The sequence below is a fragment of the Accipiter gentilis genome, chromosome 16, assembly GCF_929443795.1.
Source record: "Accipiter gentilis chromosome 16, bAccGen1.1, whole genome shotgun sequence".
NCBI lineage: Eukaryota > Metazoa > Chordata > Aves > Accipitriformes > Accipitridae > Astur > Astur gentilis.
The window spans coordinates 28,409,787-29,313,378 of record NC_064895.1 but is presented as its reverse complement, the minus strand read 5'-3'; the positions used below and the strand labels follow the sequence as shown (position 1 = coordinate 29,313,378).

Below are 903,592 nucleotides of genomic sequence, written 5' to 3'. Positions count from 1 at the left end.
CACCTAACTTCCGAGTACGGGCTTGACTCTGTTTCCTGCTGAGCCCTTGAGGAGTGCTGAGCTCCTCCATTACTAGTGACTTACTTATCCCCTAAAAATGTCATAGAAATGTTAAGATTGGTCTAAATGGGGGGTTGAATAGGAATGCCGGGTGTGGGAGTGCCAGGAGGAACTAATGGCAGCAGAAGAGTATGAGAATGTGGTTTGATGATGGCATGCGGACTAGCAGATCACCAGGATTGCAGCATGCGTCTACCTGCATGGACCCTGTCTACCTGTGGGCAGCCCGAGGACTCGGAGGAAGAAGGTCTCTCCAGAGGGTGAAGCATCGCTATCAGCTCCTACGACTGCTAAAAGCCATGTATTGGGTCTGCATGGCAAGGTTTTGGTAGCCGGGGGGGCTACAGAAGTGGCTTCTGTGAGAAGGCGCCAGAAGCTTCCCCCATGTCCAACAGAGTCAATGCCAGCCGGCTCCAAGACGGACCCGCTGCTGGACAAGGCTGAGCCCGCCAGTGACAGTGGTAGCACCTCTGGGAAAAGAGATCTAAGAAGGGGAAAAAAAGTTGCTGTGGAACAGAAACTGTAGCCAGAGAGGAGTGAGAACATGTGAGAGCCCCAGCCCTGCAGCCCCCCAGGTCAGTGCAGAAGGAGGGGGAGGAGATGCTCCAGGCGCCAGAGCAGGGATTCCCCTGCAGCCCGTGGGGATGAAGACCCCGGTGAGGCAGGCTGTCCCCCTGCAGCCCAGGGAGGTCCATGGGGGAGCAGATCTCCACCTGCAGCCTGGGGAGGACCCCACGCCGGAGCAGGGGGATGCCCGAAGGAGGCTGTGACCCCGTGGGAAGCCCACACTGGAGCAGGCTCCTGGCAGGACCTGCAGATCTGTGGAGAGAGGAGCCCACGCTGGAGCAGGTTTTCTGGCAGGACTTGTGACCCCGTGGGGGACCCATGCTGGAGCAGTCTGTGCCTGAAGGACTGCAGCCCATGGAAGGGACCCACGCTGGAGCAGTTCATGGGAAGGACCCACGATGGAGAAGTTTGTGGAAGACTGTGTCCCATGGGAGGGACCCCGCACCAGAGCAGGGGAAGAGTGAGGAGTTCTCCCGCTGAGGAAGAAGGAGCAGCAGAGACAACGTGTGATGAACTGACTGCAACCCCCCCATTCCCCGTCCCCCTGTGCTGCTGAGGGGAAGGAGGTGGAGAAAATTGGGAGTGGAGTTGTGCCCAGGAGAAGGGAGGGGTGGGGAGAAGGTGTTTTAAGACTTGTTTTTATTTCTTATTATCCTGCTCTGATTTGGTTGGCAATAAATTAATTTTTCCCCAAGTCAAGTCTGTTTTGCCCATGATGGTAATTGGTGAGTGATCTCTCCCTGTCCATATCTCGACCCACAAGCCTTTTGTTATATTTTCCCTCCCCTCTCCAGCTGAGGAGGGCAGTGATAGTGCGGCTTTGGTGGGCACCTGGTGTCCAGCCAGGGTCAACCCACGACAAGCCAGCACGTGGAATAATTGTGACCTGAGGATGAACATCCTTTGTCCTACAGGTGATCCTGAGATGAGACAGAGCAATGGACACTAGCACTTCGGCACCTGAAGGTACTACCTGGACACTACGTGGTGCTTCAGAGCATGCATGAGAATATGATTGTTTTAGTTTTTTTCCCCACCTCCTCAGGTCTCAGGTACAAGTGAGCTATGTTGTCGCTGCAGCGTTGTGCCATCATTTCCTGTGCGACAGTCTTTTTTGCTAGTGTTCAAGACCACCAAAAGATACAAAGGTTTGGGTTTTTAATGCAGCAGAGGGTGCATTTCACTAAAAAAAAAAGCTCCGAGCCAAGAGCAGGACACTTTTAACACACTGATTTAACACCTTTTCTGAACCTCTTACTTTTACAACTTTGAAAACACCCTTTAGCCGAAATTAATACACAACCCCATTAAGGTTAACGAGTTGTTTCGCATTCAGACACCCACTTAGCCCACGCCGGTTCTTGCAAGCACCTTGGCCTAGCTGCAGTCTGCAGGGCTCAGATGAGAGCGGCGGCACTCCTGGGAGGAAATCCTTCCCCAGGATGGTTGTTGGAGCCAGCGCCTGCTCCCAGCACCACTCGGGGAAGCCTTAATGAAAAGCAGCTCATCAGCAGTTACGTAACCTAATGATAATCCGGCTCAGGCCGGGCAATACTTAAAGCCACAGCGTCTCTCTGCCGTGACCTATTTTATGCTCGATGCAAGGGCAAAAGTATGTGGTTTGTAACTTTGCTGGGTCTTTTACGGCGGAGTTATTGCCTGTCAGTAGAAAAGCCTCCTGTGCACGTTTCTTCTGCTTTCCTGGCTGCAAAGCAACCGCTTCGGATTTGTCACTGGCTTTTTGCGGTATCAGCTCCAAGCACAGGCACAACAGAGAGCAAATTGTAAACAATTAAAAGGAAAACAGTTAATGTCCTGCAGGAAATGCAGCATACTTTAATTTCAGCTTCAGAAGTTGCACAGGGTCCAGGGGTATGTTGCAAACACTTCTAATGCCATGTTGAACCACACAGAAAGCTTTTGTGCTTTTATTAGATCTCTGAGAACAAAAATGTATGCTTCCACGTTCCAGGGTCATATTTACATTTGACTTAAGAAATTCATTAAGATGGCACTGGCATAACTCAAACTTGTACAACTGACCAGCCCCCTGTAATAATTTTTTTACCTCTCAATCTGCAGAAGTATCAACAAGAGATTAAACACAGAGATGTTGATTCAGATCTCAGCATTTAATCTGACCACAGATGGTGTCAAAAGAGGGACAGCCATACAAAATAGCAACAGATTTTTTTTCCTAAACAATCGCTTTTTTGTTTAATAAAGGTAGAGGACAAGTGGCCAAATTTAAAATACAGAGGAAATCTCAGTTTCCTACAGTTCCTCTCCTAGAGAGCATTGAAGCATTATTAATGGGCTGATTTCTGTTAATGATTAATAATATGTTTATATTTATGTACTTAACTAAAGTTATTAGTGTTACTATTAATAATTCCTATCTTTCATAGGATAAATACGCCATTCCTTATAATGCTGGACGAGTTAATGACACAGCTGGTTGCAGATAGGAGGTTGTAGTGTTATGCGAACTAAGAAATACTGCCTGTTACACGTAGGTTTACTCACTTTGGACGACACTTACGTTTACACAGAAACCTGTTGTTTTCAAGTCGGTGATATCAAAGCTTTGTACTTACTGCCACAAAGAATACCAGGCTTTGCAAAAATATACTACCACGCATGGTACTTAGTGCTGATGGATTGCTAGAGCAGGCCATGTGGATCTGCTGATCTCTTATGGGTTGAAAAAGTTGCTCAAGCTAATTCAGAGCATTTTTTAAAAGCTGATTTTTAACGCCCAACATTAGACAGCTTAAGGTCAGAAATTAAATTACTTTTAAAAAGATTTACAAAACTTCATGTTGGTAAAAATATATCAAGACATTTGAAAGGAATAATAATAATAATAATTTTAAAAATTGTGGTGATTGTGTTTGTTGGCTTTTGAAACGTCTTCCTGTGGAGCCTGCAACCAAAACACTGCTGCATTGTACTAGCATTTAAGAAACAGAAAGTGGGCCTAAATGTAGATTATTAAAATAGTGTGGCTGATTATAAAGTCTGAAGGGAAATCATGTCACCTCATTTCCGTATCTCATCTGAGCAAAAGGCTAAATAAAAGGGGATGGGGAAATAACAATTTTTCGGTTTTAGTCATCTCAAGTATTACTAATCACAGAAGTAAAATATATTTTTAAATGCACTTAAATATGCCTCAGAGCCTTTTAAAGTGGACTCGTCAGATGCGAAGGAGTTGGTTCTAGATGATTAAGGGTTAAGGGGTAAGGGTTAAACAGCTCCTGTCAGCCAGGTGAAGGTACCAAGCCCTTGCACAGGTCAGCTGTGCTGGGTCAGATCACCTCGGTATCAGTGCCTGTGTTTGCGATTCAACCCTGCTTTTAATGTGCTTGGCTAATTGGATGATACTGAATATAGAAGAAAAGAGTATTTTCTCATTCGTTCCTGATGGTATTTTTTTGTTGTTGGCTTTTAGGTGGCCTGCGTAAAAAAGAATTGATTGTTTCAGGCTGTTGGTAAGTGGAATGGTGACTCCCGTTGGAGTTGGTATAACTTGTCCTTTTTTGGCAATCACGCCAGAGAGACCAAGTGCTGAACAGGGAATAAAGCAGAGCTATTCTCTAACCCTGTAGAGATGATCCCACTGAGAACCCCCTCTATTTACTCATCTGCACTTAAAGACTGTCAGTTTTATTCAGATATCTACTCAGTCTGTGAAATACTTTTCCTTAACCTACTTTTAATGCCTTTGAAGTATCATCTGCTTCACTAGTTTGAAGAGCACTAAAGCCCTCATGCAGCCAATAGGCACTTAAGTGCTTACGTTTAAACCCATGAGTAGCTCCGTGAGGCACACGAGACCTGCCGCCGTTAGACAGACCTGTCAGTCCGTCCACTTCACTCCGTTGTTTCCAACAGCACGCGACACCAGATTCCTGCTCCTACGCCTCGCCTCCGTCTCCCCCCACTCAATGCATTGGGAAGAGGGAAGAGGGCTGATGCTGCCACAGCAGCTTCCCCACTAACTGCTGATCTTGAATCCTCGTGGGTACCACCACCACCCCTTCCACCACCAGTGCTCCCACCACCACGGCAATCACCAGGTTTCTGTTGCGTCTGTCCCTGTCGATAGAGGTTTAACACAAAATCTTTCCCGTTGCCTAACCGTTAGGAGGGGTACTGCACCTTGAAGCACGAGGTGGAAGAAAAAACATTTTTTCCAAAAAAATGTTTCGTTGGCCTTCTCTACGAGGGTCCTGGGTATCTTGTTAACCTCAGAAATGCCTCAGCCTGCCTGGGGTCTGCTAAGCTCCTGGCCTCCGTGAAATCCTCTGCTGTTAATTAGGTCCTTAGCTGTACCAGAGACCCCTGCAGAGGCAGATGCGTTAACCTGGATAACAGATGCACCAGAAGTGATTAGAAATGCAGGAGAAAACAGGGGAAGCAGTCAAGGAGAGAAGAAAGAGGTAATGGTGGTGCTTCAGGAGTACAAAATGCAGGATAAATGGGAAGCAGTGTTTGTAGTTAAAGGGGATGAGCTCTTTGTCAGTTCAAATCAACAAAGTACAAAGGGAGGACGGGTACCCTTGTCACAACCTGAAATTCATAGATCATGAACAAAATGTTCTCCATTTTGTCCTCCACAGGTAGCGCAGAAGGCGAACGAGGAGCCATTGAATATTAAATGTTGGCTTTCTCTGCTTTAATTGTTTTTCTTTCACCATTTGTGTATAGTTAATAACTTTTTGAGCAGCTGCTGTAGCTGAAGTCAAAAGCAAGAAAGGAACTGGAGCAGAGCAAGGGCAGGGAAAATTTGAAAGCAATTCTAAAATCAAACATGGGCAACTGTTTCTGTTGGTGAAGGTGCCTCCGCCTACTGGTAATTCTAACCCCTTCCACTGCTTTGAAGGTGACGAAGTTGTTGCATTGGATCACTAACATTGTTAACACTTCAGGGTGCTGCAGTTTCTGAGTTTCTGGAAGGTACAATGTTAAAGGTTAAAGGTTTCTGGAAGGTACAAGGTTAAAAATGGTAATAACCTAACTTGGAGAGGTTATCCTTATTCCAACTGCTTGAAATATTAGTGTAAATGAAAGGAATTATAGTGGAGCTTGGACGGCTAAGTGACCTGAGATACGTGAATGGAGAATACCACAACCTAAGGTTAAACTGAGTGTAAAATCCCAGAATACAGTGGTAACTGAAACCAGGAATGAGGCATGTTTAGATCATGGCTTTCTCCTTTTGAAATAAGGGATCGTTCCTGAGAAAAAGAAACCCGGAGGTTTAGCAATACAAGACTTCCCCTCAGTGGCAACAAGGCAGCAGGGTGCCCTGCTGTTGGATCACAAAAAATATTTAGATTTTTTTCGATGGCAAAGTCCAGCAAAAATGTGGCGCCTAAGTAAAGGAAATTTACAGCATGAACACACAACTGGTTTGGGTGTAATGGTATACAACGCTGTGAGAGGCCTAAGTGATACTGGTTTATGAGCTGAAAGCTTTTAACTCCTTCAGTATAGAAACTCTAACCAAGAACTGCCTAAATTAGGAGGTACCACACATCATGTTCAGTGACAGCAAGTGTCAAATTTAGGAATCAAATGAAAATTTAATGAAGTCATATTGGGATCGTAAAATATGGACCAAAAGCAAAAGAAATTTGTATTATTTTTTTTTACAATAAAAAGGATTAAAACTGGAGAATATTTTTAGCATTACTACAGCTTGTTCCTAAATGCAGCTGTTTGCTGTTGAGACTACTGATAGCTCAGTAGGATCTCTCAGCAATGGCCTCTTACCACAAAAATACCTATCACCATAAACATATATTATGTAAAAACTGATGTCCAGGTTGATTTAAGTTCCAATCCCAGAAATGAAATGGAACCACATTATTAAGGGATGTGAGCTAAGGTATTACGCATACCAAAAAAAAAAAAAAAAAAAAAGACTGCCAGAAAATGTATGTCTGGGCAAACTGCACTCACATTACCCCAAATGATTTATCAGTCACTATGGCTGGTCAATATTAAAGCTCAATAGTATGGGAACGGTGCAGTGACAGATTTAGAAATACACTGTGAAAATGGAATTAAATAGGTCCTACTAAATACGGTCTGAAAGGTCTTGTGCTCCTGCTGAAGGAATAACTACTTGTGCGTGGCACCAACTAGTAGTTAATGATTCTCGGATATGTGACACTGGAGGTGAGAGCTCTGTTTATGTTGTTTCTCTGTATCCCCTTTGGTGGGGGTCACATCAAATAGCTGACACACACCCCCCCCGCAGTGAAATGTGTATGTAAGGTCTCTAATGCAGATAAAGAGGTAAAACACATGCAGCATTCACCCTCTGGTACAGCCAAGACCATCCAGTATGGGATCCCTTGAGTAAACTTACTACTGAGTTGCAACAAATAGAGTGAGGAGATAAAGCGTTAGCAAACTAACAGTCAGCAAGAAATCTTTCTACGAAGTTAGTTTAAGAGTTGGTCACCCAAAGCCATAGCTGCACTGCAGTTAGCTTAGCATCCTGTAATTGTCCTAGTTGGGCCTAAATGTCAGCTTTTGTTCTCGTCTCGTAACGAAGTAGCATCGGTTTGCCCTCACGTACTATTTAATATTGTTAGGGGGATGATGCTCATCGCCGTGGGCAGCTCTGAATCCCCTCCAGTCCAGCAATACCCCATTTGAGACACGCAGCTGTGAATTTCCACAAAGATGCTATATATGGTTCCTCTACGTACTATCTTTTGTGTAACTGAAGAACTTGCTTGCTTGTTTTCTACCAAATTGCTTACTGAGCGGAGCTCTCCACAGAGCTGTCTACAATGATGTGCTTGTCCTTTTCCTCAAAGATGTAGCGGAAGAGTAGTGTTTCTCCCAGTGCATATTCCATTGCAGTTCTCACCAACGTTACCTGCCACCATGTTGTGGCTGAATTGATTTGCATCGATTCCTTTGAAAAACGCCTGTGTTTTCTCTAGACACTGCTGAACCGAGCCTCACCTGCAAATCCTATCTTTCCTGCACCTCTCCCAATCAGGCTGTTAATAAATGCATTAAAATCTAGACACACTGCAGAATCCTAAGTAGCAGTAATGTTACCCTTGTAGTCAAGATGAAAAGCACTTTTATTTCTACTTTTTGTTTCTAGTCTCCTAACAGCTTTTTGATGCAGGACTCCAGCTCCCTGACTTCGGGAGAGCCAGCGCTGTGCTGCCATGCAAGCGTGCGGGTGAGCTGTTGGGAGACCAAGAGAAAGGGAAAGACAAGAAAACGTCAGTTCAGAAAGAGGAAAGAAGAGACCTTAGTGGTGCAGAAAGAAACCACGCCGTGTCCATATTGAAGGGGAATGACTGCAATAGAGAGGAAGCCGGAGAAATAAAGTCAGATTGGAAAAACCCTGGGAATAAGGAGAAGAAGTAGTAGGGAGAGGAGAAACTGGAGATCATGTCTTCATTTAAAAGCAGAAACTCTGTGTGATCTGGGGTAGTTGCGTATGCCTGGATCCATCCTGTCTCATTTTAGCACTCACTGCAGCACCCAGGCTTCCTAAGCAAGTTGCCCCATCCACCTTCAACGCCCAGAGCCCCTGGGCAAGCTGCCCCCTTGGATCCATCTTGGTTCTTCCCTGTGCAGCCAGGTCTCTAATTTCCACCCCACCACCAGGTGTCTTAACACCAGCGGACTCAAATCCCTGCCTCGGTTCCTCTAAGCCGCACACCTCAGCCTGCAGAATGGTGGCAACAGAATTTCTCTTCCATAGAAGAGTGTCGTAAGAATGGATTTGGAAATGATTGGGAGGCATTTGGGCACTCTGTCAGTAGAGACACGAAGGAGGACAGAAGCAAAAGAGAGTGGAGAAAAGAAATAGTGAGAAACAGGAAGAATTCATGGTCAGTAGGAAAAGAACTGCATCTCATGGAGAGCATTTTAAAGAAGCAGAGGGATGAAAACCAGTCTGAAGAAAACACATTAAATGAGGAAAATTGCAACAACAAAAAAGTGGAGAATAGGAAGAGAAAAAGAAGGAAAGCCCACAGGGACCATAAAGCGATTCTTTATTTTTATGGAGACTTTCCACTTCTTTATTCAACTTTTTGAATGCAAGTTTTATTGGTGGTTTTGGCTCTGCCCTTGCAAACAAATCAGGCAGCACTACCAACAGCAGACTGGGAGGAGGTGAGATGCTCTTGGAAGTTGCACGTCATCTTCTTTCTCCTCCTGAAAAGCTGGCTGGGTTAACCCCACTGTTGGGAAGGTCTGCCAAGAGGCCATGGATGCTGGTATTATAGTTGTTGATTGGCTTCTTAGAAAGCATAGCCTTGCTATGTATATGCCATTTTTGCAGGGTCTACCTTGCTGAAAAGACAGAGAAAATAGCGTAGGCAAAGGTTGATGCACTTCCATTACTGATATGACACCTCCTCATGGGAAAGTGCACATTGATGTTACCTTGGCTACGAAGTAAAAATTAATTATGGGTGGACTCGATGGTCTTAAAGCTCTTTTCCAACCTAAATGATTCTATAAATAGACTACAAAAAAGCATGTAAAACACAGATTATAAAACCAACACCGCACAGTTGAAAATATCCATATATCAAATGTTTCTTTGCCCCAAAGCTTTGCGTGACCATTGAAAACATCTCGATAAACATGGTTTGGGATAACTGGGGAAATTCTGGTGCTAGAGAGTTATGCCAGAGGATATTACCTAAACTAAGAGTACAGGGCTTGGGTCTTCAGGATTTTGCCACACCCATTTACACATGCGTTTATGCTGGGAGGGAGGGGAAGAGGTTCTTCATGCTTTGCTCAGCAAAGGAAAGCAGAGGTTGTCCTGGGAGGGTCCTCATGGTATTTTCTTGCTGTGAAGGGCTGAGGAATATGCTCGCAGAAGCCAGGCAGGTTTTGCATTGGAAGGACAGAGCTGGGAGCTGGGGATGGGAATGGTGGACATGGCTACGCTGCAGATGTGACTTGAAAGTCTGAGAAAGTCGCTGAACTTGCCTGTGTCTGTCTCCTCACTGATAGAACTGAGGATAACAATACTTAGTGAAGTAGCAGATTACAAGGTTTAATTTGTATTTGCATAGTGTTTTAAGATCCTGGCATCAAAATGTTGCTCTTTAGCTCAGGGGAGAAACTTTTCTCTGTGTCAGGATTTCTTCCCGGCACGTCTCAGGTTCTTTTTTGTTGGTTTCTTGGTTTTTTTAACTCTACCTCCCTGTTCCCTTAGAGGTTTGATTTCTCATCTTTGTACTTGATCTTCTACATCAGAGAACTACTGCTGCTACAGCCATGCAGCGCTCTCTCTGCCCATGCAGATGACAAATTAATCTAACATTTCACGTCGGAGAAATACTTATTATTTCTTCCATCCCTTTTGTTCTCATAGTCACAGCACTTCTCGAATTGTGTGGCTGGCATCCCTGGGGAAGCTCTGCTTTCTTCCCAGAGAGACCACAGCAAGTCCAAGGACAGTGAAAAATGGAATATTATTTTCTTGCTGGCTTAGTGATTTTCATTTAGGATTCAGCAAATGCAGAGCCATCTGCTATGTATGAAATATCCAATAATAGTTCTCCAGTTGCTGAATTCTGAGTGGAAACAAGCCAGCAAGGGAGGCAGAGAGCCCGGCTTGCCTCGAACCTCCTCTGCAATCGTGCACGGGCAAACTGCACCAATGTGTTTGCCACCTGATCGTAGCGGTATTTCCAAAAATACAGGTAACTTGAAGACAGAACTGGAGGTCAGAGGAAGAGGACATTCAATTCTCCCTCTCTTGGTGATCCTATGTATCGCTTTTCTTTGTTTAATGGGTGTACGGTGACATGGTCCCTTACAAAACCTAAAATAACAGTGTTCTTTTGTGGAAGGTCTGATTCTCTCCCACCAAAGCCAGCAGGACCTTTGTCAAACATAAAATCACTGGGAACAGGTTCAGGAGCTAAAATATTATCCCTAAGATCCAAGTCAAGGGATGATAAGTGAAAAGAGATATAGAAATCTTGGCTGCAGGCGGCTTAGTGTATAAAAGCTACTTTCAGCTTTTCATGCCCAAATCCGCTTTGTTTCCCTGCAGACACACGGCACTTCGGGAGCTCCTTCCAACACACAGCTCTTTGCTTTCTGCTTCTTTCACTGAGCTTTCCTGTTTTTGCTGAAATTCCTTAATCTTCCCTCCTTTCCTGAAGTTAATACTGTGTTATCTGCCAAATTAGCTAATAGTACTGACTTAAGTCATTGGTTTTAGAGCTGTCGGGCTGCACAATTAAATGGGCATGATTCAAAGTTTTGCCAAAGCCACTGTTTTGGACCATCAGCACTGCTGGGCAGACCTTACCTGGACTGAGGACTTTAGCATTAGCACAGCCACTCTGCTATAGTTAAATTGATGCAAACCTCATATTAATATGGAATCGGTATAAATCATGGCTTGCAAAGAGTATAGTTTGTGAATACTTGGCCTGCTAAAGGCTAGAGGCTGAATTACAAGAAGCAAGGACTCAGCTTAGACAAATTCATGCCTAGGAGATCATAGATCCATAGAACATAGAGCAGCCCAGGCTGGAAGGGACCTGAAAAGATCATCTGGCCCAGGGAAAGGAAGCCTAGATGGGATTATCTAGCACCTTGTCCAGTCAAGTCTTGCAAACCTGCAGCAATGGGGACTCCACCACATCCCTGGGGAGGTTTGATCCTGTGATTGATTGTGCTCACTGTAAAACAGGTCTTTCTTTCCTACTTATTTTTCTTACTTTTCTTACTTTTTCTTGGCAGCTGTAATGACAAATGCAATTCTGTAGGTCCAAAACAAAGCTCTGGTTTCTGCAGCTCCATGGGGAGAGCCGGATTTTGCAGCAGATAGTTTGCCCACGCAACCGTGAATTTCACTGATTTCTGTAGACGAAAGAGCGGCTGTAATAAATCATAGGTGCAAGCCGAGAAGAGGGAGGACCCCAGCCCGGCGTGGAGATGGTGTTGGGCGCTGTGCCGCGGGCAGGGCCGGTGCCGACAGCCTCTGGGATGCTCCTGGGGCTGCACCTGGCAGAGGGGAGCAGCAACCTGCAGGCACCACCTGGGAAGGGATAACCCTTTATTTCATAGCCAGCCTCATCAGAATTAACATAAGCAGGAGGGGCAAAACGCAGCCATTTCCATCTGGTCCTCTCTGCAGGACTGATGTACAGGGGAGGTGATGTTCTGCAGGTAAGGTGATGCTCTGCAGAGAAGGCAAAGCAGGAAAAATCTTCCTGGATTACCCATAAATGTATATACATTTTTGTAAAAACCACAGGAAGTCGATCCGGTAGCGAGTGAGCAGACATGCATTTGCACACCCTCTCCGGCAGCAGGCCTGCTGCGAGAGGAGGGATGCTGAGAAGGAGAGAGGGGATGCAGCGACCTGCGGGGAGGTGGAGGAGGAGGAGGAGTCCCCTGACGAAGCACCCTGCCCGCACCCCATGGCATGCCTCGTCCCCTGGAAAGGCAAACTGGTGCTTTGCCTTGGTGGAGAAAAACCTGGTGCAAAGCTCAAAAGTAGAGATGCTGGGCTAATATAAAAGGCGGCTGTGTACTGATGTGATTTCTGCTAATAATTCAGCCCACATCAGTAAAATCTCCAAGAGTTTGTAGTTCACTAGTCTCTCCTTCATCCTCACAGGTCGAACAGCTTGATGCTTCACTAAGACAAGCAGCACGGGTATGTCCAAGCCAGACTCCTTTGGGTTTTGCAGCTCTGACAAGACATTTGCCCTTGGGAGAGCTACAAGGCTCAGGTTGCCTCTGCCAGGGAATGGGCAACGCTACCTCCCAAATTGGGCATCACGACCCCTAACAGGCCTTCTCCACTGCTACTGGAGGGTGTTATCTCTTTAGATGGTGTAAAAATAGGGTGGGAGGTTGGAGGGTGACAGCCAGGAGCCAAGGCAGGAGCGCCAACCTTGTGCCGGCCCTTTTCCCATCATCTAGTCATAGAACCATCGACTCACGGAATGGTTTGGGTGGGAAGGGACCGTTAAAGCTCATCTAGTCCATCCCCCTGCCATGAGCAGGGACATCTTCAACCAGACCGGGTTGCTCAGAGCCCCGTCCAACCTGACCCTGAATGTTTTCGGGGTTGGGGCATCGACCACCTCTCTGGGCAACCTGGGCCAGTGTCTCACCACCCTCAGCGTAAACAATTTCATCCTTGTATCCAGTCTGAATCTCCCCTCTTTTAGTTTAAAACCGTTACTCCTTGTCTTATTGCTACAGGCCCTACTAAAAAAAAATGTGTATATCATGGTTAAAAAATGTATATCATGGTTCAAAGGAGGCCGGCAGAGTCAGCGTAACTGTATGAGTTGTCCCCAGCTCTCAGACTGCCCCTTGGAGCCCTAGGGAGGAGAAAGCAAACTGAGAAATGCCCTGATTTATATTAGGCTCATGGATTAGCAGAATGTAAGATAACGGTACAATCCGCTTGCACCATCCTCCAGTAACCAGCGTCACCATGTTTGCAGATAATGGGGCTGTTTCATTAGTAGCTAATGCCTGGGCCAGAAAACCCATCTATTTAAAATCATTAGTGGAATGGAAAAGGAACATCCTGTGGATTAGAAACAGTCTATCCAAGCCCTGATTTTAGATTTTCCCTTTGGATGGAGTAGTTTTTCTTTTAGCCGCCTTAGATACCATCGTGCTGGGTATAATAATGAGATAAGCAGACTCAGACGCCGTTAAACAACAGATGAAAGATGCAGCCGTCGTCATCACTGAAGACGTCAGGCATGTGGTATTCCGAGTTATGTGACCTATGGGAGAATGACAAGAAAATCCTGAAATTTTATTCTAAAAAGGAAATCGTATGGCTATGAATGAATCTTTGTGCCACTAACGAACCCCATTGCCAGAGCTTGGCTGGTATTTTAGGGGAAGCTAGTACATTGAGGGCAATAAAAATCATGCTCATTTTTATGTTTATGCAATTAAAAATACAAATGTGTGAGGGAAAACACTTTATCCCATGAAAATTCCCTATCGCAGAGACTTGCTGGAGCACCGGCTTTATAGAGGGGCGTGAAAAACAAGGCACCAGTGAACTCAGGAAGGCTGATGTAGATGGAACTGTGCCAGCAGACGAGTTTTCTTACTTTGGGGGATAATATTGTGGCTCTTGCTGTTGAAATCCCATCAATCCACTGCTGCCCAGCGAAGGTCGGTGCTGGGATGCCTGTGTGGGGAGCAGCAGTGGTGGCAGCTCTGCAGTGCAGCCCGGCGTTTTGGAGCTTGGGGCCAAATACCTTCCCATGTGAACCAGACCCGAGACAAGCAAAGCCACCCAGGAGCTCAGGGGAACACCCGGAGCCCACCGAATTTCTGCCATGCCCACAACACTGCTCAGGACAGCCTGTACATGCCGGGAACCCCTATTTTGGCGTTTCAGAGACATTGGTTTCATGGACCATACACCATTTTCCTGACTCCTGCATGGCCGCCCACCTCCCCTCCCTTTGCACCAGGTGCCAAATCACCTCCGACATGTTTTGCACCTTGTTGCAACGGGTGATGGCACAGGGGAAATCAAATCTGCCACGCTCCCACAGGTCATGTCCATGCAGTGGTTTTTGCTCCTGGCTCCAGTGTTTCTTATTCCCCAGACCCCTTTGAAGGACTGGGACCAGTTCACAGAAGATGCTGGACTGGGCTCCTTGGGAGCATATGGCTGGTGGGTGCATGGGACCCCATTTTCCACTGAAATTGGTGCGAGTTTGGCTCGTAGCTTGAAGCAGGAGTTCAGATTTCCTCAATTCATCTCCTGGCTCTTCATCATGGCTGTCACCGAGCCCTGGGAGCAGCAGTGAAGCTTTCCTGGGCAAACTGGCAGATGAGGGAAACTGGTGCGAATCCCTGAAGATCCCCAATTTCCTCAGCCTGCGGATCTGACCGAGGCTTCGCTCTCACCACCTCGTGTTGAAAGGGGGATAATTTTATTTACCTTCCTCCAAAGGATGTGGCAAGGGCGAGTGGTTTTGAATCTTGCTTTGGAGACCAAATTGGGAAGTGTCACTATCTATGACTTCCCCCAAAATACAGCCCCTTCTAAGAGTAAATTTAAAAGGAGAATTAAATGTGAAAAGGCACCACTCCCACTATTAATTTCTTCACTGCACTGTTCCCCTTCCTCTTTTATTCTGCCTCATTTTCAGTCCCTTGCCAACAGCTCCTTGGCAGCTCTCATAAAAGCAATTATCATCTTTACTAAAGTTTTTGCAGGTTTTTTTTTTCCTCTTTCTTCATTCTGGAACTGAATATTCTCCGTAATGTCATTCTGTCAGTCCCAAACTTCGCCGGCTGCATCGCGCCTCCTGCTCCGGCTTATCTGCCACGTGCCCTCCCTTGGCATTTCTGGGGTTGCTCAAGGAGCTTTACTCTGTTGCTAGAGAAGATGCTCAACCCCATGCAGCCCCAAGATGCTTTTGATTGACCAGGACTTGGAAGCAATCCAAGGCATCACTCTGAGCGAAATTAAAAATACCACCTTGTCCACGGGTCTGGAGAAATTCATGTGCTTGAAGGGCAGGCGCTGCACCTCCAGGAGATGCTTTCAATAACCTCTAATTTTATTTTGGCCAAGGTTGTACCTGAGGAAGAGATAGGGAGCCCTGCTCTTTAGAGAAGCCGTCCTGATAAATGATCCAGATCAGACTCGCGGATCTGAATTCCTCCAGTTGGGGAAGTTCAGAATCGGAGCCAAATTGGCAATTTTGATCTAAATCCTCTCTTTTTGCTTTAATTACGTTTCCTGTTGGCTTATTCTCTCATTCTAGACAGTGTGCAGGGTGACTCTGGGATAAGCAGACTATTACACTGTTCTGATTTCCTTGGCCTGAAGGATGCTATTTTTCAGCTCATCTCGTTAAATAGCTGCTGTTCCGGGGCTGGGAAAGGCTGAACTTACTCCGCAATGAGATTGCTGCCCTGGATGTCTCACCAGCATCCGTCAGGAACACCTGCCCAGATGTTGACATCTCCACTATCTCCTGAGCAGATGAAATAAAGGAGAGAGATTCAACTCCAGGGTCTAAACTATGTTTGCAGCCAAGCAAGTCAACCTGTGCTTCGTCTACCATCAGCCAAGAGCTGACCAGTGGTGCCTGCGATGTCCCATCCAGCAATACTCATCCAGATGCTGTTTTGTCTGCTACTCATCTCCCATCCCACTTGAACACATTCAACTCTACCCTTTAGTGTCTTTGTGCTGTAACATTGTGTGTTTAAGGGTCCCAACAGGCATCATGGGCCACAAAAATAGTCGGAAGGCTGGAACACCTCTGCTATGAGGACAGGCTGAGAGAGTTGGGGTTGTTCAGCCTGGAGAAGAGAAGGCTCCGGGGAGACCCTATAGCAGCCCGCCAGTACCTAAAGGAGGCTTAGAAAAAAGATGGGGACAGACTTTTTAGAAGGGCCCGTAGCAATAGGACAAGGGGAAATGGTTTTAAGCTAAAAGAGGGCAGATTTGGACTAGATATAAGGAAGAAAGTTTTTACGCTGAGGGTGGTGAAACACCGGCCCAGGTTGCCCAGAGAGGTGGTCGCTGCCCCATCCCTGGAACCATCCAAGGTCAGGTTGGACGGGGCTCTGAGCAACCTGATCTGGTTGAAGATGTCCCTGCTCATGGCAGGGGGATGGACTAGATGAGATTTAAGGTCCCTTCCCACCCAAACCATTTGTGAGTTGATGATTCAAAGTGCAGTGGATGCTCTCAGAGATGCTTCTTCTCCTCCTGACCCCTCTGCCCACTCCCCAGCATTTCACCTCCAGAAGCCACCACAGAAAATGAGGAGCTTTCCCTAGTGTATGCCTTTGGGAAGGCACACTTGGTTTGAATATTGGTGGGTAACAGGCATCTTCCAGTGGTAATCATGTATTCTCCCGCTTTGCCCCAAAAATCTTGCGTTAAGGACTGGGGATACAACACCTCTTTGTGGCCCCACTGCTAAGCCAAAAATCCCTTCCCCGTTCTTATTTTTTGGTTGCAAAAAGGCCTGAAATAGGGATGTAACAGTGAAAAGGTGAAAATCTTTGGGTTTCCAATGTTCTCCAGGAGGCTTTGGAGATGGGATAGGATCCCAGGCATGAGCGCAGGCGGTGGGGGACAGATGTTCCTAATTGAGCCATACGTGCCTCATCCCTCTCCGAAATCAGCTTGTTGCGGCAGTAGCTCTGCTTCCCTCATTCCCCTCCTGTGAGCTGGGATCAGACTGAGCGAAGCAGAGCTCGCGTGCAATATCAACAGGCGAGTGCAGTCGTTACGACCCGCTGTTACACTCGATTTTCTTTTGTAAGAAAGATTCCCTTCATCCTGCCGGCTGGCCGATGGCTGGTTATGCTATACATCACTGCATATTTTCCACTTGAGATCAATACTGCAGTCCCCGGTCGCTTTGAAGAGGACTGCCGGCATCCTGCGGACCCCGGGTGCTTCACCAGGCATCGCTCGGGGAATAACATGAAGTAATTTTGCTTCCTCAGCCCCATCGCCGTACCCCCCTCGCTGTCATTTCTTCTTCTCCATCCCATCATCTTCAGGCAGAGCTCTGCCAACACTTTATTTTATTATATTCAATCATGTGAAAACGCTCTTGGCAAAAAACCCGGCTGCTCTGAACTTATTTGTTGTATTTTTTTTTTTCTTTTTGTTTTAACAATTCTGCATTGTTTCGGGCTATTGCGCTTGCTAGGAGGCTCAAGTTTCATGCATTCATTCGCTCTTCTCTTGTCAAATCTGCCTTTGGAGCTGTTGTTTGGCTCCTGTATGCACCCTCTTCTGTCTCCAACCATTCTTTTTCACTTTAAGTCCTTTTTCTGCCAGCTCCAACTCGGTTTAACCATGCTGTGTATTCAATTTCTGCACTTAGGGATCCAAAAAAAAGAGAAAAATACCCAAATATGCCACTTAATGCCACTTTATTAATTTTGTGATGGCTCCCAAACACTAGAGGAGATGCCATTGCAGCTGACTTTGCATATATTGCTACAAGACTGTTAGTCGTAAACTTATACAACCACTGTGAAAACCAGATACGGTAGTTGAGCTCAGTTCTGCTCTTGGAGAAGGTTCCCCCAAGTAAGAGGTGATTTATGCTGGTGGAAATAAGAGGAAAGTTGGGATCTTTTGCCCTTTGATGAATTCCACGTGCTACCATCTTGCTGCCCAAAGAATCGCTTCACATCCTCATTCCAATAAACGTATTAAATGATCGCAACGTTTTTATGTTCCTGGCTGAAGGCTGTGGACTAATCACATTTTCTCTAAACCCTTCAAGATGACAGATCTGGAGGAGCTGCTTCAAATAGAGGTTGAGTCTAAGCCATTGTAAACTAAGGCTTTAGCCTGGGGCTTCTGGGACCAGATGATGACCCCCAAAACCAGAGGACAGTTTCTCTTACCAGTAGGGATGTTGCCGGTGGGTTTTGCACTGATTCCCCATACGCAGCAAGACCAGGCATGAAACACGTTGGAGATTTCTCTGTCCTCGTTCAGTCAATTCTGCCACCAAGTGATGTGCAATCCCACTGTCTGCTTTTCACAGCCAGAAAAGTCCTCGTATAAAACCATTGGCCTGTTGCACAACATCTTTAATACTTGGCCTTTTTCAAAGGATTTTGTAAAATTATTTGTTACTTTTGTGGCAGTCTGTCCTTCCACTTGCGATCGGCATTTGGTGCCCTCTTCTCACATTGCATAATGGGCTCAATGGCTCAACGCAACACCTGGTCTTACCTTGGAAAAATGCCCCTCTGCCCATTTGTGCCTGAAATTTGGGATTGGTGGAGTCAATGGATACTGGATCCCCTTTGCTTCAAGAGGTATCTGGGATGGATGCAGCAGAGAGAAGAGAAATGGGAGGTTGCAGGTGCCACATCTGGCAGGGGGAGATGCAGATGATGGGTCTGGAGGTGAAACACCTGCAGCTGGACCTCCATGGTGCAACCACGTCCTCCATGAACCTGGTTTTGAAATGCTTTGGCTCTGCAGCACCGATGTCCACCTGTGCATCTGCACCGAGCACTGCTGATATCTTCGCAGGGACCCCCAAGTCCCATGGGTGTTGGACAGTGGACCCCCTTTCTGTGAGCCCCTTGCAACCCCAGGAGCTGGTTAAACGTGCGTGGGAGGTACGGCGCAACACATGGAGCTCACCAACGAGCTGCGGCTGCATTTGGATCCTCGGGGTAATGATTTCCAGCTGGTCTCCCACTCCTAGCCTGGATGCTGTTCCTCAGCTCGTCTCGCCTTTGGCTGGCTGCCTCCCTCCTTTCGTCCTCGCTGGAAGAAAGCAAGGCTTCTGCCTTCTCTAGGAAGTTGCAGAGTGCTACAAAATCCTGGGATTTGTGGAAAGGTGTGAAAGTGCAGACCTCAACGGGATGCCTGGTGTCACAGTCAGCACCAGCACCCTGGCACGGGGAGGTCCAGGATGGGCCTCCAGGAACAGGGAGTCTCCTCCAGACGGTGACTGCGGTGACTTATCGAAGCCAGAGGAGATGATGGGGAAGTTGGTGAGATGAATCACCAACGCCACTGACTTCAGCGCTGAGCTTCATCACCTCAGCTGGAGATCAGCTGTTGCCTGAGCGCCCCCCAAATACACCTCAGCATGGTAATAGCTACAGTAGTGAGCTTCAACCTCCTGCAGAAAGCTTTAGTGTGCTCACCAAAACAAATGAAGCATCAACATCAGCGGGTTTAGGTCAAACTTCTAAATATCCTGGGCCAAAGCTCAGAAATGTCATGATGACATGGAGCCCAAAGACGGTGGAGGACAGACGGATGTGTTCCTGGCAGCTGCTGCTGCTGAAGTGATGGTGCACATCAGCTGAACGCTGATGTCTTCTTGTCCTGCTCCTTCTCCGTGGTCTGATCTTGGTGGAAGTCACTCGGCCACGCACGGGTGGAGAACCCGCATTGAGCTCACAGTGTCCTAACATGTCTCCTTGTGGTGACGTCGGATGTTGAGTAAGTCTGGAGCGAACCTTGGATAAAGCCAGTGGACTTCCCTGGCATCGCCGCTTACCTGCTCCCAGCCCTGATGGCCATTGAGCACCGTCCTCCAGATCCTCGGTGGGAAGGCGGTAGCTCATGGCTGGCCGTGAGGGGGTAAAGCAAGTGAGACAGGCTGGGCGGTGAGCGGGGTACCTGCCCTCCAGCAAGGAGCGGCAGAAACTCACCTGGGCCGTTCGGACGTTCGGACACCTTAAGTGCAGTTTATACAAACGTAAATTATTCTCCGATTTAATTTATTGTATTTTGGTGCCCAGCCTGGTGGGGACCTCAAAGTCGGAAAGGAACAGGCCGTGGTACAAGTGTTTCCAGTTTGGGTACGTAAAAGCAGAAGGACCCCAATCTGCCATCTCCTTCTGAGCTTGCGACGTGACAGGGAGGGTTGGTATCGGCTCGTGTCGAACCGCGACAAAGAAAGGAACTTTAAACTGTTATAGGGATCCGTACGTACCAGGACCCTATGTATGTGTGTGCATACATGCATGTGTGTGTAAAGAAGAAGGAAACGTGCAGAATAAGAAAAAATAAGTTCCTACATATATATACTGTACTATGTACTGTACACTGTATATAGTATCTATACAGTGTATATAGTATATATACAGTGTGTATATTTATACTATTATCTATATGATAGTATGTATAGATAGTATATACATAGTACAGCTATATAGTATGTATAGGTACTATATATTATGTACTATATATACTATATATGCTATACTATATGTGTGTATATAGTGTGTATACATATTGTATATAGTTTACATATTAAATGCAATACATATATAGCATATACACTACATATAGATAGTAAATAGAGTATACTGTACTATATATAGCACACACAGTATTATGTACTGTGCAGCACACATAGTATGCTGTAGCATATACTGTTCTATATATAATACAGTATATATGTATCTACATCTTTATTATTACATATATTATATGTACGTTACATTATTATATAGTATATAATTATGTACATTGTATTATTTTATAAATATGTAGCCAGAAACACATTCAGAAATGTCCAAAGAAAAGCTGTAAACCCCCAAGTATCCTTGGCAATACGTGGGATTTACTAAAATGGGACAGCCCATCTCGGCAGGACAAGGAGCGAGGAAGGGGAGGGTTTCACCCGCGGTTCCCCCATCCCGCGCTGCCGTGCGGAACGGTGACCGGCACCGGAGAGGCCCAGAGCGGCGACGTGCTGGGAAAGTTGGGTTTCCTCCAGCAAATCCCTCCAGGGTGGTTGGAAGCGCTCCCGTGCTCCAAGCTGAGCCTGTGCTGAAGGGCGAGGGCTCGGGGCTCCCAAGCCGGGCTGCTCCGCTGCCTCGAGCGCTTCGTGCCCCGGTGAAGATATCGAGAGTACTTGTCCTATGATCAAAACACTTCTGAAAGGTGGTTTTGCCCCCCCTGCTTATTTCAAAAATTATAAATTAGAGTTTTCTCTGCTTGCCCTGGTGGGCCAGGGCTGTGCCAACCTATACATCAACCGGGAGAGAAAGGTGGGGAATGGTTTTTATTCCTTCGGCTTTTAGGTGGTTTTCGCTCTGGATGTTGTTCCTAGAAGGGAAACACGGGTGCTGCAGAGAGCAGCCGCCTGTGTCGGGGCGACGCCAGGAGCCCGAGCGAACCAGAACGCTTCTGGGATCCCTTGGAGACGGGAAACTGGGGGGAAATCAGCAGGGAAAGGGTGCTGCGGTGTCACCCTGGCTGAGCCCTGCAGCTGCCTGCATCGAAATCCATCCCAACAGTGCTGGCTCGCTTGCAAGAAACCCTTAAACTTCACCAGACTCCTTTCAGGCAGCATAATTAGGCATAAAAATGGTATAAACTCAACTTTGCACGTGGCATTGCCTTCCCAAGCTGTGCCAGCGAGCCAAAATCTCCTATCGCCGGCTCCTCCAAATGCAATTCCCAAGGGGATGGTTTTGGCTGCAGATGCCCATCGTTTGGTCAAGCTGCTTTTAAAATACACAAACGCCTGAAGGTGTCACAGGAAAACAGAAAGGAGGAGATGAAGGCATGTCACGGAGCTGTGTTTCTCAGCCTTCTGGAAAATTTTAAAAGTCATTAAATTTTGAAGCAAAAACGTCAGAATGGCACAGCAGCTCCAGCCGGCTTAAAATAGGGCGACAAATGACTGCTGGAGACAGAGGGTTTAATTACAAGAGGCAACGGGCCAGGATCGTCAAATGTCACCGTTGCTCCCGCTTTGGGAAGACATCAGCTTGGGTTCAGCTTGCCAAAATTTCAGCAGCCACCGTTCCGTCCCGGCCCCTGGGTGCTCGGCATCCCTGTGCAGCCGGGATGTGAAACCAGTGGCGGGACTCCTGCCCACCTCTGGTTTCTCCTCCGAACTGGAGCATCCTCAGAGATGCTCCTGGGAGGGTATTTGTAGCCCAAGGAAACCTCATGGCTGGGTGATGGGGATTTTGGAGAATGCTTTAGCGCGCAATGAGGCTGCAGGACCCCTGGGAGGTGCACAGTGAATTTTGCGTCGGAAAAGTGGCAAAATTCGGCCCAATGCAGCCCGTTCTGCACCCGAGACACTTGCAAAGGGACCGCCAGCCCAGAGCCGGTGCCAGCCGCTGGGTCACCCCCTCCATCCCGTTTTCTTTCCTAGCAGAGCCCAGGGCTGACCGGCATGGGGACCGGTCCCCACCAAATTCCCAAGCACGCATCTCATCCCATGAGCCGCATCCTAGCTGTCCCGGCACCATCCCCGGGACCCTGCGAGGTGCGAAGCCCCCAGGAAAGGAGCAGGGAGAGGCAAAGCCCTGGCTTCCTGCAGCTTGGCTTTCTTAAGTGCAATATTTTGGTGAGGATTTTTGTATCTTTGAAGTAGCTCATTTAATTGCTTTCTTGATTGCTTAAGTTAATTGAATAGCACTTGGGCAGGTGGAGGGGCTGGAGAATAAGTTGGGTTGTGCTCATACCCCCAGCAACCGCTCAGCACGCTCCTTGAGAAGCAGGTACTGGCTTTACATTTAATTCACCGTAAGACCTGGGAACCTCCTGAGATGCGTTACAGAGCCGCCCCGAGAAAGGCCAGCTCCTGCCCGGCTCCTCAGCTTCCTCCCTGCTGCCCCCATCCCTCTCATCTGCACCTAAATCGCTTGGGTAGGAATTAAAATTCAAATTTAAACTGATTTAATCAAAAGGCGACATGTCTGTCTTTATTTATACTTGCATCTGGCTCCCACTTACATGGCTTCAGCTGATGGAGAATCAATTCACGCTGTCAGAGGAGGCAAATCTCCAGCCATCACAGTGCAAATCACCTAAAAACCTGACGATGTTCACACCAGAGCATCCTCCTCTTGCAGCCAAGCCCAGGGTTTATGACTCTTGACCTGGTGGAAATGAGCCCTTAATTTGCACAGGACCTTTCTTTCTGCGGTGAGGGTGCAGTTCCTGTGGGAGTAGGAACACCTCTTTTTTAATGATTATATGGGTTATTTCAATATTTGTACAGGAAAAAAAAACTTGGTTTTTGGTCTCTAGATGCTCCAGAGCACGGATCCATCCTCCAAAGCTGGAGCTCAGAGCCTGCAGCCTGGTCAGGGCAAAGCTCCGTGGGATTACAGCTGCTCCCCAAATCCTACCAGGTCCCGGCACGTTTATAGCATGGAAATAATGAAGGAAAAAAGCTCTGAATTTTTACTGTCAAAAAAGCCATTTTCTACCACTCTCTGTTTCATCAAGACCTTTTTCCAAAGAATTTTGGCAGCAAGTTGAGTTCACCAACAAGGGAATATTCCATCGAGCATTTTGCTGAAAAATACAGATTTGATGGATCTTCACCATCTTTCAGCAGCACTGGGAAGGAAAAACGCATCTGATCTCCTGGGTCGTGCTGCCCTCTGCAGAAAATCCGGATGGATGCCGCGATGCCTTTCCGGACGAGCTCACGATACGCCAAATATTCCGGCGATGATGTGTTGGGCTCAGAGCGGCGTCAAACTGCTTGGGTATGATCCCTGCTTCCCAGGACATGCGGCGGGCTGAGATGCTGCGATCCCACATCTCCACAGCCAGAAAGGCTTTTTTCCAAAAAAAATGTGGCTCTCCCTCAGCTGGGGCAAGGCAGTTAGTGTTCTTTTGGTTATGATCAGCTTTCGGACCTGTTTTGCATGACCTTGCCCTTTGGGTTGCCAACCCCATTTGGGTTGTGCGCACGTCAGCTTGCAGATGTTGACTGGGAGGGGAGAGTGTTATTATTTAATTGTGTATTATTCTTTATATTTTTTTATTTATTTTATTGTTATTGTATTGTTGTTATCGTTGTTGTTGTTGTTGTTGTTGTTATTATTCCTTCTTTATTTATTTCAGTTTACAGCAATGCACACATCCATCCGTTGGCAGCTGGACAAGATGATCTTTGTAGGTCACTTCCAACTGAAATTTTCCCTTCCCTCTTCCCTTCTTTTTCCTTCTTTTTCCTTTTTCCTTCTTTTTCCTTTTTCCTTCTTTTTCCTTCAGAAATGGAGGGGGATCCAGGAAGGAAGGGGATCTAGGATGGAGGGGGATCCAGGACAGAGGGGCATCAAGGATGGAGGAAGAGGATCCAGGAGAGATGGAGATCCTGGACAGATGTGAATCCAGGACAGACAGGGATCGAGGATGGATGAGGTTCCAGAACAGACACGGATCTAGAATGGACGGGGGTCCAGGATGGATAGGGATCCCAGACAGACAGGGATCCAGGATGGAGGGCGATCGAGGGTGGAGGAGGATCCAGGACAGAGGGGAGTACAGGATGAGTGGGGATCCAGGACAGACAAGGATCCAGGACAGATGGGGATCCAGCACATCCGAAGATCAGAGATGGATGGGAATTGAGGATGGGGGATGATCCAGAGTGGCCGGGATCCAGGGTGGAGGGGATGGCCGGCGCTGGGGACAGAGGAGCTGCACAAGGGGTGGGTGCCTGGGGACAGCTTGGGGGAAGCGGGGGGGGAGGGCTGGTCCTGGGGGGCTCTTCTCAGTGGCAGGACTGTGCTCCCCAAAGGGGTCTCAGGGGCGCTGGGTCTGGGGGTGCAGGACTCTTCATGGGGTGCAGGTCTCTGAGGTGCTGGCTCTGGGGGTGCAGGACTCCTCTGGGGGCTACGGGTTTCAGGGGTGCTGCGTCTGGGGGTGTAAGACCCCTCCTGGGAGTGCAGGACTCCTCTGGGGGCTGTGGGTTTCAGAGAAGCTGCGTCTGGGGGGTGCAGGACCCCCACTTGCGGTACCAGGACCCCTCCTGGGGTGCCGGTCTCTGAGGTGCTGGTTCTGGGGGTGTAAGACCCTTCCTGGGGGTCTGGGACCCCTCCTGGGGTGCAGGTCTCTGAGCTGCTGGCTCTGGGGGTGCGGGACCCCTCTTGAGGGACCGGGACCCCTCCTGGGGGTGCAATTTTCAGGGGTGCTGGGGGGTAGAGGACCCCTCCTGGGGGTCCCCATCTCAGGGGTGCTGAGCCTGGGGATGCAGAACCCCTCTTGGGGTACCAGGAGCCCCTCCTGGGGTGCAGGTTTCCCCCGACATGCCCACGGAAAAATGCTCGGTCGGGCCAGGGTGCCGACGGGCGTCCCGCAGGATCAGGAAGCCGGGGTGCGGCGGGTGCCACCCAGCCACCGCTCCCGTCCAAAGTTGAGCGGCGAGAAGAGCCGGCTGCGCCCAAACCGGGGGTCCGGCACCGCCGTGGGGTGAGTGGGAACCAGGGGGGGGTGGGAACGGGGGGTCCTGGGTCTTGGGGTGCCCCCAGCCCCATCTCCGCCCCAGGTTGGGGTGCCCCAAGCGAGGTGGGATGTGGGCAGGAACCTCGAGCTGAGGACGATCTCGCTCATCTCGGGGCACGGATGGGGAAACTGAGGCAGGGTGGGCCGGCGCGGGACGCAGCAGGTTGGAGGGCTCGGCGGTGCGGGACGTCACCGGTGCCCGTAGCCCGCGCGTGCCCCAGGGCTGGCAGATCGGCTAGAGGAAGATGGCTGGAGCATCCATTAGGAATAAATCCCTAATCAATTTTGTTCTAGAAGCAAAACCACTGCCAGGCTGGAGCCTGTCTTCACGCCCAGCCGGGGGGGGGTCCCGGAGTGTGGGGTCCCTGAACCCCAGCATGGCTCCGGGGGCCGGGCTGCCGTGCCGGGAAGACTGAGTCACAGCCGGCAGAGCGGGCTCAGCCTGTTTGGCATTTCGGTTTGCCAGGCTCCGAGCTTGCCAGGGGAGCCCAGTTCACCCTAAAGTTGTAGGCAAGGGGGGTTTGGGTGGAAGAAGGAGCTGGGGTTTTTTGGGGGGAGGCTGGCAATGTGTTTTCTCAAGGTTCGGTGGTCTCCCCGTACTCAGTGTGGGTTTGGGGGCACCCAGGTGGGGATGTGGTGGGGATGCCCGGTGCAGCAGCATCACCTCCTGTGCCCCAGCCGGTTTTGCCACCCACCGCCCCTCCAAGAAACCGGGGTGGGCATGGGGGGCATGACTGCCCGGACCCCGCCGGCAAGCGGGGCCGTGAGTGCCAGCACCGTTCGAGACACGGAGCTTCCCTGCACCCACAATCACCCCCAAATCCTCTACCCCCTAGGAAGGCAGAACAGGGTGGGATGATGCTGGGCATCCCAGTGGGATGCAGGGATGGGGAAGGATCCTGGGAAAAATTGCTCCTGATATTAAATGGAGAATGGGACCCCCCCCCAGCACCCCCTAACCTGTCCCCTGCACCCTGTTATTACCCCAGACCCCCTCCGCCAGCCTGACCCGGGGCTCGTCTCTCCCCCAGCTCTGCCTCCCCGCCGGGGGCTCGATGGCTCCGGCGCTGGCAGAGGTCTCGGTGGCCCTGGCTACCACGGTGGCCTGGGGCTTGGCCACCACCGGCCTCTCGCTGCTGCTCCTGCTCCTCCTCTGCTCCTTCTTCCACAGGTACGTTTGCTTGGGGAGGGGGGGGGGTGGGCAAAAAAGGGGGGATCTGCCTTTTTCCTGAGGGTTTGCCATGGATAATCGTGGGCTCCGGGGAAATGCCGTGGGTGGGGAGGGGGGGTGACTGTCCGTGCTGGCGCGGGATGGGGAGCGGGGAGCTCCGTGCCGGAGGATGCTCTGGGTGGAAGGAACCTGCGCGGGGTCAAGCGGAGAGGGGACGAACGGTGGGGCAGGGGACATGGGGGGGACCACGTCGGCACTGAGCCCACCCTGACCCGAGCATCCCTGGGGATGGGACGCGACTCCGCTGACCTCTCCCTTCTTCTTTTGCAGGGCAAACTGGCGGTTTTCCACCCAGAAAATGAAAGAAAACCCTGGGCTCGTCCGAGGGGTGAGTCCCCCCGGGGTCCCCACCACCTCCTTGGGTGGTCCTTAATGGTTGCTCGTCCCAGCTGGAGGGCGAGGTGGTGGGATGGGGGCTGAGGGGACTGTGGCCTGGCCCCCCACATCCCATGCGCCGTGACAGCCCTCCAGCGTCAGCCCGGGGAACATCCCTCTCCTCGCCCCAAATTCACCCCAAATGGCTCAGCCAGCCCCAAAAAAGGACCAAGGCCGGGGGGGGGGGGGGGGGGGGGGCGGAATTGGGATGGGGACAGGGGGACAGTGGGTGGCCCTGGCCATGGTGTGACCCCATGGGTGCCCAACCCCGGGGTGTGCAGGGGTTAAGCAGAGGGGACGTGGGTGCCCCCCCACCCCCAACCTAGAGCTATGGGGCCAGTTGGGGCCAGTGGGGGCCAGTTGGAACTGGTTGGTGCCGGTTGGTGCCGGCAGAGGGCAGCCGCCCCCCCCCCCGTGTTCCCACACTGACACCCCCCCCCCCAAATCCTGGGTCCCCCTGAGACCCCCCTGAAACCCCTACTGCTGGCACAAGGGCTGGGGGGTGCACGAGTGCTGGGGGGAACGATGGACAAGTGCTGGGGGGGGGGAAACAAGTGCCAGGAGGGGGCACAAGTGCTGGGGGGGGGGGGGGAAACAAGTGCCAGGAGGGGGCACAAGTGCTGGGGGGGGACGAAACAAGTGCCAGGAGGGGGCACAAGTGCTGGGGGGGGGGGAAACAAGTGCCAGGAGGGGGCACAAGTGCTGGGGGGGGGGGGGAAACAAGTTCCAGGAGGGGGCACAAGTGCTGGGGGGGGGTGCACAAATGCTGGGGGGGGAGATGCACAAGTCCCAGGAGGTGTGCACAAGAGTCAGGCAGAATGCACAAGTGCCTGGGGGGGGGGGGGGGGATGCAGAAGCACTGGGTGGGGGGCTGCACATTTGCTGGGAGGGATGCACGAGTGCCTGGCAGGGGATGCAGGAGTGCTGGGGGGGGTTGCACGACTGCCCAGTGGGGATGCACGAGTGCCCAGGGGGGGATGCTCGATTTCCAGGGAGGATACAGGAGTGTCCGGGAGGGATGCACGTGTACCAGGGTGGATGCGTGAGTGCCGGGGGGGTTAACACGTGTGACACGTGTGTGCCCCCACTTATTTCCATTGCAGGTGAAGCTGGCGAGGCTGGGCTCCAGCGAGGGGGGAGCAGCACTGCTGGGAGGTAGGTTGGCCACGGGACGGTGGCTCTGTCCCTCTGCCACCTCCGTCCCCGCCGCTGCGGGTGGTCCCAGGACCCTCGCACGCTCGAGGACGCGGGTGCTGGGTACCACCGTGTGCCCTCCCCGGCTCCCGCTGCAGCTGTGGGGTACGGCGGGATGGGGGGACCCCCCTACCCAGGTCTACGGCGGGATGCTGGCCGTGGTCCAGGGAAAGGGCCATCCCGGTGGAACGGAGCCGGGTGCCGCCGTCCGAAGGTCCCTGGGGCTCAGCCTCGCTCCGCTGACCCAGCCCGGTTAATGATTTGCCCGGCCCGTGAACTTGGAGGAGCTCGGGGGTTCGGTGGGACTTTGAGCCAGCCCTTGGCCAGACGCGTGGGGTTGCACCCCTGGACAACCCCCCCCCCCCCCCCCCCAGCCAGGGTCACGGTAGCTAAAATGGGGGAAATCAGTAAAGTTAGCAGCAAGCAGCTACTTTCAGGTCCCTGGCACGGAGAAGAGGATGAGGATGCCCCAGGGCCATGGTGAAGGGGCTCGCAGGAAGCCGCACCGGCTGGTAGCTGCGTTCAAAAGCAGCTCCTAAAATTCCCAGTTACGGCAAAATATCCCAGTAAAACCTGCCGTGAGTCCCAGTTCCTCCAGCAGGAGCGTGTCAGCTGTTTTAAAATACCCCTTGACCTGCTCTGCGCCGGCAGAAAGGGAATTGCCTGGGGAAAGCTTTAAAAAAGATGTTTTAATGTTCTAAACCTTCCCGCCGGATTAAGCATTCAGGCCGTTTGCTTTTCCATGTAGCCGGGAACAAGTTTCTCTTCCCATTTACGCCAGGAACGCTTTATTTAGCATCACTGGATAACGAAGATGATTAAACCCCATGTATTAATTTCCCCTTTTCGCCACGCCGTGGCCAAGCTTCGAGATCCTCAAGCAAAATTCCTGCTCCTCCTTGCACTGCAATGGGGAGCTCCTGAGTATTTTATGGGGTGGCCCCACCGGCCTGGCGCCCCATACCCCATTTCTGGGGCTGCGTTTCCCCACCTCGGCGAGGCACCCCTCGCCCTCTCCTGCTTTATTGCAGCAGGACGGGGAAGGGACACCCCCAAGACGAAGCCTCAGCCCTTTGGGGTGCAGCAGGCAGGATGCCGGGGTGCACCACGGTGCTCTTGCTCAGGGGGTCACATTGGGGGCTCATGTTGGGGTGCCTGTGTTGGGGTGCTCAGGTTGGGATGTCCGCTTTGGGATGCTCATGCTGGGGTGCTCACGTTGGGGTGCTCATGTTTGGATGCTCATGTTGGGGTGCTCACATTGGGGTGCTCATGCTGGGGGACTCGCATTGGGGTGCTCACATTGGGGTGCTCATGCTGGGGGGCTCACACTGGGGGTGCTCACATTGGGATGCTCATGCTGGGATGCTAACAGAGCCCTCATGTTGGGGTGCCCACATTGGGGGTGCTCACATTGGGGGGGTGCTCATGCTGGGGGGCTCAAATTGGGGGATTCGCAGGCCAGGGGCTGCTTTCTGCCAGGCAGGAGTTGCAGGGTGCTGGGGAGGCTGCGCTGGCCCCGAGGGGCTCCAGCCTGGATCCCATCCTGCAACCTCCCGCGCCAGCCAGCAGCCCGCACCTCCACCTCCGTGCTGCGTGCATGCACTCCGCACCGCAGCTGGGGGGGGGGGAACGCCCAAAATTGATCCTGCACCCCAAATTCCATGGGACCACCATCTCCTTGCGTATTTAAAGCAGGAGGAAAAACACCCGGTTACAGAGCTTTTCCATATTCTCCTTCGCCTCTGGAGCGAACAAACCGGCTGGGCGTCCTGCTCTGCCAGCTCCCCCGTGTTGACAGATCCTGCACGCAGAGCAAGCCTCCTTCTTAAATAAATATTTGACCGAAGGCATGAGCCGCCGCACGGGAAGGCGGACGGCAGGTCCCAACGCCGCACTAGCCCCGCAGGGGAGAGCACAGCCCTCCGCCAGCAACCCGGGGATCCTCACCCTGTTTTTTCTTTGCTTTTTATTATCTTTCTTGCGAAAAGTGGAGAGCGGGGACAGAAGTGGGAGTGGGACCCATTTAATCCCATTTACTCGGTGCTACTTTACCCTTGCATTAGCCGGGAACGCTCCTAGCAATATGATGGTGTTGGGGGGTACCCTCCCCGGCTCAGCATCCCTTCTTCTCCCTCCCTGCAGGCACCCCCTCTCCCGGTGAGCCCCGGCAGCAGGCGGACGGCCCCACGGTGCTGGGGGACCCGGAAAACCGCACAGCGGGGGACCCCAAGCTGCACGTACCAAGCTGGACACCCCATTCCCACACACTTTCCAGACCAGCCCCGAGGAACCCTGAGTTTCTGCGGCACCGGCAGCTGCCGGTTGTGCCCGGGGATGCCGGCACACCCGTGGCGGACCCTGCGTCGGATGCCGAGGGACCCATCTACGAAAGCATCCGGTACAAACCTGGGATGCTGAAAAAGCCTTGGGATACCGGCAGCGTCCCGGGGGATTCCTCATCCCTGCCCACCGGGGATGAGCTGAGCATCCTGGTGCAGGAGATCATCGCCCAGGAGGAACCGGGCAGCGAGGGGAACCCCGGTCCCGTGTACGCCCAAGTGTGCAAGCCGCCCCGGGTACCGCAGCCCAGGCAGCCCGCTGGCCCCCCCGAACCCCAAGAAGAAACACCTCCATCGCTTCCAGAAAAGCGTTTCGATGTGGCATAGGATGCCCCGGAGATATTTTGGAGCTGCCTCAAGCCCAGCCGGTTCGTGCAAGTTCGATGGAGGGTTTTCCCAGCTGCAGGCAGGAGTGCGGGCAGGCACAGGCAGCGGCCATGGAGAGCTGCCTGCTCCCTTCCCAGCTCTGAAATTAAGTGTAGGTGGCCCAGGTTATCCTCCGGCATCCCGCATGGGGGTCCCTGAGTGTCCCTCTGGGACAGCCTCATTGCTGGGGGGCCCCTGCGGAGCAGGCGGTGGGGTGACCCCCCAAGTGGGGCTGGCCGAGGAAAAAATGCAGAAGAAAAACGCGTGATTATTTTTTGGAGAAGCACCAAAAAAAATCTGGAAATTACTTCCACGCATCATCCTGCTCGGATCCCCTGGGAAAAATCACCTGTAGCATGGTCTTGCTTCCTGCGAGTGAGAGTTCATGGATTGGGAGCTGTGTAAATAGTCCTTAATTGCTATTTTAATCATTTTTAATGGGCGTGCTGCACCCTGGTTCATCCCTGGGGTGGTTTCGATGGGTTCTGCCAGGGGCACAAGCATCCCACGGCTGGGGCTCGGGCAGGGGGGGGACAGCAGCCACGTTTTGCTGGATCCTAGGTGTGGGCTGGCCTGATAGAGTGGTGGGACTCGGCTTATCTGCTCTGCAAAAGGCTGGCCTGGAGGGCAGCGTATAATGGGAGCAGCGGTTACGTGGGGTGGCCGAGATAACGCTGTTGTGCCTGCTCCCGGGATGTCCCTGTACCTCTGCTACGGCTGCCACCACCCACCAGCCCCAGGCGGCTCCACGGGGACCGGCATGGCCCCATCTCCCCCTCTTCCCCCCCTTTCCATCACCTCTCCTTTGCCGTTTGACGGTGGCCACCAGCAGATCCTCATCCCAAAGCGGGCATTGCCGTGGAGACCAGTCGTCCCTGTCCCGCCACCGAGGCAGGAGGGTCTGGCTGCTCCCATCTCCCAGCTCTCCATCCCAGCAGTCGTCCATCCTCTCCTCCCTCCTTCTCTCATCATATAAAACTCCAAAGCAGCCTGGGCTACAACCCCAAGCGCTCCTCCTTCTCTCCCTTTTGCTCAAGAGCTCTGCATCCCGGCAAAACACCGAGCCATGTCCCACCGGGACGTGGCATCGTCCCCCCAGACCCGCCTCGCCGGGCTTTGCTTCTCCCCTCCCGCATCAGCCCCCACCGACACCAACGCTGGTGGCTGACGTGCCGCGGGCCACAGCGGAGAAGCCGGGGAGGAGACTTTGCCGCTACGCGGTGGCTTTACTGGGGCTGAGCCAGAGAGAATTAAAAAAAAAAAAAAGGGATTTCACTTTAAAGGCAAAAAAACACAAAAAAAAAAAAAAGTAGCCTGCGATGTTATTCCTGGCTCAGGAGCTGGGGACATTTCTATTTTCACTTGTTGCTAGTTGGAAGTGTGCTGCTGCAAGCGGCAGGGTGAGTCATCTCGGCACAGCCCCGGCACACCAGGTCCGGCACGGCCGTGCCGGCACGGCCGCGTTTGGTGAGGCCAGGTTTGGGTGGCTCGGAGCCATGGGCAGTTAGAGGTTTCTGCTCGCCTGGCTCTCGCCCCTGCCCCACAGACCCACCACCCCCTTGCAAGCACCGACTGTCATTAATGGAAGGAGGTGCTGTCACTCGGGGGCTACAGAAAACTGACCCCCTGGCGTGGTGGGGGCTGGCGGGGTCTATATGCTCACCTGCTTTCCTATACACTCACCTGCCTTCCTATACACTCACCTGCCTTCCTATACACTCATCCACCTTCCTATCCACTCACCTGCCTTCCTATATGCCCACCTGCCTTCCTACACAGTCACCTGCCTTCCTATATGTCCATCTGCCCTCCTATATGCCCAATCACCTTCCTATATATTCACCTGCCTTCCTATATGCTCACCTGCCTTCCATAGGTGCTGTTGGTAGCATCCCACCCGAGCTGGAGCGGCATCTCCGCAGGCAAGCGGCAGGGCAGGTGTGCAGCCGGGTACCACTCCACACCATCTGCAACCCTATATAGAAACACTAAAAGTTAAGATTAAAAGAAAAAATAGTGTCTTCCCCAGCAGGTTTCTCTCCTTACGGCTTTGCTGTCGCCTGCAGCACCCACCCCGCTCCTCCGCCGCGGGGACGAAGGTCCCGACCTGCATCCCGGCGCTGCCAGCAAGGAGAAAGGTGACAGTTTGCTCTCCCGTATTGCTTGAAATGCCCCTAAAGAGACGAGGTCTGGTGCTGCTGGTGGAAATCCACGGGAAACACCATTTCAATAAGCAGCAAAAAACCCAAGGCGGGGCCAAGGGGATGCGTAAAGGCCCCTGGCTGCTGCCCCAGCGTTGGGTCAGGTCTGACCCCAAACTCCTCGCACCTGCGTTGCTGCAAACAATTTTAGCGGCATAAGGGAAAACACTAAATTTTTTGGAGGATGACGTGTGAAGATTTGAAAAGACTGAAGATTTTCTTGTTTTGAGCCTGGTTTGCCCCGGCTATCTCAGAAGGGGTGTGTTGGCATGCTCCCTGTCCCTTAATAAATATTAACTCATTGGTTGATTTATGACATCTTTGTGGGTGTTGTAAAAATAAGGGAGTGTGGTTAGAGCATTTGCAAGCTCACCCATCAATTGGAAAGGTAAATCTTTATGAAAGGGGATTCCTTTCATCCAGTTCGGCCACAATTATTTAGGTTTAGATTTAATATATCTAAAAGAGGCATCTTTGCTTCTCTGGACATTGTTGGAGTTGTCAGTGAAGCCCCAGAGAAGGGGGTGGTGATGTTCCTGGTCTGTAGTTGAATGGGGACGGGAAATAGCTCAGGACCTTCCTTCTCCACTGGAAAAGGAAAAGGCCAACCTTCTCTCCTTGGCCAACCAAAGCATCTTTCATTTTAAAAAAAAGGGTAAAACATTAATTAAGTGGAAAACAAGCATAAAGAGATCAAACCAACCAACTCCTACCTCCTTTCCTATCACCTTTCTGTCTCCCAAAATTCCCAGACTGGGGTGAAGTTGCCTCCCAGTCCACCTTCATCGGCTGGAGCACGTTGACTGTGCTGCAAGATGGGTACAAGAGGATGGAGGTCAGAGAAGGTGGTGAGATGCTGCAGGGGGCTGGTGACCCACTGGCACACCTGGGCTCAGAAGGAAGACCCTGCAGGTGCAAAAAGGCAGGCAGCTTCTGAAATATTCACAATATTTCACAAATATTGTGGCCAAGAGATGCACTGCAGTAGGACAGGCTGGTGGAGGAAAGCCCTGGGGCGGTCAGGAGGTCACCCCGAAACGCCAGCGTTCTGCTCGCTGGAAAAACATACAGACTCCAGGGTGACAGACAACCCGTAAGGCAGGTGTTAGGGATTTTCTTTACCTGCCGCTCAAAGGACAGGTCCGTTAATTATTAATTATCATTTTAAATGAAGCAGAGTGAAAGAACGAGGGTTGGCTGGGTGAGAAGCTCGGGACTGGGGGGAAGGGCAGGTTGAGATCAACGCCGGCAGGCCCAAGAAGAAATGTCTGTGATCCTAAAAACCCGCCCAGGGAGCGGCACTGAGATCTCATCTGCTGTCAGCAAGCCCCAGGAGAGGACGAATCCTGCCCGTGCCATGTGCGTCCAGCCAGACAGCTCCAACCCCTCTCTCCCAGCTCAGATGGAAGATCTCCGTAGGGTGCTCCCAGCCCTGGGACCTTTTGGAAGGGAGGGGATCCAGGACAGGACAAGCCTTTGCTGACATCCCCCATGAAGGGTCTTGAAGCCTTCAGCAACCTGCAGCTCGGTAACTTTGCAAGCCAGAAGTAAGGTCTTTGTATTTAGGAGCCCCTGGTGGACTTCTCTTCCATCTGTCTGTCCCGTCAGTTTCTGGAGCCATGCGAACCTTTAGCACCCGGAGCATCCTGCGGCAAGGAGTCTCGCAGCTCCGCAGCGGACCGAGATGAAAGGCTCCTCTTGGTTTTGAAGTCGCTACAAACCAGTTTCACTTATTATCCCTTCCAGTAAAGGAAAATTTACAGTCTCCGAGCCACTCACCAGCTTATAGACCTCCTCCCGGGCCTCCTTCCTCCTCACCAGTGACAGTCTGTGCGGATCTCTGGTTCCCCCTCGTACCGGAGCTGACACAGCTTTTTCTTGCAGAGGAGCTGATTGTCTTCATCACGTTCTCCAAACGAGACAGTCTTCCCCAAAACTGCCCGCTGAGATGCAGCGGAGAAGCTCCAGCTTGCACGCAGCGGTCTCACCCATGGTGAAGTGCCCTGGCTTTTTTCCTGGGAGCTCCGTATCTCACCAGCTTGGATCCACTCAGGCTCCAAAATTAGCCAAGCTCAGATGCAAGACAGAGCCCGTGCCCGGTGCACTTGACTGAGTACTCTGTATAGACCTGGAGACTGCTGAAACCATGTGGACTGCAAGGCAAGAGCAGCGCTGGGAGTGAAAGCAAAGAGTTAAAAACGAGCAAGCCAAAGGAAAGGGGAAAGGGAAAAAAAAAAAAAAAAAAAAAAAAAAATGGCAAGCAGGCCAGAGTTTAAAAAAAAAAAAGTAGAAGGTGGCAAAGAGCAGAAAAGGAAACCTCGAGAGCGTCTCTTCCCCTCTTGGCTTCTCCTCACTCAGATGGAGAAGAGAAGGGGAGGCTGGAGCCCGCAGGTCCGCTCCGGCAGCCGGGCTTGTCTCCCGGAGAAGTCCCTGCGTCTCCAGCACCAAGCGAACCTCTTCCCTGGCGAGAGCCGGAGAGGGGCTGTGAGCTCTTTAATGCACCCGCCTCTTTCCTAAACACCCTTAAGAGGCGTATGCACCGCAAAAAAAAAGCTGGTTTATCGCTTTTATTTCCACGAAAGCCAGGAGCTGCAGCGAACGGCTAGAAGCACCATTTTCTCCAGCGAAACACGGCCGGGGCATTTACGCCGCCTGGCAGCCCATGATTTGGAAATGTGGGGTTTGGGACGAGCTCTTTAATGCAAGAGCGGGCTCCGCTTCCCCGCGGGCGTCCCAGCAGCCGCTGGAGCGGGAGCCGGGAGCCAAGTGGCTTTGCTCCCTTGGTTCCCCCTTCCCGGCTCCGTCGGCAGCTTGTTGAGACGAGCCGGCGCTGGCTGCCGAGCGCTTGGCAGGGACGGAGCGGGGAGCCTTGCCCAGGTTTGGCTGGGCGAGTTCCCCGAGTGGCGCACGGCAGATTTGGGATAAAATACAGCAAAGAGGTTGTCCGCTTGTAATTTGGGGAACGAGGAGGTGCCGCGGCGGCGCAGGCACACCGACACGGGGTGCGGGCGCTGCCAATAAGGGCTGCCTGCGGGATGAAGGATAACCAGGCACGGTCCCGTTATCGTATCAGAAAATAACTACACGGTTACAGAAAACTGGAAGGAAAGGGAAGGGGGAGCCCAGGGATCCCTGGATGATTTTAAGGTGGTTGCTCCCCAAATGAGCTTTTGCCGACGGGGCTCAGTCGGTGACCTGCAAGAGAAGAGCCCTGTTGCCAGAGCAGGTGCTGGCTTCGGAGGTTTTGCTTTTACGTGGCCCATCCGGTGTCCATCAAACACTGTTTTTTCAGACCATCAGGGAGCACTCGCATCACATTTCCAAACTTTTTCCTACTTGCATTAGAAAAAGCAATTTTTTAACATGCGAGTGGGGTGTCTCCATGGGCCTTATTCACATGGTGCCCGAAAAAAGCACCCCGACATTGATTTTTCAGGTAACGGTGATGCATCACATGCAAAAAAAAAATAATTTCCCCCCCTTTTTTTCCTCCCCTAAGAGCTTGTTGCATCAAGTAGGGGCTGAGGGCCAACAGCTGGAAGCAAGAGAGAGGCAGTGGAGGCAATCGGGAGATTTGCAACCTGGCCAAGGTCTCTGCAAACCTCTGCCAGCGCCCGCCTATCCTCCTTCCACGGCCCCCTCCAAAAAGCAGGGAGAGAGGAGGAGCAGGCCCGGAGCGCTGGCGGCGATGTTCGGAGCCCACCACGAGCACGGACTTCATTACCAATGTTTACATCGTTCTTTCCTGTTTCCTTTTTTGTATTACAATTGGAAATCCCGAGCGCAGCCAGGCTGCCGTTGAACGCTCCTCGCAGCCGTGCCGCGAAGCGTAAACAGCTGGGGAGCCCTTTATTGCACTATATATGGACGAGGAGCCGAAATCCCTTTTAAATTTTGAAACTAAACCCCCCCGAAAAGCATACGCTTTCTTTTTAAAACGTGCTGACTCCTTGCATTTTATTTCATCTGAGACACCTCCGCTGAAAAGCATGCCCTACAAACAAAAAGCAGAAGTGCAGCACAGAGCAAGAGTCCAGGGCACCGGGTTCTGCCTTCTGCATGAAATGTTGCAGGCTGTTTTGTTTATAATGTGGAAAAGAGCCCGGCGGGCATTTGGATGGAAGCAAAATTGCAAACGGCTGAAATTGCATAACCAGGAATCACAGCCGCATATCACCACCTCCCTTGCAACTTAGAAACGGCACAGCGGCGGCCGGGAGCTGCAGGACGTGCGTGGGATCAGAGTTTCCTCCGTGGATGCTGACGTGACGAATGCCACCGCCTCCACGGAGCTTTCCTGGGTCCCCCTGCTCGTGCAAGACGCTGCGAATAACTGCGTTGCAGAAAGCTTTCCCGACGTCGCGATTCGCTTCTCCGCGCGCGGCTTTGCGGATAATCTTTTCCAGCACCTCCCAATGTCCTGCTCAGCGTCCAGTACGCTTCCGCATGGGAGAACTGGTAAAATTGCATTAAAAGGGCGTTAGGATCAGACCACCAGCTTTTGTGTCAGTGGCTGGAACAGGCACGTTGCAATAACCGGCTCACTGAAAAAAATAAAAGAAAAAAAGCTGGGATTATTTCACTTAACAACAACAAGCACGTAAATTATTCTTCGCGGATACCTACTTCCCTTCTCCCCAGACCAGCCCCTGACCACACAACGTTTACCGCGGCGGCTCTGGATCGGGCGAGGGTTCGTAGCTGCTTGTAAATTGGGGAGGTTTTTCCCCCTCCAGCTTGTTGAGAGCATAATCTGCTCCCAACCAGAGGCTGCACAGAGGGACACGCTCCAGCCCACCGACCTCCTGCCCACCACAACGCGCAAGAACTTCATCTCCTCCCAACAACCCGGTTCAAGCTTTTCCTATACGTTGGAAGAAATCACGCTCTGCAAAACAGAGATGAGCAAGGCAGGTGCCCTGAACCCCAGCAGTCAGCTGCTTGCAGAAGAAAATGCTCTGCCACGGTTTCGTCTCACAGTTCTCGGCTCGCCAGAAATCACGGGGGGAGATGAACCGTTTTGAACGGCCACCACAAAAGCCCTCCTACCCTGCGAGAAGTGGTTTTGCAAGCCTTGCTTCAAGGAGGTAATTAATCGCTCGCAGCATGTGAAGTAAGCAAAAAGTCCCGTTGAGACGTGATTAACTTCAAATCGATGGAATCGCTCACGCTGTTAGCGCAGTCCTCGGCACAATTTTGCCGTGGGTCAAGTTGCACGCCTCCAAATAATTCCCAGGCGTGGGTGAGGAGTTAGCACGGGCTGTGGATGATTTCCAGGAGGCAGCTGGAATAAAGCAACTCTTCTCCTGGGTCTAAGAGAGTTCAGTAGTGGAGATGCGACCAGACTTTGTCAGTGGTCCTCAAGGCCTTACTGTTGTTGAAATCCCTAATATCGTTGTTGCCATTGAGGTCAAAATCGGGAAAAAGAAGGGAAACTCTCCCAAATCCAGTTGGCTTTTGTTAAGGCCAGGATTTGGGGCAAATATATTCTCCGCATGTGCACTGATACAGCAGGCGTTCAAGAACGCCTGCACAAGAACGAGCTGTTGAAGGCAATCATTTTAGGTGGTGTAGCCTCCATTGTAGATGGACACCGTGTCCCCCAGAAGAGGCTCCTCACTTCTGATGGCCATCCTAACAGTGCTGACAAGCTCTGAGGTCCTGCGGGATGAAACACCCCACAAACAGGGGGAGAAGTCCGATTTCCCAACCAGATGGCCTGGACAAGATGCTACTTCAACGAGTGCCTGCACCTTGAGTCTGGGAGGGCTTTTACCTCTTCTTCTGCTGGTCTCAGCTGCCGATACTCGATTTGGGAAGGAAGGCGATCAGCAAGGATGGGTCGGTTGACGTGCATAAGTCAGCACAACTGCAGCTGTCAGGAGGACGAGCTTCTGTGTCTCAGGAAACCCAAAGGGCAGCATGCAAACTCACAGAGGATGCTTTTCGTACTTTTCTTCAACTGCAAATATTTACTCAGTTTTCTCCTCCCCTCCCCACACTTCTTCCTCAAATGTCTTGATCCCATGAGCTGAGGATTTTAATAGCATCACATTCAAATGACTGCAAGAATTTGCGACTTTGAGACTGGGATTTTCCTAACCTGGAGTTGCTCAGATCACAGTACGTGTCGGTCCATTGTAGCAGCAATGACATGCACGAAAACCCAGTAAAAAGCTTCCAGTTTATTTGGTTAATTTGGTGTTGGTGGCTTGGCCCTGATTCATCTCTTATCAAAACAAAATGAATGATATTAATAGATTCAAAATGTCAGTTAAGCGGTTTATCCTGAGTTCGTGTATTCAGAAATGAATAATCTCTTGAGGTCGAGGGACAGAGGCCAAAGCGAAACGCCGGGCAGAACAGTGGGTGGGTAAAACCAAGCCAAACTTATTCAACTGCTCAGCGTTGTTGGACTCAAACTAACATTTAATAATAATTGAAATTAAACGTGTGAGTAATGGCCATCCTGTGGACATGGTTTTTTTATGTATGGTGCTTTTTTTTCCATTGTGTGCCCCCCACCGTTTTAAAATGTTGCACAATTAATTAAAAAATTGGGTGTGTTGCTCACATCGCATACATAGCAATATTTGGAACACTGAAAAGAGGAAAAAAAAAAACCACACCAGAAATAAGCATATCTTAGTTGTACTTACATAAAACAGGCTAAACCATCATTAAATATTTTTAATTGGGATTTTTCACTTACACGTTCATGGAGATTCACCAATATTCCCTGTCGAATTCTGAGAGGGTAAGGTTTCGTGGGATAGGAAAGGAAACCTCTGTTGTAGATAACTGGTTTAAAAATTTTGAGAAACCAAAGGTAGGCATAAACAGTTTCATGTCCATTCCCCAAGGCTAGAGGATAACAGATGGAATCCCTCACGGATCTGGACCGGGTGATTTGTTTTTCAACACGTCATTACAAAATCTAACTAGGGAGTGAGTAGTGAGGTGACAACGTTTACAGGCAAAGTTATCCCAAACAGCCATGCCTGAAACCAGGGAAAGATCTCACAGCACGATGCGATGAGGAGATACAATGGCAGATGTGATTTAACGTCAGTAAGAAACACATCTTGGAAAAATTATGCTAATCATACGTATACAGTCGCGGGCTCTAAATCAGCTATTACCTCTCAGGAATAAAGAAATTGGGGGGTGATTGTTGATAGTTGTCTGAGAAGATCAGCTTAACGCTCAGCAATAGTCAAATCAAATGTTGGCAGCTGTTAGAAAAGAAATAGAAACCAAAATAGTAAACATCATTATGCTGGTGTATAAAACACCACATTTTGATGACTGATGCCGAGCCGGCCAACCCATCTCCGAAAGCATATGTAAAACTACTAAAGTTACAGAGAAGGGTTATCGTGGTTAATCAGAGGGAGAAGCCAGCTTCTGCGTAAGGGAAGACCAAAAGTCTGCAAAGGACGTGACTGGTGGGGCAGGCAGGGAGAAGAACGTGATGGAGCTCCTGAGTCACGAATACTGCAGGGACGACAAGGAATAATTAGGCAGTAAACACCTAAGACAAAAGCTGGAGACACCAAAGAAATTCCCAGGGAAACAAAAGCAAGGAAGTTTTTCACGTAACACATCGGCCCCTGGTGAAGCTGTGGGGGCAGGATGTGGCGGAGACCAAGCGAATTAAAAGGGTTCAAAAAAGGACTAAAGAAATTAATGGATTAGAGGTGCATTAGTGCTATTAAACGTGATGGGCGGATGCTCTCGAGATTAAAAGTGGACTATTAACCACAGAAAAGCTTTCTACCCTAGATGAAACAATATCCGTGCAAGATTTCAAAGGCCGCTCCCGCGACACACATGCTCATCATCAGTGCTACCGCGTTTGCTCACAGTCTTAGCAGAGACGACACAGGGTGTGAACGCCAAATCTAGCCACAGACCTTCTCGTTGGGGGGTCAGGTACACTGACGCGTCGATGACCTTACGCACCAGTATCGATCACATTACGTTTTATTGGTATACGAAGGAATGAGCTGCCCAGGACGGGTAAGTATCTGGGATATTTAACCAGTCGATCGCACACACGTACTGCTTTCACTGTAATATTGAACACTATGTAATACTACACCTATAATAAGTCTCTAAATCTGGACTACATACAGGCATCACTAGTCCTTATTCTCTTCAGATTTAGCCCATTTAGCTTACTTCCAGCTAGGATTTAATCTGACATCAATTCCCAACTCTGACAATAAAGGCAGAGTTAGCGCAATGAGATTCAGTAAAGCTGGGAAGGAGAGAGGTCAAAGAACGTCCTAAGGCGAGTTTCCCATGGTCTTGGAAGGATTTTGCAAGATTTCAGATACAGTTGATTGGTGCAATTATTTATTCACTCTTACACATTTATGGCATTTTTTTAATGGGCTGTGAATGGTTTTTTGAAACGCAGGGGTGAAGAAATGTCTCTGGAAGCAGGAAGTGTCCGTGCCCAACTCTGTGGCCATACTGCGCACCTGGGCTGGGTACCCAGCCCAGACAGAACAGCGCTTACTTGCAATGCAACCAAGCGCCTGCCGCTCGCCACCTCTTCGCTTCTTGCGCTGAAAACAACGAAGCGAAAACACAGGATCATTTTCCCTGAACTTCAGCCGAACTTTTCGCCTTCCCTTAATAAAATAAAACCAACTATTGTCCCCACACGCCAACCTGAGGTTGAGCTGCCGCCTTTATTCCCCCGTTTGCCGGGCCTGTCCCCCTCCGAGGAGCAACCCACGCCTGGGCCTGGGCCTGAAGGCAGACCTCCCCCCTCCCTCAGAGGGAGCTCCCCCCCCTCCGGCGGAGAAGGGAAGGCGGGAGAGGGCCACGCCGGGCCCTCACGCCTCCTCAGCCACGCCGATCCAAGCGGTGTCCCCCGCGGGAGACCCTCCCCCGGCACAGAGGTTGGGCTGGCGCCCGGCGCTCGACCAGGCCCAAGCGGGCCCTGCCGCCACACACCCCCCCACCGCGTCCCGCTCCCACAGCTGAGGCGTTGGCCTGACTGACCGCGGAGGGAGGGAAGGAGGGAAGAGGAGGGTCGCCGGCGCCGAGCCACAACCCCCACCGGCTGCCGGGAAGGGGGCCAGCCCCTGGCACGGCACGGCACGCCCCCCCCCCCCCACACGGGGGCCGGGGGAAGGCGGGAGGCCCTGCCCGCCCCGCCGCAGCCGCTCCAAGCTGGCGCCGCGCTCGGCCGCAGCGCCGCTAAGGGCTCCGGGGAGGGGGGAGGAAGGCGGGGCCTCCCCGAAACCCGTCGCTATTGGCAGCCGAGAGGCGCCACCGCCCGTCATTGGTCCCTTCCAGGCTCGCCTGCCGCCCGCCGATTGGCGGCGCTCCTTCGGCGGACCACACCCCCCCACCACCCCCACACCCCCTCCCCGTCCCTCCCTTCCTCTACCGCCTTCCCCCGGCTCGCGGACGAACGTGCCGGGCGGGCTGTTCCCTTGGCCGGGGGGCGCGCGCGGCCGCCACGTGGGGAACTGCACGTAGTCAGGGCGGGAGGGGGGGCTGGGGCGGGGAGGGCACGCGCCGTTCCCGCCAGCGCCGGGGCGGGGGGGGGGGGGGGGGGGACGACGCGTCAGGGACGTCAGTCGGCGGGAGGGGGAGAGGGAGGGGCGGCCATAACGGGGCGGGGGGGGGACACACACAGTCGCGAGGGGCGGCCATGAGGGGAGATGAGGGGTGGCCCTGGGATGTGAGGGCCGGCCATGAAGGGAGATCATGAGGGGAGATGAAGGGTGGCCATGGGATGTGAGGGGTGGCCACGGGATGTGAGGGGTGTCCATGAGGGGAGATCATGAGGGGAGATGAAGGGTGGCCATGGGATGTGAGGGGCGGCCATGAAAGGAGATCATGAGGGGAGATGAAGGGTGGCCATGGGATGTGAGGGGTGTCCATGAGGGGAGATCATGAGGGGAGATGAAGGGTGGCCATGGGATGTGAGGGGCGGCCATGAGGGGAGATCATGAGGGGAGATGAGGGGTGGCCATGGGATGTGGACATCGCCAGCCATGCGGGGAGATGAGGGGTGGCCGTGGGATGCGAGGGGCAGCCATGAGGGGAGATCATGAGGGGAAATGAGGGGTGGCCATTGGATGTGAGGGTCGGCAGCCATGAGGGGAGATCATGAGAAGAGATGAGGGGTGGCCGTGGGATGTGAGGGGCAGCAGCCATGAGGAGGGATGAGGGGTGGCTGTGAGGGGTGGCCATGAGGGGTGAGGTGTGATGGCCGTGGGGCGTAAGGGGCTGCTGTGGGGGAAGATGAGGGGTGAGGACCAGCAGCCATGTAGTGTGAGGAGCCACCCTGGGGGAAGATGAAGGGTGGCTCTGAGGGGGGGACATGAGGGGCAGCCATGCGGAGAGATGAATGGTGACCGTGAGGGGTGAGGCGTGATGGCTGTGGGGTCTAAGGGGCCACCTTGGGGAAGATGAGGGGCAGCCATGAGGGAGGGTACGTGGGTTGTGAAGGTTGGCCGTGGGGAGTTGAGGAGCAGCCATGGCTGCTTGTGAGGCCAGGGGAAGGTGACTGGCATCACCTCCCTCTGAGGAACAGGGCCGAGGTGCCCCCAACACCACCCACCAGCTCCTTCCCCCAGAGCAGCCGGTGCCCGCTGGCCATGGGGGTCCTGCCCATCGCCAGCCCCACTCCTCTCCCCCAGCTGCCCGAGGGCCGAGCATCGCTGGGCCAACCGGCTGCCCAGGGAGGCCTCTGCCAACACTGGTGGGGTGTGCGGTGCCCTCCCGGCCCCCCAGCTGCTTTGCAATGCCTCCCCTCGCGTGTTGCAGCAGCACGTCTCTGCGGAGCAAGCTGCCTCCTAACGTGTGTGAGATCGGCAGGCAAGGGATTTCGTAGGCACCTGCCCTCATCTGCATATGTAATAACTCACCTTTCATTTTAACAGATATTGAGGTGACTTAGAAATACAAGTTTGAGGAGCTTGGGAGGAAATTTAGAAGCATTGCTGGAAGTAGAAGATTTTGGCCCCTCTTCGGGTGCTTTGGAGAAGGTACCTTATTTTTACTGGACAAAAAAATACATATATGTGTTGTTGAGAAATACTAGAATCCTCATACAGGCAAGGCAGGTTTCATTTTTTATACGACGAGTGGATGATATCCCCTCTCTGTCCCAACAATTTACCTCGGACAATTGTCATAAAATCCCAGCTGCGTTGTGTTTATTAGTTGGTAGTAAAAATACACTTTTTTTAAGCTGGCAATAGGCCCAGCATTTGTCTCCCCTAGCTGACGCACATTAAAACAAACCACCTTGTCTGTATGGAGGTTTTAAAGGTGATTGCCCAGTGCGGAGTGTGGTATTTCAGGGGGTCCCCGAGTAAAGCCCGAAGGCGTTGTGTTGGCCGCTGCGTTTGTACATCAGCTTTGCCAGAACGCGCGATAAAGAGCCAAGCAGCCAAAGTGGGAATTTTTGTCATTGGGAACCCAGAAGCTGAGGCTTTGAGGGGGGAAATTCAGTGCCTGAAACCAAAATAAACCCCAAAAGGAGCATTGCTGGCATTGATTTAATTCTGCCTTATTGCTAAACAGACTCGGTGAGACTCGGCAGAAGAAAAACCTTTGAGGTTTGTGTAGTCGTGCCAGAGAGCTGCGGTGGGAACTCGAGTCGGGGTCATCGTCACGTCCCCTCCAAATTAAGAGCAATTAGCGGTAGGGCCCGTTAAATACAAACCAAGAGGCTCCGGGAGGGGAGAAGGCCAGCGGGGCGACAGGGAGCCCTGTCCCTTGGGCAGGAGGGTGTGGGGAGAGCCCTGGCCCTGTGGAGGCTAAAAGCCCCAATGGACAAAACTTTAAAAAAAAATATATATGAAAGAAAAGGGCCTTTCAGGCCAGTACAGCTTAGTAAGCAACAAGAAATGGCAGGAGCGCTGCCAGCCGCTCCGCCCGGCCCCGGCGCTCGGGTAAACAGCGGAACCCCGGGGGGCTGCGGGGAGCCCGGGGCCTTTTCTCCCCCTGCCCCTGGCCGCCGGGAGCCGGCCCGCTTGGAGGGGAAGAGCCGAGAGGCAGACGCAGGGATGCGCCCACCCTCCTGCCTGCCTGCCTTCCCCCCGCGGTGGGCGGGCGGGCGGGCAGAGCCGGCATCCCCCCGGCCGGGCCGGGGCGGCGCGGTGGAACGCGGCGGGAGCGGCGGGGCCGGGGCCGGGCGGCGGGGGCGTGCATTTAAAGGGAGCAGCGGAGCCAATGCGCAGGAAGGGGCCGAGCATGTGGGGAGGTTGTTTACACCAGCCCGGCCCCGGGAGCTTTAACCCGGCCGGCGGCGAGGCGAGGCGAGGCGCGGAGCGGGGCTCCCCGGACGCTGTGAGTAGCGGGGCGGTGGTGCCGGGCGTCCCCCGCCCGACCTGCCTGCCTTCCTCCCCTCCCTTCCTCCTCCCCGCCCGGCATCGCTGAGGAAAAAAAAAAAAAAAAAAAAGGGGGGGGGAACCCTAATAACAACAACAACAATAAATAAATAAATAATTAAAAAAGCCGCGCGCGGGAGCGGTGGTTCCCGCCCGGCCGGGCCGCGCCTCCCCCGGCCCCGGCTCCTCCCCGCCCCGCCCGGCGGGGCTCCAGCCCGGGTCCGCCGCGTACGTGAGCCGGCCGCGGCGGGGACGGGGATTTCAAAACAAGCTGCGGCGGGGGAGGAGGGCGGGGGAAGGCGGGAGCCGCGCCGGAGGTAAGCGCCGGGCCGCGCCGGGCCCGCTCCCCCGCCGTGCGACCACCCCTCTCTCCCTCTCCGGGGGCGGGGGGCAGCCGGCTTGCCCCCCACCTCGCCCCCCTTCCCCCGCGTCTCTGCCGTCCACCGGTGCGCGCACCCCCTCCCCTGAGTCCTGCCGCTGCACGTTCCCCCTGGGGCCTGCCCGGTGTCTGTGCCCCCCCCGCCCCCCCCTCCCGGGGCAAGCCCCCCCCCCTCCCGGGGCAAGCCCCCTGACCGGTGCACGGTCGTCTTCCCGCGCCCCCGGTGCGTGCCACGCCCCCGCCCTGCCCGGTGCATGCACCCCCGCCGTCCCCCCCGCCGTCCCCGTCGCCGTCCCCGTTGCAAGTCTCCCCCCCTCCTTCCCCTGCATGTCCCGCCCAACCGGGGGCCTGTGCACGGTGCATGCCCCCCCCCCCCCCCCGCCCGGTGCATGCCCCGCCCCCCGGCTTGCCCGGTGCATATGTGTGTCTGTGTCCCCCGTCCCCGCGCGTGTTTCCCCCCCCCCCCCCCCCCGCGCCCCCCCCGCCGCAGCCCGCCCCGCGTACACGTGCCCTGCCCGGTGCCGCCCTCCGCGGCAGGCCCGGGCACACGCCTCCTCCTCCCCTGCCTCCGGCCCTGCCATCTTCCCCACGTGCCCTGCCTGCCTGCACGGCCGCGGGCCCTGCACACGCATGCACGTACACATGCACACAGGCGTGTAAATGCACACATGCATGCCACTCGTGCTCTTGTCTCCTGCTGCATGCTCGTCCCGGTGCCCGCACGGTGGCTTCAAGTCACGCTCTGCCGGCACTGCTCCCAGAAAGCATCAAACTCCCGCCTTTTCCTTCCTGGCTGCCCTCGCCGCCGGGGCTGCCGGCACGCACCGGCCCGCTGATGCCTGGGGAAGTCTCTCTGCCTGCGCCGGCATTCCTGCCCGCATCAGAAAATGCATTTGTAGGCAGGCTGGTGTCCTCTGAAGGCATTTTCCTCCAGAATCGCCCTGCAGCGGCGAACGCTGGAGTGGGTGAGAGTTGGGGAGCCCTTCCCGGCGCTGCCAGTGTGAATCCGGTGTAGCCCCATGGTGACACGTCCGCGGGCGTAACCCAGTCCATGAGCACTGAGCCGGGATTAGGAGGAAAGTCTCTGGGAAAGCGCCTGTTTTGTAGTATTGTCTGTGAGGTTTAGGTCGCAGGTGGGTTTGGCTCCTTGCCGGGGTCAGTAGATCCTTGTTGCTTTTTTTTTTTTTAATAAAGGTCCAAACTTTGCAAGCCGCTCCGTGCAGATATCTTGTTTCCTGGTCACGTGTGCTGACAGGCGCGGGGCCGGAGTATGGTTTGTAAAGGACTTCAGGATGTTTTGGGATGAGAAGGGGCTTTTTGGAAACTGGGCTGGGAGAAAAGACAAAAAACTGGGGTTTATTATGACTTATTGCGGTATTTAAGGTCTCTTATAGGGTGGACTTTGCGATCCAGGTTGCTGATCTGTGGCGTGGTGGTCTGTGGCAGGAGTTAGGCTAGATTTAAAGGAACCTATCAGCATTTTTTCCTTACAAAATGGGGAAAAGCGGGATGTGCTGTAACTGCACATTCTCTGGGGAGGGGATTTGCGCTGGTGGTCCTGGTTTGCGCAGCACTGTGGGCGCAGGAGCTGCCTTTCTTCCGGCAAACCCCGGACAAACAGCAGTCAGTTGAATGCCGGAGCACCCTCTCTGCTTTGCCATGGCCCCCCAACCTTCCCCGCTTGCTAAACGAAACATTCCTTGTTTGCTAAACGAGGCGTCTGCTTTCCCAAAACATCCACCCGGGCTTTGCTCTGCCGGCAGCAGCGGCAATGCCGGTAGGCATAAGGGCTGACGTTTTTCCCCGGCGAGAGCTGGAAAAATGCCGTCCAAAATACACGCCCGGCATTGAAGCAAGAAATAATTTGGGATCTGTGCCGGCTCTGACCCCTGCGGCGCGTGATTGCTAACAGCTGGGAGGGCTTGCAGCGGCAGCGTGGCCTCCCGACTCCGCCTGCACCACTGACGCCCTCCCAGCTCTTGCTCCTCTTCTTGCTTTGTGTTTTGGGGCATGGGGCGGGGGGAGGATTTTTAGGCATTGGTGTGTCACCCTCCGCTATGGGCTGAGCGCCGAAATGGGATCTGGCATTCAGAGGTCTGCTGGAAGCAGATGTGGCTCTGAAAACTGGCTCTTGGGAGGGTTTTCCTTTCCCCTGGTTGCAGTCGCGTCTCTCTCCTCCTTCCCGCTCCTGCCCCGGACTGGAGGGGGAAGGAAAGGGAAGGTGAAACGAAACCCTGAAGGAAATGAGAAGCGGCCTCCCACCTTTGGTGCTGCCCTCCCCGTATCTGGCTGCCGCCCAAGCGGTGCCTTGAAACCGGCGTGCACCGACTGTCGGGGAGGCGGCAGAGATACGGCGCTGTGTTCTACACGGTGGGAGCACTGACGTTGCCACATCGATTCCCTGAGCCCTCGGAGGGGCAGTTCTCAAATCCCTGTGTCTGGGATATCCAAGAGTGAGGTTTTAAGGTGATGCGGGAGGAAATGTGGTCTAGTGGTTAACTCCTGTGGTGAGGTGGAGGGGCTTTGCTGCAGCTTCGCTCTGGGATTTGAGGCAAACTGCCGTGTCGTCGTCCCCAGCCCTTTTGATCTCCTTTTGGATGAGAAAGTCCCATGTGGGTATATGGGAGATTTGGGAGCAGAGCTACTTGGCCAGGTCACTTGTGTTCATCAGAAAATACGTTGCACTGTGGAAAAAAGACATTATCAGGCGGAGTGGGCTCCGGAACATCCCTTGGTGATGTCCATACACTGCAAAGTCTGGCATGATCCTTGGGCAGGGCAAGATGAGAGGGAAGCCGGGGGAGCGGCTCTGCTCAATCAGTGCCGCGGCCTCTTTGATCGGGCTCCAGAGGGAAGGCGATGACGGTAGTGAAGTCCCCGTGCGCTGCGGGACGGGCAGCCCTGATGCGAGGTGCTCTCCCCAGCATGCCTCTATCTGTTTCGCACCCTATCCCTCTTCCTGTTCTATTCTTTATGGCTCCTAAGTAGCTGTTAATTTTCTACTCGGGGGCGGTGGGATTTCGGAGGAGGACAAAGCCAGCTGAGTGCATACGGTTATTCATAAAACCACTTGTAAATCTTGGGCGTCCTTTGAAGCAGGAGGTGGTTTGGAGTAACCCTTCCTGGGACAGTCGGAGGTCGAGAGCAGCAGCAAGCTCCCCTTCCCTTCCTTGGGAAACTTTTCTCATCCGAGATAGCGAGCAAGACAGCACTGCGTGAATCAGATGTCAAAAAAAAAATAATAATATTTGATCTGCTGTTAAAGTGCTGCTGCTTCCTGATGGGGAACTGAGCATCCCTTAGCGACCCTGAATGAGGAGGGGAGGGTCTGGGCATGAGCACCTGGCGGCTCAGGGTTAATCCTCCCTCCTGCACAAGCAGCAGCTCCTCGGACTTGGACTCTCCATGAGCCAGGATACGCTCTAACCCAGACACCCAATGAACACTCATAGGCCTCGGCCGGCCGGGTGACGCTTTCTGACAAACCCAGGCAGGGTGACAGAGGTGATGAGTTTGTTGTGGTATAAAAGCTTGTGGTTTTTATGGTGCACCCCAAGATGCAGGACTGCCCCAAGCCTCTTGCCTCCTCTACCTCCTCCTGAACCCCAGGCATCATCACCCTTCGGCCTTGCCACAGGGTGCATCCTTGCTTCTTGTGCTTTTCGGAGAGGGTGTTGCAGCAGAGGAATTGTTGGGAGGAGGACGGGACAGAGCAGGACAGTGTGTGCTGCTAAAGCCGTCGGATTTATTGGGCTGGATGCGTCACCTGTCCCCATGCCTGGGTGTCCCTTGCTTTTGAGGAAACCTGTAAACTCTTTTTTCTTTTAAAACAGCAGTAAAATCTACAAACTCAAAGAAATAAGCCAGGCAAGCTGCTCTCTGGATAGGCTTGCTGGCAGAGCTACACCAACACGAGGAAAACCTATGTCAGCGGAAAGGGGAGCTATTTGGGGGGGCAAAAATAGGTTAAAGGTAGTGATAGAGAAACAGTTTAGGATAAAAATGCTCCATACTCTTCCTTTCCTAACAAAGCAGGGCAGGAGGATGCTCCTGTTTCATTGCCAGACTGACCCTGGGAGGACTGGGCACGAGCTGCAAGCCTGGAAAAACCTCTCCCAAAAGCATGAGAGCTCCTGGGAAGGGGAGCATTGGGGTGCCGGATGAGAAGGGGTGCTGGCTTTCACTGCCAGAGAGCTTTCCTCCCCTGCTGGGGCGCGGGCAGGGGAGTTGCAGGACTGTGCTGGGCACAGGCCCAAGTCTAGAGGTCAAGGTTCAAGAGCACCGGCGGCGGGTTTCAGCTTGACAGGCAGGAATAGCCATGGTGGCCTCGGGAGCGTGTGCCAGCAGCAGCTTGAGAGAGGGACATGGGGTTTCCTTTGGGCTGGCTCATCTTTTTTTTTTTTTTTTTTTTTTTTTTTTCTCCTCCAGAGGGGTTTAGAAATGACTGTAAAGACAAGAGCTGCAGCATGGGGCGAGCTCAGGCACACCGCTGTCCCATGTCCCTAAGGGGTCTCAGTACCTGGGGATGCTGGAGCAGCAGAGCTGCTTTCTTGGCTCCCAGGGTGGCAGTGGGGGAAGACACTGGTTGAACATTGTGGTCCTGCACCAGAGGTAACATCCCTGTGTCTTTCTCTTCTGCAGCGTGTCCGAGATGGCAAGCGTGCTGTCCAGGCGTCTGGGGAAGCGCTCCCTGCTAGGCACCCGCGTCTCTGCCCCCGGTGCCTTGGCTGACGGGGTGCTGGTGGCCACCCAGGTGCCCAGCTTGCAGACTGACCTTGGCCAGGCATCTGCCCACACAGTGCTGCGAGAGGACGGATCCTGTGCACCGTCAGCAGAGGAGAGCAGCCAAGCACCCAAGTTCCCCAGCCCCGGCCGCCGGCAGCTTTGTGCCGGGCAGCAAGTAAGTAAGGAGGCTCTTGGTGTCCTTTGCTGCACTCTGGTGGGTAGCTCCGGTGGGGGATTAAACTCCTGGGCCTCTACTAATGTAAGGTGCAGTGGGGATCTCTACTTACCAAGAGCTGTTAATGGGTGTTGGCATTAGTGCACTTGGCCCTGGCCATGCTTCATGGATTTGGACCATACCGGCTCAGGCGGAGATCTGCCTCTTCCAAGAGATGTCTCCAATCCTAGCCAAAAGTGGGTCTCCAGAGGAGACAGTAAGAAGATCTGATGTGTCCCTCCAGACTTCTCCAACTGTCTGAGGCTGAGGGAGATGATTCCTATATATTTAGTGACTCTCAGTGGACTTCTTTTCCATGAACTTGTCCTGTGTCCCCATAACCCACATTTACATCTGAAGGGGAGTGGCAAGGAACCCCCCAGCTTAGCCACAATGGTGATGAGCCTCATGGCTCAGTCCTCGAAGCCCAGCCTGCAGCAGCTTTTTGCTGCAGGGTTGAGGGTCTATGGTGTGGACGTATGTGGTAAAGAAGCTCTTAGGGAAGAGTGAGGTGCGATGGCTCGTCCAGAAAGGATATCTAGTCCTGCTGAATCCCTCCATTTCTTGTGCCCGGGGCTTCCGATGCTTAGGAGTGCCTTGCCTTGGCCAGGATGCTGCCTGGGGCAGGGAGCAGCACTTGTTCTCCATCCCACCGGCACCGTTCCTATTAAGGCCGGGCCAAATGGCACTCTCTGAGGAGAGTTGTGACCTGCTGACGTAGAGCCTGTTTCTTGGCTGCTACCTGCAGAACTGTAAAACTTTTTCTGGGCAGAGCTTGTGAAATGGAGTGTAAATAAGGCCCCTGTTTGGTTTTCTGGCTCCTTCTGCCCCATGTTTATTAACCACAGGACAGCAAGAGTTATTTTCTCCTACGTGCTCCACTGCAGAGGATTTTGCTCCCTTGCTTTGCTGCTGGGAACAGCATAAAAATAGTGATAGGGTGCCTTCACCTCCCAGTGGCAGCCGGTGGCTGTGCAAAGCTAAAGATGTTGGCTACTCATGCTGTGTGCAGTCTAGAGGGGCGATGGCCCACGTGGTTCACAGAGAAGCCTTCCCCCTTGTTTTCAGAAAGCAAGATCAGGGTCTTCTCTGTCCTGATCCTTCCACTGATCCCCTTACCCCTGGTCCCGCTGCGGGTGGCTTTTTCTGCTCTGGTGTTTCTGCTGGAGGTCCTACCTGAGACAGTCTCGCAGGCTCCTCCCAGGTCTGTGTATGGGTGCATGTATCCATCCCGTATCGGCTTCTTGGTATGACACCCATGGCGCTTCCATAAAGAGATGTTCCTGTTCCTATAAATAGCTAGAGACACATGTAGCATCTTTTGACACAGATACATTACCATTAACAGAAATAGGCTCACGGGTGGTAGTGGTGGAAAACTGCCCATCAGAAGGAGTTTGGGACTCTGTGAAGGAGGAGGTGAGGTTTGCACATCTCCTTCCCCTGCACGAAGGAGCTGGGACTGGAGGAGCCAAGGTGTGAATTCAGGATTACTTCACCCAGGAAACCTCTGTTCCACTGCCCCCCTCTGGCTTTTAATCCTTTTATCTACGTACTTTGCCAGGGTGTGTAATAATTGTGGGAGTCCTTGCAGCAGGGTGGCGTGAGAACAAAGCGAAAACAGATAAATATACCGGAGAAGAGTCCACCCAAAGTCACGACACTCAGAGGTGACTGATACTGGCTCAAGAAATCCCTCAACTTGGGATTGCTGTAGTCAGGGAGCTTGTGCCTGGGAAGAGCACATCTCTTGGTGCTGGGATTGGGATGAACCCTGGCCACCCCTTCAGTTTGCTGTGACAGCAGTCTGAAGTCCAAGCCCTGGGTCTGGCTTTGTCCTGAAGACCTCTGTGGCCCCCTCTGCTACGGGAGGAGGAGGTGGGGGGGATCCTGTGGCGGGACTTTCCCCGGGAGCAGTGGGGTGGCGGGTGGCACCAACAAATCGCCCCTCGTGCTGTTTTCAGGTCCTTGTCACCTACAACGGGCAGGAGTGTGCCGGCCTCGTGGAGCAGCACAACCCATTGAGCGACAAGGTGAAGGTGCTGCTGCCGGAGCAGGGCTTGCAGGCGTGCTGGAGGGTACAGGACGTGCAGCCGGCTCCGCTCCAGCCCCCCACCCTGCCTGCAGCCAGCAGTCCCGGCCCTGCTGAGGCGCTGCAGAGATCCGTATCCAGCAATATTGATGTACCCAAGAGGTTCGTGCCTTTGGCTGGTAGTATCTCACTCAGGTGGGAGAGGGGCACTTGGTGGCTAAGGCAGTGCTTGCGCTTTGGTTTTACACCGACAGAGTGGTGATGCTGAGGATGTATCTGCCTTCCCAGCGCGGGTTTATCCAGAGGATGGTTACATTTGGGATTAAGGGGATTTTTAATTTTTTTTGCCCACAAATGTGGAGAAAACATCCTTCCCAGTGACTTAAAAATGACTCAAAGTCTATGGAGGGAGTTGTTGGGGGTGAACCTGCACTGCTGCTGCAGGTTGTACCGCCCTTTGCGTGCTCACGTCATACCCAGGCTGTTTGTCTGCTTTTTCCTCCACACATTTCACATCTCTCCCCTTGCGGTGCAGGAAAGCCGACGCGGCTGTGGAGATGGACGAGATGGTGGCAGCCATGGTGCTGACGAGCCTCTCCTGCAGCCCTGTGGTACAGAGCCCTCCCGCCGGCGAGAGTGGCATCCCCCGTGAGTGTGCATTTAAAAAAAAAAAAAAAAAAGAATATATATATATATAAAAGAAAAAACATCTGAAACACAAGGAGACGTGGAGAAATGTGCTGCGCCCTTTGGCTCGCAGTGCTGGGGCTCTTGCTGGCTGTATTCGTTCCTTATGCCTGGTGCTGAATAGCTGCCAGCACAGGGACCGCACTGGACTGGAGGTGGCCAGGGAGTAGCACCAGGGTCACGGTGGAGCCCACGGGTGCCGGCACCGGTTGGGGCTGCGCAAGCTGGGATGCCCCTGGCAGCGCAGTGGGGGTAACCCTTCTCTCCGCAGCCGTCCCCAGGGGCTGGGGAGCCCTGCACAGGAGTCCTGGGCCGGGGAGCACCGCCCGGTCACTCCTTTTTTTAGAGGCGGTTTCATTCCCAAGGAGTCAAATGCAGCCAGAGCGATAAAAATAGCCGCCCGGAGCCGTGGGAAATGTGCGTGCCCCGGTGCTGGCTGCTCGCCGTGTGCCGGCTGTGCCTGTAAGCCTGTGGGATTGCACCGATGCCAGGGAGGATAGGGAGGGAAAAAAAGGGTAAACGACCAATGACTGGGATCTGGTGCTGAGAAAAGGTGCAAAGGCTTCACCTTACCAAGTTTTTAAAAAAATAAATAGAGGCAAACTGTTGTTGCGGGTTATCCAGCCTCAGGGCTGGTCTCTGCCCTCGTGGGGGGGGTTGGTTGGCCCCGAGTTGATGGTGGCAGCACGTGTCCCCTCCCTGCAGCCTCACGGGCAGCGTGCGATCCCTGGAAGGAGAGTGGCGATGTCTCGGACAGCGGGAGCAGCACCACCAGCGGGCACTGGAGCGGAGGCAGCGACATCTCCACCCCTTCGCCTCCCCACCCCGCCGGCAGCCCCAAGTACTCCAGTGAGGCCCTGAGCTCCCCCCAGGCGGATGATGGCTTCGAGACCGACTCTGACCCCTTTCTCCTTGATGAACCCGCTCCACGCAAAAGAAAGGTACCGCTGCTGTGGGGGTGGGGGGGTGGGGTCCTAGCACTAGCAGGGTGGCTTGAGTTGAGCGGCGTCCCGTGGAGGGGACGCTGCCACTGGTCACAGGGTGACATAGGCTGTCTCTCTGCCAGAACTCAGTGAAGGTGATGTACAAGTGCCTGTGGCCGAGCTGCGGCAAGGTCCTGCGCTCCATCGTCGGCATCAAGCGACACGTCAAGACCCAGCACCTCGGGTAAGGCAAAGGTTTCACCTCCTTGATCCCTGCCCAGCCACCGAAGCTGCGCGCCCTGCCGCTGCGTAATTTGTAATTCCTGCAGCGAGTATCCCTAGTATGAGAGATACTGGCCTCTGTGCACGGAGCTTGGCAGTTCTCAGCCAAGCAGTCCATGTCACCGAAGCCACTGTTGCATGTGTCCCTACCTTCAGGGAGCCCAGGGCGTTCCGGGAGGCATGGGAACCCCATTTGGCCTTCAGGATTGCCTAGCCTGGGTGTGCATTTTGCACTGGGGGAGTTCAGGTTACACGCGAGCCCTGGGCTCCCGGGCAGAGACAGAAAAAGACCAGCCCAGCTGGGTTTCGCAAGGGCTGGCAACCTGAAAGCCGTGCCTGCCGCTGCGGCGGCTGGCTCCAGCTCAGCCGTTGGGACTGGCACAGGCACTCACGCGCCAGTCCAGCGGCGACTGCCCCTTTGGCAGTTTGTTTTGTACTGATCTCCTGCGAATTCCCCCAAAACACAAAGCGGTGAGGGTGTAGCTTTGCTGTGCTCTCCTCCTGTGGCCCCATTGCGCTCCTCGCCCCACCGTCAGTTTTCTCATGCTTTTGTCCATGTTTTCTGGTATGTATTTTTCTCCTCCTCCCTTGCAAACATGATTGCTCCAGGAAGGGCGAGGACAGAAGGGCTGCGATGCAGAGGGCAGTGCTGGACTGCCATCCAGTGCTGGATAAATGCACAGGGAAAACAATAAAAAAGACTTCAGGGGCTGTTTCCTGCTGGGTGAACAGCAGGGCTTCGTCCGCAGCTGTGCTAAATGAACTGGATCAGAAATGAGCAGGGGATTTTCAGTGGCGCCCAGTCAATGCGCCAGCATTTTTAAAGGCCTTGGAAGAGGTATTGATCTTCCTTGGAAGCGCGAAGTGCTGCTACAGAGGCAGTGGCTGTTGCCGATTGCAGCTGACGTGATGCTTTGGAGCCTGGGAGCGGAGCTGCTCTGCCCGGGAGGGTGAGATCACTCTCACTCAGCGAAGTCGGGGGCTGCTCACCTTGACAGAAACAGGGCCGCCTTTTCACCGCTGTCTCCTTTTCCTCCCTGGCAGGGACAGCGCAGACTCCGACCAGCGGAAGCGGGAGGAGGATTTCTACTACACCGAAGTGCAGGTGAAGGAAGAGCCGGCGCCGGAGGCGGCCGCTGCCGCCAGCCCCACGTCCGCGTCCGCCCCCATCATCATCCACCAGCAAGCCCTGGCAAAGCCGGAGGCGCTGCTGGTGGAGCAGCCGGTGCTGGAGCCCGCCCTGGCCAGCGGCGCCCTGAGCCAGTCTGCCCCCAGCTCCTTCTGGCACATCCAGGCTGATCATGCCTACCAGGTGAGCTGGTGGCATATCCCAGGGATGGGTCACCTCCCGAAATCTTGCTGAAGGGCAGGTCACGATCTGGTTTGCTCCGCAAGTCCCCGCTGCGGCAGGGATGTTTCGTTGCCACCCCTGCAGCACGGAGAGGCTTTGGTGTTGGTTTAGCACCATCCCCTGCCTGGCTGCCCTTCAGCCCTTGAGCAACCTGCTTCATTAACACCTGGTTTAGGGGCTCTGCCATGGTCGTTCCCGGTCTGGGGGGGAGCTGCCGCCCTCTGCTCCCCTACAATTACCCCGTGGTGGTATGCAACACACCCTTCTGCCGGCAGATAACATGGGGCTGGAATGCAGCCACGCCGGATCCTGCACGTCTTCACTGCATGGCTCACAGGGGCACCAGCTTTTGAGACGCAGGAAACCTGGGGACCTGGAGCAGTGGGCCCGTGGGCACCCTGGGCCAGTGGCCCTTGTCCCAGGGGTTGCTCGAGAGCCAAGTGCTGTTCTGGAGCTGCAAGCTAGTGCAGGGACAAGGTGTATAGATCCATAAGCTGCATGTATATCCATTCCCATCCCAGGGAATGGGTGCAACATCATCTAAAAGCAGAAAGCCTGTGCAAGGAGGTGCAAAAATATATACATATAGACCAGGAATGGTGCAGGTGGGTTTGGTATTGCAACCAAAAGCAGTTGCAAGAGCGAAGAAGCTGCTGTGCCCTGGTGAAGGGTGATGCAGCACGTGTGCCGTGCCCTCTGTTAGCAGGATCCAGCGCTGGAGGAGAGGTTGCACAGGGGTTTCCATCCCACCCCCAGCACTCCCAGTTTGAGTGTACTTCAGACTGGGAGGTGAATGCCTGCGGAGTGAATGGGGGGCCCCTGGGGCTAATGCTGACCCCTCTTTTCCCCCACAGGCGTTGCCCTCCATCCAAATTCCAGTGTCCCCCCACATCTTCACCAGCATCAGCTGGGCCACTGCCACCTCCACTCTCCCGTCCCTGTCACCGGTGAGTCCTGCATGTGTATCCCCTTTATCCTTTTGGGGTGCAGGGTTGTGCTGGGAGCAAAGGGGACCTTGTCTCTGCTTTCTTGCTCCCCACTTGAATTTGTGGGCTGGGGGCACCCGTGTCTCCCACTGCCCAGGGGTTGCACGGGAGTGGGGCCGCATTGTCCTGCCTGCCTTTTGACACCTGTTTCCCCCCAGGTGCGGAGCCGGTCGCTCAGTTTCAGTGAACCCCAGCCACCGACACCGATGCTCAAGTCCCACCTGATCGTCGCCTCGCCGCCCAGGGTGTCCATCGGCACCAGGTGAGGGTTCTGCCGGCTGGAGAGGAGCAGAGGTGCAGCCCGTCAGCAAAAGGGTTGCCCTCCTGCATCTCCGCTGAGATGCAGCGGAATGATGCCCGGCCGTGGTTACGGAGCCTTACCCTTATATTTGTGACCGAAGTTCTGCAACAAGTGTATAAATGTTTGTTTTGGTTTTTTTTCCTCTTCCCCCTTTTGCAGAAAAGTCCGTGGTGAAGCCAAAAAGTGCCGTAAGGTATACGGCATCGAGCACCGGGACCAGTGGTGCACGGCCTGCCGGTGGAAAAAAGCCTGCCAGCGCTTCCTGGACTGAGCGCAGCACCGCAGTGCCGCATCCCTCCCCTGCTCCTGCCCGGGGAGCACCGGAGTCCCTCACTGCTGCAACCAGGGACCTTGGAGGTACCTCCTGTGACCCCGGAAGACACCTCCAGAGCTGCGTGTAAATTCCTCCTTCTGTATATTGTACATCTGCTGGGTTTGCTCTTTTTTAAAAAAAAAAAAAAATTCCAACTTTTTTTTTTAAACCTGAAGAATATCTCCCTTTGTACAGTAAAAGCTGGGGCTGGGAGGGAAGGAAGCCGGTTCCTTGGGGTTCGAGGGAGATTGTAGGCAATCTGGGGACCAAAGAGCTTCCTGCATTTCCCAGATGAGCCCTAAAATCTCCTGAACCATCGCAGCGTGGCTGGGGTGAGGCGTTGAGGCAGCTTCCCGTGTCCTTTGACTACCTAGAAAGTGCAAATCCCTTGTATCCCTTAAGGGAGGGGGTCAGTAACAATTATAGCTTTAAAAAAGAAAATGCTGTTGGGTTGCTACAAGCAAGGCAGGAGCGGTTCTCGGGGCAGGAGTTGGAGGTTTCTCTCCCTGCATTGATGTGGTCTTTGCTCGTGTTGTGTCACACTGGTAGCTCGAGCCTGCGCGTGCCTCTGGTCGGTTCCAGCGTGTCATTTTTGGAGGCATTTGGGGGGTAAAAAACACCCAAAACATTTTAATCAGGAAAGCTATGAGAATTTTTAAGGCAAAACCTTATGTTCCTTCTCATTTTAGGCTTTGTAAGTCTGCTTAGCTCTGTGAAAAATCTATGTTGTGGCCCTCACTGTGTCTTTCAAAACTAGGCAGAGCAATTTTATTTTTTTCAATTAATGATTCCACCAATAAAGGCAGCTGGGAGGACTGGGAAGGGTTTCCCTTAGCATCACCGTATGGCCCCAGTTCAGCAAAACACTTCAATATTTCCTTCTGAATCCCATTGAACCTCGTGGGAGTTTTCTGACTTCCATACTTTAAAATATGTATTTACCCAACCCAAATTGCTCTGGCTTCCTGTCACTGTCACTGCTGTGACCACTTGCACCGCTGGTGAGGCGTTGCACTTGGTGTCGGGCCAGGATGTGTGCAGCCGGGGAGCCGGATTGCCCCGTCGGCTTTCTTCCCTCGCTGGGGCAGGCAGCCATTTGGATTTGTATTTTTTTATTTTATTTTTTTTTTGCTGTGTTTTTGATAATCATAGGCTGTAACCTGCAGCTGTCGAGCCAAGAGCAATCTCTGCACGCAGCTTGAGCCCAGGGTATTTTTAAGGACCCCGCACCGAGACTCAGCTTCCCTTATAAAAGCAAATCTTGTGGGTGGGAGAGTCCAATACTGCTCCTGGATCGCCCCGTTGCTGAAGGGATCGGGTGGGCAGGCGAAGCGGGTTGAGATACATATATATGTATTACTGGTGCTTGTCTACGTGTTTGGGTATTTCTTTTGTTGTTCGTTTGTAATTTTGTACATATAAACAGTATATCGTCCCACAACCTGATCTTCTCTCCAGTATCCAACTGGTGGATGCAATATTTGGCTGCTGGAAGGCGGGAGCAAAACTCCTCGGGCAGTGTGTAACCCCACAGGGTTACATCCCCGGGTGGGTCTGGGCAGGTCCGGCTCAAGTCCCAGGGAAGAGGTTCTGCTCCTTGAGAGCTGCTTGCTCAGGTTCCCATCCCTGCTGGAGCGTGGTATTAGGAGCAAAATGTCAGGAAAAGCCCTTTCCTTTCCCGCCGGCATCGGGGACTCTTTGCAGGTTCCCAGCTTGAGCGTTTTGTTGCAAAAACGACTTTCCAAAGCGCGTTGCCAGTTGGTGCTCTGCATCCACAGCCCTGGTAACAATTGCATGGTGGGGTTGTTGCACTACTCAAAAATAGGTGTTTGGGTTTGTGGGTTTTTTTTAATAAAAAAAGCCCCCATGCCTTTGCTGCTGTCTGACCCCCAGTGTTTGAACAGCCGAGCCGGTGTTCTCTGTCCTGCGTTGCCTTGTGGAGCTCAGCCTGTTTATCCTTTCGGGGAAGGGCCCTGCAATGCCGGGGTGCAGGCTGGTTTTCGGTGGTGCTGGTGGCTCTCCGGAAGCAAGCCAGTGGTTTGGGAAGTCCCATGCAGCGCCTCGCTGCGTTTTCATTTTTCAAATATTTTTTTAAAAATGGGCCTCGAAGCAGCACCCAGAGCAAAGAAGGAAAAACAAATATGGAAAAGGGTGGATTTGTGCTTTCCTCAGACCTTGTGCCTTTGCCCCCACGACTCAGAGAGACCCAGGCAGGACCAGAGATTTTACTTCTTGCTTTTTATGCCCTTTCTGCCCCAAAAGGCGTCAGGCAGAACGGGATCCACGCCGGCACTGGTCGGACACAGCTCGGCTCCCATGGCTCCCAGCTCAATCACTCAGGAAATGTCAAACTAAGCCATCCGGGGTCAGCATTGGGGCAGCACCACATAAAACATATAAAAAGGAAGAAAAAGGTGTCAATGGCTTTGAACAAGCAGGTGTGCGTGGTGTGCAGCATCCTCGGGTGAGGGGGGGCAGGGGGGGGGGCTGGCAGGGTTCCCCCCACACACCCCAGCAAATCTGGGGGACACAGCCCCCCCTGCTGCCCCTCGGCCCTGGCCCTTGCAGTGCCTCCTCCTCCCGCAGCGCATAGCACTTACTGCCTGGCAGCCGGCAGGGATTCTCTCGCGCAGGAATATTTTTATATCAGTGTTGGTTTATTTGGGGGGTGGGAGGAGCATAAGGCTTTTCTTTCCGAGGGCTTTTGTGGTACGGACTTAACTGGACAAAATTGTCCTTGTGCTCATGGCTCTTTTCTGTTGTTTGTTGTTTTGGGGTTTTTTAATTATTTTTAATGGAGAAACTGGTGCAGGGTGGGTTGGTTTTTTGTTTGGGGTTTTTTTGTTGTTGTTTTCCTTCTGGTTTAGGAGTATTTTGGAATTTTTACACTTTTAAACAGAAAAACCTTCTCATATTTTTGCAGAAATGACAGCAGGCTTCCACCATGTCTATCGGGTTGATTGGCATTGGATATATAACTTTGGTTTTGTAGTCCTTTCCCTATTATTTCCCTTTCCTATTATTTTTTAACTCGCTTCCAGTCACCTCCTGTCCCTTGGACTTTTTCCTCCTGACACTTGAGTCTCGCTGGTCTCAAGAAAACTCCTCTAAGGCCCCAACCGCGGGTAAACCCGACCTGTAAATCCAGCTTGGAGAGTTTTCCCTCATCCATCTGGCTGTCTCCTGGAGCGTGTATATGTATGTATATAGGAACCTCTTAATTGGGCACTAATTAATTGGAGGCTGCTCCCCCCTCTCTCCAGCCGGGACACTCTGCCCACCCTGCTGCCGGTGGGGACCCCAAAAGGCGAAGCAAGTCGGTTTAGCGCACGGTGACCCCACGCTGTCACTCGATGCCCCGTTGCCGTCATTCCTGGAGGTGTCACGGTGGGGGGGGGTCGGGGGGAGCAGGGAAGGGGCTGGGGACACTTGTCACCACGGCCGTGCCCCTGTGGGGCCACCGGCTGCCCAGCTGAGCGGGGACGATGCCGTATCAAGTGAATTTTCTGTCTTGTTGGAGCTTTTCTCAGCTGTCTTCCAAGTATTATTTTTATTGTTAAAAAAAAAAAAAGTTAAAAATGTGAAATGTAATTTTTACAGCAGCAATATGAAATATATTTTATAAGAAATAAAAAGAAAACTTGCCTGGTAGCTCGCTGGCTCTGCCTTGTCCTTGGAGCCCGTGTCTCAGGGCTGCCTCCCTGTCCCCCAGGGACCCCCACGGGACCCCATCTCCCCCGGGACGGAGTTGGGGCATCGACGCCGAGATGGTTCCCCCCCCCCCCAGCAGTTTTGGGAGCCCCTTGGCACAACCATTTCTGGCACCACTAGATAGCAGTGTCTGCCCGGCACTGGGAGCCGCAACGGCAGTGCTGCTCCCTCTGTCAGCAGCTAATGCTGCTCATCCTTTTTTTTTTTTTTTTTTTTTTTTGTTGGGATTTTTACCACACACCCCACCCCACCCCCCAAATCTATTTTAGCCTGGAAGCTGCAGGGAGGGGTTAATACATGCTAAACCCGGTGCGTTTTTAATCGATGTCCTTTGGGAGACTCTAAGGTCTTGCGACCCGTAGCCCTCTCTTGCCGCAAGTTGAACATTGAACTGAGAAGTTGCCCTTTGATGCAAAAAACCTGGATGATTTTATACATTTTTTTTGGTTTAATGCATGTTGAGGTGAAAGAGGAACTAGAAAAGGAAAAAAAGGGGAGAGGAGAGGGGAAAGCGATGGAGGGCAGAGGGAGCCAAACAGGGACACAGCGGGGAAAGGGAAGCGGGGAGAAAAACACCACACTATTAAAAATTGCATCCTGGGAACACCAAATTGGTGAGATTCCTACCATTTTTGAGGGGTTATGGCTGGCCCCGTACCTGACCCTGACCTGTCCCACGCAGGAGCTCAGGGACCTCGGGTCCCAACGCACTGTGGGCAAAGCAAACTCTCCTCCTGGCCAAATTCTTCCCCCAATTAATTTTTTTAATTGCCAATCGCTGGCCAAAAAAGGCAACAGAAGTCACCCCTCTGCCTGCAGCTGGTTCGTCAGCCGGAGCCCGTTGTTAACCCAGTTTGCAAACTGGGACCCAACTGGGGACACTGGGGCCAGCCTGCAGGATGGCCACTGAGCATCCCTACCCCTCAGCCGCCAGCACCGTTTCTATGGCAATGCTAAAAAAAGTGCCCTGGTGCTTGGGTGGCGATGCCGGTCCTCTCCCCAAATAGGGGGGGCTCCTAGGACGGGTGAACCCCCAAATTTCCAGCTGGGCTGGGGCCTCCCCTGGGGATGCTGGGGGGGCTGTGGGTGCAGGCACCTTCGTTATCCCTACGGAAAAGGGGTGCGATGGAGCCAGGGAGAAATTCCCCTTCTTACTTAAATCCTCTTTTTTTCCCCCAAATAACGCCTCCCTTCCCCCCCCCCCCCCCGATCCATCCCATTTTTGGCTGCGGAGCATGTGAGCAACAGCACTGACCCCCCCCCAGCTCTGCAACGGCCCACGTGAGGGGGGATTTCTACAACCTAAAAAGCCTCCACTCTGGAAATACTGTAAATTTACAAAAATCTCCCTTTTTTTCCCCCCTAAAACCCTTTCCCAGCTGAGTGGGGCGATTCAATTCCCCCATGGTGGGGGGGCAGCAGGGACCTGCTCTGCAAGCGTTGACCCAAGTGACGGTCGCCAGTCGCAATAATATCGTAGAAACAGTAAACTAATTTATTAATCCTTTTGCTATGTACAAGTTTAATGGAGAAATCTTTGTATGAAACAATTAAAAAGAACAAGATCTTGGAATTATTTTTTTTTCTTTTTTTTTTCCGTAGGGGTTATTATATTATAATTTTTTTATTTATTTTTTTTACAAACAGTGAAGGGCAGCGCTGCAGGGAGTGAAGTTGCTCCCGGGATATGCTTTTTGGGTAGCAAATTAGGCAGGAGAATCAACCGGCTCCGATTATCCTCCTGGGAGCGACACGGAAAAAACCGCATCCCGGCGCAGGGACTGGGACGCGATGCATGCCGGCAGGGCAAGGGGACAGACGGGGACGCAACGAAAACACGCGCACGTGGTTTGTATTGCTGAGCAAAGAAGTCAACCCCGGAGGCTTTACAAAACTTTGAGGAAAACACTTAAAAAAAGAAAAAAAATTCAAAAAGGGGGAAAAAAAATCAAAAGTTTAAACATTTCCAGGTGGTTTCTGGGTGCTGGGGTGGGAGCTGGCCACCGTGGCGGCCATCGGGGTTGGGCAGGCGGGGACGGAGCCACAGTGGGACGTGACCCCTCGGCATCCCCCATCCGAAAAGTTGGAAATAAATCCTGTGGGAAGGCGAAAGCCACGGCTGGGGGATGCCGAGTGCTGCCAGGGAAGGCACTGGGAATGTGGGGTGGGGGATGATTTTCCACCAGATCCAAGGTGGCTTGTTCCCAGTGGCCGACCCACCAAAAAAACCACCAACCCAACTCCAAAAATCGAATTTTTTTTTTTTTTTTGCAAAAATCCCTTTTTTTCCTTGTTTTGTTTAAATTTCTCCCCATTCCCCCGCAGTCCTCTCCTCCCCCTCCCTCCCCGCAGCATCTCGCTCCCGTCGCCGGCGGAGGCCGAAATTCGTCGGGTCCTGGTTTAAATCTGGCTTAGTGCGTGAAGAGCAAAGTGATTTCTGAACGCGTGCGAGTCTGAAGCGCTTTGGGGTCCGTCAGAGAGAGGATGGAGGCTGCTGGGGTGGACAGGAGCAGGGTTAATTTTGCCTGTGCCTGGCGGAAGGTGCTGGGATGCGGTGCCGGAACGCTATAAAAAAATAAAAATAAAAAAAAATAGAGAAAAGAAAGGAAAAAAAAAAAAAAGAAGAGAAAAAAAAAAAGAAGAGAAGAAAAAAAAGGAGAAAAAAAAAGGAGAAAAAAAAAAAAGCAGCTGAGCCGAGAGCGGAGGGAGCAGGGGGGGCTCTCTCCCAGGGGCTGCGGGACTAGGGGTGCATCCCCTAATTCAGGGAGATGCCACCTGGGGGGAAAAAAAAGGAAAAAGAACCAAAAAAAAGGGGAAAAAATTTTAAAATTCTCCCAAATCGTAAGTTTGGGGTGGGAAGGGGGGTGGGAATGGGTGGTCTCGGCAGCTGCAGGGTCAAGGGACTGGGGGTCTGAGCATCCCGGCGTGGAGCCGGCAGTGGCGGGGGGAGGTGGACAAGCGGGTCCCTGGGGAGCGGCAGCGCAGGGTTAACCTGCTGCTCAATTTGGCAATATGAAGCTGGAGCGTTCTGGGAGGAATTACTTAATTTCTAAAAGGAAAAGCTTCCGCTTTATTGTAATTTTAAAATTTTTGTTTCAGATTTTGAGATTTATTTTAATTTTTCAATTTTTAAAATGGTTTTATTTTTGGATTTTCTACTTTTTTTTTTTTTTTCCTGCTTTTTGGGGGGAGCTGAACCATCCTTCAGACCTCTTTGGAGCCGAGGACAAAACCCTTTTACCCATCCTCCCTGGCGGGGCGGGGGGAGGCTGACAGCAAAGGGCCTTTCCCCAAGCACCCTCCGGATGCCAAGATGCCGAGAAGCTGCCCTCAGCATCCCTCCCCGGTCTCCAATTTGACCTTTTCAAGCCATTTCCAAATTTTTTTTTTTTTTATTTTATTTTTTTTGGCCCCCTTTTTTTAATTTGCACCTATGGACGCGTGGTGTAGAGGGGTAGAGGGTTGACTTTTTTGGCCATGGCGGACCTAGCCGGGCGGCGCGGGTCTCCGTTAGATCTCGTTGTGCTCGCTGATGCCGCCGGCAATGTCGTACTCACTGGAGCGGGGCGACATGCCCAGGTACTGCTTCAGGAACTCGCTAAACCTCTTCTGGTTGTTCCACTTCCTCGCCGACTTGCGGACCCCGATGAAGCCCCCGTATCGCTTCTGCACCCCCCTGGCCGTCGGTGCCGGCCACGAGCCGCGCGTCCCCCGTGGGAAACCGCCGAGTCGTCGGGAAATGTCCTCGGGTGGCTGCGGGAAGGCGTCCGGCGCCGGTTCGACGCCTTCGTCTTCGGCTTCCCGGCGCCGCAGCAGCTCGCTTACCTGCAGCGGGCTCACCGGCACCGCCGGCGCCGCCGCCGGCGGCACCGCGCCGTGCCAGGGATCGCCGGCGTCCTGGAGGTCACGGGGCCGCGGGGCAGCTCGGCCGGCGGCGGCGGCGCACAGCTCCCAGGTGGCCCGCGGCACGGCTTCACCTTCGCACTCCAGGATGCAGACCTGCGCGGGAGACACGGGGATGGGCGTCAGATGGGATTTGGTCTTCCGGGGACTGCGGGACACCGGACAGTGCTGGGTGGTGTACCCCAAATACCAGGCAGTCCGGCATCACCCTACATCCAGCCGTGCGTGTTGGGAGATGCTCACGGAAAGGTGCTGGCAGCTCATCAGCCCTTGCCTGGCCTCATTTGGTGAGGTGACCCCTCCCAAAACCCGTCCCTGGGCAACCAGAGGTGGTAGTGGAGATGCTGGGGAGCCATGGCAGTTGCTCAGCATCCCTCTCCCGACCCTCCCTAGACAGGTTCTGCTTCGCGCTGGATATGCTCCACATTTCCCCGTTGACGTCCACGCTTCCATCCCACCACCCCATGCTCCGCGCTGCTGGGTCCTTTAGCTGGGCGTGAGCCCAAAAAATCATCGAGTCACGGGACGGCGGAGCTGGGAAGGGACCTCTGGCATGTGCCCATGGCATGTCCTGGTGCCCGGGGTTGCTCCTCCCCAGGGGCAGGACTTTGCTCTTCACCTTGTTGAACTTCGTGACGTTCCTACCAGCCCATTTCTCCAGCCCGGCGAGGTTCCTCTGGATGGCAGCACGACCCTGCGGTCTACCATCCACGCCTCCCAACTCTTCATCATCTGCTAATTGCTGAAGGTGCGTCTGCCACATCGTCCCGGTCATTAATGAAGACGTCAAGGTCCTCCGGGTTTCAGTCCACCTCACTGCCCATTTATCTACCCTGTGCTTCAGCAGCTTGTCTATGAGGATGTCATGGGAGACAACATCAAAGTCTGATGAAAGTCAAGACGAGCTGGTTGTCTCACTGCAGGAAGCAATCAGGCTGGTCAAGCACGATTTCCCCTTCATAAATCCATGCTGGCTGCTCCCGATGACCTTCTTGTCCTTCACATGTTTGGAAATGCTTTGCAGGATGACGTGCTCCACCACCTCCCCAAGGACTGAGGTGAAGCTGACCAGCCCGTAGCTTCCCACATCTTCCTTCATGCTTTCCTCGAAGACAAGTGTGACACCTATCCCTCCCAGCCCTCGGGAACCCACCCCAATTGTCATGTCCCTTCAAAGGCCACAAGAGCAGCCTCATCAAGAGGTGCCATCAGGCTTCCTCAGCACCCATGGGTGCATCCCACCACGTTTGCGTCTCGTCTCTTTCCAAGAGGCCTCGTCCACCAAGGCAGGACACAGACCCAGCACCGCTGTGGGGTGAGAGCCCCAAGTGGGCTGGTGCCACCAAAACCAGCACCCAGGCGAAACCATCCAGGAGGATATTGTAGAAGAACCAAACTAAATAAATGCCCAAAGAAACCAGGGCTGGAGAGCCCAGAAGGGAAGGGCTGTCTTCCCTCACCTTGGAGTGTCTCCATCCCAGCATTATCTTCATGGTGGGCTCTTTTAAATGCTTAACACCAGCTGGGGGAGCCCATGTTGAAGCACATTGGCGTGTCTCATTGCCACAGGCTGTCTGCAAGACCAAAACCCTTGCAAAGACCTTCTTCGCCACAGGTTCATTAACTTCGCCAGGTGAGAGGTGCTGCAAGTCCCAATGTGGTGTCTCGGGGCTGCAGCTCAAGCACGTGGCTCTGCAGCAACTGGCTATTTCCATCCCCGAGGGCAGCCAGGCTCTTCAGACAAAAAGACAAAAGAAAAATAGTTGTCCCAAAGTGAGATGGTGACGAGGGTCTTGTATGCTGGGACACCTACGAGGGTCCTTGCAGAGACACTGGGGGTATCCTCTGCCAAGCCAAGATCCTGTCCTGGGATCTCCAAGGCTTTGGCAGGGTGTACAGCTGATGGACAGTGTCCTGGCAGTGCCCTGCATTGGAGACGAACGGTGGTGGATCACATGCAGGAAACAGCTCTGATGAGCACCAGCTAATAAGCTTCAGGAGGAATTACCCCAGGCGTCAGGCTGAAGACCATCAGTGGTCCTATCACTCATCCACAAAACAGCGCCATGAACATCCCAGGGTCCTTGGCCATCGTGCCGTGGTCTTAATTCACATGGAAATGGCTTCTGCTCGCAGTGTTTTGGGAGTTCTCAGCAAACACCAGCCAATGCTCCTCCACGTCCAGTGCCGAAATTACCTGGGGAGGCTTCTTCCTATCTTTGGTTGGCATGAACGGTGCCGCTGTGAGTTTGCACCATTCCTAGATGACTCGGGACCAGGATGTAGGTGATTCATCCACATCTTGAAGACCAGCTCCATCAGCTGGTCCCTGTCCTGTGCTGGCAGCTGCGATGCTGGTGCAGGCATGCCTGTAACTTCAGGGGGATCTCCTATTTCTACCTCTGAAGGATGGATCGGCCACGTCGCTGATGGGACTTCCTTGGCTGTTGCTTCGGAAATGGTGGAGGGTTGTATCAAATCCCACCACGATGCTTCTGCCAGCTGAAACTGAGTCTCAAAAGACCCCAGGTTCCTCTGCTCCTGGTTCAAACCACTCTGGCTTTGAGATACAGCCTTGCACGGGACCCATGAGCCACCAACCATCCCATCTCCTCTCCGTCTTGCTGGCCGGGGAAGACAGAGCAAAACGCAGCTCCAGAAGCAGGACCAGGCAGGAAGGGGAGGGCCCTGCAGAGACGCTGTTGCCTTCAGACTGCAAACCAACATTTTGGGGCAAAACCAGGGCGATCGCACCCCAAAATCTGGTGGCAGCGACATGCGACTGCAGAAGGCTTTGCCAGCAAGGGGTTGGCACTGGGGTGGCTCCAGGATCTCCAAGAGCCCAGGAAGTCTCTGGTCCCCCCTGGTTTTGGGGGGACATTTCCCAGCCCTGGGGGCTTCTCGAGCTGCCGGCTCCTTTCAGGTGGACACCTCAACCTGCCAGGATTTATCATCGCTGATAAATAGGCGAGCAGGTGCGGGGGGAGGAGATGGATAATGCCCCAGGGGCAGAGGGTAAACGGGAGGGAAAGAAATGCTGCTGGCCAGGATTAGGGGCTGGAAAAAGCCCAAAAGTCCATTTAATGGCTCTTCCCATCTAGTGTTGGAGGCAAATCAAGAGGGAAGAGGGGCTGTGGGGTGCCCCGATCCCCTAAAACTCTGCAGCTCAGTGGCCATCTGCAAAGCTGGCCCCATCCTGATGGGGCTCAGAGGGGGATTTTGGTGGCTCCTTGGAGGATGGGGTGGGGGTCCGGGGGGTTCCGGGGTTGGCGTAAGTGGGGAGAACGATGCTACAAGCCATGGGGGCAGGAAAGCTGGGGATTCTCAGGGTCTTGGGACCCTCCTTGGGCCATCACAGCCTTGTCCCCATCACTCCCAGCAGCTGATTTGGGGTCTGCATCCTCCCTCAGGACCACCTCGTTCGATGGTGTCCCTGGGGGGTGCCCAAGGAGGAGGCACAGTGATGGCAAGTGACATCTTCCCCTTGAGGCTCCATGCCGACCAGCAGCCAAAGCCCCCCCCCAACCCTGACCCCAAACCCCAACCCTGGTGCAGGGAGGAGGGTGCCCACCCAGTACGGGGGGATGCAGTTGGCGCAGCACCCATGGGTGCTACCCCCATGGGTGCTGCCCGTGGTGGGGGACAATCCAGCAGGCAGAAGGGACTTACGAGGACGTCGAAGCTGTCCCGGTAGAGGTGGCGGTCGCAGCGCAGGCAGTCCCCCCGGCAGTCACCCCGTGCCCGGGCGAAGAGGCAGAGTAGCAGCAGGTCCCAGAGCACAGCCCTCATGGCGGCACCGGCAGCAGCTACGGCGCAGGAGAGAGAAAACCCATCAAGCCGGGACGGCACCGTCACTGCCGAGCACTGAACCTGCACCGAAATGTGCCCGTTCTCAGCCCGTCCTCCCTCCCACCCCCCTCCCCCGCCCCAGACACACATGTTCCCAGTCTCCCTGCCAAAATTATCCTTTAGGAAAAGGAACGCGGCTGCCTCCTCATGTCCAAAACAGATCCGGCGTGTCCCGGCTTCATTTTTTCCAGGCTATCTCATGGCACAAGTCCCAACCGGGGCTTATTTTAGCAGGTGGACGTGGCGGGGCAGCACGTCCCCGGCTGTCCCCCGAGCAGGACGCTCCTTATCCGAGTATCACCGGAGCCGGGTGAGGATGTCCCGCTCCGGTTTCCACTCCTGGCTGGTTTTGGGGTGCTGCCAATTCTGTCTCTATCTTGGGAGGGTTCAGCCATTGCTGCCGGCAGGGATTGCCAGGATCTGAGCCTGCCCGGCGTGGAGCCACAAAGCCAATTCCCAAAGAGCCCGCTGTGTCCCATCTGGCTTTGCCGACATCGGTGGCAGGTGGCGATTAAGTGACATGACCAAGGCCGTACGCTTCCCTCCCAATTCCTGGCGATTTGTCACGACGCAACCCCATGGTCGTCTGCAAACAGGAGGGTTGGTCCTCCCGATTTTCCCTCCCTACTCCCTCATCCCAGGAAAAGGGATCTGACACTCCCGTGATCCTTGGAAGTGGGTCCTGCTGCTGCGTGGGGTCAGGTTTATAAACCGGCGAGGGGAAGAGATGGAGGTGATGGAGAGGAGCAGGACAGGGACGTGGAAGTTGGTGCTACCCTTGGTAGCATCCAGAAACCCCCGTACTGGGACGCTCGGGGGCGAGGAAGACCGCGGTGACGGTGGCTTTGCAACCCGCGTGTTGCTCCAGCAGCATTTCAGGTTGCTTTTTGGGGGGAGGGATGTTGAGCACCTGGGCAGGGGGTCCCCATTTATTTCCTACCCCACCAAGGTGGAGGGACACCCCCACTCACTCCTTGCAACGGAGGCAGAGCATCCGCAGGGGTCCCCGACCGGCATCACGGTCACCTCTCGTCCCAGCCAGCCGGGTGGTGACACAGAGCCCGGCGGCTCCCGGTTGTCATTTGCTGGAGGGTACGAGGGGAAGCTGATAAGGAGCAGGAATTAAGGCTTAATCTTCGTGGAGTCTCATTAAAACAGGCTGGCGGTGTGAGTCAGAGGCTTGGCAGAAAGCTCCTGGGAGAGGGCAAACACCCCCGAAAAATCTCTCAGCCCCAAAACGGGGTTCAGCGGAGCTGGGAAAGGGGCGGCAACCCACCCCCCAGCCCTGTCCCCACGTCCCCAAGAGACATCAAGTCCAATGTCCTGGGAAAAGCAGGTCACATCTGGCTGCGGAGGAGGCTCCGAGATTACGGCTCGGCTTTTCTTCCCAGTTAATTGAAAGATGCTATCGGGCAGGCGGGATGCGGTACCCTGCCAGCATCACCGGCCGGGGCAGGGGTGGGAAAGAGGGAACCAACCCCCCGCTTTATGCATCAGTGCCCCCCCTCCGTTAAATCAACCCATTAAAAGGGAAGGACCGAGTGCGGTGGATTTTTTTCTTGCTTCTGCCCTTGGGTGTTTAGGGCGAGGGCGGGTGGCAGGGCTGTGGGGTGGTGATGGCACGAAGCCCCTTTCCGAGTTTTGCAGCCACAGACCCATGAGAAAAAGCGGGATGCCTTTTTCCCGTTTTGTCCCCCTTTTCACCATTTTTTTCCCATGTTTTCCATTTTTCAACATTTTCCCCCCTTTTTTCCCTATTTTTCCTGTTTTTTTGTATTTTTCCCTGTTTTTTCCTCTGGGAAAACTGAACCTAGGCCCTATTTCCCAAGGGATGCACCAGCCGGTCCTGCTGCCCTCGTGTCTGGGGATGCCATCAACCCCAGCAAAGGATGTGACAGCCCCGGGATCATACCACAGCCACTCCCGCGGCTCCTCGGACACCGAGGCTGCTCCTAGGCACGAACCTTCCTCTTCCTCCCCAAAAACTAAACCTGCCCATCCCGGTGGGGGGGTGTGTGTGTGTGTCAGGATACGGCCACTCCATCCCGTCAAACAGCTTTGGGACACCCCCCCCCCCTCCCCGCTGCTACGGGATGCCCCAAGGCTGCATCCTCTGGAGTTTTCAATTCAGTTGAATTACCCTCATTAATATTTGGGAGGAAAAAAAAGAGGTTTTTCTAGAAATCCAGCCTGCGGTTCAGATAACGGCGGGGTCTGGTTATCCATCAGGACAAACGGCTTTTATTTATTGCTCCGGGTGGGATGATGTGGGAGATGCAGTCATATAAAAGGGCTGATTCGGGGGGCAGCGGGAAGGATGTGGGACGTGAATAACGCAAGGAGAAGAGGTGGAAGGGGAAGCAGGTGCTTGCCGAGATGGGTTTTATTCGCTTGATTTGATGCGATTTGGGTTGGGAGCTCACGGGCAGCGCTGGGGAGATGCTCCCTGCCTCTCCCCAGGGATGCTCCATCCCCTCTTCCCATGGGAGATGCTAAAAGCAGGGATTATCCCGGCAGCGGGATCGCCGCCGTCCTTCCCCGAACACCGTCGCAAGGCTTTAAAGGCAGCGATGCTCTCGCTTTCCCGGCTCAGGATTAGTCCCGCCACGTGAGGAGCACATTCAGGAGCTCCTCGCTTCCCACGCCCGGAGCAAAACTAACCTCAATTCATTTTTTTCCCTAATTCCCCCACTGCCTAAAGCCAAGGCCTGATCCAGAGGGCAAGAGGGATGCGACCGGGCAGGATCCGGCTCCGCTGGGAGCCAGCATGGAAGCAGTCGAAGCTTTTTCCAGTCAAAAAAGCGCAATATTGTCCAACAGTGTCCCCCACTGGCACCGGCTAAAACACTTCCCAGGCTCCCCCAAACCCTGGCAATGCCGCACGGCTTTGTGCCAGCAGTTTTGGGGGGATTTTAGGGAGAACCGGAGGGATTTGGTGGTGGTGGGGGGGAGGGTTGGCTACAGATGCCCAGCGCTCATCAGAAAAATAAGCGTTTCCTTTTGTCGATCCCCTTCAATCAGGTAATTGGCCATAATTGGCCAAAATTAGACGCCGCGGCACGACTATAAACACAGATGTAGGCTCGAGAGACTGAGAAAGGCTGTTTAGAGGTAAAAAATCTCGGGAAGAACATTTCTCCCTGTGTTCCCATGTCTCAGCCATTCATTCCTGCTTTTCGGGGGAGACTAAAAAAAAATTAAAGCAACAATTCCCCCCCATTTTCCTCTTTTTTTGTGCTTTTGGGGAGGGAAAAAGGGATTGCTTGCAAGCCGGGCATCTCCCGCAGCATCCCGTGGCGACCCTAGTGAAGTCCTGGCTAGAAGAAAAAGGGGCAGTAATACTGAATGGGGAAAGTCGCGGTGCGGTAGCTCCCAAAAAAATCCCCTAAAAAATCCTACTCATCCCAGAGGAACCCACCATCACGCTGTGGGCTTCTCCCTGGCCTCGGGCAGGCGGCCCGTGCCGACTCTTGTTGCATCCCTCCGGCTCCACTCCGATTGATTTTTGGGGCTGGCTGGTGAAGCCGAAACTTTTCCTCTCTTGGGATAGAGGGGATGGATTTCTCCCTCCGGGAAGATATTTCACTTAACCCTTAGCAGGGAGGGGAATATCTATTTGTGAATCGAAGCTGGACGGACCATCCTCGGACTCAAAAAAAAAACCCAACCAAGCCCCCCTAGGATGGAAAATTAAAGCGGATTTCCTACCTGCGGGTGTGCTGTCGGCTGCCGGCTCCTCTGATCTGTGACTCCTCCGGCGCCTGTGCCACGGTGGTATATATAGACGGTGTACACACGCGTCCCCACACCTCCCTCCCCGAACACGTGCGTCGCTGAGCCCACCCCCGGGGGCTGCCGGTGGAGGGATGCGCCAGCCGGCAGCTGGGGACCAGGGATGTGCATCCTTCCCCCCGCCGCCTCCTCCTGCATCCCTCATCCTTTCCTCCTCCCCAAATCTGGGGGGGCAGCCCCGAAAGAGGTGAGGGATGCCGGCCTCGTGGTTATCCAAAGGCGCGGTGTCTCCCAGCATCCCGGGAACGGTGGGGTTGGGATGGAGGTGGGGGGGGGTGAAGCCATTCCTCAGGAGCCCCAATGTCCCCTGCTCCAGACCTGGGGGGGGGGGGGGGGGGGTTACAAGGACCTGAAGGCGGCAGCAGCAGGGTGAGCCCCAAAATCACCCCCGCAAACCCCAGGGCAGCCCCCAGCCCTTCTCAGGGGGCTCTTTTCCCCCTCTCAGAGCCTGGAATGAGGCGAAGCCGGGGGGTCCCCAACCCCCGTTACCAACCCGTTCCGGCACAGCTGCGGCAATACCGCGCGGCTACCGAGCGCGTCGTGCATCGATGGCAAGCGTGCGGGTGGGAATAATTGATTTTGGGCTCGGCGGATGGTGGAGGGGGGGGAGCAGAAAATTCCAACTTTACATTTCATGGCTGATGGAAACGCCCGGAGAGCCAGACGCAGCCGCGTGCCGGCACCTCGCGAAGCGGAGAGACGGATTTGGCCACTCCGGCGTCGGGGATAGATGCTGCCTTGGTTTGGAAAGGCCAAATTTGTCTCGACCTTCAATGGTTTCTCCTGCAAACTAGCATCACCCTAATTTTTTTCTCCATTTAGGTGACCTGCAGCGCTAACGTTCATCCCTGCCGGCACCGGCGCGGAGCCAGGACCCCCCCAAACGTCTCTCCCTGCCCCACCTCGGCAATTAAATAATAAAATCTGCTGTGGCGCTGCGATCCTATCTTGGTAATTTCTTGTAACGACTCCCTGGGAAGGGCTGGAGATGGGAGCGAAATGCCTTTTGATTCAGCTACGGCTATTAAATAGTTGCATTTAATGCCCCCGGGTGAGACCTCAGATGTGCCAGTGCTTGGGCAGGCATGAAAAAAATCTAAGAATTGATGAAAATGTCAAAAAAGCAGTGAAATGGCATCATAAGAGTGGTTGGAGGGGACATGCCCAGTGCTGGGGGCAAGACATGAGCCTGGATTTTGGGTGTTTTAAGGGAAAATAGGGCTGGTGAGCAACGCATGGTGCATGGGCAGCCTGGGGCAAAACGGTTCCCCATCACACTCCCAGGCAAGTGCTGGAATAGGGATGCTGATATTTTTTTTATATATATATATTTATTTTTTTTTTTATATATTTATTTGAATTGTTTTTTAATATATATGTATTTTCTGCTTCAGTCTTTCCTTAACCACTTGTTTTTTCATTAAGGACATATTCCCTGGCTCTTATGCAAAGCCGAGCAGCAGCCGAGCCGGAGTGAGAAGGCTTTGTGCTTCTTTTGTCCTCTCCTGGGGTAATTTCAGAAGCTCTCGGGGCTGCCGTAACCTCTGCAGCCTCCCAAAATATTCATTTCTTGGTGTTTATTGAAGCGCCGTAGCCTTTTCTCCCCTAACCTGGCCAAAGGGGATTGCCTCCACCGCCCCTTGTTTGAGCCGGTGATGATGATGCTGTTGAGCTGGCAGGAGCAGGAGGCAGCAAATGACATCGGGGTGACGTCGTTTACGTTCTTGCTAATTAACAGAGGTGTGGGGGGGGAAGATTGACAGCCAAGGTGCCCAAAGCCAGCATGCTAGGCAGGAAAAATACCCATTTTTGCAGCGTTTCCAGGTTTTTCCGGGTCCGTGTGGATACCAGCAGCTAAACTCCCATCAGCAGTACTGGGGAGGGAACGGGTTTGGAATCAGGGGATGATTCACCCCTTGTAAAATTAGGATAGAAAATACAGACGCGTATTTTTTTATCAGGTTTTTGGCCATTTCTGTTTCAAAGTTGGGTCCGACCAAGCGCTCTCCTCTGCGGTTCGGGGGGTGGAAGAGCATCCCCGATGAGGCAGAGCAGGAGGATTCGAAGTGACAGGCAATTAGCATCGAAAAGCAACGATCCTTTTCAGAAAGAGGACATAAAGCAGATGGGATCTGGCGCAAGGGAAACATGGAGAGGATGCAAAAGCTGCCTAGAGGACACAGGAGCTGGAAAACTCGGGAGCTGGGAAGTTGTGTTGTTCCCCTGGTCTCGTAAATCCCTTAAATGCCACAGCCGGAGGGGCCGAGGACATACCCAAGCCTGCATGATGCATCCCATCTTCACTTTTGGACGCTGCCTGATTATTTTCCTAATTAACTCTGGGCATTTATAGGGCAGCAGTCCCCTCCATCAAGAAAAACATCCCCCTGAGCATCACCTCCTCTCCCAGCCCCAGCTCGGGTACCACCACCCAAGAGGTGATTTTTCCAGGTGCTTTTCAAGAATCAGGTGCTCGATGCCAGGGCCGCATCCTGCTCGCAGGCAGCCTCGGTGAGGTGCTTTAATAAGATGAAGCAGCAGTTCAAAGGGCTTCGTCACCCCCAATTTGGGGTTGATAAATGCCAACAGTGGGGTACAGACCGATGCTGCTGATTTACTCCCATCAGCAATGATGGGGGGGCTTTGAGCTCTGCCCCGGCGGGGTGAGGATGAGCGTGATGAAGGCTCAAGCCATTTCTGTGCCCCTACAAGCAGCTCAGGGCCGGGGAGGGGAGCGGGGCCAGTATCCTACATCTCCTCGCCGAGCTAGGGCTTGCACAGCCACCGAACACCGCAGCCGGCCGGGTCCTGCTGGGCGACAGGCCAGGACTTGCCGGGCACGACGGGAACCCGTTTCCATCCTCTGCTGTTGATAAACCTTAACTGAGGTGCCTGGCTCCGGGCCACACGTGGGGACCGCTGGCAGCCCTGCCGAGGATGCTGAGGGTTGCCCAGAGACCCGCTTGCACTGAGCAGGAGGCAGATGCTCTGAGCAGGGGTGCGGGCAGGCAGAGAACCCCAAATTTAAAGGCGGGGGGGGGTGGGGGGGTGGGGGTGGAAAAGCAGCTCTTTGCCAAACCATGGGGACCAGGAGAGTGGGGGGTACCCTCCGGCTCCATCAGCGTCGAGGCGATGGGTGCTGAGGGTAATATTGCAACTGAGCTGGAGCTGATTCAATTCACCGGGTGGGAAAATAAACCGCTTTTCACTCAGGTTAGTTTTCTACCACTTTAGAGAGTTGGATGAACTCGGGAAGGGGTCTGATGGGCAGCAGGAGGACGTGATGGAGCAGAAAGCATCCTCCCATGCGGTTGCAGCTCTTCGTGGGCAAAGCAGCACGTAATCCTCTGCCTGGTCTTTACCCTAACGTGGGCAATAATGGCTTCATGCTGCGTCTCCAGCAGGTCCTGGCTGAAATGAGTCTGAGGCCAAGAATAGACAGGTTGAAGGACTTGGGAGAAATGTTAAGAAAAAAAACCTGAAAGGGAGGGGAGAGCAATCCCCTCCTGTACTTTGCATCAAGCAGGAAAGAAGGAAAGATGATATTCCTACAAGGGAAGAGGGACTAGAGCAATTCAGCTTGAGGCAACGTCTGAGAAGATCATAATTTCTTCTTGGTGCCCTTCATCCTTGCTGCCGGTAAGGGCCAATTTGGACATGGAAAATCCATTTTGCGTCGGGAAAAGGAGATTTTACCCCCGAGGCTCAAGGGACGTGGCTGCTCCTCTCTGCACAACCTCAAAATTTTCATCCTTGGAGATTCTGGAAGCACGCCTGGCCGGGTGCTGAGCAGTATGACCTGCTTTGAGGTTGGCCCTGCTGTGAGCAGGGTTGGGACCAGAGCCCTCCGGAGGTCCTATCCCAACTTCCTGGGACTTTCTGATCCAAGGGGGATGAAAGGTAGCAGGGGACGTAAAACGGACCAGGAGGACTTTTATTAAACATAATAAGGGGGGGTGGTATTTCACCATCCTACCTGGAGTGACCCCAAGAATCACAGGACATGACCTTCTCCATCTCCATCTCCATCTCCACCTCCATCTCCATCTCCATCTCCGTCATCTCCATCCCTGAGTCAGTCCTGGTGGGGATGGGGCAGCTTTCGGAGAGCAGCGGGAGCTAGGGAGTATCTCTGGCCCACAGCAAGGTGATGGAGAGCATCCACCTTGGTGGTTTTTTAATTGATTTGGGGGACCAAACTGCCCTGACCAGATCAGAAACACTCCACTGGCACCGGCTTTGCTTGCAGACAGACTTGGACCCTCCACCTTTCCTCCGGTGTTGGCTTTGGGGGTCCTGTCACATCAGCCCTATACAAAGAACAAAGAGGGGTGATGCCTTTTCTTCAGACATCTCCAGATTTGCCATTCAAGATGATTTTTGCCCCAAAAGCTCTTTGTGCCAATATCTCAGACCATCCTCCTGGCTATCCCATGCTGGGACACACCATCCCCAAACATCCCCATGGCTCTGCCCTCCTCAGCTCTGTTCTCCCATGGGACACACGGATGTTAGCTGCCACCACCATCACCACGTACCCACCTTGGCGTGAACCCATGAAACAGAGCACAGCCGGACAACAGTCTGCTGTCTTCTCCAAGCAGAACCATGAATAGGTTCCTCAAGAAATAAAACCGACGGGAGATATTGCCGGCAACGCAAGAGCTCTGCTGCTCGACACTCAGCCCCAGCGAGTGGTGGGGGCTCGATGGGGCCCCGCCAAGTATTTGTGTCATCTTGTTAGAAATTGCAGTTTTATTGAAAGCCCGATTGCTCTCATTTAGCTGTCGCTCAAACCATTCAGCAGCCGCTTATTAGTGCTGGAGCGGGGAGCAATAAGACTTTGCTGAAGATCACCCATCCTTTTGCAAATTACCTCTTACTGATGAATTAAAGCTGTCGAGACGATGGTGCCTGAAAGCCAGGAGGATATCTGAATTTCAGAAGAAGTGCCTGAAGCCATTACCCCTCTCTATTCATCACCCATGGAGCCGCATCTGGAGCGTTGCATGGGATGCTCGGCTCCAAGGAGCAATGCAGGGACCAGGAGGCCACAGGGATGGTCAGAGGCTGGAGGACGGGGTGTTGGAAGAGCTGTTAAAAAAGGCTGTGGAGCAGTTTTTTGTTCAAATGGAAGGGGAAAATGGTAGATCAGACCCCAAATATGCTCCAACATATGGTGTATCATCCCTTGTACGTCCCCTCCACACCACGACTGGGTGGAGATGAGCTTGATCCTGGTGTGGGAAAATCACCTTATTAGCACCATAGGCTTATTTTTTGGGGGGAAAAGCTCTTGACTTTAGGCAAATCCCAAAAAAACACTTCAGGGCAGAGAAAGAGCTTCGCAGGGGAAAGATTTAACCGGTGGCACAGGAAGCGTGGGCATGTGTACCATACATGAACCATACACGTGTACGTGGGTTCAGGGTTTCAAACAGCACCTTGGGACCAGCTGAAAAATTGCCGGCCGAGGCTCTCTGTTCCCCGAAGCATCCAGGAGTGACAATGCCTTTAGCCTCGGTTGTTATATTTATGTTCAACCCCTAGTGCCAGCACTTGAAAGATGGGAAGGATGATGTTCAAACCATCTACTCACTTCTTGCTTTGGGGCCACGGCACCCCCTGTCTCCTCCTTCCCGTGAAAAAAAAAAATCTTCCCCGGGGAAAAAAATCTGCTCGGCTCAGCCCCGTCTGATGGATGGCGGCGGGGACCGGCTGGCGAGAAACCAGATTGAAACCGGTGACTCATTTCCCACCGGCGGCTATTTCAGGGGAGAGAAGCGACTGTCCCCCCCCGCTCAACATCCATCAGGTGGTCGGAAAGTCCCCGCAGCCACCTCCGATACCCACCGTGCTGCCGAGGGGCGGACAAATGAGTTTTCACCCTAACTGAATCTTTTTTCTCTCTTTTCTTGCATCCCCACCCCGTGCCATCCTCTGCTGGATGCGGGATGAGGATGCAGCTTCGCTCCTGCCGGTACCCGGACACCCTGTGTGTCCCCCCGGCTGTTGATGGGTGACATTTTGGCTGCGATGGAGCAGCTTTCCCTGGGATGGGAGATAATTAGCAATCAATTTCCCTAGGAGATTGCCATCGCTTATAGACACCGCGATGTCTATAGGCACTGAGATGGAGCCGATACCAACCCAGAAATACCAGCCAGAACATATGCCCGGCGGGGGGGGGGGGGTGTGGTTGGGGCAAGATTTGGGTTTTGAGGTGCTGATGATCCCAGCCGAGAGCGGAGGATGGCTCTGAGCCCAAAGCACCGGCACGCATCCATCCTTGCGCAGCCCCAAACTCTTGTGCTGCCTCCGGCTGGGCTCGAGCTGGGGAAAAGGAGCATGAAGTTTAATGAAACAGGTTCAGCAATCAATAAAAAAAAATAACTATAAGGGTTTTCTTTGCTCAGCAGCAACTAAATCTCTCCTCCTGCCCGGCCGACCTGCTTCACACCCACCGCTTGTCCCATCGTTCCCAGTGCGGGTCCCAGCATCCTCCCAGCAAGGAGCCTGGGCTGGTACCCGCTAAACCACGGTGCACCAAAAAATAACCCCCAAGCCCCAGCATTTAGTGCTTTGTGAAAGAAAAACTGCTACATCACTGTCGTCTTTAGCACATAAAACCTCTGAGTCACCGGAGGAATGTGCAGTGCTTTTTAATAGAGTCCAAACTGTCCCAGCGGGCCCGATGTTTAACATTCAGGGCTTTGATTTATTTTATCTTTATTTATTTAGATTGCTCCATTAAAATATTCCCCCCCAACACCCCAACATGTGGGACGATACGTTTGCAGGAGCGAAGCGGAGCCGGTGCTGGATGCCGTGCGGCTGAGGAAGGACAGATGGACTGCACCACCAATCCTCTTGATGCTTAACTATTTTTTTAACCCAAATGTAAAAGTAATGATTCTCCCCAATAGCACGAGTGGGTTTACGGGTGATGCCGGATGAGGGCTGGGAAGGATGGGGTGGTCTCCTCACAAGGGTTGGGGAAAGAGGCAGCTTGGGCTAGAGGTCTAGGAAAGCCTGCCCAGGCAGAAAAGTTAAAAAGAAAATGACTTTTTTCCAGGATAAAATACAGAAATACGGTGAGCAGATGAGTGGCCGGAAGGGGAGAGGAGGAGGGATGAGCCGTGGGCTCCTTGCTGCGGGACATCATGGCAGCCGAAGGATGTTGCCATGATAATAAGGGAATAAAAATCCAGCAGAGGCGACTAAAATCCTCCCTGCCAGCCGGACACGGCTGGGAAGGCGATGGGGTGGTACCCAACATCCCACCGGGCTCATCCTCCCTGTAGCATCTCTATTTGGAACCAGGATTTGGGGCTGATGTGCCCCCGGGGGATGATATCGCATCCCTGGGTCTGGGCTCCTTGTTTTTAAGATGGAAGGAAATATTTCAGTCCGATGCTGTGGTTTTATTTCAGATCGGGCATGCCGGCTGTTATTAAAACCAATATTAAGGGGGTGTGATGGCCACACAGAGGTTGGCCACAGGGCAAACCTCCCCAGCCTTGCTGATTAATGCCGGGAGACCGGGATGCTCCGGTCCTCGGGGTTGACACCCAGCTACAACCCCCGGGTCCCCATCGGTGTCCCTGGGGATGATGTGTGGGACCACTGTGGGTTTTTATTGGGTTGCAATCCCTAATGCAAGTGCAACCAGGGTGGATGTTCCAAGTGTTTTCTCACTGGTTGACCACAACAGCCCTTATTACTGGGATGGAGATGGTCCCAGCTCCCTCTTGCTGGTCCTTCTTCCCAGCCCCATCAGTGTTAAGGGCTTATTTAGGACACCCATATCGCCAGCAGCTCAACTGCACACCCATCTCATAAAATGGTATTTTAGTTTGGAAATGCGGCCAGGCGGAGTTAAACAGAACTGGGAACAAAATGTGGGATGGTCTGAAATCCCCCCCTACTGAGAAATTTACCTGCCCCAGCCACGCAACCAAATCCAGTCGATCTCTATAAATTAAAATATCAGCAAATGGCTCCATTTTTCTGGCAAAACGGGAACATTAAAAACTGTTGTTTTATTAACTTCTGCAGGTGCGGTGGGGAAATCCCCGTGCCCCATCTCGCCCGTGGACACCTGGTTTTCTCTCCCGGCCGCAACACAGAGAGAAATAAGAAACCAGCTCGAAAAGGCTCATTTCCACTGCCTGAAAATGCTGCAAATGAAGAGAGACAGCTGGAAATCAGCCTGCCCCCAGTGAAATCCCATCCTCCTCCTCCTCGGAGGCACGGTCCGAACCCCGACTTGGGGCTGAGAGGAAGGGGGTGACCCCCCAGTTTGGGGTGAACCCCCAAGTGATGCTCTGGGATTTGGGGCACATCCCTCTGCTGCTCTTTTCGAGGTGTTTGATGCCATCGTGTCTTGGGGAGGGTGGGGGGGGGGGTGGGGGGGTGGGGGGGGTGGTGTTCTGCATCAGCACCCTGATATGGGGGGACCTGGGTGGGCTGGGTACCCTCTGGGTGTCTGCCAAAAGTTTCCAAAAATTTGTATTTAATTTTTTTTTTTCATCATCACAGATAGGAGGCGAAGGCAGGGAAGCGGCCTCGTCTCGCCAACCACCGCCGGGACAAGGGGACGGACGGACGGACGGACGGACGGACGGACAGGACACAGCCTTGCCGTCGCGCCCTGCGCCGGCCCGCACACGCCGTGTTTCGCGGAGGTTTGTCCTTAGCGGGCACCTGTCATCCGCCGCAAAGATTTCTGGGATTTGTAGTCCCGCCGCTCCGCCACCACCACGCAAGCGCAGAACCTTCCCCGCCCGCTCTACTTGAACTGGGGAAGGAGAAGCGTTCGCTGATTGGTCCAACGGCGGCCTCCCTCCCCCTCCCTCCCCACCTTCCCTGACTTGCGATTGGTTCGGCTGCGCCTCCTTCCTTCTGGTTGGCCTGCCGCCGCTAGTAGGCGGGGCCGCGCCGCTGTGGCGGGAATTGCGGCGGCGGCGGCGGTAGTGGGGCCGGGCGCGAGCGGGCGGCGGCGGTGGTGAGGAGAATTGGGGGGGTGAATGGCTGGGGAAGGGGCTGAGGCGAGTGGAAGCGGCAATGAGCCGGGCCTGAGGAGCTGGAAGGGAAGAGGACAGGGGTCCTGAGGTGGGACAAGGGGTCTTAGGCCTGGTGCTGGGAAGAGGTGGGCCTGGGGGGGGGGTGGAGGGGAGACAGGGCCCTGAGGTGAGGCAGGGGCCTGAGGTAGCCAAGGGGTCTTAGCTGAGATGCTGGGAAGAGGTGGGCCTGAGGGGGGGGGTGGAGGTGGGGAAGGGGCTGGGAGGGAGTGGGGAAGGGGCTGGGGAGAGTGTGTGGCTATGCTATGGGGTGGGAGTGGGTTTGGGGGGAGGTCGGGGTTTGAACTGTGGTGGGGGCCGCTTTGGAGAGGAGTGGGGGGCTGAGGGCTGGAGAGTGGGGAATAGGGTGGGAGGGCTGGGTGAAAAGATGAAAGATTTGGGAAAGGAGCACGGCTGGGGGATGGAGCTGGAGGAGGGAGGGGGATTGAGAAGGAAGCCGGGGTGGGCTGGGAAGAGGGGGGTTAGGCTGGGAGAGGTGGACAGAGGGTTTGGGAAGGGAGGAGAATTTGGAGGGAAGTAGGGGCTCTGAAGGCAGAAGCAGGTGGGGTAGGGGGGAGGTTTGAAGAGGGAAGGGTTAAGGGGATTGGGAAAGGTACATGGGGGGCATGAAAGCAGAGAATGATTAATGTGTTATTAGGGAGCAAAACTTGGCATGGTGCTGAAGAGCACTGGTGCAGGGAGAAGTGAAACGAGTGGCTGAAAAGGAAGCAGGGTTATCGGGGGATTGGGCTGTGGAGGGGGAATTGAATGAAGGACCAGGAGAATTGCAGCGGGAACCCGTACTAGACAATGAAGTGAAGGACGACCTGGGGTTGGGGGCCTGGGAGTGTGACAGGGATCTGGAGGTGGAGGGGAAGTGCGGTGTAAGGCTCATGAAGGGGTTGGAAGAGGGCGAGCTGGAGAAAGGGGGTGAGTATCAGGATGTGGACTGGTAGAAAATTGGTAGTGGAAGGACAGGGAAGTGATGTAACCATTGACGGATAAGTAAATTTATGAGGGGGGGAAAGTGAGGGTGAAAGATTTAGTGCCAGACTGGCACTTCTGGCTGATTTAATTTCTTTAAAAGTCAATTCTGGTAAAAGTAAGTTCAGCTGTTACCCAGGAGGTCTTGCCTTCCCTCTCCTGCCCTGCTTAGGAAATGTGTCTACATAGTTTTTTTTCCTTTCTCGCTAAACTTTGTCTGTTGTGGACAAATCGATGTCACTTCCCAGGTGGTTGCATCCCACTGTGCAGTCAGGATTGTACTTGATAATGTCTCAAAGTTACCATGGATATAAGCTTTCTCTTAAAACCCCATTTTAGCTGTCAGTCCTCATGCAGCTGCATCATATACTGATGCATATACCACTAAAATTTATGCCAGGTGGAAGTATTTGCTGTTGATTGTTGGTAAGCTGCTTTGTTTGGGAGAGTTTTAAACTTTTTATCCCTTTCTCTTCAGGGTTTTACTGGAGGTGACGACTGGTTGCCATGAGTTCAAATATTTTCCTCTGATTTGCCGTTCACTGGGCCAAAGCGAGGGATGGCTACGGAAGCCAAGTACAGCATCGTTCGCGAAGTGGGCCGAGGGAGCTATGGGGTGGTTTATGAAGCCATCGTTAATCAAACTAGAAGCAAAGTAGCTGTAAAAAGGATGCATTGTAACGTGCCTGAAAATGTAGAACTGGCTCTGCAAGAGTTCTGGGCCCTGCAGAGCATCCAGAGGCAACATGAAAATGTGATCCAGTTGGAGGAGTGTATCCTGCAGAATGGCCAAGTCTTTCAGCCAATTAGTCATCGTTACAGGAAATCAGACAGCCATTTGCTGCTAATTGAAACCTGCCTGAAAGGGCGGAGGTGCATGGATCCCAAATCGGCCTGCTTTCTGTGGTTTGTGATGGAGTTCTGTGACGGTGGCAACATGAATGAATACCTGCTGTCTCGCAGCCCAGATGCTCAGCTCAACAACAGCTTCATGCGGCAGCTCAGCAGCGCCGTGGCTTTCCTGCACAGAAACCAGATAGTGCATAGAGACCTGAAATCCGATAATATTTTGATTTCTCATAGACGTGGAAGTCCGATAGTAAAGGTAAGGGAATAAAACTTTGCTGTAACAAGTATGTGATCTGCATGCTTACGCATCATGTGCTTTGGAATGGGCTTTTGGTATGTCTTGTGATACTTGTAACAAGCATTCTCAGAACATCTGATATCACTTGTGGGCTTTTTTTTTAGGAGTTTTGGAAGGAAGTAGAGGTCACGATGGTGTGTTTCTGTAACGTCCTTCATCCACTGCTTATCCGGTTGAGTTCAGGGCTATCTGACTTCTGTACACTAGATAATAAGAGAGATCATGATCAGTCAAAGATGAAGCAATATGTTCTGTGTCCTTAAACTTTTAAGAACACACTGCCCTGTTACAACAGCTAGCGTGTCCAATATTGCTGCCTCAAGCACATATTGGTGTTCAGGGGAGGTGGGGAATGTCTTTGTGCTTCATGTTGGTGCCCTGATTGAGGTAAAGACTGGCTAGCTGCCTTTCTCGTAGCACCAGACTGAAAGTCTATACAGCTGCTTTTCAGAGAGCTGGAAAAGCTAGGAGCCAGCTCGCTCCTGAACTTTCAATCCCAAGAGTTCCCGTAGTTAGACATAAAATAATAGGTCAGTGCATTCAGATAATTCATGACTTGATCATTTGGATCAATAATGGTATTTGTACTTCGACCTATAGAGCTGTCAAGGGATGCTTAAATCAATGTCATCTTAATAGGTATGGATAATAATGGTAATGCAAGAGATTCAGTGCACTCACTGTGGAACAGTAAGAGCCACTTCTCCCATTGATGTTCAAGATATGTTTATGCCCAATTAGATGTAATCAGAGTGAGCTTCACAGAAAGATAACGCTCGGATACCCGTTTTGCCTGTCTTAGGAAGGGGAACAAACAACAGGAAAGGAGTTGGGGAACGGACAATGTACAGGAAATAATCAGCTCTTTGTTTCATGGGGCTTGCCACCCGACAAGTGTCAGTGCCATGCTGTGGTGGATTTCAGGGTGGAATTCACTGAGCCGCTCTTTGTAAACATGCTTGTAAACTTGGTGTTTGTGAATAAGTTATTTTGCTTTTCTTATGCATTGCAGGTAGCAGATTTTGGCCTCAGCAAGGTGTGTCAGGGGAAAGGGAATGTGAACCAGCATCGCTTCTCCTCTGCTTGTGGGTCAAATTTCTACATGGCTCCAGAAGTATGGGAAGGTCACTACACGGCAAAGGCTGACATATTTGCCCTTGGGATTATTTTCTGGGCTATGGTTGAGAGAATCACCTTCCGAGATGGGGATACAGAGAAGGAATTGCTTGGTGAGCATCAGATCAGTGCTGTCCTGTTGTCAGTGGATGTTCTGGACCTGTAGGGATTCTCTGAGAGGTGTTCTCCCAGGCATAGTTACAAATGCTGTGGCATGTATGCTTTGGATGTGGCTTTTTCCAGGGATTTGCAAGCACCTTGCAACCCAAAGAAACCCAAAGTTGGGGTTTTTGGGGGGATTGGATTTTGCTTAGAGAACTGCAAAGAAATCTCTTTTTCTTCAGTGTGCATTGCTCCTAATTTGGTTGCTTCTCATGCAGGGTTTCCAAGTCTTGAAGACATATCACTAAGGCAGAGAGAATGCTTTTTATATTTACAAATCATTATTTTATTTGGAAGATCATTCCTTCTGCCAGATTTTTCAAAAAGACTCTGGGGGGTTTAAAGGTTAAGGGAAAGATCACTTCTGGCTTCTCTGCTGTCAGGCCTTCCTTACCCTAAGGAACGCTCTTCAAAAATGGATTTGGCCCTTATTGACACTAAAGAATTGTAAGAGGAAAAAAACCCTCGTAGCTGTTGGTGAGGCATCTGTCTTACAGCTATGCTCTTGATAGAGGATTTAGTATCTGTCTACTTCTACTTGCTCAGAAATGCTTTTAATGCTCTTAAAAACCAAAGCCTTTCTGGAATTGGGCTTATGGGTTTGCTTGTATCCTTGACTTGGCATAACCAAGGGATGGGATCACTCGGAGTGCTGAAAGGGTGTTCCAAGGAGCCAAATAATAAACTGGGAAAGGATGTTTAGATACGCTTCACTGCCATCTGGCTGGGTTTCCTCACAGTTTAGAGATGCAAGATCTTTTGGGGATGACTCCTGATGGCCTGCTTTCCCTTTCTCTTCCCCGCCGCCTCCTTCCTCCAAATCCCCCACATATATGCATGCTTGAAATACTTTGTACTAAAAAATTTCAGAAAAGTATATTGCAGTGGAAAATCCATCTCGAGAGGAGAGAATGCCAGTCATTCACATTAGCATAATAATTGAAGACATCTACCCAGGCTCTGAGATCATAGTATACCTGTCTGTTTTTCTTTTAAATGTTTAAATTCTTAAAAGGAATTTCTACAGAGGAACTTTGAGAAGCTATTGTGCTACCCCTTTAATTATTTTTTTTATCTTCCAAGTAGGCTCAGTTCTAATTCTGTTATTTATTTCTTTTTAAAATGCCAAACATTGATAAATGTTTTAGTTCCTGCCTACAGAAACAAGCAAATGGCTGCAGCTGAGACCAAAGCATGAACAGATTTCATTAAAATAGCTACCCGCCAACTTGAGATAAGGAGTTTGCAAGGCCAACCTTTTCTACACACAGACAGGTCACTGCCTTTGAAACATTTATTCTTTGCTTGGTGCAGGGGCAGAACAGCTTGAGTGAGCAAAGCTGGGTTTACTGTCTGTTTTGGAAGCCAGTTAATCATTTTCAACAAGCGGTGAAATTATTTAGATTACCAGGAGCAAATTTACATTCCCCTTCCTTAATCTTGCTGAGGAGAAGTTGGCTAAGGGTAAATGGCATATGCTGTCATTTTAATTGAAAATTGTTTGACTAACTGAGCAAATAAGTTTTGTGTTTAACTCTTTCAAGTCACCGCAGCCAGGCAGTCTCCCTCCCTCTTCCGGAGCTTATGAGTCTGCTAGGAGGGTGAAACGGAGTAAAGTGGAGGAAGTTCATTTCAGTGGCCCATTTTCTCTGCAGATGGTCCATAAAACTGCTTGACGAGCATGCCATGCTTAAACTTGCTCCCTCTGTTCCGTGCCTGGTTAAGGGCACAGCCTTGTGCAACACCTTGATTACTATTTGAAAGTAAAAGCCTCTTCTGATAACAGCCTTTCCCAATATTTGACTTGGCGGTTGCCTCTTAATAAGTGATGTTTCCAGTAATCTTTCAGATGTTTTGTTTTCCAGATTGTCTATCCGTACTGCACATGACAGCATTTTGTGTAGACTTTCTTCTACCTGTATAACCCGACTCCTCCTAATCTGTGTTCAGGAACTTACATCTGCCAAGGCAAGGAGCTTATTCCCCTTGGAGAAGCGTTGCTGGAGAATCCCAACATGAAGCTACAAATTCCCCTGAAGAACAAGAAGTCCATGCCGGATGATCTCTGCAAGCTCCTGCACGATATGCTGGCTTTTAACCCAAAGGAAAGATTGGATGCCTTCCAACTAGAAGTCCGAATCAGGCAAATCTCCTATGGCAAAAAGCGTCAACGATCTGTCTCATAGAGAGGAAGGATGTTCAGGTTAGTGTCTCTGCCAGGCTGCTCCCTATTTAGGCTGAGCTTACAGGGGATTTTCTGTTATTGACCTCCAGGCCAAAGCCCTCTAAATCAAGTGTGACCTGTAGCACTTCTGAAAATTCAGCATAGAAAGATACAGTCAAACGAGAAGAAGAAAAGGCTTTGATAAACATTTGGGAAAAGGAATTTGGCTGAAGTAGATCTAACAAAGAAACTTTTGCCTCCTTAATGGTGTTTGTTCAGGGAATTGGTTGTGCTGTCTGTATTTGGGCCAGCCTGTCCTTTACCCTAAACCTTATCTATTCCCACAAATGAGGGCAGATTTCGAGCATCATTCCAGCATTTACCTGTGCTTTTTTGTTGCTTTTACAATATATTTGCTAACTAAGTAAAAGCTGAAGTGGGCAAAGTTACTGTACCTGTCAGATTAAAGACAGATTTATTTTTTTTTTTTTAATTAAAGCACTCTTAATGCTCGGAGTGCATCAGAGCTGGGTGCACCAGATGATAGAGGAGCTTCCTGTCCTGAACTGTTCAACATGTAAAGGCCTTGACTGTCTTGGAAAAGGCTGGGCTGGAAGTCTGGTGGTCTTGCCAAGTCATACAGCAAGACTGTTGTTTTATGTGCCCACTTTGAAAAAAAAATTTGATCCTAATCCTTGTGAGTTCTCGATGGCCTCTTTAGTATACGCTTTGATGGAAGTTTGAATGTCCAACATAAAGTTCAAGATGGTCTGTCAGATTCCATGTCTTTCAGTAGAGCAATGAAAATACAGAAGAGAGTTTCCAGGATTTTCAAGTCCTGTCTCCTGCTGTCATGGGCTTCATATCCTAGAATTTATTTGATAAATGCATCATAGAAATAAAGGTTTTTGTGTCTGATATTGTCACTGGGACTGAGCATCTGACTGTCCTTATAGCTAAGGATATTGTCCTTTGCAACACAAATGCATTTCTGATCAGTTTAAATACCCTTGATCTTGTGACAGACTTGTCCTTTAGCTTAAAATGTTCTTCTCCTTCCCAGGTGTTTGCCCATTCTGAACTGTTTTACATAGAACAATTGTAACCTTAGCAGCATTTCTTCCTGTCTGAGGTTGGTTGGGTCCTCCATCTCCTCAATATACAAATAATTTCTGCGCTTACCCTAGATGAGTCTCTTCAGGTCCTTTTAAAACGCTAGCGTTTACTATCTAGTCTGGAAATACTCCTCCTGATGTATTCCAGGATCACATCTCCCTCCTTTCATATCTGTATCAGTTAATCCTCTCGTAATTACTTCGTATCCTAAAGCCTTTTTTGACTTGAGTTGCTTCAAATCAATAACATTCTGGGTTAGAGCAGTTACTTTTGTTCACAGATGCATGACCTTATGTTTTCTATTACAGAGTTTCAACCCCTGTCAGTCAGAAGAGACAGTGAATGACCCTGAATATTTTCTCATCCTTTTTTATAACCGTAATGCCTCCAGCTTTGTGTCATCGGCACACTTCTAATTGTGCCAAGGCTGTTAGTGAAAACATTAATTAAACAAGTCTATTGCCAGTGCCAATCTTGATAAAACTCTACTCTAGCATCTTCATTTCCAAATTATCCGATTCAGTTTTCCCTTGGGACAGGGTAACTGCCTTCCATCTTCCTTTTTACTAATCACATTCTTCTCCTGTGTATCTAATACTTTCTTGTCTGGTACTACATCAAATGCTTTACTGAAATCTTAGTGGACAAGACCAAAGCTGCTTTTTATCTAGAAAAATCAGTTTTATTGCTGAAAATTACTTGATTATTCTGGTAGGATCTGCAGTTCTGGGGACTCCCACCTGAAACAGGAGGCCTGGCATACTCTAATAGCAACAGTACCACTAGTTGGCAGGCCAGCCCTGAAGTGGTAAGCCTGCTAGAGAGGAATTTGCAAGGATAAAGAGAAAAAAAGGCTCCAGCAGCACAGTGTCAGGCTTACGACTGTTGACTTTCCTTTTTCATTATGAAACCATAATGGTAAATAGGTTTGCAGACTAGGATCAGAAGAAAAATGCCAGCACAGCCAGGACATATCCCTGAGAACCCCTGTCTGTCTCGATCTTCTTCATTTATTTTACTTCCGTGTTCGGTAGGAAGCTAGCTGAATACCTGCTATACTTGCTTTTGGCATGTAATCAGAGTTGATGCAGCAATGACTTGAGGCACAGCGCTCCACGCCACGAGGCGCTCGTCTCACGCTGTTGAAAATGCTGTCAGCTGCTGTGTTAGTGTGGACTGAAATGAAAACCAGCTCGCCTTTCTAAAATGGGGTTCTCTTAAACACAAATTCATGGATGCTTCAGTCCAGAAAACAGACAGATTTCATATCCGGCTTTCCTAATCTAAAATCAGGAGTAGCACAGAAGCTGAAAAGGGTTTCTCGCAATGCTAAATCTAGGCACTTCAGAAGAAATTCTCCAATAGCAACTTCGAATCAACAGGGGATGCTTTTTTTCCATAATGCTTTGTTATCATAGGGCAATGAACTTGACAGTGTAGAGCAGCTAAACACTAAATCTCCTCAGAACAGCATGAAAAACATCTAAATGAGTGTTCTTTCATTAATTTAAAGATAAGGATATGGACATAACTTGTGATTCAGGAAGTCCTTAAGTTAAACATTGCTCAGAACTGGGATTTTTGCTGAGGAAAGCCTGCTTGTTTATGTGCCCTGTGCTCTTCCCGAAGCGTATGTATGCTATTGATGTCCCTGAGGCAGAACAGTGGGCCAGGGGACCTTTGGTATGGCCCAGTGCTTTCACCAAAAAGTCTTTTATTTTGCAACTTCAGCGCCTTTCTTTTGCAGGTATTGTGTCCTGCTGTGATCTGGAGGCCTTGGAGATGGCAAACAACTCTGCCTGCTTTTGGAATGAGTGCATCGATCAGAAGACCATTGCCAGCTTCCTGTTCTCCCGAATGGTTATATTTAAATGGACAATAACTTTATTTATTTGTACAGTAATTTTAAGAGAAGAGCTACAAAAAACTTATTTTTATGTAAACCTTTGATGTTTTTATATTTGCGGTTTTATGCAATGAGTAGCGTAGGTGAAACCTTGGCTGAGGTGACCTTGACTGCCTGGCCATACTGGGCACAGTTGTAGAGGAGTTTCTGAACTTGCTCTTTTTAAAGCAACCCTTGTGCATCCTTTTGTTGCTGTCCTGTGACTGCCTTTTCGAAGAACGGCAAAGAAACATGCAGAAACCGTCTGGAGACAGGCTTCTCTGCCCCATTGCATGTTGACTGCATTTCCAGCCCTGGCTTCTCACCGATAATGCCATGTCGCTTGTCCTTGGCACTGAAGTTGTCGTTAGGAGGCTTAATTGGAGATATTTTTTTGTGTAATTCTTCACTCCGTGTTGCTTGGCCACGTAGCTGAGTGATGTCTGCTGAATGAGCTGGCAAAGTGTTCAGTGTCTATTCTGAAAAGTTTGAGCAGAAACAAAAATGTATTTTCTTCACAGTAGCTTTTGAATATTCTTGCTTAGATTAACTAAAATGCTTTCTTAAAATAAATACAAAGAATGTTAAAGATGCCAACTCTTGATTAGAACGTATGCGTCACTAACACTTAAAGTAGTTTAAGGAATCATGCTTCCTGCTGTGTTAGCTGCTTGTGCCAGCTGTTCTTACAAGGGAAATGAAAAGGACTGAACTGGAATCTTGGCAGGTAAATGGGGAGTCTAATTTGCACCCTGTTTGAAAAATATTTTAATGTATCTGTAAACTACTGCTGATCTTTGCTTTTCTTAAGAAGCTGGGAGCTCCTGGCAAAGGTTCCTCCTATGCTCTTCTGTTGTGCAGAGGTGAAATAGTGTCCTTCAGGGACAGCTTCCTTTTGTAGGAAAGGAATAAACTGCCAAAAGAAAGATAACATGCTGAGCCCCTCTGCGTCACCTATGCCACACAGAGGACAGAAATACATCTATTTCTGTTGGATTATATATTTCTTCCCCCTGTCCTACTCTACTGAGATTGTGGCTGCAATATAGAAGATTCTGTATTATAAGCAGTGTGTCATAAGCTAAATTCATGGAGAGGATCTTTCTTCCTGCCATGACTTTATCCAGAGGCTCCACTGGCCTTTCATGGGGAAGCATAAGATTTTTCTCACCTGCTCCTCCAGGCTGTAAAATATGTTTGTCCTGCACAAACAAGCATTGATGGACCTCTGTCCCCATAATAGATAACAAATGGACTACCCAATAGGAGTGGCTGCTGAAAAGAGCTGTTGTGGGAACATTTAAAAAATAAGTTAATTCCAATCGTTAAATTAAACTTGACTTTTGAATTTAGAGAATCCCTAGTTACACGCTGCTGATGCGTATGAAGTGTGTGCAGCAATGATAGACACGGTTGCTTTGAAGCTCATTCAGCTCTTGACACCTCTGTGCAGACAGATGTTATGGTGAAAATGGGGGTCTGGATCTGTTGTTATTAAGAGCCACAGTCACCCTGTTCTGGAGAGCACTTCTGTCTTCTGGTGAGAGACGGGTCTGGCTTTGATCGCAGCTCTATACCCGCAGTACAGCCCGGTCTTACCTAATTCTAGTTGTTGCCTTGATTTCTAACTCGCCCCATTCTGGGGAATCATAACTTAGGACTGTACGCTGGGTTTTCCTTTCCGCAGCTTTCGGTTACAAGTACTCTTCTGCTTTGCAGAGCTGCTATTCTGAAGTAAGGTTTCTTCAGCCTTCTCCTCCTAACCCTGTAGTCACTGCTGCTCTATTGTCTGCTCTCTGCCACCTCTCCTCAGAGCATGCTGGTGGTCTTCCAGGCTGTTTTGAGTTGAGACCAGTCCATTTTTCTGGGATACAGATAGGTTTGCACACCCTTGTGACGTGAGAAGATTGCAGGGCACAAGAATGGCTGGTTTACTCATTTTCTTCCTTGTTTTGCCATGCTAGGCGAGTATCCTCACAGCTGCTAGATATTTTTAGCTAGTCTGTACATATGCTTTAATCACTTGAAACTCTGTACTTTATAAATTAATAAAATGCTGTGGTTTTTTACTAATGCATTATAAAGTGTGGTAATACTGAGCATCTCTTTAGAATCACATGTGACACTTTTTTTTTTTTAAGGTACCACAAGTTAGTAAGTCTGATACCTAGTGGATTGGTAAATGAACATATGCAATGACAGCCTCTAATTTAAGTGACTATTTCTTAGGGAAGGGCGGGGGGGGGAGAATCCTGGAGCTGCTGCATGTAGCTCTCTGAAAACAAGCTCGATATTAAAAAGTGATCTAAAGGGTAAATGTAATGTCTGTAGCCAGAAAAGGAACAGAATAAAATGGAAAAGTGCATGAATCCATGGTATTCTCCTGTTTCAAAAGCTGTATGCAGCTCATTAATAATAATATAGTTGAGTGGAGAAAAAGAAAAAATACAAAGAAGTTTGTCAAAGACCTACAATTTGGGAATGAGGGATGGGAAGTTTGTTAAACTATGTATGTTACAGAGAAAATTAACTCCTCTTTGTTGAATGGAAGCTCCCGCCTCGTGCTATGGAACTAAGGGGGTGCCCACGGGGTGCGCAGGTTTCATGCAGCATGTAGCCGAATTGCTAAACTCCCTGGTGACAGCAGCAGAGTCAGAGGGCTTAAATCACACTGCTTTGTGGAAGATATATCTACAAGTGGTTACTGAACAGTGGTTTCAAGCAACCTTTGGTTCAGGGAGTTCCTAAACTGTTGTTGAGCTGCTCTCTCTGTTGTGCCTTGTTTGTGGACAGTTTTACTTCCAGCTCCTGGGGGAGATGGCGATGCTGCTGTCCTTTCTCACCATAAAGTGCTGAACCCAAAATATTGCTGCCCATCACTCCTGTTGCGGTGAAGTAGCTGAGTCTTGGTGAAAACTGCTGCTCTGGCAACTGGAGGAAGGTATTTGCCAGCAATAGCTGCTTATGTGACTTCACCTTTTAGGAAGAGAATGGTGCTTTTGAGTGTATCACGGGGTGACAGGGCTGCAAGCGGGTGCCTCCGCTCAGCGCCTGGCTCGCTGGGCTTTGACACGATTTTTCCCTAGGTCGGAGCTCAGGCACTGATGACTAAGGATGTACCACTCTTTTTTTTAATCTATGGTCATAATCCCTCTTGAAGGAAAAAGAACAGAGAGGAATGTGGATCTGTGATTCAGCTTGTATTTCAAGTGAACAGATAGTGAAGGCGAAGCTTTGTTCTGCTTTGGTGGGGAAAAATGTGTAAGTTAAGTTCTCCATTTTTATTCTCTCCCCTGCAATGAGCCTCATGTGCATTGGAGCGGTTTGTTAGAACAGCCTCTCTAAATGCTGGAGTTGTCCATCGAGGCAGGCAGTTAAATTGATTGCTTTGGATTACTGATGCTTCAGACTAGTTAATTCTTTGCAATGGGACAAATAACATCACTCACAGAGATGCAAGATAGCTAGAGGCTGAATTGATCCAGGGGAGAATTAAATACTTGCTACTGTCCCTACTCAGGATCGAGTCAGTCAATACTATTCTATTTTTCTCTAAAATTAAGCATTGCCTCCAAATCACTCATTAGCAGAATCCTCCATTAATCATAAATCCCAGCACATCTCACCAGACAGCAGAAGGTCTTTTTTTCTATGTCTGTTAAATACATCATCATAGCTGGTAGTCTTACAGCTGCTGGGAAGCATTTTTTGAAACTAAATAAATTCACAGGTCTGTTAATCACAAAGACTAATGAAGGCGCTGTGGACGCCTGCCACTGAGCAGTTATCTGCAGGCAACCAACATGCAGCTGGGGTGGCTGGAGGTGTAGATCACTCCAAGGGGGGACACAGGAGCTGGTTGGATTAAGTGTCTCATCTCCGCAGGGGCTCAGGAGGAGATAAGGAAAGCAGATTTGCTGACCTGTTCTCGAGGCTTGGGAAGGAGGAGGGACCGGAGGTGCGGTGGCCGGCTTCAGTGAAAGCTGCAGGCCGTGGCGTCGGTGATCCTGGGTTGTCAGCTGGAAACGTTCCCTTTGCAAAGGGTTCAGAGGAAGAATGTGATTTCTTCACGGCTGGAGAGGTAAGAACGAAGTTATTGACTTATGTAGGTGCAGAAGTGAACTGGCATCACTCGTGGACTGACTGAATCTAGAGAAATTTTTTTTGCAAAATAAAGAAAATGGGGAAACCTGCAGCTTAATCCATCAGCGATGGATACAGACTATTTCCTAATTAAAACCTTCAGCACTGGAGCGCTCAGTTCACATTCCTTGTTCCTCTCTCATCCTAAACTTTGAACGTGTTGCTCCTTTGTTCCATTAAATAGCTGCTGCCTCCCCCATCAAAGGAGGCTGGTTCTGCAGCGCATAAACCACTAACGCTGGATTTGCATTCTGTTTGCAAAGCATGATCCAGGTACTCTGGCGGGCGAAATGTAAAGACACCTACGTGCCATGGCTGACGTTGCGCAGGAACATCATAGAGAGAGAGAGGATTTGAAAAGGTAATGAGCTCGTGCGGTTCCATCTGTCAGTCCCCGTTGTTCTTTTAAGATTCTTTGTATGCTCTTAATTGATTTTTCTGAGGCTTTTTGAAGTTGGAAGATGTGGATTGCTCCCTTTTAAACTTACTTAGCTTTTCTTTATTCTCAGAGAGCTGCAGATCAGAGAATTTAGATTAAATTGTTTTCTAAATGGAAACAATGTGCAGTGTACTGGTGTTATTCACACCTCCTCGAAGTGCTCCTGCTTGGCACAGCCTTGTGCTTGCTCCCTATCTGAAGGGCTCTTTGCAGAACAGCCTGGAGCGTGAAGCAGCCAGGTTTCCCAGGAAGACGGGCAAGAGGGAAGGTGGAAGCCACCATCCTGCCTTCTTGCAGCTTCCCCAATAACTTTGAGGTTTAAGTTTTTGAGTAAGTGGCTTTGTGGATGTCTTGCAAACTGCGGTGAGCCGTGATGTGGGTCCCAGCCCCAGAGCAAGTGATATAGACACCCACATGCCCTGTGCCAGGATCAGGACCCTGGTTTCGTTGCTCTGCTACCTCCATCTCCCCTAAAACTTTCTGGGAGAGTTGGCTCCCAAGCAAAATAAAGGCATCAAGGTTTACTTAAAGAAACTATACTAACAGGAAATAAATTTCTAGAACTGCTCTGATACACACAATGATGCAGAAGTTTGAAATCCCAGTGGCAGAGGAGAGGGAAAGGTCTCCTAAGGATGCTCCTACATGAGGATGTGTCCCAGGAGCAGTGTACTGAGCTTATGTTTCACCACTGGCTTCCTGGGAAGGGAGCTAAAAGGGCTGTGTGATGCATTGAGTCCTTCCCGGGATGAAAATATGTGTAGGGAAAGCTTATATGGTGTATATTAAGGCTTTGATCTAGATCTAGCAGCCAAGAACCATCAGTGGGTACTTATGATGCTGGTAGACATAGCCAGAACAAAGATTTATTTAATTTTCATCGTGGTATCAGCTGGATTTGGACAAAAATTAGACCTGTACAGAGTCTGGGAGGAAGCATCAATGAAAACAGGCATCTACAAAGGAATTTGTACACATTGACTTCAAAGTTTTATTTTTTGTTTTACCCTTTTCCCTTAAACCAGCACCAACTTCTGCTGAAAACATGTGCTGAATGAATTTAGCTGTCAGTTTGTGACAGGAGTCTCAGCCTTTTGCTTACAGGAAAGATTGATGCTAAAACCACTACAGTTGGCTTTTTCCCACAATTATAAACAAACTGAAAGAGGGAAGAAAAAAAAATATAAAGCCAAATGTGTTGCTGCAAGAGTTTAAAACCACCAAAGTGCAGGGGCTGGTGGCCTTTGGCAGGGGACTTTGGGCATGAAATCCCGCAGAGCCATGCGCACCCCTGCACCAGCCGGCTGAGACGGGGAAGGGACAAAAGGGGAAGCAGGCAGCAATGTCGATAAATCGATGCCAAACCACTTCTTTCCCATTTGGAAAAGGACTTGAAATGAGCTCAAAGATTTTGTGCTGCTGTTTACCCCAGGTCTGAGCGGTGCTGTTTTACCTCGACTTTGTTTTTCCAAACCTCCGACTCCTCATTCTTATTAAACAAGGCTGATGAGCACAGCCGGATCGTGACTGCTGTATTTTTTAAAATCGGGCTCCTTCCTGGTTCCTGCTTCTCTTGATTTAATTTTCTCCTTTTCTTACAGATTCGCTACAGATTCCCTGAGCCCCTGGCGTGACTGCTTATTGCACTGAAGGCAGGAGGCAGCCCCTGCTGCTGCCTCACGAAGGATGCAAGTGAAGAAGAAAAACAAAATCGAAGCTGGCAGAAGGGGATCGATCCTTGAGAGCAGGTCAGATCCCTGCCACCTTGTGCTGCTGGTAATACCCAGCCTCACTGGAGAGGCTGCCCAGTGTTGTTGGTATTTCTGGGTTATGCGCCTTTTTTTTTCCCCTTTCCTCTATTTATCTTTGTTTTTTTCCCCCAGTTCACTTTTTTTTCGTAATGAATAGAGCTGCTGGGGTCTCGGGAAGCAACAGAGCTAACCGTGGCTTAGAGTTTGCAGCCGGACGCAGGATGTGCCGAACAGGATCTGTAAACAGATACTCTTTTATTTTCCCCAAACTGAGCAGCATCTGTTCTGCTAAATTCACTCCTTTCAAATGTAGAAGGGCTAATGGATGTAAAAATTGCCCTTAACATTAATAACAGCAGAGCAGCTGAGCCACTCATACCCTGCTTTACAATGTTTATCTCAGTGATGGTGTCCTCTTGTTTTATGGCTCAGCTCCTGTAACGGTGATGTTTCACCTTGACCATCTAAGGCTTGAACAACTCAAGTTTTTGAAGTATCTCCCAGCTGCTCTTAAAATTTCCAGCTCCCTGCTGCTGGTAGGCTGTGGTCAGACATCCTTCTCCTAGAGCCAGCTCTCCTACCTGTCCAGAGTCGTTCAGCACCGCGTTCTGCCAAAAGCCACCGGCACATCAGATCCCAAAGCTACAGCTTCTTTTTTTTGTGCCTCAACAGGTTGTTGAATCACGGTGTTTACCTAGTTCATCTTGCCTGATCTGGGTTGCGCATTCACTCGCATAGCTTCAAGGGGCAGGAACCGCTTCTGCCTGCAAGGCTACAGGCAGTGAGGACAGATGTTATACTGGGATGACCAACAGGCAGCTGTGGTTGGCAAAGCAACCAGCTGGAGGTATCTATGGGTGTGTTTTTATTGGAAATATGGGACAGGGGGTTGTGCAGGTGCTGTGGCGGATCTGTTTTTGTTTTGTTTTTTTTTTTTTTTTTTGCTGCAGGGCTATCAGGTCCTCCAAGCGTAGGCTGAGCACTGAAGTGGAGAGGACACAGGGGCCCAGAGATGCCTAAAAAACATAGGCATAGAATTGTTTAGGTTGGAAAAGACCTTTAAAATCATCAAGTCCAACCATTAACTTAGTACTGCCAAGTCCACCACTAAACCATGTCCCTAAGCACCACGTCTACACATCTTTTAAATACCTCCAGGGATGGTGACTCCACCACTTCCCTGGGCAACCTGTTCCAGTGCTTGACAACCCTTTCCGTGACAAAGTTTTTCCTAATGTCTAATCTAAACCTCCCCTGGTGCAACTTGAGGCTGTTTCCTCATGTCCCTACCTGTCTCCATACCCCTAATTTAGAGATTGCTTGCAGCTGGGGCAAAAGCTGGGGGCAACAGCATGCCTCAGCAATGGGCTCAGGGTACTCTTTACCTGAACTTTGCTTTCTTCACAGGCAGAGCCTGTGCTGGGTGGGCCCACCTGGATGACTGCATGACCCAGGTCAGCAGCTTTGATCCCTCCTGTAGCTACCAACCGCCGGTCTGATGCTGCACTCCACCAGAAAGCAGGAGGTAACAGCTCCCCAGGGTCCAAGCAGCAGCAGATCGAGGCAGTTCCACAGCCTCAGCAGGGTTCTTCTCCCAGCAGCTCTCCTGGGCAAAGATGGGCTTCCTCCCATGGCTGTGGGGAAGCAAAAACCTGTTCTGCAGCCCTTGAGCTTACAGCGAGAGAGGTGCGCTCAGCAGGCACTTTACTAATGGCTCCAGCACTACTAAGGCAGGGGCAGAAGATAATTTTAAAGCAATCAGGAAAAGGCATATAAATAAAGCAAGAGAAATATTGAAGCTGGCAGAGCTTCTTTTCACGTCAGAAAGCACGACAGCAATGAAATCATGGCCCTGAGCAGGTTCTTACCACTCGAGCTGCACCTGAGCTCCCCACCACCTGGTACCCATGTGCCACATTTTGGCCATGTCCCACTGCAGGCAGCCAGAGAGCTTTAGCCTCCCAAAAAGTCAGAGCAGGAAAAATGCAACAGGCTAAAATTAATGCAGAAATGAGCACGACCTTTTTCTTCTCCTTTTATCTTCTCCTTCTTCAAAGTATTTTATGCTGCTCACCACTGTTCGCCCATGAAAGGAGAAAGGAGCTTCCATTAATGACTTGTGTTCTTCATGCCTGCTTGCTTATTGACCCTCGCTGGTGCTCTCTTGCTTCAAAGCATCAGCCTCAAAACCCGTTTGCCTGACTGAGGCTGCGATGGGTTACCGAGTGGGGAGGACGTAGCACGAGCAGCTGCTCCACAGCAGTGGCCTGAATCCTCCCTTGGCACCATTTCAACATGGAGCAAAGAAATTTGGGGCTTTCTCAGCCCCAGGTTTCATTTCCACAGGTGTGGGATCAGCCACAGCCCTTGGTCTACTGGGGTTTTGCAGGCAAATTGTGTTTTCTTGACTTTGTTCATGACCTGAATGGTTGCATAAGCCCTTGTCTGCTTAATCGACCTCATTCCCATCATGAAGGGAGAGGAAGGAGCTGCAGCTTGTCAATACAAAGCACCATGGGTGTTTTTTTGTTGTTGTTATCGGTTTGGTTTTTTTGTTGTTTTCCATCCAGGAGGCTTCAATCCACTCTTCTGCTGAGTCCCATGTAAAAGATGCCAGGTTTGACCACTGAAAGCAACACTGTCTGCATTTAGCTGACCTCAAACTGGAGGTCAAGTCAAGGCTGCACAAGACAGACACATTTCATGGGCTGCAGCGAAGCGCAACTGCTCCCGGATTTCAAAGCTGCTCTCCCTTTCGCAATTAATTACACGACAGCTCTGTAAGAATGATGTACCTGTACTCAAATGGATGCTGTTTTCATGGAGGAAGAAACTCCAAACCCTAACATAATAACCCAAACTGTCAGAGTATTGCAAAAAAACAGGTCATAGCCAACTGGAAAAGTTCTTGCCGTGGCTGAGTGGCTACCAGGACCCTGTGAATGGGCAGCCTGGCCAGGAAAAAGCCAATACACCTGACCCAAACTAAACTGTAGCTGACAGTTTCTCTTATAGTCAAGTTTTTGGTGTTCAGAAATGCTTCCTCCTCCCTGCACACCCAGGGCAAGGGCCTCTGCTCACCTTCAGCCAGAAGTGTGAAATTCTAAGTAAGTGTGTGTGTGTTTGTGTGTGTGTGTCTAAAAACCACAAGAAAAAAGGCCAACTATATGTTTGGTTTATTTCCTGGCAAGGATTGCAGAAGAGGTCAGCCAAGAAGACTGATGGCACCAGGACTGCACTTCGCCTAAATGTGAGTCATTCATTGCAAGCAGCATTAATGACACCGAGCGTAGGCACCAGCCTGGCAAAGAACATGACCATGTCCGTCGTGTACAATCCTCTTTGCGAAGAGCTGCTGTCTGTACATCTGTGCTGTCACAGTGACATCACAGGCAGGGCTACTGGTAGGGAACTCGCTGTGTGTCTCTAGCCACATCAGGACCCTGTGGGTGCCCCAATTTGTTATTTGGAAACCTGGTCTCCCCCTTTTAATGCACCTAGCTCAAGAGGTGGCCACAAAGCTTCAAGCATCACCAGGGAAAGGATCTGCACAGCCACTTTTCTCCCAGTAAGGTCTCATGTTTCCTTTGTACCTCCCCCTTTTTTGCAGCTAAAGATGTCTGAAATCCTACCATACTTTGTGGCTTTGTTACTGTTCGTGCCCGGTGTACTTCAAACACAAGACAGCCTGAAACCTTTTAAGGGAAGCATGGTTTTGCTCTTCCCTCCTGGCAGCCACAGCCCAGGCACCAGAGTGCACCGCAGGAAATGTTCTTGACTGAATTTACATCCAGGCAACCGCAGACCCCACGAGCCACACTAAAACCCATGGAAAATTCACACACACCTGCTAACACATCCCTTTCCCAGCTCTCCCTTGGCAACTGACACATACCGCTGTATTTTAAACTCCGGCAAACGCACAGAGAGTGAGAAGCCGCAGCTCAGGGTGCCACCCCAGGGCCTTTCCTCAAACCTTCACATCTCCTGGGCCATCCCAGGCTGCCCAGTGAGGCCTGTGGCTCGTGCAGTGGCAGGGGACCCGGCTGCAGAGCCACCGCCTGGGACCCTCTGACCCCCATCCCACACCCCAGTGGTGCGCAGAGCAGCAGCAGAGAGGACACAAGCCAGGAACATGCGGTGGAGGAACTCCCTGTCCCCGGGTGGAAGCAATGGCTTGGAGAGAAGTACAAACCAGCTATTCATTTGGCTGCGTTTATATCAAACGGACAAATCAATACATCACACTTCAAAACAAACCCGAGCCTGTGCAGACAAGCCCAGAGAGTTTCGCAGAAGCTGAGCCAGTGCAGCATGAAATCACCCCAGAAAGAACACACAAATGGGAAGTGAAAAATCACAGCCCCGCCCCCCCCCCCCCCCAATTGCTTTATTTCTTGATAAAGCTGCTAGTAAACTCAAAATGCATTGGCCTTCAAAAAAAACCCCAAACTTATCTGGTATTTCCTAGATTTGCCAGAGGGCCACGCTTTCAGACGCACAGAAGCAGTGAGCTTTTCTGGCCGGTACCTGAAAAAAACTGGGCTGTCAGAACTGAAAGCGTCAGAATGATTCATAATTATGTCAGTGGTACCAGAACAACAAATTTTACGGAAAATTTTAAGGATTCTGCACAGAAATTGCATCTCCTCTCAACGCATCTCTTTCCATCTCCTCTGCTTTTACAGTGTCAGAAGCTTAACATGCCCCATTTACCAGTGTCTTGGAGAATGAAAAACAAAACCAACCATTCAACAAATCAAGAAGCAAGAGCCTCCGTCTCCCTTGTTTAAATCAAACCCTCTGTACAGGGCAGGAGCCTCAAATACACTCAGGGTTTAGGTACCAAAAAGCTGGGCTATGGTTTTCACTCCCCAGCCCTTAAAACACAGGACACCAGCATTTACCTTCAATAATAAAAACTTTATTGCCAGGTGTTTCAGTTCTCTCCAGCAAGGACGCACATTTTCGGCGCCGCCTTTGCCGCTCGTGCGTCAGCAGACGTCAGCGCAGTTCTGGCCCCTGACCCTGCGAGTCGCCGTCAGGGAGCAGCAATAGATCATGGTGGCAGAATCGCATTTAATGCGTGGCGTGGCACCGCTGCCACAGGAGCTTTCCTCCTGGAGCCGCTCCTCCTCAGAGTTAATCACATGTGTCCGAACGCTCATTGGCGAAGTTTCCAGAAGGCTCCTGACAGAGTCATTTATTAAAGTAACACCCAAAATGTCAACTACAAAACATCTCTACAAGCCGCTACTCTGGATTTCAACCCTATTTTTGATTGACATACTGTGAAAAAGCAGCGGAGGAGGTCAGAGCTCCGGCTGCTCCCTTCTGATTTCGTTAAGTCAAGTGGGCAGCACCAGGCATGCTGCTTTTGAAAACCCTGAATCACTGACTTCAAAGGACACCCACCTGCCCTGCATGTCCTGGGCTGTCCCCACCCCACCAAAGGGCTGGGGAGAGGTGAGGAAGGTGCTGAGATCTTCACTCAGGGTCACAGCTCACTCTCACATCCCATCTCACTCCATTTACAAAAAGAAGCTTTAATTCTATCATTCCTGATAGAAATCCCAATGCCCGGAAAAGGCAACCATTGCGCCCATCTCCAAGGAGGACCAGGAGGAGGATCTAAGGAGCTACAGGGCAGTCAGCCTCACCTCTGTGCTGGGAGAGGTAGGGACCAAACCCTCCCCAAAGCTCTTTTCTGCCACGGGACGGAGAGTTGGAGAGCTGGGAATAGCCAGGAGGGATCCCCCATGGGCAGATTGTGTCTGGGCAACCCGACTGCCTACTGTGATGAGATGATGGCAGTGCGGATAAGGGAAGGACCTGGACGTTGTACACCGTGACCTTACCGAGGCCGCTGACAGTGGTGCCACACGGCATCCTCGTGTCCATATCAATGGGTTATGGGCTGGGAAAGCGGCAGATCTGGTGCTGGAAATACAGACCAACCAGCTGGAATAGAGACCACGAGGATGGTTACAGCACTGGAGTATGCAATATGCGAGGAGAAGCTTGGAGACCAGAAGCAGACTTTTCCCAGAGGTGCACAGCGACAGGCCAGGAGGCAACAGGCACAAGTTGAAACACTATGAACTCCAGTCAGATGTTAGGAAAAACTTTTGCAACATATGGGCGATCAAATATTGGAACAGGGACCTATACACTGTGGACTCTCCACCCAAATCCACTGAATATCTCAATCCTTAGAGATATTCAAGCATCGCCACCCTGATCTAACTGGACCAGCTTTGAGTGAGGCTGGACTAGAGACCTCAGAGGTCCCTTCTAACCTCAGTTACTCCACGGCTGTGTGTCCCTGCAGGGATTCAGTTAAGTTTTAATCTCAGTTCCTACCGCTAGCAAGGTAATGGCTTCCAATCCTCATGGTCTCCTACTATAAAAGCATCAAACGGCAATCGCTTGGGACAGACGGACAGCAGCCAAGCCCAGCATAAATACGCACAGAGAAAGAATTAATTCATGTTGCAGAATAACACGCACAATTTAAACGCTGAAACATTAAAAGCCCGCTGACAGCATCATAGAAATAATAGATGTTTTTCCCACTAGGCTGTTCAATAGGGTCCCCAAATTCAGAGCTTTCAGTTCACCTACGCTTCAGTCCTCTATTACAATGCATCAGAGCCCGTCCCGGAGACGCGGCGGGCTTACGCAGGTAACAAGACGAGAATCGTCCCCAACCTCTTCTGGGCCAACGGGCAGGTCTCAGAACCGCTCTCCCCAGAGGAGATGCCCTATTTGCTCCCGTGGGTTCTGGCATGAGAAAGTCCTTCGCGGTTGGCAGGCTTTGGTTTTTAGCTTACGTCTGTCATCTTGAGCTTTCTTTCCAGGATGAGTCTTGTCCCCTCTCCTCTCCTCCCAGCAGCTGGTCGAGGTGAGATCCTCCGAGGGCATCAGTCCAGCTTTTTCACCATGTAAGGCCCTTCCAGCTCGTAGCCGATCTTCCTGTAGTAGTTCCTTGTGCCAACACCTGTGAGAAGAACAACAAAAAGGTTTAATTCAGTGTGATGACAAACGAGTTGGAGAAGCCAGGGCCAGGCAGGAAAGTCATTTCTATGGAGGGACAGCGCCGAAAGAAGCTCGGCCTCTCCGAACAGTGGGTGCTAGGCCTCCCCTGCTGCCATGCTGGAGCGGGGGTGTTGCATCTGGACTGATTACGGTGTTTTTAAGGGGGGAAGCGCAGGAACATAGCTGTTCTATCTGCCCTGAATCATGCAGCCCATCCTTTGTCCTGAGAAAGGCTGCGAGGGAGAGAGGAATCAACACGGGAACAATGGTTAAACGTGAGTCGAGTTCAGAGTACCCCAGGTATAACAAAACCCAAAAGACAGGCTCTTGAGAGGAGGCGGCCCAGCTGCAGGCATCATTACCAGGAACTGAAGGGCTCTAAAACCAGACAAACTCTGTCCAATTGCTCCTAGAAATGAGCTCAGCTCCACTTCAGATAGACAAGTGGGCTCCGCAGCCGCAATCCAATTTCCTCATTGAAAAGGACGGCTCCGAACGCCTCGGTTCTCGAACAGCCTCTCCCCTCTCCTTCCTCTCTTAACGAGACCCCGCAGCATCCCTGCCCAGGGTGAGCCCAGCCCCACCGACCCAGGCTGCCTGACCAAGGCTGCCTTTCACTCAGCATCCTGCAGCAGGACAAGTCTTCCCCCTCACCTTATCTAATTACTCACAGATGCAGACATTAGTCATCAGGGGAGGGAGGAGGAATTCAGCATCATTGTCAGCGCAGCTGGTGGGTAGGGACAGAAGGACAGATAGGACACGGCTCTCCATCAAGAAAAGCAGCCCCTCTTTCCTCTAATCTCATCCCTCCAGCCAGTTCCTGGAAACTGCAGCGCTTGCAAATGGCTCTCCAGGAATCGGCTGCATCTCCTATGCAGGGAGTGACCCGGTGCAGCTGGTAACCCCTTCCTGCCCACACACCACTGCGGCAATTTTACCCATCGCTGCTTTGACAGATTCGTTTAAAATAGCAGTAATTTATTTCCTGAATGCACATTACAATAGTGACCGAACGGCTTAAGCACCCCAGCTTCAGACAAACCCCCAGCCAACATCCTACAGAACCATTATATTAATTTGAGGTATAGAAAAGACACCTGAAACACAGACCAGAGATGTCCCCCTGCTCCTCGTTCCAGCTGAAGCTGGGAAGAGCTTGAAAAACCACAAAGAACCCCAAACTGGGCAACAACTGAGCAAATTTACTTCCAAGCAGCAGCAAAGCAGCAGAGCACCATCCCCAATTAAAACTACCCTGAAGGGACCCACATTCACTCAGCTTCAGTGTGAACCTGAAGCCAAGGAAAATACCAAGTCCACTGCACACACGTCCGCTCCCCTCTTCCTGATCTCTGCCCGGGAGTGTCATGATGTCCGCCCTGGAGTAAACCATCACCTTTGTCATTATCTTGCCTAAAAAACATCCTCTGGGTTCATTAGCAGAGATGCTGGGATACGACATACAGATTTGTGCGGTAAAACAGCAGAGCCACCTCACCCGTGGCCCAGAACAACTTGGTTAAAAGGATTAGCGAAATCTAAAGCTGAAGACCACCCTCTTGAAGCTAAAGGACAACTGAGGAATTCAGCTGATGGTATTAAAACCATCTTGATTAGAGTTATTTAACACTTTCCCCTTTTTTTTTCTAAAGCCCTTGGGAAATGTGTGGATTTTAAAGGCGGCAGTTTAGGTTGCATCAGAGCATCATGTGCTGCCTCCATTAATCTCAGAGCTATTAAGTGGCACTAGTTAAGCACCAACTCTTCCTCATTTGAGGGCAATGGGTTCAAGCCATTAACAAGAATGATGATGCAGTTGGCCAGCCCTGTGCCCCAGGGGTCCCACGCTGCGCCGCTTTGTGAAGCATCTCCCGTCATCATCTCAGCCCTGCTTGTAGCAGTTACTTCTTGCACAAAATTACTGTCCTTCAATAGGAAAGCCTTCCACGAAGAGAAGGCAGAAGGCTCAAGCTGAGGGCTGCAGGTTGAAGACACAGCATGGTTTCCCTGCTGCCCAGCTCTAATTTGGGATGTCTCGCTAGCTCCAGCGCTGCAGAAATGTTTTCAAGCCAAGAGGCTTTTGAGGGGAAAAGCTCTCACTGAGGCATCCCAAGAAGCAGCCATTGGGTTTGTGTCCAGACAGGTGAAAGCCAAGAGTCCAGAATTACATCCCCTGGAGCATCAGCCCGTAACACCGTGTTGCAGCGCAGCAGGACGGTGGCAGGCTGCCCTGGCCCAGGGGCAATACCTATATCTGGAAGCAGGGGGAAAGCAGGCAGGCACGGAGGTACAAGCCAACGGGACGAGGACTTCTTGCAATCTCATCTGGTGTAGCAGGAGTGGATCAGTAGATGGAAGCAACTCTACGCTCTATGTTACTTCAGACCAGATTTTTGGTACCCTGGACTACATGTCCCCACCACACACTTGGTTCGAAGTTGGCCAAAAAGCCATTCTTTCAGACCCCTCTGCCCGCTTCAGAGGGTAGACTGCGTTTGACCTGCATCTGGAGCAACGCTTGTGGTTTAAATTCCTCTGAAATGAACTGTGCTGAAATGCACAAAAACCTCTCTGCGAGCCAAACTGGTGCACAAGTGAGGATGAGGATGGGATTCACTTCAGCTGCTCTGAACCCAAAGGCTAGCAAACCCAGTCTACAATATTCATTAGGATGCCATTAATATGAAGGTATCTCCTTGTAGTCAAAGTATTATCAGGGAAATCACAACCAGCACAAAGATCGGGGTTTTGAGATCAGCGTGGCACAACTGGAAGAGAAACAGGGTGTTGAAACATGGAATTAAAAGCAGACTGACAGCCAGAAACCATCCACAGCCTTTCTCATCCATGAGGGAAGTACAACACCATAGGCACTGTTAAATGGAATAAAAGATCTGTGGGACACTAACAACTGCCTGTAAGTCATGCAGAAGGAATCCATCTTCACAGACCTCTCCATTGTGAAATTATCACAACTTTGTATGAATGCGAAGTCCAAAACCCCAAAGTTGCAGGATTATGCTGCTGGCTTCTATTCACAAGGAGAGTATCAACACGCAGTCCTACGAAAATCAGAGCTACAGCTGTTAAAACAACGTGCCATTTTGTCTGCTCACAAGTCATTCTAGGGGTAAGTGCTGGAGAAAAAACTTGTAATGCCCAGCATACATTCCATACTTGTCCATCAAGCATAGCTGAATGGAAGGTCTCGATGGCACAAGTTCTCTTCCCAAATCTTTGCTGCTCTAGTTTACACCAAACATACCACAGAGCTGGTGGGACATGTTCAGGCAGCAATCTTCCCACTGCTCCAAGTCACACCTGTGCCTTCCAGTGAAAAGAAACATCAAGAAATATCATGAAAGAAATATCATGCAGGAGTGCAATAGTAAGGCCAAAAGCTGGCCCAAGAAGCTTTTTGACTTTCCAGGCCAAAATTGGCTGCATTTCTCATTCTGGGTCTTTAAAACAGGGTTTTAAATTTTAAATATTCCCTATCAAACTGTGCAGGAGAGCTTAGGTTGAACTCAGCAGAGCAGATTTCAACCAACCCCTTCCAGATTCACCACCAGTGATTTGGTTGAAGGGCAGAGGCTCTGATCACGCCTGCCTGGACGGAAACCCATGGCCAGGGGCCAGCTGAGGCTTTTTGGAAGCGTCCCTCACTGCAATCTCAAATGACACATCCTCTGGCAATGGCTGCTGGTTCATTTAATCGCCTTTTGTCTTCTTCTTTTGGAAGCATCTGAATAGTGGCGAAGCCTACTGATAAAACCCCCAACCTGGCTTTTCACTGTAACATTTAAACCTCAAAATTAGCTAAATATATTTTAAAAGTCTGCCAGTAGCAGGGGACAGAGAAAAGTGACCACAGCATCAGGGTTAAACATTCTTCTGGCCCAGAAGGACGAGCAGTCGGGATGGGACTACTACCCAGAGGACAGCAGAAGTCAGATTTCATTGCCCATGTGCAGCAACCCCTGCCCGTGACCTTTTCTGTGCAGAGCCCATAAATACACCCTTCTGACTCAGCCCTGAAATATTGCAATGCAGCATCCAGGGCTGAGTATCCTCAAAGATTCCTTCACCACGGCTCACTAGTCACAGAACTAAGTGAAAATGAGATTGTTTTCAGGATCATTAAAGAGCTACTAATAGTTCATAAAATTTCCATAGCAGAGACTTACCAAGGCACAAGAGAGCCTTATCTCTACACAGGCCTCCACATCTTTTGGCAAGGACTAAAATCTTTTCTGAAGATGCACAGTTAAGGCATATCATGTCTCACAGCTTCTTTCCCCCTCAAAATACTTCTTAGAAGCAGTTAGCAGGGCCCTGTGCGCAAGGTGGTGCACCTGATTTAGCTGAACTTTCCCAGTTGTCTCAATCCATTAATGCGCCAGCTGCAATTCTGGTGATAGTGAAGCCTCTTCCAGGTTTTTCTGGGCAGCAACTACCTGGCTCACCACTTTGCCTGAAGACTGGAGAGCCCCAGGGTCACTGCGCGGACACCTGCATCGCCTGTAGGATCTCTGTCCTTCAAGGGTGCTGAGAAAAGGATTCATGGTTAGTCCAGGCAACAGGCCAGGAAAGGGCGATGCTACGTCCACCAAAGCGCTAGGGATTTCACCCAGAATGAGCAGTGAGTCTCAAGCTGGCCACAGGGATTTGGGCTGGCCACGGCTGCTTCTCTTGGTATCAGAAAGGACACTCCCCCCATGACTGCCAGTGCTGCTGCTGGCACAGCGATGCTCTACAAGGGGAACGCTCTGCCATGGTTGGAATATCATTTCTGTGGTTTTGAAATGGGACAGAGAAGGAAGCAATAAACGCTTCTGTAGTCACCTACAGTACTTCCACGGACATCGGTAAAACACAGTGATGGCACTGAGCTGGGCAGGAGGCTTGGAAGCTGCTGCTGCTGCCACCGCGGGGCAGACCATAAACATCTGCATTTTCAACACAGCTAGAAAAGTGAAGAGAACGAGATCTAAGAGAATCTCCTTGGCCTCCAAGCATGTCTCCCGTGATCAGACCAAGGCTGCCAAAGTACAGGAGGATTCAAAGGCTGTCATTCAGAGATCACAAAGCTCACATTTTAGAGACTCTCAAGACTCGGGGTCGGGTGACTTGGAGCCTGACATCAGTGATGAGCGAGCAAACACAACCCTCTTTTTACCACAGGTCTTGGTGGAGACTCAGGCTACTAAAAGAACAGTTTTAGGTTTTTCTTTATACTCCTTGCTTTGATCTCCACCAAGTCCAGGAAGATGCTTTGCTAACTATTAAACAATTGCCTTGTTATGAAATCCACTGCTATCCAAAACCTAGACTCCGCAGAGGACTTCAAAGCAAAGCCGACACTTACTGGCACTTGGCAGCCACTCGGGCAAGTGTCCAGAGCTTGTTTTGGAACAAGCCCTTGCTCTTCAAGTTGGCAGGACCTGTTTATATGAGGAAAGACCAAAACTAGGGTTTCAAGTCCATAAGAGCAAAAGGAAAATAAGATGAGAGAACGTTTTCTTGCATATTGTGTACTGGAAGCTGACCAAAAATCCCCACACCACTTTTCTGAACTGATGCATGAGTTAAGAATGCACAGCAGATCCATCCACGACCTGATGAGTTTGCTTTGCCATTTACACTTTTCACAATGCTCGATTTTATCTTCAGGGAAAACACGAGGCTGTTTCATGTGAATCACTACCAACCAACCGCAGAGAACGGAAACAATGGGGAAAAGGCAAAGGATTTGAGATAACCAAAACGCCTTATCAACACTAAGGAAACAGGAAAAAAACATTCTTAACACTGCTGAGAAAACCTGGGCATGTCAGAGCAATCAGAAAAAAGTTATTAATTCAAGAAACCAAGGAACAATCCCTACATCTACCCCTGCAGCAAAGATTTTTTTTATTTTTTGTTTAAGATTAGATAATTGGCAACTCATTTCCTGAAAGTTCCTAAAGATACCAGGAGATAAAAATCCTCTGAAAATTAGAAGTAGGGGCTTTTAGAAATGTTACCCAGTATCTTACAAGTACAATGCTCTCAATTTTCAAATTCACATAGAAAGAAAACAGACATGTTCACTTTTCTTTTAAAACAACAGATTCTGTTGAGAATTACTGAGAACTACTAGAACTCTGGCAGTGATCAGAAAACATAATCCAGGCAATGTGACTGGAAAATAGGAATATTATTTTTTTTTTTAAGATAAGTGAAAATATTTTTATATCAATTAATCTGCTTTAAAAATGGAACACTGGAAACCCTCTGATTTTTTTATTGTCACCCATAAGCACACAGAAGCACCGAGGTCTGAAGCATTCTTCCCCCAGTGACTCTCCCCATGTGTTTCAACAGTCTCTGGAGGGACTAAATCCAGGGATGGGAGAGTTCAGTATTTCATGTCCTCCTCTTGCTGCAGCAACCACAAAGAGCTAATTAGCATCGCAGTTGAGTTGTGATTTAGACATATCTTTAGGTACTTACATGACTGTTAATATCACTGTGTGTGAAGCATTTCATAATCCTTTCTCTAGTAAGGGCTAAATGATTAGTAGAATCAAACCCACTAACAGCAACTGTGCCTAAGCTGTATTTAGTCTGTGTGTTGCTGTTTGTTGGACCTGGAAGAGAAATCCTCTGTTTTTTCCGTTAAATGCAAGTTGTGCTTTCTTCCTGCCCAGATTGCTTTCCAGCGATTTTAAATTACTATTTTCACAACACCTCTGTCTAGCAGGGAGGTACTGTCATCGCCATGTCCCAGAAGAAAAGCCAAGATCCCAGGCAGCTGGGTAATTTCTCTAAAATCACAACACAAGACTATGATTTAAAAAAAAAAAAAACAAAAAACAAAAAACAAAAAACAAAAGAGTTTTGCAGCCTAGGTCTCCCTTCATCAGCTCAACAACTCACTTCACTACTGCAAAACACTGATGGCCTTTCAGATTTAAGATTGGATTATTTTTGAAGCCATGGCCTACAAGCAAACAGCTCTGAATATTGCCAGCATGCCCTCCCAGCCTCCCACACAAATCCAATCCCTGCTCCATTTAAATCCACTCTGGATTTGATGCAAACGCAAAGAGATATGGTCCCTTTCTGACAGAGCTGATCCTTCCTCCAACTTGTGGTCAGCTCTTGGGCTTGATAAATAAAAACGAAGGAGGAAACCACAGTACATAAATAGCACAGGAGACCTTTACTCTCCCCTTGGCAACTTACTCATTATACAGTACGGATGTAATTTAATTTAATTCAGTTTAAATCTAGAATGCCTTGGCATGATCTAGGACCTGGACAATTTGAAAAACTCTTTTTCTTCCTCTTTTGCAGCTCCCACATGAAGGGCAGCATCCCCTCATTTACCTTCAGCCCTTCCAAACGGAGATCTCTAATCTAGCAAACCAGGTCCCCATACACACGCCCAGTTCAGCCTGTCCTCCCGCTGTCCCCAGCTGCGTGCCAGAGTGCAGAGTACAGACGCAGCAGCCCCGCTCTGGAAAAGTATTTTGGTTGTAAGGATTATAGTACCTTGATAGAATTAGTGAACTGCTTATGAAGTTTTATTGAAACAAAGCAGATGTGCCACATTTCCTCCTATCCTGTCCCACTGCAGAATTTGTGTTGGTAAAGGTGCAGAGCTAACAAGGAAAAACAGAGCAAAAGCTTTATCATATTAACAAGTGGATCACTCGGGGATTTTCTGTTCTTAAGGCCAAATCTCAAACCAAGACTGTCACCAATAACTTTTTTTTTTTTTTTATGAAAACAATGAAATGAATGGTAGAATTAAATAATTTGATTTTACAGCGTTCAACTTTTGGGGTGCTGCTTAGCATACAGGAGATGCCCTGGCTAGAAGTGATTTTTAAATGGCAAGTCTGCAAGTAAGACCCATCCTAGAGCTTCCAGATGGTGAGATTACATCTCATTGATCTCTTTATTATAAAGGCAATATTTCATTAATGACTACACAGGCCTGCCCAAACCCAGCTGCACTGAAAGCATCCACTGTCTGGAGAGAAAATCCACCACGCCAACACTGCCTTTAACTGCAATAGATGAAGCCAGAGATGACAGATCTTCTGACTCTAAACCAAGCAAAATTAAATATTTAAGAGCTAATACCGTAACTTCTCTTACATTTTAAAGTGCTGCCACCAGGCATCAAGAGAGACAGGGACAGTGAAATGTGTCTGCTACTCAACCCAAAATTTGTTGACTTAAATGTTTGTGAGATTTTACATCTACAGGCTATGTAATGTCTTGAGGCTTCTTCCAGGGATGGCTGCTGAAATATCCAAGCCGCCTGGTAAGGTATTACTGAGAGACTGGGGATTTAGGATGACTCACCAAGCATGTGAGGCATTCACGATCGATTTTCCTTCCTATGAGCTATGAGATTTTAAACACCAATGAAGAAACACTCAGCAATCTTGAGAGTGAGCCTACCAGTCATTAAATGAGCAGTGTCCCCATGCACCTACTTCATTAGAGAATCACAGAATGGTTGGGGTTGGAAGGGACCTTGAAAGATCATCTAGTTCCAACCCCCTGCCATGAGCAGGGACATCTTCAACCAGATCAGGTTGCTCAGAGCCCTGTCCAGCCTGACCTTGGATGTTTCCAGGGATGGGGTAGCTACCACCTCTCTGGGCAACCTGGGCCAGTGTCTCACCACCCTCAGCGTAAAAACACAGCACATGGCTTCAGGAATTTGCTTCAGTACCTGTCCAGTGCAGGAAGGCAGGGATCAGAAACCACCAGCCTTTTCTTCTGAACTTCCCCTCTTACTCATCAGAACAAGGATAAGATCATTAGTGTTATAAATATGAGGTCTCTACTAAAGAACTGAAAAAGTTCCTGTAGATCTACAGTTTAATAGTGCAGATTGCTACATCAGATGTTAATGACTTCTGGTAAGTAAAAGTAGTGCGAGAAAAGAGCAGAAAGCCCCAAATGCCGAGCAGGAATCCCTGTAATGCGTTCCTGGAAGCAACAGGCACACTCAGCAGTTCAGGTGGCTCCACCTGAAGGTTATTACCATATGCATGTTTGATAAAAAGCATGAAAACACTCAAAAAATTAATATTAGTGATTAAAAAGAAGTGAGAATGACCAGGCAGGGAAAAATCCTTTGAAATCTCTTCTCGTTTTCACATGTGTTTGCTTTATTGTCCCTCTTGGAAAGTGCTGATAGTTCGTGTGTTCATCTAGACCCAACAGCAGGGCAAGCAGAGAGGGTCAGTCAACCATCAATTACGTTTGCATCTCTGCAGTGCAAGGAGGCCCTGAAAAGGCTCGGGAGTGGCAAGTAATGAATTAATACAGTTAATAGAAGTTAATACTAGCTAGCCTCTCACAAGTTTTGCAGACAACACCCCTTACCTGCCCTGCAGAAATACTGTTCAGCTTAGTTCTGACCAAAGCACACCGAGATGGGTGGTTAATGAGGACCGTGCACGCTACGGGTGATTTTTCTCCAGCTACTCAACTTCTCTGACGATCCGGCTAATGAAGCAGGCCGGCGATGCTTGACATCACCTGATCCTCCACGCCTACCATTCAGAAATCCATCCTGCCTTCCCATCGCCACCTTCAGCCTCAGCGCACTCAGGCATGAAACATCCCTGGCCTGTGTCCATGTTAATTTTCTACTTGACAGAACACAAATAGAAGCTTGGTCTGGGGGAAAACTGATCATCTTGCCGCATAGTAATTAGCTTATAGCAGGGAACGGCAGCGGTGCCAGACCTCCACACCGCCGTGATAAGGCTGCTACGTCACCGGGATGGAGCGAGGCTACAGCAAAATCTCGCTGCAGGGAGACATTAAACTACTGCTTCAGAAGATGAGGCATGCTGGTGCGGATTTGGCTGCAGTTCCAGACACCTCTCCAGTCTCGGGAGTAAATCACCAATGAGGCTCATTTAAAGGCGACTGGAGACAGCACAGGCACAGGTGACAAAATGCCTGCACTTTAAAGGAGAAAGGAAAGGGTGCTTATTAATGGACCTCAGTGCATCTGGTTTGAACAGGGCAAGCACCTGTGATAGGGGAATTCAATCTCATCCTCCACCTCCCCAAACAAGCGTCTTCTGTACAGAGATAAGGAGACAATCCTGTTGGTACAAGCCAAGCTAGTCTGCTTTTCTAATGCCAGCATAAACAGATAACGCTGACAGACGTCACAGCAGATACTGCAGACGAAAAAGCTCTTCCGTACAAGAGCACTGTATTTATAGAGCTAGCTTTTAGTGTTTGAAAAAGTAATTTGCAGTCTTACAGCACATAAATATTTGGTCCGTGCATTCCTGGTCCTTGCCCTTGGAGTAGCCAGCAGCCTCACCTACAGCATCTCAGCTTTCAGATTCACTAAACCAAGGAGGCAGCTCACCTGCTGCAACCAGCATGCTCGCCAAGGACAATCGGTAAGATGCCAGCCTGTTATGGACAACGTGGCAGTATAACTGTGCTATCCCTCTCCTTTTGGCAGCTGATTTAGGCTAGGTAGACAGGGATAGAGACAGCTACTCAATAGCTGGATACCTTCAATTCCTCTGCTGTGAATAAAGGGAATACTCAGTGGTAGCCTCATCTTAACTTCATACAAGAAAAATCAGGTTATGGAGGTAAAATAAATAAGCCATATACTGTCAGTGTTAAATGCCGCTGGTACTGAAACCACCAACCTCTGCTGTGTTCATAGAAAGTGAAGTCGGAGGCAGCTACTTGTGCTCTACACATGCCAGCGGTGTAAAGTTTAGAAGAAAGTGGCTTTCACACACCAAAGACGTGTGAAGGGCACACAGAGGCAGCGGTGGACAGTACAACTGGAGTTTGGAGATGGTGACATGGGAAATCCACATATAAATCCCACAGCTATCCCTGAGAGAGGAGGAGACATATCCTTTTTTTAAAAAAAACACAAGCCAAGAACAACAGCAATGTTACACACGGAGTCAAAGCAAGACATTTTGGTGCCAGGACAGGATGTCAGTTTGGCGCAACCCCAATGCTTCTCACAATGAGGAGCAGGAGATTAGGGACTTGGCGAGGAGCTAGCAAAGCATAACAGCCCAGAGCGCACTCGGAGCCAGGAGGAGCGCAGTGTAAAGCCAGGCTGCCCAGGAGCAGGCAAGCTCTGACACATCGATGTCTCGCACTCGGCGAGTGCCAAGCTGTGTGTCAGCTTGTGCTGGTCAGACCCACCCAGCTATCGGCCAGTTGTGCTCCAAGTCTTCAAGGTAGAGGCGTGAAGGCCACGAAGCCCAGCCAGGAATGACAGCAGCAGCTGAGTAGATCCCGTTGCTGGCTCAGCTCTGGGCTGTGATGCTTTCTCCCTCCCTGGATGAGCACCCAGGCTTTGGCCGGTGGTGCTGAGCCCTACCAGGGGCAGTCAGTCCTCATGAGTGACCTTGAACGTGTGTGCGCTGCTCTCACTCTGTGCTGCTATGTTCACTCACTCGCACCCTTCTGTCTCTGTAGACATGCTGATTACAGCCTCTCTCCAGATTTCCTAGATTGCTACAATAGATGACGCATACATTAGAAGAACAGAAATATTTGGTATGGGAACTTTCCCCAAACTGTACCTGCATACACACATTATTTAAGTTCACAAAAATTATTTTAAAAGGAGGAAGGGAAGCATTTCTGCCACATGTTTTTCAGTATCATGTGTAACTATGACACTTTAAAAGAAAAAGGTATCAGTCTTGTAATTTTATTGCTCAGGTGCTTCAAGTAATTGTGAAGCACTGACTCAAATTTCTCTGGTCATTATCACTGCCAAAGGTAACCACCAAAATCAGAGGATGACATCAGAACAATTAAGTTGCTGCTTAGAGGAAACACAAAGGACCCAGAATGAATCAATTTGTTTAAGCACACTCAGTCAGGAGCTTTATGCTTCTGTCATTTAGGAGGGGGAGGACCCAGGACTTCTAATATTTCAGCATTTGTTGTATGTTACATTTCATATACTCATCACTGGTGCTGTTTTAAAGAAACAGTTTGAGGTACTTGCTGCAGGATTAGGGTCAGAAGGGGTTAATTATGGGATGTCAAGCAGCAAAGTCAAAACAGTGACAATGGGAACCCTCAAGGAGACAATAGGAAAGGTTTTAACAGAGGACCGTCCTCTATCCACCTTCACCTAGACTGAACAATTACTCCTCCCAGGCTCAAGGTACAATGGTGAGGCAGTGCAACTGACCCCAAAAAGCTCATGGAAAGGGATGCAGAGAGAGTTTTATCAGTTGTTGCAGGCAGGCAGACTGGCAAGGCAGAAAAATCCCTCGAGGGCTATCAAATACAAAGGCACCCTCTCTGACTCTAGACGTCCTTGGGCAACAAACGGCTGGAGGCTGAGAAAATATTTCCACACTTACTTAGTATTTAGTCCCTTCCCCAGACACCCAGCATCAGCAGCGTCAAAAATGACACGTTGATCCAACCCCCTGCAGCCTACTCGTATGTTCTTTGGGCAGAGGCAGAGTCTGAGGCAAATACACTGCAAGTTGGACTAAGAGACAACAGGCACGAGGACTGCATCGTACTTGTGGCATGGGATGAGGGTGCGTTTGTCCTAAATCATCCTCTGGATGCTGTGCGGTTTCTGACAAAAACCCCCTCTATTGCTTGAGTCACTGCGTGCAACTGCTCACCATTGACTCCCAAAGGGGAGCCTGGCAAGCGCCGATACCTACGGACCGAAAAAACGGGAGATACAGCCTCAGAATAAAGCTAAGAAAAATCCCATCCCAAACGGAAACAGATACAGGTCAGTAGAATGAACGGTCAAAGAGAAGTGGAAGGGAAAGCTTCGCTGCGGATTAGAGTAGCATCATCCTACCAAAAGGACAGAAAACCCTGAATACAGAATCAAGCAATGGCTATTGCCAAAAGGGAAGAAGTGATTAGAAATTCAGCAAGCTTATAAGTCCATCCACTAGCCTCAGACAACAAGGTTTCTTACATTTTCAGTGCCTAAAGACTTGTGGACATCAGAGGAGTAACATGTTTAAAATTGTTTCAGTGTAATTTAGGTTTGGGGGTGTGTGTGCTTTTTTTAAAGGGGAAAAAAGATGCAAATTCAAAGTAGGTATAACTAAAAGCGAAAAAACAACAAACCAAACCACCACCAACAAAACCCCACCACAAAACCAACAAAAGGCAAAGAAAACACACATGCAATCACATGCAATTACTAATGCTGGAAAATGGAAAAACAGACATTTCAGATCAGACCTCCCCAGAGCTCTGAATAATGGAGTGATGCCTCCAGGGTCTACCATTCAGCTACCCAAGCCTGCATACTAATATACTACTCACATCAGAAGAGTAGAAAGGCACCACTCATGCAGAAAATTACCTTAAATGAGCAACGACTTCATGATAAACAAGCCACTCGCTTTTTTACTTTGCTCTTTGATTTGGGTGGTGGGGGGCACCTCCTCCCTACTGCTGAGGGGCAGACAACACACTTCTGGATCTGCACAGAAACCTTGCAAGCAGGCCACAAAACCACCTTGTTCTTGTGAATATTTAATTCTTATCGGTTTAGTCAAACATCCAGCTATGAGATTGCATTTTTGGGGGAAGGTTGTACCTTGCAATCTTAGCATCCAGGGTCCAAAGCATCCAGGATCACTAGCATCCAAGCTTTAAAGAGAGCAGAGAACCCGCACAGTGGCAATACCAGAGGTATAACTACAGCGTCACACACAACATGAAACCAAAGTATCTATGGCCGATATCACTTCCCATCCCATCGGTACCGTGATTTCCCCATGTGCTGCCAGAATCCAAAACACTCTTCCTAACCTGGCTTGCAAATGCTCATCTTCCCTTACAAATGCACTGCTAGTGCATTTGCCATTGACTCCATAGTCGATTAAATGCAGTTCTCCCACCGGTCCTCTTCAAATGAAGTGATATTTAACTAGACACACCACAAGGCAGCTGCTGTACAGCCTAGCTTGCTTTGTGCATCATTCCCCGGTTCATTGCCTGTGATGACTCCTGGGTGCCTGATGCAGGGGACCTCAGATTTTCCTTTGTTTGAAAGTAATCTTGCATGGTTTTAGGTACCGTCGTTACAAGCAACAGCAATCCTGTTAAATCCTGCCGTATCTTTCTTCCTTTTCCGTCCATAAATTGAACATCCCTAAGAGCTAAAAGACTTATGATGAGAAGACAGGTTCAGCTGAACCTATTTACTCCAAGAACAGCCAGAAGAACAAAATGCTTTGGGAAGAGTCTGCCGGGAAACTCTGAATTTCGCCCCCCCCCCCCCCCCCCCCCCCCCCCAGGAGTGCAAACTAATGTGCTCTGAAGAAGCGCAGGAACTGATGGCATTCATTTGTGCAGTCTTGGTTTGATTGTGCTTTTAAAGGAAAATCTGCTCACTGTCTCATGAATACCTCCGCTCCTGACGCAGGGAGAGGTCCTCACCCTGCTCTGGGTAGGGCAATCGCAGCTGATGAAGTGCAGAATGCTGCCCAGATTGCAGGGTGAGACTGGTAAACCAGGGAGGAGCGCTAGCCTTTCTATAAAACAGCCATTAGAGATGAACAAAGCACACTGGAGATAAACCTGCCTTAAGCCAGAAGTAATTCTGGGCTAAAGCAGCAGTTAAAAAGCTAAAGCAGCAGTTAAAAAGCTGGACTGCAAGCGTGCGTCCAATTTGGGTTATAAACACAACAAAGACGAAACCCACAACTCAAAGAACTCTACACTCAGGCTTTGACTAAGAACAAGCTTTAAGCCCTTAACCCCTGGTGCAGCCTTGAAAAGGAGGATTACCACTTGCAGGCAGTTTAAGAACAGTGCCAGAGAGGAAGATTCCCATGAAAGAAAACGATATTTATTTTTAAATCCCTGAAAACTGCTATTGCTCACAGTTCTGATTCAATGTTATTTATACTGCTGTGTATTACAAGTCACTAGGATGGAAATCACCTTCATTTCATCATTTATCTGATCTCTAAATACTTACTACCCAAACTAATTTCAGAATTTGTGGGTTATTTAGTTGTTTGGGTTTTATAAACAGGGATAGTTTGGGCTGAGATTGGGAAAAGGGTTGTTGAGGAAGGAAGAAGCACAACAGAGGTCTCCCCATACATTCAACTCCTGCTTGCTTCATTTTGTGTAGGGTTTGTTTTACCAGTTCTTCCTCTGCCCACTCTAAGGAAAGCTCCTGCAGATGGAGACCACACAAAAGTCTTAAAGCAAAACAGGTTCCCACTTTCCAAAACATGTTCAGCTGGGATGGATACAAAACAGGTGGAAGTCTCTGGTCTGTATTATGCAGAAGTCAGGCCACATTATAGATCTTTGTTTGTAAGATACATTACGGTGTATGTATAAAAAAAGCTTCCTACCAGAACACCCTTGCAGAATGCTGCCTTTTCCAGAAGTGTCCTTACTTAAGGACAGCAATATTCCTGTTCACGCCTGCACCGAAATCCCAGTTAATACAGTATCAAGCCTGTTTTCAAAGCTGTTACATTATTAAACCTTCAAAATTGAAGTTCATTAAGAACTAGAGGATTGTACACAGTAGCTATTCCACAGCACCAATCCCCTAGTACGGGTTTATCCTTGGCTTCTTCCAAATCCCCCTAATTAATTTTTTTCAAAGGCCATCAACCTGAAGCAGACAAACATCAGAGAGTCAATTCATTAACATTCCCGTATTTCCACTTATCTTGGGCCACTTCTTCTCTTATTAATAGCTAGTAAGATTGGCATTTCTAAAAATAACCAAGCAGCGCTGGAAGCAGAACTCCAGGGAGCACTCCCAAACCCCATCAATCCTCCCAGCAATACTTCAGAGTCTCGTCCTAAGGTCTCCTGAGTACACCCTGGCAGTTGGCAATCTCCGAGGCAGCCCATGAATCAACATCCAATATGAACTACGAGACGCTGATTACTCAAGTAATTTATTACTTCTAGGGTGACCAAAAGGCTGTTTACACGAGGAAATTAGGATACTTTAGAGTACCGTCAACTGTGCCCTGAAACTTTACCTCTGATTTATATGCCAGCTCAGTTTCTCTCGCCTTAATGTTCTTCATCACAGGTGAATTTAATGCTGGTATAATGCATCGGATTTACTTTTAGAAAGTTCTGAACCTCCGTTTTCTCCCTAACTGCAAAAGGCAAAGGCAAATGTAGCACAGTTTCCTTAAACACATGAGACAGTGTGCTCAAGCAGCACCAACAGACTGGGAGATGAGTCACTGACTATAATGAACAATTTTATCTCTCGTGGAGACTACAGAAAACAGGTGGTATTAGTTTAATTTCCATTCACAGCCTTGCGACTGTGGATTCCTGGCTGCAGCAGTATGCTTAGGAGAAAGATGTTGGGATCAGTCACCCCAATCTGATTATTATGGTCTTACTGATCTTAATCAGGAGGCAATCATGAATTACTCACTTGTTTCCCATTTACATGTTTGTATCAAATGATTTTACAGTACTGCCTGATAGAGAATATAAAAATGCGAACACTTCGCACTGAAATATGCCACTGACTCACTGCTGAGGGGGAAGGAGTTTTAGCCCTCCTTGAAGCAAGAAACGAGCAAGTACAAGACACGACGCTGGACCTAACGAAGGGGACATCTGCATCTGCAGGCAAGTGAAATAATGTTTAATTAAGAGTATTGACTAGGTTATACGAGGGAAGGAAGCAAGCAGAAGGGAAAAGATTATGCCTGAAGTCCTCCAGGGAGTCTGGACAAAAGGAAAATTGGCTCTGGCAGCTAACATGCTCTGCCATGGAAGAAAGAGGTTTCTAATGAGAAAGGCTCTAATGGACACAGCCTGAGATGTCAGAAAATGTTGAATACTACCTTGATCAGGATGGGCAGCAAATCAGCTGGAGAGGAGAGAGGCATTTCTAACGTAACCTCACTAAAAGCAGATTAGTCATATGGTGGTTTTCTTCCTTCTTTCCTGTTTTTCATAGCCTCTTGTAACCGTATTGCCCATTTTGGATGTCATACATACATACTTTCATCTTAATTTACCTTAATCTGGCTTGAGTTAAATGCATTTCCAAGGCAACTTCAAGCCATGTTTCAATCAGCCAGAGAACCCCGGACCCCTCCAGAATTATCTAGCTCCCCAAATTCATTCCCTAAAGGGTCAGAGGGTCCTCCGCCAGCTGCATGAGCTAGGGATGGGTGTCTGGCCTCACGCATCTGGAGAGACAGAAATATCTCCAATGATCAATAGTGCAAAGCAAGCCTCTGGCATACAGCAAGATACCAGGGGGATACCCAGTCACTTGGGGTCCCTAGGAAATGGGCTGTCCTAAAACAAACAGTATGAGATGCCCCTACTCAAAGCCAGGGTAGGGAACAGTCACAGATGATCATAAAATCATTGAATGGTTTGGGTTGGAAAAGACTTTTCAGAATCATCTAGTCCAACCCCCCCTGCCACAATGGCTGCTGCTAATTTCTAACCAGAGCTGAACTTGAACTGATCTTAAGAGATGAGCCCTAGCCTTTAGCCAATAATGAAAACCCTTCCTGCTGTCCTATCTTAAAAATACATGTATTTCTTTTTGAAGAAATCAAAGAGAGAGTTTGTTACTTAGACATAACTTTCCTAAAACTTGTTACGAGTGCAGAAATTCCACCATCCACTCTGTTACTTTGCTAGCAGGAGCCCTGAGAAGGTTTCAGCCTCAATGGACTAGCACTGCCCCATGCAGTTCTCCGGCAGAGTGCATGCATCAGCATGGACCAGGGACCATTTTTGGTTTGCATGTTCTGGCACTATTTAGTTGACTAGTACTGATCTAGCCCTTAAGTGCAAGACTAGAAAATACTGTTGAACAGAAGGACACCGTTAAGCAAAACACTGCAACAAAGCATTCACAAAAACACGCAGTACTAATGAGAGAGAGTCCTGTGAGAGACATCTTCAAAGCACATCTCCCTTACACACTTCCCTCTAGACAGTAGTCAAAATTTTGCAGTATGTGGGAGATGTAACCTTGCAATAGGTTCCCAAATTAAAAATGTTTTGAAACCAAAATTAGCAAAACCAAGTTCATCCTCCAATGGAGAAAGAACTTCTATAGCTGCATTTTTATTTCAGATAAAACCTACAGGAGAACTGAAATTCAAGTGGTAACATCTCCAAGGAAACAGCTGGAAAACTTGCGGTCTTTGCAAATGCTGTAGTATTCTTTATTCAAAGATAAACTGTACTATAGTGCACTTTGCACTCCAGGGGAAAAAAAATTAAAAGCATAGACAAGGTCTTAGTAGGATGCCACAAACTGTGCATGCAGCAAAACAAGACTTCTTGCGCTGGATCTTGATGCAAAGAATATATTCTTTACATCAGTTTGCTAAAATACAGCTAAAATTAGTAACATGAATGCTTTCACAAATCATTTTTTAGTAATTGCTGTACGTTTTCTGTTGTCGTCAAAAGAAGTGTTCTTTAGCACAGAGGAATCACGACTTCCTCTCTCCAGGCATCCCAAGCCAAGACGCTACTAGCAAAACTGAAAGAAACCATTTTCACTTTTGCCTCTCTTCTTTACTGAAAAGCGGTACGGTACAGACGTTTCTTAGCCATACGAAATTCCCAGTTCACATTGACACCCACGCAGCAGCAACAGGGAAACAGGACTGGCGTATGTCTTAAGCAAACAAGAAATAGGGAATCCAGAGAATATAGAATTATCTTTAAGCATCTGGCTACTGCCTGCACGCTCTTCTCACTCACACTCTGGCCCCTGTCACAAGTACTTGTTGAGACAGCCCACTTCGGCTTTTCAACATCCAGGGACATTACACAGCTGGAAACACACAGAGAAAACTCTTCACTTCAGCACTCAGCAGCCTGGATCAAAGTTGTGGATTTCTGCTTTTCGGGGTTTTTTTGGTGGGGTAGCAGATGATGATTAATTTTTTTTAAAAGGTCTGTATTACAGCTATTCTGTTTAAGTCCCCCAGGACATATTAATCTCATGCCAACAGGAGTTTCTCTTCCCATGCAATTTGCCAGCTTCCCCAGTCACATAACATATATGCCTATAAAAGCTTTCTATAGCTACCATAACTGCTAATGCAAGATAAATTAAGACAAAGGTAGTCCCGACCCCTACTTCACACACACGCAATGAACTGATGCCACTCTTAGTCACAATGCCTTGAAAATGAAATAGGAGAAAGGGCTGCAGCTCTTTCTTATATAGCTCCCTTCTTCATGATAATACTTAATGTATCCTAAAAGCACATCTGTCCACCCTAATGACAGTACTTGCAGAAAGACTCTAAAATGGAGGCTGGCAATTTTCTATCCTCATAAGCTCTAGAAAGCAGCCTTTGACAATAACAACCTGCGACGGGGCCAAATCAGAGAGGTCCCAAATAGCAGTGTTTGAAGGAGGAAGACACCCATGGTCACACAGTCTGTCTCCTTCGGCACCAGGAGAAGGGTGGTTCCCCGCAGTGCGTCCTCTGGTATGCTGCTTACAGTAATAGTATTGTCTGGACAAAGCTACGATGGAATTTGACTCCATTATGAAGAAGCAGCTGCTGATGCTCATTTTCTACCTAATACAAAGAAAGTTCAAAGCAGTGGCGTTGGCTGCAGTGGGTTTATTTTCAGATTAAGATATATATATACACACCAAAAAAAGGATAAAGCAAAGGTACCTGAAATTACAGCAATTTTCCATGACCCATGCTCCTCCTTGGCTATTCTTTCTGCCTCCTCCATTAGTAACATACCAAATCCCTATAATGGGAGAAATAACAGGAAGAAGAGATAAGTTCTGTAAAAATAGAAAACATAAGCAAGGTCAGAATGTAAGCATTAGTACAGTTCCAAAAGACTCATATTTTTGGCACAGGAATGATCCTGTGATCACGACTATTGCTGAATATTGCAGGAGAGGGCTTGAGAAGAGGTGTACCAACATAAGCTTTAGAGTGGAGCTTTCTCAAGGATTTTTTTCTGATCATGAAATTATTCATAGGCAGTTCTAGTGTCTGACTGCTTCTTAGTGGCAGAAACAGAATGAAGTTAAATCCACTGGTGGCAAGTCAGCTTGGTAAGCATTCCCTAATTCCTGTCGCTGAACAAGTCTATCCTGCTGAGATAACAATCCTAAATAACAATCACCCACCTTAACGGCTACCTTAGTAGACCTGGGTTTGTGTTAGTGAATTAAACAGAGCACAAATGCCAGACGCAGTTGCCTAAGCTGTCAAATTGCAGAAGGATCCCTGTGCCATTCTGACTGGGGACATCAGCTGAAACAGATGCGGCCAGACACTACAGACCCAGAGACAAAGCCCTGCTGCTGTTCACTTTTCTGATGCACATGTTGCCTTAGCGCCTTGTAATCTTTATTTCCACAACCCCTCCAGGAGTCGGGAGCTGTTACCGTGCTCGTTTCAGGATGAAGAATTGAGGCACGCAGCAACCACGGGGCTTGTCGGGGCTACCCACAAAGGCTCCATCAAACTGCTGCGTGACCCTTGCAGACCTAGGCTAGGCTCAAGCTCTGTACCGCTCTCCTAGGCTCAGGTCGTGACACAGGAGATGCCAAATCAAAAAGAATTGCAGAAGAACGTGTTAATATTCTGGACCAGATCCATTCCTCCCTCTATTTACGTTTGGAAATCTTGCACAGCAGGAGCGCTACTGGAATCACAATAATACTTCAAAATAAGCAAATAGCCTTTCTACTCTAACAACTTCGTTGTCCTATATATCTGGGTATAATTGATTGGATTAATTCACTCCTAACATTAGGATGCAGGAATTATACTCAGCTCTTTGTTCATCTATTTTCCTGACAAGATGTACCAAATGGGGATGTGGCGACACTGAAGCACATGTGATTTAATTCTAAAAAACATTTAACTTACAGGCATTTTTAAATAACATGTAGAAATCTTCATTCTAAAATGTTCTTCTAATCAGAAATTGCCCCTGCAACTGTGAAGAACACTTTCTGATTAACCTCTTGAACACTGACTATTCCGAATGCACATGAGTGCGTCATATGCCATGAAATTTCAATTTGCAGCCTATTTTAATGTTTGTAGTTGGCTACTTCCAATTGATTTTTCTCTCTCTTTTTTAAAAATACGTTTTCAAATACTTAGGATGACCACTTTTTTCTTCCTAAATTTTTAAGTGTTAACTATTTTATAGTGGAAATATCCACTCCCCCTGCCAGCCACTGCCTTTTGGTCACACATCATCAGTATCTAGCAAAACTGCATCTTAATGCATATACTCAGGGAAAGATTAATAAATACAAGGAAGTTAATTTGAAACAGCCTTGAGCACTTCTGGCAAAGAGGACAAACTGATTGCTTTTTTAAAAGCTCAGTCCAAAGGTTCAAAACCTACCAGAGCAAAATTTAATTCACATTTTTGCTCACTGCAAGCCACAGCATGTTACATGCAGCAGAAGGATAATGTGCCATTTTCATATGAGTCACTGCAAGGAATTAGAAACCCGGCTTTCCACTCCATTCTTCACATGCTTTAAGATATATATGAAATGGTCTCACAAGTGTGTCTGAAGCAAAAAACTGTCTGACCCAACTAAGAGTTTACTCACAAGTCTCACCAAATCACTTAAACTGATAAACATCTCGGAACCAAAGTTGGATTTCTGCTGTTTTGGTAGGAAGAATGCATTCAATAAATGTTCCTTTGAAAGAAAACTGGGTAGTACCAAATAAAATCTCACCCTCCCACATGTATTTCAGATTTCAGAAGTGAAATTAGTTTATTGAACAAGATCAATTTTAGAAGGAAATAAAAAGACACAATGGATGTATCCCCTTTGTTTTGCTTTTACTCAGTTTGCAGTCAACTCTGATGTACCATATAGGATATCAAAGGAAAGATATTCAGAACCAAAGGTGCTTAGTACTCCAAAGTCAAATTAGCACCAGCATATGTGAGCTTGTATTTTATGGGCATGAAGCAACACTGATAGCGTTCAGCCATGCTTTTTTTTTTTTTTTTTTTTTTAAGTCTCAGAGCAGTTGCAATTGTCTAAACATGATCACGCTAACAAAAACTCATAAGCAGCATGATTTCAGCTGGTGAAATGCAAGAAGAGGCTCAAATTCAATTCCGTTTCTATTGCAGCGGACTGTAATTCAAAGCAAGTGAATGAATCTCAGATATTAAAAAAAATTCTTCTCCAGTTGTGTTGGGGAGAGGTGTGCAAGAAAGAGGCACAGATAAAGAAGTAAATACGGCTTGGAGTACCTGGTGCTGAAATTTTGAAGGATCCCGACTGCTCACGGGGACAACGCTCCCATACACGTGCAATTCCCGGACAATGGAAACGCCTCCTTTCAGCTCAGGTCTGAATGACTCTTCTGAACACTTCCGCAGTCGTAGGAGGCCAACAAGAATATCCTGCTCTGGATCTTCATAGGACAGGAAGGTCTCCCAGCCACCATTAGCCACATAATCTCTTCTAACTAATTCAATCTGGTCAAAGAGTACAAATACAAAGAGGAAAAGAGAAAAGGACAACTTCTTTAAAAATATTTAAGCAACATGTTGAACAGACCAAAACTAATTTCATGGATCCATAAACTATTACGATTCAGAGGAAGCATGCAGTGCTTTCTTAAAGGCCAATTTAATTCTAGATGGATTTCAGCAGTACTGGATAAGAACTGCTGTTACTACAGTTATATTAAAGATAAAACGTGAGTACTTTAATAGAAATGTATTTGCCAATGGGACAGAACTAGTCTTCTATCCCTATTTGCAAGCTTTCAAGAAGGGCTGGTAACCCACGTGGCTTCCTGTCTGTAAGTCAGAAACCTAAAACCTGTATTTCTTGAGTTACTCAAGTTTCATAATCACTGCAAAAATCAATGGGGGCAGCAACTCTTGCCTCTAACCAAGGGACTTGCTCTAACTGAAACTCAGGTCCAGTTACAAACTTGCTAATGTAGAATGAGTAGTTTTGCATCTGCCTTCACTAAACCTGTGTCCATGTCTCCACTGCTTTGCAAAAGAAATGGTTTGAGATGTCTACAGAACATGAGTCTTCTAAGCAGCAGTCAACTACTTGACCAATTAGTTCCTTCCAGCACCGCACAGGATCTACCTACATGAGCAAACTGTGCAGTGCAACAGGAGTGGGTCTGAAAGGAGTTGGTGTTGAGTGAATATTGCATCACATGTGCTTTACAGAGTCAGCAGGAATTGTTTTCTTACTCATTCAGATAGTACTGAAGACACCAAAACCATCCAGACAAGTACCCTGAGAACTGACCAGTGACAACATACTACTTACCCTCAAATCCAATTTTTGATAGCAATCTAGACAAAGGCAGCTCTGAAGAACACAAGTGGAAGGGAAAAGTGAAGTGAGAGTAGGCTGCTCTGGAGAATACAATAAAGACCATGTCTGCGTAGAAGAAATTACTTCCGCAGAGCACCAAAAAGCTATAAAGAGTAACTGGTGGATAAGAGAGTAGAAAGAAGAAAAAACTGCTTTTTCAGAGAGTCCTGACCTACCATCATCAAGGAACAGCCCCAGGGCCCAAGATGAGATTCCCTTGCAGCAGCATGAGACCTGATCAAATATCACATAACGGTAGCTGTGTTTATAGGTAGCAGAGTTAATTTGATGTAACCTGTAGCCAGTGATGATAATGTCACATCTCCGGTGACATAGTGAGTCACTCTATTTGCATTTTGAATTGATATGAAATAGCTGCCCATCCTTGCTGTAGGGACTCCCTTGCCCACCTGCAACAACCAGCTGCTAAGCAGACCAAAATTATTTCCCAAATTGCCTGGCTCAACAGAGGAGTGGCAGGAATAGTTTGCGATATTGAGAGCCTGGTGACAACACGGGATATGGTTGGGGTGGTTTCAGTACAGACTAGACCCGGTTCTCTTCCAAAGAGCTAGGCACCCATTAGTGCTGGCACACATTAGGTGCACTCCTGGAAGGCACTTCCTAAATTAAATCTGAACAGAATCTGGTTTCTATGCTTCCTGATGCTTTCGAAGTGGGGAACAATCAGAGGATTTGCTTCAAAAGCACGCCCCTGATCTGAACAAAAACTGTCACATAGGTACACCCGCCATCATTTTGACAGCCTCCTTTCACTTTAGGACTTCACACATGAATGGCAGGTGTCAGTGGACACCCTGTGCACCAGCACTGCGCTGGCATTTCTAACATTTACATCCCAACAGTACAGTATAGGACTGATCCCTGTGTATACCTTGCCATGCTCTCCCCAGTAGTACTATAAAGACTAAAGCAAAAGACCTCAGTGTTTTTTCTGCAAATCCTCTAATACCCAGAAATCCATGAATTAAAGATTTGTTTACAGAAAAGCCATAAGGGATTCTGTCGCCTGCCTGCCTTACTCCGTGATGAAGTCAGGGTGAACACAGCTCACAATTAAATCCCTTACTGACTACAGAATCAAAGCTCATTTCAACACTGACGTACAGCTCACGGGGTAAGCGCCCAAGCAGATGTCTGCCAATGTGCCAAGTTCTCCAACAGCACAACTCCACTCCAGCTTGTGTGTCAGGCTGACACACACTGATCCAGATCTACCACTAGGTACACAACACCCCTAGTAAAATGGAAATGTACAGGAAAATAGAAGAGCATGAGTTTTTTAAAATACCCAGATTTTGCAGTTAGTTTCATATGTGGAAAAGCAGTTAGGTTGAAGCTTACTGCTAATGTTTACCAAAAAAAAGGCAGAAAATATTATTAAACACTGCTATACTAAGAATTCAAAATGGCAACATTGGAGAACTCCTGGTTTCTCCTGAAGACAAAACAAAACAAGTAGAAAACATGCCTCCATTGCCTTTCCTCTAGCAGGGACTAGATGCCGTGTCATGCCCACATGGAGTCCAAAAGCCACGTGCAGACAGAGATGAAGCAAGACCACAGGAACCTTCACCAGGAGACTTCATATTGTGTGCATTTTAATAGCATCATAAGCACATATCAGGTAAGCCGATCTGCTCAGAAAAGTCCCTGCTGATCTGAGTTTTTTGTTCTCCCCACTTCCCTGGGCACAGAGGGCCCTAGGATAGGTAAATCCCTTCAAAGGGTTTTCAGGGATTCACGAGACATACAAAGCCTTTTCCTTCTGGGATACCGGTATAAATGTGGCAAAAGCCATCCTGAATCACCTCCTGGTCAGTTGGTACGTAGCTATGTACAGCAGCGTGCTGCAGTCCCCAGTGTCAGTCCCTTGTCCGTAAACCATCCCGTGCGCCGAGTAAGAATAACCCTCACCTGGGTGGATCACCATTTCAGTACGCAATCCTAGGAAGTGTCCGGCACAGTCTGTTTTAAACTTCCTTTGACAAACAAAGGGAAAACCCAATTGCAGATTACACACTTAAACTAGAACAGCTACCCCCAGCTTAAAAACCTGCCTTATTCCTATTAGGGCTCTACATTAAGATCATTATCTTGACGCAACCCTCCCCGCTTCGCAGGAACAGCAGCAGCTTCTACATCTTGCACTTTCTGCTTTAACACTAATGTAGGTTCATAACCTGAACAGAGCTGTTATTGCTCCTCGCTTTTTAAAAACTGTCCATCCAACATCTCTTTACAGCAACAATTCACTAGAGCATTTTTAAGGCTATTACGTAGCACTATGCAGCCTTAACCATTCTGAGAGCAAGCAAATACCTTCCGCTGCTATGGAGAAATGCCACTAATTGAAAAGGCAGCTTAGAGACAGCTCTGTAAATAACCAGCTACAGACAAGTAATCTACTTGAAATTGATTTAAAAAAAACCCCAAAACTTTTAAAAGCAGACACACTATTGCCATTATAAAAATACATACAGCCTACTGATCCTTAACAGAAAGAAGTTGCATAAAATATAACTAATTATAGAAAGCAATTAATTTGTTTCAGATCTGACACGATAGACTCTCTTATCAAAAGGATGCATTGTTTACTTATGAAGCTAAGAAAAACATCATACCTTGTCATTAGTCTAAAGCACATGAAAAATTATACCATCTTCAGAACATTCCTCTTGCTTACTGTCATGATAAATTTTACTACGACTACATAATGACATCCTCCTGCCACTCAGACAGATGAGTTTAACAAAGGGAATTTTCAACAGAACGTTGCTTTGAAAACCCTGTGATAAGCTATTTGCTAACTACTCAAGAAATTTACAATTTAAATTAGATTAGCACTGCTGACAACAGACATCTTTGGAAAATATTTCGTGAGATGACCGCAGATTAGATAACAGGAGCAGAGCACAAAGGCTGCACAGCCTATGTACAAACGAGTCTGTACAGCCTCAATTCTTGCAGAAATCTGGTAAGAACAAGGTAATTTATTTGGGGTCATTACACACTTATACACATTATATCCAGTTATACTGGACTTCTGTTATGCAAGATGGGAAGTATTGTACTCCATTTGAATTCACATTATGGCAGGAGAAAAAAAAACAGAATATGGCTCCTAGTAATCTCCGATTTGCAAAAGCGAGAACATCTTTCAGATGCTAAACTTGGAGAATATTCATTCTGCTTAACTTCTGGCACCAAACTCAGAGCATCTCTGAAGCCTAAATAATCAGTAGAGCCTCCAAAGCACAAGACCTCTGTCAGGAATCTCTCTCTATGCTGACACATAGAAAGCCCAACCCCAGGTTTAGTGGCTCACTTTTAGGAAGTGGGTACGTGCCCACTGCACAGAAGAGAAGAGAGGTATCCAAGTGTCATTCTGATTCACCTTTCTACCTGGAGGTGGCAGCATCTTCTGCCTGGCACAAAGAATTCTTGTTTGAAAGTAAAGGCAATATATGATGGACAAACTCCAGAATCATTTCAGTCCCTCCTTAATGTCAGCAAAGGAACAGGAAGGGAATACTTCCAGGGTATGATTTATTAGTCACAGCAGACATGTATAATAAGATGGATCAGACCCTGTGTGATCTTAGAAAGCTCATCTCCTTGGGTGCCATGGACCTCCTGACCACTTTCTGGAAGGACTGATCCCTCCTTGTGACTACAATGAGCTGGAGAATTAGTTTCCTAAATTGGATGCTTGAAGTTCGGCAGTGAACATTTTCCTTTCTATAAAATAAGCATAGTAATCTTTTTGTGGACTATTTTAGGAAAGAAAAACACAACATATATGTCATATGCTAAATGGATCTACTGATATATATATATACACACACACATACATGTGCAGAAGTCTATTTATACATCTATTGTTTGCCTATATAAACATGTACATTCACAAAAAAAAGGCTGTAAACTCATCTTGCTAAACGTTCATTCCTGTTCAGCACGCACACGTGGTGTTATTGGTATTTTCTAAATCCAAATTTGTAATGAGGAGGGAGAAAAGGGAAGGCAGTTATTTTGTTATAGCAGTGCAAATACCAAAATAACTGCTCACTGTAGTCAGTTTACTGAACATGGCGGTCCATAAATTTCAACATGTGACTGTGCTCAAACAGAAGACATCCAAAGCTGCTGTGAAAATAAATGGAAAATCGGATCCAGCTACAAAGGCAAACTGCAGGATTGGACGTGCTACAAATGGGTCCCAACGCCTCCACACAAAACACACATAACAAATTGTGTCTGAAACAAGCTCCTAGAAAATAAGACAAATCTCACCTGATATGGTCTCACTTTATGGTGAATTTCTTGAATTCCAACCTCTCTTGTCCTTACATCACGACACTATAAAGAAAGGGAGGAAAAAAAAATTACACGGGAGAAAAACATTAAGCTCTGAAACATACAGATTTCCAGCCACCTGTTGGGTTCAAAACTAAACTGAAATTGCATGAAGTTGCACGGGCGAATTTCAAATGGGTAGACTTCAAAACAAAAATGCTCACCGATCCATTCTTAACACACCTCAGAAAGAGGTCTTAGTGCTAAATGGAAAGACATGCTGACAAAAATCAATTCACTAAGCAACCATTATGGTTCATGAAGAAACGTACCCTTTGATTCACGAACAGTAGGGTCTGGAGGCAAAGTCAACATACACAAAAAAATAACAGAGGCGAAAAAGACTTCGGCATAATCCATTTTTACCCTGCATTGGGAAGGTCTAACATTGGCAAAATCTACGCCAAAGCACCAGAGTCCTTAAGTAGCTAGTTTTTGAATCTCAGCAACTTTTTCCTTGCTTTTAAATGAGAACTGTTGCAGAAGCCCTATCCAAATATCAGAAAGTAAAGCTAATGCTGATCTAGCATCCACAGAGCATCACTGAGGCTTGGGACCAATGATGGAGAAAAAGACAGCCAAAAGAAATCTTCCCTCCCTTAGAAGTCAGACAGAGGAGGAGATGAGGCTCCAAGCTCAGTGCTTGAGACGTCGGTTATAGCTTACATAAACTTTTGTGCTTCTCAGCAAAGCCAATGAAAGTTGAGTAATTTGGTACCTATTCACATAAGCAAACAGTTGTGATAGTATAAGCACTCCTACTGTGGGAGACTATATGCATTCATGTCTTAGCGGGTTTATTGGAAAATCCACTACTAAGCTTAACGCAACATTTGTCAGCAAAGTGCAGCCATAAGAGTTTTACCCAAAGCAGTTGAGTTGCAAATGCTTGTTTCATTCCACTAGCACTGCTGTACTTGGAGGGAAGGTAGACAACCTCCACCAACAGGCTAAAATTGCTCTAACACCAACAACACCTACCTGCCCGTGTATTTCCAAAAGCCAGACTTTTAGACATGTGCAAAAATCCAATTCACAGAAACTCCAGAGTACCCAGAACAAGCACAGCTCTGTCTAATGCCCTGTCCTTCTCTGAATGCTTTTAAATTCCATTATCAATATAAAGCAACAATCTCCCAAATAGCAGAAAAAAGTGGGGGTTTGTGGTTTTGTTGGGGGTTTTTTCATTGGTTTGGGGGGGTTTTTGGTTTTGGGTTTTTTTTGGTAGTTTGCTTTTTTTTTTTTTTTTGAGTAGGCTATGGTAAAACCAGGATTCACTGTCATACCAGGATTCTAGAGTAGACAAACTCTTCTCTGCTTTACAATTTCCTAGCTACACAAACAGCACAGAAAAAGGCGGAGAAATATCCACTCTCCATTAAGAACCCCAGAACTGAGGAAGGACAATGTATTCTGGGATGCTGCTTTAAAGTTCTGTGTCCCAACTGTGTATCCTACTTGCACTCAGTGGCTGGCAATCACGAAAGCCAGCATCTGGTCCCTCCAACAAGGCTCCTCAAGAATAATTTCTTTCCAACAACCACAGACACAAATTGCAGTGTTGGCATGACTGATCCCCATCCCTCAAACACGCTCCTCACCAAGCCATTCCCCAAAGATGGATGCCAGAACTGCCAGAGCTGGCTGATCCTTACTATCGAGCCTGCAAATAGATAAGATTCCTACAAGTCCCTTCCTTGCCTTGGCCTTTTTCTCTCTTTTTTCCAAGCTAAAAGACAAGAGGACAAAGCATAATTATAGTTTTCTCCTATGACACAAGAAAAAACACAACAGTACCTTACACCTCAAGCTATGTTGCAGCAAAATGGTTCCTCATTCCACCAGCTGCAGTGTTTCTGCCTCACTAAATTAAAATCTATAATCATCTGCACAGCAGAGATACTTACAGATTTGGTTCTAAAAGCAAAGAGTGCCAGCCTGACAAGCCCTTTAATGGTTCAGCTCAGCCCCAACTGCCATGGATCAGCTGTCCCTGCTTGTCCAGCTGGTCTTGATCAGGTTCAGATCAAGTGATGTCATTTTAGTATCAAATCCAGGGAAGAGTTCACTAGTAGCCCTAAAGAGCTCAATTGAAAAGGCTTAGCGGCACCGCAGAGGTTGTCTACCTTGCCTGGTTTTGAAGTGAAAAGTCAGCAGGAGAGATGGAAGCTTCTGTGGCTGGCAAAGCTGTCTGCCAAATCCTGGCTTGCTACTGGAGAGAGACTGGGAGGAAGGATTTAAGGAGAAAGTCCAGGGCATCAGCTTAGGACACATTAAGGGGTATGGAAAGCCCAGCTAGAAGGAAGACAGTCTGGAGTTTCTTTTCTGATCTTTTGCACTGCAACTGCAAGATCCAAGTGAGATGGCAAAGGCAGTAAGGAGCTAGATGTAGCCTAGAGAACCATCCATGTTAATACCAAAAATATAGGTCAGCAGCATGAGTTGATGTGGGACTATAGGCAGCAGCCAAAGACTTTACTATTGCTGGATACGGTAATTCCTTGAAACCTTTTTAAGAAAAGGTAAGCTAGAAAAATGGAATGCTAAATCACGATACAGATGCATGGAACAGCTGTGGTGAGTATCTGTTCCTGCCTAAACACCAGGACACCAAAGCAATTAAAGCCCTTTGGAATAGTCTCAAGGAGCATGGGGTTTGTGTGATGTTTTGTTTAGGAAGTCGGACAGCCCAAGAAAGGAAGAACGTGGGCATAACACTGCTGGAGGATCTGCAAACTGTGTCTCAGTGGGAGGTTTAAACAGTGAGCAGTGTCAGAGCAGACCACGAGGGACACTGTGAATGCCAAATGCTGCAGCAACCTTCCGAGAAAAATTAAGACTGGGGATACGTACCTCCTTCTGACTTCAAATACAAACGCAATTCCTCCCTTCCCCCCTTCTCTCCACCCCCGCTCATATTTTTATTTGACCTTAGAAATATCAAGAATATCAAGTCTCATTTGTTTGTGCTGAAATCTCTCTTGCAAGATTTCTCTGGCCTCAGACTAAGAGCTTTTCTTCCAATTGTTCAGTCAAGTAAGTGCATGCGTGGGAAAAAGAAAGGAAGGAGAATTTCTAATAGCATAAATTAAAAAGAAACCTTCCTGCCTTCTCTCTGATTTAAGGGTTTCATTCTGCTAAAAAATGGAATATCACAAACTAGCTACCTTTGGGAACAGAATGAAAGTGCTAAAATCAACCAAACAAAAAGAGCTTTTCAGAAGAATCATCAAGGTGCTTTTTAGTCATTAACATTTTTTTGAAAGACTTTTGCAGATTGTTTTAGTTCAGCAGTAAACCTGGCTCCTGTTGTGTCTTCTAGTCATTACTTTCCTCTCTGCTACTTTGTGTGAAGTCATCAAGCAGCTCTCCCTCCATACCAACTGACAAAGAATTTACCTGTGTCCCAAGATCTTTCATCCTGGCCAAGGCAAGCTCTCTCAGGTTCCCGTGCTCCACTCCAGAGCTGACTAGTGGCATTGGGATATCTCTGCATATAAGAGGAAAAACAGAAACCACAAACAACTGCATTAGCAGACAATACACCATAAAGCGCCATTACGGTCATCTAAGCTAAGACCCCAAATAGCAGACCACAACTTATCTGAATTACCTTTGTTTCAAGTCTTTGGTTGAACAAGAAATAACACAACTAAAAGCAGGAGAAAAATGAAGGCAAAAAAGCTACAGATTTTATTTTAGTAAAAAGACTGAAGACAAAAGTAGGCTTTTACAATCCTAAGAAATAGGTTATAATTTTGCTCTCAGTTCTTCACTTGGAAGTCTGGAAAAAAAAAAGGATCACCCAGCCGAGCCTGTGCCTTGCCTAGGACTCCAGGTCAGATGTTCTTCATGGTTATCTGCTGCTGGAGAAAAGCAATTGGGAACCAGATCGTGTCTTTCTGCAGTCGCAAAGTTGAATGCCCGTCAGGGAAAATGGATCAAAATTACAACATTTTTATATTGGGACGCTAGCTACTTAAAAGTGAAAAAGTTCTGTTTAGCAAATGATTTGCAGCAAAGCCCAGCCAGAAAGTCTAGGGTCTTCCTGCGGGAATGTAAATCGTGAGTCTGCAAATGGCAGAACTCCCTCCTTCAGTTCTCCAAAGAATGTATTACAATGAAATTTGAGAGCAAGACCAGGTTTGGCCTCTCCACTGCCTTCCAGGGCAGTTTGTCCCAGTAGAGATTAGGAAAGCAGGATACCATCCCTTAGGGAAAGGAGGATTTACACACCCAGATCAAGCTGAAAAAAACCCACGCGGATTATTGGCACATCCCACTCCATGCTCACCTTCTATCTAATGCTGTACTATATGGTGATCTCAAATCCTTCCCCGCCCCCCCAGTCCCCCCCCCCGCCCCCCCCAGTCCCCCCCCCCCCGCTGAAACACCACCCTGGCACCTCTGATAATACACCACCCAAGTGCACTACCCTGTAATCCAAATCCCCTCAGATCTTCTATAGGGAAATAAGGACTATACAAGTATGAAAGATACTCAGTAAATTGTACAGCAGGTTGGTCTCAAAACAGGGCTCAAACATTCCTTGGTGAGTATTCCTCCTTTTCCTTTATCTGTGCAAGCATTCAAGAGTAAAGAACAGAATATCACAAAAAAAAAAAAACCATACAGAGAATAGGATGGTTCAGGGAATTGGTAATGTAATTAGCTTAATCCATGTTGGTTCAGTAGTGATTGAAAGTCATCACCATCTAGCAGCTGTCTGATGACCTCTGTAAAATGTATTAATTGATCTATTCAGTTCCTTGAGGACTTGCATTCACACCATGGCCCCTATTAACAATTACTATTTTTGGCAGTAGCTGTATAAAAGATAAAGGTCTTCAGCGGTCCTAAAGACCTGATCCTCGTGCTGCTTCAGCCTTGTAGAAGTCAGAGACACTGGCAAGGGGGCTAGAAAAGGAGTTTTCCTTTACTGTTAGGAATGAAAACAAGGACTTCAGAACTCCAGGATTCTCCTCCCATTTCAGCATCGCACTCCAATTTTGGTACGACTTTCTCCAGCATAATGGAGGCCGTGTTTTACTTTCCTCCCCTGTTTTCCCTGCTCTTTTTTCTATGAAGCCAAAGGGTCTATGAAAAATTCCTCACCTCTTACACCCGCATGCCAAAAAGTTGAGGCAAAAATACAACTAGCCAACCAATTCATTTATTCAGTGGATTTCTTTGAGCAAATAAGACACAGCAGAACCAACACAACACACTTTAAAGAGCCTCAATTAGAGGAAATAAGCACTTCACATTGTGACTGAAGGACACACTAGAGGAGAACGGCATTTTCATCAGGGTATGTTAGATCTACAGTGATAATCTAACTAAACATCTTTCTTCTAATTATGGAACAACTCCAAGAAGTCAGGCTGTATGTATTTTCCCTACAGGGATGTAGATATAACATCCTGACATGTTCCAGTACCAGGTCTTTAGCTAAATCCAGAGTCAGCTATGAAATAGTAAATGAAGTCCTGCAAATAAAAGGTAGATTACAACATACAGTAACTTGAGCCTCTCTCATCTGCCTACCAGGGAGAAACCTAAATTAAAATATGAATGTGAAAAATAAGCTTTTTAAGAAAGAGAAAGCGAGAAATAGGTTTTCCATTCCCACTTCAGATTACAGCAGGGTATTTAAATAAGTACCCTCTGTGCATCATGAGTGTATGCACTAACTGCCTATTTTGAATAGCCACAAGACAGCATTGCACCAGTGGTTTTAGGACTTGTTAAAACGCTAAACAAATTCAGGGATACAGGGGATTAAATCCTGACCTTATTAAAGTTAATAAGCAATTTGGCAGAAGCTTCAACAAGACCTATTTCATCTTCTATTTTTCAAACATTCTGTGTTACTTAGGACACTTGTGAAGCAGTTGATTAAAGCACACAGTGAAAGTCTAAAGGCCTTGAGTCTGCTCTCAGCTCTGACTTACTATATGATCTCAGTTGAGTAAGGTATTTCATTTCTTCATACCTATATCTCCCCATCAGTACAGTGAAAATAACATTCAGATGAAACACTGAGATACACGAAAGAAAAAGTCTCAAGGTGGTGACACTACTTCTGTCATTTCATGCCTTCTCACACAGCAATGCACTTCAGTGACAATGAGGTTCACAAGCATTCAGGAAAAATACAATATTAAGCATCTCTGACAGTTACAAAACACCCTGGAAAACATAGTCTCCTCCAACCAGCCATTAGCAACAGCATCTTTTTTCTTTTTTTTTTTTTTTTTTTTTTAAAAACCATATTTTACCTGGTTTCCTGAAGCAGAAAGAGTTCTACAGTGTTTTGTCAGTGACACCTTTCCCATGCTCACCTGACTCATTAAACTGATTATTTTGAGCACGTGATGGACTACAACAACATTGAGTCCCTTATGTTTTCTCAAAACCTGGTACTAGGGAAGAGAGATCCCAAACCGTGGTCCTAATAAGGAAGGGCATAGAGAGCTGTCTTTTTCTGCTGGTGTTTGCTGGAAAACCTGAATGCACATACCAAACAGCCAGTCAGTATGCAGAGAGTTTGGGACAAGTAGCCGTCCAGGGCACAAGCTGAATCCAGAAGGACTGTGGAAATAGAGCCTGAAATGCAAGATGTGAAGGATGGAGGACTCGTGGCAGCAGGGAGATGGAAAGGGCCGGGGGTAGCAAAGGAGAAAGGGAAAAAAGTTGCTTGTCCTCAGTGAAGCAGTGTTGGGAACAGGCCACAAATGTTTTAGGAAATCTGGCTTTGTTCATTATTCTGTTACAGAATCACACAATGGCCCTGAAAGCAATTTAGATCAAAGTAATAGCTTTTGGACTTTGCACTGGAGGTGTAAAAATCTGTAATCGCCACAAACAAGTTTCAGATAACATGAGCCAGTCAGTAAGAAAACAGCTATTCCACTGGAACATAATAACTGACAACCGGATGACAGCTGGATGGAGGCTGCTGCTGTTGACAGAAGAAATCAGTCAAGCTCAGGCAAATCAGCACACCAAGCAAAGACGTTTCCAGGCCTGTGTTCCTTAGAAGACCTGCTAGGCTGCAAACTCATGCTGTCCTCTAAGAATAAACCTGTTTGTTTTAGATACGATGCTATGGTGATAGCATCATGAACAAATGGGCCATTGCGTCTGCAGTGGAATTGATGAAGACGGAGATGTGCAGGGAGAAAACGGAGATGTGCAGGGAGAAAAGGTAGGAGTTTTGCCTTTAATAATGCTCCTACACATGATGTGAAAAGCCTGGGGGATTACCAAGGAGATATTTCCTGTAAGCCATGTTTTGCTTTCTTCATCAGCATCACATCCTTATTTTTGAGTGTTCAGCTACAGCCACCAGTTTCTCACAGTAACAAAGACCTGAAGAAAGGATTTCCTGGTCACTGAAACTGTGTCTCAATTACTACAGACTGCTGTATCACAATCACATTCATAAACCTAATCAAGCTTCACCATATCCATATTTAGCTTCTCTTCCCCTTTGGTAATTTTGGAAAGCTACTCCAGAATCTCAGTTCTGACCAAAAATTCCCAGCTTCCTGCCTTGTTTTCTGCAAGGCTACTTCTTATTTTGTCCTCTGCCCAAATCAATGATCCTATTTATTAAAAGGCTATTTTCTTTCTCTCATAGATTTACAGAAGTCATTTATGTCCACAACTATCCTTCAAACAAAAGACTGATGCTCCTCTGCACGTATTTCCACAGTTCATTTTCTTGAAGATGAGGATTAGTCCAGACAAGGTCTTACCAAAGCCTTGTCTGGCTGCTGGATTAATACTTTCATCTCTAAAAAGAGTTATACTGAAAAAAAAAAAGCTTTTCACAGCTGCAATCACCGGTGGCTTATTGATATTACAGACCGAGACATTAAGAACTTCTCCTCCTCTACTATTTTCACATGATGATCTCATGGTTTGCAGCAAAACCCCCTCCGAGTTTGACCTCAAACTTCCCTGAACTGCATCCCATCCCATCTCTGTCACTCTAGCTTCACCGCCACCAGATCCTGCTTGTGCATCCTCTCTCATTCAATGACGCTTCCCAGACCTGCAAGGTTTCCTCAGCATCCTATTATTTTTGTGTCACTGTAAATAAATACAATTTTGAGCTTGTAAATGGATGTTTGAGAAACTCCACTAATAAACCTGAGTCCATACTTTCTTTGGCAAAGCTACCCAGCGTTTCTTGCCTTCAGCCACTTTCTTCTCTACCATGTTTCCCTGCTTAACCCCACTCCATCACATTTCTGATAGAGCACAAAATTGAATGCCTCAGAGAAGTCCAGGCAGGTAAGGTCTAATGCACAAGGCTTTCTCATTCGGCATGCTCTTGGAGAACTAGGCATTGGCACTGTTTCCAGCTCATGTAGCTGGAAGCCAACTGAGTATTGTCTGCACATGCAAAAATAGGCAAGTATGCTATAAGCCTCCCTTCCTATTATCAGGCAGATTTCGAAGATAAAAGAAGAAAAATAATCCAGGGAAGACTCCACGCTGAAAATACAGCGCTAAATGGAAGTATTATCTATTGTTCTGGGAGGTGAGTGCTGGAAATAATGGTATTACCATAGTATGTGTATGAAAACCCTGCAACACCCACAGGGAAAGAAAGGAAGTCTAGAGCCAAAAAAAATGACACACCTCACAGCTCCTGCAATAGATATAGGAAACTTCACCTACAGCCAAGAAGCAATTCTCCATCAATATCATTAAAGTACCATGTGCTGCATCCTATGCTCTTGTCTGACTGGCAGTGAAAGTGCGGCCTCCAGAAATCTTAAGGTTTCTGGGTGCATTATAGAGGCAGTTCAATTTAAATAGCTTCTCACTCTACTTGGCCTTTCCCATTCTGAATAGATAGGAAGCAGTTTTAAAAATCTTTAGTACATTAATGATTAAGCCTGAAAAATAATGAAAGCCTGAGTCAGATCTCACTGTAATTAAAGTAAGAATCTCTCCAAGTGCAATAAATCAATATACAAGGCCCACTACAGAAAATTACCTCTGAACACGGTACACACGTGTCCATGGTGGGACGAGGGCCAGGATTCTGGCCACCAGATCCACAAGAGTGCTGGGGGGGTAGCTCTTGTATCTTCCAGTCTTCCAGAGCTCATACAGACCAGTGCCACGGATCACTAGTGTTGGATACAGCTTCATGCCATCTGGGCGAAAAGCAGGATTCTCAAAAAACTCCTGCAAAAGTGGAAGAAAAAAAATGCAAGTCAGGGCAAAACAAACTACATTTCCTGGGGCTTCAGAGCCCCAACAAAACTAATTTCAAGACAGATGTTGTAAAAGACAAATGTAAGTATGTTTTAAGAATTACTGGCTTACATTGAGTTGCCAGTATTTTCTGGTTTATGACATTTTTTGAAATAAAAAGTATGCTCTAGATTTAAAGAGAAGGCCACTAAAGGAAAAAAAAATCCACATGACAATGCTATGAGTCAAATCTGTACATTGCTTCTACCTTGCAGCATGAATTCAATAGATATTGCACCATTTATTGTAACAGACTCTGCTCAGAATTAGAATAATAGAAGTGAGTGTACTTATCTTCAATCTCAGCAGACCACATTTAGAGATTAATCAATGTGTCTGAGACACATCATTTGAATAGCAATGAAGAAAAACAGATTTATTCTACAATGACGTTCTGAACAATCCTAGAGAATGGGAGGGTAAATTGTATGTCCTGCTAACTCCTATGACTAAATCCCAGCACAGAACTGCAAATTGATCAGCACTAGCTTGCACAACACAACAATGACATTGGTTTTTTGCAGATTGAATTTCAGTAATGACAATTAAAATAAAATCACTTACAAAAAAAAAAATCAAAAAACCACACAAGGCACCCTGAACCAAGCAACCATTAAACTGACTTAAGCAATGACACGGCCCTCATTGTAACAGCATCTACAGGCCAGATCTAATACTGGATTGGACTGTTGCACACTTGAAATCCACCGCTTGATCCCTCTCCAGCATAGTATTCTCATAGTAATAAAAAACAAAACAAAACAAGTTTGTTAAGCTGAGTTAATGGCAGGCTACCATGGTCCCACCAGTTGCTGACCACTCTTACCACACCTCCAGTGCTGGCCCTAGGGTGCATCTGATGCTCAAGATGTAAAGAGGGGGAAAAAAGAGAAAAAAGATAAATCACTGGACTAATTTTGAAACCAGCCAGCTGAAGCAGGCATGTTACCCAAAGTCATATAGCATATGAGGTAGCGTAAGGTCAGAAAAAGAATTCAGAATCCTGTTGTCCTGGAACAACCCAAAACTTCCATCTTTTCTGGGTGGTTAGAGGTGCTCTAATGTAAAACAAAGCAACTGTGAAAGAAGGAATAAGAAAATCGTGTAAGAGGCGATTGTTCTGACAAGAGAAGCTCTATGGCCAAGCGGCAGTGAAGAAGAGAAAGACATTAAGGTGAGAGAGCAATGATGCTTCCCCAATGAGATATAGGAAGGTAAATAAACCACTCCAGCAAGGAAAAAAGGCTTCCAGTAAGGTTACGTATTAATATTCGCAACAATACTGAACCAAATGCAAAAGCATGTATGATTCACCAGGCAGAATATTTAAACATTCACTGATTTACATTGCAGATTAAAGGCAAAGGCATCAACACAGCACTAAGGTTAAAGCCATCCAGCAGTCAAAGGCAAGGTCAGAAGTTAAGGTTTCTAATCACATTGTCAATTTTGCCACTTCATACATACAGCATATTAAGCCAGGTGATAATGCTACTCAATATTTCAGTAATGCTACCATTAAAAAAGCAACAGATTTTCATATTTATTTCTTAAACTATTTCTCAAAATATCCCTCAAGTTTAATTATTTCAAAAGTAATTAATTTCAAACAATACAACAAAGCAGTGTCTCCTTTTTTTCCTGAACCTCTTTTGCCAGCAGTAAACTTTAAATAGTTTCTGTAAATCCCAATATTTAAAGGCTTAACCTTTTCCCATTTACAAACAGCTTTGATTAAGTCTCTCATGAAACAAAGGAACTATAAAATGCCAACACATGCCAAGCTTTAGTAAGAATTGTAGCCTTTTCTTTTTTTAATTAGACCCCTTAAAAGGTGTCTTCAGCTGATAAAAATGTTCAGAATAGTTTACTGCCAAAACAAATTCAATCCCTAAACCCACATTTGTTCCAGAGACCACCATCCCTAGCATCACTGGAGTCAACAGGAGGCTTTCCATCAGCTCTAGCAAGCACTCAATCAGAGCTTAAATTCACGTCTGCTAACGCACTGTGAAGTTAGAGGTTAAAGGTGACCCAGAAAGAAAGGATCCTTACGTACTTCCAGTCTTTTTGAACCACTTGAGGATGCAGCGTAGCGCTCTCGCATGCATGAATATTCTAAACGGAAGCACGTACAACTTCAAAGCTACTAAACCAATTTTCTTTGAACTTCAAGTTTTCTCCCCCCCCCCCCCCCCCCCCCCCAGCTAAACGCTGTAAGCCAACTAGCATTTAACACGTCTTGTATCATAAAGTTGTGCATGTAGATGATGGACATGACGTGAGAGATTATCATAGTGGTTTAATTGTAATAAAAAAAGGTCAATTCAGATCAGCTGAAACTTAAGTGATCTGGAGGTTCATAAACATGGGTCTTTTCATAGCCTAAAATAACGTTTCTTATAACTTTTTTCTAATACCACATAAATTGGGCAAAGTTGAGTACTTTCTCACAGCAAATAATATAACAAGTAACCAGAGAATCATGGAATTCACAATTTTTTTTGCTTCACCTAAGCTCCATTAAACATACTTTACTTGTAGGAACAGCTGCTCTGTGAATTACAAACAATGAATCTTAATAAAATCCCATCAACACACATTCAGTCTACAAGGTTATACAAGTTAGCTGCTAACATGTTTTATGAGAACAGTAATTGATTTTACTAGCATATGCCTTTGTTGTAGAAGTTCCCTGTTATTAAAGCTAATGGCATCTATAGGATCCACTCATCCACCACCTCATAAACTCACTGCCACTATGAATAATCAGGGTCCGACGGGTGTAAAATTAGTCATTTAAATGCCAAGAAGCCACTGATTTTTCCATCAAGGCAGACGTATCAAAGTGCATGATGGAATACTTTTGTCCAACTCCCACCAATTGCTTTGAGACTTAAAAATTGCATGACATTGTAATTACCGTCCAAGAAAACAGACATTAGTTGAAAACCAAAAGTCAACATAACACTATGTGAACCAAAAAAGATCAGAATATAAGAAGAGATTGAATCAGGAGATGAAGTCCTGAACTCAAGCATTTCGCTTTCCTGCGTGTTTGCAATAACCTTTATAATAGAAAACCTTTTAGTCACTCATGTATCTGTTCAGAGTTGCAACAGGAAGGTCAAATGATTTGGGATCATAATGAGACCACACAGCGGTTTGCTCCCATTCTCAAGTTCGGTAATAGCACAACTCAGCCAATATTAAAAGATTATGCCTTACAGTTTTAATCCAATTTTACTGACCACTTTAAGTACAGAACAAATTAGAAATGTGTTTTGAAGACACCCAAAAGCTGCAATTCTCCAAAAAGAGAAAAATATTATTTTATGGGATTCCACTTCATCTTTTTACAGACCAAAGACTCAGTTGCCATCTTTAATCTTCCTGCTCTCAGTATGTTCAACCCTTCTAGGAGATAGCAGTTATAGGATAAGCACAGCAATTTTTTAAAGCAATTTACTGAAATGTCAGGATTTGTTAAAAATAAAGGCCACCAAAATCTATTTTTTAATGACTGTCCACTAGCAATCAGGTGCCACTCAACCCGATTTTTGAACTCGTTCCTTTACTGTAGTCCCTGCATGATACAAATTATTAAATTCATGTCCGACTACATTAAGATGAACATTATCTTAACTCTCCATATTACAGCATTCCTTATCTCCATCAGCTGTATTATTTATAACTATGAATACTGGTAGCACTTGAAAGCTACCGCGTTGAATGACACTTCCAACTCTACAGGGAATGAACAATCACTTAGTAGTTTAATTATATGCATTAACAGAAGCTTGTGGCTCTAAAATGTGGCTCCGTTTTAACTCTAAATTTGCATTTTCCCCTCTTTCTTGTAAATGCTAGTCTAATTAAAATGTAATGATAGTATCTGCATTCACTGATACCGACAATGGCCTACTGACTGAGAAATATGGACTAAATTCTGCCTTTTTACTTGCCTTTTGGAGCAGCCTGGAAACACACACATCGTCAAGCACCAGTTGTCACCTGGGAAGCAGGGAAATGCAGTGCCAACAGCAAGCTGAGAAATGGTCATTTTAAAGTCACTTAACGTCAATATCTTTCAATTATGTGACCTTAGACTTCCTATTAAGTCACCAGAAGATAGTAAGATACTACTTGTTAGCTGCTCTGAACACCATCTGTTTGCAGACTCTGACTTGTGATAAATGAGAAGGTTTTAGATCTAGCTCACCACGCAGTGGGATAACGATGAAAAAGAATCGTATTTACCATGATGCATATTATAAGTGCATATATGTTACATACTGTGGTTGTATACACACTATGTGCAAAATCAGCAGAGCACATGTGAACACGAACACAACACGGAACATACAGTGATGATAAGGCAGATCAGCCCTCTACGAAAGGGAAACAAACTCTCTAGCATTTCACCTGCGGCAAGCTGGAGCTTGTTCTGCTAACTGTGCACACCCACTCTTCAAGGTATCTTTACCTGACACTTATTTTAAATACATAGAATTAAAATACAATTGAAACATTTTTCTAATATAACCTGGGGAATTCCCAAAGTTGCCTTGGGTTTATATAAAGATGGTATGTTGATATTACTTGTGCCAAATATACCACTATTTCAGAGGTCCACCGGGTGTTAGGTATCCTCAAAGAGCAACACTTTCTGTCCATTCAAATGTTCTTTGAAGAAGTGACTTGACAGCGCAATTAGTAAATCCTGTTGCTGAATCACTGATGTCCGAGGCAAACAGTACAACATGGCAACGTTTTCAATTAGGCTCTTCTGAAATCCATATGTTACTTTATATATGGTGTCGTGAATCTCTATAAAATTGATTCAAAGGTGAATGAAAGGCAGAAATAAGTCGAGTCACTTCTGCACTCACAACAAAATCTCCTATAGATGTGACCATGGGGCAAAACATTTCTAAAGCAGATGACCCAAATTTCCAGCTTTCCTGAGAGCACCTGTAAAGCATCCTGCAATCCCGGCAGGAAAGACCATTTTCCGGTTAATTGTTATAATTTTCCTGACTATTGACAGCTATGTAATAAAATCTTTTCCGTTCCTGACACATTCAAGCTGTCATATTTCACCACGTAAATATGATTATGGAAACTACCAAGCCAAGAAAACAGTGACATAAACCCCAACGTTTCTGCCACGAGAGGGTCAGTTCTGTGATGGTGACCAGCATCTATTTTTAGCATGTCTGCCTACAAATCTCTTCAACACTAGTATATATTAGTGTGCAGAAAAACAGCACATCAGAGATTGTAGCACAGTAATGCACGGTAGGTGAAACAGAAAAGTTTGTTTCATGTTAATTTTGCATATTCATTTTGCTAGTCTTTAAATTCCTGAAGGAAAACACTCAAAATACTAGAGAAGTTTATCAGCAGCACATCGCTGCAGACCTTGATATGTCTTTCTTACTAAACTATTACAACAGTGCAAATTAACAGAAAACCGTATAGTTCTGGTTGCTACTTAACAGACCAATCTATACGCTTATTTTAGGCTGTTCAATAATGCCTCATATGTAGACTTTGAATGTCAAATAAAAAAAGTGGATTTGCCTGCTAACGTCCAGAGTGAACAGTGTAAAGGACCTTGTAACTCGCCCTCCAAGACGCAGGAAGCCTTTACACCTCCTCCCTTCCCCAACAGCCTCAAAAACCCCAAATGCACATGCCAAAGGGAACTTTTCCAAAAGTGTCTAACAAGTGAATTCTCATGATCTCCAGCTTCAGTAACAAAACATTAAACCCACCGCATTGAACCCAGAAACAAACTGCTCTTGAGTTGCAAAGCAACCGTTATGGTAGAGACAAATTAACTGACAGGAGCCTTTAGTCCACAGACGCGAAGCTGTCTTCAATGAGTTATTTACCGAAACTATGGACCTCAGTGTCATAAATACCCAAATTCTCTACATGGTATAGGAAACTGCTGCTGCCAGACAAGGACAGAACATGCCTGCCTCCCATCCCATCCCTCCCACGGTCTCTTTTTACCCCTGGACTGTCAGGATCTACAGGTTGCCTTCTAACACTCTGTTGGATAGTTGCTCCTTCCAAGTTTGCACAGAACTTACCGCAAGGAGATCATAGACTGCAACAGTCCCTGGCCCTGCTATAATACAACTCAATAATAAGAAGAGACATTTAACATTTGGGAGAGGCCTTGGGCATCAGCAGCATGACCTTGGAGCGTGGTTTTGACTCCTGAACACAGTATCTATCTGAACACCAAGACAAATCTCTCCAGATTGTGCTCACTGCACCGAGCAGTCCCATCTGCTTAGTCTTGCAGGTGCTCCAAGTGAGTCTCCATTTATTACGCAGTTTTGGAGGAACCCAGGAGAATACCTCAATCAATTTGCTGTGAAGTTTCACCTTCACTTTTACCAAGCACAGAACTCCGGTCTTTATGTTTCTGGAAGGGTCAGCTTTCCCCTAGGGCTAGGTACAGGAAATATAGCATTTTTCATTGTCTTAAGTACACAATTTCTGCAACACAGATCCCTGTAAAGCATGTCTTCTACCCTGAAAAACATTGAGATCAGCAACTCCGTAATGTTTTTGATAATCTAATCCTCCTTCATCAGACCTCTCCTTTCCATAAGAAGCATCAATACAACCATGTGCTCTCTCCCACCCCGCTCAGCCCTGCAAAAGCTTCTCTCATTTATGTTCACAGCAAAACCATTATGCTTTTCCAGTATGCTTTTTTTATTGAAAAATCGCAAACCCCCAAAACAACCCCCCCAAAACCACACAAAACCAACAACTAAGTCCTCAAAAACTTAATTTGGACATCATGGTTTATCCACCCTGATGACAAGCATTCAGTTGCTGATGACGATTTGACGCTCTCTCTGCCTAAATGCCTGGCAAATTTTAACTCTCTCTCCAAGACATCCCTTTATTCCTGTGCTCCTTTCCATTTGCCTGTATGTTCCCAGCCATATGCTCATTATTGACTTCAGCAGCAAGGGGCCTTAGTGGAAGAGCCCCAGCAAACAACTTGTGAATGCTGGCATGAAAAACCACCACTTCAATAGACAGAGCGGCTGTATGAGCCTACGCAACGCACAGTTGTTAAGCACAGAAATGATCTTTTAGTTCAGGTAAAAAAAGGGTCTCAACTGTACCTTTATATTTAGCAGAGGCTTTTTCTGAATGGGACGCTATTTTAAAGGTAGTGATTGTTATTATGGTAACTTTTATGGCTGGCATGCTGGAGGAAAACGTGTGTGCAGACAAAATACTAATTCAGAAAGACAAAGGAAGCAATCCAAGATCCATAATAAATGCAGTTTTTCCACACAGCCTTGCAATTTATCATGTCCATACTAATGGTAGAGCAGTATGTACTGTTCCTAGGCAGTACAATGCAATGTAGCAAAGATCACGCTGCTACTGAAACCGCCATCCTCTGCATTTTCTAGTTTAAATTGTGTCACCCTATCCACATTATGCACGGATCCCCAAATGACGCAGAAGATACGGGACCAGTTTTACCTGTACTATTCAACTGATTCAGCTATTCTGCTCCTGCACAGTGGCACACCCAGGGCTGCAGCTTTAACTTCTACTTTTTTCCTATGTCGCACATACCCAGAGAGAAGTCCAACCTGCTTTATAGGAAACGTACCCAGAGCTGCAGCAAACACACCCAGCAAGCCAGTAAAAGGTACTTCCACACAGACGCTGGAGAGGGAGAGAAGCTTTGCGCACACAATTCAACCATCTGCAGAAGTGGGTACACACTGGGGCTTTATGTAGATATTTTATCCGCAGAAATTTGCACGCAATTATCTGTGAAAACTGTTTCTAAAAATAGCCTGTTCCTTACTACCATGATTCTCATTAACATAAAAATTACCACAGCGCTGGCCATAGTTCATGAAATTATAATTGTTTCCGAAGTGAAGAGCTTTTTAGTTCCAACAGTTACTAAGACTACAAGAGAAGCTCTAGTAACTGAAGGACCGATCATTAAATACCACCTAATCTGTTTCAGCAAGCGTGCCCATGAAAAAAAGAAAAAGACAAATTTTCAGAGGTAATGCTGGCTACCTGCCAATAATAGTGTTTCAATGAGATGTTTGGTAGGAATTGAAAGGAAAATAATTTACCCCATTAAACATTTCAGAGCTATATTTAAAACCACAGGTAATTGTCCTCCCAAAAGAATAATTAAAAAAAATATATCAATGTAGATCAGCAATTTAACTGTCCTTTATTACAGTTATTAAAAGCTCCTGATAGAGGTGCAATATATTTCATTATGAACTTCATCTCCTTAATAAAAATGAGAGCCCTCAGGAAAAGTCTCTCCTTATTTACAGCTAAAGGCGATACAATAGTATTTAAAGTTTTACAATAACATCAAATACATCGCAATGAGAAAGAACACTCATATAACCCACTGCATTACTTGACCATTATTTTTCTCTCCTGTGTTCAGCACACCCAAGAAGGCTGTAGCCCTCTGCATAACTTACACTTGGATCACAGATGCATCACGCATTTCACTAAAATTAGTCTATTTCTAGGAAATGCTTATTTTGCAATTCCTTCAGAAAAAAACCCAGCCTGACACATGACTGTAAGAAAAGGAATTTTCACCAGACTAAAATCATTCAATGATTACATTTTATTTAAAGAACGCAAGATTGGCTCTGCTGAATTGAACCAAAAATCTCTTCAGTCTGATACTTGTCTCCTGTAATGACCAGTAAATGGACCAGCCTATGCTTTTACCTTCATTTCATTAATACGAGACTTTAGATGGACAGAATGAAGCCACAGGACCTCCTCATGGATCTCGTCAAGGAAAAAGAGCTTCTCGGCAACTGCAGGCCTATCTGATGTTTCTGGGCAGCATCCACCAACTCCCACATGCCTTCCGAGCTGGAGGGTTCTGCCAGCAACTTGCTATGACACTTCCCCTGACACTTCCCACACTTGAAATTTCTAATCTTCTGGCTCTCCTGCCTGTTTCCTTTCCTTTTTTCTGCTCCCCAGATTTATTTCATCTATGAGGGGTCTTCAAAGTTGTTTGAGATGGGCTTACAGCCATCCCTCCCAGAGGACCAAGAAGAACAGCGACAGTAAATCATGCTTAGGCAAAGACCATAAAAATAAAATAAAGGCAAACATAGCAATATCGTCTCCATTAATGAATATGTTACTAGCTTAATAATATTTATTCTAGAGTAGATAAAGTTTGTTGATTATGCTATTGCCACTCAGTGGCTCTGCAGAAACAGAATGAGGAATTAGTAACAGCATCCTGGGAATTCTTTAGCCTCCTAAAGTTTTTGCTTAAATCCCAAGTTCTGCTTGGTAGCCCTGTTGGCAAGTGTGATTCATGAATCCTCCCAACCATTTACCCCTAGAGTCACCTCATCTCTCTCGTGCTACAACAGCAAAGCTGAGTGTTTATCGCGTTCCGCAGAATGAGGTGTCTGCTCTGGTAACAATTCCATTATTCCCGCTGAGTCCTTGATTTATTCTAGCTATTATTCTAATTATTTTCTCCGACCACCTGCTACGTGAGGCACTGTGAATCAGTCTTATCTGTTAAGCTTGCATTTGCCAACGAGAAGTAGCAGTGTGTGCGCGCGTGTGTGTACATATAAACTACCTGACACTACTGGCACAACCACATGGGTGGTGGGAGGAAGCAGAGCATACTCCCTCCCTGCAGCGTTTTCCCATATGTGGAATGGGGTGGAAAGACCTGAAGTAGAAAGGAAATCCTCTGAGGCTATAAAAAGAATCAATAATAAGGGAAGAAGAGAGGCATGATGGGGGAAGGAGAGAAGCACAATATAACTGGGACACAGGACTCGTATATCCACTCTGTTTAAAAAAAGTAACTGTAATAATCTTCATGATGAAGGCAGGCAAAAAGCCAGTTGCCTGCCACTTACTGTAAAAAAGAATATATACATGTAACAAAAGATCTAACATAATCCTACCAGTAAATTAAAGATTTGCATACTTCTTAATAAACTCCCCAGGAAAACGGTTGCTATACACACACACACAGACACACAACTTTGAAAACCTGGATACGGTTGCAAAAGAGTAACTGATGGGCATCCTAGCTGCTGGACAGAAGAAGCAGGAAACACTTCCAAATCAATAGGTCATAAGGGACAGAAGCAATGTTACTCTTGAAACTATAATTACCTGTTCAATTTGAAGAAGCACCCAGTATTTTTAGTACGCAGTCAGCACAATCAGCAAGTTATTACCTTCCCAGGAGAAGCCCCTGTATTTAATATATCAACTGGTAATGAAGGCAAGGTGCTTAGAACTCCTTCTAAAGTCAACTCAGCTCCTTTTTGTCCTGCCTTTCCCTGGTCTGAAAAGCACATGGCTAGAAAGGAGGTTACCATCACAACAAATCAAGTTGGTTTTTTCCAAACTTACCTAGAAATACCACAAAATAAAAAAATCTGTAAGGATCCTTGATAAGCCGCAGGTATCTGTCCCAAAAAGTCATAGGTATCTTCTAAGAAGATTATACATTTTAGGAGAATACTGCATAAAAGAGCACTACTGCTGCTCGTGAACAACTTAGTACTGTTGCAAGAACACAACAGATGCTCTCCACTTGGTTCCTCTCTTCACTCTCACATTATTTTTTGTCATAGAACTGTCTAAATATTTACCAGCATGGACTAACATTTATACGGCACAACACAGAAATTAGTTGTTTTAATAACTCAAAACCATGATATAAAATGTTAGGTAGGAAATAGAGAATGTACTATCTAGCTGAATCCCTGAAAAAGAAGGAATTACTCTCTGCTGAATACTTCTGTTATGTTCAGTAGTACAAGGCTCTGGGGAAGGCGGGGGGAATGGTTGTTTTTACCCTCTATTCTCTCCTATTTAAGACAAAGGATCTTTTAAAAATAAATTATAAAGCATTTAAGATAGTATGAGAAAGGCAGAGGAGAAGGGAAAAGGAAGAGAATAGTGGTCTCGTTTACCATTCCGTCTTGAAACATGTCACAGTGATCCACAACCTCTCCACTCTCATTCCCTGCAGCTCCATTTTCTGAAACGCACAGCGACCACATAGCCAGGCATCAACTCTACAGCTGCCTCTTTCACACAGGTCTTTTTTCGTGTGCTGTCTGGTCTCAGATCGTGGTGGGGACCCTATGCACCTAACACAGGCATTTTTGATTCGTTCTTCTCTCCTTTCCCATACTTTCTTCTCTTTAAAACAAGACACACATAATTCTTCTCCATGTTGATGTGATCTATCACCTCTTCCCCACCAGCCAGCCTCCCCAACTCCCATTTTTCTTCCTCACTCTGCAGCATTCACATTACTTCTTGAGGGCTTCATCCTCCACACTGATTACTCATCCTCCAACTCCTCATCAGTATGTTCACTGGCATCAAATCTTAATTTGATCTGTGAGTCCTGCTTCAAATTTCTGAACTCATTAACAGGGCTGTCACTTGAGTTGGTCTTCACCCCATCAAGCTCTCTGTATTCTTGAATTCCCCTTCTTAACCTATCATCTGGTTTTCTTATTCCCCTGGTTAGCATTTCTCTTTCCTGGCCCTCCAACCAGCCTTTTTGCCAATTCCAGCCCTTCAGCAAAAAAAATTATCTGATTTTATCTTAACCCTTCCTTTTCTAAATTGAAAAATTTCTTAATTCTCTTTGGACCTCATTAACATCTGCTCTTACTTTTCCCATTCTTCCCCATCACGACATGCAAATTCCTTCCTGCCATGTCCCAAGGCTGGCCCACCGTCAACATTGGTTTTCCCAGCTCCTAAAGTCAAGAGACTTCTCTGGCAGAAATAGTCTAAACCAGTTGACCTTCTCTGCTCTGTTTTCTCCTTCTCTTGCTTTTCTATCCTCAACTATTTTCCCAGCTTTCTTTTAGTCCCCTCTTTCACAATTCCAGCCTTTTCACATTGTTGTCTCCTCTTTCTGAAAACTTTGCCTTCTGCCTCTTCTACTTCTGCACAAATTGTCATAAATAAATTGACAAAATACAGCACGGCACAACCCTTCCCCTGACAAGCAGGGGAGCCTGCTGACCTGCAGAAACTGGAGGCAGTTCAGCATCACTTGAAGTTATACCTTTTAAAGTGAGTCCCCAAATCTCCTGCAATGAGACAGGAGCAACTCCAGATCCGACAGTGGAAAAGCCTTAGCCATTTATCATGAATAAGCAGCAAAGAGCAATAATCACTAAATACTTTCTATAGAAGCTCGTAATTCTGCATTAAATAATTCCTCCCTCTTCAGTTTTACATCTTGCAAATACCTTAGATTACTGTCTCCTCTTTGCTGGGTCTTACCCAAGGTTAGCTCTTTAAATCCTTTTGTCAGTATTGCTACTCTTCCACCACAAATTCTCTCCAGCCTAATAGTACTTCACTAATGACAGGCCCGTAGAGAACACAGAACTACAGCTGTGACTTCAAGAGATACTGAGTAAGGGACTCGGGTTCTGCTGTACCCTGCATCACAACTAATTCTATGAAAACACAGCTAATGTGATGTCCACCCTCCACCTCCTTCAGCATTATAAGAAAACAATCCAGGAGCAACAGAGTCTGGGGCAGGAATTTTGAGTTAACTTTCAGCTCTCTCACTGACTTCACCTCCAGTTTTGTGCACATTTTGTGCACAGACTTTTCCCCAGTCTCTCACTTTGTCACATGAACCTAGTATTTGCTGTGTACCATGACATTATGTTTATGAAGAGTTCAAGGAATTCTGCACAAAACCCCTTAGAAAACGTACCTATCACAGGTTTCGGATTTTCCTTCATGTACTGTACAACTGCATTTTCGATTGGTTCTTTCTAGACGTGCCTGTTTACAGCAGAGCAAGATAAACCTTTGCTTTCTGCCTGGACTTCTAATCAATATATTCCAATGCATTAATAGCTTTTTAGTGCCAGAAAGCACCTAGTCTGACCTTGCACAAAAATATGCCTGGGACTCCTGTGTCATGACTGCAATTTCTGCAGATTTCTAAAAGATGACCAATTTTGACTTAAAAAGAAAAAAATGTAATAATGAAAAAAAAATAATCTACCATGCTACCAGGTAATGTGGTTAATTCCCTACACTGTTTACCATTTGCTCTTTATTCCTCATTTCCACTTCTGTAGAAATAATTTTATATTTTCTTCCACATCATTGATAAAGATATTGAATAGCACTGAGCCAAGAACAGAGGTGCTATATAATACACCTATACACTCTACTTTGCAAATAATTACCTTCGACATAGTATGCTTTTAACTTTGAATCATGTACTATTCTAAATCCACGGAAAGAAAACCACCTTGGAAAAAAGTAAGAGCCCTAGTTAATACTGGAAGAGCTATATTCCACAGAGACCCGAGTGACTCAGTCTTTCATGAGGCAAGGATATAATTTTCTGGATGAAGTAGTTCAACAAATCTTTCTCACCCTCCACCTTCAAAAAATGAATTTTAAATTATTTGTCCTTAAGAAACAATTCTGGCCTGGATCATAACTAATAGCTGAGCTAAGAAAGAGAAGCAGCATGAGATGAAGAAGCTGGAATACCCTAGAAGCTCCCGGTTATTTTAAGGCATACTCACAACAAACTGGTCCATGTCCCTTTCAAGCCCCATGTTTGGTAGATCAGGCATCATGTGCGCCACTACTTTAAACCCGGCATCCTTGGCTAAGTGAAAAGACTCGCACACAGCCTTCACAGTGTGACCTCTGGGAAGAGAGGAAAGAGATTCAGGATCATACAGAAAAAGACATATTTTGATACATTTAATTGACATTCTCTAGGAAGCAAGAAGGGTTGAGTTTGGAACACGACTGCTAATAAAGTATAGTTTATACTAGGGGCTAAAAAGTAATGCAGTTTGCCACTTCTATAGCCGGTGAACCCCACCAAGGCTACGGCTAGTCAAATCACAGCCTGAGAAACTTTGGAAAGCTGCTGAAATCCGATTTGTAAAGCAATGACACAAGTTGATGCCACAGCACGAGGTAGGACACGCTGCACTGAAGACTCTGTATAATCAGAACGAAGCATAACCAGAAACAAAAACAACAGAAGAGCAAAAGGAGAAGGATGGGGGCTAAGTAAAACCAGCTAGCTAGACAATCATTCTGCAACATGCTTGCCAAACTCTCAAGTACTCCACTTAGAGAAACAAACTCTTGTCAACTTCCGAGAGGTGCCAAACCTCCAAAACATAGCCTGGATTAGGACTCTTGAAGGATTTCATGGTCTTCCCCACTGACATCAAACCGAACTAACTCAGGCTGGCTCTGCAGGAGATCAGGGAGAGTGGGAGCCCAAACAACGGCAGGAACAAAGATTGAATCTCAGTAACTCATTAGCCTCAAGCAAACTCCACTCTCCTCTCACCTCCATGGCTCAGGAGCCACCTTCTGCCTTCACAACAGCAATCGCTCACTACAACCAGCTACGAGGAGGTGCCCATCACCTCCATGCGAGCAGTCTTCCCACAAAGTCCTTGCTTTTGCTCTTCCCCAGCTGGGAAGGCTCTTCCACTACTAGCTGACATTTCTGGACATTTCTTTCCCTCAGCATCTGCCACCTTCTTCCCTCTCCAATCCCCGTTTTCTTCCCGTCACACTTTCATAACAGTTCACCCCATCTTTTGGAATACCTTGCCAAGAGATTAGCTCAGCAGTGACTCTTCTTCTCCTCCATAGTCCTTTGGATGAAAAATTAACACCATCAGGCATGTCTTCTGCCAAAACCTAACGTTAACCAAACCAAACAGCTCTTTCCCTTGGTATAAGGACCTCTTCCTTCCACCCTACTGGAAGATTCTGCCTCCGTTAAATCCCTACATGTAGTTTTATGACTCTAGTTTTATTTATGATTTTTTTTTCAGAAGTATTACGGTGTTTTTCTGAGATTGTTCAAGGACAGCATTACTCAAGACCTTGAGTAGCCTGAGGGGAGTAAATGGAGACTTGCTTCATAAATAAAAATTATTTTCTTATTAGAAGTAGAATTTGAGCTGCATCAATAACTTGATTATTTGATGCCTAGATCTGTTCTTGAATATTTTTCTGCCTCACAGCCACCAAAAGCACTCAAAAACCTCACTAATGACTTATGGAACATAATAGAAAGTAATTTCCAAACAGTTAGCCTAATTGGTTGTAATCTGACATTTTGCTACAAGCAAAATATTAAAAGTTTCAAGCCAAAACACATCCCCCACAAAACAGAAGAACAGAAGCAAAATGAGGTCATTTCAAAAGAAAGGGAAACTTGAATCACCCTTCTCTAAAAGTATATTCCAATTCATTGTTCTAAAAAGTTGGAGACAGATATCTGAGTGAACAGCCTGCATTCTCCCTGCTCTGAGACAGCCTGCAGCAAAGCCTTTTAGGAATTCTGCAAGCAGCTTTGAAAAGTGCCTTTAAAAATATAATTCTACACAGGATTACTTCTGAGTGAAATCAAGTCAGTAATATACTACTTCATTCTTCTTCTGATTCATCAGCAAGAAAGCAAGGGTTCATTAGCAAACGTACAAGCCAAAAGTGATGTACAGCTTTGAACAATTTATGGTACCAGCTCTGATGTGACAGACAAAACTGGAAGAAAACTGAAGATGACTGAAGTGATAGCTAAGTGAGGTTTTAAAGTTCCACCTCAGGATAGGACACCTTTAAAAGATTTGAGGTGAAAAAAAAGGTTTTAAAAGCTGAAGAGAAATCAATTGTTAAATTTACAATCTGTGTCAGAATTAACTGTAAATGAATACATCTAGCCTAAGAGCGAGATCTAGCTACATTCCTTAGTATGGATCTTTTCATTTGGAAAGCTCTGACATCTAGAGGAGGAAAGTACCACCAATAAATATTAGCTCTTAACTCTTGGACTACTAAATAACTGGCTTTTCCTGCCTACTGAAACCTGGAGCATGACCATTTCATAGCAGTGACATCCTGCACCATGCACCAGCAATACTATAGCTAAACCCACAGGGGGAAACTCATTTTGGATTCTTTCTTTAAGTCTCTAAAAAAAAAAATGTCCAACATTTTCAGTTTTGCACTACTGCCTTTAAGGTAGGTATTAACAAAAATGTGCTTTTATTGAACCATAATCTCTCTGTCATTACCTATGATTATGGTTATTAAACATCTTTGGTAGGTGACTGGAATACACAATAAGAATGAAAGCAAGTTGAATGAGTGTCAGAAGTGAAAAAACAAGAGAAAAATCACTTCTTTCAAAATCTCAACAGAATTATCAGACTTGCAATAAAAAAAAGATTGGCTTACTTGCCTGTAAGAGCTGAGATGAATGATATATTGCACACTTTCCTACGTAGGACAACTGTTCTTTTGGCCACAGGTCCAAGATGACAAGGAATAAGTCACAGGCCTCTTGCAAATATATTTTGCAATCCCTAGAGATACTGTATGCCTAGGATGACTGTGGTTAATCTATCAACAGGCGTTGTTTCTGGCTATGTCTCACCCTCTGTACTTGCCAGTGTCATCTCTCCTCTCCAATACTCAGCAGAAAAAGATATCTGGGGTAGAGAACATGCTGTTTGCTGGTAAAGTACCTCCAATAGATTATAATGCACTGTATCTACTCAAGGCTATAGATTATGAATTACATAGGATAAAAACTATGAGCTCTCCCTGGGCACAAGTTCCACTTCACAAAACTGCATTTATTTATAAAGCAATAAGAAAATAATAATTAAAAGAGGTGTACGATACAGGAATAGAATATGAGTTTAAAATTAACATCACAAATAACTCCATCTTCTCAAGCCATGGTCTACACAATACCACACAAAAAAAATAAAAAAATCCACGAAGCCACTGCAGTTTATTAGTTCTTCCTAACAGATGTATGGCCACACAAGCAAGTGAGCTAAATGTTTCAATATTCAATGTTAAATGGGTGTTCAAGCAAACAGGTCAAGACACACTACTCAGAGTATTCCAGAAAGCATACAGTGAGCAGCCACGCTCAGCTTCACACTGAAGCTTTATTCTCACCTGTTGGTGTCCCTGGCCACATCCTCGTACACGCTCTGCACTCCGATCTCCAGCCTCGTACAGCCGTAGGATAACATGTCGCTTAAATGCCGCTTCAGGCAGTAATCTGGTCTGGTCTCTATTGTTATCCCAACGCATTTTGTCAGGCTTCGTTCTGAATACCTGCAAAAAAAAGGTCCCCTATTAAAATTGTGAAGGTGTCACAGGGTAACATCAGAAGTTTCCAACACCTTCCAGGTGACAGTTTCTGTGTCCCTACCAGAATCACAATCCAGGTTAAAACCCTCAAATATCCCAGCAGCCAGGGTGCCCTCAACCTTATGGCAATGCACAGATGAAACAATACACAAATATGCACACTAATAAAAGTCTGCAGTTTGCTTTGTATGAAAAAGAACTGGGCTGTGGCAGCCTCGTGGGGCTTTTTTAAACAGTACCTGTTAGGAAGATGCTCCTAGACCAAACTAAGCCTTCAGTACTCATTGTCTGGAAACAAAGCCTGGGCAAAAGGGAAAGTCAGAGTAGGCAATGAGAATCCCGTTTAGTTTGGGGGATAAACCAAAGGCAGTCTGAGCACTTGCTCCCATTCCGACACTGATGATAACATAGGACCTCACATCAGGGAAAGTTTGGTACAGTCAGTATATTTTCGTTTGCTTCCCACAGCATACAGATAAATTGCAGGGATTGCAACAAGATCCAGCTGCATTCTCCCAAGAAAACATACAAGACTGTCCATGAAAAATTCCACAAATCACTTCCCTTTGTGAGCAAGCAGCATGCTCTCAACTTCATTGAAATCTAATGCTGAATTGAAATTCATTGTTACCCTTTTCCCCGCTCCTCTCCCATTTATCACTGCATGTCTAACAAAGGCTAATTATTCCAGCTAGTAGAAAAATCCACTACTGATGGCAAATGGTAAGTTACTGACCTACGAGAGAGTAAAACAAAAGAAAAAAGGAATCCAAAGCAGCCTTGAACCAAAGTTCACAAAAGGAAACAATCAATCAACATAATCTCCAACACTACCAGCAAGGATAATATTCCTTTCCATAAAGGAATCACTTCACTTGACCGTTTTTCCTGCAGAACATGGTGGTTGTATAACAGAGGACTGCAGCACAAGAGAAAAGATTTACAGCAGGAAGAAGGAAACTTCTTTCAAAACCATTTGAAACTGCAGAGATAATCTGGATAATTCCCAAACCAGGGTGTGGGCAGGATTAACAGCCACTGTTTGAGAAGAATATCGGTCTCTTTAATGGTCCCAAATGATGAAGGTGTCGGTATTAATATTAAATGTTGCTGAAAAGAGGACACCTTGAGTAAGAGAAAGATGTTATGCTGATACCTGAAAGAATACTGCACACCAAAATCACAAGGATGACTAACTTCAGCTATTAGGTGTTCTATAAAGATTCATCATCCGATTTCCAGCTCTGGATAGCTGGAAACTTCTGAATCAACGTAGAACTCCAGAGCCTGCCTCAGAGCATGATGGAGGTCCAGTTTGACCAAAAACCACACACGCACATCCCCCAGCCCCCTCCCCGCAAACAAAAAAAAAAAACCAGCAAAAAACCCCAAGTGGGTTCAGACTCACAAGCAAAAATATTAACTCCCTTCAAAGTGTTAAAGCCTAAGATACATAAAGACCAAGATATTTGGGGGATAGACTGCAATGGCTGTCAAAATAAGCATCTTACAATACCCCCCCCACCCCCCGCCAAAACCCATGTAAAACATTTCAGAGTTCGCGGCTCACTAATCTGACAGACTAACAGAACAATTGTTTATCACGTCAGGGAAAACATTGTGAACGTGTGATTCATTAACATCAGACTGAATAACACCCACTTTTGAAGATGTGATTTGCAAGAATTAAAGAGAAATTTTAGCTAAGGGGGAGGAGGGGGGGGAAGTCACCAGATAATTCACCCGTCATGCCAGAAGGTACATGCTCATATTAAGCACCTGCAATCAGGCTAGAAATACTGAAGGGAGACAAAAATAACTATATCCCCACTCCCCCAAGAAAATTTATGGCCAAGATATAAAATGCTGAATATAATGAACACCACTAGACCCTAAACTATAACATCTGCTAAGGGCACCTACAGGATTTCAGTATGGTGTAATGGCTAGTAAAATTGTCTTGCCCAACTCTATGCTGAAAAGAGAAGTGTGTCTTAATGATAACCAGAAAAGCAAAACAAAGATGAACCTAAAACAAGTAACAAAGATGGCATTTCCAAGGAAAGTCACAAACCTCATCAAATCACCATCTTCTGTAAGAAACAGATATTTTCAACCCATGCCACAAGTCCTCCAGCTCTCCCCAGCAGTCCCAAAGACTTGTGGTGAGCAAACAGAGTGCAGTCTCATACGCTACTTTCTCAACGTAAAATAAAAGCTTGAATCAAGTGGTCTGTATTTAATAAAGACTAGAGATTCCTTTCAACTAATTGGAAAAGAGAAAGAAGTGTGTGATAGTCAACCTTCCATGGAAAACAATTCTAGCAACACATCTCCCATTGGTTCCTGAATAAAGAAAGAGAAATTTGGCTACTCTTCTGTTTTTTCTCAACTTTCAAACTTTAAACACCATTTGGATATTTAACATTTTTCCTATTTGCAAAATGAGCAAGTTTATCTCATTTGAAACCTAATACTAAATCTAAGGACAAGTACAAATTGTAAGATTACAAGTTAATAAGCCAAACACAGAGTATCAGAAACAGACATGAATTAAAAGCCTTACTAGATCTAAATAAGCTGTCATTTTATGGAAGGAGTTATCAAAAAGTACCCATAAAAGCTGTACCGATTATTATTATGAAGCAAAAAGCTGCATAATAAAAATAAGTTAAAATTTTTTTAAAAAAATAAAATCTGTGTTTAACATTTAGTTTCAACATTTTCCTATGCATGTCCAGCACCTCCTTTGCTGACTGAGTCAATGGTGAGCTGTAAGAGAGAGCTTGGAAACCTGAAAAGGGCAGGGAATACTACCTAAAAGGTTATCTCCTAAACACTGGATTTGCATTAAGACAGACACTGATTTTTTTTTTTTTTTTTAAATCAAATTGGTAAGATATCTTATTTTAAAGCACAGTCAGGACCTGAGACAGATATTTACCAGCCAGCAGAAAAAAAGACAAACTGATGTACGCCGAAGAGTAACGCTTGTTTAAGCGGAGAAAGCTCTTGGATTTTTTTTTTTTATTTTTAAAGTAGTAACATCTTTGAAATCTGTTCCTGATTTGCAGATCAAGTCATAGATTACTCTTGTTTTTTATTACCATTATTAATCAGTGACTTATGTAACAACTTATAGTACATCGTCTATTTCAAGACTGACTCTGCTTCTTCTACATCTACTTTCAGTACCCAGGTTTCATCATAACTGCCCACTGGAAACATGGTTTCCCGCATTTCTAGCGGGTTGGGTAGGGACATTTTTGCCCTTGCAAATCCATGCTGAATCCCCCTGGCCACCTTCCCAACCACGGAAGCAGCTTCCACAAAGACATGCTCCACAGTGTTCTCAGGGACCAAGGTGAGGTTTATCAGCCTGTAGGTCTCCTCCTCACCCTCCTGAAGACAGACACGATATTTCCAGTCACTTGGGACCTCTTGGTTGTCACGACCGCTCTAATGTGAGATGGAGCTGCCTCGCCCATCCTCTTCCACAGAGACCTGCATGCCTCCAATTTGCCAGTGGTGCCCAATGCAATCCTCTACCATGGGTGCTACCTCTCACCCCAAATGATCACCTAGCAATGGTGGATCTTGCAGATAAAGACCAAGGCAAAGAAACACTGCAAACCTCAGTCTTTTCCTGTGTCCTTCATCACAGAGTTACCTGCCTCATTCAGCAGCAGACCCACATTTTCTTTTGTCTTCATTTGCTGACAACGTACCTATGGAAGTCCTTCTTGTTGCTCTGTAATCCCTTGGAGTTTCAAATCCAGCTGAACTTTCCTAATGTGCCCTCTGCCTGCCTGTATCCCTCCTAGGTATCCCATACCTCTTTTCATGTTCTGCACACAGTCCTTTTTTCATGTTTGAGCTCTATCAGGACTTCCCCAATAAACAGTTAAGCAAAGCTGGTGACCTGTCATGCCTGCTTGGTTTCCTGCACATCAGCATGCACTGTCTCTACAATTTGAAGAGGTTGTCCTGAAAGATCAGCTAAGCTTACCTGGGCTTATTCACCCTTCAGAGCATTCTCCCATGGGATCCTGCTTTTTGGTTCCCTGGAAAGGTTTGAGTCTGTTATCCTGAATTCTGATGTCTTGATTCTGCTACTCGCATCCCCTGGGATCTTAAGCTCTAACATCTCAGAGTCATTGCAGCCAAGACCACATCCCTCCCTCAACCAGGTCTCTGCTAGTAGCAGATCCAGGAAAGCACCTCTCCTAAGCACTGGATGAGCCTCCTATTTCAAAATATCATCATAATGTACTCCAGAAATCTCCAATTAGTTGTGTTCCACCATGTTGCCCTTCTAGCAGGTGTCAGCGTGTCAGACTAGATTCAAGGAGTTTTTTATATTATTCATTAAGTTCATGTATTCTAATGCTTACATCATTTTCATACCTTTTCTTAGCACTATCTCCAGTTTTAAGCATTTCTCTCGTTGCCTTTGATACCAAAACCAGCCACAGAACTTTGCAGACACACCAGTACTATATCCAGATGGAATGATTTGCCTATTCCTGTCCAATTTTCCACTATTTATACAGTCAAGGGTAATTTGGTTGCTGAATCATACAGAAAGCTCATGATAATAAGACTTAACTCCTAAATATTTTCTAGATATTTCGCTGCTTCTCAGAATAGAATCCTGCACCATTCCTAGAAAAACAGCTTTACATTTTCCCATAATAAAGTACACAGCTTGCTTGTATACAACTTACTATGGAATACAGATTTATCCCTTATTTGCCCATCTCCAATATTGATAGCTCCTGCCAACCCTCAGAAATTACTATTTTAACATAAGTATTAAACAGAAGGCCCGGAGGCAAAAACAACAGAATCCTATTAGAAACCATTCAGGTCAATGACAATGATTTTCTGCTATGCCTGTTTTGAAAACCAATGTAATGGGTAACACGTTGTTCTAGTCTCTTTTTTAATGTTAAAATACCTCACTGTACCAAGTTAATTCTCTTGCAGATGTTTATGCATATTACACTTCATTTGCTCAAAAAAACCCCTGTAAGCTCAGTAACAGCATACAGTGACTTATCATGATAATGGACATGATGGATTGGCCTTCACTTAATCTTTAAAAACAACAGACATCTAGCCACATATCCTACAGGAACAGCATGCTAGCCAAGGCAGATGAAGAGGCAACAGTCTGTATCCAACAAGGCAGACAGCCTGAAAAGCAGGTATCTAGAGCTCAGAGAGTGGCTTCAGGATACTCAGACACAAGAGGTTAAGATGACCTTGATGATGACCAAGACAAGCAAAACTATTACTAACTGAAGACTAAGAAAAGCAAAGTAGAGACAATCCTGAGAAATTAGATGAACCCGAGTTGGAAACTCCACCCATGATGGTCTTGTATATACAAGTTCGCCCGATTTCCAGGTTCATTCTGGTGTTAATATTTATGATGTGCAGTTCGTCTGGAACCTGAAAGTGGAGATGGATTTTATTTTCTCAAGCAGCAACAAACATCTTCCAGTATTTCTCCTCCTTCCCTGGAACAGTCTTATTTACTATTTGTAACACAGCAGTCCTGAGGAACCCCACATAATCAAAAGAATAATCAGAAATCAAGACAAGTGTATAGCACAATATGACAGCGGGGTAATTTTAATAATGGACTGACCGCAGAGGTGAATTACGCAAATAGAATAGATGTTAAGCCATACAAATGAAGTAAATGAGATACAGAGAAACATTAAGATTTCCACAGACATAGCTATTGTAAAGGCAGTTCTTTTCAGCGTGATTACAGAACTGTCTGAAATAGGAAAAAGTAAAGGAGAGATTATTAATATTAATCATTGGAGAATATTTGACTGAATTTTCAGAGAAAGCTGGTACATTAAGCAGACCTTCAAATCAGAATCTGCCTCTTAAATAAGCTTGTTTTTTTAAGATAAAAAAGGCACCTACATCTCCACCAGACACAGCAGTTTGACATAAAGTCTCAAATCCTTTCGCACTTAGAGAAAAAACAGACAGCACAGTTCTGGCATAAAACAACTAATTTAATAAAGCCTCTACTCGCTCTCGATTAAACTTTGGTCTACAGACAAAGTCTCGTCAACTAAGAGACCCGAACATCAAAGACTCAATTATTTACAATCCATACTATAGCAGCTTCCAGACTCCATGGTTAGGATCAGAGTGGCAGGATGCCAGATGACACAGAAAGACTTGCCTCATCCCAGCAAGCTCACTAAAGATAAACTATAAGAATAAAGCAGGTGAGTTCACACAGTGCATATACGGCACATTAATCACACGCCTTTAAACCATCTATCTGTTTTACATGTTTCAGAGTAGGAAAGTACATAAAAAGGAGGTAAACTGAGAGGCAAAAGAGCAGAAAAAGGCACAAGCAGCCGCAGAAGCTCAAAGGCAGCATCAAAGAGAACCAATCACCAAGAGCAAGAAGTGTTTAGGTGTACCTATCTATGTGGAAAGAAAGGAAGGGTCTGGAACAACTCATCCAACCCAACAGTCGCCAAAAACTTGCCTTGCAGGACATTCCAGCATTACTTCAAAAGCCAAAGAAAACCTTCCTAAAAGGTGAAGATGGAATAAATTATGAAGATGCTCGTATTACTTGGTGACCATTGTTGCTAATGGATTATCCCACAGCAGCAATTTCCACAAAGTGTGGTGCTCCGTACTCATAGGCATCGCAATGAGCGGTAACAGCTTAGCTGGCTAGGGGAAGGCACTGCTGCTCATCTACCCTTAGCCTATCCCCAAGAAAAAACAATACAAAACCCCCCAGAAAACCTGCAAACCTGCCTTAGAAGAGGTGCTTAGAGTCTTTTGGAAAGAGGCAAGCATTGGAGGGCTGGGTGGGAAAAATCAAGAGTTTTAATCAGCGACCAACGGAGTCCTCAGCAGAAGGTTCCTGGCCTTACCTTTGTGAAGGACAAAGATTGTGAACATCTAGCATCTCAAACGAGTCTAACATCTTGGAAAAAAACCCAACCTTCTTATGTCCTTGACTACAAGGGTGTAACACAATTAGAGGTTTTCAAGACAGACAATGATGTCTATACACGTGGAATTAAGACAAAGTGACACCATCGGTTTCTGAAGAGGAAACGGCCAATATAATACACAAGTATCTTATTTACCACATCCTCACCTACTTAAGTGACCTCTTTTTTCTTGATCTCTAATAGCTCTGCTTTATCACAATGCCAATCTCTGAAACACAACTAGCAATAATTAGTTCAGTGCCTACAATTTCCTGCTAGTAAACAGAACAGGTGGCATCTTACTCATCCAACATGTTTCAAAAGTTGCATGTTTGATAACTGCCCAGAGCAGGTACTTCTGAAAGCTCAAATACCAGTTATTTGGCTTTATACTGCTCCGTTTTTATTACAACCTTTCAGTGTTTTCTTTATCACCACTACCAGGAATACGACAGACTGCTTTGGTCTCTTAGCAGCATCAGTTTCCCAAGGTTCAGCTTTCAAATACTGAAAAACTTAGTTACTTAAAATACAGTCATTTTTTGACTAAAATATAATTTTCCAATTTTGATAAATTTATACCTGCTAAAAGGTAAATGAGAACAAATCTTTTTTTTCCCCCATGAAATGCCATTAACACATAAGTCATACATAATTATGCTCCCTCCTGCTGTGTCACTTGGTGTTAGAAATCCAGGATAGGATCTGTATTCAAAATAGTATCCACTCTGAAGCAAAAAACCCCTAACACTTACCAGTCTTCTGTCCTTAATTTGTTTACCAAGTTGTAACCACAATGAATGGATCTGACATCCGAAAATCCTCCGAAGAAAAAGCACAGCACGAGCAGAAGTGGCACAGTTATGTTAACACACTTCAGGCCTAATCAAAGTAGGGCTATTTGCATGGACTAATTAAACGCCTGGCTGTAACGACAAGGAGGTAATGATGTTGGCTATAGAGGGAAGGGGGTGGGAGGGTTGTTTGGTTTATTTTTATATCATTCACAGCTTTCATAGAGCAACGTCATGGAGAAGAGCTTTGGGCAAGGAGGCTGTAGCTTTGCTGGAGGGACCCTGCCGTTCACGACAGCCAGGACGGAGCCGTGCACAAGAGTTGCTCTGCTCTTACCATGCTGGGCTAATAAATGCACAATTATTTCAAAAGCCATAATCACTGCCTGTTCTCAGGGGACATCTGAGCAGGGCCTGAAAAGCTTGTCTTAGCTCAGGAGGCAAAAGAAGGACACCGAACAGAAAACCCTGACAGGACCTTCTAACACTGCAAGCTTATTTTCTAAGCTCCCATCCATCAAGTTCAAGGCAAGAGCAATACAGATAATGGGTTTTTTTCAGCAGCAAATTATTAGCAAGCTGTAACTGAAAACACCAGGATGAATAAGCATATAGAGTGAAATATTTCAAACAAGAAAAATGCATATGTATGGCTCTAACAGGAGCTGAGTTGCAACCTCTTTTTTACCCACCTCTGTCAAAACCAAAGGTTGGGGGGGGGGGGGGTAAAAGCTAAAACAAGGCTAATAGAGGCAAGAGAGAGCTTATCTCCTCCTCCCTTATCTTAGCTCTTGGCCTCTCTCAAACCCATTCCAGTGAGCACAGCCAAATTACACTCTTGGAGAGCAAAGTCTTCACGTTTCTCCCAGAACAGAAGCATCAACACGAGCTACCAGCTTCCTCGCAGCAAGGCTTAGGGAGACCTGAGTCTCTGAACTGTTTTCAGATGGCAGCTGGAGTGCCACTAACAAGCTGACCTGGTCTGGAGGTGGAACAAGGAACCTGCAAGCTCCGGGAACACACAAACATTATCTTGGGTAAGTCCAAAGGTCTGTTTAGCCCAATATCCCATCCACCCATGGCTGTTGCAGATGCTTAGACTAGACAGAACAGCAGCAGCAGAGCAAGCTGCAGTGGTATTTTCCTTGAATACTCTCACAGTTGCCAATTATTTCTTCTTCATGGATTCCCTGAGTCAGAGGTGATGTCTTCAGCAGTAGTAGGTGTCTTGAGGACTTAGCAACTCTCACTGAGTATTTTTCCTGTAAAGGTGTTTGGTCACCCCTCAGTCTACCTATGTACCGCACAAAGTAGTACGTCCTTTGTATCTAATTCCCATTTCATCTGATAGCCCTAGTTCTTGTGGTGTAGGAGATAATCAACGTTTATCTTTTTTTTTTTGTCTTCTCCATGCCACTCAGGATTTCATAGATCTCCATTATATCACTCCCAAATATTTTTTCCATGGTATCATTTTCCTTCTCCCCTCCCTTATTTTTAAAAAGAACTGAACATGGGTTCAAGCTGTGAAGGCACTGCTGAATTACACAGCAGAATAACAGTATTTCCCAGTTTGGTCTCTAGTCCCTTCATTATAATTGCTCACACTGAGTCAGTCTTTTAATAAATATCGAGCATCAAGCCTGTGTTTCTCACAGTTATCAATTATAACTTTAAAATCTTGTTCCTGAGTGGCATTAGCCAACCCAAAGATCATTTTTCTGTAGTAAAATAAGGAAAAATTGTTCTTATGCAATTCGATCTATATCTACACTAATTTTTACCTGCCTCTTCACCACCAACCCAGCATGGTCAAGACCACCTATTCCAGCACAGACTCCTCTGGGACACCACTAATGACTTTCCTCTGTTGTGTAAATTGATCATTTAGTCTTCTAATATCTTTCAATTATTTATGCATGCAAAGCCTTCACTCTTATTCCCACAATCTTTAAAGACGTTTTGGTGAAGGACCTAATTTTTGGAAATCCAGGTAGAGTTACACATTTGTCCAATGCTTCAAAGAAAACTACAACCTAGATGCTTCACTGAAACTTTAGCCCATTTCAAGTAGCCAGAGGAAAGGAGTTCCCCGGTCATAAGATGAAAACGTGTATTATGGAAACAAGAACCTCTCTATATTCAGTCTCACAGAGGGAGGTGGTTTCAAACTGTTATCCTAATAAAGACAATTAAGGTCCAACACTTCAGCAAAACACAGCTTCTTCCCAAGATGTCTGAAAGAAGAAAATACATAAAGTGCTTGTAAAATGTCCACTTCCTAAGCTCATACCCAATCTATTAGATGAGGAGGGTACACACCTTCCTTCACCACGAGCCAGACACTTTAAATTTCAGACTAATATATGAATGCCAGTAAAAAACCCAACTATCCATCTTCTACATGGAAGACACAGCTAGTCCAACACACAATGCTGATCATTCTAGCTTAGGTTTTCAGCAGCCGAGACAAGCAAATCAATGAGCCACACATGGATGAAATGATACATTGGTTGCCTATGCATTCAACCAGTTCTAAAACTCCTGTCCTTGCCTCCAGGATGTTGTACAGACTTTTTATCTCCTTTAATTACCACTGATAGTATTTGAAAATGACAACCAAAGAAAAGAAGCCATGAACATCATCCTGAAAGACTTGATAAAACTGCAAAAACGAAGAAGTGGTTCAGATGGCCAGAAGCTTGAAGGCACTCTGAAGCTCTGGGCTTGCTACAAAAGAGGGTAAGATTTCCTGTGCCGAACAGCAGCTCCTCTTCTACTTAAGAAAAGAAAATAGTTTACAAGTAATTACATGGTCTCCCAGGCTACCAAAACTACAGAGGTCACTTCTGAAGTGGGAAAAAGGCCCATGCATGAAGGTTATCAACCCAAACAGTATTATTTTCAAAACCATTTGTCAGTCTATGGTGCAGGAGAAAAGCTTGGGAAAAAGATATGCTCACCACAATGACAGAAAATTGGAAACACTTTAAGCTATGAAGTTTTAGAAAGAATCAAAGGCATTTCCCAGTAAGAACTTTGAAATTTCTGTCCAGTAATCAGGATAAACACTAAATACATAGTCCTACTCTTTGCTTTAAGCATCAGTTCTGGGCAGCATGGTGGCCTTAACCCAGTATTTCAATATAAATGGAATTTCAAGGGGAGAAAAGCAGAAGGCTGTAGGCTGCGTTTGGTTAGTATTTCATTTTGGTCAATTTTGCCTTTCTGGTATCTTTTCACCAAGCAATATAAAATTTAAAAAGAAGTAGCTCTTAGTCCCATCTCAGCCATCCCTTATGTGGATTCCAGTACAATTTTATTTGACCTTTAATTAAATTCCACCTCTACCAGGCAATCGATACCAGCTATTCCCACAGGACAGGTTTTACTCTACATCCCTTTCTCTTTTTATCAAAGTGTACAGAAGCAGATAACACATCCCATGAACAACAAACCATGTCACCACAGTGACACTAAAGTGCAAGCAGCCCGTCAGCCTGCTACATACACTGAAGCAAAGATAGTTACAAAACTTGCAGGAGGAGATGCCCAAGATTTGTCCTTGATTTCTCACATCTTTGCTGTGCAATTTAGTTCAGGGTAACTTGAAAGAACAACAATTTAAATGTCTGTTGCCAAATCAATATGATCAACGATTAGGTCATAATTATATAGACAGTTTGCCACAGAATAGTCAATATGTAGTTATAGATGCAGGCTAAAAAGGGACTTGGGGGGAAAAAATCCTTACATCTAAAGCTATGAAAGAAATGACACGACGGTCTCTTATTAAATCTAAACTGAAGTTCAAGGTTTTCTTGCTATAGTTGATGAGACAGACTGCACTAGGTAAGACTTACACGTATTAAAAAAAAAAATCTAGTTCCAATTTCAGTTCTGATATTGACTCACTGTGGCCTAAGGAAAGTTGCATATTCTTAGTAACAACCACTTCCTAGCTGTTATTGAGGAAAATAACCACTTCTGCTGCTGCGGTACTGCATATAGTTCCAGCAACTCAATACCCTAAAAGCTACTGTTGCATAAAGACAGTGTCCAGTAACGTCCTTGCTTTGTAGTTTCTGCACCTACCTAAACAGAATTCATCTCGCCCCCATCTGATACACCGATATTAAAATTTAGCTTGAGGAAGGAAAAACAGCTTAACTGCTGCTTTGAGGAAACAAAGAAATTGTATCAATAAAATTATAAACAGAGCTAATAAAAAGCAGTCATCAGCCAAAACTACCAGCGAAAAGCTATGGTTTAGCTCATCTTGTTCTTTTGCCAAAGCAACTCTCTCACCTATAAAGCTGCAATATCATCTCTCTCAAAGAAAGTGCTACAAAAACACACACGCTCGTTTCCTCTGTGCTTGTAAAACCCCACGTTCCGAAGAGGCTTGCTGCAGTAGACTACAAGAACTGATGGTGCCATTTCCCCAGCTCCATTTGCCGTCCACTGTAGCTCCAACTAAGGTGCCAACAGCTACTCAACTTTTAATGGTGATTGAGCTTATTGCTTTGGAAGAGTATTTCAGCTTTTAGCTGCTACAGTAGCTTAAAGCTGCATACTCCCTAGGCACAGACATCCCTCGCAACTCCAGTGAAGATATGTTGGTCCCAAGGAGCAAGTTCCTGCTACGGAGTGAAGTCAAACGTTTACTATTACAGCTACAAGCCCCTGCAAATGGCACAACCTGGCTTACGACAAGACAAGTACACCAGAGAGGAGACAGAACAAGAATATGACCAAAGACGACTGACCACTTGGGTCTTCCTAGAGGTGGGGAAAAGCAGAGACCTGGAAAGGAGAATGGGACCAAGAACTGATGCTGGAAGAAATAGGACTATCTTGCAAAAAGCTCCGTCGCGTCAAAAACCAGCATGAGCTCAAGGAGTCAGAAGTCAGAGATGAAGAAGGAAACACCTCCTGCCCAAGCATGCAATGGAGACAAGACTCCTGGTGCGAGATCCAGCTCGTGGACGCAAACACCTACACTGAGCTGGGGTTCTCGTCTCCCGTGCCCCGTCAACAGAGCCCAGAGAGTGATGCAGACCCATGGGTGCCTGTTTCAGCACGAGCTGGATCCCTCTCTGGGCTCTGCTGATGACATCTCCACTGGCAAGGCACTCGGTTCACATGGAGACAGCTGAACTGAGATGTCTCAACCCATAAGCTGAACCCACATCTCACCTCAGAGCTGTTAAAGGTGAATCTTATTTATATCAAAGGAACAAAGGCCCTTCCCACTAATTTCAGAATTTTTAGAGTAGTGCACAATCTATCTTTGGAGGCGAACCAGGCAAAGGTTTTGCACAAAGAGGGAAAAAGTACGTAATCATATAATCCAAAGCCCAGACAGAGGGTGACCAAATTAAGGCGGCACAAACACCCCCAGCTCTGCCAGTTCAAAGCTTCTGAGTACTTGACTTCACAAACTGATGGGCCATGAGGAGGCACAGAGTCCCAGAGCGCATTAGCTGCAACACATGGCAGAAAGATGTATTTCAAAAGCAAACAGCCTCTGCTCTGCTTAGTACAGCGTTCGCAAAACAGTCACAGGAAAACCACTTCTTGACATCCTTCCATAAAAGTATGAAAATTAAACCTGCTTTTTTTTTGCATGCCTACTGCACCCACCATGTTAGTAGAAAATGACTTTTCTTTCAAATCAATTTAGTGCTTTTGAAAGGCAGTAGATCTCAGTTTACAATATCAATGAGGCAAGCACAGCACAGCCAAGGGAACTATAAGCTGCATCTCACTATTTTACCAGCCCATTTTAATTTGGGCTGGAAAGCAATCTCTGCTGAAAGAAGGAAAAAAGATGGTGCAGGTCCCATGTTAGCTCTCCAGGGCATGGGAGTATTAGTCTAGGATCGCTTGCATCCTTACGGAGCTCAAAGCAATCGCTAATGCTTGATCTTCTGCCCACTTGGAAAGTCAGAATACAACAGCAACTCAGGCTATGCTTCTGTAATACACAGGATGGTGTAATACTTTCCGTGCCAGGGAGGAAATTAACCCAGAAAGCTTACTTAGTACATGCCACACCATTTCTTCATGACATTACCTTTGGATCATCAGCACAGTTTGATCTAGGACCATATAACAACCAGGCCAGTTCATATTCATACAGGTGACCAAGCCATGAATAAAATTCCATCTCCAGTTACCAATCCCAGCTGACCACTCAGATCCCATCCTAGCATTAACATTTTAGTGCAGGTCACCGGAGAACTTGTTATGCTTGCCAAATTACACACGCACAGCAGTGAAGCAGCAAAAATGAGAAAAGTATTCCCTTTGGCAGGTGTTCAGCAGTAATTTGCTGAAAATGTACAAAAAAGGCACTGAAATTCATTATTTAGCTTTGACAATGTCATGACCGCTAGGGCCATCATCCTTTCCACCAGCGTAGGATAAAATACAGATCAATAGCATTTACAAATATTGCTAAATTCTGTGTAGCTCAAATTTCTGTTATGAATAAACACTACCACCTCGTACACATTTGACAAAGACGTGTTTGGTTCCAGCATTCACCTTGGAAAACCTGAAGTCACATATCATCATATGTGCTGTTGCACATGCACAGAAATACGTGGGTATGGCTTCCTTATATCTACCTTCCCCAGTCATCTACATTCAGTCACAAACCTGAATATTTTACATGCAGGAGAAAATGCTGCAGAAATACTGAACAGGACAGATAACTGGATAGGCAATCGCTTTCTGTAGCTGCAGGATGAAAAAAGATGAAAAGCTACCCATAACAAGATTAGGATCTGATGAAATGACTTTCACTTCTACATCTTCCAAATAACACACACTTCAGCAGCTAAAAGTTGGGTCTTGCAGTAGAAAATAAGCAATGCAAAAGTAACAGGATGCCAACAAAGGCCAGCCAGCTTTGGGATAAATTTCCTCAAATTCTGCAAGCTGGAAAGGTGTTCTCCACACTAAAGGCATTTAGGGGTAAACACTCGGCAACAAACAGGTTTTAATGGCAAACATGGCTTTTGCACCATGGAAGAGTCACATCCAAAGCTGGAAACAAAGAAAATCTGCCTGCTTCTCCAGAAGGTTAGGAACTAGTCTCCAAATCTCTGGGAACAAAAGGAAATTTAGGCAGAATCTCTGCTGTAAATGATCTGGCACTAAAACAATAGCCAGTTATCTCCTGCCGGGCACTGAAAAAAAATCACTGCCTAGTCAGATGTCCTGAGGGATTTGACAGACAAGCTCTGATGGATACCGCCACAGCAATTTGCAGTATTGCTGCCTCCTGTTATTCACTTCCTCCTCTGCCAGAAGCTGCTGCCTGCACCAGCAGGGATGCAGAACCAGGTAAGTGCCCACACACCTCCGCTGCCCAAATTACTGCTAGAATAGGAGCTTAAGCCAGCAATTACAGCAGTTTGAGCTGGAGCTGCTAGAGCTTCAAGAGCCTACCTGTCACAGTACCTACTCATTACAGCAAGTCAAGAGGTGAGATCTGACTCTCAAATTCTGGCAATTTGTAGCTGGGCAATTTAACAGGCTGGGCTTCCCACAGCCAAAGAAGTAGCATATCTTCTTAAATCACTATCCGTTCTAGATTACATTAATTTGCCACAGGATGAACTCTGGCAGCTGAAGGGTGGACGGCTATGTTTAGCTGCCCGTTTTGGAAGTGGTAACCTCAAGCAGAGAGTCAAGGTAGATAAAAGGAGAACAGTAACCTCTTAAATTGCCCCAGCATGAATCACTGGAGCTAGTGAGTCAAAGCCCTTGGTTATTTTTGCTAGAGTCTCAGAAAGCACAATTAAGATACATTAGTGTTAACAAGCAACCATATGTCAATTGAGCCATCTGAACTGTAGGAGAGCATCTTCTTTGACTATACTAACTGCAAGGTAAAGCATGTTTGCTTAAACCTCTTTCCGAGATTCACAGTACACTAGAATTTCTCACAAGCGGGGCCAGTGAAACACATACAAAAGCCAGCTGCGACAGCACAGGCATAAGGTGCCCACTTGTCACCCCATGTAACTTCATTGCGGGTCTGTGCCCTAGAAGTCAAGCAACCAGGCTAAATCTTGGTAAAAGTACAGCACCAGCAGCAAGACTAGACTTACCTGCAGAAATCTAGATCTTCTAACAAAACTCCTAAAGTCTTATTTGGGAAATCTAAACCAGACTTCAACTTTGAAAATAAAGTGTGACCTTTTGGAGGTTTATTCCTCACTATTGAAATCAAAATTGGGAGTTGCTTAGTTGTCAACCTTCACAATCACTGTACTTCTTGTGGAGAAACTGCAGTTTCTATTAGAAGAACTACTGATATACACGAGACCTAATGTATTTAAGAAAAGAATATAACAACCTCTCTAGAAAGCACATCATCTGATAACCACACAAACCCCATTCTTCATGGCTTGATCTGGTCTGGCGTGTTCAAGAAGAGTGATTTCCAGCTGGGTTTTAAAAGGCATCAGGAGCTCCACATATCAAACCAACTGCTCCTGAAACTGCCAGTGCTTGGGTTTTTTTTTTTTTTTCTTCCTCAGAAGAGTTAAGAGGTCTTAAACTGGACACACAATAATCCAGCCCTAAGCAGTTGTTATTTAAAACCTATGTTTAGAGCGAAGGCTCTAAAGTAGCTGGATCTATCTGTGTACCACTTGCCAAAAGATCAGTAAGGCTTTTGGGATACCTAAAGGAAATTTCCTCGTGCATAATGAAAACATTTGTGGCAGCGGGAAGCATTGCTGCCTGCTCACCAGCTCAGCGGAAGACACAGCTAATGGTGGAAACACAAAAGGACACTTGGCAAAAGCAATCGATGACAAGCCTAAGAAAAAGGCAATCTCACGGTGTTGTCCAGTATTAGGAGCTGCAATTTCTCCACGAGGAATCAAATGCAGCAGAAAATACTCACTTCTGCAAGTTCTGGGCTTCAGCGCATGATGCAAGTGGAAAGTAAGTCTTTTAAGAGACTACTGACCGATGAGTAGATGTAAAGGCAAACTAGTCTTGGATAACAGACCTATTATGGAAATAGTTATTATGTCTGCTGTACACCTGAATACTATCACATGAATATCAGGTACACAAGATACTCGAATAGCAGAACATGAGGTTCCAGCAATTTTATCCCCTTCTTACTTCACCATTAACAATGTGATTTATGACCAGACTGAACATCAGACAACACATGATACTGTTAAAATAAAAATTTAAAAATAATTTCTGTGCATTTTTAAAAACACTAAGAGAAGCCAGGCTTGATGCTGCCATCCAAGGAGCTGCACAGGCACATAGCCTAAGGGGACCGACCTTTCTGACACCTGCCTTTCCCAACACAGGCAAGTTCTCCTTTGGCCTCTTTCACTAATTAAAAGTCAGATCCTGGCTCAGAAAAGAGGTGCTCAGCCCTTGGAGTTAAGTGGTGAGTCATGGTGGCAGTTAAATATGCCCAGCACCTCTAATGACTCACAGGTCAGGTGAGAGGAGCAAAATGATGGGGAGCAGCAATTCTCATTTGCATGTGTATTTTACACCTTCTTGGTTCATTGTCCTCAGGAAAAGAGCAAAAGCAGCCACAATCAACACTTCAGCTTGATGGGAACAACTCCCAGAGAAAGATGTATTTCTCTAGTGTACAACATGAAAAAATCTGTCTTGCAGTGATTTTTTTAGCAGTAATTACAAATCTCCTCCTAAAGAAGGGAAGCTTATCACCAAGTCCACAACCTTGCTTGATAGGCATCCAGAACTGCACTGAAATCTCCTAAGTGGTGTTCTCAGCAGATAAAAATTAAAACTTCTCAGTTGTGTTGCACACTCTCTTCAAAACAAAGATCCCCTCCGGCTCTGCTATTCTTTACTCATTCCTTGGCCAACTTATTTTTCAAGCATACCAAAGAACCTCAAGCAAAGACTTCTGTCTGAATAGTCTAAAAAGTGTTTACTACCTCAAGAGGGAGGTGCTACAGAAATATTAAACACCAGCAACACTTTCTCAGGGAAGTACTTCCTTCCTCCACTCACAACAGAGCTGCTATTAAAGCATAGCAGTTTCTCTGTTTATCTTTTTTAAAAAACACACTTCTGGTTGGTGAGTTCATGTATGTAAATACAGTCACTTCTACTCTTGTGTCCTGTTCATGTATCCATAAAAACCAAGATCTTAACTCGCTTCAGGCCCACTCACACAAAAAGGATCTCCTACCACTTTATAAATAGAGGTATAAAGGGAGTTTTTCACACCCGAGTCAGCTGCCCAGTTAACCTGGACACAATTTAAAGCAGCAACCTATCTTAGACCCTCTGAGGCATCCTGTGAAGATCCTGCTCTCTCCACTGACTATAAAGCCACAGTTTCAGAATTATGTATTTGGCAGCAGCTGGCTAGACCAGTGCCCCACTTCCCCAAGACAGATCATTCCCAGTCCCACATCATTTCTCTCATACAGGCACTGCTGGGTTTGCAGCTCTGATTTACCACGAGGCTGGATTTACCCTAAGACTCTGTACCTGCAAGAAAGCCAGCAGCCAACTCAGAATATCAGCTGGAGTCCAAGGGCCAACACAGACTGAGGACTAATTTCTTTAGTCAGACTTGCAGTGCTGGTTCCTGGTGAGGAACAGTATATACACCCACGGCAGGCTACAATCATACTGTACTGGTTGAAACTGGACAGAATCACATCCTTTTTATCAGATTAACTGGGACCAGAAGCTGCAGTGGGCTGATCAAGACAAAGTATTATAGGAAGAAAATTAAAAATTATGTCAAGAGGAGGATACCAGATTGATGAGCCCTTCAGTGCTGCACAATTCGGAACTTATAGGTCAGCATATCACTATCACTGGAAAGACAGCATTGCTCACAGAAGCAGAGCTTAAGTTTAGGACAAAGTAAAGAAATGACTGGACAAAAGGGGAAAAAACTGCGTTCACTGTTAGGTGAACTGTAGCCTACACAGATAGATGCTCTACTGGCTTAATCAAAGGTCATGCTCAGAAGGACTTTTTAAAAAAGTATCCTGGCTGAAGGTCTTTTTTCCCATTAGGGAAGAAAAATTGCAAGGCTACCATAATCCCATCCAAAGTAAGGGGTGAGAGACACCAGATCCCAGTTTACTGATGAATGCAGTGCCCACAATATAAAACAAGTAAAATACTGTCAGTATTCCCCATGTAGCAGGGCCTGTTGATGGAAGTAGTGAGGGAGAAGGGCTGAATCCCCATGTACAAAGAGAAATAAATTCAACCTTGAGCGTTTACTTAGAGTGTCATTGACCATCTCAAAACAGTACTGCAGTGACACAGTACAACAGCTAAATGCAAGAAGCACAGAAAATAAAAGGTCTGATTCATCTTGAACCAATTTTTCTTGCCTCTAGAATATTTAGGAAGTGCAACTTGAGTAACTCCCACATACCTTCATTTACTAAGCATTTAACATTAATTTTACATTAAAAATATAAACCTTTATTTATCGGCTGGAAAAAAACACACGTTGTTAGTGCAAGTTTTCTCACGTTGCTCAATCAGCGTGCTTGCAAGGCAGTACACTGACTTCAGAGTCACTTGGTTTTTGCATGCACTTAAAATTACTTGGTCACACAGTCTGTGTCATAAATAGTTTCCTCAATCTGCAAAGGACAGGCTACTCAAAAAACAATTTTAGGTCCAATAAAATTAGCTAGACACCTGCAGCAGAAAAAGTATAGAATAACCACCCAACATATGTATAAGGACAGCACTAATTTGAATAGACAACCTGCTAACACCACCCTTCTTCCATAATGAGCTGTGTCCCTCAGTGCTCACAACCAGGGCTCTAGAGCAAAAGAAAAGTAATTCTTTTCCCAACTTGTTCATTATTTTATCTTGATAAAATCCAATTGGAAAGAGCAGCATAGCACTTTTTGTCTGGTCTTTGAATGCCGAGGGAAAAAAAAAAACCCAAGGAAAACCAGCAGAAGTGTTTGCTGCCCTCAAGAGGAAAACCAAATGAAAGTACACCTTTGTAACACGAAGGTAGACATAAAACTAGGCAAAGACTAGTAGTCCTACTCAGGTTTAAAACCGTTTTCTTTAGTAGATGATAATGGTATCAAGGAAAATCCACTGCACTGAATGATGACAAGGTAGCAAAGTAAAACTGTCAGTAGGGATGCTCACCTAGTTTTAACATCTCCAAAACGTCAAATCTCTTTTTTCTTCTCAGTTTTATACTGCAAAATGCACTGAAAAGTTATGTATTTAATGACCCAAAGCGCACACAAATAAATCAGCCTCTGATTTTCCATTCATCAACTGCAAAATAAGAAGAGCATCTCCCTGTCACACCAAAATACTGCAAGGGTAACTGCGTTTGAGATTGCAAGGGGCTCGGAGCTCCTGAGCACTGACGCTCTTGGGGGTGAGTCATCCCTTACAGGAGCTGACGTCTGGCCTCCCTCCAAGGCAGGATCAGTTCCCCATCCCAGCTAAAGGAAATCAATCCCATGGCAATGTGATTCATCACAACTAAAAATCAAGGTGATGAGGCATAAAAGGTAGAAGTCCAGATGGAATGCCAAGAAATTAGAAGCTTAGCAGTTCCTACATGAGAAAACAGATAAACCACAGCCCTATCTTCTGCTGGTGCTATGCAGTACACAGAGCAATGCTGCAAGTTGAGCTATAAATATGCTGTGCCTAAATACATATCTGGATAAACACTGTCTTTCAAAAAAAAAAACAACTTTTTGTCTTCTGTATTTTTTCTTACAACAGTTACAGAACACTTTTAAACAATTGCACTAAGGAAAACCAAGATGCTTACTTGACAGCCTCTGCTACATTATTGGAAGTGTGACCTGACAAGGCATCGTGAAGGTTTCTGATGAAGTAATCTCTGTAGTCTTCAGGCAAGGCCATAAATGTTCCACCCATCACAATAAACTCTACTTTATCCACGCTGTGGCCCAACTGCTTCAGCTGTAAAATTAAAAGTACCAGGAAAAAGTTACCAATCAGGGACTAAATCTAAAAGACTTCTCTGAAAACCCTGACATTCTTACACTGCATTTCCTTCTTTAGTTGTCATATCTTTTATGAATGACAAACCATTATTACTTTTGTACAGATTTTTTACAACCCCCCAAAAAAACCCTCAAAAGTTAATTTTTCTACTGCATGAACACAACACAGATATTGAGCCCAGCACATAGGTTTTCTTGACAAAGCAGAATTATTTGAGCCTAGCATCTTGCTGATGGAGTTACACTGGGTCCAGTTTGAAGCCAGCTTAGATATGGCCAGTAGGAAAAGCTTCTTGCATCTGCTTCAGTCCCTGGAGAACTAACTTTCCTCACAAACTTGTGGGAGAAAAGGACTACAATGAATCCATGGAGAATTTTCCAATGGATTTGGAGATAAACAGGAAACCAGTCAAAGCAGAATAGGATTGAGAAACTCTTCAAATCTTCTAACTCTCCAGCCAAGACCCCCAAAAAATCATTTTGGTAGGAATGCCACTATTTGAGTACTACATTCTCCATGTAAGTAATTACCAAGAACTAGCAACTGTCACACAAGTCCAGTACAATTTTGTTGTAATAGGATCTCCTATTAGTAATCAGGTATTGTTCAGAACAGATAAGATCTTATACAAGGTTGAAAACTTGTCATTTATCTAATAGAAATGACAGTTAGACAATTAGAAGGTCTATAAATAATATTTCCATGGGGATCAAGTCAGGCTAAGGTAGAGTTACAGAATCATGAAAAAGTTGAGGTTGGAAGGGACCTCTGGAGATCACCTAGTCCAATCTCTCCTCTCAAAGCAGCATCAGCTACAGCAGTTTGTTCAGTGCTGTGTCCAAACAGGCTTTGAGCGTCTCAAAGTGCGGAGACTGCACAACCTCTCTGGGCAACCTGGTCCGGTGCTGGGTCACCCTCAGTTAAAAACTGTTTCCTGATGTTCAAATGGAATTTCTCATGTTTCAGTTTGCTCCGGCTCTGTCTTCTTTACAGCCTACCACCATGTATTAAACACATTGGTAAGATTCCCCCAAGCCTTCTCCTCCCCAGCTTAAACAGTCTTGGCACTCTCAGCATCTTTTCAGATGCTCCAGTCCCTTCAACATCTCAGTGGCCTTGTGCTAGACTTGCTCCAGTATGTTCATGTCTGTCTGCTTCTAGGGAGCCCAGAACTGGACACAGCTCTCCAGGTGGAGCCTCAGCAGCGCTGAGGTGAGAGGAAGGATCTCCTCCCTTGATGTGTTGGCAACGCTCCTCCTAATGCAGCCCAGGAGGCTGCTGGTCTTTGCATCAAGGGCACAATGCTGCTCATGGTCAACCTGGTGTCCACCAGTAGCCCCAGGTCCTTTTCTGTCAAGCTGCTTTCCAGCTGGCTGGCCCCCAGCACGTACTGGTGCCTGGGGTTGATCCTTCCCAGAGGCAAGACTCGGCATTTCCCTCTGTTGAACTTCAAGAGGTTCCTGCCAGCCCATTTCTCCAGCCTGTCCAGGTGTCTCTGAATGGCAGCACAACCTTTTGGTCTATCATCCACTCCTCCCAATTCTGCTTCATCTACAAACTTGCTGACAGTGTGCTGTCCCAACATGCACACCATTAACACAGAGGTTAAACACTATTGGCCCCAATATTGACCACTGGGTTTTATCATTAGAGACTGGCCTCCAGCTGGACTGAGTACTGCTGATCACAACCCTTTCAGCCCACCAGTTCAGGCAATTAAAAACATTTGCATTATTTTCATCACAACCACAATGAATCCCCCTTGCACTGTAAAAATTTACCTGTTCCACTCTGTGTCTTGTCTGGAGATAGGGGTCGTATCTAGCCCGAATGGCCCTCATGGACGTTGGCTAAAAAACACAAGGATGCTGATTTTGTAAACTTTTTTTTTTTAAAGAACAGAGTGAAAAAGAACAAAAGACAACTTTTAGCATTGAAACAGACGCTGAAGTTTTCAAACCCTAATTGATCCTAAAGCCTTCAAACTCACAACCAAAGAGTGCATCCAACTGTAAATATGAATTTGGCTCCTTAAATTTTTTTTTAATTGTAACAAAACACATTTTCCTCCTGAAATGGTAACATGACATAAAAAGAATGACACAATTTTTCAAATTTTTAGTGCATTACAACAGGATAAAGAATCTCTGTAGTGAGTCACAAAAAATATTGGAAAAATCACAAACTGAAATACCACTTTCTCTGTCCCATTCATTTTAGTTTCTCTTCACTTGCCCAAGTTATCCAAGCAGCGTCCTCTAGAGTTCAGTCTAAACTTCAAATATTCTTTATAAGCTAAATATATTCTTCCAATTGAAATCCCTAACAACTTTTTATATTAGTAGCTGATGTAAGCCTATTAATAATACTCTAAGATAAGGTTTTCAAGTATCTTGTGTATCCTGGATTTGTTTGGTATTTCACATCTGTTGTATTAAAAGCTCTAAAGGATGAGGACTCTTTTAATCATGCACAACTCCCACATGCTGTTAGTACTAAACAAATGAATACAACATATCCAAAGCAACACAAATTATAAAGCGGTAACATATACACAGGATTTTCCTACTTTGCACTAACAGGACAAGCTTCAGGTCACTGAGAAGTAGATAACAACAGACAAACTCCATACTAAAAGGATGCTGCATCACTGTTTATCAAATTAATCCAGTTTGTATTTTACCTCATTTTGCTACTTTACAGCTGTACCATAGTTATGAGTTGTTTTATTAAAATCAGTCACAATAATTTAGTCACAATGAGATCTTCTGCTGTTAAACTTTCTCCAGACAACAGGACAGCACTACTTTGGAAATACATATATTTAGTGAGATATCACTGCAGATACAGAGACATAAAAGGGCATGAATGTAATTTCAGAAGCACGGACAACTAAATAATGGGCTTTTTTCCAGAGCTTGACCTTTGCTGATCCTCTGGGTCCTGTAGGTTGGACAGGACTGAAAGCAGGTCCAGCTAGGACAGAATGCTCGGGGCTGTGTCCAGTCACTATCAAAACCTCTCTAGATCCCTACTCAAGAGTTTGACAACTGTCACGTTAAAACATTCTTTTCTTACATTAAGGCACAATTTTCTGCATTCTAACTCATGTTTGTTGCCTCCCATCTTTCCACTGGGCACCTCTTAGGACTCTGGCTCTGCCTTCTCTGTACCCTTCCCTTAAAACCATATTAAGCCATGAGTAAAACTGTATGTTTCTGCAGGACTGTTTAGTTAGGAAAACTGATGCAGACTGATAACTGCTGTAGGAATCACAGCTAGCATTCATTTCAACAAACTGCATGCAGCAATGTCCCACGGGACATGTCACCTTCAGCTGCTCTTACTCACTCATCGCTTTCCACAGCTGGAAATTCAGATTAACAGCTGTTCCCACACCAGCAAGTCATGGGGTACAGCCACAATGCTGCACTTGCCCTGCTCAGAATCACAGGCTGCTCACTCCTGCTCTACAGCTTATTGCATGTATAACAGTATAAACAGCAGCAAGGTGAGGAGAAAGAAACAACTGCTACAGTAATTGAGAAGAATTTCCAGTCCTATAGCTGAGCTGCTTTAGATCTCGAAGTTTATAAAGTCTGCTTTTGTTTTGTATTCTTGCAACATGAGTGAATTTGTAGAAATAGAGAGCAGCTTAACCCAAGTTTATAGAGAGTGTAGGCAATGCATTATGGCAGACAAAAGTAATACCTCATATCCAGTGTAAGACTGTGTTGAATATTCAAAATCAGAATCGGGTCCACCTGGGCAGTATCTGCAAATATAAAAAGACAGAAAATGGGCATCAAACTCATACAATTGCAACAACTTAAATCTGTCTGAGGTATGGGTACACAACCGGGTGCCGTCTGAGCAGACGCTGCTCTAACTACCCCGCCTCTCATCAGAAACACAGGGGAACGCAAACTTGAGACAGCCCGATCACAGCAACACACCAACCACTCCCCTGGCATCCAGGAGCTCTCATATAGGCAAAAAAAAATCCACAAAAGGAAGGCCTTATTAGCTCAAGCACTACGGGACCTTAATGCTGCAATACAGCTTCCAGACTAAAGCTGGCTCATGACCAGTACCTGAGAGTACGGGGTAAATGAATGAATTCCAGTGTTTCTGCTTCACCTGATGTAAATATAGGTACAGACCCAAGCGCACATGCTGAAGACAGCAGTTCTGTGATACCCAGTAACACTGAGAGGAAGTGAGCCTATGTACGTTTACAAACGCTAAGTATACAGTGCAAAAGAGTTGTCTCATTTAATTTTAAAGAGAATGGGATGTCAAAAAAACAGTTCAGACCTGTCAAATGACTACAGCCACATAAAACGACTTGGTAAGACTTACTAGAAACAAAATGTACTGTGAACATATTTCTGCAACACGGCATTATTTTAGGGAGCTGCCATACAGTTTTGGAGTAATAGTTACACACAGATTATTAGATATTAAAAAGTAATTTTACAATCATAAATAATTTAATTATTTTCCACCATTCCACCAAGAACATCATCTCATTTGATGTAACATATGATTTTTGTTTGGCACAGCAAGACATAAAAGAGAGATACCATCCTGTTACACAACCTACATTTCTTTTCCAGAAATTTATAGAACTTAAATATGTTGATGGTGAGAAAGCTCATTTACATTTGTTTTCTGAACTTAGGAACGTGCTATTTAATGAATACAGCATTCTAAGACTACTTCAAAAGAACACAGTCCATTTATTCTGCATAACTGTATGGCAGTTTGGTATTAAATTACAGTTTCTGCATCTAGAGGCTTGTTTGAAACTCTTACTCTGTGACAGAGCAAGACAGACTTGCAGCTCTCACAGCATGACTGCTAGCCAGGAAAGGAATGGTACACAGCAGACAGTAATTAAAAGGAATATAAATTTATTCTGAAGGGTCCTTCGCTTTTTTTTTTTTTGAGAGCTGTGGGATTAATGACCAATCTATAGCCATTCTGTGCTCAAATATAACCCGAGATGAGAGGGTTGACAACCCCTTCTACTTTAGCTCCAGGTGCTGAGCACCTCCAACAGAAAAGGTAATAGAGCAGTCAGCGTATTGTTACTTATGATGCAAATCTCAAATGCACAGACACCAAGATAATGCCGTCTCTATCAAATCAGACACATTTGGTTCACAGTATAATTGATTAGTTTCCTCACTGCCTGCCCTGCAAACTCAACCCAAGTCATCTGTCACCATTATAAAATTAATTACCAAATTACCATGGCCAAATTAATTTGCTGGCAAAAGTTATGCCATCCAATTGAAGACATTTCATATACGTAATTACCTGGAACATCTCAAACAGAATAGCTGCTCATGCGAAAACAAGAACGGAGCCAGCTCACTCTGTTAGGCAGCTGGTAGTGAAACACACTGATGTTTCAGGAGTGACAAGGTGGGAAAGAGAAGCAATGGTTTGAAATTGATGAACTGACATTGTTTGGAAAAAAAAAACCCCACCAAAAAACTGACAAGATTTCAGGTGCACAGACTCTGAAGTCAAGCAGAGGTAACATATTTCAAGGTAAACCCAGCCTGGGTTTCTCAATTCAAATAAAACTCAGAAGCTATTCCCTTAACACCACAAGCTCTTGGCAGCTGGAGGCCTTCCCTTCCATCTGTGCTCTCATTTCGTTCCAGAGCCAGGCAGAACCAGACTGTCACACCAAGCAAGTTTTTGCAGACAACACCTGCACCTCCTCAGGTGGGTCTCAGTTCAGCAGTTTTCAAACTTTTCAGATTGAGCCCCATTTCTTTTCTGTAATAGTCTTCTCCAATCTGCTTACATACCCAGTCATATGCACAAAACACCTGCGCACCCTAACACAGTAACACAACATACATTTGATCATTAATACATTCTCCCGGTTACTATATTCACGAAACTGTACATCTACTCAGGTAAGCAGGGTTTGGCCCATAAAGAAAAAGGTTTCTTCCTTGAAGTAAGACTGAAAACAAGTAGACTCTTTAGTGTAATGTGCAGGTATCAGCAATCAGCCACTTTGCACTTGTGCAGAAAGGAAGCCTGTCCCCAGTACAATGCTACCGCAGTACTAGATTTATACAGAAATACTGGAAAACAGTCCTCTTAGGTCACCTAAGCTGTCATACTTACACACATATGTTGCCTGTAAAGTTAATGTGTGGACACCTGTGTGGTTTACACATCACAGCCACGACAGCAATCTGTAAGAAGCAGAGTTACAGAAGAGAGAAATTACAGTAATTGCTTCTGAAATTACTAAAATAAAGTGCATCTTGGAAGGCTATGTATACATGCACATATATTGGGTTTGCATGGCAAGGTTTTGGTAGCAGGGGGGCTACAGGGGTGGCTTCTGTGAGAAGATGCCAGAAGCTTCCCCCATGTCCGACAGAGCCAATGCCAGCCGGCTCCAAGACAGACCTGCTGCTGGACAAGGCTGAGCCCATCAGTGACAGTGGTAGCACCTCTGGGAAAAGAGATCCAAGAAGGGGAAAAAAAGTTACTGTGGAACAGAAACTGCAGCCAGAGAGAGAGGAGTGAGAATATGCGAGAGAAACAGCCCTGCAGCCCCCCAGGTCAGTGCAGAAGGAGGGGGAGGAGATGCTCCAGGCGCCAGAGCAGAGATACCCCTGCAGCCCGTGGGGAAGACCACGGTGAGGCAGGCTGTCCCCCTGCAGCCCAGGGAGGTCCACGGTGGAGCAGATCTCCACCTGCAGCCTGGGGAGGACCCCAAACTAGAGCACTCTGTGCCTGAAGGACTGCAGCCCATGGAAGGGACACACGCTGGAGCAGTTCGTGAAGAACTGCAGCCTGTTGGAGGGACTCACACTGCTGAAGTTTGTGGAGAACTGTCTCCAGTGGCAGGGACCCCACACCAGATCAGGGGACGAGTGAGGAGTTCTCGCCCTGAGGAGGAAGGAGTAGCAGAGACAACGTGTGATGAACTGACTGCAACCCCCATTCCCCGTCCCCCTGTGCTGCCGGGGCGGAGGAGGTAGAGCATTTAAGAGTGAAGCTGTGGCCGGGCAGAAGGGAGGGGTGGGGAGAAGGTGTTCTAAGATTTGGTTTTGTTTCTCATTACCCTGCTCTGGTCAATTGGTAATAAATGAAGTTAATTCTCCCCAAGTAGAGCCTATTTTGCCTGTGATAGTAATTAGTGAGTGATCTCTCCCTGTCCTTATCTTGCGCCATGAGCCCTTCCCTATATTTTCTCTCCCCTGACCAGCTGAGGAGGGGAGTATTAGTGCAGCTTTGGTGGGCACCTGGCATCCAGCCAGGGTCAACCCATCACAGCACACCTGCAAGAGACTATTTAAAGATGTTTTCTGCTTAGTCTGCCACCTAGAATATCTGTGTGTCAACCTTTGAAGGAGATAACGAATATATCAAGACATAGGAATCCTATTATTTAATATTTTCACAACTCAGAAAAAAATGGCAGTCTGCTATAAAGAACCAGGTGTCCTATACCAAATCTGATTAACCACCCTGCCAAAAAGATGCACACTGACATTCAGGTATTCACTAGGACCATCTAATATGTACCTAAAACAGCGTAAGGGTGAGAGTGTGCCACCAAACACCACCTGGAAGATGAAAATGGGGAGAGATGAAGAGAAACAAAAAGATGTAAACCAAAGAAAATAAACATAGCTTCCTCCCTCCACCTGAGACAAGCTTTTTTCTCCTGGCTGATCTCACAACTGCTTTTCATACACTAAATGCAAGCATAACATAAGACGCCATCTTCTTTTGTAAAAAGGACCAGAGGGAAGAAGATGCAGACACACCAAGATTTTCTAGCGTCCACTAATTTGGGGCACCCAACTCAGAATACCCAATTTCCAGTTTTCCGATATCCTGGTTGGAGTAAGAGTTTAATGAGATATTCTATAGCCAGAAAGAAGAAATTAAAGAAATTAAGTGGGGGGTCTTGGGGGTGGGGGTTTTTTTGTGGTTTTGTTTGAGGTTTTTTGAGTGCGCTTTTTTTTTAAGTTATAAAAATTGAACACTTCCTGGATTTTGGATTTCTGGGGTTTTTTTGTTTGGTTGGGGTTTTTTGTTAACTTGACTTTAGGCATGCTATACATACTGTAGGGAAGCTTAAAAACACACAGCTGAATGTTAGTTGTACCTCTATTCCTGCCTTCAGCCTGAACCACCTTTCAAAGAAACAAGCTGAATACTAACATTTTACCTTTGTTCACTGAGAGGGCCTGCAGATTAAGCTGCGCTGTTTCTACAGCAACTAAAAAACAAGACATGCTGCTCTGAAACAAAATCTCCACACTTCCTCTTTCTCTTCTCCCAAATGTTTTGAAAGCAATCGCCCTGTGGGCACAACATCACCGAAAAGGCAACCTGGAAGCTGGCAATGCAGCCAGTGCATCTATATTAAAGCTTGTGGACATTCAATACCCTGGACTTTGAAAACAATTAAATACAATTTATTGGTGACAGCAGGGGAGGATGGTGGTGGATGGAAAGAATGATGTACATGCTTACCCCGCTAGCAGTCCTTATAGGCTTGGCCTTCAGCTTTGGTACCAGCACCTTGCGGTACTGAGGTGGAACAGCCGCAATGATGTCAACCAAACGTGGCTGTGCTGAAAGCCCATACTTTGCCGACGTTTTGGTTTTCAGCCTGAAAGCAGAAATAGCTCAAATTAACAACTCCATTCTGACTTGCATATCCATATTCCACAGCAGTGCTATTGTATTACTGTTCAGTTACATGGAGATCTATGTAGGTTGTCCCCAACTGCCTTTCCAGGTAACTTATTTAAACTTGCAACAGCTGCACTGTATACCAAGATACTGAAAATACACTCCAAATAATGCTGATATGCAACAACTGCCAACGTTCTCAGTTTCTGTATGTTTTCCTTCTAAATATGGCTTTATCAAAACATTGTGAAAGCTGCCAACAGACCCTCACTTACCCGTTTTCAGTAATTTAATTCTTTTCATGTCTTCCATGTGATTAACCCCTACCCACGCAGACTCAAGCTAGTTCATTTCTAAGACATTCATGTCAGTTATTTCCAGCACCAGCAAAAAGTTTGCAATGATACCATATAAATGAAATGGCAACATTGGGACAAACTCAGATTTTATTATTCCACATATGTAAAGAAGGAATAACTTTCTGTAAGCAACTACTTCATTTGTTACACATTGCTAAGAAAATCTGATTTATCTTTATCCCTATATTAATCTCTCCTTTCCCTCATGGAACTGACTTTGGAACTACTGAAGGAGGTGGAACAGAGGTGGAAATACAAAAAGGCAATATCAAGTTTCTTACAGTTTTTCACCAATACAACCCATTTTGTACTCTCAGCATTGCCAATGAAGTAGCAAATCACCATAGAATTTACAGATCTTGGTGTCTTTATTATCAGATAACGGTAAGAGAAATGACAGAAGCCTGTGAAAATATAACATTTTAAAATAAAGCCTGAACATAATAAGACTGTACAGGACACTTTCATCACTGGTGGACCAGCTCTTCAGCATTATCCCAGAGCCACTTACTTGTTCAGATTCACATCTTTTCCCTGCTCATGAGCCTCAATTAATTGCTTTATGATGTCAGCTATTGTCATCATCATCAGCTCTGCATGGCTGAGATCTCCTGAAATGAGAACAAAACAACAAACCACGTGTAGAGATAGTGCTTTCTAACTGCTTGTGACAACCTGCTCTGTAGTTCGTTTTTAGTATTTCCTACAGTAGTGGCCTACAGAGGGAATTTTGCCGCTGCGTTATCACTCTTGACTTGCAGCATTCCCCCAAAAAAATGACAGTCACAGCCTTGTGTTGCTGGTTTTCTCCTACTTCTAGGACAAACTCTGCCTTGCATCAAGGAAATCTGCGCAACAGCTAGAAACAAAAAGTCATTGGAAGTTAAAGAAGGTTAGTAGAATAGACTGACACTACCTGAACACGTGGCAAGGAACAGAACGCGTTCGTGAGAAGGACAGTGGGGCAAGCTGAACAAAGAGGCCAGCTCTATGAACTCCCCTCCATCACAGAGAGGGTACGCTGCATTGGACAGTGCTATCAGTGCCTTAAAGCTTCCCAGCTGCACCTCATACACCCACCCCATGCTGAACAAGGGTCCGCACTGCATAGACTGTATACATTGCTTACATTTTTTCCATATCAGCTTTGGGAGAAGAGGGGCACTGCTATTAAGAGAGATCCATCCATGCTTCCTAACAACAACATGCATTTATTTCACCTTGTGCAGCACTGTCCACACCAACAAGTGTTGGGACAGCAAAATATACACACCAAACTTATCAGAAAACCCACCAGCAGGGACACAGCTGGGTGCACAACCACTCCAACAAGCTTTTCTTCGTGCCAGCTGTGCTGAAATCTGGCAGCATTTACACCCACCTGGGAGAAGCACAGCGGCAATGCTCCCATCTGGTACCTCTCAGAAGGTAGTTTTGTGGGACAGAGCAGGCCACTGCTAGCCCCATGCTGTGCTGCACCATCTTTGCTGCCCCATATCCTTCCCCCAGTTTTTTTCTGCTCTGCTGCAAGGGGAAAAAACCCACCAACACCCAGACTTCCCTGCCCCCAGCACCCCATTCTGCATCTGACAGTCAGGAGCAAGGCAAACTCCTGAGCACCCACATGGGTGCAAAGGCTTCTGCCTCCCAGTGACAGCGCCCAATTCAACGTTGGGAAAAGAAAATGGGTGGCTCACAGAGGGGTGCCAAGTCCCTCCAAACCTCAAGCAAGGTCTGGGCTGGCCCTTCACCCACCTCCAAAAGAACACGGAGGGGGCAGAGCAAGGTCTTGTCTCGTTTTCCCACTCCACACACACACAGAGGGTTAGGGGGGGTGGTAAAGCCCTGCCACCCCACGGCTCCCACCCCCACAAGGCCGGGGGAAACATGAGGAGGAGCTCTGCCCCACAGCCCCCCCCGCCATACCCAAACACAAAGTAAAGCGTTGCCCCTCAGCACCCCCCTTACACACAAACGGTCAAGCGTTGCCCCTCGGTGCCCCCTTACACACACACACACACGGCCAGGAAAGGCAGCAAAACCCTGTCCTACCACCCTCAGCTCCTGAGAGAAGGGCAGGGGCCACCCTACGATCCCCCCCCAGTACCTTTCCTCTTCTGCTTCATGTTGGCGGCTCCCCCTCAGCCACTAGGTGCCGTAAAGCGACACCGCCCCCTCACAGTCGTAAAAACGCCGCACCTCCAGCCGCGCTACCGGAAAGCGGCAAGAGGACGGCGGGTGTTTGAGGGAGGGAGGGAGGGAGGGAGGGAGGGGAGTGGCGGCGTCACCGTACAGCGCATGCGCAACACCGCTGGTGAGGTGGGGTGGTGCCTCCGCCGGCCGCCAGGGGGCGCCGTGAGGAGACAACCGCGGGGCGGGCGGGCGCGGCGCCGCGCTTCTTCAGCGCTAGATGGTAGCAAAGCGTCGGCGTGAGGAGAGGAAAATGAACTGGATTTTCCTGTTAAAAGGCTAAAAAGTCCTTCCCCGAGAGGGCGTCGGAGGCCTGCGGGCTCCTGGGGAGCGCAAAGGAGGGGAGCTGGGGCAGGGTTGAGGGGTTCCCTGTGGGGAGAAGCTGAGGGGTTCCCTGTGGGGAGAGGCTGAGGGAAAGGGGCTCGTTTGACTGGGAATGGACCTGGACGGGAGGCAAGGGGTGTTAAGTTTTAAGGAGAGAGGTTCAAATTGGGCGTGAGGAGAAATTTCCTCATCGCCAGGCCGGCCAAGCGTGGAGTGGGTTGCCCACAGCGGTTGTGTCATCTTCGTTAGAGGATTTGAAGAGCGGCTGGATGAGAGAGCGGCTTGAAGAGCCCTGAGCAACCAGGGCTGATCCCAGAGCTGACCCTGCTGGGAGCAGGAGGTCAGACCAGAGACCTGCTGGGGTCCCTTCCAGCCCTAATTCTCCTGTGGTCCTATGAAAGGAGCTCCAGATCCTTCCATGAATCTCCAGTGACTTCTAGAGCCCACATGAGAGTCAACATCTACCACTTCTCCAGGCAGGGAGTTCCACGGCTGAATTACATCTGGAGTGGGGAACTGTCTGCTTTTGTTTCTCTGTTGCTGTTGGCAGAGCCTCGCTGGTGCCGCCAGCTCCCAACTCTCCTTGCTGGTGGCATCCTGGTGAACCAGTAGATGCTGGTGGATCTCTGTGAGTAACATGAACCAAGCAGTGAGCAGAGGGGAGAGGCTGTCTGGATGAGAAAACAGGACTGTGGAGGAGGAAAGAACAGGCAGAAAGGAAAAACAGGCCACCAAAAAGAGAAAAAAACCCACCACCAAATGACAGGAAAAAATGAAGAGAGATGCTGGCAACTGCTGAGTGACCCGGTTTTATGATTTACCCCCCTGGAGTTCTGCGTTCAGCTCTGGGGCCTCCAGCATAAGAAGGACATGGACCTGTTGGAGTGGGTCCAGGGGAGGGACACAAAAATAATCCAAGGGCTGAAGCACCTCTGCTATGAGGACAGGCTGAGAGAGTTGGGGTTGTTCAGCCTGGAGAAGAGAAGGCTCTGGGGAGACATTACAGCAGCCTTCCAGTACCTAAAGGGGGCCGACAAGAAAGCCAGAAAGGGACTTTCTACAAGGGCATGTAGTGATAGGACAAGGGCTAACGGCTTTAGTCTGAAAGAGGGTAGATTTAGATCAGATGTAAGGAAGAAGCTCTTCACTGTGAGGGTGGTGAGGCACAGGTTGCCCAGAGAAGTTGTGGATTCCCCATCCCTGGCAGTGTTCAAGGCCAGGTTGGATGGGGCTTTGCGCAACCTGGTCTAGTGGAAGGTGTCCCTGCCCATGGCAGGGGGGTTGGAATTAGATGATCTTTAAGGTCCCCTCCAGCCCAAACCATTCTGTGATTCTATGATTTATGGGCTGGTAAAAACCGTTTTTTAAAAACCTCCTGACTGATGGCTGACCCAAAGATTTTTGGCATCACGCTTACAACCGGTGTGGGCCTGGGGACTGAAGGGTCAGCAGGGTTTGCAGGGAGGGAAGAGGGCACATGGAAGGAGCTGCAGGCCGGCTGTTCCCGCTGTGCGGGTTGGTTTATAAAGCAACCAGAGCCTGCACTGGTGCCTGAGGTCAGCACAGGCAGCCTGGCAGGCACCTTGTACGAGGATGTATGTGTGTGTGCACATGTTGTGAGACCATCCTGCCTTCCCACCTTGCTGGGTGGGTTTGGCAGCATCCTGCCTATACAAAGCAAGATCCCAGGATGGAACAGGTTGAAAACATGGTTTAGACCATCTGCTCCCATCGCTACCTCTCTCCTGCCTTCAGGGCTTTTTGGAGAGCTGAATTCAGCTTCCTTCCTACAGGATGTGCTGGGAGTGCCCTGCAATGTCTGGACCTGTCCCTACCTGTGATTTTACCTCCCCAGGGGTCTCCCAAGCATTCTGTGCCAACCAGCAATTTATCCATGGTTCAGAGAGTGGTTGCGCTCAGGATACGGGCTGCACAAACAGTAACAAAGCATCTATCCAGACATGCATCTTCTACCATCACCTTTCTCAAACCTATTGTAGCAGCTGCTGTGCAGGAAAGGACGTTTCAGATGCGGCCACGCAGTCAAGGGTTGTCTGTGTGTCTCACCATGCCCTTCTTTGGGCTGGCTGGGGTATGAAAGCAATCCCTTTGGTGGTGCATATACTACACAGCGTTCATCTGGAGGATGTCGTCATTGTTGGGAATGGCACAGAGCACAGGACAGGTAGGATGCCCATGCGAGACACCCCATAAGGCGATCAGTCTAAGAGCTCCCCCCTTAATCCACACCACCTTAAACACAACCCTACACACCATGTCACTGCCTCCTCATCCCCTTAGCCTTTCATTACGTGAGCCGAGCTGTGCTTTCCATTTGTTATCAGCTTCATCCACCTAACACAGCAACTTTTTATCTTACATTTAGCTACTATCATTAGCTGCTTTCCCTTTGCCGCAAGGTCTCCACGCTTTTTGGTAACTGTCCTTTAACCTATTATAACCCTGATGCCACTGCTGAGACTTCGCTCTCTGAATGGTCGCTCTTCCCTGACAACAGCTCGCGTTCGCTCATCTTCCATCTTGCCACACAAGTTGGACGTTTCCAACAATCCTCAGTTTTAATCCAACCATGCTCCCACCTGCAACTCCCCATCAACTTCAGTTACACACACTCCTTTTCCCAAGTTTCTGTTTCTGTAGCTCAGAAGAGTGATAATTAGGATAACTTCATTTTGGCTACAAAGCCAAACTACAGTACCAACCTCTGCCATTGCTCCCGGCAAGGAACACCAGGTAAATGCAGGTGGAGTTTTGGGCAGAAACGGATGGTAAAGCTTAGGTAAGAGGGCGGCTGGCATGTTTGGGTTTGTTCCCCACATCTGAGCAGGGCTGTAGCCTAGGGCTCACATTCTGATCTTGCTTGTACTGGTGGAATTCAGATGCAGCAATGCTGATTCATTGGCCTCTGGGGTTTAAAAGGTACTTTCAGTTCTTTAATCAAAGGCTGTGGCTAATGAGAGTTGTGCAGGATCTGGAAATGCCGAGCAGTGCAGGGAAATGCACATCTACAAGGAAGGGCGAAGGCATAACAACCTTCCTCTGTACTTGTTTAGCAATTTCTTATCAGTGTATCTGGAAGCGCACTATAAAGGTGGGTAAATAACCATCTGCCTCTGCAGATCAGCAGCCCAGGGCGCAGACGGTGATACGGCTTGCCTGAGGCCAGCCAGCAGCTCAGTGGCAGAGGCAGGTGATGGAGTCTGTCTCTCTGTATCTTTTGTCTCCTTTTCAGATTCTGACCCATTTTGCGACCTCAGGAATGATTGTAAAGTATGTTGTAAGTACACATATTTTTATTCTAATAACATAATTGGTAGGAATTACATCAAGGCATTACGTAGGTCTGCTGTTACTTCAAAGATAGACTACTTGGCTTGGTATGTTCCTGGACATTACTCTTAGTTATTTTACAGCATCATAAATACAAAAACTTTATAAATCAGAGAAGGCCTAAGCCTTAAAATGTATAGTGAGTACTTAAGCTACATGATCTGGTGCAGTGAAGGCACAGTGTCTGCAGTAATGCCCAAGCACTCAGCTCCAGGACCAGTCAGACCCTGGGAACTTTATGTTTCTGGCGAGTATGCTCATTGGTGAGATAAGAAAAACCATTGCTGCAGGGTTCCATCATTTCCTTGCATAGCCATTTGCTGTTTGTTACACGGACCTAGCGCTGAACTGCTGCCACGAGAAGCTACAGGCTGCCTAACGGAGACAAAGAAAAAGCTGGAACAACAGTTTGGTCTTAAGAAGCCAAGGAAACACCCATGAAGCAATCAGTTTAACTTGGCTTCCTGGGGGAAAAGGCTTGTGAGGAGAGATTTGCAATACCAGGGAATGATGCCCATGAATGTTTTGGATGTGATTTACCCCACCTGACTTTAAATGCTCAAAAGTTAGCTTTCTTAATCAAAATTAGTCAGTCTGGTCTCTTGCATAATCAACAGATCCCAAGATATATGAGCTAATTGCCATCTGCAAGTTCCTCTTTCAGCTGATCACTTGAGAGGTGACTAGCTTAGACTTAACTAGCTCTTAGGCTGTCATGTTGGTTGAGAAGAACTCCCCCTGCCAAGCATCCAGGGCAGCTAGAAAAAATGAAGGAACAACATCTGGGAGAGGGAGATGCACTGAGTTACCCAACTGATTTGGAGCTGTAATTCACATGGTACTCGACCGAGTACCCCAATGGGCTGAGTCTCCTGCTGGATGCTCTCCCTTCAGGTAAGATCCGTGGTACATCGTGCCCGGTGCCTGGTCTTGACAATGGTTAATGTCTTTCATGCCAAAAAACTTGAAACCCTCAAGTGACACAGTGCAGAATGATCTGCTCACAGAGCAGAAGTCTTCTCCTAATCCCTGTCAATCAGTAGTTGGCATTTTCTCTGAAACATGATTTCTAGTCTATAAATTTTGAGAATTCATGGGCATGCTGTGTGGCTCTTCCTAAACTGTGGAAAGGTTCGGTTTTATCCCAGCTCTCTCAGTCTGGGTTATGGTAAGGCAACTAGTTACAGTTGCTGTGCATTCAGTCCCCTTATCCTTAAAAACTGCTATTCATAACGTTTACTGGATATTTCCTTAATTGTGGAAAAGACAAATAAAAGCACATGATTTACATTCTCTTAAATAAGTAGACTAGTGCCAGCTCTCCACACAGAGCCATGTGCAATGCTGCAATCCAGAGTGTGGGATTTGATTTCCTTCTCACTAACGTGATGGAAGAGATCGAGTTGGCTTGTTTAACATGAGATTCTGTCTTCAATACAGTTCTAACTAGGTTTTTCTTCAAATGTTTTCTCTGAGCCTTCCTTCTCCCGCATATTAAAGGTTTTTCCTTTGAACGCTGTGGTGCTTGCTTCACAGTCTAGCTGATTTGGCAGGGGCTGTAGGTTACAGCTGAGGGATCACATGAACATTGGTGGTAACCCACTCACTTTGTAGCGAGGGTACGGTTTCCATCACTCAGGCTGGTAGTCCCCCCTTGTCTTCCACAATTCTCTCGGTGCCCACAGTGACAGACAACTCTAATTCACTGGCAAAGCATCACAGAGCAGCAGTGTCCACATGGGATATGCCCCAAGATGACCAAGTGACGCACAGGCAAGCTCACGTGAGGTCCAGCAGCTCTAGCAAGGATCTGCACAAGTGTCTCCATGGTCAAAAGCCTACGTAAACTCTGCAGAGATGACATACCCAAAAGAAAAAGAGAATATAGCAGCAGCAACAGGAAACAAGGCTGAGAAGCACAACAGGAAAACAGACTTAGACTGTACTCCAGTTTGGAAACAGGAGATCCCACCTGGAGATCCCAAAGGCAGGCAGGAGTCATTGCACTGAGTACGGTACTTCCAAAAAAAGTATAAAGCCATTGCTCCAACACCTTGCTGTCTAAACTGGCTGCAAGGCAGTTAGGTTTTCTTTTGACCAGCCTAAGTGAGAATAGATGCAGGACCTCCATGCCCCTTTCTTTGCATTGTGTAGTGAGGTCAGTAAAGAAAGTCTTTTCTAGCAACAGTTGAAAAAAAACTAAGCTGGGTCCTTATGGAGGACTCAAAAGCAGCTGTTCTTCGAGCATAGCCTGTGACTCGGGTAACATTGCTGGTGTTTCCCCAGTGCCAGGCAGATGAGCTTCTGTTCTGCTGGGATGAAAGATGCTTTGAATTCTCCCTTACTCTGTGTCAGATCCTTGGTTAGATGGAGGAATGTGCCAGGGCTGAGCCTCAAAAAGCAGAGATGCTAGATGAAAGAGAAATAATGTAAGAATCAGACAGATTAATTTAGTCAGAAAACTCGGATTCTAAACATATTTAAGTACTCAGCCAATCCTTGGCATTTTGGTGGCATTTAATACCTCAAATACCTTCACAAATCTGGATTGAATGGAAAGACAATTTCCCTTAATCCTCTCATTATAGAGGAAATAATCATCAATGAAAACATCTTTACTTTTTCTGCACACCTTTCTAACAATCTGCAAACATACCCTGCTAAATCCCACCTGGAGGTCTATCTAAAGTTGGTAAATGTACCTTGGGAAAAGCCTGGCAGAGATCACAAAGGTCCAGGAGAGGTCACTGTAGGGATCAAGATAGGATTTGTCTCTCTCTGATAAAAAAAATATACATAGTTTTGCCTTGCAAATTGCCCCTAATCCAAATGCAGTCCCTCAGGGATAATTTAGCTCGGTAGTTTTTATACTACAGCAGTGGTGTTTGTAGGTAGCTTGCCTCCCCACTCTCCCTAGCACTTCCCTCGTGCACAGTTTTAAAATTCCTTATCATGTAGAAGACAGTGACTGCAGCAGAGCTCAGACAGGTCGCTGCACGTCCCTGCATGCGCCTTATCTTCCACCCAGATGGACTCATTAATAATCACGGGGGTGGGCACTTCCCTGCAGGAGCTCCCCTTACTCTATCCCCCACATACTCTTTGATGACACTAAACGGCACCTCAACAGCAGTTGAAGATTGGGTTGCAGAAGTTAAAAGACTGAAACACCTTCTTCCCATTCCCAGTGCCTCCCGGGTGGCAGCAGTCAGAGCTGAGTGCCACATTCCTGGGAGGCCACAACACTGCTGCCAGACCAGCGGAATTCCCTTGATTGACTGGAACAACCCATAATGCAGCCAAGGCGTACGACCTTCCGAAGGCTCTGTAACCCTCTAGTCTGATCTTCATGCTTTCCTCTCTTGGCTTTTATGGCCAGGATGCACTTATGTACTGCTTCCTACATGAAGTAGTCTTCACTTGTTTTCCTTGGGCCTCATCGTACTCATTCCAGTGCTTTCCCCTATGTATCATCCTTCATCTGTGTTTAGATCCTTTCTTTCATCTCCCACAGGAGTTGCGATCACTCATTTGCACTGTGGGTCCTCCTCGTGAGGGTTAGCCTATGGACCTGCTAAAACTGCTAGATGCTGGGGAGATCCAAAGGGACGTTGGAGGTCTCCATTTTCTCCCTTTCTAGATCAGATCATCAGTAATTACTGGATAGTCACTGCCTTGTAGGAGCTCCCCTCACTCTACCCCTGTGATCTCTGAAAATCCTAACAGTATCACATCAGAAGCCTCTTCTCCTTTGTTCGCTCCAGGTTCTTTATCCACTACCACTACCCTTCTTGCACTCTAAAAAATCATCAGGGGGGCACAGATTGCAATCCTTACATTGACAACCCACTAACTAATAGGACTGTCACCAAAATCTGCACAAATGATGCGTGCTTCTGAAAGATACCAGAAGACTTTCCCAGGAGGCTGCAGGCACTGAGGACCTTCAGGAGATGCTGGGTGTATCAAGAGGTGACGTCATCCTGAATAGCTGCCCAAGTCAACCCTAGACTGAAATGGCATAAAATTGTTTTTGACGGTGTCAGTCTGCCTCCTTATTTTTGGAAGGCATTCACAGATCAGCTGCTTTCTCAGCTGTTGTCTCCCTGGAGTTGATTGCTTTGTCCTGTAATTTGCTGAATGCTCTGATTCCACCCCAACCATACCAGCTCCTCCTGGCATCTATCCAGGACCTGGCAGAGTCCGTGGACTTTGGACTGAGCCCGCTGTCACTTCTGATCTAAGATCTCTTGCTCAGCCATTGAGTATTAGTGAGTAAAATCCATGTGAAGCCCATGCCAGTCTTCAATACCGAGATGACAGTTGTGACAGACAGGTGGATCTAGCAAGTGCTAGATGTGACGTCTTTGGCCATATGTTTTCTTTTGATGCAGCAAATCGCTGTCATCTGGATTCCCACCTTCCCTTCCACAATGACTGCCTTCTCCTTCGCCTACAGAAATATACTGCCAGCACCGTCTCCTTCCCTCTGTGCACTAAATTTGGATATTGGCAATCTCTACAATAGCCGCCACGTGGGACGTGGCAGCATACTCACATGGAGACCTGGTGTTTGTCCTTGTGAAGTCTTTCTTTCCTCTTTCACGTGGCTTTGGCACTGGAGTTCGAACAGGTGCTGGTCGTATCCCAGCGTTCCACTGGGAGCTCTGGGCCAGGGCTTTTGCCGCTGCTTTGGGAGGCAGGTTCCCGATTGACTGGTGAGTGGCCCAGCTGGGACGAACCGGTGGTTTTGGAACAGACTCGAGATCTGCAGAAAGTGATAGCTAGGAGGAGAAGGCAGAAAGTATCACATCATCCCAACAGCTTCAGAGGGACCGAAAACATGTCCATTAAGCACAGTGGAGTCCATTAAGAACTTTTATAAATTCTATACATTCTATATACATTCTATGTACATTCTAGAAATTATATTCCTAAATTATATCCCTAAATTATATTCCTAAATGATGCAAACATAATCTGCATTATTTTCATTGAGCTGTGCTCTGGTATGAGTTTACCTTAAGGACAAAAGGACCCAATTAGAAATTGATGCTAGTAAAGCCAAACGCACATTAATTGATTCTCCACATCAATTCATATGTTAATGCACAAATTCTCCCCCGTGCATATGGCTGTGACTGATCCCAGTCTTGCTTGCTGTTTGAAGTCTCGCAGTGTAAAGGATGAATTTTATTTTAGCATACTGTTCAATGAGCATTTTACTAAAGAGTATAAAAATTAAGCAAAAAACTCCCAACTTAGCAACAGAGTGATTGTTTATTTCTTGAGAAGAATCCCAAATATTCAAAAACCACAGGTTCTGCAGACAAACAGCTTTGGCTTTTTTTAACTGATACAAATTATTTGGTAAGAATAGTGAACAAACATTAACAAGCCCATTTACAAAGGAACTTATTAAAAAGCAATAAGGGTAGATAGTCTTATGTGAAACTAGTGTCCATAGTAAAATGGTTGTGCAGAAAAGTCAATGCTGTTCAGTAATTCCTGCCCGCCCGTTTCCCCCTTCCATTATTTGAATTGGCAGCAGTGGCAGATATATGGTGCTTCGTGACTAATTGTCTAGTTATAAATAAGCAATCCGGCAACTGCTGAATATCAACCTAAAGAAAGGCCAGTGATTATACAACTGCCGAAAGTGGTCCAGGATCTCAGCAGTACTTGATGTGTGACAGAGGTGGTGTGATAAAAGCAGCTGCGGTTTCTCTGTCCTAGGGAGAAAAGCCCGATATCACAGAAGCAGTAGTAGCTGCAGCACAGATCTGACTATGCCTTGCTTTTCAGCTCCTGTGTTGGTGGTGGTTCGGTTTTAGGGCTCAAAGGGACAGATAGGCAGAGACTATTAGAGCCAGGCTATGCCTTTAAAATTAGAGTGACATATATAAGCCGAGTTTGAATATGCAAACATTATACTGAGTAATTTTCACTTTCAGGAGTGGTCCCATGAAGCTCAACAGGATTTCTTGTTTGAATAAATAAAATTCAAAATAAGGTTTGCAGAATATAGGTGGTATAAATATACACTGGACAGGACTGTGTCTCAGTGCTAAGAGCCCTGGGTCTTTATGTGGGCTATACCCACCCAGTACCTAAATGCAATCCATACTTAAATCATCAATTCCCTGTCAATATGTCATAGGAAAATTTATTCCTGACTTCATATGCTGCAATCTTATTACCTTAGGATATAGGCAGTGAGGCAAGAATGACTGATGCTGTCAAAAAGATGTTATTTAGTAAGTACTAAAAATAAGCTAGTAATTCAAGAACAGCTGTGAGGGTGGAGCAGTCTCTCGAACAGAAACAAGCAGACAGCCTGAAAGGCAAAACCAGCCCCTAATTGCTGACATTGCAGTCATTTGCAAAGCTGTCAAAAGCATCAATCAAATTTTACCTTCCTAATAAAGTGTCTGGGAATTTTGACGTTTGGGCACGAGGCTGCCTATTCTGCTGAGACGCTGCAGAAGACTCCTCACTGGAAGTCCTCAAGGACTTGTGTAAAGGACACTGGTGTGGCAGCAGGGACGCTGCGAAGGGACCTGGAGGGCCAGCAGGGCAGCGCAGCTCCACGTTGGAGTGAACAGGAGGGATGATAAAGTGGCCGAAAATGGAGATCTGGTTTCCATGCCCAGCCCGGTAAAAGCCTGGACAAGTGACAGAACTCGTTGCATTCTTCACTTTTCTTTATGTAAATATAGGGACAGTAGCTGCTGAAGGCAATGTGAGCATCAAGGTGGGATAGACAAGCCATAAAGCCTTGAGCTTGAGCCGGCATAGTGCTTAAAAGCTGGTTAACACTGGAACTAAACATATTCTTCGAGTAAAGCATTTCCCTGGATAAAGATCGAGCCCGTGTTCCCTTCCCACTGTAGAGACATGGGGGTTGCATGCACATTCATAAGAAAGAATGTGGCCCTTCATTCAGAGACCTAATTAACTTAATTTATTGTAATTTACTATTTATTGTAATTTAGCTAATTTACTTTAATTTATTCTAAATTAAGTGTGAGCCTGGTCACATTTTGTGCTACTGTTTCCATGATTACTAATAAATTCCAAAACCTCACAGGTTTACTAGGAGGAGAACTGATTCACCACATGCAAATGTGGAGCCAGTGGATGTAATTCCAGGACTCAGGTCATCACCTTAATTATGTGTTTCTTCTACTTTGGTGTGCTGTTGTTCAGCCTTCTGAGCTTGGAGCTCCATATAATAGCCTTTTTCACATCTTCATTGTTGGCTGTAATATACTTTATTCTCACCTACTTTCTGCACTTGGATCATTGATCTATTTAAGAGCTTCATTTTAATTTGACTTGATGTTTGCTTGCTTGGGGCACTTATTCTTTCATAATAGTCTATTCTTCTTCTAAGGATTTACCAAAAGATTTGAGCATTAAGCCTCTTTATTTGGACTTGATTAAATAAGAGTCTTTTCACAGGTCTTCATTTCAAAAAGGTTTCCCAATGCTACCTTAATAATAAATGGAAATTTATTTTGGATTATTCCTAGTGAGTTACATATATATTTTTTTTCTGTGCATCGGCCTACCATAACCTAACCTATATTGCCATGTAGTTTTGTCGTCATTAATGGCCAGCGTAACAGCAGGCTAATGCATCAGAGAATAAGAAACACAGCTCCTCTACTGAGATTTGGACAACTCTAAACTCAAGAGAAACACAAGCCTGTTTTCAATGTAAAGCTCTAGGAAAGAGTGACATGGCAGCACAGGCTACCCCAGATTTTTGACACAAAGAGAAGTCAGTGCTAGCAAGATTGCATAGGACAAAGGCACGGAGCTCTGCTCTGGGCTGGTGTCACCAAGGGGTAACCCCATGGCTTTGAGGACGCTTACCCCTGGGTTAGGCTGTCCTAACTGCCTAGGAGGGATTATCCAAGGGTGGATGGTGGGCCTGTCAGGCCTTGGCAGCAGGCAGTGGCTTTAAGACCCTTCCCAGGGCTTTTTGTGGTATGAGAATTCAGTACCCACTAACTCTGCGTGCTCCCTTAGACATCTGTCTGCGAGCATTTTGTGTCAGCTAAATGCTTGCTGGTGACTGTTTGCTACAGGAATAATAATAATGTCCCTTTTAAACTGTGAGCAGCCAACAGAAGGTGACACACATACATGCTGTACTGCTGCAATTTGTAGGAAAAACTCTCACTGAGGTTGTGCTGGAGGGTTTGGACTCCACGGTGGGAGTCAGACTAGGTGCTTGTGCCTTCCTGACTGGAGGTTGCAGGTTAAGTAACTTCAAAGAACACGTAACGTTCCTAAAATCTGGGGGGGGGGGGGGGGGGGGGGGATCAAATTCCCCTCTTTTTACCCTGAACTAAGATTCTTTCACTGCTGGACTGACAATAAAACAGCCTTAAATTTGAAACGGGAAGCGGTGTTGGAATGGAACCATGTAAAGGCACCCTGATCTAAGGGCTACAGAGGAAGCCATTGGAGAATGGAAATTGTAAGACACAGGCTGAATAACTTTAATTATATTTTCCGTTCTTTAACAGTGACTGAATCTATTTCCTATTTCCTTGCAAACAGGCTGTATTTGGGTCAGGAGAATGCCTCCCAATCTCGGGAGACAATGCCTCTCTTTTATGTAAACCTTCTTTAGCTCAACTCACATGCGTTCCCTGGCTTTCATCACTTAGGAAACACGCTTCCAGGTCCGCAAAACCCCCCGATACGCTTGTGAGCACATCCTTCTTCTGGCAGTTATTTGTTGCCATATCTACAAAAGCTTAGACTCATGATGCTTTCTGGAAGCCTGACTTCCCTAGACTCCTTTCATGTGAGGATGCCCTATTTTACCAGAGATGAGCACAATGAATCCTCAGTATTAAGACCTTGGGGCTGCTTGCTCAGGCTCAGCGCAACCAACAGAGAATAAACTAACATCAAACTGCAGCGATCAAAAGTCACGAGCACAGAAATGAAGATTTGGGAAGAGCTGCAAGCGTCGTTAAGAGAATTGATCCAGTGCTTTGTAAAGCGTGGAAACAGACTGTCGGGATCCTGGGCAGTAAGCAACGTGAGGGAGGAGCAGATAACAAGGTCACTGTCTACACTCAGACAATTGCCGTCCTTTTCCCACCAAAGGCAGATGGACGATGTCTGGGCTGCGGTGGGAGATTGCCCCCGGAGCAGCCAGACGTGGGGTGCTTTGTGTCCTCCTCCTGCCCGTGGATCTCCCTGGGGGATAGGCAGCAAACATGCCTGGCAGCCTGTTTCTTGTAGCAGGAGCAAAGCTTCACAGTTAACAAAGTTAAGTAAAAGGTCTGTGCTAAAATGTTCCTGGGTGTACCTGCTGCTGGGCCCCAGTTGATATAATTACAAGCCGGTGATACTTGCCAGTGATTTTGCCTTCGGGAGCTTATTAGATCCATGACCCGCTCTCTTTTTTTTCTCAGCTGCCTGCCGGCTAAGGTCCGGGGTCTCCCCTCCTCCTTTCTTTCTCCTGCAGAGTAGAACAGAATGGTATTAACAAGTGCTATGGAGTTGGTTCCCTGGGGTTGAAAAAAAGAAAATCCCTTATGATATTGCCACCCGAAAAGACATGGTTTAAGATAATACATTTTATCTTGCACCTGGGGCAGACCAAGAGTGCACAATCAGATATCGTGGCTCAGAGGAGGGTGGTAACTTGCTATTTTTTAAGTTATGATAACTTCATAGCACTCAAACGCATGCCCTTAGCTCAAGACTTACTGATTTAAGCTAAATCCACATAACATGTTACATCAGCTTAGGGGAATTCACAGAAAGGCAAGTTTAGCCACAGCAGTTTGAGAGTTTTTAGTGAAGTCCATGTAACTTGTCACATAAATAAGACTAGAGGACTGCCCCTCCGACAAGTTAGTTATTCATTGGTTTTATAGCCAAATAATTCTTCTTGTATACGCATATGTATACAAATTTATAAATTTATATGCAGCTATTATTAAAGTCAATACCATTAACTGGCAGAACAGGAATATTCCAGACTGTGAAAATTAAGTGAAGTACACTGGAATATGGCCAGTTGTCACATTTTTCCAGTATCGGGAGTAAAATCCATACTACGAGGAAATTTCTTCAGAACTCGGGCAGGTTCTTAAATGCATTTGCTCTGAAGGTGTTCATTCCCTTTCCAAATTCAAATTCTGCAATACAGAATTAGTGAATTTAAAGCAGCAACTCTGCGTGCCCTCTGAGGGCGTCTCGCAGCTCCATCAGCAGTGTCTCTGGGCTCCTGGAAGGCATGCTAAAAAGCACAGTATGAATACAAAATCATTAATATAAAGGGAGGAAACAGACTCTAAAAGCAACATTTATCCTATAAAGAAACAGAGCCACACCACATAACACACGCATCCTCAAAATCAGCCAACACCAGCACGTATTTGGTATTCGCTTGTCCCAGACCAGCTGCAGATCAAGAACCATAAAGACAAATCAGACATTATTTCATATAGCAAATTGAGGAGAACTGCCGTCTGTTTATAAACACTTCACTAACAGTCAAGTGAGAAAATTCAATCCAAAATATTATTATTATGAGGAATGAACTGGTCATCTTGGTGGACTTGGCAGTGTTAGGCTAACAGTTGGACTCAGTCATTTTAAAGGTCTTTTCCAACCTAATTGATTCTATGATTCTCTGATCTTTAAATAGAATACAGACCTGGCCTTGTGGTCCTAAATTAAGATATTAACCTCTACTGCTGTATTCTAGTGTCCATGCTCATGGTGTCAGAGCATCCCCTGCAGCAGGTTACCACCATGGTCTCACTTTTCAAGGTCAGGAAAATGTAAGCAGTGAGGATGAGTTTCTCAAGGTTGCAAAGGAGCAGGGCATCAGAGCCGAGATGAGGACAGCAGGGCTCTCACTCCCCGTGCTGAAGTCGGTGTTTCTCACCCTGCTTTCCTCCCGTAAGGAACGTTTTTCATTCCCACAAGCCTAACAGGCGGAGAGTACTGGGCTGGCTATTCAGAAACATGAAAAGCAAGAGACGAGCGTTAGGATTCGGCAGGACAGCGAAACACCATGCCCTTCTCACGCAAGCAAGCCCCTTTTTGTCAGAAACTGGGCCCAGGCTGCTGACAGAACAATTACTGAAAGTAATTATTTTCTCGTTGGGTAAACACTCTAGTACAATATGCAACTGTTTGTAGAGCCGGCCTATGTCCATAAATTATCTAACTGAATTAGTCTGGCTTCCAGAAGCCTGAGCTGGTTGGGGCGGGGGGGAAGGAGCTTGCATTTTGGCTGAGCTGTTGTCATGAGAAGTAGCAGGGCTCTTTCTTGAGGCACAAGGACACAATCTTGGCGGGGGTCCAGCGCTAGGCTAGAATCGGAATTCATTATTCATGATAAAGTGGGAGGCAAATCTTTTGATTTATTGGCAACAAGTAGCACAAACACCAGATGCCTTCCAGCAGAACTGTACATGCATGGACTGAAAGGAACGCCCCTCCTGGTCCTTTTTAGGCAGATCAGAGTCCCAGAGAAAATTTGCTAACTTGGTTCCACACTTTAGATAAAAACCTTTCACTTCACCTTTGCAATATTGCTTTGTGCCCAAAGAGACAAATCCATCCTTGCTGCTCTCTGTTTTGTTTGTATGTACACAAAAAGCTACCTGGACAATTCAGGCAGAAAACAAACCAGACCTACCAGAAATCATTCTTATGATAAATTGCACACATACAAGCAGCAACACCGAAAGTCACAGCTATAATTCTACCAAGGGATTTTGGTAACCCCTTCCAGGCAATTTGTAATTCAACCCCTGTTGGTATCTCTTCTCTATCGCATCACCACTCCCTCGACTATGCATCTGATCATTGCTACTCTTAATTTCACCGCTCAGTGACTATGAAGCTTTTCCCACACTCTTCCATCTAAACCAAATAATCTCTCAGTGAACAAATTCAGGGATCTCTGTCCCACCTCCATGCTGCAGTGATGTTTATCACTGAGGCTCTTGGGTGCCATTCAGTTTTTATAGTACAAGATCATGCCTTTCTGAGCAAGCAGCAAAAAAATCCATCAGTAGAAAACCCAGTCAAGTCTCAATTATCATCCAGATTGCAAATTAACACCATTCTGCCATTTTGGGGGCACGACCCAGCTGTGGTGCAGTGTTATGGTTCTTCTCCCCATTGACATGAAGCACCAGCGCTGTCCAGGCGAAACCCTTGCCCAATTGCTCTATAGGAATCTGTTTGTTTGTTTTTCAAAGGTAAATACCCAATTACAGTCTTATAGCCCGAAGTGTATGTTCTGTGTTACCTCTTTTAGGACTCCCTTCGTCTCTGCCCCCCTGCATAACTGAGAAGTGACTGTAGCTTGTTACGCTGCCCACGTTTCACTTTTTTTGGCTAAGCAAGGATAAGTTCTCTGCTAGAAATTCACAGCAGTGTAGTTTTGATACTGCTGTGCAAGTGAGCATGTAGCTAATGACTCCTCTCAAAAGGCCAACAAAGAAACAGATGACAACTCTGCCATTTAAATGACAACATTTCAGCTGCAGTGTGGAGACCCTGTTACGATGAACAGGAGAGTTCTTACCTCTCTTTGAACCAGAAAGCAAGTGTAGAGTGAGGTCCAGCTCAGAGGATACGTTAGCCGGGTCCAAGAGCTAGGAAAATCTTTTTTTTTTGTTACCTCTTAAATTCTGCAAAATTTAACCCGACATTAGGCAGATTAACTTTGATTCAAAGAAGTAGCCAGTGACTAGTCTCACACATTGCTTTGATGATGGCGTCAGGTATTCCTTTGATGTAATCTTGTTTATTCACAAAGAATTTTCTACAAGTCCGGTTTTCCTCGGCACAGCAGAACTCAAATGGAAAGAACAGTTTGTTGGCTCACAGCTTTCCATTCAACCTGCTGGCCTACAAGTGCTCTCTCTGGTCCTTCTCTCTCAGCCATCACTTTGGCTTTCTGCTGCTTTCCTGCAAGTTCTGCTGCATCTTTTCGCACATGCTCGTGACCTCAAGAAAATACTCGTTCCTCTCTATATGCATTCAGACCACAGCAAACCCCATTTCCTCTCCCAGACTGCCTTTGTGAAACCCTGTATTTTAGGAAATCACTCCTATTGTTTTAGGAATCTCATTTTACATAGGTTCCATTGCTTCTGACATTCATTTTACATGAAGAGTGGTTGTTACGCCCTTGAGCTCCAAGAATTCATCTAATCTGAAGAATAACTATACCTAACACAGCCTGGGGGGTCAGCGATTTTTATCTTGGTTCTCTGTTCTACTTTACAACCCTTTACACTGGTCAGGCAGGGTCTGCCTGAGCCTGTAGCCTGCACCGACGTAGATCATCTTGCATAGCATTCATATGAGACTCCTAGCTCAACCGACTAGATGCTGGCAGTTGGCTGCCCTTCCTCAGCCATCCAAAAAAATGCTTGGCATCGCAAGCAGGGCACTCTGACCGCTCTGACAACCTATGCCTGCCCAAGCCACCCATCAGCTGCCGTTGCCACCTCCACCAAAAGCCAGCACTTGAGAAACACTCGAGCGCAAAAGGGGGTCTCTCACCACTCCCGCTGCCAACATGGAGCCCGGCAAAGTGCCGAAGACCTGATCCCTATAGGCAGCTTTTGCCTATAGGCAAAAGGTTCTTTTGCCTAGAAGCAAAGGATGGAGGACGCAATAGAGAGCCTTAGTGGGAGGACTTCTGGGACGGGGCTGCAGAGGGGATGCTGTCGGCAACGTGTCCGCAGAAAAGAAGTGCCAGAATATCATTATGTGAGTGGGAAGCTGGGTCAGCACCTGAAACAGCACACCTGCGTTGCTGAATAATCATTACAGATGAGACTACACACTAGCAATTACTTTCAGCTTAAGTGATATTAAAGGGAGATCCTTGATAAACAAGTGAATCTCATAGAATTCATTTCTCTCCTCGCAATAATCCTCTATAATTACGGATAAATGCCAGATTTGCTAGAACATTCGGCATTAAAATATTCTCCATTGCACAAATGGATAGAGGCTCAAATCTCACTTAGGAGAAGAAAACAGTCAGTGTGCTTACTGTATCATTAGCAACTCAGAATAATTTGCATCTGGTTGTCAGCTGCATCTACAGCTCATTGCTGGAACAAGTGACTTTTAAACTCTTCAAACAAGGCTTGTCCCACTTTTGACACTGGGTCACGGCCAGCACAAGGGAACCCTAAACCTCACAGAAACCTTTGGGAGCCACTACATAGAAACATTTAGCACAGCTGAAAAATAATATCAGGACATCCACTTGCAATAAGAGGCATTCTGTCAAAATATTTAGTTAAAAGCCTCAAAGAACTCTACCCAAAATGGTGCTAGAGTTTGGAAACATACCACAGAAAGAGGGTGAGGTGGAAACTGGAAAGCTCTTTGAAGTAGTGCAGTATCCTAGGACTAGGGGACGCGGATTAAAAAATGATTCATAAAAGGCTTATGCTCAGACACTGGGAACTTTGTGGAACACCCCGGAGGAGTGGTGGGTCCACGTTGAGAAAGAGCCTATGCGAATGCACAACTGCTTAGCCAAATAATCACTGGGCTGGGGTAATTCATGGGTTGATTGTTCCTGTGCACAGGGCTAATCTCAGCTCTATCAGTTATTTACTTAAAGTACAGTCTGGATACTTTCATCATGGCTCAATTGGTTCCCAAGGTTTTTGTTGGCACAGTGAAGAGGAATCTCCTCCTCTCTGCACATTCAGTTGGGTGAGAGGCTGTGCAGTCCTTTTCACAGGGACTAGGCAACGGTCAAGCTAATCCATTACCTGTTCACTAGGCTCAGATTAATGACAGTATTACCAGTTTCACAAGTTACTACACATCAGCTGAATTAAGGTATCTGCTGTGAGCCCGTGAAAAATGAGAGCTGGTATTAACAGAGACTTAAACGAGAAATGGGCCAACACTGCATACAGGTGACTACCACAGCTTCCTTGCTATTGCTCCTGCTGATGCTTGTTATTGCACAGAAATTTGACAACAGATCTAAGATTCTGAAAATATCTGATGCCAGATGTGTCAAAGGAAAACATGGGGCAGTCCTAACAAAAGTCAATGTGCAAAACTATACTTCAGGGTAGAAATGCCTTTCTTTTGCTAGTTGCTGACCAGGTAATCTTGAGAACCCAAGAACTGATGGATCTAGGCAGTCTATCCCAGGCAGCATAGCTACAAATACCATTTACTACTGAAATGTTCCATAGTATATACATACTCTTACACCTGCACCCCCATCCAGTCATCTAAATATCTTTTCAGCCAGAAGATCCTTGAAGTGATGGAATTATATTTCATTGCAATTAATTCATTCTTCCTCTTCTGTGCAAAAACCACAGATTCCTCTCAACCTTGCAGCTTTATTTAAAAACTCTTGAACAAACTCTTATCCTGATTCTTCCCATTACAGCTGTGTAACATCCCCAGGAGTTACAGCCTATTTTATAGGCAGCCGCTGACAAGCTGTGCCCATGCTCTGCACTGAAATGACACAAAGTAGTGCAGCTGCAACTACAACTGGACCAAGATCAATCCAAGAAAAGCCAAAAGAGCAGCAAAGTGGGTTTGCAACCAGGTTGCTGAACTATAAGGCTTCCAGGCAGCTTGGAGCACAGGCAGAGTGAGCTTGCAAAGGACACAGACATACCCTATGCCACAGAAAAAACAAAAGAGAAGAGATCAAGCTCTTACGCCTGCCTAGCCTGCTCGATGGGATCGTAGTTGTCGAGGTAGTTGAATCGGATGGTATCTGTAGGATGCCTGTCTGATGAACGCCACGGTGGGAGCTCTTTTTTCTCCTTGCTTGTCCTCCTTCCTGGCACAGGAAGTTTTGCTTCTGGGATGTTGCTTCTTACCGGTTGCACATCAATAACTACAAACTCATCTTTTGAAGGAGTCTGAAAAGAGAGTTTAAAAGAAGAAAATAAATTTTAGCCTATAATGAAAATGAGATTTATTTTGCTTAACTTTAGACGTCTGAGAATTTGGTATTGACTCAAAATTAGTCTCTCCAGGCTCCATTATGGGCAGTGGATGGAAATAGGCACCCTGACAGTGCATGTCATCACCCACGTCCCAGAATCTATATTAAGATGAGCTGAGCTGCTTTTGAGATGCATTGGTTTCTCTCTATTAACTATAGAGGGAGTCTACAGGGGAGTTCAGTTAAAATTAGAGGGCTGAGTTTTGAATTCAGGGGAGAAGAAACCCACCCTCACAGCCCCACAAACCAGGCATGGCATCAGGGAATCTCAGGAGAAAGCAATGGCTACTGAGTAATCCTCCACCTCCCCAAAATGGCCCTGCCACCTTTGAAGAAGAGAGAAAGACACACCAGGGATTATAACAGGCAGAATGGGTGCTTTTTTCCTTTCCACTAGGTAAACAGACTCTGAAGTGTCAGCAGGGGTGATGCTGGGTACCCCACGTCTGCTTATCAGATTGAGGCAAGCTATCGTATGCTCTATAAACTAGGGAAAAAGGGAGGGGAACAGCCTTGACCGCTGGAGAGGGAAATTTAGAGGATTACTCCAGAACAGCCTGAAAGGGTAGCAGGATGAGACCTTGGTCATTGCTTCTCCTAACCAGTGAGACTTTCACTTCCCCCCTACCAGGGGTGGATGATGGGAAAGTAGAGCGCATGGCAACACATGAGTTTAGATTCTAATTTAAAATGCTACATCTTCCATTTTACTAGTGGGAGATTACAGAAGGATAAAGAGGCAAAGGGCTTAGGAACGCAACCAGCCCAGTTTTCCCACTGGCCCCAAACATCTCTGGAGGTGGTAGGTATGTACCTTTGGTCTCGTGACATGCAGCTCTTTCACCATCTCAATGTAATGTTTCTTCCAGATTCCTTGCTCAAAGGGTGTTGGAGAGAAGTTGATGTACCAGCCAAAACGTAGGCATTTCAGCATCCAGAGCTGATCCAGTTCAGACAGGTACTTCCAGTACCAGCTCACCTACAAATGCCCAGTTAGTTGAAAACCTTGGGGTTTCAAGCATCCAAGACTGCAGCTAGAGACATCTGTGCTGTGGATGCAATTCCCCTGTGTTCTTAAACTAGTACAATTCTTCACCACTGTTTATGCTCCATTTAAACCTTTCATTAAACCATTCAAGGTCTTCATGACATGCTCAGTGCCTAAGTGTTAGCTGAGCTCCAGCACAGTGTGAAATACTCCAAAAATCACAGGCCATGAGGAAAGATTTCAGCTCGTTTCGAGCAACTTCCTGCACTTCTACTCAATAAGCATACAGTAGTTGGAATAAACCCTTTGTTTCCACTGAGAAAATAGCATCAATAAACTCCCCAAGACTGATAGACCCGTTCTGAACATTTTCTTCCTACTCATATTCTGCTGTTATACTCCATCACACAGTCACCTTGCGTGCAATGCTTCTTCCAGCTTAAAGACAAACATCATCTATTGGCACTGCCATGCTTATAATAGCAGCTGTCCAATGATGACACAGGTAGCACTGTAAAGACCTTTTTTTCAAAGTAAGTAATTTCCTAACCTGTCTTCTCCCCGCCTGTGAATTAATAGTGTGAGCTGCATCCATATAAAACATGAAATACTGGAGAAAGATACTACAGCAAGCTTTCAACAAGCTGAGATTTTGATATATTTGTAGTATTATATGGAGTACTATGTTAGTGCGGTAATAATGTCACCAATACCTAAACTTATTCATTCAGAACTACTTTGGGCATCACCTCACAGCACTTAATCTCATGCAAACATATTTTTGGAGTCTTAGCCACTGTGCTCAAAAGCACATCTGTAACTTCTCTGCTTCTCCACATCCAACACTTTACCCTCAAGTGTTTTAAAAGATCTGTTTTTCTTAAAGCATCATGTGCAGTTCTTTGCAAGTAGCACAAGCCAATACTTCTCAAAGCAGTTAATGATTCTGCACACAGTGCAAGGTACTTTAAAAGAACATGACTTTAAGAAAGTACCAGGCCTCTGTCTTGGGAAGAATCAGTCTTGTAAAGTGCCACATTTTAAATGCCTTAGAGCTCAGCATCTAAAATTACTCTTCCCTTTTGTAAATCTTGGCCAATCTGGCTTAATTTAGGATCTGTGGAAGCGTTGCATTTGGTCTCATACAAGCGTCACTAAGCATTTGGCACCAGGCTGCCAAGTCAGAAGACATCCTTGCATTATGAAGAACAGCACCGGTATGTCTTTGCTGAAAACTAGTGCTGTTTCCTTTTTTTTTAACTAGCTTGACCTGATTTTCTGAACCTTAGGTATGTGTTGGTTGGCTTTTTTACCTGTGCACATCGACAGAGGCTCCGTGGGTCCAGGAAGGAAAAGATGTATAAAGAGAGGACTCTGGGAAGCCTTGTGGTAAAATCTAGAGCCTCGGTGGGGACTCGATCCTGTAGCTGCTTGGCACAAAATTTTTGCTGTGATGGGGAGCAGCGTTCCAACAGGTCCACCAGGATCCTCCGCCTCTGACCATCTGTCCACTTGTCAAACTGAAAAAAGGAGTTTCAGGTTCTGAGAAACCGGAGATTCAGCTTCCTAAAATAAAGCGCACATTTAAGGCAAGGGAAAGTGCATAAGCAGCAGCTTCTGGTGACTCATTCAAGAGCAAAGCACGTAGGAACTGGGAACAAATGGAGAGGCTACATGAAAAGAAACTCTGAAGCCACATAACATGTGATTTATAATCCTCAAAGGATCCAGGATGGCCTAGTCCAGGACACACTCATGCTCACAAGACTCTTTGCTCCTGGGACCGGCTCTGAGACTTGGCTTCGCTCATGGAAAGGAGGAGACTCGGATCTGTGTTTACAGGATCAGGTCCCAAATTGCAGTGAGTTCACCGCTGATTCCTCATCTATCCTGACACTTCTATGGTCCCCACTACCGCAATATTTGAGTGCCTCACAATTTGTAAAGTATTTATTCCCACAATCCCACTGCATATGAGAGAAATCCCCACTACAGAGAAGTGGAGCGAAGAGAAACTAAATCAGCCGCCCATGTCTCACAAGGAAAATCTGCGGCACAGTAACGAAGATTTTTTGCAGCATTTCTATGCTTATGACAGGTATCTAAAGAGGAGGATTGAAAGGGCTGTGGGAAGAAACGAGCACTTAGGTAACCACACAAGCATTTATCGCTTTGCTATGATGGCAACAACAACGCTGCGTTGAGCGGAGCGGGGCAGAGCTGTGTAAACAGGGTGGGAGCAATGGTGGTGGTGGCTGGTGGTTAACTGGTGTTGATAGCAGAGGATGGAAAGGGCCCCGTCAGCAGGAATCTCCTGGGAGGAGACTGACCTCATCACCACAATCTGTGCAATCTGTCTCAAAACCTGCAAGAGCAGTCCTGGCTGCGAGGGTAGCGCAGAGTGCCAGGAGGGAGGAAATGTCGGAGGACCCGGCGTGGTTAAAGATGGCTTTCTGGAGGTGAAATACAGATTTTGGAGAAGTCCCGCTTCATCCTGCTTCCTAGGACAGCAAGAGCAGCCTCGACCCAAACTCACCTTCTTTTCAAAGGGAAAACCGACCTGTTTGGGGAATTCCCCTGTTTGGGGAATGTTGCTTTTCCCTGTTTGTTTCTTTCTCACGCATCGGCCATCCCCAAAACACGCACTCGGCTTTCACAGGATTGTTTCCTGAAGCCAGCTTTCCACAGCTGACAACTTGCTCTCTACACAGGTCAAATCACAGCACATTCATTTTTGCATTTAACCTCAGGGCATTAGAAGTTCTTACTTAAATGTGACCTCCAAAAATTAAAAATAATATGAAAAAACACACATTTCTTTCAATATTTTTTTTATTTATTGTGGGTAAATGGCTTAATGTCCAATGTCCCTTCCTTTCCCTTTCAGAACAAAACACACTAGAAACTCAGATTTTTTTTTATTCTCTGCTTCCCCTGCCCCAAAATCTACGGTCAAGTGGAGAACTGGCAGAATAACAGTTTAAAATATACTGTGCAGATGAAAGGTAATTGAGAAGTAATTTCTTTCCAGATCATTTGAAAAAACTCTTTGTTTCTTTCTTTATTTTTACTTCGATGTGTTTAATTCCAGTACTGGAGAATAAACTCTAAGAAATAAATAGCTGTTCTTGCAAACACCTCTGCAAGACCTTTAAGAAGGTCAGCATGAAGAAAGGGTGGAATTGGCATTCCTGAGGTCCCGGAGAGATGAAAAGCCAAATAGAAAAAAGCTCTCAAATGTCCATGCCTTTTCAGACACAAAAAGCAAATTAAGGAATACACCCTCTTCCTCCCATCCCTGTTTTGCATATAACTTTCACCTCTAATGATGTTTAGCAGAGTACTAAGGAAAAACTGAAGCAGGACCTTTGGATTTAGGACTTGGAAACATGTTTCCTGAGAATAAAACCAGACAAAGGTGTACCAGAGGGGAACAGAGGAGGTTCTGCCTGTGCCCTTCTCACCCTCAGCTTGATATAAAAGGCTTTCTCTGTCACATGGGGAAGGGGAAGGCTTCTGCTGCACACACTCCCCATTCATGATCACAGCTACATCCTCTTCTCATTAAAACAAGCCGCAATCACCAATTTGCAAAGATAAATTTCTCCCACATAAGTTCCAGAGACAAGGGAGTATCCAGCTTACTCTCTTCCACACCAAGAGATTAAGTGAACTAATCAAAGCAAATTTAGCTTCTGTTTAGAAGGCAGAATATTTGCTCCTGTTTAACTCTTCCCATTCCGCCACGGGTTTTGCAATAAAGCAATTCCTTCCAGCATCCTTAGCCCATGCTTACACTGCAAGGGAAACCCCATTTAAATCAGCGCCACACAGTCAGGAGCATGGGAACACACAGCTTCTTCTCTACTGCATTCAGCAGCAGCCAAGTAGTTAAGTAGGCATAATTTGTCTCTTTTCCAGTATTAACAAGCTTGTCCCCATCCTACATTTGGCTGCCTTTCTCCACAGTTCCTCCCCTTGCATCTGATTACAGCAACCCAACCAGTTGGACCAGATTCCCCTTTTCAAGGTGCTGCACCTTCTCTAGCCGCAGCTAGGAACACTTTTTCCCTTTTCCGTGCCTTTCCCCGAGCCCTAGCAAACAATGTCTCCCCAGGGACTGTATGACATAAGGTTACACTGGCAATGCAGAGTGCTCAGTCCCTGCTTCTGCGATCAGTTTACAATTAATCCATGAGTGCACACACACAAATAACACAGCCTGACACTAAGGGGAGAGCCCAGGACCTCAGCGCCAAAGTACAGAGGCTCTGCCGCTTAACCTAAAGAGGCCCCTCTCTGCTGTAGGAGACAGGTTGTTTTACTGACTTAAACTAGCCACTGAAATGGGACATAATCCTCATCTCCAGCCCAGCGTATCGACGTGAGTTCACAGGGTTACAATCACACGCAGGCATCCCTGTGCTCTGCAAACGTAGGACCCGATTCGCTAGTCAACGAGGCTCTTTTGCAGAATGGCTTGCAAGTAGATGGAGATGATTCACTGAGGGAGAAGCAATTTTCCCCTCCCGCCCCAGCCATCTTCTCCCAGTCCTGATAAAGGGATTTGTTGGAGACCTGGGACCTGGGTGAAAAGAAAACGGATGAAGCAGACAGGCACCTGATATCCATGATACACTGATCTACCCAACCAAACCCTAAACATCCCTGCCACCAAGCAGCTCCGTGTCAGTAATTAGCAACTCGCCCCTAAGATCTGTTGGGTTCTGCTTTTGCTACCGTAGTTAAACAACTAAACCTGAAATTTTGCACGAGGAGACTCCTGGGAAGACTGCTGAGGAAGGCAAGCTGGCAGCCTGGTGACATGAAGCACCCCTGGGCAGGAGCCATGGCTCCTGCACCTTGGCACCTAGGATGGGTCAGCTTCTGGGCAAAGAGGTGTCCTCTTTACACGTCTTTTAGGTGGGGGTCTGCCGTGACTAGGTGTCCTGGTTTCGGCAGGGATAGAGTTAATTTTCTTTCTAGTAGCTGGTATAGTGTTATGTTTTGGATTCAGTATGAGAAGAATGTTGATAACACACTGATGTTTTCAGTTATTGCTAAGTAGTGTTTAGACTAAGTCCAGGATTTTTCAGCTTCTCATGGCCAGCCAGCAAGAAGGCTGGAGGGGCACAAGGCGTTGGGAGGGGACACAGCCAGGGCAGCTGACCCAAACTGGCCAAAGGGGTATTCCATACCATGGGACGTCATGCCCAGTATATAAACTGGGAGGAGTTGGCCCGGGGTGGCATGGATCACTGCTCAAGAACTAACTGGGCATCATCGGTCAGTGAGTGGTGAGCCATTGCTTTGTGCATCACTTGTTTTGTATATTCCAACTCTTTTATTATTATTTTCTTTTTTTTAATTGTTATTATTACCATTATTATTTTCTTCCTTTCTGTCCTATTTAACTGTTTTTATCTCAACCCATGAGTTTTACTTTTTTCTTTCCCGATTCTCTCCCCCATCCCACTGGATGGGGGGAAGTGACTGAGCGTCTGCGTGGTGCTTAGTTGCTGTCTGGGTTTAAACCACGACACCAGGGATGGGATTCAGCTGCCCAAACACCAGTGCTCTGCATTGTGGGGTATCCTGCAAAGCCTAGAGGTGCCACTCCAAAGGTGACAATTCTCTGCAAATCCTGCATCATATCTGCCATGGTATCTGCATATGTCCACAGTATCATACTCTCACCCTTCAAAACAAGGTGGCTGGATCCAAACCGTGTATTTGGCATGGTTCCTGGCTCAGGCTAATGTCCAAATTGTGTCTGAACAATGTCTAGAAGAGTGCTACCGACCCAGGCCAAAATCGTGCCAGGGAGCGTGCTAACAATTTCATAGTGTGGATGAGCAAGTTCCAGTACCTGGGAACACTCAGATCTGCTGTATAAATTATTAGCACAAGATGTAGCCCACAGGGTGAGCTGAATCACTGTCTGGGCTTCCCTGACATGTCTCCATCTCATTTGGTTGTAACGGAAGCAGAGACACTCAGATCACCTGGAGACACTGAAACTTAGGTGTCTTAATCTACAAGTTCAACCCCAGCTTCATTGTCAACTTATTAGCCTGAGTGTCAGCATGATAGCACTGAGTATTAAGGTAGAGCAAAATGCTTTTATGTTTTTTAAATTAATGGGAGGAATTTTTGGCTTGCAGAACACAGAAGAAAGGCAGGCTGAGAGGCAGAATGTCAAGGCATCTGCCCTGGGTGCAATACAGAATAAAAGCAACTAGAATAAAAAAGAAAAATTAAGAGAGACATGTTAACCCTTTCACAGTTTAACCATCAGGAGGGTTTCAACTGAAAGACAGCAGCACAATTTCTCTTTTATACATATCTCGATAGCATTTGGGTAAAAGAGTTGGTGTAAAGAAATTCAATGCAAATGCCTCCAGCAGGATCACAGCCTGCAAATACTCAGGTATGGCAACAGCCATGTAAGACATGCAGTCTGCTGCCACTACACACCACCACTGCTTCCACCCTGTGCAGCAATAATACTTTGTTGAACTGAGCACAATCTGAGACAGCCAAAAAATTGTAGAGGGTCCGATCATGCATCTTGCATACTGCCCTTTGGGGCTGCCCACCAGCGCAGAAAACAGAGAAATAAAATCCCTTTGGGTCACCTAGCTCATTGCTTCTCAACCTGTGTTTTATGGACTACAACAGCCTGGGAGACATCAAAAAAGTTCTGTGGCACAGCTGGAAAAAAATAACTAAATGAAAATGCGCATACATAGTCCCTGAATGCATGCAAATAAAATCAGGAAGCGTAAAGTAAACAATGAGCATCCAAAGTTTAATCTAATCTTTATTTGGCTGTAAAGGAAAACCACTGCGGCAATGCCGCACAAGGCAACCTGTTCTGCTTTCCCAGAAGGCCGGCTGGTCCTTCAGTGTAAAAAGGTTGAGAAACACTGAGCTAGTTCATCTCCTGCCGCAAGGCAAGATCCACTCTACCTAAACCATTCCTGACAAGTGTTTGTCTAACCTGTTCTCAAAAAACTCCAGCATTGGAGATTCCACCACTAACCTCTAGGCAAGCTATTCTGGCAGTGAATTATCTGTAGCATTGGATTTTGCTGGTGTCTGAATTGCGACTCCATCACTGCAATTCAGCCCATGATTTGCTGACCTATCTAATGTGAACGCAGAGATCAGATCATTCCCTTCTTCTTTTCGGACATCTTTTGTGTGTCACTGGAAAGATATTACTAGGTCTTTTCTCCATCTTCCCTACAGTAAAGGGATTGTTTTCATATTTTCTGGACCTGAGACTGTTTTTACATATGACTTGTTCTCAGAAGTATGCCCAATTGATCCTCTGCTTTCTCAAAATGCAGGGACCAGAACTGGGGATGGCTCTGCCTTTCAGACAGCCGTTTGGGATATTTCCCTTTACTACAATTATAAGACACTGTCACCTTATAGTCAGTTTGTGATCCACCATAATTCCCAGCTATTTTTATGCAGAACTGCTGCATACTTGGCTTTTCTCAGATCTGCAGTTTTTGTAAATGTCATTCTTACATGCAGCACTTTTTACTCGTCCTCATCAAACCGCATATCATTTCATTCTGATTTCTAATCTCCAACGTTCATTAAAACCCTTCAAGCCTGGTGTCACCTGCAGATGAGTATGTACTTTCCATTCTATCACCCAGATACTACTGAAAATACTTAACAGTTCTGGACTTAGGACAGACTTCAGCCTTCCAGTTTCATAACAAAGCATTTCCAACTACACTGAATATGGGTTCCCAGCCATACAAACCCACCCTTCAGCAGTTTCATCTGGTCCGTACTTCCTGAGAGGGCTTTGAGAAGGTCATGTGAATCAACGTAAAAACTCCTGCCCAGACCACTGTGACTTCTTGACACAGTTTCTCTCAATCTCAGAGTGCTCTAGGCTTTGCATACCAGATATTATAATGCCACAGGCTTTGAAGGGAGTTAAGAGCAGCTTTTGTGCTTTCTGCAACCATTTCATTGGTATGATGAATGACAGAAGCGCAAGGAGAATTAGCTCTGAAGGAGCATGATGAGAGCTACTGATCCAGTGTCATATGAAGGGTCAGAAATTTAACCTTTCAGAAGATGATTCAGCACTCTTATGTGTGTTTGCAGGAAAGTTGTTTCCAGATTTTGGCTCTTTCAGTGGGGGTTCTAATAAAAACATTTTTGCCCTTTTGCTGGTATATCCCATGGGCATTTTAAAACATCCAACAATTTTCAAGAGACAGGTTTTAGGTCTGTCAGTTACTGACTATCATGCTAAAAGTTGTTTTTTGAACAATAATCATTCAACTATTTTGTTTTCTTAGTGTCCATGAAATTCTTTACTATCAAAATGCATGCATGTCAACAAGTTATGGAAAGCATATTTCTTATAAAGATGAATAATCCTTATCAGCTTAAAATCAAAATACTTGGCTGTAAAGACCAGTTCATATGCAAAAAAATTTCCATGAGTGACCTATTAGGCATAAAGTGTCAAATAAAGTTACTGTGCAAATACTCTTTATCAAAGAGTGCTGACAAGGAGCATCATTTCTGTATTTCTGTTTAGCTTGTGTATCATATGTGACCTTGTAACTGGTTCTTTGGTTCCATTTGTAAAGATGTGCACAAGGGTCAACCATACAGTTACTACTGAGCCACAGTAATACATTCAGCTGAATTCACTCATCTATTGCAAAGAAATCCCTGAGTCTGTATTCCTGCTTGCATAGGAGACTGAGCAGATTACGGCTGCTTTCCCAGAATGGCCTTTAAATAGATTTTGCCGTATAAAAGAGAAAGCACAATGCGATATTTAAGGGGTGAGCTGAGGACTAGGGCAAATCTTGTGCCATTGCATGCTCTGCCATCAGCTTCCTGGGTAGGTCAATTAGAGTTGTATTCCTTTCAAGCAGCCAGCTATGTCTCCCTTCATAGGCTATGGAAAGAAACAGACTTCTCTAGAGGGCTGATCTTTCATCCTACATTAAGTGAGATGAATTATCCTCTGGAAGTACCACTTTCTCTCTGTTGACTCTACAAGGAGCCTGTGATGACCAGACCATCCAGGCTTAAATATTATGTTTCAGACATACACACCCAGCCAGAGAAACCCCATCCTGAATGCCTAACTTGCGGTCATTTGTGGTTGGGGCAGACAAATTCTATCTCATCTTTCTGTGCCTCATTTTCTTATCTGCAAAACAGGGTGACAGCACTTTCCTGTCTCATGTTGGAGCTGTGAAGATAATGACAGTAAGAAATTGTGAGGTGCTCAATGATTACAGTATTAGGAGCCACATGTGTGCACTTGGTAGATAACATGTCATTTATTACAGGTTTCAAAGACCTGCTAGCAGGCAATGGTAATACCTAAACATCCAGTATCTTCTTTGAAGTCTTGACAGACTTTTCCCAGGGTTTCTTATCCCATTTCAGATCACTCTGATGATGGAATATGATTTCCCAAGTTCAGAGCTTACAGAATGTGGGCATTGAGGGAATTTACACCTTTACATTCCTCATAAGTAGAGCAGTTACAGCTCACTTTCACATCAGGAAAATTAATCCCTTTTTCAAAATAGGATAGGTTTTACATTCCCATTATAGTAATCTCTTGATCAGTTCAGAAATCTAGCTGTATTTGAATATATATTTAAAGAGAAAAGTTTACCCATTTTCCAAGTAGGGCTCTTCTTTCTTTGAATACCTATAAAACAAACACACACAAATAACACTGAATATTTAAAGGGGATTCCATATGTCCTAAGAAAAATATAGCTTGAAATACAATCTACAAAATATAAACAGAATCACTGAATGGAAGAGTTTGGAAGAAACCTGTGGAGATCTTTTAGCCCAAACTCCCTGCTAGGGTCAACTAAAGCAGGTTGCTCAGGGCCGTGTCCAGATGGGTTTTGCATATCAATCTTAACACAGCCAGACCATTAGGAGTAAGACAGTAAGACCAGTCTTCGTTCCCTGGCCACTTTACAGTGACAAGTAATCATAGAATCATAGAATGGTTTGGGCCAGAAGGGACCTTAAAGATCATCTAGTTCCAACCCCCTGCCATGGGCAGGGACACCTTCCACTAGACCAGGTTGCTCCAAGCCCCATCCAACCTGACCTTGGACACTTCCAGGGATGGGGCACCCACAGCCTCTCTGGGCAACCTGTTCCAGTGCCTCACCACCCTCACAGGGAAGAGCTTCTTCCTTACATCTGATCTAAATCTACCCTCTTTCAGATTAAAGCCATTACCCCTTGTCCTATCACTACATGCCCTTGTAGAAAGTCCATCTCTGGCTTTTCTGTAGGCCCTCTTTAGGTACTGGAAGGCCTTTATAAGGTCTGCCTGGAGCCTTCTCCGGGCTGAACAACACCAACTCTTTCAGCCTGTCTTCATAGGAGAGGTGCTCCAGCCCTCTGATCATCTTCATGGCCCTCTAGACTCACTCCAACAGGTCCATGTCCTAACAAGAAAGATGATCGGTATCAAAATACAGCAGAGGATTTATGATGTTCACCTTTATCCGTAGGGAGCTAGACCTGAAAGCACTAGCGTGTAGCTTCCCACTACCACAAAACTGCCTTCTGTACTCAGGATTGTGACCTGGGAAGTCAGGAAATGCTGTAGATGATTCTTCCAGAAGACAGATCAAAGAGGAAAAAGCCCAGCTTATAACTGCACATAAAAACAGCTATTAACCACAACTAGGAAAACATACTTGATCATTATAAACTCCAAACATGTTACTGCTATGACAGTCTGCAAAGGTTCCTGCAGAGAAAGACATTATCAGTGCTGATGTCTGGTACAGCAGTTGACAGCATTAGCTCTGTCTCTCTCAGCAGGAGTGTCTCTTGCGAGGGGTGAAAAATGACATTTCTTTTATTTGTATGTTGACAGTTATTATTTGCTTTATTTGCATGTGGGACACTTGGGAAAGTAAGAAAAAAACCCCTAACAAGCTGAACTTGGAGAAGGATTTGCCACAAGTAAGTGATGAATAGTCAAAGATCTAAGTTTGGGGTTGGATAATTCAAGTGAAGCAGGGAGCTATTTATATAACTGAAAGCAATGTTAATGGTCTTTGATCAAAGAAAGACACGTACTTGCTTTCAGCAATCTTGGAGATACATCTGAGCCAACTCTGACAGAGAGTTCTGCCTACTCCAGGCACTTGGAAGCATTAATTAGCAACAGAATGGCCCAAAATAGGTGTAATCATCCACTGCCTTAATCAAGCCCATTTACTGTCCTCTCCTCCAAGGCCTTGGAGTTATACTTATAGTGTGCCTAAGCTGGCTGGCTTTGGACACAGCCTGAGGCCGAGGTTGCTCCTGAGATCTGCCATCTCACATCCATGTCTTCAGGTGGTTTTAAATAAGCTGAAGTTCAAGGCTGTTTGGCAAATCCCTCCACACTTTGCTGCAAATGCCACTGGGGACTCTTCTACCCAACACCTGAATTACTGCCCAGCAGAAGGCAAATCGTCTCCCAACTTCCAGTCCATCCTTAAAGGCAGCACAGCCCTGTATTCAGCAGGACTGATGCTGAAGTCTGTCCAGTTTTGCTGCAGGCGAGCAGGCTACCCCGTCTCCTACCCTTACTTCATCCCTAACTGTAGCACAACCTTGGCATATCTAAGACTCTACCTCTGGTTTTCTGACCATGAATGCTGCATAATTGGAGGTTTCCTAATTCTGGCTTCTTGACTTTGGTCTGTCCCTGATGGTGATCCTGGCTTTAAAACAACCATGACTGCTCATGTCCCAGTAGTAACACCCTGGATAGTCTTTTCTGTTCTAACAGCTGTTGTAAAGGCAGAAAACCATAGATGGAGGCAGCAGGACTCAGGATCTACAACAGGCAGGAGAGAGCTGGGTCCTACCAACAATGCAGACATCTGTACTCCTGAGCATGTTTGAAAATCCAGGGAAATCTACAGGAACTACTAATGGAGTACCCCCAGGATTACCCCAAATTAGACAGGTAGTGAATTTATGCTACTAACTGTTCTTGGGTCTGCTCCTAACAATGGTTTAGTTGGAGCTTAAATGCTTCTGCCTTGGATCAGCTCTGAATTCCTACCACTCCTGCCCCTTATTGCCTACTCTACTAACAAGTACATTTCTTATGCATCTGTTCTCCTTACGCTTTCACCTTCTCACTGTTTTTCACATACTTTCTATCTATAAATTCTTTTCTCTCTTCATGCTTTCTCTTAACTCAAGAGTGCAGAAATGAGCAGAGATATGATTGTATGAAGATGGCACCTTGTCACTGACTAGCTCCCTATATATATCAATTGGACTATCTCCTGATTTCAGCTGCCAGCAATATTTTTGTTGCAACTATTATTTTTTTTTCTGCCAACACTACAGAGCAGTATAGTGATATACAAAAAGGTGTTTCAGGCAGGTCAATGCTTTAAAACCTGGATCAGAAACAAGCAAACACTTTTTATCATGAATTTCATCACTGAGCACAGGTCTGGGAGCTTATGGTATGTTCTTTCCTACCTGGAACATCATTAAGCATTGGAGTATACAAATATCCAATATGAGCTCCTAAAAGTTTTGCTGCAGCCCAATGCAACATGAGACTGCCTAAGGAGCAGAGGAGTAAGAAGGTGGGAAAGGGTGGTTTTACCCACATACTTATTTCTAATTAGATCATACTTTATTGCACAGTGATGTGCATCTGTAAAAATATGTTTTAAAGGGTGTAGGAAAAAGACATTAAAATGATTCAAAGCCTGGAGAATATGCCAGATTGAAAGGACTTCAAAGAGCTCAATCTGTTTAGTTTATCAAAAAAAGTTCAAGTGTTGGCTTGAAGCAGGGTAAAAGTCCTTCCACAAGGAAAAAGTACTGGTTACAGGAGAGTTTAATAAGCTAGTAGGGGAAGATTTAAATGATGGAAGCTAATGCTAGAGGTATTCAGACAGGAGACAAGGTTTCATCTTTTCATAGTATAGGGGATTAATCATGTGAAAAATTATTAGGGAAGTGATGAAATTCTCTTTTCATAAGGAATGAAGGTCCTTAACTCCAAAGGAAGTCTGGATATCTTCATGGAAGATGTATTTTAGCCAAATTCTAGTTAGCGAGCTCAAGACAGGGAGAACTGTGTGAAACAAAAGGGCTCAAGACATCCAGGAAGCCAGACTACATGATGTAATGGGCCTCTCTGGATTAAATTCTATGAATCATCAACAGAAATTTAAACTGAATTCTGAGGGAGGAATAAGCTTCTGGTGATACATGAGCCAAAAAAACCTGTTATGTTAGCAGTTCCCAGATATAGTATACAGAGTGGGAGGTTAGGAAATGCATCTCGTTATTTATAAATTGAGTGCATCATTTCAGTTTCCAAAATACCAAGCTAGGCTCATCACTGCCAGGCTTCGCAGAGAAGCGAGAGCATGGGTACTAAGGTCTCTCCTATGAGCTGAGGTGGAGCACTCCGGCCACTCAGAAACTTACGCAGACACTCAGTTTGCTCTGGGGTTAACTGAAGTCTTCTGGTGCAGAAAAAGAATGATTTGGTAACTTTCACTAAAAAATGAATACACATTTTTTGTTTAAAAACAACTGATTTGGCAAAATAACAGTACTTGAACTAAATACTTGCATGCTTTAAACAATGTACATTAGAACTTTCCATTTTTACCTAACAATTTATATATATATGTATACATCATAAAGACTGTATGTGTGTTTGATATATGCATACTTCTAATAGCAAACACAATTTTCAAGTTTTTATTCCATTACTCATGACCTACACAGGCAAAAACATAAGTTAAATTTTTCTAGGACTTGAGAATTTGTGAAGTGAACCTGAGAATTTGTCTTGGGATTTGAGAATATTCAAAACTGACTGGACAAGATCCTGAGCAAATGCTTCAGCTGACTTTGCCTTCAGAGTTTGGACTAGGTGATCTCTGTAAGTCCCTTCCAATCTCAACAATTCTGTGATTCTATGAATTTCACCCATTTGCATGGAACTTGCCTTGTCATTCATGAGTTGATGGTTCAGTGGAGTCCATGTGCTCATCTTGGTCTGTAGCTTGGGGCCATCCATGTTTCTAGGAGGTGCAAATGCCATAGATACAGGAGATGGTGGGTCCTCCGATGTCTCGTCAGCACCACTGGCTACAACAATTGAACAGAACAAAGACCAACATTATCTCTGTGCTGCTCCATTACAGTAAGTTAGTGAAAAGCAAATAATTTTAAGAAGGAAACACAATTTCATAGCATAGCAATGATACAAGTAAAATTATTTGGAAATCAGTTAGGATAAGGCCTTTTATTTTATGTAACCACAGTAGCCGTAACAGTAAATGCCAAATTTCCTGCCACTAACATCATATAAATAATTAATAGTTAAGCAGTTCTTCCCCATCACAAATGTTATTGAATATGCCTTTGATTTTTGCTGCATGAATGATCACAAGAGGATATATGCAGCAAGCTAGAAAATACACAAAATTTCTCTTTCCAGTTGTTGGCACTGACAGTTGAAGATAACTTGTGCATCTACTTAAGTGACCCTAGCTAGGTTTTTACTGATTTTGGTGGGCATAGAATCATAGAATCGTTTAGGTTGGAAAAGACCTTCAAGATCATCACATCCAACTGTTAACCTAGCACTGCCAAGTCCACCACTAAACCATGTCCCTGAGCACCACATCTACACGTCTTTTAATCACCTCCAGGGATGGTGACTCCACCGCTTCCCTGGGCAGCCTGTTCCAGTGCTTGACAACACTTTCCGTGAAGAAATGTTTCCTAATATCCAATCTAAACCTCCCCTGCCGCAACTTGAGGCTGTTTCCTCTCATCCTATCGCTTGTTACTTGGGAGAAGAGGCCAACCCCCACCTGGCTACAACCCCCTTTCAGGCAGTTGCAGAGAGCGATCAGGCCTCCCCTCAGCCTCCTTTTCTCCAGACTGAACACCCCCAGTTCCCTCAGCCGCTCCTCAGAGGACTTGTGCTTTAGACCCTTCACCAGCTTTGTTGTTCTTCGTTGGACTCGCTCCAGCACCTCAACGTCTTTCTTCTAGTGAGGGGCCCAAAACTGAACACAGTATTCGAGGTGCGGCCTCACCAGTGCCGAGTACAGGGGGACGATCCCTTCCCTGGTCCTGCTGGCCACACTATTTCTGATACAAGCCAGGTTTCCATTGGCCTTCTTGGCCACCTGGGCACACTGCTGGCTCATATTTAGCCGGCTTTCAACCAGCACCCCCAGGTCCTTTTCTGCCGGGCAGCTTTCCAGCCACTCCTCCCCAAGCCTGTAGTGTTGTGTGGGGTCGTTGTGACCCAAGTGCAGGACCTGGTACTCAGCCTTGTTGAACCTCATACAACTGGCCTTGGCCCATCGATCCAGCCTGTCCAGATCCCTCTCTAGAGCCTTCCTACCCTCAAGCAGATCAACACTCCTGCCCAACTTGGTGTCATCTACAAATTTACTGAGGGTGCACTCGATCCCCTCATCCAGATCATTGATAAAGATATTAAACAGAGCCGGTGCCAATACTGAGCCCTGGGGAACACCACTTGTGACCAGCTGCCAACTGGAGTTAACTCCATTCACCACAACTCTTGGCCATCCAGCCAGTTTTTTATCGAGTGAAGAGTACACCCATCCAAGCCATGAGCAGCCAGTTTCTCCAGAATGCTGTGGGAAATGGTGTCAAAGGCTTTACTAAAGTCCAGGTAGACAACATCCACAGCCTTTCCCTCATCCACTAAGTGGGTCACCTTGTCATAGAAGGAGATCAGGTTGGTCAAGCAGGACCTGCCTTTCATAAACCCATGCTGACTGGGCCTGATCACCTGGTTGTCCTGTATGTGCCGTGTGATGGTACTCAAGATGATCTGCTCCATAACCTTCCCTGGCACTGAGGTCACACTGACAGGCCTGTAGTTCCCTGGGTCTCCCTTCCAGCCTTTCTTGTAGATGGGCATCACATTTGCTAAAGTCTAGTCAACTGGGACCTCCCCAGTTAGCCAGGACTGCTGATAAATGATTGAAAGTGGCTTGATGAGCACTTCTGCCAGCTCCCTCAGTACTCTTGGGTGGATCCCATCTGGCCCCAAAGACTTGTGTGTGTCTAAGTGGTGTAGCAGGTCGCTAACCGTTTCCCCTTGGATTATGGGGACTTCATTCTGCTCCCTGTTCCTGTCTTCCAGCTCAGGGGGCTGGGTACCCCAAGAATGACTAGTCTTACTATTACAGACTGGGGAAAAGAAGGCATTAAGTACCTCAGCCTTTTCCTCATCCTTTGCCACTATGCTTCCCCCCGTATCCAATAAAGGATAGAGTCTCCTTAGCCCTCCTTTTGTTGCTAATGTATTTATAGAAACATTTTTTATTGTCTTGTATGGCAGTAGCCATATTAAGTTCTAGTTGGGCTTTGGCTCTTGTAATTTTCTCCCTGTATAACCTCATGACATCCTCCTAGTCCTCCTGAGTTGCTTTCCCCTTCTTCCAAAGCTCATAAACTCTCCTTTTTTTCCTAATAATGCCAAGTCTCAAAGGGCCAATTTGTTTCTGTAACACTTAACTGAAAGAATGAAATCCAGAATGGTTCAGAATTGACTGAAATCTCTTAGGGTCCTGTGTTCAGGCAGATTGGTTTTGACAGTTTGGACTGATTGTGCTGCTATTTTAAACAAAAATTTCTACATGAAGTAAATCAGACATTTAACAAAATTTTCCCTTCCCTTTTGTGACACCAAGTAACTGAACTTTGTTCAGACAAAGTAATTTCTTCATAAATTCTTGCCCAAACATAGGAAAAGCTTTTTTCCTTCATCTTCTGTCCTGCAGCTGGATTCAGCAGGATAATGTCATTGCTCACCTCAGGCATCCAATTTCCAGACTGGAGGCTTAAGCTGCAGCAGCCTGAAAACCAAGTAATTTCTTTACCACATTAAAAAATATCTCAGTTCCCTGCATACAGTTATTAGGCAATTTTTCTGTAAACACTTCAGATCGCTTTAAAGCTTTACAGTGGCAAGGTGAATAATATGACTTCTGGAACAAAAGAAAAGGCAAATCCACTAAGTAACTCCAATATTGTGTTGCCAGCCTACCCCGAACCCAAGCACCTCAAAACCCACCCAGCAAAAGGACCTTTCTAGCTAATAGAGCTCTGAGGCTCACAAGACACATCTTCATGAAAGCCCAGACCCCTATTCCTCACCCAAACAAAATTCTTGTCTATACCAATGGAATATTAATCTTCAAAACCCACTGCAGGATCTGTCTGGGCACATCACCTTTTTGATTAGTTTTTCCTCCCTTTCTTTCCTAAGTTATTATGGAATCTAAGAAATATAAAGAAAAAAATGAAAAATCTGTTACATCTTTCTCTCTGCATCTGGTGATGTAATATGGTCCATGGTTAGGAAATAAGTTCATTAAAAGAGTCTCAGTTCTTTCTCTTTCTTTTTTTTTTTTTTTTTTGCTAGAGATCCTTAAATAACTTATTGTCTGCACACTGCAATTTTAACTTCCCACAGAGGAGCCACTGAAAGCTAAAAGACTTACTAAGGTTTCAAAGCCTCATATTCTGCAGTTGGCCAATGTTAGAGGCTTCTTGTGCAACTGAGTAGGTGCGTTTGGGATATGCATTACGACGGGATCACTTACTGGCTTGTTTTTGTTTTTGTTTGGTTTTCTGCAAGGCCCCTGCCCTTTTCAATGCACAGAAATACAACATTACAGGCTAGAGAAACAGCTCCACTGCCAAAAAAACAGGTTCGGGCAACCATGTCCTGTTTTTCAGGGACAACCTTCTACCATTAGTCACAAAAACATCAGTTGTCACTGCAGCACACTCCCAACCCTGGATTCATGTTCCAGTTTCCCTACGCAGACATGCTTTCTTGGTGCTGGAGCAGCTGCATTCACAAAGCGCCTCTGTGAACTGGCATGTTAGCAGCTTGCAGCCCAAAGAGACAGTCTTGCCTCTGGACTCTTGTATGCTCTCTGTGCCAAAAATGTGGCTCGGAACACACCTGGCAGAAGTCATGTTCCCAGCTGCACACGCCATAGAACGGCCTGAATTGCACTTCGTGTTTGAGCACAATGTGTAAATGGGGCTGCAAAGACAGGTACATTCAGGCAAACAGGTGAGCACACCCAAACATTTTACCTTTGTAGATGATGTGCCAGCTTGCCATCCCTCCCTCGCTACCCCTTTGCTAGCACAGTCACACAACCACCGTCTGCTCCGCTCCTTATTGCCCCAGCTACACTCAGAATAGTGATGAGGGGAGGGAGGTAACCCAAAGTCCAACCTCAGCGGCGCGTGTTTACAGGGTGAATTCTTTGGTGAAGTCAGGACTATGCAGTGTCACTTTAGAGCATGTGTTTTACTGGGGTTCCTCAAAGGCATGCTGGACATGCTGGGACTCAGTGCGCTTACTTATTAGGTGGCCTTGAACTTCATGGGATGCATCAGAGGAGCCAGCAGTGTTAGAAAATCTAGAAGCACCTTACCTGTAACATGCAGCTAGCCTAAAAATTGGACTGCAAGTTCTTTATAGGTCTTCGACTTGGTTTACCAACTGCAATTTAGCTACCTGTTCCCCAAAGGAAAACCTGGGCTTCTTGTCTTCACCTTGAACTCCCTATCCCTGGCAGGATTAACAGCTAATCTGGCTTTTTCAAGAGCCTAGAGTAACTCTGATCAGAGTTAATCTATAACATGACACTGAGGGGGCTGCAGGAGCTTGCTCAGGTCGCATTAAAAAGCAGCTGGTGTACTGTGCAGACCAGCGACTGCCAAGCTGTTTAGCCAGGGCCCCGCTTTTCTTCTGCAATAGTCGTTATCTTTGGACTGGCTGCCCAAAATAACATTCCAGAGATTGCTCCAGCTTGTTCTTCACATATCCTGGGATGAAATTCATCAGGCTTAGCTGATCTGAAAACATTCAACCAGCAAGAGACAGGAGATTAGGTTAACAAGAAATTAAGCTTTAAATATATATAAGGAAAATGTTGGTTTATTACCCAAAGAGGAAAAGCTATTGATACATGATGCTAAAAAAATTACCTATTATCCTTGTTCTAGGAAAAATAAAAAAACAATGTAGGAGCAGGTGGCAGGCATAGTAAATACCAGTGCAAAAGAGATTTGGGGGAAAGACCAAGTTTTGTGAGTACATACAGTGTTTTCAAGCTGGTTGTGTTTGATTAACTTCACACCAAGTTGGTCAGAGATCTCCAGGTGTTTCAAAGCAGTTACCTTACACAGTTTGCAGAAAGCAGGTGAGCCTGGCAGAATGCAAATGTTAAAAAGCTGTCTGGGTTACTACAGCCAGAGAGTACCTAGGAATGGTTCACAGTTCAAATGAAAGGATATACTGAGTGGAGATCCAAGAGATTTGTGCTTTTTGACATATGAAGAAGACACACATTAATTTCACAGGGCAGAAAAGACAAATGGTGTTGTCTAACAGTGAGACAATTTTAAGACTGATCGAAATCCTACTGAAGCCCATGGAAATACTTTCACTGATTTCAGTACAAGTTGGGTCAAGCCCTTGGTTTAAAACAATGTGATTGCATTTACGAAAGATTAACAATACATAATGATCATATCATATTAACTAAGGGCATTGGAATAATTTCTTTTAGCTGGGTTAATCTCTGCTTAACCTTCTGGAATGGCATTCCAGAGGTTTGTGCAAACCATACTCAAAACAAGTCCTTCAGAAGCAGACCCACTTTATTAATGTTTTTGACCACATCTCTATAGCAGTAAGCCTTTGTGGTTCAACAGAACCTGGTGCACTCAGAGGTTTAAGGATGCATTTTGCAGAGAAAGAGCCTAATCACATTAATCCATGTGACGACAATGGCACAGTCAAGGAGTTCAGTTGTGAATAAACAGAATTTAACTGAATCATCTCAAGCTCAGACAGGAAAGCAATTTTTATAGTAAATTATTATATTGACAATAAACAGTGTAATGATTGATGCTATGGAAGAAATGCTTTAAACAGTAGGAAGAGAAAAACAATCTAGAATGGAGGCCAAACTATAAGGCATTCAAAATGGAAAAAATCAAGGGGATAGCTCTGGGTGGAAAAGATAATGTGAAACAGATCCTCCTATGTAGGGGGACACCTAGAAAGATGGCAAGAGGAGAAGGGCAGGAGGCTAAGTGCATGTTTGCGATGATTTACAACAGGGAGGCCAATACTGCACTCCTCCTTTCCCTCTAGCTAGCCCTTAACCCACAAGCTGCAAAGCACTGATATCATCCAGCCTTCCACATTTGTCACCTGCTCTTTGCATAGTGATGCCCTGTCCTCATTTAACGTGTCCACTCTGACTGCATGATATTGCCAGTGTTCCCCACTACCACATCAGTCTTCTCACAGCTGTCCCCAGTCCCATGGAAGACTCTGTGACCCTGACACAGATGTTTTCCCAGCTGGCTTTGAGGATCTCTGTGGTACCAGTGCTGCAGCATCAATACACCCCAGAGCATGGCATCGCCACGGTACTGGTAAACCCAAACACCTGCAGCACCTTGTGCCACTGACATTTCTGCCTCTCCCCAGCACTGTCACCTCTGAGCACCCTGCACTACACGAGACCAACACCCTTACCCCTGCCAGGGTGTGCTAGAAATATCCCTGTGCACAAGAACACAGGGTTTGAGTACCTCTATGACCCACCTTACCTGAGGCAGTGAATAACTAACTGTGTTCCTCACTGCTCCATGATGCCCACCAAGGCATCGGTACCTCCATATACCATCCCAGAGGTGATACTCTCCACTGACCCACAGACCTCAGATCCCTTGTGCTCCTCCGTACCATTGCCCTCTATCAATGCCCTTGCTTCGCTGCTTTAACTTCCATACCCATTCTCTTCATAACCATGGCTCAAAGCTGTGTCAGATGAGGTTCCAACTAGATATTAGGAAGCATTTCTTTACAAAGAGGGTGGTCAAACACTGGAACAGGCTTCCTAGAGAGGTGATCGATGACCCACACCTGTCAGTTTTTAAGAGGCATTTGGACAATGCCCTTAATAACATGCTTAACTTTTGGTCAGCTCAGAAGTGGTCAGGCAGTTGGACTAGATGATTGTTCTAGATCCCTTCCAGCTGGAACTACCCTACACTATCCTATCCCTTTTATCCCACAGCATTACTCAGCTCCAAAGGACTGGTACTCTTTTTGGTCTCCAATAAGCCCAGTAATCTCCCCTCCCTGATTGTGTCAATACCTGACTGCTCTCCTCTGTGTCCTTGCTATAGATGTTCTCCAGGATCTGCTCCGAGCCCAGAAGCTCTGACTCCCACTCCTGCTCCACATCAGTCTCCTTGCGTCCTGCAGGGCCAACGTCCTCCCAGGAGCTGTCACAGCACTGCATAGTCCCAATGACATTACACCCAGGGGAACTATCAGTATTGATCCCTAACACCTTTTCTCCCCTAAATAAGACAACAGCAAGGTCCCTTTTATCCCTAGAGAATAAAGCATTTCCCTTTCTACCTCAAGCCTCACTGGATTTATATTCTGTTATGCAGTCGGATGATCCATGATGTTCTTACCTCAAAGTCCACCAGAACTTCCCTAGTCCTGCAGCACGCAGACTTACACTGCCCAGCAAACCCCATGTCCTGTGATGCCCCGATAGCTTTCCCCACCCCACTTTAAAAGGCAGTCGCAAACCCCAGCTGCTCAGTACTTGTATCCATAGATACCAATGCTTTTTCTACCCATTTCCCGAGTTTGTACTCTTTGCGTGATGCCTTTACGCCCTGTCCCTTTGAGCATTAATATTTCTGAGTACCCCTTCCACTCACACGCCGAAATCTCTCCTGGGACCCAAAGGCAGCAGCAATCCCCTCAGGCCCCATGCCTGACAGTGCTGGCAGACGGGCAGACCCCAGGCCCTTTGAGCCTCAGTGTCCCCCACTGCAGCATTTACACCTCCATCGGAGGCGCATTCGAGACCCCCTTCCCTCACAGCATGGGCCGTGCTGGGGTCTGCCATCTTCCCCTCAGACTCCCTCCTGCCTCCTCTTGCATCTCTTGTCCCCTCCGCGTACCCCGTGGAGTTCGTACTCCCCTCTCTTTCCACCGCCGCATTTGTAACCCCCTCCCCATGCCACACCGCCTGCGTCGTCCCCCCCCCCCCCAAATGTCCCACCCACGGCGTCTAGTCCCCTCGTGCCTCGCTGCAGTTGCAACCCCCCCGGCTACCCCACGCTCTCCCACAGTGATCCGCTCACCCCGTGTCCCCTCAGACCTCGGTCATCCCCCCAAAGCCTCGGGACCCGCGCGGCCCCCCCTCCCCCCACCGGGCCGGGTCGCCCCTCACCTGCCTCCTCCCCGCCCGCGGGCGGCGCGGCCTACTCCTCCCGCAAGGCCGCTTCACGTCGCTATGGCAACCGCTTCCCGCGCCCCCCCCCTCCCCTCCGCGGGAGGCCGCTAGCCAATCAGCTCCTACCAGCAGGGTTGGGGAGGTGGGGGGGCCGGGAAGGCAAAACGGCCGGAGGTTCCGATCTACCTAGCAACCTGTTCTGATTGGTTCGTTCGCTTCGGGGAGGGAGAGGGGCGGGGCGCGGCAGGGCGTGACGGCGCGAAGGGGGCGGGGCGGAGGCGCGGGGCGGGGCGGGCGCTGCGGCGGGGTCGGGCGCGAGGAGGCGCGGCCGCTGCCTCCGCCGCCACCTGAGGGGAAGAAGCGGGGCCGCGGCGGCGGGACCCCGCGCTGAGGTAACGGCGGTGGGCCGGGGACCTGGGGCCCGGGCGGCGCGGAGCGGGGCGGGATGTGAAGATGGGCAGGGGGTTTCCCTCAGGGATGTGGTTTTTTCCCTCCCCCCTCACCCCCCCGCAGCGGCCGCCTCGCTCGCCGGGGGCAGAGACACCCGCTCCCAGAGACGGCGCTGAGGGGGGGGGGCGGCCATGAAGCGTCCTCTGGGCGGGGGAGTGAGCGGAGCGGAGGGTTAAGTCCCCCGCCGCGATGCAGCGGGCGACCGAAGGACGGGGGATGCTCGTCCTGTCGTCCGCTGAACGACATGGAGGTGCTGGATCCACCCCCTCTCCCTCAGCAGCGCCTCGGGGCCGGGAGATGCTGGTCCCGTGCATTCCCGCTCCCCCCCCCCCCCGTCCCTACCGGTGCGCTGGGGAGACGGCAGAAGGGGATGCTCGTCCCGTGCGTTTCCTCTCCCTTTCCATTAGGGACCCAAGGGGAGGGGATGCGAATCCCAGGTACTCTCCCCGCTTCCCCTCACAGTGCGCTGGGGACCCGGGGGAGAGGGACGCACCCTCCCCCCGGTTCTCCTTGCTGTGTGTGGATCCCGAAGGAAAGGGGACGTGCTGCCCCCCTTTCCCCCAGCAGCGCACTGGGGACCTGAGGAGAAGGGGATGCCGTTCCCCCCTCCACACACACATACACACGCACCTTTTTTTCTGCAGTGCACTGGGGACCCAGGAGGTTGCTAGTCCCACGCTTCCCTCCTTTCATGTTGCAGTGCGGTAGCAGTGACCCGGGAGGAAAGGGATGCGAGTCCCATGCACACCTCCCTCCCTCTTTTCCCTTTGCAGTGCAGGAGGAACCCAAGGGGATGCTAGCTCTATCCACACACTCTCCTTTTCCTTTTGCAATGCAGTGGGAACCCAGGGGGAAGGGGTGCTAGTCTTTTATGTACATATATCTCCTTCCTTGTCCTTTGCAATGCAGCAGGAATCCAAGAGGATGCTAGTCCCGTGTGTGCACTTGTTCCTTTTGCCTATAAAACACAGTGAGGATTCAAGGGGAAAGGGGATGCTAGTTCAGTCTGCACCCTTACCTCCTCTTCCAACCTCAGGGATGATGGCTAGCTCCCCCTCCAGTTCCTTTAGCTTGCCGTGCAATATGAACTCAAATGGAGAGAGATGCTAGTCCTGTCCCTCCACATACATGGAGAATCTCACCAGAAAGGGTTTCTGCCTTTCTGTCCTCCCTGCGGGGAGTGGAGCAGGGACTGTCATGGTGTCACTGTGAGGAGGGAGAGGGGAAGAGGAGGTACTGTGCATTTCTTCATTCTGCCTTGAAGTACAGTGAGGAGGAGCATGGAAGAGTGGGAGTGTGTAGCATGTACCTTCTTTCCTCCATGGTCTCCTAACTGAAATAGAGGATTTGGAGGTTTATGGTGTGGTTCTCCCTTAATACGTAACAGAAGTGAAACAGGGGAGTACAGCAGTGGAGTTTCTTTCCCACTGACTAATTAAAATGCAGTTGGGATAATAATGTATTCTCCTTTTGTGCCTTCATGTGGGTGGGAATGGGTTGGGGAAAGGCTGCCAGTGCTTGTATGTAATGAGCGAGTTCCTTACCTTTCTCCATGATCAGAATTGGGTGGGGAATGACTAAGGTGACATTCTCCTCTTGTCTTCTCAATTGTACAGGAGGAGTCTAGTTTGTCTTTTTATCACCCCATTTCTCTGGGACAGGTAATTGTGAATTAATCCACCTACATACTTTCTTTCTAAAGTTTTATGACTTTTTTTCTCATTGCCCCTGTAGTAACTTTGAAATTTATTTGAAAAAAAATATTCACTTCTGGGATTCAACCCTTTAATTTCATGATTTTCAGTCTTTATAATAGTCATCTATGCACGTCTTAATTTATCCTTTACAGCAGGAATTGGATGGGCTTCATATGATTATAAATAATTAATACATAAATCTGTAACCACACTAACAAACTAGCTGTTTCCTACTCCTTTTGCATGCAGGTTTTTTTGCAGTGCCTTGGGGTAGATGGGTAGGTATCCCCTCCTCCTCTTTTATCCTCAGTGTCATCGAAAGTGTGTTGTTTTGTTTTTATATACATATAAAAATAACCACAAAATTTCATATGTAGAGGCTTAACAAAGTGTATACGGAACTGTATCTGTGGTAAGAAACTATCTTGACACTAAAGATTGCTTATTACAGCATTCATCTGTCTACACCAATTAATAGGTCATCTATATACTCGTTTGCAAAACTTTCGTCTCCTTTCGCAATGATATGGTTGTCTTTTTTTCTTAATTTCACCTAGATTTTTTTTTTTCCCTGTGAAAGGGCAGTGCATGACTAGGCTATATAATTTGGTGTTCTTTTTTGGCTCTAGTAAATATATTCTTCATTTCCTTTATGATACTATATTGTAATAAGATCTTGAGCATAAAATGGAAAATTCCTGAAAGAACATGATGAATTTTTTTCTGCTTTTTGCACAATTAAAACTTTTTGTGGCTTATTAAGTCCAGGTATTTGCATGTTTTTTTCAGTTTGAGGTTGTGGGGAAGTCAGAGGATGGGTGGATTTGTTTGGAGTCTCTGCTTTGAATGTCATTAATATGATTTGTGTGAAGTGTTCTTGGAGTTTTTCCCAAGATTCTAGATCCTGACCTGGGTTTGTCCAATGTTTGTGCTTCCAGCTTTAACACAATACCTGGTGTGAGTACAGTTCATCTTATGTTGCTTCTGAACCTCTCTTATGAAGCGTTATCTACCGATCACTGCTGGAACGGCACTTGAATTACAGGGAGCATGCTAAAAAGTCAATGCCTAATCCACGCTACAAGTTGCCTTTACTGAAGTTGTTAAATAAAGTCTTTTGGAGTTGGTGGACAAAGTGTTTGGGAAGAAGAAAAAAATTGCTTGCAGCCAGTTTTTTGGAGATGACAACAAACTGAAAAGGCTGCTTCTCCTGAGTTTGGGAAACTATTAGTAAAATGTCAAAATCAAAAGGCCAGATTCAAAGGGGATTAGGCACCTTGTGCAAAACTAAGTAGGAATTGATTTTCGTCTCTCTATAACTTGTAATTTCCTTGTAATGCTGACCTCGAAGATGGGATAGTGCAGGTCTTTGGTTTTGGGTTTTTTTTGAAAGAGGCACCAAATTCTTGAAAAATAAATCTGAGAAATGGCATCCGTAGATCAGAAGGACATAACTGTTCAAGGCCATGTGAACTTGAAGTTGGACTGAAATCAGGTGTAGTTAGATGTAGCATGTCTTAAATATTGTGGCTAATTTTGATCTTTTAAATTCAGTGTGTTGACTGCTCTTCACAGCAACACTTGCTTACTTCAGAATATAAGCAAGACACTGTGATTTGAGCTGTGTCGGCTGGTTCCACCACCTAACTTAAGGTGTAGATAGTTCTCTTTTCTACATTTTTTTTTTTTTTGGCCATGTTTTGTTTTTCCTAGGTTTGGAGCAGTTTTACTATTTATATTCTTTATGTACTTCAGTGCTGCTTCAAACATAGATTCCCCGTCAATAACTGTGAGAGAGTAAGCAGCCTGTGAAAGCAAGTTGTCAATGAACTTAAATTAACATGGTTATGTTTAGCATCTTGGTTTTTTTCCTATTTGCATGTTTGTTTTTACCAGCCTGTCTCGAACAGCTACAGCCAAAAACATTGCCTCACATGCTCTTAAAGAGAAGCACAGAATTGTTTAGCTTGGAAGGAACCTCTCAAGATTATCTAGTCCAACCCGCAAAGTATATGAGGGTTTAAAGAGGTCTATGCTATTTAATTTTTCTGACCATAAGATGGGCCTATGTAAACAAAAGCGTGCATACGTAACTTTTTTGATCAACTGATAGCAGCAGAAGTCTGGTAATTAACCCTTTTGTATCTCTTACTACATTTGCATTAGGGAGAAAGGAAAAACTTTCTTCCTCTCTGAGGTGTAGAGTTTATTTCTCTTCCTCAGTATCGAAGGAAGAACATTGGTCTCTCAAGATTGGAAGTCTGTTCAAATTTGTGATTGCCTACTCTTGGGAATACTGATGGAGTACTTGGGGTCTTCTGGTTCAAACAAAATTTCTAAATTTCTGTTACCTTTTTTAACATTTTTTTTTAAAGCAGTTGGTTAGAGACTGAATTTTGCAAATTTCATTGCTGTAAGACAAAATTGTTTTAAGAAAGGAGCCTCTTTGTACTCTTAAGACTGTCAACTTTTTCCATGTTTTAGCCTCCAATTTCAGAGTTTGTTTCAACAGTCAATGAGCACAATATACTGAGTCCCTGTTCTGCTTGTTCCACTCCAGCCCCTTAGTGCTGAGAAAATGCAGATCCACCCCTGGGGAATGATTGCTGTTTAAATTGGCTCTATAGGTAGAGTGGAACTGGCAGAGCAACCATATGTAGCTACCTTTGCAATTTCCGTCAAGAGTGTGTGCAGAAAGGGGTGGTCAAAGAATGCTGTCTTCTGGTTTATCCTTAGCTGTTATGATGGTTTCTGGAGAGGAAGATATGAGATACATGTGCAAGTAAAATGGGTTAGAGACAACAAAAAAGCTGTTTACAACTAGACTAAAATTACATATTTGAACACAGGTAGCCAAACCACGACTGTAGCTTGTTGGGCAAAACAGTAGTCTTCAGTCCTGCAAGTTGGGACTTGTATATTGGTGGTGGTGACTGTTTTGTTTTTGTTTTATAATTATTCAGCAGAAGTTACGAGGCCATGCAACTAAAGAGATGCTATCGATGGGAATGTACCAGTGGAGATGCTGAGTCATAAATAGCTTGGTTTCAGCATGGTCAACAATTGTAATGCTCACATGGTTAAATTTAAGTGTGGGGTTTTCTAAAAATATTTCCTTCATAGTAAATACATTCCCCATTTTCACTATCCTTTTTGGGTAGAGTTTTACAGCATACCAACTTTTTTTCCGTCAGAAATAGTCTGAAACCAGGATTAAAACATGTCAGGGGACCCTCTAGTCTTGCACATGAGAACTTGAAGCAATTTGTCTGCCAGGCTATTTAGAGCTAAAATATTTTCGTCAATTACAAGGCATTTTACTGTATTGTTTCTTGGTTTTTTTTATTCTAGGCTACCTAAGAAAAGAAGAACATAACTCGACTGCTGTTCTGTCATGATGGGGTCAATAGTGTGGGAATGTGGTTAAATATTTTAAAACCTTAACCTAATACATGCTATATAATACTGAGAAAAGAAAAGGCAAGATTTCTCACACGTCTGTCTCAAATACATCATCTTCTGGACTGAGCTAAGAATGTTGCATACGAAGAGTATTCCAGTTGTGAAGAACCTTAAACATGGACTGAAAATATTGCTGTTGAAGTGAAACCTGAGGGTAGATGAGGAGTTGAAAGAGCTTTCTGACTGGGCTCAATAGCTGGCCCCATTCCCAGTGCGGAAGGATGGCTGTTAGCTGGATGTTCTGTTACCTTTGGCTTTTGGATATTTTGGTGGGGCACACAAGAGGGCACAGTTTATTTTCTTGTGAGCCCATCATCTTGCGCATGTGCCAGGATCTGCCTTACAATACCACCTTTATGCCTAATCTTCTGAATCATTATGACCAGCAAACAGCAGCATTAGCAATGGAGGTAAGACTATTTTTTTCAGCAATATATATGTTTTTGGCCTTTAGTTGACAAATAATCGGTAACAAAATCCAGGAAGATATTTATATTAGAAATATAAAATGAAAAAATCCAGATTGTTAAAAACTTAAATATAAAAGACAAATACCACATGCATAAGATGTATTGTAATATATACTAAAATATTCTATGACTGCAAAATTTGCCTAATTTAGTATAACCGAATGTGAAATACTCTGGATGTGTTTGTATGTTACTCAGTTACTTTAAATATTTAGACAGATCAAGAATGCATATTTTGAATGGTCTGTCACTTAACTAAATGCCAGAAAAATAGCATACTGAACAATGAGTAGAAGATTTTTAGTTCTGAAGACTACATTCTTTTGTAGCTTTGTAATACTTGGACTTTTCTTACTCACCTAAAATTTGGTGTGAAGAAAATGAGACTAATGAGACATACAATGAAAATAATGGAAATTGCTCATTTATTAGTACTGCTTTTCTCAGCTGCAAGAAAGGCTGTTGTCCTGCACAATTTAGTTAACCTGTTTCGGTTCCATATCCTGGTAGACAAGCTTTTAGACTTGCACTTTCTTTGTTATAATGGTACCTTATTACTGTTGCCATTATTCCCCAAAACCTTCTTTGGACTTACACGTAATCATTTTCTCCTTTTTAAAAAAACGACAGGTTGCCACTGATATTTGTCTAACCTTTCTTTGGAGAACTTTCTCGATGGGGCTTCAGCCACCTGCTTACTCTCTTTTTATCTGTAGTCTAGTTTATACAAGACTTTTTAAGTTCACTTCAGTCTGTTCTCTATCCTGCCACCCTGCCTAAGGAGTTTCCTTAATTGGTATTCTGTGATATGACTAAAATTGATGGAAATTCAGAATATTAGGCAAGTCTAGCTGTCAGCCTCAAATTTTCATGAGAGATTTGTGGAGATTAGGTTTATTTGTATTTTTGAAGTGCTTGGGAATCCTTGCTGGTAGATCTGTGTTGCTGTACACTGAGAACAGAAAGAGTAATCATATGTTTTTATCTTTGAATGCTTTTCCTGACAATATAAAAACTTAATTGTTCTTGTTAAATAATATAAAGCCAAGCCTTTATGTAGTCTTTCTATGGAAGAGTTGTGAACCAGACTTGACAGGCTTTTTACTGTAAGAAGAAAACAGAGACTCGTACCCTTGAATTTGCTTTGTTTGAAAGAACTATGGACTTGCATTTCAAGGGCTCATTTGGATGTGGCCAGGGATTTCAATTATACTAAATACATAGCAACAGGAATGAATTCTATTTTAGAATTGGTTCTGGTAAGTTCTGAGGACCTTTGATGATCTAACTGTAAGGAGGAAAAATGAAGCCAAAGCAAGTGAGCAAGTTTAATAGGATAACAGTGTGAACAACTAGGTGTGTACAAACTGTTTATTTCATCTTTGAAAGGTGGAACTTAGGATATTAATGGAATTGTTGAAAACAACTGGATTGAAGACTTCTGGGACTTGGCTTGTGGAGGTGTGGAGATAGTGGGCTTTGTTTTTGCTGGGTGGTTGGAGAAGCAGATTATCAGTGGAAGGCTTTGGGAATCTATGCAGTTCTGTATTTTCTTAAATGACCTAGAAGAGAACATTAGCAGTAAGATGAGAAAGCCTATTGATACTGTTGTGAGTAACTTAGTTAAGGTCAAATCAGAATAAGAATTGTAAAGATTGAGATTATGTAAATTGAGATTATTGTAAATTGAGACTATGTTTGAGATACATTGAGCCATAAAATCGTTGAGGACATTCAAAGGGATAAATATGTATGTGTTGGGGGAATAATATTCTTCACATCAGTGGTGGTGGTTGTCAGCTTATTTCATTGGATTTACGATGGTTTGCTCTATTGAAATATGAGTTGAAAGCTTACTGAGCAGTAAGAAAGTCAAAAGGCAAATCAGATGTGGAATAATTAAGAAAGGAATGAAGACCAGACGTTGCAGTGGTGTTATATAATCCTGTGGCTCACAAATAGCTGGAGTGTTGTGTAAAGTTCTGAGCTATTTCAGAAAATGTGTGTTTGAACTGTAAGAGGTCCAGAGAACAGGAAGAATGACCACAGGCTTATGGAACATATCCCATAGGAGGAGTGTTAGACTATGGCAGGGTCCTTTAGCCTACTTGTAAAATAGAAAAAAAATCCCAACCAACCCAACAACAACAACAACTACCATCATAACTGGCAGGCAAAGGTTTATAGGGTTTGACTGTACAGTGTCTCTTCCAGTGCAGGAACTACTCTCCATCAAATCAAGATGGTAGACTTGCTAGAAGCCAAGCCAGAACAAAGAGGAAGAGGTTCTTCAAGCAGTAGTAGAGTAGCAGTAGAGCTGTGAAACTCATAGACAGAATTGTGGATGCAAAAAGTTTGAGGAGACTGGACCATAGCTTGGAACATAATGCGGCCAATGGCCAATGAGGGTGACTAGGTAGAAAAAAACAGCTCAGGCTCTTCCCCTTGGCAGAAATTGTCACAGGCTGGGAGAGCATTTAGGGAACGCGCTCATGGTCCATCTTGCCAAGCGTTCCATATGTGCTAATGGCAAGAGGAGGTGCTGTTTAGGGAAGGGATGCAAACCTCTTGTCTGTGGGCTGGTTCTCTGGTGCTTCCCCAGTATCCACAGACCCCGAGTTATGGATGTTAGAGGGTACTTCCCTGCCTGTTCTCTTTAGTATCATTTAATGCAACTATTTTCAATGAATTTCTCTATTTTATGAATATAATACTGTCAACCAGTTCACTAGCCACCGTGTGAAGAAGTACTTATTCTCTAACCTGTTTCAAACCAGTTTCCTGCCAGTTTCATTTAATAACCTTTTGTTCCAGTATCATGCAATATTGTGCTGCAGTTAAACCTTCTGTTACACTTGTGATTTTGGAAACCTCGGTTTTATCCCCCAGGCTTTTTCTCTCCAAATTGAAGTGTTCCAGCTGTTTGGGCTTTCTTCTTGCACTTCAGCTGGTTCATTCCTGTAATAATTTTAGTTAACTTTCTCTGTCCCTTTTACTACCCTTGTCCTTGCTGAGCTGTGGAGATGAGAATGGCACACTAGGGATTTATTTATAAATAACATCACACTTTTTGCTGCTAATAGCTTCCTAGTAATGACCAACATTATGTTAACTTCTCTGGCTTTTGTTGCATATTAAACCAATGATTTCAGAGAACTGTCAAAAATATAACTTTCACTAACAGTCTGTTTATGTCCGCTGTTGGAAGCAGAGCAGTAATTATATGGACCTTCAGTCTGAATCAGAGTAACTGGTGTAATTGTTCTTATCTTTGTAAAGTAGCTTTCTGCTACAGAGATAGAAACAGTTGAGAAGCGAATGTTACTTCTTTGCACTCTGTGGTATAAAGCTCAACTTAATAGCATAAATTAGCTTGCATGAAACACTGTGTTGCTGCTATTCAGGTACTAGCTCAATGCCAAAGCCATTCTTAAACTTAGCATGGGTGCATTGGTGTTGTGGGTGTATGTATAGTACTCCCTTCTGCCAATATAATTAGCACATAGGCCAGTGGTTTTAGTCAGGGGGTGAACTATGCTTTGGAATGCTTAATGAAAAATGGTAAAGGCCGTGCAAGGAAACAAGGCTATTATCAAGCTTAAAATCACTGTGCAGTGGCCTGCGCCTCCATGGCAGAGTTTTTTTAGGGATTTGAACAGGAAAAAAAGAATGATAAGGCACAGGTTTTCCTAAGTATATTTCCACTCCTTGTGTTAGTCTAGATTGCCCCTTAAATCTGTACTTAGCAAGAAGGAAGTTTTTGTTATTTGGCTTTTTAGAGATTATTTAATGTTGCAGTCAAATGGATGGAGCACTCAAATTTTGAACTGAATGGAGTCTATTAAAACTTGCATTGTGACATTTTCTGGTAAATAGCTCACATCTCCAAGCCCTCCCAAATAGCTGCGAGCATAAAATAATATAGCAGCAGAATCAGTCCGATTCATCTTGTCTAATGGGGGGGGGGGGAGGGGGGGAACCTTGTAATTCTTACAGTTTTTCAGTACCACTTTTTCCACAACAGTTCCTAATAAAACCCATAAGAAAAATTCAGCTTGCTTGTACTGATAGAGTACAATACAAGAAAGAGTGAAGGAACTGTTGAACTTCAACTTCATTGGAGGAACTGTTTAAAAACTTACTTATTGTTATTTCTTGAAAACTCAAAAAATCAGTAAGTTGCCCTTTTGAGACTTTAAGCTACTGATTGCTTCATAATTATAATAAAGGCTAATAAGTCACGTCATCAGTGTCATCTTGTTATGTTGCAGCAATATTGGTATTAACCATCTTGATTAAACAAAGAAAAATAGAATATGACATCAGGAGTCCATCTTAGTGTATATTGGTCCATACTGTAACTGGTTCCTATGCCTTTCTTTACTCCTGGGAAAGATAATGCCTTAAGCTTTCTGCTGTGCTACATCAGCAAGGCCTGCTTTAATCCGGGAAGACTGAAGGGAGGGTTTTCTGTGTTCAAGGGCCTGGAGTGTTATTTTACCCCCAAGTATCTCTAAAGGGGCTTACTCCTTTTGGTAGAGGACAAAACACCAGTTGTGCTAGTCCAACCTCTGCTAACACCCACTTGGCTATAGCAGAGGCTAAAATGAGAGTCATTTTGCATCTGCTTCTTTCTAAAAGGAGTAATGCTGGTTAATACGGACTAGCACGCTAGTCACGGTAGAGTATGGAGATAGGAGATGCTAGGTGTAAAGGGCAGGTATTTTGGGGAGCCTGCGGGCAGGCTGAGCTGTCCAGGCAGGCGCGGAGCTGGGAGCTGTCCTGCCCTCCAGTACTGCACAGTGGCCGCCGCTGCGCACAGTGGGGGCCTCACGATGCCTGACTCTCCGGGGTCATTCCTTTTATGTGCTCCGTGCTGTCGTGTAGAACGTATTGCAAGGTATCTTGAAAATTTTCTATAATCTGCTAGCAGGTTGTTTTATTACAATAACCATTTAGCATAGTCTCTCTCAGCTATGCTGTTAAAACTTCCCTCTAAATATGTTCGTGATGACAGTGTGACATTGAGATGATGTTGCACTGTGCTGCTGCCACAGTTCTGCTGTGTTACATAGATCGTGTGCTGAATGAGGCAGTGACAATCGAGAAGTTAAATTACCCCTATCCCCCTGAGGGATCTGACCTTGTTTACCCATCTCTTGGATTATTATTACTACCATATGAAGAATTATCTTCTGTCCCTTTTCCACTTAATATTCCTTTGGCCTTGAAGGATTTGCTTATGCGTAAGACTAGCAAGCAGTGTTTTTTATCTGCCTTAATGCAATTTTTGTAGACAAATATGTTTATCAGAGAACATGTAACTTGGTAGCCTGTTGGAGCCTGGGAGCATGCTATTAAAGCTTTTTGTCACTGATGAAGAGAGGTGGTTTAATATGATGATTGCCAGTCTTTTTGCAGTTAAATGTACTGCCAGCACTTCCTTCTTCTTACCCTGTTTTTTATGGAACCTTGCAAATGATGCTAGGCATCAAAGAGGCTTTAAAGGACAGGAACCAGACATAGTTGAGGTCTAAATGGGTCCCTCTGGGTGAACGCAGAAGCATTGTCTTTTGGGATTATACTGGTGGTCAAATGCTCCAGAAATGAGATGATACAGTCACCATATGGGCAGACAAGATAACATGCTATTTCTTCCTTTGCACTCTCTCACAACTTCCATTCCCATTTTGCATATCAAAAAAGAGCAGCAGTAGGGACTTATGAGTGCACCATAGCTAGGTTGGTTAGTGTGTAGGTGGGAGATGCAAAGGGGGAAATAGAGAAATCATGTTATCCTGCAGTTGATATGTTTTTTTGCCATGTGAGAGAGGTAGCTGGAAGGGGAGAGGAGTAATATTGACTCATATGCTCCTACTCCATCAGTGTGGCAGGGTTCACCAGCTGGGAATCATTGGATTAATATAAATAAACTATCCAGTCATGGAGTTTTGAATATTTAGAAGCAGAGCTAGTGAACAGTTAATGGACTTTGTCACAGAATATGCAACTACAGATGTGAAGGAACATGATTTTTCATACTCTTTTTCAAATCTAGTGGTTTGTTGCTTGTACTGATTCTTGCAGAGGGTAATGCCATTGACCTGCTGCAGAGCAGAGTGCATGCTGCAAGATTTGCATAACCTTGCTAACTATATTTCTGTGTGTATAGCACAGGGGTTTTTTTGTGGCAATATTTTTTTTTCCTCCTCTCCGCAGTGATCTTTGGAGTCTTAGTTAATTTTTTTGTCTTTTTTAAGTGGAAAAGAACTGGAGTATGCTTAAAAATGGCCTCAACAGAAGACATAGCTATATTTATGCCCAGCCTGGTCTTAGCATCTGGGATAAGAGTTAGGCATTTTTCCAGTATAGGTAGGTTAAGTGTTAAGTGGCTCCTTTTAGTGGTGTTTCTCAAACAGCTTTTCTATCAGGTGTATATTATTACTGATTTCAGATAATTGGGGTTTGGACTCAGCAAGGAATATTGTCTCTCAGATCTTGATTTGCATAACGGCCAGGGACAAGTGTGCAAAATTAACAGATCTTGGTTTCTGTGATTATGATTCCTACCCTCCTTGGAGCTGGGAGGTAGTGCTGCCCCATTCCTCCTCCTATTTCTGAGTGGGTTTTTTTGGATACAAGCGGGAAGCATCTTTCTTTCTTTCGCACTCATCAGCAAGGATGGGGAGAATGTAGGGTGGAAAATACTTAACTTCTTCCCCTCTTAATTTGATATTTATTCCTTTCCGCCCCCCATCTTTTGCTTGGCCGTGCACTATAAACCTCAGCACTTTTCCTTGGCTTTCTGTATTCTTCAGTTCTGCATCCAAAACTCATAGAAGAATATAAAGCTAATGGAAAAGTAGGTTTTAATCAGCTGGTGTTTTGTAAGCACCCTAATCTTAGACACTAATTTGCAGTAAGGATTAATTTTCTCTTTAGTGTGTAAGATTATGATGCCTACTGAACAATGGAACTGTACGTGATCATAAGAATGCAAGCTGTGCACCAGCTGATTAAAGCCTACTCTTTCATTAACTTTGTATTCTCTTATTCTGACTCTGACTTTTTACCTTAGAAATAGTCATGTAAAGATATAGATTGGTTTATTGTAAAACTAGAATGTCTCAAAGCTAGAATTGCAAAGATGATTCTGTAGACTAGAGGCAAAGCAAAGGAGTGCCTGATAATGCACTGCTTAGAAGTTCTTGCTTTAGGAATACCTGAGGCTTGTCTGTTTGAAACACATCAGCTTGTGGTTTCAGCCTTGACCTGTAAAGGGTATGAGTGTTGTGCAACAGTGGTAGAAATCCTGAGTGGGTAAGGACAATTTGAGAAGAACTAGAACTGTTACATCCCTAAAGAGGTCCATAAAAAAGTTAGTATGATCTGACAATTTTGTAAAATGAGTCTTTTGAGGAAGCTGTTTCTTGAACATAGCCTTAGATGGTGTCATATTAGGACCATCAATTCAATCCTTTTCACATTAAGGTCCAGTGAACTTCAAGATAATCTGAATGAATATTAAATATTCAATGAATACTGAAGCATGAATACTGAATACTGTTCCTTCGGACAGGCAGAACAGCCATGTGAGATAATAATTTGCATTCAGATAGAGCATAGAGCTATGCATGTGTACCTGCTTTGAAGTTGGTAGAGGCTTAAATAAGGAAGAAAGGGAAAGAGCCTTGTCTTTTGGCTAGAAATCTTTTGAAGCAGTTAACCCAGACAGAGTAATGTCCAGGAATAGAGGCACAAAAGATGGACTTTTTGGCTGTGTTGCCTGCAGCTTTTTGTGTTTGGGAAAGCATTGCAATTCTGACAAACAGACTGTCAAATACAGACTTGCTGGGGAAGGTGTTTGTCAATGTGGAGGTACCCACATCCACAGCAGCAAACCAAATGATTTGTGGACCTAGATCATACCTGAGCATGTGGTCCATCTTAGGACAACAATCAAAGGGAATATGAACTATAACTAGCATTTTAAGGTGGAATGGATGCTTGCTTAATGTGAGCAATTACGATGGTGAGTCTCCAATTTTTTCCTCCGGGGGCCATATCATTTCACTTCAAGAAACCAGATAAAGGTATTGTAGTGCTATGCTGTACCGAGCACCATGAAAGAACAAAGTACTAAAGAGATGCTTCTTTCTAAAAGGAATACAAAGAACACAAGGGTTAAAACTTCTCCATGTAGATAATTAGTGCTTAAATAGTAAAGCTAGATAGCAGGTGTTAGAAACCCTTACTTTCTTTTGCCTGGCTAATAGATGTCCTCCAGAGAATAATTTCAGAAATACTGTTTTCTAGTCTTCTATGTTTGTTAACGAGAACAAGATGCTATATGAATATTTTCAAAACGCAGACTAGTAGGGAGAGAGAAAATGAAGAGAAGTAGGGTTTGGGGGTTTTTTTGTTAAATCAATAAACTACTGCTTGCACATTGAAGATGAACTCTGTCACCATGTTCATATTTTCTTGAATAAAAGATTAATTCTGAAAGATGATTCAACTGGAAATATGGAAACGAAGTTTAGCCTTAATAGTTTAGTGCAAGCATATGAAAAAAACATTAGTTTTATGTAATGATTCAGTTTAAAGTGAATGATCTACATCTTAATCAACATCTATTCACAGTGGGCTTGTTTTCAGGGTCATGAAGGCAGATGGCTCTGCATTGTGGCTAATTCTGTAGCATCTGGTGGAGGCTTAAAGAGGAATTATTAGGAAAGGTGGAACACATGAATTTATTTTGAATAGTTAAGTGACAATGTACTTTATAGTCAGTTTTAGCTTTATATCTGCAAGTGTAAACTCAGAAGCAAAGGAATGTTGTGTGGGAGCATTAAGGGAATATTCGTCTTACTATTTACCATTCCTCTTACCTACCACAAGTATACAGACATTTATTCCTATCTTTGTATGCTTTTTCTTGACCTTAATCAAAATCAGCCAGCTGATTCTCTTAGATACAGCTATTGTGGGACAAAAAACATGTTTATATCATATATTCTGTGCTGTAGTAGTACAGGTTAGTACTTGTTACAGTGACTAGACTTAGCCTTATATCTAGTAGTATGTGTAACTTGTAGGATATAGTTCTGCTATATTAGTACTGAAATAGCTACCTTGTATTCTGGACGTACATGCATTAGATTCTGTCCCTCGTAAGGCAGAGATCTAGCGTGTCTGCTATAGAATCAAGTCAACACTTCAGTTTAGTCCAAGTTACTAGCACTACCTCTCTCTTCCCCCTTTACGCTCTTCTGATACAAAGTTTATTTAGATATCTCAGTTATAACTTGCGAGCTGACATAATAGGGTGGAAGCTCTTCAGTTTTCTGTCCTTTAGCCTTGCCATTCTTTCCAAACATGTTTTTTTCTGTAGAAAGTTGTCAGTGATGTAAGTAGTGGTGGACTACTTAAAAGTTGTGTGGCTTCACTAAAGTGTGCTTTTTATTTTGCTGGTCACTTGGAAGTGGTATTTTCCTTGCTTTCTCTAGTGTGTGATGATGGTTCCAATTATAGGATAGTTGTATTCAAAAAGAAAGCCACAACAGATTGACAAGAGGAGAATAAGTATGGAGTAACAATTTAGGCATCAAGGAGCAGTTGTCATAAATTTTACCATTTGTCTTGTTGGTATGGCTGCAGTTTTCTTCTTGTCGTGATTTTAGAGAAAGTTGGGATGGCTTTTGTGGATTTGAATCATTTTTGTATCAATGGGATGTTCCTGTTTGGCTGTGAAGCTATTGTGTTCTGTGATATGGAAGAATAGTTCATCGAAGCATGTTTTTAACATTCAGAGGACCAATCTTCTTAAATTCACATGTGCCTCATTTGTGCATTGCTGCCCTACTCCCCATTTTGTATCTTGGTCACTAAGAGATGCAAATGCAGCAGGGTTTTGTGACTTTCTGGAGGAAACCGAGCCGGTGTTTGTCCTACACCTAACACCAAACTGGTATGGAAGGTAAGTAGCCTGTGGGCTGCAAAATATCCCTAATTGTTGAGGAACCCAGTGCTCTTGAACTGATTTCATTATTCAATCTTGCAACACTTTGGACCTGCAAAACAATAACATTTTTATAAAATACACTTTTAAAGACTATATTTGGTGTGAGAGACAGGCTAGTAGAAATGAAACTGGGGAGGAGATGGAAAAATGTAAGAACCTAAGAATAGCGACACGAAGTCAGACCGGAGATCTGTTTAGCCTGGTACTCTGTCACCCGGTGGTGGCCCACAGTGGGTGCTGTGTGGAGCAGATAAGAACAGGTCAGGTATGTAACATACATCTACCCAGACTGTTTTTCCATGTTCAGCAATTTGTGGCTTGGAAATGATGTCTTGTGTTAGTAACCATTGATGTATTTTTCTACAAATTTATCAGTTTTCTTCCTGAACTCATATGTTCTTTTAGCATCCACACAAATCAGTGGCAAATAGTTATGTAAGTTAAAGGTGTTCTGTGAAGAATTTGCTGTCTTTGGGGTTTTTTCCCCTCTTCAAATGAACCACCTGCTATTTTTATGTTTGCTACTTTTTGTGCTGAAGACGCAGTGAACAATTGGACCATATTTTTTCTTTATGTGTCGTTTGTGATTTTATAGAGCTGTTTCATGCCTCATCCTCCTGCTGTCTCTTTTACAAGGTACAAGAATAAAAGTATGCTGTATTTATATTTTTATGTAGTGTATGAATGCGATACCATGTTAATATACTGTATGTAAATTTGCACTGTCGGATTGCTCTTGCAGTAACAATAACGACTAGACTACCTTCCATATTCTGCAGAACTGTTAGTGTAAACTGGCTCTGCATGTTTGAAGCCATCACTTGATAGCAATCTTCCTGAAGCTGTGTTGTTTCCAGTTATCTGTGAGGCATTTGGAAAACATCTTCAGAGCCCATCAAAGTCAAGGGGAATATTCAGCATATTTTCGGGAGAACATTAAATACTCGTGTTGGAGTTGATAATTGGATCTGCCCAGTTTCTTTGTGGTCTCATATAAATTAATTTGATGCAATTTTGTGGACTTAAAACCAGCATGAAGTTGGATACTCGGTCCCTAAAGTTTTATTTTAATTTTTTTCATTTGTAAGACTTTTTTTTTTCACTGTAGGTTCTAGCATTGCATTTTTAATGACACCTTCCCCATTTTGTTTCCCATTTTGTGAATTTGGCCATGATACTCCCTCCTCCTCCCTGCCCCTGTCCCACAGAGTTAGTTCCTATGGTTACTCCCTCTTTGTGGGGTGACAAAGGTTGGCATCTTGATTCTCCCGAGCCAAATTCTGCCCTTTGACTCTCTCCCCTTTTCACACCCCTTGCTAAGCTTGGCCTCTTGCTCTGCTCGGAGGCTTGTCAGCGAGGGGGTTCCCATGGAAACGAGGAAGGAAATTTGAAAAGAGAAGAGGAGAGAACAGAAGCACAAAGGGCTGGTTAATTTGAATTTGAACAAGGAAGGAAGGCTCCTTGTAGTTCATCTTTGTGTGTTGTAGAAACCTGAAATTTATCTTTTAAAAGTTGCTTTCAATTTGTAAACTTGTTTATATTCCCTGTTTCTTGATTTATAGAACAAAAGTTGTCATGTTTGTGGCACTGAGCAAGAAGAAACATCTTTCTTTGTAAATTCAATGAGAGAATTCTGGTCAGCCATTCACTTAGCTTTTCCCCCCCTCACAAGTCCAAAAGCATCATTTTTGGTTTTAATATTTTTCTCTGAAAACTTACATGTATTACAGTTTTTCCCTTCATAAAGATTCAATTATACTGTCAATTGTCTAACATCTGTGCAATCCTTTTTTGTGGAGGAGTAGATGAATATATGCCATTCAGAATCAGCAGACCCATTAGTTGGATCCCTGCTCATGAGTATTCCTTCTGGTTTCTTATTGTACATTTTTAGCATTGTGGTCTGATCTGGGCAGGTGCAATATGGAAATATAACTGCAGAGAAGAATGTGGTAACAAAGTTTGACCTTGGATTTCAGGTTTTATGCTTACTGTCAATAATAAAGAAAAAAATCAAGAAAACAAAAATGTGTGTCACGTGATAGTAAGTGGCTTTTGGGACATTTTATCTGCTTATTTTACAAATGTGTTAATTACTTAAAGTTTAATTTAAATTTGTTAAAGAATGGTGAAGTTACTTTGTCTTCAGATTTTCCTCTGTAGTTTTTTGAATGACAAATAGTCTGTCTAGTTCTTACAGAAGAATAGTCTTTACCTCATGTGGAAGAAATACCTTTTAAATCATCTGATTTGAAAATTTGTCTTCCAGTGGCATTTTTAAAAGTCTCGTGGCTAAAATACTGCAAAATCTCAGACCCTGAAGAGTACGCAAGCATTTTCCTTAGTCTTACTTTGCAACTAAATTATTCCTGTTATTCAGAATAACCTTAATTAAGTGGCATCACAAAAAGGCGACATAATTCTTCAGATCCATCAGTTACTTTTTTCTGACACAATGGGAGGCAGTTGCTTTTGTCTGGAAATAGTAAGCTTCCAGGCTTTTAAAATTTAGGCTTTGGTTCCCCTCCCACTTTGTACTAGTTGTGATTAGTAGCCAGGGTCATGGAGGGGACTCAAGAAAGGGGCATTGAATTGAAGCCAGGACTGTAAAAGATCTGCGGCTTATGTTTCTCCTACAGTGGTAGCAGATTCCTCTGACATAACCTGTTGTACCCATCAGAGAGGAGCCAGTGTGATGGGTTAAAGGACACTTTTTGATCTCTGGGTGTTAGTCCTCATCCGTGAGGTGGGAGGCAGTGGGAGCCAAGTATTACTGAAATTGGCAAAGAGCTATTAAGCAGAACTCATCATGAAACACTAACAAATGCACGTACGTACACTCCTATCCACTATCCTGTCCCCATCCTGCTGCTTTTGAGGTTTGAGACAAAGGGAGCTGGAAAGCCAGCTCGGCTGTATGAACTTCCTATGGTTCTTCAGAGCAGAAACGCCCTCTGAGTGGTCTTCTGTGGTCTGCCAGATGAGCCCTGCTGTGGCTAACCAAATGGGGCTTATCACAGCAGGCTTCTAGCTCTTTTTGCCTTCCCTACCTTATAGCCCCACACCTGGTCTTTGCTCCATTGCGTTTTCTATCCTTTTAGACACAGATATATATAAAAGGGATTTTGCAGTGTTGGGCAATTATTCAAAGAGGCAATCAATGGGAAAACACACTTACCCCCCTCTTGTCTCTTGTACCACCTTTGAATGCTTGTATCTCCAAGCAATTCAATGCAGTCTTTCCTATTTATGTGACCTGCTCTTTTATAGTTTGATCCCACTGATTCCATTCTGTGTCGACCCCCCCCATTGCAAACACCCCTGCAGTGTATTCCATACAGAACCTGACACACAGAGTACATTTACAGTGCTTGTGAGTGTCACTTACTATTTGAGATACATTTTGAAGAGGTACTTCTTCCACAGCACCCATAGATATTTGCTTCTCTTTATTCTTTTTAACTGGAAAAGAATTTGGGTCTATCATCCTGTGTAGGGGCCTCACAGAGTAGTTGCATAATCTTTTTGTCTTCCCTTGTTTCCTTCCATCTGTATCCCCTCTCTCCTCCCACTCTCTTGTTAATCCTGTTATTGTGTTAGGTCTTGTCCTACTTGTCTAGAGTGTTTCAAAGACGTGCAGGATACACTGTGAGAGCAATTTTTCCCAAAACTATGTTAGTGATACAGAAGAGAGCTAGGCACAAACTTCTGTCCTCAACAGGAATAAACTTCTGGACCTTTGAGGGCAAGATATAATTTAACCTATTTTGATAGAAGTAAGCATGCTTTTAGGGTGTTGCAGAAACAAATAAGTGGAGGCACTGGGGGAATTCCTGTCAAATATTTACCTGGTAAATTATTAACTGTAGTGAAGAAAAATCAACTCTGGGAGCTTGGTTTTATTCTTAGTTTGACAGTTTTGGTGAGGCTTTCAGAATCTGTCATTCAGATGATTGTGAGGTGGGTAACAGCTTTCTGTCCAGTGGAGAAGTGGTGTACAACTGCAATTATTTTTAATTCTTTTCCCCTATCCTCCCCTGTAGAGTTCATCTGTGACCTCATTAACTTGGCACTAAATGGAAGGGATAGTATCCCCTGATGAATCTTAAATTTTAATTTACAGCTGCTGTGTTTGGACATGTTTTTCAAAAATAGTTCATGGTTTTAAAACAGTTAAAAATTGAAGTCACCAACTCATTATCTTAAAGCTTCTATTTTGAGCAGAAATGAATTTTCATTTAATATGTTGGAGTAAGTTAAGATTTTCTCAGTCTTAACTTTCCTGTTCTGTATTAGTGTCTGATGAAGTAGAGGCACCTGTTTAGTGACCCTCTTGTAATTCTGTAATTGGGTAAAAGAAATGTATTTTGGGATGGACAAACTCTTAAAAGAGCCATCCCAATAAATGTAGCTGGCATTTGTTCAGAATGGAAAGACTCACTGTAGAATTTTAGTAATGAAAGAAAAACCTCTTTCCAAAGACTGAAAATTTCCCCAAAAGCTGCCTCATTTTCCCATTGTTTGTGTCCAGCTGTACATGCTGTACAGATAGCACATGGGAAGAATTTCATGCATAATACCAAAATATAGAAAGTAAATCCCAAGAATCAGCTAGCCGGGTCACCTTTTATTTTTGTAATACGCTTTATTGTACTGGCTTGCAGTAACAGCAACAGTACAGGGTGATTCTGCATGGAGCCCCTGGTAATGCTGAGACTCAAACTTCCAGGTAAATACACAAGTTTTCCTGACTAAAATCTGGCTTATATAATCATCTGCCCACATCTACCCAACTAATACATGTGAAGACTACTAAGTACTGCGGCTTTACTTTTCTTGTGTTAGAAATTGGCTAAAATAATCACAAACCAGATATAATCCCCTGAGAACCCTTACAATCAAAATAGTCTGAAAACTATAATTGTTATACGAGAGAGAAGAGAAATGGTAACAGCTGTAGTAGGGTAACTGTAAAATGAAGTGGAAGGTGCTGTTGAATTGAGATTTGGAGATGGTGCAGCTTGCTTTGGATTGGATCCTACTCTATTAAATTCATATAGGGGACAGCAGGACTGCAGAGTTTGTGGAGTGTAGACCACACATCCAGGAAAACCTTCCCACATTATTTATAGATGTGAAACAATCTGCTAATTTTTAGAATTAACTATACCAAAAGACAGCTTAATATACTAGACTGATAGTGTAGCCTTCCTGGAAATTAAGCGTGAGGGAAAGAAAATAAATAGTTGTCAAGCCAGTAGACAATGTGTTTTAAATGTTGCCATGAAATATCCTTAATTTTGAGGCCCGAAGATGCAAATCTGCTCTTCTATCCAACTGTTGACACGTGTGTATGTCTGTGTGCATATGTGGTTTTGCTGGTATGTAGGTATAACAGATGGTTTGTAATGTTAGATTAAGACACAGCTGTTAGAATATTAGCATTCATTTTATAGATAGGTTTTGTTTGCTATTCAGAATAATTTTTATAGCATTAATCCAACAGATTATGTTCTTTCTTTGATTTGCATCATATTATTTATGTACATAGTTATATTGGATCAGTGTCATGCTCTGCTTCTTTCCAAGCCATAGATACCAAAAAAACTGATTTTTCCATTGTTAGAGATGCATTATTATATTACCTGAGTATTCCTTTTGATTTTCAATTTGGACAATAAATATTGGGCAGAAAAAAGAAAAGTTTCAATGTGTAGCTAAACACATTTGTAAAATCATTTGGCACAACTGTGTTTGGTTTTTTATATAATAGTAAATTACAAAGCAACAGTCTTGGTGGATATTGCAAGATCATTCTCTAAAGTATTTAGGTTAGATTCATTATGGGCTTTCATAGGAGCAAAATTAAGTCATTGAACCGATGCCCAAGGAGATGTTGATCCTAATGGAGCCAGGTAAGACATGACAGTTTTTGAATGGTAATTTGTTCTTTGAGAACACTGTCTGATGTTCATAGCTCAAGCAGTAAGTTTATTTATCACGACAACTGAATCTGCCATTGTACTCTCATATATGAAACCAGGTGTTTTGGCTAGTAAGACAATTGTGTGAGAGAATTTTGACAGCAGACTGGCTGCTAAGGCAGTAGCAAATAGAGCTTCCTGATTCATTTAGTGTGTTTTTTCTCTTGCAGCCTTCTGTCTGCAAAAGGTTATGCTCCTGGGCTTTAACAGCATCAGTGCCTGTTCTCTGCTGTAGCAAGAAGTCTTTTGTCTTCCATGTTGTGGAACTAATGCTATAAAACTCAAGGGTTTACCTTAAACATATCCTTGTAATGTTTTCTGGGTCTGGCTGGGTCCAGAGCAGTTGAACTCTATTTTAGATGGTTATGAACACACCAGATGTCCTGAGCAGCACAGTTTAGGGTTCAATGTTACCTAGCTGTAAGGTCAGCCTAGCTGTGCCCCGTTCTTCATCCCCCAGTAACACGTCCCTTTTGCACATCTTGCACTGGCACCCAAACCTATTGTAAGGTTGTTAAGGAGCTAAACCAGTAAAAAACTAAGCTTAGAAAAAAATGAATTGATCAACCTAGGTGTATTATACAGGAAAGATATTTAGATGGTAACACTTAAAGGTGTCAGCATTCAGGACCTTATCCTGGCTTTTTACACTACTAATGCTCCAAATACAGCATGTGTGGCTTTGAGGTAAGTTTCATGGACAGTTTAAATCAGTCTTAAACCCAAGTCAGTGCGAAGGAGGTTGGTAGCAGGAGTCGATGAACTTACACGAAACTGCGCCTTGAAGTGCGTTAGATGACAACCGTAATTTGTCCTCATTTCACAGCCATATAGGAGGAGGATGATGACAACTGTACAGTTCACATTCACTTTTAATGGAGGCAGCATACTGTAGATTCCCTGGGTTAGTCTGTCAAGAAGCACTTTGGCTTGAATGTCAGAATTCAGAAAACAGAAGCCTTCTTCCACCCTCATCCCAGTGGAAAACATGGAGCTTCATGTAGTCTGCACTGGTGTGCAGTATTAAGCTCTCTTAAATACTCTGCTATTTCAGCTGTGTAAAAAACCACAGTTAGCGAAGTCACACATGAAATAGTAGAAGTCATCAAGCCTTTGAGAAATAAAGAAATTCTCTTCAATAGGATTATTCAGTGTTGCTTTCATTGTATTTTAGAAATCCAACTTGTCTGATTTTATTCTGCAGGGTATTAATGTTGTTTATTATGTGGCAGACACTGTCATTCTGTATGCTGATGGCAGTAAAAATGAAAAGGTAAAGAGAATCTAATTGGTGATTTTGGATCTTGGCTATGTCCTTATTTGTATTTTTCCCTCATGTTTCTGAATTTTAGAAATTCCCTCTTATGAGGGAAGAAGAACTTAATCTGGCTACCGACTCCATTTTGTGCTCTCAACTTAGTGTGAAGTCTTCTAACAAATCTTCATACCAAATGTTTTTCCTCCTTCACTCAGCAAGATAAATTTTTAAGCACCATGCCAACAGTGAATTGTTTATACTCTTCACTCCTGTTATCCTTCAAGGAGACAGACCTCCCTTGAATTGGCAGAAATAGTCCATGAGTCCCTGACATGCAGATCAGTCGGCAGTGGCAGAGTTGAGGGAAAGAAAAGTTTGTTATCCCTAACACTCCACCTTTCGTAATGGGTATATTTCTCCTTCCCACAGTGACAACAGCACTGGAGCATTTTTTCAGCAGGCATTGGAGCAGTGATCACACTCAGTTTGTACTTGGAAGGTTGTCTTTGCAACCACAGGAGATAGAAATGTGTCATTTAAATGAAAAATATTATTTTATCAAGAGTTACAGCTCCTGCCCAATAGTCTCTTGCTTGTCCAGGCAAGTGTGCTTCATAGAGTCTTAACTTAATAGTATCTAAAATATGGTCCAGAGGATTATATATTTATTTCTTGGTGATACTTTGGAATTCTCCCAAGCCCATCGCAGCAGGCATGTAGAGAGGAAGAAGGAAGTCCAAGCAGTCTCAGCTGTCTTACAAAAACTAACGCTTCTTGCAAATGGAAATTGTTACCAGGACCACCCATCTGCATTCATCGGTTCCTAAAACCTAAAGACCACATTTAGGAAAAGTGCAAATTGACAGATGGATGCCATCTTTTTCATGTCTTCCAAAGGAACTTCAGAATTCAAAATTAAGCAGGAGACCTCTTTAAAGAACAAGAGCAGATGGCTTTGCTTTTTAGTCATATAGACAGAGATTAATGTCATTTGCTTTTAACTACTTTCATCTTTATCCTACTTTTTTTTCTGTTGTTGAGAAACTGACCTCAGCTGTCTGTTTACAGACCAGAACGCTGAGGATGGGTTGCATGATTGCTGCCCTTTCACCAGTAAGGAAGGTAAAATAATTGGTCTTAGGTTTTAAAGTGAACAACAAGGTGATTGTCTGGTTCAACCTATATAGCATGAGAAAAATATAATTTAAAACCATAATAATTACCTGACATTTTTATTGTTGGAATGACTTAATAGCTATTTAAATGCAGACATATATTTTTACTAATGAGGTAAAACATTCTGAAATGTTTACTTCCCAGTCCCTAAAGTAGTACAGTGTCATTCTAATACTTATTTTAACCACAATTTTTCCAGCTAACATCAAATTACGAGACATGGGATATTGGAAGGCAGTGGGCTATGTGGTTCATAAGGGTTCATACAGATAATGTGATAATAGCTTTTTTCCATGCTAAAGAGGAAAGCTTAACAGGTGGCCAGAATTGTGACCCCATTTGGCTTTTCATACATGTATCACTGTGCAAAGCTAAAAAAATTACCAAAAAAAAGTATACCTAAGTTTCTTCAGACAAGGAAGTTAATGGTGAGGTAAGCTTTGAATGAACATTATGCTAAGTATTGTACACTAAGTTTGTCTTGGCACTGTGCATTAAAAGCAGGCGTTGGCAAATTAGCCTATTGGCTTTTGAAAACAGAACAAAGTGTCTGTGCAATAAAGCTGCACTTCTATAGTCACATTAAGTTGAGCAAGTGTGGATTGATTCCAAAAGAAATGGACTTACACACCTGACCATGTATTTCTGGCCCTTTCTGCAACCATTCCTTATGTGGCACTATCTATGTCAGGCCAAACTGAGTGGAAAAAAAGTAGCTTTCTGTTAGGTCTGGCTATGGTTTTTTGAAGAAGTTAGTGCCCCAGATCACCGCTCTTTGCAAAATCACCAGCTCTGCTGTGCCTGTGTTAGCACTCTCTAATCTTCTTTAGGAAACACCAGTTAGGTTAAGGCAGGACTCTCAATTACAGCCCCATTTGAAGTTAGCATCAGCAGTTTAAGTACTACAGCAGTTGTTCAGCTCAGGATATTAACTTACAAGAAATATTTTCAGGTTAAGTTAGTGTATCAGCATAGCTGTGCGCTGTAGGCTCCAGCAAACCTAGCAGGATTCAGAGGAGCATGCAGGTCAGAGCCATTGGAGAACAAATTTCCACTGTCTCAAGAAAACCAGTTCTGCTTATAACAGTCTCTAGAGAGCATTCATTGGAACTGTCAGAGCTGTGAGAGCAGTTCAATCAGAGAAGACCTGTGGTTATCAAAAGCAGGAGGCAGTAACATGTTCAGTCTAACTAGCAGTTGTCTGAAGAGCTAAATCTAGCTGCAGCTTCTGCCATTCTCCTCAGGAGGTAGCCTGGAAAGCGTTTTCGTCCATGCACTTTGAGATACAATTCAAGGGTTTTTCCTAATGAATAGCAAGCTAAATTCAAACATAGGGCAACACAGGACAGAAAGAGCAGATCATATGGCTGGCCTGAGACAGGAGACGCCCTGAGGCAGTTGCTTCCACCGGAGAATTGCAACAGTAATTGATAGTCATAGCATCACTCTTCCCATGAGCCTGAGGGAAGAAAACTTCCCTCCTTCCATCTATGAGTTTATGACAATGCTTCCTGTTTAGTTTTCTGTTAAAAGAAAGGAATATATAAACAAACAGAATAGTGAAAGATCACCAAAATAATTTCATTTGAATCTTGCAATAATGTCAATTCCCAAATAACAGCCAGCTAAATAACTACTGCTGTGTAAAATAAAAGGTAGAATTTAGTTTATTATCTCTCAGTAATATGAGAAGTCTGAAACTGCAACGCAGTTCCACGGTGTATTTGTAGTTAGTTATTGCTCTTGCTTTGTAACCAGAAGTGAGAATTTGTTTAAAAAATTATTTGGGAGGAAAAATCTACACATATCATTCTGGCTCTCCTTTGTCTTTCATCCCCTCCTGAAAAAAAATTTAAAGAAAACCAAAGGCAAGCAGGAAATTTCTGCTCTCTGTTAGAGCATGGCCATTAAAATATTTTCAGCAGGTAGGAATTGTATGGAGGGAAGGGGCTGGGGCCATACTGCTGGGAATTGGGAAATTTCTTAAAGCAACTTTGCTACCAGCAAAGAAAATTCTGGGGAAGAGGGAAAGAAGAGATGGGTAAGGTTGTACTGCAAGTTGGACTGCTCTGAGGAAAGCAGTGATACATGATTGTGGCATGCTATTGGGTACACACCACCTGCATGGCAAAGCAAAGGAGGGATGAGAGTGTTCTGACTCAGCCTGAAAAAAGTTGAGTTCATAATGCTGCTGTTATCACTGGGTTTGAAGGAATTTGCATGGTCATAGATATCGTTCTCAGAGGTAGAAAGAACAGTGGGTGTACAACTGTAGATATATTATACAGTTACATGATCTGGCATATTTTAAATACTTAAGTACCTTGAGGAGCAAAGAAGTGTTTATCTCTTCTTAAACATTTATCTCTTCCCTTTCTTGGATTTCCCAGGGCTTGGCCTGAATTATTGAAATCAGTTTGGCTATCACGTCTTCTCTTGTCCTTGTCCTCTTCCTTTTTCCTCTGTATATTGAGTTGTTCAACAGGCATTCTTCAAAAGCATGTCCCATTTAAACAGAGCGCCTTTTGTTAGGCACCAGTGGAGTAGGACTAAATATTGTAACTTGCACTGTGTCCTTGGACAAGAGCATAAAAAAAAGTCTTTTAATCTCCCTGGCTTTATTTTTAATAGTGAACAACATAACGAGTAGGTGGAAGTGACTTTTCATCTTAGGAGCCGCAATTGGTTACGATAATTTAGAGAAAAGGTACTTACAGACTGAGCTGCTTACAGGCATGAATGCTGCTGTTACTGGTTGAAAGCAAGTAAGTCTCTTTTTCTGCATTACGAGGAGTGGTTGTAGGGTTTTTTCTTCTTCTGTTGTCTAGCTTAGCATCTTCATGATTTTAAAATAAACTGATTTGATATAATTCATAAGAGAGATTTTGTCTGCCTGCAGTTACTATTTTGAGAGACAGAACGGAGTGAGAGGGGCCTGGAGTTGCTGAGAAACAGAACAGCCAGCACTAGAGGAACAGTCCTATTAAATTACCCCTGCTTTAAGTGTATTTCTTCAGTGTTGTTGGGGTTGAGTATATCTGTACTGTGTTTTGAGGAGTATGTCGAGGCCACGCTCAAAACCAGACTTGTTTTCTGCAGCTCTAAAAAACCCTAAGTGCAGCTAACGTGCCCTCTAGGGGACCTTGTCAGGGAAGATTCAGTTACACTAGTATTTCTTCAGATGTTTCAGCATCTTCAACCCAGCCTCCAGCTGCCATGCCAGAAGGGAGTGGGTCTCTGCAGAGACCCTGCGTCATATCTGTCAGGCCCAAGAGAGGGCAGATCTTGTGCCTGATCATCCAGGCCCATGTGGATGTCTTGGAGAATAAATGGCATCTTAGATAGCAGGAGAAGCTGGTGTTTAGGCAGCTGTCTCGCATCCTGCGTGTTTGAGCCCCCTGTAACTTAGCCCTTGGGCTGCTGAAGGGGACAGCCAGGGAACGCGCTGCTCTTACTGAGAGTGCTCTTTCAAACCATGGAGCCATTGCCAAAGCGCACCATCTGCATCCCCATTTTTGGACGTTTCCTGTCTCAGTTCCAATATTCCCTCGGACACCATTGCCCAGTGTCGTTGGGAGTTGGCTGAAAGCCATTACAACAGCCACCTGTCTGTAGCAGCACCAACAGGATACAAGGAAATACGGGTACCTTTCTCTTCCCTTGAACTTGCTTTACTACTTTTCCTTTGCTTTGCAATAGCCGTGATCTGGAGCTCTGTTGCACAATTTTCTTACGTGCATACCTTGAGATAGTCTGGGATCTTCCTAAATGGTACAGCTTTGTGCAAATCACCCAAAACCAAACAGATCTTTTAGTGAAGGTGAAATAGCAGGAAAAGAGTAATTTCTGAAACATCTTTTCATAACGGAAGGTATATCAGAGGAGAGTAGTAGAGCATTTGTCAGGAGAACTTGAAATTTGGGTATGGGTACATGCAAAACTGCAGTGGCAGGAGGCAAGAGTTTGCGGGGGGTAGGCATTAGGCAGTAGCTCTTTTTCATAAAGATATAACTTCGTTTTCTTATTTTCAAGGTTCTTTGAAAAGTAAGTTAAACACTTTCCAAAATAAAACTAGAGTTTTCATTTTATTTTCCCTTTCCATTAAATAAAGGAAGACTATTATCTTAAGCTTTTCCAGTCGTGTCAGGTGTCATAACTACCTAGAATCAATTTCTAGTATCCTTGTTGTCAAACAATAGCTTTAAATGTATCATAAGCAATAAGTATTTAAAAATAAAAACATATGTGCATCTGCAGTAAATGTCTAGCCAAATAGAAAGTGTTCCTTGAGTAACAATGAGTTTGTAAATGTAAATGCTTTCCAACTGTTGCTTCCTTTTTCCTTGTCAATAGCCCTGAAGGCTTATACTGCTCTTCATACAGCTATTGCCACATTGCATGGCTCTGTTTTTATGTGACAACATTTTCAAAAATGCATAGCACTGAAGAGCATTTAATCAGCTTGGTAGATAATAATTATGCTTTAAAAAAAATAATCAGTAAAATCACAACGTGGTTGTGTCTTGTATTCCAAAAATTAACCTTTTGCAGAGCAAAGGAGGCATATAGGAAGAGTTGGAAGACTAAGGAGGCGATAAGGAAGAACTGAAATGTGAAACTTTTCCTCATAATTTCTAGTAATTGTCATTTATATTGCCACAGAAGATGACCTGTTTTTTGTTGTTGGGTCTGTTCTGTTCTGTAGTTCGGAAAAAGAAAACATTGAATTGGTTTAAAATACTTCTCAGGAAGTTGCTCTTTGAAAGTGTAATCTTTCTACAGCCTAGTCTTCAGCTTCAGTTATAATAAGATTTAGGTTTTAGAGAGAGAGAGAGAGCAGGTTCGTTTGTGCTTCTGCTATTGCACCACAAATTCTGAAGATAAGACTTCTTGCTGTATAATACTGCTAGGCTGTGGAGAAGAGGAAACTCTGGTATCAAGATAATGGACTTTTTATAAAAATCTGTCTAGAACAGAGTTCATGTTAGCATTACCATTGATCAAGCAACTGTCACCTTTTTCCTTCAAGCTATGATTTGAAATATAAGTCAAGGAAAAGAAGTGGCTTACTAAAATGTCACTGCTGTTTCTCCAGTCTGGAGGTAGCAGAGTAACTCAGCATTCATACACTGTTTTGTTTTATTCTAGAGTTGTAAGTCCTAATGTATTTCAATATTCTGTAGTTCCACTCTTAAGAGAATATAATTGAACTTATATTAATATCCAAAGTTATGGTGAGGCTTTGTATAGTAGTAGTTGCCACACAAACTCAGAATAAGATATTGACTCCTGGAGAATTTTAAAGACAAGCCAAAACAAGCGAGAGGAAAATGAACCCAGGCTGGATAGTAAGAAGATAACATGGATTATCAATGTGCACCAGTTTTTATTAAGACATAAATCCCTGTCCTACTTTTTTCCTTCTTTTTCATCTTCAGAAATACTTAAGAAGAGCTGTATATTGGCTAGTCGTGATAGATTTTCTCTTGGAGCTTCCAAGGAGTGTTGCTATCATCATTAATTAAACCTGTTAGAAAGCAACACAGTAGCACAAGACACCAGTTATTTTTTCTGACTAATTTTTTCTGGCTTTGATTTCACAGTGCTTTCTGATAGTTAGTCAATAAATGACATACTTAATGTGACATCACTGTGATTACAGCCCTGTTCTGGAAGCCAGAAAGTTCTATGTCTGTATGCGAATTTATATAACAATGATAGCATGGACACTTGGACTGTTTTCCGTCTACAGATATACTCTGATGATAGAACTGAGATTTTAATAGATGGGTTCTCTTCAGTTCACAAGGTACTGTGGGAAGAATTTGATAGAAAATTGTTTGCATTTTGTAGAAAAATATGAAGAACACTGCCTTGCTGAAGAAATCCAAGAAATAGAGAGATTCTTTAGAATTATTATGTCATGATCTGAAAATCATATTTGAAAGATCACACTATGCTGTATTTCTATACTGTCAGGGAATCTTGCATTATCTAACATTCTTCAGACTGTAACCTCATCAACCAGATGCAAGTTTTTCATATTATCCTACTAAATAAGCAGCTAGCAATTAATGATGTGTCTGTCAGTTACACAAGCACTAAAAGGAATGAAGTTTATGTGACTGGTTTTGGAGAGTGTGAAGCTAAGCCTGAATCCTCAGAGGTGTTTAGCTGTCTTAATTCCCATTGATTTTAATGCAAATCAAGTACATAAATGTCCCTCATGAATCTTTGTCATTGTCCCCAGGCTTCTTGATTGCCTGTCTTCCTAAAATACGTAAGTGCTGTGTTATGATGATCTCTTCTTCCAACAGACAAAGTTCAGAAAAAGAAGGTCGTGGTTATGGTTGTGAAAGCCCTAACACCTCATGAGACAAATTACAGCTTCATGCTGAAATGTTTTACAAAACCGTTGTTTGTAGCTATTGAATTCTCCTTTTTCTTTTCTAGCCGTTTCATCCAATGGTGAATTTGGAATGCTCCAGAGATTTTCGACCATTTCTGTGTGCCCTCTATGCTCCTGTGTGCATGGAGTATGGTCGTGTTACTCTCCCTTGTCGCAGACTCTGTCAAAGAGCATACAGCGAGTGCTCCAAACTCATGGAGATGTTTGGGGTCTCTTGGCCTGAGGATATGGAGTGCACCAGGTGAGCAAATATGTTTTTTTCGGAATCCCAGGATAAAATTTTAGAATGATCTAGGATGTTTTATGATCTGAAATAGACATTTTAAACATGTTCCATTACAAGTGTCCTTATTTTCCCTTTTATTTGTTTAACAGCCTGTTTCCCAGAGTGGAAACTGAGCTCATATTTCTATCAGATAAGTTGAAAATTTCTGTGGGCAATTACTGTAAACTGCACATGCATATTCTCAAATGAATGAATATACACATCTATTTTTCTTCTTTGTCATTTATGCTGACCTGGTTTTGTCTGCTATACCGAAGTTTAATAGGTGATACTGCTATAAATTTCTCTGAGGGTTAGGCAAAATTACATACACTAGAGATTAATAGTCTCTTTTTCTGAAGGGGGAGCAGGCTGGTTTTGATGAGTGTATAAAATCTCAAGGCTCTGTTTTCAGAGCATCTACCTCTTGTTGAGCTTGTGTGCAAACAGATGTTTTCAGCTTTACATTATACAAATATCTTTATGGCAAAGCACTTGATTATGCTCCAATCTATTTGAAACAGGATATACATGAAAATGAAAACAGTATCTTTATGCTTTATTTTTTTTGTAAGTGACTCCAACAGCTACTAAAATACAGGAACAGAAACAAGAAGAAATAGTCTCTCTTACAGTTGGATTGGAGAGAATGAAAAACAATTAAAACTTCTTTTAGCAAAAGAATGTCAGAGGATGCTTCTAGGTCCTGATAATCTGGATCAAAGATGGCTCTAACTCCATACTCTGAACAGATGCCTGGACCCTTTAGGTCCTCCCATCTCCTCAGTAAGGCCCACATAGTGAAATTTCAAAACCAGAGCTAAAACTACTGAAACTTTGCTTGTGCTGTGTTAGTGCCATTGTGCCAGAACATGAACTGTGGCAGAGGAACAGGCATACTTAGCTTACGCTGCGCTTGTTGAGGCGATAACATCTAGCAGAGGGAGGAACTGGACAGCTATGCGTGGAATCCCTCCAGTCTGTCCTTCAAAACTTCAGACTGCACCTCCAGCGTCTTTAGCCTCCAGTCAGAGCTTTACTTAATTACAATAATATCTTCATCATAATTTCAATTATTAATGCTAGTAGCAGTGCTAGGTTGGATTTTTGGTCTGACTAGCTCACTGTCCTGCCTGATAGCAGCTAGTACAGTTGCTTAGGAAAAGGTTTTAAAATGTTCTATAAAATCATTCTTCCTTGGGCACATAGTCTCAGTTTACAGTGAGCCTAAATTTATAGACTTCCTGAGATGGATTTTGTATCCTCACCTTTATGCTTAAAGCCCCAATGGGCCCCTTGTCCATTTATTTCTCTGTTTTATTTGTAAACCTATTTTATAGTTTCAGCATCTACTGAATTCTGGGACAATGAGTTCTAGAGTCTGTTTATACATAGCGCAGATTTCATGGATTATCCATTATTTGGATTGTCTTTGTTTTCACTCCAGTTAGTGTGTCTAAAGTCAGACGTATAAATAAGGTTACTAGTCTTTGCAAAGTATGTGTATATTTCTTGTAAATAATTCTTTTCTTACTTTTTAGATTCCCAGATTGCGATGAGCCATATCCTCGTCTTGTTGACCTCAATTTAGCTGGGGAGCCCACAGAAGAGGCCCCAATGGCAGTACAGAGGGATTATGGTTTTTGGTGTCCTCGGGAGTTGAAAATTGACCCTGACCTGGGTTACTCTTTCCTGAGGGTACGGGACTGTTCACCTCCTTGCCCAAATATGTACTTTCGGCGTGAAGAGCTCTCCTTTGCTCGCTACTTCATCGGAGTGATCTCCATCGTCTGCCTTTCTGCTACCTTGTTTACTTTTTTAACTTTTCTGATCGATGTCACAAGATTTCGCTATCCAGAAAGACCGATAATATTTTATGCTGTCTGTTACATGATGGTGTCATTAATTTTCTTCATTGGCTTTCTGCTTGAAGACCGAGTAGCGTGTAACGCATCTAGCCCTGCCCAGTACAAGGCTTCCACAGTGACACAGGGCTCTCACAACAAAGCTTGCACCATGCTTTTCATGGTGCTCTATTTCTTTACCATGGCTGGCAGTGTTTGGTGGGTCATTCTTACCATCACGTGGTTCTTGGCAGCTGTCCCAAAATGGGGCAGTGAAGCAATCGAGAAGAAAGCATTGCTCTTCCATGCCAGTGCCTGGGGCATTCCAGGAACTCTAACCATCATCCTCTTAGCAATGAATAAAATTGAAGGTGACAATATTAGCGGCGTATGTTTTGTTGGCCTCTATGATGTGGATGCATTAAGATACTTTGTACTTGCACCTCTCTGCCTGTATGTTGTTGTTGGAGTTTCTCTTCTGCTAGCTGGCATTATCTCTCTCAATCGGGTTCGCATTGAAATCCCATTAGAAAAAGAGAACCAGGACAAACTGGTGAAGTTCATGATCCGGATTGGCGTGTTCAGTGTTCTGTACCTCGTGCCACTGTTGGTTGTAATTGGCTGCTATTTCTATGAGCAGGCTTATCGAGGTGTGTGGGAGACGACATGGATTCAAGAACGCTGCAGAGAATATCACATCCCGTGTCCCTATCAGGTGAGGAAACCAATATGACATACTCAGGAGTGCAGAAAATGGGTAATGAGGGGATATGTTAAGACTTACTTGTCATCCCTAACTGAAAGTGCTGCTCTTCCTACACAGGGAGGTTCTTGCCGTACTCAAATTATTTGGATAATGCATTAGGCCTTCTGGAAGACTAGGTATTATTGGACAATTGGAGGCTTGCGTCAGCTGCTTGGTGTTTTGTGGAGTTTCTGAGCTTTATGGGACCTATGCAGGATATAAAGATGCTGTTTTAAATGGACTTCAAGAACAGGACTTAATGAGTTTATTTTTGATCATTAGAGATGTGTTAGAAGTTTTGCTCTGAAGGAATTTTGGCATTTAAACTGAGTTGTCATCAGCCTAATTACTGCTTTTTCTAGTTTTGTTCACCTGTAACAGTTTTGTTGCTTTGATTAGCCTAGAGGTTTTATGCTCATTTTAGAGCAGTCTCTGCATGTGTCAGAAATGTCTATACAAAATCTTACTTGAAGTGTCTTCTGAAGAAAACCAGAGCTTACAGCTCATCAGTTTTGTTTATTCTGCGAAAATGATGCTTACCTGCTCAATTTGTTTAATTGAGTTATCACAGGAACAGAAGCCTCTAAGAGCACTAGATATCAAACTGTCCACTGTTTACTTCAGTATTATGCTGGTGCAGTTGCGAAGAATGTATTGTAAGTATTAATTACTTGAAGCCTACTTCCCTTTTTGAGCCAAAATGGCAAACTGTTTTTGGAATGATATTGCATAGATATTTTCTGCAATTTATTTGAAAACAACTTTATTTCGAGAAGGTTGTACAGCAAGCATCTATTGTATAGCTGCACACATGGGTATAAAAAAAGTTAGTATTTTGGCTCTTAAGCAGTTAAAACACCAGCTGCATGATCAAAGCTCACATTTTAATGCAATAAAATATCACTTAAAGGTTTGGCTTAGTCTATATAGCTTGATAGTAATCCTTTTATTACCTTTTAACCCTTTTTTATTGTTTTCTCTGTTAGATTTTATTAGGGTGTGACTCTTCCCTCCCATCCAATGTGTGAGCATTTTTATGGCAGGAAATATCTGTCAGTGGGTGTGTTCAGTTTCATTTGCTTGATTGAGTCTTCACTGCTGCAGGTTTTAATATGTTAGACTGACTGATGCTTAAAAAGAGGACATGCAGTTTTCTCTCAGTTAATTTCAAATACCCACCATATGCCAATCTAAAATTTGTATAAGAATCTATAAAAGTAAAAGGATATTGCTATCTCAGAATGTTGAACAGAATCTATTTTAAAGCTTGAAACTTCAGGTGTCTAAGGGCTAAAATTCTGGCTGGTGGAATAACAAAAACATGTAGTAAAATGCTACTCAGATCTCTAGAAAACCGTTAACATAATGGCTCAGCGGGAGTCAAAAGAACAATAATGGTTTCATTCACATCAAATTGGGTTGAAGGACCCGTAGACCCTAGGGAGTATTAGAAGGGTTTTTCTTCTAACCCATCCAATTTTTTTTCTCAAACTAAACATGCTTCCCTAATTAAACTATCCACACTTGCAATTGAAACAGATTTCCAAAGCTGTGGGGAAAAATAATTTTATCCTTAGATCATGCTAGTAAAATATAATATTAAATTAGGGGAAAATTTAAAGCTTTGTGGAGAGTATCACTCACTTGCAAAATAAGACCATATTTTTTCAAAGCCTTGATGTTATTTAACCTAACATCAAATATTTGAGTATCAGTTTCTGAGATTAGACTATTCTAAATTGAGAGCTGTAGCTGATTCCACAGTGGACACAGGTTTTATGTGCAAACCTTACACGGGGTTGTGGTAGTTGGAATTTGCAGCTTGCATAGGCACACTGAGCAAATCTGAGGTTAAAAATTCATTAGTCCGTTCAACCGTTACATCATCTTTGCCATCAGAGGATGATGCCACAGTAACTCATTCTGGAAAATTGCTAATGGGGGAGTTTGAGTATGCAGCTGCACCAGGCATGCCTCCCTCCTGTGTGACTGCTTCATGCAGGAGATACTGCGGGGTTAATAATTTGCTGCAGATTCTCCTGGCTGCTGCTAAACCGAAGAGAGCCTCCACAGCTGGTGTTCAAATGAAAAATAGACATCATGTTTCTTTGACTACCTAAAGGGCTAAATAGTCCCAAAATGGAGGAAGCAACAATATACCTTTATGCTTCAATCTTGATTTCTGGATACCTGGATGTTTCCTGGGTTGACCTGGCTACATATTTTATTTGTCAGAACTGGGAGGCATCTGTTGCTTTCCTTGTGAAATAAAAACTTTTTTGCCACAAAGACAGGAAATCAATATCCCAGTATTCCCTCTCTTTGAGGAATAAGTTCAGGGCAAAAAGGAGCTCCTGTTACCTAACCTTGCCCTCAGTGTCCTCGGTGCTCCACGTTTCTGGGAGGGTCTAGGAAGGAGGAGAAGGGTTTGTAAAAGGTGGCAGCAGCTCTCTCCCCATGAGCACATCCTGATCCTCAGTTTTCTTTAGCATGGTGGGCTGCTGCTGTTCAGGCAGTAGCTTTAATCTGTTGCCTGGGCAGCAACAGGAGGTAAAACAGGCAGCAGTCACCCCTCTCGTACCATGGCTGTGAGGGCTCAGATGAGCTCTGAGATGAGCTGTCAAAAGTTGAGTGGAGTGAATATTGTTTCCTTGAGTCATCTTTAGTAAGGAAAAAACAACTACTACATTGAGAGGTGAGGTTTATTTACAGTATATACAATGTATCTAATAAGATTAAAAAATTTAATTGCGTTTTCCACACTGTAGGGGAAAGACATTGTTTTTGTGGATGTCACCTTAGGCAACTCAGGGAGCTGTGTTTTGTATCAACCTGGACAAATCTTGTAACTTAGTTAAAACCACCAAGGTTGCTATATTAGAGCATCCTTTTTTCAATATGAATAATGGCAAATTGCACAGGCAAGTGCTCCACCCACACTGCCCCAGTCAAGGCAAAGACAGGGACTGGGAGAACGAAGAACTGCCCACTGTAGGAGAAGATCAGGTCCGAGACCGTCTAAGGAACCTGAAGGTGCACAAGGCCATGGGACTCAATGACATGCATCTGTGGGTCCTGAGGGAACTGGCGGATGAAGTGGCTAAGCCACTAACCATCATATTTGAGAAGTTGTGGTAGTCTGGGGAAGTTCCCACTCACTGGAAAAGGGGAAACATAACCCCCGTTTTTAAAAAGGGGAAAAAAAGAAGACCTACGGAACTACAGGCCAGTCAGTCTCACTTGTGTGCCCAGCAAGATCATGGAGTGGATCCTCCTGGAAACTATGCTAAGGCACAAGGAAAATAAGGAGGTGATTGGTGACAGCCAACATGGCTTCACTAAGGGCAAATCGTGCCTGAAAAATTTGGTGGCCTTCTACAGTGGGGTTACGGCATTGGATAAGGGAAGAGCAACTGATGTCATCTACCTGGACTTGTGCAAAGCATTTGACGCTGTCCTCCAAAACATACTTGTCTCTAAATTGGAGAGACATGGATTTGAGGGATGGATAAGGAATTGACTGGATGGTCGCACTCAAAAGGGTTGCGGTCAACGGCTCGATGTCCGAGTGGAAAGCAGTGACGAGTGGCGTATCTCAGGGGTTGTTGGTATTGGGACCAGCGCTGTTCAACGTCTTTGTCGGCGATATGGACAGTGGGATTGAGCACACCCTCAGCAAGTTTGCTGATGACACCAAGCTGTGTGGTGTGGTCCGCAGGCTGGAGGGAAGGGATGCCATCCAGAGGGACCCTGACAGGCTTGAGAGGTGGGCCTGTGTGAACTTCATGGAGTTCAACATGGCCAAGTGCAAGGTCCTGCATCTGGGTTGGGGCAATCCCAAGCACAAATATAGGGTGGGCGATGAGTGGATCGAGAGCAGCCATGAGGAGAAGGACTTGGGGGTATTAGTGGATGAAAAACTGAATGTGATCTGGCAACGTGTGCTTGCAGCCAAGAAAGCCAACTGTATCCTGGACTGCATTAAAAGAAGCAGGACCAGCAGATTGAGGGAGGGGATTCTGCCCCTCTGCTCCAATCGGGTGAGACCCCACCTGGAGTATTGTGCCCATCTCTGGGGTCCCCAACATAAGAAGAACATGGACCTGTTGAAGCGGGTCCAGAGGAGGGCCACTAAGATGATCAGAGGGCTGGAGCACCTCTGCTATGAGGACAGGATGAAAGAGTTGGGCTTGTTCAGCCTGGAGAAGAGAAGGCTCTGGGCAGACCTTATAGCAGCCTTTCCAGTACCTAAAGGGGGCCTACAGGAAAGCCAGAGATGGACTTTCTACAAGGGCATGTAGTGATAGGACAAGGGGTAATGGCTTTAAACTGAAAGAGGGTGGATTTAGATCAGATATAAGGAGGAAGCTCTTCCCTGTGAGGGTGGTGAGGCACTGGAACAGGTTGCCCAGAGAGGCTGTGGATGCCCCATCCCTGGCAGTGTTCAAGGTCAGGTTGGATGGGGCTTTGCGCAACCTGGTCTAGTGGAAGGTGTCCCTGCCCATGGCAGGGGGTTGGAACTAGATGATCTTCAAGGTCCCTTCCAGCCCAAACCATTCTATGATTCTTGACTAAGGTGTTACCACAAATAATTATTTTTATTGTTTCTGATGCTAGGACTATTTGCAGTAATTGCCTGGTGTAATTACTCTTTCCAGTCAGTATTACTTCTCTGTGAAATATTTGCTCACAGTGGCCTAAAAATGTCTTAACTCATCCACCTCCATTTTCACCAAAGTGGGGACACTTCTTTTTTCCTGGAGTGGGGAACAGTGCCTTTGTAATCTGCTTTCAGAACAGTAATATTCAAATAAGGAACTGAATTTTATGTTGGTATCCCACTTTTCACTCATTGCCTTAAAAAATGAATTTGTGCTTGGCCTCAAAAAATGGATTAATGTTTTTGTGCAAGAGTTCATGCAGTGGAAAATGAAATTAATTTTCTCTAGCTATAGAACCTGGTACCTTCTTCATAAATGTAGCATTTTAACTGGGCTGTGTGCATTACATGTTCTTCAGGTCAGACTTTTATCTCATATGTAATCTCTTTTTATGAGAGTATAGCATAATTTTACATCAAGGTAAAATGCAGAAATGAAGGGATAAAAGCAGGGAAGTGTGACATGATCCAATCATAAAATAATCATATCTAGTCATCTCTTTTGCTACGGTTGAAAATACATGCTTTGCTGCTCCTCCTTCTGCTTCTGTTTTTAACAACAGTGGTTCTACCAATACCATATCATCGTTCAGGGGGCAGAGCCTTGGAACAGAGAGCTGGATATTTGTAACCTTGGGCTCAAGGAGGGACACTTGGGGAAATAAGATGCTGCATGCTCCTGTTGCTGTTTAGTGTGGCTATCATCATCATCATCTCTCTAATAATTTTACCATTCTTAACAAGTTCTTGGTGCTGGCTTGGCTTTTTAGTCAGCAGTCCTGACCCAATGGTTAGCTTTCAAAGTTTGTCTCTTTCCTCTTACTTTGCAATTTCCACCTTGTATGTTGACAGAGCATGTCATGCTATGGGAGCTAATTCAGATGAAGTAGTGAAGTGGGATAAAATTTTGGCCAGTCGCTTTACAGAAGCACTGAATCGCTTGGGTTGAAGGGACCTCTGGAAATCATCTAGTCCAACCCCCAGCTCAAGCAGGGTCAGCCCAGGACTGTGTCCAATCGGGTTATGAATTCCTGTTGCCATAAAAGTCGTAAGTTCCTTTCTATCAGATATGTAACCTCAGATATATCTGATGTAAGGTAAAAAGTAGGGTAAAAGGGGGGGAAAAAAAAGTATGAAGTGCATTTAGCTGCTGTTACATATTCTTGTCCTCTGTGCACCACGGTGTTTTGTTCTTTACAAGGACAGTGTCAGAGTTTTGTTCTTCTTGGAAATTACAAAGGCAATCAAACTGGGACACAGTGACCTGCCCCAGTCTCTGAAAATATGTCTCAACAGTGGGATGAATTTGTCTACAAAGTGAAATAGATACTGAGCAAAATCTGTCTCCAAAGCTGGTTGTAATGTACATTTCTCTTATGAAAAGTCGGAGTCCAAATGGTCAATACAGCTTTTCTAGCCCAGAGAAAAGGAAAGGGCTGCATCAAGCTGGAAACATTCAAAGGTGGAAGAAAGTGGTAATTGTCATCTTCCCAAGATAAGGAAATGTGTCTGGTTTCTTGGAATGGCAGAGTATGCCATTTTCTTAAAAGCTTTTATCTCTTTTCTTAGTCCTGTAATTGAACTGTGTAAGATAGTTTAAGCCTTTTCTAGCTGAAGCAGAGAAATGGGCGTTTTTTTAATGATTCATTGGACATTCAGATGAATTGTACCCAGACTTAATTTATTATCTGTTTGAAGAGGTCATATTTGCTCTTACTGGATATTTTTATGTTAGGATTTTTGCCTCAAAATTCTGGGCAATTTTTGGGGGGGAAGGGGTAGGAGAGGTTGGGGGTTGGTTTGCAATCCGTCCCCTTCAAAAATCAGAATATGCCTCAACACCTTTTAAACACACTTTCTAGATCCTGTCCAGTCTTGGCTTGAATAGCAGTCATTCCAGAAAGATAACTTGGTAACATGTTTTTTGCTCATTTTTGAAGAAAGGACATAAATTAGCACCTAAGACAGCAGTACCTGGAAGAACATAGGCTTGCATTTGGGAATCCCATGGAGAGATAATTTTGCTTTGCTAAGCATCATATAAACATCCTTCAACTGCTAATGGAGAAGACTTTTTCTGCAGGAACAATGAGCACAACACAACTACTTTTGCAAATACAATTTTAACAAGCTGAGTTCTTGAAGCAGTTACTATGCTTATTTCTTTAAATCTTTTCTATTTTCCTTCTGATCTTCACTTTAAAAAATGAAAACTGCCTTGGTATTTTTAAGGACTTAATTATTAAGAGCAATGCTGTAATATAATAACGAATATCCTTTTTATCAGCAATAAAAATAGACAGTCAAACCAGCCAATTTTTTTTCCTCTCTGCTCTGCCTTGTTCAAGACGAGGCCCCAGTCTTGCTGTTTAATAATGTCTAATGGGTTCTACTGAAGATGGGAGTTCTCACCCACTCACTTGTTTGGTGCTAGTGTTGGATAGAGAAGAGAGGATTAACTGTGGTTGCCTAAGATACCAAAAGCGTAAATGGAAAGAATGTTTTGTTAATAGTACCTCTTGCCTGTCAATGGCAGTTCTAAGTATCTACTACAGGCACAAAGGAAAACTAAGTACAAGCTTGCTAATGTATTTCTGTTAATAATGAAAATATACCGTATTACAGATTATTTTAAAGCATTATTTGACAACTAACATTGGAGAAATGGATTTTAATATTAGGATTAATCTCTGTCACCTGCTGATAATTTTGGCTCAAGAATTTGTCAGTTTTCTTGTTTCCCATTTTCACAAATGTACTTTTTGATCTAATCACAGTTAATTTTTTTTCCCTGTAAATTCTCAAGCTCATTTTAGATGTCTCAAAATTAACAGTGTTGCGATAAAAAGCTGTTCATTTCAGACTGGTTTGGATCACTAACTACTATAAATTGCTTTGTTTGTTTTGCATCCTTTTTAAAGGTTGCCCACGTAACAGGGGTAGGGGTAACTCTTTCAAGTATGTTTCATTCCCACTTGGCATGGCTTTGTCCTTCCTTTACTTTTTGCCTGGTGCCCTGAACAAACACTGCAGGAATGTTACTGAAAGCAGAGACTACGCGTAGCCGTCTTGCAGAACTGTTTCAACACAGGGAAGCTTTCTTATGAACAGGTGCCAACTGAAAAGCGACTATGGTGGTAAAGTAATGGTAGGCTGAGAGCCAAGAATATGGGAGTGTTTAGTCATTTGCTCTGCTGTTACTTCACTTTGCTGAATATTATGTCTCCTGGTGCCTACTTTTAAATAAAATTGGGCAGAAGCAAAAGAGACACTGAGACGAGCTGTCGTATGTTCCAGCTCAGGCTTTGCAGCTACGTCTCTTCATTTCTCCCCCATCCCCCCCCAAAAGAGAAGAAAAACAAAGAAAAAAGCCTAACTTTATGAATTGTATTTGTATTCAGTTTTTATAGTGCCCCCCTCCCCCCCCCAATTCTTAATAGACATTTGAATTTACTGTAGAGATTTTAAATTTTGTGATGGCAGAGTTGACTCGCATGCACTTAAGAAATTCTCTTGTAGCAGACTGTCTTTTCCCATGCCTGCATTATGGGTGAAGTGTAGCCCTTGTTGACACAGGCTTTATTTTCATGCACAAGTGCTTTAGAACAATTGCATACGCAGACCAAAGAGAAGAAAAGATGAGGCTTACAAACATCTTGCCGAAAACAGTGGCAAGAAGTAATTGTTGAGATGTGGACTCTGCTTTTTTGGGGTGCTGATTAAGTTGGGGTGGAGTTTCCCCATTTTTATTGGCTGCAATATATGGCATTTTCCAGGTTTTGCCATTTTCTCCACTAATCAGGGGTGTTACCACTATCTTTTTAAATACAAAATGTCTCAGCTGTTTCACCATCTGTGTTACAGTGGGTCTTCAGAAACATGCGGGGGAGTACACTAAGCTGGATACAGAAAAGAGGCTTTGTTAAGAAATGTCTTAGCACCGTTTGTGTGTGGCAGGCATAAAGAGAATACATTTAGAGATGTCTATAAATCTAGATTTCTCCTCCCCCCTCTTTTTCATTAGTTATTGTTTAGAATTCCTCTTAGGAGAGGTAATGGATTTGCTTAAATCTGCCCTAAGGAATTGCTTCTTGTGGAATGTAATTATTCTGTCCTAAAAAAAAAAAAGAGAGGGGATGAGATAAAAACCATATTTCCCATATTGCTGTTTACTCAGAAGAGACTGAGCAAATCTGAGTTATGAGTTAGGCTTCTTTCAAAAACAAAAGTAGTATCAGCTCTGAACAACAACATTAACCACAGTATTACACTGTTTCCTGGCAGTGATTCAGTTAATTTCTCCTGGTTTAGATGCTTAGGAAAAAGAATATATTCAATGAAAAGAATATTCTCAAGTAATTTCTCAGGATTCTCCTTTTCAGCATTAGTAATATCAGTCCTGTCTCCTCCTTGCACATCCAGGGCTTTGATAAATCCTACATAAGATGTATTCTCTTATCGTACCTTGGCATGTATGCAATTTCCAGTCAATTAACATATTGAGTGAAAGCAATCATTTCCTTCACATGACTCATTTCTGGCTGTTTTTTTAATTGGATTGACTGAGCTAGAGACAAAGGGAAATGCTGATTTCTCAACCATTATCTTCAGACAGGTTGATTTGTACTTGTACCCAAGTATGACTCCTCAAGGTCATCTTTTTCTTTTTTTTTCTTTCTTTTTATTCAGTATTTTTCTGAGGGTGAGTTGCCAAAGGAGGTCAGATCTTGCTGGTTTTGAGTTCTCAGTTTCATTCTTCTCTTTTTAATAAGCATGCTTTATATCTAGAACAGCCTTTGATTATTAAGGAAGCTCTCTTTTTCCACTGACTCTCTTAATTGCTATTAAAATGGCAACAAAAACTAAGTTAAAAGGTCTGATTTCTCTGGTTTTGAAGCACCAGTCACTCTTAACTGTCAGAATTGAATATTGTGGTACATATGTTAGGAAATCAGTCACCTAAAAAAACATTTAACTTTTCATTTTAATAAATTAAAAGAAATTGGTTATAATTTGCGTTTGAAAATTCTGAATAGCAATGCATTCATTAATGATTGTGACTCTTTCACTGGGTTTCAGAGTTGCTTTGAGATGTTGGACAGTCATGTCAAAATAGCTGTAAACTGGCTTGCAAAGAAAATCTTCAATGGGATGTTAACTGTAGATCTCTGCCAAAATCTCAGTGAATGCTGAACCTTGATGTTTGTAAGTCCGAATATTCTGCATCCAAGTGCATTTCAGTAAGATGGCTTTTGTTGTGCTCTCTGTAGCGTTCCTTGACTAGTGAATGACTTGTCCCGTCAGCACGCACAGAAACACAAGGTCCAGTAAATTTCGGAGATACTGCACCTCTATGCATTTATTCCTAGTGATTCCAGACTATCATTATTATTTCCAACAAATTTTTAAAACTTCAGTCTTGAAAGGGTATTTACATTTGAATGTCATTGGTCTCAGGACTAAGCAGCTCTGACAGTTATACTGCTGTTAATAGCTTTTCTTCTGAAGGCTTCGACTTTTCAGGGAATTGTGATTGCAGTCACCATATCTATAATGCCACTGGGCATAACATGAGCAACCAGCTCCCACTGTGAGTGTTTAGGAGGTTTGCTTAGTGGTGTAACATAAAGCAGTTCAGAATACAGTCTGTAAATACACAAATATAGAAAGATGTTTACTCTCTCTGTTAAAACAATGTATTTCTAGACCTGAAATCAGTATTATTAAGTAAAGTTTACACTCAAAAATAATAGATCTATTCTAATGATGGAATATAATGAGTTCTATGAACTAAATTCACCTATAAGACTGGTCCAGATCTCTTGGACATGTTCTGTATGTGCCTTGATCTTGGTAAACATCCGCTTAGCTTAGACATGGCTTGGGTATATAGCATGAAAATGTAACAAATACATGCACGTTTCAGGTTTGATTTTTCTTTTACATTATTTGTATGGACAAACAGTGCTCCCCAGTGTCATCCTTCTATTAGTTCTTTTTTATTAACAGAGAATTATTCCGTTTCCTAGAAATGTAAATGCAGACAAAGAGTACAGTATCTCTTCTCAACATGTATGAAGGTTTGCTTTCCACATGATCTAAGCCCACTCAAGAATCAGGTGCAGCTTCAAAATTCAACTGAGGAACATAAAAATATTTTTGGGGGGATTTATAAATAAGAATCTTTTCATATGAAAAAAGGATATATTTGAGTTATCTAAAGAGCTGGGTTACTCACATATTTTCCATTAACAGATTATATTCTTAGTAATACAGATATTTTTTCTTGTGTTTTGCTCATTTATTTTTTCTTTTTAATAGAGTTTCTGAAGTGATTATGTGTAATGTTTAATGCTGAATTATGTTAAAATATCTATTATGCTCAAAAACCCTAAGACCAGTGCCTATTTCTCATTTTCACCATGAAAGAGTCAAAAGTATGAACACAAAACTGATAATCAGTATCATAAACTGATGAGCTGTGTTGTCTTCCAGGATGTAGAACACTCACAGATCAGGGTTATAATGCTTTGACCAGACTGTTACTCCTTGTGTTTGAAGTTTGGGACTTGTCTTTCTAAAAATGCATCATTGTATAGGTTTAAGAGCTCAACTTTTATATATGGAAATACTTCAACCTCTAGTCCCGAAGCAGTTCTTTCAGAGAGAACTAAGAGGAGTTTTAAGTAGAAATAGGGCATTAATAATTCTTGTTATTATATTTGGGTATATTAGACTCTCGTTTTTATTTGAGAATAGCTGAGGGTGGAAGGGACCTGTGGAGATTGTCTAGTCAAAACCTTGCTCAAAGTGGGGTCACCTAGAGCAGATGGCTCATAGCTGTGTCCAGCCAAATTTTTAATATCTCCATGGACGGAGACTCCACAACTTCTCTTGGCAACCTGTTCCACTGTTCAATCACCCTTACAGTATTACAGTATTCAGTGTTACATTCTAAAATTTTCTCAATTGATGTAGTAATGCTGACACCAAATTATTTTTCAAAGATTCAGTTGAACTGACTTTTTAAGATCAAATGATGTAAATGGTCATTAATATTATTCCATTCACACTATAACTAGAAAAAGAAGGCCTTTAGACTAATGAACATAGTATTTCTGTCTGTGGAGAGTAAGAAATATTTTATAAATACATGTTTGCTAAAATAGCTGTTTGTTTCTTCTCCCCCAGCTTCCATACTTGTGCTTTAAGCTATGATTTGGCTATTATTTGCATATTTACAAAATTACACTAATCTGTTTCATATGACTTAATCTCCAGCCATTTCACAGTGTGGTAGTTACTCATTCTGAACCATTTTTGGAACAAATATAATCTTATATGCAACTGGTTTTTTTCTGCATGGCATTATGTGACTGACTGCATTGTGTTGGATCAAAAAAGACTGCAAGAAGAAAACAAAAATAAATGAAAAGTAATGAAACGGTGCCAGGAATAAGGTTCTGTTAGAGCTTGTCTTTGGAGGAGGAGTGTACATAGCCTTGCCAAAGAAGAGTAAGACAGGACATAGTTGCAGTTTTAGAAATCCTTAAAGGACATTCAAAAAGAGCTGTTAAAGTCAAATGGCAGTCCTGGCAGAATGATAACATGGCCATGAACAAACTTGAGTTGGAAATAAGAGAATTACATGATGAACTGAGGAGGGGAGCTCATGATTTCAGTGTAAAGCTGGATAACTGAATAGGCTTGTGTGCCATTGCTGGCTGGAGCAGTGGAAGACTTGACTTGACCAAGGATGTTTCTTTTGTTCTGTGTTCTTAATGCTAGTGTCTTCATTCAAGTAGTGGGAGTTTATTAATGGCAATATATTCCAAGCTTGGGTTGTAGGAAGCTTGCTAAATTTTCTCTTGTATGAATTGAATAAATTCAAGGAGTATCTAGTGCCAAAATAGGTATTAAGGCTGTATAGATTTTAGTCCAAGTTAATTTTTAGCAGCAGGGTTGACAGAAATAAGATTTTCTGAAACATTAGGGTGGGTTTTTTCCTGTCTTACTGTTTGATTGCCAATGAAGTGCTAATACCTGAAGAAAAAAAAGCTATTTTTTCTGAATGGCAACAGGGAGCTTCCAACTTCTCTGGCCATGGGACAAATCTGCCAAATGCAACCTACTGCAGCAACCTCTCAGTATCCCTAATTTAACAGATTTGCCAGTAATTCAGGTAGGCATCTCTTTAATCTTGTCTTAATCTCTGTGAAAGATAAGTGTATCAAGCAGTGTGTTGTGGGTGCCAGTAAAGAAGCAATTGCTGATAAAACTTGGTTTCAGCTGTTAAGTTTATTGACCCATTTTAGCCCATGCCAACTGCAATCCCTGTTTGCACAAAGACCGAATACTACGGTAAGGCTATCTGGTTCCACAATGAGGGTAAGAACAACTGCATGACTTTTTTTTTTTTTTTTTTTTTTTTTTTTTTTTTTTTTTTTGTAAGCATTGGGATTTAAGTAAGAGAAATCATAGTAAATCGGATTTGTTTCATCTTCTGTGTTAGACACCTTTGGGTGAGTCACGCTTTGACTTGAAGTGATACTTTGTCATTTTAATCCGTGTGTTATTCACAAGTCTGTAAGGGAAAAAAGAGTTTATGGGTTCTCAGACCTGTTACGTTGAACAGCTACAGCTCATCCAAAAGGGGGTATTTGGGAGAGGGGCTGAAATGGTCCAAAGTGAGGAATAATGTTCAAGTGTTGTGACGTGATTCTTTTATTCCAGTGACAAGAGGAAAGATAAGCTGTGCTGGGGAAAACAACTTTGTGGCAGGTGGGGATTTGTTTGCTTTTTCCTCTCTGCAGAGGACAGCCCACTTCAGCTTGTACGTGTCCGCAGGAAAAGGAAAGAGAAGTCCAAGTCTCTCATGGGTAGTACACTCAAGTAGGCTTGCTTTTGCCATGCTTAATGCCCGGCATTAGTGCTAAGAGACTCGTGATGCCAGTTCCACATAATGGTAAAACAGAAGGCAGGTGCTTGGGCAATCTCTCTAATTACAAACTATGGCTAGCACTTAAAAAATTAGTAGCTGTGGTTGAATGTTGTCTTCTGTTTCAAGATAAAGCCACAAACTATGAGACACCCTGATAGCTTCACTGAGATTCGGCTTTCCCTTGATAAACAGGGCGTTCTCCCAGCAGCAGTCTCCTGAAGCTGCAGAATCAACCTGCCCAAAGATTGTTGCGAGATACCAGTAAGATGATCACTGAAGCTGTAGTCTTCTGCATTCTTGTCCCATGAATGGAAGAGCAGTTAGCATCAAACTTCTGGATGATTGCTGGTTACTGACACTGTGACTAACTGCGGGGCCTGAAGGGCAAAAGCATTGGAAGCGAGTTATTAGACTCTAGTCATGAGTCAGGACCTTTTTAGTTGTCCTCTGGGATCCCTTTTCAAGAAGGAGATAGATGAGGAAAACCTTGCAGCATTACCTTGTGAGAGGCCGCTCTCTGCCATGTTATTCTTTATCCAAGCTATTTTTCCAGCAGATGATTAGACTTCAGTGTGTTCCCCTGGCACAACGCAGACAATGGATGACTTCTGGTGAAAACCAGTGCAGTCCTTCCATGAACTGAACTCTTTCTTTCCCATATATTCCTCTCCCATAACATGCTGGAAACTCAAGAGAAATTATTCTAAAATATAATTCATTACATTTTAAATGTTCTGTAGAGGCAGTTTTCATAAGTGTGTGTTTTTTAGGTGCTTATGCAGATTAAATTCTTGAAAAAAATGTATTGCAGATGAGTTCGGCATGGTGACATGGATCTGCAGTGCCTGAGCTAATACTTAACTTCTGTGGTGAATAAGTTTCCTCCAGAATAGCCTGTATCCCATTAAGACAGTAATTTTATAAGCGTTTATTACAGTGTCTTATTTATTTATTTTTAGTTTGGGTTAGGTTTTGAAGCTATCTGTTACTGGCCCAAGTCTTCCATAGGCTGATCACTTTGCTTTAATTTTCACTCTGGGTATATAGCAACTCAGGAGTTAAGTAAGTCTGGAGAATAGTAATGCTTTTTCATAATTGTTCTAACAATTTAATTGTTTTAATGTGAGCCAATGGCAAAGTTAATGCATGGTGCTTTCATGCTCCTGCGGCTGAGGAGAGCACAACTGAGAGCAAGAAACAATGAGCATCCGTGTTCTCATGTGATAGCATAGAGCTGCGCCTTCGGAAATCCCGGAGTCTGAATGATCGTATTTATTCTGCTTGGAATAGTCTGGATATCTCGTGAGCCATGTGGCTTTTGGTGTTTAGAGCCAGAGAAGTTTCCTTTTGTTTCTTTTGGATGCAGGGAAGTCTCCTGATCCTGTTGACACTGTTTCACACAGACAAGCTGTTCTGAAACTCCCGAAGTATGTATTGGCTTTGTCATTATCTCTTAAATGAGGGCTAAATCAGGTTAGCCATTACCTTTTTTTCAGGTGTTTATAGTTTCTCAATTCTTCAGCTTGTGCAGCCTCGTAGCTAGACTAGTGGCACGGATTTGCTTGTTGGTTAACTGTAAAACAAGCAAGTTGCAGGATTTTAATAACTTGAAAAAGGTATTTTATTTTACAGTGACAAATGCTACAACATTTTACTGGGAAACGAGCAGTGTGAGTATAATATTCTAAGTCTCAAAGCAATGACAGTGATGGAATTGGTTATGAAAATGAGACTGTTGGATCAGATTCCCTTTGGTCTTTCCCCCACTTCTCCCATTTTCAACAAAAGGATGGGTTAATTTGAATTTCATTGCTTTTTATCCTTAGGGAAATATCAAATGATCAACGTTGTTGTGGAACTGTGCCCCAAAGGAAGGGGACAGGTGTTGTGTTTGTGCTTTCACTTCACATAGGCAGCAAGCTCATTAATTTGTGATTTTAGTGGGAAGAGGCCACTGGTCTCTGTCACTAAAAAGCAACCGTGATTGATCATTCAGGGGCAGAAGGGGAAAATATTCAGAAATTAGTTATATAAGCATCTTAAATTAACAGTGTGCCCACAAAGAAGCATTGTTTTTCCCTGGAGGAATGCTGAAATTGATGTTTTTAACCTCCTTTCGGAACACCTGCCACTGTGTGTTTCAGTAGGGAAACAATGCATTCAAACTAATGTCTTTTTGTATTCACTGAGGAAAGTACATTTCTGTTTGATGATCTGTACCAACCCAGCTGCTACGCCAACCCAGCAGATAGGAGGAAAAAAACGGGTTACAGAAATCTTGCTATCGCATATGCAATCTTTGTATCTGACAGAACTTGTTTGTTGGTCTTCATTAGGTGAAACATCAGTGCCCGTGCTGCTTGCGAGACGTGTCTGAACAGAATAGAGCGGAGAGTGCACAACCCAAACCCCTGCATCTACATCTTGTTGCCTATTTTTTCTTGTTAGCTGAATACCACTGAAGGCCCAGAGCTGCACAGCAAGACAAATTCAGTTCAGGGACTTAGATCTGTGCAATCTAGCATTCACACGGGTGTCTGCACGAAGCCTGTCAAGGCTTTCCAATCACATCTTCATATGTGGCTGCCTTTGCAGCAGGTCCAACTCAGCGCGCAAGGAATGGGCTGTCACTCAAGAATGATGCTAACTGATGTGTGCTGGCTTTGCTAAATTCCCAAGTTCTCATGTTGCTAGAGTGCACAAGCCCCTCTTGCATCTCCAGGAAAGCGATCGGGTAGGAAGGAAAATGGAGAATCACCACCAGTGTTACCTTTCCTCTAGGAGAGGTTTTCATCTTGAAGGACACGGCCACTGGCTGCCTTCTGGTCTCCGTTTCCTTGACGCTGTCTGCCCTCATAGAAAGGCAGCTCCTGATGTTCAAAGCAGACCAGCATGCTTGTAAGACAGGCTTTTATCTGGAAGGAAAGGTATTATCACAGTTTTTTGAGGCCCAGAGAAGATCTGCAGTGTCTCTAGATTTGAGTCAGTGGCTTGCCAATATATGAGGTATTTTGAAAGCCTTTGATACATGATGATGAGGGGAGCGCTGAGGTTAACAGACGTAAAGAAGGGTCTGGCAATGATGCCAAGTGGGAAACAGAAGAAATGACTGAATTAAATTACTTAGTAGATGTTCACAGTTATTGTTTCAGCTGATAATGTGAGTGTAGCAGGCCTAAACTGTAGTAGTAGTTCTAAGAGGGTTTTTTCCTCATTGGCTGCATCTGCAGTGGAACTCAATCTCTAATATTAAAGGGGTTGCTTTTCTAATGGCGTTCATGCTTCTCCATCTGTGCCAAAAAAGTAATAGTATTTGAGAGCTGTTATTTTATAGCTGACACAGTGTTCGCCCTGTACTTTTAGATGCACATTGGGACTTTTTATTAGCATTTCACAACTTGGATTACTTGCAGAACAAAACTGAAAGTTGAAATGAATGCTCATACAGAACTAATTTCAAGAGAAATTGCTGTAATGTATAATCTGCGGTTAACACTGAAGTCCTAAAATAGGCAACTAAGGTGAGCTTGGATGGTGCTGCAGTTGCAGAGGGTATTTTGTGATCAAGTACCCCTTTAGACCCCCACTTTGAAAGCTGAATATCTAAAACTCCTTCAGTGTTTAAACCACTGGGGGAGGGCATGAGGATGTCCCACGTCTATACAGGAGGGGTAGAGGGATGTTGCATGTTACTATATGAAAATTATTGCAGTACATCAATAACATGTTGTGACCCAAAACTGTAACAAAGAGTACCTTCACATACCTTGCTAAAATACTCTTTAAGTCTTTAACTGTAGCTTCAGAAGCTACATACCATGTGCTTATCAAAGCTCAAAAAATACTAGGCTGTATTTCTAAGGCTTTTTTTCTTGTGCCACTAAGAGTGTGCTTTTTATGATATTTATCAGTCTATCTCCCAAGTAAATTACAACATAATAACTATTAGCAGTGCTTTGCTTGCATTGTAATTCTATAAAAGAAGAGGAAATTCTGCATAGAGAGTTCACATTAGTGATATTTACTCCTTGTTCTTACAGTATTTGTTATGTGTAGCTGTATGGAGCTCAGCATAAGTCAGCAGCTTTGAAGGATTTTGTAGAAAAATGAGAGGTGGTGAAAATACATTTTAAATTCTTAGTAACTGCATTTTAGTTTCTTTTCCTCCTTTCAGTTATGTCAATAGTTTAGCTTTCAGGGATGTTTCTTAAATAAACTTTGATATTTGTAGTAAAAAGTAACAGTGGTGTAAGTTCACCCAGTTTGTTGTTGTTCTCATAAAAGAACTGCCACATTTTCATTCAAAACTTCTTACTCTAGAGAGATTTTTTCCAAGAATACAATTGTAAAAGAAAAACTTGTCTTCGTGTTCTTGCCATCTATTGATTTCCAAATTGTATATTCCATCACACTTTGATTTTAGTACTTTTAAAATTGCAACTGGTTTTCACTGAAAGTTGAAATATTTCTGTTAGAAAGAACAATAAATACATACTATTTCTTTAGATGTTTCCCAATATCCTCATTTTTAAGGAAGTATATAGACCCAATTAATGCTTAAAGAAGTTTGCATTTGTTTAAGCTCAAACATATTTGCTTATATTCTGAATTTTTAAAAACAAAGATGGAAAGTGCATCAGGTGACCTTATTATATAAGCATGGATGGCGTCAGAGACCTGAGTGTCTCATTTGTCGGTTAATCAGTCTGCCCATTTATTTTCATTTCTGTTATACCTCAGATTTGGGTGACTTCTTTCTTGTCTCAGATTTGCAAAAGTCTTTCTGCACAGAATCAAACAGAGCTGAGCTAACGGGCTGGAGAAGAGGAGAAAATTATAATCTCTACAGACATGGGAGGATGGTCTTCCACAGCATCTAGGACCACATTATATATTCCCTGCATCATTATCTCTCTCCAAGAATATAAATAAAAACTGGAAATCTTGTCCATTTTTCACTGTCGTCTTCAAAGGTGGTTGCACATGTAGATGTCTCATGGTTTTAAAGAACTCTGGAATTTAGTGAAGCGTTGTGTCTCCTCTTTTAGTCGTTCAATTGAGACAAGTTGTAAAAATGAAGATGCTGATTATTTTAGAAGTGTGGACAGGGTTACAGCAGCAGCTTTTTGTCTAAGTACTCCCCCACGAAATTATTGAGGTTTCATGTGTTGGAGTTGGATACTTCTGGAAGACTTTGGGTCCTGCACAATGAATGTGTTGAGAAAAGGAAGAGCAAGTGATTTTATGGTGCTGGAATTGCTGCTATTGTTGCTTCAGCCGATCCATACTTGCCTCAGTAGTCCTAGTTACATGGATTTTCTCAGCAAGAGGCATAAATAGTAATAGGCAAGCTGAGCTTTCAAAGCTGAGGATATATAAAAAATGGTTTTAAAATAGCAGAAGTGCTACTGAAACAGTCTCAACATTATACTCGCTGCCAGTGGGGATTTACTATAAATAAGGACCCTTATTTCTAGAACTATCAATGCTGCGGTTGTGCAGCAAAGCAGATCACATTAGCAGATGCTTTTGGAAAATGTTTCGCATTTGAGTAAAGCGGTGTGTGAAGTTTGGATATTCCAGGTCAAATTATAGTTTCATGTATTATGAATATATCTAACCACGTTAAAGTCTGCAATACTTTGTTGTTTAAGTTGTATGTTTTATTCTTCCTAAATAGCCAGGCAGTATAGGAAAAGTGAAAATCTCTGGGATTTAAGTTTTGAGGCTGAACAGGAGTGAGCTTTTCCGTAGTTTTACTGCTTTTTAAAACTGTGCAACCTGTTCTCTGTCCTAATGAAAGAAAATGGCAGTGTTTTGGGCTTGGAGTTACGTGAGTGCCATGCTTCTGGGAAATGGGCTTGGAGACTTTGGGTTTAAACACCTGGTATTTTCAGTTTTATAAGCCTGAAATAGTAATTTAAGTTTCATTTTTCCTGTGTTAATTATTATAAGTGTCTCATAATCTGCAGATATGTGTTTAAAACAGGTGCAGTCACTTTAGTATTAATGATCAGTGAGTCTAATATGTTACTACTTGAATTGCTTGCTTTGCGTAAAGAGGCTATTTTCAAGAAATGTATGTAATGATGTTTAATAACTTGCTTTGCCAAAGAGTAGGATGTTCTTCCTTTCACCTGAAAGTATTTATTGCATATATTTATTTTAATTTTTGCTTGGAATTATTTATAGCACCCAGCATGAATATGTTGAGCCAGAAGTTTTGCTATCAAGTGATTTACTGTAATATCTTCATGGAAGTAATATAATTTACTTAGTGCAATAGGGATTTGTAATATATTCAGTATGGGCAACAGTACACATCACAGCACCTGATTTCTGTTGGCTTGAGCATAAAACAGTATGACTCAGTCAATAAAATAAAGATGTCCTGTAGTACAGTGAGCAACTGAGAGCTGTAGCACTGAACTGTTGTTTTATTCTTAACGCAAGAATCAAAATTAAATTCCCTTCAGGCTGGTAGTTATGCCAGGGGAGACTTGGCTCAGCAGACGAGCATTATATGTAAATATAAAAATTTACCTGAATATTACCTTCATTAAGAAACGATGAATTTCACCATTTATTCCACTTAATGCCACATTTGCACATTATGAAATGAGATAATAAGGTTAACTTTTGAGAGCTTAATTTTGTTGGATACTTTTTTATTGGGTAATTATTAATTTTTTTTTTTCTTGAGTGGAATCTCACAGGTTGACTACAAAACCACCTGGAAAGCCTTCAGACTCATTTTCCATGGTTAAATGGTTGCAAGCATAGGAAGGTCCATAGTGTTGTCAAAGACCCTTCAGCATCAGTGTTTTTCCTGGGGCAGAGATTGATGGAAAGCATACTAAGCAGTACTGAGGAAAGAACTGACATGGGGAGAACCTTGATCCCACTTCATATGAAGATGAACTCTAGCAGGCATCTTATAATAATGCTCATTATATTTCTACATTTAATTGAAAGATGGGCATGTAGCTACCAAAGACCAATATTGATGCCCTGAATTCTTGTCATGTTCTAGCCTGCCACAGTTGCACTGTGTGATTTTGGGCAAGACACTTAAATTCTCATTTTCCAGCTACAATGGTGATATTATTAGAAAATGTGTAATAATACAAAGTATTAAAACCATGATTGCTGTATTTTCACTGGTCCATATAGAAGCTCTGCTGCCCCTCAGCATTATGTGGTTGGAGAGTTATGGGGGCATGAGCCTACTTCTGGCAAATCATCTTGACACAGTGACTACATTGAATTTGGATTTTCAGTTTGGGAATAAAAATGGTTCTTGATGTTGTTTTAGGAGATCGCATATGTGTTTCTACATTAATATAGGCTTATAGGGTCAGAGGGAAGCTCTGACTGTCACTGTCAACATCTTTCGTAGACTGGTAACACTAAACCTTAAAAGATGCCCATCCCCACAATTCCGGTTTGAAAGCTATTCCAAAAATCTTGTTCCTGTAAGGATGGCAACTCTTCATGGCTGATGCCGCCATATTTCTTTCCTATTGCTTAGCTTAAATACTCCTAGGTGGGGTTTTTCCCATGTTTCAGTGTTTAAATATTTCATGTTACATAACAATTATTTTTTTCACACCTTTGAGTCTTTATAGGCCAGACAAGCTTCTTGCAAGATAGGCTGGCTGTTCCCTGTCATCCTACTAGCTCTTCTCTACACCCCTCTGCTTTCCAGGAAGATGAATTCAAACTGAATTCCCAGAACTGTACCAAGTATTTCAGTCTCACTCTTAGCTTACAGAGCAATGTTCCCCTGGCTTGAAACAGCTTGTCTGGTATTTTCTTCTGTTTTTAACAGGCCGGTAGATATCCAGATCACTTTCTTAAGTCTAATGGTTTTTATCAGCTGTGCCGCCAACAGTCCCAAAGCTGTTCCTGCAGGTACTCCTTGTTGGAAAGAGACCTAATTTCATGAGCATCTGCCCATGATTAAACAGCCCCAAACCCTCCTGCCATACTAATCTTTGAGCCATCTGTGGATCTTTGTTATCCTATTATGTACCTACTTTATTTCTGTTGGGATCAGCAGAATTTAACGGAAGGTCATTCAAATTTCCACTTGTTTAAACATCTTTCCCAGCCTTACCATTACACATCCTAAAGCCATTCTAGTGAGAACCTCATACTGTCAATGTCTCACGATATGAGACAATCACTGATGTCTTCCCTTCACCTGTCAAGTTACTTTTCTGCCTCTATATCCACCGCTTTGAGCTGTGCTCCTCTTGGGCAGAAGATCCTTCTGCTCTGGATCTGCTCTGGTTGAAGGCCTGTCAGTCCTTACCAAAGAGTCCCCAGCTACAGGATCTCCTTCCCTCCCTTCTGGTCTGCCGTCTGCTTGTGCCATCATGTCTGCCGTCCTTTCATGTCATCTGCTTATCAGTCTCATTCTCTCTTGCTCCCTGCCTGGCTTCATTTTCTTTCTCTGCTTACAGGACTACCCGTTCTTCTCCTTTATTGTGCCATCTCTGTCATAGTCCTCATCCCCTGTTACCATAAAAATATTCAAGGTGTTTTGCAGACTCATTCCTTTAGACTCAGCCTTGCAGTCGTCAGTTTTATTATCTTCCCTGGTTATTGACTGTGTTCAGTATTTTGACTGATCCCTCATTTAGGTTTTCTGACCAGCTCTCCCTCAGCTGTGATGAAAAGCAGGGAACCTCTTCCTATACCCCAAGTCGTTTAATGGCCAGTGGATGTTTGAGATCTAGTGTACCTTCCATGGTCACAGTGTAAGTGATAGTGTCACACAAATGCTTACAGAGAACTTAATTACACCAGAATAAGATAGTTCCTTTCCTTTACAGCCTTCATGTAAGAAGACAGTGGTATCTTTCAGACTTGCACTTGAAGTTCTCTGTCCTTGAAGATTCTGGTTTTGAGCTGGGTTATCGATTCAAGAGAGTGCCTGGATGCTTCTTTGTTTTAAAAGTACCTTACAGACCTTCCTGGAAATAATATCTTTGTATCTTCTCTGCATCTTTTCCAAACAAATCCTTTGTATACCACAATGTTTGCAAAAACAGACCTCGTGAGCTTTTTCAAGTTCAGTTGATGGCCCTGAAGAAATGGGGAGAGGTAGGGGTTTTGCCAGGTCGGTAAGAATCAGGCAGTCATACCTTGCAATGCCTCGAATTCCTGTGGGAGGGAGACTATGGGTATAACCCTCCATTGAAGGCTAAGGAATAAAGGATCAGCGTTGAACATCCCATGAAGCATTTCATTGGGATTTTTTCCCAACAGCAAATGTAGCACCTGGTTTTATATACATTAATTCCATCAAAGAAACGAGTCTTTATAATCTGTAGACTAGAAAATACTTTACAGTTATTCAGGGCACAGACAAAAGACGAGAAATAGAAATAAAGGCCAAGACCTCACAGCAGTTGAATCTTTTGTTTTACTCAACAGTGGGCTGTACAACACACTCGGTCATGCTCCCTAGAGCCACGAAACAAAGGAACCCTGTTGATGTTTACTTTGGCTCAAAGCAGAGACAGTTATTTTAAATGAGTTAATAAATGGAGTAGTGAACTATGATGGGTTGTATAATCTTCTCTTCTCTTTTTTTTCTCTCTAGGTCACTCAGATGAGTCGTCCAGATTTGATTCTCTTTCTCATGAAATATCTCATGGCTTTGGTCGTTGGGATACCCTCTGTCTTCTGGGTTGGAAGCAAAAAGACCTGTTTTGAGTGGGCTAGCTTCTTCCACGGACGCAGGAAAAAAGAGTGCGTATTGATATCTAATAGATAAACTGGTTGAGTACTGGCAAATAATTTCCTCTTCCCTTGTAGTCCTGGAAGAGTGTTTTGGTTAGTTTTTCAGAGAGGCAAAGACAGGAATAGATAGGGGCAGTTTTCTTAGAAATCCCTCGCTATCCAAAATGGAGCAAGGAAGAACAAGACAAGCAACAGCTCAAACCCCCCTTGAAAAACTGTTGCTTATTTTTCCATAATTATTCTTTGGTCCCAGAATTAAATCTACATTGCTCCATCTGTTTTCAAAATACTTTTTAACAAGAATTAGATTTCAGTTGAATACTACAGCTTCTCTACCATTTACCTAGAGATGGAGTTGGAAGTTTTTATTTATAAATGTGCTTATCTAGTCAACTGAATCAGACCTTTAAATTGAAATTAAATGTCAGTTCTTTTCACCATGATTGCAGTTAAAAGCAATTGTCTCTGCATTTAATCTTCCCTTACGCATTAGTGCCAAAGCACAGGTTGACAAAATGACAATAAGAATGTCGTATAGCTTCTGTAAGGTTGAAATTAAGTTAGGCTAAGGTATGGCATAAATTTAGAGACAATCTATATGATTTTGTAATAGCTATGAATAGCTATTTTCATAATTGTGAATAGTGTCTTTTAAGCAGACATTTCAAAATAGATCGACATCTGCAGCAAGCCTTTAAGTGACTACTCCATGACATTGACTTGTCCATCCTGAGCAGAACTGCCCTTCTGCTGAGGTTAAAGTAAAATTACCTTCTCTAAAGTTGAGTAAATTTTTCTTTGTGCAAAAGATAACCTACTAAGATATGCATGCGGTTAACAACGTAATATGATTTTAATATATGTACCTAGATTTAGATAGGGTTTACATAGAGGTGACGTACTGGTTTGGTGGGTAGAGGACAGGGATAGATTTAATGAAGGCAGAGGAAGCTGTTTTACGGGACCGGCTATCTCCGGGAGAGCTGGGTGGCTCCTGCAAGTGCCATCCTCTCTCCTGGTGCAGCCAGGCAGGAGAGGAGCTCCAACGCACCGCAGCATCTGCTGGAGCCAGATTCCTTTGCCGGCCCCATTTATTGAGCAGTAAGAGGCAGAGCCAATACAAACCTCCCTCCTTAGGTAGCCTGTGATCCTCCAGGAGCAAGAAAATTACGAGGAGGAGCTGGCCAGGCGGAGGAAACAGAACATGAAAGAATAATATAGAGAATGGGAGGGGAGGAAAAGGCCTCACCACAAAAAAAAAAAAGATTAAAACAAATAAAAGGGAATGTAGAGGATGTGATAGCACCTCCTTTCATCACGCTATGGTAGAGCGGTCAAGTGTGTGCCCCTCTGCCAGCCCTTCCCAGCAAGGGATTTCAGCAAACAGAGAAGCTGTGAGACTGTAACCACTGATCTAAGGGCTACAGACCAGTTGCTTATGCATTATTGTGTATGTTGTATTTCCTCTGGTGTTCTCCTCCTGCTGCCACTTTTAATCCAGATTTTAAATGCTCAGTTGAGTGAGGGAACACCTTCCCGTGTTCCCTGAGAGGCAGTTCCTTGGGTAAACTGAGCTTGCTGAGTCACAGCGCTATCCCAAGGATTTCTCCTGCAACAATATTCACTAACTAAGGCCATAAGCAAATACATTGCAATTATTCCACATGTCTAGGCTAGAGGATCAGATAGAGGGAGTGGGAAGGATTCAAGAATATGAACTTAGCTAAAATAGCCAAATGTATGGGTGCTTCAAAATTTGGCAAATAGGGACGTTATAATGTAAATAGACGGTCTTATTTGCCAAGCTGTAATATATGTCTGTTCTGTTTGTAAAAAAGTTACGGTGCGGTTACTGCAATCGCTTTTATATTGCAGTCATTAATGTTAACTGTTCAAATTACATGTCTGGTTCAGAGTTGTAAATGAGAGTCGTCAAGTGCTGCAAGAGCCAGACTTTGCTCAGTCTCTTCTGAGAGATCCCAATACTCCCATCATCCGAAAGTCAAGAGGCACTTCGACCCAGGGCACCTCGACTCACGCCTCCTCTACCCAGCTGGCAATGATGGACGACCAAAGGAGCAAGGCAGGCAGTGTCCACAGCAAAGTGAGCAGCTACCACGGCAGCCTGCACCGATCGCGTGACGGCCGGTACGTTTCTTCTCTTTAAAATCTTGTGGAAAATTGGACAAGCCTCTGCTAGCCGGACGTTTGGCCATCATATTGCTAAAACTAGAAGTTCTGCTAATATTTACTTGCTCTGATTGCATCTCTTCTCCCTATTAGTGTCTGGATTGGAAAGAGAAAAAAATACCCTGGTATTTTCAGAGTCTACACTGGTCTTCATGAATTACACAGCGTGAATGTGTTCGGTGCTGGTTTTCCTGCAAAGGCAGTGTGATCTGTGTTACATCATCTCAGTGCATGGGAAAACAGATCTGACCTAAAGTCAGCTCAGTATTTTTATGGCTGCTTTTGTCTGTGTGTAAATTGATTTTGTTTCTGTAAATAGTCCTAGCCCTGCTGAAGTAAACAGTAATAAAAGTTACCCACTCTAACCTGAGGTGTAGTTAAGGTTCATAACATAATTTATTGTCAAGTATTTTACTCACCTAATTATCAATACTATACATAGCGCTGTAGTAAGAACCAAGCTGCATAAGGAGTTGAAACAATTTGCCTGGGGCTGTATAAGCTGAATGACTGAGCTAAACAGAGAACTACTTTTTTCACAAAAGCAGAGGGTTTGTGTGCATGCGTGTGCACATGCACCGAGAATTATTTACATTCTTTCATGACTGGCGGTAACAATAGTAATAATTGTCCTCTATTTTTATAAATTAGGTACACTCCCTGCAGCTACAGAGGCGTAGAAGAAAGACTACCTCATGGCAGCATGTCACGACTGACTGATCATTCCAGGCACAGCAGTTCTCATCGGCTTAATGAACAGTCACGTCACAGCAGCATCAGGGATCTCAGCGGCAACCCAATGACACACATCACGCACGGGACCAGCATGAACCGCGTTATCGAAGAGGACGGCACCAGTGCTTGAGCCGCTTTTGTTGGAAAGGAGTAGTTGATGTGGTTGCACAGCTCGCGGTCCCTTCCTCAGTGATGTGATAATGCTCAGTATTATTATGCCTCTCATCGGGTGCTGATTTTGTCCATCAGGAAGCCAAGACTGGCTTCTTCGTGTTGAAGCCAGCGTTCTTGTACTTGCATCAGAGCTAGTGTTCAGCAGTCTTGAATTACTGAGTAAAAAGCTGGTTGCCTCATTTGACCCTATCTGTAGGTAATTATTTATTCGATAACTGTTACTCATCAGACACCATTGCTGAATTTCTTATTCTTTGTTGAAAAAAATCTCCCCCTCCCTCCGATGTCTCTGCATGTCGGTAGGTGTTACCCTTGAAACTTGCTGGCAGGGTCACGCTGAGATTTTTTCTTGTAAGGCATAAGGAAACTCTTGAACATCGAAGGAATTCCTCTGCGCATCTCTCTGATTAGATAACAAACTGATACAGGTTTTCATCAAGCGCAGGGGGAGGGGACGCATATTAAAAGCTGTATAAAGGACATCTGTGCGAATCGGCAGGCGTTTTTAATGATTACACTGGAAATGCAACACAGGAATGAGCATTTTGGAGAAGGAGAGGAAGCTCCGCTGATGATCACCAGCTCTTACCAGAGCTGTTCAGGCTCAGTTGTTGGGATGGGGTGGGAGGGTGGGGGGAAGAGAGAGGCAGGGAAGAGCGATTTTTTTATAACTTGTATTGTCCTTGCTTTTTTACAAAAGACTATTTAAATTTTCTACTTGTTTACAATTTATGTAGGAAGAGATCAATTTTAAAACCAGTTATCTAGATAATATTCAGCCACTTATTTTTTAGATTAATGTACAAAAGCTGAGATTGCCTGTTCCTGATCTATTTAAAAAATAATAATAGAAAAGCTGAATTTGTTGCCCAAAATGGAATGTACAGCCTTTTCCATACAAACAGAAGAAAGTCTGTTTACAAACCCCATAGCCTGGGTGAGGAAGGCTGAGGCCAAAACGGACAGGAGGACTTTAATCAGGGATAGCCCACCTTCCTTGCAGTATCATGGCTGGGTTTTGGGAGGATTCTCTTTGCGCTGAGCGAGCAGGGAGCAAGAATTTAGAAATGGGTGGGAGAAATCGAGACAGGAGCTGCCCCGCAGGTGGGGAAAGAGTGGGATGCAGCAGCCAGAAACCCCCTGCATGGCTGTCTTGAGGAGGAGGAGACAGGTATCTACCATAAATCATTGCCTCCTTCCCAACTGGGGAGCTTGCATTACTGGTCGACCTCTACTGTAGATTATTTTCTTTTCATTCCCTACTACAGATTCGCGGTAGAGGATTCTCAGTTTGGGCTTTTTTGTGTGTAAATAGTCTGTTGGGGTACAGCAAGTCTTCGCTGACACTGCAGGCAAAAGTCGAGGCATGTCTTGGATGGTGCAGTAGATCTTCTGAAGCATCTACTGTAAGATTCGTTCAGCGTGAGGAAACACTGATTGCATTTAAACCTACCTCAGTAATTACTACAGATCATTGCTGGGAAATGAATACTTATTTTTTCATTGTCCTTACATAATTCCCTTTTTGACCTGTTCGAGGCATGTTGAAAAGCCTTTGTACATGCTTAGATGGCACAACCTCAAGGGCAGGAATAGGGCAACAACCTGTGGTGCGTACTTCAGAAGCTTTCGCGAACAGCAGAAACGGAGCTGCGCTACAATTACTCAATTTAATTGTAGCTGATGACACAACAGCAAAGCACGTAACCGTGCGCTCTTTGAAATCAAAGGTTGCCCTGGGAGTCACCATGTCTTAGAAATATATTTACTGTAAATCGTCTTTCTTGCTTCCACCAGGCTTTTGCTCCAAAGGAGAAGCACAAACCAAACCCAACGTGGAATAACAAAGCTTAGCAACAATGCCTCGCTCTCTTTATTGTAAATCCAGGGAGGGAGGTTGCTGCACCGACCGCCCCGGGGCAGAGCAGACTCTCTGCTTTGCCCGTTTGCTCAGCAAACAGCCGCGGGGGACGTCTGCAGGGATAACTGTCCAGATACGCTAGATCACCTCTTTCAAAGCAGATGGGCATGAAGAGTGCTTTGAGCGACTTAAACTGGCAAAACGACAATTCCCTGTAAGCCACAAAGGTGGAACCCTTTTTTATTTTCAGATTCAGCTTCCACTAAGTAACTTGCTGCTTCAAAGGAATGACAGTTTGGGGAATCTGGATCTGCAGAAAGAGCCAGGTAGCTGAGTTTTCCTAAACACTATAACTGAACTAAATAAGCTCAAGTGTTTATGTTGATCTTCTTGGCTCAATTTCCAGTACTTTTTTCTTTTTTTTTTTTTTTTTTTTTTAAAATTGTAGCAATGCTTTGACTTGTTTAGAGTCAGGGAGGGGAATGATGATGGAGGTTTAAAATACATCCTGCTTGAAATTTTATTAATTGTTGAGGTTTAGTCCCTGTGTTGTTCCCAGATGGGAACATCTAAGCTGCTCCTGCTCACATGTCCTGTATGCGAGGGACAGACTCCTGTCACCCCAGAGAGGTGATTAAAATGTAAAACTCGAGTTCTGGCTGGTTTTTTTGCCCTCCCTACCCCTGTAATCCCAAACCCTCTCTTTTATCTTCAACACCTGAATTAGCATGCCGCGCTCTTATTTCTGCAAAGCGTTCCTTCCCGGGATTTCAAAGCCCTTTACCAATGGCTGTTTCAGGTTTCAGGTGTAAGATTATTGCCCCAGCCCTGATGCAGTTCCCCGGCCGGGGCACTCGCAGGGCTTCAGCTCCCAGAGCATCGTGCCTGGGGGCCCTGAAATGTGTCTGAGGTTGAATGCAGCCCAGCCGCTGTCTCTGGCAGGGGTACCTAGGCGTGTTTTTGGGGTGATTTCCTATCTGGCACCCCCTGCTAACTGGTGAGAACTCCAGCCCAGATGCCTGGTTTCTGAGACCGGTGCTAATCTTTAAATTCCCCCAGAGCTTAAACCCCTGCCCAGGAAGGCAGTTCTGCGGTTGCTTCGGGCTTGTGCTGATCTAACGTGCCCGTAGCTGAACACACGTTCCTCGGGATTTGACAGCAGCACTTTGTCCCTCTCCAGCAGATGCATGCCGCTAAAAGCTTGACCCTCTCTCCTTTGAAGCAGGCAGAGAAGTTGTACATAGCTCAGTTTCTCCAGCTCATCCCAACGGCAGGTTAACGTATCTCCATCCTACGCATATGGTGACCGAAGCCCCAAAATACTGCTTTGCAAGATCGCGATATCAAAGCTTCCTATAAAATCCACAGCTTCTTATTCCCATTATTCCCGGGGAACTGAATCTCCCGTTTCATCCCGTTGCAAATGCATCCCCCCCTTGGCAGGGAGCAACGTGGCACAGTGTGCTTTGCTCCGAGACCTTCGCTGCCCTGTCCAGGCAAAGCAGGAGGTGGCTGGGGGCCGGCGAGCGCTTGGCTGAGGCTGGTGAACGCAGACATCGGCCCGATTGCCGCTGACAATAGATTCCCCCCAGTTGGTGATCTTCATTCTTTCTTAATCCCTTCGTTGCTCTTGTCTTTCATTGAAATATCGCAAATGAGAGATGCGAGCGTGTTGCATGGAAAAGGCTGTCTCGGGACCACGCGCGGCTGCCCTCCCGTTGCATCGGTAGCGCTCGTCTTTTTAAAGCGTAAAAAATCCAACAGCAGCAAAAAGCCACAGTTAATTGTAAATTTATTTGTCTGCTCTCAAGTGCTTTCCCTTTTCTTAGTGCTTAGACCTAAACTTTGCTACAGAAGCTGTAGATATAAGCTGTACCTGGGGTTGGTGGTGAGCTCGGGGCTGCACTGGGTGGCTCCGGCTGAAATCCAGCCGCAGCCAAATCCAACACTGCTGCCAAGTTGTTCGAGCAAGGAGGGGAGGGAAAACCCCTGGGGAGACCACAGGAAGAGCCGGGAGAGTTGGGGTCACCCCTTAGAGCAATGCCCACCCTTCCAGGGGATCCAGCCCTGCAGCCCAGCTCCAAGGGGGGGCTGAGGACACCCCAGAAAGACAGTGGCAGAGAGCAAGCAGCCCCGGCTGCCCTGTGAAACCGGGGTGCAGAGCGGAGCAGCCCCCGCACGGGAGACATCCCCAGGTTCATCTTGAACAGCAGAATGTCGAATTGAATGTGAAACTTCAGTCCTATCGCAATGTACTTAGTTTATAACCGGATCGGGATTTATTTTCACCCGAGGTGGGATGTTTTACGTGGTTTTCGCCTGTCGCGAACGGCCGTCGGGTCTGTGTGCTGGGGAACTGGGTGCATGTAACGGCGCTGCCACCTCTTCCAGCGCTTTCCCTTGACGCGCTCGTGTTGGTATTGTAATTTCATCCATTTCTGAATGAGAGAGGAAGAAGCTTTCGTGTTCGTGAGACCTGTACGTAGAGGGTGCACGTGGCTTTAGCATGGGGTAGTACCTGACCGTAGCTGACTTGACTTGCACTCAGCTCTTGGTAGACTTGTTTACAGTAGTCCAGTGTCAGTTTTGTAATGTTTCATTTTTAGCACTTTAACTGTGAGTGTACAAACTGATTATATTGTAGTAGGTGTACATTTTCATTTTAGACATTTAAAAGTTTTTAATAAAATGATGGAAAAATCGCAGTCTCTTTGTCAACAAACTTTCATGCCCCCTCCAATGTGCGTAGCTACGCCCCCCCTTTAAAAACCCAGTTCAGAGGCAGCTCAGATTTAAATATTAAATTTTACTCTGCCTAGCGGCACTCTGAATTTGAAGAAAGACTTTCTAGACTTAATCTTTCCCTAACAAACTGTATTCCTGGATGCCAGGCACCCTTCCAGCAAACACAAAGCTCTCTGCAGACTTCAGGCTCTGGTTTGTCCCACCCTTTTATGAGCAACAGACCGCTCAAACCACCGGCATTTCGTGAGCAAAGAGACGAGCGAGCTAACGAACGGCGGCCAGGTTTGGGAGCAGCAATACTAGGGCTGTCTGGGGGTTTGTGCCGGGTTTTTTTATTGCCGAGTCAAACCAGAGAACAGGATGACTTATTTTTTTTTTAAGTAGCTGTCTGGCTTTTGGGTGGATATGTGGTTATTTCGGTTTGGGAAGCCGTACGCTCTGAGTCTCGCATGGCTGGTGATAAAATAACTAGTTTTAATAATCACGGATGGTCCTGGTTTAGCACATGGTGCTGTTTTGGGTCTCATTAAGATACATAAGTCAATTCAGGGATGAAACTTGAGGAGCTGGTGGTTAAGACACTGGTCCTGCAGGGCCACCTGGAGATGTGAAATCAGCCCTTGTGTGCATGCAGCCCTGCACGGCATCTTTGGCAGAGCGGCTCTGTCCCAAAACGTTGGCCTCCCCGGGGATGCTGCAATTGCAGCTCCCAAAGAGCCCCTCAGAGCGGTGGCAGCTGGCTACGGAAAACTCCTTCCAGGGAAGAAAAACCAAGGTAGGGCTGGGGCTACTGCACACTGGGGACTCACGGAGCTGGTTGGGGACGCTCAAAAGGCAGCTGCCCGTCCTGCCGTAAGGACCTGCACCACGGCGGGGAGGGCAGATGGGACAATATCCCTTTGCCTCCGTCTTCCCTGAGTTTAAACTGTTGCTGTTCTGGTTTGTGAGTGTGCCGGCTCCGAAGTTGAGCAGCTGAAAGAAATGATCCGCCTCGGCCTGTCGGGGCAGCTGGGGGGATTTCTCACTACAGCTAAAACCATCAGGGATGGGGAATCGGAGCTCACGTGATTTCTCTCTTCACTTTTGCGCTGCATTAGCAGGTCCCAAAGGGGTTAATGTAGGGGACAAGGGGTTGGGGAGGAGATCGGAGTCATCTGGTGCGCGCTTAGCCCTTGGGATGCGCGGAAGCAAAGTTTAAAGATGGTTTTAATGACCTGCGGGCGAGGACGACTGGACGAGCATGAAATAAGAAAGAGCAGCTGGGAGAGGGGACAGGCCAGAGCTGGAGGCAGAGGCAGCCCAGACCCCCGTTCTGCCCTGGGCTGAGATTAAGAGCAGTGAATTTTAGTCACTGTCGTGTTCCTGATGCACCTTAACACCCTGTTTGCTGGTTTGGGTCCAGCTTTGCCCCTCAGCCCTGCTGGCTCGTGCCCCGCCTTGCAATTTCTTCACCAGTTTGAAGGCAGAAGAGCATCTGGCTGTGCACAAAGCCTAAAGAAATTAAAATTTCTGAGAAATCCTTGATAACAAAAGACTGAAATGAAATGGGTGGAAATAGAAGGATCTTTCAAAAAAAGTAATTTTCTTTAGGCGTTATCGCCAGCTCGGTGCAGCTCCTGCGCAGCAGGACAAAACCGCCGACCCTTTAGCGTGACCGTGTGCTGGGATCCACGTTTCAAACGTGCTTCGCTACCGGTCTGACTGGTTTTTATGATAATACTTGGAGTGCGTTTGATTGATATTCAGTCTCCAGTTTCGGTGCCTGCGCGCGTTTGCCTCCTGTTCCCAACACCCACAGCCCGCTCCCGTGGTCCCGCCAGCATCTCCTGCTCCTCCTCTATCCCACGGGGACATCTCCGAGGGCTTCAGCTCGGCATGGGAAAAAGCCGCTTTCTCCTCGCCCATCTCTTTGCTTTTGTGTTTTATTAAATCCCACCTGACATCAGGACCCTTCGCTTCATGCCCCTGTTTATCCCATCGCCTCCGCAACTCCCCCTGCAGCACTTTGATGCATTTCGAAGCCACTTACCTCTGCGTCACGGCTGGCTTGAAAAAGTTTCCTGGGTGGTCGGAATGTCTCCTGAGGGATGAGGGGGCTGCTCCATGGGTGCTCTGCGAGTTGGAGGTATCACAACACCTGAAATGGTGGGAAAGCTGAGGAAGGACGGATCTGCGGTGCCAAATCACTGCCAGCCTCATCCCAAGCTGCTGTGATGTAACATTTATAACATTTTTATACAATTTATACAATTTATAACAATGATAACACTTATAATATTTTAATATAATATGTAAATATAAAAATACTAAAAATATATTTCAAAACATATGAAACATAATAAATATGAGTGAAAAATAATCACATTACACAGACCTATATGCCAATATATCCATATATCCAACATACACAATAATCACACAGAGACCAAAGTCAGCACCCAGCAGGGACTCACATCCTTGCAGCAAAGCCGCTGCATCTGCCCTGTGCAAGGCACAGAGGTCATGTTTGGGTGCTTTAATTCTTTATTTCCACTTTTGTCCCTGATTTCTGATTTTTTAGGGTTTGGGGTTTGGTTACTATATTGTCCTTTGGGGGTTATGTTGGTTTAATCAGAAAAATGATGATGGTTTCACCCTCCTCAGCTGCCAGCTCGCAGAGCAAGGGCTACAGGCACAGGTGAGAAGAGCAGCTGATGTGGGTTTTTTTTATTTCACATCGATCTGCACAAGCAACATGAGGAAGAGGAAGGTGCAGGGCTCCTGTCCAGTCCCCGTCAGTCTCCTCAGGGCTTTGCAGGCCTGCCAAAAACAAGGGGATCTGGATACATTTTCGGGTCTCAGAGCTTTAGGTACTGACTTTATTTCTTACTGTTTTGCCTTCGGATCTACAAAACAACCTTTGTTTTCCTTCTTTTAAATCTGTCTCATTTGGCTTAGATGTATCCTCCTCAGCTTCTTGTGCTTGTTGGCCCAGCGCTGGCGCGGAGGGTTCCTGCCTTTGGGAGAATGTGCTGAAAAAATCCCCTAAGGCCCTGAATTGCAACATAATCCAGCTACAAATCCCACCTGGAATCTGTCAGCAGCGACGAGCCCCGACATACCTCCACCGAGCTCCCGTGACGCCTTCAAAGCCCTCTGATCTCCTCCGTGGAAACGCTGCCGTCAGATAAGGCTCAGCCCCTGCCAAAAGACACGAAACATCTGCTTGGCTGCAGAACGTGGGGTTAGACAAAAGTTAACCTTGCTCCTAATTTTTAACTTCTGGGGGGAAACCAGCTCTCCTCGTGCCGGTTCTCCCTTGCATGGGGAGATCTGGGGCTTTCATGGCAGTCCCCGAACCCTGAGGACAAGGTGCTGCTGAGCCCTTGGGGACAGTGGCATGGATGTATGGAGGGAGCGGGGCCAGCCATGTGCCAGCTCATGGAAGAGCAATAAAATGTGGGATTAACCAAGTATTTGGACCCCATCAAAACCAAGAACCCATCTTTACATTTCAAATCTTTTTTTCCACTTGAAAGGTTTCTCCCTAAATGCAGTTTTGAAGCACCTGGTTGCCTAGAAAAGCTCCTGGAGCTCCCTTGGGGGACCTGAACTGGGCGGCAGCCCCACAAAATGTGAGTCCCCAGCGCTGCTTGGGCACGGCTCAGCAGGTGAAGGGTTAACGCTGGTCTTTGGGTGCCTTTAACTGTAAGCAAAATCCCCGAATCCTGCCAAATCTCGTTAGTCCATGAGCAGGGTGAAGAGCAACAACGCTAATTGGAGTGACGGCTTCGCCACGGCAGCCATCAGAGCTGCGATAAATTAGCAGCGGCGCAATAAGGAGGTGCTGAGCTTTGCTGCCGTTAACAGGTGCTGGGTCACCCCCAGCCCCCCCCCTAACCCCCCCCCCCCCCCCCTTCCCCGTCACTTGGTGTGAGTGACCTCTTGGCCTGTCCCTGGGGACATTTCTCCCTCCAGCTGCAGGGAAGGGATTTTGATCCGTCTGGGAACTGTAGCGGCAACCTGTGTCCCCAGGGCTGTGATGGGGTACGGGGCCCCCCATCCCGCACCCCAGCATCTTGGGGGGGACACTCAGCAGGGATGGGAGGTGCTGCAGACTGTGTGATTATGGGCATTGAGACAAACCGGGGGAGAAAACACAGAGCTGCCCCCGCCCCAGACCCTCTGGGGCTTTGCATTAGTCAAATGAGTTGGATCAGGGATGGTACGGGAGCAGGCAAAGAGCTGCACCATCCTGCAAGCTCGTGTGCCCGATACCGGGGCTGAGGCTGGGCTCGACCAGCGTCTGGTAAGTCCCTGTCCTCATCTTCCCACTGTAAGCAGAGCTCGTTGTAAAATATTTGCCCCCCGCCCCCCGCCATGCCCTGTTTCCTCAAGCACAAACCATCCTTAAAGTCTTTCCTCCGTCCTGGGACAGTGGGAAAATGGAGGCCTCATAAAAGAGCTCTTGGAGCAACCTCGGGATACTCGCAGGTATGGAGGGAACCTCACGGGGATGGAGGGATGCTCCTGGGGAGGAACGGATGCTCGTGGGATGGAAGGATGCTCCCAGGGAGGGAGACATGCATGCTCATGAGGAGGGATGCTTGTGGGAAGAAACTGATGCTTGTGGGGATGGAGGCTGGCTCGCAAGGAGGGAGGGATGCTCGTGGGGAAGGAGGAATACTCCTGGGGGTGGCTGCTCATGGCAAGGAGAGTGGGACCCTGAGACAGCTTGAGATTTTGCCTGCTTGGAGTGAAGACAACGAGCCCGGACTCGTAGAGCTGTTGAGGGGTGTAAACAGCTTTGTAGGACCAAACCGGGCAGGTTACGGGAGGATGTTATGGGAGAAGCCGTGACGTTAATCCTGTGCAAGGTCCCGAGCACCGGCGATGTCCCACACCACTCCTCGGTTGCCTGTTGCTCAGAGTGGTTTGGCAGGATCCTCCGTGGCCTTTCCACCCAAAGCCCAGGGCAGAAACCCCTTTGCCCTGGGAAAGGAAAAACCCCAGGGAAATGTGAGGTCTCCTCCCGGCGAGGCTGAGCACCGGGCCGAGCAGTGTCTGGCCTGGCTTCTCTGCTGGGTGTGGGGAGCCCACGGGGAAACCCACGGATCAGGAGGGCTGCAAGGAACCATTCCCCCCAAAAACAGCATCCCCAGAGGCCAGCTGGGATTTTTAATGCAATAGTGCCACCCTGTGCGCTGTGGGAGTCCCAGGCTTTGGTGACAAGCCGTAACGGTGGCCCAAGTGGCCTTGGCTGGGACACAGATGGGTGACAGGCAGGATGGGGTCCCCACCACCACAGTGGAGTGGTGGCACTGGGGATCAAAACACCCAGGAGTGGGAGACATGACCATGGGCACGGCAGCAGCAGGGAAGGGATGACGGCTGTGTCCCCACGGGAATCACTCCGTCCTGTTGCATTTGGGATTCTGCAGATGCCAAAAATGTCTGTGGTTTGTAGGGACACCACAAAAGACAGAGAAACATGAAATATGCAGAAATCACATCAAACTCGGTGCATTCTCGAGTTGCAAAAGGGAGTTTTATGCTGTTTTATGCTTTTTATCTTTGCTGGTGGCCTGTGCTGGTGAGCAGCTCCTGGACCACGCAGTCACCTTCTCTGCTCCATGTCCTGCCCTGGAGGGAGATGGGAGGGGGAACACGGGAATATCCCATCTCTGACCCTGCGAGGGGAGTCCTGTGTCCCCGGCCCTTCCCTGAGCCCTGGGAAGGCCCAGCATCACCAGGGAGAAACCTCACGTGGGATGTTTGGAATCATTTGCGTGGCCTATAGGAGGGTTGGGGAGGAAGCAATTATTTTCTGCATGTATAGAGGGATGCTTAAGGTGGCGGCAATGCATCCTGAAATTCTGCTGCCAGACGAGCTACAGCAGCAAGGACGGATGTGTGACGGCAGTCTCTGCAACACCCCAGGGACCAGAGACACCCCGACGGGTGTCTCCCTGACAGCCCAGGCACCTGAGGGTGCCTCCCAGGGCAGCTCAGCTCGTGTGAGATGAGCACCCAGGAAGAGGGAGCAGAGCAATGTCCCTGATTTCAGCTCCCCAAAATTTCTTGCGGGGATTTCAGCCCGCCATCACAACCCAACTCATCCGTGCCCATGTATCCCAGAGACTGTTTCAGGGCATCAAACAGGGTCCAGAAGCTTTCAGGACAGGACCCTTCTTCCCCTGAGCATTTTTAGGGTCACGCTTTGCTATTTTAGTAACCCCCAAGTGTGCACACACCCAAGGGCACACGTGCAAATACATGAGCGTAGCCACACACCCTGTATGGTCCCATCAAGGCTGTTGGGAGGGCACGCCCCATCCTATAGGGTCCATATGGGATCACCATGCCCCTAAGGCTGGTGGAAGGATTTGTTGGACATACGGCTGGAAGGAATGAGACGCCCCCCCCCCCCCCCCGGGCTGTGCAAATAAGCAGAGAGCAGCATTTGCATGCTGCTGAATTAATGGTGGGGGGGAGACGGTTTTGCGACTGATCGCTGGCATGACGCACGCCCCTAGCGAGGCTTGGGATGCAGCCACCTCCCTCCGCTCAGATCAGAAGGGCTAATCCTCTGGGAATAATAGACGTAAGCCTCTTAGCTGGCTGTGCTGTCAATGCCTGTCGCTGATGAGCTGATTAAAATCAAATGGAAAAGATTAAACTCACCCCCTCCAGGTACCTCAGGAGCCACCCCTGCAGCAGACAGTGGAGAAGAGATGCTCCTTGGTGGGCTCGGTAGCTTCGCTCTGCCCTGTCCGTCTGTCCATTGTGGGTCTGCCCAGACCTGGGTGCTCCGTAGCCAGGAGGGACGTTTCAAGCCTTCGTAATCTCCACAAATCCACTCCCTGTGCTGCACTGGGAGGTCCCAGAAGCAACTGGCCCCTTTGAAGATGCTGGATTATCCGTGTCCAAGCCGCCACCTAGAGATGGAGTATACAGTGCCAGAAGAATCAGTTACGGGCAAAATTTCCCAAAAGGGACCCCCTGCCCCAGTCCTCGGTCAGCCCCATGGAACATCCCCAATGTTTTATTTTATTTAAGCAGTTCTGTGAAATGGCCATCACCACTCCAGACACGAGACTTGGCAAACACACCATGCCCAGCAGAAAAACATGGGATTCCCTTGGATTGAGAAATTTTTGCAGCCCCTCGCCCAGAATTTGGCCAAGTGCTGCTTGGCAAGAGGACCCCACTCTCCCCAGAGCCACATGCCTGCTCCTGGGAAGTGTGTGGAAAGACCTTCGGCGAACAGAGACGACAGGATGGGGAATTTGGTTAAAAAAAGGCTTTTTGAGTCAGAGCAAGCTACTGGTGGGATTTGCAATGTCATTTCACATCTGCAGCAGCCACAGGGTGGCATCAGAAAGCCTGGTCCTACCTGCGAGGCTGCCCATGGTCACTCAGCGGCTCTTGCCTTGGTAAAGAAGAGAGACAAAGCTGGAGCTCAAGCTGCACACACGTCTGCTTCCTTGTGCCTCTGGTTTTCCACCGATTCCTTCAGTAAATCCCCTCTGTCGCTGCTGGTGGTTCTTTTCCAGGTCTTGTCCATGACCTGCAGTTGCTTCTGCTGTCAGAAGAAAACAGGAATTATATTAGAGGAGCCCACTGCAAGTTGGAAATGTGGAACAAAGCATGTGGGGTCTCCTGTTGACCTCCTTTCAGAGCGGTATTTGGGATTTAGCCCCATTTTGGGGGTGATCCCACCCTGGCTGGGTGCAGGGTGCCACTCTGCTGCAGTCATCGCTCCTGTGGGATCCCTTTTCTTCAGGGTTTTACTGAATTATTGGTTGGCCTTTGAGTAGTATCCCACTGCTGGGCTCAGCAGAGCAAACAAAGCTCCTCCAGCAGTGACCCAGAGAGGTGACATCTCCTGCAAGCCACAAAGTCTTGTTAATATTTAGTCAATCCTTCTCCAGAGCTGCATTAATTACCCACCTGAGCTGCATTAATTACCTGTCCCAGCAGCCCAGGCAGAGAGGAGAAGCAGGGAGAAGCAGGGCAGAAAGAGTCGGGGCTGCAACTGGGGGTCTGACCCAGAGACCCCAGATCCACCCTGGCCCCACATCCCTATATAGTATAGCTATCTATACATTTCTATAGGTGTATGTTGTTCCATACGTGCGTCCAATACATCAGCTCTCGCAACAAGGGGAATATTCTGAATTTCACATCTCCAGCCACGAGCCACACCCCAAAAGCCGATGTACCCCAACATCTGCCCTTTCCTCTCCAAACCGGTGCGTCCCACGTCACTTATTTTCTCAGAGGTGTTTTAAGGCACCTTTTTGGGGTGCTTTTGGGATGCTGCCTGGGAGCGGGCAGAGATCTGGGGTGCTGCATCAGCACGGCAGGGAGTAGCAGCCGTTTCGTGCGAGCCCCCCGCTGCTCCCTGGCACCCCGCTTTTGTTTGCCCATGAGAAGCCCCCCCAAATTCTTCGGAGGTGGGGTCAGAGCCCATCAGGTGTGTGGTTCAGATAAGTTAATGTACATGGATACCTATATATATATGGTGTGTGTGTGTGTATATATATATGCCCTTACCACCCCCCCCCCAGGTCCCAGGGCCCCCCCCGTCCCTTCCCACCCGAGGGGACCCCCACGGAGGACCTGCCACCAGAGGGCACCGCGCCCCCATTTTTGGGTCCCGCTTCCCACAATGCAGCGAGCCGGGCCGGGGGCTCCGCGCCGCTCCGCACGCCGGGCTGCGGCCGCAGGGTGAGCGCGGAGCACCGCGGAGCACCGCGCAGCCCCCGCAGACAGGTAAGCGGTGCCCCCCCCCCCCCCGGCCCTCAGGGCGAGCTCGGCTACTTTGGGGCGTTTATGTGATATCTTATTTCATTTTATTTAAAATTTTCTATTTTTTTCCCAATTATTTTTATTTAATTTTTTATTTTATTTTAATTTGTATTTTTATTTATTTTATTTTATTTTATTTATTTTTTATTTTCTTTTATTTTAATTTTAAATTTATTTTACTTTCTAATCCCTCCCCCTGGCACTGGAGGGGGGCCCGGGCTCTGCCGGGGAGCAGCACCATCCCCTCCTGGGATGGGTCCCGGCTGGAGAGGACCCATCACCCACCCCCCACCCCCCTTTCCCCTCCCCATCCCGGGCTGGGGATGTCCCCGGGGTGGGGGATTTTAGGTGCTGGCAGGGAGGCAGCATCGGCTGTGGGGTGAGCCCTTAGTGGGCTGGCAGCTGCCTTCTTTGGCGGGGGGGGGGGGGTGTGGAATTGGGTTTTCACCCAGACCCCCAAAGTTACGGGAAACTTGTGTTTGTGACTCTGGGGTGGCACTGGCTTGTCTCCGGCTCCTCTGGGATGGTGCAATATAAATTAGGCTTAATGCGAAAGCAGCTGTTTAAATAGCAGGCAAGGGTTCCTCTGCCCCTGGTGAAAGTTGCTTTTGAGTTTGGCAATTTGGGCCATGGGGGGATGCAAGGAAAATTGGCTGCTTTGAAATGGCTTTTGAGCTGCAAGGAGAAATCCCAGCTGGTAGGGAAAGAGGAGGTGAGTGGCCCCCAAAAGTGGAGGAATGGCTTTGGCTTCCTCTTACAGAGGGATCTTAGGAGCCCTGGCATGCCCACCGCTGCTGGTTTAGTGGTACCTCTCCATCATTTGGCTACGGCTGCATTAGCTTCTCGTTCCGGGATGTAAACCAGGAGAGCGTGGGGAGAGCAGAAGGGCTTGGATGGGTCGGGATGCCTCGGTTTCGCTTCCTTGTCAGGTTCCCCCTTCGTGTGATGGATTTGGAGGTGCTCGGGACTCACCAGCTCCCTCGAATTGTGTTTTGGGTCAGTGGGTTGGTTAAAAACCTCAGTTTTGCACAAAAGCCCCCAGCCACAGCAGCACTGAAGAAATTTTTCTGTGCCAGGGAGGGAACGTGGACGCAGGCTAAAGCAAATAAACTTGTAATTTCATCACACTGGGGTTGGGTTTCTTTGTTTTCCGCTCTGCTCTGGGCAGTCTGGACTCCCTACAGCCGCAAATGTTTCCATGTCCAACCTCTAACCTTCAAACGCGTCTCAGTGGCCGAGCAAAAAAACTTCTGCTCCTGTCTGCAAACCTCGCTCCCTACGGAGGCTGCTCTGTCCTCTGCCTCTCACGTGCTCCTCCTTTGGGTGTTTTTCCTCTCGGTTGCTGCGGGGAGGGGTTTTATGGGGTTTCTCCAGCCCCATCCCCACGAAGCCGCTCGGGACCGGTCTGAGAGATGCTGCAGACGTGGAAAGTGTGAGCACGGCTGACCTGACAGCGGCTGTGCGTCAGTCGGGGCTGTGCGCTCTGCTGAGGGATGCGTGCCGGCTTCGTGGCTCGTGCTGCTCAGCTCGGGAGGTAAAGGATGCTGTAAATGACGGAAGCCAGTGTTATTTTTGTCCCTGGAAGGGGTGTTAAAAAAAACCCGAAAAGCGCTGAGATTATTGCTCAGCCTGTCCCCATGGCTGCAGACTTGGCCGGGTCTGGGAGCTGGAGCCCAGACGCAGACCAGCGAGTGCAGGAATGAGCATCTCCAGCGCAGGAACCGAGGGGCGAGGGGGGCTTCAGGGCTGGAGGTGCCGGTACATATCATTTATATGGGGCTGTAAATGTTCCCAGTTGCCTGTGCGGAAACCTCGAGCAAGAGCTTTCTCCTTGCTGGAAGAGCCTGCGCGGTCCCAGCGACGCAGGATGGGCGCTGTGTATGTGCGGGAGCGGCAGGGTCGAGGTGCGGACGTGCGAGGGGATGCAGTCCCGTGCCATCCGGGAGGATGGCAAAGACCAGGGATGCTGGGGGAAGTGGGGTATTAGTGTGTGTGTGGGGGGGGAAGATCAAAATTAAATTATGTGTTGTGCCCTGATGTGCTGTTCCAAAATATATAAGGGGGGATGTGAGCCTGCTGACCCTGTAGCAATGGGCTGGGGGGAGCCTGTGGCTTGTTTGCTGCAATGATGCCAGCACAGAATCTACAGCTGAGACTTAAAATCAATGTAATTTGTTAAATGTATTCTGTCATCTTATAAGAAAGCAGATGAAACGTAGGTGCCAACATCTAAAGTGCATGTAAAATGCTGTTACATCGGGATAGAGGGAAGATTTTTACACTGTGCAGGTTCCCATCCATTAGTCACAATATTTCTAGCACGCAGAAGGTTGTTTTTTTTTTTACCGTGTGTGCACTCACATTTCCGTATCAATGAATGCATAGGAAGCAAAATTGGAGGTGACACAAGGGAATGGAGAAACCCAGGTGGGGTTTTCCCCAGCAGGAGCCTTTGTTCTCTGAGTGGGACCTCCAGCTTCAGTCCTGATTTCCCAGCATTTGTAGCTGGTGTAGGTGATGCTTTCTTTTCTCCAATACGTTTTTGACTTCTTTATACCAGTCTTCATGTTTTTTGGGGAGGGAGGATGGAAATGTAATCATTCCTGTTGAAAAGTTTGACATTTCGTAGCAGATAAAGCCAAATGTAGACAGTTGCTTTGATTTGGCTTCTTTTTGCTGGGTGTAAAGGGAGACAGGAGGGGATTTAGGCTGGAGGTGGAGAAAGAAGGTGGCACATACGCCCCTTGTGTCACAGTGACATCCAGCTCTGGGTTTTTTTAGCAGAAATACAGCTCTGGAAACAGGCTCTCTCCAACTTTACTCCTGCCCAGAAACTTGAATCAGTTGCATCCAGCAAAAATATGAAGGCGAGGGAACCTCTGCTCCCATGTCACCAACATCAATTTTTGTGGCAGCTGTGATTTGATCACTGAGGATCCCAAAAAGGATTTTGTGGTTGTTGGGTGAGTTGGAATCAAAGGTTCATGGTTGCTTCTTTCATCTCTTCTGCTTGTCTGGTCTCCCTTGGGAAGGAGAGAAGGGTTTCTAGTCCCATGTCAGCATTTGTAATTTTATCTATAGTTGTTCTCCGATGAGTCCTAGGAGCAGCTGGCTGGAAATGATCAAACAGAAGGTTTTATCGTGTGTGTTACCTCGTAGCAGGACCAGGACAGGGTCCTCGTGGCCTTTTGGATGGGAGAGGAGAGGTGGGCACTGGTGGCTGTCGCATGGGGTGGACACAGCTGCTGACTGCTCCCACCCAGGTATGGCTCTTTCTAGATGTGCCATTTCTTTGATTTCTTTCCCAAACATCCACTGGCTTTCCCCAGAGAGGAGGTACTGGGATGTCCAGTTATGACTGGTGCAGAAGGAGATGGTGGCATCTTGCCTGGCTGCTCTCTGGGCTGTGTGCCACCTCCCTGCCCTTTTTGTATTCCCTTGGAAAAACTAGAGGGTTTGCCATGGATCGTGGCCTGGGGTTGCTTTTTCCTCCAAAATGGGTCTGAACTTGTCCAGTCCTGTTGCAAAATCTTCAGCTGCTTGCCTGGGCCATTCTTTAAAAATAAAGGCACTTAAAAAACTGCTTCCCTCCCCTCCAAAATAGTGTTGGTATCTGGACTCTGGCAGGGTTGTGTTCCCGATGGTTAAGGTATGGCTCTCTTCATACTAGTTAACAAGGCAATGTTTATAATAGGAAATGAATAGGAAATGCTTAAATTAATTAATTAAATTAACAGGAAAAGCTAAGGACTGTTTGCCTTTCCCTGAGGCTGCCAAGGGGTGATCTCTGCGCGAGTCCTGGCTGGAGGTCGGAGCTGTCGGAGCCTGCGGCAGCCCAGACATGGGAGCACGGGGACTCACCGGGGAGCTGGGAGCCCTGATTTGGGCTTGCCGGTTTCACACAGGGATCGTTTGCTCGCCAGCCAAATGGCTGGCGTGGCGAGGTGCGCATCCAGCTCTCGGCGGGAGCTGGCAGCAAAGTGATGCTTGCTTTCGGTCTGATCTGGTTGGGAGGTGGAAGCGTGTCCTGATGCCAAATGTGGAGAAACTCCTTATTTCTGCAAATACTGTAGAAGGAAGAATCGCTTCCAGAGATGTAAAGTGACCAAAAGGAGGCAAAAGGGGTGCTGAAAAGGCATGAGATGGGTGCAGGTTGTTCAGGCCCCCCATCAACCCTGACCTACCTCCAGTGCGGCTTTAGGAACAAACTGACCCACCCTCGGAGTGTGCTACAGATAGCGTTGGGCTTGTCCTCGTGCCTGTTGCTGGGAATTCCTTCAGTGAGGCTCGCCTGGATCAACTTCAAACCATCTGCCAGCCCCGACCCCGGTAAAGTGGCTGCAGAGGGCAAAGAAACCACCTGGGAACTGCTTTGCTTCTTGGACTGGCTTTGCTAGCTTGAAACCAAATCTGTCCCCATGAGCTGGGGCAGGGGAGGTCACGCACTGGGTTGCAGGGCAGACATAAACACTGTTATTTAGCAACGTGTGAGGATGAAGTAATGAAATAATAAGAAAGCTATTAAAAAGCATCCTAAAGCAAAGGCAGCAGGCACTAAATGCTGCTGCGCCTTTGCAGTGCTCTCAACCCAGCTGCGTGCTACGGTTTGCTTAAGCTCCTTGCAGGGATCGTGTTTTGCTACAGTTGCATCAAACCTTTTGAAGGTGCTGTATAAAAAGGGTAAAAAAAAAAAAATGTTCTTGGATGCCTTGAGTGCTGCTGGCCTTGTGTTCTGCTGTTCTCTCCTGGACTTTCACTAAGTCCTGGCTCTGGCATCGGTTTGCAAATCTGAGTGTGTGGCTTCATGGCACACAAACACCATTCCCCAAGCCTGGGCATTTGCTAGAGAATTACTAATGCTGGTAAAAGGGTGAAGAAATGTCATAGAATCATTTAGGTTGGAAAAGACCTTCAAGATCATCAAGTCCAAACGTTAACCTAGCACTGCCATGTCCACCACTAAACCATGTCCCTAAGCGCCACATCTACGTCTTTTAAATACTTCCAGGGATGGTGACTCCACCACTTCCCTGGGCAGCCTGTTCCAGTGCTTGACAACCTTTTCAGTGAAGAAATTTTTCCTAATATCCAATCTAAACCTCCCCTGGCGCAACTTGCGTCCATTTCCTTTTGTCCTTTTTGTCCTTTTGTTATTTGGGAGAAGAGAACGACCCCCACCTGGCTACGACCCCCACCTGGCTACAACCTCCTTTCAGGTAGTTGTAGAGAGTGATAAGGTCTCCCCTCAGCCTCCTTTTCTCCTGACTAAACCACCCCAGTTCCCTCAGCCGCTCCTCAGAAGACTTGTTCTTTAGACCCTTCACCAGCTTCATGTCAATGCATTTGTATTAGAAAAGCGACTCTGTGGAGGAATCCCATGGGGACACATGTGCCGGCCTCAATCGGAGGGTTTGGCCACGTATGTCAGCGATGGGATCAGGGCCAATACTTTGCATTTCCATCACTTTCAGCATACTTTCTTTTACTTGGCTGGCATTGTAGAGATTTCTTATAGCTAAAAATGAGAAAACTCTGGAAAAAAAAAAAGCCCAAGCAATTTTTTTCTCCCCCAACTTTCATTTCACAGTTCACCTTTCTTTCTGGCTGTAATTTCTGCTGGGGCTTCTGGCTTCCAAGAGAAAGGGTAAAAAAAAAAAAGAAAAAAAAGCAAGCAGGCGTTTAATAATAGATCAAAAATGAGATTAAGCATTAAGTCAGCCCTCCCCTACATTCTCCTTTCCCAAAAAGCAACCAAAGAAATTGCAAATCGCCTTGAAAAAGGGGAGTGAAACCAGTGAAGATCAAACCTGATGTTAAGTATAGATGAGGTGTTTATATTTTATTTAATGACTGTATACAGCCACCCTCCTAGAAAAGCCGTCCTACCCTGAATTTCTCTATGTGATTAATAAAACAGTAGAGATGAACTGGAACGGGGAAAATTCAGCAAGTATTGAGCTCTGAAGGTGAATGCAATGGGCATCATTGGCAGGCGCGGGCAGAGTTTGCTGCTTGGTACACCCAAAGGTCTGTGCACACCCAGTGATGTCAGCGGCGGCTGTAGTTGGAGGTAGCTCCCAAAAACCAGGAGGCATAACAAGATGCTGCTTGTTGTCCATCCCCGATGACTCTTTGAATCAATTTTGACCGTGTTTGGTAGAGCAGTGGGGTCTTAGAGGGAAGGGAACCCAATGGCCTTTGTACAAGATGCGCAGGCGCCAGCAGAAATGCCGTGATGGAGGGAAGAGGTGAGCTTATGCGTTATTACTCACCGGCCAAGCTGCACTGGGAAGAGCCTTTTGGCATGCCTCAGCCTGGGAGAGCGTTCAGTCAAGGCTTGCGCTTGATGAGACACGACTTCCCTGGAAAGGAGGCTTAGCCCTGGCACTGGGTGTTGAGGCCGTCAACCCCAGGCCTGTTCTTGTTTGCTGTAAATCTTCTGGCTCCTTTGGGTCTTGGTTTTGGTGGGGCTGTTGCTGCAAGCCAGGTGGGAGGGCGGGAGTTGGGACTTGGCATGGCCTTGACTGCCTCACCAACCTGTGGAGATGTTCTTCTCCTGGCTCGTCCCAAAGGTCTCCAGAGCTAGCGTGGACATTGTGTATGTCAGTTGCGTGGGCTCAAGCAAGCCAGGCTGGGACGATGTGCAAGGGGGAAGCTCTTGCTCTTGCACAGTGTCTCCACCAGAGAGAGGACAGCAGAGGAGAGAACCTTTAGTCTGACCCTCCCTGTGGTCCTGTTTGCACCTTCGATGAATAAAATATCAAGAGGGACATGAGGCATAGCCAGTCCTCTCCAGTATTGTCCTTGCCCAACATGAGATAACTCAACCTGGGTCATGCCATGGGGATGAAGACCCCCACATGCAACTGCAGATTTTTTTTCTTGCTAAATTGCCCACTTTCAAGTGCAGAAAGTGCCACAGCCTCTCTCACTCTGTGACCACAGCAGGGAGGAGGCTGAGGAGCTATATCCATCGCAGCTGTGGGTGGTGAAGGCATGGCAGGAAGAGAATGTGAGCAGCAATCCTGTGCGTGGGTCTGGCGTGTGGGTCTGTGAACATTCTCCAAGGGCTACCAGAGCACGAGACGAGACAAAAACTGTCTGCCTGCTGGAAAGTCCCGCTTCCACATGTGGTTGTCATCCACTAAGGTGTTAATTTATCTTCTTCGTCACCTCCTTGGTCTCAGCTGTGTACTTTTAGAGTTGGAGGAGAATCTGTTGCATTACCTGCTGCTCTTGTTTATTCCCCAAAAGGAAGAAAATTAGACATGCCAGAGCTTAAACCTAAAAAAAAATCCAGACTTTGGAAACAACCACTTGGAGGTAGAATGAGCCTCAACAAGAAAATGTTTGTCTTCCACGTTTTTCTGAGGCTGGCTGGGAGTAAAGGGCAGGGAGAAGAGGGGGCAAGGTTTACTTTCTATTCATTTCAAATATATTCCAAAAGCGAAGCAGTTGGGATTTCTTTTTTTTTTAAGTTGCTTTGCCAAGTTTGGGTGGAGAAAACCAGCTGAAAACCTTGCCTTGGTGGATGTGGGATGGAGGCAGGAATCCATTTATTTTATTTACCTATTTTTACCAGTGAGGCCCTGAAGCAAAACAGCAAAGCCATGGCCACATTGCCTGCTGCATGCAGGCAAGAAGAGCACTCTCCCCGCCGGATCCTTTTTCCCTGGCACCAACAAGATCAGCACCAAAGATACGTGATTGAGTCAGCAGTGCAGATGCCATCAAATGTCTGCTTTATTCCCGTGTATGAATCAGAGCAGAGAAGTGTCAAGGCCTCATATCCTGCATCTCCTGATAAGAGTGCAGTTACCTCCGAGGAAACAAAACACGGTGAAATCCCATTATCCCGCCTGTTGCGAGCACCTATAACTCACCGGCACCAGCAGTGCTTATTTTATTGCAACTCTTGCAATAGCATGTGTAGATTTTTTATTTTTTTTTTTTTAAATCCTACATCCTGGAGCCAGAAGATGGGTTGTTTTTTTTATAGTTGCAGAAAAAGTGATCCAGCATGTCTATATGTACATAAACATATAAATTAATATATAAATACGACTGTTTCTGGAGCACAAGCCATTTGTGTTAACCCCTGTTAGACCAGTAAGAGCAGCGTGTGCCGCTAGTCTGGGTACTGGCTGCTTACTCTACAGGCTTTTCCAATGTATCATATTCTTGGGGAGGAAGGGGGGATTAGCTTCGTTTGACTTTCCAACCATGTGTTTACCTCCAAAATCAGCTTAATTTCCAGGCTTAAAATTCTTCCCTTTTGGTTTGCTGTGAAAATTATATGCAGAAGTGAAACCCTTTACCTCCAGTTGTTTTCTGCTTCTCCCTTGCAAGACTTTTCCATCCCCAGCTACTGGTTTTGAAGGCACAGACCGCAGCCAGCTCAGTGACAGCGTTTCCTTCTATTGTTCGGTGGGGGCAGCTTCTGGCTCCCTCCCCAAGAGTTACATGCGGCCGATGGCTTTTGCATCAGCTGCTGCCTTTCTCCTGATCCCAGGGGACCATCTGTGTCCTGTTCCTTCTGCAGTCCCGCTTCTGGACCTGGTCTGGGAGGCCTCAGTGGGAGGGAAGGAGACTTGCAACGGTGTGGTTTATATCACCTAAAATCAGATACAACAGTGAAATTTTGCAAAGACCTGGCTGTATTGTCCCCAAGGGACAGTGTAGAGTTGTTTAAAAGACAGTTATGCCACTGTGGTAGTGGTGGAGGCATAGAAGGACAATTTTCACCCAGATTCCTCTTTTGAGGGGCTTGTTTGTTCCTCGGGGTTTTTCTGCACCAGAGACTACAGAAGTTGAGGGGAAAAAAAACATTTCTGTGGTTCCCCATCTGTAGATTGGAGGGAAAACTAGTTCAAATCCACCACCGTAAGCTACATTATAAATCTTGCTGCAGAAATATGGAGCCTAGACATTAATAATTAGGAGCTTGCACAATAAAGTACTGGAATATTTCATGCATGACACAACATCTTTCAATACAGCTGATGCTGTGCAGAGATCTGTGTGAAAGTTCTGTGCAGCCAAGTTGGAGAAGTTTTTGCTCCCATTTGTGCTTTTCGAAGGAGAAGAAAATAGGGAGGAAAAATCAGGTTGCATCCCACAAGTGTTCACTAAGGCTCAAGTGTGGGGGTTTTAAGGTGCCCCCCTATTATAAAGTGCTTCTATGTGCTGTAAGAAAACAATGTAAATGAGTAGTGATTCTTTCCCTGCTTCCCACATCTTCAAATCACTCCTATTCAGCCAAGCTGTGTCCTATCAAACTTCTAACGCAATAAAGAAAAATTCTTCTTGACTGTGACCGAACATGGGAAATGTTAGTACCCAGGGGTCCGTGTCCCTGAGGTTTGAGGGTGGGATGATAAGAGCTTTGGGCCATGAGATGACAAATGTAACTTCACAGTTGCTCGTTCATGCTCCAGCAAAGGTGTGTTTTGGGTGTAGGTATTTCCCAACAACAAAGCTGTGATCTTACCAGCTCTTCCATGAATATTCTTCACCTTTTTTTTGATGCAGTTAAAAGTAATTGCAGGGCTGGTGGTATTTTGAACAACAGTATCCACCTAGGAAAATATGACCTTGGATTTATTCAATCAAATAATATCAAGATTAAGAGTGAAAATAGCTGAGCTTGTCAGTCACAAGGAATTGTGTCGTAGCCTGGCTCAAATCCATCACCTGAAATCAGGAGACTCTGGCAGGGTATTCTTCATTCATCAGCAAGATGCATCACAGCGAGATCATTTAACTGTAATTCATCAGTTTACCAGGCTACTCAATTAAGTGGGGGCTGCAGAGGGGGATAAAGGGAATGATTCTGCCTGTTGTAATGAATCTTTGGCCACCTGAGGACTTTTTTTCTTGTTGCTCTATTGTGTGTTTCATGTTGCCTTGAAGGCCCATCAGGAGGAGAGCCTGGACTGGAGAAGCACTGCTGTTAGTAGCCCTGGTTTTTCGTGCTGTATCTGCATGCTTTGTGCATGGGAAGACTTGCACCCTGCATTGAGCCGTGCCAATTGTGGGAGAGGAAGGTAGGGACACTGTTTGGTAGCTTTTTTACAAGCAACCATCGCATGCGCAAATACAAGTTCTCACCCTGTGACTGTTAATGTGGAATGCATAACATTAATTATAATTTTTGAGTGCAAAGTAGGTTGTTACCTGACTATAGGCTGTGTTTGCTGCTGAATTTATGTAAATCTCTCAAATCCTTGCGTCTTGGCATGAGCTTGAAGTAGGAATGCTGGTTTCTGTGCTCTTTCCTTGCTGTCCAGGTCAACCTTGTGACTATGAAAACTGCACAGCAATCTCATGACTGCAGGGCTTCCTGCATCTTGATGCCAAAGCAAGCCTTCAAGTGGTATATCTCTCATCACTTTTCTAAGCCTTGTTAAAAGGAAAACATAATCACAATGGTGGTGAAAAGAGAGGGTTTAAAGAATTAAAGGGATTAATGAGTTAGAGCTTTTCCTCTACATGGTTTGTGACTGACCTGAGCCTAACTTAACCATAGTTTGAAGAGATCCTGGAGAACCTTGGGTGGACATCTGCAAAAAAATGACTGAAGTAAAACATCGTGCAACCTGGAGTAAGGGGATAGGCTTTTTCAGGTCCATCTCAGCTCTCTTCTTCCCGTGTTTCTGTGGTCCAACCCCAGACTCATTGGTGAAGCAGTTTGGGAGCTTCGTGCGACCTCTGATTCTGCTATGAGTGGTCCTGTCTGGCATCAGCTGCCCTGAGACCTTGACAGTGTCATTCTAGTGCTGGCTGATGCAGCCCTTAGTCCTGAAGAAAAAACCTGGGCTAGAGGTTTCTTTCTGAATGTGGCATTTTAGACATTTGCCTATTCCTGAGTACATCCAAATACTGATTTTTCTGGGTGGCTACACCTAAATCTTTAGGTTGCTTCACTGTTGATAGCTCACTGCTTGGGATCTCTGCTTGGAACCATGATGACACTCCCTTGTTTTGCCCTTACCATCAACATCCGTGTTGTTTTCTTACAAAATGAGACTCAGTCTCATCCAGGTTTCTTATCACCCTTTATGTATGTATGTTTGCGCCACCCCAATAACTTCTGAACCTGTCAACCTGTTTCAGTCAAGCCTGACAAAGAGATACAGGTCTGCAAGGGTAATTAAGGTTGCATAAGCTCATGAAAAACAGGCAGTCAGGCACAAGGGATAGCCCAGGTACTTACTGAGCCTCAGGGAGAGGTGCAGCTCCAGCTTGCGTGAGTGGATACTAGACAGTCCCCATGAGGGAGAGATCTTCCAACTGTTTCGGTCATGAGATCTATCAACTGAAGCCAGAGTGTGGCCCCTTTGTTGCCCTGGTAGACCCCAGGCCCATGGATGGTGGTTTCTATTTGCGGTAAAATGTCTTCTCAGTTTGGGCAAAGCTGGCCCTAGTAGAAACTGGCTGGTGCCGGGGAAACCTTCAGCTCAGGGGGAGGTATAGCTGCTTGCCTGCTTTCTGTAGAAATACAGCAGAAGACTTCAGCAGGCCCAAGGACTCCAGATCATGAACGTTTTCTCCTAGCTGGGTTTCTCACAAGTCCTATTGTTTTCTTTCAACAAAAGCAAGAGAAAAGGAGAATTCATTTGATTTTGATAGTAAAATACCTCCAAGGAGATGAAGCAAAAGGAACTGTTAGCAAGAGGAATAGCTAGAGATTAAAAACACATTCTTTCTCTTGCTGTGCCTTGCGCGCGCACACACACACACACATTGTACATATATGCAGCGAGACCCTTTCTCGTTTTGTAACATGGGAAAACTAAATTGAAAACGAGACAATACAAATCGGGATGAAAGGGAAAAAAAGAGGATGAGTCAGCTCCACTCCTGCCTATCTGAACCAAGGGGAAGCCTGCCTGGCACTCATGACAGACTTTTTTTTCGAAAAAGATAATGCATCAGATTGATGACAGCCTGTAAGATATAGTGCAAGTGGTATGAAAATTGCTGGTAGGTACTTGAATGTCACTGACTGCACAGAATGAATTGTAGGCTGAGTTGCAACAATTTCCCTAAAGCTGTGTATATTAACATACAAATACCAAGGAAGTCCAATCTTTGAATTTTTATCTGCTTCAGCTTGAGAGTCAAATAGGCGCATTACAGAAGTATCATCCATTTGAGTCAATTGTCGTTGCTGCATTTGTGGAAAGGATGCATCTGGGTTTATTGGTAACATTACTGAGGTGCTTAGAAACACAAGTGTGTTAGGTTTATTCTCCCCTTAGCGACTTATTCTTGTTTCTGGTATTTTGTTAAAATATTTTTTCAGTTCTAGTCTCCTTTGGAGATCTTTGCTGAACACAGATGCTCTGTACATCCGTATCATCTTTCCTCCAAGAATTTGTTATAAACCTGAATTTGTTTCATAGCCTTCTTGTAAATGTTAAGGTAATTTTATTTTCTGGAGGAAAAACTGAGATGGAGAAGAGAATCTAGGAATTGTGATTTACTGACCTTCTAAGTGAGGAGGCTTACCTGCTTTGTTTCTTTCCTTGGTTAAACCACATCAGCTGGAATGCAAGTTAGTGGCCAAAACTGCCTGTTGATCCCCATCCTACCATCACTTCACCCATTTTACTTCCTCTGCTGCTCTGCTGATCCCTGCCTGTGCAGAGAAGATACAAAATCAGGCTTACACCCATTTGAGAAGTAACTTTATGTGTAAGGTTTCAGGTTTAGGGGCAAATATTTTAGGTTGTAGATGTTTCCTGCTGTCAAAGAAATACAAGGGAAATTCTGCCTAATGAAGGGACTATGTGACTGCCAGCCCTGAATTTCTGCCTTGTGCTCAGCTGGTTTTAAAAATTGCTTTTTAGGAGCTGTGGCCAACAACTTCACCATTTCGCCTTTGTTCCCATCTTTATAATCAGTTCCTGCACCTACGGAGGTGGTTGTGAGGATTAGTCATTGGTTTTAAAGCTCTTTGAAGATGGCAAGTGGTGTATAACAGCTCAATGTTTATTAATGGCATGGCTTAATATGATGAGAATTTTTTACAGCTGAGTTTAGATATGCCAGGACGGAGCCTCAGCAAGTTGAAATAGGCATTGCTTCATTGATCTCATCCCAGCTGCACCAGCTGATGACACTTGATTATCTGGCCCATCATACCTGATCTGTGGGCTGCAGCAGGGAGCCCTCCCTCTCGTTACTCCTCTAGCAAGTTCTCCTTCCACTGGCCTTGTGCCATAGCATACGCCAAGTTTAAATCTGGTTCTGTGTTTTTGGCTTAGTTCCTTCTAAATGTTTTCAATTTTGTTAGCTTTAACTGATCCCAGTGGCATCTTTTTATGATGCACTTTATTCAGCTTCTTCTACTGCTTCAAGTGCAATGACAGTCCTAAAGTTCAACCTATTTTTTAATTAAAAAAAAAAAAAAAAGGCAAAGGGTAGTATTGTTCTGTCACTGGTGGGAGAAAGGGAGGATTTTTCTTCATCTTTAAATTTTATTAAATTTAAAACTCGACATACATAGTGATTTTAGTGGAACATTGCTGTAATTGGAAGGGCAAATTATTGTTTGTTCTTGCTCTCTTGGGAGCCAATACTAGTGTTGATTAAACACAAGTATTGCCATCTGTTGGATGATCTCGAAGAACTTCAGGACTGGTGAATGAAGAAGACTTGGAGAATGTCATTAGTTCCTCTACTGATAAGGAAGCTGAAGCAACTTTCTAAGGCTTAGATTGAGGTAACGATTCCTGGGACAACAATTTCTGATCCATATGCATTGCACTAGATCAAATCCCTCCCCACACCAACTGGAGTGATTGCCATGTTATTCTCTGGTTTGCCCCTCTCACTGACCTCTGCTTTTCTGCACTTGTACCATAAAAAGCTTCATTGCCTGGTTCTGAATCTGATGACGTTTCAAACTGATGTGGTGGTGTCAGCCTGCGTGTTTCTGCAGAGTTTCTGAGTGTAGGCATGAATTTATAGGGAGGGAGAGAAGGGATGGGAGGAGGACAGTGTGTGTGCTTGGGGTTGTGTGAGTGCACGGTCCCCTTTTCCACTAGTGCCAAGCAGCTTGCATCCATCTCTGCTGAGAACCACAGTCTTCCTGACTTGGTTGTTGTCAAAGTCAATCTGCTGTTAAGGAGATCTATGAGTAATAACCAAATTAAAGCCAGCGTTTGCACACCCATCACCCATCACAGAATGCATCAGTTCACATTTAGGAAAAAACAGAATAGAAATCACTTTCTTTGGCAGACTTAGTTTTTGATTAGCTCCTTGAGCTGTCTTGCTCTGCAATCTTGCCATCACAAGTGCCAACATAGACACTGCAAATGCAACTGCCCCTGCCCATCGAAGTGCACAGGACTGCAATGAGTGCAGCCTTCATCAGCTCAGTCTGCCCAAAAACTAGAGCCATGAATATACTTTCACAAACATTTTACGCAGGACTACAATTAGCAGAAGCAGTCTTGCTCCCCCTTCTCACCTTTGCTTGGTGATGTTGCTCTTCCTTCATGCTCCTAACAAAAGGCGTTGCTAACAACACAGGCACGGCTGCATGGGCAGCTGAACTGCAGAAGTGATCTTGGTTAAAAGAAAATGTTTAATTAAGTAGTTTTTGCCACACTGATCTTACTTGAGCATCAGCTCTTCCTTTGCATGAGAATAGAAATTAATTTTGTTTCAAGTTCTGAAAACCTGAAGACATGCTGAATAGATAGAAATCGGTTCTATTTATAGGCTGCAGAATTCCTTTGTACAATAAAACAGTTTGTTTTAATTTAAACTATGTATTCAGCACATTTAGCTTAATTTTATTTAACTACAAGTTTTACATGCCATTTTCCTGCATTTTAATTGTTTTTTAAATTTGTGACATAAATCCTAAGTACAATTAAAAAGTCAGACTAGTAATTAAGAAACTTTGTTTACCATTTTGAACATAAAATGTGTTGACTTGCATAGCTTATTAATTTTTACAAATGCCCAACTGTAAAAATAGGACAGCTTTCCAGTTTAGCCAAAGGCCCGATTTATGGAGAAATATGCCTTTGTTGTTCTCCACCAGCAACAGTCAGCCTTTTGTTAAAAAAAAAAAAAGACAGACACTAAATGTAAAGCAAGACAGTTTACATCAATCAGAATTGAAGTATTTTGCTCTCTGTTTTGCATCAATAAGTTGTGTAGTCACAGGAGAAAAGGTAGGATGGTTGAAAAAGGATTGGCAGGCAAGTTAGCAATAGCATTCCTCAAGGACTGGTCTCAAGACCAGTGTTAATCAATGTATTGACTAATGATGTAGCAGAAATTAGTGGGATTTGGAGATGTCATCAAAAGAGGAAAAATGGGACATCCCATCAGAAGAATGAATGACGTTAGGACTATTTGCCTGTAAGCAAATGCAAGCTCTTGTAATGCAAGCGCTGGTAGAAAGCTGGCTTTCCTATATTGGAATTGGAATGTATTAATCTATCATAGGATAATTCTGATGTCCTAATGACAAAGATACGTACCGGGATCACATTTGTCAACCGAGTTATTTCCACTAGCGACAAGGAAATGTGAATGCCACTGCAACAGGTTTTAGTGAGGCATTGTTTAAAATGCACTATGCGTTCCTTGTCCATGTAGGGGAAAGATTGATTTCAACTGTAAAAGGTGCAGGGGAGGGTGTCTGCTAGAAATGATCTGGAGAACAGAGAAGCTGGTTCACAAAACGATTAAAGGAGCCTGGACGGTAAGCCAGTGACAAAAAAAGGCAGAGAAAAAATTATATTCCTTTTCTATAAATACACTGGCATAAATACCAGAGAGGGAGAAGAGTTATTTAAGTTAAATGACAATTCTGGCACAAGAACAAATGGCTCTGAATAAGTTTAGGCTGGAAATGAGCAGAATGGCATCAAACCAAGGGAGGTTCTTGAATAGCCTTCTAATGGGAATTGTGTAACAGGGGCTAAAAACCTGATTACTATGAAGATGGAGCCTGATAAATGTATTAATGGGATTACGCAATGTGGTTGACTTCAGTATTAAGGGATCAGACTCAGGATTTCCGGTCCTGTGCTTTTGCAAATACACTTAAGAATCCTGCAGGTATGAGAAAAAACATAGGTGGTTTTCATTTTAAGAAATGTTTTCATGATTCAGCTTGGAGTTGGTTCCTCTGTTTCTAATGCACTAGTAACTGAATTGAGTGAACTGCGGAAAGAAGGAAGTATCCCTTCTGCACTGGGAAAAAGCAGCAGCTGGCAACCGTTTCCCTATTTTAGTGGCTGATTTTGGCAGCAGGCCTGTACTGCTTAGATATGTTGTTGTTTTTTTTTTTTTTAATTTAAATCATTTTGGTACATTATAGTAAAGTTAGGCCTTGACATAGACTGTGCTCAAAATGATCACAATTATTTATTATTATTTAATTTTGTAATGATGGATTTAAAAAACCTGCAGCACTTAATGCATGCTAGGGTTTATTATTGATTTCACTGTTCTCTTTATCGATCCCCATTTTCCCCCTTTACTAATAGTCCCCAGTTTTCTTGTCGCTTTGCTAAAATCCCAATAAATAAGACTGACTGCCTTTTTGTCAAAAGCAACTGGTTATTTTATCTAAGATGGGTGCCAAGTTATTTTAGCACAATGTAATTGTGATCTCACGGTGCACTTCACACTCTGTATTTCCATGCCTTTTATGTTTTGATTCAGACTCTGTTCTCAAGTCTTGTCTGCAGTTGATAGCTGTGGCTTCCCCGAGCACTGCCATCTCCAGCCCTCCTTCCTTAAGCAGAGATAGTCTGCGTAGAGGTCTTGGCCATTTGGGAGAGCTGCAGGTTGAGGTAGGGTGGTATTGGTGGGATGCCGTGTGGTTACATGAGGACATCAGACACGCACACCAGCACTTTCAAACATGGGCTGTGGGACGAGGAGGTTCGTTCCAGGACTTCTAAGCTTCTATTAGGAAGATTTCTGAATTTGAGTTGAGGGATTGTGTAGACCTGTTAGAAGTCCTTGCTAGCAGACTTGACCTTTCGGCAGCCTGGAACAGAGCACACTGAGCAGTGCAGTTGACTTTCCCCTGGCTGGGGAAATTGCAGGCAGGCTTTCTCATAGTCTAGCCTGCCTTCGCCCCTGTGTTCTACGCTCTGTGCGTTACTCAATGGAAAGATGGCACCTGTATTCAGTCTGGGGGCTTGACCATGGCTATCTCCAATCTCCAGCATGTTCCCATTGCTTCCCTATGTGTGCTTCTTATTTGCCTCCTCTATTCAATATGCAAATGGCAGATGGTTTTTCTTCTTTGGTTTCAAGACCTTCTCATTGGAGCCTTTCAGCCATTCAGCCTGTCAGCTTCACAAACTAGTTCCCTTAATTACCTCGACATTTCTTTTTGAAATTGAAAACCTTGCAGACCTGCTTTTATTTTGCTTAAACTGAACCATTTTGTGGAAAATAGGCTTGAATTGAGTGATCACAAGCAGCTTTTTATTACAACATCCTCACTATTTGCTGAAAGTCTACAGCAGAATCACCTCTCGTTTGCTCAGTGCCTATTTTGTAAAGAAGTCGGTTGCCTATTACATCCCGGACATACAGGGCCCTGCTGTTAGTATTTGTTCTTCGTTCTATTCTGGAATTTAAGACTCCCTTATCAGCCAATTCCTAGGAGTATTTCTTTCTCTCTCTTGTCATTTTTAAAAGCTCTCTGCACACATCCAAATCCAACGGTGGGGTCTCCAGCGGACCTCTAACACAATCCCAGCAGACAGCCTTTTACAGTCTTTTCCCAAAGTGACTTTAATCCAGAATGATCGTTTTATGCATGCTATCGCTTTGGATTTCTAGCAAACACAGATGATTCACTCAGTTCACAGAAAGCACCATGGAGCAGTGTCCCAAAAGATTATTTAAATAGAGTTTTGGAAGTGGATTTGGGGTTAACTGTGGGTAGTGTGTGTGCTCAGGTCTGACTTTGGTTTGGGACTTTGAGGGTGGGGGTTTTTTCTTAACCGCCTGTGTACATGTTTATCAGCCTTCTTTACTATATGATGACTATAATTTCTAACAGGTTCTTTTTCTGACAGTCATGTAGGAAGAATTGTCCCCAGTTTACATTGTAGGAAGAATTATCCCCAGCTTACATTGTGGTAACTGAACCCGGCGACAAATGAAACAGCTGGCTTAAGCACATAGGTCTCTGTGAGTGGAGTCTGCGTTCCCTGAGTCTTCTGTCTTTTTGAGCACTCTCAGCAATCTGGCAGGTTGTCAAGGCCCCTCAAATTGCGTTGACTCAAGGGTGAGCTGAAGTGCGGGAAACTCGCAGCCTCGAGTCTGGTAGCCTGGTGCAACAAAGCACACGCTTAAAATGATGCTTTCGTACTTTACTGAACTGCTTGTTTTGCAGTCACTTTAAGTTTAGACAGTGCTGAATGCTTAATTAAAAAAAGTGCTTTTGGTAGACAATAGTGTAATGCCCAAGCTATGCTGCAGTTACAATATATAGGTGTTTGGGGATTATGTTATATACAAATGAAACGATTGTTTCTTTTTAACTCCTGTTTAAATATAGTTCAAATTATGGAATATTTCATGGAACAGAATAAGCTGTTGCTTGCCAGCTTTTTTCATACCAGTGGTTACCAGATGCTTCTGTATTTATATCCTCGCCATCTGTTCCAGGGTGGAGTTTGGGGGGTAGTCTAGGTATTTGGATGTGTCTTCTTTCTTGGGTATCTCTGGAAAACCTCAAAGCATCTGCTTTGAGATGAAGGGGATGCATGGTTAGTTGTAATATTCAAGGAATTCAAGGGAATTTTACAGAAATGCAACTGATTCCTTAGTGTAGCAGGGCTTGGAAGGGGAAGGAGCCTTAAGCAAAGAGGCAGCGCTGGTATTTTGTGCCATTACTCAGTCATCGCCAAGATCCACTTGGAGTTTTGCTTGGCTGTCACCAGGCTGGGTTGCTGCTTCCTGCTTTGGATGGCGTCTTTCTTAATAGTCACTGAAATTTCCAGGAGTATTGCAATATGGAAGTCTCTTAATGGGAGGGTTTTTATTATTTCTGTAGATACATTTTATATAGAAATGTTTAGATAATTTTTTTGATGCTGGGTGACTCATCTTTTTTTTTTTTTTTTTTTTCTTAGAATGGCAGAGCTAAGTCTAGCTAAAAAGAGAAGCAAAAATAGCAGGTACAGACACGTTTACTCTCTCTATTGTACATCCTGCAAGGGTCCAGGTGAGGATGGGAGAGCAAATACACTCTGTAGGATTGAGAAAGTAGCTCGGTTGGTTATGTAGCTCCTTTGCCAGGAAGCCACTCATATAGTGGCTTGTGTGCAACATCTCTCTGTTCTTGGGCTACCACCATCGCTGGTGGTAACAGCTTGCTGTTAATGTACCTGGTTAGGCTTGATATACACACACAAAATGACTCTGCATGACTCAAAGCGTTTAATTTTTTAGGTAACTATAAAAATGCAAAGGAAGTGAGGGCTAGATTCACAGAATTATAGAATTACCGGGAGCTTTTATAGACACAAAGGGAAGAAAACCTGCTCTACCTTCACCCACTCACACTGTGTCTAGTTCCACCAAAGCCTGGAGTGACTTGTCATACTGAAATTGGTTTGCTGGTAGTTTTGAGGATGGGGAAACCCACATTCTGGTCAACAAACTGCTTGTGAAAAATATTCACCCAGTGCTAGTAACAGGCTTCGGTTGCTAATGATCTGGGAGATATTGGGGGAGGAGGGAAAGCTAAATGTCTCTCTACCCATCCTTCAAGCCATCTGGTCTCTCACGGTTTATTTGTAACCACTGTCCTAATCTCTCTTAACTTACTTCTTTGTTGCTGAACTATGAAAATTACCCTTTTAGGCATTGTGGTTCTTGTGAAGAAAATAACATAGTGTGGTTACGTATGGTTTTATAAACAAAGCATAATACAGTCATTTAATTAATTTATCCAGAATGCTTATTCTTAATCAAATGTCTGGCAGTGCAACGCAACATACTCCAAGTGTGATCCATAATATTCCACCTTAAACACAACCTTCCACCCTGTTTCTTGCCTCATGATTTTTCTTTCAAATAGCTAGGTAAAATAAGAAACACTAACTGTTCCTCCATTAACAAGGGAACGGGCATTTTTTTCCTCACCCCATTTTACTACCAGGCACTGTCCTCCAACATCCCAGTATCTTGCCAAAAGCTTTCACTGCTTTTATAAACTTCCTTTCTCCTGCTGTCAGGATCTGGTTCCCCTGTGCAGGATGCTGACAGTTCATTGTATTTGCTCTTTGGATCCCAGCTGGGGCTGCACTGGGTCCAAATTAGGATCAGCATTTGGGAGGGAAAAGTCTGTATGTCGGTGTGTCCGTTCCATTCCAACATAGATACTGCCACTGAGTGTTTCACTTCGCGCTCTAGTCCTTGCTATGCTTTATGGCCAGCAGTAGGGTGTATAGTTACAATACTTCTTGTGCCCATGGGGTCTTCAAAGTGCTTTATTTAACCATACCGAGATGCCTTCACCTACCACTGAAATGCAGCTACTTACGCTGCAAAGCCTGGCAGCTGCTCTAACAGCAGGAGCAGACCACCGCTTTTATGACATAAAGTAAGGAGAAAAAAAAAAAATCCATATCCATTTAAAACTGCAGGGAGAATGTAAATTGTCAGAATGTAATTACCTAAATTGGAATTTGGCCAGCATTCCAGATTAACATTTCCTCTTGTGAAGCATGCCATGGGATACCTGATGGCTGAAAGCAGTCAGAGTCTCAGCAGGATTAAAAATTGAGCTTTCCTGTGTAGTTGTTCCGTAGTAGCTTAGAGATGTATATTATCTATTTAGCACCTATAGCACCCTGGGGCTAAAAAGTGACTGAATCCTATGAAATCTGATAGCAGTGTCTGAGGTTAGGATTGTGGTCTAAAAACATTCCATGAAACTTGTAAAATGTGCAGATGGTCCAGCCTTGGTACTGTCTCCTGTGGAAGGAAGGAGAAAGAGGTTAAAAAAGATTTACCAGAAGGACTGCAGCAGGGAAAAGATGAAAGTTCAGGGTCCTCCCCTTAGATTGTTGTTCCCTTGAGGAGTGATGGATGTTTTTCTGAGGTTTATTTCAGGCCATGGAAGCGTGCCATGGAAACGAGCATTAGCTGGCTCTGAAACTCCTTCATACCTGCTTGAAATGACTCGATGTAATTTATAGCAGATTGGAGACACCAGTATGTTGGATGTGAGAAATGGATGCTTACGAGTTAAGTGGGATGAGGAAGAGGGAATTTGGTGTGGGTTAGGAAAAGAGGCAAAGTGGGGACCATTTCAAGTAGAGAAAACGAGGACACAAAGGTGTGATGGCATTCACTGTGTTCAGTTGCAGCTGCCAACTGTAGAGTTACTTAAAAGGTAATATAAAGGAGGTTCCCAGCATGAAATCATACATAGGTGTCAAATAAGTTGTTCTGTGAGCAGTGGGACTCATGAAGCCAGTTTTTCTTAGATTTTGTCTTTTTCCTATAGCCTCTGACTGCCGCCATTTCTTCTGTCTCCTAGGGTGTGTGCCAATCACAGGCCCTCACCCCATTTCCCTTTCTCACCACCCCCAAACCTCCCTCTTTCTTGTCTTGTCCTTACTGTAAATCCCCAGATCCCTCCTTACTGCTACTTCCCTGGCAGCCCCCGGCACCCCCTGAATCCCAAACCTCCCATCACTGTTGAGGCTGCTTGTTGGAAATACACCACTTGGATATCTGGCTGGGAGCCACGCACAAGCTGGCTGCTTGGTTGATGAGAAGGTCAAACTGAAGGGACAAGATCTGAACTGCAACTGCATTTTGGGTGTCTTTGCATTGCACCCGCGTGCTTTCATATAGCAGGATCTAGTAATTTTTAGACCTCTGCCCCTCTGTCAGATTCAACTACAAGTCACCAAGGACTTTCAAAGTCTTTAACAACAGGACTGGCACTGTGCAGTCAGTCAATGCTCTGCATTAAGGCTTGTTCCTTTGGGAAACCAGGCTGAGAAGCTGGTAGGAGTATAAGGCTTCTCCTTGCTAGGAAAGGAGTCAGGCCACTTTCTGTGCAACATATTTTCTTGTTTAAACTATTAATCATCATATGTTATAGGCTCCGCCCACTAGGATCCACTTCTGACATGAAAATTTTACGTGTGTTCTTGGATAGTCTGTAAGAGAAAACAGAAGCCCAGATAGCAGAAAGGGTGGACAATGAGGATATTTGAACACCGTAATTGTTCTGTTGGGATATTGCAGTTGAGCAGTGCATTTCTGGCTTGGTGGAAACTGAAAACTCCTCTTTAATACTGATCTCCTATTACATTAGAACAAGAAGGGTAGTACACAGAGAAGGGGATTAAATCTGAAGATATCTTCGTCAATATAATGTGTAATAGCCTTGATAGCGCATTGTAAAAGAAAGACTTGCCAGACTGGCTGCTGATCCTGACAGCTTGTTTTATTTTGGGATTTGGGAGAATTGTTCTCTTGAGTTGTGTCCTGATGTACACATTCTCCATTTGTGTTTCTTCCTCAGCAAGGTCCTGAAGGGAATTTATTGTCTCCCCATTTTCTCATGCAGAGCTCCAGGTAGAGCAGGGTGGAACAGCAAAACCTCAAGCTGTGGCAGAGTGGGAACAGATGTGTGTGCTAGGAGAACGTGGGTGTGTTCAATAATTTGGACGTTAATTTTGTCTTTATACTGTGCAATGTAATCATAGTCTAACTTTTCCTGAAAAATATAAAGTATTGTTTCTTGGAGCTTTCGAACCTGCAGTACCTATTCCTGCCCTTCAGTATAGCACATTCTCTGCTTGTGAGATTGGATTTTGTATTGTTTATCAAAGGGTAGTCCCTGTGCCCCCTGCCTTAACCGCTGCTATTTTTTCATCTCAGTAAAAAAGTTAGTTTCTCCTTGCATTCTTTACACATGTGTAAATGACTGTTAAAAAGTGCAGAGTGGCGGAAAAGTGGTTTCTCACAGTTTTGAAGTGCTCATGTTTTATTAAAGCTGAGATTCCTGGAGCTTTGTGGCTACACACTGCAGTTGCCACCTTCTCCACTCCTACAGAGATGAAACCCCATTTCTTCCTGTGAAAATTCTCTAATCCCCCCAAAGTTGTCAGTTTCTGTGCTCTGGGGTGAGATTTGATTCCTGTAGATATGAATGCCTTTCATGGGGCCCCTAAAATACAAAATTACAGTTGAAGTGCATAAAGCAAGGAAGCAGAGTACTGAATCTGTTTGATTTGGCTTTGTTGTGAGAAGATGCTGGCACCGTCACTCGCCTTTTTTTTCTCTCCCCTTTATTTCCCCATTGCTTTTTTTTTTCCTGTCGCTTCAATCGCCATCTGTTGCATGGTATGTTCAGTACTTGTCGCCCTATATTTTACATAGCTGCTGTGACTTAACAACATTTACCCACTAATGCCATTTAACACCACGCTAGTATTTAAAAGCACTTTGTCCAGAACGTGTGATGATTTGTGCTGTTAATGCAAACCCACCAGGCTGGATCTTGATGCAATTTTGTAACAAATTCCAATCTGTAGTGGTATTTCAGTACCTGTAAGCAGGCTCTGCAGTCCGTGTCTTTATGGCTTTAGATCAGCCTCCCACAATATAGTTGTTTTCATAACCTCTTTTGCCAGCGAGTCACTTGGACGCCTGGCTGGGGGATCAGCGGCAACCTTGCGGTCACCTTGGCGGTTTGACCCACACGGCTGAGGCGTGACTGAGCTCTGTGGGTGCACCCCCAGCCTCGCAGGGGTGCTGGGGGAACAGCCGGGGAAGGACAGGGCTGCTGGGACGCGGCAGCCCCTACGAGGCAGCGCCGGGCACTGAGAGGACGGCGGCTCCTCAGGGAGGAGGGAAGAGGGGGACCGGAGCACGCGCCTGCCTTTAGGCGGGAAAAGCTCCTCCGCGCAATGCGCATGCGCAGCGGCAGGTGGGCGGGCTCCTGGGAGGGGGGAGAGGAGCTGCTCCGCCTCCTCCACCATTTAAAGGGACAGAGCTCGCCGTCGATTTGCCGCCTTACTTCCTCCGCAGAACCGGGAGAGGGCGGGTGGTAACTGTGCGAGCCCGTGCCGGTTGGGGTCTTTTCTCTCCGCGCTGGAGACGGAGCAGAGCTGGGGAGCTTCGGCTACTCTCGGCAGGTTCCGGAGCCAAGAGTCTCCGCCTCCGCGTTTCTGTTCCCCGCCCCTTCAGCCCTTCGGCTAGCTCCGCCGCCGGTTCGGCTATCTCCGCCCACCCTTCGGATAAGGCCGTTAAGTTCCGCCACCACTTCGGCAACTTCCGCCGGCTCGGTCGGAAATGGCCGAAGACGTGAGAGATCCAGCGGTTTAGGGGAGAAGACCGGCCGGCTTCTCGGAACAAACCAACTGTGTCCGGACCGGGGGGGGGGGGGAGCAGGGGAGGGCGGACGGAGGGGGGAAGACAAGGCAGCGGCTATGGCTCCCCCCCCAGCCACTCGCGGAGGGCGGCGCAGCGGGCGCCGGGAGCGCGGCTCCGCCAGGAGGGTGAAGTGAGGGCGCCGAGAGGTAGGGCGGACCGTACCACGGACTCGGGTAGGGGGGTGTGGGGGGCAAGAGCGACTGGCGGCGGTAGCACACCCCCCTACCACCCCCCCCGGGGGGAGCCCGTGGGGCCGGGTGAGTTGGCGGGAGTGGTTCAGTCCGGAGCAAGACCCCTGAGGCGGCGGCGGGCCCGGCTGGGGCGTCCCTGAGGGACAGTCCGGGGGGGGGCGGGGGGGGTGGTAAGGACCCTCAGGGCTGGGGACACCGTGGGGGGGTCCTTAAGGGCTGGGGACACTGGGAGGGGGGGCCCTCACTGGGTGAGGGACATTGCGTGTGTGTGTGGGTCTCACAGGGTGAGGGACGCTGCGGGGGAGGGGGTTCCCTACAAGGCTGGGGTCTCTCATGGCGGGAGGGTTGCAACGGCACCTGGCTCCCAGGCGCTGCTGACAGGCTCCAGCCTTCCCCCCTGCCCTCCTTCCCGCCTCTTTCAACTAACTCTGTGAGGGGCCGGGGCGCAGGCGGCCCCCAGACCCCCTCGTCCCGTCTCCCCTGGCTGCCTGCGACATCTCCTGGGCTTCGTGAGGGGGACGTCGCGTCCCCCATGGCCGGTGCGGTCCCGTTCCAGCCACTCGGAGGAAGGTTTCGGCGTGGGGGCTTGAGGCCTAGCGCCCGGTCCAGCTTCGACGGTCACCGACAGCGCTGACCCCGACGCGCTTGTTGCTGTCTCGCAGGGTTGTCCCGCATCTTGGAAACTTGACAAAGCCTTCGCGCTCGCCGCTGCCTGTGGTGGCGAGTTCCACCGGATCGGTGCCTGCTCCCTGTTGCTCTTGCTGGGGTTTTGCCTTGCGAGGTGGTGAGGACAGAAACGACAAGGCTGTTGTCTCTGGGCTTCTCAGCGTTTCTGGTACGCTCGTGTTGCGCTCCTGTGAATTGTTTGCTGAAGTTGAGGTTCATGTTTTTTGTGGTTTTTTTTTTCCCCCAGCTGTTTTCCCCACATGAGGTCTCTTCTTGTTCAAAACCATAGGGGTCTTTCCTCAGTCAAAAATTTTACCTGTGTGAGGCTAATACATTGCTACTGGCTGCTTAACACCCCATTATTCTGGTCCAAAACGAAACAATTTGGAGCCTGGAGGAGTTGGAAATGGTTAAAATGGTATTAAGGATTCATGTAGGTGCTGGGAGGCATCCTAGGTACAGTGTTCTGTTGCTGTGTGTGTTAAAATTCAAACATTGAGAGTCTCGTTGACTAGTTTCTGGTCTCTTGTTGCTTTTGCACGTGCCTGATAAATTGTGTGTGTTGATATCCCGATATGATAGCTTGGCTTTAAAATGTCTGGGTTTCTGTGCTGTGAGTCTAACATCTGTATGAAGAAGACTAAAGAACTTTGTTTCTTGAAATGAGTGTCATGTGCAGGTGATTATGATTATCTTACAGATATTTCTGTTTTCATGGAGAAATCTATTATATTTAAGATAGTAAGGTTCTTGGAACACGGGGTGTGTTTTGTACATTGTCGGGTTTTATCAAGTAATGAGTAATCTTAAGCTAGTTTCTTATGCAGAAGTAGCATCAGAAATGAACCACAGTCTGGTTATGTGGTGATGGGGAAAGAGAAGTGTTCTCCCCCTGAGGAATCCCTTAACTTCATGTACCATCAGAGAGTCCAGTTGTTACAAGCAGCTTTATCTGTGTTCACTCACGGCTTTGGGATGCCTCTTCTTTTCAGTTTTTCATTCCAGAAACTGGAGTTTGCATCAGTTCAGCTCAGTGTTAAGAGATTCAGGAGCTGGGGTAGTTGACTGTCTTTATTTGAGCACGGTACAGCCAAATTCTTCTGGCAGCTCAGCTGTGGTACAGACAGTTCTTGAACTTCTTGCTGTCTTGTTGCAGAAGGGAAGTCCAAAATAGTTTTCTGAAATTCTCTAATTTTTCAAGTGGAGACTGTTAGCTCTCATGTTTGTTTGCATGTGAAGATGGATTTTGGCAGTTGTCAAGTCAGAGCAAAAGCAGCGAATACACAAACCAAGAAAAACATGATTGTTGAATTGCCTTCACTTAGACCGTTTCTCAATGATGCACAGCAAAATCAGAGGGCTGTTTCTGTGCTGTTAAGATGGGGAGAGGAAGATCATCATCATCATCGTCTTCTCTTGCATATTTGTAGCGTGGATCTCTGGGACTATTCAGCCAAGGAGTTGAATGTTGTTGATGCATTCCTAGGGCTTGCTTGCATATGTGGAGCCAGAGCCCATCTTGAGTCTTCTTACCATGACTATTATGTCCTGAAATGCTGTGATACCATCATCTTAATTTTTAGAGTTTGTCTCTCTCCTTCTGGCTGTGTGTATTTATTCTTGTTTCCTTTCAGTCTCTGCTACCTGATTTTTCTCCTTGCTGTTTGACTCCTATCACCTCTCCCAGTAACCTTGCCTGTTTTCCCAGGGCATTCCTCCCCCTGCCCACAACAATGATTTCACTGGGGTGGGAAATGCAGATAACCATGTATGCTAGTTGTTTGAAGCCAAGATCACAGCAGTCAAAAGTGACTTGCTTGGTTCCTAGTCCAGAGGCAATTTTTCTGCTTTGGAAACCCCACAAAAATACAGAACTGGAAGGGACCTCCTGATCATTGGATCCCATCTCCTAATCAGCAGATAGGTCTTCCCAGTGCTTGTTGTCTCGCTTCTCTACCTGTGGTCTGTGCTAAACACCTCTTTTTGGGCAGGAACAGACTGTGACCATTTTGAAGCAGTTCCTAACTCTGGGGTTTTAACCCAGGGTGGGATTTTTTCTGTTACTGTAACGAACGAATCCTAACCCAGACTGGAATTTCTATGTTTTAACAACCCAGCAGGTAAAATAAATGGGGATTTCACCTGCCTTTTTACAAGGAAGCAAACAATACTTGTAAGCATATTTAGATATGCGCCATTTTGGTACAGATAACTATCTCTGCTAGTATGTGACTAGGCAGTAGGGGAAGCATTCACATGGGATTTGAGGGCCACAGCTGGGACTTCCAGTTGTCTTGTGTAACCTGTGCTGACACAGGCGGCGCTTGCTGGGCTAAAGCGAGTATGCTTGCAGATCTGTGGTTGCAATTTAGACATATCCTCAAAAGCAAAGAGCCTGTAGTTTTCTTCTTGGAGAATACTTGAAAGTACTGTTTACTCGGGATTGTCGTGGTTGAGTTTGGCTCCTGCATCTTAGATGGCTGTTTGTCAGATGCAAATGATGTTGGTGGATGTTCCCCAAGAAGAGGTGCAAAGCCAGTCTGAGGTTTTGGTGTTTGTTAGGAAGGATAAAGACGTGTACAGCTCCATGGCTTACAGCTAATCTATCCCTGGATTGTCTGCGTGTAGGAAGCCTTGAGTGCTAGCTGACCAGGTAAATTGATGTTATTATGCAGCAGTTGCAGGGCCAGTTTTGAAGTGCAAATTAAAATCCCATTTTTGTGAAATCATTGCTCTTAGTTAATTGATGTTTGTTACCTGCAAGAGCAGTTTAGAAGACTGACTAATCTGTCACAAATGGTTTGAAAGGACATTTTGTATCTTCTGCCTTGACATGCTGTATATTCCTTACAAGATTATTGCAATTTTAAAGCAAGTTCCAGTATCTTTATTTTTTTTTAATTTAGCATTTGCTGAGGAAGTTTACAATATCCAGTCTTTCATATAAGAAGTGTGGAGGTGTGCTGTGCTCCCTCTGCTGGCATCTGCCCCTGCTGACTCGTGGTGAGTGGACATCAGTTTCTCAGGGCTATGTTGACATAACCAACACCACTACAAAGTGACCTGTCCCTCATTGATAAAATCAAGTGAAATACAGAAAATCGAGACTCATAAATCCAGAAAATTAATCTTTTATGTTTGGCGGGGGATGGGGTGGGTGGGGATCCTAAAACTTCAAACCAACAGCTAATCTGTGGTCACTGGTGGATGTAAAGATTTTGTTTTCTTTTAAGGCACATGTTTTAATGAATCTCAGAGTTTCTGCCCTTACAGTCAGTTTCTTAAAAGGTTGGGAGTTGCCTGGAGTTGTGTGTGTGTGTGTGTGTGTGTGTGTTTTCTCTGCCTGTCCCCTGCCCTCCATCTTGCCCATGAATTAAGAAAGTATGCATTAAGAAAGTGTGTCACATTTCTAATGCAAATGTCTGCCTCAGAGTAGTATCAGAACATGGGATTAACCCACAAATGTAAGAAACCCTCTCAAGTTTCTTCTAATACAAAATGCTAATAACATTTCCCACTGTGCAAGTAACATTTCTATTTCCTTTTTAATGTACAGTTTCCAGCTGGTTAGCCTTTTATCTGTCTTGTTTCATAAAATGCTTTCATTTATGATCCAAAATACTTGTAGGTGTCTTCTTACCTGACTTTCTTAGGGATAGTGGCAGTACAGGTAGCCTGAGGTTTGTTTCCAATCCTGTTGTGTTTTGGTACAAGTGTTGCTGTGCTGAAGTGTATATTCTGACATCTAACTCTGTAGGATGAGCTTTCTTACTGTTTTGTGCTAGTCCTTCCGTGTGACATGAAAGGGTTCTGGAGCTATGTAGTCATCTCAAATCTATGCCAATATATTGGTCATCTATGAATTCATTTGGAAGTGAATTATATTTATTTGAAAGCCAAAATGCCATGGAGCAGAAAATAAATTGTTCTATGCATGTGTTGTCTTTCTTAAGGAACACTTCTCGACAGGTTGAGTACTTTCTAACTCCAGTCAAATAGATAATGAATTAAAGTTTGGCAAATTAATTTGGAAATTGGGTTCTCTGCTTGTATAAAGGCAGTACAATTAAAACCATCAACACACTCCATTACGTTGTTCCATCAACACGTCTCAATTTTAAATGTGAAGGTAAGCTTTTCTTTTCCCCATCTCTTACGTACTCCACATTCTGAGTCCAGATTTGCATGTGATGGAATTAAGCACGTCACTGAATGTGGGAAAGATTTCTTTATCTTTTCCTTCCTTGATTAAATGCCTCCGCATCATATGTAATGCAGGGGTGCATCAGGATGAAATTTGTAGACGTGTTTTAGTGTTTCTATTATGGGCATGAGGAAGTAATTATACTGCAGGTCTGCTCTGTGTAGGCACTTGGTGGGAAGTGATGTGTTCTGGACTGTGTTGGTGTTGAGTGGAGTATATGCTGTGGAGTACTGCTGACATGCAGATGACGCCTGGAAAAGGTTGGCATGAAAGCGTTGGAGCTTGTGACAAGAAATGCTGCCAAACAAGTGGGGAGCCTCGGAGTTGAGAGCAGAGCCTAAATATATAGAGCAATGGTGTAAGCCTCTTTCTAAGGGGTCTATAAAGTCTAAGCAAAGCAGTCCTGAACTCGCTATTGGAAGGCGTTTGTGTCTGCAGGGAAACTTGTACAGGTCTGCAAATAAAATAGGCCGGAAACCTTTGATATAAGTGGAGTAGTAACATCAAAGCTGTGATGTGTAACCAGCAGGCGGGCAGAAGACAGGACAGTATGATCCTGTCTTCCTCATTTAGAGGTAATTTGCTGGCCAGAGATAACATGCAGTACAGGAGCCCATTGACTCCCAGAAATGCATTGTACATTTAATAATATGTGTAAGTGAATAGGTTAACATCATTCTGAGATTTATTAATAAAGATAGCAGTCCCATAGCAAATGGGAAGAAAAAACCCCAACCCATGCCTTGTTTAGGTAAGATATCTCTTTCCTTAGGCATCTCTCCTGGGAGGACCTTGGTACTTGTAAATGAATCTGCCGCCTACCTTGTGTACCTTCATTTTAATGTGGGGATTGAGGAGGAGCCAGCTATTGGAAAACCAGCCAGAGATGGATGTGTTGGAAAGTTGCCACTAATTACTGTGGCGTCTGACAATTAGCTGTTGTTAAGCCTTTCCTTGCAAGTTCTCAACCGTGCATCGGGAAACAAAAGCAAGGACCTGGAGAAAGGCAAGAGCTGTCCTTGTAACGATCTTGTAAAAAACATTCTGGGCAGTTGTTATTTTGTTAATCATACTAAAACCAGAACATAGAGTTGATTCTGATGGGGTTCCTTTCTAGTGGAGCAGGCAGGATTTGATGGACCCAGAAGCTCTTTGGTTATTTGCTGTTGGGCTCTGTCGTAGTCTGCAAACTTCTTATGCCTCTTACCTATAAAACAGCTTTGAGGCTACCTTTCTTCACGGGAAAGCTGTAAATGAGTAACATCTACAAAGTGTTATTGTTGATGTTAATCTTAGAATTCTTAACAAAACCTAAGATTTAATGAAAGTAATAATAAAAAGATTCAAAGAAATCTTGTAGTTTCTCGCATTTGTCTCCAGGGTCTTCTGACTTTGTTTTTACTTTGTGGCAGTGATGAATAGCACCAAGCCTTTTGCAGGTGTCTCAAGGGTGTAGTTAGTTAGGAGTAACAATTGAGCTGGAGCTGGTAGGTATCTCAAGGCTTTTGTACAGAAGCTAATTCCCCTCCCCACCCTCAGGAATCAGACCTGCTCTTTCTCTGAAAATGACTTTTACACTGCTAGGACAATGGGGATTTTGATTGGAAAGGCCAACAACACAGTTATTTCTTCCATGTCAAAGGAGATGTTGGGGAAGAAGAGGTTTTTGCATCAGTTGAATGTCTATCTTACTGAGCTTGCATTTCAGATGATGTTTCTTGGGCAGCAAGGCCCACAGCATCTTCCGGAGTAGTTTATACAAGTACGACCCAGGCTTTGCACTGACTTGTGTCTCTGTATAATTCCATTGACTTGGAGGGAGTGACATGTAATCTCAGATCTTGAGTCTGTTTTAATATGCATTTCTGATCTATAATACATGCGCAGACAGGGCAATCCTTTTGGTTACCACTGAAAGCAGCTATATCTGGGACAGAAAGTGGCAGCTGTTTGACAAATGTCATAGAGTAGGTATTATAAAAAGAACCAAAGTGAATTTCCTCTTCTTAAAACTGATTAAAGCAAAAGCAGTACTGCGAATGTTTCTTGTGAGCTTAATGCTGCTGCTTTGCAGGGTTGTCTTGCTTGGACGCTTTGCTGTCCCTGTACCTATTCTTAGCGTGTTTACCAAAAGCTGTTGTGTGCATATTGAGGGAGCGCTGTGTTAACTCCCACTGTATACGGACTATTTGTATGTTTACGTGGAGCCTTTGGGGGAGGGAGGGATTATGCTTGAGCTCTTCTGTCACCTTCTCCTGCTTCTGTGCTTTATAAATCTTTAGGAAACGGAGGTTAACGTTTCCATAGTATCTGAGCGTATTGCAGTGCTTCTGTGAAGTACTGCCCGGTACTTGTTGACACTGACCTTTGAATTCAGGACTCATGGTTGAACTGACTTCAAAGCTTGCTGCTGGAAGGGATGGCCTTGGTTCCTTTCCTTCTCTCAGCTCTGCAGTCCTTGTCATTTATATGATGCCTCAGTGAAGTGACTCAGGTTGATAATCCAACAGCAAACTGCTTGTGGGTTTTTTGGCGGGGAGGTGAGGGGTTGGTTCCCTTAGTAGTAGGATTTGGGAGGGAGGTTGCTAGGTGCCCCTTCTCCCCTTTTCTTACTGTTTACTGTCTTAATGATCCTGCGTTAGGATATTCCTGTCTTGATTCCAACCTGGCTCCCCCAAGACATGAGGTGTGAGCGCTGGCAGTGCCCGAGGAAGAGACCCACTCACTTGTCAGGGGGCAGGGAGTATCTGTGTATTTTGATATTTTTACCCAGGTCTCATACTCTGAATTTTGCTGCCCCAAGGCTATGAGGGATAGACGCCCGGTAGGAGCCTGCCTGTTTCTGTTGCTGAAAAGGCAAAGCAAGAGAGGCAGAGCAGTGAGAAGCTATGCTTGCTGCTCATTTGCTGCTGGAGGGGATGGTAGGAATAGGCATGTGCTACTTGGGGAGGGCAATGTCTGTATGTGCTTGGCTGCTTCCCCTGGCAGCAACAGGAGTGGCTGAACATTGCAAGGCTTGGGCAGATGTAGAAGAGGTAGTGGGACGGTGACAGAGCTGCTATGCTGTGTCAGAGGTCTGCTCCTGCGCTCTTTTATCTTTATTGCAAATCTAGAGTCTGCTCATGACCAACGAGGGTAATTTAATGAAGCAGGGGGACTTGTTATAAATGAATGCGCTGAATGGACAAGAATAGTTCGCTGTTGTGTATGACTATGAAGGTCACTAGAATAGGATGCTCATTTTTCAGTTCCTGCATGCTGCTGGGTGAAACCGAGGTTTGTGCTGACACATGCAGTTCTTATTAATGGGGACTGGAGTTGCACTGAAAGAAGAAAATGCCTTGTTTTGAAGGCTACTTGGTAGCGAGACAACTGGAAAGACATGTGGTATTGGTACAAATCTTTTCAGACTTTGGTGGTTCTTTTTATTGCCTGACTTCTTATTCTGAGGCCTTCTTACTATGACTTCTGCTCTTCTGTTATGAGAAGTTAAATTAATAATCTCCCTTATTTCCCATATATGGGAAGGAATGTCTTCATTCTGGTCCAAGTTTAACTGCAGATGAGATCTGTTTTGGTAACTGCGTTATGCAAAAGCAGAGGGAGAGGAAGAGGAAACAAACAGTTGTGTAGCCTACTCACTTTGAAATGCAGTTTTAATGGTTCCCTGGTATTCATGTAATTATTTAACTGGCTATGCGATCCTTGGGATTATTACTCTTTCCAAGTAATAACTAGACCAGTAAAGATATCTTATTAAATTGAAAAAAAGAATTGGCATATGTTGTTTTCAGTATTGCATTTTAGTAATTGTTTACAATGACCTTTTGGAATCTCAGAGAGAAAATTTATTTGCTTGACTTTCTCCCAGAGCAGCTCCTGGCTATCTTGATACAGAGCGGAATTGAGTTGTTTTGGTTTTTTTTAATTACATTCTGACAGCAAAGCCTATTCTTCTGTGTGTGTTATAGTTCTGGCTTTTTTAAAGGTTAAGCTGTCTTTAACAGGACTTCCACAGATGTACTTTTGAAACTTTGGGGGATTTTGTTGGGTTTTGGGTTGTTTTTGTTTGTTTTGGGTTTTTTTTAGCCAGAATTGCTTGTCCTTGGTGTTATTTCAAAATAATGCTTTATTTATGGATTAATCTAAGGAGAAATTTCTCACTGTGTTTTTAAATGTCTAGAGGTGTGATGATGAAAAGGTGGTGGTTTGTTGTTAGATTTTTGTTTGGGGTTTTGGTTTGGGTTTTTTTGGTTTGTGGGGGTTTTTTTTTGTTTTTTTTTTGTTTTTTTTAGCTTAAGAGGTTGTAATGTGATTAGGTCATAGAACCTTATCAGGTTTTAAAAAAAAAAAAATCCTTTTTTTTTTTTTTTTAATAAAGTTTTAGCAAAAGTTTTGTGAAATCTCGTTCCTTAATGTCACTGGATTGTGGTCACAGCCCACTGTGGGTTTGGTATGTAGGAAAATGTCAAACATTTGAGAGGGCCTCACTCCAGACTGTGTGTCTGTTTGAAACCTCTTCTTGGGGATGAGACCAATGGTTCCTCCTTTTACCATTTTGAAATGTCTCTTCTGGCATTCTTCCTCTTTCCTTTCTAAAATATGCCAACTCTTGAGATAGAAGGGTCTGAAAAACAGATTGAGTGAAATCTCTCAGATCAACTCAAGTGTTTAAGTATGAGTTTTCACATGAGAGCCCACTGCACTGTGTGTTTTCTGAAGCTGTACTTGGAGAGGCTATGAGAGCCTGGTCCTTCAAATACACCAAAGAAAGCTCTGTGAAAGAAGGGTCAAAGAGCGGGTGCTACAAAATTAGGTTTCAGCCAAGTTTTGAGAAACAAAATTGTACCGACAGAGATCTGCATCTCTCAAGGGAAGATAAGTCTCCAAAATGAGTGTCCAAGCTGGAACAAGAGAATAGACACTGGAAGTATCTCCAGTAGTTCAGTTTGCAGCTGGTCCTTCCCTGCCTCTCAGTCTGGTCGATTAGGGCACCATGGTATCTAGAAGGACTGAAATGCTGGAGTTATTTGCATAGATGACAGAAGTGAGTGGAATAATCAAATGGGACCCGACCACGTGTCTCCTTAGATCCACGTTGAACTGGAGCTGGGGGAGCTCCAGCATGTGTGATTTCAGCCCCCTAATCAGTCTGGTTTTTGCACATCATAACTTGAAAAAGTGGGCTTTTCATCCTTGAATCTGAATAGACAAAACCTGAGGGGCACTCTGTATTTCCTGCTGAATTCCAGATAAGATCTACTGTTTGAACTTGCAAAGCAGTTTAGGTGTGTGCTTCCCTGCTTGCAGGGCTCCTGCAAAAAGTTTGATCCACCCCTTCATTTCGCTGAGTCTGTTAGGAGTGAATGGTGTTCCTCCAGCTGTGAACACAAGAATGGTTTAGCTTTAAAAAAAAATAAATAAAAAATTTAAAATATCCCCTGCAAACAGATGATGTAATGCCCAAGCTCCATGTTTAAACAGTGGCTAATTTGCCAGGGGATAAACCAGAGTTAAATCTGTCAGGCTTTCTAATTCCCAGATTCAGCAGAGCTTTGTTCTTCATGTTTTCAAATGCAGGATATGAATGTGTGTCCAGGGCTGTTGGTGTGATTTCCTTCAGCTTCTGTAGCTAAAGAGTTTGTCCAGGGGCAAGAGAAAATGTTGCTATAAACCTTTTGTTGCTATAAACCTTGATAGGTATCTTTTTGTTTTTAAGTTTTACTCTGCAACTGAATTAAAAACAAAACCATCCCTTTAGTGAACTGCTGCACTGCAAAACAGGGTTTCTTCTGAATTTGGATCTTGTGTCTTTGCAGGCACCTTCCTTTCACCAAGCAAGATTAGCTTCCTGCAAGGTCCCAGGGTCACTGCTGGGTGGGAGGCTCCATGCTTTGCAGCTGGTTTGTGCTGCAGGTGGACTGTTTACTTCGTGTTTGGAGTCTCCTAGACAGTTATGTACAAAACAAGGAACACTTAGTTTTCATGCAATGCAGCTTTTTCTTTTTTTTTTTTTTTTTTCTTAATGAGCAGCTTTCTCTGCTGGTGGCAGCTCTGACCCAATAATGCTTCATATCTGCTGACAGGAGGGGACTTAGCTGTGGTTGGTTGTGTAAGAGGGAGGTTTGTATCAACACTTTTTTTTTTTTTTTATTCCCCCCCTGGGTTTGTCTGTTCAGTGGGATTTTTCACTGACATATTCCTTTAATCTTCAATTTTGGCACCATTTCCCAGGACTCGTGTAAACAAAGAATTTTGCTAACTAGCAGGATGAACCCGCACGTGCAACGGGGTTGGAGAGATCGAGAAGCTTTAGTATCTGCCTGTGATGATGGAAGAGGGAAGAAGATGCTATCATGAGAGACTGAAGTGACAGTTAAAGGAATGGTTTCTATCTTCTCTACCTTTTTATATTGAAAAGCAAAAAATGTCAGTTTTCTAACTTGGAGCAGCTTCATATTAAAAGTTGACACAGTCTTGGGTAAACCTATTTCTTTGCGATGTCATTAACTAACTTGGCATGCTGGATGGTTTCAGCAGTTTTTCTTTCTCTAAACAGTGCTGGCAGAAAACTGAGAGCAAGTAGCGCTGACACTGTGCTTGGTCTGGAGATGTTGCTCTGGAAAACAGTCACTTTGGGAGAGATCGCATCTGTGAGGAGACGTTGCTGACTCACAGCATCGATATCTGCTGGGATGTGCTTGTTTTAAACAACTGGATTTCAGAAGCTTATAAAACTTGCAGAAGGGGGTGGGAAGCTGAGAGACTGTCCTGCAATTGATGGTTTCTTGTTTTTTCCATGGTTTCTGTTGAAAACTAAGAGTAGTGGGCTGGTTGCAACTTATGGTGGAGTTGTGCTTAATCTGTTCTGTTTATTATTATTTTATTCCTCACACTCCGCTTGCTCACTTGACTTCCTCCTCTTTGGCCTTGTTTTCACATAAATCGTTTTTGTCAGAATTTCCTTGTTCTCTGCCAGCTGTGAAGATACCAGAAAACATTAACTGCTCTTGAGAACTGCTCAGAGGTGCATGGTTTTGCAATGGAGACTGGATTTAGGTGGAGCTTCTTGTATGGGCTGAACCACCCTATAGCTAGCAGTGATGGGGATGTGTCCGAGTAACTGTGGACTGGTGCAGACAACGGGCCTTTTGTTTGATTGCCTTAGCAACCCTGCCTCTCTGAAAGATGAGATGTTCTCACTTGCACGTAGTGTTGTTCGCAGGAAGGCTGGTTGTTTCTCATGAAGCAGGCCTGGTTTGGAGGACTGATCTCAGGAGGCAGTGGTCCTCCTGTTCCCTCAACCCCTTTTTTTAACAACAGGAGGTCTCCAGCCAAAAGAAGTCTGTGGTTATCTAGTGTTTGTCCCCCAAATCCCAAGCAGCGTGTCCTGTTGTGTCTCATCCTTTGCTATATCTGCTCCTGGGGGCACAATGCTCTGAATTTAAATAAATTGTAGTCCTTGCTAAATATCTGTCAAATATTGACTTAGTCTGTAGCGTGAGCTGACTAAGCTGAAATTAATGGTGTAATTCTAGCTTGTTTGGCACGTGTGTATAGGCAGTTTCATTGCAGATGGTAGAGGAAATTACGATCTTACCTTGACTCCATCTCAAGGGGAGGAAAGAGAAGCCTCGGGCTTATAATGGCAGTAAGAAAAGACTTGGCGGAGACGTTGGGGGGAGTGTTTGTAAAGATGTTATTTGAGGGTGATAAAAACTCTTCCTAATGAGTGAGGTCATAAGACAAAATTGAGGAGTTGTTAATTGTGTGCTATTGCAGATGTCTTGAAATGATCTCCTGTGTTCTGGTCCATTGCCATACCCCTGGGATAATTTTTCTTAATCTGTTGAAAATGAGATCCAAAAAATGAGACAATCTGGCTGTTTGAGGTTTCGGCATAGATCAGCAGACACAGTGCTGGCATCTGCTGGCTTCATGTGTTCTGTGGATGCTTTACCCTCTGTGGAGACAGGGGTATCTAGAAAGAGACCGTGGCATCTCCTTTCCTTGCGTTGAGGAGATATGGACAACTCCATGTGTTTTTGAGATGCTACTGCAAAATGACAAAGCACTGATGCCTCCAAGCAAAGAAATGGAGATGCAAAGAGGTGTCTGAAGTCATATGAGTCATCTGAATGAGCTGATGGCAAAACTGGAGCTAAAACATGCAACTTCCCTTGTGTTTCAGAGCTACTGTGCAGCCTGTCCTTCGAACTCCTGGGAAGCTTGTGGGTTTTTGAGGTTATCTTTGAGAGGTTTGTTGCTGGCATAAATGAATTGTGAGATTCAAAACAATAAAGGTGCAGCTTCAGGACCAGTCCTGCTTGAGTGACTGCAGGGATCTCTCTGCTGGTACTGTGAATCTGCTGGAAGCTTATGTAAATGGTGAGCTCGTGAGTTGTTTTTAAGACACCTTTTTTTCTCTTTACACTCCCCCCCCCCAGCTTTTTGCTGCAGTTTTGATGCAGGCGGTAAGATCTCCATTGTAGCTTTCAGCTTTGTGGGCTCTTTATGCCTGCAACTGATCAGTTCCTAGCTGATCTTCAGTAGCCTGGGGAGCAAATGTAATGCGGCAAATTCATTATATGCTAAAATATTTATCATATTACTGTAAAGGTCACTGAAGGCAGTGAAGGCTCAGAACGATACGGTCCTGTATCTTTCCAAAGATGGTATCTGTCACCACTCTCTTCTGAGAGCAGTATCTCTTGAAGTACCTGGAATAACTTACCCTTGGCACATGCTTCTTGAGCTATGTGCTTGGATCTTCCATAGAATTGTAGAATCACAGAATTGCTTAGGTTGGAAAAGACCTTTAAGATCATCAGCTCCAACTGTTAACCTAGCACTGCCAAGTCCACCACTAAACCATGTCCCCGAGTACCACATCTACACGTCATCTACATGCCCCCAGGGATGGTGACTCCACTGCTTCCCTGGGCAGCCTGTTCCAGTGCTTGAACAACCTTTTCGGTGAAGAAGTTTTTCCTCATATCCAATCTAAACCTCCCCTGCCGCAACTTGAGGCCATTTCCCCTTGTCCTATCACTCATTACTTGGGAAAAGAGACTGACCCCCACCTGGCTACAACCTCCTTTCAGGTAGAGAGCGATAAGGTCTCCCCTCAGCCTCCTTTTCTCCAGACTGAACACCCCCAGTTCCCTCAGCTGCTCCTAATATGACTTGTGCTCTAGACCCTTCACTGGCTTAGTTGTCCTTCTTTGGACACGCTCCAGGACCTCAACATCTTTCTTGTATTGAGGGGCCCAAAACTGAACACAGTACTCGAGGTGCGGCCTCACCAGTCCCGAGTGCAGGGAGATGATCCCTTCCCTGGTCCTGATGGCCACATGATTTCTGACACAAACCAGGATGTTGGTGGCCTTCCTGGCCACCTGGGCACACTGCTGGCTCATATTCAGGTGGCTGTTGACCAAATAAATTGCTGTTATACTGCATCTGAAAGTTAACAGCTGTATTTAATTTTGCTGCGTGTACTCTCACAGGCAGGCATGAAGGGTAGAGCGGGAAAGGAGTCTTAATTTAACCTTGTACTTTTTTGCTTGATTTAAGTAACTTGCAGAGTTGTATAAAAATCTCCATGATCTTATTTCTGTTAAGATTACGGTAATCTAGAATTGTTATTAATGCTGAAGGGCATTTTTGCTCCTACATGTGTAGGAATGAATTACTTGTTGCGTAACATCATTTGGAAAGATAGCAAAGAAAAGGCTTTTCAGCAATGAGGTGGGCTGTGATTTGCCTTTCCCTGAACCACAATATGAAGTATCATTTGGCAAATGGATTCAGGACTGCAAGGAACCTCTCAAACCATTTTCACAGGTGCATGAGTGGTGGTGCGTGACTGTTCCGTGTTGGAGGGCCCTGAATGGTGTAGGATATATGACTGACCTATTTGCTGGTAGTTTTAGCATCTGGCTGGGATTAGTTGTTCAGCCAACTGATACCCAATTCCTTCTTATAATGCTATGTCTTTAAGCAACAGTTAGATGATTGGATGCTGAGGAGCATTTTGGAGTCCAGCCTTGCAAATACAGCTTGTTAATTGAAGCTACGCTCACTGTCAAGGCTGCCTTTTTAAGTTCTGCTGTCTGTCCTCCTAATGATATTCCAGTCTCTTTGGCTTCTCATTGACTGCAGATGAAGCACTGACTGCAGTCTGCCTCTAATCCTCACTTTGTTAGACGGGAACTGTGGTTCGTCTGCCAAGCAGTGGCTGCTGGCATGCACATTTGTCACCTGTAGCCACTCCTCTTGCTGTGATGGGCTCTTTCCTCATCGCACCGAGAGTTTTGCTAATTGGAAGTGAGCATTGAAGGGGACGCGTTTATTGTTTGGTGTCACGAGTAAGCTCTTTGCCTGAGTGTGCGTTTCAAGCAGCTGCATGAGGTTCAACAGCTTTGTCTGTCATGATCAGACAGATCTCTAGATAATCTAGCAAATCTCTTGATTATGAGGGTGGAAAATAATATGCTTTGATTTACAGATGTTGCCGCACAAAAAGTGCCTCTGAATTCTCTGAATGGCAGTATCTCGGTGTGTTCGGCATCCTCAATTTCTGAGTACCTCCATTTTCTGAACATATCCTGAACTTCTGCATACTTTTCTGGACAGAGTATGCACTTGCTTGCACATACAACATGGACAGCTGTTTTACAGACAAGCAGATTATTAATAATTTTTCAGTAGCATTTTAAGCCAAGTTAACGGATTCATTGGGTCAGGAGTCCTTGAAGCAAAAGGGACGGTAAAAAAGACAAGGGATCATAGAGGCTGTGGCCCTATGTCTGATTTTATAGTCAGGGTTGAAAAAGGGAAGGGGAGGAAGCATATTTTGAATTAAATCCTCTAAACACCTTTTCCTTCTCTCCCTTAGGAAGTTGTAGACAAACTTGAAACCATTTTCCAGGGTGTGTACCTCTATGAGCAGTGGAAGGGGGAAAGAGATGCAGCAGGCATGCGTATCTCGCATCTGCAGCTCGTGGTGGCTGTTTTGGTGAGGGTGCACCAGCAGCCAGGAGCATTGCAGGTATTTGTGAAGGGTGTTGAAGTATTTTCTCCTTTTGGGCACATACGCTCTCTTGGTTACAAAATGACTGACAGGTATGCAGAAGATTAGGACATATTTTCACAACCCCTTGAAGTTGTGGTAAGCTGGAAAAAAGAGGTCTTGTGGTCTCTCTCTCCTGGCTGTGTGGTAGATCAGTTTGGGAAGTGATTGGATTGAATCTAAGCTTTCTTCTTGTTTGCGAGGTTAGTTGTAACCTCAGTCTGCTGGGCAGCCACACTGTGCTGTTGCTGGGACAAGGAAGAAGACAGATGATGGGAGGATAGAAACACTCTGGTTTTGGTTTGAAGAACTAATGAATTTAGTGTGTTAGCTTCTCTGCTAGTTAAAGTGAGGGCAGCATTCAAGTGGAAGACATTTAGGTTGGGACTTTTGTGTACCGATATACTCGTCTATAAAGTTGTTTCTTTTTTCTTTTTCTGAGGTCTGCTTTATAGTTGGCAGAGAAAAAGAACCATTTCTGTAGCACAGTTAATCTTGTCCGAAGTAGACATCTTGAACCAATCAAGTTTTATGTGCCTCAGAAGTGCCTGCTTCTTTTGCTAGCTGTGGAGAGCGCCAGACCAGCTAGTTTGGGCGTAATGGTAATTGGTTATGGCCAACTGTGACACCTTATTGAATGAGAAGTGGCTTATGCAAGGGTAGTTTTGGAGACTGCACAAGCTCCTTGTAGTTGCAACTTCCTCCTTCTCAGAAGAAGGAAGAGCCGATGTGGTTTTTGGATCTGATTATACCACAGGTTTGAGGCATGTTTCTGGCCATTTTAGTGAGAGTCATTGCGTGATGGTTCAAATATCAATGAAGAAAGTTGAAGGGCTTTGTTTCACTCTCCTGACCCTGGAAAGATTGGCCAGTTTGTCAGCTGTGATCCAACCACAAAGCAAAGGTCCAGCTAGGTGGGGTGATATCCTGGTAGCAAGCTTGAAGCAGGACTTAGCTGCTTTCACAGAGGGAGGAATGAGATAGCGTAAAGCGTCTTTTCCCAGTGATTTTTGTATCTCTGGTCAGATGTGCATTGGTGGAGGAAATCACACTGAAAACGACCACAGAGCTTTTTGTTTTAACTCTAACTTGAGCCTAGATCATACAAAGAAAGCCCTCTGAGCCCATGAAGGGGGTTTTGTGGAGGAATAAAGCTTATTGTCAGCTCCGGTGTTCAGACCCTTGGGAAATTGTGACTATTGTCTGGGCTATTATTGCTTAATAAAAGCTTTGCATTTCCTCATTCAGTGTCTTGAAAATCTGGTTCTGTGCTTTTAAAAATAACTCAGCATGAGCCACAATTGTGAGCATTCACAGAGGAAATTCTTCAGCCGTTTAAAACAAAGCGAAGGGAGGGAAAAAAATCATTCCTTAAAGTGCTTTTACTTGTCCGTGAAGAGTGTGTCCGAGCTGCCGTGCTTCTGCTGTCTGGAGGAAGCACAGTGGGGTGAGCGCCCGGTTCTGTTCCCGCTGAAGGTTTGTTTGCCTGCAACCTTCAAGGATTTTGGGCCCAGCACTATCCTAGCTGGAGAACCAGTACTGGGACAGACACCCTGAATGTATTCTCTTGGGATGGAGGCGATGATCCTCTCGTGGATGAATATCTCTGGGCAGGTGGGTGGATTAGCATTCACTGATGGGGTTGATGTATTTTGTGCTTGATGCAAAAAGGAGGAAAGTGTTTGCCTTTCTGTTTGTAAGGGAGGCTGCTCCAGAAAGGGTAACTTTAGGGAAACTGAAAGTCGGTCATGCACTGAAGGGTGTGCAGTATTTAGGGCACCCGCTACTGCAGGCTCAGCGCTGGCTTTGGGGTGCTGCCTCAGTGCAGAAACTGCTGCAGGCTATGACAGGGGTCACTAGTGTGTGTGTGGGGGGGAATGGAGCCAGCACTTGAAATGGAGCCAGCACATATCGCGGCTAGCTAGCCTCACTGCTGTTGGGGTGCTGGGCAGGGGAGTTTTGGGGTTTTTTTGAACCAGCCAGTGCTGGGGTGGGGAAGGGGGGTAGAGAAGGGGTTGCTATGGGCTCTGCAGCATGCATCAGCCCTGAACTTGGCTTATCTGTAGTTTTTGTTTGTCCCGACTTCTGCTGTGAGGTTGTAGCCCTGCACAGAAGTCCCTGAACTATTTTGCAAATGCAGTTTTGGAGGCTTATTTCTTTCTGTATGTGTGTTCTTGGGTTTATTTTCCTTCTGGTGTGGTGGAAATAATTATATTGCTTGTTTCTTATGTTCTGGCTTTGACTATGAGGAGGAATGTATTCAGGTTCTTTTGTGTTGTGGTGAGTTTTTTTTGTTTGTTTTTTTTTTTTTTTTCTCCTACAGCAAGCAGTGCAGTTTCTGCTGTTAAAATATTCTGGACAGCAGTTGCTGCCCACGTACAGCACAGAAATGTGTGTTTAGTGGTTGCAAGGCATGCTTGCTCTGGGTGTGCCTTGTTCTGTTCAGTGCAAATGTCTACGTATATGATTGCCCATAATTTATCATTGCCATTAAGCTAGGGAGATATCATTTATATTAGTAATTTGTGCTTTGTGCAGGCCAGAACTATATACACTGACTCTTGATTTTGAAGTAAGTTTTCTCTTGGAGCTGCATGTTTCTTGCAGGATAGAGGCCACAGCACAAGGAGGGAGCTGCCTGGGATGACGCTGGGCTACAGCAATGCCGTAGAAGACCCTTGGTAGGGAAGAGGCTGATGGCTGGGCCTTCAGCTCAGTTTTACCAATGAGATAAGAAATGAATTTAGGCAGAATATGCCTCTTCCGTGCCTCAATTTCTCCACTGGAAAATGAATACAGCATGACTTGCCCTTTTACTGCATTGGACAGCTTCAAACTCTGTGTAATGAAGTTGGAAAACAGACAAATATGAACATTGGAGAACTACCTTATCTGCAAGGTGTGGTGAGACCCTAGCGCGAGAGAGTGGTGAAAAGCCTAGTGTTGGTGTGTTTCCACCAAGCAAGCGCTGAGATGCCTTAGACATGGCAAGCTGCGAAGTTCAGTGTTGGTAGGACCTTTTGCCTACAGGCAGCAGTGAGAGCAGTCTCTTTTCCTTCAGAAGAAGAATAGAAAGGATTTGTGAGTGTGTGTCTGTGTTTATTAGGAGCAAGCAGGAGTTATGCTTCCTTTTACTGTCTTCTGTGGTATCTGTGATATGCACAGGCGTGTGCAATGCAAGATAATGGGGATGAGACACAGCCCTGCAGTAGCTAAATCCTGTCACACCTTTGTGTGGATTGGTATTACTTGAAATTTTCTAGGTCATGTGCACCATTAAAATGATTTCCATGCCTGTGTTTGGAGAATCTGCTATGCCTATTTTCGTTTATATCCATGTGACTGATCCAGGGCCATATGTTAAGAATATAACTGCTTTCTCTTTTTTCTTTTTTTTTTTTTTTTTTTTAACCATTGGTGTCTAAGTATATCTAATAAAAATGCAGACTGGAGCTTTTTAATGAGGCGATAAGTCATTCCTGCCTCTCTTCTTTTTAAGACAAAACTACCTCGCACACTAGCTTCTTTTTGTATGGACTTCTGCTTTGCATTTCTACACATTCATCATAGCGTGAAGTCTCTCACAAAAGGCAGTAAGAAAAGACTGCTGAACAGACCATTTTGGCGTGCATAAACCTGAACTCTCTTGCAAAAGGAAAACCCTGAGCTTTAGCAGGAGAAGCCACAGGCTGTGTGTGAGTACGTGTGATGTTAGTGTTTTGGGGAAAAATAAAAAATAAAAAAATATAGCGCTGAGTAAGTTTAGCATGGTCTTGAATTGTACAGCTACAGCTAAGAACAGGAGCCATTAGGAAGCAGTTTGCAAGGGTAAATATTTCCAGTTTTCCTTCCCTTTGCAGAGGTGCTAAATTCAAGTGATTGTTGGAAGTTTCTGCCACCCAAAGTAAAATTTCTTTATATTTCTGGCACCTAACTTCTTGGTTAAGCCAGTGGTCGAGGTTGCGTGCAGCAGCGTGTGAGTGGTGGCTGGGGGGTGTGTGGCATGGCTGGACGCTGATGTACGGATACACCATGTCAGATTTTGAACCTTCAGTTCTGGGAGGAAATAACTTTGCTACAGGAACAGCTCTGGTTTGCAAGCACACTGCTGCACACGCTGCTGCATCAAATGTACCATGGTTGTGGTTTGACAGCTGAAGTCAGAATATGACTGCTAAATCAGATTACGCTTGCACATGGTAGCTGGGTGTGAAATCCTGGGTGGCTGAGTGGCATCGTCACCGACACACCGCTGTGCGGTTGCACAACGTGTTTTCTGAAGCGGCAGAGTCATCTCCCTGAGTTGTCATGCCTGAACGCTCGTTTGCGTCCCAGTGCGGCTGCTCGCCGCTTTTGCCAGGACATCTGTTTGTGGGCTTGTACTGTGAACTGCATTGTTGAAATGTCCGAGTTGGGGAAAGGAAAAGATGCGCTTGTTTTGGAAGGGCTTTTTCCTCTCTTTGCTGCTCACAGGTTGATCCTTTGTGTGGTCGGTGTGGTGACAAGCTCCAAGTTGGGGCCCCAGTCTCCTTTTGCTAGAGAAGACCCACCACGTGGCTATGCACCAAGACTTGCTTCACCAGGCTTACAGAGGAAGAGAAGGAGGAGAAGGGAACCTTAGCAATTCCAAGTTGTGATCCAAGGATAGAAAGCCAGCGTTTTGGTGTATAAAACAATAGATCTGTGAGTAATTGGTCAACGATGAAGTATGTCAGAACAGCTGAAAAAGAAGTCGATGAGTTCTCTGAAATGCCGGCCCATGTGAAAAGTTTCTGAGAGAAGGTAGTCAGGGTTGTCTTTTTTAATTTAATGACCTTTTTCGATGGGCAGTCAAACCCTACTAATCAGATTTAGCAAGGCCTTGCATAATAAGAGGTGCTTTATTTACTGGCTGCATATTCACTCATAGACATTGAGGCACAATGATAAATTATTTAATTATAGATATCCAAAGAAGTGAGCCAGGCGCCTGCTGGGCTGCATTGTCTCTCTGGCTTCCCAGCTTTACATGTTCTCTCGCTGGCTAATTCACGAAATCCAGCCATTTGCAGAAGTGGTCTCTCGGTTATTAATGTTAATTAGCGAGGTTCTGCTCTATGAATATTCCTGTAGTATGTACTTTGAAAACATACAAAGTGCTAAGCTCTTCACCCGTGTAACGAGCATGTATATAGCTATATTATTAATTAGCTGGATCCCTTTGAGGACGTGTGCCCCTCTTGGGAATGGTAGTTTTGGTGTTTAGCTGCTAGTGGTAGTTAGAACAAGCCCCTCCGAGACTCACTTGCAAACTTGTGCCGCAGTCAGGTTGTTGGATTTTTGGCCTTTGTTTTAATCATTAGTTTCTCCTCTGTGCATTCTACTTACTAAACAGTACAGTTTCTAATATTAAGTTATTCTGGGATTTGCCATTAGTACCTTGTTCTAATCAGTGCCGACAAAGCGCCTGACTTGATATATGTTCCAGGTAGGGGTCAGGATTTAAGTGTTCTTCAAAAAAGCTTTTATGCTGCAAGAATGGTGCTCCTTCTGCTGACAACAGTTTTATATCTCTGCCTCCTAATAATCATCCTGTGATAACACCTTCTTCATCCGACTTAAACAACTCCATTCCAAGGAGGAATTTCCCTCTGAAAATGTGGAAGTGCTGTTTGTTCTGCCAAGTCCAACTGGGGGGCTTTATTATTGCTGTGATTTAATATCCTTGCAGATGGGATGCTCCCGTAGTGGGTGAAACATTTCTGAGAGATATCCTCTCTCTGTAGCTTGGTAGAAGAATGTTCCCCTCCTTGTTTTAACACCAAGGGCAATAGAATGATAGAAGATGGTATTCTTTTGCTGTATGGGTAAATAATATGACTACAAATGAGAACCAAGTTATACTTTAATTTTTATATACGTTCAGGATGAAAAAGCAATGTGAGATCAGCAGGTCTTTCCAGAAGAGGAGAGTTGTTCTCAAATATGTGTACTTTGTCCCTAGTTTTATGTTTTCAGTATCATCCAGAAAACTCTTGGTTTTGCCGTTTGATTATAATTTGCATTTAGATTGGCTGCCTGAAGGGGAGTCGCTTGCAAGGGGAGATGGGGCTGTATGGCTCGAGTCTCTTGCAGATCTGGCTGAAAGTAATGGCATTTACATAAAAACCATTAGCTCTGTTATTGATAAACATGAAAGGCATCCATTTCATTTAATTTTCTGATGAGGAGTCTTTAATATAAGCATACAATAGTACTGCAGTAGTAACATTCCTGCCTCCCATCCCTCCTTACTGACCTCTTGTTGTTCTAAGGGCAAGTTTTGATTAGGATTTTGTTGGTAGGGAGATCTAGAGTTATTTCTGTTCCAATTTACTGAAGTAGCCAGTTGTCTTGCTACATTGTAGGGAATTATTTAATGCTCATCTTAAGAGGTGTCTCTAGTAATTGAACGGGGATTTAATGTCTCCCTGAAGCATAATTGGTCTGTGTGTGATGTATACCAACATGTATGTTTAGCAATGGGTTTTTCTTTTGTCCGCATCCCAGCACAATTCTATGGGTAATCTTTTGCTTAATCAAAACAGGTTTAATCAGAAGTTCAGTGGTTCCTTATTAAGGGGATAAAGGGTGTTGAAACAACAAATCTATTAAAGGAACATCTTTGGTGCACACTAGATCACATGCCATCTAACCTTTCAGGACTGTGCCTTGATAAAGTAGTTTTTGTGGCCAGTGAGGAAAAACCTGTTTCCCTGTGTAATGTTCTTGACCACAGGTGTAATGGTGCATTGGTGATCAGTATGTGTCACTATCTCTGTAGTTAACTGGTTTTGTGTAGCTATTGCTGCTACTCTCTTATATAAATATCTTGCTTTACTCTTGGGTTGGATCAGGTCTGTCCTTCTTGAGAATGTCCAGAGACAGCTGGTCCCATAGTTGTTTTCAAACATCACAGCATTTGCTTGAGAGACCATGCTGTGAGCTTTGCAAACTCTTCCAGTTCTTGACCTCGGTATTGGGGATATGTGTGGCTGTGTCTTGTTTTTGCATTGCTTAGCTGGCCTACTTCTTGACTTTTTTTTTTTTAAATTGTTTAATTTTTTTTTTTTCTCACTCTGTGTATGTTTACAACTTTCTCCCTCTCTAACAGGCTCCCGACAGATGAGTAGAGAGTTGGGTACAGGAGAGACAGATTCCAGTTTTCCAGTTGATCACCTTGTACAGTAAGTACCTTAATATTTCAAGAATAAGATTTTCTGTAGTGCCTAACACTGGCTTGATATTGACTTCACTGGGGAGCAGCATTGAGTCTGCATGTTTGGACAGTGTTGTCCTAGAAATACAAGCTTCCTTGGCTTAACTTGTGTTTTGGGAGAAGCGTGCTCCAGCTCCTTTTATCTGAAGTGGTAAATTTTATTCATATTCCACTTCCAGGAGCGTGCACGTTTCAGCAAAGCAGAGAACTGATGCAGTTATGTCTTGTACCTGCTCAAGGCTGTAGGAAATCAACACTAAAGGTGTTGCCACATAATTTAGCAATGTGTCATGTGCAGCTTCTTCTGCTGCAGAGCAGAGGAGACTCTAGGGTCAGGAGAGCAAAGGTTTACCTTCTCTATTCCAGCCTTGTTGGAGGTGTTGAACTCAGTGAGGAGGGTGGATGAGGGACCTGCCAGGGCACATTTAGGGGTTACTCATAAAGTCATGCTGTGAAATCAGGCAAACGAGGCTTGGCTTGACTTGTGGGCTGGAAAGGGTAAGAAAAGAACTGGAAAGTGTCGCCTAGTTCATGGTAAGGACGGCAGTTTTTTTCTGAAAGCAGAGGAGAAAATCGTTATTTCATGGGGAATTTTTACACATTAAAATATCTTGCATGCATGCTAATGGGCTGTAATAGCGAGCCTGTGCTTTATGAGGTGTCTACAAATATTTTTAAACTTGCTACTGTGAGGGACTTGCTAATAAGTACTGGTTAATTGGAACATCTTGGCCCATCTGGTGCAGTGGCATAGTCAGACTGAAATAGTTAACTGCCTACTGTAGGTGTCTGTAAGCAGGGAAACACTCTACTTCTGGGTGTAAACTCCATGTGCAAACACAGCAGGTGAGTGTGGGAACTGCACGGACTGAGTGAGACCACTGCACAATTAAGTTTATTGTAAGAGTCTGTGCTAGTTTTGGCTGGGATAGAGTTAATTTTCGTTGTAGTAGCTAGTATGGGGCTATGTTTTGGATTTGTGCTGAAAACAGTGTTGATAATACAGGGATGTTTTTGTTACTGCTAAGCAGTGCTTACACAGAGCCAAGGCCTTTTCTGCTTCTCACCCCACCCCACCAGCAAGAAGGCTGGGGTTGCACAAGAAGTTGAGAGGGGACACAGCCGGGACAGCTGACCCCAGCTGACCCAAGGGATATTCCAGACCATATGATGTCATGCTCAGCATATAAAGCTGGGGGAAGAAGGAAGGGGGAGACATCTGGAGTGATGGCATTTTTCTTCCCAAGTAACCATTACGTTTGATGGACCCCTGCTTTGCCGGAGATGGCTGAACACCCGCCTGCTGATGCGAACTGGTGGATTAATTCCTTGTTTTGCTTTGCTTGCACACATGGCTTTTGTTTTACCTGTTAAACTGTCTTTACCTCAACCTATGAGTTTTCTTGCTTTTGCACTTCAGTTCTCTCCCCCGTCCCACCATGGGAATGGCTGTGTGGTGCTTAGTTGCCAGCTGGTGTTAAATCATGACACCAGTATAGCATGGCATGCTGGATGTCCTTGGTTCAGATGTTCTATTCCTACCTACTACAGCATTGATTTAGCTTGTTATACTTCTGGATTCAGAGCAGTCTTTTTACCCAACTTTTGTTATGTGCCGAACACAGTGGGGACTCTCTTCTCAGCTGGTACTGACTGGTTTGACTACTGTAACAAATGCGATGGTGAATAATAAAACTGGAAGTAGCAGAGAGGTCATGTGAAGAACAAATGATGCTGTTATTGACCAACGGTACCATGGTGCCATGGTCTTAATCGACAGATCTAATCCCAGTATGTGTTTAGAGTCAGATCTGCTGACTTCAGTAGCTAAAATAAGTCAATACCATTGAATTCTCTTTCTCCTTGCATATCTTAAGTAGAACATAGTAAGTTGCAGCCTGACAGCTGTGCAATCTGCTGAAGGCCAGAGGGCTGCATAGGCTTCCCCGAGGGCATAATTTGGCCTGCAGAACATTTATTATGGCTGGTGTCGTGTGTAGCAGGCTCAGCATTGACCTTCAGAAGCTGTTATGCATTTGTGGACCTGACGGCTGGAGGAATGAATAGAGGAGACAAGGATTTCAGGTTTGGAGTCCTTTTGTAGGGCAGAAGACTGTGATTAAAGCAAGAAGACTGTGTGTATGAGTTTAGGTCAGTAGGAGATAGCTGAGCGAAGGGCTGTTCTTGGCAGAGAGCTGGAACAGAGGAGATGCTAGAAGCACAGTCTGTTTATGATTGCCATGGAACAGAATGGGAAAATAACATGTTTCAAGGGAGTCCTTAACAAGTCATTCTTATGCAAGACTGTTTCGGTGGCACTAAATATCTAAATAACTGGGCTGTGTCTGGAATATAAAAATTTTTTCAGGAGACTCATCTTCAAGCATCACCTGAGACTTCCTGGCTTGGTAGCAAAGCTAAGTATTGTGGGAGGTTTTATTGTGGGTCCCTTCCTATGAGGATGTGGCATCATCTGTATGAATGTGAGCGTAGGTCTGACGCTTCCTGTGTAAGCACCGGGCTTAGCTGTGTACATGCTTGTGTGGTCTTGGCTCACAACTCCAATTAAGAAGGCTAAGCAAGAGCAGTAACTTTGGTATCACAAGGAGGATTTGTGCTGCCTGTACCTCCTGCCTATGGTCCTCCTGAGGTGTGCTGGGCAGTGAGGAACATGAATTCCTGCTTCTTACTGCTGTTCTTCTCGGAAGCTGCTATAGACTCTTGCCTGCTTTAAAAACTCAGAACATGGCAAGCAAACACTTAAGCTGTGGGAGGCCAGAGGTCTGTCCTGTCTCCAGCAGTGGATGGTAGAAATGGCCTTCATCTATCATCAATTTATTTAGCTCTTATTTGAACCGACGTGCTTTTGGTCTCTGTCCCACATGTTTCAAAGTTTAACTTTGTGTGATGAACCACCTCCTTTTGGTAACTGAACCTGCTGCCAACAAGTTTACTGTAATAAGTTCCTGTTTATGGAATTGTTGTTTGCATGTTTGCCAGTTCCATGCTGGCTTGGGTTCTGTAGATCCCTACCATGTCCCCCTGTCAGAGGTCTCTTTTCCAGACTAAAATGTCCTAATTAATTCGACTGTCCTTACAGAAGGTGCTCTATGTCTTTGACCATCTTCACTACTCTTCTGTCCTCTTTTGTATTGAGTGTAACATTTGGTCATGGTTCACATCCGTTTTTTTTTTTCTTCTCTTGAATGTTTTTACAGTCCTACTTATTAGAAGCTTGAAACAACCATTAGGTTTCTGAGGGCCTATCCTTTTGCTTCATTTCTCTGTATTTATAAGCCTGGTAGAGAAACTAGGAATTTTGTATGCCCCACATAATAATAAGCCATAGACTTATTTTTTTTCTAAAAAGTTTATGTGTCTAATCTAAAGACTCTATCAGAAAAGCTATGAAAAAACCTTATACATTCCAGTGCACTGAGTCACTAGAACAATATAGTATTTACCAAGGAGCCCTGGCAGACATTGTGTGGCTTTGTGCTAAAGCTGTCAACCAGGATATGAGATGTATCTTTGTATCCTGCAGCAATTTTGTGAAACTAAATGGCTGCTGGTGTGTACTGCATCTTCTAAATGGGGACGAAGAACACTCTGGATGTTAAACCTCCCTCTCTCTGTTGGTTAAGAGGGGAAATTATATCAAAAGAGAGAATTAGTCTTATTTAGATAAATATAAATCAGTGTCATCAAACAGGTACTGGTTCTGCAAGGGAAAGGCATGCCCCTCCATCCCCTGTGCTTTGCTTAAGTGGTATTTTATTAGTGCTGTGGCTTCCAAAAAGTAGAACCGGAATACGTGATTAAATTCTTAACATCCAGGGTTGTAGTCACAGGTCTGCAGTGATGGTCTGCAGACTGACATGCCTGGGGCTGTGATATATCTGTGGTTTTGTTTATCGGCCCTGACACATATCCATGGCTTTTGTGCTGCCCTAAGGTGAATCACCACTCCCACAAGGGTGGTTAAAGTTCTGCCCTGTGGGCAGCCTGGGAAACCTGGGTCTGAGTTCCGCTAAGGAACAGTTAGGTGTTTTCCTCAGCACTGAGTCAGAGCTCCATGGATCATCCAGAGCAATTTCTCCCTGTGTTGAGGCTTGTCTTCTGAGTCCTGCGGTATCCTCCCCCATGCGTCCCAGCTTCATAGCTATTCTTGTGACTGGGCTTTTTTTCCTCCTTCCTTTCTGCCACCTTCTCCAGTGCTTCCTTCCTGCTTTTAAAATCAAAGAACCCACACAGCGATTTGGGCCTGTCTGTGCTTCACTGGTGGCTTTTGTTCTGTTCAAAGAAGCCAAAGGACCTGGCTTCTGTCTGCCTCAGCCAACCCCTTGTTTCAAGGGGCCCATGCTGATCACCGTTAGGGTGTGGTGACCATTTCTGCCATACCAGTAACATGCCAAAAGCCCTGCAATGCTTCTGCACCAGTCTGTGGTATCACAGTACTGTAAATTAGACCTACAGGTGTATGCAGATGAAGTCCTCATAGCAGTTCTCCTCAAGCAGCAGGTATTCTGCTGTGTCCAGGAAAGTATGTCAACAAGTGTACTACTGTTTCATTGCAAAGAGTTGTCCAGACACTGGTAGTAAAACACCAGCTCCCTAAAGCCTCACCTGGCCTGCCAAGATGTGCCACCCTGGGCATACTGAGCTGCTTCACACAGCCATATAGTCCTGAATCCAAGCTGCAGTGTCCTCCCTGTATAGGGGACACATATGGCACAAGGAGGAGGAGAGAGGGAGAAAAATACATCCAGAAACCATAGGTTGATCTGGGGTCTATCACTACCCAGGGTGTCTTAGCCCCTGCTTGTCAAAGTGAAGGACTGTTGGCAGGAGGCTTTTTCATTCTTTCCGTGCCTTCTTTATATATATATTTATGGTTCTTTCTCATTTTTCTTTTTACATGTGCTTATGTGAAGTTGCATGCAGCTAGCTTGCCAGCCCACAGACAGCCTACTGTAACAATTTCAGATGTAGTTTAGTAAGATAGTAAATTGAGAGTAATTTTTAATCTGGTTGGGATAAGAACAGCCAAATTGCTGTTTTTCTTGTTGCTTTCAGCGTTATTTTTGGCTGGGCAGTCCTTAGAGGGTGTAAATGTGCCAGACATCGATCCCTCTGAAAGAGGGATCACCTCTTCCTGGATAGTACTGGAACACTGCATCTATTTTATTTTTTTTTTAGTACATTGACTGAATAATATAGCCAGTGTGGAAAGGGCTTGTAAAATGGTGAGTTATGTGTTGGACTTTTGCTCTGCCCAGGAAAATCTGTCGTGATGGAGGGACTCCATGTAGGGGAAACCTCATGTGTTAGCTTGGAGCAAGGGAATGTTTTGAGACCTTGCTGGGATCCCTGCTGTGATCCAGCGATGCTAGGGAAGTGGTATGCTATAAATGGGGAGCTCCAAGACGCCAACTAGCGCCATCACCCAGGGGACTTTTTAATTTAATATAGCCATTGAAATTGAGACTTGAGGCTGCGTGGGACAATGCTGTAATGGTAGAGCTGTAACAGGCTGCCTTTGTGGCAGAATTACAAAGCCGGCAGTATGTGCTGAAGTGCTCCTGCTTGCTAAGCCTGAATATCAGTTCGGGTTCTGTTCTCTTCCCCTTCCCTCCAGGAACTGGTTCATATTTAGGTAGAAGAAGTCACTGTTTGTGTGTTTATTTCTTTTCTGCTTACAGTTCTTCTTGAATCACACGGTGGGTTAGAGGAAGAGAGCTCAAGTGAGGCTAAAACCATCAGGTTGCATGCAAGATCCTCCACAATGTGTTAATGCAGGTCTACAACTCTCCATCTTACTTAATCTCTTGGTGTTGCTATTTTTTAAATAACAAAGCGCAGCTATCCCCTGTTGGACTGTGGCTCTAGCTCCCCTGCTGCTCTTCTCCAGGCTGTTTCTTGGGCTCACTCCTGAACTGCTCCTGGGAGAGTATCTAAGCAGATTCCCTAGCTATGTTTTTTATGCTGTCTCTGCTACAGGGACAAGGCTCTAGACCAATTTCTTTCTGCTCCTCTGTCTTGTGCCCCCATCCAAAAAGGAGGGGGGAGAATCTGACCATTCCTGTTCAGAAATGTCATGTAAGACTCCCTTTTGAAGCAGGGATGAATGTTTATTGACACGTTTGAAGCAGCAGAGATAAATAAGCAGAGAGTTACTGAACCTGTAGCTGCGCTTTTTGTGTTGAGGTAGAGGATCATCAAGCTTTTCACGTGTGTGCTGTGAGGGACCATTTTCTGCCAGCCTTTTCTTCATACTTATCCACAAGCATGGTTTGTGGGGACCTGTCACTGAACATGTGCTCTCTGCTCTAGATATCACAGCAGCTGATCAGAAGCCATGTACCCTAGAGGCCAGGTGGCCTGCTGGGGCAGTTTCCTAGAGCTATTTACAGAATGGGGTGGAAATAGAGCTGGATTATGCCAGCCTGGAGAACTGTGGGATGACATGGGATCTTCTCTGCAAGACAAAGAATACCTTGGCTCTAACCTCTGTCCTGGCCAGGCAAGTAAGTCGGAATTCAAATTACATCCGTATTTGCCAAAAGGATGTAGCGTGTGGATGATAGATCAGCTTGGAAGCTGGATGGGGGCCCAGGAGTTGAGCCTGCAACGGATGCCTCCTTGTAGTCAGACAAGCCTCATTGAATCTGGCCTGATGGTTCCTTTGCTCTCCTCTGCTCTGGTTTCTTCCATCGAGCACCCAGGTACTGTAGCAGTGATGTGTGATGGTTCAGGAGGCTCCCGAGGAGCGTGTCTGTGCCAGTCAGGGGTATGAGGGCTCCATGTCATGGGAAACATGAGCTTCTGGATAATTGTAAAGCAGAGGCCTTGACCATTTGTGCTCATTAAAAGATTTTCTTGTAAGAATGGGGTCAGTAACCCTGGGGACTGGCCAGGTATCGGTTTGATTTAAGAACTTCTGGCTTCCCTCGATTTCTTGTGAGTGAAGTATCATTCATTTATCCAAAAAGCAGGTACTGAGTAATTTCAGTATATATGAACTTTGGCACCTAGGAAGGGAATGGTGTGGGAGACAAGAATACTCCAAGGTACAAAGCCTGAGAACCGATTAAAACTTGCTTGTGATGTGAAAATGTTGCAGTAATTATTTACTATAATAAAGCTATTTCAAAGTGGTTAAAAAAGTGTTAAAGGGACTCTCCAGGAGGTTTGCATGACTGGGAAGTAGGGAACAATGTGTGCCAGTAGCACTAACTTGCTTCTGTGAGTAACATCTATAGATGGCTGAACATAAATACTTTCTAGATAGCCTCAGACTTGATAAAAGATTGACTAGTGAAATTTCAGTTTTGATAAAAGTGCATTAGCTCACATTGTCAGATGAAGTTTTTTTCCACACCGAAGGTTCACGTGGTAGTTTGGAGAGAGGCCCCTGGGAACAATTGTGGGAAGCACAAGTGAAATCCTCCTTGCTTTTGTGTAAGCAAGGAAGTTTCCAGTGCAACTTGATCACAGAAGGCCCTGATATGAAAAGGATTTACTTTGTGGAATTGTTCTGTCATCACTCAGCAGGATAATTGACTTCTGATTAGGAGAAAATATAGCTGAATGTTCGTGTTTGAGGTTATAAAGTCCTCTTCAAAAGGCAGAGCTCTTACTTAAACAGTGACTGCTCTGGCAAGAACAGGATGCTTGTGACTCCATTATGCCGGTATTGATGTAACAGCTGTTGTTTAAACAACTTGTTTCTCCCTCCTTCCTCCTCCTGTTGCAAATCAAAGGAAGAGTGGGAATCAATGTTGTTATTTTTCAAAAAATAATAACAAGGGTATTAACTTTTCCACTTCTGGAAATGTTTTTGCCATGTGCTTTCTGTACTCAGTGAGTCTCAGACCTGCTGCTCTCTGGGTGTTTAGCTGGAGATGCTGGTGCTTGGGGGATACTTACTTCTTGCAGACCTTTCTTCTGTTACCATCTCCAAAGTGACCCACGAGCTAAAAGCAAGCCAGGATTTGTACCTCCTGCAGGCAGCAGAAAGGCTAATGTGGAAGTCATGGGCATCTCACTGTCAAGAAGACGCTTAAAATTTTAGAAGAGGAGATCTTGGTCCAGAGTGGTGAGCAAGGCGTGCAGCTTACCTTGCCAGGAAGACTCCTGGGCAGAACAGGTTTCCATTCTGCCTCTATGAGCAAGCTTCAGCCTGGACCTGTGTTAGACAACACTACAGAAAAACTTATCTGGAGACTTGAATCTCTGTTAGTAATCTATGAAGAGTCAGATTATTGTTTTGCATATTAGTATTTACACTGTTGAAAAGAGAGTGGGAAGATTTTGAAAGCTGGTGCTAAGCTGGTCTGGATCTGGAATGAATGACTTCAGAGGCATTTCACAGTGCCTCAATCCTTTGTGCAAGAGTCTGGTGGCAGCTGCTGCTCTGGACAGTATAGATCTTATGGATTATATTGCAGGTATTATAAGGCAGTTCCTATGAAAGCACTTTCAGAAGAGATATTTAAGTTGGGAGCGGTGGAAGGTGAATGTATTGCTGCACTGAAACTGCCCTTAAGGAAAGGAGGATGCACTTCTTCCCTTTCCCCTCCTGCCTTCTACGTGGGGCTGCCTGGATCCTCTGCTTCATCCTGCTGATCCAGCTGCTGCCTTTCCCTGTGGACAGATTTTGTGTCCTTTTAATTCTGTCTAGAGTGCTCACTGTGAGGCAACACAGAGCTGATGCCTTTGAGGAGGAAAGCAAGCCTTCATTAGGTCTCTAGGGAGCTAATTTATACTGATACTCTTGCGTTCACTAGTAATGTGTGTTTGTTTCTATATGCTTTTGCCTCCGAGATCTTATTGTAAGAGTGAAATGAAGTTTCAGTTTGCTGCTGTCTACAGGACTGTAACTGCACAGGTCATAGTTTCAGATACTTAGCAGGAAGGGCGGGAGAATTGACAAAGTATTTGGGCTGAAATTAGATGGTTTAGCCTTCTGGTCAGAGTTGGGTTTTGTTGTTCTCTCTCAGCAACTTGTGGAATCTTTCAACCTTTAACCTTTAGACTAAAGCATGTTTCAATACTTATTATTAGTTTATTTTATCAGTGATACTAGCAGAAGATTAGAAGGTGTGTGGGAGGAGTGATCTCATCCTTGCCAGCCCTGATAGGAGATACCACTGGTGTATTACTGTCTGATGTTGGATTTTATTTCAATACAGTAAAAAAAAATCTTAAAAAAGTAAAATGTATGTTATAGCTACGCTTTTTTCAAGCCATGATTAGAAAGAAAAAAAAATTGGCACAGAAATTGGCTACTTGCTATTGAACATTGAGCTTTCCCTAATAGCCAAAATTGAAAGTTTTAGACGTCTGCCTTGAACACAGTTCACTCTCTCCAGAAACTACTTAAAATGGAGCACAGCCTGAATGGGAAAGCTTTTAAAAAGTCTGTTGGAAATCCCAAGTCAGCAGGGATTAGATAGGAATATCAACAGGAGAAAACAATTGTGTCTTCTGCCCACACAGCCTGGAGGTTGTTTTCAGAGAGGTTCTCCCTTTTCTGGAGAAGGTGGGAATGTGGAGTGACTTAGAAGTGAGTTGTGAAACCTGGTGCCATTGCTGGATCTCCTAATGGTTTTCTTGCTCAAATGAAGGTCCTAGGTTTTGTTTTCCTTCTTTTCATTTTATTCAAAGTGTTCCCATTAGATTGTGTGTGTGAAAGGGTACTGGATACTGTCTGAGGTAGATTGTGTGTGTGAAAGGGTACTGGATACTGTCTGAGGTAGATAATAAGGGAGTAAGCCAAGAGCAGCATAATTTATAACATGTGAAGTGATTCTCTTCAGAGCATTAATGAGTGGTGACCCAAGCACAGGTAAATTGTCTGTAGGTTTTTTCCTCTTTCCTCCTAAACCTATGATCATTTTCCTCCCTGGGCAACCTGTCCTTCACCACCGTTAGCTTTGTCTCAGTTTTCGTCTGCATTCAAAAGTTGAACCACTTTATCCTCAATTGATGTGTGCTCCTGTAGGGTGGAGAGCGCTGCGGTGATATAAAAGCATTTATAATAGAATGGCTCATTCTTGCATTGGGAGAGGAATAATGGGCGTGAGATACAGCTTTATAGTTATAAAGCTATCTAAATTTAGAGTGTGGTTGTGCATCGTAGCTGAACTAATATAATGTCAAGCTGGTGCTGCAAGGAAAGGTTTTGCTCCCAGCGTTGTGCTCCCACTGATCTTCTTGTGCTGACATGTATCTGATTCCTTCCTTCTCAGTACAGATAGTTTCCTTCCAGCTTAAGTCCCTGAATCAGCTCACTGTAGATCCAGGCTTGGAAGCTGGGGAAGAGATCTCTCTTTTCAACAGCAACAGGCTATTAGATCAGCTGAGCGACAGTGTGGAACCACATCCTAAGTGAAGTCTCTTGTGCCAGTAGCGCGTGTCAGTATTTGAAACGTATTTGCAGTTGTTCTGCTTTCTCCCCTGTGATAAGTGATGTGTGGGACAACCGTTGTAAAAGCAGTGCTTTCATATTACTTTGTTATCCTGAGTTAAGTTACTTCTCCTGGAAATAGCTGCATTTGCTTACAGCCACCAAAATAAGTGCAGAGAATTATGGGGAGATCATTTATATGGCATATGCTCTGTGATGTTCCGTGTGTTGTGACCAACTTGAAAAGGTAATTAAAAAAAAAAAGTTTTGCTGTTTCTTGCTGGATGTTGTTGGATACTTAATGGAGCTCGTTGGCAGAAAAGTGCTCCCTCCCCAGGGATCTTTCCAGAGTTATTAGACTCAGTGAAGGTTGATCTGGAAGAGTGTGCCACATAAGAAACTGCTGCTTCTCTGAAGTGTAGAGCATTTGCTGGAATGGGAGCTCAAAAGGGGCCCTGTCCTCAAAAGGCATCCCTGAGCAGCTGCAGGGTGATAAGAGGTGTGCTTGGGATGCTGAAGGGCAGCAGGAGGGTTACTATCTCTCTCTCTCTCTAAATAGGTAATACAGATGATACCATACAGGGAAAAAAAATAAAAAATCCTTTAACTCAAAGGGCACTGTTGACCTCCCCAAAGGAAAATGATATTATAACACCACAAATAAGCAGCAACTGAGAGTTAGAAGAAGGGTTTTAGTCATGAGATATGTAGCTTTAAAACAGTAGTTTGGGTGGAAAAAAGGGGGCTGAGTTCAACAGCCAGTTGGCTCTATCGAAAATATTTTGATGCTTTTAAGAGAGGTCTTTGAGTTGGTGACTGCAGCAGGCTGTACTTGATGTAGGAGGTACTGAGCTGTCCCATGCTTGTTTATACTCACTGTGAAGATTCAAGGCTACCGAGTAATGCTTGCTTTGTGTGCTAGGTGTGTGTGCGCGCATGGTGTTTCCCTCCCTTGAGGGCAGGAGCAGGTGAGCACAGGTGGGGCATTGGTGATCTGTAGGAAGTCATCATGATGGCAGCCTGCAAGGTGGCCTCTGCAAAATGTTTCACCTGCAGAGGGATGTGGGGCGAAGATTTGCTGCTCTTTTGCTCGGCTGGGGCTTTCTCCTGAAAAGCATGTACTTTCAAGAAGGATTTTAATGCAATATCCAGTTGTTAATGTGATAGTATTTTTAATGCTGTATTTTGAGGGAGAAGCCTTTGCTGAATGTAACCTTGGGCAAAGTTTGGAAGAAGCAAACAAAAAAAAGCGAAATGGGAAGTGATAAAGAGTTGACAGTCATACAGCTATGGATTTGCGTGGGAAGGCCAAAAATGTGCTATGTCTTTTATCGTAAAGAATGAAATAACAAGGCCTGGCTCTTGCCCCTTGCCTACACAGGCAGAAGCATACTCCCTCCTAGCTCCAGTCCTCCTCCTCTAGCCTTGAGTGCTGAGCCTCAAACCTTACCTTGAAGTTTAGGAGAGGAGGGCTGCTCAGATGGCAAAGCGCCCCGTACGTTGATGTATTGCTGTATGGCTGTGAATTCGGGGCCTCTCTGTTCTCCTGCAGGCTTTCAGCCTCTGCCATCCCTGCGGGCAGAGCTGCCCCAGGCCTCAGTGGTCCCAGACCTCCCATCCTTTCCCTGTGCTGGGTGCAGGCATCAGGTCATCCGTTACGCCACCTCTCAGCTGGTACCAGTTAGCTGCTGCTGCACGGTGCGGATGTGCACCGTGTTGGAGGGCGCTGCTCTGTGCTGTGTCCTCAAAGGGCAGTGGAAGTCCAAAACCTGTCCAAAACCTGCAAATGTTTGTTGGAAGGACCCCAGAATGGCAGCCAGGACAGGTCAGTGCAGCTGTCTTGCATTGCAGTGTGTGTTAAAACACAGCAACATTTCTCATCTGGAATTGTCTTGATTCAGAGTTGTCATCAAGATGAAGTGTACTGCAAATACATATAATTCTGCAGGAATTGCTCTGAATGCAATGGACACTTTTAATAATGTCTCAGTATCTACCTCACTGTGTGCAATCTTAATTTAACTAGAAGCCAAGGGCGTAGATGAAATGTCGAGCCAAAAAACTTTGACTCTGTCTATCACTAAAAACTAATGCATGCAGTTGAGGTGCATTATTTTAACCCCTGTATTACCACCATCCTGAGTGAGCAGGTTGGAGAAGAAGCTCTGAGCAGGATGGCAAAAGAAGCGGGTGCCTGAGGGGGAAGAGCCCGGACTGTATCTGGAACGTTGGGCTGGGTGGAGCAAGCAGTTGGGGTTCCCTGTGGGTCCTGCCTCTCTGCAAAGGGTCGGAGAGGGGGTAACTAAATGCAGCAGCAAACATCTGATGGTTCTACCCCAAATGTTTCTGATGTCTCCTGGCTGTGCCAGATTGCAACAGCACATGTAATACTGGAATTGCACAACCAGCTACCTGCTTCCCTGGCTATGTTTCAGGTTTTCCTGGGTCTTTGGAACTGCCTCTGCCTTGGATTAGCAAAGAGAAGATGGTGGCCACCTGTGTGGGACAGTGTCAAAGCTGACTTACCAGTGCTAGCCCCAGTATGCTGCGGCATACAGCAGCCTGGTTTTGCAAGCAATACATTGCAGCTTCTGTGGGAAGTTGCTGTGACCATGCAAGCTCCCAAGAAAGCCAGTTAAGGCACTGCATTAGTCTAGGGAAAGCCTTCCATCTTCTGTGTTTGGTCTGAACACTGCTTGCAGCCCCGGACAGTCTCCTGACTTGCTGAGCACAGTGGCCAGATGGTGGTGAAACCTGTGCCGTGCCCTGTGGGGCACAGTGTTACACTATAAATGTAAATGGAATATAAATTATATATATAAAAAACCATAGTTACACTATGTTTCTGTAACTAGTGTCTGCCATTGCATATCTGAGCTCTCCAGAAGGAACACTGTCCGACAGCGTTTCTGGTGGATGGCAATATCTGAATAAGATGACCACGCTGCAAGGTGGTTTTTTTAAGCCAGACAGGCTGGCCCAGATGGCCAGTGAAGTGGTGTCAGAGAGCAGCTGGAGATGTGATGGACAATTTGAAAATGTCTTCATCTCCACTGTTGTAGGAAAACATAACCTGAATGACATTGAATTTGAGTAAAATAGAGTCTAGAGCACGAGACTAGATGATTTGAATGGCAGCTTGTATCGCCAAACTCTTACTTCCTTGATAGTTCCTTTAGGTTGAAGAATGCTTTTAACTCGATGCACTCACTGCATATGAAACCAGTGGACTTGCAATTGCTGCTGAACTGGTGTGTCCAAGGGATCTGCAACAGCATCTGCTGCACATAGGCATCTGTTTTGCTGTCACAAGTGAGGAACCTGTGTTTGTCCAGCTCCAGGGCAGTGGATGTCACTCAACACCTGATTGATGGGGGAAGAGACGACAGTCTTCATCTCTGCAGAGAACCTCCTTCTGTGTTCAGCAGCGTAAGGCAGAAGGGATCTTTGTGAAGTATGTGTTAGACAAGAAATTAGAATGGAAACAAGGTTTTAAACTACATATTTTTACACTATTATGTTCCTATCCAAGCTTCTCCTAGGCTATACATATGTTGGGGTGAGATTTTTTGAAAACTAGAGGATTTTATGCCTTTTAGTGTCTTGAGTCTTTGAATGTGCTCCACTTTATTCTTAGGTTTCCTTTCCAACTGCATCATTAAATGTATTTCCAACTGAAATATATACTTAATCAGCTGCCTCAAGGGTTTGGTTTTTTTTTAACGGGCAAGAACTCAAAATATCCTTATTTTCATGGTAAGGTCACAAGCATTGGCCACCACTGTGTATTTTGGCTTTTTAGTTCACATGTATGTTTATGCATATTCTTCCTGTCCTTGCAGATGTTCTCAGCTACTCTTTGTAGATCCAACAAACTGACCCTTCTCCTCTTAAATACAAAAATTTCCATGTCAATTTAGCAAATAATTGACTGGTTTTCTGTTGAGGATAAGCTCTTTTTTACAGAAGACAGCGATACTACTGCCCTGCCCGTGTAGGTGTCTCAAATACTTCATGACTCTTCTGCTTTTTTTGGTAAATATTTCACTGCTCCTTTTTATCTCTGCTGGTTCTCCCTGCTTTAACTCAGTAAATTGGATTAAATTTACACTAATACTATTTTATTTTATCACATTGGAGAGTGGTGTATGTGTTTCAGTATATGGAATAGAAAGCTTATTTGGAACGGTAACAGTAGCTGTTGATGGCTAGGCATAAAGCTACTTTGAAATACTTATGTGTGCTGATATAATGTCTAATTAGAGGGAAGATGGATGAAACCTGATTGTTACTGGATTCGCAGGCGCTTGCCTTGGGCTCAGTGGGGAGGAACTCAGCCGAAGCTGAGGACTCAAGTCCCTAATTGGAGCATTGTGTGGGGGAGACGCTAGAAGTGTTTCTCCTCTTCTGCCAGGAGAGAGCTGGTGTTATGGCAGGCAGATTTCTGGAGGTAACAAGTACACGCTCTTCCCTACCTGCAGTGGGGCTCTTGAACTGGCAACGTGTGGTCTGAATGTAGGTAAGCGGCCCAAGAGCCTGGGACGTTTCCTTGGACGGTGCCTTTACAAAGGTGGGTGTCTATAAAGTGGTGTTGGGATGCAGCAGTCCTGCTCTCAAATGGGGGAGACATTTCACAGCGTGAAGCCCAGTCAGTGTGGAAAGGCTGCAGCACCTTTGAAGAGGAAAACCAAAGGAAGAGCAGTTGAATTGTTTTTTGCAACTCATAAAGGGGTGGTGTTTCTTTAAAGCTTGTTTGTAGTGCTCGTTCTCACCTCTGACCTGCACGGCCAGAGCTGACTTGCTTTTTCTGCAGAGTCAAGATTTCTGTTGGGGCAGAAGTCAGGGGGAAATATGAGGTATCAGCTCTGTCCTGGCTGCGCGCTGGGGAAGGCTGCTGGACTGGAAAGGTTAATTTGCATTTTTGATGGTGTATATATCTATGGGGCACTTCCTAAGTAGAAAGAGTAGATACCTTATGTTAAAAGTGCCCAAGATATTCATTCCCCTCTCTGCAAAATAAGGATAAATACTTCTTGATCTGCCAAAAGGGGCTGTGTGGGTTTAATTAACGTTTGCAAAGTGCTTGTGGATAGCATCTTTCATCTGTGGATCTAAAGGCAAAATATATTCTAGGCATTCTCGCTCAGCTTTGCAATTATTCCTCCAGCTGTCGTGAGCTGTGCCAACAAAAACTACTCTCCTGTCATCAAGGGATTGTTGATGCCTTGTGACTTGTTTTGATTTTGATACTCTCTTCTCCCCACTCCTTCTCCCCACACACTTGCTACGCAAAATATAGCATGCCCTCCAAATCTGGAGGAGAGAATAAAACCTATTCTTTTCTATCATAAACTATTTGTGTCTCATGTTATGTTCTCTTTTGCCCCGCTTTTTTGGTCTATGCGCTTTGCAGGGGTGATGGCGGTTTTGTTTGTTTGTTTGTGCCTTTTTTTTTTTTTTTTTTTTTTTAAATTAAATCCCTCTCACTCCAGAGAGGCATGCTGGCCTGTGCACTGTCATTTTTTATTTTAAGGTGGATGTGAAATACTAGATGAATTCCTCCATTCCCTGGACTCAGATTTCCCTGAGTTCATACTCACAGCATTGCAAGCCTAATAATTTTTAGACTAAATAGTCATGGGTTCAACCCGATTGAGGTACAGCCTTTGTACAAGATCATATGTGTATCTATGTGAAAAGGGAAGAGTACCTCTGGTTTCCAAATACATTTGCTGTTGTTGATACTTGCTGTGGGACTGGGTCCTTGCACTCTGTGTCATGCTGTCTTCATCCATCCCAACATGTCCTTGCAGCATCATCACATAGTTGGTGTTTGGCAGCAGTAGTTGCCCACTGCAGATTTGGGTGGGTTTGTAGGTGGGCTGAGCACAGACTGCCTACAAAGGAAGTGTAGACATGGGAAAAGGGGTTTGGGAAAACTGGGTACCCCAGAGCACCCCCGTAAGTCTTATCTTTTAGGTAACTGTGGCTATTACTGTTATTCTTGTGAGGATTCATTAATCATGACTTAAAAAGCATATGAGATTTAAATATTTTTTTTTTTAACTTGAAGAAAGTGCAAAATATTATTTGAAGTCTTGGAACGTTTAAGCTCATAATTATCTGTGGGAACGAAGGCTACAAAGTAATTACTTCAAGAGTAGCTATGTATGGCTGCTTTCATCAACCTGTGTGTTAAAGCTAGATCTGTTTGCTTTAGCACTTAAACCCTTGCTCCTGTTTGCCCTTCAGATAAAGTAATGCTGTGGGAGAACGAGCAGGAGTCTGTCCCACTGCATGCATCTCTATTGGAAAGTAAGCTGGTTCTTTGTGACAAGTCCTTTTATTATTGGCAAGGGTTTAACAGCCAGAAAAATAAAATGTAGTGCGCTAACTTGTTTTCCCCTCTTTAAATTCCAAGTCTTACATCGCAGTGTACACAGCAAGATGTGGTTATTCTCTGCCTCATGCTTCTGGCTTGAGGGATTTGATGCTCCGAATTAGAATGAATATCCCTGGTTCCCACTAAGGGTGGAGGGAGTTGTGTGACTTCATGAAGATTTGTGTCCATGTTTGTCAGTGTGAACTTCATTATGGGAGTAGAGATGTCTGACTCCCGCATAAAATGTAGCAAGTTTCTTCTCCCCAAAAGAGAATTCTGAATACTGCCAAGTGTGTCGTTGATGGTTTTCAAAATAATAAATCTTAGCACGGGGCATGCACTTCACTCCTTACTGGAGCCTGTGATGTTTGTTGGGTGAGGACAGCAGTAGCTGAGATGCAATCTACCACTGCCTCCCTGTGCTTTGCTGCCGTAAGAGGGAATGGAAAAATCTGAGTGAATGATGACTTAACCAACAAGTTTGATTAAAACAAGAGATGAGCTCATCTGAGCATCCTAGTAATCATTTGCTTCTTTTATGCAACTGCTGAGACTTGAGCTTATGGCAGCATGTTTCCTGCTGCCCCTGGGAAGCGTGTCCTTTGTGGAAGAGGTGCACCAAGAGGGGTGTTCCCAGTGCTGGTCTCAGCCAGGGGAGGCTTTCTAGTTACCTCTTTTGCTAAAGAGCTCTTGATGTTTTCTTGAGAAATGTCAGGAAATGTTGCCTGGTATTTGGAAGTAGTTTTGCTTTGTTGTCTGTTTTGGAAGGGTTGTTTTTTCCCTCTTCCTAACCCCCTTTCCCATCTGACGATTGTGTGCCCTGATTGTGGTAATGCACATGTCTCTTGTGGCAACTTGGTTGTTCACGTCCAGCAACCCTGGGTGGGAGAATAAAGGGTGAGTGACTTTGAGGAGAGACTTGGAAGAGGAAATGAAGCCAAATACAAAAACTGCATGGGCAAAGTTTGTTTCTGTAACCCTGAGCTCTGATTATGTGCAGTTCTGTGGCATAACAATCTTCACTGTCATGGACAAGTTGAGTGAGATGAGCAACGAGGGAGGCTGTCAAGCCGTACCCCTGGACCAGGAACCAAACTGCTTCTCCACCGTGCATCATCTTGTGGTTTTATTGCTGAAAAATGGGGCTCCTACTCCTGCTCTTAGGAGACTTTTTGATGTTCCAGTAGAGCTTCATCTGAAGAAAGCTCGAAATTACAGCTCTGAAATTGTAATTCTGTCATTTCAAGCACAGCCTTGTGTATCATTGCCAGATAATTCCTCTCTCTTCAAATACGGGGAGCCATCACCATGTGTTCCTCTCAGCTGCTTTTTAGCTACTCTTAGCTCTGGGGCTCTTTGGTTCCTGGAGCAGAAGAGATCAACAAGCAAGTTTGTCGTGATTTGTTTCCTTACATATGCCTTAATTACAGCACTTGAGAGGAGGGATTTTTCCCATCTCTCTATCTTGTTTAGTTTATCTCATTGTAGGCCTTTCCTTTTGGGCTGGATTTAATTGGCAAGCTGTGTCTCAGGAACTTCAGCTGGTATTTAGTCATCCCTCACTTTAAAAGTTGGGCGGAAATCCATTCCTCCTGTTAGACCTCTCTGCTGTCTGCCTGCCCCAGGGGCCTTTTTCCTTTTCCTAGCAGACTTGTGTTTCTGAAGCTGGGTGAGTTATTCCTGTGCACCACTCCCCCCCCCCCAGCCCCCAGTGTTGTGTTTTCCCTAAACTGATATGATTGATTCAATTCATACCCTCTAAGCAGTTTCTTTCACTTAACAGAGTTGACGCAATAAAATGAACTTGGAAAACAAATTTGTTATTCCTTAATATTTTCAAACTCCCTAGTCTCCCATATTTATTCTTTTTTTAACAGAAACCTCCTATTGAGCTCTTTTCTAAGAGCTTTGTATCTTGACTTTTCTCTTAACGGCTGTCTTCTGGGCTACAGCACTCAACGCACAAGTATAATAGCCTTAAGCATCATATAATGCTTTCCATTCCCAGGTTCTCTAAGCCCTAGACAGCTATATGTTCACAGCTCTGTGGAAATATAGCCATCTGGGAGGTGGAAAGATGATTATTGACTAGAAGAGCAACATCACACTTCAGTCTGGGAGCAGAAAGTTGGACTGAGACTGCTGTGGGGTGTTTGGAAGAATTGCTGGGAGGCTCATGGCTCATCTGCATATGGATATTCAGGTGAACTAATCTGAATTCAGCTTCTCAGGTTCAATTGTTTGAAGTTTATGAAATTTAGTTCTTACTCAGAATGAAATTTGCCTGAAGGTTTGTCTTAATTTACTTCCAGACTCAAAATTAAGCTAATTCGAAAGAAGGTCAATTCTGCAAATGGAGGTTTAGTATGGTTGAACTAATTGGCTTGGATTAATACCCTTTTAGTTAAAATAGAGTCATTTTAACTGAGTGGCCCTGTAGTGAAGTCAGAGCTGGGTTAGGACCCAGGAATTCTTGCCGTTGTCAAAGGGTTTTGACTTGCTTTTATTTGTGCCCCATTTTGGTGCCTTTGATGTGGGCATGCTGCCTGGGCACCGGGTGTTTTGTATTGCTTACCATGTGTTCCTGTGTATTGAGCTTTCCCTGTGCACAGCAAATCCACCACATCATCACATGAGATCTGCTTTTCTATGCAATAAGATGCCTTGAGTCTACCAGAACAGTATTCTTTGTAAATTTATGTTAAAGCAAGTAATGTTTTCTTTTTTTTTTCCAAAGCAGTAAAGCAATAAATAAGAAAAGCTTCCTTGATACTTTTAGGAAATTTAAATTTTTGTTTATACTTTTTCTGAAATCTACAATGAAAACAATAATGTTTCTGTGAAATGTAAAGGTTTTAAAGATGCTCCAAAAATGAAAGATGGTCTAAAATGAAAGCTTGGGCAGCTCATGGATCTGTTTTCCCATGGAAAATGCTATTCCCTTGTGGACATAGTAAAGGCTGAATAACCTCACGTAGAACTTGATTCTCAGATTTCAGAGCAAGTCTGCTTTAAACCTCTTGAATCTACACACATAAGTCATCCTTCCTGGCAAATGATCTGGTGCTAGTTTTCCTTGTAAAATCAATAAACAGAGATAAAGAAGAAAAACAAGCATTAAGATCTTTGAGTGAAGAGAGGAGATGGTGCTTTTGCAGGTACTTGGAAGAAACAAAATTTAAGCCATTTTCCTCATTCAAGCTGCTGTTCTTTTTGTACATATTGACTTTTAAAATCTTGTTCATTCTCCAGTTCCTGCTAGGAGAGGAACACTTGCACTCATCTGAACTGTAGCAGATGGCTGTTAGGTAAGTGTGTGAGCAGGACAGAGGGACCTACAATTTTTCAAGCACCACAGATTAAATAAAATTTCTCTCTATGAAAGTACTTACACATGCTCTTAATGTTAGACTTTGTATATTTTTATCTCAAGTAGTCATCTTTTCTACCTGAATTACGTTATTGCATTTTAATTGTAACAAGTTATCTAGTTTCATTGTGATGATTGTTTCATAAGCTGGGATCTTAGGTGTCTATAATTTGTATGGACAGTTCTGACTGGCATCAGGAATTATTGTCTCAGCGTTGATTTCAGCCTGTGACTATATACATGAAGCTTGTATCAGTTGCATGGCTATTGTATGCAGCTATCCGTTGTCACTGACACAGTGATAATGCTTCTCTGTCATGAGGTTTAAAATTATACTGCTCCCTCCCCAAATTAATGAAATAATTATTTAATTATTAGGTGAAGGATAAATGGACTTAGTAGATGGGGCTTAATTAGCCTGATAATTTAGTTTGATGTTAACCTGCTATTTAAATTTAAAATGTTTCTATTCTTTCAGTTCATTTTGTTCAGTTAATAAAGTAAGTACAACTGGAAACTTTTGTGTACTGGTTCCCTTTTTGCCAGGAACAGACATATAGCGAGAGCCACCCCAGCCTATGTCCAAGTGAGCTTTCTGAGCCTCCGGAGGAAGCACCTCTCTCTCTGAGTGCCAGTCTGTGCAACCCAGACTGCAGGAGCTGCAGAAACATGTTCTTCCCTACTCTCAACTTGTGCTCGTCTGTAAGCACTTAAAAATATATACAATGATTTGATCTCCTGGATCTGCTGTTTTTCAGTGCTTACAAAGTCTGCTCCAGGGCAGGACAGCATGGTGTTGGCAGGACTTGCTGAAGGGTGTTATCCCTTCTGCATAGGTGGCTGCAGGGAGACCCAGTGCTGCACCATGAATGTTTTGAAAGGTGAAGGCTGAGGACAGTGGGCAAGAGGATGGACAGTGTGCTGGTTCTTAGTGCTTCTTCAGTGTCATGTGTTGGCTTCAGAGTGGTTTGGGGAAGAAGAGAAGCATTAGCTTAGTTTATTTTATTTTTGTTTTTTCTTTAAGCCAGGAATTTATTTGGGCCTACAGGTCAAGGGTTTTCCCCAGCCAAGAAGATAGGAATTATTGCCTAGAAGCTGGAAGCTTTTGGGACCAAGAGCACTTGTTCCATTGAAGCTGAGGTGTATTGTGGTGATGGTGGAATATGCAGCGTAGAGAAACCTTGAAGTGTCTCCAGAACTGCTCAAAGAAAGAGATTTCCTCAAGTCTTTTATTGTATAAAGTGCATTTTAGTCATCAATGGTGGCCTGTTGGCAGGGTCCTTTGCAGTGAATGCTCTTTGTTCCCTTCATGATAGGATCAGAGTGTGCAGGTTGCTATGTGGCAGGCAGTAAGTGCAGTCCTATCTAATCCTGTAGAAAGCAGTTGCTGCCCATGAGAGAGGATGTGGAGCAACTTCATATTCTCTCTTATGGGGATTTCATGTATTCCTATTCAGTCTTAAGTGAGCAGATGCTCAAAATGCTAACGTGTATTTGGAAGACTTACCCCCGTGGAAGTATTTATCTGTATGTTGTCTCCTCCATATCCATCCCCAAGCGCTTCCCCTGAGTCTGTCAGGGTGCAGCTCTGGGGACTGGGAGGTCACTGGTTAGGACTGTCGGTCAGGCTGTGGCATTCCTGGCCTGTTCCCTGGCCTCAGCCCACCTGGCACAGCTGATCAGGCTGTTAAACTTCCAGCCTCCAAATTGGGACAGCTTGGTCCCAGCTCCTTTTGGGGGCAGTCCCCAGCCTGTGCCATTTCCTGACCCTTACCTGGGGACTGTTTGGGTCCACTCTGGCATGGTTTAACTCCCTACTGTAGGCACAGCCTCTGGGTTTAGTCCCTGTCATTTAACCACTTGTTTTTTCTTCTGTCGTCTCTCTGTGTAGGAACCAAGCCCTTCCAGGTGAGGGACTCTCTTCCATGATGGTGCGTGGGGACCATGTTCTTGGGGCCATCTCTGTCCATCCATGTTGCAGTAGTGCACAATAGTATCGACATTAAACTTGCTGGTAGTAATTGGTCTTCCCATGGCAGGATTGTCCCTGCTCTAGTTTCTCTTGTCTGACTTTACTATAAAAGTGTTGTTTTGTCCTTCTCTGTTAGGAAGTTGTTCTGTAGTCCTGTTTGCAGCCTTAAAACTCTATTTTTGTGGTATTACTGCCTCTCAGAACATGTGATCTTTCTCTGATTAGTCTTTAACCTCAAATATTTGCGTCATCATGCCAAACTCCCTCCTCTGCCGATGTGTCCCATCCTTAATCTGGAGAAAAGGAGGCTGATGGGACATCTTATTGCTCTCTACAACTACCCGAAAGGGGGTTGTAGCGAGGTGGGTGCTGGTCTCTTCTGTCAGGTGGCTGGAGAAAGGACGAGAGGAAATGGCCTCAAGTTGTGGCAAGGGAGGTTTAGGTTGGATATTAGGAAAAATTTCTTTACTGAAAGGGTTGTTAGACATTGGAACAAGCTGCCCAGGGAAGTGGTTGAGTCACCATCCCTGGAGGTATTCAAAAAGCACGTAGACAAGGCGCTTCAGAACACAGTTTAGTGGGCATGGTTGATGGTTGGGCTTGATGATCTTGAAGGTCTTTTCCAACCTAAATGATTCTATGATAATGTGAAATGAAAACATGGGAAATCGAAACTGTTTCACCAGCAAGTTTTAACTACGAGTTCTGGTCATGAGGTGGCCATAGCCCAGGGCTGGGTGTGCAGTTCAGGGTGGCTGGAGAAGCAGTGCCGGTAGAAACCCATGGTCTGCACCATCCAAGGGACTGGGCTCCCTCAGCACAGTTGCTGCGACAGTGCTAAATTCTGCACCAAAAGAGAAAGGCAGGGGGCTGTATATTTCTCAAATTGTGTGTATATGTTTTTAATCCCTTAAATAATTTAAAAAACAAAATCCCACATGGTCGTAAGGTTTTGGAGGGGAGAGAACGAGGCTGCCTTCTTTTGGTGAGCAAAGAAGTTAAAAAGCAATAGGTTGCCTTAGACGATACCTTACTAACTATATTTCTTCATAGCATAGCTAGAACTTCAGACTTTACAAAAACTGTTTTGTTTGGTTTGGTGATTTGTGGTTGGGGTTTTTGGTTGGTTTTTGTTTGTTTGTTTTGTTTTGTTTTTAGGAGAAATCCAAGACAAGTACTGAAACCTGTTTGGTATTCATGTTTGAGGCATGTCAAACATCTTGTGTTAGTAGAACAAGACACAGATGAGGCTAATACACCAAAACGTAGTAAAAGTGAATATTTTATTCCTGTCTGCTGCTACTATGCAATTCCTATTTCAGTCTGGATATTCAATTTCCATTTCTGAACAAAAGTTTTACCTCCTTGTGAATCCAGATCCATAAGACATGCTGTGCTTTCAGCCTTCATATGCACCTTTCTTGGATGGGATTTCTTGGTTAAAAGATACAGGACTCTCTGGACTGATGCAGTGAAAGCAAGTCACTTTGGTTTTGTTCTCTTTAGTGCTTCTTCACAGTTTCTGCAGTCTGGAAATGCTTCCTTCTAGAAGCTAAATAAAATCAAAAGGAGATCTGAGACTTTTCAGTCTTGCGGTTCTTTGCAAGAGCTGGGTGCTTATCAGAGATATGCACAGTGGAAAGGATGTCTCAGATAGTAAAGTTGAAGCCACCAGCTTTTATCTGCGTGGCCAGTGTGTGTTAATTGCTTGAGGTATTGCAAATTCCAAAGTTGTTAAGTGAAATTACCAGGAAATTACCATTATTTAGGTCAGCTAAGTGTCTTTGAGTTGCCTTTTGTGTATATCCGTTTCTCGTTATACCCGTACTTCAGAAAAAATTACGGCTGAAGGAGCAAGCTGCTGTATACGCGATGTGGACAGCACTTCTGTATACCCGTACCCTTTTAGTTGACATATAAATGTGTGTGGGAAGAGGACTGTTTTGAATAGCTATGCATGGGGTGAAGTACCTGTGCATGGTTTTCAGTGAGTGTTATGTACAGATGTTCAGCCTTTTCTGCATAGTTGACCCTGTTGATCATCTGTGGAGATGTTAAGATTTATAGCAGAAGTGGTTGCTTGGAAGTCAACAAAGCATGAGGGTTAAACTTACTCATTGGGAATCAAAGTTTCTTTGTATGGCTGAAATCTGGATCTGGGTTTGTTGTTCCCAGTTTGAGCAAAGGTGAAGTTTGTGTTTGAGTCTACACTGGTCCAGTTCCTGCCATACTTAACGTGATTGCCTCTGCCGAAATGCCTCCGTCGTGTAAAGTTTCCCTTCAATGCAAGGGAAATTCTGCAGACACTTTGGAAAAGTCTGTGTTGTATAAAGCACATGGTACAAAATTAAAGAAGACACAGCGCTGCTTGTGTTGTATGAAATGGAGGAATTTTAATTGAAGACAGCGATGCTTTGCGTTAATGGTATGCAGCTGCTTGTCATTGTGCATCTTCGTGGCACATTGAAGCAGTTAGATGCCAAATATCATAAAAGTTTCAGGTCTTCAGGAGATTGGGGGGAATGGAGGCTCTGTCAACTCTTGAATGTTTATTCAGATGTGCAGTGTCTGTAGTGCTTTTGTTCCTTAAGGATGGCTCTGCCTTTGGTTCTGGGATGAATGAGAACAGCTCACTGGGGGACAGGATTTAGAAGAATCCAGGACTGAGCAACTGACTGAAGCTCTCGGGGCTCCAGTTGTGTCTCTCTGGCTCAGAGTGATCCCCATGAGCCACCTAGGCTGTGTCTCGCTGCTGGTCTGAATGGCAGATCTGCCGAGGGATGGGCTGCTGTGCATGAAGCCTGAACAAATGGTTCATTTGCATGGTTAGTTCATATGTTTGCAAAGACTGTTTCATGCTATAAAGCACTAAGCTTCATTTCTGATGAGCAGGTGTTTGGCAAGTAAAGAGAAATCACACCATCAGCTGGGATAGAGGAGGAATCTCGCTACCAGAGTGTTGATTCAGAAGTTGTGGCTGGTGTTCAGGAAACTTATTTCAAGAGTTTTCTGAAGTTCTTTCCTTGCAAATGAAGCAAGAGAACCCTGCTGGGCTCCCACTCTTGTGGTTATAAATGGTGCTGGGTAGCAGGATCTATTTCTAGAAAGTCTGAGGAAGAGGTTGGTGATACGGTTAGCTGGGCAAGTCTGAGAAGGGGTCGAGTCCTGGGTTCTCTCAGCTTTGTGTGTCACTGCTGCCCTGCAAATTAATCTGTGTCTCCTTGGCTCTTCATTATTATGGAGTTATCATTTAGCCTTTTGCTTTTTGCCAAGTCTACTTTAGTACTGAGCTTCTGCACGTGACTCAAAATAAAGCCACAAATGAAAATTTGATTCAAAATAAAGCCGTAACTTCAGACCTCACAAGGTGCCATGAAGGCGATGTCAGGCTTTGAGTGATTTAGGTTCATCCTGGTACCCTGCTTGTATACAGTGTGCTTCTGTGTTGTCAAATGCATGGGCTTAGGCTCTTTTGCTCTCACTCAACAACTGTGCTATTTCCCTCGACTTTGTTCTGCCTACATGTATGTATCACTTGAGTGATGGCTCTGGCTCGAGGAGCAGCAGGTAGCCTGGTCTGCTGCGGCTGGGGCTGTAGGTCTGTGTAATGCCACTTGCTGCGCAGGCTGTTTCTCTTTAGCATTCCCATGTACTTGCGTGTGGGTATTTGTTTGGATTGGCGAGCGTGAATGATCATTTTTGAAACACTCCTGTGGATTTGAAAGCTTTCGTCCTGAAAAAATGAAGTCTGTCTGCCCTTTCATCCTGGAAAGATTACAGAAGGGTTTTAATGTTTGGGAGATGTTGGACAAAAGATGCTGTTGGAAGGCAAAGGTGCAAAGTGGGATTTCCTAAATGTAGCCTTGGTCTGACTCTGCCTTTGTGGAATGCAGTGGCAAAAATACCGCTGCTTTTTTTTTTTTTTTTTTTGTGAAAGCTGAAGCCGTCTTGGAAGGTCCCACCCTGCTATATTCTTTATGGTGTATCTTCCAGAGATATTTTTGAAACTATAGGAGCTGTGTAGAGCAGCAGCCCAGGAGATGGGGTTGTCGGCTGTTTGTGTGGCCCTTTTGTAGGGATAAGTAGGTCAGTGTTACCAAGTGGTACTCGTGACACTTCGCCCTGAAAGCAAAGTATAGCTGTTGGTCTGTTTTCTGGCCACTTGCTTCATTCAGTGTTACGTGTTTCGCTTTCAAACCGGCACATGATGATTTAAATCTGTGCAAAGCATTGCTGTGACACTGCCTTTCTTCCAAGGGTCTGAGCTGCGAATCCTGTAATACAAAAGTGCCTATTAACTAATTGGATCACTGTGCTGCTGGTGGTTGTGGATATACAAAAAAGAGATGGGAGAAGATTGCTTTTCTGGTGTCGAAGCTACTCTGAGAAATTAATAGTCTCAACAATTCACAGTCAATGGGGTGCAAGAATTTTGAACTGAAAGGTATGCCGTTAATTCATTTTGACCCTCTTTTTGAGGACCTCAGAACATTTTACAAAGAACCATCCCTGCTCTGCCCCCTGCCAAGGAAAACCAGCAGAAGGTTCCGGGTGCTAGAATACATTCAGTTCCAAACAAACCTCAAACTTCAGAGCTACATGAGTGAAGTGTCAGAAATAAGCACCCTTTTCCTCCTTCCTTTTATTCTTTTATTGTGTTTAACTTGTGGGGTCCTGTCCCACTGCCCCCCCCCCCCCCTTTTTTTTTTTAAAAAAAAAAAAAAGCTTGAAGCTTGGGTCTGATTTAAAGTCTAGGGGCCAGGAGGGCTCCACTAAGAGTTCTCCCATGTTCCTGGCATGTCTTGCTCCCACGCTCACATTTTATTTCAGAGACAAAGCTATGAAATAATTTAAGCCAGACCAGCAAAAGGTGCTTAATTTTTCCTGTCTCTCAGGATCATCTTTTGAGACTATCAAGACATATGTCCTCGAGTAGGTTTCCTGCTAGTGTGGGACTATGGGCATGGCTCAGTGTGGGTGTGCCCTTTCATACCTATAAAAGTGGGGTGGTTGGAGGGTGCAGATCGATCAATTTCGTGTAGTTAAATCTTTTGGCCTTGTTACAAACAAATTTGTAAGATGCTTTACATCCTGCTGAACAGGAAGTTGCTCTTGGTTATATTTGTTGTCTCTGTTGCTATTTGTAACCCATGAGATCCCTTGTGAATTAGTGAGGAATGCTGTGAGCTAGGGAACCGGAGCAGATCAAGTGAATTCCCCAAGGTTGTGCGGAAGGTCTGAGACACAGCTGGGAATAAAACCCCAGTCACCCGACACCCTGTCCCTTGCTTTAACTACTGTACAAGAATTTCCTCCTACTGTGCCTCTAATAGAAACTGCAGGGCCAAATTAAGTGGGCAGATTGTAATCACTACTGCTGAGCTATCCCAGCTGTAGAATTACTGCAGTGCTCTGCTCTTTGCTACTAATTTGGAAAGTTTGCTGCCTCTTCCCCTCCAGTGCTCCACCTTGCCACATTCCAGACTCCATGTTGTAGGAAAAGAGCTTGAATGACCATAAAGAGCCCAGATGTTGTGTCCGGGGGCAGGAAGCGCGAGTCAGCTACCCCTGATTTGTGAAGCTAAAAATAGTGAGATGATTAATATGGATCTCTCCCTTCAGCTTGCTGGGCAGAGTGGCCTCTCCAGATGCATCTTCGTTGTAGGAGGCATACAGCACAGGGTGCAGGCAGGCAGTTTGTTGGATTAATTTATCAAGAGTTTGATTTACTCTTTTATTTGCATTATGGGAGTGCCTGCAGGCCTAAGTGGAGCTTAGACCCCTGTTAAGACATCAGCTAGGCATGATATAAGTGCATTGCCAGCGACTATCTGAGCCTAAAGATGTTCTAGATGAATTTAAAAGTAATCAAGTGATAGGAAGGAAACAGAAGGCTGCAGCGATGTGACATAGACCAGTGATAAACCCATTGTGAGTTGTTTTATTATCTTTTACCAGCATAATTAGTGTCCTCTGTTCATCCTCAGCCAAGTCACCACTGTCACATGCTTCCCTCGCTAGGAGCACTGTGGAACAGCCGGTGCTTGGCGGGCAGTCGGGAGAGCCAGGCATCACCCCCTTCCTAAACCAGCACAGGAGCGTGGTCTGTCAAGAGTGGTTGCTTGGGTAGAGTCTGTCTGGATGGCAAATGTACTGGATAGTCTTTCAAAGTCTGAGTCCCCTTTTCAGTGATTTCATGTTAGGGGTAGCGAGTGGGAGAGCACATGTGGGCATTGGGGGACTGGAGAGTGTCTGCACGGTGTTGTCTAGTGTTACGGGTGGGGTAGAGAGGAGAAGGAACACCATGATCAAAGTAGCTTTTGTTCCCTGCAGCATAGATTATAGTAATGTTGCTATGGCCACAAATCTCCCTCAAATTGCTGCAGCCAATTCATGAATTTCCTTTTTTATTACATCGTAACATTGAAAATTGGCTAGGCTGCCAGAAACCTCTCCCAAGGAAATCTCTGCCGCTGGAGACGTCAAGAGCTTCAGCAGAGGCTGGAATACAGGTAGTAAGCATTGCTGTACTAGGGGGATGCTGTAAAGAGAATCTCTTGTTGCTGTCATTTTGGGATGCTTTTGAGGCTGAAGTAATTAAATTAATCCTAAATAGCTAGCTGCTCACTTCAATCCCATGACTCCCTATTAATTAGTTACTTCTGTCGCCAGGGCAATTGGAGTATCAGGATACCTGAGTCGTAGGCAGTCTAGTCTTGTAAGCTTTATCCTGCTCTGTTCTGCTCCCTGCGGTGCTTTCTCAAGGGAAGCTGTGTGGTCGGGCGACTTTCATCGTCCCCTGCACGGCAGTGGGGTTCCCGAAGCTGGGCTGTGAGATCCCTGGCAGTGCCTCCTGCTGCCACAGCGCATGAGAAGCTTTTATTTTTTTCCTTTTGTTCGTAGCTTTGCTTGCTCACAAAGGAGCGTGTACTGTACGGTGTGTCTTGGGCAGCCCAGCCAAGCAAGCATCCCTTCAGCAGCCTTCGGCTCTTTGAGCCCCAAGCACCGGGGGGTGAGGGACTTTTGTTTGTTTTTCTTTCTGTTTTCAGTCGAGTTCTACATTTTGCCTGAAATTACTCAGCCAGCAGAACTCTTGTCTTTGTGGGCAGAGAGGAAGGGAGCGGAGCGAAAGTTGGTTTTGGCTGCAACACAGCTTTCTCACCCCATGGCAGGTTTTGAGATGCCAATGCTTTGTCCTGGCAGCTCCCATGTGAATTGGTCTTGTGAGGATTCTTGTCAGGGCTTTGGGAACAGGGCTGTGAACAAGACTCCTAAATGCCACTCATTTCTCCATCACTGACTGCCTTCTGTGGCCCTGGGCAAATTATTTAGTTCTTCCTTGCCTTAATTTGCCTAATTATTGCCTTCCGCTGTTTCAAATTTCTGGTAATTGGTGCTGCTGGTTGTACATTGAGGCAATGACAAGGAAGCTCTCAGCTTGCAGAGGGGACAGTTTCAGCGTGGTTCCCTGTTAATCTAGCCAAATAAACAGCAAAACTGCTGTTTGCTATGTTTAATACGACAACTTGGAGGTGACGACTGAGTTTATAACACAAGGCTTAGCTGTCACTGCGGGGTTGCTTGCCCATTCCAGCATGGATGCTAACAGGTGGTACTGGTGTGACCTTGTTGTCTTGAAATCCAACTATATGTTATTTTGATCGATTTGTTAATTCGATGCTCATTGAAACACATCCTTGGTACTTGTCCTCTTCGGAATCTGTAGGTAGATTTTGCTATGGTTTGAAGTGACAGAGCGAAAGCTTTAGTGCATAAAACAACTTTGTTCGTTTCATGAGCTTAGACTAGAAATCTTTTGTGTGTCTATGGTGTGTATTTGAGGAACTACGAGATTTATGGTTATTAGAAGTGATTGAGTCTTTCTGCCTGGGAGGAGAAATGGTTGTGCTCTCCAAGTGTCTGGGTTAAGTACAGCTAGTGTTTTTCATCTTATATGGTCGTTCGCTTGTTCTTCCTGGGCTGCCTCGTTTTTGTGGGTATTGTGGGTCTCTTTTGTGTAGCGCCTTGAGTTTGCATTCACACATCAAAGGCTCGGCATCGGTGCCAGCATCAGGAATAGCGAGCTTTCAGCACAGCGGTTGGGTTCAGCTGCTGGGTGGTATACAGGACATCTGGGGTGAGATGAGCCTGCGAGGCATCCCATTTGGTGCTGGGGGTGCAAGGGATGTGGGTGGAGAGTTGGGGCAGCAAGGATGAGCATTTTGGGGTGACTCTGCATAAAGATGTAGAGGAAGAAATCCTAGTGTATCTACTGGAACCTCCTGGAGCACTTCTCCAATGGGAAGGAGAGGACCAAAGCTGGAGGAACTGGATGAGAAATGGATTAAGGATTGTGGTGGAGCTGGAAGCAAAGGAGGGAAGTGTCCCTGGGTGAGGTATGGTGGGCAACGAGTCAGGTTCAGGTTGTAGGCAGAGGCTGTGTGCTCTGATGTCATTCCTTTTTTTATTTTTCTGGTTGTTTTTACTTCCTTCTCATGCCATTTGCACTAACAGTACTGACACTTCTAGCTAATTTCTAAGAAAAGAAAAACCAACAAAACAAAAAACTGTTTCTGTAGCTTCAAAAGCAGGAAATCCTCATTAGCTGTGGTGCTGCCTTATCAGCCCATTCTCACGCTGGCAGTCTGAGCTTTGCCACCCTGAAGTCCCTTCCCATGGCATAGCAGGCTTGGACTGGGCTGTTGTGGCTCCTGTGAGCTGCATGTCTGGCTAGAAAAATCGAGGCTGTGCTCAATGGACAGACTTGGACCATGCTGGCACCCACTGGCCTGGTCAGTGTGATGGTCTTCTGTCCCACGTCTATGGTGAGTTCTCATGTTCACCGCACAAAGAATTAATGTTTTTGTAACTGATTTGACGGAGAAATTTGTCATAAATAACCTCTTTCCCCACCACTTAGTGTCCTAAATGTTAGGACTTTTTTCCTCCAGAACATTGATTTGAAGTGTCACAAATGTCTGTTAAGTGGGAATCCTTCATAGCCTCTTTGGCTACCTTTTGCAGAGGGCACAGCGTGGAGCAAACAGCACACGTGGCTTTGGGTGTTCCCATGAGAGAGATGTATCTGTTCCTCTAGTACAGATGATTTCTCTGTTATGCAACTGAATGTAGAAGGAATGAGCGGCTTCTCCCCCAGGACTTGCTGCTTACTCCCTTCTTTATTTGCTGCAAGACCACCTTACTACCCTTCTGCCTCCAAATCACCTGCAGCAGGGCTTGGTTTGGCTCAGTATCTCTTATATAAAAAGTTTCTAGCACTATTCCCTCTGCGTGCTATCAAAATATAGATAATAAATATCATTATTCTGCCTTTTGTGTGTGCATGGAGGCGGGCCGGGGCTGGGGGGTGGTTTTTTGAGGAATGATGGTGTAGAAATCTTTCCCAGTTTGTTCATGTAATCGGTGTTTAGCATTCTTATTATGTACTTCAGCCCGATCACCTTTAACTCGATTGTTCTGAGATTACTTATCTGAAAGAGATGGAGGTTCATTATGTTAATTGGCTCTGAAATTACTGCATTAAACATCTGTAATTGGTATTATTATTCTGGTCTTGCTGTGTCCTAGGGTTTTCAGCGAGCAGAAATTAATATGGAAACCTGTGCTTTCTGTTGTGGTTGCTGGCGGAGCCTCACGTGAGGTTGGTGTTTAAAGAGCCTGTTCAATGCTTCTTTTAGCAAAGAGTAGGTTTGGTGATGTGAAGGTGGGTAAGATCCCTGTTTGAAGATGTCCATGTTTAATCCCAGCTCCAGGGAGAGCTCCCTCCTCTGACTGAGGTAGGGCTTCTCCAGCAGGACTGTTCTGGCTTACATCCCAAAGTGCTTTTTGGAGAACAGAAAGCATAGCTTACCCCCTGTTGTATTGAACCAGGGCAGGAGTGGCCTGAATGCAGTGCAGGGAGGGGAGCACCCGCAGGGGTCTGCTGCAAAGCTCATGGCCGCTGAGGGGTTTCTGATTGTCCACTTGGGTTAATGGCCCTGGGATTAATATCACACATTTCATCTGCTTGAAAGCAGCTTTAAAAATCATTTTAGAATAAGAACTGTGAATACAGGAAAGATAAGGCCACTTGGAAGATCAACCATGGATGTGTGGTTGGAAAATGAATTTTAGGAGGGAACAAGTATGGAATAAGCTGGTGTTTGCATTCCTGACTGCACTGCCTAAAACTGTTTGGAGAAGGGATAACTTCTGCCGGCATGGTGTGTCTTGCTCCTGTTGACAGCACAATTTCTACCAGGTTATGAGATCCTCTTACAACCAAAGCTATTCTGTTCCCTCCCACCTCTCCAGTTTGGCCAAAACAGTTTTCTCCTTAATCAAGCAGAGTGAAAGCTTTCTTAACAATTACTAACAGCATCATGAACCTGGATGAACTGTGGCATAACTTGATCCTCTCTAAATGGCAAAGCACAGGCAACGTTTCAGTAATCTGCTGTAACAGGATCTCTGTGCCCAGCAGAAACCATAATGTAGATTGGAACTTGGTGCTGGTGGGAGGACGTTGAAAAGAAGGGAGGACTGCTGGATGATGGGTGAGGAAAGTAAGAGGGTTGGGGCAGGAGCCAGAAATTGGAGTAAGGACAGCATTAACAGGTAGGAGATGAGTTGCATGGGGAGGAAATGAGGAGAGGTGTCTGAGTAAAGGGGAGGAAATGAGGATCTGCTTTCAGTTCCTCCCAGGCATTTCTTTTGAAGCACACGTATTTGTTTCCACTCTGTTCCCTGGTGATCCCTAGGGAACTTGTTCTGGCAGAGGGCTGGAGGGTGAAATGCTGAGGTGTGCTGGGCTGCTGTTGAGTTTGATGGATGGGCATGGCTTCTTGCCCAGGAGTCGGGCAAGATACCCAGGAGATGTTTGGGACAGGTGTGTGGTCACCCTGCCTGGGCCAGAGTAAGACCAAACCTTGGGCTCTGTGTAGGGCATGAGAGTTGTTCCCTCCGCATGTTGTATCTACCATAGTAATGATTTTGCTCCTTGAAGCCTGATTTATTTGAAGAGTTAGTACACAGCAGGATGTTCAGAGCTTCATTTGAAAGAAAATACCTGTACTACTTGGTTGGGCCAAATGTCTGTTTAGAGCAGCATCCTGTGTGGGCACAGTAGTAAATGCTTAGGGAATGGTGGAAGAGCAGGCTTTTGTAGTGATTCCCCTCCTATTCCCTCCTACCCTGTAGCAGCCAGGGACCTCCAGAGCTGGAAATTGCCAGGTGACCTGCTCTTTTCATCCCTGTGGTCCTGTAGATAAACTGATCCTACGTTTGTCCTTACCAAATTATAAATACATGCAGTCTCTGCAACACCTGGAAGATGCAAATAAAGCCAGGTGCTGATTGCACATCTACCTTCATGTGCTAGCAGAAGCACAACTTCAAGGATCCTGACTTCATCTCCTCTATCTTTTTCTGTTCTCTGCTTTTGCAAGTATTAGTTTGCTTGGCAAAAATGCACAGCTCTGCATCGCCTCTCCATCACCAGAACAAGAGATGAGCTGGACTGTCATCTGCATTAGATGTTGCTGATGCAAATTAAAAGCTAAATTCAAGCTTTAGAGGTTGCTTCTTGTTAAGGTGCTGTGAGTTGGAAAGAGTATTAGACCCATGTCATAGCTATATGTGACACTTAAAAAAAACAACCCCGAATTTAAACATTAGTTTGCAGGAGGAAAGCTACTTAGAGGCAGTGGATAAGCACACTGTGGGCAAGGGAATCCTTTTCCCACTCCAGCTGCCCGTGTGGATGCCTGGAGCTTTGTAAAGAAATTTTCCACAGTCTGATGCACACATTGTAGAATTAAGGACAAACTTTGCTACCACATTTTGAAACTATTTCCTTATTATTTGAATCTTTGATCAAAAAATCTCAAGGCTTTTTTCACCATATCTCTGAGTCCTCTCTAAGCAACAAAAGGCACTGACAGCCTTTCCATGGAGTAAAATTTTCTGAAGTTTTGCCTGTTTTTAAATTAAAAAAAAAAAAAAGTATTCTTTAGGTTGACATTGGAATGATACAGCTTCCATCTGGGAACTATTTTAGTTTTAATTTGAAAAAACAGACTATAAAACACACACTCATAAAAACAGTTTGTCCCTTCCAATGTACTAGAAAATGATTCTCATCAGCCTCTTAAGGCACTCTACTTTCATGTATTTAAGCTCCATGACATGTTCAGAGAGATAGTTAACTGTGGTTTGTGATACAGGGTCATACATAAATTTCCAGTATGGATCATTTGGGGGAGATTAATATGGAGAATGTGATAGTAAAGAATTTGAAGTCCTTTCAGATTTTGCAGCACTTGCTATGCACAAGTAGCTTCCTGACAGTAAAGTTGCTGTCCGGTTTTGCTTGAAAATGAGATGTACTCAAAGGATGCACTGATAACTTTCAAGTTCAGTCATGCCTGTACATGTGCATGCATTCCTACCTTGCTGTGGAAGGGTAGTTGACATGTATTGGGTGTTGGCTGTGGGCTCACAGTGCTTCAACCTGATCATCTATCTACTTCTGCTACTTTGTTGTCATCTCATTGGGACTTGAAAGGTTTAACAGCAGGGTGCACCGGGAGTTCACCCACTCCGCAGTAGCATGGCACTACTCAAATGTGTGATCACTTTTCTGCAGACTTCTGGAAACGAGCTTCTGCTCCCTGATTTTGGCTTTTTAGTGTTCATTGTGTCTCCAGCTCTGCTCAGGGCAGTTGAGTTTGTGGTACAGGGGCAGGAGTAAGGTACTGCTTAACAGCTTAAGAATTTACCAACTGATACCGTCAATTTTCCATAGGGCGACACTGATTTTCCCAGGCTTTGATTTGATGCTCTTATTCATGAGCCTGACAGAGCCTGTGCGTCTCCCTCACCCCCAGGGAGGTCCCTTGATTAAGTCATTTGTGCTTCATGGGACCTCATGGGGAGCCCATGCTGCCAAAAGTAATGAGCTGAAAAGACTGTCAGTGTCAGATTATATCAGCATCCTGCAAAAATCTCATTCACTTCTGATTCCTCGTTATTCTTGGTGGGCTTGGTTACGATGCCAGCTGATTTTTGTGATACGGAATTTTTTGCAGCTTGGATATGGAGAAGCAGAGTTGGGCAAGGGATTGTGCAAAGCAGCAAGGTGCATGGCGGTGTTTGACCTGTGAGGGTTGTAACTGCCTACTTTCTCCTTCATCCTAAGCAGTACTTGCTTCAGGGATTGTTGGAGACTTAAAAAAAACCAAACCACCACCAAATTGCTCATGAATAACGTGAAATCCTGAATATGGAAATGTTAATTGTGTATTGCAACATACATTCATCTTCTGCCTGCTCAGAAATCCTGCTGGTGACCTGTGCGTGAACAGAAGGACATTTAAAGAGAATTTTGCTTAAAATAAGCTCGTTAGGATGCATATGTAAAAGTGGTACCTTCACAGCTAAAATCTATGTTTTTGTTTGCGAAGCAGCATTGGTAAGCGAGTAACTTTTATGGACAAATAAGCGTTGGTGTTTTTCAAAAGGAGCATGCAGCCCAAATTGGATAATGCAGCAAAACAAAGCAGCAGAGAAGGGTGGGTAAAGAGCCCTGAGAGGGGACTGATGCAGGTTTTTATCTGGGAGAGCTGAATGGTGGCATTTCTAAGCTTCTCCCTGCTAGCATTTCCCTGTAACTGATCTTATGAAAATACTTGGAGTACATGTAACTTCAGGTGTGATTATTGTATTTTGAATAGAGTTAAGTTACACTGATAGAGGGGTTGTGCTTTTATTATGCTTATTTTGCCACAAGTGATGTTTGAAGGGAGGTGAGGACTCCTGGCTTGCAGCTCCTACACATGTTGCTGATCCAGGTGAGTGGCTGAGAGAGAGGAGCGATTTCTGAGCAAGGGCCTGGCAAAGGTGTCCTGAACTGCCCTTGGGAGTAATGTATCTGCTTCTCTCTCTGTCTTCCTCACACTTTAGAGAGATTCTAGAGACACCAGCTAGCTAACTCGGGCCCCTGGTGTTTGGTGGTCTAAAAACCTTATGTGGAGTTCAACCAGATTTTCACTTTTCAGTGCAGCTGAGGATGATGCTAACACCCGTTACTAAAAGTTTGCCAGACTTTCTGTGTTTGAAAACCCTATTTTCAGTTGCTGGTATTTTGTCAAACTTGATTTCAGCTAGAGCTTTCCACCTAATTGTCTGCGAGAGATGTGCTTTTTGGGAAGACTGTAATGAAAACAGTTCAGCTGTTTTGGAGAATGAGACAGAAAATATGGACTTTTACAGTTAAAAGAATAAAAATAAAAGCACAGTGACCATTCCCCTTTAAAGTTCCTTTGCCTCCCGCACTTGGAAGCAATGATTTGATGTTTGGCAGATGTCACTTTTGTAGTTCCTGTAAAAATCCACCAAAGTTGAGCCAATTTAGAAATGTGCGGGGGATCGGGGCAGGGCACTGGAGGAGGAGGGAGAAAAGCTGTGTTGCTTAATTGTCACAGAATACCGCCCTCAAGTTGGATCCTCTCCTTGCTGTTGTCACACAGTATGTGATTTTGGGGGAGCTGCTGGAAACAATCTCCTCAGAAATACTGTTTTCAGAGCAGTTTATGTTTTTGGAGACCCTAGATCTAGTTTTGCTGGCTTAGCAGGATTCAGTGGGACCGGTCCTCTGTGTGTTTGGCTGTATATGAAAACACATATCCATATATAGCTGTATGTTGGTGAAGATGGTAAAATATATCTCCATATAGATACAGCGAGGTCTGAGGCATCCCCACATTAGCAGAAGCCATTGGTCCTAGTCCCTCCCTGCTTCTGAGCCTATTGTCCTTAGGGAAGGACAATCTTCATGTCTTCAGAGCTTGATTCTGGGCCAGACTTGTTTTGAAACTGCTTCAGAAGATTTTTAGAAGAGGTATAAGAAAACACAGTTGTACAACTCTTATTCCTGTAAGAAACTAGGCTAGAAGGGGGCTAAGGGCAGTGTTTCACACCCTGAGGTGTTGGGCAGAGCATCAGTGAGATGCAGAGCGTGGGACATAGATGCTCCAGTACCCACCTCTACCCTGGTGGCAGTCAGTGCCTGTGGGAAGCAGAGAGGCAAATTGCTGTGACCCTGTGGAAATGGAGGCCCAGTGGAGCAGAAAATCCCCTAAGGGACATTTTGGATCAGGCTTTACAAGTTACACTGATACATCATGCCGCCTTCTTCAAAATAATCTGCAGTTTTGATGAAAAGGGACCTGAAGTCCTGCAGCTGCTCTGTACTCCTGCAGCTGGTGCGTTGGCCTCTTGGCTTGGAGCGTCGTGGAAGGCAGTGAGGGTAATGACCCTTCTCTTTTTTTTTTTTTTCCTTTTTTTTTTTATTTTGGTAGAAGTGGTTGTGACCAAATGAAATAAGGTAAGACACAGTCATCTCATCTCTGCTCAATTTGCCCAGGAATTAGTAAGTGCATGAGATATTCTTCTGTAACACAACAAACCAGCAAACAACCTACTGGACTTAAAGATGGAGCCTATGTCAAAATGCAACACTCGGAGTAGGTAGAATCAAAGTTGCCCTAAGAGCCTCTGGACTTTAATGACCTTCTAATAAAGCTTTTGCACATGTTAAAATTACAGAACCAAGCATCATTGGTGGTAGCACCAAGCATCATTCCTGTGGTGACAAAGGCCTGCAGGAGTACCAGATGGCAGGAGAAAAGTGTGAGAGTCATTGAAGGATGTATTTGTCTTAACTCCTGGGAAAATACTTAGATTTGCCAGTTTTTCAAGTTATTTTGGTTTGATAGATAGAAAATAAGTCTGCTTATCTACTAAGGATGTCGTCTTCTGCTTAATCAATTTTCTCTTGTCTGTGGTGAAAAGAAATTGAATGTAATACCTTGTGCTTGTAGTTATGAGTGGGTTCTCTGTGAGCTCGTGGTAAAACACTGCTCAACAAATTCAGTTTTGTGTGACTAGAGTCAAAGCTGTCATGAAGATACTGTAAGTCCATGTCTCTGCTCTTTTTTTTCATCAGTGTAGGAAATAAGTCATGTAAAGGCTGTGATAAAGCTGTAGCACTGTAAATGTGATCATGGGAGTTCTTAGGAATAGCTGCATCCTTGCTGTTCTTCTGATTTTCATCAAGTACAGAGTTGTTGCTGATAAAATCTGTGGACTTCACAAAACTGATCGAGTAATAAATCGTTACGAGAATATGATAAATGACTGGAGTAATCCAGATGACTTGTAAACTGCAGTCCCACAAATCATATGTGAAATGACCCACGACGACAAAGTTGGATGTGGGGAATGAAGCAGCGTTGGGCCATGCCTGATGAAGAGGGCTCTGCCCTGGAGAAACAGTCACTGTGAAAAGGTACTGTGGTTGTACTAAGCAGCCAAGTCTACTTGAATTCCCAGAGCAGTAGTGCAGTAAAAAGTGTTTAATGCCATCTATGGACATGTGAACTGGGAAATAGAAACAAAGGATGTTTTTATTTCCAAAAACTGCATTTATGAAAATACTGGTGGAATAACTTATTTAGCTCTGATATCTGTATTTTAAAATAGACATGGGAAAAGCTAGAGAACATGTAGAAGGAGCAGCAGGGCAGTATTTGGAGCAGGGAGAAAATATCTAGACTTGAACTTTTTAAATCTCCCACTGTGTGTGTTGGATTAAGAGAGACTGAAACACAACTCCCTTTTGCGGGGAGAGGGTGCTGGCTGCTGCCAAGTCTGTTGAAGAGGTTGTGAGAAGTACCAGCTGTTTGGAAGGCGATGTTAGAAGGTAGACATGACCTGCGATTAATTGTTGGAGCAACTTACCAGGAAGGGATGGATTCACTACCTCTTTGGATCAAGCTTGGATGCATCATTGGAAGTTGTACTGTAACTGAAAGCAGGTAACTAGGTTTACTGGGAGACACATAACCAGTACTTTTGCTTTACATATGGGAATGCTGAGATACAGAGAGGGTGAGGCTCTTCTGCTTGTGCAGAAAGTCCATGGCATGGTCACAAACTAATCTATGGTACTTATCAGTCCAGTGTCTGTCAGAAAATTGAGACCATGTCAGGAGGCAGTTTCTGAACACCTCATGCCAGCACAGTTTTGTGCAGTGACACCATTTTGGTGGCGTTGAGTGAAGGGAGTTTCCATTCCCTTTCTTGAAGGCAAAATCCCATAGCATCATTTTTTCTGTGAAAGCAAAATTGTGAAGCAGAGGGTGGTCTTGCACAGTAAAATGCTGCAAGTTCTTGCCTGGACTGCTTCCGTTTGAATGAATTTCAGCAGTGGACTGGAAGCTTAGAACAATTTTCTGAAAGGGAATCATTGCTATTTCTATGCGCTTTATCTGCCTGTGGAAGAGGGAAGGACTTTTTTGCTGAAACAGACTCTAATGTGCCTCTTGCTCTTCTTTGAAGCAGCTCATTTGCCACTGCTGAATATCCCTCTGCTTCATGCTAAATCTTTGTGCCACCCAACTGGTTTAATGTGAAAGGGATTTGTAATATTCCTAACAGTGGGCTATGACTTCAGGTAAAGAGGACAAGCCAGCCACAGAGGACCTTAATTTGAAGGTCCAGTTTCTATCACTGAATGTCTTAGGCCTGAGAAGCATGTGCAAAGTGGCTTCCTTATGAAAGCTTTTTCTTAGTTAGCTAAGTTTTTTTACTTAGCTAACCCCTTACTTTCTTATATTTCTAACATCTCCCCCCCCTCCCCCCAGTAAGTCCTAATACTGTCTTGTCTTGTTATTCCTTATTGATAAATGCTAGGAGTAACAGTGCCACAGTAAATGTCCCATTTTCCTTATCCAACCTCATTTTTGCATTGAACATCCTTGTGCATTACTCTTTTTCTTATGCCAAACCCCTCCCTCTCTGTGCAAAGCCCTCTCTGTGTATCATCATATCAGCTTGATTGGCAGACTTGAGCTTGCTGAGGGAATTTAGGGATTTTTAAAGGACATCCTTGTCCGCTTGGGATTTAGATAGTCACTTGGTCATCTAAAGGTTCATGGTCAAGAGTTGTGTCTCCTGCAAGAGGACGTGAAAGGGAAATTGTGGCTTCTGGAGTAGGTGGCTGGGGGGACGCAGACCTTTCAGTTGAGCATCTCCAGCATGAGGTACACCCTGCATTGTGTGTTGGCAAGCTCCTAGTCAGCTGTAAGGTAAATGTTTAGCTTAAATCCCTTTCCCTTCCGGTGAGTCAGCAGGCAGGCAGTAGCTTTTAGGGCATCTCTAACCTGTTTGACTTTGGACTGTGAGTCTGAACCCAGACTGGTATAGTCTTTGAAGGTAAAGGGTAAGGAGAAGGCAGTAGAAACTAATCCTTTGCTAGCAGGCTTGGACTTGACTTGGGGAGGGCGGGAATAATTTCCCAGTTTGTTTCTGGGAAATCAGTTGGTTTTGTTCACATTTGCAGAAGAAACGTAACAGTTTATCCCAATTCTTCATAAACCTTTTAAAATTCGTTTCTTGCAGTGGGATCATAAAATCTTTGACTTTCTCTCTGCTCTGCAACAACAGGTTTTAATTTCACTGTTGGTATGATTTTGTTTGCTGAAGTAGAAGCTAGATAGGGCCGCTCTGGGGTTTTCTTCTGTGCTTTTTTCCCCCCCATAGACCCCTCCTGCCTTATCCCCCTGCAGTCTGCACTGTAACTCTGGCGTAACAACAGACACCCCAAACAGTCCTTCATTTCTAGCTCTGTTTTACATGTTCTTTTCCAGAGTATTAATCTGCTGGGTAGCCTCTGTGCTCAAACGAGGCATAAACAATTCAGACAGCAAATGCTATAGAGTAAGTGCAGTTAATGGACCCAGATGGTTATGTTGCCAGTTTTATGTGACATGTTGCCTGCATTAGCCTGGGAAACTTTCTGCTCTTAAATATCAAAGAGCTCTATTTAACATTTTGTATTGTCTAAACTTCTGCTGGACTTTGGCATCTCCTTAATGGCACTCAGTACTGCAGGTATGCAGGTGCCAGAAGTGCCTTCTGCCTGACCTTGCATAATGTCTCCATCCCAACCGTGATCAGCTCAGCAGCTTTGCTGGAGAGACCCTTGGAGAGATGCCAGCACGTGTGCGCACAGCGGACCAGATTGCAGCCTCCCGTGCCTTTGCCATGGATGGATGGCCCACCGGAGCTGCAGTTCTGAGCTCGCGTTGCACCATGTCTTGATCATGCTCAGATTGGGTTAGAGCATTGCGTGCTGGGAATGATTTCCACAGGCATATTTCTGTATTAGGTTGCAGTGTTTGTCTACCTTAGTGCAGGAAAATAACCTTAAATAACCATACTGAAAGCAAATTTTAGATACGCAATAGCATGCCTGATAATGTGAAAAATAATGATGGTACTGGCAGATGAGGGAAATAAAAAACCCAGCCTGGATGAGAGCCTTGAAATAAGAGAAAAATAGGGAAGCAAGTGGACATAATTGTCAGGAAAGGGTGAGATGAAAACAAATTGTGATGTTTTTGTGACCAAGGGGTAAAGGAAAAAGCTTTTCAGTGGACACTGCAAGGATGAGCAAAAGAAAATGGACAAATTTATCTGGATAGTGAAGAGAGAAGGTCAGAAAAGAAAACTGAGATAGTTAAATATCCCAGGATGCCATTTAGCACTGTGTGTTTTGCTCTTGGCCTTCCCCAGCCCCCATTAATGTGGATTGCTCCAGGCCACCTGGGGCTGCAAAATCTCCATTGCTGTTTCCTGCTGGGGAGAAGGAAAGCTCGTCTGTGTACATATCCGAGATGCTGTTTTTAATTTCCAGGAGGATGTAGATCTTTCTTGTTTATGTTGGAGCAGTGAGCTGGAGAGGCCAGGAGGAGACCATGTGTTTAAGAGCAGGGCTGGACTCCTCTAGGAGTAGAGGATTCTTCCTGGGCATCTCTCCATAGCTGCTCTCTGCAACAGTCATGCCCCGCTCTGCCTTGAGCCCGTATTCTTGCTGCCTTCCTCCAGCCCTGCATCCCAGAGATGCAAGGCACTGACCCTGCCTGTTGTAAACAGTACAGTATTAACATTTGTGTTATCATAATCGCACCGATCTTTGCTGAGACAATAAGGACAGGTTTAATCCCTACTTTATGTATTCCAGCAGTCCCCATGCTGGTCTTCTCCTGTCTCCAGCATTTGGTGGTGATCTTGATGACTTAGTGTGGTTGCTTAGGGCAAAGCTTCCTTTTTACTTTTCAAAGTGATTCTTACATGCACACAGGCTTGTTGAGGCTCTCTGCAGCAGACATCTGTCACTTGCTTTTGTCCTGTGGACAGTAGCGGTGAGGCACACAGTTAAAGGTTGATGGTGGGGTGCACGGCAGATGCCGCTAAACGTCGTCTCTGCAGCGTGTGCACCATTCTGCTCCATCTGTGCCAAATGCAGCCCCGTTTGCTTAGCAGAATAACCAAGGATGAAAAGACACGGGTGACGTGAAAAAAATGTAATTTACATGTTCTTTAAAAAAAGACGGCAACAACAAACTTCTGTTTTAAAGGATGGAGGGATCCTTATCCAATAAATACATCATGCCACACAGATTTCTGTGATCTCGAGAGACCTTTGGGAGCTCCAGCTCACCAAATGGTAACACATCAAAGTAGTGTCCATGGGGCTTGGAGTACAAACATGTAATATGCAGATGGCATAGGGAGTTCACAAGGCTCTGAGTCCATGCCCAGGGAACAGATACTCCCTTGCTGAGAGACCATCTGACAGCCTCCTCCTTTTACATGACTCTTTGCATCAAAGGTGACCTCAAAAACTTTTTTTGAATACATTTTAAAAAAAGCTCCCAAACTTAAAAATCTCAAAGTCCAGCTACAAGAGCTATCCCTCTGCTTAAAAAAAATAATCATACTTTGCAAAGTAAATTTTGCTTGTCTTCACAGACTCTTAAGGCATGGTTGTCTGGCACAGAGGTGTCTTTAGCTCTTGCTCTGGCAAAGGTGGAGCTCTCCTAGCACAGCGTCCACGTGGCCCGAGGAGGACAGGGAGGGACCCACAGCAAGTGGGCAGTTGAGAATGACCCATTCTCCAATACTTACCATGTAGCATCATCTGTCATCTGATAAACTAGAGGGAAGGGATGCTGTCCAGAGGGACCTTGACAGGCTCGAGGAGTGGCCCTATGTGAACCTCCTGAGGTTCAAACAAGGCCAAGTGCGAGGTCCTGCACGTGGGTCAGGGCAACCCCTGGTATCAACACGGGCTGGGGGATGAGTGAATCGAGAGCAGCCCCGAGGAGAAGGATCTGGGGGGACTGGTGGATGAAAAGATGGACATAAGCCAGCAATGTGCGCTCGCAGCCCAGAAAGCCAGCCATGTCCTGGGCTGCATCCCAAACAGCGTGGCCAGCAGGTCGAGGGAGGGTATTGTGCCCCTCTGCTCCGATCGGGTGAGACCCCACCTGGAGTCCTGCGTCCAGCTCTGGGGTCCTCAGCACAGGACAGACATGGACCTGTTGGAGCGGGTCCAGAGGAGGGACACAAAGATGATCTGAGGGCTGGAACACCTCTGCTATGAGGACAGGCTGAGAGAGTTGGGGTTGTTCAGCCTGGAGAAGAGAAGGCTCCGGACAGACCTTATTGCAGCCTTTCAAAATATAAAGAGGGCTTGTAAGAAAGTGAAGGACTTTTTAACAAGGCCTGCAGTGACAGGACCAAGGGGCAATGGTTTTAAACTGAAAATGGGTAGGTGTAGATTGGACATAAGACATTTTTTTACAGTGAGGGTGGTGAGGCACTGGAGCAGGTTGCCCAGAGAAGCTGCGGATGTGCCATCCCTGGAAGTGTTCAAAATTAGTTTGGACAAAGTTTTGAGCAGCCTGATCTAGTGAAGGACGGTCCTGCTCACGGCAGGGTGGTTGAACTAGATAATCTTCAAAGGTCCCTTCCAACCCAAACTATTCGATGATTCTATCATCTCAGCTGAGGTTGGGATCATGGTGTTTGGTGGTTTTATCTCCGAGGTGACAGCGGCGGAGTTACTGAGACTGTTGGTGCAGGAATAACTTGGGGTTGTTAATGCTGTTCTAAGGCTTCTGTTTCTACAGGTAGAACAAATTATCTTTAGAGCATCGGTTCCTGCAGGAAACCTCACCTTTGCAGTAGAGGCACTTTTAAGGTACCAGATAACGCTGCCTTACGCCTTGGGTGACGTAGGTTGGGCTCTTGCTGCAACTCAGTGGTCTAACAGAGATCTACAGGCAGCGAGGCTGTGTGTGCCCCAAGCACGGAGTGACCCGGGTTCAGCTGCGTTTTACCTCCGTGCTGAATCAGGCTCCGTGATTTAGATGAAAACGTGGCTCTGAATGCCCTTCCAGCTGAGGTTCGTCACCCTTGGGAGCCTCCCCCTCCCAGCTGCAAGCACTCCAAGGGGAGAGGTAATGTGGCCCACATCTTTCATGGCTTGCTGGTGTGTGGGTAGCACTTAAGGACCTTGGGATCGCTCAGCACCCTGTGGAGCGATGGGGAAGCAGGACTTGGGTTGAGTCATACGATTAGTCTGGTGCCCAAAGTAACGCACTGCTTTGACCAAGAATGCCCCGGTTCGTTCTGCCCTCCCACAAAGTAATGTGCTCTGCCCTTTTTCCAGGTTAGTTTTGATAGTTGGATCTGGAAGCAAGTCCTCTGCTGGGCAAGCAGCCAGCAGATATCTTGGCAGTGGATGTTGTCTACCCTCCAGCCCCATGGTGTTTGGGGCAGCTGGATGAAGACCTGCATCTCTTATCAGCTTAGTCTAGTGGGGAGAAGTGGTTGGGGTGGTCTCTGAGTGCAAGTTCAAGGCACAGCTGATGCAAATTAAATTGCTTTTTGATGGACTGTAGAGAGTCCTGCAGAACCCTGGGGTGGTGCTCGAACAGAAAGTAGACACCTGCTGTCTTGGGGATCTTCAAAACTTTTCTCCTTTTGCCAGCACTGTTTGATGCTTTCCTGGGTTGGATCTGCGCCAGCCATGTTGTGCTCCAGTCCCCTGCTTATCCCCTTCAGGGGCTGGCACAACAGGGAAGCGTCATTACCTGCCTTTGATTAATGGGGCAGCACTGGTCATGGTGAAATAAATGCCCCAGGGATATCTGGTGTCTCCTCTCCATTTCCTGGGACCAGGTCTGGAGGAGGCGACCACCCCAGCCACCTTCTGCTGGGTCCCTTGCGTGTGGCAGGAGCACCTCGGTGAGCCACGTTTCAATCACAGCACACGTTACAGAGGAGCTAATTTTTGCGTGTAGGGATGAGGCTTGTTTAGAAGCAAATTAGCTCAAGGTCTCCTTCAATGCCTAATTACAGTGCGTGCTGTCCGTCCAGATTCCATCCCATGGAGAGCCCATTGCATGCTACCATGCTTGATTTTAGCCCAAGGGACGTGAAGCAGCATGTTGCCTGCCATGTCGCAGCAGATGCGTGCCAGAGTGCTGCTGGCTCCCACCGATGGCGGAGAGAGTCACGATGCATGTATGTATACGTGCGTGTGTTTTGGCAGAGCTGCAAAAATCAGCATTTACCACGTATTACAGAGCCACCTCCCATTCTGTCAAGCGAGAATAACATCAGAGAAAGTGCATGTCCCTGTGAGGGAACAATTTGGTAGCAATCAGCAGTTGTTGACTCTTGAACAGCTTCTGCTGGTCCAGCCAGTTCTTTAAAGGCTGGGGTTTTTTGGCGTTTGTTTTTTGTTGTTTTTTTTTTTGTTTTTTTTTTTAAATGGCAGCTTGCTAAGGGCCAGATATTGTTGTGACAGTACCCCTAAAATCCTTAAGCTGCTTGAATCACTCCAAGGAGCCAAGCAATAAAAGAGCTAGAATAAAATGTATCCCACAATGTCCTTCACTTCTGCTGACAACTGCAGTTTAAATTACTGGTGCAACCTTTTTAGCATAGCTTGCTTGTAAAAACTAATAAAAAATAAAATTAAGTCATAACAGCTACTTGCCTCTGCTTCTCTGATGGGGAGTAGGGAGAAACTGCCTTTCTTTTCGGGTGAACCTGTGCTAGTGTACTATTATTGCTGTTAATATTGTATTTTAATCACTGTCATTAATATATGCTGTAATTTTTACATTATATAAGTTACACAGCGTTTATTAGAGAAGGGGCTTTGCTTTTATTGTAAAGTAGCATATAACCCATGAGCACCCTAATGTTTTTCAGAGCTTACATTAGAATTACGCTTTTAAAAAAACCCCTAAGCTCTTGGGAGAGTGGTTCATTTGGCTGATGTGAATTTGGGCATCACATTTCCAGGTGCTCTGATTCCTTGAGTCCTTTGCCCCAGGTGTTCAGAGTTTCAGGGACCCAGAATGATTTGTGACTTTGAAAAAAATAATTTAACCAGTGTGGATTTTTATGTTGTAAACTGTACGCATTCAAAGCTTGTGATAAAACATTTCCAGATCTTAAACAGCCAGCGAGGGTTGCGTACAGATGCTGGGTTCGCGTAGTGTGAGTGAGTGTTGAAGCGTGCATTTTGTAGGGCATGTTGAAATGAAATCATCAGCTGTGGCTCTTGAGTAACATCTTTACTCGTCATTTCTAGAGAGCTCTGGAAAGAGTTTTGCAGTCCAGGGAAGAGCGAGGGCTAGAGGGGTCGTGGCAGTTGGTTCCTATTTCTGCAAACATCTTGGAGCCTTGTGCAGATGGAAATGTGCCATGTCCTGCAGCCTGCCAAGAGAGAGAAGAGCTATGTTCATGATGCATTTTACTTCTTTGTAGCCCAGAGATGTAGGCACTTGGGAAGCATTTTGCTAGCCAAAGTGAAAAGGATGGAGGCAGCCTTTATAAGCAGCTTCCAGAGTCTCATCACCAGAGCCCAGCACCAGCCTCCTGCCAGGAGTGATGGTGGAGCTGGGACTGTGGGAAAGGCTGCAAGTATGGAACGCGTTAGTAAGAGTGGGAAGAGGGACGCTTGGGACGCTCCGCTTGTACTGGCCGCCAAAACTGTGACTGTCCGAAAGGCTGTGTAGGAGGGTGAAGGCAGGATGTGGATGGCCCTGATGTGCAGCACTTTTTGTTCTGAAACAAAAGCAAATGCCATCTATAGCAAAGGCATCACCCGCTGATTTATAGTCCTGAAGCCTTGAACTTTGGTTAGCAAAAGGTATTTTATTTTGTTTCAGTTTTCTATGTGTTTAGCTGCTGAGATCAGACAGCTGTTCACAGCAGAAGCGTGTCTGAGGGAGGATTTGAGCTAGGGAAAAAGCTGGATGAAAAATCATTGTGAGTTACTGGGTTTGAGGCTGGAACTGGTGGGTGGAGCTCATGATATGTCATGCAACATGTCAGACTGGATGGCTTGCAGAGTGGATGGCTTTGACCTTTGTGCTTATGGAACAACCTGGCTTTTTGTTGTTGTTGGTTTTTGGTTTTTTTTTTGTGGGAAATGCTCAAGTGCATGCGACTTGAGAGCTATCGGTTGCCAGGTGTTGCAGTGGAAATGTTTTCTGTGAAGGGAACAGAGAACGTCTGCAAGCTGGCTTTTAGCTGATGGAGCGCAGAGCTGGTGACCCACATCTCATTCCATTTAGCAGCAAAGGATTTGAAATATCACTTCTCCAGGTTGTCTCGTTTAGAGAGAGGTGTCAGCAACAATGTTTGTGAAGTGTGCTGATCATTTACCCCTTCAGTTCTGCTGCTGTAGGTTTTACTGGCTCTTACAAAGCAAAGTATCCTTATCCCTGCCTTCAGGTAGTGGGCCAGGGTTTGGTGGAGTGAAGGTAACTCAGCAAGTCAGTGGCAGGGCTGACAACCAAGAGCATATCTCACGTCTTTCTTCCGGACCTGGCTGTCCCTGTAAGTGTGCATACTGCCCTTATAAGCCAAAGTATCAAATTCAGGTACGGGAGGCTCGGAGTTCATTTTCCTGGTGTTCCTGCAATGGAAGGCGCTCGGGCCAGGAGTCCAGGTCCTCAGAACTTTGCTTGGGGAATTTTGGCCGGTTTGCTTTTTCTTACGGATGCCCTGCACTCCCTTCGTGAGTCTCTGCTGTGCTGAGGAATATGCAGGAGCCAAGGATGTGCATCATTGCTCTAGGCATCGTAGCACCCAAGGAGGTGTCCTTTGCCTTGGGCCTAATCCTGTGCCTATCTCCTCAGTAGCTGTCCTCCAGTCTCCAGGACTCCCTAGCAGCCCAGATTGTCAAGCCCATGGCAGCTTTCAGGCTTACGACCGACTATGTCATGAATCTCTCATCTGTTTGGAGATGGTCTGGAAGCAGTGTTCTTAGCCAATGTGCTAATAGGCAGCGTCTCTTGCACAGTGCCTCTAGGTGATGAGTAATATGTTTCTTAAGTATATGTGGTTGTGTTTGCGTTTTTATATTAAACAGGAGAAGAACCCTTGAGATCAATGCTGGGAGAAAGAAGAAAGGTAGTGAAGGAGTCTGTGTGATGCAGGACAGGTCTGAGCCAAGGAGCCAAGGTACAGAAGGTAAAGCACCAACGAGCACTGCAGCGTTAGTCTGCTCCATGCCTGGCATTAGATTGCTCTTCCCTTGCTGTATTTTAACACAGCCTACCAAAACATCTCTGCAGTCTTAGCAGCACTCTTTCTTCTCCCCATAGTCAAGTTAAAGTAACGGTGAAATGGGCAAGTTTGTAAAGTTGGGCAGCACCAGTACCAGTGTCACCCATGGAGTCTTAATCAAACCTCTTACATATTTTTTTGGCCATCAATTTCTATTTTCTCATCTATTATTTGCTGAAAGTTTTAGCCAAATTCAGTTGGCAGAGCTGCAGGCAAAGAAGTGGCATTTCACAATATTCTCATTTCAGCAGTTTAAATTCTGATTTTAAAAGCAGTCTTGAATGTCACTAATGGTCTGAGCTTGCCGGCTCAGTGTCTGGATGCCTCGGGAGCCAAATCCCTGCACACAGCTCAGTTGGGGGAGTTGGGCTCTGAAACTGCGTGCGTGATCTGAAAATTTTTCTTCTTTAGCATCATTTGTGGGGCAGATTCTTGGCCTAAAACACTTTGTAACCAAGGTAGGTTCACCGTGTAAGGATTAGCCCATGGGTGCTGATGCGCAGCTATTGCGGCGGTGTGTGGCTGACTGGGAACCATAGGCGATCTCACTGCAGAGGCTAGAGATTGCTGCCAGCAGCGCATTCCTCATTCTCCAGTTTTCCTCTCACTCCTGTAATGAAGCCAGAGGATAAGATTTTGTGCCCTGTGCTGAGCTCCTTCAGGCAAACTCCTGAGTATTGTCAAAACTGCTGATGGATTTGGGCTTGAGCAAAGGTGTCAAGTGTGAAGCAAAGTGGCTGGAGTATGGAGTCCCTTCTGCCTTTGCCAGGGAGCAGTGTTTTCTGGCAGAGGGACACAAAGGCACCAAAAGACAGTTGCATCCTATGCAAAGCTACTCTGGCAGCCTGAGTTTTTGAGTAGAAGTAGCACATGGGTTGTTACTGGGAGCCACCACAGTTATTCAAATTGGGATTTGGCTGCTAGATCTAACTCCTGCTCTTAGGAAAACTTGCATGAAATGTAATTGCCCGTGATACAGCAAGAAGCAGGCTAGGTACTCTTAGGGTTCCTTTTGGCCTTGAACTCTACTAATCTGTGAAAAATTCACAGCTGCATCTCTAATGACACATGACCAGTTCGAGCCCCTGTTTTGACTTGCTGTCAGAAGATTTCTCCTGGAGCGCCGTGTCCTCATGTGTCATGTTTGGAGCATCTGCTCCATATATACTTGGGTTGAACCGTTTCCAGCAGACTTAGCAACTGTGATGGTGATTTCCTCCAGGAAATCCAACCATGCAGGCTAGTGTTTAGCTTATGGGATTGTGGTAATCAAGCCATAATGGCACTCTTCCAAGTTGCCGGTTTTGGGTTTTTTTTTTAAACCTGTTAGCTGTCTCCCCACCCCCAATGACATATCTGTACATCTAGGTGGTTTTTTTCTGCCTTGTTCAAGTGAAAGAGTAAATCCTTTTTGATTTATTCCAGAGCAGCCCTCAAGCTCAGCTCCTGTGAGAGCCTGCTGACTTTGAGTTCAAAAGATCTCATGTCTTTGAGGCCAGGCTGTGGTCTTCCATCTTGCCTCAAAGTTAAACTGAAAGAGATTTTTTTTTCTTTTTATTTTCTTTTTTTTTTTTTTTCTTAAAAAGAGAAAGAGAGAAATAAGCATGCTGTGTAAGGGAATCGGTCTTACCTGCAGCAGAAGAGAATGCCAACGTGCAGAATTTCAGGTTAAAATTTGGTTGTTTAGCAAAGGCTTTATTTTCAAGCACCTAGCATGTTGTTTAGTAAGTGTTCTGTAGAGATAAATATTGCCTTTTAAAGTAGTGCTGTTGGCTGGCTGGGATCCAGCCTGTGATCCTACATTAAAGCATTTTTTGGTGTTTAAACCGCTACATTACCGTGGTGGCTAGAAATGGTAGTTCTGATCCCTGATTTCCTGCAGATCTGTGGATAACAAGGTCTGGCTCAGGCTAAGTTTTACATGTGCTAGCTAACTTCTGAGTTCAGTCCTTATGTCTGTGCTGAATTTCACTGCTGGCAGGAGTGTTGGTCACTGGCATAGTTGCCTTGTTGCCTAGTTGATGTTTTCAGGAACGAATGCTAAAAGATAGGCCAAGGACACCGCACTTCAACACTTAGGCTTAACATCTGCATCAATCTCTGCGTTTTGTTTTCCTTGCTGCCCGACTCGAGGTGTTTTGAGGTGGAAGCGAAGCTGCTCGAATGTGGGCTCTAGCACACACATTTGTAATTTGGATTTGTAATGCTTAACTTCTAATGTCATTCTGTGGAGCAATATTAAATGTGTCCAACAGTTGTTGTGCATATCAAATGACCATCTTGACATACCAGAGTGGTTGGGTGTGGTTGATACCTTAAAAATGCCTGTTATGCTGGACACTATAGTGATGAGTATGAAGTATTAAGCGCTATACCAAAAATGAGCTGTGAACCTTGAGAGGAGGTGGAGACGGGTATCTGGCGCATATATATATATATGTATGTGTATGTATTTATATGCATGTATAGAGCAAAATAAGTATGTAAGAGCTATTATATGCTAGCTTTCTTCCATAGGTCCCTGCTTAGTCCAAATTAATGCAGTTTTTGCTACAGCTGTGTATTTGGAAGGGCAGAGGTAATAGATGGAAGACCTTTAATATGCAGGGACCCACCTTTAAAAAAACAGCTCTTCTGAGCAAGGTGACCTTGGCTCTGCTTCTAACTTGGGAAACCAGCAATGCAGTGGAAAGGAGATGCTGATCAGTGCAGTGAAGGCTCGGTCAGATGCCAGCAGGAGATAGAACACAGGTTGGGTTGGCGGAGTTTTAACTACAAGTGAGGTTGTCAGGCTTGCCATGTAAAACTGTGGGTGCTCTCCCAAACTTGTATGTATTGAATATATATCTGGGAGGTGTGTATCTGTTTTCTTTAAAAAGCTCCAATGTTGGTACGGCATACTGGGGAGAAAAACAGCTTTCTTACCTGCCTCCAAGCAACACAATGATTTGTTGGCAGCGTAAGCGACCGCTCAGCTAGCCCTTACAGGCATGGTGAAAGTCTCACGTGATGTTTTGCAAGCCATTCTCATCAAACTCTTAATTTTCAGAAACCCTTTATTTCAAAGATTTACTGTCCCTGGACTGTGTGCATGAGAACACCTTGGTGTTTATACCTTCCTTTTGGAAAAAATATATCTAGAAAGCCAGCTGAAACTGCAGTCGTTTTCTGACATGTCTGTGTACAGTAAATCCACGCAGCTCAGGTTATGATACAGGGACAGGTAATAGATTGACTCTTCTTTTGTTCTGTCACCACTTCTGCTCTTTCTTCAGCGGAGAAAAACCACGTATCGACCTTCTCCCACAAACCTGTGTTCTGAGCCAGCAATAAAGTAGGAAAATGTTTTTTCCCAAATCTAATTTGAAACATGATGACTGGACCATTCTTAAACAGCTTCCAACTTAACAATAAAGAAACTTCATAGAGTGCTTGGCATGAGCCTCTGTACATAATTTAGATCATAATCAGATGCATTAACACATTTTATATGGATCTCATGGGGGCCAAGAAGACGAGGTGTGCTGGGTAATTTCTTTCCAGATTTCTTTACCTGATTGTTTATTACTCTTGGGGACTTCATTTGTGGTCCAAATGTCACCAGCAGAATCCTGCTGCTTCATGTGCCTGCATTTAGAGTAGCTAGTAGCAAGGCTTCAAATAACCTAATTGGTGTGTTATCATCAGTCTTTCCATCTGTGTCTGTCAAAGGGAGGGTGGAGAGTATGTGGGGAGGGAGAGAGGTGAGAGGAACAAAAGCAAGGACCCAATTCTGCAAATCCCTGAGCTTCCCCTGTGCCTGCAGCTCAGTGGGAGGGAAGGTGCTGAGAGTGCTCGACGAGTAGCATGTTTTCTGCTGAGTACAATCATGAGCTCTGCTTCTAGAGAACTGCATGGGGGAAGCAGTCCCTCCCCACCTTTTCATTTTAGCTGTTAAACATAAGTAGCTCTAATTTTATAAAGCTTCTGAAAGCTTTTCAGCACTGTGTGCAAAGAAATGATCATATATCATCCCCGTTGCTTCATTGTTTTGCCGTGAATCCACCCATGCCAAAAGCATCCTTGTTGTGAAATCTCTCCTTTGACAGAAAATTCTGTTGCTGCTTTGATAAATGATGTTTTGGATTTCTTTCTGCTCTGCTGGTTTGTATTATCCCCTCAAAAAGTGGGAAGTGAAGTTCCCTGTCACTTCAATGGCTCCTTTATACATGCTGAAGTAATAACCCTTGCCATGTGTTTCATGGGTATTTATTTGTTTTTAAATGCTGTGAACTAGTGTAACATCAGGATTCCCAATCCTTTCCCAGCTGTGGGCTGTTGAGGCCAAGCTCTGCTCCAAGATGCACAGCTCAGGGTTGGGAGCCTGGTCACCAAGGCACAAGGGGATGCTCCTGGGTGCTGGGACTCGCTAGCCCAGGGTGTAACCCACCCAACAGTGGCCTCGGCTGGCTACCAGCGACCACATAATCCCCAGCCACGGGCCAGAAGTTGGCACAACCAGGAACTGAACCCTCAAGGCAGGTCGGATGTGGCTGCTGTGTTCAGGAAGGTGAGAAAGTTTTAAAAGCATGAAAGTGGCTGGATTACACCAGCTGGACTTGGGGCCAGAGAACAGGCAGGTGTACTGGCGCAGCATTGGAGCCAGGGCAGCCCGTACCAAAACCACAGAGCCCCTCTTTCCAGTGATAATGATACTGAAAACCACCCCTGGCTGGAAAGCCACAGTGTTTTACTGGCACGCAGCAAAGGAGTGCTGTGGTATGGTACTCTAGGTGCTGTGCACAACCTACAGGCAAATTGTGCCAACTAAAACCCTTGTGGCTGAACCAGGTTTGAGTGCAGAAAGGTCCTTTGGAGGCCAGAGCAGGAGCACTGATTTCTGTTTGCCTCTTTCTTTTTATTTTTTTTTCGTTAGTAATTGTTTATCAACATTTTCCCAGGCAATGATGAAACTCAGCATCCCAGAGTAGCTGAGATTTGTAAAGTGACTTTTACAATGGAACATAATGATGATGAAGAAATGAGTATCCGTAAAAGTCAGAGGTGATTGGGTTGTTGGCTTTCCATTTCAGGTACTGAGCGAGTCCCTGTGTTTCGTCCCTGTAACACCAGCATGTTGTGCTGTTGAAATGTTGACAGGGAGAAAGGAGAGGGTGAAGAGCTGAGTCACCCAGTGCTTCTCCCACAAACACCTGCCTTTCCCTGGATTTTCCAGCTAAGTACTGAGGAACAGCATTACTTGCAGGATATCCTGCTCGAAGGTATAAAAGTTACGGTAGTTGAGCTCTCCTGAACAGACCCTTTCCCCTCCATCTCCTCCTTATTTTGAATCATGAGAGCATCAGAGCAGGCTGATACAGGCTTCAAAGGGTTTGTGCAAGCAGGGCAGGCAGGCGTATACAAGAGAGAGAAAATATCCTCAGTCCCTTTGCTATTTATAGCCAGTTCACAAGCAGTTTCCTTGCTTCCAGTGACCAAATTACCAGCTGCGACTGATGTATTCTCCTTTGGTCAGTGGCATGTACAGCAACCAACTTGTCTTGACAAGCTTGGGGGTTATCGGTTCAGCTGAGGAAGTTAGCGCAGCAGCACGCTGAGCAGCACTGCTCTGCTCGCTCTGTGGTTTGGCTGGGGCACAGACACGCTTGCTTGGTTGGGCTGTGGAAGAAGGTCTGAGCTTGCCGGGGTGGTGAAGGAAAAGGAATGTTTTGTTTCCTATTTGCTTAACATTTGCTTGGTCTGGACTTCAGAATTATTGATGTTCAACCTGTCTTTGTACCAAAACACTGCGACTGTTCGAACAATTGCTCAGCTGAAACTATTGGATTACCTCTCGCTAAAGCATTATTTGATTTGGCTTTCTGTTTTGTCAAGCCTCTGAAGATAGTAGCTTGCTTTAGCCTTTCATTTCCAGATAGCATGAAAGAAGCTGCCATCCAGAGGGGATGCACTGCTGCCTTCTGTGAGTTAAAAGCACCATGGCTTATCTGTGTGGCATAGGATCCATACAGCCTTCACCTGTCTTCTCCTTTATATCCTGCATGTGTTGCTTACCTGGGTAAGAATTTTGTTTGCTGAAGACCTACCAGGTGCTGACCTGTTCCTGCTAGATCGCAGCTGCTGTTTTCTCTTGGTGCATAATTTGGGTAGCATGTTATGGCTCAGGTCTCATATCTGAAAAAAGAAGATGGTGAAACTCTTCCAGTCATCTTGTCCATGTGGCTATATGGTGAAATGCAAGGGGGAAAAGTGTTGCTTTTCTGCTGCATGGTTTGCTTGTGTGGCCTGGCAGGCCCTTCTCATGTATGGGGACAAGAGCAGAACTGCTGCTTAGTGGGTGAACTGAGAAATGTAGGTTCTCTTTTGCCTAATTTCAGGTGAATATACTCTGCTATTTGGGGGATGCTGTTTAAGCATCACAGGGAAGGGCACAGACATAAATAAGGCAGAATGGGAAGGATAAAGTAAACTCTTCTGATAGTTGGAAATGGGAAGAAAGTGCTTTCCCCCCCCTGCATCAGGCAGTAGGAAGCTGATAGTTGTGTGTGTGTGTGGTTGCCCTCCACTGGTTGATATTAGAATGACCTCCCTGTATCAGAGACTGGTTTTGGCCAAGATCAGTGAGATTCTTAAGACTGACATTGAAGAGAATCAGGAGCGTTTTAGATGCAGGGATGGATTGTTGAGAACTGGTCGGTGCGGCTGCTCACTCTTCATCTGCAAAGCCACCCTGGGCAAGAGGCAACTTCTGAGCTGGTGAAGCAGGAGGAGTTGTCCAGTGCCAAGGGATGCACAAAAGCAGACTCTGTTACTAAACATGGCCAAGTTTTGCAGAGGGGTGCTGGTGCTTGCATCAGCGTAGCCAGAGCTTGGAGAGGCTGCAAAATACATGTTGCTGCAAGACATGGCTCTGAGAAATCTGACATAAAGGCCTGCTGATCCCACGGGGCACGTCGTACCTCAAAACAGGCAGCATACCTCTTGCCTCCTGGTCTGTTCAGTGGAGTAGGCTTGAGTTATGCATCAGGCTGAGAATTATGTGACAGTCTTAGTTACCAAATTGTTTGCTGACCTTCAGTTTTATGAAAATAATCTAAAAGTGAGTTTATCAGCACTTAAATGGCTGTTAAAGCGAAGAAGCAGAGGCTTAGAGGATTTAAGGGAACTGCATCCAGCACTTGTGATTTCCACTTGGTTCTGTTATACCGTGTCCTTGAAGGTTGCTGACATTGACTAAGTCAGGTAATCCTGGTCAGCAAAAACAGTGACTTGTGGTTTTAGGTTGTTTTTTTTTTTTTTTTTTCCTTCTGGATCAGGACCAGCAAACTCGGGAGGATAGCTGTGTGCCTTACAAGACCGTATTAAGGGTGAAAACTTTGCTCTGCACTTGAAACCATTACAAAATGTGTATACTAGGAACTATAGAGTTTTGTCGTCTGTGGATTTTGGCAAGGCAGCTGTTAGAGCAAGCTGAAAGGAAAATGAGCCTGAGAGGAGCTTTCGACTTTGGTGAAACTCAGTAGGTGTACTTTCCAGTAACAACACAACACATTTCTAAAAAAAAAAAAAATCCCAAACCTGGTGATACCTGGAACTCAAAGGCACCATCTAATCTGTTCTTTTTTCTTCCCGCTAAAGCAGCCAGATGGGATCCAGTCTGGGATGTGCATGCATTGTGTATTTCTCTGCATGTTGGATGCATGAAAGGATTTGGGGAAATGATTATGTAGTGGTTGAGCGGAGAGATAGGAGCAGAGGAATCCTTAAAAGGATGCCTTTTTAATGTCAGCCCAACCCATTTAATCTCACAGTGCTGCTCTCATGAATGTTTTATCACCTCCTACAGGTATTAAGTCTTATGACACCACTGAAGCACCTCAAATTTTAAAGCGGAAGTGGTGTATGTGTCTTAATTGAACAGATGTATTCCTCTGTCAAGATGTAAACTGTAGAGAGAAGGAAGCACAGTGTGCTGGGAGACCTCCCACTGTCACCAGGTCATCCATTCAATGAAGAGCTTACAAAGAGTTATTTTTGTTATACGTTACAGCTTTATCTAGTTCACATATCTCCAGGAAAGACTTCCACCTTCTCTTGGTATTTCTTTGAATCATAGAACTTATCAGGTTGGAAAGGACCTCTGGAGGTCTCTAATCCAACGTCCTGCTTGGAGTAAAGCTAACCACAAAGGTAGATGAGGTTTCTCAAGGCTTTGTCCAGTTAAGGCTTGACCATTGCTGGGGTGGAGGGTCTACCACCTCTCTGGGTTCCTGTTCCAGTCATTTCTTTTCCCTCTGTATATGCAGTCATAGCAGACTACATCAAAAGCCTTGCTGATGTCAAGGTAATTAACATCAACTGCTGTACACTCATCTACCAAGCCAGTCACTTGGTTACAGAAGACAATCAGATCAGTGAGCTACAATTTGCCCACGATACTTCTGTGCTGTTGTTCGCAAGCACCTTCTTGCCATCCATGGCTTCCAGGATGATTGACTCCATCCGTCCCTGCCCTCAGACTTCTGCCAGCAGCAAGGTGCCATGCGGGCAGCTGGGCAGGGTAAGCGCAGCCTTTCCAGTTGCATTGCTGTCCTCTTCATGCTTATCTCTGAGGTATGAATACTCTCAAGAGTGAGTTTGTGTTGTCAAAGTTAAGGCTTGGAAACTTAGATAACCTTGGCTTTGTCTTGACTTGGCTGCTCTCAGGCTTTCATTGCCTTAGCTAATAAAGCCTTTACAATTGCTTAGAGACACTTAAAGTTGTTAGTGTTTAAATAAAGGGATTAATTTCAGGCATCCTGCTGCTAAACTTGTATGTTTGAATTTTGAAAAAGTGTGTTTTCTCTGTGAGGTGCAAACAGGCTCTGAAAACTGGTTAACTTTTATCAGCTAAATGGACTGTAACTCCTTGTGAGGAGCCACTGAACTCTTTGGCATCGATTTACACTTGCCAGGCAATGGAAACAATTACGTTGCCTCCGTGAAGAATAAATAGAGAGGGTTCTTTTGGCATGAATATAGGAAGGTGCATCAGGAATGCCTGCACTTTAAACCTACTACTGCTGTTGATTTTACTGATGATTGAGTCGGTATTTTAACAATTCTGTGCCTTGGTTTCCCTGCCTATAAATTACTTATGTCTTTCTTTTGGTTTATTGGGGACTGCTTGGCTATCATGTATAAAATGCTGTCAAGGTAGGGTGCCAAGTGAATACAAACTATTTTATTTTTAGTGCCTTTTGAAATCTTGGACTTTTTGTTCTCCCTTTTATCTGTCTCTTTAATCACAAAAAATGGAAATAAACTCAATCACAGCTGTTGCTGGAGAAGAATCATTAGGCCCATCCAGCTGGCTCTCTCGGGGCCAGCATGGGATTGTTCCCTATGCTGCATTTCAAAAGTATTTTATCTCCTTTAGTCTTGCGTGTGCGTGGAGTGATGAGCGTCTTTCACTTCTGTCAGCTCTCTTCATTGATCCAAATGGGAAGGACTATTTTTAGGTGGCTGTAAGTAAACGGACATCAGGCACCACAGAAAGGGAACTGGGTTATTTTTGGAAACCCATCAGCAGCCTTTCTGGCAGGTCCTGCTGCAAGTTTTGTCTTCAGTTGGGCTGACTCAGGTTGTGGTATCAGTTCCCAAGGTTGTGAACCTGGTTTCTTGGGTGTGATTTGCAGTCCAAATTGGGAATTAGCAGCTGCTGGAGATTGTCTTGATGGCATCAGTTTATGGGAGTTAATTCCCCCTAAATCAGCCTGGCTTGGAGTGATGCAGTGTGATGATTGAGCTGGACATTTTGGGGCAGAAGATGAGGTCAGCTTAGGGGCAATATGTGAAATCCACCTCGAGTGGAGACGTGCCTGTGGAGATGGCCTCGCAGTTCGAGCCCTGGACAAATGTGCAGAAGACTTGTTATCTGTTAGTGGCAGGTTTTGGTGTGCTCTTGGGCAATTCACTTGCGTTTATTATGCTTCAGTGAATTGCAGAAGGATGACGTTTTCTTGGTTTTGCTTAGTCTTTTTCACAAGCGTTTTGGGACACCTTCAATCTCTTGCTGAATTTGCCTGCAGAGCTTGCCTGTGCTGCATGGAGCCATTAGGTGCTCCAGGTACTCGGCTTTGAATGTGTTAGTTGGAGTCCGTGGGGGCAGTGACTAAACCTATGCCGTTGCTGGTTGGAGAGCTTGAAAAGCCCAAGCAGAAAACATTGTGTATGTGATTTCATTGCACATTATCTTTTCTCTTTCAGCAAAGACCCAAGTCTAATTTCAAAGGTCAGAACATGCTCTCACCTGGGTTTTCCAGGCCTTTTATAGAGCAGTTGAAGGCCATTACCTAAAATTAGCTTGCTGCTTGGGGAAAGCTGATATTAGCTCCATATTAGGACTCTTTCCAAAGCTCTTGATGATCATTTAGTTGATGGGCTTCTATTGAGACTTGTGGGTACAACGTGGAAAATGGAAGACAGCACCTGATGTTGCATCCTGACTGAGAATAAGAATTGGGTGGGCTTTTTGGCACAACCCCTCCTCTTCTTGGGTGGTTTCTGCTGGTGTGTTTTTTGTTTTGCTTTGTTTTTTGTTTTTAAGGATCTCTAGTGAAGCTTTCCTAGGCCTGCCAGTAGACTGTCTTTACAATTGGACTCATTTTTGTTTTCCTCAAACTTCCTGATGATCCAGACATGCTGGGGAGCACTGGGAAGGGGAACACGTGATTCTGAAGCAGGCTTAAATTGTAAAGCACAGTCAGATCTGCTAAGCAACAGCATTGACACGTTTAAATAAATCTGCTGTTGAGTAATATAGAGTGACATATTGAGAGCAATTAAAAAAAAAAAAAAAAGAAACTCAGCACAAATTTGGGAAATGACTGAACGGAAACAGAACATAGATGTTACAGAGGACGTTGGATAAAAGAGAGGGAGGGCCGCTCCACTGTAGGGCTGTACCAGAGAACCAGGATGTCCATCAGGAAGGATGAGACAATAACAGAAGTGCAAATTCATGCTGAAATTGTCTCTTGGCAGTAGGATCCTTGTACTTCTATTTCTCTGCCAACGCTGGTGGTTGCAAAGATTGAAAAAATTAACGCTGTCTGGTTCCATGAGGAGGACGTGGTGGGACATCAGGGAGCTTAGAGAAGGTAAGGTGGCAGCTTTTGTTCTGGTGGCTTTCTTACTGTTGTTCCTCTGGGTCCTTAGTGAGTTGGGTGAGAGTCCTGTTGTACCCATCACTCTAGAGGTGCTTAACACTGTAGAAGAGGGGACAGACTGAATTAGGAGGGATTGTATTTGAAGCTGGTGAAAGGAAATCACTTGCGGAGCTCAGCTGTGGAACTCGCTGCTGCAAGAAGCTATGAAACCAAATGCTTGATGTGGTTTTCCTTTTCTTTTTTTTCTTCTTTTTTCTTTTTTAGCAGTTCAGACTTTGTACAGATGAGAATGTACATGATTGATTGCTTCAAAAAAGTATTTTGGTGGACAGCTTCTGTTCTTAAAGGGCTCATGCAACTCCTATTTGCTAGTGGTTAGGGGAAAATTGTTTCGAATAAGCTGTTCTGCGACTATGATTTATGAGTATTTTGCACCAAAGCAGCTGGAAATGAGCACTCAGGAATGAGGGATTGAAGTGGATGGATCATTGGTTTGATCTAATATAGCCATCCTCGTGGTTTTTTTTATTATTTTTATTGGATTCTATGCAGTGGTCAAATTGAGTTGTGAATTTTGTGGCTATCTTAATGACTTGGTTCCAAGCCAATGCCTTCATTTCTGTCTGCATGGCACGTTTGCAGTGGAGTTGGTGGCTGTGTCACTGAGCCCTTCAAAGTGTGTGTTCACCGGCAGCTTTCCCAGGCTCTGGGAACGTCTCCCCTTTTCTTGGCTGGGCATCAGGTGTTTACTCTGGACGCGAGCAGCTTTTGTCCAGTGGATGGCAATAGTTAACTCACACGCTAGCCAACCTGTTATGCTGTTAAGCATAAAAGGGAGATAGCTGTGCTGTCCCTCACAATATTTTTGTGTGATGTAAGCCATTTATGGCTCAAGCCACTGGCATGAGAGTGAAGGAGATGGCACAGCATGAGAGATGCTAGGCCTTACTCTTCTGTCCACAATAACTGATGCAAATGGCCACAAGAGACATTTGTGGCTTCCTTGTCCATTAGGACCTCTTGGCATCTATTCTGCAAATGGTCCCTGAACCTGGCGTGAGTTGGAAATAGCCTGATCTTTGGGATGATGGCTGGGAGACAGCAGCTTGTGTTGGAAGCGATTGCTTTATCTGCACGAGTGTTGTGCTGGCAGTGTGTCCTACTGCCCGTTTCTGAGCTGCTCCAAGGACATTTGGCCCCACTTACCCAGCAAAAATAGCTGTTGTGCGTTGGGGATTTCTGCCTGGAGTATTTTTAAGCCCGGTATGTCCTCGCCAAACTAGCTTCAGCCTTCCCAAATGTACCTCCTCTTCTAACATTTGGATTCTCTTCACCTTCTGTTGTGAACTGGCAGGTGGGACTGCGCATGGTGAGGATTGCTTAGGCAATCTCCGAAATCCCGAGCATATCCGCAATATCCGCGGCACACAGTTTCTCTGGGAACTTTTCCTCTGGGCCATTAAAGCACATTAGCGGTGTTAACTGTTTGAAGCCCTGTCAGCTATGAATAAGATCCAACCTGCACATCCTGCTGCCAATCCAGGGAAGCTGTTAAGTCATCAACTTTGCAAAAACTTGGCTGGTTTAAGCTGCTCAGTGCTACCACCAGTCTCACCACTCATTGCCGTGGATGAATAGCTAAAGCATTTAGACATTATATGATTACATCAGACAGATTGTCTCAAAGCCACAAGGTATTTAGCTGGCTTGCATGTTCAATACCAGTTAATAAGGACTTCTTTAAAAAGACACTATTGCTTAGCATCAGACGCTCTTTAATGTTGTCAGAGTGTTCTAATAAAATGGGACTTTGGCATCTGGTCTTATCTGTTAGTCTTCCAATAACAGTTGAACCCATCAGCTGTTTTCACTCAAATTAGGGGGATAGAGCTCACCAAAGCATTGACTCCCTATAAGTGTCTTGAAAATAGGAAACGGAGGCTCTTTATGGGGTACTGGAGAACCCCATAGAAGATTGAAGGCATCAAACAGTAAGAATTCAGGCTTCGTTTGTGCTGGTGTTCCCAGAAGTACTTGTTGGGGCTACATTGAAACAACAATTATATTTTTTTTTCTAAGTACAGTTCTGAGCATTGCAGGGGCCGTTACAAGTGCCTGACTAAATTAATAATCATTCCAGCTGTTTCTCTAGCTAGCTAACAGGGCACCATTAGGTTTGGGAGAGCAGTTGGGAAGTACCTTTGGACCAGGCTGTATGCTTGACAGGTTTTTGGTTTCAAGGACAGAGGATTTAAAAAAACAAAAACAACAACAAAAAAAACCCCCACAACTCGCACAAGGAGTCATGCTTTGGTGCCTTGGCCTGGAAGGCAGCGTCAAAGCTTAAAAGATCTATTAGTGGGTTTCAATTTACTCAGGCTGAATCCTTCCCTGAGGATTGCTCATGTTCTGTGGAATTACAGGGTTTGGCATGATAATGTTTTTCTCCTTTATTTCTCCCTTTTGCACTTTCTTGGTGCGAGCAGGCAAAGCAGCAGCAAAGCTCTCGTAGAGGCTGGAGAGGTGTGAGAGCGCTGAAGGGCTTGCGTGGGTGTACGGCTCTGTTAGACCAGGAGATGTGCAGGCACAGAGATCAGCGATGCTCGCAGGCTTTGGAAATAATAAATGTTGATAGAGGAAACCTGTGCTGGGTGTCTGCCCTCAAACCAGTGGTCATTACCTGACTTGCTGCGAAGTAGGAGGATGAAGGTGGGTCACAAGGAAGCATGAAAAAGGACATGGATGAACTACACTGATGGGCTGACAGCGCTCATCTGTGGAAGGTGCAGAAGGCACAGTGAGGCAGTGGGGTTGTGGGAGAGGCAGGACAGGAGAGACCCAAATGGAGTAAAGTAGGATTCTGGCAGCAGAGGAAAGGTGGTGAGAGAGGGGCAAAGAAAATGATCTCGGCAGCTGCATTTTGCGCGGCTACTCCTGTATCCTGCAGCTGTTCATTAGAAATTCTGTTTATGCCACAGGGAGTTTTGGAGTCTCTGAAGCTGACACAGTTTTAATAGACAAAGACATTTTGAGTGCAGCACATCTGCTCCAGGATGCTAAGGAACAGGCTCCATGTGGCAGTGCCATTGGTTGAAGCATTTCATTGTGCTTTTTTTATTTTAAGACCTCCTCTCTTTTATCCTAAAAAGTAATTTTTGAGGTCAAAAGAAGTGCTGCGTTTGCTCCTTAAATTTGCAGTCCTTAAACAGTCCTGCCGTACTCTTCCTAATATCCCTGACTTCCCAACCCTGAGAGTTGGCAGAATCACCTTTTACTTTGAAGGATCCTAAATCATTTCACAAAAGTGGCCATCGTGGAGGTGTGAAGCAGCGGTTTGGTAAGGAATACACTGTGTAACACATGAGACTGCAAAAAAATGTCAGTGTGAGTACGGGATCCCACTTGTGTTTCCTGGAGTATGGTGGGTTGCTGCTGCCTCCTGAGCCCCAGGTATGAGATGGAAACTGGAAGAGTCCAAATAAAATTAAATAACATGTAAATTATGTATATGACAAGAATTTTGTAAAACTAGGGAGTTTTGCTATTAGCAGTTTTGGTGGGGTTTTCTCCTGTTAAGTTTCAGGTACTAAGGAGTGCTAAAAGGGAGCCAGTTGGTTTGGGCTGCATCTCATCCGAGCTGCAGCAGTGAAGCTGTGTGGGAGGGAGCAGTCCCACTGGGACCCTTAGCACACGCACAAGCTTGGGGCTGGAGAGGTGCTGCTCCAGAGCAGAGGTCTCCTTTGGTTGCCTGATGGCTAATATAACGCTGCATTATTAAAAATTCGGTGAGTGGGTATATTTAATTGATCAATTTATTTCTAGGCAGACTCAATCTAACCCTTAGCTTAACTTTTATAACCTGTGGCTTTCCAAAACCCATCTAATCTTGCTCAGTGATTGAATCTACCTTGTGCAGGTGAAAAGTTAATTCCTTCCTTCACCTCCAGCTTTGGCCAAGTTCCTTTGATCCCTCTTTCTCTCACCTCTCTCTTAGGCCTTCATTAAACAGAACAGTGTAGCTTTGCCCTTCCTAACTGGTCTATTATTACTACATCTGTCCCCCAGTGTTTTCTGCATGGTTTTCTACCTACCTGTTATGATAGGAGCAGTCTCTCTGCTGGACACACATGCTGAGTGGAGTTTGCTATCTCCCACCCTGCCTCTTCCAGGGACTGAGCGTTGTTAGTCGTCTCCAGCCACGCAGCTTGAAACTAGGTTTGTCGTTTATGTTTCTTTATGATATCTTGCAACCAAAGCACTGGGCACCAGTGACAAAACAGCACACAGCATGTGTCAAATTATCCAGCATTTCAAATCCAAGCAACAACTTTGCTTTGTAGAAATTTAATTATCATGCATTCTGCTAGTGCTTATCTTCTATCATACACTCTTCTGCTGGTTAATAACTTCGTTAAGTACACCCACAAGCTTCAGGCACCATGTTTCATTCTCTCTGTGTATTTTGAATTGCTGTATTTGGCTGCTTCCACATCTGCGCATCCTAACTTGTATAGTGCAAGTGTCCTGCATGGATGCATTAGCTAGACTGCAAACATCTGGTTTGTTAGGCCAGCTTAAGTCACCTAGTCAGGTTCCTCTTTGCTTTGCATGACTACGGTAATTAGCTTTTATTTCTTTATATCAGCTGTCATAACATTGCTTTAGCTGGCAGAGATCTTACCTGAAAGGTCTGTACCAGTGGTGCCTCTTGGTTTCAGGTGGGGATGTTATCTGGCACAGTGCTGATGCCAGCAGCATTTTTACAGCAAGGATGCTACATGCTGTATCGCTCTCTGCCAGCATGTGGGTACCTTGCACAGGAGGGAGATCTGTAGATACACTTCATGGTGCTCTCAGCGTGTTTTAAGGATAGGCTATGCTCTGGGGAGCTCACAGGTTGAACAGATGGGGAGAAGAGTGGCCAGGCATGCATGTTCACCGTGACTCGGTACACCACTAAGGTGGGCCTTTAGAAAAAGCTTGCTAAGGCGCAGTGCCGAGTTGATGAGTGAAAGATGCTCCTGGAGAGTCCAAAAAAAGAAACAGGAGGAAAACACTGTGTGATACAATCCAGAAGGACCAGTAAAGCTGGGGGCATTTGTGCGATGGGGGAGGAAGAAGCAGGACAATCATCAACTTTTCTCAGAAGGCTAGAAAAAGGGCAGAATATCCTTAGATTTATTTTTTTTCCCCCACGGCTGACCTTAAGCTTAATCATCCTTCTGCACCAAGACAGGGTGAGAACAGCCTGCTCTCCAGCCCATCCTGGTCTGGGCTTGATTTTTGTTGGAGGTGTAATTTCTCCAGAAGCAGTTATTATGATTCAGTCTCTCTGCGCAGAGCGAGTTTGCACTCTTGTACGTGGCCAGATCTACGTGAGTATATGCATTCCAAAGCCTACCCATGTACAAGTGCTACCAGCTACCGGTGTAACAGTGGTAGTGGGGCTAGGATGCTGTTACAGTTAAAGAGGGACAGCTTTTACACAAGCCCAGCAGAGGTGGTGCCATGATGGGATGTGGCACGGTGACATCTTTCTCCTAAAACTTACGCAGATGGTGAAGATGCATATTAGTTAAGCCACTGGGTTCCTGCTGTGTTGCATGCCTGTGAGTGCAGCAGAAAGGCATTTAATGTTCCTCACTTAATTGGAACTGTGTGACTCAGGTGCCTGGTAATGAGAGAGGGGTTTTTACCCATAGGACCCCATTTGAAGCTAGTCCAAATTAATAGCATCCTGGCAATAGTTATGTTTGTGTATCTGAATTTCTAGCTTGCTTTGTAATGAACTGTGTTGGATAAGAATCCACCTGCTATATAAATACGGGTGATTATGGCATGTCAGGTAATTTAGTTAACTTGGCATGATCGATCAGGCTGTCTGAAACAGAGCGGCCTCCACTTACGTGGTGATGAAGCGTTCTCCAAAAAGTGCAGAAGGCCGCCAGTTTGCTAATGAGACTGCGTGCGGCTGCCCGCCCCGCACATCAAAGGCTTTTCTGAGAGGAGGGGAAAAGCTGGTGTTAGATGCACAGCAGCACAGATACAAATGGGAAGACAGGGAGCGGGTGAAAGAGCTATTACAGGAAGGGGCGGTACATTTGGAGTTGGTTAGCCTGGTTAATTTGGCTGAGTAGCACTGACGAATTTAATGTCACTGCACCTTGCTGGGATGTAGCAGCTGGGGTTCCCTGGTTTCTGTAGGCTTTCCGTGCCTGTAAACTTCCCAGCATACCTGGGTTGCAAGGACTTACTGCTGACCTGCCCCCTTGCGTGGTGAAGTCCACAAGAAGCCACCTGTATGATTTCATGCTTGTTAGAGGCCCCTCGATGGAGATGCTCAGTCTCCAGAAGTGCCTTATTCGCTGCGTGCAGGAAATGGGCACGATTTCCAGAAAACCCACAGAGACAGGTTATTTTCCATAGTGACCCACCCTGCTAAGTGACATGCTGTTAAAAGTTGTGTGCGTTTCTGTGCCCTTTGGGTAATATTTCCTTTTTCTTATAACTTATCCAGGACAAAGAAAATTTTAAATTTGTACTTAGTTATGACCTGAAGCACCTATCAGAGAGCAGGAGCCTGAATTCTGCCATGTGGTCATTTGCTGCTGAGGAAGTGGTGATGATGGTGTTTTAGGGAGGTGAGAGAGGTTTGTATTTTTGCCTTGGGGAAAATAATGTGCCTGAGCTATCTAGGGCTGAAAACTACAAAGAATGCCAAGGTTTTGAGCTGTTTCACAAAGTCAGCATTTGAAAAGCCAGCCCTGTCCTCCACCTGGGGTTGACCTCTGCATGCTTCTCCCGTATGACGCAAAGCACCTGGCTCTTGACTGTGGTTTTACCTCAGACAGTTCTTGTTCATTAATTGCTTCAAGGTAAAAGCAAAAAGAGCTTTCTCCTCCTCCCACACCTAATTTATCCCTTTTAGCAGTGAACAAAAGATCAGCCACGCGCCTACTTCCTCCAGTAGCTTGTGCCACTGCACATGATGGAGCAAAGTACCTGCGTCCTTGGCTTGCTTCCTGCGCCCCAAAAAATCTTCAGTGCTCTGTAAATGGGAATGTGGTGAGCAGTACAGCATCAGCCGCTGTGTGGTTGTGCAGATTTACCAGCTTTCTTGTAAAGCTCTGCCCTGCGGTCCCTTGCTCTGAGATTTGGAGGGGGTGAACTTTTCGCACCCAGGGTGCTCTGCCATTCAGTACTGTAGAACATGAAAGGATTTGTTCATAAGCTGGATATTTCTTTGTGCAGAAAAGTGCTTGTGTGCAGCCTGGAAGAATAAATAAAACAATATGGCTGGTTTATTACCGGAAAACAACACTAAATAATAAATTTAAGAACTAAAAGCTCTATATGTAAAGTAGAATTTGCAGTGCATTATGCAAAAAGCAAGAAGGCACCAGAGAAGGAAACTGCTGGAAAAAGGTAGGCTGGGAAGACGGACAATCTTGTGGACAGCACAATTAGATGTGGAGTGAGACCCAAGCTGGTGCAGCTTCTAGGGTGACCTTGGGCAAGTTGTTTCTCCATATCTCCATTACCTGCTCTCTGAAAACTGGATGCAGTTTTACTGTCTCAAGGATTTCATCAGAATAACTGAATGTTCATGAACCACTTGCTTAACCTCAGCTAAGCAGCATGACAGACCTTCAGTGGCTGCCTTTTGCAGAGGGCAAGGCAGGCAGATACCTGGAAGCACTTGGGGGCGAGATTTCTGTAGCTTCTGCTTGCCACAATACTGAGCATCTTCTGGGGCATGCTCTTGTCCCTGTGCCCCAGATGGGGAACAAAAAGCTGTAAGCCAGACTGTCAGTTCTTCACTTCTCTGCCTTGAAGGAGCTGTAAAGAGGGAGAATGAGGCATGGAGGTTGCGTGATTTCCCCTGGGTGCTGGAGAGAGGCAGCGTTAGAGGGGAGGCAGACCCAGGACGTCTTGACTCCAGGTTTCTGCTTAAATTTCTGAATTATTGCCACCCAAGAGCCCAGACGCAGAATCATACAATCATTTAGGTTGGAAGGGACTTCTGGAGGTCTCTGAACTTGGGCACTGTCCAGCTGAGTCTTGAATATCTTTTGGCCTCCTATCACAAGGGCCAACTTTGGCTAAGCAGGTAGTGGCCAGAGCTGCAGTTTGATGGCACTCCCCACCTCCATGTGCTTTTTCATTCTGCCAGTGTGGGAGCCCTGGAAGGTCTGGTTGCTGCCACTGCAGAGGGGTTTGGGGTTGCAGGTAGTCAGCAGGAGGAACACCCACTCTCAACCCTTCCAGTCGTCTCCTTCCTGCTCTCAGCCCAGATGTCCAGTGCGCTTCTCCCAGTTCTCCCTCCCTTCTTTTCTTTTTCCTTTCTGTGATGATGAGGCAACTCAACTTTCACCCTTGGGGGATCACCGCTCCATTTTACCTCCACAACTGGGATGGTTAGCTCTACAATCTCTTTTGGGTATTGATTTCCCTGTTTACCTGTCATAAACTCTCAAAAGCACCAGCAGAAGTACAAACAGATGTGCATCTTGGGGTCTTGCCTGTTGGGGTTTATCAGCTGATGATGTTTCTTCTGGGTTTTCTTGCCATGAAACTTCAGAAGGGGGGGTTGCTTCTGAGAAAGGTCTGATCCTGAACTTCCCTGCTGGGGCTCTGCAACCAACAGCAAAGAGTTCATCCTTCTGGCAGCTGCAGCAGACTTAGTTATCTATTTCATGCCCGGAGAGCCTGCAGGTCCTGGCACTGAACATCTCCAGGGTGGGAGCATGGGTTGAGGGCTGGTGCCCTGGGGTGTTGCATGCTGGAGTGCTCTTGATGAGAGATGTTGTGGTTGCAAGAGTGAGTGCCCTTCGCCCCCAAGGACATGGCGTGGAAAGCAGCTCTCAAAGGATTTGTCCTCAAGTGCTACTTCTAAACCATCCCAAATACCTCTCTGATCCCTCTCTGCTCTCACAGTTAAGGTTGGTAGAGGGTCTGCAGAGGAAAGAAAGTCAGAAAAGTTCTTGTAAGGTCTTGCATTTTCTGTTTGGTTGCATTTATTCTCCCTAGCTCTATTCCCCATCCAGATGAGCTGTTGGGGCAATTGGACATGCATTGGGTCTTTTCCTTCTCTCTCCACCCCCCAAGGATTTCTGTCTTGCAGGAGATGCATTTGTGAACACTGTAAGATGAAATGATGCTGTACCGGGAGCACTGGTCCTATCAGGGCAGAAGGACGCCTGGCTGGAGAGAAGGTAGCGAGCATGGTGCAGAGCTAGCGTCCATATTGTCTGCAACCTGTTTCCAACAGAGCACACAAGCAGCACAGGGAAAGAGTAAAAGAACAGGGTGAACGTACATGATACTTCCCCTAATATCAGTCAGCCACTGCCTTTTTCAGTATCTGTGGTTTTCTGACTTTGCTGGAGCGAGCGCATGAAGGAGCTTTCTTGGAGTGTTTCTCCAGGACCGCTTTACCTGACACGTTCCCAGCTGCAGGTGGGGAGCATGGCTAGAAGCAGGTTTGACTTTGCATGGAGCTGCAAACGTGGTGAATGCTCCTTGGTTGAGATAAAAGCTTCCTAAAGCCAGGGATGCAGTTTATGCCCTGAATTTACGGATTACAAGACCTTTTACCAGTTGTGCGTGTAGCAGTGTTGATCTTAGTCTAGGAGAATTTCTCTGTACCTGTGAGCTCTCAAGATGGTACAAATCCCTCATGATGATCCCTGAGGCTGTAGCATGTGAAGCATTTCAGAGTGAATTTTCCATCTGCTCTCAAACGTACTTTAAAGCACACACCTAATAGATTTATTCTCCTTGTTCAACTGCTGCTGTTCCCAAAGTGATCGGAGATTTGGGGTGTAATCCTTTCCTTTGAGAGCATTAGGAAGTAGAAAGTTATCATTGCTGAAGGGCTGTTTTGTGTTCGTTTCTCTTCCATTTCACCAGAAACCCTGTTCTAAAGGGAGGGAATATGCTGTATTTTCTTTGTTTAGCAGAATTTTCTGCTTCTCCTTTTAAAAAAGTGTTGTGGTTTTTTTTTTTATCTTTGATTTCATTTTTAGTGCTAGTGAAAAAGGGACTTGGCAATAGAAATTGTCTATTCAAGACTGGACAGATAAAACACAGGAGCCGCTAACACGCACTCCTTGACATCCTTTGCCATTCATCAGGACGGAACCAGTGCGACAGAGGTGGGTACGGTGCTTTGTTCTCCACAGAGAGGGCCAGCACAGCAGCAAGTTTGTGGAGGTAACATAGAAGTGATAATGCTGCAGACCCCTCAATTGATGAGGAAAGAGTGTAAGGACAAGTATGGGTGCATACAGACAGTTTGGGAGCTGTAATTTAGTGGATGCAGGATCCCTGTGGATTTTCTTCCTAGAAAGTTCAGTGCAGTCTGTGTTACCATATTGTGCCTAATGATTATTTATTGCTGTGCTAAGCTCTGGAGCACTGTAAGTTTACAATTTCAAGGCTCTGTTCACAAATATGCTGAGAAAGGAACAATATTTCCCTAATTTTATAGGGGAGATGGACAAAAGGAAGCGTAAGCAGTGAGGAATTGGTGTGCTCGTGTGTTTGCAAAAGGACCTTGGTGACTGAACATTTGCAGAGTAATGACTCATGAGCATCCACAGATCAGACCAGCCTGGCTCTTTCTACTGGAAATGCAAAATGAGGGAGAACCTCAGGTATTCCCATAACTTCACCGGCATGGGGAGTGCCTACTGTGGAGTCGAGGAAAGCTGGGAACACAGCCTGAGATTTGAACTAAGATGTGACAACGTGCTCAAACAGCAGTTTAGTCTTGCAGCCCTGTGCCGTGGGAGGAGGAACTGCAGCATGCAAACCCGTCATGCTCGAGAAGTCAGTCGGATTGGCATTTGGGAAGAGGCTCTGGTAATTAGTGAGCTTCTGAGTTCCTGAGAGCTATTCCTGCCTCTTTGTGTGTGTGTGTGTGTGTGTGTGTGTGTGTGTGTAATTAGGTCTATCAGGCAGCAACGTTGTGTTATAATGTCAACAGGAGTTTCTCAGTGTGGGGCTTGATCAGTTTAAAGAACTTAATAGTAATAGGGAGCGAGAGGAATGACTTGGCTGGAGAGCACAGCAACTAACCTGTGTCTCCTCCTCCCAAACTTCTTTTTGGGAGCTATGGAAATCAGCAGCCTTTTCCCCCAGGGCTGCTTATTGCTCTTAAATACAACACTGAAGTCTTTCTTGGTAAAACCACAGATTGGGTTTTTACTTTGCTGCTTTTTTTTTTTTAAGTCCTAATAACAATGTGTTACAACCTCAGACTCTATCGAGTTGATGAGAAATAAAGTCTTAGTAATGAAGAAGAGTCTGAGAGTGTGGCTAAAGTGCTTGCTTTATCGCAAGCACATATTTCATACTGACAGTCAATACTTTTAACTGATCCCAAGCCACGTGTGTTGCATTTTAAATTCCTCCACAGCCTGCTCTGGTCTTTCCCGTGTGGTCTTTTCCAAGCTAGCAGCAGAGTCATTTTGTCAGCTTCAGGTTTCTGAGCGTACGGATTTTTTTTTAATTCACAGCCCGTGTTTTTAAGTCAGGAGGATAAATTTTGTTCTGTGTCAACTGAGTGGAAGGACCAGAGGAGCCCCTGGAAGGATTAGGTGGCAGAACAGCTGCAGAGGATCATGTGTGGCGCAATGGATTTAGCTTTTCAAGGACCCCAGTTGCTGTTTTAGGGAGTCCAGTTTGCCATTTCATTGCTGTTTAGGGCTCATAAATGGCCAAAGCAACTACAAAGGAACAAGATTCAGATGCAGTTTCAGCTGATAAGTTTTGGGACTGCCTTTACTGCCTGTGGAGCTGCAGTTTTCTCTGGCCAGTCTGAAGCAACATGTCCACGTGCTTCCTCATTCTTTCTTGGCCACATTTATGATCCCTTGTTTCTGTGTTGTCTCAACACCTTGCAGGGTTTGACCGCACTTATCCCATGGCTTCCCCAAACAAAAAAAAAACCAGCAGAGCTTGTTTTCCCATGTGTGCCTTTAAGTTAAGCTGGTTTTTAGATTTGCTGGTGTTCAAGTGAGCGTGTGCTTTGGCTTTTCCCTCGGGAAAAGGATTAATAAGGCAGCTCTCATCTCCTGGCCAGCTGTTTGCAGAAAACTAGTAGCAATTCTAAGATCTTTGCAGCCCCTATGAGACCAGGTTCAAACAGCAGGGACTGACTGACTGGTGCATGCACATGGGCAGTGACAGCATGAGCTTTATTTCTTGGGGAGAGCTTAAAAAAGGAAGAAAAACAGTTGAAAAATAGACTTTGAAAGCTTTTTTTTATTACTATTTTTGCCTTCAGTTGCCTGGTTTGTACACTGGTGCATGTTAAAACACTTCTGTGTGTAGCAGTAGTCCCAGAGGCACGATACAAGTGTGCTGCTATTGCCAGGGCTCCCTGTGCCTGACTGACAGTGCCATGCAGAAGCGCTGGGGATTTACATTCATCACCAGGCTCTCTCCCAGCCCAGGCAAATACAAGTTGGTGTACAGAGAATAGTATTAAAATGTCGTGCCAGCAGAGCTGAAGCCTCCCCCATCTGCCCGCAGCGACTGTACTGCCAAGATCCAAGAAAGCTGATTTAGTCTTTTGCTGACTTTTTAGCCCTTTTATCCTCCCGGCTTTCTGAGATTTACACCAGTGCTGTTTGCCAGACAACGTTATGAATTTAAAATCTGCCTTAATTTTAAGTGTCCATACTGCTGTGCAACTCAGTTGCAGGTCAGGCTGGGGGGGGATTCCCATTTGATTGTGGGGCATTAAGCTACCGACAACAAATGGCCTTGTAACGAAATAGGCCTAGGAATTGTCCTTTATCACTCAACTTGTTTCCCCTTTCATTATGATTTTTCCTGGTTAAAATCAAATCTTCTGTTTATTTTTTTTCTGACACGTGCTTGTGTGCTACACTGAAAAGTATTCCTGACTTCGCTCTGCTCCTTTAAGGTGAACTTCTGTTTTGCTTTGGCCCATTTCCAGATCTCTGTTTCGGCTGAGATTTGCTTCTTCATCTTCTTTCTGCTAATTCTTGATGAGTAGATGAGAGGAGTATTAAATAGATTTAGTGAAAAATGACCGTCACCAGTGTAGATGACTTTCCTCTAATTAAAAATTGAAGCAGAAATGAATAAGCTTCTCTTGAGGCTGTGCAAGAGTTGACGCTAAGCGCAGCACTATATTCATCAGTGATGTGGGAAGTCCACTATATGAAAGAATATCCCAGAAACTTAGGTACCTTAGAGGATGCTAATAGAAGGGAAGGGAGAGTTACTAGTGGCAGTATATTTGTGTGGCCCAGATTTAAATCTGTTGGCATAGACCAAAGACTCAGAGCTGAATTTGCTGTGTCCTTGATTTTTATGCCCATGCTAGGTAGGCATTCAGTGCCATATCAAAGTTCTCCAAGCAAAAAGGCTTATCTAAGCAAGCTGATACTGTTTCAGTGGTGTGGGACCCAACAGATCCTAACTTCGGCATCTTTGCTTTGATGTACAGTGTGGACTTTTCCAGTTTGGACCAGAAATTCTCTCACGTATGCCAGCCAGTGGAGGTAATCAGAGCCAACAGGTGTATGTTCCCTTTAAAATTTCTCTTGCCGTGAATCAAAATTTTCCAGCAGGAAATGAAAGCAGAACACTTCATCTAAAATTCCTCATCAGCTCTAGTCACTAGACCAGAACAATAGTGATTACACTCAGTTATGCTGTACAAATTCACAACACACCAGCAAAAGGTAGGTAGGGAGAGCAGGTGTACATTAATATCTCCATTTTGTACATGAGGAGACAGGGGCTTGCAGATGTTAAGCAGCTTCTGCAAAGATACACAGCAAGACGGTGGCAGAAATAGGAAACCAGATCCAAGGGCTGTGATTTTTTTGGTCTGGCCACTGAAGCATGCAACCCTAACGAGAAGCAGAGTGGCCGGAGAAAGCCATGTGTCCGCATCTAATGAATCCCATCACTTTCTCAGCTTTACTGGTATTAACCCCGGAGGTGTTAAGACATGTATGAAGGTTGCTCTTTTGCAGAGAGGACAGTTGCTTTTAAAAACTAGCAATGTCTTAGGTCACTAAGGGGTCATTTTGTTTGCATTGTCTGAATATATGATTGTTCTCTTGTAGGAATGGCAGAGCTTCAGCTGTGCAGCAGCGATGAGAAAGACTGACATTCGTACGAGTCTCTCCTGGCTCCTTCTCCACAATGGATGGTGCCTCTACATATTCATTGGATGGTAATGCAGGATGTCGAGAGCAGCGGTAGAGTTTGGCTTGATCCCACTGTGTTTTTCTTCTGCCAGTTGAGACTTTGAATCACCATGACAACGCTGTGACACTTCCAGCAAAGGTTGCCTGCAGACCAAGGGTGGGCTGGGGGTGGGTGAGAAGGTCAATGATTGAGTCTAACGGGATCAAAAGTTGCGCCTGCAGCAAAACGACTAGAAAAGCCGTCAGCACGACAAGAAGATGAAATTCCCCTTCTATTGGCTTCTCATTAAGCAGGCACAATAACATTTTTTTTTCGAGAGACTCGCTATAAAAACTCTTTTGGTTATGGCTACTGATCCAACGTGATTGGGCACGCAGCGACTTTTGAACTCATGACTGGATATACGATGTTGCGGAATGGGGGAGTGGGGAACGGAGGCCAGCCGTGGGTGTTGAGGTGGTCCAGTCGGATCCGGCTCACCTGGCTTAGTTTCACCCTCTTCATTATCCTCGTCTTCTTTCCCCTCATTGCCCACTACTACCTAACCACCATCGATGATGCGGATGATGCTGGCAAGCGCATCTTTGGCCCTCGGACTGGCAATGAGCTGTGCGAGGTAAAGCATGTGCAAGACCTGTGCCGCATCCGCGAGTCAGTCAGCGAGGAGTTGCTCCAGCTGGAGGCTAAACGGCAGGAGCTCAACAGTGAGATCGCCAAGCTCAACTTGAAGATTGAGGCGTGCAAAAAGAGCATTGAAAATGCCAAGCAGGACCTACTGCAGTTGAAGAACGTCATCAGCCAGACCGAGCATTCCTACAAAGAGCTGATGGCTCAGAACCAGCCCAAGCTCTCCTTGCCCATCAGGCTGCTGCCAGACAAAGATGATGCAACCTTTCCCCTGCCAAAATCCAACCGGAACTGCAGGCTACACAACTGCTTTGACTACTCACGCTGCCCATTGACATCTGGCTTTCCAGTCTATGTCTACAACAGTGATGATTACCCTTTTGGTAGTTCCTTAGACCCTTTAATTAAACAAGCCTTTGAGGCAACTGTCAGAACTAATGTTTATGTTACTGAAAATGCAAATATTGCTTGTGTATATATAATTTTAGTGGGGGAAATGCAAGAGCCCGTAATGCCAAAACCTACTGAACTAGAGCAACAGTTGCACTCTTTGCCATATTGGAGGACTGATGGACATAACCATCTCATCATCAATTTATCAAGGAAATCGGAAACTCAGAACTTCATTTACAACATCAGCACAGGGCGTGCCATGATTGCCCAGTCCACCTTTTATGATGTGCAGTATCGACCGGGGTTTGATATTGTGGTTTCGCCTCTGGTCCACGCTATGTCTGAACCCAATTTCCTAGAAATCCCTCCCCAGGTGCCAGTCAAGCGTAAATATCTGTTTAGTTTCCAGGGGGAGAAGATCGAGTCTCTCAGATCTAGCCTGCAAGAGGTTCGCTCTTTTGAAGAGGAAATAGAAGGCAATGCACCAGCTGACTATGACGATCGGATCATTACCACCTTGAAGGCTGTTCAGGACAGCAAGTTGGACTTTGTTTTGGTGGAGTTCACATGTAAGAACCAGCCTAAGACGAGTCTGCCCACCGAGTGGGCTCTGTGTGGAGAAAGGGATGACAGACTAGAGCTACTGAAGCTATCTACTTTTGCACTGATAATCACCCCAGGGGACACCCATTTAGTGATCTCTGCTGGGTGTGCCATGAGACTGTTTGAGGCTCTGGAAGTTGGAGCCATCCCGGTGGTTCTCGGAGAGCAAGTTCAGCTACCCTATAATGATGTTATCCGGTGGAACGAGGCAGCCTTAATTATACCAAAGCCACGTATCACAGAAGTGCACTTTCTTCTGAGAAGCATTTCTGACAACGATCTCCTTGCCATGAGGAGGCAGGGCCGCTTCTTGTGGGAGACCTACTTCTCCACCTCTGACAACGTGTTCAGCACAGTCTTAGCTATCATAAGGACTCGAATCCAAATCCCAGCTGCTCCTATCCGAGAAGAAGCCGCTGTGGAGATTCCCCATCGGTCTGGCAAAGCTGCTGGTACAGACCCCAATATGGCAGACAACGGTGATCTGGACTTGGGGCCTGTGGAAACGGAACCACCCTATGCATCTCCCAAATATCTCCGCAATTTTACCCTCACTGCAATGGACATATACAGAAATTGGAATTCTGCTCCAGGGCCTTTCCACCTCTTCCCCTACACTCCCTTTGACCCTGTTTTACCATCAGAAGCAAAATTTTTGGGGTCTGGGACTGGATTTCGACCAATTGGTGGAGGAGCAGGTGGTTCTGGGAAGGAGTTCCAGGCTGCTTTGGGTGGCAACGTCCCCCGGGAGCAGTTCACAGTAGTGATGTTGACTTACGAGCGGGAGGAAGTGTTGATGAACTCCCTAGAAAGGCTCAATGGTCTCCCGTACTTAAATAAAGTTGTGGTAGTGTGGAACTCTCCCAAGCTTCCCTCTGAGGATCTCTTGTGGCCAGACATTGGCGTCCCAATCATGGTAAGAAAGTTGTAGCTACTATGGTCTTGCTTCCTGGTGGGGTTTGTACATTGAAGTTTGCTGTAGCTCTTCTGTAACATGTCAGCTCAGCTTAAGTCATCTAGGACAGCGTTCATTTCGAGTGGTTGTAGATATCGGTACCTGATCTGGACACTTTATCCACAGAGAAAACCAGGGAGATTAGAGGTATGACTCATCTGACCCAGTTTAAGTGTTTCCATGAGAATGCCATGGCTCCTGCTCTAGAAATGCCTGTTTCTCTCCATTGACTTTGAAGGGAAGCCGATGTTCAGAGGTGGATGGCTGTGCTCTGTGGATGTGTGAATTTAGGTGAGATAAATTGCTGTTTTGAGAGAATTTGTTTGGCGGCCTTCAGATTGTGAAGTACAGAAGCTGTTACGTAGGAGAGCCTAAATTGTAAAAATATGGGATCTTTAGAGGTGCCAGGTGTTTAGCACTCGTGAAACTGTCATTGCTTGTGTGGAGCCTGGTATGAATCTGAAGGCTTAAAGCCAGAGATTCTTGCTTATCAAAAATCTTTGCTTAGGCTCTTTAAGTGTCACACTGTGAAGACGGTTGGCACTTCATAAATACCTAAGTAGTGACTGTTTCTGCACTTTACCAGATAAATCTTTCATAAAAACAAAAGAGGGACCCACTGAAGCTGTGCAAAGTCATTTATCACTTTATATTACAAGGGATGGCAGAGAAGGAAATACAAGACAAGGCCAACACGACCATAAGAGCTTCCATGCTCCAAAAGTTGTAACTGAGTTTTACTTAGGTTTAGGTTGATTTTTATTTTTTTTCCCAGCCAAACTGAAGAAGCAACACCTTCAAAGACCAACATTCATTTTCATGCCCAGCTACTCACTTGCATATTGGCAGTGTTGCTTGTGAGGAGTTAATTCTCCCTAAATTATTACTTAGGTATGTATTTATTTTAGGACTTCTCTGTTGTCCTGGTATAACTTTCCGCACTGGCCATTGTTAACAATCGATATTAAATATAAATCTCTACGTGCTCACATAAAGAGAGCATGGGCATAGAGACACTAACAAGAAGCAACACTGTGTTGTCTGAATCTGGTTGTGTTTAGAGGACAAATGGAAGGATAATGCCTTACAAATTAGGGAAGGGAAAAATAAAAGAGGGTGATGGTACTTAAGTACGCAAACTGCGTGTGGTTTATGTGACAGGACGCTACTAAGCTTAATAGCAATGTGAGCTTTATGCTTCATGCAAAGAGATTCATTGATTTAATATTTCGTTTTATTATTATTGTGATGAATAAATCCTTCTGCTCACATTTAAAAACCCTTATGGTCCAGGGACAATGAGGAGAGAAAATTGCTTGGATAATTGCAAAATAATCTTTTACATTAGTCCTGTTGAATGCCTGAATTCTGCGAAATCTTTGCATTGTGTCCACTGAAAAACTGTGTACTCCTTCAGAACTGAAGAGTGGGGATTGTTCTCCTTGGAGTTGTTAATGGGTGTTATTTGTGAAAGAAAAATAGGTTTCTGTTGGTGGAAGTTAATGGCTTTTTTTACTCTGCTCTCATCTGCACATCTATTGTGTTGGAGGCCCACTGGCTTTTTTGGGGGACTTTGACACACGTGAGTTGCTGCATGTCACCTTTCAGCCATGCGCTGGGGTTTGTGTGCTGTGGGGGATGTTTGGTACCGCTTGGTTCAAGAGGAGGAAACTGTCTTGTGTCTGCTTTGGGATGTTGGGTGGTAACACTGTGTTCATGGCCAAGTGCCAGGGAATGGCTGGAGCACCGTGAGCTTCTGCCGGGGTCCTTTCTGAAGGAGCATGTTGGTCTGACAACAGGTATGCTTTTTTGCCGTTTTTCTAAATCCCATTTTTTTAAAAGAGCCCAAGTCTCTTGGGATCTCTCATAGGAGGCTTAACTCACTGCAGCTTCCCTGTACCATCCCACTGAAGTGCTTGTTGGTAAGTCCACATCCAGACTGGGTTTTTAAATCACGTTGAGAGTCTGTAGTATTCATCTATATGAGTGGTTTAATACAGTAATGATACAAAAAATTTACCTGGGCTTCATCAAACAGTGACAGATCCTAAGATCTGCTGTGGAGAGGGGCTACAAGAACTTGGGGAGTAGAGGTGAGGCTCCATTTGAGCCTCGGTGGCTGAGATGTGGGATGTGCTAGCCAGGGTAGCCAGATGTGCAAGCAGGTGGGTACGTGGGGTTGGTAAGAAACACAAGCCCTTGTGACTGCTGATGTCAAAAGAAACTGCAGACCTGTGAATTTTATTTCTTTATGGGGAAAAAAGTGTCTTTTGATGGGGAATATCCAATTCTCTCAGATCTCAAAGCAGTGCTGTATCTCTATGTAATAAATATGTTCCAGTAACTTTAGGGTGCAAGGAATTGCCCTGTGTTCAAGTCCCAAAGCACAGAGCTATGCAGAGGTAAGTCGAGGGAAAGAGAAGTGGACGGACACAGATTTGGGTGCCCCTCCTTGCAATTGAAGTGGATCCAGGCACCATCTGACTGTGAGGAGTAGTGCAACAGCAGCACATGCGCGTCAGCATGATCCATGATCAAAGCATCTGAAGCCAGAAGGTTATCGAGGTAAATCGCAGCCTCATGAGGCAAAGCAATGTCTATAGCATGTCCTGGGCTGAAAGAACCCTTGGAAGCATAATGTAGTCCCAAGTCCCACCAGCAGCACCTTGGTGGGACTTTGGGCTACACTTCAGCTGTGCGGCTTTATGCTAGCCGAATACCCAAAGGAGAATTGGGCTTCCTCCTTTAGCCTTACTGCATGGGCTGACCTTAGTTCATTAATAAGTTCCTTGAAACTTCGTTTGCAAACTGTGGTGCTTGGTTGTGATTTGGTCTTCTAAAGCAGGTTATGCGGTTTCTTTTCCCTGGTGGGTTGGGAGTTAATCAAGACCAAAGCTTAAAGCTGCCTTAGATCTTTGAATCTTTCATGGATCATGAGATAAACAGGGCTATAGAATATGTGTGATTTTTTTTTAGAAACTTTTACTTAGATATATATTTCCTGTGATGGTATAATTTACTAAAAAAATCAGTAAGATTCCTTAGCCGCACAGGAGTCTCTGATAAAATATTCTGGCCCTGTCCTGAGCTTGAAGTGACTAGGTACAAATATAATTTAACGTAAAGTTGTGTGTGTAGTCATTCAAGGCTGCCTCTGGAACAGATGTAGGTAGATTACCCTTTAATTTAAAGTGCCTTTGTGCTGGAGTTGAGCTGTAAAAATTGTTCCCATCTCACATTAAATAGAATCGCGGCAAAAAACAAAGGTTGTGAGAAGTCTTGTTTGTGCAAGCTTACAAACACTTGCTTTCTGCAAGCTGTATCTCTAGCACTGCATTAGGAAAACTTCCTCAGACAGAAGAACCTGGAGAGCGTGACTCTACCAGCACCAACAGTGACATTGCAACTATTGCTTAACTTCTGAGCACCTCCCTGCAGGATTTACCCAGCATTGATGCATCCTTCAGGATAGGTACTTCAAGATGTCTGCAGCATCTGCCGAAGTCGCAATATACTCCAGGAATTAAAAGCTGCCCAGACTATCGATCCCTGCCGGCAGTTTTGGTCCGCTCTGTTGCAGCAAAGGTGAGAGCCCTCCTGTACATGGCATTGCTGCAGTTGCTGAAGTCCCCAGTGTGGTGCTGCTCGCTGCTCACCAGCGAGTGCTGCTGCTATTTTCATGCTTATGGGGAAGAAAAGGGGGAAGAAATTTGGATTAAATCCTGCTCTGAACAGGTGGAAGGACTGAACTAGGGTTTGAGTGAGGTGGCGATACTTGGCTGTTGCTCCTGCACTGGACCTGCACGCACATTAATCTTGGAAAGATTTCCACCGGTGGAATAAAGGAGGAGTCATTAAGGAGAAGATCTGACTCAATCTTGGGATAGAGACTTCCAGCTTCCCCTTTCAGTATCTCTGCACTTCGGATTTCTAAATGGTGCACAGGCAATGACAGGAGAAACCTCACTCTTTGCTTTGCAATTCCTTGACAGCATTTTCATCTGCATGAATAAAAGTGAAGGGAAACAAATGAAACAAAACACTCAGGCAACCACACATCCAGCCCACGCAAATGATAATAAGATGCACCCAAGAAGATTCAGATCCTGCTGTGCTTTGCGGTGTGCTCGGCACCGATGTGCTGCTGCTTTCTGGTTGCTAAAGGGCACTTGCTTGCAATTCCTTGGCAAACTTGCAGCGTAGATGCAAGTCCAGATGCTTAATAACCCCAATACATGACTTTTGCAGCTTTTCAAATCCTCCAGAGCTGATTCACTGTCCATCTTCCGTGCAGCTCTGAGCAGGATGTGGATTGGGGCAGGGGGACAGGATTCACTTTCCCTGTTTCTGCTCTGGTTTTAATCCTACAAACCTAAAACAATGAGTTGAGCTTGAACAGCCGGAGTTACCTGAAGAGAGTTTGTTTTAATATATTTAATATGTATTTCAGAAGGTTGCCAGGGCTGTGTATGCCCTTGATTCAGTGGGGAAGGCACAAAGCCCTGAGCAGCAACGTGATTAAGCTCTGGAGCAGCTTGCACTCAAAACAGCCGCAGATCCTCTAATGCAGCAATTAAATTATCCATTTCCCTTTCAGAAACTTCCTTAAAGCCTCCCAGGAGTTGCAGTCCGAGCCAGGAAAGCAAACGGTGCGCTCAGCAGCCTCCCCTTACCTCCTCTGCTACCCACGTTTCTCAGCCTGTGGGTCATGCCCTGGAGATGGGATGAGACTGGGAAAGAGAGGACTGAGCTCAGGACAACCCTCAATTTGGTTATAATCTTGAGCAAAAATAATTCTCAGCCCTTTGTAGGCACCCTCTGTCATCCAACTCCAGCATCTTCAGGTTGGTCTTTCTTTTAAACTGGATAAAGGGTTTGGGTTTTTTGTTTGTTTTCCGCCGTCCTTAGTAGAGTAACGACAGAGCATCTAATTTTAAGTAAATGTTTTGCCAGCCAGAGAGGAACCACTACTTTGAATCTGCGTTGCCAGCACAGCGCTGTCTGGTTGCCAAAGGCTGCAGAGGTCCAAGCAACGTGAAAAAAAGGTTTGTGGAAGACAGACAGCTTAGCAGGGACAAATGGTTCATCTGTTTACAGGGGTGTTTGAACCTTGAACAGTGATTTCCAAGCAACATGGCCTTTATTTATTTTTTTTATTTTTTTTCCTGTCCTGAGCCCTTCGCACACAGCTCAGGGGGGCTGCTGACATGACCTATCTCAAATCCATCGCTTTGGATGCGTGGGCTGAGGGATGGGACCAACTGAATGATGGTGCACCATCTGAGCCTGCCAGGCTGGGTACGTTGGAGGCAAAGGAAGAGTGAGATTTATCCTTGTTAGCTGATAATGGAGATTTTGTACTGACCTGAGATCAGGGTTTATTGCTGGGGTGGGTGGGTTGGATCAGGACTATCTAGTTGTGTCATGGCTTCACTTTGTTTTGAGCCAGTGTAACATGTCTCCCGCTTTTCAAGTAATTACTGGATTTCGGTTGGGTTATTTTGGAAGCCCAAGGGCTTTGCATGGGTTGCCAGTGTCATGCGTGGAGTGTTGCCTGTGAACCTAGCTGAGCTGCGAAAGGGCTTCCCACATTTGGGGTTATATCTTCTTCAGCCCCAACCAATATTTTCACAACCTGTGCTCACGTTCTAAGAAATTACAGCCTGAACTTCCAACTCATCTTTGTTTTCTGTGTGTATGCATGTCCTTTGGTGACAGAGCCGTGGCTGGAAAAGCCCTCCAGCAGTTTGCTTTCTCCTCTTCCTCCGGGTTAGGTGGTGTGTGCTTGTAGGCATTTCTGAGCAATTTAGCTGGGTTCACTGCCAATGCCAGCTCCTGTGGCGCTCGGCAGTGACTAATCCTTTCCTTCAGCTTTGTTACAGAATAAGTAGCTGGCTTTGATCTCTGCAGCCAGTTCCAGTGGCGTAACGTCCTTTTCTGCTGGCTTGGTGGCCGGCTGAGAAAGCTCATTCAATTTAGCTGCTTGTTTAAAAAGGAATAATCTTTGGAAAATGTCTAATCCGGAAGCATTGCTGCATTTGCAGACCTGTTTGGCTGGCCGTGGTGTCCCTTGAAATGCCACCTGTTAATTAGGAGCAGACTGGGTGGAAATGCCGTCATGACTTTCCCCTCTGTTTGGACAGCATCTGTGTAACTGTACTGTGCTGAGTCGCTGCTGAAGGATGGATGCCTTAGGTTTGCATGTCCTTTCTAGCAGGAATACTTGAAGGTGCTTTGGTATCTCTTATTTCAAGGAGCACAACGGGGTCCCTTGGTGATTCTTCTGGCTAAGAAGAGGAGGAACAGAACCTGGTCAGACTAACATCAGTGTGTAGCATGCCATGGCGGCAGCATGAACTTCCCTCCTTGTCCTTCAACATCATGTTTGGTTTTCTGATAAGAGAAGAGCCAACCTTGCAAACTAACAGCTCACACAGTCACCAGTAACTCAAGCTAAACTGGAGTGGTGTGCGTGATCCAGGCTGAGGCCCTCACGGGGACCATGAGTTAAATGAGAGAATTAAAAGTCTCTGTGCTCATCACACCACCATTTCAATAGATCCTTTTCCTTCCTGGGAGCTCTGTATAAATACCAGCTCAGGTCCTAACTCAACCAGGTACTTCAGCACGTACCTAACCCTTCCTTGGTGACGTTACTTGTGCTTTTCTGGACCAACTTATCTGCTGAAGCTCCTTGGTGAGTCAGAGCTTTACACTGGGCCCCGACAGCTTTTCCCTACCTTACCCTAGCTCACAACTCTTGCATACAAAATCAGGAGGAACCCAACTTAACTTTTAGGTCCTGGTTTGCAAATGGGAGTAGGGAGCTATAGGTATGCTTTCAGAAGGAACAATTTAGGCTATACTTTCTGTGACAAAGGAAATGAGCTGAGAAAATCACCTTGTTTCTTAGCCCTAAGTCACTTTACACAGGAGATTGCACCATCCATGGGTTAAGTGGGCCCTATCCAGTGCACCAGCTTTACCGGCAGTGTATCACGAGTTAAATTTCTCCATGAGAACATTATAAGGCAGGTCGATGTTGCACGAAAATGTCTGTGTGCTGCTGTCGGGTACGTAGCACCACCTGCTGCCTGCAGAGCACGGTGCTGCTGGAGAGGCAGATTAGTTCTCAAATCCCTGCGAGTTTTGCTGTTTTGATATGTATTTTTACTGTTGTATAGCAGAAGAGGAAGAAGCAAATTTGCTGCTTAGTTTACCTGCGATGCTAAAATCCAGATGCTTGTCACTGCAGGGCCTAAGCAAAGATGCAGTGATGCGTGAATGTACGCTGATAATGTAACAAGCGGTGCCGACTTAGGGATTTGCAGTCTGAATATTAACTCAAACACCCTTGCAGTACTCCACTGCTATTGCCTAAAACCAGCGCTTAATTCTCTTGCATGCCATATGCTGGCTTGTAATAGCTTTTCCGTAGACAAAATGTTACCGTAGCCTCAGCTCGCTGAATTCCCTTGGCTTAGGATGCAGCTAATGGGGTCGGTGACCAGAAGGAAGGCATACTTCGGGGCACTGGAAGGAAACACAAGGGAGGGAAGCATCCTTGCACACTACTGTGTACATAATCGGATGGCTTTTCTTGCACTTGAAAGCTTGAAGATGTCACGGCGGCCAATCCCCCTGTGTTGAAGTCTTTAACCATCAACACAAAAGTTGTCTGTGCATCTTTAAAACGCTCCCCACTCTGGAGCAGAATCTGTCACAACAGCTAGGGGACAAAAGCGGCATGACAGGACTTGGCACTGGAGTCAGTGCAGCAGCAAAATACCACATTGTTTTTCCAGGGCTGGATTCCTGCTACTTTTAGGGTTTTCATGGTGGCCTGCATATGCCTGTTTAAATAACAACAGAATATTTAATGTCCCCAAATTTATTCCATACAGTGGAACAGGCATGGGGGGTCACTGAGCATTTGGATGCATTTTGTTTATTTTTTGTTGTTGTTTTCACCTTCTTTTCATTCTCTGTGGCTTTGCTACTGCAGCTCTTACTTAGTTCATATGGCACCATGTGTTGACATCCACTCACTGCAAGCTACACCCTTCTTCTAGTAAAGTCCCAGACCCCGGGTGTCTGTGTTTCTTTTCTTCCTACGCTTTTAACTGTCTTGGTGGAGCGGGTTTGCTGTGCAGAATCATTTGATTTTGCATTCTGTGCAGACTGCCTTATTTGTGAAGACAGGCTTGTTTCCCAGAGCAGCTATAACTTGATGCTGTACCACAAGAAATGGATGGGTCCCCAGGCACAGGAGAGGAGGAGTGAGCTGTAGTCACCAAGGTCATGAATTTGGCTTTGGTTTGTCGGTATTAAATAGATGGGACAAAATAAAATCAGTGTTGTTAAAGTTTGCTGGAACAGGAGGGACCTCGCAGGGCATTGGGACATCAAGGAGGCAACTGAGGGACATGAGCAGGTTATAAAGAGGAAGGTAGCTCTTGCATACAAGGTTAGAGAAAGAGATGAGGAGCAGGAGAGAGGTTTTAGTCACTGCTTGTTCTTACGTGTCTGGTGTAGCTCGCAGATGCCTCCCCAAGCTCTGTGGGATCAATCAGCAAAGCTATTGAAGCTCCCAAATAGAAGATGGTGACTTATTCCCAAGTTTACTGGTGGGCTGGTGATGGTGTAGTACAGCAGCCACAGTATTACTCACCTCCTGGACAGTCTCTTACCCCTTTTCCCCATGGTACCTGCCTGTATCTGATGAGGAAGCAGATGCTGCTCTCCCTTACCTAACTGATGGATGCTTTTTCTTCAGTTTTCTTGAAATCAAACTCTGTGGTTAGCAATAAACATGACGGATCTCCCTGCCATGCTGTGCATATGGAGCACTCCCCTGTCCAAAAAGCAGAGCTTGGCTCTTTCCTGTGCTTCTGGAGGAGGAACTTCATCTTGTGGAAAAGCAATCAATAAGCAGAAAGGTGGTGGAGTAGCTGGATTCAGAACCAAGGGCTGCAGGTTTTTTTCCCATTGTCCTGACTGCTGGATCCATGGAGTCAATACTGTTTAACTACAAGTACCCAGACAGGATGGAGCTTTATTTTTTTCCTGATGACAGTGAGGAGATGCCATTTTTAGAGAGCATAAGAAAACCAAGGGAAAAACTAGTAGTTTTAAGTCACTTCCAGTTGTTTAAAGCCTTCAGTTAATTAATGAAAATCTATGTTAGCCCTGCGAGGAAAGGTGAGGAAAAAGGCAAAAAGACTATAAGCAAGGAGCTAAGGATATCTTGCTAATAAGCTAGAGGGAAACTGAGGCACAGAGAATAGAAAGCCATGGCTGGTCACTAAAGCATGTACTTGTTCATCTCCTTATAAGGTGGTAGAAATGCTGTTTTCACCTATTTCCAGATTTACTAGCAGCAGAAATATGGGAAGTCTGGTGAAGCTGTTCTTAGGCTTCCCAATAACATTTTCAGATCAAAATAGTTAAGCAAAGTCTACAGGTTTCTGAATGCTTATCTGAATTGAACTCTGAGGTTTTTTGAGGTTTGGATAGGGAAGGGCAATGGGTTTTGTTCTCGACATTGAACATTTAAAGCATTTTGAGCAGGGAGGTTCAGTTTCCAACTTCAATGTGGAAGGGCTAATCATCGCTTTGATCTCCTGAGCTGCCCAGAGCCCCGGCTGGTGGAAGCCTGCCTTATCTCTACAGTAAGGGACAGCCCCATCTTTTACTGTGAAAGAAGAGAGCTAAGAGGGAACAAGAAAAGCACTTTTCTCGGGAATATAATTCTTTGTAGTAAGGCTCATTTTCCTCTTCCTCTGAATGCAAGTGACAAAACAAATTGGTTTCAAAACACTGGTAATAATTAGGTTGATTTTTATCAAAAATTTGTAAAAGGAATTGTTTTTAATTATGCCTCATTTATGTGAACTCTGTGATTCCTACACATGCTGGTTCTTAATTCCCAACCCATACTGTGGGTTGTGGGAGGTGGTTATGGTAGTCTGTATTCCTCCCAACCATGTGTTTGGCAGCAATATATTAACTACCTCTTACTGGAAACATTTATTCCCCCTTGACTTTGTTTAACTTTTTAATTTATTAGCAGGAGAAGTTTAAATAGATCACTAAGTAGTAAAAGTCTTGGGGGAAGCCAAGATTTGAAGACCATGACATTGCCCAACACAAAGCCTATGGCTTGGAGAGTGTGGGGATGGTCTTCCTCTTGCTGCTGCCTTCTGCCCCTCTGGATGGAAGACGGTGGGCTGGTGTGAGACATGGACCAAGTGAAGTAGGATTCAGCCAAGGATTTCAGCAATTAGGATCCACCAATTGAAGCCTATGAGCAAAGGGAAGATCCTCAGAAACCCATCTGGGGCTTGTATCCTGGTTTGTCATCAACTGGCTCTGTCATGTCGAGTGAGAAAGTATTTATTGCTTGCTGAGGTGAGATTGCGTGTTCGGTGAAAATGCCTTTCCTCTTTATTTGACCACATTCAGGTTAATATCCTGACCCTATTCTCTGATATTTGAGCTGTTGGAAATTGCTTTTCTTGATGAGCTGTACTCACGGAACAACCAGAACAATGAGAGATAAAATGCTGATTAGAGAATCGTGGTATGGGTTTGCTAGTTCTTTTCTTCTAACATTACATAAAAGAGCTCTCATCTCTAGATAATGGATTTGAGGACAGAAAGCAGAAAGCTGTCTTCATTTCATCCAGACCCATCAGAACTTTCCCAGTGAGATCTCAGCCTTCTCATCTCGGAGGTCCCCAGAAGACTTCCAGTCTGGAATGAACCTGGAAGTCAGAAGTGGGTTTGAATGCCTGAGTGCTCTTTATGGTTGCTGCTCCCAGCCATGTAAGCATTAATAAATCCTCTGTCCTTTTCCCATCAAAAAATAACCTACCTGCAAACTTGATGCTGTCTTGGCTCTGCTTATATACCAAGCTTATATACGAGCTTTTTTAGTAGCTGCTCAGTAAATTAATAGTCTGACCCCAATTCCTTCCTCTATTAGTTGAGATGTAAAGTTCATTTGGATGCCTTCAGCCCACAGATATGAATGCCAGCGCTAAAGCTCTTCTAGGATAGGACACAGCAGCTTTTAAATGCTGAACAACATCACTCAGCATCATTAGATGTAATGTATTCCAAACAGTGAGACGTACCAATTTTAACAAATTTAAAAATAATCACACCTGCTCTGCCAGGCGTTTTCTTTTTCTGCGGTAGTGGAAATCCTGTTTGACAGATACCGAGTAGAAAGAGAAGGAACCTGCTGAAGAAGTAATTGTACGACAATACTGAGGATTTGCACTGACGAAAGTCTCTGTTAATTAAAGCAGCCGGGCTATCAGCCAAAGAGCAAAGTGGAAAGATAAGCTCTGCCTCACTTGGTGAACAGAAAGAAGATATTTCCAGTAATCCCCTGGGACTGCATCCCTTGGGTTTCCAGCACTTTCTTCTTCCACTGGAGATGCTCTGACTCTCTGTTGTGCATTTCTGTATCTCTAAGATGGATGTTGCTGTGTTTCCTTCCCATTGATGCTGATGACCTGGTATTGCATGGCAGCTTGGCAAAAAGAGGATACCTCAAGGGTGCTCCTTAACCGCCTTGCTGACTTTTGCATGCTCTCTGTCTTGCAGATGAGATGTGACAGCCCTTCTCAGATCCATCCCTGAGCTCTCAGTCCATTTGCTGCCAGACTTCTCAGCATGGACCAGGGGACTAGCAACGTGTCTTTTCCAATGAAATTAGAAGTGCATGACTTAGCTAGTGGAGTCTTAAGAGTAAAGGGCTGAGAGAGATCAGGGCTTCAATACTTCAGAAGTTTATGGGGTTTGCTTGTTTTTTTTTTAAATAAGGTCAGGGAGTTGCAGTTTGTGCGTCTTAGGCTCTCATATGACTCTTCCAAGGAGGACAATGTACTGAGATTGTATCTGGCCTGACACGTCTCCTGCCACATCTGTGATGAGCACTCCACCTACATGGCGCAGCTGGGAAAGTGAGGCAGGGACACTGAATGTTTTTGCCAAAATAAGGTCAGGCTTTCCCAGTCAGTTCCTCTGTGAGCTGGTTGGGTTTTTCTTCTTCATCTGTACAGGCTGTATTACACAGCATTTCTGTGGTTAGTTCAAGTACAGGAGCAGGATAGTTCTGGCCATGGGCTCTTTCCTGGCCTGTTTTCACTCTGCTGCTCTGAATTTCACAAGCTGCTCCGAAAACAAATTAGCCCAAGCAGCGTGCAGCAGTCCCGGCTGCGGGTATCACTCCAACCTTCTGCAACTCTGCCCTGCGTGGTGCAGTGCCAGGTTCCCTACGATACCCAAAACAGATTCCGGAGATGAAAGCTAGTTCAGAGCAGTGATCACTCTAGCCTGATGTGCTCCTCAGGCTCTGCCTGCCTCCAGGGATGGGCCAGGATGCTGGAAGGATCTGCTGGCAGAACCAAACTCCTGCTGAATTGCAGGAGTCAAAGTTGGCTTAAATCGGAAGCAGAAAGGTGGCATCTGTTCGTAGGCTTACTGGCAGCTTGCACATCTGTTCCTGAGCTGTTGGTATTTACCAGTCTAGCTCTGGAAAGTTTTTGCTACCCATAAGCAGTTTGAATCCCCCATCCCTGAGCTCCAGGCACTAATACTCCACCTTGTGAAAAGAGTTAATAGATGCTGCCTGCCCTCTTTCTGTCTCTTTGTGTGTTCTCTTTTTCAACAGCGAGGGCTGGTTAGAAATGGCATCTCTGTGTTTTACCTAACATTAGCAAAATGACTTTAGTGCAGAAAATGCAAGGCAGGTGTCCCCATTTCATCAGCTCTCGGCTCTCCCCGAGCATGCTGCTGGATCTTGTACAGGGAGAGCTCAGGTGCCCAGGCTTGATGGAGACACGGAGCCAAAGAAGGGATGCTGTAGAGACGGGGAGGTCATAGTGGGAAAAAGCTTCCCCTGGGATTGAATTTTGTAGTGCAAACAAAATTTATCAGGGGTGTACATGGGGAGGCTGACATAAGGCTACTATTTTTTCCTGTATTAAGTGATATAGAGCTGTGTTTCTCCAGCCCCAAGCTTCTGGGTCTCAGCCTTATGCATCCAGCACTGTTGATGCTGCACTATTGGGCCTTGGGTAACATTTGTTGGGTTTTGTGACTTAGAACCTGAAAGGGCAATATTCCTATTGTATAGGACTGACCTTTGAAAATCCTCCAACAGTTTATTTCCATCCAAAGATCTTTGAGTTGTTAGCAAACATTTGTCAAACGAACAGCTGCCCTGTGAGATTAGGAAAGTATAGACGGCACCAGTTGAAATGCAGCCGCATTGACTTGGAGCATGCCAGTAGTTTCAACAGTGCATTATATCATTACCCCGAGCTTTAGAAGAGCAAGCTGTTTTATCCAACAACCTTTTTGCTATTAAAATTACCACTATAGCAGCCAAGGGGTATTTAGAGAGGAAGAAGAGGCACAGAGGATGAAGTCAGAGTTGCGAGACTGTCAGAAGCAAGAGCTTGAAGATGGAAAGGGTAAAATGAAGGCTGAGAAAACAGAGTTTTTCTGAGAATGTATTTTGTTGTTAGGATGAGTGTTTCGGTGCTGTCACTGGAGAAGTCTCGGTGACAGGATCATTACCCTTCTTGCAGAAAGCTGGATGTGACACCCCACGTGGCCTCTTGCAAAGGGTCTCTGGAGGAGCCGTGGACAGCAGGACAAGAGCAAAACCTCACAGCAGAATCAGCATCTGGTGAGGGCCAGACTGCAGGCCAGTTCAACACCACCACTTTTAAATTGCAGCAGAAACCCTGCAGACAGGATGTTTCTAGTTTATTTGCGTTACTTTGTCTTACGGAAATCAAATAGTTGTGTACATAAGCCCTGGCTTGCATTGAATCCATGTGTGCTCTTGCTACAGACACTTCTGCAATCCGTTGTCTCCCCAGCATGTTTCGGCTCTGAGCGCTGGGACCGCTTCTAGGCTGGGCAGAATAAATATCTGAATTTTCAGGCCTTGAATACTAAGACAGGATTTGCCAGGTTGAAAGCAGGTTTGCAATATTTTTCTAGCTGCAGCTTGAAAAAGCATCAATAAAGAACCACCAATTCATTCACCTGTCAGAACATCATCACGCCTTTGGATGTTGCCAATTTCATTCCAAAATAAAACCCCACCAAACCCAAAATTGGGGTTATCAGCGTGAGATCTTCCCTTCTCAAATGGTTTTTTGTGGTTGCACAGCAAACAGCAACTTGTAAATCTGGCTCGTGATCCCAGATGTGCTAATGGAAGTTAGGTTGTGAGCTTTTCTGTCCCCTTGCTCTCAGCAGTTTCCCCCCTGTGAGCTTCCATGTAAAACGCAGAGTGGAGTTTCAGAAAGTTGAGAAAGGAGTGAGATGAAGCAATGGGAGACGAGGTATTTGAAAGCCTCAACTGCAAGTGACAGCATGTTATCCCAGGGATGTTCTTTGGAGCCAAATAATTACAAATAATTGTAAAATAAATCTAATCAGACAACCAACTCAACGTGCATCTTTAATTGCACAGCCACTAACAGCAGCACAAGAGGGAATAAAAATAAGTGAGTATCTAGATCCCTTTAATGCTAAAATAAGCATTCTTCTCCTTTAGTTTCTCTAGAAAGATGCGACAGCTGCACCCATATGAAAATGAATAAATAATCAGTTTTATTTGTATCGCAAGCTGTTTTCTCATCTCAGAGACGAGCAACCCACTGATAGCAGTTGAGTAGTTTAAAGAAAGACCAAGTGTTTGCACATACTACGTGCATGGACACAGTATCAGCTTAAAAAACCTATTTCCACTAGTATCTTCCTGTGTGGTTTTGTTCTCAGTGGGGGATAACTTATGCTTGGTTTTATGTTGCATTATTTAATTACACGTATTTTAAAAATGCATCTGTTTTGCCAATTTATATGCAGTATACGCTGCCTTTGGATAGCTTTCTAGCTAAATACCCTTCCAGTGAAACTCTTTTCATACCTCTGGAGATAAGTCTTAAAATAGTCTAGAAATCCTTTTCATTCAAATTTTGAGAATGCCTTAAGTTGGAGGTAGCAAAGCACAGAAGTCTGGAGGTTCAGGGCACAAAGGAGGGGGCTGTAACTGTTTCAAGGCAAAGAGGAAGTGCTGGGGAAGGAGCAGCAGAATAATTAATATATGAGAAAGGGGATAATGGTAACTTTCAAATCTATTCTTACAAGCAAAGATTAAAGGGAAAACAAGAAGGTGAAGAATTGCCAGGGGAAGCCACTGTAAAAACCAGCATCTTATCTTCAGGCAGTTGACGACTGAAGAAACTAAGAGTGTTTCTGAAGAGCTGCTTTTGGGTGGACGTTCAAATAAATTACTGATACTTTTGGTGCAAGTGCCGTCAAACCAAGCAAGAGAGCAGATTCCACAGAATACGTATGGGGTAGGTAAGAACTGATGTGGAAGAGGTCTGGGAATGAGCACCGGTGGCAAAGTGCTGTCTCTTTTCTCCTGCCCACTCTCCCCCTTGCCTGGCCACAGCAGATGCTGGTGTGACACCATCCGGAGCCAAGCACCGCATGGCCTGGGCTTCATCCAGACTAGCTGGAGCAGAGCAGGGAGCCAGCTGGGGACGGCAAGGCTGTTTCGTGGGGAGAAACCAGTCACAAGAGGAGCTCATCCTCTTACGGCTGCACCTCTCACGCAGGTGGATCCCAGCAGCCTCGATCTCTCTCCAGGATGGCTTTGGCCAGGGTAATGGGGCTCGTTTAGGGCATCTGTGTCCATTTATCAGTATCTTCTGGATTTGAGTGTTCACCCTAGGATAATGGCAGAAGGTCGTTGTCTTAACAAACAATTTAAAGAGCTGCTTTCTGCATCTGTGATTTTGCCTTTGCATCCCAAGTTTTTTAAACATGAATTATCATAAACACAATCAAAAGAACATCCATTTCTTTAGAAAATGCCGATCTGCTAAGATCTGCCAGTGCTGGTGATGTTTCTGGAAGGAGCTTTAAGACCGTGTTTATACGTGTGTCAAAGTGCAGGGCTGCAATTTCCCCTGGATTTGCAGCTCATCAGGAACTGTCAGAAACACCCTGTAGTCCCATGTTGTGCTGGACTCATTTCTTTGAGTTTTTGAGTCTGGGCTGGGAATGAGATTGTGATTGCAGGGAGGAAAGGTATCATCCCGGGGGCTTGGTAACGGTGGAAAGGCCATGCTAGCATCCTATCTTCTGCCTGCTGCCTACCCACAGAGCCCTGGTAGCCTGGCTGCGTGCCGGGAGGAGCATCGTGCTGTATTGAGTGAGACGGGGTATTTTATTTCTCATGAAATGAAGAATTGCCGGCTGAGCTCAAGGCTTGGATCTGTGCTTTTCAGTGTGTGGTTTTGGCTTTGGAAAGCAGGATGCTGGCCAGTAGAAATTGGATAAATTTCTGTCCTCTGCAAACAGAGAGGGGTTTCTCACGGTGGGAGTTGAGATTGGCAGGAGGAAACAGTTCTGTGTGGGCAGGGCGGGACCCCAGGGCTGCCCAGTTTGATGCTGCACTTTCAGGAGGCAATTGATAGTTTTCAATAAGCACTGCCGTAGTTGTCCTTGGTAAGGGCAGTTAAATAGATTTGAGGTCTGGGCTGAGAGCCACGGTGATCTTGCCAGCTTTTGTAGAGTGTCTTAGCTTGCCCAGGAGCAGGTAGTGATAAAACGCTGAGAAAATTGAGGGAAAAAGACCGCAGTCTTGGTCAGACCCGTGTGATTCACACGAACATCATCTAACTGGGAATGGGTAGAAGGCTGGAGAGATTTTTGGTGGCATCTGTAGCGATGGCAGCAGCTTCTTTGGCTTCTCCTTGGCAGCTGCCTTGGCAGAAAGCTTGGCTTCTTATCGTGCAGCCGACATGCACATATGGTGCCTGCCTCGGGACCGGCCTATTCCCTCTTTTCAGCTCCCTGACATGTTAAATGGGGGAAAGATAACACAGAGCACAAGAGAAATCGGGATCAAAGTCATCTTTAAGAGAGCGAACCTCAGGTGTGTAGTTTCCATATGGAGCCTCTCCCGATGCCAAAATTGCTGCCGTAGCTGGGATGTTTACACTGTGCTGTATCCCCATCTGACATCCCAAACTTGTTGCTTGATTTCCAGCTGGTCAGTGCAAACCCATTCTGACAGTTGCACTCCCCCAAAAATACATAGCTTCAAGGATGCTGCTGTTTCATGGGACCAGGCAGACTTGTCATCTTCCCTGTCTGCGTCTCTGGTTGGATTTGCAGAGAAGCAAGTGCCGGTCTGATCTAACACCTTGGTTGCAAAGGGAGCAGGGAATGGAGTCAGCTGTGGTTAAAAAACAGATGTGATTTATCCTGCTTATGCATAATGTGAATCTGCACACACATAACTCCTTCTAAGGAGTCTTGTAAATATTCTTAGCATTTGTATGCTCATGCATAGAGGGAAGGGACCCCGCTGTATCTGGTAGTCTGCGGATCTTAAGGGTTGATCTGGGCAACTTTCTTAATTGGAGGATGTCTGAATTTGTCCAAACTAGGAGTTGAAAATAAATGCCTGATTACAGAATAGTTTCAGGGATACTTGGTACCTGCTCATTGTTCCCCTCTGCTGGAGTTTGCTATGTCCCAAAGTCTGCTAACAGAGCCCTCCCTAACCTCTATTAAGCCTAGTTTGGCTGATTTTTAATTGCTTTCCTTTCCACATTGAGCAACTGCGTGTGTTGTGAGCCTGCAGGCACATGGGAGAGCCGGAGAAGTCTTCCCATGTGCTTTCTGCAGAAGGAAAAAGCCAACATCAAGGTGGACAGGAAGCAGCCTGAAACGAGGTTGTGGGGATATGGGTGGGATGAAGTTCATTAGCTCCCAAATGTGCAATTCTCACCTTCCTTGATGGGTGGGGATGACAGTGGCACACCGATGGCACACCAAGTGGTCAGACTGGTCACCTGTAATTTGGGACATGCGTTACTGCTTTTTCTGTATGGATGGGATCTGAACTCCTACCTGCTCCTTCTTGCAGAGTAGAACAGTGGCGTCCTCGTTGGGAGCTTTGCCCCAGATGAGGTTCTGGACAGAACCCACCCGTGAGGTCAGTACTGTACCCATTGGGTTAAGCTGAGTTTTGCAGAGAGCTTTGCTCTGGTTCAGCGGATCAGTCCTTGGGACAGCGGCAAGCGAAAGGACACAACCCCGGAGCCTCTGGCTAGAGTGCTCCCCTGCAAAGCAGGAGACCTGCTTCACTGAATCTTATTAATAAAATGTTCAGAGTTGGTGCCAAGAAAAGGGATTGGCAGTGTTGTAAATCTGCATCCTCCTTGGAGGACTGTGCTGGCAGGAGCTCTTGGCTTTTAACTTCGAAGTGTAGATCGAGGTCAACTTTTCAGGCAGAAGAGGTAGATGCATCTGGCTCCCACGTCTTCAGTGCCGTAATTCTCAGCTGCATGGCGAAAGGGAGTTCGTGGTGTCCTCATCCCCACACTGCCTACGGTGCTGTTTTTCCCCAGCCCATGTGGGTTGAATTGGCATGTATTTGGAAATGACGGAAGTGGATCCTTTTCCCAAGAGCTTGTTCTTTGTCTCACCAAATTATCCAGCCCTCCTAATGGCATCCTTCTGGCTTTTTTCTCGTAAAGACCTGACGTGAGCAATGAGATTCCTGGTTTCTTGCAGAGTTTGCTCTTTGCCCAGAAATCAATCCAGCTCACTAAGTTGACCTGTCAAAACTTCTCCAAGGGCATAGGCATTCTTCATGTTTTCACAGTCAAATTATGTGACACTTAATTTAAAGCTTAAGCATAAAGCCTCACTAGCAAGGAGATTGCTGGAAGATACTGATTTTACTGCATTTTTGTATTTATGTATAAAAATGTACTATGAAGTATTGGTTAGGGACATTATTGCTGGGCAGTCTTTGGGTTTATGCTCTGTCTTAGTTCTTGCTAACGTTTTTAAGATGCATTTGGCTAACGCGGCTATGAACAACACCAGGAGCAAATGCGCTTGCATAGAGTTGTGGGGTTTTTTTGCTCCTTGAGTCAAAAAAAACCCCATGTTGTGGAACTGAATCACCTTGAATTGCTGAAAGGAGCAGAAACTTCTAATGTGGTGTGTTGCGTGCTTGGAGGCATTTTAGGTCTTGCAGTTTGTCTCAAAAGTTTGCAAACTGTTTAGGAGGTTGATGATTTTGAGCTGGGGGCCATTTAGCTGACAGCAAAGTGTTTTAAAAAAAAAAATTATTCCCAAGGAAAAGCCCAAAAATAAGACAACCAGAAGTACACGCTCTGGGATTGCTTTGAGTCTGGAGGCGGTGGAGTTTGCATTCAGGTGCTACCACTGATGCTCTGCTCGGTGTTCGGAGGCTCAACATTTGCTGTAAGCGAAGGTGGCTTTTTCGTAAATGCATTTGTCTCTCTCTTGTAGCTCGCTGGCTGATTTCATGTCCTCCTCGCTATTTTAGTCTCCTTGGGTAAGGGTAACTGCTGACTCTATTTTGCCGGAGTGCAGCATTTCAGCTTTGCTGAGGGAACATATTTTGTTGCATTTTGACAGAGCTCTTGGCTGGAGACTGTTGAGAAACAAGATTGTGGCAAAATCAGTCATTAAAATGATGGAAGGGCAGGAGAAGCAGGCCTGGGTGAGAGATTTGAGACCTCATTCTCATTGAAAAAGAACTGAGAGAGGGTTTGGTTGTGGCACCTGGGTACTTTTGTGGGGTGGAAGAAGCCCCCTGAGGAGCAGCAGCTGGGAGCCAAAGGCAGATTAATTCAGAACGAGGAGCGAGCTGTTAACATTTGAGAGTGAACATCTCCGAGGAAGGATGGATTCCCTCTCTGATGATGTCTTCAATTAGAGACAAGGTGCCTTTCTGGCGGGGATGCTTCTGCCGGCCACAGCTCAGGTCTGAGACGAGGTCCCTGTGACCTGGATCATGCAGAACGTTAATGTAGGTGACTTGAAAGTCCCTTTTGGCTTAAATTAGTGCTGTCAACCCCACTAGGGGTCTGCTGTTGGTTCTCTAGGAAGCATTACAGTTCAACCAGTGCCATGAAATTTGCTCTCGTGGCTTTGTAGTTTTGTCCAAGTTGTCATTTCCCAGCTGCTTTATGGTGCCATGTAATGAGAGCTTTCCAGAGGAAGGGTGGCTGCATCAAGTCCCCAGGTCCACCATGTAAGGAGGTCACACAAGATAATCAAGTGACCTCCTGTGGCCTGTAAATCCCTGAATTTGGCAACATAATGTACCTCTTGTCTGTACATCATATGCAGTCACCATAGCATCTGTTGGCTTTCTCCACACCGTCCCACACGTGGTGGAGGGAGATTACTTTGTTATTGCTGGAAGAGTGGAAGAGTGCTTTGAGATACCTGTGGCCGAGGTGCAATAAGGTGTCATTCAGCTGTATTTTAAGTGTGTGATGAAGTAATGAAAAATTGTTAAATCTCATTTAATGCCATGTGAGGGAGAGGATTAGACTTTTTTTATACTTTGCTGTTATAGTAATGCTTCTTTTTTCAGCTGGCCTAATAAGCTTCTGAGTATGCTTGTGCCCATAATGTCCATTTCACGCCTGAGAAATCTGGTGTTTTTAGAGGCCCATTGAAATGTAAAAACTTTAGAAGAGAGAGAAATGTTTCAAGTTCCTGAATCAAATACTCTTCCCATTCCCTCTAACCTGTTTTTACCAGATTAGTTGCTTGTGTTAAAGTGGAAAAGTTTCCCAAAAATTCACTTTTATCTTTCTCAAGAGTTACATTTTCTGTCTGATAACGTGATGCCCTTGTTTCTGCAGCTCAGGATGCAGTGTATGTGGTCAAGATCAAAACCTGGTCTTGTCTGGGGAGGCTTGAACCATCTCAGGGGGACAGAGAGATGGGAGGAAGGTTCCCATCGTTTCCATCCCGGATCGCTGCCTGCAGGTCCCCACGCGCTCCCTTGGTGTAGTTGCCCAGGGGAAAGTACAGGGATTTACAAAAGCCACTGAATAGTTGTCTGATGACAATTAGCTGCATCCTAAAAGTGCTGTAGATCAGGATAGTTTCTTTGAAAACAAGGCATCAAAGGCAATAGCTTTAAGTTGCTTCTAACGTTTGCTGGAATTAATGTGATGAATTGTACGTGCTTATCAAGGCTTGGAGGCATCCGGCTCCTTTGTAGCATCCTTCTCTTTAGGGAAGAGTTTAATGCCAGTGCACTGATCTCTCTATCCTCTGGGGTCCCCAATTTCAGACATTTGAGGTAGGATCCGCTTCACTTTCTCAATTGACAGTAGTTGCATCACGTTATTGTTCAGCAAGTTACAGGAAAACAAGAGAATCAATAAATTTGCTGGGTTTTTCCTTGGGATATATTGATTTACAGGCTGCTTAAATCTTAAATGCTCCCAGATGAAAGGCAGGAGTATGCCTATTTTTGGTGAAACGCAAAAGCTGAACGCTGACACTTCCAGACCTGCAAAGCTTCAGACTTGATGGAGTAACTGGAAACATGTCCATTGCAGAACTGGTGCCGAGTTTTGCTTCCTGTCCAGATGTTTACAACGCAAGAACGTGGACCTGACTCCAAAGCTCAGGTGAAGAACGGCCCCAACTTTGTTGGGTCCTTGGACCTCTGAGCTAAACATCACATCTTTACCTCTCCCTCAATTTTGAATAGCAGCCAAAGCTCAAGTCTGGCCCTGGATTCTCTTTCATCTTTTGCACAGTCCCCTTGGAAATGAGTCGACACAAAAAAGTACAGTTGCACGGGGGCTCGCTCTGGCAGCAGCTTTAGAAGTGGCTTGACCACAAAATGCAGGACAGTGCTATGGGAAAACCTCCGCGCTGCCATTTTCAGCTTTGGGGAGCAAAAATGAGTTGATGTTCGTAGACGCGGTACCTGAATCTTTCCTGAGAAGCTGAGATGACCCACAGTGAGTAGGAGTCTGATAAATTCAAAGTGGTGCCCACTTCCCAGCACATCAGTGAGGCAGAGAGGGGTTTCTGCTGCTGCTCTTTTGTCCTTTGTCCATCCATACATCTTCAACTAGCAAGGCAGGACCTTGCCTGGAAAGCATATCAATTTACTATGGACTCAATCCAGTTTCCACTAATCCTAATGAGTAGGACACCCAAAGACTTCAGTGAGATCAGGCTTTCTGAGGAAATACCATCATAACACCAGAGACACAGCATGGTACATGCTCTTTAGCAGAAGGCTAAATTATATATCGGGGCTGGTTTTAGTAAGTTTGCAAACTTCCTAGAAGGTGGGATCTGCAACGGGAGGTAAAATTTGGTGGTCACAGGACTTCATCAGGAGAAAGGTGCTGCTTTCAGAAACTCATCTTATATTGTTGAGCTGGAGAGAGTGATGACCATTTCACAGCTGGTCTAGACTGGAATTTACTGGAGGGGCCTTTGCCTGTGTCAGAAACCATGAAAGCTACTCTCAGGTGGTTTTTGCAAATGCTGCTGATCCTGAAGTCTTCATGAAGCAGCTGAGAGCTGGTGTGCAGGGTGGGTTGCCCATGTGCCGACTGGGAAAGGAGCTGGCCATGTGTGGGAGGCAGAAAACTTCCTAAGGCATTTAACCCCTCACATAATAAAATCAGATCCTGTAAATGTAACGATGCACTGGGTGATTGATTAGAAAAGGGTTGGAATTTGGGCCTTATGGCTCTTAGTTAAGAAGGTGAAATGCCTCTGTCCCACTGGAGGCATTCAGCAGCCCCCACCAAAGTCTGCTTTGCTGCCCCGTGCGATGTTCTTGGTTTTGTTGTTGTATTGGTTTGCCAAAGTGCTGTTCCAGTCTAAAAAGCAACTCTGAGCGGGGCCCAGCTGCCCCATCTTGAGCCGCAGCCCCTGTTTCTGAGCCAGCAGATCTGGTCGTCCTGGTGCAGCTGCAAGAGCACTTGGGTTTGCTAAAACCATTTACAGAGAAGAGCCTTGGGACGTAGGAGAAATTTTAAATTCTCCTTGTCGACAATTTGGGGACCACTCTTGGCTCCTCTCCTTTCCTGGTTGATGCATCCAGAGGATGCCCACAGCTTGTTGGGTTTGGTGATGCTTCTGTGGAGGTGGTTTTCTCAAAGCCTGTGCTGGCCTCCTTGTGTCCAGGTCTTCCTTGGCCTCCTGGGTCAGTGCCTTAGGGCCATACCGTTCCAAACCTCCTGGTTTTTGATTCCTGTCTTACCAGCTGCCTCCCCTGAATCAGTGTGTGGAGTTGCCTCCTCTTCCCTCCTCATTGCCCATTCCCACTGTGATCCCTGCAACTGCTCTTTTCCAGCAGTTTCCAGATAGAGAAGCTATCCCTGGAAGCATCTGCTGGCTCACGCTGACTCTGAAAGTAAATACAAACGCCGTGCTGATTTTTGTCATGCTTTTCCACCTTGGGAGGGAGAGGGGGAAGAAATTCCTGCGCCGGCATTGTTTGTCTCTGCTTTTGCCTTCTCCTATGGCTACTAATTGCATCGCAGCCCTCCTGGGGTGGGAGTGCTGCCGGCTCAGCTCTGGCCCCGCTCCACCACGGCTTAGAGCTGCATAATTTGTTCACCTCCCTGCAATAAATTGTTCATGCTTTTGATAGATCTTCAGTGAAATATTTTAATGCGTTCTTGTTGAATGTTCCTTCCCCCCACCCCCAGCAGCTATTGACAGATGAAAGCACTAACACTGGCTTTACATGGGAATTTAATCGTACCAGCTGTCATGCAGATCCCCAATACAAATATTTTCCACTGTTAATGGTTTCAGTGTGGCCTTTTTTTGTGTGATCAAATGTAATCTTATTTAATGGAGTTTTATTGCTGTGACGCCTTATTCTTTTCACCAGGCTGGACTTTATTTTTAAATCAAAAGAGATTGTTCAGAGGAGAGCCAGAGAAATGACTGGAGGGATTGAATGGGACGGGCAGCCCGGGATGAACTGAGTGACTATAGATCAGCCAGGGCAGGCGAAAAGTGTAAGAGCAAGGGAGAGAACGGGTCCAGCATGGAAGGGGCAGTCAAGAAGAGGGAGAAATTCAGTGCGATTTTAAATGTGTGTGGCTGGGGATAAGCAAAATTGCACAGGCAGGGAGATTGGAAGAGTTTTAAGAGAGGGAGGCATTGCAAACGAGTTGTGTCCAAGGCAGAAATCATGGGTAGTTGCAGAAACAATTCAGTTTACATCAGCACTGGAGAAATGCTGCTAGGGCTACTTCTTCAGGGACCGTAGGAGAGACCAGCCATGGCTGCTGTGTTTTCCTCTCTTCGTTATTGCAGAGCCGCCCTCCTGCGTGCGAGAGGGCAGGTGACCACAAGCCCAGCCATTACACCTGGTACCTGGCATCGTGGGGCTTGGGTTCGGGTTCGGCAGTCCTACGAGAAGGGCAGGAGACAGCAGGTAGAAAGGCTGGAAGCTGGAGCTGGTGCTGGACTGAGCGGGTGCTTTTTTCTTAGACAGCATTTCCCCATCGCAGGGTCTCCGAAGCAGGGTGAAAATCCTGGAGCATGCAGCTGGAGTGCGTAGCCCCAGCCCCTAAATCTCTTCTCTGGGCACGTAGAGCCACTGTAACTATTGTGTGTTCATCTCTTAGGTTGTCCGCACAGAGAAGAACAGCCTGAACAACCGGTTCCTGCCGTGGGATGAGATCGAGACGGAGGCCATCCTGTCCATTGATGATGATGCTCACCTTCGCCATGACGAGATCATGTTTGGGTTCCGGTGAGTAGCCTCCACGCATGTAGGCTTTAGACCTAAACTGATGTTTTCTGTATCCAGGGTCTGCCCAGGTGTAGCCTGGCCTCATGGCTAAAGCTGGGGCCAGAATTAGGGCTAGCACATCCCTTCCTGTGGCTTTCCAACTCAATTTTTTGGAGGCAGAATACGTGGTAATGAATGGTTTAATGAGTGCAGGCAGGTGGGCTGATTTCAGGTTGTCCGGGCAACCCTGATTGTCACGCTTCCTAACCTTGACTCTTCAGCTTTTGTTGTGCTGACAACGTTCCCTTCATGGTTTTCGGAGTGTGTGGCTTCCTAGGGTGGAAGGAAACTGGAAAACAAATCCAAGAGGCTGTTGCACTCTATCCTTCATGTGCCATTGGCAAGGCCAGGACATTCGCAGCCGCTGCAGGACGTGATGCTCGTGTGCTCGCAGTGGACTGTCATCCTCTTTGCTCCGTGTGACATTGGGATGTGACAGCTATTTTGGTGGTTTTTTTCTGCAGAGCATGGAAAAGACAGATGTTACACAGAAAAGGCTGGTGGTGGTTGCTCTCATTCCCACCCCCTTTCTGCTTCAGTATCTATGTTTTCCCTTGACTTTGCCCTGGCAAAAAGTTTCCCAATTATGGGGCCAAGGGAGAAAGAATTTATGTGGGCTTCTGCCGTGGGAGGTTTCTGCAGGCTGCTCCTGCAGCTCGTAGAGCGAAACCTCGCTGGCTGCCAAAGAGGTGCCGGGGAGTGAGGATGGCACGAGGAGAGAGCGCTGGCGCTCGTTTGGCTGCGGCTCATCAGCCCGCCAGCCCAGGAGCGGAGGCTGTGATTGCTAATCCGAGAGCACCCAGCAGCTGGCTGGGGGGCGGGAGACGGGGACCAGCTCTCCACTCTCACCAAAACGTGTTGGCTCATGTTTGGGAGGAAGATTAAAAGGCACAAAATGCCTGGAAACCCAACAAGCTCTCTCTGAGAGATGACAAATGAGGTGTTGAAGTGATTAAAGCAGGGGAGTAGGCGTCAGGGCTCCTGACTTTCCCTTCCATGCCCTGTTCCAGGCTCTTTATCTGAACTTGGCTGTTTTCTCCCTCTCTTTGGTCTCCATTTTCCTTTGCTCATCCGCAGCACCTGGCTGAGGCTTTACCAGTTAGCCCTGGAGAGCATCAAATGAAACTTATAAGTGCCGCATATTATTCTCACTCATCCCTGCTTACAAACACCTTATTCCCGCAAAGTCTCCCTGTGTTAACGCATTCTGCCAGGGAAGAGACAGTGTCTCGGCGATTGAGTGAACCTCTGCCCATAACAACTGTGTTTTGTTGAAACTTTGCTTCAGGCTGTAATTCTTGGGGGAAGAGCCTCTTCTTGCTCTGTTTGCTGCTCAGGAGAGGGCTGGAGGCGGGCACCCAAGCAAACCTTTCTGAGGAGCACACCCAAAACAATTCTCTGGAGAAATCCTTATTTTTCTGGCTGAGCTGGGAAGGAAAAAGTGTCATGTTCATAGGAAAGTGAGGCGTGGGAGAAGTGAAAGAGAATGAGTAGTTTCAACTCTGGCTTTTCAAAACAATCACACTGGATTGACAGCAACCGCAGCAAATAAGTGCTTGCTGGGAGGATAGTGCCAGGGAAGCTGCTGGCGGTGTTAATTACTCAGTTTTCATTACCAGGTTATATCAGAGTTTCATTAATTTGAGTAGAGGATATAACAATAAACACGTCTTTGCTCCTGTCTGTGTCAGTAAGTGTAATGAAAGCTCGGGGCTCTTGGAAACTCAGTCTCTTCAGCAGCCTGGCATTGCCCTGCAGCCATTGCTTCTGTACCTCTCCATGGGAACAGGGGTTGTGGGAGGAACTTGCATGCACATGAGGGGAAAAAAGCAAAAAGGCCGTTTTCTGCCCTATTTTGTGCCTGTGAAGAAGGGAAAACCCTTCTGTGTCCAACAGGCTGCCGCCTGGGACTTGTTTCTTGTAGTCTGGAGTCACTTGGACACGGAGATGGGATCAGATGATCCAAAGGAAGCTGGCACCCCTGTCAGTGGAAGCTGGCTGTATTTCCCAGGTTAGGCATTAGGCACTGACTTTGTTCTTAATTAGTCCTGTCAGTGTTGCAGCTATCCTGTGGGATTTCTCTCGAGGAGAGTGAGCTTCAGAGGAGAGCAGAATATTAAGCAAGTCCACGCTTTCACGTGCAAACCTCATGATTTAAGTCCTTATGGCTTAACTGTGAGCGTGCATTAGGGTGAAGGATGTGCTTACGGCCCCAGAGGTTTTTCCTATATGGACAGAGCCTGGGAAGCTGCCGGGTGCTGGTTTGGGATGGGAAGCTGGCAGTTTGGCACTCCAGATCCTCCATCTGGAGGCACCAGGGTCTTCAGCATCTCAGCAGCTTTCCTAAAGGGAGCTTGATGTTACCTCAGCTTTACAGAGGAAGAAACTGAGCTTGTGGGAGATGGAAAGTCCCAGGGATTTGGGGGAAGAGGCCAGGAGGTGCCGGGTTGCTCCCAGGCCAAGCCTTGGCTGCTCTGGCCTTTCCATAGAAGGGAAATAAGAGAGAAGCAGCGCTGGCATATGTGTTGTGCAGTGATGCCCCTGCACGGGCTGCGGGAAGCTGGTGGCAAATCGAAGTTTCCCATCTTGCTGGCTTTCCCTGTCTCTTTCTCTGCCTTTCCATCCGAGGTCTTATGTTTTCCATTCTCTGTGTAATTCAGAAACTAATTTTGGGCCACTGGGCTTTTTTGTTAGTTTTCTTTTAAACCTACAGAACAGCCCTTAGAATTTAGAAATGCCCTAATTTATGAGGTAGTAGCACTTTCCCTGTGAAAAAGCAACTCGAACATGCGTCTAGGAGAGGACCAAGGTGAGCAGCTCAGCTTTGTACCAAGCAATGTTGGTCTGTGCTCACAGCCTGTGCTTGGGAGAGCTGACCAAGGTGTGCTTCAGTTCACATCTAACAGCTCCTGAACCTTTAACAAGACAAGGTCAACAAATTCTGCCTGTCCATTAAAGGCAAGATTTCTGCATTCACCCCTTTCCTGCACTACAATAGGAAAGCAATCAGAGTTATCTCAGGGTGAGACCTTGTTAACCTGTCACTCAGGCAGCTGTGACAGCCAGTCGGTCCCTCCCACCGACAGTGGAGCTTCGGTGCTGTGGAGGTGGGTGAGTTTGCACTGCGCAGCCTACGTAAAAAGACGTCTTTTGCATGTTGGAATTCTCTTTATTTCTATTTTTAAAAAAATTAAATGGACTTTAAAGCAAGGTAATTGGATGCTTTAACTATGTTAATCCTTTTTGCCCAAACTACAATTTATGTTGTCCGTTCTTTGGATGAGCAGTTGCCAAACTTTTTTAAGCGTAGGCATCTCTTATCACTTGCAGCCCCACCTTGGGATCTGGTCCATTGGCATCAAGGGCATAGTCCTGTGTGTAGTGGTTCTCAGCCAGAGCCGTGCTCATCTCCAGACAGGGTCCCCGGGTTTGTGTCTCACTGAAAGGCTTTGTGTTTGCAGTGTCTGGAGAGAGGCAAGGGACCGCATCGTTGGCTTCCCAGGGCGCTACCACGCATGGGACATCCCCCATCAGTCCTGGCTCTACAACTCTAACTACTCTTGCGAGCTCTCTATGGTGCTCACTGGTGCTGCCTTCTTCCATAAGGTGAGATTTTGTCACCACAAAGCCCTGAGCTTTCCCTTCCTTCTTAGAGCAACCAGAGTCTGTATGTTTGTGGGGTTGGGTTTTGGGTTTTTTTTGTTGTTGTTGTTGGTTTTGGGGGTTTTTTTGTTTGTTTTTTTTTCTAAAAAGAACACGTTTTGGAGCTCACCACTCCTTTTCCCTCCCTTTCTCCAAACTGAAACACAGCCAGCAACTGGTCTGTGTCCCAGCAAGCGGTCTCCTCGAGGAGCTGCCTATGTTTGTGCCATGTGAGAAGCACCACGGCACTGAAGCAGGTGGATGGAGACTGGGGCCGAGCGTGTTTCAGCGATGCTCTCGGTGAGGGCGAGGCGGGCCATGGGATTGCCTGCCATGCGTCTTTACTGCAGCATCTTTAACAGACTCAAAAGTGTTGCAGTTTGCATGGAAGTCATGGGTTTCTGCAGCTGCCTGGTGGCACAGGTTGGCTGGTAGGTGTGAGAGGTGGCTGATTTCTTTATGTTGGAAGGGAGCAGTGCCAAAAGTGGCTACGTGATGTGTGCCTCTCTGTATGGGAGAGACGACAGTGGGCAAACAGGCCTTGAGAAAAGGATGGGCTGTTTTCCCAAGGGGAATGTCCTGAGCTGTCATATCAGGTGGGAAGGTAATCCACCAGCTACTGCTGCCATGCTGACTCTGCAGCAGCAAAGACAGCAAGATCTGAGGGGGCTGAAACCGTTATTTCTCAACTTCAGAAGTTACAGGAGCCTTGGGACTTGGTCAGGGTGGTGGCTGTGGGGTAGATTTGCTGTGGCTACAGTAGATCTTCTGGATGCAGGAGTAACTCCGTTATGGGGAGTCTTTCCACTGGCGTCCTTGAGCTCTGAGTCAGACATGTCCCAGCGAGTCGTCTTGATACTCACCTGTGATGCTGCAACTGCTCCAGGCCTGGTGCACATGGCACCAGCGGTGGTGGGCACTTGCTGCTTGGGACCACCTTGAGCAATGTTGTGCTTTTTTTATCCTTTCCAGTACTACGCCTACCTGTACTCCTACGTGATGCCGCAAGCCATTCGCGACATGGTGGATGAGTACATCAACTGCGAGGACATCGCCATGAACTTCCTGGTCTCTCACCTGACAAGAAAACCTCCCATAAAGGTAAAGTGCCGGGTGGATGCTTGTACTGGTCTTTGTATTTCTGGAGAAACAGTGGTTTGGTTGATGTCTCTGAAAGGCAAGGAGCATGTTAGGAGGCTGCTCTAGGGAAAATCCAGTTCCCTTTATCTCAGCGCAGAAGCTGTGCCGTGCATGCACGTATGTGCTGCCCTTGCCAAAATCTGGCTGCACTGTGTCTCTGAAGTGCTGCATTGCAAGCGTGACATGCTCAAGGCTGTCAGCATGGCCTCTGGCCTCGAGGAGATGTAGTGTGTGTTCAAAAAGGTGTGAAAACTCACTGTAACCCCTTAGAAGCAGCCAAATCCCTGCCATGGCAAGCAGATGAGTTGGGGTTTGACTTACACTGCAGCTCAGACCGGAGGGTTTCCTGGCTTAGCAAAGGCCCTTCTGAGCCTTCCTTCCCAAAAAGGAAAAATTTCTGTCTTTCCATAACATACAGCACAAGTAGGAATGATTTTCTTGCTGATTTCATGTAGCTTTCCAGAGACATTTACTTACCTGTGTGAGGAGGGCTGTTGGTCTAAACACTGCAGCCTAGCTGAAATATTCCTGCCCAGTGATAACAAATGTATGTCACAATTTTTGAGCATGAATTTTAGATGCAGATCATTCTGCTCTTTATTGCTGCTGGCAAACTGGTCTTTACAGCCCTGCATATGTCTCACTGTCGCAGGCCAGCTGCCTTAGAGACGGGTCTTGGCTGTAAATATGACGGGTGGGTTTTTCTGTGTGGTGTTCTTTCCATCTGGAGTTACTATGAAGTGGAGGTTGTAGAGTTTGGTGCAGCTGAGAGGAGAATCAGACCAAAACCAAAGGGCTGCAATGGGATGTCTGATGTCTGATTCAACATGTACAGGAGGCCCTTTAATCAGCGGGTGGCCCCTCAGCACCTCCTGAAAAGAGGAGCCCCCTCCAAAGATTTTCTTCTGGGTGCCTAAAACAAGAGACACCCCAAATTGCTAATTCTTCTGTAGCATTTGTGGTCAGCGGGTCAAGGGAGGGGATTCTGCCCCTCTGCTCCGATCGGGTGAGACCCCACCTGGAGTCCCGAGTCCAGCGCCTGGGTCCTCAGCACAGGACAGACATGGACCTGTTGGAGCGGGTCCAGAGGAGGGACACAAAGATGATCTGAGGGTTGGAACACCTCTGCTATGAGGACAGGCTGAGAGAGTTGGGGTTGTTCAGCCTGGAGAAGAGAAGGCTCCGGGGAGACCCTATAGCAGCCCGCCAGTACCTAAAGGGGCTGAGAAGAAAGATGGGGACAGACTTTTTAGCAGGGCCTGAAGTGATAGGACAAGGGCTAATGGCTTTAAACTAAAAGAGGGCAGATTCAGACTAGATATAAGGAAGAGATTTTTTTTTTTTTATGCTGAGGGTGGTGAGACACTGGCCCAGGTTGCCCAGAGAGGTGGTCGCTGCCCCATCCCTGGAACCATTCAAGGTCAGGTTGGACGGGGCTCTGAGCAACCCGAGCTGGTTGGAGGTGTCCTTGCTCATGGCAGGGAGTTGGACTAGATGACCTTTAAGGGTCCCTTCCAACCCAAACCATACTGTGATTCTATCTGTAGTCTGTGAAAGGAAAGGAGTTGGTTTCTCAAGGTTTTTTTTTCCTGAAACAGCTTCTGAAACATAAAACCAGAAAAAAAGTAACTAAGCATTAGCAGATCATCGTGTCTCCCCCTTAAGTCTCTGCTCTGACAGAGCTGGTGTGGACCATGTCCTTCCTTGCCTGGACACCCTCCAAGGGACACGTGGCAGCCAGGGAGAGCACGGCCAAATCTGTGCCCGGTCTGTGGCATGTCACGCAGGACATCAAGCCAAGTCCCCCCACGCAGTGCCTTGGTGCAGGCAGGGTGTTCCCCCCGGCCGCAGGGTGTTGCAGGCAAAGTGTCAGCGACCATCTTTGTCCCTCTCATTCCAGGTGACCTCCCGCTGGACTTTCCGCTGCCCCGGGTGCCCCCAGGCACTTTCGCACGATGATTCTCACTTCCACGAGCGACACAAGTGCATCAACTTCTTCGTCAAGGTGTACGGGTACATGCCCCTCCTGTACACCCAGTTCCGTGTGGACTCTGTCCTCTTCAAGACCCGCCTGCCCCACGACAAGACAAAATGCTTCAAGTTCATCTAGAAGCAGGCAGCAGCCGGGCGCCCTCGGCTCTCCGAACTTCGGCCGGAGGCGGGTGAGGGCAGAGGGTGGCTTTCTTGATGGGGCTGTGAGTGCAAAACACCTTTTGCTCTTGACTCTGGCCTCCCTCCCGTAGAGCAAAAGGGATGTCCTGGATTTGGACGGGCACGTTTTCCCCTCCCTTCCCGCTCTCCCCACAGCGACTCGACTGAGCGACAGGGAACAGGATCTCACGGCTTCTGTAAAGACACTGCCTAGGATCGTACACTGAGGAATGGCGTGTTGGCTAGTAGCTCTGCCCCTTTGCTAGCCAAGGGCAGCCATTCTTTTTAATTATAATTATTGTTATTTAAAATGAAAGTGTTTTAGATTTGCCGCGTGAGGCTTTTTTTTTTCCTTTTTTATTCTCCCCCCCCCCCCGTTTTCCCCTCTCGACCTGTCTGCCCGCTCGAGGGGGACCGTAGCAAGGCCAGGTTGGAGGTGTTTGACTGCAGAGAGGTTATTCCCAGTATCAAGGCAGCTCCGCTCACCACTGTCGTCCCCATCCTTCCTCCCGTGGGGCAGCCCTTCTCCTCCCCTCCTGCATACCGTGTCCTGGCTCGTCTTGCCCTGTGGCTACTACTGAGGACTTTCAGGTGTCGGCTGGTGACGAGCTCTTTGATCTGCTCTGCTCACCACCCTGAGCCTGGCCCTTGGAGAGGGGCGAGCAGGGAAGAGGTTGGCCCTGAAGGGTCTTTTCCCAGCTCCCAGCACTGCATCAGGTCCCGTGTCACAGCCCTGGGGGAGTTTGGTTGCCACGGTCTCATTCTCGGTGTCCTTTTTCCAGCCCACGCGGCATAACGCAGGTGCTGCTAAACCTCTGAAGGCAGGGAGCGTGTTTGGGGCTTGGGAGCGATCCATCTGCAGCACAGCAGGGGCTGGCAATGCCCCAGGCTCGTGCGTTCGAGCAGGGTGCCTTGGCCTGCGGTTTTCTACAGCCGCTGCAGCACAAAGGCAGCTGCGAGAGCCCTGGAGAGCTGCTCCACAGCACCCCAAGATCGGCTGTGCGAGCCTTTGCTGATAAGATAAACCTCTTCCCCAGAAGCATCCAAGCGTGGACGCAGTCTGCCAAGAGCCAGCTCTTCGCAGTGCCCGGTCGCTGCAGGGCGAGCAGGCAGTAGTTCAGCTTTCAGTGCCGGTGCGATGGCAGTCGGGATATCGGGGCCTTCTCTTGAGATCGGTTCGCATTTTTGCAGAGTGGCGGAAGGAGAAGATACTGAACCCTTAATCTGTACGCAGCTAAGCAGAGCCGAAGCAAAGTGCCAGCCCAGCCTTCCTGTGCCGGAGCTGGGGCTGCACCGTGGGCCGGAGTCCCTGCTCTGCCCCGTCCCCCATCCCAGGATGAAACGTGCCCACGTCAGGTTTGTCCGTGGGCCTCAGTGTAACTGCCTTAAACCCCCATCCCATCCACACTCATGCCCTGGCCTCGGGCTGCGTTCAAAGGTTAATCCAGCCAAGACCTTTCCTTTGCGTGAACTGGGAGACGCTGCTGGGATCACCTTCACGGGGCTGTTTTCGGAGTTGGTGTCTCCCACCAAAGCGAAACGCCGTCACGCCTGACCTCTGCACTCAACTCGCTGCTCTGTTCTGCTTCGATCCTGGCCTGTAAGAAGAGGGAAGGACACAGGTTGCCCTCTTTTGTGTGATGTTCTCCCTCGGCGTGTCCCAGATGTTTAAGAGCAGCGTGGAGAAGCTCTTGCTGGGTAGATGGTGATTCACCTCAATGTCCCCGGTTTTCCTGGCCTGCCTTCCACTGTGGCAGGTTGCAGCTCAGCATCCTGACACCCTGCAGCAGAAGGATGTTACCACCTCGTTGTGTCCCAAAAGAGGAGCAGCGGGGATGATCCATCAGCAGCTCCTGGGCTCACTCGTAAGGTCAGCCCTGTCCCCACTCCTCCCCTGCAGCCTGCACCACGTTTTTGGGGTGTTACGTGGGCTCTCCAGTCGTGCTTCAGCCAGATTTTCATGTCAGCCCTGTGGGTGGGGGTCACTGACACTTGCTCCTTGGTAAGGGGAAGGGAAGGGGCAGCCTGTCCCCAGGAAAGCCAACGGCTTGTGCCTTCACCAGCACTACAGACCGCACCGAAATACGATCAAGGTGTCTTTTCCTCTCTATGTTTTTTTTTCCTTTTCACTCTCTTTTTGTTTTAACATCAGGTGCTTGAAACGGAGCATGTGAAGGGTCAGTCTCTTGAGAAGTGCAACTGGAGACTCCTGTGAGGCCCCGAAACACCTGGAAGGATGTTTTCTGCCCCTGCTCGGAGTGGAAACATGGCACTCTTCAGCAACTGCACCAGCTTCAGCATCCCTGAGGGGCCTGACACTCCTCTGCTTTAATTCTCCCCTCGTTAACAGGTGGTTCATTAGCAGCGATGCGGTTGCTCACATACAGCACAGGTCCGTGGTGTCATCCAAGGGTGGAGGCAGCTCTGCCTTCCCCAGCCCTCTGCCTGCACAGCAGGAGTCAAAAGGGAGTAAGGACAGATGCCGGCAGCTGTGGATTGCACTTTATATAAACAGAGCAGAGATACGCTTCTCAGCAACTTGGTTTGAAAAAACCTTAAGGGGAATTTCATTAGTCTGGTGAGAGATGGCAATACAGGGAGCTTGGAAAATGGGGATGTGATGTGAAGTATTTGCGTTGCGGTTTGTGTCGGTGGGGCTCGGGTTTTGCTGTCTCATTGCTTGGCTGCAGTCGGAGCTGGCAGCTGACCCAAGGTTGGGGGTTTCATCCTTTCTGTTGGTGCGTTTCAGTTCAAGACCAGTAGAAATGTACAGATCAGTGGTGGAAATCCAAATTCTTGTTCTTCTGAGGCTCTTCACGCACTCAACTCTTGCTTGAAGTGTTGGGTTTTTTGGAGGATTTCCAGTGCTGTGGTCGCCAGGGGTCGGGTTCAAAGCGTCGTGGTTGTGCGGGGAAAGGCTGCATGACGGGATCGCTGTGTGGGTCGGTTTCCTCCTTGCTGAGACCCCCCAAAGGGGGAGGAAGGGGTGAAGGGATAAACGGGTGCTGCGAGTCGCTGATGGCAGCTGCTTGGGGGACACACGCTGAGCGGCAGCAGTGTTGGGAGGGTTGGGGTGCCACAAAGAAACTAAAAGCCAGCGAGAGCATCGCCTTCCCCACCTGCAGGGCTGGTGCTGTCCCTCCCTGTCCTCTGCTGCTGTGGCTCTTTCCGAAATCTTCCCAAATAGCCCCCAAAACCCCTCTGGAGTACAGACCCGTGATTCACAACCCGACTTTTCTGCTGTCCTTAGGCTTCCCTCCACCATCAGGGAGGAGAGGGGCATTTCTGGAGAGCGGTCCAGCCCCTGCCACTGTCCCAAACATCCTCCCTCACTACCTGTCGCTCTCCTGTGATTTTCAGGGGGTCCCAGGGTAACTCCGAAGCTCAGGTTAGGTTGTACGATTCATCCCAGCTCCAGCACAGAGCAGCCTGGGGCGTGTGATCTCCACCACCCCAGCCTTGAGGGGATGGGAAGGTCTCTCGGTGGTTGCACCTTTCCCAAGGAAAAGGCCTTTTCCCCTTTCCAACATTTCTGCTGCTTCACCCAGCACCAGGGGTTGCAGGTGGCGGGTGCAGAGCGAGGTCTTTTTCATGTTCGCTGTAAATAGCATCGTCTGCGGTGACGCGGACACCCCCGTACCCCATTCGTGTTGCACAGCCCCTGCTCTCCCCTGCGCCGTGGTTGTGCTAACTGCTCTGTGAGCACCAGGTTTAAAAAAAAAAAAAAGGAAAAAAAAGGCAAAAACTGAGAGAAAAGAAACACTCCTTCAACACGAGCACAATGTTGAGTTTTTTTGTAAAAGGATCCAATAAATGGAGAGTTTAACTTGAGAGCGTCTCCGTGCCTGCTTTGCCGGGGGCTGGGACCGGGACAGGGCTTGCAGCAGCAGTGCTGCTCCGTGGTGCTGGGGCTCCCCGAAAACAAGCCTCTCCCCAGGCTTGCATTTCCCGAGGGAGCAGGGGCAGGTGAGCTGGTCCGGAATAGCGGAAACCCCTCGGGGATGGCAGCGTCTGGTGCGAAACCCCGTCGCACCCCTGGATGAGGTCATGGCTGGGCCAAGAGAGCCCCCTCAGTCCAGCCCCGGGGGGGGTTCAGAGCCCTGCGTAACTTCAGGGGACATCACATCCCAGCCACTACGGGGACAGAGGGCTGCTGGTGGCACTGGGGACTTCCAGCCAGGATGGCAGACCCTGGGGGAGGTGGAAACCCTTTGATTTCTGCATCGCTGATTTAAATCACAGCCAACCAAAAAGCACCTTCTCGAGAGCCCTGCTCCGCTTGCAGGATCCAGCCCTGGGGCCTCTGCCCTGCGGTGTGATGCTGAAAGCCACCACAGCATGAGTTGTCTGGTTATTTCTAGGCAACGAAAATGGCAGCCGAGCTGGCAGTGGGGTTGCAAACCTTCCCATACCTGCCCTGGGATCCTGGAAGGAGGAAATTTAGGGGCCGCTTCCTACAGCGCTCACAGGCATCGCTGGCTTGGGGGATGCTCCCGGTCCCTCTCCTGTGCAGGAGGCTGAGGTGGAAAAAACAACCAGGTGGGTGTGATTTCTAACCAGATCTCCACCAGCTTCAACCCTGCAGGGAGGAGCAGATGGGTGGAACAGAGCTGGCTGTGCCATGGGCTTCCCTCTCCATGCTTGGCTGGAAATCCCGCAGGATTTCCTGGACACTGCTGGATTTCCTCTCTCTCCTTTTCTGCTGCTTTTTTTTTTGGCCTTTCTTCCTGAGCAGCCGGCTTCCTCTGTGGACACTTGTTCACCCCTGTGGCCCCTGCCCTTGCTGCTGTGCCCCTGGGAAATGTGCCCTTTATTTTCCCTACTGCCTTGGAGTAATGACTTATCCATAACGGGAGTGTTTGTGCTTGGTTTTATTTCCAGGATAGGTTTCAGGGAAATCCCAAATTATTTTGATCCCAGAAGCGAGGAGGTGGGTGCTCTGCCCAGGACCTGCCTCCCAAATGCCTGGGGTCTGTCCCCAAAATATTGCTGGAAGGCAGGGGCATTGCTAACAGCGTTAAGGGCACAGAAAACCACACTCAAAGGCACTGACCTGGCTGCAGTGGTGAGACGCGGGGTTTTTTTGGGGAGTGTCTGGCTCCTCGATGAGCCCAGCAGCATCTTGGGCACTGGCTCGACCGCAGCAGATTTGCTTGTGAGGCTTTACCAGCCCTTACACAGCAGATAAATATCTCCTGTTAAAGCAAATAATTTTTACAACTGTAACTAATGTGACCTTGGTGAGACGAGTCACAGCATCATGGTTCCTGTTTGGTTTTCTTTTTTTCCCTATAGGAGGGTTTGTACCTTGGGATAGAGGAACAGGCGCTGGGGAGAGGTGGAGGAGGGGATAAATCCCCCTAATAATTCATACCCTTCTACCACGAGGGAGGGCAGCGGGGGAAGTGCTTTACACTCCACTCCCCTACGCTAAATTTTTCCCTTTCAGATGACACATTCCTTGATAAAAAGCAATTATTTCACTGAAATTGCTCCCTGTGTTTCTATTCTGCCCATCAGTGCCATAAAAGCAACCAGCTCCTGCAAAAGCCCAGGTAAAGGACCTGCAGTCACCAGCACGGATGCTTGCACCCTCCCATGGCCCTGCCTTACGCCCTGGCCCCACTGAGACAGGCAGCAAGAGGGAAATTACCATCTGGGTTTTTTTTCCCAGCTGGAAATGCAAGAAAATACTCCTGCAGGGCCAGGCACCAGCGGCATCACAAAGCCGAGGGTCACATTGGGTCCATCGTTCCCAGGTTAATTAGGTGACTGCTTTTCCACCCCTGGGCCAGGGCAGCGAAGGTACCACGACATCGCTTTCCTGTTTAAAACAAACAAAAAAGGCTTAAATTCAACAGCGTGGTCGCATGGGGAGCAGGACTGGCAGGGAAAGGGGAGCGCTGGTGCTGTGGGGGCATTATAAATCCGTACAGCCATATAATTTCTGAGAGTGCATCACTAGGCCAGTGCTAAGCGATGTGCAGGATTTATACCTCTGGCTTGCTCCCTGCGATGGGCTGTGAAAGGTTTTAGGAAGAAAAATAGGATTTTACCCCCAGTGTTTTAAGAAGTTATTCTGGAGCTGTTAGCAGGCTCAAAAGCAAAGAGTTGCTGCATTTCCATGGGTGCCCAACACCCAGCAAGGGTCACCCAACACCCGCCGTGCTCCCTGGGTCCTGCTTTTAACCCCGGGGCAACGGCACTCGGCTGCAGTGGAAATACAAAGCTGGAATAGAACAGAACAGAGTAGAATATGGTAAGAATGGAACAGAACAGAATAGAATGGAATAGGAATAAGAATAGAATGGAGTAAGAAAATAAAATAATAGAATCCAACAGCAATCAACAGGAATAAGAATAGAATGGAATAAGAAAATAATTGAACAGAATTGAACAGAATTCTACGGAACAGGAATAAGAACAGAATGGAGTAAGAGAATAATAGAATTCAACAGGAATAAGAATAGAATGGAGTAAGAAAAGAATTGAACAGAATTCTACAGAATTGAACAGAATTCTACAGAATTGAACAGAATTCTACAGAATTGGAATAAGAATAGAATGGAGTAAGAAAAGAGAATAATAGAATTGAACAGAATTGAACAGAATTCTACAGAATTGAACAGAACAGGAGTAAGAATAGAATGGAGTAAGAAAAGAGAATAACAGAATTCTACAGAATTGAACAGAATTGAACAGAATTGAACAGAATTCTACAGAATTGAACAGAATTGAACAGAATTCTACAGAATTCTACAGAATTGAACAGAATTGAACAGAATTCTACAGAATTCTACAGAATTGAACAGAATTGAACAGAATTGAACAGAATTGAACAGAATTGAACAGAATTCTACAGAATTGAACAGAATTGAACAGAATTGAACAGAATTGAACAGAATTGAACAGAATTGAACAGAATTCTACAGAATTGAACAGAATTCTACAGAATTGAACAGAATTCTACAGAATTGAACAGAATTGAACATAATTCTACAGAATTGAACAGAATTGAACATAATTCTACAGAATTCTACAGAATTGAACAGAATTCTACAGAATTCTACAGAATTGAACAGAATTCTACAGAATTCTACAGAATTGAACAGAATTCTACAGAATTGGAATAAGAATAGAATGGAGTAAGAAAAGAGAATAATAGAATTGAACAGAATTGAACAGAATTCTACAGAATTGAACAGAACAGGAGTAAGAATAGAATGGAGTAAGAAAAGAGAATAACAGAATTGAACAGAATTGAACAGAATTGAACAGAATTGAACAGAATTCTACAGAATTGAACAGAATTGAACAGAATTCTACAGAATTGAACAGAATTCTACAGAATTGAACAGAATTGAACAGAATTGAACAGAATTGAACAGAATTGAACAGAATTGAACAGAATTGAACAGAATTCTACAGAATTGAACAGAATTCTACAGAATTGAACAGAATTCTACAGAATTGAACAGAATTGAACAGAATTGAACAGAATTGAACAGAATTCTACAGAATTCTACAGAATTGAACATAATTGAACAGAATTCTACAGAATTGAACAGAATTCTACAGAATTGAACAGAATTCTACAGAATTGAACAGAATTCTACAGAATTGAACAGAATTCTACAGAATTGAACAGAATTCTACAGAACTCTACAGAATTGAACAGAACTCTACAGAATTGAACAGAACTCTACAGAATTCTACAGAATTGAACAGAACAGGAATAAGAATAGAATGGAGTAAGAAAAGAGAATAACAGAATTGAACAGAATTGAACAGAATTGAACAGAATTGAACAGAATTCTACAGAATTGAACAGAATTCTACAGAATTGAACAGAACAGGAATAAGAATAGAATGGAGTAAGAAAAGAGAATAACAGAATTGAACAGAATTGAACAGAATTCTACAGAATTGAACAGAACAGGAATAAGAATAGAATGGAGTAAGAAAAGAGAATAACAGATTTGAACAGAATTCTACAGAATTGAACAGAACAGGAATAAGAATAGAATGGAGTAAGAAAAGAGAATAATAGAATTGAACAGAACTCTACAGAACTCTACAGAATTGAACAGAACAGGAATAAGAATAGAATGGAGTAAGAAAAGAGAATAATACAACAGAACAGAATAGAACAGAACAGAGAAAGAATACAATGGAGGACGAATAGAACAGAATAGGAATAAGAATAGAATGGAGTAAGAAAAGAATACAACAGAAGAGGAATAAGAATAGAATGGAGTAAGAAAAGAGAATAATAGAACGGAACAGAACAGAATAGAACAGAACAGAGGAAGACTACAACGGAAGAAGAATGGAACAGAATAAAATGGAACAGAGGAAGAATACAATGGTGGAAGAATGGAACAGAATAGAATAAGAATAAAAAATAACAGAATACAATGGAGGAAAAATGGAATAGAATAGATTAGAACAGAATAAGAATACAATGGAGGAAGAATGGAATGGAATAGAGTAGAAAAGGATAGAACAGCATACAACAAAATAGAACAGAACAGAGGAAGACTACAATGAAGGAAGAATGGAACAGAACAGAATAGAGGAAGAATAGAACAGAATAGAAATAAGAATAGAATGAAGTAAGAAAAGAAAATAATAGAATCGAATGGAGTGGAATGGAATAGAATAAAATGAAATGGAATGCAATAGAATAGAACAGAACAGAGGAAGAATAGAATAGAAGAGAAGAAGAATGGAATGGAATACAATGGAATGGAATAGAGGAAGAATGGAATGGAATGGAACATTTTCAGTCGGAGGGGACCTACAAGGATCACCTAGGCCAACTGCCTGTCCACGGCTGACCAAAAGTCGACATGTATTTCTACTTAGGGCTTCAGTTGCTCTGGTCTTGGCTTAAACCCCCTGGGCGAAGCAGGGGTTTTCCCACGGTGCAACTAAATGGCTGCAGAGAGGTAAAGAAGGAATTGGGAAAGCAAACCAGGCAGTTAGCACCGCCGCGAAGCACCTTCAGCCACCCAGCGAATGCGTGTGCTGGGCCAACGGCAGCACTCTAACTTAGAGGCTCAAAATAGTAAATACTAAGAGCAGTCAGAGGGAAATGAGCAGTTATTAGCCAGGCAATTAATAAAAGACCTATGCTGCACTCAGTGTTGTGCCTGCAAGGGAAGGATAATTGTCACTGTTCATTTTAACCCGCTAAGTAATTTAATGTAGTAAAAAAAAAAAAAGAAAAAAAAAAGAAAAAAAGAAAACAACCCTCAATCAAGCGTCACTAGTCTTTGTGAATGCTTCCCTGGAGCCCAGCTCTGCCCTGGGGATGCAGTGAGTCCTGGAGCAGCACTATGGCACAAAACCAACAGCCTTTTTTTTTTTTTTTTTTTTCCTTTTTCCTTCAAGAGTAGAAAAGAGAAGTGAGGTGTGACAGCCCTTCCTACCACCTTGGTTTTAAAGCCTTTCGGATGCTCTCCTTGCAGGCGTTCCTTGGCAGAGGGCCCTGCTTTCTTCGTAGCTGGTTTTTAAGCTCTCACTCTGCACATGTTTTGCTGCCAACATGATAATAACAATAATTAAAAATAAGACAAGTTGTGATGTCTTTGCATATGGTTGGGCTTCTCCACGTAGCACCACGCAGCATGGGGCTGCTTTGCTCTGTCCCTCACCCTTTTTGTTACCGAGTAGCTATTAATATCAAGAAAATAATAATAATGCAAAGTTTTACCAAGAGGGAGGCCAGTGTTTGCACCTTTGGTTATTGCTGCAGTAGGACCCAGCTGGTTGTTAGAGGCTTTCTCACCAGGGAGTTCATCGCATTGCATTATGTCCTGCCTCAGGACGCACACTGACGTACCTTTAATTACCCACGGCAGCCCGGTCTCACCACGCTCGAGATGGAAACATCACCCCTCCGTGTGCTCAGGGGCAAGGAGAGGAACGTGTCCTAGGGACACTCAGGACAGCCAGTGGTAGAGCCAAGGGAAAGAAAAGATGGAGGAATAATTTAATTTTTTGCTGTAATCGAGGCAAGGAGCGTTTAATTGTTTAACCCTGCCAGTAAAAATGCAGCAAACTGATGCCCTGACTTCTGAAACAGGGGTTTGGGAAGATCACTGCCTCGTAGGGCTGTATTTTTCTCTCTTGATTTAGGAGCCTGCTATGTCGCATCAGCTCATGGGAGGGATGCAGGATGCGGCCCCACGATCCCTGACCCTAATGAAGCCTTGCCCAGGGCATTATCTGCCACTGGTTCCTGGCCAGGGCTGCCCTGTGCTCCCAGGCCAGTGCCCCATGGCCCCCAAGCGTCCTCGTGGGAAAAATACTGTGTCCCCACAGTCGAGAAGCCCCTGCAGCCCACCGAGCTGCCTCCTCGGAACATAGGTCCCCACACCAGGCCCGGGAGAGCCCCAAGGTCATAGGGAGAGACCTCACTTGTTCCTTGTGGGCCACAAGACTTGGTGACGGGTGCCCAGAATGATGGGGCCCAGGCAGTGGGTTTCAAGCGGTAGGTCCTAAGTGATGAGTCCGAGACCCTTGGTCCCAGGTCCCCAAGAGATTTGGGGGGGGGGGAGGGGGTGTCCCAGGTGATGGGTCACACATGATGGGTAAACGGGGACCTGTTTGATCTGACTTACCTTCTTCTTTGTGAGCCTACCTGGGCCATGTCGCGCAGCTGAACGCAAACCCCGCCGCACTCAGCTTCCCCGTTCCTCCTGAAGGCTGAGGTGCTGATGGGGCACGGACCCCACATCTTGCTCCAGCTCCCCTCAGGTCGTTGTGTCCAAGTCCCCAAGGTGGTGACCGCGGTGTGGCTCAGGGCACCTCTCGGGTGGCATCAGGGCCAGCAGATCCCCAGTGACACTGACTGCGTCCAGGCACGGTGGGGGATAGCATGAGCCTGGAATTAAATGACTTGGTGCAGTTGTTTTTATTAAGGCTCACATTAATAGAAAGAAAACACAATATACTTCTCTCCATCCAGGAATATCTGTTCCATAAAAGCCATCCAAGTGCAGAATGCTGATTTTAACCTTTTCTCTCCATTATTCCCCAGCCCAGCGTGCAGCCCTGTCTGCGCTGGAGGAGCGCACAGGTTGGGAATCGCACTGAGATTTAATCACTTGCCAGGGGCCAAGGTGCAGCCCTGCAAAGCGGCTGCTTAAGAAGCAGCCCAGCTGCAAACACCACTCACTATTTGCGTTTAATTAGGGGAGCTGCAGAGAGAGGCTGGTGAAGCGCAGCACGGGATGTGGGACTCCCACGTCACACATGGTCACAGGGACTGGGGACAGCCATGGCACAATGATCATCGCATGGTGGCCAAGGGGATTTCTTTTTCCTTTCTGGAAGAAAGAGAATGAAACCAAGTACCTTTGCTCTTTGTCCATTAAAATGTGCATTTCTGGTTAAAATGTATTTGCCATCCATCGTATTCCACCCCCTCCATTCACAGCTCTGCTGGGCTGCCATGGTTACCTCTCCAGGACTGACCCAGCCTGAAGAAGTGCTATTTATTTTTCTTTCTCTGTGCAAAATGAACAAGCACTTATTTTTGTTAGTTTAATTAAGATTTTTCATTAAAGAATCCCCCCTGGTATGTTTATTTTTTTCAGTAGGCACAATCTTTCCCTTTGTAAGCAATGAATCACTTTTCAGATGCTGGACTGGAGCAGTAAGAAGTCCTCCTCCTCAAAATGACAAGAACAAAAATGTAAAAACTTCTAAAATTATTTTTTTTTCCCCAGGAGGGTTGGAAAGCCATTAGCTACCTTCAGCATGGCTGTTACTGGTAGGAGTCAGAGCTTTGCACCTCAAATAAGGCTTTTGGTATGACATCCCAATTGCATCAGTTGCCTTTCAGTAGTGAACCAAGCTAAAAACTAACTGTTGCGCTTAAGTACATTTCTACTCCTCTTAATCAGCACAGCAGCCCACTCCCAGCCCTGAATTACCTTCAAACCACTGTGCTTTTAATACGACTTCCACCGCAGCGGCTTTCAGATGTTAAGTCTCAAGGCAGCCTGCAAAGGAGGATGGTACAATTTCTATTTCATGTAAGAGGAAAGCAAGGCTCCAGGAACGTGTCCGAAATCATCCATCAGGGGCAAGACTAGATTGGCTCTCCCTGATTCTGTCAAGTTAGGCAGCACTGAGAGATTTCCATGGGGGGCTGAGAGCAGCAGGATTTATTTGGGCCAATTATACACTAGTCACACCTGTGGAGTAGCCATTGTGGTCAATACAGGCTGTCTCACTCCTCACATTTAAATATTTCCTTAATACCTTGAGCTCAGTAAAGGCTCTCTAACCTGTCTTTCTGTATAACAAGGCCATGCTGGATGACTGCATGAGGAGGTTATTCTCCCTTGGTGTGCAAGGCTGGTTGGACTGCGTAACTTCAGCAAAGACAGCAAATCTCTCTCGTCTTCTCACCCTCATACACCTGCAGAGTCACAGAGACACAGAGCTCGATTGAATCTTCTACGTCAGCGAATGCGCAGCCCTGTTACTGCAGGGCTCCATGTCATATAACCACACAAATGTCACAGAAACGTCCCCGTGTGTCTCAGCACCCGGCTAGTTCAGCTCTTGGGTTCTGGCTCAAGGGAATCATCCTTACTACAAGGAGCTACAACTTGGCTCTACCCCAGCTGAGGTCTTGACTCTTTGTAGATGGGTTTTAATGCTTCTTGCTCCTTGGGTCCCGAGAACTGAGCTCTCAGAGCCCGTTTACTGCCAGGGAGTCGCAGCTCCACTCATCTGTACCCACGCGGCCTCCAACAGCAGTTTGGCGAGGGGAGAAGTCCCAGGCCAGAGCCCACGCTGACCCAAAAGCTTGGTGGAGCCAAGCTGGGAGGGTCAGCCGTGGTTCAGAAGCACAGCATCACGTGGCTGTAATGAGGGGATGGCAGCATGGTTCATAAGCAGCCATAAAGTGCTAACTACTGAATTTGCTTCCCCTTCCCCAAAAGACAGCAGGAAAAATAGAGGAATTTCAGGTTTGTGGTGTACCTTGGCTGTGCCAGCAAACTGATTTTTTCCTTGTTCTTTGCCCCAAAACAAGCTCTTCATGGTGGATTGTTACACCTGCTGATCGCTCCCGCAAGGTCGCCGTGACTCCTCCGTGGCAGTTCAGGAAATCCGAGTCAGTGTGCTCAGTTACTCAAGCACAGCCTTCGCCAAGCAGAAACTACTGCCTTCGTGGTCTGCCCACCGACACGCCGCTGGACCGCCCGTGCTCAGCCAAGGCGGATGCAACAAGCGCTAACACGCAGCCTCGGGTCTGGCTTCTTAAATCAACAAGTGAAGTCCCTTATAATTATAAATGAAAATGAGTAGATTCACAAAATGAAGGCTCTGGAGCACTGGCACCAAAGCTGCAGCTGGTCTAGGTAACAAGCAGAAAGACGCTCTCAAGGACTCCTATATTACAGGGCCCACTCTTCCCTCGCCCCCTGCCTCCTCAGCTCAGCTGAGTTTATCACATGGCCTCTGCGTGTTAAGAATAATCTTTCTGGAGATTTAATTACAAGATGATAAAGAAGCTGAGCTACTGCAAATGTTGTAAACTCTTATGAGCATTAATGCTACTGCAACAAGTTTTTTATCACGTTAATGATGCTATTTCTCTCACGCCCATGACATACACACAAAGCAAAGGCATGGATGCTGGAGTCTGCATATCCATTCGAACAGAAATCTTTCATGTGTATGAAATGTGATGTGGAAACTGCAATAGCAAATAGTTTTCATTACAGAGCTGTTCTTCCACTGCCTTAATCTCCCCAAATCTATAAACTGAAGGAGTAGTTATATTTTACAAATGTGTACATACACACACAGGCGGATGTGGAATAGGCATGCAGATGCTTTTATAAACCACAGAATGTGCTTCCTCCTTGGCAGTCTTACTATGCTTTTTATTTTTAACACCAAATAAATACAAAACAATCCAATAAAAAACAAACAGCAGTAAATCTGAGAAATTGGTCGCTTTTAAAAGCAATACTATTAACTAAGTTTAGGCCCCAAATATATGGTTTTGGGAGTGAAAAACCTCCCCAGGTCTGCAGTATAGATAGCTTTGTATAAATGACTCAGTACTTCAACCAGGATTTGGGATTGTCGGGGCTGAAAGGACAGGTTTTTGGAAGGTAGAAACAAAAGGCACTTAAATCTAAAAGGTTCTTCGTAAGCTCTGGGAGTTTAACTACTTTATGTACTTTTGAAATATCTTCCTGAGATATCTTTTGCGTGTCTCAGTGAAGAGCCTAGAACTAGGTGGACAAATCTGGTCGTAACAGGTGAGGGTGCAAGCATCAATAAACACTTTGCATTGCTAAAGCACACAGCTTTTCCAAAATCCCTCTGCTTTTGCAGGGAATGGCCAGGCTCTTGCCACTTTGAAGCTATTCTACATGTCCAGCATAGCCCCCTTTTTCTACTTCTGGTTTTGTCATCTTTGCCTTACCAGCTTTCTCATTCCCCTTCGTGCCAGTGAAATACACGTCTACAAATGTAGATGGAGGACAGACAGGAAATTGGATCTGGTGACCAGAAAGAAGCAGTGGGGAGAAAAATAGATCTCTTAATATCTAAGGCCATTGTTTCAATATTCCTACAGAGTTTTCTCAGGTAAAGGACTGGGGCATACATTGCTGAGAGGGTCACACAGAGAAACGTCTGCATTTCACCCTGACCTTGTAAATATACACTCTACTTATTTACTCTGCAGTTCCTATCTCCTATAAGACTCCAACTCCCAATTTTACAGAACAGGAATCCCCTCCAAAGTATTCCAAAACCAGTTAAAAATAAAATTTTAAAAATAGATAGATATTAAAAATACTTCCTTGCTTCTCCATGAAGGGGAAGGTGGTTTCTGGTCTCTCTGAATCAAGAAGTTCTCTTTCTCTCCCTGAGGTCACCCTCTGGAAAGCTCTTAGCTCTGGTGCTCTGGGGTCTTTCCTTGCAGAGCAGCATGAGGTCCATGAGCTAGAATTTCTGCAGGAATTTGAGAACCAGGTCACGCAGTTTCACCCTCAAAGGTTCATCGTTGTCGCAGATGATGTGTGTGGAGTCCTCCTCAATCTGAATGAGGGTTTCTGCCTCCTGGAGGAGTACGATGTGGCCCTTAGCTGTGTCCTCCACCTTCACGTCACTGAAACCATGCTAGATGTAGTGTTGGGGAGGGAATAAGAAAGAGATGTTACTACAACTCAGGAAAACAGGCAGAGATGAAAGATTGGGGCACAGTGGGGAGAAGAGGGGAGAATGGCTATGAAATACAGAGTGCCACTGCAGATACCCTAGATCTCTGGGATTTGCAGAGGAAACACGCATAGGCTAAGCTAAATATGACCCTCATCATACAGATGGAAAAACTATATTTCAGGGAAGCTAAAGCCAACATTTTCTACTACATCAGGTCACTGCATGTGCAAAATCTTGAGAGACAAAGAGCTCCTTTAACTGTAGAAATGACCATCTGCTGCCATTACTGCCTCAAAGATGATAGCAGAGAGCTACTGAACCCAGGGCAAACTTCCTCACAGACAATCCTGCCCTTTTTCCTTCTAATTTTCTCCAAGGAGTCATGCAGGCGAGAACAGGGCTCCACAGAGCAGTAACCAATGGCTTGCAAGTTCAGCCACCAAACCCCTGTCCTGCAGCTCCCCAGAAAGCTTCTCCATCAGGGGAGACATTTCCAGGATCTCTTCTTCACTTGGTCATGTCATTTTCACATAACTTGTAGGAACGTATATTTTTGAGATCTCCTCCCCACTGTTCAAATTTATGGGAAATCAGCTGCTGAGTCCAAAAGTTACACGGGGGAAGTTCACCCACCCAGAGTGACCCCAAAAGCTCTGCTTCCACAGGAAACCAGGAGGACATGACTGGCATGAGGACCCTATATCAGGAATTGCCTCCACGGGGAACTATCCCCTCCATACTCAGTGCAGGGACACATTCCCTGATGTACTTTGCTAGCTCATTAGCCCCTCTCCATTTCAAGCCACACTAAAATTATTTTCCCTCTCTGCTAACAAAGCAGGACATTTCTGGGATTAGTAAAAATCTGCTTGAACCTCACTTGCCACCAGAAACTTATTACCTTCTCAAGTGTCTGCACAAACTGGTCCACAGGAATGGAGCCGCTTAGCAATGGCTTCAAAGGTTTACACTCTGGCACGTCATCACTCACTCGCTTTCTCTTCTTGCTGGCGGGAGGTTGCGGAGGTTTTGGAGGGAGCTAATGGATGAGAAGGTGCACAGTAATGCAGTGAATCACATCAACCTATTATAATTTAGTTGGAATAACAAGTATATGAGATAGAAAAGGAATACTGATTTTGTTTTCTGTGACTAAAAGGGAACATTGCAGTGCTGAAGAAGAGAGGAGACACCCAGCCTTGGGCTGCACTGCAGCTCTGCACACACAAGACACCACATACAGAAATAAATTAGCAGTTTTAGTTCAAATCTCTTGTCATCTTAAAATTTCTGTCAAATTCAGTTCTGTTCAAATTTCCGTCATCTTAAAAGGCCTGTTTGACTCAAATCAAGACTGAAACTTTCTATTTTAGCATTCAAGTTCTCTGCAATATTTTCTAGGAATCAATGCCTTAAAGAAGTCAATGCCTTGAAAATTACACTGTAAAAGATGCAACAGGTTGAAAAACAGGCAAATTCGGAGCAGTAGCTACTCGGGGAATGAGAAAAATGGGTAATCTATTTCTCACTGGCCTCAGAAAAGTGAGTCTTTAGGAAGAACTTGCATACAGACAGGGAGGCGCGAGAGATGCTGCAGTGCCTGAAAAATCACTGGAGTATGATCTATGTATAATTTTGTCCTGCTTCAGAAAGCTATTTGCCTTAACTCATGCCTGAGACCCTTCTCTGTTAGCAAGGAGGGGGAGGCAGGGTTAGCACATGCAGCGGTAGCTAACCTGGCACTGTGCGTTGCTGCGCATGGGGGCAAGTTGTGGGGTTAACTAAGCACTTCTGAAAGACCATTTCATGGAGATGAAAACCAGATGCCTACAAAAAAAACAGCGAGGAAATTATCGTGTAAAGTAAGTCTGTGTGTCCTGTGCCAAGTTAGTTAGGTCAGGGAAGTGTCAGTGCTAGTCTTTCCCAGTGAACTAGCAACTCAGTCCCTGGGAAAAAGGAGCTAGGGAAAATTTTTCCAAAATTTTGGCAACACCATTTGCCAGAGATGCGTCTGCACAACACACAGGGAATTTGCCTGAAGCAAACCCAGTGCCTTGTAGCACCCTGTACACTGCAGGTGACAGACTGGGCTCCTCGCAACTCGGTGTCTTTCCCGTCATGTAGCATCATGTCTGAACCTGCTGCTGTGATGTCCCTGCGTGTCTTTCAACAGCCAGGGAAGAGTGGTTTTCATCCTTGGGAGAGAAATGCCGCCTGCTCAAGCTCCAGTTCCACAAGCAGGAATGCACTTGAGTCACTTTACAAAACCCACTATTTTCCCTTTAGTTGGTGGGCCTACGTGCACATACCATGTTATTTGTGCATGAATCACTCACATGGCTCTGTGTTCGTAGATTGAGTTTTTGGCACCTGTCTACACACAGCTTCTGTAACTCCCAGAGGTCCCAGGATCAGCCAGCACTGACAGATACCGCTGTGCTGGCCCACCTCCATTCATTTATGAGGGCTCTGGCATTTTAAGCTTAGGTCTAAGTTTATTTGGCATCAGATATCAGAGCAGAGGAGAGAGTAAATGAACAACACCAAGGGGAAAGCAGCCTCAGACCAACTGCATTGCAATACTTCAATTTTTTCAGTGTTGCCTAGTGTTTCTAGGGAACTGACTTGGAAAACGTAAGACAGCATGTCTGCTGTGCACTGATATAAATCCTTAACCAATCTTTATGTCCCTGTGTTAAAGACATTACCATACTGGGCCCTCTTCCCAGGTGTAGTGGGCCCAGCCCAGCTCTGCAGCCCAGCAGGAGGGGCAGCGTCACGCAGAGTGTGGCTTCACTGAGCTCCCTGCCCACTCATGTGTGAAACGAGAAAGGGGACCAGGGCATCCACTGCTGAGCAGGTCCACCAGACATCATCTCTTTCTGCGGAGCACTAATGCCAGGAATTGCAGCGTCAGCCTAAAGGAGGTGGTAGGAAGAGAGTGTACACTCTTACTTTGTACAAAGGTGCACAGTCTCCTTCTTGGGGAACAGGGCAACTTAAGGAAGACAGTCCCTTCACATGTCTAATGTTTTAGGTCACCCTCTGACCCTCAGTTCTAAGTCCACGAGAGGCTGACTGATGCTGATCCTGGTGTACGGGTTATGGAAGGCAGCAGTATGATTTGCAGCCTCTCCTCAGGAATAATCTTACTTCCCCTTTTATCTTAGCCAGGCACATGGCCAACGAAAAGAGGGTAGAGAGATTTATTTGCATCCCACTCTCTACTCTAAGTGTAATTCCTCAATCGCACATGCCAGGACAAAGCATCTGACAAGGACTCTGCTCCGGTGAGGAAAGAGTTGTTGGAGGGGTTGCCTCATGAGAACAGCTGGGGTCCCAGATGGCAGGAAACCCGGTGTGAGGATATTTTTCTCCCTTTCCCATTATACTGTACCTGCAGCACATGCTTGTTGTCTTTAGTATGCAACACGGCAGAAACTGTTGCTAAGGAAATACCAGGCTTAATCTCCAAGGGCACAAGCGAATCTGCAAGCTAAAGCAAAAGAAGGATTTTGTTCAGCAAGTGATAATCTCAAAATTTGTATGAATCCAGCTGTGATTTAAATTGGCAGCACGGTATTTTTAAACATGGACTAATGAACTGTAAACATAAACCCACTGATACAATGTCAGAGCGCTCCCCTTACCTGCTTAGCCCTCCTCCTTCCAGCTCTTAAAGCTACTGACTTTCACACCGTTATCAGAGTAGTGCGAGGTTTTCAGTGACCAAGGCAAGTCTCACAAAATATAACAATTAAAGAGAAAACCTCGTTTAAAAAGACATCAACTGCTTTAATAATAATTTTGATTAGTAAAACTCATAATGCAATTTGTCGTTATTTATTATGCTTGTTATGCACATGAACAATGAAAAATTAAAGCCAGTTTCCTTTCAGTTCCTTAGTGCTGTGGCATTCTGTCTGCAGAACAGCTGGAAGAAAATGGTTTGTCCTTAAAAACTCAATGGCTCTGTTGACTGGTTTGAAATTTTTCCTTACAACACTGCACAGAAACCCTTCCACTGCCTTTTATGTAATTCTTCTCTGAAAGAAATAAAATTTAGTCTTGGCTCCAACTTTGAATTCAATGGCAACCTCCCAAGATCCTCAGCATTGAGAGTGTTGGCAGTGAATGCGGAGCGGGCAGTACTGCACCTGCTGAAACTTGCAGAAGTTGGCCAGCTGGGAAGCACCTCTTCCAACCACGTTTCCCAAGGAACGCTGCAGAAAACAGCACTCGTGAACACAGAAAATTATTCCCTTTTTCCCTCCAAGGGAGTCCTAGATGACAATACACTGTGCAGCAGCCGCCCTGGAGTCCTATCCACAAATACAGCCAGGATCTAGTCCTAGATAAATAGGTACCTTCACACCGCATGGGCCATCAGCCCAAGCAGTTTCCAAGTATCACTCCCGGCCAGGCACGCTCCTGTTATTCACTGTGGACCTGAAGGCAAGGATGTGTGAAGTGTGCTCTGTGTCTGGGGGGAAACCCTGCAGGTGATTCACAAAACAGAAACAGGTAAGATGGCTCATGCGTTACACCACTGGATGGGAGGACTTCTCAGTTGTGAAGACAAGTCACACCTAAAGAGACAGAATCTACTTGGCTGTTTTTCCTAACAGTTGTACCACCAACCCACCCAGACCATCAACCCATCTCATGCAGAAAGGGCCTCTACAAGATGATCTTCAGCTGAACTCCATTCCCTTTCACCTTCAAACACATGGCACCTCCAGTTGGAGCCATATATTAAGAAGAGCTTAACCTCCAGGTAAAGGAGTTCTTTTGAAACTTCAGCCATCTACTGTAGTGCTTCGCCAGAGCAGAGCTCTGGAGAAGCCGCTATTATCAGTGTCCTGCCAGCAAGGCAACATCAGCTCTCTTTACCTTGCCAGATGCTCCCATGCCTGAAAAACAGGAAAAGAAACTAGATGGATTTTAGAAAAGCATGGTATATTCCCATTTTGGAGATAGCGCACCTGAGGCAAAGCAAGATTAAATTCCTTACCAAAGACCACCTAGTGAATTTTCAAGAGGATCCAAACCAGGAGAGGGATGGAGCAGAACAGCTGAACCCTACCACTTCTCAAGAAATTTCAGGTACCAAAATTGTACTGCTGAGTACCCTGGTCTGCTGTAAATTATGACTATGTACGTGACCACTCTCTTACTACAAAGCTCTAATCCTTATGAATACAGAAGCAACTGAACTTGACTTCAAAAAGCACTCACTACTGGCCTAATCCTTTTGCCATCAAAGCACTGAGAAGGCTTTTCTGTTGGCTTCATTAGCAGCAAAGTTCAGCTACTCCTAATAACTTCTGAAAAATCTTATGTACCACTATTAAAGCTGCAGGAACATTTTGAGAGCACCACCTTGAAGTAAAACAGTTGCATAGATGATTGTTTGGGAAAAACACAGACATTTTAAGGCTGCATTGAAATCCCCTAAATTTTGCACATATTTTTTTTGCACAGACTTGGTGAATCTTAGAAATCAAAATTTCATGGAGCAATTCAGATTGCTCTCTCTCTGGGACTCTGTTCAAGATCTTTAAAGCAGGCAATTTGCATACAGCCTTTACACTTTGTTGTTGAAGGCTAAGCGAATGAAAATATAATGATAATCATTGCTTCAGACTTCCCCTGGGACCTAAAAATAGTAACACTTGCAGCAGTGTGTTAAGCTGCACTTTGCAGTGGTCGAAGGCACTTTCCATTCCCACCACCTTCCAGAGGAGAATCAATACAAAATGGGCTCTAATGAAGAATACATGGCAAAATGACAAACACTGTAAAGAGAAAGATCCTTAAAAAACAGAGCACAGCTTAGAATCAAAGTCCTCTTCTGCCATTGAAATACTTTGATATTAACATTTATGCAGGCTTTAACCACACAGTTGGTAAATAGCAACACTTTAATTATTAACCGTCAAAAAGACAGTAAGGCAGACGTTCATTTTTATTTTCTCTAAGATATTGCTTCATCTCACAGCCCTCTCTGTGCTGTGGCTAATCCTTTTATTATAGAAGTTCACTGACCCAAACCAAAAAGGTCATTTAATCACATCCAGTAATTCACCCACCAAGACCAGACAACACTGCTATACTCCTTTCAACTGACCTCCTGCACACACAAATCACAGAACTCTTCCAAAATGCTGGATTAAAGAAACCACTTTCAGAGAGAAAGCAAATCTTGTCTATACTCCAAGCAATGGCAACTCCACCATTTCCTCTCGCAAGCTGTTCCAAACTTTAATTTTCCTTGCAGCTAGGAAACCGTGTCTTATTTCAAGGTTGAATTTGTCCAACTTTCGGTTTCTGGATCTTGTTATGCCTTTGTCTGCGAGATCGAAAAGCCCCCCACTATGCAAGAATAAATGTGTCTTCCTTCCAGTCATTATCACAAGTCTAATGCCACATGCTGGCATCAAGAAAGTCACAAAAGCAGAGACACGCGGCACTGAGAACTAACTTCACATTAATCAGTCCCCTGCCTATGGATGAGCACTTGGATTGCCTTAAGACAAACTTGTGTGTGTACATATGTCTAGTGTGTATTAATTATTTTTAAATCCCTCCTGTTAAGGAAAGTTTAAAACAGAGACCAACCAAAAACCAAAAGTAATTGACACTCAGTAGTCTGAAACTGCAAGTGTTGATACGAACCTTGTAATGGCTGAGGGAGAGAAGAGTCAGCTTGGAATGTTCTGCTCCCGTCAGCAGAGCTGTGCACCTATGTTCTTACAGAGTAAAGACAGTTTTACTGTAAACTGCAGTTGAATCTTTGGCGTAGGATTGCATTGTCCAAACCAAAAAGAGATCTGACACATACTATGTAAGCTCAACCACCGTTGTTGTCCAAACTATAGTTGTTTATAAAGAAGAACAAAGTACATGGGTTAGGTTACTCTGAAGTCTCTAGTAAGGCCTTCATCGGGGACAACTCTCCCTAGGCTTAAGGTCGCATGCCATCTTCGGTCACCAGCCAAAAATCCTCTTGTTGGCAATAAAGAGCTGAACAAATGACTGAGGCTGGGATCTGAAACTCCTACAGTTGAGGCCGAATAATCAAGTGAATAAAATCAGGAGAAGACCAGAATTTTAGCACATGTGGTCTTGGCCCTCTGGAGGATTTTCCCAGGGACAGACATGCACAGACATACACCAGCCAGTATTTTAACATCCAAGTTGCAGCTATACTGGCAGCGGTGACTACCGGTGATTTCCTCCTAGATTTCTGGGACAGCTCTCCAAACTTCTCCCTTTTCCCTCTTCAGCTTCAAGTTTTATAAGTGCAATATCTCTTGGCCTACACTAGAGAGGACGCAGGAAGACTGACTCAGCAGGGAGAGGTGAAGTCTGAGCTGAGTGAGGCGAGCTGGATCTTCACTCTCCAGGAGTGGAGCGAAGTGGAACAAGCAGGAGCACAGCAAAGCTTATCAGTAATTAAAATCCCCTTAACTTTTCAGATCTGAAATTCACTGATGTGTACACTAGATTATAGCATGTGTATTTAGAAAGGGACACAGCTGGGTTTTTACATCAACACTGAATGTGTATTTTCCAGTTTTGCAAATTGTGCATAAATGTATGATCCCTGCACTAGAGGGAGGAGCCAGAGTTGCAACTCTCTCAAACCAGAGAAATCAAAGACATGAAACAGAGCTGTGAAACCACTGGGCAGGACAGACCTATTATGAATTCAACACATTGCAAGTCCTTAGAACAAAGAAAGAATAAAGTTGTAATATATTCCTTGGGGCAGAGATGAGTTTTGTTCAGTGCTTGTGCAACACCTAGCTCTCAAAAATTCTACTAAGAGGTCCATTACTCATGCTACTATACCTCAGTAATAAAATAAATGGAAGGAAAATTAGAAAAAAAATTAAAAAATCATTGGAAGTGGATCACATGCAACTAACACAACAGCTTTCTCTGATAAGACAACTGCTGAGGAGCAGCCAGTCTGTGCTTCATGAAGCACTAGCAAGGTACCACATGGGAAATTACAAACTGTGGATTTCTACAGCAGTCCTGAGGTTGGGAAGGTGCTGGTTAAAGCAAAAATATTCCCAGACAACTACCGGGCTGTTGCTGCAATTCCTGAAGGGTCAGTCTTGAGCCTACTCCTATCCAATTTTTATTAATGACCTCAATACAGAACGAAGAGAGTGTTCAGAAGGCCCCACTGAAGTGTAGAGGCACCCTTAATAGAAAGAAAGATCAGGCTCTCATAGAGGAAGAACTAGATGACCTCAAGAATTGAAGTGAGAAAAACAAGATGAAATTCAATAGCATGAAATGCAAGGCCAGCGACTGGGCTAATGCCGAGAATTTCTGCTGTGAGCTGGCAGCTGCTGGAAACGACAGAGGTGAAAGGTCCAGGTTTATTAGTCCACCCCACGAGAACCAAGTCACAAATGTGACATGGCCATGAAAAAGCAAATGCAACTCCAGAAAATATCAGGTAATTCTAGCAGAGATGAGCTATTGCTATTACATTGGGCCCAGCAAGATCTCATCTAAACTACTTGTAAATTGTGGGTAATTTAAGTTCAAGTAAGATATTCTGAAGGGTAGATTAGGGCAGGAGAAGTTCTCTTGTAAAAGGAAACTTGAGTATCTTGGCTTGTTTAGCCTAGCAAAAAGAACGCTAAAAGGAGAATTTGATTATTCTACATAAACACCACAGGGAAAATACCAACAAAAAGGAAAATCTATTTATGCTAAAACATGATGTTAAGTATGTACAGACCAGCCATGAATACGCATAGGTTGGAAATTAGGATATTTCTAGCCATCAGAGACAGTGGGGGTTTGAACAGCATTCTAGTGGGAACAACAGGGGCAAAAGTCTTCATAATTTGAAGCTGGTGCCTTACATTTTTGGAGGCTTGTTATAAACACTATTACTAACTGCAGCTGGGTTCTGGCCCTGTAACCCCCGAGGGCACTTCCATTTCTAGGTGGAAATGATTGCTTACAGCCTTGGAGATTGCCAGGTATGAAAAGATTCTCACCCAGATCCTAGTCCCTAAAAAGGACGCAATTCATATGTGACAGAAAAATATCCTCTCCCAATTATCAGAGAAGCCCAAAGATTTTAAGATCTGCCTGCTTTCAGAAGGAGTCCGCCAGGCCCTAGCGATCACAGTTTCACAGAGGTTTTTACAATAGGTAGCCCTCAGCAGAATCTGAATGGAGAACAACCTGCCTCATTCTCCATCCCTCCACTCACCTTGCTCCTCACACACATCATATCCAGGTTCTGGATGCAGAAAAGCATCTTCCCCCTGTACCTTTAATAGGAAAAGAGTGCACAAATATTCCACACGCTTAAAAGCTGTGCAATAGCCCTTTCACAAGCAGGCATGACCTGTACAGTCAGTTTTGTAAACAGAAGAAACATGGTCTTCATCCTGTCACTTATATTTGGATGGCAATGTTAGGAAAGGAAGATAATTTACCGCACCTCCTACTTCCCTGCCTCTTCTTATCCCTTCACTATTTAAGTACCAGGAGGTCTGTTGTCAAGTCACTTGAAACCAGACACAGAAAGGCACAAGAGATTATAGTGTGGGCAGAAGTCTCAAACAGATTCAGCCTTGGCTTTACACCATCTGCTAAATCAGGCAGAGTCTGAGTGCAGGAAGTCTGCAAGTATCAGATCCTGCAGAGGAAACAAAAAGATATGTGGTCAAACACATGCACCGAAGGGGAAAGGTCTAAAGATTTTAACAAGCCAGTGGAGTAAGCATTCATGACCAGAAAGCATATTAAACAAGGCACAAGCATGCTGTAGGCCATTGTGCACTAGAATGGAAGTCGAGGAACCTTTCTAATGAGACTTAAAGGAACAAGGGCATTTCCAACAGAGAAGAACAACATCCTAGAACTAAGGGCATCTATATAATCATTAGTGGGTGATCCGAGTCATGTCTTCTTGGGGTTTCAGCCTCAGATTTTACAGAATCCAAGTGTTTTTAATGGGATGATTATGTTGCTAAGCTAACCCTAACTTAACAGATCTTTCAGTCTCTGTGGGTCTGCTACAATTCTCTCTGGAGCAGATTTTAAAGTGTCATTAACTTCAGTGGATGAAGAATCATGCCATAAATATCTCAAGTTTTTTATATTATTGCTTGCAAATGCCTACATCTTAGCTTTACTCTTCCACAGACCCAATATCTAGTGGAGAAATAAAACAAGTTGAAGGGCTAGTCCTGCAGTTTTGAGCACTGGAACAAACCTCTTCTTTTCCATGTACATGTTCCATGTTCAACTAACGGATCAGGGCTCCAGATCAACATGATGGCCCTTGCCCCCAAAGCCTGGAAATCAAACCAGAAAGATATGTACTGACCAACCGACAGGAACTAACCCTGGGTGGGATTATAAACAGTAGTCTCAGTACAAAAGCTAACCGCTGGCTTTTTGCCAATCCTGTGCCAAAAGACAGTTTTAAGGAGGTATTTAAAAAGTGTAATGAAATAGATTTATGGCTGTTTAATGAAGCTCTTCCCCATTATGCTGCATAGCCTGGGAGCAGGCAGGAAACAGTTGTCTGGGGAACTTACAAGAGGACAGTGGAAGCCAGAACCGGCAGAAGCAGAAATCAGCCTCAAACTTGAATGAAAAATGACATGTAGGGGAAGCAAGGACATGAAATATCTTCAAAGTAAAGGCAAGCAGCTTACAGATGCAAAAGATGAGTCATTTGAAAGACATGAAAAGGGCATCAATCGAAATATTCAAAATACCGTAACCGGTTTATGGGTCAGAACGTCAAGTCAGAATGTAATGCTGTTGAAGCTGACTGGGAAAAAGGGAGGTGAGTGCCTGGCCAGAAAAGAGTGTTATCTTACAGCCAGCCATCAAAAATGAAGGAGAAACAAACCCAGATATTAATGTGGGCAGGCAAAGGCAGGCTGGGAGCAGAAAAGCAGATCTGAGTTTCATCAATCTAAATAGGACAATCTGTGGATGAGACCAACCACAGAGAAAAGGTACAGGGCGATAACACATTCAAAGCCCACAAAAGAAGGGAGAAGGGAGGACAATTCTCTGCAGAAGCATTGCAGGTTGAACAGCCAGGAGAGAAGAGACACGGGAGTGAGGTGGGAGACATTTTTAAGAAGAAAAGAACAGCTGATTGCATTGAACACTGATGACGTAAATCAGGAAGACGGCAGACTACAGTGGTTCTGGCTTTGTCTAAAAAAAGGTTGGTAAAAGATGGGACAAGAGTAGTTTTAGTGGAATGTCAAAAGGTCAAGTCAAACTCAGGAAGGGCCTGTACTAGAACAAGGGAGGGACTCCAGGCAATTTTACAGACAGTGGATTCAGTGAGCTTGGAGCTGAAGGGAGGAGTGATAGTAGCAGAAGCAAGCAGGCTGGTTATATTTCATTTACTTTATGGTAAATGAGACTACGGCATCTTTATACAAGGGGAATAGTCAGGGGGAAAGGAACAGAGAGGTCAGGAGACTGGATAATGTAGAGTCACCAAAATAAGTTGAGGGTTAGAAGAAAGACAGAAATTAAAACTCTCTAGTCCCTGAAACATGGAAGAAGTTGGAAAGGTAAGATGAAAGCCATGTTTTGTGTTTCCTTCTCTCAAAAAGGAATTGGCAAGATCCTACGTGGAAAGAGAAGTCAAGACAGGAGAAGGGAAGGGGGGGAGTGAAAGCTACATAATTATAATGGGCTGCCAAGTGGCTGTTTTCCTAATTCTTCTCTGCAGTAGTTCCTTATAATTTCACTTCATGTCAGGCTGTGCATTGCCCACTCACACTCTCCTATACTGGCCTGTGTCCTGAAGAACTTGCAAACAGAGTACCTTTAAAACGCAGAGCCCTCACTGAAGTTAGTTTGCTGCTGAAATCAAGTGATCCGCACCATTGTTCAGCTGTAATTAAACTGGAGGCACATTATTTGCTCAAACACTACTGTTTAATTTATCTGTTTGCTCCAGAAGGTGTTTTCCATTTTCCCATCGTTCTCCTGTGAATAGACAATGCCTAACCAATTTCCAGGAAGCAGTCTTCTTTTTATTATTTTTTAAAGTGAAAGGCAGATGCAGAGAAGAACAAATTAGTTAAAGTGTAAAGGTTTCCACAATACCTCTGAGAGCCATTCCAGCCTGCTGCCTTGGGACTGTTAAAACCTCTCTCTAAACAAAGGCTGCTCTGAGTGTAAATCTCATTAACATACAACAGTCCTGCTTGACCCGACTTTGCTCTTCGGTGAAGTGATTGATATGTAGACAAGCTCCAGCAGCATAAGTAAATTTACATTAGTCTGACAGGCCAGAATCTGAACCACCGAAACAGTTTTGGAAAGGAAATTTCACACTACCATACCGCCAGTCTGTATTGACTGAAACCATGATGAGCCAACTGTTTTGGTTTTCAAAAGCTTTCAGAATCCAGACAGAAGTTTGAGCACATGTCCATTTCTGAGAAAGGGCTGTGGATGTCAGGAGAGGGCCCTGATCAGGACTTCATTGAAGCGCACATTCTTTTATGAGACTTTTAGATGTACTTTAGACACAAGTCCTAGACCTGGAGCAGATCTAGTAATTACTTTTTTTTCCAGGGTGGATTTCATCATTCCGTTTTTGGCTAACATGGTTTTGACAAATAACAATAGCAAAGTTTGCTAGGAGCTATAAAATACCCTTTCCAACTGCCACTTGACCCTTCACAGAACCCCAGAGGTGGTGGTAACCCACATGAAACAAATGCCCTTTCCTCACAGTATAGAAATTCCTATATATTCAGGCACCATTACAGACTCTTCCTGGATGAAACTACTGAAAAGGGGACATGAAGCAGCAAATACTCCCCACCAGGGAGCCTCATCTATCATATCTGCAATCCTGTCTTGCACAACCCACCCAGCAGAAGGGGAAGTTTCAGCCATTTTTTGCCACCACTGTGTAAACCCTGCCTGAAACCAACAGGCCATCTGTGTCAACCGCTCAAAACCAACATCCTAGTGACCTCTCTGCACAACAGGAGAGACAGACAGACAGGGCTCTTCTCCTGGAAGAGGGAATGAAGCAAGCCATGCAGATGGCACATAAAAATTATCAGGGAAGTGCTTATTTAGTGGGTTAGCATCAAAGGACACACAGGCCCCAGAAAAAGACAGTCTTTTCCTCCTTCTCCCATTTATTTGCAAACCAGACAATGATCCTTTGGGACTGACTGCTGCGACTGCTTCCACAGAGTAGGAGAGATCACGTAGTTACACTTCTCAGCAGTTATCAGCTATGCTGCTAAGACTTGAAGTCAGACAGGGTGGAAGACAACATACCATCCCTCCCATGCCTTATCTGCAGGTCAAGCTGGAAGCAAAAACGAGCCTCACACCATGGTGTGATGAAGACATGTTGAAATAGAGATTGTCCTGGGGAGACAGTCTGTGATCACTACAAAGTTGGTATTGCTATTCCTCTAGCAAGTTCCCTTAAAAAGAATGATTGAGGTCTTTTTCTGAGGATGATTTGCATAACTCAGTGCTGGGGAATGGCATCCTATTAGCAGCCCTGAATCACAGCCTTGCTCTCAGAGGCAAGCACACAACAACTAATGGGTCTAACTCTCAAAGAACCCCCTGAGGCAAGCAAAGACTACCTCCCTGACCCCAATGGGGAAGGACAACAGTTTTCCTGAAAGTCACAGGGATGATCTGGTCTACCTAACTTTTGTATCCTATTAAAAAGTCTTTTCAGGAGTGTCATTACATACCAAGTAGCTTCTTGCAACAAGTTGGTAAGCACAGCTGTCTAACCAGGGAGAATACCTGAACAGGGAAAATCACATGAGATGTTTCTACTCCCTGAGCACAGATAGCTTTGAAATTAGGACTCCTGTGTGAATAACATTTGATGTTATTTGTTAGAAGAAAAAAAAGGGCCATTTCTGTCAATATTCCTCTCTGTGCAGCTTTCTGCTCGAACACTCCAAGTTAAAGTGAATGCAATAGAAACCAGCTCTCATTTTCTACATGCTTCTTTGATACCCATTTCCAGGTTGGTAAATACCACGACATTGTCTATAGTGCATCCTCCCTCCAACACCCCAGCAGTTTTGGGAAGTGCTTTTATTCCTATGCACTGGTTTTACCTAGAGGTATAGGAAGAATCCATTCACTTCAGTGACAGACAGCACCTGAAAACCACTGGAGAAGTGGGTTTGAGAAATGGAGAGCATTTTCACATTAGTGGCTGCCAATGAGACTGAATCTACATGGCCTCTTGAGCCTCAAGTATAAGGGATCTTGCTGCCAACACCCAAGCTAACAAGAGAAACACTTACTTGTTTGCTGACGTGGTCTAGCCCCATGAGCATGGCACTGCCTTCAGACTAATAAGCTCTGCCAGGGAACTCTGCAGTCCTTGGTGTCCTTTCCAATGTGAGCTGCATTTTATGTTTTAGACTTGTGCTGATCATACAGGAAGACTCCAACAGAGCAAGAAGCTGAACCTGCGACTCCTATAGACCAGCCTAGCTTTTAGATAAGCCTCCCCCCTTGACAGGAGCTTCAAAATGTATGAGGGTTGGTGAATATTCATCTGTAGCATCCATGCTAATTTGCATTCCGTTTGCAGGAAAAGCTGGTATCCACCCTCTTCACAGGGCTGACACAACGGATAGGCTCACTTACAAAGGTTCACTTAGACCCCTGCAGTTTAGAGAAAAACCCAAAGCTTCAGGGGAATCTAAATAATAGGTAAGCCATGTGCTGGCTTTCTGCACTCAGAATGTACTATTTGGTTTGGTCGTGCTAGTGTGAATGGAAGCCACGTTTTACTAGTCTCAGGTTTAACAGGATCCAATAAATATGTAAATTTCCCCCAAAATTGAATATACATGCCATGATGGAGTTGCATCCAAGTATATTTTCTAATTAAAAAATCCCTCTTTGTCACTGGCAGTCCTCTAACCAGTGGGCTGGGCAGGCTTCTAACAGAGCTGATCCACAAAGCAGACACACGTGAAATGGTAGGAATGGGTGTTGCAGACTGGCTGAGGGATTTTGTTACATGGGTACCAGTTCTGTACTTCATGTTTGGCTTAACTAAGAGTACTTCCTCCCTCTACACTCTGAGGAAAAGTAGACTCACATATTCAACAGTTTCTAAAGGGCAGTAACGCCTGCTTGTAAAAAGCCACTGTCACCTTTGATCCAAGGACACATTTGTGCTGATTGGATTGTCAAAAAAATATTTTAAGATCATGCCTGTTAGAATATGGGTCACCCTTTGTATTATGGGTACATTTATATTTGATTTATGGGGTTAATAAATTATTAATAGATGTTGCAGACATAAGTAGTCCACATTATAGATGGTTACAAGCAACCCATTAACCTGTTGGAGTTCAGCAGTCTGCAGGAATTAACTATTTATTGGAACTGTTGTAATACAAATGAGCCATTTCACTACTACACCTTTAACAGTGAATACCACTCCTCAAGGGAAAGCGTATTTCTCATGGCAGGTACAGCTGGAGAACGAGAAAGACAACTCCTGGCTACTAACTCCCAGATTCTTCGGATCCCTTCCATGGCCCTGCACCACTAATTCAAACTGCAATGCCTCAACTTACTCATATTTAAACTGGAGATGACGGGCTTGCCTCACAGGTGGCTAACAGAGATTGCTATTTGTTCTGTTTTTGAGATGTGATATAACCTTGCAAAGGACAATTAACCCGAACATATTTTTTGCTTGCCCACAATGTTTTTTTCAATTCCCATTAGTTTACACAGTGAAATTCTCTCTCAGAAATGCTTCTTCCTTAGCCCTCCATTTGATCATAATCAACAGTAAATCACGGCCACAAGATATTTTTAGGCAAAGGGGCTACTGAAGCAGTAGCTTGGATTTGGCTGTATGAGCAAGAAGCCACCATCTTTTACCCCACTTTTGTTACTCACTTCTGGCATGATTTCGATCTTCTCATAGCGCCGCTTGTATGGAAGAGTCAGCACCTCTGCTCTGCGGTAGGACATTGGTGGAGGCTGGCAGTCTATCATCAGATCTGTACGATGAGACTGGGTGGGTGGTGGCTGAGTGTACTGCTCTGGGCAAACTACATGGAGAGGCTGGAAAAGAAGAGTGTGGTGACTTATAAAAGTGTTTAGTTGATTCTGCGCGCTGCTCTACAACAGTAATCATTGCCATAAGGAGGTCTGCAGATTGTTGTTAGCAAGCTAATTTATTTGTAAGAAAACAACATCCAAAAGATGCAGTTGAGAAGATCCAGTCAGTATTGGAACAAATTGTTCAAGGAACAGGCAGTCTTTGCTTTGTATACAACAGTGTCCAGAGTAACAAGGCCTAAATCTGTGTCTTTAATCACCACTTCAATATCAGCAGTCATGTTAGCTGCCAAAAGGATAGAAAAAAGAAGAATATTCAATTGCTTTTTCTTCCAAATCATTCTCATCTAAATTAGAAGCAAATGACAGTAGTGGTGGAGACCATCGCAAAATGGCATGGAGTGAGACAGATGTATCAATATGCAAGGCTGCAAAAACATTACCACAATAAGCAACTCTGAGTTTTCATGACCTGTCAGTAATGTATTAACAAAGCATAAACACGCTGGTTGCCCAAAGGATCACTGCAGGATTTAAGGAAGCCAAAGGACAAGACAGTGTTTCTGCAAACTGTTTTGGAAACAGCATTATACTTCAGTAGTAACATGGAAGAAGATGCTTGTCCGAAAAACAAGCAGTGGCAATTGCTATCAGTTGTGCGGTGACAAGCCAGGTCACAGAACAATGAGATAAAATGATCCAGATGTTGTTAAGAGGTTTGGAAGAATATGTATTTTTGTGTTCAAGTTGAAGACAGAACAAAAGGAAAAGCTCAGCCAGGAAAAAACCTGGGTATTATTTTAATTATGTCATGAGTCAGAAAGCAAATTTCAGTAGAAACAAATTGTATGGACAAGGAGAGGCCACTAAAGCCAAAAAGAGTCAAGAGGGAAAAGCAGAGACTACATGAACGCTCTGGCCTTCTTCCTAGTCAGAAGTCTGGATTTTGCACATGGAGTAAGGAAAGCAGTGGATTTGGAAGAAACATGGGAGTGAAACTCCAGAACAGGAGTGCCAGGACCAAAGCAAGTATCAGCTCAAGGATACAGAGCAGAGGAGATGGTTAAAGCTGAGGGCGCTGAGGACACTCAGCACTTGGTACCCTTTACATTAAGACTGTGTTAGACACAGCCAGGCTTATTCATACAAACATGAAAAAGAATAAGGAATAAAGTTATTATGACTATATATACCTAAAAAGGAGGAAAGGAATGTACGCACCATTTGCTCTGCACTCTAAGCTTTTAGGGATCTTCCAGCCACTCTGTGCAGAGATTGGCATTCATGCCATATTCATTTTGGAGCAGGATGATAAAGGAGAGCTCAGTGCTGTGTGCTCTCTCATAGAAAAAAGGATTTGGGTATTGTCTTGATTTTGCTATTGTTTAAAGTAACAGTTGTTCACAATTGACCTATTTATTTCAGGTGTGTGAAGAAAGGTTAGAAAAGGCAACAGAAAATTCATTACCTGGACTTCTTTGAGTAATTTAGACACCTGAATAAAATTCAGTCTTGTGTCAATGGGACAGTAAACACATTTCATTGCCAAAGGTTGATAAGGAGCCAGGGCATCCAGATAAGAGAAATCGGGTTCTGAAAAGAGAAACGTTGAAAACACTGAATGCCTAATAAGAACAAAGATGGCCCAATTCCTCTCTGATTCCACATTCTAGTCTAGACAAGCTGTTGTTCAGCAATGTTAATTCTGTTACAGATTTCTCTTCCCTTCTTCCTCCCCCCACCCGTTATTTTCAGTTAATTTGATGAAAATTATGCCCACAATTAGTCTTATCTTAATCAAGCAACAGAGTAATACTATTTCATTTGAACACATTATTGCATGATTTTTATAACAAATTTAATCAAGACAAAAACATAATCTCTTATTTTCAATCAGATCCTGTAAAAGAGGACAAGATGTACACATTTTTGGTACCATAAGGTAACCCAAATGTCAGCTCGTTTTTCACTGTAACAAAAATGCAGCATAAAGATCGTATCTTGAGAACGCGTACCAATGTCCACTGCTGCAGACACATTACCTCCCAACTTCTCTTCTTCCTTGCAGTATACATATACCTTTTCTTTTTTTAATCTAAATGCCAGGTTTAGACTGGTGGAAAAACAAGGGTCCAAATTTTAATGTAACCCAAGAGGACCTGTAGGGAGCCCTCCTGTTGGAGGGACAGGGAATTGGGCTTTTTCCAGTTATGGCAGCAGAGCAATTCTAGTTCAGGCCAGTATGAACTGAAGGTTGCTTGCGGTAGCGGGTATCCAGAAGGAAAGATGGGCTGTGATAACTTTATCAGTTGGTATCTTTATTAGACCTAGCAAGTCTCAACTTCCCTTTGTACTCTTATTACTGACTTTTAAAAATCAGATTAAAGGTTTCCCAGGGAAAAATCATGCACTGAATGGGCTTTTACTCACACAGAGACTAATACAACATTGAGAATACTACAGAAAAATACTATTTTTTTTGTGAATGAAAAACGTATACTACACTGTGTCACCTACGAGACCTACAAGTAGCCACTTGATTCTGGAGGCCACCAACTAATGATGTGGAAAAGCTTATGCCATCACTATCTATCCGGTAATTATGGGATAGATCACATAAAGGGAATGCTAGGAAAAGAAAAACTGATATTAGTTTGGTAAATACAGAATGTAAAAAAGAGAAGGGGATGCATGAAAGACTTATCTGCTAGACTATTTTGAACCACAGGGCCTCAAAGGACAACCTGCAGAGTGAAGTGCAAATGCGAACAACCAAACCTTGCTAGTAAACGGTATGAGGTATTTCTCTGGTATCTGCTCAGGCTGTGTAAAAGGATGAATTTAAAGGAAACTTAAATACAGATACTTCAGTCTAGATTTAGACAGCCATCTTCTATGTTCTTATATCACCCTGAGGAGACCACTGGCTGAATTTCTCAAGTAGACAGCAAGAAAAAATGTCCTTAAAAAGTTTACCACAGGAAGTTCAGCTTCCAACATGGCATCTGACATTCAATATTGGGCCTCATTCTACTGATAAAGACAAGTTAATTGCTAGCCTAAAAATCTGCTGCTGGCTAAGTATCAGCGATCATGATGTGGTTATATTTACCCTGTGAGAACAGAATATATCATCAGCCAATGATACATATGTTTGGAACTGTCAAAGGGATAATTTTCCCAAGTTTAAAGCAATTGTCAGAATAACTGCATGGGCACATCAAAGTAAGAAATATTAACAAAAAATGATAGTTGTACAAGAACATATTACTAGACGCCCAAAAAGCCATGAATCTAGAAACAGGAAATAAAAATTGTACTAGGCAAAAAGCCATGCTAGTTAAAAGCAGATGTGTTAGTGGCAATGAAACAAAGCCTAAAAATATAATGTAAAAAATGGGAGTTAATGGCAGTTAAATTTAATAGCAATGAATAGAAGTTTAAAAATAAGAATACTAAGAAGGTAGCTAGTTGAAGAATGACCAGTGGTCAATTAGGATTAATTCAGAAGACATTTTAAAACCCACTGGGGAAAACCAGAAAACTTAAGTCAGGTACAGGTCCTCTGCTAGAGATGTACAATGAAATTGCAAATAGTAAGTTTAAAAGAGAGCTTTTCCATCAGAAGAGAGCTTTTCCATCCCATCTTGTATTGTGGATGACACAGAGATTTGACTGCTTTTATCCGAGAATGCCATGAGGCAGCACCTATTCAGACTAAGTATTTTTGAATAAGTAGGCTCAGAAAATGTACAGACATGGCGTTTTGATCCAAGAATCCAAAATGGCATCAAGTCTACAATATCTCTGAAGGAATTCTAACACATGACTTTGAAGATTTAGAAAATGTGAAACACGTAACTTGAGCTAGTCTCACAGTGAACTCATGTGACATACAGGAATAGCTGTTTTGAAACTACCAAAAAACCAGAAGTCACCTGTCTGATGGAAGACAGTGCTTGTCAAGGACACATATTGACTTTTTCTGACAGAATTACAGGTCTTTAGCTTTCCCCCCAAGACATCTGATTTACTACTGTGTGACACTGAGTTATAAAATCTTCCACTGAAGATGCACTAATGTGGCATGCATGAGCTGTTTTTAAGATCTCCTAGGGAGTTAGTTTTTAAAGCATTGCTGTTATCAGAGAGAGAGCAAGAAGCAGACTTCTTTCTACCGTGTTTTCTTCTAGAATTTTTGTGGCTTAGTGGTGTTCAATATTTTTGATCAATAATCTATTCAACACTGCTTCAGCGGTAACATTTGCAGACGACAGAAGCAAGCAGAGCAGCACTACAGCTCACTCACAGCTGGTGTCCTGTCTATTGGCTGCAGCTGCTGTTTTAGTCTATATTCTCTTGTAGTTGTTTTTTACATTACAAATTGGCAAGGTGGAAACTACCTAGCTCCTGTGGACTGAACAAGCAGTGTCATCATTAACAATACCACCTAGCCTGTAGTTTAAAGGTCCTAGTTACTAGAAACTAGAAATCTTTCCCAGGAAAAGCTGAAACATCATCCACTATCACATACTGCTTCAATGGACCAAATTTCTTTTGTAACTACAGAGGATGTTATCTTAAAACAGGACAAGCTAAATAATTAAATAATAAAAATCCTGGGCATCAATGGAGGTGCTTCAGATTTCCACTGGAGTTAAGAACAGAAGAATTTAATCTACTAGGAATTTCTGTGCACAAAGATGTCTTTGTTCCATCTGAGACAGTCATAGGGAAGGAGGAACATCCTGCCGAGTAGATATGCTTACAGACAGAGACAGAATCCAAGAGCCACGTATGGACAAATTTAGGAAACAAACCACCGCAAGCACCTGGGACCACTGTGCACTCCAGGGTCATCACAACCAAAGCAGATCTCCACTGGAGTTTCATTTGAAGGATAACTAGGAATGAATCTCAAAGATCACGACCTAAGGTATCCACAGGCTGTTAGGACTGCCATTCAGATGCCTTAACAACTTGCCAGGGCCAAGTTCTAATAGAAGTCTGCTCTATTTCCTCATTTCACTGAAGGATTACATTTTAATACAGAAAGGTCAATTACCTCTCCCTACATGAAGGCACAGAATAAGAGTTCTTGCCTTGAAAGGCCAGTTTCTGACACCCTTGCTGACGGTGGGTAGCACATTCAGAACCGTGATTAACGCCATGGATTTCCTAGGGATTTATGAAATACATAACCCAGCAAAGGGTGTACACGCTCTGGTTTTAACTGAAATCCCAACTGGTGTAGAATTCATTATTTCCAAGACAATGCATATCTATATTGCAATTTTACCAATTACTGTAATTAGGGCATATCTCCTGAAACTACCTCAAAGGTCAGGAACGATGGGTACTGTAACAGCTATGACGTTAGTGCTGTGGTACCATGCACCATTTCCCAGCATAAACACAGTGTAGATTTATGTGTCTTACCTGCTCAGCAGGAACCCCCTTGTATCTTCCCTCCCCTTGCAGTAAGGCTAATTACACACTTTAAATCTTTCCAAATTGGTTTAACAGTATCAGGATACTGTGACACTTTTTGGTACCAATACTGTGAAAGAGTCAAAGGGACTTGCTCATCACTAGCCTCAAGTCTACAGTTAAAAAACAAAGGAAGGAAATAAAACTTTCCCAATCCTTTTTGCTTTACGAGGTTATGTGCTTTCCAGCAGTCCTATTCAATAAAAAGAGAAGGAAAATAAGCTTAACAGTGGGACTCCATCATGCCCTTGCTGTGGGAGTAGGTTTGATCAGTTACTCAGTGCTCTCCTCCCCATTTCTAATTACTTTGTCCTAGTCCAAAATCCACACTTTTTTTATCTGGCTAGGTTATAGTGTAACACATCTCCCAGTTATACCAGAGATACATAAAATCAGTAGCAATGGCCTAAAGGATTATTTCCCTTCTCAGATCTGAAGAGTGCTCACTGTAGGGTTCTGTTTGGATGACACACTGGGTATAAAGAGGAGGCACCTGGACAGAATGTCACTTTGAGGGAAGGCCTTGAAGTATCTGGAAGATATCCCCCTTTGCTAGATTTCACAAAAGCTTCATGTTCTCTCTTAAACACTTTGTCTCGCTGTTAATGATTGGCATGGTCCCAGGATGCAGCTGCCCTGTGGATCTCAGACCATAGCTCATTCCAAGGTGGACAGGGCTTGATTCATTAAAACCATTAAAAGGAGGCTCAGCACTAGAATCAGACTGGGACAAGTGGAGGAATTTAGAAGACCTGTTGTGCCCCTGGCAGCCTGAGTCATTGAGAAAGGAAACGGCTCCCCTGGGTATTAGCTAGAGCTGTACTTCAGCTTCAGGTACAAATGTGTCTGTCAGCCAAAAAGCGTCTGAAAAAAAAGCTCAGCCAAAAGGCAGCAATGGCATAGATCACTACTGCCAGGTCTGTATGGGGTGCACATTTCTGAAACAGCAGAGATGACAGAAACATCTTTAGAAACAGACTGTCTGGTTACCTGAGGTTTTGATGAAAGGGCAGGAGAAGGGATGAGGAAAGGTTTGTGATTCCAATGGAATATGGAGAAGAAGTGTTTCTCCTTTCTGACCAGCATCAATTAGATCTTGCCTGGGTTTAACTTGCAGGCAGCTGCTTTTAATCCAAAAATTAATTTCCTGTAGGCATTTTACTGCTGTGCATAACAAAGATTTTGCTTAGAAATGGCAGGAATGGACTGTGCATGGCAAAGGTTGGCTCTGCAGGGCTAAAATGAATTAAATGGCACAGTAATTACATTTGCCCCTACAGTCAATCCTGGGGTCTTAATTTAGATGAGCTCTTACTGAAGTCAGAAACTTCTGCCCCAGACCAAATGAGTAAAGCCCCTGCATGTGGCCACACTTAACCAGAGCGCACAACCTATTGTTAATTTGATAATGATATCTGCATTTTACTTACCTGTGAATATAACAGTGTTCAAACTAGATTTTCCCCATAACTCCATAAAATGAACCACATCCCCAAATCTAAGAGAGGGATGTCCAGTGAACACAACACATGGCTGCTTGAAGTCATTGCTGAAGTCTCCATGGATGCTGGGATAATGTTTCAATTTGTTTGTCTGAATGAGCTGAAATAAAAACAAAAATCCAGACATTACAAACTTTTCATGCCTCTGTGCTCTGTAGTTCAGTGTGTCTATTTACATGAGATTATAAATATTCTACAGTTCATTTCTAATTCATCACAGAGTCCCTTCCTGCATATCCCCTAGATTTTCCAACGGAGTTAGTCATGACTGTCCTAAATGTTATGAAAAGGAAGTCAGAGCACGGGGCCAGGTGCCTCCAAGTCCTTACTCTCATTTCTTTGGTACCAGCAGTACGGTAACTGAGAGGAAACTGCAAATACTCCCTGCTTAGAGTTTCCTGGAGTGAACAGAGTGCTCAGCTGCCAAATTCAAAATAAGCTACAGTTTCCCATTTGCCATGTCTACAAAGACCTCTGGGCACTGATGTTTAACCTGGTTTTCTTGCATCACAGTAGTACCAGGTAATTTTGCCTTCAGCAGTATGTTGCTATGAGTTTCATTGGTATAACGGGTTCGCACAAAATCAAGTCTTCTGAAAAAACATACGAAAGAACAGACTGACTTGCCCTTCCTTAACTATTGCTGAAATTAGTAATAACAATGAACTAAGAGCAATAAGAAGTACTTGTCACTAGAGCTGGCAAACAGAGCATAATCAACCATGCATATGGAACAGATTTCTTTATTAAGATGGGGAATTTTATTTAACAAGGCACTTTTTGAAGAAGAATTTTGCTTTATGTCTCCTGCCACTGTTTTCTAATCGGCAAAGCAACGTTCAACTTAAAAAGCAATTTAATAGACTAATCTGCTAAGCATTTTCATACAGTATTTTGCAAGTATTTTCTTGGAAGGTATATGCTTCCAACCCCAGCCTGAATATAACTGTAAATACAGTTTTCTTAAAAAGTATGCAATTTACGACAATGAAATCACACACTGAACAACTAGGAACATACATGGATACGTGGAAATAAAAGAGTGTGAAAGAGGGGAACAGTACTTCCTTTGTCAGCCAGTTTTTAAAGGAGGTGGGACTGTTCAAAGATCTCTCCATACTTTGCTGTCTCCTGCCAGGCATTGCAAGGTTGCTCAAAACACAGAATTCCCATATGCAAGGTTCAGCAACATGTTTCTGCAGCTGTTGTGCCGTGAAACCCCAGACGATACGACTAATTAGCAAACAGCATGCTCTTCACTACATGTCATAACACGATGTGTGCATGATGCTTTTCTAGCAGAACACTCTGCCACTCAGGATGTTCCTCTTCATTGTAACATATTTGATTTTCAAAAGAGGAACCAATAAAGAACCTTACAATAAGCAACTCTTCTGGTCTCTCAAAGCTGTAATTCATCTTTTCAGATTCTCTTCTATTTGTTACTTTTTACCATGGGAGATCTAACTCAAGGTAGTGTGCCTACATGAAAAGGAACAGAAAGCTGAGAATTGTGATGCTTCTGTAAGCCTCTTAGCAACTTACACACAACAAAGCACTTCAGAACTTAAGGTTATTACACAATTAGGTTCTTAATTGAATTTAGCATCACTGAACAAAAGTATCAACCCTACTCAACGTCTAGCTGTCACTGCCTAAAGATATGCTTTGGTGCTACAACAGGCAATGTGCAAACTTATCCTCAATACCCTTTCAATAACAGAAAGTTGGCTGCACATAGGTGCCAATATTTATATCTTTCTCCCTTGCTTCCTCGAGTTTGGTCTCCTTCAAGTTCCTAACCACAAATATTTTGCTGCCATTTTGCATTTGACTTCCCACACATCCTGTTTATAACTGCTGTGCAATAGCTAGAAGGCTGTCATAGAATGGGATTGGTATCATTCTTTCTGGGGTTTGACCTAAGATGGAAACTGTAGGTGGACACAGCCTGTTATTTCCATGGGGATCCTTGGATCATGGAGGAAGTAGCTAGGGGACTACACTTTCTGCAGCTTACTAGTAATATCAAATTTCTATTTAATCTTCAAGAGGGAAATTTGAAAAAAACCATCCAATAACGGCTCTGGCAGTTAATATGCACTGAATCTTGAAAACATTTCTGCAATTAAGACTGGTAAAGATTTCTGATTAACACATCTGGAGTGCAATATTTAGAATCTAAACTTAGCTTCAGTAATAAAAACTGCAGTTTAGCAGACAATGGGCAGAACAAATTTGATCCCATAAAATACTGACATTTAAAAGACTGGCTAGGAAATGGTCCCATGAAGCTTTTCCCTGTTGTTTTGGGGTGGTTTTTTTTAGGGAAGCCAAAAGCTCAAAACTGAAGTTACAAAAGCAGTTTCAATTGGGTAAACAGGAAGAAGGGGACAATTTCTACTTCAAATATTAAATGCAATATGTGACATTCCAGCGCAAAACTTTGTCAGGGACCAGCAAATAGTGAAGTGAAAGACATATCTACAGCTAGCATTTATGTAACACACTTCTGAAATCACAAACTGTTCTTCCAGCATCCTGTTTCACATGTTCCTTAAGATTATATATATTTGTATACAGTAGCATTCAAATCTTTGCTAGGATGTGACAGCAGCACTCTCTGTGCAAAAGCATTCTCAACAGCCTATTTCACTGCTATACCTATACAAATGTTCATTGTTGATAAACATAAAAGCTGTATTCTCTTCAAAACATTATGGAAGCTTCAAATGCCTTCCTATTACTTTGTAAAGGGACACAGGATCTCTAATTCAGTTTTCAGGACCTTGGGTTTTGTCTGTGTTATTCTTTTTAATAATTTCTTTTTTATTTCCAGCAACAAAACATCTAGCATAACACTGGGGTACGCTACTTCTAACTGAGGTTCTAACTCAGGAGGGAAAAGGGACACATATTGAATCCTCAGCACCATGTCCTGAGGTACTGTGATTTTTTTTATCTTTTCATCTTGGAAGATCTTTTCTGGGAAGTCTACTGAAGCTCGGTACCTTAGCTCACAATCTCCAATTCTCACAGCTGGACATAGGAGTGAAAGGCTACAAAAACAAGTTTAGAGGCATTCTACTCACTCCAGTGATAAAGCAGGTGGTAGATTTTAGTGTCTAGAGCAAAGTCTTTTCTAATTACCCAATCAAAAATACATGGAACTGAACTTGCAAAACAGGTCCAACAAAATTTCACAAATCATTAAGGGGACTACATTTGTAATGATTTATACAGGTCTTTTATAGATCTGCAGATGAGCTGGGTTGTATAAGGACAACAGTTATTACTGTGTCATGTTCAGATCTCCAACCTGTACCAAGCTTGGGCCAAAACCAATGCCTGGCATTTAGCCAACCAATACTTTTCAAACAGGACTGGTTTCTGGAAACCAGAAACAACACTCAGAGCATCCTTCTACAGAAACAACCATTATTGACTGAAAGCTTGAGAGAGAGGATGGTAAAGTACTGAACTAAGACTGAGGAGAGCTGTGGTTTTTTTAAATCCCAAATGGTTATGCTTCCCTTCAAAGTGGTAGACTTGATTTACAGGGTCAGCAACTGCTGCTATAAACAGGATAAATCTCCAGAGCCTTTGTGTACCCTTTACTGAAGTAAGCCAAAATACACTGCTATTTACTCTGTGTGTGTTTGTGTGTCTGTGTGTTCTGTACCCAGAATTTTTAACAGATGTGGTTCTTATCAGTGAATGAGTGATGAGTTTATTACTTCACCTCCCTCATCCCCTTTGTAAGACCAACACTAACAGGGGCCTAATTCTATATAATACTATAAGACAAAACATAATACTATACCATCACCTGGTTCCAGGTATTTATTGCTTTGAATGTGTTACGCAGGAACTGGTATACGGAGGAGGGAATCAAAGACAACGAAGACAAATGCTAGTATTTAAGGGCACAGAATCAATATTACTCCCACCCTGGCTATTTTTTGAGTCAGAAAAAGAGGCTTTTCATAGCCATTTCTCTTAGATGTTGCTAACAGAATCCTTAATAAGAGGACAGTAAATCCAAATTCTTCCTCCACTAGCAAATACTGATCAATATAAATTACCTCTCAAATTTTTCTGTTACAGACATTTAGATAGGTCTGGATTCACTTATCTTATTGCCTGAAACCATCTATGTAAAGATTGAGCAGAAAGGAAAAGAACGGAAAGCTTCTCATTTTGCCTTGCTAGAACAATTCAACTATTCATTTATAAAGTCTCTACCTCCACAAAAGGGATGGTGCAGAGTGTGCAATCCATGGTTCCTGTTAAAATGGTCGGGGAGATGGCTAATTCCTCACCTGTGGTTGTGTTAGGATGGGACATTCCCATGTGCTCAAGGAATTTGGTAAAACACCACAAGTTGGTTCTGGGATACCAGAATTAACATTTCTAAACAAAACAAATTACTGATTTATGCTACACAGCATTTCAGCTAGGCATTGTGGAGCTTAAATCTAAGCCTATTTGGACAGTTGATCCCAGAATGTAATTGATACGGTGTCTTGGAAGCGAAAGCCATCACCTCCCTCGGCCAGCCTGCTGTATTCACAGGCATTTGGAAACTCCAGTTTCTAACTTTGCAGAAGCTTCCAGTGTTACTTCAGTTTGAGCTTCTTCTCTCTTCCCCATCACAACAATGGCTGGTAAAAAACTGAATTGCCTCTTTTGTTTAACCTTAGGGGAGACCCATCCACAGAGTGACCCCTCCCTTTCCTAACTGACCATTTCTCCACTCCAAATCCCCAGTTTTCCTCCTGAGAAATCACTGGCTGGAATGTAGAGCAGTCCGGCTTCAGATCCTAACTCCCTTCAACACAGTCACAGCAACTCTTACCCCAGCGATCACAGAGAAATGCCTCTAAAAAGAAGCTCTTTTAGCTTGTGCACTGCTAAAAGGCTGCAGATGACATTTCAAAAGCTTGTGCAAAAATCTGGACACTCCATTCATATTAACTTTAGTAGGAATTGATGTCCAAATCCATGCCTACAAGCCTGAAGCACTTTAGCCCACATTCCTTGCTCATAACAGAGGGAAAGTATATTCCCTGTTCACTTGGAGCGGATGTTAGGAAACAAACTGCCACCCCAGAAAAATTGTACGCAGTGATTGTGAGGGAGGAAATATCATGAACACCTACTACTACATTAAAGTGGAACTAACAAGGAGGGAGTAGAAGTGTTTTGGGTTCTCTGCAGAGTTGAACAGTGTGTCTGGTTTTATTCAACACAGCAGAGCAAGGAATGAGTTCAAAACAGGTGACATAAATCAAACACATGGAAAATTTCCATGCAAAGAGAAAGAAAAAGCTTCAAACAACTTAGTATAGAGAAAAGAGTAAGACAAAATAAAAATAATAATAGATACTTTTACTTATCCTCTTGTAACAATAATAAAGGGATAGTTAAGTGAAATGGAAAATACAATCATAACTGATTAAAGGAAGTACACGCTCTTTTATACTATGCACCAGGCACCAGTGAAACTCATTGCTACAAGACACTACATCAACAATTTGGGGGATTTTTTGCCTTGTTTGTTTTTAAATCTTGCTGTTTATACAACTCACAGGAACACTGAATTTCAGGACCAGACAGTATGCTGGGCTCGACTTGTTCCGTAGATAATTAGGAGCTTATTTCCTGGCCTGTCCCTTTCTGATGTATCATGCCAGGCATGTTATTAATGCTTGCTAATAACTAAGAGGCATGTCTGAGTAATTCCCTATTTTCTTCCAACAATTGAGCAGCTAAGCACATCTTTTCATGATGGGCAATTTCCGTACAGGTTACATTGCACAAGCCTACCATTACTTTGAAAAAAATAAGGCAATTCTCCACTAACAACCTATCCAATAGAAATGATCATTCAATGTCTGTTTCTGATGCTCATTAAAAATTCCCTTAAGTGCTAGTAAGCAGAGCTCCTGATTGTGAGGTTGTGGAGTCACAGATTTAAAAAGAGTGTTTACCTAAGACAAAAAGGCTGGCTGCTGATTAAGGCTCTAACTTAGTAACTGGAAGCCTTGAGTCCAAGTCCTCCTAGACTGATGGTACGGCCATGGACAGGTTATTCAGGCCAGGTCTGTATTAAGACCATTTTGCTTGGTAAAATTACACCAAAGCATCATAGTAGCTAAGCCTACAGTGGACACTCTTTGCACAGGCATAACAGGGTTTTTGCCAGGGAATAAATAATACGTTTGTTAAAGATTGTACTGAAAAGAGTTTATATAGATGTTTCACATTATATGAGTTACATATACAGTGTCAGCTGCAAGATTTTGCCCCCTTTCTGTTCATACTGTTTGTTCCAACTCTGTATATCACAGAAGAAAAAGAAAGCCAGCTCCTCTCTCATGCCTTAGAAAAAGTAAGCATTATGACAGCATTAAACCATAACCAGCTGTAGGTACCACTAAAACTGGAATGCAGCCCAAGGCAGTGAGAATTACATGAGCAAAAGGATGACAGTAGCTGTCCCTCACAGGACAGCAATAAGGAATCAAAGGCACGTGCTGAGCACTGCGTACCTGACATGAACATATTGGTGCTGTGTTGGTGAGCATGGGTGTCTTGCATGTCAGTCATCTATATAAATCTCAATATGCTTTGATTGGTTAAACCCAAACTAAACCAAATAATGAATCTTACAGAATGGAAAGGAGCAATCTGATCAGGCATTCTCAAGTGTGTCTAAACTTCAGTGATTTATGACCATAGGAAAAGCACCAAATGAAATAGCAGCCTCAGTCTTTCTTTACCTGGGTATTACTTTGTCTTGGTTTTGCTATTAAGCCAGGCTTTTGAAAGAGTGTTGCTGTATGCCTAGGGCTGCTGCCTCCCACCATACAAACTGGTTTTGCAGAACAGCCAGTATGTACCAGGAATCAACAATGAAGAGACTCGTTTAGTCCATCACCCGGTGGGGGTAGTGCAGGTTGCTCTGCTTCCCAGTGTTTACTCCACTTTCCAGTGTTTATACAGCAGCTCTAAGTGAACACCCAAACACACAATCTAAGCTGTGTTACACAACTTACTGTGAAATGTGCAGTACTTACTTCAGATGGCAGCTCAGTCTGAAATGCCTAAAGGCTACAGACATTTCATAGTTTGGGAGCCACAAGGATGTGCATACCAAGTATATCTTGTCATTTAGCACATTTAAGGCAACCCTTAGGCAAAAATGCAAGAAGCCTAAGAATGTCTTCCTATTGATGATCTAGATCATGGATCTAGATAAAGCTGTTTGTGCATCTCATGATAAAATGTCCCTAGCTTTGTGGGTCATAACCTGTATGATTTGGCCTCGTCAACCAAAGCCTGTACCCGTAACAAGCACACTACTACCTCTGTGCACTACATTTTGTCACAAGGAGACTGATCTGTTATCTACTGCTGTGAGTTCTTTCCTAGATAATTACCTTGATCTACACATGAAGCACAGAGGAATGTCTCAACAGCTAAACAATAATTTGACAAAATGTCATTATCAACAGGCCTCTGGAGAATATAAAATATCCTAAAAATTAGAGGAGACAGTTATCAGTCCATAAACACAAATACCCATCATATAAAATGGATTAATTAATCCAGTCTTCGACAGCTGCATGTTTGGCTTCTCTTTTTTGGAAGGACTTTCACTTAAACCTGCCAGTTCCAGTGCATATTGTGAACTAAAATTTTGAAGCAATGTCTTTGGTAGAATACAGGCTGTCAGTGAAACCAGTGACACAGTGGATCCACAAGGACACCCCAGAAAGCAGAGGGGTATGGGAAATCAGAAAGCATAGCCAGCAGCATGGCTAGTCTTGCACGCAGAGATCAGGCTTTGGAATTGATTTATCGGGGTGAATGAATTTTTTGGTTACAAAACTAGTGGTGAATAGGTGACTTGCCCTGCAGTCTGCATTGTTCTTGGTAACAGATTGTACATAATTCACTGTGCATCCTGCCTGAAATGCATTCCAAGCATCTGGAAAGAGTAAGGGCTTCTGGTCAGATCCTACTTCCAAAAATGCCTTTGAAACACCTACAGATGACATATATGATGGGCAACAGCAATTTCCAGAACAAGTCCCTGGATGAGATATCTCAGAGGAGGAAAAAAAAACAACCAACCAACAATGCCTGAAAAAGCTTTTAATCCCTGGACTCTTAAACCTGCAATGGCCACTTTGCACATCTCATCAAACAGTTTTGACCACAGGAACTAAAAGAGACAGTTTTCTGAGCCTGCATGCCCTAAATGGCTCACTGTCTCGCAAGAGTAGGATTTAGCCAAAATTATTTCTCAGTCCCATTTCTTCCTTTCCCAGCCTGCCTCTCATTTACTTCAGTGGGAAATCTACCTGTTCCCAGTGGAAAAAGTAAGATTGCCTTTCTTGATATGTGAGATAACTCTGAAGGCATGAGTTATGCCACATTTATTTAATGTTTGGTTGGCTAAAACTTCCCCTCAAATTATTTTGTTGCAGGGAATATCCCCTCAACATATGTTAGAGGGAGATTCCCCCTAAAGATAGGAATCTGATTCCTCTTTGCTTCACTAAGATGCTAGCTCAAGTAATTTCATTTAAAATTGCCAGTGACGGCACTCAGTGCTGCAGCTTTAACTTTTTTATATCAAACCTCTCTTTCAAGATACCATTTCTCCTGCAGCAGACAACATGGTGCCTATTTCAGCTAGGGAGTTAGGAGCTAGGATGACTAAGCTGTCTCTGATAACAAGCTCTTAGTTTTACAGACTTTGAAATAAACTGCTTGGACAAAGGGAACATTCGTGGTTGCAGTCCGATAAGAGCAAACATTCAACCATGTGTATGCCAGATAGCCTTCTGCGGGGGAAGAAGTAAAACAGGCGAGCATATGTAAGTTATATGCTGAAATAAACATCATGATAATTTTTGAGTTGAGGGAACACCATCATTCATTCCTCCCCCAGACTCCCAAATTAATCACAGAAAGCAAAGGGAAAAAAACCAACCAACCCCAAACTTGTATGAATAATGACACAAAACTATTAAAAAGCTTCAGAAGCATTCATCATAAAAACAACAGCCACACAGGACTGTTCCAGAAACCCTCTCACTCTGTGATCTTAGCAAACAGTAAGACCATGGTTTCCTTACCTCAGCATGGGGAAAAGGAGGTTCTGGAAGATATACCTTTGTTTGTTTGTTATGACACAACCTTTAAAAGAAAAGGAAAATCAGCTGGGTTAGAGAGGTGCAGAACATCCTGCAGTTATCTGCTGCCATCTACTGTTAAACTTTTTCTGGAGAAAGCCACTTCGTATCTGTGGCATCAGGTGCAAAATCACCAATCTGTTTTGTTGCCTCCAGCCTTTCTGTTCCGAGGACCAACACCTACAGGACAGGACAACTCAGTCATAGCGAGATCAGGTAGAGAAGATGCAAGACAGCTGAAAGTAATTTTGTAGACAGTATGTAACAGAACTCCTTTGCTGTTGAAGACAAATTTGTAACTCAACATCCACATCATTTCATAGTCCAGACCTCAGCAGTTTTTGCAAAGCCAAATCACTTGTCAACAGAAAAATTCCACTTGCCTCATCCCACTTCTCAGCAGTGACTTGGTCCTTTTGTTCATTATAATCTAATTCCCCTATGGATTTTATTATTGCAGCTACAATGTCGGTAAACAGCCCCTGACCATGGCATAATGCTCACTGTTACCTGCTGGTTTACATCAATCATTTATTTTTAAAACATAAATATTGAAAGTTGTTGATTAGCTCTAGCCAGACTCCTGATTCATCCTATTACAGAAGTTAAAAAAAGATATTTGTCAGAGGTCTGTGTGATGTTACAATTATCTGTAGTGCCACTGTCCTGGTGGCTTTTTCTGGGAAACACTACCCATCTTGTATTTTCTTCACTTTATTAAAAAGCAATAAGCCTGGGTCAAACTAAATTTGATAAAACGTAAGAGATACTTAAGAGCAGGACATTTCTTTCAGCTGACTAAATAGTAGAATAGGAAGGCTGGAATCCCTGAATTTCAACCCCAGTTCTGACCCCAAACCTCTATTTTACAGATGTTCAACCTCTGCCTCCATTTTCACATAAGTGAAACATTCACCTTACACAGAATTGTTTGGAGATTAGTTAATGTTAGTTTTGACTTTTGAATATAAGCCACTACAGCAAGAAGAACTCAAAAAAACGGTGTCTGAACACTTGGGTGTCTGAATCCTGGCTAGACACAGCAGACAACAACCCAACTGGCACACCTAAGGTCCCTGCTACTTTGACAGTATTATTGTAACAAGAATGAACTATGCAGCTACCACCTCCACTGCTACTGAAATGAAATCACCATGTAAGTACAAACCAAACAATTTTTTAACTATAAACTACGTGAGCCAAAACATACTGGTGAGTACACTGAAGTTTGGCCAGAACACCTAGGCTTGATTTTCCTACTGTTGTGTAGAGTAGCGTGATTAAAATTCACCAGATTTCAATCCTCTTTACAATTCTCCCAAGGGATCAATTCACATAAGATTTCCAGGACCTCTCTCTTCATTCCTGAACTCCAAACTTAAAAAATCTGGAGCGGAAGAAAGGAAGGAAAAAGTTAACTTACTCTATTTAATAACCTAGTGGAGCACGTCTCCATTTGTAAGAATTTAGGAACAGTTACAAGTGTTTGGGTTCTCCTTTGCATGGCTCAGAATCACAGAATGGTTGAGGCTGGAAGGGACCTCTTGTGATCATTTAGTCCAAGCCCCTGCTCAAGCATCATCAGCTAGAGCAGGTCATCCAGGACTGCGTCCAGCTGGGTTTTGGTGTCTCCATAGAGACTCCACAACCTCTCTGCACAACCTGTTCCCATGTTTGACCACCCTCACAGTAAAAAAAAGTGTGTTTCTTTTGTTCAGATGGAATTTCATGTGTTTTTATTTGTGCCTCTTGTTCTGTCAGTGGGTTCTACTGAGAAGAGTGTGGCTCCCTCATCCTCACTTCTTCCCATCAGGTATTTCTATACATTGATAAGATCTCCCCCAAGCCTTCTGTTCTCCAGGCTGAAGAGTCCCAGCTCTCTCAGCCTCTCCTCATCTTTGTGGCCCTGTGCTGGCCTTGCTCCAGTAAGCTCATATCATTCTTGTACTGGGGAGCCCAGAACCAGATACAGCACTCTCCATGTAGCCTCACCAGTGCTGAGCAGAGAAGGATCTCCTTCCCTGACCTGCTGGCAGTGCTCTGCCTAATGCAGCCTAGGATACTGTTGGCTTTTTTTTGGCCATGAAAATACATTGCTGGCTCAGCAAAATTAAGCCTGAAAAAATCTATTTTGCTTATACAGGGAGACTATCGTATAGTTTTGGGGGCACTGGATAAGGCGTGCAAACAGGCACAGCTAAAATTCACTCAAGTCAGGTGCATATTTAATCATCAGTGCAAGTACCAAAAAGGACAGATTGAGTTTGTACATTCTATAGGAAATTACGCTTCCCTAATTATAGAACATCTACTTACACACGCACGCACACCCTTGTGACTCAAGAAACGTGTTCACAATTCAAATCAAGTATATATTAGAATATGTCAAGTAGAGATAACCTGCATATATCTATTTACCATAGCTAAGTGCGTGAATTGAGGGTGATGAAGCAGCCCTTTAACACCTACCATTCAGCAAAGATCTGGGAGAACTCAAGGGAACTGTTGGCAACAGGTGAGATGAAATAAAAAGGGACATTGGAGAGTCCAGCAGAGTCAATATACTGATACAGGCACTCCAGCAGATCGTATATTACTCCAGAGGGGTAACAGGGAACCAGCACATTTCCTCCATTCCGGACAGTCATAGCTAAAAGAGCGAGAAAGTAAAAATCAATTAGCAGGGTTCATATTTAAAGTTTTTAATACAATTCCTTTAATCCAAATATTACATAAGGTATAGAAAGAAGATATTGCATGAATAAGCAGAACACATTATGCATACGAATTGGAAGGAACACTTCTGATCGTTAAATACATTTATTTACTGCCTTCTCCAGGCTTAGTGGAGTGAACGATTATACTCCATTAGCGGGGGGGGGGGGGGGGGGGGGGGGGGGGGGGCACATAACAGACTGAGCACATGCAAAACTCTTGACACGAGAGGGCGGTCTTGCACTGGCACATGAGGATAAATGAGTGACACAAAACACCTTACCATCAAAATAAACCCTGCTCCATCTATTAGCTGTCCACCAGAGGGGAAGGACAACAGTTCACAGGGCTTAGCTGAAAGCACTACACATGGTAAACTGTTCTGTGCTCAGTTTTCAGTGCTCTACATGAAAGGCTGAAGATGTGGTTGTTTCAAACAGCCCTCAAAGGTAGAAGTGTGTGGTGGAGTGTTTCTCCTTTTTAAAAGCTCTAAATATTTCTGTCCTTTCAATATAACAAGAACAATTTAAAACCTCTGTGAATTGTAGACAGCATGGGACTAGAGAAAAATGAAGAAAAGAAAAAATAGGTTTACTCTGTAATTGAAACAGATTTGAGTACAACAGCAAAAGCAAGTACAGAGCATATACTTTGTTCTTTTGGCAGAATTAATTACAAACATGCTGTACCTTATGGGAAAATGGAAATATTTTGTCCAGCTCACTGAGCAATTGGTGCCTTACTAGGATTTCATCTGTGGTCGTGGAGTAAAACCATCTACTGATGTTAATTGCAGTGCAGCAGCAGTAACATTATGCATCAAGGCATTACACAAAAAGCTGTGGAAGAGCCTGAAAACATATATTACACCCTGCCATAATCAATTCCTTGACTTCAATTTATTGACAAGCTTTGATAGGGTATGGATTTAGCACATTAAGGGTCTTTTTGCCCCACCTACATGCTCAAGGGAGATTTTTATGGCTGAATATTTAAAGGTTTTATGGAGTTTAGGGAAATGCATGGACTCTGTAGTAGGATTTTTCACACGCATTTGGGTGCTTAACTCCTTTTAGCAGTCAGTGCCTATTTCACACTGCTGTCAACAACAACTGGTGGTCAAAGACACCTTCTGTATCAGTTATTAAATGCAGCGTAGTGGGTTTATTACCTAGGTTTTCTCTGGGTCACATACAAAACTATACCATGAAAATATTTGTGAATATGAATAGCAATACTTTACATTTTTCTAGAATGTGAGATATTAGAAAACATCCCAGCAATGTGTTATATTATCCCTCTTACATGGGTAAGGCTAAACTATCCCATCTGTAAACAGGATGTGAAGAGAGGAATGAGGAGATTACAAACGATATTTTCAAAGCCATCTGGGAGCTGAAAGTTAAGCCTCTGGCTCCAGGATCAGAATTTGCCATTGCTTCATTATGCACCCAAAAACTCTGCAAAGAGGAAAGATAAGTACCTATAATCACAGCAGCAAGAATGCTGCATGGGCCAGAGACAGGGAGCATTAGTGATAAGTGGAAAATGCTACAGAAAGGGCCATGTCTGCAGCTCTGTCTCTGCTCTGAACAAAGATACTGGCTGAAACACCAAGGTGTGTGTCTCCATGAAACAGGTTCCTTTTTCTTTCACTCTGGCACCAACTACCTTCACCTGGTTAAGACGAATGGCTCCCTCCTCCCTCCGAGGAGGCAGAAGGAAGAGCTTTCATCTAAAGATGGGCTGGTTAAAGAATTTGTCCAGGCCTTGAAAAACTGTGTTTCATTCCTAAGCCTCAGAGTTTGAATTCACAGCTCTCCCTTCCCTGCAGCCATTGGCTTGCTATGGGAACCTCAAGCCTCTTCTGTTGAAAACAACCAGAAGTTCAAGATTCCTGGGGCCACAGAGAAAATAACAGAGGGTAAGGTCTTGGAGAAGACGCCAACTTGAGTTTCTGTTCCTCTGAAAACCACAGAGCTGGTTACCAATAAGTAATATAAAATCACAACCCAGGGAACGGAGCACTCTTCCAGCCAGCTGCCCTACCCACTAGGCCACCAACCCAGGGCTGCTGGCCCCTTGAATCTCACATTTCTGGCAGCACAGGGATGCACCTTTGTAACTGGCCTGGTGAATACTCCTAGTCACCAGGCCAGGAAAGCCACCACCTCTGACAAAGCTCTGTGTGACAACTTTTCAGTTTAGAATACACTACCCAGTTTCACCGTGCAAGTTTATTTCTAAGTGCTGGGGTCAGCACAGCTGGGCCCTACTTCTTGAGGGTGCTGTTAAGTGGTTCCATAAAGGGATAAGAATTACCTCTGAGCTTCTCCAAAACAGGGATGAAAAACTTTACAAGCATATTGCTTCCCATGCAAGCAGCAGGTCCAATCTGGCTCTCTGCACCACTACGGCAACTTTCTACAGTTGTCAGTAAGAGGACACGTATATTCGAAAGCTGTTTAAAGCCCAATTTATCTCTGTGACTGATGGATGCACTCTCTTGATAAAAGTTGTATAATAATCTTGGCATTTCAAATTTAGTCTCCTTCAGTAGCTCTGTACCAAGTTGTTCAATTTACAACTCACAATGAGATACTTGCTTTTCGAACAGCTGCCACCACAAGGTCAAGTTGGCACCTAAAAAGCAAACTGTGCTCTTTTCTGCTTTATATAAACACATGCACACACACACAGAGGCAGCACCGCACACGCACACAAAATATCACAAACTGTCCCTACAGACAGTCTGGCAATTTTGCTGATGATGCCCAAGGCAATGTAAAAATACAATTGCTTTTCTCGAGCTGCAGAGTGCTGGTGCTGCAGTGCTGAGCACAGAAAAAAGGGGTTTGGGCTAAACTGAGAAGAACTTGGAGATGTGACAAAGCATGGTTTCAGTGCTGCGCACACAATGCAGAGAGGAAATCATGCATGTGACTTGGTAATAATGGAAAACAGCATCTACAACTCTACATGCACGGATGAAAACAGAGATCAAGGTGAAATTTTCACACTTCCATTTCTGTGCTTTGCAACACTTACTCACAAACGTGCTGTTACCTCATGATACACATTTTTAGTAATTTTCCAGTGTCTGCTTTAGAGTTTTTACCTAGTGTATTCTGAGCTTCTTCTGAAGTCCCCTGAACATTTTGGAAATGGGAAAAATATATGAAAACTACTGTGCTCAGATTGCCTACTCTATTGTTTTTCCCAGTAACCAACTGCTTTTTTGACTTCTTTACACATTTGAAAGAAAACTGATCCACTATTTTCTTCTCCTGATGTTGGGGTAGATGTGTAAACACTGCTGGTGTTATGTAAAAGACAGCCCTACCACTACATTATTCATGGTGTTATTTAATTTCTTCAGGTCACTGTGTTTTTTTGCTAAAACTCAAATTTCAGATTCTTACAATGGCATCATTTTAAGCATATATCTTCCTTTGGTCTTTACTAGTTTTCTTATTTCTCTGAGTTTGTCTCAATCAAGATAGAAGCTGGCTTGAAGATCCTTCTGCAAAACCCTCAAAATAGTTCAGAATGTTTCTGTAAACCAGAACAACTTGTGCAGGTGAACACCCACCTCTACCTACATATGGAACACATTTACTTACATGCATTCATCTTTTGGATTTTGCTTTGGCCTAAGCTACATCTCTAAGACTTTGTTTAATTTTTAAAAGCATTTTCATTAACAACAGTCTCACTCTTGTTTATTCAGCATACAGCTGTTGCAGTTCAAGACACAAGTGACCACCAAGGTGCTTGCTAGAGCACATTTGCAGCAGAGTTGGCAGCGGGGCAACATGTACCAGTCCTTGGTCTCTCCAGTGCAAAGTCTAACATTTCAGCTCAAACTTGCTTCCTTGGTGGCTTAAGGTAAGATGATAGGATGTGACCATGCTACCATCTGTCAGGGGGCAGTAACCCCCATGAAGGTCCAGAAGGGACAGAGAAGAGCAACACATCTGGATCTAGCACAACAAGGTCACCAAAGCTTATCTGTGACAGCTCATAAGGTAATAAAATTAACAATGCTTAAAAACATTGAAAACACAAACCATAATACACACACACATAAACACATGCATCACCTAGGAAAGGAAATCACAGGTGTTATGAATTAACACAGCTTCAAGGGGAGGTTGAACAAGTTCCTGGAACAGAAATCCACTGAACATTACTAACTACACAAAAGCCATGTCTGATTCAGGAAATTCCTTAAATAAAAATACTTAAAGGCTATGAGATTATAAGGGGAAAGTATTATGTAGTCTTGTCCTGTTCTTCTACTCTGCGCTAGACATCTGCTCATGATTCCTGCTGGAGTCAGGATGACGGCAGAGAGGATCTTTGGTATAATCCAAGATTACAATTCTTATAAAATGCCAAAACACACTCTATTAATAGGTATTTACACTACAATGAATCATCCTGACCCTGTAACTTGTTTCTTCATATAAACAAAACCCACATAATTTTACCTTGCACCTCCAACAACAGGACCCATGACTCCTGTTTGAACCGAAACTTGTCCTAAACATGGATATCTGATTTTGATTTAGATGATAGAGAAATCTACCTCATCCTTTGTATCATTTGCTTTCCACTACCATGGCAGTCTCATACTGTGACTGTGAGACAGTACACAGATATTCAGAACTTGTGAATATGCACAAGGATTTTAGAATGGTAAAAAAACCAGAGTATTGTGGGTTTTTATTTCACCAAGGGTACATTCACATGTAAAAAGTAAGACTAAGAATTGTTTGCACTTCTGTTCTGTTCTCAGCCTTATTCTGCAATCTTGGGTAAGCCACCTAAATACTACAGCTCAAATTTCTCCCAGGTGTGTAACAGGGGCCAGAACACTTGCTTACAGTGAGGATTCCCTGATTTAGACTCCTAATGTCTTTTGATAACCTTTGTAATAATCCTCTTATCACAAGCTTTTTAAGCTTATTTGTAAAAAGTAGTTAGTTTAAAATAAAAGGAGGATCTCTGATAAAAGAACAGGTAATATACAGCAGGAATGACATGAGAAAGTGGTTTCATGACAGAAGGGTGAGAGCACAGAGGAACTGAGGTGGGGGAAGGGGAGAAAAGGAGAGAACAGCACTGGATGTGATATTCCAAACAGACAGGAAAATGCTGCCATTCACACTGATATCACAGCTTTGCAATTATCAGCTTTTCCAGCTGTGAAAGCGTCTGATTAGGTTTTATATTTCTGGGGTCTATAAATACATCTTGATATATTTTTTTAAACAGAGATTGTGCTGTTTGCTTTTGATATATTTAAAAATCAGGTGTAAGAAGGGAAGCAGATGTGCTTGTTTTCAAAACTGAAAGTCATAAAAAAGCATGTAAAGATTTTACACTGGCTGATATACAGGAAGGAAATAGTAATATTTCAGCTGGGAACAATATCCAAAACCTAGGCAACACGTAGTCTGTTGGCAGCTAAGCAACATACTTAGCAAACCAAGAGCAGCAGATGATTAAATCTCATTATACCTGTTCCATTCCAAAACATTTTAGGTACAACTTGTGTCTCTCCAAGCACTTACTGTATTAATGACATCAGGAGCACATCGTAAAATCTAAACAGCTAGTTTTATGCCAGAAGCTATAGCTGGACAACTTATTCAATTCCAGGAATCTCAGAATTATTTCCCACCCAAAGCAATGAATAAAATGATAAAATAGGCAAAAGACTTCTTTCAATGACCTACCCAAGTTGCTGCAGAACTCTCCTACCATGCCATCTGGGTTAGCAGTAGGGATTTGTGTAAGACCCGTCAGGATGAGAACATCACTATTTTTAAGAGAAGCCTGGTCCATGGGCTGAAACACAGCACAGTGAAATAAAATGAGTAACATGAGAGTTATAACACAAGGTTTCTCTGCTCTGTACCAAGATGACTGCAATACAAAATAGGTACAGTGACCAAGAAAGAGAACACATGGAACACTTTAAACTTAACATTCTTCCATCTGTGAAAACCCAACTGGAGTTAATAAAAATACATACAACTGTTTACCTGCATACCACAGCCCAAAACAAACAACAGAACTGTAACTGGATCCATCGCAAAGTAGTCTCCATAGACTAATCATTTCATGGCCTCAGGAGCTCAACACTGAAAAGGCAATACTTTGCCGAGGATGTGGCAGTACAGTCAGGAACGCTTTGACACTTGCATTCCTTCTCCCTTCCCTTTGCAAATGAAGGTGTCAGCTTTGATTTCCAGGGCTCACTGTCTACAGGGGGCAGTACCATTTTCCTCAACCATTCAGTGGATTCTCTTTAGAAGAGATAAGATCAGGAAAGGACTTTGGGCTTGAAGCTCTCAATTTTGTGTATGAATCTGAACGCCACACAAGGCTTTCCCTTGACTGTGAAGTCTGCTCTTCTGCCCGCAGTGTTACAACCATGACTTTCAAATACTCATTTCAGGTTGTTTGCACAGGCCTTTTCAGAAGTCTGGTTTTGTGAAATGGTAAATGGCTACTGCTGGTAGAAAAGAGAAATGGATTTAGATTCCTTAATATTGATAAATTTTGTTAATTTATCTAAGAAATAATCACTTACGCATATTAATTTTTTAACATATCTATAGTATCAGGCCAAACAGACAAGTAGGTCCTTAAAAGTCAGCAGTTGAAAACAGGTGAAAAATCATAGCTTCAACTGCACAAAAAAAACCCTATGCAAAAAAGTAGTGCTCCCAATGCAACACCAGAGCTAAAATAGAGAAAATATGACTTGGCTTCCTAGTCTCCCCTAGCGAATCAGATTAGCACTATGCCCTCCTACAACACCTTTCTTTGAAGACTGTGCTAGAGGCTAAGCTATGTCAAAGTGAAATAAATGACTTCACAGGGCTACGACCTCTGATCAGCTGGGTCTGCAGTGTATGTTGTACTGACGACCTACAGTCATAGGTACAATCCTAGATTATGCAGTTGAAGTGCTGAGGGTAGCTATCACAAGTGTCTATCCATGCCGCATCTGCTTTCCTGGTGGACAGAAGAGTTTATACCTGCACAGTCTATCTTGTGGCTCATAGATTCAGCAGAGGGACTGAGGATTAAATGGTCCAAGGAAACAGTGTGGCAACTTGGCGACTGGCAGGCACTCTAATGTTAGAGCAAATGTTGCTTTTGCGTTGACTGTGCATAAAGGCTCACACTTTTTTCACTGAGGTCAATCATTTGACATGTTTTATACCAGTACTTTATTAAAGCAGAATGAAAATGCATACCCACTTCTCTCCATCAGCAAACAGAGTAGAAGTTCAGAAATTATACTTAAGTGTGACCTGATACTAAATATATATTCTTGATACTCAAAATTTAGCATAATTCAATCTTGCAAAGGCAAAATCTACTTCTCTCTCTGCAGATGCACTACAGCTATGGTGAAAAGTTAACTTTAAGCCTCTCTCTGGGCTGGGATGCACTTCCCACAGCTACTATTCAAGCAAAGGTGGGCAACTGTAGCCAGCTGCATGGTATTTTATGGTTATTTATTCTTAATAGACTCTCTCTAGGAAAGACTTCTACCAGAAGAGACTGATGAAGAGATTTCCTCTACTGAACTTAGATGATCACTGTGTAGCTAATTCCCTTGCTCACAGTCCCCCAGTGCCATTCCTTAGTTGAGAAAGACCTTGCTCTGTCAAACATGCAGGGGAATTTCACATCAACTTTGACAGAAGTTTACACTGTGCACTGCCTTGCAGGACCAGACCTGTTACGTGAGATTTATTGCAATCTTTGACTCTACATAGCGTGTCTGTGAAAATGAAATGCCAATAATGCAATAAAAAATAATATTGAATCTGCCTGTGATAATGTACATAATGATTATGCCGTATTAGATACGCATAATTTCAGCTGCTATTGCACTGAGAGGGCTTGCATCGATTTTTGTGGGTTAATGTAAAGAATATGTCTTAAAAGGCTTTTAGTGACATGTCTGAACCTATGCTGTCAACTCCTGTTCTCCACTTCAGTGGCAACAGTGTCAATTCTAGCCTCAGTAGAGGGTGAAGCAAAATTTTCAACAGAAACCATCTGCCAGAAGACAGAAGTAAAGGGAACAATTAATGGTGCCAGACTGAACTCTCAAACAAACTCTTTAAAGCTCTTCAGTTATTTTCAGCAGCTATGAATACAGTCTTGCTGAACCCTTCACTTGCACTTCCTACAGACCCGCTGCAGATTTCACAAGATATTCCTGCTGCTGCATCCAAGATCAACCCAACAACCAGCATTCACTGCACCCAGTTTCAGCTAATCTGCACATCCTGGGCCATGTCTAAGCTAAGCTAACCGCTTCACTTTCTATCTGTTGTTAATAGAGATGGAATTATTACAGATGTACCATAACTCTCTGCTGATTATAGATGTAACCTAGATGTAACTTAAAATTTCAAGAAAACTTTAAGGTGTAATTTATACCAAAGAAGCAATCCTTCCCATGACTGCGAATTCCCACCCGTGCTGCCATCTCCACTATGTCAGCACTTAAATCCCAGTGCTGGCAGAAGGGAGGAGGGAAGGACTGGGTGGGGGCCCAGTTTCAGTTAAGCAAGATGAACCTTATCCTGTTTGCACCTTGAGAGAAAGAAATGCTTTCCAGGCTATTACTGTGTATATTAGACAAGATGTAAGAGGAAGAAGCATTCTTCCATTTGTATGCCCAAATAATCTGTGTCTTATCACCCTAAACAAACAAACGGCTGATGAGAGCGTGGTCAACTGATGCCCATTTTTAATAATTACGGAGGGAGTTCCAGAAGACTGCAAAAGTCCTAAGGTTTACTATAATTCAAAAAGCTCTGGATATGTATTTACATAAACATATGCTGGTTAACTGGATATAATTTTTAAAACAAAATGCAGTGACTGTTTCCATACACTGTTAAAAGACAGGAATTTCATTATGACTGCTTACCATGATTCTATGGAAAAACAGGTCAGACAAACAACTTTTCATCCCTGATGAAAACATGCTGATTTGTTGAACATAATTTTTGACTCTGTGCCACTCAAGATATTGTTATCATTACATAATGTCTGTCAAAACATCAAATAGATGAAGAGCTGGTTGGCAGCTCACAAAAACCACTAGTCATTACAGAATGACCATATTGTAGGAGCTTGTACTCGTGTTCACAAGGATTTAAACTAGAACAAGGACTATCCATTGCTTCAACGACCACTTGGAAGGAAATATAAAGATGATGATGGTATCTGAAATGCAAATGATATCTGGGAACATTTGTGATGTGGTAAATAACAAGGAAAAGGCAAACTGAATGCAATTTCAACTATCTGGTAAGCTATTCCTTCAAACTATGTGTTAGTATAAAATAATGCAAAGTGCAATGGACTGTATGCTAAAAAATGAGGGTCTTGGAGAGCACGTGGGACAAGCAACACTGTCAGCAGAGTGAATAGTCCAGGTTTCATATCTTGTTAGCAAACAGCGTAGGTCCCTAGGGATTCAGGTAGGCTTGCAGTACAGTTTCCTGCACTCATTAAAGCTGAAACTGTCCTAACTGCTACCACTTCTCCTGCAGGTTGCAGTGAGTGCAGATCTGCTGCCCATGGGCTGTACTCTTACCGGCAGTTCATTCACACACCAGTCCCTGCCACAGGGAGGTAATTTCCTTAAAACCACAGACTTTACCAGAAGTTTCCAGAGAAATGTTCACCTTTGGAAAATGATGAAGCATGGCCAGTCTAACATGATAAACTGAATCACTCTCTCATGTAAATTAAGATAAAACACTCTCGGTCACCAAACTACTTCTTATAGTGCAAAGTTTCTCCTCACAGAAATATTCCACTCATATATTGTCAAATACTGCTGCTGCTCTTTCACTAGAAGGTGACGAAAGAGCACTATGCAGGCCAGTATGAGGCTGTTGAGAAAAAGGGATTTAGAGACTCTGATACATTGCATGTATCTAAGTACAGACATACTATTAAGGATGGTTTATCTATTGCAGTTGTCCAGCTCCTGAGATCAAGCTTTTAAATGAAGGATGCTCAGAAGCAAAGCTCTTTAGAAGATACTCACCTTGGGGGAAATTACTTACTGATCATGAACCTGACACATTTTCTAAATTATTTTTAAATACCTCCTGCTAATATTGCTTTTAACTATTTTGACAACTTCTGAAGCATACAGTACTGCAAACTTCAAGCCATTCTTCGCACTAAGAATTTATGGATCTAGAGAGAATTAATTTACTGGAAATTACATCTACAGCACTATAAAGACTTTGCCCTTAGCAGAGCAGGGTGGAAAAGTTGGCAGCCAGTTAGCTATCATTTCTCCCAAGGAAGGATGTTTCAGAAGTGATATAGAAGCAGGCTGTGAACTGCCTGTAAAGACTCTTCAGTGAAATATGGATTTTAAAAAAAGTCACTAATGCTCTATTGTTTAACTCTGTCAAAAATTTCCTATTTAAGGTGAAGGAGAATTTCCCAGCTGGTGAGTAAGTTAACATCAAATCATTGATAACAAAGAATTTTAGTTGTCTTGCCCTAGTAACTATTGATAACTGTACACGTATCAGGGTAGTATGTCTTCTCAACACCTGTTAAGTCTAGACAATTGCTAACAGAGGTACCTTAGTACAGCTTCTGTACTACACCTGATCCCAGCTGGAATAAGCCCCTCCCTTTTTTTGGAGCAAAGACACTTCACCCTGTAGAAGACTAACAAAAGTCAGAAGCTGTACCTGAGGGTGTGTTGTAAGTAGGGAAGATCCTGAAACATAGGAAACCTTTTCATAGTGCGACTGGATAATCCAATTGGAACTTCCAAGAGCGTAGCCCGAGCTGAGAGGGGTGACCTGCACAGCACCAAACAGCTCCTGAAACACACAGCAAGAGACATTAACTTGAGTGAACCCCCAAGAGAAGTCAAACAGGTCATTTTATCATCAGTGATATCAATGTTAAAAGTAGTTCTTCTATTCAAAGCCTTTATGAAGCTAGTTTCCCGAGCTTTATGTCTGCTGTTTTTATTTACCCATGTCTAACAGGACACATACTCTGAGAAAAGCTTTTCCTGAGGTAGGACCTTCATAAAGTCTCTCTTCCATGTGAATTGTATGGCATCTAGCTGAGTTCACACAGAGCCGTAACTCTAAATAGAAGAATCAGCTGGGGTCTTGATCCTCTGCCTGCCTTTGCTGTATTGAAGAAGCTTGTAGGAACTTTACATCTTTGAAGACTCTATACTCCCCTTAGTCAAATTTTATTGGTATTGGCCAGCAGGAGAGAAGGAAGGACAAGTAGTTCCATACTGATGTAAAACTCTGTTTGGGTTACACTTTTTGCTGTGGAAAACATAAACTTAACTTCAAACTCACTTTCTAACTTTATTTCTTTTTAAATGCTATCTACTGGTGATTTAGAAACAACACTGTGCAAACCCAATCCAAATTGCAGTTTCAGCTCCAAGCATAAGGAACCTGATGTGGTCTGCTTTCCAGGTGTCATTAGAAAGTATATTGCTTTATCTGTATACAGTAATGTGTTATACTTGTTTTGAGAAAGGAAAATAAGCCTCCATATATACCTCACTAATGTGATCTACTTTCTGGTTACTGAATAATGGAACAAGCATCTGATTCATGCAATACTAATGATTTTTCTAGTATCTCAATACATATTTGGATGCCTTGCAAAACAAGGCAGGGCCTCCATCCCTCAGAGTGTATAAACCAAGGCTCCAGATTCTGCTGATATGCAGACATGTAAAATGGACAACAAGCCATTCTTGATGCTGTCACCCAGTTTTGGGTTTACTGGCAAATTAGGGTCCAATTATTTTAAAAGTTAGCTTTGGGAAGAGATAAAATATGTCTCTTTTCCCGGTAACTATAAAAGAACAATTGGCTCAGATGCACAGATCTAAAATTAGGCAAGATACATCCACACTGTGAGGATAGTTGAAAATTAACAGTAACCACCCATGAACACTGAGGAGTCCAAATGCCTTCCACTCATCCAGTTGCTAGACAAAGCTCCAGCTGTTACTTATGTCAGCAACCATGTTAGTGGTGGCTCAGGGTCTTTTTTCACCAGCTGTAATACAGCACCACAAAAACCCAAATCCACCAAATTTAGTACACAGCAGCACTGGTTACTGTTTCAAACTGTCTGACACACAAACGGCAGTCTCCAAACTTCAGTGGCCCATTGCTTAAGGAGCAAATAAAAAGCTTTGGGTACACAACTTACTTTAACCCACCTTTTTATTCCTTACGGCCCTCAGCAACAATAGCAGGTATCATGGCCCACATACTGCCTACAGGCCATAAAGGAACAGTGTATCTGCAGAATTGTTGGTTCAGTTCATTCTAGCAACTACAATGGATTATAGTCAATGGCTTTATAGACAACAAATGTTAGCTGGGAACCCTGGGAAAGGAGTTTTGGAAGTTCAGGCCGAACCATTAGGTTTTGTTTACAATCCCCAATTTGCAGTATAAAAGAAAGTGGAGGCTAAAGCACTCAGAAGATTCCCAGAAGTGAGATATGGTAACTCAGAAGGGGATGCGGCTCACAGACAGAGCGGATACATTCATTTGGTACATCCTCCCAGCTCTCAGTGGGCCAGCCATCAACTCCAAATTTGAAGGTATGCTGCCTTAAAATTGGCCTCCCCAAGGAAAAGGAGAAACAAATGGATACTCCCTGATTTCACCAAACAAGAACCCTTCCTGAGAGGCAGGCTGAGGGACATTCAATATAATCTCATCTTGTTTTCCTAGGCTAGGGTAACTAGATCTTACACAGGACCTAGAGGGAAATCAGAAAAGGAAGGGCATTTCCAGAGAAAAGCTGGGAAACAAGAAGTTGTTACTGTTGACCTGAGGACAGCTTCACAGGTACTCACAATTTTCTGAGAATACCCGACCAGCTGGATCTTACTGAGTGCCGTGTTCACTTCTGGCATGGTATAGCACTTCCTCCACATAGACACCTCCACCGCGTCCTTCAGAGGGGCGGGCAGCAATCTGCAAAGATCAACGGGATGTGGGCTTTTCAGAACTTCCTGATGGACCACCAGCTTTTACTCCCATTTATATTCTCCGGATCTTAAATTTTTCTCTTTTTTCTTTTTATATTTTAAATATGCCTGGTGCTTCAAAGTGAGGAGCAAGACTTTCTGCCTGTTGAGGAACAGAACCACACTCTCCGTTTTGCCTCACCCCAAAGACTGCTCTCCTTCAGCTCTCTTTGTTGTTGTTCCTTATTCAGCCCTTTCATCAAAGAAGTAGCTGTGATGAAGGTGTTATAGCAACTCTTATGTTATTTTCAGCACTGATGAAAGATGCTGGCTGATCTGACATAGCAACATGAAATGCACCACTAGAATTGGTAGAGATGACTGGGATCTTGGATCAGTGTCTATTTTGCATATCCTAAGAACTTGAAAACAAAAGCAAGCCACAATCTTGTGATTAAAATACAGGTACCAGACCATGAACAAAGGCTGGCTCTGCTCTCATATTTGTCACCAGTCTCTTACAAGAGCATGTGCCCCTGCATCTCAGCTTCCTCGCCTTCAACTCAGATACCCCACTTCCCTTCCGAGTGGACTGGCAAGGATACATCAGCTGACACTGCAGAGCTCTTTGAAATCCCCTACACGGAAGTATTTAAGATGTTTTACACTAAAGTAAAATCCATCCATTCTGCTCTTCACAGACATTGCAAGTTAGCTGGACAGCGTTGTCAAGGGAAGAAGTGAACTGTAATGTCACAGGCTGCAAGAGAGATGGCTAACTTCTGGGAAATAAATCTTCCTTAGCAACATGAACTGAGGCAGGAAGCAGCACAGCTGCCAAATGCGCAAGAAGAATAGGATTTTTTTTGTATATTAAACCAATGCTAAATCAAAGGCTAATTCAAACCAATTTCCACAGATTTATGGAAATTGGTCAAGTTTCTTTGATCAATTTGTTTAAAGGAATTTAATTTATTGTTATATCTACTAGGTCAATGAACTCCTCCATAATTTAAGATACTGAAGAAAGGATTAAGGCCAGCTATTGCCAAGACCGCTGTACAGGTCTAGTGTGATAACTGTAATTCCAGCACATGCTGGCTGAAAGCATACTGTGCTTAAGAAAACAAACAAAACATTCAAGGTCTTTTTTGGGAAGTCATAAGCAACAAAAGGCCAAACAATGTGGATAGTTGTCCACCACTGCACTGAAGGAAAGTGCCTGTAAAAGCCTTTAACCTACCATAAGAAGCATTTAGTGTTAGATGCTTTCAGGAGCTTCTCTTCTGGGAAGAGGAGAATGTATCTCCAGGTAATGGAGAAAAGTGGGGAATTGTCCTTGCTGATTGAAGTAAGTTTCTATAAGCCTTGACTCTGTGGCTACCCTGTAAATATACTCTGATCCCTAACAGAGACCAGTGGCACCAGTCTCCAGTGGTTTCATTCTTTGCTGAGTGGCACACAGAGATAATGAGGACTGCTGGTTCCTCAGATGTGTCCCTGGTGGCATTCAACCTGTCACCCCCACTTTTAAAATTTGTACAGAAAGTTACTAGAGGATATTTTAAAGTCCGGAGTGAATCTACTAACATCCTATTATGGATCACCTCATAACGAGATGAATGCGGGCAGATGCTGGGAGAGCCAACCTACAGCCACAAACCAGAAAGTATCGCGAAGCAGAATGGTCCAGTGGTTAGTGTACAAATTTATGCTTAAGAAACTCAGAAGCTTGTATTCTTAACTGGACATCTGCACAGAGACAGTCCCTCCTGTTCAATGCAAAGGATATCATTTAATATATGACATAACATGTTCTTGTTTGAAGGAAGAGGAGGATGGCAGTACCAAACTAGATCAGAAGGCTGGCCTCTCTTGCCCACTGCTCTGTCTCAGGAAAGAGCCTGTTTCAGACACTTTACAGAAAGATATAAGAAACCATCAAACAGGTAGTTGACAAAGTGTCTTTCATAAGGCAAACTTCCTCTTTAGCTCTCTGAATCCTAATCAGTGTGAAAGATATCCTGGCTGAGCATCTATAGAGCTTCCATGAGACTGCTCATTTAAAATAAAAACCAATGGTAATAAAACTTGCTAAGCAATTAGTTCAGATTGGATCTGATAATGGTAAAACGTAAGCCACTATAATGAACTTATTATATTTTATACAGTATTTGCATTTAAAATGCTTCAATGCTTTATCTAATGAAGATGATAATACTTTGTGTTTTATAATAACTATTTAGAGTAGAACTAGCTGAACTGTAAAGCAGTAACAGTGATTGATCAGCCTGAAAAATTAAAGTTAGACTCAGAAATACTAAGTATTCTGCCTAGCAACAGCCAAGTATTAAAAAAAAAATCACCAGGGATTGCATTTTCTTAAATAACGGATGTCAGTCCAACCCTGCATGTGCTATTAGCCAGGTGTTAATGTGTGGATCAGTAGATGTTTGCTCACATGCTATAATAGTCAGTTCCACTCACACTTGCATGACACTTGTCACCAGGAATTTCAAACCACTTCGCAATTATTAATTAAGTCCCTGTATACCCTCTATGGTGGATAGGAGCTCCATTTTACAGAAGCATAGGGAGCTGAAGGGGGAAACTCAGAGCACAGGTTGGGCACAGTCCCCCTGTTTCAGCTCATAGACAACACTAGCTCGTACCAGCCTCAAGGCAGTTGATGATACATAGGCTTACATTACTAAACAGCTGGAGGGCTATGTCTGGCTATCCCCACTAGCATAGCATTTCTTTGCTCTGCTCCTATCTCATATTTGGGCAAGGTGTGCATTTTATGAAAGCTGGGGGACCTGCCATCTGATTGAGGTTCCCAACAACATACCATATTGTGGCAGTACTCTGTGCTCTACAGAAGTCCTGTAAACGGGACAGGAGGCCATCAATCCCCAGGCAGTAGGCCCTTCTACCTCCACTGGTACCCCATTACTTGACAGTACCAAAGAGGAACTATCAATGTTGTTAGGGTACTTCCTAAGCAATACGAGACAGAAAAATGTATTTCAAATACCACTCCAACAAAAAGACTCCAGCCTTCTATAGCAGTTGAATAAGAACAAAGACTACCTCTCTGTGATCGCCTCTGGAATAGTCAACAGCACGCAAAGTGCTAGACAGCACTTTTTCTAAAATACGACCACCAGGAAAGTGACATTAAACGAGCTCCAAGATATATGACCCTCCTTTAAACTATGCATACAAAACACATGCACTAGTGTGACGAGAATAATGGCTCCAGTCCTCTCTCTTCACATCACTGTGAGCTTTAGGAATGGTTCTGGTCAGGCAAGCAGACTCCAAAATCAAAAAAACTCCACTATTCTGACCAGAGCATACCCCAACCAGCACAAAATCCTGATCGACTTTATTGTCTTGTTTTACATCTGTGTTTTACTTGCCTTCTTCAGAAGAGTGAGAGTTATAGTGCTGAGATAAGACTGCTCCTAAGCTCAGCAGGGAAGTACAGTATACAGCTAAATGTTTGTTAATTTGGATTTCTAATTTCTTTGCTTTGTGATGTTGGAAAATATCAAGACTACTTTCATAATGTAAGAAACAATTCATTTTTAGTAAACTTTTCAATCAAGCCACGTTAAGAATTAGGAGTAGGAAATGGGAGATCAATTAAAAATGCACAAAGCAGCTTTTAAAACAACCTTTCTAATCAACCGGCCCTATCTTTAAAATGTGCTAAAAATGAAACTGTCTCCTCTATAGAACATGTTGTGCACCTAACGTTGTTTTTATTTCCAAGGAAAGCATTATCAAGGAAAGCAATTAGTAAACTGTATGAATAATTTTTAGATTACATAGGCTTTCAAAATTTTAGATGTAGAAGACCTCAATTTTGAGCACCTTGTTTTTATGTAAAGATGGAAAAACGGACAAGGAGTTTCCAACTAACCTTTTTTATTCAGATTTCAATTTGCTTCTAAGCTTTGAAAAGCAAAAACCCCCACCTCTGCTGTTCAAGTGTAAAAGAGGCTGCAGCCCTGGGAAGAAAGGTAGCACTGCTCTGTGGTTGGCCACCAGTGATCTCTAACAGTTGTGTCTTGACTTCCTTAGCATTTCAGCAAACATGAACGTAAGTATCATTTTCAATTAAAATTATTCCAATACAATACAATTAAGTTTAAAAAGCTTATTAGTTTCAACAACTTTTTATGATGTTAATACAAAAATACGCTGGTTTTATCTACCATTATGGAGCTAAACTACGCGAGGGCAGATCAGGGGAGACTTGTGCTACCAAGTCTTCCTCCAAGAACCAAACTTGTGAGGTTGTTTGGAAGACCAACAGTGTGCAAATGATTAAAGAAAGAACCGACCCAAGGAGTCATAGCTGTAAACCTCTTAGGCTTTTTTTTTTCTGCTTAATGATAGTAGCAAGTCTCAAATGGTGGCAGCTGACCCCTCATTACAGTAAATTCTAAACTTTGGTTAGTGTTTTAGGACAGTCACCCTTTCCAAGTGGCTTGCTCCTTACCGCTGTACCTCCTTGTTCTTCCACATGGAGGCAGACTGAGCCTTTGGCACACGCTCAATAGAATTCACCAGTTCTTCCATGAGAAGTCTGAAAAGACATCATAACTAAATTGGTATTGCAGCCTTTCACATAGGAGAGAACTTTGTCCCAAATGTTTCCAAAATATCACAAAAATTGTAACACTATTACAGTTTGAAAGAGAGCTTCTTCCCCCAGAGGCATGGCAGCAATTACCCCGCACCAATACTGCCTGTTTCCCCACTGAGTATGTCAAGCTCAAGTTAGTCCAATTCTGTCTGCCTGGTTGAGACAGCAGAGGATCTGGCCCACTGGGTTATGGGTTATTTGGAATATGGCAGGACAAGAGGAACTCCGAAATCTCTCTCCTGCTGCGCAAGATGATTTCTTCATTACTGACTTCTTGTCATATGGAATGAGACAAAAATATATGAAGAAAACTCATTAGCTTATGCCTGTTTATCACTTAGAGAAGCTAAGCACATTGTCAGAGTGAACTCTCCTCACCTACAAATGCACAATACAGCATTTGAGGCAGAAAAATATGTCAGGCATTAAAAAATGCCACCGCAGATTTCACTGCCCCAAACTAAACAACATTTGTAATTGTACGCATGCTTTCCCTTGAAGGTAGGAAGTGACAGATTTAACTGCAGAAGAATGACATCTGGAATTACTTGGGGTGGGGAGAAGCACACCAGTATACTCTCCAACAAGACTGTGCTTGTTATCTTCTGCTATGGGCCAGCAATACCCCAGAGGTCTACTACTAGTTCATATTTATACAATTCCTTTCTCCTACAAGGGCCTTCAGTTTCTGTTTGTTTTTACACAAAGGGAGAATTACTCTGGCATGGAAAGTTTGCACAGGACCTTTAATAGACAAAGATTCCTGCCTGAAAGTGCTTACAGAGTAGTTCAGATACCATGGCCTAATCTGGTTTCTAATTATTGAACATGGCAGCTGTTCTGCATAAGAGATGCAACACAGCACAAGTCCAGTTAGACTTCACTGAGGGCCAAACCCACAGCCTTTGGTATTGACCCATCCAGTCAACAGACAACTTTGTAAGAAAAGACTGCCAAATTTGATGACCAAGTATTAAGTTTCTGACTGCATTGTCAGGTCTTATATTTTCTACTTCAGTCTGCTGTTTCTGCTGTTTTTCTTAGGGCTTCTCTTTGGAGTTCAGAGCTTACATATGTCAACTGCCATTTGAGATGAAGCCAGCTTAAATTCCCTTCCACAGTGTGGAGGAAAGCGCGATTATATGAATTTCAAATGCTGAAAAACTACAAGGCAATAATCTTAAAGTCCGTTATTGTAGAAAAGATTGGTGATTCCTCTTTTGTTTAAGGGAAGCAGAGAGGAGCAGGAGAGATTTTTGATTCATGGTTTTTGAAGATTTGAAGTTGGCTATATGGCAATTGCTGCTCTAGGTGTCTCAGTCCACTCAAGATCTACTATACCACATCTACTGCCTGGACTCAACACAAAGTACCTGCTGTAAATGTTGAAGACAGATGGTTCCAGAGGTTGGGAAACATTGAGTTAACACATTTGCAGCACTAAGGACTTGGCTGGTGTTCAGCTACTGCCTAAGAGCCTCTTCGGAACATTAGACACCACTCCTCTACCCATATTGTCCTTTACACCTTTTCCTTAGCATTGATGAAGGAGGAGTAGAGAATATTAAGGGGCTTTTTACCTGCCAATTTGAACAGTGGGCTCAGTGGCATACACTGTTCCAGTGAATCCTGTGTACTCTGTGATATAGGGCAATGCCATCATGCAGTGATAGTTTGAGATCAAGATTACATCTACCGTGGAGAGGTCAAGCAGCTCAGTCTGAAAACAGAGGAAAGAGACAAGCAACATGTAACCCTTTCATGCAGTTTAAGCAATGGCAGAAAAACTTCTTGTTCTTTTTTTTTTTTTTTTAACTTTATATTGCAGGAATGTAACTGGTTTATTAAAAAAAAAAAAAAGGGGGGGGGGGCATGTCTCAGCTGTGGCAAAGGTTAATGTTTACTTTAAATTAACAAGACTTATTTAAAACTCCCCCTGAATTATTCCCTTCTGAAATTTGAAAAGGAAACCATGTCCTGGGTTTGTCTGTCTTTCCTGCAGTGAAAAGGCTGCTGTTAAGAGAGGCATGATGATTATGCTTTTATCAGAGAACTGATGGGTGTGCTTCCTTAGGGAGGAACACTGCACAGACACCAAAACTTCTGCAGTAGTGATTTAGCAGGATGTCTCATATTTTTTATGTGGCACATGGTACTGTACCCCAGGAGAATAAGAGAGATGAATGTATATTGTATTTATTTATATGCTTAAAATAATTCCCATATTTTCCCAAACTAAATGTTTGGCATCCTTATCATTCACATTGTACAGCAGGAGATTAAGCTCATTCATAGGATACAAGAAAACAGACGGTGGGTCCAATTTGTTTTGATGTGACGGTTAAGACAGCAGTTCAGAGAGTGAAAGCAGATTTCACACACTGTTAAAGGAATTTTAATTAGAAATATTTACTGGTAATGCTATAACACAAATGGTGTCAAGTTAGAAATTTACAAGATATATGACCTCTAACTCAGTTATTATAGAGCAGCTAATGGAATTCAACACTCATCAAGCACATATTATCTGCTTACAAGGCTTGGTCCAGCAATTTGAATAAAAAAGGCAAGAAAGTAGGTCACTCGGCTTTTCAGAGGGCTGACACAGTGCTCTGGTGACAAGCTGCTTAACTCATAGCTAAGCGTTCATGGTTTCAATCCATGATCACAGCTGATGTAGGAGGCATGATCTCCAAGCTGAGTACAGTGGGTGAAACACCAGCCTCAGATTCATGACAGGGCACCCTTTTATCTTACTAAGCTTGCCAGGCAGAAATACACTCACTAGGCGGTATCAAAGAGTCTGCTGATGCCTGCTCCTACCTACCACACTGGCCCTTCATGGCTTGGTTTTCAGCCCTGTCCAGATCATACAGAGTCAAATGGGGAGTCACTGAGCCCTAAGCTGAATCCCAGCCCAGCGAGCCATCAGGAGGACAGAGGCTACCACTTTCCAAGCTGAAGCATCCCACGTCTCAGCATCCTAGAAGCATTTACTAACAGGATGAAAAAGTATCAAAACCAAAACAAAGTAAAATCTTCCCTGGGACTTGTGGCAATCTCACTAAAAGTGCCTATGAACTGAAGAGGTTTAAAAATGTTTCCTGAATGTGAAGTGAGAGAGACCAGAAGGTTGCCAAGCAAAGAGAGGGCTGCACCCTGCACTCTGACACAGGGAAGTGTACTCTGCTGCTGAGACAGCCTCTTATCACCTTGTGGCTTCTGGATTACATTCAAAACTGGGCTTTCTTTGGCAATGGTGTTCCTGGAAGCAATACTGTGATTCTCAAACTAACTGGTTTTGCAGACAAGTTTCTTCAAAAGAGGAAGGAGACAAAGAAGACGACAAAGCCTCTTTCACACAAGCTCCTTCTGTGCTGCCAAACACCAGCAACATTTCTACTCTGCTGATGAATTTGGCTGGCCATGACATGTGAACCATCCTCCAGACAGGGGAGGCTGTGAAGCTAGAGATGCAAGCTGAGTAGAGAATCTGAGTAGAGAATCTGTTCCTAGCCCTCGCAGAGAAGACTTAGCATCTACTGGGAACTTTGGGAACCAAAGCATTTGAGAAGCCATTTGTAAAGTCCCTACAACGGTGACATGTGCAGCTGGTTGCTGTCTTCTAGTTGTAACATGGACTGCTGGAAAACAGAGTTAGATTCAGTGATGACACTGGTATAATGAAGCTGCAACTCCCCATCAGTCATATTTAGAGCTACACCTGTTGGGCTGGAAAATACCCACAAAGTAACTAGAAAGCCTAGCTGAACACCCTAAACCCCAGCAGATTATCATTCCTGTACATGGCCTCAATTCCAAAGGGAATCCAGAATGTAAACTCCATCCTTCCCAAGATCTGGGCCATAATGGCACTTTCTAGGCATACAGATGCTTCCTACATCCCTCCCTTCCACAGGACAGTAACCAGAAAGCTCACAAGAACCCAGAATTACTACTTTTTGGGGGGAGCGGTTTGTGTGACTGGATTATATCCATTCTATTTGGGGAAAACAAGCAATTGCACACAGATCTGTTGACATCACTTGCAAAATCCGGTATCAGAGCTAACAACTTGCTTCAAAGAACCAAGATGACAAGAGTCAGAAGCTGCATGAGGTGAGTTTCATGGAATCAGACAGAAACACTATTGCCAGAACCACGGCAATGTGACAACAACCTTCCAGGAGTGTTTTGTACTTCCTGTCAACAAGGTCAGGCAGAAAGAGGAAAAAAAAAAAAAAAAAAAAATCGCTGCCCAAAAGCAATCATCTCTGTCTTTGAAAGACAGAAAACACATCCCAACATGAAATGAAACAACTGATGTTATCACAGCCCGAACACAGCTGAGGAAAGAGGGTACTATTCCCAGACAATTCCCCATCATTCACCCCCACCACTCTGCTCAGCTTTTCACTTCTTCAGCTCTCCTACATACACCATTAATCTGATTGGTCAGGTAAGCCCAGTTAATTCAAACATTTTCAATAGTCTTGCTTTCTTTTTTTTAAACCCAGGTACTCTTGAACAAAACAGCTTGAGAAGCAGGCACTTGCAGTTATGTCAGTGGATATGAAGGTACAGTTCTTCCATCAAAGAGGCAGTGATGAATAGCTAAGAAGGCAGCAAAACTTTTTAACCTAAATTTGCTGCCAGCAGAACAGCACGTCTGACTGCAGCCCAGCAGAATCAAGCAGTGGCTTAATCACACGGTCGGCTCCCCAGGGGAGCTCCACTAGGCAGGTCATGCATCTGTGGTTAGAGACAAGCAGCTTTCCTTGTCTTCACTCACCACCCTTATCTAGATCAGCACATGTATCCTGTCATAATCGAGTGCAGCTAAGTCATATTGTCTTTGGAAGGCCCATAAAAAGGGACAGTTAAGTCTTATTATTCTGTGAGATATTGATCTGCTCGAGGAGACCTTCCAGATCTCCCAAAACCACTGTTGAAAAGGGCTGTTTCCATCCTTTTTCCAGTGTCATTGATACTAGAGGCACCTTAACAACATAGAGGTTTTAGTAGTATTATTTCCTGAGTACTAATAAATTACCATGACTCTGATAATAATAATTTAGCAAGTTTCTCCCACATGATTGAATGGAGTCAGATTATTCAGTAAGGCTTTGAACAAACTTACCTCTGGTAAACAGAACTCAGGCACAGAGTCTACAAACACATGGCCAGAGCATTCCTTTAGTTCCTGTAAGAAAAGCACATCAACAGAGATGACACAAAAATATAATGCAATGTCACTCTAATGCAGCAGATTTTGCACTTTCAAAACCTTTTCTTTACCACATATAATTTCCAGTCCATCACTACATTATGTTTATTCCCGTTCTAGATACAACTTGCTGTAAGCAGATCTGCTGAAACTGGTTTCATGCGTGATGAGGCTGCTCGATACTTCAAGGGATCAGATCCTCATTTGGAGGAACAGAGACAGCACTCTGGTAGGTAAGGAAAGAGACCCTGCTAACCGCTGGCTGGCTTTGCTGGGGTCATGAAGGAGGTGCTGTCCTATGAAGCTGCGTTTTCTCTGCAGATGTGTTGGCTGGGAAATCTGTAACAATACAAGTTGACTTTGTCTATCAGAATCAAAAGTAAAGTATGAACTGAAAAGTGGGTCATGAAGACCACTCTTCTCGGAACTGCTGCTCTCCTGACCTGGAAGGTGTGCGCAGCACCTTTATAGTGCCATATCTTACAAGTTTGGAATTTAGTTTTGGTTCCCAATAACATCAAACCTTTTCTGTCTTATTAGGAGCAGAATATGATTTTTAGCCCCTGTCTCAGAGCATTTGATGAAACATCTTTTGAGGATCTAAGCTCTACGTGGCACTTTTTGTTAGATTTATCTCTTCTTGATCTACAGTCCTCTATTTTCTTCCTCTTTTTTTCAAGGCTGACATCAGAAATCTTTGTCACATGAAAAGTCACATTCTTCAGGATTATGTATGGAACAAAAATATCCCCAACTCTAGTCCTAACCCACCTCACAGGCTACCTATCACCCCCTCCACCTTCTCTCATGGATGATTCTCTTGCTTGTCCAAAAATGAGTGGTCTCAGCCAGCTTCAGACTGACAGAATTAAAGATTGAATCCAATTCTTAATAATTACAGTGCACCTGCCAACTAATAACGAATGAGCAATTACATCTAGTGGCAGAAGTCTCCTAACCTCATCTCAAGGGAGTTCAAAATGATTAAAACTAGATCGCAGCAAATTTCAATGCCTCTCCAGGACTTAAGTTTTATAACTGTCATCCAGAGAGTGCTATAACAGGAATGTCCACCCGACATGATATAACATCCCCCTTTGACTCCTTCCCTTGCCTTTTTCCAGCATGGGTCAAAGAATTTACCATTCCAAGCAGTTACAATGGTCAAGGTGAAGGTAAGAGATGCTGCCTTTGAATTTTTAACACAATTTCCATTGACGCTGTGTGAGTTTGAAGACTTCTCCTGAGCACACACTGCAGAAGCAGTACCACAGAAATGTAAGTACATTACATATAAAAATATACCGACAGCCTATTGGTTCTTTGGACAGAACGGAGCCCAAAGCTCCGAGACCCAGGCTGGGGTTCAGGAGGAACAAATTCCAGGGAATTCAAACTGGGCAACTCCATTCCTGCCACTGAGCGTCTGTAGCTCTGCAATTGCCAGCTAGCATGTGCTCTGAATAGAGTTGTTACTATTTTACTAACAGAAATGCTGCCTATACAGTTTCTTTTGTCTCCAATGAGAAGAAAAATCAGGTCTTTAATCTGTGATCTTCAGCTCCCTTGCCTGTAAAAATCAGATCAAACCATTTTGTCCACCTCAAAGTCCCCTACAAAAGCAACTATTATTACTGTTTTCCTTTAATGTTCATGTAGTCAGAGAACAGTCTATTACCGATACCTATCGCTGCACACATTTGAAATGTATCTGCCTATTTTACTAACATCTGACATATTTTTGTGTTCATTGTTCCCCTATGGCAGATCATGCTGGACACTGCAGTGCCTAGTTTTGGTTGAAGCCCCAGATAAATCCTGCCTACAAAACTAATGCAATGAAAAGGCGGGGGGGGGTGAAGGTGGGGAGGGTGGGTAATTCTGTGTCTCTCATGTAGCTGAGTAAGTCCTGTGTCTTAGAATTAGAAGTCTGGAGATAATATCCTCCCTGCTATGTCCAGCAGCAGAACACATGTTGATTTCAGAGGCCAAAGACATGCTTTTCCTTTATAAGAGGCCTCCCATGGGCAAAGCATTCACTTTCTCATAGTTCTCCTGCCTAAAAAAGGGTATACCAATCCCATTTGTAAGCATGCTATGAAGCTTTAGTGTCAGAAAAGTGAGACCGTTGAATGAAAGGCACCCTAAGAAGGCAAAGCACTATTATTTATGGAGCTCCATGAAATAAGAAAATATTCATACTGATGATTTCTGCATTTTAAGATGATTTTTTAAAAAGCTAGGCTACGTCTGAAGACTGAAAGCCTCGGAGTTGCTATTAGCATTTTGTTTCAAAATGTTCTGCTCTACAAGGACATCATGGCTGGTAAGGGTACACATTGAAACTTCTGCAACGGGTCAGCATGGCAATATTGTTCTTGCAGTGCAAGTTCCTAACCTGTCAGGTAGCTTTTTGCATGGCAAGAAAACTCTAACCATCAGTATAGTACCTTGTCCAGAAATGTGCTTCCATCTTTCAAAACCCAACCAGGAAGTTTGGACAGCCTGGGGCTGCAGAAAGAGAGAAAAAAATTATTGCAATATGAATTATATCATTATCAGTTGGTAAGCATAGACTCTCTATTTGCTGTCACACAGGAAGGGAACACCACTTCTGTCTCAGGGAGGTAACAATCTCAATAAACCAGACAGTTTCACTGAAATGACTTTTACAAATCACGATTATGACACTTACAAGTAAAAAGAGTAAGAGGACGACACATGCAGGGAGTTTGATTTTAGTAATTTTCGGTGAGAACTTCAAAAAGGCTCAGTGCTGCTTACATTGCCCTGTGGTGAAACTGGCTGTATAAAGAGAAGAAGTTAGGGCAGCAACAAACTCTATGCCTGAAACAATAAAAAAGCACTGTAAAACTGCGCTGGGACAGAAGACAACAGACAAATATTCCCATTAGCGATGGCAAGAGAAAGACCGATGCTCTGGACAAAGTCATTTATGGACACAGAGGCTGCGATTTTATTATCCACATAAACCACAGTTTCATGCTTAGGTCTCACCCTGAAGACCCACGCCAACAGCTGTACAGTGCATTTACCTGTGTTGGAAGGACAACGGGTCAAGGTTTTGCCGTGAACTGCATGTTTTAAGCTGGCAGGTCTGGTACCACTCAGCAACCGCAAGGCCCCTTTTTTTAATTGTTTAAAATGCTAATAAAGAAACTTCAAGGTGGACATTGTAATCCTGAGTTTACAGTAGTAATTGCTGCAGCATTTCTTGCTACCGTAACCGAGAGACTTCTTCATACTTCACAGTGACATTTGTTTTTTGTGTGAGCCAACAACTTAGCTCTAAAACCACTGTCTGCCCAGAATCAAGCATATCTACAGAAATCCAAAAAAGAAAAAGGTGAGGAAACAAGAGAGTCGAACCCACCTGGAACCAAGACCTGCAACAACCTCCAATTTGCAGACAGAACTCTAGAACCTGTCTGCAATGAAACCTGCAAGTGTTGCGCACTAAGCTCTACAGACAGGCATGCTGATACGCTATAAGGGCTTTCAAATTTAAGATCGTGAAAATAGGAAGTGATCCAAGGGCTCAGAGGAATGCTGTGTTCAGACGAACATCAATATAAAAGAACAAATCCTAACTGGCGCTCCAGAAAGTCACAAGGAAGGAAAAAGGGGATATCTAAGACTCAAGGAGTGAAGACAGAAGGTAAGAGGTGAGAGCAGCAGAAGGATATGTCATCAAGAAGCTATGCCAGAGAAGTGCAACCCCCTTTTGAGGATAAAGAGTAAGTCTGAAGAAGTCTGATGATAGAAGAGATGAGGTGGCTAAATGTACTCCCCACTGACACATTCGAAAGTACAATTTAAGAGCAGGATTTTGGAGACTGAGGGAGCTGAGCAGAATTGGTGCAGAGAGATTAAAACAGCTATGGAAAAAGCAGGGAAAAAGCAATAACAAACCACTCTGACATAACTTTGACAGATAAGGGAGGAGAGGAGAGAAACTTTGGTTGAAAGGGACATCTGGAGGTCTATAGTCCAATGTCTCAAAGCCAGCACTCGATCAGGTCAGCCACAGCTTCGTCCAGCTGTGTCTTGCAACTCCCTGCAGCATGAGATTCTAGAGCCTCTCTGGGGGTGGGTGAAAGTGCTAAGAAAAACTTCATCACTGGGAGACTGATGTCCAACCTGAGCCTCCCAAGACACAATCTGTGGCCGCTAGCCCCTTATACTGCCTGCCACTGCTGAGAAGAGTTTGGCTCTATTGTCTTTATATCTTCCTTTCAAGCAGATGCAGGTGGCTGTTAGCTCCCCTTCTAGCCTCCTCTCTGCCAGACTGAACGAGCCCAGCTCCCTCAACCTCTCAGTGTAGTCATGGGTTCTGGATCCTAACCATCTTGGAGCCCCCTGAATACCCTTTCCAGTTTCTTAGCATCCCTCTTCAACTGGGAATCCAAACCTGGATTCATCTGCGGTTTCACCAGCATGAGGCAGAGCAGAATAAACTTTCCTTGATATGCTTGCCCTACTCCTTCTAATATAGCCTAGCATGCGGTTTGCTTTATTCATGATGAAAGAGCACTATTGACTTGTACTAAACATGGCATCCACTGAAGAGTATACAGTCTTGTCAAGAGAGGCAAAATTAGCAGAGAGGTCTTGTGTGGGGGTGAAAGTGGAATAAGCAACACAGGACAGAAAGGACTCTTTACCTTGAAGGCAAGACGTAACACAGCTCCTGCCGACATAGTTTTGACATTGTAATAGAGTGATTGATTAATCCAAAATAGCTAGAACTGTCCCATAAATAATGTGAGCAAGTGTGTCATGGCTAGACAGGAAAGGTTAAGAGCTTCCCACATGTTCATTTTACAGTTTTGCATTTGACTTTGGTACAGGGGAGAAAATTCCAGTTGACAAACCCCCTTTAAAGTACATGAACTGGCATAAAGTGTTTGGCAACTGCAGGTACTTTGCACATGCTCCATGGGCTGCTGAGAACAAGGACTGCCATTTCCAGGACAAGGTGGAATCTACATACCTTTTCATGGGCTTTTCTGAAGAGCTAAAAACTCTAAAAAATGTCCAGTCCCTTCAATGATACAAACACTACAGCATTTTCCTCTCTTACAGATTAAAGCACAGGCTCTCAAAATGTTTGCTCAAGGAAGGTCCCATGCCAGGTACGACACAGGATTTAGCTGCGTAGCAAAGATTCTGCCTTTACGCTCCAGAGGTAAAAATTAGGGCACCTTTGCAGACCACATACTGAGACTTGCAGAACCCAAGTGGTTCATGGATCATACTTTGGGGACCTCTGGTTTAAAGACAGCAAGAAGCATAGCTCCTCTCTGGTTAAGATATCACATGGGTCCCTCTCAGCCTACCTGCAAGAAGCAGCACGTCTGGTTCTGAGAGGACATACAGCTGGTAATAACCTAAGATATGACAGACCTATGTTCAAATTCTTGCGCTGCTACATGCTTAACGCAAGAGCTCAGGTGGTCAGTCCTTCTTGTAGTGTCTCACCTGGAAACTGATGATAATGACATCTCCCTATCACCTGGCCGTGTTATGTTGATAATACACATTTGAATTTCAGAGGTATTTAGACATCATGGTAACGTAGACCTAATACATAATGGTACAACTATGAATACTATAGAGAGAGAAGGACTTTTTGGTGGCAGCCACATTCCTCCTCAAGTTTCTAACACATTTCCACCACTCCCTGCAAGACATCTGTTTTGTAGAGTACTGAAGAGATCAATTACTTGCCCAAGTCCATGTGCTGAGGACAATCCTTGCTGTAAGGGGTGTTCAATCACCTTACTGACAGGATTGATTGGATTTAAATCCAACTGTTTGCTCCGATTCCACTGGGCCATCAGGGGTCAAATCTGACATCCTTTCTTATTGAGTTTGAGTCATTTTAGTGCAGACATTCTGGAGGTACTTGGGGAATTCCAGGTTGTGACCTGCAATTTGGCTGTTCATTCCCAGGGCCTGCTATCAGCAGACAAAGCTGGCATATCCCCAGGGAGCGCTGATGCCTGCAGTTCTAAAGAACCTCTTAAGCCTTTGTTCAATCACCTAATTTTGCTACTTGTTCCTCTCTCAATTTCCTTTTTCTTTGGGGGGGTAGGAAAAAGCAAATGCAAGGCAATTCTTTCTGAACCTGGATTTCCCAAATTTTCTGGATCCCTTCAAAATCTGCTACTGCCCCTAAACACTGTAGTTAGCAATTGCATTATGGAATAGGACAAAAATTGACTATCACACTGATCTGTCTTAAGTCATCTGTTGCCAACTCTACAGCAGATCTTGAACGCCACGTTCTTGCCGAACAATGCATATATTTGTCTATTCTCTTCCTCTCCAAAAAATTACAAATCACAGGAATTGCTGGACAAACTGCTTTAACCTCACTAGGCCACTTAAGAAATTCCCAGTCGTATTCTCCCCCTCTTAATCAAGCCTCCCCCGAACCCAGAATGTTCCTCACTTGTTTCCTCATAAATCAAAGTTACTAAATGGCTTTTGTGAAAACTCCTACTGCTTCCCATCACCACCTTCACCAAGAGTTACTCATTCCCACCTTTCCAACCCCTCATTTTTCTAATTGATTCCATTTATGCAAGACATAAGTCACCCTAACTGAAAATCCAAATTCATCTAAAAACCTGGGAAAAAACGACTTCATAGTCAGGGCATAGAAGGGGAAGTCTTCATTTCAGAATTCTCTTCTAGACTCTACTTTTGTTTCACTGCTGTTCCATTCCTGTGCCCAGCTGCACTGCCCTTTATTTAATTTTTAAAAGGGAACAATTATGCCATCAAATCAACTAACAAGGACTGTTAAGTGCTATTTTTCTTTGCATTAGTCTGTGCTCTGAAGAAAAGCCCAAGAAGATGGTGGTTAAACAGTACTTGCTGGGCTCCACGCACTCCATCTCAGTTACCCATTTATCTCATCTTGCATGAAGAAGCCAGAAAGATGACAGATATGTGACCTCACTTGTGCTGAGCAGTTGCAGCAATACTTTACTGAAGCTTAGAATAAATTATCTAGAAAAACCAATCAATAAATCCATAAAATGTCTTCCGTCTACTGAGCCAAAGGACGTTATTTTGATAAAGAGAATTTTTAAGTGAACAAAGTCTATTTATGATACCAGATGATGCTGTTCATTTGTACTCATACCCTCCCTCCTTCCAATACACCATTTCATGCAGAGCACTCCAACTGCAACCCAAGAAAACACAGACCAAGTGCTTACAGGCCGCAAAACATACCTCTGAACCAGCGGCAATGGGAGGAAATTGAGAGTAGACGTCATATCCAGTCCGCAATCCAACATGATGGTAGTGGATTTGAACTTGAGTACATTGCATGGTAAGGTTGGGTGTCCTGACAAGCAGTACTGAAAGAATACAAGAATAAGTTACTCATGACCTTTACCAACAGAGTGAACTCCCCCTTGAAAATTGCCTTTTTTCCCTTATTTTTAAACACATAGTTTCATGCACACCAAAATAAAACCTGATTTCCTATGAATCTGTGTCTCACAGCTGTGTGCGTTCATTGAGATTTCCCCATGTCAGGGTATTAAGGGTTTTCTGATCACACGGGTTCAGAGGATGGCATAGCTCCTCTCTCCAATTTAGGACATGTAGAATCTCTTTTCTAACAACCACCTATTTTTCACAAAATATCCCAGAAAAACAGTTTCTTTAAAACTCAGTCCTATGGGCTGAAATTGGCTAGCAAATTTGTAAATTACTTGGGATGGAAAGGGAGGGAGAGAATCCCTGCAGGAAACACAGGCTTTATTTCCGTAAGAAACCAGCCTAAACAACCAAACAAGGTGCAGCCCACACCTTCTGCGGCTGTTTGGCTCAGATCAGCAGAGGAAGCTGTACATGTGCACTTGCAGCAGCTCTGGGGCATGCTCTCACCTGCTTTTTATCTTGCTAAAGGCAAACAGGAAACTCGAGGGAATGGACAACCATACCTGAATGGAAGGGTTTGTGTACTGAGAAATCCCAAATGCTTTGCAAGCTTAATGAGCCAGTAAGCAGGTTATGTACAGGGGCACTTGAGCATCATTGAGATGCAGTCACCTCTTGTGTGGAGAGTGGCAAACATTTAACGAGGCACAAGAGCAGCTGAAGCTTTGAATAAGAAGAGAAGTGAATAAAAATGCCAGCTTTAAAATGCGGGATTGGAGCGTAAATGTCTGAATAGAGGGTGGCCACCTCCACATGAGGGTTTCTCTTCTTTGTCGAAGGGATTCCAGGGTTCTTCAGGGATTGCAAGAATAAGAGATTTTGCATCTTGAATACAAGTTTTTGTATCTCTTTTGTATTTCATCTTGCAGGACAGCAATGCTCAGGTGGTCAAACTTTAGCTTTTACATTCAAGTTTTGGTCAATTAAGATGAAAAATATCATTTGGTTGGCCATGCACCACATTGAAAACAGACTCAGTCATTTATACCTTATGCTTGCTTTCTATACTTCACTCTACTAAGTGGAAAGAAGGTAAGATTAATCATTTCACTTTCTACCTCTTCTCACAATATGTTAACACAGGATTGCAACTGTCTGGATTAACAACTCCCAAGGAGCCTATTTACATACATTCATCAAAAACCTGTTTTAAATTATATTTAAATATGAAGAAGCTACTAAGCCCCAAATATTAAATTAAAAATATCACACAGACTTTTGTTTTAAATTCACAAAGCCTTAATTACTAAGGAGCAACATTACATTTTGCCTGCTGTTAGCAAAGTTTTAAAAAAAAAGTTAAAAGCCAAGCTGCTGAAGAAGTGAGTAAACAAGTAAGGAATTCAGTTGTTTTATTCGCAAATGTAAGACACGCATGTGAAATTAAGTTCTTACCAGACCAGAGCTTTGACAACTGAAGTTATAAATCCAAGTAAATAGAAAGAAATGAAGGGGAAAAAAATAAGATCTAAACTATTTTTATAGCATTTAAACTATCGGTAATTAAAAAAAGGCAATGAAATATCACTTCTTTTATCAGCAAAACACTTCTTTGCTTTTTTTAAAATCATGAATAGGATCATGACCCTGACATCTATGAGCTAACTGGAAAATCTTCCTTTTTTCTTCTTTAAAAGCATCTAAAATAATCTATATCTGTGGCTGTCATGCTGTGGTAAATGGATTCCTGGGAGTCAATGGACTCTTTCTACTAGATTCAAGTAAAGTGACTGAAAAAAAAAAAAAAAAAGGTAATTCATATATGCTATACAGCTATTTGCACAGGTGACACTTCTGGGCCTGGACCTCTGTTAGAATTTTAGATTAGGAATCCAAGAATATGAGTGTTTGCACTCTATATGTCTCTATACACACTACAAATGTGATCATTTTCACCCAGGTTATACCTGTTACTGTTTAAAACACATCCAGAGATCCCAGTCACTAATATTCCTCACTGGACTAAAATGCAAGTCTTTTTTTCTCTCTAAGATTTGTTTGCTTCCATCTTTATTCCCTTATGGCTAAAGGGAATAAAGAAAACGGCTGACGCACTAGGTGCCTCATGACCCAGCTAAAAAATAGTCATGTAACAAATCCACAAAACAGACAAAAGACATAAATACGCCCACCTCAGCTCACAACTTTTTTGGTAGGCTTTGTAAATTGGATGAAAGTTTGACAGAGCAGGGCACAAAGAGATCAAGATGAGGGGCTAATTCCAGATGCTAAGGCCCTCATAGAGGCAGGTTCTCAGCAGACATCTGTTTCATGCTGAGTACAAGCCAGCTCAGAGCATCTCTGGTGATCTCATGGATGGCAATGTGACAGAGAAAAGAGATGATGTCTCACACTAGCAGCTCCAAAACATTCAAAATTTTGCAGGTTAAAACCAGTGCTTTGAATTCCAACTGAAGCCAACAAATACTGCAGTGCATTCTTCCAGTATTAATATCACATGCTAGCTTACAATCTAGGGGGAGATTAGCAACTGGTTTTGCCTGGACCAAAGCACATTTGAATATGCAGGAGCCTAACATTTTCACTGGATTCTGAATCAGGTTTGGAGTCCATCACCTTTACCTTGTTCTTCTAAATTCAACCCAAATACACGAGAAGAGGACAAAATAGCATCCAACTCCTTCCCCCCACAACCCCGAGATTCAGACACATGTGCAGACAAATAGAAGATGAAGAATCTGGTCTTAGGATCCCCAGTGCCCAAATTTATACACGGGTCTAAAAATGTCACAACGCAGATTTGGGACAGCTTGTATTCCTTCCCCCTCACCCCTTCCCTCCCTCTACCCTTATGCAAGAACTAGACATTAAAAGAGCTCTGCATTTCCACTATGGTCTTCATTTAAAGATTTCTCAGCTTGCATTTCGCCCCCCTGTATTGTATCAGCCTCTACAATCACGTCCAGAAGTGCTTAGCTTTGCAGACTTTGTCCCACCGGTAGTATTCACCCACGCACAGAGACTTAATCGCATACGTAAGATTATGCAGGATCAAGCTTATCGGCCACCTGCCTACCGAATTAATTTTACACACTTACACCACAGACAGTGGCTTACCAGATGCCTCAAAACAAGCCCAGAATCCAAGTTCACTTCTATGAAGCTTCCTCAAGACAAAATGCTCACTCTCAAAACCCAGACACAATCTTACATTTAACAACGGTGTTAACTTAAGGTTAAACAAATCAAATGTTACACTCGGGCATTTTGAAACCTGCTTTGGTTTTCACCTCCAGACAAAGAATTGCAGCACATTATGTGAAACAGAGAAATTCTTCCTGGAAAATAAAGTAGTGGCTGAATCCCGAGGTCTCTAGGAAACTTAAATAGTTGAAAAGGGAGATGTAGAGAGGAGACCAATAATACGGGTAATGTATTTTCTGGTAAGTTTCCCTTTAGAAAACTGTAATATCAGAACCAAAGTCTCCGTCAGAAGCACAGTGCGCCCCTGACAAAGCTATTTCAGGCTGATTTCCTTATTAGTAATTACCTGTATTAACGCCGTACCGCCGACGGAAAATGATTTTATTATGAACCACGGGGATTTACTAATATTCCTAGAGAAACCCAGGGGCAGCCACACGTGAGGTGCGACTCCAGCAACTGCTCCGCGGCCAAACTCGTGTTTAACGGTAGGAAGGCAGAGAAACGCCTCCTCCTCCTCCTGAATCCCACCCACGTTTCACCCTATCCACAACCCCAAACCCAGCCAGCCCCTGCACAGCCGCCAGTCGTGGCGAGTGTGGGGGGGGAACACGGCGGCAGAAACCCTGAGGAGAGCCAGCCGCCCGTCCGGGCCTGTGCCCCTTCCCACACCCCGGCTCCCCTCAGGGCCGCCGCCCCCCCACTGCCTCAGTTTCCCCTCACACCCGGCGCGGCTGAAGCTGCCACAGCCCATGGGCGATCCCGGGAGACCCCCCCGCCCCCCCCTCACCGCTGGGGGCGGGCTGAAGCCCCCCCCCTCCATCTCCACACACTCACCAGCTTCATGCTTCACCCGGCTCTATTTACTGGGACAATCCTGCCCCCCCCCCGCCACCTTCCTGCCCGGCCCCCGCGCCCCAGGGCATCATGGGATTTGCAGTCCCACCGCCGCCCAGGATGAAGTAATGGGCGAACTCCGCCTCTCCCTCCCGAGGCATGCCGGGAGTTGTAGTCCAGTCCCCGCGCTTCGCACCGCGCTCCGGCGGCGTGGCGTACCGCTGGGGCATGCTGGGAGTTGTAGTCCTCGCCCGGCGGCTCTCCCCGTCACCCTGGGGAGGGGGGAACTACAAGTCCCAGGGTCTCACAGCTGCAGCAGGTGGGAGCTTGGATGTTGATATCAACATGGCGCTTGTCAGACAGACAAAGACAGTCAGTCTGGTGTGATTGAGCCAAAAAAAAAAAAAAAAAAAAAAGGGGGAAAAAAAAAAAAAAAAGAAGAGGGAGCGAGCGAGGAGGAGGGAGCGGCAGGAGGAGAGCGAGACGGGGAGGGGGGCCCTTGTCCTCGGGGGGGGGCTGGGGAGGGGGGCTCGGCGGCCGAGGGATTTCTTCCCCCCCCTATTGTTCTCGTCCCTCTGCGCCCCCGGTCATCTCCCCTCACGCTGGGGCGGGGGCGGGCGGGGGGACCCCCCCACCTCCTGCCGTTACATGGTGAGGTGGAGACGCCGCCAGCACCCAGAGGTGAGTGTTGCTTGTGGGGAGGAGGGGAAGGGGGTGGGTGGGGGGGCTGGGGGGTGGGAGCGAAGAACGGCGCTTCTGAGGGGAGGGGGCGGGCGGGTGGGTGGGCTGGAGGGAGGGAAAGGGGGAGCGGGAAGGGGGTGTCCCGTCCCCGTCCCCCCCCGTCCCCCCCCTCAGCCGGCACCGCGGCTGCCTGTGGGGGAGTTGAGGCGCGCCGGAGAGCGGGTTTCCTCACAGCGCGGGATGTGCGTGAGGGGGAAAGCCGGGGCTGGGGGAGGGGGGGCGGGCAGGGGCAGCCCCCTCAGCCCCTTCCTCAGTCCTTTCCTCAGCCCGGGCGGCCGCTCGCCGGCAGAGTTTGAGCCGCGGTTCTGGGTGGCTCCGCGTTATTCTCGGCGCCCCCGGAGCGGAGGAGGAGGAGGAGGAGGAGGAAGGTGTCCCCGGGAGGCTGCTGCGGGGGTCTGCGGGAGGGCAGGGCAGCCTCTGGGTTTTAAGGAAGAGCCCTCCGTCGTTGTTCCTGCTGTTTATTGATTGATTCTTATTTTTTTTTCCACCCCTCTCCCGGGTGCGTGGGGTGTGTGAGTGTGTGTGTGGGGGGGGTGGACACACACAGACTCGTGGTGGCGGAGTCCCCTCAGCCTGGGTGGGTGCTGCTTTTTTTTTTTTTTTTTTTTTTTTGTGGTGGGTGGTGTTTCGGTTTTCTTCGCCGTTGAGTTTGGGGCTGGGTTGATGCGAGCCCCGGCGCGGTTTGTCCCCAGGACACCGGGGAAGGGGGCTGAGAGGTGGCCGTGGGTTTGCGGGGGCAACCACGGTGCTTTGTGCCTATGGGGGGAGGGTGTGGAGGAGGGGAACGGGGGCCACGGGTGCCCCAAACCCCGCTGGCTCCCGGGGCTGGGAGGCTGAGGGAAGAGGAGGACGCGATCTGTTGCAGCTCCCCGGGCTTGGAGAGGGGTTTTTTCGGGGAGGGCAAAGGCGTTGAATGCGAAGGGTGTCTTGTTGCTGGAGAGTTTTAACATGGGAACGGCTGGGGGAGGAGGAGGAGGACCCGGAGGGAAGTCATTCCCAAAATGTGCGAGGAGAGCTTGGGTGGGGTGTCACAGGCTTGTTTATTTTTGTACTTGGGAAGAGATGGGGGGGGGGGGGGGGGAGCAGATGCTTTTCTACCCCTGCCTGGGGTCTTTTTTCGGAAGAGCAGTGTGTACGACCCCAGGACCGGTTGGAGTAAGTGGGAGGGAATGCCGCCCAACTGTTTTGCTGTGGTTCGGGGTTAAAACAAAACAAGAGGCGAGTGTTTTTAGGCGCAGAATACACATGCGAGGCAGAACGAGCCGAGTTCTTCAACCTCAGTTTTGTCTGATGTTTTTTTTCAGTTCTACGAGTGTCTCTTGGTATGTTTGCAGAGCACTTCTTCGGAAAGCATTTTTTCCTTGGCGATAGGTCTGAAAAAGCCTTGGTCATGTGTTCTGTTTTTCTCAGTCCCTTCGTGTTAGGGACAAAAAATGCTTTTTTTTGGGGGGGGTGGGGAGGGAAGAAGGAAGAGGAAATGAAGATCGTAAGCGTGTTTGCTGTTTGTCTGTGGAGTCGGGTGTATCTCAGTTTGTTCTCCTCAAGTAACATTGGGAGTACAGATTAAGTGGCTTTTAAGTACAAAATGTATATGAACAAAAGCTGGAAAGATTTAAACTTTGTAGGGAGGAAAGCGTTAAACCGATAGCCAGGGCACGCGTTTGAGAGCACTGTCGGAGCAGATCTGATAGACACTAGCTACGTGCCCCTGCTTCAAACTAATGGGGATGGAGAAAAAAGAAACGTGGGGAAAAAACCCTACAATTTGCATGAATGATACCATGTAAAATATATCGTATCGGAGAGAGGAATTGTGCTCTGCAGACGATTTGTGGGCTGGCAAAACCCTGAAGTGTGCCTGCTTGCGTCCCGTGATATGACTAGCTCATTTCTGCAGGGCTCATCAGGTACAGACTCTGCTTCCTTCCTGGGATGGTGCAGCTGGCATTTGATTTCCTCCGTGGATGGGAGAGGAGGAGTCCTGTGCAGTTTTTTTCCCCGAGATGATTGCATTTTCTTTGGCCTTGCTGTACCCTGCCTCATTAGTAGGAACTGCATCTATATTTATTTACCATTATACCATGTCCCTTGGGATGTCGGGTGTAGTTTGGAGTAGGTATATATGGATTTATCACTCTTAACATTTTTTTTTCTCCCATCATGCTAGGACCAAATCCGTCAACAGCAGAGAACAAACTTAATTTATTTCTGTGTTTTTCATCTCCCTTTTTGCCATTTCTCTTCCAAATTGCTAAGAAAACATCTCCAAGATGTGGGTGAGGGAGGGAAGTAGGGGAGAAGTGAGAAAGGGATGGAATATGTTATCTGTGCAGGGATGCATTTGTTATCTGTGTGTTCTGAGAGCACCGGGCTCTGTGAAATAGCAGGGTTTGATACCTCATCTAAAAACTGGGGTTTGGGAATGCTCTTTTCCCTTACGCGAAGATTCTTCTTCAGCCCCACGACAGCCACAACTTTTTCTATATGGTTGACAGAATTGTCTGACGAGCCTGGGCATGAGACTAGGAACAAGGAACTTGTGTTTTACTCAGCGATGTCTGTTCTTCCTCCTATCGTTCCTTTAGCACCAGTGCAAGCACCAGAACAGGCATCAGCATTTTTACTCCTGTGTCATCCAACTGTTCAGAGCAGGTCTAGACGACATTGTGGTATGCAGACTGCCAGCTGTGTTATAGGAATGCTACCATGGGTGAAACTGCAGGATTTTTAAAGAGTGGTAAGGAAATCTTGAGGAAAATCCTGTGTGGATGAGGCCTGCTTATCTCTCTAGCTACTTTACTGAGTCGTCTTGAGCAATTCCTTTCGATTTGTTGACCTTTCTAGAAAACGTGCATCTCCTTAGCATTATGATTCTGATAATTCCCTAGAATTAGTAACCAGTGTCAGCTGCAGAAAGCTTACTTCTAAGGCAGTTTCTGTGCAGGTCTTAGTGATCTCTTTCAAAAGGATATTAAAAGTTTGTGGCTGTTCAGTGTTTTGAAAATTAAATTATTATGAAGCGTTTACTTTATAGTGATAATCCATAAGTTTATAGAGGTGTTTGGTATGTTTTGTCATTGGTATCTAGAGCTGGGAAAACAGTGGGGTTCTGACATTCACTTTTAAAACTAATCTTTTTTTTAATGAAATGAATTTTTAATAAGCATGAATTTCAAGAATTGTTCTATCATTAACTTTTGGGATTGCTCCTTTTTTCTTGTATGTCAGTGGGGCACTGGTGAAATTTGGGTCTTTAGGATATGATGTTTGTGTGGGAAATTGGAAGAATTGGAGAAACTGAAACATAAGAAAGGAAGAACACTGTACCGTCCCTTTCATAAAGGGATCTCAGAAGATGTGTGGTTGTATATGTTAGCAACTAAACCAATTTGCATGAAATGACAGCACATTTTAATCTAAAGAAAGCAACTTGTGTTTTACAGTGATTTCTGTGCAGAGCTTTTAGGGACACTACAGAATTACACATTACAGTGTTGGGATACGTGTCAAATGTGTTTTATCTTCTGCAGAGTTTAGGATTTGAAATCAAACACTTGAAGGGATGCTGTCAGCTTAAGAATCCTGCTGCAAAACCCCCATGCCTTCTGCTATGGATAACTTTATGCAGCTTTGACACTTCAAAAGTTACTGAAGTCGATTTTGCTTTATACTGATTTGAATGGAGTGGGCATTGGAGTCCACATACATGACTTTTGTGGGATTGGGCTTCAATTATACCTATGCTGATAATATTATCTTAGGGGTTATCAGTGAAGTAAGACCAATGTCATGATTATAGTGGGATTTTTAGGACATAATGAGGAGAATTTGAATTTTGGGGGGTCTAAATCATATCCCTAAAGCTGGTTTTATACATAAGATTAGTAATAAACTGTATTTTAGCGATCTAATATTCCTGTATTGACTAAAGCTCCCTTTTGACACGTATAAAATTAGGATGTCTGGGTAGCAAAGTATACTGAGAGTTCATATTTGAACACTCAGTCACACAAGCGGATTGTATGTTAGCTATGAATACAATTTCTAGCGTTAATGCTAAAGATAAGCGTTCTGACAAATGCTTTTAATTTGGGGAACAATACAAGCAAGAAAAACAGCATATGAAAAGAAAGTGTTATTTTTCATTTCGCAGGTGGCAAACCAAGGTGTAGAGGAATCAACTTGCCCAGGTTCCTACATGGAGTCTGCGGTAGAACTAGTAATCAGTCTGTGATCTCAAGGGTTTGTCAGGGCTTTAATCAGAGTTTTTCTTCCTCCCCTCATTAATTACCTAATTTCCACATTTTGAAAATAACATCTAGAGATTATTTTTCTTTCCTCCAGTTTCAAACTTTATAGCCTGAAGTTTTTTTCATTTTTAGTCAAGCCTTGAAAACGCAAGGTTGGAAAGCTTCGTCTGAACAGCACCTCCCTGACATATGATACTGTCTTGAAACAGCCTCTGACAAGTGAACCCTCTCATTGAAATCATGTGAGGAATTTTGTTACTCAACTCTGAAGATCTTCTGGGGGAAAGGAGGTTGCAAACTATTAACTATGTGGTCTTCATTGCAAGTTGGCACATAAAATGTTCTTATGTATTGAGGCAGTCATGTGGTCCACAGCAAGAAGTAGAGAATCAGCTCTGTAGTTGCTGGCCAACTGAAAATTTCATCTTGTAATTGTGAGGAACACATTTTTGTGTTGTGCCTCCTAAAAAGAGGGATATTTGCTTGAAAACTGGTCTTTCTTTAAACATGGTATTGTTTGATTTCCTTCCCCTCTCCTCCCACTTGGCTAGGCACTTACACAGGGTTAGCCTGTGACCGTAAAAACATGTGGAGAGGCTTTTATGATAGATAACCTTAAAAAGTATATTGTGTTTGGGATGCTTCTTGTTTTTGCTGTTGCAGTCGGGTTTACCAAAAGCTCGTTGTTCATGCAGGCTTCCTGCATAATACGCTGCTGAGCAAAGTGCTCATTTCACAGTTATGAAACTGCTGCTATCGCAATTACTGCATCGTAAAGCCTAACCTAATCAGAAGTGATCAATTTATGGCCGTAACTTGTGTGGTGTGCTAGTGGAGTACAGCTCTGATGTTTCACGTTTGATTCACTATGACCGAGCCACTGTCCTTCTCCTTTACTATTCTATTGTAAAGCAATACTTTGTACCTTGGTTTGTGAATCTTTAAGTGCTTTACAGAGGTATCAGTAGTTTACAAATAGAGAAACTGAGGCATAAGGGCCAAGTGACTCACTGAAGGTCACTTAAGTGGCAGTTGAACACAGCTGTCTCTATTCTTGATCTATTGCATTTTTACATCTGTGATATAATAACATATATTAACCATATAAGGAATTTATTGGCTGATCTAATGTGCTTGACAAGAATACCTAAGTCAATGAGATTTTTGTACAGTGATGGGAGGATTTCCCATGTTCCATTGACTTTTGTGGTTTGACACTTGTCATCCTATTTATTCAGTTAATCTTGTTGCTTTTAAATCCATTAGATTTCCTCCCCGCCTCCCCCCATCAGGCCAATAAACTTTCTCACAAGACTGTAAGGGATGCTCCTTTTTCTTGCATAGCTTTTCTTTTGCTTCGTCTAATAGAAGTTTTTCAGTGATGGACTTCAGATCTATCTCAGGAATGCACATGCATGTTTGTTACTTGTTTTGATTCAGCACTTTGTTAATGTAGACACCAAAAGGTTGAATAATTACTGTTTTGAAGCGCTTTTTTAAGAATTTTAAAAAAATAAAAATCTGTAACTGGTTATTCTACCCGTCTGTGTGCAGATTTCCCTTTCCCAGTTCTTAATCAAAGCTGCATGCAGAGTCTGAAGTTAAAGACTGCTCTTAAAACTGGTAACTGCTGTAGTGCAGTGCTTCTGACAAAGTGTATTCTGCTTTATCTTTCCTGTGCAGCCAACCAGAAGGTATGGAAAGTCAGTTAACTCTTTCTCCTTCAGAATTCCTTTATGAAGTTTGCTTCCTAATTTCATGTTGGTTTCAGTGCAATTACTGACCTGAAACTTATTACGAAGCATAGCCCTTGATCAGGTTGTATATATCTATACACCTAAATTACTTCTGTAATATGGCTTGACAAAGACCTAACTTTGTGTTTATGTCCATGGTATGCTGGCAAGTAATGCTTCCAGTCTCTATTTGCCCAATGGGTGGAGTGTTTTTCCCAGATGTAGTGAAGAGTTTCTTGCAGCTCAAGGAAACAAATTTTATTACCTGCTTCATGCATGAAGGTGGCATTCTTATGTTCTCCATACATATGTCTATTTAGGCTGTATTAAATGTATGTGAACCCCATTCACTTCTGTGGTGGTAGATGAGGTCTTAACATTGGGCTAAGGAAGTCATTTACAAGCCAGGCATACAAAATATATTAATTATGTTTGGCTTTACCCCCAGCTGAATCTCACTTGCCCTGAGTTCCTGGCATGGGTTTTTTCCCCACTTTCGAACTTAATATATGAGAAGCCTTATTTTCTTTTCACTTTCTTAAAAAAAAAAAATTATTAAATTTTAAGTTCAGCTGTAAAACAACTCCTACTGCTGAAACAATACTGTAGGCTACTCTTTCAGTGAGCCTTGTGAACAGCCAGTTTTATTCTTCTGATAAGCCTATGCCCTATCAATTGGGAAGTGCAGCATATAGTCATTTCCTGCATTTTGAGCTGCCTGTTTCTTATGAGCTCCAAAGCAAGCACTGAATCTGCTTTTTGTTCTTCCAGTGGTACTGTAATACTAATGGAAGCAGAAAGCATTTAGTTAGTTCATAAAATACAAGTGCTGTTTCTACTTGGATATTTATTCTGACCTTTATTTTGGACAGTTTCTCTGCCATGATCAGATTCTCTGATTACAATGTCAGCTTTCACTAGAAATCTCTTTGTGATTTAACTGGCAGGGTTTTGGAGTTTGAGCAACTGGGTATGCAGCAGCTCTGACATGTAAGTAGTACTCAAATGTTGAAAAGGAAAGTTCTTCCTGGCAATGAGATCGCGCCGTTTCTAGGCTCTGCCATAGGTCTTATTTTATGACCCGGGGCAAACTTCTTGACTTGCCTGTGTTCCAGTGTGTAATATGAAAATAATCCTTTCAGGGCTGTTGAGATGCTTTCATGTTGGTAAAGTATTTGAAGATTGTTGGCTGGATGGTAGCGCATGCTGCTGCTCTCGGTAGTATAAACATGAATGTCATAAGTGTATTTACACAGAATAAGAACTAGTTATTTAAGCTAATACTGATTTTTCATGCTGCAGATGGGAGAGGTAAGTGGCTGATCACAGTTTTCTCAACTAAGTTGTATTATTATGCATGGTTTCCAGACGTCATTGTAGTCGGTCATTCTCTGACTGTTTGCATTTCATGGGGGCTCCTTCTGTTTGATGGAGCGGTGCTGTTTAGTGATAAGTACAGCTATCTGAAAAAGAGGGAACTTACTGAACTTGAAACTTATTCCTCCCTCTTTAATTTCCTGGTCCACAGAAGTAGAATGATGTTAACATATTGGAGATTCATAAAATTTAAGACAAGAACAGACAATTAAATTGCCTTCTCTGATATGTTTTATATGCTTTGTATCACAAGCCTTTAAATTTTAATCATTTACTCTGAAACTGAGACCAGTAACTGATGTTTGGCTAAAAACTATTTGAAAGCTTTCCAGCCTTGAGTGTCCATCCCTGGTAATTTCAGACTCATCACTTCTCTTGGTAGTTTGTGCCATCTCACTGTTAAAAGTAAGTGGCTGATTTCTAATTTGAATTTGTCGAAGTTCTGCCACTGGTTCTTGTTACGACTTTTCCTGACAAGATTAGAGCCCTTTAGTATCCAGTACTTTCTTGCCATGGAGGTACTTACACTCTGTAATCAAGTTACTCGATTGATAAGGAAACAGAGTTGAGCTTTTAAGTCTCACTCTGAGGCATTTTCTCCAGCACTCAGATCATCCGGTGATTCTTCATGGTCTCCATTTATTTTTAACATTGTGGAAACCAAAAATGGTGAAAGGTCCAGGCTGTGTCTGATCCATACTGAATACTGAGGTGAGACGGCCCTTTTTGCTATGCAGCCATTTAAAAGGTTCACAGTAGCCCTTTGCATAGGGAAATCTGTTTGTCAGCCTCACTACTCGGACACTGAGGTTCTTTCTAGTAAAGTCTGCCGTTTAGTAATTACAATCTGCTTTTCTTAGATTATAAATTTGCCTTTGTATTCAGATGTGTTTTGCTTTCCTGAGCTGAGTTAAGGTAGGTATTCAGACTTTTTTCTTTTGCTGTCCTTTTCTCAAAATAATGTACTGTTCCTATAGTCCTGGTGTCAGTCACAGATTTTTATCTGCAGTGATAAAAATGTTGAACCGCATCAGACCTTAAATTTAGTGACAAAAAAATTAGCATGATGCAATCCCAGGAAGTAGATTAAGAACTGGCTAACTGACAGATCTCAGAAAGTACCAGTCGATACGGAGCAGCCAATGTGGATTTCCACTAGAACCAAAGTATGCTCTGTGCACATACTTTCTTCTGTTCAACTACATTTGTAATCTCAAAGAACAAAGTTAGTCCTTTATCAAGACATTTTCCATTAAAATGTGCTGACTGGTACTACCGATGTCCCTGTTCTCTAATTCTTTACTGGGATTTTTTTTTTCTTTTCCTGCTGGTTTGCCTGGATTGATACCCAGCTGACTGCCTTACAGATCTCCAGATTTGCTCCATCCCCTTTTTGAGCATTAGCATAATATGAACATGCACCTCGCCTGGGGTTTTGCCCTCATTTTCTAGAGAGTCCCTCATTAAAAAGGAAGAAAACACTCACCTTACAAGACTGCAAAAAGCCCTCTTCAGTGCATGTTTTTTAGGCTGATTTAAAATGTTTCCCTGCTAATAGATTTGCTGAAAATCATCTCTTATTGGTGGTGAATTAGAAGGTACTAGATGTGACAAAATCATGTTGCCCCAGTCTAACAGAAAACTGTTCACAGTAATCTTGGTGGTGCTCCCTTCCACTAGAAAGTTACTGGTTTTTAAATTTTATTGCTGTTTTATTTGTTTTTTATATCTTGAATTTTGCACTTTGGCTAGTAAGAGGAACATCCCAAGAACTTTTGTTCCTGAATGTCTGCAAGTATAAAATCACAATGCTTTTGGGGCAGCTGTGATGCATCTGCCAGCAGATTGGATGGCATCGTGGAAGTGAAGACCTTTCCAACCTTTACAAGCGGTGCTTCTGAAGACACTTGTGAATTATCCTTCAGTTCATTTCATGGGCATTATTCTCATAAATATTGGTGTCACTCCTCTGTCACACTCAAGTAAATTCTGTCTTATTCATAGCAACGTGCCTTCTTGCTTTTTGTTAAAAATGCAGCTGCCTTCGCTTGCTGGCTGTTCCTTGAATTTCCCTTTTCCTGTCCCAAGCTGATTTAGCTTTTACTCCCTCCATGTTGCAGCTGTAATCAGCAGCTCACAGGAATGTCTCTTTCTGTAGGAGGGGCAATATTTCTGCTGTTGCTTTTTAGGGTACTGGATAATACAGGATCTTGAAACCAAACCTCATTTAAATGCCACTGTCAGAAGCGAAGTGTATTGTGTTTTGGTTTGTTTGTTGTTGTTTGTTTTTTTTCTTCCCCCAAGGTAGGTGTTTGAAAGGACTTGCTCCCTGAGAAAGTCCCTGTCCTGAAACCTGCAAATTCCAGGCAGATAAAATGCAAGGAGGTCAGGCGAGTATCTGAAGTTTGGGATGTCTGCTTCCTTTCTGGCTGTCGAGTGGGAAACCTGCCATAGTGATAGGCTTTGAGTAAAGATTTGGAGAGGGGAAGAAAGGGAGGAGGACTGAGGCACAGGATCTTGGAGGCTGGAAAAGATAACTGTAAAAGAAGGTATGCCATATCTGCTGCTTGCAATCTGAGGTGTGGCACTGTAGAAGTCTAAGGCAAGTAATAGAGACTCAAAAATGTGTGCTGTTCTGTTGGACGTAAATATTTCTTATAAAGCAAACCTCTGAGCTCAGCCAGCGGCTTTCCTGCCTCCTAGCTAAATTGGTATCTGATTTTTCTGTTCCTCTGCTGTCTTCTTGCAGGAGTTGTTTATTGACTGAAATTGTTTCCATATGGCTGCAATGTAGAGCTTGATTACATTAAACGTGGCGCTTTCCTGTGGCATTGCAGTGCTATGGAAAGATCATCCCTCTTTCTCTCCTTCCAACCTTGCCTTCCCCCGTAAAACCTTGGTTTTGGAACATATAAGTTGTTTAGCTATTATCTTCCCCCCCTCTGTGGCTTGTAGAATGGGAAGACTAGGATCCAGTTCTTTTGGGGTCTTTGTATTTGATTGCTTAGGTGGGTTAAGTTTGTGTATAAATTGCTGATATAATACTTAAGATGAAGATTAGAGTGAGCGTTACTGGAGCTGGGGCCCCAATGTGTTAAGCACTGAACAAGTATGCAGTCAAGAGATAGCCTCTACTTCCAAAGAGCTTGCTGCCCATCAGGACAGTCCATTTGAGTTGTATTTATTTACACTGATGATCAATTTAAGTACTGTTCCAAGAAGGTGTTAAAATTCCTGTACTTGGACTCTTCGGGATGCTAAAGGGCCAGATTCACCACTTATCTGGAGCCTAGAAGCTATGTATAATAGCAAATGGATGCATCTGTATCTTTGATAAGAATAAAAGCTGATTGTTGGCTAAGTTAGCTAATAAAACCAGCAGTGAAGCCTCTCCACCCTCTCTTTGCAATTACGCTATCTTTTATTAAATTGAGTTTATAACCTGGATTCAAAATCTGTTTTTTGTTAAAAATGTTTTCTATTTAAATATGTTAAAATATATAAATACTTTATTCTTAAACCTAAGCCATCTGATGTAGTGCCTACATTTCTTGTAATGTACTTAAACAGAACCTAGGCAATGTATTTTTACTGCCAATATCTCAAAAAAAGTCAAACCAGTGAAGTGGTGGTAGTCATTCTTGGCTGAGCACATGGAACCAGAATCTGATGAAGTAGTAAACCAGCTTTTGACAGAAACAGCCTCTTCTGCATGTGCATAGAAAATATTTTCTTCATTTCTGTATGTTCAGATATTTCAGATCACAGACTATTTAATTCAAAACTGAGAAACCATTTGGGAGCTGTAAATGCAGAAATGCTTATTTTCCTTGCTTAACATAAGGTGGAAAAAAAGAACAATGAGGAAGGAGATTCACTAATACCAAAACATTTCAATGGAGGACACAGCAAGGTTCAATTCACTTAATAAAGATAATTCATTTGTTTTCACTAAAGCATTTTAAAATGCAAACCATGTTTCCTTTTATGCGTCCAGCACATATGATGTATCATTCAAGATTAATAAAACTGTAATACATAAAAGCTGGCATTTAAAAATTATTTTATAAACATTCTGGCTAATAACCTAGAGTGGAAACTGAAGCACAAGTATGCTCTTTAGGCCTTTGCCTTGCTAGAGTGTGAAGCTCCCTCCAGTCTTTTTTTAATTCAATGTAAAATTAAAGCTTCAAGGGAACAAATTAAGCTTTCCTAACCACGGGCTATCCAGTGACTTGCTGGGTGGTGTAGGGCAATCTCAGATGTTAAATGTCTGTGAGGCAAGTTCAAGCTGAAAGTTATTTAAATATGTCCCTCATAATTTAGAGGTGTTTGATTAGTGAGCTGGCAGGTAAAAGGAAGACGGTAACCATGAAGCCATCGTGGCCATCTCCTCTGCTTGTCCTTTTCCTTGAGGGACTTGCTGGTGCCCAGTGCTTGGAGTAAAGGCTGTAGGCACCTTGTTCCACTTGGACTATTACAAGTCTTAAAATTGTGGTATGATGGACCAGCCTCCCTTCAGGCCACACCAAGGCACCTCACTTCAACGGGTAGATTTAAAACCTTTCGTTCGTCTTTGTGTTTCTACTTTAGATGGCTGGCTCCCTGTCCGGCATGCTGGTTTTTGTTGATCCCTTGATAAATGGCTTGTATACGTTGTGAGAAGAGAACTTTTCATGAAAGGCTGTAGATCCTACAGCTGTGGTAGGATGCCTACAGGTCCTGATTTATCTTGAAGATCTTTCTACTCCCTATTTTGCAAAATGGTGTGGGAAAGGTAGGCTGGAGAAGCCTTAGTTCTCTTCTGTCCTTCTCAAAACACACTAGCTACATGGGAGCAGAAGTGAGGACTAAAGTGCATTTAGTTTTCAGTGTTGTCATCTTCACAGAAAGGGAGAAGAAAAGATGAATTATAACTGTTGCGGACCTTGTCTGTACTTCTTGCAGGTCAGAGCTGCATTCTGCTTCTTACCCAGTGGATGACCAGCTAAAACAAAAACAAAACTTCACCTCTCTAAACCTGTGCAAAGCTGCCTTCGAGGAGTTCCTTTACATTAATGAAGTTTAGTTTGCTAGTTACTTTTCAGTGACTTCCAGAACAGTTGAAACGGAATGAGTTGATGTAGACTCTCTTGTGTATTTTATGTGAGCTCAGATATTTAAATAAGGAATAGAAGTAGCACTGCAATTTCTGCAAGAAATACTGCAATACTGCAAGAAGAAGTATCTACAATTTTGATTAAATTTCAGTGCCTTTAAGGGGTGAGTCCTTAAAACGAGATGTAAATAACGTTAGAGGTAGTGGAAGTGCTCTCTGTTGGCTTTAACAAGAACTGAACTGGAACTATATTGAGGATATTTTCCTTTTTTAATTAACAGGAGATCACCGAGTTCTAGGTCCTCTCATACGTACGAATAATTAATTCTCCATTGTTTTTGCTTTTGTCAGACTTTTACTGTCAACCTTCCAAATGAGACATTGGCCCTTCCTCCAATTATTTGATGAAACAATTTATTACATGCAGCCTTCCCCCCACCCTTCATGGTGGAAATCTGCTTCTGGTGTCCTCCTGGGTGCTGCTTCCCAACTCTGCTTTATGCTCTCTGTCTCTTACAGATAACAAACTGCACAGCATTGGGATTGAAACACTTCTATTCTCCTTGCCCACTCTTGAAAAAGTCCACAGCTTTGGCCTTCTAGTGAACAGCATGTGTTGAATGTCTTGCAAATAACTTAATAAAGAGGATAATCCTTCAGTTTTCTTCTAATGAGAATTACTTCTGAGAAAAGATTGCAGGCTCAGGGCCATACTGCCATGCAGTATTATCAGTACATTTTGGCTGTGAATAGGATTCCTTTTTTTCTTAAATGTTAAAGGGAGGGGTTATGACTTCAGAGGTATAATTGTGTGGAGACATTACTTGGGCAGACCTCCTAAACTCCTCTGCATTAATTTGGATGTGCTGGGTATGAGCTCTGTGCGCTTACACAGCCACTGAAGAGAGTCTTGGACCGTGACTGGTGTTTGCAGAAACCAGAGAAATTGCAAATAATGTGTCTGCTTGCCTGCTGCATTTTGAGACTCTCTTGCCTGTTTTCCCTGCTTCTGTTGATGGTCTTTCTTTTGTACCTGTTCCTATGCCATTTGCAGTCATAGTTCCCAATTATAAACTTAGCTTAAAACACATTGTAACTAACTTTTCAGCTCTGGCCTTAGTCAGCCACCTAGCAAAAAAGATTTAGCCATGTTCTCTCAGGTTTCTGAAGCCACCATGCCAGAAAGTATGGGCATCCCTACCTCGCAGCTCTGAGACAGTTTGTCTTCATAGGAAGACGTGTCTGTAGTCTAGTCGTTACCCCAGCACCAGCCTAAATCCAAGTGGATGATCATGTGCCTGCACACTTATTTTTAGAGCAAGTTGCCCAGGAAGATTGCATATGCAGGGAGGTTAGACCTGGCAAGCTTGAGAGGTGCTATCCAACCTCCACAATTCTGTGGTATGTGCAAATGGAGAGATTAAACTAATAGTTTTCATATACATACATCCTCGTGCTTTTCATCCTGTCCCTCGTTCTTCCCCTCTCCTTATTTTATAAAGGTGGACCTTTTAAAGCCTTTTATAATAGTTCTTAAAGACATATTACTCTCACTGGATTTAACACCGTGACTGGCACAAGGGAGGGTTAGAAGCCAGTTATTTAATTGGCATTTTACATGGTAGACTTTGAAATTGTGAATTCAGTGAGGTTCCTGCTTTGCTGCTCTTTTTCTATAGATCAGCAGTGGTGCACGCACACAGTACTTCTAGAAGTAAGGGCGTATGTCCTGAAAGTATTGCTTGAAGCTAGGCTCTGATCTGCAGTAACGGCAGAGCTGTGCTAGTTTGTACCTCTGAATATATAGGCAGCTATAAAATAAGGTTTACTTAAGAGTTGCAAAATGCAATATAGAGACTAAGGTCAGTTAAAGTCAGGTTTAATACAGGAATGGCTGTAGTGGTCAGATCAGAAGTTTGCCTTATCTCTGCCACAAGGCTAGGTAACTAGCAGTCATGGATGGTGAGAAAAGCCTATAATAACAGGCCAAACATTTGATACCTCCCCAGCATATACTTGGAAATATCCTTACTGTGGTCTTCAGACGTTTGGTGTATCTTTTGTATCCCATCTTTTCCACTTAAAGAGAGGTCTAGGCATGTTAAATCCTTAATGGCCCATTTGTCTAGACAAACTGCCATCCTGAGCTGTGTCCCCAGTGTTTTCCACCTGCTTCATGTCGCATACCTGGAGGCTAAGTAGCCTTTGTGAAGGGAGGTGGGTTTTTTTAGTTCAGTTCCAAGTGAGCAAATGTCCTTAACTTATAAATTAAGTCACCTTCTTTTGGTTGGTTTGTTTGGTTTATGCCTTGTTTTTTTGGCATCCCTGTTCTGTGTGCTGGGTAGTAAACAATTATCCCTCCTCCCCGAAGTTACCATCATCACTGATCTATCGACTGGGCTGCTTGTTTAATAACTCTCTCATTTGGTTCAGATGAAATTGGTTGGGATAACATGGACCTATATGTAACTTCACGCTTGACCTAGCCCAAATAGTTTTGCTGACCGTGATTTGGGGAGTGCTCACGAAGTACTGTGCCAGTAGGACTCTGCAAGTGCTCATTCCTGGCAGGGAGGTGACAGCAGGAGAGGCAGGGCATGCACGGGTTAGCTTTCTACTGACATACCTGCATCCAGAAAAATACATCTGTCTGTGTCCAGAGTAGCATGAACATTGCAGAACGAGGGCAGCGAATGATTTCTCGCCATTTTAGGTCATCTACAAACATCTATAGGACTATCAAGTTACTGTTTAACTCCAGCTCTGTGTACTCTTCATACGTAAGGACTAAGTCTGCTGTCATTTAGAAAATGGAAGTTTTTTTCTGACTTGTCAGTACCTTTTTGTTGTGGTGTGATTGCTATTTGGCTGTCATTTCTCTAACTTGTAAAGCTGTCTCCAGTGTATGCAGTTTTATATCCCATTAGCTCACTCTTTCTCATGCTCATCATACTGCACTGCAATCATCTGTCCTCTTTTCTGCCCCCTAATACTGTTGGATCTCTCTCTTTTAATACTGTGTTTTCTAAAAATCCTCTTCCTATAAAATGCCACTGTGTGAGTCTATTTTCTTGGGCACAGTGATCTTTGTAAACAGTCTTGAGCAAGGAAATTCTCATTTTTAATTTTTTTTTTTAGATATGTATTTGATAGCCTCAGGTTTTCGGAGCCTGACTGCTTCTTAGTTTACCTAAAATGTTGGGGTTTTTTTATAGGATGTGTGTGAACGTACTGTTTCAAATGCTGTACAACAGTGCTAATTCTTTAATCGAGGGGGGAAAGGAGCTGGAAACAGCACTGCAAATGAAGTTCCTGTGAGCTGCATCATTGAAAGCTCAAGGGTTAATATTTTTCTCCAGATGTTAATCTGTTTCCTGCTTTTATTTTAATGTATGCATATAAAAAATTTTGGTTTCTTTGTCCCTTTGCACTTGAACTAGAGACTGTTATCTATTTGTGGTGTGTAGTAGGAAAGTATTTTTTTTCCCCTCATACTTTTGGTTTAACAGTTTCTCTGTAAAGGAAGAAAAAACAGATTGACACATCCTTCCAGTGAAATATAAAATGAGAGGACCGCAATATCTGAACTTAGTGTTGTCTCTGCTAATAGGAACAAAGATGACAAAACAGATTGAATGGTCCCTTATTCCCTCTGTTTTGGAGATAGCAAGGGAAAGCTGTAGGCTGAAGAGAATAATCTGCAAATAAATGGCTGTGAATGACATTTGCATTTCTCCTTGCAAGAAGTTGGTAACAGTTCTAACAGGAATGGATTGGAAATGGGTTTTCCTAGCCTGAAATGAGTAGAATGCTTACTTTTCATTGCTGCTGATGATTTCTATCCAAAGATTTCTGTTTTACAGCTGTTATTAAAAATTTATGGAGCAACTTGAGATCAAAGCAAATATATATTCTCTTTATTATGTAAACTTGGGTTTTGTGCAACATATGCATTGCATCCATACACTTTATCCAGGAATTCTTGTCCTAGCAAAGGCGGACAGCCTTTAGATTGTGCAGTTAGACCTGGGATGCGGAAAAACAGGATTGTATCCCAGTGATTAACGGTGGTCTGATTCTCTGTCTTCTTTCTTATCTCCCAAATAACTTCACATGAAAGGGAGGATCTTTCCTGAGGTGCTGTACTTACCTGTTTTCTAGTTGAAATATTCTGTACTGTGCTTCATATTGAGGTTTTTTCCCCACTTTTTTTTTTGTGTTCCACATAACCTAGGTTTTCCACTGGTGTGCTGAAGGACTACGTTGGACTACTTTTCACTTCTTAAGGCCTAGACTGAAAACATTTATATAGATACTTAACCTTATGTGACAGATCACAGTCTCACAATTAGGGCTTTAGGTTACAACCTGTTTCCAGGAAGGGGATGGCCTGCCTTCCGTGTTCTTGGCTGAGAACAAGGCAGCCCTCATTCCATGTAACAGGCTCCTGATAAATGCCTTATGTTCATTCATATTTCTTCTCTGAGTATCATCTTCTTGTCCTCCATTCCCCCCTTGCTGCATACGAAAACAAGTGTCAATATTGGCATATTTTATCAAATTTTTAGGGTGGTTTTTTAATGTGTCAGCTTTGAGAATCTACATGTTGCCTAACAATCTCAAATTTTACCGGGACCTAAGATCTCACTTCTGCAGTGAAAAGCTTGCAGACGTGAACCCTAATGGTTCCAGTTTGAGAAGACAACTCAAAACCCAATAATTGCATGGTGTCTGAAGGGCTGTGGTTGCTTGTATTCAGGCATCTTTTTGAGACTGATACATGCCAGTTCTTCCTTGCTTTCTATTCCACTTCTGACCTGTCCTGTATCTCCAACTAGTTGGTGGTTTCTGAGCTCTTTACATGAGCTGTTGGTTTTGCATTTGATGGCATTTGTGTATGCAGTCCTGGGTATAACGTAGCTCTTGGTGCGCTGTTTCTTTAAAGCACTGATAAAAAGACTGGTAAAATGGGGGAGGGAGGGACGGCAAAAATCTGAAAAGCTGCTAGATCTTAAAGATTAATCAGCCTGGTTTAAATAGCAAGCAAAGCTACAAGCATTCTTTTCTACACAGCGTGTTTTCTTCCATTCTGTTCTTGCAAAGTTGTTTCTCCAGGGGAAGATTTCAAGCTCCGTAAGACTGTGTTCTTATATTAGTGTCAGGACACAGGCTAAGATTATTTGTGTGAATATGTAGAAACGGTTTCATTACCTGGGGTTACTTTCATGCTTTCTCGCTTGGTGGAATTATGGCCTCATATTGCATGATTGCTTATCTATTACTCTGTTTATACATACCTGTATTTACAAACTTACACTAAGGAACTCTTGTGTATGAGCTTCCATCCTAAATGAGTGGGAAGGCAATGTAAATGATAGGGACTTCCTAGCCTATGTAGATGATAAAACCAGTCCTATTTATAAATACTATGGAGAATATACAATGGTATTCTCACAAGGGGGGTACAGTCAGACCTAGGGTTGCTGTAATTATTTAGTTAATTTGTGGGGTTTGGTTTGGTGGGGGTTTTTGGGGTTTTTTTGGTTTTTTTTTCATTTGAGCATATACCCCTATATCTGTAAACAGCTTCCTGCACCCTTATAACACACAAAGAATTGTTTCAGTTTTGCTGCAAGGAAAGAAGTGATATGAGCAACCTGAAAGATGGGGGCACTTCTTAAAACAGATCAACCCCTGACACCGACTTTGTTTGTAGACCTGTTTTCTACTGGCAGCCACTCATCCTCTCTCCTTTCCTCTCTGCTGGGGGTTTTCGCCTCCTCTGCTGTGCTGGTTTGACTGCTTGCATAAGTAGGCTCACAGAAGGGTTGTAAAACTATGATGGGGGCAGGGGGAGCAAGGGAAATGGGTAGAAATGATAATTTGTTCTTTTACATTTTTTCATCTTTTCCAAATTGATTACGAGTTGTGCTTACAAAGCACCATTTACCACACACATCAAAGAACAAGGAGGTCTTGTTTAAATCTGTATCAAACAGCAAGTTTCCATATTGGTGTTAGTGATTTGCTGACTCTTAGTGGTCTATAAGGTATTAGAAGGGGGGCCTTGAAATAATTGCAGCAAAATTAAATGTCCTGTACTCTACTTACGGGCATGTTCTCCAGTGCTGTCAGTGGTTGCTGTCATTGTCTGAGAAGTATAAGCTGAAGGAATGCAGGTTTTTTTATCAACATTTTAAATTAAGAAAAGGTTTCACCAAAAAGGTTAGTGTTTTTATGACTCTACCATTCCCATGTATCTTGGTGTTAGTAGGATACAGGGTAGCCCATGGAGTTGTTTCAAAAAAGTTGGACTTTTTTAAGGTTAAGAAAAGTGATCTTCTTAACCTTAGACAAAGTGAAAGCAGTTGTGTATAGCATGCAGGTTGCACAGCACATCCTAGGTGGTCAACAGACATCTTTGCGTGCATCCTACTGCATTGGAATATCTGCAAAGTTGATGTGTTTTGCCACCTAGGCATCTAGGGTTGTAATGAGAATTAATAGTTCTCAGTGTGCTCTGTTGATGGGGGGAAAAGAAAAAGATGACTTATAAATGAAAATGTGCATTCATTTATTGAATGTTTTCATTCATTGAAGATCAGAGTTTTCATTTATGGGGACGGTAGCAGCTCTTTTTATCTCACCCCATCAACAGAGAGTTACAGGCAAGAGGGCAAGTGATCAAGGGGAGAAGGTAGACATTGATCTGAGCAGATGGAAGCTGGACAGTAATGCAAGTATACTGGGGGGACTGGATGTCATCCTTCATGATCGTACGCAGTGGGGCCCAGGATAATAGTGCTCCAGCAGCCTGAAACTGTGGCAAAGTGAAACGGCAGAGGTGAAAAGCAGTGGATGGAGAGGTTGTATGGTGGTTGGGGATTTAATAGGAAGGATTTTGCTCCTGAGAGAGGCTTAACTCCTGATCCATCAAAGAGTGGTTATTCGATCACTTGGCAAGCAAGAGAAAATAAGGAAAAACAAGAAATTGTGTTTTCTAGCACCCACTGTCCTGTTGCTTCCCTAGTCATGATTTTTTGGGGACAGTTTTTTTCTTTCTGCTGAATAGTGGACTCGCAGATCTAGGCGGTTAAGGGAAAATAAGAGTGTTGCTCTTATATAAAACATTTTGGAAAGGAAACAGTCTTAAAGGCAACAATAAATGCTCTGGTATAATGCAGACTAAACTATACTTAAAACAAGTCTATATCCATCACTCTGATATACTGAAATCCCAATCTGCTGATTTGATGTCAGGATGATGAATTATGACCCATTTTTATTATTTATTTTAAGGTTTAGTTGCAGACTTTATAAAAACATAAAGTCAGTCTGGCTCTGGTTATTGAATGGCTGGGAGAAGCTTTTAGATTTGGAGCACAAATGGTGGTTTGTTTTCGTATATTTATATACACACAAATGCATTTGTATGTACATACAATTTATGGGTTTTATGTATGTAATTTACAATGGGTAAAATTATAACCAGGTATAAATCACATTTAGTTACATGCACGGTAGTGGTTAGAGGTCAATTCACGGGTGTTGCCTTGCTGTGCTTAGGAGAGTTCCTACGTGTGGAGAGACAAGTTTGAACTGATAGGGAACTAATTTAAGATGAAACGGTGTAAGGCACTCACAGTGACACCCAGGTTGTGCAGATTTATTTAAATTGCTCTGAGGTCTGGTTTAATCCTTCCAATTTGTGTAGACAAGACCGTTGGAGAACATCCCTGAAAATACCGTGCATGTGCATGGCTTCGCATAGCAAACACTGTGCTTTGCTGCAGTGTTCCTGGACCACTCCGGTCCTGGTGGTAGCAGTGGGATCGATGGCTTTGTTCAAACCCCATTGACTGCATTGTGTCCCAGCAAACGTGGCTCTTGCAACACAATGCTGCATTGTTTACCTATGTAAGATTGTAGGATTTGCTGCTTATTTATTCAGGTACAGTGGAAAGGTTGTACATTACTGGTCCTTTGTTTTAAAATAAAACACTCTGAAACAGCTGTTCGGCCAAACAGCTCAAGTTGTTCATCCATTTTCTGTTTGCCCGTGTGGCTGCTGGATAGCGTTGGCACTCGGGGTGTTCATTGGCTTGTGATAGTGTTGACAGCTTATCTTGGTGTCTTGAACAGATCTGATATGAACTATCATCAATTGTCTTATTTCTCATTTGGACTAAAACCTTCTCTACTTCTTGACAGTGAGTAAATCTTTCCCTAAGAGTTACGACATTGCTTTTGCTGCTTCCTAGCATGGGAGTGACCAACTTTGCCTGCTCAAAGCACAGTTTAATAGTTTATAAACAACTTACTACACCTGTTTGAGTATTTCGTTTATATCCTGTGTGATACAAAACTGATAGCCCCAGCTCCTTCAAGTTTGCATTTTTAGAAGGTGGAAGAAAAGATGGTTTGTTTTTAACTTGCACGTTTCTTCCTGAAGGATGGATGCATTTATTTGCTTGAATTCCATATTTTTAACAGTTTTTTGTCTCACTTCTACTATAGAAATGCGATTGTCAATCCAATGCTTCCTTTTTTCCCCATCAAGCCTAGAAAGCTGACCAAAGAAAAGCTTGGGCTTGCCCAATGGTGCAGAATCTTTTCGTTGGATGAGGCAGACAATGTCTTTAAGTCTGGCCTCCCTGTGGAAAGTTAATTGTGGCTGTGCCTGTGCCTGTAGGTGTAAAATATTCACAAGCTGAACAGCCAAATCTGGTTCAGAGTCTTGAAATCCAGGCAGCATTCCTACCTCTGAGTACAAGCAGGACCTTGTAAGTGGGTGTTGCCCCTGCTCATAGAAGTGCAGCAGTGGCAGTGCTTTTTAGCTAGCTTGTCATTGAGGTGTCCACAAAGACTGGCTTTGGCCTCTTAGAAGACAGAAGTTTCTCCAGGGAGCAACACATAGGATCTGCAATTAGGCTCTGGTTTTGCATTGTCTGTAGAGGACTTCTATCTCCATTACCTGGGAGAGGAGCCTAAGGAAACTGTTCTCTTGTCTCTGGTTTTACTGAACCACCCAGAACAGACACTGTCTAAACCACCCAAATGCCTCTGGTCTTGCTGTTCCCAGAAGGGGGTTCTCCCAGAATTTCCTTTGCTACCCTTCCCTTAGCTGGATAGGGCAGAAATAGGACAGCCTCCCAGGTAGGTAAAAGATCCGTTAGATACATCCCAGAAGTTCTCCTACCTCCAATAAATGCATGAATGACATAGATGGTGTATTAACCTAAGTATGGCTTCAGAGGGTGGTTGTTTATACCAGTGTGTCGATCATCAAAGTTAACACTGCAGCGTGTAGATCGATTTAAATCAAAGTGGTTTAAATAGCAGGCAGGAAACTTTGGTTGGAATAATTGATCTTTAGTTTTGTTTTGCTGCACATGTGTTTCTTGGGTTCTGCTGAGAACGTCATAGTTTTCTAGCAGGTGTCAAGAAGTAACCTAAGCAATTACATTACTTCCTGTACATTTATTGCATGCTGAATTAGATAATGGTTAATTCTGTATATTTGCTAGCTGATTCTTATTTACAAATTATGTCAAGCTACATCTGTATGGAAACTGGAATTCAGCTGAAAGTGCAGTTTTACTTGATGGTAAGGTTGCGTTACACATATGTCAAAATACCATTTTTCTTTTAAAATATATTTATTAAATAGAATCACCATAGAATCATAGAATGGTTTGGGTTGGAAGAGACCTTAAAGATCATCTAGTTCCAACCCGCCTACCATGGGCAGGGACACCTTCCACTAGACCAGGTTGCGCAAAGCCCCATCCAACCTGGCCTTGAACACTGCCAGGGATGGGGCATCCACAGCCTCTCTGGGCAACCTGTTCCAGTGCCTTACCACCCTCACAGTTAAGAACTTCTTCCTTACATCTAATCTAAATCTACCATCGTTCAGTTTAAAACCATTAGCCCTCATCCTATCACTAGAGTCCCTGATAAAGAGTCCCTCTCTTGCTTTCTTGTTGGCCCCCTTTAGGTACTGGCAGGCTGCTATAAGGTCTGTCCGGAGCCTTCTCTTCTCCAGGCTGAACAACCCCAACTTTCTCAGCCTGTCTTCACAGCAGAGGTGTTCCATCTCTCTGATCAGTTTTGTGGCCTCCTCTGGGCCTGCTCCAACAGGTCCATGTTTTTTCTGTGCTGAGGACCCCAGAGCTGGACGCAGGACTCCAGGTGGAGTCTCACCCGATCGGAGCAGAGGGGCAGAATCCCCTCCCTCGACCTGCTGGCCACGCTGCTTGGGATGCAGCCCAGGAGATGGTTGGCTTTCTGGGCTGCGAGCGCACATTGCCAGCTCATGTCCAGTTTTTCATCCACCAGTCCCCCCCAAGTCCTTCTCCTCATGGCCGCTCTCGATCCACTCATCGCCCACCCTGTATTTGTGCTTGGGCTTGCTCCAACCCACGTGCAGGACCTTGCGCTTGGCCTTGTTGAACTCCATGAGGTTCACCCAGGCCCACCTCTCAAGCCTGTCAGGGTCCCTCTGGATGGCATCCCTTCCCTCCAGCCTGTGGACCACACCACACAGCTGGGTGTCATCAGCAAACTTGCTGAGGGTGCGCTCGATCCCACTGCCCATGTCGCTGACAGAGATGTTGAACAGCGCTGGTCTTAATACCAGTGACCCCTGAGATACGCCACTCGTCACTGCTCGCCGCTTGGACATGGAGCCATTGACCGCAACTCTTTTGAGTGCGACCATCCAGTCAATTCCTTGTCCATCCATCACATCCATGTCTCTCCAATTTAGAGACAAGGATGTTGTGTGGGACAGCGTCAGATGCTTTGCACAAATCCAGGTAGATGACATCAGTTGCTCTTCCCTTATCCACCAACACTGTAACTCCATCGTAGAAGGCCACCAGAGCTTGTGAACGTGAGGCTGCTCCTGTCTGTCTATAGAGGGCCTCATCCACTCGGTCTTCCTGGTTGGGTGGTGAGTAGCAGACCCCCACTTTATGTCCCCTGTACTGTCCCTCCCTTTAATCCTGACACATAAGCTCTCGGTCGGCTCCTCATCCATCCCCAGGCAGAGCTCCATGCACCCCAGCCGGTCACTGACATAGAGGACAACACCCCCTCCTGTCTGTCCTTCTAAAGAGCCCGTGTCCTTCCATTCCAACGCTCCAGTCACAGGAGCCATCCCATATGATACAGTGAGTCTCCTCTGGATAACATAAATTTCACTTAATTTCTGGCTGCCTTGCCCTTCAAAACATAGAGCTGGTAGAGCTCATCAACTTACCTTATTTTTATTCCTCATATAAAAGCGAGAAACTGTTTTTCCTTCTTTCTGAATTCCCAGCTGACTTCTCAACTTTGAAAACAGTAGTCATTGAACTGAACTAAATAAGCAAAGTAAAAAGAAAATGTTTGTTCTTTTGTACTTGCAGACAAGGATACTGCTTGAAAGATGGGTTGGCGCTTAATCAGACACTAGTTCCCAGTGCTTACCAAGTAATTTCCACTAGTTCACTGGCTTGATATTCTTTTTCCCTTGGAAATTTTTTGCAAAATACGCATCTCATTCATTTTGCTAATTTAAATTATTTTAAATTGGAAAGTAATTTTAAAGCTTTTATTTTTAATCTGCATGACTCTGCAGTGATGCAGATGCACCTTTGCTTGCGAGTATTGCAGCTGTGTTTGTGAAATCAAGGGCATGTGTAACGGCAGACCCAGCCCTGTCAAATATCCTGTAGCTGAATGCAGGATTGACAGGGTGTGCTACCACCCAGCTCTCTTCTGCTGGCTGGGGATCTCGTGTACATGCAGCCCAGCACCATGATGTCTGTTTTGCTCCAGGACCTCATTTCTCAAATTTGGGCACTCATTTGTGATCAGCCTTTCAGTGGCACGTGGGGCCAGGGACAAGGAAAGAAGTGATGCTGTCCTGGAGCTGCGGAAGGGAAATGTGCCCTGCTAGAGACTCGTGCCCAGAGTATTGTCCAGCTTTGAGCCTAGTGTAGGGATTTTTCCTTGGGGAGAAAGACCCTATAACTCGGAGTGTGTATTCATGGCCTGTGTGTCTGGACTCAGAAAAGAAGCGACCACAAGTAACGTGCTTAAGAGTGAGCTCTTCTTTTAAGATGAGACCTACATGAAGTCCTTCAGCTGTTTAAATGATAGGATTTGGGTTGGCTTTTTTGTTGTGCCTGCCCCTTAAGTTTTTTGGATGAGTGTCTGGAAGATTGTTGGAAAGGAACTGCTTAAATTGCTTCTGTTGAAGGATATACATTCATGGCGGGACGCTCACTGTGTAACAAGGCTCTCTGCCAGCTATTTTGAGCTTGTTTACCTTTTTAGATAATGCCTGCCCTGGCATCATTCATAGTACTCCTTTAACTTTTAAAGGCTTTAAATGCAAGTTAAACATAGACCATCTACTAAATCCTTCTTTTGAGCTCATGTGAGATGTTAAAGATGGCAGCAGTATGTCCTTTTACTGACAAAGCAGTGGGGCTTGAGCGGATGGCAGAGCCGCAGTCTGTAAACGCTAAAATTGGAATTAGTGCATAGAAGAATAAATGGTTTGAACTCCATTGAAGGCAAGACAGGAAAGTCACTCTGCAATCGCTAGAGCAGGAGCTCAGTTTGCAAAATGAACATTCTCGACAGATGCAACTTCTGTGCATTAGTTAAAAATAAACTGTGAGAAGTTAAAAAAAAGTTGGGAAACAAATCTGGGTATCAGTTTATGGCAACTCTAGTTTTCTGAGTGTATTGGGGAATGAATTTCTGAGATCTTGAGGCAGGAAATGTCTATATGCAGCTGTAATAGCTTATTTTTCTCTCAGGATATTAACTTTTCCTATTCCTTAGGTCTGGACTGTTTGCTCTCCTAAAATGAGCTAAACTCTGTCCACTTGTTAAAAATGAGACAAATGGTGTTTTGCTACACACAGGGATTTTGAGTAGGGTATGTCTGTTGGGTATTTTAGGACTCAGCATAATAATTTAGTATTTGTAAAGCTTGTCTTTTTTTCCATCTTGGAACAAATGTCTTCAGTATGATCTCAGTTTTGTCATCTAAAAATACTGCCTTTTCTTGTTGCATGTTCTATTTTATTTACTAATTAGTGGTAAATGCATAGTTATAAATGCATGGATTTAGATAAAACTCTCCTTTGCTAAACTGTCGAGTATTTGGTTTTCATTCCTTCCCTCTTAGTTTGAAGTCAAAAGCATAAAGCTACTTAGGATCGATACGTTCCTGGTTTTCTTAGGAACAGATTCCTTTTTCCTTCACTTTTTTTTTTCCTTTTTTTCATGTGTGTGTTGGAGATACCATTTAAGCTCTGATCCTGAAAATGCTGGAGTATGCTAGTAATCCTGCTAAATCCACTTTGAATCTCCTGAGTGGAAAAGCTCACACAGCTGGGGCTGTGCGTCCTCTAACCAAGAACTTTTCAGAATGGTAACTTTATATGAGAAATTGTAGCGCTACTTAATCTTTGAAGTACTGTAATACTTTAAACTAAAATGTATTGTAATTGGATCAAAATGACCATGATACAGTTATTAGCTTTGTGCTGTTGCCTTAAAAATGTTTGCATTTAAAAAAACCCTGCTTGGTACTTGAGACAGTCTTGCTTTTGTGTATACCAATAAAAAAGGTAAAAAGCACTCGATGTTTACTCTTCATTTTTGAGAGTTGTAGTTTGTATAAAATGTTGTGCATGCAAAGCATCCTCTAAATTCTTAGTAGCGGATTCCTGTGCTGTCCCAGCATGCTTGATAATTGTTTAAATTTAATTTGTATGATCCTGACATCCTGAGTTTCCTCAGTGCACTCACCCCCTTCCAGTTTCTCCATCATTTCCTTTCCTCAGAGTACCTCAAATTAGAGGATGCAGAAAAGAAGGTAAAACCATGGAGAAGAGTTGGTATTTTGAAGGGTGGTTTACAAGAGGATTTGGACAGTATCAGAATCACCTGAAAGTTCAGGTGAAGAGTCTGGGGGTTGAGGAAAGTAATAGGTTTTGGAGGAAACACCAAAGCAGGCCAGGAAGGACTGGAAGGAGAATCCAGCTTTCACGAGCACAGAGATTGGTAGGTTCTAGCTAACATTTTTGTTGCCTTTAGAAAAGGCAGTTTTTCTTTAATGAAGGACCGCCTACCCTGTGTTAAACCCTGCTTTGGTCCAATGATCAATGCAAGAAAACAGCATGCTGTGAAAATTTACCACTGAGATCAATACCCCCTAGCTACCCAACTGTATTAAAGATAATTGATGGGCTGAGGGGATCTTGTAAACACTTGTTTGTCCCATCAGCATGTTTGCTTATTTGTTGATAGTAAGGACGTCTACAGAGCCACTGTCAGCTGTAATATATTTCTGGTTTTACTTGGGATTACTGCAGAATGTGCATTCGTTTATCTTTTAAACCACTTCAGCATCCCAAATATGATTAGACATCAGTAATGGAAATGTATTAGTTGATAGCGAATTTTATAAATTTTTAAATAAGAACACAAAAGCCTTATTTATGCTGGGTGAATTGAGATTTAGAGAAATATCCAGCTAACTTTGGCCCCTAGATGACATTTTAAGGGATAAATGATCAAGGTTATGCAAATGAGTGAATTGATCAAAACTGGTGATTTAAATCACTTTGATTTACATCAGCAAGAGGGAAGCTTTGATTTAAATCATTGATTTTAATCTTGTTTTGGGATTGTACTTTCATTATTTTCCTAAAGACAGGCTGATTTTCATTGGCTGGTAACTATTTGAAGCATGTTTATTTGCAAACAAGTATAGCTCTTAAGTTAATTTCTTAATTTCTTTCTTTAGGCAGGAGGGAGAATGCTTAACTGGTAGGGTAAATGGGGCAGGAATATGTCCTTAAGCAGGTACATAATTTAACAAATCCTTATTTAAATTCTTTAACATTTACATTTTCTAGAAATGGCAAATGAGCTCTATATAGATGAGGATTGGAACTGAATGTAAATCTCACTATTTTGAGATTTGTATTTCAATGTAGATATCTTAAAAAGCCAGCTTTTAAAAAAAAAAGTCAAAAACATCTTATAAATGTTCTACATTTTAAAACTGATTCATTAAACAAAGAAAGCATTATCTGCAGTTAATGAACTGAACTGTTTCTGGATATCATGTCCTTCAAGGTTTGAGAGCTGGCAGATCTTATTCTCTTACCTCTTTTATTATTCACAGATTAGAAGAGGAAAACAAGCTTTCCTGCTTCTTCTTTTTGTATTTTTATTTTTAAACTCCTACTTGGTTGTTGAGCTTTTGAATGAACAAGTCATTGATTTTAATTAGATGAATAAACTAAAATGAACAAAGTATTCCTTATATGTGCAAAAGAGGTTTAGCACTCGAGACACTCCTTCCAGGTGCTTATGCTATACCTTTCACCAGTTCGGGAGTCAGATTTATTTCCCTTCCTTCCTAGCCTCCCCAAAAGGCAGTAATATCTAATGCTGCTAAATATTTTACATGTAATTTTAAATAACAGTATAGTAAGCTTATGCTTTGGAATAGTTGGTCAAAATTTTAATAGACCTTTTAAAAAAGGCAGTTAAAATATAGTTTTAAAATGTCTGGTTTTACACTTCCCTTATGAAATCCAATATGAGTACAGATAAGTTCCTAGCATATTTTTGATGGTGAATGCAATCTAAGTTTGGTAATCAAGGTGAAAGAAATGTACTAAGCTAGTTCTCAGCATGGAATACATATTGAATTTCTTTTTTTTTTTTTTTTTTTTTTTTTTTTTTTTTTTTTTTTTGTCTGAAGGACTTTAACAGCAGTTGTGGGTTTTTTTAAATTATTATTTTTAGCATAGAGTGTGTCTGCCTTGCAGACAAGTTCAAGTGGTTTGGTCACTGTTTAAATTCACAAAGCTAACGAGACAGGCAGGCAGACGCAGTTCTGTTTTCCTGTGATTAAAAACAAGTCTTTCACACTTATTTTTTTGTTTCTAGACCACAAGACTTGTTGAAGCCATAGAGCAGTTATAAGGAAGACTGAGTAAGAATAGACAAGAAATACTGGTCTGTTTAGGTTTTCTGTTATATTTATTTTATTAAAATTGATGGGGTGATGATAGTTTAGTCTCAACCGTAAAGAGTACCTTAAATCCTTTGGTAATTAGCTGTTTGCTTATTGCTTTACTTTCTCAGGCACTGCTTTAATGTTTTCTGTTAGGAAGAAGGGCAACAGTTTTGGGTGATGCTGATGATATCTTCCCATCTTCTTCAATGATATCAAACCTGTGATGCTTTTTACAGCGTAGTGCTCGCACTCTGCTGAAAACTATGTCTGCGTTTGGCTAGAAACTGCAGCAGGGACTCTCTTTTTCCCAGAAAAAAAATACAACTAATTCTTCAGAACGTACTTTTTTACTTTTGTACCACCTTAAAACAAATGCCTCACCATGTTGATTTAGCAGCACTCTGTTGTTGAATGTCCTATACTGTAAATCAGGGCGAAAAGTGAGATCCCAACATTTTGTCACTCTCGGTTTCACTTGAATTCTGTATTGTCAGGTCATTCATTTGCTGCCATTTGTGTTCCTTGGTGATGCTATGATAAATAGCTTTACCTTCCGTCATTCAAGTGACTGCTGCTGGAAATGACAAAGCAATACATTTACCAGGTTATTTGAGATGTTAAGCTATGTTTAATAAGTTCGAAAATACTTTCTTTTTTCTGATGAGGAGAAATAGCCTTTATATGACTGCAAAATACTGTTGCTGTTCAGATCTGCAAAACTGGAAGGAGGAAGTAATGGTACATATGACCTTACGATAAACTAGAAACGTCTGTTGTTACATTCTTGGGTGCTTATGTCCCACATCCTAGATTAGATTTTTAATTCTCTGACTCAAAAACCTTTGCACATATCTGAATATGAAGCAGAAGTTGGAGGCTGATGCAAAGTACTGAGCCAGTTTTTATGTATTGGAACGTCCATTTACAAAAAACCCCAAGGTGGGACAGAATAGAAATATCAAATGGTAAAGAGAAATTAAGTGGTAACTGCTGTTTACCCACACTATAATACAAGGGGTGGCGGATGTAAAATGAAATGGAAATTATCTACTTCAGGATACATGCCAGCCTTGATAAAGTATGAGGATTTGTTGCTCATTGCTGTGACATGCTTGATCCTTGATACCGTTGTATATCTGGTCCCTCAAAAATGTGGACCTGGAAGCAGTCGTACAGATTTGCAATCTTTGATTACTGTTAATCAGTCCACATAGAGGCAGTTCCTGACCAGCTGTAGCACATACTTTCTCTTGTTCAGTCGGACAGGCAAACAAAAATGGGATGGGAATATGGGGCAGGAACAGGACTGGAAACAAGATGTTGTGAAGTTAACGTAGAAGCTGAAAATGTGACAGTAAAAGGATGGGAAGGTGAGTTCTGAGAGGATTCCTGCAGTGGAAGGAAAGGGCAAGGACATTTAAAGTGAAACCTTCAATAACCCTGTGACTTGCAAAGAGCTGTTCAAACCCGACGTGAAAGTTTCTTGTAAGGAAATAAGGAATACGCTGTTTTCTGTCTCTGCTGTGGGGAGTCCAAGAAATAGTTGACCTCATTTTCAGTGAAAAGTTGATATTAGGAAAATAATTTGTGTTGGACTTCTGCAATAGCTCACTTAGGGAGTCTTAATATTCTGGTTGCTCTTCCCTGAGTTGCTGTAGGCTTTTGCTTTTCCTGCCAGTAACTTCATCTCAATGCAGCAACAGTTATCTGTAAAGTCTAAGTGATCCTGCAATAAAAGGGCCTTCTTAATCAAAGATGGTAAAGTCGGAGACAGTCAGTGCTTTCAGTATTGGCATCCTGTTCTGCTAAGGCAATCCCACGTAGGAGGAAGACAGACACAAAAAAAGTGATTTGGCTGTAATGCAGCAAAACAAATTCTGGCCAAATTGTGGACTTGGAGTTAATGGGTACACAGTGTTACTCTGCAAGTCTCTATAATGCTGACTGGAAATCATGGTGAGGTTTGTAGTCTGTTAACTACTTAAGACTGTTTTGTTATTTCAAGTTTGGCTTCAGGTGGTGAAAAATGGGGCACTTTCATGTCTTATATTTCAAAAATAAAAACATTTTAAGAATATTAAAGGTAAATCTTACTAGATTGCTTTAGAGTGACTGTGAGGCTGTGTGATCTAATCCATTTATATGCATGTGTGTGTCATCCCTCCTTCTCCCCTAGCCAACTGGATGTTGACTTATGGTGTCAGTTTTCTCCTTGTAGATGTAGAGTGAGTCTTTTCTGATGTACCATGTTTTACAGTATATTCACGCGCTCTGGCTCATGGAACGGCTGTACATAAATTGTGCCCAGGCCATTTAGGAACATAATATCCCTGCAGGGTCAGACTGATGGTCAGACTGGCCCAGTAGCCAGTCTCCGATTACAGTAAAAACACTACTTGCAGAGACTCAGCCTTTATCTTGCAACTGAAGAAGTGGCAGAAACCACGCTCAGGGCTTCAGCTTCTTATATTATGACTGACAAAGTTCAGGCCATCAGGCATCCCTGCTCTGCCCCTGCCCAAATACCTCTCCCTGTTACCAGTTTTCCCCATAAGCCTGCTTGACCTGCTTTCTGCAGCTCGTCTGCTGTGCAGCTCTTCTCAGCAAGGCCATTTGCTGGTTCTTGACTGATCAGTCTCAGTCACAGGTAACAGTGGCTCCAAACTCCCTTTTACAGGTTAAGAGAGTTTTTTAGATCAATCCCGTTTGGTTTTTTGCCCATAACTTTATATTCCCAAGTTTTAGGCACGAGCAGTCTTTTGAAATTAACTGATGTTTGTTATTTACAGCATCAAATATACCAAAAAAAAATTGTTATTAAATCAGGGTTTGGTAAAGTGAAGGGGTTGATTCTGTCCTAAGGGTGCAAGATGTATTTATTCGCTTTACTTTTCTCAGCTTTTCTTTTTTCTACTTTTCTTTCTATCATTTGACTCCAGGAGCTGGAGCTTAAAGAAGAGCAAATGCTAACTGCATGTGAGGACAGTGGGAGAATGGCTAAGATGTTTTACTTTCTCATTTGGATTCTAAAGAAAGTCCTAAAAAAAAGAGACTGTCAAAGTTACCTCACTTCTCTTTTTTCAAATCCTTGCATGGTTCTGTTAGTGCAAATCCTTGGTGAGTACTGCAGGGAATCAACCGGCACTCCCTAGTCTTTAACCCCTTCCAATGATCCAGGTAGTTCACTATATACATCATGCCTCTCTTTATGCTATTGTCTTCATGCTATTCTCTTACGTTACATGTAGTCCAAGCATCCCAATACCAGCAAGAGGGGACAAGGTAAAACTCTCCTTTTCAGAATCTGGAACAGAGTTGGTGATCTGTGTTTGAAAGGTTTAGCTGTGTAGCTGTGTTGATGGAGTGGAAGGATGATTTCTACTGGAATAGTAATATTGCATAGAGGACAGTGTTGACATGGTGAGGGATTGCTTCAGTATACTTGTTCCCCTGTTTCTGTAGGCACAGCAATAAGAGCATCTTTATGTTACTATAAAGAGATGAGGGAGAAAATTATATCACTTTTGAGTAATACAATATTGTAATTTCCTAGAGTGGAGAGGCCCAGGTTTGAGGTTTAGGTAATATTGGGTCATAACTTCTCCCACTCCATTTGCTTTCTAAGATCGTGAAAGGATTTTGTGAGCTTTCAGAATGAGTGGCCCTACTGCTGTCGTAGCAGGCGCAGTCTGTCATGATACCGAGCACACTGTTGTGGTTCCCCCCCCCCCCCCCCAAAAAAAAAAAAATTCGCTTTTAAAATAACTGTTTTAAGATACCTTGCCCATTTGATAACTGGCATCTTCTTATAGGGACATGGTGTCAGATTTTTCTGATACCAAGTGAATCTAGGAAGATCCATCTATTTTGGCTACTAGATGAGAGACAACTTGTAACCAATGGATGCAGTGAACTTGTACTCACATCCTGAAAAAAATGTTTTAGATACTTGTTTAGAAAGGGGGAAATTGAGGAAGAGATGTAGTTCATGGTCTCCAGTTGCCCTCAAAGACTGCTGTCCTGTTTTGTTCTCTAGAGGATCTTGCAGCAGCCTTATTGCTGTAACTTTTGAATGTCTTCCAGGAGTTCTTTAAATTATATGACTAACCTCAGTCATGGGAATTTAGCTGTGTTTTCAATGCTAAGTCATATTTAAATGGGTTACACTGGCTTAACAAAGAGTACCCTTGTGTGGATGGGGACAGAGATTTATATAACAGATAAGTGTGCCAATACATTATCAACTGGATGTAAAAAATCATAAAGATCTAAGTAATAAATGAAGTTGAAAGTACCCCTTCATATAAGTCAGTATTTTGGATAATATTCTTACACCTAACTAAAACGAAAAAAAATTCATCCTACAGTCTCCTGTGCTTGGCAGCAGAATTGTTAGTCAGCAAGAATGTGCAGAACTTCGTGAAAAATTGTTTTTTAGATAATTGCCTGTTGCAGACTGTCTAGAGGAACTCACATTTTATTTTTGGCATATTGCATTAAACAGTAGCTTTTACATTTTAGGACTGATGTGTTGATTTATATATCTTCCAGTCCTCTGGTGGACATCCAATTTCCAAACTTGGATCCTTCTTTTGAGTAACTAGAGTAAAAATTTTCAGCTCTCAGATGGGAAGAGAAACTTTCCAAAATAACTGCCTATCCAGCTCAAAGGAAAATGGTAAGATGATGAGTGTGATAGGTCTAAAGTGTGCATAGGAAGGGCTTTATGCTCATTCCCATCTGGATTTTGGTGCATATACCTTTGAATGGGTTGAATATCCCTCTGAGCAACATACATGCACTTAGGGAGGGCCAGGAAACTTATCTACAAGTTCAGAAACAAAATGCAAGTAATGTGTGAACTAAAAAGATTTGTTTTTTCTTTGATTGCCCTTAAAATTGGAAGCTTGTAGCGTGGGCAGTAAGGCTAAATTAAAACAGCAGCTTATTGCTGGTATTGCCAGTTGTTAGTGTCACCGGTACACAGGAGATATTGCACAGATCTTTTTGAATTATAATTGTTAGAATCTTGTTAGCGGTCTGTGTTGCAGCAAGACGTACAGGGAAAGGGCAGTTCCCACCTTTGATGATACAACTGTGCCTCTTGAAGTGTGTTTTGTGAGGATGCTGCTGGCTTGTCTGTGGTACCACAGCAGCTGGTAATAGAGGCGATAGAAGCATGCATCCACACCACAGAAAGTCTTAGGACTTTTTTTAATTGACAACCATTGTAACTTTATTCATATCTGAATTACATATGTGTGTGAAACTGCCAGGGTCTTGGCTTTCTCTCCAACAGCTGCTTCTCTGTTTTTGAGTGTTGGGGCTGAATGGGAAGAGGTTAATGGACTCTGTATCGTTTATTTGGGTTTAAGATAAAGAGTGTGTGTCTGTCTATAAAATATATAGATATAAAAAACCCTCCAGAAGTCTGAATGGCAAATTATAAAGCATCTTCCCTGATCTTTGAAAATACAGGGTGTAGCATGGAGACAGAGTAACAGAAAGACACATCTAGAAATGATGAAAGTCAGGGCTGGAATAATTCTTCACATGGTTTCTGTTCATCATGTTATCGCTGCACAACAGAGTGGTCTGCAGCTTTGAAGACAAGTCAACCTTGCTCTGAGACAATCTCTTTTGAACCGCTGTTTGAGCTGGTAGGTACCTGACCCATTTGGACAAGAGCAAGTAGATACCTTAAGACTGCTTGACTGCATGAAAGGGTAGAGAGCTCAGCTCAGGAAAACAGCTCCAGGAAAATGCTTGTGCAGAGGGGTGTTAGAGAATAAGCTGCATTGTGGCTAGCAAGCTTTTTGGTTCGGGGGAATTTTGTGGGGTTTTCAGAGCTTTCTGTATATTGTCTGTCCAGCAGATAATACAGGTTGAGGAAAAAAGGGTTCGCACAAACACTGGATGTGGCACTGGTTAGTTTTGGGAGCAAGGGGGAAATAGCTCAACAGCACATAGATGTTACAGAACAGCTCAACACTTTGGAAAATGTGAAATGTCTGCATGTGAGGAATAAATGAATGTTTTGCTAGCTATCATTTGGCTACTTTCCTGCTGCTTCCCCTAGCACCATACTGGACCCTGTGTTAAAGCTAAGCACAAATATTGTTTGGTCAAAACCAGCTATAGTAGATACTGCATTTTCTGCTTGTTTCTTGAAGTGGAAAAACTCCATGATCAATCAGCTACGAGAATAAATTGATGGCATCTCTGCCCGTTTTCAGTACAGATGATTTGTTCTAATTCTTCCCATCCCTTTGCCTTCTGTGTCTCTCACATTTAGGTTTCTTGCAGAAATTGCCTGCTTTCAGTTGCTTTATATTTGAAAAAAAGAAAGTTTTCAGAGAAGTTAGCAAGTGAAAATGGAGTATGTAATGGTGGCCATAACTGTAGCCTTTGCTGCCAGTGACAGCTATAATTATATATGGGGCACATACATTCTAGCAGATGCTTCCCATTTAAACCACACTGGTTTCAGCATAGACCAAATTTAGGATCTAAGCATGGTGACCATAGCACTTGCTAAATCTCTGATTGCATCTTCTGCCTTTTACTGGCTTTCTCAAATGCTCAGTAAGACTTTTTTTCCTAGTTGTTCTATGGAACAGCTTTGATTTTTCTCACTTTGTGGTTATTTTAAGCTTCAGAAAACAATAAGAATGTACTTTTCTTCCTCCTCCCCCCCCCCCCTCCTCTCTTTCCTCTGTGCTTTTATGAAAGCAGAATCTGTGTAGATAAAGCACAGTTGATCTGTTAGGGATTACTGTTTCTCAGTTATTCTTTTGCTCTTGCATATCATGCCTTTATGTAGAAGAATATTTAAAGGTGCCGTGTAGAATAGTGAGATGAAAGATTCTTTGTGCATTGAAGAATGGTGTCACAGGAGTCCACCTGTTCTCCTGTAACTTTTTTTTTTTAAGCTGAAGTTTATTTAAAGTGATTTTTAGTGTTCATAAAAGCTGCTGGGTTTTGACAGCCTAAGAGATTGAAAGGCTGTCCCCACAGGTGGTGGCAGCAGCACTATGGCCTGGTATTCAAGGCACAGGAGTAGGAATCAGAAGATACACGTTCTCTTCTCATCTTTATCACAGGTGACCTTGAGGCAAGTAGAGTGTTGCTGAAGCTCAGTTTTCTGTGGAGAATTTTACCCTGGCTGATGAGGACGTTGTAAAGATTTGCTACTCTCTTAAGAAAGAAAAGACAAGGATAAAAACTTCTTGCATCATCATCAAGCAACAAACCTCATCTCCAGTCTACCAGCAATGAGAATAATTGGTAGTTTTCAGGAGAAGATATTACCAACAGCCCATTGAAAGTCTCAGAATAAGTGGAAATACTTTTGTCTGTGCACAGTTGTCTAAGAGGAGCTAACCAAACCAAAGTGGTTTCGTGCAGGTCCAAAAAAGACACTTTCTGTTGGTACGTCCTACGTGAAATCTTAGTAATTTTAGTGGAGAGTTGAGCTGGATCAATCTAGAGGTCCATTTGATGTAGCATTGTGTGTCAAGTAGTGGTCAGTATCGGACAATTAATGCACCTATCCAGCTTGCAAAGCTATTCCTCTGATTAAGTACAAGAGGAGTTTTCTTTTTGACCCTTTCAGGCTATCAGCTTAATTCCCAGAAGCTTCAGATTTAATTACCCATATCATTACCACAACATGCATAGCTGCAGATTTTATTAATGACCATAAAATTATTGAATTGTCTTTAAAATGAATGCAGATTCCCAGTCAGAAGGTCCTTTCACACATCAGCTCTAGTACAAGTCAATCCCACAGGTTGATGCAGCAGCTCTCAGTCCTTTTGTCAAATGCCGAGCCTAGCTCATCCATCTTTCTGCACCAGATTTCTTGCTAATTTACCGACCACTAGTAATACTTTCTGCAGTTCTGTCACCAGAATCAGGTATTTTTGCCTCTAAAATGATAGCTGAGCGGAAGTTCTACCCTTCTTGGAGCCCATTCTTATGTGTTTAGCAGCAGACTGACCTTTACACCTCTCTGTTTCAGACTCATTCTGCTCACTGCGTTGCTTTTGTTCCTATCCCTAAAATGTTCTTTAATCCATTTCAATTCCTTTTCCCTGCATGATGCTTTATGACTTTGTAAATCAGTCTGAGTGGTACAAAATCAAATGCTTTCCTGAGATCCTGATAACTTATGTCCACTGTTTCACTCTTGTCTAACCTAACGATTTGGTCGTATAATAAAAAGGATTTCAGCAGATTTGTCAGGCATGACCTTCCTTTTATGAATCTGTACTGGATGTCCTCTACTAAATTATGCATTTCCAAATGTTCTGCAATTTTGGCTTTTATCAACACTTCCAATACATTCCCACAGCTGAAGCTGGATTTCCTGTTCTAAGAGAATTCAGCAGAGCTCTGTCACAGCCCAACAAAATTCATCAGCTTTTCAGAATTGTCTATCATAAAACTTCTCTGTTTTCTACTTTTTGTCCTCATCTTATTAGATTCTTGACATTGGAATTAGTATTCTGTTTTGTATAGCTCTGAGAGTACTGTGTGTTCGGGAAATAACCGGCTCACTGTTTGCGGTTCAGCAGGTTTGCGTGTCACATGTGGAATGAGTTGCTGAGTCTCAGCCCAGTCGCAGGTGAGAGGATGTAGGCTGGTAGCTCAGAGTCTCAGTTTGGTTCCAAGCTTCTTAAATAATTTCATTTGAGACTGGAGGTCAGTTCACCTCTCTGTGCATCTGTTTATTTTTCTGGCCTGCTTCCTAAAGAGTATTTTACATTGCAGGCTTGCTTTGTGCTTTTGTCTGAATATGTATGTGTGAGGGGGGAAGGGAAACTCCAAATCCTTCAAGTGTTCTTGCTTAAAGCCCTTATGCTTATACCTACTTCGAACATATAGCTTGCCACTTGGGCTATGCTTCCAAATACGGATTTCTCTTGGAGGTATGTTCTGACCCACCTACTTTGCACTGCAGATATATTTAGCAAAGTTTTGCTGTAATAGTCCTACAGTGCTGTCCCAAAGCTGTCATCTGCTCTTCTGCCTACCTCCTCCCCAGTTGCCTTCCATGTGTCAAAAACCACCTGCCAGAGTTCTGCATCTGCGGTCAAGGCTTTCTGCCACTGACACGGCTCTTTTCAGTGGTAGGCAGAGCACAGAGGCTAAACAGCCCTGTCTTCCCCGTGTGCTGCTGGCGGGGCAATGCAGCTTGCCTAAACTTGGGTTAATTCCTCTGTCTGCAGCAAAGATCATGAGTCCTGGGAGAAGCCCCCAAAGTTACAAATGAGACTAGCAGAATTGGAGAATTCCATAACCGAAGCCTCAAAGTAGGGGTGATTTGGGGTTTTTTTTAAAGCAAAATGCACAAACGGGTACATACTCCTTGCCCCCAAGCCTAGCTCATACAAGGCAAAGGTACTGCTCAATCTGGTTAGGTTGAGAGCAGCACAGGAGGGTCTTAGAGTTGGATTGTGATGTCGGAGCAGACGATCTGGGAATGGGGTATGTCTTAAGACCACAAGGAATGGCTCTTTTTTTGGTCTGGACCCAGCTTGGAGTTAAAGTAGTACTAGAATACTGGTTTGGTGTGTGTCTGCCCTGTATCTGCTGTTTATTGCAGGAGGAAGTTGCCAAGAGATACTTAAGTTACGACAGAATTACAGAGACACTGCGTTTAATGGGCTGGCTTTTCTTTGGAAAGCGAGATTCTGCCTCCCTCGACCAATCTTCCTGTTAGATGTCATCCAAGATGGATTCCAAATGCAAAAAAAAATATTAAATAAATAAAGCAAGAGAACCTGCACCAAGTGAATCATTCCTACTAAATTTAAACCACTTATGGGGAGTGGAAAAAAAAAAAAAAAAAGAAAAAGAAAACTCGGATTACAGGTTTAGCAAGCGTGAGCACATATTTCAGCATGTATTGCTGTATTTGTAATTGCCAAACTACTGATTTCTTGGAACTCTGCTATTAGCATTGTTAAGCAGTGTTCCAGACAGTCACTCCTATAAATCCCTGTTAATATGTTAAGCAGGAGGAGGCCTTTGCAAGAATAATATTTAGCTGGCAAGTGATCTCCATTTGGGGCGTGCTGTCTAGGCTAAAGGGATGGATAGGGGAAGTCACTGTGCCTGCTGTTAGGGTATCCTGCTTGAGCATCCAGTTGATGCTTGTTTGAATGTTATTGCCACTTCCAATAGGAGCCTAGGAATATTTTATTTATTTATTTATTTATTTAGAAGTGTAAGAGAGTATATGAGGTTTCTGTACAGGGTGTACTTCTAGCAGTAAGGCCTATAGTTTACTGATCTCTTACTCTCCTTCATACACTATTCAGGCAATAAGTAATGACATGAAAAACACATCAGACAAACAAACAAATACCCTTTTCATGGATAGATACTTTTTCAAGCTTGCTATTCCAAATACTGAAGTGCCTCAAGCCTTGAAATTATGAAAGCACATTGCTCTATTCCCCCCCCCCTTTTTTTTTTTTAATTTATTTTCATAACACTAGTATAACCAGAACATTTTCATCACTGCCAGTCTGCTGACTGAAGTCATCTCTGTGTCTTCTAAACTAGTCAGTGGGTAGAAACAAGATGGAGTGTCTTGAGAATAAATCTGCCAGAGTACAGCTTTACCTTGGAGAAAAAAGATTGCCCTCTTTCACTTGCATCTGCTGAACCATGTACCTCTGCAGGGGTGAAAGAGCCCCACAGGCTTTCTGGCAAAGCATGTGAAAAAGAAAACTTGGATCAGGCTGTTTGCTTGACATGGATAATACCTTTAGAGGTGGACCTGATGAAAGTCTGGGTCATCAGAGAGGAAGAAGAGGGGAAAGCAGAAAAGGAGGGTAGGTCCACAGATCAGTATTTTAAGCACAACCCGTTGACAAGGGCATGGGGATGGCGAGGGGCAAGGAGACTTGTTTGATCTGCTGCTACAGTGAGGACACATCTGCCAGACCCCAGCCCAGTTCCAGCATCACTGGCGGACATGCAGATTCTCTGATAACTAATCGTATTCTGAAGTGAACAACAGATGGGAGCCCTGGGTGCCCTATGACTGTCCATCAAACCTACCTTCAGTTGTAAGGCAGAGGGCAGACATTGGTGAGACTGCCATGCTTGTAGTTTCCTTTTATGGCACAATTTTATGCAGACTTGTTTGGGGATGGAAAAGGGTTGCACGCTTATTTTATTACAAGTAGCTGAGAGCTCGCAGAGCTTTTCAGAACACCATTTAATGTTTTGTAAAGTTCTTAACAAGTTCTTTGTTTGTATAGCGTGTTATCAGATTACTGTTTGGGAAAAGGGGGTGATGGTCTTAAATCCAGAACCTATTTTAAGAAAGGTAATGCTTGAATTTTATGCAGTGTATTTGCTGTTGCCAAGTGATACCACATGCCTCTTAATATTTTTTTGTGCCATGCAGTAATGCATAAATAAAGGATCGTAAGGCACTACATTCCGTGCTTGTTCTTGGTGCTAGTAATGGCAGATACGCTTCTAGTTTCTTTTCTTAGGTCAGCAACTGGGCCTAGGTTATTCAGCTCGCTTTGTCTGAATATGCATGCATCTTGCATTGGGCATCTTTGTATGCACACAGGATTGTGTAGTAGCAGTTTTCTGTTCCTGCCGACGGTTTGCGGTACCCCTGTCTTGCAATTAATCTCCCTCTGTCAAGAGACCTGATGCCAAGTATGATTTCTGGAATTCTGCTAAAGAAGGTTTGGTGGCATCTACTGAGGTGCATAGGGGTCCCCTGGAGGGTCATAGATGAAGGAAGGTCTCTGCCTGTCTGGTTGGATGAATGCTCCGTTTTCTTGGGGCTGTTGTACGTTTTGCGGTGCCTCCCAATTTTCATGCTCTTGAACTTGCCTCTCACTGGCCATGACCTATGTGGCAACTGAGCATTAGTGTTCGTCGTGGACACTTGTATCCTCTTTGGGACAAAAAAGCTGCAGGTCTGAATGGAACTGACAGCCAAAGAGGAAGGCCTGTCTTTAAAAAACTGTGCTTACTTTAAGTCCAACATGTGAACTGCACAGCTGCAAGATCAAAAGCCATGCCCTGTTTCTAGTAGCCTTGGTTAGTTGTCCTCTAGACATTGGAAAAGCTAGTATGTTTTATAATCTTTGTGTGTCTTGTTAGTAGTAGGCTGGGATTAGTTTATCAAAGTTTTATGTAGCGGGTGGATGTTCTGAAGGCACTGCTGACCATCTCAGACCTGCAGGATGAGTTTTCCTTCAGTTGGGTACCTCTTGCCATGTATGGTATGCTGGGCAACTCTGTCAGGTTGTTCTCCAACAGGAGTGAGCTCCCCACTGACACCTGGAAGCCATGATAGCAATAGTTTCTTGTTCCTTGCATGCACTGTTGGGCATAATGTGCTTGGTCTGCATCCTGTTGCACCCACATTGCAGTCAGACAGGGTAAGTAACTCCTCTCTGCCAAAACCGATACTTGCTGATAGCTAGACTAGAGAGGTGGCAAACTTGGGGCGCTTCGGGAGGTCAAGTTCTTCCACAGCATACTGCACAGTAATTAATTTGAGCAGTTCCAGTTGGTGAGAAATTTAACTGCAGCATTGTTACAGTCATAACTACGCAGGTATGGACTGCACGTGAGCCTGCCTGAATAGACTGAGTAAGCAGAGATGCTTACATCTAACAATGCTCTGCAGTGGAGGTATACTCGCAGTATGTACGCATCATGCTTGGCAATACAGAATCTCATTTCAGTTGGCATATCCACTGCTTCTATGTCACTGTATTCCTAGCAGAAAACTGTCAAGGTAATTAGTGTTAATTGGGATCTTTTTTGAATGAGCCTCTCATTTATTGTGTGTTTGGCCCAGGCTTAGACTCAAGGACTTGGCAATCTCCCATCTGCAGTTTTGTCCAGATGAACGTATATGCCTTACGTGTATATATCCACAGAGTTCAAGATATAATCCCTACAGTTGGCATGTAAGTGCTTTAAATCTTCATTCTACTTTAGGGTATGTCTTGCCCATTGTCGCTCTGTAGGAGTTAGCAGGCATTGGACTGCTCCTTCAGCTCTCTGCTCTTGCCTCTTCTGACATGCACTTACTAATTTCGTGACAGCTTCTGCAATGTTGCAATGCAGCATCAAGCATTTTGAACTGAACCACTCAACTGAGAGTCACCATCTCCTTAAATTCTCTCTCACGTGTGAGTGACCATCCTTCATCCGTTTCAGTGCTCAAACTGATCTAAGTGGATTAAGATGGCCTATTTGATCATTAAAGAAGTGGTCTTTGTAGCAGCCGTTAGGTATCGCTATCAGCCTTGAGTTGTGTGCCTTGCTGTCGATCTTCTGCTGTTGAGATTCACTTGCAATTTTAGCCGGAAAAGCTAATTCAAGTCAGGCCTTTGGTTCCAGGCAAGTTTTATATGTGATTGAAGGGGACAACATACTGAAATTCAGGAGGTACAACAGCACAGGTGCTTGGTACATTAAGGCCGGAAGCTTGTTTGTAAGCAATAATGAAAATACAACCCAGGGTTCTCTGCTGAAATGTGCCTGCAGATGTATCTTGATGACAGCATTTCATTTTCCAGCTGCTGTTAAGGACAAAGCAATACTAAATTATGCCCTTTCTACTGGGACTGCATTGCCTTTTATGTATCTCTGGGACTTCTGGAGTAACTCGGGGTCTTTTCCAATGAAATACAGGTGAACTTTTCTGCCTTTCTGGAAGCCTTGGGTGAGTTTGGAAAACTTCATGATTTTGTGACCTCAGTCTTTCTGTAGAGCGGATCTGTTGCTAGTCTGCTTCAAAATAGAGCCTGGCTTTTGGCTTGCACTCTAGGCAATGCCACTAAACTTGGGTAAGGAGTTTTCTTTTGTGCAGGGTTGGAGAGGGAAAAGAAGAGAGAAACCTGTCCCTTACGATAAGATCTCTGCCATAGCAATTCATGCCTTGTTACCTTGCAACTGAGCCAACATGCTCCTTGCAAACATCTGTTCAAGGTAACCCAGAAGCTCCAGCAAATGCAATGACTCTGTTTCTTGTTTAGCAATGGTTCTTGATGAGACCTTGTTGCACACCTTCTTGAGGGTCTGCACAAGACCGTGCTCAAAGTACTGATCAATGTGCTAACTTAAAGTAGTGATATTGAAGTAACTTGGAGCCTGGAGACTTAAGAACTCTTCTCTTTGCGTTGTGGTATAATGACTGCATGAAACTGGATGCTGCATGTCGCCAAGCCACAGTGTGTGCTCAGGAGGTGGCAGTTCGTAGAGAAGGTTCTTAACCTTGCTTTCCAGGGCACAAGTGTAACACATCCTCAAGTCATATGGCAGAGCTTTTTTTTTTTTTTTTTTTTTTTTTTTACCCTAATAGGCCTATTTTGGGAAAATGGGCTAGAGAGTCCTAGATTAGCTTTAGTATTTTGGACACTAGTCCTACTTCTGTGCATGCACCCAGATGAATTTATCTTTAAGTTTTGATGCAAACACAGTACCTGGAGTTTTAAAAGCACTGGGTAAACAACAGCCTTGTGTGAACATCTCCCAAGAATAAAGGACTCCAAGCTGCCAAAGGAAAGCTTAACAGGAGCTACTGTCTGGAATCTGAAGCCAGACACATTCAAAGTCGAAATCAAGTACAAATTTGTAATGGAGAGGGTAATTAACCACTGGAATGAACTAGAATGGATGGATCCTTGGTCTCTTGCTGGTTTTGAGGCAAGATGTCTTCTGGACTTAACTTAAGCCAGGTAGCAGGTTTGTTTTACTTTATGCTGGCCTCAGTGTAGAGAAGGTGAAGTGGGTGAAATATAACAGCCCATGTTTATAGACACATGCACACAGAGTCCAGCCAGAAGACCTAATGATTCCTACAGACCTTAAGCTGTACATTGAGTAAAAGACTTAAATTTTGAAATTTTCTGTGACTTGTAGGAGAGGATTGTTTTTTAATTATGCGTGGGGTGGGGAATCTGCCTTTATTGCAAATTCAGCAGTGGTAGAACTTCATTCTCAGGGCTGAATTTCTTCACCATCCAATGCACCAGCTTTATCAGCAAGCTGAAACTTGGTTCTTCTGCATTTCAATAGCTGGTATGGTAATAGTCCTGTTGTAGTAGTGGGGCCTATGTCCTCAGCAGATACCATGTTCAACCACTGATACTATCCTATGTACTATTCTTAAGCCCCTCTGCTCATGTTTTAGTTTTGACAAAATGGTGATGTTTCTCTTTCCCAAGGATAAAAGCTTTTAATTTGTTATTTGTAAAGCCCTTTTTAAGAACTTACCAAGGAAGGTATTGGTGAAATACAAAGTAATGGCATTGTTTTTTTTACTATGTGACTCACTCAGAAATTAAAAGGGAAAATTTATTTCTCTTCCAAATAATTGATACCAACCTCATCTTTACCAAGTGACTTCCTCCTTGCTTCTGCAGGCTGTTGTGGATCAGGGTGAACTATACATCAAAACATTTAATTGCATACAGTGAGAAATGAAGAAAACTGAAGTGGATCCCAAGAACGTATTAAAAATCTGAACTAAAATGAGAATGATTTCATGTCAAGTGAGACAAATGCAGAGTTGATACTCCAGTGCTTCACACTTCCACTTGTCCTTGGCACCGAGAAAATGAGATTTTTAATATCTGAAAAACAGATTGCCATGAAGACTCATCCATTGTAAATTTAAGCTGCCTTTATAGCAACTTAAGCTGGGGACAAGATTGTTCATTACCTCTGATTCTACAACTGTGGCCATGATTTCCATATTAATATTGAAATTTTTTTATTGTCTGTACCAGAAATAGGAAGGGGAGCTGGTAGTGTTTTCCCTGTGTTAGCAGATAATTTATTTAATGAATAATGCGAAAAGGGCAAAGGTTTGTGAGTTCTTACTTGCATATCAACTATAGATAGTGGTGACACCTGCCTTTGCTGCTGAGATCAAACCTGGTTTGGTGCTTCGGTTTATGCGAAAAGGAGACTGAGGTAAAAAGGGATATTGATTCTTGATTTCAGAATCGTGATTTGTTGGTGACAGAAGTTCTGTGGTGTTGGGTTGAATTTTTTTGTCTAAAATTATAGGTGAGGAGTTGCTTGTTTCCCATCTAATGTGGCCTTAAATTACAAAAACATTTAAGCAACCTTTACATGGGTATGGGGGCAGGGAACGTGTTTCTGTGCCACTGAACTTTAGACCAACATTGAGTCAAAGACTATTTGTAACCCTTTTCAATAGCAGCCGTTCTGTTCTGGCATCAGATGTAGGAAGCACTAGCTTCCTCTCCTTTCTGTGTAACTGCATTTGCTTTCACAAGTCCAGCTACCAAGGCAGACCTGAGGATTCCCTGACCTGCCTTACCTCTTGGCTCTGTCTGTGACAGTTTGCGATTGCATTCAGACTGTAATACTGCTGCCTCAACCTTTAACATAGCAAAAATGGAGAATTTATCTTATTTTCTCATGAGCTCTCTCCTCTTTATTTCTGCTGAAATGCTATCATTCTGTCGGTGCTCACTGATCTGGAGTCTCTTAGAAAAGTTCCTTCTTCCTCCTCTGTTCACATCCCAAATTTCGCCTAGATCCTAGTGGTTCTTAATTTATAACATCTGAAGTCTGTACCATTTTTTTTCTCTTCCATTAGTATCACTAATATCATTGTCCTGCCTTTGTCATCTCACACCTGAGTTACTACAGCCTGTTCTTTGGCTCTCTCTCTCATCTCCTTGTGTTCCAGTTTTAATACTGCATTCCATGATGATGGAAGGTGATCTTTTCTTTCCTTTGTGGGTTTTGTTCTTTGCTTCTTCCACACTCCTCACCCTGGAAGCAAATTTTTCTCTGAGAAATCCAGTTCTCTATCATTAGCCTCTCTGATCTTCAGAAAGTTTATATATATTTAAGTCTAATTTGTTCCTCTATGGAAAACAAAACAGCTCTCTGTATTAAACTAAAAATTTGGCAATAAGTCAACAGCATGATCTCATATTTTTTTGTGACTGCTTCAGGGAATATCTTTTAAATGCAGTTTAAGAGATTTAAGAGAGAAGTGTTTTGGTGTAGAACTATCTTTAAAAGGTTTGGGGTGGCTGACTGTGAGGGACCTGTGTGTTTGTCTTTTCCATCCATCAGTACTTTGGTGTCACGGTTTCTCTCCCAGGCCACAGTACATGACCTGTGACAGTCTGCTGGGACCACTCATCTTGTCTGTGACCTTGCTCTTGGTGACCTCCTTTCCTGGAGAGGAAGAAGGCAACTTGAGACCTAGATCTGGGGCAAATGAATTGTTTTGGAAATGGCAGCAGCCCCCTCCCCAAAAACACCCAGCGCTTTCCTTTGCCACATCTGGGTGGGAGCAATCATGTGGGGGCAGGCTTAAAACCCGTGGGAAGGTTGGTGGCCAGAAGCTGACCGCTGCTACTTCTGGAAAAGCTCATTCAGGCCAGCCTTTTGCCCTGAGAGTACCGAAGTTTTTTTCACAAAGGAAAAAAAGAAAAAAGCCACATAAGCAATGGTATAGTCTGTGTATGCCCAGTGGACTCCGTCTGGAATAGGTGAGGTTCATCCCCAAAGCCTGTAGCAGGTGTTATAGAGGAAGAGTCATGCTGTAGCGTCTGGACCACTCTTAACCACTGAGAAGAGCCAAGATGTGTCCATCCACAAGGCTTGGTTGCCAGTATTACAGACCTCTTTATGGAGCAGAGTAAATCATCCCATGCAAATCCCTGTGCTACTCTACCCACTTGTTTTCTATTCCAGCTTACATACGCCTATAGCCTGAAGTGTAAATATTCTCTCTAGTTCTTTCTGCATCTGCCTGGATATAATAGCCTGCCTTTTTCTTTCCCATTGGTTGATAGTTTGACTTTTGAAGCACTTTCAGTCTGTGTTAGTTTGTGGAGAAAGACATCAGCAGTGATAGCTAAAGAAAATTCTATTAGGTCATTCCTTTTCAGAACATAGTACCTTGTCTTCTAAGTTCTTTGCGGATGTTAGCCAAATAATCCTTTTAATAGCTTTTGTGAGTTAAAAGGGTAGGTAACTGTCATAAGGCTAAATGATTGCATAGATTAATTTACTTGTGGCCAAAAGAAATCAATTGTAATTTAAATTTTTGTCGCTGGACTGATTACACTACCAGACATCAGCTTTCTCCTTAGGAATCTACCATGTGCATTTAAGTATATGTCTGTCATTATATATGGGTCTGAATTAGTTACAGATTAGCCACAATAATGTGATTGAACATTGCCAGTTTTTAACCTATGGGTGTGCACAAGCTCAGAATACTCAGCCGGTTGGCCTTCTTTAGATCTGTAAAGTATCCATTTATAACTTGAGTCGTTATAATTCATAGGCTGTTTGGATGTAAAAGATTATTTACCAGACCTTAAGACTATGGGTCCATTGCAAACCATGTCAAAGCTCCCGCTGAAGGCAAGGGCAAGAAAGAGGGTGAAGCCTTAACAAACCATTTAAAAAATAAAGATTGAAAGATTATATAAGAAAATTCAGTGGTTCCAGGGAGCATTTTTCTTAACCATGGTTATATTTAGTGATTGGTATACATTCTACTGCCTCTCAGCAGAGGGATGTACTGGGTGATTGAGAAGAATCCTTAAGGGGCCTGTCCTTGTTTGGTTTTTTGTTTAACGAGAAGTGATTTGGTGCTGCTGCCTGGTGAAACTGCCGTAAGGTTGCCCTCTGTAAGCTGGCTGTATAATTGTGTACCGGATAACAAGAACTCAGAATGTATGTCCCTTTCACAGAAATCTCTTAACATTTTTGTATATTTTAATTGTGTCTTACAGAATGGTGAATAACACTGAAGACCGTCAAGAGGCTTTGTAACGTCCCATCCCCATGTAAAGTATGCTCAGAACTTTTCCAGTAGTGTAAGTACAAGCTAAAAAACCCCACAAAAATTAAGAGTTATTTGTTGTTTTTTTCTTTCTTTTAATTTGTCTAAAAATTGCAGAGAAATGGTTACAATGATTATCAGCAGTTGGCCAAATTGGAGAGTTCCACTGGTTTGGTATTTCCTAGACATTTAAACCAGGGAAGAGTAGCATTTAATTCCTCCTTTGGTCTGGCTGATATGTTATTTCTACTACTTTTCTGTCACTCGAAGAGAAGGAAAATCATGCAGTTCTTAGAAACTCAGCCTTGATCAGAGAAAAGGTAGTGTTAAAAGAGACATCTCCGTACATCTACTAAATGTACTAGAGGGATACCAGAGCTGTGCTAGAGAGTTTAGCACCACTACAGACTTGCTGAAAGGGGATGAGTACACCATTAATATAGTAGTATATAGCGAAGGCAGAATACCTAGGGCACCTAACCTAAGACTGGAATTGGATGTGTGGGTCTAAGCAACCCCTGCTGTATCTTGAATCCCAGTATGAATTGAATTTGTCTGAATCTCATCCTTGAATTTGAGCCTATTAGTTTGTTCTTTTAAATGACTTCTGTCATGAATCTTCAATGTAATTGGTATCCATGCTGTTTCTTCAATAAATAAGCAAATGTATTCAAAGTTTGAAGCTCGTCAGGCTGAAAGGAAAGGCTTGACCTGTACTGTGCTGTCATCCGTATCTCTCACTGGCCGGTTCTCTATCACTGTTCCCCATACCTCTTTTATAGGCATGACCAAATGCTTGTCCACTGGCAGTCAGACTCTTGAGATACTTTGACCTCTTGACATCTGATTGTACCTTCTGTCAGACTGAGTTGGAAAGAGAAATCCTATCTGCAGAATAGGTAGCAAGAAACTGGGCTGCTGTGAATGCAGTCAGATTTTCCCAGATGGATTATTTCGAGGACGAAGATTATTCATCTAGCACGTGGACATTCATAGTGCAAGTGGCAGTGCAGTCACAGACTTCTGTAGAGGGAGTCACAGCCAGGGATTTTGTGTTGGAAACTGAAGTACCAATGTATTTCAAAAAGACTTATTGGTACAACCATTAATTAGTTATTTTCTATTGCTGGTGGCCTAGTCTTCTGTTCAAAGCTAGTGGTTTCCTACTTGGTTGCTAGTCCCCTGAGCCACATCCTCTTCTTTCTTGTAGCTGAAAATATGTTGGATTTCAGTATTAAAATCACCACTTGAAATTGTAAAGATCTAGTGCACAGCAGGAAAGAAGTCTGGAGGTAAGGCCACACTGCCCTGTGCATCTTTATTACACTGGTAATTCAGAGTTTGCAGAGTGATCTTAGAGCTCCTCTGTGCTTTGTGTGAGCACAAGGACAGTCTGTCATCTTTAACTTTGAATCAGACTTTTAACACAAGTTTCCAAACTTTGAATTATATAGTTTTAATTTCCTGTGCTTTAGCTAGATTTCAGTTATGCTCTGCCCCTGTGCAGTTTTAGTTGGATATCATGTTGTTCTGTTGCTTTCTGGAATCGTTGTTGCACATTGATGTGCCTTGTTAATCAGCTGCCACCCTCCATCAGAGAAGTAGCAGCTTTTTCAATTTAGTCCAGTATATGTGCAGTTAATATGGTCATTGAGAGAGCAATATAAGTCTAGGTGAATAATTTTTGACTGAGTGAAAGCTGGGGTGGACCTATTTGGAGGAGATTAGAGACTATTAAGTTAGATGAAATGGGCCAAGATGACCCATTCAGGTATAAAGTTTCCAGCTTAAACCATAGATATCTTTTAAAAAGGATAAGTGGGCATCGTGGTTTCGGAAGGGGAAAGAAGAAAACAGAGTCTTTAAAAAAAAAAAGTTTTAAATACTGAATAAGATTAAAATTGAATCGTCTTAAAAGTATCATGGTTAGAGAGTAGTTTGGTTACTCCTACCATGGGGCAGTACCCTCTCTCAGCAGAGCAAAGTAGTCAGCTGGCTGCAGTTACCATTTCACCTACCTAATTTTTATCCACAGTTGGATGAGAGTCAGTACTCGAGAGGAATTTGAGGCATGGTGTGAACACAAGACTCTTGATTTTGGTCTCACAAGAATTAGTCATTTATCTGAAACTAAGACCTTCTGTAGTCAATGCAAGTATATCTCTGTTGGGTTCTCTGTAGATATAATGGGAGTAATTACTTGTACTTCACAGGCTCTTGGTGGTATTGATTAATTAATATGTGTTAATAGTGAGATATGACCATCAGTATTTCTGTTGCATGTTTCAAACTATCTCTCAAAATACAATTTCTGATAGAACTAGACAGTTTCAACATCATCACTTAAAAGTTTACCTGAATTATCAGGCTGGTGCTTCTGAATCTAACTGCCAACAATGACAGAGCTGTCTTGGGAGTGAGTAAAAGCCTGCTGAGCGGAAAGAAAATAAGTATGAGTAATGCAGATGAAAAAGAACTAGATTGAAGCCTTGTCATCATTTAGGAAAAACAACAGAACGAAAGGAACAAGTATGTGAATGATACCAAAGTCAGCACGCATTGAAGAACAGACGGTGAAGTTACAGTGGCTTAGAAAGTCACCACACGGCTGAGCTGTGTTAACTATCCAGCTTCCTTGAAATGTGACACAAAACACGTTAATTAAACCTGGGTGAAAGAGGACTCAGATAATTTGCTTTTTGTCTTCAGTGACAAGGTATTGTGTAAGTAGTTGGTGGCTGAAGGAATGTTCAGTTGGCATTTTAAGCTTCCTTAACTGAAACAATGTCTTGTCTGAGCCCTTAGTTTTACTTTAAGATAAACCAGAGGAGTTAATTCATGATTTCACAGGCAGCTAAGCCACTCTGAAAGGAACCTAAAAGAAATCTTGTTTCATGTGTGCCTCTTATGCCTACTTCTGCTTTTGGCCAAATTGGTTTGTCCTCATCTGTTGAGTTGGTAAGAGCAATCATCGGAGCCTTCTCTAAGCTAATTCAGCTTGATAACCCAGGCAGAAACTGGCTATGGGTGGGTTGGTTTGATTGATAAATTTTCCTGCTGGGTTAGTGCACTGAACTGGTCTGTGGAGATTGCCACCAAGTCCTGGAGCTATGCAGAAGGGCAGAAGAGCAGGTCGTAGGTCAGTTCACCCTCTCTCATGTATCTGTAGCCTCAGGACTTGTATCTTTAGGTGTTCTCCTCCTGCTCCGAGCAGGACACACAAAGGTTTGGAATTGCCCTGAGAATATAGACTGGTTCTTCTGTATGTCATGCAAGAGGAAATTTCCCGAGTTCAGGTCTGGGCTACACAAAGAGACGTTTGTTGTTTTAAGAGCATTAATTAGGATGTGTGTTTCTTTTTGAAATGCTTTTAAATAAAATAAAACTCTAACAGGGATGGAACTGTGGCCAGAAGCCCATGTTTTTGCCATTGTGATTTAGGTTCTTCAAGAAGCCACTGTTACCTATTCCTGAGTTGTTCTCCAAGTATAATCTCTGTCTTCACTAAGACTGTGCCAGTAAAACTACACTTGCAAACTGTTTTCTAGCAGAAGAAAATTTGCTTTGTAGTTAAGCACAAAATCAGGGAAAGGTAAATTTCAGTTATTTGTTGGGTTTGGATTTTAGTTTTCTGAAGTAAAAAAATTCTCTTAAAGAGAGTGTGTTGATTGTTTCTGCTGGTGATAGACCCTGAGGGAGAATGAAGGTGCCTGAAATACTTCAGAATGTCTCTTTTTCTTTACGTGTGGAATTGAGGTGGTAGAAATCCTGGTGATGGCATTCCTTGAAGCTTGTCCTACATCTTGTCATATCTGATGCTATAGACGGACTCTGTAGGATGGCTGTATGTGTGGTGAGAAAACACTCAGAGTTCGGTCAGGTACTTGGTCTGCCTTCTTGCAGAATGCTTGTGTGACTTTGAACAAGTCATTTTGATTTGTCTGAAGGCTAGCCCGTTTCTGTGAGCTCTTGGTATCAAAAATTAGCATAGTTTTACTTCCCTGCCTCACAGGGATATTCTATAGACAGATGTGTTTCAAGTATTTAGGTATTCCAGCTAGCAGAATTAATAGAGAAGAATTCTGAGATTCTGTCTGGATTTTAATAAAGGATTGGTCAAATTCTGAAGTGAACTGTAAGAGGCAGAAGACAACAGTATACCTATCCTTGTAATCTTGACAGCTGAAAATACGTGACTTGCCAGTCTGGTGTCTAGGTTGAGCCATGTCTCAGTTTTATTGGCACGATGACTGTTTATGTGGGTTAAATACACTTATTTCGGTGCGTTGTTGAGATTTGCTTAGCTGTGTAACTCAAGTGCACAAGTCCTGCCCTGATTCTGTTACGGAGCTTACATATCCAAAGTCTAGTCTTCGGTTCCGAAATCCAAGAGCTCCTCCTTTGCTCTTGGCACAGGTTTGGGCTTTGGGCCCTGGTTCAGCACTCAGCTGCCACTATAGCTTTTTCTCTCTCTTTGTTAGTCCTTCTGACCCCTCCTTCTGCCCTTGAATCCAGCCTCAAAGTTTGAATTCCTGCCTCATTGCTGTAGAATTGCAACAATAGTAGGAAACCCAGATTTTAGAAGTAGGGAAGGTTAGGGTTAGACAGATAAGGTGTCAGTGTGAATCAGTCGGTGCCTGGAGTAGAATTCAGAAGTATCTGGCTCCCAGCCCTGTGCTTAGTCAGAGGTCAGTCCCTTTTGTAAGACTTGGATTATGATAATAATTGGCATTTATATTATATTTTTGCCTTGTAAGATCGATCTCAAGTTCTCTCTCTCTCTCTTTCCCAAAGAGGTAAAGCGGATAGTATAAAGCAGAGTAAGTTACTCACCCAAGTGGAATCAGTGGCAAAACTGCTAGGGTTTGCTTGCTGCCAGTGTGTCAGCATCCAGTAAAAAATACTTTATCGGCAGTGAAGAATTTCAAAGACTGAGTTGAAAACCAGCTTATGTAGCAGTAGTGAATATGGGTTTGGGGCTCTTTAACTAGCTGAGAAACTTGAAGCCTCCTGAAGAAATGATATGTTGATATTCTGCTCTCAGCTTGCCTTCTATAATTTGTGTAGCGGTGAGTATTTGATTACGTTGGATTTATTTTCAGAAGTTTCAGGCTGCTCTTATTAATTGTCACCATTTTGATCGAAAGCGTATGGCAGTGTTCTGCATTCATAAGACAGTGTTTTGCATTCATAAACAGAACCAGTGACGTTTAACCTCGATAGATCAGCTTGTAGTCTGATTTCACTCCTTGCTGCAATGTGAGGCTTTAGTTTCTCTGGGATGAGAGCAGTCATTACAAGCATTACATTTTGTTTGTGAATCAGGATGAATGGGAGTAGAGTCCTCTTTGAAAATCAGAACGAAGAGATGCAACTGCAGGAGATAATTATGCTAACGTATGGATAAGGATGGCTCTGTGTTCGTTGACATGATGAGCACTTAAGGCCTGATTTTTTTTTCTCTCTTGAAAACTGGTACAACTCCACTGAAAATACTGGAGTTGCAACTGATGAGCATAAGTGTTGGCTCAGATGAGTCAGATCCTTAATCCTCTGTTACGCCCCAGAATTCATAGCATCACTACTGTTTTGAAGGCAGCTTTGCTTAATATGGTGCAAAGCTTTGGGCGTTTCTGATATATTTAAATTGGCTGGGAATAAAAGGAGATGCATTTGTTCAGTAAGAACAGAAAAGGCCAAAGCTTGAATTTCAGAAAACTAGATAGTGTTATGCCCTAAGCATCCCAATTTTGTTCCAACAGTGCCTTAGAACTGCACTTGACGGGTCACAGTGTTTGCCACTGAACGTGTGTGCATGGTGTGCACTCTTTACTTTGTGATATATGTCAAACACTCTTGTTTGTGGAACAGCTATAGCTCAGAATGGAAGTCCCTCTCTTGAGCATCTTGTAAGAACCAGCTGCTTCCTTTGGGATGGGTAACGGTGGGTGAGATGCAGAAAAGGAAGGAGGAGTGAATGAAACTTAGCTTGGGTCCTTGGATCTCATAAAAATGTATGGAGAGAGAAACAAGCTTGCATAATACAAAGCATGGTTAAAAAATTAACGGACTGAGCAGCTGGAAGTAGAGTTTCTTTGTAGTCACTGGTTCTGATAGAAAGCATCCGGTGCGGTAGTTCATGTGAATTAGGTTGTTGAGCATCAGGCTGGTTGATAAGCAAATTATATTGCCTTTGGAAATAGCAATGCCATCCTTAATACCCATTTTCGCTTGCTGTCTAGACCAGAGACCTCACGTAGAAAGGAAACGTAGCAGCCCGGTCATACTGAACAAGGATCCTTACACTGGTGCATGGTCTGGGGACTGGGCATGCAAAAACCAGCACAGCCGCTCTCTCTGCTGTGTTTTTAATAGCTGGAGGACATCCATCTCCACAGTTACTCAGATAGGAGTTCTCACTAGTACTATATGCACATACACACAGGAAAAAACCTGGCAGGCTAAGGAGTTCAAGCTGTGAGAAAGACTGTGATAGTTAAAACACTTGTTTAGTTAACTACTTGTAGAAGGTAATTTTTTTTGGTATGTACTTTGAGATAACCTACTTCAGCTGAAAAGCCACAACTTTACCTTGTGATTTTGCTCTTCCATTTAAAGGAAGACATTCAATGACACCAAGAAAGTGCGTGTTATGTTGCAATAAATGATGGTGCTATAAAAGATAAGATTACAGATTCTGGAGATACTGTTAATGGGACAGTGTAGTGCTCTTACGGTCCTACTCTGGACCAGCAGTATGTGCCATATGTCAGTGAAGGGTAGAAGTTGGCATCTCTCTGTCCTGTTCGCCACAGTTGATGTGACTTTATCAGAATCATTCTTAAACCAATTACCAGACCTAGGATCCTGTTCTGAACACTTTGGCTCTAGCCCACATCAATATTATGCAGATTATATCAAATAGAGGTCTCATATCAAGAAGCGCAACTGGTTTTGTAAGTCTTGAGCTTCGCAGAGATTATTAGATAAAGCAGTGATGAATTTTAATGGAAATTTGGAGAAGGACCTCTGCAGAAGAGGAGCTTTTCAGTGATGCTAGAGTACTTCCTACTCATGTACAGTGGGTAGAAGAGTGGAAAAAATTATTTCTTGTGATCATTAAGGAGTCCACAGCCATTTTCTCAAGTGTTAGAGTTGTTAAGGCTGGTTTCTGGCCTTATTCCCAAATGGGTAATTGAATTGCTTTGAACTTCTGCAAGTTCAATTGGACATGGGCTTAGCTCATAGCTGTTTTTATGGGATTATTCTGCTGTGTTCCATCATCTAGAAAGTTAGTGTCAGGTAAATGATTCTTGTATCTGTGTGGGCCTGGGTCATGATAGGAAGTGAGAAAACCTTGCTGTGTTTTTCCTTACTTTTCTCTATGAGTTGCAGGAAAATAAGGGAAGAGAACACCTCTGTATCAGGAATACCCATGGCCACATATCCCTGCTCAAGATCAGTACTTTCAAAGTGGGGAGGGAGTCCCATATCTAAAGGGTGAAATTCAATAAAAAAGAGGCTAAATAAGTCTTCGTGGTATGACAAGGAAAAGCAATGGTACTGAGAGCAGTTAGGCCCCTAAACAGCCTTCACTCCACAAAGTGGTGTTCAAGTGCAAAGGAGTGATGCTGCATCTGGCTGGTTGAGACCTGCTGGTTATTTTATATCTGTCCATTTGGGAGGGAAAATAAGTTCTTTTTTATTTAGCTCCTTATGGTTCTCCCTTCAATCTGATACTCGGGTACCTGAGGTTCCTTTTGGATGAGCCACGAAAGATAAGCTTGAAATTTTAATGCTTTATAGATACCAAGAGACAGTACGTGGAATCGGTCCATCTCACTTGGGGTGTGACTGCCACCTTAATGTAAGAAATGTAAATATGTTTGATACTTTAAGCTACCTTTTTTTTCTGTCAGGATCTAAATAAACTTGATTCATTTTAAGGGCCAGATTGAGTTGTTAAAAAATTGGTCAATGTTAGTTTTGAGTTTAATTAGTACTTTGCAGAGGTCTTGCTTTCAGAATTTCAGGGGGGAAAATGCATGACAATTCTGCCTTGGTTGGCTCTCTTTTTCTGATATCTCCCCAAGGAAATTTGACAGCCCATTGTAACTGGTGAGAGTTTTGCTAACTGATCAGAAGATAAAGCATGTGATTATAAACTAAGATCTGCTAGTGTTGAGGATATTTTGCTACACTGGCAGCAAAGTTTGCCAAAGTTTTGACTATAGCAAAGCAGTCGATCCACAGTCTTTGTTCTCAGGAAAAGTATTTGCTAGCTTTATTTTCTCCTGCACACCCCCAACCATTCTGCTTGTCCCTATCTTATTTTACTTCTTATTACTTTTGCAGTTGATTGTATTTCACAAGGAAAAAGAGGGGGGAAGCAAATGGAATTATAGCTAGCCAGAGGAGTTCTGGAGGATAAGAGGCTCTTACAGCAATATGGGGGGGATGAAGTAGTGGAGAATATCCATTAATTAATGAGGTGAATGAAATTATGATGATTCTAAAATGGCTGATTTACTTAACTGCTTTGTAAATTGATCTTTAAACAGGGTAAGTTTATTAAAATATTTTAAAAAGGGAAAATAACTGAAGCCCTGCTAGAATAACAGTTCTAAATAATGTTACTGTAGTTATTCATTAAAAAGCAGTAGATAGTTGGCAATGTTGGAACATGTTCAATAATACCACATTTTGCAATATTTGTTTAGGGTATTTAATGGAAAATTCCTTGTTCTTGCAGTTGTTTTCCATACATGAAACTCACTCAGAAGCATTGTTTCTAGATCCTATGGTTTTGTAGAAAAGCACATGAAAATGTGAATAGGACTTCAAAATCAAGAAGGCCAATAAAGAAGTATGTCAGATGCAATATATGTTGTGTATGTAAGCAAAAGCAAGGCAGGTTTTAGATCCGTATATGACATTAGTGAGACCAGCAGTGAGATACTGTATCTGATTTTGGTGTTCTTATCTTCTTAAGCATTGCAAAATTATACAGAAGTTGTCTAAAAGGGTTGGAGGGCTAGAAGAATATTTTCCATAGAGAGACAGACAAATCATTGATTTTGGTTTTGGGTTTTTTTTTTTCAAATTGCCAACTTTTTTCCAGTGATGGTGTTAAACATAGTATAATAGACTTAATTTGACAGCAGGTTTGCTACTCTTAGATTACTTTCTGCAGCCCACAGATATAACAGGACTCGGTACAACACAACTTGAAGTCATCAAATATCTTATTCTTACGACAGAGGACAGCCTTGTCCAGCAGTCCTTGCATCCCTGTGCAATTGAAATTACTGCATATGCACAGCGGGTCCCCGCTGCATCAAAGTGGGACACATTGGAGGCCAGAGCACTTTCCCACATGGAGCCATGTACGACAGAAGCTTGACCATTTCTTTTGCATCTTGAGAACATTGCAGTTCATTATCTGTAATTCACTAGTAATTCACGAAAGGATACTTAGGATTCACTAAAGGATTATGTGTAATTCACCAGAGGAGATTAATTTGGCCTGAAGAACCCAGATCTAGCAGCTCAGCCCTGACATTTTAGAGAAATTAGGAATCACACCCAAATTTTAAAGGAAATCACTGGCCATGGCCACAAACTGCTGCAGGAAATGATAAGTTCTGTGTTGCTTGACATTTCTGAAACCCTCTGGAAAGTCATGCTTTTGTCAGATGCAAGTTTTTTGGTTCACGAGGCTAGAAGGTCAGAAGTTTAGGGTTTCTAGGTCTGTGACAAATAGGAGATTACACTAGATAATCTAAAGTATGTTTTAGTATTAAATGTTGAAGAGTCGGTAAAGTAGGAATTTGAGTAGAGGTAATTCTGGATGGAGGTTCTGGTTCATTAAATTCTCCAGGTCAACAAAGTACTTGAGCACATGAAACTTGGTGTTGACAGATAAATGATCCAGCAAATGGTGACATTAGAAATACAGGTAAGGAATGCCAAAAATGGGTTTATCTCTAAGGAAAGGCAAGCTGGCATATTAAGTGAAAACATCTCAAGGCCAGATGTTTAAGAAGCAATTTTCTACTTTAAAACCATGCTACTTGGACCTGACATGGGGGGCTTTCAGGGTGTACAGCAGTTTGTGATGTGAGTAAGTCAGCGTGCCACTTCTCTTTTCACAAAGCTTGGAGAAAAGGACTGAGCAGCCCTGCCTCCCCCAACACAGAGGCCAAACCTAGAACACAATGTCTGTTTCCAAATGCTCCTTGTCAAGCTCTGAATGTCTCAGTCTGAGATGCAACTTCCAAATTTTAGTTGTTACAATTCCAGTCAGTTGCCAGTCTACTGCTGCGTTGGCTGCTGTGTCCTCCTTTTAGTAGAATAATCTGGGTGCTTGTCTTCTAAAATTTAAAATGGCTTGTACGTTTTCAGTAATCAATTGTCCAAAGGACAGCACATTCCTGTTGGACTGAAGCACTTACATGGCTGTAGTCAGTCTGTCTTCTCACATAGTCATTTTCTTGGATGGGAGTCATCCCCTTGCATTGTCCTGCTTCCTCCTCCCACCTGCACACTGTTGAAACAATGAAAAGGGCTCAATAGTTGCTTGATGAAGCCAAAGATAAGAGCTGCTTCTTAAGTCTGTATTTTCCAGGCTGCAAATGCCATTTTTGTGGATTCATGCGTCCTGGCTTTGTAGCACCATGTCTGTACAGCTACACTCTAGATACAGCTGTGCTAAGCAAGCCAGTTCTCTGTGCTGTTCTTCACCCCAAGGCCACTTGGCCACATCCATACTACCAGGCGTTCTTAGCCTTGGTACTGAGTGGCTGCATCCAGCCAGAGTGTTTGTGGTTTCTGCTCCATGCAGAATCTTGAAAAAAGCCTGCAGATTGGTCAGGAGTACACTGGTTTTGCTGGACCAAAACTGTGCCAAAGACAGTTACAATGATTTAATAATGCTGCAGATGATGGTGTGGAGATGCTACGGTGCCTCTTCCTGGGCGCTATTTAATTTGCTAGTATTGACATGGCCATACCCTCTGACTCAAGGACAGACCTGTTACCATTGCTTAGTCAGGTCTGTGTTGTGAGACGTTACTCCTCTGAAGAGATTCCCTTGCTGCACCCCCAAAACCCGTGGGCTTGGTTTAGTTTACTGTGTTTCATGTATTGGACAGAAAGACTAAATGCAGCAATTGAAAAAGTTCTGTCACTCTGTGGCTCCTGTTGGGGATTTCTCTGTGCCAATGCAGAAATGGAAATGAGGAGTGATCTTCAAAATTTGTGGAGAGAGGTAGGCAGCCCTGTCTCTGGAAGGTCTAGCATAATCATGACATCCATCATACCTCTTTTGGTTTTCATAGGGTCCTTGGAACTCTTACTTGACTTTCCTGAGGCTGCTGTTTGCCTGCTCTCACTTGTAGGGATTGTACTTTTAGCTCTGTCATGTCTCCTGGAGTCTGAGTGATCTCTTCACCCTGCTCTCATGCAGGAATTGTAATAAACCCTTGACTCATAAGAAGATTCACAAGAAGGACGGAAAATGCCTTGATCTCTTTGCCAAGTTCTGTCTGCCCTCCATCTGCCATCCCTTCTTCTCAAGATATTGAGTTCTGAAGGAGGTGATCTTGTCATTTGTATGCTATTTGGATCTGTAGTGAGGAGACTTAGGAAGGAAAAGTGATTAAGGGAGCATATTGTGATTTTTCAGTTCCATTTCTGGTCTTTGCAGCAAATACGTGTTCGTTGTTCTGGCACCTTGGGAAGTTTAGGACTTGAAAATGCTTTTGATGAGCCACCATGATGATTGAGTTACATGAGAAGCCTGCCTTTGGAGGGGGAAAGGCTGTAGACTTATTTCTTTAAATGAAAGCTCAGTAGTAATTGGATGTGCTGCACTTTCCTTGTTAGGGCAGGCGATCTGTGACAACATTCCAGGTTCAAAAGTTACTAACTTCAGAAATGGGACTTCAGACAAATCAACTTTGGTCCTACAGGCCACTAGAATTTCCGCTTAGGTGTGTTTTTATCTTCTTTTTTTCAAGGTAGCAACAAAAAGTTAGGGCAACTTGAACTCTTTATATTTAAGATTTGAAAGATTTGAGAGTCATAAATCTCATGTCATAACTGTTTAAAACTTCTCCAGAAAAACTCAACGTCTGGCCTTGACCTAACAGTTTTGGAATCTGGGACTTCTGTCTCATGGATACTTACAATGGGCAAAAATTTGTCTGAAATCAAGTTGCAGCCTTAATTACTGAGCAACCACTGTCTCTCTATAGCAGTGGTTTATCAAAAGCAAAAGGGTACTACCTGCAGGTTTATTATAGAAGGTGTAGGGAATGCTAGTAGAAGAGAGAAGTGCTATTTGACTACTTCAAAAAAAATAAGCCCTTTTGCTACATAGCGAGACTAGCATTCATGGGACGTTGTCTGCTGAGTTGGTTTGGAGGTGGACTGTTGGGCTGTCAGCTCTGTCATGTGTGTGACCTAAAATTTTGGACCAGAATTGATCTTCACTGCAGGTGAGGTACTTTCCATGTACCACAGAGACCTATCGAACTTAAGTATTTGCTTTTATATTTTACCTTGTTTTTAGTCTGCTGGAAACCATGTCTCACTACACAGATGAACCAAGATTTACCATAGAGCAGATAGACCTGCTTCAGCGCCTGAGACGTACAGGAATGACCAGACATGAAATTCTCCACGCGCTGGAAACCTTGGATCGTCTTGATCAAGAGCATAGTGACAAATTTGGAAGAAGGTCTAGCTATGGAGGTGGTTCCTACAGCAACAGTACCAACAATGTCCCAGCATCTTCCTCTACAGCCACAGCTTCAACACAGACCCAGCATTCTGGGATGTCCCCATCACCAAGCAACAGTTACGACACCTCCCCACAGCCTTGCACTACTAATCAGAACGGGAGGGAGAGTAACGAGAGGTTGTCTGCATTCAACGGGAAGATGTCACCTACCCGCTACCCACTTGCAAACAGCTTGGCTCAAAGGTCGTACAGTTTTGAAGCTTCTGAAGAGGACTTGGACATTGATGACAAAGTGGAGGAACTGATGAGGTTAGTAGAAGTCTTTGTAAAAAGTTTGGAAAGTCAGAGTGAGAAGTCCCTCAGAAGAAATCTGCATGTTGGAGGACTGCTGTAGTAGTGATAAGTATTATCAAGAAAGCAGGAACTGCTTTAGACAGCTGTTCCCCTGCTAGTTCCCTAATGGTCACTGAGTACCTCTCGCCTGCCTCTTAGTCTGTGTAGTCAACCTCTGGCTGTGTGGGGGTATCCCACAGTCTGTTTTACTGTCAAAATATTTTTTCCTATGCTGTACCAAAAATTGAAATTGATGTTAGTACACTAATTTTCCACCCTGCTCTTACTCAGAAGACTTCTGACTGTCAATTCACATGGCTCCTCCTCCACTACTTCATACCAGTTGTATTTCCTTCCATATATAGGAGGAGTAGGGAATCTGCTTGGTTAATGCTTTCCACTGGGATCTGCAGAGCATGTATGTTATCTCTTCATAGTTTGTGGCAAGGGCTGACTCTCTTAAGATCTGCACAGTGTGCAGACTGGACAGGAAAACACAAATAATAAAGAAGGAGCAGAAGCCTTCAGTGAGAGCCAGTTGTGGTGGGTTTTTTTCCAGACTGACCTTCCTTTACTTTTAGCAGCTTCCTTTTCAGCTTTATGGCAAAGATGAAAAGAGGGGATTATACCACTGAGGATGAAAGTCAAGAGTCAGTGGGCTTGATAGCAAAAAGAAGTAAGAGGAAAGGCCTCTTTCCTCAAAGGAAAAGGCCTTTGAGGCCTCAAAACAATTTTGGTCATAATGTTGGAATGTCTTTTATTTTTCCCCAAATTTGCAACATTAATGAAGTACCTGTGAGAGAACTAGGGTCCATAAGCTCCAGGATGAAAATGTGTTTGCAGTAGTTTGGAGATTTAGGGTAAAGGTGTGGCTTTTGGGGGAGAGGATTAGAGATGAGCAGTAAGAAAAAGTTGATCAACTTCATTTACTGTTGGCTGCAGGATAATGGAGTAATGCAGGAAGGTGGTGAGTATAGCAGTATGCTGGAGTTCCCATTGCTGAAGTTTAATCAGTCCTTTGAGTTTTGGGTTCCTATGCAGTAAGGCTCAGGTGGTGCTGTTAGTGCTTATTTAAACTGAAACTACTTTTATTTGCAGGCATATGGAAGATGAGTGTTGGGTACAGAAATAAAAATGAACCCACAACATAGCATTTGTTTTGCATTTACATTTGCAAGCTTGAATTTGCCTTGAATGCTGCTGGGGCAGGAGGGGAGAAGGGGAAGGGAAATTAGCAAACAATAAAGCCTAGTAAAATTGGGTTTTAATTGTCTGCCCTTCTCGGGAAGGGAGGGAAGAAGAGGAGGGAAAAGTATGTGTTCACTGCAACTGAAATTTGCTGCATATCACAGTCCCTGTGCAACCTCCAAAGTATTTTCTTTTTAGCACAGTTTTGGTCCCTTCTGAACTATCTTTGCACACCTTGTAAAAATCGTACAAAGGCTTTAAATAACTGGCACTTGTTCATTCAGTGCAAGCTGTGGACTAAGGAGGTAGGGGTGGGGGGGGATAGAGGTTGCAAAATCTTTTCTTCTTTGGGTCTTTTCCTTGAAAGGTTGGAAAAGGCTTGTGTATGTATATTCATTTGTGTAGCTAACCATGCAGACCCTGCTATCCTTTATTTTTTATTTTTGTGCCTCATTTTTATGACTGAGGTTTTTATGCTGGTATGAGAGATTTATTCATCCCTGTGTAATGAAACTTTGTACATTCCATATGGCAGTGCTGCACCTAATATGAATTATATAGGACATGAGTCATCCATTCTCCTGCTAGGGTACTTTGATCAAACGTGACACTTGTTAAAAGAAGTGTCCACCAGTGAGGCACTTTGACTATTTTAATGCCTGCCTTCCCCACTCCTTGTCCCCTAAATAAAGGAAATAAAGCCATTTTGCATCTTCAAAGTGCACTTTGGTCTGTCCGTTTTTTTGTGTGTTCTTTTGTTTTTTGTTTTGATAGGAGGGACAGCAGTGTGATAAAGGAGGAAATCAAAGCCTTCCTAGCCAATCGGAGAATTTCCCAAGCAGTTGTTGCACAGGTAACAGGTAAGAGCTCAGGGAGTCCTTTCTTCATTTTGGGAAACTGTGTCTAACTGCCTATCTGTGCACGGTGCAGATGTTGGAATATTGCTTGGCTTTCTGCATTGCAGTGCAGATCTGTCAGCTTAGTCATGATAATGTATGCCTTTGATTTAAGACCCATTGTCCCGCACATCATGGAACTTCCCCAGTGAATCACTTTTTCTTTTTTTCTTTTTTTGTGGCTTGTGCTAGCAGATTTTATTTTACAGCATTATAATAAGCCCGAAGTTCTTATCTTAAAATGAAAACGGTTTTCCTTAATTCTTAAATTGTTTGTTGAGTGTGGCATAGATGTGTATCTGCATCTCTGTGTACGAAGACAGAGAGGTATAATATGTATTTATATTGTAAAATGTATGTGAATAGTCAGGAGACACAGCTATAGCTGGTATCACTACATCCAGGAGTCAGATTATGATAGTTTGAAGTTTTTCAATCATTTGTCTTTGAGGCACGATTAATGAAAATCAGATGTGAGGATGAGGGGATGACCATATTAGCTCAGATTTTACCTAGAAGGAGGAATAGTTCTCTTTTTGCCCTCTACCCTGTGCCTTGTCTCTTTCACATTCAAGTGACAAGTGAACAGACTGCAGGAATACCACTTCTTCCTTGGGTGTGTTCCAGAGATTTACACAAAAAGTAACAAGTCTTGCTGCTGCTCCATGGAGTGGGCTGCTATTAGTCCTCCTTTACAGGCTCATGCTGCTTGTTCGGAACAGTGTAGCTGGTAGCATATTTAGAATCATAGAGTCCTTTAGGTTGGAAGAGACCTTTATGATCGAGTCCAACCGTTAACCTAGCACTGCCAAGTCCACCACTAAACCATGTCCCTTTGCACCACATCTACACGTCTTTTAAACACCCCCAGGGATGGTGACTCCACCACTTCCCTGAGCAGCCTGTTCCAGTGCTTGACAACCCTTTCAGTGAAGAAATTTTTCCTAGTATCCAATCTAAACCTCCTCTAGCACAACTTGGGACCATTTCTTCTCATCCTATCACTTGCTACCTGGGAGAAGAGACTGACCCCCACCTGGCTACAACCTCCTTTCAGGTAGTTGTAGAGAGCGATCAGGTCTCCCCTCAGGCTCCTTTTCTCCAGGCTAAACAACCCCAGTTCCCTCAGCTGCTGCTCATAAGACTTGTGCTCTAGACCCTTCACCAGCTTTGTTGTTCTTCTTTGGACACGCTCCAGCATCCAGATGAAGACTCTATGATAAAATACAGATAGCTCAATCCCATGTTATACCTATAACACTCATTTTTTAACTCGAGCTTGAATATAGATCTTGAAATAGATCTTTTTTATTACTTGTCCTTCCCTGGTTTCAATTCCATCTGTAAAATCATGAGATTAACATTTTGTGTAACTCTAAGGAATGTTATTAGCCTTATCAGATGTTAGCACTAGTACTTAAAAAATTAAATGCTAAGTCTAGTTGCTTAAATTGTACCTGAACTCTGAAGTTTTGGAAGTTAGTGGGTCACTCCCCTACTTTTGTGCAGTCCTTGCCTGAATATAGTCCTGGAATAACCCATCTCTGAATTAACCTCTGTATAGCACCCTTCACATCTACCAGCAAGTCAGACTAGCTTCCCCTTCAATAGAAATAATGCAAAGAGGAAAAAATTGCAGAGAAAGAGTCTTCCCAAAACAAGCCATCATTTAATTTTTGGTCAGTGGCGCTACTGCATGCAGGACTGTTGAATCAGAATCACCATGCCAAATCTAAGACAGAGTCTGTATCACTAAAAGGAGCTGATCTAATTATATTTAGCTAGGTGTCTCAGTGCATGTCTTGATACCACTGCAGGCAGACTGTAGGAAAGTCAAGACCGGTCTCTTCACACCTGATCATTTTGCTCCTTCATCCTCAACCTACTCGCTTGGATTTCAGTTGTTAAAGTCATTAAGTTGGCATTTAGCCTTTGGGAGTTCTCATTGTTTGCCAGGCTGTTCCTCCTGTAAGTAAATGACACCATCCACTTCATAAACGGTTGACTAAGTTTCACACCCATCCCACTCAACCTACCTGCGTAATATGGCAGGGAATCCAGAACATACACAGTGATCAGAGAAAATATTACTAGATACCTCTTTCAAGCCTGTCAGTGGGACAAAACGAAGACTGAACTAATGGCACTGTGTTATTACCTTGTTTTCAAGTCAAAACAATGGGAAACCAGGTAGATCTAAAGGCTAAATGGCTACATTCTTTTGAAGCTCACCCAGTAGTGTTTTCATGGACCTTTCAAATAAGAAAAGACAGTGATACTTTGCACATGATGCAGTTTCTCAAGCAGAGATAGCTGTAAGGCTCGTGCTACACTGTGATGCACCAGTCTCTTCCTCCACTACCCTTTGCAGCTGAATTGTGTTATCCTCCATATGCTTGGTGGGAAGGTCTACAGGAGCTGATTCATTTTAAATATAACCCATAGCCTTGTGTAAGCAGATGCATAGTACTTATGTGCCACTATTAAGTATGTAGTTATGGCTTATCTGAAAGAAATAGTAAATCTCAAAGAGATGTTTGAAGGGAACAGATTAAAGAATGTGCTGAACACTACCAGGGAAAAACATCAGCTTCCTTTCAAAAGCACGGTATGGTGAAGAGTGACTGAAAATAGCTCACGACAGAGATCCAGAGCAGAAAGCACGTGTCCTAGGGCTCTCGCTTCCAGAGTTGTCTTAGGCCTGATGAGTGCTAGTTGACTTGTGTATTCTTCAGATGTATCCAGCATCCCTTCCCATTCATCAGTGAAACAGGCTCTCAAGGAAGGCCTGGAAACCACTTTTGGTTCATTAAAAAAGCAGTTTGCACAGACAGAGGTAATGCTTTGCAGAATGTATGATCCCAAACGGTATCATCTCAGCATTTACAGACTTAGTCTTACTGATAAAGCTGTTCTGTAAATAATTCAGTAAACAAGAGGAAAAATAGTTTAATAAAATCCAAAGAGTGGTTACTAGCAAATGGCATAGAGGAGGATCATAAGAGTGAAATGATACCTTTCCAAAATACTGTTCAGCCTCCAGTGATCCTTGTCTCAGGGTCCTCTTTATTTTCTTGCACATCAGGGTGGCAGCCTATTCTGGCCAATGAGGAGGCTGTGAAAGAGCATGAAATGGGGCAATTCTGCAAGAACAGATCAGCAGCCCACAGAGACTGGTGTGCTTACAGACTCCATCACTTGTCGTAGTACAAACATAGCAAGCTGTTTCTGGAGGCAGTAGGGCAGATGTTGGGCATATTTGACGTGCCCATCCACTGGCTACCACCCTGCATCAGCTGGGAAGTCATTTGTTTAATACTTGAGATAAATGCAGAATAGCGTGGCCTCAGCTTTTAGTGTTCCATCTCTTCTACCCTGGGACGAGAGGCAAGAAAGAAACAAAAAATTTATGGCTGGCTCTGTCCAGAAGGAGAGGTTTTTGGCTTGCCTATCCATGCTGTCAACTTTCTCCTTTTAATCTCTATTAATTTCTTTACTACTCTAAAAAATTGTGTATGTGCATGTAATGGGAGGGGAGGATGGCGTGAAGAGGGGAAAGGAGTAATAGTGCATCTGAACAGTTGATGGTAGACCTTTAGCTAGGAACCTAAAACTTTGCTTCCTTCTCTTAATTATGGCTGGGTTTGAAGGTGGCCAAATTGGATATATAAGTGATGGAGTTTAGCTAAAACAATGTATTTGCATGTCTTTGAACTGCAGGTCTTGGATTAGCTCACGAGAGAGTATAATGTTTCCTCTGTGCTTATGACCGTATTTGTCCCCATTCTGTATCTTGTTGTGTTCTGTCCTTGGTGCATGAACCTCTGTGGCAACTTCTGCCCCTTGAAACTTCCATTTTACCTTATTTCGCTAATTCTTCAAGCCACTTAGCATTTAATTCAAAAACGTCTTTCTCCTTTTTCTCAATTCTAATAGTGCAATGCATTTATAGAATACGCATTCCTACATCGCCACAGTCCTACAGAGCACACGGAGCAGCCTTGTATTTACAGACTCTGCAACAGTAAATGGCTTTTCCTTCTGTTTTTCCTGTGCTGCAGTGCAAGGGGATGGGAAGTGATGGAGAGGTAGGATACGTGAGAGAGGAACATGGAGCTGAAGGTTAAAGTCAGCTGTTGCAGAAGAACAATTTTTCAGGCTCTCTTAGTCTTTATAAAATGACTAGAAACTTTAAGTCATTTAGATAATGAATCTGACAGGGAAAATTAAACCTGGAAGACATTCTACAGGGCTGCCTTGTGTACCAAGAGAAGATGGCAGATTGGAAAATAGTAACAGAGTATTAAATGTTGACTTGAAAATAAAGGAATGATTGATAAGAAGCAAAAACCTAGCATAACACTTATTAGTGCTGGTCCTAAATACAGGGGCTGCTTTTTATAGAAACTTTTTTAATAGTGTCTGTAATAAGATAAACAAGAAGCACTTGGGTTGGGCTCTTTATAAATAATCTCCTACTGATAAGAAAAATGACAGTATAAACAGGAGCTAATAATAGTTCCTGCTGAATTTCCTATCTTGTTATTTGAAGCTCCTTTTAACATAGCTGCAGCTTACTCGGGGGTAGGTATTTATCCCTACATGTGGCAGGTGAGAAGCCAAATTTTTATCAACAATAATTTGAAGTCGTGTGCTGCAATTTGCTTTAATTGCCACCAGAATTGTATCTGGGTACCAAGTAAGTTATGGTCAGAAGGCAAAGGGTAAAGAGATAAATTTAAACTTATTAAGAGATGCTGTATTCTAGCTTCCAAATGTAGATGGAGGGCAGGGGAAATGTTTTCAGAAACTAACATCTTTTTCTTATGTACTACAGTAAAGGAGAGAGGGAGGAGTATACATAGATGAGCTCTTTGCAGCCTGGCTAAATGCTTTGATGGATGATGCCTCTGCAAGGTTTGGAAATAGTACCTTTTCCATTTTTTACAGTTAGGGGGTGAAGGAACAAAAAACCCCTTACTTTCCCGAGGTCACAGTGGAAGCAGTCTGTTGCAGAGCAGGAATTTGAATCCAGATTTCTTAATTCTTAGGCTAGTACCACCCATAAAAACCAAACCACCATTAAAAAAAAAATCGACAACAATAAAATGCAGAGGTAATATTTTTTTACATACATAGCATATAGAGCTTTCCAGTGTGCAGTTCCGCTAACCTTCCCAATTACTCTGCTAGTACAGTCGAGCCCTGTCCTACTGTCTCTGTCTTAATTGATAGGAGATCTTCAGGACTTAGCTTTATATTATGCTAAACACACGCAGCATCTAGCGCAGTGGAGGGCAGCCTTGAAGCACTGCTTTAACATAAATAAAATCCCTTTGGAACCTACACACAGGGATGCTGAGCAAATGCAAATACAAACAAAAGGAAACTTAACTAGTTCCGTTGTGAAGAGAACTCAGAAAATTACTGAATTACTGATCATCTGAAATGGCAAGAAGTTGGGATTTTGAAAGACATTTTCCTTTGTAAAAATTTTTTTATACTCATGACAACACAGGCAAAGATTTGTTTTTCTGTGATTTTGATCTTTGCAGGTTTTCTGTAAACAAGCTTTGCTAATCTCCTAAATTGATAGATGTCCTTTGCAAGCATGTTTTATATAAATCTAGGACTTCGCTTACAAACTGAAGAATTAAAACATAGTCACTTTCTTCTCCAAATCTGACGTATTCCAGGTGCTTCTAAAAATCTCTCCTGAAAGAAACATTAAAGAAATGCAAAGTAGAGTCACTGAACAAATCTGTGAAGGTGAAAACCAGTTACCAGAGACTTGATGAATAGCAGTTTTGAGGGATATGAGCAGATTTGTACTGCAGATACCAGTAGCCTTCTCTTGAAGATGCATTTTGCTGTTTCTTTTATGTATTTGAAAGGGAAACTTTTTCCCCAAATGATTTATGTAGGAGAGAATGGGGCTGGTCAGAAGAGCATGTGTGTACTGTCATCTCCATTTTGTTTATAATTGGGAAGTGTAACCTGCTATGGGAAGGACTGACGTGTGACACAAGAAGTCAACATTTGAATTGCTATAATCCTTTGTGATTACCACTTCTTTCTTCAGTATTTTCTGTGAGAAAAGTAGTTGTGCTCATTACAATGTGTTTGTGTCCCTGCTGATGCTGAGCCCAGAGGATGGCAGTCTTCCTTGAGGTCTGTGGCTCAGTTTGAGAGTGAATTTCCTCAAGACAGCTGGATTTTCAGTACTCCAGAGAACTTACTTCATTAATCTGCTTCTGGCAGCAGGGTGATTTCTTTTTCCTGCCAGTGCAATTTCCTAAAGTAGCATGATTACAGGCAATGTGACAGGATGGTGCTGGTGGTAGTACTAGTCATTGTCCCTGTGTAAAACCCACTTGAGATGCAAGAAACTCTGACATGACAATTTGGGGGTTTGGGTTTTTTTCATTTAAAGGAGTAGAGGATGGGTTTGTCATTAAGACACTGTACTGGGATCTAGGAGATCTTGGATCAGTTCTGCTATGGACTTTGCATGTGACCTTGAATCAGACACGCTGTTGGAATATACAGTTTTGGGGCCTCTAAACCGAGCTGAGGTACAGATGAAAGATATTTTATATCTTAAAAAGTGGTATAGGTAGAGGAAACCTTCAAGAAGCTTAGCTGTCATTACAGATCTCTGAAACAAGGAAAGAGAATAATAAAACACAGCAAAGAATGATAGGAAATGGAACTTAAAAGGGTCTTCTAGAGGTCATCCACTACGTTCCTATGACCAAAACCTAGATCAGCTGCCTAAGCCATATCTGACGTGTTATCTGGGTTTGCAGCTTTGCTATAGAAGTCTGCTAGCCAAAGAGCAAAATGGGCTGTGGGCTTTTTGCTAATGCAGAAAAAAATGCTATGGACTGCAGTGCTGTTCATGAGATACTGTAGTCAAGTAATAACGTACTGAGGATTTATAGTGCATTTGTTAAATCTGTACATCTCAGTGTCCTTTACAAAGCTCCATTTTGCTGAAGCAACTTTTATAAACTGTGAGGACTCGAAATGAGTCAAATGTGGACATGGCAATACACAGCTTGAATCTTTTGGCTCCTGTTCCTTTGCTTTGTTTTGAGCACATTGTCTGAAGTGGCTAACATCTGTACCACTTTATGACAGTATCAGGCAGCCTCTTGAGCAGAATTTGGATTTTCCGCATTTTTCGCTATACGACTCTTGTTGAAGATACTTAATCTTTATTTATAATTTTCATCCAATAATGCTTTGCATTTTTATCTTACGTTGTTATCCAAACACTCAACAAACACTAATTCACTGCAATAAGTGTAAGTGGACTGTAGTAAACAAGTAAATTAATGGTGCTGTTACCCATTGATTAATAGGAGCCATGCAGCCAAAAGCAGTAAGACGCAAACATTTGTGTCCCACAGCACTGTGTTAAAGAAATGGCTTTTATAAATCATAATGGTAGATGAAGAACTGCAAATTTTCAAAACTTGGTCTTTTCACTGGTGATCGGGCCTCTAGATTGCCTGATTTCAAGTAGACTGAAGCCTTGTTTGGGGCCAGAGAGTTTTTCCAACTTAGATTGACTTCTTTTGGTATTAACTTGTATGCTTCCACAGTTACTTCATGTAAACTTGGCAGAATCTAAGATGTGTGTTTGGTTGAATAATTCCACTTCCTTAGTAGTATAAACTCAGTTATATTTCCCAGTGTGGGCCCTGGGGGTAGTCAACTCTTGACTGCCCTAGCTGTTTCTGAACTCTTTCAGTTGTGGAGCTAAGGCAGTCTCTGGGAACGGGTGTTAAGAAGATCTATAGATGTACAGGAAGCAAAACCAAACCAGGGTATGTTGTGTGGGCAAAGCTCTGTTGAATAGCAGTAAGCTTCTGTACTTGAAACAAAACACACCTATCCCTTTCCCCCAGGACAATTAAAACTTCATAGGCTCTGGAATTCTCTGTAAGGAATAACAGTTAAGAGCATAAACCCTGTGATTTTAAAAATCCAGTTGGAGTAAACCCACCTGAATATGATACCTGAGAGTCAAGTCAAATCATTCTAAAGTTAACTAGCTTCAGTGTTCAATGCAAAAAAAAAAAAAAAAAAAGTATAGTAAAACCCCTGTATTAGAAGTGGTAAAACTACAGGGGGTTGTTTTTCGTGAGTTAAATACGATTATGAGATCTTATAAAACGTTGATGCATCTCAAGAGGGGAGAAGTAGTTTGGTTTCTGTGTGAAAACCAGCCTTCTACCTGCCTCAGTATTACCACCAAGCAGGTGGTGGCACAGGTGGTGTTCAGCAGTATATTGTTACTTGGAGCACCTCCTAAAACTTTAGTTCTCAGGAGAGTTTAGATGTTGTTAACCCTTTGTGATAGCTGAAGAGCCTTGTGGAAAGCACAGGGAGTCCTACCTGAAGTACTGCTTCAGTTACTCAGCAAACTATATATTTTTTGATGTTTTCAAATGAACCTACAGTTCATCTTCTAGTGCGCTTTTAAACCTTTTGCTTTATTTGGTTCCTCTCCTTCTAATCACTTCTTTTCCCTTTCTGCATCGATTCTTCATTCAATGTCATGCTTTGCAAATAGCTTTATTAACTTCTAGGGGTTTTTCCCCTTTTACTGTTTTCTTAGAAGTCTTGCTTTAAAAACTCTGGAACTTTTTGTCCCTAATCTTGCCTGGATACCTGAGCTTGAATCCTGCTTTGCTGACAGACAGCTGCCCTTCCTGTTTTGTTTTCTAGCTGTTATAGCTGCTGATAGTTGGCTTGCTCCATTTCTGGGCTGATTCAATCTATATCATATAAACTGTTTCTATGTTTATCTCCCTTCTTACTCAAGCATTGAATGATAATGATCTCCTAACTATCATTTGTGTATATATATGTGTGTGTGTATATATATATATAAAAAAAAGTGAGTAGGGGACTTGTTCCCGTTTCACAGGTGAAGAAATTTAAGAATGGGGGAAGTTGTGGGCAATTCAAGCCAGTGGTAGATTTGACTTCCCTGTTTGTACCCTCTTGGCTTGTAGGTTGATTGTGCTGGTTGCAGGATGTACCTTCAGTAAGGTCGAAAATAACAGCAGGGAGAAGTTAAAGCAGTTAGGGACAGGGTGGGGAAACTTGAATTCTCTACTTTTTCTGTGATTGAAACATTGTTAGTTCCTGGGCTTTGTAAGACAACACCTTTTATCAGTATATAAACCACTTCAAAATGTTTTAAAAAGAACAAGTTTTCTCTTCCTCTTTCTGTCTTTTTTTTGTTTTGTTCTGTATTTTTACAGGTATCAGTCAGAGCCGGATCTCCCATTGGCTGTTGCAGCAGGGGTCGGACCTGAGTGAACAAAAGAAAAGGGCATTTTACAGATGGTACCAGCTTGAGAAGACAAATCCTGGTAAACAAATACAGCCTAAACATCTCCTGCTGATTTATTTATGGAAGAGAAGCCTTTTGTCACTGTTCTTTATTATCACTGATCATTCACTTCTTGGTCTGGTAAACTGTAGAGGTATTCCCTCTGACCAGTTTACTTTTTAGGAGGGTAGAAACAAATCCGCACTTTGCTTTGCAGCAAATGATCTAGAGCTGACTGCTCCATAGCTGTCTATCCAGCTCCTCGGTCACGGTTACTTGCCCTGTCCTCTCACCGCTAGCTAACTCTGGGAATCAGAAGCTGTCAGTGAAGTTGTAGTCAGCTAACACGAAATAAATGCTGAGGCTCTTCAGTATGAACAAATAGAAAAAGTAATAATGGCTGCATAACATAAGGTTGCAGCAAAACCCACACAGTTCAGCAGAGAGGAACTTTAGGATAACTTCAGAGGGTTTTGGGTTGGATCTCAAGCTCATGGATAGGATGTTGATAGTTACAGTGATAAGCTGGAGATGTGTCTCAAATCCCACCTGCTTCTCCAAATATCAAAAACAGATCTTAAATATAAAAAGAGGAGTAAAGCTCCTCATTATCTTTAACTAACCAGCAATCTTCAAAATCACAGCTGAATTAATTTCCTTGCATTGTTCTTCTCCATAGATTTTGTTTGACCACAGTTATTTTTCCCTTTAGTGGTTTTATTGTAAAGATCAAAATATTTATGTTTAATTTCCTTTAAACAATGGCATGATTCAGTTAACTGTGTAACTGTTTTGAAGAATTTAAGACTCAGGCTCTCTTATGTGAACTTGGCTTCAATATCCAGAATTCTATTAAAAAAAATTCCAGTGAAAACAGATCCTCAAAACTTCTGCTCTGTGTGTAAGCTGAAAATCAAGAGGCTCCAGCTGTCAGTTGGCCTGAGAATACTTTAGCTTAAAGTTGGGTGGGTTCAAAGTGACAACCAAGCCTGTCCTTTCTGTTAAGCATCTAGAAAACTGTTTTAAAGAATTAAAGTGCCAAGGGTTGTGAGGTGCTGGCAAGCTGCAGGGATTGCCAAGAAGACTTGATTTTGCAGTGGCTGGAATTTTGATACTAAGGATCAGCAAAGTTACTGGTTACAACCGTTCAGTATCGGCTGCTTTGAAAACCTGAAGTTGTACTCTACAAAGTAACTCTCAGCCATTTCCCTTTGATGGAAGGTATTGCCTCCAAAACAGTGGAGAGAACTAGCGGGTTTTTTGAGGGTGTATTTTGGAAAAAAAACCCAAAAGTCCTCTCCTAACAATGAAAACTGTTGCAGGGCTCTTTCTATAGCCTTGCATCTTTTCTTGCCAATATCATTTGGAGCTGTTTAAGAAATAGTATTCTGTGCTAGTATTCTGTCAAGCTTAGCACTGAAATATCTACTTCTTCCTCTTAACCTTTCTATCCCCATATCCACAAGCTCACATCTTGTTTGTCCTTTTGCTCCTGAGAAGTGTCTAAGGAAGGAAGACTTGCAACTGTGAAGGTTACAGCTTAAATTGAAATGAACCGATGTTAACCTCTATTTTTCTGATGCACTGTCTTGCTGAGGTCTTGTTCACTTTTCTTTATACACATGGAAAAATTTCTTGAAGAGTGGTTGTTTGAGTTTAACCCAAGAGATCTTATACAGTATTTTTAAGAAGTGTAAAAGGCAAGATGGCTTCTCTGCGTATGCCAAGGGACTATTTGGATGCACTTAAGTTCCCTTTAGGACCAAGTAACATTTGGTTTCTTTTTACAGTCTGAGGTAAAGGGGGGAACCCTCAGTTTTCCCATAGCTGTTGGAAAAGTCTGCTTGAAGAAAACGATTGTGTTATTTATTGTAGGATAATCCACTGCTTTGAATTATTGCCATCTACTATGTTGCAGGTCGGAGTGGCTAGATAAGAGATAATTAACGTGCAAGTGCAAGTGTATACAGTGTATTAAGGGAGTTACCAACCTTCTCCAGAGCATCCTGGATTTAAATTACCGTTCTAAAACCGATTTGGAGCCTAAGTTTTGGATACTACTTACAGTATCCTGTGATTAGTAGACTTGCCTAGCTGTTCTGCTGCCTTCTTTAGAGTCAGAAAATGAGGAAATCGGTAGAGCCTCCTGCCATGTTCACAAAGTGATGCTGTCACTGCACTCTCTGTAGAGTGTAAAAGATTGTCCTCCTTTGAAGGAATTTAAGAGATTAAATGACTGGCATGTGGTTTTTCTATTCACTTACTTACTAGAAAGTGACATTTGGCTTTCTGTTCTCATATATCTCATCTTTTCCAATTCCAGCTGCTGGGAATAAAATCTCAATCCTTCTTTGAGTGATAGAGTCAGGTCTCTGCACAGAAGCACCAACGCGTTTGTGTTAACAATGGGCAAAGTGCAGTCTTCGGGAACTCTTAGTTCCCCCATTTCTTTATTTCCTTATTTTGGAAAATTTGATCTTCAGAGTGAGTCCATTTTCTGACTGAATTTGTTTGTGTAGTAATGCAATGAAAACTTTTGCTCAAAACTGAAACAGTTTTGAAGGACTAGGACACCAGATACAATCAATTTATGAACTGTTAAGAAAGAACAGTTGTTCCGTGAGGAAAGGACTGGAGATCACTGAGCAGACCTGTAGTCTTTCCTTGGCTTTGCCAGTTTTTCTGTACGACTCTTAGCAAATTACTTCACCTTTGCACTTCACTTTCCCATCTCCAGGATAAAAATGAGACTGTTTTCCTGTGAATGACTTGCCTACCTTGCCTGTAAGGTCCTCATAGCAGGGTCTGTCTTTTACTATGCTTATATACTGCACCCAGCCAGGAGTTTCTAATAATATGGGGGACAAAAGATGACTTATAAATACATCAAAAGAGATTTTATTTTTCTTTTTTCAGAGGTATAATGGTGCTATATACCAGTTCAAATCACCCACAAGCAGTCCTGCATCTGCTAACCAAAGAACTTTGTGTTGTGCAGCCTTACGGCAGTTTTGAGATGTTGCTGCTGTTGAGATGTTACTAGATGTTGTTGCTCCTATACAGAAGAGACTCAGCAATTCCATCATGTTTGTTATTTGCCAGCTTGCTTTGGCCTCTTGAATATTGCTGTTTGTTGTTCGCTTGGTTTTGATTGCCTATTTGCATGGGTACTTTCTGTATTTCTCCTATCTTTGGTGGCGATTGTTCAGACAACAGCAGACTGGAACATTGCAAAAGATACTTAAGTTTCATGGATCAGAAACACCACCACCACCCCCCTTTTCCTACTGTATGCAATAATCTTGCTCAAAAATCTCTTGATCAACGTTTTCCTGGTAGGAGTGATGTCAGAATTAATAGCAATGCTGTGAATTCCAGCGTACTAGTGATTGTAAATTTTTCTGGAAACAGCCTCCAATTAGGGTGAAAGGCAGTTTTTTTGTTGAAGGGAAGAAGTCAATGCTAAATGCTAGTGTTTGAAAGATCTTTAATCCAATTAATAGGGATGCTTTTCATTTAGATTGAGCTTTTTTCGGACAGGCACCACATCTCTTGTGTTTTGTAGAGGACTGAGAGCAATTTGGCACTAGATAAATAGTATATGTTTCAGAAGCCAGTATATGAGTGCATAGAGTCCTTCAGTGTTCTGACTATTTTTTCAGAGCCCATGGGTTTTAAATAAATAAATAACTTAATACTTCTTTTTACATTGGTAGTTGTTAGCCCGATTAGTTTGGCTGGCACTAGGTCTTGGACAATGTGGAATGTTTGTTACGGAGTAACTTAGCATGTCTTTTGCCTTTGTGTACTGCAAACTGAAGCCAGCACCTAGAAATGATGTGTTAAAGTTACAGATGGATACAGACTGCTTCCATTTAGGCTGGATATTTATTTCTGCCAGTCTTCTGTAATAGGAAGGCAGCTGTGGTCACCTTGGAGAAAACCATGTGCTCTTCCTCCTTGAACAAAAGGGAAAAAGAAAGGTAGTTATTATCAAGATATAGCATCTCTTGTGTTATTCCCATAGCAGTTCTTGTTTAGCTATAAAAGAAAAGCTTACAAAAAAAAAAAAAAAAAGACATCAGGGACTGGATATCCCACGAGATTTGCACTGGAAACGTGTTGTTGGTGATTTACTATCTTACAGAGCTGCAAAGAAAATAGTTCCTGCTCTGATCCTTTCCATCCAAGCAATGAGCTCTGTAGGGAACCTTTTGCTGTGCAGGCTGCTGATTCAAATCTAGCCTAGCTCAGTAGTAACTGAAGGGTGTTTATCATGTGATCTCAGGTCAGTCTGGCTAAAAATAAAGTGTGACATCTGTTCTTATCAATATAATATATGATAGGTACTTGCTGCAAAGGCTTGCTACTAAATGGTTTCGTGGAGCTGGGATGTGGCCTGAGGCTTGCTCCAACCATACTGCGCATCACCCCTGTATGGCAGGGCCTCTCGGAGACATGGGATGCGGATCAGCAATTGCACGTGATGCTTTTAAGAGCAATGCCTTTCTTTAGGATAGTGTCTGGGATGTGCTAAGAGAAGGCAGGCCTTTGCTGTGAGGGATTTTGCGTACAGAGAGCGAGCTGCATTCCAGTTGGAGAGCACCGCTCTTTCCTTCTCTCCCCAAGACCCACCTGCAGCATCCCCGAAGACATACCCCACATTTGAGAAAATGCTAGCTTGCACAAAGAAAATTCTATATAGTTGCAAAAGGTACTCAGCACTGGCAGGTAGTGAGAGATGTCGTTTTTCATTTTTCTCTGTGAAAGGAGTTCTTCCCAGATGGTTCACCTCTCTACCCCTTATAGAAGTCTTGCTTTTTGATGCATATACTAAGATGAAAATCTCATACTGCATTTGCTCTGCTCATTCTGCTCAAGAGAGGTTTCACTTCTTCTTAAAAGCTGAGGGGTTTGGAAAAAGAATCTGACCTAGTAACTAGGATGTAACTTATTAAGTTGTAAAGAAGTGGAGCTGGGTGGCGAGAATATTGCAGTGAAGCATTGGAACAGCAGAATAAACGGGATCCCCAAGTGCTCACTTAATTGAGGGGGATGAAGAAAAGGTCCATAGTTACCTTATCAAATGTGGCAGCAGTGCATATGTCCACCACTTCTGACGCTCATAGATCCAAGCGCATTTTGGGCCTCTGTAGGCATTCAGATGCTTCCGTCTTTATGTGTATGCAAAAACAACGGTGGGTACTTGCTTGTAATTCTCAGCATACTTCTCTCTTATCTGCTGCTGACATTGATGTTATCCCATAGAAAAGAGAAATAGGTGAATTGATCTAGCAAGGCTACTAAAACAAAAAAAGCATCTTATATTCAGTAAGTGCACATATCTGTAGCAGGAACAAATTTATGCTTTAAATGCAGATTTTTTCAACTTTTGTCTGAAAAATCTCTGCATCTCTTACCTTGATGTTAGGCATCACTGATATTCCTGTACTCTCCCTGTGACATGATATTGTCAGGTGGGGAAAGTATATTGCTAAGACATTGCAAGGAAAGCTAATTTCTTGTCGCATTTTCCCCTGCCTCTTTTTAAATTATTTTTAAAATTTTTTTTAGTTTTTGAAGAGTATTTAAAGCCTAGCAACTTGATACTGACCTGGACCCTAAACTTTGCATGTAGTAGAAAGAGTAGATAAGGAACTTGCCTTGAAATGGCCTCCCAATAAATTGGCAATATAGGAAATATTTCATATGTCAATAAAACTTAAGTAATCTGTGTAGGCTCGTTAGCTGGGAATTAGTAAGACTCATCGTCCATTGTGCATGCAAGGCAGAGATTGTGGGCTTCACTTCCTATAGACTTCTCCTGGGTAAAATTTTTAAATTATTTTGGGCTCCACTACCTAACACAGATGCAAGTCCCTGGCAGTAAGGAAAATACTTATTGTGCACTTCTGGAAAGGAACACAGCCAAATGCATAAATAGCTAATTTCTTGCTTTTTGACTGTAGGAATTTGTTTATTGATTAAACTCTAAGTTCCCTTAACCCTTTTACCTTGTTTTAAATAAAACAAGCAGTGTTGTTTCACTAACAATTTTTATGATTAAATGCTAACCATTCAGAGCAAGTCTGTGTACCCAGAGGGATTTGCTGTCTCAGCCCTGCTTTTACGTATGCCCAACACTATATTCCTCTTATGAGCAGAGCTGCCTGCTTCTCTTGGATCTATCCAGGCTGGTTCAGTGCATGAATTCCAGTTGAACTCACTATGCATATGGGATATAGGTCGTGACTTATCTTTTGGTACAACTGGCTTTTTTTATTTTTTGCACACAAGAACAGCTATTTCTTCCCTCCAGGGGAAGTCACTGAGCAGACAGCTGTCCTTCAGAACATACCCTGTTTTATGTACTAATGTCCTATACCAGGTTCCCATCCTCACCAAGGGATGTATGAAAGATCAGTCTCCCAGTGTGTCTTGATTTATTAACTGAGAGGCTGTTGTGAAAAGAATCAGGGGTAAGTTTCAAAGGGCCTTTCCTGAAGGCATTTTGCCAAGTCCTGTCTCTTGCTTGATGCTTTCCAGCTCAGGCTTCTTGAAAGGAGAAATATATCCATAGAAGGGGGACAGAAGAGGAAAGGTGTGATGTTAATCTGCATTCAGTGACTTTTTCAGGCAACCTGGCACTCAGGAGCCCGTGTTTGCACGGGTCACAGGGTGTGTTTCTATCGGTGGAGCTACTTCGTGTTTACTCAGCTCTTCAGACCCATTGAAATACCTTTGGTATAGATTTACATTTTGCTTCCTGAAACTGCTGTACAATTAAATAGAAACCTGCTATTTCCCATTTTAAGGCAGAAGAGGTAGCAGTGCAACTTAAATAAATCTCAGCTGGGGCATAGCTCACCCTTTCTGTAAGACGTTTTTCCTCTTGATGAAGACAGGACAACTTTTCCTAAGCGGCTGTCAGCTCAGTCATGTCTCCCTTAGATTTCCATGGTCACCTGATACCTCTCTTGCTTGGAGGTTGGGAATGGGAACTCTTGTTGGCTCTGTGTATCTTTAAGGTGCCTTTGTTTGATGATGCTTTACTTTTTTAGTTTGAATGGTTTCATCATCTGTCTTGTCTTTTTTTCATGAGCAGGAGTGTGAAAATGGGCATGATTTTTAACCCACTAGGAAACACAGTATTTATTATTCTTAGGGGCTACGTTAAGCATGAGACCCGCTCCTATCCCAATAGAAGAGCCAGAATGGAGACAGACGCCTCCCCCAGTCACAGCTACCTCTGGGACCTTCAGACTACGGCGAGGCAGTCGGTTCACATGGAGAAAGGAGTGCCTGGCTGTTATGGAAAGGTATGTGACTTTGGGGTTTTGGAGATGGGCATTTTAAAGCCAATACAAATATCCGTTTTCCTGCTCTGGTGAACACTAGCTTCATTTTTCATGGATGTGCTTTAGCATCATGCAAGTTAATAACAGTGTAATCATTTGATTCTAAAAGATAGAGTAGGAGATGCTATTTCACCCCTTTTGTTGTTTAAAACGTTGTTACACTGCTCTGGACAATATCTCATTTTTTGTAGCCCCTAAGACATCTTGTCCTTAGCACAGTCTGAGAGCATTGGTGTTCAGCTCTTCCTTTGCTTTTGCAGAAAGCTTTCCATCTAGCCTAATCCAGGCTCTGTCTTGGTGGGGGTCTGCACACTCTTTACATTCTGCATTTCTCCTTTCCCAATTTACTGGTTTATTTACTCATTTGTAGCATGTTATTTTATAGTTGATACTGGCATTTTGGCAGTGCTATAATTGTTCAGGATGCAGAACTTTATCTAACAAGCAGTAGATTCCGTGTCCAAAAAGGCGCTTACAACCCTTTTACATGAGCTGGGAACAGTACAGAGCAAAGTGGATCTTTCAAATACATATGCAGAGTGGCAGGTGATCATTAGAGCTCCCAGCTCTTCAGTCCTGCAGAGACGAAGCACTCTCTGAGCCTGGTCTCCTGGCTGCCTATGTGCTTTGCCTTTCCCTCTGCTTACAGTAATGTCTCTTTTGTGGATAATACTGAATAACAGAAAAGGGCTAGTGAACTCAAATGTAGTTTAGGGATGAATGCTTATTTCTGTTAAGGGCTAAATGGCTGGGAGGAGTTTTCTTCCCTCTGAGAGCATGAGGAACCTCCTTTCCATGAAAGCACCAGATGACTCTGTGTGCGCTACACTCCTCTCTGGCTTGCAGCTACATTGAGTCCTTGGCCAGCAGATTTTTAGGATGTGCTTTTGCCCTTTCTGTAATGCTTCTCTTTCCTCTTGCTTGCACAAGGGTCTTTGGAACTGACTAGGAGCAGGAGAGTGTCTCCTTTTGCCTAAGCTAAGACCAAAATACTGAGCTCCCTCAGGGACCCAAGCTGTTTTACACAACAAGATGGACATACTTCTATGTGGCCACAGGCCATCACGGGGTCTTTGCAGGGCTCAGACCAGTAACTAAGTGTTTATTTCCCTATCCTGTCCTGGCACTGCACTGATGTTTTCAGCTTTGGCTGAGTGTTTCCCCAAAGGAAATAATGTAAATGTTTGAAATTTGTTCTGCTTTGCAAGACCCAACTAATGCAAAAACCTGAAATCTGCTACTACAGGGGACTGGGTTTTTCTAGTGTCCCCCTCTGCACAGGCAGTGCAATGTGCAGTATAGGATCTTTAGCACTTCAAAATGCTCGTATGGCTGGCCTGATCGCAGTATGTCGAATGACAGAAACATTACAGCTCTGTGTACCTTCAGGACAGTACCATCTCCTTATTAACCCTCTTGTGTGTGAAATACTTAGTTACTCTGAAGTAGAATTAGAGCTCTTTGGGCATGGGTATTTTCCTTCTTGGTTTCCGTCTGACCTAAAGTGCGATAACTACTGTTATTTGCTGTTTGAATCATGATAGTGCCTTAGACTCCTTTGTGGAAACACAGAGCAGAAAGAGAAAGCTAAGCAAGGAAGCTCTACCCTCTCCTCCTTCAGATTTCTCCTAAAGTCAGTATCTGCTGTGACACTCTCAAGAAGTCAGACAACCTGTAATGGTTTGGTATGTGTCTGTTAGAAAGGTGTGAGATTTGGTTCTGTATATGGAAAGAGGCAAGTTGGTGCTGACACTGGAAATCATCCAGTTGTGTATGCAGATACATAATCACTTGATCTAATTTTTCATTACCCTATTTCTTCTTCTTTGTTATTGGTTTTTTTCTCTGTGTCTTGTGCTCTGTAAGGTCTTTGCTGCTGGGGTTTTCTTCTTATTCTGCTGTTTAATGGAGACTTCGGCAACATTGCCTTCACACTGCCTTTAATATTAGTTTGCAAAGCCCTTGCTAGGTCACCGCGAGCACTGAATTTCAGAGCCTTGTGTGTGGGTACTGGAAAGCATGGCTGAGGAGTTTTATTTGAGGCAAGAACACAGTTAACTCAAGCCATAGTAAAAGCTTTGTATGACAATGAAACTACACCATAAAGCAAGTTGGGAATATGGTTAACTGTTACACTTTAATAGGCCTAGTTGAGCTGTAAGGATGAGTTGTTTCATGTGACAAGTTTTGAAAGAGTGGGAGAAAACCACTCTCTTGGGAGCCCTAGGAAGAAGCTAACTAATTTCACTTACAAGTCACTGGCGTCTTCCAGGCTTGTCTGTAATATGACTCATAAGAGCAGCCAGGATGAAGGTAACCAGACTCCTGGCTGTCTGGCCCAAACAGATCAGGTTCACTTGATGCCATAGGGTCAGGAATAAGCATTTGGCCCACTAAAATGGTGTTTGGCATTGCATGTGGTCTGGTGCCATTTATTTGGAATTTGCATTTACGTCTGAGAGATTAAGTTTTGACTGTGAGTGGAGGCATCTTCCTCAGTTTAATGGACTGTTTTCCTTAGACACAAGTTTCATTGTGTTGCATTTGTATGTCCTGCAGCATCTTGATGTGCTGTTGGTGCACGCAGGGATTTAGGCACCTAGTTTTGAGCTTTGTGTTTGGGAACCTCAGTAAAGTGCTTGTTCATCTAGGCTTCTAGCTATTCAGCAATGAGAAATACGGATCCAGAAGACAATTCTGTCCCACTAATGCAAGTTATATGAGGGCTATATGCACCTTCCTCTCTGGCTACAAGAGGAGCCTTCTGCAGTTAGACCCAACTTTGGTGATTTAGTTAAATGCCTGAAGATAAGAGGGTTGCATCTAGACCTTAATGGAAACTCTTGTGTAGGTAATGCAGAACTACTACTTCCTATAAACTTGTGAAACTTTGCTGCGAAGCTCTATAAACATTTTTTGGGTGAGGATCAAAGTCTTGGGCTGCTCTATCAGTTAATTGTGGTATGTGCTGTTGACTTGGACTCGGTAAGAAATGCAGTCGCTAAAAGTTGATGTGTCAAACCAGCTAAGAGCACTTCAAGGAAAGAATCTGAATTTAATTGAAAAAAATAGAGAGATTTGCTTCTAGCAGCAGGCTCTCCAACTGAAAACACATAGCACTGGTCAGGATATGGCCCATGAACTGAATGAGAAGGGTGAGGGTTGAAGGGCTAGTTCTCTTTTATAAAAGATTTAAATCAACAATAATTCCAGTGCAATTAATTATTATATTGGTGCCAACCTGATATAATTAAGATTAAAGTTAGGGCCAGCACATACACTTAAATGTCTAATGTACATAAGTGTCTGCATACAGGGTATGTATATTAAAGAAACTAATTGGTTTATACTGGATTTCCAGAATGCTGCTTGTGGTTTCTGTAATTCAATTCTCCAGTCTTTACTGCTTTTTTGGAAATTCTCCCAGGGTAGTTTATTAGTCTCTAGGCTTAGATTTCGGACAATAGATTCAGGTCTCTTTCTCCCCCTCTCCTTTCTATTTTTTTAAAATATCTCTCCAAATATTTATGCTCTGAAGGTTAAGAGGAGCAATAGTTCCAGAAAGTAAAGTTCTATATTTAACTGCAGACTAGGTGTGGTTCAGACAACTGCAGTGCAAGCTCCCTCTCGCTGCTGTGCTAGTGATATCAACCTTGACCTGTTCTCTTCTTGAGCCTCCTGCTCATGAAATATGCTGAGTTTTGTGTGTGGTGATGTTGTCGTGTGGCTTACCCTCCTTTGGGAACAGAGCTAAGACTACAGTAGTCCTTTCTGTGAAAACCTGAGGTTAAACTTGAAAGTCTATTTCTGGTTCAGTTTCGTGTACTTTTTTGTTACGTCTTGTCCCAAAGATAATTTTTTTTTTCTTTCCTCTGCTTTACTACTTCTTTTCAACCCCTCTCATTAGAACTACGAAGTTGAAAGTTCCCTTAGGGTTTTCTGTTTTTTAATGAAGCTGTGTTGTCTTGTCTTTTTTTTTTTTTTAAGTGATTTGTGCTTCTCCTCTAATCGTATGTTGGAGTTGAGGTTTATCTTCTTTTTCAGGCAAAAAACATCTAAGATTGGCAGCAGAATCAATGACTGTATACCCATTTTAAGGCACTTTTGTCGAGTGCTGTTACAGATGGGGGGGCGGAGGAGGGGGGAGTTGAGTGTTGTTTTTTAAGTATATGTTTTATCTAAAGATTAAATTAAAATAACTGTAAATTCTGCTCTAAACAAAATGAATAATTCATCAGTTGAAAGTATTTCAGTTTGTCTAGGGAGTAGGGACTTTGCTTTCTGGTTGAGGGTTATTTGGTTTGATTTTATGGGTCTGTTTTTTTATTTTAACACTTGCCTGTGCTCATGAAGCATCCTTTTGTAAAGATGTATTTAGGTTAAATAAGTCTAGATGATATAGATGCCTATTATCCCCATTTCATAGATGGGAAAATGGAGTCAGGTGTTTCACTTGGCTTTGTGATCCAAGGCAACTTTATTCATAAGAAAATGGGTTTAGATTTCTCAAGATACTGAGGGTATAGTTTCATGATATAGCTGAGCTGAATTAACAATTTGTCACCATCTCATCCTTAGGTGTTATCCTGTCTCATCACCCTTCTCAGTTCCTCCTCCTCAGTTTCCCTGCTCCTGCCATCCTTCATTATACCAGATATGTTTCTTGTCTGATTGAAATACCAGCCACTTCAACTCGATTCAGAGAAAATAAATCCTTTGTATTTCCCCCTGCATTTTATTGAAGTGGTTCAGCTTGCTGTGCAATGAGGGTGTGCCAGAACTGGCCCAGGGCAAATGACAGGAATGCCCAACTGAGAGCACAGGGAAGGGGAAGTTTAACAAAAAGGTAACAAATTTTCCATGGCAGTTTTTTTGACCTGCTTGGTTTTGTTCTGATTTTGTTTGGTTTGAGTTGGATGAGTTCCTGGTTTGGTTAAGAGCATGGTCACACTGACCGTTGTGCTGGCATCACGGGAGAGGTGTCCTTTGATTTTTGCCACAGAGAAGCAATGTATTAACCCTGGCATCACTGCCGGAGTCTTCGCCTAATTTGACCGCGTTGTATTCTTGTTCCCCCTTTAAAGCGGACCCAAGTTGGCGAGGAAGGTCATCTCCATGCTGAAACCAGTCACTGTTGCATTTCTGTCAACTGCATGCTTATGCTGTAGAAGATTTAGCATCGTCTACCCTCCTGAAAGAAGCACCTTCTGCAATGGTCCCCGTGAGCCAGTGGCGGGCTGGGCCAGCGCAGCCCTGTGCATGGTTCTGGCCCTGAGCGATATCAGTCCTGACATGCGTTATTAGAAATTCTTCCGATTGTGAAAGCGCTATTACTGCAGCTCTCCTGAGCGCTGGGGCTTCCACGGCTTCCCTGGGGAAAATGAGAGCTCTATTAGCTCCTGAAATTCAGTTAGGAAATTTTCTTAGTTAATTTCATCCCATTACTCTTAGTTATGTCTTCTAGCAGAACCTTAATACCGGCCCCATAGGGGATCTAAGTTTCCTGTACAAGGCTTTGGAGGAGATTTAAGTTTTGGATTCATTGCGTTTCTCCCTTTTCAAGCTGACAACAGAGCAGGAAGTAATGTCTTTCGGCCTCTTCCATTAGGCTTGTACATTGTCAGAAACAGAACATCAGTTTCTCATCGATATAATGATGTCCACCGGTTGGCTCGTGAATGCTGCTCATCTGCCTCGGGTTTGTTTCGCAGCCTGCTGGGAGGTGAGGAGCGCGGAGAGTTATGCTTTGCTGTCCCTATGACCCTCAGATGTCATTGAACCTTTCGGTGACTCGCTGTTCTCAACTGTAAAATATCTACTACCTGCTTGGGAGACTGAGCCAAACCAAAGAAAAGATGAGCAAGGTGCTAAAAGCCTATAACTCTTGGGTTACCAAGGAAGACTGCTGTTAGGTATTAGGAAAAACTTTCGAACTTTAGGAATGCTTGAGCACTAAGCAAGTTTTCTACAGAAATTATGGAACATTTCTCAGGAGCAAATTAGCTAAAATATGTCAGGATGGTTCTGATATACTTGATCTTAATGCAGAGGGAAACATCAGGTGACTGCTTTACATTATTTTCCATCTCTTTCTATTCTATCATAAGGAGGCAACTTGCAGTAGGAGGTTCAACTTAATAATAATATTCAGTCCTCTGAGACATAGGAAGGGAGTGGTTTTTTAGGATCTTTGTTTGCTGTTCATGCTTGTGAAATGCTTTGACATCTGTGAGTGCAGGCACTTTGCAAAGGCATTCAGTAAAGTTCACTTTACAATTTAGGCACAGGCAGGATCTTTTTATTGTCTGAAAGTTCAAGTGGTTTGGCTCAGGGTCATTGCTGTATGTCTTCATAAAATGCAAGAGCAGCCATTTTATGCTTGCTACACAGTATCTTTCTTATTTTGCATTAGATCAAGCTATGTTCCCTCTTAGACATGCATAATATGCAAGCTTTCTATTCTAATCAGCTGTAAGCAAATCCCAGTTGTTTGGCAGATTGCATGCAGCAAAATACAATGCAAGGATGTCTGTCCAAAGTGCTTGCCAGACTCTGGTCTCCTGAAGGATCCAGCACCTAATGAGTTATTTTTCTTTTCAGGGAGCTTAGGTGCTTTTTGTATCTTTGTGTTCTCTCTCTCTGTCTTTTTTTTTTTTAAATAATAAAAAGATGATCTGTGGGAGGGGCAACTCCTTGCAGCAGACTCCAGATAAATTTTTTGTACCTGCCAAGGTCAAAATGACTGAATTCAACATTTGCAAAAGGAGCCTTGTCAGTCTGACCTGCAACAGCACTGGCTGGTGCAATAAACCCACATGCTAGGAATAGGAGTTTTTTTCTAGTCCAGATACTCTCCTCCTGCATTTCTCCAGGACCAGTTGAGATACTTAAGTATTCTTTCTCCCTGCTCATGAAGGCGAGAAGCAGGATCTCATCCTGAGTCTTCTCGTAGCATCAAAGTAATTGTCATATATATGGGATTGGAAATCTCTGTAAGTGCCCAGATGCTTTCAGTGAAGATGTAACAAGGCATGGTTGTTGCTTAATGTGCAGGCTAATGTAATTTTTGCTGGTTCCAGTAGCACCAGCATATAGAAGGATCTGTAAGACCAAGTTTACCTCTTAACCTCGTTTGCTTTTGAGAACATCTTCTGGCGTCATCTGTGGTGACCCAACTCACGGACCCCATACGTGGGAGTGTACCCCTGAACAGAACAGAATCATTAAGTTTGGAAAAGACCTCTAAGACGCGCGTGCAACATCCAGCTGCCCTGCTTGCCCATGCAGTGATTTCATGTGACCATCCCCAGCATGTAAAGCTGTGTTGGGGCATTGCATAAGGAGAGCAGGTATAGAGGCAATCTTGATCCAACCTGAGTTCCTACTAGGAAAACATGAGTGTGACATGGCAGGTCTGAAGAGCACCATGAACTATAGGCTGCTTAATATCTGCCGAGGTCAGCCTCGTTCGCCAGCAGCCATTTTGTCCTTGAGTGCCTTTTCCAGCTCCATCTTCTGTCCCTGGCACAAGGGCTGACTTTGCGATGTGTGCAGGTACCACACCAACGCTGTGGACTTCTGGCATGTGCCTGAAGCTTCAAGGCTGGGCAGTAACCCAGGTTGTGATGATGACGATGATGGTCTTTGTTATTCTTTCTACCTATCCTCTCCAGTCTGTGACTAGTTCACGCATGGCTAGCAACCGTGTGGCTGTGGATGAAAGCTCTTATCGCCTATCCTATTTTTTTTAATCCTGCAGTTGCAGCTGTGGGCATTCTTATTATTCATATAAATATGTAATTCCTTCTAAATCTTGCTAAGGTCTTCAGGGTACTTCGGGAGAACTAATTATCCTTAGTTTCATTTTATATGCTAAAATGTGTTTAAAAAGTTGGAGGTCCCTTTTGCCTGAGTATCATGAGAAAGAATAAGAAAGAACACTGCGTTTCCCTTCCCGTGATCATTCGTTGTATCTACTACTATCAATGTGCTGCTTATTTATCTCATTTCTGAACTAAATAGTCCTTCTCTTATCTCTTCTTAGATGGCAAGTCTTCCCTTGCCTCTAATAACATTCATTGTCACTCTTCTCTGGACCTTTTCTATTTCTACATTCAATTTTTAGTGACCCAGGGTAGGTGAGTAGGGACAGGAGCAGAACTGATTACCATATGTCCGGGGTGAATATTCCAGCTTCTACAGGCAGCTGAATCTGATTCCTGTTGTTCTCTGACCTCCAGCCTGACATCTGAGTTTTGCTGATCACTTTTGTGTATTGACTGAGAGTATGTTTTCTTAGAGTAATCCACAATGATATATGTGTCTTTTTCCTGAACAGTTACAACTAATTTAGAACCAGTCATGTATGTGAGGAGTTTGAATTTGTTCATTTCTGTGCGCATTACCCTGCTTTTTGCAAAGTTAGCAAATGAAGTTCAGTCGTGGGAGTGTTTAGATGTTTTTTTAAAATTCACAGCAATTATCTGCTTTATTTGTATCCAGTATAAATAACTCACTTTCCAGAACATGATTTAATGTGACTGTTAAAGCCAATCATTTTAGGTCACAACTTCTCTGAGCCAAGGGCTTGTATTCTGTTCATACACAGAGCCTAGTGCAGTGGGCTCTCTACAGTCATGTTGAGACCTCTAGATGCTGCTTGCTGTAAGGACAGTGTAAAAGTGTAAGTCTAGTGCTGTGGGTTATCTCTCTGAGCTTTCTTCTATGCCAGCACTAGATTTTCTGTAATACCTTCATGGTCGTCTTCTTCCTATGACTGTTCTGTTTAAAGTACCCAGAATCAAATAGTAACAAAAAGCTCGTATTAATTAGCTATATCATTACTTTCTTACCTGTTAACATGATTTCATGAGGCAGGGAAAGTCATGACATACTTGTCACAGAAGCTGTGTGAACTGGACCCTGGCACATAACAGTCTACATTTTGTGTAGCCATTTTATAATGACTGTCACTGTGGGCTGTGTGGAACAACATTTCTTCATCATATTGCAACCCGTGTAAAGGTGATGTGTCTTGGATGTGCTCTGGTGCAAGGGTGTAACCGTTACACTCTGCTGTCTCTGTGTTTGTACCGGAGGAGCTTGAGACAACGCTGGGGAGTGTACTACTCGCTCTTTGTGAGCAGACTCCTGGGAAGTTGAGCAGATAAGGCAGTGGCAAATGGCTCCCTGGGCAATGACAAGCACAAGTGACCATAAAGCTGTGATCATTCCCTCTTTGGCTCTTTTTCAGCCTGCTTAAAGTCCTGAGAAAGAACTAGACAGCCCTGACCTGCCAAGAAGGGTCATTCCAGGTCCCAAGTTCAGCTAGAAGGGATAGTCATCGCTCACAGTGAGGTTTACCTGACCTATGTGTAATATTATCCATGGAATAAACCCACTTAAGTGAATTAAAAAATTAACTTCTTGATTGATCTGGAAAGCATTTGGAAGGAATTAGTAATCAGGTTGGCACCTTGTCACCTCTCGCTTTGACGCAGCCAGCTGTCAGCATGGAGTACATGTGAGCACCATCCAGCTCAAAGCACTGTTGGATTTGCCCATTTCTGGTTTCTAGAAGTGCGCAAAGTGTTCCTGCTGACTCTCACTGCAGCTAGTCTCTGAACAGAGTCCAAACCTACCTCAGTGAAAGGAAATTCTCTGCCATCTAGTAACAGATGTGAGGTCTTTATACAAGTCATAAACAGAGTAATTACGAGGAAAAGTGAGGGAGGAAAACTCCTAAGTAAAACTCTTAAGTATGTTGCATCATGTATTTATGGGCTCTTGGTCAGACTGTGGAGCGCTTTAAACAGACTAAAAAGAATGCTTTATCAGAGAACCATATGGGCTTTAACCACAAAAGTCACTACCACATCCTAGATTCTTTTTTATCCTTTTTTTTTTTTTTTTTTTGGTAGTCCAGGATAGCACAATTGACCTTTTTTTGTTTGATTTGCCTTCAGAACATGCATAAGTTTTCATTCGTTTTGAATACTGTGCTGTTTGTGAGCTCTTTCAACAGAATAGGAGACATGGACCTCTTCCAAAGAGCTTTTTTAAAATTATTTCCCTATAAAGAAAAAAGAATGAGAAAATAGAGCACATAAGTACAAAATGTATAGAAAAAGTCATCTGATTTGTTGCTTATTATGTACATAGGCTGGCGTTCTTTCAATTTCTACATGCCCCTTGATTTTCTCTTAATCACAGGAGCGTTGGACTGGAACTTCCAGTTTCATGTCCAGCTTCTCTTTTTTCAGTCAACCTTTATTATATCCTGTTCAGAAACCGATTAATTCTCTTATCTTAGAAGCAGGTACGGCCAAGGGTACAAAAGCCCGTTGGGAGATGGCTACCCAGCAGGGTCTCATTGTTTCAGCAGTTAGATATCTAAATTCCTGAGGTTGTTTGTGATCCATCCTTCTTGGATCAATATTATCATTTAACTGAAATAAATCCTTACCTCCACCTCTTGTCTCCAGTGTTGGTCCCCTTCATGTTGTATCCCCACAACCTCATCTCTGCCTTGAGGTTTGCTCAGGTAAAACGCTGTATCTCTTCCAAGATAGGCTTTCCATTCCTCTGTCATGCTATGATTGCATTTTGAGATGTTCAGTTTTAAATTCATCTTTTTTTGAATGCAGGAGACCAGGACTGTATATAGTCCAGGTGAGGTCTCGTGCAAGTGTTCTAATGCTTTTCTTTCTGGGTTGGAAATATTGGCATCCTCAGCTATATCAGGCTTTGCCTTTTTGGTGGTTTTGTTGCGTTGTGTTGTTCGGTCATACTGGCTTAACAGAAAACAATCTTTCCAGCTGATGATCTTTTTGTTGTTGTTCCCAAAGTATATGACCTTGCATACTGCACTGTTAAATTTCTTTTTAGTTCTTGCCCTTAGGATTGTCTATTACTTTTTATGGTACTCCAATTCACTGTATTGACATGGCTTCTGACTTTGTCATCAGCAGATTTCATTACCATGTTCAGACTTTGTGTCAAGATCATTAAGTGTTCTCGTTCTTAAGATACTCCAGGGATGATACTTGAGGAATATCACTGATAGCTGTCTTGCAAGCAATTATTTTAAATTTTCAGCCCGGTTCTTAGTTACATGTCTCCTTTCTACCCTATCTCATAATTATGGTAATCTTTGTCTTTTCCAAAATTATGAATAATTTCCCATTTGTAACTGTATCAAATGTTTTACTGAGGTCCAAAAATTATAAGAATATTTTTCTAGACATAGGACAGTCAACAACTCCTCAGTTGCTTTTAGAGCATGGCTACCAGTACTGTTTAAGTCATGTTTCCTAAAGAGACTGTCCCCAGGGAACTTGGCTGTTCTGAGCTAGAGTGGCAATGACATTTAAGAGGAAGCACATGGCAAAAAACATGGTTCATGATAGGGAGCACAAATCTAGGAGTAAGGAGCTGTGGATTGATTTCACAGCTTTGCAGCTGGTTTCTTGTGTCCGTATCTTTTAACTTTGCTGTTCTTCTACCTGTAAACTCTTCTAACAATATTAAAGAATAAGATTAAAGAACACAATTTCACAATACTTTTAAGGGGTTTGTGAACTGGTTATAGAAAGTGCTCTTGAAATATGAAGCATGATGGGTGTTTCTTAATGAAGTAATACTTTTGAGTCCTTGGAGCTTACTATTGTCAAGGTAACTACTCACAATCCTATAGGCAAAAAAAAATTATAAGAAGTTGGATGATAAACTTAGTTATTTCCTTTCCCCATGGATGGTGAACGGTCATTGAATAATCTGTAGCAAATAAATAAAAAGATGTTGCTGCTGCCAGATTTGAGAAGTAGTACTCTTCAAGGATTCACAAAACTACCTCATTGCTTAAAACTTTCCTTAAAACTTCTTTGCTATGATGTCTACAAAGAACCTCATGTACCTGGTCTTGGCACCATAGTAGCTTAACCAAATAGCATGCTGGCCTATGTTAATACATTATTTCTTGTTCTCCTTTGTTTATATCTATCCAGATGGATATAAGGATTGTATTTAGATTGCAAGGCAGAGAATAGATTGATATTTGAAAAATAAATACCTTTTTCTGCTTTGTGTCCATGCAGCACTTAATACAATAATAGTTCTGGTCCAGATCTTGGAGGTACTAGGCATTAGGAAAAATACATGTAATGAGCCCAAAATCAGAAGCTTGCGCTGAATATCCTGCAAGAATTGGCCTTTTCTTGTCTTTTGAGTCCTATAGGATCCTTTCATTAGTCTAATCAGTTTTTACTTTCTGAAAATGCAGCAGCAGTGGTGGCTGTCTGTGTAGCTTCTAAGCTGGGCTGACTCTGGTCCAATACTGGAAACAGAAAAACGAAAACTTGCAGATCTTTGAGGGGAAATGCTAGTGATTATATTGGAAGTTGTCAGCTCATACTGAGCCTCTCCTGGAGGCTTAGGACAAAGTGGGACTTTAGGCTTCATAGCCAGAAGGACTATAAAATTTTGAAAAACATGACCTTACTGAGGCTAAACTAATAACAACTTGAGGGACCTTGCTGCTTACACTTGATATTCTGTACATACATTTTTTGTGATGATCCAGTACTGAACTTCCCATTAAAGCGCAATTTTGAGGCAAGGCTAGGCTATTCTTCTAGAAATACCTTACTTTAGATGAGCCAAAAACTGTGTTCTGACTCTGATGAGTTTAATATTTTCTTCAAGAGAGCAGAGAATGATGGTTTGGGTTGAGTAATGTAAAATCCAAGTCATACATTTAGCTATTTATTTGTGTTGTCATATAAAGCCTTGGAATTCTGTGTCTCTAATAACCACAGTGTTGATTATGGTACATCTCATTGGAAATGTGGGTCACCACGCAGCAAAACAGCCCTTACAAGTGGGTGGGCTCTTAATGAAGTGCTGGGGCTGATTTCTGCAGGGTCTCATCCCTTCTTGGAGATGTTTTATCCATGGACTGATATGACCCTGCCTTAGCTTTGCCTGCCTTGTGAGAACTAGATAATCAATATACACACACACACATATATATGCCTATATATATACACACATACATAATAATAAATAACTCTTCCCCTGTACAAAGTTAAAAAATGTAGATGAGATGTTTGTTTCACAGTTATCTTCATAAAGGTCTTGTTTATCAGTCAGTTAAGTCCAGAGGATTTAATGCGCATAAATATCCCTGTGGTGTGTAGGTCTCAATTTAAATATTGCAATAATAAAGGAGAACAAGAGATACTATTATTCATGTGTAGATGCCTTGTTAGGAAGAGCTTTGAAGGTGCTGTGTGCTCACACCAACTGGTTGCTGAAATATTACAGAACAATTCTCACTTTATCATGTCTTAATGTGTTAGTTACTTGCTGGCTTCAAAAAATTTCCATCTCCCCCCCCCCCCCCCCCCCCCTTTTATTTTGTGAACAATTTAGTTAACTATGTTGGGTTTGGGAGTCCGCGATACCATTAAGTTTAAGGGTCATCATAAAATTTTAGCCGTTGTCTGCTGTCAGTGTCTTCAAGGTGCCTTAAGCAGGAAGTACCTGTCTGTTTCAAAATGCTAAAAACTCCAAATCTTTCTACTCAGAAGAGAGCTGTTGTGTAATTTCAGAAATACTCTTATCACCAAATCCAATTACAAGGAAGAGTAAATCGCCACCTCCGATGTCTTAACTATTCTTTTTTTAATTGTTAATTATCTCGACAGTAGGGTGCTATAGATTAGGAAGCATATATTATCTTTTGCAAGTATGAGGCTTTCAGAGCTATTATCAATTAATTCTGGTTTTAAACAAATTTTAGGATAATATTAATAGCTTGATAGGATTGTGTTGGTGCTTGAGACCACTGTCAAAATACTGAGAAAATGATTTTTAAAAAATTAGAATCTTCATGATGTTCTAGTAGCTTTGAAGGTCATACAGTTTTATGCACTCCAGTGCAAGGTGTATTTTTGGTGTTTTAATCTACATTGCAGAGTAGGTTCCTGCTAAGAAACATCAGTAAAATGACTGTCTCAGAGTTTAGGCACTGATTTGTAAAACTGGAATAGAGAGTCAGCTCTATTGTACCAGTTTTTTTAATGTGTACTGAAACGACTATGCAATTTACGTACACAAACACATACTGAGGTGCGAAATAATTATGATTTATATAAGTCTGGTGCTCTAAGTGATCTAGTCCTATTGAGATCTCTCCTCCAAATTTGCACTGGCCATGAAAAGAAGTACAAGAATGAAACATCTCTTACCGTCAGAGACTTAAAAACTGTTCTCTCCCTGGACAGAATATGGCAATACCCTGGGGTTGAAAGCTCAAGCTGGGAATGAGATGCGGATTTTTAAAGAGTGAGGCTTTTTACAGTTTGGTTCCAAAGCCTCTTGAAAGTTATGGTAGATTCTGCATTGGATAAAACGCCAAATTTTTATGTTAGGACTGGATATCTCTGTAGGTCGAACAGAAGATCTGGGCTTAATGCCAGAATTGCTGCAAAACCTCTGGTCGGTGCTGTAGAAGAGGTCAAGCTAGAGTCCTACAGTGGTTTTTTCAGTCCTTTAAATCCATACGCCTATGAAAGCCATTCCCTAAATGATAGTGCTATAGGGAAGACAGTAGAGAGCTATAGCAGTTGTGTTCATCAGTGTTTTTTCTGGGTTTGGGATTTTTTTTTTTAAATTTGCCTTTTGCCTGGATGGAAGGTCTAGTTGAGCTGATGCTGCAGGAATGGCTACATTCGAGTTCATCTGCTTGCATCCAGAGAGCTGCTGTTCTCATCCTTGGCTGATCTCAAGTGCAAAAGTGCCTCACCAGATGTTTCCTGTAGCAACTAAACTGCTGGTTACATTTTGCAGTCCTAGGGAAAAGAGAAGATGGTGTCTTCAGTGTAATTCTCGGCTCCCATCAGAGTTTATCTGTGGAAAGGATATCTTTGAGCTTTAATTTTGCTGTCTAAAATAGAAATGACTTTACTATATATTGTGGGGTGAACTGTTTAGTTGACACGCATACTGTTATTACAGAATCTGTAGAAATATCGGTAGATAAAATAGATGGTGTCATCTGTTGACCTCACTGAAAATGGCATTAGTGATATTCTTGGCCAGAATTTACTGGGAAATAAACTAGTCATTACACTTTCTGATGAGATTACACTTTGAATGTCACTTCTCTGACAGTCTGTCTCATGCCATGCAGAGATAAGATCTCAGGCACAGATGACAGACTAACTTCAGAAATATTTCCATTGATTTGACAGCCTGAATAATAGTTCTGTTAAAAGCCACAAAGACTGAAACAATGACCTCTTGCTGCTGGGTGATACTCTGTTGATAAATACACTAATGAGAGATAAAGTAGGTAACTATATTTGAGTGTTTTATGTAACTTGTCAGTGGAAAGCAGAGGTACAGTTTGGAGGGAAACCAGATAGGGAGCTGAAATTACAGGCAGTCTTATCGAAGACAGAAGAGCAGCTTGCGCTCTCGTGTATTTTGAGACACCAGAGGGTTTGGCAGGGAGCTTCGTCCGCGGTAGCAGCAAGATCTGTTCATCAACAAGGGTCAGATGGAAGCTGGGGAAAAATGGGCAGTTCTTTTTTTCCATATGTCCCCGGGCCAGTCGCCGAGCCCATCGCTCAGGCTTTGCTTTTAGCATCAGTTGAAGAGGATGTGTGCGAGCTGCCATTGAAGGAACTGGTCCCAGCTGTGTGTTTCAGCCATCTCCTACCCGCCTCCCTTGGCTGCACAACCACTGCTCTTGGCATGTGTGGAAAGCTGGACCAGAGAAGCAGTTGGGCAGAAAACCTTCCTGCAAAAAGGGAATGAAGGAGAGGATAGCACCATTCCTTTCAGTCTGTGCTTAAATTGCGTTAAGCTGGACTGCAGCCTGAGTCTCAGGAAAAATGGTCTTCGGTGGAGGAGTTAGAACCCCAGCAAGAGTGCTGGGATATTTTGCTCCTGGGTGGTTTCTGCGTTGATGGGAGTGGGAACCCAGAGACACCAACACAAAGTTAAGCGAGGGAGTGAACTTGCAGCATGTCCACTGTTCTTCAATAAATATCCATCTGCGTATTCTTACCTCCCGTTAATTGCAAGGTAAATTATCCTCCTTTCAGTGAGATTGCCCTGGTGCACACATACCTGAATTACCTCACCTTGAGTGTGTGTAATTCTGCTGTAACAGCTGACCTGTAGTGAATTGTTAGCCTGAAACACATTTGAGCCTCTCTACTTTGAATCACTTCCACACTTTGAAGCTTTAACCGTTATGTCATGCTGTAAACTAAGCCTTTCCCCAACCCCGGGTCTTTTGAGCAATTCTGGGGTTTTATCTGTTTGCGTCTGACATGCAGCCCTATGAAAAAGCACCGAACCCGGCCGTCCTTCCGCTGCTCCATAGCTCGGGTCGTTTCAAACACTTCCCTGGCAGCTGCAAAGCTGATACGAAGCAGCAAAACTTCCACTGTGGATTATCAGGAACACTACTGAAGCACTGCTTAATGCATCTGATATCTCAGCCTGGATAACAGAAGCCATACAGCCGAGCAAAAAAAGATTGGCAGCTATTGCAGGAATTCAGATAGGGGCACCTTGGTAAAGAGTGGGGGGAATGCGTTTACTTCCATTACAGAGCCCGGGGCTGAGATGGATTCTCTCTCCATCATTGTCCTAAGCACATTATCCCTGAAAGAAAGAGGGTTTCTCTGAATCTGCAATTTTTCTGGGCTTCAGTGTTATTGAAATGAAACCGCTTCAAGGATATCTACATTCTTTACCATCATATGGATTCTCATCTCATGTAAATTATTTGGCCACTTTTCATTTTAATCCTCCACTGTCATTTTCTGCAAAAGAGATCATTTGGTTTCTTCATTGAAGGTATTCAGCTGACAGCTGCCCTTTGTCTAGAAAGCGGTGTGCCTTTGCAGGATTTACTTGTGCCTGTTCTTTTTCTTTTTTTTTTCCTTTTAAGTTCATATTGCTTCATATTTTTCATCTGTAGTTTTCAGGAGCTTTTCAGATTGTGAACAGGCTGTGGTTTGTAGCTGTGAAGAGAAATTCAGACTTCCCACATTCTTTCCCTGGCCCTTTGCAAGGGTATACCTGGCTGATGATGAACAGAGCTGGAGGCAGATTAATTAATTTCCTGCTTGCAAGAAGAACTGTAGTAAAAAAATTCACAGTGTTTTCACAACTTCTACATGAGCAAACCAAAACAGTCAATGAGGAAGTCTTGAATTTTTTTCCCATGGCTTCCCTGTCTTGCAAACTCAGTTATTCTCGCCTACTTTCCAGAAATGTTGGGAGGCTTTAAATGTTGTGCTTTGTGTCATAGTGTATCACCCACAAGTCCCATTAAGGCCTTGAAATAAGCAATGGGAACAAAATATGATGTGTTGCTAGAGAGTGTATACTGAGAATTTGGAGGGTGAGGATAAAAATCAGCTCTTACGGTTGAGATTGTATGGGTTTGGTTACCTTTAGCTATGAGATCTTTTCCTTTAAGACTGAAAACTTCCAAGTATAATCTCTTCTCTGATAAAACCAGCTTGCACTCTGTCAAAGGTTAAAAGCACAATATGGTGATAGAGAAGAATTATTCGGGAGCATGAGTTGAGGGTTGGGCAAGTTTATAGGCAGTTTGAATGTGTGGGGAAAGGAGGAGGCAGGTCATTAAGGTGGATAAGGAATAAGCCAGCAGGTGGAAGGAGGGGCACGTTCTAAAATTACTGTGTCAACTACAGAAACCAAGTTTAACTACTCCGGTAGTGCCCTTCCAGCTCCCCTCTGGTACCCGCTTAGCTTTGTGATCTCCATGAAAATGTCTTTCTTGCCAGGAGAGCTGCCTGAAAACTTCTCAGGTTTTTGGTGTTTTTTCATAAAACCAGGATGAAAAAAAATTCAGATTTTCAAGTGGGAATCACTTTTCTTGTAGAAACTTTTAGACATTTACATTAAAAGATAAGAAATTTGTGTTAGAATTTAAAGAAAATGTTTCAGAATGATAAAAAATACGTTTTGATTCAATCAAATAAAAATGTTTATAGCTTAGTCAGTTGTAAAATATGTTAAGAATGACTGTTTCAGCAGCAAGATTTTTCTAAATCACAAAGAAAACTGCCTTGTTTGCCAGAAGACAGGTCTCATTCATTGTCCAGTTCTGAAAGTTAGCTCCATCACAGGGAGATTTCCTGTTATCCCGGAGAATTATAAACTTGAGCCTAGGTTTTGTTATTATTAGAAAATGTGAGCTTTTTTGTTGGAGGCAGCAAAAGCATATGGCGGTCAGCGGCTTGCTAAAGGGATACTGTTTAGTTACGTGCCAAGAGAAGGATCACTAGTGGCTCTTGTGTTGTCTTCATTAATCAATGTCTCAGTTTCTTCCATCAACATAAGAATGGAGAGTTCAATATACACTTCATTTTACATCTTTTGTCATTTCTTCCATAAAGTTAGGCATTGTCTAGCAGTTTTGTGACCACATATGATCTAGATCCATAATACCGCATGATATCAGGGTTTCATCTTCTGGTTTTAGTACACCACCATGCAGACCCATCAGGTTTTCTAGTTTTATGGGGTTTCTTTCGTGGTGTTTGTTCTTGACTTTTGACAAGTATCTATAAGCAAAATAATGTTCAGCAAGGGGAGTCCATAAAATAGCGATTATGGCTCCAAAATTTGCTGAGTTTATTTTTGTACACATAGTGATGACCTGGATTCCTGATTAGGACTCCAGGTCATACAATATATTCATTTCAATAATAGTACAGCAGTTTTCAGCTGTGATGTCTCGATGTTCCTTTATCTCATGGCACTTAAAAGAGGAAATGGTTCTGGGCTGAGAGTGGGGTGCTCTATTTTGTTGGTGGGAGGGCTGAGACACTGTCATGAGGCAGTTGGACTGGGATCCTGAACTTCTGCTTCCATCACTGTCTGCTAGAAAAAGCATTTTCTGGTCTGTTTTGCAAGCTCTCCATGCTCCAAAAAAAACTTTGTATGGAACACAACCCCTTTGAACAGAATTTGCAAGTTAAGATAGGCACAAATATCATTTCAAAGGCTGTAATAATAGAAAGGATGATAAATCTGGAAAAGGAAAGGATATACTTTTAAAAATACCATGCCCAGAGACTGGGTGTATTGCTGGGAGGGGAAGGGAAAAAAAAAATCAAATCTCTTGCTGATAATTCAGGGAGCATTCCTGCTGGTGGCAGTGCCAGAGTTGACAGTGCTACATACTCAAAGCTTCACAGAAACTAAGTGTAACCAGGTGTCCTCCTCTTCAGATCTAATGGCAAAGTCTCATCTTTTTTTTCAGAGTAGGATCAAGCATAGTGGGAATTGCAGTTATGGTCAGTCTCTTCAGATTTACTTTGTAATAGCAACTCAGAGGTCCAGGGAAGAAGTAGCGGATGTTTATGTGTAAATGTGATTGCCTCCAAAGCCCAAATCGGTAGTATAGACGTAGTCTGCCCTTCATTTAGCGAACATGGAGCTATTTCTGTGGTTTCATTTGCTCTCTAAGCTAGCAAATCAAGTGGCAGTACATTAAGAGTGCAACTACCTGTGTTAATGTGAGATTTCTCTTAGTCAATGAGTAGCATCTTTGAAATAGGACTCTGTTTGTGGGCACAGCTGCAACTGTAAATAAAACTGTGGACAATGGCATGAAGAAATAGTACCTAAAATTCAAACTGAATGGTCAAAACTTGTATTTACAGTGAATTGAAATAAACTGGAAGTGAAATTGTGAGATCTACATTAGTATTACTTACTCAAAAGAAGGTTGGACAGAAACAGTTGCTGTATGGAACGGAATCCAGGTTTCCATAGAAAGTAACTGTGCTGGGGCCAATCCACCGAAGGAGAAATATGACTGTGGAAAATAATAATTGCCTAAATATGCTTAAATCTCCTACTACCAAGTGATCTACAATTAAAGGAAATGTCTTATTTTCAAATACAGAGCAGCTGTCCAACAGCTGAACCTGCTGCTGATCAAAGTTGATCAAAGAATTCTTAGGATTATATATTATGGACAATCTACAGAAAAAAATGTAGTAGTCCCTGCTTATGGCATGCTTATCAGAGTCCACTGAAGTAAACAGGACTTTTTGTTGTTTTTAATGCAAATCTGATAAGTTCTGTAGAATGTAAATCAGTTCATTAAAATTTGTAAAGCACTTAAATGAAATAAAAGAAAGAACAGTTTAACTTTTATAGGATGTTTACTGCATATAAAGTACAATAAAATCACAATTATTCAGAAAAAATGCTGTTAAAATATGCTATACTCAATGTGTTATTCTGAGGAAGATTTAAAATCTTTAAATTGTGATTTTTTCAAAAAAAGAAAACAGTCTGACTCTAGAAATCTTAATCTATTACTGTGTAGTTTTGTCTGTACAATCTTCATACCATATCTGTCTAAAGTACACAGTATTTGTGTGTGTTTGTGCATTATATGTATAAATAGATATGTGTGTGTATTAACCCAGGGATCAAAATAAATATTGAACAGCTCCTTCATTTGTAGGACACTGCCTAAACTGGGGGTATGTCAGGAAAAAAAATAGGTAAATGATAATAAAGGCAGACGCATGACCTGTGATGTCTTCTGACATAATGCTTCACTTGACAGTCTTAACCTGATATTCGTATCATTGCTTACTTTGTATCTCCTAGAACAGTATTCCAAATGCTGAGATAATATTCATTTATCTGAGGTATTTGGGAAGTTTTATCCACTCTGTGTGGATATGAGTGCATGCTGATACTACCTTATGCATATGCAGGTTTACATAAAATTTACTGTGTCTGTGTTACCTCTGTAAGAGCGATGCAGAGACTACCAGGAGTGATGCATAAACTAGCAGTTGACACCTTTTAGCGAAGCTGCTTTGGAGCCTTCATGCTCTGATTTCTGAAAAAAACTTTTTTTTTTTTTTTTGTCCCTCCTTCCCTTGCAGTTACTTCAATGAGAATCAATATCCAGACGAGGCAAAGAGAGAAGAAATTGCCAACGCCTGTAATGCAGTTATACAAAAGCCAGGTGAGGAGCTGATCATGGTGTCCCTTCCAAAGGCAACCGCAATTAGATTTCAACATCTCCTGCTAAATTCAGCAAATCTCATTTTATGGCTATTACTAACAAATGTAGCTCTCTCAACTAGTAGTAGATTTCTTCTTGAGCATTCTATAACTTGTGTTGTTCAGAGCTGCCATACTTGGATGAACATGACAGTCAATGCAATTTTCAAACCTAAATGCCAATGCCTGCAACTTAAATTCCCACTGTTTGAGATATGAAGTACAAGTTGTGCATTTGAACATTTCATTTATACAGCTTTGTAAATGGCATTACTAAGAAAATAAACATGTCTGAAAGGTTTTCATTCTTTATGTTCAGTTATTTTGAAGTACTTATACAAGCACTCAGTAGTGATCTCAGAATTTTATTACACTCCACAAAAGTGGGTTTTACTGGTTCCTTTTTACAGATGGGAACTGTTAGGTTCACAGACTGAGGCTTGCTGGAGATCATACAGCAGGTCCTCAGAGGAGTAAGGAGCATAGCTTTTCTGTTTCTCGGTTTTCCTTACAGCTTCTAGACAGGGATCTCATATTAAAATCTGTTTATTAATGGAGTACTTTGCAGTTGGGTCAACAAGTTGTATTTTCCCTGCTCCCGGAGAAGTCATACTTGGGGAAAGAGCGTGAATATTCAGTGTAGTATTAGTGAGCCCAGATTAGTGGACACACCTGCCTTTGCTTAGTTTTGCTAACCAAACATTTACATAGTTTTCAGAACTCATATTTTGGGTATATTTAGGTTTTATATAAATAAAAATGAATGCAAAAGAAAGCTAAGGCATGACTCCTGAACACTGGAACCGTCATAGGATAGCACAGAATCAGAGAGCAATTTAGGCTGGAAGTGACTTCTGGAGATATCTGGTCAAGCAGAACCAGCTTAGATTAGGTTGCTCAGGGCTTTACCTCATAATTCAGTTTTGAGTATCTCCCAAACTGGAGATTTTCCCATCTCTGGGTCCCTGCTCCACAATATTGAGCACCCTCATGGCAAAATACTTTTCCTAATGCCTAGTCAAAATTTCCCTTGTCACAACTTTTATGTGTTGCCTCTTGTCTTTTCGTTGTGGAATCAGAATGATCTGGTGGGTAGAGCACCAGAGAGGTTATGATTTTATTCCTGACTGTGCTGCTTGTTGATTTAGCAACTTTGACCAAACTGCTTAAATTGTGTGTCTTAGGATCGGTAAAATACTGTGAGTAGTACTGATGCAAAGCGCTAGGAAACAGCATAGCTATCTATTTCCAGATTTTTCTTTCTTTCACTTGTCTTATCTCTCCTTACTTATTTAAGTTTGCAGATTGCTGCAATTACATGAATGTTTTGTATGCTGAATAAATAAACTTTGAGAAACAGTCTGAAGCAGGGGAGTCTGATCCCCATGAAACCTGCAGAGGACTGAGAATGCAGCTACATTGAATAGGGTCAGGGCCAGCTGAAGAGGTTTCCATGCTGTCCCCGCAATGCTGAATCCCTCCAGTCTTTCCTCTTTTATACTGGTGATCAGGAGAAGGGATTGTCTCCTGCAGCTGGCTGGTGGTTGTTGGGATTTTATTTGCCGGTTTAAGTGTAAAACTCCAGTGATCCGGTTTCCAACATCCTCCACTTCTCCCAAAAGATCACGAGTGTCCTGGCACAATGGGGAGGGTGTGATTAGTACCATGGGAGCACGATGGTGAGTGATGGTGGAGAGGAAGGAAAGCGCATTGGGGGGGAAACACAGAATTTCTTAATTCATTTTGCTGCTGAAGAAAACGCGTCATGGAACTATATCCTCTCGACACATAGTAAGAGAACTAGCCCAAGGGTATGTGATTTGTGGCAGGGCGGTGAAATGAATTTTAGTTTTTTGAATCTCAGTTTTGTGCTTGAACTAGAAAAGCAGCCCTCTCTTCTCCCACAGCTCTGGATTTTGTTGATTGAAGCTGCAAAGAAATTCCTGTATTTCAAGTTTTAAAAGAAAGAAGAAAGGCTACTTTGTTTTTAGAAAGATATTTGGCATTTATTACCGTACCATCTGGGCACAGTACTTTGATTTACATAAAATTCACTTTATTCTCAGTTATAATAACTTTTCAGTGCTGTCTGTGTTTCAGGGGTTTATCACATGTGTAAGGGTCTTTTGCCTACCTCTGGAACCCAGTGAGTAACAGTGCTGGTTTGTTTGTTTGTTTTTTTCTCCCTGTTATTTCATAGGAAAAAAGTTATCAGATTTGGAGCGAGTTACCTCCCTTAAAGTGTACAATTGGTTTGCCAACAGAAGAAAGGAAATCAAGAGAAGAGCCAATATCGGTAATGTATCAGAGAGCCTGCTTTCAAGGTTTAGTACATACACTTGCTCAGGAGAGATGGAAATGACGTAAGACTGTATTAATGAAAATACGAGAGGTTCTGACGTTCTTAATAGAAATGTGGAGCAATTTTTAAAATTAGTCTCTTGCTGTTCCAGATTTTTTCTAAAATATAGGTAGGAATTTAATTTATGGAATTCCATCTTCAGTGCAGGAAAATGATGCAGTTAAGAAGTTTTACTGGAAGATCAGTTTCAAAAGCCAAAGTGAGAATTTTGTTGGTGGAAGGAGAATCATGCTTCCCTATGCTCAGGCTCCTTTGGGTATCCAAAATAAAATCTAAAATAAAACTTAAAAATATCTGCATTGGAAATAAGGGAAATTGAGACGAAGGCTAGTTCACAACTTTAGCGTGCTGTTTAAATGAAAGGTGGCTGTTGTGAAGAGCTTTTATCTGGTTGCAAGTTTCCTTATGTCTGTGTTCCACTGAAATGTGCTTGTTCTTTCAGCCAAAACCTGGGGGTGTCTTTCTTATTGCCATCCCTGAGACCCCACAGGGATCTAAGAGTCCAGGCGACTTGTTTTACGTCTCACATACAGGCACTAGGACCAAAGGTTCTGCAAGCCAACTGCTTATTCTGGTTACATCTGTGCTCCTTACTGCTTTCCAAGGGCTTGCACAGTGACAAGTGGCTGGAACAAAGTAATAATTTTTCTTGATGATCAGGATAAAACAAAAGTCACTTCAGAGTTAGCCCTGCAGGTTCTTCATGCAAGTTGCTGATCGTAAGGGAATTAGAAGTGACTCTGAACTTGCTAGAAGTAGACCTTCTAATGTGAATGAACATAAGACATTCTAATGTGAATGAACTAACATTAGTGGCCAGGATTCAACAAACTTCTGCAATGCATGCACAATTTTATGCCCTTAGTTAGATACTATGCAGAATTACATTTGCAGTACATAGACAGAGATCCATACCTGCCTATTACCAGTATTTTTGCAAATGTCAAATGTTATGCCCTTTTGCCATCTGCTTCTTTTTGCCATATTTATGAATAAGAAAATTTCTTTCTACATCATTTAATGTGTTACTGAAATTTAACCTAAATTTATTTTTTCTAAAAATGAAATCTGTCTGTTGAAGGGTGGGGGGGGGGACGACAAAGCAAAGTCAGTCCAAGGTGGGTGGAGTTACAGCTGTATCTGTACTGCATGGGGAAGAGGGTTGGAAGAAGATTAAAAAGACCAAAGGGAGGTTTAGATGCATGGATCCTACTGGAAGATGAAGATATGTGTGTTTTTAAATCCCTTAAGTGCTTTAAAAAATTTCTCCATCTATTTTCAGACACTCCCCGCCCCCCTCAAGTCCTGCCAGTCCAAACTATGTGGGAAGATCTACAGGGAATGCCTTTGCCACTCCAGTGCATTAGAAATTAAGCTAATTTCTAATAGGACTGGCTGGAAAACAAGGATTCTTACTCGCAAACAAGTCTGTTAGTTGGCAGGGAAGGATTTCAGGCAAACCAGTATCTGTACATGTGCTACCTTCCCAAATACTGGAGAGTGAAGAGGAAGAGGCTAAGAACTAACTCTGTTCTTCCAGTTATTCTAACTCCTTGAAAAAAAAAAAAAAGTAGTTACTTTTAATTACTCTAATGCATCAGATAAATTAGGGATCCATTTGCTTTTTTCGAAGAAGCAGCAATCCTGGAGAGCCATGGAATAGATGTACAGAGTCCGGGAGGTCATTCCAACAGTGACGACGTTGATGGCAATGACTACTCAGAGCAGGTAAGCATGGTGAATGAGCTGCGTGGCCCAAAAACGGAGAGTTCACGTGGCACATGAAGAGGCCCTCTACCTCTCGCAAAACAGATGTCTCTTGTTTTTGTTTTGCTTTTATGTAATTGTAACGGGGAAGGTGGAAGAGCACAGCTCCCCTGTTTGAATGTGTTGAGCAACCAGTATTCACCCACATGGATTTATTGTCATACAACAGGACACTTGGCAAGTACGCAATGGGGAGGAGGAGGGAAGATGTTCAGAGGGAGGCAGAGAAGCAGAGAAGGTAGAAGAAGACAGGAGGATCTGCTCCAAACAAGCAAGTTACACCATTCACGCCACACGCAATGTATGAAAAATGTTAGGAGAGTGTTAACTCACCTAGTGCACCATGCATAACTTGCGCTCTCCTTACCCCTGGCACCATTCTAGTTATCCACCCTTCAGAAAGGATGTACAGGTCTTTAACAGCTGCTCCTATATATCAGGCACCAACATGCGTCCCTGCAAAACTAGGCATTTGTGTTCCTCTTGCACCTATTCTTTCTTTCTGCAAGAAACGTCTCCGTTATAGCCTGTGCTACAGCTACTGTGAGTTGCTTATCTGGCAGCCAGACAAGTACAGCAGTAAGCCCCTGCCCAGTACACTTTAGAATCCCTTTTGTCAACCTTGCCCAGCAAGATACTGAGCACCCTCCTATAAGGTGCTGAGCTCCCTGTGTTTGTCTGTGGGAGTACCTTTCAGGAGTGTCTCAGGATCCGTCCCTCAGACACTGACAGACAAAGGGTGAAGGGTGGGGGGAAAGGATTTGATTAAATAAAGTTTGACGGTTATTTGGCCCCATACCTGTTCCGTATTGTTCTGCAACAATGTGCCACTATTGGGATTGTTTACATATTATCTGTCTTTTTTTTTTTTTTCTTTTTGCATTTTAACTCTTGCCTATTCTCTATTTTTCTTGGTTGTTTTTAACCCTTGACAGCAACTTCTTTTTTAAATTCTCTAGCAAAAGAATACCCCTTCCCGCACTCTGAGCCCTCACCTACCCTAAAGTTGGTGACCCTTCCTTCACACACCTTCCTGACAGGTATTGCATCCCCTTCCCAATTTTCCTTCAGGTGTCAGTGTTGGCCAAACCCCCCAGGGCTGTGTGTGCTTGGCACCAGTGGACTTAAACAGTTCACTTGGTTCTGATATGAGCTGCGTTCTGTGCTACACCCAACATCTGGGGTGGGCAGATCGCTTTTAATTGACTCGTTTGGGAGAAGTAGGTAGGTCTCCCTCTATAAAGGCTGCTGGTGGAGTGTAATAGCAACTGAGTGTCCTGGAATGAGTCCCTAGCATACTTGGCTGTGGCCCAATACGACAGATATCTGGCAAAGGCATTCCCAGCCGCTCTGCTTCTGATGGGTATTAAGGCCCTTTTTATAGGTCATCACCAGCAGATTTGGTGGAACCAACTTCGCTAGCTCTAGATGATGAGAGGCTGCTCTGTGACTGTTATAAAATATTTTAAAACTGCTGCCGAGCACTGATAATTCCTTGTCTGTCAGATACAGGACCTGAACACTGAGAGGAAGTATTATGTAGACTCCCAAACTATGTTTTTCATCTGTGTGTTATCCAAAATACTTTGAAAGGAGAAATAAATTGGTTATTAAAATTTAAAGATCTTTGTTTAGAGTCCTTAAAAATTACATTTCTCAGTAATCTAGCTGGGCTCCTCTGTGAAGTTTGGTTAGGCATTAGCAGCAAAGCTGATTAAATGGCAAGCTCTCCTGATGACCATTTAACGTCCCTTAGCTGTTAAAACCATAAATTCTGTTTTCCACAGCAACACTTGAACTCTAGTAAACTTTAAAACGCAAAGTTCATCCAAATACTAATGAAGTGCCTAGAGCTCCAGAAGTCAGGACTTTGTATTTCTTACAGTGGTAAAGATTACTGAGAGGCCCTTAGAGTGTGCACACATCACAATATTTGGCTGACATTTGTTGTAAAGGAATGCATTCCTTTAAATAACCTCAGGATTTTACCAAATCCTGGCTTTTCTGTCCCCCTCAGCATTTGCCACCTGTCGTCTTAATTTAAAAATGCATAACACATTTTAAATTTCACAAGTTCATCACTTAAAGGCTGTTGGAAGACTGATAAATGTTTATCATTTCCTTTCTGTCAATAATAATAATTTTAAAAAGTTGTGAGATCATGGTGTGGTAACTATTAGTACCCCACTTTAAAGAGGGGAAAACACCATGATTTTGCCTGAAGTTCCGGAAGAATTTATTTGGCAGCTGGAATTAGAGTTTGGGTATTGCTGGTTCTCCTTCTTATTATTGAAAACCAGGCCCTCTTTCTCATGTAGACTGAGAAACATGTACAATTCACTACAAAATTCATGCCAGAATTGTCAGACTTTTAGGTCTGCTATTGTATGGCCATTATGCACCTCTAGAAGGAGCCCCCAAAATCATTGCACTGTTTTCTTAACAGTCTAGGAGGCTTTCAGCATCTTTTTCCCTATTACTGTGTGAATTCAGTGTCTTCGCAGGATACTGGCTCAGACAAAGGGTTAGTCTAGGTATGTATCCTGGTTCTGAGTGAGGTCAGTAGTAGAATTTAAAGAAAAAGTAATTTTAAAGAATATATAGAATGATTTTATTATAGTAGCTTCCAGCTTCTGGATGTCAGTAGTTTTGAGAGGCTTCCCGAGCCAGGCAGTGTATCCACTTTCTGTTTTAATACATTTCTAGTAGACTAATTTTCCCTGAAGTTGTCTAACGTTGCCTTTTAAAGCCATTTTAACTTTAATCTGATCTAAAAATCAGTGAATCCTACAACTGAACTGTGATAAGTGAAGCAGTGCTTCCTATTGCTGCTTTGGAATGTATTATCATTCCAGTAAGTGCCCTTGCTTACTAGATCACAAGAAGCGATGAACAATTGTTCTCTATTTTACTAATTATCTGTAATAAACATTGACCATATCAACCATCAGCCATTTCTTTTTCAAACTGAAGAACCTCAGTCTGTTTAGCCTCTCCTCGTAAGGAAGCCACACCATGCCTCTCTTCCCCTGGGCTACCGTTCTCTCTACCTTTTCTAGTTCTATTGTGCCCTCTTTAAATGGGATGATCAGAACTGTATATTCCAAATGTAAACATAGCATGAATTTGTGCAATGCATAATGATTCCTGTCTTAGTCTGGTTTCCTGACATACCTTGTGTATCACTTTTATCTTTATAATTTAATATTTTCTCAGAATATCCCCCCCTCCAATTTCTGTCTTGAAAATTGGGTACCCCACTCCTTGCCTTGCTTACCTTTGTCTGCACAGTGAGGGAAATCAGTCCTAAATCAATTTTGTAAATTCCTTTCACGTTCTACCCTGTAACGAATGTGCAATTCACTGTCCCTAGTCCATTACTTTACACTCTAGTTTTATCTGCTGTTTTTCTACTTACGGAGTAACAGTGCTTCTCTCTTCTCCTTTCCACATGCACAGGATGACAGCACTAGCCATAGTGACCATCAAGACCCCATTTCATTAGCCGTGGAAATGGCAGCGGTAAACCACACCATCTTGGCATTGGCCCGGCAAGGAGCCAACGAGATCAAGACAGAGGCTCTAGACGACGACTGATACAAAGAAAGGGGAGGGTCGAAGCAAGAAGTAACTTAGTTTTAGACGTAGCACCTTAGCAGACTTTCCTCGGTCCTTAATATGTGTTCTTACAGTATAACTTTGCAGTTTCTTGTACGTCAGTTAGCTGTTAGGGTCTTGTTCTGTGAAGATGGCATGGTGCCCTCAGCCTTTGCATATACTCTCTCAGTATTAATTCCCAATAAATAATCAACCAACCAACCAACCTCCCTCTCCCAGCCCCAGTGGCTAGAAAAATCTTGCTGCTCTGTCTTAGCATTCAAAGTGCTTCCAGGTATTTTAGACAGCCCTCAATTACAAGTCTTAGGCTACACTTAAAATCTTGGATACCCTTAGAGATTGTGTTACAAAAAATAGTCTGTACGCTTTTCCTTCTCTGAGACTGAAAGGATGCAAGCTGAGGTAGTGGCACAGGGTCGATGGACACCAGATCGGGAGTATCAACAGAGAGTAAAAAGAACACTAGAAACCCCACTTCAGCATGGGAATAAATGATTTCCAGCTGCAATAAGCCGTGCCTCACTGGTCATACAGTGACTTGATATACTTTTGGGTGCTGTGCTGAGAATGTCCATTGGAAACACATTCACATATTTCGGTTGATGTTCACATATTCAACACAGACATCCTCTACTCTCACAAGCTGCGTGGCTTAGTGGATAAGTACTGCCTTCTGCCTCTGGGACCATGATTGAAGCCCAGCCTGGGATCATGAGCTGAATGTCTAATGGACAACAGTCCACTTCTCAAAACCACTATTCATTATTTGGCATGGCTAGCAGTGCCTGCTCAGAAGAGGTCTAGACTCTATTGATCTGTCATTAACAATTTCACCTTTTATTCTCTCGCCTTTTCTATCCCCACCCTACTCCCCTCTCCACTTTGCCACTTTCAAAAGCAATGTTTTCCAGGAAAGTATTAAGGTCATAAAAATGGGTGAGTGGATTTTTACACACCTGTGTAACTAATGCCTATGTCCTGACTAGCCTGAAGGGTTATTGGAGAACTTTTGCATCTGACCTTTGCTAGGTAACCATCATAGCATAAATATTCTCCTAAATACGAACTCTTTTTGTTTGTTTAAAGGCAGGAGGATCTCTTACCTGAGAAATGGGGTGTGAATGTTTTGTGTTCTCTTTACTCTGTCCTTGTTAAGATGTGAGAAAGCTATACTGCTACGAGCAATTTAATTAATAATTGGAAGCCATACTGATAATGGATGTGGTAATATTTGTAAAGCAAACCTACTTTAAGTAGCAGAAACTAATGGAATTGTTTTCCTTGATCATATGTAGCACTTTTGTTACTTTTTTCTTAAAGATATTTATATTTGATAAGTCTTTTTTTTATCATTTGAGAATTCAAAATACCAAACAGCAAACTTGCATTACAGAGTCACCCTGCGATCACCTTGTCATCTAGTATCTAAATGATGAACTGTGTGTGCATCTAAGAAAATTACATCTGCTGGCATTGTGTGGAAATGATCTCCTGGCATCCTGATAAAATGATATGTTGCTGCCGGTAAGAGGAAACGTTTCAATGGAAACAGCATGGGAAGTGTTAGAGACGGGCAGGACTGTGTTACATTAAAAATAAAAATTAAAAACCTATGTAAATTTTTGTATCTAGATATATAAAAATTTGCATAGTGTTTCCTCAACATTCCATTTTTATCTTCCCCGTTTATGTGGGAATAGCTTAAAAAGGGGAAAACAGCTTAGTCTGAAGGGTGGGTTTCCGTTTTCTCCCCTCCACTTCTACAGGTGGAGGGAATGAAGGGAAGCTGCTATTACTTGGCTTGTTCTCATCCCTTCCTCACGCTTAACTATCAGATAGCATTGTGAACTCCTAAAATGTGGCTCCTCGGCAGGTTTTCAGCCAGCCTAAACCCCTTCAAGGCGTAGGCTAACTAGATCATCTTTACATCTGTTAATCTTGTGAAAATTGCTTAGGTAAGTGTGGAGGAGATTTTGTGCTTTCAGAGGGCACAGAGTTGGCACCTCTTTGTCTCTGTAACTTTGAAGATATATAGGTAGGGCTTGGCCTCGTCTTTCACTTATGGATTTCATTGGGAAATTTATGTGCTTTCCTTAGATATAGATCACTGAAGCAGAATGAAGCCGTCTTTTTTCTGTTTTATTGCATTTCTTGAGTAGGCAAATTCATAAGTAGCATCAGGGCAGACTCAGGAAAGAAAGGAATTGGATCAGCGACCATTGCACCATTGCAGTTTTTTTTCTTAATGTGTGTATGAATGTTTTGGTACTAAGGAGTGAGAGGACGGGGAGAGCTTTTATTTCTATTTTTGCACAGCAGAATGATCGAGCGAACTATAGCCTTAGTGGAATTTTACCTATTTATTCATTCCACAGTCACACACCAAGCTGACAAGCAACATCCACGATTTATAGTAAGGAGATTTTAATAATCGATGACCTCTTTACGTTGGGCTTGCCACCACCATTTGTTCTGGCTGTTTCATTTTAAAAAGAACAGACTCAAACTGTTGGACAGCTGCAATTTTAAAAGAAATATTGCTTACTATACCATCTTAAAAAAAAAGTCATTGTTTCAAGCATCGCCTTTTTAAAGCAATAGGGAAGAATAAAAATAGTACTAGAACTTCTATATCCTGATTATAGGTTCATGTGATGCAGGATTAAAGTAACACCACTAAAATTGTATGTCTATACCATGTAACGTGGAATAATCTGGTCTCAGTTCTGTTTGTCACTGTCAGGTAGCTGCTGGTCTCATCATGCATCAGTATCCTATCTGAAGGTTAAACAGTTAAACGCCTTGTGAAGGACTGGAGATTGGCAGATCCTCCTTGTCTGTAGCTTCCTGGTAAACACCATCTTCTCACCAGAGAAAATAGCGAATTACTTAACTGGGGAATCGGACAACTTGGTTTCATGGTGTCAGTTTTTGGGTTGCCCCTGTCTATTTTGGCTTTTCTTTGACCATCCAGAGGTAAGAGGAAAGAGTAGGACCAGCTGTTACCATGATGCTCACAGCAGTCTATTTCCTTTATTCTGAAAGTTCATAATGAACAATTTGCAGCTGGCTGATAACTTTTTGGTTTGACATGAATTAGTTAAAATGGAACAGATGCTGATGTGATGATATCAGGAGAAGAGTACGTGATCCGGAGTAAGTGAAAGAATTGGTGGAGAGTGTGTCCTGGAATTTAGCCTTTGTTCTAGGTTTTTTTCCACAATATGGGAATCTTCTTTGTCTTTCTGTCTCTGGATTTTCTTGAAAATTATGCCTCATTTTTGTAGCATTGCAATTCAGTTGCAATTTGTGGTAGCCAATCTGGAATTACTGCAGTTTGTTCTCATGTGGGTTCCCTTGAAATGAATCTGGTGGCAGACTAGATCTACCTTTTTGTTCTGTGAATAGAGGAGAAATTATTTAAGATGCTTCTCTTCTGTGATGGGCACAGATTGCTTTTAACTTTGTAAGTTAAGTTCTGGCTGTTATTTTGTCGCTCATAAAGTCCTTATACTTGAGTTGTCATCTCTTACCGTCTTCTTAAAACAACAATTTCTACCTCCACTTCTTTTTTGGGTTGTGTCGGGGGGGGTTTGGTGGTTTGTTTTGGGGTTTGGGGTTTCTTTAATTTTTATTTTTTTTTAAGTCCACCACCTTTTTCCTGAAGTATGAGATCCCAGACGTTTGCAAAAGCATTTTGAGATGATAAAACTAAGTTGACCTAGACATGAGTAGACACGTTACCCATTGATGCTGTACCATTATAGAGATATCTTCTAAATACTCTATAAACATAGTTATTGTTACAGTGTAATCCCATTAGTCATATGTTGTATGTGAACAAGTTGGTCATGAGTCAGCAGTGCACCCTTGCAGCAATTAAGGAATCTCATTAAAAGAGCCTTCAGCTCAAGGTTAAGGAAAGCGATTAGTCCCCTCTGTTCATCACTTGTGGGATCACATCTGGAGTACTGTGTGCGGTGTTGGGCAGGAGTGAGTCTGTCGTAGCGCTGCTGAGATGAGAGGGTTGAAGCCTATGTCGTGTGGTGAGAGTTCGTGAGAGCTGGGTTTGTTCAGTTTTCGTTCTTCAGCTGTCTTAATGGGTGGGCTTAGAGAAGATGGAGCCAGGCTTTTCTCAGAGGTGCATAGCAAAAAGGTGAGGGGCAGTGGGCTGAAGTTGTATTAAAGAAAATCCCAGATAAATATGAAGAGAAATATTTTCATGCTCAAAGTGGTAGAACAGTGGCCCAGAAGGGCAGTGGAAACCCCATCCTTGGGGATGTTCAAAACTCAACTGGACGAGGTTGGATTAGAGACCTCCAGAAGTCTCTTCTGACCTAAATTATTCTGATTCTGTACAAACCTGCTCAGGTTGAGGTTTTTGCTAGTTCTGATCTATACGTGTTGACTTGTTTAAAGACATTCTCTTAATTTGTTGTTGTGGGTTTTTTTCTGTTTTGCTATTCATAAAAAGTTATCTTTCCTATTCTACTAATAGAGGGGAACTTTATTTGCAGGGTCTGGCTCCAGGCTCCAATCAAGCCATAAGTAATAAATTTCATTAATTATTTGCTCTGTTTACACAGTTCTTCAGGGATATTTGAATTATTCTGTTTGTTTCATTGCCTAACATCATACTGGTAAGTTTTCCATGTTTTCGTAACATTTGTGCTGTAGATCAGTTTTTGCCTTTGTTTGTGAGGATTTATCGTTGTCTTGCTGCTGTGAGTGCAGGCGAAAAATTTCACATAGCTGAACATATTAGAGGAAAAATTGTAGTTAGCTTAAGCCCACTGGTGACTACTATGATAAGCTAGAAATTTTTGGTTCAGTAAATCATTAATTGGTGTTTATCAGAAGCTGAAAGAGTATGACTGGGAAAGAGTCATATTATACTCACTTGGATCCTCCTTTCCTCAAGTGTTAGCTGTTGGCCACTGCTAGGAAAAAAAACATACTTCACTAGGCAGATTTTAGGTCTGATGTGGATGTTATTTGGAAGAAAAATCGCAATGGTGTTTGCCAATATGGACTGGCTTGGGGTCAGTTAGACTCCCAAGAGTTAATTTCTGCCTTTGTGGTGCATAAGTACATGGAGATGAGGTCACGATTTTGAGTTCCTCTACGTGGTATAAAAATTTTCCTTCACAATGAGATGCTGCTTGCAAAGAAGTAAAATGAAAGCATTGTGCTGGCCTTCCCCCCCAGAGTAGTTGAGTCGCCAAGACGTGGTAGCTGTAGCAGGGTTTCATAAGGAAACAGATTTTATTTTTCCTGTAGATAAAATCAGCAAAATTCGTGTAAGAATTTTCAAAACTCAAAATTGCTGCCCCTAAAGCACTTAATGGAGGATGTTGTTTCCCTGCCTGTAATCTTAACTCAAATGCCAAGCTGGATTCACACCTTTCTCTGCAAATTACTAAGCTTCAGTGTGAGATTTTGCCTATAGTACTGAGAGCTGTGGTTGTTTAGTAGAAGATTTTTTTCCCCACTTAATCCCTGGAATTCTGCTCATTTTAGATCATTTTCTTACCAGAAGGTTTTATGTTCCTCCTCCACCCCAGCTACATCATTGTGCAGCTTTCATTCCCCAGCGTTCATCAGCTTCTTTCAAGTTTGTTGGATAATTACCAGCAAATTTTAGGGATTTTTTGTCAAAATAAACTTTGCTCTGATTTTAGACAAGGCTTCCCACCCAAGTAGCTCTTGCACTCTTTGAAGTTATTTAACTTGGTAATATTATTTTGAGCAAAGTCTTAAGCTTGTAGACAATGATCCTGAGTTTGGTGTAGCTTTTATAATTTGGCAGGAATCTTTGTTGGCAGGATTGGTCTTGAAAACTGTGTTATATGTCAGTGACCTAATGTGTTCATTCTTATTAGCCAGCTGAAGATTGTGTGTGTGCGTTAGTAGCAGTAGTCAGGGTTGTATCGTGATCCCAGCTAATTTAATGGAGTTTTGTGGAGTCAGGCGTTTTCACTGTGATTTCTTGGAAGGGAAGGTTGATGGCCTGACCAAAAAGTACCTTGCAGTTCCCAAGAAGAGTTGCAGAGACATTTCAAAATAAAACATTCCCCCTTGGGCTTTTTTGCAGCTGGGATACTTACTCAGGATATTGAATCAGTTATTGGCCAACAGACATTTGGCAAGCTGAAAAGCGTAGTCCTAAAACCTTCATTTTAACAACTATTACTGTTGTCTAATTTATAGGGTTTAAACTGTCCAACTAAAGAAGTTGCACACTGATGAAGGATGAGGCATTCTAGAGATGGCAGCTATAAATTCGAATTTAAAATACACAAAAATTATTTTTCTCCTTTGTGAGAAATGTGAAAGTGGACTTGGTTGTTTTGAGGACTGTCAGTAGGATGGCAGCATTTTGATGTTGGTTTTTGTCCAACAAATATAAATAAAATCAAATAAATGAAAATAATCTCCGTGGCACCAGTGAAACAGAGATGTGGGGAGAAAAATTCAAACATCTAAAGAGTTGTTCATTGCTAACCTTGGCCTTAGGATTTATCACTTCAAAATAGCCTAGAATTGTTCATGCCTGTTTTCGCGTAGGCGTCCATTGAACGTAGGCGACGCTGTAGCTGAGACAGTATTGGCACAATTACAATAATCAGCACAAACTACTCTCTGTTTTTGTTAACGTTTTTCTGTCACGCTCTTTGAAAATCCATATCATACTTTAGCTTGCTGGAAGAAGTAAACAAATACATTTTGCTCTTTCAAGATACCAAGCTACGCTCTGTGATGCCTGCAACATGCTTATCAGTGTAGTATCTAGGCAATACTACTGACAGCTCATGTCATGAAGATAGAAGAGGATTTGCCATTTTGGGTGTGGGGGAAGAATTCACAAAATGTATTTTAAATGCCCCTGTTAACCAGGCTGATCAAGAAAACTAACTAATTGGTTTGATTGCTGCAATGTTGTGCTCTTCCCCGTTCTTTCCAGTAAGCTTTGGAGTGCTCTGGCCAACAGCTTAAGCGTGAGTGAACTAAAACCATTGAACTAGAGTGAACTGCATAATGGGCCTTTGATGTTTCTGTATGTTCAGTGCATCTCTCACTCAGATGGCTTGGCAGAAGGCGCTCTCTGCCATTTATTCCCTCTCTTCCCTCTGCTGTTAAATGGAAGCGGGTGTATTCTGCTGATCAAAACATCCAGCACACTTCTGCTAAATCCTTTCAAACTGCAGCCAGGGTAATTGGGATGGGTAGGATAAATGCGTAAGAGTATGGCAGTAAAAGTGATGGCAGTTCTTTTGAATGACTGGGTGTCCTCCTGACATGTAATTAGCTGCTTTAGAAAGATGTGGATTGGCATGGTCATAATTAAAAGGATTTCTGTCTTTTCTGTGATTGAAAACAGAAGATCTTCCGCCCCCTAATTCTCTTTAATACCAGTGTTATTAGTGACACTTGGAACACAGCTACTTCGTAAACTTAAATAATGACCTGTTCCTAATGGTAACTTACAACAGCAGGGACTGAAACCGAGGTTAGTTTTCTATGCAAAGCTGCTTCTCTTCCTTTTATGTTCCTCCCCGCACACCACCACCCCTCCCGGTTATGTATGTAGTGCTGCTCAGTGAGTTTCAGAAACAAAACAGGCGTTTAGTTATGTGTGACAGAATTATTACGGATTACCCAGGGTTCTGCTTTAGGTCGTCTTGATTTGTTTTAGAGGTGTAGTCTTGAGGAAGATTAGCCACGGTCCAGGACTCGGCTGAATTACTCTTCCTGTGTTTTCATGCTGCCCGCAGGTAGAAGGTTCCGATTGCACTGTTGCCCTCCGGTTCCTGAAGCAGGGAATGTAACTCGCTCTTCTGTGTCACTCCAAGTTCTCCTTCGTAGTGTCTCGGTTTGGAAGCCTTATCAGCAGTTGTTGCCAAGTATATAACCGTGTTGTCCTCAAGCTGTCTGCTGTCTCCTGTTGCAGGTAGCATGGTGTAATAATATGAACTGACTCACCTTTTTCTTAAGAAATCTCAAAATAGCCTGCAACTGGATAGTTGGCTGGACAGTACGCTTGCCATTCACGACAGGAGAGGATATATGGCGGTGACCTAAAATAACATCGTAATCTTTCTCTGATATGTTGCTAGATTCTCAAAAAGCATCTGTCATAGGGTGTTATGTGCCTTTTTATTCTGTGTTTTTGTGAGAAACGTTATCTGTTGACCAGTCTTGAGCACTGAAGAGCCTGTGCTCCACGTTTGCCCATAACTTTCTTGGCCATATTTTTCCGTAGTGCTGTTCTCCTGCAGTAGTTACTTATCAGACAGGTTTCCAGAGTTTTTTGGTATGCAAAGATGCATACAGAGACTCTTAGTCAAATTCAGAAAAAATAGCAGGTTCCTAACTCCAACAGATTTGAAAAAGAAGTTAGGAACTTCCTTAGGCTCTTATTTAAATCCTTAAGTTCCTTTTCAGCTTCTTTGTACCGAAATACTTGTGTAAATCTCATCCAATGTCACTGTGGTCCAGAACAGACCTGTGGGTCATGGGTACTTCAGTTCTTCCAGCGCAGTTACCACTGGTGGTACTACACTCACAGTGGCAATGGTAGCAACTTCCTTTTCGAGGACGTGTGTTTTTAGACGTTAACTTGCTGCTGTCATGGGCCTCAATTCAGCTTCCTATCCTCCTCTCTCCACCCCTTCTCCTTAACTAATTAAAGTCTTCCATGTTATGGCAAGATGGCATATGTAGCTTAAATAACCCACCTCTATAATTAAGAGGTTGACTTTAGCCTTCTGAGATATATTTTACATCATTTGAGATTTAAAAATACATATTACTTAACAAAGTTTATCTGTCAAATCGCTCGAGGAGGGCAAAGAGATAATGAAAGTAAACTATTAATTAATACTTCTCACCCAATATATTCCATTAAGAATATTAAGCATATATTCCATTCTTCAAAGTATGTTTTACTTTGGATTTTTTTAATTTTTTTTTAAAGTCTGCCTGCTGATAAAGTTGCTGCTATCTCTCTTTGACAGGACTGTAGTGACAGTACTGAAAATACCCTTTAGGAGCTAACCAGAGCCAGGAACTCAGAATATCAACTCGCTGATCAGTTTTTCCTATACCAGAGTGCAAGCCCATTTCATTTATGCATTATGGCAAGTGAGCAGATCTTTTCAAGACCAAAATGACATACAGTCCCTTGACACATTCAAGCTCTTCTTCTATTCAAAAGGTTTGATACAATTTTGGAGTAGAAAGGAGCATCTCACATTTCTGCATATTAGGTAGAGTGGTCTGAGTTTAGGTGGAGCTACATTGGGTTCAGAATGGCGAAGAAGAAATTTGATGTGTTGCTGGGAAAGACCGGGGTGTATTGCAAAAAATGTGCAACTACTACTTGAGAAGGGTAAACATCTTGGAAGCTTTATCGATGAGATAGTTGAACAGTTTATGAAACGCTCTGAAACCTCCAATGTATGTTTCTTTGTGCCAACGTGTCTTCGTGGCACACCGAATAGCATTACAAAGTTCATTTAGGAGTTGTTATTGGAATTTGAGGCATGCTTTTGTTGGGTTTGTTGCAGAGGTAGCTGCCTATCAGTTTAGCTAAACGTTTACATCTCGGCACACAGCTGCTCATTGGGCAGTAACAGTTTAATTCTGCAACTCCTCCTTCCTCGAGAGCTCTTTTAAGCCACAGTCCTCTTTCTCCAGGTGCTTGGAGAAAATAAATACTACTGAGATGAGGGAATAGATCCTCTCATTTTGCAGAGCTTATCAGAGCTACCCTCAGTTAAGAAGCTGCACCTAGATTTCAACAATACTCACTTACTAATGCTGGGATTTGTAGCAGAGCAAGAATGAAACAGTCCTGAAGTTGCATTGCCAGTAATTCAGTTCAGTGAAGTAGGCTTGAAAATTAGGCATCTGGTTAGGAGTAAAGAGTCCATGAAGTCTCCACAGACATTAAGAAGATATTTGCAAATGTGTTGAGAGAAAAAAAAAAAAAATTATTCCATTTATGTTTATAAATCCATTGGATACAAATGGTAAAATTTGTAGAGTTCTCTGGAAAAGGCAGACACTTTCAATTAGGGGATTATTTTTCTTTTTTTTTTTTGCATTTGGAAGGGCAGAATGGTTTGTTCATCCCATTGGATGAAGTAGATAGAATAGGGAGTTTGCATCAGGATTGTGGGAGGCCATCTAATATTCATGGTCTCCTTGAAGGTGATAGACGGGTCCCTTCTGGCCTTAATTGTAAAACTATGATTCCAAAGAGGTAGACTTATCTTTTACTCTTACCGTTATAACCTGTTCGTAGTATTTAATAATTTATAGAGATTTGAGTACTAGAGGGGTTCTCTGCAGTAAGAGCTTATTTAAAAAGTATCACTTTCCATCAGAGAACATATTGTGCCTTATGTCTCTAAATCACGTGAAGTTCCAGTTATGTATGATAAATACCTTTTTATACTTTGTACTTCTGCCATAATGGGAATCAAACAAACATAGTTTTGATAACAGGTGGTTTCTGTATGCTGCCGTATTACTTAGATTTGCTCCAGTATCTTACAGATTCAGTCTATCTATTCTACTGACACAGCGATGCACACTTTCATACCAGTCAGTGTTGAGCAGCTAAAGTAGCTCTGGAACAGCATTATTTTGTTCAACTGTTATTTTTGAATCTTATATGAAAATAAACAAACAAAAAAAAGCCCTAACCAAAAGCCCAGGTCAGTCTGAATTTCTAATCCTAAATTCATTGTTGCTATTCATTACATGAGACATTCGGGTACATGAATTCCAGTTGTTAAGGGTACCTTGCATTGATTTTTACCATTACCCAGGAACATTCAACATGAATACAATTTGATCAGTCATGACCATTTCCTCTAGCTGCAGTGCCTCGAGCAACTGGTTTTTACAAATACTTTCATCAATTGCCACAGTGCTTCAAAAAATATCACAGCCAGCAGAAGTCCTCTCGCTAAACTGGTGTCTCCTCTTATTTCCTCCACTGAGCCTGTATTTCCTTGAAGGAATTCCAGACAAGTGTTTTGAGCTATACCTCCTCCAACTGCTCGGAGCCATTCACTTTCCTCTGAAGTTGATTCTTGTTGGTACCGAATTTGTCACACATTATTTTCCCAAACGTCAGTTCTTTTCACAGAGGTAATTTATTTTATCTTTCATCCAAGCTCCTTCACACCCTGGTAATCCTATTTTACCTGGTTTACTGGTGGTTTTCTCATACTGAAGTGCTCTGACCTGAACCCATTGTTCTTACGGTCTCTAAATAAGGGATATATATTGGTTCCATCCTAATAAAAAGCAATCCAGTGTAATGCTGCAGCTTAGATGCGGTTCAGTCTCATGAAATCTTTCAAGCTTTCTGCTAGCCAAAAGACATTAGGTTTTTCCAGCATGGTTAGTTAGCAGCCCTCCTCCCTTCCCTCGTTCCAGTTTCGAGGCTTAGATTAGAAAACCGGGGAAAGAGTAACTTTTAAGTATAATCTTTTTTATTACTACTTGGACTGTCTTTTTTTTTACTGGGAAGACTGGTACCGGGCTGTGCACTTCAGCAGCTACTAAACAATGTTCTAGGAAATTACTTGCAAAAATAAAGGTATATCTTGGATACAGCAGTGCTTCTAAACAGACTAATTTGAGGTTTCTTGCACACAATTATAGTGCTCAGGTTTATCTGTTGAGTTCAGTTCGTTGTGCAGTTTGTTGTTCGCTGCCTCTCCCACTCCTGCCAGGACTCACTTGTTCTCCGTGCCCTTTCTCCCCTTTCGCGGTCTTTGGTGACTTTTGCCATTTTAATTTTGTTCCTCCCTGCTTTCGCTTGTTTCTCCTTCTTCTCTTTTTCCTGTACAGGCACTTTATTACCCTCACACCTTCAAGCAGCGTATTTATGGTTAGACGTTTTTTAATTCTTTTAATGCTACTTTAGTCCAAGTCAAGACGTGTTCACCTTTCCTTTTGCCTATTAGACAGTGCTGTATCAGTTGCTTACTTGAAGTCCAAATATAAATTGTCCACAGTGTAGTATAAATAAATATGAAAAATTTTGTCTACTCTGACCATTTAAAAAAAAATTTAGCTCATAAATTTAGTCAATTTACAGCGAGTTTTTTACTTGCAACCTCCTATGTGAAATAAGGTAGTTCCAAGGTGTTGGACCATGGTTAACAGAGAGGGACAAGGTAGTAGCATTTTTTTCTTTCATTTTATTGCTTGCAACTTAGTGTTGGAAGCTGTCTTAATTGGTGCAGTTGATTTTCTTGGTTAGCATGCTGTGGCTTGCTTTTTTTAATGTGAGGGTTTGGGACAGGATGTGTGGATTTGCATAGCTTTACTGAAGGAGGCTGTGTACTAGTTCCCCTTGTCACTTCATTCACCCAGGGTTTGGGATCACTTTTTGCAGCCCGAGTAGCCTTTTATTATTATTTTTTAACGTTATTTTAGTTTTGAAGATGATTGGAAAAACTTGAAATTACTTTTCCAAATGAAAAATCATAATGAAAACAGAGTTTGGATTTTGAGCTTCCCGTCTTTCAGCATTATCCACTGAATTTTCTCTTTCTCTTTTGGCTTCTGCGTAAATTTAGATGTCATCTTGAGGCTTGTGCTGAACTGAAGCTTGTGACTTGTTTCTAGTTGCTCTGGGGTCAGAGCCCTGTTTGTTCTCTCGAGAGGGACAGATTTTCCATTTCATCACCTGTTGCAATACGAACTCAAAAGCAAAAACCCTTTTGCCTTGCTTTTGGCTCTAGCTGTACTGTTAGTAATGTCTTTCTGCATCTCGTCAACAGCCGACCCTCCTTAATTTGCTGCCAGAGTTGTTCTTGAGGGTTACGGGCAGCACTTCTCACACCAGTGCGAACGCTCGGCGCGCTGCTGCTGGCTTAAACTGGGAGAGCACCGTGTCTCTTTGGAAGTCAGATGTCAGATCCGATATGATAAAGTGATATCATTGTGCCACAGAGCCACCGTAAGACAGGCTTTTACCTTAAAGATAATACAGGAATTACAAATTTAAACTAGATTTAGTTGAATAGCAGTTCTATCAAAGGGTGACAAATAAAAGTCAGTTGTGTCCATGGGGAGCACTATTTTCTTGACAAATCGCCTTGGCTGTCTCCCTCTTGGTCTTTATGATCTTCCCAAGGCTGACGAAAGCCTGGGAAGTGTGAAATATGTGCAGTACTTTTTTAATTTTATTTTTTTTCTTAGTGTCAATTTTAAAAGTGCCTAAGTGAGTAACAGGACTCCAGAGTGAGCTGGAGGAACAGGATTAGACCTCATTTCCCTCTTAAGAAAAGAGCCCTCCCTGCAGTCCCTCCGCACGTACGACTCCAGACGAGCGGTGGGAGTCCGGAGCTCTGCGGAATCCGGCGGGAAAGAAATCTCCACTCCTCCCTCACGCTGCCCCCCTCGGTTTTCAATCTGTTGGTGGGGATCTTCTTAACGAATCTCGTTTCTCCGCCAAACCTTAGCAATCTCCGCTTTGGGGTGGACGGTAAAGAGGGGGGAAGCTTGGACAGAATTCGGTAGGAGACTGCCTCTGGGATTGTGGATACAAATAGCTTTGTGCATTAAACGTGCACCTCTGGACAACCATACGTCTGAGACTGGATAGAAGAAGCTAATATACATATTTAATTACCCCTTTTTGGAATCACAGAGGCAGTTTCTTCCTATATTCTTAATTATTTCTAGGCTTATAATAGTGGCACCTGCTAAACATTTTGTCAAAATAATTGTAACTGTTGGCAGGTGGTTATAATTTTGTAAACATACATGAGAATTTTATGTGAATTAAAAAAAAGGTAGATATCAATGCTAGTTTAAAAAATTGTGTTAAAGGAGAATTTCTTCTGACTGTAGTAACAGGAAATAACAGAACACTATTAAGATGTATTAGTACCACTTAAGAATTCAGAAAATGAAAGCAATCCATATGTAGATGTTTTATTTTTCATTAGTAACAAAATGTTGTTTTCACTCTGACAACTTCATAACATATGAGTTGGGAAAGCCTAGGAAATTACTATTGGCAAGAAAAGCTATAAGGACATCTCTTCTGCAGAGAACAGAAAATTAGCTTGTAGGATGTTGATGGGTGTTGATATAAGCAATGATCAAATGGGAATCTATTGCTGGGTACTAATGAAAATAAAGTATTTGTGGAGCCTATAATACACACGGACCGTTCAACGTTGTACCGTGGCCCTGCTCTAGAGATGCCTTTTTTAACGGTGTTTTTTTTTTTTTCCTAAACCAAGTGATTGTCAATAACAGTGGTTGTAATTGAAAAAAGATTAATGTAGTAGTGAGTGTTGCAAACCTAGAAGTGAAAAGACAGTGGAACAGGATCAGAGGCACAAAAAAATGAAGCAAAACCCCCAAACAAAAACTCTTAGCAAAGCGCCAGGGAGTCGCATTTTTAAATTCAAAATTTTGTGCGTCTTAATTTTGTTCCACTGTCACGTTGGCTCGGGGGCGGGGGGTGTCGTATCAACCTTGCATCTCCGGTAAGGGCAAGCGAGCATGACTGTAGTGGTAGTATTGTGTGTGTTGGATGGCTGGCAGTCGCCTACGGTTACTTCACGCGTCTACCAAATGCATCAATAATATAAGCTGAGCTGTGTCCCATCTCTGCTGGTCACCGTAACTCGCCAGCGGGTTCTTACGTGTCTGTACGTTCCTCTGTCAGCATCTTCCACTCGCGTATTTGTTTCTCCCGCCATGTGCCCCAACAAAAATGGCACCTGTGTCTCATCTGCTGTAGGTGTTCTGCCTACCTCAAGAGGTAAACATGGTATCCTAGAGTCGTACGTTCACAGTCTGTTCTTCTTTTTTACATGAGCACTAGTGCGCGCACACACACACACACACACACTGGAATGTATATTCTCCTCCTCCCCCCCCCCCCCCGCCCCCAATAACCTCTTAACCTGATCCTTGCTGTAGCCACCACCAACTCCTCTTGCAAATTGGATGCTGCTTTAAATGTGAAAACAAATGTTCAAGAAGCTATAAAACCTGAATGAAAGCTAAAGCTGAATTTATAAAGCCTTGTTGCATATGAGCCAAAAGTGCAAAAAGCTCTATATAATGAACTAACCTGCCACTCATATAAATATAAATATATATAAATATATTAAAATCAGACTGTTCTACAAAATTGTGTATTTGTATTTTTGTGTACGTACAATTTTCTGCTAAGCAGAAGGAGGATGTAGTATAGGATGATGTGAGAAGAGATTTTGTTTAATCATATTTCTTTGTTACTTATTTTTGTTAACATCCAGATGCCTGTCTTTGTCTTCTGTGTATGACACTGTTCGAAAGGTGCAGTATCTCTCTCCCGCCCGCATATTAAACCTCTTCCACCGTGAAGGAGTCGGGTAATGCTACACATCATCATCAAACCCCGCAAATATGCCTCGTTCTGGATTTTAACAAGGGCTGCTTGTTCAGCTTAAAGACTATATATTTCATGTTGGCATTTAATGGGTGCGTCGTGTCATTGCTCCTAATAGTGATGTCAAATATTCATGCGCTGGTCGATTGCTTTTCTCGCAGGTGTTCCCCAAGCACACTGTCTACACCATCCACGGGCTGTGGGATCTTTGCTACTGGTCCTCAGCCTGAAGTTTCAGGGCTGGGGGAAAATGAAGTAGGGTAGATTGGGAAGGAGGACGAACAGATCCTTGTGTTCAGAAGTTGCTTATGGAAAAAAAGAGGCCAGGGAAGCAGTACTGTATGTCACAGGGGGGTGAATCTCAGGTAACACCACCACAGGGGAAGGTGCCACGGGGAGCTCCTCTTCCCTACAGCTGTCCGCGTGGTGCCAACGTGTATTTTTGCTTTCAGGAAGGCAAATGGGCAAGGAAAGAGGTTGTAACTTTTCCCTGTGCCACTTCAGACACATCCTCCCATCCCCTGCAGGAGTTGCACGCGAGTTGTGCGCTCCTCTGTGGTTTTACGACCGTTTGGTCCGTTGCTGTAAGAACGCTTGTAGCAGCCTCGTTAGACAAGGTCCATCTTCACGTGACTTGATGCCCTTGCAGTAAAGATACTGATTTTTAAGAAGAATGTTCTAAAATCTTCTCTAAATCACTGCATTTATCTGCAAGATGCTGATGGGTCTGCTCCATCATTTGCCACAAGGAGAAAAGTAACAGTTTGTCTCCCTTGGTGCACTTGGGAAGCCTTAGTTATGCATTATAAAGTGGAGAACTAGCTGTGGAAAGAGGGAGTGAAAGGAGAGCTAGATGAAACGGGTTATAGTGGAAAAACTAACGCAAATCTTTGGGCAGAAGGTGACGGATGTTCACCTTCCCGTTCCACCACAGACTTGCTGCAGACCCTTGAGGCAAACCGGTCCTTTCTGCGTGCTTCAGTGTTCCCATCTCCAAAATGCAGGTGAGAGTTAATATCCGTCGCATCTTCCTCAGGCGGCAGGTACTGTGGAAGTATGAAGTATCAACTTCTTCCCTTGTGTCCTTTACTCTTTCTTTCTTTCTTTCTTTTTTTTTAAATTTAATTTCTAACAGTGTTTGAACTGAATTTTGGCCCAGGGAGAGCGATACTGCATCTTTACATGTAGGGCTCATATTTATAACAATGTGTAATGACTGTAGCAAAAGTCCTTGTTTCTATATGTGAATGGACAGAGAAACAAGTGCTCTATTGTATTGATTAAAATAGTTAAAATGAGTCCTGTATCATTGTATCTCCTATTCTGGATTAGTGCCTTTTGGACAGTAGACTGTTCTGTAATTAAAATGTAGTATAACTGCTTTTTTGTACAGTTTTGTTTTAATAAAACTTTTTTTTTAATTTGTGTTTATTTTAGTATTGTACCTATTAGAAAATAAAAATGTATAACTCCACAACGATGCATTTCTTCTATAGTCCTTTTTGTGCAAAGGTGTCTGGGTGTGAAAGCCCGAGAGAGGCCTTGGACACGAGTAAGACCTAAAATGGGTCTCGAGAACTTGGTAAATGTAGAAAAGATTAACTCGTTTGAGAAAGACTTAAGTCTGTGTGCCCACCCTTTTTTCTAAGGACGGTCTCTGGGAGGGATGAAGGTGGCGGACGCTATGGTGGGACATTGGAAGGGATGGCATCGCGTCCTTGGAGCGTGAGCCGATTCCGGCAGGAGCGGTGGGGACGGGGCCTTTACCAGCACGACTGGGGGCACCTGCGGAGCCGCGTTCCCGAGGAGAGCGGTTCTCATCACTGCCCTGGGCAGAAGGAAGGGAAGGGTGAAGCCCTCTCCCCGCTTCACAGGTAAAAACCAGGAGTGCAGAAAACCTTAGTTTGGAGATCTTCTAAAAAAGAAAAACAAACACCGGAGGACTGTGCTTTGCAAAAAAACCTGCTTCCAGGCCATTTTGTGCCTTTGGGTTTTTTTTTTCCCCAGGGGACTAGATGATCAGGGCACATAGCTGGAAAAAAAAAAAAAAAAAAATTCAGCACAAGTGGGTGTCCAGAGGTGAGCAAAATCCCCCTTAGCAACCTGCCCAGCTTGTGGCAGAGCATCCCCTGCACGGCTCAGACGGAGTTGAGCACGAAGCCCGTGCACGGGACCCCCCGGCACCGTACCCACACTCACCTCCAGCCGAAATCCAGCAGCTCTGTTGCCTTCACCACTTGCCTGTTGTGGCCAAAGGGCTTGAAGACAAGCGAGGACAATGAAAGCGGTATTCATTTGAAAGAAAGCAGGGGAAAAAGGTGTTCCCCCCCCCTCCCCCCTTTATTTTCCTCCTTGTTTTGATCGGTGCCTTTTAAAAACAGCTTTGGCTGAAGAACAGAAAGTGGAGTGTGGTTGCAATGCGGGGAAGGTGTTACAACCACCTTCCGGGAAGAGCAAGGTTTGAACAAAGTAACGGCACTTCAAAAGGCTCCTGTGTTTCAGACAAAGATTTTTATTTTTTTTTCCAGAAGGTAAAACATTAAAGGGAAGTGGCTTTAAAAAAAAAAAAAAAAAAAAAGGCAGCTGTATTTTTGTGCACTGATTACAAGACAACACTGATAAAAATATCCTTTGCTAAATGACTTTCAGCAGGGTTTGTGGAATCAACACAGTGTTTGTTGCTTTAAAAAAAAAAAAAAAAAAACCTCAACAAAATAAAACAATATCACCCCCCAAAAAATCCAAGTCAAACCCTGCCAGTCATTTCCAACATGAAGCTGTATTTTGGTGAAAAATGTTGCCAAAGAGAAAAAAAATAATATGTGACCTGGGGAGGGACTTCCAGGGACGCCTTGCTGCCCTGAAACCTTGGTTGGGTTTCTCATCACCCCGAGGCCATTTTGGCTGTCAGGGTTGGCAGTAGCAGGGTTCCCCGCAGCACTGACCTCGTACCTACAGAATAACCCCCCCAAACCCACAGCAAGGTAGGAAAGACCCTGGAAGCCCCCTCAGCCCCACCACGCAGGGCCCCACCGCACCCGGGGCTCATTGATGTGCAAGGCAGCAGCAGGGAGACGAGGGCAGACGATTTTTCTGCCGTGCGCTGGCTCAGTTCTGGGATAAAAGATGTAGAGCCCGGCACGGCGCGGCTGCCAGGCGCGGGTGGTCGGTTGTTTGGCAGCGCTCTGTGCCTTTGAACGAGGCTCGTTGCTTATCGAGAGGCTCCATTAAGCCCCCGCGGCAGGTCCCGTCGCGTCACCACGGCCGCTCCTCGGGCACCGGCGGGCGGTTTTAGCGCAAAGGGACAACCCGCAGCGTTGTCCCAAGCGGTTGGACCCGCGCCGCAGGCAGGGAGGTGGGCACGCGGCGGCTCTGCTGAGTAACGGGCGTTTGCTTGGTGTTCCAAGGGCCTGGGAGGGATGCTGCAGCAGGAGGAATTCGTAATTTGTCTTTTTTTTTTTTTTAATCAGGTTTTTTTTTTAGTTTGCTGGTTCACTTCCATTATTGATTAGAGACATTGCTAATCTGAAAGAGACGCCCACCTGGACTCTCAAGACTCTGCCCGGACCCCTGTCTGTGGCACAACCCGAAGGCAGACGCTTCCAGCGGTGTCAGAGCAAGGGGGCTGCGGCAGGGGGTCCCCGGGGCTGCGGTGGGACAATTCCAGGCAGATCGCCCAGATGGGGACATGTTCGGTTTGGGTTTTGCCTTTTTTTTTTTTTTTTTTTTTTTTTTAATATATAAGAGCCAAAGCGTTTACACCCCAGACCTATGCAATGCAACCGCAGTACAGGGCTTCCCGCCCCATGTGTCACTGGTCCCTGCAGCAGGTACTGCAGGCACCAGGGCCACGTTTTTAGGCTGTAGGACGCAAGTTGCCCCCACCATGAAGGAAATGAATTTGCAGTTTTCATTCCTCTATGCTGCACCTCCCATCAATGGGGCAACACCAGCAACTGCTGGGATCTTGTACCACCGTGGACAGCGATGCCTCCAGGAAGCACGAGGACATTTCTTCTTTTTCAGACAGTGGTTGGACAACCCCAAGATCCATCTCATGGTTCTTAATCTGGACACCTAATCATAAAATAAATGATTTCTTCAGTCTTACCTCTTAGTTCTCATTGCAAATTCAAATAACAAGGACAGGCAGCGCTGGCAGCAGCTGCCGTCCCTTTCCCCTCGTGGCTGGCCAGTGCAAATTAACGCTGAGCTTGGAGCAGCCCCTCTTCTCATCCACTGCTTGCTGCATCTGTACAATTTTGGGGAAACCAGGTAACACCAGGCTGTAATCACATTAAAGTAAGTGTTCAGCACTAAGTTCAGGCTGATCGGTTTTTTTCAAGAAGGAGCTATCCCCATCCCAGCTCCCTCCCCACTAACCAGGTTGTGGATTTTTAAGCAGTTTCCCTGCAAAACTTGCCCCATCCCAGCCAGCATCCACCCTCTCTGCCCCCAAAAAACTGGGGCCATTTGCCCAGTTTTGGGGGACTGCAAGCAGTTGGTTTTTAACAACCCATAAGGGGAACAGGAGCGGAGGGAAAAAAATAATCACTGCAGTGATTAAGGGCAGGGCCAGCAGCAACAACCCCTTGTCCTGTCTGAAGCCCACCAGCTGGACAGCAAGGGGGAGCATGACCAGACCTCCATCTGCTTTTATTTAGCATAATGATAGGGAAAATGAGCATTAATAAAGCTTTCCCCTGGCTCAGCATAGCTCTGTGGACCCACGGCCGGTGACAAGGATTCCCACACCTCAACGGCTGTCACCAAAGGCCTATCTTCCCGAGCATCAAAGAGGAGGGAAGGTAAAGCCGTGGGTTCCTGCTCATTGATGGGAAGGTCCCTAAATTGCAGGCAAGAGGGCAAAAGTCTTGTTTGAAACAGTTCTCGGCACCCACGAGTGATGCTCCTCCATCACAGGGCTGCGAATGCATCTAAACATTTTGGTGATACGAACTGGATTACCAAAGCGCAGACTTACCGGCTCTAAAGAAGATGTTTATTTAGGTACTGCAGGCTGCATTGCATGTATAATACAATATAACAGTAATTTAGTATTGTACAGAAATAATTAAAAACTTTACAGCTCATTACAAAGTGTCTTTGGATTTTAGCTCATTTAAAGTACACCGATCGACACGTAATAATACCACAGTGTAAATAGCCACTCTTTATATACAGACCCACTACATTTACAGAAATCAACAGAAAGACGTGCTGGAAAAGACACAGTGGACGTTAGCGGTGGTGAAAAAGCAAAACGTACGTCGGCTGCAACGAGCACACTTGGGGCGCGCGGGGAGGAACTAGAGACAAGGATGTCTGAAGCGAGGCAGGAACACGCTGATTCACACCCTGCCGGTTATTGCTCGGAGCTCAGCTCCTGTATCAGCTCCAAAATCATTTTGGCAGGGGAAAGCGAGGGGGAGAGCAGCTGCCTTCTACTGAACAAAGGCACCGCTCCTGTTGAGCGGGTAAGGCCGGTGAAGGGGAAATGTCTTTAATGCATCTCTCCTGCTCCGCGCCAGGCACTCCTGACTCTGCCTGGGTTTAAGGAGCCCCAACCCACGTCCCCGCTCTCTCCGCTGCGGCATTCGGATGCCAGAGCCAGGACAAGGCTTAGCCAGGCCGCACCGGGAGGCTCCGCCGCCGGCTGAACCCAGCCTAGCCGGGGACTCAGAGCAGACAGCGGCAGCCACGCGGTTCTTGGGGCTGAAAAATATGATGGTGGTTTAGGAGGAGGGTGGAGAGCGCAGAAACCAAAGCAAAGCAAAGACGGATAAAGGAGACCTAGGAACAAGACACTTAACTGTGACCCCAACTCAAGAGTATTTTGTAGTGTGACCAGTCTGCACCTTTACTTATCACGATCTTCCTTTCCTAAAAACGAAGCAGCCTCGAGGCCGGTATGAAATCCAGCCCCTCGCTGCATTAGCTGCTGACCCAGGGATAAGGCACTGCAAAAACTGAACTTCTTGTGCAAAGAACTGGCAGTACCAGCGTAAGGACAACACAAGCATAAACACAGAAAAAACTCTTCAACAGCTCCGTTATCGTACAAACAGGTCTGTACAACACCCAATCTTGTTTCGTACAGGTTTTCACAACTGATAGGTAGGAACAAGGCGCATTTCTTGGTTTGTAGGAGAGCAAAGAGGTTTCAAACATCCTGCCTCGTGGATGGCAGCAGGGAGCTTCCATCTCGACCACTGACAAAACTCTCTACTTAAGGACTCGGGCAGTACTGCCATGCAGAACTTGTTTCTATTCATTTTCCTCAACTACACTACGTCACTAAACAGCAAAGAGCTGAAGCTCTCAAACCGAAAAGGTATTGTTTTGGACACACAGATCAAAACACCATGAGAGCGCTGAACGTAACACCAGAAAAAGTCTTGGCTTGGTTGGTGAAAACCCCCAAAAGTCTCTCTGAAAAGCATCCTCTTGGCTGACCTGGAGCAAACGACACCACGCTTCAGAATCCCGCACCCTGTGCGGAGGAAGGGACCCACAGAGCTGCGGACACAGCTTCGGACCCTTACGGTTCCTACCCACCAACACACCAGAATCTGAGACCCGTTCACGGATACAAAACACAAGCTTGCACCATCGGGCAGACACAGGAGATGAGATACTCGCTACAAATTACAGTTCCTGCATTAAATATTCTTCTTCCCTGTATAAAGTGCATGAAAATCTTGGAAAATATGCATAGCTATTAACACGCCAGCCTCAGTTGCTGGGCGGTTCCAGTTAAGAGCACCTCCTCCTTTATGCCGAGCATAGAGTTTTTCTAATGTTATCAATAAAAAATATATATCACCTTCATTATAGTTTTAAACTGTTTTCTGGTTAGTTGGCTTAGCTGGTGCAAAGTAACAGATGGCTTTAAGTAGAGGGATGTGCACTCACTGTGCCAAAATCTTGGAAAACATCTTTAGAAGAAACCTCACATGCCCAGGAAAGCTGAGGTGAGCAGGAGGGAGTTGGGGAAGTCCTCTAAGAACATCCTCACTGCCGAATTTGGGTTGTTTGGCTTTCTGGAGCTTGTGCCACATCAGGGAGATTCGGTTAGAGTGGCTTCATTTTGGGGCCAGGTGTCAGGGTAGAATTTGAGAAGAGGTTTAGTTTCAAAAGTCAAACGTGATGGTAAAAACCAAGAGAGCTATGAGTAAAATCCTTCCTCCACCAAAGTCAACAAGGTGCTCTGTTTACAGAGCCACTTCATCATGCTAAACATCCACTGATGTTTGAAAACATACCAGCCATTTTTAAGATGTTTGCTTCCAGGACAAGTTATCCTAGAGGAGGCAGCAAGTATGTTCTATTCAAACCATGTTTCATACCCCTCTAAATACACCTAGCACAGTTTTGTAACACAACCAAGGGTGGGTAGAAAAGGAAATCCACCCCGTATCAGTTGGTTGGAGGCCCTGACCACGTGCCCCAGATGTGCAAACACTGCAATACGTCCTTACATGGTCAGAGCCGTAGTACAAATACGGCCAGAGGAATTTATAGTGGGTAGCATAAATAGTGAACTATTAACCCAACTGCCTTCTGCTTGACCCTTTTACTCCTGCGACCTTGATACCTTTACACTGGTCCCACCGAACTCCAGTCTTCAGAGACAGCGGTGCAAGAAAAGAGGCTTCAAAAGGACTTGGACAGGTTCTTCCCTTCAGATCTCGCCCAAAGGGGCCACCTAGCAAACACCAAGAAGTTTTAAAGATATCCCTAAATGCAGTAAATGAAATGCTGAGACTAAAAAACACAGCTATTGGTTAGGGGGCTGTTTCACATTAGGATAACTTTCTGCAGCACATCAGAACAAAGTGCAATTAGAAAAAACGGTAAAGATGGATTTTAGAAAACTTACAAGGCAGTGTAAGAGGCATCATCTTAATTAGCGGGTGGTCTTTCATCAGCAAGACTTGTCATACCCCAAAACGAAACATCGTTTTATTGCATGAATCACATCTATAAAAACAGTTACAATTTTAAAACCCAGGATTTTAGCATCCAAATTCTTTGTTACTAGATTTCTCCCATCGTCTTGGCTTGAATGGACAGGAGCTTCGTGCAAAGGAAAAGGAGGAAAACCTGTACACTAAAAATATCTTTAAAAGCTGGTCTGTACATTTTATATTAAGATTTCTTTACGAAAATTTAGGAAACACTGAAACTAGTTACACAAAGCTGAAAGGATATACGAATCCCTGGCAGTACTATGCATGCTGCATTGTAACCCATCCTACTTATTTCTGCTACAGATTAGTTTCTATTTTAATTTTATTCCTTCTGCATAAATGATATTAATTACAGTAAATCAGCATAATTATCTCCTTCGCTAAGCATCCCTATCTCCTTTGATGACAATGTATCTTTCCCTTGGACCTCTGAACCAGATGGCTAAGGCACTTAAGATACCCACGTGCAGCACGGGCAGCGACTAGATACATATTAAAGTTTAATCGTTAATTTAGCATCCTAAATATTCCCCACGTAGATGAAACGTCTATTGCTCAAGCTGTCCAATCCCCCTGTGATGACTAAACAAGATATAAACAGCTCAGAATATAAAAGTCTGTGGCCTTTCTGGATTCGTTAGAAAATGAGTGTGTGTACGTTGATATATGCACAGCTATATATACACACACATACAGTAATATATAATTTGGGCCACAGGCAGTTAAAAACCAGCAAGGGTTACCAAAAATAAAATCACGTTTTATAAAAGCCAGCCCAAACCTCCCACCTTCAAGAGAGAGATTAGTTTTGGGGATGACTCTTCAGCTCTTCAGCCGGGTTTGCTTTCGCGTGCCGCTGGGACGGTTTAGCTGGCGACGGAGGCACCTCCTCTTTGGATTGACGCTCGGTATGGTGCTAGCAGAGCTCCTCTGTGCAACATCAGGCGGTGGATGATTGTAAAGCGCAAACATTTCATATTTTCAAATAATAAATAAAAATAAATAGACTGGATTAATCCCATTACAAGGATAGCGACCCTCTGCTCTCATAACTGGTAAAAATCCAACTGGTCTCCAGAGGTTGGGTGGGAACACTGAAGCACTTAAGTGCTGATATCTCTGCAAAAATCCTCTTGGCCCACAGGGCAGAACCAAGAGAAGAAGGTCCTGCCACTTTGGGGCAAGCGAGACAGGGGATCCTATCATGGTGAGAGCACACATTAAATAGATTAGACAGCAAATTCGCTCAACTCCCCTCTTTCCTAGAAAGAAGGGATCAAAAATATGACAGAGCAGGTGATGGGCCTTCTCCCATTCCCAACGAATCAGCTAGAAAGAGTGTGCTGATTTCCCCAGAAGGAGAGATGGACAAGAGGACAGTAATCAAGACGGGCACTGGTTCCAGGTCACATAACCAGAGAGCTGTTGCTTTTTGAAATGAAGGGGGCTTGGGGGTTCTTTATTTCCAAATAAAGTTTTCCATTCGCTTCTCTGCCTGTCTGGAATTATTATAACCTTGCCCTTTCACCATGTATTATGTGATACAGGCACAGCTCTTATGAAATTAGAACAGAATTGTTATTTTGGGGAGGTCTGGGGTTTGGTTTTTCTTAGAACTGCCAGTCACACCGAGAGAAGCACCGGTGCATGGGTAGTATTTTGCAGCTATTGGAAAGCCATGTCATAATTTGAACAATTTACATGTCTCTTCCTTCTCTGAAAGGTGGAAGAGAGCAGAGCGTACACGCACCCACCGCCACAAGCTTTCACCGGCTGCCATCAGTCATACCCTGAAGCGTCACAATTTGTAACAGGAAACAAAGGACGTAGATCCAGCACCATGACAAGGCAAAGAATTAACATGTCAATCACCCAAAGCAGAGGAAAAAAAACCTTCATTAGTGTTTGCCACAAACTAGAAGTTCACATGGTTGGTTTTAGCTTCCCGAAGCTAGAAGCCCTGCTCCCCTGGCTGCGTTGCACAGTGTTTGCTGCGGTGGGTAGGGCTGTCTCAGTTTGCCCAGGATTTCCTGTTCTCCGCATTTTTCTGGCTCTTCTCCAGTCGCAGCGTCGATCCTCCTTCTGATTTCGCCAGGGCTGTGAGCGAAGCCAGGTTGGAGGCTGAACCGGAGAAGTTGCCGCTCTTTCTGTTCTCGGCGGTGGCTCCTCCTTGCAACCTCAAGCCGGTGCTCCGCCGCCTTGCTGGTCCTGTGGCTTTTTTAACTCTGCCTGGCTTCACAAGCAATCCGTAGCCTGGGTTGCATCTGAAATACTGCTTCCCTCCAATCGAGCCATCGTTCTTACCTTTGACAAGAAGAGAAAGAAAGATGATAGACAAAATGGCTTTTATTCTGTGCATATGGTGTGCTACGAGGAGGACACCAGAAGAAGAAAGCAAGAAGAAAATGCTGAGAGGGAAAATGACTGTTCCCTATAAATACACTGTGAAGGTAAAGACCCAGGAGGAGAGAGTACTATGGGCACTAGAGGACAAAGCTGGTACAAGAGCAAACAAACCTGAAGGTCGATACACTTACTGATATAAAGACAAGTCTTCCAACTACCAGAGAAGTGGGAGTAGCCTTCCCAAAGGAGTGAAGATAAAAAGATATCAGCTGGTTTTATAGCTGAACTTGATAAAATCGAAAGATTAGAGGAAGCAGCTGCCTGCAACAGCAGAAGGCTGGACTTGATTCAGGTGGCTCCTAGCTGCGGGCTTGTGCTCCTGTGACACCAGTATAGTTCGCTGCCGAACACCAGCAAAGCCGCTGCATGGAGACAGTTACTCTGAATGGGACTCTCCACCTTATTCTTCCTCCCCGCTTGCTATTCAGGGGAATTCTTTCAGGGGAATTTCACCAAAAGCATTAAATAATCAGTTCAGCAACAGATGCATTAGCAAACTATCAGGAAGGAAGGAAAAAAGACATTTAAAAGAGCTTTTGGTTTTCCGAGTTGATGAGAGCCTGAAGTTGAGAAGAGTTACTGTTTCCGTGTCATAAAACCTCCACAGAACAGAAAATAATTTCTTTACGCTGATGCTGTTGAGATCTTTCTATTTCTCCCTTTAGATCATTTAAAATTCTCACAAGCACTGTTCTGGGTACCAGGTCAGAGACCGCTCGGGTCTGTAAAGGGAATGCGAAAAGATACAACAGCTCTTTAAATGACATAAGGTCACCCCTTCTGTTCTACGGGTGTTTCCTCCTCTCTACCACTGTTACCGTGTTGGGTTCAATATATCCTCATGTGGCTAAGGATGTGGACTTCTACCCCTGTTGGTAGTGTGACAAAGGTACAAGTTTGTGACTGTATTTCCCAAGTGAAGCTCCAGATGTGCTAGAAGCCTGTTATCCGCCAGCAAATCAGGGACTTAATCCTTGTGAAAACAGAAAGGAAAAAAAAAAATCCAGTAACACCAGCAGTTGAGTCCTCAACAGACCAAAAACCTCGTAGCCATTCAACTCTTCCATAGACAGTGAAGCTGATGTTTACCGGCTATGTGCAAACAGCTTAACAGAATTAGCACTGTGGACTAGAGTAGCCAGACAGGGAGGGAAGGTGACTTTCCAAAAATCAAAATGAACCTGTAAATATATTATTTTTTTTAAAAATAAGTCATGAATTCAGGACTGAGAATTGGCTCTACAACTTTCAAAGGGATTAGAGCTACAGTTTGCTTTCCAGGACTGCCGACTCCAGAGAGTTTTCCGAAACCAGCTGAAAACACACCGTCCAGTTTAGCTTTTATGAGCACACCATGCGGAGGGAAGATAACTGCTCATTTAATGGGAGTTCTGGATCCTTGACACAGTATTTATCTTGGTGAACGGCTCCAGTCCCAGGGAACTGTGCAGCAGAGACGAGCGTTAGGGCAACTCCCTGGGACGTGCTGATTCACCCAACAGAGCCTGCACTGCAAGACTTGGAATGCTACAGCTTGGTTAAAAGGATTTAAATAAGGAGCTTTACGTGCCCTTAGTAAACCAAACCCTCTTACTATCAAAGGCAGCGGTATCTACTGCTTGTCTCTTGAATTTTCCAGTAGCACACCCTGCCTTCCCCCAATCCTGCCTACTCTTGGAGAAAAAGAGTCCCATGAAAGTGGAAGTGAACCTGCAGAGGAAAGGAGTTAAGAAGCCTGGAGCTCCAGCGGAGAACAAATGCCAGCCATCATCTTTCTTTCATCTTGCGCTGAAGTCACTGTTTTCCCCGCATCATGCTACTACAGCACATATGAATGAGCCCTCCCCAGGAACAGCACCCTAGTTTCCAAAAAGCATGTATTAGAGCCTAAATTCTGGGAAGTCTACAGTTGTACAGGTCAGAGTCAGATAGGAATGACAAATAAGAAGCTGAAATAAACCTTAAATCATCTGTATGTCCTGGTGGTCAATGTATGATTATTTCCTACTGGTTTTCATACATATAGGTACACACACACACACAAATAGTCTTTTGCAATTTTACAGCTTATTTTAAAATAGCTTGCGAGAGACTAGGTAACCTATAAAGAGACTTTGCAACTTATTTAGCCTAAATGTTCCTCTGCTCATTTGAATCTCACAACTCCTGTTGCACTTTGGACACTCTTATCCTCAGAGCAGAAGCCCAGGAGAGAACTCTTTGGACACAAGGCCCATCTCCTGCAACTATACACTTACCGAGCTGCATTGTAAAAGCAATCCTGATTCCTACCCTCCATTGTAAGAAGCCAATGAAATAACTGAAAAGGGACACAATTCAGTCAGAGGTCAGTCAGACCAGATTTACAAAGGCAGACTGGAAAAAAATTACAGTACGAAAAGATCTTTTATATTTCCCTTCTCGAAATACACCCAGTAATGGCTAATGAAACCCCCTTCATCAAAAAGCGGCATTAAAATGAACACCACAAATTCTGACATGCTGTCTGCTTTACACCCCGTCTAGATCATATTTTACCTGAAGGTAAATCCAGTTCAACACCAACCCATGTTCCCTCTTGAAAGTCTGTGGGCCCGATATATCTAACGGTGCCCGTCTTATTTGCGCCAACTGTGACATATTCTCCCTCCTTCAGCCACTCAGGAGTTTCATTGGCATCTTCGGAGTCAGAAGTCACCTCCAGTTTTTCTTCTGCCATCTCTGATCCATTATGGTTCTGTCCACGGGCAGTGGATGTGCTCTTTTCTCCTTCCTGCTGCTCTTCTATGTTTAGTGAACATGTGGGATCTGTCCCCAGCATGCTTGTAAAAGACTTCAGCTCTGATGTCTTGACTTTCTGGATTTTGAAGGGGGAGGCTGCAATGCTAGGCTGGGACAATTGGTCGGGACGAATCTGTGGTTTGGGAAACTCCACTTCTGAAGCCCCAGAAGCCACTTCTTTTTTCCTAGCTTGTCCTGCTGACTCCATTGATTGTTTGGATAACAACTCCTTCTTTGGAGTAGAGGTAGAAAGAAAGGTTTTTGCATCAGTGGCTACAGAGACATCATTTGCCTGCTCACTTGGAGTCACAGGAGATGTGCAAGATTTTGATTTCAAAACATCATTTCCATTCACTTCAGTGCTGTCTTTAGGTCTTGAGTGAGCACTTTGAAGGCTAAAGGCGGGCAGACTCTCTCTCTTAGTACCGAGACAGCTTTCTGAAGAACTGTCCGAGCGCCCTGGCATGTCAGAAGAAGAGACCTGAGCCACAGCGGGAGCTGGGAAGTCACTCACTGCAGGCATTTGACCTCCTGGTTGAGCCACAGCATCACTTCCCGCTGCAAGGGCTTCAGAGAGGGTGGCTGTCGAGACACTATGAGAAAAGTACCCACTGGAGGCTTCACTCAGAGGACTCGGAGGTCCTTCCTGGGAGTCCTGTGTCTGGGTATCTCCTGTGGGCTGGTGCAAAGGCACTTTGGGTGTCTTTTCCAGACTCTTGTCTGCCTCGGACGTCTGCACTGCAGTTTGGAATGGCTGTTTCCCTGCTTCCTCTTGGTTAATCTGAAACAGAAGAGGACAGGGACCGTGGAGCTCTGTTATCCACAATATCTGGGCTAACAGGATACATACAAGGCCTCTGGGAAGTACTAAGGCCTTCAGCTTATCTAAATCCCTGTGTAGCTGCAATATCCAAAAGATGCAAGCTGATCCGAAGTCAGCTTTGCAAACCTGGTAGGATTGTCAGCTCATTTCTTCCATTAATAAGAAAAGTGTCAACTAAAAGAAATACGTTCCCCAATATTTACTGAAAAATTATTTATATTACAGGAATGGTCATTTGCTGTTTGAATAGCAGGATTTATATGAAATGTGAAACAGCCATGATCTATAAGTCTCTCACAGTTATTTGGCTTAACTCTCAGGATTGATAAATCATGCCTCTCCAACTAAACTGTCATTTATGTCCCCGTTTCCAAATGCCATTCCCACCTCAATGCCGCCAGCACCACACACTTTCAGAGTATGAAATTAACTGCACCTCATGAGATTAACAGCCCATTTTAGTGATGTATTTCTTGGCTGTAAAGTTTACTAAATCTGATAGATCAATATCTTTTGCCAGCACATGTACTCTAAAAGATTAGGATGTCTCTAAATCTCTTTGGGAGGGAGGGAGGAGGCTGCTAATATGAAGGGGGGGGGGGGGGGGAAGTGGTTGGAGGACAGCAGATTTGTACATAGTCTGTCTTAACTCTCAGGTGTACATCTTTGTTTACCATTCAAAATTTTGTGGTTTATCCCATCTAGTGGTTAAATGTCCCAAACTACAGGATTTTCACCTTATTCTGAAGTGCCTTTTCCACTGGCAATGTAAGTGGTGTTTGAAGAAAGAGGGATTTGATTGAATTACAGGAATTTCAGAACTAAAGGCTAGCTTGCTATTGCTAAGTGAAATGTAATACAGGAAAGTTTTTTGAAGTATTGCTGCGGATTAAAGACATATTTTTAGCTTTTCTATGGAGAGGATGGTGTACATGTGGACTCCAGGAGCTCTGCTCTTGCTTTGGGTTTTCCCTTTTAAGCATTCAGGTAACACACATTTTGCTAAGACAATAAAAGCACAGTGGGAGAAAGCTGATTTGCTATTCATAAGACTGAAGTTCTGCTGAACTGTGGGAGATCACAGGGTCTATTTTCTCTCCAGCTTAGCAAGACCCTTTTTTTACACTGATACCATGAATTGGCTTGAAATGTAAAATTGAGAATTAAGCTCAACACTCAGAATAATAGACACGTTCTGTTTATAGAAAGCATCAGAGCCTAGCAATTTGCCTTTTAAAGCAGCAAAACAGCTAAATTTTAGCTAGTTAACTGCTAATGCAATCATATGATTGACCAGGCTTTCAAATATAAATGTGTAACTAGCGATATAAGGAGAGATTTTACCAGGACCCAAGAAAACACAGCAACACACACTGCATTTGTTGTCTCACAGTGAAGCAACAGTAGAAGCGCAACAGGTTTTAAGTATCTAACACAGCAGTTGCTTTTGCCACCTCTGGTTTCCAGGCATGTGAATATGAAAACCGTATCATCACATCCTGGGACATGCTCACCTGTTTTATCTTCGCAGCACTGGCATCAATACTGGCAGACTGAACCATAATTCGTGGGACAGCCTGCAGGAACGAAAAAAAACCCAGAGCATCATTCACTTAAAGGATTAAATATTGTCAAACTGGTGAACATTAAAACTTACATTTGAAATTTTGGAATCACAAACAAACCTTTGTCACAAAAGGATGGAGCATTGCTGTTTTATTGCATTGTGATGACATACTCCAAAGGCGTAAAAACCTGAACCGAGGCATCCCCAAATTTTAACACATACAAATTCATAGTGTACAAAGTTTTCTTTTATGCAGTCAAAGACAGACTGCTGAGCAACCAGATGACAAAGGGATCTGAGGTCATGCTGGTCCAGCTAGTGAAATCCTCAGCTTCAGTCCAGCTCCAAAACTCTTTCTCCATCTCCAGTATCTTAATTCAGTTTAGCTTTTAGCATTGTTCGCTTTAACTCAAAAAGGAAGCCAGAAACAAGATCTGTGCATCCTCTTTTCAAAGAGGGCATCGCCACTGCCCGCTAGAATGAAGACTACACATGCCATTTGCTAATCACAATATACTGGTCCTGTGCCAGAAGAACCACTTCTGTGTTTCAACAACATCTTCTCTTTTATTGCACGGGGCTTGATATGAACGTATTGACAATAAATGTCCCTCACTTGCTCCGTATTCAGGTTTTTGTGTTGAAGATTTGAAATAATCACTCTCCTAAGACAGCAAATTGTGACACTTGACTATAAATCTTAGGCTAAGCTGTCAGCTTGGGCTGTCACGCGCTGTTGACACAGGAGGGAAAGGGACCACCAGTTCAATGGAGAACCTTGGGAAAGGGAAGCATGAAAAAAAGGAGAGAGGAGAAAATAGCAGAAACATCTCTCTTCAGCGCTGTTAAATAACATACTGCAAGTGCAGGCTCATACTTTCAGGGAAAGAGCTCTTTAAGGGCAACATATTATACAATTTGGGAGCGGCCTGCTTTTTCTCTTTTTTCTCCAAGGGACTTGAGAACTCCTTCTGTAGAAATAAGCAGGCAGTGCTCATCTCCAAGACAGCTATTTCCCGAATTCAACAATCTGTTTAAAGAACTGAAACTTTCCAGCTGAAGAGTGAAGTACTCTTCTCTTGCATCCCTTCTAAGTACAGTAAAGCAAGAATATGACTAATCCTGCCCCAAAAGAAATAAACATGGGAGAAAAGAACAGCTATTATTTATACAGATTGTCAGGGACTAAATAAAAACATGGTTGTTCAAGGTAAAAAATAAAAAGACAAAAGACAGACAAAAACCCCAACAGGTTCACAGTGGACCGAAATATTTTTTTTAAAACACATTAAACCTTTGGTTCAATAAAAGAAAGCAGGAAAGGAGGGGTTTGCTCGTCATTAAACCTGCTAACAGAAAGTACACCACTGAAGCGGGGTTCAGAGCAAACTGGCTCTATTTCGGGTGCACAAGGTATTAGCATCTTGAGATTCTTACTAGGACATGCACTGGGGCTCCAGGAAGCAGATGGTGACCCGAACCAGAACAAATCAATGAAGCTTAAAAATAAACACATCTTTAGGGCTTGTGATCCAATGGTTTTTCAGATACCTCATACTCCAGAAGTTCAGTTTCCTTTGGAATAAAGTGGCAATGTTTTAAGACAAAAGTATTAACCTGAGAATGACTGTAGTACTGCCTTGTGGCCGAGTCCAGGGATAGCTTAGAGCAATGAGGTGTGTGAGTACTCTGACTCGTCCTAAGTATTAACTCAGGCATGCAAGGATAACTTGATTGTCCTAGCAGCCAAGTGTTTCACTTTAACAAAGACTAGAGAACAGAGGGATTAACTTTCTTATGAGAAAACTCTGCAAATTTTAGGTTTAATAGAAGCTTATCATGGTGTTAAAGGGAGCAGAGTATTTGGCAGAACACTTACTCTCTCCTCTTCGACCATCTTTGAACCATGGGTTGGTCCATCTTGGGACTGCAAAGCCAAGCTATTAAATATCACCTTTTAATAAAAACCAACCAAACAAACAAACAAAAAAAAAACCCCACCCCCACCCCCCCATAGTTACAAGGCATTAGGGCTAATCCCTAGGCAGGCACTTACATAGCACTTTAAACCTTTTGCAGAGATGCAGCTGAACCTCAGTGAGAAGCCAAGGCTCTTGAATTCAAATTATCCTAGTTAAATATCTCCATGCTCCAATGCTAAAAGCACTGCATTTTGGCATCTCAGAAAGGTCGTGCAAAGGAAAGACACTGTCCTTGTTGCTTCCACACTACTGTTTGTGATCTGATATAGGAGGGGAAACAACCTTTTTCAGCAGACCTTGTATCAGGAGCTAAAGCCAGCACCAGGCTCCCACACTGGCACCATAATACAATTTGATCTTTTTGTCCCATTTTCTCCCAGTATATATGCTGTCTCTGGGCAGTGCTTTGAGGTCTAGCGTTATTATCCAGAGATAAGCACTCAGAACTGGAATAAGAAAAAGTATTTAAAGATATTTCTCAGTTCCTTTGATTTCCTTTTCTCCCTTTAAAACAAACAAACAGAGGCAAGTGTTTGTTTCGGTTTTTTATCTCTCAAAAACCTTCAGTCTTACAGCCTGTAAATCCATGAAATCAAAAAATCCAGTTGATATCAAATAGCAAAAGAAAGAGAACCGTTACACTTTAATCACTCCTCATCAAGTTCTCCTCCTGAAAGGATGACAAATCTCAAAACTACAAGAACTTTGCCAAGCACTGTTTAGAAAAACATGGAGAAAAAAGCAATTATGAGAAGTGGCACTTGCCCAACTTTGGTGTTGACAAGAAACAGATGGGCAGAAACACCCTCACTGGGGTAGTAAGGGTACTAAAACAAATCTTTGTTATGAAATGTAGTCAAGTTACTTGGGGGGCATACTGAAAACAATGTGTTTGACTATCTGTGAAGACATTTACTGGATGAAAAATATTCCTGCATTGAGAGCCAAATTCTGTCATTAAATGTTTGTAGATAGCGACTGCAAAACTAGACATATATATTTACCCAATGGTAAAACATGACCCTTTTACGTGACAATTTTTGGCACAATTTCTTCAACCCAGCTCACAAAATATGGAGTAAGAGAGAACATAAAAGCAATTCACTTTGAAGTGTCTCTGAATCTTTGTAGAACAAAAATTGTCTCTTTCCTGAGAAATGCTACTCTGTGCGGTGAGTGTCTAAGAATTTCTAAGAGTGCGTATTTTCTGGTCAGATGAGAGGTCAGTTTGCACATACTTTGAGGTGACCAAAAGCCATGTAAATTACTAGTGGTTAGCGTAATCTGGAGACCTACCTGGTATGTTGGTGAGCTTGAACAGACAAAGCAAACATGTATCTCACCCCACTTACAGAGGCATCAAAATGAATCCTAAACGAACTCTTTTTATACCATTTATTACATGTATGTAATGGCAGTCTCTTCAATGAGCTCAGAAAAACACATTTGGTATTTCTATGTTGTTAAACATTTTGTAAAATGCCTCTGACAATGGTGACTGATGACTTCAGTACAAAGCCTTTTGCTTCACGTCACTGGATGAAAATCCTTCAAAGTTAACACCCAATAAGCAGAAAGTTCAGTAGCAGTTAAGAGAACAGACTGGGCCAGTGTGTACAAGAATTATCCTCCCAGCTCCACAAATCGTCTAGCCAAGGTTATAGCTAATGCAATCCTAAAAGGCATTATCAGAAAACTTCCATTGCTCTTGTCTATGCTTTACCATCCGCAGATAGGAACGACTGAGCTCAAGGACTGTCACACTGACAGCACTACGCTCACATCACCATTTAAAAGGAGCTATTGGAAACTTCTGCAGCAGAGCATAACAGTTGCTTCATTAAATGTAGAGTTCAATCAGTTTTGAGCACACGGGATAAAATACTTTCACAAGACATACACAGCAATGCAGTAAGAATTCTGAATCCCCTAGTACATAGCCAAAAAAGTTGAATCCATTTTAAAAAGGTCCCCCCCAACAATATTCCTCTCTGCCCTCAATTTTAAAATAATTTTAAAGTTATTAATCATTCAGATAGAAAATCTCCTGCATTCCAAAAGGAGATCTGAAACCCAGTACAAGTTAGTTTGTTGGGTTTTTTGGTGTTTGTTTGTTTTCTTCTCTAAAGACACTGTGCATTTAACTATTAACCCAAACAAACCCCTCTTATTCCACCTTCCATATATGGAACATTTCAGCCTATAATAACATTTTGAATTCCACATTTCTAATATACTTTATGCAAAATTAACCATATCATTTTCTATGCAGTTAAATTACTTCATTCCTAGGTCCGGGCAGATTAGAAGGGTAATTCATAACCATTTTCAAGTTAGTTCATAAAGAAGTTTCAGTGGTTTGCTCTAAGAAGTTAAAAGCCAGTTTTCCATACTCATTCTTATTAAAAACTATTTGTATGAGGATGATAGGGAAAACTGAACTCAGAAAGAAATCAAAACACTAACAACTCAGTCACAAGAAGCAGACACATATGAACTCAGCTGGCCACAGAGGATCTGTTGAGCTATGCTGATTATAGCATCCAAATGATTCTTTATTTGAAACTCTGAAAAAAGCCTTCAAGATTTTAAAGAAGGTTCTCTGAGGCCACATTATTTACATTTGATTAAGGAATGTCAGTTCTAGCAATTATACTATGCACCATGCACATCCATGAAACTGTTATTTTTTAATGCACTGCCAGAAAAAGGCTTTTGTCCATTTAGATAGCTTTTCATTAACTGCATTTCATTATTTTTTAAGATTAATTACTACTTCTGCATCAGAAGGTGAAAGAGAAAAAATTCAGAGCTGCCCTTCTCCATGTGTCACATGGCTGCATTTCTATACCACAAAACAAAAATTAATTACATTAGCACATGGAAATTCAAAGAGTTTGTTTGTTTGTTTGTTTTACAATAGCTGTGACTCAAGATCTCTCATTTAAGCCATGTGCTAACAAAAAGACATCTGAGCACCCAACAAGGCTCTCGAGTATGAAGGTGACCAAAACGCACTTACCAAATGCACATTGGTCAGAGGAATGTGCTTCTGCCACAGCAATGTCAAAAAACAGAAACTGAAATTTAATATGTACATTTTTAATGTCAGCACCCAATGATGCCCTAAAATGTAATTATACGGGCAGTTCCTGGAGATCAACAGGGTCATAAGGTAAAGAACAGTAATTCTGCTTGGTGCACACTATGAAAGCCTCAGCATGTTAATAAAAAAGACAAGCTTCAAGAGCATGTACGTAATATAATTAAGCACAGATAGATGAAACTCTGATTCTCCATTCACCTGCATATTTTACACAAGTATTTTCAACTTTTCCCCATCAGCAATAAGGTTGGGTAAGGCTTTAAATCTTGCACACTGCAGTACTAAGCTTTTTATTAAAGAATAGCCTAGGAAAATAAAAAGCAATTCCAGCAATCCAAAAGGGTTTAAATTGCTGGCTTTTTTTATTTACAGACTACTGGCAATTAATTTAAAGGCATCAGATAATGGAGAAAATAGGCATTTCTAACTTAAAAGTATATAAACAGCTTCATCAGAAACCAATCTTTTAGGTACATAAACAGCTTCATCGGAAGCCGTTCTGCTAGTTACATAAAGAATCCTATTATGCCAAATTAATTCAATCTAACTAATTAGAGAGCAGGAAGTTCTTTCAATTATTTTATGTGCTGTCTGAGAAACACACTTGAATACGAGAGCAGATTTCATTAATTGCGGTTCATTATTCTCCAGATTAGTTACTAAACTTGCATCAGAAGGTCAAAGACAGCAATTTTGTTAGCTGCCACCACCTTGACTGGAATGTCTCTGCATTTTTGAAACTCAGGCAACCACTGACTATAAATAAAAATAGCACTGGGAAAGACTATTTTGTTAAGATAACTTCTGTATGTGCTTGCTTACTTTAAGGCTGATGCCAGCCTAAGCAACAGTGTATGACTGAAATAAAAGGCTGCTAAAATTAAAAAAAGGTATTTTCAGAATGAGTGATCAGAACTCCATCTTCTGTTTACTTGCACAGAATCAGAGATTCAGTAACGCATCCACTTGGAGAGCTGCTTGGTCATGATGAACTTACCTTCAGTTATAAACTTGGAAAAAGGTTAAGTACTGCTTCCTTGGAAAGGATGCTCAAAAGCACTAAAATCAACTTAACCATAAGACCCTGCTTACAAGGCGCAACGAAACAAATCTGATGCTTTCTGCAGAGATGTACAGCCATCTAATCCTGATAATTTAACTATAACATATTGGAGATTTAATACAACAGCTGGGCCAGCCATCTAGCTCAAGATGGTTCACCAGCATTTTTCCAGAATGGGTTTTAATGACATTAGATAATTAAGTACTCTCAAACAATGCAACAGATATGCACTGAGAAGGGAGCTTGACAAGAACTTTCGAAATTCTCTTCCGCTGAAGTTGTTCAATGAACCAGGAGAAAGTAATAAACTGATCCACTTAGCTTTTTGGTATTTATGTTCAAAAACCTGTTATTACACAGCTGCTTGTTTGCTTTTAGCCAGGAAAGGATGATTTAGATCTTTCCATTTTCTTTGTAAAGCATTCCTTTAGTAATTTCTATTCCTGAACCTAGCTCTCCCAATTGTTTACAGCCACAAAAGTCCAGCAAATCCCAGTTAAGGGTCAGATTCCTTTGGAATTACAGCTGAAAAATCCTTTCGGCTTCACCTCTCCCTTATCCTTTTTGTAGTTTACCACCTACTTTCACCTTGCACATTCATTTATGTCCCATGCCACTGTGTATCAAAGTTTTATTCTTCCACAGAACTAAGATGTGTTGTTCCGTATTTTCTGAGACTCAGAAATACCGTTTTTTGTGTCCTCTCCATTGCGTAGTTTACTACAGTTATGCAAGAATTACTAAGCTTGCTGTCTCGCTCTGGCAGGTTAGCGATAAGGTGTTAAAGCTGATTGCCAAACACTGACCCCCATAGCAGCCCCATCGTCCACTGAGTACAATAGCCATTCATCACTGCCACCATTTAAATTCTTCTGGCCACATTTGCATCATCAGGCCATTATAAAGAAACAGCAAGAAAGATTACTACACATAATATTTATGATCTTAAAGCCAGTCTTGCTACAACAGCACATATTTATTTTTTTTGTGCTGCACAGGAGCAGCTGTAGCTAATTCTGTAGCAGTTCCTTCAATTTTTGCTCTCTCTTCTGTGCACTGTGATTGCTAACAGGAGTGAAGAAGCTCTGTTTCCTTACTGATAGAGCTGCAAAGAATATCTATAAACCTCTCGAGCCAGTGATGTGTATTTGTAATACAATTGACTTGTTCTATTACAAAACTAAAGTAGCAAATAATTTCAAGATTTCATTTTAATACACAGATTCAGCAGTCATGGAAAAACTTAGGTTGCTCTCCAATGCAACCAAGCATTAAAACATCACACACTCCTGTTTATGCATTAGCTTTTATTTTTTTAAAACAAAGCAGAAATAGCATTCCCTCCTACTAAAAATTGTTGTGATCATGATCTGATTACTTGAGTTTTCATAGTAATCCATAAAATAAATTAAAATCTCTTAAAAAAGATGTCTTTGTAGTTTAAAAACTGACTTCAAGACAAATAATGCAAGTCTGATCTTGAAAGTAGGAAGGAGTGGGAACAGGTGGTTAGACTAGAGGCAGGAAATCAGGCCTTGTTTCTAATCTCGGCTCTCATTGATTTGGTAAGAATTCAAGAAGTTGTGAAAGGCTCTCACTGCAATTGTAAAGAGCGCCTATTTGCATCTTTTGATACCCAAATACCTTTAAAGAAATCCACTGTCTTAATTTTAATCCTCTAAATTTCATAGCTGAGTAAATTTATACAAGTCCAGTCTCAAAACTAAGGCTGTTGTAAGCAAAAGACAACATGAAAATGTAAAGCATTAAATTAGATAATATATGGGAGTAAAGCTTGCTCCTTTTATTACTTTGTAGAGAATAAAACCACAAACTAAAAATATTTTAAACCTGCCTTATTTTTATTTGTGCTATGTCTGTCATAAGTTACTTTTAAAAATATTTAAGTGTTAGTGTATTTGGTTTTACTCTATTTATTTATTTATTTAATATTTCACTGCACTTCTACAATGACAAAACAACTTCCTGTAGTCCTGGGACATTCTTGTAACAGCAAGTTTAGCTGTAGCAAACAATGGAACAGAATGTCGGGATCCAACCACGAAAAATAGTTGCTTGGGAATTTTAGGGTTTGTTTTGCTTTGTTTTGAGAAAGATATCCTTTAAAACATTTGTCTGCACGTCAAGAGGTGAGGAAAGGCCTAAGTTAACAGGTAATGTGCTTCCAGAACCCCAGGCAAGTGAACAAGGTGATAGCAGTTAGCTGGATGGTTAACAAAGCACGGACAGACATAGCATAGACAAAGCATAGATTTCCACAAACTTTCACAAGTGAGATCTGGCTCCAGATTTATCTTCATAACAGTTTGTTAAATCTTCCAAACTCACACTATAGACGACTATTCCTTTATAAATAAACTACAGCCTCTCAAATAAAGGAGATAATATTATTTATAAAGGGATTCTGTATTTCATCTGTTTTCTTTAAAAGACAGTAGCTTTTTCTAGTCTGCTTGACCATGCGTTATCTACTGCACAGAAGCCACATCTGGAGCAGGTGGAGTTTTGCTGCACAGCATCCAAAAACAAAAAAAAAAAAAAGAAAATCAAATGCTTCTTTGACATGTGGAATAGACAAGAGAATGAACAAAAGCAACTGTCCAAAGTACGTAGCAGAAGAGGGTAAAAGGTGACATGAGCTGGGGTGAGGGGTGGGAGGGAATGGCATGTGAAATAACGAATTAAAAATAGAATTACATTTTCCACTTGGCAATACACAAACAACACTAAGTGCACTTCATAAATTTTACCATTGTTGCTCCAAGTGGTATTACCATAAATCATGCTGGTACCGTACTCGGCACTTCTAAAAAGCCAAGTGGGCTGAGTGTATCAGTTTAAACAGCTCCACTATCTCTGGACAGAACAGAGGGGAAATGCATCACAAGATTTTACTTTGGTTTGCACTGCAACAACATATAAAACAGCATTTTGCCAGCAAGTCTAACAGCACTCACCAATATTACTGCATAGCCTATTTGATTCAATTTTTTACCTGCTGTACAAGAGGAGAGGTCTGCCTGCCCTTTTTCTCATCTCTAACGGGAAAGAGAGACTTCAGCAGCTTTGGCATCTGAGGCACGAAAGACTTTACAGGATTCAGATAGGAAGCAGCAAGGCTACCAATACCTGTTGGAAAAATTAAAAAATGAGAACAGTTATGCTTTGGGGAAAGGAAAAGGAAAAAAACCAAAACCAAGCCAAAACCCCTAAACAAATTTATTACAAAATGTTATCATTTGAGTCTAAGATTACATCTTCCAGTGGTCAAAGCATTAGCCAAGGAAAAGCACTGAGTGCTTGTTCTTCCTTTGAAAGGGACATGTGTATTTGGGTAGGTCTTAATTTGTGGCCTCAGTATACAGAAATTTTTTTTCCATCACATGGTGTGAAAAAGCTTGTCATTTGCAACTGGAAACATAAAATGCTTTGTAACTTGCAGAAGCAGAAAAAACCCCCACCAATCTAGAAGCAAAATTGAAAAAGGACATCCATAAAACACACAACTTTAATGACAATTACAAAACTTACTGGAAGCAGAAGATGGGAAGATTCAAGTTAAGAAACAATGTTAGGGGCATTCAACTCTCCTTACTCATACTGCCGTTTTTTCTACACTACTCTCCCTTAAGAAAACCTAGATAGACGTACAAAACATCACTACTGTGTATCTCCGCGCTCTCAGTTATATAGTAGGCACATCAGCTGCTTAACATCCATCCAATTCCAGTGCTGCTTGTTTTCTAAAACATTAGTAGCCTTACTGTCTTTGTGGTTTACTTAGGTAACAGCATGTTCTGAGGCCAGCTAACTTTTGGCTTTTGAAATTGAACTACTGAGATACAGAAAACTTTAAACATGTGGCATTTGCCTCTTAGCAGAACTAGTATCAGATTTAAAGAAAAGGCTAGTTAGAGTTGCCTAGAGTCTGAGTAGCTTAGCCACAACTGCTAAATGTTCACAGAGAGGCAACTGCACAGACATTGCTCTGGAGAAGAAATTTCTCTGCACCTCTGAAAGCAGCTCAGCTTTAACTGACATTCAGAAGCTGCAGTAACTTCACTCCATTTTTGGGAAAGTTGTCTTAGCTTTAAGAAAGCCCTTACCCGGATCAGGAGAGTGGTTTTGCTGCCCAGAGCCTGGCAGAGAGGTACGAGATGGACTAATGCCTCTACTGGAATTTGTGGTACCTTGGGATACGTCTTGTTGACTCTCCCATCGGCCCTAGAGCAAAAAAAGTTTTATTTTTCAAAGTTAGCCGACCAGCAAGAGTACAGCAATACTTACATACCATGCCAGCCTTCACAGCCCCTTTGCAAAATTCAGAATGCACAGAGCTGAGGAAAAACCCTTCCCCAGAGGCACTTTTAGTTGAAACACCCAGTCCTGCAAAGATAAGCACCCTCAGCATCAAGGCACAGAAAAAGTCTACTTATAGACCTTAAAGCTATAATATTTCACTCAATTATACAGCTGTGTTTGGGAAGTTGAGTACATTACAAGCAGGTGAAAATAAAATAGTATTGTCTGCCCCAAATTCCTAAGTATGTTGTGTATCTACTCTGGAAGCAGTCATGAGTGAAGTCTGGATGTAGAGTGTCAGAGAGAAGGGGTGAGGACAGACAGAGCTCGGAACAAGGAAAGAAATACGATCTTAGACCTAAAGGCTGGACCTAGGTCTAGGGTGCCTAGGGTCACAGAATGGATGAGCTGATGAGATCAAGAGGAAACAACTGTAGTACTGCAATTTTTCTAACAGCCTGGCCAACAAGCTGTGGATACCAGGAGCCAAGAAAAACATTAAGTAAAGACAGGTTAGAGTTTTGACATGGTTAGTGAAGATGAAACATGATGATTTTCAGATCTGCAAGAACCTGAGTGTAGATAAGGTAGGAAGAAACAGCAACCAAGAGGGTGGTAGGCCATCTCCCTTCCCAAGATCCCAGGATTCTCTGGCTGGGTTTTCACATGGATCCCAAGGGAGGTACACACCATTCGGAACGTGGGGTGCCATTTCTCACACTTTTACAAAGGTCCACTGCGGTGTTGCAACCTTCATCTCAACCTTACAGGTCAGAAGCTGGCTCAACAATAAAGTCTCTTGGCTAACAATCTCCAAGCTAGTATTTCACACCAGTGCACAAGTGTCAAGAATTTATGGGGCCAAATCATTTTTTCCTAACCCTATCATCTTGATATATAAAATTGTTTACAGATTTGTCTGCAATGGTTACACTAGGTGACTGGCCAGAGGGCGTGTCTGCTGAAAGTTTCAGCTGGATACAAGACCCCACATCGCTTCACCAAACCGAGCACCACGTTCGGTGTGGAGAGCTGAGAGGCAGGCACTGAAATCCATGTGGTTGTCCTCCAAACTTCTGATATGGGCACACTTGCAGTGCCTGTCAAAGTGGTTCCTTTGCATTACTAAATAGCAGACTCCAATAAAGCTATATGGTGCTAACTTACTTAATTTATAGGAGACCTTAAGGCAACTCAATATCCATTTAAGAGTCTATGGGTCAAAAGAATCTGGTCTCAAACACTACAAGAAGTCTCAATGTGTTGCAGAAAAGTATTGTCCTGTTCAGGTAGCACACTGCCCTCAGGACTACACGCCTGCAAAGTTTCACCTTTCCAGAAACAGAGGCTGCAAAGACAGGATGATGCAGCCAAGCCGATACAAACTGAAGTCTGATCTCACTTCTGGTAGAGTTATGCTACGATTGGTACAATACCTGTACTTGTCTGGATTATATAGTATTTGTACCTGAATCTTGCTTGTTCAGCAAGAACAAGCTGAACAAGCTTGTTCAACAAGAACAAGCAAGAACAGCTCCTTCATAACAGAAGGAGATGGTAAAATGAACATACTAGAAAGGAGTCACAAGGGATGGATAGACCTGCTACATCCCAGAGCACAAGTTTCATGTATTTTTCCTGGAGGAAGAGGGGGGAAATGTGCCTTTTCAAGAAACTTCACACTGTTGGATGCAAGGAAATAATCCAACCTTGAACAGAAAAATGATGGGCAGCTAAACTAATCTTAACTGTAACTTGAAGTCATGAATGTTTCACAAATAATAAATAAGCCAGGATAGGAGGAATAGATTTCTCCAATGGGTTGAAGGTCACACTAAGCAGCCCAGAGCAAAAATCGTTTCTATTTGGATCTATAAGTTAGTCCCACAGAAGCTCTCCTGCTTTGAATAGCAAGTAACTTGCACTTTTGCAAAGCAGCACCCGTCTTCAGACCTCTACTAGCCAACATCCATATTATTAGATGTAGAGACAACAGGCGCTGTTTCTGTGAAGTAACATTTGGGATACCTAAAGACTAACGGATGTCTGAGTTCACTGGAGGCAGCCATCCTGAATGTCAAAACTGATATAACCCAGGCTGGGACTAGCAGTAACACCAGGGGTTTGTTTAGTCTTGTATTTTTGAGGACTTTGGTGTTTAAGCCCTTCTGGAAAGCTTTCTGCTCTGTCGGCATGGATGATAGAGCTGTTCTACCCATACCTTAAGCCCCCAACTTAAGCATTATCTTTGACCTGCAACTCATTTATGTCTTACACACATCAAAAAGCCATGCCTACGTCTGGAAAATTCTTTCCACAAAATGCTTCTATGAAACAGTCTTTCCTATTCCACTCCCCAGAAACTCTTATTCAGGCTTTGGCAGTCTTGTGTTTCAACTAGTGCAGGTTTCTTTATGGTGGCCTTACTGCATGCAGTCTTGTCCCACTTATACCCATTCAAAATACTGCTTCAGAGACTGCTTTCTTATCCTACCATTTTGATCATTGCACACACTGCACCAGACATTGAAAGCCAGCATGGAAACAGCCAGTGACTTCAGAGTATGCTCAAAGTGTCTTCCCCTTTGGGATATGAAATGTTTCCTGAAGTCTCCTTCTCTGGCTCCCACTGACGGGTTAGTTTGCAGGAGAAGAGCCAAAACATGAGAAAAGAGTTCATACTCTATCCAGACAGGGAAAATATCTTGGTGTAATTCAGTATTTTTTGGATGCACCAGCTCGGGGTGCTGAAGAAGTTTTTTTTAAAAACAAAAAAAACCCACCCCAAAACCAAAAAAACCCCAACTGTTTGGTGGGAAGTTGTCACAAGACTCAAACAATCTTGAAATATTGTTACGTTTTCTTGCCTTCTGGTCTGATGTGCCATCAGCCTGGCAGATGTTAGCATTCGTTAAGAAAAAGAACTATAGAAGAGTGCAAAGCATCCGAAGGCTTCTTTTTTGGAGGAGGACATAACAAAGCTTGATTAGTGTTACTTTTGGATCTTAGGACAATGATCCACTTACTGAAGACAAATGGATAAAAGGTGACATGTCTTAATAATTTTCTATCTATAGGCCAAGTCTAAGTGCTTCTGGAAACCAAAGAGACATAAGAAACAGAAAGACGATTATGGGAAAGTTTTCTAGCTTACTAGAACACTGACTCAATGCAGGTAAGGAGCAACTGAATCATTTTCTGAATCACAATTTGTTGAGTCAGAACTTCCCTTCATTGACTGTTCCTACAAAAATAATTTCAGGCAAGTATCTTGACTTTCTCGACCTGTTTGGAGAATGATGAAAAAAATCAGAGTAGGTAAGAAACCAAGCAAAACCCTTTCAGAATATTTATCTTGCACAGAAAGAATGGCTATGTTCGGTGACTTTTTCCTTAGGAAAACCTTTGTTCTTAGGATCTTTAGGAAATTTTGCTTCAGCCTTGATATTATGGGTGACTGCATTTCTACATAATTTTAAATATTTTGCCAGGTTAAATAAAATGAAGGTCCTGAGAATAGAAATGTGCACTTGAGAAAAGGATTTGTCTGGCCATATACTTAGGACGCATTGGGTTTTTGAAAAACGCTTGCTTTGGGGAGAGCGGAAAGATCATCATTTTAGACTGAAGGACAGATTTGTTACGGGTAATGTGAGCTTCAACTCTGAGGTGACAGCAAACCATTAAAAAGTAAGTAAATCAGGGCAACAGGTGGAGAAACATTTGCGAAAGAAAATACTGGAGACAACTGAAAGGGTCAACTGTTGTGCGAAGAATCTGCAGAGGCAAAAGGTAGTCCATGAATGATTGATTTTACTAAGCTGGATTGAAAGATAACCCATCTCAATCTCACAAAAAGAAAAAAATATAAGAATTATTAACTATATTAACTTGATGAAGTTCCCAAGTTTCACATATGCATGTTATATAGCACTCTCACATGATTGCTTTGTGCATTCACTACACTTAAAGTCTAAGCAATTGGTATTATTTAAGTGCTGTGAATCTCTATCAAGAAGGGTGGTGAGAGAAAAGAAGGAAGCTTGTAAATCATTTGCCCAGAGGAGCCATCATTTCATGAATATATTTAGTCTCTGCCAAGTGACCAAACAGAGGTCAAGTGACTTAATTTAACAAATCAAAAATAGACACCGGAAGAATGCATGTCCCTTGATGTATTTTGATATGGAGCTGTTTATAAAGTGTTTTATTTCTAGAATACCTTCTCCTTCTTCTCCTCTGCTTTCCCTTCTTTCACACATCCTCCATGGAAAACACCAGGGAATTTATTTCAGGTCAGCACTGACATGCACAAAATCTTTAGAGCAAATATGGGTGATCACTACCTAAGTCATCTGTAGGCTTTACCTGACAACAATTCTTTTCTTGAAGTTGACAGACCATTAAAAAGCTGCCACTGGGTAAGAGAAATGAATAGTTCTTGTGGTTTATTATTTTAGCAGTTCAGAAAAGGCTTAGGAAAAAGTGACCATGTAGCACTTACATATAAGCATTCAGCTGGGACAAAAGGCACTTGTTCTCGTGAACAGCAAGATTATTCAAATTGATCTACACGGTATCAATTTGGTGAAAAAACTCTGGTTCCCAGTAAAACCTGACAAAAAACCTTTCCCTGCAAAAACTTAACAGTGGCACAATCTTGTCTTACTTGGCTTTTGGATACAAGGCTTCTGAGCTACAAACTACTGGACCTTTGGGAAAGGAAGGATGACTGTCAAAGATGGAATGGCTATTGTGCAAAGTTATTTTAAAAACAACTCATGAAATTTTTAATCAGTATGTGATTATAGTCTGTAGAAGACCAGTAAAACAAGTCAGAGGTCCCTTCCATTCTTTGTGCATCTGATTCATCCAGTTTAAGTCAACTGAATTTTTAAACTTCCAATGAAAGCCCCCTGGAACGTAAAAAATCCAGCTCCCTATCTTACATCACCACTAAGAGACTCTATACTCCTGCATTACCTGACATGTGCTGATGTGCAAGGAAATAAAATTCATCTCATTCTCCCATAACAGTATCTGTAGTGATAACAGGAGTAAAAATTGGCTTTTTCTCATTTAAGCAAGCAGATGTAACTTAGAGGAGAGACCAAATGCAGTCCTGTTAACCTAATATGAAACATCCACAAGACTGTCTTCTGAAGTAAATTTAGAAGGCATCTCCTTGCCTTCCTAGCCAGCTAGGTAGCTTAATCTTATGAGTTATTATTTAAAAAATCCCAGTGGTGACTTAAATATTTCACATCAATGCATATCTCGGTGTGAGAGTCATCACGCTCTTTGACAGCTCTCTGTGGTGTCAGTACACAGAGAAATTCTTTAACATTTTTTCAAAATGTGCGAAACCCACACCTCTGCTCCAGTCCTGGAGGAGGGCTTTTCAAGCTCTTCATGGGGGTGTGACCACCCATCCATGTTTGTAGCAACAAAGACTCAACTATGGCTGCAAGATGAATCCAGGTCCTAATTCGGGAAACTTCTGATCTGCCTGATTTTGTTGCACCACTACCATCTTTACTTCTTATTGTAACCTGTTTAATATTCTTGTTTACAGGGGAATGAGTCCTGGCTATTCATAGTGCTGAAGAATGAAGCAGTGCCCACATTCATAACTTGACCAATATGAATGATGCTTTACATAGAGGAATGAGACTCAAGAGCCCTTTCCACAAAGCTAAAAATCCATGGTAAAGATAGCAGGAATGCAAGGAATAATAATGTTAAAATTAGAGAGAAAAATGAAGTAATAGAATATAAGTCAAGGAGACGAACATTCTCAAGTGTGTTGAGAGCTTCCACTAATACTGAAGTATGCACGCTTAACAGATTAGTTCTGCACCCAGTTCAGGATGCCGTTACTATCCTGTGACTGATGTTTCTTATGATATAATAAACCACTTGTTTGAGATTAGATTATAGTCACTTGTAAACAAAACCAAATTCCTGGTAAAATAACAATTTATGACTGCTGGACAAGAGTTCTTTTTCACTAAATTTCTCTGCAAGTGACAAAGATTTCTAACTTAGCTGAAACTCCGCCTGTCAAGCCATTCTCAGATCCTTTCTGCTAAGACAGAGAGGACTGATATCACCAGTGTGCTTTATGATGTTTGTGTGCTATAGGAACATTTAAGAATTTGTTTAACATTTCATTGTGATTACAAAAGCTTTTGTTCTTCTCCCTATGGAAACTGAACCAGAGATCCATTTGAAACCAGAAATTTCTAACAGGGGCATTTGCACCCCCCACATCCCGAGTAACAAGTGCCTTGAAATGAAGCAATGCTGCAAGCAAGAAGGTAAACTACACAATCTCAGCTCCATGTTACAGTAGTACAGTGTGTTTGTCAGCGGCTACATCAACCATGGTAAAGAGCTGCAAAACCCCAAGCAAACCACTACCAATTAACTCTGGGTAACCAAAGCTTGGTACAACTAAGGGGACAAACCATCATTCCTCGGAGAGTTTTAACATGATACTAAGGATAAACATGTTTTCCATTGGCCCAGTATTAATTTAAAATCATTCTTTCATAGAAATCAAGAGTTGTTAACACTGAACTATCTGAAGCCATAAAGCCTGAGAAAGATTTGGAAGAAACTCTCAACTTTTATCTCATCTCCAGGCTAATGTACATATGACTGGCATATATTTGCTTGCTTTCATGTCTGTTTTGGGGGTTTTTGTTTGTTTGTTTTCTGAGATGGGGCCATTTCTGAAATAACTTCACCCTGTCCAAAGAACTGTGAGAAATGGCATTAAATAGCTATAGCTCTGTAACAAACCATAATATGCACCCAAGAAGGAAAAACTTCTCTCATTTGTACCAGTTTCACACTGCATTAATGACAGGCTTTTCAATGGAAAAACACATTTGCTGGGTACTATGCAAATGAGACACCACCAGCAGCATCTTCAAAGCAGGAAGTAAAAGCGTGTAAGTGAGCCAAATAAACTTTATAGTGAGATAAAATTATTATCCCACTCATTAGGTGGACCTAATGCATTACCTCTTCTGGGACCTTTGGACTCTGAAATATGCAATGAGAGAAATCATTGAGGGGAAGGGAGGAGAAAAACAGAAATCATTAAGAACTCTGGTATTTAATTTTTGCTTTAAAAACCTACAATATTGAAACATCCCACAGTTCTCTCCAAACAGAAGTTGCTATAAGCACTTTATCACCTGCACATATTTTAGCATTCTCTACACGGAACAGATGTAGCAGATTTAGCAACCAATGCTAGAACACTACATCAAAATTCTATTATTCCGTGCAACTGCATTACGCATTAAAATGCGTTGTCATCACTAGATACTCCCTTTTAAAATGACTACACGCTCACTAGGCAGAATATCTATCAGGAGAAAACCCTTCAGTTTATCTAGGACTTGGAAAATAAGTTTAAATTTAATCTTTCACTTTTAAAATAAATACTTTTGATCTATACTGTTGTTTTTACAGAGTGTAATGGGCTGAATGATCACCCACCACAAGATTAAGGCTGCTGGCTTCCCTCTGAAGGTCAGAGACTCTCTTCATAGGCCTCTATCCTGTCCTAGAGGTGAACTTCAACTTACATATGAACCCAGATTTGTCCCTTACCCAGAAGGTTTGCATCCACCCAGGTGAAAGCTTCGGAAGAGCTCTGAAGCTTGACAATGAGAAAACTTCCCATGATGATAAATGCACTCCTGTGTGTTGGACAGCTATGTTTAATGTCATCTGCTCGACTCAGGTCTGCCATTGTACATCCCACAGCGGTTGGCAACAGTGCTGTATGACTGACAAAGGCCTGGGAACTTTCACAGAGAGGTCTAGTGTAGCACATCCAAAGCTAGTTATGGCCTAGGAACAGTCCCAAGGATACAAGAAGCACATAGGTGTGCCCCATCTTTTACAAGTGTTTCCCACTTCTGCTGCTGTAACTGGTATAGTGTAGCCTCTGTAGCTGCCTTTTTTCTACAGAAGATTTCCCAGGAGACCTTCAGATACTTACCCGGTTACTGCTTAGGTTATAAGGGGGTGCTAAATCTTGGCGGCTTCCAGAAAGCTGAAATAGTTAAGACAAGCAGAATTATTTCTTAACAAAAACTTAAACAACTGATAAATATGCCTCTTGACAAACACAAGGAAAGGTGAAAATAAATAGTTTTGCAGTTAAAGCAGAACTGAAATCCAAGAGATGAAAGGTAAAATCCCGATTATTGACCTGGAAAGAGCCAGAATTTGACAAGTTTGATTACCAGCTCTATCAAAGGATTTCTTTCCAAATTTTGGACAACAGAAGTCTCATCTTTCTTATGCACAACACTGTTAAAAAGTTTAAGTTCAGTAAATACTTGTAACTTGCTTTCAAATCTTCTAAAGAAAAAAGAATCTTCAACTTGATAGCTAAATGAAAAAACCTCCAGAGTTCAGAAAAAAAAAAAAGCATAAGTTCTTTTTATGTTGCTTTTTCAAATAGTCTGGATTTATGGGGGTGCTTTCAAGCATTCTAGCCTGTATGATGAAAGCATGGATATGTGCAGATTTTGTCTCCTCTTCGCAATTTACATGCTTACAAATAGCACAGACAAACAGAAGGGTCAAACTGAAGGAAATTTATTGCTATGCTCCATGACTCTGGCATCATAGGGATCTGTAGCTGAAAGACTGGACTTGCTGCCCTCAATATACTGCAGATGCCAGCATAGAATACTCACCCGGTTCACATTGGGAGAGCTCAGGCTCCTGCGGTAGAGTTTTCCTTTTCCCATTAGCTGCTCTTTTACAGCAACTTCCTGCCAATCATAGAGAAGCAAAACAAAGAAAATATACCTGTTTTGCAAGAATCCAAGCTCCAGTCATCCCAGGATAGTTTTGTCTGTACAAGAAAAATGTTTCTAAACAGCCTTACTGCACAGGCTCCTGTCTGTAAAGTCTACTGTAACCTAAAGCTTGCACATAACGTGGCTAGAAGCATTAAGAGTGGATAAACTTCAACATCTAGTATATTGCTGATTGGCACATGTAGGATTTTACAGCTAGTTCTGATTCTAGGAGATGACGGTTACAGAAGTGAAGACTAAGACTCCCTTTCCTAGCTGAGGTCCTATTTTAATCCTTTAAACTACTTATATATGACAGGGAAACTTGCTTTCAATACTTAGACTGCATCACACTTCACCATTAATTTATAGTGGACAGGCACATCCTCTAGCTTGTTTTGCATAAGTTTCTTTCGTGCTTGCATAATTTATATCCAGAAGAACAATTTTCAATAAATGTTTCTCTCTCCTATATTTTTCCTGGTAAACAGATCAAGTTACAGTACTTAAGATTAACCCAATCAATGTCTTATTTATTGACAGAACAGGTTTGGTTACTTCATCATAGAATATGGGAAAAATGACAAGAATTCTACTAGCAACTTCAGAACCCATTACTAAAGCCCAGGCTTCAGAGAGGAAAAAGCTAATGCCACACAACTACTTTTTCTGAACCATAATTAGCATTGCATCGTCTTAAAAACAAACAAAGGATCCCATAATAGTGCATTTAATATAAAGCTCCCAGTCCCGTCCATCCATATTGCAGGTAGTTGAGTGAGAACATCTCTGTGAAGAGAGCTACATTTGCTTCTTTGGATGTTTGCCACACACACACTTTGTAAGGCTGAGGTATGCACTGAAGTGGTGTTTTTGGTTTGTTAGCCGTTGTATGCACTTATGAGAATATTTGCATTGCCCTGCACTGTTCTCAGTAAGCATATTCTCTGCTGTCTGCTACCGCCTTAAAAACAGACCTGGCGCAGACGATCCAAGGTGAGAATGTTCTCCACAGCCAGCACACTCCGCAAGTACTTCTCAATATAGGCTTCAGAGTCAGCTGAAGCTGCATCTTCAACATTTGCTGCCATCCTCGCTAGTGCCTCCCGCTCTTCAGCTCCTTGAGCATCCTAGGAAGACAAAAAGAAATTACAACCTTTTAAAATAAAATAAAAATCTCCCACATCGGTCCTGAAAAAAATGCATTTTTAAAACACGCAGGACAGATTCAACATCGTTTTCCCCTAAGCTCAGGGCAGATTCAGATGTCTTGTTGGAGATTTCTAAATATAAGCCTCCTTACATTGAAAGAATTTGTGCCATGCCAACTGCATGGGTGCTCCTACCACTGTCACAGACATCTCAAGCTATACATGGTTATTGTTCTTTTGGTTTTTTTTGGTTTTGAGAGTCTACAGTGAGACACAGACATTGACTAGCAAAAGGGCTGCATTCAGATATTTTGTAATTGATAACACATTCAGGGCATTATCTATCCTGTGAGGAAAACAAAATTTCAAGTGACTTGCAAGGAAAAAATAGAACATTGCTTGAGAAACATTTCAACGCAGAGTGCTAAATACAGCAGAACATAAAAGACAGAATCAGGCAGCAATCAGACTTTTGGCTCTTCATGTGTTAATGTTTTTACAAGTGTTCTGATAGAGCATCTGTTTGGAAGGAAAGGATTATCATCTAACTAGGAATATGCTCAGGAATCAAGAATTGCATAAAGACATTACTTAAAAAATGCCAAGTTGTTATTTTTTACATATTCTCATGCTCCCTACATTAGGCACTTCACCTACCCATCTTTATTCTCCTTTTTCTCTCTCTTTAAAATGTTTCTTCAAGGACCCGAGCAAATAGATGTTCACTCAACAAAATATGTTGTGTCCCTGGTAAGACATAGGTTGCTGCTAAGTCACAGGATGTAAAGGAATATGCTTATTCTTTTATAAGAACCATAGTTTATGCTTGCAGCAGCAAGAGCTAACATGCTCAAAATAGGGGAAAAATCAAGAAAGTTAGAGACTCTTAGCCAATTTCAGATACTCTGATTTCTTATTCACCTCTGGAATATTTGAGACTATCTCAAAAGTGACACCACAGCCAGGAATGGAACTTCGATGAGACATTCTTCGGAGGAAACTCTGTGCAAAACCCTGTGGGGAGGCAAAAAAAAAAGGAAAATATTTCTTGCTTTAAGGAAAACATGGTTTAACATATTTCAACTGAAGTAAATACAGTTTACAAAGAAAGAAGTCTACGCCCAGGAGACTAGCCAATAAATATGTAAGAGTCAAAGATTTTAACTTGGGAGACAAATCATTTGCTTGTCTGTATTTCAGATACAGAGAAAGTATTAAACTTCCTTCATTGCAAGGTGACTGCTTAACCAGCACACAAATCATTTGCTAGGTCTAGAAGTAGGGTGGGTTTTTTTTGGTAGAGCCCTAGGTGACTTGTCTTGAATATTGACAAGTACAGGCATTACATTCTTGACCAAAGAGATCGTTATGAAGAATGATTTAAGGGGGCATGGTCATTGTTTATGCTGACTTGGCGCCTTGCAGGGTTAAGAACTGGACTGTTGAATTAATGCAGAGATGAGTCATTCAAAGATGCTGCTGAGACGAACACCAGGGAAAGGTTATTGACAAGGATTTTTAGAAACCTAGCAAGAAAGCCCAAAATTCTGTGTCAAATAAAAGTAAAAAACATCATTGACTAAATCTGTAGAAAACACAGTTGATGAAGACTTAACACAATTGTAACTACTGGCATGCTCAATTTATCTATTGAACACACTCTTCCATTCTATACAATGCGAAATTCACTGTTCTGTTTCTGAGAAAAAGCTTTTGCCTGATCAAAGCACCAAGAACTGTAGTTCTTCTATTTCTAGCACTAAAAGCAGTTTAGAGTTGCCTACAGGGTTTCTGGGTGTGACCACACCTCTTCTGCTCTTGCTTCAGATCTTAACTACAGATGTGCAAACAGAATAACAATTCAGGCTTTCTGCTTTGTCATTATCACTGCTAGGGGAAGCTGGATTCTGAGACAACGCTGAACAAACTCTTCCTCACCATCTTTCTCAAGAATTAAATATTTTTCAGGACATGATTCTGCAAATGGAATGACAACCTTCTGCTTTCCATTTATCAAACATCCTGCTTTCACCTACACATTATCTAAAAGCACAAGCCAATTGGAAAACATAAAAGACCAAGAGTGATTAATTTTGACAAATTACACAAGGAGACCTCTGCTTCAACTACTGCTTGTTTATCTCTACAGATCTGGATGCATAAATAGAAACGGTTAGCAGTAACTCATACTGTAGGAGTAGGGAAACACACAAGTTTCTTCTGATGCACAGTTTTTGCAAAACATGAACTCCAAGCTCATGAGAAGTTAACTCTTTCTACTTTCTCCAGTGATTGGGGATAAAACACTTAGTAGTTAATACAAGTAATACCAAATCTCTCGTACTTAGATGCCATTCAGCCTTTAAAAAAGGCTGCATTATCAACCACAATATACAAGATACTATGAAAATTACTTGGCAGCTTAAAGACTCAATGCATGCCATTGATATGGTGCTTCCATTCAGGCAAAGATGAAGGTAGATACAAGAAAATAAGAGTCATAGCAGCAGCACACTGCACAAATCACAGCCTTCCCCTCTTCAAGCCATAGTAAACATGGGGCAGAGTGAAAGTGTGGAGGATTATAAAAGGTATACCTGTCTGCCATACACATTAACACAAATGCGCTTGCGTAACACTAATTGCATTTCTGCAGGATGGCTGAGCTGGACAGTGGCTCTCACAATAAGGTAAACTCTTTCATCTGCTGCTGTTCCTTTACTGAGCTGGATACAGTCGTGGACTGTGGAATCCCATGAGGCTTCTGCTTTCACCTGCAAAGGAAAAAAATGTATCCTCTAATAAGCATAATTAGGTGTATAATTAACTGTAATTAATTAAGCATAATTAACAAAAATACATAATACATAAATTTTGAGAGTCAGCTTCTCCATTTCACTCCCTATGAAGAAAAATCCCTGTGCTTTAGAAGAGGCCATTTAAAAATCAAGATCAGTTTGCCAAATGAAGACGTTGGGATTAAAAATGCCAACTTGCTCAAACTCTGGAACATTTCCTCTTGAAAAAAAGATCTTTGAATACGCAGGATCATTGCAAATAAATTATAAAATATGCAGAACTACAGGACCATTTGGCCTAATTTATTGAGAGAAACCAGAGAGCAGCAGAGATTGCAGTGAAAATCTTCCATCACACCACATAAACTCTCCTGTCTGTATTTGAGAAATAACTTTGCTGAAATATTTCTAGCAATACAGCAAAAGCTGGAATTTCTCTTCCTGAATGTTAAAATATAAGTATTACTGAAGACTTCAATGGTTTATCTTCAAGCCATAAGAAAAACAGCCTGGTAGCCATCTTTCCAGGCTTTAAAAACAAAACAGAACAAAAAAAACTACCAAAACAATCACGAATAAAGCTCCTCTAAAAATACAAAAGGAAATAAGTTTCAGAGCAAGGAGCAAAATTTTAAGTTAAAAAAATAAATCAGAGATTCTAAACCTAATAGCAAAAATTATAAACCAACAACTGTAAAGTTGTAAAACTATGAGCTATGTGGCAAACTGCAGTATAATGAACGTAACAATGCAGAGGTAAATATGTTAATTGTAGCAACAGTTAGGATTGTTTGGTTTTTCAGCTGGGGGCTTTCATACTCTAATTTGCTCAGGGGTTTTCTTAAACGTGAACTTAGAACCTCATGCTTTTGTAATGCTTGGATTTAGATGAAGGAAGATCCTTGAGTTTTATTATTTTTCAAATCATGGTTATACTCCTAGCAAATATTCCTTGAAAACACAAAGTCAATCATATAAGAAACAAGTGTTGTATCCTTTGTATGCCATCTTTGATGCATTATTTTCACATCTGAATATATAAAAAGAACAATTAAAAGAATCCTAAACTAACTATACTGGTCTGCATCTCTGCTTACCTCACTATCATGATGCTTCACAATCTGCAGTTCAAAGAATTCCTCCTCCTCTTCTGCAACAAGAGTAGCATCCCACCCACCTGCTTCTGGGTCATCAAGGTTATCCTGGGAACTGAAGTCATCAGCTAGAAAGAAAAGTGAATGCAGAAGATGAGGAGACGCAAAGCAATTATCCTTTTTAAAAACATCCAGCAAGTCATGAATTCACATTTTCATCACTAGCTCCCCAGCTTGGCTACTTACATTCTACCTACAAAAGAAAAACTGCCTGCATTGTTCCACTTCAAAAAGAATCCCATTTCTATACAGAAAGCGTGCACAAAAATTTGGGTAACATAGACTCAAGCGTGCCTTATAAAGTCCTCTATTGTGTGGGAATCTCCCCCGGTTATAAACATCCCCTCCCTGCCCACAGGTGTATTTTCAGCACTAGTGCTCAATCACACTAAGTACATTGCTCATTCGGTATTAGGTAGGTAGTGTGGTGGTTTTTTTTTTAAATAAAGATAAGCTGCTGGTTGAACAAGTAAAAATACAGTACGTTCAGATCATGATTAAACAAACCCTTAATCTGGTTTTCGAGAAGAAGCTCAAACTGTTCTGGCTCGAGTCCCTCACCATGAATGAATTATTAACTAGCTCCTCTCTGAAGCCATTTGATATCAGTGTGCTTTTTGAGGTGAACAAACCATAAATTTCAACAGCATTGCAGCAAAGACCTCCTCACAACAGGCAGAATGCCACCTCCCCACTCTCACCTGATGCTTCTAATATAAGTGTTAACCCTCTTTTAAACATCTTAACAAGAATTTGTTCAACTGATTAGGAACTGTTGGCTCCCTGGACTACTCAGGGGTTGCCACTTTCTTGGCTACAATTTCCCATCTTTGGTAGAAGTATCTGACAAATACATTGTTCAAACTGGATCTTGTATTTGGATGTATTGAAACATACATTGTTTAAAGAAACACTCATGATCATACTCTGTAAAACTAACTTGAGCTTATCATGCCTTTTTTTTTTTTTGATATGCAGATGTTATTACCAGTGACCTCATGTTTTCTTCTAAGTCATCAGAAAAGAAATGATAGGATATAGCATCAATGCCATATCCTTGTGAGACCTCAGAAAGAACATTCCCCACGGTAATTTTTTCTTTACATTGGCTTTGCTGTTCACTCCCTTAGGTGTACTCATTTTACTCTTTTTTACTTATTATCTGCAAAATATTTGGATTATTAAAACTTATGGTTCCTTCCATATATAATGCTGTATATTTTGAAACATTAAAGAGTATGTTTCAGTGAAAAGTGTGCACTCTCAAATTAATCTACCTGCCATTCCAGGCCTTTCTTCATTTTATTAGCTTGCTTAAATTCTATAATGTCATTGGTTGTACAAAACTTGTTTCAAAGTACTGTCATTTTAAGAAACACTTACCATTCAAGTCAAGGAAAATAACAGGAATGTGAGTTTCCATACCAGGCACAGGAGTCCTACAATGTAAGACAGAGACAATAGCGGCATTTAAACTAACACAGGTTTACCTAGCACACGTACCTTATGATACAAGCCCATAGTACATTACATTCAGTACAACTGTAATTTTAAGCCAGACCATTGTCAAACAGCTTTATTTTAATTTACTGTTGCAGATTCTGAGACTCAACTAGATTGGTATTTCTTTTATACCAGCTCTCTTAGAAGTATTATATTCTTCAACCTCTGCTTTTAGAAATGTTTTCTCCCTCTCAAATGCTAATAGCAAAATTAAGTTTATTTACTCTGACACACACATTTATTAAATGCAAACCCCTCTGCATTAGTAATGGAAATGAAGACAGCAGAGGGAGAATCAGAAATCCAGTGTCAAAGTTTTTAAACTAACATCGATGCTGCCACACTACACAGTTATTACTCTTTCTTACAAAACACACATGCTTAAGAGTCAAAGCTGCCATTTAAGGCATCTTTCATATCATGGAAGAAAGGGTAACATAGGTGGTGTTTTATTTGTTTTTAAAATGAAATATTACATGGCCTACCACTTCTAAGCTACACAATATTAATAAGGAACTAAAAAGGTGACAGGAAGCACAAAAGACTTTAAGACTCCTTGTCGCAATCTTAGCTGCGAAAAGGGCTGTAGCCATCCCATGACAAACTTGATGAATTTTATGGTGAACAAGAACAAGCTGGAGTCTTAAGTAATATATAAGGTGCTTGAATCATACTGAACATTTCCTCTGGTGCAAACGTGTTCAAAACAGATTCTTCCTCAAGTAGGTTTCCTGCAGCTCTACTGTTTTCAAACCTAGTCAAACACTTTGATGTGAAAGTTGATGTGTTTCCAACAAGCATTTGCCATTTTTATGTTTCAGAAGTACTAGCTTTAACAAACTTCAGCTTAAAATCCATGACACTCAATTCCATCAATAAATACTGTTAAAGGTTTGCTCAGAAAAAAAATTCAGAAAGTTGAAAGCAACTGAAGACAAGAGGTTTGAAGTGAAACAACCTTGCTTCCTTATCTGCAGTTGTTACTCACAGCTGCTACAGTACGGCAATCTCTGTCTAGGGTAGTTTACTATTTTTAATGTTTAGAAAATTACATGGAACACTTGCTGGCTAAACAGACTTTGCGCTCCAACCAGAAGTGCAACAAAATGCTCCTGTAGATGCATTTTTATTATGATGGAGCAGCCTTTTAAGTGAATGAACTAGGTAATTAACATATTGGCTAATTTTTTTAAATGGTAAGTGCAGTGGTAATAAATATTGATTCTGTTTTTTCAGAAGGTCATAATTACACTCTGATCAATAATAGTATCGTTTACGAAATAGCATTTCTGGATTTCAGATATACAGCCTTATAAAATAATGTAAGCAAGGGGCCTAATTTTAACGACTTTGCTCATACAGTGTACAGAGGCCAGATTAAGGAAAGCAAAAAAATGGCAACAATCCAAGCCAGGAACAGACCATGCATCATTTTTACATTCGTTCTTGCGTATGGCAATGTATGTTCATACCATTCTGCTGGAGCTCCAGGGATCCCACTGCCAGCAGAAGGAACCATTACAGCATTCCTTTCTTCAGTGAGTGTTAGCCTCATCTCTAAAAGCTGTGCCTCCCGATCTGCATCATCTTCTGTTTTATCTGGAGAAGCAGCATGTCAGTCAGGACAACAGAGAGCATTTCTTACTCAGTGCCTTTATCATGGGTTGATGTTCTTATACCATCCATAATAGAATAAAGCCCACTCTGCTCAGAAATTCAGCACACGAAGAAGAAACGCACAGTGTACAAGAACAATGAACAACTTTATATAGGCTTCTCTAACTTTAGTGTCACTGAAAGCAAATTACTGGGGAGTTCAGAGATTCAACTCTCCATTAACTTCTTTTCTAAATTTTACCATATATTAAGATAAAAAGTGTGTGAACATGTCTCTCAACCTATCACTACCGTTACCTTTAATAGAATTTTGCTTACCAGGCTTCCCAACAAGTTTTTGCAATTGCTGATCAAGATACTCCTGACGCTTTGTTAAGGCACACAGCCATTTCCGACGCAGCCTCTCCAAATCCCTATCCTGTAAAGGGGAAATTAGTTGTGTTAAATATTGACCCAGGAAAGCCAAGGTTTCCTATTTGTGGCTTACACATTTCCTCAACCTTTCTGCTCATCCTGTACCCAAGAAGCAGATAAGAAAGACAGAGTAGACATCCAATGAATCACTTAGCTCTTCTCTTACTTTCTTTTGCATAGGACAACTTAAACAGAAACATAGAATAGTTGAGGCTGGAAGAGACCTCTGGAGATTGTCTAGTCCAACCCTGCTCTGTGCCTAAAGCAGGGTCAACCACAGCATCTTGCTCAGGCCTGTGTCCAGTTGGGATTTCAGTATCTCCAAGGATGGAAACTCCACAACCTCTCCAGGGAGCTGTTCCAGTGTTTGACCAACACCATACTTCTTTCTTTTTTTTTTTAAAAAAAGAAGTTTCTTTTGTGGACTGGAAACTCATTGCCTCTTGTCCATTCACTGCATACCACTGAAAAGAGCCTGGCTCTGCCTTCTTTACCCCTTCCCGTTCACATACCTTGAGAAGATCCCACCTGAGCCTTTTCCTCTCCTCAAGGCTAAACAACCCCAGTTCTCTTAGCCTTTCTTCACAGGTCCAAGCCCTTAACATTCCACATTTTATCTTAAGTATTTTTGCTTGCCAGCCTGAGGCACCTCTTTCCCTAGCTGTTATTCTGTACTACCCAGCTGAACAAACTTCAGTTTACACTTCTTCTTTGTCCCCAAACTAGCCTAGAACTCACTAGCCACTACTTTGTGGCAAAGCTGGAAACCCCAGTCCTTATCCATGACTTACCATTCACACTCAGTGTTTAGCAGCCTCATATTAGGAATCCAGCCCTGCCTCGCATCATGCCAGTGTCCCTAGTTATGGCATTTGCAACTGAGCCTTTTAAAATATTTTTTCGTAAGTGCTCATGTCCTTCAAAAAAACCACCTCAGTATCCTTAAGAACATTCAATTCATTTGTCTCTGGTGTAGAAATGCTCAGAAATGATGAATGATACTCTACATGCAGCATGTTGGGTGCCACAAAGATGAGCTATCAGCTCTGGGATGCCTTCAGGCAAGCCTCTTTTATGGCACCAGCAGTTCAGATTCATTCCACATCAAACTATAACAAATACTTTGTCAAGAAAAATGGGTAGATGCAAGACTATAAACTACAGTTGTATTACTCACCCACAGACCCCTACAAGCATGCTGGAATCTGTCAGAGAGCATTAAACCTAAATCTCTGGTTGCTCATGTTATACAAAGTTGAGATCTATAATGATGATGATGTCCTTCTGTTAAAGTTATTCACAGAAAGATGAAAAATATATCACAGATATTGTACCTCATCAGCTCCCCTTTAAGGTTCATGTTACCATGACATTATATACAAAAAAATAGTGTACTGATTTCAGTAGTTTTATCACTGCTGTCTTAGGGCTCCAGGAACAGAATCCCCATTGCTTGCCCAAAAGTTGATTACTGTGTGGTATATTCCAGCTCTCATACACATAGCACATTCATAACATGAAACAGCATGAAGTATTTTGACTGCATCTTTCAGCACTGCCATGCCTATTCTTGTTTTTAATGAGGACAATCAATCTAACCATAGTTTGTCAAGAAGGAAGACTCCTTCCCCCAAAACACCAAAAGGAAAAGCAACTGGATCTTGCTTTGGAAATAAACATTAAGGTACCTTGTTCTTTCCCCTTCACCTCTCTAATCCACCATATGGCTTTGCACCACAACAATCTATGCAATTCTTAAGCTTTTAGTCTCTTCAGAAGACAGGCTCTCTGCATATCCAACTGGTACAGCAAAGATAAAATGCTGATCCTCCTCTAACATGTTTTAATCTGAAAATGTGTGAGTTTGTAAAAAGAGAGAATTTTAAATTCTTACCTGATAACTGTCCATTTCATCCTCTTCTTCCTAGGCCAAAACATGCAAAACCATGACATTAAATTGTTTTGATAGCAGGAAACACACTGAATGCAAAACGTGTAACTATTTTAAGCAATATTAGCAGTCTTACATAAAAATCTGAGCTTAGCAATGGTATGATCATAGACTTAAAACACATTGACCTCCCAAAGATTTGCTGCTATCAGCTAATCTAAACTTAAACTAGAACAATCCAACAATTATAATGGAGAAATTTCACAGAAATACAGCTATTATAAATCTGCATAACTGGAAGCAAGTGGAATCCTTAAATTGCCCTAAGAAAGAAATAGGAGTTATACCGAAACAACTTGAAACCTGTTGATCCTAGACAGCAGAGAAAAATGTGCTGTTTTACCTGTAAGAGTTAAATATGAATGTTGCAGCAAGCACTAAAAAAAAAAAAAATAAAATAAAATAAAATAAAATAAAATAAAAATCTAAGTCCACATAAAGGATTCGAGGTAAGCTTGCTGTAGCATTTAGAGGAGAAAAATTGTAAATGTCTAAGCCAATTGTTAGGGAGTTAGAATAACTCTGTCTGCGACACCAGGAGTTGCAATGCAGACCTTTGACATTTTGATTTCCATTATTTTCTGATGGGAGACACCACCTTTCATTCTCGACATTCATCACAAGCAGAGCCACTTGCAATGAGTGTAAGCACAACTGCCACTACTGCACAGTGAATGGAAAAGCAATGAGGACTCCAATCCTCACTGAGTTACTACTTACCTGTTTAAGTAATAACAAGCCACTGGAGTCTACTTCTGTATCTTAATAACGAAAGCAAAAACTTAGCTAAGCTGAAATTAAAAAACCATACAGAAGAAGCGTTTTCTTAGTTCAGGGTCTTTAGGAAATCTTTCACATTCCAGAGATACTAATTTACTTGAGATAGAGAAATGCTAATAAGGGGACTAAAAATCCAGCTGCTCAAGTCAGAATGCTATTGTAAGCAACAGGACTAATACAACATGGTTTTCAATAGCCCTTTCCCATGTGGGTTATCAGTGTCAGACACAACTCACTAGTCTCTCTCTCAAGCAGAGCTTAAGTCTTTCTTCTTGAAAGAACGTACTATTTTGTTGATTGCCGGCTCTGTCAGATACAGTCAAAACTGGTCCATAGATCAGAAATTCACTGGAGAAGAAAAAGGGCGAGACAGACAGGATGCTCACCTGGGACTTGTCCCCTTAACGAAACAGGCTAAAAAGGGCATTTGTGTGTTGCAGGTGTGTAATAGCTTTAAAGTAAAATTTGCAAGAATCAATCATTCTGTCTCAGGAGAGAAGAGTCCCTTAAGAAACTTGCTCCATTAGAAGTAGGAGAGAAACAACAGTTTACTTGCTGTATAGGACATGGGTATCAGGGACTGCTGTGACGGAAGGGCAGCTAGGAAGCCTGCAAGCCGAGTCACTAGAAGAAGCATAATGGGGAATACAAGCAATAATGTGCCTAGGATGCTGATAAAAAGTGAGATCTCTGCAAAGGTGGAAAAAAAATCCCCCTTTTAGTACCCCTGACACACAAGGGGCAAGGGACTGCTAAGGTTAGGAGACAACAAAAAACCCAACTACTTCAGACCTCAAAGGAAAAACAATACTTATTAAGCAAAAAAGGGGAGCAGACATGAATTGAATCATACTCTGTCAAAAGGGTAAACATTATGGAAAGCTGGGAGATGTCCCAAAAACTACTTGACATTTAGTTGGCCTTGTCTCAAGCAGGGAAGCTAATCAAACAAGTCCAGAGACTTGCTTGTTCTGTTGCTCCAGATTTTGGCTTGCTAACTCAGAGAAGTGACTAAATTTTAATTTAGCTGTTGGGGGGAAAAGTCAAACTGCACTAGAAACTGATAGAAGTATCTCAGAAAGACAATCCTTAAAAACAGATTGATATACTTGCAGTTTAAGATGAGATGCAGTGCTTCTGATGTTGTCAAACAGTTGGCTAACATATATTATAGGCCAACAACTGGCTCATATAATTCTAACATTTGTAACTCAACACTATTTGAATCTATGTTCCATTGATTTATTTTCATTAGAATACTTATTTAAAATTGCTGCCATATCTAATATTTGAAGTAAAATCTACTGAAAAAAATCCTAAGAAATTTTAGAAACTTTGGCATTTTTTCTTTTCTTCTTTGAATGGTGTGTTAAGGCTGCGCTGCTTTTAAGAATAGGAAAAAAAACCCCAAACCCAGAAGAGACATGGAAGGTAGTCTTACAAATATTATTTTTACCATGGAAAATGATTTTTGATTAAGAGGAAGATCTTTCACAACACGTTTTGAAAGACAGAGGTTTTGATTCAAGCTGTCCTGAATAATCCCTAAAACCACCATCAAAGCAATTCTGACAATTCTTCTTGACATTGCTTTATATGTTTAAGAAGTAGGTTCAAAAAAACATTCCCCAAAACCAAACTAAAACTTCAAACAAATGGAGTTGCCGCCAACTGCAACAAACTTAGGACATCATTTTATGCTTTTACATGTCTTGGAAATTGCGATGATAGCTGACAGGAAATAGTCAGACTCTTACCTGATAATTTTCAGGCACTTTTTGTGACTTTACATGTTTTATTTGAACACACCCAACGCCAACAGATAATATTGATTCCTCCATCAGTGGCAAGGTTCCAGATTCCTGTACAGATCTCACTTCAACCTGAATTCGTCGGGATTGCCCCTGCCCAAAAGAACAATTTGAAATGCTTGGGGGGAAAAAAAAAAAAAAAGAAAAAGAAAAAAAAGAAAAAAAAAAAAAAAAAAAAAGAGTATAAAATGCTGAAAGTTTAATAATAGAGAGACCTCTACTGGCAGTTATTTGCAACCAACATATTTTTATTTTGTGAAGAACAAAGTGGTGAGTACTGCAATCACAATGACCCAGTGTTCAAGAGATACCCCTTCTGTTGCAAGGATTTATGTTTACAGGATTTATGTATTTACAGAAAAAAAAAGTTCAGCATTCAGCAACTCCGCAGTTGACTTTTCGGGAGGGTTTTCAAAACATACACTTATAGGATTTTATTTTTAATACTTCTGAAGGAGGGAAATAGGATCTCTTCCCTACCTACAGAAGAGGAGAGAAAACAGTCTAATTCGCTGAGCTTCCAGAATTTCAGCGAACTTTTCCTGACTCTGGTCTCCTTGACTGAAAATTCTTACCCACTTGTGTTATCAGTGCAGCAAAGTAACTGTTCTTTAGTAAAACCCAAAGGGGGAAAAAAAAAAATTAAAAAAAAAAATAAATAAAATCAAAGGAGTTGGAAAGTTCAGAGGTACAGCCTGTATCTAACTTTTACTAATTCCTAGTGTTCTCTAGGAAACAGCTTATCACTTAAAAACGTTAACTACTCAGTTAAGCATTAACAATTTAATGCGTGTAGAATTCAAAGAACAAAGGAGTGGTTGGCTGGAAGGATCAAATAAAGGAGAACTCTGGACCTCTTTAAAAAATAATTAAGTTCAGTCGAGACTGACGTCCTTTCTACCTGGTGCTATCACAGAACAGGGAACAGAACATAGCAAAAAGATTACAGGTAAGCCTTTGATCACCTTTACATCAGAGCTTATGCACACTGGCAGTTTCACAAAACACAGAGGGACTTCACTTTCTTCCACTTTATGTCTGTTTTACACAATAACATATTTTGTGTCTAAGCTTGACAGTTCCTTGGACACCATCCCTTTACCATACAAAATAGAAGCTTTTTAACTTTTCGCAGGCTCTTTTCACAGCCAAAATCCTGTACATGCCACCTTACCTGTCTGAGCTGGAAAATGCCTCCTGTGCACACATCCTTGGCAGGAGTCACCTCAACTGGGCAGTATTCCCCATTCTCATTCAGCTCTAGAATTTGAACCCAGAGTTCTACTTTTCGCGTTACTTCACTCCACCTGCAAAACATGTCAAATACTGTCTCTTTCCTTTTTTTCCCCCCAAAGAAAAAGAAAGAAAAACCCCAATGCATTAGCTCAGACTGCAGATTGAAGCAGCAAAGGAACACTTCAATATATACAACATTTGTGAGTATACAGAGTTACTAGTTGTGCAGTGCTTATAAATTTTACTGACAGCTACTTTAGTCAAACATCAAAACCAAGCCTTTTCTTGATTCCAACACAAAAACCAATTCCACTTTATTCTAACATTTAAGCTCTGGTCTCAACTACTGCCACAGAAGCCCGATGTTCTCAGTGCAATCAGATTCACACAGAAGACAGCAAAATGAAATATGACATTGTCTCACAAGCTTTCAAGACTCAGGGCACTTTCCTGAACTTCATCATACTATTACCTTCTCTCCAATTCTTCCAAGAGCTTAAATAAGAAACGGCCACTTTTGTAGTACTTCAAAATTAAAAAGGAAGGAGGTACTTACTACTCAGCTACCAAACATAACCCACTATTTTATAGCATCCTTTTTCCATCTCCTCTTTTGCCATATTTTCGTGACTTTTCTTTTAAACTTCCCTATATCTAGCTTAATACTCAATGTGCTCAACACAAACTTAGGCTGGAAGTAAAAAGAGAAATAACTGCCAATAAATTAAGGTGCAGAGCTGCCTTCTAATTGGAGAGGCAAAACAACTTACATTTAAGAAAATGCTACTACGCTTACATTGGAGACAGCAAACGGCTGCCAGCAAAGAAGCAACCCCCTTCAGTCTGAATTACCATACTGTTGCATATTTACTCCAATTGAAGTAATCAGCAATACAGCTTTTCCAATGGAAGCATTACAGTGATGACATTCCATGGCCAAGAATGAATTGGAGTCAGACCTTGAATAAATACATCAGCGTACAGTGAGAACATCATCTTGCTGTTTCAGACTTGATAGCTCTTTCTGACGCAAGCTAGCATAACAATATAAAGGAAAATAATCAGCTTGCTCTTTTGTAAAACACCACTTATGCACTTGAGCTTGCCTAAACAAAGGACTTCAAAATTTTTGAAGTTTTACCACTTTTAATTTGAAACAGAGATGGGCATTTCTCCTCTTTCACTTTTTAAAGCCTACTGACACATCACATGGTGTTATATAGTCTCAGAGATAGTCTCTCAAACACTTGTTCAGTTGTCTTCAGTTCAAAATTTCAGGCAGTGATTTTCCAAAATTCTAAACCAAGGATCTGTTTGCCATATTTACCTGTCACGAAGGCTGCGTGTTTTGGCTTGAATTATTCCCAAATCCCACAAGGCTGGATTTTTACGGTCACCACTCTGCTTGTGCCCATATACTTCAATTGCCAAAGCACCATCATAAAGATGTTCCATGAAGTCTTCAGAAATATTTACAGAAACTTCCTGTATGTAAGCAACAAGTTGGTTGATTACTGTGACTACATGATGACTTAGGCTTAGAGATTTACTGTCTTGAATTTCATATAAGCATGTAGTAAAGTCACCATGGTGTCCAAGACACAATATAGAGGAAAGGAAGAACTGTCACCTCAGTTTGTAAAATCAGGAGGCAAGGCAAAGATACATGATTTGCTGAAGATTAAAGTCTATAAAGATCTGAAAAATGACCGCACGCTGTTCCAAGTCCTGAGCCAATGGTTCAAAAAAAAAGAAAAAACAGTATCATATGTTCTCATGTTCAGAATCAGAAAATCAAAACTCAACAGAAGATATTATATGTATTTTACAAATGGTAAAGTTACAATGGTAAGTGGAATAAATTGTTCAGTGTAATGACAAATGATAGAAAGAACAAGATGAGAACTCAGGTGATTGGCTGGCATTCATCTAAGCTGATTTTAGATATCTCTATTAAAGATGCCTCCACTCAGACAGTTGTTTGAAAGTCAATAAGAAAAAATAGTCTGTTCTAAGGTATACAACCTAACTTCAACATCTACATGAGGATAACAGGCATCGCATCCCAGGAGTGGGACATTTCTCTCCACTACATCAGAGTGTAGAGTGATCAGCTCAGATATGGACATCAAATATACTCAGATGAATATCACTCTTCCATTCACACTCAGTAGCATTTTTACTGTGGGTAAACTCCAACACTAAGTCTCTGTGCTGAACAGATTGCTTTCCTTTATTAATCCACTTCTTCACCTTCAGTGATTTTTGTACAAGTGAACAGTATAGTATAGTCAAACTTATATGGACTCTGAAGATGTTTTAAGTTCTTTTAAAAAATGGAATTAAGGTATCAGCCTCACAAAGTACAATAATGAGAGCAAAAAGGCAACTGTTGTGCAAGCATAGGCCTGCTTTTTCTGCCTCCAGTTTCATTAATAAAATAGAAAAAAATTTACATTGCAGTGATCGAAGACAACCATGCACCGTGGCTCCTTGCTGACAGAAGATACGGAAGGATCTACCTCAGGTGCAACATTAACTGGCTCCAGTTGATCCCAGAATGTATATTTGCAGAACACAAAGTTGGAGAGGTGCTGTGGCAAACCTGTAGCCTGGAGTATTTTAATCTAGAAAAGAGATGAGAAAAAAAGGAAAAGCACTTATTCATAGAACTAAAAATATCTCCTGTTAGAACAATGTTGTTCTGTTCCACTGCAAAGGATTTAAAAAAAAGGCAACAAAATAAAGAACTTTACAAAATACAAATTTCTGCATTGATATACATTGGAGACAATATTTTGAGTGCATCAGCTGAATGTCGCCACTAGATGTCACCGCGCACATATTTCTTGGGAGTGAAAAGTAAATGTATTAATTTTACAAACACACCAAAACATTTTCTTCATTTTTAATGGTGAGATGCACAAAAACCATTGTAATTAAAGGGGAATACAATAAAAATCTCATACTTCTACCCAAACTGGCTCCTTTATTCTGCAAAATCCTTAAGATACTACTTGTCCTTATCCTGTGATGCTAGAAACAATACAAAAATAACCCCCAAAATACAAAAGTGGCCTGCCCCCTCCTTTTCAAAATCAAGGCCAAGGTTTTGGATAACCTTCTGAACTAAACAAAGCCATCATATTAACCATACTATTTAATAAACTTCTACTCTCGATTTGTCAAATTAAGATCAAATTAGTTAGACTTCTATAGCAAGGCAGCACTCAAGATCCTCTGGAGAATATGTTTCCTGACACAATGCCCCATACTGCTTGCAAGCACATGGAACTCTATGGGACAGGATAAAAAGTGGAAAAGAGTACAACTGCCCCCAAATTGTTCATATCATCCAGAAACCAGCAAAATTGGGGACCACTTCCTCTAGTGCTTTTTGCCTCCCTCTCTTCTTATCTGTAGCTTGGTCTATCTTGCATTTTACTACAACACAAAACTGCTAATAAATACTTCCTGCTAACTTTCTTTTTATTGTTAACAATAACAATTAACACACCTGTATATATTTCACAAAATATTGAATATTTAAAGAGAAAAATATTGAGCGAGAATGATTCACAGAACAATGGGAGTTTACCAGATTCTGTGACTCTTTTTGAATTAGATATTGTAGCTCCAATCCTAGTGTACAGATCTTCCATGTCTTCCAAGACTACAATAAACATTCTGGAGTAAGACTGTAAGCATATAAATATAGTTTAATGAATACCTTGCAGACTTAAAATAAAATCAGGGAGATTGAAAGGAGCAAAACCCATCTAGTTCTTTTGTGTTATTTCGCCCACTCCAGAAACAAAATATCATAAGAAAAGACCACGCAGCAGCACTTCAGGATAAACGCTGGTCACCAGGACATTACATAAGGCCATAAAACAAATACAGCAAAAGTAGCAAAAGTACTAAACTCTGTACATATGACTGAATGATTAGGTATTGCTAAGTTATTTGCTCTTTTTTTGGGGGGGGGGGGGGGGGGGGGGGGGGGAGCCGGATCCTGAAACTTCAATACAGTTTCGTATAGTCAATCATTGAGTTTAAAGACAGGACTCTGCCTGTATAGCTGCATACTGGAAGCAAACATGGTGCATGAGGTTACAAAGAGACATCTAACGTACAGAGGCCAATGCACGAGGGACTTCTTTAAGACTTGGAATGCAAAGGGAGAAGGTTGCTCTCAGAGGCTGGGATATATCTGGAACTCACCTGGCAGACAAGTTTTCTCTCCTGAGTGTCATTTTCATTTGAACAGTCTGGACTATCTTCGCCTCCCACCAACCTATCATCTATTTCTCCACTCACTCGAACAACTTCAACGTGGAGACGACCTGATACCTGATAAGAAAGCATTAAGAATTACTTGTGTGCCAGAAAACAGTGACAGGTTCATCCCTTTTCAGGTAACTACAACTACTGTTTCCAGTCTGTAAGCAGACAACATTTTATTCCTTTCTATTGTTTTGCACTGTGCATTTGTTGCATCAGGTGAAGAATGCTTTGCAGCAAGAATCAAAAAGCCTTTGTTGCAAAACCATAAAGAAATCGGCCATTAGAGTGACTTTGAGAATACCATAATGCAGTCTCACTCACCTTCACACCAGACTCCAGAGAGTCCGCAAAGTGCACATGTGATGCAGAGCACAGAGAATGTTGACTGGTATGCTTTAGCTGCCTTTGAAGTTGTTCTTACAGTATATATTTAAGAGCCTATTCTTGATGGTAGTCAGTGACAGGCAGTGGAGCTATAGCTCATACTTGTTCTACTAAGTGTTTATTTTGGGCTGCTTTGTTCAGAAAGGTGCTCACAAAGCTTTCTCCTTTCACAATCACTATGCTAGAATTCAGAGCTGTCTAAACAACTCTAGTAAGGTTATTATGGGATTTGCATAATTCCAAATTGTTAGCAAAAAGCTTGCGCACATGAAACTGGAAAATATCTACTATATACTGGTAATAAGATCCATGGGCTGTAATTAAACAGTTGAGTAAGGATAGATTATAGAAGAATGACAAACCTCTCCCTTCTGATTGATGATTGGCACAGCATATTGTAGCTTCACATCGTAGAATAGGCACTCAAGAAAAACATTGGCTACTCCGATAAGGCTGTGGTTTTCCTGCTCATCGTAGAATGGATCAGCTCGCCTGAAGTAAGCTCTCATCACCTTCAATCAAATTCAGAATAACGTAAGAAAAACAAACTTTTCATGAAACTGTTTTCCAAGTGTTGCACGGCCAGCCTAATTAAAGAAAAATGGGCTCAAGCAAGAAGCTAGATTAGATCACAAGAAGAATGGAAACTTGAATTTTACTTTGGACGGAGCATACGGTCTGTCCTCAGCAAGTTCTCTTTAATGTTGTCAGATTCAGAGAAGTCAGCCTGAACGTCAACTCCTGTTGTGTTTACTTACTGCTTTTTATTTTATGCTCGATTTGGTCACCAAACTATGCATGCAAGTAAGCATCAAAGTGACAAGACAAGGGTTAATGAAATGCTGAAGACCCAATTCAGTACTAGGAGAAGCAAAGGTTCAGGAAAACTTATCTCTTTGCCTATCCCCCCTGCCTCCCCCGCCCCGCCCCCCCCCCCCCCCCAACATTTTCTCACATCTACTTAAACAAAAAAAATTAACAGGGATGTAATTCTATCAGCACAATACTGGAGTAATGTTTACTTACTGGGTTGTCTTCCTCACAGTCTTTCCACTCCTGGTAAAGATCCCTCATATCTACCAATCTATTCTCCAGCTTTTCCAGTGACCAAATCTGTTTGCCTTTCCCTTTCCTTCTCACCTGAATAGCAGGCTCGCTGAGAATTGCACCTCTCTGTGAAACAATTAAAGAGGTATCAATAAGGAATTCGTGTCACAACAATGAAAAAATAGTTTAAAACCAATACAAAATGGAGAACATCTTTGTTCTTTTTTTTATTCTAGCTTGAGCAACCCAATTCAAGCATGAAAGACTCTGAATTCAGCTGTCACAGTGTATTTGTGTTCAGTTTAACTGCAAAGCCTAATCACAGCTACAGGCACTAGTTTCTGTGGATTTTCACCTTACATAAACGTCAGAAATAAACATTTAAGCATTTCATAAATATCCTCAAATTACAGCAGGCCTGGAGTTCCAGCTAAGGCTACTACTGTCTGCAACTTTCAACTAGTGCAGACACTTAAACCTCTTTATCATCCAGTTTCTAGATGTGCCAGAAGACTGCAAGAAAACCAAGTAGATGAGAAAAACTTCTAAAGCAATTGATAAAAATTCTAATCTTGTAATAAAATACAGCTACTATACTAATGATGGCCTAAGTATCACCAAAATATTGAGTTGACCTCAAGAACAGAAACAATACCAGCTTAGGTAGCCAGCTTGAGACATGAAGTCTGGGTTCAGTTCCCTCCTTCCAAAATTTCTAAGATGCCTGGAACAAATAATTCAAATACTCTCTGCTCCAGTTCCTCCCTGCACAATGCAGATGACAGCATTTTCTCAGCTCACTAGGATGGTGTAAAGCCAAATGTCCACAAGGTGATGATGAATACCTGAAATAGATTTTACCTAACCTGCACAGGTATTATCACTCTGCAACAGAAGCAAGTGTGAACTTCAACACCAGTGGAAAGGTCTTGTACCAAAACATTTATCAGTAAGCTAGCACATTATAAGATTTTCATGGTAACAACGCAAGATAAGGATGTAGCATGCGTTAACAGAGCCATATTTAATGCACATGAATAGACTGGGAAACTATCTAGACCACTAAAGTCAGAATACAACAAATATGAATGCTGAGGGGCAAACTGACCGAACAACAATTTAGTTCCATTAGGGCTACCTTACCTTACTGTTAGCATTAAGGCTTGAAGCTGGGATCTGGAGGGTAACTTTATACTCTGTCCTCTTGTCCAACTCCTCTCCGATAAAATTGGCTTCTCTCACATACAAATTGGCTTTAACAATCTGCTCTCGCAGCTTTCTTAGGCTGTGGGTCAACATCTCTTCTCTAAAAGAAGGGCATTTGGAGGAGGAGACAGAAAAAATCATGGCATTTAAGTACTGAAACTGAGTGCAAAACAAATGATCACTTGGACAGGAATGAGTCTTAACATTCAGCTTTTTAACAAAAAAAACAGGTCAATTAAATTGTTTTTCTTCTGGAAGAAAAAAAATAGTATCTGTATGAATTTAGTAGTATGAACATTAGCATACTGCTGTCTTTGGAGACTTCTCCGTGCATCTGCTGAAAAGTCAGCTCTTGTGTTGCTTATTCCAGAGTTTCCCCACCACAGATATGGATGTTCCATCTTACAGAGAAAGGTTTATTCAGACACCATGACCCACTTGCTCACTGGCCTTCCTGGCAAGTGTGAGAGAGCACCAACTGTGCAGCACAGGAATCTGGTACCACAAAATATTCCAGACACACAGCTAACACCTTGTTCAACTGTCTCAAATATTTTCTATTTCAAAAGTTGCTTCTCTAGACGTATAAATTAGATTTGTTATTTTCTCATTACAATGTCTTTACCATACTCATTGTTTTAGGGTAAGTTTCTTCTTCCTCCTGCAGCTGCTCTTTTTGAAAGTAATCCTGGAAAAGATCATGCAGAGGCTGAAGTAAACAACCTCAGTGCAATTGCCTGAGGCAAAGAGAATGGTGGCCCCTCTGTGGTTATTAAACAGTTTTTGCAATGCTCTGGATCAAAATTCTTTGTACCATCCTCTTACTCTCTGTTCCTTCTGCACTATTCTGGTTGCCAGGACCTGCCCAGGTCAGACAGATGGATGTGAGTCAAGAGGAAAAACTAACTTCCAGCAGCTGAGTCATGATCCGTAGAAGGACAAACTCATATAGGAGTCCCAACATTTCTTCCATTCACCTCATCTTTAGTCAAATTTGTTGCCAATCAGGATAGAGTTTCTCCTTAACAACAAAGCAGGCACTCACTCTTTCTCATCTTTTCTAGCATTATAGGTCTGATTGTTCTCAGACTAATATTTTTGCCACATCCTCCCTACCCCCCCAGGAGTCCTCTCACAAATTTGGCAGAGGTGCGCAATGCAATTAAAATCTTGCAAAATTCACTAGCACTGAAGAACTTTAAATGAACACTCCTGATGGTCAGATTTGATTACCCACCTCTCTTCTGCCCACTGCCGTAAGCGCTGTTGAGCGCTGGGAGAATGAAAGGAGAACCTATCCATGCTGCGGAAATGCTGCTTCTCTGGCGACAATCGCCTTCGTAATTGCTCCAGTTCATGTTCATACATCAGTCTCTGTCGTTCAAGTGCAGATCTCTTCTCCTCTTCATGTTGCTGCTCCAGGCTTTGCAAGATTGACTGCATTGGATCTAAGCACATGTTGAAAAGAAAGAAGCTAGTACTTCTGGGGTTCAAATACCCAGTAACCATGAAATTAAATGGAAACAGTCATGTAATGAATATGGGGCAGAGACAGGGAACTTGGAAATATGAGATCTTTCCCACATTCAGCTACAGATATGCTGTATGACCTTGGGCAAGGCACAAATTACTATGATTTGGTACTTCCCTTCCCCATTCTTTATCTGCAGTTATCCATGTTAGGGCCTGCAGTAGCCACTGAAATCCATGGTGAGGAACATCCTAGACAGTAAACATAGTTATCATGTAAAATGAGGAAGAGATTACACTTTTTTTGTAATGCATATTAAAAAAATGCTGCTTAACTGTGGAGCAAAATAAACATCCACAAAACAGATTGGACAGATGACTTAAGAGAATTGAGAAAAGGGAAAGACCAAGCTGAAAAAAACCTTCCTCCTGTTTCCCAAAATAATGCCATTCTGGGACAACTACATGAGACCACAAAAACTAAAGAACATGATTTACAGAGACAGAAATGACTACAGTTAATGTCTGAGTGAGACACAAGAAAAATAAACAACAAAGTGAAAACACTTTGATTTGAGGCTGCAGTTCCACCAATATTCCAGTTTTGGCTTTTCCCTCAACAAGAACTGCCAAACAAAACAGCCTGCGATGGGTTTTTTTCCCCCTCAAGCACAAAAATGGCTATAATGATTCATTCACAAGAAAAATTCTCCAGCAGGAAGTTATAAGGGAAAAAGTCTGTGGTTAAGAGTCCCTGAAGATGTAACCTCATATTCTGTACATATTTCCAATAATTTCTGTCGCTTCTTACCATTACTACCAAGTGCCTTCATAGTGACTTCCATCTGGGCATACTCATAGCTGAAGTTAATCTCACTAGATACTTCACTGGAATTGTCACCGTCTATGTCCAGTTGCTCAACACTATTACTGCACTTCATAGAGTTGTCTCGTTCTTCATCCTCATGATCTGCCTTCTTTTTCTTCTTTGGTAAATTCAGCCTTCAAATAAGAGGAAAAATTTTTAAAGAACTATTAATTGCTCAACTTTGAAACACAGGGTTGCTTTCAAAGATTCGTAAAATGAAGTAGATTATCCAAATCAGTAGGTTTTTTCCTTTTCAAAATTTGTTGATCTCCTATGAGTGTAGTTTTCCTCAGGGTAGACAGAGGAGTTCAAGGCAAACTAACTAATCCATTCAACACTCTAAGAATATAGAGTACCTGATATTACTAATCATATAGTTAAGATAACCATGATTTTTTTCAGTTGTACCATATCCAAATAATTTAGAGGCACTAATGAAATTATATCCCACTTTTAATGAAAATTCTTCTTTCAAGCATAAAAGAAAATAATTCAGTTTTAGATTATCATTTAAATCCACTGATCTTTAAGGTATTTCAGACCAGTCACAGAGGGTTTCAAGAATACAGCAGTTCACAGAAAACTTTTACCACTGATCCTGTCTGATATAAGAAGGTCATAGGTATGGCTTCAGCTGGAACTCCAGGGAACAGAGAACACAGTGACCTTGTAAGACCTATTTCACTGCATACCATAGGTCAAAAATCTAACACCTTATCTGCAAAATCCAAAAGGCAACCTATCCAAGTCAAAGCTTGGGTGTAATATTTTCACCGTGAAAGAGAAAGTACTGAGTATTAATGTGGTAGCGAACCACATTAAAGTTACCAGCTCAAAAATTAAATCTCTTCAGTGAGATAATAGTACTGGTAACTACAGCAAGGTCCTCATCAGCAAGGTTATAGTCCCTTGAAAATACAAGTTAAGTCACCCTAGTGCTCTGAAATTAAAATCATGCACAGTTGCTATAACATTTAGCATTCAAGAATAGTCAGCACTGCCTTTATAATCCCGACGAAAAAGAAATCACCTCCTCCTGCAGCTTGAAGGGTCCACTGACATCTTTCTGTATACCTTAAGATAAAACAAAGTTGGTGCAAACTCAGAATGTCTTTAATATCTTTTTTACCTGAAGAAGTGGTTGTTTCCCCACAGTATTCTGTCTCCATGATGTAGTTGGATAGGACATACAACAGCAGAACCATTTACGAATGTCCTGTGAAGAGGCAAAAATCTAAAGCAAATGCATCTATATAAGGCTTAAATTTTTTCCCCAGTACTACTTTCTTGATTGTAACTAGTTATGGTAGAAGAACAGGTTTATGGATTGCAAACAGGTGAAATATCCCCAGAAACTTCATTGATCTCCCCTCTGCTGTTTCCTAAACTCCTCAAACTCAGCTCCTTTTGATTGCTTAAGCTTATGGAGTTCAGGACTTTCAAGATAGATTTTATGACAGCTATGCCTGGGGTCCATAATTAGAGCTTAAAAATGAGGGGCCTGAACAAAACATGCCACGGGAAATAAACACTTTTCACACTACTTTGACAGACAGACACAAAATAGAAACATTTGGATAAGATATCAGAGACCTTTGCTATATAAATAGCTTAAAGACAATAAACTCATTAGAATAATCAGAAACTACTTTTATTTCAGACTCAGATTAAGTCTGAAAACAGGATGATAGGATAACTCACATTTAAAGGGAATCTCAGGATGTCATCTAGTCCAATATCCTGCTCAAAGCAGGATGAACTTTTGTAGTTTTTTACCACAGGGTAAACGTGAAATTGTTGAATTTTGTGTATCTAACAATAAATTATTGGAGATGCTGATGATGCATGTCATTTTGTGATCAATTTGAATATACCATCTGCTTTTCAAGTACTGCTACTTAATCAAATAAAGCAACAAATGCTTCAGCAGCTCTTTGCATATCAACAGATTTCCTAGAAAATTAATTCAGATTTTGATAGTTACATCTACACAGCTGCAAAGCAGTGAATATCTACTTGCTGAAAGCATATGCAATTTACTCATCCTCTCTTTGAAAACTTAGACTACAAACACTATCAGTGAGAGAAATCTCATTAGAATGAAAGATACGAGTTGACAGAGGGGTAGATGACAATTAAAACAAAATGTGAAAGCAGGATACAAGAAGTAGAATTTTCTTACTTTAGAACACACAAAAAAGTTTATTTTTTAATTATCTTTTTGCACCACTAATCATAAAATACTAGATAAAACTACAATTATTATACAAATGGACCTCTAGTTTATTCCTTTACCTAGTATTTTTCTGAGGTGTTAACATAACCTGTCCTTCTGGGGTGATGTCTATAATGCAGTGTTCAGGAAGAATTCCCATTCCACACAGCTGGATATCTTGAGAGTTGTCTGAGCCTATTAACGTGTGATCCTGGGGAAAATTAATTCAGATGTTAGCAATGGATTGCAGAAGTTCACTAGTTCTAACTCATCCATTCTCCCTCTGGATGTATCTTGTCATCTAGTTCCAAAATTTGAAAGCTGTTCAATACTTCCCTTAGAGGGAAAAAGGAGAATGAAACATTGCAAGCAAATCCTCGCTTTGTCTTACAGTAACAAGTAGGGAGCACTCAGGAAAGTTTACAGGCAACAGTTAAATCCAAAGATGAAGAGGTTTCTATAATTTGTGGAATTCAGTGCCTCAGGATGTTGTAGAAGCCAAAAGTATAAAGGAGTTCAAAGCGGAATTAAGACACGTTCACAGTGGTTAGATCCATGGCTATTACGTAGGTTCCATCTAAATCATCCAACAGTTTAAGGAATTCCTGAAGTACTCAAGGCATGAGGGATTTGGCAGATGAAGGATTGCTCCACACATGCCCCAATTCATCAATTTCTTTTTTTGTGCATCTCCATTTTTTGAGGAACAGATACAATAGTTTTGATAAGTCAGATCAAGTTGTTCTTCAGTACTTTTAAGATCTAGCACATATGCAGCTCAGCATTAAAGAGAAAGTGGTCAAGGTATTTACTCTAAGAAGCAAGAGTTTAATCTCAGGATTTTAGGCAAAACAGCTGTATGTCATTTTATCAGAAGAATTTCAAAGCACAGGGATTTCTACAACAAAATTCTCAACAAACAAAACAAATTTGTGTTATTAAAAAAAATAGTAATGAAAGACTAACTGAAACACACAAAACCTACCTCAAGCAAAGGGGTTTTCTCTAGAAAAGGAAAATAGCGCAGTACCACCTGAGACTTTTCTCCTAGTACTGATGGGCCAAGGCTTGTTTTTTGAGCAGGCTATGGCTTCACTGTACTCCTGTCTTGTTCACAATGAATACCACAGAGGTTGGCCCTGCTTCAACAGCTGTCAGTGTCGAGGCTGATTTAGCAGCTTGAGTCATACTCTGGGCACCTACGTGCAGGGCGTCTGGAAAGGATTCCATCCTTCTCCTGAAACCTGAACTTGGCTCTTTTGTCCTTTTTAATGATTTTTAGCAGGTACAATATTGAAAAAGTTCTTTCCATTGCTTTCATTGAGATATCACAGAGCAACGATGACTAATACAAAAGAGGATCACGTATTTCCTAAGACCAACTAAACCAAAACCATCTTTCAGCCCAATTGCTAATTTTGTGGCTGTTTTAAGAGTTATTATAGACCACTTCAAAGGGAAGAGAATGATTTAATGTGAAGTTCAAAGTGCTAATGTTCTTACACTGCTAAATTTTTAGAACTTGTACTCTAAAATGTGACTTAAAAATGGTTGTACCTCATTTCTCCTCCTGACTCCAGATCACATCTACAGTTTGTTAAACTAGAATGAACTGCCCAAATGTTTCAGCGCAGAGTTCAAAAGTCGTGTCACGTGTTTTATGTTTAACATCAGTAACAGGGACTGCACATCAACACAAGTGCTAAGGCAGAACAGAACTTCATTTTCACCCCTGGCAAGTTGCATGAAGAGGAATAAAAATGCATTTTATAAAATGAAAACAGTAGGCAGAATTTGGACTACACAAGTAGAAGCAAGCTGATGACTGATATGCCCCATCTTTATATAAAATAATTTTCTGGTTTCTTGTGAGAGCTGGCATTAAAAAAAAAAAAAAAAAAAAAAAAAAAAAAAAGACCCAAAAAAATCCCAACCAAACCAAAACCAGGAGACAGTTTCGCAAAGACAACACCTCTAAATTTTCTTCAAAAATCCCCAAAACATTAAATCCTCAAACCTTCCTCAGCTATGAAGAATTACATTCTAAATAAAAAGGTTGTACTCTTATTACTTTTAATGAAGCAGTGAATATCAGAAAATGCTTTAGATATGCATTTTTTTTATAAAATTCTCTAAGTACACCTCTGCCAATAGCATTAGAGGCCTACTTCTATTTAAAAAAAAACAAAACTCAATATTTATTTTTACCTTTAAATAGTACACCAGAAGTTCATTAAGAGCTGGATCTGCATTCAAATTAACCAGGAAGCACTTATTATCCCCAACTTTTATTCCGGAAGACTGAAGAGATATGCCAAGGCTTTCCAACTGTTTCTGACGCTCCTGCAAGAGGGTAGCCATCAAAATTAAGCTGATTGACGTACAGTCCTTCGGAAATGCATCCCTATCTGCCAAAGCCACAAGACAAAATGATGGATTTCTACTTCTGAAAAAGATAACTTTCTTCCACAATAGATTAGTCACAAAAGCCTTAGTTCTGTCAAGCTTTGATCAGGATATCTGTAATTTTTCTTGTTCTTCCACCTCTGGTCTCAGAGGGCTACGTGCTGTGGTCTCACAGAGTTGCATCTTCCTAGTGAAAAATGAAAACAGCTGAGAGCAGCACACTGCAGTACTGTAGGAGCTTCTCCATGACCTCACTGGAACAGCAAAATGCTACCACAAAGACATCTCTAGAGCCCTTTATTTTCTCTTTTGAGCTAAAAAGCAACAAGTTAAGTTAAATCCCTGCCAAGTCAAGCTCCATGTCTATCTTTTATTCCAGAGCAATCAAAATGACAAAAAACTGGCAACCTGCTATTTAAGTAATGCAAATAACACTTCCTGCTGAAAGAGAATAGTTGCATTTTGGATGGTGTTTTGTTCTTGTCAATAGACTTCATAGAATTCAACAACAAAGGATTACTGTGCAAAAATGTATGTCTTTCAAAGGGAAGTGTTTGGGTGAAGGCTAGAGCAGTGAAAGAGGAACACTAAACATTTCTGACTTAAGAACAGAAAGGGATTCTTCTACCAAAAAAAAACAGAGATAGAAATGTTGAGGATTGTTCCCAGGATCATACAGAAACTGAAATGAGACTCACTATCCACAACAGCAAACAAAATTTTAAAAATTAACATAGGAGGCCTCTCACAGAATTACTAAGGGGAAGCAGAAACAGGAGAGGGTAAAACAAGTAAAAAAAAAATACAAGAGATCTACAGCACTTTCCCTGTGACGTTGAAACTTTAAAAAAAAGAAAAAATTAGCAGAGATTATGTAGGAATAATGCTGGAACGTTTATTAAGGTTCTGACCCTTACCTACCAGTTTGCTTTGTATTTAAAAACCTAGTACATCATACTATTCATTATAATTCTCTGTTCAGCATTGGAGTTGTACCAGCTCTAATCAAGATTAAAACTGCAAAGAATAGCAAGCACAACTGGCTCTTGATTTTCTCTACCCTGTCTCCCCACACACTTACAAAACCAACATAATGTTCTCGTAAGGAAAAGTTGTGTGTGTTGTGAGAGAGAGAGAGAACAAAGAACAGAGGAAAAACTGCAAAGATCTCTCTTCCGATCATCAGTGCCAGGCTCTGAAGTTCACATAATTCCTTATTATCTACAGTGATAAAGAACGTGTTGCCCAAAGGAAGACTTGATCTCATAGGATTAACTTAAAGAAAATGAGACAGTTTCTGTTAACTTTTGCTCAAGACCTAATGTTAATTAACTTAAACATTCTAAATACATTAAAAATATGTCAAATACTCACTGAAAATGTGAAAAATTGCCTGTTCACATAGTCTTTAAGGCTTTGAACCCTTACTGCCGCTCCATCTCTACAAACTGCCTCTTTGATGGCCCTCATTCTTTATGAGGAATCATCCTTTCCTCAAAGATTTACAATTCTCTCTCCATCCTACCCGCCTACCCTGCTACAATTTGACAGACAGATGTTGGTGGAGACTGGCCAAAAAATAAAATCACTTGACAAGCCACAATATAAATGCCTTTAACCTTGGGCCTCCATAAACCTGCTGAAGATGGCAGTAGGTTCTTTCCACTGGCTTCCAAGCAGTCTGAAACAGCCTCATACTTCACAAACACTAGTCCTTATCCCTCCTCTGAAAAAAATCATTTTTTCTACAGTTGCAAGGCTCATGAAACTCCAGCTCTGAAACATCGTAACGCGGTAAGAATTTAAAGACAAAAAAGGAAGGCAGCTAAAAAAAGCAGCTATATGCAAACACCGAGGCAGATTTAGTCTGTAGTGTTGAGCCCATTACTCCAGTTTTTCAACCTCCTCGCACGCTCAGGGTTTCTGTGCCTAGAAACTATTGTGTAGGATGCCTAGAAACTACTGTGTAGGATGAGAGCAGAAATATTATTATTACTACTACTATTATTATTATTCACCCTTATACACAGGCAGGAAAATCCATGGTACGAATCTGCATTGAAAGCCAGGAAGCCCTCACAGTCACAAGCAGCATTTCTGACAATGCATCTTTAAAACTACAGCCAACGCAGTCTATTCTGATTGTATCATCTACAACAGGGCTTTGCACCGGAGGCTCCGTTTTCTCCTTATTTGTTACATGCTGTTCATCATGTCCTATCTTTTAATAGTCCTCCCCCTCAAAAGCTCCTTACTGCAAATATATACATCAGCAAGCGTGTGGTAAGAATTGGAAGTGTCATGCAATAGTCGTGGTGGCCTGCACAATTTTTCAACGTAACCATCATATTAAATTATGGTCTGAGGCCCTAAATATCAGCATAAGAGGTATTAAAACACACAGGGATCCTGCACAGTTCTATTTTTTAATATTCAGAATGCCCTTTGCCTTGTGCATTGAGGTACTCTGTGCATAACCTTGCATTTAATGCTCTCAATGCTCCATCTTTCATCACAAACAACAATTTTACTGTCTGAAGAATACAAAATCCCTGTAATCCTCTCATCCATGGATTATTATTCTTTTTAAATAACTTCTCCATTTGCATACAGTAACAATTTATTATTGTCACTGGAATAGTGATTTGGGAGGCACCCAGCTATCACAGGAATTAAGTGAAGCTTTTCAAAAGGGCAGTAAGCTTGACCTACTTACCCATAAATGTGGGGAGGGGAGAGATTCAGACAATCTCTATGAGCTGACAAACAAAGGAAACAAACCTATTTTTCATTAAAAAAAAAGGGGGGGGGGGGGCAGGGAAGAAAGAAGCAAACCTGTGCTATCTCCTCAGTTTTTCTTAATTTTTCTTCCCAGGTCACAGTCATTTCCTGAATCAACTTTTCTGATTCCTCCAATCGTTCTTTTAATTCTGGTGATTTCATAGCCTGCAGAAACAAAAGCAAATAAAACAGGAAAGCTTCTTTGTTGTGCTTTGTTTTCTTCACATCACTGTCACACAGGTGAGGAAAAAAGGAAACATAACTTTACTTGTTTTCCAAGGCATACTTACCAGTAAGTAAAGGAGTTTTTAAAATACATATTGCATATAAATGCAGAATCCATCAAAAAAGTTAGTTTAATTAGTTTCAAGTACAGATGTTAAAGTGGAGTTTATATTACATGATACTGGCAGATTTGCACAAAGATATTCAAACACAAACTAATCTCATTTCTATACCGATACAAGTATCCTAAATGACTCATATCTAAACCAATCTTGTTTCTCAAGACACTGCTGATCTGGCTAGCCACCATTGTCTCAGCTGCCACTTAACATCTCAGTCACTTAAACTGCCATGCCACCAAACCACAAAAATATTTTTATTGTTCATTTTTATACGGCCTGATGGATGTGATTTTTTTCTTTCTACAGCAAATATCGAGGCATCCTAGGTGTTCTGGTTATCCACTTCTACATATGCATTTTACAGAGCAAATATCAAAGGAAGCCTTATGGTGTGCTTCTGGACGCTGGAATTCAATTTGCTTGCTAATCTATCACAGCTCTAATTTTGGTTTGTGAAATAGTCAAAGGCCCACGTTCCATCCAAGGACTAACTTGAGAATAAGAAGATACCCCACCGCCACTGATCAGACACTCCAAAAACTGAAAGGACATGAACATTTTTATACTACATTTATTTACTTCCTCCAGCCTCAGTACTGGCATATTCCTCCTCTACCACCTTTAACAGAGAGCCTGTGGACTTCCTTATGTTGTTATTTCATTACTGCTACCAAGACAAAAATGGTTTTGGCTGGTAGGCATTTATGCAATGCCAATTAAACAATGCAAGCATCGTTCTCCATCAGATATTCCCTTACCATAAAACCAAAACTCCTCACAGTAATCCAAATCAGAGTGGCCTCCTTAGAGAGCAATTTGTTCAAGGAAAGAAACAAGTGCCAGGAGTGGAAAATCCTGTTTTAAGACAGGAGTTTCCTCTGCCTCAAGACACAACAGTCTAGAAACTGTCAGCTGATGTGTCCCATGTAGTCTTTTTCTGGTTGAATATCTCAGATACCTAAATACAGGGTAAAAGGGAACATGAATTCCCCCAGGAAGGAAAGCGAAGCCAAGAATCTCCTGAACAAAGATTTACTATGACTACTAAAACATGATCAGTGCAAAGGCACTGGACACTATGGAGCACGACAGGAAAGTGAAGCCCAGTTACTCTCAAGATCTAAGTCTTGTTTGTCCATTTATTTGGACCTGGGCCAAAATTACTCAACATTTTCACATGCTTCAACTGCAAAATGAGCTAGGTAATTCTCCTCACTCCCTACAATGCTTATACAAACAACAGATATACGGGCCCAGACTCATACCAGACCAGCAGGTGTGCTTCTCTGCTGAAAGCAGTTAGTTTAAATTCCCAGCTTAGGACGGACAAGCTGTGGTCTTGGCACAGAAAAATTAAACCATGTGATATTAATTTCAACAAGAAAAGATCAAAATGTGTGGATTAAAAAAGAAAAGGGGAAAAGAGGATAATGCCTAAATCTTTGGGGCGGGGGGGGGAAGTAAACTGTTAAGTTTTGTTCTGCCTCACCTGGTTAGGAGTGAAAAGGATACTGATATCAAAATGGAAAAAAAAAAAAACCAAAACCCAAACCACGACTTAGTAACCTCTATATTTGCAAATGCACTTTGAAAATGTAACCTGACTGTCATAAGGGGTCAGTGGTTTTGTTCACATAAAAAGTTATTTATGCACAATTCTGTAAGAACAATTAGATGGGCTACAAATGTAATAAACTGAAAGGAGTACAAGACAATGAATGTAGTTTTTGACCTTTACTGTGTAGCCTCTTAATAGCAAACTACACCATTTTTTCCATGTTCTTTGTCAATGCCACTGAGATGACAACTAGGGTGGGATTTTAATACTTGGGAAAGGAAGTATTTATTACTTCATATTTAGGAAACACTACTTCATTACTTTGGAAGTCTGCCATTACTTTGGCATTAACGCTCACAAATGAAACAAATAGGGAGCACTTGCACCTCTTGGAGTATTAAGTTTGTGGTTGATATTTTAGAGGAAGTTTTAGATATTTAACTTGAGATACTTTAAAGAAACTGATATACATTTATTGGATGCCTAGCATATTAGACAGCTCAAATGAGAACAGTCCAAAATTCACTAGTCATTTCTAATATCACAGCCAGCATTCCCTGCATAACTCATGAGGCAAATAGTGTAATCATAATTTTTCTGAATTACAAAACAGATGGATTACATGACTATTGCTTTGCCACATTTGAGAACAGAACTCAGAATTACACTAGTTCTTGGCCTTCATCTAACATTTAGACCATGCTCCTTTTACAATTTCATTGAGGTAGCTATGCAAATATTCATAATATTATCTAGCGCCTGTAAAAGACTCAGCGGAGAACAGTTAATGCTTGTAAGCAAGCAAGCATTATTTAACTGAATTCACATCTTGCAGGCTGTAGCCGCACTGAATTCTTAAAATACACAGGCAAACCTCTACCTATAAATTCCACAATCTTAAGACTCTACCCCTACTCCTGCCTGCATGTGTTCTTGCTTTTGATCTGTATCTCACAATAAAAACAAGATTGCTCAACAAGATGTTGATACCAGAACCTGGTATCTCATGTTACCACCTGTGCTTCAAGACTCATGTACAGAAAAATGGAAAGAAGTGATGTAAAGGGAGATTTCTCATAGATACCACGTAGTAATACTTTGTGGCATTCATTTTTGAGAGCCAGATAAGGAAGTCCTGACAACAGGGTTTACAGTACTTAGTGGCTAGTCAAGACTAAAATTTGTACCTCTGCTTTTGTGAGCTGTTCTCGCAGCTTCTCCACTTCCTCACGGAGTTCCCGAATAATGCGAGCATTAGGGTCTTCGTTCACCACGGCGTGATTAACGATGTTCTTGGCCCTGTCTGCATACCTCAGTGTTGAAAGGGTCTCATCATAGTTGTCTGCCGCTGGGCTTACTGTTGCTACCATGGCAGTCTTGCTGTTACCACCAAGGCTATCCTGGAAAGTGGTAGAGGTTATAAAATTAAAACAGAAGGTGTCTTTCATTTTACCCAGTCAATTAACTTAGGCAGCAAATAATAACCGAGGGTTGGGAGTAGATGGGGGCAACTGATAACAGAAACATTTTTGTCAGAGCTCCACAGTTTAAAATTAATATTTTGAGCTTTGTAAATCAAGGAAAGTTGTTATTTTCAGTCTTGTTTGGGTTGTTAATGGTTTATTTAAGCACATTTAGGAAATGTCATTCTTGGCTTTCAGAATTAGTTTTAGTTTTAACAGGAATGAAAATAGTCTGTTTTTAGGGCTTTAGGGTGCCTAGTAAAGACTTCAGAGGTTCACTTTATGTTTTCTGCTTAGGTTTATAAACCAGAAATATAAGCACTTCAGCATTAAACTTCTCAGATACTATTGAAGAAGCTCAGGAAAGACCATGATGAATTCAGAATATCTTATTTTAAAGACTGGAAGCGAGACGTCTCCAGTAAGTACTTAATTTAAATTACTTAAAGATCTCTTCATAAACAATATAGTTAACTTTATTCTTATAAACATTTCAGAATGGGGCCCTTCCCTTCCCCCCACTTAAACAGCTCACAAATCTAAATCGAGTTATGTAAGACATTACCCTTTCGGAATTCGGTTGACAGAGAAGGGCGTGAAACCACATTCCTGCAAGGCAGTGTATCAGGGGAGTGGAGGAAGGAAGGAAGAAAGCGTTCAATCTTTTTATTGATTGCAAAATTGTGGGTTACAATTTTGGCCAGACTATAAAATAAAATATTCTGGTTTAAATTTTGCAGCTAATCTTTTTTTCTGTTTGGTTGGAGTTTTTTGGTTTTTTACTCAATATCCTTTTCTGAGACGAACCATGCCATTAACTTCCATCTTCAATAACCCATGAAATCTAGGTCAGGCATTGCCATTAGAACAATCTGACTACATTAGCTGCTTGTCTAACCATTTCAATTACAAAGCATACACGTAACTTTCCCTAGCAATCATTAAAACACCCCTTTAAGTATTTCCTTAAGACTCTCTTTTGCTGCATGATGCCTAAAATAGTTTGACAGCAGTCTGGCTGCTTCAGTGGTCAGACAAGCACTGACCACACAGACTGATGTTGCTTCACTGGTAAGCACTCTGCTGTCTCTGGTCATGAAAAAGTGCTGCTAGCTCTTTGGGTAGAGAATATAATTTCATTTGTATAGTATTCAGCACAGTGAGGTACACCAGCATTGTTAGCACTTGCAGGTAAGAGTATTTATAGAGAAGTCAACTGAAAAGAACAGCCTTCTGACCGATACCAGCGTGGTTTTTTTCTCATCTGAGAAGCAGCCAATGTTTACTCCAATAAATACATGGCTTGGGAGGATCCACTCTATAACAGAAATGTTTTTCCAAAGCATCTACTGAAAACTTTAAAATTACTAACAAGAGCACATGACTCATTCGATAGGATTTCTGGCTCTACAGAAGCCTGGACTTTCTTCAATGCATCAATGGTTTTCAAAAATTAGGAACGCAACCCCTGTTCTGCATAAAAAGATTAAGTTTATCAGGGAGCTGGCCAGGTACTTCACTTCCAAATCAAACCTTAACGGTTTGCACTTTGGAAACCTCCTTCACTGCACTAATTAGCTCCAAAATAGGATTAATTCATTATTTGAATTGCAACTCTGCTGTACAGGCAGCTGAGAACACTGTTACAGTGATACACCGTAATTCACAAAACACCCATTATAAGTTGGGTAAAGTTGCTCTGTATTGTAGCTATTCAAGCCCAATGCCAGACTGTCCGAAAAAGTTTTATGTATAAAACCATTGTGCTGATTTCACTGGTTTCTTTAATGTTAAGCAAGAAAGGTAGGCAAATAGTAAACCAGCCTTTCATTAGTGAAGACACCATCTGCAAATTACCCTAGAAAGGCTGGGATTGCATGTGGTAGAGACACACAGAGTGGAAATAAATAACTTAAGTTATTTCTAAGACTAAACTAGCCCAGTCTTCTCTAGCACCAAGATTATTGTGAAAACAACTTAAAATGTAGAGATCAGAAATTGTATTTTTAATAGCAGCTGTCAGTAAAACATGCAGGGCTTCTAATTAAAATGGGAAAACAAGATGTTTGTGCCAGTACAATTTGACAAAACCAAGAAGTTAAAGCACTGACAACTTATTCTGCTTCCTACACATAACCTGATGCCAGTCTTCAAGCCTCCTCTTGCAATAACATTTTTCATCTGGTACTTTGTCTAAAGATCCTCAGTAAAATTAAACAAAAAGTGTTAGATCTCAATGTCTCCTGAACTCTACTAGTTTCTCAGATTTGTGGAGAGGCCCTATATGACACATAATCCTAGTGTTAGAACACATTTATTCCACTTCGGCATCATAATTCAAAGTTGAAAGCTAGAGAGAAAGATAGCCCACCATCTCATGGCTTCTACAAAAAGGCCTCTTTAAGCCAATAAATCCGTCCTTTGATCTTTAATTAAAAAAATGTTTAAATTTTCCCCCTTCAAAATAAAGCTTCTCTTCAATGAGCTTGTTTGTAAAAAAACCCAAAAGCCCCAAACCTTTTGTTTGCACTTAATATAGCTGGATGTTAAAGACACAAAGAAGGTTTGCTTGAAAGAAGGCAGAACAAAAGTGTGCTTCTATTTATGAGCTAAAGCAAGTGCTGTGTATGGCCATCGTCATCATAGCTACAATGCATCAGACAGGTGCTAAACAGGAATTTCAGTCTGTTTGCTGGATTTGTTTAGAAATGGAGCAGCATAACTAATTCTAACAACAACGCTAGAAATTCGTTAGGAAAGTTTCCACTCTGCTTGCTCAGACTATTACAGCCACATCAGGAACCCGAGCACACATGCCACTGGAGCAAACTGAAGCAAGCTGCACGTTGGTTTTGTTCCCATCTTTACAGAGAGCCAAAAAGCACTTGTTTAATTAAAAACTCAGTGTAAATATAGAGAGGCAAAAAATATATTTAAACACTAAGAAAGTCTTAGGGCAAGGAACACTGTGAAATGAGGATTTATTTTACTGTAGAAAAGCATAGACACTATTTCTGTTATGCCGTTCTGATTTTTATGTAGCCCCCATGACTGTACTACTTGATGTCCAGTATCTGTGATGTTTACATTGGGGAGAAGAGATAAATCGTTTCACAGTAGTCATGCTAAAAGTTTCATTAAAAGACAGCACTGAGAAAAATGAAGGGTTGTGGTGTCAAGGCGTTACATGAATAGAGATTTTATTTTACTTAAGCATTGAAGTCAACTTTGTTTTCAAATCTCCTTAAGGAAAACATCTTTTTAAATCTCCACACCTCTGTATAACCTGCAAATATCTTTTTCTTTCCACGTGTGCAGTTAAATCATAGGGACATCAAATTTAAACAACATCTAAAAGCATTGCTTAGAATGGGTGGGGAAGCAAAGCAGAGTATTCAAGACAACAAAATCTAGCCAGAGCACCTACAAAAGTAAGAGGACAAAAAAAAATGCTGGTCGTGTCAAAAATCAGTTTCTTCCCAGATTATACCTTTCTACTAACAAATATCTTAGCTGCTCCTGGATAACAATAAAAGAGAGCACAAGGGAAAAAAAGGAAACTTGGTAAGTTAGTATTTCTATGAGATGTGGTTATGAAACATCCTGCCAATCAAATGACGAAAAAGAAAAATTTTAACAAAATGACGGGTTACAAAAATGAAAGTGAAGTCATCTACATCTGACACCTAATTCGATAATCCTTCAAAATCCAACTCAACCAAGACCACTCAAGCTGTACCAGCCAAGATAAGATAAAGACAGACAAGCCACCTTTACCAGCAGGCAAGCTTTTTACAGGCAGAAGTAGCTATGCTTGTGTTTGCCACTCATTCAGAAAATGGGAGAAATCCAGATGACAACTATACCTAAAATCAAACTTGCACTCCCAAGATTTTTTGTCATCAGGCTACCACACTTTATGACCACTGTATCTACGAAGTGGGAAGAACAACAAAAACAAAAGCTTACCTTTTAATTTGACAAACATAAAACTCGTATTTAACGATTTGTTTTTTCATTTAGACCCTACAGATCTTCATCCAAGTGCCATCATGATACACTCTTTTTCCCCCCAAATAATATCAAATAGAGTCCTATACAGTACAGAAAATGATTTAACTGCTCATTTCACATGAATATGATATATAATGACTTCTGACCGTTCCTCAGAGTGTAACTGGTAAAATGTTCTGCAATTATACTCTGCTGACAAAAGTAGACTATATTAACAAATAGACAATTAGGAAAAGGTAATAGTCTTAACCAAAATCTTCACAGCTAACCATACCAGTATGTAAAATTCAGTTGCATGTGGCAATAGGCCAAATTAGATTAGCCCTAATGTTGTGTGTGAAGCTGTATGTAAAATGACCCATAAAAGATAATGTGCTTTTTTATTATTATTATTATTTTTTTAAAGTTCTTTATTCTTTAGGCCATTACAGGTCAGCAGAAGACAGGGAACATATTTAGTCTGTAGGGGTACTAATGGCTTATATCCAGCTAATTTTCCAAAGACAATTATGGTTAACATCAAAACCAGAAAACGAGACAAAAGAACAGTGCTTTATTTCATTGAATGGGATTCTTCTCCCCTTTTCCTCCCTTTTATTTCTCTTTAAAAAAACAAGATCGGAGTACTTACTTTAAGTAACCAAGTCAGCACAGAATCACGATAAGGAACAAATTTGTTCTTGTTCTTGCCAGCAGCCTGGTCTGCCAGGGCAGAAATAACCAGCCCAAGAGTTGTGAGGGATCTGCACAGAAAACACAAGCAGCCATTAACAAGCATAAATATTCATCAATGCATATTCATCAGTCAAATGCATATTTAGACAGCGACTTTCTCTCCAAAAATTAACTCCAAGGAAAAAGTTCCTAGTACGGTTTTGATCATTTTTCTCACAAAAGCTCTACTTCTTGTTTTTAGTATATGTTTTCAGCCTTAATAATCATGTCTTCACAATGCAACTTGTGGTAGTTGCAAAAACAGAAGTACAGAATGAAAAATACCAATCATTTTAAATAGGCAGGGATCTCATTCAACCACTTAAGAGTATTGTATGTCAGAAAGAGTAGTAGAGGGAAGGGAAGAAGAAAACTGGCTACAAGAGCTTATATTGACTTTATCCAATTTTGCAACTATGCTGTATTTAGCAGTCATGATTGTACTGATGAAAAAAGCAAAAGAAATAATCACAGAGTCTTACTTGTTAATGTTGCTTCCTTCTTTCAGCCTGTCTCCTGCAGCACCAGTCTTAGTTGCCCTTTCACTACCCGCTAAGTCCACCAAACTCAGCTTGCCCACCTTCTCACCTGACGTCTACAGAAGGAACCAGAGAACAGCTACTGTTAGTTCACTCAAGTTACATATTTGACGTATTTTCTAACAAGAATCAAGCTTCATTTCTTGGTGTAGAATCTCTGCAGCTGTTCCAAAACCTTTGAAAATCACTGGACTTGAACAGTATCCTGTGTTAACTCACTAGCTGCTGCTTCAGAAACAATAGGAGGATTTGAAGTGAAGTCAGATACACTAATATCTTCAAGACATCTCAGAAACCTCCAGAGGAGAGGGTACACAGGGCACATTAGAAAAATGCTAAACCAAGAAAAATGCAGAGGTAGTAAAGGCCAAGGAGTCAGAAAGACATGGTGTTTACAATCCCATCTTGAAAAGTCTCCTAAAAATCTCAGATTTTATACCAGGTTTCTTCTGGTTTTCAGAGACTAAAAATGAACATGATAAGAAGCACGTTATAATTTACAAAAATTATTACAGTTGCAAAGTCTCCTATATCCTTAACAGCCTCCTAGAAAGCAATCCAAGCTATGCAAGTATTCAAACCTATAAGACAGATTTTGTTACAAATCCTTTTATCTCATTTGACCCAAAATGACATTCTGAAACACTCCATGAATTTCATATGCTAATTTGAAGTTGAAGAGCTAATTGTCTTTGAGAACAGTTTGCTCATATCATGCTTTTCTGCAGCATCTACGACTTTAGCTTCTTAGTATCACAGTTGCAAAGTACTACATTCCCCTAAATTAACAGGATAATTAGAATCAATATGCTTTCAAAAACGTTACTCTAAGCCTCTCAAAATATAGTGTGATCATCAGGCCATACTGAAACTTGTCATTTCCAGGACTGAAAGGACCAGCAGATGGGAAAACAGAGAAATCTGTTCCAGAAACTCACATAGTGGTCACTGGAAGATGCAGAAAAGACAGACAAGCAGAACTACCACTTTGCATCCACAGACTGTCCATGACCCCACAAAAATATGGATGATAAGAATGCAGTACAGCCACAGCAAAAACAGAATGACAAACTATGGCAAATAAAAAAGTTTAGTATAGTATGACTGCTGATTTGAAGTGCAAGGGGTGGGGGGGGGGGGACGACACCAAATAAAGAATAAGGAAAATTGTTTTGTATAAGAAGATTGGTGGAGATTGAGAAATAAGGAGGAAAAAAATCCAAACGCTTACTATGCTTTACATTGTCTTCAATGTTTAGGCACGTGCATGCCTTTGATTCACTCCGTGGACACTCAAAATTGCTCCAAAGCTTTGAAGACAATGAAGAATTGCCCAAGTACAGAATCTATCAACAAAGTTTAAGCAGTTTTGGTATAGATCTATTTCAATTTTACTTTATCACCATTTTCTGTGGGGGATTAAATAATATTAACATAAATGTATTTAACATCCCTCCTCCAAGGAACATTTACGTATAAGGAAAGGTAAAGAAAAATACTTTCACATTTAAATGTCTTTTAGATATTTAATTTATATACATAAAAATATTAAAGTCATACGATGCAAAATTTTTGCAATGAGTAAGTGTTTCTCTTTATAAAGTTGATAATTTATACATATTTGCATGAAATAAGCCCTTGAAGGAGATTACCAGATGTATACTTAGGTGTTCTTTTATTTTTCATCTACACATTATACCTTTAGTTTCTGCTCCAAGTCTGTACTACACATTGTTGCTTAAAAAGAAGTGTTTCTTTAGTTTAGATTCTAGGATTAGGAGATCCTTCCTGCACTCTCCAGCAGGTCTGCTGCAACTTGGGTCCTGCATTTTTGCTTTCCATTTCAAAAAACACATTTCTACTTACGAACCTATTAAAACTGATTTCCCTACATTGGGGCACAAGTGCATGAGCATTGAGGACTTAGCCAGACAAAGCCATAGCTAACTTGATCCAGTGCTAGCAGTGCACAAGGGCAGGAGACTGTAGCAAATGACGCAGCTCCAACCAACATTTCTATGAGTTTATGAAATACATTAAAGCAAGAGACACACATCCAAGCTTAACATTTCGACCTTGTAACTTGTTTTACTTACCCCTGATTGCACATCATAGAGTGTGTGGGTGAGGATAATCTTGAAGACTGCATGGGACCGACTGCTCTCCTCATTCATGTTGGTTGCAGCCACTGTTCGAGATTTGTTGCCCTCAGACATCAAGGACTCGATGTCCTAGATACAATTTTCACATCCATAAGCATATTTGCATTAACATTCTTTTAAATTATCTGCTGAAACAATCTCATTTTGGTAAAATACACCAAGTATTTTCCCACTAAGTTTCCTACCATTTATTCACATAAAGTGTGAGAAAAAATACTGTGATCTCCCCTGTAACAACTATAAATTACACAATGTTGTGACATGCGTATTCATCCATCAACTCTACCTAGATATTAAATTACCAATAAAAAGATGCACCTGGCTGCACATAGCAATACTCAAAAGCAAAGAAAAAAGTGAGGAAACAGCAATTCATGTTTGAACACTGTAACATTTTAGCCTCAGTTGTCAAACACGTTCTTGAAATCTGTAATACTGACATAAGGCTCAAAGTTTTATAAAACAGAACTACACTAAACACGTCATTATATTCCTCCTACATGTAAAAGCTTATAAAGTCCTCTGATATGTTAAGTTTTGATACTTGAGAAATATGCAGCTTGCCTGCTTCAGAATTTTACAGCAATCCTGTAAAATAGTTAGAACTTTAGAGTCTTGGGCTTAACTTTTATTTAAGCATCTCTAGCTGGATGGTGCTAAAAAAACCAAAAAAACAATCAAACAAAAGACCACCACAGACCACTTTTGACTCTGTATGCTCTGTTACACAAAGCTGCCGGGCAACATGTAAAGGAAAAGCATGCAACGTGTCTTGTCTTAACAGAAACCACCAAAGGGAGGTAGATGAATAGCTGGACAGACTGCAATAGGAAGAACTGCACCATTTTCATGTTTTGCTTAAGATGACAGAATTCCATCCCACATTTACTCATTTCTCCCACAGTACATTGATGCTTCTTAAAAATTAGGGCATTTTGTGAATGCATATATAAACATTTTCTATCTAGCAAGCAAGCTTTATGTAACGTTCTTAAGTATTTGCCTTGTAAACAACCACTAGTTTATAATTCCAGTGTGCCTGTGTGCTACTGGTAAGTGAAATTACTAGGCAGTAGCATGACAGCCAAAACGTGGTACTGAAAGCCCATCTCTGCTAAATCCTGGTTCTGTAATTAATCATGGAACACTTTCTCATGGATACCGCATACACTCATCTTAAGTTTGGGAGGAAAGCTGTTTCATTAAACAGTTGAATTACTTCCAGAATTACTCAATAGTACAGGATGAAGATGAGTTTCTGCTCTTAACTCTGTTCTCCCCTCTGATCACAATACAACAATCCTACAGCTCTCTTGCTCTAAAATCCATGTTACTGCCATGGCAATTAGGAGTAGCTTAATAATTTTGATCTGCTTAAGGGACCCTAGTGTTTAGGATGTCAATACAAGCCTTTCATGAAATTGATCCTTACCTTGTAGCTAGCAACAGCTAGTTTGGATAGGCCATCTACGTAAGGACCATAAACACTGTGTTCTCTAACTTTTAATGACTGACGGCTTCTGGTTGGAAAAAAAAAGTTATTTATAAGCACATGACTGACTTAAGACAACATTTACAGAAAGTCAGTTTCTCACTGACAGATCTCAAACATGATGGTCTTACAAATACCATAATAAAGCACAGAACAAGGACTATAATGCAAACAAAAAAAGCCTTATGTCTACACATAAAATGTTGACATAGACATTTTTGTCACTTCATAAAAGCTAGCATTAGGGTGAGCTTACTCCAAGCTTTTAGACTTACTACTTTATTTTGATTTAAAATGAAAGGATACTTAGGTCAGGAAGAAGTGAAAGCCATCCTACACAAATGCCTTAGATGGGATCCATTAAGGCAAACTGGTTATGGAAAGGAAGAGTGTATGACAAGACATCACAGTGCTGTTGACACACAAATTACTTACCCTTTTGGGTCAAGAAGATCTCTGACTTTCTCATTGTATATCTCCATGTAGGATACTTCCACTTTGAAACACTGCTCTTCATTTTCTTCTTTTTGTGCTCTTTCAAAGAGTCCACTGCAAAGTCTAGGAATTAATCCAGGCTGGTCAGCAGTACCCATCATTGTGTATGATTTTCCAGATCCTGTGTGAGTGAATCTATGATTAGTGTACATGGAACAAAGTTTCTTGCTGTGCGGAACACAGAAAAGGAAATAGAAGAGGTAAAAAAAAAGGTTTGCATTTCAGTGAAAGATGTTTGTGCAGTTTTCTACTTTAAAGTAACCGAAACACCATTTAGCTAAAGACTATTTAATTAAAAGGAAAAATAAAACAAGAAATTTAGTTCAAACTGACAGAAGACTTCTTCAGGTAGATGTAGTCTTACTGCAGATAACAACCCACTAACACCCACATATGTGCCACAATGAGAAAAAACAGTTGCATAAGCATACACATTTTAGCACATTACATTTAAAATTACGATTAAAAATATTTCTAACTGCAGAAGCAGAAAATATGAGTGATGCACTGAACTCAAGGACGATCATGGTCATTCCAAAGATTATAATCTACGGTGTGAGAAATAAGGGTAGCCAGCAGCAACAGACAAAATCCTATCTCTCATCCTGTTCACCTCATATCTAATGCTACAAAAGAGAAAAACATTTCTTATCTACATTAAAAGGCATTTCTCCTGAAACAATGTCACAACAGCCATGAAAAGACTCTTCAGTCAGAATGTAACACCATTTGCGTCAACAATATTTTTTGCTTACGTCCGGAAGGGACTTACCAGTTTGCCCGTAGGCAAAGATGCAAGCATTATAGCCTTCAAAGGCATTCTGAAGAATATTCTCTCCAAGGCACTTGAAAACAACATCTTGACCTAAGAAGTAAAACACACAAGCTAACATTGTAACAAAGCAAGAGATATTTTTTGCTTGATTTGGATTCTTCAATAATTATGTAAAAGCAGTTAGTGTCTTCCTGCTGTTGTTGCCTGAATAGCATCCAGTATTTGCTCCCTCTACAGGAGCAAGACCATCAGCCAGTAGATGTGCACCAGATTTATACTACTGTAAAAATCAGAAGCTGTGATTATCATGCATATACCTGTATGTGCTTAAAACAACATCCTATCAATGTTAATATTCAGAAGTTTTATCAGCAGAAAATCTACTACCAACTGCAGAATTTAATCCACTGGTGAATGACACCACCTCAAAATATACTCACCTGTACATTTTAACAACTGACGGTTGATTTTAATCTAGGGCAATGAGTAGAGTACTAGATAATTTTACTGTATATGTGTAAGATATTAAATAATACCACAAGGAGATTTTTGCAGAGAAGGAATCGCAACAACATGGGAGATATTATAGCACAAGATAGATATGCATTAGCAAAATATAGGGTATATCACTTATTTTGCAATTGAATTAAATCTGCAGGAACAGCTTTTTGGCTTCTTTTCCAAGCAAAGGAAGAAATTCTTAATATATTTGGGTACTATCTACTTAAACAAAACCTCTATTTTCAGATTTTCTTTTACAAGCAGAGGAACTAAAGTCTGAACAAGACACAGTAGAATTTTACGGACTGAAAAGTTCTCTCAAATATGTTAATGTTCCCGAAAGCTTTCCTTTCTCTCACTGATTGAAGTCCATATCTTTACATCCAAGTGCACTCAATTTTATGCATGCAAAATTCCCCATCAAAATTACTAATAGCTGTGCCTAGCCAAGGACAGCAGAATGGGTTTGGACCAAACACTTCCAATGTATAACAGACCATAATATAAGTGACATAGGCACCTCCATTAGTTTGAGAAACAAAAAATTTACCTTCCTATGTAATTTGCATGGCTGAAAGTGTCACATTTTTATCTGTTCCTCACTGAATTACTATTCATTAGTTATTTGTTACAGAAGTTAAAATCTAGAAACATACGCATCTTTTATTTTCCTTGCGCTTTTTTTTTTTAAATAAATGTAAACAAGCTTAACCGATCCCAATTTTAAAAGATAACAAGTACGAAAGGAATAGATCACAAGAGGGTTAAGTCCAAATATATTTCATATTTTACCATAACTATTTGCCAAAATGTGTCATAATAATACATAGAAAACTTTAAATTAAATACATTACACACTGTCACCAGACCACACGAATTCACATACCCCTATATTAAATTAGGCTTTTTTTGATACTCCATTATTAAGGTCTAATATAATGTCAAACTCCCATCAGCACCGTGAAACATGAAATTACATATAGCAATGTTCCTCAAATCCTGAAAAGAAACAGATCTGATGCTTTTAAAATTATGTACTTGGAACAGTATTTTAAATACAGATGTAAATACGAGTAACCCATTATTGTGATAGATTTCTCTATTGCCTACACTGCAAACAGGTAGCAATGCCTATTACTATTATCATCTTTAGAGAAGAGAAACAGGAATAATCAAAGATTTTCCTTTTTCGTTTGACAACAAGTAGTCATATAGGGGAAGGCACTTCGCGCCATATGGTCTGTGCTCTGTAGCAAACACTGTGTTTTAATTAGACCATTCGCACTTGGAGACAACAAGCACAAAGCTACAGTAAATATTACCTGCATATTTTTCTTTAACAGATTCATCCATAGACCAAAAGCAGTGATCGTAAGCAAACACCTGTAAGAAAATAACCAGGAGAACACCTTATAAAAACTGTTGCCAAATCAAACACATTATCCAAATTTTGACAGCACTGTATTATGGTGAGTAACATCACAGTCCTCGGGGCCATTCTGAACATAATACACATTCCTACAGAATTACTTAATTTCTATCAGTTTGAAGCCTAAACAAACACCGCCTCTTCCTATATGCAAGCCTGTTCCTTGCTTTTATTTCTTCCTTTCTACTGTGTGAATCCTATTCCATGCTCTCCAGAAGTTCTCCATGTGGCAACTGAATGGATGTCCAGGAGCTCTCCTTATCTTCCTTTAAACCCATCCTTGCAATTCATTTTTCACAAGACTTTGTTTTGCAAACTGACAGATGTCCCCTAGCTGCTTCTGCCTACCGTCTCCCCGTGTCTCTTGTCTGCATAAATTAAAGACATACCTTAGGGTAGGAACCTCTTTCTGCACACTGCTGACAAACGGAAGCAGTCATCACAAAAGTCTAATACTTGTAAAGAACAATATAGAGCAAATGAGTTTTATCATGAGAAGAGTAGTGCTATAATCTTTTTAAATAGAAAAGTTTCAATTTTGTGGTAAATCCATTTCAAAGTTCACAGGCACCTTTCACCATGAAAGCTGACCTCAAATAAGACAGTGCATATTTTGGGACAGATGTTTGCAAAAATAACTCCCCTGGGTATGTAAGAAGAAAAAACCCCAAATCAGGGTGATGTCTGACCTACATTCACAGAGGCAAAATTTACTCTGGAAGATACAGGAAAAGGGAAGAGCAATGTATTGCTCTTTGGCTGTTTATTTCTCCTCTAAGCTTAACGAAGGCTGCTCTTTCCCCTTTAGATGTTCTGCATTGCTATGTAGCTGACATTTGTATTATTTCAGATCATGTTGGCAGAGCAAGCACACCATGTCAGCATCCCACACCCACGTTCTGAATCCTCATTCCATTATTTCTGAAAATTTCCTTTTATCTGCTAACACATTTTCATGTTCCATTTTAGTGAAGTAGCAATAAAGCAAATCTTCAAGTATTTAAACTAAAATAATAAGAAATACTATGCGAGCGTTGAAAACCCATACTACCAACACATTCAAACTTACTACCTAGATTTATGAACACGCTTAATATAGCAAAGTCCTTGAAATTTAAATAATCTATTTTCAAAAATACATTGCTTTTTTTTTCCCCCATACTACATTAATGTCCTAGCATCAAGACATAAAAGTGGTTATTTTACATCCTCTAATTGAGGAAACAGCTTGTTTATTTAAAATTAAGGGGTTTGGTTATTTGAATTTAATATACAATTGAACATATTATAACATCCCATGCCTTCAGAGCATTTAATAAAACATCATTAGCTATATGACCACATCAATAAAGCTGAATCCTAATATGCTAGGATAGAGACAGATATCTGCATACCAAATACAGAGGCATGGGATCATAAGCCATAATAGCAAAAAGCGTTTGCTGTAACACAGATACCAGAAAATGCTTTTAAAAGCCCCCAAATAACAAGTAGTCTTCCATACAGTCTGTAATGCTGAGTATGTATGTTCTCATTTGTTCCTGTGACTCATTTTTTGGCACAGGCTGTACAGTGCTCTTCTGCAGCAAGAAGATGCTTCGAGTTTCTTACTCAACAGCTGATCAACTACAGAGCTGGTTTTTGAAATGCTTTTAATATCTGGATAACCCAAGACTGAATAAGTGATATAACAATTTTTCACTCACTGATTTAACATGCAATAAAAGCCCTTACCTTTGGTTGGGTCCTACTGTTGCCCAGAGCATCAGGAGCAGAAGGGATTTGGTATAGAGTTGGGGTACGAAAAAGAAAGACAAAAGAAAACCAACGACTGTTAGTTGTAGTGATTTTAGCTTAATTACTCTATCAATTAATACCTCATCATTGGAACACTGTATTTAAAAAGTTTGTTTCTCTCCTCACATCTCCCCTTGCTTACAGATCCCAAGTAATTTTATAAACCAACGCTTATCTCTTTTCAAGAGTAAGAATATGAGATGCTGCTCTGAATAAGTTGATTTTAAATTCAAAGCCACTGATTTTTCTCATGCAGCCACCATCTCTTCCCCATTCTCTCCCAGTTGTTTTTTTTCTAGTGACACCTCTCTCTCTCTCTCTCTCTCTCTTTTTGTGGGTGTCACTGTCTCTTAAAAACAAAGTACCCAAGCAATGTAAAAATTTCCAAAATCACTTGATCAGCAACTTCAAGAGAGTTATTGAAGAGAAAATTTCAGAATCCAACCCTGGACTTGCCCAACTCAGCTCTCTCATGGTTGCTGGGGCAGCAGAGCAAACATTTGTTTCCCTACAAGAATGAGCAGAGAATAGCAATTCCTTCAATCTGTTATGTGTGCAATTTGAAAGTTTGTTTGGGTTTTTTTGAGTTAGTTTGTTTCTTTTTTTTTAAACAACAAAATTACTGGAGTGACCTTTAAAATAACAGCACAGCATCAGTCAATGCCCCGACAGCAGGTTATGCAGTCTTCCCACATACAGAAGACTGGAGAAATGCAGCAAACACACAAGAATGAAGAACTGATATTCTCCTTGTCCTGTACCTTCCAAATGAGATTAGGAAGCTCCTGACATCAGTAACAAGTAAAGTCTTGTGACAAGCATCACTGATTTCTTTTGAACAGAGCAGGAGAAAGACACGGGAGCCATACAAGATTACTCTCAGAGTTCTTGCTGCTCATATGGCTTGAGAAGCGAGTTTAAAAATAGTAATTTCTCAGCATTGTCTCTCAAAAATAATTATTTATTAAGCAAGTCCATCATGTCTTTTTACTTAGGCTTGGATGTAATATGCATATCTGTTTGACGTAACAGGAACAAAGGTGACTTCGGAGCGCAGTCGGCATGACCTGCTACACAGGATGATTATTTAAGTCAAGGCTACCCCATGACAGCCATGTCGCAGAGTCATTCAAGTAAGCAGTAACAACATGACCGCTTTTCCCCCTGCCATCTGGCTAAGTTTGAATAAAAGCTCTCCCAAGGTCCTTAGCAGCATGCTTGGCGCAGATTTTTGACTGTCGCTGTTGCTGCTGGGTGGGTTGTAGATATGAAGGCTTATTGAGGGAATCTCCTTCACCAGGGCTTTGATCTGGACACAGGAGACACCAGAGAGCCTGTCTGGATTACTCCAAGAGAGACACAAGAGAATTTTGTTGGCTTTCTGTGCTCTGAAATGCTAGTGGAGTGTTTTGCTGAAGGACTTCACTGGAAACTGCTAAGTGGCTTTTAGGGGTGCTCCTGCAGGAAGATCATTCTTCTTGTAAAACAAAGAGAATAGCAAGCCTAGATTCTGAGTTTGAGTTTAGCACTCAGAGGTAACGCTGCTCTTAATTCAGCAAGCAGTTATGCTCATATGCCCCACCCCAGTCCCAAAGCAGGATTATATTGTGACAATGCAGCTGATCTTTCCAGCCCTTGATACAGGACGTCTTATTGAGTATTTGGATTAAAGCAGCAATAAGGATATAATCTCAGAAGTACTGTCACATATACAATTTTAAGAGGATGGATTATGCTAGGCTATGTCAATCATCAAGCTTAGTTCAGACTAAAGGTCTTAAATTTTCTAAAGAGCTGCACAAACACACAAGCCCATGTCTCGCAGCCTCGCTTAATCCAAACATGAGCAAATGGAAGCCCTATATCTAAGAAACCCGGAGTACAGCATTTAGGATACAGCACAGCTACCTAGAGCTGTAGCTTGTTCTACGTACTTTGGACCAAGAGGAGACTAAATCGGACAAATGTTTCCGTAAGGAAAGCATTAAGGGTGCATACTGTATTACGCAGCATTGTGCTGTGCACGTATGAACCCATTAATACTGCAGCTACGCGCTGCTATAGCTGGGCCCAGAAACCCATGAAAAGAATTTCAGCCTGATTCAAAATCCCATGGGAAATTAATAGATATGGGGATACAGCACCCACAGCAGCCTACATAGCTACAAGCACACACTGGAAGCACCAGGTGTTTAGAAGAGGCTCCATGCCCAAGTACGGTGCATTGCTGCAGTCCATCTCAGAGGTGATAAAAGGTAAATACTAAGCAACAGCATCACCTCTAGAGCAGGGTAGTATCTTCTACAACAAAACATGGATGACAGCAACGTACGCAAAGAACATTTCCTGTGGTAAAGGCTGGATCCTAATGCTGACAAATTGTAATCATAAAGAATTGTAAAGAATCACTAGTAGTTCTAAAGCAGAAAAGATCATGTACAGATATGTCACCTCCAAACTGCTCACACCGAAACCCATGTCCAAACCTGTGTCTGCAAGGCAGAGAGTGAAAAGGAGGACACAGCGAAATGATCACTGCAGGACTCTTAAAGCACCCATCCCGTGCCTATCCAGCAGTCTCCCCCAAGGATGCTGCCATTTCAGAGGTGCAGGCAGGACTTGCTATTGTTCCTCGGCTGACAGCCAATAATTCACATCTACCTCAAATGCAGCAGAAACTTCCAGGACAGGAAGGGAAAACTTATCTTTTAGCTACTGAAGGATGTCACTAAGATGTTTTCAGCTACATGTTTTCACTTGAATCCAGACTGACAGGACTTTCTTTCGCCAACTCCCCTCTTTTATCTTTTTTCAACTCCATGTCGAAAAGAAGTAGGGGGAATCTAACGTATCTAGGGTTTCTAAAATTAAAAAAGGAGAAAGAGAATACTCTAAAACAACTGCCTATATTTATTACTATTTTATTTGTTGCAGCCAAGTGACTATATATGCTGTTTCGAGAGTGAAGGAAGACATGTATCCCTGAGTAATCATTTGTTTTTAAGCTAGCTCTTACATAGTATAAGCTTCTTGACCAAGACACATTTGCTTTCATTTAAAAATGCTAGTGGTTTCATAGATCTTACGCACAATTTAAACATGCGATAAAACCAGAGCTATTCGCAACTGAAACCATCAGTATATGTCCAACACCACTATTGCTTCTGTTGTTTTTACAAAAAGAATAGAATCTCCAATAATTAAATGATATATTCAAACAGAATAAACTACTCTGTTCAGCCATAGCTATTAGTGCTATATTAGTAATATCTCAGATCAGTTTTTATTCTGGCTTTCCAGGTTCAAAAGGAGAGGGAAGTTATAGTGTGACCTTAAGTATATTTGAGGATTTTGCAAATCTTGTGGGGAGAACACCACAGCAAATGAGTAGGGATGCAACATTACCAGGAAGAGGTGAGGATAGCTCAGACTTTATCTATGCTGTTTGGCAAACCCAACAGTGCAGAGATAGCAGCCAGCTGGCAAATCAGCACATGCTCTAAATCAGTCACAGCACATCCTGCTTCTTCCCTAAATCAGAAATGGGCAGATGGGGCAAATGGGAGGAGAAAGGTGGGAGGCGGCAAGTCAGAAAGCAGGCAAAAGAGATATAGAGGCTGTAGGACATGATCTGACAAGCCAGGCGTTGGGTTTTTTCCTGGTTGGTTTTTTTTGTGTGTTTTGTTTTGGTTTTTGGTTTGTGGTTTTTTTTTTTTTTTTTTTTAAAAAAAGAACATTTCCTATGCCAGCAGTGACCGCAACAACATCCAAACCATAAATTTGGCTGCCACTCCTCAGTGGCACAAGGCTATGCTGAATTTGGGGAATTGAAACATAACATTTTACCATTTTCAGAAGCTTCTGGAAAAGCAAAATATAGTAAGAATTTGCAGGTTAAAAGAGAAAAAAGGAGAGGGAACAATTACAACAGTAACTATTAATTAGGGAAGTCCCAGCAAATCTCCAGAAACTCTTATTGCTTTCCACTTTCAGTGTTCATAACCATTGCAAAAACAAGCATATCAGATTCCAATGTAATTAGTGCTATTTTATGCCCTTCAGCAGGAACTGCTCAGCATAAACTCTCAGAAGTAGCTAAAAATGCAACTAGAAAAACATACTGATGGGGAAAAACTACTTGGGGCTTAACAGCAGAAAGGTGTCAGTGTCTCCCAGCTATCACTCTGTAAGACCACATCTTCATGCTCCTGGCTGAATTAGTTTGCCTTAAATCAATTTGTATTCACACACATTTTATTAAAAGTAAAGTTGGCATCATGTGTCACAGTAATTTATCCTTCGGATGCAGGAACGACTGCACTTTGTAGCAAGTTTATTCTTTTTAGAGTTTGTACAGATATAGACCACACCACTGTGTTTCTGATACTTCTTAAATCGAGTATCAGGTGAACTGTTCACACCCCACATTCAAAGACCTTGTTTTAACACTCACAACCATGATGCCCCCTTCACACTTCCAAGCAGATCTGGAAGAGAAATGCTATGTTGTAACTACACCTTCACTCTTGCTCAGTGCAGGTGGGAATAACACAACAGGATAAGCAGCCCCAGACCTGACCTCAGTATCTAATCAAAGGAAAGAAACTGTAACATAGCACTTAAAGGACAAATGTCTGATGACCTCCAGAGGTCCCTTCCAACCTCAGCCATTTTGTGATTTTATTAATAATTTGTTGCAGATAAAAAGCAGTACAAGAACTATGCTGGGTTCTGACACAAATGCACAACTACATATTTCAGCTATTCCCTGGAACCAAATAACTAACGCTACACTGGGCAGAATTAGTTGTCCCTACAGATCTTTCCTTCCTTCCTTTCTCCGGTTAACTATGCCCCAAATAGCAACCATATGAAAAACATTGAACTATAATGCTCAGTTCCTTTTGTGGCTTCTGTATAGTGTTTTCCCTTGCTTCTTCTCACTCACTCACCTGCCATGAGCTTCCCCACTCACAGCAGGGTAAGAATGCTTGGGAACACCTCAGACAAATCAAATATCACACTCACAAAACCTTGGCGCAGACCTTTACTAAGCAAATGTAGGCTTTGTTTGAAGAGCAATGGGTTAAAAGGTAACGGCTTTCATGTACTGAAGGGTCTTTCAAGAAAACTCATCTTTCAAACAAGACTTTTGAGTTTGACCCCTAGCTATATCTCGGGTGGTAAATACTGGGCATAGATGGAGCAGAATACCAAAAGGACCTGTGCATCACTCACGCTGTCTTGGCAGTAGATACCTGCCTGTAACAGGAGACAGGATTTAACAAACCACTACGTTACAGTCTTTTGTTTTTGAATAAAGGGACTTACGATATGCAAGTTTACCTTCCACCATGAAGAAGCAAAGATATCCTCCCTGTACCACAGGAGCTTACCTAGAAGCTGGTAAGTAGTGTAGGAATTACTGAAGAGCTCTAGCACCAGCAAGTCTCAAAGCAGACAATGTCAGGCACACCAGACAAGGATGTAGGCACAAAAACATATCAGGAAGATCTTGCATTTGTTTGAGGTCTGGGAGCCCAGCTATCTTTCTGAAGCAGATCCTTTAATTTGTAGTATTTTTTTTTTTTTCTATATGAATAAAGGATTCAGAATAAGGTTTTTTGAAGAGCCAACAGTTAGTTAGAAAAGACACTGCAATGTTCAGAGTTTTACTGTTTAAATTCCAGCTGCAGAATTTCTTTCCTGACATAAAATAAAGCCAGTCAATGGTGAAATAAAATTTAGACAATAAATTTAATTATTTTATTAGCATAGACATAATTGAAAGACAGCAGTATGACAACTGATAAGAAATAGTAGAATTAATTGAGAAGCTGTTTCCTCTCCATGTATCAGACAAATACAACTTGCAACACATTTTGCTGCTGCTAGGTATACAATGAGAGGAAATGTCAACTATATCAAGTTTGATCACTTCAGGCTTCTTTATCCTATGATCCTCAGAAATCCATTGTCCCAGAATATTTCAGAAGGTAAAAGTGCTTAAGGTTGTTGGTTTTAAGAGTTTATAAATATTCTTTCCCCATTTTTACACGTAGACCAAGTGGTATCAAAATGCTGAATCCCACTAGAGTCCAACTTCTGGATGACATCCTCCAATTAATACTATTCTTACGGAGTCTCAATTTTATCTCCATAGCAATACTGAGCTCTTTGGGTGAAAACCACACTGCCCTATTTGAGCAAAAGATTTTTTGTGAACAGAAACAGTCTCTTTAAATACAAAATCCCCAAATACATCAGAAAAAATGTGGAAGAGCATACACAGTTCAAAGCCTAAACTTGTGTAGCTAAAAGGAACAAAAGTAATCACTGTTACTTGGAAAATTCCTTCAGTGCTCCAAGGCATTCCAGGCATAGTTGGCGGTTACTTAGTTTCTACAGACAAAACTAATTTTTGCCAACTCACTCGAGGGGAGGGAGGGAAGCCCCCCCAAACCAAGAACTCAGGCTGAAGAGCAGCTTTGTGGGTTTGGGGTGTTTTCTACTCGGAGCTAAATTTTCTGTATTGTTAGTACAATAATCTGCTTAGTCCTGACCACATTCAAGTGGTGCATGTATCCCATAAAGCTTGTGTTATGACAAGGGGATTACAACTTTATCCTTTTGTTTGTAAACACTTAGATGTTGGGATACTATTGTGCTCTAGAGAATGTTTGGTGAACAGCCAGTACCCAAACTTTCAATTACTATTGTGAATTTCAATATTTTTTAACAGAGTCTGATGTAGCTACCTTTTTATAACCACGGGAGGGAGGAAAAAAAAGCCTTCTTATGATCTGGCAGCCTATTAACTCCACCAATAGATCTCCAGATAGAAACACGATGGTCCTAGCCCTGGGATTTGGCAGAAAACCTGTTCTGCCTCTGGGACAACTGCACAATTTGCTTTAGTCAAATGTGTTCTCCAGCCAGCCCAGGAGCTGCAGGATGAGCTCCCGAAGAGGCAGATAGAGCAGCATGTGTGCATCTGTATATGCATATAGGTGTACAGAAACACATATGATAACCTCGTTCTAGAGCATCAACTAACACAGGCATGTATACACACAACATTCTCATCCAGGATAACTTTTAGCTTAAGGCAAGGGGCTAAAAAGCCAAGTCACTGTTATACAGGATTAATCCTAGAATGATCACTAAGGAAAGCAAAGGGTTTACACTAAAAGCGAGCATTAAAGTGCCCGCACAAGCCATAGGGCATATAGGATAAATATAAAGTTAGAGAACTTGAAAAAGAGAGCCATGTTGCAGGCTACCAAATCATTGGAAAGCATTTTGGAGGAAAATCCCTACACCTGGTAGAGTAGCTAGTGGGATAATTATCTAGAAAAGCCTTCCTGATGTGGACATAATTACATGTTGTGAAGATACTTTCAATAACTAATTTTATAGAAGGGGGAAAACAGTCTGTGTTTTCACAAGGCATCTTGTTCTGTGGCACAACAGAGTCTGTACAAACAGTGGTTGTATGAGAATAATCATGCCATTAGAATTACTTCATTATACTTATGGGGGGGTGGGGGGGGAACACCCGAAACCCTCAACAATACGACTGTATGAAGAGTAAAACAAGCTCAACAGGTCAGAGTCTGAATTCTTCAGGATTATCATCAGAGCTACCCTAAATGTCACAGCACCAAACAGCTGATTCTGTGGTTCCCTTCCGCAAAAAAACTCAGAAAACCCTTTCAGCTGTGATATTAGAATCTAATAGCTTTTTGTTTTCTTCTTACTAAACTACTGTCTGAAAACATACATGTGCAGAACTTTTCACTCAGAAATGAGGGTTGGTTTTGGGGGGGATTTGGTTTTAAAAAGCTTTTTACTTTCCAATTACATGAGTTTCAGCCTGCCCCCTTCACTTTCCCCAAGCCACAAGGTCCTTATTTCCAAGAGGATCCAAGACTCCCAGTTCAAGGTTTTGTTCACATTGTTAGCCCTAATTCCTGTCAATACACAGAATTAATCTGCAATTAATGCAGAAACTGTGTTATAAAGCCCCAATTTCAGAACAGCTACCTGTTCTGATTTTTTCTTAGATTGATTTTTTTTTAGATTTTTTGTGAGCAAGTTGACAATTCATCATGCAACACACAGTGCAACTTGTCTAATGCAAAGGTAAGCTGCAGAGAAAGAACTGTGTTTAGACCTCCTTTAACTCCAGCTTCCTCATCGTAAGATTTTTAAACGCCTATTTTGATAACATAGGTTTTTCTTACATTTTTTTCTTGGATAGCAGGTAGGATTTGGAAGAGTTCAAGACAACAACCATGAATGATGAAATTCTTTATCAGCAACTTTCTTCAACACTTTGAGATTAAATACACCAAGTACATTCACAAAACAATAGGAAAATTATTTCAAACACAAAGAGAATTTTCACTATAAATTCAATACAGATTTTTTTTTCTTTGTGAGGTCTTTCCAACATCAAATAGCCATGCCCTACTTCTACAGCCTTCTGCCTAGAAAAGTGGATTTGAAACCTGCGTGTGCATTTATGGCAGAACTACCAGGGCAGAGGACCTGTCTCCTGGGAGGGGCGGGGGGGGGGGGGTGGGGGGGTGGGTGATCTTTCAAACCAACTTTTTCTGTATCTGTTTTCAGTCTAGAGCAATATTTTTGAAAGATTTGTCTCACCCTTCTCACCTCAAAATGATCTCAAGGCTTACTGCAATTCCTTTTGCCAGATGGTTTTTCTTACACACTCAGCAAAAGGGTAAATGTTGGGAACAAACCAAACCGATGCCAGTACCTCCTCCACCGATAGAAACTGCACCAGACAACCTCTTCCCCAGGCTCCCTCCCTGCTCACTTCCCCTGTGCAAGATCTGAGAGCTGTCAACACTCCCTCACTTCAAAAACAAAAACATGCTGACATCCACAGAAATTTCTACGGGGAGTCTACTGGCAGCTAGAAGTTGAAAATAAAGGTGGGAAAGGGAGGTGGCAGGTGATAGATGTCCTGTATGAGTACCTAGGAATGAGAACAAAATTTTTTTAATCCATGAAAGGGTATTTTTAAAACTTTCAGTTCTACCCAGCCCGGTATTTCCTCCTTTTGTAGATCAGCCAGCTGTATCATCTAATTCATAAACTCATTAGAGGCTCTATCTTAAACCAGTTTGAGTTTGTCTGTCTTCCTTGAAAACACAAATACATCATCCAGAATAATTTTGGAAGACAGTTGATTTTTTTTCCACAGACTCGGTTGTATTTACACACACGTACCTATACACAAACGTGTGCATCCAATATCCTTTGATAAAAAAAATAAGTATCTACTTCAGCACCTCTCCGCTTCAAACAAGGAAAAGAAAAACAGAATGGTCCATGATAAAGAGCAAAAGCCATTTGCAGGAGTATGAAAGGATCTGCAGCCATGGAGGCTCCAAGCCTCCCACGTAGCTCACAAACTCTTCACCCTCACATTAAGCAGACAATCACTGCAAGTTACAGAAATTACTGTAAGGACTCTTCAACACAGGGAAACAAATGATTCATTGAGAGCATTCAGAAAATTTTGGTAATGTTTTCTATTTCTTTTAAATATGCACTAACTCCCTCTAAACACAATGTGTAGAAAAGGTATCTCTCCTATGCTTAAGTGTCTCTGAGCACTTGCTAATTCCATATCTACTCTCCTTCCACTGAATTACTTAGGCCATGAAGAAGCTCTACAGTATAACTCCTGCTACTATACATTTTCTGCTGTAAGGACCCACATACCCAAAGGACTTAAAGTCATTTATCTCATGATTGTCCATGCAATTTATGTTAGATAATCACAAAGACTGCAACTCAGGAGACACCTTCCAGCTTGGTAGCCTAAATAATAATTCAAACTACCTCCTTCAACTTGTTTTTTGGTTCCACAAATCTGCCTTGTCTTCAAGTGAAGAGTAACATGCTCCTCTCTTTGGAAAGGGTGATGCCTGTTTGAGGAGATGCATGGACTCAGTTCTCTGACTTCTTTAGCAAGTCCACCAGCCACTAAGCAAGTAGGTAATGTTTGAAACAGCTGCAGTTCAAAAGAGAACATTGATTTCTTTACAAAATGTGGCCACAGCAATCTTAATGGTATGGTTTATATATGTGCAGTGTATTTACAAGGTTGGGAATTTCATTTGGTATAATGTCCAGTTACTTTGTGAATCTCAGTTCAATTTCAGCATCATTGGGTCTTCAGCTGTTGAAGACGGCAGTTCTGGGCACATGCACAGTGAAAAACTTTATACCTCAGTCATTCTTGGTACCTCCAGAACCAGGCAGCTAAGTCTATTCACAGCCTGTTTTGGATCCAACTCCAAATTAGGAACTAAAGCAGTGTTTAAAACTACACACACATACACTGGAAACCACAAATGATGTTGATCTAATTGTGTATGGGGAGGAGGGAGAAGATAAGAGCTGTAGGCAAGAAGGGCTGGTCATTAGCGTAAGTTATTTGTCTTGCCTCCACGATTCAGTAACTGCCTGAATCTCTTTACTTCAACACATACACGTTTCATGATCACAGTGATAAGCCAGAGGTTGTTGCACAGTATCTATGTGCTCTCAGCTCAAACCTCCCATCGACGACCAAGGAGCCTGCAAGGTAAAAGAACAGCACAATGCATCTGGACCACTCTAGTAAACAAGGAATCCGTGAACGGCAGCTTGTCAAGACACTGGCATCTCAAAAAGAGCACTTCAGAAAAATCTTGACATATATTAGAAGCCTCAAACATTCAGCTATAGTAAAATTAGTGTTTGATATCTCTCAAAAAAGAAAAATGTGTCATACTGCCTTTCACTCTTCCCAAGAGCACAGACTACATACCTTTCCCTCCCCCGACCAACTCTTTCAATACTGTCTATATTCCTCCAACCCATTTTAGCAAACTCGACTGATAACATGAAGATAAGAAAGCAGGCAGCAATCAATACCCCTGTCACCATCCCTAGAGGTATTTAAAAGACGTGTAGATGTGATGCTCTGGGACATGGTTTAGCCGTGGACTTGGCAGTGATAGGTTAACGGTTGGACTCGATGATCTTAAAAGTCTTTTCCAACCTAAACGATTCTATGATTCTAATATCCACTTTGATGTTTCCCACATGCTGAATGTCAACAGAAATTTGAAGCATTTTGGCATACGCTGATACATTACTTTTTCTTCACAAAAATTTCAAGCCTTTTTACCCAGCACTCTATGCAAGCTCACTCAAACAGTTCAGCAGCCGCAAGATTACAGCTCTGCCATCAACGACATTAAGAAGGGATTGCTTTCCTCATCTACCCATATTGCCACTACAGAAAGCAGGAGTTACTTTCTGTTGTCATTTTTCCAAACTATAAGGAGCTCTCAGGACTGAAATCTTACTACTAGAGTATCTGGCACGAGGAAAAAAAGAAAATCTTTGTCCCAAAGAAACTAAGACTAGAAAGAACCATTAAGACAAGCAGCCTAGTTCCCTCCATAGCCCTTCTGACTATTGCTTTTCAAAGTAACACTTTTGCACCAAGCTGTTCTTCTGCCTGACCTAGAAAAGAAATCCTTATCCTCAGTGTACCATTCAAATCAGCTGTTCTTTTCCCAGCACGAGGATGGGAAATAAGCTATAATTGACCTGTTTGCTGAGAAGCTAAGGGAAAATACAGCATATTATGAAAATTACAGGCAAGCCTTCACCATGACAGCTCAGCTCCCATGTCCCATATATGACCTACTAATGGCTCCAGACTGCTGAAAAAATGTCGTAGTGCTCTAGGCAGAATTAAATATTTGCTTAAACCTAAAATTGCATGAAAGTGTATAGATCTGCATCAAGAACTTGTTCTGAAGACAAAAAAAAACCCCACATCTTTGGAGTGAAAAGGAAAGACAGATCCCAGGCTTGTGGGCACACAACGCATACAGTAAAGCCAAGGTGCAGCTGAATGTACAGCTACAAGGTACAAGGCTGAAGGTGCAGTAGACCTTAGCTACAGGACTAAAACATTGCTTGCGTATTCAGCATTACCACTTCCTTCCCTCTGCAAAATATCAATTTATTCAGTATTTGGGGGTAAAAGCTTGACTATTTCTTCCTAAATAAGTGCTACTGGTGCACTGTAGCATTCCTCTGTGCCCTTAAATTTCCTAAATTCATCTTTTGTCCACATGATGAGGTTACACATCTGCTTTGTCTATTCTTCTCCCTCCCACCTCAGCAAATCACTGTGGTCATTTTTAAGTGTAGGAAATATTTTGTGAACTATTCTTGAGTCAACACACCACATAACTATTTCAAAGCACTGCAGTTCTTTCATGCCCATTGTGTTCCAACTGAAAGCTCTCATTTGGAGAATCAGATAATCCTAAAGTATTTAATTGGGAAGGTCATTTTGAATAAGCTTTTATTCCCTACTGCTTGTTCCAATGATCTTTATTTATTCCTGTGTACAAAAAATTCTTTCATTAAACACTTGTACCAACACCCATCACCTCCAAAACCAAATCTGGCAGTTGCTTAAGGGCTTGTACAATAGTGTTGGTAATTTATTCATGCTGGAAAAAAAATAAGAATCAGTAACAGGCATTAGCAGATAAGTATGACTAGTGGTACCAACTGCAGAAGCTACAATGTAGACAGTGTGAAAGCATCTGGCCCCAAATTAATTCAGAAGTTAGCTAGCTGGAAAAGGCATTGTAACTGGGATTGGTAAAGCTATACATAATTTTTGGCTGACAAAACATTCTTCCAGAGACTATGGCCTGCAGCACTGTTAGAAGCAATCAAGGATTAAGTTATCATTTCACAGCTCTGGCAAGAGAATTCAGATATTTAGCAAGGTGAAACATGCACCATACACCATCGGTTATCCCTTTTATCCAAATAAATTGTGTCAGACTAAATCCTGCCATGTACTTTCCTGCCAACCAATCTCCTGGGCTCTGGACTCTGGCCAACGACTCACTCTTGCCAACTCTCATGTTGTCCCACGGCAGGGCAAAGAAGTGTTTGCAAGGAGGATACAATTCCCACCCTATGGCAGACTGATGGGAGACTGTTCCTAATACTCTTTTTAGGCGTCTAAAAAGCACAAACATGAGTCCTTCAATCTATCACCAACTTATATCACACATATTAAGCAATGCCTGAATAAAGGATGCAGGGCTTTTAGACACATGACTAGAAGTTACACCCTGCAGGTTCTCAGCAGATTTCACTAAGTCTTTCAAAGGGAATTCAGGTAAATCCAGCAGCTCTGGCAGCAAACCTTTCCCCAGCAGCTTTGAAGCACCTACAGGCCAAGGTCAGAGGCACTGCTGAATGCACAGCAGCTGCCAACCAGATTTCCTCCTTCCTCACTCTTATCACTAATTACTTCTAAGAGCTTCCCACAAGCAACGCCATCTATTCGCTTCCTGCACTGCTCTTAAACACAGAACTGTTTATCTCCCCAGCGTGCCTTTTCTTTTGAAATCCCTTTCAACACCTCTCCCTCCAAAAAAAACCAACCAAAAGGCAACCACAAAAGAAGCCTTAAACCCTTTCAAAACACTGTTTCTGGAGCAAAAGCTGTTTATGATTGTAGATATTAAAAAAAAAAGTCCTTTTCATGACATTGTACATGTGCTGTGTTACATGCAGTTCAGGCCAATTAAAAATTCATTGTATGTTCAAGTGTCCTGAGCTGAGAGAATGCAGCTATCTGGCTATTTAAGTACCTACCCCCTCACTTATACAATACAAAGGACCTCAAAATAGGGAAAATAGCACACAGAACAGGGAACTACAGAGCTGGCTAACAAGAAATGCTGCACTAGGGGCTGCGTATGAATGAGTCTATACGTAGCCACCATGAATAAATGTATAACAATTGCAGGACAGATCCTACGTTAGTTGTGAACTCAAAGCTCAGAACCTTTTCCTGGACTAAAGCAACTACGATGTCCATCCTGGATGATGATAACAGTTGTTTAGCTTTTCTGTGAACTTAACCATAATAAACTGGCTTTTTAGAAAGACCTAGTGAACAGAGCACTTGATCACCCAGAAACTGAGAACTGTGTGCTGGTTCCTGCTGCCAGGAACAATTAATACAAAATGCATACTCAGGCATTGCAGAAAATGTAGAAATAGCTCCATTCTTATCACTGACCATGTGCTATAGCCCTGTAAAATACTAATTTGTTAGAGCCGTGTCAGTGCTCTCGAAGAAATTGCTCTCAGAATACCTTGTGGCCGGGTGGTACAGAGATGGCTTCCACCTTTATAAAACTTCTAGAGCAAAAGTTTCTGTAAGTGTCACTAGTCATTTCTGCCATAAAGCATTGTAATTAAAGAGGAAAACCGCCCTAATAACCCCCAAAAGCAATCACATGCCCTTGTTGTAGTCTGATAAAATGTCTTACTCATACTTCTAAATTCTTCACCTAAATATGCAACTTTGAAAAAAAAAAATCTGCCATCACTAAGAGACCACAGTTATAAGCAAATGCTGTGTAATTTCTTTATGAAGCAAATGCAGACATAGCTTATGTTCTATATGGGTTCTGTTACACTTTGGGCACAATACTCTGCAAAAAGTTGAAACTCTGGAAGTGTAAAAATGTACAACAAGATAAAGAAAAAAGTCAACTCCAACCTAAAATTTGAACTAATGTTTACCTCCTCACACTGTTCTTTTGTTCCACAGTAGCCACCAGCACCAGATACTTGCTAGCAGATGGCAGCTGGTTTCACTTAAACTTCTCTTTTCCTTTTCCAATTATCTATTTGGGAGACAAAGTGTGGTACGTGCCATGTGGAAAAGTGTTTAATATTTTGTGGTTTCAGTGATTATTTCCGTGATAGTATGATAGTTCACATCCACAATTAAGAAGCCATTCATTTTCCTAAAAAAACCCAAACAACCAAACCAACCTCCCCCCCACACACACACACAAAGGTGGTATCAAATAAACTTGTCAGCTCCTGATGCCAAGTTTGCATTGCAAAGAAGCTATTTGAAGTCTGAAAATGTAGGCTACACAGCTAGTTGCTGGTATTCATAAACAGTAATGAGATGTAAGGCTTTCATGTGTACTGAAAGGAGCCAAATGATGGCTTCTGCTGAATTCTAACTTTGAACTTCCAGATTGTCTGCTGGTTGTCTCTTCCAACTGAAACATCTTGCTTTTAGATGCAACTTGTTGCCTGCTTGACTGCAATTCATATGGGACAGCATATGCAAAAGCACTTTATATGACACATCATGATTTAGCACTGTACACAGCAGTGCCCCTACAAACAATAATAAAAGCAGATGTTTCTACATGTATCTCAAGAACACCTTTTAATTATTTTAAACATACACATCACCAAGAAAAGCATTATTTTTGCTAATGCTAAACAAAATTTAGAGCTTAGAAATGTGCTGAACAATACATGCAGTTAATCCTGAATTACAAAAAGCAGTTATGAATATCTATGTTGAGAAACAGGAATATATTGGAATTTTAATAGATGCACAGGACTGACTTACTCTCAAACAGTTTGAAGCAACTGCCCTCATAATCACCCATACTTTATTTCTCTAAATCCAAAAGACATCAGACCGTTTTGAGAAGATGAAAGCCAATACTATATTTTCCATTAGTTTAAGACTCTACATCTAATAGTTAACACACACCACTTCATATGGGATGAAAAAACAAGAATCATTAATCAAATGTACTCTTCTAAAAATGTCACTGCTGGATTCGCTGGTTACTGCATCATCCACTCAAAGTCACAAAGCAGCTTTGCAGTCACACTGAAAAAAAACAACAGTTCGACCGGGAACATAACTCAAGATGGATCTTAAAGTCAGCTGTTCTTCCCGTTTGTATCATTACCGTATAAAATGTTTTGTAATAAGAAACAATCAGGTTGTAACCAAAAGATTACATTCCTTCCTAGTGAAGTAGGGGGAATGATATTCAAGCTTCAACACTACATGATGCAAGCAGAGAAACTCAAATGGGCAGCAGCTGCAATTCTTTACAGTTAGACGATGTACATCAGTTAAACTCAACTGTCTTCATTTCCATGTAGACATTTTCCTTGTCAGTTCAGATGTATCAACTCAATTGCATGTTACTTCCTCACAAAACAAACCCCCCACACACATACGAGTTACTTAAGAAAACATTATCTTTAATGTCTAACCTCTGTTTTGGTGGGGGTTAGGAGTGGGGACAGGAAGGTGGAAAAATAAAACCTTATTGCATAAAAAAGTAATAGTAGTCCTGTTAAAAACAAGCCACAGCGTATTTGTGGATTAGCTTTGCCCACCACTATAAACCATCACATACTCATAAAAGCAATAACTGGGGGGGGGGGGGAGGGGGGGATTCCCAAACTGATTAGTTTGCGGACAAAGCAGCTTGCTGTACACCACCAACTAGCATATATTTAAAATGACAAACTGAAAATATGCAGCACAAGGGAAAAGACAGACATGCAGCTAATATTTCCTAACTGAACAGGGCAGGGGTGGGCTGGGGGGGTGAGGGGGAGAATCAACAGCCAAAATTATCCCTGAGAGTTACCACATTCTCCATTTCATCCAGAGCACAGGGTTGAGATTAGGGAGACATGGAGACACCATGGTAAAAATCACTTTAAACAGTCCTGCACATACTTTCCTTCTTCAGATTCCCTACTCTTGCTGGGTAATATCACACAAGCCATGGTGGCAACGGTTGGAGCCATAGTGAGAAAGTAGTAAAGTTATTTAGCTGTTATACCATCTATAGATGCTTTTCAATCTTTTCCCCCCCACTTAATACAACCGTAACAATTTTCTAAAGGACCTGTGAGCCCTGAAGGAACAAATTTACGTTTACAGACACTAGACTTTCTTCCTTCTGCAGACCCTTCAGTGACAGTGCATGACACCCATGCCCACCTCCCAATCAGTCCTAAAAATACAGGTTGAAACCAACTCCTTTGGATGTGCTAGGCTATCCTCCTCCTCCTGCCAACAGGAAACAAGAAAGAAGAAGTTGTTAGTTTGCAGGCAGGTTGGGAGATTATCCAGGGTCAGCTAGCTGCTCTAGGATGAAGCCTGTGTTGCAAAAGAAACAATTTGTTAACAGTTGATTTTCCCAAAACACAGCCCTGAAAGTGGTGGGTAAAAGAAGTCTCTCTCCCTCAGCATTTTTTTGCAAAGGGAAGAGACCCAGTAGCTTTGATAAAAAACACTTAACACATGTGAAATTAATATCAGACTTTCAGATAAAAGCCTGTGGACATCACAAGAACTAAATATCTAAATATAACAGTTGACAAAATACATAAGAGGAAAGAGAAGCAAAGGGATATTCATATAAAGATCAGATCACATGTTCCAGCTGAGCGAGTTCCTCAAAAATCAGGCTTCAGCATACTGGCTTGTCCTCAGCTACTACTATGAGTTCTTTCTGAACACAGGCTTGATTTTAACATACAAGCTGATTTATCCAATTTTAGTGTTATTCAACTGGTTATGGTGTTTTGTTTTTTTGAAGCACCTTTAACTATGAACATCAAATTCTCAGCCATGTAAAGTTGTGCACTCATTTAGCAAAGCACATATAAGACAATGGCATTCATAAGCAGCTATACCCTAAAAACAGTTATCCATTTCTCTACTGCATTCAGTTTTCTGTAATATTAGATGTATGTTTGACATACCCAGTAGAATGAGAGGTGATGCATTTCTAGAACCACTGCAGCTGGCCCATTGTATAAAATGAACTTTAGAGATTGGTAAGTTATTTGACAGCATTTAAAAGAGACAAACGCCAAGAAATAATAAGCTCATATGGCTTCCACACCACACATTTGCACCATTCTGCTCATTCTGTCTGCCCCTAAATGTCATGAAAGTAAACGTATGCAAAAAAAAATTAAATCCCAAAATGAAAGTATTCAGATATATACAGCAGAACGATGACAGCTTTTAGGTAAACTGATTTTGTACCTTCATCAACTTGACAGTATTCCTTTAACCTCCTTACTGTTCTGCAGCCAGTATAACAAAATAGACAAGATGTCTAATTACCATAATTTGGCCACTCCGGCTTATAAAATCCCTAGGTGCTCATTCATGCAGCTGATTGAATGAGTCTGTCCAAGCATAACCACAAACACAGAAAAGATGCTGGGTATTCAATTTGGTCATTTGATGCTACAAAAACAGGACACAGTGATAAAATTCCTTTCTACAGGTATTGCAGTAAGAGTTATTACCATGTTAGAATTGTCCATGCTCTTGGAATATGTCACCCATGATTTCATAACTAGCACCCATAAAAATAAATTCATACAGAAATTTAAGATGAAGAAAGGATGTTTAAAGATGGAGCGTCACTGCTATGTCATCACACCCAATTTCTTTTGCTTAAGTAGCAATCAATACCAGCTTCATACCACGCTTCACTTAACAGCAGCACAAAGTGGAGTTTGCTGTCCTAATATGCAGAATTTGCACTACCGACATGAGTTATCACTGCTAAAATACATACAGAATGAGCAGACGGTATTTATCCTTGCTGGTAACCTGTGCTGGCTCTAGTTATTGCAGTGTTGGATTGAGGGGGGACAGAAATGCACTGCTGCTATTGTGCTGGTTACAGCGACCAGGAAATCAAGTCTCCAGCAAATAAAGCACTTTATACATAAAGTGGTACAATTATAAATCAAAGGGGCGGAGGGCGAGCATCTGTACAGTTCTCAACCTCCACCCCCAATGTACAATCCATAAATTAGTGTTTATGCAACACTGGAGCAGCATGTAGGCATGCAGCTTCACCTTCTCGGCTGATATGACTGTCCAGGCACGTAGTGCCATACGGTTTTGTGTACAACTGTGATACCAAAAGGAGACAGGCTTTTGAAACTCTCAAGAGTCAGAGCTGGAAAGAATTCAGACGGACACTTGGCTCACACAGATGAGCTGCAAAACACAGATTGTGTTTGGCTGTATGTTTAAACCAAGTACCTGAAGAGACCCTCCCTTGCTTGTATCTCCCTCCTTACACCTCTACTTTTATCCCTTGAACTTTGATTTTCCCATCAGCAATTTAATGACTGAATGGTCCCAGAGGAAGAGTTGGGTTGTGCAATTCCAAACATGCACGTTTCCATTTATTGTTCCACAGAATGAGAGGAAAATCTAGCCTCTCCAAGTACAACACAGAGTTTCAAACATTACATTTGCCTTCCAGAGTTGAAAGGGAAAGAAATATGGTTAAAACATGACTTGCAAAAAGAAAGGAAGAGAAAATACGTTACAGGCATAAAGCTATATTGTAAGAGATTGCTTGAAAGGCTGCCAATGCTGCAATTCCCTGCAGCTTCTTTGTAAGAAATACACATTATAAACTTGAGGAATAACTAATATGATTTTTTTTAACTGCCATACAGTTTCAACTAGTGTTCTGATACCAAGAGAGAGATTTTAAAACTCTCAAGCTCTTTTTTAAGACTTTCAAAGGTCCTAGCTAGTGCCAAGTCCAATGCTTCTTTCAGAAATGAGGCAATTGACTCTGCCTGCCTGAAAAATCACTGAGCAAATCCAATAGAAACTAGCAGCAAAAAATCAGATCTCTTAGTATCCTCCCCAAGCTATTTGCTCTTCTCCAACTGGACGATTTTTAAGTTCAACTGCTAAGTGTATTTTTTCCAATGACTTATGAGTGCTTAAATGAAAGATTCAATACTAAACCCTTTCAAATAACATACAACCCTTCACAGCAAAAGTTCATTAGAAAGAAAACCATGGACAAGTACACATTGAAACATTCCTGTACTTGATGCAAAGAAAACCTTCATTAAAAATAACCCTGCTTAGTTTAACTAATGAGCCTAGAGATCAAGTTTATCAATTAACAATATACAATGAAGCAGGCAGTCTTTCAAGCCCAGTGAGCTTACTCACGCTACGTTCTTAAAACACATCCTATTTAACACTATCACAGCATACGGATATGATTTTAAAAAAAAAAATCGAAATTGAAATTTTACATACCTTAGGTTAGGCAGCGTTTGGGTTTATGAGTGCATTTGTAACCTTGTTCAATGGCAGGCATTAACTCAGCTACCTGTACTATCAACAAAATCCACACAGATGATTGAAAACCAGATTACATAAACGTGAAACTTTTCTTTTTTTTCTTTTAAATAACAATAAAGCATCAAGAGTCTCTTGAAGCCTCTTGCATTGTTCCCACTGTACAGATAGGATAAAGGAGAACAGTAACTTATACAGGGCTGTATGTGTTGGCAGCAGAGGCAGAGCTCAGAGCCTTCTTTATCCCCCCTCCTCACTACGTTTTATTGTCTGTCATGCCAACCTAATGAAGAAGGTTTCACAAGTTATTTTCTCCAGCATCTAAGAGCTTTAGAAAGAAGGCAAGAGGAGGGAGATTGTATTTCTTAAGACCTCATAACAATGTACTGCCCTGCCTTTTCCCAGATAAAGCCTTCCTTTCAGCCACCAAATTAACTGAGGTTTGTTCACAGAGCTGCTCACACCAATGCAACCAGCTTTTTTATTTGAATATAGATAAACAGAAACTTCACGGAGGTTATCAGACACTGTCAACACAGCCCATGTAAAACTTGACTTAAACATAATTGTGAACAACTTAAGAGTATACTAAAACTGAACAGATTCAATGCATCATTGATGTTTTATATCTGTACTATAACAATGCACCATACTTTTAAGTCTTACCATCCTGTCCTCTATACATTCAGAGATATTAAAGCTGGAAAGAACTGTTAAGACAGTTAACCTGACCTTGTAACACCAGCTACACAATCACACCCATCCCCATCAACTTGTGTTTGGCCATCATAGCTCCTGAAAAACATTCTTATTCTTGCAAACAAGAGCCCACCACTACCTGTCATAGTTTGCTCCAGTAATTCATAACATTTGCTGTTAAAAATGGTACACATAAATTCCTCATTGGTATTTCTCCAGTTTTAGGCTTCGTACACTTGGTCTTTGTGATATCCTTCCCTTCTTACAATGCAATTTTCCAAGACGATGACAGCACTTTTTATCATGCACAAAAGTCATGTGGTAGCTCCAGCACATGAAGTACTTCCCGATTTATGATCCTTCACTCTCTAAAGCCTATGGTGCGAAGACCTTTTGAGCAAACAAAGTACTTTCAGTAATGAGACAAATACCAGCTGACAGCATATTTCTTACCCACAAAATATCACATTTTATACTCAGTCCTACGCTAAGGTGTCTTCCACTTCCAAACCTTTCCATGAGCTCTCCACATCAACAAGCAAATCAAAAGAATTAAGAAACAAAGGATAAGCAGCTAAAGCCATTTCATACTACTGACTTAAAACTATGTGACAAAGACTATCTGTTTTACGTCACGGGAACAAATATTTTACTGAATGATTCCAATAAAATCCTGGAATGAAAAATGCCATAGCAAAGAGCAACTATGCAAGGCTACAGCACAGAAAATGGTCTTGCTTTTACAGAATGACAACTGCAAAAGAAACCAAAAAAATGCTCATTTTCAAATACCAAAGGGTAGAAATCAAAATTCTTTCCAGTTTTTTGGGTTTAGCTAAATAGAAAGCATTAGTCTATCAGCATGCACTTCACATTTTTGTCAAGGAAACTGCAACATGAACACTCCACTTAAACAGGGAACCCCAAATGAGAGCAGCAATCATCCTCAGCCAAAATCTCCATGGTATCAAAACAGTCTCGAGTGCCAGCAGATTAGCAGACAATATCAGTAAACAAGTGGGATAAGGTAGAATAGAGAATAATTAATCAACATCACTTAGACTGCTAGAAAATACCCTTGTCATTTCTAACAACTCAATTGCCCTCTATTTACCTTTCAGCTTGCAGATTCACAGTTTAAGCGAGCAGTGTTAAACCAGCTTCACTTTGTTGCTGACACCACAGTAGTTATCAGCTGTAAATCTTTCACTGCGATAAGCAGTCTTAGATGATCAAAAATAAGATTTCTAGCTGCATCAGATCCTCAACCACTGCTAATTAAAAACCTGATAAAAGAGAACAAGCTATTTTGAAGTAGTGATTAATGAGATAAACATATACACACTCTTGGCTCTGTGTGCAAGGCCTACATTTAATTACCAGGAATAAGTAGTTACAGAATCATTTAAAAAATCAACGTAAAAAACAATTCAGCATATCCAACTTTCCAAGAATGTGGAAACACTAGCACAGCACAACCCAGGAGGATCATACACACCATCAAACTCCTGGACACAGCATTAGTAGGTAATTCTTAATAAAAACGCTTTTAAAAACAAAGAATTTGAGCCATGGAAAGTGAGTGTTTACAAGAAGAAACCTGCTTTGCCTGGATCTCGCTGCTGTGGAAGCAAAGTCACTTTGAAGTTCTCCATGGCTGCATTGTTTCAACCGCTAAATGGCAAGATAAACCTTCCAGGGGAGTTAAAATAAAACTCCAAGACTTGTAGCTATTTCATAGCTTCAGGGAGAAATGTTGGCCAGCAGACAAAACTGTACTCGCTTCTCTCCACTGATTCCATGAAATACTCCAAGTTATTGGTGAAGTAACTCATAGTTGTGGGATACTTCTAAATTACTAAAACATTAATAGCATCTGTGGTCACATAAGGCAGGTACCTGAGGCCAGAGAAACTGTGCCCTCCAAAAAGGGAGATTCACCCAAGACGACAGGAGATGCTGTCTTCTGATGCTTCCTAGGAAGAGCTCACGGTTAGGGTTGGCCTTATAGACCTTAAATAAGTACACTGCATTCAGCTATTCATGGGTGGAAAAGCGCTACTCAGACTCAACACAGGATCAAAAAAAAAAAAGAGGTGACTGGACTCAGAAGAGCAGGGAAATGCGCATTCAGCAGCACAAGTACGGACAGCAGAAGCTTATGCCTCCCAAATTTGTAGGATGCACTGTAAAACAGTGGCTGCGGACAGCAGGTGACACCAGAGATTTGGAGGGGTATCGTGTGTGTATGTACGTATACATACACCCCCTACAGTAATGGTTCTCAGTCAGCGTGGGGCGTGCAGCACATCCCAGGAACCACAGGAACAGACAGAACCAAGGTGTCAATGGAATTGCTGTCATGCTGGGTAAGAGAAAGCCTAACAAGAGCATTCTCTCCAATCTTTCCATCCTTCAACAGGCATCCTGCCCAGCATCATTGTGAAAAACTTGGGAGACCATTTGCTTTCGTTAAAGTTTGGACAATGTACAAGTCTCCCAAACACAGCCTCACACACGAGCTCGGTGTTATAACTACTCTACAGCATTCAACAACTGACTGTAACCCGTAAAATTAGTCATTCGTCTAACTCGGCTTCCTTTGCAGCAAACTGATCTACCAGACAAGAACAGTGTTTCAGTGAAAACTGTGCTCCCCAAAATACTTCAAAATTTGTAAATTTGGATGCCCCCCCCCTGAAAGTGTTTAAAGTCAGGTTGGAAGGGGCTTTGAGCAACCTGGTCTAGTGGAAGGTGTCCCTGCCCATGGCAGGGGGGTTGGACTAGATGACCTTTAAGGTCCCTTCCAATCCAAACCATTCTATGATTCTATGATAAATAATTCATTATCAACATCTGCAGTGTACATCATTGTACATAAACACCACTGTCTTAGGCCCACCAAAAATAAATTCTGCCAGTATAAAATCAGCAATGCAAAATACAAGCGGTATCAAAAATATTAACACCATCTGATGCCCTATCTGCCAATTCCTACATCTTCACAAGTCCAAATAACTTGGATTTATGCACAGACCCAATGCAAAGAAATATATATTCCACTCTGATCAAGCCAACAGTTTACTTTCCCATGTTTGCACATCACGTCACCTGGATGAAAGGGAAAGGAGAAGGCTGGGAAGAGGAAAAAGAGGCACCTCCTGAACAAGCCTCCGGATTGCAAGTACAGAAAACACTTACAACGGATTCTTCTTTATCCTTTGTGATGACCACAGGCCCTCTTATCTCTACAGAACATGTAGCAACAGATAATTGTCTATTTTGACAAGTTTGCTTTGTGTTTAGAGTGTGTCTCGGTCACCATGCTCTTCCTGGTCAAAGACAACACCATGGCAACAGTACAAGGTCACTCGTGAGTTTTCAAGGCCTTTTTGGGGTTTCTTCCCAACTGCCACTCAAATACCTTAAACATGAGGGTTTGAGACAGGGAGGAAATCTCCCTCTCCCCAAATTCAGATGCACTGTTGGTATAATTTTTTTCTTACAATATTTAGCATTAAGTAATAGACTAGAAAGGAGCCTTATAGGAGAAGCTATAATTTGAATACATTCAGTTGGTTTAGCACTGAGAAGATTCCCTACAAAGCATCAATGGCAAGAGACTCACATAAGAACAGGCTGCAACAACTTGGAATTCAAACAATGAAATACAGATCTCCTTTTAAGGAAGAACAAAGATCTTACGCTGTCCTACTATCATTACTACTTACTTTACATACTGCCTTTGTTACTGTATTCTAACAGAATCTGAATTTTAAAATAGGTTTTAAAAGGTCTTCAAAAGGCATTCTTTTAATCACAATTAAAAATCCCTTTAGTAACTGTTTCAGAGCAAGATTTTTCCTCCTTTTTGAGTTCACATAAATAGATTCTCAACCCTGAATATAAACTCATTATAGTTCATTATAATCCTGTGCAAATGCAGAGATTAAAAACTTGCTCAAAAACTTCAATTATAATCCCAATCATAATAATTTGCATAATAGCAAAGATATTTAAATTATGGCCATTTCATTCATTCTTGTAAAATTTTATAAACCACTGTATACAGATGGGGACAACAGCAGGAGAAAAAGACAATTATGTTGTAATTAGTTTCTATTGGCCTAGACATGTCAGGACAGACTAAGTTGTCAAGTTAGTTTCTTTTGTGATAAAAATTAACTTCATTTTTCTGCAAGGATGGATTTCTTCAATACTTTTCCCTAAAGAATCAAGCTCTTTTTAAGAATTAACCCTGACAACAAACAAGGATTAATGACTTCTATGCAACTTGGCAACAGCTTTAAAACTTGTTAGTGCCAATGAAGTCTTCAGAATTGTATCTGCCAAAATTTGCAGCAAGTATAAGGCAGAGGCATGAACAAAACCCATGAGCTCCTAAATGCTAATCTTCTTTCTACCTAACCTGCAGTGTCTAATTGACTATATTCAAATTATAGCTTCGCCTTTCCAACACTTTTCTATATAGCTTTTTTATACTACAAGCTTTTGGAGGTATGGCTTTACTTTGCAAGCATCCATACAATACTCAGCATAAAGATCTAAGCATTTATGTCTCTGGATACCATGAGAGGCAACTGCCATGGGGCAGACTGCCTTTTTTTAGCATGCAGTTAGTCCAGTGAATATCAGTATACATTAGGAAGTGTAAAATCCTGTATAAATCATCTGGGGATTGGTTGTTCATACAAAGGAAGATGTTTCAATCCGTCATGTGGGGTGATGCATTCGTTACCTGTGCAGGATCCAGCTGAGTGACTGCATCACTTAAAAAAACCACTTTACCAACATTTGCCATTGTAAAGGTTCAAAGATTCAAGTAGTAGACACTGTTCAAAATGCAAAGAAAAATGTTAAGCATTTCAACATCCATGGTAACCTGGAATGTGTCTGGCAAATTTTGCTAGAGGTTGTAATCACTAATATGCTGAAAATCCTCCCACAATTACCCCAAAAGTCAGGCAAGATCTTCCCCAAATGACAAATGACTGAAGGAAAGAAAAAAAAAGTTTCAAAAACCTTGATTATTTAGGACAAAAGATCATGGGAATTATCCCAGACACACACTGGCAAGGGCAAAATCATGAGAGAGAACACAGCAGGGCAGTATGGGTTTGCAGATGAGATATCCATACGAAAGGTAAACTTGGATGTCTGTCATTAATGCCCAATCCAGACAGTACCATCAGCGATAGCATCATTACAAATGCAAACATTTCAAGGAAGCTCATGAGCAGAATTTAAGATAACTGTACTAGCCATTGCCCAGCTAGTGATTTTTATTAGAATAGACCACATGCTATTTTCACCGAGTGCTACAGAAGGTGACTTCGGTTTAGCAGTGGGACACTCAACTGAATTCAAGAATTGATACAGTGAAGAAATAGGAAACTTGATTTTTACCCTCCAGAAATTGAAGGTACATCCACATTTACTGATGAAAGAGAAAAAACGCAGCTCTAGCTAGTGTCCATATGAAATCTCAACCTCTTCTGAACACAAGGGTTACCTCACATGATATCCAGAATACTCAAACCTTGCCCAACCTCTATTTAAAAAACAGCAGGTTTCATGCTTCCATGGATCGTTGCCACAGAAGGCACTGGTCACATGATACATTATTAAAACATCAAACGATCATGTCCTACCTCCAACGCTTAGGAAGGCTGAAACCTTTGACATCCTTCGAAGTTTGTTTATACAGAAGCCAAAGCAGTCAACAGCTGAAACACAAGAAACACTCAGCACTGAGGCAAAAGCATTCAGCTTGAGTTGGAGTTTCTTTGGGTCCTATTCCAGTATGAGGTATCACTTAAGTTTTTATTTAGAAAAGAATTATTCAAGTTGAACATTCAATAATTGTGATTATTATTTTTTTTTAGTTTCTGGATGGATGTTCTGCTAAATGTAATTTACAAAAAGTAAAGACTTGTAACTTGCCAATAATCTCTCACAAATTAAGTTACAATTAATTGCTGACATCACTACTGCCTTGAAAATGAACCTGTCTCTCTTTCAAAGATATTAATTATGGAAACAATTATACAGTGACAGCTAGCATTTCTATTGAGTACTGTCAGCTTAGTTACCACATCCCAGTAAGGCATGCATTTTCCAAATCCTACCACTCTGAAAAAGGTCACTCTTCAACAGCACACAAACAACATATGATTTTATTCACGTACAAAGCCACACGACCTACCCTTGGAACTACTAAAAAACCGACTGGACACAGTCCTGGGCAACCAGCTCTAGGAGACCCTGCTTGAGCAGGAGGGTTGGACCAGGTGACCTCCAGAGGTCCCTTCCAGCCTCAACCAGTCTGTGACTCTACACGTACATTACTATGGTTTAGACTGCCATGAGTAAGCCTGCTATCACTACAACAGCAATTCTAAAATATTCTGGCACCCCACTGCCTCTCAAATCTCCAACCTGGAGGCAGGCAGTTGACCTCCCTGTTCAGCAAAACAGCCTGTGCGGGGTGCACAGAATTGCAGCAACGTCCTCTGGAAGGGGGCTGCTGGCGTGACCTTACCTGGGGAAGTATCACCTAAGGAATCTGAACAGGGACTAGAAGCACAGACAAGGAAAATAAAGGTATGAAGAAATGTCTGATTACAAAGTATACAATATTCTTAGTTCAAAAGACTAACATCGTTTCACAAGAAGCTGTACCAGGATACACATCACATGCTATTAGTGAGCTCTATCAGTTTCACCTTGTGTAACCTTCACAAGTAAAATGCCTCACTACATAACCACGAGACTGTTTACTGTCACCAGAGATTGGGTCATGGAGGACTACCCTAAACCTACTTCCAAACCTCTGTCAAAGTGCTGCAGTAATTATTCAGCATGCAGAAGCATGCTTACTCTGTATGGCTCGTCCTCCTGGATTACAGTGTGAACCTGTCATGATTCTACTGATCTGGCATAATTCTTGTATTAGGTATGCTGTAAAGGATTTACCAGTGCTTTTCCTGCAATTTGATTAAACCCTTAGCAGCAGCAGCAAAGAAAGATATTTTAGTAGTGACAGGAAGAGAAAATTACTATATGTGAATACTTGGCAGAGAGCAGTTGCACAGGCTAGAGTGAAGCAAGGATGTTAAGGTTTTAGCATGAAGTTACTGCATAACCTATTTGCTGTTGTGGGCAGTACAGGTACCAAGATAGCTTGTAGGCAGCAGAGATGCTTGTAAGTCTCAGCTGGTACCTATGTGGTTTCAGCAGATACATAAAGCAACCAGATAATTGCTTCCTCCCATAACCATCCCTATTTCTCTCTTCTCTGCCACAAAGTTTGCATATGCTTTTTCTTTGTCTGTTTTTGTTTGTTTCTTTTTCTTCATACCTCTGAAGCATTTATTTTCTGCTCAGCACATTGCAATTCTCCCTTCCCATGGTACCATGGCTGCAAACTCTGCAAAGTCATTATCTCTAGCTGCATTTTCAGGAAGAAACCAGAACTTAATGGGCTATCAGAGGAAGGCTGGCTGATGACAAATACCAGTCAAAGAGCTCAGAAGAGTCAAAGAGCCTTCAAACCAGGAAAAGACTGGACAGAAGACTAAAACAATTGATTATGTCACTTTTGATCAGAGATATTCATATTAGGTAACATTTTCGTAAGTAATTACACTTGTTACCAAGTATAAATAAAATTCAGATCATAAACATATGCAAATAAAGCTTAAAAAAAATTCAGAGAGCTAGAAGTGCTCATCACTGAAGGGCTATTCAGGTAAAAGCTGGGTGGATATCCTGTTTCTTTAATTCATTTATCTGATCAGCACAGTAGAGCTACAACTGCTGAAGAACAGAACAAAATGCTGGCAGAAGTCTACAAAGCCTGAGGAAAAAAGAAAGAGAATGGTATTGTGCTTTCCAAAAGGCTAAAAATGAAAGTAAGTAGACTAGCCTAAGAACCTCAGACAATACACATTAAGATGTAGGGTTTCCTTATGTCACTACCACAATATACAGGCCCTGAGTTCTGGTCCCACTGAGCTATGTGACCTAATTAATTATATGCCAGCACAGGAAGTTTGCTGCTTAAAAAAAAAAAACAACAAAAAAACCCCAAACCCAAAACACCACCCTGCAAACACCAAAAAAAAAACCCCAAGACAACAGCAGCAACAAAAAAAACCAACCAAAACCCACCCTCCTCAAACAATAAAAAAAAACCCCACCCTCAAACAATAGAACCCTTCTTGCACTAGAGATCAACCAAAAAAATGGAAAAAATGCTAGATTTATTTTAGAGGCTACAAATGGAGGAAAAGAATCTGAAGTGACTGTACTACAGTCAGATAGGAAGTGTATGGTAGAGCTGAGGCAAAACCTAAATCCCCTAATGCAGCCACTGCTCTTACCAGAAGTCCATCCTTTCTCTCCCCAGGTATCTTTAAAGTCCAGCCCTCTTTCTTTACACTCATTTAGCAAAAAAATCACTACTTAACCTGATTGCTTCTCTCCTCAAAGGAGCACTATGGGACAACTAGGCTTTGCATTTCTGTAAGACGGTACATGCCTATCAAAGCTGCCATCAACTTTAAAGCACTAATTAAAATGTTGTTATTTTATTTCACGTACTCCCAGAACACTGAACGCAACACTCCTACCACAGCAGTGCACAGGAAGCCAAAGTCTGTATCATCAGCCTTTGTCCTGCTCCATACCAAAAGAATGGATAAAGACACAAGTTATTTAAATGTAAATTAGAAACAAAATAGTTTGGTACCTCTAAAACTGCAACAACAACAAAAAATTTAGTGTGCCTTTTAGGAGGAGGCCATAAACAGCCATGCCTCCATAACTTCTTTCCAGGAAGGACAGACATTCCAACCCAGAGGGTAGGGTGCTGCTCATGCAAGAGCAGCAGATGCTGCATTCCTGAAGACCTAGCTCATGGAAAACAAAAAACAAAAATACCTGCAAGAACTTCATTGCTGATTTCTCCTTATAGGATTAGGAGAAAAACCAGTCCTTTTATCTCTTTCCCATCTACTGAAATTAAAATAGGTAAAGGAATATAAAATCTTGAGTTGCTACAGCAACTGCAATTTTCCCTTCTTACTGTAAGAACTTGAAAATAAAGATACACAGAAACAATCTCCTCTTCATTCAGTAGTATTATTTCCGACTTTACAGAGCGGTAAGATGGTGGCAGAATCAGGCTAACCCCCCTAAATGTAATGGAGCATCAAGTGTCACAGTGTCATCTTTTGAACTTCTAATTCTAAAATTACCACCACAACAAAAAAAGGACAAGTTACCTCACAATGATGCACACAAATAACTCCAAAAACTTGTTGAAAGTTTCTCAGGACAATGAATGTAAGATGCTAAAAGGTACAAGGTTTCTCCTTTTCTTCACTTTTCATAATAAGCCTATAAATAATTTAGGGAACAAACCCTGGCAGTTTTTATATTGCATTTTCCAAAACCTAAGGAATTCAGAAGACTGTATGTGGTATTATCTACCTATGTAGATGTACCTGACCATAAAAGTACAGGCATTACAATCACTGATTATATAAGGAGGCATTTAACCACCTTCTCAGGAGAGCATCAAAGGATGTCCTGCCACAAATACCCCATTCTGAACATTCAGATTAGTTTATTTCAAATTAGCTTGAGGGATACATCTACACAATCTAAAATGACCGCAGCAAAGAGCGTTAGAGTTGTTCAGCACAAAGAAAGTTATTCTGACTATTACTAATCAATCATGTGGCAAAATGGCAAGAAATAGCCTCTCTTGCACCTTTTTCTGATCACATAATCATATTAATCTGAGATGAAGATTTTGGAGTTTAATCTCAAATATCCTCAAAACAAAATTGGTAGGCATAAAACCAGTTTAAGAAGTTTAACAAACTAATTTTATATATGTATTTATACATATATACATATATATTTAAGTTCTGTTCTTAAAATTGATACAAACTTACTTGACAGGCATGAAATCTCACTGAAGGTGCTAGGTATTCGCTGACATTCTAAATACCTTCCAGTGCTGAGGTTTTAAAAGCTGTTCTGAACTGCATCTATCACCTTCCACAGAATCCAGCAGCTCCAGCCACTGAAATAATCCTTCAGCCTGCAGCAGTATTATTCAACATTATTCTGACCACTAAATCCATTTTATAGTCTTACCTCATGAAGCATTATTATTTAAGAGTTGAAAATTAAGATGGAATAATTTCACATAAGCGCCCATAGCTGCAACATTTACTCAGAATACTGAAGGCAGATACTAAGATCAAGCTTGCTCCCCTATCCTTGTTCTCTTCTTCCCACAGCTTACGGCCACTAGGTCAGTCCCCTATCTTTCTTGATTAGATTTGTTAATAGGAAATATACTTGAAAGCCTTTAAGCCTTCTGTTAACATATTAGGTCAACACAGGGAACAAATTTCAAACTTAAAGCTCAGCTTTCATTATCTACCCAGAGTTTCGTTTTGTTCATGCTGTCAGGATAGCACAGGGTAATTTCTTAGTGTCATTTCCTTATTTTCATACATTTAAACAGTTTTACCTTGATTTCTACCATTTCAAAGAATTACTACAATCAAATCAAATGTTATGCCCTTTTAAATTATATTCATAAGAAATAAACATACATTGCAGCAAATTCAAAAAAGCCATTGAGCTAAACTGGAAAACACCGGGTCAAATCCCAACTCCATTGAAACAGAAGTCCAGAAAAAGACTGGCACTGAGCCAAATTCCAATGGACTCTTCTTAAAGCAAATGGATTTGTCTGTTTTAACTTGTGGATTTAACAAGTCAAGAAAACAATTAACACATCACTGTCTCCTTGAAGCTTAAATGGCTTGATATTCTAAGCTTCAGAGGCTAGCTTTGAAAACAAAACCGTTGACAGTTCTCTCAGAATTGCTACAGAGATTTAAATAAAAGCTATATTCCACTCAAATATTTAACATGTTCATTCTTATAGCTTCAATATGCCACAAAGAGAGTTTTTTGGTTTTTTGTTTTGTGGTTTGGTTTTTTAAAAAAAAAAACAAAACACAAAGAAAACTCTGGGAACTGGCCCTTACTAATGATACTGCTTTGCAATGGGATGGGACTACAGATTACTTCCTATTTGTAGCAGAAGTCCACTCCTTAGACAATTCACAATCAGAAGCCTTTGCCAACTCCAGACGAGTTTGCATGAAGGACAGGCTGCTTAGTAACTATCATCACCAACCTCCAAACAGTCTGCAAGCAGGTCAACAATGCCAATGGTAGTCCAGAACCTGCTGTTAGATTACATAGTCTATTAAAAGTCTTCAATTTAGTGAAGAATTAAGGTTGCAGGTACTTTACAAATGTATTGGGGTTTAAGAAGAAAAAGTACCAGAGGTTAGGAACCCACAAAACACAAGCTGACGGTTATACTTCAGATCACGAGACATGTGAACCAAATGAATTCTTCATCTATTATCTCTACTCTTTCCCTCAAATACAGTAGGTTATTATTGACTTGGCCAGATCAGCAACAAGGCTCAAAAAAGGCTTCTTTCAACTTCAGATAAGGAATATAAAGTGGCCAAGGATGATTCCTAGTAGTTGCATGGCCACCCAGTTCTAATTCAAGAGAATATGGCTCATGTTAGAAGTAGTTTTCACTTACAATATAGGCACAGAGTTTATAAATAGCCATAGCAAATTAGAATTATCTATTATGTTAGCCATAAAATGGTAGAAGTAAATAGGTGTGACCCAACTGGTGGGAAGGGAATTGTCTATAAAAAAATTCTTAACACAATCTCACCATTTTATTTTCTTAAGAGGTACAAAATAGGATATAGGTCTTTTTTAAGCACATTGGCACACACAAGCACAGTTCAAAGTTTTGTTAACTTTTTTGTCCATGACAAGAATTTGTGGAGCGTTTGTATCTCGCATTTTTACTTTTACTCAAGTCAAAGCATGTGAGTTGTAGCCTCAAAAGCACAACTTGAAGTGCAGCAACCCCCTTCTCTCCTGGCAGAAGTCCTACTTCTGAATTTTACACAAGATAAGTATTTTACATGGCAAGCATTCACCTCCTTGTGCAGTATAATCTGTCACTCGTGCAACCAAAGACTCAGGAGGCGCACAGTAACTAGTGTGCTAGTCCTGCTGTCCTCAAGACATCATCTCCATCCTTTGTCTATCCTGACTCCTCTCTGATTTAAGATCTTTCCAGGACAAACAGATGACCTTCAAACTTTTAAGAAAGAAAATGGTTTCTAGGTACTGCAGCAACTCATCAGAAGTATTTAGACATACAATTTTTATATCAGAAGACGTTTTTCAGTAAAACATAATGACTTGCAGCTGGATGCAGTCTAGCTTTAACGCGCATGTACGGAGCGTGCCCCATAATACAGGTTTAATATGACTTCCTACAAAATAAACTCTGATGACAGACTGAAAAAGCAATGGTTTTACCATAATTTCATTCAACCATTTAAATGACTCTGTCTGGTTTAGGTGAGGCTTATTTCTCCCCCCTCTTCTAACTTATTAAGGCTGTTCAGCAACCTGATCAATAAAGAGCAGCAATACATATTTGAAGAAGCTCATCAGAACCAATAATCATTTTACAGAACAAGCTCACGCTTGAAGTGAGAGTTGTATACATAGATGGAACAGAGCTGAACAGGCAAAGTTGGCAATACAGGAAAATCTCATAGTGCTGTTTTCGCAAACATTAACTTCCTGTGAGCTTTTTTGTGCCCCAAAAACACCAGTATGGATGTTGAGAGAGGCAGGCTTCCCTTTTTTTCTGGATGTCAGCTATCAGTCTCGGGAATACAAACACACTCTCTCCCTCCCCCCCACAACTTCCTGGAACATTTCTGCATTATGAAACGTTGGATAAATCTGTTCCCTGTAAGACAAAGCTGAACTAACATCTAACCTAGAAATTTCATTCTCAGTTAGAGTTTTATAGATCAATATGAACCCTCACCCGCATAGCAAGCCATGCCCCCTTTGTGTATGAAGGTAACACAGCCAGCTATGCAGTTAGTTTTGTTTCCACATACTCACATCCTAGTCTGAATTGTTCCTATCCCAAGCAGTTTAACACAGCAGGAATTAATACAATGCGAGGAAAGATATAGAGCAAAGGCGCATACAATGCAATTAGTTTTCACCCATCTTCAAAGACAATAACATTTCTTCCTTTAAATTGCTTTGTTGTCAAATAGCAACTGTACCACATCATGCAAATGGTCCACCAAGCTCAATATTCAATTTCTGGCTGTATCCAACAGCTGATACTTCTAAGTAAAATGCGTTAACAACTGGGGACACATACATAAAACTCTGCCTAACACGAGGCAGCTCTTCAAGCGGTTCCTACCTAACATGAGGCAGGATCCTGGTATCTTCAAAAAAATGTGTGCATTTTTCCATGACTATTTACCGGTAATTGCCTCTCACTGTTTTCTTGGGGCACTGAGTTCTGCAGATTAATTCCATATATAGCATTGTCTTCATACACTTTCCTCATTTTCTGATTATACACATTCTTTCCTAAGATAGAACAAGTGAAGTGTACACCCCTACATGCTCCTGCTATCATATATTATTTTTAAAAGTCAAAGTCCTCCTGGTTACTCCTACCCGTCAGCTTTTCTAGTTCATATTTATACACATATACAAGAACACCTATATAATCACATCAGCATTTCCTCTCTAGGCATCTTGACTGTCTGCATGCTGTTCTAGAAGATACGAGGAAAATAAATTAATTGTGCAAAAACTGTAAGATACTATAACGTAGATAACCAAGATCATGATATTTTCAACTTTTCCTAAACTTTCCTGTAACTGGGATTTTTGCCTACCATTCCACATATATCACATATTTTAGTGAACTGGACAAGTAACATATATGCTTCTTCACACCACAAAGAGATTACTTATAAATGGTTAATGCAAGTTTTTCACTGGTTAATGTATGTTTTCCCCAACCAACACACTCCCTTATTTATAATTTTTGTAGAAGAAATTGATGCATGTGCAAGTTTTACCACCTCACTCTTCAGGCATTTCCCATGTAGTCAGCTACACTAAGATTAGCATTTTCCATTTTTATCAAGAGAGCACAAGATCTGGAATACTCCACACAGCAAGAGCTGATAAGTCGTGACTTATTTTCAGCTTCTAGCCAGCTTTAAGGTAAGTTCTTGAGTCATGCTAAAGAACACATTGCAGCCAGATGAAAGCCAGTTTCACCTGTGCTCCATGCAGACCAAATATTGTATAACTGCTAACGCTGTGCCAAGCAGGATCTTATCCTGCCTCTCAGCATGCTCACTGGTGCTGCCTCCGCATTGGGCAACACCATCACAAGATTTCTGGCTAACCGAGAGCAGGCAGAGGGAGCATGTGTGGGCTTGCACAAATGCCATATTCTAGTTTTTAGCAACGGAGCAAAGAATAGGTGAAAACAGAATCTGATAAGATTGTATTTAGTTCTAAATACACTTTCTGAGCTTGGCAAAAGCTCTGGGCACTTTACCTATTATTTAACATAGTATCTAGGCATTTTGTAAAATTTCATGTTCAAATAGAATACAAAGCTTGGCTCAATAGATATATTTTAATTACCAGGACCACAGTAGTAGTGTTTTACAATTAGTAAACCCTTCCAATCCTCCTTTTTTTTTTTTTTTAATAATGTGGAAGCTGCATGTGTTTGTTACCATTCACCCACTTCACACTTAACCCTTCAAAAAGAGTGAACTAATGCTGCTTAGTCCTTCAGACTTTGAGAATTGGTTTCTGGTACCATTTTTTCAATAGCTAAATCTTTGACAGCATTCTGTCTTGGTCCTAATCTTAATTTCTTCTTCAAAGGGATTAAAAGGTTCTTCAGCTTTATAAGAAGAAAAAAAACCCTTCAGTCCAAAGACAAACTATGGAAACTTTTAACACACTGGGCTGTTTATTTCAACCCAACCGCTGCCTGAAGTCCATCATTCATCTGAAATCAGCAATTTATTACCTTACTGCATAAGTAGGAAATTTTTTGTTGTTCTTTTTCACTAAATTCTGTGAGTATTGGTTTTATTCTCTCAACAATCTTTAAATTCATTATGGAAGAAATTTCTCTTTGGGAGTATTATTAGTAGTAGCCACAACGAGGTAAGTATCATTTACCTACAGCTCTGAAAGATAACCCTGTTTTAATTACAAGGAAATTAGTCCAAAATTATTTCTCCCCAACGTTTTTCAGCGCTGTCATTTGACTCAAAGAAAATGGGAATTGGAATAGTAGAAGAATCCTATAAAAGTATTCTTTTAAGTAAAATGTACTTGGGCTTCATCCAGTTTCTCATCAAAGCAGAAATCATCAAGCTCAGATGTTGCAAGGCTACAAAAATCCCCAAGTCTAAGATAATAGTACGCCCCTCCTCAGTTTCCAGAACTCCTTAGAAAACAATCAAATTGCGTTTAAGTATCACAACTTCATGTGCAAAACCTTGTCTGTGTGGATATACAAGAGTAAACTGGTTTAAATCCAGCAACAGATACCTTAAAAGCAAGCCACTTTTAAAAAACCTTTATAGAGATACTCAATTATTGAAATATCTAACGCAAAGCACTAATTATAAAGATATTACAATAGCTGAAAAGGAAAAACCCAGCCTGCTTGAACACACTTGTCAGCTTCAGTTAGCTGCACTCATTCCTTGGAATAGTTTTTACCCTGTGCCAGTCTTTGGAATCCCTCTGTTCTGCAAAACAAGAGGAAAAGCTTCTATAAACCACAAATTGTGACAAAAGTACACAGAAGACAACGCTCCTTTCATTTTTAAGCATATTCTCTTAATAAAGAGGCTCAAAGTTGGTTTGTCGGGCAGATTTAATAAATGCTTTGTTTTACAAATATTATGGCTCATTCGTAGGCCTGTGCCAGACTAATACACAACTGATTTCTGAGCTTTTATCAGTTACACATCAATTACAGTTATGTCTGCAGTATATAATAAAAGTCCTTTGTCTGACCTGTCAAAAATAATAATTTTTTAAGTCTTTTTAATAGGTCTTGTTTGGGAAATGTAAAATGACAGCACAAGCAAATTGATAGTAGGAAAAAAAAGGCTATAAAGGAACCTAGAGTAATTAGAGTCTATTTGGAGCTTTTCCAAAAAAATTAATTCCTATAAATATTCCCATTGTTGCCTAGGACTTATCTATTCACTTCAATCAAAACGAGTTCGCACCCTCTTTCAAGCCCTAGCCACCAAGTAATAATGCTATGAGTAATCTTTGCAGCACACAGTAAATCTTGTGTTGATAAAGAAACTTTAGCCTTGACCTTTGTGACAGAGAGAACAGACAACTACATAAGGCAAACAAAAAAGTCGACAAGTCATGCTAATGATACCATTTATTTACAGCAAACCCCTGGAGGTTCACACATCCTTGAGAGGGGCGATTTTGATTTAAAGAGGTCATTTTGGGAAATTTGTGACAAAACTCAAGGCTCTGTAGCAAATAATTTTGTGAAAGCAACTAAAGAAAATGTTGACCATTTCCACACAGTATAATTTTCATTTTGATACGAGAAACCACCATTCAGCCAAACCCACCTCCCAATAGCCCAAGGTTAGTAACAAAGCCTACCCAGCCTGGAGGTCATCTGATAAGATTTTAAAATTGATGTTTTGTATGCGATCAGATTACTGAAACCTCCACAGCACTATTAAGGATTGCTCAATAAAATAACTGCTGCATTTCTCTGTCTCAGGAAAGGTCATTTCTTGGTTAAGGAATAACTAACGGGAGGATGCTAGATTTTTGAAGTCATATGAAAAGAGACTTCTTTTTTTGAGAGCAAGTGTTTTACACACATTTATTAATCCTCAAGTCTCTACAGAAATGTGTAAATAATATATTCAGTTTGTAGACACAGAAGAAAATGAGATCAATCAGTTACCACCTGGATTTTCAAAACATTCCTTAATTTTTAATGCAAAATTTGAAACAGCTAGAGACACTTTTTTCTGAAGACTGGAAACTCTTTCAGTGGCAATTATATAAACACAATTTACTATCTCCAAAAGTCAGGTCCCACAGACCTCAAGCTGGGTATCTGTCAAAATATGAGATACATAAAGAGAGTGGACATTTCTGACTTCTTCTGTACACATTCATTCCCAAGTCCCATGGGAAATCAGAAGGAGAGGTGAGGGTATCACTTAAGAACTCCAAAGCCTACTTCTCCTCTTTAACTCAGAGACAACTGAAAACAGCATGTCAGGTATTTGCCATTTTAACTGATGTGACTGGCAGAGATTTTTTGCAGATGGACAGACACATTACGTAGATCTCTGGCCTGTGAAGACCACCTTGGGGAAACAGGAGAAATATGCATAGCTGTGACACAAACTGATTCACCCATTAAACTATTTATTTACACCTGCCCATCTCCCAGACTTGGTTTCTACCAGAGAGGATGGAAGTGGGAAAACATGCATATTGCCAAAAGTCATCGGCTGTTTTTCCAAACGTCACTCCCTGCCAGACCGCGGCTGAGTCATGACAAGTGGGGATGTGACAGCACAGATTTCTGTTTCTAAAATTCTTTTCCCAGTTCCTAAATTGACCCTGGCAGCTCAATGAGAAACGCAGCAAAGCTCTTAAGATTTTCAAACTTACCCTGCTCTGCAAGCATCTGAAGAGTCTATTTATAATATTATTTACTTCTCTTTTCTCTGTTTAATTAAAAGCACTCTAGGTTTGCCAGAATTCCTTCAGCTCACTTTAGACACTAGACAAGTCTGAAATCAAAATTAATTATTTTATAGCACAAGGCAAAGTTGTTGACAGTGGATTTGGAAACAGAAGCAGAACCTGAGCATAAATTAATCCCTGAATTTAGAAGAACCGTAACTAAAACTAAGCTTTTCCTTGAGCTGATATTTCAGATTCTTCTGATGGGGGCCGCAGAAGCCAAGAAAATCTAGCTGCAGCCTCTTTTGAGGCTATTACATGCTAGATAGGACCCTGTTCCAAATCCTCACTACTCCAACTAAGTTTTTGAGATATGTTGTCTCACTCTTTGCAGGCAAACGTTTAGTACAGTTAATGGGCCTCCACTTTTCCCTCTTCTATTAAATCACCCCATATAAATTTACTGTGCTTCCTGCTTAGATTAGCAATGGGTATTTGTGAAAATGCAAATGAAGTATTCTTTGGTCTGGCACACTGGTTTCTCACAGTAGGCTCACCATCTTGTCTGAGACGTCAACACAATTGCCAACCGATTCCTCCCTTGCCAGGGGGCATGATTTGCATGATGTATTCTCTCATGGCTACAGTATGAATATTTTTTAAACATATATTAGGGAGTATAAACTATGCAGCATTTGATTGGTGGCCACGTTTTAGAGAAACTATGAATAACATTCTTAATACAGCTCTGTCTGACTAGGCTTCTGAGAATCTCAATTTCCTGCTATTTTTAGCAGTTCTAAAGGCTCAAATCAACATAGGTATTTGGCAGCTAAACAATACACGTGTTTCTGGAGGAGGCAGATACTGATACAAACAGAAACATCCCACCATACACAGCCTGTTTGATTTAAAGTAACTTATTAAAGCTCCAGTCCCACTGTCTGTAAAGTCTTTCAGCTGGTGACAATAGAAAGTACATACTGCACCTCATGATCTCTTTGCTTTTCCATTTATTACCACTTGGGTTTGAGAAATTCAAATTATCAGCGATCAGGTAAAGAATACTGCTACTGACCACCGACATACAGATCAGCTTTACATGAAAAAGCTTTGATATGTTGCATTTAAACAAAGCTCTTCTATGTGTTTAACTGAATTGTTCTCATTTCTGTCACCCTTAAGACCACTTCCTTTTTTTTTCCCAGAAGACAGATCATGATTGACTGCAGATGCCCAGTAACGGGTTTAGCTTTTTCCTGCACGCCTGTTATTTTGTTTTGTGCATACATTTTTTCCTTTCCTCCCCTTGTGAACAAGCTATAAATTAAGTAGTCACAACCTTAAACCTATTAAGTATTACAAGACTTTTCAGTTTCACAGTAGTTTAACAAATTGATGCCAATTCCAACACAAATTGGTCCCTACCCTTAGCCACCTTTCCAACTACTTTTGATGCATGTAATGCCCCAATGTCAAGACAATCCTAGAGCTACACCTATCCAGCATGTTCCCATTCCCCTTCTTACACAATGAATACAAGCCTATTATGAGAAAATAATCATGAAAATTAATTTCATTCCAAAATGACAAACTGTGCCCCACTCAAATTATTTTGCAGATTTTAATTTCTCCTGTTCCATAATAGCATATGAGAATAAATGAAACAGTTCACAGATCCATTAATTGCTAACACATTGTTTAGAGCAGGAAGCAAATGCAGTAAGCACTAGGTTTTCAATGCATCTTGCCAGCATGGTAAAAGCAGCCTTATTTTATAGATGATGGCAATTACATTGCAAAAAGAATATATATTATTTTTTAAATTGAAAACCCTCTATCAAGGCCTACATTTCCTAGTTGTTAGCCTCATATTTAATTCATGAAACCTGACCTTCCTAATTCAAAAATCTTACCTGGCATCTCCTTTTGAAAGGTTGGTGTTTACAGGATGAAGAATAACCTTGTTTGCATCCACATCCACCACACATTTTGTATGCAGATCAAGCTCTATAAAGAAATGAGAAAGTGTCAAGTGCTGCTCCTAAAGCACTAGGATTATGTACACCATTACTTCCTCCAGACACCGAATTTATTCATGCAGTCTGACAGCCACCCATCAGCTAGAGAATAGAAACAGGACTATTGCCAAATTCCACTTCTAGCGATATTCTGATGGGATGGATCCTGTCCAGCTTTAAAGCATGCGCTCTTTTCAAAACAAGAAAGAGCACTTAGGTTTTACTGAAGGACAATCAGCATATACAAGGCAGTATGAAATTTCTTCTGGGGAAGGAACCATTAGGCATGGTACCACTTTGACAGCTCTTCTCATTGCTTTCTCAATGCCTTGCACACTCGGAGGGAAAGCTGCCCCTACCATCTGCAGCACATTTTCCCCGGCCACTGTTGTGATACTGCAGCATGCCATGCCAGCTGTCAGTCCTGGGGCACCTGCTTGAAGAAATTCAAGTCCCATCAAAAATAATTTAGGTGCGAGTGTGTAGAAAAGGGCTTATCCTTCCCCACAGGCCCCTGGTCAGCTGGAAAGCTCCTCCAAGTGACGCTAAGCAATGGGATATATACTATGAGTAGTAAGAATATTTGGAATGTATAAGAATTCTCAGCCATAGAGGCGGGGGAAACAAAATAAAAGCTTCAGTCAACACTGACAACCATCCAAGGTATCCACCCAATGACAAATGGAGTTAGATATAAAAAAAAAAGCACACAGCCACTTGTAATCAAAGTCACTGCATACAGACATAGGGGCCTGGACATAAACAAGTCCAGTCCTATGTTCTTACACTCCAATGCTGAACCTGGAAAGTGCACCCAAGTGCCGATACCTATAAACATGATACACTAATCACACCCAGCAGGCACTCTGCAACGCCCTCACATGCTGTGATGACAAGGGTCTACGCTGCGTAACCTCCATACGGGGTTCAACACCTCAGCTGAATCACCAAAATATGCTCCTGTCTAATCGAGTTAATTATAATCCTCATCCTCCTTCATCTCTGCTCTTTCCTTCTTTGTCACCTGCACTTGCTCTTTTACCTTACGGCACCTTATAAACTCAGACTGAAAATCTCTCAGGCAAAGACCGCAGATCTTAATTATTGCACAGCACCTTGCAGAGTTCTTGCTACTGTTAAATAGCATAAGAGGAAGTTTCTTTCATTGACATTTTTCGAGAGAAATGGTATAGCCTTTTGCTATTTGAAACAAAGCAAGCCAAAGCTCAAGATTACTGGTTATAGCAGGCAGTCACGTGAAACTGAAATCCTTTTGAACAAAACTACTCCTCTGTTATTAACTGTGCTTTTGTAGAAGGAAGAGACAGACAAGTTTCAGAAGCTAGTGTTTATTTTAATTTCTCTCCACACCCTGAAAGCCAATTTACCTATCATTAATATGCAATACATGCTTGCTTAGATGAAATTACATTCTTCATACATCCCATATCCGACAAGTCACTTTATCTTGGTCTGGCTTGTTAGCGATTAACATTCTGTACTGCAGTGACCTGCTTTTGCTCAACTACTGAAGGAGGTTTCTACATGCTACCTCCCTTATGCAAAGCGTAAGGTATGTGCACTCTGTATATAAGCAGTATGGTCTCTATCATGTTTTTTAATCCATCTCTTGAGAGAGAATGCTGATGATAGGTTTTGCATCCATGACTGCCCAGTGAACTCAAGGTCTTGCTAGTATGTATTAAACCTCTCTTTGTGAAATACCTTTATGAAAGGACACAGACAGGATACAAGAGTTCCTAAAGGTCACATGACCTCACAGGAAAAGAGGAAAGATTCAAAGCCAATTTGTCACGTACAACACACTTTGTCTGATGATCATCATCACAAAGGTAACGTTAAAATCTCTCACCTAGGCATCCTGCAGACAGGGGACAGCATGGTTTCAGAAGATGTGGCGAGCCAACCTAACGGCTATTGCCAAACAGGGAAGTCTCCGTCCTTCCTGCCGGCTGCCTATGCCTGTTACTCACCTTCTAATGCGCTCAGCAGACCCCTCTGTAAGTCACTTTAAGTCACTTCAATGGCAGAAAACTAACCAACATAAAAAACGGATGTATTCAGACACACAGAAAGTTACATCAGCCCAGCGAAAGGCCTGAAGAGCATCTAAGGCCATGCAAACGAGTGGGCAGACCTGTACGGGTGGGAAGAGAGGAGGCAGAAGAGTGAGACCTTCTCCCAGCAGAGATGAACTGCTACATGAGCTCATGGTGGCCCATGAAATAAACCCCTAAGAAACAGTTATATTCAGCCTCTAAGCTGGGTTAGGTATCCAGACAGCCTTAAGGCTACTTATCCCAGTTATCTTGGCAAAAGACTCACATGGCAGCTCTCCTTTTAGCTGAAGAAATAGTTTAAATTCTGTTTTAATAGCATATCATACACTTTCTACAAATTCTGGCTCCACTACAAAGTATGTTCTTTGACTGATTTCTGATTTCTTTAATGCTTCCAGTAGGTTGAGAGATGAATCTTATATTAGCCACTACTGAAAATCTTACCATCTTAATTTCCACCTCATTAAGTTTTTAATATTACTAAAGCAGGTTAGCCTTATAGACAAATTACCTTCCTGCTTTTTTGGATATTATCACACATTGACTCCGCCCTTACTTCTACTAGTTTCAGTGTCTCCTAGGTAAGCAGCGTACTCACTGCCCCTGAACAACAAGCAAAGTTAGGATGCATCAAGATAAGATGGTAAGCACGCACATCCAAAACCACCAATTAGTTCATCTTGTAGTAAGGACTCATCTGTTGAGGCTTGGTATTATTATTTCTTTCAACTATACAGGTTTGGTTTTTTCAGGCAGCATGAAATTTAGGTGAAGTTAAAAGATGACAGAAGCAGCTCGCTGTCAAACTTTGGAGATTTATCACGAATCTTGTAGCTCAACAAGATTTAAAATCTCACCTATTATTATTGCTAACCTGCTTCTACCTTCAGTCATTACCAAGCAAACACAATCAACTACTCATTTGCTTCATCAAATCAAGAAACTAATCAGCTAATTGCTTTTTGAAAAATTAAAACTCAAACTCTCAACATCTCAAGAAACATTTATTGCAGGGAATGAAAGCCTCTTCCATAGTTTCAGAGTAAGAGAGCTGTGACGTCCATAATAAAAGGGTAACAGGTATCTTAGTCACTTTTCCACATTTACATTTCATAGCTGTAGAAGTGCTAAGCAAAGCTGGGCTGAGTGCAAGAGTAATTGTTAAGTCACGTGTGTTCAAGATGTTCGCAAAGTCTCTCAGATGACTTTATTTTACTTGTGAAACTGGAGGGTGGGGCTTGAAGGAGGCCATTCTCCTTCCCAGTTCCCTTGATTTTTCAACTCCTCACAGAAGTTTTCTAAAACAATAAAAACTGGGATTCAAGAAATGCAGATCTTAGCTGAAACCACACTCGTGTAAATCCTAAATGACTATGCCTTTGATAAAAGCCTTATGGGTGTTGTAAAAAGAATTCACATCACCCATATGCACTTTGGGCTTTTTCATTAGCCTAAGAAATTCAGTGCATTTCAAACAGGGTGGAAAAGTCAGTGAGCAAGAGAGAGCAGGAAAAGCAAAACCGGGAGCAGCATATCACCACATGCAATGGTGGGTTCTGTAGGCACTGGTATATTCCCAACAACAGGTAGGAGTTTACATTCCCTTTGTACTTACAGCCACACCTCTGGTAATCTTAAAATCAACATAGCAGATTTTCCACAACAGTGTTAGGAAACCCTAGCAAAGGTGCAACTTTAAAATGTACTAAACAGGTGTGGGGCAGAGACAAAGAGTGTATGTAAATCCTGGAGGAAGGGGAGAGAAGTATTTTGGAAAATGTCGGACATTTTCAACTCTGTGAAACTTCCATCTTCGTTCATGAATCATTTAGGGAACTGTCTTCATAGATTAGCTGCGACTAATGACAACACTGGTTGAATAATGATGTACCCAATTCACTCGGTCTACTAGGGTATGGAATCAAACCCGACTGCATCATGTGGAATAATGAAAACATCCAAGCTGCCATGCAGTGATACTAGAGCTTTTTCAGCCACTATCCTAAAAAGTCATCCCACCTTTAAGGTTACTGTATTTCAGAACCAAACCCAAATGATCCTAATAGATAGCTTTTACAGAGCAGTTCAAAATAATCTTAAAATGAAAGATGATACAGTAAATAAGTTTGTCTGTAATTTATTACACTAGTGGTTGAGACCATGGCGTCATAACAGCTTTTAGTACAACAGCCACAGCAGCTGACAAGTCTGTTACAACTTACTTGACCTTCCTATTTTCTTCTTTATATAGTCTATGTTTTCACATTGTATAAGATGAAAGCATTTCCCAATTCATCAAGAGCCTTTATTTCCGTATAAATTCTTCCATCAGATTTCGATTCAAGAAACTAGTTTCTGATGGTTGACAGTTTTTCAGCCCTTTCAAATACCATTTGATCCTAAACCCCACTGAAACAAAGGTGTGAACCTGGTGTTATGACACAGGTTGAATAAAATTTGTGACAGATTCCTCCTGGTCCCACTACCAGGTTTGGGGCAGCTGCACCTGCACTGACACCTAAGGACCCCTTGGAGACAGGACATTAGGCTTGATAGTATCACTGGGAACCAGCACGGCTGCTTTTGTCAAGTTTCAGAAAAGCTAACTGAAGTATAAAAAATAAAATGTGAAAGGTTTAAAGTGCATGTACTAAGCTCATAAGCCAAAATTGGCCCCAGATACAAAAGCTCAGAATAATCTCCTATAAAGACTGAGACGATAGAAATTTTATATTTTAAATTGCCCGTAGATTTTCAAGAGATTAACATTCCCTTGAAGGTTAGAACTGGAATGTTTTGGCCTGAGCCTTCAGGTTGTATTGAATAAAAAATTACAGTTGGTTTCTTGTACCTTTCTTGGTCCGAAAAAGCAAACAGCAATAACACTGATAAATGTTTAAATAGTAACTTAAAAATATTTAAAAGTTTATTTATCACACAAATTAAATGAATGCCAACTAAAAAAAAAAAAAAAAAACAAACAGAGGCTGTTGGGTTTTTTTTTGTTTGTTTGAAAAAGAAATATGAAAGCAAGTTCAAACACAACAGGTCCTCAAGTTTCCCTGCCAATATTTGTTGCCTTTGAGTGACATTTCTCTCTGCCCTTTGCTATGTAGAAGCCAACACAAATAAAGGAAAAACTAACTGACTATATGAGAGACCGTAAAAATAACTTACATCTAAATGACAATGCTAAGAGCTTAAATGCAAAAATGCAAAATTTTTTAACATTTTAAATGCTTAAATGCAAAAAAATAGTTACTGTAATAGCACTTTCAGGGCATTAATTATAAGACATAGTGACTTATACATTCTGGACAAAAATACAGTAATTTGACTTGTCCCTTAAGTCTACCAACATGAAGTCTACGCAGGCATCTTTCAAGCTTCTCTGCTATATATATATATATATATATATATGAACTGCGCAAATATAATTCATAAAATTTTCAGTTTGCAGCAATTAAAGATCATTAAATATGTATGAGTGCATCTGGAAGAGCACACAATACTATCTAATCTTGATGATGAGGTGTGTAAGTCGACTCAAACTCATGAGTACACTGAAGGCAAGCAAACTCTCCTCACATGTTAACACTACATTGTCCAAATGGTAAAAAATTTATTCTATCTTCTGCTGTTTCATTTTCTGCAAGAAAAGAGCTTGCCAAACGGCTTTGGTAAAGGCACTCTGTGTATCTGGACATTAACCTTACTCACAGTCAGTTCTGCTGCTGCATGCACTGCTTGGCTCACGGAGACTAAGTAAATAAATCAGTCTGGTGACTTTCTGATGCAGCAAAGAGCTCTGAGGAAGTTCAACACACAACTCCGTGCTGCTGCTTTGTTTCAGGCTTCAGAGTTAACAGGAACGAAATACGATAGTGTTTGCTCTGCCACCAACCACCCAAAAGCCAAGGCAAAACTATTCACAGCGTGTGTATCTGATCTTCTGTTGACTTTAGGAGGAGCAAGCAAACCTGAAACCAGAGCAGCAAGGTAATCTCATACTGCACTTTAGGCTAGCTCTAAAGATGTAATTAGCACAAGAATTGTTTGCCTTTGTGGCATCCACATTGGACTGAGTGGTAGTCTCACCAGAGACTTTGGCTGCGGGGAGTAAGCTTGTAACACCTCAGGAGTTCTTAAAATACAATCGCCTCACTGAGGAACGCAAGATGAAACACTAACTCTACATGCTTTACCCATTTGTCATTGTACCTCTAGGTTAATCCTGCTCATACCACACACACTATTTCATAGGTGATCACCAATCATCAGGAAATATTAAAAACTCTAGGCACTCACGTATGACAGAGAATGGTGAAGAAAAGTCTTGTGTTTTGCTTATTGCCATCAGGATACAGCAGGTGCCATTTCATTTACTCTAATACCATAATTAATCTTGTAAAACTGCTTGCACAAACTCCAATTTATAGATAAATTCTTTCTGTTGTAATCTCCAGTGGAAAAACAGAACAAAACAAAACCAAAACAAAACCCAAACAAAACCACAAGAACAACTCCTGCTTCCTCCCTAAAACATTTCAAGTGACTGGAAATGCAACCTCCTCCAAAGAGTAGGAGGACATAAAATTAGCACCTAACACCGTGGTCAGAAGCTTGCACAGATACAGAAGCAAATTCCTTCTTTACAAGCACTGGAGACAGAATCTTTACCATCAAAGCACAAAAAGATCCCCGTTTGAACACAGAACCTAGTCTGGATGAATACACACATTAACATAATAGATGCTTGTAAATACACATTCAGGTAAATTAGATACTTAAACTGGAAACTATAGGTTTTACACCACAATCCTACAAACGGTTTAATCTGGCAGCGTTGCCAGCATACAGGCTGCGGTCCCATACTGCTTAAACCTAACCTGGCACACCGACACCACCATTCCCCCCACCTGAGCTGTGAAACGCCACCACCCACCCCTGTGTCAGCACCGGTACTTCTATTGCTCCTCAGTAAATGCATTCAAAGCACTAAACACATTTTTTTGCAGTTAGTTTCCTGCCTTTCTTGTTCAAACAGAAAAGCATTAACCCAAGTGAGATGTAGCAACACAACAGCAGTAGTTCTGACTGGCTTCAGCCATACCCCTGAGCAAAAGTCACATTCTTTTAGTACTGACAAAAGATGTTATATTTTAATTAACACTACACTGAACTGATTCAAAGGCACAGGGAAACACAAGGACTTAAACATACTTATGGGATGCCTGTACACCAGCATCACCTGAAAACAAAATATTCAGTAAGACAAATCTTAATTAAAAAGCCTCCAGCTGTCTTGCTTTGCTTCATGGTATGGCTTGAGCTTTGCACAGCATTTACCTGAAATATAACGAACATCTGCTAAGTGAATTCAGTGAATTCAAACACTGACAATATTCAAAAAGGAAATCCACTGCAACTCTAAAATACAACACCAAAAGAACTTACTGATTGTTATTAAAAACCCATCTGAAAAAAAACAGTGCACTAGGAAATACTTTAGTGAATGACAAAACCAAGAAAACATAAGACTAAGAGTCTTATCTAACAAAACAGTACCGAATTATTTAATTCATAATAGCATGCTAATCGAGATCCCAGTTTGCAAAGTAGAAAGCATGCAAAAACAGAAGTCACTATTGCTACCTACAACTTTAGGCTGCAAGTGTGTTGACATAGCAGCAGTTTTACAAAGCATGACTTCCAAACAGTTTGTGGGATTGAGGTCTAATTTGAAGCAAGATGCAGAAAAGTAACCTAGATGCAAAAAAAGCCAAGAAACCCAAGTACAATTACAAATGCTTCCCCTCACTGCTAAAAATTAGTACTATAAACTTAGTTTATAGATAATCACTTCACATGAGAATGAAGCAGGACCCTCAACACTATCACCTTGAAATGCGCGTACTATGAATAACCAACCATTTGACATAGAAATCCCTTCAATATGCTCGCAAGGAACCTATTATACTTTTATGAGCTGTATAAATTAGTAATAGTTAAACATACCACTTTTATTAACCTAATAAACCCTCGCCTTAAGAAATTCATAATTCAAACACTAAAGACAACCACCACCACCACAAGTAAACACTGAGAAAATATCAAAGCTTAAATTTCAACAGTTGTAACCATCTGACAGGTTTGCAATTTTAAGCCCTTCGGTGCAGAGGGAAGGAAAGAACATTACTCGTGATCCTGAAGAAAACAAATACTTGCTTCAGGTCCAAAGCCCCAGAACTTCATACAAATACTACTTAGAACAAAGTGCATATTGGAGAACTTCCAAGAAAGCCGCCTCTTGCCTCAAAGCCTATTAAAAAAGCAAAGCCACAGAAGTCTTACAACTGGATGACTCTTCAGAAAATCAGTTACACAAATTCTTAAATTTAACGTTAAATAGGTGAGAAGAATACTAGGCTTCACATCACTGTTTGTTTATATAAATTCTAGGAGCACCAGAAATACTGCAGAGAGGTATCAGTTGTTTAGAAGTGACCAAAACATCTGGACTGCGACAAATAATCTGCTCAAAAAAAAAAATTAAAAAAAAAAAATCAATTCCAGGGCATTTTGTTTCAGGGAGAAAAAGACATTGATCTTTTAGGCTAGACTTACATGGATTTAGGTATCACTCACTAAATAAGAGGATGCTTTAATAGCTGCAAAGCGGTTCTTACAGAGAGGAGGTACGCCCTAATTGCCAAGCTACATGCCAAGAGCATGGGGTTCAGGTCCCTCTTCTCTCTGATGAACAGCAAGGACTGTTATCAAATGTCCCTGGCTCATGGATGAGCCTCCTAACAACCAGGCTACAGTCATCCTCTCTAATCCATAACATTTTTAAGTTTATACAGAATAAAATAACTCTGGTAACAAGACACACTCTCCCATTCTCGCAGATTCATGCAGCTCAGCGTTAGGATATTCTCCAGGAAGGCAGGAGCTTCAAATAGATGTACTGCTCTAAATCTATAATCTGTCATCATTTTTCCCCCTTTACTTCCACCACTTCTTCCCCACATATATTTTCTGCAGAACTCAGTCCCTAGCTGGAAACAGCTTCAAGACCACTACATGCGCACAAACTCAGGGCTGAACATAGGTAGAATATATGCCAGGAGGAAGAGGTGCATTATTCATCCTTAGTGATTCAAAACTTGACTGAATGAGGCCCTGTGCAACCCTATCAAATTTGACCTGCTCTAAGCAGCAAGTTGGACTAGAGACCTTCAGAGGTCCCTTCCAACCTGAATTATTGTATAATCCCGGGGGTAAAGAGCACTACACAGTCAGAAGATGTCTGGGTCACAGCCAAGGAAATGACCTATGACAGGAAAGGGACATGAGCAAGAGGAAAGCCTATGTCTATCACTGAAACAAAGCACCACCTTTCGGCTCCTTTCCATCCCAGCTCCCACCAACTCCTCCACACTGTCACTCAATCTCCGCCAAGCAACTCTCCACAAGGATGGGTCCCTCCTCAGTTTTGAGGACTGCTACCTGAAATTTAACAAAATGCAGATTTTGGTCAAAATATTCTCAATTGCCCTAACCCACCAGACTGTAACGACATCAACTCCATCTCCTCTGTTTTGGATGTGACTCGAGAGCTCTTGTGAACTCAGTTTGACATTCCCCTGCTTTTATTTTAAGAGGTATGGAAATACTGTATTCAATACTTTAACCTTCTTTTTTTCTTATTTATTGAAAGGAATTAAAGAGTTATTTTGTTTCAGATCATGTAGAAGATAAAGGGCTTCCCCCCCCTCCCTTTTTGCTTCAGCTATTAAACTGACTTCTCTTGATTCCCTTTCCCCAGAAGGAATTATTGGCACACTTCTGTGAGAATGAGGGGAAAAAAAGCCACCCTACACATTTCTTGGATTTTTGCCTTCTTCACCTTCCCATTCCTTGGCTGAAGTTGCCTTTTCATACTTGCTTCCTCATCATCTAGAGCAAGTTTTTCTAATTAAAACAAGTAATAAACATTTAAACAGATGCCCAGACCACAGTCTCATTAACATAACCCTTAGGCAAGTTTCGTTGAGGGGAAGAAAAAAAACACACAACCAAAACACCAACCCAACAACAAAAAAATCTTCTCTTGTCAATTCGCCCTTCCTCTTCCATGTTTTACTGTTTGTTTTTGTTTCTTTTGCCCTTAAGAGTGCCTCTGTCATCTGGTGAACTCTGTCCCACTCAATCACCGAGGGGTACGAAGAGGAGTTAGAGCCGAGGGCTGAATTAGCACAGAAAGAGGGGGATTTTCGCCCAGAAAGCAGGAAGAAGGAAGAGCTCTCCCAGCGGGGAACAGGGCACAGCCCGGCTGTAAAGCAGGTGCAAGAGGTGTGGAGAAGGGGAGGCAAAAAAAAAAAAAAAAAAAAAAAAAAAAGGCAGCCATAAACCAGGGCGAGTTTAGGAAAAATCTAGATGTCAGGAGAGGGGAGTGAAGACAGCTGCTTGGCGAGAGCTGCTGCTCGGCTTGGCCCCCAAACCTCCCTGTACCTACACGGGCGTGCACAATAAATAAATACACACATCCACACCCCCCTACCGACACATACACCCATAAACACGCCCCCGCGCCGGGTCCCACACACCTATTCACCCACCGGCAGGCACCCCTGGCCCTACAGACACCTGTGGGGACAGGCACCCCCCGGCCTCCCGCCCCGCTCTGCCCCTCAGGCCCGCTCCCCTCACACACCACAGACACCCGCCCCGGGAGCGCGGGAGGGTCTCTGAGGGAGGAGGCTCTCACCTCGCCGGTTCATGGGGCGGACGCGCACCGCCACCTTGACTTTGGAGTCCCCCATCGCGCCTCTCACGACCTCCCCGGCTCCCTCGTTCCCTCCTCGGCTTCCGTCTACGGGAGGGACAGACACCCGGCGGCGCGGGGAGGAGCGCGGAGCGGAGCGGGGCGGGCGGGCGGGGGTGAGACCGGGGGCGGTAAGAGGGAGGCACCGTGCGTGACCAACGTCCGGCCGGACTACAGCTCCCAGCGTGCAGCGCGGCGGCTGGCTGGGAGCGGGGAGGGGCGCGGCGTGGCGCGTTGCAGGCTGGGAGCTGTAGTCCCGCCTGCGGCCCCCCGCCCGGAGGGGAAGCGTTGCATGCTGGGATAGGTAGTCCTCTAGGAGAGAGACGTTTCGTGAGGGGGTGAGCCCCAAATGGCGCTTGCGGGTTGTGTTGTACCACGGGTGGGGGGGGGTCTCAGGGTCACGCCAGGTCCTGCCACTCATCCCCTGGGTGAGTGAACCCCGTTGGGCCCTTTTTGTGGGGGAAACGCTGGGATATTTTGTGCCCAGCGGACAGCAGCATCGCCAGCGAGACCAAAAACCTCACCTCACCTCACCACAAGATTTACTCGGGGAGTAACAAAGCAAGACGGCATTGCTCTGTGGGTCGGTGGGGGTTCCTGTCCGTTGGAAACGACGTCACGCTGAATATCACGAACCGTAACCCAACGTAGAGACCATGGTTTTTAAGACGATGACCAAGTCTGGCTTCACAGAGCGACCTCTGATACTCTGTCAACACACGGTTATTAACAGGCCCATTGCGATTTGCTTAGCAGAGGCAGCTCACTGAAAGAGCTCAACAGTAATAATCGGAGACGGTTTGAACAATATTACAATTTATCCCCATTAGATGGCTCGACTGCTCAACCGCAGCCACTGATTGCAAAGACCCAGAACAAAATGGTAATGCACAGATGCAAAAAAACCCCAAACCCCCTCATTTAAATGGTCATGGTTGAAAACCCTTGCAGCTGCTATTTTAGTTCAAAACAAGGATTCTCTCTGTGTTATTTTGAAAGGTCAGATTTCAGCAAGGACAGGGAAAAAAACAAATTCAGAACTGTAATCCTTTGGCCCTTCAACATCGAACGAGGTTTTCTGACAGAAATAAATAAATCACACGTTTCCAAGTGGCTTTGAGATAAGATTTCAGAAGGTAGCACTTCTTGCCCAGAAGAATTGCACTCAATATCTATCATTTCATGCCTGCCCGACCCGAAGAATATCTTGTCAAGGCAGAGAGAAAATTAAGTTGGCATTTAAGTAACACTGGGATTAATGTCCACGTTCTTAAGAGCATCCCAAGCGAGCATGAGGGTTAAGAAGATGACTTGAAGTTAAAAAAAAAATTAAATAACAGAAGGTCAGACCAAGCAGGTAGCAAAAGCTTGAAACAAAAATTGAGTTTTTGCCTGTAGCAGCAGAAAGCATCAGCTCCTCAGCATGCCGCGCTCATGATTCAGCCCTGCAGCCCCGTGCTGCAGAGGTTTCGTGTTGGGAGAGGGGACGACCCGCTTTCAGCCTGCACAGTTGGTTCTTGCACTTGTGAACTTGAGGATCCAATTACAGGATGAAACCCGGCTTTGAACTTGTGGTATTTTCCAGCTGGGGCCTCAGCAAACCGCATCAACGTTTTCTGAAACTGAGCACTTCTCGATGGAGATAAATATAAGCATGGCTTTACAGCTGGGCACAATGAGCAGCAAGTGGAGGGTGGGGCTTTTTTTACATCAGGTTGAGTCACCTGAAATCTAATTTAAATAAATGAGATGAAATCCACCAGATGTGCATACTGCTGGGGATAGCAGGTGTCACCCAAATCCAGTTGTTCCTCCTATATCTTCCCCTCTGGTGTTAGTTATCATTGTTCTCCCTGTTACATGTAAAATCAAACAGTAAGTCTTTTGGGGAAAGGATTGCATATCACCTTTTTATTTGTTAGAAAGAGGTGCCAGCGTGTTTTAAGTGCCATGCACACGGACAATAACAGATGCAAGCATACAACTCTTGCAAGCTTTGCTCCAGTTTTCTACTCGGAATGAAGAATTTATTTTAAAATCTGAAAAATCACCCTTTAGCCTTCCTTCAGTTCTAACTGGCAAAGAGAAACCAGATTTGCATCTAATGGTTTCTACGTTCTGCTAAATTCTTCAAAGACCAAGACATCCTTAAAGCCCAAAGAACCATCCTCACCTTCCACGCTGGGTTTTATCGGGGCTCTGGGAAGGCATGCGGCAGCAATAACTTCTCATGGCTCTCTGAAGTCCTGCCCCTGGACTTTTCCTTTATGCAAGCCCCTGCCTCCTGCAATGAATTACAGTAATGCAACTTATCTTGCACTGGCACAAGCTACCTCAGTGTAATTACCCCATTGTGAATTCCTCGACAAGCCCTTTCCCTGGCTCAGTGTTTCACAATCTGTGGGAAGCATCTCCCTGGAGGGGCACAGCTTGGAGGGAGGATATTGTTTCCATTCACAGCACGGGAACATGCTAATTATGCTGGGAGGAAAGTGTGTGTATGGGGGGGGTGGGGGTGGGGGTAGGTGGCAGCTTTCACTTGGGAGGGACAGGCTAGGCAAATAGTTTGTGAAACGCCAACTTAACCCCATCTTGTAGGGAATTGTCTCTAGCTCTTTTCCCCCTTCCTAGTTACTGTAATGAGGGGCTTACTTCCAGGATTAGCTCTGGCTATTTAAATGCTAATTTAATCAACAAAACATCCGGGGGGGGGGGGGGGCATTACTTGTCCCTCCCATTCATTTATCGAGTTTCTGAATGCAACACTATTTTCATCAGATTGAAGAGCCACAGTTATTGCTATACCCACCTGGTCATAGCAGGGATTAAAGCAGCGATGTGCAGGAGAGAAAACCAGGCCCTTCATCTCATTTTTTTATAAGCAACTAAATTTGATTGATTTTGTTTAGAAGTAACCAAGTCAAAACGATTTAATGTGTCCCACATAACTGTGGTGTCTGAGGTGTGCGTAACACCAGGCTGCAATGGAAGAAGCTGGCTTTTGTTTTTATCTAGATGATGGTATGAATGGTTTAGATCTCAGATCATCTAGATAGAATTGTATCTCAGAGCAAGCCAGAAAACATGACAATCTTTTGGATGTCTCTTCTTCCAAATCATAATAAGCAACAAATCAAGCGCATTTTAAATCCATTTTTTTTATTTGTTAGACTGCGTATCAAAAGAGACGCATCAATTATGAATTTACTGTAGACCTAGTTTCTGCCCATAAATCATTCAGGCATTGGAAAACTAAAACAGAGGATCTTACCAGTGTTTAGTCAGTTGTATGCAAACTCTTAAGTGTCACTGGGGTCCACTTTTGCAAGAAGCTGAGCACCACTGGGATAGTCCCAGTCAGAGACTGGGAGGCATTCAGGGCATCCAGCAGCTCTTTAGCATCTTCAGTGATCAGGTCCTTGGCACAAAACTATTTGGCGAAACATGCTGTTGTACATTTTTCATAGATTTGTGTTTTGTCCAGTCCCTGGGGTAATGAGTTTTATTATGGTATGCTAATTTTGTCTTCAGATTTATCTTGCTTTTCAGTCTGGACTTACAAATATATAAATGTAGTAGAAATTTATAGGTACTTACAGGCAAAAACAGAAGACAAATTTGTTATAAATTTCTTTCAACTATAATCCAGAAAGAAAGCATCCAGGGAAATTGGTATTAAGAACAGGTTGAGAAATCTGAATAAAACAGAAAATCAATTTCTCCAAATCAGTAGTGTCAAAATTCTGCTTGATATCAATTTTTTTTTTTTTTTTTAAGAACTGCTGAAATTTCTCATGTAAAGTTATGTACAAATATAGAGGGTCAGGACACTCATGTTAATTTTAGCAAGGCACTTTCTGTGCTCTATTATTTTAATAGGAACTTTCTAAAATCGAAGGATTTATTGTTTCCAGGGTCATTAATAACTGTGAATTTTACTGATCCTGGGATGGACTTTTAAAGGTATTTGAGTGTGGCCTCCTGCCCTCACTGTGAACAGTATCACTGGGCAAATAAATGAGCTCTTGAAGTCTTCTTGCAGTGCTAAATTATAACAGAGGAAAGCCTGAAACAAACTCTTTGTAGACAGCCCCCACTTTTTTAAAGTTATTCCAAAGTTCAAAGTCCTGGTCATCAATTTCGTGGCATTATAGGACATAATACTCTTTCCTTTATTACCCAGAGGGAATCCCAAATCGATAGCCAGGCTCTGATCTCTCTGTAAACCCTATACGTGCTCTGATTATGGCAGTGCAATTTCTTATAGCTACGCTTCGGCTGGGGTGTTTCTCCCATACAGTGGGATTTCAATACAAATTCATACCTCTGACAGCAACGCAGGGCCAGGTAATAGTAGCAATTTATGTGCTGGTAGGATGAGGCCCCTGAAGAGAATTTTCTCATCTTGTTGACTAAAAATTTTTATTATTCTTATCAGCTGCTCAGTTTGCTGATACAGCGTGTTTCAAAGCAACTGGTTTTACCAGCCGTGTTGCATTTTATTTCAGCAGTTCTCCCCTCAGATAAAGATTTGACAGTGGATTTTGTTTGTTTGAAAATAAAATAGGTTTTCTGTCTCTGGAGAAAATGAAATCTCTAGAGAACTTAAAAAATACAAAATTAGCAAGAGCGTATGTTTAGTGGTTGCAAGACAAGCTTGTAGTCCTAGAAAAGCAAAAAACCCCAACACAATGGCAATCACTGATACTCTGAAGAAAGCATATTTAGAGTTGTGTAATGTTTGCAGCATTTATCTCCTACTATTTCTGAGATACATAATCAGTGAGAGCTGAACTGCCTTGACTTCAAAGGCTGGAATATGTTATAGCTTCATCTGCTGAATTATGTTGTTCTTGCTCCACTTCTGCAGAGGAGATGCCTGCAAAAGCCACATTTTTTTTTTTTTTTCTTTTCTGCCCATCCACACTTTCTCTCTTCTTCACCTTCCCTCTATCCAGAAGCTGTACAGCTTCAAGGCATGTCCTAGTGATCCAGACACCACCAGACACTGGCCGAGCTCCTAATCCAAACCCAGATCTAAATTTTCCAGCTGCACTTACACTAATAATAAAATTTATGTGTTTTGCCTATGTTTAGCAAATAGCACCGCAGGCTAAAATGCCAGCTCCAGATACCCCCAGATTTAATGAGTTGGTGATTTGATGTTGAAACCTGGGAAATTGTGATAAATGGGGATGCTGCTGTCACCGCTGGGAGCTGCAGAATTTATTGATTAAATAGGATTTTAACAGCGACCAAATATTCCTTTCTGACTCTATAGACAAGAGTGACACCCGGTGGCTAAGGACCAAAATAAAATCGGGTCTAATTGTAATGTTCCCCTTTCCTGTCCTTATTTACTCATTTTCTCCTGCTGCTTTTAAAGAAAGCCCTGGGGACAGGGAAGTACTTCTACCCCCTTGCAGCATGAGCACCCATCGCCTGGTGGCACCGATTCCCCTGGACCAGCTCTTTTGGGCTGAAACTGGGAGAGCAAGGGGATGCTGGCAACCCTCCCGTGGCTCCTAAAATACTGCAGCCAAGCATGGAGGCACAGATGTGGTCCTGGCACCCTGAATTTGGGCAGAGGATTTCCACTGATCCTGCCGCAACCCTTCTGTGGCCCTTCCCAGGGTTTGTCTAGGCTCAGGGCTTGCACTCATTAGGACATGAGATGGGATTTCTTTTAACTACGTTTCATCTAAAATGGTAAAAAACTCATTAGCATGGGTTATCAGGGAGAGGTAAATACTGGTGTGTGTGTGTGTGTGTGTGTTCCTTTTTGCTTTGTCCCTACTGGGTATTGCTTATCATACACTAAAGATTATGTGACAAAAAGAATGGAACAGCATTTTTGACTGATACTGTGGGTGTAACCCTAATACCTTCAGTTAGGTGATTATTGATGGGTATTATGAATGGTTAACTACCTCAAGGAAAGTGTTAAAAAAAAAAAAAAAAAAGTAGTGATCTTTGGTGAAAAACGTCCTTTATTTCAACTTTAATTTGGACTTACTAAAAATGAAAATGGAAATGCCTAGGTAATTACATCACTCACTGAGCTGTGGCTTTAATAAATGTCAAGTGTTGGCAGTGTACTTCTAAAAGCTGGTGTCATGGGCCTCCGCTGGAAACATGCCCATCAAACAAACAAACCAGTTTGGCTCCTAAATCAAAAGTCCCTGTGGTATTTCTGTGTGGGTGAGCCTTGATATTAGATGTTCCCTAAGGTACCTATCCATACCTAAATGTGTTATATAGAGGGAGCTCAGGCTGAGGTCTGGGTCTAAGCATTTTGGTTCAGCTTCCCGGGAAAATGAAGTCCACCTCTGACACTTGGACCTTGCTGCTGACTCTGCTTCCAGACCTCTGCTCCGCTGGTGCTGCTGATACCTGGATTTAGGAGCTCTCTGATGCTGTTTCTAATTGAAAACATGGAGCAGGGGAGGATTGTTGGAGAGACAAGTCAAGGTACTCTGGTCCCTTACTCATGGATGGCTGCAAAACTAAGAAAACACAAAAATATTTTCTCTTAAAATTTGGGAATGTCTCTCCTGAATGAGAATGGGATGGGAAGGAGTATCATTTTTGTGCCAACAAGTTTTTAGAGTTTTTGAAAAGGCAAGGAACCACGTTATTACGAGCAAAGAGCATGAAGGAGAGGTTGTTGCACAGCACAAGGTCATTGCAACCAGGGGAGCGAGGAGCGGTGTGTAGCTGCCAGAAGGACCAAGCCACCTCTTCCACCACCCCTCAGCTCAAAGGCCCTTCTCTTTGCAGAGACATCCCTCTTGCACAGAGTTGCATTGTATAGCATATGGCCTATTGCTTGCCTGGAGGATGTTGTCTCTTAAAAGGCTCTTCCATAGTCAAACAGCTTCACAGCTACAGTGTTGCTCCTAATATTCAGGAAATATTGGATCAAAACATTGCATCTGGAGAAAGTGGCTCCAGAATGAAAGTGTTCCCCAGGTTCTTCTGTGACAGGCTGCCCTGTGGCTTTTTCTTCTTAACCATTCCCTTCTCTGCCTCCATCTCTCTTTTCCCTTCACGAAGTTCTCTTACTGGTGAAGAAGTAGCAAAATGTGAGTTTTCAGAACCATTATCTCAGAAATACACAGCCCTAAGGTCATGCAGAAATCCCCCCTCAGACTCAATACACAACCTCAGTTCTCCAAGTTTTTCTGTTTCTTTCTCTCCCTTGTGAAATTCAAATAACGAAAAGCCAAATAAAGGCATCAAAATGTAAAGCATAAGGAAGAATCAACCAGTTAACAAGTCCTAAGGCTGGTACAGATGTTTCACGACGGATGTGTTTGGGGACTCCCATGGAAATGATGTGCTTAGGGCTTTGCCAGATGCAGCCAGCCTTCACTGCCTCAAATGATTTGAGACATCTCATGTAACGTTAAACGTTTCACTGTACGTGCTCCAAGTGCTAAATCACTGCTAGGCTATGGTCAAATAATGAACTGTCAGTATTAAAAAAATAAGGGAAAGCCCACTTGCTAATCAAGAGGTTAGTGGGATCTTTTCCCACTGCCTTCCACGGGAGCTCTTCTACTTTTAGCTTTGCACATCCCTTTTCCGACTGGTTTTCCACTGCTCTCCTGTGTGGGAAATGGCCATCCCTTGCTCTTACTCCCCACAAGTCATTTGAGTTCACCGGTAATGGTGTACACATACCAGAGGGCAGTACTTGGATTGTAATAGACACCTGCAAGTTGAATATTCCCACAAATTAGCTTAACAAATTACCCCACACAAGGGGCACACTTTCATTAATTCACAGCAGAACCAGAAATACTGGAGTGGTTGCTTCTAGACTTGCCAGGGCACACCTAGATTTATCCCATATCAGAATTTTCCTTTAATGATATAGCCTAGAGCCAGAGGAGACCACCGAGGTCTCTGACCCTTCTGCTCTACATAAATCATGAATTTGCACACAGATTCTTTCCCTAAATCTTAATTTCTTTCCATAATTAGAGTTCCTGGTGCTTTATCTCCAGTTTGAGTCAGTTTTGGTTTTTTTCTTCCAGTCTTCAGATCATTCTGCCCTCATGATCTAAATTGTATTTTAAATAGATGAGATCATTTGCTTCCCACTCCATGCTTTTTTTTCTACAGGGATGCTCTGAAACCTGCTGAAGGATTGGATACGTACTGGAAAGCACCTTCCTCACTTCAGCTCCTAAAAATACACCAGCCAAATGACATTAGTTATCTACCCTGTCTCTGCAGTTGGGAGAGAGAAGTACCTGAAGGACAAGTTTCCTTTCCTAAAATAGGTGTCAAAGATACATGGGATAAATCACCCTTTTGCTGGCGCTAGTCTCTCTCCCGGGGCGGGGAGGGGGGGGGAACGGAGAGTTGAGCTGCCTAGGGAAGACTTAGAGGACCTAACTTTTAGTTTGGTAAAGGGAAACAAATCACATTTCAAACAAGCTGGTGGCCCTTTTCCATTTGTAGGTTGCAAATCTGCAATGTTCTCCCTTGCCGTCTTTCCAAGCGTTGCAGAAATCAGCTTTTCGCCTACCTCGCCAGCACCGGTATGATTAACAAAGAGGTGTGTGGCTCTGGGAACAGGTTGGTCCTGCTTCTCAGAGATGCTTGACTCATTTCCCGGTGTATTTTACAAGAACTGTCAGTACTTGGCACTTCAGAAAGTCATCCTGGCCTTTCTTTTTCATGCACTGATGTTCTCAGGCAGAAGGGGGAGCCCATACGTTATTTTTTGTCTGTAATCATCTCAAAATACTGATACAAAGCCATCAGATCAGTAGGTTTTTTTGAACATGAGAGCTTGTGCTTAGCTGATGTTACAGACGCATACAACTAGGGGAAGGCAGGCTTGTAGAGCCCAGATTACTGTTATCTATTCCTTTGCAACAATGAGAAATCAAGGAAGATTTGAATGCTGAACAACTTTATCATGTGTCATCACGTTAGTTCAAATGCTAGAAAACAGACTTTAATTAAGAACTCATTAAACAAACAAAAATACGGAGGGAAAACAGACCTTTTAGAAATAGAATAAGTCATAGCCACATGACATTTACTTTTGCTAATTTACTTACATACCCACTGGAAACCAAAGAAGTAATCTCTACTGTACTGCTATGGTTATTTGTATAGAACCAATACATCAAGTGTTTCCTAAGGATGCATGTGAACGTTAAACAAGCTTTGGGCTTTTGTAGGGTACTTCTATCAGGATGACCAACTAAATAAAGGCTTTTTTTATCACTGTCCAAACGCCCTTCAAATCCTTTCTCAGTGCAGAAGCTCGCAAGCATGCCAGCATCATGTCCTTCAGTCACAGCTCCTTCTCACCCTATAACCGACATTTTGGTCCATGCACCTGCATCCAGGGAACCCCGTAAGTCCATTTTAGCTCTGAGGACCTCTTGGATTGCTCTTTGTGATGAGTTTGAAAGCAAATAGGTACTTTTGCCTTGTGGCTTTAACGCCATCTGTGCTAACCCTTTGGTGGCATTACCCACCTGCTGCCTGCCGTTAATACTTTTGAGACTGACACAAGCAAAGATTTTGGCCCTAAAACTTGTGACCCCATGAAGTTACATGAAAATAAGGTCAGGTTAGATTTAACCCACATCATAGGTATGAGTGGGTTTTTTTGCACCTGGTTAACTGATGTGTTATGGAGTTTCACTGGCTTAGATTTACTAGTCAGAACTGTGGGTTTACCAGATTCTCCTGGCTATGCAAGCAGAACTGCATAGATGCATATATGCAGTTACAGCAGTCAAGCAGTCCTTTTGCTCATGTAGCTCCTTGTATTCAAGAAACTGGCTAATGAACACCTAATATGTGTTAAACCAACCTGAACTGGAAGTGCTTACACAATCTGTTTGGTATTTCTGAATTTCTGTGAGCTCTGAAGGAGATGAACTCCATTACCAGCTTCATCTTGTACAGGCTTTCAGCCTCAGACTGCGCTTGCTAAAGGCAACATCAGGGATCTTTGAAAAGCGATTATGTGGCCCCTGCAAGGAAAGAGCCTGGGTTATTTTTCCTGCCTGATGTCCTCACAAGGATAGAAGGATGGAGCCAACAGACAGCCACCAGGACCATGCCCGTGGGCTGCTCTGACCATGGTGTACGGCTCAGCCCTGGGTTATTGCTCTGCTCCCTTCAATGGACAAGACAAGCAGGAGTTCACAGCAGCGTGGATGCAGGCAAAATCCTCAGAGGATCAGGATTCTGCAGGGAAATGTCCAAGCAAGAATCTTGTGTTTTTGAGGAGGAAAATGATGCTGCTGAAATGGGTGATGAGCAAAAATGTTGCCACTAAAAAAAATAATTTATAGGTCTGAGGAATTAAATTGGTTTCACAGCTTCCATTTAAATGAAGAAGAGCACGCTGTGCTGCAGAAATGCAACAACGTACCTCTGGAAGGAGTGAAACTCCCAAGAGATATCAATTCTATGTCAGAAATTTGGATCATGATAAGGGTTTGGAGACTGTGGAATTGATATGCATATTTGGAGGGCTAAAGGGAACTCAGGTCATAGTGGGAGCTGGAGGCAGAAATCTGAGCTAAAGGCTTGTAGGAGACCCCTTAGAACTAGAAGGAGCGAGAATCTGAGGAATACAGAATATAATCTGCCCGAGAATACAAATTGAATTCTTATTATGTACGACTTGGGATGTGGGGGTATAAATTAACTTTTATTTGAAATGGCAATGCAAGTTTTGCCACGAAAAACCTCATCCTGTTGAACAGGGACAGGTTTCAGACTACGTGGTGGAGAAATCCCTCTTAGAGTTGATGTTTCTGCACCTGATGTAAAGATAAACTCAAAAAGCTCAACTGCAGATTGTTTCAGGAAATGGTGTGTCTCTTCAAAGGCTGAAAATCTGTCAGAGTCTGTTGTACTGATAGGGATTATATGCAGAGGAACTGGAATTCACGAGATAGAAAGCAAAAAAAATAAATAAAAGGCAGGCCGACATGTAAGTATAGAAATAGCAAAAGAAAGGTAACATTTTGAAAAGAAAAATGCCACAAATAGAAATTTAGAGTAGAAAACTTTAGTATAGAGGAGCTCCATTGAACAGTGAGACTGTGGTCCTGAAAAGTGTGCCGGTTAGTGGTTTGATGGAAAGGAAAACAAATTTTCCCACAAGAATTAATGTAATAGAGCAATTGAAATGCACAGGGACATTATACTGCAGCTTAAAATCATTCCCATCCAAAACCTATCCCTGAACAAAGGCACAAGATGATAGTGTTGGTGTGATACTTAAATAAGATAATATTGAATTACTTAAAATGTTGTACTGCAAGCAACTGTATCTTTGTAGGTATTTTAATGCAAACAAATATAATACTAGAAAAAATTGTATTCACCAAAATAATTTGATGACAGGAAGGTGAAGGACAGAAAAATAGTCTAATGACAGCAGTTAGCAGAGCAGGGTATGAAATGATTGACAGGGAATCTGGAAATCATTGGGTAGGTAAGTGATGGAGAGTAGGATATTAGTGTGCTATTAAAGAGCTTCCTCCTTCTTTCAGGAGAAATTTGAAAAACTGTAGCACAGAAAAAAAAAGACAAAAGAAGAGAGGTTTATGTTGTAAAGGTAAATATATTTAAGGAATCTGTAGGCTTTTGCTCTTAAGTGGCATAAATTTATTTGCTTATGCTGTTAGAAAATGCCTGCTAGTTCTGGATTAGAAACACAGATGCTGGGGCTTCACATGAAAATCGTGAAAAAAATTTAAAAGTATACTGTGAGAGGACTGCATGGTTTAAAGCCTTTGAAGCCTTAGAATAATGTATATATGGTGTTTAAAATGTAGGTAAAAAGAGCAGTAGCCCATAGAGAAGTTGCTCCTCACTCCAGCGAGGTAGGTACTAGACAAGGGTAGATCTCTGGATCCCAAGAATGGCTGTCCTGGAAGAGGCTGGAGGTCCATCTAGCCCAGGATCCTGTCTCCAAGCATGGTGGTAGGGAAAAGAAGAACAGGGTGTGTGTATATGATCCGCTTCCCCGTCTGGAGATGTGATTTCCATGTACAGAATTCAGGGAGTTGGGAAAGTGAGAGACACCTCCTACCTGGGGGGAAAGAAGAGGCAGCTTTTCAGTACTTAAGCAAAACTGGAAGAACTCAGGCTGCAGAGGACTTGGAGGAGCAGACAACATTCATGGCTGAGCACTTTCTTGGACATGGAGACAGTCATGTTTTCAACTGTTTGGGCTGTATTGAGAGTTTTCTCCTACCTGTGTCCTAAGAGCACTTGCAACAGGAGGTTACAGCAGCATTGCTCTAGAAGACCAACTCTAGGAAATTCAGATTTGTGTTGGCAAAACTGTAAGCTAGCCCAATGAAGTTTTACAAACTTGTTTTTAAGAGTGACTGTAAGTGATTTGGAAGATTCCTTCTCCAATATGCTCGTTTATCTGGGTGCTGGTCTGGTGCTGGTGTTGCCAGCAGTACTTCCCAGCCAGGACTCTCCAGCTGGAGCTGCGCTTCCCTATTACATGATGTCTGGGGGTGTCCCAGGACCTAATTTCTTGGTTGACCTTGGATTGCACCCTCATGGCATGTGTGTCCCAGAGCTAGTGTGTGGGAGACCAGTTGGGCTTGGGCTACTGTCCCATGGGAGAGTCAAGGAGTGTGGCTGAGCTCCCATGGCGGAGCATCACTGGATGTGGGTGCTGAAGCACCTCGGGCAGACAGCACTGCCTCTACACCAGTCCTGCTCCTACATTCTGAGTGTTAAGAAGTTGCTAAGCAACCTCAATCCATCTAGCAACCAGCAGCATCACCACCAGGAGGATACCACGGCGTGGATGCTTGGGTACCATTTTGTCCTGCAGCAGCAGGAAAGCCCCATCCTTCTCTGCCCCGAGCCAAGAGCAACCCCAGGGCTGTCCACAAATTTGCAGAAACACATGGGTGTACAAACAGATAGAAGATGGACATACCTGGTCTTTATATGAAGCAGCACCTCCGCTTTGGCTCGTAGGGGGTCATTTGGGGATGGTGTGGATTTTCATCAGCATGAGCAATATGGAACATTAGTAGGGCCAGGTCTCTGCTGGCACCCAGGTCTTGCATGATCGTAGAATCACAGGATGGTTCAGGTTGGAAGGGACCTTTAAAGATCATCTAGTCCAACCCCCCTGCCATGAGCAGGGACATCTTCAACCAGACCAGGTTGCTCAGAGCCCCGTCCAACCTGACCTTGAATGGTTCCAGGGATGGGGCAGCGACCACGTCTCTGGGCAACCCGCTCTGGTGTCTCACCACCCTCATCATAAAAAAATTCTTCCTTATATCTAGTCTGAATCTACCTTCTTTTAGTTTAAAACCATTACCCCTTGCCCTATTGCTACAGGCCCTACTAAAAAGTTTGTCCTCATCTTTCTTATAAGTCACGTGAAGTGATGGAGAGTACGTGGGGGAGGTCAATCAGGGGCAGGGTGTGTGCTGGAGAGGGGAGCACCTTGCTTGGCTCCCCGCGAACCCTCCAGCATGGGCTGTTTCACGGGCAGAGAGGCCTCAGGAGTGACTTAGCTGAGATGTTAGATATGTCCATCATATGTCCATTCAGCTTTAGCATCCTAAACATGTGGCTGACCTGGCAACTCTCCGTGGCTGAGACTTGTTTCTCCAAAGAAAGTAAAAAGCTTCACTACAGGGATGCAGTCATGGATATTTATGGCAGCTTTCTTTAAAACTAACAAATTGTTGCAGTGTTTCTCTGTTTTGTAAACATTTGCTCATTTCTTTCCTTCTGCTGCCTCTTTCCATCCGTGCAGCTTCTCGGTGTTGTTAGAAGGGTATCGCTTTCTGCAAAGGCATGCATGAATATTTAACAAATGGATAGACAGCATGATGGTGAGCCATATAGGCATTCTGGTGTGGTTTCCTTCGTGCATTGCTTGCATTGGTCCTTCTTCTCCAGCCTCCTGCCTTCCTTCACGCAGAGTTTTGAGTTGCTCCTTCTTCCCAAAGGCTGCGGGGATTTTCCGAGTCCCACTCTCGGACTGAGCTTGCGGCTGTACAGCACTGAACCCTCCCTCTAGTGGCTGCCGCACTGAAACGTTGAGAGATGCGCTGCATTTCGGCTAATCTCTGCTCAGGAGTGGACAGCGGTGCCAAAATTAGATCGTCTGCCAGAGGTCCGTGGTTCCTGCGGGCTGGGAAACCAGACCCGTAGCACACGCTCCACTTGCGCTGTGCCCTGGCTGCGTTTCACAGGGTTCGGCCACGTTGATACGATTCCTGCTGTTCCTTGATTTAGATGGGCTATTTGCAATGCAGGATTTGTCCTCCTGAACTGGCAGAGAGGGGTGTGAATGGGAAGAGCTGCGTCAGGTTTCCCGTCTGGGACTCGCTGCACGTCTGGTCAAGGGTGCTTTTCCTTCACGTGGGTTTTGTACCGCTAACATTTTGGATTCATCCAGACCAGACGTGCCAGGGTAAAAGCTGGCTTTATTTTAAATCTCATTACAGTTCCTCTGCGTTTCATCATCCTGCAGACACACTATTTGCTGCAGCATCACTCCTTGCAGCGGGAGGAATTGCAGTGAAAGCCTCCACGGCTGGTGGGAAGGGAAAAGTGCTGCCATCCAGCAGGCAGGACCGCCATCGACATCTCTACTTCTCCATCACCACGGAGCTCAGCCAACATAACTGTATGCACAGCCATTATGGGGGTTAAACTACCAAAACTTGTACCAACAGTATATAGTAGTGTTTTTCCGGCCAGCTGGGAGATGCTGCATAGAAGTTGGGAAGACAAGGCTAACGCAGGGGCGCAAGATAACATGTCCTGGCTCAGGTACGACCAGAACGAGCAGATCTGACACTACCTGCTATGAACACATCTGCTGGGGGCTGCTGGTGCCCGAACGGTCCCCCCAAGAGGTGTGTGCGGTATTGCTCATCTCAGAGAGTCATAGATCCAGACCCCTCAAAGGAGAAAGGGCCTTGAAAACCCAGGATGACTATTTAAATGTAAACACCGCTAAACCGTCTGTTGATGGTTTTAACAAAACCCATCCAGACCGAATGGAGCAATCAGTCTTGGTATCTATCCACAAAACTGCTTTCCCAACAAGCAGAATATGTGGCCATGCTGATAAATGCCAAGAATGATTTCTGATTACTGAAAACTTTAGTTGTAGTTGTCTTTTATGATCACGGGACTTCCCTGGATTATTTTGGTTCCAATCTCAGTCTCAGGGCTGTTCCTCTGGCTAATTAAAGGACAACCATTTGTTACTACTGACCAAATTTTTCAGCAGTCATCAAATTATTTTGCATTTCACTCAGCTTGACTATTAAAATAAACTGGACAATTTCCCAGTTATTGCGGATTCTCGGGCACCGGCACAAAGCTGTGCTCACGTCCCTGTTGCTGCAGGGAACATATAGATTAAAAAAAAAATTGCCTCCCTGTTGTTTCTTATGAGAGATTTCTCTATTTAGCATCAAGAAAAAAATTAGGTTCAAAATGAGCCAAACTTATGTGCTCTGCCTTACACAGAGCAGGCAGGGCAAAGCCCACGTGCCAGTTCCCCTAAAGCTACACCTGTACTAGTTAGTTATTAACCAATAAACTAACCAGTGCCAGGAGGAGGTTATTAAACTCTCTCCCCTCCTAATAGGGTAGCTGCTTCCAAATTGTTTCTTTGGAACAGTCCCATGCCCATGCCACCCCTATCCCTGCATGGGGACTGCTTTTTACTGACCATATGAAAAGGAGTTTCTTTTGATTTCCCTTCTGCTGCTGCTTGTGGAGCCTCTATTGCATCTCCCAGCCTTTTCCTGCTGTGGTGGTGGCTGGAAACTTAAAAAAGCAAGACAGAGAAGTGGAAATTATCCCTTGAATCCAGGAGCTGAGGCTTGGAGGTTACGTGCACAGCATGACCCTGTCTTTGTAGAGCCTCTGGAGATGTCTCTGTTTAAGACTGCGGGAGAATGGCCTCTGCACATGGCACAGGATAACAGAGGAATGAGAGCCATGATTTCTTCCTGGCTCTACTAATATTTCCTTATGTGCTGGTGCATGGATGCGTACTATATGAGATAAACACACACACACACACACACACACACACACACATATATATATATATATATGATGGTGTACATTATAGCAGGTGTTAGAATATCTGCTCCAGGCTGGGGTGAGCTGAGACGCCGGGTGTTTGGGATGTGATACAAAACGTGAATACAAAACATTCAGATTAAGTCTGCAAATCTCTATCTTAACACTGAAATGTGTTAAGAGCACATTTGCCACCTTCTCATGCTCACAGAGGAACCCCACTGCCTTCCTTCAGGCTCCCCGTCACCAGGGACGCTGGTACCACCCAACGCTGGCTGCATTGACAGGCAGGTTATTTCCCTACACTGCAGCCAGGTATTTATAGGCAGCAGATCTAGGCAGTAATTAGGCCATAGGATAATTTCAACTCGCACTGGGACCGCCGAGCGTTGCTGGAGGGGAGCAGGAGATCCTCGTCCGAAGGGAACCAAACCCCTTTGTAGGTGCATCCATTCCTCAGGTGGAGCAGAAGACAGCAGTTTGGTGGGTCCGGTGACAACCCCTACCCACTTGTCCCTCTTGAAGGTCATCGGGGGCATATAACGGGTAGAGAATAGCTCCTTTTATGCCACGTTAGATATTTATAAGGGCTGCTGGTGACTGGGAAGCTGCCCAAGACTTTAATGGTTTAATTGCTGTTTCCTGTATGTTCCCCTCTCTGTTGTTCATCACAGATGACAATTGTGGGCTGGGTCTCCCCAGGAATCTCAGCTCCTCGTGCACTTACTGCTCCTGGATATCTCTGCTGGTCTGGGTATGTCCTTGAAGTCTACCCGCAATTAAGATCATCCATATGGGCCCTATTTCCTAGTGGGAACTCCTACGAGACGGTGTTGGTCCCTTCTTTATGCTGAGGCATGACTGAGGGGTGGAGCACAGATTTGGGCATCCTTGCAATAACCCATAAACCGCGCTGTGCACGATGGGGTGAGACTGGGATGGACAGGATGAATGACAAAAACCAGGGGAGGACTGGAAAACGAGCACATTTTGGGTACCCTGGTACTCACTGGCGATGCCACAGAGCTGCATTAGTGTAAAGCAGGGCACAATTAGACCTTTTAAGACTTGTGTGTGCTAGCAGATAAATACACCGTTTGCTCCACCCTGATATTGATCCTGAAATAAAACCATGCCGCCCTCCGCTGCCAGTTCCATTATCTCCAACCCCAAAACACCCAGAAATCACAGCCAGAAACCCCCAGATCGCAAAATTGGCTTGAAGTTCTTGATCGTATTTTTAGTACTCTTTCTAATGTGCTTTGAATTTGCCTTCTGGTTTTTTAGCTGCTAGAGTAAACTCAGCTCATCCCTCAAACCTTTTGAAAATTGAGGTTTTTAAAAAATCCGTTGCCTCCGGGGCCTGGGGCTTTAAGAAAAACAACATGTATGTATGTAGATGTATTCCCACATATATTTATACCTTCATAAAATGAGATGCGTGGTAAAATTACAGGAGCCGGCAACACAACCGCCCTGTCACAAGAATCTCTTTGAAAGGGTGACAAACCACCTATGCCCAATGCACCATGCTTTGTCTGCCTGGGACCGAGATGAGAGGGCAAACGTTGGCTCGGCTAAATCGAGCCCTGTCAGCCCTGATCCTTCATGTCATCCGCCGGTGGGTTTCACACGTGCAACCCCTTCCCTTGCCTTGAAACATTTAGATACCTCCCTGAATTCGGACTGGGCTACAGCCAAGGACTGGATGTTTGCTTCAAATCACAGACGTCTTCTCTGCCGTGCTTTAAAAGCTGATCCTGGGCTGAAGTCATGCCAGCATGAGTTTTATCAGTGATAGGGGGGGAGAATGTGACAAAAAATATTATAAATCTTTCAGAGCATAAAAAAAAAATAAAAGGAGGCCATTTTTCCCATGGGCATTTTAACAAAGCGAGTTGCCCCGGGATTGAGTCGGTGCCCACCACGCGCCCCCGCACATGCCTCTGGTTAATTCATCTCTTGGCACTTTTTCCTCCAAAGCTGCCATCAGCACCGTCGCTCAGTAAATCTGCTGGAAAAAGCTGCTGGGAAAGCGTGCGCGGGCGTTTGTGTGTGCGGGGACGGTGCCGCCTCTGCCGCGGGCGCTGCCGACCCTGCGGGGAGATGCTCAATGGGCTGATCTTTGGGGAGAGTTACGGCATCAGGACCACCGCGGGGTAATGCCAGCCCAGAGACCCGCTCTCCTGCCTGCCGTGGCATCACAGGAAAGCTCTGAACCTTCATATTTAATGCATAAGGAGCACCGGGCTGATCTTTTTATAGGTGATGCTCTCGGGCTTCTCTCTTTTTTGATTGTTGGGTAATAAGGGCTTTGAAATTAGGACTTGGCTCCCCAGGTTGGTAGGAGAGGTCTGTAGGACTGACACTTGGAGCTAGAGCTTTGCTGGTGCCTATTCCTCATCCCGGGGACCAGGGACCCCTGGGGACCCCTGGCCCATGGATGGCTGCTGGTCCGGACTGCGCTGCTCAGCCAGGCAGGGAGTGATGGCGAAGGGATGGATTCAAGCTCCTCTTTTAGCAGAGTGCACCTCCAGCTGCCCCTTCCTTGAAACTAAGGAAAATCTTTTCAATTAAACTTTGGGTTTACACCTTTAGATTTTGTTCTAGAAGAATGAGAGTCCGGAGAGTTGGACTATATACTCCGTTTTACCAGTGGTATGCTGGGTGAGAAGTTTTTCCTCTGTTAAACACTTCTGTAATCCTCCTTGTACCTTGCTGGATTTGGCCACCAGCTTGGAGGTCTACTTGCACCATCTGACTGCAGTGGATTAAAACCAAAGACTGTCCCTTTTTGCTCTCCAGAGACCATATTGCCCTTTCTTCTCTGCTGATTTTGGTCTCGCTAATTTTAAAGAGAAATCCCTGAATCAAATACAGCACATCTGGATCGGTGGGGTTTAACCCCTGACCCACAGATGGCTGCTGTTTTGGGTTATGCTGCAAACCAGCTCTTGTTATATAGATAATTTCAACACCATGCAAAGGAGGCAAGAAAGAAAGAGAATGGAATTAACAGTTAATTTTATGGGCATTTCGGATGTAACCTGTGTTTTCCATTGGCTGCAAGTGATGGCAATGGTACATAAAGAGCCTTTGGGATTTTAATCCTCATTTACATGTTAGCTAGACTCATGGACCAATATAGATTGGAACGAGACCTTTGGATGTCACTTGGTCCAGCCCCAGAAGCCTTGCAGGTCTTTAGCTATTTTTTAAAGTCATTTAGTGGTTTTTTTTCCAAGAACGGTGGAAAATCCTGGGTTCTAACTCAGCCCCTTCTCCCGAGGCAGGATCAAGTATTTTTTTCTGTCATTCCTGACACACATTTTTCTGAACTGGTATTAAAAACCTCACGGGAGCAGAAACTCCACCCCAGCTGCAGGCAATCCACCCCCACGCTAAACTAACCTCACGAGACCAAACTCTCCTGGTAGCAGGATAAGAAAAACTCACAGTATCAACAGAATCAAACAATGTTTATTTTACTGACTGTATCAGTAACTGAATCCTGGGCTTGTCTGGGCTATTGGGATTGTTAAGTCCGTGCTAACGAGGGCAGAGTTAAGAGGATGCTGCACAGGGGAGTGTATACGGAGAGAGGATGGAGAGGTAAATTCAGGTCCCTTGTACCTATAGAGATAATCACTGCTATATGGCCCCTGCCCACTGCCTATCATATCCCATCCCATCACCCCATGTTAAGCAACCCAGGGCATTTGCCTTGTCTCCAGGAAAATCTGACCAGCTAAATTCCTCACTATATAGCAGAACTCCAACTAGTAGGGAAAAGGAGAAGAAAACGCAATATAATAGGCCACAGTATAGTGCTATCTATAAATATTTTACCAGGAAAGGTATGCAACTGGTATTTTGAACAAATCCCCAGCCACAGTTTTAATAAAGTGCCTTTAGCATGCCACTCTGCCGTGTTTAAATCTAATTCCAGTTGTCAGTCAAATCGCTGTATGTTATTAACCTATGGGCATAATTGCCTATTCCAAGTCTGCAGCTCTAAGAGGCTTTATGTATGATTGTAATAAATGAAATAACTTTTATGATTCCAACTCATAGTTGAACACATTGACATTGAAAATTACACATGCATACACATTACTTTTGTCTTTCCCTATATAAGATATTATCTGTGCGACTATGACTGCAGAGGAAGACCCGTGCTAGAAGGGAAACGACCGAGCTTTGCGTTCGCTCATCTCTACAGCTGGTGCCACATGGAAACACTTCAGCCCATCTTGGTTTAAAATAAGAAGTCTCCATGCAAATAAGCAAATGTTCATAAAATTGCCACTGTGTGTATCGGCGATGGAGAAATCCTCATACGGTGCCATGGCCAGAGCGCTTTATATCAGATTTAGGCACTGATGGCTGCTGTCTCTCCATCCCCAACCTCCTCCCTCTCTCCCACCACGTTGTATTCTGTGCCTGTAGGAGGAACTGATGCTGAAGGGACGATTGGCTTGTTGGTTTATTTTTGGTTTGTCACCAGTGGGGCAAGGTGAACATAAAATGCAAAGGGCAAAGAGAAGGCTCCGGGAAGACCTTATAGCAGCCTTTCAGTACTCGAAGGGGGCTTATAGGAAAGATAGGGACAGACTTTTTAGCAGGGCCTGTAGAGATAGGACAAGGGGTAATGGTTTTAAACTAAAAGAGGGCAGATTCAGACTATCTAGTCTGAAGGAAGACATTGTTTACACTGAGGGTGGTGAAACACTAGCCCAGGTTGCCCAGAGAGGTGATAGATTCAAGGTCAGGTTGGACGGGGCTCTGAGCAACCTGATCTGGTTGAAGATGTCCCTGCTCATGGCAGGGGGTTGGACTAGATGGACCTTGAAAGGTCCCTTCCAACCCAAACCAGACTGTGATTCTATGATTCTAGGACCTTGGCAGAGCAGGGCCCCTTGGCCTCTATTGCTTGCCCAAACTGTTTTCATATTCGTAGACTGAGGCTGGGGAACGTCTCTCTTCATTTCACCCATCTGAAAGGTGCGTGGGTAGTCTCCGCTGGCGTGCTGGACTGCTTCCCGGGTGGGCAGAGAGGTGGGCGTCTCCAGAGGGGGGTTCATCTCGGAGGTGAGGGATGGCTGTCTATCAGCAAAGGACATTCACACAGTGTGATTCACAGGCATGAGAGGACCTTTGGGCAGCTGAGATTTGGTAGAGTGAAACCCACCTCTGAAACTCCTCTACCTCCCTAACCTAAAAGCTGCTGAAGAGAGGTTGGGATGCTTGGAAAACACTTGCTGAGGATCAGACCCTGCTTAAAGTACCACAAGGGATAGGAGGAGTGTCCTCTACTGAGCCTCCAGCCTGTCCCCAGCTCCCGAAATACCCTCAGGAGAAAGACAGCAAGAGAGGGATAAATCCTCTAGCCAGGCTGCTCAGAGCTTGCCTTGGGTATGGGGAGAGGTTGTGCTGCTGGCCACCTCGAGTGACCAACCACTGGGGCATTTTATCCTCTCTCTGTCCCGCACTTTGGGTGAAACGGTTCCAAACCACCCTAAGAGAGACCCAGTTGCAGCCTTCTCACTTGGAAACAGTGTCCTCGTTGCAGGACAGGAAGGGTCTGGGCTCCTGCTAACGTGGCTTTTAGTGCTGGGACAGGTTCACGTCCTAAAATCAGGATGTTTACACTGAACGGTAGGATGGACATTTTATGGACCAGAGTTTCTGGCGCCAGTATAGGTGCGTTTATGTATCACAATGCATGGGTTCACATGAGCGGGTGATACCATTCAAACCCTTCCTGGCATTGGTAGTGATTAAAGAACTGTGATTTCACGGGGTATCACATCACCGCTAAAGCTTTGGATGAGGGTCCGGATAGTTTCTGAATGCTCCGTGCCTCTCGAGCTCCTCTTACCAAACTCTTGCCCTCCAACCCACCTGATGTTGTTGAAGAGGTCAGGGTCTGCCTCTCCAACTGCAGCGCAATAGGAGCCATGGGAATCCCTCTTCTTACTTCTTACTCTTCCCTCTTTCTCACTTCAGAGCAGCCCCATTCCCACCTTGGGACTCAGCCCTGGCTCCCTTTCCTCTCTGTGCAGCGTTTTTTCACTCTGAGCCTTGGCTGCAGAGCAAAGCATGCAGAAAGGGCCATAGATACTGGGGTACCACAGCAGCATCACCGCCCCGTAATCGCAGCACGACTTGGGACCGTACGCACGCACAACTGTGCAAGTGCCGTGGTAACGGCATATCCTCCATCCTCACCAGCTGCGTAGCAAATGCTGGACCCTCCTGCCAGCTCTGGGGCAGCAGAAGATGCGAGTGGCCTCTCCTCCCAGCATCCACGCCGGGCAAAGCTCATCGGCTTTGCTCGTTTGGTTGCTCGTCGCCCGCAGGCTTGGAGCAAACCCGGTCACACTGAGCATCTCGGCAGTGCTCATCCGTTGGGTCCCCACAGCCTTTAAGCGCAGCTCCTGATTGGAATTAAGCTAATTACTTGTCCGATTCTGGCATTTTGGGTGATGGGAAAAATATATTTTGAGGGGCTGCTTTGAGATGTCTTAATCGGAGAAATGGGATGGCCTTGGCGTGTGGGAGCATCATTAAAGCTCCGTCACCGCTTGTCAGGGCACCGTGTTCGGCTTCCCTGTTTGACCCCTTAATTTCCCGCACTGATGTCACCGAAATCCCTGTTTGTGGTCTCACTGGCAGTCTAAATTTAGAGTGTTTGAGATGATTTGTGACTCTGTTGCTGGGGGGGAGGCGGGAAAGGGGGGGGGGGGGGGGGGTCGGGGAATGACATGCGAGTCCTGTGTCATTGAGGCTTGTTTGGGCTTTGAAGACTGTTGCGTGGTGTACGGAGACGACAGTGCTGTCCAGGAAGAGGGGAGAGGGAAAAAGTGTGGGACTCTTGGTCCTTTTTATAGTCTAAGCAATTTAATCAAGCTCATTGCTTTGCCAAGACATTAAGAAAGGATTTTCCCCTCGAATCCCGATTAGATTTCCCCGTAAAATGCCCACTTTGCTGCTGCTAGGAGATATGTTGGTTTGTGGTTCAAAGAGGTACGCGGCGTAAAAATAAACCAAAAAAAGGAGCTGGATGCTGCGGGGATGTGGAAGACAAGACCTTTCTGCATGGAGACCATCACCCTTCGCGGGGCTGGGTGAAGAGCGGAGCTGGATGGGGCCGGGACTCGACCGAGAGCCAGGAAATGAGGGAAATAGAGGAATTTCCCACATCTTCCTTTCCACCTCCCAGGCAGAGCCAGAGCATCTCGAGTCAACCCAGCGCTGCAGTGGCGAGCGAATCAGTCAGGGGGGTGGGCGTGGGCAGGGAGAAATAAAACCGGCGTAAAATCGCAGATGGAAGGATCTGCGTGCCCCGCTTCTCCGCTCCATCCATCCCCTTCCTCTGCCCGCGTGGTGGGTACCGGAGGGTCCCCCTCCCCGGCCCCACCAGCCCCTTCCAGCGTGCGACCTTGAGGCCAGACGCCTGAAGGTTATTTGGGGGCATCGCCGTGTTAATCAAACATTCGCGCAAGCTGCTTAATTCCCCCCCTATAATCCAACCAGGGATGGAGCCTGGCAGGTTTCTAGCCGTTATGTTTACATCGGACTGCGGGTGGAGGGAGAAGGAGGGGACGGGGGGGAAGCTGACGTGCTTGGAATAAAATCGTGCCACCTCCTCCTCCATCCCTCAGCGAAAAAATCAAACGCATCTGTCCACCCCCCTGCACCATTTCCCTACCCAAAGCGTCCACCCAGAAGAGGAGGGGCTGCGCCGCAGCTCATCTCCAGAGGGCAAAGGTCTTTGAGAAACCCCCGGCCTGATTTATTCAGGACATAGCAATATTTCTTGGGATTAATATTAATAAGAGCCTCCTGCCCCCTCCTCTCCATCCTCCTGAGCTGAGCCCGAGGGAGGCAGCCGGGCCCCGGCGGGGTACCAGGCCTCCCGCCTTCGCCTGCGAGGTGATGGCGTCTCTTCATCCCAGCTGTTTCGCAAGCAATAAACGGGTTGTTTATTTATTTGGGGCTATTTAGATCTTGGTTCTCTCCCCTGCCCCCCGTACCACAGCTCGTTAATGGAAAAGCCGTTTCGCTAGCTCTCCGGGTGAGGGCCGTGGCACTGCAGAGGGATGCTCGGCGCGTAGTGTGGCGGGGCAGGGCTCTGCCTGAGGGGACGGAGGCAATCCCCAATAGAAGGCACCCCAAATCTCTTCCCCCCCCCCCCCCCCCCCCCTTTAATTCGTTAAACAGGAGCCCTCTGGCAGTTCAGACTCTCCTGGAGATCCAGGATGCGAAGGCGCCCGCCTAGGGTTGCGCAGGCAACCGTGGGCTGCCAAATTGAAAGGTCGAGTTTTTTCTTTTGGGGTGGATTTTAATATTCACCCTCCACCTGGAGCTGAGCGTGGGTCCCTCACTGGGGGTTTTGGGGGTGGGAAGGATGTCCTGCCTCCGCCGCCGTAAAGAAACGGGCGAGAAACCTCCGCGAACAAAGGAGAGGATGCGGGAGCCCGCAGCGAAAGAGCTTTATTGGCACGGCACGACCCGACGGGTTCCTTGCGGCATCCGCACCGGCGGGGATGCGAGCCCAGGGAGGGCTGCCCCAAAATACCTGCAGCACCCCAGGGAAGGTGGGTTGGGGGGGGGGGGGGTGCAAAGAGGCGTCCCAGGGACCCCGAGCTGCCGTCGATGCTCCCGGCGGGCACCGTCCCAGAGGCGAGGGTCTGCGTGTAGGGCTGCAAAGAGAGATGGACCCCCCCCCAAAACCATCATCACAGGGCCCCCCCCCCCCAGCCCCGGGGATGGCTCTGTAGCCGCCCCACGGGGTGGGGGACCATCCCTTCCAGTAAGGCCCTTCTTTGCCCAGTGGGAAGCACCTGCTGGGAACGCTGGGCCGGCCGTGGGGATGGAGGGATGCGGGGCAGGTTGGCCTCCAGCTGCAAAAAGAAGGGAAGGGAGGAGAAGGGATGGGAGAAGGGCAGGGAGGTGAAGGGCCCTAGGGGGGAGCGGGGTGGGTGGGGGGGTGGCGATGGGTTCCCAGGCACCTCTCTGGCTAAAAAGGTGGAGGAAAAAAAAAATAAAAAATATTCAGTAAAAATAAAAAACGTGAAAAAAGGAAGGGAAAAATAAAACAGCGGGGTGGTGGCGGAGCAACCCCCGTTAGGCCGCGGGGTCACAGCATCCCTCATCGCCCTCCCCTCCCGCCGCCTGGGGCTTCCCGTTTCTTCAATTTTATTTTATTTTCTGAATTATTCAGGTGCTGTTCCCCCCCCCCCCCCCTCCCCTTCCATTCCTTTCCCCCCTCCCCTCGGCTCCTCACACACACACGCCTCTCGCCGGGGCTGTGTTAGGGGTATAATGAGGCAGCCGATGGGTAATTGGGATCTTTTGTAGGGAGGATGTATGGCCGGGGCAGCTGCTGGGGGGGGGGGGGGCAGCTGGGGGGGGGGGGACGACGACGACAGCATTACCATACAAAGGGAACAAATGACATGTTTATCCCTCCAAGAGATTTACGCCCGGCCTCGCCCTACAGACACAGCTCTTCCCCCCCCCCCCCCCCCCCCCTTCTTCTGCCCGGCACTTTTGATTTAAATTATAAGGATTAAAGGGGAGGGGGCTGGTGGGGGGTGTGGGGTGGGGTGGAGGGGAAAGACACACAACCAGCCACCGGGGAAAAAACCCCAAATCAAAAAGAATAAAGCTTTAAAAAAAAAAAAAAAAGATAAAGAAAAAAAAAAGCAGCTTTGCCCCAGCCTCCCCCTCCCCACCGGGGGGGAGCAGCGTGAGTCCCGGTGACCCCAAGACCTGCCCTTGCTTGGGGACCTCCCCCCCGGGGAGGGGGGGGGGGGGGGCTCTGCGGAGAAAAGGAGAGAAAAAAGGCAAAACACAAAGCGGAGCCACCGGGGGGGGGGGGCACCGGCCGCGGCCCCCCCCGGGGCCCACCCGTGGGTCACCCCCGAGTGACAGCTCCAGATTTCATTCCCCGGGGTATCTCTACGCGCAGGGACATCCCCCCCCCCCCCTTCTCCTCCTTTTTCCCCTGGATCCCCCCCAAAAAAGGTACCGTGTCCCCCCCCCCCCCCGCCGTGTCGTGTCCCCCCCCCCCCCCCCCCACTTTCCGCGCGGCGGATTCCACCTGCGCCGGGGCGCAGCGCTGCCTGCGACCGGTTTTTTGGTTTTGTTTTTTTTTTTGGGGGGGGATGTGTGTATGGTTTGGGGGTTGGGGGGGGGGGTTCCGCGGGTGCGGAGAGCCGCGGAGCCGCCTCCGGCCTCGATGCTGGTCAGCCTCGTTCTTGGCATTCACCGCGTGCCTTAATTGTATGGACATTTAAATCAAGGTCCGCTGTGAACACGGAGAGAGGGGCCTTTCCTCGGGAGGGGAAAAAAAAAAAAAAAAAAAAAAAAAAGAGAGAATAAGAGGGGGAAATTATTAAAAAAAAAATAAATAGATAGGGAAAGGGGGGAATTATTTAAAAAAAAAATAAAAATTTAAAAAAAAAAAAAAGGGAGGGGGGTTAAGGAGGGGAGGTGGGAGCGGGGGCCGCGCTGCCCACCGCCCCCGCGGAGCCCAGACCTTTTGTTCTCCGCGCTCCGCGGAGGGCTCGGCGCCCCCTTTCCCTTCCCAACGGGGGGGGTGTGTGTGTTGGGAGGGGAAGAAAATAAAATCCAACCTAACCTCCCCCCCCCCCCCCCCACCCCGGAAAGAAAAAAAAAAAAAAAACCCACCCAAAAAACCCAAACAACCCTCGCCCAAATGAAATAAAAGCAAAGAAACCAAAGGCTGCGGGGTGCTGCCCCGGGTAGGGGCCGGGGTGGTGGTGGGTGGGGGGGGGGTCCTGGGTGGGGGGGGGGGGTACCCCGTTACCTGCCCTCCGTCTCTGCCCGCCGCTGCCCGCTCTCTGCCGCTTTCCCCGAGCCCCGCCGCGTTGCTATAAAGGGGGGGTTCTGGAGGAGCGCAATAAAAACCTTCCCCCCCCGTTCGCCTGCTGCAGTCAATCCTTTCGCTCGGATCCCAAGTGGTGCAAAAAAAAAAAAAAAAAAAAAAAAAAAAAAAGAAAAAAAAAAGAAAAAAAAAAAAAAAGGAGAGGGGCCCATCTGGCTTCTCATCAGCTTTGTCAAGTCTTGCATACGCTAAAATGCTAATGACCTAGATAGCTCATGCAAAATGCAGCAGAGGGAGAGGGAGAGGGAGGGAGCAGCGAGGGAGGGAGGGGGGAAGGCAGAGGGAGGGGGAGAACCCGGGTGCATCACCCCCCCCCTCCCCATCACCCCCCCCCCCCCCCAGCCCTTGCTGCCCAATGCACCTTGGTAGGTACGAGCCGGGCTTTGATTTGAAAGGTCACCCGGGTACGGCGGGGACACACACACACACACACACACACACAGGCAGAGCCCACCCATAAACCGCCCTGGCTTCATCCCCCCCCCTCCTCCTCCTCCTCCTCCTCCCCGCCCCAACCCTCCGAGGGGGGAAGAAAGGGCGCAGGGGGGGTCCCCATTGCAACCCCTTCCCCAGTGGGGTGCTGTGGTGGGTGTCATCCGCCCCCCCCCCCCCTTATTCCCGGCCTGACCCCGACTCCCCCCCCCCCCCCCAAAAAAAAAAAAAATTAAAGAGGAGCGAAGGCAATACCCCCTGCGGTGGTCCCTCTGTCCGGCAGCCGGTGCAGCAGCGCGGCCAGGCGCGTAATCCCGCGGAAGATGCTTGGGAAAAGGGGGGGGGGGGGGGGGGGGAGTGCTGCCCCCCCCCCCGCGCTATGCGGAGGAGAGGTGAAAATGCTAGCTAGCTATCTAAAAAAAATGGAGTATAGATCTATAAAAAGCAAATATATATCTAAAACCCCAATATATATATATAAAGCTTAATATATTAAAATTAAATATGTAAAAATAAAGATATAAAAATAAAGATGTAAAAATAAAGATATAAAAAGAAAGATATAAAAAGAAAGATATAAAAATAAATAGATATAAAAATTAATATATATACAAATTAATATATAAAATCAATAGATATAAAAATTAATAGATATAAAAATAAATAGATGTAAAAATAAATAGATATAAAAATAAATAGATATAGAGAAAAAATAATATATATCTCAAAAAAGCAAAGGGAAAGGGGGGGATGAAGTCGGGCCGGCGGCAGGGAGCGGAGCGGGCGGCTGGAGGGGCGCGGAGGCAGCGCGGAGCGCGGAGCAGCCGGGCGGGCGTTGCGCGGAGAGAGGAGCTGTCAGCGGCGCCTTCTCATTTATCATTAGCCAGCCCTAATCTTGCTCGCTGTCCTCCTTCGGTGATGTTGATCCACTTTCCCTCCCTCCTCCCCCCCCCAACCTCCCCCACCCCCTTTCCCCGCACACCCCCTCCCCGTAAAGGATTATTCAGCCAAAAAAAAAAAAAAAAAAAAAAAAAAAAAAAAAATCACAGCTGCTGACTCCGTGCGCCGAAAACAAGGCGGCTGCAGCCCTCGCCCCCAGCCCCTCTCCCGCAGAGATGCTCCGGGTGTTGTCCGCAGAAATGCTGCCTTTTAAAACAAGGAGCGACCCGCGGGGAGAGAGCCTCCAGCCCTGCCCAGCTCCCTCCCGCCGCCCCCCGTCGCCTCCCTCACCCTCCACCCGGTTGAGGGTGGTGGTGGGGGGGAAACCCCTGCCCTGCTCACACCCCCCCCCCCCCCCCCCCACTTCACCCACCCCTCCGGCCTCCCCCAGCCCCGCTGCGGAGAAAGGATGCTGCAGAGCTGGGTGCAGCTTTGCAAGAAAAAAAAAAAAAAATGACAAAAAAAAAATTATATAAAAAAAAAAAATTAAAAAAATTTAATTATTATTTTTTTTTTTTTTAAAAAAGGCCAGTTTTGGATGAGGCTTTGCTTCCCCCCCCCCCCCCCCCCCCCGCTGCTGGTTTCATGGCTACGCTACTGTAATTATGAATTCTTCTTCTTGCGACTTGTGTGTGCGCGTGTGTGCGAGGGGCTGGGGGTGGAAGTGGCTGTGTTTTGCGGCTGACATCACTGCAGTGGCGTGGGGCTGACAGCTCCCAGGGCTGCGTTCGGGCTGCAGTGGCTCCTCAGCTTTTTTTGCAGCCTCTCTGCTGACAATTGTCAGGGAAAGCCGGGGGCTGGGGGAGAGAAATTAATAATAATAATAATAATAAATAATAATGATAATAATAAAAAAAAACCCAAACCCAACCAACAAACCCACCCGGTCTCGCTGCGTTCAAGGTGAATTTCAAGGAGAAGAGCGGGCTTTTTTCTTTATGGTAAGGTCCTGATGTACACTGGCGATAGGAAACGCACGCTGTGGCTATCTATATATCTATATCCAGGGATATCTGTATATTCCCAGCATCACCGGTCCTTACCGAGCACCCTGTTAGACCCCGTAACCTTGTCAGGGCGCTGCGCAGCGTAACCCGGGCTAAACCCCTGGCTGAAGCCGGCTCCGAAGTCAGGAAATCCTTTATTACTCGCCGGGTGATTTCGTATCAAGGGCATGTGCCCGCTCCCGGGATCCCTTTGCACGAGCCGCAGCTACCGTGCCGCTGAGATCATTTCAGCTACGTATCGCGCCGCATCGCACGTATATTCCTTCCCTTTGCATGGAGACAAATACGTGCTTGCCTTTTTTTTTTTTTTTTCCCCTCCCCCCCCCCCCCCCAAGTCGAGGCCTAGAAGTTGCTGAGAAAAAAACCCGCACGGAAGCAGGAGCAGACGGTTCGTACCCCGAGCACAGCCCGCGTGTGTGCGTTCAGAGATGGGCAGAAGCATCCGACTCCGAATAAGCACGAGAGCCCTGGGCGCATCGGGCCCCCCCCTCCCCGACACGCTCAAAATCTTCGTGCCGAGCCGGCTGAGAGCCGCGGCCCTTTCTTCTTGGTGCTGTTTGATAGTAGTACCATTTTGTTTCCATTACGTTAATGACATTTCATCTAATGCACCAAATCAGAGGAGTTTTCAAGGAAATACTGGAAATTAGATGTTGAAAATTGTTGGGGAGAGTCACCAGCCCAGGCACAAAAGTCTCCCCGCCTGCCCTCTATAATGCCATTCCCCCTCCCCCCCCAAAAAAGGTGACGCTATTATTTGCTTAGGAAAAAAAAAAATCAAACCCTATTTACCCTGAATGAGCAACTTCTCATATACCTCCTTTAAACCGTTTGCAATTCAAATAAGAAATCGTATAGCACCGATTTTAAAGGTCTCGCTGACAGAAGCCAACAGCCAGAGCATCCCTCTGAGACCGCCGCGCTTCGAACCGCAGCTGGAGCCACGGGCCGCGCCAGCCTCAGCCCCTGCCCGGCAGGCAGCTGCCCGATGGGGACCGCGCCGGCAGCCTGCGCTGGCGCTGGGGTCGCGGCGGCACGTTATTTATCTCCTCCTTGGTCTCCCTGCCTCGGAGATTTACAGAGAGCTGAGCTATTTTACTTAAAAGGAAATATCTGCGTTTCGCGGGAGGTAACTTGGTCGGAGGTAAAAAAGTTCTAATCTCAGTATCCCCCCCAAAATTACTGCTGGGTATAGATATTTTTTATAAGGTAGCAGTGCTTTATCTCCCTGTAACCTCTTCCTTTGGAGGATCCCAACACAATTTGGGGAATCTGCACGAGCACCGGCGCCGGGTGGCAATCTGAAGGAAGTAAATGCGATTGCCCCTTTGCACGAGTGGGGAAACTGAGGATCGGGGGCTTCAGGGGCGTTTTGCCGCCCATTCCTTCGTGGCTTCAAACGGAAGCGAGGTGCCTACAGAACCGAGCCACGGAGATGGAGCCGCGGCTGAAAAGCGTGGGGGGCAGCCGGAGACGCAAACCCAGACCTGAGCGCTCGCATCGCCCACAGCCCTCCGCGCCGGGCAAAACGTCTGTGGCAAAACGGACACGGGGATTTTCAGCCTGAATTTCAGCCCGCTCACCGTGGGGGCTGGGATGCCGCATTATAAACCTGCGCTGGATTAATGCTCGAAGGGATCTTTCAGGGTCTTTTCTCTAGTTCGCTCTCTTGCCCGCTTCCCCATCACGTTTACCGGGTGTGTGTCAAGCCCACTCCAACCTGCTTGAAAATACATTACGCTGCCTTAAAAACATAAATCCTTGGACTTAACCGATGATCCATTCCCTCCCTCTGCACTATTAGCACATTAAGAAATTAAACGATAAAACTCCTAAAGATCCGATTGACCAGAATCGCGCCGCTCCATATGGCACGGCATATGTGTGCGGCCCTCCCGCGCGCCCCGTTCGGGATCGCCTGGATGCACGCTCAGGCAGCCTGGGATGGGAAAAGGGTTTCAAGGCAAATTCGGATGGATTTAGAGTTGTTGTTGCTGTTTGGGGTTTTTTTTTTTCTTTTTTTTTTTTTCCAGGACATTTCACTTCTCTGCTCCACCTCCAGCGCTGGAGGAAAAACTGTAGGGGTGATGTATGCGCCTAAATAAGGATGCAGAGCTTTGCTTTGCTGGAGGAGGTCAGGTGAGGCTATTTAACGCTTTGCAGGACGGCTCCTAAAAGATGATGGGCTTAAGAAAACAACCCCAAACCCCAAAGCTACATCCCCACGATCAGCTTAAGAACTGCTGGAGCCGATGGCAGAGGTGACTCTGGGGGAACGGGTCCCTGCGGATGGGTGCTGAGCACCCGGCCGCGGAGGGGAAAAGTCCCTTTTCTGTCCTACCTGCTCCACCGCAAATCACGTTGCGGCAAACAATAGGCTCTGGGCCTTGCTGGGAGCTTTCCCCACGTGAGGACGGGTTTCTAAAAGCCTTTATGGGCTTTTTCACCACTTTGGTGAAAGATAAACCTCCTTTTTCTTTTTTTTTTTTTTTTTTTTTTCTGGGGCTCACCTGAATTTCTAGGTGCTGGGAGGTGTGAGGGGGGGAAGATTGCAAAGCCGGAGCCAGCAGCACCTCCCTGGGTTCAGCCCCGTGCTGGGCACCGCAGAGGTGGATGGACAGAGCCCATACCAAAAAACTTTAACTCTAAACACGACCTAAACCAGCTTAGCGGGGATATACACGAAGGAAGGGATTAACCCCCCTCGCCCCCCAACCAGAAGCAACAAATCCCATTAACTCCCCATCCCTGGGAGGGGAAACTCCGCATCCACCGGTCCCTGAAATAGGGACCCGCCGCATTTATTTAGTTAGTTATTTCAAATAAAAATCCCAGCCTGTGGCAACCTCTCCTGCAGAAGCTCTGTACGGAGAATTAACGATGGTTTTTGCAGAAAGCGTCAGCATCGCTGTGAACCAGCCTGACCGTGTTCTTCTCGTGCGACGCCTGCGTCGGCGGCTCACCTCCTAAATAGTTAATTCCTGGAGACGGCAAGAAGGTTAAATATGTATCGGGATCAGATGCAGTTACCTATAGTTCCCCTTTCTGCAGGGTTTCTCGGGCTACGTAGAGAATCGGGAGTAAAATTCAGCAAGAGGGGGGATGAAAAAAATCCCTCTCTGCCTGAAAAAGCCGGCTTGCTCCCAAGTTGTGATTTGCTTTAAACCAGGCAAATTACTCACCGAGGTGATAGGTAGGAATCGCACAAAATATAGTGGGGGGAAAAAGAAGCTGTTAGAGACAACAGCAGAAGAAAAACTCTGTTATCTATGGTAACAGTCTGGAGACTGATTTATACAGCGTATAAATAGACCAGGAGAAGCTTTCTCGATGTAGACACTCCGACGGAGAAGTGAGAGTTTATCTTACTCTCCCTTTCAGGTTCAGCTTAATATGACATTTTCCCGTCGAGGTAGCGGCTCCTGCTCCGCAGTGTGCGACATCGTACCGATTTCCACAGGAAATGGGCCCAAACTTTCTCCCTTCCGAAGGAAGGCGTGGGATGCGAGCCCGGCGGTCTACCCCTTCCCCAAGTAGCCATTTCGTCTTAATTAACCCCCCCACCTCCCTCCAGAGCAGCCCTCTCTAAGCCCCCAAATATTATTGCTTTGTTTACTACTGGGTTTTGTGGAGGATGAAAGCTGATGGACTAGGTCCCTATTCCAAGTACTTATTCCCTTCCACAGTTTTAAGAATATAATTTCACCTACTGGCTGTAGAGGAAACAAAACCAAACAACGAGGACCCCAAATCTCTTGTACTCTGTGATTTACTTCTGAATTTTCCTCGAGGGGGGAAAAAAATCATCTGAAGGTCTCCGAGCTGAGGGTTTAAAATAATGCATCATATTTAGGCAAATTATATCATCGGAGTAAGCACAGAAGAAAAAAAGGCAAGATGTAGTGCCGGGCTGGAGCCTTGTTAAGCGTTTTGAGTAACGTAACACATATTTTAGAGAATAAAATGTGGGGGGTAGGCGTGAGATTTCAGGGCTCGTCTCAGATACACCTGGGCCGTTCATATTTGGGAGCCGCAAACCCCATCGCGTCATTTGTCCCCTTCGCATTTTGTGCCTCCGTCATTTTAGGAGTATTTGCAAAGCAGATTAAACCTGAAAACTCGCCTTGCCTCGCTGGAATTTGCTCTTTATTTTCCAAGCTACTCTGCTACAGCAGCAACGGCCTTGAAATCCCACAGCTTCAGTTTTACGGTGCCGTCTCCCGGTGTATACGTTACCTTGGCTCCTATTGTTCTATAGGTCAGCGTGAGAGCCCCGAATCAGGTAAAAGCACTTTCCTAGTCCCTTTTGTGCCGTATGCCACAATATAAATGTCTGCCTAGTGTGTGTTTCCCATACGCAGATTCAACTGGCATTGAACAGCAGATGGTTCAGGTAGCGGATTTAAAAGCTGTCCTAGCCAACCCCCAGTCCTGACCTATATTGCAGGATGAATGCCAGGCATACCTTTGCTTTCCCCTATGTCGATCATATATCTTTGGATTTCCCCCCCTCTCCATCAGCTGTCCAAAAAAAAAAAAGAAGGGAAAGGAGAAAAAAAAAATAAAGCAATACCTTCACGACTGATATTTACACAAGTAAATATTTTTTATGTATATACAGCCAGTATGAAATGATTTTTAATGAATTATCTGTGAGTGAAAACAGTTCTGTAAATCAGCAGGGCTTCAGGCAATTTTTACCATATGTCAGCTTGCATTTGTATCACAGAATTTGTTTTTGAGAGGACAAAATATCTGCTTTTCTTTCATTGCTTATGTGCTAGAATTAGGATCTACATAACTCAATGCATTTAAGCAAGAATATTGTCTGTTTTTATTGGACTATTATTAATGCAAAGGCGAACGTATCCTATACTGCACTGCACACCCAGACAGCAAGGCAGGCAGTAAGAGCTGCACGTTAGCATGAGAAGCCTGAACGATATTAAAAATCCCTTTTTTTTCCCCCACAAAGCTTCCTTCAGACCTTTCTCCAGGAGGTTTCTTAGAGTAAATCAGCAACTTGCACAGCGAAAAAAACCATATCTGCAAAATAGAAGCTGCGCTCTGCACACATCCCTCCCTTCCCCCTCCGTAAAATAGCATCTGAATTCCTAATGGCAATAAGGATGAATTACTTAACGTATGGAGGGGGTGCTCAGGCTAAAAACACACTCCATAATAACGCTAAGCTTTATTATCACTGTATTTACCCATAGAAGTGTAAAGCTCGTCATGCACAACAGAAGCCGGAGCCCAAAATGAGAAACTGCCACCGTAATACCCTGCAAAACGCAGGTTAAAACTTCTGACTGATCCAGGTTAGGAATAAATTGCTCTCCTAAATTCACATACAAAACCAAGATGAAAAGTAACTGGAGGCAGGGGGGGGAACACAAAACCAAACCAAAATTGCTACGGAGATCTCTTATTTCTGCTTTATTCCTGAACTCTGGGGATTTTATTCCTGCGCCGGTAACGCCGAGGAAATGTTTCAATTATCTTTGCCGCAGTAAAAATCTAAAGCCAGCTTCTCCATCGTTTAGCCGGGGCTAAATTGGAGGGTGGGGGGACTTCGCCCAGGTTGCGCTGATGCTGGGAGGGAGGAGAAGGCCTCTGGTAACAGTGGTCCTCGCTCTGCCGCACCATACCCCGAACAAAGAGAGGTTGCCCCTGTTTGTATACGGGTCCTGTATATCGAGCGATTTGCCGCTGACTTCAATGGGAACAGGATGCTTTCCATTTGCCCACGGGAATATTTCTGGCGACGCTGCCGCGAGCAGGGGGAAGGGAGAGAGGTTGAATTTTTTTTTTTTTTTTTTTTTTTTTTTTTGCGAGAGGAGGGTAAAAAAAAAAAATTTAAAATCAATGAAAAAAAAAAAAATCCCAATTCTTTCTCTTCTGCCCCCATTTTCGTCCCCTCCCCTCTCCCTCTGTCCCCGCGTGGCGAGGACGCAGCCATGAGACAGAAGACGACGATTATATAATGACGTAATGCTTAGATGAAAAATGTCATAACCATTTGTCACCAAATGCCCCGTGCACCGAGATGAAGCAAACAGTATGAGACTGACAGGGCTGATGAAAAACAGCACTTAAGCTAATTTTTTTCTGCTAAACTCTGTTGTGCACTATGCAAATATGATTGGGAAAGTGGGACATTATCAACACTTTAACGCTAGTTAACTTTCGGAGATGATACTCAGAGCAATCAACATAAACTTAGCATACAGTAACTTAAATAACAAAAATGTTTCGCCGCTCGGCGCTGACATTTGGTTCCAGCCAGTGTAACGCCGTGTGATGGATTGTGCCGTGCCTGCGAACAAATTAAAAATACATTGCTTCAGATCACTTGTGGCAGTAGCGAAGAGGAACTGGTTTTAAACCGGAATAACAATAATAGCAATTATATACCAATCTGGCCTGAATCATCTCGCCCTGCTAGCAGTTATTGATTATTAATAGGATAATATTTGCACGAGCCCGCCTTAGACCGCATCCCTCATCCCGCTGGCTCCTGCACCAGCGCACAGAAAGAACCAACCTGCTCCCGACGAATTCACGGTCCGGCAGCGGACGCTTGCCAGCTCTTAAATTTATCAAGTTCCTCAACAGCCTGTTTTTTTTTTCCCTAAAGGTCCAATTCCTAACACCACGTGATCATGTGAGATTTGCAGCTTTCCTTTCCTTTTTATTTTTCCCCTGGAAAATAAATTTCTCTTTATCCATCAGAACTGTGCATTGCAAACCCTAAAGGTCATCCTCCCAACGAAAGGAAGAATAACCCGCAATTTGTTATTTTTAAAAGCTCACGGCGGTGGGAGAGGTGGTGTATGAAAAGATGAACTGATTTACAGGAGAGGACGGGGCGCACATCTCCCTCATTAGCATTCGCCCCATTCCCCACAGCAACGGGGAATAATAATAATACCTTAATACCTCCCAGCAGGGCTCAAAGGAGCTGGAAAAATAGGATTTAGGGTGCGAGCTGGGGAGAAAAACCCTACCCACCGCTGCAGCTGAACCCACGGAGAAAAGTTGAAGCTGAATTTTATGTCGCGGTGTTATTGATTGGGATGTTAACAAACGCGGAGCGCGGGGAGCGGAGGGAGGTTGGACGTCAGCCAGCTGCCGCTGCCGGTCCAGGCCTGGAAGGATGCCTGCTCAGATACGGCAAAACCCACTCCCCATCCTAGGTCTTCCCGGGGCTTCTTCAAAAACGTTAACTAATGTTCGCACGCTGAGTAAAGTACAGCGAATTAGCTCTATTTTGCCTATGCAGAATTGAGATGCGGGGAGGAGAAACACTTCGATGAGGGTGGCAGAGGGAGCCCACCGAGAATTGAGACCCATCTTCACGGTCTGAGCCCTCGTCTTTGACTGTGCCTCGTCTGGCCTTCTCCTTAATCAAACCGCTGGCGAACCTATCTAGTTCATTAATGAAATGCAACAATTCATAGCGAATATTATGGGTGGGAGGAGCAAACGGCACCTTTTCCAAAATTCAGGCGACACGCCAATGTGCGCAGTCAGTGCAGGGACCACAGAGATGAGCAGAGCTCCGGTCTACCATGGGAGGTCTGGCCATGGAAATAATTATATCCAAGGAAAAGTCTTCCTCCTTGTCTTAAGGGCTGGCTGGCTGCAGAGATGCACCAAAGTGCAGGGTTTTTCCCCTTTTTGAGACTAGGGAAAGCATTTTATGGGTAAAGAAAGCAAGAAGGACCCTACTGGATTTGGTGGATCAGCTCTGAATTTATATCAGCCCCGAATTTACATCAGCCCCATGGAGCACAGGCTAGGCTCGCTGCTGACAGCATCACACCGGAGAGCAGAGAAGTTCTTAGCTAAATCCTTCTGCTTGACTTAATTTATCAAAAAATAATAAAACGTGCTTCAGCTCTTTGATAGAGGGGAAGAACAAGGCTTGCACATCACCCAGGTCTCACTGCTCACAGTGGGGTGGGATTCTCCTCTCCAAACTTCAGCTATTTGGTTGCCCAGTGCCAAGACCGGCTCTGAGGTGCCTCTGAAGCTGGCAGCAATCTGGACACACCAAGGAAAAGCTGAGACTGCACGTGCACCCCATGGTCACAGCTCCCCCACCCCAAAGACATGGCCTCATGGCCAAGGAAAGAGGCTCCAGCACAGGTTTATTTATTAGTAAATGCATAGCTGAATTCTACAGTTTATCCCAAAGGGTCTGCACATCTACTCTGGTACTGGCCGGGGTGAATGAGAGATGGGAAACAGTGGTCCAGCTTTTTTGGGTCAGGGATGGGGCATTTTTGGTTCATTAGCTTGTGCTGCCTCAGCAGCTGCCCTTGATGGTTTGCTGTTTCAGCTCCTTACGCTCTGCCTGAAGGGCATCACCAAAGCCACCACCGAAGCCAGGGTCTTGCAACCCCCAAGGTACCACCGAGGCGAGTTAGCAGCTCTTTGCACCATCGCCCCTTTCCAGGGTCTCCCTGAACTTCACCCGCTTGCAGCTCCACACCTCCGAAGGGATGTCTGACCCTGGGAAGTAACCGGAGACCACCTCACTATGGCAGAAAGCCTTCTTCTGTAGCCGTGGCTGCTCTGGAGGGGAGCCGAGGTCAGCCAGCACATTGCTGTTTCATGAGAGAGCTCTCCTCATTCCCATCCAACGCAAAGGCACTTCGCTGAATTTCTGAAGCTGTAACAAGCCCAGCCCTAGTCCCTGGCTGCCTCTCACGGCCATCAGCAAGTCCTGGAGTGAGAGCATAAATGCACTTGTTCTGCCTCCCTGAGTGCAAGGAAACTGCCTCAACAAAGAGCATGAAATATTTCTCGTGGCTTTCTGTAAATGAAGGGAGAGAAAGCAGGGCAGATGGCAGCTACTTGAACCACTCCACCCGGCGATTTGTAGCCTACAAGAGCGTTGTGGGACCACTGGGACAAAGCTTTTCTGCTACGGATGAACCCACTTTATCATCTTTGCCCAGATTCCCTTTTCCGTTCTTCCAGCTCCTCGTTTCATTATAAATAGCGCCCGGGTTTGTGAAGGGTGAGCAAGAACAGCCCTCCAGGGCCTCTTGCCTTGCTCTCTGTTGTACCCCCCAAATCCACGTCCCTCTCTGCGATGGATTTCTGTCTTGCCAGCAGCAACGGCATGCAAGGAACTACCACCGCTAATCTCAAATATCAGGAGTTGTGTTAGTGGGGTTGTCTTGAACCTCATTTTCAATAAGGCAGAGATTTGGGCATGATGGAGCTGTCCTCCACCAAATTGACGATGAGGCCTAGTGCTGGCCCTGCACTTGGGTCACAACAACCCCACGCAACACTGCAGGCTTGGGGAAGAGTGGCTGGAAAGCTGCCCGGCAGAAAAGGACCCGGGGGTGCTGGTTGACAGCCGGCTGAATATGAGCCAGCAGTGTGCCCAGGTGGCCAAGAAGGCCAAGATCATCCTGGCTTGTATCAGAAATAGTGTGGCCAGCAGGAGCAGGGAAGGGATCGTCCCCCTGTGCTCAGCACTGGCGAGGCCGCACCTCGAGTACTGTGTTCAGTTTTGGGCCCCTCACTAGAAGAAAGACGTTGAGGTGCTGGAGCGAGTCCAACGAAGAACAACAAAGCTGGTGAAGGGTCTAAAGCACAAGTCCTCTGAGGAGCGGCTGAGGGAACTGGGGGTGTTCAGTCTGGAGAAAAGGAGCCTGAGGGGAGGCCTGATCGCTCTCTGCAACTGCCTGAAAGGGGGTTGTAGCCAGGTGGGGGTTGGCCTCTTCTCCCAAGTAACAAGCGATAGGATGAGAGGAAAAGGCCTCAAGTTGCACCAGGGGAGGTTTAGATTGGATATTAGGAAACATTTCTTCACCGAAAGGGTTGTCAAGCACTGGAACAGGCTGCCCAGGGAAGCGGTGGAGTCACCATCCCTGGGGGTGTTTAAAAGACGTGTAGATGTGGTGCTCAGGGACACGGTTTAGTGGTGGACTTGGCAGTGCTGGGTTAACGGTTGGACTTGATGATCTTAAATGTCCTTTCCTACATAAACGATTCTATGATTCTAGGATGTCCACCCTGAAGAACCTCTTTTCAAAGTCCCTTTCTGCACTTGAAATGGAGGCCAAGAAAATGTCCCAATTGCCGTCATATCATCTCAAACCACTGCTGGTTTTTTTTTTTTTTTCACTTCGAGTGACCAGCATCAGCTCTCGTCCTATGTTTTATACATGGTCAGCAAGAGACAATCTCTTTCATAATAGGGCAGGAGCACATCCAATTAAACTGGCAAACAGTATTACATTTTCCTATTACTTTGCAGAGAACATCCTTTCTGGTAAAAAGAAGCCCAGAGGTTATAGAAATTTTAAGGATTTCTTTTACAAACTCTTACACTGCTGAATCTGTGATCTCAATTTGAATTAGCTGGTACCTGCTGTTTGGGCTGTTTGTTGTTAGATGTCACCAGTGATGGTGATACCAGAAAGGCTGTAACACAATAGACTCAAAAGGATCTGAGGTCAAGGGCAATAAAGTTTAAAATATAATCTCTTCTTGCTTGGAGATATTTTTGCACACATATATCCTGAAAAGAAAACTCAGAAGAGTAATGCTTTCAAATGCAATCTGAAGGAAGTCACAGGGAAAAAGGCAATATATTTTGTAATGAATTCGTTTAAGCAACTCAGGTGATACTGTTGATTTGCTGCTCCCTGGATTGTAATTTATTAGAAATTGCTTCTGATGTTTACAGGATGCATAAAGAGTAGTTCAATGTAAATAAGGTGCTGCTGTTTGTTTAAGTGTCCCTTCTGGTGAATTAAATAACTTTGTGAGAAGACTTCTTGCATATATTCATTCCACTTCCTACTTCAATGTCATCTTGGCTCAGTTAACTGGAGGAGAAAAACCAGATCGCACATGAATATTTTACCGTTCTTGACAGACCCGCACTTTGATACGGTTTGGAAAACCCCAAATCGCCCTGTGTGCTCTGCTGCCCTACTCACCCCCTTAACGTTATCAACCCGGGGACCTGGGTGCTGCTTCTTTCTGGGGTGAGATGCCACGGCGTGAAGCAGAAACGCACCAGCACAAAAGTGCTGAGCCCAGCAGACGAAAAGCTTCTGCTGCCGAACGGGGCGGGGGGGACCGTGGCACGTAGCCTCCGCAAGACAGAGCACGTGATATTATTCAAGAGTCACCTTTTCAGTGGAGTGATTTGCTTCATATGAGGCTTGCTTTCAACGCAGAAATAAATCTGAAAATCTATATACAACCTTCTCCAATTGATCAGACAAATCTTGCATAGCCAAGGCTAATCAGAAGGAGTTGTAATGCACGGATTCCTTAAAGCATCTTAAAATTAATGGCAGGATCTATCCCAGAACTATAATTTTTTTCAGAGTGCTTAAAGGGGGTTATGCAGACATAATTCATCTGGATCGAACAGTCTAATCTGAGATTTACATGATTGGTAATGCTTACTTCCCCGCTAATCAATTCTTGCAGTGCAAGAAGGAGCTCTGAAACACGCAGCCTTGGTGTGAAGTACATTAATTCTAACGGGTTTGCTCCTCCACCATTTGTTTGTTGAGCGCGTTTTCACGTTACACCCCTCACAGACAAACGCAACAAAGCGGGTCTGTTTATTTACCCGATTTACAGCCAAACAGCCCTTGCTTCTACTATTAACCGTGCCCTCCTTTTAATGTGGAAACACCCTGCAAGCCCCTAGCCGGGTTTTACAGCACGGCGTCCCGCTTTTTCTCCCAGAACCGGTGCCAGCTTCCTCGAGCAAGCCCTTGGTCTGTTCTGCTGCATACGGTGATCACCCTCTTCTCACCACCGAGGCTCAGCACAAGCTGTATATCCCTTACGGTCTTCAAATCACAGATTTTTGGACTCATTTTCCAGTGTCACCACAGTATTCCAGAAAGCCCTTTACCAAACACGAAATCTCCCCTCTCTTCAGGGCAGCAGGTGTTTAACTTTATCCTCACGCTTTATTTGCCCTGAAGGATTTGGGCACGTACGGGAAGCTGAATTTGCTGGGGCTGCTCTCCCATGCTGCAACCAGATGCAAATCCATGAAGGTATTTATGCCTCCACCACAGATCCTAGCACGTAGGAGCAGAAATATAACGGCATCCCATGTAAGCCTCGCCCTGCAGAGGTAGGTGGCACATTTTGCGCTCCTCCATAAGACTAGACTTCAGTGGTCAGCCACATAAACAAGTGAATTTTTAAGCATCTCAGGCTTCTGGTTATGGTGTTACTTGGTGGTGGTGAGTTTCTCAGCACCTCCTGACCTTGAAATGTTTGGGTTTTAAAAAAATAAGTATTTGTTCTAGCTGGGCTGGTTTCAGTCAAGGTGATTTAAAATCCTTCTTCCTAACACCAGATATGGTCAGGAGTTTTTACTCCATATTGGCAGTTTAAAAGGGACTTAAAGGAGGAGTAAGCCACGGCTGAATCCAGTGTGACCACAGCCTTGGGGGGGGGTGGTATAGCAGTGCTGACACTGGGCCCGCGTGGGGCAGGGAGATGGAAACACCTTTCTTACCCTGAGGCTGGACCATGGTCACTAGCTCATGGGAAACATTCTTTATATTCCATATTTTAATGAGTACATTCACCGAATCATGGAACCACAGAACGGTTTGGGTTGGAAGGGAACATAAAGGTCATCTAGTCCAACCCCTCTGCGATAAGCAGGGACATCTTCAACCAGATCAGGTTGCTCGGAGCCCCGTCCAACCTGAGCTTGGATGGTTCCAGGGATGGGGCATCTACCACCTCTCTGGGAAACTTGTCTCAGTGTTTCACCACCCTCATCCTTAAAAAATGTCTTCCTTGTATCTAGTCTGCATCTACTCTCTTTAAGTTTACGTTATTACCCCCATCTTTTGCTATTTTTTTTTTTTTTTTTTTTGCCAGTGGCTCCATCTTCTTCCCGTTGGCAGAAGTACCATGAGACGCAGGATGTGGCTGTGGGCTCTGCAAGTTTTCTTGCAAGACTTGCATTTTCCTTTGAAGTCACAGCTTTTTGTCAACCCTTCCTAGGAGCTTTCTTTCTGAGGGTGGTGATGGCAAGGGAGCAGCTGGTTGAAGAGGAGCTTCATGTGCAGAGCACTCTGTGACAAGGCAAATGCTCCTTTGCTCCAGGCTTTTGAGCGTGAAGCAAGAGAGAAAAAAAAAATAAAAAATGTCCTCCTTGTTAGCAGATGCAGCCAAAGCTGGGTTTGTTCTGATCTGTCCCCATGCAGGTATTACAGAATTGCTGCTGTGTGGATGTGACAGGGGTGACTTGTCACCGGGGTCCTGCAAGTTCAGGCTTGAGGGTCTGAATGCAAATCCGACTCCCCTACTTGGTGGTCAGAATATTTCTTCATTTTAAAGTATGACTTAAAATGGTAAAATTCAGACAACTAGCTCAAAAATTTCACCCTACTTATGCAGTTAAAATCTCCTTTGGTATTTCAGCTCCCTGGCTGGGATTTCCATCCCCAGGAGGTGTTTCAGGAGCGGGCCCACGGCGTGGATTGCAAGCTGGACCACAAGTGCGCACATCCTCCAAGAGAAGTGCGTCAGGGGATGCTGTATAACCAAAAGAGAAATTGTGAGGTGGCGATGGGGGAAACACTGAAAATACAGAAAATGGGAAAAGCGTTTCTAAACTAGAAGAAAACGTAGAGTCCTCAAGTTATGGCTTGGCATCTCCTCTTCTGCTGGTCCAGCAGGAATGGCAACGTGGGTGTGCATGCTCTGCGCAGGGGTGGGCACGTTTGGTTGGGGCAACGTGCCAAGTTCTTTGGGTTTGCTTCGCGTTCATGGTGGGTTAAGAGCAGGTGGATGAGGAGCTCCCCCGGCTCCACTGATCCAGGGGAATTCATTGTGCCTGGGAAGCTTGATCATGTCAGAGTTTGAAATGATGCTAGAAAGACACCATGGGGTTTCCTGGTGATTGTCCCCCATAGTTCCATATCAGCCAAATTCAGAGAAGCCCCCTTATAGCTACAAGGCTTTAAGTTCTGCTTCAGGTCATCTGGAAATCAAAATCTGTTCTCTTTCTGCCTCTTCCATCCTCTGTGGCCATATGCCAAGTTTGGCTGTCAGAATTCAGTCTCCAGTGCTGCTTCCCGAGGCAGAAGAAACTCTTAACGTATTCTTCCTTCTGTATCTAGGCAAAGAGAAGTTTGTGACACAAGCTGAGTTAGAATTAGACTTATTCATATTTTCATTTTTCTGAACAGAAGCATAATGCTCCTTAGGTTTGGTCTTGCAAAATGCTGGTTACTTTGGCCCTGATCCATGACCAGAAGTCATGCATGGTACCTTATAGCATACCTGGGGGATGTTTGCAATATGTCGTTAACATGAAGTAGTTTGTTCTAGTGCCGGTGCTGGGTCAAAACAGGAGAAGGAACTCTGTCCAGCCGAGGAAGGACTCTGCCCATGAACAGCATTGTGCTTGTGGAAGAAGGGATGCCAAAGTCAGTCATGTGAGCCGTGAAGAAAAAGGCAAGACGGCGTTTGCCACTGCTGATGCTAATGAGCTAACACAACGCATTCACCTGAAATTAGTGCTCTTCTGTGACTTTGTAAATGATTTGTAGTGACACAGAAAGGAAAAGTGGTGCCATCCCAACAGGATGGGGAGATGCATTTGGACCCTGTTGTCTCTCCAGGTCCTCATTTTCTGTGCACAGCACTTCTGCTAATGGAGCCATGTTTAATGGCAAGAGGCATCATCTTTTTGCGGCTCATTCTCATCGGACCTCTTAGATTTGGCTTTTCTGGATTCGCTGGTGGGACAGGAGACAAGAAAGCAGAAAGGAGATTAGAGAGGGAAGGAGCTCATTAGTGGACGGAGTGCTCCTGCTCTTTCCTTTCTTCTAAACCTTGATGAGTGCCACAAATAGGAGAAGAAAATCAGAAATCAGCTCTGGGAGTGCTGTTAATATCTCAGAGTTAGGCTGGGATCCTGCCATCCCGCAGCTGAGCTGTGGCACCACGGAGCACGGACCTGCAAATGAAGACTCCCCTGCTATGTTGTGCTGGTTCAGCTGAGTCGAATGTGTCAGCAGGCAGCACGGAGAGTTTAATATTTATAACGTGTTTTGACCAGTAATATATTCAGCCTATTTTTAAGCTGCATGGCTCTGCACGGGGGCACATCTCATGTCTCTGAGCCCTGGAGGCAGCTGGAAGAGCTTTGCAGCTGATGTCCACACTAGAAGGAGAAGGTTTCCAGCTTTGCTTCAGTTTTCCAGCAGCTGGGAGGAGAACGAGGGCTGGGCATGGGATATTGCACGGTTCACGGGGTGAGAGCACATGGCATTGAGTTACGGATATGGGATGCCCGGGAATGGCACGGGCTCTGCCAGGGCGGGATCAGCTGCAATTGCATCAGGTGTATTTACCTAAGTTTGCTTTGGTTTAGCAGAATCTTGAAAAATGCTTTCGCTGTTGCTTTAGGAGGAAATTCTCCTGGCAGCAGTTCTCAACCACAGGTCAGTTTATTTACACAAAGAAGGATTCGGATAATAAGAAAACACCATTGTGAGCCCAAATAAGCATCAAATCAAGATTTAGAGCAGGAAATCATTTTCCTGCAAACAAACTAGTTAAAATTCAGGTTCTAATGAGAGACCAGAAGGAAAATCTATAGCAAGAGGAGACAAAACCTGTCTTGTTTGGATTATGTGATTAGAAGTTTTACTATTTTCAGTATCACTAATCTGAAAAAGTAAGCAATGTCAGCAGAAAATTAGTCAATGTGGGAGGAAAATTTGGTGAGTATTTTGGGTTTTGTTTCTGCATTGGAAATTAGTTGTTAGCTGAAAAACACACAAGGAAATTCAAGCAGTTGATGTTTCACTTCTTCTGTTGCACGCAGAGCTGGGAGAAATCAGTGGCTTTTTGGAAGGGAATTTGCGTGGGACATGACAGCAGTTCCTTTCACACAAATCCTAATGTCTCCAAATACAGATATATTTTTTTTTAAATTGAAATTTTAGGGGCCTGCAAATTATTCATAATTAAGTATGTGAAAGAAAAGTGGCTGGTAATGAGGAGGCTTTACTTCATGTCTCCAAACAAGCTGCACCTAGATGAGATTTGTGCCTACACAGGTCTTTACAAGTGCCCGTGCATTATTTGAAATGTAAATAAAATATCCCCGACTGCTCAGACAGCGAATGGGAGGGTGAGAGCACTCTGTGAAGTGCCCAAATTCAGAACTAAGCCAGAAGATGTGGGCACAGGTCTCCTGGCTTTCTGTCTCATGACTCATCCCATACAACATGCAGGAAAGGGCAAGAGATTTGGAGGGTGCTTTTCAAATGAGAAGCCACCCCATTTTCACCTCCATGTAACCTGCAGAGCAGCTGATGTGACTGAGCTGAAACCAGGCTCCCTCCAATTTTGGGGAAAGCTGATGCAATGGGAACAGATCTAACCCGAAACGTAGTGATAGGTCAGGATGGGTTTTGAGATCAGAGATCTTGATTTGTATTTATACTTAATTCTTTCCCACCCCAGCAGCAATGTAAAACAGCCTTAAAATGACTGTGCAGTATCAAATACTTGCCTTATTTCCCCAGTGGTGCAGAGGTCTGTAAGGACAAGCCCCGTGAGTGGCTGTGTTGAGCAAGGGCTAAAGAAGAGCCGGGGGATTTAGGCTTTAGCTCGGAAATAGTATTTCAGTGCATCACCCCGAATAAACTGCTGCCGGAGCCGCCAACGGGTCAGCGATTTCCTCTGCAAACCTCAGAAACAGGTGAAACACTGGACAGGGCTTGGAGCATCATTCAGCCAAACTTTTAAAACGGCAATCCCCGTAATAGGATTAAACGGGGCCAACCAACAGGGGCAAAGGCTTGAAGAGATTACGCGAGGCATGCGAGAGGAAGGATTAGCAGGAGATACAACAAAAACGGAAGCCAGGAGAGTGCACTTAGGGCGAGCGGTGCCACACGCCACGCACGCTTGGGGTTGACCTCCCCACCTCCACCCCAGGACAGCCTGGACTCACCCTCTCCATCCACAAGAACGGTCCCTGCGCTGCGCCTCGAGATGTCCCGTGGGCGCTTGGACACCAGCTCATGTCCTACGCTAGTGCTGACATGGTCCAGGGCTCCTGGGGCTGATGGCCGCTGAGAAGGTGGACAGCCGTATGCACCGAAAATACGTTATCTGAGGCCACTTCTCCTTTGCAGTCTGGTAGCCATGGGGTGAGTGTTGTCTCAACTACTGTTAGCTTTCTCATCCCCAAATGCCCTGATAGGTGTGACAGCAAATTCAGGCACCAAGAATAGTCAATCTGAGTGTGGGCCCAGATTGATTCTTTTGCTTCCCGAAGAATGAATCTGTTAATCTGTTTGTTTCCCACATGATACTCTTAATAAACTGCGTGGAAAATGTCTTCTTCCCAGCCAACCTCATGAGATAGAGGTATCCATAGTGGAATAATCTCAGACCTGTGAATCTACATTCTCTCATGGTTATGTTTTAGCCACGGACACTGAACTTGAGTAAAAAAATGTGAGTGTGACCTACCTGCTGCATAGGCTGTGCTTTAATATCATGGTCTTGGTGGCCTCACTGATCTAAGCTGGATGAGATCTGAGCTGTTAACAGTCTACACCATCATCCCTCATCAGACCTTTCACCATACAAACATGAGGCCATGCTATGTAACTTTGGGCATTATCAAATATTGTTTGTTGCCTGTGGAATATGGAGGTTTGTGCCCTTGGAAATCACACAGCAAGAGCCAATGGCCTCTTTCAAAGTTAAGGACTTTTTGGAGTTTCCTGGCTTTGTAACTTGAAATATAGTTGCCAATAAGCAGAAATCCCACTATTTTTAACTTACAGAACAGCTCAGTTGGCCATCCTTCCCACTAAGCTGGGGACAGCGTGCTCCTCTCCCACGCCTCTGAAGACCCCTCTCCAGCATCCCCAGGGCTGTCAGGGCAGCCTGACTGCAGCCATCTGCACCCAACCTGCACCAGAAGCATCTGATCCTTTCAAAAGAATGTTTCTCTCTGTTGATCTAAATGCATCCTCTATACATTTGTCCATTTGACTGGGACCTTGCTGGTGACATGACCGTCATGGTAATGGTTACCTCTTGGCATGCAGAAGAGTGAGCTTTGAAATGTCTTTGTTAAAAGAAACAACAGCAACGATACCATGCACCAAAGTACTTTACATTAGCAAATTTTAATGACTGACGGATGAATGCTATGTGGCACTGGGTGTTGGTACTGATCTATATTCACTAAATAGGGATCCTGAGCAGAGACATGTGCATTCGTGTGTGCAAAATACTTGAAAGAAGTGGTGCATGACCCTGCACACAGCAAGGTACTGCTGCTGCCAGCACTGGCTCCTGCTGCTACCGCTGATGTTACTGGTGATAGCATCAAATAAAAAGTTGTTGCCTTTCACATACACCTCTTCACCTTTCTTTTCCCAGGAGAACGTACGTGGGACACATTCTTACTGCTGAGGGGCCACAGCACTCCAAAAAATGTTGGATACTGTGACCTGCTGCCATTAACAGCTCTGCCTTTTGCTGTTCTGGCAGGTAATTGATAGCTGCTCCAGCACTGGACTGCACATTTGGGGTATCACTGATAACACAGTGCAAAACATTTTTATTTATCTATTTCATCTTTGGGCCTCTGCTTAGTTTGCCCTTAGATGTTTTCCCAATATAGCTGTTTCCAATGGAAAATGAGATGATTACATTTGCAAGGAACCTCAGTGTGGACGCAGATATATTGGCAATTTATATGGAATAGTTCCTCCTTTTTTGTGTGTGCAGTGTGCTGTCAGTCTAAAGCCTGTTTGTAGGACAGAATTGTATCTGTGACAGAAAGCTGCAGTTTTCTGCATATAGTGTTGCAGTAAACAGTGTGTATAGGGATCAAAAGATTATATATTTATTATTGACATGTGCAATTGGCTCTCGGGCCCTCTAGAAGTTGGACTTCTACTTCAAATTAGGAGTTCAGGTCTCCACTGGAGAGAAAGATTCACTTCCAGAGGGCAATTTTTCTTCCCTGCCACAGGATGGGGTGAGCTGACTTCTGCCATGCCTGTCTTCTTCTGCGCAAGAAAGCTTCCTTCCACGGGAGGACCTTTGGCAACTACCAGCTTCTTAGGTCATGAGACATTTTGGTTTAGCCACCTAAAAGAAAACTCAGACCAAGCCCATGAGGCCACTTGGTACTTTGGGGAAACCCTAGAAAAGCCCCGTAGTGACCACGGGCTGTAGAGCTGCTATGGGCACGGAGCAAACACCCAGGGCTTCCTGCAGACCATTAGTCAGCTGCGCTGTGCTTGAGCTGATGGGCCGCGAGCACGAAGGGAGCTGCTTCTTCAGCTCCTTTTAGTAATTCCATGATCTCTCATGCACTGAGCGATCCCTGTGTCATCCTCCCAGGCAGCCTGCCTGCAGCAGCAAAGACAGCTTTACGGGTCTGCTGAGGTCGTATCCGAATATCCTGAGTAATCTTCACGAGTGACGGAGAAATGCTCGTGCGTCTTGGGAAATTTCTGCAAAGGGCAGTTACCGTAGTTTAAGATGTACATCTGATTTCGAACCTCACCTTGCCATGCAAACTGTGAGCAAGACCGAGTCAGCCGAAGTGCTGTCACTAAAATTGCATTTATTATGTACATATGTATAAGGTCAATGACCTGAGGCAAATTTCCATGGAAAATATTTATTTTGGTGAAAATTGATTCTTCAGTGAAGAGACTGGGGAAAACAAGAGAGGGAAACTGCATATGAAAGAACCTCCAAAGCCAATCCCCCTTTATTTTGTAAAAAAAGCCTTGAATACTGGTTGAAAAAATGGTATAGAATTATGTATTTTTTTGTTTTCTTCCTTTCAAAATGTCTTTGGAAATATGTCTTTGACCATTTCTGACAAGCTCTGAAAATAAACGTAGCCAAACAAAGCTTAAGTTAGTCATCTATAGAGAGACGGGATATGTCAGGATTCCTCCGTCTAGACCCAAATTTTTCATTTTTTCAGCTAATTCCGTTCAGATTCCTATGTTGACCCATTAATATAATATGTAAGCTCCAGTCTGCTTCTGAATAGGAGCCAAGTGTCACTGCAAGAAGCAACGATTACTCTTCGACAGCACTCACAACTCTTCCTCCTAACACATTTTTAACATCTCATGAAAAATCACTTACCCAAACTGTCTTCTGCCAGCCCGCTCCTCCCTCTTGAATCCAGTCAGGAGTCACAAGATGAGGTACCCAAACCTCAGGTAAACACGTAATGATGATGGGTTGTGGGAGGTGAAGATGAAGTAGAGAGTCATACCCACGAGGTGCTCTGCGGAGATGGGTGCTGGATCTGTTGCTCCTCAAAGCCTCAGCTGCTCTGTTGCTTTTGGGGTTAAAGGATGTCCTGAAGAAAAGAGCTCTACAGCTGAACATTGATATCCTTCCTAAGAATGGATTGAAAAAATGTCAATTTGGGGGAAGGGAAGAGGAAGAGAGCTCCAAGAGGAGAGCACCAGCTTTTGGAAGCTCCTGATCTGCTGACTCCCACTTCTGGATGTCCTGAATCTATCCAATATTGGAAGCAGAGGACTTCTCCCTTCCCCAGAGGACATCACAGGCACACACTCTATCCTGGCCCTGCTCATGGCAAGGAAAAAAGGGTATCTGCGGCGTGTGGGTCTCCAGCTGCTGGGTTGGGTTGAGGACCACTGTCACCCTGCACAGCCCATGGCTGCACTGAGTTTCAGAGGGTGATTTCCCCAAGCGCTTGTCGTCTGTGGCTGAATTTTCCTTGCAGACTCTTAGGTAGGGATGGTCTGTAGCATTTAAAAAGAGCTTGATGAAGGCTGAAGGGCAGTCATGTTTTACTGACTCTCATTTAAATTTAATTTAAATGTAGTTTAAACATTACTGCATGGCCCATAAGCAAACAGCTCTGACTGATGGTGCTTCTTCTTTTAACCAAGTCTGAGTTTTAACCAGAGAGGTGGCAAGTGGCCCTGAATGACCGGTGGATTTGCCGGCTCTGGTGAAGCCTTGCCAGATCGAGAGCCTCCGACTGCTGCTGACATGTGGGTGATCGCACGCGGCTGCACTGAGATGCTTATCGGTTCTGTTAAAGCCGGCTGTAGCATAATCTTCTTGGCAACTCTGGGCCAGGGACGTGAGATGTCATGCAACCCTTCACCACCCAAGGAACCGCATCTACAAGTTGGCTGAACGTGGATGCAGCTGGCGAGCCCTCATGGTATGCTGCGGGTTGGTTTTGGAGGCAGAGCGATGGAAAACCGCTGAGGACTTGTTTTGATCACTGCTGCTGTCCCTTGTCGGCCTCGCCAAGTTCTGCTTTGCATCCACGAATGCTATCCCATACTCAGAAAGCAAAATGATCTTTTCTACCATGTCTGTCTTGCTTAAAACCCCACAGAGGTGACTCCTCATCCGCATCTCAGATGTTATCCTACAGATTTATCAGTGTAGCCACGCGACGTCAGACCTCTTCCACTACTACTGAAGAGGTGCAATGCAGTCGATGTGGCTAGGAACCTCCCCTAAAATCACAGTTCTGTGTACTAACGCTTCATTCCCCCTCCCAAATAATCCTGAGGCACCCCGGACCCACACAAGGGTGCAATCTAAGTGGACCGCCCAGTGGAAGAGGAGGTGACCTGAATAACGTAGTACAGCTGCTCCACGGCAGGGATGAGCTGCATCCTGGCTTTTTGACTACCCCTTTAATAGTAAGTTTGCACCTAAATCTGGGAGCCCGCTGGCGGAGTTGTGCCATGTCCAAATTATCAGAGTCTCCAAAACCAGGCAGACACATCCCAGCTGCCTTTTGGCATTGGCACATGTCCCGCTGTGCTGAGCAAGCCCATGTTCTGCTGCTGTAAAAGCTACCAGAGTAGAGGTGGGGTTTGAGTTTTCTGTCTATATCCTGCAGGTCCCGTTCTTGACTCCACACACCATTGCCTGCGGCTGGGATTTCTTTCTGTCCTTCCGACTCAAAGATCTCTTCAATGCACTTTTCATGTCACTGCAGCCTCTATGTACAGTTATAGTTCAGACACATCCCTGAATATCAATATAGCAAAAAAGAAGAAAAAAAGAGCTGAGAAGGTATGCATCTCTTAATGACTTTAAAAACCCTTTTAAAGGACTGCAGTTGGATTTTTTTTTTTTAGTCTAGAGCCACTCCTTTGGGACCTACTCTTGGTACAAACTTGTGCTCATACAATCTAACATCTGAAATAAATCTAAAGTTGAGGTAATCCTTTTGAGCTCAATATTATAAACCCCTGAGTACCATCCCCACCTGAAACAATTGTGTTTCTTTATTCCACCTCTGGGTGAAATGGAGGATCTTATTGACCTTTTTTATAGGTCTGAACACTATGTTCCATCTTCATGATACTCCTGTTGTGAACCTGGAAGGTGGCTCTGACACTTTACTTTTCTCTCATGAGAAACACAGGCTACAAGATATTCCTGAACAGCTTCTTCTTATAAATAATTTTTTTTTCCCCACAAAATTCCCTTGAAACATGGCAAGTAAAGTACTTTCACCTGTTTACTGAAGTACATATCATTTATCTGCACCAACGTTAATGTATAACTTAACGTATACTAAAAACCTCTCAACATGTATCAAGGGTTTTCTCAGCACCTTCTGTAACAGTCAGATGAGCCCTGGTGCACTTTCAAGTGGAAAGGCCTGATCAACCTAAATGTTAATGCTTGTGTTTCTCCACAAAGCCACCCATTTGAGTTCAGCGCCACTTGACTCCGCTCTTCCATCGCCCACAGGCTCACATGGGTATGGGACCTCCGTCTCCATCGCCTTCTCGGGCAGTTACTTACAAATTGGATGTAAGACCTGAACGTCACATCCTTGGGGACCAGCGTTCATTTCGCAGTAGGGTCTGTCAGAAATATAGTAAATTTAATGGATGTTGGAGCCCAACGGTCATTGCCAGCATGACCCTGGCATGGTTCTCACCTGGGACAAGTAGCGCTGAGCTAAGGGGTTCTGAGCAATCTGGTCTAGCTGAAGATGTCCCTGCTCATGGCAGGGGGCTGGACGAGATGACCTTTAAAGGTCCCATCCAACCCAAACCATTCTGTGATTTGACAATTCTAAGAAATAATCCCCAAACTCAGATTAGCATGGGTTAGAGATTGTTCTTAATAGTTTGTCTGGGTGCAACCACCTTGTTTAGGTCAATGAGGGGGTCTGGCCGTACGGATGTGGCCACACCACCCCAGCCGTGCTGGGGCCAGAGGCCAGACCCTGGCACTCTTTATTTTACCAGGACTAATATGCAGCATTAACGTTACCATTACATGTGCTGGCATCCTAGCCTGTTATTAAAGTAGCCATCTTCCAGTCCTATTGTGCATTTATTTTACCATGGCCTTCAGCTGTATTTTCTAAAGCTGTGCTGTGAGAAAGTTCTAATTGGAATCTTGAAATTCAATTTAGTGGTTGCCTGGTTGTCGGGCAGTTTTTCTGCCCATCGTATGCCGGACGTAATCAGATTCCATCAGAGGCAAAATAAGCCAGTATGTCCTGCATTACTAAGTGTAGCACAAGTTTATTGCCTGCTGGGTTTCCTTGGGTTTGTTTTTGGTTTTTTTTTCCATTGCATATGTACACATTTGGTTTTGTGGCTCTTGTCTGTGGACCTTGGTGTGTTACGATGGTACATGGCAAAATCAAGAGCAATGGTGAAAATACCAAGATGGAAATGCCAAGCAGTGGTTTAGGTAAGATAAAATAACAAACAACCTCAGCCCTGTGGTTGTCATATTGCTAAAAATGTATTCTGCCAGGTCTGGGAGAGGGAAAGAGAAGAGCGTTTGAGAGGATGAATAGGAGCTGATGTTAGAAATTAGACTGGAGCAGAAACAAAGCGATTTAGCGTCTGTCCGTGGGGACGATCTTCACTTTGCCTGTACTTCTGAGATAAGATCACCTCCAGGGGATGTGGCAGCCCTGGTTGAAGGGGGACATGGTCACCTCCTCTGTCTGTGCTGGCTCGTCCATAGCCAGGCTCCCAGCCCAGTCTAGATCAGCTCAGAGCAATGGTGAATATACATCCGTCTACAACCATTTCTGTTGAAATACACATAGAAACCCCAAGCAACAATACAGTGAAGTTATCTGGGCTAAGGTGCATTTTCCAAACATGCATGGAGTTTGAAGCCCAGGGAAACCCCACATATTTAGGCTGTTCCTACTTTTATTATGTAGCTGTGAGTCAAAATAGATAAAACTGAAGAATTAAAAGGAACAGCCACAGAACCAGATATGTTCAATGCAAATGCCTTTGAGAAAAAGCCATCTAAAATTAAAAAGGAATTCACAGCTATCCCTATTATGGCTTAAATTTATTAATAACCACTGAAATGACGAAGTGACAACCAACAGCATCATTTAAGCAGTGACTATTTGTAAGCTGCTGCTGGGGAGCCTGACCCGGGCTTGGGGTAAGCGCCGATTCAGGTTTTGACAAAGAAATTATTCTTCTGCGGGTGCAAATAACATCTTTTTCTCTGGTCACTGATGTCAGCACTGTAACACCACGTGGAGATGCTCCTGGCTGGAAGGCTGCTGTGAAGTTTGTGGAGATGCCCAGATCCCTTGGAGAAACTCAGCTGCGGTCCCCTGGCAGCTGCCTGCTCCTGCCAGCAGTCCTCAGTTGACATTATCTCCTGGCTTCACCTCTGAATGCTTCTCTGTCCTCTTTTGCTCCCCGTTGGAAGTCCTTTCCCTCTGGCAGATTGATGGTGTTATGGGGGGGGTGTCCCCAGCGGCCGTGCTGCCATCTGTCCCCCCTCCCACTGGCATGACCCAGAGGCACCACCACTTTGGGATGGCTTTCCTGAGCACCCCCAGGGGTCATGTTTTCCCTCTAATGACTGCTGAGTGGAGCAAACAGCTCTCTTGGTGGGATGCAAGCACCTGAAAACCATGCCCAACCACGGGACAGCCAAGCACCCTGCCTATTTAAGACCCAGCGGATACAGCGAGGCTTCCCCTCTGCTGTAGGGTTTGCTCCAATCTCTTATAAAAATAACTTATTCCAAGACGATCCGCTCCCAGGAGGGAGCAGAAGACCAAATCTCCCGGTTCCTCTTCTGGCTTCATCTTTTATCCATCCCTGTGGCTTTTCTATCCCCTGCCTGCTGCTAATCAGCATTCCTCACAACGAGCAGCTGCTAATCTGCCGGCAGTAGTTAGTGCGTGCGGAGTGTGGGGAGGTGGTCGGGGCGATGAAGCGACACCCTCCTGGCAGCTCCTACCCAGGCTCCTGCCTTCAGCATCGCCAAAACGCCCCTTTCCCAAGTTCAAAGCTGCCGTGGCAAAAGCAGATTCAACCTGGTGCACCAAGTCTCACCCATAAAAGAAAAGCTGTGTCGTAGCACTTGCATTTTAGGGAGAAAAAAAAATAAATGTATTTGTATATGTGTATGTGTGTTTGTGTGCGCGCGCGCATGTGTATATATAAATACACATATATATTTTCCCCTCTGAAACAACTCGCTTCCCTTTGGGAATAAAGGGGATCTTTAAAAATGCAAAAATTCCTTCCAGACAGTTTGTCATGTCTTACTAGAAACAGCCGACCCTATTAGCAATTTAAATGATGTCTCCTATTAGCATAATTTTTAATGAAGCAGAGCACGTGTTTCACATTTGTTTCCGATGCGGTGGGGAGGAGGCACTCGGACACTCAATGAACGTAGTAGAAATCGGCTTTGAGAAGATAAGGAGTGATGCCGCAACCTTTTGACAGTGACTCAAGGCGGTGCCGTGAAATTCAGCGTTGGGGGGGTATGTGTGTGTGTGTGTGTGTGTGTTAACAGTCCCCTGCTAAGGCAGCCGATGGTGTCCACGTGGGCATCGTAACGGACCGGCCCATAGACAACACATCCCGCTTCAGTCTGACACCACGTCGGTGCTTATATCAGGATTAACGTTGCACGCTCTTAACCTGCTCGCATGATTTCTGAGACCTGGCCAGGACTTTGTTTTCGATAGTTCTCTGCAAGTGGGTTTGCATTACAATAATTTTTCCCCAAATTCTATGTATAATCTGGTGGAAAATCTTCACTGATGGAAAAGGCTGTGGGTATAAACCACTACCATGCTTGGTCAGTCTGCCAGACTTTTAGGTGCAGGTGCAGTGAACGAAGGAGACGCATACGTGGGCTCTGTGTGTGTAGTTCTGCTTCTAGAGCAGCTGTTGTGAGTTGTGGGATGTGCATCCCGAAGGTCTGTGAATTATTTCTGCTGGGGCTACCAATGGTGAATAGATGAGCAAAGTAATCTCTGTTGTGTGGCCAGTGAAAACACAAAAAGGGCCCACTGGAATAGTTTTAGGATTCAGAAGAGGTTGCAAATGGCCCACTGTTGGATGTGCACAGAGAAACTGTGGTTTTCATTTATATATTTTTTTTGTTTTTCTCCCAAAATCTTGGGGCTAGCAGGATTCTTCTTCCCTGCTGGCATTCATAAAGTCTTTGGTAGCTTTTAAACATGATCCAGAAGCTTTCTCAGGCTGTTGCCTTACAAGCCAGGCTGTGATTGAAACCCCAAGTTCTCCCTACTCACTGGGGAGTCCAAAAGGGGTTTAAAAACCTAGAATGACTGATGGCAATAAATGCTAAATAAAATCACTTGCCACCCCAGATCTGTTATTATTATTTCAAATTCTTATTTGCTTTACAGTACCCTCGTGGCAGTGTGCAGGAAGGGAATGCCAATGGGTTTTCAACTCAATCAAACATCAGATAAAGCAGGGCTGGGGTTTTTTTGCTCAAAACTTACATGACTTCTTTAAGATGAAATAGTAACTGAAATTTGCCCATCTTTTCTCTGGTTTCCCCCCCGTTTTCCCCACCTCTCCCTGCCTGCAATGCTGATCCGTTGTACTACGCCAGGTCCTCGCGCACGAGCCATTTGCGACGTTAGAAGGGAAATTGTGCGTGGGTGTGAAATCTTGTGTGCACACATGTTCCACATTTTGTTTGCTTAAAAGCCCGTGCAAAGCTTTTTTTTTTTTTTTTTTTTTGGTTAATGGGAAAATCCTCCTGGGAGCTGAAGTTACACACGCAATAACACACAGCACAAACCAGTAACCAATTCCTTATGGGGAGGACAGAAATGCCCTTGCGCTGGACCACCCTTTGGGAAAGCAGAAGGTCACTTGGACCAACCTTTCCCCTGAGCCAGCCTCCCTGTCTCGTGCGCGAATGGTCTGCCACGATACGGAAACATCCTCATTAGGATAATAGGCAGATTTCCAGGATCCACTTCTGATTCCCTCGTCCTGGAACAGTCCCAAATATCACAGATGTTTTGACGGCTCTCCCAGAGGGAGGCAGCAGCTCGCCCTCCACTTTTGGCACGTTGAGCCGTGGCATGCCATGAGCAGCGGGCTGCTGATGCCCCGTGCCGTGAACCCAACACCTTCACCCCAACAGGCCGCGGTCCCAACGTGGGGTAGTGCCCAGCTGGGTTTTTCAAAGGCATGTAGTATCCTGGAGACACAGTTTCCAGCTTGTGCGTGCTGCAGTAGCTTCTGGGGAAAAATATGTCTTTTTTAGGTTATTCTGCAAGCAAGTGCTGCTTCTTGAGAAGGACCTTGCTTTTAAGAAAGATGCAGAGGAGGTGAGACGGACAGACACAGGTCGATGCCTCCTTTCCACAGGCCAGGAAATTATGAATAGGAAGCAAAGTGCTGAATTGCAGTAGGGACAATTTGAGCATTAGGGCAAAAAGCAGGGAATAAACCTTCAGCATCAAGGTGGTCTTCAGCATCAGGATGACCTTCCTCAGTCTACCCCAGAGCCGAGCAAATGCAACCCTGATTTCCATGCTGGATGCCATCCTGATGGCTAGAGGATTCAGCAATGAGTCAAGAGAGATGACACCACGTCTTGATTTGTTGGGTAATCTCAGGAAATTTTTCACTTCCACCTTCCCTCCCATCCTCCCACCTGCCTCAGAAGAGGCTGCAAAGCTTACTTCACTCAGGATTGCAAAGTGCTTGGGAAAGTTCAAGTGAAAGACAGCATGGAGCTGTTATTGTTGCTGATGTTTTTTTTTTCTCTGCCAGTCAATTAAGGGGGAAAACCAGACAATCAGAAGTTATTCATCATGCTATATAACAGCCTCTTGTAGGACATATCTTCCTTGGGAAGGAAACAAGAGCCGCCTGTTTATGAGAAGACTGGAAATATCACGCAATAAAAGAGAAGTGACTCTGCACGTTGCCGACCTGGCCCATCTCCTACCTGGTGTCCTCATTTATATCTGCTCGAAGCGATTGCAAAGTGGGTGCAAAGTGCTGTTCTGGCAGGGTAGCATCGCTGGCTGGCGCGGCACTAACGTCAATGCAATGAGTCAGACCCCGAATCAGAAACCGTGGGGCTCATCTGTGCTTGCGAGCAAGATGAGGTGGGCTCTGAAGGACTTTAACTCCCAGCCTGGAAACCTGGGGATGGGGAAAGGGAGAAACGCAGCTTGTGTTGCTGCAGTGGTGTGGGACTTGCACAGGTCAAGCCCTTAGCGGCAGGGGTGGAGATACTGTTCATCCGTTTTTTTTTCCATTCATTGGAAAGAAGTTCAAAAAAATCTGGGGCTGCTCAGCTTTTCTGCACTCCGTCGATGTGTCCTGCTCAACGAGATGCCTGAGGATTTTGTGGCATGGCAACAAATTCAAAGCTCAAGGTACAAATAACAGATAACTGGGACAATAACCATCTTCAGTGTTGCATGTCTCATACCCTTGCTGCGCCTTTATTCAAAGCCCTTCACAAATATTAATCAAATGAAGTGCACTGAAGTACTCTACCCAGTGTATTAAGTTAGGGAGATTAGGGTTGCATCTCTAACGCTGTGTAGAGTGCTCCCAGGCCTCTGCTCTTTGTCCCTACTTGACCGTCCATCCCTGGGGCAGTCACTGGAGGGAACCTGCTGGTGTTCCTGGGGAGATATCACACTTGGTCCTCAGGTTGTCCTCTCACCTACGCGCTGGTAGCTCCTGAACTATGAGCTAGTCCTGCATTTATTGAGTGAGCGAGTGACTCAGAAAGTGCTGTGCGATACATCATGGACAGAGACATAAGGACTCATTGCTACCTTAGGGCTAAAATACAGCTCTTTCCTTATCTTCCCCACATAGATTTTTCCTTTGAAAGAAAGCCTATGGTCATTCATGGTGGGGAGGTATTCATGAACAGCCATGAGATGGGATCCCACATGCTCATGACAAAGAGTCCCTTCCTTCAAGCACCTAACCGAATTCAAGTCTCAGAGAGAAATTTCATAATTATTCAAGTTAGAGCTTGGCCAGAGCATGGAGTTAATTCTGTTAATCAAAACATGTATGCTGGCACCATAAATGATCACAAATGGTTAACAGCCAAGCTTGCTATCTCCTCTGGAGGATGTTGCCATGAGCAGCACAGACCTACCCAGGACCATTCAAGCACAGAAGGGAAAAGCCATCTGCAATGTTCGGTGTCAGCTGGAGGCTGCAGATCCCAATGTCGTGCAGCCAGGACTTGTGAGATTCTCTATGGGAGGAACGTCCACCCAATACAGCCCAATGAAAGGTCTGAACTATCTCTTCCTTCTCAGAAGGCCAGTTGTCCTGAAAGGACGTGGCTCTGGCCAACACAGGGACCTCCATACGTACCCGCAGAGGCTACGGAATTTAGAAAGTATATTCTGCCCCAGAGGGATCTTTAAACTGGAAAACATCTTTGATATTCATAGTGCTACCTCAGTAATGGTACTGCTTAATGACTATGCTGGTACAAATAAATAATAGGAATTAGCTAACAATTGACAGTGGGGAAGGATCCTTTCTTCACTGGAGACTGAAACAGTTCCTATTGAAACCAATGTTAAGAGTCTTCCTTTTCCCCCAGAGAAAGCAAATCAGGTCTTTCATGAAGATTTGGTTTCTATATCCCATTGCTGATGGAAACACTTGAAGTCCAGGAAGCCGAGAGGGAAAATGTGGGGTCATGCCTCCTCTGTGAGCTATCCCCCTGAGAACGCGGGTTTAGCCTTTATCAATAAACAGGTCTGTGGCAGAGCCGTGTCTGCTTTGCGTCATCAGCCTCTCAGTCCTGCCAACAACGCGCTACGGCCTTGCCACTCGTGTCAAGCCAGGATGTCCCGCAGATCCCAGTAAGCCACTGGGAATGCAGGTCAGCAACCTGCTCTGCCTCGGACTGCCAAGAGGCCTGGGGTGATGTGCTTGGAGATGGCGGAGAAGGGCCCGTGGTGGTGGCATTCTCGCTGTCCAACTGTGAGTTTTGGCTTGGGAGCACAACGCTTCACAAGACCTCAACAGCGGCTGGGGATAGACCACACTGCCTGCTCTTCTGGGTCCTTCTGCATCCACGCCGCTGTTGACTCTCCCACAAGGGGTAGCCCAGAGAAAAGCCTTGACTTCACGCCCACAGAAGCTGGGCTGGTTTATTGTCCCTGTTAGACTATCTGTCTCGCCCCCCATCACTTGCGTGGAGCTTTGGAGAGATAAGTGTTGTGAGAGATGGAGTGAATTTCATTTATTTTTTTGTCCTCATTTTGTCTGCCGGGTGGAGGTCAAGAGGAAATATTCTATTTTATTTTGGATTTTAATTTAGGAATATCTGAATTATCTTGTCTGATTGAAGCTGACCCCTGCAATGCTGCCTGCTAAATATTTCAGAGAAAGGTGCAAGGTGGCTATCAGTAGGTGAAGATGAAATTCCTTGCTTGTCAGTAAAGATTTTGTAAACCTCTTAATCAGAGTTGATATTACAGCTGAACGATTACTTAGGTGGGGGCTGTAACTAGCACTAGCTGTGCAAGAATGTATTTGTCCTACTGTTATGATCCCCTGATTGCTCTTCACTTTCTCCCGGCGGTTGCTTGCTCCTGCTGTACTATGCTGTCATCTGGAACACAAACTAATGGCAATTGGCCTTTTAATAACATCAGCACATTGTCCAGCATGACCAAGTGCCAGGACTGATTTGGGCCCCTATCACTTTATTATCATGCAGTCTTCCAGAAAATTAATTGCGCTCTCTGTTAGCAATAACCCAGACTCTTAAAGATTAGTATCTCCTCCCGGTTTAAATAGTAAACTTACTGTAAGAGGGGTTGCCTTTTGCTTTTTTTGCTTAAACAAGGTGTCACCTGCACTAAGAAAGATTAGTGTAAATGACAGTTTAACTTTAGAGGCTGAAACATGGCTTTTCACATGGGTTTTCCTTCCTTCCTTCCTTCCTTCCTTCCTTCCTTCCTTCCTTCCATCCATCCTTCCTTCCATCCATCCATCCATCCATCCAGCCTATCTACAAAGACAAGTCTCCCAGTGAAGAGAGGAATCCAGGGAGCAAACAGAAGGGTTCATTCTAACTTCTGCCATTTTTTGGCCAACACTGATCCTGTGCAGTTTCAGAGGAGCTCCCACCCAGCAGGTAGCTCTTGCATGTAGGTTTTGCACTGGGCAGTTTGTTAAATGCATATGAAATGCCTTTTCAAATGTGCTACAGAGTAAATGTTTTTTCCTGCTCATTTGTTGCTAGGCTAATGTTGTGAAACAGCAGAATGGGCCATTTGCAATTGTAATGCTGAGCAGTCAAGCACAAGCATGTTAGCATCTAATGCGGGCTGCAGCGGCCGCAGATTGGCAGCTGGCACTTTAGGTATAGCCCTTAAAGCTTATTAAATTGATCGGTCTTTGGAGTTTTAAATCTTTCCTACAGCATCGTATTTATGGGCATTCATGCCTACCAGTTGCTCTGCTGAGATTAATTGGCATGTCTTTGTGGGATCTTAAACTTTGAGCCAAGCCATATGCAATAGTGCCATCTTCACAAAGTCTTCTGAAAGGACCTTTGTAATAAATAAAAAAACTAATTTTGTAACAAATTCCTATTGTTGACCTCTCTTGTACAGCCATCAAAAGAGGAAGGGACTGGTTCAGGACATTTCCATTGATTGTGGATCCAGAACTTTAAACCTCCAAGCCAAAGCTTCAAATTCAGAGCCAAGTTGATGGGAATCAAAATTTGCACTCAGAAATTCTAACTGAACAAAATGTGAGAAAAAAGATGGTGACTAAGTAATTTCTTCACAGATAAGTGCCCACAGCACCAGACTGCCAGAGGAAAAGTGCTGTGCCAATAACCTGTTTTCTGCAAGGCTTTCCTAACTTTAAACAAATCCCAGTTGGAGATCCACCCAAGCCTGACAGCTTCATGGGATATGGCGCGTTGGTGTCTCTCCTCGGATGAGGCAGGCGTGCACCAGCTCACAGCCGGCAGTGAGCCCCCATGATGGTGGTGCTCCGGAACACCTATTGTCCCATTTCTTGCCACGAGAGGACCGCAGGTCTTAAAGTTTGACCTACATTTATTTTTCTTGCTGATGCAATATAATAATGCCCTTAAAAGGACCTCCCTATATTCTCTGGATTTCCAGCCCTTACGTTTTGGGAGCTCGTTAAGCTTTTTAAGAACCACAGTTACATATTGTCTCCTTCCTCAGCAAAGGGAAGCCATTTCTCTTCATTTTTCTTGTTCCACTCTGCTGTGGCCCAGGAAGAGGAAACTCCTTTACAAGGGGTTGCCCTGGCACTGTTGTTTGGAGAAACGATGGGAGGATTCATCAGCCCCATTCGAAGCTCCTATGCTGTTCACGGAGGGGACAGTACTTGAATTTATTGTCCTGTGCAAACTGCTTGACAGGAGCGCTATTTCTCCCCCACAAAGACGGTGGGAGGCACATCGTCTTCCTCTCCGCATAGTTGCTGGCGAAGCCGTGAAATTAATGTGACCATATGGAAGTAGGCTGCAGATCTTGACTGTCTAACACACTCCAGTTTCCAAAATCATGCTCCTGACACGACGCAACCATAGGCTGCTCCAGACCCAAGGCTTGTGGCGAAAAGAGAATTTTGTTCCTCTACATCAGCCAAGGTACTTTTAGGTGTGAAAGATAAAGGTCTCTGGCAATTTATAACTGCTAATGTTCTGGCCCTGAAATAATCATGGAAGACATTTTATTTTCTGTTTATTCATCCTGACGCGAAGTGAATCAACTTCTGAGCTCACACCATGTGACGGTGGCAGTGGCGCATGTGTTTTCTGTGCCAGGAGAGAGTATCCAGGCAACTAGACCAGATATCAAAATCTTGTCAGATTTTTCCCACCCTGTATTTTGTCTGTCTTATGGCCCTTATTACCACTGAATTTAGGACCCGTTGATCTCTAATGAATTTAATCTCACAGCTGCCTTTTGCAGACAGAGCGATGCCTCCATTCTGCAGACGGAGATGGGAGACACAGAGAGCCGTGTAGGAAACCTGGCTGAGGGTGGGATCGGAGTGGGATGTCCGAGGTCATTAACCAGTAACGGGGACCCTTGGGTAAAGGTGGGAACAGTTCTGAGTGGGGGGGGGGGCGGTGTTCAAGCCAAGAAAAGGAAAATTAACAACAAGGTGTTGTCTTACCGGACTGTAGGAGAATTTGGGCTGGAAGGGGCCTTAGGAGGTCTCTGGTCCAACCTCCTCCTCAAAGCAGGGTCAGCCCTGGGTTTAAACCAGGTTGCTCATCCAGCTGGGTCTTGAAAACGTCCAAGGACAGACACTGCACAGCTGCAACCCGCTCCACTGTGTGCCCTTCGCCCACAGTCTGAAGCCTTTCTGCATCCTTCTGCCAAGCACCCGCCCAGTAAGTCCCCAAAAGTATAACCCGAGAGAGGGACCAAACTCACTGGGTGGAGGCTTCTGCTGAAACCAGTGAGTTCTAGTCCCAGTAACAAAATACGGAGCCCCGCGTATGAGTTAGAAGTAGGATCTAATCTACCCGATACAGGCACGAAACCTACGCCTAAATTTTGCTGCTGTCCTGAAACACACATGTACTTGTTACCTCAAGTAACAAGTAACAGCGAGGCAGGTACTCTGAAGACCTCCTCAAGAAGATCCTTAGACTGTCCATAGCTTCTCTGCACTTGTCTTCCATCCCTGGGCAGGAAAACCAGATCAATTCACCTGTCATTGTAATTCCTCCCCTGGGAGTGAGAAGCCAAAGCCAAATCCTACGGCGTTAACTTTTTGCGCTGATCCTTTTCGTTCCTGCTTTTTGTTCAGCACTTCATTGTCAAGAGGAGAAATTGAGGAAGACAGGCATCATTTCTTGTACGACCAAACAGCCAGAATGAAAATGGAATCCCTGACTTTTTTCCCCTAGTAGTTAGGAATGTGGCAGTCAGTCGTGGCAGAATGGTGGCTGGATACCGAACTAAATTAGGCTTTACATAACCGTGGAATTTTGAGACCTGAGAATTATTTGTTATGTTGCAGAGCTCCATCTCCCTCTCTGGCCCTATTAGGGAAAGAATAAAGTTTCTTCTATTTTAAGTTAAAAAAAAAGTGTCGTTGATGACCCAACAATCTCAAAATGATTCCTGGGGCAGGGGGCGGAAATCAGGAAAATCATAGGCATTTTTAATTCCTTGTCATTTTAGTTTAATGTCCTCAGGTTTTATTTCTTTAGCAATTCTTCTTAAATGCACTTATTCCAAAGCCTATGTCCTAATTAAAAGGCACAGTGCCCTGAAATAAGAGATGGCATGCATGAATGTCCTAAATAAAGAAAAATAAATAAATAAAGAGCCTGTTAAAAATTCTACATAATGTCCATGAATGAGGAAGCATCCCCCTCTTCCTTTTTGACCTATGGATATCATTAATATGGACTGTTCCAGCACAATGAACTGGAAAGAATGGTAATATTTTTAATTTCCTCTCTTCGGCAGAAATAGTTGCTTTACCATAGTAATGTCCGCATGGGTAATACACTGACTTCTAGCTGACATGAAATGGGACTTTATCTTGAATTTTGTGGGTATGTCAGAATAGAGTCTGATTACTTCAGGAAACAATATTCATGCTGCAAATTCTAATGAGTCTTCCAGAGACAACTCGCGGAGGCTCTTCCCAAGTGACGTGGAGTGAAAAACAGCTCAAAATTCCTGTAGGCTGCTTGGCCACCCTCGGTTATAAAGCCAGGCACTTGGCCAACAAATCCACAGTTGTCCCTATATGGTAGCACAAAAATGATTTTGCAGTACATTACAGGTGTAATCCAGCTTTCATGAGCTGGACCACGAGCCCAAATTTACCCAGACTTGCTGTTGTTTTTCTCAAGAATAGTTTACAGAGAATTGAAAGTGATACTAATCAACTATTAGAACAGCTTTCCTTGACTAGTGACCCTGCAACCGGGCGCAAGCGAAAGGTAAGAAGCAGAACGGACTCACAAATTTGCAAGGCAACTCGCTCATTCCCTTAGCGCGGCTCTCAGTCTTTCATTTTCCTGCTTAAAATTATTTTCCTAATAAACTTACCAATGAAACACAAGAATAACAACTAAATCTATAATCCTTTTTTCTGCCTTCCAAAGAGTTTGCTACTTTGTGGGCTATGTGGTCCCATCTGATGCACATGCTGTTTGTTAAGGGACTGAAAGGAGCTGGTCTAACCCTTATCTCTGCGCTTCGTCTTTTCAAAGTAGAGGAGGAAACCAGCTTGGAGTTTAGTTTATATGCAGAAAGTCACACTGTAAGTAACGCTCTGCAATTTTCCAGCCCCTCGTGGACACATTATGTTTGATCTTTCTTTGTTATATTTTAAAAATATATGAAGATTTATCCAAGGAATTATTTAGGCTGAAAAAAAGCCTTTTACTGCCCCAGAAGGTTTTAGTGGAAGAGAAAAAAATGAAAGAGTAAGCAAGTGCACTGCTTCCACACAAGCCAGGACGGGGGATTTGGGGCAGGGTCACCAAGGAAGGGTTGCCCATGCCCACATCTAAGCTGGACACCACGATCCTATGATGCCTCCATGCAAAGGCAAGGATGTGCCAAGGACAGCAGCGCATGGGGTGAAACCCAAACCCTCAACCGAAGCCACCCAAAACAGGCAGGACAAATCACAAACATGATCCAGGGCAGGAGTTTGGGCTGCCAATTGCTCCCGTGTGTCTCGTGTGCTTTCTGCTGCTGCAGGAGTAAAGACAACGGAAGGGGAGAAGAAAGCTGGATTTGGGGTTTTTGTTTCCAAGGAGAAAATACAATGACAGGACACCAGAAGAGCATGCACTTGTGAAAGGCTGTTCTGGAGCAAATGTAGGTTGCTCCCCAGGAAGAGGACTGGAAGAAATAGGCTTTATTTCGGGGAGGAAGATTTAGGCTAGGTACTAGGAAAGCTGTTCCACTCTAAGAGTGGAAGAAGACCTTTTCCAAGAAGGTCTTGAAAAAAATAATGCATCAGTACGACTGTGAGCTCTTCAGCAAGAGCAGTTTTGGCTCAAATGGGGAACTTTGCAGTTCTAACACGACTCACGTCATGTTCCATGCAGGTTGTAGCTGTAGGCGATCACTCTCCCACGTTTTTGTGTTGGTGCGTGGCCTGGGGAAGGTCTCCGAGAGACCTCTTTGGGTTGAAGGGATGGGTCAAATATCTGCCAGGAATGCGCTGAGCCAATTTCTTTCCACGTTGGTGCAAGGGGAGGCTGAGCGCTGGTCAGGAGACCCTCTGGAAGTCCATCCATCCCTCCAGCTCCCAGCCCTTGGAGCAGCACCGAGCATTTCCCAGCCCTCGCCGCCCGACCGAGGCACAAAGCTCAGGAGATCTAACACGAGCACGCAGGAGGGGGCATGCCTGCAAGCATAAATGATCAAAGGGCAGAGCAGGCTGATGCGCGTAAAGACGCTGTGATACAGCAGAAGAGATCCCCTCTAGCCCTCGCTGATGCTAATGCATATATTTACCTCCTGATTGACTTCATAATTAATTGACTATGCGGGGTAGATCCTTCTCTCACCTCCCTTGCCCTAAATAGGGCTGCAGAAGCCTGCAGAGTGACATGGGTGTAAAACCAAGCCACGCAAGGGATGAATGAGGCCTTTTGTCCTTATTTTCTCTGAAAGTACATAAAAGCCATAAGGAGCCTGTAAGGATATAAATGAGGGCAAAAAATGTGTTTATTTCAATCCCCAAACTGCAGCAGGAGAAAGTCAGCATATAGAAGGGCTTAGGCAGTAGTTAAAAAGAAGAAAGGTTTGTATTTTGGCTCTAAGGTGGATATATTTAAAAAAAATATGGTAGAAAGGTAGGGGAAATTAATACTTCCATTCCAACCAGAACAAGGAGAAGAAGCATTTGTTATGCAAATCTTTTCATTATTGCAAATCCCGAGTGCTGATAAGAGATAAGCGTTGTTCTAGCTTTATTTCAAGTAGCTCCTGCACAGACGCGGGTACGTGATTATATTGCCGCGAAAGAAAGAAACAAACACACACATTTTCCCTGTACATTTATTTCTGTTACTGGAACATGAATTCTGGAGCCTGCCTGAAAAGGCATTTGGTCCATTGAGGCTTGTTCATTTTACTGCTTTGTTTTCTGCTAAGGTGACATCTGCTCCTGAATGACCTTAGCATCTTTTCTCTCTGCAGCCTGGCCCGGGTGGCCGTTCCTTTTATGCGCATACATTAATGTTCGGGTGAATCGCAGCTTCATGAGGTCTGTTCTTTATCCTTTTCATTTCCACTAATCCCGGAGTCTGCAGGGAACAAAGGGCTGGATCCTCGCGGTGTAAACGGCCAGACCCAACCATAGGGATTTACATCCGCTACGGTGTGACACCGGTTATCTCCAAAACCCATTCCCCTCTTCACCATCTCTACCATCAAATGCCTTGTCCTCGTTGATAATTTATTGCTTCCCCCCCCCCGGCTTTTTGTCTGCTTAGGAGGCAGCTGTAAAATTTGCTTGCAGCAGCGGCGCACGGAGCAGCGGCAGCTCCCGGCCCGGGTACCCCCAGCCCCGGTCGGACGCGTCCCCGCTGCAGCGTGAGGGAGGTTTTGGTGGGTCGAAGGGCTGATGCCACCAAAATGGCATGGGCTGCTGCTTTCCTGCCCATCACCGTGCCAAGGTGCTCCATATTTTTGTGGCCCCGGTGCAGGATCTGTCCCTGGCCGCTGCTGCCTTTGGTGGAAATCAATGAGGTTTGCTCAGCCCTGCATTTAGCTGAGACACAGCTCTCTGTCTGCCTGGCTATTAAATTACTTTTCCACGTGACAACGGAGCTTCCAAAGTTTGCAGTATAATTTCAGTCTTCGTATGCAGCTCTTCGAGCCATTTTCCCCCCTCTCTCATTGTTTTACTGCTCTCTCCCCATTCAGAGGCTTGGTGTTGCAACAGGAATGTTACGTTTGCCCATCTCTCTTTGTCTGGCACCTTTGTTTTTTGCATCACCACCAAATAAAATCAATTTTATAGCTGATTTCTCTGACCTGGCACCAGAATGACATGCCTACAGTTTCTGCTACAAATTCTCCTTGCTGTCTGTAATAAGTTACTTAACCATTCCATTATTTCATGCCGGCTCCCGGTGGGTTTTAGCTGCACAAGATGTCTTTCTGATGAAATTGGCACCGGCTTTTAAAAAATCCAAATCAATTATATCTCCTGGGCCCCGCTCAAGACTTTAAAAGAGGTTAGTTAGGCAGGATCTTCATTTTGCACATCTGGGTGGAAAATGCACAGGCATTTTTTCCCTCTGCCTGCACATACAAATGGCTCACATTGTTTCTTCGATAAAATTGTTTATCGTTGGGAGAGTCAGGAGCTCACTCAGGGAGGAAATTTGGCTGATATATATGGCAAGACTCCAATGGCTTTAATGAATGCAATGTTGATCACTTGAACAACAGGATCAGCAATATGGCATGGATGCGATAGCCCTTTTTTCCAGTCCTGGTTATAAAGTACCAGATAACACTGTTGTGTCAGAGGGCAACTCCCATTAGAGGGGAAGAATTATGATCTGGGTGTTAGATCTGGTTTCTTCTCCCATCTTCTCCCGAGCAAGACTTTGTCCCTGGAGCTGGTCCAGTTCTTTTTCCATTCAAAGTGATATTGAAATCCAATATTACCTATCCTGGCAAGCTCTCTGGTAAGGAAATTAATCCCAATGAACTTTTTAAACACCAGTTTCACTAGATTTCTCAATCTTCTCAACAAAGTCTTACTTGAACTATTTTCTAAATGAATACTGAAATGTTCATTTATGGAAAGGAAAAAAATCGACTCCCTCACTTCTTCGAGGTCATGTCGTTATGCAAAAACCCACATGTGCACAACTTCCCACCTTTTTAAAAAATCAAACCTAAATTTGACTTGTTCTAAGTACCTAATGGGAGCTGCAATTTCTTGCTAATTATATAATTACTCCAGATTGTTATGTAGCACTGGCAATTAAACACTCGAAATACTTTTAGCTTGAAGAAAGTAATTACGTAATTCCAGTGAATCTGTGCAAGCGAAGCTGTATTGGTTGCTGCTCCCTTTCCCCTATGACTTCATGTCCGCAGCCGCTCACACAGAGCAGCAACCGTGAATTCCTGAGCTGCTGCAAATCGGCAGAGCTCGGCCAGCCTTGGCACATCACTTTATAGCACCCGAAGGCCAAGCCGGGTATGATGTAAGGGCTTAACATGAAAAAAAGACCTTATTTATACAGACAGAGTGATACGGATGTGTGTGTATACACACACACACACACACACACACACATATATGTATTATATTCTGGGTTTAGAAGCCTTTTTCTTTTTAGAGCCTAGCAGGGCCATGCCCAAGGGAGCATCCCAGCCCTGCAGCCCCCCCAGGGGACCTCCCTATGGCACCATCGAACGTGGTCCCAGTCCTGGGACTTCCCAGTGGATATTTCCATGGGAGGTGTTTGCCCAACCCAAAAAGGAACGCATTTCACTGTGTGGCATCTTCCAAACAGCCGCAGTGACAGCTCAAGTGTAGCCCGATTGCTATTCACCACCTCCTTCTGTGTACCTGGACCAGGGCCCCACAGTTACACATGTCTGCCCAACACAGAAAGAAAAATGTCCTTGTCCCCAATATCTCAGTGTAATGTCCCTTGACACCTAATGCTTTTAATTCAGGTGACAGTTCTGTCTCTGAAGTCTCCACAGTCCCTGCTCTCTATGCCAAGACACTCCAAAGATGCACTAGTCTTCAATCCCATTCTTTAACTCCTTCCTTCATAACAGCGATGATAATTAAAGAAGTCTGGAGTGCCTTTTAGGTCTGGTCCCAGAGCAGCAGGGACCAGCGAGCAGTGATGCTGGCCACAACTGTCAAATACCATGAGTTTTCTCTGCATCCTTCATGGAGAATGAAGCTGTATGTGTATAAGTAAAAGCAGTATGAGATTTCAACATTGCATTAACTTCTTGGTTCAGACTTTAAGTAGGTTTTGAAGACAATTATAAAGCTTCTCATAGGGAGAAGGGGAAAGGAAACACAGGGTAAAAATAATAAGAACAAAAATAGTTAAACAACAGGGTGAATTTTCGACAGCCCTCCAGAAAGTCTTAATGCCATTCAGTTGAGAAGAAGTCATTGACATCCACTGATTTCAACAAGAAGAACCTCCCTGCTGTATTGTTTATATGGCAACTATTATGATTCAAAGACCAGAATTTTTCATGGATTTTGGTTCTGTCTCTGTTTATGTCCCATGATCCCAATGACTCTTCCTTCTTGCTTAATTTTAATTTTTTTTTTCATGGGAATAAGGACTAAGAGTGGAATCCCTGAAACCTCTAATCCTAGGCCCAATCTTGGAAGAAGACAGCATGGACTTGGAGCTTCCCTGAGGCTACTTTGCTGCAGACACTTTGCCAGATCCCATCCTCCCCATGGCACAATGATGTGAATTTACTGCCTCCCTCCTCTGGGAAGCTAAAACGCAGCCGGCTCCCTTCTGGGCCTGGAGACTAGAGCTGTAGCTGCATCTCTGGGGGGAAAATCTCATCCCACCCTTGAAGCCTTCATGTGATGCTCTCCCGTATGCAATGTAGGGACCACAAGAAGGTTTTGAGCAGGTAGCTGGAGATCTTCATCCCAAACTCATTGCATTGATGGAAATACTTGTCTTGGGCTGGCTCCAGCAGATTTTGGTTAGTCCCTGGCTTATACATATGTGTATGTATATACACATATATATATATATACGTATATATACACACCACTATATAGTATATATAAATCTCTAAACCACTGATCATTTCGGGGCTCTGTCTTGCTGGCCTGATGCAAATAAAACACTTACCGAAGTAGACACGGCTTTTACTTGCATGAAACCCAACAAGTTTAGCCCTCACTTTGCTAGAAAGCATTTCCATCCAAACCCAGCTAGTGCAAATCGACCTGGAAAAAATACCTCTGTCACTGAGATGATCAGAGATGATCTGTTTTGACTTGACAGCAAAAAAAAGTAAATCCAACCTCTTTCATTTTCCTTGCCCCTCCTAAGCTGGGGGCAGTCCTCTGTTTAGTCATTCCTGGGGCTGAAACCAGCATGGAATGCTAAATGGATTAATTAGTACTACATCACTCTAAATTTAGACAGCTTCCGTTCAGAATTAGATTTCTTCAGGTTTATGCCATTACATTTCTAAAATGTACATTCTCAATCACATTAGCAATTATGAATACATTACATTTATTTTCTTTTTGAAATATTTTACTGTTGTACCTTAGGATATAAAATACACACACTGTCGTACCCAGACAGAAATGTGAGGTCACTACCGCTCATGGTTTTATTGCAAATCTCACGATTTTAAAGATAATCCCAGGACATCCCCCCAGAATGATCAAGTACCTCCTTGTACGAGAAAACCAACTTTCATTTTTGATGCAAGTTTTTATCTCCTGCAGTGGCAGAGATATTCTTGAAAAAAATGGAACATCTGCAAAGGCCAGGAGGTGAACAAAACCATTTGCGATTCAAACTAAAACTCTTTTTACCTGAGGTAATCACATAATTCTGGAGACTAATCTCATGACTTCTCATCATTGGAAGTTAACATTGCTGAAAAGGATATAAATTGATAGAGCAACCAAACAATCAAACAAGAACTCCCACAAGGAAGGATCCTAGAGCAAGTACATCATCCTAGAAGCAATGTTAGGGCAGTTTCTGTGCCTATGCCGTAAGCTTTGCAGTTCTGGTCTTTCTTAAACTGGAGAGTTTCTCTCTGCTCTCCATTACATGTGAAGACAACTGTGGACAACGAGAACAGACATGTTCTGTTACATCAAGGGAAAAGGCACGTTAGGTCTGCATGGTAAGCTGTTCAAAAGAGTATGAAAATTTTGTATACAAAATGAACTTTTTTGGAAGTGTTCAGCATCTGGGTCCTCATGTGGAATCAGATTTTCAAACCAGGCAGGGGTATATCAAATATGTTACGCACACTTGAACATCTGAACTTGTGGAGCTCTTCTGACAGGTCTGGTCAGGGTGATTCTATTAACGTAAATGGGCTATTCTGCAGAAAATCTGGTGATTAAAAGAAATAGTGACAGAAACACATTGAAAATCTGTGAAACTATTGCGGAAAGTGAGGATAGGCAGCAATGTATTAAAAATAAAAATGAGAGTATTTCACATTCCCTGGTACTATGAGAAGTGCAAAACGAAACAATAGCTCTTAGCTTGGCACATTGGAAAAGACCATCTGTATAGTGTTTACTTAGAGATGTCGTAGGAGATACGGTGTGCAGCAAATCAGTTTGTGGTGTTATAGTAGTGAGTGAATTCAAAAGCGATTTCAGGCAAAAGGGAACTTGAACATTTTCTGGGACCAGTAGCATTAACAACAGTGACAGAAGCACCAGTGAAGAATTTACAAGATTTGCACACATAGCAGGAGAACTAAACCTGATTCAAATAAAATGCCAAGGCTGTTTACTGAGAAGGATATTTCTGCTTTAGAGAGCTCATTTTTACCAGTTTGTAAATTAATAGTGACTGAGAGTCATAAATGCTTCACAACTGGTGACTGCAAAGCTAGAAAATGGAAAGACAACAGCTCAGCAGCCCCTTGAGAGGCAGCCAGCACGGCTTCACCAGGGGCAAACCGTGCCTCGCTAATCCACCGGCCGCCCGTGATGGAGCGACTGCATCAGTGGACGAGGGAAGATCTACGGACGCCGCCTACCTGGCCTTCTGCTGAAGCCGTTGAAGTGGTGCCCCACAACATTCTCACCCCTCCCTTAGCAGTCCCTGTGCCTTCTTGTCCCTGTCCAACGCTGTCCTGGGACAGCCTGGAGGAGCCATCTCTGGGCCCGCGGTGGGATGCTTGGGGACACGGTGGGGTCGTTGGGAGGAGATCCAGCACCCTGTGAAAGCCCCGGGGTGGGAGGATGGTGCCCAGGGGTCAGCGCTGGTTTATGTGTGGGGCCGTGTCCGTGAGTCCTGCGTGGACCTCTCTGTCCCAGCTCCCCAGCCAAAGGGCTGCTTCTCCTGGGGAAGCGGACGGGGGAGTCACCCCCCCATGATTGCCTGCACCGTTGGCAGTGACTCAGCCCTGGGGACGGCTGGGTGCCCTTTGGGGCTCGGTGGATCTGATTTGGGGCTCAGCGATGCCTTTGCACCTCTTTGGTGCCATTTCCTGGTGTCCCCTGCACTCCCTCCCTATCCCATGAAGGCACGCAGAGGTTCTGGCCAAATGGCTTTTAATGGAAAAACTAAGGACAAAACAGTCAACAAAGCTGCTACATCAACAACACACGCCCTCCCCTCCTCCCCAAAACCAACCCCCCCCCCCCCAACTAAGGACAAAACAGTCAACAAAGGTGCTACATTAACAACACACGCCCTCCCCTCCTCCCCAAAACCAACCCCCCCCCCCAACTAAGAACAAAACAGTCAACAAAGCTGCTACATTAACAACACACAACCTCCCCTCCTCCCCAAAACCAACCCCCCCCCCAACTAAGAACAAAACAGTCAACAAAGCTGCTACATTAACACACAACCTCCCCTCCTCCCCAAAACCAATCCCCCCCCCCCCCAACTAAGAACAAAACAGTCAACAAAGCTGCTACATTAACAACACACAACCTCCCCTCCTCCCCAAAACCACACCATCCCCCCAACTAAGAACAAAACAGTCAACAAAGCTGCTACATTAACAACACACAACCTCCCCTCCTCCCCAAAACCACACCATCCCCCCAACAGGTCTATTCCCACCCTCCTGTCTAATCACTGTCTTCAGGAGCCTTGCGCTTCCTGCTGACTTTCGGCAAGGAGTCAGAAAACTGCTTCTCCTCTCGTTTTTCCAGGTTGGTGTCACGCTCAGACACGCTGCCCTGGGGTGGTGGCAGGTTTACCCCTGCACCGTCTTCAGGAGCCTTGCGCTTGATGCAGGTTTTCGGCAACGGGCCAGGATGCCGCTTCTTCCCTCGTTTTTCCAGCTTCGTGTCACACTCAGACACGCTGCCCTGGGGTGGTGGCAGGTTTATCCCTGCTCTGTCTTCAGGAGCCTTGCGCTTGATGCAGGTTTTCGGCAACGGGCCAGGACGCCGCTTCTTCCCCCGTCTTTCCAGCTTCGTGTCACACTCAGACACGCTGCCCTGGGATGGTGGCAGGTTGGTCCCCGCATCCCGCCGTGGATCTTCAGCCTTCTTCTTGATGGTGCTCAGGAAGGCTTTCGAGGTGCTGGGGACACCGTAGTCATCTCCGTAGTCACTGGAGTTCTTCTCCTTGGGCAGCGGGAGCGAGATGCTCTTGTGATGGGAGACGGTGCCGCTAGTGCCACCGGGGTCCTTGGCCATGGGGACTTTGCTGGGATCGTTCTGGCTGATGCCCACTGCCCCAAGGGAGCAATCTGGGTGCCTCATAGCCTCCACCGGTGGCACTTTCTTAAGCAGCACAATGTTGCTGGCTGGAATCACCCCAGGGTTCCTGTTGTCTTGGGCATGGAGGGTGACAGAGTGGCTGGGGGTGGTGTCACTGCCCAGAGGGTTGTCACTACCCGGGAGGGTGTCCTCATGCATGGGGACATCACTTCCCAAGGAGATGTCAATATCTGGGAGGATGCCATCATCCATGAGGACATCGCTTCCCAGGGAGTTTTCAATAACTGGGGGGACGTCCACATCCATAGGGACTTCACTGCTCGGGGAGATGGCACCACCTTGGGTGCCATCATCCCTGGGGATAGCATTGCCTGGGGGGCTGCCACTGCCCAGGGGTGCCCCCAGGGGTTGGGCTGCGCCGGACAGGCTGTCCTGTGTGTACTGCCCATTGAGGTGCTGGTAACTGGGGAGGGTCAGCGGCAGCACTGGGGAGGCTGGGGCCGCCTCACTTCCCTGATGGTTGTAGGGCAGGAATAGCTGCAGTTGGCCCTGGGGGGCCTGTTGGTCTGCTGAGACCAGGGGGATCCCACAATCCTGGGGTCCCTGGAGGGCAGCGGCTGGCGGAGAAGAAATGCCTTGGCCGATTGTGAAGGTGGCTGATGGACGCAGGTCGGTGCTCGTCCAATTATGGTAGAAATCCTGGGAGTTGAAGCAGCCGCCCCATGGAACCATTTGCAGACCTGTGTGGGTGAGAGGGAGATGTGGTGGGCTGGGCATGGGGGGAGTCTCCTGGGGCACCCACCGAGCCGGCCCCGAGCACAGACAGGGAGTGGGGAGCTTGTGGCAGGGACGGTCCCAGCGGGGTGAGCTGCTGTGCCAGTGGGATGGGGTTGCCCACCGGGGAGGTGAAACAGGAGAGATGGCCCCAGGTTATTGGGAAATTATCTGTAAATTATATTCACTGGGCAGGTGTTGCCCAGGTAACGGCAGTTATGCTCGCTGGGCTTTGCTGAGCCCGCATGCCACAACTGCCGTGGGGGGACAGGGGTGCTGGGGATGCTGGAGATACTGGGGGAACTGGGGAGACTGGAGTGCTGAGGTGGCAGGGCAGATGGGGATGCCATACCTCCTGGGGGTGTCTGCGGTGTCCCCCCTGCCGGGGGTGCCCAGGTTGCAGGGAAGGGCTGCTGGTCCTGCCCAGGCTGTTGGCAGAGGCCGGTTGATCCTGAAAGAGAGACACGAGCAAACGCCGGTGGTCACATCCCAGGCTGGGGCGGGAGGTCTCACCAGGGGACCGAGGAGGAAGAGGAGGGAGAGGTGCAATGGAGGAAGGGCTGTGAATTTCCCCAAAGTGAGTCCCTGGGCTGCCGGGGTCGGGGTCAGGGTCAGTCCTTACCAGAGGCATGGAAGGTTTGGGGGAAGACGGATGGCTGCGGTAGCTGGGTCATCGGGGTGGTCCCGGGGCCACAGGGTGAGTGCCACCCAGCTGGCAGTGCCATGGTCAGTCAGTTATGTTTGACGGATACAGCTCTGGTTCCTTCTGTTTGTGTGTCTCCTAGGAAGGAATGTGGGGGCTCCCAGTGTTCTAGCCCCACCCCCTCAGCTTTGCCAGCTCTTCATGGGGAGGGAAAGGGTTAACAAAAGAGTTAAGAGTTTACAGTCCGACTGGAAACCAGTAATGAGTGGTGTCCCTTAATACAACTTAATATCTTCACCAATGACATGGGCAGCGGGATCGAGCCCACCCTCAGCAAGTTTGCTGATGACACCCAGCTGCGTGGTGTGGTCCACAGGCTGGAGGGAAGGGATGCCATCCAGAGGGACCCTGACAGGCTTGAGAGGTGGGCCTGGGTGAACCTCATGGAGTTCAACAAGGCCAAGCGCAAGGTCCTGCACGTGGGTTGGAGCAAGCCCAAGCACAAATACAGGGTGGGCGATGAGTGGATCGAGAGCGGCCATGAGGAGAAGGACTTGGGGGTATTAGTGGATGAAAAACTGAACATGAGCTGGCAATGTGTGCTTGCAGCCAAGAAAGCCAACTTTATCCTGGGCTGCATTAAAAGCAGCGTGGCCAGCAGGTCGAGGGAGGGGATTCTGCCCCTCTGCTCCCATCGGGTGAGACCCCACCTGGAGTCCTGCGTCCAGCTGAGGGGTCCTCAGCACAGGACAGACATGGACCTGTTGGAGCGGGTCCAGAGGAGGGACACAAAGATAATCCGAGAGCTGGAGCACCTCTGCTATGAGGACAGGCTGAGAGAGTTGGGGTTGTTCAGCCTGGAGAAGAGAAGGCTCCAGGGAGACCTTATGGCAGCCCACCAGTACTGTCCTGGTTTCAGCTGGGATAGAGTTCGTTTTCTTTCTAGTAGCTGGTACAGTGTTATGTTGTGGGTTCAGTATGGGAAGAATGTTGATAACACACTGATGTTTTCAGTTGTTGCTAAGTAGTTTTTAGACTAAGTCAGTGATTTTTCAGCTTCTCCTGCCCAGCCAGCGAGAAGGCTGGAGGGGCACAAGGAGTTGGCACAGGACACAGCCAGGGCACCTGACCCAAACTGGCCAAAGGGGTATTCCATACCATGGGACGTCATGCCCAGTATATAAACTGGGGGAAGTTGGCCTGGGGAGGGATCGCTGCTCAGGAACGAACTGGGCATTGATGCGTGAGTGGTGAGCAATTGCTTTGTGCATCACTTGTTTTGTATATTCCAATCTTTTTATTATTATTGTCATTTTATTATTGTTATTATTATCATCATTAGTTTCTTTTTTCCTTTCTGTTCTATTAAACTGTTCTTATCTCAGCCCATGAGTTCTACCTTTTTCCTTCCAATTCTCTCCCTCATCCCACTGGGGGTGAGGGGGGGGAGTGAGTGAGTGGCTGCGTGGTGCTTAATTGCTGGCTGGGGTTAAACCATGACAAATACTTAAAGGGAGCTTATAAGAAAGATGGGGACAGACTTTTTAGTAGGGTCTGCCTGTTGCAATAGGACAAGGGGTAATGGTTTTAAACTAAAAGAGGCGAGATTCAGACTAGATATGAGGAAGAAATATTTATGCTGAGGGTGGTGAGACACTGGCCCAGGTTGCCCAGAGAGGTGGTCGCTGCCCCATCCCTGGAACCATTCAAGGTCAGGTTGGACGAGGCTCTGAGCAACCTGGTCTGGTTGAAGATGTCCCTGCTCATGGCAGGGAGTTGGACTAGGTGACCTTTCAAGGTCCCTTCCAACCTGAACCATCCTGTGATTCATATTAAGTATTTCACTTTTGTACTCAAAGTCAGTACAAGGTCTAGTGTCTTCTTCAGGCTCTTGGGGTAGAGCTCAAGTGTTGTTTGCCTGGTTTTCTGCTCTCATAGGTAGAACAGAAAAAAATAATCACTAATAACATTGTTTATCTGTAGAAAGGAGACCTACTTATCAGCCTGGGCTCTTTTGGTGCTACACAAAACCAGACCTTGAAGATGGCTTCTGTCTCAACAACATCTCAGCCTAGGGGTGTGTATTTGAGTGGAGCTAGTAGATATCTGCCCTCCTCAAAGAAGCTACCTTTGATGGGGGAAGCAACGTACCTGCTGGGCGATCATTGCCTGTTCAAAACTTTGAAGTCGAACAAACCCAGGTCTTTAGACTAAACACTGTACAAAACATGGACCTGGGGCACTGCAGATGCTTTAGGGATGCTCCCTTGAGGCACTTCAGAGATTGGCTGGTGCCACCTGGGACTATATCAACTTCCAAATTTTGCCCAACAACAGGGAGCACCAGCAAAGCTTGGATACTGGGACAGATGCAGAAGCTCTTGCTCAGCTTTATCTCACCTAATGTAAGGCCTTAACAGCATACTACGGGTGGGATTATCTCCTCCTATGAGACACTGCAGAAGTAACTCATACCGAACAGCCAGCAATTTAATAATGTTTGTCAATGGGCAATCAGTGCCAAAAATGAATGTTTCTTTTTGAGTAAATACAATGTCCTTGGACTTCTGTAAAGCATTTAAATTAGCACCATATAACACTACAATGTCAATGAAATCTTTTAATGGATTCAGTACAGGAAGATCTCACAAAGCAGTCCGCAGAGGAGAATTGCTGTCAAAAGGAGGGACGTTTATGAAAGTTTCGCGTAGATCAAAACAAGGTCTGACACCGTTCCACATTTTTATTAGTCACTGAGAAATAAATATAGAAGCACTGCTGATGAGCGACCCAGGTATCCATTAGATTTACTGCCATCACAATGAGGAAGGGACAGCTGTTTTTATTGCACCCTAATCCAAACTTAAATGTGTTAGGAACAAAACTCACAAGACAAACCTATGAAAAGACGAATTGCTCTTGGAAAGCAGTGGCTCTGGAGTGGTGTTAGAGTTTTAATAGATGGTGAGTGAACAGAGGCTCTCATGGGATAAACTGCTGTGATAAAACGCAAATGTGATGCTTGGAGTCAGACACAAGGGACGTGTGGAGGGATCAGCTTCTCCCAGTCCCTCTGCCTGCAAGAAACCTGGACATTTGAGACAACCAGAGATTTTCCTTGCAACCGTTTTATTCCTGCTACATCGCAATGCTCAGTTTTGAGTACAAGCAATAATCATGACCTTCTTTTTTTGTACCATTTAAAAGGCATGAGGCAGATGGATTGCGAACTTGGGGTTATGCGAAATTTCCAGGAAATTAATTTTTTTACTTTTTAAACAAAACACAGCATGTTAATGATCTTGGGGTGTATTTTCAGCGCAAAGGCATTTCTCCATGGCACTTCCCAATTGTCCTGGAGCAACGTCCCCATGCCACAATCTCAGTCCCCCAGGGTTCCTGTGTTCAGCTCCCTCGCTTGATATTAAGATGCAAAAACTCTCCCAGGTGAACAGGGTGTCAGAAGTCCCTCCCTGAGCTGGTCTTCACTGGCAGTTCCTTGAAGAAGGTGAAAAAAGAGGTACCTTGCTGCAGAGAGATAGTGTGGATTTTGGAAACAGGACAGAACCAGAGAAGGCTACTTATACAACACCTCAGCACCCAGCAATCCCATGTCTTTATTTTCATGACACTCTTATAAGGTTGGGGAGGGAGGACATGTGAGCCGCCTTCTATAGTCAGGAAAATGATGCAGAGAGACACTAAAAGAAAGACTCACAAAGGGATTTGGGTAGATCTCATGGGTCTAATGGTTCCATTAGATGTGCCATTCCTAAATGTGGTTCATCAGAGTCGCAGCCAGGTTGCTGTATAACCTAGGAGGTAGCTGATGTTTAGAGACGCTCAAGTTAGTAATATTTGCATTCCCGAGCATGTGAGTGGCCTCTACCAGTGTATTAAACAGTGCCAGGGGATGCTATTAGGCACTGGACCTGTCATGATTCCTATTTTAGGTTTCCTCCATCAATCCCATTTCAGAGGTTCAATCTGGTAGGAAGGGTTTAGAGAGTCAGGACCAGCACAAAACAGAGCAATGGAGGACTGGTTTTTCTTCTGGGAATGGGGGTCCATCTGGCAGGATGCTGGATACCAGGGTTTGATGCTTTCCTTTCTCTGAAGACTTTGAGCCCCCATCTCTCTGCAAAGCTCTTAGGCTGTGATCCCAGGACAGGGTGTAGGTGTGTTATCTCCCTTCAGTGGAAGCTTTCCAGCTTTACTTGGCATTTAAATATTAATTGCACCAGAGAGAGGAAGAGGAAACACGACCCTTTAGCCTGACTCTGAGAGGGGGAGGCTGAGGTTATGCCTATGGTGTTGGTCTATAAGGGTGCAAGGGCAGTATTAAATTGTCAGTATGTTCCCTGGCATAGTTTTGATCTGTGCCAACTAAGATTGACCCAAATAATCCCCAGGCACAGCAGAGGGAACCAGGGTCATTCCCAGTGAATGGTGCGGGCATGGCCACCCCTGTTTTGGGACAGTGAGTTTAGCCGTACCGCTTGGCCTCAGGGCAAAGAGCCATTCTCTCGACTTTGCTAAAACCCGTTTAGTTTGTTAGTGTGAATGAAAGTGAGGGATTAATTTATGGAGCAAGGTCTGGGTCACAGGTCTCTCCCAGCAGCTTGTTGAACATATGGCACATTAGAGACCCATCTCAACAGCTTCAGCAGAAGGAGGTAAAAGCATCCCCTCCCCGAGACGAGTCTAGAGTGGGGTCAGAGAGAAGAAAATGGGAGGACAAGCCTGCTCCGAGCAGGCAAGATCTTGCTTGTTCATCCCATATGCTGTGAATGCTCTGATGGGTGGATGCGTCGTAACAGCACTTACTTGCTGAGTTTGACAAGAAAGACCCCTCTTCTTCACGAAAGCAAAGTCTCAAGTACCTGAGTAGTCCTGTGAAACCTGTAAGGGGGAAGGCCCTTATATATTATATGCAGTAAAAAATGCTGTTAAGATGCCACGGACAAGGCTGCAGAGGCTGGTGCTGCCCACCCCGTGGTGGGGTATAAGGCATCGTGGCTCTCAGATGAAGGTGCTGAGACAGCCCTCGCTCATGGCTTTATGGTATTGACACATGCCAGGCCTCCTCTGAAAATCTAGTCTTGGTCCTAGAAAATTTAGTCACAGGTCTGTAGTCAAAGGAGGTCATGGTCTGGCAAGGAGATGAGTTCTGTGTGTATGTCCCAGCCATATGCTTCAGATCGCTTTTGTGATAAAGCTGTATATAGAAGTATATGCGGATGTGAGTACAGGTATCTATTTATGCAAATATTTATACATGTTTTTACATGACTGTATGTAAACACATCTCTATAAACTCATTTTCACGCCCCCAAATCACTGAAGCTTAAAAGTAATTTCACAATAAAGAGTTAATAGGGAACCATGTCTTTTTCAAAATATTTATTACCGCATAAAACTTCAGGATGCAGCAACTTTGCCATGGCTTCACCAGACTCATACCCGCCTTGTGACTTGAGATGGATAGAAATGGGGCCCGACACCTCGCCAGAATCATGTGTGTCACATGTGAAGTGCACCCACAAGACCCTATTTTTCCCCAGTCTTGCACTTGCTGTTTTGTATCTCATCAAGGGTCGAAACCTTGTTTGCCACTTGAGATTTAATTTTCTGTCTCTTTCTTACATCAGTAAGTGAATCTTTGATGTTCTCTCTGCCAGTCATTGTGCCTTTCTGCAGCTTTATATTTGGCTTGATTGTACTATCTTGTGAACACGACTGTCTTGAAACAGAACAGCACTGATGCAAAGACTGTCAGTCAGAGAGAAGTCAATCTTGTTCTTCTTTTAATCATGTGGGCTTTCCCCTTTCCAATTCTTGGTGACTTTCCTCCTACAGGAAATGAGTAGGATCTTCTGGCTCTGAGTATTATAACATTTTATCACATGTGTTCTCTTTTGTTCCTAATTTCTCTTCAAAAGTGACTGCCTGGGTTGCTTTTCCCATGTTAATGCTGGTGAAAAAAATAGATTTTTATTTCTCCTTCAGCAGCTTGTGACAGATCTTGAAACCTGTACTCATTGTACAGTTAACCATTGTAGTATGTATCTTTACTATTTCAGGCACTAATTAATTTTATTTATCCTCTCAATGTCCCTTGCCTTTGCAAGCGAAATACTGTGTGCATATCCCCATTTAATCGATGCTGTGTTTAGGCACGGAGAACTGGTACTCGCCCAAGCAAGCACTGGAGAGGCATCGCAATGCCACCAAACACACACATGGCTCCGGCACCCTCCTCGGGGGTTTCACCCCAAGATCTTTTCCCCTCCCCGGTGCCTCTGTGGTACTAACTAGAAAGCCATCCCAAACGAGGGCACGCCGCATTATCCGTAATACTTTGCATGGTTGTATGGTTTTAGCAGCTCATCATCTTGCGACTGCCAGTAAGTGCACATATCTGAGTGATAATCAAGGTAGAATTCTGCTTTTAATTATACCCTTTGCGACACGTTGAAATCAGCAGCTTTGCACAGCCATGTCTGAATGCTCAAATGAGAAAACTGGAAAAATGTAAGTGAAAGGAATTTGGTAAAACTTTCCTGTTCTGACGGAGGTTCAGAAATTGAGTTTGGTTTTATGGAACTCTTGCTGAAGGCAAAATTTGGTCTTTTTGCTGTCTTTTCTTGCCTTTTCTAATTAATTTTTAATCTTTGTGTTCCATAGGACATGCTGGCTTAAAAAAAAAGACTGAATGTCAAAACTACTAAAAGCTAACTTTGAAAACCAAGTAATAATTCATTTAAAATCAGCATCAAACCAATGCCTCTCCCTAGTGTTCTCCATAAACTCCTCAAAAAATTAGGTGCTTCAACAAGAGCAGTTAATTATACAGACATAATGTGGAGCAAGACATTTATAAAATCCCCTAACGGCTGATCAAATGATCAGAGAATCACACAGCATTTGCAATTAAACAGAGAAATATTCTGGATTTCTGGTTGTGAGTTGCACTGTCGGTGGTAATCTTATAGTGGCATATAATAAAACAGTTGTGAAAGCAAAGAAGCCCCCCTAGAAGATCAGGTGATGAAAAACCACATTGTGATCCTGGGATAATAGAAATCTGCACTGATTCTTCAGCACTATCGGGTGAATTAACTAGTTCCTTTCTTCGATGCTTTCCTAAGTTTCTCAATGAGACGAGTGCATATTGTCAAACCACTTCTCAGCTTAATCAAAGATAAAAAAAATCCAGCAATTATTTTTATCTACAAGAAACTTGGATTAAAGGCATAAAGTAAGGGAGTTGTCCCACTTGAAATTTTTTTGCAAGTAGAAACGTCTCTTTTCCTTTGAAAAACCTGTGGCCTAGGTAATATCTGAGAAAATATTCATGCCCCTTTTTTGTTTGTTTGGTAGAGGATCCCACATATTCTCCATGCTTGGTCTATGAGTCTCATGTTGATGTCCACGCAGCTAGAAAGTGACTATGATATTTTGAGGAAAACTTCCTTTGTGAGCTCTGGGAGCTAACAACCTTCCTTGTTTCTACAGTTTTGCGAAGAAGTTGAAAAGCTTTCGCGATATCCCATGGAGACATACAATTTGTATTCAGAACAGGCTTCAGAAGTGACAGCAAGATTTTCCATTGGAGATTTCCTCAATTAACCCCAAGACATGCAAATTGGCATTTTTACTAATATTCTCCAAGGTCTCAGGCTTGTGATGAGCAGAGCGCTGTCTCTCATTAGCACACCTGTAAGAGCTTTGCAGCAAGCACGCGCACCTCCCAGCATCTGAATGTTTTCCAGCTTCCTTTCCAAATCAGCAGCTCCACTCTCGTGGGAGGGAGAAGACGATGCCCAGATCCCACTAGAGCCTCATGCTGGTCAAGAACGTGCAGATGGACAATGCCACTGGGTTTTGGTGGCAGTCGACTCCAAAAAATTTTAGGAGTAGGACTGAGAAAAGGTTTAACCCCCTAAAACATGAGCAAATGTATATATATATTTGCTGGGTTTATTTTAATGCAGATCAGTTTTGTGGTCTGGCTCAACCCACGGCTGTCCAAACGTTTGGGGTGGTATAAAGAGAGGAATGATGCCTGCAAAAACAGCCACAAGCCGGGGAAGGTGGAGCAGCTTTGGTAAATGTTACGGTGATTGAAAGTGTCCTTTGCAGGGCTGATCTGCTCAACACCTTTCTTGTGTCTGAATCTCACAAGGATTGGGGAAAAAAGGAGTTCTGTGTTCTCCTGGTGGGCTCTGTTTGGGAGGAAGGTTTCAAGGCATAGCTGCAATCTCAAGTCCTCTGAAAATGTAGTGAATGTGAGTCTACCATAAGCTGGCTGATATCTGTACCCCCTCAACTGTTAAAGAAAAGCAGCAAACTCTCCTTTTCTCCTTCTGCTTTCAAGGGGTGTCTTTTCTCAGTGTTTAGAAGAAAGCACATTGCATCTGTGTCTGAGGGAGCTTCCAGCCTGCAAATGACAACAGCATGGAAAGTCCTGCAGCATTGGAGATCTCTCTGCTCTGGAGAAGAACATGACTTAAGACACATTTTCCACAGGGAAGGTCTGGATGATGTGTTGACTAGGACTATGGGGCATGAGGAGAAGTTAGGGGCAGGTGTAGCTATTGGGGTATCACTGGAGAAGGCAGGCACCGAAAAGGTGGGTGCTGCCAGGTGGGAGAGGAGTCGTCTGCCTAACCGTTTTAAGGGCCATTAAACGAAGTGCACAAACAGCGTTAGAAAGAGGAGCTCCCACCCTCAAGGCAATGTCCCTTCCTTGCCAGGAGTCCAAACTCAAGCTCCCCGCTGCGAAGCTGCTCTCTTGACCTTCAGCTTGTCTCTCCTGACTGTAGGGTGTCCTGGTATGAATGTAAAGGATGGTAGGTGTAAGGAAACTGAATCCTGGCCAAGAATTGTGTGTTCTGGAGTGAAGGGTATGACTGAAGGTGAGAAAGATACAGTTGGAATCGGTGAAGACCTCTTTGGACAATTCAGATCCTACTTCAGCTGGCACATAAAACAGGCAGTCGGGGCACACGTTGATGTGCGCCTCATATCAATACGACTGGTATAAAAGATGGTAGATGAACTGGATGGTCTGCTTTTGAGTGCAGGTGTGAACATAATAGGCATTGCAGCAAATTACTGGGGAGAAGATAATCAGGACACTATCAGAGCAAACTATAAATTATACAGGAGAGGCAGAGTAATTTGCATTGTGGAGGAGTAGTGGCACAGTTAAAGAAAACAGAAGAGTCACATTAGATAAGTAAGTTAACTGTGTTAATAAATAACACCAATGCCAACAGACTGAAATACCACACCCAAGAGGATGACTATAACAGAGCTACTCCTCAGTCGCTTGGCCAGGGTGGTGACACTGCCCGAGATGTCCTAAAGGAGACCAGAGATGCTGTGGGTGTACAAGATGCAATAAAAAGGGGAAAAGTCATGTACACTGGAGAAACATAATTTCCAAACATGATGCTGAGGGTAAATTTGTAGATACCTGTGAACAAATACTTTTTGGACATGTAGTCAGTGGAGAAGGAACTCCTGGTGCAGCCCAGGTTCACTATGGTGTTATCAAAGAGACACTCTGTACGAGCAGCCGTAACTCACTGAGCTTCAGTATAGTTGTATGAACAAGAAAGCCAAAAATATCACCAGCACAGTCTTGGATTTAAAAAGGAGCCCTGTGAAAAATGAGGCAACTTGTTAAAAGGAAATTAGTACAAGCCACGACTGGGTGAAATGTTTGCAAGCAGCAGAGATATTGTTTAAAGACACCATATTAGAGGCTCAGAGAAAATACATAGAGTGTATCAAAAAAGACTTAAAAAAGACCAGAAGAAAGCTACTGTAATTAAAGATCAGAGCGAAGGAGGCTATTACAAGTAAGAAGACTTGGTGTTCAAACAAGGAAAAAATAGAGAGCATACATTCTATTAAAAAGGTAGACTAAAAGATTTGAAGAACAACTTTCTAAAAGCACGAACAAATTATCAATCCTTTTCCAAACACGACTGGATTAAGAAGCCTGCCAGGCAGTGTGAAGGGCCAACAGATGACCAGGGTGTAAAATGAGTAACTTCAGATCCGCAGGCCGTAGTGTATGCATCGAAGAACACCAAAGGAACTCGAATCTGAACCGTCTGTGCAGAGGAAATTGCTTGTAATTATAATAGAGAACAGAAACGGTTAAGTGCATGAAGTTGGGGAAGAGTCCACATGGGTTTTGCAGGCTGAAGTCTTACTTAACAAAACTGCTAGAGCTCTTCGCCAGCACCAAATATTACATTAATGTGGTTATATTGTATATGTGACCTTTCAAAGGCCCTTACCAACAAGCTAAGAAAAGCAAGCTGCCCTGGGCATGAGATGGTACAAGAGATACGTGTTTTTTTCGCTGATTAAAGGACAAGCAACAAAGCATTTCGCAGGAGAGGGGGATCATTAACAGGATCCTAGTGCTGGGAGGTCGGCTGCTGAACAAATCTGCTGATACTGGATGATATATTTGCTGATGATATTGGATTATTCGAGGTTGTGCAAATGAAAACCAGTTGCAGAAACCTCATAGCACTGAGAGGCCAGATGATAAAATGGGAGCTGAGATTCAGTGTCATGGCAAATTAAAGCGCAGGGGGAAAAGCAACTCTAAATCTCTGACAAGTACTGAAGCCGAGTGAGGTGGTGTCGGTATAGATGTGATCTTAGAGCTATGGCAGATAGGGCCACAAAAATGGCAGAAAACCCACTGCCCAGTAGGGAGAAAAAAAAAAAAAAATTCTTTTCCCCTCCAAGTGACAAACTGAATGCTAGGAATTGTTAGGAAGTGAGAAAGAATAAAACAAATCCCATCATTTCACATGTGTAAAATGCCATCTGGGGAACTGTGTCCAGTTTCTAGACTCCTCAGTCATCAAGAAAGTTGCTGACAAACTGGAGTGAGTCTATTGGCACCATCAGAATGCTTAGGAAAATGAAGCACATGGAATATGAAGAGAGGAGGATGGAACTGGGTTTGTTCAGCATAGAGAAGAAAAGGCTGAGTGGAGATTTTATTGCCACCTTCAACTATCTTAAAGGAAGGTGTTGAGAAGACGGAGCAAAACTCCTCTCCAAAGGTGCACAGAGAAAGGACAAGATTCAAAAGTACACAAGCTGCAACAAGGGAGGTTCTGGCTAGATTATGGGAAACAAATCTCCACTATGAGGGTGGTCAAACACAGGGACGGTGACCCAGAGAGGCAGTGGAACCGCCATCCTTGGAGACATCCAAAACCTAAGTGAACAAGACCCTGAGCAACCTGAGCTAAGCTGGCCCTAGGATTTGAGTGGAGACATCCAAATGTCCCTTCCAACCAAACCCACTTATAATTCTAGGATTGCTTTGCACGTCTGTAGATCATGGTGCCTCTGCGCCTTGAAAAACATGTGCTGTTCATGGCCCCTTTCTTCCCCCTCTGAAAGGACACCGTGAAGCTGGGAAAGCATGGTGGAGACTATGGAACAACACTAACATGAGAGGAGGTGAATTTGCCTGAAATGGACAGTTGAGCCTGGAGAAGAAGGGAGGGATGTCTGCAGATCGACAAGCGCTGTACGGAGATGAGCAGCGAACGATTGTAATTTCATAGTACAGGATCAAGACAGCAGCCGAGGAAATGCCGGAGCTGCAGGTTCACCACAAGCCAAGAGGAGGTTCTGGGGAAGTGTCATGGTACATCTGCCCAGTTCTCAAATCTTTCTACAAGTGTTTGTGAGTGGCTTCATCAGATAGAGGAGATTCCTCAGTGGAGTCCGTGCTGTCCTGCCAAGGCAGGACCCAAGTTCTAGTGAGCCTGGGGGGAGGCTGCAGAAGACCCAGACACAAAAATACCTTTGCAAGGCTTGACCCAGCCTAGCATTTTGTATGAACCTGTATGTAGGGGAAACAGTGAGCTCAGTGGTGGAAGGTGTCCTTGCCCGCAGCAGGGGGGTTGGAACTAGATGATCTTTAAGGTCCCTTCCAACCCAAACCATTCTATGATTCTATCATTCTATGAACTTCTGGCCTCAAATGCTGCTTGCGTGTGTTAGCAGATACCTTTTCTGCTGACATGTTTCCGTAGGTGAAGTCAAGATTAATAAAAGTGTTCAAGATGGAAGCTCACAGTGAATAAAGAGAAAAGCTGCTGCCAGAGCTCCTATGCCTTGTAGCTCTGAAACCTTCTCCCTTCCCCATCTGCTTTTTTAACTGGCAGAGCACTCTGTAATGTCTGTGTTTTCATCCGGCAGGTTGTGAAGGGCAGAGGGAGGAGGAGGAGAAATGGTGGGTTTTGCAGTGGCTGTTATTCTCTCTAGTGGCACGCTGTATTTGTCTTTGGGGAAAGGTGACTATTGCATGCGTTCACGACATCAAGTTAGATCTTGGAACGTTTAAAATAATAGGAAAGATGCATTTCCCATTGATTTCTTTGGGAGCAGCTTGCACATTTCTGCAAGCAGATGGTATGATGTATATTAAATTATCACTTATGTCGGGGGGCTTATTTTAAGGATGGAATTGTCGTCTCTTGGTATTTGTGCCAGAACTGCTCATCCCCAAACCAGGGTTTTTGTATCCTTCCAGCTACCCTGGAAAATATTTGAAGGAACATGCCCTTCCCAAAGACAGGTAAAAACTGTATCATCTTCTTCTTTTGCATCTTTTAATGAAAAGGGAAAGCAATTTTTAAAATTCCCTTTATAAAAGAAGGGTCCAAATTGGCATGAATTGAACTGAAGGCAAATGTCCCCCAGACTTCATTGTAAATCTCCTCCACTTGGGTGAAGGTTCACACTGATGAACAGTGACAACATGAATAAGTAGTGCAAACATGACTAGCAAAGACCAAGAAGTCTAAAGCAAATGCTGAGTCATCAACAATATTTATAACCTCCCACACTCAGAATAGAAGATATCAAGGGACTGCAATTACTGAGATATGACAAATGTTGAATTTTTAATGACTCCAGCTGTAGGACACTTCATCGTCCAAGAACATTGCTGCTGAAGGTCATAACCTTTGTTTAATCCAGGTACATTGGTTGTAAGTTATGCTCTGTCCACTTTGCCCATAAAAAGTATTGCTATTGACTACCTAAAAGGTTATGGCCAGTTTTTGCAGCTATCCATATCCCATTTTCCCCTTTTCTACTCCTCTCCATAATCTGGCCTTTTAATAGACCACTCTTCTGGCCTTACACTCTTATACTCATTTTGGTGCCTTATACCATACAATTGTCGAAACACACTCTTCTGTGGCTGATCTGTACTTTAATCCTCTTCACACCACTGTTTCTAAACTAGCTTAGTAATCCTACACCATCACCATGAAAAACTATGTTCAATAAACAACACCTGCACTGGGCTCATTATGGCTCTGGGATATTCTGTCTCATTTGGAATGTAAGTTCCTGAGGGGGGCACAAGAGGGGACAAAGTCTCACTGATTCCCCTGGGACTAAAATATCTAGATACCAACAGAACTTCAACACCTAAGTATCTTTGATGATCTGGACCACTGCCTTCCTGTACGTACGGCATAGCAATGTTCTGCGTAGCAATTCCAATAAAGACTGGAATCAAAAGTCACTACATCCTGTGGATGATAAAGAAAATAATTTAATAGGAAGTCAGATATATTTTACATATGCTGTTAATTTATTTTCTTCCAAACAGAATATTACCTGGCATTTAATTTCCCTCAAGAATCCAGATGCTGTCAGGAAATGTCCTGATATTTTTGTTTAAAACCGAGAAGCATTTCAGGTGTCTCTTAATCCATTTTATTATGATTTCTCCAATGAAACTATCTCAAATATACAACCTTTCCATTTACATCAGCACCTGAGTGCATTTTGCCAAGCAATGACAGGCTGCGCTGCATATCTATTCCCAGAAGAGCTTTGTGTTGCAATTCAATAATCACTGTTATTGCTAGATGCCAGAGCAAAAATAAGATATCTGTGGTCAAAGCCCTAAAAATTTCTCATCGCCTTTAATGAAATACCAGTTTTATTTTATTTTCACGCGCTTTTCTTATGCATGGAGATGGGGAAACAGCTCACGTTTCATAAAGATCATCTTCTCGGAGCACACCAATTCCTCGTTTGCAGGAGCTGCCTGCTGCAGTGGAGGAAGGAGCCCACAAGAGGGCTCAGGGAAGCAGCTTCCATCCCTGGACCAGCCTGCATCCCTGGACCAGCATCCCTGGACCAGCATCCCTGGGAAGATGCTGGGCAAGGAGGAGCAGGGCCTTGAGGGAAAGCTCATCTGCTCAGTCATGTTCACCGCACTCCTTAAAACAACTCATATAGGGCAAGTAAATAAGCAAGGAGTCCAAACAACATCAGCTTTTATTACCGTGGATAGTATCAGACATGTATTTTTAATCTTCTGCCTGTGCATTTCTTACAAACTTTATTAATAACAGGGAATGTTGCTGTACGATAATATACGATAGCACTTAAAGCTTATGAAGCTCCCTTTCAGTTTTATAGTATTGGCACAGCAGGCTCTGCTGAGCACATTTATAAAAAGCTTATTACAGCATATAGCACAAGAGTTGTTTTTCTAGCCCTGTATGGGAAACCAGCACTATTAAATATGATTATTTCCTTTAGTAGGGCAGTGTAAACAACTCTGTCATTTGTTTTTATAAAGTCATCAGTGCCACTGCATACAAACCAGCGCCGACTGACAAAGCCAAGGAATCTACTAGACACTGTGCAATGCATTTAAAACCACCGGTGCAGCATGTTTATGTTGCATAATTTTCCACCAGAAAACTTAATTGATTCCATTAGCTTTTTTTTTTTTTTTTAATTGTGAGTTTTTGCCATCAGATGAAAACAGAATCACAAAGAAAGCCACAATATTTTGACCAAGTGTATACCTATACATATAAGTAAAACAGGCTGCCAAAAATACACGTTAGGTGACATGTAATACTTTTCCCACTATCTAATCTGTTACAAGTCAGCCTGCTAGGAAAAAATACTCCTGCTTTATTTACAGAAGTGATGTTTTTATGGATTTTGAAGATATTCTGTGTTATCTGCAGAATTTATTGTGGGAGATTATGAAGGAAATCCAGTCATACACCATTTCTTTGTATTTGCAAGCTAGATCACATCAGTACCTCCAGCAGAGCAGTGCGCTGTGCAGTTGCGTTAGTGAAATGTTACCCCAAAGTACAGGAACAGTTTGCATGTTATCACTGCTTATTTCTTCGCTATGGATAGTTTAAATAAATAAAAGTCCTTAATATACTTTAGCCACTTGTATGGATTCATGGGAACGGACTTAAGACTTTCAATGACTTGGAAGAACTTAAAAAAGAGAAATATTTTAGCAAATATGAATTTGGAGTTCAGGAAGAAAAAAGGTCTTAGTAAGGGAGGGAATAAATCTTGAAGACTATGGGATCAGTAAGGAAAATCTGGAGCAGGGAATGTAAAATACTACTTATGATGGGGAATGTGAAGGATATTGTGCTAAAAAGTAATTTTATTTTGGAATGGCTATTCAGTGTGCAATATGAGTAACATTTCTATGGGGTTGAAATTTGCTTTAAAATTCTGCAGTTTTTCCTAGGTAAAGAAAGGAAACAATTTCTGCCTAATTTCAGTTATCAAAAAAATCAAGCTATCTACTCTAACTACTCACTAGGGCACTTGACGTGAGTTGAATGAAATAAACCTCTCTGGAGAACAGACCATCCTATCTGCTCCACTCTCCTATTTTAAGACAGGATGAATTATGTTCTGAAGATACTACTCTTCCTTTGTTTGCTGCAGAAAATATCTAGATGCCCAGGTTGGATGGGTTGCTGTACTTCTAAACAGCCAAAGTTAGGGGATACCAGTCCTACCTAAAACTATTTTTCTCTGTCCTCACCTGCAGTGATTTACTTCTATTCAAAAAATCCATCCTGCAAAATGAGGCTTCAGGGTGATAAAGCCACAGAAATCCCAAAGCGAACTGTACAGAAAATATTTATTGAGAAATTTATTACCAAAGTTACAGTTTTACCAAGAGAAGGGCTGTCTCACGATGGCTTCCAAGGAGTGAAATCTGTCAAAATCTCAGATTTTAGGCAGGGAGTGATGCTAATGACAATCTAACCTGATGTGTGCAGCACCGGCCACGCAATGAGCCCAGGAATTTGCCCTCTCATAAATTGGAACCTGACCTACAGAATATTTTGTACCACAGTGGAAAACCTTGATTTAAACCCCTCCGGGCTGAGCCTCAGCTGCTGGTAACTTCTCTTAAGCCCAGGAAATTTATGCAGGTGTGAGAAGCCACGCCACTGAAGATTTGCTAACTCTTGGGCTACCAGCTACCTGGCTGCAAAGTGTTAATTCAGTTCTAGCAGGTGTTTGCATCTCTGCAGGACATAAACTCAGTGGTGACAGACAACCCTGCACAAAGAACTAAGGCCTTTGATTTTTTGTGTTTGGGTAGGGTTTGGCTCAAGATTCGGAGATGTTTTAGGTGTCTGCATATGCACAGGGCACCTGAACTCTGAAGACAGTGAAGACAGGCAAGGGTTTTCTGTTTGTCACTGGAAACTGGAGTGAATGAACTGGTAAACCAGCCACCATTTCCCAGCTGAATTGCTCTCCTCACACTGTTAATGGTAGGAGCTTTTTCAGCTGCTCCCACATGGGTGCTGAAAGCCTTTTGAAATGCTCTACAGCATCAGGGACGTCTGCGTGGAGCGCGCAGATACGGCACAAGATGTCTGTGAGACCAGTGCCAACCTGGTGGAGCACCTAAAGTGCAGGTGATGTGCCCCAGGGCATCACGAACGGTGCTACACGCTTACGTGCAGGCAGCAAAACCAAGCCCTGCACTGATCAGCTCTTCAGTGACCGTCCTGAGAGATCAAAACCTGATTCACACAGATGGGCAGACACCAAAATGCGGGTGTCTGCATCACCTTGGCTTGTGTGAGCATGCGGGGGCTGGTGCAAAGATGCACCTTGAAGCTCCAGTGAAGGAAGGAGGGAAGCAAGGGTTATACCTGCCAGTAAGAAAACTTGCAGATAGCTTGCTTAGCACTTTTTTTTTTTTAATTGCTACAGTGCAATGAAAGAATAAAGAAGAACCTGTGTGAAGAGGCTGCTTGTATCCTCCATTTTCACGTTCTCCCTGGCACGTACGGTAGACTCTATTAAATTGCCCATTGTTTTTGACATCCCTCTGTAAGTCCCAAATCACGGCATTATTCTGAGGTACAGTGCTGATGGCTCTTCTACGTCAGCTCCATTTTTAGTATAATTTATGTAGCTTAATCTGTATCTAAATGCTCATCTAGATCCCAAATGGAAGGCGGATGAATGACTGATTAATCTTCCCGCCTCTAGAAACTGTCTCATGTAGATTACTTTACTGTATTATCATCCTCGCCGTCCTTCTGGGGTAATAGATACAGCTGTTGATACAGAAATTCAGGTCTTTTGTTTCCAGAAAGAATTGTGGCACTTAAAGTCTCCAGTTCCCTTGATTGAAAACCTTTAGAACCAGTTCATATCTTTTTCCTAAAATTGGGGAACCAGCGGGTGTGTTCTGATGAAAATGTGTGCTTTTTCAGCGATCTCGTTACCTGACCAGTCACAAAATGTGACTGCAATGAGGCAATCATCATAAGGTCCGTGTGTTTACAGTGATGTCATGTCGGCATCAGTCCTAAGCTCCATTATTTGACATTTTTATCAATTATGGAGGGGAATATGGGAAATGATTTCCAACTGCTAGCAGCCGACCCCAAAACTGCAGGAGTGGTAGTGACAAAGAAAGGGGATTGGAACGAGTCTCTACTAGTAATTTAAATGGTGCTAAGGACTAGGCATAGAACACTATTTTCTTTATATTGCCATAATCATCTATATTTTTCTGTACATTGGTAATAAAATCAAGAAGAGCCCTTGGGAATCACAGCAGTGTACCTCTGAGGCTGGAAGGTCTAATACTGCCCTTGGATAGATGAATGCAAACCCAAGCAGGAATCATGAAACCACATTACATGGGCAGTTGCTTTGGTCTGACCAGTACTAGAATGCTGTATTCATAATTCACATCTTCATCAAAGTGAAAAAAAAATCAGGAAAAACATCATTTGAAAACCTGGAGAGGGTACAGAGAAGTGCAATGACAATACATAGAGAATTAGAAAACATACTTGACTGTGATGAACTCCCAGAGTCCCATTTATCTCATCCTGAGGGATGGCCACGGTCTAGAGCAGTAAGTCTGGATAACAAAAACTACATAAAAGAAACCTCTTCATTCTAGGAAAGATAAGCTAAGATTTAATGGGTGGGAGCTGAAGCTAACCTAAAAATAAGGTGCATATTTTTAACAGTAATCAAGCACTGAATAATCCACTAAAGCCTGTGGAGGATCTTCTTTCACTGCATGTTTTCAGATAAAAAAAAAAAAAAGAGATTGCTTTTCCAGAAGATGCTCACTGCAGCACAAACCTGCCTTCATAATCAGTGCATTACCACGGAGATGGTTATATAGGGCTTCACAGGTTTCAAAACACAGCAAATTTTGCTACATGCTAAAAACGCATCTATCCTAAAACACAAAGACTAGCAAATTTAACTCAGAAGGAAAGGATTACGTACAGTAAATGTCAGGTCCTGGAAAAAACTGTGTACGTTTCGAGCAAGTTCCTAGGACTGGATGACTAGGAATCTGTGTAGAGCAGTGGCTGAAAGGACACACATGAGCCCACATCTCTTTTCTTCCTGCTCTCTCTCCCTCGTGCCTCTCTTTTTTCCTTCTTCATGCCAGTTTCCTGAAGATTTTTTAGTATATGCCATAAAATTGCTGTGCTGGGAATACTGTGATTATTACATGGGAATGCAAGCACTGTGTAGGTGCCTTAATCTAGGCTCTTTTTCTCACATACTTCTTAATTTGATCTATGTGTTGGTATATATAAAGTCTGTGTTTAAATGCAAAGCGTAGTACACTATAAATAAAAAGATAATCATGTTCTGCTGCTTGCTTGGACAGGCAAATCCCTATCAAGAAAACTTTAAAAAGTTAGAATGTTTTTCAGCCTCTCCTACCCAGACCTCAACCTGTGGAACAAAAGGGATAGTCCACAGTTCCCTGAAATGTAAGCGGAATTTATCTAATTTAAAAAGAATTCTGTTTCCATCGAGCCAAGAAGCACTAAGCACTTCTGAAAATCAGCAGTTTTTATTTGTTAAGTGGCATGATGGCTTATTACTATTTAATACTTTGGATCCAGTTAGGAAGCAGGAACACAGTGTGTGAAGTGCCATACAAACACAGAATGAAAGACTGTTTCCTGCCCGTAATAGCTGTAATTGAAATGCATCAACAGCCCTGCGATCTGTCGCTGCTCTAACCACTGTTTTGGAGTCCCACCGCCAATCTTTCAGTGCCCTGCTCTGCTGTTATCAGCCTTGCAAATGAAGCAGCTGAATGCAATGGGTGACAAAGCAATTTCTCCCGTTAAGAATTAACGTACCAGCAGGGACACCTATGATTTAAGAGATACAACACAATATCAATACCAAGGGACAGGATGTATGGCATGGAGGATAACTGGGATCATTTGAGCGTGGACAACGCCAGCTTTTCAGCAGCTGGCATCTGAGAGCACATCAGGGCTCTGGAAGATCTCAGCCACTTCATCTGCAAGGCTGAACAGCCAAACATTAGTCTGTTTTTCTGCCCTTCACCTCTGACTGACCTCGATTCATGCAAGGGAGATGGCAATGAAAATGTAACTGTTCACAAAGAGGCAGCAAGGATGCTCTCGGTAAAAGATTCAGCCTGGGCATTCAGGCTCACAGGCAGATCCATTAACTCTTAGGGGAAAATTGCATTGCCATCCATCGTGACATTAACCGGTGTGTTTTTTAGAAACACTTTCTTGGCAGACAGTGGAGTGAGTATAGATATATATGGTGAAACAGAAGAAATGGTCAGTATAAAACCAGTGGATGTCATCATCTTTAGTGGCTTCTTACGAAGTAAGAAAGAGCTGGAAAATGTCAGCATGACTGTAAATGAGAGAACAGCTAAGGAGGCGAACGTGTTTTAAATGAAATTCACACTTTGTTATCAAGCATTTCTGATTCTTACTAACTCGTACTGTCAAAGTATCACAGTTATTTCTCATATGCATCTCTCTATTCACCCATTCTTTATTTAATGGATTTTCTTCAGGTTCTTGCAGGTTTTTCTGGAGGTCACCTAAGGTCCTCTCTAGTCTTGATCTCAATGATTTTAACTGTATCGAATTTAACAAAACTTGAAAAATGGACTGCAATCTTGGGACTGCTTGTGCTCAAAGAGGATGCTGTTCACCTTTCACACAGGAACAGTGAATCTGAAAACAGAGATGGGACAGCTTGCCTCTCAGGTTCCCATCTGAATTTTTAATTTTAAAGAAAGCCGGACTCACCAAACATGAATTTCCTGCTTCTCTAGATTCTTTTAGGAGCACCTGGGAATTCTCAATATTGCCATAAATATCCAGCTCCTTTATAAATATGAATTAAGTTCTATGTCTTGAGAGTATCATATCCATGTAAAATCCAGCTTCATTATGGGCTGAATGGAACTGCGTTCCTTTGTCATAGGCCATTTTTTGAGAGAATTATCTGGCCTTTCTCTCACAGACTAGGCATTAGTCTGTTGTTTTATCATCTTCTCTCCTATTCAGCAAGGAGTCCAACTCTTTCAAAACCCTGCAGATGAATTCTGCATTGAATTACGATCATGTCCTTTCTGTAACTTCTTTGCTGCTTCTTATTTGTGCATTGTCTGTTCCTATACTCTGAAATTCTCAGTGCAAGACCTCTGCCTAGTTCACAAACACCCTTTGCAGGGTTTTGTACAAACTTTCCTTCTGTCTATTGACCATGACTATATGCATAGAATGAGCTTCAACTGGTTGAAGACCAAACCACCATTGCTCTAGCTTCTACAAGTCTTCTACATTAGAAACCTGGTGGTGTTACATGTGCAGCATGCATCGTATTACCCCCAAAGATATGGTGGATATTTTCCACAAGTATTTATACTCGGTTCGCTTTTTGTTTCTATATTTTTATTGCAAACATACGTGCAGACACTGATCTCCGGAGATGTATGCAACTTAGAGCATCTTCACACAAAAAGTACTCTGCGAGACCTGCATGACACAGTACATTAGCTAAACATAACATAGGGGAGTGCTGCCCGTATCAACAACCAGAAACTCTGGGGAAAAAAAACAAACAAACAAACAAAAAAGAGATTATTGTACAATAAAACATATTGCTGCGTCAAGAGTCTGTGTAGCATGTTTCTCTGAATGTGTTTGCACCCCCCCCCTCAACTGGGAGCACGGACAACAAGCCAGAGGTTGGATGTGACACGTACGCACACCCCAAGAGGGGCATCCACACAAAAACCTCTCTCGAGGA

The 903,592-nt window shown here is 43.8% G+C and overlaps 11 protein-coding genes and 4 long non-coding RNA genes across 42 annotated transcripts; 7 read left to right on the top strand and 8 right to left on the bottom strand.

Annotated features, from left to right (window-relative positions):
- Nucleotides 1-43,382: 43,382 nt before the first annotated feature.
- ZNF395 (zinc finger protein 395) lies at nucleotides 43,383-61,308 on the top strand. 4 transcript variants are annotated; one of them, XM_049819321.1, is made up of 10 exons: nucleotides 43,383-44,775; nucleotides 50,485-50,743; nucleotides 52,747-52,976; nucleotides 53,350-53,462; nucleotides 54,207-54,442; nucleotides 54,568-54,668; nucleotides 55,751-56,018; nucleotides 56,912-57,004; nucleotides 57,202-57,305; nucleotides 57,504-61,308. In XM_049819321.1, the coding sequence occupies exons 2-10, from the start codon at nucleotides 50,495-50,497 to the stop codon at nucleotides 57,613-57,615; spliced, it is 1,506 nt and encodes a 501-aa protein (XP_049675278.1). In that variant the 5' UTR covers nucleotides 43,383-44,775; nucleotides 50,485-50,494; the 3' UTR covers nucleotides 57,616-61,308. The 4 variants fall into 4 exon arrangements, with proteins under 4 accessions (XP_049675278.1, XP_049675277.1, XP_049675280.1 ...); XM_049819320.1 differs by lacking the exon at nucleotides 43,383-44,775 and adding an exon at nucleotides 45,244-45,423; XM_049819323.1 differs by lacking the exon at nucleotides 43,383-44,775 and adding an exon at nucleotides 45,626-45,781.
- Nucleotides 61,309-63,657: 2,349 nt separating this feature from the next.
- On the bottom strand, nucleotides 63,658-72,848 carry PNOC (prepronociceptin). Of its 2 annotated transcripts, XM_049819329.1 has the most exons (4): nucleotides 72,829-72,848; nucleotides 68,941-69,077; nucleotides 64,855-65,367; nucleotides 63,658-63,933 (listed from the first exon to the last, which is right to left on the bottom strand). In XM_049819329.1, the coding sequence occupies exons 2-3, from the start codon at nucleotides 69,058-69,060 to the stop codon at nucleotides 64,879-64,881; spliced, it is 609 nt and encodes a 202-aa protein (XP_049675286.1). In that variant the 5' UTR covers nucleotides 69,061-69,077; nucleotides 72,829-72,848; the 3' UTR covers nucleotides 63,658-63,933; nucleotides 64,855-64,878. The 2 variants fall into 2 exon arrangements, with proteins under 2 accessions (XP_049675286.1, XP_049675285.1); XM_049819328.1 differs by lacking the exon at nucleotides 63,658-63,933 and having other exon boundaries at nucleotides 64,560-65,367.
- A 10,312-nt stretch (nucleotides 72,849-83,160) lies between these two features.
- Nucleotides 83,161-92,617, top strand: LOC126046639 (serine/threonine-protein kinase PDIK1L-like). The gene is made up of 4 exons (XM_049819324.1): nucleotides 83,161-84,063; nucleotides 85,118-85,334; nucleotides 87,334-87,586; nucleotides 90,411-92,617. Exons 1-3 carry the CDS (start codon nucleotides 83,518-83,520, stop codon nucleotides 87,567-87,569), a joined length of 999 nt encoding a protein of 332 aa, XP_049675281.1. The 5' UTR covers nucleotides 83,161-83,517; the 3' UTR covers nucleotides 87,570-87,586; nucleotides 90,411-92,617.
- A 1,896-nt stretch (nucleotides 92,618-94,513) lies between these two features.
- On the top strand, nucleotides 94,514-101,261 carry LOC126046644 (uncharacterized). Its single transcript, XR_007508387.1, has 4 exons — nucleotides 94,514-94,629; nucleotides 94,955-95,052; nucleotides 96,732-96,878; nucleotides 99,452-101,261. It is a non-coding gene; the product is annotated as an uncharacterized LOC126046644 (long non-coding RNA).
- A 66-nt stretch (nucleotides 101,262-101,327) lies between these two features.
- ELP3 (elongator acetyltransferase complex subunit 3) lies at nucleotides 101,328-190,319 on the bottom strand. Of its 3 annotated transcripts, none has more exons than XR_007508382.1 (16): nucleotides 190,223-190,319; nucleotides 188,627-188,726; nucleotides 187,595-187,733; nucleotides 185,219-185,289; nucleotides 182,774-182,837; nucleotides 180,844-180,912; nucleotides 178,863-179,017; nucleotides 158,047-158,208; nucleotides 154,617-154,743; nucleotides 140,711-140,904; nucleotides 135,094-135,184; nucleotides 131,632-131,697; nucleotides 126,219-126,446; nucleotides 123,632-123,713; nucleotides 101,789-103,881; nucleotides 101,328-101,411 (listed from the first exon to the last, which is right to left on the bottom strand). XR_007508382.1 is itself a non-coding variant. In XM_049819317.1 (15 exons), the coding sequence occupies exons 1-15, from the start codon at nucleotides 190,239-190,241 to the stop codon at nucleotides 103,805-103,807; spliced, it is 1,644 nt and encodes a 547-aa protein (XP_049675274.1). In that variant the 5' UTR covers nucleotides 190,242-190,319; the 3' UTR covers nucleotides 101,373-103,804. The 3 variants fall into 3 exon arrangements, 1 of the variants encoding a protein (XP_049675274.1); XR_007508383.1 differs by having other exon boundaries at nucleotides 101,373-102,071; nucleotides 102,740-103,881; XM_049819317.1 differs by having other exon boundaries at nucleotides 101,373-103,881.
- Nucleotides 190,320-193,989: 3,670 nt separating this feature from the next.
- On the bottom strand, nucleotides 193,990-232,414 carry FBXO16 (F-box protein 16). The gene is made up of 9 exons (XM_049819284.1): nucleotides 232,277-232,414; nucleotides 225,025-225,167; nucleotides 220,675-220,710; nucleotides 212,303-212,509; nucleotides 210,816-210,980; nucleotides 209,710-209,915; nucleotides 203,365-203,470; nucleotides 198,539-198,764; nucleotides 193,990-196,389 (listed from the first exon to the last, which is right to left on the bottom strand). The coding sequence occupies exons 2-9, from the start codon at nucleotides 225,118-225,120 to the stop codon at nucleotides 196,322-196,324; spliced, it is 1,110 nt and encodes a 369-aa protein (XP_049675241.1). The 5' UTR covers nucleotides 225,121-225,167; nucleotides 232,277-232,414; the 3' UTR covers nucleotides 193,990-196,321.
- A 1,256-nt stretch (nucleotides 232,415-233,670) lies between these two features.
- On the top strand, nucleotides 233,671-297,568 carry FZD3 (frizzled class receptor 3). Of its 2 annotated transcripts, XM_049819211.1 has the most exons (7): nucleotides 233,671-233,772; nucleotides 238,879-239,399; nucleotides 264,355-264,551; nucleotides 266,117-267,134; nucleotides 290,379-290,527; nucleotides 292,433-292,666; nucleotides 293,360-297,568. In XM_049819211.1, exons 2-7 carry the CDS (start codon nucleotides 239,211-239,213, stop codon nucleotides 293,571-293,573), a joined length of 2,001 nt encoding a protein of 666 aa, XP_049675168.1. In that variant the 5' UTR covers nucleotides 233,671-233,772; nucleotides 238,879-239,210; the 3' UTR covers nucleotides 293,574-297,568. The 2 variants fall into 2 exon arrangements, with proteins under 2 accessions (XP_049675168.1, XP_049675170.1); XM_049819213.1 differs by lacking the exons at nucleotides 233,671-233,772; nucleotides 238,879-239,399 and adding an exon at nucleotides 263,688-263,710.
- Nucleotides 297,569-305,037, bottom strand: LOC126046604 (uncharacterized). 2 transcript variants are annotated; one of them, XR_007508372.1, is made up of 4 exons: nucleotides 304,887-305,037; nucleotides 301,325-301,403; nucleotides 300,253-300,431; nucleotides 297,569-297,954 (listed from the first exon to the last, which is right to left on the bottom strand). It is a non-coding gene; the product is annotated as an uncharacterized LOC126046604 (long non-coding RNA). The 2 variants fall into 2 exon arrangements; XR_007508373.1 differs by lacking the exon at nucleotides 297,569-297,954 and adding an exon at nucleotides 299,641-299,714.
- Nucleotides 305,038-306,918: 1,881 nt separating this feature from the next.
- Nucleotides 306,919-466,815, top strand: EXTL3 (exostosin like glycosyltransferase 3). 11 transcript variants are annotated; one of them, XR_007508357.1, is made up of 10 exons: nucleotides 331,471-331,573; nucleotides 354,695-354,767; nucleotides 403,243-403,343; nucleotides 424,618-424,755; nucleotides 428,715-431,327; nucleotides 455,885-456,012; nucleotides 459,513-459,657; nucleotides 460,666-460,794; nucleotides 462,734-464,854; nucleotides 465,137-466,815. XR_007508357.1 is itself a non-coding variant. In XM_049819210.1 (7 exons), the coding sequence occupies exons 3-7, from the start codon at nucleotides 429,180-429,182 to the stop codon at nucleotides 462,941-462,943; spliced, it is 2,760 nt and encodes a 919-aa protein (XP_049675167.1). In that variant the 5' UTR covers nucleotides 331,471-331,573; nucleotides 354,695-354,767; nucleotides 428,704-429,179; the 3' UTR covers nucleotides 462,944-466,815. The 11 variants fall into 11 exon arrangements, 1 of the variants encoding a protein (XP_049675167.1); XR_007508356.1 differs by lacking the exon at nucleotides 424,618-424,755 and adding an exon at nucleotides 332,281-332,453 and having other exon boundaries at nucleotides 428,704-431,327; XR_007508359.1 differs by lacking the exon at nucleotides 403,243-403,343 and having other exon boundaries at nucleotides 424,618-424,746; nucleotides 428,704-431,327.
- Nucleotides 433,938-436,380, top strand: LOC126046603 (uncharacterized). Its single transcript, XR_007508371.1, has 3 exons — nucleotides 433,938-434,951; nucleotides 435,964-436,210; nucleotides 436,320-436,380. It is a non-coding gene; the product is annotated as an uncharacterized LOC126046603 (long non-coding RNA).
- Nucleotides 466,596-475,582, bottom strand: LOC126046602 (uncharacterized). Its single transcript, XR_007508370.1, has 7 exons — nucleotides 475,287-475,582; nucleotides 474,930-474,998; nucleotides 472,832-474,320; nucleotides 468,638-468,808; nucleotides 468,038-468,179; nucleotides 467,397-467,501; nucleotides 466,596-466,680 (listed from the first exon to the last, which is right to left on the bottom strand). It is a non-coding gene; the product is annotated as an uncharacterized LOC126046602 (long non-coding RNA).
- Nucleotides 475,583-476,876: 1,294 nt separating this feature from the next.
- On the bottom strand, nucleotides 476,877-547,713 carry INTS9 (integrator complex subunit 9). 2 transcript variants are annotated; one of them, XM_049819214.1, is made up of 17 exons: nucleotides 547,661-547,713; nucleotides 543,443-543,570; nucleotides 538,624-538,684; nucleotides 536,087-536,149; nucleotides 532,527-532,666; nucleotides 530,800-530,886; nucleotides 526,173-526,293; nucleotides 524,005-524,139; nucleotides 518,977-519,088; nucleotides 512,987-513,167; nucleotides 510,461-510,521; nucleotides 501,237-501,408; nucleotides 495,785-495,909; nucleotides 494,152-494,319; nucleotides 481,589-481,687; nucleotides 479,093-479,230; nucleotides 476,877-478,149 (listed from the first exon to the last, which is right to left on the bottom strand). In XM_049819214.1, the coding sequence occupies exons 1-17, from the start codon at nucleotides 547,667-547,669 to the stop codon at nucleotides 477,973-477,975; spliced, it is 1,977 nt and encodes a 658-aa protein (XP_049675171.1). In that variant the 5' UTR covers nucleotides 547,670-547,713; the 3' UTR covers nucleotides 476,877-477,972. The 2 variants fall into 2 exon arrangements, with proteins under 2 accessions (XP_049675171.1, XP_049675172.1); XM_049819215.1 differs by lacking the exon at nucleotides 547,661-547,713 and adding an exon at nucleotides 547,170-547,259.
- Nucleotides 547,714-548,203: 490 nt separating this feature from the next.
- Nucleotides 548,204-657,806, top strand: HMBOX1 (homeobox containing 1). 5 transcript variants are annotated; one of them, XM_049819228.1, is made up of 12 exons: nucleotides 548,204-548,341; nucleotides 595,711-595,794; nucleotides 608,335-608,814; nucleotides 610,801-610,886; nucleotides 620,204-620,314; nucleotides 627,440-627,593; nucleotides 648,602-648,684; nucleotides 650,923-651,018; nucleotides 652,718-652,812; nucleotides 653,021-653,152; nucleotides 653,811-653,891; nucleotides 656,311-656,346. In XM_049819228.1, exons 2-11 carry the CDS (start codon nucleotides 595,772-595,774, stop codon nucleotides 653,853-653,855), a joined length of 1,305 nt encoding a protein of 434 aa, XP_049675185.1. In that variant the 5' UTR covers nucleotides 548,204-548,341; nucleotides 595,711-595,771; the 3' UTR covers nucleotides 653,856-653,891; nucleotides 656,311-656,346. The 5 variants fall into 5 exon arrangements, with proteins under 5 accessions (XP_049675185.1, XP_049675184.1, XP_049675183.1 ...); XM_049819227.1 differs by lacking the exon at nucleotides 653,811-653,891 and having other exon boundaries at nucleotides 652,724-652,812; nucleotides 656,311-657,806; XM_049819226.1 differs by lacking the exon at nucleotides 653,811-653,891 and having other exon boundaries at nucleotides 652,721-652,812; nucleotides 656,311-657,806.
- A 19,067-nt stretch (nucleotides 657,807-676,873) lies between these two features.
- KIF13B (kinesin family member 13B) lies at nucleotides 676,874-806,636 on the bottom strand. Of its 5 annotated transcripts, none has more exons than XM_049819205.1 (41): nucleotides 806,492-806,636; nucleotides 795,533-795,626; nucleotides 755,054-755,069; nucleotides 753,213-753,273; nucleotides 751,387-751,479; nucleotides 750,555-750,735; nucleotides 750,060-750,147; nucleotides 748,562-748,696; nucleotides 746,409-746,521; nucleotides 745,844-745,955; nucleotides 740,923-741,135; nucleotides 737,885-737,995; nucleotides 734,852-734,986; nucleotides 732,724-732,854; nucleotides 731,558-731,644; nucleotides 730,372-730,562; nucleotides 729,328-729,538; nucleotides 728,028-728,190; nucleotides 726,864-727,010; nucleotides 726,200-726,349; nucleotides 725,391-725,519; nucleotides 723,623-723,793; nucleotides 722,494-722,651; nucleotides 721,105-721,237; nucleotides 719,877-720,023; nucleotides 717,283-717,312; nucleotides 715,293-715,392; nucleotides 714,830-714,956; nucleotides 713,238-713,293; nucleotides 711,798-711,922; nucleotides 710,500-710,676; nucleotides 708,824-708,916; nucleotides 707,729-707,881; nucleotides 706,647-706,724; nucleotides 705,941-705,994; nucleotides 704,950-704,970; nucleotides 697,722-697,839; nucleotides 696,611-696,744; nucleotides 687,391-687,453; nucleotides 684,811-685,834; nucleotides 676,874-682,170 (listed from the first exon to the last, which is right to left on the bottom strand). In XM_049819205.1, exons 1-41 carry the CDS (start codon nucleotides 806,544-806,546, stop codon nucleotides 681,878-681,880), a joined length of 5,871 nt encoding a protein of 1,956 aa, XP_049675162.1. In that variant the 5' UTR covers nucleotides 806,547-806,636; the 3' UTR covers nucleotides 676,874-681,877. The 5 variants fall into 5 exon arrangements, with proteins under 5 accessions (XP_049675162.1, XP_049675163.1, XP_049675164.1 ...); XM_049819206.1 differs by having other exon boundaries at nucleotides 755,054-755,066; XM_049819207.1 differs by lacking the exon at nucleotides 704,950-704,970.
- Nucleotides 806,637-880,104: 73,468 nt separating this feature from the next.
- LOC126046705 (uncharacterized) lies at nucleotides 880,105-881,720 on the bottom strand. The gene has a single exon (XM_049819442.1). It carries the CDS (start codon nucleotides 881,479-881,481, stop codon nucleotides 880,105-880,107), a length of 1,377 nt encoding a protein of 458 aa, XP_049675399.1. The 5' UTR covers nucleotides 881,482-881,720.
- Between the last annotated feature and the right edge of the window lie 21,872 nt (nucleotides 881,721-903,592).

Bases quoted from the DNA above. Each gene is read 5' to 3' on its own strand.
- ZNF395 (XM_049819321.1), top strand. From the start codon at position 50,495: ATGGCAAGCGTGCTGTCCAGGCGTCTGGGGAAGCGCTCCCTGCTAGGC. The intron at 53,463-54,206 runs GTGAGTGTGCAT...CCCTCCCTGCAG, and splicing joins CGGCGAGAGTGGCATCCCCC to CCTCACGGGCAGCGTGCGAT. The intron at 54,443-54,567 runs GTACCGCTGCTG...TCTCTCTGCCAG, and splicing joins CCGCTCCACGCAAAAGAAAG to AACTCAGTGAAGGTGATGTA.
- PNOC (XM_049819329.1), bottom strand. From the start codon at position 69,060: ATGAGGGCTGTGCTCTGGGACCTGCTGCTACTCTGCCTCTTCGCCCGG. The intron at 65,368-68,940 runs GTAAGTCCCTTC...TCTCCCGCGCAG, and splicing joins GGGACAGCTTCGACGTCCTC to GTCTGCATCCTGGAGTGCGA.
- LOC126046639 (XM_049819324.1), top strand. From the start codon at position 83,518: ATGGCTACGGAAGCCAAGTACAGCATCGTTCGCGAAGTGGGCCGAGGG. The intron at 84,064-85,117 runs GTAAGGGAATAA...TATGCATTGCAG, and splicing joins GTGGAAGTCCGATAGTAAAG to GTAGCAGATTTTGGCCTCAG. The intron at 85,335-87,333 runs GTGAGCATCAGA...ATCTGTGTTCAG, and splicing joins TACAGAGAAGGAATTGCTTG to GAACTTACATCTGCCAAGGC.
- ELP3 (XM_049819317.1), bottom strand. The intron at 126,447-131,631 runs GTGAGATTTGTC...CTCTTTGACCAG, and splicing joins ATAAAGTGAGACCATATCAG to ATTGAATTAGTTAGAAGAGA. The intron at 123,714-126,218 runs GTACTCCAAGCC...CTCCCATTATAG, and splicing joins CTTCAAAATTTCAGCACCAG to GGATTTGGTATGTTACTAAT.
- FBXO16 (XM_049819284.1), bottom strand. From the start codon at position 225,120: ATGGCATTTGCACCTCCTAGAAACATGGATGGCCCCAAGCTACAGACC. The intron at 212,510-220,674 runs GTAAACTTTTCT...TCCTTTTTTCAG, and splicing joins GAGCCCTACTTGGAAAATGG to TTTGACAAGTGGACAGATGG. The intron at 196,390-198,538 runs GTGAGTATGCTG...TCTTTCATCTAG, and splicing joins GACAAACACCAGGTCTCCAT to CATCTCTGCTTTTTGAGGCT.
- FZD3 (XM_049819211.1), top strand. From the start codon at position 239,211: ATGGCTGTTAGCTGGATGTTCTGTTACCTTTGGCTTTTGGATATTTTG. The intron at 267,135-290,378 runs GTGAGGAAACCA...TTTTCTCTCTAG, and splicing joins ACATCCCGTGTCCCTATCAG to GTCACTCAGATGAGTCGTCC. The intron at 290,528-292,432 runs GTGCGTATTGAT...TGTCTGGTTCAG, and splicing joins CACGGACGCAGGAAAAAAGA to AGTTGTAAATGAGAGTCGTC.
- EXTL3 (XM_049819210.1), top strand. From the start codon at position 429,180: ATGACTGGATATACGATGTTGCGGAATGGGGGAGTGGGGAACGGAGGC. The intron at 456,013-459,512 runs GTGAGTAGCCTC...TTGTGTTTGCAG, and splicing joins GAGATCATGTTTGGGTTCCG to TGTCTGGAGAGAGGCAAGGG. The intron at 459,658-460,665 runs GTGAGATTTTGT...TATCCTTTCCAG, and splicing joins GTGCTGCCTTCTTCCATAAG to TACTACGCCTACCTGTACTC.
- INTS9 (XM_049819214.1), bottom strand. The intron at 524,140-526,172 runs GTGAGTACCTGT...TGTGTGTTTCAG, and splicing joins TCGGGTATTCTCAGAAAATT to GAGCTGTTTGGTGCTGTGCA. The intron at 478,150-479,092 runs GTAATAAGTTTC...CACTACATCTAG, and splicing joins TTGTGCAGACACTTGAGAAG to CATGGTTTCAGTGACGTGAA.
- HMBOX1 (XM_049819224.1), top strand. From the start codon at position 595,772: ATGCTCAGAACTTTTCCAGTAGT. The intron at 620,315-627,439 runs GTAAACAAATAC...TATTATTCTTAG, and splicing joins GCTTGAGAAGACAAATCCTG to GGGCTACGTTAAGCATGAGA. The intron at 653,153-656,310 runs GTATGAAAAATG...CCACATGCACAG, and splicing joins CCATTCACGCCACACGCAAT to GATGACAGCACTAGCCATAG.
- KIF13B (XM_049819205.1), bottom strand. From the start codon at position 806,546: ATGGGGGACTCCAAAGTCAAGGTGGCGGTGCGCGTCCGCCCCATGAAC. The intron at 729,539-730,371 runs GTAAGAAGCGAC...ACATGTGCTTAG, and splicing joins GAAGGCACTTGGTAGTAATG to ATCCAATGCAGTCAATCTTG. The intron at 707,882-708,823 runs GTGAATAAGAAA...TTGTCTTCCTAG, and splicing joins TAGTCTCAAATATTCCAGAG to GATGCTCAAGGAGCTGAAGA.
- LOC126046705 (XM_049819442.1), bottom strand. From the start codon at position 881,481: ATGCCCAGCCCACCACATCTCCCTCTCACCCACACAGGTCTGCAAATG.